Source organism: Pipistrellus kuhlii, unplaced genomic scaffold (assembly GCF_014108245.1).
Source record: "Pipistrellus kuhlii isolate mPipKuh1 unplaced genomic scaffold, mPipKuh1.p scaffold_m20_p_3, whole genome shotgun sequence".
In the NCBI taxonomy this organism is placed as follows: Eukaryota; Metazoa; Chordata; class Mammalia; order Chiroptera; family Vespertilionidae; genus Pipistrellus; species Pipistrellus kuhlii.
This window is the reverse complement of record NW_023425529.1, coordinates 64,667,686-65,821,118: the sequence shown is the minus strand read 5'-3', so window position 1 is coordinate 65,821,118 and position 1,153,433 is coordinate 64,667,686. Positions and strand designations below refer to the sequence as shown.

Sequence of the window (1,153,433 nt, the reverse complement as noted above, 5' to 3'; positions counted from 1 at the left end):
AAGAGGCAACCAATCTATGTGTTTCTCTCACATTATTATTTCTCTGTCTTTCCCTTTATTTCACTCTCTATAAAAATCAATGGAAAAATATACTGGGAGAAGATTAAAAAATAAACAAATAAAAAAGTGGTAAACAATCCAATATGGCTCCCATGAGGACTTGCATATTGGTGCGAGAGCTTGAATTTGGAGTTTTATTTCCTTGGTCTAGAATAGTGGTCAGCAAACCATGGCTCTCATGGCACATATGGCTCTTTGGCCCCTTTAGTATGGCTCAGGGTTAGAACCACTTCTTCTAAATAGACTTTCCCAGGCCAAAAACCAACTTCTGCTCATGGGCCACAAAGTTTCAATCACACTATATGTGCGTGCTTGCATGTGGTATTTTGTGGAAGAGCCATACTCAAGGGGCCAAAGAGCCTCATGTGGCTCAAGAGCCACAGTTTGCGAACCACTGGTCTAGAAGGAGTTCAAGTGTTGTCTGCTTTTATTAGCTCTTTAATTTCTAATATTGTAAATAAAATAGCTTATTGAAATCATGTCTATGAAAATGTCTCCAGGTTTTCTCCAAATTTCTCTAAACAAAGGTTTCCTCAAACCATGCCCTTGGCTTTCATCTTCTATTGAGTCTTCTTTCTCAATTACCATGATTCAAATACCTCCATGGTATTTACCTCTAGCTTTTAATTTATGCAAAAGTCAAGCTTGCCTATTATTAAACATTTAAATATATGTCATCTTAAATACATGTTCAAAACTAAACATCTTATCTTACTTCAAAATATTCATTTTGCTTTATTATATAAATATACTAGAGGCTCAGTGTATGAAATTTGTGCATGGGGGGTGTCCCTTAGCCTAGGCTGCACCCTCTCCAATCCAGGACTGCTGGCTCCTAACCACTCACCTGCCTGGATGCCTGATAGCCTCCTAACTGCTTCCCTGCTGGACCAATCACCCCAATTGCTCTCCCCTCCAGGCCTGGTCACCCCCAACTTCCCTCCCCTCCTTGTGACAACATGGGGGTGGCCATCTTGTGGTGGCCATCTTGTGATGATGTGGGGGCAGCCATCTTGTGATGTGAGGGCCTGAGGGTTAATTTGCATATTACCTCTTTATTATATAGGATGTTCTTTTCACCACCAAATTTACAAACCCCAGGTTCAAAGCTAGGAATAAACTTTGATCTCTTTTTTGATTCTAATAGTCTATCAGCTTTCAAATTTGGTCAGTTCTGCCTTTGAAATATTACTGCTCATAGCCTCTCCAATTGCCAACATCCCTGCCCTAATCAAGGCCCAATTAGATTCACTGCTGGTCTCTTGCAACCCTTCTAAATGATTTTTTTAGTCACCAGTTGTGTGTGTGTGTGTGTGTGTGTGTGTGTGTGTGTGTGTGTTTGTGTGTTATTTTTTTTTCCAATTCACTTCATTATCTGACAATTAAAAATAAAAACTTTTAGTAAATATCTGGTTTTTGAAGGACTAGATTTGGATACTGAAGCATTAAAAGTAAATTAATCATAAACCCTAATTTTTCAGAAATCTAAGCATGTTCAATCTTTTTTTTCAAGAACATTTAACACTTGATTGATTTCTTCCTAAATAGCCCCAATTCTTAGAATATTCAAAGCCCCTTTATGCAGCTATGCAGCCTTTTTTTTTTTTGTTCTCAAATGACCTTTATTTCCAAATTCAACATTTGAAAATATTAAGAATATAGAGCAAACAGAATCCACTACAAGATAGAGATATACAGGCTTTCAGAAACCCTGTGGCCATATCTCCTTCCCACTCCCATCAACCTCTCTCACTTCTACACACTCCCAACCCTCAACCTGGCAATAAACAACTGGACCCAGTCTCAATTTCAGCATGTCTCAGCTCAGCTTCACTGCCACTCAGAACATCCCTTTGATGCTTTAGACGAAAATCTAGGTTGGTTTTGTCCCTGTGTCTGAGGGAGAGAACATGCAAGACTGGAAACATATTCATCTCTTAAGTCCCAGATGAGAAAAATTTTAATCTTAGATAAGGTCAGCCTCCTCCTCCAAGGAGAAGCAAGGACACAGGCACTGACCTACAGAATCCTCCTCCCTTTAAATTAATCTACCAGCTCATAGATATTCATACTTCCCGCTTTCCTATTTTTTATTGTGATCTTCCTACTCTCTGTTAAAGATCCTTCATTTTCTTACCTGCAAGTCAAAGCCCTCAAATTCAACTCAAGGGCTGCCTGCCCACCAAATCTTCCCTGATTATTCAATTAAATGTAATTTTTCTTTTTTTTTCTGTTGGCAATACCATCATTTAAATATAGTATGTATTTCAGAGAGGAAGGAAGAGGGAGAGAGAGAAATATCAATGATGAGAGATAATCATTAATTTGGCTGCCTCCTGCACATCCCAATTGGGGATTGAGCCCACAACCCAGGCATGTGCCCTGACTGGGAATTGAACCTCGAAAGCCTGGTTCATAGGTCGACACTCAAACACTGAGCCATGCCAGCTAGGCAATACCATCACTTTTGATGGCATCTTTTATATTCTATAATACAATCAGCTACTTTATGGCAGGATTCACACCTTATTCTATGGATAATTCTTTCATGTCCTAAAGGTGTTTTTAAAGTAAATTAATAAACATAATTTTAATTAGAAAACAAATTATATATAAATAGCTTCTTAAAAGAAAAAAGATTTTATTATCTTCCTATCTAACATTGGTTTATCTTGGGTTTTACTTTTTCACAATAAGGAATTGGATGCTTGCTTAATAAATGTAATTTTCTGATCATCATCTCCTAAATTATACAATAAATGCATTTAAAATTATAACCAAAGCCAACACTTTCTAATCCAAATTTTTGATAAATGGATTTAAGTTTTGTTTTATAAAAGAGAGAAGAAAGGAGGGAGAGAGATGAGAGAGAGAAACATTGATCAGCTGCCTCCTGCATACGCCCTAACTGAGGATGGAACCCACAACCTGGGTATGTATCCTGACTGGAAATCAAACCAGCCACCTTTTGGTGTACAGAACGAGGCTCCAACCAACTGAGCCACACAAACCAGGGGTTTTATATGAACTTTTAATCAAGTAACATCAACCAAAAAGTAACCATTTATTAAATTAGAAAATACCAGGGAGCTTAAAATGAAGGCTCTGAGAGTCAGCATTTTTCCCATAGGTCTCTTTTATCCAGTAGGAAAAATTATTAATGAAGACATATGTTAAACAAAAGAACTCTACATCCACATTTATATCCAGGTCAGATATATTGTAAAAGGCATTTTCTTCACTTTGCCTAATGTATTGTAGCCATTGAAGAAAAAAACATTTTGCTGCTGTTTTATGACCTTTAAAAGGCTGGATTCCCCAAGCAGCTTTGCTAAATCAGAAGACTTGCTTTCATGAAGCAGCCTAAGTTTAAATTCTGAGCCACCTTGCTGGTTCTAATTTGTAAAATGAATAGATTCCCAACAGAAAGCTTTATTCTTGTTCCTCTTTCTGAGCACTTCTATAAAACAGGAGCTGTGAGAGAATTATTTCAGGCCTGCTTCTTAGCATAACTACTGCATATATCTTGTTGTGTTACAGGAGACTCCAGCTTTTTGAGCAGGTGACTTCATGATATTCTCCTGGTCCTCTAGAATGAAAAGGGGGTTACAATAAGAGCGAGGAGATTTCTTATATGAGTGACATTCCTCAGACACCTGATGATTTGAGGTCATCAAGCAGGCCTTGGTCAATTGTTTGGAAAGAAACAATATCTTTATCAACAAAAGGGAAATGAGGCAGAAAGATAGAGATCCGAAGGAAATGGCATTGCAAATAGCTTGGGAGGCAGACAGTGCTGGAATGGAGAGCTGCATTTGTCAGACTACAAGTAAATTACACAGTCTCTCAGAACTGCCATTTTTTCAACTGCATATGACCATGCCACCTAAATAGTGTTATAACAATTAAGGTAAAAGGGCTAGCACTTTTCTTGATGCATTTCTCTAAAGCTATTAGCATTATGAATATTGCTGAACCTTGCAGCAGACCTTGACCTACCACCTAGACAATCACTTTATGCTTTCTGAACAGATACTTAATTTTGAGTACATTTCTACCCTCTTTTACAAAATTCTATATGGCTAAGGGAAGCTGACTTCACCTCTCAACTCTAGGAGTAAATGGGATTTTTGTGGGATTAATTCCCATCAAGATGGCCAGTGTTGCCAATGATACTAACCTCTCCTTAGAGGTTAGTTGGAGGCTTCTGAGATTGATCTTTCTCATTCATAAAAGAAAGGTACAAAAAGCCCCTTTTTAAACTGTTGATGTGAGCATGGACATATGTACCTTTGCTTGCTACTCGCAGCCATCCTACCACCATGAGGAATCATCCCAGGAACCAACTTCAGGGTGAAGCCAAGGACAAAGCACATAGATGGAAACATGTGGTCCTTGATTATGTCACTACATCATTTGATCAATAAGCCTTCTCCACTATTAGTTTTCTGGTGTTGTAAGTCAATACTTTTTTTATTGTTTAAATTACTTTGACTTCAGTTTTCTATTCATTGCAGCTAGAAGAATACTAACCCATAATCTGTGTAGCAAAAATAGATCCAGAGACAGAAAAGCATCCATCACACTGTCAAACCTCAGAGGAAAGGTAGGGAAGAGTTTGGGGAAGGAAGAGAGATCAATGGTCTTGTATGCTTGCATATAAGCCTAACCAAAGGGGTGAGGACATGAGGATATGAGTTGGGGGATGGATAGGGGAAGAAGGACACATATGTAATACTTTAATCAATAAAGAAAAAATGGATTAAAATGAAGATGATAATTTTTAAGCAAATACAAAAAATAAATTAAATAATTGTTTTAAACTTTTTGATCTTTTAACTCCATTTCCAATTTGAAGTTATAACTTTAGTATATCTTTAAAAGTATACTGTAGTAAGGAGGGGATCTGAAGAAAGGGATAAGTTATCTACATCTCTTTTTGTGTACAAATATCCCTAACAATTTCTCTGCATCTCCTATTCATACAAATTTCTTAGGTATTTGCTTGAGCACTCCTAATACATGTAATTTCCTTAAAATGTGATCCCTACATGACTTTTCCTGACTTTTTCCCATAAAAATAAAGACATGAACGGCCTTTTTTTTTCAGTCCCAGTATAACTTCCTATGTCCCAAAGCTTTGGTTATCATTTATGCCAACCATTTCAAAACGTTATCTCTAACCCAAACTTTTCTTAAATTTCAAAGCTATACATTTATCTGCCACCTTGAAATGTTTTCTTGTGATCTGGAACTTCAATCTAGTGCCCAAAGTGGGTAGCATTTTTTCTCCCCAAAACTTAATCTCTCTTCTGTTATCCCCTTCTGAGTGAAAGCTATTATTATTCATCCAGTCTTCCAAGTTATTTTATATTCCTTTCAGATTTTTCCTTGTCACCAACCTTCAATGATGAACAAGTACTCTAGATTACATCAGCTTATCAACTCTCAGTTACTGCCTTTTCTGCATTTCCACTGCTTCTACTGAAGTCAGGCTTTCATCAATTTATGGCTTATCAGACTATGCTTCTAATTTGTCAAATTGCCTCTAGTCTCTTTTCTCTTACACTATCCACAGTGTTGCCAGAGCAAACTTTTCTTTCATCAAACCAAACAAGTTGTCATGTCATTTTCTGCACACTATTGCCTGTTGAAAATATCTAAATAAAACAGGTGTTTGTGTGTGTGTGTGTGTGTGTGTGTGTGTGTGTGTGTGTGTGTGTGTTTATCTGCCTGGCTAGCTTTAGGACTCCAAACATATATGTGTTTGCCATCCACCTTTCACACCCTTCTTTCTTAGGCCACAATTCTCTCTAGTCATGTCCCCATACTATTTTATTGCCTTCTTACTCCATGCGGGTCATGAGATCTTACTCATCTTAAATATGTATCATTTAGCTCAGTGATGGCCCCAAAGTGGTGGTCTATACTTGTTCATTAAATACATAAGGAATGGATTACCTCCGAGTGGTCAGAAATGATAGCAAAACTCATAGTTTATTAATTATAAAAGGAAAATCTTGAGAAGTGTTCACACCCTGGTGAAACAAATTGAGAAAATAACCCCAAAATTCTGGCTATAAAGGCCTTTTGAAAAGGTAGTTGCTTTTTCTAAATACCAAAATCTTGACTACAACTCAGGCATGTGATTTTAAGAATATATATTGTTTTTGCCAGGGTGGTGTGACACAGTTGGTTGAGCATCATCTCATGCACCAGAGGGTGCTGGTTGGATTCCTGGTCAGGACACATGCTTGAGTTGTTGACTCAGTCCCCAGTAGGGGTCTTGCAGGTGGCAGCCAATCAATGTTTCTATCTCATCAATGTTTCCATCTGTCCTTCCTCTCTCTAAAATTAATAAAAGCATATTTAAAAAAGAATATATATTGTTTCTTTTACTTGAAGTACAAAGAAATAAAAACACACAAAAGTGTTATCTTTGAACACCTGGATTATTGAGTAGATAATTTTTGTTTTCCAGATCACTTATTTTGCCTTCTGTAAGGAATTTAAAAATTTTATTTTTAAACTCTGAACTTTAAAGAATAAATGTGTGAATATAAATGAGACCTTATTTTTAGAGTGAATTTATAAGAGCTTACATATCCAAATGATATTGACCTTTCAAAATGGACAACTAGGTTATTTAGCTTAATATATCTATGTAATTCCTTTTTAAGATTATTTTCACTGATGAACTCCAAACCCCAAAAGGAACCAGCACTATTACTTATTCCATAAATATATTTATTTTATCAAATGCCATTCTCTTTTCATTCACTGAAGAGATACCTTGCATGAATCTGTTCTGTGTCTCACTAAGAATAAAAACCAGTGATCAAAATGAACAGAAATCTCTGCCTTCATAGTGTTCATCCTCTAATGATGCTGAATATCTGCCTTATCTATTCCACTCTGAGTCTACAGATAAAATACACACATACACATGTATATGTATGCACACTGGCTAGAATATGGAGAGAACTCTGGGTCATATTGACATTTTAAGTAAAAAAAAAAAAAAGATCAATATATTAAATTGATTAATGAAATTATTTTTACTAATTAGTCATAATATTTTAATTACTACTGTTACTCAACTTTAGTAATGGGTTTGTTTATATATAATAGTATTTACTGTGACCACAACAGATAAGAGAATAATAATTTTTATAAATTAGTATAATTTATGTCAATTATTATAATTACATATAAAATACACTTAAAACATAGTGAATTAATGTTTTGTAATTTTTACTTTATATTATAAATTCAAACATTTGGTACTCTTGGATAAGAAGTTACTTTCAGTTCTGATGACCCTGGGTAGGTGATACTATCAAAATATTTTCTGATGCATAACAATGAGAAAGTACACAAAACACTTGGCTATTCTGTGATACTTATTAATTGCCTGTGTAATACAATAGTTTGTTCTTTAATCAAAATTGATTGGGTTAATAATTGAATGTTTGAAGTAGTGATTTACAGCTGACTTTTTCTGTGTTTGAATTTACCATGGTAACCATGAATTGGTTTTGTTACTGTGTTATATATTGCTTTAAATTAAACTGAGGGGATTAATAATTAAATGCAATTATAAAACTGTAAGGCTAATAATTCATTGTTTGGTTATTTTCTATCTATTATGTTCACATACATACCCTAACACTTCCCAATTGCCCATCACTATCAACAGAGCAATAGGTTATACCTGTTAAGCATCACATATCCTAATCGACATCATTTTTACATTTTTATTATTTTTAATTCTATTATAATAGTATTTGAAAAGCTATCATATTGAAAGCAACACATGCATATCCTATATAATAAAAGCTTAATATGCTAAGTGTCCAGTTGTCTGGTCATCTGTTCAACCAATCAAAGCATAATATGCTAATGATATGCTAAGGCTCCTCAACCACTCGCTATGACGTGCACTGACCACCAGGGGGTAGACTCTTTGGCCAGTAGTTTAGCTTACTGCTGGGGTCCAGCTGATTGGGTCTGAGATGGGCCAGACATATCCTGGAGCCCTCCCACTGTCCCTCACCAGCTGGACAACCTCCTGCATCCCTCTCCAGCCCTGATCATGCACCAGGGTCACTCAGCATGGCCTATGCAGTCCGGGACACATGAGGGGATGTGGGAGAGCTTGTTTTGGCCCGATCATGCAGGCCAGGTGGAGGGACCCCACTGGTGCTCAAATTCATGCACTGTGCCTCTAGTATTTATATAATGACTAGAGGCTTGGTGCACAAAATTCGTGTATGGGGGTGTGTCCCTCTGCCTAGCCTGAACCCTCTCTAATCTAGGACCCCTTGAGGGATGTCCAACTGCTTGTTTAGGCCCACCCCTCTACCAGCCTTATTGATGCCTAACTGCTCCCCTGCCAGCCTGATTGCTCCTAACTTCCCTCCCCTGCAGGCCTGGCCTCCCCTAACTGCCCTCCCCTGCAGGCCTGGTCCTTCCCAACTGCTCTCCTCTGCAGTCCTGAGTCCCCCCCAACTACCCTTTCCTACAGGCCCAGACACCCCCAACTTCCCTCCTCTGTCAACCTGGTCACCCCTAACTACCCTTTCCTGCAGGTTTGATCAACTCCAACTGCCCTCCCTTGCAGGCCTGGTTCCTCCCAACTGCCCTCCCCTGCTGGCCTGATTACCCACAACTGCCGTTCCTTCCAACTACCCTCTCTTGCTGGACATTTTGTGGTAGCCATCTTGTGTCCACATGAGGGCAGCCATCTTTGACCACATGGGGGCAGCCATTGTGTGTGTTGGAGTGATGGTCAATTTGCATATTATTCTTTTATTAGATGGGATGTTACAAATTTGTAGTTCATTATACTTTCACCATAACTTTTGCTACTTTATCTTTCCTTTAAAGACATAACACATTTATTTTGAAATATCACATAAATTAATATGTTTGTTTTTTATAAAATAGTGGAATTACCATTTCATAGGCTAGCAAAAAAGAGGGTTAAACTTCTTATATTATCTTTCCCAGCCTGTCAGTAGAAGAGGAAAAAGCTAAGTAGCATTTTCAAATTGATTTCCAGTTTGCCTTTGTGTTTTTTGTGTTTTTTTGCTGTTTGTTTTGTTTTGTTTTGTTTTCTGCCAAGTACTACAAGAACAATTTTCTTAGGTCAAAATGTTTATCATTCTTGTTTTCTTCTCTAAAACTTTAAATGACTTTCCATTACCTATATGTTTTTTCCCAATCTTTTACCTAATATACAAGCTCTTGTATAGTAAGACCAACTTTCTAAATTTTATTTTTTAAGTAAACCTAATGAAAGTCCTGCATATAGCAAAAATATAAGAATGTGTATATTTTAAAATTAACACTATCCTAATATAGAGGGTCAATTGGGGGAGAAACTTGAGGCAAGTAAGTTGTCTAGTTTAAAATGTTATTTCATGTGAGAGATAACAAACTGGGTCTAGAGAAGCAAAATAGAGACAAGCAAAGCCAGGTGGACTGTGCCTCTTAGAACTGTCTTCAACTGTAAGATGTTTTAAATGTAATAAACATTCAGAGGCAGCAGATGTAATTCAGCTGGTGAATTGAAGGGAGACACAATCCTGTGGTCACTTCATAGCTGGGTCTTTCTGTCCTCTGCCAAAAATAACTCAATTCATATAAATTCATTTCAACAGGTTTTCCTTAAGGGTTTATTGCAGTGTTTTCAGGTTCAATATATAGAGAATGAATGATGGAAATGTACAGTAGATGGGAATGGGAATGTTATAAGAGATGACTTTTACTTTTTGAAAGAAGTAGATTTTGTTTTCTATACTACATCATAAATGCAGAAGCAATGAATTAAAATTGTGTGAGAGCAACTGTCAGCTTAATATTAGAAAGAACTTAATTTAGAACTGTCCAAAAATGAAATGAGTGATAGTGTGCCAAAGTGACTATAATCTGGATTCATAAAATTGAGTGAAAGGTTGACCTAAATTATTTCTAGGCCCATTCTACGCACAGTAAAAGAAGAGTATAGAAAAAATAAAAGTTTGAATAACTGATGTTGATTATAATATTTCTTAGTTGATTAAATTAGGCCAGGTACTTGATTACCTATCGCTAATAAAGAAACTACTTCTTAACAATAAATTAATGGTATTGTATTCATACCTAAAGGAGAAAAATAATTCAGTTGTCAAGAAAAAATATGCAAGAAAAATGGAGACTAATTTGGGTATACATCTTCACAATGAATTTTTAGCAGAATGCTTTTTTAATTATAAATGAACTATTTAAACCAGATGTACTAGCATTCTCCATATGTGAAAAGCAAAGAAATTGTTACAAAATTATTTTAAGCAATTCATAGTTGGGTAATGTAAAGGTATTCATTTCTGTATATTTAAAATTCTAGAAGTTTTTCATTCTGCTACACTTTAATCATTCTGAGTAAATATATTTGATTACTATGCATACATCCATGTAAATTTTAATTGGATTTATGCCTCAGAGTTCTCATCAAAGATCAATTAAAAATATTAATCACCCAATTGAAAGCTGTCATCTGAGAAACTTGAAATTAGCCTTTTCTCAGGTTCTTCATTTAGTATTTTTAGACCTCTATTCATCTCTATGAACTTATTTAGTCAAAATATGTGTATTATTCTACAAGAAATTTAAATCAGTTTTAAAAAAGGCAATTTTATATTAAAATTATAATTGTTGTCAACATCCATTGCAATTTCTGCATTTTTGTTCAGTGGAAAGATGAGACCTTTTAAGAATATCAATGATTCCTCTAATCCCAGACCATTCTCTAGGACTGGAGGGATTCATTCCAGAAATAAACAGTATTTGTTACAATCCGTTTCCTGTTGCTTCTTTAGGGAAATGAATGTAACACTTCAATGACAGAAAAGAAAAAGCTGTGTGTGGGGGGAACATGCTGAATTTTCAAATGCCAGTAGGCCCATATGGCAGCTGACCTAGGAACAAGATCTTCCCCGGAATAACTCTCCCGGCCCCACTTCATCACCCAGCACGTGCCCTTGCTGCTCTTGCTGGTCGGTGGGGCAGGAGTGCTTTTGTGCTCCTTGAATGGACTATTTTGCCTTGAAAATATACTAAATATCACTCAGCCTTAAACAGCCAGAGCTTCCAAGTGAATATTTTTTAGAAACAGATTGAGGGGAACAGATAGTTCCCAGAGCAGAGAGATAGTGAAGGCAGCTATTTAACTACTCTTACTAACTCTGCTAATACATAATCTTTCATATATGAAAATAATATTTCCTAATGTCTGATAACTAAAAGTGAAGCTTTGTATTATTAACTTACAGATAATAGTATTACTTCTAACTTGTATATTATTTGTTCGTGTGACTTGATATATGTTACCCTGACTTATGCCCATTGCAATGTTTTTAGTTACATAACAGGAGCTCAATAGCCTCATTTTGAGATCAAGGAACTGAAGTGCACAGTTATTGAGTAAACTAGTCAAAGTCAGGCAGGTATGGGATGGCCAGACAAGGACAACAGCTATGTCAAAAGCAACTAATATATGTTGTTTCCCTACCATGTGTGAATTACTGGCTGCATATTCTCGTTTTTAATTTTTAACAGGATGTAGCAATGGAATCTTGGACCACATACTACAAAATATGCAATCATTAAATATACTAGGATCCGCAGGTTTTGAATTTGGGTAAATCTTCTAGTAGTTCCATGTCAGTTTCTGTACATAGAATGCCTGCCTAGGAACTACAGGAGAAAGTTATAAAAATGGAAATGGTGAACAATTTTCTTGATAGCATATAATATAACATTTTATACTCTTTTTTTTTCCTATGAAAAAATGACCATAAAACCATCTATTCAAAAAGTACTACCCCTTATTTTCCTACTTCAGAGTTACCCTAGCTTGTATCATCAGATGTTGAGTGTAATTCAAGCAGTACTGAAAGGATGGACTTGGCTGCCATCCCAACTTTTATTGGCTGCTCTTTCTGCCAAGAGTACCCCTCATTTCTCCCAAGGACCTCCCTTCTTTGTTGTGGTGACCTGAATTTTATTGGATTTGATGCAATAATTGGTATTAGACTCAATTCATATTGCTGAAAATTAAGAAGATTGATCAGGGTGTTTTAAAAAATATCTCTTTTCTCTAGTTTGTGATGTGCTGTTTTGAGGCCAGCTGTAGGAAGCAGAGGTGAGAGCCTTGATAGATCACAACTTCCCTTTGGACATTTTTTTTAGGAAGCTAATGGAAACCTGTTATTTATTTTTTTTAAGCAAATTGACTCCAATTTTCTCTTAGTTGCAAATGACAGCAAACTAACTGATAAAAATGGAGAATATAATTTAGAAAATATTGGGATTATCCTGGCACCTGAAATTTGTATTAATTGTGATAATAATTTGCCTCTATAATATAATGCAATGTAAGAATTATAGTTGCACTCCATCATAAATTTTTAATTTGTTACTTCCATGCTATAAGTTCCAAGAAGGTAAAAAACAACTTAGTTTGGTTTACTGCAGATGACCCCATGTCTATCACAGTTTGTGATACAAAGTACGTGTTTACTAAGTCTTCATAAGAAAAAGAAAAGAAGAGAAAAGGAAGAAATGAAAGAAAAAATTAGGTCCAACTTTGTTACTAATTTAAAGGCAGGTAGTCAGAACAGGAGAATAGATGATAGTCAATATTTTTTAAATGTTATAAAAATTGTACAAGAGCCCAAAGAATACCCATCATTATTTTATTTTTTCTTTATTATTATTATTATTATTATTATTATTTTATCAATTTCTTACAGAGAGGAAGGGAGAGGGAGAGAGACAGAGAGTTAGAAACATTGATGAAAGAGAAACGTTGATCAGTTGCCTCCTGTACACCCCCTACTGGGGATGTGTCCACAACCAAGGTACATGCCCTTGACTGGAATCAAATCTGGGACCTTTCAGTCCACAGGCTGACGCTCTATTCACTGAGCCAAACCTGTTTTGGTCATCATTATTTTCTTAAATGTTACCTTAGACTACATTTTTTTAATAAATAAAAAAAAAGATTCATAATACTTTAACATAAAATAAGTAACTATAAAAATTCTAGATTTTCAATTTGGATGTTAAAATATATACAAGTTTACCCTTTTAGTTTTTCTAATCCTATATAATAAAAGGCTAATATGCAAATTGTTCGAATGGTGGAATGACCTTTTGCTATGATGTGCACTGACCACCAGGGGGCAGATGCTAAACACAGGAGCTGCCCCTGGTGGTCAATGCACTCCCACAGGAGTAGTGCAACTAAGCCAGAAGCTGGGCTTACAGCTGGCAAGTGTAATGGCAGTGGCAGGAGTCTCTCCTGCCTCCGCAGCAGTACTAAAGATGTTCAACTGATGGCTTAAGGCCTCCTCCCCTAAGCCAGCAGTTGGACATCCCCAGAGGGCTCCTGGACCAGGAGATGGCACAGGCTGGGCTGAGGGAGCTGCCCTTCCTGAGTACACCGATTTTGTGCACCAGGCCTCTAGTGTGTAATATAATACATACAAATTATAACAACTGCATTCAACATTAAAAACTCTATCAGAATGGCAATCATCAACAAATCAACAAATGGCAAGTTTGCTGGCTAGTATGTGGAGAAAAAGGAACTGTCCTGCACTGCTGGTTGGAATGCAGACTGGTGCAGCCACTGTGGAGAACAGTATGGAATTTCCTCAAAAGTTAAAAATAGAACTCCCCTTTGACCCAGTAATCCCACTTCTAGGACAATATCCCCATAAACCAGAAACACCTATTAGAAACGATATATGCTCCCAATTTATAATAGCTAAAGATACAGAACAATTTATAATAGCTAAGATACAGAAACAGCAGATGAGTGGATTAGAAAACTGTAATACATCTGCCCAATGGAATACTACACTGCTGTAAAAAGAAGGAACTTTTACCATTTGCAACAGCATGGATGGACCTGGAGAACATTATGCTAAGTGAAATAAGCCAGTCAGAAAAAGATAAATATCTCACTCATAGTGGGATATAATGATCAACCTAAACTTATGAATAAAAGTAGATCCAGAGATAAGGAGCAGGGAAAGGGGGGGAGGGAGTTAGAGATCAACCAAAGGAGTTGTATGCATTCGTATTAGCATAACCAATGAACACAGACACTGGAGCAGTGGGGGCCTACTGTCGGGGGTGGGTGTGGGCAGGGGGTTCAATTGGGGGAAAAAGAGACATATACAATACTTTAAACAATAAAAAAAGAGAAATGAATAGATACATTTCTATTATCTGAACATGAAAAAAGAGAGGAGAGAAACAACTTCCAAGGACTCAGGGAGGTAGCCTTAAGCAATGTGGCAGAACAACAAATAGAAAACCACAGATGCTGAGACTAGCCTGCTGAACAGGAAGGTGAAAGAGAAGAAATGCATTTTTCAGGTAATCTTTTCACTGAATTTATATATAAAAGGAAATTCACATATCAATAGTCCTTTTACATAGCAGTTGTAGATGAAAATTAAATAAATAAGGTCCTATTTATACAGTAACAAACACACACTCACACAACTCTATCTGATTTATCTGATTTAGGATGACCTTATTAATAGCTACTGCGGATTTCAAACTATCACAGCAAACAAGACTAAAATTTCAGTTTCAATGCTTTTAAGCACCGTGTTTTAATTAACCATTTTTTTCTTTTACAGCAAAAATAAAAACCCACTCAAATATGTCATTTCTCTACTAAGTGATCTTTGAAATGATATTCATCTAAATAACTTAGGACAAATATTGCTTTAAATTGATCTACAAAACTACTACCTCCCTGCAAAGAAGAAAGAGTGCTTCAGATGTAATGGCCTGAATATTAACGTTTTATTAACAGATAGTCAAATCTCATTTTCTCAGTAGGATGAGAACTCTTTTCTATGATCCAGACTTAAATAATTCTTATCAGAATGCTTACTTCCCTCAACTGTTTTGATTTCTATAAAGCCCACTCTTAAAGATGACAAGGTACAGCTTGGTACCTTAGACAGACTTTCAGCTTTTCATCTTTAATTTGTTTACTGACAGATTATTCTGATGGGTTAAATATTCATTATAGAAGGAATATAAAATTTGCTGTGCATGTCAGAAATCCACCACCCTAATATTAAGTTTATGTTTCAGTTTTATTAAATTTCATATAGTCAAGTTCCTCTTAAACAATAAATGGTTATAAATGATTAATATTAACTAGCAACCCTCCTTTACCTGTAAGATCCTCTTAAACCAATCAAAGTAGGTATGAGCATGAAGAAGTATGTAAATGACTACACAGTGGGTCTGTGTTAATAAAATGTGCCTTTCAGTAGTGAAGAGACGTTTTAATAGGTAACTCAACCATAGGTTAATCCAACATACACTAAGCTTCTCTTCTGTGCATGATCCCTTTATGACAGCACTTAACACTCTAATATTATATATGTTTAGACTTTCTGAAGGTTTCTAAAAGTTGGGGGATATATCCAAACTTAAAGCAGCATTCATTATATATGTCTTAGAGCTGTTCAACAAAATTTTTTTAATTGATGGAAATGATCTGCATTTTCCAGTACTGCAGCCAATGGTTACATGTAAATAGCAAGAACATGGAATGTGGCTAGTTTGGTTGAAGAACTGAATTTTATTTAATTAAATTTATATTTAATTAGCAGCATGTGACTAGTGGCAACTGCAGTGTCTAGCACATGCAGCTATGCCAGTTACTGTCTTGGTCTTTGGAGCCAAACAACATTCACTGTGCCTCTCACCTTTTTTCGCTACTAACTTACCCTTTCCTTCTCTTTCTTGCCTTTTGTTCTTCACACTCTAATAAATAGAGCATACAATTTCATATGGGTTTAGTTATCACTTGAGTCAGGACAAAGAATAAATCCAAGTTATAGGTTTTATTTTTCTGAGCATCTCATATCTACTCGAGCTAGACTCACTAAGGAAAAAAGAAAAAAGACTCATATAAACAAAATCAGAAATAAAAAAGAAGAGGTTATCACAGATATCACAAATATACAAAGGATCATACTAGAATGCTATGAAAGACTATATGCCACTAAATTCAATAACCTAGAAGGAATGGATAAATTCCTAGAAATATATAGACTGAATATAAAGTAGAAAATCAAAATAGACCAATAAACATAGTGAGGAAATTGAAAAACTACCAACCCTCTTACCCCCCCCCACCAAAAAATAATAATAATAAAAAGCCCAGGACCTTATGATCTCACTAGAGAATTCTACTAAGCATTCAAAGATTTGATTCCTTTACTTTTCAAACTTCTTCAAAAATTGAAGAAGAGACAATACTTCCTAGCACATATTATGAGGCCAACATAATCCCTGATACCAAAACCTGGTAAGTATAACACAAAAAAAAAGGAAAACTATAGACCTAGTGTATCTGTGATGAGTACAGATGCAAGAATACTAAACAAAATACTGTCAAGTCAGATATATATAAAAAAAAAATAGATCATGATGAAGCGAGGTTTATTCTAGGTGCACAAGGATGATTCAATATATGCAAATCAATCCATGTATTACACCATATTAACAAAGCAAAGAATAAAATAATATGATCATATCAAATATGTACAAAAAGTGTTTGATCAAATACAACATCCATTTATGATTAAAACACTCAATAAAATGGGTATAGAAGGCAATGACTTCAAGCTAATAAAGGCCATATATAATACAACAAACCCTCAGGCAATATCATGCTCAATGGTGAAAACTGAAAGCTTTTTCACTAAAATCAGAAACAAGACAAGGATGCCCAATTTCACCACTCTCAACATATTTCTGAAAGTCCTAACCAGAATAATTAGGCAAGAGAAAGAAATAAAAGTCATACAAATTGGGAAGGAAGAAGTAAAAATATCACTTTATTCAGATGGCATGATTCTATATATAGAAAAACCATAAAGACTCTACCAAAAAATGATTAGAAACAATAAACAAATACAGTAAAGTTTCAGGTTACACAATCAATGTATAAAATCCCACTCCTTTTCTATATACTAGCAATGAGAAAGTAATGGGAAAAAATTCCTTTTCCAATTGTAACACAAAGAATAAAATACCTAGAAATATACTGAACAAAAAATGTGAAGAGCTTATATACTAAAAACTATAAAGCATTATTTAAAAGAGATTCAAAAAGACAATGAAATAGAAAGATATTCCATGTTCATACACCTGGAAGAAGCAACATAGTTAAAATGGCCATATTACCCAAAGCAATATATAGATTTAATGTAAATTCCACCACAAATTCTCTCTCACCATTGATCTCTCTCTCTCTCTCTCTCTCTCTCTCTCTCTCTCTCTCTCTCTCTCTTGAAATCTATAAAAATATAAAATAAAATGAAAAATGAAACTCATAGACACAGACAACAGTACGGTGGTTATCAGAGGAAATGTTTGGAAGGATAGTAAAGGGTAAAGGGGTCAAATATATGGTGACAGGAGATGATTTGACTCTGGGCGGTTGGCACACAATGCAATATGCAGATCACGTATCATGGAAATGTACACTTGAAACCTATATAATACTATTAACCAGTGTCACCACAATAAATTTAATTAAAGTAAATAAAATCTAGCTGAGGACTCAAAAATCATATGTTGCCTGGCTGGTGTGGCTCAGTGGTTGAGCATCAATCTAGGAACCAGGAGATCACAGTTCAATTCCAGGTCAGGGCACATGCCTAAGTTGCAGGCCCTATCCCTGGTAGAGGGCATGCAAGAGATAGCCAGTCAATGATTCTCTCATCATTAATGTGTCTGTATCTCTCTCTTCCTCTCCCTCTCCCTTCCTCTATGAAATATATATATATATATATATATATATATATATATATATATTTTTTTTTTTTTTTTTTGAATCATATATGTATACATCCATACACATATTATAGCTCTGGCTGGTTTTGCTAAGTGGTTAGAACACAGGCTTGCGAACCAAAGGGTTGTGGGTTTGATTCCAGGTTAAATTCACTTACATAGGTTGCGGGTTCCCCAACTCCAGTAAGGGTGCATGTGGGAGGCAGCTAATGGATGTGTTTCTCTCATGTTGTTCTTTTCTCTCTTTCCCCTGCCTCCCTTCCTTCCACTCTAGAATTCAATGAAAAAAATATATCCTCGGATTAAAAAAAAAAAAATTAGAAAAGTATTCAGGGTCTAGAATCTAGAGTTTGACTATTATGCATTAGAAAACAGAAAAATATTAAAGGGTTTAAAATGAGTTTAAGATCATTCTAGAAGCATTTATCTGCATTATAATAAGATATTGTAGTTTACTTTAATTATCTGTACATTGCATTATAATAATCTATGTATATGTCTATTTCATCAACTAGAATCCAAAGATTATTGATAATACTATTGTGATTAGTAATTATTAATAGAAAATAGAAAAGGGAAGACCAAACATTACAAGCGTATCATCTGGGCAGCTTCAGCAGGAAGCTATAGTTTCACATTCCCCAGGGAAACATCAGTCTGTTCCCTACAAATTATTAGGGAAAGGGGCCTGATAAAGGGGAGTTAGACGCATGCATGTGCAGTGAAGCTGGGGTGACTAGGGAAGGTTCTCATCAGACAAACCTGGAAACAGAGATCATTGGCCACAGTAGGCAGAGCCACTGAAAACTTGTGAAAATGTAGGAATAATCTTCTTAAACAAAGGATTTCCCTCTCTTGTGACTCTTGTTGCTCTTGGCTGTTGAGACTTGGCTCTCATGGTCGGTCCATGGCCATGTGGATCCCACACGCAGTGGACTAATAGACTGCAGCAATAAATACAAGCTAAGCTAGCTTAATGCTAGGCTGGACTTGGCTCCAACATAGAAAGGAACCTCTGGACAATGGTTCTGAATTTAGCTCTGCTGAAGCTCCAGCTTCACTTCTTCCTTAGGGGAATGAAGAGAAATGGGACTTTGGAAACTCAGGAGTATAATTCCAAGGAAATAAGCCTTCCTATTATACCTCAACCTCCTGTGGAGGCTTCCAGAAATTCTTATAATAGCAGTCCCTCTTAGAACTCTACTTCCACTGTAGCAATAAGTGTGGAAGAGGACCTCTCCCCACCGATAACATTGAGAGAAGTTAATCTTATTTGTTTTAGTAATCTATTTAGTAATTTGTTTTAGTAATTTACCTGCCACAATGTCAGCCTCATAAGTACTCTCATAAAGTATCATAATTTTATTTTCCTGAATGCACATATCATATCTAAAACTACAAATCTCTATTTAATCCTCAAATACTGTCCAACCTTGCAGAAGCTAATACTCTAACTTTCTTTTTGTGTAAAGTAGGAGAATGCAAGTCTTGTTTTCTGCATTGAATATATTATCCTTTGCTCAGCAGCAATACAGTGAGTTTTTAAACTTGGGGTACAAAACAAGAGATTATAGTCTATGTTTGCTCCTTATAGGGGTGATCTCCCTATTAACATGGTCTGGTTCTTCCCGTTTCAAATCATTGGGGCAGGAGAATTTGTTAATTTATTATGCCTAGATATTAGGGGCATGAAAATTCTTTCTGACAAAATAGAGACAATAGAAATATATAATTTAGGGTAAGCTACACCAAGAAGGCTAAGGAGGCAAAAAAAAAAAAAAAAAAAAAAAAGAGCAGAATGTGCCTTCTATATGTTCTATATGTAAAAAAAAAAAACAACAACAGATAACAGAATATAAATGAGCAGAAATATTCAACATCATTTCTGCCTTGACCATGTAAAAGCTATCATTCATATGGACAACATGCTATCTCTAAGTATTGGTTACTCATTCTCCCGGTTTTCATGGACATTTCTGTGCTAACTGAACCCAGTGAACTGAGACTTACCAGTGAGTCTCAGTACCATAGGAAGGCCTCACAAGGGAAACAACTTGGTTAGCATAAAGCAGCAGGGAAATAGAGCCTCAAAAAACTCAATTTAGAAATACTAAGTGAGTCCATTAAAATAAATACATAGGGAAATTCATGACTAAATAGAGATAAATATCTCTCAGCAGCAGATGGTGTAATGCACAAAACATGCAAAATGAAATTGTTTTCAGAGTACGTTTCTTATACTTTTATTATAATGTTTTAGAAAATCACTCTTATAAAGCACATATTAAATAATTTCTGATACTTAACTAATTGAAATTATAGTCTTAAAAAATAGTCAGATATGCAAACCTTACTCATTAATGAGATAACCTAGGTATTGTAATAGAGTTGTACACAGGATCCACTGAAGGCCCTTAAATGATTATCTAAGTGAGTGCCAATAGGCAGGAAGAATAGCAGGGAGAGCTACAGAGAAAAGAGTGCCTTAGCTGTTTGATGAATGAATAATGACTTTGCAAATGATCAAGAGAAGAGTTTTTCAGACAGTGTGAGCAAACTGCACAAAGTCAGAGTTGTATATACACTTGGAGAATCACCTAGGAGCTCCAAGTTGATTCATCTGGCTTAGCCATAAGTTAGTTTATGATCACAGAGGAAAGAACATGAACTTTGAAGTCAAACAAGCTCACAGCCCTGACCCGTCCTAAGTAGCGCTGTGTCTTTGAACATATTAAATAACTCATCAAGTCTCATTTGTTAGAAGGAGAGAATAACAATTACCTTGTTGGGATTCTGTGAAGGTTAAACAAAACAGGAATCTGAAATATCTTCATAGTGTCTAGATAAATAAGATGCTCAATAAATCATAGCTGTTTTTCTCCTCCTTCTCCTCTTCCTTTTCCTTTTCTTCCTCCTCCCCATCATCATTATTACCATCACCTTCATATTGGAGAAGTAGGCTCTGGAAGGCCTCAAGTTCCATACTCAGTGTATAAGTAGGAGACATTTAAAGACTTAAAGCAGTCTGGCCGGCATTGCTCAGTGGTTGAGGGTTGATCTATGAACCAGGAAGTCATGGTTCAATTCCCAGTTGGGGCACATGCCCAGGTTGCAGGCTTGATCCCAGGTGTGGGTGTGCAGGATGCAGCCGTTCAATGGTTCTCTCTCATTGATGTTTCTATCTCTCTCTCCCTCTCCCTTTCTCTCTGAAATCAATAAGGACATCTTTAAAAAAAAAACAAAAAACTTAAAGCAGAGAAAAACAAACTTGGATTTATGTTTTAGGAAAATCACTCTGATAGGAAGCATTGAGCCTGGAATCTGGAAACAGTGAGAGACAGTGGCAATAGCCCTGGAAATATGATTGCAGAACAAAGATGTAAGAGCTGATATGGAGGGAGAGGATGTTACCATGTCTACTTCCCCCCTTTCCTCTTCCCCATGCAAAGCTTAAGTGGTTTATGAAAGGCTTCAAACACAAAGCCACAATTGAGGTTGCTGTGGTTACAGCGGGAAAGAAAAATATACTGTGGATCTTTTCTTTCTATCTCTTTCTTAAAGCAGTAATTTTATCACATTGTATTTCAGGACATTGTGTTATAGCTAATCTTCTGCCAGAAAAGTTTTCTGATCTGGCTTTCAAAGTAAATGGAAGATATAACTGCTAGCCTGTGGCTCAAAACTTATTCTTTGCATTCACCCAAGGTATTTAAGATTCCTTACATACTGTCTGATAAAAAGAGTTCAGAGCTATGTAACAGTGGATAAGAAATAGTCAATAAAAGTATAAATGTGGCTGCTAGTGTTATTGTAAGTAATATCCAAACCCATAGAGAATTTTCATAAGAATTTATTTGAGCCAAACTGATGACATATGCAAGGGAGGAAGATTTCAAATGCTATGGAGTCTGGAAAATAACTGTTTGCAGCTTCTTTTATTCCTTCGATATTGAGAAGGGAATATAAAGAAGATTATGTGGATGTGTGAAAAAGCTAGGTGGGGATTGGATTACAGAAGAGTTAACAAGATTGCATGTTTTCCTGAGGGTGGTTATGGATTATTTCAATGGTGAGTTAAACTAGATGCACAGAATCAAGCGACAGGGATTGCTTAAGCTAAAGATAAATCTTATATTAAATATCATACGCCTGGGGTCTGACTACCCACCACGAACTTCCAGTTAGGAATTTATGATCAGATCACCCTGTGAGGTTACTTCCCATAGAATCCCGTTTTTTATTCACACTGGGCACTTCATTCTCACACAGAGTACTATAACTACACAAATCCTGTCAGAACCAGTGCTTTTCTTGTCAAGGTGGTTTAGTTTTCATAAAAAAAACAACTTAAGTCAGACTTTTAAGGAAACTCATCTGTATTTTCCCCCAAATCTACTGCAAGTTTTAGCTTGATTCTTCTAAGTATTGTAATTTCTGAGTACTTTTGTTACTGTATTCTACTCAGTGGGGCACGACTATGTCCAACATCTAACCACACTGTCATATGACATTGACCTGGCCTATATTTTTATTTTTTCCTGGCCTGTTTTTTTTTTGTTTGTTTGTTTGTTTGTTTGATTTTTGCTTGTTTGTTTGTTTTGTTTTTAATCTCTGTTCTCTAAAGGCTTGTACTCTAATAACAGGGAAGGCTGCCAATAATTGAATGCCAAGATAGTAGACAAGATAAATATATTTATACCATCCTATATAATAAAAGCTTAATATGTTAAGTGTCCAACTGTTTGACTGTTCAACCAGCTGGCATGACACACACTGACCACAAGGGGGCAAACACTCTGACCAGTAGGTTAGCTTGCTGCGGGGGTCCGGTCTATCTGGACTGGGCGAGACATGTTGAACACATCCTATAGCCTTCCCTTGGTTCCTCCCTATCCAATCATGCAGAGGTGGGGTCCCTCAGCCTGGCCTGCAGGGATTGGGCCAAAACTGGCTCTCTGACATTCCCCCCGGGCGGTCCCGGATTTCAAGAAGAGCAAGCCAGGCCAAGGGATCCCCACTTGAATGAACCCATGCACCGTGCCTCTAGCATATAATAATTGAGTGTAAATGTAGTAGAGAAGGGTAGCTTTGTTCCTGATACTTGTGTACTTTGAGAGCTGATTGCTCCACTTAAATGGATGCTTAGTTATTTTAATAGTGTTTCTTATAGTACCAGGAAAAACATAATAATCCACTAGGACCGGTTTGGCTCAATGGATAGAGCATCGGCTTGGGGACTGAAGGGCCCTGGGTTCGATTCTGGTCAAGGGCATGTACCATGGTTGCGGGCATATCCCCAGTGGGGGGGGGGGTGCAAGAGGCAGCTGATCGATGACTCTCTCTCATCGATGTTTCTAACTCTCTATCTCTCTCCCTTCCTCTCTGTATAAAATCAATAAAATAGATTAAAAAAAAAGAAAAACATAATAATCTCTGTTTTTATAGTACACATTTCACAAAGTGCGTTCCTTTACATTTATTTATTCATTGATTCCATTAACATTCATTGATCATTTATTTTATGACAGACACTGTTTTGAGAGTATAGCAGTGAACAAAATAGACCAGCATCCTTATCCCAATGGCATTTACAGTCTCATTCTCCTTGGGGAAGTAATGATGCAGTGTATAACAAGGTGAAGAGTGCAACCAAAATAAATCAAGCAAAAGAAGAAAGAAAAGAAGTACTGAGATTTTATCTTTTAAAGAGGAAAGTCAGGGAAAATATTTTAAAGAAGCAAAGGAGCAAGCTATGCTGTTACCTGGAAGGAAAGCATTCCAGAGTATAAAAACAAGATTACAAAGATCATAGGTAGTAACATGATAGAGATATCCGCTAAGCAGCAAGAAAACCAGTCATAGCTGGAGACAAATGAGAAAGGGGAAGAGCGGTTTCAAAGGAAATCCAAAAATTAATGTTAGGACAGGTTATGTAGGGTTTGAAGATCATTTTAAAAACTATTTTTTACTTTGAGTGACATGGAAGTCATTGGAAGGATCAGAACACATCAAAAATCATCATCTGTCATAATTTTTAAGAAATAAATTGCTATACTTCTGGATTGAGAAGAAACATAGGAGGACAAGCATCTGAACAGCAAAACCACTTAGGAAGATACAGTGATAATCCAAGCGAAAAAGATGGTGGATTAGACTAGAGTGATAGCAGTGGACGTAATGATGTGTCTATTTTTAAAATTCACCAGACTTCCAATCGATTGAATATATCAGTGACAACTTCAGGGTTTTGTCCCTGAACAGCTGGATGGATGGCTGCTGTATCCAGTAACTGAGATGGGGAAAACACTAAATAAAGATATAAGAGGGAAATTTAGGAGTTCAATTTTGGCCTGATTAAATTTAAGGTATATATTAAATAGCCACTAAAGACATCTGAAGATATCTTGTGATGGATACACAAGCCTGGAGCATTCAGTAGGGATTACAGACTAGAAAGGAAAAACTTGGAAATTGTGAGCATAGAAACTCTATTTAAACTATGTCTAGCTGAAGCCGGTTTGACTCAGTGGATAGGGCATCGGCCTCTGGACTGAAGGATCTCAGGTTTGCTTCCTGTTAAGGTCATGTACCTTGGTTGCTGATTGATGTTTCTCTCTCATCAATGTTTCTGGCTCTCTGTCCCTCTCCCTTTCTCTCTGTAAAAAATCATAAAATATATATTTTTAAAAACTGTGTCTTTGGTGTGGTCATCAAATAGTTAAGTGACTAAAGAAGAGGTCCAATCACTGAGTTCGAAGGCAATTGAAAATTATGAAGTTGGGGAGATAAAAAGAAATAGCAGAAGACATTGAGAGATAGCCTGTGATGTAGGAAGGCAGTCATGAGAGCCTGATGTCATGGAAGTGACAGAAGGAGCTATCAACAGAAACAACATGAAGACTGAGCAATGCGGCCACCGCTGCAAAAATGCCAGTGGGGGCTACAAGCCTTACCGGAGACAGTTTATAAGGAAATAGAGAATAACTGGGTATTTTAACTATAGAAATCTCTTTCCAGGGGAGTTGCTGTAAATGGGGATGTTGTAAAAGCGGCAATGGAGCAAAGAAGGAGTTTAGTGAAGCTGGAGGAAAATAACAGATTTATGTGCAGATACATTATATTTGATAACCCTAACAGCCATATGAGGTAGATATTATTTTATTACCTGATCTCATTTTGCAGGCAAGAAAAAAAAAAAAAAAAGATGATGAACCTTGATGAAGAGTTTTGCCATTGAATTAGAGTTAATAGGATTTACTGTGAGGTACTTTGATTCCTAAGACCCCTATTCATTTTACTACACCAGGGAGCCCTACCCCCCTAAAAGTAAGCTGAAAGAGAAAGGGGGGGAGGGTTCTATGAGGAGAGGCCAGGAACCCCCACTGTATTAGGGACACTAGTTACCTAATCATAAATGCTCCATTTATATTGTTACTGATACATATGTTTCATTTCTAGGACTGTCTTATGTACATATATGTAAGATTCCCTCCTAATACAGTACCATGCGCAAAGCATTGCTATTATTTATTGTTCATGATAATTACTGTTTTTAAACCTAACATCAAAAATTAATTATATTAATTTACAAAAACAATTGCTTGCTCCTTGACAAAAAAAAAACAAAACTTCTTTTGCAATATCATACATAGTAAGGTGGTACAATATATCTAAACTCCTGAACATTTTTATTTTTAATGTTTTTATTTAAATATTTTATTTTATTTTAATAAATTATATTCTTTTTAGGAATTATATATTTGATATATCCTGAAACTCAAGTTTATAGTCTTTTACAAAATAAACCAGTATATTTTTAGTTATGAAAATAGAAAGATTTATATGCTGAAATGTCTAATATTGTTATTGTATTTACCCAAAAATTAATTAATTCAGTTTCTTCCATCAACATCATCAAATTAGGCTACCCTGCTGGTGGGGAATATGGAATATCAAAAGATAATAATTTTGTGATGGTTTAAAAATTCATACTTGTGAAATCTAATGACTGTGTAAGGAGAAAAACATGCTTCCAGCGAAGAAGTGAACACAGAGATAATTAGAGTGCATTCAAAAAAAAACTAATATCTTATGACTCATACTCATGTTCTTTCACTTGACGATCATTTTTAAACTTGGTAAAGAATATGGTACCAATTAGTTTCTTTGAAAAGTATACCCAACTAAAATGAAACTATCAAACAACTAAAAAACATACAGGTGATACAAAAAAAATGTTCATGTAATCATGAATATTCTTCATGATATAAATATGATTGCCTGTGAATTCAAAATTGCATTTTATCAAAATGCAATCAGTCTTATGTTTATGTGCTGTATGCATGAAAAAAATGCTTAGAAAAAAACTAAGTATATCCAGCTTCTCTTTTGGTTGTATGAATGATGTATGTATGAATATAAGAATTTTGGTGGTTTTTTTTTTTACATTTTGTATGTCTTTACCTACTACCATATTTAAATATCTTAATATAAATAATATTACATGAAATGATACAAGGGCAAAACTAAATATTATCTCATGCATACACCCTTATTTCCATTTTCATAGATCTATGGGACAACAACCATCTATAATAATCTACACCAATAAAAGAGAAATATATAAATTGATAATCACATTGCAATGCCCACCAGCCAATCAGGAGTGAGTATGCAAATTAGTGGGACAAAGATGGCTGTGGCCACAGAGCCAGCCAGGGCAAGTGGGAGGCTTGGGTCACCCATGGCAATGGAGAAAGTCAAGCTTCCTGACCTCCTGGGCCAGCTGCCAAAAAAGAGGCCTGTGGGTGTTGACCATGGAGCTGACCTGGGCACATGGGAGGCTTGGATCACGATTCCCAGGCTGGCTGCTGAGAGAGGGTCCTGCAAATAGCCCTCAGCCCCTTATCCAGGGTGGCTACGTCCCCATAGGGTGAGAGTCCTCACCAGGGGGCATGGCCAGCCTGCAAATAGCCCCTCACCTAGGCAGGCCAAGCACTTCAGTGGGGAACTCCACCCTGAAGGGGGCATGGCCAGCCTGCAAATAGCCCCTCACCTAGGCAGGCCAAGCACTTCAGTGGGGAACTCCACCCTGAAGGGGGCATGGCCAGCCTGCAAATAGACCCTCACCTAGGCAGGCCAAGCACTTCAGTGGGGAACTCCACCCTGAAGGGGGCATGGCCAGCCTGCAAACCACCACAGGACCCTTGTCCAGGCCGTCCTTCCTGCCAAGGGAACCCCCATCCGGATCTGGGATACCCTTCAGGGCAAACCAGCCAGCCCTCACCCATGCACCAGGCTTCTATCTATACTGAAAAAAAAAGTAATATGCTAATTAGACTGGGATACCTTCCAGGAGATCTTCCAGACATTCTTCTGGACAAAGCCATGGTGGTAGGGCTGAAGTAGAGGTGGTTAGGGGCCAAAAGGAGGGGGAAGTTTGTGGCAAGCAGGCCAGCAGACAGAGTGGTTAGGGACAATCAGGCAGGCAGGTGAGTGGTTTGGAGCCAGCAGTCCCAGATTGCGAGAGGGGTCCCAGGTTGGAGAGGGTTCAGGCTGGGCTGAGGAACACCGGGCCACGAGTAAAAGCATAATATGCTAATTAGACCAGATGCCTTTTTGGACGATCTTCCGGATGAAGCTGGGGCTGTGAGGGAAGCCCAGATCCCAGCTGTTTGACAGCAGCCTGAAGAAAGCCCAGGTCTTGTGTACCAGAGGGAAGCTGGTACTGGCAGCTGGGGAAAGGAAGGCCTATTCTATCATGAATTTTGTGCATTGGTCCTCTAGTTGTTAAATATTCTCATACGCTAATAGTCTTACACCTGTTTTCTTACTAGTTAATTTATATAAATCTACCTCTATTATCTCTAAAGCACATATGTATTGATACACATACACATAACATTTTACATAAATGTAATCACATATATAATTTTGGTGCTATTTTCTTTTAAGTAGTTGCCTCTTCTTCCTTACTGTTTCTCTACATTTCACCAACCACACCCTCAACCCCACCATATGTCCTCCACTTTACCAGAATCGTAACAAGATTCTGAATCTGTATAGCATCTGAATCATCTGAGCATGACAATCTATCCCTCCACTCTAAGTGGCATATACATACATATAGATGAACTTGCAAGGAGTTTTTTACAATGTTTATAAGAGTGTATTCAAAATAATTATCTCACCTCTCTGTGTGTTATTTTCTTTTTTGCCATTTTTTAAATTAAATTATTATCTGTGTACATATTTTAACATTGCCCCCCTTCCCATACATATCCTCCCTCCCCAGAGTTTTGTGTCCATTGGTTGTACTTATATGCATGTATACAAGTCCTTCGGTTGATCTCTTATCTCCCCCAGATCTCCCTACCCTCCCGGCTGTAATTTGACAGTCTGCTTGTTTCTTTACTGTCTTTATATCTGACTTTTGGTTCATCAGTTTATAATGTTCTTTAATATCGATAAATGAGTGAAGTCATGTGTTATTTTCCATCAGCAATAGCTTGTGAAAATTGCAAATCACTCCAAGTCACTGAGTCAGCTTCATTCTTTTAAGTGGCTACATAATATTCTTTGTTGTAAATGCACCCTTATATATTCAACCAAGCTTGCATACTTTTAATTTTATATAAGGATAATATCATTTAATTTTTAATAGATTTTGAGATATTGATTTAGGAAAGCATTTTCCCAGGTGCTCATGTTTAAACACTTTTGTGGCTCATCTTAATCTCCCGAAAAGGACCTACTAAAGATCTGGGTTCAGCCTGGAGCAAAAGGAAAGAGACCACATGTAATTTAAAAGTAAAAACATTTGTAGATATACTAGAATTGACTGACATAAAATTTCATCTTGAAAATTTTATGACCCAATTCAAAATAAGACTGATGTGAAATTGGGGAGAAAAAGATCTACATTTTATTCTATCCCCAAATTCTAGGTAGATATATGAATGGCAATATATAAAAAGCTCGAATTTCCTTAAAAGCATTGGTTTAGATGTTGAATCACTGGCTCTCTGGTCAGAAGAAATGCCCTGGTTAGAAAGTATTTGCTGATTTTTACTTCCATGTGGCTGATTTGAAGATGCCAACATGATGCCACTGAGCACAGAGTTGGGTCAGGAATAGGGCAACTCGAGCTCACCAGTGACCTGGTCTAAACCTAGTCACTTTCCAAAGGCCCCACCTCCGGATACCATCACCGTGGGGGTGAGGGCTTCAAGATATAACTTTGCGGGGGAACGTAATCATTCAGGACATAGCAATACTGTAAAAATAATATATGGTTCTTGCCTAAACTTTGTAAAACATACCCTCCAAAAGTTGAAGAAATAAACAAAAAGCATCCTGAATCCTGCTACTCTTGGCTAACCAGTGCTATTCTTAGATAGAAAACTAAGCAAGCTAAGGAAGACCTTCAAGTCCTTCTACCTTAATACTCATGTTTTTTCATTCTTCTTTTTGGTTCTTCATTCAGGTTTTTGAAATAAAGTCTAAAAACTCTTTACTGATAGCATATTGATGGCATATTTTTTTTGTTTCATTTTGCATCACAAATGAGGGATCATGAAAATTCGTACAAATATTCTTGGCTTGCACTTCCCTCTCCCAACAACACACGCGCACACACACACGCACACACACACACACACACACACACACACACACCTCTGGGAACTTATGTCTTTGATCTTTATTACTACAGAGAAGACATCTGAGAGCCTAATTGTATTATTTTGACAATGTGACTTTTCTGGAATGTTAACTGTATTGCTTAATGGCAAATCACTTCATAGGTTTCTCCGTGTCTGACTTTAGAGCCTCCAGAGAGGAGTAAAACCCTGCTAACACCTTGATTTCAGTCCTGTGAGATCCAGTTTGGACTTCTGACCTCAGAAGCTGTAAGGAAATACATTTGGATGTTTCAAGCCACCAAGTCTGCAGTAATATGTTACAGAAGAAATAGGAAACTAATGCATACACAGGAGGACCACCTGTAGAACCTAAGGGACAGCATTAGAACAGCAAAGCATTTAGAGGCCTGGTGTTGACTCTCGAGAGGGAGTCTTCTTTCTCCCACGTGCTGGAGGTTTGTCCTTGGATGAGGCACTCAATGGTCCTGGCCAACCTCACACTTTACTTTTGCTTTTTTGCTTTTTCCTTCCAAGTTAGAAAGAATATAAAACTCTTGTCACTAATCCTTTCTGATACCAGTACATGGCATCCCCTCACCCCTATTAGTATCTACATTTATTTCTTGCTACCATGGCAACCAACCACTTTTAGCAAAATCCTTGATACAAGGTTTCATGTTTTGCATAGATAACCTGCATTGTGCATCTCCACCACCTTTCTCATTTCAGGCCTGAAAATCTCAGTATAATCCATGTTATAAAAACTATTTTTCTTTTTAACCTCTTTTAAGCAAGTGTTAATTTATTTATAGAATAGCATCCTATTTTTAAACAAACATAAGAAAAAAGATTCTTAAACACTTCCACTTCTAAAAAGCCAGTTCAGTAGTCAGGGGTCTCTCTTATTTCTAGAAACAAATATTTTGTGGCTTCCAGAAATTATAGAATTGTCTTTATACTCAATAACTTGCTGATTTTTAAAGTTAGTATCATGACTGATTTTTGGTTTATAGTTCACTAGCTAACCCTATTCTTCTGCTATGTGAATGTAAAAACAGAACACTTAAAGGTAGACAAAATTTAGTTTTGTTCCTCACAAAACACTTTATACAATTATCTTCAGATTTTTATTTTTAACTGCTTTGTTATCTTGGAGGTTTTATTTCAATTATCCAGATGATCCATGCTCTATCTAATCATGTATGCTGAAATTATCGTTCAGAATGGAGAATCACTGTGTCCTGCTGTTTGACTTACAAGCTAGGATTTCAATAATTTTGTTTTCCAAGAGTTACAACAGTTTATCTTAACCACAAAGAAGAAACAAGCAGACTGTTTCAAGAATGATGGGAGCTCTCAAAGCAAAATAGCCTCTTATGAGAAAATAGGTTATATAAACACGTGAGATGATTGGATTTTTACAAAGACCTATGAAGTCATTTATCACAAAAGAGAAAAATTAGGAACAAACGGAAATTATAATTTTGGCTTTATACTACAATATAAAGGACAGTGAAGTACAGACTAAACTTACAAAAGAATGCCAAAATTATACCTTATATAACTAGGATATGCAAACTTCACAATCTTTAACATTTTTCGGAGTTTCAGACAACTCTTAAAAGGTAGAAAGATATTACTAATTTATAAATATTTCATCAGGAAAACTAAAGCACTGTATAGTTTCAATAGATATTTAGAATAAATAATGCCTAGGTACCCATATTTTATTTTTTCAAATCAATTTCTAGATGTTTTGCTACATAAATGCCAAGCTGCAGTTTCTAATTGTTGTCAGGAATAGAATATCTGGACATAGAAACTTCTTAGGGCCCAAATCAAGAAACAGTGTTAATTGGAACACTTAGTGATTATTTCTGTCTAGTCTGGGGATCTATCAAGCTGAGAGATAAACTTCCTTACCTGCCAAATCATTAAACATTAATCAACATTGGAAGTAACAAGTGCATTTTTGTACCTTCTTTTATTCTAATACATAATATGGTGGGTGGCTCTCATCAGGCTTATAATTTAGAATGGAAGATAGTATAAAATAAATAAATAGGTAAAATAAATAAGCAAGTAAGCATAGGAGCATCAACTGTGTTAATGAAACTAACACAGGAAGAAGAAAATAACAGGACAGGCAGGGGAAGCCTGCTAGATGAGGTGGTCGAGGAAAAGCAGAGTGTGGTTATGCACCACACTCCAAGGTTCATGGATGAGATAGCCATGCAGAGAATTGGGCAGGAGTGGCCCAGGCAGAGAGAAGAACCAAGTCAGAAACCTTAAGACAAGTCTCAAAATGATCAAAACCTTGAAAGACCCATGCAGTTGCAGCAAAGTGGTCAAAAGGAAAAGTGTAGGAAGTTTTTTGGGAGAGAAAGGTCATATTATGGAGCTTTATTCTAAATGCAACGGAAAGCCCTTCAATATTTTGAGAGAGCTCTCCTTTCTCTGACCACACTGTTTACTAATTACATAGTTGTATAACTTCCACAGCATATTCTACCTTCCTTAGCAAGCCTAAGCTCCTTTAAGTGGTATTACTCCACTCTAAATCCTAAGCTATAATATACTGCTTGATGTACTGCTATGGGATCCCTATTAGACATTTTTTTTTTTAATGAATGAGTGAACTACCAGATAAATACCAAGTGTTATCATCAAGGAAAATAACTTTTGCAGGTAATGTAGCAGACTTTTAATTTTCTGCACCAATGTGACATTTCATCATTGTGAAGAAAAAGGAAATCAATATTTGTATGTATAATGTCTAATATAGAAGTATAAATTACTGATAATAATTTTACTTTTTAGTTACATGGTTCTAAAGCTTTCTGCAGATTGTTTTTTATAGCTGCCCTCCTTGTTCAAGGCTCCTTAGCCATGTCCAGAATGCTAATCAGAACCACAAATAAATATTCTTAGCCTGAATACCATATTTCCAGGATAGTATAGCTTATAACTATAATTAATAAATAGCAGTTATCATAATTCAATTCCTCCTAAAAGTAATTACAATAAATAAAGCCTTTAAACTTCTTAACCAAGCCATATTTTCTGGGGGACAATTTGTTTAGGCAAGCCTTGAATCAAACCATAATGAATTAGCCTACTCATAATTTTTCCCCAGATTGAAAAGTGGAAAAAATTCTAAGTTTACTTGAGATTTCCAATGAAATCCTCCTAGGAAAGGAGAGATGTATAAGACTTAGTAGGTTAGAAGTCTTATCTAATTGTGAATACATAATAACCAGTGTCAAACATAATTAAAAGCTAAAGCAACATAAGTAAGAAAAACATGAGGGTTGGAGTGAGAATCAGGATTTTTATTGCTATCATCTGATCGCATTTCCCATAGAACCTGAAAAGCATGAGATACTTCAGCATCTCACTGTAATGTTAATAAATGCTGTTCCAAACCTTGTCTCCTGCAAAGTTATTCAATCTTTTAGTTCGGAATAGTTTTGCTTTTGTCAAATGAAAACAGATTGTTAGATGACAAGTGAGCATGTTCGTGCACCCATGTGGGTGGTTTATATATGTTTTCTTTCCAGCCTTCCCTGAATCCTTTTACATAACAGAGGCAGAAGAAAATGCATTGTAGTCTCAGTGGACCATCCATTGCACTCCATCCAGACACTTTGTTTTTCCAAGAAACCAGGATAGAACACAGTGAAACCGATTTGAACCACATATTTGACCCTTTAAAGAACAACATTTGCCCTCAGGCACCTCTTCATGTATAGTCTGTGCTTGGCTTGTATTTAACATTTAGCTAGGGCAGGTCTAACCTGCTGAGAATTGGATAGAGAGCATTGTTTTTTAGAGGCTTCTGGTTGAAGACTGCCTTAAAAGCCTCGATTTGGCTTTGACCTTAGAAATAGAGGCAAATTCCTCATGTTAAGTTTTATCGTAAATCATTCGTTACGCATCCCTTTAGAATTGGTTGTAAAGGAGCCCTGAGTTAAAGTCAAAGACAGAAGCATTCCTCACATCTCATTTGACTGCTTAAAAATATTTTACACAAAAGATTGTTCAGTTGAAATAGATTGATAAATAGAAGCATGATATCTATTTTTCTCTTTAACCAAATCATTAAAATAATTAGCATGGAAGACATAACAATCCTTCAGCCGAAACCAGATTGGCTCAGTGGATAGTGTCAGCCTGCGGACTGAAGGGTCCAGGGTTTGATTCCGGTCAAGGGCATGTACCTTGGTTTCGTGCACATCCCCAGTGTGGGGTGTGCAGGAGGCAGCTGATAGATGATTCTCTCTCATCAATGTTTCTAGCTCTCTATACCTCTCTCTTCCTCTCTGTAAAAAATCAATAAAATATATATATTTGTAAAAAAACAATCCTTCAGATACTTTTTGTTTTGCTTTACAAAAGAGAGAGAGAGAGAGAGAGAGAGAGAGAGAGAGAGAGAGAGAGAGAGAGAGAAGTATAACTATATGAAAGGCTTCATAGTCTGAGGGGGGAAAGTCCTTTTTTGTGATGAATTGACATAGAGTTAATCAATGTTAACTAGCAAAGATGGACCTGTGAAGTTATGTAGAACACATTTCTGTCTCCTAGATCAAATATCTATTTATAAGAAGGAAACAAGATCTGCTGCCTTATGGAGACAACAGCAAAGTAAGGCAGTTTATCCAAGGAAGTGTTTGGTTGGAAGATTAGAATTGAAAAAGTAGAGGGGTAAGGCAAATAGAAAATGTGTTTCTCTACTCTACATTTATTGGCTGCTTCCTCTGAGAATGTTGGTTGGTTTTTCCAGCAAAACCACACACCCTATGTTGGAAAAATGTACAGAAGTGATAACATAATTGGAACTTGAACTCTAAATGTATTATTCTCTTAGTAGGTCCAGAGGTTTACTGACTTGCCTAGTCTGATTTCTAACAACCATAAATTGGCAAAGGACTCAATTGACAATTAACAACTCCAAAAATACTTGATTTGCTTCTTCTGGTATTCAACATTTTTTAAAGTATATTTTTATTGATTTCAGAGAGGAAGGAAGAGGGGGAGAGAGAGAGAGAGAGAAACATTAATGAAGAGAGAGAATCATTGACTGACTGCTTCCAGCACGCCCACGACTGGGGATCAAGACCTCAACCCAGGCATGTGCCCTGACTGGGAATCGAATGGTGACCTCCTGGTTCATAGGTCAATGCTCAACACTGAGCAACACTGACTAGGCTGTTATTAAATGTTTTTATGTCTATCTCAGAATAAGACAGCTATATAACTCTTCTTCCAATCTTAACCACATAGAATATATTTTGTTCTAGTCATAAGATGTTAGAAGACCCACTTAAGAGAAGGTTGAAACAGTAAGATGTTGATTTTTCCCCCCAAAAAATATTGCTAATTAATGCCTGATACATAGTGGGTACCATGGCAGGAACCTCAGACTTAAGGATGAGATCTTACATAAGAAATTACAGTCTAATGGAGAGTTCTAAGTAGTAGCAAGAATCAGTGATTAGGGAAATTCACCCATTAAACTTAAGAGAAAAAAAAATGCAGGTTTAGCCGAGATCAATTTGGCTCAGTGAATAGAGCATCGGCTTGGGGACTGAAAGGTCCCGGGTTCAATTCTGGTCAAGGGCATGTACCTTGGTTGTGGGCACATCCCCAGTGGGGGGGGGGGGGTGTGAGAGGCAGCTGATCGATGACTCTCTCTCATCGATGTTTCTAACTATCTCTCTCCCTTCCTCTCTGTACAAAATCAATAAAATATATTTAAAAAAATAAATAAATAAAAGAAGGAATTTTTAAAAAATGCAGGTTTATTGTAAGGATATACTTATTATATTTTTAATATATATCTTTATCATGTATTATAATATATATCTTTATCATGTATAATATGTCACGTATACTCTAATATTTTCATATATATATATATATGGATATATATATATACTCTCATACCTTCTTATATTATATGTATATATGGAACTAACAGAGGTAGACCAGAGATGGTCTCTGCTTTGCCCTCTCATTCTTTCCCCCGTATACTCTCAAAACATGTCTTTTTCTTCATACTCCCTTTGCCTACAAGAATCTGTATCTTCTATGCCTTTCCTATTCTCTCAAAGTTATAGTTTTTATGAGTCTTGCATCCATTTATTCACTCAACAAACATTTCTTAAATATATACTGTGTACAAACATAGTTTATAGAATGTTAAAGAAAAATCATAGGAATGTTAAAGATAAATTGCACTGAACATATTGCAGTAGGGGAGAGGAGTTCAGTACAGAAGTGAATTCAATTCGATTGAAACAAAAAAAGTAGTTCAAGCATCTGAGGGAGCTATGAGGAAGTATTAGAGGAAGTTAGGGGAAGCTGGTCAATGTGTTTACTAATTGGTACTTATTGAAATTAGGCTCCTATTCTCCTACTGAGACTAAGATAATTCTATTTCTTTATGATGCTTACATTTCAAATAAATGGATCCCATGTCTTTGAGAAAGACATCCCTGGGACATAAGCCTACCAAGAGGTTGAGAGATCATTTACATCTCAAAGGGCCAGAGAAAGAATTCATAATGGCAAATTTTCTAAAGTAAATGCTCTAAGAAAACAAAGGTCAGGGACCTATAGTCAGAAATAGGGGGTAATGGAGTAAATAAGGGAGGATGTCTACAATACTCTCAACAATAAAGATAAAAATAATAATTACAAAATATTTAAAAATATAAATAAATAAATAAACTAGTCTACAGTTTAGTCAAGCTAAGGGGAATATTAAAGTTCTATTGGTCAGAGATATAGCATGTAAAAATATTAGACAAAATATCCTACTCTCATGAAGCCTATATTCTAGGAGCTTATATTCTAGGAGTTAATATTAGTAAATGATAAGTAAAGTTTAAGTAAGCAAACAAAACATATGTCTGATTGAATGAGTGCCTTAGTAAGTGAAAAGAGTTTTAGGAATGATATAGGCAGGTTTAGGGAGTTTTAGTAATAAAGAGAGTCCATGGAGAAGGAATGTATGGGTGAGAGTTGGAGCTGCCAGAAGGCATACATTCACAGAGAATAGAAAAGTGCCACAGGATAAGGGAAGGAGAAGGGATACAATCATGGAGGAGAAAAGAAAAATCACAGAGTATAAGGATAAAGAAAATATACTTTCACAGAGGATAGAGAAATGTTGACAGATGCTGGAAAGAGGAAAATGTTCACAGGAGATAAAAAAAAGTTGCAAGGTAAGAGGGAGATAATGAAGGTAGGACATGTGGGTTTTAGACTTTGAAGATGGTATTCTGCAGACCAGTGACCAATTAGAAAAGCACAGGGACATAAAATGGGGAAGAGGTCCAATTAGAAGAGAGCATGAAGAGACAAAGAACTACAGCCTTTATAAGCCTTAGAAAAATGGAGCTTAGTGGGTTACCCCCTTGGGGACCCCTCCCTACGTGGGAGTCTGTATTTGCTTCTAATAAATTTCGACCCTTTTAGCAACAAGTCCTTTTAGCCTGTGAATTTTATTCTTCAAACTTTTTGAGGCAATAACCCACAAGACGGAGATCCTCACATCCCACATTTCAGTAGAAATGAAAGCAGAATGCAGACATGGACCTTATTCCCAAGGGAATAAGATTAAGCCAAGGAAATATTTAAGGGAAGAAAATTCCAGGCAGAGGTAAGAACAGTGTAAAAAGTCTGAGTCAGGAGTATGCTTGACAGGAGTCCTGAGATCAAAGAGAAGGACAGTAGGAGATGAAGTCCTGGAGGTAGCAGGGAGGAGTGGGTTGGCTCATGTATGAATCTTTACATCATAGCAAGGACTCTGACTTCTATTTTGTATGATAGGACTACAGAAGAAAGTAATATCTTTTGACCACATAAAAAAGATTATTCTAGCTATAGCATTACAAAAAGTGCTGTTGGGAAGGATGAACGAAGAAGTTGGAAGACATACTGGTGCATATAACTAGGGGGCTTTTGGAATCTGAAGTTGAGGGAAGTAGTGTGAACTGGTGATTAAAACTTGTGAACCACCAATTATAGGTGTTTATACAACCACCTGATTGATGAATATACTAATAGAACCAGTATAGGTAGAAAAAAAATGCCTTAATGAATGAAAATGAGGGGAAGATAGCTAAGAAAGTTCCAAAAGAGAGTCAGTGAGGTGAAGGGAAGCCCAGGTAAATGAGATTTCCTGAAGGACAGGTAGAGAAAGTGATTTAAAGGAGAGAGATGGCTTGAGTACCAGGGCAAGACCTTTGATTTGTCAAGAAAAAGACAAAAATCTCAGATCTGCCATGTTGAAGTTAAAGCTTGATGACAACACATTCAGGGAATTAGAAGAATCTATTATAATATGTCTTATAAGTGATTTTATTTCAGAAATTTGTTAGGGAAGGAACAAGAGAAAAAGTACACCAGCTAGAAGCAAATGCAGAGTCAAGAGAACTGTTGTTGTTTTTTTAAATAGAATAAATTTTAGCATATTCAGATGTTGATGAGAATGGTTTATTAAAAGAACAAAAGGAGAAGGTAGAAGAAAAGAAAAAAATTGTTGGACTGAGGTTCTTGAACAAATGAGAGAGACTAGGATCAGGTGCTCCAGTGGAGGGGTTGGCCGTGAGTAAGGATGATTAGGGAGTACACCTATGGGAAAGGTAGAGAGGCAGAGGGTACTGACCCAGATGTCTGCAGGAGAGTAGACACTGAGGTAGGGACTAGTGACAGTATTCCTAAAAGTTCTTTCACTTTCCGGTTATGACTTAGTACTTTTCAACACCATTTGCTAAAGAGAATCTGATCAGCTTAGCTGAGATGTTCCTGCCTGGTTTGCCACTAGTCATGGGTCATAGGTCACTGAGCCACTTCTGGATTAGCTGCCTTCTTTTTTTTATTATTTATTAAGATATTACATATGTGTCCCTATCCCCCCCATTGCCCTCAACCCCACTCCCGTTCATGCCCTCACCTCCCTGGTGTCTATGTCCATTGGTTATGCTTATATGAATGAATACAAGTCCTCTGGTTGACTTCTACACCTTATCCCTTCCCTCCCCTACCTTCCCTCTGAGATTTGAGCATCTCAGTCAAACATTTTTGGTCAGAAGACCTTGCCAGACCAGAACTTTGTGGTCCAAGACATGAATTCTTATACAGGAAAAGTTTATGACCAGCAGGCTCTATAAATAAGCCTTCGTGTGTGAAGGAAGATAGATACAAACACAAATAGAGGTAACAAAGGGCTATGAGCAATGGCATAAATCATTAAAGGACACAGAGCTTAAATAAACCTAGAGGAGGAGAAAATCAGAGCAGAAAAGAGCTTAGTCTGAAAAGTTTACTGTTAATTTTAGAAAGGCATCCCAGGAATAGAAAGAAAAAAATGAAGCCATAAAATACAGATATTTCACATTCTAGGAAGTGCAATTCTCAACACAGCAGGTGCGTGAGCCGGGTGGGGCAGAGGGAATGAAATGAGAGATTCATATAGCAAGAAATAAAGAAGTGACAGCATACTGAGTCTTAATATAACTTGCAAACAAGCTTTGACTTTGCCTTGTGTGTGACAGGTAGCTAATAAAGGTATTAGCTGTATTTGCATCTTATGAAGATCTCTCTGGAATCAGAAAGGAGATTAAATTGTGCCTAGGAGAGACTGGAAACTATTTGAAATAATTCAGGGGAGAAGGGGTAGTATCTAAACTGAAATAGTAGCCGTAAGAAAAAGGCTGAAGAATTTCACGAGACAGCAGGATGTAGTTCATGGTTTTCTTGATCAGACAAAGAACAGAGTCTAGACTGACTACATCAGTGACAGCCTGAACCACATGGAGCTTCATGGAAGAAACACAGTGACAGAAGTATGATATCTGAAAATGTTTGCTAATCCAAAAGGGGTTTGAAAAAAAGAAGAAAAAATCCAAATAAATTATTGTCTAGAATTTAGGCCCTAGAAAGTAAAATATAAGAAATGCTTATAAATTTAGACAGTTTTATAGACTCAATTCTAATTAATATTTTTATATTGAAACAGAATTCTCTTATCAATGGAGTAATCCCCCAAAAAAACATTTAGTAATAATAATTATAGCTCCTATTTTAAGCCAATATATGCATTTTCTCATTCAGTCCTCATAATATTTCTATGGGGTAAGTATTGATAATAGTACTCCATTTTACAGATGAGAAATCAGAGACAGAATGGTTAAGAAACTTGTTTAAGTTAATAAGTGGTAGAGTTAGGATATCCATTCTTATATAAATAATAAGATGAAAGAGTTGCAGTACTTGAGTTAACTAATTGTATAAAAGTAAAAGATAAAGATATAAACAAATGAAAATGTGTGAGGTCAATGCTAAAAGTAAGTACAAGGTAGATACAGTGAAGACTCATGGAGGCAGAAGTTAATAATATCTCACTAGTAGTAGAAACAATGAAGGAAAGGTTTCATTAATATTGGCCCCACATGCAAAAAAAAAAAGAAAAAGAAAAAGAAAAAGAAAAAAGAAATTAGTCTTTAGCAGTGTATATTAGGTAGAGATGTATGAGAGAAGCACAGGGTATTGAGGAAATAAAGAGAGTTCAGGACTTTTTAGAGAACAGGTGTGGGAAGGCCAGAGCAGATTATAGGTATATGAAGAGGGCAGGCTGGAACTTGTAGTGGACATTATTAAGACCAAAAGAGAATTTCTCAAAGTTGATCTTAGGACTCTTGTGATCCAGAAGACTCTACCAGACATACTATAATGTCAAAACAAGTTTTATAATACTAAGACATAGTTGGCTGATATTTTATTGAAAATGAATGAAGTGAATTTGCCAGTGTAAGGTAAACACTATTTATTGCCAATGATGAAATTCAAGTTTTAGAGAAAATTAAAATTTTGGCAAACTTGTACCTGCCACCATGAGCTTGACAGCTTTTCAATAGTTAACATTTTTTATGAGATTTGGGGTGATATTAGTTTTTGTTTGTTTTTGTTGTTATCACCTGAGAATATTTTTTCCATTGATTTTTAGAGAGAGTGAAAGGGAGTAAGGAGAGAAGGAGAGAGAGATTAATTGGTTGCCTCCTGCACATGGGCATTGAACCTGTATCTCAGGTACATGCTCTTGACTAGGAAATGAAATCACCACCCTTAGGTAAACAGGCCAATGCTCTATCCTCTAAGCAACCCAGACAGGGTGTAATTTTGTGATGGTATATAATGAAATACATCAACCTTCAGAATATCTGTATAACTCAGTGAACCAATATTTTCCATATAACCAAAACATGTTTTTATAAAATTATATATGAGTAAAAGTTCTTTTAAAAGTGCAAGTTAGACCAATAGATTTTAATTTAACAGAGTAAAAAAAGTCATAATACCTTTTGAGATCAGACATTTCAACTACTCTGTAAAAACCTATCATTTGTAGGAATTTGGTATAGTATCAAAGAAGAATATTCACAATTACCTGAAAAATGCTATTAAAATATTCTTTCAAACTACATATTTCTGTGAGATATGATTTTTGTCACATACTTCAACCAAAATAACATATTATAATAGATTGAATGCAGAAGAAGATATAGAAGATATGAAAATTCAGTTAATGTTTATTAAGCTAAACTTCAAGCATTTATTTATATATTAAACAGTGCTATTCTGCTCACTTTTTTCTTTTTTGTGGGGGAAGTTTTTTTCATTAAAATACATTATTTGTGTTAATATATCATAGAGTTATTATTTTAATGAATTATTTGTCCTATTTTTTTATTTATTGATTTGAGAAAAAGGGAGAGAGAGAAAGACAGAGAACATCAATTTGTTGTTCCACTTATTTGTGCATTAATTGGTTGATTCTTGTATGTGCCCCCACAGAGGATTGAACCTGCAACTTCGGCATATCAGGACAATGATCTAATCAACTGAGCTATCTGGCGGGGACTGATACTTGGTCCTAGTTTTAGTGTCTATAACAGTAAATACACATAGATTTAAATTACATAAACAAAAGTGTTTTTTTTTATTTCATCAATAAATTTTAAGAGTATAAAGGGGTCAGGACGTCAAAACGTTTTCAAACCACTATTATACTAAGTTAGCTGAGGTTTTATTTGGGACAAGGAGTAGAAAGCAAACTTGTATTTAGAACATGACAGAGTAGGCAGACAGGAAATGGGCTAGGAGACTACCACCTTGGTGAAATTTCATGGGGCTTTATCTTATAAGTAAAATTTGGAGGAGAGATTATTTCCTAATTTTAATTAATAGACAGATTTGCATTGGGGAAAAAAAAAAGTCTCAATGCCCCATCCCCCATCCTATACCGATCCCCACTTCAGCATAGATGCTTTTTGAAGGTTTTAGTAGAGTCATTATACTAAGAAAAAATAGGTAATAAATGTTTCACTATAGATGCTCAACTGGGGAAAATTAAAGATAGGTGGGAACTCTGTTCCAATATCTTAAGGGTGTTCTTGTGGAAGAAAGATTTAAGCTCATCTGCTCCAGTGAGCACAGTGAGTTCCAGTGGTTGGATTTTGCAGGGAAGCAGATTTCAGAATTTTGTGATAATTAGAAGTTGAAAAACACAATAAGATGTCTTATTTGGATGTTAATTCTTTGAAAAGAACTACTATTTGTAATGTGGAACCTATGCAAATTACTATATTTGGCTCTTCATGATATCAATTCATTCTTACAACAACCCTAAGTGATAGATATTATTACAGCCCTATTTTATAATTTAGGACTCAAGCTTAAGAGTCTAAGTATTTATCCAAAAAAATCCAAAGATATATACACCTATATGTTCATTGCAGCTCTGTTTACAACTAGAGGCCCACCGCACAGATACATGCATTGGTGGGGTCCCTTGGCCTGGCCTGCAGGGATCGGGCAGAGACTGGCTCTCTGACATCCCCTGAGGGGTCCCAGATTGTGAGAGGGCAGTTCTCGGGTGGTGCACCACAGAATCTCGCTCCTTCCTTTCTGGTTCCAGTTGTGTCACCTGAGAACCACAGCTGCCAAGTCACTGCATATCATAGCTACCAGTTAGATGGTCATATATATATATACACATGTGTATACACACACACACACACATATATATATATATATATATATATATATATATATATATATATATCTCCAAGATATGGAAGCAACCCACGTGCCCATCAATAGGTAATTAGATAAAGAAGATGTGGTGCATACATACAATGGAATATTACTCAATCATAAAAAATTAAATCTTACAACTTAAAACAGCATAGATAGACCTAGAGGATATTATGCTAAGTGAAATAAGTCAAACAGGAAAAAAGACAAATACCATATGATTTCATTCATATGTGAAATCTAAAGGGCAAAATAAATAAACAACAACAACAAAAACAGAAACAGACTCGAAGATACAGAGAACAAACTGATGGTTACCAGATGGGAGTGGGTTTGGGGGAAGGGATTAAGAAGTCCAAATTGGTAGTTACAAAATAGTCATGGGGATGTAAAGTATAACATAGGGAATATAGTCACTAATCCTATATAATAAAGATGTAATATGCCACATTCCAGATGACGAATCCACAGGAGGGTGGGTCAGGGAGCTACAAGCAGGAGAACTATAAGAGGGGGCAGGGCAGCAAGCTACGAGGGAGTGTTAGGGGGCAGAGGGACCTACAGAAGGGCGGGGCAGTGGGCAGAGATCTGAGGGTAGCAGCAAGCTACTAGCAAGCTACTGGTGCATGGATTCATGCATAGGGCTACTAGTATTATAATAACTATGTATGGTGCCAGGTGGGTTTTAGAATTATCAGGGCATCACTTCTTAAACTATATAAAGGTTTTACCTTTATTCTATATACCTGAAACTAATATAAAGTAATTCTGAATGTCAATTGTAATTTTAAAATTAAATTAAAAAAGTTTCACTCTTCACTGACTTACCCATGGCTACTCAGCAAGCACACAACAGAGCCAGAATTCTAACTCAGATCCTCTGATTTCCCTCCTTGGGCTTTTTCCACCAGCTTTTCCATGAAATATGCAGTAACCACTGTGAAAAACATGGAAACAGAGTGGATTGAAAGCTCTACAATCTCTTTTAAGTGCAAAGATTTTTTTTTTTTTAACTACTTATGGAAACTATTTGGTTATTTATCTTTATATTCTCAAAACGTTTCACAATGCCAAGAGCATAGTTTATTTTCAGTAAGTGTATGTTAAATTAATAAAGGAAAATGGTTTATAATCCTAATATATAAAAACTCTGGGTAGTAGAGACCAGTAATGGTCAGAGGCTGACCAACCAGAAGTCAGTGCTGGCCCTGCCCCCAAGCAAGCAGTAAAGGATAATTAGGCAGGCAGAAGGGTTAGGGGTGATCAGGTAGGCAGACCAGCAGTTAGGGATGATCAGGTAGGCAGACAGCCTCTCCCAGGGCTGGCCCCACCCTCCAGCAAAAAAAGAGGAAGGCCCAGGCCAGCCAAGCCATTGCACCCTAGCCTGATTCCTTCAGAGGGAGGCCACTGGTGGCAGGGGAGGTGGGGGGCGGCAGCACTTTACAGATGGCAAGCAGTGGCAGTGGCAGGGGAGCTGCCTGTAGCCAGGGGAAGGAAAGCCCTGATAGGTCCTGATCTCAGGCCAGGCCTAGGGACCCTACCAGAGGGGTCTCAGATTGTGAGAGTGTGCAAGCCAGGCTGAGGGGGAATACCCTGAGTGCATGAATTTCCGTGCACTAGGCCTCTAGTTATAAAATAAAAAGGAATACAAATCCCTGTTTAGAAAAGTTGTTGATAGGTTATTTTTAATCATCCTAATGATTAAGAGTTATATTTTGTATATGTCAATTACTTGGTTTGGCTTAGTTTAAAAATGGCTGAAAGTCATTTAGTATTGTTGAAAAACTTTTAATTTATCAATTCTATATAGCTATGACCTGAGCACAGGGGAAGTGAGTATTTTAATTATTTTATTAAATTGTTTTGTATGTTGAACTGATATGATTGGGTTTGCCCATGCTAGAAAAGCCAGAGCAAGCCTTTTCCTAATGTATTTTTCTCAGAAGTGGAGTTATATGAATAATAATCACTGGCTATTTTCAGCTTCCATGAACATCTCTCAGACAGCTCTTATGAGGTTAGAGAAGGAGAGATCTACTAAGTACTTATAAAATGATGTGAGCTGTCTCCAAATTCTTTATTGTAGCTATGGTTTATCACAGTAAGCTAATGTGATAGAAAAAGAATATCAAAATAATAGGAGTCAGAAAGATTTGTTTAGTTCTTTTCCTGACATTAGCTAGTGTTGAACTCTGTCTACCAGATGAATAAAAATATGAAATTAAAATTTTAACCTCACTTACTCTGTAGAAAAAGGAGACAAAATAACAGATCATTTCCATCCATTTGTGCCTAAATGCATTATCTGAAGCTTAATTCTCTGCTAGTGCTAGGAACATGCTCACTCCTACCCTACTTTTCCCAAGCATCATGACACATCCAGCTGTAAATTCAGATGTCCAGACATGACCATTGAGATGAAACATAAACACATGAAGTTCAGCCCTGGCTGGTTAGAGTGCTATCCCCAACATGCCAAGGTGTGGGTCCAAACCCAGGCAGGGCATATACAAGAAGCAACTGATGAAAGCATAAATAAGTGGAATAATACTAGTAAATCTTTCTCTCTAAAAAAAAAAAACAACAACAATAATAATAAATAAACATTAAAATGAAAAACTGCCTGCCAGTGTGGCTCTGTGGTTGAACATCAACCTAAGAACCAGGAGGTCATGGTTCGAATCCCAGTCAGGGCATATATCCCGGTGTGGGCTTGATCCCCAGTAGGGAGTGTGCAAGAAACAGCCAATTGATGATTCTTTCTCGTTGATGTTTCTAGATATCTCTCTCCCTCTCCCTTTCTCTTTCTGAAATTAATAAGTTTTTGTTTTAAGCTATGACTGATAAAAAAAAAAACACAGCAATCACTTTTTTTTTTTTAAAGCAGCATTATGTTCAGGAAGTACCCACTTGGATTTAAGATCTCTTTTATTTCATATGCAAATTTATGCATACAGTATGCAGATTTTATGGTCTCTAGATGCTCTGACAATATCTGTAGTCTTATTGCGTAATGACCACTGTTGATATGGGGTTTCACTGAACAGATTTGGACAATAAAACCTGTGGCCAACATGTTGGCTGCCTGTCTGAAGTAATGCCAGGTTATCTAGCCCTTTAGTGACAGGCTCCTCAAGTTAAATCTGTCACCTTGAAGCATAAAATGAGTTAATAAAATGATTTGTGTGTGTGTGTGTGTGTGTGTGTGTTTGGATGAAAGATAATTTGGCAAATATATATATAGTTTTTAATTTCTGAGAGGGGAAAATATTTGAAAGAGTACAGTGTCCAACTGCAGAGAATGATGTATCTGCAATTTAGCAAGAATGAAACCAACCAAGCAAAATAATATCTGTAAAGACTTGCATTGTTCTTCTTAAAATCCAAATTGGCAGATATTTTTAACTTTCGTGAAGGCCTTCGGAAAAGGCTCACAAAACTGCTCTGCTCAGAACAATGTAACATGGAGCTTGGAAAACACTAAAGAGATGGGCGTGAGGAGAAGGTTCTTCCCCTCTTTTGAAAGCTTTGGTAGCAACTACTGTAATTTATATTAAAAAAAGTACACGGTTTGTGGTGTCTCACAGATTGTTTAATAATGTTATCTGATGGAAGGCACTTTAGACCTGAGCATATTAACAGAACAGACATTTGTAACAAATTACATACTGCTTAGAGAAAAAGAAGGTGGAGTTGGGCAAGTGCATTCAGAGACTGGATGGTTTGGATTAGAATAGACCCCTCAGTGGTTCTTCCTAAGTCACCCTGACCTATTCCTCCCATTGCAGCATCTCTCTGCGGATGGCTCTCTCAGCCCCTTTATGCCCTTCCCCATCAAGGCCACTCTTGTTATTGCCCTGCTACTGCTCTCTCCTTTTGCTTCGCCAATGCTGTGTGCTCTTGCCTGGTGCTTCCCAGCCATCTGCCCACTACAAGTCAAATGAGCACTGATGACACTGATACTGTTGTAATTAGCTAGTTATTAATAACAGTAAAGGAGCAAAGGAAAGGCCAGAAATTATAGGCAAGTTACTTGCAAAACAATGGGGAATGGGACTGGACAAAGAGAAGATAGACACATGCCAAATAAAGTTGGGGGTGACAAGGAAGGTGCTACCTGTCAGTCACACCTGGGAACAGAGATGGTTGGCCAGAATGGGCATGGACACTGCAAGCCCCCAAAGATTTGGGATACTTCACTCCCTGAGCAAAGGAGTTTGCTTTTTTATGCCCTTGGCTCTTAGGAATTGTGTGACTGGGCTTGTGGGGCTTTTTGTTCCTGCTTCCCTGCATTTTCCCACATGGCCCAGAAGCATGTGAACCCCACACACAATGGACTAATGGACTGCAACCAGCCTGATGCTGAACTGGACCCGGCTCCAACATGGAAAGGAAACTCTGGGCACTGGCTTTGCTCTTAGCTCTACTGAAGCCCCAGCTACACTTCTTCTATGACTGTACTAAGAGAAATTGGAATTTGGATACCCAGGGATGTAATTTCACTGAAATAAAGCTTTCTGCCATGTTATCCTCCCAAAGGGGCCTCTGCGAATGCTTATTCAAGCAGTACCCCAAGAACCCCACTCCCATTATCAAGGGGAAAAGAACAGGCACATTTTTTCTGCGATAACAACACCAAGAATGCATAGGTGTGGGGCACTAATGTTCCTGTGACCCTTAAATATAGTTCAGCTTACGGTACTTTATTTTTGCAAGTTCTTTGCTCTAAGAAAAATCTCCCTTTTTCTTTAAAAACAAGGAATTCAATTTATGTCAAAAATGTCATTTTACTTACCACACACACAGCCACAAAGCATTTTATGTCACTTAGGAATCCTAGGTTTCTAGGTGGGAAGTCCATGAACTTGTTTTGATCCCTGTAATGTGTTCTTCCTTTCTTTCAAATATCTTCAATATCTGTGTAACTTTGATATTAAAAAATGTGACTTTTTGAACACATCTAAAGGCTGATACCCTGTAGTTGTCCCAAATTCAAATACTAAGCAAAGAACTAAATTTTATTATTCAGATTCCCATTGAAGTAGCAGGCATACTTCAGCATCTGATGAAATAAACAGAATTTGATAAAATATAAAAGCGTTAAAATAATTTTTAATGATGTTTGAGGAGCTGGTTATTCCAGTGAGTAGGCTTATCACACAAGCATATTTAAAAGTGGTAGTGATATTTTCCTATTTTTGACAGGTTCCTATCCTAAAGAAACATTCTCATTAAGGCATTTATTCTCAGCTAGCAAATCAGAGACATTGGGAAAACAGAGGCAGTAGAGTAGGAGACTTGTCCAAAATGAAGGCTTGAAGATGATTAGAATTGTTGCTGAATTTCAAAATATATCTACCACAGTAAGAATGTTAATGGAATTTTAAAATACTATTTTCTTTTAAAGGATCCTAGACAGGAAACTAAGAAAAACTGAGGATAGACTATTCGATTTTCTGCATCTCATTTTAGACATTTCAGTCATTCCACCCTCCTCTCATCTACTGCCTAAAGCCCAGCCTTTGGTGAGCATGCTTGGTTGTCACTAAATACATCTACCACTGTTCTGCCATTTCCTCTGCCATCCATGACAGATGGGTCTACCTTAGTCTTCTAGTTGATACCTTCAAGGAGACCCAAATATAAGCACATCTTGTAAGCCTCCAAGTCCATATACTACAAAATAATTTCATAGCATGTGAAAATCTGTTAAATTTCTATTTAACATTTCAATCTTTTCGGTTCTTTGGAACAGAATACGTTCTTCCAAAACACCATCTGAATTCATATATTCTTAAAATGTGTGTACCTAATTTCCAGATGCTCAAACACTTTAAAAATCCATTACCTCTTTCCATTTTCACCTGAATTAAAATAGTTAACATTTGTATAATGTGTATTTTTTTTTTCAAAGAATATTGCCCCAGTTAGCTAACTAGTGTTCAAAATACTCTTAGGACGTGTTTTTAGATATAGAAAATGAAGTTTATCTCAAAGCTGCTAAAAGGTTCAGAGAGTGATTTAGCACATGAGTTCCTTTTATTTTCAAACAATACTTTTGCCACCATAAAAGAAATACTGACTTATTTCCAGTAACCGACACTGCATATGAGTAGGCTTCCTTAGATCTTCATTGGAAATTCAATGTAAAGCATAGGGAATACATATTACAAAATACATTACAATATATTATTGTAATAACTATGTATAGTATTCAGTGAGTAATAGACTTATCAGGGAGATCATTTCATTAAGTTATATGTCTAATCATTATGATGTACCCCTAAAACTAATATAATATTGCACATCAACTATTTTAAAAATTAAAAAAAAAATCTTACTGCAATCATGGACACAAAAAATAAGGAGCACTGTTATTAATATAACATGATAATAGATTCTATTTAGAAAGTAAAGAAGAAAAAAATTTAAGGTAATTACAATGTTAGAGGATTATTACTATTAGGAACTATCAAACATAAAGATTTAATTCTCCCAACTCTGTGAGGTTTCTAAAAAATTATTATTTCCATTTTGTAAGTACCATAGATCAAGTATATGCCCTAAAGCTACACTGATAACAAGGGGCACAGGGAAGCTCGTATATAAATCCAAGAGCCATGTGTGCTCTTTTAGTTCATCAGGGTACTTTAATTTTTTGACAGGTTGGATCTCAGCATTGAGAGGATTCGCCAAGTAGTGCCATAGACTGCCCAGATATTTAAGTCAGAAAGGTACTGAGATTCAAAGCTAACAATGCCTATTGAGGAATTATCAGCAAACCATATGTCAGTGTACTTACAAACAAAATACAGAAAGATAAGAGCAGTGGCAAAGGAGGAGATCATCTAGGAAATGGGTAGAAAGGTGGACACCAACGAGTGATGGCAAATGAAGACTGAGAAGCTATCACTCTCTGGCATGCAAGTTCTTCAGAGCAACAAAATCCAAAATCTTAGCAGCGGAATGACACCTCCACCCCGCAATTTCTGCTGTGTCGCCTGCATAAGCCAAGGCCATCTGCCGCGGAGGCGGAACAGTGGCGAATTGAAATAGCAGTCCAGACTCATTTTTGAAAACTTGGCAATGGCTTTGCATGGCGATGTGACTAAAGTTTGCAGGGATGTAAGAGCTTCCCTGTACTAGCCAATTTATTGTACGTTCTTAAACAGAAAACAAACAAACAAAAGAACCTTGCCCATTTCACGAATGATTTCCTGTGGCTTTATCCTGAGAAACAAACCTTCCAAATAATAACCTAGGTTCCAAACAATGTATTTCTAATACTGATTGGGTAGGATTTCAACGTTCATGAGTGGGTTGTATAGATGTAGAGATGATGGGACATTTGAAGGGGAGAGCCTGACTCACAATATCGGTAGCCACAATCTGTTACATGGTACACCAATGTCTTTTAAATGGGCTTATTTATTCTTTAGCATTTAATTCTGGCTTTGGAATATTCTGCAAAAAGTAAAAATAAATAAACCTAAATAAGCATGCATTTAAAATGTGAGTGGAACCTCATGTAAACTGATCTTGTTTCTTAAAGATAAACCCAAAGGATTTAAGTTATCCATTTACAGCAGCCAGACAGCAAAATAGAGTAAATATTTATTTTCCAGCCATCCCACTTTTTAGAAGGATAGCCAAAAAGTATCTTGGGGACCAAAAAGTAAAATTATGTGAGGTACACATTCCAGGCAGCTAACACTGCCTTTGCTTAAACTTCTAAAGTGCCATTTGAGCAGATGGAAAATTCTGCTCACCTTAGAAAGCACTCATCCATCCCTGGGGCTTAATTGTCCCAGGTGTTGTGGCCACCTGCCAGACTTATTAACATATGCTGGCTTAAAAAATGGGAATGCTGAAATCTCTCAGCTTCCATAGAACATGGTCAAAAGCATATGGAATTGGAAATTAAAGCTCGAATCTGATATCCACCACTCCTGCCATGCAGTTTCTGCAACAGAACAGACAAGTGAGATTGATTGGGCAGGGTGAGTTGTTGACATAAACTGAAATCGAAAGAATGTTTCAAGGGTACAGCGTGAAGAATTCAGAGATATATTGAAAACTGGATGCTTAGGAAATAATGATATTTTAGACAGAAATATTCATTCAATATTCGTGATAAGAACTCCTGGTCATTTAGGTTTGCGTTAGCAAAGATTTCAGAGACATATGCAAAAGGTGAAGCAAGGAAATTTATCATTAACAGCAACAACCAAAAAACTAAACACATTTTTTAATGGCTTAAGTCCTTATAACATGTATTAAAATACGAAATTCCTGAAAATGCCCATGCGAACTACTTGTGTTATAGAGCTCATCCTGCAGAATAAGTGTAAATGCCTGCAACATAATTAATTAACTTCAGCCCCCAAAAGAGATATTCAGTTGCTCATGAATAAACAACTCCATAATCCATTTTTAGTCTGCTAAGAAAACTAATACAAGCCCAGCTTTTTTCTATCTTCCTTATTTTTACTTCTTTTTTAAGAAGAAATAAGTTTAGTGGTCTTGAAAATAGAATAGGGAAATGACTTAATATTTTTAAAAATGTAAAATTAAAATAAATAAAATTAAAAATAAACATTGAAACCTCCTAAAGACTCTAATTCTATTAAGGAGTCAGAAGGTAAACTTTATATAAAGACAAAATTCTGGCACTTTATTATCAAATATTTCTAAAAGACAGTTGTATTTTTGTTTCTCTACTCTAGATATTTTCTTCTAGAAGATGACTCTTCTCATTTCTCCACCTGGTCATAATTCAATGTCAATGCCACTTGACCCTTTTAGTAAATGTTTTTAATTTTTGTTTTGCATGAACATTTTAAATAATTTCTGCTTGAAGGTACTTAAAATGTAAATAATTAATGGTTCAACTTCTATCTTAACACAAATTTCATGGCATGAAAAGCTCTAACCTGATGAAGGTGGGGGACCATTCCAATTTTTTCTAACTACTATGTGTGCATCAGTAGCTTCTTAGCCATCTCGCTCCAGCATATAAATTCTCAGTTCATCAGCCCCTATTGATTATTGATCCTGAGGTTACAATAATTCATTTTGCTTGTTGGTCCATTTGCTACCAGTCTTATCCTCAGCTATAGCAAACAGACCTTGTAAATTAGTTTTCTGTTACTTTACTGCAATGGCAGTTTCTGCAACAGAACAGACAAGTGAACAGACTACATTACAGAATGTAGAACTAATTCTTTTAGGACATCTCCTAAGAGCTCCCTCTCCTTTAAAAAACAATATATATGTTTTTATTTATTTTTAGAGAGAGAAGAAGGAGAAGGAGAGAGAGATAGAAATATTGATGAGAGAAAAACATTATTGAGCAGCTGTCTCGTTCATGCCCCTGCCCAGGATTGAATCCGCAACCCAGCATGTGACCTGACCAAGAATAGAACTGGAGATCTCTCAGTTCATGGGCTGACACTCGACCACAGAACAATACCTGCTAGGCCACTCTCTCTCCTTAAACTCACAGTAGCAACTACAAGTAGCATAGCGCTTTCGGGAAAACAATTGTTGCCTATTTGGGTGGTCTAGGAAAAGGGCCCATGTGGAACTCCAGGATGTGACCCAACCTTTCCACATTTCTCTTTCCCTTGATACTTGGTCCATATATCCCCATGATTTTAAAAATGTAAATAACCAAATAGAAAACACTCTCCTAGGTTATGTGGAAGATGTAAATGTCAATAAAGCCTGGCCCAAACCCTTGAAAGCTTAAAAATCTAGATGTGAAGACAGACATGCACACAGTTAATGCAGGGAGCACACAAAGATCATAAAGGAGAAGTTACAGAATGTAGAACTAATTCTTCTCAGTTTGCCTGTTGTATTATTATGCGGGGCATATATATAATATAATACATACAACTTTGGTATCTCAAAGATCAGAAACATTCACTGTGAAGGGAACAGTACTGACCAGACACAGAGGATGCCCAATAGCATAAGAAATGTGAAAAATCCAAATTGGATCACAGTATGACTATCATTCCTTGTGGCAAATTGAAAACTTTAATATTCAGAGACTTTAGAATACAGTCAGCATAAGGATTAAAAACATAAGCATTTTGACATTAAAAGATAAGGGTAGTATTATTTAAACGATGTATTGGAAGTTGGTATACTGCCAGATGGATGGTGCAGCTCTTGATTCTAATTAAAAAATAATTCCTGTCAGCAGAAACCAGTTTGGCTCAGCTGTAGAGCGTCGGTCTGAGGACTGAAATGTCCCAGGTTCGATTCCAGTCAAGGGCATATCCCTTGGTTGCAGGAGTGTGCAAGAGGCAGCTGGTCAATGTCTCTCTCATTGACATTTCTAGCTCTCTATCTTTCTCCCTTCCTCTCTGTAAAAAATCAATAAAATATATATTTTTAAAAAAATAATTCCTTTCAAATGCTATCCTTACACACCTCTTTCAAAGTTATCTTTATCTTCTGTAGCACATTGTTTTGAAATGTTTTGAGGTGTTTCCATCCATCTCTGCACCAGCTTCATCTGCCCACAATAATCATACCTCTTCTTGGCATGGGAATACTGAGAGCCCTAACTAGGAGCATATTAGAGCTCTGTTACCTTTCACTCTAATGATTGGAATTATGTCCTTGATAATACTCTCCCCACTTCCAGCTTACCTGGCTTCATGGTAGATAGACCTCCCAGAGTTGTTGCTGCTATACTGCTATAATTTGAAAAACACTGCCACACAGAGGTCCTGCCTCTGTGTCATTGACTTACCATAGACTACTCAAAAATTGATGACGCATCAGATATGCCTTGTGTTAGGTTCGACTTGTCTTCGTAATGTGGAGTTGCTTTTTTGTTTTTGCTTTTTAGAAATGGCAAAGGAAGGGGAAGATTTTCTGTTTTAGCCAGTTAAACCAGCCTATATATGAACCTTTGGGAATATAATAGGTTTGTTCTATTAATAAGAATAATAAGTCTAAACATTATTTTGACCAATTATGTGAATAACATGTATGACATATTGGTAATATACTATAGGATCCCAGATATATTGCTATGATATAAAACCTGAATTTTATGTGTGTGTCTGATTTCTGAAGGCAGTCCCAAAAAAGAATTCAATGAACTATCTATATTCCCAGAATGATTATTGAAAAGATAATTTTTAATTTAGAAATATGTTTCTTTCTCTTCCCAAAACATTATTTTATTGTCATGCATGTCACAAAGTAAGTAATTCAGCTAAACTCTAGTGGCAATACAGTTAGATTTACATTCATTATCTTCTTTTAAAATTTTTTTTTGCATATCATCGTGTATTCTACTATAGATTTAAAATATATTTTCTTCTCAAGTTTATTTATACTGTTGAGTATACCAAAGGCATGAAATAGGTTTTTGTGTGTATGTATTTTATTTTTCTACTTCCTCATGAAATTTGCAAAATTAATGCATATATTAATTAATGTATACATTATTAATTTATATCTATTTTTTTACCTTAGTAGCTTATTTTTTTTACTTTAGAAAAGTATCAAGAAGATTTAAAGTAGAAATCTTACTTTTTTCCTAAGAGCAAAATAAAGTTCCTAAATTTCCTCCCAAAACCATGTGTGTACTATTTCTACTTTTTGTAGTAGGAGAACAGTTTTGTTTCCTACTTATTAATGATTAGACTTGTTTGTGAAGATGGCCAGTGAGATGCAATCAGAACTTCTTTGGATAAAAGTATGCGATTGCACATGATAACTTAACAGCTAAGAAACTTAAAATGTGAGACAAATGTACCATAAAAATATATATAAAGTCTTTCTACATTTTAATCATTACTCTGACTACTGTATGTAACCCACAAATATTCAACATTTATCTTTAGCCTGGAACTATTCAACTGTTACAAAACCTTCCTTCAGAAGTTCATTTCTGGCTCTGCAGACTAAGGCTGACTTCTTGGGAAATATGGCTCCATGAGAATAAATACAGCCGCTATCAATGTTTAGTGATGTATTTCACACTGGCAAAGGATTTAGTTAGCCCTTTAGCAAGTGCTCAGAAACAAATTAAATTGACAACGTTAGAAGCCAAATAATGTATTCCTCAAACCCCATGGTATGCCCATGATAACCGAAGTCATACAAATAATTTATATTCTATCTGCTACAATGTCAGTCAGGATTCAATTTAGCAATATTCCAGGAAGCTGAGGCAGGTCATTGCTCCCTTATAGGAGTATAGGGAGTAGGCCCTTTGCTGGCATAACAGAAAATGACTTAATTCCTGTCCAATGTGCACACCTGCTATGTATCAAAGCACAGATTATTGTTGTTCAGAGATTGTTGCAAAACTTTGCCCTGACTCTTTTGTCATGCTCAGTTAGCCCTTTGATATGGATGTCATTATTCCCTGCATCAGTTTCTCCAGCTGCGTACACAGAGCGTGTGGTGATGAATTTGTTTTGAATTTGGTTGTGTAGATGATGGATGTCTCAAAGGTCAGGATTACTGAAGACATGTTTTGTTTTAGAACAGATGTGACTGGTATAGCAGTGCATTATTACTTCTGTCCATTTCTCTGTCTTAGCCTGATCAATATGAGTTGGATTTATATGGACTTTACCTATGGGAGCATGAAAACTTAGATAGAAAAACACTAAGCTTCTAAAATCAAGGCTATCTATACTGTAACCCTAAGCTGCATAATAGCTCTCAAGTCATCTGTAGGTTGGCTTGGACACTTCTCTTTTTCTACCAAACTTAGAAACTTAGAAAACCTGTCACTCTGGTGCAGTGCCTCACACAGTCTGAAAGAACTGATAGAGAGGAAATGTAGAGCAAGAGAAAAACCAGTCACAGGTAAAATATTTTGTCATTCTTTAAGAAATCTCTCTAGCTGAAACCGGTTTGGCTCAGTGGATAGAGCATCAGCCTGTGGATTGAGGGGCCCCAGGTTCGATTCCAGTCAAGGGCATGTACCTTGGTTGCAGGCACAGCCCCAGTGAGGGATGTATACCTGAAGTAAAGTATACCTCTTTATAATAAAATTAATGAGAATTCTGTACTGAAAGTGTAAACTCTGAGCAATTATGGAGAAATAAAGCCAATATTCTTAATTCCCATAAAAGGAAAGAGCCATTCTAAAGCAGACAGTGGCAGAAGCCAGATTACCTCTCACAAACTCATCTTCGTTGCTCAAATCCAATAGAATCTACACTTAGCAAGGTAAGCAATGATATTTTGGTGCTAGAATCAAAGGTTGCTTTTAATTCTTCAGTTTACTTAACTTATTTAAAGAGAAGTGGGTTTTCTCCACCTATCCTTAAGTTTAATGTTCCCAGAGTTCTGTAATGTCTTCTCTCACCCTAAAAATCCTCCATAGATTACAAAGCCTCTAATAGTTTCAATTACTATAATATGTCAGTGTTGATGGCTCCCTAAACTAAATGCCCATCAAAGTACTCTCTCTTCATTCCAGAAGGTGGTCCCGGACTTGGTATAATACAGCTCCACCTGAATGTTTCACATGTGCCCATAACTATCATTTTCTTCACCCAGCTCCAACCTGCTCCTTCTATGGTCCACTATTCGCTCCACCAGCTGCTAAAGATACTGTGATACAAAAACAAATGTGCCCCCTGCCTTCCTTCAGCTTCAACCCAATAGTGAAGAATAAAATGTAACCAGAAATAAGAGGTCTTAGTACAAAAGGAAAAGTGCATAGAGTATGGAAAAGGGGTATTTAAAATTATTGGAGGTTGGAGTGGGTCATCACTGATTCTCCCTCTTGCTCATTATCACTCCCCCCAATCTAGCACCAACTCACACATAATTCACAGATCCTTATACACTTAAATCTCTTAATTTCCCTCTAATCCCACTGTACCCATTTTAGCTCAAGCCACCATCACCTTGTACAAATCACAACCAGCAACTTCTAAACACACCTCCATTCTTAGCATCCTTGCCTACTTTGTGTTTTGGAAAGTAATAGAAATTTGGAAAATGATTGTTATTGTTGCCATCATTTAGATCAGAGAGTCACCCTAAAACATTTCTGTCGTTGATGGAAGAACAGTAGAGTGTACATCAAATGGCCAGCTGTTCACAGAAAGCCTGAGAAAGCATCTGTCAAGCAGTGTTAACAAAGCTAAGTACAACCTTCTCTGCTACGCAAGCAACAAGGAGAAACATTCAGCTGGCAGGAAGGCAATTCACACACCCACAATGTTGCCTCCTCTCTGAGTCTAATTAGAAACTTAAATCCAGAATAGCATGAAACAAATTCAATTTCCCATCTAAAGATGCCACAGTTGTCTCATGTTTACAAGCAGCCACACAGAAGTTAGCTGTGAGATGGAACCAGATAAAGGGCACACCTACCTCTGCTATATAAGGAATGCCTGGAAGGGGCCACTGTTTGTGTCCATGCTCTAAATGGCCCCATTAAAGTCAGCGACACCCTTAAATGTTGCTGGTGGAACTCTGCAACTCAGAAGACAGATGGGCTACCAGCCATCGGGAGGAGGAACTCCAGCTGCAAGTGAGACCTACCCCTGATGGACTGATGCACATGGGACAATTCTGTTCCCCAGAGACACATATTGAGTGGCCTGCCCACTTTGAACCCATACCTGGAGTCAGTTATACACTTTCTTTCCTAAACCTCTTTGCTAAGCTCCAGTCTCATATTTGACACTTCATTACCATTTACTAAGCACCTACTACAGAGTCAGTTGCTATGTGTTCAACTGACTCAAAATTTACTAAATACCTACTAAAATCCAGGCATAGTTAAGATACACAATTAACCAAAAGTGACATAGGCCCTATTTCCAAATAATTGATTTGAGAAGATAGACCCTAAATAATTACATGTATGATCATATTTAATCTTCAAAGAGAAATTTAAGTCAGTAATTTTAAACCCATTTTTATTAATTATGAACATAATATTTAAGGTATTAAATAAATAATTAGCCTGAGGTCATACAACTGATGTGTGGTGAGCAAGGCTTGGAATGTAACTCACCTTAACTTCACAGATTTTAATCCTAAATCCTGGGTTCCACTGCTTTCTTCACAATAAGTGATTACTAGACATCTCCACTTGAGTGCCCCAAAGACATACCACGTCCAACATAACACCAGCTTTAACTCACTGTCTTTTCTTCAGGCCTGCCCAGAATTTCTCACTCAGAAAATAGCAACATCACCCACTTGTATTTTAAAAGCCATAACCCTGAGACTTACCATGGATCCTGCTTTCTTTTCCACTTTGATCTAAAAAATCACTTATCAAGTTCTATGGCATTTACCTGCCTGATCTTTCATGCCCCTTCCTTTTTAATTTGTACTGCTATTCTTGTCTTTTAAATTTCCTTTCCTTCTCCCCGTGTGATTGTGATGGTTTCCTTGTGTTTCCACTCATTCATTTTCTAGTTCATTCACTCTGCAGTCCTTTTAATTTCCCAAATACGTCCTGTCTCTTCCTACTTCTGTACTGATATGCACTTGATCTTCTCTACATGAAGGTATTCTGTTCAATTTTTCTCAAGCTTGCACTAACTTTTTCTCCAAAATTCAATTTAAGAACCAGTTCCTTCAGGAAGTTTTCTTCTCATCTCACTCCCTAATACTATATATAGCTCATCTCTTTGGGTCTTGTTTCACTTTGTGCATATATATATACACTAGCAGTGCTATAGAAACACTGGAAATGTGTTTATCTCCAATGTTAAACTGAGCTTGCTGAGGTCAGGCTTTCTCAGCTGGATTATGAGTCCTGAAAAAGAATTCATTCAAAGACTATGTAACTCATTCAAAGAATATGTAATGGGTAGTCAGACAACCCACTTTCAAGTCCACTCTCTTCCTCTTAAGAGCTCTGTGACCTCCACTGTCATTCCATCTCTTACCTTAAGCTTTGTCTGTTAAATAGTAAAGAATAATAATAACAAATAAGTTGTAGAAAGAAGGTGAACTGAGACTCAACATATGAAAGCATTTTTTTTACCCATAAAATGCTATATGTACATAGATTACTATCCTTGGGAGCAGACACCATGTTTTGACATCTTGTATGATTCTTTCTTCTTCAGAGTCAGACTTAGCTTAGTACTAATCCAGTGCAAAGTTCAGATTTGACGAAATACTGTTCTTTAAACTAAGAGTGAGAAATGTGAGTTTTTTGCTTTCAAATTTATATAGAATTTTTTTTACAAAATTTCCCCGAAAAGGACAATGCACTGTAAGTAGCATGAAAACTTAAAAACTATATTTTACACATACACTCCTGGAGAGTAAAAGGAGTAAAAGAGACAGAAACAATAAAATTTAATAAAACCAACTCCAATATGTCCTTCATGGTTTTTTTGGAGGGGGGTTCAATTTGAAGAAAGAAGCCATTTGAATTTGAGGGCCCTCTTCTCAGAGATTGCCTTGGACAGAGTTGAGAAATAGCCAGTTTGTTGTGTGTTTTTATTTTGTGTTTTTGTTTTGTTTTGTTTTGTCTCAAAGTCTGTAGCCACTCTACTACCTGGAATCCCTTTCTTATATCTGGAGGTTCCTGGAGTCTTGATTTCTGAAGTCTTCCTAGAGCTGGAAATCTTGGTAATGATTTCTCATTAGCTCTGACTGACCCTCTTATTCCCTCAGCCATATTTCTGTCTCTATGTTTTTTTCTTTTAGCTAATTTCATATATAAGTTATGATATGAAAACCATCATATCCTAACTCAAGAAAAAAAATCACAGTATCTGCTAGATTTTAGGAAATCCAATATGAATAAGAGACAGTCCTTGTTTGCAGGTAGCTCAACATTGTTTCAACTTGAAAATTTGTTTTAGATAGTATGTACAAATTATGATATATGATCTGATAAGTGCATTATAAGATACAAAGCAAAGCATTGAGAACTCCAAGAGAAAGGTAGCTCACCATATTGGAGAATTTGAAGAAGCTTACACAGAAGTAATTTTCAGCTGGGCTTGGAGGGTGAGTACAAATTTGTCATATAAAGTCCTTAGTGGGCAAGTAGGGGAAGAAATGTAAATTCCAAGCAGAGAGAAACTGCATTTTCAGAGGGCTAGAGATACAAAAGAGCACAACAAACCTGGCCAGTGTGGTTAGTGTATTGAGAGTCAGCTTGCACACCAAAGGGTGACAGGCTCCATTCCCAGTCACGGACACATACCTGGGTTGCAGGTCCAATCCCTGGTCCAATCCTGGCCCTGGTTGGGACATGTGTAGTAGGCAACCAATTGATGTGTGTATCTCATATCAATCTTTCTCTTTCCTCTCCCTCCTTCCATTCCACTCGCTCTAAAATAATCATTGAAAAAAATTTCTTTGGGTGAGGATTATCAAGAGAGAAAGAAGAAAAAAAGAAAAAAAGGGAAAAAAGAAAGAAAGAAAGAAAGAAAGAAAGAAAGAAAGAAAGAAAGAAAGAAAGAAAGGGAAAGAAAGAAAGAAGGAAGGAAGGAAGGAAGGAAGGAAGGAAGGAAGGAAGAAGGAAGGAAGGAAGGAAGGAAGGAAGGAAGGACAGAGACGAAAGAAAGAAAGAAATAAAAAAAGAAAGAAGAAAAGACAGAAAAGAAGAAAGACAAAAAGAAGTAGTGGTGAGATCGTGAAGTTGGGGGAGGAATTACTGTCTTAGGACAGACGGCAAGAAGAACTATCCTTACGGACTCAAACCACTCGACGGAACGGACCAAAAGGTACTTCTTACGAATAACTCCTTCACCTTGGTGGCAACATATATAAAAGATAATTGAAAATGAATACTGTATTTTCCGGCATATAAGACTATAGGACTCTCTTTCACGGCCCGCGTAGAAAGAGTTCCAATTCAGGGTTCAGCTTCTGGAGAAGGGCCGCACACAAATGAAGAGACTTGAAGAAATTCAATTTGGCGATATGGGGGGCCAGGCGGTAGTCCAACTCTAGTGGGAGAACTACCCTTGCTCTGGCCCTGCCATCCCCTTTTATTGAGGCTTTGGGGAAAACATCTTAAGCAACATAAACAGAAATTTACATGTAGCCCCTGGGCAGGAAATAACAGAAATTTACACAGGACAAATAAGGTAGATTCTGCTTCAGCTAACATAATCTCAACTAAAGGTTAGAGCAATTAAGGTTGTTGACCAGCCTTCCTGGCTTCCTGTCAACATCTCTTTTTCAGTGAAACTGATTTGGTTTCCAGCATCTCCCCCGTTTTCTTTCCTTAAAAAATTTTACATATGCAGACTAGAAATAAACAAACAAAAAATGAAATAAGCAACAATGGCTATGCTGAGAGTCAAATGAAATCAGTCTGCAGTACATTTCTTTCTGGGCCAACAGTTTTTGAATCCCAGATTCAATGTCAAACAGTTTTTTGAGTCCAAATTTCAATTTCCAAAAGTTTCAAGTCCAAATTTTAATGTCCAATAGTTCTGAGTCCATGTCAGCAATGGCATCCGGATGGTGGAAAAATGGTGGCAATGCAGGTCCGACCTCTGGTTTGGTCCTGGACAACCTGCAGCGACGCACATCTGCCGACTGCTAGTATGGCAAGGCGTCGTCAGCATCTTCCATCTCTGGTCTGTTTTTCCTCATCTTTATGGCTGGAGTATTCCTGTCAATTCTTCTTTGTTGCAGGAATCCACATGGTCTTGGAGTTGTTTTCTGAAAATATACAAACATATCTCGACCAAAATAAAGGAATCTTTTCTATAAATTTTACTTGGGATACTTTTAATTCTTTGCCCAAACAATTTTTCTTTGACTTATTTTGGTACTATGTGTGTTTTTCATGGCTATCTTACTGTTATCATTACAAATGAAAATTGGTTTTCAAAAGAAGAAAAATTTTTCTAGATGTAACTTACTTACAGGACATTTTTTCTTACATGGTATTTTCCACTATCCCCCTTTTTTCTATTTAATTATTAGGAGGCTTTTGAAAAAAAAAATGTATAATGCTGTTTTGATAACTTTTAAATTTTAATTTTTTGTACTAAAACTATGACTGCTTTAGGGTTTATTGTATGTTAAACAAATTCACTATGAAGTGGACTACCCATAGAAATTTTGGTTAATACTTTAGGAACAGCCTGTTGTACAATTAAATTTTCTTGAATATTAACTCATTTCATTTAGCCAATTTAAATTAATTTGAAAACTTGACTATTTTACTGTCAAATTTAATACTTTAACAACAATTTTAGTTTACTCTGTAAATATTAATGGAAAAGATTATATGCATCCTTGAGAAAACCCTGAGCACTCGTAGATTTAGGCTGGATTTAGATGTAGGACAGTCGCCATCAGCCATTTCTCTGTTGCTTGGGTCTCAATAAGAGTGGTGCCAAGTCTCTTGTTTGTAGCTGGGTCTCAATCTGAGCTGGACCAAATCTGTTTGTTGCCTGGGTCCCAATCTGAGCTGGGTATGGGAAGCGTGAAGCAGCCATGGGGCAGGAGACATCTCTCAAAAGGGCAAGTGTTCAAGCCCCTACAGCGTTGGGGGGGTGAGGATCTGTGCCCCACCTCTGTTGGCCCCCAGGTCCTCTCCTGATGGCCCTCTGCGGCTGTGCCTGTCTTAGGTTGTCCCTCCCGTGAGGAATCTTACCCGTCATTGGCTAACCAGCCATCCTCCAGGGCCAAGCAGTGTGATGTGAGGTTCAGTTCTGTCTCCTTGTAGCCTATGCCCCTATGGCCTCCATGCCCAGTACCTGCCTTGGGATCCCCTCGCCTGCTGGCGGGGCCCCGGCATTGATCACAGATCTTGGGGAACCCAGGTTTCTTCTCCAGGGAGGTCCCAGCTCACGCCATTGTGTGAGAGACAGATTCATGGTACCGGCCACCACGAGGCTTTAACCTCAGTATGAATTGAAAACTCTGGCAACAGCTGTGGGCAATTGGATTGTGACAAGAGGGTCCCTCTTCGCAAATAAGGCAAGAAAGGCCAATATAGAATGCTCAAGTGCCTTCCCAGTGAGGCCCTCCACACAGTGGAAGGGATTAAATCCTTTCATGTCCTTTTGAATTGCTGCCAAACATTTGAAAATTAGATTTTTAATTTTGTTTGGAATAACTGTACAATATGCTGTTGTAAAATATCAAAAATTATAAATGACATTGTAGAATAATACCATGCAAGGATATTCTTTGTTCTAAGCCAATGGCAATTCAAATTCAAACTGGCTGTCAATTTCTTTTTGTATAGACAAGGTCTTAGTTACATTCTCTGCACCTTTCCCAGGAGTAAGTAGTGATATTCCTCTACTTTGGTGCAAGCCAGAAACCTCTCTTTAATTTTATACACAAAGGAGCATTGGTTTGATTTTGTGTCATACAAAAAGGGAAGCTGGGTGGCAACACCTGTGTAATTATACTTCCTTGCCCCACCCATTTTCTTCCTGGATGACCAAGGTGCTTAGTATTATTGGTGACTACATTGGCAAGGGATCAGCCCACATAAGGACTTTTACCCATGAATGGTCAGGAACGTAAGTCCTAAACACTTCCACATTTGTCCCAGGTAATATTACCGTACAGATGAATACTGCTAACATGGCAAGAAAGACATTCTCAGGTGTCAGGTGTCTGTACCGTCTTCTTCACCATGCCCCAGGTGTTCTCCGGGCTGCTTGCTGTCCGGCTCGTCCTCCTGCTCATCTTCAGTGGACTGCTTGGAGTCACTGTCCTCTGTAGCTGGAGTAGTTGATTGTCTGCAGCTGCATGGTGTGGCTCCAGACGCAAGGTCCTCATTAGTCTGGCTAGTTTCTCTCCTGGATCCCTGTTGCAGTTTAATATTTCTAGCAGGAATCCATACTGGTTTGGAAAAATTTTCTGGGAATATACAAGCATACCCTCTGCCAAACGTTAACAATGGATCAGGTCCCTTCCATAAACCAGATTCGGGATCCTTCCATTTAACTAGACAATTTTCTTTTGTTTTACTCTGATGCCAATGTATTTCCATAGGCGTCCTTCCTTCATCATCACAAGTGAAAAAGTTTAAAGTAATTAAGGCTTGGTGCAGCCTACCTGCAGGTGATTTCTCCATCATCCCACCTTTTTGTTTTTCAAGTTGGGACTTTAGCCGCTGATGCTGTCGTTCAATAATGGCCTGTCCTTGGGAATTATATGGTATTCCTGTAATATGCTGAATTTTCCACCTTTTACAAAATTCCTGGAATTGACAGCTTGTGTAAGCAGGCCCATTATCAGTTTTAATAATTTTTGGAATTCCCATGACGGCAAAAGCAGCTAGGCAATGATTAATAACCTGTTTTGCCGTTTCTCCTGTAGATGCAGTAGCCCATAGGACTTTTGAAAAGGTATCTACGGAGACATGTAATGCCCCAAGGCGTCCAAAGGAATTATAATGTGTTACATCCATTTGCCAGATATGGTCTTTTAGCAAACCTCTGGGGTTGACTCCTGTGTTAGGCCCTTGAGGTAGATGTAACATGCAAGTTGGACACTCCTTAATAATCTGTTTTGCCTGTTGTCGAGTGATTGAGAATTGTTTAGACAACATTTTGGCAGGCTGATGTAAAAGCTGATGAGATTCTAAAGCTTCTTTCAATAAAGCAACCAGTTGATCAGCCTGTGCATTTCCTTTTGTTAAAGGACCAGGTAAGACACTATGAGCCCTGATATGAGTGATATAAAAAGGATATTGTCTCTGTTGTACAATCTGCTGAACTTGTTTGAATAGTAAAAATAAACTTTGGTTACTAAGCCATTTCAATCTGGCAGTTTCAATTCTATTCACTAAGTTTGCAGCATAAAAGGAATCAGAGACAATATTAAGAGGCTCTTGGAAATCCTGCAATGCAGCCTTAATAGCTTCTAGTTCAATTCTTTGTACAGAAGTATGACTGGTCAGTATGACTCGGTCTGAATCTATTGTATGATAGGCAGCTTTCCCATTTGATGATCCATCAGTAAAAACAGTTAAAGCTCCAGGAATAGGTTCCTGCCTAGTATTTTTTGGTATAATGATGGAGGTATTATATAAAAATTGTAATAATTTATCTTTTAATAGATGACAGCTAAGTTCCCCTGAATATCCACTTAACCCAATTTGCCAATTTATATCAGTCTGAAATAACATTTCTAATTGCTTCCCAGTGAGGGGGAGGTAGATACACTGGGGCTCTTCCCCTCTAAGCTGTTTACAACGTTTCCTAATTTGAAATAATAATTGGGACAATAATTCTACATATGTAACTGCAGTTTTAGAGGATTGATGCCCTAGGTGGACCCATTCAATAATGGCAGGAGAATTTTTATTTTGAAAGATGACTCCAGTGGGACTATTTGCAGTGGGGTTAATTTGTCCCAATAAAGGCAATTCGGGCTGTACCCGTGCTACTTGAGCTGAGGAAATTGCCTGCTCAACCCTTAGCAACTCATTCCTAGCTTCATCAGTTAAAGTTCGGGGAGAAGAAAGATTAGAATCACCTCTGAGTAAACTAAATAAATTTGTCATTTCTCCTGTAGATATCTTCAGATAAGGTCTTAACCAGTTAATGTCTCCTAATAATTTCTGAAAGTCATTTAAAGTTTTAAGACAATCTTTTCTTATCTCCACCTTCTGAGGCCTAATGCTTTGGTTTTCAATTATGGTTCCCAGATATTGGAAAGGCACTTCTTTTTGTACCTTCTCTGGAGCGATTCTTAAGCCCCACGTTGGGCGCCAGATATAGGACTCTCTTTCACGGCCCGCGTAGAAAGAGTTCCAATTCAGGGTTCAGCTTCTGGAGAAGGGCCGCACACAAATGAAGAGACTTGAAGAAATTCAATTTGGCGATATGGGGGGCCAGGCGGTAGTCCAACTCTAGTGGGAGAACTACCCTTGCTCTGGCCCTGCCATCCCCTTTTATTGAGGCTTTGGGGAAAACATCTTAAGCAACATAAACAGAAATTTACATGTAGCCCCTGGGCAGGAAATAACAGAAATTTACACAGGACAAATAAGGTAGATTCTGCTTCAGCTAACATAATCTCAACTAAAGGTTAGAGCAATTAAGGTTGTTGACCAGCCTTCCTGGCTTCCTGTCAACATCTCTTTTTCAGTGAAACTGATTTGGTTTCCAGCATAAGACGATCCCCTAATTTTACAGTTAAAACATAGGTTTAGGCCTATATTCGCTGTATAAGACTACCCCCCACTTTCGAGGCAACACCAGTTCTTTTTTTAAAAGACTGCCTCCTGACTGGCCAATCTGAGCAGGCTTTTTACTAGAACACAGTAGTCGTCTTATACGCTGGAAAATACAGTATGTTTTAGAAGCTTCAAAACTTAACCAAGGATGTCTCTAGTGGTAGACTATTGTATTGAGATACTCCAATATGAAAGTCTGGTTTGTGTGTATAAAAAATAGTTCTGGTCAGGGACCAGAATTTCTGAAAAAAAGATAACTGTTTAAGTCATTCCCTCACCTCCAGCCTTGAATATGTCTCCCACTCAACTTATTCTAATAGTATCATAGTCGATCTTATAACTCGTAAACATATGTTGGTCTCTTCCATGTACATGGTCTTATCCACCTTGGCCTCACTACTGTGCCTAGCATAAGTTTATAAGCATATATCAAATTGAATGTAGCTGTATCTCATAGATCTAAACTAAAACGAAAAATAATAAATATATAAAGACATTTAATATAGCACATATGCTTTGTATATATTAATTAATCTTTTAACACCCAAATGAAGTGGGCACTAATATCATTCTCATTGAATAATTCAGAGACACAGGAAAATCTTCATCTTGTTCCTTGTAAATACTTATGTTAAAATGCTATTATTTTTATTTTTTACCTGCACTCTGCCAATTTATTTGAAACTAAGAATGCTTTCTCTAAAAGGTGTGAAACCACTTTGTGTATGGGTATGTGTTTGTGTGTCTTACAGTGAAAATAATCTTTAGTAGGCACATTATTCTAAGTGATTCTTTCACAACAGAAAACAAATGCAAAATTTTTGAAATTATGATCATACATTACAAATTCCTCTGTGTTTGTTCCAGGAACTGTGAACATCTGCATCATGTAAACAGCTCAGGTTGTGTCTGTAGACATACAGCAGAAGAGGAAGTTCCAAAGTGTGCAATTTGTTGTGACCTGTCTACAAAGTCTCAGAGTCAGGGATGTGGAAATTTCATTAACTGTGTTAATTTGATTATCTCCTGAGAGTCATCTTAAAGTTCATAGATTTTACCTCTTCTGTGATATAGATGCCTATGGTGTTCTCTTTGCTTTATAGGAAATGTACTAGTATATTATATTTTCATCAATGAGAACACCTACTTATTTTTTTTATTATTTAATGTTCAGAATAAAACAATTTAGATTATCACAGAAAAGAGATTAATAAGCATATTAATATATTACCATTCCATCAACATTTTTGAAACTATATATAAAGGAAATAAAAAAAAAATAAAGGAAATAAAACATTTTAATTCTCAAAATATCTGCTTAAATATAACACCTATATTATAATTTATGCTCATCTATTTGTTGAAGTAATTTATTTTATAGATAAATGTATTTTTCTTCTTCCAGGATTGTATTTTATTAATTTTTATTCTATGCAATATATATACTAGAGGCCTGATGCACAAAATTCATGTAAGGGGCTCGGCCCTTGCAGCCCCTATGGTGCTTCAGGCCTCACAGCACTCCAGGATGCTTCACAGCCCCACCCCCTGCCCATTGGTTGTTCCAGAAGGTCATTCTGCCATCTGGTATAATTAGCATATTAGCTCTTAATTATTTAGGATATATGTACACACACACACATACATATTTAAATATCCTATCATTCAAAATTATTTTTTCATCAATTATCTAAACAGTGAGACATATCTTTGCTTCCAATGTAATTTTTATATAGTCTTATGGATTCATCATCATTATACCCCTTAAAGACAAGTAATAGCTATATAGTCTCTCAGTAATGGAACAAAGCCCCTGTTGGGCAAGTGCAGTTAATTGTATTATTCAACTGCTTAAACTACCTGGGAATATTTAAATAAGCTTTGTGTTTCTCTTAGGTATGGACCATTCCCTATGACTCTGTTATCTACTGTCCAGAAAAAGTAGAGTTAGTGTAGACATGAAAGTTGATTAGAACCTATACAAATTTGATCATTCAAATAGAAGGAATAAATTAATTGATTTACTCTATAGTTTAGAAACTACACAAAGTTAATCTTACAATGTAAAAATAGCAAATTCATAGGAAAATTAAAAAAAACAACACACATATGAAAATCCTGTGGTAAAAAACAATAAGAACTCTTTATAAAATCCTCCAATTGGTAGTGAGTGCTTATATAAGTATTTTCTTTATCTATAACCGGTGAAGGAAAACTCCTTGCTTCCTGAGATGATAAATTCCATTTGAAAACCTCTAATTGGGTGAGTTCTTCATTATGTTCCAATCTAAATTACTATAATTTTAGAGACAAACTAAGTGAATAAGCCCTTTTCCTTTTGGCTGCTGTTAATGAATGAGCAAACCTATCCTTCAGCACAGTGGTACATAACTGATAACCTCAGAATCTGTTCACTGTGAATTTAGTTAACAGCTAACTCCTTCCTATCTCAAAATATAACATACTTTATTATAAAGGTAGTCCAAAGCTCAAATATAAACAAGTTAATACATAAATATAAAAGAGACATCTTAGATCAATGGAGGGACAGTTATATAATGAATAGATTTAGAATATATATTGAGCCATCTAGAAAATATTGTGTTTGGTTCTTTACATAGAATCACATACCAAATAAATTAAATTTAAACTAAGTAGATAAATGTAAACACTAACCTTTAGCCAAACAAGAAACAGTATCTATTAAATATCTTTAGGGCAGGAAATTTCTTAAATCTAGAATTGAGTGGAGAAATCCCAAAGGAAAGTATGTACTGATTCAAAGATACAAAAAATGTACATTTCTTCATGTAAAAACAAAAACTAGAATTAAATACCAGATTAAGAAAAATAGTGGCAGAAATATGATAGACCAAAAGTTGTTATCTTTATTATATAAAAGAGCTAATAAAATCAATAGGAAAAAACTTATCTCAAAAGAAAAATAGGCATAAATCCAAATCATTTCAAAAACAGAAATACAAATGATAACAAACTTATAAGAAAATATTCATTCTTACGAGTAACTAGACACAAATCAAAATAATCACCTAAAAAACATTTGTCAAGCTTGTTTAGCAATAAACATTCTAAAATTTAAACTGGGAAGAGTCTTTATTATACAGTTGTATAATTCTTTTGAATTAGTATTTGGTAATATGTACTAAGACAATAAATATATGCATGCATGGGAGTAATAAATGTTTTGAGATTTTCCTTAGGAAATAATCTAAATATGAAGAAGAGTTATATTCATTGTTATCCACCATAGTATTATTTATGTTAAAGCAATATAAAATAACACTAAATAAACTAGCATTAAATATCAATATAATTATATAATAAATAAATTGGTTGGTATCATGGTGCATAGTATATCAAGTATAACAAAATATAAAATGATTATAAAAATAAACATTTAATAAAACTCTATATGATAATATTGTTCTAAGTTATTTACATGTATCATTCATTTAATTTAATTTCTTTACAACAACTATGGGAGAAAGACCAAATTTTAGAGTCGAGGGAACTAAGAAATAAAATTTAAATGGTTTATTCTAGATCACACAGAAAAAGTGGAAAAGCAGAAATAAGCAATCTTATACTAGGCCTTAAAAAATATTTATTAAAGATGAAACAAGGTTCTCTACTTCTGAGAGGGCATTAAATGATAAAAGCAATGCAATATCACACAAAAGTTTTGACAATCATCAATATGAATTTAAAAATATATAACCAAAATTTAAATGCTGATAGAATTTGTATTGGTATGTTACATAGGTGATTTTTCTTCTTTCCTTAAATTTTTCATCATATTTTTCATCATATTTCCATACTACTTTTATAATATAATTGAAAAAATGTTTAAATCCTACTTCTGTTAATATAAGCAAAGCTATTTGAATAATCCCTTCTTTTGAAAACAACCAAAATGCTTTTAACATGTTTTTAAAATCTTTCTTAAAGTTGTGATATATGTGACAAGATAGTAAATCAAAGAGAAGGTAGGAACCAAGTGAAGTAAGCATATCAGAGAAGTAAGCATATCTGTCTTGAGCATCCATCCAACTAACAAGATCTACTTCTCCTCATGATGGCCTGTTGGAGAATGGGAACAAAAATTCAGAAATCGCCAACCAACCTTGAAAGTCCAATGAAGAGAAGGCCAAACTCCAAATGTCTACACTAGGGGTGTCGAACTCAATCAGAGAAGGGGCCAAAATCTAAAATCCAGCCTAAATCGCGGGCCGAATGGTTTACTGAACAGTCATAAACTGTCATTGTGATGGAAACGCAGTGGAGTGCAGTGATGACAGCGCGGTGCGGGCCACATTGCAAGGCCTGGCGGGACGGATTTGGCCCGCGGGCCTTGTGTTTGACACATGTGGTCTACACTTTCCTGAAATGGCAAACCATAAACAAACCTTCCCCACCGCCACCTTTCCTCAGCAGACTGCATAAAAAGCAGAGCAAAAGGGGGAAGAAGGTTCCTCAGACGAAGCTCTATGGGTCCCTATAACACAATCGTACTCCAAAAGAAACCCTCACGTTACACTCTGAGTTAAATCAAGTTTGCAGAAACACTGTTGTAAATGCTTGTCAGAAGGACATGCAAATGCTGAGTGGGGGAACTCACAGTCAATTCTAAGCCCACAGGGAAATGACATTAACTTTGAAAACCAGTAGAAATAAGGGAGCTAACATAGTCTCGGATTGATTGTAGATGCTAGAATGATCAGACATAGAGTATACTGTAAGTAGGCTTAATAGAACTACATACAATAAAAATGTGAAGGTATTCACAGGGAATAGGATACTTTGTGAAATGAAACTGTAAAATGATATTTTTAAATGTAGAATTTCAGAAATAAAATAATGAACTAGTTTATTCCATCATGGGGCAACCCAGGCATTGTTTTATACTCTGAGAATATAGTATTGAATAAAACAGACAGAAAGCTCTGTCCTTGTGGAGATTATATTCTAGCTTGTAGAGGAAGGGTCCAAAAATGTCAAAGTTATGGTATAATGCATATTGATAAGTGCTATAATATAAGCAGAGAAGTATAAATGGGCATCATGTATAATTTTACATAAAGTGTTTAGGAAAGATATCAATAAAAACGTGACTTTTAAGACTTAAAGGAAATGAGAATGTCAGGCATACAAATGGATAAAAGATCATTTTAAGAAGTAGACCAATGAGTGCAAAGTGCTGATATGAAAACATGCATTGCATGCCCATAGAACAGAGTGAACACTATTGTGCTGGAGTCCAGAAAACCAGGCAAGACTAGAGGAGAATGAAGTGAGAGTATTATTCATGGGGCAAGCATGGAGGAGGGTTCCTGAAGAGACTGGCAGTCCTTGTCAGGACTCTGGCTTTTATCCCAAGTGAGGGGATCATAGTTAAGGGGTTGAATTGAAATGTTGTGTGGTTTTGATTAATTTATATGATAAAAACTGGGCCCTCACTGCGTAAGGGTGGAGGCAGAAAGTCCAATTTGTTCAGAGACATTTTTTAATAACTGGGTGAGAGATGATGATGGTATCAACCAGGGTAGTGGCACAGGGGATAGTGAGAAGTAAAAACAATTTTTTGAAGATAAAAACCATCAGATAGACTGGTTATAGGAATCTGAGAAAAAGAGCAGGAAGAATGACAGCAAGTTTTCTTGAAGAGTTATAAACAGAAAACTTTTTAATAAAAATGTATGTATGTGATCTTGAGGTCTTGGCACTAGTTTAAGGTTTTCAAGTCAGGGAACAGGTTAGATTGTACAAAGTCTGTGACATCAAACTTACATATTAGTAAATATAGAAAAATGATTATCTTCAATTATCTTGAGTAGTTGTCTCATAAATTTTTTAATGTAACATTTCTGAAGTAAGCAGTGGTGCTATTTATTGGTTTATAGTTTTATCTTTCCTGAGCAAATATTTTTGGAACAAACAATTAAGTCATGCTAATCACACTTAGTCTTAATTCTTAATCCTAGCAGCTATGTTTGATACAGATGGTTACAATTCTTATCCCAAAATAATAGAAAAGAGTATGACACCTTTTATAAAATGTTCAAACCTAAGTAAAATCCTATATAATAAAAGCCTTATATGCTAAGTGTCCAGTCATTCAGTCATCCATTCATGCCCTGAAGCCTTCCCACGGTCTCTCCTTTGCTGGCCAACCTCCTGTATCCTTCCCTGGTCCCAATCGGGCACTAGAAGGGTCCCTTGGCCTGGCCTGCACCCTCTCGCAATATGGGAGCCCTCGGGGGATATCAGAGAGCCAGTTTAGGTCCAATCCTGCTCAATGCAGGAGCTTCCACATGGTGGTCAGTGCACTCCCATAAAAGGAGCACCTCTCAGCTACAAGCTCGTGGCTGGTGAGCAGCAGTGACAGTGACAGGGTTCTCTCCCACCTCAATGGCAGTTGGACATCCCCCGAGGGCTCCTGAACTGAAGGCATAGGCTGGGCTGAAGGGACCTCCCCCCACCCCCTAGTGCATGAATTTCATGCACCGGGCCTCTACTAATTATATAGTTCAAGCGTTCAAACATAGGAGATAAAATTATTTAGAACAGGATGGTGGGATGAATAGGAAGGTGTTTACCTGGGAGGAGTACTTGAAAAGTTTCTAGAGTTCTGACAATATTCAATTCCATGCTCTTAATGGTAGTTACGCAATATTTGCTTTATAACAATTTTTTAAAAACTGTACTTATATTTTGGACACAAACAATAGGGAGGTGAGGGCATGAGGGGGGGTAGGGGAGTAATGGGGGAATAAGGACTCATATGTAACAGCTTAATCAATAAAGAAACTTTTTTAAAATTTTAAAAAAGAAAACTACATGGAAAAGTGTACATGATCTTAATAATTTTAAATTAATTAATTAAAATGCATATTCCTAGTTCAAAGTTACATCCTTCTATGCCACTTGATGTGTGGATTCCAGTTGTAATTCCCATCTTTTTACTTCATTGTGCCTAATGAACTTGGTAATGTTACTTGCCTTTATCATCTTCATTTTTCACAAAAAAAAAGTGTGACTAATAATACCATTTTTGAAGGTTAAATTTATATAACCTACATTTAAAAAATGCTCAAAATCACTAATCATCAGAGAGATATAAATTAATAAGGTATCACTCACACTTAAAAGAATGGCTAGCATCAACAACTCAACAAATGACAAGGCTGGGGAGGATGTGGAGAAAAGGGATCCCTGCTAGTGGGAAGGCAGACTGGTGCAGCCACTATGGAAAATAGTATAGTGTTTCCTCAAAAAATTAAAAATGGAACTCCCATTTGACCTAGTGATCCTCTTTCTAGGCACATATCCTAAGAAACCTGAAACATCAATCAGAAAGAATGTATGCACCCTATGTTCATAGCAGAGCAATTTACAATAACTAAGATCTAGAAACAGCCCAAGTGTCCATCAGTAGATGAGTGAATAAAAAAGCTGTGACACATTTATACCATGGAATACTATGCAACAGTAAAAAATAAGGATCTCTTACCCTTGGAGACAGCATGGATGGACCTGGAGAGTAGTACGCTAAGTGAAATAAGCCAGTCTGAGAAAGACAAGTATCACATGATCCCACTCATATGTGGAATCTAATAAACAAAATAAACTGATGAACAAAATAAACATAGAAGCAGAGAACAGACTGTGGAAGCTCAGAGGGAAGGCTCGGGAGGGTAGGTGGGGAAAGATAAAGTAAAGAAATCATATGCAGCCTAAACCAGTTTGGCTCAGTGGATAGAGCATTGGTCTGCAAACTGAAGGGTCCCAGATTCAATTCTGGTCAAGGGTATGTACCTTGGTTGCTGGCACATCCCCTGTGGGGGGTGTGCAGGAGGAGGCTGATTGATGTTTCTCTCTCATTGATGTTTCTAGCTCTCTCTTCCTCTCCCTTTCTCTCGTAAAAAATCAATAAAATATATTTTTAAAAAAGAAATCATATGCATATATACATAACCCATGGACACAAACAATAGGGAAGTGAAGGCTTGGGATGGGGGAGGGGGAAAGGACAGACTAGAAGGGGTCAATAGGAAAAAAGGGGGACATGTGTAATACTTTAAACAATAAAGATTTATTTTTTTAAAGTGTATAACCCAAATGTTACTTGTTTTATCATTTTAATAATAACTAGAGGCCCAACACATGAAAATTCATACAGTGGAGGAGGGGGGGCCCTCAGGTAGGCCTGCCCCCTATCACAGTCCAGGAATCCTCAGGGGCAAGAGGCGACTCGGCAATCAGGGGAAAGTGATGTCCCCATCACACCTCTGCTGCTGCCACTTCAGGCAGCGCAAGCCTTAGCTGGCCCTGGTTACCTGAGTCTTGAGTAGCCCCAGATGGCTGAGCAGCTGATATCCGAGGCTTGCCTATACCTCAGACCAGCCCTGGGCAGCTGGGGGCTAAAGGGACTGGGGGACTCCAGAGTCAGGGGGGGCCAAGCCATGCCACATGCCTGCCGCCCCAATGGGGTTGAGGGGACTGGGCACTGCCATCTTGTGGTGTCGGCGCAGCCATATTTGAGGGTATGGCAGTCAATTAACATATTCCCTCTTTATTGGCTGTAGGCACCACCATCTTTGTGAGGTTGTGACAATCAATTAGCATACTCCCTCTTTATTAGATAGGATAATAATGCCAATGATGATATCTCTTTATATTCCTAAGAGTCACTTACTACACTGATATTTAGAATTCTGAAAACATTTCTTTACATCTCACTTATGCTCACTTTTGAATTACTGGAGATTTCTCCCGTCTTGACTGTGTTGATTGGTAGTAAATTACTGCTGAGAATTATGATAATTATTCTCTTGCCTACCTTATTAGCTGATCCTTCCCAGGTTCTTTTGCTGATTCCTGCTCATATTCCCAAACTCTTGATGTTGAAGCATTGCAGGACTCAGTAGTTGAGCTTCTTCTCCTTTTTCTCAATATTATCCTATCCAATTTCATGGCTTTAAATGCTATCTATAAGTTTATGACCTCCAAATTTATATCTTCATTCTGGACCTTCCATTTGCTATGCCTCCTATCTTAGAGTTATAATTAACTTCTCTCACCTCTTTATATCCCACATTAGATCTATCAGCAAATATTTCTATCTCTGTCTTCAAAATATATCCAGAATCTAATTATTTCCATTACCCTTTAGATTAAATCTCTCTCACCTGGATTTTTTTTAAATAGTATCTTAACTGGTCTCTGTTTCCACAATCACTACATTTCATTTTATTCCTAACAAATGACCCAATTGTTCTGTGGTAACATGAGGTCATGCCTTTCCTCTGCTCAAAACACTTCCACAACTTTCTATTTCATTCAAATTTAAAGTCGAAGTTTTAAAAATTATATACATTTATAATTGTGCCTGCTACACACACAAACACTCACATGCACACATACAGACATTTCCCACCCATTTTCCTTCACTGATTCATTTTTCTTCTGGATCTACTTCTCACTCTCCAACCTTACTTCTCTGACTCCATCTCCTATTAGGTAAAGCCACATTGCCCTTTCCTCAGTAGCCCAGGCATGTTCACACCTCATAAATCCTTGCTGTTCCATCTACTTGGATCTCTGATTTTGGATTTGCACACGGCTGACTTCCTCGCCATCTTCATTCTTCATTAAAATGTTACCTTTTCAACCAGACATTCTTGACCATCTGATTTGCAATAGCAAATTTCCCCCTCACACATTGCCAGTGCATTTCATTGCTAATACATGCAGACAGCAAGAGTCTTTCAACAAACCCATTCATGTTATTGGTGAGAGTGGGGAGGGAACAGCACATATTTTATTTAATACACTTATATAAGAGATCCTGTGTCTAATAGAAAGATTAACCTATTCAAACTTATGTAGGTGATTAGTTATCAACATCTCTTAACAATTAAAGATTGTTGCATTCATTTATACATTGAGCATTTACTGAAAAATAAATACTATGTGTTCGGATAGATCCCCGATTTTGTGCCTTTGCAAGGAGACATCTATGAAGCACATTAGTATGCCAAATTTCTTATTTGCTTCATCTGTTACCCACAATTTAGGAGCAAATCTCCTCAGGCCGGATTCTCAGACTGCTGGCTCTTCCTACTAGACTTTGTTAGTTATTAAGGGTTGATGTTCAATAATTATAAGTAGCCACTAGTGAACCTAAAGATATTTAACATTTGTATTTTGAAACAATTGAGTTGTCTTTATTCTACTAATCAGAAAATGAAAGGCCTATTATTTGTGGATATATCTTAGCCTTCTGGCTAACCATTAGTCTTATAGATTTTTGAAATATTAGCCCTTGCCACACAAATTTTGATCCACAGACTGCAACACCAGCATTGTCTGGGGGTTTGTTAGCAGTGTAGAACCTAAGGTGGTCCCCAGACCTGCTGAATCATGATGTGCATTTTCACTAAATCCCCAGGTGATTTGTATGCACATAAACACTTGAGAAACTGCTGCAAAACACTTTGACTTTCTGAGGAAGTAAGCAATATAAAAGTTTTTTTCTTCTACATAGTTCTATTACTAGACTCAGAGAAAATAAAAACCGAGGAAAAATAAAGACAATTTTGAATCTGGAGAGGTCAGGATCAGGGTGTGTTAGACACTGTAGATAAATCTAGAGTTCTAATGGAATGGTGGCAAAGAAAGATAAGTGACAACATCATTTAAGAGTTTTGCCACCTATTGGCATTATTGAAAATGCCTTCAAACAATTTGAAGTTCTCATACAAGAATAATGCAACCTGTCAGTCAGCACCCTTTTGAACACTTGTAACTAATTGATGTTCACCCTTCCAGGCATCAAATGCAATTACTGTGCCACTCGGAGTACAATTTAACTTGGAGTTGACATATTGAATGCAGAGAGAATCACAAACAGTAAAAGCATGAAGTCCACTTAGAGGGATAGTGCTTCCACCCACAAATCTATTTACTTTTGAAACCTTAGGCAAGTGTGATTTAAAGTTCTCAATACTCTTTTTTTAGAAAAATTAGCAAAAACAATAAATAGGTAATATTATAGTCATTCCCTCCAAACTACAGAATGAATTTACCGAAGTATAGCCTATTGATGTCATATAGAAACATTCTAAAAGTATGTGATTAATTATAATGTCTTAAAAATATTCTATCATAATTTCTTTTATAGCTTTATATGTGTACACACACCTGTAGATATACATATGAATATAAATATAACAGCAACATTTTTCTTCTTGATACACCCAGTTAGCACTTATATTTACTCTGGTAGATATAGGCTTATTGTTCAATAATCCAACTTCCTTTTCTTCTGGGTACATGGCTAGAGTTCATTTCACAGACTGCGTAAGAATTAGAAATGTCTATTTGATTGATGTCTATGCTGAAGAGAGTAGAGTCTCTATCAGTTTGGATTCCTGAATGACCATATGACCATTTGGAGCAGAAATCCTCTCTACTGAACATACTACACAAGTTTATCCTCCCACAAACCCACAACACACTCATCCCACCCTCACCCTCAACACACAAACTGCCCATTAGAATTCATTTGTGTAAGGAGACTTCATTGTGTTCCACTTCTGAAACTTCAAAATTTACTTAGTAGTACAGATACTAGGACTTTCTTCTTATATAAAACAAACATGCATCTGAGAACAACATGGATAAAGCTCAAGAAATTATTTATTAGTTGTCCCTAATCTTACTCCCTTCCCACCCCATTCATATAAAGTATATATATGATATAATATGCAAATTGACATCACTCCAACACACAAGATGGTTGCCCCCATGTGGTCAAAGATGACCACCTTCATGTGGACATAAGATGGCCACCACAGATGGCTAGCAGAGGAGGGCAGTTGTGGGTAACCAGGCCTGCAGGGGAGGGTAGTTGGGAGGTACCAGGCCTTAAAGGGAGGGCAGTTGGGGAAACCAAGCCTTCAGGAGAGGACAGTTGGGGGTGACCAGGCCAGCAGGGGAGGGCAGTTAGGGGCAATTGAGCTGGCAGGGGAGTAGTTAGTGGGTGATCAGGCTTGTAAGCAGAAGCAGTTAGGGACAATCTGGCAGGCAGGCAGGAGAGTGGTTGGGAGCCAGCTGTCCTGGATTGTAAGAGGGATGTTCAATCCTGGGATTGGGCCTAAATGGGCAGTCAGATATCCCTCAAGGGGTCCCAGATTGGAGAGGTTGCAGGCTGGGCTGAGGGACACCCCTCCATGCACAAATTTCATGCACCAGGCCTCTAGTATATATATATATATATATATATATATATATATATATATATATATATATATGTATGTATATATATATATATATATATATATATATATATATATATATATATATATATATAAAGATTCGTGCAAGGATAGGCCTTCCTTCCCCTGCTGCTGGCAACAGTTTACCTCTGCCACCCAGGACCCAGGCCTTCATCTTTGTTGTGTTAATTTGCATATTCCCTCCTTATTGGCTGTGCATGCCCCCATCTTTATCATGAATTGATGGTCAATTTGCATATTCCATCTTTATTAGATAGGATATATGTATATAAAGAAGAATGTGAACAAGGGCAACGAAGAAATAAGATTAGAAATATTACAGAGAAGGGAAATGTGTGAGTCCCAAGTGGCTTGATCTCACCCAGTAGGTAGCTAGGGGAAATCTATATGTCCCAAAGCTCAATAAACCTGTTGTTATCACTAGACTCTTAATTTAGAGGCCATCCTCTGTAGCTAATACTCATGCTGCTTTCACTCCTACACTCATCTGTCCAGTCTGGGTAGCTGTTCATCAAATCCACTTCACCCACCACATAGCAATAGGCCTACTTCCACAAGAGCTACTTGCACTTCAATGACTGCCTTTTCACTCTCTGTATCCCATTATTGGCATTTGTCTTGATTATAGTAACATTTCTGTGAGAAAAAAAAATTAAAGTTCAATAGTTTTTAAACCTCTTATACCTGGTTTTCCATTTTTTCTTTGAGACAGTTCATTTTTTTATGCCTCTTAATATGATAAAGTGGTGACTCAAGCAATTATTAGGAGCCTTCTAATTTCTGGTATGATATTTGGCTTTGGGAATATTGGGAAATAGGCACATCTCCCTGTGGAAAGTTCTCAGTCTTTTAAAAGCAGACAGATACAAAAACAATTCCCCCCAGTACTGCATAATAAGTGCTATAATGGAGGTGTATGCATAGATAGGTCTATGAAAACTCAGATGAGGATAAAAGGTGAATCTGTCAGAGGAATCAAAGAAAACTACAGGAAGTGATACTTGCACCAAACCTTTAATAACTGATAAGAATTTATAAAGCAGCGAATGAGTGAAAGTATGTTTTGAGAATAGGCAAGATCATGAGAAAAAGGAATAGAGAAAATAGGCCCAAGGTACATTCAGAAGTAGAGTACTTATTGTTAGGGGTAGAAGATTTGAGTTTGCTTCAAAAAGGAGTTTATGGCAAACATTTCCATAAATGAGAGCTTGGCTGGTTTTAAGAAAGCACTGGGATAATTGGGTACATGCTACAGATATGTCTTAGTCTCTTTGACATAGCGAGGTAAATAATGTGAGACAGGGTAAGAGAGCCAATTAGAAGTAGATTTGAATAATTCAGAACATGGTGATAATAGCACAGTGTATATAGCAGTAGCAATAGGGTCAGTGAGGAATACCCAGGTAGTATTTATGATATAGATTGGGCAAAATATGGTAACAAATTAAGTGCAAAAGAGTCAAAATAGGTAGGTAATCTCTACCCAATGTAGAGACAATTACAAAATCACTAACAAAACTGGGTGAAGTTAAAGGAACTGACCATCTTTCTTTGGGTGGTATATAGAATGAAAAGGGCAATCAGATGTTCACCAAGTAGTTCAGAGTAACCAGAGCAAAATCATCAGTATCTAATGTCACTGAAGCTAAGTGGAAAGAAAGTCTAAAAAAGAAAAAGGAGATATTCCACATATGAGTGAAAGCATGTGATACTTCTTTCTCTAACTGCTTATTTCACTTAGCATGATACTCTCCAGATCCTTTCATGCTGTCTAAAAGGATAAGAGATCCTTCTTTTTTACTGCTGCATAGTATTCCATAGTATAAATACACCATCACTTTTTTAGTCACTCATTTATTGATGAGCACTTAAGCCCAAGATGCTTTCGAAGGCTTCAGAGAATGCTTCCTGACCAAGATCATGTGCCAATTAGTAGGTGAGGCCCAGCAAACAAGTAGAGGTTTGGGTGGTGGGTGGAGTGGGAGAGCTGTGTAAACAGATGGAACAGCATGAGAAAGTGTTGAGAGATAGTGTAAGCAGACAATCCAAAGGTCTGGGCTGCCTATCACTACTTGAGCCAATTCAGCAGAGACAGGGGTGAATCATATATTAACATTTATTCCAATACTGCCAGCAGTATGGGAGAGCAGTAGGTCATCCACCAAAATCTGCTCTGAAGCCCTCCAATCTACTTATGTCTGATAAGACAAAGATTACACCGGGAAGTAGGAATTATAGGCCTAGGGAAGTAGGGATTACAGGTTTAGGGAAGTAGAGATTACAGGCACCGAGAAGTAGAAGGCTGGGGTGGGACTGCATTGTTTGAGCAACAATTAATCTTTTCAGGATAATATGCCATTTTTGAATGAGAATGAGCCACATTCCAAGGTTGACTCCCTGTCGAAGACTGACTCCCAATCTTGTAGGCATAAAACTCCCAGCTAGGTCAGAATATCCTTTCTTTAACCAATAAAAGGCCGCTCCTGGGTTTCGGCACCAAAAAAAACCAAAAAAAAAAAAACAATAAAAGGCAATCACGGTTAACAGAGCATGATTAATATTTCCCAAAACCATAGCTAGTTCCCAGTATTCTATTTTTTTTCCCCCCTAATAATAGCAGCAGCCTCTGTCTTTCTGTTGATCTATTGGCCTGCCTTTAATCTTCCTACACAGATTTCTTCCTAGGTTGTGGTATCTCTGGCTCTCAAAATCCTGGGAGAGGAAAGATGATTTAACTCCTTCAATAGCTGATTATATATATGTTTCCCCGAAAATAAGACATCCTCCGAAAATAAGACCTAGCACATGGAAAGATAAGACATCCCCTGAAAATAAGACTTAGCGCAACTTTGGGGAAAAAAAAATTAATATCGATATAAGACACTGTCTTATTTTCGGGGAAACAGGATAAATATATGTATATAAGCATTAACGAGAATGTAGAGAAATTGGATATTGGATCCCTGTTTACACTGCTGGTAGGAATGTAAAATAGTGGGGCCACATTGGAAAACGTTTTGGCAGTTCCTCAACATGTTAAAGTTATCATATGACCCAAAATTTTCACTTCTAGGTACATATCCAAGAGAAATGGAAACATGTTCACACAAAATGTTGTACATAATATTCATGGCAGTGTTATTCAGAAGAGCTCCAAACTGGGAACAACCCAAATATTCATCAACTGATGAAAGGGTAAACAAAATGTGGTATACCCACACACTAGAACATTATTCGCCCATATAAAAGAAACAAAATACCAAGACATGATATAACACACATACACGAAACTTTAAAATGTTTTGCTAAGTGAAAGAAGCCAGTCACAAAAGACCAGATATTAAGACTGCATTTATCTGAAATATCCCTGGAGGCATATCAAGACAGAACACAGATTAGTGGCTGCCTGGGGCAAGGGCTAGGGTGGGATGACAGGGAGGGAGCACTGAGAAAGGGAGGTGAATGTTAATAGGATTGGGTATCTCTTTGGGCGGGAAGGTGCCAGCTTAAAAGCCGGGCTGCGGAGGTGGATGCGACAGATGGCTGTTACTGGTCCAGGCATGGAGGAGGAGTGCGCTTGCCTCTGCTGCGCGGGCCTTTCGCAGGGATGCCAGTGTCGTCAGCACCACCCGGGACCAGCTGAGATGGCAGCAGCAGACAGCAATCCGGCCCCGGCCCCTGAAGAGCAGCACGTAGCTACGAACACCAAGGTGGCTGGGTCCTCTGTGGGCAGTGGAGGGACCAGGAGCCCCATGCCACCCATCCTGCCCCCGCGCTGCTGCTCGCTGCAGGACCTGCCTCCTGAGATGCTGGTGGAGATCTTCGCCTCGCTCCCGGGCACCGACTTGCCTAGCGTGGCCCAGACCTGCACCAAATTCTACCGCATCCTGCACGTGGACAGCATCTGGAGACGGCGCTGCCGGGAGGAGTACGGCTATGGTGGAAACTTGCAGAACCTGGAGACGATGGGTGTGTCTGGTCGAGAACTCTATGCGAAGCTGCTCCACCCTTACAGACACATTTTGGGATTGTGGCAGCCAGATAACCAGCCCTATGGAGGACTGCTGGGGGTAGCGGTGCACGGCGTGTGCATCTTTGGTTGGACGTACCTGCCTCTCCATGACCCCTATCTGTATAACTCGATGAAATTCAAGCCCGCGTTTAGGATTAGCCTGACGGAGAGTAAGCGGGCCGTGGTGGAGTGCCTGCAGGGCCGCAGAGGGCCCCACAGCTGCCACTACCAGATCCGGAAGGACAGGTTCTCCACCCAGTGCCACCAGCCGGGCCACCACAGGATATCTGACTGGAGCACCCAGGAATTAGAAACGTGGCTGAAGGAAGAATGGGGGCGGGCGATGCAGGACATTCTCCAGAATGACAGGCTGCACTTCGTTCTGAATAAGTCCATCCGCCGTCGGCTTGATAACTGGGCTTACCGCCGCATCTACCTCCCGCCGAGCCAGCCCGGCGACCTCATCAGGCCAGGCCTCTTCCAAGGCACCCACGATGTCTACAGCCCAGAGATCGTCCTGCTCAGCTTCCACGGGAAGCATGCCAGGGTCACGAAGATCACGGGTGACTACCAAATCCCCGCTGGGCAGCAGGTGCTAGAGATCTACCTCGGGCACCGCATCCAGCTGCCCCATTCCTTCAGTGAGTGCTCCCGCCTGATCCAGGAGGTTCACTGGCAGGTGATCCAGGAGCAGCAACAGCAGCAGCAGCAGCGAGAAGACAGGACCGAGGATGGCGAGGGCCATGGCTGGCTGAGCCCTGCGCAGCCCAGTGTCCGGGAGTCCCCAGCTGCAGCTTTGGCAGAGCAGCCGGTGCAGTTTGTTCTGCCTGAGGGCACGAGCTCAAGAATCCAGAACTACCCCCGAACCTGCAGGATGTGTTTCTATGGCTTCGCCCACATGCAGCGCATCCCTGGAGTCTTCGTCCTGTTTGATGAGGACCACTTCGGGTTCATCTGGCTGTACCCCAATTGCTTCAGCCTGTACAGCAGAGTCCAGGCCACCTTCCCGAATGCGGAGGCACCATCCCCACAGGCCTTCCAGGAGATGCTGGAGAACATTCAGTTCCCATCCCCTGCCCTCAGGCTACCTTGGGGAGAAGAGGCTTCAGAGGAAGAGTTACTTACAAGCACTTTGGAGATTTGACCATCTGACCAGATTATCCACCGTCTTGTTTGTTTTTAATCCTCACCGAGGGTATTTTTCCATTGACTGTTGGAGAGTGGAAGAGGGACCATTGGTTGCCTTCTGACCAGAGCAGGGGCTGGGTAGGAGCCTGAAACTGAGGTAGGATCAAACCCTAGACTTTTCAATCTGCAGGCCCAGGTTCTATCCACTGAGCCAAACCAGCTTAGGGCTGAGCATGTCTTTGTAAAAAGAAAGAAAAAGAAAAGATCCTAAAATTAGATAGTGGTAATTGCTGGATTGTTACAACTCTGAACATAATAAAAACCACTGAATTGTACATTTTAAAAGGGTGAATTTTATAGTATGTGAATTATATCTCAATAAAGCTGTTATTAAAAAGAAAAGAAAAAGGATGCGCAGTGTTATTTCAAATAATGTCAAGAGAACAAGTTTGATCTATACTAATAATAGCCACGGTGGTGTCTCACTCTCGCATTGTCACAAAAGGGCCGTGCACACAGAGGCTGGGCCTGATGGCTGCTCTACACAGTGAGGCATGGCGGGTCCCGGGGCTCTGTGTGGGGAGGCATGGAAATTGGTCCTGGAGTCTCCTCCATGAGGAAGTGGGTCCTGGTAGAGGAGGCAGGTCAAATCAGGGGAAGGCAATTGTGGGAGATCAGGCTGGTAGGGGAGTGATTAGGGGGCAATCACACTGGCAGGCAGAAGCAGTTAGGGGCAATAAGGCAGGCAAGCCATTAGGAGCCATTGGTTCGGATTGTGAGAGGGTTGTCCCAATGTCAGCAATCAGACATCCTTCGAGGGGTCCCAGATTGGAGAGGGTGCAGGCCGAGCTGAGGGAAATATCCACTACCTGTGCATGAATATCGTGTACCAGGCCTCTAGTCTATGATAAAGTAGAAATACGTCCAAGGGAAATTAAATTATTAATAGATTTTGGAAGTGATTAGAACATTTATTCTATATGTGGGTATACTGTAATTTTCAGAAAAAATTGAATTTTTTTTGTCTAATGTAGGAAAATAACATCCCATAAAATTACATATAGAGTAGGAGAAGCCTCATATGCTGAAAAGTTAAATCACCTTCGTAGGTGCCTAAGGCCAGATCTAAATATGAAAAACATTCCCAAAACAACACTTCAATTGTCGGGCCATAAAAAGCTAAAATATATTTTTTTGTGTTCCATCATTAATATTTTCACTATATTTCTGAACCATAAGTTATTTCAACCAGACATCAAGGTAATGTTATGGTGAAGCACATTATAAATAACAATGAAACAGAAAAAAAAATTTAAAAATCTCTTAAACATGTTAAGGAATAATGGAAAATTCTTGGCCATACATATCAGTACATTTGAATTCAAGAGTAAAATATAAATATGAAAGTGATAAATGAAAAAGCGGATCTAGACATGATATTGAGTAATGAATAAGACTTGATTAAAATATACAATACAATAATGGGAAATGTCTCTAAAATGAATGTACATATTCTTAAAATATAACATGAGATTTAGATAATGAGAGTTATAAAGTAATTTCTTCACCATTCCAATTTTAAATGTGAATTAAAATTATCTCCCATGAAGCATTTCTAAAGAGTAGATGTCTCTGATTTAGGAATAGAAAACATCTATTTTAAGGATCTTTAAAGTATTTTCCAATCAGAATTATAAGCTATCTAATATCATAATTTTAAAACAATTACATTCCCCCCTTCCTAAACATTTCTTTCCAGAACACACAAAAATAAATTTTAAAGAACTCTTAAAAAAGAGAAAATTCTGTGTTCTTTCCCAAATAAATTTGTAGTTCAGATTATATTTCCAGTTTCTCTTAAATTTCTCTAAATCCACTTGGATTTTCTACTTAGGCTTCAGACTCAATTCCCTTTCTCCAATCCTGTTGATTTTCCTGGCTTCCTTGATCCTATTACTGGTTTGGGGATTAAGTCATTTTAGACTCTTCCTGTCTTTACCTTCAGGTTGTAATTGGTGAGCAAGTCCTACTGGTTCTCATTTTACTCATTTTATTCTTGCATCTTGCACTTATTCAGATTATTTTTACCTTTCTCCCAAAATGTTACCCTAGTTTCCTGACTTGCCTCATTTGGACTCTTCCCATGCCAATCTACTTTAATCCTTATTTCAGACTAATATAATGGATGCTCAATTCTAACTATGTAACTCCTTCCTTCAAAATCCATTGAACACTGAACAAATACAAATATTTTCATTTGGTATCAAATATTTTCCGAATTTACTTTTATAATTTTATCTCCATTACTTCATTTTATGCACCTCAGTTCCCAGTAACAGCAAAATATTGCTTCCCATACATGCCCTTTGATTTATTACTTCTATTGATATGCTCATGTCTTCTGCTAGTCATGTTTCCAATACACCCATCACTAATCCAAATCCCATGTAACTAGTTGAAATAATATCTCCTCAAAATGATTCCTTCCACTTTTTATCTCAATTCACTGCTTTATAAGTTTTTAATCTCTTCTAAATTCCAAAGCACTTTTTAAATTTCTCAAAGTATTTCCTTATTAAATATGAATTAATGTGAAGTAAAATAACTTTTATTCTCTGGCTTCCTATTTAAATTGGAACTTTGTGTCACTTCAAGCAGCAAAAGTATAGTCATAAAGCAAGATAACATTCATATTAGCACATTTAGGATATTAGTAGCATTTAAATTTATGAAGAAGAAAAAGAAGAAGAAAAGAAGAAGAAGGAGAAGGAGAAGGAGGAGGAGGAGGAGGAGGAGGAGGAGGAGGAGGAGAAGGGGAAGGGGAAGGGGAAGGGGAAGGGGAAGGGGAAGGGGAAGGGGAGGGGGAAGGGGAAGGGGAGGAGGAGGAGAGGAGGAAGATCAACATTCCCATTTTTGAGGGGAAAGATACATTCCGGAGCAGTGAAAAAAATCTCTCAAAATCTCAGGGAAAGGAATTTCATAGAAAGCTCTGGGAGGCCAAGAGTAATATGCTGTTCCATCTTTTGAGTTTGTTTGGCTTTGAATGCTTTTCACTCTACCTATGATGAAATGATCTAATTTATTCTACAAGACTATTAATACCAAGTGGCTTAAAACAAGAGTAATTAAAAAAAGATTGGAAACTATGATAGTTTGAGAAAATTAAAATTTGTGAGTAGAAATACCCTTCTTAATATTTGAGCCATATTAATGGAACAAGGACCTCAAAGGTGTTATCAAGAGCAGATATGACCAATCAGAACAGATATATGCACCCCTATATTCATAGCAGCATAATTTACAATACCTAAGATTTGGAAACAGCCTAAGTGCCCATCAGCAGATGAGTGGATTATAAAACTATGGTACACAATGGAATTCTTATCATTTGCAATAGTATGGATGGACCTGGAGAGCATTATGCTAAGTAAAATAAGCCAGTCAGAGAAAGATAAATATCACATAATCTCACTCATTTGTGGAATATAATGAACAGCATAAAATGATGAGCAAACACAGATCTGGAGACAGAGAAGCATTAATCAGACCTTCCAACCTCAGAGGGAAGGGAAAAGGGAAGGGGAGAGATCAATCAAAGGACTTGTATGCATGCATATAAGCATAACCAATAGACACAGATACTAGGAGGGTGAGGGCATAAGCACGGGGAGGAGGTGGGAGGGCAAGGGGGGATAGGAACACATATGTAATACCTTAATAAAGAAAATTAAAATTAATTAATTAATTTTAGAAAGAGCAGATATGAGGGAAGGAGCAGAAACAGGAGAGTATAGAAATAGCTCCCAAGGGGTATTTAGGAGTTAAGGGATAAACTGGGAGGTGGGGAGAGAAATGGAGATTGTATTTAAAGAAACACTTTGGAAATCAACAGTTGTAGATTCAATTCATAGCTTATTGATTGTGGCTATATGACCCCAAGTTTCCATGGCTGTAAGGATCAAGTAAGGTAAGTATTTTGTATGCTAAATTGAGAGCAATGATTACTACTCCAAAGGTTGTTCAAAAGTTCAAACAAGATAATTTTAAAGTAAAGTAAACATTATATAATCAATGCTTAATTAATGGGAAACTATCATTGTAAAAGTCATTATAGCAGTAATATAGATATAGATCTAGGTTAAAACTTAGTTCTATCCTCATTAGCTTGCAGCTTTAAAAAACAAACACACACCTAAACCCACCTTAAATTTCAGTTTCATCATCTGTTCAAGGTCATTGTTAAGATTAAATGAAATGGTGCATATTTCATAAACTTATCAACTCGCCCCTTGAATGTCAAATGAAATTTGCTAGTATTATAATATACCGGTATGTCCTGTGAACAATCCAATACCTTTACCAATATGTGTACTAAATTTGGGGGAATGGGAGAGAGGAAAAGATAGAATCTAAACATCATTAAAGAAGATATTTATTGAAGTTATGTTTTCTATTATCTAATACTAGAGGTCTGGTGAACCAAATTCGTGCATGGGTAGGGTCCCTAAGCCTGGCCAGTGATCAGAGCAGATCAGGGCCTTCCGGCTGTCGACTGTTGGTGGGGACCTTCTTTCCCCAGGTGCTGGCTGGGGCCTTCCTTCATTCTGTGCTGATCCAGAAGACATCATAGTGAGCGATCAAATTCCCAGTCTCCAGGTCCAACTCCCAAGAGGATACTTTGCATATTAGCTATATATATATATAATCTATTTATACTCAAGCAGTCCAATTAAATATTTTACTTTAATAAACAATTCTTTACATAAAAAATAAAAATGTTGAACCATAAATGGCAGACACCCACTCCTTTGTCGGAACTGAGGGGACAGAAATCAGTAGGAAACATTACTTTTTTGTTTTTAAAAGAAACAGCCTAGTACAGCCAGTGTGCTCAGTAGTTGAGCATCAACCTATAAAACAGTTCACAGTTCAATTCCCAGTCAGGGCAGAGGCCCAGGTTGTGGGCTTGATCTCCAGTGTGGGGCATGCAGGAGGCAGCCGATCAATGATTCTCTCTCATCATTGATGTTTCTATCTCTCCCTCCTCCCTTTCTCTCTGAAATCAATAAAAAAGCATATTTTAAAATAAATAAATAAATAAATAAATAAAGTAGTGTAAGAGAAATGCATTATCTTCTGGTAGAAGAAGAGAGATGGTGTTATGTTAAAGAAGGGAAGTGGAGAGGTTGATAAAAATGCTGAATTATTAGTCAGAAACTGTTTGGCTTGACCATATATTCATCCCATAATTATGACTCACTGAGAGTCTGCTAAAGCAGAAAGATGGAGACTTCTAAGACTGAGCCATGGTCCGGAAGCTTCATTCATCCCCAGGGGAAGCATGCCAGACTCAGGAGAGGATTCTACCCTGGGGCAAAGGATGGAGGAATGAGACTATATTGGTTTGATGCCACTGATACAATTTCCTTTTTTGAACTTTCATCCAATAAACAAAATTTTTAACAGTTTCTGATAGTGCTATCCTGAGATGTCAGTGTCTAATGCTAGAATTCACTATGGATACATTATAATTAGGCCATAGACAATATCTACAGCATTTTTCTCTGGCTCCTATTTCTGACTCTATCATTTATGTTCCTTTATGGCATTGTCCTCAACTCCATTCTTTGACTTTCAAAACACAATTGCAACCATAAAATAAATATCAAAAGCAAACACCAAAACAAACAAAACAATATTTACTAAGACTTTATGTTTCTGCAAGTTTGGAAGAGATGAATATGGTTTTCTATCAAAGGAACAAGAGAAACTTAAAATAGATTATTATTATCATCATCATTACTTATTGTCCTTGGGCCACTATGAGATTTTGTGATTCTATGTAATTTATTCTTCTCTCATCTCTTTCTTGATAAAAGAAAAAAAAAAAAATACAAACATAAACCCAATAATGACACCAACAATCCTTTCTTTTTCCTCTTGCAAAGCAATTTAGTTCTCCATTGCCCCTGCTGTCAATTGAGGTCAGGGCTTCTCTTACATGCCCAAAAATTCAGCAGGAGATTTGAACTGGCTGCTTTGAAGATCCTGGTTAACTTGGACTGTACAAAGTGTTTCATCTTTTTTATCTTTAAGCATCTGAGATAATGGGGGATTGGAGCTTAAGAAGGGTTTTTACTTTGCACCAACACTGGTCTAAAAACCATAAAAATTATATATTAACCAGTTTAATTTCACAATTACCCTATATAATCAGCATTATTATTACCCACATTGTGCAGATGAAGACACTGAAATAGAGAAAGATTATAGAATTGTCCAAAGTTACTTATCTAGAAAGTGGCATAGGTGGGAAGTAAGCAGGTTCTTTTGTTTTTTTGTTTTGTCAGGATAGGCCTGATTTTGCTAAAGTAAATTAATAAATCAATTTAGAATTTTAGCCACTTAATGTAATAGTCCTTGATACCAACTTATTTTAAATTCATAAGTATTAAATAGAAATAATTTTCAAATAGCAAAATCATATTGAAATGTAAACCTTTCTAAGCTTGGTTTTAAGGAACCCCTATAATGTGTAGCACAAATTCCAAGTACCTTGTCTACTTGCTTATATAACTTTTTAATTATGTAAAATAACTTTCATAATTATGTAAAAGTGAAATGATTCTTTGCCTCCCTACCCACAGAGTCATCAGAGTATGGCATAGGATTACCACATCAAAGTAATTCTAGTAGAAAAAGATTGTGCACAGAATTGAAAAAGACCAGAATTCAAACCTCAGCTCTCCTATTGACTAGGTTATGGACGTATGTTAGCTATTCTTCTGGTTTTTAATTTTTTCAAGTACAAAACATTGTCTCAACAAGATTGTCTTCCAAGTGGCTGGGAAATCGCCTTGTGTTTGGATGCAACAGCCCAGGGTTTGAATTTTAGCTCTAAGGTACATGTGACATGGGGGCAGTTACTAATTTCTTCACCTTTGAAATGGTAATAATAGCAACCTGGTTCCCCAAGCGTTATGAGAAGCTTAGAGATAAAATACAGAAAGCTCATAGTTGAACTGATACGCAGCAAGACTTAATATGTGGTTGATCTGAATATTTAGTATTATCAATTTTCTACATCTATAAGACACGGAGAACACGATATTTTTAAATTGTTTTTTTGAGGCATTAATTACCCCAGCTTCAATCAGCTTAAACCGCAAATGAAATAATCACACATTATTCATCTCTTTTTTTAAATCCCTTCACTGACTCACCAGTGCCTTCTGTGTAACATTTTAATTTCTAACCCCAACATTTCATGTATCTGCACAGCAGGCTTCCTAAGCAGCTCTCGGCTCTTCCTATACAGGTTCCCTGGGTGCAAGGAAGACTCAGTTCATTAAGGCATATGGTGTGCTAGATGCTGTACAGAAAATTGAGAAAACCAGTTCCTGCAATTAGACTTCTCAAATGGACTTCCTTACATAACACAGGACCCATTGTTAAATTTCACCATCATATTTTTCTTGCTCAGACACTCACATGCCCTACTTCCACTTTCCTCTCCCTTCATATCTTTCTATATCTGTCTTAATTGGAATAGCTCTAGAGATTAATTAAAACAATCTAGTTTATACAATTTGTCTAGATGAATAATATAACCTTGCATTGCTTATGCATTGAAGTGGGTATTAAATGCATGCTCTCTCAACTGTAGTGGGCTAAACAACATTTTCCATTTTAAATACCACCTTCACATTATTGTTGAAAGATTTAATTTACATAAGAAGACAAGAAAAACACAACAAAACTCCGGGTCTTAAATACTGTAGCCTAATGAGAACAAAGAGAAAAGTAAAATCGTGCATATAAATCTATGATGCATCTTCAGAGTTTTAAGACTTTTTTTTTTTTTAAAGCACTTAGTTTCTGAATATTTTGGAAAGCACCACAGATTTAAGTAAAATGTAATATGCTCACATTTTATTTGTGTTGGTCATTATAGTCAGCACAGTTACAGCTGCCCAATGATTGTTCTTTAATCTGTGCAATGAATATTTTGAACTAGGAATTTGCTAATGTCTAAGTTTATAGAAGACACTCTGTGCTCTCAAAGAGGATTGAAAGATGAGAAGGAATTTTCAGGGAAAGCAGAAGAATTTTTTAACTAGATGAAACATTATGAACAAAGATCCTAAGTCTGAGATGAGGCTAGAATAGCAAATAGTGGTTTGATCTCCTAGTTCCTTGTGTTCCATATTTCAGAATTTAGGGCTTTATCTTAAATGAACTGATCCTCAAAATCCTATAGCAGAAAGGGGTTTAAAAGGAACAAAAAAAAAAAAATCCTAATTTACAACAAAATATAGCTATTAAAGCAAGGTATGTTCAGCAGGTCAAACAACACTACAAATTCACCTAATGTCACCCTGGCATATCAGAAAAGGGTCTTCTGAGAAAGGGACATTAATTTCAAGTCCTGAAGGCTGAAAAAGCCAGGTAAAGAAATATGAAGGATATTTCTCATAGAAGGAAAAACATGCAGTGGTCTGGCAGAGAGCTGGATATATTAAGTCTGCAGTTATGCAGTGGGCAGTAGTGTGTGGTACAAAGAGCAGAATTCTGTAAGAGGCAAAGGATGAAGTGGGATGTGTGAGCAAACTTGGAACCAAGATTGGTGTTAAACCACCATTGGGTGCTGTTAACTTTATTCTAGCAACAATGAGAATTGCTTTTACCATTTTCTTCCTCATATGGTCAACACAGACAAGTAAAATTCATTATAATGTTTGGCCGGCATGGTTCAGTGGTTTGGTGTTGACCTATGAACCAGAAGGTTACATTCAATTCCGATTCCCAGTCAGGGCACATGCCCAGGTTTCAGGTTCAATCCCTAGTTGAGATGCATAGGGAGGCAACCAATTGATGTTTCTCTCTCACATCCATGATTCTTCCTCTCTTTCTCTTTCCTTCTCCCTTCCTCTCTCTCTCTGGAATCAATAAAAAGCATATCCTCAGGTGAGGATTTTAAAAAACACACAAAAGAATCTACTATGGGATCTGTGCTACTGTGCAATGGATACAGTATTGGGGAAGGGGGGTGAAGATATGGCCTGTGCTCATATTAGGCTGTAATAAAAAAAATGTATCACTATAGATAAAGGCTTATCATGTTTGGAAACACAAAAGACTCTGTACTAGCTACCTAAGGGGACAGGTAAGAGAGAAAAAGTATTGTTAAGAAGGATTTCCCAAGGATGAATGGAAAAAAGAGGGAGAAGCTTCTCAAGGACACAGAAAGACCAGGGGTGTCCAGGACCTGCTGGGAAGGGTGTCAGCTATACAACTGATTTTAAGAAAGGATCTGTGAACAGAGAAAACAGGCCCTTGTTCAAAAAGATTTCCTCTCTACTTTGCAGAAAGAACCAGATTTATTCCTTTGTTAAATATAAAACCAGTCACATTAACTGACTCTAGGTTAAACCTGACAGGATCGAGGGACAGGAATAGGAGACATTACTATTTTAATCTTAAGTAACTTTATTTCTATACCTCTAATGGGGAGTAAATCAAAGGCTCATGATATCTCTGCAGCTGGTAAAGGGAAACATGATGCAAATAACTATTTTTATTTAAATCAATGTGTTGTATTCATAGAGAATAGGGCAGGATGCTGCAGCTGCAAGAGGGAATTTAAAATTAGAGCAGCTTCAATAGTGCTGTTCACAATTGCATCCAAATTTCTGAGCCTTGTCCTATAGTAAGCATTTTTTTTTTTTGCACGTGTGGTGCATATGAACACACATTTAATTTTTCATGGGGGATTGAGACTAAACTGCTCTGGAGTCTGAAAATAAATTTATTGTCTGTTTGTCTATTGGATAGCAATCTCTCTCTCCCTCTCTCCCTTCCATAGATTCATAGCCATGTCAAAACTGCTACCTCATAGCTGCTGCTTCTACAAATAAACAGCATCATTCAATTTCCAGTACCTGAGCAGGTACTGTTTGTTCCACACACAGCAGAATTATAAAAACTTCCCTCCAGTGTTATCTGACCGAAAATAATAGCTGCATTTCAAAGAGTTGCTTATATAACCCAGATGTCCTAGATTCCTTTAGGTTTCAAGGGTTATCTTTTACTTTAAAGCCCAAATAGAGAGAGTCCACGCCCTCACTCTGCTCGTTCACCGGCTTTCCTTCATACATTTCTGGGGCCCTTCACAGACATCCTAGGTCAGGTAAATCAAAGTACCTAACCTTGCTTACGGGAATGTTGTCCTCTTCAATGATAATATCACTGCTTTATATCTACAGAGCCTTTTACAAAGAACATGCCCATTCGTCATTTCATTTATCCTCTCATTATCTTGTTCACAATGCCACTCAGATGCTAAGGATACAGACTTAATTGCAGCTTGGATCCGCATTTTAGGCCACATATCCTGCTGTCTCCAGTCTTTTGTGGCTGTGATAGTCAAATGAGAGAATCCATGTCAGAAAACACTGAAATGGATGACGTGTGTTCCAGATTGAGTGCTGTTGTTTTATTTTGTTGTTATGTTTGACATAGTGAAAGGTGTGCCAGGCCAGGCTCCCCCTTCTGTTCTATTGTTTGGATAATGATCAGATTAATCTCTCTGCATGTTGCATCCATTACCCTGCCAAGCATACAAGGATGCTCTATTCTGAAAATTCCTTTGCGTATAGTCGAAGGAATTGCACGATGATAGTGTTTGAAGTTCCTTAGCTCAGGGGAGACCTCGTGCAGCTGGACGATCCTGGCTGTGGTGCATATCTCTGCAAACTGCCCAGCCCCCTCAGCAAGGCTCTCACTATCTCTATAGAGAGAGACCTGCCATTGATAAAGTTAGCAAAACAACAATGCCACTGATTGACTTAGAAGTGACAAATGTGTCAGGATTCCCCTGTGGGGAACTGTGGAAGTCTGGCTTGTCCAAACATCCTTGGCAACTGTTAAAAGTCTTTTCCATTGTGGTAAGTTGTCGTCTGGCTGACTAATCCAAAAGGAACTCATGCATGGCATAATTTTCTGCCAGCCTTGCATAGAAACACCCGGTAATAAGCCCAGGGAAGTAACATTTGCTTTCCAATCTCACAAAGGCCTCCGTTAGGATTCATCTTTCCTACACAGTCAGGTGGGTGGACTGAATGACCCAGAGAGGGAAGGGCTGCCTCTACAGGGAATATTAGCAGCCCCTAAATAGCCTGGGTCTGAAAACTACACTAAAGGAAGAATTTGTCTCCAGGAAATGTGTACCCCTTCCTTGAGTGTATTTATGCCTAGCAGTTTTTCCTTTAATGACCTCCCTCCTCCAGCACAATTTACTTGCAATCCTTCTCTGTATTCATTCATGCCACACCACCTCTTCTCATTCTGACTCAGGATTGCCGCCTCACTTCCTGCCTTTCTTTAATGATGACCTACATAGTGAAAATTCTATTCAGCCGAAACTGGTTTGGCTCAGTGGTAGAGCATCGGTCTGCAGACTGAAAGGTCCCAGGTTCGATTCTGGTCAAGGGCATGTACGTTGGTTGCGGGCACATCCCCGGTAGGGGGTGTGCAAGAGGCGGCTGGTCGATGTTTCTCTCTCATCGAATTTTCTAGCTCTCTATCTCTCTCCCTTCCTCTCTGTAAAAAATCAATAAAATATATTTTAAAAAAAAGAAAATTCTATTCAGAGTTTTTGGCTCAGTTCCATTTCACTTACATGAGGGGGGGGGGAAATTATGAAACAGCCCATTATTTATATGCACCTGACTTCTTTGTAACATATTTGTAAAGCATTTAAATGAATTATGTATATAGTTAAGACTTCTTGATAAATACTTGATGCTAGTATATGAAAGCTATTATTAAAATTAACTTCAATGAAGTTAAGGAAGGGAGGAAAAAGCTAAGCAGAAAATATTACCACCATAAATAAAAATACCCAGTTCATAAATCATAACTAAAATGGTTACATTGATGTTCATAGTTCGTAATTCTATAATTGTGGTTTTTCACAAGGTTGCACATACTTTTAAACACAATATTTCATGCAATCACCATCTAATCTTACCAGTTGCAAAGGAGAGAGAAACATATACTTTTAATTTGTTTATAGGAAGGAATAACTATATTAAAAGATAGATGGCTGCATGATAGTATACCTCCTTTCCACAGCATATCAAAATCTAGAGTTTTGTGTTTAAAACAACAACTGGTTTATAATCTTTAAGAAAATTTCTCTCTCCTTTTACTAGATATTGAAATAAAATCACCATAAAACCATTATCATTATCAATAATCAATTTTCTACCTTTATCATATGTGGGGAAAAAATCATGTTGATTGAAACACTAAATGTCCCAAAATCCTGCTATTGAAAAAACACGTGGGCACATCCCCGGTGGGGGGTGTGCAGGAGGCAGCTGGTCGATGTTTCTCTCTCATCGACGTTTCTAGCTCTCTATCTCTCTCCTTTCCTCTCTGCAAAAAATCAATAAAAATATGTTTAAAAAAAAAACACAAAGCTATACTTTTTTTAATCTGTTTGAGAAAAAAAAATCAATTATTAAGAGAAAGGTAAAACAAAAATAAGGTTATATGGCTCAAAGGTAATCAATGATTTTTTGCTATAGTGTATACATTTGTCATGTTTGGTTTGTCCTTGCCTTCCTGCTATAGTTTGACAGTCTGTTCAATGGTTCTTTATCTCTATAACTATTTTCCCCCATTTTTTTTCTTTAAAAAATATTGCAACTGCAGACTAGAAATAAACATATAATAACAAAAAATGTTTTAGTCCCAATTTCAATGTCCAACAGTTCTGAGACCCAGTTTCAGTGTCAAATAGTTCCTTATGTGTACGTTTTCTCTTAGTTCTGATCTCATTTTCTGACCTCCTAGTCCATTGTTTAGTTTCATCTTTTTTTTTTTTTAATATTTTTTTATTGATTTTAACCGAGAGGAAGGGAGAGAGATAGAGAGCTAGAAATGTTGATGAGAGAGAAACATCGACCAGCTGCCTCTTGCACACCCCCTACCGGGGATGTGCCTGCAACCAACGTACATGCCCTTGACCGGAATCGAACTCGGGACCTTTCAGTCTGCAGACCGACGCTCTACCACTGAGCCAAACCGGCTTTGGCTGTTTAGTTTAATCTTAATATAATTATCCATGGGTCAAAAACAACCCTTCTTTCACAATATTTGAGTTGCCTCTTTAAACAAAATTAGGCCGATTTAATATACTTGAAATTAGGTGGAGGCTTTGTCAAATAAAAATGAATAACTATGTTCTATTTATATACATATTTTGATAAAATGAATGTTATAGAGATTTAAGTCTGCATCAGAAATAAACTTGCAAAGATTCAGAGCCACGTTCAAACAGGAAACTTTCAGACATAGCATATGTCCAGTCAGGGACATCAGACAAGCGTGGTGATTCTCTGTCTGGCAGTGGTACTCTGAGTATTTGCATTTCATATTTTGGGAGTTTATGAATTATTTTCAATGCTAAATACAATGCTTGCAATAAGCCATGTGCCTCATTTTAAAATCTTACTTTATATGCTAAAATTATGTTGAATCTAAAAGTATACAAACTTTATATTATTCTCTATGTTATTTTATAGTAATTATTATTTACCAAGAAGTTATTGTCTTAAAATGTTATATCTTACTAGTGGCCAAATGCATAAAATTCATGCATGGGGGTCAGGTGTGCCTCAGTCCGGCCTGCACCCTCTCCAATCTAGGACCTTTTGAAGGATGTCCTACTGCCGGTTTACAGGGATTGGGCCTAAACTGGCAGTCAGACATCCCTCTTAAAATCCAGGACTGCTGGCTCCTAACCACTCACCTGCCTGCCTATCTGCCTGATTGACCCTAACCACTTTGCCTGCTGGCCTGCTAGGCCCCCACCTGCTCCCACCCCTGCCATGCCAGTGTGCTCACCCCCAACTGGCCCCCTGCTGGCCTGCTCACTCCAAACTGCGCCCCTACCCTTCTGTACTGATTACCTCCACTGACCCCCACTGATGGCCTGCTCGCCCCTAACTGGCCCCCCTGATGGTCTACTTAACCCCAATGGCCTCACCCCACCAGCCTGATCACCCACAACTGCCCTCCCCTCTTGGTCTCTAACTGCCTCTACCTCAGCCCCACCACCATGGCTTTGTCTAGAACACATGTGTCAAACACAAGGCCCGCGGGCCAAATCCGTCCCGCCAGGCCTTGCAATGTGGCCCGCACCGCACTGTCATCACTGCCCTCCGCTGCATTTCCATCACAATGACAGTTTATGACTGTTCAGTAAACCATTCGGCTTGCGATTTAGGCTGGATTTTAGATTTTGGCCCCTTCTCTGATTGAGTTCGACACCCCTAGTCTAGAAGAATGTCCAGAAGGCCTCCTGAAAGGTCTCCCAGTCTAATTAGCATATTATCCTTTTATTAGTATAGATAGAGGCCTGGTGCATGGGTAGAGGCAGGCTGGTTTGCCCTGAAGGGTTTCCCAGATCAGGGTGGGGGTCCCCACTGGGGTACCAAGTCAGCCTAGGTGAGGGGCTGATGGCTGTTTGCAAGCTGGCCAAACCCCCCAGTGGGAATGCTCATCCCATGGGTGTGTGGCCAGCGTGGGTGAGGGGCTGAGGGCTGTTTTTAGGCTGGCCACTCCCCCCGGTGACCCAAGCTCCCAGCCTTTCCTTTATTCCAGCGCCTCCTTGAGCAGAGGCCAGGGCCGGCCAGGGCAGGTGGGAAGCTTGGCTTCTTCCATCACCAGGGGCAACCTAAGCCTCCTGCTTTCTCCAGCTCTGTGGGTTAATTTGCATACTCATTCCTGTTTGGCTGGTGGGTGTGGCAGAGGTACGTTCAATTTGCATGTTTTTCTTTTATTAGTGTAGATATAAAAGCAAAGTGTTTTGTTTTGTTTTTTGTCAGTTGCATTATAGTCAAATGTATAACCATGCCACTTTTAAGTTTTGCCATTCATGGATAGTCATTGCTTTACTTTGATGCATTTGCATGGAATATTATTTCTTTAGGAAGATCCATGAAAAGCACTCTGACCTACTCTTAATTGCAGGCTTCTATGTAGATCATGTCTTTGAACTGGATAAATATTTATAGAACTTTAAAAAATAACTGAATAATAAAAAAAAAAAACTACTGGCAAAAAATCAGGATAAAAATAACCATTGGACTAAATGAAATGAGAATAATTATTCTTATGGGTCAGTTTAAAATATTGTTTTGGGTATATATATATATATATATATATATATATATATATATATATATGTTTATCAGGGTTATATCCTCTTTTTGTATTGATCCCTTTAGTATTATGAAGTGGCCTTCCTTATCTCTTGTTAAAAACTTTCACTTTGAGGTCTATTTTGTCAGATATAAGTATTGCTACCCCAGCTTTTTTTTTTTTCATTTTTCATTTCCATTTGCCTGAAATATATTTTTCCATCACTTCACTTTCAGTCTGTGTGAGTCCCATGTTGTGAGGTGGGTCTCTTGTAGACAGCATATATATGGGTCATTTTTTTTTAATCCATTAATCCACTTGATGTCTTTTGGTTGGAGCATTTAGTCTGTTTATGTTTAAAGTTATTATTGATAGGTACTTGTTTGTTGCCATTTTTATTTTTTTGTGCCTGTATTTCTTCTTACCTTGTTATTTCTTCTTTTTACACCAGTCTCTTTAGCATTTGTTGCATTGCTGGCTTGGTAGTGATAAACTCCCTTAGTGGTCTTTTTATTTTTTATTTTATTTTATTTTTTGTCTGTGAAGCTCCTTATTTCACCTTCAGGTTTGAATGATTGCCTTGCTAGATAGAGTATTTTTGGATTTAATCCCTTACTTTGCATCACTTTGTCAATTTCCTTCCATTCTTTTCTGGCCTGATGTGTTTGTAGAAAAATCAATTGATAATCTAATGTGAGCACCTTCTATGTAACTTTCTCTCTCTCTTGTAACCTTTAAAATTCTCTTTGTCCTAAACATTTGCCATCATAATTAAAATGTGTGTTGGTGTGGGTTTTTTGGGTTCACCTTGTTTGAAACTCTGCTTGTGTGACTTTTTCTTCCCCACATCAGAGAAGTTTTCTGACATTATTCCTTCAAATAGGTTTTCTAACTCTTGTTCCTCTTCCTGTTGTTCTGGCACCCCTATTATTCATATGTTGCTTTATTTTATGTCGTCTCATACTTCCCTTAGGCTCTCCTCTTGTCTTTTATTTTTATTTTTTCCAATTGCAGTTCAGTTTGGGTGTTTTGCTCCCTTGACTTCTAATTCACTAATTTGGTCCTCCACTTCTAGTCTATTGTTGAAACTTGCCATGGTGTTTTTTATTGCACTTGTATTACTCTTCATTTCTTCTTGATACTTACATAAGTTGTTGATTTTTTCATTCATCTGGTTTATGAACTCTATGACCCTTATTCTTAATTCTTTTTCTGATATATTGCATGCCTCTGCTTCATTTAGCTGCTTTTCTGGCAATTCCTCCTTTTCTTTCCTTTGGGAATTTCTTTGTCTACCCATTTTTATCTCATGGACTGATCTAGATATCAAGTCATGGAGGGGCTGCTCCTACGGTGGCAGTGGCTTCTCGGGCTGGGGTTGCTCCTCAGTGGTCATGGTAGTGAGGGCTCTTCAGTTGGCAGTGGCTCCTATGATGGGTGCTGTTTGCAGCAGTGGTGGCTCCTCTGGCTGGTGAGTAGGGAGAGGCTGCTTGCAGAGCTGCTGTTCCTCACATGGGGTTGGGCTGCTCATGAGGCTGCTTTTCCTCAGACAGGGTCAGGTTGCTCACACAGGTGCTGCTTCTCAGAAGGGGGAGTGGACTGCTCACACAGCTTCTGCTCCTTGGACAGGAGAAGGCCACGTGAGGCTACTGTTCTTAAGCCTGCGGCAGGCTACTGCGGGGCTGCTGCTACTTCGACAGGAGTGGGCTGCTTACGTATCTGTGGTTCATGTGGTCGCAGTGCCCTCAGCTAACGTGATGGGCTGGTCTGGGGGAAGTATGTTTCAGAACTCACTGGAGCCTGCACACAGGGTGGCTGGAGTCTTAGCGACCATGGGACCATAGCTGAGGTAGCAGGACCTTGGCAGGGATGGCTATAGAGACACAGGTGTTATTTGAGGGCACTCTGGTTGAGGTAAGGCTGTGCTCTCAGTTACAGAAGCTTTCCCCTTCAAAAAGGTGAGGCCTCTGAGGAAAAGTCAGCCTCCCAGTAGTTTTCAACAGTAGCAGAGGCTGCCTAGTTTGCTTGCCCCCAAAGGTCCTGCAGGATCTAACTTAACTGTGACACACACACACACACACACACACACACACACACACAGCACTCGACCACACTCTCCTCTTTTGCTTGCTCACTCACTCACGACACACTCTCTCTCATTGCTGCCTTCTTTCTGCCTCAGTTGGGTCTGGGGTGTTATTGACCCATTCGTGGATGGAGTTTCCTTTCTGAGTGTCTGGTTATGTGTCTCGCTCTCTAGCACATTGGCTGCACAGGATAAAATTCACCTTGACAAAACACAACATAAAGGGAACAAAACATGAATGTACTCACAACACAGATAACCCCAATATAAATGACCACCTGAGAAAAGAGAATTAGGGGAGAAAAAAGAGAGCACAAATGATATCAAAGAGAGAAAAAAAAGAAAAGAAAAAGTAAAAACAGAAAATTATATATATATATATATATATATATATATATATATATATAATCACCACAGAACAAACAGATAAACCAAAAAAAAAAAAAAAGCAAACACCAAACTCCCAGCAAAGAGTGGGGGCAGAATCTGCAGAGTTTGAGCTTATATACAGAAAATAAGATTAAGAATTGGATGAATATGGGGAGGACCTCAGTTCAGTATAGAGGAAGTAGAAAGAGGATGAGTGGATAAAAAGAGAGAATGAGAAGAAAATAACAATAATATTAAGTTTACAAAAATTGATTTAAAAATGGTATAAAAATAAAAAAATAACAAATACAATGATGGAAAAATAATTATAAACAAATAGAAAATAAAGCAACAACAACAACAAAAAAAGAAAATAAAGAAAAAAAAGAGATAATAAAATAAAAATGAAAAAGTGAAATGGTCCTTTGGCTGGCTTATGATTCCAATCTTCTGTACTGTCTTTGGTTTCTCAGCTTCCTGTTGCTGGGACTGTAGGCCCTCTCTTTAGGTAAGTTCCTGTGGACTCTCAGGGACAATTAGTTATATTTGTTTTTATCCTTTGTACCATTCAGGGTGTATTCTGAGTGTGGCTGTATTGGTTGCCTCGAGACTGGAGGGAGGGGATATCTCTTCAGGAGAAAATGGCTGCCCAGGTCCTGGGATCAAGTATGACTCAGCATCAGACTCACTGCCACTTCTCCTAGACCCTCTACTCTCCCCAGGCTCCACAAGTCCTCACCTCCTTCTGCACCTCAGCCACGGGTGAGTGTCCATATCTGAAAGATCCTATGAACTAGGTTCAGTGAAGAAAAGCAGAGGCCACAGAGAGAGGAAGACTGAGCCTCTGCAAGTTCCTCTCCTGTCAGCACTGCATGGTCTGGTCAGCCCTTCAGGCTGTCCCCTCTGGGATCAGTCTTTTGTAACTGTGGACCCGGATCTACAATCCCATACTATCAGCAGTACTGCAGACCTCGTTTCCACAGTCAGATGCTGTGCCTATCCCAAGGGATGTAGCTTGGTGCTGTACAATTTCCCTTTGCCCCTCTGAGCTCAGAGATCTGGCAGATCTCTCCTGCCCAGATCCTTGATTTTACCTTTCTCCAGGGGTCCTCTGCCCTTTCTGGTTGCAAATTATCTCACCAGCTGAGTCTACTTTGCCAACTTGGGGTGGATGTTTTTTGTTTCAACTGCTCATTCTATCTGCTCTAGGACAAGGCTTGGGATACATCTGTCTATTCCACCGCCATTTTGTCTTGCCTCTAAAATATTGTTGACTTTTTAAGTATTTTGTTTGCCAAATATAAGGAAAACTAAAAAGCAGACACTCCACACTGTAGGAGCTAACAAATTAGTAGCATTTGTTTCATAGTACTCCCTACTTTTCTTTCTTTTTCAACACTTTCATCAACTTTAAAATATGTATTTTATTTATTTATTATGTTTTATATTTAGTGATGTCTAACCAAATATTCCAATAAAATGTAAGCTCCACAGGGCCAGAGGTTGTAGTCTGTTTGTTGTGGGGTCAAACTCTGGGTTCAAAAATAAGACCACTGGAGGCTGATTAATTAATTTAAAAAAGCAGGCAAGGATTTATTGACTGGCCAGGACAGCCACAAGAGCACCACAAGCAGGTGGACTCCAAATGACTGCACCGTTTCAGGGGTAGGCAATTCCTTTTAAAGGTTTAAACTGCAAGAATTTTCCTTTTGTTCCTAAATCCTAAAGACTAAATTCTAAAGACTGGGGAAAGCCCGCAGGGTTCGTTCCCAGTCACACCCTGCTGGACATTGGAATGTGGCCCTATCTTGCCCATAATACAAAAGCAGAACTAAAGGTTATCTATAGTTTCTACCCCTGAAGCTACTGAGTCAGTGGGAGTCAATCTCCTGTAACTACCCTATTGTTTAAGCAAGTAATTGAAGGTCAAAGTCAGATAGCAAGGTTAAAATTCAAACAGCAGTTTTTACCAAAGTATGGTTGCCACTATATTTCATGTTCAGGACATTGATATATCTTAAGTATTCCAAAAGTGCCAGGCACATAATTTGGATATATATATATTTCCAATATATATATCCTTCCCCGAGGAAATGTTTTTCATTGATTATAGAGAGAGAGGAAGAAAGAGGGAGAGAGAAAAACATTAATGTGAAAAATATCAATTGATTGTCTCCTGTATGTGACAGGATAGGTAATTGAACCCGAGATACTTTTGGTGCAAGGGATTATGTTCCAACCAACTGAGCCACTCCAGCAAAGGTACATTAAATATTTTCAAGTGAATCAATTAACAGGGGTTATATAAATTCACTTGTGCTCCTAGAGGATCTGTAAAGATATGGGTTCTATCTTTGTTTGTTTATTTTGTTTTTGAATATATTTTTATTGATTTCAGAAAAGAGAAGGGGGAGATAGAAACATAAATGATGAAAGAGAATCACTGACAAGATGCCTCCTGCATGTCCCCTATTGGAGCCAAAACTGAAACCGAGGTATGTGCTCTGACTGGAAATCAAACCATGAGCTCCTGGTTCATAGGTTGATGCTCAACAACTGAGCCATTATCAGCTAGGCTGTTGCTTCTTCTCCTTCTTCTCCTCCTCCTCTCCCCCTCCTCCTCTTTTTCCTCCTCCTCCTTCTTCTTTCAAAGAGTGAGGATATTTTTCTCATTGATTTTTAGAAAGAGTAGAAGGGAGGGGGTGGGGAGAGAGAGAGAGAGAGAGGGGAGATGGTGTTTAAATAGAAGTGTGCTAGAGCTAGTTTCCTCATTGTTTCCTCCCACGGAGATTCTTCTGTTTAGGCAAGCCCAGGGACCGACATCAACTGAATTTTAAATGTAAATGAGATTCCTCTCCTCTCTCTGATTTGCTTTAATCATAGGAAAATCCATAACATTACCCTGCTTTACTCTAGTAAAATATTTTGCTATTATGTAGATGGTCTCCTGAATGTCTTTATGCTTATCTACTAATGGTCTATATAAAAATATCTTATCATTAAAAAGCACTATGGCCGAAACCGGTTTGGCTCAGTGGTCTGTGGACTGAAGGGTCCTGGGTTTGATTCCGGTCAAGGGCATGTATGTTGGCTGTGGGCACATCCCTGGTAGGGGATGTGCAGGAGGTGGCTGGTCGATGTTTCTCTCATCAACGTTTCTGGCTCTCTATCTCTCTCCCTTCCTCTCTGTAAAAAATCAATAAAAAATATATTCAGTGGTTAAGTGTGAGCATATGAACCAGGAGGTCATGGTTTGAGTTCCTATCAGGGCATATGGTTGTGGGCTCGATCCCCATTGTGGAGCATGTAGGAGGCTGCCAACCAATGATTCTCTTTCTTCATCGATGCTTCTTCCTCTCTCTCCCTCTTCTTCCTCTCTGAAGTCTCTCTCTCTCTCTTTCTCTCTCTTTCTCTCTCTCTCTCTCTCTCTCTCTCTCTCTCTCTATATATATATATATATATATATATATATATTTATTTATTTATTTTTTAATTTTTTTTTCCAAAAAGCACTATTAAGTATTTAAAATAAAGACATTATTGAGACCAGTCCACTCTTAGATCAAAATAGTGGCAGGAAAAAATTGGAAATGAATCAACATCAAATCAACTAAGAAGCATTTACTCAATGAAATTGATTGAAACTGGAAAGCTAAGACATATTTTAAAATAACATTCAGGAATAGAATAAATGCATTTTAAGGAAATTTATGAATTTCTCCTCACTAACAGGAACATAAAGTAATTTTAGCATGGTTCCAAATTGGATTGGGTTCCTTTTCTCTTTCCATACAGAATTAAACATACATTCAAAGGAGCTGGAGAAGATATCAATAGAGTTTTCAGCTGAGGACAAAACATTGACAATTTATACAATTTATTTTAGTAAGGACTTTATAAGTTTGAGAGAGGGAAAGGAAATGGAAAAGGAGGAAGTATGTAAGTACTTTTATTGACTATCACTATGGGTCAGAAATTGTGCTAGGTACTTTGTATATGTCCTTTTACAGCTGTCATTTTATACCATCTTCCTTACAGTCCTGAGAGAGAGGTATTATTATTGCCGACTGAAAAAAACTTGAGTCTTTGAGAATTGTCTAAGTTCATGCAGCTAGTAAATGGGCCACTTATGAAAACCTGATGTTAGAGCTGCTGTAGTTTGACACACTAAAGAAAAGGCTAATGGAAAATTGCCATTACAGCCTTTCTCACCCCTTCTTGATGATGAGAAAAATAATCTCTTACAGACTTGAAAACTCTCAGAAGACTTGGAGAAAACTACAAGCATGTTTTAGACATGTCAGCTGTTCTGTCACAGGAGAACTGTGATAAAACAAGGAATGTTGATCATTCAAATCCCAAGAGCATAAAATGGACCAAAAGTATAATCCAATTAAAAACATATTTTTGTCCCTGGCAATCTAATTTGCATTGATGGACTTTATTTATTTATTTTTTCAAACATAAATAGAAAATCAAATAACACAACAAAGAAATAAAGAGTGAAAAAATGAGCAAAAGTTAATCTTTGTTTACTCATAAGCATCTTAAACTAGCTTCTAAGATTTCATTTCTTGGTAAACAATACTTCCCCCGGTTTTATGAAGCTCTGCTTCTAAACAAAATCTTCATTTGAAAAAGAAGTTCTTCTTTATACAATTCTTTATATAAGTCACACTAGTTTTCTCCCCAGAGAGAGTTCCTGTCCCAGCATGACCTAAGCTCAATAGTATACCTGCCTTAATCCCAAAGAGACTAATCAAACTGTAACAATTTGTGACATTCAAAATTTGACTTTCATGAGAAAAATTTATAAATTTATATTTGCAGATATAATTAATGTCAATAAAACCATACATTATGCTACATTTACACTGACACTTAGAGAAGATATTGAAGATAATTTTTAAACTATTTTTATTGAATTTTTAAAAAGAGGAAGGGAGAGGGATAGAGAGTTAGAAACATCTATGAGAGAGAAACATTGATCAGCTGCCTTCTGCATACCCCCCACTGTGCATGTGCCTATATCCAAGGTACATGCCCTTAACCTGAATTGAACCTGGGACCCTTCAGTCCGCAGCCCAATGATCTATCTATTGAACCAAACTGGTTAAGGTGAAGAAAATTATTTAAAAAATATTCTGCCTGCCCAGCTGGCATCGCTCAGTGGTTGAGCATCAACCTATGAATCAGAAAGTTACAGGTTTGATTTCTGGTCAGGACACATGTCCAGGTTGTGGGCTCCATCCCCATTGTGGGGTGTGCAGGAGGCAGCCAATCAATGAATGTCATCATTGATGCTTCTATCTTGCTCTCCCTTCCTTTCTGAAATTAATAAAACAATATATTGAAAAAAAATTCTGCCTGGCTGGAGTGGCTCAATTGGTTGAACATCTTCCTGTGCACTACATGGTTGTTAAGTCAATTCTCAGTCAGGATACATTACCTGTTTGGGGAACATATGGAAGGAACCAATCAATGTTTCTCTATGTCTCTCCTTCCCTTACTCTCTCCCCTTCTCTCTCTCTAAGCTTGTCCTACCGGGATCGGTCCTAAACGGACAGTCGGACATCCCTCTCACAATCCAGGACTGCTGGTTCCCAACTGCTCGCCTGCTTGCCTTCCTGATTTCCCCTAACAGCTTCTGCCAACTAATCACCCCTAACCATAACCACTCCCTTGTCAGCCTGATTGATGCCTAATTGCTTCCCTGCCAGCGTGATTGGCCCTAACGCCTTCTCCTACCGGCCTGGTCCCTCCCAACTACTCTCCCCTGCAGGTCTGGATCCCCCCCCTAACTGCCCTCCCCTGCTGGCCTGATCATTCACAACTACCCTCTCTTGCTAGTGTGATTTCTTCCAACTGCCCTCCCCTGCTGGCCATCTTGTGGTGGCCATCTTGTGTCCACATGGGGGCAGCCATCTTGTGTGTTGGAGTGATGGTCAATTTGCATTTTACTCTTTTATTAGATAGGACTAGAGGCCCGGTATATGAAATTCATGCCCTGGTACGGTCTCTAGGCCTGGCCAGCAATCAAGACCAATTGGGAACTTCCTGCTGCTAGTCGAGCCTCCCTTGCCCAGCTGCTGGCCAGGGCCTCCCTTCTGTCTGTTGTTCTCTATCTGATCCTTTGTTCTTTGCCATTCCTTTCAGGGGCTCTCCTTGGACCTTCACCTCCATCTCCTCTGGGCAAAGAAGTGGAATGATACTGGCTTCACAGCCTTGATTACCTGCTCAGTGGTGAAGGGGAGAGAAAATCTGAGCCCTGGGAGACAGAGATGATTTTGGAGGATCCAACACTTCTGGAATTATAAGCAGACAGCCCAGGTTTCTTTGGAGGGTCCTTCCAGTTCACCAAGGGAAGGATCCCTGGAGGGAAGCATGTGGTCCTGCAGTCCGGAGGAGAGGACACCGCCTTCTGGGTACAAATCTGGGTAAAAGCCAGATTTTAAAGGTGCACAATCCCTAAGGAATGCCCAGCTGTGCATAGCAGGTGTTTGGCACCTGATGGTCCTCCATGAGGGCTCTGCCTGGGCCACATCTGCCATACCTTGCTCAGCCTGGCCACCGGCTCTGCAAGTGCTTCAGTGCCTTCCCTGAGGTCCAGGAAGCCAAATCCTGCTCAAAGCCAGTGCCGGAGCCACTCAGATCCTGCTCAATGTGGCCCACCTCCTCCACAACCTCCCAGCTTCTCTATGAGGCTTGCAGTCAAGAGCACTTTTCCGTGGCTGCTGTGGCCACCAGCATTTAGGCCAGGCATCAACATTTCTGAGGAGTGGCCGCGAGCCCTGACCCGCTGCACCGAACACCATCCCAGAGAAGAGCTAGCAGGTAGTAGGCACTGAAACCAAATAGCTGAGGTGTTAATAAATAAAAAGTTGTGCCTTTTCTCCAGTTGCCTTCTTTGGGGGAAAATAACTGTCCTTGCCGGGCAGTGGAGAGGATGCGGGAAAGCATCTCTGCAGAGCCTTCTGTGGCTTTTGAAGCCGACAGGCAGTCAGCAGCCTTTGAAATGCCCAGAGGACACAATCAGATGCATCCACTAACTTATCCTTTTCATTTTACCCTTTGAATGGGCTGATTCATGAAAGAACTGGTTGAAGTGGCCTTTGCTTTGGGGATCTAAAACCTTTCCAAGTACATGGTCTTCTTTGATCTCAGCCCTGCAGTGAATTTAGGGCCATGTATAATATTAATTTATCAATCACCTGCTTTTGAAGATTAGGCATTAAAATGGCACGTTTTAGCGTGGTATTTGTGAGCATTGTTTACCTTACAACCACACACACACACACACACACACACACACACACACACACAAAATAGAGCTCAAGACAACAGTGATGAATAGCTGCATTTGTTACATTATATTTCCAATTAAGTTGCCCAAAAGTGAAGACATTTAATTATATTCCTACCAGAAACACTAAATACTATAACATCCTGTCTGGTCAATAATAAGACAATTGATAAGAAAAAAATAAATAAACTGGATTTAACCATCTTTTTTTCTAAAATATAAATGACTAAATAATAAATTGAACAAATATGATTTTTAAAATAAAAAAACAGCTATGAAAAATGAACAATTACTGTTAGTTTTTTTCTTAAATACATAAAAGAAAAAATGAAACTCTTAGGAGAAAAGTTAATTAGTTGTATTAAGGTTAATTGTATATTCATATGATCTTAAGTCCTAAGTGAATCCATCTTAGTGAATGATAAATAGGTATTTTGCCACCTCCAACTTCATTCTAGTGGAAATTGGATTTTAAACAGAATAGGTGAGTTTCACAAATCTATTTGAATAAATGATTTCAGTATTTGGGAGCTACTCATATATGAGTATATTGGTATCAATGAGAGCACTGACTGGACCTAGAGGGGCTGAAGCACTTTCCCAAGGCCTCACACCTGATGAGGAGCTGAAATGAGATTCAAATTCCAGCACCGGAGCCCCAGAACTTGTGTGCTTAATTATTATATCCTATGCAAAGTTTCTTATATATTACGTATATTAATACTTTGTTATGTGTCTCACAAATACTTTCTCCCAGGATATTTCTCTGTGAAGATCATTTGATTTTATGTAATCATATATTTTAATCATGTATCAATCACTAATTATGTATGTCTACTTAGTCATAGTTTACTTTAAAATGGACATATATAGTTATATATATATATATAATTAAAACTATATATATATATATATATATATATATATATATATAATAAAAACATAATATATGTTCAAAGACATACATAGTTTTATTTCAGGAATTCTCTACTAAAAGTCTTAAAGGTTTTTCTCTCAACAATTTTATCTAATATTTTTTAGCTTTGCTATTTATGTTTAGGACTTTAATTATATTCTTTTGAACAGTGTGACAAATATTGATTTTTATATGTATACTTTGTAACCAGCCAGTTTAGGGACTGCCTTATTATTTCTAATAGCTTTTCTGTTGATCAGTTTCAGTTTCTTATAAAGACAGCCATTGGATCTGCAATAATAATGGTGGCCTCATTTCCATATCATCTTTTATAGCATTACACAGAAGTCCCTGAACAATACTGAGTACTTATAGTGATAGCAAATATCCTTGTCTTGTTACTAAATGTATTGAAATATTTTTAGTGTTTTGACATTAAGTATGATGCCACTTGATACCTTTTATTAGCTTTAATATAGTGGTTCAATTAGTTTAGCTAAATATAACTATTGAATCCTTGTAAGTATAACTCCATTATTTACAAATTACTTTAATTGTGCTAAATAAAGGCAATTCAGTCATCACGGAGTATAGTAATCATGAAATATGCCAATCTATCATTAAATTACTTTTAAAGAAATATAAAGTCATAATACTTAACATATATGACTCCATTCCTTACAGCAATAGAAATGTGTAAATAACTCAGATAACCGATTGTGCCTAGACTGTCTGATTTTCCAATCCTTTCATAATCCTGGGTTCATTTTGAAGATGATTCCTCATGTCCACTAACCAACAATATGTACTTTTTACTTAAATACCCTCTTCATAGTTCTACAAATTTACTAGGTTCTTCCTGGATTCAGTTTCTTTGAACATTTTATTCCCTGACCTGAAATACCTTTTGATCCTTCCTTTGTTTACCGAAATCCAATTTGCTTGAGAAATCCAGCTCATTGTGTCTATAAAGTCATATTGAATTACTTCAACACCAGTTTCTCAAATGTTGATCTATGATTTGTTTTTCACTAACATGAGGATAAATAAGAAAACTTTTTTTTATGTTGGTCCATGAATATAAAGCCTGAGTAGGAGAGTTCCAGTTTTCATTATTCTTTGTTATATTTGAATGTCAAAAGTACATTTATAGCTCAGGTTTTTGGAACAAATCTAATTTCAAATATCTGTTTGCTGTCCCATTAAACTACTAAAGTAGCCTGAACATTCTATTATTGCAGCATTTAAATCATCTTTCTCAGTTTCCCATACCCAATAATGAAACAAAAATAATTCACCGAAGGATGGGTACTGATTTTGCTTTTGTAACATATGGTCATACATTTATATCACACAATACAACACTTAAAAATAGATAAAACTTGCATAATTTGCATAGAGTTTCTGACCTGTTTGCCAATTTCTTTAGAAATTGTTATAGATATAGTTTCCTTTATATATTAAAATTTTACTGTTTAGGAATCCTACCTAGAGTTAATCTGGTATAGACACTCAATAGTTGCTTGCTGATTACTTTGGATAAAGTCTCTTCTGATTGAATAGAAAGCAAAATGAGATTTCTGTTAAGAAAACCTTCAAGAGGACAATCATTTTAAAGAGAGTTAATAACATGAACCATTATGAAACTATTCAGCCAGTGTAACAAAAATGATAAAATATCCATTCTTGATTCAAATGGTTCCTGGAGATTTATGAATTATTGATTTCCTCTTTGAATACTGAAAATAGCAATTATTTGTGCAGACTTAGGAGAACTTGCTTCCATCTGCACTAAGAAGAAGAGACCATACTTCAGTTTTTCAAGTCTCACACTAAATTGACAATATACTGTGCTTATAGCGAAAAATAATCCTCCTGCCTTCAAAAATATACCAGAAACCTTTCTTTTCTATTTCAAAAATGGTAAAAGCATAACCTACAAAGTTGCTATAAAGGTGAAATAGCAAGACCTTTGTTTATCAGGAAAAAGACCAGGTGTATCATTCCCTTGCCTTGCCCTGAGCCATGTATTTATGTGTTAAAAAGGAAGGAATCTCCTCCCTCTCTTACATTAAATGTAAACCTTTATACATGTGCCCTATTTTGTATCTCCTTGGGATAGAGCTGCTTCCACACAGTCAATTTGACTATTTTCATTCAACTAACTTCCATTAATATAAGCCAACTAATGTGTGCATAATGTTAAAATCCAAATGTAGCACTTATTCTTTATATAATTACATAGTCACTTATAGTTTCATCTATATCAACACTATATCTTAATGACCCCCCAAATTTCTATGATATGCTGGCCTTTATTCCAAAAGGAAATTATATTGATTTTGACCTGAAATAGGATATGAAAGAAAGATCCTTCCTCTGATGTTTTAAGGAAGAAGCTCAGAAAATTTCATATCAGGAATTATTTTGTAGTGACTTTTTCTCTTTAAGCTCTATAGACCTGCTTGTCATTTATTTACATTAAGAAAATGATTGCTTGAATGCAGAAAAGCAGAATTCTTTTTTATTAAGGTCATATTTCATATAAATATTAAAATTTATATTGATTCCTTGTGGAGTTTAATAAGAGCTTTATGATTAATACAACAAGGATAGAAATTAAGTGGTAAACAATATTAATCAATTAAATTGAACCAATTTATTATGAAAATTTTAATGACCTCTTTCTTTCTTGTTGGAGAAACAAAAACTTTATGAAGTTCTATACTAAGAAGAGCAAGCTGTTCCATGTCTTGTCTGAATATACAGATGATTCATATGAAATAATTATTCTCAGCAGATCCAAGTTTTTAAACTTGGAAAAAAGTCTTGGAATAGTTCCTCCATGGAATTCAATGTTTAAGTTAAACCCAAATTTTACTTTATTGAGGTGTGTGTGTTTTTAAAATTATAATATCAGTGGATTGGGAAGAGAGCTTCTTCTATTGAAATTATAATAAAACCATGAATAGTCAGATTGTTCCAAAATTTAACCAGAGAGCAAGCAATGATGAAATGTAAGGTTTTGCCTAAACTGGAGACAAATGGTAAGAAAGCAAAAGTGAACTTCAAGAGGTTGTCTGCAGGCTTACAGATAAGAAAAACTGCTTCAGGAAGCAAAAGAAGGTAACCTCTAAGTCTTTTATCATATAATTTAAAGAATAAATGGAAGATATAATAAGTTTGAGTCTCTTAAAATCAAATCCACATTTATTTAATTAGTATTTGCAATGTGCACATCTATCTAAAACAAAGCAAAGCAATTAGTTGGAAGATGGATAAACCTCCTAATGGCACACAGGATCATTTTTCCCCCTCACCCTAAAATTGAGAAAGTTCAGTCTTGTTTAGCCATTTTCTGAAAGAGATAATAAGTGTCCAAAAGTATTAGAAAAGAAAAATAAATGGAAGCCAGGAATTATATGGTTTTGGTTGGTTGGTTTGTTATTTTTCCCCCTTACTTCCATCTTCAATAACTTATGGGGCTACATGATTTGCCCAAATGTTAGCATTGGCTTACCTGATAAATAGCCAAGGTTAACAGTGGAATAAGGACATTACCAGTATATTTCCCCATAGTATAGACTGACAACCATTAATAAAGACTTTTTTTCAGTTATGTGGATAAAATATTTATGCGATCAAATTGGATTTGAGGACATCTGCAATAAAAAATAATGTTACAAAGCACAAAAATGTATTTTATGTCACATGTATTGGAATTAATTTTCTTATAAAGCTTTAATTGTATAAAACCAGGCTTAGAAAGAAATCCCCAACAAACTAAACACAAGTATAATGAAAACCAACAAAAAGTTAAATTAAAACACATTTATGAAGGAAGAGAAACTACATTTGTTGAATAACGTATTATTGCTCCCTGTAGTGTACAGGAAACAGCATTTCATTTTATCATCACACACACACCAAAGAACAATGTATTTCTTTGGGTTCCTCTGGGTTGCGATGGAAATCTCTTAAAGACTTTATTAAAAACAAGTTGAGGCAATAACTTATTCCAATACATATTTTATGCCACTGGCCCAAGAGGTTATTGACTATTTTTCAGAACACTTTAGAAACAGGAATTTGAAGAAAGTCTTCTGGATGCCAAGAAAAACCACGAGTTGTTCTTATATTTTGACAGCTAGAGTCTTTGTATTAAAATATTAAATGATTTAATAATATGTGACTTTCTAATCATTAGCTTTATTTTATAATATCATAGAGTCAAAGGTAACCAAGATTCATAAAATCTAATTTTTTATGAGTTTGATTGTTGAAACCCAGATTTTTGTGACCATAGGAAATTTTATGAACTAATATGCATGATATATGAATGAAAATGAACCAACACAATTTATTCTGTCTTATGCACATATTCTTGTGTATGTATAAAATCTTTCATAACAAAAAAAGTTAAAAAGAGTGAATAAGTACATTCCACTTTCACATAGGGGAATATTATGGATGCTTCATAGCTTCATGAAGGGACCCCCATCCAAGTACTAAAGTAAGATAAAATGAAATAGAATTTTGTGTATTTTAATTATATAAAACCCAAGCCTTCCAGCCCATGGACCTGGAACCAGACCCACCGACTCATGGACTTAGCCAGTCAGCCCACTAAAAATCTCTCGATGCAGCACTGACTAGTGAAAGGGCTTTCCCTGCCAAAGCCAGCATGTAAAGACTGGAAGAGGTGACTGCTTTCCCAAATGTGCAAACACCATCACAAAGCTGAAGGGATCACAGAAAATCAGTGAAGCAAGATACCATCAAAGGAACAAAAACAAAGCTCTAGAAAATCCCATTATAGAAATGGAAATGAAACTGCTTGAATAATTCAAAATAATCATCTTAAAGGAGCTCAGTGAACACAGAAAACACAAACACTAAATAGAATCAGAAAATAAATACATTAGGAAAATGAGAAGTTTAACAAAGATAACAACCATAAAAAAAACAAAACAGAATTTCTAGAGCTGAAGAATAAAATGACTCAACTGAAATATTCAATAAAGAGGTTCAAAAAAAGACTTGATCAATTGGAATTAAGAATCATCAAACTCAGAAACAAGTAATTTGAAATTATCCAACAGAGACAAAATAAATAAATAAGTAAAAATAAAGAAAGCCTATAAGACTTATGGCATATCATTAAAAGAGCCACTATGCCTTGGCTCCGTTGGTTGGAGTGTCATCTCATACACCAAACAATTTGGGTTTGATTCCCTATCAAGGCACATACCTATGTTGTGGGTTCAATCTCTGATCAGAGCATGTGTGGGAATGAGGGAGATAACTAATTGATGTTTCTCTCTTATATAAATGTTTCTCTTTCTCAAATCAATAAAAACATATCCTAGGTTAAAGATTAAAAAAAGAAAAGAAAGAAACCCATTATAAACATCATGGGATGTCCAGAAGAAAAAAAACACACAAAGAAACAGAACTTAAAGAGATGACTGAAAACTTCCCAAATGTAGGGATGGAAATGGACATCCACATTCATGGAGCCCAAAGGACTCCAAAAATCTTAAATCTAGAGAAGTCTACACCAATATACAATATAATTAACTTATCAAAATCAAAGTATAAGAGATATTTTTTTTTAAAGTAGCAAGAGAAAAGTGACTCATTCCATGTGAGTATAATATGAGTGAGTGTGAATAGATTTTTCAGCAGAAACCTTACCAGCCAGGAAAGAGTGGGATGATATATCCAAACAGCTGGATGAAAATAATGATGCTAGCAAAAAATACTGATCCAAAAAAACAGACCTTTAAAAATAAAGGAAAGATAGACTTTCTGAGGAAAACCAAGGGAGTTCTTCACCACTAAACCTTCCTTATAACACATGCTAAAGGTAGTTCTTGAATTTTAAATGAAAAAAAAAATACTAAACAGCATCAAAAAAGTATATAAAAGATAAATTTCACTAATAAAGATTAAAAAACTATACAAAATAGAGAAAATTTAATATTGTGATTGTATCACATAAATCAGTTTTAACCATACTATAAAAGTTAAAAAAATAAAGGTAGTAAGATAACTAGAACTACAAACAATATTTATAAACTAGTGGCCCATTGCATGTATTCGTGCACATTGAAAGAAAAATAATTAAAAGAAACATTTTAATATTGCTACTTGCCCTTTCTCTATAATAGAAGTGTTAACCAAACTCACAATTGATAATGACAGATGGAAACACATGCATGCGATTGATACCAGCGAGAGCTATATATGTATCACACATGCGAGAGTCAACTCAGCCTTTTATAGATATAGAATAAACTTGCTTAATTAGACCTGCTTTCTGATTTAGCTAAACTTTTTACAGCCCCAATGAAGCACCCTAACTTCTCTTTCAGGTAATTGTCAGCACCACAGCAATAAATATCAACACAAAGCTGATTATTATTGTATATTTCACAGGGAGAACAAAGGGTAAAATATTTAACTGCAGCAGTAGTTGACTATATTCTTTGCAGTGAGAAAACCTAAAATCATGTTCAAGGTCCACCATTCTTACTTCTTTCAGTCAGATCAAGTTTCTAAGCTTTATAATTCTCCATTTTCCAGCTAATGAAAAGAAAATAGGATTCCACCTAGTCTCCTATCTACGTACTCCAAAACTTCTGTGAGGATCAAATGAGATGAGGCATGGAAAAATGCTTCACAGACATTTGGTTACAATGTAAAATGTTTGCACCTGGCTATAAAGCAAGTTGTGTTCCTGGGCTGAAGAAACTCCAAGGAGGCTAGTTGCTATGACGAGGAAGCTGAGCATTTCTATGTGATGTCATTTCCTGGATGGCCTGGCCTGTGCCCTCTCGCAGTCCAGGACCCCTTGGAGGAGGTCCAACTGCTGGCTTGTGGCTGGATGGTCTTCTGCTGCTATACGGCCTGCTGCTTGAGCTTCAACAGTTGCTAAATGTGCATGGGCTGGGCCACCACGGTCTGTCCTACAAACACTATTGAGTGGATGAGTCACTCTAAGTTCTCTGCACTTCCCTGAGTCACTGAGTTGTTCAGACTGACTGCCTGCTTCAGAGAATGGCACCGAGATTGGGACATCCCTCTTTCAGTCCAGGACCTTTCAGGGATTGTAGCAACATGCCAAGCAGCAGGCAGCCAGGAAGGAGCCTGAATCAGAGCCAGGCGCTGCACCACTCATGCTCATCCCAGTCTGCTGCGCCTGCTGCTGCTGCTCGATAGTGCTGCCGCGGAGTCAGGAGAGGCTCCCATCGTGGCAGCTGCACTTGCCAGCCATGAGTCCAGCTTCTGGCTGAATGGTGCTCCCCCTGTGAGAGTGCACTTACCACCAGGGGGCAGCTCCTGCTTCGAGTGTCTTCCCTCTGGTGGCCAGGGCACAGCATAGCAACTGATCATTCTGGATGTTCCATGGTAGCAGTCGCTTAGGCTTTTATATATTATATACTCATATATAGATAATTAACAGTAGCCAAGACATGGAAGCAACCTAACTGCCCACCAACAGATGAATGGATAAAAAAAATGTGGTATTAATATACATGGAATATTATACAGCCTTAAAAAATAAGAAATCCTGTCATTTATTATAACATAGATAAACCTGAAAGATGTATACTAAGTGAAATAAGCCAGACTTAGAAGGACAAATACTACAATGATAACATTTATGTGAGGAATCTAAAATAGTCATACTCATAGAAGCAGAGTAGAATGGTGGTGGTTAGATATTGGAGGTGGGTGGAAATCGGGAAATATTATTAAAGAACACAAAGTATCAGTTATAAAACATGAAGGTGCCCTAGAGATCTACTGTGCAGCATAGTTAGCAATGCCATATTGTATCCTTAAAAATTTGCTAACAGGGTAGGTCCTATTCTATGTTCTAATCCTATATAATAAAAGAGAAACATGCAAATTGACCATACCTTCCCTATGCCCAAGCCAAGCCCACCAGCCAATCAGGGTGAGTATGAAAATTAACCCAACCAAGATGGCAGTTAATTTGCATATCCAGGCACAGAGCGAAGACTGAAGGCAGCCTAGAAAGATGACAAGTGCTGCAGAAAGCAGTGAAGCTGCAAAGAAGCAAGCAAGCAGGGTGGCAGTGAAGGGAGAGAAGCAGGCGGGGTTAGGAGAATGAAGGAAAGCAGGCAGGGTGGGGGAGAACAAAGGGAAGAAGATGGGGCAGAAGAGAAGGGAGGGAAGCAGGCGGGGTGGCAGAGACCACAGCTGGAAGCCCTAGTGCAAGAATCTTCCTTCAATGGGCCTCTAGTAATGATAATAATAATAAAAGAGGGTAGGGGGAACTTTTGAAATTGATGGATATGCTTATGACATAGATTGTGGTGATGGTTCCAAATTAATTAAGTTCTATTTATGAAACATGTAGAGCTTTTCATATGTCAATCATTACACCTCAATAAAGTAGTTTAAACAATAACAAACTACATAAACCTTTAGGGTCACAATGTTGTATGGACTCCCTCATATTATATTATATTTATTTTAATTGAGAAACTATTATAAATGTATGTTTTAACAGTGACATGTACACAATTTAAAAATAATATGTATATTATAATATGTATATGTATATTTTGGATACAATTACCTTCATATTAATGGACATCTGAACCCCTGGAATAACAACTGTAATTGATTTGAAGCCACCTGTTGTGGACTGTAAATTTGGAAACTTGATTTCTGTTTCCACTGAGTGGAAATCCATGGTATTCTTATAAAATTGAGATGCATCTTATATATGTCCTCAGCATTGAAAAATTATGATAGTTCTTAGTTGCCTGGTAAAACAATTAAGAAAAGTAGAAGTTGGATTGTAAGGGTTCAATTAAAATGTTGATAATGAGGAAGGGGGGGTTAGTAAGTGTCAATATGTTAAGATGCTTGATGGAGAAGGAAGGGGAAATAGCAGGGTGATAACTTAAGGAATCAAAGAGGAATTCTTTTAAAGTAGAGGGTTTACTTTGTGACAGCATGGATGGACCTAGAGAGAATTATGCTGAGCAAAATAAGCCATTCAGAGAAAAACAAATACCATATCATGTCACAAATGAATCTAATGAACAAAATAAGCTGACAAACAAAATGGAACCAGAAACATGGATACATGGAAGGGAGGCAAATGAGGGTCACTGGATAAAGAAGGTGGCGGGATTAGCTAACGAACATATATATTTAACCTATGGACAATAGTTTGGTGAAGGCCAAGAGAGGGAGAGGGAAGGTGGGTGGAGGTAAGAAAAAGGGGTGCGGGGAGGAGAACACCTGAAATAATGCCTACATTAAAATCCTATCTAATAAAAGAGTAATATGCAGATTGACCATAACTCCAACACACAAGATGGCTACCCCCATGTGGTCAAAGATCCTGCCCCCATGTGGACACAAGATGGTCACCACAAGATGGCCAGCAGGGGAGGGAAGTTGAGAGGGATCAGGCCTGCAAGGGAGGGCAGTTTAGGGTGATCAGGCCAGCAGGGGAGGGCAATAAGGGGTGACCAGGCCTGTAGGGGAAGGCAGTTAGAGGTGACCAGGCCTGCAGTGAATGGCAGTTAGGGGCAAATAGGCTGACAGGGGAGCAGTTAGGCATCAATCAAGCTGGCAGGGGAGTTGTTAGGGGATGATCAGGCTGGCAGGCAGAAGCAGTTAGACTAGAGGCAATTAAGAAGGTAGGCAGGCGAGCAGTTGGGAGTCAGCAGTCCTGGATTGTGAGAGGGATGTCCGACTGCCTGTTTAGGCCAGATCCCGGTGTGATCAGGCCTAAATGAGCAGTTGGACATCCCTCAAGGAGTCCCAGATTGGAGAGGGTACAGAATGGGCTGAAGGACATCCCCACCCCCATCTCCCCATGCCCAAATTTTGTGCACTGGGCCTCTAGTTTTTTAATAAGAAAAATATGAAATAGAATGATTTATTTATATTATTAGGCAAAAGGAAAAAGATTGAAGAACAGACTATTCAATGGAGCCTTGTCTTAGCATATGCAGGAAATGATAAAAATTAGAACACAGATTAAAAATGATGCAATCCCTGTTAGATGAGCTTAATCTTCTCAGGAAGCTGGAAGTAAAATCATTTGCTAAGAGTGAGACAAGTGGAGAAGGGGGTTGAATTGCTGGGATATTGAGGAAGTGGAGATTAGCAACAGATGTTCTTTAGAGTCCTCTTGGGAGTCTCACTAGCACAAGCTGTGCGTAGACTGCCAGCTCCTGTTAAATAGGCAGCTGATTGAAGTAGACAGTAGGAACCTTTTCATAGTCTAGGAAAATAATGTGCCAAGCAAATTAATAGAAATCTAGGAATGAGACCTCAAACTTGTGAAACTCTGCTCAAATAGACATTGCAACACGGATTCTCATGTGTTTTCAAACTTATGCAGGATCATTAAGATCCTAAGAGATGTGGGCACAATTTCTATTTTTCCCTATTTCTGTCAGAAGTATAAATATATATTTAAAGAAAGAAAGCATATTTCTTCCATGTTTGACAGCTTCCACAAATCACTATGCCACATTAATTTCCCACCAAACACACACACACACACACACACACACACACACACACGTTATTATATATTGGATTTTGTTTAATAAGTTTAAAAGATACCTCCTGATGAGTTATAGCTGCATATATTCATATCTAATCAGGACAACATATTGAGTAATATTCTAAAAGCTAAGCCAGAGATACTGTTTATGAATTTTGTAGATATTAGAATGAATAATATCTTATTAAAATTATGACTAACAGCACATTCAGGTATAAATACATTACCAATAGAATGCAGAAGTATGATTCAAATTAATCCCAGTTAATTCTGGAAGGGTTCCCATTTTAAAAAAAAACCAACATAGTGTTCAGAAGTAATAACTATGGCAAAAAATTAAGGCTCAAATATGGTGAAGGAAACTTGGGGGAGGGATTCAAAGTGGATGTGAAATGTATTTTGTATCTCCTATAATGTTTCAGACACAGAACTCATCTTTAAACATTGGGATGTAAAGGAAGAGGAGATTCCCTCTATGGTATCATCCTAGCTTATTATGACCCTTTAACTTCTCCAAATATCTGACAGGAAGCAACTAGGAAATCATGTTTAATATACATATTAACTCAATTTCCCAACTTTATTCAACTGGAATGCTTGACCTAATCTTCTCTCTCTGGAGTTTCTCTCCCCTGCAACTACAAAATTAAGGAATAAGGAGTTCTAATTCAAATTAAGCCAATTTTCAAAATTCTCTAACAATGGGTAAGCAGATGTAAGCCAGCCATCTTCCACAAACCATATAGGCCAAGAAATATAAGTTGTCAGCATCTAAAGGTAAAGTAATATAGGAGAACCATGAAGGTAAGCTATAAGATTTCTAAAGATTAGCCAATTTCTTATTAGCTATTTTTTTCTTTTTGAGACTTGAGTACTTTCCTACCTTTGAGTTTATTATACTTTATTATAATAAATTTCCTCTATTTTTGGTCTTGTTGAATTTTGTTTAACATACTTGTAATTGAGAGTACTAACCAACTAGGGAGAATTGAAAATCTAGAATGGTAGAACTTTATGTCTAATGAAAGATCCACCCTTCAGCCCTGGCAGGTTGCTCAGGGGTTAGACCATGGGCCTTCAGGCCAAAGGTCTCAGGTTTGATTGCCAGTCAGTTACAGGTTCCATCCCTGATCCCAGTCAGGGCTCTCAGGAGGCAACCAGTCGATGTGTCTCTCTCACATTGATGGTTTCTCTCTCTCTCTCTCTCTCTCTCTCTCTCTCTCTCTCTCTCTCTCTCTCTCTCCCTCCCTTGCTCCCTCCCTCCCATCTCTCTTCCCTCTCTCTCTCTAAAGATCAATGGAAAAAATATCCTCAAGCTAGGATTAAAAAAGAAAAAGACAAAAAAAAAAAAAAAGATATGCCCTTCAGATAAGTCTCTCCATGTTCATATGTAATCAAACAAGGAAAAGTGCTGGATTTGTTTGAGGTGGTAGCACATACATAAAATACATTATGTTATTTGACTAAATGGTAAGATTAATACAATTATACAAACATGTGACTACTCCATGAGAAGATTTTTCTTGAGATCACTAAAAGATTCAGACTTCACATTTTGAATGCATGTGCATACATACACACACACACACACACACACACACACACACACACACACAATCTGACTATAAATCTCTTTACATAGGAATGTTTCACTGAAATGTTTGGAGGGGTGGATCTGATTTCTTGATGACATGACCTCCATTTATTGTTTCCATTGAGTGTCACATTGTAGAGACAGCTCAGCAGTCTTAAACACCAAAATAGGCTTCAAATGAATTTCTTGACATCTCTCTTAGGAGGCCATTAGGAGGACTGGCAAATACTTTCAGAGGTCTTCAAAGCTTATCAATAATCAAGGGAGTGGATAAAACAGAGTTGAGATAGTATAAAAATGTTTAAGAAAAAAAAAATTTCTACAGTTCCCTAAAGTTTATGTTAACGTCCATCTACGAAGTAACTACTAATAGTATTAACTTACTAAAAAAAATTTGGAAAAATTTAGAATCAGGATTTGGCTATTTCGTATATGACAACCTTTTTTTGTCTTATAATAATGATAAATGAAAATAAAAAAGTAGCATTTACTGAGAACTTAATATATGTATGCTAAGCATTATACTAAGTTCTTTCATTTTACTTAGTTTTGATGGTAATTTATTTACATCTCACTCTTCATATAATAAACAATTACTCTGTGACATAGACAGATGTGGGAAATAAGTCTTAGATTAAGTAACTTGCCTGCACTGAACTAGTAAATGACATAATTGGGATTTGAAGGCAGTTCAGCCTGACCACAAAGCTCTGATTCTTCTAACCACTCTGCTATATTGCCATTCTTCACCTTCATGTGTCTGAACAATTATAATTCATTTTGATAAAAACACATACCACTTTGACCTCTACATGCAGCAGAGTCTTAAAAATGTCTCCAAGTTCAGTATAACTTAATGAAATAGAACAGATCAGTTTATCCCTGTTGTGTTCTATTCAGCATTCGTAGCATTCACTTTTAACATCATACTTCATTTATGCTGGGGTTTTTTTGTTGTTTGTTTTTTTTACTGAAACTGTTTCTCATCTTTAGACATTTTTCAGTAGCAGTAGCAGTAAAATAAATCTGTCTGAGCCCATTCATAAAGAAACAATTGGAAGTTAACATAGTGAAAGTTGTATGTAAGTCACATAATATTTCCAATCCCTCCTTTTCTGCCTTCAAAGATATAATCCAGCCACATAAGGATTTCACCCTTTTGAAAAACAAATCAATTCAACAAGGTATATGTCAAAAGAAATATTCTTCTAAAATGGCCACTTTCCTCTTCTAAAATGCTACTGTGAAATGCCAGCCCATAAACTATTGTAAAAACCAAAGGGTAGTTAGTGTTCTTTAGCTGAACAACACATTCAATGTGCAATTTTTGTGCTTTGGTTTTGGGTGTAGGGAGCTGGATATTGTGCATCCCTCTTCCCTGTAATTGAATATGGCATATATAACAGCACGGATATTCTCTTTTTTGGATGGAGAAACAAGATGTGGGGGTGGGTGACAATTGTTCCAGGGGAAGAGACTATGTGCCATTAAGACCATTGTACATAATTCATGAAATTCCATTTTTACTTTGCAAATGTTCCACAAACTCCAATTGGGTGCTCATTAGCCAGTGAGAGAAAAAAATATCTCAAGATGTATTTTTAATTCTCAAAGCATTCCATTTCACATCTCTAAAGTCTGTATCAATAGCTACTTTATTTATTCATAGAGGTCCTATAAAATGACTCCATTTAGTTGATTGTTTTGGTTGACTCTGACCCTGATTTGACTTTAAGTCTGAATTCCATTTCTCTTTTTTGATGTCTGAAATAAAACTCTCAGGCATTTGCCCTACTCAGAGAACTGACAGGTCATTTTTCAGTATCATTTCCTGTAGCTTAGTGTTAAAAAAGTCTCTCACTCAGAGAATGGTGCTGTTTATGCAAGCTGTTTGAAAAACTTAAAGACTTGTGTGTTTCATGCAACAATAATACAAATGGTAAACATCATGAATAACAAAAAAATTTATTATAGAAATTAGAGATAATAGATTCCTTATTATCTCTTCTTAAGCAACCAATAGACAGATAAACAAAGGCAAACTATTTTAAAAAATAAGATGAGGAAGTTGGGAAAGCCTGACTGGAGAGGTAAAAATACAGATGCTCTGAGATGAAGAAGGAACCTGTGAAGAAATGATAAAATCTGATCGAGATAATGGTAACAAATCGGTTGCTCAGTTAAAACAACTCAATCTCAAGAGAAGCAACACTTACAGGAACTCAAGAAGGCTCCACGAAGAAAGATAAAGCAGGTGGTCTTTTGGGCCAATGAGGAGAGTAGAAAGGACATCTAAGAGACTTGGTTGGCCAGGAATTGGAGATGCTGAGGAAAAATCTTAGGATGGCATGGCTGATGGGCAGCAAGTTGGACCAGAACAACTCCTTTCAAGGGGAGAGATAGATGGCAGCAATAGGAAACAGACTAGATTGTTTCTAACTAACCTTGCAGTTTGTCAAGGCTCACTGTGGTAACTAGATCCCCTTCCAAGGAGAATTGCTCTATGGGATAGAATTAGCCTGGACCTAAGTGTAGTTGATGTGGTAAAAATGACACCTACATATTTCAGAAAGCGAAATTCAGAATTCAAAAAATGAATTTCTTGGAAACCATTGGATTCCATAAATGGCATAACAGTTAATGAGAAAATATCAATTTAGGCACTCGAGAGCCAAAAATCATCAAAGACAGACAGAAAGAAGATGCAAGTTGTGAGGTACCCCAAATCATCTCTATGCACCCTAACCCACATGCCCAGAGCTGGCCCAAGGTGCAGAAAGCCTCAGATGAGCCACCTGAGGCTCAGGTAATCAGGGCCAGTCAAGACTTGAGCTGCTAGCAGTGCCTCCTGCCCCTGAGGTCTCCTGGACTGAGAGGGAGCAGGCAGAGGGATACCCCTCTCCAGTGCATACATTTTCATGTACCAGGCCTCTAGTATAGACATATTTATTAACTTCAGAATTTGTTAAATATATGTGTTAAATAAGGATAACTATTTAGACTAGAATAAGGCCTAACTTCCAAACCAGTATAGAAAATATATAATGTAAAAATATTTCAAATATTCCAAAAGAAGTCCTCTAATATTAAAAACAAAAAATAAGAAAAAGCAAAATTAATTGAAAGATTTAACTATTATAAAAAAGTAAAATTATATTCAAAATATAAAGTAATTTAATTTATCAATAAAGAATAGATATTTTCAAATTGTGTTAAAATATTCTAGCTATATTTTTTAAAGAGACATGTCTAAAGCACAAGGACCCAGAAACATATTAAAATATTAAAGTTTGTTAAACTTAGGTATAGCTATATTACTATCAAACAAAATATGCTTAAAGAGAAAGATATTGCTAAAGGTAAAGTGGAACATGTATAATAATTTAATCATTTAATTTAACAAGAAGACATAACATAATAATTTAAAATATTGATAATAATTCTAAATTACTTGCAGCTAATAACAAACCAAAATATATACAAAGCAAAAAGTGTAAGAATTACAAAAAGAGATTGACAGTTAAATTAAGAAAATTGAAGGACTTAGATGCAGAAAATTTTAAAACATAATTTTAGGATTTAATAGATCAGTAGACAAAACAAAAATGTAAATTTATAAAAGATAAAATCAATAGGATAAGAAGATATCCCCATATATCATTCACATAGAACAGCATTTAAAAATTGGAGAATAAATATATTTTAGAAACAAATGGGAGATTTATGATAATGAACCATGCATTAGGTAATAAATTAAGCCTTAACAGTGTAAAGACTTCCACATCAGGAAGTTGTGAGTTTGTTATTTACCCCAAGTTTTGTTTTTTAAATCATGGTTTCCTTGAAAGCATTACCATAAAACTCACAAGCACAATATTGAGGGGAGAAATAAGAATATAGCACCATACCATCCACGTTAAAAGGCTCATACAGTGAAAATATAGACTTGCATTTAAAATTTTGAAATGCAAGAGATAGTACCTCTTAGATCCAGTGGATGAAGAATAGGAGGGGAGCAGGGAAACTCAGCTTTATTTATTTATTTATTTATTTATTTATTTATTTATTTTTTTAACTCAGCTTTATTAAGCTATTTTATTTCTTAAAGCTAATACTCCCATAGGTATTCATTATGTTATTCTTTATGCCTTCCTGGATGATTGAAAATTTTTAAAAATCCTCATCTGAAGATATGTTTTTATTGATTTGAGAAAAAGAGAGAGAGAGAGAGAGAGAGAGAGAGAGAGAGAGAGAGAGAGAGAGAGAAACACATAGATGTGAGAGAAACATCCATCGGTTGTCTCCTGCACCCGCCCCCTTCATTGGATCCAATCGACAACCTTGGTATGTACTCTAACCAGTAATTGAACCTGAAACTGTTTGGTGTACAGGATGACACTATAACCAACTGGCCTACTCAGCCAGGTCTGAAAAATGTATAACAAATAAATAAATGTTATGTATATTCTTGTTGATAAAGAATATAATTCATAACAACTTATCTTTCTCATAAAAATACATTGTTTCAGTCCCTCAGAAATATAAAGAAAACAATGGAAGGTGATTTAATGTTTGAGGATATAAACTTTAAAAGGTAAATTAAGACAATGTAAAAGTAAAATCAGCAATAACCAACTACTGCAGAGTATTATGTCCTTGGATGTAGTAGCAGAAATCTTCCATTGTATTTTTTCCCAAACTCTATAATGCCATGTGTTAATGGGAATTCTTGGTAAAAGTTTAGGGAACTAAACTTTAGAAAAGGTATTCTAAATATAGACCAGGACTTTAGTAACTTTTTTTAAATTTTATTTTATTTTATTTATTTATTTTTTTAAATATATTTTATTGATTTTTATTTTGCCCACTTTTTTAAAAAAAATATATTTTATTGATTTTTTACAGAGAGGAAGGAAGAGAGATAGAGAGCTAGAAACGTTGATGAGAGAGAAACATCAACCAGCTGTCTCTTGCCACCCCCTACTGGGGATGTGCCCACAACCAAGGTACATGCCCTTGATCAGAATCAAACCTGGGACTTTTCAGTCTGCAGATTGATGCTCTAACACTAAGCCAAACCGGTTTCGACGACTTTAGTAACTGTTTATCAAATAACAGATTTTTATTCAAAGTATTTTTATTCAATTTTATTTTTCACTGATTGCTAAATCAAAACATAGAAAACTAATTAAATCCAAAATCCAAAGAACTATCTGAAATACAGTTATACCTTCTATTATGCTCCTATCGATATGATGGACCTTGTGAGATATATTTTTTCTTTCTTTCTTTTTTTAATTGATTGGTTTTAGAGAGAGGGGAAGGAAGAGAAAAACTTCAATTTGTTTTTCCATTTATTTGTGCATTCATTGGTTACTTCTTTTATGTGCCCTGACCAGAGATCAAATCCACAATGTTGGTATATTTGGGATGATGTTCTAACCAACTGAGTTACTCAGCCAGGGCAGATATACTTTTTCTTAATATACTTTTCCCAAAGGCCTTTGCACAACTGAAACACTCTCTCTCTTTCTCCTCCCATCTTTCTAATAACCTGATTTCTATTCTAAAAATAATTGATCTTTCCTGAAAGCAAGTTTTCATGATTTAACATATATCATCTTAGATTTAATCTATTGAAGTTCATCATGTGGGCCAAGTGGGCTTGATATCAAAGGCGGATTCCAAATGAAACATCTTCAGTCAGGCTTTCAGCGCTAAGAGCACACTTTTCCCTTACCAAAGGAGCAATTCCAAAGCTCCTGGATTAGTACTGCAGCCCTTTCATCAACTGCCATAAAATGGTCTCCAGCAATACGTCTGTCATTGTTGTGCAACCTCCATTTTATTCATGTATTTATGCATTAGTTTATTCATCCACTCAACTAGATATGCCATCCATTTAATCAAAAGTGAAGATATATGCTCACTCTTCAAACTAAACAGGCTTGGGTATAGCATGGTAAAAAAAAAAAAAAAGAGTGGAAGGGAGAATTCATGATCTTATTTTGGCATAGGGTTTCAAATCAAACTCATAGCACATTGAGCCAAAAACTATCTCATTAATGCCATGTTGATTCCAGTGAAATGTTATTTTGCGGAAACAGAGAATATGGTTGAAAGTTATACTGAATATCCAAAGTCCACAAGCAGTCCTGTTGGCACTGGGACCTAGCAGAAGTCATTCCCTCTGGGCCCCTAGAGATCCTGAAAGGGTCCTGTACTCTGCTCCAGTCTCTCCAGGTCCCAGTTCATGCTGACGCAGGGTCTCACTGGGAACCATGCCTGTCAGTGCTCAGGAAGGCAGGCCAGCCAACCTCAGTCCAACAGCAGATCCTAAATGAAACTGTGTTAACTTCAACTTCTCTCACCTATGGTTCACCAGCAGTTCAGCCTACCCAGAGACCCACTAGGAGACATGCCCACCTGTGCCCTAGAGGTAAGTCTGCCAACCTCAGTCTGATCACAGATTCAGGAATGGCCCTCTAACTTGGTTCCAACCCCTCCCAGCCTTAATCAGGGAACAGTCCTGTCCACCCAAGGACCAGGCAGGAGACAAGAGCATCTATGCCTTGAGAGCAACATTGCAGACCTCAACCCTGACTATGGACTTGAAGTAGCCCTGGGACTCAGTTCTTGCCCCTCTCAACCATGGTAAGGATCCAGTCCTTCCCACCCAGGACACATCCCGTGACCTGACAGGAGTTACACATGTCTGTGCACCTGGTAAAAGCCAGCTGTCTGAGAACCCAAATGAAGATCCTGAAGTGGATCCTTGTCCCTGCACCACGCTACTGAATGATGTCCTCTAGGCAGTGCTTTACATCCAGGACCAGACATGACACATGCATGTCTGAGCCCCCGGTAACAAGCCTGCCAACTGCTGACCCCACTGCAGACCCAACAACAGCTTTATTTAAAGAAACTATCAACTAAAGGGAGAACTAAGGGGAGAAATAAATAGCAATACAATAATTACAGGAGAATTCATTACCCCACTTTTAACACTGGATAGATTATCCAGACAGAAAATCAATAAGGAAACAGTAAACCAGAATAACACTACAGATCAAATCAACCTAACAGACACATACAGAACATTCCAATCAACAGCCCAGAATACACATTATTCTCAAGAGCACATGGAACAGTCACTGGGATAGATCATATGTTGGGCCACAAAGAAAGTCTAACAAATTTAAAACTGACTTCATCAAGCATCTTTTCCGAGCACAATGATATGAAACTGGAAATCAGGAGCAAAATTGGAAAATTCACAAATACATGGAAATTAAACAACACACTCCTGAACAATCAATTAGTTAAAAAAGAAATCAGAAAGTATAGTAAGACATGCAAAAATGGAAACATAATATAATGAAATTTATGGGTAATAGCTAAAGTAGTTTTTTAAAGGTAGTTTATACTGATAAATGCCTACATTAATAAAAAAAAAAAAGAAGAGAGAGAAAGATCTCAAATGAACAACTTAAGGAACTAGAAAAAGAACAAACTAAGTCCAAAGATAGCAGAAGGGAAAGAAAATAATAAACATCAGAGCAAACTTAAACAGAATAGAGACCAGAAAGGCTATAGAGAAAAAACACAAAATGAAATCAAGAGTTGGTTTTTTTGGAAAGCTAAACAAAACTGACAAAACATTAGCTAGAATAACAACACTAAAAAAAATAAAAAATAAAAAAGACATGGTTCCAATAAATAGAATTATAAATTAAAAAGGGATATTTCAGTGCTACCATTATATTTGCATATCATATTTATGTGATAGGAGTTAATATTCAAAAAATATAAAGAGCCTGGCTGTGTGGCTTGATGGTTGAGCATTAATCTATGAACCAGGAGGTCATGGTTCGATTCCTGGTCAGGGCATATGCAGGCTTGATTCCCAGTAGGGGTTGTGCAGGAGGCAGCTCTTGATAACTCTCTCTCACCTCAATGTTTCTTTCTCTCTCAAAAAATCAATAGAAAATATTTGGGAAAAACAATTGGCTTACCATATTTTCTGGCGTATAAGACAACCCTTAATTTTACAGTTAAAACATAGGTTTTGGCCTATATTCGCTGTATAAGACTACCCCCCACTTCCGAGGCAACATCAGTTCTTTTTTTAATAGACCACCTCTCTAACTCAGCCAATCCAAGCAGGCTTTTTATGCATGCAAATTATACATGTTCTGTACCCCAAGCTACATTGTGTTCTAGTAAAAAGCCTGCTCAGATTAGCCAGAGTCAGAGAGGTGGTCTATTAAAAAAAGAACTGGTGCTGCCTCGGAAGTGGGGGATAGTCTTATACAGAGAATATAGGCCTAAACCTATGTTTTAACTGTAAAATTAGGGGGTCATCTTATACGAAAATACGGTAACTTGCAGTTTAGAGGTTTTCTTATTACTGAAATACATATCATAAATCAATCATTCTAGCTTCAGAAAGTATTATGCAGTAACCTTGTTAGATACTTTTCAATTACTCTAACACTTTTATAACAAAATATTGATTTAAAATTATTTAAATGAGCAAAACTGTAAGTATAAATGGAAAAAGCTTTTGTGTGGCATCTATATCTGTGAATAGCCTATATTCCCTCAGTATAAGCTTATTTAACATGATCCTTTATTCTCAACTGTGATATAGTCTATTAACATTAATAATTAACAGTACAAATTGACTGCTTAGAATTGTGTCTTTTAATTTGTCCAAACTCTTAGTCATAGAAAAGCTTTATAAATTTGGAAAGTATAATTATTTCCCCTCCCAAAAGGTAACTAAGTCAACCATGCATACTATTTTAATATTTCTATCAAAGGAAAGAAACAGCAGATATGAGAACTCATCTTTGCTTTTGCCAATATTTCTATATCAGAGCTGTGTTCAGGCATTTCAGAAATCTTTTTAAGAGGAAAAATCAGATAAACATAAATGAAAATCGAAGGAAGAATAATTCTAAGTGCAGATACTGCCATTTGAAGCTTTTAGGGGAAAAAATTGATCTATTTTTAGTAGCTGGGCATTATTTCTTAGCCATCTGCAGAACTAATGAGCTTAAAAGTTAATCCCCCAGTTTCTTCCAAATGTTAGCACATTTAACCTAATTCACAAAATGTTCTCAGGTTTGAAGCTATCAACAGATAATTAGAGATTCAGTGACTTTTCCTCTTGCTACTCAGATAGCATTGTTGAAACCATCAGCATCTTTTATAGCACGAGAGATTCCAGGTATTAAATGCAATAAAGGACAAAAACAAAATCCTCAAGTTTCCGTTTATGGATCAAATACATGACCAGCTTAGTTTACAATATGTAGGAAACATCAATAAGCAAGTTAAGTAAACTTATAAGGAAATTACTTTTCTAAACTCAAACACAGAATGATGATGTCAGAATTTGCAAACTTATGAAATAATATTTTTCTTGGCAACATCAAAAGCAGTTTTGGGGGGAGAGGAATGAGACATAAAACCTGTTCCATTTTGCTCGCCTCTTGTTCCTCATGGCTCCTTTCCCTCCAAGTGCCAAATACTGATCTCTGCAAGCCTCCCTCCTCCAAATTAATGTGTCTCATGATTTTCCCCATCCTCTCTACTCAATTATCCAAGCTTCCCACTTTAAGGTTCCACTTTCTCAATGTGTTAGTGTGGCATTTCCTCCAACATGTCTGAGAATCAGAATAATCTTGGCATCTTTTTAAATATACACATATCTGAGCCCCACCCTATTATGTGTATGGAATCCAAATGGCTGAGAATAAAGCCCAGTGTTTGAATTCTTTTCTCCAGTTATTCTGATCATCAAATTTGGGGAAGATCCAGGATCTAGTCGACCAGTTGAGATAGCTGACAAATTTTAAAAATACCAATAAATGTAAGAACTTGTTTGCATATATGCACAACCCATGGACACAAACAATAGGCCTTGGACAGGGGTTAGGGACAGGCTAAAAGGGGTCAGTGGGGAAGAAAGGGGGCATATGTAATACTTTCAACAATGAAGATTTAAAATAAATAAATAAATAAATACATAAATAAATACCCAAAGGACTGCTAATTGCTAAATGTATACTATTCAGGATTTCATTTACATCTTAACAGGCCATTCGATGGCAAAACTCCTAAAGTAAGATGGCAATGTGGGACATTTTGGACACTTTATTTACTTATTCACCAGAGACCTCTGGAGCACCACATTGAGCTTTCTCAGTTTCTATACGAGGCAGTGGAGATATGAAAATGAATAAGGTGCTGCGTTTGCAACAATGGAGCTGTAAATAGGAAAAAATAACAAGAAACAGGTGAATTTTATGCACAATAAAAATATCATGAGCAAAGACCTCTGGAACCCAAAAGAAAAGAGTAGACAATTCCTCCTTTGGGCGTCAGAGAAAATGTTATTGGAAAATGCGACATTTGATCTGGTCAAAGGATGAACAGTTTACCCAGAACACAAAGACAGATAGACGTAACTAAAGAATGGAAATAGTTAAAAATGCAACCTGCCTAGGCAGTGGATTGTACAGCTATAGAACAGAGAGAACAGAAAGATGATTCTAACAAATAAGGAGTGAAGCCTTGTGGTTAAGGGACTTGAATGCCTTGCTAAATAGTTTATACCTTAAGTTTAAAGAATCAGTTAGGATTTGTTTGGTTGTAAAGGACAGAAATCTCAAATTAAATTCTCATGCTCGGTGTGAGGGGGTGCAGGGGGGGGGGGTGTAGGAGGAGTACCTTTAGCAACTGGTGCAACCAGGAGTTCAAACTGTTCCTGCAGGACTCACTTCCCAGGCATCTCTGCTTTCTTCTTTGCTGCTTTCATTTCAGGCTCCACCTGGTGGCAAGAAAATTGCCAGAGCCTTAGAGCTACATTTCTTTCCAAGAATTAATCCAAAAGAAAACAATGTCAATTTCCCATAGCTCTCTTCTCAAACTCAAGGTCCTTTCAAGTGGCCAGACAGCTACCAGCCACTTCAGGACTACATGCTCCCAGGCTCTTCTCTAAATGAGAGTGTTTCTTCTCCGTAGCTATACTACACATTCCAAGACTCAATCTGGTTGTACCAAATTTATTTATTGTGCCATCTCTGGACTAATTACTGGGCTGGGTATTGGATGAGGATGGCATGGGGCAGTTGACTGGCCAGCACTGAAAGAACACCAATCTAAAACAATCCTGTTGTTAAAGGAATTTTATACCTTTACTGAAAAGGCCAGAGAATTGAATGCTGAGTGTCAGTAACAAACAAATGTAATCCTGGCAGCAGGCTGAATCGGGCTGATGGGAGACTGGTAGTAGTCAAAATGCAAGATGCTAGCCTGAATTAAACTGATAGTGTTCCAAAGGTGAAATAAGATGTAAAATTGTTTATGTAGTGGAATCTATTAGGTCTCTATATGATTGGGTGTCGAAGGGAAGAGAGACAGAAGAGTTAATAATAACTGGTGTTTTTTCTTTCACTGTCAATAAAATCATCATTTGTATGCAAAACAAGGCTGTTGTTAGAGATATTTCCAGGACATAACTCATACTTCCTCCACATAGTCTTCTTGCTCATATGATCCAACTGAATAAATGCTAACTCTCTCTGAAGTAACTAAAACTACAAAAACATTGATGATCTTGCATTAATACAACCTCACATAGACACATAGGCATATTTATTTTTTATTTTAATCTATGTGCTACTAAATAATGCAATGTTAATTAAAATTATAAGTTTGTGATAATGTTATTACCTTACAGCTAATTTTTCAGCAGAATATTTTTAAAAGAAAAAAAAATGACACAAAATCTAAGGTGTTCTGTTGATTTTTAACTGTTAAAACTACCCTTAGTTATAGTTGTAAAGAAATTTCACTAAATATATTTTAAGCAAATTGAAACTGTTATAACAAAACTAATTCAAAAACTCTATCTGCTTATGTACCCTTAAGAATTAATTCTATATATTAATAATAAAAGAGTAATATACAAATTGACTGTCACTCCAACCCAAGATGGCTGCCCCTAGGTGGACACAAGATGGTCACCACAAAATGGCCAGCAGGAGAGGGAAGTTGGGAGGGACTGGGCCTGCAGGGAAGGTAGTTGGGGGAGACCCAGGCCTGCAGGGGAAGGCAGTTAGGGGTGACCATGCTTGCAAAGGAGGGCAGTTAGGGGCAAACAGGCTGGTAGGGGAGTAGTTAGGGGGTGATCAGGCTGGCAGGCAGAAGCAGAGAGAGGCAATCAGGAAGGCAGGCAAGTGAGCAGTTGGGAGCCTGGATTGTGATATGGATGTCCCACTACCTGATTAGGCAGGCAGTCAGACATTCCTTAAGGATTGGAGAGGGTGCAGGCTGGGCTGAGGGACACAACCCCCATGCACAAATTTTGTGCACCAGGCCTCTAGTACTAAATATAAAATGTAAATTATAGATGCAGTTTATCAAAGGATTCATCAGAAATGGATTTTTTTCAGGCTTGACTACTCCATTAGTCTTTCACCTTCTTGCACATTATTAAAGAAGATAGAATGTTTTATACACAGTACGCAAGCAATTTAAATTACCTCAATGTATCCCTGTAAGTAGCTGTCATTTGTGTCTGAACATTCCCTGTCAGAGTGATTCCAGATCCTATTTAGCTGTGCAATTCAATATTTTACAGACATACCACTCTCATGATTGTCTACACACTTAAACATTATTACTGCTAGACTTCATTGAAAGAGCATAGACAACAAGTAAGCTTTGTATTATATTTTAGATAAAATATACTCCTTTTATGAGAAAACTGTGTTTAAAATACAGTAAATGTGTTTTATGTTGGATTATGGGCAACTATAAGGAAGCAAAACAAGCTAGAAGAAAGGAGATTGGTTTTAGTCACATCTTTAGATTCACTGGCTTAAAAGCTAAAGCAGGATGCAGAAAGACCACAAATCTGCACAGAAATAGGCAATATCCTTGATATTTTCATAGGATATGGGAGTCCAACTACAACCACTGGCCTATTAGGTAAACATTCTTCCAGGAGGTGAGCATGATGGAGGCCACGGTCGATACACACCAAGAGTTCTTGGCCCTCAGTGTACACGTTGATTCTCTCTGCCATTGAGGATGAGAAAAACAGAGAGGTGGAAGCTCTAGCAGAGAAGCTGAGGGAGGGAAGCTTTTGGGTTTTGATGGAATAACTGTCTAGAAGGTTCACATCTTGGCTAACCTTGAACTTTCTGTCTCTGAGCCTTGTTTCCCTTGCTTGTTAAATATGGCCAATACAATCACATGCCATATAACAGATTCAGGTCATCAAAGAGCCACATGTACAAAGCTGCTCAGATAAGATTATAATGGAACTGAAAAATTCCTATCACCCAGTGACTTTGTAGTCATCATTGCATCATAGGACAAAGCATTACTCATGTGTTTGTGGTGATGCTGGTGTAAGCAAACCTACTGTGCTGACAGTCGTATAGCACATACAATTATGCACAGTACATAATACTTGATAATGATAATAAACAAATGTTACTGGTTTCTGTTTTTACATACTGTACTTTTTTTTTGCTATCCTAGACTGTAGTCTTCTTTTTACTTATAAAATAGTAAAGTTTACTGTAAAGCAGTATGCCATGTTATGCAGGCAGTAGTCCCAGACATCTTGTGTTTACCACATCCATTGATTGCAGCATTTCTCTTGCACTTGGTTTAAATATTGTGTTGGTTTAGACAATAACATGCTATACTGACTTCTTTGTAGCTTAGGAGCCATAGGCCTACCAGCCATACAGCCTAGGTGTGTAGTAGATTACACCATGTAGGTTTGTGCAAGTGCACTCTATGATGCCCAACAATAAAGCCAGCTAACGATGCATTTCTCAGAACATTCCCCTGTGTTAAATGGGGCATGACTATAATGCCTACCTTCAAAGATGATCCTCAATATAGCAATTATTAAGAGAGGCACAAATTCCATCCACTCAGCAATAAAATGTGGCCAGTTCTATCAGACATAGTTGGTGAATGCCAGCTTAATATCTGACCTCTTTCTCCCAATAAAGTTGATATGGCAATTAAAGGAGATATCTGTGAAAACTACAACAGCACAATAGCAATAGGAGCTCAAAATATTTATCTCATTCTCTTGCTTCTTCCTGTTCCTGGTCCTTCACTCAATGCACAAGACTGTCTCCACCGATACTCTCTCCATCTCAGTGGCACCATTTCCAGGAAGTCCTACACTTCAATGAGGGCCAACTCTAGGCCAGATAAATTACAGATATATTTATAGATAAATAATTTATTACAGATAAATGATCGTAGCCTGTCCGAAAACATGGGTTAGTTAAAAAATTAGTCATTTATTCTTACAGTTTTCTCTATGTGCCTTCTTTTTAAATTCCCATGAATTACCACTCACATACTTATGATTCCCAAATCTGTCTCCAACTCAAACCTTCCCAACTATATCTTTAACAGCTTTTCCATTTATGTCACTTATTCATCCATCCATCCATTCATTCATTCAAGAGAAATTCATTTAGCAGGGCTAGGTGCCAGATCTCTACTAAGCATTGGTTATTTAGTAGTGAGCAAAATAGATACCCCAATCAGAACATGTGAAGAAAGGAATCATCTTTTAACAGAATCAATTAGTTTTCCTTTATGTCCTACTTCAGTGAATGGCATCACCAATTAACTAGTTGCCCAAGTCAGAGTCTTACCTGACAGACTTGATTCTTCTTCCTTACCCTCTCATACCCCACATAAACTAACCTCATAAATTATGAAAGTTGATTCTCCAAAACAGACTGTTCCCTCATGAATAGTTTTTAGGACCCTATTTCTTGATAAGAGAAGATTTGTACTTTGATGCCTCTTTCAGTAATTTTTTAAAAAAATGTTGCAACTTTTAAGAGTACACTGCTTTATATATGGAGGATAAAAAAGCTTAAAAGAAAGTAGAAGCACATTTACCTGGCAGACAAAAAGCTTCTCCTCACTTCCCTTTCAGCATTCTGAAGCATTATTGCTCTGTCCCTCTGTGCCCTCCTCACCACATTTAATGATCACTTTGAGATTGATTCCACCTTGAGATGTGTTACACAGCAGTTGTGACCTCTGACTTCCCATGTTCCCATTGGAATGTATATGGTGCACTCCTGCTAAGAAACAACCCACATGTTTTTGTCTTTTGAAGGGAAAGTCTTACCCTAAAATTTCCTTTGCTGCTACACTTTATATTCTATCAGCAAGAGGCAAAGTTCAGGACGAGAACTCTGTTCTTTTGGTGGTGAGATAGTCTATCAGAGTTTGCACAACATCTGAAATTGCAGGCTGAAACGGGGGTCAAATACATAGCAGCAACTGCTGAGCTTTGAAAAGCCTTTTTTCGATTTGCTAAAAAAAAATCTGCAAGGCTCATGCTGTCCTATCACAGTTATTATACATTCTTTCTTTGAATAACTTATATTCAACTTCTGCTTTACTTTATGGCTAAGAGAATTTCACACATCAAAGAAGAAGGTTCAGACAGGTTTAAAAGAGTACCTGAATATCTAAGTGCTAAGGCAAGGAACTATATAAAAACTAACATATGCACATGATAGAAACTGCATTTTTTAACCTGTACTCCCTTTGCATCTTTTGAGCTTTTCAGAGCTTTAAATCAATACATAATCCTATCAGGATTTACTCATTCATTTATCAAGTGAATATCCTTTGACTCTTGAACGAAGCCCTGTTTTAGGTAAGGGGCACAGGAAAGTTAAGAAGTCAAGCTCATGGTGCTAATTGAACATTTATTTAAAGAAAAAAGCCCAGGCTTGTGTAGCTCAGTTGGTTATGCATCATCCTGTGCACCAGGAGGTTTCTGGGTTCAATTCCCAGTCAAGGGCAAACGCCTGGAGTTTCAGTCTGTATCCCCAGTAGGAGGTGTGCAGGAGGCGGCAGATTGGTGTTACACTCTCACATTGATGTTTCTCTCTCCTGCTCCCTTCTTTTCTCTCTAAAAATCAATGAACCATTAAAAATTACTTTTTAAATATTCTATATAATAAAGAGCCAATATGTAAATGGTTGCCATGCCCGTGTGCCCTCCTGCCCTTGCGCCCTTGCGCCCTCGCACCAGAACAGGTTAAATAATGAGGACCTGAGGCTGGGCCTGGGGACCTGAGGTGGCACCTCCTGCCCTGCGGGACTTAACAGGGGTGGGGCCAGCCGGGTCTGGGTCTCTTGCAATTTTGAGGCACATGGGGGTGAGCAGGGACTTGACTCTGGGTCCTGCTGCACTGCATCCCAGACTCTGACAGGAGAAAGATTTTCATATACATTTTACTAATTTTTCTTTCATCTCTGACACTTCTATTATAAATAAAAGGCAAATAGCAATATTAAAATATTTCCTCTAATTAATTCCCTTTTAATGTGCAAAAATTTCATGCACTGAGCCACTAGTTTTGTTTTTTTAAATAAAGAATGTGCATAACGATATTACTAAACTTGTTTGTAGAAAAACTGTCATTCGTACACCCCAAATTAACATTTTCTCTCAAATTTTTACTGGTGATTGCCTTAAATCTAATAGAATAATAGAGAGGGAGTCATGTGTGGACCTCCTTCACATGCAAGGGCAGTACCAGGGAAAGGCAGCTTCACTTGCCCCATGATACCTAAGGAAGTTCTGCCACAGTCTTTGGTTTACTAATTCAATACATGAATATCATCTAAGTTATTAAAATATATCAGACACTACCTTCCCCTATAAGGGTTATAAGGGGAATTACGTAATATTAGAATAAAAATCAAAGTGCTAGCCACAATATATAAGCTCTTTTATGATCTGGTCTCTGTGAAATATCTCCATGACTTTTTTCTCTTACAAATCTCCCCTTTAATGACTTCACTTTAGTCACTTCAGCTATCTTGAGACCTCTAAGGTGTATGTTGCCCCTGTTGGAAATTCCCAAAATACACTTGTGGCTCATTTCAGCTCTAAAATGGTCCTCCATCACTCTGTCCTTTTGCTAAAACAATCCCTTCATTCTACAACTTAAAGCCTGCTAAGTTCTATGATTTCAGAGCACAGGCAAATATTTTAGTAACACCATACAAGAGGCTCCACAGTCTAACATCAGCATAACTGTTTAGACTCATCTTCCTCCATCCATTCCCTCTACATTTCACTTCACTTTGCTTTTTTCTTCCTATGATAGTTTTCTTGAAGATGGCAATAAATTCTTGTGTGTCTAATTACAGTCCCTGAATTCAAGCAACTTGATGCCTGTGGTCCTGCCTTCCTTCATCCATCATGGGACACTGATTAAAAAAAACAAAGTGTCCTAGTTTTGATCATGCATATTGGCTTACTGTTGCTCTCTACTGCCTGCATTGATGCTCCAGAATATCCTATTTTTTTTATTTATTTTATTTTAAGGTCTTTTTCCATTCTTATGAATTTATTATGTTGGGGATATCTTGCTATTGCCAGATGCAGCTCAGTGAAGTTAAAGGGCATCAGGACTGGCTTCTCTGCTGGTGGACACTGCCATCCAGGATTCTGCCATTATTGTTCCAGGTTTGCCACTTGATGACATAGGTAACTGATGTGACTCATCCAAAAACCCATTTGAAGCCTCTGGCAGTGAACTAAGAGATGCAGATGAAACATAACCAATAAAACTGTCGTGGATAAATATACTTCATTACTTTAGGTTTATTCTTTCCACTCAAGTCCATGATGATGATTTGGTTTTGCTCAGTACATTTATGGCTCCTATTTATTTTGTCCATTTGGTTGCCTATAAAATATCTATTTATTATCAATGCTTTATAACACACTGCTTATTCCCAAGGATTAAAAGAATGTAAGTGAAGCACAGTGGCTGACAGGGAGTAGGCACTCAATAGTGTTTTTAAATAATAAATCAATTTCTAGGAAACACAGTATTTATCTACAAGGACATTTAGCAGAAAAGATAGGAAGGCAAAAACAATAAGAAGACAGTATCATTTAAGAAGGTATAAAATGTACCCAGAACAGTAGCTGGCATGTAGTCCACAACAAATATTGTATTTGTGTAATGAATGGCTATGAATGAGCAAAGAGGTACTCACTATTGTGAGTTGACAGAAAATGAAACACCTAATTTTGCCAAAGACATAGGGAATGAATCCCTGAGGAGTTATTCTCTGAGGCAGATCTAAAGTTGTCGTTGCTATATGCCAGGTGAAACATGGAAACTGGCTTGCTGACTATTGTAACAATATGTGCTAAGTAGCATTATATAATTTGTGGGGCCCCATGCAAAATAAAAATGTGGGGTCAGATTCCTTGTTTCCAAAATATGAGGGAAAGTGTTGTTATAGATACTAAAATATAAAGCTTTTCCTTTCTCCCATGTGTCATTGTTGTTTGGGACTTGTTATTTAATGCATTTTAAGCCAAAAAAAATTAAATTATGAGCATGAATTGTGCCACTCATCTTTGTTTTTGCAATCTCAGTTTTAAATGAAAATATAAGAGCATTTAACTTGTGTGTGGAATCACTGAACCACAAAACTTGCATTTTGTAGCTTATATGTGCATATGTATTTTGTTCTTACTCTCTCTAGTAACAGGCTTACTGAAGAAAAAGAAACAACTGAAAGAAAAAAGAACTGTGGGTTGCTCTACCTTTCCTTTCCTTCTATATAATTATTTTCAGCATAAACAGATGGCTAATATAGGGAAGCAGCACATGTAACAAAACATATGATAATACTAGGGTCCAGTGCATGAATTTGTGCACCTTGAAAGGAACTGTGGGCCATGAGGTGCAGTGGGCATAGGGTTGGGTCACAGCCCATCCTCCTCGCCCTCCCAGCCCCTCTTGCCACTGCCCCTCGTACCCTGTTTGCCAGCAGCCCTGCTCCTGCTGCTGCTCCCATGCACTGATGGTTCCAGCCCCACTCACACCCACTGATTGTGCAGAGTGATTGGGGCCAATGCCAGCAGTTGGTGCGAGCAGGTCTGGTGTTGTCAGCAGGTGCAAGCAGCAGGTGCTGTCCTGATAGTCCCTCATGAGCAGGGGGAGGTAGAGAAGCCCTCAAGGACAATTGGGGTGGGCCGCCACCACTCACACCCGCTGATGGCACCAGCAATTGGGACTGGTGTCACCAGCAGTGGGAGTGCTGGATGGGATTATGGTGCATGGGAGCAATGAGTTTTTAGTAACCACCAGAGGCTCACCCCGATGACAGTTATCAGTGCCCTGCTTTGGTCTAGTGCCTCCGTTCACTTGCTCCACCACCCTACCACAGCTGTTGCCCTCCATGTTCCGTGCTCTGCCGTCTGCTGCCTATGCCTGCCATGCTCTGTGCCCGCCTCTTGGTGATCGATGCACTTCATAACAATTGGTTATTCGGTTGTTTGGTTGTTCTACTGTTCAGTCTATTTGCATATTAACCTTTTATTATATAGGATTCCTTGATATTCCATTTTCTGGTGGCTTTTTTGTGGGGGGAGTTGTTTAGTTGTTTTGTTTTGAGGGGTTTTTGTTTTGTGTGTTTGTTTTACACTTAAAGTAAGTTCTAATTCAACAGGAAAGTGTCGCCTCTTAGGCTATTTGTGCCCTGCTGACTCAATTGCAGGGAATACATGTACTTTGATTGAAAATGCACTGAACTTCAGCATTTTCTGAAGCACTGGTCCACTAGAATTCTATACTCATGGGGCATCTCAATCCCTGTGGGCAAATAAAGCAATAAGCAAAGTTGGATATACATCATGTATCAGCTCTCTGCTCATACTCATGTTCCTTTGCCTCTCTGTCTTCACTCATGAAATACATGTTCAAATATAATATTGAGACTTTTCAGGCTATAGAACAGCATTCAGTCAAGCATAAGGACCTTTTATATGTGTGACTTTGTGCAACTGCACAGATTGCATGCTCATGAAGCATGCCTTGGGTTTAAGACACAAAAGCATGAGCCATAGGTGTGTCAAGGGAACTTGGCATGGTCAAACTATGAGGGAACCTGTAATAGTTTGGCCAGAGAAGTAGACAAGTGCAGTTTCCCTTTGCCCTAATAATTCAAAGGAAAGAAAATATTCCCAATTCAGGTCTCTAGCGACAAAGGACAGAGGACCCAGTTCTGTGCAGATTGCCAGGGTTCAATATCTGTTCTATTAGTTTACTACTTGTAAGACCTTAGGACTGTTACTTGTATTGTCTGTGCTTCAGTTTCTTCAACTATAAAAAGTATAAAATAAGAGTTGCAAAAGCAATTTAGGATGGGTTAGACTTTTAATAAGCATAGAATAAATGTTAGCTGTTATTAATTAACTTCTGGAATCATTCATTCAAATACTTACTGATCACCAATTAAGTACCAGGTACTCAGCTAATAGATATTATAAGACCACGACTTATAAAGAAAACTGAACTGTGGCAATAAACAATTTTAACCATGGCAAGAGAAGGTTCTTAAAGAGAGTACGCAAAGGTCACACTCATCACAGCAAAATATATTATTGGAAATGGACCATTACATATAGCTGACCAGCTAAATGTTTTATTTGCTATGAAAGGGTCTGGAGTTATTTTTTAGCAATGTGGACAAAAGAAGCACATGCAGATGTATTATGCAAACTCTGTAAAAATTTTGTTTTTTAAGATTGGCTCCAGACAGTACAACACTTATAAGGTTGGGGATGGTTGTTGCTTAAACAATTTCATATTCCTTCTGGACCAAACAAAATGATTTTCCTAAGATGATATCCAATAAATATTTTTATTGATAAATTGAATTTTGACTAGAATATTGGTAGAAGTCTTCAATAAAAAGTTCAGTTAAGTGTCAGATATGGTAGATAAATATATCTTTATAAATGTTAAGAGCCCATGTGTGCAAATTGTTCCATTTGCCAATTGGACCACTCTCTCTATACTCAAAACATTTACTTCAAGAAAACATTTAGACTGATGTAGAAGCATAAAACCTATTACCGTTCTTTTTTTTCTTTTTTTTTTTTTTGACATTGGTACAAAGTGTATCTACCATGAGGGAATTAATAATCATGTGCAATAGACTTCTACCTTTGCTCAACTACATTTCATTTTCCCCACAACAGCAGAGATTATAAATTATAAATCTGATTCAATTTCACTGCATGAAACCCTTCAATAACTTCCCAGTGCATTTAGAATAAAATCAAACTACTTAACATATTTTAAAAGATGAATAGTACATTCCATCATGTTCATCAACATCTCCCTCTCCTTTAGTAAGTTTATTTCATTAAGCCGGTCTCCTTCCTGGAAGACAACACCAAACTCCCTCCCTTGCCCCTGGCCCAGAATTCTTGGGCTCCAGGTATTCCCATAGCTGATTTCTTATATTCAATGGAATCTCAACTGAAATATCATTTTCTCAGAATAGCCTTCCCTGGTTGTTGTATCAAAAACCCTCCTTTCCTTCCAGTTTACTCTCTACCCCATTACCATAGTTAATTTAAAAAATTTTCAGAGTATTTTTTACTCTTAAAATTCTTATTTTGTGTTTATTTGTTTTATCCTGAATAGTAAGCTCTGTTAACCATGGACTTTGTTTATTTACCGCTATATCTCCATCACCCACAGCTGTCATTGGCATCCAACGGGACCTTACCAGAATAAGTATGTGGCTGAATAAATGATCAAATGGGTGAAGCAACTGCCTTGATAACTTTATTTTTAGCCTTCTTATTCTTTCCATTACATAGTTTATGGTGCATTTCAGAAGTGTATACAATTACTCATTTGATGTTCTAATAATTTCTGTCAAAGAGAGTTAATATTTGAGTTGGTTTGGAAAGTTTTTGGTGTTTTATCTTATTTGGGCAGGAAAAAATTAGCTTATTCTCTAAAATGCATTCCCAGAAAACAATCCAATTTTCAGAGAAGAACTGAAACAAATATTACAGCTCCAAGTGCTGCCTTAACCATGGAATTTTAGAAAGTACAGCTGTAAACAAATCAATCTAGTGGGCAGAAATCATTCACTCATGCTCCAATTGTACAAGGTCCTGCTCAATCTCATTAACTCTGTGAAGCATCCCCAGAGCCCTCCATTCTTCTCTGTTAAATTAATCATTCTCAAATCTTAGTTTCTGTATCTACTTTCTATACCTTTCTTTGCTAGAGTGGCAAATTATATTTAACACTTTAGTAACTGTCTTTCCTACCAGATTAATAAATCTTTTGGGACAAGGCTCATATTCATTTCTCTGTCTAGCCCTGGTGCCTGTTACATGGTAGAAATCAAGCCTTTCAATTAACACAGAGTCAATCATTCTTCAAAATGAGATGTGTCTTCAGGCCTTCAGAGTCTGAGGATCTTTAGAGGCCTTGGGGACCTATAGCTGTGCTAATATTGAGCTAATGTCTCTAGGGAAAAATATAGCATAAATTGGGGTTTGGGAAGTAGAAAGGACTTTTTCATTAACTAGATTTACACCTCAACAGCAGCGTGGCTTCCAGTGCTTCGTATGTAACTCCTGTAAGACTCAGTTTCATCACTTCAAGGGTAAAAACATTCCTAAAGGATTGTGTGGATTAAACAAGATGAAATCCCTGAAGTGTTTACCACAGTACCCCATCCCACACACAGTCATCACTAAATCACAGTGACGACTGTTGTGGCTGAGATGGACCGAGGTAGAGATGGGGCATATATTTTAAATGAATGGCATAAATACATAAATCTCTTTACTTTCTGGAAGAAGTAGAACTAGAAATTCTGATTTGCATTAAGGATGCATGCTCTTCTGTATATTAAGAGCTGATTTCATGGGCATCTTGTCTTTTATGGATCACTTTATCTATAAAAGGCAATATATATATTTTTGCTATTATTTTTATTGGGCCACTGCAAATTTTAACTTCTTCCAGACTGACTATCAACAATATAGACTGCTCATACTGAACATGATATTTTTTTTAAAAAAAACTCAAAACAAAAAAAGCGACCTTTAAAATATGTCCAAGTGAGTTTAAAACTGTATCGATGCCTTAGCTCATGTTCTAAATCCTGGGTTTTATAAAAAAGTTAAGAATGGTTTGTCCATTCTTGCATGGCTGAAAAAAATAAAATAAAAAGGGAGGATATTTCATGACACATGAGAATTATAGAAAATATAAGCTCCAATATCCATAAATAATGTTCTATTGGAATATGGCCTCATTTTGTAAAATTTTGATATAGTTGAGTAATTGTAAGAGACCCTATGGCCAGAAAAATCTAAAATATTTACTGTCTGATCCTCTACAGATAAGGCTTGTCAATGCTTAGTCCAAAGCAACCATCTTTATATGCATGCCCTTTGGGAAAAGACTGCTCTCCCCAAAATGCCTACACCTGCCCCAACCTGGTAAGTGTGGAGTCACTTTCTATTACTCATTCAGACACTCACACAAGAAGGTGACTTTGTTAGCTCACTCCATCAGCCTTATTCTCCAAAATAATGTCATGTGTTAGGGGCTAACTCTAACACTCTCCTAACTTACTATACCTGTAAAAATGCTTCAGAACCATTATCATTGCCTTTAAAACTGAGGGCATTAGTTATTTAACTAATTTAGCCTGGCTTTTCAGGAGAATGGGGTATGTTGTGAAATAGCTTTAGAAGGCACCTAATGCTTGTCCCAGACAGTGCACTCCACTTGATATACTTTGTGAAATAACGGCAATTTTCTTTTTACCTTTTTGCTTATAAAGGAGAAAGATAAAGAGAGGGAGAGAGAGAGATTTGTTCTTATGATTCATGAAACACTGTAATAAGTTGCTGTTTCATTTACTTGATGATAAGTTTCAGAAAGAACAAAAATGTAATACTTAGACAGAAAATTAGTATGTCGCTTATTGTACCAGATAGTCCTGAGACACACCTGTGCTTTTTGTATTTTTTTCTTATTATGATTCTCTGACTTTCTCACCTTCATTTTCAGCCCCAACACAAATTCAGAAAAGTCTAAGTGCTTATCCACCAATACACCTTTCCATTTCTCATGTTTCAAGTAAATCAGCACATCTGAGCCAGTGGCAGTGGCGGCGATGGAGCTAGTGAATTGCTCCACAATGCCCCTGCCCTCAATTAACATCTCCTCCAGGCAACCCAACTGAAATGACATCTTAAGGAAAGTGAAGTATAAATTGATAAAAGGGAGGAGAAATCTTTTGCCTTGAAATTATTGAGATAACATCTGAATAGCCCACCATTTTTCTTCCATCTAAGTCTTAAAAACAGTGACAAAGTCCTGAGAATATTTACAATTTTTAAAAAAGTAATCACTGTCCAGATTGATTGGAAATGCTGCTCTGTAATGGTTGGTAGACCTTGAACTCGGCCACCAGTATAAGAAGTGAGGCACCACCTCTCTAAATAGAGTTGTCTTTCAGGATGAAGACAACTAAAACATTCATTCAGGCACTGAAACAAATACTAAAGTCCTCAATGACAAATTTATCCAAACACACACACACACACACACACACACACACACACACAGAGACATGCACCAAATGCATATACACATACATGTCAAATTAGAGAAAGCTAACTACTTGCAAATTAGTCCCCTGAATTAATACAATCAGGTTAGTGATAAATGTAAAAATTAGGAGGCTGCAAGTAAGTTTCTCTGTAGATTGTTTGCTCTATCTTAAAAAAAAAAAAAAAAAAAGTATTTGGGTAATGTTTTCCTCAGACTTGTAGCCAGGGAAAAAGAAAAAGCATTTTACAATTCCAAAGCTGAAAAGAAGAACTATAGTATAGAGATGTGTCAGCTGATAAAAGTAAAGCTGACCATGAAGCTTTTAAATTATTTTCAAAATCCTTTATCAAGCTATATTCTATTATGGAACATGGCGGCTTTTTAAATTGGATTTCCCTCAGCTGCAAAAGTGAGCTTGTTCTTCTGCCACAATCTTCTTTGAGAGAGCCTCAGGGTTATTAACCCTCTAACTTAAGAAAAACTGACAGGACCCAAAGCCAAGTCAAGGGGAGATAGCATTGCAAACATATAAAGAGCCCAGCAGAGCGTGTGTTCATTAAATCAACTAATATTTATTGAACCCTACTAGGTGCTGTGAATACATTAGTAAACTAAACAGACAAAAGTCCTACCATTGATGAGCTTACCTTCTAATTGAGGGAGACAGATAACAGACAATTAGCATCTACATTAATAATAAAAGAGTAAAATGCTAATTGATTCCTACGTGACACCTTCCAGCCAATCAGGAGTGGGTATGCAAATTAACCCAACAAAGATGGTGGGTTAATTTGTATACTCAGGCCCGAGCAGCAGGGGCAGGACATAGGTGTTCCTCACTGCCTCAACTGCTCAAGGCCTCTGGGCAGCGTGGAAAGGTGGAAAGGCAGCTCCAGTGGGAAAGAATGTGGTGCCAACAACCAGGGGAAGGAAGGCCCATTCCTGCATGAATCTTGTGCATCATGCCTCTAGTATCGAATAAGTAAATAACATAATATATTAAAGATTATCAGTGCAATGAAAAAATTAAGCAAGGTAAAAAGGATTGAAGTGCAAGGCTTATAATTTTAAAAGTTGTCAAAGATGTATGCCTCATTGAGAAGGAAACATGAGGTTATCTGAGGTGTTAATACCCTGGAGAAGAATGTTTCAGACAAAGAAAAAAGCTAGTAAAATAACCTTGGGGATGGAATGTGCCAGGCATGCTGAAAACTATCAAGGAGACAAGTCAGGGGTAGGCATATATTGTGGGTGGGTAAAAGTATAATAGTAAGCTTCCGAAGTGTAAATTAAGGAAAAAGGAAGGACTTAGAGTTATAATCTAAAAATAATGAGAACTTATTGGCAGATTTTGAACAGAGGCATGTTGTGATGTTGGAGTAGTGGAGCATATTGTTTTGAGATGGCATGAATGTTCAGAGGTTAAAATTTATTCTCATATATGAAGCATGACTTGTTTCATATGAGATAGAGCTCTATAAACATGGTACAGTTGAAACTCCTTGTTTAGAACTTAGAACTGACTAGTTACTGAGTAATAAGTTAGTCATTTAATCTCTCTGTGCCCCTAAGAGGTTGTAAAGAATAATGTGACCTGCCACTTGTAACTCTTAGAATTGTTTGATGAACTGGGAAAATATGAAAGAAAGAGAAAGTGTCAGATCAATATTGGGTATCTTGAGGCTAAAGAGTTGATGAGGATCTTGTGTACAATCTGGTTGTCACAACAATTATAGCCCTTTTTGTCAGGAGTCAAAGTGTCTCTGCTGAGGCTAGAAAGTCAAATTTTCAGAAGATCGTTATAGTTGTGAGAATGATGGGATATAAAGTAGTACGTGTAAGAGCTTGAGGATGATAATGTAGTAGAGAAGCTGGCACGAGGTCACAGGTAAATGTCAGATCAATCTATTAGTTGGAAAATTCAGAAGTGGAATGAAAACTGTGGGAGAAGCTAAATCCCAAGCCAAGCATGTCAGTGATGTTAAGTGACCATGCTAGCCACTGGGAAAGCTAAGAAAGAGAATAACATAGGCCTTTATGAAAATGCCAGTTTTGACTTTTACCATCCCTGATAGAAAACAAGATTTTGTTAAAATATCTTATTAAATAAAATTAGATATTTTAATAAATAAAATATCTAATTTTATTTAATTTTGTTGAAAAATTAAATAAAATTAGATATTTTTAATGTCAAAAACGAGAGTGAAATGTACAAAAAGTTATACCTCATAGGAAAAAATATATCAATATATTTACCTAAAAATGGAACAGTAAGATTTAGACTCTCTTATATATGTGAGGGATGTTAATGCAGATTCCATAGAATATCAACTATGAAAAACAAGTTTGCTCCATTCAGACACTTTATCTATGATTTAGAGATTTTAAAAAAAATTTATTTATGATATTTTAAAAATCTATTAAGTGAACTGTTTGTACAAACATTAGTCCTTCCAACCCCCGTATCAGAATAAAATGAACAGGTTTACCAAATATCTTCTAAAAGGAGGTCTAGAAGGATCAATAGATATAATAGGAATATTCTGATGGCAGAGAACGGAGACTGAGGAAAGTGTTTCCCAAAGTGGGCAGCCAATAATTAGTGTTGAAAAGGGTAGAGGGGTCTGTAGACAAAAAGATTTGGTAAATACTTATCAAGAATAAAATGAACCCTTTAGAAGGAGGGAGGGATGAACAGCAAGGAACCTAGTGAAAAACCTAATTCAAAGCAGCACAATGCACAGAGACAAAAAACCCTAAAGAGAAAGTATCTTATTTTACAGTTTTGCTTAATACACACCTGTCACAAGCTATGAAAAAAACTATTTGGTGTTCACGGTATTTTCAGAGTATCTGGTTTCCTCTTTTGCAGCTGTATAGGCTGCTGCATCTCCAAGAGGTTCAATGATTTACCTCAGGCCATTGAGCAAAATTGGGTCTTAAATTCAAGTCTTCAATCAAAATAATATTTGACTTCTAGACTGCAAACACCATGAAAAGAATGAGTAGTTCTTAAAATAAACTTATGATACCCTCCTTTCCTCTTAGGCAGATCATTTCTAATGTGTGTTTTTTTTGTTTGTTTGTTTGCTTTTTGCACTTAAATCTGAATTTTCCTTCTTTGGAAAAAAAAAAATCTCCCAGATCCCTAGCATAAAAAAAAAATTAAATTAAATTAAACAAAACAAAACAAAACAAACAAAAAAACCTCTTTGTGCCTACCAACTGTCCCATAAATATTGGTGGGCTGAAATTTTTTATGCTATGTTTTATTTCTTTTTCTATCATTTCATCATCAATAAAATTTTGTCACTGTTTAGAGATCTGAGACAATTATAGTGATGGTGTTAGGAAGATATTAGGATAATATTCAGCTTAAGACCTAGCAGCATGATAAATTTAGAGGTGTTATGAGAAATATAGTATCAGACACTAAATTCAAAGTCAACAATCTCAACAATGCTGAAAAAAGAGATACACACAAACAAATTACTAAAATTACTATATGTAAAACCCTATGATAATTGAATAATTGTTTTATAATCTCAGTAACATTATTGTACCTTCATCATTTTTTTGGTTTTGATGTCATAGTAGAGTTATATATGTTGTCACCATCAAGAAAAGCTGAAAGGTAAACAGACTATGAAATATTTTTGTTACCTCTTGTGGGTCTATAATTATTTCAAAATAATAAGTTAAAAACAGACAGACAAATTAAAGGCATAATTCAGAAAAGAAATCCATATGTCTCTTCAGGGTGCCAAAGTGGTAGATGGCACAGACAGGTTAAGAACCCTGCTCTAATTCTTCCTGGTAACTACAAGAGCAGGACATGTCCCAAGACATGCCTGGGCATTGTCTATAGCGCTCCTCCAAGTACACAAGATTCAAACATATCCATTTTCAGGAATCTTTACGAATCTTTATTTCTTCATTTGTATTTATAAATCTTTTCTGATCCAGAAAAATAGCAAGAGAAGTTTTGCAGTGTTTTTGCTGAGTGTCTGTATACTATCTTCATGGACCTCTCCTTCGCCTACCTTCCTCATTTAGTAAGAAGCTAAAGATACATGAGATCAACGCAGTCAGCAAGAACTACCTATCCAACATTTTTAAAATGTACTTTATAAAAGAGCTGATCCCCTTATATTTTTTCTGCCTAATTTATTCATTTTTTCCAAGAGTAAAAAAAGAACCAAGAGCATGGCTCATTATGAAGATGTCAGAAGTATTTTTCTCTTCTATTTTATGAACAAACATAAGTACTTATATTAAAATATTAATAGGTCATGTATTTTACTCATTTATACATATCAGGTATTTTAAAACTTAAATGTTAAATTTCTAACAAATTGTATTTAATTATTAAGCCTACTACAATATTAATGTGATCTGAAGAATGCATTTTTCAAAATTTTTTTTTTTTGCAAATAATATACTTTCAAGTAAATAAAATTAATGCAAAGTTTGGAATATCTATACATACTCAAAATGAAACTATAAATATATGAAGTATTTACTTTGGAAGGGGTGACCAGGTAGCTCAAACAACAGAAACTTATTCTCTTACAGTCTGGAAGGCTGAGTTTGAAATCAAGGTGGATTCAGGGTTAGTTCATTCTGAGGATCTGAGATAAACTCTGTACCATTTTTCTCTTCCAACACCTGGTGACTGTCTATATAGTCTTTGGTGTTTCTTGGTTTAGGGCTATATAATTCCAATCTGCTTTCACATTTCATCATGTGTATCTCCAATCTCACTCTATCTTACTCATAAGAACACCTGTCATTGGATGTAGAGCCCAACCCAAATAAAGGATGATTTGATCTCAAGATCTTACATATCTAAGAAGACCATTTTCCAAATAAGGTCACCTTCACAAATTCCAGGGATTAGGATTTGGGCATATATCTTTTGGGGGGCCTTAGTCAACTCACAATAGCAATGTCTGTTTTTAAAGTAAATAAAAAAATGGTAACTTCCATCGATCACAAATAATATTAGCTTAAATCCTGGCCACATGGAAAAAGTACTATCACCTTACACACATCTTTTTTTGTTGTTGTTGTTTTGTTTTGTTTTGTTTTAAATATATATTTTATTGATTTTCCACAGAGAGGAAGGAAGAGGGATAGAGAGCTAGAAACATTGATGAGAGAGAAACATCAACCAGGTGCCTCCTGCACACCCCTTGCTGGGGATGTGCCCGCAACCAATGTACATGCCCTTGACCGGAATTGAACCTGGGACCTTTCATTCCGCAGACCGATGCTCTATCCACTGAGCCAAACTGGTTTTGGCCATATCTATTGTTTTTAAAACTAGTTTTAAAAAGGGTTCACATCCACTTTATCTTCAATATTTGTAATAATTATTAAAAATAGTTTTATACTTATTCTTAATTTATAGATCACAATGCTGAAGAACAATTAATGGTTTAACAAAATCAAACTATTCCCAGACAAATACTCTAACTCAGCGATTTTCAACTGGTATGCCTCAAAAATTTTTAAAACATGCAATACCTAACTACTTAGTATGGGGCACTGACATCTCTTCCCATTGTCAATTAAAAAAATAAAAAAAGCCAATAAATCAAAATTATACCTTTTGAGGTGTGTGTGTGTGTGTGTGTGTGTGTGTTTTTCCAGATCAGCAAAAAATATATTTTTTGGTATGCTGCAGAATTTTAGTAATTAGTTTTTGTGTACCATGAGATAAAAATGTTGAAAATCACTGCTCTAACCTAAGGGAACTTTTCTCTGCAGCATCTAATACAAAGACAAGACATTTTTCAAAACCTGGTGTCTTAATAAATCCAATATGGTCAGATAAGTAATGTCAGTAATAGAGTTTAAGCTACGCAGACAAAAACCATTCAGACATTAAAAAACATTCAAACTTTTTTTCTTTTCTTTATCCCAAAAACTGGTTAATATCACTGAAGGGGAGAGGTTGCCTCCCCAAATATGCCTTTTGGGATACTGATTATTTTAAGATGGTTATTTGTAGTGGGGGAAAAAGATTCAGAAAAAACCTTTACCTTCCCAATTGCCTAAAAGAATTTAGGCAGAGCACCTGCTCTAAGAAGAACGCTGTTGTCATAGATAATTACAGCTTCATATCAACTAAAAGTGATGGACAGGGAGGAACCTAGTCAGTTCCATTTGATCAAAGTCCTCTCAGTGTCCCAGTGTTGATGGACCAGCAAACATTTATTTATTGAGCATTTGCTTTTCTATCTCCTTGTGAATTGCGTTTCTCCCCTTTGAAGTTCCAAATTTGTCCCTGTGTTCCTTATTCTTATAAAAATCCCATATTTGATACATAATAAAATTTGGTTATTTTCTCCTGTTAATCTATTTCATGTCAGTTTGGTTATTAGATCAGCCAAAAGAACTTAGAAGGATAAAAGGAAAGTTATATTTCCTCCTCTACATCACAAAAAGAAATGACTTATGTCAACAAAATTGTTGATAAAGCCTCAGTAAAAGGCTCATTATTTACTTTGTTTTCCTTTTTAATTTTAATGTATACATAACAGAGCAAATACTTGGTGCATGGATAACGTATCCACAAAGACTGACATACTTTTGTCAGAGAAAAGCAAGCCTGTTGACCTCTCTATTTCTGCTTGTCTCTCATGCCTTGCTGCAGGATTCCTTCCTCACCCCCTGGACAAAGCCAACACTATATTTATCATGTGAGATTTTGAAAAGAACCATGGATAGCATGTTTTTGACACCTTACAAGATTGTGTGAGGTGTTGGCAGGGTAAGATTTTAGTTCTTTAATGTTTTTGAAAATCCTGCATTGTAATAGAAATGATGGCCATGGTGCCTCCCTTTAGGTAAGGAGTTTTCATGGTCAGAGACCTAGAATGCCTGATTTCATGGAGTATACTTTTCTTTTTAATCTCCCTAGAAATAGTTCCTTGCCATCTCTGACTATTTCAAAAATCATATGAACCTAAATTGTCAAATCTTAAGTTTGGACTTCTCTGGGTCAGAATATTCCATGTATTCTGATGAAAGGAATCTATCTAAACCTGCATTCATCTTGCACACAGCAGGCTGGCTGGATGAAAGCACAACACACAGAAAGGGCCTATAAAGTTCTGGTCTAGAATCATTCTGCAATGAAGGGAGATCACTGGAGTTGATTTCCAGGAGCTACATTAATCACTAGACTCCTGGCTGCTATGTTCTGCATGATTGCTGCCTAATATGTGAAAGAAGCTAGGTAAATCTTACCAGTTCTTTGACAAGCAGCTATAGTGTTTTATTCTTTATTATAGAATAAAAATTCCACTGAGAAATGGAAGGCTTTTTTTTAAGCACTCACTGTCAAACAAGTCAGAAAGTATTATTTTCTAATGTACCTTGCATTACTTAAACATTAAAAATGGTGAGGTGCAGTAATGTGGAAAGTATTGTGTACAAAGGATAAGGTGGGCAACTTAAAATACAAGTATGGGAAGTAAAGAAGCCCCAACAGCAATGAGGAATTTCCCTTTCTTCCTTTCTCCCTTCTTTTCTAAGGGAGGAAAAATCATTTTTTATCTACCCTTCTGGATTCTTGGCTGAAATGTTTTTGAAACAAAGGTAGATTAAGAGGAGAAATACAAACAGAAAAGTTAACACACTTCCCTCCTGTATTCATGGGAGATACCTAGAAAAACAGAATAACTCCCCCAAATGGCCTAAGTCATCATTGAAACACCATTTTTATTTCAAGACAAAATAAGATGTCCAGGTGGGGAAAGAGAAAGACGGTTATGGTAGGTTATCAGGCAAAGCATAGTAAAGGAGGGTGTGATTGCTATGCACATCTAAGTCAGGGCCTTCTCCAGTGATAAGTTTTTAGAGTTTTAGTTCTCCTGCTCTTCTTGATATAGAGAGGAAGACACCCTTACAAATGAAGATTTCCCATATAAATATAAATGTCTCTTACAAAAGTATAACTTCTATTGCATCTTCAGAGCTTCTTTCATGTCTGCTGCTTTTTAAAAAATAGCCAGGTCAAAATAATCTTTATGTCAAAGAGGAAAGTTTTGGGATAACATATTCTGCTTCCCTTTCAACTCCTGCACACCCCACCCTGAGGAACAAACCCACAACCTGGGCATAGGCCCTAACTGGGAATCATGACCTCCTGGTTCCTAGGTTGACACTCAACCACTGAGCCGTGTTGGCCACATCCCCTCCCTTCCCCTCTCTTATTCTTCCTTACTTCCTTTCTTTCTCCTTCCTCCTTTCTTCCCTCTTTCCTTCTTTTTTTCTTCTGTTCCTTTTTAAACCAGTCAGAAACTTTATTTCTTTAATATGGCATTTCTCCTCTCCTTTCCATTTTATTCAAACTGGCTTTCTCCAGCAGTCTGACCCACATGCCTCCCTCCTTCCTTGTATGTCCTCTGCCTTAATCATTAAGCCCTCAGGACAACTTAGGTTCTGGTCAGTATCAGACTTAGAAACAGAGCCTCAGGTCTGTTGACCACGGAATCAGAGATTTTTCAGTCGAACTAAAAATAACATCTAGGCCTCAGTTGTGTTTCAGCCGTAGACCCTAAAAAGCAGAACAGCCCCACTGACCACATCCTTGCAAAACTAGACAGAACACTGCCATGCCTGACAGCAAAACTAGATGCTATGATCAAACTACCCACTACCCTGGCTTCATCCAATCAGTAGAGACCTTGGCCCTAACTCTCTTAGTCAGCAAAATTAATGATTTTCTCCCTTCATAACCCATCCCATAGAAGCCACAGAGGAGCCAGGTCTTAGAACAATAGCTTATCTGTGACTGCAGGTTTGGCACAATTCCTTAAATAACCCTTTATTTCCTGGCTACAAACTCCTCTTTGATTTTTTTCCTTTTTATTTTTCTTTATTCATCAATGTATTACATATGTGTCTGTACCCCTCATTGTCCCCCCCCCCCCAACCCCCACACTCATACCCTCACCTCCCTGGTGTCTGTGTCCATTGGTTAGGCTTATATGCATGCATACAAGCATACAAGTCCTTTGGTTGATCTCTCCCCCTTACTTCACCCTCCACTACCTTCCCTCTGAGGTTTGATGGTCTGATCGATGCTTCTCTGTCTCTGGATCTGTTTTTGCTCATCAGTTTATGTAGTTCAGAGGACAGAGTGTTGGCTGCAGGCTGAAGGGTTCTGGGTTAGTTCTGATCAAGGGCACATGCCCGGGTTGCAAGCAAGATCCCCAGTGTGGGATGTACAGGAGACAATTCATCAATGATTCTCATCATTAATATTTCTATGACTCTCTTTCCCTTCCTCTCTGAAATCAGCTCCTCTTTGAATTTTATTGGGCTTTGATGCATATAGGCAAAAGAATCCTTTAGTTCGATAACACTTTCTTTCCTTCTTTATTCTTTTCATTATTATTATTTTTTTTTTTTTACTTTCAAAGTAATAAAAATACCATGATTTTCCTGTTTGAGTGTTGATCTATAAACCAAGAGATCATGGTTCCATTCCTGGTCAGGGCACAAGCCAAGGTTTCTGGCTGGATTCCCAGTAGGGGACTTGCAGGAGGCAGCTGGTCAATGGTTATCTCTCATCGTTAATATTTTTCTCTCTCCTTCTCCCTTCCTCTCTGAAATCAATTCTATATATATATATATATATATATATATATATATATATATATATATATATATATATATATATATATATATATATATATATTTAAAATACCATGATTTCTCTAGAAACCTGATACATATGGAAATAAATTTGGATAATTCATATTTAATTGGATGATCTTTTGTAGTTGTAAAGAATGTTATGATAATGGGACACTATTTTCAGTCTTTTATGTATTCATTCAACAATGTCTGTGATTACTTGCTATATGTCAAACAGTGAATAAGACACCAAGGATTCAACAGTAAATAAGATATTTAGGGAACTCATGCTGTAGAGGGGACCCAGAAAATAAAGAAAGGCAACAAATGAAAAAAAAAAAAATCAGATCCAGTAATGATGGGAGACCTGAAAGAAATAGCTGGCTGTTACAGAGAATAATAGGATAGAGTAGAATGACCTAATTTCTAGATAAGGAGGAGCAGAATATACCACCCCATAATGTAACATTTTGGTTTATTTCAAGCTCAAGATTTAGGATTATTTCAAGCTGAAGACAATCAGGAACCAGCCAGCACAGGAGATTTTTACTTTAACTGCCTAAGGGAATCTAGGAAACGGATCCTGTATCAGAAAAAAGAGCTATTACCAGAAATAGCTTTTTACATTAGGACTTATCTGGATACCATGGCAAGCTTTTGTTTATCAAACTTCTGCTCTTCTCCTCTTTCTGTGAATAACCTTCCTGTCTTTTGAAGGTTCATACCCTTGCTCCTTTCTTCTTTGCTCAGGATAGTATTAAGACCTACTGCCAGGAAGTGTCATGGTTTTATGGGGCTCCTCTAAAACACAAAACTTGTTTTTCTTCTATAGTTAACGTGGCTATTAGACCACCCAAAGAGCCGAGAAGGAAAAAAGGGGAAAGTTTTCCATGGCTATATCTACTATGGTCAAACAAATAGAAAAAGTTTACAGTCAATTTTATGCTATTTCACATAAAAGAATAATGAATCCAAGAAAATCAGATAACCAGGCTGATAAAAAAAATTCTTTGAATACCAGATGATATCAATATCATGAATGGGAGCCCAATGTGTCACCCCAAAATATGCCTCCTTGGCATAAGGATTAATTTTAAAGTAGTAGACACAGGAGAAGCTCAGAAAGCCAAGTAGAAGTTCTTCCATTTATATGGGAAATCTCCACATGTAAGGCCATCTTTTTCTCTGTAAGAGAAAGAGGTAGATGACCCTAAATCTCTAGAAATGCTTATTAATAGAGAAAGCAACTTGTTTAATATGCTTTTCCTGGTCCCATAACTCACCTCCCTTGAACCCACAATATTTTCTTTTGTATTTAGCTGGAGATGTTATTTAAGATAGTAGCTGGGCCATTTGAGGGAAATACTCATCTTTTCTAGATATCTAGTATACAGGAGGTATATAAGTTATTAAACATTCTGTTGGTTTCCTACCCTTCTCTCCTTTCACCCCCCAGTTAATCTATTATTACTAGAGTGTCTTAGCCAAGAACCTAGAAAAGTAGAGGGGAATTTGTTTTTCTTTTCCCCACAATCACTTGCCTAAAGGAATGTGGATGAATAAGGGGTTCCATGGAAAGTAACCTCACAAAGTGGTCCTGTCTAATAAAAAGGGGATATGCAAATTGACCATCATACCATCACAAAGAAGGTGGTGCCCACAGTGGAGGCAGGGTATCTGTTACACAAGATGGCTGAGCCCACAGCAGAGGCCAAGTTTCCATATGCGCCTTAATGAGCAATCAGCAAGGACCTGAGGCTGCATGGTTTTGGGCCAAGGCAGGGGACTTGAGGTTGTGCCCTCTATCTTGGTGCCAGGAGGGGGACCATAGGGTGTGCCCCACCCCTGCCCAACAGGGCTTGACAAGGGTGGGGCTGACCAGGTCTGGATCTCACCCAATGGGGGTGGGGCTAGCTGGGTCTGGGTCTCCTGAAATTTTGGGGCGCCATAGGTGAGCAGGGCCTTGTCTCTGGGTCTCATGGCACACTCCCAATTCTGACAGGCAGGTGATTTTTATATACATTTTACTAATTTTCTTTCATCTCTGACACTTTTATTATAGAGAAAAGGCAAATAGCAACATTAAAATATATCCTCTAATTAACCCCCTTTTAATGTGCACAAATTTTATGCACTGGGCCACTATTCTAATCATCAATTCCTAACTGGGCAGGTCATGGTGGGTAGTCATGCCCAAGGCATATTACTTCTTTAGTAAAGTGTTTATCTTTGGTTTAAACTAGTCCTGTCCAGTGTTTCCATGCATCTAGGTAAACACATCTTTGAAATACCTCTCTTAAGATCCCTCCTTCTAAAGCTTAACCACCCTCAAGAGAACACATAATCTTGTTTAACTATCCTGTAATCTGATCCACCATCTTGCTTTCTCCCACCTGTGAGAAATCTTCCTTAGTTCCCTCCTTAATTCCAAATGCATAAAAGCAGCAGCAAACTCATTCTTGAAAACATTTTTCTCATTATGTTGAGATTTTGTTTCAGGCATATCTTCTGTTTCCTCAAATAAATTATAAAAATTCCAAACAAATGAGGTTTGAAAATCACTTATATGCAAAGTACCAGTTATTCACAGTAAGTGATACAAAGCTGTGTAAGACCTAGATTGATTTGTGACTTTACAATTTAGAAGAAGAGACTTATATGCAAATAACCACATTATAAAAAATCAGCTGTGGTAAATGTCATAAGAACATTAAACACACAAAAAAAAAAAACAAAACAAAAAAAACACACAAAAACGGCTACAGCAGATCAAAGGAACAATTTTTTTTACAACATGAAGTCAAATTATGTCACTCCTTTGCTCAGTTCTTCTAATGGCTTCTGCCTCACTCAATATAAATGTCAAAGTCCTTGCAATGAGCTTCAAGGCCCTACACAATTTAGCTGCTATTACATCTTTGACCTCATCTCCTACTACTATTTCCCCTAGCTCACTCCATTCAGCCACACAGGATTGCTTGCTGCTTCAGAAATCACCATACACATACCATCAGCCCTAAGGCTTTGAAACTGGCTCTTTCCTCTATATAGCCACAGGGCTAACTAGCTCACCTCCCTCAGGACCTGGCTCAAATTTTACCTTCTCAAAAGGGCCTAATGATTCCCTTATTTAAAATTAAGATACTATCACCAACCCGTTTTTTTTTTGTTTTGTTTTTTTATCCTACTCTATTGTTTTCTTTATTCTATTGTACTTACTATTGCAGGGGCTTAAAAATAATGTTTCTTCCCCTTTTAAGTTCTGGCTAGTCTACCTAATAATCAAATTACATGAGGCAGATTAACAGGAGAAAATTAGCAAAGGTACATATGTGGTTCCATAAGAATGTGAGACAGATTGGTCAGTTGAGTCACATATGCCATCTTGAGCTAAGGAGAAAGGGGGCTACTGGTTTGGGACTTCAAAAGGGAAGGAAGCTAATTCACATATAGAGAGGAAAGCAAATGTTTGGTAAATAAATGTTTGCTAGGCCATCTAACAATGAGACACAGAGAGGACTTCAATCACATGAGCCTGGCTAAGTTCCTCCCTGTGTATCTCACACTAGTCCATATTAAACTGTTAATGTAAAAACATTCAAACCTGTAAAGAATTTCTGTGAGTTTATTTGAGCCAAACTGTCAACAGTTGTCGGGAAGCAGAACCTCAACAGATTAGGATAATGCTCCAGAGAATGGCAGTTTTCCAACTATTTTTATACATTGCAATCAAAGGAGGAGACTTAGGCGGGTTATAGGAAATCCATTGGGGAGGATAGATTAGGGATAGATTAGGTGATAGATTAGGGAGGTGTGGGGGGGTGGGGGGGGCACAAAGAGAGGGTGGGGAGCCTCTGGGATTGGATAAAAAGTAAAATGATAGGCACACTATTTAGGTGGGTATAGGATAATTAACAATCAACAATTAACACGATAACAAGGAAGGAATTTGTGGTATCTGTGCTGACACCTGGGCACTTGGTTGTGCCCTGAGGGGTCTGGAAAAAAGGGAAGTTACAAATTACCCAAACATTTCAATATGTTATCATAGATGCAAAAAGACAATAAGCTCAGTTAAGGTAAAGGTTGACCTTGTCAGGGAAGATACAGGCCTAGGAGGTGACTATCCACCTTAACTGCTTCTAGTTCAAGTTTAATTTCAAACCATCCTTTGTGGTTACTTTAGGTTTTGAGTTTGTAAGACCACCATGCAGGCCTCTCCTGAGCTTGTCAGGTTAGCATGTGGCCCCTTGGTCCGCAAAGCTATAGTTATCTATGAGGATATCTCCCTCCCTGGAGCAGGTTCTCTAAAATTTTTTAGGCAGTTAGGGGGAAGATCAAAGTTTCTTCCTGAGTTTTTTGTTTCTTAAAAATAACCAGTTTAGCCAAAACTGGTTTGGCTCAGTGGATAAGAGCATCGGCCTGCAGACTGAAGGGTCCCAGGTTCGATTCCTGTCAAGGGCATGTACCTAGGTTGCGGGCACATCCCCAGTAGGGGGTGTGCAAGAGACAGCTGATCGATGATTCTCTCTCATCAATGTTTCTAACTCTCTCCCTTCCTCTCTCTATAAAAAAAAAAAAAATCAATAAAATATATTTTAAAAAATAACCAGTTTAAAATAATCAATATTTCAAAAGGCATACTTTAGTGGTTTCAAACTCTGCTACCTCCCACTGCAATGTGAAAGTTGCTCAGCTGTCATGTGTCTTGTTTATTGTTCATCTGTGCCAATTAGGATGCATAAGCCATTCCTTGATGCATTCCAAGAAATATTTGAAACATACTAGGTGCTTTCTTTTTCTTCCCAGCTTGAAAATATAAGTTTATTTTTTTTAATATTTTATTGACTTCAGGGAGGAAGAGAAAGGGAGAGATAGAAACATCAATGATGAGAGAGAATCATTGATCAGCTACCTCCTGCATGCCTCCTACCAGAGAGAGAGCCTGCAACTCAGGCTGTGTGTCCTGACCTGGAATTTAACTATGACCTCCCGGTTCATAAGTTAATGTTCAACCACCAGGCCACACCCGCCAGGCTGAAGATGTTAGTTTCTGCCTACTGCAGAGCCCTGGAGCAGAGAAGAATGGAGGGCAGACCAGACCTTACCATCCTGAGCTGCAGCCAGTGGTTCTGGGAGCTGTTTAGCTCATACTTTTCTCTCATTAATGATCTCAATCACTGAGAATCTCTCACCGGTGGTTCCCTAAATCCAAACAAAAGCATCTCTATTTTGAATGATCAATTACCCCTTCCACAGTACACAGGAACCAAACTTCAGAAGCAGATGGCTGTTTGGTCCTGCAGGCAGCCCTTCACACTAGACCAAAGATAATACCCATAAACTTTATTTAAATCCTAACCGATCTGTGGCCCATAGAAAGCACTGACAGAACAATCATTCTTTGCTACAAGAAAACAGCTTCTCCTTTGTTCTTAGCTATTAGAACATTCATTCCTTTCAGATGTTTTTTTTTTTTTTCTTGCTTTCAGAATTTTGAATGTGCTAGTAAACCAAGACAAGTGGATATAGGAATAGGTAAACTAAAACAGTTAAATAGCCTGTTTGCAACCATTTAGTAAATCCTATCTTGCCTAAACCAAGGTCACTTCTCCCCAACCACATGATAAAGAGTTTAAATCACCCTACCCAGGTCAATAGATTGCAGAAATCTAATTAGTGCCATTTGCCAACCACACCCAAGGACAGATGGAGTTGAGGGAATCCCATTTTGCTAAATCAGCATAAAACTGAGTAATATTCTATTGACAACCTCCCCTAAGACCTACTTTAAACTCCCAGCCTTGAAAAGTCTCAAAAGAAAGGTTTCCGGGGCATGTTCTCCCTCTAGGGAGTATGCCCACTCCTTCCCCACTCCCTCTTCTTCCCCATAGGCATGTCAAACTCACAACCCCAGGGCCACAAAAAACACAACCAAAGTTTTTGCGGCTCAGCCAATATAATGGTATGTAAGAAATGTTTTATTTCATTTAAAAAAAAAGAAAAAAAATATATATAAATAAAAATATATATATATATATATATATATATTTTTTTTTTTTTTACAGAGAAGAAGTGAGAGGGATAGAGAGTTAAAAACATCGATGAGAGAGAAATATGGATCAGCTGCCTCCTGCACACCCCCTACCTGCAACCAAGGTACATACCCTTGACTGGAATCAAACCTGGGACCCTTTACTCTGCAGGTGGATGCTCTATCCACAGAACCAAACCGGTTAGGGCTGTAAGAAACGTTTTAAAAAAAAATTTGTAACTTAATTTTTGCAATATCCTGTTATGCATAATTATTAATAATGCACAATAACATTCACTAATGACTGATTACTATAATCATGTTGCATTCATTTCCCTTACACACCTTATGCATAGGTGTACCATTTCTCTTCACTAATACCAGCAGCAAATATTTTAGCAGCTGATTGCCATGTCATTAGTCTTGGAATGACTGGTTTGGTGTGAGCAACAGGAAATATTTTGCTTTCAGAGAACATGAAAAATAGATTTATTTGCGTTATACTTATTAATTTGTGCATTTATTCAGTGTCTGGTAAGTTAACGTTCAAGAAAAAATATTAATTTTTATTAAGATGTTCTATTATTTTATGTTAAATGATTACTCATTTATTTCAGCCATTTGTATTCAGCATATCTCTATTGAAATAAACTTACGATTCTATGAAAATTGAAGGTTTTGCTTTTTTGTGGCCCACATAAACTTGAACCTTGTTTATTTGGCCCGTGTTTTGCCTTTGAGTTTGACATGTTTGTTCTAGGGAATCCAGGAGGCTTGCAACCAAGGCAGCAAACCTCCTGACCCTGTCCTCAAGGCACCCTTTGCTCTGACTTCTTAATGAGTCAAAGCAGCCTTACCAAGGCTCATTTCTGCATCCTGTCCCTCACCTATTATCCTAGGCCCTTTCTTGTTTCACTGTCCCCTTCTTTAATAAATGTCCTCTAAAATTCACCTGGAGTCCTGTTGTGAAATTTTTTCTACACAAGGTCAAGAACCCACATACTACTGGCAGGCACAAATCTAATTAGTGCCATTTGCCAATCACACCCAAGGACAGATGAAGTTGAGGGAATCCCATTTTGCTAAATCAACATAAAACTGATGAATATTGCATTGAGAACCTCCCCTAAGACCTCCCTTAAACTCCCAGGCTTTAAAATCTGCTAAGGTCCACATCCCTTAGGAAGACATGGTAAGGTCTTCGGGGACCTGGTGCAGCAGTGGCCAAACAGGGCGGGGATCTCCCTTAGAGATGAACGAATGAACCAGTTCTAAGTGGAGGCGACCAGGGATTGAGAAATAATAGAAAGAAAGAAAGCAAGACACAGAAATAGATTCATAAAGCTGGGAGCTGGGTGGGATGTCATCCTCCCTGATAGAGAAACAGCATGATGATGATGATGACCCGAGCCACGCAGCATGTTTATTTTTATAGGCCTAGATTTACATATCTAGTCCCACCTCTGCTGACACCTGGGCTTCTATGAAGTCAGAACTGATTAACACGTCCAGCCTTACTGGGGAAGCATGTTCCCAGGGCATGGCTCTGCCTATGCCCGGAGTTCAGCTGGCAATAATTAAAGAAAATTGCCCATGTGCCTTCCCAAGCAGCCCTCTACAAAGGTCCACATCCCCTTTCTAGGAACAAAAGTAGGGGTCAACTATCTGCCTCCTCTTCCTATCCCCCCCCCCCCCCCCCAAATTTCAAAAGATATCTATCAAATCATTGGAGTGGCCTTAACACACACCCCTTTTTTTACTTGAGTGAAGGAAAAGAACCTCAACTCTCCCTATCACAGGTAGAACTCAGACTCACACAGCAGCTTTCTTCTCTACTCTCTCAACCTCTGCTTAATGAGCTTTATATACTCTAATAATCTTTTGACCAACTAAAGAGTTGCAAACCTGGTTTGTGTCCAATTCTTGTTTGTAAAAGTTCTAAGGGATATTGTATCTTACTGCTTATTTTAGTACATAGTATCTGTATTCTTAAAAATTTGGCTGAAACTTTCATTTACACAGCCAATTCTATTTGCAATTTGTTTCTGTTTTCTAATTGCCCATAAGATGAAATCTAACCTTCTGAGTTATCATTTGCACATTTATAATATAGCTTCATGCTAGCTTTCGAATCCTGTCTTCCATTATATGCATTTAATACTTCGAAGTCCCATAGTCTTTCATGCACTTATCCAAAAAAATACTTATTTAGCACATGTTATATCCTAGGCCATGTTCTAAGCCTTATGGTATTTACATCAAAGGCAAATATGCCAAAGTATTTATCTTTTTCTAAATATACCATAAACTGTTACATTTTTTTAAAACTCTTCTCATGTTAGCCCTACTTTTTGGAATGCCACTTCTCTTTTATTTGTCTGGAAAGTAAACTCAAATTTATCTTTGTTGTTACTAGTCTAAATTGCCTTCTCTGTGAGCCCACCCTGAATCCTCTAGACAGAATGCATCACTTCTTATTCTGTTCCCATTGCACTTTATTGATCAGGGCAGCACATTATCACTATGGATTGAGCTGTAGATGTCAGAGTTAAGAAGATGCATTATATTCATGTTTTAACATCTAAAAATTTTCTAACTTTGCCTTATATTAGAAATTTAATATATGCTCACAGAATTAAAATAAACCAGAAAGAAAAGACTATATAGGATCATATAGGTGGGCAGCCACATTCTTGCAGGCCACTGGCTCCATACAAAATTGTAGTATGGCATTGAGTGGTGGAGTATAAGGCTTTAATGTATATTGTATTAATAATGAGTGATATTCTGAAAAATCTCAAATGCATGAGGAAGAGTGTGTCCTTAATTCAGTAAGTTAAAGAGAGTTATTGAAAGCTTCTGAATAAATACATTATTGGAGGTGTGCTTTAAAAGAAACATTCTGATATATTACCCAGGTTGTTTTGAAATAGAGTAAGGCCATGTAATTAAAGAAATAAATGTAACATGAGAAGGAAGAGCACAAAATTGAAGGAATCACAACATGAATCATTATGGAACTAGGAACTCTGTCTTTAAGAAAAGTTCAACAACAAGAAGAATAAATAATAATCTAATTCTGGATGATTGGCAGAATGGTAGCATGGCTGTTGTGGGAGTTCAGAAAGGAAAGAAGAGGATTATCAATCTAATTTGGACATGTACATTTTATGTGAAATGTAAGATGCTTTACTAACATTTTCAGGAAGCAGATTGAAGCACTGGCAACTTGGTGAAGACCTCTATGAAGGGTTTGGATAGAGAATTGCGACAATTTGTGACAAAACCCACAGAAAAATATGGTTGTAAAACTTATGAAATATACACTTACGTTTTTAGGAAAGATAATGAACAAAAATAAGTAAATGAGAAAATGTTTCAATACAAGAAAAGGAAATCAGTGTCTGACTCAGGAGACTCACATTCTCCTTAAGGAATAGAAGAAAGAAAAATAAATCACTAAAATCTTGCCCATATGAAATAGAAACAGATGACAAAGGTGAGAAAAAACTGTTGATAAACAACACACATTTTAAATTAAAAATGGCACTTTAGTCTGAATCAATAATTAGTAGACTTGACATTGCAGAAAATTTAATTAGCAATTTACAGGACAACACTGAGAAAAAACTGAGGAATCTAAAGGAAAAGGGCAAAGGGAATATACTGACAGAGAAAATGAGAAAAAAGGCAAACCAGTTGGAAATACAGCTTATTGTGATAGCAATTTTCAAAAAGAAAGCAGAATATAAACAATAATCAAAGAGGAATTATAGAAAGTGACCAATTTTTAAGAATAATTTTGAGACTGAGAGAGTACTGATATTCTAAGTAAATTAATAACAAGATTAAGAATGGCAAGTTGAAGGAAGGCTAGTAATGGGCATTAAAAAGACTTAAACAGAAAGAAAATATATAGAAAAATTAGAAGTGTGGCAAATGTGTTTGCAAAATATTAGTCATATTGGTTTTTATTGAAAGAGATGTTTTTAAATATATATTTTTATTGATTTCAAAGAGGAAGGGAGAGGGAGAGAAAGAAACATTAATGATGAGAGAGAACCATTGGTCAGCTGCCTCCTGCACTCCCTCCACTGGTGATCTAGGCTGCATCCCAGGCATGTGATCTTGACCAGAATTGAACCCAGGACCCTTCAGTCCACAGGCCAACACTCTATCCACTGAGCAAAACCAGCTAGGGCTGAAAGAGATATTTAACACCTCCTAAAGCCAGGCAGAGCTGCTGTAGAAGAAAATAGAAGCTTTAAATTTCTTATATCCAAAAGCAACAAAGATTCTTCATTCATTAAACAGAGGAAATAAGATGATAATAGATAGATGATAGAATTAAGTTTATTTTAAAAATTAGGATTAGAAATAAAATATTTTCAAAAAATGCAAATATGGAAAGCAGATGAGTCTTCCTAAAGCAAATAAAAATATTAAAAGGGAACAAAAATAAATAAATGGAAGCATCAAAATGTAAAATATAGAAAGGATAAAAAATAAATATAATAACACCTATAATAATAGAGGATTTTATTATGCGCCCCGCCTTCTGTGCATGTGGCTTATCTCATATAATCCTCAGAATTCCTGTAAAAAATATACACTGAGTGGCCAGATTATTATGATCACTTCATTGGGCCACCTTTTTTCTTCAGTACTGTGGCAATTCTTCTTGGCATTGTCTCCTCGAGATGTTGAAAGGTGATGTGAGGAATCTGACACCATGCCTGATGAATAGCACTGTCCAGTTCTGTGAGATTTGATGGTCGTGGAATCAGCTGCCTGATGGCTCTTTTAACTTTGTCCCACAAATGCTCAAGTGGATGGAGATATGATGATTGTGGGGGCCACCTAACCAAGGTAAAGTCTCCCTCATGTTCTTGAAACCACTCCTGCTCAATATGAGCACCATGGCATGGCACATTGTCTTGTTGGAAGAAGTCATCTCCATTGGGATATGCCACCAACATGATAGGATGCACTTGATCAGCAATGATACTTAGGTATGTTATGCTATTCAGACATTGTTCCACATGAATTAAAGGGCCCAAATCATGCCAGGAAAATATGCCCCAAACCATAACACTGCCCTCACCAGATTGAAGGGTTGTACATCATGCCTGTGGGGTGCATGCTTTCATGTTGTTTCTGTGAAATTCTCACTCTGCCATCTGCATGATGAAACTGGAAACGTGATTCATCAGACCACATGACTTTTCCAATGCTCCACTGTCCAATGCTTGTGTTCCTGTGAGAATTGGAGATGTTTTATCTTGGTAACTGCAGACAGCAAAGGTGTTTGAACTGGCCTTTGGCTTCCATATCCCATACGATGAAGTGTATGGCTAATTTGCCTACAAATGTCAGGTGGTCATAATAATCTGGCCACTCAGTATATACTATTATTATTTTCATCATTACAGATAGAAAAGTTTGAAAAGTGACTATTTTGCCCAATGTCATGCAACAAGTAAATAGTGAGGCTAGGATGAGAAATACATGGTCTTAGTAAGAGTCTTTACTGCTAATTTCCAAACTAAGCTGCTTGGAACTTACACACATTCACAAATGCAAACAAAAATATATACATTTGTGCCACATTCACATATGCACATGCTACCATATGTGTATTCATGCAACATACATTTCTAAATACCATGCATATATAAGCACATACATGTATACACATGCATATACAAATAAAATTAAGAAAACAATAAAAATGCTGTGGAGAACTGTATGGAGCTTCCTCAAAAAACTGAAAATGGAACTTCTATTTGACCCAGGAATCCCACTTCTAGGAATATATCCCAAGAAACTAGAAACAGCAATCAGAAAGGATATATGCACCCCAATGTTCATAGCAGCACAATTTACAATAGCTAGGATTTGGAAACAGCCTAGGTGCCCATCAGCAGATGATTGGATCAAAAAACTTTGGTACATCTACACAATGGAATACTATGCTGCCATAAAAAAGAAGGAATTCTTATCATTTGCAGCAACCTGGATGGAATTGGAGAACTTCTTGCTAAGTGAAATAAGCCAGTCAATGAAAGAGAAACACCACATGACCTCCCTCATTTATGGATAATAAAGAACATTATAAACTGATGAACCAAAAGATATAGAGACAGTAAAGCAATAAGCAGACTGTCAAATTACAGCAGGGAGGGTAGGGAGATCTGTGGGAGATAAGAGGTCAACCGAAGGACTTGTATGCAAGCATATAAGTATAACTAATGGACACAAAACTCTGGGGAGGGAGGGCATGTATGGGAGTGGGGGTGCAATGGTAAGATATGTACACAGATAATAATTTAATAATAAAAAAAGAAACAGAAAAAAAATAAAAATGACTTACATTTCTTTATGAAAGGTAAAATCTCTACTATAAAAGGGAAGGTCAAAATATAATTCTAAACTTCTTGTCATAAAACATAAAACTCAAAACCCACATAAAGCAATGATACTGTCTTTCTTCCCTACCACTACAATTGGAGAAGTGGTACAATTTTTACCTGAGTCCAATGCTTGTATGTGCATTATGTGCATTGAGACCCTTTTCTTCTTTCTGGTGCTTTTTTTTTTTTTTTTTTTTTTTTTTTAAATAAACTGTACCTTATTTCCCTAGTGATCCTTCTCTTCAGTAGTTTTACATTCTCAAAGGTTTCCCCCTAACAATTATCTCCCCTAATGTAATGCTCCCCCTTTCAGCTAGCTTGTGACCACTTCCTTCTTTAACAGCCAAACTCTGCCCTCAAATTTTTATTTATTTATTTTTTAATCTCCTGTTGACTAGTTGATCCTGCACCCTTAGTGACAAACTTCTCTGGCTTCTACTGTTCACCTCTTAAAAACCTTCCTACCTCCTAAAATTAGCCCAAGACTTTCAATCCCTGTTATTTTTAAGAATAATGTAATTTGAAATTACAAAAACAAATGAAACGTGACTGGAAAGAAGCCAAAACAAAGGAATTGTGTACTGTTTGTTTAAAACTATACATTCTACAATCCTTTCTGGGTATTCTCACCACCCCTCTTTGTGTCTTGAGAATTATTGCCTTAAATCCCTAAATGTCACTTCCTGGGATTTTTGTCTTAGAGCCTCTATTCTATACAGTGTCCTTGGGTGGCTTATCCAAACAGCCCCAAGGCTCCAGTTACTATCTATTACATGTGCTTATAAATGTCACATTTATACCTCTTTTTTGAGCTCCAGATTCATATACTTAACTACTGACAGAATCTCCATTTAGATGAAATTCTTCCTCCAAGATCTCTCTTGAATGCTTCAATTCTCTCTATCCCCAGAGCCACCGCCTAGTTTAGGGCATAATTACTTCCTTCCTAGGTTCCTGCAATAGCCTTCCTTAATTCACTCACCATCCAAGCTTGCATTCCTCCAAGTCATTCTCCACATTGCAACTAGAATGATCTTTTCTGAAGTGTCATTTCCATCATTTCACTTCTTGGAATGAATCCTGTGATTCATGGTTTGTTTTTCTTTGTCCTTACGATAAGCCCAACCTTCTTCACACAACTGAAAACCCATCATGAGCTGTCTAGTGCTTCCTTTTCAGCGGTAGAATTTATTATGCTTAGAAAAGAGTTAAAGTATACAAAGATCATGGTAGATAGAAAATTATAACCAGGGAGGGGACTTTGGTATTTGATTTCTTGGAGTACAAAGGAAATGTGCTCTCAGAGATTTTGGGAATGTCATCAAAAGGTTTCGTTAGGCTGTGTACAGGCTAAGCTGCTTTCATAACACACTCCAAAATACACTCACTTAAATAACTATATTGCTCCCTAATGTTACAGTCTAAATCAAAGCAGGTATTGTAGCAGTTCAGCTCCATAAAGTAATCTAAAAATCCAAGTCATCTCTATACTGAACCTCCACCATCTCCTAAAGTTCTTCATGTCCAAAGAGTCCAAACAATTTTCAGTACCACATTCATGAAGCCATAAGAAAAAAAAAAAAAAAAAAACAGCAAAGGGGAAGTCTAAGGCAAGCCACTGATCTGGAAGTACTACAGCTCTTATGCTCACAGCCCATTGGCCACAGCTTGGTCATCCAGCACATGCAAGAAAGATGAAAGAAAGAAAGAATTAAAGAAATAGTTGCGAGGAAGGTTGAGATATATACAATAGTATCTGGCTGGTTGACTATATATATATATATATATATATATATATATATATTAGAGATTAGAGGGCTGGTGCACAAATTTATGCACAGGTGGGGTCTGGCTGGCCCGTTCCAAAGGAGATCAATAGGGCCAGGCTGGCATGGGGGAAGGGGATGTGGGAGGTTGGCCTGCTGGCCCCACCCCTGATGGGCCAGTTGGCCACTGCAGTGGGCATCATAGCAACTTGTCATTCTGGTCATTTCAGTCGTTTTGGCATACCAGTCGCTGGATATATATATATATATATATATATATATATATATATATATATAGTATATATATGCTGAAACTATGATTATCATTATGAACACTATTTATCAATACAATATAAATGTACAGAAATACAATTTAACTAAATTATAGGCAATTAAGCACATACTTTGTTCTATAATGCATTAGAAAAAAACCAGAATAGTATGGCCAATGCCATAAACATTTTTCTACATGGTATATAGAAATATAGTATATATTTATTAATCCTCACCTGAGGATTATATTTTTTTTTAAATGGCAGCAACATGGGAGGAAATGACCACAGTAATATGCTAATGAGAATGTATTTTGTTAGTCTTATCCCTGTTATAAGAGTTTCAGTGCTACACTTTTAGAAATGTAGTTCTTTGGTATGCATCAGAAAACGAAAAGTCTCATTTCTGCTATTCAGTGACCTCTTGGCTATATACTAATAGATTTCCAATCCACTGAGAAGCAAACCCTCACAGACACTTTTCAAATTTTCAAAGCTATGATGAAATGTGCCTTTACATCAAAATCAATCTCTTTTAAGACATGCAAGGGATTTGCTCTGCAGAGCAGAGACCAACATGCCAGACAAGCTCTCTTAAACCTTTAAAATCACTGTCTTTTCCCCTTGCAAGAAGTCATTGTTCCGAGGGCTGTTTATAGAAACTAATTTTTAAAGGCCCCCAAGCCTCAATTATCGTGCTGGCTTAAGTACATGCACTCATTTATTACAGGATATTCTTAAATAATGCTAAAGTAGCATGCTAGAAATATAACATCAGCAATTAGTAGATGTGGCTTGTTGATACTTTGGTTGATTAGCTAAACAGCAAATAACCTTTACCTTTTATAAACTTCTAAGTAATATATTGGGGGTTGGAGGGGCAAAAGTAGTTTTACAGTTGTGAGAATATGAAGCACATTTATTCTTATATTATTATTTATTAAGTATGGTATTTTTTCCCATACAAACAACTGTAAACCTATTTTACTCCACCCTGTATATATATTTTCAGGAATATATATTTTCTATAAAGTGAATAATATTTTGCTCTCTAGAATTGTCATAATAATAAAAAATATTACAAGTGAATTTAGCAAGCATTTATTGAATTCCTCTTGTATAAGATACATCGATAATTGATTTTAGATTTTTTATGTCATTTCAATGGTTTCCTGTGCTTGTTAGCCTTACATGTCCTAAAAGATATGTAAGCTTTCTGGTGATAGGAATCATATCTTATATTTTCTGAATTTCCCCACCACATTCAGCACAAACTATGTTAGTAGGTAATCCTCAACAAATACTAACAACACACCTTTAACACTAGAACAATTTATTTTTATTTTGTGAGGTGCAAATAATACCAGTCAGTTCAATAAACAGAACACTACATTAGATTAACAGGTTGTATTGTCATTGATCTGACATTATTAAATCATACTCACATTTTTGTAGGAGCCAAACAACAACATTGAAGGAGTCAATAAGACATTTTCACCAAGTGTCCCACATGTCATATTGATCTCATAGAAGTTCATGTGATGTCATTGTCTATTACATTTGCTTCAGCCATATTATTTTGTTATTTCCTAAACTTCAATCTGTTCCATACTTCTTGATAAAATATCAGGACCCTATGTGATTTTTCACTATGTTTTAATGATATTCCAATGTTTAATTATTTTGTTAATTTGCCAATACACCACAAAAGTGGACTTAATTAATAAAAGAGGTCTACACATTGTCACAGCTTACTTGGCAGAGGCTGGCACAATACATGCCAAAGGAAGACTCAGATAATCTATCAGTTTGCAAGAAGTAGGTCCTGCAAATTGACAGATACTTAATAAGAACTCAGCATAAAAATCCAGAAGAAAGTGGGTACTTATTCACATTTTCAACAGAATGATTCAGAGTAACTCAAACTTAACCAAGACCAAACACCACATCTTCTATCTCAAATATACAATATCCCCCAGATCAGTGAACATATTATACATCTTACTGTGCAAGCCTGCAAAATGACTTCTTTTGCTTTCTTACAGTCCACATTAGTCAACAGGTACCACTAACTATCTTCTTGATGTCTTTCAAATCTCTCCACTTCTTGCCAATCCTAGAGTCACTGTTTTATATATATAAACAATAGTTCCAACATATATACTATTGTTATCTTCTTACCTTATTTCCCAGCCTCCAGGCATGCTATATAATTCCATTCACTGCATTTCCTGTACCATTTACTTTCCAAACTCAACTATGTTAAAGTTCTTCTTGGGTTAAATATTCCCCAGATCACCTACATGCTCCAAGATAAAAATCCAAATTTTCTAGAACGGCAATCACACCCCTTTACAATTTGGCTTATGATCCTTTCCAATTTTATCTCTCATACCCACCTCATTTGCATTGTCTGTTCCTGTGCTCTTCTACTTTGAGCATTTTGTGTATTGGACCATGTTTTTGACCCTGACTGTCTTGACCATACTCCCATTCATATTTCCTCCCCTTACCTAGACAACTTCTACCTAAAAAAGTCAGTTTTCATGTTTCACCTGTTCTAAGCTTTATGCCAGCTAAAGAATTCTTTGTTGCCATACCTTCTGTTTTCTTTGGCTGAAAAAAAAAGTTTGAAAGCCTAAATTCCAAAGAAGACTTATTGTTTTTTAATGACAAATAAAATGGGAATTAAAAATGGTTAGGCTCTGGAAGAAACAATAATCCAAGTTCTACTTGGAAGTGTCAAAGGAAGGGAACATTGTGAAAAGAGATAGGGTCAATGTCATGTGTCAACTGACCCATCAATCAAGCATATTTTTCTTACTGAAGACAATGGAATAAGAGATAACAAAAAAGTTAAAACAGATATATTAGCTTCCTACTATTGCTGTAACAAATTATCATAAACTTTGTGGCTTAAACAATATAAATATATTATGATATAGTTCTGGAAGTCAGAAATCCAAAATGGGTCCCATTGGGCTAACCTGAGGTATCAGCAGGGCCCTGTTTCTTTCTGGAAACTAGGGAAGATTCTATTTTCTTGACTTTTTCACTTTCTTGAGGCTGCCTCCATTCTTTAGCTCCTGTTCTCCTTCCATCTTCAAAGCCAGCAATGACCAGGCAAATCTTGTTTACCCAGAATCAATCTGACATTGACTCCTCTCTCTCAGTCTTCCCCATTTTAAAAGACATTTGTACTTACATTGGGTTCATTGAATAATCAAGAATAATGTCTCTATTTTAAGATCAGCTGATTATCTGCCGGAAGCCATGTCCAGTATGTCTGCAGGCTGAATCATCTGGAGATAGCAGAGGGCATTTCCCCAAACCTGTAAATGATGCATAAATGATTTCTTGCTGCCAGACAGCTGAGAGCATTTCAATCTACATGTTATTGCCTTCTACTGACTAAACACCTGAACAGCTGAAGGCAATTCCTCCAATCTGACAATGGATTCTGTATACTAAAACCTGGTCTTTGATGTGTATATCTACTGTGTCTTAGGACAATTTGTGTTAATAAAAAGCAAGGGGTCCTGAGACAAGAGAGAACTTGATTTCTTTAGCCAAGTTTCTTTGGTCCCCAAATGCCTTCCAAAATTATGTTTTGTCTCTGGACTCTTAATTTATACACAGCACCTTCTTCAGATTCCTGAACCCTTCAAGATGCCGAGAAACACACAACAGCAATTATCAACCTTAATTCTATTATCTTAACTCCCTGTTGTCACATAATCCAACATAGTCATAGATTTCTGAAATTATGACGTAGACTTCTGAGGAGGGGGTATTATCCTAGCTACTACAAAAAATTATATCATAAGTACACATCTTTCTTCAAAGCAATCCAGGGTTGTACATAGTGAGGTTTTGAGATTAATTTGGAAGATTCTGGAGCCAGGGAAATATCTACCTGGCTCTTCCACTTACCAGGAAAACTACCCAAACTTCTTACTCTTAAAACCTGGGGGAAATTAGAATTTTTTTCTAGTAGTATTGTTGGAATATACTTTTAAATCATATAATTTTTTTCATAATCACTATCCTATATAATAAAGATGTAATATGCAAATGGTCATTAAGCCCTGAAGCATAATGACCGACTGTGTAATGACTGGATCACGAATCGGCAGGAAGATGTGGCAGCGAGCTATAAGCATGTGGCAGAAAGCTATAGGAGAGGGCAAGGCCGCAAGCTACCAGAGGGTGTGGGGGGTTGGAGGGAGCTACAGGAGGGTGGCACAGTGAGTGGGTGGTGGAGAGCTACAGGAGGGGGCAGGGTAGCAAGCTATGAGGGGGAGGCGGGAGAGTGGGGCAGGGTAGTGGGCAGAGAGCTACTGGAAGGCATCAGTGAGCTACTGGCAAGTTACTGGTGCACAGACTCGTGAGCAGGGCTACTAGCATTAAAATGAAATTATTTTAAGAATTAAATGACTCAAATATGTAATATGTAAAATGCATAGAATGATCTACCACATTATGGACTAGCTCAATAAATGATAATTATGAGCATTTTATGCTCAATGAATGGTGGCAGTTATTATTATATAGCTGGAAGAAAAGTTGTTCCTTTTTCTTACTTTTAAGCAAAGAATTACTCTTATATAGAAGAACATCAAGATAGATGCTTTTAGAATTATGAAAGCCAAGTCCCATGAATGTGATGTAGGAGGATAGTAGAATGCTCTGCATAATAGATAAATATAATTGGTAACAGCAAGATATTTTTGTGGAAATGACAAAGCCTTAGGAGTGGAGGCCCAGCATCATAACACAGGTCAGAGACCAGATAAAAATACTAGTCATTTAAAGAATTCTCCAACACAGAGAGAGCTAAGAAACTTTGAGGAACCCTGATGTTAACAATACATGTACAGTGATTTTGTTCAGTACTGTGCCACAAATCTCTCTATTAACTCCTAAAATTTTAGTAGAAGGTGCTTCTCATCAGTGATCATGTTTTAGTGGTTCATGGGAGATGATATAAAAGGGGCCAGCAATCAGCAAGAGGAAAAGCAGCCTGAGTGTGCAGTGCAGGGTTAGATCAGGCAAGGCATAGAAGGGACATATGGGGAGTGACTCATCAGGATGAGACAAGTCTCTTTCCATAAAAAGAAGAAATACCTTGTTTTCTTTCTTTCCTTTCTCTTCTTTTTAGAGGAGAGAGAAAACAAAGGGAATTGTTTTATTTCTGGTCTTACATAATTTTTGTTAGAGATTAGAGCAACCAGATAGCAGGTATTTTTTTTTGAGTTATTCATATTATGATAATAACGATGATTATGTTTTTTTGTCATTTTTATTTCCAAATGATCTATATTATTTGAGCATTATGAAATATTTCAAGTTTATTCTCAGAGGCATCAGAAGGCATATTTAAGAAGTGCTGACACATACAAAGGATGTATAAGAAGAATGAAAGTGTCATATAATTTTCTAAAAAAAAAGAATATTTTAGTTTTTAGTAAAGACAGGTGAACAATGCAAAGCTTCACAAAAATGTAAAGTGTATTACTTAATTGATGAATTGTATTTTGAATATAACTACTAGGTCACTGGAAACTTGAATGGATTCACTCTACAAAAAACTTTTTCTATTTTGAAAAGATTTGCAAGCTTTTTAAAGCAATTGAAAGGTTTTCTAAAAAGAAGTTTTTCCACAGAGGTAAAAAAAAGTTGCAGTAGAAAAAATTTCTTTCAAAGGATGAACTTTTTTCAAATGATAATGTTGTTTTGGGGCAGTGGTCGGCAAACTGCGGCTCGCAAGCCACATGCTGCTCTTTGGCCCCTTGAGTGTTCTAACACCACTTCTTCAAAATAGACTCACCCAGGCTGAAAACCAACTTTTGCACATGGGCCACGAAGTTTCAGTAGCTCTGTACATTCATGCCCGCACGTGGTATTTTGTGGTTGAGCCACACTCAAGGGGCCAAAGAGCCGCATGTGGCTCACAAGTCGTGGTTTGCCAACCATTATTTTGGGGGGTATTGCATTAACCTCTTCAGATTACTAAATTACACACAGCAATATAACTAGTTCTCTAGAACTCTAAGAGATTTAACATATAGTCTAAAAATACCTAATGTAAATATGACACAGTATTTTCCAATCTGTTTGAATACATCTTATCTCTTAATAAAAATGTCCTGGGCTCCTCCAAGTTCCAAGATCTATTATATATGTAGAACATAGTTGGCAATACTGTACTCCAAATCATATTGTATAGCTGCCAATATGTAAGAAAGTAGGGGACACGTTCCAAATTAAAACAAAACCAGCCGGGACCGGTTTGGCTCAGTGGATAGTGTGTCGGCCTGCGGACTGAAAGGTCCCGGGTTCGATTCTGGTCAAGGGCATGTACCTTGGTTGTGGGCACACCCCCAGTGGGGAGTGTGCAAGAGGCAGCTGGTCGATGTTTCTCTCTCATCGACGTTTCTAACTCTCTGAACCTCTCAATTCCTCCCCTCCAATATATTTTACAATATATTGTAAAATATATTTTACAATATATTTTATTGTAAAATCAATAAAATATATTTTAAAAAATAAATAAATAAAACAAAACCAATGATTTTTTAAAGGACTGCATATAAATATATGTTCAGTAGAGACTCAAAGCCTGAATCATCCTTGTCTCCTGGTCCTTATGACCTTATCCAATCCCCTCCCTTTATGTGACGGAACTTCAACTTGCTTCTGACCAATAGAAGAAGGCAAAGATGATGGAATATCACTTCTATGATTATCTTACATAAGATTATGACATCTGTCTGGCTTAGAGTATCCCTCCCTCACTGGCTTTTTGTTTGTTTGTTGTTATTGTTGTTGTTGTTAATTCTCACCAGAGGGTATTTTTCCATTAATTTTTAGAGTAGAAGGAAGAGGAAGAGACGGGGAGAGAGAAACATTGATGTGAGAGAGACACATCGATTGGCTGCCTCCCACACGTGCCCCGACGAGGGCAAGTGATCCAGACTGCAACCAGGGAACATGCCCTTGACCAGATAGAACCCAGGGCCCTACAGTCTTCCAACCTATGATGCTCTATCCACTGAGCAAAACTGGCCAGGGCTCTCGCTGACTGGTGTTGGTGAAGCAAGTGACCGTATTAGGAAAGCCACATGACAAGACGTTGGAGGCAGCCTCTGACTGACTTCCAGTAAGAAACTGAAGCCTCCCATCTAACAATCCACAAAAAAGTGAATGCTGCCAATAAATACTTGAGTTTGAAAGCAGATTCATCCCAAGTCAAGTCTTCAGTTGAGAACCCAATTCTGCCTGACACTTTGATTACCCAGTTAACTACGCCTGGATGTCTAACCCACAGAAAATGTGAGGCAATAAATGCAAATATTTTTAATTAAACTTTTAATGTTTAGATAATTGTGAATTACCATGTAGTTGTATAAAATATTACACAGAAGCATTTTGTATTATTTGCCCAGTTTTTCCAAATGGAAAGTTTTTGCAAAATAGTACCATGATCTCAACCAAGATATTGACATTGCCACAGTCAAGATACAAAATAGTTCCATCACTATAGGGATACTTACGTTGCCTCTTTTGCGTAACTACATGGGGCCCAGTGCATGCATTTGTGCACCTTGAAAGGAACTGTGGGCCTCGAGGCCACTGTGGGCACAGGGGTGAGTCTCAACCCATCATCCATGCCCTCACCCAGCCCCTCCTGCCAAGGCCACCAGTCTCCTCTCTGCTGTCAGCCCCACTCTTGCCACTGGAGTTCCCATGTGCTGATGGAGCCAGCCCCGCTAGTGGCATGGAGTGATTGGGGCCAGTGCCAGCAGCGGGTACGAGCAGGGTCAGCACTGTCAGTGGGTGTGAGCGACAGCTGCTGCCCCTTCAGGAGCAGGGGAAGGTGAATAAGCCCTCAGGGGTGTTTGGGGCTGGCAGCCACCACTTGCACCCACTGATGGTGCCAAACAATCAGTACCGGTGCTGGGTGCCAGCAGCAGGTATAAGTGGCAGCTCCAGAGCAGGCTGCAGGTACGAGTGGGACCAGCACCTGCAGCAGGTGCAAACACCGGGCGGGACCACAGCATGTGGGAGCATATAATTTTCAATAACCACCAGAGGCTCGCCCTGATGACAATGACCAGTGCCCCACCTTGGTCTGCTGCTCCCACTTGCCTGCTTCACCATCCCGCTGTAACCAACGCCCGCTATATTCTGTGTATGCCCCTTGGTGGTCAGCACACGTCATAGTGACTGATTATCCCGCTGTTCAGTATATTTTCATATTAGCCTTTTAATATATAGTATATGCTAATTCTTAAAATCTAGTAGGCTGATTTCCTCCTCTTTATCCCCCTTTTACAAAGTTGATTCACCTGTTTGAGTTCCTTTGCTTTTTATGTACATTTTAGAACAATTTTGTATATTCATACAAAATGGTTAGAGGTTATTGATTTGAGAATTTTATTATTTTCAAATAAACTCATTTAATGGCGTACATTTCCCTCTGGGCACTGATTTACCCCACAAACTTTAACATGTTGTATTTTCACTGTATTCAGTTCAACGTATATTTTAAAATTTCCCTTGTGGTGTTCTCTCTGATCTACAAATTATTTAGAAACGTGCTGCATCATTTTCCAGGTGTTTGGAAATTTTCTTGTTATCAATTTAAAGTTTGATTCCAAGCTAGCTATAATAATAAAAGTGTAATATGCTAATTAGAATGGATGTCCTTCCAGACGACCTTCCCGATGAAGCCAGGGCTGCAAAGGAAGCCCGGGTCACAGGTGCTAGAGGGAAGCCGGTGCCAACAGCCGGGGGAAGGAAGGAAGGCCTACTCTTGCACAAATTTCATGCATTGGGTCTCTTGTATATTCATAAGAGTATTCAGATACATAAGGAATTTTTATAACTCAACCTCAAAAAGAAAGACAACTCAATTAAAAAATGAACAAAAGATAGTTTTCCAAAGATATATAAATGGGCAACAAGCATATGAAAAAGGTTCAACATCATTAACCATTAGGGAAATAAAAAAAAACTACAATGAGCCAAAACCAGTTTGGCTCAGTGGTAGAGCATCGGTCTGCGGACTGAAAGGTCCCAGGTTCAATTCCAGTCAAGGGCATGTACCTGGGTTGCGGGCACATCCCCAGTAGGGGGTGTGCAAGAGGCAACTGGTCGATGTTTCTCTCTCATCGATGTTTCTAGCTTTCTATCTCTCTCCCTTTCTCTCTGTAAAAAAATCAATAAAAAAAACATTAAAAAAAAAAAAACTACAATGAGATACTACTTCACACCCACCTGGATAGAGGTGTTGATGATGGTTGCAGTAGTAGTAATACTAGTAGTAGTAGAAGTAGGCATGATAGGAGCAGATAGAAACAAGTGTTTGTGATGAAATGTAGAAGTGAACCCATCATATGTCACTGGCTAGAATATAAACTGATATAACTGCTGTGCAAAACATTTGGTAGTTTCTTAAAAAATTAGACGAAGAGTTACCACATGATTCAGCAATTTCATTCCTAGGTATATACCCACAAGTATTGAAAACAGGTGTTCAAACAAAAACTTGTAAGTAGATGTTCCTCGAATTTTTTACTCACATTAGCCAATGGTGAAAATGACTCAAATGTTATCAATAGATGAATGGGTAAACAAAATGTAATGCATCTGTACAAAGGAATATAATTTATCCATAAAAATGAATGAACTACTGGCATATGCCACAACATAAAGAAACTTTGACAACATTATGCTAAGTGAAAGGAGCCTGTCACAAAAGACCATACATGATATTATTTTATTTACATGAAATATCCAGAATAGGAAAGTCTATAGAGAAAAAAAGTAATATAATGGTTTATTAGGGCTGAGAGGGTAAGGACAGAGTGGATAATAGCTAAATGATATGGACTTTCTCTTAGTGCTAATGAAATTGTTCTAAAATTGATTGCAGTACCAGTAAAGGTTGCACATATCTGTAAGCATACTAAATACCATTGAATTGAACCTTTTATGTGAATAAACTACACATTAAGTGAATATATTTTAAGTCAAGAAAAATATTTTTAAAAATTCAATCTAATCACAACTGTCATAATGGTAAACAAACAATGGAATCTTAAAAAATTAACAAACAAAAGACAACACAGGAGCCCATGTTACCAGTCTACATTCATCTCTCTACCTTTCAGAGTTTTCTTGTTTGATTTATATTCTATAATGTTCAGGGATCTTACTTGTACTTAGCAGAAGGGATAAGAAAAAAAAAAATCTAGTCCATCTTTCTGAAAGTAGAATTCCTCAACATGTGTTATTTTAAGCTGATAAATTTATACTGACTGCTTTGTAACAATAAATAGTGTCATTTTATGTGTGTCTATTAACCACCAGGTGGTAAATATTTATCAAAGAGCATTACTGTAAGCATTAAATTACATAATGTCAATAAATTGATAACAACATATAAATCTCACCTATTTCCTGGCTTCACATAGTGGTACAGCATAGAGAAATAGAAGTTCACATCCCTGCTCTTCAACTATTAAAAGTGTTCATTAATCAGTGTTTCTGAACTCTAGTGCCATGTTAAAATTACCTGAAAAGGTTTAAAAATTTTACAAATTCATCAGGAAAGATTGACTAAGTAAGAATATTTGGGCATGGATCCCTTGATTAAACCTTTTTCAAACCTTGTCATGCAATTCTGATGGTGAGTGAATGTTGAAAACCACTCCTCTAAACCTTACAAGTTGTTTCCTCTTCTGTAAAATAAGAATACTAATGGGATAATAATAAGACAATGATATCTGTTTCACAACTTCCTGTAAGACATACATAACTTCTAAATCAAGTTCCAAGCACAGCACCAACATTTGTGATGTAGTAGAAGTCCAGGTTTGGTAACCAGAGTCATGATTATCTGCACCACTTCTCAGGTTTATCATTGACATAGTCACATGACCTTTGTGCCTCAGTTTTTTCATTTCTCAGCTTTAGGAGATGGGTCTTTACTCATGGAGTTAATCTCAGGATTATAATTTGATAATATATATATATATATATATATATATATATATATATGAGAATTTTACACATTGTAGGTGTGTTAGTTCATATATCTTCTTCCCTAAATGTCTCTGCTCAGCACAGATGAAATTATCCTTACCATACAATAAAGTTTCTTGTGGAGTTTTAAGTGCTATGAAGGAAACAGACACTTTATTTTGGTCCAGTTATCTGATGCTAATGATAGTTCTTTGACCTCTTCTTCTAGACCTGGCCACTGGTATAGAATGGTTTTTAGGAAAAGAGCTTGCATATGTTTGTTTCCTTAAGGAAAGAGTAGGCTTTTTTAAAAAAAATCGATTATTGGACTTTGTTTTTAACTTGTTTACATTATCAGTTTTATCTCCCGAGGTTTCTGCATATCACCCATGTTCCAGGGGTTGTTGACTTCAAAGAGTCAAGAAGTCAGTTCCAAATGTTTCTTCTGACATTCTAGAATTCCATTTACAAGAGGTCCTATTGTATCTGTTAGTGGTTTTGTAAGACTTCTGGGACACACAATAAAAGAATTCTGAGACATTTTTCCTCATTGTCTATTCTTTCTTTAAGCTCATGAAATTTGTGCAGAATCTACCCAACTAGGCTATCCTATAGAATATATAAAACAGACTTTCTGGGGATCTGAACAATATAATATAATCCCTAGAATTGCCATATATATATATATATATATATATATATATATATATATATATGATTCACAGATTCAACTTTTTTACTTAATAAACAATCACAATGGTAACCCACATTTCCACCAATTTGATTGCAGAAAATCCACCATTTTTGGAACTTTGCAAAATTATTCTCTTCTTGGTATAGTTAACTAAACTATAAAATATTACTTGAGCTATTGTTTTATTGTTAGGTAATTAGGCCAGTAAAAATATGATTAGATTATACAGTCTAACATTTGAGATTAAGTTATATACCAAACCAGATATTTAAATAACCCATTGAATTCATTACAAGAATTCTAAAGACAAAACCCCTCAGTCTGCAATAAAAAGATCTAATATAACATTGACAAAAATATATCAATATTTTGGCCAAATAAAACAATTACATTTTCTCTTTATGAGTACCATTAGAATAACTGTGTCATGTTGTGAAAGTAAGATAGTAAAATGTCTTGTTTAATAAGCTATCACCAATGTATTTTAGGAAACATTGTTTTGTGAAAACAGTACTGAATCATCTATAAATACGGATTATATTTTCTAAACAGATTCTTTTGGTCAGGGTCTGGGTTTGATTTTTGGCCAGTTTTTAAAAGCTTTCTTACAAAAGAACTATTTTTAACTGAGTCATGATACTCTTTTCATTCTCAGAGTAGTTTTGTGTGATCCAGGTTGGGGAAGCCATAAATAGATGGATCAGATACTGACTAACAAAAGCATGTAGAGGCGGACAAAGACACCCAGCATTTAGGACAGTGAGTTAGGGTTCCTTTATTTCTTTTGACTTCTTTACCTTGAAAATGTCTAAGCCTTTTCATTTTCTTAAATCTAAACCAAAGCAAAATGGATTCTCAACTATTCCAATTTAAACTAAGTACCTTTTTTCTTACTGGAAAGTACTATTAACTTTGTCCTGAAAAAGATAGGTTATATAAAAGCTAAATAAATAAGACTCCATTGAGAGAACCCTAAGAATGAATACAACAGACACAAAAATCAATGTGATCCTCTCTGACAGCTGGAATTAGATATCTCATATGTTTTGCCAGCTTCATAGAGCATTGTATATCTTCAAGGTACCCTCTCTGTCTTTGTGATCTTTTATCTTCGCTTGTTTCTCTCCTTAAAAATACAATTTCGCCCTTTTGTTAACATGCATGGACTTAGGAACTTTCTTTTGAGACCTGCCATAAAACATTGAATTGGTGGCTCTGCATTGCTAACAGCAAATTAATGTAGAAGAATCTGTACGTTGGTTTTATTCAGTAACATATTACCATTGATAATTTTTATTTGGAAGTTTGGCTTTTATTTTCCTTTTATGTCTTCTAGACAACAATGAACAAAGACTACAAAGAGTTGCCTGCAAGATAAAAATGCCTTGTGATTTTGCAATATCAGTGACATTCGCATGTCTAGAGATACAGAATTGAAATGTGAGGAACAGGTTTAATGTTAGGAAAGGGAGATGGGAAACTAGTCAGCTAGTTCAAATCAGGTTCCTTAGGGATAATGGAAAACTATAGGCATAGAGCACTACCATTTATTAAACAGATGAACAAAAAAATGCTATCAATAAAATATCTTAAATCCTGCATGGGCTTTGCTAAATTTTTCATACTTCACTCTAAAAACTAATTTTAAGGAAAAATAATTAATAAGAAAATGCTCATTTCAGGCAATGTTTTTCCCCCCCTCTGTTATATAAGTGGTGTGGCCTAACACCTTTGAAGCCCTATCCTGACCTCTCATTTAAAATCCAACCCCTCACGCCCTGATTTATATTAGCTTGCTCTACTTCTCTTTTGTACAGATTAACATAACTATATCATTTATGTAATTTTTTGTGCTTATTGTTTATTGCAAACCTCTTCCTACTAAAATATAAAATCTATGAGGGCAAAAGCCCTTGTTTTTTACAGTATTCACTGGTCTATCCCAAGAATGCAGAATACTACCTAGTACAACCCATCTGGTGAACGAATGTGTGAAAAGTGCTGTGAGACTAATCAGGATCCTTTTTCCTGTCATACAGAAGTCAGCCCGCTGGGAGCTGGCTTAGATTTAGTGTGGGCTCTACTGTTTTATCTCTGTATTAGCTATTTGACATACTTACTCTTTCTGCCTTCATTTTAAAAATATAAATGCTATAGCTTAAAAATTATTGCATTTTCTCCATTTCAAAGGAATTCTACAATAAAGCCAGAAACAGACTTAGGGCCACATATCTCTATTATGAATACTTACTTGTTACAAAATTGTGCAATTTACTGAAAGTGCTTATATACCCACAAGTCTTTATTCTTAAATAAAAAAACAAATTAAAAAAATGTGTGTGGGGGTGGGTAGTAGGCTATATAATTTTGCATTGTTTTAATAAACCAGAATAAAATATTAAAATGCAAAAAAAAGTTACTTATAAAAATCAACCCCTCAGATCTAGAGAGAGCTTGTGTGTAACTGTTAAAGTTTTAGACATCAATAGAGAGGCATGGCCAACTTCTGTTTAGAAAATGATTCCGTGACATTTCAGTGAGTTGTCACATCTATAACCTTGATTTTTTTTTAACTGTTGCTGGAGGACAGATGCCTTTCCTGTGGGGGTTATACCTCTGAGCGGTTTAAAAAGGAAGGGTGAGCTTTCTGCACACAGCACTGCTATTCACCGAAGAAGGTTATTTTTGTGCTAAATCATCTGCACAAAACCATATGGTTAGAAGAAAATAGACTACTAGCCAATATAGAGCACCTCTAGAGGGCATGAGACTGGCATTAAATGCTGGTTAATTTGTTTGCTCTTTGAATAGATGTTTTCTTTTCCTTGGCTCATTGAAGGGTATTGTGGTTTGGAATAATAATTCCACTTTAAAAGACATAATAGAATAGAATAAGTACTTCAAGTAATGAGTATTTTTTAGCATGGTATATATATTCATATTTTATTCTAATTGCTAGGTGTTTTGTAATGCCATTCGGTGATCTTTGAAACAAAAATTATATAAATCTCTCAACCGATCATAATACATGTTGTAAGCTAAACTGGGTCCCTCTCCCTCAAAATTTATATGTTGAAGACTTAATTACAGCACTTTGAAATGTAACTATTTGGAGACAGGGTCTTCAAAATGGTAATTACATTGAAATGAGATCACAGGGGTGGGTTCTCATGCAACATAACTGATGTCCTTATAAGAAGAGGGAAGAATGCAGAAAGATAGCCATCTACAAACCAAAGATACCCAGGACAGATCATTTCCTTATGGCCCTCAGAAGGAACCAATCCTGCAGACATATTAATCATGGACTTCTAACCTACAAAACAATAAGAAGATAGAATTTCTGGTGTTTAAGCTACTCAGTGTGTGGTACTTGGTTACAACAGGCCTAGAAAAATAACACGATGCATGAGAATCCAAAAATTGCCAATTTTGGAATTAACTGAGGATAATCTTATCTAATAAAAGGGAAATATGCAAGTTAACCATCACTCTGCCACAAAGATTGCAGCACCCATAGCCACAAGATGGCAGCACCCAGTCCTCTCAGCCTCATCAGAGTCCCTCAGTCCTGGGGTGGCTACTGCTGTGAGTGGGCAGTGTGGGATGCTTGCTTCATTGCTATGGCAACAGAGGGCCTCTGAGCAGTGGGAATGGAGTGGCTGGGATGGGACGCTTGCCCTATCACCGAAGTGATGCTCTAGCCCGCAGCCTCTGTGGCCCAGCATAGGCCAGAGAGGAGATGGTGGGTCTGACTCCGAGGGAAGCAGTGCAGCTCCCTCCGGGCATCAACGCTTGCTTTTGCCTCCCACAGAAGCCAAGTGCTGTGATTCCCAGCCTACTTCATGCAATATCACTCAATGGGCTACTACCGGTAGTAAGCACATAATGGAGGATAGGTGATTTCTGCCCCTGTGAAAACAGCAGCAATTAGAGGCCACTATTTTTGTGCAGAAAAAACAAAATTCCAGGAATAAAGATAAACATAATATTAAACATAAAAAATAATTTCAGAAAAATAATGATAAATACAAAACAAAAAATAGTGATAAATATAAAACAAGAGAATGTTGGCTATTTTAAGGTTTATAAATGTCAATCCACAGGTTGACTTGTTCAATTCACACAGCTGGGATTGGAACCTGGATTTTTTAATTTTACAATGTCACCTCCATATCCTAATTTCACTTGGGTTTAATTTTTTTTAATGTTGCTTTTAGTAAAGGAAATTCAAATATATTTTTTTTTTTGCCTTAGTATAGACCATGTTCCTTGTAAGCAATGGAAATGCTAGTAATATGTGTTACATAAGTTCTTTATAACTGTCAATATTTTTAAACTATTTTGGTCTTATGCTGACAATTAATTCAGCTTCTCAAAACATTAAGATCCCTCAGCCTTGTGGGCTTATAATCTAAATTGAATGGCAAAAATGTGTTATTCACATTTTAGAGTACCTAAGATATACTACTGAAATATCTCAGTTAACTTAGCAGAACTCAGTTTCTCTCAGCATTGATATTGCTACATTAATTGTTATGCAGTTACAACCTATTCATTTCAATTTTTGTTATTTTCTATATTGTTGTGTAATGAGAACTGATGTTTAGAATGAGAAAATTAAAATTTGATAATGTAAAAAGCCCAATTATATTTAACATTAAAAGGCCCAATTATATCTATATCTAAATAGTAAGCTTACTTACAAATCAAGAAAATGGAGTTATATGTTTAATTAAATTTTTGACCAAAAAAATTGAAATAAATAGAATTTTATGTGGTATTGATCACTATAGTTTTGTATGTACATGGTTAATTTTAAAAAATATTTTTAAAAAGATGAATTTTGATCTAAAGAATTTACAAATAGTATGGTTTATTCCATACTATTTGTAAATTCTTTAGATCAAAATTCATCTTTTTTAAAATCTTTTATTTTAGGGGTCGGCAGCTAAGTAATTGCGGGTTTCACACATATATGGCTTCAGTTGAATTTTTAGGTTTGCAGACGTAGTACAAATGTAAAACACATTTTGTTATTTGATAGTTGGCTATTCAGCTGTTAATCAGTAAAAAAAGTTTTTTGATCTGTTTTGTAGTTTTTGTTTGGCGTTCGTTGAAAAATGGAAAATCAAAAGGAACATTTTCGTCATATTTTGCTTTTTTATTTCCGCAAAGGGAAAAACGCATCACAAGCTCATAAAAAGTTATGTGCTGTTTATGGTGACAAAGCCTTAAAAGAACAGCAGTGTCAAAATTGGTTTGCCAAATTTCGTTCTGGTGATTTTTCACTCAAAGATGAAAAACGCTCTGGTCGTCCAGTTGAAGTTGATGACGCCCTAATCAAAGCAATAATCAATTTGGACTGTCACAGTACAACATGTGAGATTGCAGAGAAGCTTCATGTATCACATACATGCATTGAAAATCACTTAAAACAACTTGGCTATGTTCAAAAACTCGATACATGGGTTCCTCACGAACTGAAAGAATCACAGTTAACGCAATGCTTTAGCAGCTGCGATTTGCTAAAGAAACGTAATGAAAATGATCCATTTTTAAAACGACTGATAACTGGCTATGAAAAATGGGTTGTTTACAACAATATCAAGCGGAAAAGATCGTGGAGCAGGCCAGGTGAACCAACTCAAACAACATCAAAAGCTGATATTCATCAAAAGAAGGTTTTGTTATCAGTTTGGTGGGATTACAAAGGAATTGTCTACTTTGAACTCTTACCACCCAACCGAACGATCAATTCTGATGTCTACATTGAACAACTAACGAAATTAAACAATGCAGTTGAAGAAAAGCGGCCGGAATTGACAAATCGAAAAGGTGTTGTATTCCATCATGACAATGCAAGGCCACACACATCTTTGGTCACTCGGCAAAAATTAATGGAGCTTGGTTGGGATGTTTTGCCACATCCACCATATAGTCCTGACCTTGCACCATCTGATTACTTTTTGTTTCGATCTTTACAAAACTCCTTGAATGGTAAAAATTTCAATAATGATGATGATGTCAAATCGTACCTGATTCAGTTTTTTGCTAATAAAAACCAGAAGTTTTTTGAACGTGGGATTATGATGCTGCCTGAAAGATGGCAAAAGGTCATTGATCAAAATGGGCAATACATTACAGAATAAAGTTATTTAGTTCCATGAAAAAATTGTCTTTGATTTTCTTTAAAAAATCCGCAATTACTTAGCTGCCGACCCAATATTTTATTGATTTCAGAGAAGGGAGAGGGGGAGAGAGATAGAAACATCAATGATGAGAGAGAATCATCAATTGGCTGCCTCCTGCATGCCCCCTACTTGGGATGAGCCTGCAAGCCAATCATGTGTCCTGACAGGGAATCAAACTGTGACCTCCTGGTTCATAGATTGGTGCTCAACCAGTGAGCCACATGGGTCAGGCTATCATTCATCTTTACAACTTCACTCTCTCTTCTTTATAGTATGCATTCAATAACTATTAATTCATAAATGAGTGAATTAAAATCAAAATAGTTTTCTGTGTATCTCTCATTAAAAATGTGAATTAAATCAGAATAATCCATTAATTTTTTCATATCAATGATAACAAGTATTTGTACCCCAGCAAGATTCTAAACAAAGGAAGTACTAACATATGGTAGAGCACTTTCATCTGTGTTATACAGAATTTTTATATTAATTTATGAATGGTGCTTATCAAATTTTCAAGGCATAACAACATTTCTTCCTTAAAATTCCTGCATTTGGTCTCTGGCTCAACAAACCAAAGTCCATTCATTTAGCTTATTTATGCCATCACCTTGGCACACTGGACTCCCCTGGGATATTTGGAAAATAACCATTGTCTCCAGCTGTTTCAATTAGCACTCTAGAACACTCATTATCTTTAGCAGAAACTATCTTTGAAACCGTAACACCCTTCAGCTTGAAATTTTTTTGGCTGTTCAGAGGCAAAAGGTTTAGAATTTTTATTAGGGGACTCACATAGGGATGAAAATTACAAGTGGGGGAAGACCTTAGTCAAGACTTTCAGAGAAAGCAATCACCAGTTTCTCCTGCTGCTTAGCAAAATAACTAAGCCCATATGCTAGGGAATAGCTGAGGTTAAAATGCTGGAACACACTTTGGTAACTTTCCAAATGAGAGAACCTTTTATTCCCAAGCCATTTTCCTCATCAGCTAGTGTTACAAGACCTACTTTCTCAATCTGCCTACCCTTGAAATGAGAAAGTACAAACACTTCTTTGATTTCTCCATTTGGCCATGTGGCCCCAGACACCAGGCAACAAGGCTTATTGAGCCCCTTTTTTATGAAGAGCCTGTGCAGTTGTGCTGTGTGTCAGTACAAAAGAATGCGGGAAATTTATCTCTGTCTTTAAGATTTTCAAATACAAGGAAGCCAGGGAAGTTCTTAATTCTTACATCACTAAATTCTTTATTAGACGACATGGAGAGAGGCACAGAAATTAATGTAAATGCTGCCAAAGCTATTTTCTTTCTCTGATTTGAGCATGCTGCAACAGGAAAGACACCTGGGATAAAAGAAGGATCCTAGTTCAAACAACTTGGCTTTATTTTTAGGCAAGTACCTCACAGAAATTTGAAAACACACTCCATTTACTGAAAGGTCACATCATTAGGAAAATTAGTAACTACATGCTATAAAGGCATGAGATGTATGATAAAATGGCCCTAAAAATAACCTAATGCAGTCCTCACATTTTCAAGCAAAGGTTGATTAATGCAGGTGAAATCAGGTTTATCAAGGTTTATAAAAATGTTATCTTGTTTTATAAACAAACCATTATCCTATATAATAAAAGCCTAATATGCAAATTGACTGTACAGTGGAACAACCAGTGGAATGACCAGTCGCTATGACCACAGGGGGAAGACCCTCAATGCAGGAGCTGCCCCATCCCGAAGGCCCCAGGTCGGCCAAGGCAGGTGCAGCGGTGCCCTCTCCCCTGCCCCCATTACCCTGCCAGTTGCCCAACAGATTGGCCCTGATTGCCATCCAGGCTTAGGGACCCTACCCACAAATTTCATGCATTGGGCCTCTAGTTTAATATAAAGATTTATAGGACTTATCAAAATATTTTACTTACCATTAAAAGGTTGTTGGTTGTGTGTATATATGTGGTATTTACGTGTATTTGTTCTGTTTTCTGAAGTCTCATCTGTTGTTGCAAGTGCCATGTTTTGATAACGGATAAAGACAATGTACAGAAACTCACTGGGAGAGGGAAGCAAATTTCTAGAACCATTTTGTGTTAACTTTAATATCTCCTAATATCTTTTGCCTTACAATGTTCTTTATGGTTGATAAATAAGTTTTTCAATGTTCCTCATATTGTTTTCATCACAGGCAAGAAATTTATCCTACCTAAATTCATTGAGTGTTAGCACCAACACTTTTTAAAAAAATCTTTATTATTGAAAGTATTACCTATGCCTCCTTTTCCCCGAATTGACTTCCTATAGCTCACTCCTGTTCCCCACCCTAGCCTTCATACCCTATTGTCTGTGACCGTGGGTTATGCATATATGCATACAAGTTCATTGGTTGATCTCTTTCTACTCACACACCCTCCCATGCCTTCTGTGGTTTGACAGTCTGTTTGATGCTTCTAACACCAAAACAATTTTTGCTGTCTTTTCCTCTTTCTCTCTTTTTGTAAAATATTTTAGGGGAAAAAAAACCTAGATTAAAGATGACTAAGAACTATTTGCCAAATGTTAACTGCATCTCTACTCTGAAAAGTAGAGATGCAGTTAAAATTGAATTTCTGGCTACCCAGGAATGAAGACCTTTTTAAAATAAATGTATGTAGACTTCAGAGAAGAAGGAGGACAGAGAAAAAGAAACATCAATGATGAGAGAGAATCACTGACCAGATGAAGACCTTTTATATAAATGAAAGGTCAGTACCTAAGTTACTGCATCTATAGAGTATGAAATAATCAACACACATTGTTAATACCAATTATTATTAACAATTTATTATTTTACTGATTTTTTAGTGGAAAAAAACAACAACAAATGACTTCTGAACTTTTGTCCTATGTGGAAATATGAGAAATGAGATTAGTAATGGCTTCCCACTGGCAAGATATTTCTTCTTAATATTCTACAACAGTATTCCCTGGGACACTTTCTCTTAAAATATTCATTTACTGTGAACAAAGACAGTTGAGGATCTGAGTAGATCAGGGAGCTGTAGTTGTGAGGAAGGGAGTGGGTGGTAATTTGATTAGGCAGTCAGGACAGCCAGTTCTGAAAGAGAAGTTATTTCACAAAAGAATCACTTTAATGGAACACAAGGAAAAAGAGGAAAACAATTCTAGGTTCTGTGATTAATATTAATGGGAGTTTTTTATTCTGAAGGCAAGATTAACTAACTTTATACAATATACAATAATGTCTTTTTAAAAACTGAGTCATTTTAGGACACTTTATATAGTATAGGCTCAGACACTGACTTGGGTGCTAGATAAGGTACACACTGTATTTTCTTCTTAAGAAAAGGGAAATACCTTATTTGTTGAGTTAGAGTTTCTGGATCATTCAAGCCAGAGAGCTTATCATAAATTCTCAGTATAGAATAATATAGGTTTGTTTGCATGTACATGGAATATTAGAAATTTACTTTTGTCTACAGGTAAAAAGTTGATTGGACTCATTCAATAATTCTAGAAATATACATTTATCATTTTCTTTATCTGGGTTTTAGGCACACACAGAATTGAAGGAAATGTGATCTTTGGCTCAAGAAGCATATATCCTAAGAAAAAAGTTATGGGATACACACATACACTTTTTGTTAAATAAAATATATTCAAAATCATTAGAGATTGCAAAGTGCTATGGAATTAAAAGGAGTAAAAATAAATATCTTCATGAAAAGAAGAATGAAGGCTTCAGTGAGGTAGTAGGCCTTGAATTGAACCTTAACATTCAGGCAAAATATAGCTGTGACAAATTGGCAGGAAGGACTTTAGGTAGCGTGTATAACATTAACAAGAAACTACAGGAATAAGAATGTGACTATGGTCCTTGAGGTTGAATAATCCAGTTTGACTGACTAGAGAACAGAATGTTGCATAAGGAAGACAGAAAGGCAGTTTGATGAAAAAAAAAAATAATAATAATATGCATTCTTGAATACCAAGTTTAGAAATTTAGACTTTATTCCTTAGGCAATGAATGACAATGAGAATACTATGCATTCCAGTACACCTTTATACTAATTCTCAGTGGACAGATCATCAGAATTCTCACTTCATATTACACAGTGTTTTATAAAGTATCATACTTTAAAAAGATATTAGAGCCAAAACTGGTTTGGCTCAGTGTATAGAGCGTTGGTCTGCAAACTGAAAGGTCCCATATTCGATTCAAGGGCATGTACATTGGTTTCAGACACAACCCAGGTAGGGGGTGTGCAGGAGGCAGCTGATCGATGTTTCTCTTTCATTGATTTTTCTAGCTCTCTATCCCTCTCCCTTACTCTCTGTAAAAAAAAATCAATAAAATATATTTTAAAAATAAATGAATAAATAAATAAATAATAGCTTGTAAGAACATGTAATACCGTGTTTCCCCGAAAATAAGACATCCTCTGAAAATAAGACCTAGCACATGGAAAGATAAGACATCCCCTGAAAATAAGACCTAGCGCAACTTTGGGAGAAAAAATTAATATAAGACACTGTCTTATTTTCGGAAAAATTGGGTAAATAACTTCAAAATGCAATGGGTATTTAATTTTAAAGGTTGCCTTTAACATTTATGTAAAACATATTTTTTTTTTGTATTCGTTCAATAGAAACTTATCTGGCTAATGATTAAAGCTAACAATAAAACTAAACTACTGGTCCTCAATATGTTAACTTATGCTGTTTCATTTCATTTCCCCATTAACCCAGAGGTAAGCTATTTACATACAGGAATCTATAAACAGAATTTAAGCAGTTCTTATTCCAAAGCTTTTCCTCTACATGACCTCTTTGTGTTCATTAATAACTTTGAAATGCTCATTAAAGCTATGGCCTTCTTTACAAAATAAGGCACATGCACACAAATACTCCCACATTTTCTTACACTTATAAGGTAGGTATTCACTAATTCTCATTGTTATTTCCTGTTAGAAACTCTTGCATTCTTCAAATGCTTCCAGCAAAGGAATGCATTTTCTTCTAATTCCATGATCCAGTAGTATTTAAAAATGACAGCATATCAAAGAATGTTAAGAAAGTAAGTTATTGAATAAGGTCATTAAGTTCTCTTATTTTACAAATATGAAGAGAGTATATAAATTAAATGATTTGTTTGAAATTTATGTAACAGAAAAAGACAGATCATGTAAATAATGTTTATAAAACAACAAAAAATGTGAATTTAATTTTTCTCAATAGTTTTAAACTTTATTGCTCCTAATACAAGGGAACAATCAATAGTTTGTTTTGTTTTTTCCTGTAACCTATACCTGGTTTAGGAATTTGTGTGTGTTTTTAATTTTTTATTCTTATTTATTTATTTATTTATTTTTGTTACTCCTCAACTGAGGACCCCCCCCCCCTCCCGCCCCCCACCGATTTCTAGAAAGAGTGGAAGGGAGAGAAAGAGGCAGAGAGAGAGAAAGACACATGGTTGCCTCTTGCATACATCCAGACTATGGCTGGGAATAGAGTCTGCAACGAAGGCACTTGCCTTTGATCCTAAAGGAACCCTGGACCCCTCAATCTGCCGGCCAAGGCTCCATCCACTAAGCCAAATGGGCTAGGGCTATTTTTTATTTTTTAAATCTTTATTGTTGAAAGTATTACAAATGTCTGGGGCAGAGTGATCTGGAGGGGATTAATGGGGGGGGGGAGACATACTTTCAACAATAAAGATTAAAAACAAAACTAATGGGGCGGAAAGAAAGTACTACAAATGTCCCCTTCCCCCTCATTAATCCCTTCTATCCTGTCCCGCCCCTCTCCCCATTTTGTTTCTTTTTATTTATCATTTGTTCCCAGCGCTCAAAACTGAGGATTGCAGACTGCAGATGGCACAGGTTAGGTTCTCAAGAATATACTGAGTGATGTATATTGAATCTCAGAGTTCAACAGTCAATAGTTCTTGACAATCACCCAATATTAATTAATTTCCTTTTCTTAGTTACAAATATTATAATTTTTCAAAAATTTTCATTTTTTTATTGTCTTTGGGATATACATGTAGTGATCACATTACTTTAGTCTTCAAGAAAATGTATATATTCTCTACCAGAAATATAAAAATAAATGCCTGGGGCAAAGGACTTAAATAGACACTTCTCAAAAGAAGACATACAGAAGGCCAAGAGACATATGAAGACATGCTCAAAGTCACTAATCATCCGAGAGATGCAAATAAAAATAACCATGAGGTACCATCTAACACCTGTCAGAATGGCTATCTTCCACAATCCACAATGACAAGTGCTGGAGAGGATATGGAGAAAAAAAAGAATACTTGTGCACTGCTGGTGGGAATGCAGACTGGTGCAGCCACTATGGCAAACAGTATGGAGTTTCCTCAATAAACTACAAATGGAACTCCCATTTGACCTAATAATCTCACTTCTAGGGATATATCCCAAGAAACTAGAAACACAAGTCAGAAATGATATATGTACCCTTATGTTCATAGCAGCACAATTTACAATAGCTAAGATTTGGAAACAACCTTAGTGTTCATCAGCAGATGAGTGGATTAGAAAACTGTGGTACATCTACACAATGGAATAACATGCTGTTGTAAAAAAGAAGGAACTCTTACCATTTGCAACAGCATGCATGGACATGGTTTATACTAAGCAAAATAAGCCAATTTGGAGAAAGATAAATATCACATGATCTCACTCATTTGTGAAATATAATGAACAACATAAATTGATGAACAAAAATAAATCCAAAGACATACACGCATCAAACAGACCATCCAACCTCAGATAGAAGGCAGGGTGGGGGGGTAGTTAAAAAAGTCAACCAAAGGACTGGTATGCATCTATATAAGCATAACCCATGAACACAGACAGTAGGGGGTGAGGGCATGTGCTGGGGATGGGAATAGCTGGAGCGAGGACAATGGGGATAAAAGAAGACATAAGTAATACTTTAAACAATAAAGAATTTAAATTAAAAAAAGTAAATGCCTGTATCTCACATCTGGACATTTTTATGGGCAGGAAGCATCTGAGTTTTCTTAGACTAACATCTTTACTAGCAATCTTTTCCTGAATCAATCAAAATGTTTCTGTCAGTTTCTGCAGATAGGTATGGATTGGAGCAGTGTAAATGTTTTCATGGACAGGGCCACAGTGCACTACCAGCCAGGCTGAGCATTACCAACTCCAGGAGGACACATTTGTTTGGATACAACATAAATGGTGTCTACTAGCATTACATAAAGCTAATACTCTGGCACAGGTACAGTCAAGGGGACCAAATACATTTTGTATTATTAGTCAGTTTAAAAATTCTTATGACCTATAGTAATTAGCTCTAAACTACACATGAACCATTATTTTTAAATATGTATTCCGACCAAGTATAGAAGGACATTCTGGTCTTTATATTATATCTTCTTCCTTTACTCTGCCAAGAATCAGGGTAGTCTAGCCAACATTTATTGACTAATCCCATACCAGTCATGGTTGTTAAGCATTCAATAATATTTTACTTTTATATTCTCCCTTTTTAACAGATGAAAAATTCAAAGCTGAAAGAAAAGATTTGTCCAAAATCATACACCTCATTAAAGGATGGAACTAGAATTTCAATGAAGGATATACTGCATATCCATTTTTTTTTTTTTTTTGTCCAAGAAATAAATCCTGGGTGCCTAACAGTGGTAGAGTGAGATATAAAAAAGGAATCCAAGCAAGTTCTATATATTCTATGGGAGCCCAAGCAGTCCAGAATTAATTAATAAATCAGCAGATATAACACGCTCAATCCCATACTAAGCTCATAAACAACTGATTATCTAACACAGAAAGCCAATAAACCTTTGCTAATTAGAACTAAGGATTAGATAGTGAACTTCCCTTATCCCCGAGTAGTGAGCTTAAACAGTTAGTCATGATCTAAGGTCCAGCCAGTTCTGAGGGGCATTCAATCTCTTCCATATTAGAATTATTCTTTACTCAGTTGGGAAGTGACATCATCACTATAATAACCAATTCACAGGTGATCTAACCACCAGATATCTAAAGCCAACTAAATGGTTTTCCCCCCAATATGTAATTTCTTACATATGACAGGAAGTAGCATTTTGCATCCCAGAGTTTTCAAATGACATTGAGTTTTATCACATTGCATAAAATCTTTCTAACCTAGAATGTTTTGGTTAGGCAGGCCGGGCCATCACCTACCGAAAGTGTCTTCTATTACCTTTGTCAACTCAATCAATGAGACCTGTTCCAGAGAATGACTACTTGATCATGAATTTTATAGTAAATATAATGCAGAGTAAAGCTAGTATGCCACTAATATTTGTAGAGTTGTTACCACAGAATTATCTATTCCATTCTACCTTATATACCCTCCATTAATACTTGATCATTTCTTTTGAAGGAGTGACTGGCCATTACTCACACATCAGAACCTCTAAAAGAATTTAGTCAATAGGATCATTTATTAAAAGGAATTAATTGCAAGCAATGAACTAATCCTTGTTACTGTGGTCATATAACAGAAAAAATAACTAATTTTGTTTTAAAGATTCCCTTGGTTAACTAGATTTTAGTCAAGTCCATTAGATAAAATTATCATCCTGAAGTTTAATCTCTGACTGCAATAATGTGAGCTTTTCCTTTTAGAATGTTTTCATATAGAGAGCCAAGTGTGAAGAACATAATTGGTGAAACCACTTGTAATTATCCTCCTCTCTGGAAGAAGCATGTACATTTAATTTTTTTTAACACAGACAACAGAAAAGCACAGCTCCCTGGTCCAATGAGAAAAATCAAATGCCAGAAAAATGTTCTTTGGTTCAAAGCCCAAATTTTCCCACTTCACTTCTCATTTTGTTCTTGAAGTGCTGGTTCTGAGGAGTGATTTTATAGTGTAAACAGCTCAGTGTTCCCTTCATATCTAGTAATGCTATCAACCTTTTATTATGATTTATGAAAACTGTTTACTGCCACAGAGCATGTCTGATAGATCACATCTAAGTTAAAAGGAGGTGACTTGGTGCCATGATATCAACGGTGCTAAATTCTTAAACCCTTACATATGCACAATTATACAGGGCACACAGCAATTAGTAATCCTGAAAGACAGAGATGGAAGAAGGGGAGGGAGAGAGAAAACAGAGGAAAGGGAAGAGAATATCCATAACAATAAGCCTCCCAGAAGCTTGGAAGGGAATTGCCATGTTTCATTTTAATGCTTTTCCTGCTCAATATATTACAAAGAACTTCAGAATATGCTTTCTGTGAATGATTTGGAATTAGAGAAGTCTTTATTTATTTTTATGCATTTATTTATTTAATATATTATTGATTTTAGAGAGGAAGGAAGGGGGAAAGAGAGATAAAAACATCAATGATGAAAGAGAATCATTGTTCGGCTGCCTCCTGCATGGCCTCTACTTGGGATGGAGCCTGCAACCTGGGCATGTGCCCTGACCAGGAATTGAACCCGGACCCTTCAGTCTGCAGGAAAATGGTCTTATCCACTGAGAAGTCTTTTTTTAAAATAATAAAATATGAACAGACATTCCAGCTCAAAGGTTCTTATGTCAATTAATAAAATAGCAAATTGAACCATATTAAGAAAATAAAAAGAAGAAGATACTTTCTCTCATTGTGGAGGCCTCAGTTGTATACTATGTTTAAAACGATGGTTTCTGCCATCAATAACTGATGTGTCCTATGATTAAATGGCAGACCAGTCTTCAGGAAAATGATGATGGATGTCTTACTGCACTGAGCACCTAGTGTTTATGGAGATGCTTTGTTTTCACATCTGTAGTAACACAACATCTTTATTTGCAGGTCTGTCATTTGGACTTGCCTGTGAGAAATGATTTCCTCTCCAAGAAACAGTCTGTGGATCTCCCTCAGACAGAAGTCATTGGCAGGGGAGGGAGTCCTAACGTCAAGAATACACAAACATCTTGACCTAGAAAAAGATATTTTTAGTGATTATCATTCTAAGAGTGAGGAAAAATGGGAGGTAGAAAGCACCTCATCCCCTGTATTTTTTCTTCCCAGAGAAATAAAATATGCATGAGTGGAAGATACAGAAGTGGTCAGGTACAGTAATGCCATGTCCCTGCTGAGCGACTAGCCTGCAGAAGCTCTTCAAAAACAGTTAGGGTGGAGGAAATTTCTTGGTCTTAGAGGAAATTGTTGAAATTACAAAGATTGAAAATACAACACGGGAATAAAAAGCTAGGCTATCAGAAACCAGATAAAGGACAAAAAGCAAGAACTCTGAATGATACTGATGAGACACTATGAAGGGGCAGCCACAGAAATGGAAAAGTCGCAGTTTTTGTAAGCATAGAGTCAGCAAACTAAGAAAGTAATCTCTACTATCAAAACATAGTATACTGATCCAAAAGAGCAAAGCTTCTTATTTGGATGATCAACTATAATATGTTAGGAATAAGGATGTTTTCCTAAGGCAAACTACTGTGCAGCCAAGAAAGTAACTTTAATATGGCAATATTATTTTCAATAATATCTGAATTGATAAGTATGTGTAGCCATTTGATAAGCAGGCCCCATCTCAGAGTAAGTATCAACCTTAGCACGTCAGGAAAGATACAGCCCATGTGGAACCATCTGTCCAAATGCATTTTCTTCTGTGCTATCTTTAGGGCATTAGGACCTGCTGGTCTTAATCCCCAGCTGTGAATATGGCAGCTAGCAGAAGCTGGCAGATGAAACCTGGAACTGGCAGTTTTCACCTCTGAACAGGCTTGATTGCCCTGGCCTTTAAATGTCAGGTAAAGGTCAAGACAAAGCTCTTAAAAATCTAGCAGCACCAGGATCCTCCCTGCTGAAGAAGAAAAAGGAAATATCTCATTTCTTTCAAAGTCTAGAAAATGTACACCCTCAAGTTGCACAGCATGGGCAAACATTTATCACTTCCGTCCTTCAACTAAGAGAGAACTATGACACTTAGTAACTTGCCTAAAGGTGGTCTTTGATCTTCAAACGATGTTTCTGAAGCATATTCTTAAAAGCAGGAGAGTTGAAGCTAAGATAAGTGGCCCTGGAGAGGCAGAGCGGATGCTGAGTCACCGCACATGTGAAAGATTATATTCCTAAGAAAAGGGATGTCTTCACCCCTGCTATCTAGAATATAGGTTCCCTTTATGAAAACTATTTAAAAAAGAACAAGATATTTATAGGAAGGACAGATATATTAGCTCATTAATATTTCTACTGAACATTTACCATGTAGAATAGCCATTTCTTTAAATGTCCATGGAAAGAAGATAATGGATAGAAATTATTTTTTCTAGAATAGCACAGCCAAAAGAAGCATAATGAGAACTACATATGCAATTTAAATTTTTAATAGCCACGTTGAAGAAAAGGCAAAAAGAAACAAGATAATTAAATTTTATTTTTTATTTTTTAAAATCTATTTTTATTAATTTCAGAAAGGGAGAGATAGAAACATCAATAATGAGAAAGAATCATTGATTGATTGCCTTCTGCACACTCCTTACTGGGTACCTGGGCATGTGCCCTTGATTGGAATCAAACCCAGGACCCTTCAGTCCATAGGCTGATGTTCTATCCACTGAGCCAAACGAGCTAGAGCCAAGAGAAAGAAATTTTAATGATATTTAAGTTAATTTCATTTCAATAAGTAATCAATACTAAAACAAATTTACAGTGTCTTTGTTTTGAAATTTAAGTTTAAATAAATTAAAACTAAATAAAATTTAAAAGTTAGTCTCCCCATTGCAATAGCTACATATTAAGAGCTCAGTGCATGAGGCTAGTGGTTCCCATACAGAAACACCCACCCTTAGAGCACAGCAGTTCAATGTACACTCATGTGAAGTTAAGGAAAGAGAGATTCATATCGGGTTAATGAACTTCTCGTGACCACCTAGCTAATGCAGCGACAACCAGAACATTTTTTTTTCTTAGGCTAATGCTATTCCTTCTATGTAAAGTTTTTGTTGAACTTAAATGATCTAAGTTTAAGTTTTACATACCAAAGTAGGCAACTTTGAGGACTATCTCTAGTTATTATGTTAAAACTCAGATCTATAAAAATGAAATTTCTGATAATGCTCTAAAATTCAGGAGTTTCTAATTGGGGCTCTTTATGGCCTATTTAGCAGCTCTATAGCCTGGCCAGGAGAATTAGGCAGCGTGGTTCACATTTTGCTCTTTTCTTGAAGTCAAACAAATGTACAAATTATCACAGATCATCTTCTTCCCATCATGTTGTTTCTCATTTTAGCTGGCCATTTGGTGAGTGGTTTGTACTCAGGTTCCTGGGGCAGGATCAGCCATATTCCAGAAGTGAAGTGCATGACATGCCATATCCGATTCTTCTTTAAAGGGTGCTCTCGGACAACTGGCCACAGGCAGTCACTTCAATTAACTCAACTGTACAGATGATGGATCTCCTTCATCATGGGCTTTCTCTTCCATCACAAGGCACACCCTGCCCTCTGTAGAAATAATGTATCATTGGAGGGCCCAGGGCCCGAAGAGCAAAGAATCACAAAGAATGAGAGACAAAAAAAACGAGTGCTGTCAGCACAGGATGGAGCCACATCAAACTAACAAAGTGCAGAATCTGCTTCCGGTGAGTGTTCTCCTGAGGAAAGCCTCTTGTTTGATGCTCACTCTTGCCTGCTGCAAACATGCTCTGTTGCTGTGTGAAAGGAAGAGTCATCTTTGCCTGCTCCAACCTCATATCTCTTTCATTGAATTATCCTCCAATGCCCTGCCCTGAACTGGGAACTGTCCCAGTGCCTTGTCAAATCCTTTTATTTTTGTTATGAAGCAGGTTCTACCTGAAGGAGATGCCCATTTGTTGTCTAACTTAATTAAGGGAAGTTGGATCTTTTAGAGCAGGAAAAGCATATGAGTTGCTAAACAGCAAAGGACATTTTCTGATTTTTTTTTTTTTTTGTACTGCACTAACACAATAATCTGTTCTTTCCATCTAAACTAACAAACAAAACAGAACACTAACCCCTGCATACCTTGTGCCCATTATTGGATCATTATTATCCCCATTTAACAGGTGAAGAAATTGAGATAGTGATAGGTAATTGGAGCTACCTAGTGCTAGGAAAATAGAAGCCAGAGCTAAAAGTCATTAACTTTGTCAATTTCCACAGCACAGCTGAGGCACTGTGGTTTTGAAAAAGAACAGATGGTAAGTGAAGGCAAGAACTAAGATAGAGGCCTTCCTTTAGTAACTTGGAAGGCTGTTGAGTGCTATTCTGCATGCTAAATAGGAAAGAAACTCCAGATATTGAAAGCAAGCCATACCGCCTTATTTGGGCCTGTGAAAAATAGCTGTTTTTGGAAAGGGTGACCAAAAAGGGTGCTTTGTGACTCAATTTCCACATATATGTGTGTGTGTGGTGGTGGTGGTGGTGCTCCCCTAAGCCAACAAACAATTCTTAGGACACCAGCAGGGTATCCAAGAACCAAACTGCATTCTGACACTATATACCCAGAGTTAGCACCAGATTCCACAGGTTCAGGGCTTGGGTCCTTACAAGACTTCTCACCACACCCTTCAGATGCCAGATGCAAGCACAGGTTATCTTGCTTCTGACAGACTGGCTACAAATTGGAGAGTCCCACAACCCAATCCTTGAGTTCAGTTGATTGGTAGCATGGCTCACAGAACTCAGAGAAGCACGTTGCTGTCTAGAACAACAGTTTATTATAAAAGGACGTAACTCAGGAACCGCCCGATGGAAGAGATGCCTAGGTCAAGGTATGGGCAGAAAGGCTTGAAGTGCCAATGCCCTCTCCAGGTGAGCCACTCTCTCTAAATCTCCACATGTTCACCAAAGTTGGTCTCAAAGCCCTGTCCTTTTGGTTTTTATGTTGACTTCCTTACATAGTGATATTGATTAAATCATCAGCTGTTGGCAACTGGCCCAACCTCTGGTTCTTCTTCCGCCCAATGTCTGAGGGTAGGACTGAAAGTGCCAATCTTCTTATCACGTGGTTGGCTCCATTGAGAGTTCATCTTTAGGTGCTTTCCTAAGTGATCACTAACATAATCAAAGACACTTGTTTTCACTCTCAACACGTAAGAAATGCCAAGGGTTCCCAGAGCTATGAGCCAGGAACCGTGGAAAAAGACCAACTATATTTATCTTTCTCTGACTGGCTTATTTCACTTAGCATAATGCAGAGTCAGAGAAGCATCCTGTCAAACCTCAGAGAGAATGTAGGGGAGGGTGCGGGCAAGGGGAAGAGATTAATGAAAGGACTTGTATGTATGCATATAAACCTAACTAATGAATACAGACAACAGCGGGGTGAGGGTATGGGGAGGGAGGTGGGGGAGCAATGAGGGATTAAGGACACATATGTAACACCTTAATACATTTTTTAAGAAAGACCAACTATATATGAGAAATATATTTTGATAATCTGAAAGATCAAATTATATTTCTTATAAATCACAATATCACAGTGGTCTATATTTACAATATCCTCAGTGTTCTATTTTCAGGGGGCTCAATTAAAACAAACTTTGTTTTTAATAGCAGGTGGTCTGTTAAAAATGGATTATCTAATAGGCTGCAATAGCACTTTTTAGGTGAAGTAACTCTGAATCTCTCTCTCCCCCTCTCTTTCTCTCTTGCTCTCTCAAGGTCACTTGCTCACTCACTCTCTTCCATTTATTTCTACTAATATAGAGCATTCCAAAATCTAATACACAAATTAAGTCCACCCCTTTTATCCTGGGAAATAACTTTTTCCCTATCAAGTTTGGTTTGTTTCTCTCCCTCTGAAACCTGAATGGGGAAAATTATTCTGTAATGCAATGTTGAGGACCAAGAAGTCTGAATACTTTGCTTTTATACTGTTATTTTCCATGCACCTACAATATTTTGTTCCCCTGATAAATCAGAGAAAGTCTGCTCTAAGCTATGAGGTATATTTTTCTTCTGCCATATCCTTATCATTGACATTATTTATCATTAATATTATAAGAACTTTTAATTCCATACCTACAATAAGATAAACTAAATTATTCAGTTTTTAACTACATAATAAAGCTGTACTAACATGGTAGCTACTAGCCTCTGTGCCTATTATCAGTTGAAATGAGTGAATTTGAATTGAGCTGTGCTGTCAGTATAATTAGCATAACTAGTATAATGTAAGTGATCTCATTAAAATTTTTTAATATTGACTACATATCAAAATGATAATATTTGGGATATATTAGGCTAAACTATTTGAAATTAACTTCATATTTTCACTGTTTTTAATATGCCTATCAGAAATTTAAAACTACACATGTAGTTCATTATATTTCTATTGGACAAAGGTACTAACTGTACAGCAAAAGTTGGCAAACTTTTCTGGTGAAGGCCTAGATAGCAATTTTAGGTTTTGTGGCTACATGGTCTCCATTTCAATTCCTCATCTCTGCCATTATAGCATGAACACAGGCATAGACAATGCACAAATGTGTTTCAATAAAACTTTATTTATAGGCAATGAAATTTTAATTTTATATAATTTTATGTGGCATGAAATATCCTTTTTTTGGTTTCTTTAACAAGTTAAGAATATAAAAAAAGATTCTTTCTTCATGGGTCACATAAAAATGAATGGTGATGGTCAGTCAGATCTGGCCTATGGGACATAATGTATCAACCCCTACTATAGAGTACAGGTTACAGAAAATACAATGTAGGGACAAACTTATCGTCCACCGAAGTCTACTGCCCATGATAAAGAGGACCATGTTGTGTGATCAAATTAGAATAGAAAAGAAAATATTAAATCAGGTTTTTAGGGATAAAAGTAGGGGCAGGGTTACTAGATTGATTTTGCAAGTACCACAAACCACATTTTTTTTTTTTATTCATAGGAGTGAATATCATCAATTTTTAAAAAATATATTTTATTGATTTTTGTACAGAGAGGAAGGGAGAGAGATAGAGAGTCAGAAACATCAATGAGAGAGAGTCATCGATCAGCTGCCTCTTGCACACCCCCTACTGGTGATATGCCCAAAACCAAGGTACATGCCCTTGACCGGAATCGAACCCGGGGCCCTTCAGTCCCCAAGCCGACGCTTTATCCATTGAGCCAAACCGGTCCCGGTGAATATCATCAATTTTTATTAAATATTCTTATGCTAGTAATTTTTTTCTTGTAAGATTAAAAAATACAGAGATGATGAAGCTGAGACAAAAGGTGAAAAAGAATTCACAGATGTTAGCTACCGGTAATTCTCTTGCTAGGTTTCAGTTGCCCTGCCTGCTGGGCAGTAGGTGAATCAGTTGGCAAGCCTGTGCCTTGGCAAGGCTAAATAAAAGATACAATTTGTTACTGACATTTTCCCATCTCTTCCATCTTTGCCGGTTAGTTTCTGACTCATACAGCTTATCATCTAGTGGGGCAAATAGGATTTAACCAAATAAATAGGTGGATAAATACTAGTATATCATTTAAAAATGTTAAAATACTACAAAATAAAAAATAAAAAAAAACACTAGAAGAGTTTTTTCTCAAATGTAAACCTATAGATAAGTAATCTGAGGATCTTCTTAAAAGGCAGGACATTGGTAACACCTACATTTTGTATTCCTTGCGAGCTCCTAGGTGATGCTGGCACTTTTGGTACATGGACCACATTTCACTAAATGGCAAGGTTCACAATGGCAGGTATTTTTATCTCTTTGGCTCAATGATGTATTCAAAGTACCTTAAACAATGCTTAGCACGTAATAGGCACTCGTTAAATACATTTGAAATGAATTACAGCTGGTGTAGGAGAAAATTCACATAGAGGAACACATTATTTAGACTGAGGCATCTAAAAAAGGGTCTGTGGAGAACTATTTTACCTGAAGCTGTGGCCAGAGCCAGCTCACTTTCTGAATGCTAACACTCTATCCTATTCCTTTTCATCATTTACTCTCAACCATAAGAGTGGGATCTCATAGAAGACCTCAAATAAAGATGAAAATTATGGGTAATAACTAAATATGTTGCTTCTCCTATGACATTTTCATTCTTAACATTGGTGCCTGGAGAAAAAATACCTTCCAAGAAGTGACTCTCTAATGGCGGAGTTTAAGGACTATTGAAAACCCACAGGGAAAGATTTTGCATCAGTGTCCTTTAGATTACAACAAATAATGAGACGACTTACTAGATGTCTCTGAAGAAAATAAGTGATACAATCATTAACAAGAATGAGTCACTTAAAAAAAAAAAAGTTAAGGCTAGCATTTATGGGTAATAGCATTTCCCCTTAGAGAGGAACTGATAAAATAATGGACTCTTATAATTGCAAAGTATCTGACAGACCATCTACTTCAATTATTTCCTAAAGCAGGAATTTTTTTATTCCATATCCTGCCTTTAAATGGACAAACAATCTAAGCTTCCTCACAAGACAACCCATTTCATTATTAGTACCTGATAAATGATGCTAAGTAATTTCTTTAATGACTTCTCTCTTCCTAAAACTTTAATTTACTGGCTCTGGTTCATCTATTCAACAGATATTTTGATGCCAACAACATGCTGGGATATAGAGGAGTAGTCATTTACGGGTCCTGCTTATGTCATACTGCCCTCCGGAACCCATCAGAATAAATCTGATTCATCTTCCCTGTGACAGCACCTCATAATTTTGGGAGACAGTTATTCTTGAAGATGTGGAAAACTGACCATTCATCTTCATGAGAAGTTACTTCATTTGGTCACTCTTTCACACCTGCCATGTGCCAGCTGCTATCCTAAACACTGGGGATATTGCTTTGCACAAGACAGAAATGGTCTTTGTCCTCATGGAAATGAAAGTTTATTTGGAAGTATATACATTGAACAATTTAACCCAGTATTGAGAATCATAACAAGGCAAGAAAAGATGCTAAGAGATCTAGGTGGTCAGAGAGTAGAGTCCCTAAAACACTGACACTGAAATTAAGTCTACAGCATGTATGTGGGGGAAAGAATATGCCAGGCTAGGTAACAGTGAGTATAAAGACCCCATCTGAGAAAAAAAATGTTGCTTTGGAACACAGATGGCTAAGTATAGTGTGGGAAGGGAAAGTGCTATATGATGGCACTGGGAGGTACCATAATCAGGAATCAGGGCGTAGAGGGCTTTATAATTTAATTTGAAGCTTTTGTACTTTAGCTAAAGGACAAAAAGGAGAAATTTAAGGCTTTGGAAAGACAGTGACATGTTCAGATTTAAATTCTATAGTGGTTGCTGTGGCTTTGATGTTCAGAATGAAATGGAGATGAATAAAGCTGGAGGCAGGGGGATGTCAGGGTTTTCAAAATGTAGCATACATCTAACTCATCTGGGATCTTGTCAAAATTCAGATCATAAGTAGGTTGAGGTGGGATCCGAGATTACATATTTCTAACAAACTCCAGTGATGTTGACACTAAAAAACTGAGGTCCTCACTTTAAGTAGCAAGTAAAAAGCTATGAGGTGAGAAATGCAGACTGGATGAGGTGAATAGCAATACAGGTGGAAGAGAAGTAGATAGGTTCAAGTGAGTTTTAGAAAGTCTACTCAATAGGTCTTCAAACTGATTGGGTGTGAGAGGTGAGGAAAAAATACCTCCCAGGTTTTTGGCTTTGCATATGGGAATTAGAGGTCATTGGGGTTTTTAACCATCATTATATTTCAAAACAACTTTCAACCTCATAAATATATCAAGTTTCCTTTGCTCAATAGTCTGTGGTCCATGAAACCAGATGCATTTCTTCTAAAATAAGTTCAGTGGCTTCGAAAATGCATACATTTAGGCATATTGCCTTGATATGGTATTTGGATCATTTAAAGACACACATCTAGGGATTAGCTTTCTGTCTACATAGTAGCATGCACATTTAATATATATAATCTATTTTTTAAATATATTTTATTGACTTTTTACAGAGAGGAAGAGAGAGGGATAAAGAGTTAGAAACATTGATGAGAGAAAATCATTGATCAGCTGCCCCCTGTACGCCCCAACCGGGGATGTGCCCACAACCAAGGAACATGCCCTTGACCAGAATCAAACCTGGGACCCTTCAGTCCGCAGGCCACCGCTCTATCCACTGAGCCAAACCGGTTTCGGCCAATATATATAATCTTGCTAGTGTGCGGATCTCTACTTCACAGTGCACTGTAGCTTCAATGGCTCGCATACCAATGGGGTTTCTTTTGGCTTTAGCAGCAGAAATGGGTAACTAGAGATGAAAAGGCTCATTTCCTAAATTTTTACTACTGGTGTGGTAGTCACAGTGGAAATCACATTTCTGTTATGGACCAGCATGGTTTTTAACAGCTAAGATTCCTCTGACATTGCCACAGCACATTCCCTAGCCAATTTCTGTAAAACAGAAGAGGTAATTTAAAGGTTTGATTATTATAGATTTCTTGAAGTTTAGCACACAAAGCCGTTGCAACCAGCCTTGCTAGAATAGTTGGGGGAGGAGGGGAATCTGATGTACTGAAACAACACAACCTCATTTTGAGAGACAGCTTTGTTCTCTCCTGTCTGAAATATCGTATCCATTTTGTGTTTTATGAGAAAAGTCTTTATTTGTTGAACTTATCAGGCATGGGATTGATAAGCAGGTCCTAGGCTTGTCAGCTGCCTTAGAGAGCTGAAATATGGCTGTTTGCAAAGCTTAGAAAAGATTGTTGTTTATGGTATATATTCCATAGTTTTACATCTACTTAAATTGAAGCTGACAGAAATTCAAAGCCAATGGCTTCCTTATTAAGTGATTCTTTGTGATGTAATTACAGAATGAAATCTCTTGGCTGAAATAGGATTTTCTCCCCTAGAGATGATATTAAAAAGAAATAGAGATTACCAATAAACTATCTGAGAACCTAAATGAGTAGCAGTAAAAAGAAGTAAAATCATTTCTTCAATTCTCAAGAATGCTGACAGAAAATAACATAATTCAGTTGAAACAAGCAATTCAAAGTAGTCTGTGGGAACTGAGTAAGCCAACCATGGCATTGCTGAAGCCCCAGGAAAAGCCAAACAGTTGTATCATAACAGAAGACATCTACCGTGTCCAGCAACCAACACCATTCTGACCATTTCCCTGTTGACCAATAAGGATGTGTCCCTGTGGCAAAGATAATTCTACTCCTCCCACTCCCGGGTTTATGAGGAGATAGAATTTATTTTGCATTTAGATGGGTCCTGTGACTGAGCTCTGGAAAGTGCATGGAAGTGATGAGTACCACTTCTAGGCCTAGTGCCTACATATCCTTTTCTTCACCCATTGACTTCCTCACTGCAGAGAATCTGATGGAGAACTCTGACATCATGGAAGTCAAAGTCACAAAATACACAGCGGCATCACAGAATAACTCATAGTTAATTGGACCAAGAGTAAGTAGCTCCTTCTTCCTGGGCCAGGTTCTCTTCTCCTGCTGACCTCTGGAACTGAAGACATTTCACTAGGAGCTTGGAGCAGACTCCTTTGCTCTTATACAGGTGGAGGTAAATAAAAACAAGCAGAGAACCCAGGGGAGAGACATGAGACCACAGAGATATAATGTAAAAGGTGATGGAACCGTTTGGTTTCCTGAAGCTTGCAGTTTCCTTGATCTCTTTTCTCATTAAACCAACCTTTTAACTAACAGTGTCCTGCTTCTGATCAAAGTTGGGAGTTGGGAAAGTTCCTACCGAAGGCCTCATATCAAAGCCTCAGGAAAGAGACTTATAATTAAATTTGTTCCAGTGAAGATTCAAGAGTTCAAATGATTTTACTTCTATTCAGTAATTTTGGCCGTTCTTCCATAGTTGCAACAGGGAGCAAGATCACTATCCCATCTGGACTGCCTGTTGCAGAACGCACTATTTGTTCAAAGCAGTGAGGCCCATCAGCGACAAGAAGACCCCTCTGGTTTCAGTGATGGGTGGAGAGAAAAAGAGAAAAGTGTTTTGATTCAACTGCTTTGATCCAATTTAGGAAGAAGGAAAGGAGAAAAAGATAAAAGTTGATGGTGGAGGCTAAGGAATAAGTCAGTGGCAGAAGGAAACTGAAAATAAGGCAGATAAAAAGAAACAAGAAAAGGAAAAGCGTTGAGACAAATAAAGCACTTTCTTCACCTAATGGGTCTCTTGCTGGCTCATCAAGTTTATCACTGATGGGGACATCGTGGAAAAACTTAATGGAAAAATAATAGTTGCATTTGTAAGCCTCAGTAAGTTCAATCTTCCTCAAAACAAACTGCAGTTATCAGGAAAAGACGAGGTTCCTTCTGAGTTTGGGCCAAGAGTGTTCTGGGAAATAGGGGAGTGGGCCTATTGGTAAGTGTAGCTATTTCGGTGTAGAATTGTAAAATGTTGCCTCTGAAATGCTGTGTATCTGGGAGAAGGAGTGGGTGTCTGCATCCTGATAGAAAATACAGGTAAAAATTGCAAGCTATTGTAAGAGCCTTACAATACAATTTTCAAATTCATTGGCAAGCCAATTAACCATTATTTTGATAATCATGGCCACTCCTATTGTTTTGGATTTTGTTGTCTTTCTCATCTCTAATCTGCCTGTCTCTAGTTCCCTCTACACTCAAGTGCTCTTTCATAGTTCTATCAGAATATGTTTACAGCATAAATCTAGCTATCCATTTCTTGGGTAAAAAAAAAATCTTCAGTAAAATTCCATATTTTTGGAGTAAGCAGTATATCCAATGTAAATTGTCCTTAACATATATGTTTAGCCCTACATTTTTATTCTTACCTAGTCTATTTGCAACCAAACTTAGACACTGCCTTTTCTTCTAACATTTGGCCTGTTGCTATCTTAGGCTGAAGTACCCTTCTCCTTCTACCTGCCTCCCCCTCCACTACACACTCATACAACCCTTTTATATATGCTTAGCAATCCTTAACAATCCACTACCACACACAAACCCTTTAATATATCCTTAACAATCCTTAACAATCCACCACCACACACATACAACACTTTAATATATCCTTACCAATCTTAAAATGTATTTTTAAAGCTAATCTCAAGTATTACTTCCTTTATTGGTCTTTCCTTTCTCTTAACTCCAAGACTTTTTTCAAAAAGCTGTTAATGAATTTACTGTATGCCTAATATTTCATTCAACTAAGTCATTTTCTTCAAAACAGCTGTATGAAGTAGGTTTTTTTTTTTATTATCATCTGCTTTAAAATTTAAATATAATTAACATATTATATAACCTTAAATTAGTTTTAGGTGTACAACATAATGATTCAATATTTGTGTATACTGAAAGATGATCACCACAATTAGCCTAGTTAACTTCCATCACTATGCATAGTTTCAAAATATTTTTTTTCTTATGATGAGAACTTTTAACATCTACTCCAATAGCAATTTTCAAATATGCAATACCGTTTATTAACTATAGCCACCATGATGAAATTACATTCCCAGGATTATTTATTTTATAACTGGAAGTTTGTAACCTTTGAGCAACTTCATCCATTTTCCCCAGCTCCCACCCCTCACACCTCTGGCAATCACCTCTGTATCAATTAGTTCATTGTTTGTTTTTAGAACCCACATTTAAGTGAGGTCACAGTGTTTCTTTATGACTCTGTGTCTGACTTATTTCACTTAGCATGATGCCTTCAAGATCCAGCCATGTGGTTGCAAATGGCAAGATTTCATTTTTTGTGTGTGACTGAATAATATTTCATTATATATATTTTCTTTAGTCATCCATCTACAAACATTAACTAGTAGGTTGTTCCTATATCTTGGCTATTGTAAATAATGCTGAAATGGAGATGGTATTACATATCTTTTTGAAATAGTGTTTTAATTTCCTTCTGATACTACCTAACCATTTTCTTTATAAAGAAACCAGAAAAGTAATATTTCTAAAGCTACAAAAATATTATGAGACAGAACTAAGATTTTAATCCTAGCATACTGGCTGGAGAATTTACTTACCATGCTGCTTCTTTAATAACTCCTCTTTCCACAATTATTTGCAATTTACTTATCATCCCCACTAGAGTATAAACTCAATGAAGGCAGATATAACTAATTTTTTCTTTGTATCCACAGAGGTGAATAGAATATTATAAGGCATTTGTGGATTTTTCTTTAATTGAGTTGAATAGAGAAATATAGTACTGTTTGGAAAACTATATAGAATGACAGAGGATTTTATACTGTGGTTAAGTATTTCTCTGATGTGCTTCTAGTAAAGGTAGACAATCAATTCATAAGCAGCAGATCCAATGAAATAACCCAAGTTCTGTGGTTAAAAAAGAGAACTTTTATCTTTATTAGCCACAGTCTCTGCAGCATGCATCCTTTTTCTTACTGGGAAATATAAAAATAGAGAGCAAGAGTTCAATGAGTCTAAAGGTAAAAGAACCTACAACATAAAAATATGACCACATTCCACAACCCATCAAAATAAAATGTTTCATATTTTTAAGATGACATTTCAGAGCCTTTTTAAATTTTGTTTTCCCGTCTTAACCTAGATTCCTTCCATGGAATTGGTAATAATACATTACAATTTATGAATTTATAAAATTTAATTTCTCTAATGCATAGTGGAAACTTAAAGAATTCACTCTAATCTCTTTGACCATCATGTAAATGACGAGATATTGCTTTTTTGTTTGTTTGTTTGACATATGTTTTTATTGATTGTATAAAGAGAGAAAAGGAGAGAGAAAGAGATAGAAACATCGATGAGAGAGAAACATCTATTGGCTGCCTCCTGTATGCCCCCCACTGAGGATCAAGCCCACAACCCAAGCATGTGCTCTGACCGAAATTCAACTTCTACTGGCAACCTCTTGGTCTACGGGTTGACACTCAACCACTGAACCACACCACCTAGGACAGATACTGTCTCAATCCAAATGGTTCCACTATTGTTTTATTATAAAACTGAAGAAATAAATAAATAAATAAATAAATAAATAAATAAATAAATAAAACTGAAATACGCCCCCTTCCCTGGCTTCTTTTCATGCTCTCCATGAGTAGCTATATTGTTTGTTTGTTTGTTTTTATATGTCTCACAAGCAAGTATCAGCAACCATAAGAGCATAAGTAGATTATAGTTCTTTAAATAAAGGTTAGAGCGCATGCTATCCATTTAATTTGTATTTTAAAAATAATTGCTAACTAGTTATTTAATTTCATTACATTTTGTAAATATTTTAAAACTCATAAAATAACATCCTATATAAGAAAAGCTTAATATGCAAATTGACCGGTGGAACAACTGGTCACTATGACGTGCACTGACCACCAGGGGGCAGAAGTTCAATGCAGAAGCTGCCCCCATCCCACAGGCCCCAGAGCAGCCAAGGCGGGTGCCAGCAGGGGATCCCCCCCCCCATTGCCCCACTGGTCACCCCACAGAGGGAGGTGACCAATGGAGGCAGTGGCAGGGGGTGAGGTCAGCCACTGAGCGGGCGGTGGCAGGGGTGGGGCCTACTTGGGAGCAGGCTAGCACTGCCTCCCAATCGCCTTACTGATCAACTTCCACAGAGGGAGGCAACCAGCAGCGGGGGTGGGGGTGGGGGGGTCCAGTGAACGAGCAGTACCAGGCTGTCCAAGGCAGGTGCCGGTGGGGATCTCCTGATTGCTCCACCGATCACCCCCATATCTTGGCCACGATCACCAGCCAGGCCTAGGGACCCTACCCATGCACAAATTTCATGCACCAGGCCTCTAGTGTAAAATAAAAAATTAAAAATATAGATGACTACTTTGGCCTAATAATTGTTAACCTTCCATTATTTCATCAGTTTACTTTGTATGCTTTGCTTGCTATTTACTGGAAGTGGTGCTCTTCAAGCATGAAAGTGGATAGCTGCTGGGTTCACTTCTGGATGAGCTATTTGTCTCTGATCACTCAGGCCTTGTTACATTAGAATTGTAGCGTATTTCCTCCAAAAGGAAGAATCATAGCACATCAATGTGCCAGAGACAAGCTTGTATTGCCTTTTTCCAGAGCACTGGACCGACCATCCTAAACTTGGAATGCTGCACTGCCATCTGGGGGATGAGATTTTAACAATCATTTGCTGTGGAGCTGAGCTGCAGTGGTGAGATGCCACAACAATCTGAGGAAATCAGGAGCATTGAGAATGGTTCTAAGGTACAGTGTAAAGTTCTGTACTATACTTGGAGGTTTCTTTTTCTCAAAAGCAAAAATATGCAATTCTAAATCCATTCCTTTGCTTGGCATTAGGAATTTATTATGATATGTCACTTTCATTTTTGTGTTACATTGTATTTCCTTTAAGTCATACTGGGAAGGTGAAGGAGCGTCAGGGCTGACCCAGCATGTGCACCTCATTACAGAGATGATGAAATGAAACTCAAATATGGCTATAATTTTCTTTGACAAGTACCCTGTTTCCTAATTAAATGCTCTCATTACTTCAAGATCCTGTTCTCAGTAATACCAGAACATAGATGCTTTCCAACCTTAAAATAGTCACTTCACCATCTCCCAAAAGTAAAACACACGCACAAGTGAATCAACAACAGTGTTGATTTTAAGGTTTTATTACAGACATTTACTTGGCAGAAGGCAAATAAATAAGATGTAAGGTGGAACAGCGAGTGGCACTGATTGATTTTTGTGCTTATTTTACAGACTAGGGTATTTGTCTGTTATTAGTCTTTGATGTTTAACTCCCATAAGGTCCAAAGCTATTGTTGCATTTAAATAGGAAATTTAAAAAACACAAACTTTGGTTTATGTATAGTTAGCATTATCATTTAAAAAATAATCCACATTAGCCGAGACCGGTTTGGCTCAATGGATAGAGCGTCGGCTTGGGGACTGAAGGGTCCTGGGTTCGATTCCAGTCAAGGGCATGTACCTTGGTTGCGGGCATATCCCCAGTAGGGGGTGTGCAAGAGGCAGCTGATTGATGACTCTCTCTCATCGATGTTTCTAACTCTCTATCTCTCTCCCTTCCTCTCTGTACAAAATCAATAAAAATATATTTAAAAAATTATTTAAAAAATAATCCACATTAATTTAACCTCTGCTTAGTAAGATAGCTAATCATTGCATTATATGGAAAGTAAAAATATATAATAAATTACCCAAAACATGGCTTCATGCAATCAAGTATTTTTCATGTTTTCCATTAATTTTTAACTCATTTGCTATGTTTATAAACATGATCAACAGTACTCATTTATTATTTTATTCATTGATGTTTACATTATCCCTATTTTAAAAAGACTGAGCAATTTATTGAGCAAATAAAATTGTCGTTCTTACTTGCACTAAAATTCAAAAGTCCTCACTCTTACTCCCCAATGAATGGGATTCCCAGGGTCTTGCTCTTCTGTGCAGGGAACAGCTGAGGCTCCGCGTGACTCCATCTATGTTTCCTACATCTGCCTAATCCTTTAGACATGACATAGTAGGTAGAACACCTTACTCCCTCGTCATGTCTGTGGAAGTCTGCAAGCTGGAGACACAGGGCACTTTGAATTTGGAGCAACTGATAAAAGGGAGCACAATTTGTTATTCTCAAAATCTGCATAAGAATTATAAGCTGGTTTCTTTTAAGAAACTGCAGACACAGGAGAAGCTCTAAAACCCAGTAATAACCACCTCTGTATAAGAGACATTTATTGGCATTTATAAGGGAAATCTCCATTTATAAGAGTGTCTCCCTCTCAGTATCTGGAAGAGGAGGATGACTGAATCTCTAGACATTCTAATCAGTGGAGAAGGAAAGGATTTAAATCTGCTTAACAACCACAACCTTGTTTACTGTGGTCCTAGTAACCTTCCACAGCTGGTCCCCACCACCACCATCTTTTGTCTTTTGCTGGAGATGGTATTTAATGGTGTAGATTGGGCCATTTTGCAGTTACTTCATTTTGCTGGTTTTCTCCCATATATACAGGAGGTATATACATATAAATTAAACTTGTTTGTATTTCTCTTGTTAATCTATCTTTTATTACTAGGTTGGGGCGGGGGAACTCAGCTAAGAGCCTAGGAGGGTAAAGGAAAAATTACTTTTCCTCCCCTACAGTGATGACAGGTGTCATTTCTAGGGGAGGAAGGGCAGCACAATTATCATAAAGAGGCACTGAGTTTATGAGCCCTTGACCTAGTGAGGTGGCGTGGAGTAAAGGATGCTCAGGAGACGTTAATAGACACCAGCTTAAAAACTACTAGTAGAATTAATACAATGGAACAGTCTAAACTTTTTAAAACTACAACTCACAGCAACAGTAATTTTTATTGTCAATCACATATCTGTATATGCATAAGGTAAGATATCTATTCACATGCTGTACCAGAGAGACCTGTTATATAATGATGATTTAAATAAGAAAGAAGTTCCTTTTTCTCATGTAAAATTCCAAATAAGAATCCCAGGCCTGTAATGCTGACCTAGGCTCCTTTTATCTTAGTGTCTCGCCTTCCTGATCAGACCACTGTTTTGTCTAAGATGGTTGCTTCACTTCCTAGCACCCATGCCCACACTGGATTGGGGGTGGGGGGACGAGAGGAAAAATCAAGCAGGAGAACATACCTTTTCTCTTAAAGGACATGCCACAGAAGTTACACACATCATTTCAGTTCACATCCCACTAGCAGGACTTAGTCATAATAGCCTCATACAGATGCAGAAGAGACTGGAAAATGCAGACTTTAGCTGAGTGGCCATGTGCCAAATTAATATTCTATTACATGTAAAAAGTTGTGTTAGACAGGGTAACACTAGCTGCTGTTTACAAAGAGAGAGAGAGGGAGAGGCCTTCCTATATGCAAAATAGGTCAAGCACAATATGCTATTTTTTCACTTACATTTTGCATTTGTTCAGAGACCCAGACTAATGGTGGCTCTATAATCTCCAGGATATGGATTTTACTATTGAGGTGAGGGAGGGACTCCATGTAGCATGTAAACTTGCAGTCATTGGCAAGTAGTTGTGTGATTCCATCTAGAGAATCCAAAACAATCCTGGATGAGTATCTTCTTCCCAATATCAACTCTGTACTATAAATGGGCGCATGAAGTAGAAAGGGAGTTTTCTCTGAAACTAAAAAAGGAGAACGGATAACGAAGTCTACTTCAGGCTTTGCCACTGTGGACTCTTAAGGTCATATTTTCCTTTTCATTCATAGTTACAATGTACTCCTGCCCTCCCACTCTCCAAGAGAGAGAACTACAAAGTCCCACCTAGGTCCTTCATCCTGGGTGAGGTGCATTCTATCTAAACTGAGAATGAACTGACAATCTATAAATCAAAAATTGAATTAACCACTCCATAACTTATTATACAGTGGTAAATAAGAACAGGATAGACATAATATAAAATTGAATCCCCTCAGTGGATAGAACATCATTCTGCAGACTGAAGGGTCCCAGGTTTGATTCCGATCAAGGGCATGTACCTTGGTTGCAGGCACATCCCCAGTGGGTAGTGTGCAGGAGGTAGCTGATTGATGTTTCTCTTTCATTGATATTTCTGGCTCTCTGTCCCTCTCCCTTCCTCTCTGTAAAAAATCAATAAAATATATTTTACAAGAAAAAGAAAAATAGTACTATAGTAATTGGACTCACTGTCAGGGCATTCACTTCCTAGGTTAACCTCTCTGGCAGCCTTGTGTTCTACTCTATGAGGCATCCATCCTTGGTCACTCTCCTGTCAATGTCTAACTGTGCTTCCAGTGGCATGTCCATCATCTCCATGGCCACATATGAAGTAGACATTAGAGGGAATCCCCCACTTAGAGCTTCAGAATATTGGCAAGTTGCTTCCTGCTGGTTGGAGAGGTTTAGGGAGACAAAGTTTGCTTTAAGGGTGAACTATAACAAAATTTGACAAGCCTGGCCCACAATTTCTTTGATAACACAATGATGCAAAATCTTTGAAAGGTCATAAATTCTTTATTTCTATCAATTCTGATGACAAGAAAACAAAACAAAGTTCTCATCTGTATGTTTTTAGCTTGATAATTCTAGTATTTTGTTTACTTTTTTTTTTTTTGTTAATCACTCCTGATCAATTTAATAGGCACTACTTTAAGGATTAATAAAATAATTGGCTTCAGTTGGAAGGCAATGTCCTTAATCTAAAGTTTTCCAGTGGGCCAGCTGGTTCCCCTTGTCAGCTAGTCTTAATGGTTTTGTCCAGTCTTATCTCCTGCTAAGACTGCTTCTTGATTTAGAGGTTCATTCATCACTGCCTTGGCATGGACACAAATGACTTTGTTTCCTGTCAGGACTGACTGATAAGGCCCTGCATTATAAGACTCAGTCAATTTAATTGCAGGCCAGAGAATCAGAAAGCCTACCTTGCCAGAGCTTCATTTCCTTTCTTTTTGCCTAGTTCTAAGTTGAGTTTACCTCTTTAGGAGGACTTGTCATGTGGGGGGAAATTTTAAACATTTAAAAAAGAAATTAACAGTCAATAGGGAGTAAGAGTATGCATTAAAGTTTTGGTTGGCATATGGTCTTACATACAGGATCTTTCCAGGTCAAATTTGGCAAATGTTTTGCTATAGCATACTTATGGTCAACAGTTTTCTAGTCTAATTTCTGTGTTCTCATTTCATGCCATCTAACCGCTAAGCCAATATAATATTTGTATGCATTGTTTCAACAACCCAACTCCCAGGTACCATGGTCTGTATTAACGGAAGCATCAATTCAACCAAGTTAGAGAGAATCCAAAACAATAAAAGCTAATAGAACAGAATTGCATATTTATCTGTTAATTAGAAGTCAGCAAGGGAATCCAAGGCTGAGATGGAGTCTCCATAATCATCAGATATTCAGGTTCATTAGATCTCCTTGTCTGGCCATTCTCAATATGCAATTTCTATTTAGTGGATTGGCTGCTCCAGGTGTCACCGATATGTCTGTATTCCAGCTGAAGTAGTGTCCAGTGGTCAGAAGTGGACCCCTTCCTTTCCTCAAGGGCACAACCCAAAGTGGAATACTTCATGCTGTTTACATCCCTTTACCAGATTTAGGTTGTAGATGAGGAAAACCTCCATTCCTCTACCCATCTTAGGTTTTCCAAATGGCACTCTGTAAATTAGCCCGGCCAAAGACAGATTAGCAAGGGAAAAACAAGCAGAAGTTTACTAACACGTGCACTGTTTACACATGGGAGCACCCATGCATGAGCTACCCAAAGGGCTAGTGAGAACGTGGGCTTTTATACTATTTTAGGCTAACCAAAGGAAGAGGGTTCTGGGGATTCCAGGCAGGGGAGGCAAGTTATGGGAAGGTGACCAGATAAGTATGGTAAACCAGGGTAGTTGATTAGAGTTGCTTTGCAGATATAATGAATGGGCATCTTCTCCATTGCTAGGATTTAAGAACCCTTTTCTTCCAGGGCTGGGAGAAGGAGGCATCTTTAGCAAATGGAAATTTCCTTTACAAAGGGAAAATGTGTGCCCTGCTTTTAGAGCCTTTCCTGCTTCTGAAATGGCCTTGATTAACTTAAAATAAAACCATATGCCAAAGAGGAATGTTTTGGGGTGGCCTAATCTGGTATCCTTCAAAGTTACATGGCCACACAGCTAAAGGGTGGCTGGGAAACACATGATTGAAACATAGTTGTTTATCATAAAAAATATGTGAATAGGAATCTGGGGAAAATTCAGCAGTTATTTCCATTCAATTATATATTTAACTAAAAAAAATTAACAAATGAAACTAACCCTAACTATGTGTAATATCTTGGATCCTTCTATTGGAATGTATGCTAGTAAAATTTCTAGTCAAACCCACAAAATTAATTTCTCCAATCATTAATGCATCAAAACCATCAATTTTAAATCTATGTATCTAGAAGGCAAGTTTTTTTTTTTAAACTTACTTTCATTGTTGATAGTGTTAGAGATATCTTCCATTCTCCCCCCCCCCTCCTCCCCGCTGACAATATCCACATCCTCCCAGCCCCCAACCCCCATCCTTCTTTTGGCCTTTACTACAATGTTGTCTAATCCATGGGCTATGCATATATGTTTTTTGGTTAATCTCTTCACCTTCTTTTATCCAGTCCTTCCCACACCCCTCCTCTCTGACATCTCTCAGTCTGTTCCATGTATGCATGCCTCTGGTTTTATTCTGTTCACCAGTTTATTTTGCTCATTAGATTCTGAATATAAGTGGGATAGATCATATGGTATTTGTCTTCTATGATTGGTTTATTTCACTTAGTTGATAATCTCTAGGTCCATCCATGCTGTCACAAAAGGTAAGATTTCCTTCTTTTCTACAGCCATATGGTATCTCAGTGTGTAAATATATCACAGCTTTTAAAATATATATATATTTTTATTTTTTTATAGTATTACAGATACCTTCCATTCACTCCCTCCCACACTCCTTTACCTCCCTCCCCCTAGCCCCATATACCACAGCTTTTTTACCCACTCATCTACTGATGGGCACTTGAACTGTTTCCAGATTTGGCTATTGTAAATAGTGCTGCTATAAGCATATATTCTTTCAAATTGGTGTTTCAGAATTCTTGGGATATATTCCCAGAAGTGGGATTTCTGAGTCAAAATGGAGTTTCATTTTTAATTTTTTGAGGAAAATCCATACTGTTTTCCATAGTGGCTGCAGCAATTTGCATTCCACCAACAGTGGACTAGTATTCCCTTTTCTTTACATCCTTGATAACACTTGTTTTTTGCTCATTTTTTTTTATGATAGCTACTCTAGAAGGTGTGGGGTGATACCTCATTGAAGTTTTAATTGGCATCTCTCTAATAATTAGTAATGTTGAGTATTTTTTCATATGTCTATTGGCCATCTGTATGTCCTCTTTGGAGAAGTGTCTATTCAGGTCCTTTGCCCATTTTTAAAATTGGATTATCTTCCTGGTATTGAGCTATATAATATCTTTATATATTTTGGAAATTAACCCCTTATCAGATATATCACTGGCAAATATGTCTGCTCATACAGTGGATTCCCTTTTAATTTTGCTGATGTTTTCTTTTGCTGTGCAGAAGCTTTTTAGTGTGATAAGGCAAGTTTGAGCTTTCTATGCTCCAGTCGAATTCTGCATCCTTGATTATTAAAGGAAGCTTTCATTCAGTGATAATCTCATGTGTAGCCTGATTTCAGGAGCAAAAACAAACCTACTCCTAAATATAAGACAAAACAACAAGAACAAAAGAGAAGAAAGGAAAAATAAATCTCTCTTAGCAAGCTTTAATTGGGGACCTTCACAATTAGGCATGAAAAGCTTACAGATGGAAGTATGTCAAAGAGGTAACACATGACATGACTGCGAATGACTTTCAGTGGGTTTCATACCCTGCAGTCTACTACTTTTGCTACTAGAAATGAATAATAAACCCCTGTCACCACACCTCAAGTTCTTAGGATCCCTCTGAGCTCACAGTCACATCCTTTGCAGACTGCATTTATCCCCAGCACATGACTAGAGCAGGAAGCAGCAGCTGTCTTTTCCTTAGCAGAGGTCTGAGGGTGTACTCCATATGGCTTGGCTTCACAATAGGAAAAAATATAAATGTACATCTTTAAAGGACTAAGTGCAATAATTCAGTCAGAGAAAGACAAACACCATATGCTTTCACTTATATGTGGAATCTAAAGAACAACATAAATGAACAAACAAAATTGAAACAAACTCAGAGATACAGAGATACTGATAGTTGCCAGAAGGGATAGGGGCTGGGGAACTGGATGAAAAGGTGAAATACAAATTGGTAGTTACAAAATAGTCATGTGATGTAAAGAACATCTCAAAGAATATGGTCAATAATATTGTAATAACTATGGATGGTTCCGGGTGGGTACTGGAAATATTGGGGGATAACACTTTGTAAAGTATATGATTTTCTAACCACTCTACTATATATGTAAATATAATACAAAATAATATGGAATGTGAAGTTAAAAAAAACTAATAATTTTCCTTTATAATTTTTTATTTAATTTTCAGTTTTGGAATGCCATGAGCTCTGGAGGAAAATAAACAATGATTTTCAGTGAATAAAAATTTCAACAGTGAACAAGGTTTTGCGAGTGTTTAAACAAAAAAAAATGAATCTTAGACAAATCTTTATTTTAAACTGTGGTTTGAGGCAATATATTGACACTTCAAAGAAGGCAGTGGTGAACTTTGAGGCTTCTTGTTTTCTTTTAATATTATTATTATTATTATGTGAATAAAAATGCTTATAAATAAACATATGCCACTGAGATTTTTAGCAAGAGAAATAACAAAGTCAACAGTCCCTAAATATTTCCACAGCAGGTATAAAATAGAAAATTGATGGTAATAAGGTGTCACTTTGTCTATGGTCACAAGATGACAAAGAAGGTGGAGACACACCTTCTCCAGCAGTCCCCTCTATAATGAGCATTATATTTAACATATTTACCATTTTTCCTTCTTCTTTAAATTCAGTCATATTTTGTAATTGGTTATTACTGGTCAAATATCATCAGTATTTTGGCATAAAATAGCATAATATCCAGAAACAGATTTACCATTAATCATTAGAAAATTCTAACCCATAAAGAATATACAGATTTTTCTATTAACATATACTAAAAGACAAAGGGTAATTCCAAACAGATGATTATATATATATATTCATCGTACTTACAGATGAAAAATTTGTGCACTGTGTGTGTGGGGGGGGGGCTGCCCCTCAGCCCAGTCTGCAACCTTTCCAGTCTGGGATCCTTCTCACAATCTGGGACTGCTGGCTCTCAACTGCTTGCCTGCCTGCCAACTTGATCACCTAACCACTCTTCTGCCAACCTGATTGATGCCTAACTGCTCCCCTTCCAGCCCGAATGCCCCCAACTGCCCTCCCCTGCCAGTCCAGTAATCCCCAATTGTTCTCCTCTGCCAGCCTGATTGTCCCTAACTGCCCTCCCCTGCTGGCCTGATCACCCACAACTATTCTCCCCTGCTGGCCATTTTGTGGTGGCCATCTTTGACCACATTGGGATGGCCATCTTGTACAAGAGTGTGAGGGTCAATTTGCACATTACCTCTTTATTATATGGGATAGTTTTCTCTTTCATGTTCACCTTCTCCTTAACCTAACCCATTACTTCCCTCTAGCCATATAAAAAAGTTAAGCTGACTTAGCTGTGTTATTTGGCTTACACAGTCTTCCTAGTTTCATCTATGCATGCAAACTTTTTCTTTCCCATTCCTCTTTACCATGAACCTTTATCTATGATCAATAAACCTAAACATTATATGACTCTAGCTCAAACTTTTGTTCATGGCATCTGTTTTGTCTTGAGTTAGTTTCCTCTTTTTAATAATCCCACTGCTACTTCCATCCTACATGCTCCCTTAAAATCACATGCTTACCTAGAGTTTGTACTTAATACATGCACTGTAATTGCTTGTATTCATAACTGCCCTTTTTTTCAGAGGATGAACACCCTAAGAATATCGTCTGTACCAAGCTCATCTTGTTTATGCCAGCATCTAGAACAGTGCCATGCATAATAACACCTTAATGAAGGTTACTTAAATTAAGAACTCATCAATGCAAGAATATGAAAGTGTTCATAATAGCCAGAACACACAGTGCCATGGAGAGGGAGTGGAAGGAGAATGGAAGGTCAGGAGAAAGTTGAACAAACTGTGTTATAGGAAAGTCACCATGACATTCACATTCACATCTTGTAATTCTGACTCATGGGCAATTTTGCAAACTTAAAGTTGATTTGGATGCAATTACAACCATATTTATAGAATATAGAAGTGATGAATTGGGTAAACATTCTCATGCTATCAATTTGCAAAGATTTAGCTTTTGTCCAAGCCAAGTAACAGATATCCTTAGGTACCAGATTCTGATGCTAAACCAAGTTTTACAGACTGATGTTTATGGCCTGGCAGCACCAGTAACAGCTCATACAGAATATGTTCTGGTGATTGGTATCTATCATCCAAGATACTGGATTCTTCAACCAAATGGTATCTATCAACCAATACTGGATTCTTCTGCAAGGAAGAATCCAGTATTGGTTATCATAAAGCAATGTAGAGAACTCATCAGAATAGTCCTTTCTGTCCTAACAAAAATGTAACAAAATACCAGTCATACAGTTGACCCTTAAACAACATGACAGGAGCACTAATCTCCCCACACCCATGCAGTTTTTTGAAAATCTGTATATAACTTATCTCCCCCAAAACTTAAATACTGTTGTTTGAAAGCTTTATTGAAAACATAAACAATTTATTGACATATATTTTGTATGTTATATCTATTACATATTCTATTCTAAAAATAAAGTAACCTGGAGGGAAAAAATATTATTAAGAAAATTGTAAAGAAGAGAAAATATATTTGCAGTGTTTATATATATAAAAAAAAGATGTGTATGAGTTCAAACTTAGGTTGTGCAAGAGTTAAATTTACATGGTTAAATATTGAGTTTAGTAATAAAACTCAATATATAGTGGAAGAAAACACAATATTTTTTATAACTAAAACCTTGGAACAGAAAATATTTTTTAATTTAATTCTATAGCTTCTTTAATTATAGCTCTTATTTATATACTGTCTTAAACACACACACACACACACACACACACACACACACACAACAAACAAACAAACAAACAAAACCCCTAGACTTCAGCATCTGAATTGAAATGGCATGGGGCATAGCAAAAGGCATTCAACTAGTTATATGTCCTATACAAGAAAAGAAGAAAGGAAGAAAGAGAGAGAGAGAGAGAGAGAGAGAGAGAGAGAGAGAGAGAGAGAGAGAGAGAGAGAGAGAGAAGGAGAGAGAAAGAGAAAGGGAGAAGGAGGGAGAGGGAAGGAGGGAGAGAGGGAAATAATGGAAAGGTTCTACTTTGATTTCACTTTCTTTGGGGTGGGGGGGAAGGTTTGAAGGCAATTAAAATTGTTTTTTTCTTGGGAAGATTTGCCTGAGGATTCACAGACTGGGAAAAAGTGGTATTCCTCTTTTGCTTTTTCTGACTATGTCTGATTTGCTTTCTTTAATATTAGAGACAGAGCATTTGGAAACAAACAAAAAATTACTTGAGAAAGAACATGGATCTTAAACATATTGCTCAGAAGATGCTGCAGGAACTGACCCAGCTTCAAAGCCACCACCAATTCCATGGGGCATAAGAAGCCCTAAGGAATTCAGACCTCTTTGCAGGCAGTTGCTTTTGCCCACTACCCTACAAGGAGACCAAGGTGAACTCAAATAAAGACAAAAACACATGTAATGTTCAACTTCAGGATTAATCAGGCAGCAAGATAGAATTTGAACAGTAATTAACTCACTTGTTCAGAAAACATTTCCTGTTTGTTGAATAGCTCTCAATGCGGTAGCCAGAGGCTACCATCAATCATGACAAGTTGCTTACAGTCCAGTAGGGGGAGACAAACATATAATGCAATATATGTAATCCACTTTTAAAGGTTCAGATTGCAGTCTCTCAGCATATAGTAGCGGCAGAATGAATTCTACCAGCTTGTTAAGGAAAAGCCTCATAGAATACACAGAGAAAAGAAAGATATGGTGTTAGGAAATAGGATGTTTGAGGAACTACAAATCTGTTGGTTTGGCTTAAAGATATAGGGAGGGCTGAAAAGGAGTTAAGTAGAAAAGATGGTAAAGGTTGATCTCACAGAAGTCTCTTGAAATCTTGAATATCCTCTTAAAGTCAAACAGAGCCTGCAAATAGGTGCAACAGGGAGACCCTTCAGGGAAATATTTCAATAGTACAGGAAAAAGATAATAAAGTTCTGCATGAATCAGTGACACTAAGGATGAAAGGAAATGGTAAAACCAAGAGATGTTAATGAACAAATATACATTAGCAGTAGTTTGGTGCCTTGCAAATAGCAATGACTACATGTATATTTGCTATACTACTATTTATTATAATCAAGAAGATAACTTTTAGTAGAGTAATAGGCTCATAAAAGTCTCCTGCTATTTAAGGAATGTGTTAGGATGCTTCTATTTCCAGTAATATAGCAACAATAAGGGCTCTAGATCTAAGCATAAGAGGCGTGTGTCTCAGTTCTTCACTTATAAGAGCCTGAAATGGTCCTTGTCAAGACATGCCCATCTTACCTGCAGAAAGGGTAAGAAATATGTATTCAAGGAGACCTACCAGGTCAGATCTCTAACTCTTATCTTCTGGATCATGCTCCTGGTACCCAGAAATCCAAATTCCATGTCTTTTTGCCCTTAACCTGCTCCTTATTTTGCTTAGGTCTCTTCCTTGTGTTGTCCATCCTAAGAGCAGACTGAGCACTGGTATTCACATCTCTAGGCTGGAGGGGTGAATACAGAAGAGCTGTTTAGGGGGGCAGGCATGATGCTTGGGTGCACTGATGTCATGTCAGCATGTAAGTGGGGAAATCTCCTATACTACAGGATGGATGCAAGGGTGGGTAGAGAAGAAAAGCAGGCTCCAAGCTGCAGCTCAGAGGCCCTGGGCTTTCTCTATGGTACTAGAATATACCATCACATTCTGGTACAGATATACAAAGAGTCCAAGAATTCTGAATTCAAACTTGGGCCTTCACATCATTATGAAGACTTATTAAGATTGGAAGTCTATACTTTATTCAATGACTTGATTCAAATGTTAAAATATGTGGATATAGGATATGTAGGAACATAAGGAGAAGGTGGCCACTACAAGGCAAGGAGAATAGCCTCCAGCACATCCTTCCCTCATGGCCTCAGAAAGAGCCAACCTGCCGATTCCCTAATTTTGGACATTCAGCCGCTAAAACTGTAAGACAATAAATTTGTTATTAAGCCACTCAAGTTGTGGTTTTAAAAAAAAGAAAGTTACAGTTATAATTTTATAATTAGGTTTTGTAAAACTTTCTAAGATCCAATAATTTTAAAGAGATATTAACATTAGATTTTAAGTTAATCACATATATAATATTTTTGATGAACAGATAATAGAAATAGGAAGTGTATGATCAAAATCAATTTAGGAAAAACAACAGAATTTAAAAATAAAACCTCAATTTAATAAAAGAAAGAATGAGGAGGAAATACTTAAAGTAGGGGAAAATAGGGAGGAGGCAAATAGTGAGATGATAGAAGTAATTGCAAATATTAATAAGTTATTTATAAAAAATATTAGATGAACTAAATAAATCTAATAGTTGAAAGGAAAAGATCAATTAGATTTTTAAAAACAAAATCTAGCAATATCATTTTCAAAAGATATATCTGAAATATATGGGTATATTTACATAGAGCTAGGTGCCTATAAATGTCTAAGAGGCAGTTTGAAAAAAGAAATATACGAAAATTATAGGAGTTGTCATAAGAGTAAAATATCCTTTGTATATTTTGTTATCTCTTAAAAATATTTTAAATGAAAGATTTCCTATCATACTAAAATGAGGCATATGTTATTTATATAATAAGTAACTAGACAGAAAATATTATCATCTCTTTTCTTTCTGTTTTAACACCTCAAATATATTGTTTTTTTTTTTTTTAATATATTTTTTATTGATTTCAGAAAGGAAGGGAGGATAGAAACATCAATGATGAGAATCATTGATCAGCTGCTTCCTGTATGCCTCCAACTGGGGACCGAGCTTACAACCCAGTTATGTGCCCTTGACCGGAATCGAACCTGGGACCCTCCAGTCTGCAGATCAATGTTCCATCCACTGAGCCAAAACAGCCAGAGCTATATTGGGTTTTTTAATTAAAAGTTTGCCTTTCTAATTTAAAATCCAAAAAAGACAAGAAATTGCTTTCTTAATAGTACATTTTCTCCAGTAAGTAAAATAAATATTATACTATTATAATAAGAGATAAGTTATCAATATATTTTGATATTAATAAAATTGTTAATATTATATTGCGTAGAGACTACAAGGTGAAATAAAATTTTAACTAAGAATATCTAAAATTTTGATACATATTTTCAAATTTTCTGATAAATCATGTTCTAGGTCAGCTGAAAGTAAATGTAACAATTATCTGTTCTTTTGACAAACAAAACAATTATTATTTACAACTCAGCAGGCTAGAACAGAATGACTATAATTATGGGAAAAAATGTAATTATAAAGACAGAAAATAACATTTTTTATTTGCTAGAAAAGTAATTATTATTGATTGACTGTTTTCAGAGTTCTACTATATCTGTTACCCAAACATTACTAATAAAAAACCAACTTCCCCCTATATTTCCATGTACAATATGCATAATGTAAGTAGTGCCAAATACATAATGAAGCACTAAAATGATGAAAAAAGTCAAGGAATATTTGCCTGCCTCACGTTTAATTACTAGGTACAGTCCTAAGGACATTTGACCTGAATAATTTGTGACTGCATGTGGGAAGGAGAGAGGGAGGCTGCCCTGTGCGCTGCAGGATGTTGGACAGCATCCTCGCCTTTACCTGCCAGATGCCATCGGCACCACCCTGGTTCCTGCCAACTCCCATCTCCCTTCAAAGTCGTGATCACAAAAATGGACAAATGTCTCCTGTGGGTAAATCACCCCTGGTTGAGAATCACTGGTTTAATTTGAGTATTTCTAGCTCCTTTTTCTTTTTTTCTTAGTGATACTTCTTCAATAGTCTCAATTTTATTTAATTTTATTGCAGATTTAAAATATGCCCAATAGATAGCCCGGAAAACTCAGTATCTAAGACAATGATTGACACCTAAATGGAAGCAATACCTAGATAAAGCACATCTTTTCCAGGTCATTTTTAAAGTAGACTGAAACATTTTTAGTTCTCTAATGAAGCTACCAAGGAAGCTGATTAGCATTCTTTTGGGCTGGTTCTCTTTACTAGTTAGTTTCAAATAGAATCTCAGAGCAAATTTAACTTAAAGAGAGAGGAACTCAATGATTTTTTTTTTTTTAATGTAAACCAGGGGGAGGAAGATAGCTTATAGCTATCTTGTATAAACTGCAAAACTGTAAGGCCCAGCAATATTCTCACTCCTCTGATTTCTCTTTAAATGCCTACTTTATGTTTTTATTTTGAACTTTTTACTTGGAAGATTTTCAATTATACACAAAATTAGAGGTAAGAGTATAACACTAATTAAACTATAACTTAGTTTCAACAATCATAATAGTCTCTTATTCTTCTTTCATCTCTTCCTCTTTAACTTGGCACCATTAGAGCACATGAAAGCAAATTCCAGACATTCTAACATTTCATTAGTAAATATTTCTGCATGTACTGCTAAAAGATATGCTCCTTTTTGTAACATAACCATAAAACCATTGTCACATGTAAATTAAAAATAAAAGTAATTTAAAAATAATATCAAATATCCCATCAGGGTTTAACTGTCTTTTATTGTTTCATAAATGTTGTCTAGCTGATTTAAATTAGAGTCCAAAAAGTTCAACATTTAGCATTTTGTTAATCTAAATAAATGTTTCTATATATAACAACCCCCTCTTCTCTCTTTTCCCCCCTAGTCCTTTTGATAAAAAAAAAAAACCTGGGCTATAAAATTTTCTAAAATATGGATTTTACTAACTATCACCTTACTATTTAACACTCCTCTCTTTTGTGTATATTCTTTAATTTGTTATTTAGATCTAGAATGTTTATCAGACTCAAGTTAAAATTTTGGCAAAAATATTTCATACCTTTTACTGTATAGTTAGTTCTCACTGCATTATATCTGAATGCAAAAAAAGGTCAAGTGAAGCTAATATCTCCATCTCTGCTTCATTATTAAATGTTTAATTGTCCAAAAATATGTATTTAGCATTATGTAGCTTTAGTGTGTGCAATTATGCCATATTGACAACCAGCTTTCTTTAAAATCTCACTGGGCCCATTATCAATGATTCTCTATTTTTGAATGGAGTCTAAATCATATTTGAGCAATAGCAGCAGCATTGCAATAAGTGGATAACTTCCCAAATATTCTTTGAAGGGACTAAAACTCATTCAGATGTATAACTCCTAGTAAATTTGCCTCAAACAAAAATGCCATGGACTTATCACACTCTAAAGCTGGCTGCAAAATTAATGCTAACCATCCCTAAGAGCTAACTAGTGCTTAGGACCTTACAACGCAGTTTCACATCCATGATTTCATTCAGCTTTCAAGACTGAGGGGAGGGCTGCTGGCAAGATGGCACAGGCCTCCAGGATGGACGTGGAGCTCACGCCTACCTGAGTGTCCATCTGCTGTCCTCCAGCACAAGGGTACCGACAGCTGACGATGTGATTTTCTCTAATGAATGTAATGTTTCTACCAGAGGTTGCTTTCTCAATTTTAATAGATGACTTTAAAGTGTGAAAATCAAAGTGGCAACATCAAACTGAGTGTTGATGGAAGACATTACAAAAACAGGATGCACAGGTTAAAAGTGACTGTAGGGATCGTCCTCATCATAGTAGGGAAGAGGAAACTGAGACCCAAAGTGAGAAGTGTAACCCTGAGGCAGTCGTCTGTGGGTACTGTGTTTATTAATTTATAATTAACCACTCAGGTTTTTATTTTCTGTACATAAAGATGTAGCATTGCCCAATGCGACACTAAACTGAAACATTAAAAATTCAAAATTAGATCTCTGTGATAAAATGTTGACAGAAGGCCTGTCAGTAAGATGTATGCACTAATTCCTAGCCAGACGTTTCAAAGACAGAAAAATAGTAAAAAATAAACCAAACATATGGGTGCTCATGAACACAGGAAAGATTATTTAACTCCATCATATAAATATAACTATGTCAATTCTGGTTTGGAACTATTTAAGGGTTTTGTACACTCACAGATCTAACCTGGTGCTGCAGAAGGCATGGCTGGGGACCAGAAATAGTCTTTCACCAAAACCACATAGATTTACGAGAAATGTGACAAACTATTTAAACAAAGGGATGACTGTCATCAGTGCTATTAGATGTTATAGGTAAAAACTATAGAAAGACAGTGCCAACCAGAGGAAAGTAGACTCAAGAAGGAGGTGGAACTTTAAAGGTAAAAATAGGATTCAGGTCTTCTAGGCAGAGAAAACAGCATAAACGGAACAGAGGTTATTTAAAACAAACAAACAAACAAACAAACAAAATGTTCAGGTCATCTAGAGAGAACAATGAATATCATGGCTTGAGAGAAGAGTAACAGGAAGGATAAATGAGATAAAAGCTCAGTGGGGTACAGTTCGGAGGGCACTGGATTCTATGCTTTGGAGTGGGACTTTATTTTATTGAAAATGAAACAGCATTAGAGGATTTTTAGCAGGGACACAATATTTACTACATTTTTCTGGAAAGTTTCTTCTAGTAGCTGTAATAAAGATTTAAAAAAGAAGGGAGATAGTTGGGGAAAGCAGGAACCAACCTCTAGGAAAGGAAAGAAGAGAGAGGAACATGAACGAGAGCTGAAGAAACAAATAGCAAGGCCATGACTATGTAATGGCTGAGCCCAACAGTTGCAATAATTTGGTGTTTCATTAGTCAGACTTTTGTGTTTACACTTCTATTTGGATTTCTAAATAATGTCATTTTAAAACAACAAAAAATTATATCAACTGTACATATATACTGTTTTGTCCATTACAATGGTACCTAGAAATGCCTGACTCAACATAATCAGTTAATGGATTTTATTTTTCTCAGAGTGTTAGCGAGCTGAGATGGGAGAGAGGGAGAAGGTACTGTATCATCTTGATGCATGTACCACCCTCCCATAACTGACAAATAAAAGCTAACCTACAGCAGTGTTTGCAACCACTGGGCCATATCTCTGGAGGAGGAAGACTCAGGATATGCAACAGGCAGAGGAAGCCCCACTTCATGTAATTCAGATGAGCCTCTTCGAAGAAGTGTTGCCTCATCCGACCTCCACTGGGAAGCTACCATTTAGAATGAGTGTTCTCTCAGGATACCCTCTGACCCTTGCAAATATGTTTCTACTGGATTTGTCCTTGTTACTTTCTAGACATGTCCAGATTTTTATGATTCCTAGAAATAGATTAAGCCCTGGCAAAAGGGTTAGCTGGCTAGTTTAATTAGGAAGGTTCAGGGAATGAGGAGGGCCCGTGGGAGAGGAATACGTAGGTGGAGACTTGAAGATGCCAGGGTGCTTATCTTACCTGCAGAGAGGATAGAGAAACACCACAGGCAGATGGAAACATTTCTGGCCTCAGCAATTAAAACAGCCATAAACCAAGGACAGGGGTATCTCTGGCCTGAACAATTAAAGGGGCCATAAGTTAGACCAAAAGAAGCCATGGTCTGAGCAGCTGAAAGAGCTATAAGATAAGACACAACTGGGAGAAAACTGTAAGATAAATCAAAAGTGACTCCAACCTAAACAGATAAGGTGACCAAACGAGGAAAAGTGCCGATGTAGGGGGTCCTGGGAGCTGATTACAGGGCTAAGGTGCATGGGAGAGAAGGGGGGGTCTCCAGCCTATTTAATACCTCAAGACAAAGAAAGCAGTGGCCATCCTTCTTGGGGACCCTCTGTCCACCCAGGAGGGACAGAATCTTAGGTGCCAAGAGGGACTGAGTTTTAGGCTTAGAATTTAGGTTTGAGAGGTAATATTGGCTTGCAATAAAGTTTCTGTATTTTCCACCTACCACCTTTTGTCTGTGGTTTCATTCTTCGAATCTATCTGGACAAGGACCTGGGGATAGAAATCAACCTGCTCAATAAAACAATCTGAATCATTGGTTACAACTGAAACAGATATTAATGTTGCAAAAATATATAATTACCAATTCTGATAAGTGTGGTGAAAGGGAGAAGTAAAATTTGAGCTGAGATCTGAAGGGGCAGGGGGATAAGGAAGAAGGAGCCAAAGAAATAACATGCACAAAGACGCTGAAGCCAGCCCTGAGGGACTGAAAGTGGCCTGTGGGGCAGGAGCACAGAAAGGGAGGAGAACAGGGTGATGGAGACAGGGAGTGACAGGTGGCAGATAAGCTAGAGATAGGTCATGCAGAACTTTCTAGGTCATTTTCTGAATTTTGGCCTTTAACATAAGACCAACAGAAAGCCATTGAAGCCAATTAGCAAAGATATGTGATCAGATTTGCATTAAAAGAAATTCAGAACTGAATAGCCAGAGGTGAGATATTGGTTTCCCTTTCTTTGCAATGAGCTCTAAAAGTAGGTTATGGTGATTTAAAGGAGCCACAGAGAATAAGACATCCATGAGCAAAGTGCCATACCTACTTAAAGATACCACTCTCCCCCCTCCCCCCCACCATCACTAAATGAACATAGGAAAGGAAGCTGGGAAGGTAAGACTGGCTAACTCTTATCATTTAATCCTTCTATCTCGACATTCTATATCTCCATAGATCTCAATCATCTCAGTATTTGCCTCATCATTAAGTTCAATTCCTGAATCTCCCCTTACTTTTGTTTTTCCAAATCTAGTATCTAGTATTGGTTTCTTTTACTTTCTTACTGAATGTTTACTGTCTTCTCTTCAGCTTTCCCAAATGCTCAGAAGTTAAGCTCTTTGTGATAGATAGATAGATAGATAGATAGATAGATAGATAGATAGATAGATATAGATAGATAGCCGAAACAGGTTTGGCTCAGTGGATAGAGTGTCAGCCTGTGGACTGAAAGGTCCCAGGTCCGATTCCGGTCAAGGGCATGTACATTGGTTGCGGGCATATCCCCAATAGTGGGTGGGCAAGAGGCAGCTGGTTGATGATTCTCTCTCATCAATGTTTCTAACTCTCTATCCCTCTCTCTTCCTCTCTGTAAAAAATCAATAAAATATATATTTTAAAAATTTTTAGATAAATATATAGATAGATATATAGATATATAGATATATAGATATATAGATATATAGATATATAGATATATAGATATATAGATATATAGATATATAGATATATAGATATATAGATATATATAAAAGGCTAATATGCAAGTGTCCCATCAGGAGTTTGACTGGGAGAACAAGAGTTCAATTGCTCGCTATGATGTGTGCTGACCAACATGGCACGGAACATGGCAAGCAACCAGCAGCTGTGGGGTGCTGAGGATGTGAGGGAAGGAGGAGGTGGGGAGGCAGTGGGGAAGTGGTGGGGAGGGGAATCTGATTAGCCCCAATTGCCAGCCAGGCCTAAGGACCCTACCCATGCATGAATTTCATTATAATTATAATATTATTGATTCTGAGAGGAATGGAGAGAGATCGAAACAGCAACGCCTCCTGTATGCCCCCAACTGGGGTTTGAACCTGCAATCCGGCATGTGCCCTGAATGGGAATTTAACCATGACTTCCTGGTTCATAGGTCGATGCTCTATAAACCATGCCAGCCAGGTAGACTCTTTCTTATACCCTTTTCCTCAGCTATACTATTTTTAGCTTCTGAATTTCTCATCTCCAATAAGTAACTTATAGTCTATTTACTAGAGTTAATCCTCCCTCTAGCTCTCTGCAAGGAACCCTCAATATTGGGTCAGGATTCAGGGATCAGCTAAACATGTTGCCCTAAGACTGGGTTATTATTTGCTTGCAAGCAATCAGGTAGAATTAATTTTACTGATAATTTGGCCAATGTGAGAATTATCAAAATAACAGAATGCTGAATAATTACTATTATACTACGTAGATATTTGCTTTTAGCTATATTTCATTGGTAAACATTAGGTTGATCCACAATTTCCATATATATTTGGGAGCCTCAATTATAGAAAGAAAAGTTCATATAGTTTTTGTTTCTGTTTTTTTTTTTTTTTTAACGTGAGTAAAAGTTACTGAGTATTATGAGCTTTAATCAAGTTTCTAGAATATGCTAATGAAGAAATAAAAGGTTTAAATGTTTTAATTAAATTTTTATTGACATATAATTCACATATCATAAACTTTACTATTTTAAAGTGCACTATTTAGTATTTTCTCAGAGGTGTGTAGCCATCGCTATTATTTGATTCCAAAACATTAAAATATTTTTAATTGTAACTGAATAAATGTTTTTATACGGTCTACTCAAAAAGTATATATCATTACCCTAAAGCATAATTATTTTTATAAGTTTTAAAGTATTTTCAGATTTAATAAAAGTAAAAACAAATAAAGTATATTCAGATTTATTTGTTCAATAATGGCAATATACCTCCTAGACATTTTTATTTTTCACATAATGTATGTAGTAGGCTCACATATATTACTGTATATCAGCATGGTTTTTAAATTCTAGACCTTTTATAATGACATTGATTACTAATAGGGACAGTATTCCAATATAACCATTTTTTGGTATTTGCTTTTTTATCTTTGCCTGGAGATTAATTTGGGTTAAGATTCTCCTGAATTAACTCCATGAGTGATTTCTCCCATGTAACCTTCCAATTTTTTAGCCAAGACAGCTTTAAATAAAATTTTATCCAAGTTCAGTTCAGGATATTAGCTCTGGGCTAGGAAATCTCGTGTAGAGTTATATAAAAGACAAGTCTAGATCTTTATATTTTGCATAAGAAATAAATTTTTAAAGTGTGGAAGAGTACATTTTAGTTGCTTAAACAATGGCCACTCCCTCCTCTGCCCTTTTCTTTTTTGTTGGTGGTTTCTACTTTCCTCACTACAGAAACAAAAAATATCAGAGAGTCATAATATCTCTCAGGTAGAGCATGGGCAGGTGACTCAATCTTCTTCAGTGAGACCCAAGGTTAAGTTCTCAGGAAACATTTTTGTTCTTCATAAAAAGAAGATGTGATGCCTGGAGCAATGGCAGCTTTCTAGTGACTAAGAAGCTGTCACACGGAAACTGTAGAGCATAAAGAAGATAAGAGCATGGGGATCATGGTATGATAATAAAGCCTCTGAACCAAACTTGGAGCCATTTTCATTTAGACTTTGTTATATGGTCTATTACACTTCCCCTTATGTTCACCATCTTTTTGGGAAAATAACCTGATTAAATCTCTAAGTAAACATGTTAATTAATTAAACTAGTTACAAGGAGGAAGATAAAGGAGAGTTTCTTATCTCTAGATGTTTTTAACAGATTCTACCTTGGTCATTCAGATTCTTAATGGTAAACAAACACAGATCTTATGGATTTATTAGGCATGACCAGTCATGCCATGTCAGCTACATAAGAAACAAAGTATAAAACGAGGTGCTTTGCCAAAACTGGTTTGGCTCAGTGGATAGAGCGTCAGCCTGTAGACTGAAAGGTCCCAGGTTTGATTCTGGTCAAGGGAATGTACCTTGGTTGCGGGCACATCCCTGATGGGTAAGGTGACCAGACATCCCACTTTTGGCGGGACAGTCCCGATTTTTAACAATTTGTCCCATGTCCCACAGTGTTTTTAAAAAGTCCCGATTTTTTGGAAAGAATGCACGACAAGCTAGGGATAACGAGAAGGAAATACAGTGGTGCCTCGCATAAAGAACGCCTCGCACAGCGAACGCTGCACACAACGAACTTCATTTCATGATTCATACAACGAACTTCGTTTCACACAACGAAGTCGCCCGAGCTTCCACGACCGCTTTGCCCGAGCTTCCACGATCGCTGCCGATGTATTGCATCCTTCTGCGCAGGCACTGCAGGCAGTCGTTAGTCACTGCGCTTAACTTAAGCACATATCGCGGCAATCGTTCTTCATTACGAATTAAATCACGCACGTATCACGGCAGTTGTCCTTTTAAGTTAAACTCAATATTTTTTTTATATCATGATGTATCTAAATAAAAATAATAACAAAAAATTTATCTTTTTTATGTCATCTTAGCATATTTTATGCTACAGAACGAATTATTTTTTTTAACATGTATTGTTATGGGAAAACACGTTTCACATAACGAACTTTTCGCATAACAAACTTGCTCCTGGAACGAATTAAGTTCGTTGTGTGAGGCACCACTGTATACGGTTTTCAGCGGCCATGTGGGCTATTTACCCAGAATATGAGTTTTAAATTATTTTTGTTAATTGTATAACGTTAAACTTTAATAATAACAAATAATTGTTGAGAACTGATTATCGAGAACTGCTTATCAAAGTTCGCATTGAACTGCATATCAAAGTTGTTAGAATTCGACCACCATTGTTTGGACTTAATGAACAATGGCATTTGTTGGGATTGGCAACGACGAAAACTGTCTCTCAGATGATACACATCATACTGCGTGCTAGTAAGCTAGTTAAACAAGTTATGTTATTACAAATCAGCTATTCAGATAATTTAGGTTATTTATTTATTTATTTATTTATTTATTTATTTCATAAATGTACAAATTTTCTTGAATTTAGCAGACAGTACTCGTATTATTTATATTTTATAGTGGCGGCAAAAAGTCTAGCGCTGGCCTTGAAAGTGACACAACTATACATAATTTTATTTATTTATTATATATGTAAATTATACTTACGTTGAAATTTAAAAATATATATTACAATACTATTTTTGCCTTCTATGAAAATTTTTGTTGCTCCATATAGACCAAATTTTTAATCAAGACCCCCCCCCTTTCCCCGGTCAATGGTGTCCCGCTTTACCAATGTTAAAATCGGTCACCTTACCGATTGGGGTGTGCAGGAGGCAGCTGGTCAATGTTTATCTCTTATCAATGTTTCTAATTCTCTATCCCTCTCTCTTCCTCTCTGTAAAAAATCAATAAAATATATTTAAAATAAAAAAATAAAAAATAAAATGAGGAGCTTTGTCTCAACAGTGCCCTATATGCATCACTTAAAATTCATATATTAAATCTGGGTCAGGTTAGATACTAAATGCTACAAGAAAATACTTGGAAAACTGTTATTATTTTCTTGCTTTACCATATTTTACTTCTATTTCCTTTGAATTATTAGTAAAGTATAATACTCTGGATTTTGTGACTCTGATTTAACAATTGAACCCTTAGTGGTATCTTACTGTCACTCCTCATAACTTTTATTTTCTAATGAGAAATGCAAAATGGCAACTCAATCAGGGCAATAGTTTTGGGAAATGTCTAAGCAGCAACACTTGAGGTTTTCTTCTGCTTAAATCTGTGTGGGTACTTCCTAACAAAAAGCCAGACTCTAAAATTGTCCACAGATAAAATAATTTTAAACTGTGGTTTAAAATCAAAAGAGAAAGACTCTTATCATCCAGAAATCCTGGATTTTGACCTAAGTTTAGTAAGTGCTTGTTGCATTTGATGAAGGTGTGAGAGAAGCATGTTTAAGGTAGAGGAGGAGTATGTGTCTGAATATTTGAATATTATATTATAGAGACTAATGGCCTCTCAAATCCATTCTTTCCTTCTCATATAGTTGTAGGATTTTTTGGTTGAGCACAAAGTGGCTCAACATTTCTACTGTTCTTACAGTGAAGTATAGCCTTATGACTACGTTCTGATCAATGAAATGTGAATAGGGATACTATGTGAAATTTTCAAATCATGGCCATAAAGAATATAAATGCTCTCCATTTTCCATTTTCATTTTTCTTTTCTCTAGCAAAAAAAAAAAAAAAAAAAAAAAAGTATTGTGTCATGAGATGGAAGCTGCTTGTTAAAGATGAAAGATGAAAGAAGAGAAATAAAAAAAATAAAAGACTAGATATTTGATATTTATATTTCCATTGTAGGATGGACCAACTTCCTAGACTTTCATATGAAAGAAAAAAAGGTTCCTTTTGATTAAGCCACTATTATCTTTGATCTCTTTAATTGAGCTAAAACAATAGCCAAACTATTATGTCCACTCATCTCCCATAATGACTCGGCACTCACCTATTCTCTTTATATATTTGGTTCCTTAAATATATATATAAAGTTTCCACTTTTTTTTTCATTCCTGCTTTAAAAATTTTAATACACTTAACTAAAGTATTAATACTATGCAACAAAGAAAGAGTAGGTATTGGAGCATATCTAGTGATAGATTATTTTTGGTGTGTGAACAAAATATAATTTCAGTGTCATGGAATTAAAATACCCTGTTTCCCCAAAAATAAGATAGTGTCTTATATTAATTTTTGCTCCCAAAGATGAGCTAGGTCTATTTTTAGGGCATGTCTTAATTTTCCATGAAGAAGAATATGGTACACATTTATTGTTAAATGAAAATAAAGGAAATTTATTACCTGTATATGGTACAGTAGTATGGTAGTTGTCAACACAAACCAGACAAACTGTGAACCCTACAGTATCAAGAATTTACTCACTTATTCAATGACAATCATGTCATCATCTTCTGGAACATCATCATAACAATTCAATTCCTAAATTTCCTGGTGAATTTCTTGTGACTCCATTTCTTTCAGAATCAGTGGACCAAATTTCTCATGTTTAGCTTAGGGGGGCCTTATTTTTGGGGGGATGCCTTATATTTCACTCAGAAGGAAACCTGTAAGTAGGTCTTATTTTCAGAGGATGTCTTATTTTCGGGGAAACACGGTAGATTTAACAAATGTATTTCTCAAATACCACCATCCCCAGATTTTCACCTGTTATTTTAAGAAAATGTTAGCATTTGCCTAAAATATGAACTATTTTTTGCACCATGAACACTTCCCAAAATAACCAGGTAGTTTTAAACTTGTTCCAAGAAAATCATTTCAGTTAGAAAGATGTCAGTACAGAATCTTACCTTTATGAAATTCTAAATTAAAAAGTTTTGTGCATATTTTTTTAAAGCAGCACTCCAGGGCAAGAGTACCTTAACTCTTCCTTTTATAAGCATTTGGAAAGGGTAATATATGGTCATTTTGTTTTTGTCTGCCTAAAAATTTTTCTTTTTGGCTTTTTTCTTTCCTTTTTAGAGGTAATTTTATTTATTCTATGAACTTATTTTCACTAACACCTGAAAATTGCTAAAGTAATGAGAATGATAAAATGCCTGGAAAGAAAGACTTCTGTCCTGTAATGAAAATAGTAATGATAAAATTAAGCAATTTGTGAGAAAATAATGTTGCACATGCATAAAAAAAGTATGATCTTTAAAGAAAAGAATAAATCATGCAAGTTATGGAAAGAGCTTTGTGACTTTGCAAGACACAATCACTAAATGAGAAAAGTGGGAAAACCAGATCTGTGTGGCTGGATTCATCACTCACAAACATTACAAGATGTTGGACTCACTGACAGGGCAATAAAAATACTGATGTCTGCTAGTCAGTCTCCAGAGTTCTAATTTAATTGTTCTGTGATGTAGCCTGTGGCCTAGATATTCATATTTTTTAAACTCTCCCCAAGCAGTTCTAACATGCAGCCAAGACTGAGGATTACTGAATGAAGATATCAACGCCACATGTAAACTAGCATCATGCTAATGCAGGGGAAGATTGGGAAATCATTCAAAACTTTAAGTTTAAGATTGGCGAAGTGTCTGTTAATAAAAACACCTCAAGCCACAGAAGGTCAGAGCCTATCACCCCTCTGTAAAGGAGTAGCTCCTAATATTCTGTAATATTACACTGGTCAAAAGAACTTTCTGCAGTGATGGAAATGTTTTCTATCTGTGTTTCCCAATACAATGTGACTCTTGAGAATTGAAATTGTCACTATGTGCAACTTAGGAATTTAAATTTCTAATATTACTTATAGTATATTTGAATTAATATTATAATCACGTTTTTATAAATTTATATTTAAATTTAAATAGCCATATGTAGCAAGTGACTATCTTACTGGAAAGCACAGCTTTTAAGAACATCAAGTTGGAGTATCGCCTGATTCTGAGCATAGTAACCTCCATCTTATACAAAAACTACTGTTTGAAATTTTAACCCTGCTATATTGGCTTCTGTAAACACTTGCTTACTTAAATACTAGGAAAAATAAGACTACTCCCATTCCAGGAGGCCATAAACTATGCCCCAAACAGAGTTATCAGTGCTGGCACCAGGCCAGGCCTTGAGATATGGTTTCATGGCCCCTTCCCACCACATATGGCTTCTTTCTCAGAAGGTCTGGCAGTCTCATTCCAAATCTGAGAAACAAAGGATTAGGAAAGCTATAAATAGGGGAAGCTTCCTCCATATTTTTGCTCAGAATTTAAAAGATATTTTCCTCTAAGCCCACTAGTGTAATAATAATAAAATGTAACACCATTTCTCAAAGTTTTGCAACTGATTTTCTGTAGATAAAGTTACTCTGAATTTAAAGCTCCAAAGAATATAGTCATACTCTTGTACTTACATTACAGAAAGAACTATAAACTTAAATCACCCTTGGTAAATCTAGAAATCTAAACAGATTTATAAATAAACTTTAAGAACAAAAATTCTCATAAATATAAACATGTGTATGGTTTTATGTTTGATGAGGTGTTTTTTTTAAAGGAATCACTTGATTTATAAATATAACTGTGTGGCAGTAAGTTTCATTTCTAACATAATATGAAGTCACACATACAGAGGTATAAATTAATATTCTGGGCCAATAAAATAAGTGTGAATTCTTTTTTCTATATGTATACTAATAACTAGAATTGTGTGCTTACTGTAGACTAGATATTGTATTTACAGCTTTAGATGCATAATTTCATTTTATTCTCATAATCATCAAATGAAGTAGATACTATTTAACACATAAGAAACTGAGGCTTACAACAATTATTTTTTCACTAGAGGTCCTGTGCACAAAATTTGTACATGGGAGGGGAGGGTGCTCAACCCAGCCTGCACCTTCTCCAATGTGGGACCCCTTGAGGGATGTCCGACTGCCAATTTAGGCCAGGTACTATGCAATCTGGCCTAAACTGGCAGTCGGACATCCCTCTCACAATCCAGGACTGCTGGCTCCCAACCACTCCCCTGCCAGCCTGATCAACCCTAACCATTCCCCTTCCACCCTTATCTATGCCTAACTGCTCATCTGCCAGCCCAATTACCCCTAACTGCCCTCCCACTGCCAGACAGGTCACCCCTAACTGCCCTTCCTTGCCAGCCTAGTTGCCCCCAACTGCCCTCCACTGCAGGCCTGGTAGCCCACAACCGCCCTCCCCTGCTAGCCCAGCCATCTATAACTGCTTTCCCTTGCCGACCTGGTCACCCCTAACTGCCCTCCTGCCAGCCCAATCACCCCTAACTGCTCTCCCCTCCAGGTCTGGACTCCCCCAACTGCCCTCCCCTACTGCCATCTTGTGGTGGCCATCATGTGTCCATATGGGGGTGACCATCTTTGACCACATAGGGGCAACCATCTTGTGTGTTGGAGTGATGGTCAATTTGCATAATACCAATTTATTACATAGGATATTTATCTAACTCATAAATGTTACATTCTTCTTTATTAATAACAACAATTTGCACACCTTTTTATAACAGGGATATTTAGTAATATTATTTTGATTGTTATTCAATATTTCAATTCCACTATGAAAATACACACATTATCAACAGAAAATAATTCATCATTGTCTGAGTAAGGTATTACCTGTATGTATTTGTAAATGCATTTTCAAATTGCTACTTTATCACATGTATTTCTACAGCTCTAGCTCTCTAACAGTAGCCTAAACAAAGCTCAATTCTAGAAGCCACAGTAAAAAGAAATCATTACCATTCATAAATTAGAAAAATTGATTGCTTTTCATTGTCTCCTGTAGTTTTGCCAAGGTAGCAAGAACAGAAGTAGGTAATGACTACTCATGCCTTTTGTTTAGAAACTATTCATTATGTAAAGATAATTTAGCTGAAATACACTTCGAAAAGACCTGCTGATTTGCACATTTCTTACAAATGCATTCAGAAAGTTGCAATGGCATTTAAAATCTAAATTTACATTAAAGAGCTATCACAGTGTTCTGAAGTAGTAAAGCCAATTCTAATTGCTGACATGCACGAATAAAAACACAAATAATGAGACCTTGGGAATGTGTCTAAAAATGTAACGCCAACTTGTCCAGAATGAACAAGAAATCATTTATTTCATTTTTACAACATACCGGAATCTTTCCTTATTTTCCAACATAAGATGAGTTTAAAATCATAAACTTAATCACTAATGTATTTTATTATTCTATACTGTGAACTGATCTCTTGTTATTGAGAATCCAAACTGTCACATTGTTACAGAGGAACAGAATAGGTGCTAACATATGTCTAGAAGGAAAACAAGATCATGTAAATATTAGAAGAAAATTTATCATACTTTTATCACATTATGGCTCAGCCTCAATTTATCATTATCCCTCAGAATTCTGTATATTGACTAAACTCTACTCTATATGCATCATACAGGATTCTCTATATTGACTGGGAAATTCTTGCAAGGGGTTTAGCAGAGTAAGCATAGTTACAAAGTGGCTAAATTTCAAGTATTGCCAAGGCTTCCCCACTCACATGTCTGGCAGTTGATCCTGGCTGTGGTCCCACCACATAGCTTGGCTTCCTTGCCACCTGACTGGGTTTTTAAAGCAAGTATTCCAAGAAGCAGGAAATGGAAGGTGCCTTTTCCACTGGGACTGAGCTCTGAAACTGGCACTGTGTTGCTCATGTCATATTCTGGTCAAGTTGTTTCAATTTTGTTTGTTCATTCATTTCATTCTTTAGATTCCACACAGAAGTGAATCGTTTAGTATTTGTCTTTCTCTGACTGACTTATTTCACTGAGCATAATACCCTATAGGTCCATCCATGATGTTGCAAATGGTAAGAGTTCATTCTTCTTTACAGTTGAGTAGTATTCTACAATATATATATATATATATATATATATATATATATATATATATATATATATATATATATAACTGTGATGTGTGTATATATATATACACATCACAGTTTTTAATCTACTAATCCATCTATTGATGGACACTTGGGATGCTTCCATAGTTTGGCCATTATAAATAATGCTGCAATGAATAATAGTGATACATGTATTCTTTCAAATTAATGCTTTGGGTTTCTTCTGATATAGGCCCAGAAGTAGAATCACTGGGTCATAAGGAAGTTCTGTTTTTTTTAAGGAACTTCATACTGTTTCCCACAGTCACTGCACCTATCTGTAATCCCACTAACAGTGTACTAGTGTTTCCTTTTCTCCACATCCTCACCAACTCTCACCACTCCCTTTCAACATAGTACTGGAAGTGCTAGCCATAGTGATCAAAAAAAAAGAAAGAATAAAAGACATCCAAATTGGAAAGGAGTAAGTAAAACTCTCATGATTTGCAGATGATATTGTACATAAAAACTCCAAAGATTCCATAAAAAAACAAAACAAAAAAAAAAACATTATTAGACTTAAATAAGTTTGGTAATGTAGCAGGATATAAAATTAACACCCAGAAATCTATGGCTTTTTTATACACCAACAATGAACTCACAGAAAGAGAAACTAAAAACACAATCCTATTTACCATTGCAACAAAAACAAATTAAGATACCTAGGAATAAACTTAACTAAGGAGGTAAAAGACCTGTACTCAGAAAATTACAGGTCGTTGAAAAAAGAGATAGAGGAAAACATAAACAAATGGAAGAATATATTGTACCATGCTCATGGATAGTAGAATCAACATCATTAAAATGTCCATCCTCCCTAAAGCAACGTATAGATTGATTGCAATGCCCATTAAAATACCAACGGTATACTTCACAGATCTAGAATAAACTCTTTGAAAATTCAATGGAATAAGAAATGAGATTATTTTTATATATGGTATAAGATGGTGGTTTATTTCATTTTTTTCATGTATCTGTGCAACTTTCCCAACATCATTTGTTGAATATACTGTCTTTACCCTACTGTATGTTACCTCCTTTTAACTGACCACACAGGCATGAGCTTATTTATGGGATATCTATTCTGTTTCATTGATCTACATGTCTGTTTTTATGCCAGTACCATGTTGTTTTGATTACTATAGCCTGGTAGCATACTCTACTGTCAGATAGCATGAACCTCTTACTTTGCTCTTCTTTCTCAACATTGCTGTGGCTATTTAGGATTTTTGTGATTCCATATAATAAATTCCTGGATTATTTGTTCTAGTTCTGTAAAATATATTATTGATATTTTGATAAAAATTGCGTTAAATATATAGATTTTGGGAGGTGGTACAAACATTTTAATAATGCTAATTCTTCCTATCCATGAGTTACATATATATATATATGTATGTATGTATGTTTTTGTTTTATTTATGTATTCTTTCATTTCATCCTTTAGTATCTTAAAATTTCTGATATAGGTATTTTAACTCCTGGGTTAAATTTATTTCTAAATGTTTTATTTTTGTTTGGTGCAATTGTAAATAGGATTTTTTCTTAGTTTCCCTTCCTTCATTATTGGTGTATAAAAACACAACCTATTTCTGAATATTTGTTTTGTATACTGCTACTTTACTGAACTCATTTCTCAGTTCTACTAGTTTTTATGCACACTTCTTTACTCTTTTGGAGTAAAGATAACCTTCCAAATTATGACCTCAATCCCAGAAGACATTACAAATCCCATATATTCAACTTTTACATAATTTAAAATGCAAATTACAAACAGGCAAAGCTTCAAATTATATACTTCACTTTTAAAATATGTAAGAAGCTTCTATACTACATTAAGAAGTAAGAAAACAAAACCCAATAGAAAAATTGGCAAAGAACATGAACTCAGTTTTTACAGGTTAAAAGAAAAAAAATATTTCTTAAAAATATGAAAACATAACCTCTCAAAATATAAAAGAGAAAACAGCAAATTAAAACTTTATGAAACTATAATTTTGACCTATATAGATATGGCAAAAATCTATAATTTACAATCAACTCTGTTAGCCAGTTTGTGAGAAAATAATTCCTCTAATATACTCCTGGTGAGAGTGAAATGGTGCAACCTCTGTGAAGGCGATTGGCAATGACTTAAGATGAAAATGCATGTACTGTTCCAACTAAGAATTTATTTTGCTAATTTACATGTATATGTACAATATGATATATCTACAGTTATTCATTGCAACATTTTTTCTGTAATAGCTAAAGATTGAGGAAGAAAAACAGCAACAAACATTTATCAATAGGGGTTTATGCCAAAATTGACCCACTGAACTTTCCTGTTTGAATTTTTCTCCTTTTTTTCATTCCCTCTCCAATATTATAAGTGAAAGGATATAAGCTGGGCTGTGATGATTTAAAATTCTGGAAGTCCGTGAGACCCAATGGAACCAACTTAAAAAGTTACTGAGCAAACAGAACAGAACACACATAAAATTCCTTTCCTATAGAGAATAAGTCACAGCACAGTCACCAAGTCCTAGACAGATCCAGGCCTCAGGCAATATTTAGTGTTGAAAGGGAAATATAAATCTAAGAAAGAGGACTAAGAGCATGGCATTGGGAGATGGAAGAATCATCTGAACCACATCCAGGTCTTTGGAGATGGTGAGAAAAAAGAAAGGGAGAAAATTGCCTCAGGTAATTTTCCTGATAAATTTCTCTCAGATAATTTGGGAGTAATGTCAGAGACCTGGAGAAGATAAGAAATACTCCAGGCAAGAGGTGGTAAAAAAGCAAACAAGGAACAGCTTAAGTGCCCATCTGCAGATGAGTGGATTAAAAAAACCTGTGGTACATCTACACAATGGAATACTACATTGCAGTAAAAAAGGAATTCTTATCATTTGCAACAGCATGGATAGAACTGGAGAGCATTATGCTAAGTGAAATAAACCAGTCAGAGAAAGATAAATATTACTTGATCTCACTCATTTATGGGATATAATGAACAACATAAAATGATGAACAAAAACAGATCCAGAGACAGAGAAGCATTGATCAGACTGTCAAACCATAGAGCACATGTGTCAAACACAAGGCCCGCGGGCCAAATCCGTCCCGCCAGGCCTTGCAATGTGGCCTGCACCGCGCTGTCATCACTGCACTCTGCTGCGTTTCCATCACAATGACAGTTTATGACTGTTCAGTAAACCATTCGGCCCACGATTTAGGCTGGATTTTAGATTTTGGCCCCTTCTCTGATTGAGTTCGGCACCCCTACCATAGAGGGAAGGTAGGGGAGGTTGGGGGTAAGGGGAAGAGATCAACCAAAGGACTTGTGTGCATGCATATAAGCTTAACCAGTGGACACAGACACCAGGGGGCTGAGGGCATGAGTGGAGGGGTGGGGAGAGGAAATGGGGGATAAGGACACATATGTAATACTTTAATCAATTAAAAAAAAAAGCAAACAAGAAATTACAGCCTTCATTAACTTTGCCAGGATAGATTTACCAATATGTTACCTGATAGGCTTGATTGCCAAGCTTTATATTTCTCTCCACATCTTTGTAGTTGGTCTTAACACTACACAGGAACATTTCTTAATTTGGTTTATTAATGGTAAGAAAGCCCTTAACAGATCCAATGGCCAGGGTACTCTCTTACTTGCTAGTCATCAGAGCTCCAGATCTTGGCTGACCATCATGTCAGACAAAATAACATTCAATAAATGCAATTTTTAAAATTACACCTTTATTTTTGCTGATTAATATTAAGTTGAATTCCCATTAGGTGTTGTGTTTGTGTGTGTGTGTATGTGTGTGTGTGTGTTTTTGGGGGATGGTGGTGGTGGAATGGGACAGAAAATATAAGCATTAATTATACTCCTTGTATTTGCCAGGCAAAATGTCAGCACATTACTTCTATTTTTCCACTTAATATTTTCATAAGTTTTAAAAATTAGGCATTATTATCGTCCACTCTGGAAATAAGGAATTGAGACTGGGAAACATTTTTGAGACTTATCTAAGATAACTGAGGTAGAGATCGAATTTGAATACAAAATGTTTTGATTTCAAAGTCCACATTCCTTCTAAATACACTGCATTGTCTCATACTGCATGGCAAGAACTGAGATTTTACCCTGTAAATTAACAGGTAAGTTTGCCATAGTTTCATGGATGCTAGGAGAACACATAAAACTTCTAGGTCAGAGACAAAGGACAGTTTCTTACTTTGAGAAATATAAAGAGCCGGAATATCATAAATTTTCTTGTGTCAGTTCCTCAAGCCTCAGTTCCCACTGGGTGATATGAGAAGGGCAGGGGACATCTGCACCTGCAGTGGGCTGTATTACAAGACAGGAAAACTCCAGTTTTTTTAATACCCCAATATTTTTATAATGGGCAGTACGCACAACCACCTTTTTTGAGGAAAATAATAGTAAAACAACACTATCCCTCTGTCCCAAGACTGTTGCTAATATATAACCTTAAAAAGATTATCTAGAACAAAGACCATTGGTGCATCTGCTCAAATAATGTACAGAAATGAGGGAGACCCACAGAAAACTTTCTCCCCTTACCAAACAAATGATTAGATTGTAATATTGCTTAACAAATAATTTATAACAATTTATAATTCCTTATAAAGAGTATCTGGGTAAATTTCCAAAAAGCTTATTTGTACCTGGGTACAATCACCTTTAATTTAACAGGTGTAGAATTATTCCCAACATAGATTTAACTGACATTTCATTTATTACTAGAAAGTAACAATTTCTATGCAATTACATTTAATATTTGTATTCCCTTCTGTGAAAATTGTACTATTCTTTGCATATTTATCTCTAAGGATTTTAAACTGTATGTTGTATATTTGTGTGAGTCTTTTATATAATATATATTAACTGTTATGTAGTATAAATGGTTTTCCATTTTATTTTATTTTATTATATCTAATTAAAAGAACTTAAATATCTTTTCCCATTTTTTTCCTTAATCCTCAACTGAGGATATATCTTTTTACCGATGTTTAGAGAGAGCAGAAGAGTAATAGAGGAGGGAAACATAGATGTGAGAGAGAAAGTTCAATCAGTTGCCTCCTATACAATCCCTGACCAGGAATTGAACTCGCAAACTATTGGTGTATGGGACACTCCAACCAACTGAGCCACCCAGGCAAGGCTAGAAGGTTTTTTTTTTTAATTTTAATTATGAAAGACTCTACCAATACTTTCATTATTTCTCCTACTACCTCAAAAATTAAAGTTATTTCAAAGGGTTGATTAATATTAAATTCTAATTTCAGATTTTTTTCATAAAATTTATGTTTATATAACTTGTTTTTATATCAATTTGGAATTTAAATTATTAGTAAAATTAAACACCTAAAATAACCTTTTTACCCAAACACATGCTTTTCAAAGTACTTTTATGTATCTCAGTCAATCTCCAAAAAAGTTTTATAAAACTTATATGTGTTAGAGTACTGGAAAGTAGATCATCTATCATTTTGCCTTATCATCTATTTAATAGTTGAACTCCTAAAGTGATATTATATTTATTAATAATGGTCTAGTCTGTTATTGAAAATGAGTAATTGATTATTCTCTTAAGTGACTCATTCTATTTTGGGACAGGAGAGTTCTATTATGAAATTCTTCTTAAATCAAGTCCTCCTATGCCTCCCTCCCCACTCCCACCTCCCATACATACACTCTAGTTACTTTTTTATATCCTTGGAGCCATATATAGTAAGCTTAGTCTCTCATTCCTACTACAATACTACTTTTTGTTTTTTCTGGCACCTACTAAATCTTTTCTCCTGTAGCACAAACATGCCTAGTGTTTTCAGCCCTCTTTATGCCTCTTCACCATATGATTTACCATAAGCTTAAACATATGAAATCAAAATTTCACTCATAAACTGACCAATGAAAGTTGAGAGTCATCATATCCACACTGGTTTGAAATCTTATACCTCCATTCACTTGAAAAAAAATTCACTTAGATTTCAGTCTTGTTTTTCAATTTTTATGCCATATCGTAATATCACATTATCCTTTTTTGTGGAGGTGGGGGGATAATTTGGGGAAAAAGGTTGTAGCCCTAGTCTTGATTTATTGGATTCAGTCTGAAAGACTGTCAAGACATTTGACACCTTGATATAAAAATATATCAGATCTATAAATCTATATCTGGTATCATCACAAATTATATGAATATGCCTTTATAAATCCCCTATATGTAGTTACAGTACTAGAGAGTATAGAACCCTATATGTTACTAAGCCATATAAGACCTTTCCTGTGATGTTAGGATCAGGTAGAATTTTGTGAAAAATCCCTATTTAAGCTAAAATGTAGATAAAGGATATCCTCTGTAGGTAAATTTTAATAAAATTATATGCTTGAGCTTTGATAGATATTAAAAGAATATGGTGACTCAAGGGTTTTGCTATAAAGGCAAGTGAATAGTGTATAATTTGGTTCTAGTATCCTTAAGTAATTAGGGGATAAGGTTTTCCTAGGACATGACGCCTCAGAGCAAGTAAATGAAGATGGAGACCCAAGATGAATGTGCTCTTTGATCGTATCTTTCACCAACAGAATTTAAGAAATTTTAGTATTCATTTCTACATGTAGAAATCCTCAGAGACAAAAAACAGATATTTAAAAACAAGTTGTTAGAAATGGTCAAGAATAATTCCAATACTTTTACACATATTATAGACAAGATAAACTTCCCCCTTCCACTTTAGGCAAAGTATATCTTAATTATCCAGCAGCACTGCTGGCTGCTCTCCACATACATTTTCAGAATGGAAATACTGATATGCTAATATTTATGCTAATATTTCTTATCTCTGGAAAACTGCTAGTGGTTTCCTAATACCTTTCTTCCTTTGTCCATAATAATATAATTGTAACTGAACATAAGGCTGTCCAGCCAAAGGTAATATTTCTTACCATCCCCTCAACTAAGTGTGATCATTGGACTAAATTCACAACAGGAAGATGAGCTTAATGGCAACCTCCTCTTCACTTAATTAAAATGAAATTGATGTCCTTCATTTGGTGCTTTTATAACCTTCCATGGGTGAGTGGTGACCCAGCTTCAACACAGACAGCACACCACCTTTAAGGATGGAAGGATAGTGGAAAGTTCCCTAACACCTCCAGAAGCAGGTCTGCCTCACCAGTTGTGACTTGCTAAATATAAAGTTTAAAAAATGTATTATGTTGTATTTGAATAACTATGTTTGAGGATCTCATTCATAAAGCAACTTAGTCTTTACTATAAGGAATACAATGATGACCATCTTATATCAATATAGTATTCTATACAATGAAATTCTTAAAGAAAAGAACAAAGATTTACTTACATAGTCCAAGGCTTGGCTCATTGTAGCTTTAAAAATATATGCATTGGAAGAATAAAAAAACCTGAATAGGCCAACAACTACTGATGAAATTGAAACAATAATCAAAAAGCTTCCAGCAAACAAAAGCCCTGGACTGGATGGCTTCACAGGGGAGTTTTAACAAACATTCAAAGAAGAACTAAAACCAATCCTTCTCAGACCATTACAAAAAATTCAAAAGAAAGGCACACTTTTAAGCTCTTTATATGAAGCCAGCATTACCCTAATCCCAAAACCAGATAAAGATACTGCAAATAAAAAGAATTACAGGCCAATATCCCTGATGAACATAGATGCTAAAATCCTCAACAAAATTCTAGAAAGCCAGATCCAGCATTATATTAGAAAGATCATACCCCATGACCAAGTGGGATTTATTCCAGGGATGTAAGGCTGGTATAATATCCACAAATCAATAAATGTGATACATCACATAACCAATTTTTATGAAACAAGAATCACATAATCATATTAATTGATACAGAAAAGGCAGTTGACAAAGTCCAACACCCTTTTCCGATTTTTCCGATAAAAACTCTCAGAAAAGTGGGATTAGAGGGATCATACCTCAACATAATAAAAGCCATATATGACAACCCCACAGTCAACATCATACTCAATGGGCAAAAACTAAAACCATCTTCTATAAGAACAGGAATGAGACAGAGATGGTCACTTTTACCATTCCTGTTTGACATAGTACTGAAAATACTAACCATAGCAATCAAACAAGAGGAAGAAATAAAAGGCATCCAATTTGGAAAAGAAGTAAAATTATCATTATTTGCAGATTACATAATATTGTACATAGAATACCTTAAAGACTTCATCAAAAAATTATTAGAATAATAAATGAATTCAGCAATGTAGAGGATAAAAAAAATTAACACCAAGCTGAAACCAGTTTGGCTCAGTGGATAGAGCGTCAGCCTGCAGACTGAAAGGTCCATGTTTGATTCCAGTCAAGAGGGCATGTACTTTGGTTGTGGGCACATGCCCAGTTGGGGGGATGCAAGAGGCAGCTGATCAATGATTCTCTCTCATCGATGTTTCTAACTCTCTATCCCTCTCTCTTCATCTCTGTAAAAAAAAAAAAAAAATCAATAATATATATATATATATTTTTTTTTAATTAACACCAAGAAATCTATGGCTTTTTAAAATATATATATACCAATAATGAACTTACAGAAAGAGAGATTTTAAAAAACATTCCCATTTACCATTGCACCAAAAAAAAATAAGGTACTTAGGAATAAACCTAACTAAGGAGGTAAAAGACCTGTACTCAGAAAACTACAGGACATTGCAAAAAGAGATAGAGGAAGACATAAACAGATGGAAGAACATACCGTGTTCATGGATTGGTAGAATCAACATCATTAAAATGTCCGTATTACCCAAAGCAATATATAGATTCAATGCATTCTCCATTAAAATACCAATGACATATTTCACAGACCTAGAAGGAACTCTTTAAAAATTCATCTAGAATTAAAAAAGAAAAAGAAAAAGAAAAGAAAGAAAAAAGAAAAAAGACCACAAATAGCTGTAGCAATCCTGAGAAAGAACAAAGTAGGAGGGATATCAATACCAGATATTAAGCTATATTACAAAGCCACTGTTCTCAAAACAAGCCTGGTACTGGCACAAGAACTGACATATAGACCAATGGGACAGAACAGAGAACCCAGAAATTGACCCAAACTGCTATGCTCAATTAATATTTGACATAGGAGGTAAGAGCATGCAATGGAATCAAGACAGTTTCTTCAATAAATGGAGATGGTCGGACCTGCATCACTACCATTTGCCCACCAACCAGATCTGAAATATCATGGCTGACATGTACACATAAGGAACTATCTGGCATTGAAATTAGGACTCAAAAGAACTGTTGGTCCAGAAAGGAACTCACTATAGACTGATTAATTTGCCTCTCAGCATAACCATTATGTCTTGTCACAGTTTAGGTTCTTACAAGAGTATTTCTTGGATCACATGATCTCACACATCTAGAGGAAATATTGAACAACATAACTGATGAACAAAAACAGACCCAGAGAAAGAGAAGCAGCGATCAGACTATCAAACCTCAGAGGGAAAGTAAGGCAGGATGGGGATCAGGGGAAGAGATCAACCAAAGGACTTGTGTGCATGCATATGGGCCTAGCCAGTGGCCATGGACAACAGGGGCGTGGGGGCATTTGTAGGGAGGGGTTTGGGATGGGAATGGGGAGATGAGGACAATTATGTGATACCATAATCGATAAAAATAAATTAATTAATTAAAAAATAAATGGTGTTGGGAAAATTGGACAGATACATGCAAAAAAATGAAACTAGTCTACCAACTTACACCATACACAAAAATAAACTCAAAATGGATAAAAGGCTTAAATGTAAGATGAGAAACCATATATATCTTAGAGGAATCCACAGGCAGCAAAATTTCAGACATAAGCAATATCTTCACTGTTACAGCTCCTAGGACAATGGAAATTAAAGAGAAAATGAACAGCTACACAAAAATTAAAAGCTTCTGCATAGCAAAAGAAACCATCAATAAAACAATAAGAAAGTCCACTGAATGGGAGAACGTATTTGCCAATGTTATCTCTAATAAGGGTTTAAACTCCAACATTTATGGAGAACTCATATAACTTAACAAAAGGAAGATAAAGAACCCAATAAAAAAATGAGCAACAGACCTAAATAGATACTTTTCAAAAGAGAACATAAGGAAGTCCAAGAGACATATGAAAACATGCTCAAAGTCACTAATCACCTGAGGATGCAAATCAAATGACAATGTAGTACCAGCTCACACCTGTCAGAATGGCTATCATCAACAAATCAACAAATGACAATTGCTGGCAAGGATGTGAAGAAAAAGGAACCCTGGTGCACTGGGAATGCAGAATGGTGCAGCCATTGTGGAAAACAGTATGGATTTTCCTCAAAAAAACAAAAATCAAACTCCCATTTGACCTAGTGATCCAACTTCTAGGAATATATCCCAAGAAACTACTAGAAATACCAATCAGAAAGGATATATGCACCCCTATGTTCTTTGCAGCATAATTTGCAATAGCTAAAATTTGGAAGCAGCCTAAATGCCCATCAGCAGATGAGCTGCAATCAGATGCTCAAACCTCAGAGGCAAGGTAGGGAGGTGAGGGTAAGGAGGAGAGATCAACCAAAGGACTTGTATGCATGCATATAAGCCTAACCAATGGACACTGACACCAGGGGGGTAAGGGCATGAGCAGGGGAAGGGAGCAATGGGAGGGATAAGAACACATATGTAATAACTTAATCAATAAAGTAAGAAAAAGAAATAAAAAATATATATATGCATTGAAAGTCAATAAAAAATTCTCTCTAAAGTTACCAAAACATATATATTATTCAGTCTACCATCTCTTTTCTTTTCAGTCTATCATCTCTCATTTCACACATGAAGAATCAGAATAGATCAAGGTCACAGTGAATGCTATATTAGCAGTGGGAAGAAATATGACAGGTAAAGAGGGAATGCTGGGGAATGAAATACGACTTAAAAATCTTAAAATCCAGGCTCTGTGACTTACTCTGTTACTTCAAACAAGTTACTTAATATCTTTATACCTCCTCAGGTATAAGATAGTGTTTTCAGGTATCTGTTGCTATATAGCAAACCATCCCAAAATTTGCGGGCTCAAAATAGTTTGTTATTTTATATCCTGCTTCTGTAGGTTGATTGGGCATAACTGGCAGTTCTCAGTTGGGTCTTTGGAGAGTTACAGGCAGATATTGGCCTGACTTCAATCAGCTGAATGTCCAGGATACTTCACACCTATGGCTGGTAGTAGTTACTAGCTTTGGGCAGGGAGCTCAGTTAGGGTTATCTACTGAGGCCATCTGATGTGTTCTGGGTTCTCAAAGCCTGGACACCAGGTTCCAAGAAGGAACATCTCGAGCACAGAGTTCCCAGGAGACCCAGGTGGAAGAAACGAGATTTCTTACAAACTAACTGTGGAAGCATCCTCATATCTTTTCATCATTATATTACTAACCAAGCTAGTCACTCTAGGCCAGGATTCTGGCAATTTTGGGGTGTAACTTCATCATTGTAAAAAACTTTCATGGTCCAACATTGGATAAAAGCCCCAGATTCTGCATTAGAATTTAAACCTTGCAAATGAGAATACTTGCTTTCTTAGTGTCAGCGGGTGACATTCTAGATTCACAGCTTTGGTTTTTAATTATGAAGGCCATGATTGGTCCATTACTGGTGTATTTGACACATTACTAACAGAAATATGTGAAAAGAACCTTTCCATCACCAAAAGCAATTTTCTTAGGATGAGCTGGAAGTTTAGAGCAAGTCTTCATTCTTACAATTCACTGGCATCTACTGAGTGTCTATTATACGCTTCAATAGTCCCAGGCTTGAGCAACAAGAAAAATGTCTAAACTATACCCAGAATCTGGAGTAAATCATGCCTCTGAACACCTGCTTGATGTGATATGAAAATGGTACTGCCTATTTTCTGCAAAAGACATACTATATCATCACCAGGGATGCAAGAAGCTTAGTCAATTTTCCAACAATAAAAGTGAAGGTAATTTTCACTAACAACACAAAGGATTGCTTCTCTATTCTTGTACAACACAACACTTCCCATTTTCTTTCCCAAAACATAAAGCTAAGGACTTCAGAAGGAGCTATGAGCACTAATTACAATCTGACCCACAAATTGAGCTTTTAAAAAATCAAGTTATAAACCTGACTTTATGCAAGTTGTCATATTTCTAGTCAAAGTGATTGTAAATAAATGGGCATAAGCACTCCAAGATTTTAACTCCTATAATCTATATCATATTCAGGAAGAAGCAGGAAAAATATCAAACAACTACAAAAATAGTAAGAAGATAGAAACACCTGAGGTCCACCTCAAAAACCTACTGAATGTTTTGCACCTTGTCTTTTACATCACCCACACATATATAATATATGCTGAGACAAATAATTGGCAGTAGGAAAAACTAGAACATCATATAGTTCCCAGTTTATTTATTTTATATCTGCAGATGCCTTTCCTCTTAATTCAGTATTAATACCATCACAGCATGCCTTCCCTATTTCTCATTCTCTCCATATACTTCATCTGTTTGCCTCTTTAAAGACAAAGCTAACTTATAAAACAATTTTGCTTCATTGGAGGGAATAATATTGATATAGGAAATTTCCATCTCTAAGGGGTTAACAATTGCAAAGAAAGCAACAACAAATTTAGTTCTCCTCTCTCTCTGTTTCTTTCTCTCTCTCCTTCCCCTCCCCTTCGTGCTCACTCTGTGGTTCCCATTCCTCTGCTTCCAAATGAGATCCCAGCTGTTAGCATTGTGCTGCCATGTGAGGGTGTCAAGGACATTCTTCTAAGCCATGAACAGGAGCCACCACTGGTCACTGCTTCTCCTCACTGTTTACAGAGAATCTCAGGACAAGAGGATTGTCCTTCCCATGCAGAAAGGATTGACAGCACCACAAGGGTTTGGCTTTTGGGAACAACACAGTAAGCTTATTAAGTTTTTAATATTCCATAGGTCAATATAGCTGTTTGATTTTCATAATTATTGCTTCGGTGAAAGAATATATACCCAAATACATATCCAAATAACCAAAAACCTAAATCCAGAGTCTTTATATAGCAAATATAAGCAAGAAAGATCTTTCCCTCTACTGTTCTTTGATGAATGACAAAACAAAACACTCAGGCATAAAAATGTTAGTCTGATCACGGCACATTTTGGAGACCAAAAGAATAAAAATAAAGAACTCTCAAATTACCAGTTACAAAATAGCCATGAATTTTTAGTATACACCATGAACCATAGGAGCAATACAAGTTCTTGTTGAAAAGCTTTGGATATGCTTTGAAAGTTACAGATCTGCAACACAAACAAATTTAAACCTGAGAAGACATCCTGTTGCCATGACAATATGATACACTAGCTCCCTGTCACGCTGGATCTTGGGCTTCAGAATAGGATGGCACCATTGTACTTGGGGTTCTCTGACAACAGTGTGCTGCTTTTAAACTGTCTTAATTTATTATTCCAATGTTTGTTCTTCATCTTCAGAAATACAGTGTCATGGACAAATAATCTAGACTAAATAAAAAAGTATTACATAATTTACTTTCAAAAATGTTTTTATCTGATGTTTGTAATAGCTGTAAATTTACCCACAAGATCTTAAGTTAGAAATAGAAGCAATGTCTATTGTTCAAAAACGAGAAAATTGCTTGTCAAAATCACTAGTTTTTAAGGCTTCTATGAAAATAAAGCCATTTACTAATCTGAAACCTCAGAAAAATTGTATTGTGATATATTGTTCATTATGCAGTAGTAGCTATGACATATGCTTTAAAAAACAAAATAGAGAAACAGAGGACAGGTCCTAACTTGCCACAAGCAACATGAGTCAAAAAGAAAGCCTTTTGAGGTACAAAACAAACAAGGAGAGAGGTTTCTCATAAGGTTGATGGCAGCTTGTCGCTGATCCCTCCACAAATTTTCTGAGATTTTTCTTGTCTCCCCCGTTTCTTCTTTTGCAGTTGATAAGAAATAAAAGACTATACTGAATTACTATCCATTCATTCTCTCAGGAACCATTTAACAAGCATTGTTATTTCTTAGTAGAAGAAGAAACCAGAGAATAAGCTCACCCAGTGAGGAAGGAAAATGTAAGAAAAATACGTTAATAGAATCTACTTAAATACTACATGCATGGAATGTAAAGGATTCTGTAAAATTACAAAGGAATGTAGCTCTCAAAGAGGCTGTTGGCACAGGTTAAAATTCCAGAGAGGAAGTTGTGTTTGAGGTGAGCATTTTCTCAGACAATGAATGGGCCATTTCAAAGACTGAGCATGTACAAAGGCACAGAATTTTGGAATTCATACTCTATTCTGCAAAATCTCCACAGGTTTGTATCCCTGGAGTGAAGTACATAAGATAAAACAGTAGGAAAAAGGTTTGCCATAATATGAAGTTTGTACTTTGTCCTCTAAAGTACAGGAACCATCAAGAAATCACAAGCCATGGGAAAACAAAGTCCAAAGGGGGTCTTAGAAAGATCACTTGAACAGAATCATGGGGGATTCAATTGGGTTGAGGTAAAATTGAAGATGGGAAAAGTAAGAAGCTATTGTAACAGTAAAAGTAAGGAGAGAGACTTGAATAAAAAGTGTTGATAGAGAGATTTTGAAAATTTTTGAGTGGCAAATTTAACAAATCTTGGTTCTCTTTTGAATATAGAAGTTAACGAAGAGGAAATGTTTCTGGCATGAGTGATTGTGAGTTCTGGTACAATTTTCCACAATGAGGAATATATTTCAGGAGACAGCGTTGGCCAGATACACTCATGAATTACAGAAAAATCCCAAGAAGGAGGAGTATAAGAAGTGAAGAGAGAATGGGGCTAACACTTACATTGAAGAAGTAGTTCGAAAAAGGGAGGACACAATAAAGAGAAACAAAAAGGACAGTCAGAGATGGGTAACTTTTTTTTTTTTTTAGTGTGATAAAGCTATTTGTTAATATGAAAAAGTGTATATATAATATTTAACACTTTATAGTATATCCTTAAACTACACTCTATAAGCACGATCAGATTTCCAACACACATTTGCCTCACTAGATTAGGTATTATTATTCCTCTTCTTATTTTATGGAAAAGAATACTGACAGAGATGTTAATTAACTCCTCTGAGGTTACACAGCTGATAAGCCAGGACTGCCAAATCCACTTTCTCCAGATATTTAATAAAATAATCTAGTTATACCTAAACTGCATGCAGAAGTTTATTAAAATACATAGAAAATTATTTTATTAATTAAAACCATTCCACATATTCTCAAGTATAGAAATTATTTAATAATTAAACAAATAATATTCAGACATAATTGTCCTCAATAAAGCTACAAACTATTTTTTTCCTGTGGATCTGAGATATGACAGTTATAAAGAGGAAAAAGGAAGGCTAGAAGGAAGTGCAAAACGTTTTCTGTAGAAAGTATCTTTACTTGTCAGAAAATTAATTTAATTTTCACTCTCAAGCAAATACTGCCAGCCTCAAGGTAATAATTATTAGCCATTACCTGTTTCGGATATACAAACAGGATACTCAATGTTAGACTGACTAAGTAATGTGACAACCTATTAACTGAACCAAATAAGGTAATCACCAGGAAATACAAAACTATTCCAAATATTTTCTTAAAAACCATTCAAAAATAGCACATACAAAGTTCTTACATACATAAATGGTAGATGGAAACTGGTGAAATGCTTGGGAAATTTATCTGCACCCCTCCCCCACCAAAAAAAAATACAAAGTGATATAACACAATAATGAACACATAAGGTTGAGAATTGAAACAAAAGCCACATTTCACAAACCTCTTTCAGAACTGTAATACCTGCAAGAGCCATAGAGAAGTCAACAAGCATAAGAACCATCTTCACCTCAGTGTGATCATTGAGATAGAATATATCACTCTTATTGATCCTTTGTAATAATGAAAATTATTATTTTTGAAGCTTAACTAGCATTTTATGTCTCTTTAAACTTTATTTATTTTACTTCATCCTAAAAGTCTTTTTTATGTGTGTTAGATGAGTGATATTGTTCCCACTGCTTAAAGATGAGAAACTGGTGGCTCAAGGAGGTTGGCATCTGTCCAGCTTTATCAAAAGAAGAAGGAAGAAAGCCTTAATGTAAATTCATGTGTTCTGACTCTAAATCTATATATCAGATTATTATATCACTCTAGGATCCCTTTTATAAACTTCTACTGTAACACTCACATGACAAAGCACATGAAATAATTTTTTACTAGATAGGAAAAGTCAAGTCTTATTGAGTTGCCAATTGTCTCACAGCAATTATGCTTTATTATGAGTTACTCATTTGGTGTATAGACAGCTCATTCCCTTTTCTCCTCTAAACATAAAGTATGTTCACAAATAACCAAGGATATGCCCTAGTTGTATAAAACCATTAGTGTGTTTCTAAGGACTTAAAGAGACTCTATATTTGAATTATTCATAGTGATTTCATAACTCAATCCCATGACAAATTATTATAATAAACACTTCAAAAGAAGCATCTCTTTATGCATAATGTAAGCATCAATACAATGACCTTTCCCATATTTGCACATTAGTAATTTTATTTTAGTAAAGGTAATGAATTCTTTTGCTTCTCAATTTGATCTTTATTTTTGTAAAATATTAATCATCCCATATTCAGAGTCTTTTACAAGTCAAATTTTAAAGTTTCTTTGTTATAACCTAAAATACAGACATAGGATATTTAGATAATCAAGGTTTTCAATAGTATTTTAAGTAGGACAGCTAAGCCATCCTTAATAACACAGAAGAAAGTCCACTGAGGCTTTATCCCTGGGACATTCACAATGAGTTAAATATTTCTGAAAACTGTTGTTGGGCTTCTTTGGAGAATTTGTGCAAAGCATTGTCAATTTTGGGCTTCCAGAGTGAGGCAAATATTTAAATGACTGATTAAAATTGAGTTTTTAATATATATGTGAGGCATGTATTTGTTTCTGTCCATAGCTCTCTCAGAATTGATGAGAACTTTGTTTGAACACCTGAGTTTCAATAGGTATATTGTCCCAAAAAGGAGTACAGTTTCACACATCAGAATTATTATATTATCCTATCTAATAAAAGGGTAATATGCAAATTGACAATCACTCCAACACACAAGATGGTCACCCCCATGTAAACATAAGATGGCCGTCACAAGATGGCCAGCAGGGGAGGGAAGTTATGGATGACTGGCCTGCAGAAGAGGGCACTTAGGAGGGACAGGCCTGTAGGAGAGGGCAGTTAGGGGAGACAAGGCCTGCAGAGAGGGCAGTTAGGGATGACTGGGCCAGCAGGGAAGGGCAGTTAGGAGCAATTGGGCCAGAATGCAGGCAAGATATTGGGAGCCAGCAGTCCTAGAGTGTAAGAGGGATGTCTGACTGCCCGTTTAAGCCCAGATGGGAGACAGTGGAGCCTAAGCTAAGGGACACTCCTCCCCTCCCCCTGCCTTGTACATGAATTTTATGCACTGGGCCTCTAGTAATCATATAAATATTGTTAATTATTTTTCCATTAATTCTTTTCCACACAATTTTTTAAAGCCTCTACTATGTGCCAGTCACTCTGCTAGTTGTTGTAAATACCATAGCCTGTTCTCAAGAAATATCATGATCATCATCATTCCCATCATAACAGCAAGCCATTCTAATTATCAACCATCTTTTTTTTTTAAATATATTTTATTGATTTTGTACAGAGAGGAAGGGAGAAAGATAGAGAGTTAGAAACATCGATGAGAGAGAGTCATTGATCAGCTGCCTCTTGCACACCCCCTACTGGGGATATGCCCGCAACCAAGGTACATGCCCTTGACCGGAATCGAACCCGGGACCCTTCAGTCCCCAAGCCGACGCTCTATCCATTGAGCCAAACCGGTTTCGGCTCAACCATATCTTTACATAAATATATTTTTGTGAAAAATGATTCTACACTGAAAAATTATTACTTTACAGATAAACTGTTTCCTCCTGAATTTTCAGAATTTTGGATCCAGGAAAGTGTTTCCACCTATTTTATCCTACTCCTGTTAAAATTATATAGCTCAATTAATATTTTGGTGAAAGAGGTTTAGCCCTAAGGCCTTATATAAGAAAAACAATGACAGAGCATACTCTTAAATGCAGTATGACATCCAAGAGTAAAAGCCTGAGAGATATGATAGAAAAAAGAAAACCCCCAACAAAGTTTCTGAACTGCCCAGGTCAGGTAGCTCAGCATCATCCCATACACTAAAAGGTTTCAGGTTCAAATCCAGGTCAGGACCAGTATGGGAGGCAACCAAGATTGATGTTTCTCTCTCATATTGATATTTTTCTCTCTCTCCCTCTCTCACTTCCCCTTCCTCTCTCTCTAAAATTAATAAAAACATATACTCGGGTGAGGATTAAAAAAATCAAAACTGCTGAACTATTTGTAAAGAAAAAGTGGAGGGAGATTGAGATAGAAAAGAGAGCCTGTAAGGAAGTCACAAGTAGTGTGTGTGTGTGTGTGTGTGTGTGTGTGTGTGTGTGTGTGTGTAGAGGTAACTGAAGTTATCAGACAGTAAAGAGACACTGAAATGATACTCTTGTCAGTGGAGCCAACACCAGTTTGTCACATTCCTGGTAACTAGTAATTTGTGAGATTAATGCCTCAACTCGGCTGACATTACATTACTTATATTTGAAATAAAATCTTGGCACATCTATTATTCTAAATAAGTACTCCTAAATCATTTCATGAGAAATTTAATAATAATAACGAACACTTTCTTTTTAATCCTTTGTAGGTCCATTCAACATGCTCAATACTCTACATACATTATCTATCCTTAATGTGTAAAACTCCATGAGAAATATACAACTATTATGCCAGTTTATAAAGAAAAAAAAAAAAAAAAACATGGTTTAATTTAACATATTCCTTTCCATTTGGTCCTCCTTTGCTCCTCCAAAACTTGACCTAAGTGCTGAAGTCTAAAGGTAAGATTCAGTTAACTGGATAATTTTAAATGGGGCATCTTACCTCTCTAAGCCTTTTACTCTTCACTTGTAAAATGGGTAAAATAATTCTGAATATATCCTAAGATTATGTGAGAATTAAATAAGATAATTCACATAAAACATTTTATTTATAATTAGAAAAATAAACACTATAATATTATAAAACTAAATAATAATAAACTACAAGAATATTGTCATTACCATCATCACCTCTTTAAGACAGCTGATTTGACAGCAATATTGAACATCAAGATTTTAAAGAGGTTCTCTCATGGTTAACTGACAAATGCTATATAATAAAAGCATAGTATGCAAATAGTCCGCTCAACCAGGAGTTCATCTAGGAGTTCAACCAGGGGGTGGGGAAGGCCAGAGGAAGGGAGGGAGGCCTTCCTTAGCTGGCAGGGTCCCTAGCCAGCAGCTGTGAGAGACACTACCAGTGCATAAATTTTTTGCACTGGGCCTCTAGTATTTTAAAAAATACCAGGGTGTGCCAAAACCGGTTTGGCTCAATGGATAAGAGTGTCGGTTTGGGGACTGAAGGGCCCCGGGTTCGATTCCGGTCAAGGTCATGTACCTTGGTTGCGGGCATATTCCCAGTAGGGGGTGTGCAAGAGGCAGCTGATCGATGACTCTCTCTCATCGATGTTTCTGACTCTCTATCTCTCTCCCTTCCTCTCTGTATAAAATCAATAAAATATATTTTAAAAAAAAACAGGGTGGATATTGGTTTAAAAATGAAATGTTTATATTCCATATCAGATTGTGGATTTGTAAAAATCCTCTTTAACACTGTCTAGAATATTAACACTGTCTAGAACAAATAGCACCAAATTCAATGTAATTAGATGGAAATTCATAAATACTGTCACTATTTGGCATTACTGTTAATGCTTAAAGTCTTCTTTGCTTTGTTGCACATGATACTCATGCCCATGGGCTCTGATAAGTGTTATAAGTGACATAACAGGGTTATGACTCCTGAAATATTACACCAGTGTGTGATGAACTCTAGTGTATATCATGCATGTTTTAAGTCACATGTGTCAAACACAAGGCCCGCGGGCCAAATCCGTTCAGCCAGGCCTTGCAATGTGGCCCGCACCGCGCTGTCATCACTGCACTCCACTGCGTTTCCATCACAATGACAGTTTATGACTGTTCAGTAAACCATTCGGCCCGCGATTTAGGCTGGATTTTAGATTTTGGCCCCTTCTCTGATTGAGTTTGACACCCCTATTTTAAGTGATAGAATAATATTTTTGAAATAATAATTCTCCTTGTTAATTTCTTCTTGCCCTGTTCAGCAAAAATAGAGGCACTTGATTTTGATTAAAGAAAAGGAAAACATTGTAAACATAAACAAAATATTAGAGAAAGGTAGATTGAAGAAAACAGGGATGTCCCAATAGTGAGAATAAAAAAACAACAACAGAAAATAGAGGACTGCAGGTCCAGACCTGACATAGCCAGGAAGATAGGAATAAACTCAGTTTTAACAGAGACCTCTGTGGACCGGACAAGATGATGGTCAGTGCCGAAACCGGTTTGGCTCGGTGGATAGAGCATGAGCCTGTGGATTGAAGGGTCCCAGGTTAGATTCCGGTCAAGGGCATGTGCCTTTGTTATGGGCACATCCCCAGTGGGGGGTGTGCAGGAAGCAGCTGATCAATGTTGTTTTCTAATTGATGTTTCTAACTCTCTCTCTCCCTTTCTTTCTGTAAAAAATCAATAAAATATATTTTTTTAAAAAGATGATGGTCAACTATATGAATGCCTGCACACTCAGGCAACAGGCATATGCCCTCTCTCCTTCATTCATCTAGGTTGCTAAAACAAAAATACCCAGAGTGGATGACCTAAAACCAAAAGAAAAATTTTTCTTGCATTTCTGGAGGCTGGGAATCCAAGACAGATTCAGTGTCTCAGGAGGGCTAGCTTGTGATTCAGATGGCCATTTCACTGTATTCTCATAAGGCAGAAAGCAAAACAGAGCTTTGTGACCTCTCTCCCTCTCTCTCTCTCTCTCTCTCTCTCTCTCTCTCTCTCTCTCTCTCTCTCTCTCTCTCTCCCCCTTTTTTTAATTTATGGTCCCTGGAAATCTCATATCATCCCCTGAAGTCCCCACCTGTGGCCAATCAATTCCTACACCACCAAGATCTCTGACTATGTAAACTCAGATGCTTAAACACTGAGTCAGCAAGATGGTGCATGCACAGTTTGCACTCACACAGCTGTCAGTCATCAGGCCCTCCTGGCTGGTTAGATGGGGGCTGAAATAGCCCTCCAAGCCATATTATTGGAGCCAATGGCTTCTGGAACTGTGTCATTGATGAGGAGGTTTAGAATGGTGGTTACCATCAGACTTTTTATTGCTCTGCTGTCCTTCTGGTCCTTGGGGCCTGTCTGGCAATTATGATACCCCAATGGGGTCTTTTTTATAAGGGCTCTGCCCTCATAACCTAATCCCATCACCTACAAATACCATCACATGGGAATTAAGTTTCACCATAGGAATTTTGGGAAGACATACCCATAGAGTATATAGCGGAGATAATGCATAAACTTCCAGAATTTAGCTGAATTTAGCCAATCCTAATGAAGGCTTAGTTTGGAAACTGAGTTTTTATATACAATGCAATGTCATTTTTTTTTTAAACCCACATGAATGGGCATAGGTTTATACCTACTCTACACATCTATATGATGCTATAATATGTGTGTGAATTTAAACAAATATACACTTATCAATATGGCTATAAACTATTATACAATGTACATAGGAAATACTGCATAAAGTTTTTACTTAGGAATCTGTAAATGTCTCAAAGGCAAAATTGCTGTTTTATTCACCTTCATATTAGCAGGGCCTGACACCAGTTGTGTCACCACATCATTAGTTAATCTTTGAACTTCTAAGTTTCTTGTATTCCCTCCAACATAACCTCTGACAAAAGCAGGCTACACTCCTAAAGAAAACAGAATTTCAAGGCTAGCTAAATCTGTGGCAGGAATCAGATAAGGAACCCAAAGATTGTCACCTAGAAACTGGTTTGTAATGCCAGGGTTCTTGTCCCAGCATTAAGAAAGGTTCAGCAATCTGGAGGAAGGCTGTGTGTAACTTAAGTAAGAGTCCAGAGACCAAAGATAATTTAAAAAGGCATTGAGGCTCCTCAGAGCCTAGCTAAAGAAACTAAATTCTCTTTGTCTCAGGGCCCCTTGCTTTTTATTAACACAATTTGTCCTAAGGCAAGGTGGAGATATATACTTCAAAGGGTAGGGTTTCATCTACAGAGTCTATTATCAGAATGGGAACTAGCCTAGGCTGTTCAGGTGTTTAGCCAGTAGGAGGCAATAACATGTAGATTAAGATGGCCTGAGCTGTCTGGCAGCAAACAATCATCATTTTTAGGTTTGAGGAAATGCCTTTAGCAATTCCCAACAGGTGATAACATATGTGATTCAGCCCTTGTTGAATCTCCAAGTTCCATCAACCTTTTGATGAAACTCTTGCAATTATGACATGCTAGAACTGGCTTCCAGTAGGTTTGCACCAATTTCTTGCAGAAAAATCCAAGATATCATCGGAAACCACCTTTCCAAGAATTCTCTTGATGAGCTTTTCTTATTAGTATACTAAAACCAGGTCCAGAGGTGGAGATTTAACTTTAAAATGATAATTTAATGTTTGGCTAGGCATGTTCTAAGCATGTCTGAGAATTGTGCATGCTCCCTTGGGAATCTGAGAACTCTCCACCCTCTTTCTAGAATTCCACTTCTGAGCCCTCCTACCCCCACACCCCGCCCCTCGCCAGATCTTTTAGCACTTCCCCAGTTCCCCAGAAATGGGAGAAAGAATTATTAAAACATTTAATTACCCTTTTCCATTCCTTGGCCAAGGAATAAAGTTTCTGAACTAGCTTTACCAAATACTACCTTGTCTTATTGATGTGACATCAGGCAGAAGGACCAGGATTTGGGATCTGTGACCTGCAGGGGTGCGTGAAAGGCCCAGCAAACTTCTGAACAAAGTCAGTACTTAAAATATTTGTAAAATTATTAGTAGTCATTGAATTAAATGACTTACACATTTCTACATGTGTAAGAAAGTGGCATGATGGGAAAAGGTGATTTGAATAACATCAAGTTGGAAGCCATGAATAAAACAACTAGGAGGCCACTGAAATATCAAAGCAAAAGGGTATAGGCCCTGAACTAGGTTGGTGGCACTGGGAAAAGAAAGAAGGCATGAACACAATAGTCAGCTGGGAACTGATAAATCCTGACAATAGTTTCCTGTTTTAGAACTAGAGCTTTTGTGGAGGTTAGCCCAGAAAGGTTTTTATTCCTTGGCCAAGTGCTTGAGGATACAAAGTAAATATTAGCTGCCAGAGATAATGAGGAATGAGTAGAAAGAGCTTTAGGAAGAATACCATTGTAGAAAGAATAGAATCCAAGCAGCTCATCTATTTAAATTGTCTGACTTTAAATATTCTATTTAGTTAAAACACAGAACACATCCATTAAGATTTTTAAAATACCCTATAGATATGAGATGATTAATAGGGTTCCAAGTACTTAACTTTAAAATAACAATAAGAGGAATTATTATCTATTTTCAATTAAAAACCACATGAGTAAATTTATATGTAGTACAGTCTGGAATTGTTATTTTTTTAACTGGAATTGGAAGTGTCCCAATTCCACGCTTAACGAACCATTTAGTAGATGTTGCAATGCCTGGGTCTTTATTATCTTTGAGCTGTGGTAAAACAGAATATATTTTAAAGGAGAAATGAAAAGAAGAGATTCATATTTCCATAGTCAGATCAAGGTTAAAAGCAAAAATTTATCATCATAGGACATAAAAAACTTATACTAGTATAATGTTAAAAATTTTAAATATGCAAATACATCATTAGCATCAGAATTTTAACTATAAAAAACTAGTCAAAATACCTTGAACATTTATAGAACTTATAGCATCTCATTTGTCTTTAAATGTTATACATTATTTTACAGAGAATAATTTAGATGGAATTGGTAGAAAAGTGGTCCTTCATTTGTAAGTTCCTTTTAAATCATACATTTTGGTGTTCTTTGATATAAATTGTGAGGGAAATTAATCTTTATTGTAGGAAACTTATTTAGAAGGCATATTTGTACAATACAGCTTAATGCAATCTCAATACTTACAATATGTAACAATAGGATGGAAATTATTTTTATTTTTATATTTTTAATTAAAACATCAACCAAAATTCTCCTAGTGCACATCAGTGTTAGTCACACATGTGGATAGAGGTAATCAAACTCACATTGAAAGAGGGCATGAAATAAGAGAAAACAGTGAAATAACAAAAAAAATAGTTTAACAATGATTGAAATTAAATGATTAAAATAAGCCACAGTGCCATTGCTAGAAGGTTTATTGACTTGCTGGGGAACTATCTCAGAGGTAAGGGAGACCAGGAAATGAACTATGACAAAAAGAGTGTGAATGAAAGACATATGACTAAAGAACAGGGCAAAAACTGTGAATGAAAGACATGACTAAAGAACAGGGCAAAGACTGTGAATGAAAGACATGACTAAAGAACAGGGCAAAGAATACCCAATTAAGAAGACAAGCAAAAACTTCACACTGGATGCCTGTCCCCAGCTGTACCTGCCTCGCATGCCCGAGGGCCCTGGGGATATTCTACTACCTTCATTTTCCAAGGGATTTGTGGTTTCTAAGTTTCCTTGTACACCTACCATAAAACCTTTCATAAGCATAGTTGGGCCCTCATTTTTAAGAGATTTAATAAACATTTCATTACTGTGTTATTGAATTATGTCTAGTCTGAGGAGGAATAGCTAAGGATAGAAGGAAAAACAAATCCAAATACCTACTATGTCCATAGGACATTGTGACTGAATTGTCCATGTCCATAGCTGCCTTCTGCTGAGGACAATGGCCTTGGCAAGTGGCATCCAGTAATGTAGACTGCTGTGCTTCTCCCCTTACCCAAAGTTGACTGAGCCTAAAAAACTTCGTTTTTCTAACCTACAAGGTATCTCTATGTATTATGGGAAGGGTCAGAAATCAATCTGAAGTTTCTCCAGCTGAATTATTTTACATGGAGAGCCCAAGCTGTCCAGTTTTCTACAAGCATGCTGACTATACTCATTGCCTTTACCAAATTATAAGGTAGCCACTGGTTTACTATAGCTAGACGCCCTGCTCAACAGACATTCATGAATTAGATGGTAAAGTTCCAAATCAACCAGATTTTCCTTTCACTGGGAGGCATGAAGAGAAATTCTGATGATAGTTGTGAAAGCTTTGAGAAAGCAGATACTATGAAAAAAAAAATAATAAGGTAGATAAATGAGTAGTGAAAAAATATAGATCTGAGAACCTTAGAGGTAGAGGGATAAAGAGAACAAAAAAGTCAGCCAACCCCTATAATGGAAGAGCACCATGCAAAAATGCCTCCTCTGGGCAAACAGTGATTTCCCCCAAGCAACCTTCCAACTCCCCAGGGTCAGTCCCATCTCTATAAGGCCTGCTTGGAAGGCATTTTTGCTGGCTTTCACCAGCTCTAGGTGTCTTTTTTGCCTGTATATCCCTATAACAAACTTCCATTATATGTCCCCTTTTCTTTACAATCTAAAAGAATCAAACACAAAAAGGACACTTGGGTCTCTGAAAGAGAGAGGAACCTTAACAAATTATATAAAACTTGAGCATCTATATTTCTGTCCCCAACAGCCACCTGCAAGGCAATCCAGCTGCCAACCCGCTGAGCAGGTGTGCTATTAACTCAGCCCCATCCTGCTCTGGAGGCTGATTGCCTGCACCCCCAAGGGTTTCTGTGTCCTTGGGTGTGTAGGACAGCTTTTGGTTAAGTGTGGTTTCTTTATATTTAGCTCACCTTTATTAGCAGAGTAATGAATACATGCTGCCATTTGAACAATCAAGGACCCACTTGAAATATTAACAAAGGACAATAGAATATTATTTTAGTATTCTAAATTATTTTTCTTCTGAGAGAAAATGTCAATTATCTGAGAGGCTCATTTTTTTCCTAACCCACCAAGTGTTTCTAAGTATCCTTGGAGGAACAGAAATCAAACTTGCAGTTTCTTCAGTTTAATGACTTTGAGAAGTGGCACCTCACACAGGTTTAGCAATACCATCCAGCAACCTGTGATGTCCATTGCATGAACAGGTTTGAGTGGGCAGGGTTAACATTTCAAAGATGACTACCGCCTCCAACACTCCTGAACACACACACACACACACACACACACACACACACACACACACACACATATACACACACACGGAGCTATGATATAGCTTTATGCATTTATTTCCTCAAGGGGGTTGGCAATTTACCAAAGCTCTAGAGGAGGCATGTTCTCCTCTTAAAAAGTTTTTTAAAAAGGTCACGGTCATCAGATTTTGTCAGAGTATAGACTATCAGCATGACTCATCACTGTTGATGTTGACCTCGATCACCTGGCTGAGGTAGTGTCTGTCAGGTTTCTCCACTGTTATTTCTCGACTAGAGGCCCAGTGCACAAAATTCATGCTTGGGGGTGTTCCTCAGCCTAGCCTGCACCCTCTCCATTCTGGGACCCCTAGAAAGATGTCCAACTTCCCATTTAGGCCCGATCCTAAACAGGCAGCCGAACATCCCTCCATCTCACAATTCAGGACTGCTGGCTCCCAACTGTTCACCTGCCTGTCTTTCTGATTGCCCCTCTTTCTACCTTCAAGCCTGATCACCCTCTAACCACTCCCCTGACAGCCTGATTGATGCCTAACTGCTCCCCTGACAGCCTGTTTGCCCCTAACTGCCCTCCCCTGCAGGCCTGGTCACCCCTAACTGCCCTTCGCTACAGGCCTGGTCCCCTCCAACTGCTCTGCCCTGCAGACCTGGGTCCCCTCCCCCCCGCCCCAACTACCCTCTTCTGTTGGTCCTCTTATGGCAGCCATCTTATGTTCACATGGGGGCATCATCTTTAACCACATAGGGGCAGCTATCTTGAGTGTTGGAGTGATAGTCAATTTGCATATTATTATTTTATTAGATAGGATAGAGGCCTGGTGCACAGGTGGGGGCCGGCTGGTTTGCCCTGAAGGGTGTCCCAGATCAGGGTGGGGGTTTCCTTTGGGACATGGGGTGACCTGGGTGAGGGGCCTGTGGTGGTTGCAGGCTGGCCACACTCCCAGGGGACCCAAGCAGAGGCCCTGGTATATGGGATTTATTTATCTTCTATAATTGAAACTTTGTAGCCTTGAACAGAGCCAAGCCTCCTGCTTGCTCCATGGCTGCAACTATTTTTGTTGTAATTTATTTATTGTCTATAATTGAAACTTTGTATCCTTAAGTGGAGGCCAAAGCAGGCCAGGGCAGGTGGAAAGCTTGGCTTCCTCCATTGCCTGAGAAACCCAAGCCTCCTGCTCTCTCTGTGGCTGTAGCCATCTTAGTTAGGTTAATTTGCATACTCGCTCCTGATTGGTGTGGTAGAAGTATGGTCAATTTACATATTACTCTTTTCTTATATAGGATTCCCCCTCCTTTCACACTAACTCTTTGGAAGAAGTCACTGTGTACAGCTCACATTAATAGAGTAGGGAGTTATACTCTTAACTCCTTGAGGGCAAGTTATCTGAAGTTTCATAAATTATTTGAAGTTTTTCTACATGGAAAATGTGTCTATTCTAACCCATTTACTTATTTATTTAAGTAAGGACCATAATTATTAATTATCACTTTGGTTATCAATCCAGTACTAGCTAATCAAATTGTTCCAGCTTTGACTATTGGGAGCTCTTTCACTTGGCTACTGTATCACTTTCCCATCCCATGTGTGTGTCAGTACTTCCTGGAACTACAGGATGCTCCTGGTTTATCTTGTATATATACTGACCCAGTCCTAGAATGGGACATTTCTCCAAGAAGCCCTGGTAACCAAGAGCTACATATTATTTGTGCTCTTTGATACTGGGATGATATTAATGCAATTTTAACCATAATTGTAAAGAACTAACAAATCTGATCTTATCATACTAAAAGACACTTTATCACTCTTGCTATTCCACGAAAACCTATTTTATCCACTAAACTTTAGTCCATTAAAATTAGTTTAACCTGTAGAAATTAGCTTATTCACTATAAAGACTAAATATAACATGTAGCAAAGTACTTGGCTTAGAATGAAAGGCTGAAAATACTTCATAAAAATCTTCTGAGGAAAAAAGAAAACACTATCCCCATTTAGCAATGAAGAAACAACACGGAATTCTAATAATTGTGCAAGTCACACAGATTAGACAGACCTGGGTTGGAGTCCTAAATCACCATAGCAAAGTGTCCCCCCTTTCCCATAAAATAAGATTTTACATTATTTTAATTCTTAAGAATTTCTCTTATAATGTAGCCAAGGAAGCCTGGTTTGTGTAACTTTCCAGAGTGTAGAGTGCCAGATGGCACCTTCAACAGAAGGCAAATGTGGGGTGTTTTTGCAGTGGGCAGATACCACTGATGGGTTTTAGCACTCTGCCAATGAGCTCGTGCTGCTACTCAAAGTCCATCTCATCGTGGGCACAATTAATGAGTCAATGTCACCATCCCCGTGTGGAAAATGCTGGCAGTGTCATTCTAAAAAGATGATTATGCATATATTTAAGATTAAATGGCTCGATCAAGATAAGCAATGATTGCTGGCTCCCACTTAAAACAACACAATGAGTGTAAAAGCTGATACCTGGACCAACTCAAAATATAAAATGGGTTTCACTCCCTAAATTAGGAATTGGCAATTCGGACCACATACTTATTTCTCCTCTATGCTATTATGACTCTTCTCAACACAGAAATGAAAGAACTTGACTGACCAGAGTCCTAAGGTTGGGAGCTCAAAGTTATGACTTCTCTAACTTTATTTACATTCCCTTTTTTTCAGTTCCTGGCATTGATATAGTAGACAATTTTTGGTGATATATTGTACCATGTCAGTGAGAGAATCTGTTCATTTATCTCAAGCATGACACAGCATCTACCTTTCACAGTCTAAATACCATATCTGAGAAATTGCAGAAGTTTCTACTAAAGAAGTATAGAACTTCTTTTCCAAGCTCAAAGTTTCCCAAAGGGGGAATAAAGCTTCAGAAAATCTGAATTATATGAATCAAGACATTAAGCAGATTAACTTCTTTTCTCCATTCATTGCAGACAAAGCCAAACTGGCATTTTTATTATGTAAATTAAGATCAGGCTTCATCAAGTGGAAGAAATTGTAGGCTCTTAGATGGAGTTTAGGAAGAATAATTGCTTCTCTGTGGAAAAATTCTACCTAAGAAGAAATAAAAGCTAAGCACTAAATTAAAAGTCTTTATAAAGGTTTTAGCATAGTTCTGTGATGGTTGAAAAGGGAAGTCCTTTTTATTCCCCTTAGAAAATTCTGATGGAAAGCAACCACAAGAAAAGACTATAATGTGGGCTTGGGAATAATCAAGTTCGAATACAAGAATGAAGTCAATACAGGCTTCTAACATCTCAAATATCTGCTATAATCTAACAGACTCCAAATGGAGCAATGCAAGTGACAAAACAAGTACTACATATTCAAATCAAAGGCGTGTTCCAAAAGTTTCCTAATAACACATTACAAGACTGCTTGCTATATAAATAACTTATCTTAAATGAAGTATCTATAATAATGAAAGCATAATATGCAAATTGACTGAATGGCTGAACAGTTAAACAACCTTCTGAATGACCTTCCTGATGAAGCTGGGGCTGTGAGGGCCAAGGCAGCAGGGGCTGCAAAGGCCTACTCTTGCATGAATTTTGTGCATCGGGCCTCTAGTTTTATATAAAATGGCTTTATTTTATAATCATAAAATACAACATGCTTATTTAAAAAATGAGACAATATAAAAAGCTTAAAAATAAATAAAAATTAATAGAAATCTAACCATTTATGAATAATACCTAAATTTGACTTTTTTAAATTTTTTTTCAGAAAACCCTTCATACTAATACACTGTTAACATTACATAAATTTTATATTATTATTTTTTTAAAAATATATTTTATTGCTTTTTTTAAAGAGAGGAAGAGAGAGAGGGATAGAGAGTCAGAAACATCAATGAGAGAGAATCATCGATCAGCTGCCTCCTGCACACCCCCTACTGGGGATGTGCCCGCAACCAAGGTACATGCCCCTGACTGGAATCGAACCTGGGCCCCTTCAGTCCCCAGGCCGAGGCTCTATCCACTGAGCCAAACCGGCTTTGGCATATTACATAAATTTTAATAAAGCAGGACAAACAATCTCTAATTTGTTCATTAATACTATATTATAGGCAGCTTTTATTATCCAGACCTATCAATCAACATAATTTTTTATAATATACAAATAATATTTCCTTGCATGACTATATCATAATACATTCAAACATCTTATACTTATGAACCATGTGATTTCAGTTTTTGGTACTATAAAATTCTGAGTATATATAATGTATGTATGCATCTTTGTGCTTATGTCTGATATTCTTTATTATAAATTCTTAAAAGTAAAATTGTGATAGCAAGTGTATCCACTTTAAATTTGAATGTCAACCTACTCAGTAGGAAAACTGGATATTAATGTTCAAAGAGAGTGCTTAACTATAGTTTGTTCAAATGTAAATTTCTTAAGTTGATTTTGCCCTCTGCTTACTGTCAGAACTATGTTTATTGTTTATTTTTACTGAATTTATTGGGGTGGAATTGGTTAATAAAATTATATAGGTTTCAGGTGTACAATTCTATAGTACATCATCTGTATATTGTATGTTCATCACCTCAAGTCATCTCCTTCCATCATCATTTATCCTCCCTTTACCTTCTACCTCCCCCACTTTCTTTCCGTCTGATAATCTCCATACTTTTGTCCGTGTCTTTGAGTTGTTTTCTTTGCTGAATCCCTTCACTTTTTCCACACAGCACCCCAACCTTCCTCCCCACTGAAAGCTGTCAGTCTATTTCTGTATCTATGAGTCTTGTTTGTTAGCATTTAGTCAGTATACAATATTAGTTGAATATATTAATAATGATTAAATTGGACTTAAGGAATTTCATTTGCAATTAATTAGCTTTTTATTTGAAACTCACTGTCATCTTTCATAACCTCTTCTCTACAGTGTAACCACTGAGAACATTTTGGCTAGAAAATAGGGACAAATTCACTTTCCTACCCTCCATATGAATCATCTACCCATTGTGCTCTGCCACTTATCACTTTTTATGACCTTAAACTAATTGCTTAATATCTTTGAGTCTCCAATTCTCCATCTGTGGGATAAGTATAATAAAACCCCACTTTGCCTGCCTGTCAGGGTTGGTGTGAGATTGAAACAATATAACGATGAGGTGAAAAGTGCTTTGTACAAAATAAAATGATCTACAAATAAAAGAGATTAGCAATTAAAGATAGGTTTATTGTTCTGGGATGCCTTCCACTGAACTCATGTTAACCTGAAAAGATTTCTGCAACACCCCCAAGCTCCAGGCTCAGAGGCTATCTTCCCCAACTTGCCCACCTGCAGAGGATGCATCCTCATGGCGATCTCTTAAAGATGGGAAATGGCATTCACTTTTATCTGTCATACTTAGCTGAACAATGCTTCTTATTGATCTGCTGCTTCAAAGTCACTTCCTTTTCCCAGGCATGACATTTGCTACTATCTTTTCACAAGCACAGAAATCTAAAAGCAGCACCATAAAAAAATAAAAACCCCTGCAGCTTAAGTATTGATTAAAAACAAGCTTGGTTCATTAAAAACACTGCTGAGATTGGATTGGAAGCACTTAGAGGTAATCTTTCTTTTCCTCAGCATTAAAAAATTATAGTGATTTATAGATCTTAGTGCCTCTGAGAAGGAGTTAGTTGTTATTTAAGTAAGCTTTAAGATTAAAAAAAAAAGATTGTAAGTTGGTATATAAATTTTCCTTCATTTCATTTGGTATCTGTATGTTGGAAAGACATTTTTTCTTCTTAAAATAATAATAAAAATGCTCATCAATATCTGTGTGAGAATCTTTTATATAATGTGTCCTCTACTTTATCTCATCCCAGAATTTCTTGGTCCTTCTCCAAAAGGGACAAGGTCAGGGCTGTGCTAGAGGTGAGACTGAGCAGTCACTAGCTGCTCTCTTTAGGGATCCTTACAGAGAGAGGAAAATCTGTGCTCCTGTCAAAAGGAAATGTATGTCCTGCTCTCAGCCGACTGGACCATGTTCTTCCTTCCAGCCAGGTGTCATCCTGGATGGAGGAGGAACAGAGAGTCACAGTGACCCAGACCCTGTGTCCTCCCAGAGGGCACAGTTAACACCCACTGTAAACAAAGGGAAATAAAAGGCACTTTAAATCCAAAAGGATTCTTAAACTTGCTTAAATTTACTCCTGGAAAGTAAATTCTGTTATTTATGTATTTGGTTTAGTTCTTAAATCATTTAAATATGATTATCCTGTACATCAGTGGTCTTTGTGAATTTATTTTTTTTTTCTTTATTGACTAAGATATTACATATATGTCTTTATGTTTTCTAAAATATATTTTTATTGACTTCAGAGAGAAGGGAGAGGGAGAGATAGAAATATCAATGATGAGAGACAATCATTAATAGTCTGCCTCCTGCATGCCCCCTACTGGGGATCAAGCCAACAACCTAGGCGTGTGCCCTGACCAGGGATCAAACCATGATCTCCTGGTTCATGGGGCTCTGCTCAACTACTGAGCCACACCAGCCGAGCTGTACATCAGTGGTCTTAATCTTCAGTATTAACACAAATCCATCATAGAGTTTGCCATATTTATGTATCAATTATATTATTGTTGTCTTATATAAAATTGACAGATCTTTACTTAAAATTATTCTAATGAAAATTTCAAACCTATCATACTTTAAAATTATAAATATAAAATAAGTAAAAATAAAAAAATAATAAAGCAATGATGAAATTCTAACTTTGTTATTACTGCTTACCAAAAGCTATTTTTATTTTTTATGCGATTACCAATTACTTATTACTCCCATGTAATATATATAGCAATAAAAAAACCCAGAAAAAAGACAGTGCCCTAGGGATAATTTTACATCTATACTATTTTAATAAGCAGTTAAAGCATTTGCTTTTTTCCCAAATTTTTTCACTAATTACATATTCTTTTTATTTTTACATATTCTAAATAACATTTTTCTCCAAAAAGTAGATTCCTCAACTTTTAGCACTGATTCTTAAAGTCAAATGAACCTGAAAATACTGATAAGCTTTTCAGTCTTTATTGCTTTACCACAGACATAAAGACTCCCCTCTCTCTTTTTAAAAGTGATAGAAAAGTATTAAGAGAAATAGTCTCAAAAATGATTGATCTTAGTTGATTAGAGGATTAAGAGAGAATTAAAAATGGATTTATGTTTTCTGTCATTATTATTAACACTACGACCATATACTACTTAAATGATTATCTTATATCCAGTGATACCATTGCTTGGGAAACAGAGTATATATATATATATATATATATATATATATATATATATATATATATAATCGTCTATATATCTATATATTTATGTCTATCTATCTATCTAATGTGTATGTGTGTGTATGTGTGTGTGTGTGTGTGTGTGTGTGTGTATGTTTAAAATATAATTTACCTTTTGATCCTACTTAAAAGAATCAGGCAGTAGCATTAACAATGAGTTTTTCTGTGCAACCAAAATATCTATGAGTTTTCTAATCTTCATCCAAATTTATTGATATTATATAGTTATAACTTTTGACTATGACTGAAAAACTGTAACAAAGGTAATAGGAACATAAGTCATTATAGGCCTATTATCCCAAAATTATCTCTCCCCAATAAAGCCTTGAATGCAGAAGAAGTGTACAGTACTTCTCACATTTTCTTGTTCATGCTATTCACCTGCAGATAGATGTTAAAATATAGGTCTGGGTGGGACCTCAAATTTTGTATGTATTTCCAACAAGCTTTCTGATAAAGCCAGTGATTCTGCCATTGAATAGCAAGAACTTGCTTAAAGCACAGGCTATGGAATTATAATATTAAATGAGTTCTAGCTTCACTGTGTCTTAATGATGTGAAATTTCTAGCAACTTATTTAATTTCTTGCCTGTTTCCTGTTTCCTCCTCTGTTAAATGAGATAAAAAAGGGGAGGTAGGATGTGCCATGGGATTGCTATGGAGAACAAATGAGTTAAGACATGTAAAACACATTGGAATGTCCCTGGCACTTATTATACCCTTAATAAATATTAGCTCTTATAACAAAAACAAGGATGATGACATTTTTTCAGAAATATTTTACTTTGAACAAATGTAATTTGCTTTTTGGGCCAAATTCTATTATCAATAGATCTTGGAAAACACCCATATATCTGATCATATTCATGAATGTCATAAAGAGCTACACTTCTTTAATAGCCCAAATAAAGCTTCATGGTAAAGTCTCAATCTCTTGACATGGTTATAACACTTAAGCTGGCTCATGATTGTCCCTGTGATGTCATTTTTCTAGCTATCCTGTTAAAAAATTCTAATCCTTTATCCAGAGTCTGGAGACCAAAAAAATATCTGACTAAGGCTGTGTTTTCTCATATTGCTGTGCCTTCCAGAGACTAGAGGACTTACAAGCCTAGGATGTTTTGCCAACACATGTCACTTCCCAATATCTTTTATGTATTTACTAGGGGCTCGATGCACGAAACTCATGAACTGAGGATGTGTCTCTTAGCCCAGCCTGCCCCCTCTCGCATACTGGGAGCCCTCAGCAGCTTAGGCCTGCTCCCAATGGGCTCAGTGGTTGCAGGCTCCAACTCCAGTAGGGAGCATGCAGGAGGCAGCCAATCAATGCTTCTCTCTCATGGATGTTTTCATCTCTTTATCCTTCTCCCTAAAAATAAATAAATAAATAAGAAATAAGAAACATGTTTTTAAAAATACTTTTATTCTAGTTTAACTCCTACCAGAGGCAAAAGAAAATCCTTGATGAAGAAAAATAACATCTTCAAAAGATTCAAATTTTATTAATAATTTTTCATATACAATATTTAGCATGCAATAAAAAACTACAAAACACAGCAATAGACCACAGCATATCTGACACACTGAATTACCACAATTAAGAGGAAAGTAGAAGACCTACAGGAGATTCTATGTATTAGAAATATCAGTCATGGACTTCCATTACTATGGAAACTATGGAAAAATCTAGAGCTACAGACTGCAATAAATATCACAATATAAATACTTCAGATGAATCTGACAGCAGATTAGATACAGCTGCAGAGAGAACTAGTTGGAAAATAGGTAAATTAGTAGAATATATTTAGATCAAAGCATGGACAATAAAAAGAAAGAAAAATATAGGAACTAAATTTATATACAAAACTATAAAATATTATTGAGAGATATGAACAGTAGGAGGGATCTTTTTTTATTAGAAGCCAATAATATAAAGATAGAAAGTCCTTCCATATTTATATGTAATTTCAATGACATATCAATTAGAAATCCAGTTTTTTTCATGGCATTTGACAAACTGATTTTTTAAATGACATAAAGATGCAGAAAGACAAGTATAGCCCATGGACACAGACAATAGTGCAGTGAGGCCTGGGGTAGGGTGGGAGTCTAGTAGGGAGGGGCAAATTCGGAAAAATGGGAAACATCTGTAATACTCAACAATAATATATATATATACATATTGTATGTATGTACTTTAAAAAATATATATATATATAATTTGTATATATATGTATATATTTTTTAAAGTACATACATTCAAATCTATTTTTCTTTTCAAATATTCAGGGAAAATTTGCATTTAACTGAAATTTACCTTGATTAAGAGAGGCCACAGGAGAACTGGCTGCATAAAATACATTCATTCCCTTGGTCTGTTTTGGTCTTCATTCAAACTGTACTTTGATATAATGCCTTCCCTGAATACACAGGGAAGGTATGAGTCTATTTTCTGAATGTGTTCTAGTTGTTAATGCTATTTGATAGAAACTTCATACTACTTTAAGAAAGTTCATGCCAAATATACCTGGAAGTGTAAAAGATGAAATACCAGGAAAATCTAAGAATAGTGATGTTCATTTCTGTAACTTTACTCCCTACTCCACTCTACAACAACCTTGGTGTATAGAATATGAAATAAATAAATCATATGGTAGTATCCTATATAATAAAAGCCTAATATGCAAATCATCCAAACAGTGGAATGATTGGTCACTATGATACCCACTGACCACCAACATGCAGGCACTCAACGCAGGAGCTGCCCTCAGCCCACAGGCCCCAGCCAATGTGGGTACCAGTGGGCCTCCCCACCCCCTGACTGCCCCACCATTGCCCCACAGATCAGCCCTGATCGCCGGCCAGACTTAGGTACCCTATCCTTGCATGAATTCCATGCATTGGGCCTCTAGTTAGTATATAAAGTAATTAATTGTATATGTCAGTAGCTAGACTTTAAAAATTGTGACTATAAGACACAGATATATAAAGGAAAAATACTCAAAATTCAGGAAGATATTTTATTATCTGTAGAAATTTTGGTCATAAAAAATATGAAAGCAAATGTAAACAGAATTCAGAGTGGAATGACTTAGGAAACACAAGAGTCATATCTAACCGTGCATAGTCACCTTAGTAAGGATGCAGACACAATCTGACTTGTAAATCAGGTGATGATGCAGCTCAAGGCCTCTGCTTTTCTGCTACCTGACCAATGTTCTAGTGAAATTTTGAACTCTATGATGAATAACTAGAAGAAGTTTCATTAGAGCAATCAGGAGAATCAAAAAAAAATCACTCTGGTTCTGATCATTTTCAGGTTGCATCTTTGGATTGGATCTTTGATTAAGAAGCTATATCAGTTAGCTAAGAAGGTAAACCTAAAAAATTCTCTTGTGGAGACATTCCTAAATTAATTGGATAAATTAGAAAACGGATATCATAGATAATTGAAAAACATAAAGAAGAAATTTAATATTTTAAATGTATATTTAAAATTTTAAAGGCATTTAAATCTCCAGGTTTATGAAAGGGTCCACATAGCAATCAAACGTCCTACTGAAAGTTACTGTACACATTTGCTATACTTATAAACAAAATAATAATATTTTAAAACTAATATTAAATCTTAAGGAAGATCTAGCTTATATAATAAAGAAAATATAAATTTTAAAAAACAAAATAGACTTCTGAATAATCATTGTGTCTACAAAAGCCAGTTTGAAGATATAAAAAAATTCACTTACAAAGTTGTAGAAATTATTTTTTTCTTAATCATAATTTGCACAATAGGTAACATAACAGATATTATCAATTACAGTATGGGTCTCTTTAAGCCTCTGTAGGGAAACAGGTTTTCAAATGCAGTGGATGACTCAGTAATCTTTACTGAATGTGGCAGGACCCATGAAATCTGTAGTGATGCTAACGATAAAAGAGCACATAGTCATCAAAATGAAAGTTACCCAATCTGCCTGAGAACTGGAGATCAGATATTTTCAATGGTATCTTTGATGCCATATTTAAATTTCAAATGTTACAGAGTACATATTCAAACTTTTTATTTTTCTTTCTGTTGATATTTGAATATGAATCAACTGGTTAAGCCCAAATGTCTGTGAACAGCACATGCCCAGGGAATATTTTTGCATATTACAATTTATATAACAGTGCCACCTAAGATAAACAGCTTGGCCACTGATTGTCCACAGTCATAGTAACTTTTCCAAAAATGGTATATTTTTTCAAGAAAAAAAAATTCATAGTTATTGAATCAGGTGTTCTTAACTGAATCTTCTGAAATGTTAATTAGCCCAATCTAGCACATTTTTTTAAAAATATATTTTATTGATTTTATACAGAGAGGAAGGGAGAGAGATAGTTAGAAACATCGATGAGAGAGTCATCGATCAGCTGCCTCTTGCACACCCCCTACCGGGGATATGCCCGCAACCAAGGTACATGCCCTTGACCGGAATCGAACCCGGGACCCTTCAGTCCCCAAGCCGATGCTCTATCCATTGAGCCAAACCGGTCCCAGCCCAATCTAGCACATTTTAACTTATAAGCACAATAACTTATTTTTGGTCTCCTAATAGCATGCTGTTATAACTAAGCAAATTTTTTTCACAACAAAGTGAATTTAAGATTATCTAATATTGCTTAGTAATGTTATAAAAGGAATTACAGGCATTGAAGTAATGCACATTACTCCCACATCTTTCACCTCACTGTGCAGTCAGCCAAATTATATATTTATTAATTTTGTTAAGCTGGCCTCACAAGACCATAGATTGAATAGAGTCTCTGTTAATTAAGTTTGCTGATGAAATGACTAGAAGCTTGGAGAATAGCTTTGGAATTAAAAATGAGTTTAACCAGCTGGAGAGGATTTATGTATGGGATAAGGTTTGGACCAGGTGACCTCTGTGTTCTTTTTTGGCTCTGGGGTTCTACAAAAGACTGAGAAATCAATATAATAAGAATTTATAGGAAATGAATTTAATATAGCAAAATGTTAGATGGAATGAATTCATTAATATATATAATCAAAATAAAATGAATGGTAAACACAGAATTGTCTTAGATTCTAATAGAAACTATCTAAACATATATTATCAAGTTAGGTTGAATGGATTATGACATTGAGATGCCTGGCTTGCTAAAATCTTTTCTGTAGAATATTTCTTATTATGTGCCTGTTGGAAGCCACCCATTGCCTTCACTAGCAGAGAGGTGTGGACAAGGAACCCAGTAGGCTGGTCAACTTTGAAGCTCTGAAAGGTCAGAGCCAACTATTCACTGTTCAGTTGAGACAATGGTAACTAAAGCAACCTCCACCTTTTAATCTTATGTAAATCCTTGCTGATTGGCTATTACTGGAATTGCCTGCCTAAAGGCTATGGGTGGATCCCAAAGTGTTTATAAAAGGGATAGCAAGGCCAGAGCAAGGGGAAGTCATCTCTCTTGAGTTGGGCTGCCACCTGGCCCACAATATCATTAAAATTAATATTTTCTAGTCTCTTTCATTTGTGTGAGGCCTCCTCCAGAACCCAAACCCTGAACCTGAACCCTGAACCAAGTGGGTCATGGGGGGGATACTTGAATGTGCCAGATGTTAACTAGGTGATCACACAAAGTTATAATCTCTACATTGTGGCTAATCAAGAAGGTTACATTTGCTTATAATCAAATTTAGTTTTGACCAATAGAATGCATGTAGAAGTGATGTACATCGATTTAGGCCTTCCCCAGGAATGCATCCTTATGTAGTCCTATATTCTCTTTTATCTTTGTTAGATTGGCTATCATAATCTCCAAAGCAAACCTGGATGCCCTGTATCAAAGACAGACTCAGATTAAAAATTACACATGCATTTCACATGTGCACATGTATACATATATATTTTTTAAATTTTACAATTAAAAATAGCAGATCATAGCTAGGTATTTAAAGAGGACATCAAAATATTCAATAAAAATATGAGAAGGCACTCAACTTCATTAGACATCAAGAAATTGCAAATGAGAACCTCATTGAGATATCATTACACATTACCAGAATGCTTACAATTTAAACATAATTCACAATGCCAACTAGTGGGAAGATTGTGAAAGAAAAGAAATTCTTATGCTCAATAATGGAAGTGTAAACTGAGAAAGAATTTGTTGCTACTGTTGAAGGTAATCATACACATACTCTACGATCTAAGAATTAATAGGAATTTTCTCAACAGAAATGTATATATAGATTTACCAAATACATATACAGAAATGCTCAAAAACAGAAAAAAATGGATAAGTTGTGCTATATTCATACAATGAAATATCATCAAACAATAAAAATCAAATTCCTTTATTTAAGGCTGAATTGAACACACAGACACACGCACATACACACACACAGAAACAAAAACAAGCATATATATTTACATATATATAAAGCTCAAAAGCAGGAAAACTAATTAATAGGTATAGAAATAAGAACCATAGTTAATTTCAGTAGGTTTGGGAATGGAATAATTTTTAGAGGATTGAAGAAGATTTCTGGAATGCTGAGAACATTATGTCTTGGGATTTGGGATGTAATTTCACTAGTATGTTTATGGAGCTGTAAACTTAAAATTTGTGAACTCTACTACAATTTTTACAAAGGAAAAAATAGTTTAGTCTGATGAGTTTAAGTTAAATGTTGCAAATATATACCAGAAATAGTTAAAACAATCTTCTCTCTCAGAGGACATTCAGTGGTTTAAATGCAATCATGCCAGAGGCAGGCAAGAAGATTAGATGACCTTTCTGGGTCCCTTTCAGCCCTCTGAGCCTATGATATTTCCTGTAATGTGTTGTTTTCCTCAAAACCCCCTTTAGTCTTTCTAGTTCATTGTATTGAATTGGCCAGGACTGAATTTAGTACGCCAGGGGGTCTCTCACAAGGGCAACATAAGTAGAAAGTCTGTCACCTCCCTAACAGGTAATAGGATGGAGTTGTATCCAGTGGGAAATCTCAATGGCATTTTGCACAGCCTTGCTACAAATGGATGGATAATGCAAGGTCAGATACAATGTTCTCTCTGTTCTCACCTTTCGATATTTTAACATTATTTCTTCACAAGTTTGCCTTCACACTGCACTTTTTACTTTTTATTTCCCCCCCAGAGATACCAAATTGACTTTTCTTTTGTCATGTTATGAACAATTTTTTAAACACTCTAAGTCTGTGAATATGTGAGATAGAGAACACTGCTGATTTCAAGAACTTTTTTAAGGGGAAAAAAATCAATGGGTTCTCTGTCTAAGTAAGATTAGTTGATCAAATAAGTATTGTTTTGCTCTTAATCACATATTATTGTGAATGCAACCAAAGAGAGACAGTCTTGAAAAGAGATGAAAAACAAAAAACAAATATAGAATGATCTTATCATAACTACAGAGATTTGAGATTTCACTTATTAAATATTCTTTCATGGGTATTATAAATGTGACTATTAATCTTACTAGTATAACTCTTGATTGATATGACTTCAAGTAATTTTTAAATGAACTAATTCACACTAAAGAACACAGCTTTATAAATAAAACCATTACTGCTAAAATATTACAGCTTTCAAATAAAATTTAATACTAACTTAACTTTCACTTTATGAAATGTGATGCACATATTTTGCTTTGACATTGTCAAACATCCACAAAACAGTAAAGAATTCATTAGCTTCCTCACAACATTGATAAAATTTTGGAACATTTTTAGTTGGAAATTTTATTGGGTACTAAAAGCCTATTATTTCTGGAAGTTCACCAAATAAAACATTTACTTTGGAGTAACAAGCTTGCAGATTTGAAGACACCTATATTAATTGACACTATGACAATTTTCCTCAGTTGTTTAAGGCCCTCTAAAAGCTGTAATTTTAGGACACTCATTCAAACTTTATGCCATTGATTGGCTTAGGGCAACTACAGAAAAATAGGATTTCACTGGTACTATGCATCTATGTGTATAACAATCTCTAAATGCAGCTAATGGAAACTCAGTATGAAAACAAACAAAAAAGGTTTTTCCAAATTCATTATAGTTACTTTAGTTGAAAAATTGATTTTGCACTGGAAAATAAAACTCTAACTTTACAATGTCATCAATCATTGGGAAAATGTAAAGTAACTAAAGCTTGAACACAAAATTTATCCATTCAGTATTCTTAGAAAATCTTTGTTATTCAAATGCAACCCCAAAAATCTCAATATCTTTTGAAAGAAAACTTATAGAATGCAAACAGAAAATTAGTGTTTATGTTAGGGAAAAATAATTTTTTAAATGCAAAGTTAATCACTAGATATTTCAATGCATGAAAAAGTTGTAAAAGAGTGCATACAACCAGAATTTATTTTCAGTCAAGAAGGACTCCTTCTTCAGATCACTAATGTCAGAGCTAAGAATCCTAAGTGATACCCATCATATCAGCCTTATCATCATGTATAATAGGCAAATGAATAAGTTTCATTCACTCATTCATTTAACAAGTATTTATAGATTCATATGTTTTAGAGACCTATTAACTACAATATATTGGCCTCATGTTTCTAAAAGCAGAGAATCCTGAAAATATTTGTTTATACCCAAGTATTTTATAGGTCTCTGATTGTATAACACCAGTAAAGTTTATTTAAGATCAATGCTGAGCTGAAACCGGTTTGGCTCAGTGGATAGAGCGTAGGCCTGTGGACTGAAAGGTCCCAGGTTTGATTTTGGCCAAAGGCATGTACATTGGTTGCAGGCACATCCCTGGTAGGGGGTGTGCAGGAGGCAGCTAATGGATGATTCTCTTTCATTGATGTTTCTAGCTTTCTGTCCCTCTCTGAAAATCAATAAAATATATATATTAAAAAAAAAGATCAATGCTGATATCCTCATAAAGATTTTGTGTATGTGAATTCCACAACCAGCTCTGTTGCCACCTGATACCAGTTCTAGGCATCTTCTACATTAAAGTTATACCTAGCGTGTGGAGGCAGCCTTTAAACTAACTGCCAACACCCTGCTCCCTGGTATAGATAACAATGTGTCCCTGGAGTGTGGGCTAGACTTATTGATTTACTTCTAACAAACAGAATACAACAAAAGTAATGAGAATGTCATTTTTTAAGATTAGGTTGTAGAAAAGACTATCACCTTCATTTTGGGTGCTTCTTCTGTTTTGCTCTCTCATTCATTTGTTCTAAGAGGAGCAAGATGCCACATTGTGAACTTCCCTATGGATAGAGCTATGTGACAAGTTCGTATTTTGTTTGTTCTTTTATTTTGTCCTTTAGATTGCAGGCAAAAGTGAAAACATATGGTATTTATCCATCCTTGTCTGACTTGTTTCATGTAGCTTAATATCCTCTAGGTCCATCCACACTGTTGCAAATGGTAATAGTAAAATTCTCTCTCAACAAAGAACAAAAAATGGTGTCTAGGTCTCTGGCCAACAAACATTAAAGAACTAAATCCCGTCAATTGAAATAAGTAAAAATGTTATATATCTAAAACAGTATCTAGCACGGAGAAACATTACCTTGAGCCATCATGCAATTAAATCCTGTGAGAAGCTGAATCCAACCAGTAATCAGGTTATTGAGTATTTTTGTTTGTTAGTTTTAAAATATGTGTTCTTTTGGTTCCAGAGAGAAGAGGAAAGGAGAAGAGAGAGAGAGATATAAACATCAATGATGAGAGAGAACCATTGATCGGCTGCCTCCTGCACACAACCTACTGAGGCTAAACCTACAACCGGCACACGTGTCCTGGCCAGGAATTGAACTGTGATCTCCTGGTTCATTGGTCAACATTCAACCATTGAGTAACACTGGCCAGGCCTAGGTTACTAAGTTTAGAAATAAATTTTCCCCCTCTTGAGCCTTCAGATGACATCACAGCTGACAATCAGGGGAGAAATGAGGGAGAGGCACCCAGGTAAGTTGTGCTCAGATTTTAAGCAGAGAAATGGTGAGATAATAAATGTTTGTTGTTTTATGCCACAAAGGCAACTTATTATATACCAAAAAGTAACTAAATTATTTTTTTTTATTATCCTAGCTAAATGGAATTGACTTGTGTTATCACATTTTATGATTAATTAGCACCTGAATTTAAAAATTTCTTGAAAATGTTGATAATTGTTAAAGTTGGATTATGCATATATTGGTATTTATGATACTCTTTTCTTTTGTATGTTTTTAAAAAACAAATTTCTTAAAATGCTTTATACAATCAGAACAAAAATGCATATTTTCTTTTCCTCCAGATTAAGCATTCTTTCCTTTTACATTTTGTCATAGGAATTATTCCTCCTCCTTTTAAAGATGTTTCTACATATTTTAGAACAACTATCTATTTAAAACCCTAATATGCAAATTGACTGAATGGCAGAACAACCAGTGGAATAGCCAGTTGCTATAACACACCCTGACCACCAGGGGACAGATGCTCAACACAGGAGCTGCCTCCAGCCCACATGCCCTGACTGGCAGCATTAGTGGGGGGTAGGGCCAGTGAGTGGGCAACTTCAGGCCAGCCGAGGCAGGTGCGAGTGCCCTCCCCCATCACTCCACCAGTCACCCCACACAGGGAAGTGACCAGCAGTGGTCAAGGGGGAGAGATGGCAAGTGGGCAGTGCCAGGCCAGACAAAGCAAGTTGTAGCAGGACCCTGATCATCCCACTGGTCGCCCCACACATTGGCCCTGCTGACCTGCCAGGCCTAGGGACTCTACCCATGCACAAATTTTGTGCACTGGGCCTCTAGTATGAATATAATTACATATTTTTGCCCAAAAGCAACCTAACAATTTTAGAAAGCCTTAAGGAGCTTTATTAATGTAAAATCTGAAGAGGAAAAAGATTTCTAACTCAGAAGTTTATGTAATAAGTATGAACGTTATAGTAAAGTTAACCTGAATTTAAAACCATTCAAGAACAGTTAACATAGACAATCCTCATTTCTGTAATCTTCAAAGCTTATTTAGTAAAACTTGCCTTATTAGTCTATGATAAAGAATATTAATATAATGCTAGCTGATATTTGGTGATACTATGTGGCTGGCAATTCTTTTTCTTGTTTTGTTTTCTTTGCATTTCATATAGACCATAAAAGGACAACTAGATACGGAGATAAGTAGCTTTCCCAAGAACACACAGGTATTAAGTGATGAAGCTGGGAATTGAACTGAGATTTTAATCACTAAGCTATACTATAAATAATGGTGTTATATATCTAAAACTGTATTTGGCACTGAGAAAACACCAGTTTTGTTTCTTTTTTTCTTTATCATCCTCATGCAGAGACAGATTTGAGAGGCTGTGAGGTAGCTCTGTATTTGTCATGTTTCTGTTAACATATGCTATACAACTAACACAAGAATATATATTTTTCATCTCCATGGCTTTACACAACAAACATTTATTTCATGCTTAGAGGTCTATAGATTGGCTGACAAAGCTCTGCTTCAGACTGAAGATTAGGTTCAAAACTATGTGTTTCTCATTCTATCCACCAAATACCCAGGGCAAATGCTTCTCATTTCAGATAGAAAAATCTCTCTAAGAACAGTGAGCAAAGTATTTAATGATTTTTCTTAAGACTTCATCTCAGAGCCAGAACATTCTCATTGCACCCTCATTCCATTGCCAAATGAAGTCACCTGGCCAAGCCCAAAGTCAATGGCACAGAGAAGTCGGCTCCAAATGAATCATAACAGGAAACTGAAGGACAGAAGAATTATATATAAATAATACAGTCTACCACAGCATTCATGGAAATGTTATAAAATAAACTCTGACTAAATAGTTGAATATCTTCTGTTTAAATCTATATACCATAAAATCTGTATTTTTAAAAAATTTTAAAAACAGCCATTCTCAGGAAATTCTTTCTTCCATAACTCCTGAACTTAATTCCTGAAGGCTCTAAGGAAATACCTATACTTACCATATTACTTTAAAAATTATGTCCTTGCCGGGACCGGTTTGGCTCAATGGATAGAGCGTCGGCTTGGGGACTGAAGGGCCCCGGGTTAGATTCTGGTCAAGGGCATGTACCTTGGTTGCGGGCATATCCCCAGTAAGGGGTGTGCAAGAGGCAGCTGATCGATGACTCTCTCTCATCGATGTTTCTAATTCTCTATCTTGCTCCTTTCCTCTCTGTACAAAAATCAATAAAATATATTTAAAAAAATTATGTCCTTAATCACTGTGAATTTAAATATTTTCTAGGTACTGCTGAGTAAAAGCTTTCACAATTATAGTCTGATTTCCACAGGTAGAATATAACTCATATTTGTTTTAACAATTCTCTACATCTCTTGCACTAGAGAGCATAAGGAACATCAGAAGACTTAGTGTTTCAATCAAACTCTTATTTGTTATCCCTACTTGATTATCAAGGCACAGAAATGCCACATGTGTCTTTACCCAGGTACAACCCTACTCAGTGTTTCCATTTTGCTTATTGTTTTCTTTGTTTTAGAATGAATGATTTCCGTGTTTGTCTCTCTCAATACGTTTAAAGACTAAAATGAATCTTATTTATCATTGAATCATTTTTGCCTATTCCAGAGTCTAAAAGCTAATAGGCAAACCCAATACCTGCATATTAAAGAAAGATTGACTGAAAGACATAATTTTTTTTACTATACGCAGCCTGTCTCTCAAAGTCATAGCACAATTAATTAATTTCCTATCAAAAATAGAAAACTTAAATTATCACTAAGTAAGATGGAAAAAGAGCCATCATGCATGCATTTCTTAGGTAAGATATATTGGGATCAAGATGACAGATTTAAGGGAATCTACACAATTAGCATGAACTTCCTCCAATACACAAAGCAGCAGCTCTAGTCCCAGAGAACAGACTTATGTAGAATATCGAGCACCCCAGGTACACCTGGAGTCCACACCCATGATTTCTAGATAAATGGAAAATGAAATGCTAAGAAACATTACTGGGATGAAATTATTATTTCCTAAGAAGAGCAGTCAGTATCAAAGGCTATGAAAGTGTCCATCCCAAGTTCCCCTTTAATACATCAGAATCCAGATATGATTGGCACAGATCATAAACTAAACTGTTTCTTACAAAATAGAAAAAGAAACAGAAGAGGGGGAATAGCATTACTGAATAATAAAGTATTTTCCAGGAATCCCATTGAATGCCTGCACATATATTATTTATTCGTTCGATACTTGTTTACTGAGTGTCTACTTGTGCCAAGTATCATTTTATGTGTGAGGCAGAAATAGAGGAGTGGATAAAGTCCAGTGAAGGAGATGTAGAATTCCACCTAAAACATTAATAAGACATTTTAGAAACAGTTTTTTCTATTCGAACATGTAACATCCAACTTAGACATGAGAGCTAAGGGAAAGCTTCTAATGAAGGAAGCAAATTCTGAGCTGAGAGCTGGGGGATGAAGGAAGTCAGCTAGAAGAACATACCTAAAGAAAGAAAAACATGAGAAGCTCAGTGTGAGTTTTTTATAAGCCACGTTGTAGGGTCTGAACTGGAGAAGTTGAGGACCACTGTTAATTTTTATTTGCCACTTTACCACTGTCTTCCACGAACACCCTTTCTTTTGGTAAAAAAGAAGAAAAAAAAAATTCCCAAAAGGAAAATAAACAGATACTCTTCAAAACCCTGGGAACAAGGACCCTACAAAGGAGTCAACCTCTCATTCCATCAGAATAAACTGCCTGTGACAGCCTTGGCTGTACCTTGCCTTCCTTTTGTTCTGCCCATTTTCTGGGCATTGACTGTGTGAACTCTCTAATATGTTTCACATTCCACTTCTGCTTATTAAATTCCGCAGAATTAAGATTTTTATCATTTGCAACCAAATTCCCTGATAATTCAGTCTTCAAAGGATTTTAAGCAGAAGGGGGTAAACAGAATTTGCACTTTAGACCAAGTTGTCTAGCTGCAGAGGTCGTAACATGAGGGTTGGCTCTTACTCATTTTATGAATCTAATATATACAAAAAATTAGGCAATAGTATAAAATTAAATTAAAGTTAAAATGTCACCTTTCCAACACGTGGTAATACAAATAAAACATAGAAATTAAATTCAACTCAGTATAGTATATGAAAGAACTCAAAAATACCAAAGAAAAACTATTTATTCCTGGAATGCAAGGTTGGATGCATTTTTAAATTAGCAATTCATTATAAAACATTGATTATATGATAAAAATATAGGTGCATAAATAGTCATTTGAAAAATTCAACACTCATTTATGTAAAAAGTTCTTAGCAATTTAGGAATGTAAGGGAACATCTTTACCTGATAAAGTATACCAACAAACTATAGAAATATTATTTTAAAAAGTATATGTAAGGATTGTCCCTATATATGTCAGAAGTGAAATAAGTATATTATTATCATTTAATTACTGAATGTTGCAGAGGGCATCCTGGCTAATATTATAATTCAAGAAAGATATATATGAAGCATACAAATTTAAAAAGAAGCCAGAAAATAGTTTTTATTTACAGGGAAAATCCAAGACAATTTTAAATGGCATTCAGTATATTAGTTTTTAAGTGTGCTCAATACAAAATCAATATACTAAATCATTAGATTTTTTATAAATACAGGTGTGGGCAAAATTAAGTTTATAGTTGTGAGTATGCAAAACACAGAGTCTATTCCTTTATTGTTTATTAATTTTTACATTATTAATTTGTATTATTTGTAAACTACTTATGCCCATCCCTGTAAACAATAACAAATTGGAAAATGCTATACAAAACATAAACATTCACAGTAGCAATAAAAATTATATTTACCTTTGTTATCTATAGGGATAAATCTAATAAAATTTGTATGTGATGTCAAAAATTATAAAATATTAAAGTATACAAAAGGTAAATATGTAAAAAGATAATCAGATTTATATTTCTATAGGAAGAAAAATTTTAACAAGTCAGTACTGGCCAATTCTGTGTTGGGTACTTGTCATATTATTTATTGTACCTTGCTGTATTTTTTTAACTTTTCAAAACAAAAGCAAATCAGTAAAAGGAGTTTTACATTTCTGGCAAGAAAAATATTTTTACTTCATGAATCAATGACATAAATTTCCTACTAATGCTTTTTATAAGTAAAACTTTGATACAAGTGGTATCCCATTTCTAAAATCAAGGCAGAAGTGTTTCATATAGTGTCTGCCTAAATATATTTGCTGTCTGAGACCAGGAAATATTAAAGTTTATTTTAAAACACATAAAAGAAATTATACAGTAAGATTAAAATCTTAAACAAAAAATGGCAAAAAGGATTTTCTACATTCTTTTTAATTAAAATTATTGTGTTGATATATACTAACAAGATGAATATATAAAATTATAATTCTTACACTCATTCAGAAAGCAATCAAATAAGTTAACTTGAGTGAAAAGTATTTATGAAGCAAGATGAGCTGCATTTAAAGAAAAATAATTTTTCAAGTTTTTTCAATGCATTTTCTTTTTTTCTTAAGTACTATATTCATTTCTGCTAAGGTAATGAATTATATAATTTCTGTCTGAAAGTTGTTTTCACACCTTTCAGTATATCCATAAAAAAGGATTATTTTTTTTCCATGAGAATTAGTAAAGAACTTCTTTCTCATCCTATTTCCAATTATGATTAGATATTTGACACATTTGGATGATTTAAATTACTTTCGATGAGCTCAAGATACAGTTTTATCACATTGATTTTTTGAACCAAGAGGAGAGAAAATTGCATATTAGTTTTATTTTCTTGCCAAGACTTGAATAAACTAAAATGGGAATAAAAATGTTTTTGAACCCAAGAATGTATCTTTGAGGGTGAAATATCAACATATATGGGAACCTTGAATTTACTTATTCTCCTCATAAAAGCTGGGAGCTTGGGAAATCATTGGTAGTTGAATACAGCATCCACGCAGCTTCATGTCGATGAGTTACAAATACTGAACATTTTCCTGATTAAATATATAGCACTATTGTCTCAACTATCAAAATTCTACCCATGATTAAAGTCCTATTTAAATCCTATTGTCTCTAAATGTTTTTCAAATTGATTAAAACTAGATGTGATCACTGCTTGAAAGCTGATCACAGAGATTTTATGTAAACCATGGTATGAATCATACTGCTAGATTTGGGGAGGAACATTCAGGTCACCTAGGACTAGGTCAAGCCTTTTTCCAATGTGTAAATGATGTTCTTACATAACAATACTGGTCAACAGTCAGGCCAGTTTCTGCTCAAACACTGCAAAGTCTTTAAACTGCAGCAGACGCTCCATGTGGCCTAATAACTAATATCACTACTGCTCTTTCTTTCTTATTTCCCCAAACCCGAAATTGAAGTGTCATAAAAACAAGTCCAGACTTGATTTAAAAGAAAGACTATTACAATAGAGGGAACATTCCAATCTCAGAAATTTACAGGGATCTCAAAATCCTGGGGTAGGGCAGGGGCTGGGAGGAAGGAGGCAAGGGGGGTGGGGGAGGGTTGAGGGACATCTGTAATACTGTCAAATATGTAACAATAATCAAACAGAAAAAAAATTTCTTTTATAGGGAGATAGAAGCAATCAGTAGGGAAATCAGAAAAACAGGGGGTAGTAAGCAGAGTGCACATTTTGTAAGGTTTTACAGGGAATATCTTGGGGTGGTTGGCCACTTCCCAGCTTAAGCTCATGAGGGTTGCTCTACATTTTAGTGCTGTTTATGCTTGGAAGACACCTGGTATTCAGGACCATCTATAGAAGAGAGAAGCCAGATTGATGTTTGGTCAAGTCACAGTAGAGGCTTAAAAATGGGAAACTAACCACTCAGTGAGAAGCAAGGATGTCCTGGCTAAAGGTTTCCCAGCTAACAGGGAGCCTCCTGGCTGGCAGGCACCTTTTATACATGTGATGGTGGAGGTAGAGTAGGAAACCGAGGAGGAAAACCAAAAATGAAGGATGAAATTAAAAGGAGCCAGATCACTGACAGCATCATTGGGTTGGCATAAGTGTCTGGAGTATCTCAGACATTTTTTTTTTTTTTTTTGCTGAAAAATAAATGCTATTAAGGTTAGGTAACAGTAGTCAGATTTGTTACTTGCAGTCAAACAGTATTAGCTGATATGAATAATATGTTTAACAAACTATTTTAAATGTTGCCCCCAAACAATTACTTTTTATTTTTTAAGATACCTAAGATCTTCATTATACGATTCCTGAGAAGTTTTCATGTTTACACATCTCTAGTTCCATGGATTTTCAATGATTTTTCATAATTATTTTCAAAGATGAAAACTTCTCACGTGTACATGTCAGCCATGATATTTCAGATCTGACTGGTGGACAAATGGTGGATTGTTTTCATTTTCCTAATTCCTATGCACCTATATGCATTTCTTTTATGTTCTTTACAGTTTGCCTTTCACTGTAATTAATGGCACTTGCATAACTTTTAATAAAATATATTTTATAAAGATTATATATCTTTCTAATAAGAAGCCAAATGCTAATGTTAGCACACTATTTTTAAAGAAATTTGGCCAGTGCCTTTTATTTTGTAGAAATACCATAAATATTTTTAATAATTTCATGAAGTTTTTGATTCTGACAAATTATAAACATTTAGAGGAATTGGAATGCTCTCATTAATAGCTTTAATGGTATTTCAAAACATCATGACTGTGCTAATAGGTACGTGACAAGAATTAACTAACACTATGGATATCTTTCTGAAAATCTTTTATAAATTTAATTAGATTACTTCAATTGCATTAGAGAAGTACAATATTTAAAGAAATCTTGTAGTGAAAACTTTACAAATGTAATGTCCTTCTTTATTCACCCAGAATTCATTTGCTGTGTTTTTGTATTGCTCTAGGCAGAATTTGGATGCTGCTAGCACAGGCTACAGTCAGTTATATAAGCTTAAGCCAGGATGTCAGCAAGCAATTTGAATAGTTGTCAGTGAGATGGAAGGGAAGCACTAAGTAGCTCTGAAAAAAATCCAAAATTCTCCCAATCATGAATTCCAGTAAGCAGGGTTATTTTAGCTGGAAGCAGCTTGCTTTGACTGACCAGCTTTGTCTGTCTTGGTGCCACTTTATGGTCTTGTAATTAATGCACATTTTCTATGTAAATCTGTATCTTTCCTGGTTTATTATTATCCTCTTTATGTCTATAAAGTTTTGAAATCTGAAGTCCACACGTTCTCTTTTATCATATCTTTCTTCAATGCATTTGTGAGTGATTAGAATTATGGCAAATAGGAAATCTAATTCAAGGCTTGATACTGCCTCAGATAGAATCCTGAAGGTCTTATAAAAAGAGAAAGAACTATCACTGTTACAGTTGAACAAATTTCCTTAGGGAAGACAAACATCAAAATAAGTTTTAAACGTGGTTGTAAGTAAACTTAGGTATTGCATTCTCAATGAGGGAAATAATCCAAAGAGAAGAAACAGAATTTTAGCATATATCAAAAAATTACATCTTTCAAGTACATTGAACTACTACAAAAAGTTAATTAACATTTTCCATTATAGGTATTTGAAATGCATAGAACAATGATTTATAATTAGGAACTTAATTAGTATTAAGCAAATGCATGCTTCCAAGCTTTATGTATCAAAAAAAAATTCATTATATTTTATTTTACATTTTGTTCTTGTCGTTAATCCTCACCCCAAGGATATTTTCCATTGATTTTTAGAAAGAGTGGAAGGGAAGGGGAGAGACAAAGAAAGAAATATAGATATGAGTCAGACATCAAATGTTTGCCTCCTGCATGCATCCCCAACTAGGTCCAGGGATCCAGATTATAACTGAGGTAAATGGCTTTGATCATAATTGAACCTGGAACCCTTCAGTCCAAGGGGTGATGCTCTATCCACTGAGTCAACCTGGCTATAGCTTTTTGAAAGTACTTTCTTGGCAATTCATTTTGCATAATTCATTTTGTTTGCCAACTTGTTACCACAAAATAAAAATTAAGCTTCATGCCAGATGCTATATGAAAGATAATATTAATACATACTAAATTAATAAAATTTCAACTTAAGTATGCGTAAACACTGAGATTTCTGTTAATATACTGCTCTTTATATAAAGACACAAACAATAGAAATATTTGTGATAAAATAGTAAAATATAAAAACTATCATCAAAATCTTTAAATAAAACTGTCATATATTAGGAAATGCCTGATATTATTTTAAAGGCATTCGATTCTGGACATTTTTCTGGTATTTATAAATAATTTCCATCTGAAAAAGAAGTAGCTATGTTTCTTATAAGGCTTTTATAAAGAAAGTGCTTGGCCCTGGCTGGTTTGGCTCAATGGTTAGAATGTTGGCCCTTGGACTGTAGGGTCTCGGATTCTATTCCTATGTGGGAGGCAACCAACAGATGTGTCTCTTTCAGACTGATGTTTCTCTGTCTTTCCCTACTCATCCCTTCCACTCTCTCTAAAAATCAATGGAAAAAATGTCCAAAATGTCCCCTGGTGAGGATTAATACAGAAAAAAAAGTGCAAGCTTTTTCTTTTATTGTTTTTGTAAACAATGCTCAACTCTTCTATTAATCAAGATAGAGTACAATTGTGTCCTACAGTTGAGTCAGGGTTTGTAACTATAAGAGTCTCTGCAAAACAATTTTTTACAATATTTATTTGACAAGGTCTGCACATTGAATTTAGGGAGGAATAAAGAAAGAGGAAAGGCCTGGAAGGTGACTAAAAACATACCTGTGGTACAATAATTATGAGTGTATGGTTAACATTGAACAAGTAATAATTATTCTGCCAAATCTTCAATGCTTCTTTTTGATCTACTGGTAATTATTTAAGGAGAGGAAACACAATTGTACATTTTGATTTAGTCTTTATCTCTTCAATCCCTCTCAGCTTTTATAACTTCAAAAAATCTAGAAAAATATGTTATTTGGATTAAATAATTACATCAGGGGACTTTAGAGTTTTTAGCATTGCTTTCTTTGAAAGCAGCGGGCACTTCAAGCTCAACTGGCTTTGGTGACTAATCATAGCAGTCCCTGTGCCCGGGCTGGCTGCTCTCAGCTAAAGACCTCTGCAACAGGGTCATTATTATGGGCTGGCTGTTGGCTGGCTGACCCCAGCTTCCTTCTGCTCCTCCACAGCCCTTTACCAAGGAATGATTAATGAACTGTAAAATAACAACCAGCCTTTCTTCCTGTGAATACTGAAAGAAATGCAAAATTTCTTGCCTGAACTTGTCAAGATTTTAAGGGCAAATCTTCATTTTTCTTTGTTTACCCTCTAGCTCTAGTGACTGTTTTGTTACCAATCAATGTAGGAATCACAGGTCAAACCAGATACTCAAAGACCAATTCTTGTTTTCTATGGTAACCCTGAGGTGCTGCTGTATGTTTTCAGCAATTTATTCCAAAATATTCCAACCACTGTGATTCATGATTAGCTCTTTCAGAACTTCCATCTTGGAGCTGTGGTTTGGCACCAGGGACCTCATGAAAGAGAAATAACACAATGAAGCAAATACAATCCTAGCACTGAGGGCAGGCTGACATTCTAAAGCTTGCACAACTGAATCAGGAATGCTTAATGTGCAGAGCAATGCTTCTTCTAATAACAATGTTACTTTCTAAAACAATGTGTAAATAGTGCACCATCATAAGCTAAAGGGAAAAATGCAAGTTCAGGAAAAGAGAAAATAAAAACAGAAAATCTAAGAAAAGGAAGATGAGACCCAGTTTAATGCTAGTGTATTGATTTCTAGAGTTTTCTTCCAAATTGTATTCCCAGTAAGCCCTTCTGCTTAAGAATTAAAGTTCCAAATGATTTAAAGATTTTCATAGATGCTGAGTATGAACAACTACAAGCTGACTGTAGCTTTCAGTACACTGGGATTTAACAAACGTTTTGAAATTAAGTTTTAGTATGAATAAAATAAACTCCTTCTCTCTTGAAACCATCCTTCCACATCCTCCTTTATATTATAGAAAAACATAAATGGTAAAACAACACATAATGCCCAGTTATAAACCCTTATAGTCCCATTACTGCATTGGCCAAAAAACGTTTCTCAATTTTTCTTTTGTATTCAATTTTATTATGGCTTTTGAAACATTTCAACAGTCCATGTTGTATCATGCTGCTTATTTTACAGGAATAAATGTTTTAGTGTCCTTTGAACTGAAATTCAAATTCAAAACTCCTCAAGCATTGTAATATTAAATTTTCTTTCTCTTGTTTCCAACACACATTTTGCTGCTCCAATATTCAGATGATACCCAGCTTATGATGGTAGAACTTTAGATTTTATTCCTTTAAGATGGAGCAAAAGCAATATGCATTCAGTAGAAACTGCACTTTGTTTTGAATTTTGACTTTTCCCCCCTACACTAGCGATATTTAGTTGTTTTTCCTCTATCTTATGTACCACAATTTAAAATTCTCTGAAGGAAAAAAAGACTTTGTATGCCCAGAACCCTTGAGGGGAAAATGATCCTAATTTTCTTGTTTGAGGACAGTAAACTATTATAAGTTTTAAAATTGATACCTCACAAGACTTTGAGAATCACCACTTTCACCTTACCCATTATTTTGGAAATAAATTCTTGGCTTGGTCTTTAACTATGTTATCTGATCCCATGCTCACAAAGCACATGACCAATATTTAGTTTAAGTAGTATATAAGCACATGTGAACCTCAGAGCAAATCTATGAGATAGACATGGCACCATTTAAAAATTGTCATGAAATTTTAGGAGTTGTTTTTAAATACTTAAATTTAGGGGTATTAAGTGTTAGATATTAAGTCCAGAAATATTGAGCTTCTGAAAAAATCACTCTTTATTTTGTGTGTATTGTGGGTATTATTTTTCTTATTCTCTCCATTTCTGCTGCATCATTTGCTAATTTACTTTTTCTTTGAAATTTTTTATATTCATTTTTAAAAAAAAAAATCCTACCACTGTTCTGTGATATTTTTTTTTATAGTATGTTTTTATTGATTTGTAGAGGGAGGAAATGAGAGGGATAGATAGAAACTTTGCTGAGAGAAAAACATCATTGGCTGGCTGCCTCCTGCATGCCCTCTACTGGGGATCAACCCGAAACCCAGACATGAGCTGTGACCTCTTGGGCGGATGTTCACCCAGTGAGACACACACCAGCTGAGATCCCTGATTTTTCTCACCTTGTGTTTGTTCCCATTTTTTTAGTCTTTCCATCCATCTGTTCCTGGCTACATCCCACTTATCTTTCAAAGGCCAGCTTAAAAGCTTTCCCTACTCTGATGTTCCTCCTTAGATCTTGGCTACAAGGAATGACATTGTTTCTTTCTTCAACTGGGTATCAGGTTCCTTTCCACATGAGATTGCTTCAGGGGCAGGTCACTTAGTTTTTCTGCCTGTGCATATCACACAACTCCTAGCAAATTGCCTGCCCGGAGCAAATCCTTATGGGGAAGGCAGAGATGGCAGAGGTGAGTCTATTCTCCCTCCCGCTTTCCATATGAAGAAATGAGAATGTACGCAACCTATAAGAGAAAAGCATGGAGGACCATGGAGGGCCTTCTCTCTCCTCCCCATAGAGAAGTGACACAGCACACAGGTAAAGGAGGAGGAAGGACCTGAGTCTGTAAATCCCTTCCCCTAGGCTTCTTTCCAGCGTTTTGTTCCAAGATGCATAGCTTTCTGAAAGCAGACTCTGCCTCTGTCAAGGGGAGATGCCTGAATTTCTGATATGGATGGATTTTATTCTGAAAGAAAAACATTAGGAAGTCTGGTTGTAACTACATAACTGAATTATATTTTCTATTATAATTTATTAATAATAAAACTATGGTATTTTGATCTCCATCTCTCTGAAAAAAATTTTTTTATCTTGAAAACAACAACACCCAGCTCAATAAGTGCTTGATGAATGAAAGAAGGGAGGAAGAAGGCACACCAAGTAGAGATTTATAACCCACCCACATAGCTCAGCCTTCTACTTGGAGCTTATTAAAAATCACTGGCTTGGAAGATCCTAAAAACAAACAAGAGTCTAAATTAGTGTCTTTTTATTAGAATTGCTTCACCTCACAGCTCAGATAACACATCAATATGGCAAAGTAATGTTTTTATTTTTATTATCTAAAAATAAAGATCTCTTCAATGTGAAAGAATAGAGGCCTAAGGGCTAAATATCTTTCAACCAACATTTAATGAGAAGTGATATGAGGAAGAGTGAATTACATACATAGAGACAAGTTTCATGCATTATTAACCAGCCAAGTGCCTTTATTTCAATGCAACTTTGTCTATATAAAGGCAGCTATTTTAGAAGCCAAGAACTTTATTCTCAAGAAAGTGAAATAAACTTTAAATCTTGCTTATTAAATAATTATTAAATAGGAGATTTGTGTCTAATTCTCTTTCATACAAACTAGAACTAGTGCCTAACAAAAACTCCCCCATACCCACATGAGGTTCTTGGAGAGTCCCTTCTGAATCCTACCTTAACATATTAAGAAATGGTCATTGGATCTGGAGGAAAAACAAAGTGAAAGAAATATTTAACATCATCAATACCAAAGTTATTGAGGACAACACACAAAAAGTCTCATGTCAGTACAGGTGTTAGGAACAGCTCCTCCAAGAAAAGTCCCGGCATCCCATCTCCATCTAAGCAGCACATTTCTAAAATAAATACTATGAGTCACACCAAAGCACGGAGTCCTGCATTCCTCAGCCAAGCAAAAAGCAAGTGAAAAACACTTTGTCCTTTTATAAAAGTGACTTTCAAAACTTTCCCTCTAATTCCCCTAAAGATTTAATGTTTTTTTAGAAGTGTTTCTTTTGTACAGTGGTCACATCTCCTTCTGTAATAGGCACCCAGGCAATTTCTGGGAAGCGGATTGTACCAATATCATTTTGTTAGAATATAGCAATTACCTAACAATTTAACTGTCACTGGAAAAAAATTTAAAAATTAAAAATCACTGCCTACAACACAACACCTTCTTATTTCCTGCAGGACTTTAATTTAAGTTTTAATTTATGTAGAACTTTTTCATTTTTCTCTCCATGAATTTGACATTTCGATTTGAATTCACTGGAAGGGAACTGATGCTGAAGCGGCTATGGTCAGGTGCAATTACAGCATTAAGCAGAAGTGCCCAGGCTCTCCTATTAACCATTTCCAACCACGTCTGAGATGGAAACTCCACATCCCTGAGGTTATTCCATTGAAAGCTTCCTTCAGCTGTGATCTCACAATCTGATCACATTTTCACAACTTATAAGAAAGATAGCACTTACTAGGTGAAAAAAGCACCAAGCTTTTCTGAGTCTAAAAATACCACAATCAGAGAGGCAATTTATAGTTGGGTAGCCATCCCATTGCATGAATACCAGACTGTATTAAAATATTACCTCTCAACGGTTATCTCATGAATTTCCACACTAGCACATGTTTGTGTACAAATAGTTATCCCAAAATAGATCCAGAGACATAGAAACTTGGAATAGACTGTCAAATCTCAGAAGGAAGGCGGGGGTGGATGGGTGGGAAGAGATCAACCAAAGAACTTGTATGCATATATACATAACCCATGAACACAGACAATAGGGAGGTGAACGTTTGGGGTGGCGAGGGAGTGATGGGGGTGGGCTAGAAGGGGTCAATGGGAGAAAAAGGGGACATGTGTAATTCTTTCAACAATAAAGATTTAAAGCCAAATGAAAAAAAAAAAGAATAAAATAAAATCCCTGCCAAAACAAAAACACAAAATCAAATTGTTAGCTGTCCAAAGGTCTGTTAGGACCCATGCCCTGGTGGTGTCTTGGCCTTAGAGAAAAGGAATATTATGGCAACTTTTGGTAAGAAAAGTGGATTTAAAATATATCACATTTAAAAGAATTTTTCAAAGAACAATTGGAAGTTAAGAATAGCTTACCCAACTTACCCATTGGTACTTTATTGTTATGATCGATGTTTAGCTCTACCCTTATTCCTCTGTGTAGGAGCACAGCAGACCTGGGGAGTGCAATGCACTCTGACCCTCTCACACATGGGTTTACATCCTCCTCCACAATGGATAGTACCAAGACTGTTATGCTTTGGTGCTACTTTATCTTTCCAAAGTCTGCATGGCAAAAACATTCTTTTATTATGCTAGTAATACTACCATTCTTTTTTCTTTCTAAACAATGATCTACTTTTTCATATTGCCTACATAGTGAATTATCCATATTTTGAAAATATAAAAAAGAAATTAGTACTTTGTCAGTCTTTTAGACTTGTCTAAAAATCATACTATAATATTCTGGCAGTTACTCCAGTAAATAATACAAGATAATTTACAAAAATTATAAAACTAACTAAAACAGAATAAATAAATGTGTTTTATTTGGGAGAGATCAGGGAGGATCGTTTTTCATTCTTCTTGTGTTCTCTTTTCTAAGGAAGGGGACTCCAATGGTATAACATTTCTAACCTTTTTGTGTCCCTTCACTCACTTTTCTCAAGATGTAAGTAATAACTTAAAGTCATTAGTGATTTTACAATGGAAAACTGGGGAACCTAGTTACTTCCCACTCTCTTTCTCTTTGAAACCAGGGTGTTTGTAGAAAAAACACATTCTGTTTTGCTTCTCTTTGCTCTGACTCTAAGCATGAAGGTATGGCCTGAAAGCCAGGGTTGCCTGCAGCCATCAAATTCTCTGGTTCTATACTAAACATCCCATCTTGCTGCAGATATAAGACACCAATTGCAACAGTAGTATTATCTATAACTAGTGGCCTTGGTGCATGGATTCATGCACATTGAAAGGAAATTATTTAAAAGAAATATTTTAATATCGCTATTTGCCCTTTCTCTATAATAGAAGTGTCAACCAAATTCATGGTTGACAATGACAGATGGAAACACACATGTGTGATTGGTACCAGTGAGAGCTTTAGATGTATCACACACTCATGAGTCAATGTTTATTTTTAAACTAGAGGCCTGATACACGAAATTCATGTAAGCCCTGGCTTCATCCAGAAGGTTGTCCAGAAGGACGTCCAGAAGGTCGTCAGCTGTCTGGTCTAATTAGCATATTACACTTTTATTTTATAGATTTCCAGTGTGCATAATATATACTAGCTGGTCAGACAGTCGGATGGAAGGTCAGTCACTTAGCCTTTTGTATATACATAGGTACTGCTTTATTTTTTTTGTCTTATATACTAGTCAATGATAATTAGTAGCTAACACTTTGGGGCACTATATGATAATAATTCTATTAAAAACATACTGTCTTATTTAAATTGAAAAGAGCCCTATGAGAGGCATTGTTATTAACTTCACTTTAAAAGTGTTAAAATTCAAACTTAACAAATTTGTTTGAGAACACAAAATTTCAAGATTGAAAGACAGGTCTGTTTGACTTCAAGGTCCCTGTGCTCTAAAATCATACTATACTGTCTCCAAATTATATTTTCCAGAATGCTCTTCTATTTTTTTTAATATGTTTTTATTTATTTCAGAGAGGAAAGGAGAGGGAGAGATATGGAAACATCAATGATGAGAGAGAATCATTGATCGGCTGACTCCTGCATTCCCCCACTGGGGATCAAACCTGCAACCTGGACATGCGCCCTTGACTGGAATTGAACCCAGGACCCTTCAGTCCACAGGCCAACACTCTATCTCCTGAGCCAATCAGCTAGGGCACCAGTGCTCTTGGTAAACTAAATTTGGCTTAATTCAACTTGTATTTGCTGTTCAACACTCAACAATATGCAAAGACATATACATTGATCAGGGATAGAGCCCTGCAAAATTCATAGATTTATTAGGAACCCATTGTCTTCAAAGAAAAGATTTGTCTAATATACATATTAAGGATTCTTCAGGTTTCAAGGAACAAAGATACAGAGAGATTGTTTCAGTAACTCGGGTATATACTATGGATTCATAGGGAAGTCAGAACTAACTGAAATAGTTCCAACTACCATGTAGGCAAACCTCATGTAGAACTGAAATGCCAAAACTCAGATTCATCAGCACCTCGATTAATTTAAGCATGGTATACCCCACTGTAATTATGACGTACAGCTCAGTTTTTGCTTCTCTCCATGTATTTCTTTTTTTGCCTATTCTGTTCTTGGCTGACTTGACTTTTCTCCATGACTTCTACCTGTTCTAGATATATGTTGCCTCATGGCTTTCATTACATATGAGCCCAACTTACAACATCATTGGTTTTCTGACTTGTTCAGAATCAAGATGCCACAGATTGATGGGTTATTATTTTCATGCTTTTAACTTTATTCTAATCTAATGGCATATACCAAGCAATTTTCTTCCTGAAGCAAACTTTCTTTTGTTTATCCTGAAACCCATCCTTTGATGTCTCATCATGTTTGATTATAATTATTTCAAAGAAAGACAGTGCCTTTGATGATATCCTTACTTAGTTTAGTTGCATATAGATTTGCTAAAAGACACAATATGTAGCCATTTCATTTATTTATTTTTCTACTTCAGTGTCAGTCCATCAGTTTTTTTTTTATTTTGTTTTGTTTTAATCATCATCAGTGACATTGTCAGTTGACTCGTGCATCAGTTATCGATATTAACATCCAGCACAGTGATGCACTTGTAAATATATATTTCAATCATTATGGCCTCATAAAATTGAGAGACTCAAGTTGTCATCTTAGTAGAAACTGGTTTCTTTTCTCCATAGATATAATATTTGTCTAGTGATACATCCACTTTCTTGCGCACAGAGATGAATCTAAACCAGACTGTTTCTTGCCCCTGACCACAGTGAATGGCCCAAGAAGAAACTCACGAGCCAATCAAATCAATCAGAGCTCTTTCCCAGATTTCATGGACCAGAGGCTAGCATTTCTTCTTTAGAAAAATTCTCTAATGACATAATTCCAAAGTTGTTCAGTAATTACTGTTTTTGTGACAGGGAAGATGTCTGTCTTCCATAGAAGGAAATAAAACCAAAGAGACAAAGAAAGGAGGACAAGAAAAAATTCTGGTTGTTACCAAGCCCAAGTTCCTATTTCTTAAACCACAAGAACTGCCCAGGTCTGAATTACTTTGTTTTGTGATCTACCTGAGTACCCAGACAACAAATCTTCTTTGTTGCTTAACTTTGTGTTAGGTTTCTATAACTTGACCTGAGAAAGTCATCATATAGCATCGCTCTTAGATGATCACACATGGTGTTTGACAATATAGAAGACCCTGACTGCTACTTGCAAACTCTGTCAACTATAAAGCATTTTTGTTTTACAGACTTCTCATCCTAGGTTACCTGAATGTGTGTCTAGCTCACCATGCGAAACCCAAATCCATCCTTAGTCCCCTAACTACTTTTCCTATGCAACTTTCTATGTGTATAGTGATACTATTTTCTAAGTTAATAAGCTAAACTATGTTACCAAAGTTTTCCTGTTTATCTGTATTATTCATTCTCCTCATTATCTCTTAAATTTCTCACTTATTCCATTTTATTTAGAATAATTGTCCAGGTTTTCTATTCCCATGTCTTCTACATGTCATTTGCACAGTAATTTTTAAAAAATGTTATCTAAAGTATAGTATTGATTTCAGAGCAGAGCAGAGAGGAAGAGAGTTATAAAAACATCATTGATGAGAGAATCATTGATTGGCTTCCTCCTGCATGCCTCTCACTGGGGATCAAGCCCACAATAAACTGGGCATGTGCCCTGACCTGGAATTGAACTATGACCATTGAGCAACACTAGCCAAGCTAATTTTGAGTAACACTTCTGAATTTCAAATCAGATTTTTAAAACCTGCAGGATAAATCTCACTTTTAAATTGAAATTGAAATGTAAGGCTATTTTCCTGTGACTGATAACCTACATTTTCTACCTACCCTCTTATTATTTTCTTTTAGAAATCCCCCAGTTATCCATAACTGTTTCCTAGTCACATTTTTTGTTTTTACCTCTGCACCATTCATTTTACCTAGCATGCCTTCCCTGTTTTCATCTTATTTTCTAAGTTTTGTCAAGCTTACGCATTATCTTCTTCTTGGAGAATGTGTTTGCCCAGAGGCTAGATAAACTAATCAAAAGGAATTGAAACTAAATGTGATGAGGGAGGAGAGAAACATCCAGATAACTATGCAAATCCATTTACTAGGAAAAACAGCAGCTATCACTTTCAGAGAAGGAAAACATTGTGGGTGGCACCAGGGAGTGATATGAAAAAGCAATTGGGCTGGAATTAGTAATAACATTTATAACTTCAAATGCAAATATATGTCATTGTGTGAAAGTCTAAGTAATGTGAATTTTAAATTTTAAGAAAAAAGAAACCATACAACTAAAATTAACTTGTATTCTTGGTAGCTTTCTGTAAAAGGATTACACAATGCTAGAAGGGCAAACAGATCTACTAAGAATTATAGAAAAATTCACATAGATTTAGATACACCTAGAAAACTAAGACCATAGCGATAAAGATTATTGAAGAACATTTAGTATTATTTTTAAAAGAATAATGATTAATCCATGAGATTTTACCCAGGCACAGAAATTGGATTACAGTTAGTGTTAGAGTAAGGATTATGCTGAGAGGTAAAATTATGTTTAGGGCTATCAAATGGGGAATAAAAAACCTTCTCAAAAGGAAGATTCAGTCTTATGTTGAGAAAATCAAGTTTTACATTTGCTTTGCTGAAAATTAAATCTCTCAGAATAAGGAGACATTAACCAAAAGAGGTTATATAGAACCTAATTATGACCAGTGAGGAGGATTGGATGGCAAAATGAGTAAGATGCAAAATCTTAAAAAGGATATTAAAATACCATGAAAAGGTTAACCCAAAAAAGGCTGTTGTGATTATATTAATAGTAAGCAAAATGTGATTTAAGGTGAAAAGCACAATTAGGAGAAAAATGATCTTCACATAATAATAAAAATAATACTTAATATGAAAATATTACAATTTTAAAACCAACATATATCTAAGAACAAATTTTAGAATATAATTGAGATAACTGGAGAAATAACAAATTCTATTATCGTACTGAGACATTTAAAATATCTGGACACCTTCTCTAGTAATTGAAATAGCAGATAAATATCCAATCTATACTAATAAAAGGGTAATATGCTAATAAGACAGGGAGACCTTCCTGATGTCCTTCCAGACAAAGCCATGGTGGTGGGGCTGAGGCAGAGATGGTTAAGGGCTATCAGGCCAGGAGGGGAAGACAGTTGGGAGTGATCAGGCCAGTGGGGAGGGGGGCAGTTAGGGGCAAGCAGGCCAGCAGTTTGGGCCAGTTGGGGATAAGCAGGTCAACAGGGGGAGAGGCAATTGGGGGCAAGAAGGCCAGTGGGAGGATAGCTGGGAGTGAGCAGGCTGGCATGCAGAGTGGTTAGGGGCCATAAGGCAGGCAGGCAGGTGAATGGTTAGGAGCCAGCAGACCCAGATTGTGAGAGGGATATCTGGCTGCCGGATATCACTAGAGGGGTCTCAGATTGGAGAGGGTAGCTGAGGGACACCCTGCTCCAAACAAGAATTTTGTACACCAGCCACTAGTAAAAATATAAAAGATTTGAACATATTAATCAACAAATTCAGCATGATAATACATATATAGAATCATGCATGCCAAGAATAAAGACTACACAATATTTACAAGATCACATGATTTGCAATAAAATGAGTTTAAAAAAATACCAAAATATACACATAGACCACAATTTAATGATATAGCACTTCATTTAAGTACACATGATTTTTAAGATAACTTAAGAAACACATATGAAAAGTTTTAAAAGGATTTCTAGATAATTCTTAAGTAAAATGGAAATTAGAATAAATTAAAATATTTAAATGTGAAAATGTTGCATGATAAAAGTTGTGAAACAAACTAAGGTTTTACAAATATTCCTCATTGTACAACCTTTCTTGATCTGAATATTTAATATAATGAGTTGTGAAATTTTGCCCAGATTCATTGAGTCAAAACTTCCTATTAAAAATCTATATTTGTATGCCAGAAAAAAGTGTTACATTTGTACACTACCCATTACCATAGGAGGAATGGAGCTTCAATCTATAGCAGATTATTTCCCAAGGATAGTATTTTGAGCAACTGTTATTTTAAATGATTCTGCATAATCATTACATTTTCCCTGAGCACTGTGATTTGTATATGCTGGACAGCCAGGCATGGTATCAATCTGTGTCTAGTTGAAATTATAGTAGTCTCCCCTATTTTTGGTTTATCTTTCCACAGTTTTTTACCTGCAGTCATCTGCCTGCAAAAATATTTAATGAAAAATTTCAGAAACGATTTATAAATTGCTCTCAATTCTCATGCCATCCCACTCTGCCCCTATGTAGGATGTGACTCATCCTTTATCCAGTGTACCTACCCTATATATGCCACCAACCTGCTAGGCATTTGGTAGCCATCTTGGTTATCACATTGACTATCCCAGTATTGAGGTGCTTGTGTTCAAGCAATCCTTATTTTACTTAATAATGACCCAAAGCCATTCACATAATTCTTATTAAAGTATATTGCTATAATTGTTCTCTCTTATTACTTGTTATTGTTGTTAATCACTTCCTGTACTTAATTTAAAAATTAAACTTAATAATGGGTATGTTAAGGGAAAAATACAGTATTTATAGGTTTTAGTGTTATCTACTCGAAGACATATGTCCCATGGTTAAGGGGGAACCACTGCAATGTCTTTAACATACTGCTTTGTTGATTATTTATGAAGTAGACTCTTTGTATGTACACATTATGAATGTCATATGCATCTGATATAGCATCATTATTAGTGAAAAAATTGAATAAATGATTTAGATGCTTTCTATTATTAAAAAATCTTGCATTAAAAAGTTTTAGGGATATGTGGAAAAACTTGATTGAGGGATTTTAGATGGCCTGTAAATGGATTTTTTGGGTATTATTTAAAAATTGAAATATAATGTGCACATAATATGCAAAAATGTTCTGCTCAACATATTTCCATGTATATATGAACTATAGGTTATAAAGAATGTCTATGTTTACAGTCATATGAGAACAATAAAAACCTTAATACAAGTCTAGAGGAAAGGAAAATAATACAAGAATTATATTCATAAGCATAAATATAACAATCAAAAAAAATATTGGCAAAAAGAATTAAGCAATGTAAATTAAATATCATAAAATTCTATTTATTTTAGATATACAAAGTATGGTTAATATTTAAAAATGCAACAAACCATGCTAACAGATAAAAGAAAAAAAATTAACATCATTTAAAAGATATGAGAAAGGGATTTGAAAAAAATAAGCTTTTTGAAAACTATAGTCAAACTTTAGCCTAATAAAGGAAAGATACTTGCCAAAAAATTAAAGGAAAAAATTATACTTAATAGTATAACATTAGAAGCAATATCTTTAAAGTCAATAAAAGGTAAAAAAAAAAAAATCATTATTACCACTTTAACAGTTACCTATTACTGTGAATCAACAGCTCCCAAACTTAGTGCTTAATAAAAATAATGATTTTTAATTATCATAATTCTATAAATTGATTAAACAGAGATCAGATGGATGACTTGTCCTCCCTTCTAAAGTCTCATCTGATCTTGCTAATGTGGCTTTAGTTTTGGCTAAACCAGTGGTCGGCAAACTCTGTTGTCTACTGAGTTTGCCGACCACTGGGCTAAATAATTCAAAATGGTCTCACTCAGAGAGCTAGTTCTTAACTTGAGATACTTGGGACATCTTTCTTTTGTACACTTCCATTCTCCACAGCCTTTTCCCTCTGTAGGTTTTCATTGCTCACAAGGCCTCTTCAGTAGCATATTTCGGGCTTTTTTACATTACAACTCAGAAATCTCAAGAAGAAAAAAGCATAAACTGGAAGGTTTCATAAAGTTTAGGGTTTTGAACTCAAGTACCAATTCTATAATATCCTATAATTTAAAACCAAGCTAAATGCTAGGCCAGATTCAGTATGGGAGGAGATTATATAGGTCACAATGACAGAAATGTGTGATTGATTGTGGGTCATTTTGTAGCTATCTATCATGGTGGCCACTTCATTTCAAGTTTGTATTAGAGATTTTATCCTCATACTAAAATAAAGATTGGGAGAAAAATTATGCTGTTGCCAATGATGATTGAACATATGTTGGGACACATGCAAAGTTTCTTCAAATTCAAGAAGATAGAAATCATATCAAGCAACTTTTCAGTTCACAAGGAAATAAAACTAGAAATCAACTACAATAAAAACAATTTTAAAAAACCAAACTTGGAAGCTACATAGCATGATTTTAAACAATGATTTGGTTACCAAAGAGATCAGAGAAGAACTAAAAAGCATATGGCAACAAATAACAATGAAAACAAAACAATCCAAATCTATAGGACACAGTGAAAGCAGTCTTGAGAGGGAAGTTCATAGCTCTACAGGCCTATCTCAAAAAAACAAGAAAAGATGATAATAAATTACCTAACCCTATAACTCAAAGAGTTAGAAAAAGAGCAACAAGAAAAGCCCAGCATAAGCAGAAGGAAAGAAATTATAAAGATCAGACATAGAGACAAAAAAAGAAAGAAATAAATGACACAGAGACAAACAAAATGAAATAAATGACATAGAGACACAAAAAAAAAATACAAAAGAGCAACTAAACCAAGAGCTGGTTCTTTGAAAGAATAAACAAGATTGATGAACCTCTAGCCAAGTTCACCAAGAAGCAAAGAGAGAGGACCCAAATAAACAAAATCAGAAATGAAAAAGGTGAAATAACAACCGATTCCACAGAAATACAAATGATTATGAAAAAATATTATGAGCAACTTTATTCCAACAAAATGGACAATCTAGATGAAATGGACATATTAGAAAAATACAAACTTCCAAAACTCAATCAAGAAGTATAAAAAAAAAACTTGAATAGGCTGATAACTACTGAAGAAATTGAAGCAGCGGTCAAAAATCTTCCAGCAAACAAAAGCCCTGGACCACATAGCTTTATAGGGGAGTTCTACCAAGCATTCAAAGAACTAAAACCTCTCCTCCTCAAATTATTCCAAAAAAATTAAGAGGAAGGCACACTTCCAAGTTCTTTGTATAAAGCCAGCATTACCCTAACTCCAAAACCAGATAAAGACACTACAAAAAGGAAAACTACAGGCCACTATCCTTGATGAACATAGGTGCTAAAATCCTCAACAAAATTCTAGCAAATAAAATTTAGCCTTACATTTGAAAGATCATACACCATGACCAAGTGGGATTTATTTTAGAGATGCAAAGATTGTACAATATCTGCAAATCAATAAATATGATACCTCACATAAAAACAAACCGATATACAAAAATCACATAATTATATCAATCGATGCAGAAAAAGCATTTGAGAAAATCCAATACCCTCTCTTGATAAAAACTCTCAGAAAAGTGGGAATGAGAGATCATACCTCAACATAATAAAACCTTAAATGACAAACCTACAGCCAACATCATACTCAATGGGCAAAAACTAAACTCATTTCCCCTAAGAACAGGAACAAAAAAGGAATACCCACTTTTACCACCCCGGTCATTATAGTACTAGAAGTGCCATACCGGTCAGACAGAAATAAATAAAAGGCATCCAAACTGGAAAAGAAGAAATAAAACTGTCCTTATTTGCAGATGACATGATACTATACATAGAAAACTCCAAAGGCTCCATCAAAAAACTACTGGACTTAATAAGTGAATTTGGCAAAGTAGCAGGATACAAAATCAACACCCAGAATCTATGGCCTTTTTACAACACTAACTAGAGGCCTGGTGCATGAAATCATGCACAGATGGGGTCCCTCTAGATGGCCTGTGGGGATCAGGCTGAAACCTACAATCCAACATCACCTACACCTCCTACTTGTTCATCCAGGCCCCGCTGTGCCTGCCACAGGCTCACGCCAAATCAGTCCTGATTGGGAGAGGCTCATGATGCCACAGTAGCATTCACCAGCCCTATCTGTCACCCTCCCAAGCAGAGTGGCCTGTGGGATTGGGCTAAAATTGGCTCTCCGACATCCTCCAAGGGGTCACGGATTTCGAGAGGGCACAGACCAGGCTGAGGGACTCCACCAGTGCAAAATCGGGCTGGAGAGGGACTGAAGAAGGGCTCTAGAGCATGTCCAGCCCATCTTGCTCAGTACCAATTGGCTGGATCGCCAAAGGCAGCTAACCTACCAGTTGGAGCATCTGCCCCATGTGCTAGGTGCACATCATGGTTGACCAGTTGACTGTCACCCTGTGGTGGTCAGTGGACCTCATAGTGAGCAGTTGAGCAGCTTTAGCATATCATTAGCATATTATTCTTTAATTGGTTGTTCAGTTGTTCTACTATTCAGACTATTTACATATTGTGCTTATATAGGATAATGAACTCACACAAAGAGAAGCAAAAACAAAAACAAAAAAACAATCCAATTTACCATTGCACCAAAAAAATTAAGATACCTGGAATAATCTAAGGACGTAAAAGACCTATACTTGGAAAACTATAGGATATTGAAAAAAAGAGATAGAGGAAGACATGAACAAATGGAAGAATATGCCATATTTATGGATTGTTAGAATCAATGTTATTAAAATGTCCGTACTACCCAAAGCAATCTATAAATTCAGTGCAATCCCCATTAAAATACCAATGGCATACTTCAAAGACCTAGAACAAATTATTCATCTGAAATAAAAAAAGACCCAAACAGCTGCAGCAATCCTGAGAAAGAAGAACAATACCAGATACCAAGCCACTGTTCTCAAAACTGCCTGTTAATGGCACCAGAACAGACATATAGTCCAGTAGAACAGAACAGAGAACGCATAAATTGACACAAGCCAATAAGCTCAATTAATATTTGGCAAGAGCATATAATAGAGACAAGATGATCTCTTCAATAAATGGTGTTGGGAAAACTGAAAAGATACTTGTAAAAAAATTTAAACTAGACCATCAACTTATACCATACACAGAAATAAACTCAAAATGTATAAAGGACTTAAATATAAGATAGGAAACCATAAAAATATTAGAAGAAGCCATAAGCAGCAAAATAACAGACATTTGTCATAGCAATATATTTACCAATACATCTCCTAGGGCAATGGAAACTAAACAAATGGGGGAAAATAAACAAATGGGACTATATCAAAATAAAAAGCTCTTGCACAGCAAAAGAAACCATCAACAAAACAACAAGAAAGCCCACTGCACTGGAGAACGTATTTGCCAATGTTATCTCCGATAAGGGCTTAATCTCCAACACTTACAGGGAACTCATACAACTTAACAAAAGAAAGATAAACAATTCAATCAAAAAAATGGGAAACAGACCTAAATAGCCACTTTTTGAAAGACGACATAAGAAAGGCCAAGAGATATATGAAAACATGCTCAAAGTCATTAATCATTTGAGAGATGCAAATTAAAATGACAATGAAGTACCATCTCACACCTGTCAGAATGGCTATCATCAACTAATCAACAAATGACAAGTGGTGGTGAGGATGCAGAGAAAAAGGAACCCTTGTGCATTGCTGATGGGAATGCATACTGGTGCAACCACTGTGGAAAACAGAATGGTTTTTCCTTAAAAAATTAAAAATGGAACTGCCATTTGATCCAGTAATACCACTTCTAGAAATATATCCCAAGAAATCAGAAACACCCATCAGGAAGGATATTTGCATCACTATGTTCATAGCAGCACAATTTATAATAGTTAAGATTTGGAAAGAGCCTAAATATCTATCAAAAGATGAATGGATTAGAAAACTGGTACATCTATACAACAGAATTCTATGTTGCTGTAAAAAAGGAATTCTTACCATTTGCAACATCATGGATGGAACTGGAGAGCATTATGCTAAGTGAAATAAGCCAGTCTGTGAAAGATAAATACCACATGACCTCACTCATTTATGGATAATCAAGAATATTACAAACTGTTGAACAAAAATAGCCAGGCAAAGAAGCATGGAACAGACTGTAAAACTACAGCAGGAAGGTAGGGGATAGCAGGGGAGGGAGAGGGGTTAAGAGAGCAATGAAAGGACTTGTATGCAAGAGAGAGAGACATATGTATTAGTATTTGCAATACCTTAAACAATAAAAATAAAATAAAATAAAATCTCTGTGAAATATATAAAATATATTTGTCCACCAACCAGATCTAAAATATCATGGCTGACATGTACACATAAGGAACTACTTGACATTGAAATTGGAACTCAAAAGAACTGTTGGCCCAGAAAGGAACTCACTACAGACTGATTCATTGGCCTCTCAGCATAACCACTATGGCTTGTCTCAGTTTCGGTTCTTACAAGGGTATTTCTTGGATCACATGATCTCACACATCTAGAGGAAACAATGAACAATATAAACTGATGAACAAAAACAGACCTAGAGAAAGAGAAGCAGCGATCAGACTGTCAAACCTCAGAGGGAAAGTAGGGAAGGGTGGGGATAAGGGGGAGAGATCAACCAAAGGACTTGTGTGCATGCATATGGGCCTAGCCAGTGGCCATGGACAACAGGGGGTGGAGACATATGTGGGGAGGGGTTTGGGATGGGAATGGGGGAATGAGGACAATTATGTGATACCATAATCAATAAAATTTATATATATATAATAGATACAGTGACAGAGCAGCATCGAACAGACTGTCAAACTACAGCGGGAAGGCTGGGGAGATTTGCAGGGGAGGTAAGAGATCAACCAAAGACTTACATGCATGCATATAAGTATAACCAATGGACACAAGATACTGGGGGGTAGGGGAGGTCGGGGGAAGGTTGATAAGGGGGGAAAAGGGAGACATATGTACTAATCTGTAATACTTTAAGCAAGAAAATAAAAATTTAAAAAAAAGAATAATAATAAAAAAAACTAGTATTTTCAGCCAAGACTGACTTCAGCTCAGGAAAGAAAACTGACATTTTATATAAGAAGTGTCTCACATGCATTTTTCTTTTTAAAAGAGGAAGCAAAATTGGGGAAAACATCAAATCTTGGCTCCAGGGATAGAGTGGGGAGGTTGCTTTGAACAAAGCCTGAGCATTCCATTAGCCAGGTTCCCCAGGGCCCAAGCTATCTGCAGGAAGACAGCTGCTTGGATTTAAGCACCAATTAAATATTCTACAGGGTTTAGTCAATTTCTTTCACAAGAACATTCTACTTGTGTACTTAGAAAGTAAATCACTGAATATTTTATTAAGGGGGAGCATGTACGGAGGGGCTTTTAGCATATGAAGTAAAGATGGGGGGAAATACTTTTCAGATAAAATGGCAATTTGGTTTGGTTACAAAACCTCTTTACCATCAGCTGGATATGTCTAAATGGCTAAATTGTCAGCCTTCCTACAGCAAACTATGCTTGAGCACTTGAAGAATCATGTCGTAAAGATGTCATTTTCTGCTTTATCTCCTTTTTTTTTCTGTCATGTCTTGCTTGGCATGTAGTGATTTTTCAGGAGTTTAAAAAGTTTGTTTATAATTATTGCTACTTCTGTGCTGGGATAAACATCTTCATATGTCCCATATTTGAAAGTACAATGAAAATCAAATTTTGTTGATATTGCTGTTGATTAACAAAAAAAGAAGGCGTATGGAGAGAGAACAAGCATCAATGCATGCCAGTTCACACTATGTTTCTAGTATGTGCTATTAAAATGTTTTTATTAGCTATTACACCTGAAGACTGCTTTGAAAAAAAATATATATAGACACATACAAAATGCTAAGCAATATCATTTAATATAATATAAGTGCATATCATACAATAAACCTATGAAAACGTTCATGTGAAAGGTCAAAGGAACGTAATGTAGTTGCAGACCTGTAGTCTCTCAGCCCAGCCTTTTCCTGCTGGTTTCCTGAGACATTTCAGAATGTACCCAAATGATTCCTTTTACAATTCAGTGCCAAGCCAGGAACTGCTATAATCCTTCTAAGTTAAATCTGTTTCATTTCCCCCATCACTGAGCATGTAAGCACTATTAGAAAATGCCTATTCTGAAATTATTTGCACTGACTACCAGGTCTTAATTGTCTTCAAAGTGCTAAATTAGAAAGTTCATCTTGAAATAAATATAATGATTCAGGTTTTATCTAGGACTCCAGTAAACCTTTGTTTTGAGGAGCTCTGCGATATTCCAGACAAATTCTTATGGGAAATCCACAAAAGAACTTTATATACAAAAGGGAAAGTTTTAAGGTGAATTTTGAGAGCCTCCTTTCCCCCATATAGCTATCCTACATAACAAAAACCATTATGCAAACTGTCCCTCAACTGGGAGTTTGATCAGGGGATTGGGCCGGCCAGTCAACCTTGGGGAAGCCCCAGCCATTGGCAATAGCAGGCAGCTGGGAGAAGGGAAGCCCAGCCAGCAGCCACTAAGGACCCTAACCCTGCACAAATTATATGCACTGGACCTCTAATCTTATCTAATAAAAGATTAATATGGAAATTGACCATACCTTTACAACACCCACAAACCATGTCCACCAGCCAATCAGAGCAAGTATGCAAATTAACCCCAACCAAGATGGCAGCAGCCACAGAGAACAGGAGGGAGGCTTGGGTTTCCCAGGCAATGGAAGAAGCCAAGCTTTCCACCTGCCCTTGCTGGCCTATGCCTCCACTAAAGGCTAAAAAGTTTCAATTATAGAAGGTAAACAAATCCTAATAGAAATGGCAACAGCCACCGAGCGAGCAGAAGGCTTGGCTTGGATCCAGGCTACAAAGTTTCAATTGTAGAAGATAAATAAATTTCAGATACCAGGGCCTCCACTTGGGTTTCCAGGGGACATGGCTGGCCTGCAAACCACCACAGGCCCCTCGCTCAGGCCACCCCACACTCCAAGGGAACCCCAACCCTAATCCAGAACACCCTTGAGAGCAAACCAGCCAGCCCCTACCCATGCACTAGGCCTCTATCCTATCTATATAATAAAAGAGTAATATGCAGGTTGACCATCACTCCAACACACAATAAGGCTGCCCCCATGTGGTCAAAGATCCTGTCCCTATGTGGACACAAGATGGCCACACAAGATGGCCAGCAGGGGAGAGCAGTTAGGAGGCAACAGGCCTGCAAGGGAGGGCAGTTGGAGGTGATCAACCCTGGAGGGGAGGACAGTTAATGGTGACCAGGATGGCAGAGGAGGGAAGTTGGGCTGGCAGGGGAGCAGTTAGGCATCAATCAGGCTGGCAGCAGAGTGGTTAGGGGGTGATCAGATTGGCAGGCAGAAGCAATTAGGGGCAATCAGGAAGGCAGGCAAACGAGCAGTTGAGAGCCAGCAGTCCTGGATTGTGAGAGATATGTCTGATTGCCCATTCAAAGGGCAGTTGGACATCTCTTGAACAGTCCCAGATTGGACAACCCCCTCTGCCCCCGTGCACAAATTTTGTGCACCGGGCCTCTAGTTTTACATAAAGGCCAAAAGAAAAGCCACACTCATATATCTGATAAGTTTTACAAATGACTTAAAAGCTATATTCTGGACAAAATTTTACGGGAAGTCCACAGAAGAGCTATATATACAAGAGGGAAAGCTTTAATGTAAATTTTGAGGGCCTCCTTCAAAGTGCTAGAGAAGAGAATCACAAAAAATCTCCAATGGAGTTGAATGAGGGAAGGTGCTTCTAAGGACCTTTAATCTGAGACTTTCTAAATTATTACAGATAACCTAAGGGAGGGGCAGAAATAAAGGATTAAGGCTAGAGGGGGAAGCCATAGAGAACATTGGGTGTGAAGACTATGAAGAAAGATGCTTAGAAATACTTGAGAAATGTGATAAATGTCACTGTGACTAATGGGGAGGAAGCACAGGCAAAGAAAAGTATGACAGGAGGCTGGTAGGAGCTAGATCAAGCAGAGCTTTGACAGCAATGTAAGAATTTTATGCTCTAAGGGAGAGAAGGATCATGAAGGGTTTTAAGCAAGATGTTATCAAGGTATTTACCTCTTTAAGAAAACCTTTATGCTGTTTGGAGAAGTGACTGGAGTTGTAAACATAGAAGCAGAGAGACTTTCCCTTAGTCCAGGGAGATGATGATGGCACTATGCAAGAATGTAGTGGGAATGGAGATGGATTAAAAATGTTCATTTATAAAGATACATGGAATTGGAGAATAAGGAATAAGGAGATATCAAGGATGATGCTCATATTTCTGGCTTAAGCAATGGTAAAATGGAGAAGCAATGACCTGGATCACAGTATTTTTTAAAATACTTGCTACATGACAAGCATCATTCTAGATTATTGGATCTGAAATAGAGCCATTGTCCAAGAACAGTGAATATCTATGTCTACATCTATCTATCTATCTATCTATCTATCTATCTATCTATCTATCTATCTATCTATCTAATGTATATATAGTAGAGGTCCAGAGAACAACATTTATGCACAGGTGATGGGGAGAGAGGAGAGTAGTCCCTCAGCTTAGCCTGTACCCTCACCAATCTGGGTCACTTCAGGGGACATCCCTCTCATAATATAGGACTGTTCACTTGCCTGCCTGCCTGCCTGATTGCCCCTAACTGCTTCCCCCTGCTGGCCTGATTAACACCTGACTGCTCCCCTGTTAGTCTGATCGCCCCCACCTGGCCTCCCCTGCCAGCCTGATCTCACCCCCAACTGTCCTCCCCTGCAGGCCTTATCTTGCCCCCAACTGCCATCCTGTGCCAGCCAACTTGGTTCTGATTGATCAGTTTCTATATCAGTCAGCATCAAAAGCTCTGCCTCCTAGGCAGCCATTGGCTCCTCACAGTTGACCCAGATTTGATTGTGATTAATCGGTTTCTATGCCAGTCAGCATCTCTGGGCCTATCAACAGGACCTGAACAGAATGGCGGGGCTGATCAGCAGCATCCAGTGAAGGTCTGGAGAAAAATGGAGGCATGGCTGCTGACCAGACCAGGAGCTAAAGAGATAGGCAAGTGCTGATCAACAGCTTCCACAGAGTCTATGGATCAGACACTGCTTCTCTCTTCAGGCCACTCTCTGGGCCTGATTCGCAGCACCCTCAACAGTTAGTGCTGGGTAGCTGTGCCTGCAGCCATAGCAGTCAGCACTGGGTCACCATAACAACTCAGTGCTGACTGCAGGACTGACTTCCACTTGATGGAGCCTCCCAGTTGTTGTAGATGTGATGGACCCAGGGTTTTTATAAAATCAGGATTTGTATTTATAATATATGTTACATAATAGAAACTATTATTATCTCCATTATGCAGATGAGAAAAATGAGGCATAATAGCTCAAGAAACATACTTAGTAAATAGTACATTTAGTACTAGGCAAACTGACTCCAGAGATAATGCTTATAAATAGTACACTACAGAACCAAATGTATCATTGCACAAATATGTATTGAGCCATTAGATATAGCAAACACCATTTATTCTGTGCTCTCCAGGTTTAGGTCAAATAGGGAGGGCCAATAAACATTACAGTTGACATACTTATGGAGACACAATAGAATAGCACAGTCTCTTAATTGTAGTGGAGTTTCATCATACAAATACTTAACTTTTTTTTTTAAAATATATTTTATTGATTTTTTTACAGAGAGGAGGAGCGAGGGATAGAGAGCTAGAAATGTCCTTGAGAGAGAAACATTGACCAGCTGCCTCTTGCACACCCCCTACCGAGGATGTTCCAGCAACCAATGTACATGCCCTTGACCAGAATCAAACCTGGGACCTTTCAGACTGCAGACTGATGCTCTACCACTGAGCCAAACTGGTTTTGGCAAAATACTTAACTTTTGAAATTAAAATTAAAATATATATGATTGATACTAAAGAGAAAGAGGAAAGGAACAACTAATGAACAAAAACTAATGAACAAAAACAGATCCAGAGACAGAGAAGCACAAATCAGACCATCAAACCTCACTGCTGTTTAATAAATAGAGATTTTCCCTGGAGTCAGTAGAAAGTGGGAAAAGTGCATTGCCTATAAAATTAGATAGTCTTATTTCTGAATTGCCTCCCAAAATGTGCATCTTTCCCAGAAGTGAGGATGATTCTTTTGTTAAGACCCAGGATCCCTCTCCTCAAATATAACTTCTTCATTAGGTGCACATGTTAAGAAAGTAAGGCTGCTTATAGCACCTCATAATAACTATATATATATATATATATATATATATATATATATATATATATATATATGTGTGTGTGTGTGTGTGTGTGTGTGTGTGTGTGTGTGTGTATGTATGTTGAGAGAGAGAGAGAGAGAGAGAGAGAGAGAGAGAGAGAGAGAGAGAGAGTTAATGGGACATCTTAAAGGACATTGCATTATATTGTATTGTTGTTCCCACTTATGTGGCAGATTTTGTGTTTTCTATTCTTCTCTGCACTCCTACTAATGGCATCATTCACCCCCACTCATTGCATGTGACTTGCAATGCCTTTCCTAGTGGAAGAAATATACCTTCCTCTGCCATCAGCTTCAGGCTTGGCCATGTGACTGGCTTTGGCTAGTGCAATGGTCGGCAAACCAAGGCTCTTGAGCCACATGAGGCTCTTTGGCCCCTTGAGTGTGGCTCATTGTTAGAACCACTTCTTCAAAACAGACTTGTCCACTCCAAAAACTGACTTCTGTGCATGGGCTACGAAGTTTCAATTGCACTGTGTGCACACACCTGTCCTTGGTATTTTGTGGAAGAGCCATACTCAAGGGCCTAAAGAACTGCATGGGGCTCGTGAGCTGTGGTTTGCTGACCACTGGGCAAGTGGAATGTAAGCAGGACTGAAACTTTCCATATCTGAACTTGAAGAGCCATCAAATGATGTCTCCTTCACTCTTTTACCTTCCTCCCATGAGAATGGCATGGATAAGAGGGGCTTCTTCTATAGGCTGGATCCCAGAATGAAGAAGGTATGTGCACTCAATCTCTAACATGAAATAGAAATAAACCATTGAGTTTAGGCTGCTGAAATTCAGGGGCTGTTTATTACTACAGGATGACACAGTCCAAGTTGACTGATACAAAAATCAAGAATATTTTTGCCTAAATTTGAATATAAGAGAATTTCAGTTTTGTTGTTGTTTTGTTTTTAAGTTGATGTAAAAGGGTGGATTTCTCAGCTGACCTGCACTTAACCATCTTTTTTTTTTTATTGATTAAAGTATTACATATGTGTCCTTACACCAATTGTCCCTTTACCACACCCCTCCCCCCCACTCATGCCCTCATCCCCTTGGTGTCTGTATCCATTGGTTAGGCTTACATGCATGCATTGAAGTCCTTTGGTTGATCTATCTCTTCCCTTTACCCCCACCCTCTCCTACCTTCCCTCTGAGGTTTGATGGTCTGATTTGTGCTTCTCTGTCTCTGGATCTGTTTTTGTTAATTATAATAGTTTATGTTGTTCACTAGAGGCCTGGTGCATGAAATTTATGCATGAAGGGAGAGTTCCCTCAGCCCAGCCTGCACCCTCTCCAATCTGGGATCCCTCAAGTGACGTCTGACCGCCTCTCATAATCTGGGACCACTGGCTCCTAAATGCTTGCCTATCTGCCTGCCTGATCACCCCTAACCCCTCTGCCTGCCTGATCACCCCAACTACCTTTGCCTGCCTGCCTGATTGCCCCTAACTGCTCCCCTGCTGGCCTGATCACCCCTAATCACCTCTGCTTCACCCCATACCCGGGATCCAGGATTCCCTCCTCCGGACAGTTGCAGGCACCGTGGACTCAGGCTTCCCTCCGTTTGGCTGGCCACAGGCACCCAGGACCCAGGCTGGCTTCACCAGGGCTGGCCACAGACTCAGGGGACCATGGGCAGATGACTTTGCTCAGGCCACAGCTACAGGCACCCAGGACCATGGGGTGGGCAGCTTGTCCCTTTCCTTGGCCACAGCCTGAGTAGTCCCCATTCCTCACTTATGAGCTCATTTGTGCCTGGCTGGTCCCCAATCCTCTCTCCCCAATGTTGAGTGTCTGAGCCATTATGGCATGCTGGTTTGAGGGAGTGACAACCATTTGGATATTAGCTCTTTATTATATAAGATTATATCCTACAAATGAGTGAGATCATGTGGTATTTATCTTTCTCTGACTGGCTTATTTGGCTTAGCATAATGCTCTCCAATTCCATCCATACTGTTGCAAAATGGTAAGAATTCCTTCTTTTTTTTACAACAGTGTAACATTCCATTGTGTAAATGTACCAAGGTTTTTTAATTCACTCATCTGCTGATGAGCACTTAGGCTGTTTCCAAATCTTATCTATGGTAACAAGTTATGAATATAAGGGTGCATAGATCATTTCTGATTGGTGTTTCTACATTTTTGCAATATATTTCTAGAAGTGGGATCACTAAGTCAAATGGCAGTTCCATTTTTAGTCTTTTTGTGGAAACTCCATACTGTCTTCCAGAGTGGCTGCACCAGAGGGTTCCTTTTTTTCTGCATCCTCACCAGCACTTGTCATTTGTTGATTTGTTGATAGCCATTCTGACAGGTGAGGGATGGTGTACCTCATTGTTATTTTGATTTGCAACTTTTGGATGATTAGTGACTTTGAGTATGTTTTCATATATCTCTGGGTCTTCCTTATGTCCTCTTTCAAAAAGTATGTACTTAGGTCCATTGCCCATTTTTTGATTGGGTTATCTTTCTTTGATTAAGTTGTGTGAGTTCCCCATTAATGTTGGCGATTAAACCCTTATCAGAGGTAATATTGGAAAATATGTTCTTCCATGCAGTGGGCTTTCTTGCTGTCTTTTTTTATAGTTTCTTTTGCTGTACAGAAGCCTTTTATTTTGTTGTAGCCCCATTAGTTTATTTTCTCTTTAGTTTCTATTACCCTAGGAACTGTATTGGCAAAGACAGTGCTAATGTCTGAGATTTTGCTGCCTGTGAATTTGTCTAATCTTTTTATGGTTTCCTGTCTTATGTTTAAGTCCTTTATCCATTTTGAGTTTATTTTTGTGTATGGTGTAAGTTGGTGGTCTACTTTCATTTTTTTTGTATGTATCTGTCCAATTTTCTCAATACCATTTGTTGAAGAGACTGTCTTGACTGTGCTGTATATTCTTGCCACCTTTGTCAAATATTAATTGAGTATAGTGGTTTGGGTCAATTTCTGGGTTCTCTATTCTATTCCATTGATCTATATGTTTGTTCTGTTTCCAGTACAAGGCAGTTTTGAGAACAGTGGCTTTGTAATTCAGCTTGAAATCTGATATTGAGATCCCTCCTACTTTGTTCTTCTTTTTCAGGATTGCTGCAGCTATTTGGGGTCCTTTTTTATTGCAGATAAATTTTTGGAGAGTTTGTTCTAGGTCTGTGAAATGTGTCATTGTTATTTTCATGGGGAATGCATTGAATCTATAGATTGCTTTGGGGAGAATTTCACTTTGAATCTAGCTTTAGAACTTATCTCACAGAAGATATAACTCCAGATATTTTTATGAACTTTCTATTACCCTTATTAACTACAGGTGGGCTTAGATCTCATAATTGAGACAATTAATGGAAGACCTATAAGCAAGGCAGATTTAACCCCAAATGATAAACATTGTTTCTGGTCTCCCAACAAGAGCTAAAATTCTTAACAGAAGCTGTTCCTAGGCCCATTTGATGACTAGAAGTTTTTATTGCCTTCCCCCATCCTGTTTTTTCATCTATAGCACATGTGTCAAACACAAGGCCCGCGGGCCAAATCCGTCCCGCCAGGCCTTGCAATGTGGCCCGCACTGCGCTGTCATCACTGCACTCCGCTGAGTTTCCATCACAATGACAGTTTATGACTGTTCAGTAAACCATCCGGCCCACGATTTAGGCTGGATTTTAGATTTTGGCCCCTTCTCTGATTGAGTTCGACACCCCTAATCTATAGGGTTAGCAGCTTATGAATTTCATTTTAAAGCTTTTCTGAGAGAAAGAGAATAGCAGCAGTGAGACACACAGACACATGAGTCCAGAGGCCATGTATCACTAAGTACTCCAAAATGTTCTTTTCTGATGTGCTGTCTGGCAATCAATTCCAATGGGGAACAGGTAGAGGAATGAAGGCCCAAGCAAGTGACAAAATATAGAGGTGGCACCAGTGCAACACACCTGAGAGACCACGTCCACATAAATTCAGCATAAATAGCCTGAGATATGAGACAAGGACAGAGGTAAGAGACCACGGGAGTTTTTTCCTTATGACATATACAAGATGGCAAGTAAAAGACAGTAAGGCACCTTGTTTGGGTTTGAGCACCAATTGTCTCCTTGAATTTCTTTCACATAAAGTCACATAAAGAACTGGCCTGCCAAAACCGGTTTGGCTCAGTGGATAGTCAACCTGCAGACTGAAAGGTCCCAGGTTCGATTCTGGTCAAGGGCATGTAACTTGGTTGCAGGCACATCCCCAGTAGGGGGTGTGCAAGAGGCAGCTGATATATGATTCTCTCTTATCAATATTGATGTTTCTAACTCTCTATCCCTCTCCCTTCCTCTCTGTAAAAAATTAGTAAAATACATATTTAACAACAACAACAAAAAAATGGCCCTGCAAGTTTGCCTAAGGAAGGCAGGGATGTGCCCCTTACAGTACCAGTAATTTGAAATTAAAAATCAAGTCATAAGGAAATAAGTCCAAGTGAAATTATCATTTGGCTTGAGCTCTGGCAAACAGATTTCTGTTCTCTGCTTTTCTGGATCCTAACTGAAAACAAAGTTATTCATTACTTTAGCATTCTTCTTGATGTTTGTATGCCTGTCTTGCTGATGAGCAATGTTTTTCCGTAAAATTAAAACACCCTTTTCCTCCCACCCACAGGACAGAATGCCAAGTGCTATTCTCTGATCAGCTATTGATTCTGTGCCATCTGCTACCGATGAAGCGTGATTCTAAGGAAAGCAATGATGTGGCATCTCTTAGCTTAAATTATTCTAGGCAACCCCTTTTTCCAAAGTGCCAGACACAACCCTGTTTATTCCCTGTCTGCCACCATGATTTGTTTATGATTTTTTATTATATTTTGCATCTAATGAATTCATAAACTATAATGAAAATTTGCATTTGAGTTAATAGGTGGTACAGAAGGCTTTTAAACCATTATTTTCTTTAATCAAGAAGTTCTTTTGGACATGCCATTCACCCAGATGAGCTTTCTAATAAAACATCATTTCCTATAACTTTTTTATACTTACTTCTGGCAATGCTAACCCTTATCCTCCTTATTTTGGGTAAAAAAAAAAATGTCAATGAAAAACATCTACACTATTCTTCAATTTGAACTTCATAATTTATTAAAATAGTGTGGTGTCAAAGCATATTTTTATAACTGTTGGACAAATGAGAAGCATAATATAATGTTATCATAGGTTTCATAACACTCATTCTAAACATGTAGCAATGAATAAACTGAACACTTGCTTTTTTAACTATTTTTAAAGATTATTTTTATTCATTTTTAGAGAGAGAGAAAGGGAGAAACATTGATGTGAGAGTGAAACAATGATCAGCTGCCTCTTGCACGTCCCCTACCAGGGATCAAGCCTGCAACTCAAGCATGTGCCCTGAGTGGGAATCAAACAGGCAACCTTTCAGTGACTGGGACAATGCCCAACCAACTGAGCCACACCAGCCAGGGCACATTTGCTATTATTTCGCACAATAGTATTCCTACTTTGCAAAATCTTTGGCATATCCCTTCTCTGCACACCTCACCATGCATTTTATATGCATTCTCTCCACCTATGTTTTCCAGAAATAGGAAGAGATTAAGTCAAATCAAGAAAGAAAACACAGAGCTAATATTAAAAGAATAAACACACTGAGTTATTGGGCATTCAAAAATAGAACCAATGTACCATTATATATAACTGGGACCATGACAAGAAAGTTAAGGATTAAGATGACTCTCTTTTTCACAGGTCATAGGGTTACCAAACATATATATCGAGTAACCTCTATGTGCCAGGCGCTGTCTAAATGGCAGGAAAAAAAGAAAATGGCTCTGCCTTCTTGGCACTTAAAGTTTAGTGGGGACCACAGACATTGACCAATTATTTAAAATACTTTAAAAATAGTAAAATTTGTTTGTTTGTTTGTTGTTGTTGGTGGTTTTTTTTTGTTTGTTTGTTTTTTACCTATTTTTATTTTATTTTATCAAAGTAGAAACATTAGATGCAGAGTCCAACTGATTTTGTGAGAACAGCAAATGCTTCTTTAAAGTTGAGGTTGAAATCTTAAAAATAAACAGAAAGTAACCAGATAACTGGTGCAATGAACTTTCAATTAGTACAATTATGTATTTAAACCCCTTCTTTAGCCTACACAGTTTATTTCACCTGATTATGTTTTACATAGACCCCAACATAGATGACTTAAATCTGGAAATTACACAAGCATTAGGCTGCTATGGGTAGATTATGGTCTCTGTTGTTAAAATGGAGAACCTGATTGACTTAACCTGGTCAGTGGGAGGCTTCTTCTAATATTAGGTGCTGCCACTGGTTCATTCACCCTCCGGAGGTAGAGCGAAGCAGGGAGAATCTTGAAGTAAATGGCTGTGGTTGTGGTCAGGAAAGATATGCAAGTAGGATGGCAGCAGGTGCAACAGGTGAATGACATGTTTAGAATACAGATGTGTCTGTGCACACACATGTATATGCAATGACTCATGGGCAGCACTCTGGTCAGTGAGATGTTTATCACTGGTGGTGAACAAATGTGCACACCCTAATCTAGCTCTCTGTGTGATTGCTACACACCTTGTGGCAGGAGCTGAGGGGTGGCCCAAGGCACCTACAAGATTGTGACTTCAAAATAAGTCTGACTTCCTTGGGAAAAGTATTCATGACTGTGACTTGACCAGCTATGGTTTCCACACCTGTATGAATTGCTATTGCTGCTTTGAAGAGAATTATTTTTAATGCTACATGATTTGATTTGAATATTCATAATAAAATTACTCTATTAGTATGAATTTAGTAATAAATTGTTGGGTTCTAGAGTCAGACAGATGCTAGTTGGAATCCAAATACTATAAAAATTACTTAACATGGTTAAGCTACAAGGTTCTTTATCCATAAAGTTGAGATAATAGCAATTATGTTGTGGGATAGCATAGAGTAGACTACCCAAAATAACAGCGGCTTAAACACATATGGTTTAACTCTCTCATAAAAGAAGTACAGACAGAAGTTGTCCAAAGTTGGTGGGATGTCTCCAGGAGGTCATCAAAGACCCAGGACCCTTTTGTCTTTCTGCTCCCCCGTGCTCAGCACTGAGTGGCTGGCTGGTAAGTCATTAGGCATCATACCTGCATTCCAGAGAGTAAGAAAGAGAAAGTGGGGTAGAGGGTGGGTTCAATAAAAAGCATCTATCAACAGCCAAAGTGCCACACAATAGTGCTATGCACATCTCACTGACCAGTGCTCAGTCACATGTCTGCATGAAACTACAAAGTAGGCTTGGAAATGGAGTCTTTAGCAGGCACTTTGTCACTTTAGATAAAATTTGGGTACGAAGGGAAAAAGAAAAATTAGGGTGGTAGGCAACTAGCAGTCTCTGCCACAATGTTCTTCACAGTATTATTGTGCAAATTAAGTGAGTGAATACATGTTAAACTCTTAGCACAGTGCTGATGCATTGTCAGCCCTCAAAAGCTGTCATTATTACTGTTAGCCTACTGCCAGGGACATAACATTCTATTATTTAAAACTCATTACAAAGGAAATTATCTATAATTCAAGATGTAAAATACTTTACCCTATTTAGTACTGATTACATTTTAAAGGAAATGATTTAATAAAGTCATAGACAATATGTAGGAAAAGCAGTTTAAGTCAGTAGTTAAAAATACTCTTTAGAGAGTTTATAAATCAACAAAAAAATTTAAATAAAAGATCTAAAGTTAGAAAACTACATATATTGGGGAAGAAAATGGTTTCCTTAACTTCTAGAATAATTCTCAACAAATAACTTAGAAAAGATGATAACAGATTCCCACAGTTCTGTGCAGTCTTTCTGTGGATGGAGAGCAAAGGGAAAGCAGCAGTGTTCCTGTCTGGAGTCTCTACTTGCTGACTTTTCACTTTCTATTTCCAGCCTTTCCTTTTTTCTCTAAGTTTCCATCTTCTTTCTCCTTCCATTGCATTTTCCTCTGGGACTGTTCTGCCATGTTACTTTGCAATTTTTTTTTTTTTGAGGGTCAATGCAAATTGTAATCAATGTCTTCTCTTCTTTGTTAGAGTATACATTACCCTGAATCGTTGTTTTCAGACAAGAGATGGTGCCAGGTACTTTTCATTCTAATTCTGACTTTTAATGCTCTCTCAAAACTAACATGAAAATATACTCCTGGGAGCATAGTAGCATAATGTATTTCAGCGTCACACAGAACTAGGTATGTGCAACCTCATAGGAAGTGAATTCATTATTATCAGCCTCATTTTATCTTTCCTTCAAACTGGTATAACAATAGCATATGATACATAGGACTTTTAGTAAAGATTAAACATGGTAATGAAGGTGACTTCAGAGCACAGTAAGAAAAATGGGGCTAGTAAATGTAAGCTCGAATAATAACAATGATAGTAATAAAATTTAATACAAAAATCCAAAGTCAAACTTTCAGTATCTATGAATATTGTTGAGTAATTATTATTTTACTATATTATTAGGTCAATAAGAATTTTCTGCATTGAATTAAATAAATAAACAAAAACTATGCTATGCTGGATTCATCTGTTTGGAAAATCCTATTATCTAGCAGGATACTACAAATTATCTGTGTTTTTTTTTTTTTTTTTTTTTTTTTGTTTTTTTGTTTTTTGTTTGTGTGTGTGTGTGTGTGTGTGTGTGTGTGTGTGTTTTGTGACTATAGTCCAATAGCCAGTACACTTATGCATTATTCTATCTAATAAAATAGTAATATGCAAATTGACTGTATCTCTGCTACACTCACAAGCCACACCCATCAGCCAATCAGGAGTATGCAAATTAACCCAACCAAGATGGCTGCAGCCACAGAGAGAGCAGGAGGCTTGGGTTTCCCTGGCAATGGAGAAAGTCAAGCTTCCTGCCCTCTCTGGCCGGCCCTGGCCTCCATAAAGTTTCAATTATAGCATATAAATAAATACCAACAAAAATAGTGGCAGCCACGGAGCCGGAGAGAGCAGGAGGCTTGGGTTTCCCCCGAAGATGGAGGAAGCCAAGCTTCCTGGCCTGCCCTGGCCTCCACTCAAGGCTATAAAGTTTCAATTGTAGAAGATAAATAAATCCCATATACCAGGACCTCCACTTGGATCGCTGAGGGGTGTGGCTGGCCTAAAAACCCTTTGCCCAGGCCATCCTATTCCCCAAGGGAATCCCCACCATGATCCAGACACCCTTCAGGGAAAACCAGCCAGCCCTTACCCATGTAGCAGGCTTTTATCCTATCTAATAAAAGAGTAATATGCAAATTGACCATCATTCCAACACCCAAGATGGCTGCCCCCATGTGGTCAAAGATGGCCACCACAAGATGGCCAGCAGGGGAGGGCAGTTGGGAGGGACCAGGTCTGCAAGGGAGGCAGTTGTGGGCAATCAGGACGGCAGGGAGGGCAGTTGGGAGGGTACAGGCCTGCAGGGGAGGGCAGTTAGAGGTGACCAGGCCTGCAGGGGAAGGCAGTTATGGGCAAAGAGGCTGGCAGGGGAGCAGTTAGGCATCAATCAGGCTGGTAGGGGAGTGGTTAGGTGTGATTAGGCTGGCAGGCAGAAGCAGTTAGGGGCAATCAGGAAGGCAGGCAGGTGAGCAGTTGGGAGCCAGCAGTCCTGGATTTGTGAGAGGGATGTCCAACGGGCAGTTGGACATCTCTCGAGCAGTCCCAGATTGGAGAGTGTGCAGGCTGAACTAAGGGACAACACTTCCCCTCCAGTGCACGAATTTCGTGTATTGGGCCTCTATGATAAAATATGATGCCTTATTCAGGCTTCCATCATTTGGTCAGAAATATATCAATTCTTGGTTTAATTTTTTTCTTGTACCCTGGAGTTATTTCCTCATTATTAATCATTCTCCAAACTGAAAAGTTCAGACTTTCTCAAATAATTCATACCATATCAGTCCTTACTGATATTCCTTTAGTCAAATTAGTATGAATATGTTTATCCCTTGCCTGGCCAAATGCTCCTACTCATTCACTTCCTTCCAAAACACATATGGTGCTTTTCTGTCTAATAATCCTTTTCCCACTGACATGTATTGACAGATTTTTGGCACCTCTGTCAAAAACAAAGATTCTTAAAGGGTTTTTTGAAAAACTGACAAAAAAGATAGGTACATTCTCAGGGTAGGGGTGAGGCGGAGAGACACATGTTGCTGTAGAGTGAATATTTGTGCCTTTCCAAAATTCATATGTTGAAATCTTAACTCCCAAGATGATGATGGCATTAGAAGGAGGGGAATTTGGGAAGTGATTATTACACTGATGAGACAGACCTCGAAAGCCCTCAGCCCCTTCCACCACGTGAGAATTACAATCAGTCTGCAACTTGGAAGAGGGACTTCACTGGACCAAGCTGGAATCCTGGTCTTGGACTTTAGCCTTCAGAGCTATGAGAAATAAATGTTTGTTGCTTATAAGCCACCAGCTTATTGTATTTTGTTTTAGCATCCCAAATAGAAGCATCACTAAATCACCCTTTCCTTTTGCCATTATTTTTCCTTCTCAAAATCATTGCTTTTTAAAATCTGCCCCTTCAAATTCCACATACTTTCAAACTCCTACTTATGATCCATGCTTTAATCTATGAGGCATACTTTTAGTATTTCCAGACCTCCTAGGATAACTTTGTCTAGGTTTGGATCAACTCTACTCCAATTCTAGGCTCCATCTTCTCTCTCCCATTATTCCAGCCTTCCTTCGATTACTGTAAGGCCTTGATGTAGGAGGTATCCAGCTGCAGTGTGAGAGACACCAGCCTGAATTTTGCTGTTTCTGCTTTAATCTTATAACTAGAGGCCTGGTGCACAAAATTTGTGCATGGGTAGGGTTCCTAGGCTTGGCTGGCCTGAGGCCTGCGGGCTGGGAGCAGCTCCTGCATTGAGTGTCGGCCCCCTGGTAGTCAGGGTGTGTCATTGCATCTGGTTATTCCACTGGTTATTTTGCTGTTCAGTCAATTTGCATGTTTGGCTTTTATTTATATAAGATTCATATATAAAGTTTGGCAATCTCAGTCTCTAAATTATGCAGAATCCATTGTTTTGCTGTAGTTTATTTTACTTTCTTGTTGATTTCTATTGTTTTTGGAAGAAATATTGGGAAGTCAGGACAAAGGCAGCCACCATTGTCATGAACTATCTGGAATTCCTCAGAGATAATTCTTCGACCAGTGTGGAGGATGGGTTGGAAGAAATGCTAACAAATGGAAAGACTAAATAGAAGGCTATTTTAATAGTGTTAGTAAATATAATGAGGGCCATGCTTATAGATGAAGAGGATATGATGGGTTCAGATAATATTAAAAATTGGGTTAAGTGTCAAAAAACATAGGGAAGGGAGGGTAACACTTATGTTTCTGGTTTAGCCATTGAATATCATTACCATAGAATCATTCTGACATAAAGAAAAGGGAATGAGGTCTGATTTGGACAGATGGGAAGTGTATGTAGAAGGAATTTAATGAATTCAATTTCAGAACCAAGAGTTTAGGATGCCTAAGAAATATCCAGGAGGATTTAGAAATAGCACAAAAAATTTTGGATCTAAAATAGAAATCTGGGAGCCTACAGCATTAAGCTGAGAGGAGAAGCTGTGTTCATGTGTGAGGTTTTTCAAGAAAATGGGGTAGAAAAGAGAATAGAGGAAAGGATGTCAGAAAAAAAACCAACAAAAACTCAGGAGACACTTTCATCATTGGTATAGGCAGCAGAAGAGGAGCCAGGGGAAAGACCTAGAAAAGAGAAAGATGCCGAGAGGCAGGGAGGAAAAGTAGCAGAAGCCCATCTTGGAAATTGAAGGTAAAATCAGTTTCTTGGTGGGAATGTTGATCCATCTTATAAGTATTGAACAGAAAATAAAGGAGAAAATTAAGGTATCAACATCAAATTGCTTAAGAACTGAAGCAATGTTAAAATATGTACACAGATAATAATTTAATTAAAAAATATTAAAAAAAAAAAAGAACTGAAGATCTTTTGAATTTTTTTAACATTAGGAAGCCATTGGTGATGTTTGCCAAGAACATTTCGTATAGGTTGGTGAGGGTGAAATCAGATTACAGAGGGTCAAAGAATGGGTAAGAGGTGATAAAATATAGGCAGGAAATACAGACCTCTTATCGATAGTGCCTTACCCACTGTAGTCCTTAAAGAATGAAACAAGGACAGTAATTAAAGTAATACATCTAATAATATTCTCAGAACATTGAAAACTCCTAGTCTGTGGCACTTTTGACTGTATGTGTGTATACCTTCTTTCCAATTTTATATGGAAAGTTCCTTTATGTAAACATGTGCATCTAAATCATGCTTGAATCATGTAGTACTGTGCACCTATGATGAATTTAAGAATGGATGAACCAATGAAAGTCCCAAAGAGTCAAGACTCAACTCTGTTCAAATTTCATTTCCAGGTGCTACTGCCTGTGGTGATGTTTAGCCTCTGATTTGAAACACAGAAGAGATGCCGACTCTTAGCTTATTTTATGAGATGTGAATGATAGCTGCTGGCAGCCAGAGTAGATGAGCTGTTAGGATGCACAGAAGATTCTGGTCACCAGCTGAGATATGTAAATGGTCACTCTGACAGCCCTTTTGCAAAAGGGGCTTTCAAACCATAATGTGCTTCACCCTTTCTCTGTCATTGCACAAGTAAAGACACACTATTTCATGCGTTACTATCCACAGGCACTTGTTTAGTTTATTACTAAACAAGTGCCTGTGGATAGTAACGCATGAAATAGTGTGTCTATTTGCATAACAAAGAGCCTACACACTTTGCCAGGAAAATATCCTTTGAGCCTATTTTGATTAATAACATGGTTTGCATTTATTGTTTAGTTTCCAAGCCCATGTCAAAGCAAAAGTCCACTGTGGGCCTCCAGATCTTCTCCACATCAGCTCTGTTTTGAAAGAAAGGCTCAGATTGCTATAGATTTCAGAGAATACACTGCTGAGCATGAATACAAGAGCAACAGCATGTACACAGAGCCACAGAAAAGAAGAGAAAACAACCCAGAGAAAATGTGCCAGAGCTTAGTTTCTAAGCGGAAAGAACCAAAGGATAAATGTGGACCAAAATATCTAATGTAAGATTTCATAATCTATTTCATTTTCACCCCAGGTCTGGCTTTCTATATAGGCCAATGGCTTTTTTGAAAGCCAAATAAAGAAGTACAATGGGGACTTTTCTGTTAGACTTGTAATCCAAATATCTAGCCATGCTTAATTTCTCCAGATAACTGGTGGCTATATCCTCACATGGATATGGCTTGAATTCCTCAAATACTCTGACGATTTAGGAAAAGATATGGTGGGCAAAGTTCACGTTTCTCCATTCATTTTAGCTTCATTCTCAATCTCCATTCCAATTTGTGCTTCCTGTGAATGGGAGGAATTCTTTGTTCTACACTCCACTGCCCCACTGAGTCACACACAAATATCTATTCTCCCAATTCTTCTAACCCAGGTAATAAGTAATTCAGACTTAAGAATTTAGAGACAAGAGAGGAAGAAGTAGGTTTATTAGCTGCATAGCAGGACAAACAACTGGTCATTGACAACAGACATTCATGGATTTAAAAATCCTTAAATTTACCTAGATAATTTATGGTGGCCATTTTTTTTCTGCTAGGATTTTAGCCTTGCTTCCCACCTGTCCCTTCTTTTCGGACCAAACTCACTCACCCGTAGCTCCCACCCAAGGTTTCAGATAATTTCTGTTGCAGAACAGTTTAGCTAGCCCTCTGTTTTATCACAAACCATCTGCTCATGCCCAAAGGGTTTCATTTTCATATTTATGACCAAACATGACTCTTCTCACCCTAGGAGTTTTGTGCCAGCCCTTAAAGTAATACAATTTTACCTCCCTCTGCTACTTTAAAATAAAGTGTGTATGCTTGGGCTCTTTGTTATGCAAATTCTGTACTTCTAACATTCACACACACACACACACACACACACACACACACACACACAAAGGATTTAGTTTACTTATTTTGCTTTTGCACCCAAAAGATTTATCCTAATCCCCTCCTCTTAATCTATCTTTCAGAAGTCCCCCAAAAATGGCTTCAAAAGGAAAAGTGGAAATCTTTAGTTTTGAGTATCTCTTGCCTCAAGTCCTCAATCCCCAACTTGGTTCACTATTTCTGGAGGGTTTATTATATACTTGATGATTAATTTTATGTGTCAACTTACCAAGGTCACAGGGTACCCATACTTTTGATCAAACCTTATTGTGTGTGTTGTGTGTGTGTGTGTGTGTGTGTGTGTGTGGTGTGTGTGTGTGTGGTGTGTGTGTCTGTGAGGGTATTTTTTTTTTTTTTGACTTTTTACAGAGAAGAAGGGAGAGATAGGGAGCTAGAAATGTCAATGAGAGAGAAACATTGACCAGCTGCCTCTTGCACACCCCATACCGGGGATATGCCCGCAACCAATGTACATGCCCTTGACCGGAATCGAACCTGGGACCTTTCAGTCCGCAGACCAACACTCTACCACTGAGCCAAACCGGTTGTGAGGGTATTTTTAAAAATATAGATTTTATTGATTTTTTACAGAGAGGAAGAGAGAGGGATAGAAAGCTAGAAACATCAATGAGAGAGAATTACCGATCAGCTGCCTCCTGCACACCCCCCGCTGGGGATGTGCCCACAACCAAGGTACATACCCTTGACCAGAATCGAACCCGGGACCTTTCAATCCGCAGGCCGACGCTCTATCCATTGAGCCAAACCAGCTTTGGCTGTGAGGGTATTTTTGAATGTGATTAACATTTGAGTCAGTGGATTGAAAAAAGCGGACTGCAGTAGTACGTAGCATAGTTGTATCATATCAGTCAGATGTATAACCTTATGTTGCTTTGCTTAAATAAGTATTGGTTGAGGAGATATATATGGGCACCAATTTGAAAAGGGATGGACTTGTGATTACTAATTTTATGTGTCAACATTTTTAAAGATGTTCACTAACATTTAATTTCGTCCATTTTAATGTAAGCAAATGTTTTATCAACCTAATATAAAAAATACTCAAGTATATTTTGCATTAAGTTTAAAAAACACATTATTTCTTAAACAAAGGTCTTTCTGAAACTCCTTTTAAACCTACCATATGTTATACTCCACATAAACTGTATTAAAATCTTTAGTATTTCTTAGTATTGGGAAAATCATGGTCTCTCCCCTCAATCCCCACAAAATCCACACTGTATATAATTCATAATTTAAAAATTTGAAAAAACTGGGGTTCCCAGACATTTGGTATGTCTAGGCATATCTGTGACTATGCTTTTTTATGAGATTAACATTTGTTAGACTCAATAGACAAAGGAAGGCCGATTGCTCTCTCTAATGTGGATAGCCCTCATTCAAGCGAGAAAGACATGAATAGAACAGAAAGGCTGGGAAAAGGGTACTATTCTGGCCTGACTGCTGAGATGGGACATTGGCTCACATGGTTCTCTGTCCTTTGGACTTGGACTGGAATTAATACCAGCCACTGCAACAACCACATACACTGTTATAATTATTTTTTCAATTTTTCTCTTCACTTCTTCCCCAAGTCATTCTATTATACTATTATAGATGATCATAAATTGAAAAGTCAGCCTCCCCAGAATGTCTGCTTCCACCTAACAATATGTAAATCCCTGTAATATAACTGTGGAGGGTTTCATCACTGCTTGATCTCCCCCAAGTAATGCATCATGAATTCTCTATTTACAACATTAGCTCTTGGGATTGCATTGCCCACTGCATTCTGTTTTGGAGCATTTGACTTACAATGATCCTGAACGATTGAAAAGTGGAGTGGGGTAGGGAAGAAAAGAGGGGAGAGGCAGTCCATATAAGACCATTCAAATAGTTGTCAGCAAAGTCTCTGAGCACAGGCATCACCTGAACAAGTTCAGGCAGTTTTTGATGGAACACTCACCCAGCATTGACAAGAACTGCTAATGAGGCTCCCCTGCACCAGGCACAAATTGAGCTTGCTCAAGTGGCACCAATGGCCTGTAAGCCTTGGCTTGTCTCCCACGCTGCCTCCTGGAACAGGAGACTGAGCGTGTTCAGCAGTCTCCTGGTGCTGACTATTATTTCTGAGGTAGCCGGCCAATTTGGAAGTCAAAAACGGAACCTTGTCTCTTTCTCTTTGCATTCCTGCCACAACAGTCTGATTCTCCAGGCAGTGTGCCTGCTTCTGACAGAGTGGGGAAATGATCATGAATAGGAAGTTAGTGGTCAATGTTGTAATGTGATATCTCACCTCACAGAGCAGCTACATTCCTCATTGCATACATTCCCCAGTAAGCAGTGGACAAGGACATGATCAAACAAGTGAGAAGGAGCATCTGTGAAGACTGGAGAGTTTCCCTTTAGGTCTGAATACTTAATGAGGTCTTCTTTTAAAATTCAGAGAGGAATAGAAAAATCTGAAACATTTTTTGGTTATTTCTGTCTCCTCTTCCCAAAACATGTTTTCTGCCCCTCTTCATACTCTTTGGAAATATATAAATCATCTTAGGTGACTTTTGCTACAGGGTCTAAATCTTTAGAAAAAAAATTTAGGATCTTTAGTAAATATTCAAAGCAATCCATGTGAGCAAATCCATAGCCACTTATCTTGATATTGATCTTAGTCTTATCCCCAAGTGTCCAACAGAGCTTTAGTCATCACCTAGCAGGGAGAGATGCACCTGTGGGGGCAGATAGGAAAGAACTGAATAAAAATGAAAAGAATCATGAGTGTGGACAATAGGGAGGCTTGGATGTGGTTTGCTGGTCAATATAGACATCAACCATAATAAGAGCGAGCAATCTGCAGCCCGACCTAGCTCTTTGGTATCCTGAAGATTGGGTGTTTTAATGTGTACATGACTCATTCTATATTAACTCAGCAACATTTTTCATCAATTGCTACAATGCCAGCCTCTGCTCTAGATATTGGAATATGTATTCTAGTGTTTGTGAACACATACAATAATGACTTTACTATGCTAATACCTCTGTTCTGTACTAACATGGAGCATGGCATCTTGTTGTATGGAGAAAATTGTCCTAGGACTCAGCAATCCTGGGTTTTATATCATAAACTTCTTTTTAAGCATGTCTGTAGTCCATTCAGTGCTAAAGTCTCAGTTTCTTTATGTATTTATGTGGATACTAAAGGCCTGGTGCATGAAAATTCATGCACTGGAAGGGGGGGGAGTTCCCCCAGACTGACCTGTCCCCTCTCACAGTGCAGAAGCCCTCAGGGACAGGAGTTAACTGAGAAATCAGAGGAAGGTGATGCCCCATCACACCTCTGTTGCTGCCACTGCTGGTAGTGCAAGCCTCAGCCAGCCCTTATAGCCTGAGCCTCAGGTGGCCCTGATTGGCTGGGCAACCACCATCTGAGGTTTGCCAGTGCCTCATGCCAGCCCTGGGCAGCTGGGTAGCCACCATCCGAGGCTTGCCTGTAGCTAGGGCCAGCCCTAGGTGGCTGAGGGGCTGAGGAGACTGTAGGACTCCAGAGGTAGGTGTGTGGTAGGGGTAGGCCTGGCCTTGCCATGTACCTGCCACCACAGTGGGCACCGCCATCTTATGGCTGTGGGTGCTACTATCTTTGAGGGTGTGGCAGTCAATTAGCATACCCCCTCCTTATTGGCTGTGGGTGCTGCCATTTTTGCAATAGTGTGAGGGTCAATTAGCATATTTCCCTTGATTACATGGGATTAGTTCAATAGCCTAACACTTGTAAAGAGTAAGCCACAATGCATTAAAATTCTCAAGGGAGAACAGACTCAAATAAAAATCAAGTACCCCTCAATAGATGAATGGATAAAAAAGAAGTGGTACATTTATACAATAGAATATTACTCAGCCATTTTAAAAAATAGTATGAAATTTTGCCATTTGCAATGGCATGAATAGACCCAGAGGGTATGATGGTAAATGAAATAAGTCAGTCAGAGAAAAATAAATACCATATGATTTCACTTACATGTGGAATAAAAAAATAAACAAACAAAGCAGAAACAAACTCATAAATACAGAGAACATTTTGATAGTTTCCAGGTGCATTGGGCATTGGGGTATGGTTGAAAAGGAGAAAAGGATTAAGATTTACAAATTGCTAGTTATAAAATTGGTCACCAGGATATAAAGTAGAATATAGGAAATATAGTCAATAATATTATAAGTGTAATCAGTTTACAAATTACATAAATGTCTAATCACTATGTTGTACACCTGAAAATAATATAATGTATGTCAACTGTAATTGAAAAATTAAAAAAATATATTTTAAAAGAAACTATAATAAGGCACATTCAAGAAAGACAGGAAAATAACTAAGAGAATAAATGTGACATAAAGAAAAAATTTAAAAAAGATCCAAAGAAAAGCAATGGAATGGAAAACAGGCAAAAAAAAAAAAATAATAATAACAGATATATTACATAAGTCACTGAAAAATAAAAACAAACAATGAAACAGAGTTAATATTTAAAATAATAACCTCATGGCTAAGTATAAAAATTAATGTGATCATATCCCATATATAAAATAATAACTGAAAACTTTGCAGAAATATATTTGAAAAGAAAATCTACACATTGAAAGAACTAATTAAATAAATAAATAACTCATAGCAATCAATTCTGAGAAATATCTTAGCTAAAACGATTAAGGTAAAAGATTAAAGGTAAAATGATTAATTTCAAAGATTAAGGTAAAATTTTCAAGGCATGCAGGTAAAATGAGCAAATAATATATTAAATACCTGACTTTTCAGGCCCGGAGCAGCAGCTGCCAGGCTGGGAGTGGCCAGGCCCGGAGCAGCCGGGCCCGGAGCAGCCGGGCCCAGAGCAGCAGCAGCCAAGTCCAGAGCAACTAGGTCAGGAGTGGCAGTGACCAGACCCGGAGCAGCTGGTTGTGGAACGAACCAGAGCAACAGAGGCCAGGCCCGGAGCAGCCAGGCCTGGAACAGCTAGCTCCTCGCCTGCCCCCGCCCCAAGGCTGCATCTCAGACATGGCTGAAAACTTTTGTGGGAACTTGAGGGTCTGCTGAATCAAGTGATGAAGGCTTAGATCTGGATGTGTTGAGTTAGTATAGGGCTGGGGTGTTGATCTGTGAGTGCCTTGGGTGGGGCCTGGATGAGGCTGGTTGACCTATTTGGAAACGTCTTTTGTGTGAAGTGTATCATTGGGCATGTGGAGGTATTATTGATATGAGAAAATGCTAAGTAACTGATTTACTATCTGAAAAGGGATTTACTATAGGGGAAAGGGAGGGAGGAAGAGACTGAACATAAACTGTGCACCTATGGATGAGGACAATGGGGGATGGGGAGGGGGCGGAGGGTGGGGTGGGAACCTGGTGGAGGGGGGAAGAAATGAGGAACCTTTGTAATAATATGAACAATAAAGATTGATTTTAAAAAATAATAATTAAAATAAATAAATAAATAAATAAATACCTGACTTTTCAAAACATAACCATCAAAGCAATGATGGGACTTTATTTTTTTTAATTTTAATAAAAGAAAATGTGAATTAAGGATTTTATAACCAGCTAATTTGCCCTTTAAATAGCAAGAATGCAAAACAAAGCACATAAGCAGTTTTCAATATAAAATAACTTAGAGAATTATGTACCCATCAACTCTTTTGAGAAATCTATCAGAACATTGCTTGGCAAGGGATGTCCAAGATCCTATTTTATTGGGTATGCAGTCACACTCATTCCTTTATATAGTGCCCTTGGCTGTTTTCAAAGGGAAGTGGGGAGGAGGTAGAGAAGAGATCAAGCAAATAACTTATATGCATATATGCATAACCCATGGACACAGACAATAGTGGGATGAAGGCCTGGAGAGGGGGGACATGATTCGGGAAGAGGGGAGGATCAATGGGAAAAAAAAGGGGATATCTGTAATAATTTAAACAATAAAGATGAAAAATAAAATAAAGTAGAGTAGTTGTGACAGAAACAATATGTAGCCTCTGGATCTACAAAATCCAAAATATTTCCTACCTGCTCTTTTTAAAAATTTTTTTAATTGTTTAAAGTATTACATATAGTAGTACATATATCTCCTTTTCCCCCCTCATTAACCTTCCTAGCCTTTTACAGAGAAAAATTGTTAACCTCTGCTGACTAGGGAATACGTTTTATGCAAACAAATAATGATGAGATAAATTTTAGCAAAAGGACTGAAAGTAAGCACTTTAAAATGCAGAAATGTACATAGTAGACTAAAATAATGTTGGAGGTAAAAGTGGAAAACTAATGTGCAACTGTTGTATGTTGGTATAAAGTAGAAACACTGCAATTGAAAATGAGAAGCTAAAAGTGGAAAATATAAAAAGCTCTTTGTTGTATAAAGTATAGACAATGTATGCTATAGTTAACTTGTAAAATAAAACAAAATTTGATGAACTAGGTGATAAAGAATTAAATAAGAGACATTCAAAAGGGTCCATGGTTACCACTAGTCAAAAATACAGACCTTCCTACATTCTACCTCAATTTTTTAAAATAAGAGAGTAAACTATATGCAACTTATATAGAAAGAATCTCATAGAGCAACAGATGTAATGAGCAAAATATACACATCTCAGAGACTTGAGACTAGGCATATGTCACAAAGAATATTGTGAATGAGCCCTAACCGGTTTTGCTCAGTGGATAGAGCGTTGGTCTGTGGACTGAAGGGTCACAGGTTTGATTCTGGTCAAGGGCATATACCTTGGTTGTGGGCACATCCAGTAGGGAGTATGCAGGAGGCAGCTTATGGATGTTTCTAACTCTTTATCCTTCTCCCTTCCTTTCTGTAAAAAATCAATAATATATATATATTTTTTTTTAGAAAAAAAATATATATATATATTGTGAATGAACTTAATTGACTGTATGAGTTTGTGAGGTCTGCCATAACAAAACTCCACAGACAAGGTGACTTAACAAAAATGTACTTTTTTACAGTCTTGGAGGTGAGAAATCCAAGATCAAGTAGCATCAGCTTCACATGGCCAATATCTTTTGAATTATATAAGCCCAAATTCTCTAGAGCAATAGGATATACAGATAACATATAGGGTGTCCAAAAAATGTATATACACTTTTACAGCTGATAATGAACTTAATTTTCACTCCTTTTTAGGTTTATCTGATTTGAAATAATGAGTGAAGCCAAACTAAACTTTGAACAAAGAACAGTTATTCTAAAATGCCACTAGGCTTTTTTTGTTTGTTTGTTTTTTAATGGGGATACATAAAAGATAAGGTTTACTGGCAACAGTCAACGAATTGAGGGACACAAAAACTGAACTAATTTATTCTTGATATTTGACATTCCACTGCTTCATATTATCAATGAATTGAGGGACACAAAAACTGAACTAATTTATTCTTGATATTTGACATTCCACTGCTTTATTCACTATTCTGGGTCAGAATAGTATCATCAAAGTGACATTGGCAAGAAGAAAAGTATTCATTTCTGTAGATTTTTTTAAATTTTGAAAATGAACCACATGTTAATAATACTGATTTTATAATTATTCCAAGTACATATACATTTTTTTGCAGGGGAAACCCTGCATATAAGGAGACATAAAAGCATATTTGACTGATACACAAAGTTCAAGGTGAAGATAATTATTGTATGGTAAATTTTGTTTAGTTAGCAGGAATCCTATCCTATATAATAAAAGCCTGATATGCTAAGTGTCTAGTTGTCTGATCATCTGGTTGTCCGGTCAACCAATCAAAGCATAATATGCTAATGATATGCTAAGGGTACTCAACCACTCACTATGATGTGCACTGACCACCAGGGGCAGACAGTCGACTGGTAGATTCTCTTGCTGCTAGGGTCTGGCCCATTGGGACTGAGTGAGATAGGCAAACAGGCCCAGAAGCCTTCCTGTAGTCCCTTCCACAGCTGGCCAATTTCCTGCATCTCTCCCTGGCCCCAATCATGCACCAGTGGGATCCCTTGAACTGGCCTGCACCCTCTGGAAATCATGGATCCCTCAGAAGATGTCAGAGAACCAGTTTTGGCCTGATCCCGAAGGCCAGGCTGAGGGACCCCACTGGTGCAAGAATTTGTGCACTGGGCCTCTAGTTAATTATTAAATGCCTTTTCAGAACTTTAGGGGAGATATTTGACATTTTAAGATTTTAAGATGGGACTGACAAGGTCTTATTTTCATTTGTAAATCATAAACTGCATTTTAGATATGTCAGAGAGGGACTAGGAAGAGAAGTATTTGTTTCTTAAATGTTCTTGCCTACAGTAAAATAGCACTCAGTGTTATTGTGTTTTCTTAAGAAGAGAGAGACAAAAGACTGACAACATTATTAGAAGGGAATCCTACATTAAGAACAAACAAAAATAATTAGGAAAAAAGTGATGTGATTATAGATTTCTAAGTCTGTGTGGCATTGAAATAAAAAGTCATTTTGAAGTAATAAACAAATATAATTGGAACTATGATTTGGGTACACATGGGAACTAAGGAACTAATTATTTTCACCCTCTAAAGTGCTTACTGCTATTTATCAAGTTTGTAAGATAAATGCTCTAATTCATTACATTTGCATAAATTCCCTTGCTGTACCTTCTTTATCAGTGCACTTAAAAAATGAATTGATTTTCTAACTTTCTAACTTTTTTTAATTAGCATACTTACTTTGCACTGTATTACTAGTAAATTCATGTTTTCTTCAAATAATGTATCTTATCAAGTTATCATTAAAAATAGTGTGATTTTCAGAATCAATAAAAAATTTGAAGATTTCATTTCTTGTCTTATGAATAGAGTCTATCTCTTTTCATCTTCTGCATAGTACCCACTGTCCTTTCATTAAATCAAAACTATAATAGTATCTTTGCCCTCAGTAGGTCTAACTGCCTTTAAAAAACACCACAAAAATTATATCACATATTGATACAAAAGCTGGATATATCATGAATAAGACTGCTGAATATTTTTCCTCGAAAATAAAACTCACCAGGCATGCATTTTCCTTACTTTGAATTGTTTTCCTTTTTTCCAGAACACAGAATTGAGTAAGTTAATTTGTAATACTACAATACAATCAAGCAAAATGTCACTCTTTATGATACTCACTAAATATATCAGAAACTTTAAGTACCTTCTAGAAGAAGATGAGGTAGCATTTGAGAGATGGTAAAAAGAAGTAGAGAATATAATTATTACTTTAAGCACATTAAAGAATAGATTAGATATAAGGTGATGTATTATACAAATAGCTCTTAGGAATCCCCAGAGATTAGCCCAGACAAGAGAATGGCTGCCTCTTTCTCATTCTCTATCCTTGTACAAAGAGTGACTCAGATTTGATTTGTTGAGCTACTGTTTTTATCTATTTCTGAGTCTTCTTGGTGCCAAATTGACACCACCCACCTGAAGTTTGACTTCTCAGCACAACTGAATTTTAGGCAGGATTCTTCTTAACTACAGACTTCCAATATTCCTCTTCTGAAAGTATTTGCTTTATTCTTTCTCTGACCCTTAAAGGTTTAATCTTCTACACCCCAGGAATGTTTTTTCTCAGGGACCTATGAGTCATCCCTTTGAAGAGAAATCATTAAGAAAGGTAGAGCCTCAATCTCCCATTTTCTGTAGGAGGGTAGGAGCCTAACTTTGTGACAAGCACCAATTAGGAAACTCAGATGGGCTAATTATATTGACCAACTACATCCAATGTCCTCTAGTCCTTCTCCTTAGCTCAATTCTGTATTTTAAAACTCTCCAGCCTTTGGTTTCAGCGACATTTCATTCATTCTCTCCTCCTAAGCACAGAAGAAGTAGATGATGAAAAAAACAAAACAAAAACAAAACAAAACAAAACAAAACTATGAGCATGTGCAGTAGAAGCCAAAATGACAACCATAAAGGGGAGGAGTCTAGCTGGGAAAATCATGGGAAAAGACCAGATAGGACAAGGGCAGGAAGACCTGGAAGATCCAGGAAAGGAATCAGTTAGGGGAGGCACAAGCATAGTCTTGGGAAGATCCAGAAAAGAGATTAGGTAGTTTGAAAGAAAGATTACTCCTTCCCAAACCCAAGGAAATATAATCAAAGCTTAACAAAGGCCTGAGTCTGGCACTTTCTCTCTTCAGCTGCCGTTCATGGGCTAGATGCGTGAACAGAGGTGGTACTGGACTACTGCAGCCTTGGATGCTGGGCTAATGGCATGGAAGCTCTGGGTCCTGGGTTTGGTGGGGACAAGTGCAGGCCTGTGACCCCAGAGGCTGGACTCCTTCCCCAGTGAGATGGAGCTGAGCCAGCTGGTCAGGGATGAGGCAGAGACATGGTGTACCTGGGGACAGTCCTTTGTTTCTGCTCCAAAAAATCTTGCCAGTATATTTCAAATCCTCCTGTAGAAGAATCCCTGGAAGGCATTTTCTGTGATACTGTGGAAGAATCCTATTTCCTCCAGCAGCACCATCCCCTTTCTCTGGGGGAAAAAAGTAAATTGTTTACTTCATAGCCTTGGGAATAAGAGATCTGCTTGATGATGTAGACAACTTGGCAGGGCGGCCAGAGAGCATAAGCACTATACAAGTGATTGTTAAGTTAATCAACTAAAAAATAAATATATTTTAAACTCAGGCAAGGAGTGGATAGATCATTTTTGACATATTTAAATGCCATAGTTTGTCAGGTTAATGCTTAAAAATGTGAAGGTATTGAACTTATAAATTCTGTTTAATTAACTGGTTGCTCAAGGAATTGATTAAGAAAGTTTAATCATTAGACTTGAGCTAATTAAATGTTAATTGAAGAATAAGTAAAAGAATAAAGGTGACTGTTCTTTCTCAGATAAAATTTATTAGATTTGTAAATGACTTGAAAATTTTTTAATAGCTTAAAGTCCTAAGGAAGAAGTAAAATTGAAATGAATAACTCTAATTTGTCAGCATAACTGCAAATATAAAAGCATATTTATTGCCAAAAGACATTCTAAAACCACATTAATTATTAAATAAATAAATACATACATACATTAATTATTAAAGTAGTTTACTGATATATATAGTCTTTTAGAGATTATTTTGAAAAGCATGATCACAGATGTGAATGCCACTAAAACATTGACTAAGGGGAAATAATTTGTATACATTTTAAAAACCAACAATCAAAACATATATCCATTTAAAATAAATCTGTATTCTAAAATGTCAAGAAACATATTATTTGGTGGTTTTAATGAATGCTTGTTTTAGAAAGCATATTGTTAAATACAAAACAACGGGCCCCAAAATAGAGCTGTTTTACAATATTATCCCCCAGATCACCAAACTGAGTCCTAATTACAGTTTCACCCTCTTCCAGGAATGAATCTTAAACCAGTCAACCAGTAATTAATGGATAAGCATTGGTCAGGTAATCTGCCTGGTAGACCCTTGCCATGTCTTAAAGAAAGGTGACTGCAATAACCAGTCCACTTTTTAACCAGTATAACTTCCTTGTTCCTGCTCCCTCCTGCCTCTAAAGGACTTTCATTTTGTATAGCTCCTTGGAGCTCCTTTCTATCTGCTTGCTTTATTCATGAATCACTGAACAAAGCCAACCAGATCTTTAAAATGCACTCAGTTGAGTTAAAATGTGAAATCTCAATAGGATCTTATGTAACCAATGACACAATCCTACACATGGATAGCTTTTCCTTTTTTAAACAAAATCAAATCAAATCAAAATAAAGACATTTATCAGGGACAAAATGCAGTTGACCAACTCAGGCAATCAAATAAAAGTATATCAAACACTACCTAATATAAGCTGGGGGAATTTACAACTCTTCTCAGAAATTAGCAGCAGACAGCAGCCAAGTCTATTCATGCCACCTCTGTACTTCCTTGTTCCTGACTCTGCTACCTGTATCTAAATAAGAAGGAAGACCACTAGGCAGCCAATCAGCTGTAAGAGCCAAATAATTCCTGATTTACCCCATAAAAATGCCTTAGTCTGTGAGCAACTGGGAACTCATTATTCCCCTGGGCTTAAGGTTCCCAGCTTGCAGGTTGAAACATCTGCATTAAATTTATGTTTTTCTTGGTTTTACTCATTGCTAAGAGTTAAGTTTTTGACAGCATTTTCAGGCATTTGAGATACCTTTGTACCCAGAAACAAACACGGTACAATTGTGCCCATTTAGAGCATTTCCACCTAACTTTATTATTTTATATTACAGAAGTAGGAGGCATTATGCTAAGTACTTTAATTTAATCCACTAAGTGTTTCTATTCTTATTGAGACACACCTACAAAATTATATTACATATGTTTTTTAAAAACAAAAATGAGATAGGTAATATATAAAGACAATAATATTTCATTTCTTACAGGGGTCCCCAAAGAACCAGGTGTATTGGCCCTAACTCTTATGAAATTGGTAGGAAATTGAAGGTGGATGTGATGCAAAGGTATCCTATATAATAAAAGGGTAATATGCAAATAGACTGAATGGCAGAACAACCAGTTGCTATGAAGTGCACTGTCCACCAGGGGGAAGATGCTCAACTCAGAAGCTGCCCTAAGTCATCAGTGTACTCCCACAGGGGGAGCACTGTTCAGCCAGAAGCCTAGAAGCTGGAATCATGGCTGGCAAGTGCAGCAGTGGTGGTGGGAGCTTTTCCTGACTCCGCAGCAGTGCTAAAGATGTCCAACTGATGGCTTAGGAGAGCAGGCCTAAGCCATCAATCGGACATCCCCTGAATGCTTCCACACTGTGAGAAGGCACAGGCCAGCCTGAGCGACCCTCCCATGTGCATGAATCTCCTGTACCAGGCCTCTAGTTATATATAATTAAACATCCATTGTCACATCTGTGACTTCCCCTATCTTTAAATAGTTTCTATGAGAATATCACACATTTCATGAAGACTTAATTCATCTTCAGGAAATAATTTAGTGAGATAATAGGAACTTCCTCCTTTCAAGCATATGAAAGCAGGCCTGCTTCCTCTGTGTATAAACACGTGGCAAAGATAACATTACCATTTAAAGGGATGCAATCAATGGGAAGTCAGTAGCACTTAGTACAAAAGCTAATTGTAATATATTCAAGAGAAAAAAACTGGAGAGAATTTCTGAGTGCTATGTGAAAAATAGTTGCAGGCTTACATGTAATTAAGAAATAAACTAAGCAAGGCTGAAGAATATAGAAATGTGAGGAGGTGACAAGACAGTGAAAGATGACAGAAGACTTTTGCAAATGGATTTGAGGGAAAAGAGGAGGAAAGGAGGCAGCAAAAGCCATGAAATTCAGATTGGCAGTTATGAAAGGCCCTTTGGCTGTTCCCATCAATAAGCAAGAGAGGCATTTCTTGAGGCTACTCCTGGTATAGGAAAAGAGGACCCCGGAGAAAACAGCATGTCCTGAGGCCCACCTGTTCCTCAGCAAAGGTTGACCTAGAGCTCTGCAAGCTGTTGGAAATAATTGCCCGTGCATAGCTGAGGGAGAAATTCAGACCTTTCTATTTTTCATTCAGTTCAAATAAAAACAGGACAAAATCAACATAACAAAAGGTGTGCCGATTACTTAACATAATTCTACTGCATTCATCAAAGCCTTTCTCTCTTCAGAAGCCTGTTCTCTGTGAGTAGTTAGGTGTCTCACAGAGCTAATGAAAAGCTTCATCAAAGTAACCCATGTACTCACCTGCATTAGCAAAAACGCAGGCAGGTTCCCCAACTGGACATGCTGTGAAGTATAAGGAGAGGTTTCCCATTTTAAAATGCCCCCCTCCTGGACTTGCTACTGTGCAAAAATAGGCCCTCAGCAGGGTCCTCAGGTTGAGGTTCTTTCTTTCTTTCTTTCTTTCTTTCTTTCTTTCTTTCTTTCTTTCTTTCTTTCTTTCTTTCTTTCTTTCTTCTTTCCTTTTTGGTGTGTGTGTGTGTGTGTGTGTGTGTGTGTGTGTGTGTGGGTGTGTGTTTGAAGGCCCAGGTTTAAATGTAAGTCTTAACCATAAAGAAATCTGGAGTTCTTTTCTAGCCAATATCCTTATCTCTAATGGTTGATTACACTGCAGATGGATACTCTCTTCAGCTTTTCTTCTCTGTAAAGTACCCCGGTTAATATGAGTTGACCAGAGAGAAATGTCTTACTAGTGTGAACCTGCTATTCTGATCACAGCCCACAGGGCAAGCAGGAACACATGATACAAGCTAGGCCAGTTGGGATCCTCTGCTGAAGAATTTAAACTGAGAAACACAGAAATAAGGGACTGCAAACTGAGATGGACAGAATAGCTCAGACCTTTTATCTCAAATCTGAATTATGTAGGCATCACTTTTAAAGAAGGAAAATATCCTGGAATTCTAGTGCAATCTTACTAATTTATGCAATGTCACTTGGTTAAGGATAAGCATAATCCTATAATTGCTTTTAAGAATCACTATCCATTTATAAGATCAAAGGCAATCCTATCTAATAAAAGGCTAATATGCAAATTGTCCCCTCAGGAGTTTGACCACTCACTATGATGTGTGTTAACCACCAGGGAGCTGTGTGGTATGAAGGAAGGTCCTAGCTGGCAGCTGGCAGCCAGGGAAATGGAAGCCCTGTGCAGGCAGGTGGCAGCTGAGGGAAGGTGGTTCCAGCTGGCAGCTGGAAGGCTCTGGTCAGCCTTGATCGCTGACCAAGCCAAGAAACCCTACCCATGCACAAATTTTATGCACTGAACTTCTAGTAATAAAATCATATTGTACAATAAAAAAGTAGTCAAACCAAGATCAGAAACTTCATATGAAGAGAATGCTGTCTTGAATAAAGTAAATCATTGAATGCTGCATGTATTATGTTGATGAACCAATTTTCTCATGACTTAACTTCCACTCGACATGTTTGACACCATGGGCTGATGTCACAGATGTCTTAAGAACCCACTGTTTATGCAATGACTTTGATGCTATTCTATCATCAATAGTTCTCAACATTTAGAGTAACAATACCCAGTTGGCACTTCATTATAAACATCCAAATTCAAGGTCTTAAATCAAGAACAGAAATTAATTAGCAATATTTGGTTTTAAAAGGGTTGTCCAAGTGACTCAGAATGTGTTTATTTTTAAAAATAATCATTAAGCCAAACACCTCAAATAATTAAATCCAAATAAAATTCACAAAGTATATCCATGTTTCCCTAAGCTTCTGCAGCCGCCAGTGTGAGCCTGATTGCTCTAGAGCAGTGGTCGGAAAACTCATTAGTCAACAGAGCCAAATATCAACAGTAAACGACTGAAATTTCTTTTGTGCAGAAGTCGGTTTTCAGCTCTCAAAAGAAATTTCAATCATTGTACTGTTGATATTTGACTCTATTGACTAATGAGTTTGCCGACCATTGCTCTAGAGCAGGCATCTTCAAACTTTTTAAAGTGGGGGCCAGATCACGGTCCCTCAGAGAGCTGGAGGGCCGGACTATATGAACTACTAATTCCTACTGTAACACCTTGGCTGTGCTCACTGCCCAAAAAACCTGGCGGGCCGGATCAGACTCCTCTGCGGGCCGCATGTGGCCCGCGGGCCGTCGTTTGAAGACGCCTGCTAGAGCAACATTGTCTAATGGACCTTTCTGTGATAATGAAAATACTCTATCTGCACAATCCCAAACAATAGACATTGGTCACATGTGGCTATAGAGTTACTTGAAGTGTAGCTAATGTGACTGGTAAATTGAATATTAAGCTTTATTCAGTTTTAACCAATATGACTTTAAATAGCAGCCACTGTAATGGTCCGCACAGCTGCATTTTATCTAAACTCGTCAGATGCTGGTTTTTCAAAATATGACTAAAATACTTTATATATGACAAATTACCCACACAATTTTGTAGCTTAAAACAACAAGCGTTGATTTTTCTCACATAGTTGTTATGGGTCAGGAATCTAGGAGTAACTTAGGTGAGTGGTTTCAGCTCAGGGTTTTTCATGAACCTGAGCCAAGGTGTTTGCTGGGGCTGCTGTCACCTGGAGGCTGTCTGGGGCTGAGGGATGAAGGCTACAATGGCTCACTCACATGGTTGTTGGCAGAAAGCCTTGGTTCTTTGCCAAGTGATCCCTCCAAGAGGCTGGATGTGTTCTCACAACATGGCAGTTGGCTCTCTTCAGAGTGTGCAATCCAAGAGAAGTTGAAATAAATGCCTTTTATTATCTAAGTTCAAACATTGTTGCTTTCTCTTTAATCCACTTAATCTGTAAATCCCCATGTCCATCAGACACTCAACAGGAGGGAAATTGGGCTCCAACTCTCAAAGGGAAGAATAGCTAAGAATCTGGGCATCTAATTTAAATCCACTCTAGACATGTTAACTTATCTAAAGCCATGGAGATAATAAGTGGAAAGCCTGCATTTGAACTTGTTTCAGCTTTAATCTGGACCCCATGTTTTTATCATAGCTCTCCACTGCCTAGAACAATTATACATTCAAGCACATGATTTTAGAGAAGGATGTAGGAAGGGAGAAAGATAAAGAAAGAGAAATATCAATGTAAGGGTTACATTGTTTGGTTGCCTCTCAAAAGGCCCTCAAGTGGGGATAAAACCCTCAAACTAGGTATGTGCCCTGACTGGAAACCTTCTGATGTATAGGATAACGCTCTAATCAACTGGGCCCCACTGGCCAGGGCATCATTTCATCTTTTTAAAATTTTTCTCTTGCCTCAGTTATTGGATATATACTATGCTTAAGAGAAGGTTATGCAACCAGCAAGATGTTTGTAACTCCAGGGTCCATTGCTAACCTGGAAAACTAGCTAAACTCTTCCCTCCAGGAAACCCCAGGATGACAGCCATGCCCAGTGCCCTCTGTGACAGTCCCTTATATAATTCCATGGTTTGGCTCAGGGAAGTTTAATACTCAAAGAAGCACAGGTCAAATGATGTTTCTAGTCTTTGCCTGATTCCCCAAAGTGAAAAAATAGAAAAAATAGGACCCACCCAACTACACAGTAGACAAGAATTCTACCCAAAATCCACAGCCTTTTTCTATTCTCCAACATCACAAAACACTATAAAGCCTCTCATTATTCTGACAGAACTCTTTCCATCCTCTGTGTCAGTGGTCAGCAAACTCATTAGTCAACAGAGCCAAATATCAACAGTACAACCATTGAAATTTCTTTTGAGAGCCAAATTTTTTAAACTTAAACTTCTTTTAATGCCACTTCTACAAAATAGATTCACACAGGCCATGGTATTTTGTGGAAGAGCCACACTCGAGGGGCTAACGAGCTGCATGTGGCTTGTGAGCCACGGTTTGCAGACCACTGCTCTATATCATTCAATGTCCCACCTCCTCTCCTCCTCTCATTCCACCTACAGCACAGCTTTCACATGAGCCTTTCTTTCAGCCAAGGACTCCTGAGTACATGAGCTCTTCCATCGTCACTGCTCTTACTGCAAAGTTTGGCAGTGAGGCTGTTGTCCTTCTGCTTTTTCACTCAAAGACTTTTCGTTATCACAGCCCAAAGTACCAACAACCTTAAGATTAGAAAAAAACAGCAAAATAATGGACTAATCCACAACTTACCTTCAAAGGCATGGAGTAGGGGAAATACACAGTCAAGCACTGCTTAACAGAGGGTTACATTCTGAGGAATGAGTTGTTAGGTGACTTCATCGTTATATGAACATCTCAGAGTTCAATTACAAGTGTGGTAAGAATTGCACAGAACAAGGACGATGGGCCAGGTGTAGAAGGCCATGAGGGTGGAATGCCTTGGGAGCCTAACAACGGACAATCGTGGGGTAGGACTTGGACTCCGGGATAACTTTTCCTCCCCTGGCATATCACTGGTCATGTGGTTGGGACCTGTTGACCTTTCCTCCCTAAAAATCATATCTAGGCCTCAGTTGTATTTCAGCTCCAGAAACACAGCAAAACCAGGCAAGCAACCCCACGCCTGACCTCAGGACCAGCTGCTTTGACTAATGAAACCATGCCCCCCCCCACCCCCCAGTGCTGACAAGCCTATCAGTAGAGAAATGATGCTGAAAAGACACACCTGGAAAACAGCTAAATGTCTCCTGAGATCCTCCTATGGCAGTGGTTGGCAAACGCATCAGTCAACAGAGCCAAATATCAACAGTACAACAATTGAAATTTCTTTTGAGAGCCAAATTGTTTAAATTTAAACTTCTTCTAACGCCACTTTTTCAAAATAGACTTGCCTAGGCCATGGTATTTTGTGGAAGAGCCACACTCAAGGGGCCAAAGAGCCGCATGTGGCTCTCGAGACACAGTTTGCCCACCATAGTCCAAGGGGTTGCTCCTAAAATCACATTCTTAAAATGCTTAGGAGAGGATCCTGCTCCCTGCTCCCTCTCCCTCCAGGCTCTTCCTCCAGCTCTTCCTCCAGAAGCTCCCCTGAGCCCTTCCCTCCCCCTCCAACTTCCCCTTTCTCACTTTAAGCTCTAAGGACCTTTCCTTTGCCTCTATAACTTATTCCCTAAGCCCATTTCTTCTACAAATTACTTCCTTTACCTCTGTGATTTTCCAAATAAATATTCTCTTATAGTTTGAATTTGGGCTCTTAATTATTTCCTAGCCAGAACTCAATAACCAAGGTTGCCGAACCCAGGTGCAGTCAGACTCCACCTGTCTAACACCTGGTGATGTTCCTACCATCGACAACACAGGAACCTAGATGCTATGGCCCACTGTACACCTAGCCAGTACGGTATACCTGTGGCACACCATAGCTCCTAGGCTATTCGCCTGTATACCATGTTGCTGTATTGAATACTGTAGGCAATTGTTACACTGTTGCAATTGTGTATCTAAACATAGCAAATGTACAGTTAAAATACAGTAACTGTTGTTTGTATGATCCAAGTACTGGGGTTGCTCAGTGGTTGAGCATCTACCTGTGAACCAAAAAGTCAGGGTTTGATTCCTGGTTGGGGCACATGTCAGGTTTGTGGGCTCGATCCTCAGTAGGGGAAGTGCAAGAGGCAGCCGATCAAGGATTCTCTCTCATCATTGATATTTCTCTTTTTCTCCCTCTCCCTTTCTCTATCAAATTCAATTTAAAAAGACATATTTTAATAAAAGATAAATTGTGTGTGTACATGCGTATATACACTGGTGGGCGAAGGAGGCACTATTGAGGGGGGTGGAGGGAGAGTAGCCTTCAGGAAGAGGAAGAAAGGGAAAGAGAAAAGGAAGAGAAGGGAAAAGCAGAGATCAAAAGAAACCCAAAAGAGATAAAGCTTGAGAGGAGAAATGAGAAAGAGAGAAAGAGAGAGAAAGAAAGGAACTGAAAGGGAAGAGAGATAAAGAAAAACGAAGGGATAAAAAGTGTATTTGTGTGCATGTGTGTGTGTTTGTGTGCAGGTGTGTGTGAAAAGGCAGGCATCAGTGCACATGTGTGGGCTCTCTTGCCAACTGCTAGCCCCCACTGTAGGTGTGTAAGACAGCATGCTGAGCCTCCCTGTCCATTTACACCACCCAGAACTGGAAGAACTTTAACAGGGTGGTCAGGTCCAGCCTCTTCTTTCAACATCAACACACACTGTGGGACCACTGCTGTATACATGGCCCACCCTTGGCTGAAATGTCCTTGGTCTCCAGTGTCTGACAGAAGGGGCATTTCCTCTGGACCCTGGGACGGTTGACTGCTCAGACAGGGAAATCCACACTAAAAACCACTCACACTGTTTCTTTCAGAAAATTAAATGTGTCGACTGAGCAAGGAAAAAAGTTTAAAAAAGAGAAGCAAAGAAATGAAGAGCTATAAGGCAGTAAGCCTTGCTGCATAAACATTAGACCTGAGGCAGAAAATAGATTTAAAATAAAGTCTAATTAACTGAGACAACTCAAGGGTGCCTCTTGCTTGTAACCCAGAGGAATCTAATAGACCTTTTAAAAAGTTGTGTTTGTTACATTTCCACAACTTTTATTTGGGGCTTATTGTTTACTTTAAAAAAAAAAAAAAAAAAGAAAGAAAGAAAAAGAACTCTCAATGTGAGCCCCCACCCGGATCATTAATGATGCTGGCTGCCGTCTACCAGGTTGTCACTGTAGTTGAGACACTACTGAAATGCTGTGAATTCACATCTCCTTCGTTATCCCCATTTTATATGAAGATATCAAAACACAGAGGGTCAAAATCATTTGCACCAAGTCACATAGCTAATAAGTGGCAGAGGTAGGATCTTAACCCGGGCAGCCTGATTCCACACCCTGCTCCTAATTGCTATCTTCTGCTGCTGCTCTAAATGAGACTGCCCGTTCAGTACTGGATAATTTTAAAACTGGTTGCCCTGAATGTATGGCCTCTACTATCTAGCCCACAACCACCTTTATTTACCTCATTCCATTACCTCCAGCTGCACCTCCTATGTCTTCCGAAGCCGGCAGCCTGCAGACTTTGCGCCTCCTCTCTCTGCACCTTTATGCCTTCTGGAACTGGAAAACACGAGGCAGATAGACAGGCATGAGCAGAGCAAGGCCAGTAGGCCAGTCAAGAAGGCCACCAGGGTGGGAAGCCACACGTGCTTAACAATGGACAACACTGGAAAAACAAGGGTCTCACTCCAGAGTAACCTTTCCTCCCCTGGCATATTGCAGCCTGGTCATGCGGTTCAGTCCTTCCCTTTACCTTTTCCTTCCTGGTGTGTTGGTGATCATGCAAGTTTAATGCTCTCCCTTCTCCCTTCTCCCCTCCCTTTAGAGGAGGAATGAACAAGGGGATCGGAGAGGAACCCTTAAGAATTAAGCCCCCAGGACAATGAGGTTCTGACCTGCATCAAATACATCTAAGCCTCAGTTGTGCTTCAGCCGCAGGCCCAGAAAAGCAGGAAAACCAAGCAAGCACCGCCATGGCTGCCTCAGAACCAGCTGCATTGACTAATGACTGCCCACTCCTCACCCCCTCACCCCACCCTCGTGCTGACCAATCAGTGGAGACAAAGACCCTGCAAGAGCACACCTGTAAAGCTGATGAATTTTCTATTGAGATCCTCCCCTAGAACCGCCCCTCAAATCTCCATGCTTAAAAGCCCTTAGCGTGCTCTCCCTCTTGCTCTTCTTTCTTCAGAGTAGGTCTGCACCTTTCGCTGCTCCCTCTCCCTCTTCCAGCCGCAGGCACGTTCCCTTATTAACCACTCGCTCTCCTAAGCTCCAAGGGCCCTTCTTTTGCCTCTGTATCTTGTTTCCTGAGCCCATACGTTCTAAGCTCACTTCTGCTACCTCTGTGACTTTCTAAGCACACTTTCTATTATACTTTGAGTCTCAATGCTGTATTCTTTCTTAGACAGAATTCAAGTAAACGAGATTGCTGAACTGTGGGCTGGTCTGACTCCATCTGTGTAACACCTGGTGCCATTTTCCTCGAGGCCAACAAGCCCTAACTGAATAAGAGTGTGACCACAGAGAAAACGAGGGCATGAAAAGCAGAAGGCCTCCCAACTGCCTGAGTTCCACATATTGGAATTCCAAGGCTGTAGAATCCAACTTTGATGAGCAATGTGATCTTTCAGACCATGTCATACGTGTTTATTTTGCCTCTCAATTGAAGAAAAAGGAAAATGAAATTTAGTGCCAAGCTGTGTGAACATGGCCCGACTCTTGGATAATTTATTTTTTGTGACAGATTCCATTTTCTACTACTGGCACGATTACACGGGAAAGCATTTGTCCACTGAGAGTACGCTTGTGTCTTTTGCATGAGCTAACTCAGTGGTAGCATTTAATTTGTGTAATATTATTCACTTATCAGACCAAAAGACAGTACATGCTCAGAATTACAAAGTTTATTGAAATGTTATTACAAGAATCAGTCTTGAGAGGCAAAAAGAACACCAGTGCTTAGCTTGAGATTGTCATTCATTATCTTCAAAGTGCAGATATCATTGGGATGATTAGTTCCCTGGATACATTTAGGTTGGAAGAGCTGTGATTAGGTACTATCAGAAATGCTGTATGGTTTATTGTGTAACACAGTTGAGAACAAAACTACAAGCAGAGTGAAACTGGACAGGTGTACATTCACAGGGACTGGTTAATTGCACTGGAGAATGCTCTGAAGGGGACTATCTCTGATCAGGTCTAGCCAACTGTTGTAATGGTAAACTGTGGCCTCTGGTGTCTAGAAATTCTGATTTTAAGATGAATCAACTACATGAAATACCCTTACGTTTAAATGTTGGTTAAGTGTGGTAGTTGGAATTATTAGAATGATTCCCAATGGCCTTCTTCTGCATATAACCCTTTGACTCCCCTTCTCCATTTATTTTTATTTGAGAAACATTGATTTATTGATCTATTTCTTTATGCATTTGTTGGTTGTTTATTGTATAACCCCCAACCTGGGATTGAGCCTCCAACCTTGATATATGGGTATGATGCTCTAAACAACTGAGCTACCTGGTCAGGGCTCCTTGGTCTTTTGAATGTGAATGGAATCAATATGATGAGACATCACATCCATGACTGTGATGTTCAGTAGCAAAAGGTTGATTATCTAAATGGGCCTAATGTAATTAAGTAGGATCAGAAGAGGAAAACATGAGAAGGATGCCACAGACCTTTGCCAGCTTTGAGGTGACAGAGGGCCATGCCCACGGACCAAGCAGCCTGTAGTTGAGTAGTCACAGGCTGACAGCCAGTGAGAAAATGGGGACTTCAGCCAAAACTATTTTGGCTCAGTGAATAGAGCTTGTGGACTGAAAGGTCCCAGGTTTGATTCTGGTCAAGGGCATGTATTATACCTTGGTTTCTGGCACATCCCCAGTAGGGGGTGTGCAGGATGCAGCTGAATTGATGTTTCTGTTTCTTTGATGTTTCTAACTATCCCTCTCTTCCTTCCTCTCTGTAAAAAATCATTAAAATATATTATATATATATATATAAAAATAAAATTGGGACTTCAGTCACAATCATAAGTACCGAATTCTTCCAACAAAGTAAATGGGCTTGGAAGTGAATTCTTCCTCAGAGCCCTCAAGTCAGAGGTCAAACTAGCCAACACTTTAGCCTTGTGAGAACTTGAGCAAAGAGCCCAATTGAGCCAGTCTGACTGATGGCATATAGACAGTGAGATAATAAATGGGTGTTGTTTTATGCCGCTATGTAGTTATTTGTTACCCAGCAATAGAAAACTAATACAGTAAGCAATTAAAATTATTTTTAAATTGCTACTGGGCCAATTAGTACACATTTGTTTGCAACCTCTGGTAGAGCGAAGGTGAAGTGAGCCACTTCAGATGTAGGGAGTCAGAGTTTCTTCATCTACTAAGGATCAAAGGTAACAAACTCTATCATGTGCTTTTCATGGTCATCGCATGAAGGCACTCAAAAGAAATGAGATGCATAAGCGCATTAATGGAGACAATTTATTGGCTCAGTGGTTATTTGCTTTGGGCAAGTTGAGGTCATTCAGGTAACTCAAGAAGAAGGCAATTCTCTTAACATTTTTTTCCCCCTAAAAATTGAGGATAAGTGTTTCCTTAAAACCATTGAATTGTCTGCTATCCCAAATCTACTTCCTTTAATCTTGACAGAAAATGTATCCTTAAAATAGAGGGCAAATATTGCATTTCCAAAGGTTCCCTCGCTTGAATAGCATGCAGTAAAAACAGGCACATTCAGGAGAGGGAGTTTCCCTTTGGTAATCAAATGTGGGAGTTCTCTTGCAGCCCTTACAAGGCTCTCTTTATCCAGCCTCATTAATTGAACAGCTAGTATGTTTCAGATACTGTTATGACTAAAATAAGAATAAGCTTATTATTAAAAAAAATAAAACAATAGCTATATAGCTGCTAGTACCTTATTATCTTCTTTTGAAACCTCCCTGTTACAGTTAGAAGTGAACATGTCTGGATTTTATTAAAGATGCTACCATGATTTCCTAGTTGCCCTCCCTCACACCACAATTTGAAGACAAAAGACAGTTCGATTCATTCTGTTGCACGTGGGGAAGCTGGGAAATGACAGACTCTGCAACATCCCCTCCCATTGCTTCCACAGCCCCTGTCCAGGAACGCTTACTGCATAAGAATTGAGAAACTGGGTCTGAATACAGGAAGATTTAAGAGAACAGCCTGCCTCCTTAGGCAGGGAAACGTGACCTGCTGCATGTCTTACCATTCACATAAGTCACTCCTGCTCTGGGCAAGTTCAAGTAAGGGGTAGAGCTTTCAGGAGCAGGTGAGGCCCCTGGAAAAATCTGGAGGAAGACTAGCTAGTAATATTTACATGAATTTTTTTCCCCCCCACAAATACAACATATTTGGGCTCTGGCTTAACTCCCTTACCTCACGCCTCACCTCTCCTTTCCAAAGTACCAGGAAGTTAATTGTTTGTACAAGCCTTTCACCCATAGAGTAGAGATGCAGAGAGGGCTCTTTCTGGGTGAACTTTCTATTCCCTCTAGCCCAAGGCCAAAATTCAGGGAGATGAGAAAAACGGTTCCCTTTCATTGGCCTTATTATGACTTTAGAACCAACCATTTGTTTCCTCAATGATGTCATAAAATAATGGATGTTCAATAAATAAAACAAATGTCTTCTGTTTAGAGGCCAAGAGGATTCTTAACATCTGTTTGGAAATGCTAAAGCTTACATGAAAAATAATTATCACATTACCACTGTTGTTTCTTTTGGAATTTTCCAATTAGTGTCCCATACATATTCAACAAAATCATTTAACTAACTTGTTACCCTTTCAATGAAAAGTGGTGTTTACTCTAGGATTCCATTTGTTCCTGATTAGGTGCTATTTTCTATATGAAGAGCTATTTAATAGTTTGGCATACCTTCTAAAAATTGGTTGTACTATTTTGTAGATATATTTCTATGATATTAACACATGCTAGAAATTATTATTTGGCCACACACATTTTTTTTCCTTCAGATTAACATTTAGGATAACTTTCCAATGAAAGGTAAGGATGCAAATTACTTTCAGCATTTTTGATATTTGTTCAAACCATTGGTATGTTCCATTTTTGCCTTTTTGATGTTGAGATCTGCAACTTGACCTTTGTTTGAAATTAATGGTCACACAGGAACTCTAAGTCAGATTCTAGCAGTTTCAATATTTGCTTGGCTGGAGAAATGTTTTCATCTGTTTGCACATGATCTATTTTCTAGTTCTCTGGAGGTCTTGTATGTCTTTTGCAATTCATTCTGTGAGAAGGAAATTTCCAGAGCAGACTGCAAATCCATGGTGTCCTGCAGTAGTAACGCAGGATCACTCTCATGTAGTTACCACACCAGATGGTCACCCCAAAATCTTCTTCTGTTATTGTTCTATGATAATGGCATATGGAAATTTTATTTTCAAGTTGACATGATAACCTCTGTATCAATTATATTCTGTTTGACAGGATAATTAATTCATTTTACTTAAACCCTAATGGTGTTTCAGGTTTTATTAATTTCAAATTTGAGTGTGGCCCCAGTACATTATATCTTTTTCTCATGCTAGTTAAGAAAACTCTGACTGATGCTGAAAATATCAAACAGCCAAAAGCTACACTATGAAAAACAAACAAACAAACAAAAGGCTAATTATTGTCTTAAACTTGCCAGGTGACTACTTACAATATTTACAGCATGTTCTCTGTAGTTAACCCTGTGGCTTTTGCAGGTAAATTAAAATTCTAGTAGCAGACCTTAAAAAACACATATGTAGGCAAGGAAATATGATGTTATGGGTCTTAGAAATAGTCATTTAAACTTCATATATAAGAAAAAGAAAGGAAAAAACATTTGAGAATCACCTTCACAAGTTTGGAGCTTCTAGGTGGTTAAATTAACAATTAGAATGTTTGGTGAACAACAAACCTATAAGCAAACGTAGTGGATAGCCCAGAGAGACCACATTTAATCAGATTAGTGTGCTTATGGATATTTCTTTCTTACTCTACTATCTCCAATCTATTAAAACACAATCTATTAAAACACTTATTAAAACACAATCTATTAAAACCAAATTCGTGCACTGGGGTGTGTGTCCCTCAGCCCAGCCTGCACCCTCTCCAATATGGGACCCCTGGAGAGATGTCCGGCTGCCCATTTATGCCTGATCCTACTGGGATGGGGCCTAAATGGGCAGTTGGACATCCCTCTCACAATCCAGGACTGTTGGTTCCCAAAGGCTCACTTGCCTGTCTTCCTGATTGTCCCTAAGACTTTTGTCTGCCAGTCTGATCACCCCTAACCTGATAGCCTGATCGATGCCTAACTGCTCCCCTGCCAGCCTGTCACCCCTAATTGCCCTCCCCTGTAGGCCTGATTCCCCCTAACTGCTCTCCCCTGCAGGCCTGGGTCCCCTCTAACTTCCCTTCCCTGCAGGCCCAGTCACCCCCAACTTCCCTCCTCTGCCAGCCTGATCACCCCTAACTGCCCTCCCTTGCAGGCTTGATCACCCCCAACTTCCCTTCTTTGCTGGCCATCTTGTGGCGGCCATCTTGTGTCTACATGGGGGCAGCCATCTTGTGTGTTGGAGTGATGGTCAAGTTGCATATTATTCTTCTATTAGATAGGCCTGGTGCATGGGTAGAGCCTGGCTGGTTTGCCCCGAAGGGTGTCCTGGATCAGGTTGGGGGTTCCTTGGGGGTGGGTGGTTTGCAGGCTGGCCATGGCTCCTGGTGACCCAAGTGGAGGCCCTGGGATTTGGAATTTATTTATCTTCTATAATTGAAACTTTGTTGCCTTGAGTGGAGGCCTGGGCCCACCAGGGTGTGCAGAAAGCTTGGCTTCCTCCATTGCCAGAGAAACCCAAGCCTCCTGTTGCTCCATGGCCACAGCCAAATTGGTTGGGTTAATTTTCATACTCTCTCCTGATTGGCTGCTGCGTGTGGCTTGTGGGTATAGCAGAGTGATGGATAATATGCCTATTGTTCTTTTATTAGATAGGAAATATTACTATTGTTGATGAGTCTTTAGTAAAATTTTAATCTTGATCTGGAAGTCATTTTAAATCTAGAGAAGATAATAATTTCCAGTCAGGCAAAAGAACAATTTGAGTTGAGGCTATTTTTTATCCAAATATTGGGATTTGCCTCAGAATACAAGATAAGAGTATATTTATCATCTATCTATCTATCTATCTATCTATCTATCTATCATCTCTTCTATAGATATACCTACATAGATACTAATATATAAAGATAGGGATAGAAATGTCTATAAAGGGCTCTTCCAGACAAAGAGTAGACATATTTACTAGAGCCCATGATTTTCACTCAGTGGTTGACATTAAGGAAAAAGGTTTGTAAAGTTAGATCAAGGTAATCTTTATCAAAGCTTGAGATAAAAGAAGGATAACAAATTCACTGGAACAGTTACAATGAACGATTGTAACCCAGCACTACCTGTGAAGGGAATATGGTCTGGGTCTCTGAATCAAGTAGGTTGGATAAGTTTCAAGTCAAAGTCCCAGGTTGGTGTTTGCAGCTGGGAAGAAGGTCTATGTGTGAGCTGGTTGCCAAGAGAGGCTATTGCTGTGCTCTCCTATTCGGTAGCAGCCACTGTCAACCTGTGGCTACTCAGCACTTGACGGCTACAACGATTTAGAAAATCAAGTTTTCATTTTAAAGGTAATTATATAAAATTTAAATTTAAAATTAGTATTAAATTTATGTTAATTACGTTGAGGACAACTTGGTGAACCTGTTTTATAAGTGTTTAAATTCTGAATAATCAAGTTGTTCTGGTGAAAATTTAATATTTGAACTGAGAGTATAAAATACATGCTAGATTTCAAAGACTTAGTACAAAAATATACTATTTACTTAGTACTAAAATATAAAAGAATTCTAGCTTAATTACATATTGAAATTATAATAATTTTGATATGTTGGCCTAATAAAATAGACCATTATAATTAATCTCACCTGTTTCTTACTTTTATACTTATGGCTACTGAAAAATTAAACTTTGCACATGTAGCTCTCATTATATCTCCAGTGGAAGTGCTGAGTTAGTCTAGAGTACAAAGCTTCACCACAAGGCAGGCTAGCTACATTTTCCTTCCTGGATCAACTACCAATATTGGTGTGTCTCCTCTAGCTTCTGTGTGGTGGCCAAATGGGAGGATTTATCTCAAACCACCAACAGCATGTCTCTGCCTGTTCCTTGTGCTTGCTTTAACCTCAGAAGTTCAACTAATACAAGATATCTGGGCAACATTGCCCAATCTTTGTGCCAGCTGAAGAGCTGGCCTAGTCTCTCCTATACTGTAGTCCAGTAACCCAGGGAAGGGCTGGACTAGGGAATGGACCAGAAAAACCATTTGCTTAGGAATTAGGCAGCACACCCTCAAATAGATGCTACTTTAGGCAAATAAACCACCACAAGAAAAGGGTCCATAGGGAATTTGAACCAGCTTCTGCATGTTGAATACTGTCTTCTAAAACCAGCTCATACTCAGCTGCCACTATTCAGCATACCAAGTTAGGAGCAAATAGGACTAAGAGGACTGCAGAAGGTACTCATAAGCATTCACGTGTCTTTGGATGGGCTTTGACTAGACTTCTAGACTTCCTACTATTCCTCAGAAGAATGGTTATCTGGGAACTGAAAGACACACATTATTTGTGTCACAAATGTTTAGAAGCACTCCAGTTATATCAGGTGCATTTTATTATCTGTCATCATCCTTATTTCTATGCTAAGGATTCCTGTTTTAATCCCCGCCTCTACCTCTCTTCTAGGCTCTAGGTAGCACTACATTTCCAACTGCTGTTGTATTTTATTTTATATGTTCCCCCCAAAATTTACACATTTAAATTACATTATATATAACTAAGGCATCTTCAAAGGAGTTGAAAAGTAGAAAGAAAAAGAAAAGTTGGTAGAAACATCTAAAGGGGGAAACAACCCAATTGTAAGCAGTACATTGTACGAAACGACCCAAGTCGTCAGGTTATCCACCTCCTTCCTCTGGTCACTAAGTCACATTCTATTTATTCATGTGGCTTCCCAGAGAGCTCAACACCTGTAACAGTGATTCCTCTCAAGTTTAATGCTTTTGTTTAACATAAACTAAAATTCAGTTGTTGTGACTATGATCAGAAATATTTTTATTAAATATTTATTTATTGAGAATGCACTATATTCTAGGCCCTAAAACTGCAGCACAATAAGTGGGGCACATTTTATATACATATTTTCCCTAGAAAGCAAATAACTCAAAAAAATTTATTTTATTTTTTTTACCTAGGCTGAGGGAAAAGTCTTGTATAAGGTAATGCCATTTGTGAATGTGTAAGGATCTTGGGAAAAAAGAAGTAAATTACTAAAAAAGAAATGTTTGCTTCAAACCTGGTCTGGGACAAATATTATTGCTGGATATAACCAGAGATCTTCTATTTTTGAATAAATTAAAACTCTGAAAAAATGTTTATCAATTTTCAATAACTGGTTAATTATTTATGGGATTACTCTTTGTCTTGGGAAACCAATCACTTACCCAAGGGGTTGGGGATCTTTAAACACACACACACACACACACACACACACACACACACACACATTTTTTTGTGTGTAATCTAAATTTTCTATAAATGTGTTTAATAGAAAAGAAATCTTTATATTGATCTACATAGCAAGATTATAATTACACTTGGACATATGCTCATAGCTAACTTGTCTGGAAAACTATTGTTACTGTTTCAGCAATTCCTTCAGGTCCTACAGTTAGCATCATGTCATAGAGAGAAGTAAATGGGGGCAATAGACATGGAAACAAGGATGCCAAGGAATATAAGCAAGGTTCATATTGAGCTAGGAATTTTTGTCCTTCAATATTTGAAACTTATTCATAAAAACAAAATAGAAAAAAAATGAGGGAGGTGATCACATTTACACTTTATAAAGATCAATCTTTCCATAGCAGTGCTATCAATAGGAAGAGAAATAATGAGTCACAAATATGAGCAACATATTTAGTTGTAAATATTCTAGTAGCCACATTATAAAGTGAAAAAAAAAACAGGTCATTTAATTTTAATACTATAGTTAATATACCCACTATACTGAAAATATTTTCATTTTAATATGTAATCAATATAAAATTATTTATTCTGTTGTTCATCAACTTCAGCTCTACCATGTGAATCCAGAAATTAAGGTGATTAAAGAAAAGTTTATTTATATATTTCTTGCAATTTTATGTAAAACAACTTCAGAATTTTTATTTTCTCTAATGAGATTCTGATTCAGAATGTGCTATGCTTAATTTCTATAAATACACTTTCTTACCTAGGAACTCCTGGGTAACTAAGAGATAATGTATACTTCCCATGGAGAAAAGATTTCCTAATGATTACTTATCCAAATCATTTTCACTGAATAAAAAATACTTAGTTCAATAACACAATATTTACCTATTAGTTGATAATTCCCCCAAAAAGCAAAACACAATTGAAATTTCTTTTTAAATGTCCTACCTGAGCAAAACATAGAATTAGACTTTATTTAAGGTTGATTATTTCTTATAAAATATCTTTATGCATAAGTCCAAAAGAATGAAATAAAAGCATTTAAATTTCTCCAAATTCCAACACAATTCTCTGTGATTGTAGATTCAACCAATGTCTGAAAATACTTCCTGTAGCTATTCTTCAGTGGACTTCTCACTGGTCACCCTTATAATAGAGACTTAGATACACAAGAAGTGATAGATGGAGATGCAAGAGCACAATCTATAAGTTTCCTGTGTCTCAATGCTTCTGATGTCTAAGAAAGCTGCCTGACACCCATTAGGTATATAATAATTTTTTGTTGAAAATAATCAGAGCCAACACTTATAGAGCACTTAAGATGTAACACGTGTCCAAGTGATTTATATATTATATTTTAAAACATTCCATTGTATATTCAATCTTATGAGTAGATACTATAAAAATCCCATTTCACAGATGAGAACATTGGATGAAAGATTCTAATATTACCTTGAATATGCAGTTAATCCTTGAACAGCATGGGGTCTGCTCAGTGAGGCCCACTTATGTGTAGATTTTTAAAAATAAAAATACAGTCCACTCTACATATTCCCAGGTTTTCCATGAATAGACTTAACAAATAGTATTTTGGGTGAGCATCTGAGGATGTGGAGGGCCGACTGTATGCACTGTTCTATGACATTTTATATAAGGGACTTGGGCAACAGCAGATTTCAGTACGGGAGTCCTGGAACCAATCCCCCACAGACACAAAGGAGGACTTAAGAACATATGCATAGCCCATGAACACAAACAATAGTGACAATAGTGTGGTGACCACCTAAGGTGGAGCAGGAGCCAGGTGAAGGGGGAAAAGGGGAATAATTGGGAACATCTGTAATTCTCTCAACAATAAAAATACATTTTAAAAAAGTATATGAAAAATTACCACTGTGTGGGGTCAGTACCCATAACCTCCTAGATGTTTAAGGTCAACTGTATTTACAAATTGGATCCTGATAAAGGCTATGAGGTCCTTCCTATGAGGTATGCAAAATAAATTCACACACATCCCTCTTGATGGCATATTACTCATGCACATGACATTCAAAGCTTGACACTTCTTGGTGCATAATTATTCAAATTTTCTCCATACACAGACACTACACCTTGCTTTCAATAAATAATTCCACTTTAATGGTAAAGTAATAATTTAGACAGATACAGGGTGCACATTTGCAAAAAAATATATGCAAGCTGGTTTACAAGCTAAAGGAACAATAAACCAATAGAAAATACATCATCCAGTTAAGTCCATCAACACTAAGTACTTATTGTTGGGGCTTTACAAAGACTACAAAACTTTTCAGATGATTTATTTCACTGTTTCTGCCTATTTACATGATATGTTACATCAAAAATGTACAAAATATAAAATGTGTACAGACAAATGCTTCACAAACTAGTTTAAGTTGTAAACTAGGTGGACCTACTGGGATGTATTGCAGGAATTTGTTTATGATCATGTTTGGACTGTGTTTCTCAAAACGGCAGGGAAAGATTAGCAATTTTCTCAGGTCACGTATGATACAAGGATAACTAGTCACTCATCCAGCTACATATATCGATGTTTCACAATGGATTTGACCCACCTTTGGGGCTTCAACATCAGGGTGACAACTCTCTGTGCATAATGCAGCTCCGATTTCCCTTGGGGCAATAGCACCGTGTGGAACCTACAGACTCAGTGACACTCTGAAAACTGCACGGACGACTCCTGTTGTTATCATTCTAGAGCAACTGACCCACGGTGGTCGCAGAGAGTAGCACCAATTACACGTCCTGAAAGAAACACAGCTTCACACGCACAGAACAAGACTACACCATGGCCGAGCCCTTGGGCCTGATAGACCTAACACCTGTGTGCAGTGGTGACTTCTGCGATGACTCCAGTCCGCTTTCACACACTCTCTTCAAAGCCTGCCATGACAGATGCACTGTGGGGCATGGTCACTTTTCCAAAAATGCACTGGCTTCATGTACAGTTTCGAAGCATGCTCACTCTAGCACTGACAGCTCCTGCATAGTCAGAACAACTGTAAATACAGGACAAACACACCAGGTAACAACAGCGTTGAGGGTTTGCATTCTGTTATTTGTTTGCAACGTACAGGAAATCTCAGGAAGTGAAACACCTCTTAACACCAACAGGATAAAATACAATTTTGTGTGTGTTCGTTTTGACTTGTGCAAGTTTTAAAAATTATTATTTACAATACCTACCCAGTAGACTGTGCAAATCTAACCTTTTATAGTATCCACGCCACCACTTCCACAGTGGTGTCACTGCTCAGTGTTCTAGAATGCCGAATCTCTCATGGACACCGATAGCAATTGAAACAACATGCTGAGAAAACTAATCATAATAATCATAATAAAAATAGAACAGGGGGGAAGCCAAACAGTTGTGCTCATGCTGTATCTAGTGCTTCCAGTTCTGCTGGGAAGGAATTCAAAATCTCCCACCTCCAGAAACTCTCTCACCTGGAACCGGATGGAATTTAGCCACATGTCTTAGCTTTGAAGTGATGGTTGGAGAGGGTCTCTGGGTTGCATGGATACTTGAGGATAGGCAAAGCAATCTAGTCACAAGGAAAAAAATACTGATCTTTCTCCTACCCATTTCTTAAAAAAACAAAAACAAAAAAGATCTCTAGAGATGAGGCTACTGTGTTACCTGCAGTTGCTTGGTTACAAATGAAAGACAGTGGGAATCACCAATGGTTTAGGATTTAAACTGTTCAACTGTTGTAGAAATCTGTTTTAAGGCAGCGAGACAGCACCATAGGAAATGTTCCTTCTCTCACTGAAAAGGCTCAAACAAGTAAAGCCCTAAGCAAGCCTTGTGTCAGTGTTGACTGATAATTGGTATAAAACTCTTGTGAAGGGGGTGGGCAGGTGGCTTAAAAAGACCCCAGTGGTAAAAACAACCTTAGAAAACCTGTGACTCAGATACTGACAGTTGGCGGAGCGCGTCACGGGGACATGAGCGCAGGAATTAATTGGCACCTCTCCAGCTTGGCCACGGTAGTGCTTCCCTGGTGGCTGCACAATTCCGTTTGTGCTTACAGAGGACGGGCCTCTCGGCCTGGTTTTGGAATGGGGCGAGCTCACAACACACACACTACTGGAGCCCTGTGGCCAGCACCATGCGGCAGGAAGGAGGTCGGAGGGGTCAGGAGAAGGAACCCTGCTTGGGGAGGACAGATTGCCAGAGGCAACGAAACGAAGGGACAAAACAAGGTCTGTCTTGTAAACACTTAAAGAGGAAAAACACAAAGTCCAGTTTGGCTATCCCGTGTGCAATCTATTCGGTTGCCCTATCGTTAGGGTCCCTTCCAGTTGAGTAAAGGAGTATGACATCCCTCCGCAGATATAAAAAAGCCTAGAAACAAAAGAAGGTTAAGCTTCCCTTTCAATTTAACTTCTTGGCGGTTCAGACTTAGTTCTGCTGCTCCCGTGGAGAGACCAGGACTCTGGGGCAGGACCCTTGGTAGGTGCTTTCATACTGGCAGTGGTTTAATGAAAATACCTTAGTTTTGAAACATTTTTTAAAAAGCATAGTCTTTCCCCCAACGTTTTCCACTCTCTAGAGGGTAGATTCAAGAGACGAATCCAAATTGTCTTCGTGGTGGCTGGTGCTGTCGCTGTCGCAGCTTTGTGTGCTGGAGTAATTGGCTGCTTCTTGGAGTTTCATTAGCATATTCATCTGAAGAAAAGAAAGAGAGACATGGGATGCAGGCAATGATGCACTGAGGAAGCCAGCCCCATAAAACAGGAGGCCCCGAGCCATACAGAGGAACCGTCTCAACCCACCCAAGTGAAACGGGAAAACGACTTTAGATTTACTCATTGCCCCTGGCACCTACTCTGTTTCTCTGAAATATGACTACAACACCAAACCATAAGGACCAAATAAAGCCTCGAGATCCACTCTTTTATTTGGGGTTCTGAATGAATCCTGTTGCAGCAGGGAGGCTGGGAAGGAAACTGTATCACAGCTGGACATCTGGGCTCATGGCTGGAGAGTGTGCCAAGCTTCCCAGCTTTTTGGCTGGGAGAAGCAGAAAGCACTGAATGGCAACTGAAAGTCGTGAGTGCCCCTGCACACACAGACGCACCGGCAGGCAGGCTCACACACGCAGTCCCGGGAGAAGGCGGGGGTGGCGTGGAGGGGAGCCAGCTGCTGCACACAGCACACCATCTGCTGTTTAGGACTGGCCTCCCGAGGAGGTGACTGAAGGAAGCAGACCATGAGTGTTTGAAGAGGGAGAAGGAAATAATCACTGTCAAGTTTCTGTTGTTGAATTTCTGGCTAAAATGTGATTGATATATCACCGACAACAAAAACCACCTTCTGGAACAGTAGCGGCTGTTTTGAGTTTCCCGGCCCTATGGGACAATGGCAATATTTGTTCCAGTAAAAGGGACATAAGCATGAAGGCAGAAAGGGGAGAAAGTCAGGGAGCATTTTCATGCATTACAAAATGAAAGGCAGCCACCTTGCTTGGCTTTCAATGGATCTTCAAATCCTTTGTTAGAGAGGGAAGTAAGAAGAAAGATTGTTTACAAGCGAATTGTAGAGAAGCAGTTCAACAAAGCAAAGAAAAATTGGCACATGACTTCAGGAAGTAGTGGGCTTGTTTTCTTTTCAAGGGTTTCTACAAATTAGAATAATCTCTATATTATTGAATGCATACTAATTTTATTAACTTATAAAATCATCAAAGTTGTTCTTTTCTTTTCTTCTTTTTTTTAACATAGAGAAATAGACAATCTGATCCCATAGAGAAGAGAAAGCTTTTAAAAAGGACTTCTGTAGTCTTCTGTAAGGATATGACTGCTGTATGCTCCGTGTAAAATGTGTGTTCAGCAACTCTGCCTTTCTGACAAAAAGGCGGCAGTTATAGCATATTTGGTGTTATTTTAATATTCTTCAGGAAAATAGTTTTCAATATAATTTTTGGTCTAACTCTGAATTTACAAATAAGCTACATAAAAATATGAAATCAAAGTAGTTGGTGATAACCTCTTGAACTCAGGAAGCCAAAAAGCCAAAATGTCTCCATCAACAGTTTTTCTCTCTCCCCCTCTCTCTGTCTCTTTCTCTGTCTCATACACACTCCCTGACCTTCCTGCACATCATATCCCCTCCCTTCTTTCCTTGGTCCATTCCTCCCCTGTTAGTAGATGGCTCGCTATGTGTTCAAGCACCTGGTGAAGATGATTTGTACAACAGATCTCTGTTTTTGAGCCCTACTAATTTACTAAGAATAGAAATGATTAATGAGGTCTGTTTGAAGGGTTATAATGCTATCTTAGTTACCAATGTATGAAATCACTCCAATGCTTTAATTCCTCCTGCCTCCTTTGTTCTAATACCACTGATCCTATATAATAAAAGCCTAATATGCAAATTGTTTGACCTAGTGTTTGACCTGAGTTCAACTACTTGCTATGATGTGCAATGACCACCAGGGGTGCTGCAAAACATGGCGGGCATTGGCAATGCAGATGGCAGTGGAGGTGCTGCTGGCCCCGATGGGACCCGATGAGAGTGGGACCACAATGGGATGGTGGAGCAGGTGAACGGGCAGCACCAGACCATGGTGTGGTGCCAGACGGGGCTGTGGAGCTGCAAAGCAAGGTGTGTGAGCTGGGGGTGTGAACCTGGGAGTACAAGCTAGGCTCTGACCCCAGGGCCACCCTGATCAACCCCACCCATGGATGGATTCATACACCGGGCCTCTAGTTGGAATATAGTTTCCTAAACTTATTGTTTTTATTATACCGTTCCATAATGTTTCACCTGCTATGTTCTTAATTTTGAAGGTTTTCTGTCCAACCACATGATGAACTTCTATTCATCCCAGACCTAGCTCATGCATATCCTCTTTGAAGCTTTTCCTAGTAGAAACTTCCTCAATAAACTTACAACTTTAAGATATATATATATATATTGCTTGTGCTTATATGACTATTTTACTGTAATTTAGATAGATAGATAAACTGCAAGCTTCCTGAGATAAAAAAAATGACAGCTTATTGATCCTCTGATCATCAAGGCTTAGCCCTGAGTATATACTTATCACATATTAACAATTGTAAAATGAATATCTTGTTGTATTTTAAAAATACAGTGAGCTATGCAAAAAACCTACATCTTTGTTTGGATTTAAAAAAAAAAATACTTCTGACATTAAATGGTAGATTTTCCCCTAACAATTTGATTTAAATTGGATTGCAAATATATTTTTACCTTACTTTAATAATTATAGAAATACAGAGAAATAAAATTATTTACTTTTCTACAAGAATGTACCTGATTCAAAGAATTATTTTTAGATGATAAGTCCTTTGCGTTTTAACATGTTATTATGGCATAAACCCTTATTTCTTCAGATATTTAGCAGATTAGGAATCAGGGTATTTTTTACCCCAATTTTCACTCAGAATGGGAGACCCTGGCTCTCTTTTCAATCTATAGAAAATCATCTAGAATAAAAAATATAGAAGACAAGTACATTGATCACAGAGCCCTGGCAGGGTGGGCAGGGCCCCTCTCTGCTCTGCCATTGATCCCGGAGCCCCAGAAGGGTGGGCAGGGCCTCCCTGTAGGTGGGGATGAATGGCAGAGCCCAGGCCTAGTGAGAAGGGCCTCAATCTGCTCCCTCATTTATCCCGCCTACAGGGAGGCCCTTCCCACCTGGCCTGAGTTCCACCATTAATCCCCTACTGGGGCTCTGGGATCAATGGCAGAGCAGAGAGAGGCCCTGCCCACCCAGCCAGGGCTGTGGATGGGACCCATTACTGCCCACAGGGAGGCCCTGTCCGCCTGCCCACCCTGCCAGGGCTGTGTGATCAATGCTGTGCAGAGGGAGGCCCTACCAACCTGGCCGGAGCTCTGCGATGGGCCCTCCAGCCATGGCAGCTTTCTTGGGCTCTCCGGGGCACAGTTTGTCCAGAAGGACATCTGGAGGGTCGTCTGGAATACTTCCAGTCTAATTAACATATTACCCTTTTATAAGTATACTCTTCATTTCTCCAAGTGTACATTATATGATTTCCTTTTTGTTTCTTCATTTAAGAACAAAATTCATTTTTCTCTTAAATACCAAGTGAATTTAGTCATGCAATCTAAAAATTTAATTAACTTTTTGTAGAGGTTTACGCATAACAAGAGACAATTATGGTCATAAAGTTCATCCTGCTTTCAGTTTCTTGATCATTTTTAAACATACACATTTGGTCTTTTGTTTAAAGAAAATCAGCCAATGAAAGTGAGTCAAAGGAAAAAGTAGTTAAAACTGAGTAGTATCAATTTCAGAACAATCCCAAATATTACCCAAGATAAGTCTTATCTTTGATCTAAATGACTAAATAATAATGACCACACACTGTAATCAAGATTTTATAAAAAGAATCATACATCAGCTTCTTACCAGGGGATCCCCCTCTGTGTCAGTCTGTGGAATGTGCTTTGAGGTTGTAGCTTCCTTTGTGGAGATGCAGCCCTCATACCCAACATCTTCTGGTCGTAACTGAAGTAATGCTGGGCCCTCCTGAGGCAGAGATGCTGAGTTCCATGGATAGGTATCAAGCACCCACTTTGAGGGATCTTCCCAAGGTGCCCGTTTCCCATACATCTAAAAGGAGATCACATGCTTAGCACATATGGAATGCATCTCAGAGGGAAAGTAGGGGTGGGTGGGGAGATATTAACTAAAGAACTTTTATTCACATATGCATAACCTATGGAGTAGACAATAGTGTGGTAAAGGCCTGGTGAGAGATGGGTACAGGGTGGAGGGAGGCAATAGGGAAAAAAAGGGGACATCTGTAATACATTCAACAATAAAGATAAAATTTAAAAACAGCAATAAAAAATTAAAAATAATAAATACAATGCATTTCTACTTAGAAAAAAGGTGACTACTCATTGAATGATTCCTTTGCAAACTAAGTTTTTATGGGCCTTTCAAGGGAATTACTGTGCACATACAATTTGTCATACTTTAAACATATAGTGTCTACATAGCTCACTTAAAATTTGAAGGCTAGACAAAATTAAGCTAAATATAGGGGAGCGATGATCAGCATTAGGGGAGAGGGTGAGGGAAGTTTATTTTAACATGTTGAAATGACTACCCACATTTATCTTTTTTAAAAATATGTTTTTAGCCTAAACCAGTTTGGCTCAGTGGATAGAGCATTGGCCTGTGGACTGAAGGGTCCCAGGTTTGATTCCAGTCAAGGGCATATACCTTGGTTGCAGGCACGTCCCCAGTAGGGGGTGTGCAAGAGGCAGCTGATGGATGTTTCTCTCTCACTGATGTCTCTAATTCTCTATCCCTCTCTTTTCCTCTCTGTGAAAAATCAATAAAATATATTTTAAAAAATATATGTTTTTATTTATTTCAGAGAGAGGAAGGGAAAGGGAGAGAGAGAGAGAGAGAGAGAGAGAGAGAGAGAGAGAGAGAGACATTGATGAGAGAGGAACATCAAGCAGCTGCCTCCTACATGCTCCCTATTGGGGATTGAGCCTTCAACCCAGACTGGGAATGGAATTGGTGACCTCTTGGTTCATGGTCAATACTCAACCACTGAGCCACACCAGCCAGGCATACCACATTTATCTTTATTAATAATTTTACAAACACAAAAAATCCCTCAAAGTTGAGAAAGAAAAGTTCTGGTTATGGAGAATTGAATAAAGCTATGCTAGATACTAAGCAGAGCTCTCTACAAAAGTGTACTACTTTGGAAAAATGATTAATAAAAGAAAAGAGACTTCTTTTTCCCCACTTAACTCAAAGTTACTGAGAGAATAAGAATACTTTCTCACTGCTTTAGCTGGTTTAGCTCAAGGGATAGAGCATTGGCCTCTGGACTGAAAGGTCCCATGTGCGATTCTGAACAAGGCATATGCCAGGGATGTGGGTTTGATCCCCATGAGGAGGTGTGCAGGAGGCAGCTAATCAATAATTCTCCCTCATCATTGATGTTTCTATCTCTCCCTCTCCCTATCTCTTCCTCTCTGAAATCAATAAAAATATTTAAAAAAGAATACTTTCTTTGATAACCATTTTCCTCAGATTGACTTCATCTAGAATCTCATTGTTTCCTGTAAAAACTCTTTTTAGATGTTTACTTATGAGGTCACTAGTAAAAATGGGAAACAAAAAGCATCACCTTCGTGAGGACATATATATGGAGGGAAAAGTAAATAATAAAATGGTGATAAAACCTGGCTAAAATACTGGCAGTGGAGTAGAAGAGAGATGATAAATCTGAGGTGTTAAAAACCCTACTGGGCAGGGCACACTGAAGAGACTGTAAATATATATAAGGCCACACAGGGAGAGAAAGAAAAGTTGCAATTAAGAGGGCAATAATGTGGGTACACCAGTTCTCCAATTTCCTTCCAATCCCCCCTGATATGTTTTCTTGAGGCCAGGTGCATATTTGGTCCCACCTGGCACACTATGAGGTGTTCTTTGTGACTTGTTATAGTTCAATGAGACAAATACAATATGATAAACAATGAAACCTTGGAATTGTCTTTTGGGTTTCTCCTGCACAAGATGTGTGCAGTGTGGCAATCTTGCAAAAAAAAAAAAAAAAAAAAAAAAAAAGGAGCCAAGGTTCTGGTGTCTGTATATTTCCTTAGGATGTGATGGTAGAGGTAGCAATCATTAGATTTTTAAAACACAGTTCTTGTTTTAGAGTAGAAGTTCTTTCAGTTAAAAACTTACTGTACAGAGGATATAAAACATAAAAGATAAATGTGTAATTCTTGGAAAGCAAATGTTGTAAAAAGATTATTAAAGTCTAGAATCATTTAGGGCAGCAAAATAGATTTACTAATATAAAGGAAAACAAGTCTGATTCTATATTTTAGAGTTTAACAGATTTAAAAATAATTGAAAAAAGATAAATTTAAATATTCAGAATGAAAATAACTCATTGTTGACATTTCAAGAAACATGGAATCACCAGAATAAAAACTAGGATCTGCTGCATCAAAGATGTTTTTCCAACTAGAACATCTGGCAGAGAGTACTCCCCATATGGTTCTGCACCAAAGCATCAGCCTTCATTTAAAAAGATATTTTTCTATTCCTCTCAACTCAGAGTTTCATCTTTGCAATCAGGCTTAGTTTTTCCACCTCTTGCTCAAGGTTCTTTGCTGCAGTGCTGAGATCTAAGGAAAGGGTTCATGATATTCCTTTCCTTCCTGCTCCTCCTGAAGACATACATGGACCACTGAAGCATAACATCTGCCAGTGGACTTCGGGCTTAGTACAGCCTTCAGCAGCAAAGAGAACTGTCTACCCACCACAGGGTTTTCCTTTTTTATCTTTTCCATGTGCTGGACTTTTCTCCCAAACTCCTTTCATCACAGTGGAGTCAGCATTCACACTGACCTACTGTTAAACATCCAGAACCACAGCAAGACACTTGAACATTTTTATCCTTTTTATAAAACTAGTTTTGAAATATCTTTCAGTTTTAGTTGGGAAGCTTGTATTACTCTCCTCCAATTGAAAGCTTTATAAAATTATAATTCTCAGGATTGTGTTTTATAAATAATATTGATTTTAAATACATGCACTTTAAAGAAATGAGATCTAAGAAATCTGATTGTTTTAAGGTTTTTGAATTGTTGAAAAGCTTCTTTTTCTCTCTATGTCTTAGCAATCAGATGAAACAAGAAGCATTTCATATGTAAAAACTTGGATAATAGCTCATTAATACTCAGAGTATCTAGAAAACAAGCAACTCATTTAAATAGTAAGTTTTAAAATGATTACTTCTAGAATATTATAGGTAAATTTTCATAAAAATATTTTTGGGTATAAATGATAAAAAGTGAGAGACCCAACTTACATTTTAGGCAGCATTTTTTTAGAGGAATCCTGAGAAGTGATATTTTATATTTTATATCAGAAGAATTAAAACTTTAGGTATAGATTTTACTTTACTTTATTAGAACCATTTTTCTGGTTTATATTAGCTCATTTCCTTAAAATTATAAAATTAGGTTACTTAAATCTGGAATAGAACCAATTGACAGCATTCTCTAATATCTGAGGGGTCAGAACATCCCCATAATATTTGTCATGTACATTAGAACAATCATGATAGTTCTAAATACTGCCATGCCATGCTAGTTAGGTGAGGAGGACATGAAGTTCAAAGAGAGTAAAAGGAAAGAAAACAGATAACCAATCCTTTGGATAGTAAAACAAAGACAATACAGTATTGCAGATGACAAAGTATGGAAAGCTATGTCTTAATTCTAGTAACAGTTATAATAATCAAAATAATCATGCCTAAGCAAAAACTGCCTAAACCTTGGCTGAGTTATTGAAAAGAAGATTGGATTCTTCTAAAATGAGTTAGCCAATTATGTGACACAAAACTTAATATTTCAACCTTGAGTTTTATAATTCTACAGTTTCATGAAATTTCAACTCCAATTTAAGGAAATGGCAAGATTAATGGAAAAAGGATAATATGTTTTGTTGAAGAAAGGTTTTCTTGTTAATAATATGTTTTGACCTTTTAGTTAAGAGTAAATAGAAGGGCTGGCTGCAGGGACTTATTAGAGGAATAGCAGAAATGGTGCTAAACCAACTCCTCATAGAACTGCCTTTGGATTTAAAGCACTCTCTCAAAAACAGTACAGAATCTTGCAAGTGATATTAATGGGCTTCAAACAATAAAGTATACTAAAAACAGGAGAACCTATAAACAAAGACTACTTGTTGTAAACTATATGATAAGAGAATAAATGATCAAGGTTCATGTAAACATGCCTGATTTATAAGATGTAGAGCTCTGTGATTATGGGCTATTTAATAAGAATAGTCTGAAAGCAAACACCCATGGCAATAAATTTGGCCTTAAGTGTGTAAGTTATTGAAATAATCGTGCTTTTACTTTCTCCTAAATATTTATTCTCAGAACAGGCAAAAGTATTACATACTAATTGCTCTTTAAAAGGTTATCATTATATTTATATTGCTCGTCTTTAGTTTTCTGCATCAATACCCAGAGAAAGGAATGTTTTGCTTTTAAATTAATAATATTTTTCCTGTAGTATTTCTTTGTATGGATATACCACGGTTTGTTTAACCACTTACCCACTAAAGGACACTTCCACTAAAGGACATTTGGGTTATTGTCAGTTTTGGTGATAATGAATAATACTGGTACAAACATGTATAGATTTTTGTGTGAACAATACATTTTCATTTACCCAGAAAAAATACCCAGAAATAAGTTAATGGGTCATATGACAAATGTATGTTTAACTTTAGAGAAAACTGTCATACTATTTTCCGAAGTGGCTGAACTATTTTGCATCCCTACCACCCATATGAAGATTTTTTAGTTGCTCCACATTCTCCCAGCATTTAATATTGACATTAAAAAACATTTAAAGCCATTTCAATGAGTGTGTAATGGTGTCTCACTGTGTTTTATTTTATTTTATTATTTTCATAACGACTACTGATGTTTAGTATCTTTTCCTGTGCTTAAATTAATGATGTTTTTAGAACGGTAAATAAATTTAAGTACCTGAAGACCTTCTCTTACTGCCTCCAGAATATAAGGTACCAAAGAATAGTTCCAGAGATCCATGAACCACACTCTAGAACCTTCTACATCCATGGGGCAAGAAAGGAAAAGTCGGGGACCTGAAAAGAAACAAATTAACAAAATATTACTGAGAATAACTGTATTTAATAATCTAAACACATATTTAGAGATGATATAGGGAGAAGTAATATATTTCTTGCAGGATTCTTAGAAAATTTTAATGTTGACAAGCTTGATTACTATAAAGTATATTTTACTAAAGACCAAACCTTCTTTGGACTCCCTTTGGTTTTCACATTAAAATCTTAATAAAAAACATAATATATTAGAGTTAGAAGAAATCTTCAAGGTCATAATCTAGCCAACCTACCCCATTTTACAAATAATGTAATGTGCTGAAAATGAATTTCCAGATATATAATATGTCATTCATTTTTCTAATCTACACTATCTTTACGGAGTATGTCTTTATGATCCATAACAATGAGAAGTGGACTTTTATACATGCAACTTAAGAAAAAAATATATATATAAAAAACATTTATGCCAACTACAGAGAAATAATTCAAACATTTTTGTCTTCATGAAAAATATAAAATACATGAATTACCTATAAAATACCTAAATTATTTCTAAAATCTTCTCTCATAACTATATTAGATATGAGTCATTATCTAAAATTTGTTTTCAGCATAAAAAGGTATTCTACACAGATACAATTTATTTTAAATGTTATTTGATTTTTAGAATATCTGTCTATACTTATTTGATCTCAGTAATATCTTAGTAATCTACAATTGTCAGACAAATTGGAGATCCAAAACTTAGAAGAAGGCAAACTTTCAGAAGGGAAAGAAGAAAAACAAATCTTTAGAAGCTTGAAACACATAAGCTTCACTTGTTATTTTCTACCAACCAATCTGGTCATCTTCACCACGTACTCTTAGTTCCTAGCAAATGGCACATTGCAATTTTGCAACTCACCAATGGTAACATCAGAAGAACTGTGTGTTTCCAAAAAACTGTTGAGATGATGCCATGTCTTAGGAATCCAATCTATAATTTTGACTAGGTCATTATTACGGATATTCCTTTCAATTTCTAGCTCTATTAGTTTCCTTCGAAGATATCTGCCTAAGAAGCCTTTCACTGGTTCAGTGTGGTTTGCACATAGTACCCACCTATAAAAAGAAAATAAAAGGACATCAGAAATCTTTACATAATTACATTTTAAGTCCATAATAATTCTCTTTCCAATAGAGAGTTTCTTTGTCCATTGGTGGCCACATTTTCATTTTAATGATCTAAGGGCTAAGAGGTCTATTAGCATTAGAGCTATTATGTAACTGCATCTTCTTTTTGAGATAAAGAGAAGCTCCTGTGCCTCAGAAGTGAGTGGGAGTATCCACAGGGCGCACTCTTCTGTGAAGAATCACAAGTCCTAAAATAGGAGCTCTCTTCACATTCCTCACACTCAGGAAAAGTGTGCCGCATTAGCTAGTGACAAAGTGAATAGGAAAAACATTTCTTTTTTTAAAGAAACGCTTCTGATTACGGGTTGAGGATCCTACAAAGTCTTTTTGAGAAAGAGTGTCATACAAAGTGAGAATTATTTTCACACCACAGGTCACCACAGGCAGGATCTGTCAAATGGAAAAACAACCACAAAACAAAGAGAAAGACAATGAAAAAAAGCAAAAACCCTCCTAAAACAAAAAAACAAAGCATTCCATTTATCTTTACCTGAAATTGTGATGCAGCTCTAGATTTGGTGATGAAGAAACTCCCTGATTCATTGTTCCGATAATATATGGACTGGGAGGGGGGAGAAAAAAAAAGAGTAGAATATGTAGATATACTGAAGGTAAAATAGATTAATATATTAAATTCTCTTAGAAAACAATTTAGATAAATGTGAGTATTCCATTTATAATAGGCTTTAAAAGGGTAATTTTGTAATGCTGGGTTGCAAAACGACAAAGATTATCAAACTGGACATTAGGATTTAGAGTTGTAATTTCAGCTCTTGAATTGTGGGCAAATCATTTTCCCTCTGAAACAAGAAATTTGGACTGGAAGTGCACGGTGTTCCCCTGGGCAGGATGGCTTCCTGAGAGCTCTTGTCTACTGGAGTGAAAGAATGAAACCATGGATGGAGGTAGGTATAGCAAAGGTGGGAATTTATTGAGAAACAAGCAGACTCCCATGTGGAAAGGGGGAAAGGGTCCCACAGAGTCCCTTTTTCCAAGGTTATAAAGGGGTTATAAAGGCTGCAGTTTTTGTGCCTCCATATTCCCTTTGATTTGGTCACTATAGCAACTCCTGAGCTCAGTCCTCTAGGGAAGCACTTGAGGTTACCCCCTTCTTCTCCTTTATGGCTCTCCTATTTCCCCTGGGCTTTTCTTCCTCCCTCTTTGAATGAGGGGTTTCCTTCCCTTTAGTCTTTAAATGCGTACCTTTTTCAGCTCCCAACTTCTTTTATCTTTTGGAAATATACCTCCTGCCACTCCAAGATCCCTTGTCTTATGGAAATGTACCCTTTTGCAGCTTTGTAGCCCTGTGCTTTTTCCATGGATCCCATAATTTTAAAATTTCCTGAACCTGCCTATTTCACCCTTATTTCACTCCTTTCACCTCTCTGAGCCTAAGTTTATACACATCTATCAAATAAAAAGATTAGACAGAAAAACCACACTGGTCTTATCCCACTCTAACATGATTCTCATGCTTATAATCAAATTCATTTATTTTCCTCTTTTATTGTTTCACATTTATTTTAAAGGTCCTTAATATGATAGCATGAAAGAATTTGTATCTTTGTGTCAGTATTTATTAAGCAAATACTGTGTCTATATTAAAATATAGTATCTATATTAAACAATTTAAAAAAGCTCTAGCAGAGATTAATTGGAATACTTGTACCATTAAAACTAATGCTTATGTTATTGCACTTATATGTCTTTTTTTTTTTTTTTAGAGGCCATGTATGAGTCTTAAGTGGGTTTTCAGATTTTTTAGACTCTCTATTTCAACCTTTCCTTCCACTGTAATAGTTAAAAATTGCACTTATTAATGGAGAGAGGTATATCTGAATGTACTAAATTTATTTCTATAGAAAGGTTGAATTTAAACTTTGATACAGACTAAGAATGAAAGCAGGGCTCAAAAGACTCATTCTGGTTCTTCATTCTCCTGATTCAAACATTCTGTCATTGACATAGTCTCCCAGACCTCCTGCATATTTGTTGAAGCTAATGCCATCAGGTAAATCATGTTCCCATAAACATGCCTGGGACATAGTTATTGAATAAATAAGTAGATTTTCTAAAAAATACATGGATTTTTTTTTTTTTAGAAATGTGTAATATTAATGAAGGCTTCTCAAATTAATGACACCAATTATAGGTCTTAAGAGGTATAAAGACACAAGAAAGCACATTTGATCACTTTTTTATGTTTCATCATTCAAAACATTTCATAAGCATACCATTTGTTGTATTTGCAGTTGAGAAAACCATTGAAGATATCACTCAAAGAGCCCACATGATGGAGATTATCAAGAATTATTACAACTGGGAGCTCTACACCATTATTGTCAGCACTGCACTGTTCAGCCAGGCTAGCTAGATACTGCTGCAATTCCTTTATAAAAAAAAAAAAAGAAAAGAAAACCAACATGTCAATGGTATATTTTATACCACTGGCAAGAATTTCATATTTTATGAATAGCAGACTTTGTCTTCATCCCGAATCTTTGATTAACACTCATAGTTTGTCCTATTGATATAAAGCCTTATTCTACAAAGCCAGTATAGAACACCCAAAACAAATATACAACTGTAAACACCAAGGTATATTTCTCAGTTGTCTTCTCTCCTAATGAAAAGCAAAAAGAGAATTCCTGATATGAGTTCTTAGGATAAACTACAAACATCGAGACTTTATCCCTATTTTTGAAATGTCAATGATAAAAGTGGATTTTAGCAAACTTTATGATTGTAAGTATAATTACAAAATGGCACCCTTCAATTTCCACATATACTCTAAATATTTTAATTCCAATTCATTTAAATGGGGCACATCTGAAAGTGCTGCTCTGAGATTCAGATAAAAGTGTGGTTAATTATTTACTTATTGCTAATCTGCATGAGGCTGCTATAATTATAAATAAAGACAAAATTTATTATATTTCACTGGGTTGTAGACATTAGCATTTGGCATTTCTTCAGTTTATTGGTTCTTTTACAGGCATTATTTCTTTCTAATGGCTTTTAATCTAAGTAGGATAACCAGTTCACTGATTGACAGCTCTCACAGATGGGTAGGCCAGGAACATAATTAGGTTTCTTAGAATTATCCTAATCAGAAAGAGCATTTCCATAATATTTGCATATTTACAATGACATTTTCAATTTGTAAGTCTTGCTCAGGGTTAAAAACAATTTCATGATCTCTATTTTTGGCAGCCAGGTAAATATAGGAACCCCTCATTCCAGAGGCAACTCACTCTGTCTGTAAAACCACTTTTAAAACTAAATGTAGAAAGAGATAAAGGACAATAACCTGGATCTTTGAGGCACTTAATAATATATTCGAATTCAAATATAAAATTTATTAAAGACCTAGTATACTATTTATCTTATATTGAACCAATCACATAGATTATTGCCAAAATCAAGATTGCAGTAAAAGATGTTTATACTGGTGAATATTCTAGAGAATTTCATTTGCTTATCTAACTCAATAATCTAGCTATCGTGAGTCATTCATTTATTTATAAAATATGCATTGTCTACTCCATTTTGAGTTTACTTCTGTGTATGGTGTAAGTTGGTGGTCTAGTTTCATTTAATTTTTTGCATGTACCTGCCCAATTTTCCCAGTACCATTTATTGAAAAGACTGTCTTTACTTCAATGTAAGTTCTTGCCTCCTTTGTCAAATACTAATTAAACATAATGGCTTGGGTTGATTTCTGGGTTCTCTGTTCTGTTCTGTCAAATTAAATGCCTGTTCTTGTGCCAGTACCAGGCTGTTTTGATTATAGTTGCTTTGTAGTATAACTTGATATCTGATTTATGATCCCTCCAACTTTGTTCTTCTTTCTAAAGATTGCTAGGTTTTTTTGTTTTTGTTTTTTTTTGTTCCAAATACATTTTTGGAGTATTTGTTCTAGATCTATGAAATATACCATTGGTACTTTAATAGGGATTACATTTGAATCTATACACTGCTTTGGGAAGTATGAATATTTTAATGACATTAATTCTTTCAATCCATGAACACAGTATATACTTCTACTTGTTTGTATCTTCTATCTCTTTTTTTCAAAGTCCTGTAGTTTTCTCAGTACAGGTCTTTTACCTCTTTAGTTAAGTTTATTGCTAGGTATTTAAATTTTTTTGTTACAATGGTAAATGTTTTGTTTGTTTGTTTTTAGTTTTTTCCCCTGATAATTCATTATTCAAGTATTTTAAAAGCCATTGATTTTTTTTAGTATTGATTTTGTATCCTGCTACATTGCCAAATTCATTTATTAAATCTAGTAGTTTTTTTTGTTTTTGTTTTGTGTGTGTGTGTGTGTGTGTGTGTGTGTGTGTGTGTATAGTCTTTAGGGTTTCCTATGTATAATATCATGTTATCTACAAATAATGAGAGTTTTACTTCCTCCTTTCCAATTTGGATGCCTTTTATGTTCTCTTCTTGTCTGATCACTATGGCTAGGACTTCCAGTACTATGTTGAATAAGAGTAGTAAAAGCAAATATCCCTGTTTTGCTCTTGTTCTTAGGGGAAATGGATTTAAGCTTTGCCCATTGGCTGTAGGTTTGTTATATAGCCTTTATTATGTTGAGGTATGATCCTTCTATTCCCACTTGGCTGAGAGTTTTTATTTGAAATGGATCACTTGTAGCTGCTGGGAAAGACTTTTTGGTGGCAGGATTACTGCTATTAATTACTTATTTGTAATATTGAGTAATATTTTGATGTTTAGAAGAATTTTACAAATAGAAGGAGAAGAACAAAGATAAAAACACAAAAATATGATACCCATGTAGGAAAGAACTAGTTATAAATGTGTTGTATGTAAATAATAGTAAGTAAATTAGAAAGGAGGAAGCACAATCTTAAATGATTAGTAAAGTTACTGGAATCTTCCTATTGGCAATGATAAGACATTGAATATTTTGGAAATTTGAGTAATATGGTCAAAATTATAATTTCAAAATGTATTAAGTATACTGTAAAGGAGAAAAGGAAACCAGTCAAAAGAATACTGAATTACTGAATTTGTTGAAACCAAAATATACTATGGGACTCAATATAGATAGAGAAGTGTAGCAAGATTTTTATCTAGTGCAGAAAATAATGAGAAAAAATTTCAGAATTTTAATGTGGTCAAATTTTAATTATGAAAAGATACTTTATTTTTCATGAAGTGAAAGGATAAAGATAGTAAGAGAAAGAAGGGAAAGTACACTTAAGTTGTGAATAGGGCAGTGAGAAACAACTAGAATAGTCCAAGTGGTAGTGTTAATTTGGGTGGGAGGGCAGTCATAGTAGAGATGGATGGAAGAAGATGGATTTATGATATTTTTTTTTAAAGTTGAGCTAGGCATTTCTAAATGTGTATATTCAGTATGCTAATATTAACGTATTTGTAATCTAATAGAAAGAGTGTGTCATGGTTAAAAATGGAGTCAACACAAGTTGAAACCAATGGAGTCACCCAGATGAGGACAGATGTGAGAAAGAACAGTATATATGGGAATATTTTTACTTACCAGTAGGTGAGGGAAGAGTAGTCAGTGAAAGAGACAAAGAAGGAGCCTTCTAAGTAGGAAGGAAACAAGGAAAAAAGAAAAATCAGAGGAATTTCTAGAAAGGAGAGGTGAACTATAGCAATTTGCTATACATAAGGAAAGGAGAAAGGAGAAAGGAGAAAGGAGAAAGGAGAAAGGAGAAAGGAGAAAGGAGAGAGAGAGAGAGAGAGACAGAGAGAGAGAGAGAGAGAGAGAGAGAGAGAGAGAGAGAGAGAGAGAGAGAGAGAGAGAACGAACAATGGGCATTGTATTTGGTAGTTAAGAAATCACTGGGTGATTTTTGGAAAAATAGGGCCATTAAATTTTATTATGGTTCACTATCATCTTGAGAAGGGAAATAGATTAGAAGATCCAACTGGTAATCTAAGAAAAAAAGGTATGGACAGTGGCAAGTAAAAATTAGCATACACAAATAATTTTGTCATATAAATTAAGAGTTTTATAGATCTTTTGGAAATCACTTTCATGATTCTCACCATAGCTTAACTGGGGGAAAGTCTTAGATTGAAGTACTGATGCATTAACATTAAAGTCTCTTGTCCAAGATCAAATCAGGCAGTATAAAACATCTGTATCTACCAGATGGACATTGAGGATGAGATAAATACCATAATTTGAAAATATACACAGAAAATAGCAGTTATATAAACCTGTTGATCATTGCTTTCTTTAGTTTTAATTCTAGGCACACTACTAGTAAAAAATGAATCTGTCAAGTCCAGTTTTCTGATCTTTCCCATCTACCACTCCAGGTGGCTTCAGATGACCACATATTTTTTCCTAAATCCATCTCTAGGTTTCTGGGCCCACTATTTCAAATGTCACCAAATATAATTGTTTATATGTATGCTCTCAGTCAAAATATTCCAACTGGCAGCATGAAAGAAGACTTGAAGAGTGAGAAGAGGGTCAGAATGTAAAATACAGATGTATTAAAGCAAAAAAATACATTTTTTTTCTTTTGATGGTTTATTGTTAGCTATTTTGGAATCAGTAAGTGCTTTTTGGCTTCATCTCTTCAGTGCTGTCTACAGTCCAGTATAAAGTACATCCATAATTACAAAGCTCCATTTTTCAGAGAAAGGATTTATTATTTTATGCCTCATTCACACTTCACTTAATAAATCAACACTGTTAGTAGCTATCCCTCACACAACCTCACTTTCTCATTCCTAGTCCTTTATTACTGTTCTCATTTACCACTCCTACAAAAACAAAACAGAAAAAACAAAACACACACACACACACACACACACACAAAACACCAGTGTAGATTCTCTCACAATTTAGCATGAATTGATCAAATTCTCTGGCAACAGTTCTGTATTCAGCATTACTAATAGCTCATTCTCATCTTATAAAAATAAAGAAAAAATAACATTTATTACTTTGTATTTTGTACTTCCTTGGTGCTGAATATCAGATGATTTGCCCATGTTTTTTTTGTTTTGTTTTGTTTCCCATCCCTCCTCCCCTCACCCCATTTTACTGTTTCTGAGCATCATTAGCTGTATTTGAACACTCTTGGCAATGTTTTATTTTTCTTTATTTTGTAATAAAAGTTAAATTGACTTAATAATGGCATAAAATATTCTATTATGAAATAGTAGAAAATAAGATTGTTGGGAATATTAGATCAAAAGAAATTTAAAGGACACATATAATGTTGATAAGAATAGCTCCAAGCAATAAATTTTTTTAAAACTGAGATAAAAAGTACCTATATATAACAAGAGACTTGAGGTTAAGGCAAATTTTATCATTAATACATATTAATTAACCCAATTTATTAGCATAATAAAACTCATCCTCATGAAGCCCAAGTAAACCTGATTTAAAACTTGATTTTAAGTGATACTCAACTTCATCAAAATGCTTTGGATTCCTGTAACAAATATAGTCTGTTTTCTAACCATTTGTTTTCCCTTAAAGAAAGCAAAATTTAAAGAATTTTGTCAACTCCTCATTGAGGGGGAAATCACACTGAGGATGACTAAGAAATGTCAATCCTTTTATCATTTTGACTAAAAAGAAAAAAACATTCTGTTAAAAGGCTCTTAAGTACAGATATGAGGAGAACTGACATTCACAGTTGGCATTGAACAATATTGGATGGAACCAGCAAACACTGTGTTCCTCTTGCTTCTTAGAGAAGAGTCCCATATTCTGGTTCCATTCCATTGTCTCTCTTTAGTTGTAATGAGTATGGGTGATTCAAGGACAATTTGAACAGTGCTGAGCTTCAAGGATATATTTGGAATACATGCATTATATTAATTTAACTTTAATAGATCCCATCCAGCTTCATGATATCTTTGTTTTCCTTGAAAAATAAATATAAGACAATTTTGAACAAAGGTGCGTGTGTGTGTGTGTGTGTGTGTGTGTATGTGTATCTGTAAGGGTCTGCATGTATTTGTTTATAAAAACCTTCATTGGGAGGCAAGGGCTATATCCTATATAATAAAAGCATAATATGCAAATCGACCAAATGGCCAAAAAGCGAATGGCTGAACAGCATAATGACCATCCAGACGACCATCTGTGACCATGCTATGACACCCACTGGTGCCAGGTCAGCCAAGGCGGGTAAGATGTGATTTGTTGGGAGCCCGGCCATCACCCATGATTGCCCCATAGAGGGCAGCTCAGGCCACTAACGAGTGGGCTGCAGTAGTTAGTGGGGCCTCCCTCTGCAAGGGAAGCTCAGGTCCCAAGTGCCAGTGGCTGGAGGGAAGCTCGAATGCTAGCGGCCTGGGGAAGGAAGGCCTACTCTTGCATGAATTTTGTGCATTGGGTCTTTAGTGAAATTAATAACAGGCAACACTTAACACTGCACTTGTTACTTGTACTGTTCTCTCTCTCAAACAGTGTGTGTGTACACACACACACACACACACACACACACACACACACACACACACTGGAGGTCTGGTGCACAAAATCTGTGCATGTGGGTATCTATTAGCTTGGCCTGCACCCTCTCCAATCTGGGACCCCTTGGGGGATGTCTGACTGCCACAGGATCGAGCCTAAACTGGCAGTTGGACATTCCTCTTGCAATCTGGGTCTGCTAGCTTCTAACCACTCGCTTGCCTGCCTGACTGATTGCCCCTAACCATTTGACTGCCTGCCTCATTGCCCCTAACCACTTGCCTGCCTCTTCATCACCCCAACCACTCACCTGCCAGCTTGATTGTCCCTCACTGATTACCTGCCTGTCTGATTACCCCTAACCAGCTCTGTCTAATTACCCATAACCACTCTGCTTGCCAGCCTGATCACCCCTAACCACTTGCCTGCCTGCCTGATTGCCCCTAACCCCTTTGCCTGTCTGATCACCCTTAACCACTCTGCCTGCCTGCCTGATTGCCCTAATTACTCACCTGCCTGCCTCATAACCCTTAACTGCTCACCTGCGTGACTGATCACTTCTAACAGCCTCTGTCTTGGCCCCGCCACAGTGGCTTCATCTGGAATAATGTCTGGAAGGTCATTCGGCTATCCAGTCTAATTAGCATATTATGCATTTATTATTATAGATAACTTCCCAGCTATTTGAGCACCATTTATGGAAGAGGCTATCTTTAATCTGTTGAATATTCTTGGCTCCTTTGTTATATTAGTTGACCATATATGCTCGGGTCTATTTGGGGGCTCTCCATTCTTTTCTATTGCTCTATATGTCCTTTTATTTTCCTTCTTTTTTTGCCAGTACTATAACTTTTGATGACTATCATTATGTGGTATAGCTTGAAATCAGGAAGTATAATATTATTTCCTGTTTTATTATTCATTTTCAAGATTTCTTTAGATTTTAAGGTCTTTTGTGGTTCCATATAAATTTTAGGTGTATTATTATCTATTATACTTCTGTAAAAAAATACCTTTGGACTCTTGATAGGGATTGCACCAATGGCTTTTGGTAATATTGATACTTTATCAATATAAAGTCTTCCAATCCATGAACACAGAATATCTTTCCAGTTATTTGTAACTTCTTTGATTTCTTTCATTATTGTGTTATAGTCTTCAGAATAGAAATCTTTCATCTTATCTTAATTTAAATTTATTTCTAAGTATTTTATTGTGTGTGTGTGTGTGTATTTATTTATTTATTTATTTATTTATTTATTTATTTATTTATTTTTGCTTAAAATGACAGAAATTTATTGGCTCATAGATCTGGAGGCTAGAAGTCCAAATCAAAGTGTTGGCAGGTCCATGCTCCCTCTGAAACCTGAGAGTCCTCCTTTGTCTCTGTCAAGCTCCTGGTTAAACTTCCTAGAATGTTGACTGGAATCTTTGATATTTCATGGTGTGCATCTGGATAACTCCTCTCTCAGTCTTTGTCTTCACATCGCATTCCCTCTTGGTGTCTCTGTGTCTAATGGCTTCCTTCTTTTTTAAAAAATTATCTTTTAACATTTTAAATGTTTAGTTTAAGCATAATTTTACATTGGTTTCAGGTGTATAATATAGAGTATTTTATTGTTTTGATGCTGTTATAAATCAAATTGATATCTATTTCTTTTATTCAGAAAAATTCATTGTTAGTATATAGAAATGCAACATATTTTTTCATGTTAGCTTTGTAGCCTGAAAATTTACTAAATTTATTGATTAGATTTAATAATTTTTCAGCCGAGTCTTTAGGATTCTTTCTCTATAAAATCATGTCATCTGCAAATAGAGAAAATTTTTCTTCTTTTCCAATTTTGATAACTCTTATTTCTTTATCTTGCCTAATTCCTCTAGCTATGACTTCCAGTTCTTTGTTGAATAGTAGTGATGAGAGTGTGCACCCTTGTCTTCTTTTTGATTTTAGGAAAAAAACAAAAAACAAAACTCAACCTTTCATTCTAAGTATGATGTTAGCTGTGAACTTGTCATATATGGCCTTTATTTTGTTGAGATATGTTTCTTAGATGCCTAACATACTAATATTGAGTTTTTTACATGCAGAGTTTTGTCAAATGCTTTTTCTATACCTTTTAAAATGACCATGTGATTCTTTTCTTTCATTTTGTTAATAAGTTGCATCACATGATGTATTTTTATATGCTGAACTATTCTTGGATCCCAGAGATATGCACCACTTGATCATGATGAATGATCCCATTAATGAGCTGCTGAATTAGGTTTAATGTCCTATTCTGGTTTTGGTATCAGGATAATTAATGTTGGACTCGTAAAATGAGTTTGGGAGTATTCCCTCCTCCTTTTTTTTTTTTTTTTTTAAAGAGTTTGATAAGGGTTGTTAATTCATCTTTAAATGTATGGTATAACTAAAGCAAAGCCATTTGGTTCTGGGCTTTTCTTCATTTGAAGATGTTTGATTACTGACCCAATCTTCTTATTAGTAGTCAATCTACTTGGACTTTATAATTCTTCCAGATTCATTCTTGGTAAGTTGTATATTTCTAAAACTGTTTCCATTTCTTCCAGTTTGTTAGCATGTAGTTGTCCATACCATTAGAAACTTTTTGTTCACTAAGCTGCATGTATGGTTTATTTCAAGAATCCACTAAGTTTTTGGATGCTTTGGGAATCATGTTTATTCTTGAAAATGTACAGGCCTGAGGTTTCTGAGAGTTTGGGTCAGTTTATATAATTTAACCAGATTATCTGAAAAATAGCATGGCCCCGTATCATGTGGATTCCCTCAGAGGCTGGTCATAACATATATAGTTTTCTAAGAGAGCCTTAGGTTGAATTGATTGAAAATGTAATAAATATTATTATAGGCAAAGCGTAGTTTAAGCATAAACTATTTTCTTTTTAGAATGTCTCATTTTACTCAGAATATATGAAAGTACTAACTAGGCCTTATAGCCTCTTATACTTATTAAAAGCTGAGAGTGTTCAAGCTGACTATTATGGTACATGAGCTTTCAGTTGATGCTAACAGGGAATACTGTTCAATTTCCTAAGTGTTTTAAGCAGAAATCCTATAGAAATATGATGTAAGAAATTGCTGCTTCCAGGATTTCTGCCTGGGATATTCTAATTATACCCAAATCCCCATTACGATTATACTTCAGTTAATTCCTACTTACTTATTAAGACTCAGACTCAAGTATTGCCTTTTTATAGAGCTCTGATTCCTCCAGGAATTGTTATTTTTACCCTTTGCATCTATACCACTTTGCATAGATCTCTTTCTACTCATACTTTCTCAGAGAAATCAGATAATAGGGAATCTGTCATTTCTTCTGTATATTCCCAATGTTTGTGATAACTTAATAATATTGAATAGCAGTTTTGTTCAAAGTCAGGAAGCAGGGTTTAGTCTACTACTACATACTACTTTTAGTAAAAGAGATGGATACATTTCCATGTACCATATGGAACTTTTATGCAATCTTAATGCTTAATTGCTTAAGACACCTCTGGATAAACAGCAGTAGTTCTCATAGGAAGTTGTGACTTACCTTACTTGACTTGTGGTCCACATTAAAAGTGGCAATTGCATCCTCTGTCTTTTTCCTCCCAGATTTGGTTATTACATATTCAGCAAGTTTGTTTGCTAAATAGGTCTTTCCAGTACCACTAGGTCCTGAGAGTATAATTCTGTGATGCTCCATCAACAAGTTAAAGTACCTTTGGGTAATTGGTTTAGGAATTAGTGTATCAAAAACAAAACTGTCCAAACTGTTTTCTTCTACCCCTGAAGGAAGAAACAAAGGGTACAGCTTGCTTTATTGTCCTTACACAAGCTAGAATTTAAAATATAGTGTCAACTGCCAACAACGCTTTACTATTCATAGCAAAGCAGTCCTTGCAAAAAACACTTTCCTTGATACTTGTATCCCGCGAACATATGCTGCCATTTTAAGACAAAAAAACATCAGTAGTCAGGCAGAGTGAACGTGCAAAAGAGAGCGAGCCCCTTCCTTTTGTTCAGGCTTCCTTCCACTGTCTACTTCATGCTTCCTGCTCAAGTTTCCAGGAAAAAATTGAAGCATCACTGTAAATTCTACTCTAAAGCCTCCTTCCCTTTGAAGGTGGTAGTTTTGTTAAGAATAGATGTAAAGACTAGAATACAAAATACGTATATATGTATGTTCTTCCCTTTTTCTTCCTATTTCTCCTTTGTATTTTCATTTAGCTCTCATTACACAACCCAGCTGTACAGCCACTTAAGCTTTTGGAAAACACAGATTGTGATATTTAGCAAGGAATTAATAATAAGAAGTAGAGAAACTGTATCTCCTTTACTCAATTACCTTAATCATAAAATCAAATATTGACACATTCCTATTAATTCATAGTTTATATAGATGCACCCTGAGTTTTTCACATGTATTAAAAAGAAATTATGGAGAAAAGCATAATTTAGATATTCTATTTGCCTATAACTAATCACATTATCCAAAGCAAAGAAAACAATTTCTCACCCTTGATTATTAAGTTCTATTCTCTATCCCCAAAGGGTATTTATTGGGTAAACATATTTTAAAATCAGAAATGTAGTGATGAATACATTACTTTGGAACATACATGTTTTGAATCCTCCCAATGTTAAAGATGGTAATGGAAGAAACCTAGCAACTTTAAATCCCTAAATCACATTCCTTTTTTTGTAAGTCCTGAAGAATTTTTAAAATCACAGTCCGAGTTTCACATTCTCAAATCCAAAGGATTTCATTTACATGGATTTTAGTGTTTTAAGTAGGGTTTCAGTGTTTAAAATGTAAATACAGTTCATTACATACCAAAACTATTAAAGTATTGATAGTTAACACAATGTTCAATATGAAAATATGAAGGAAAACTGAGGGAGAAAAAAAGTAATGTTGGTAAAAAAAATAAAATACAATGTGCTTGTCCTTTTCTTTTGATTTTTACCTTTCAGATTCACAGTGATGATGTTATTATCTCCAACAAGGTATCCACAAGGCAGCAACTCAGGCACTTCTAGGCTATGGGATCTAATTAAATCCCCTATGCAGTAGCTAGCAATGCAGTCAGAGCTCAGACCAAGGCTAGCAGATGTATCAATTCGAAATACATATTCCTAAATGGTACACACAAAAACAGGAAAGTCAAAACTGAGGTTCAGCTCATCTACAAAAACAAACAAACAAACAAACCAAAAAAAACCTCATGGGGATATGAAACTATCTGTCAAGAATTTTAGAAATGGGTAATATAAAACTAGATTAGATGAAAGTTTTCCTTGGTATTTGAAATGAAGGAGAGTAAAAGCAAATACGTCTATGCTATTAAAGCTAAGGGACATATCCAAAATGAAGCACATCTGAAAATTAATATCACGATATCTTGCACAACTTACCTTAAAGAGACGTCTAATTACACCATCTAAGACATCCCACTTGGTTTTTCCACTAACACCAATGGATCCTATTAAATACGCCTGAGACTTCTGGTCCTAAATAAGAACAAAATAAAACAAGATAAAAACCCAACTGTGTGTCTTGTCTTATTACTACATTTCCTACTAAATGTATTGATGTAGTGATGGTTAAGACTAATATATTTATTAAGCCTATGGGTTTTATAGTAACAGATACACACAGCGGATTATGTAAAATAAAATACCCTCCAACAAACTAAGTAACCAACTAAAGAAAAGAAGAAACAGCTACAGCAACAAAAACAAATAAGAGATTAGATGAAATGATATGGTCAAGAAAAACGGATTCATGACCTGTTCAGTAAAAGGGAAAGGACCAGGAGAGACTAGTCTTCCGTTTTAATGCAGAGGGTGCATTCCTGGAGAGAAGCAGCTTGGTAGGAAGGAAATGGTGATAGAGATGGAATAGAACTATGTCATATGAGTCCTAGAACTTCATCTTACTATTTTTGTGATTTTATCTTTGTTTGCTTTTTTTTTTTTAAGTTATTCACTTAGATTATTTTTAAAATGTAATCCAGCTTTAAAAATAATTTTTCCATGGTAGTGTTGCATTTATATACTTACAAAACAGGTCCCATTTTGAATTTATCAGAATATTCATCATTTTAAAGAACTTGCAGGGGATGTATAGGACTCATTTTAGCAAGCAAACAATCCCTTTACAATATAAACAATGGTCCCAAATTTATCATTTTTGTGGGATGGGATTTTGAGAAATTTCTACATGTATTGGAAAAGTAAGCAATTCAAGGTTCATAGTCTAATTGGATCCTCTTTCATGACAAATGATTACATGAAATAGTGATCATGAAACCAGTAGATAGAATTAAAGAGCATGTAGATTACAATCTTGGGTCTAGTCACCAACTGCATACTCCCTAACATATGGTCAAATAATAACTGAATGAGGTATTAGAAGACATGATTATACAACATACAACATCTACCACATAATTAATAAATATGACCACAGGTGAATCACTTAGTCAGCACAGAGCTCCAATTTCTTCATCAGTAACATTTAACTCTGCGAGGGTCAGTGATTATCACCATAATTTAGATGAAAGCTGATTAAGAAGCCAATACCTTTAACATAAAAAATGGAGAAATTGACGGCAAAACCACTGTGATTTTTTTTTTTTTTTTTTTTTTTTTTTTTTACTACTGTTATGGATTAACTGTTGGTGTTCTCCACACAGCCCCAAAATTCATGTTAAAGCCATAAACTTCAATGCGATAGTATCTGGAGATGGAAACTTTAGGAGGTAATTAGAGTTAAATTAGGCCATTGAAGTGGGCCTTTCATGATGGAATTAATGGTCTTATAAATAGGGGAAGAGTGATCTCTCTCCTCCAGTACATGCACTGAGGAAAGGCCAGGTGAGGATACGGGGAGAAGGTAGAAGTGTACAACTTGAGGAGCGAGCCCTCATCAGGAATCAAATTAACCGGCACCTTGATTTTGGACTGCAAAACTGTGAGAAAGTAAATTCTGCTGTTGAAATCACCCAATCTATGGTATTTTGTAACAGCAGTCCAAGAAGACTTAAGACAACTACTTTCAATTTTCAAAGACACTGTCTTTTAGAATTCTTGTGAAAAAGAAAACTTGTTTTCCAGTGTTATTGTAACCCACTCAAAATGGACATATATGGACAAAATGGACAATGCTATATAACAGAGAGTTACATGCTAATTAGACCAGACAGCAGAACGATCTTCCGAAATGACCTGCCTGAACCACCAGTGAGTGGGGTTTTGGGGGGGCAAGGCCAGTGAGCCTGCACCACCAGGCGAGCCATGGCTGTCCCGGTGCCCCCGCTTCCACAGAGCAGGAGAGGGGGCTCTGCCTCCTGGTCCTTGTGCTGTGCCTTCCTTAGAGGTGGCCACAGGGGAGCAGGCCTAAGCAATAGCTGGATATCCTCCGAGGGCTCCTGAGTTGCCAGAGGGATGTCTGACTGCTAGCTATGCCTGATACCCCAGGGAGTGGGCCTAAACTGGCAGATGGACATCCCCGATGGCTCCTGGGCTGCCAGAGAGCTGTCTGACTGACAGCGTAGGCCTAATCCCCTGGGGAACAGACCTAAGCTGACAGGAGGACCTCCTCTGAGGGGCCCCGGACTGCGAGAGGGCACAGGCCAAGCTGAGGGACTCCCCCCCAAGTGCATTAACTTTCATGCACCAGGCCTCTAGTGCTTTTTAAGCAGCTGCTTTTAACTTAGAGGTAGTTTAAAATTCACTGAGATTATTACAGTCTTTTACTGTAAGACCCACTTCAGGAAATCAGGCCCATATCTGCAGCTATAGCAGAAAGTTTATTCTTGGGATTTTTGATCAGTATAAAAATTCTCACCTTCTTTAAAAATTTAAATAGTTCCATAATTTAAAAATTCTGAAGCAGTTTTTGCTTTACTGTTATTAGATTCTTACAAATTTGTATTCTTGGTCACTCAAATACATTTTCAGTTTGAAATATTATTTTTAGTTTTAAGAACAGGCTAGAGTCAGAATGACATTGTCAATTTGAAGGCAACATTCAATTCCAGAAAAATTAAAACATTTGCCTTATCAGCTAAGGCCTTGCTTCAAAATGATACATATGAGTAGGATAGAACTTATCATACTGAGTTCAGTAGACTATGTCTTTCCAGTGTTTAGGATATTTATATAGATTACTAGAGGCCAGGTGCATGGATTTGTGCACTGGTGGGGTCCCTCAGCCTGGCCTGTGCCCTCTCACCAGCCAGGCATCAGGCCAAAACCAGCAGTCCGACATTCCCCAAGAGAGGAAGTAGTGCAGGAGTGGCAGGTGGCTGGGGAGGAGCCTGAGCCCAGGCTGGGCGCTGCAGCGCTCTCACTCATCCCGGCCCCATTGCTTCTGCTGCCACCACCTTTCAGTAAGCTCCCGAGAGGCACTCCCACTGTAGGAGCACAATGACCACCAGGCGACAGCTCCTGCATTAAGTGTCTGCCTCCTGGTGGTCAGTGAGCATAATAGTTACCCATTAAACTGTTGACCAGTCGAATGGTTGATCAGTCACTTAGAGTTTCTGCAAAGAGACTATCTATAGTCTCTTTGCAGAAAGGCCAGATTGACAGCTGTAGCAACATGTTACTGAACATCATAAATATCACCTGAATTCTACAAGTGAAACCTGATGGATTTTTTTGAAATTTCTTTTTATTCAATATATAAATGTTTATAGCAAAGAAGGCAACTTTTTTTTTTTTTTTTTTTTTTTTTTTTTTTTTTTTTTAAGTTCTAGAAATGAGGGTCACTGACAATCAGTGAGGATTCAGTGAGCGGACATGGCATACTGAGACACAGGTTTACCTATATGATGGTTTCATTTCTTTCCAGTCCCTAAGTTTTCTGCTCCTATAACATATTAAGGTAATGCCAAGACAAACACTGCTAATAATATGTTAATCAGAACCAATATTCAAATACAAAATACAGTTGATTCATGGTCATTCTCCGCCTTTAGAAATAAAGAATTTAAGATTAAAGAAATACCTTTGCATGACCGTAGCCCTTGCTTATGGAGACTATAATTTTCACACTGCGTCCATCTTTATGTCCGCTTGCATCACCGGCATCATCTAGCAAAATATCTATCAAATTAAAAACACACATAAAGTAAAATCACATTAGCTCAATTTGTCTGCTACCATTGTTTTCTCCCTCAGTTAGTTTTATAATTCAATGGGACTAGTTAGCTTTTCTGATTCCCAAATTAGCCTGATTGGCTTAAAAAATCTTAGCCCTTAAGAAGCTGAACTACTGTGGTTAGGTTAAAGTTTTCCATCTAAAGTTAAAGTTTCAATCTGACAAAGATATTTCAGCTTCTAAATATCTTCACCCAAGTGCTGGGCCATGGCTTTTAGATGAGGAAATGAGGGTTTTCCTTTTCCATTACACACTGGTCTGAGTACCTGCCTAATATTCAGTTACCATTATAACTGTGACAAACTGAAAAGCAATCTGATTTTTCAATCCAATCTAAAGTATCCAAGCTCAATATCCATACAATTTATGAATGCAAAGGTTCAGAGATTGACTGTCAGCTGAAATTATTTTCAAGCATTTGGCACGTATCCAGCTATATCACTGCTTACCTTACATCAATAATTATGATACTGTGATTGAATTTCAACTATGGCATTATACTTACTTTCAAAAACATATTAATTATCACTCCCATGCACTCTTTAAGCTTATAGTTTCAAAACCAGAATATTATTTTTAGTAATCAGCTAAGAGTTACAGAAGCATGATAAAATTAGCTAACCTTTAAAGCGCCAGTCCTTAAATATGATTAAAGATAATTTTCAAAATATATTATATGAGATTAATGTCCAATTTGGAGAATTATTAAGGAAAACTAGCCCAAATATATGTTTTCCTTTAACAATGTTGTTATTATAGAGCCATATTTAATATGAAGATAGTCTTCTGTGGACGAAGAAAACTCAGTTATGTGCTGAAGAGCACATGTGTCTGGTGACAGGAGGATTCAACTGCTCTGACTGCAATTTTATAGAGACAAGGGCTGCCATCGTACCATCATAGAATCAATAATTTAATCAAATAGCTTCTGAAAATGGAATGGTTCCATTATCTTAAAAAGGAGGAATATGCAACTTTGCAAAGGAAGGAGAAAAAAAAATCCCTTAAGACCATAATAAAAATGTAGCATTCAGAACTTGAAGAATATGAAGATTTCTGCTAGATTTTTTTAAATTTTTATGAGAGAGAGAGAGAGAGAGAGAGAGAGAGAGAGAGAGAGAGAGAGAGATTTGCTGTTCCACTTACTTATGCATTCATTGGTTGATTCTTGTATATGCCCTGATGGGGGATTGAACTGGAAACCTTGGCATTTCGGCAGAATGCTCTAGCCAACTGAGCTACCCAGACAGGGCTGAAAGTCTTTTAATCATCAAAGACTATCCCCTTATTGGAATTTAATTATTTTATCAGATTACCATTCTCATAGTCTCTTACTTTTTCACCTATCCCACTAAAAAAATAAAACCCTTACGTGTCATCTTAATTCTCTTGCTCCTTTCCTCAGAAGTTTATAGTGGCTCACTAATAGCTGTTCACACATAAATTTCTCCTAATTCATGACCAAATTAACTTTTTAGTACTTTGCTCAATTATTTATAAATGTTGACAAATATGCAAAAATATTGATTACACATAAAATATATCAGAAACTGTGCTGGGGACTGGAAATAAATACCAAGGTGAGAATGCATACTACAAAAGTATGCAAGATAATTTCATAATGAGCTAAGTGCAAGAAATGAAAGACACAGGGTACTGAAATAGAGTAAGTGAAGGGAGCCTTCTCTAGACAGAGAGGTAATCTTGGAAGGCTTCCTGGCAGAGGAGGTGTTTAAAACTAAGATCACGAGGCTGAGACGTGCTATGCAAATGAAGACCTAGAAAAAGAGGTCCCGTCAACATAAACAAATTCAAAGGTCTTGATAAATGAGCTAGATGAGTTCCAGGAATGGATAAATATTTGGGATGGCAGGAATGTAGAGACTAAGGAGAGGGGAATGCATGAAAGGATATAAGGGCCAGATCATGTATTACCTAATAGTCCATAATAAGGAGTTTTATCTGATTTCTGATCTATTTGTCTGCTGCAATTTGCCTTAGGGGATGTTATTCATTTTATATCATGCTTACTCTTAAAACATAGACTTAAAATATAAAATGCCTCAGTAGTAAGGTAAATATTTGTCAACAAGTAAGTGACTAATTATTCTTGGCTCTCACATATGTGGCTATTTAAAACACAGTGGCTAAAATCTCAGGCACTAGATTCATCCAAACTTGGGTTCAAATATTAGCTCTGCCACTTACTAGGTGCGTGATCTTCAACAAATTATTATAGTCACTTTCCTAAGTCTTTATTTCCTTATCTGTTCAATAGGGCTCAATCTATTTCATAGGGTTACTGAGAGCATAAGAGATAATGCTTTTAAAGCCCTTTATTCTCAGTACCTAATTTTTTAAAAAATGATTTCAGAAAGAGGAAGAGAGAGGAAGAGCTAGATAGAAAAAACAATGAGAGGGAATCATTAGTTGACTGCCTCCTATTGAGGATTGAGTCCCAACCCTGGCTTGTGCCCTGACCAGGAATCAAACTGTGACATCCTGATTCATTAGTCAATTCTCAACCACTGAGCCATAGTGACCGGGCATATAAATTTAGCTGTTCTATTATTACTTTTCTCCATGTGTTTTTTTCTAACTATTTCTATTGATGCTAAGAGGAGCATATCATGATTCCTATTCCCAGTATATGTTAGGCTGACCACTTAAAGAAAGAACTCTGAGGAAAAACAAAGCTCATCAAGGTTAAGTGTCCTATATAGTTTATTTTTATGGAAAATTATAGCCCTATGTAAACATTTTGAGGGAAGAATAAAAAGATCTGTCATTCTGATTATAATAAAGTGAAATTTTGAAAAAAATTTAAAAAAGGCTTTTGAAACTTCTGTCTTTACTGGATTTATGGAACCTGTGGTTATGTTTCAAGAACTGGGCATTTGTCAATGATCCTCTCTATACCTACTTCCTTCTTAAAAAAAAAAAAATCATGAACCTTAGAAAGCTTTCTGCTAAAATGTCCCAGCCTAGACACACTTCTGATGTCCAATATTGAACTCACTAAGCAAGAGAGAAGGCAACATCAATGAAATTTTAAATTTGATTTCTTTAATTTTATATTTACTCTTTATGAGTTCTAAGCATTCCTGGACATGAATATTAGTTTCATTTTCATAAATTACCTTTAATACTAACCTTGCCTTCTTCAAACCTGATCATATTTCCCTAGGAAATAAAACAACAACTATGTAGTAGGTGGTGAACTCCTGCCATTAAGCCACCCTGTAAGGAACAGCCCTGCCTTTCCTTGGGAGTCCAGCCCTGGACACACACAGGCACAGATCGCCATCAGGTGTGGGTCCTGCTTCACTTTCCAGTCAGGTTCATCACCAACAAGCCAACACATAGGATACTCTCAGAATTCTCTGATTTCATATATCTGAAGTCCTTGTTCTTTCTTTTTAAGCATCTTTCAAAGAGTGTGGATGAACCTTAGAGACAATTCATATGCTCAAGTTATTACCATATTTTTATGGTTTTATTTTACCTGTTAATTTGCCAACTCATTTATTATGACTTCTCTCTGTTTTGTCTGGGCTACTAGGATTTGTTTTACATGATGTTTATTTTCAGAATTGTTTTCCTTTCCCCAGTCCCAACCAAAGGTTATTATAAACATTGTTTTCCTGAATTTCAGGGAGTTCCTGCATGCTTTTTATGAGAAGAAAGCAAATATGCATTCAGGGCAGATCTACCAGTAGAATTTTTTTTTTTTAATTCTGGTGTTTTAAAAGGAAGAGATGCAGTTGATTAAAAATGTCATCAATATGAGCATGCGGTATCTCTGGTTCTCTTCTTCATCTTTGTCATCATCTTCTATATTTCAGTGTAATTTGGGGCAACTCCTGAAGTCTCTCAGTTCTATAAATCCAGTTACCCATGAACATGTATATTATTGACTGTCAAGCGTCACCTGGTGGCTGTACTTTGCAATTACCACAGAAACACATGTAAATCTTTCCTGAACTAAACCTCATGTGCGTAAAATAATTCAATGCAACAGGAGCAGTTATATTTTATAACTGACTAGATCATCAGCTATCAAGGCAAATTTGTGTCATCATTCTATTTGCAACTGAATGAAACCATACCCTTGTTCCATCATTAGTACCTCTGAATACAGTAACAGAACATTTAATAGAGCTGAAGATTAAGTGATGAGCATCACTACGTTCTCTCAGCAACGTCATGCAAAGTCTTCTAGTCAAATGTAGGAACAGGTCCTGAAGCCCTTATAAATGGGCTCAGTACATCCCAAGCACTATAAAATAGCCTGGGGTGATTAGTGTTATATTCGTGAGCACTAATGATCATCAAGTTCCTTTATTCTATTACAGAAGAGAAAATGCTTCTCAAAAAGTGATATATAAACCATATCTCTAAGTCATTCACTCTTTCCCAGGGAATTTACTTTTAAAACAGTAATGAAGTAGAATAGGTTTACAAGAGAAAAATAGGACTACTGCTGAGAATTAGAATGTTTACATTTTAAGAGGGTAGGAGTGAGAGTAGTGATGGGTAAGGTTCTCCAAATTCCAGTATCCGCCACCTCCCCCCCACACACACACCGTCACCACCCTGCATCAGTTGAGTCATAGGAGCACTTTGATTCAGGCAGGTGTGTGCACAGTCACCTGAGGTAACAGACTCCGTGATGTTCAGATTGTTTAGAGAAAGTCCCAGCGACTGCCGTGAGGATGAGGAGGACGTGCTACTTGAGGATTCTGAGGAAGGCCGAGCAGGCTTAGCTGTGTTACCAGTTTCTGCTTTCAGTCGGTCATTTTCAGCCTTCAGAATTTCAATTTCATTCTTTTGTGAGGATGGGAAACAAGAAAAAAATTCAACAGGTTTGATTGAGAAAATGGTATCATCTGTTTTATCAGAGTTAATTAGATTGTTTACTAAATAAAGCATGTGGTCATATCTTATATAATGAAAGGCTAATATGCAAATCGATGAAACAGCTGTATGACCGGTTGCTATGACATGCACTGACCATCAGGGGGCAGACACTCAATGCAGCAGCTGTCCCCTGGTGGTCAGTGTGCTCCCACAGAGGGAGCACCGTTCAGCCAGAAGTTGGGCTCAGGGCTGACAAGCACAGCAACAATGGTGGGAACCTCTCTGGCCTCCGCAGCAGAGCTAAAAATCCCTCAGGGGATGTCCCACTACTGGGAGGGATCCTAAGCCATCAGTCAGACATCCCCCGAGGGCTCCTGGACTGTAAAAGGGTGTGAGATCCCAATGGCATGGATTTCACACATTGGGCCTCTAGTGTTAAATAAACAAATATAAATTATGAAAATAGACTTTCTCCCAAAAAAAGGAAAAGTAATATTTTCCTGTCTCTCACATTCATATATTCACAAATATAGACACACTAAACATTAGAATTTCAATAATTATTTTTTAATATATCAGATGTTTTTAGGATATGGCCTCATATGAGTTGAGAATACTATAACTGCAGACTTCACAATATTTCCCTTCTTTTATTTTTATCGTTTTTTATATTTTTCATTTTAAAAGTACTGTTAAAAATCTCATAGCAGATGACGTTTGTAACATTCTGAATTCACAGAGAGTTGAAAATCACAGGAAAATAATGCAAATAAGGTGATTTCAAATTACTTCAGAATCCTAGCTAACATCTGAAAAAGTTTTTGTTCCTTCAAAATGGGGCATGAGGCTCTCTAAAACAACAAAAGCCTTTTGATGAATATACATAGCGGCAGATGAATCTGCTCAGCAATGAGCTTTTCTCCCTCCGTCATCTGCAGTAGCAAGTGATTACTGGTTCACAATAATAAAATGAAAACTTAGTCTGAGCATAAACTGAGTCTGAATTTAGCCCTCAGATGCTTCAAAAAAAACCAAACAAATACAAGCACACACACACACACACACACAAAAAAAGCTTTACTTTTACAGATGGCATTAGACATCCCTTTTACTTTCAGATTTAGAAAGCTTGAGTTATATTTCTGTGGTTTTCTCATTACTTTTGTTTTTCAGTAGAAAATAGGTAAAGTTGTTTGAAAGTCAGATTTCAAAAGAGCAGGGAAAAATCCAACATAAAGGCAAATCATGGAAAAGTGAAGAAGCAAAGATTATAGCTAAAATCTTAGCTGCCACATGCATCCAGTCACCTGAAAGTGCATTGAATGGTCTGTGTGTGCAACTGACCAGTTTGTTTTCCCACTTCCATATACGAGATTTCTTCATTTGGTATTAAGAAATAAGTTACAAAGATTAAATAAACAGTACATTTCCATGAAAGGGTGTGTGGTGAGATTTGTTTTTGCAAATAACTGAGAGAAGGAAGTAAGCAGTATCATCCATCCCTCCGTGTGTTCCTTGGGTCAGCACTGACCTGCATCCTGTTCATGGCCTCACGAATCTGATCGAGGTGATGAGCAGAGCTAAGGGCCTCCAACCGAATGTCTGTTAATTTTAATTCCTTTTCTCTGAGCTCACTCTTCAGCTGCAGAATTATCTCTGCCTCAGCCTCAGTGCATTCACAGATGCTGAAAAAGGAAACAAACACAAATTGGTAGTTGGGGGAAGCCAGAGGATTAGGAAAAGCAATGCTTCTCTTGAAGACTGAACTGTAATATTAACCAGCAGGGACAGACATTACTTGCTGCTGGCAAAACCTAGAGAAAAGGAGAAAGAGTTTTACACACAGTAATACAGGTTCACAATTGGAAATAGGAACTATCTTTTTTTTTTTTTTTTAACCTTCTCTTCCTATTTTCTGAAGTATGAAAACAGTCTATTATTACTGTATATAAAATGACCCTCAAAAGCCTCTTGTTGCTGAAATTTATGGGCCACAGAGTCCAACTGATATTACATTTCATTCTACCCTTTTCCAAGGAACTGAACTCTCTATTTACAACATATGAAATATTCTTTTTTAAAGAGATGTTATGTTGTTAAAATGTTGATTTTTTGTTTTATGAAATTATGTAAAGATAACCTTATTTGTCATAATACCATCTTCAAGTTACCATGAAAATTCAATATACATATTGTAGGAAATAAATCAGAGAGATTAGTTTTGAACATGGAAATAATGGATGAGTGTTATATAATGCTCCTGCTAGGCTCAGCTGACTCAGGGGATCACAACTAATAAAGCTAAATCATAGATTTCAGTCCATAAAAGCAGGCTAGTTGAGGGCTGCTGAAAGGTCATATACATTACATCCTCATTATTGTTTGTTATTGTTTTGTGGACACCTTTGTAGAAAATATGTCAAAAGAATTTGTTTGTGCAACTGACACCATTGTCATTTAAAATGTGAGAACTAGGTCGCTGATCATAAAACCTTAGTGTGTTCTTCCTTCCTCTGTGAGTTATGAAATATTTTAGGATGCATAAGTGTCTTACATGGTCCTTAGTGGCCCTGTTCTTTAGGACAATTCCTGGCTAGTCATTGTCATGGGCATACAAGGAAATCTGGTTTAAATGATATATAAAACAAAGAGGCGCATCAGAGCACGTTTCCACAGGCTGCATTCTATCTTGTAAATTCAAGGGGTGGGCTACGATAAAAACACTATGCTGGATTATCTCACACAATTAAAGAAAAACAGATTGCGGTTTGGCTTTAGGAAACAAAATTTTGCTTCAAAACCAGAAAGACAGAGGAGGTTTCGATTGTTGAAACGCATGCGAGTGGTTTTAGAAAAAGCAAAAGCAAACATCCTCTAGGTTAGAACCTGGCTCTTTTCATGCATCACACTCCATTTTACCGGGATCTATGCTTGTAGATGACAGGGCCATTTCGACGTTTCTTTGGTGGCCAGACAAGGGGTGACCTGCATTTAACGCACAGTTAGACAGATCCATGGACAGGTGCGAGTGAAAAGAAGTGAGCATAATAACTTAGGATAGTGGAGAATGGGATCAAGAAACTCTCAAATTCTAATAGATGAAAAGATGGAAACAAACGCTGTCTGACATTCCAAGTAAGCTCTGAAACAGGGCTGGTAAGGAGATGCGGTAGCAGCATAACCTGATGACCTTTAGAACACAAGTATGGGCAAGGTTTGAAGTTGTTGGCAAAAACCGCTCAGCATTCTGCAGAGGGCATGACTTACGCCGAGGCTGACTGAGAGGGCTTCATGGATGAAGACCCACTTTCCCCAGTGTTATGGGGCAGCTTGGGGGATGCCGGAAGAGATGAGTCTGTGAGCTCTTCAATGTCCGAATGTGACGAAGGAGGCTTGGTGGACTTTTTCTTCCCAAAGGCTTGTTTGAATGAGCTTCTCAGCTGAAAAAAGGACAGAAATTACCTTTCTTGTCTCTTTGCACTTGGGGAATTTTGCTTTGGGGCGTTAGTTTGCAAGTGCCATCCTAGCCACTGCCTGGGGTCAGTATGTAAAAGCAGAGTATTAACAGTTGCAGCACAGTATCTCTAAAAAAAAAAAAAAGATACCGTGTTTTGTGTTTTTGTTCTATTCTTGTATTAATCCAGCGTAGCGCAAACATGGAAGGCTTTTAAATAGTGCAGGGTCAAGGGCATGGCTGTCAGAGCACTCATTTAAAACTAAGTACCTTGAAGGGATTTCATTCCTAATGCTTCTCTCTTCAAGGCAATTTGTTTTAAATGGCCACTTTAGCGCTACAATCAAGTCATGTCCTGCTGACAGTATAAACTTAAAAAGCAAAATTAAGTCAAATTCACCTAACACTTCATTAACTGTGGTTTTCTATTCAAATTTTCAATTCCCATACTATTTAAAACCAGAATCGGTATCCCCTACAGCTCTATTCAGAAAATGGTTTTACTTCTTCTTTTTAAAATTTGAGATTAAAGTGAAAAGACACAAAGAAAAGACATACAAGGTAATCTGCTTTTAAAGGGTATAAAAGCCTACTGCCAAAATAAATAGCATTCATGCCAAGGTAGGGTGTTTTATAGAGATGCATGCCAAATTGCCCACAGTTTATATTCACCTCACTTCCTCTAGAGTTCACCTTGCAGAAACATGAAAGAGTGTGTAATTACAAATCAAGGGAATGAAGGCTGATCAGTATTTTAAAATATTACCTGCATAAACATTTTTTAAAACAAAAAAGAAATATTTCTCTCATTATTCATAGAAGGTACTCCAGGAAAATCTTCTGAGAGTTATATATAGATTCCATCAAGAGTTGTACTTATTTAAAATCTGCTTTGTTTCATGTCATTAAGCGAAATCCTTTACTTCATTGTTTTTAAACATTTTTGCAATGATAGCATCTTCCCCTCAGTTATTTTAAGAAACTGCTTAATATTATCATAAATAATATCTCTTGTAAACTAGTTCTGTTAAAGTGCATTTCCACATTCCTGCTATATTCTCCTGCTAAAAAAAATAAAGCAGACATTAATGTAGTTGATTTCTTTTATCCAGGGAAACTTTACCCAAATGAAAAATCCTACAAATGTGAGGAGTGGGAAGACTTTCATGGTCTCTTCTTTCCCTTTTATCAACTCCTTTTATTCTCTTTCTCCATCACCATCATCATCACTATCACCTTCATATGATCATCATCAATGTCATTACCATCACCATCATCATCACCACCATAATCCTCATCACTGCCATCACTACCACCATCACCATCATCATCATTATCATCACCACTGTAATCATCATCTTCTTTTTCTTCTCCGTCAATAAATCCCTACAGTAAGTCATCTATTTACAAATGTTATATTTCTTTACAAAGTCAGTACTATTTATCCTATTTTTACAGATGAGAATATTTAGGCCCCACAAAAGGTAAAGTAATCAGCCTGAGATGAAAAAAAAAGAAAAAGTGGCAGAGTAGGAATTCATACCCAAGTTTAGTCCCAAATCTAAAACATGCTCTTCAGCACCATGCCACCCTAACCTTGGTGATGAGTGCAGCATTTGAATGAGACTCTTTATAAACTACTGCACATCGCAAAAGCTCAGAAGGATAAAAAGCCTGATTCACTGTGCAACAATGAGCCTCAGAGTTTCTTGAGTGAGGAGAGCTTACCCAGTTTTTCTTTTTCTTTTTCTTGGAGTCAGCATCATTACCACTGCCAATGCTGGAATGACTGGTGGCACTGTTGATACTAGAAACGCTTTCAGAGGAATGCTGTCTTCTGATGCGGAGATCTAGCAACAGATAGAGAGGATCACGTTTGCTTAGTTAATAATTATGAACAAATTAGAATTTAGGTTTCCTGAGGGGCATTCTGCTAATAAAAGTCAACATAGCTTTGTAAGATCATTTCAATGCAGTTTGGTTTTATAAGTTTAATAGAGTGCAGCCATACTTGCTTTAATTAACTGGCTTATCTGCATTAAGATTCAATAGGCATCTCATATAAGTCTCCAGCACTGGTGGTTTAATGAGTGCTGAGTTTTGTCCAAAAATGAAATGCTATGCTAGTGATTCTACTCAATACCTGGATCAAACTGCACTTCCAAAACAATTTATTTCAAATGATTAGTTTCATGGAGTCAGTGGAAACTCATAATAGCATGGGAATTAATTTTGTCTTTTAAGAATAAAGTTACTGAAGTCAAATATATTAACTGTCCATTTCATAGAATCACACCATGTTAGAGCCAAAACAAATCTTGGCAGTCATCTAAGCACTTCATCTCATGGTGCAGAACTGAAGTGCAAGGAAGTTAAGTGACTGGACAAAGTGGAAGGGACAAGGAGAGGAAGAGCCTTAAGAGAGAGAGAATGTGTAGACTGCATTTGTGAATTATGCAGAAAGCATAGCCTCTGCTGATGACTTGGAACAATAGTAACAGTAAGAATAACAACAGGTAATTATAAAGCCAGCTTTTATTCTGCACTTACTCTGCCCTGGGAACATCTAATTTTAATCTTTACGTAAACCGCTGATTTGAATTGAATCAGTTAATCTAGTTTTCTTAGTCACTCAGCTGAAAACCAGAGAAGCCAACCAGAGACCTGGACTGATTCTAATGTCTGGTGTACTAACTGCCATGTACTTCTAAAAAGCATGTGGTACTTTTCGAGTTACATATTTTAAGGAGAGAAGCATTTTATATTTAATCTCTTTTTGAAGATATTGACCTACTCCATACAATCAACTTATAAAATTTATTTATAGTTATTAAAATTAAAAATGTATCTGCTTACAGTGACTTGATATTAATTGTTAGTGGAGACATAAAGAATTAAAAATTATTTTTAAGGTCAAATCTGCTTTTAGGCTATTTCTATTTATTTAATTGGAATCAATAAATATTAATCAATTAAAAAATCTCAATGGAACTTTTAAGATATTACAAATTATTATATGACTTACAAAAATTTTCCATAGAAATAATAGTATAAAATGAAAGCTTTCCAGTTGACTGATTTATCAGTAAAATGATCCATGCCAATGAAACTGTAACTGGTTACTTTAAAAACATATAATAAATAAGTATACATGTGAGTATATATGTAAATGCATTTCCATCTTTACACTTATATACATCTATATCAATAAGCACTATAATTTTTCTATTAATATAATAACATACTGACAAATTTTATACAGGGAAAAACTAGAGCAACTTTTCAGAATTCTTTGAGTTTGGTCTTTTAATTTCTAAAAATAATGATAACATTTACTGACTTTGCATGCCAAAAATATTATCAAAGCAAAAAGCTAAATCAAGGTATATAGATGTGTGCCATTTTGATTAAAATATAAGAACATGATACCTCTGAACTAATATGAAGGTTAGATGAGTAATCAATAGAAAAATGTGTGTAGGTATTTGTGTTATAAATTTCTTCTGTAATTGTCTATAAGCTGTTCTGAACAAGATGTAGTTTTGCCATAATAAATGACAAAAAGAGAAGATGTATTAAGCATGGGAATATCCAGAGTTTTTTTTATTATATCCAGATAATAAATTGTATTTGACTTTTATTAATTCCCAATTTTAAAAAGATAGGTAAATTCTTATAATCATAGGTCAAAAGTTGTCCTTAGAGGTATTAGTTATGTTCGACTGTGGCTGTATTTCCAATAAAGATTAACAAAGTCATACTTTCAATAATATCACAGAATGAAGGTAATGCATTTTACTTTTCTCTAACAATTCCTTTCCTGGGCTTATAAGTATTTGATTCAGTACATAGAACATCATAGACTAGGTAAAGAATGGTTGACCAAACAAATTCAATAATCTGAATGAATAGAGAATCTTATTTTCAAAGTATTTATTTTAGGTAATTCCAGTATTCATTTTCCAGTATTCATTCCAGTATTCATTTTCCACTTTCATTCCAGTATTCATTTTCCACTTTCCACCCTTTGCACCACCACTGTCCCAGTTCAAATCACAGCCATCACTTACCTGCTTGACAGCAAGAATACCTGTCCAACTTAGGCACCTTCAAGCCATCCTTTTTTTTTCTTTTTTGATTAAGTTATTACATATGTGTTTTTATCCCCCATTTGTGCCCCCACCCCCCAGCACTCATGCCCTCATACCCCTGGAGTCTGTTTCCATTGGTTAGGCTTATATGCATGCATAGAAGTCCTTTGGTTGATCTCTCCCCCTTACCCTCACCCTCCCCTAATTTCCCTCTGAGGTTTGATGGTCTGATAGATGTTTCTCTGTCTCTGGATCTGTTTTTGTTCATCAGTTTATATTGTTCATTATATTCCAGAAATGAGTGAGATCATATATTTATCTTTCTCTGCCTGGCTTATTTCGCTTAGCATAATACTGTCCAGTTCCATGCATGCTGTTGCAAATGGTAAGAATTTCTTCTTTTTTTACCGCAGCATACCATTCTACAAACAGTAGCTGGGAAATCTTTTTGAAAGAAAAACTTCACCACCACTCCCTCACGTAAGACTTTTCAATAGATTCCCATTTTAATAGCAATAAAAGTAATTTAAATTCCGAAATAGGGCCTAAAAGTCTCTCAGTAATCTGGTCAGTACTTATTCTCTAACCTGGTTCTATTTACCTTAAACCTCTGCTCATTACCTTCCTTGTGTTCATTTCATAAAAGCACTAAAATCTATTTTCTGTCTCAAGACCCTTCTTGAATATTCCTCTCTTATTTTAAAATATGACTTGGTACTTATTCCTTGGACCTCTCACTTGTTGCTAATCAGAGGCCTTTCCTGACTGTGCTGCCTGCAGGAGGTTTCCTGATGCCTCACCCTCTCTGACACCCATCCTCCTCTATTTTAGAACTTATACTCACTTGGCATGCACATTAGCTACACTAGTGATCACAACGATTGTTTACTTTCTGCCCTCCTACAGGTCAAAAATTGATGGAGACACAGGCTATGTCTATTTTATTTACCATTTAAATTCAGGGCTTTGTACAGAGTGTATCGCATGTGATAGGCAATCAATAAGTACTCACTGAATAAATTTATTCTTATTAGTCATTCAACACAACTATGTTTGCCTGACATTTAATTATTTACTGTTGACTTCAATTTAATACATGTTTTGTCAAATTGTATTTGGGATATCTTAAGGAAATACTATTCCATGTTTATGCACAGAAGTATTGACTTAAAAAGCAATCGCAGGTTTTAAAAAAATATAAATACAAATTTCTATTACCTTTACCTTTCAGCCTTATAGCAATTATTTGTTATCAAGTCATAATTGTTATATATAGTATACATAAATTGCCTTTTGTTAGAATGGATTGTGAGCCCTTGAGTACACTGGCGCTCTCGCGCGCTCTCTCTCTCTCCTTGCATCTTTCTATTTCAAGATCAAACGGAATACCTAATACATAGCAGGTGCTCAGATAATGTTTGTGAATAAATAAATAAATCCATTCTATTACAGACTATTATTATTTATCAAGCTTTGTTAATAAATATGAAGCACAAATACAGAGAAAGTATAAGGTTAACATAACTTTATAAATTACTATGTGATTTTACCATAGTTTGATCTGTCTGTAAAAGTGCTGCCTCACTCCAAATATATAACGTAAGATTACATGTTAAATTTTTTCCTGACATAAAGATTTTAAAGGTATCAAAAACCTTTATTATTTAAGAAGACAGATGTATAGTCTATATAACCACCTTAATAACCCAAGAAAATATACACAATAAGTCCAATTTACTGTGAAGTTTCTCCATATAGTAAGTCACAATTTGTGTTCATTGATTTTAATATTGAATTTTAATATCTTATACATCTATATTGAACCCTTTATAACTATTTGTGTAACTATTTGTTTTTGTCAGCTTTAATTTTTGTCAAATTATTTTTAAATCTTTTTTGACCAATTTGTACCACTTGTATTTACTTTAGGCACCCTTTCCCCATTTTTGAGCCAAGAAATTCCTATTTTTTTAATTCCAGTAGGAACATTAAGCTACCTGTTGTCTAAGATAAAAGGAATCCTCCCAGAAAGTTTTACTTCAGTGACTTTATTGCGTTGAAGAAAGATTAAGCTTTTAAAATCCCTTCAGGACCTATTTAGGACACAAAGATTTAGAACATAAGCTGCTTTGTTATAGCTCTAAGATAAGCTTTAAATATGCAGTAATTTTCCATGCAGCATGTAATCAACTCCCCCACATGCAAAGTTGCTAAATTCTTAACAGAAGTAGTCTGTAGAGAACTAGTATGTCTCACTTTATATAACTGTTTTTCTAAAATTTAAATTATGTTTTAAAATTATATTATTTTCTATAAAATTTGAATAAGCACCTTTCATAGGCTAGGCATCATCACAGCCACTAGGATCAAGAAAACATACCACCCTACCCTAGAGCAGAAGAGGCAGCACATTAAGTAAATCGAGGCATCAAAGTATAATGCACATTTTGATAGGGGAAGTACAGCTACAACCAGGAACCCATCACAATAGGACCTCATCCAGGTTAAGGGTCAAGGAGGCATATTTAGGCTAATTCTTGTTAGGTCTCAAAGAATTTTATGCTGCACAAACAGAGTAGAAAGTTCCAAGCAGAATAAACAGAATATATAAAGAACTTTTGAAGAATTGGAAGATGTTCAGGCGAGGTGAAATCTGAAATATGCAATATGACAAAAAAGCAGGGTCTTGAACAGTGTCTAACACATGATTGGTAATCAATAAATATTTGTTGACTAAATATAGCTGAAAAAGAGAGATTGTGTCAAGCTAAGGAGTTTGTATTTCATCCTAAAGGCAATATGAGATACATGTATGGAGATACATGTTGTTGGACAACTGCTCTAGCTGCAGTGTGAGGAGTGAGGTAAAGCGGTGTAAGATGAAGAGCAGGAGGGCTTTAGGAGTTTCTGGCCATGGTTCAGGGAGGAGATGAGTAATATTGATAGTAGGATCAGAGAAAGGGGAACAGATCCAAGAGATAGTCAAGGGGTGGAATCAATTTGGCAAATTCTTGAGAGAGGAGAGGCGGATTTATATGTGACATACAGATTTCTGGCTATAAGAACGGTGCTATTTACTGAGGCAAGGAACACTGACAGCAAAGCAGGTGTGAAAGAGAAGATGACAATTTCAAATTTGGAGATGTCGAGTTAAAGCTGACACACAGACATCCAAAGACAACCAAATGGAATTCCCTCTTTGGCAGATGAATATACAGATCTATAACTCAAGCAATGAGTCTAGATTGAAGAGATAGATTTGACAGTTGGCAACACATAAATGATGAAGCTAGAGCACTAGATGATTTTGTCTAAAATTTTAGATAGAATGGAGAGAATCATAATGTAAAAAAATCATAATGAACCGGGTCCTAAGAAATACTAACATTTAACAAATGGATACAAGTGAGTTAACCTACAAAAGAAACTTTAAGAGATATTTCAAAGGAGTAGAAGAAAAAACTAGAAATGTGGATTTTGTGAACATTAGGAAAAAAATGAATGTTTCAAGTAGGAAGTAACAGGCATTAATATCAAATGCTATTACCATGTCAAATGCAATAAGAATTTTAAATGTTTTCTTGAATTTAATGTCATATAAGTTATTGATTCTGAAGGGAACAGTTTTGGTGGAGTGATGAGAAGGGAAGCAACATTCCAGTGGTCTAAGTGTGACTAGCTGCTGAAGACAATGAAAAATTCCATAAAAAATTTCCCAAAATTAATCTGGAAATGGGAAGAGAGGTGACAGGCATTCAGAATTTAGGTAAAGAGGTGAGCATACTGAATTCTATTGAAAAGAGCTGAAATGTGCATTAGTGGAATTTATGTAAAAAAAAAAAAAGATATAACATAGAGCATTTTTCTTCAGTATAAGCAATATTTCCATCAGGAGTTCACTAGGGGTGGTGACAGAAAATGATTGCATCATTGGTTAGAATTGTTCACACATAGTAATAATGAAAAACAGACCCACTTTTAGTCATTGTCTTACTGTTTTAAAATTCTCTACAAAAAGTGTACATTTTTACTGTTCTTACCTCTCAGATGAGTTGCTCCCACTACTTTGTACTTTGATTTTATTGTTTTATATAGATCTAGATTTTCATACTCCTTACTGGGTTTATTTTGCTTGAGGTCAGATATAAATGCATTAACCAATCACATATCCTTAGCTTCAACAAATCAAGTAAAGAGAAATGTGTATATAACTACAGAAGGCAATTCATTAAGATCAATTTAAAATTTTTGACAATGAAAGCCACTCTTAAATTTTGAGATTCTGATTACATTGATACTAAATATTCATTATTAAAAAAGTCACTGAGCAAAAGCAGCTTTTATCCAATTAGTAAATAAAACTAAGTATGAATGTACTGTATGCAAAATGGCAATCTTTCTAAATATACCTTTGGGAGGGTGATCTGGACCATTCAGTGCTCCCTGGATGGCAGCCTGGGCAGCAGAATTCTGGGCCTTCAGCATTTCAATGGTTTCTCTTAGTTCTATGAGTTCAGACTCCTGTGAAACAAACAGATTAGAAGCTTTAATCCCTTGAAAGAAAAGTAAACTGTCCCTGTTGTTCAAAATTCACCATCCAATGTGTTTGATTTATGTAGTGCTAATGCCCTGGGAGATATGGATATTTGCCTCACCTTGTCAAGTTGTATCTGACAACTTTTACTTAGTTAAATGTAAAGGAGATTTTTTTTTTTCCTTAGTTGAGGCCCAGTGCATGAAATTCGTGCAAGGGAGGAAGGCGGGGGGGTCCCATCAGCCCAGCCTTCACCCGCTCCAATCCAAGACCTCTTGTGGGACATCCCTTTCACAATCCTAGACTACCGGTTCCTAATAGCTCTCCTGCCTGCCTGCCTGGTCGGCCCTAACTGCCTCTCCCCCTCGCTAGCCTAATTGCCCCTCACTGCCTCTGCATGCCAGCCTGATCACCCCTAACTGCCCCCCCTACTGGCCTGGTCACAATCAACTGCCACCTCCCTGCCAGCCTGGTTGCTACTAACTGCGGGCCCCCCCCCCCCCACCTGGTTACCCCTTATTCAACTCCCTGAGGCCTGGTCACCCCTACTGCCCCCTCTGCCAGCCTGGTCAGCTCTTACTGTTGTGTCCCCCCCACCTCCCGCCAGCTGGTCATCCCCAACTGACCCCCTCATTGACTTAGTTGCCCCTTATTGCCCCCCACCCCTGCCAGCCTAATCACTCCCAACTGTCCCACCCCTCCTTGCTGGCCTGGTCTCTTCTTTAAAAAAAAAAAAAAAAAAAAAAAAAAAAAAAAAAATATATATATATATATATATATATATATATATATATATATATATATATATTTTATTGATTTTTACACAGAGAGGAATTGAAAGGGATAGAGAGTTAGAAACATCGATGAGAGAGAATCATCGATCAGCTGCCTCTTGCACACCCCACATTGGGGATGTGCCTGCATCCAAGGTACGTGCCTGGGAATCGAACACTCTACCCACTGAGCCAAACTGGTTTCATCTGGCCTTGTCTCTTCTTACTGCCCCCTCTGCCAGCCTAGTCACCTCTAACTGCCCCCCTGCCAGCCTGGTCATCCCTAACTACATGCCCCTTCACTGGTCTGTTCAAACCTAACTGCACCCCCTGCTGGCCTGGTTGTCTCTTACTAATTGCCCCTTTCAGCCTTGTCACCCCCAACTGCCCCCCTCTGCTGGCCTGGTTGCCCCCAAGTGTCCACCCCTGCTGATCTGGTCTTCCCCAAATCCCCCCCTCCCCCCCAGCCTGGTCACCCCACTCAGCCTTCTTGTTCAGTCATTTGGTCGTCCCTCACTAACACCCCTGCCAGCCAGGTTGTAGGCAGCCATCTTGCGAGGGTGTAATGGTCAATTTGCATATTACCACTTTATTATATAGTATAAATATGATCTGAATAGTCCTTATTCATTTCAAAGGGTGGCTCCCAGAGCTAAGTAGTACAACACAAAGCATGATTTCACATTGCTTATTTTATATCAAACTTATTCATGCAATCTGTGGTCAAATTGCAAAGTTAAATATCAGTATGTTCTGGTGACCATATTGCATTTACTGTCTACTGGAAATCCCATGTTTTTGTCAAATAAGTGATTTTAGATTTTACTGTCAACTGGAAATCCCATGTTTTTGTCAAATAAGTGATTTTAGATTTTTGCCTCCTGTATCTAGCACTTGGGGGATGGATTCTTTATATTCAAGTATAAAACATGGAACTCATCCATAACTCATTCATATTAAATGCAACCTTATTAAATTCTTCTGACATACTCAAGGTCATTTTAAATTTTGATACTTTTCATCCCAAAAATTCCTAGTATGGAGGCCAAATTTCACCAAGCCAAAAAAAAAAAAAAAAAAAAAAAAAGAAAAAGAAAAATTTAAAAAGTGAATAAAATATATGTATTAGTCCTTAAAAATAGTTAAATTTCAAAAATGTTTAAATATCAAAATTTTAGAAAACATCTATATTTTATTGAACTTAGATAATTTTATGATATGTCTCAAGGAAAATTCCTGGATAAATTTAACCTTTCATATTTGTTTAAGTAAACTTATTTTACCAGATTTGACACACCATGAGAAAGATAACAAAGAAAAAAGAGTGCTTTTTCAGTATAGACCATATTTCCATCAGGAGCTCAAAAACAAGAAGTATCCTTCTTGGTAGTGATGGCAATCCTAAAAATTAGAATTCCTATTAGCCTCTTAGAGGGAGAATTCCTTTATGATATATTTGTCATTCATCGTTTTCTCTAGTATCTCTGGCAGAATCAGGCTTGGGTTCTTCATTTCAAGGTAAATAGTTTATCTGTACTCAAGTCTTCTCAGAATATACAAAAAAAAAAAAAGAGAAGAATTATGACAACTGCCTTTGAAGGAAAATGTTACATACATGAGAATGTCCAGTGATGATTCTAACCTTACACACTTACAAAAAACATAGACAATGCTAATTAAATGAGATCCATATTTGGAATAGATACCTGGTGCCTTCTATATCTATTTTCATTAGATATCTGACATATTCCTAACTGATGACAGATTATTTTAAAGCAACCCTTTTATAGGCCTCAAATAGCTTAAAAGTCAAAGAATATCATCATGAAAATTCAAAATACCCTCCTGGATTTGTAGAGAGATCTTCAAACACCTGACTATAATTTCATTTTTTGTTTATAAAAAAGAAAAAGATCATGTTTGTGGAAAATTTCCAATGTCATACACAAAATTCAGATCCAATTTATCATATTTCTCAATCTCTCCAAGTTCTGTCTATATTCTGTCCTTGCCCAACAAGTAACAGAATGTTTACCAAATTTAATTTACTTTTCTATAAAATAAATCTTCCAAGAGATAAAATGTTTACTTAAAATTCATTCTGATTCACAAAAAGATATATATGGTGCATATTTAATGAGTCACATAACTCAAGTAGTAATGTTATAACCATGCATTAAATATGAATAGAAATTAGATTTCATTCTTGAATTTAGAACCAGTACTGCCTGTATTGTGAATTAAAAATCTGCTAAAACCTTGGTTTTAGGTTTAATAAGAAAAATAGAAATGTGATCTTATGCAAATGTCTCAAAGTTTTTGCTTAATTTTATGAGTTAGCTGACTTATTTCAGTGTCAGCATTTTGAAAAAATTAGAAGTAGAATGTTCTGGAAATGTTGCTTTTAAAAAAAATTGTATTTAATATGAGATAGAAGAATTGTCAACTTTTTAATATTAAGTATCTTATTTTCTTGATTTTTAACATACATATTAACTAGTGGCCCAGTGCACAAAATTTATGCATAGGGGTGTGTTCTTCAGCCCAGCCTGCACCCTCTCCAATCTGGGACTCCTCAAAGAATGTCTTACTGCCGATTTACAGGGATTGGGCCTACACCAGAAGTCAGACATCCCTCTCACAATCTGGGACTACTGGCTTCAGCCGCTAACATGCCTGCCTGCCTGATTGCCCCTAACCACTCTGCATGCCAGCCTGCTCACCTTGAACTGCCTCCCCCCCCCCCCCCCCCCCGCACTGGTCTGCTTGCTCCCAAATGCCCCCACCAGCCTGCTCACCCCCAACTTCCCCCATGACAGCCTGATCACACCCAACTGACACCCCTGCTAGCCTGCTCACCCTCACTTCCCCTCCCCACTGGCCTGCTCACCCCTAACTGCCCCCCTGCTGACCTGCTCACTCTAAACTGCTCCCCCACTGTCCTGATCACCTCCAACTGACCCTACTGACAGCCTGCTCACCCCCAACTGGCCCCCCTGTTGGTCTGCTTACTCCTAATACCCTTGCCATCCCATCCTGGCCTGATCACCCCCCAGCAAGCCAAGGCCCCAGCCTCTTCTTTCTTTCTTTTCTTTCTTTTTCTTTCTTTCTTTCTTTCTTTCTTTCTTTCTTTCTTTCTTTCTTTCTTTCTTTCTTTCTTTCTTTCTTTCTTTTTTCTTTCTCTCTCTCTCTCTCTCTCTATCTATCTATCTCTCTTTTCTTTCTTTCTCTCTCTCTCTCTCTCTCTCTCTCTCTTTCTTTTCTTTCTTTCTTTCTTTCTTTCTCTCTCTCTCTCTCTCTCTCTCTCTCTATCTCTCTATCTCTCTTTCTCTCTCTCTCTCTCTCTCTCTCTCTCTCTCTCTCTCTCTCTCCTTCCTCTCTCCCTCTCCTTTCTTTTTCTTTCTTTCTTAGCACCTCCCTGAGCAGAGGCTAGGGCCAGCTAGAAGCAAATAGCTATGATTTATTTACCTTCTATTATTGAAACTTTGTAGCCTTAAGCAGAGGCCAGGGCTGGCCAGGGCAGGCAGGAAGCTTGGCTTCCTCCATTGTCAGGGAAACCCAAGCCTTCTGCTTGCTCCAGCTCCATGGCCAGATGCCATCTTGGTTGGGTTAATTTGCATACTCACTCCTGATTGGCTGGTGGGTGTGGCTTGTGGGTGTAGCAGAGTGATGGTTAATTTGCATGTTTCTCTTTTATTAGTGTAGATGTTGAGAGTATTACAGGTGTCCACCCTTTCCTCTATTTCCCTCCTCCACCCCATCCCACCCTACCTGAGGCCTTCACCACCCTATTGTCTGTGTCCATGGGTAATATATATATATATATACACACACACACACACACAAAGTTTTCGGTTAATCTCTTTTTGTACTCTTCTTCCCTTCCTCCTGAGTTTTGACAGTCTGTTCCATGCTTCCATGCCTCTGCTTCTATATTACTCATCAGTTTATTTTGTTCATTAGGTTCCTTGTTTATTTTTAGATTCAATTGTTGATAGATATGTGTTTCTTGCCATTTTATTGTTCATATTTTCGTATCTTCCCACCCCCCTTATTCTTCTTCTTAAAGAACACTCTTTAACATTTCATGTAATGCTGGTTTTTGGTGGTGATGAACAGTTAGCTTTTTCTTGTCTTGAAGCTCTTTATCTGACCTATTCTAAATGACAACTTTGCTGAATAGAGTATTTTTTTTTTTAAATAACACATATTAGTAGACTAGATGTTATGTAGTGTGACACAATAAACCAAAAGGAAGAATAACGTGGTAAGTAATGTTTTTTATATAAATTGGAAAAATCACATCTATGAAAATGTTAGTTTACCAAATTCATATTAGTACATTTTTAGGATAGCTTTATAAGTATAAACACACACCTATTTCATCCTCTCTAATTAAAAACATAATGAAGTTCTACATTAAAAATCTTTTCTATCTTGAACTAGTTATCTCTCCATATGTGCAAAAATTCCTTCCTTCTTTCTTATTTCAGTAGAGACCCATTTAGACTTCACTCCAACTAGAACAATATTTCTCGTTCCATATGATTTCCCATCTTTGCTTTAAATATCCTTCCTCAGTCTTAAAGGCCAAGTGGTATTTTAAAACCTGAGATTTAAAAAAAAAAAATATTTATCTACAATGAGCCATTCAAGATAGAGATGCCCCAAATACCCATTGACTATGTAAGACTCCAGTTTTGCATTAGGGTGTCTTACGTAAAAGAAGCTGGATACAGTCAGTGCCTCTTCTATTTTGTATGTATCTCTGAGGCTAAATTATGAAAGCCAGACTTGAAATACTTAAAAAAAAAGAAAAGAAGATCAAATATTATCCTATCTAATAAAGAGAAAATATGCAAATTGACTGTCACATCATCACAAAGATGGCAGTTCCCACAGCCACAAGGTGGTGGCACCCAGTCCCCTCAGCCCTGCCAGAGTCCCCCAGTTCTTTCAGCCTCGTGGGGGGAAGGTGAGGGGGGTCGGCAGCAAGCGCATGGTGTGGCCAGACCTGCCCCAAGCCGCCCAGGGCTAACCCAAGGTTCAGACAAGCCTCAGATAGCAGCTGCTCAACTGATGCCCAAGGCACAAGCAAGCCTCGGATGGTGGCTGCCGAGCTGCCCAGAGACACCCGAGGCTCAGGTAACCAGGGCTGGCTGAGGCTTGTGCTGCCAACAGCGACAGCAGCAGAGGTGTGATGGGGGCATTGCCTTCCCCTGATAGCTGGGTTTCCTCCCACCCCTGAGGACTCCCAGATTGTGAGAAGGGGCAGGCTGGACTGAGGGACGTACCCTCCAGTGCATGAGTTTTCATGCACTGGGCCTCTAGTGTTATAATACTACCCTTGCTTAGTGTCCTTTCCCACTTAATGTCCTTACTATACCTGACCTCTTTGTAAAGCTCTCCTAGTCACAGGCCTTGTTGAGTATCCCACAACATCTTGATCTTCTAAGCTAGGCTCTGAAAAAATTTCTACTAAACCTGTATTTCACTTCCTCACATTCACAACTCAGTTATTATCACACTGTTAAGCTACAGTTCTTTTGAATATATCACACTCTCCCACCCCTTTATAAGTGGCTTAAAATCATGAATTTTTCTACTGAAAAAAACCTAGCTAGTCCTGGTTCTAACTAAATAAACAAAGTTTACCAAATCTCAATAAAGTAATGAATCAATAAATAACTTTTGGACACAAATAATTCTGTCATAAAGGGCTAGTGAATGTATTTTATGACCCTAGCAATAAAATTTTAAAAACACTTCAAGATAAAAAAAAAATATATATATACATATATATATATATATATATATATATATATATATATAAAAAAACATGAACTTATAGGAGTTAACATCAAGACCCATTTTAAATACTAAATTTTTAGCATTTACATGATCTATTTCTAAAGACTTAGCTTTGGATTTTCCCATTTTTAAGGTTTAAGTTTCTATTTATTAAGTCGCCCTTACAAAGTGGTTTCATGGAAATATAAGAACAATCCCTAGATGTTATAGTTAGCATAAGGATCAATATTTGAGCTCAATCATTCTGACTTTCAAATAAGACTAACATCAACGACCCTAATATATGTTCTTGTTTCCCTGGCACTACGGCTATAGGAAACTGATTATGAGGAGAGCTTTAGTAATTTTGCAAGGATTTAGCAGTAGTTATGTAAAAACATAGATTTTAATATCATGAAAATATAGATTCACAGAATGTGTGCCATTTTGTTGACTTATATTTCAGCCTTTTTCATCTGGCATTTTATAAGAAAACAGAGCTCTAAACACTTTTCCAAATCTGACAAAATGGTACATAGCTATATCCATCCAGATACAGAGAAAAGAAGTAATTCCATCTCATACAAAAGACACGACAGGGCATTTGATTTTACTTCTTTGAGAGAATCTTAGAATTTGTAGTCCAGGTAAAATTCTTGATCAAACTATGTCACTATCACAATTTGTTGAGCCTTACTTTTAGGGCAATTCCTAGAGATAATTTCACATGCCAGCTAACATTATTGACAAATAGCCTACTATTGGATTTGCAATTATATAACATGTGGTCTTTCAGTGACTACAGGGAATGCTGTTAAATTATGGGGAAATACTGCCAGGTTGATTTTCGCTTTTATCATGTTAATTCACTGTCAAAAACCTTTGAATGGCTTCTTATTTCCAAAAGACCAGGTTTTTATTTTCTTAGCCTTAGTTCCACATTTCCTTCTACATTCCTACTTTTTTCCTTAATGTCTCCAATAATTTTTCTTGTGGCTACTCATGCTCATAGTGCTCCTTCATCTATGACATCCAGTCCACCATTTCCTCAAGTTAATTTTTTTTCCATCCTCCCAGAATCTGACAAGGCTCCTTTGCCACTTCTGCTCTGAAACCCGCATGAAGGTGCAAAGGTCCCCTGTGAGAACGCTCAGGTTTCTGTGCTGTTGTATTCTTTTTTCTTTTTTTTAATACCATATTTTTCGGACCATAAGACGCTCCGGACCATAAGACGCACCAGTTTTTAGAGAAGGGAAATGAAGAAAAAAAGATTCTGAAACAAATAGTGTCCTAAAATATTTTATGTGCATTAAAACCCAACATCACAGTAATAAACACATGTAATCAACCCTGTAAAGTAAACAGTAGCATTTACAACCATTTTAGAGCCGGGCAAGCACACAGAGACCACACAGAGCCGGGCAAGTAAAAAAACTTTTTTTTTAAAGTATATGTGTAGGCTATATTTGGACCATAAGATGCAGGGACTTTTCCCCCCCACTTCTGGGGGGAAAAAAGTGCGTCTTATGGTCCGAAAAATACGGTATATTTTATTGACTTTACACAGAGGGGAATTTAAAGGGATAGAGAGTTAGAAACGTTGATGAGAAAGAAACTTCAACCAGCTGCCTCTTGCACATCCCCCACTGGGGATATGCCTGCAATCAAGGTACATGCTCTTGACTGGAATCGAAACTGGGACCTTTCAGTCTGCACCGAGCCAAACAAGTTTCGGCCTGTGCTGTTGTATTCTAACTGTCCCCCAAACATTCTGAATCCTGAATTATTCATGCATGTACCACCTTAGCCTTTGGTTTTTAAATTGTTTTGAGAAGGGGGTGGGGAAAGAGAAGGAGAGAGAAATAAAGTTCAATTTGTTGTTCCACTTATTTATGCATTCATTGGTTGATTTGTATATATGTTCTGACTGAGGATAGAACCAGAAATCTTTGCATATTGGGCAACACTCTAACCAACTGAGCTACCTGGTCAGGACTGGACTTTTTTTCTTTATGTATTGTATTAGCATCCTATTAGTATCCTATCTTGTTTCCCAATGTACTCATTCTCACTTAAATTTTTCAGTGGTGCTTATCTTCACCTAAAATCCTATATTTCACTTATAGTTTTATTGAGTGTGTTACCTACTAGAATAAAAATCTATTTACATTATAACCAGTGATAAAATAGCATGCACACACACACACACACACACACACACACACACTGAATTCTTAGGAGCTAGTACAGTTCCTCGTATAGAGTAGAAATTCAGTACAACTTGGGTGAATGACTAAATGGACATTGAACAAACAGTGGAACACCAGGAACTCTGCTCTGAATTCTCTAATCTTTTCCTCAGGATTGTTGGGTCACCAGAGAGCAATAGACCCTTTTATCGCAGCTCCCTGAAGAAATGGTTTTACTGAAATGTGATTAAATGTTACTCGCTCAGCTTAGAGAAATGCCTATTAGAACAGCGATTTTGTCTTTTGTTATTCCATGACCTCAATTTGAGAAACTTTACAATACATTTGTTCTTGAATTCAGTGCCACAAAGTTTATCTCCTTGATCTAAATTACGTTCTGCTCAGAGAATGAGAACTAAACATGCCTAGCAGTCTTGCTTTGTGCCTTAGTGTTTCTGACATTCATTTCAGTTTAGTGCTTGGGGCAGCAATTATACAGGCTCGGGCATCTTGCTAGATACATCCCTCCACTGAATTTCACTAGATTCTGTCACTGAATTGTGCTATAGCATATTGCAATGGATTTTATAAGACTCTCAAAGAATCTCAAAACCACTTGGAAACAGGCAAGTTATAAATATCAGATTACTAACATGGTTACTAACATGTGTGTGTACAGCTTTCAATTAGAGAAGAGCCATCAGTTAAAAAAAATGGCAATGGCAGTTTTACACATTATTTTATCTTCTGAGAAAATGTAATAGCTTTAGCAATATTACTTTAAGGATAATGTGTGCATAAATTAAACAATTCCTTATTTTGCGGAGATGTATTTTAAAATATCCAGGCATTAGTCATTGGCATTATAAATGAAAAGACCAGCATTATTTTTCCCAATTTCTATGAGAAATTTATCTTATCCTATATAATAAAATAATATGCAAATCGACTGCACCTCTGCAACACTAGCCACACCCACCAGCCAATCAGAAGTGAGTATGCAAATTAACCCAACTTGGGTTTTCCCAGATATGGAGGAAGCCAAGCTTTCTGCCTGCCCTGGCCTGCCCTGCTCCTTTGAAGGCTACAAAATTTCAATTATAAAAGATAAATAAATACCAACAAAAATGGCTGTGGCCACAGAGCGAGCAGGAGTCTTGGGTTTCCCTGCTGATGGAGGAAGCCAAACTTACTGGCCTGCCCTGGCCTGTGCTCAAGGCTACAAAGTTTCAATTATAGAAGATAAGTAAATCTCAGATACCAGGGCCTCCACTTGGGTTACCATGAGGCATGGCTGGCCTGCAAACCACCACAGGCCCCTTGCCCAGGCCATCCCATGCCCCAAGGGAACCCCCACCCTGATCTGGGACACCCTTCAGGGCAAACCAGCCAGTCCCCACCCATGCATCAGGCCTCTATCCTATCTAATCCTATCTAATAAAAGAGTAATATGCAAATAGACTGTAACTCCAACACACAAGATGGCTAGCCTCATGTGGTCAAAGATAGCTGCCCTCATGTAGACACAAGATGGCTGCTACAAGATGGCCAGCAGGGGAAGACAGTTGGGAGGGACCAGGCCTGCAAGAGAGGGCAGGTGGGGATGACCAGGCCAGCAGAGGAGGGAAGTTGGGGGTGACCAGGCCTGCAGAAAAGGGTAATTGGGGAGTACCCAGGCCTGCAGGGGAAGGCAGTTAGTGGGGACCAGGCCTGCAGGGAGGGGCAGTTAGGGGCAATCAGGCTGGCAGGGGAGCAGTTAGACATCAATCAGGCTGACCCGGCAGTGGATATGGGGTGATCAGGCTGGCAGGCAGAAGTGGTTAGGGGCAATCAGGAAGGTAGGTAGGTGAGCAGTTGGGAGCCAGCAGTCCTGGGTTGTGAGGGGTCCCAGATTGGAGAGAGTGCAGGCTTGGCTGAGAGACACTTCCCCCACTCCCCATCCCCATGCATGAATTTCATGCACCGGGCCTCTAGTTTACAAGTAAAAAACTTTAAAAAAAAAATGGGGGCAAAAATATATTAATTTGAACTTCTTCAAGATTTCCAGCAATATGCCTGACATATGGCCAATGGTAAGTTTGTTTCTCTTACATCTTTAAAAGGAAAAAAATAAGCAGAGAAATGTAAAAGAAGGTAACCTATATTGATTATGCATGTGACATTATCATAGTATCTCACTTATTCCTCCTAACTCTTCATCAAAGTAGTTGTTTAAGCCCCAATTTAAAATGATGACTGTGAGGGTCAGAAAAGGAAAATTCCACAGCTAATCTCACTAAAGAGATACCCCTGAGATTTACACCCAGGCCTAGTGGGCTCTGAGGTTTCCATTCTTTCCCATTCAGCTGTCCTAAAAGGCCCTTATAATTATGTTTGCCGACTTCTTAGGTTACACAGAAAAGAGGTAAATGCTAACCCACATCCAAAAAAAGACTAAAATACAATTTATGTGTTCAAAGGACTTTGTTATCTTCCCTTGCAGAACAGGTTTGACAGGGATGGACAGTGTTCTCTTTCATGGGCAGAAGAAAGCTATGAAATAGGAGAAAGGAAGATAAGGGCAAATAGGATACAGTTTGCTAATTATAGCAGGCAATTATAGGGCTATTTGATGTTCTCTTTTGGTTTAATTGGGCTCTTCATTCCATTTGTTTGTGTGTGTTTTTTTGTGTGTGTTTTTTTTTTTAACTTTACTATAACACACTTTATAGGACTAAAGACAAAATAGAAGGCATCCCTGTAGATATAGTGATTCTGGAACTATCCAAAACCTCTTAGATTATGAATCCCTTTGAGCATTAGATGTAGACATCTGCTTACATTATATACACATTCAGTTTTCAAAAACACTTTCTACCATTTGAGAAACTTCACGTGTCTCTGACACCCATCCAGACTCAGGGCCACCACGCTAATGGTAGAGGTAAGTTATTGGTCATCACATGAAAGTGTCCATGCTGTTTCTAGGAAGCATGTAAATGCTCATCCTGCTTTTGAGAACAAAATTCTTTGTTTCTTCCTTTTTAGTATTCCTTTTTCTAATTCATAAAATATTTTTTACTTATTTTTTAAGTTTTTGATATAATTTAATTTTTTTTAAAAGACAGCATCCCCAGGTGCCAACTAGTTCTTTTTACTAAAAAATTACACAGGATTGTTCCTTGTCCCATAGGACCTGTAACTCAAAGCCCTTCCCTTGTATCTCCTAACACCTGTTCCAGGCCTTCTTCATGAGTATCTCAGCCTCAGGCCTTCTGATGGGCATTTGTGAAAATTCTTGTCAGAGCGCAATTTTATCAACTGTATAACAAACTGTGCTTAAAGCAGTCTGTCTTTCCTCCTCTACATTTATTTCTCTTTCTTAATAGCTGATATTCTTTTAAGAGTTACAGTCAGAGGTAAAACAGTAGATCACCTAGAAAGAACTGCATGTGTGCACATATATGTGTGTGTGTTCCAATATGCATTCATCTGTATCATAAATCCTTAAGTGAAAACATGAAAAGGCATTACACCTTGTCATTGCTCCAATTTATCACAGGATGGATGTTCTGCAGTATTTTTTTTTTAAGGAGCAGCATTTCAGGTAATAGGTTTAAACATCCTATTCAACTTGCTGTCTTATTTTAAGCCCCAGTGGCAATTCCTGGACATACCTTTTGTTCTGCTGTCATGGTGAGACTTTGCAGTCGGCCAGTCATATTCCCTAAACTCTTTTCAAAAGCTGCCACGAGGTGAGCCTGCGAACAGAATGGAAGGAACACATGTTCAATGTCAGAACCCTGTGTGGATGGATGAAAATGCTTCACTCTACAACATGCCTAATTTCAGGCATTCTGACTCTTGAAGCACCCCGGCCATCATAGTTGGCTTCCAATGGCGACGCTCCTTTAACACAAATCTTCACCTGTCATTTTACCTATCAAAATATATTATTTTAACATCTTGAGCTTAAAACCAGGGTTTCAGTCTCTTGACATTTAATGTGAGTTCAGCTTCTTGAAGGCATTTTGCAAATAATGACATATTCTAGCTCGCCCAACGTGGAGGATTTGACACGTAAAATACCGAATGAAGTTATGAGTTGCCAAGGTTTTAGACTGAAAGCCCAGGCGGAGGCCAATGGACAAATGGCCTTCACTTTTGTACCTGAATGATGACCTTTGAAGATATTGTTAGCTCCTCCATTATAATGACACTCTCCTTCCAGTGTCAGGCATCTGCTGACAGCTATAATATTCTCTTTCCTTTGTCTACTTCCAAAGAATTGAATCGGAAAGAGTTGTCTTGACTTTCCAAATTCTTTTCAATAAAAGGGCTTTTATTTCTACTTTATTCCTTTCAACTAAGGAAGAGTAGGTAGGCCAGCTAGTAATAATAATCAGTTCTATTTTATTTAACAGTAAGTTTTGGTGGCTTTGTGGTTTTATTTTAAGTCTCACAGAATTATACCTATTCCAGTAGATAACCAGAAGTCATATGATTAAGTGTTTGACAATCTTATTATAGCTCTAAAATAGGCCAGTTTTTATTCACACGCCATTTTGCAACTGCTTGACCCACAAAATATTAAGCATGAGTGCTGCAATCTTACACTGTGGCGTGAGGCAGAACTCCAGGTATGTTATCTCAAACTGATGAATTTTATAGTGTGTCCACTTAAAGGGATACAACCTACATCTATAATAAACTATGTGTGCGAGGACATTTGGCAATCCTCACCTAAGATTAATTTTTTAAGGGAAGAAAGTAAGAGGACTTGAAACACATACCTTGTAACTCCAACAGAGCTGAAAAGCTGAGGAACCTATTATCAAATAGATCCCGGGAGTTCCAAGAATTAGGGTACTACAAGTTTATTCCAGTATTAGTAAGAGCTAGATGTTTATTCCATTATTGGCACCAGCTAGAATGCACAAGTCCCTTCCATTAGCATCCTGATACAAAGGTATCTTTGTTCCGAGCTCTAAATTTAACCTGGGCAGCCTTTCTTTCCCTGATGCTGCAATACAGAGAGATAACTTGGAGAGGGCAGGCCTATTCATCTTCAAACCATCAGTACGATTCTTTATTCTTTTCTGACCCCCTCCTCTCACTTTCCCTTTCCCCTTCTCTCAAACCCACACATCCCGAGAATTATACTAAAAGTTTGTTAGCAGACTTAATGGGATAAATAACACTTTTTTAAAAAAAAAATTGACTTCAGGCAGAGGAGGGGAAAGAGACAGAGAAAGAAAAACATCAATGTGAAAGAGAACCACCCACCTGTTGCCTCTCACACACACCCCAACCATTATCAAACCGGACACGTTTTGGTGTGTGGGACTATGCTCCAATCAGCTGGGCCATACAGGCCAAAGCAGGGCAAATAACACTTTTAAAAAAAGGAGTATTATCTTATAGTTTAAAGTGTTTTCAATGACAAGGAATATCATTACATCAGACTTAGAAATTAACATAAGGCCATATCCCACTTTTTTCTATACTTAACCTTTTTTACAATAAGTTGTAGAGATATGTATAAAAGTGAACAGAATGAAGATGTGAAGCTCACTGGCTTATCACTTAGTAAACATCCATGGACTCACTAGCCCAGTCAAGAGAGAGGACAGCTGAAGGCCCTAGAAGTCCTCCCCTGCCCCTCCCCCACTCCCATCACTCTCCTTTCCCCAGAGATAATTGTTGTAACATTTGTAGTAATTATTTCTTGCTTCTCTGTATAGTGCTACTACACAAGCTTACATCCCTAAAACTCTGTTTTAGCCTTGCCTATTTTAAAAACACACAAGTAGAATCAAATGGCAGGATTTTTATGTGTGACTGTTTTTTCTTAATATTATGTTTTTCAGATTCATCCATGTGGTGTGTAGGAGTCAGATTATGCTGAAAGCACTGCTCTATGTCATTTATAATACATTTGTCCATGATAACCATTTGTGCTGATTTCAGCTTAGACTATTAGAGATAATCTATGATCCTACAATGGGTTACTGCATCATACAACTAATATTGTTTGTTTTATTTTAAAATATTGAAAATTCTGGCAGAATACCTTTGTTAACATTTACTAAAAGAAATGCAAGATTCTGCTTAATATTGCAAAGTTTTAATTCTCCCAAAGACTTGTAAGTTTGAGTTGTTGGACTTATGAGTCCTTACATATATAAACCTGAAGTAAATTCCTTTACTTTGTGCATATTTTGTCAGTTCAACAGGTGTTAAAAACATGACTAAGAAAGCAAGGCTATAAAGAATATGCTGTAAAATACATTGTTTATATTTTGGAGCTGAAAGTAAATAAATATAAAATATTCACCATGAAAATGTCAGTTTTCAGTCTTTGGAAAACTGCTCGTCATTAATTATTCACAAGAAAACTGTTTACAAAAGAACATTGTGAGTCACATTGTTCTCAATGAAAAATATGTTAAAAGTATGTTAGTGAAATATTGCTTTAAGTTTATATTGTGTTGGCTTACTATATCAGGTCAATTTTGTTATTTTGAATGTATAAAAGATTAAATTTCTCACCAATTGGATTAATAAAAAGAGAGTACATAAAGTAAATAAGGAAAACCATTTCTACCAGGGATGATTTTTTTTTTCACCTGGAGATAATATAAAAAATAAAACTGATTGAACGATAGGACAATCTATTTTGTCTGAAAAATTTAATAAAATTATGACTTTAAAAAAAATTGTGGATTTTTAGGAGGGTTGTTAATCATAGTTTACTTGGTTCTGGCTTTTCTTTTAGTAGTTACATAATTTTCAAACCAGAGTAAAATTTTCTCACTATGATGATGAATGTGCCCCTACTCCTGTTTGGTGGAGTCTGTCAAAGTAATAAATTAGACAAGACTAAATATTAGTTAAGGGAAGGTATTAATACCTACTATCTTTAGTTTGGAAAACACAACTTAATCAGAATAGACATGTAAAGAGAAGTATTGTGCTACCAAATAATGAGAAGAAATGTCATTATGAAAAATGCTTACATTGCATTTGCTCATTAGAATTCAGTGACAGACTGTCAACCAAATAAAAGTACTTTATACACATATTAATGTGAGGATGAATGGATAGACACATATAACTTTACATTTGAAAATCCATTGTTAGATGAGCTGAAAATGACTCTGAAACTATCATAAATAAGGTTTCACATTGTTTTTACTATATGTAATTGGTCCTTCACTGTCTGTCATAGTGTATATGTGCAAAATAGTTTTCTCTTAAAGGAGGTGTAGAAAAGCGAGAGTAACTGGCAGGATATACAAAAATATTAAACAGAGAGAAGAAATGGGACACAATTCCAAAACAAAATAATACCCAAGAGATTTCTGTGTAAAAGACTTACATGTTGAAAGGCAAAAGAAAGTACATTCAGTGATGTCTGTGAAAAATGGGAGTAATAACTAGCATTAGTGCTCATTTCCAAATCACTAAGGGCTGAGATGTGTAAAGACAAGATATTAAAACGCAAACAGATGCATCCCACCTGACTTGGCTGCACGAAGGTGTGGGCGAGAGGCGAGAGGGCGCCTGGCTGACTGTACGATGTGACCACACATCCGCAGCTGCCTTTGCTTCTGGGGCTCCTGTTTCCTTTCTGTTCCTTGGTGGGGTATTGATTCAGGGAAGGCCAGGCAATAGTGCTTGTCAACAAGCCCTCTCTGCCTTCTAAAGACATCCTAGTAGCTTAGCTTTACAAAGAGTCTTGCCAGGGCTTTATGCAGTACCCTTCAGGGAACTTCTCAAGTGGGAGGGGAGACTTTTAAAACACATTCTACTGAATGGAGGTTAGACTCTGCCTGTCAAAGGAGAGGTGAGCTCATAGGATACTTTCCTGCCTGACCACTGCCCCTTTCAACAAAGGGGGAAAAAGCATTTCAGTAAAGGAGCAAGTTTCAAGTTTAAATGCTAAAACAGGGATTATTTTGTGGACCCCATATAAATGTAGTCATACCAGGTCCAAACAGGTGATACATCAATTATAAAACATACCAAAAAAAAGGGAAAAAAGTTTACTTGTAGCCTGAATAAACTAATAAATAAAAGGCTTATCTCTACCTCCAAATAGGAACTTCACAAGAGTAAAAAAAAAGGACTTGGACTTATGTTGAAGAAATTCTATACAGGATTATTTTATTCAGTTTATTATTAATTCCTGGCATGCATATTAAAATCTATGTACATACTATTTACATCAATGGATATTAATATTAACTCTGGGGCAACAAAGTAAAACACCCTGAATGAAATACAAATGTAGTAGTTTTGCTTAGAAATGATAAGAATGATTAAGTATTAACTTAATCCTCTCAATTTATTATGGACTATGGAATCTAAAATGACATCTTAATAAAGCAAACATTAAAGTTCAATATAATTTGTAGTAAAGGTAACCTATGAATAACTCAAATTTCTAAAAGTATAAAGATTATATTCTTAAAAATACAAATTGCAAACTTCATTCTTTTCATTACAATTATCCATTAAAATGTTCAAAAGAGAATTGACATTAAAGTTATTTTATAAATATGTACATATGCATCCATTTATACAAGTTCTTGGCTACTAAATATTTACCCTTAAAGTGATTTTTTAATAAACTTCTTGTAGAGTAGAAGATAATGAATAACTTCATTTTCTTAATTTCTTCACTTTCATTTTTTGTCATTTCAGCAATAAAAATATGATTGTAAAAGCTTTAACAATCCATATCACCACAAAATAAAGAAGCAGTAAATGGTGAAATAAGGTTGAAATACCTTAGAAATTAAAACTAGACATCTTTTTCAAAAGCTGTGGTAGTTCCTTTGTATTTTATTTTATTTATTTATTTTTTTTTTAATTTGAAATACTTATAGGTTCACAGGAAGTGCAAAGAGAGTATTGAGAAGACCCATGTACCCTTTACCCAGTTTCCCATAGTGGGTTACATCTTACATAATTATGGTGTGATATCAAAACCAGGAATTCAATATTGGTACAGATATATAGATTCACATAAGAAATGATTAACTCATTGAAATGCTTTTACAGTTACAGCCACTCACCTCTCAGGGAGAAAGGTGATCATCGTCCCTAATCCTTGACAACCATTAAGTTGCTGTTCATTTCTGTAACTGTGCCCTTCTTGAATGTTATAGAGATGGAATTACATACCATGTGACCTTTTGAAAGGGTGCTTTTCCACTCAGCTTAGAATGAACTTGAAGATATCTACCCAACTGTGGGTAGCAATGGTTCATTTCTTTTTACTGCTGAGGAATAGTCCATGGCATGGATACATCAGTTTGTTTATCCATTAACCTTTAAAGAGACATTTGGTTGATTCCATTTTTTTTCACTATTAAAAAATAAAGCTTCTATGCACAGTTTTTTGCTTGTTTTAGTAGGTCTGAGATGATTTGAGAAGATTTCTAAAATGCATTATAAAGAAAAAAAAGATCATGCAAAATAGGATATATTTTAAGCTCATATATATATGTGCAAAATGCACTACTGGTGATAACATAGATATACATTAGGGAAGCTGGAAATATTTGCACTTTTCTCTAAGACTAGACTTTTTAAAAAATATATATTTTATTGATTTTTTTACAGAGAGGAAGAGAGAGGGATAGAGAGTTAGAAACATCGATGAAAGAGAATCATCCATCGATCAGCTGCCTCTTGCACACCCCCTACTGGGGATGTGCCTGCAACCAATACATGCCCTTGACCGGAATCAAACGTGGGAACTTTTAGTTCGCAAGCCCACACTCTATCAACTGAGCCAAACTGGTTTCGGCACTAAGACTAGACTTTTAAAACAAAATGATCTATTTGACATCACTTCCTCTAATTCTGTTTATTACTTTTTTTTTTTTTTTTTAAATTATCACCTCCAGGGAGAGACTACAGATCTTATTTTCCCTTATTACTTCTTTCTCTATGCCAGTTTATGCCACAGGTACACTGGATACCTGCTTATATAATCTATGTATATCTGTGCTTTATACATGAAATGGTAAGTTTACTTTTCCACTACGGGAACCAATTTTTACCATTTGATGATAATACCAATACCCAGCTGAGAATACTCCACAGTCATGAAAACATGGTGAAAATAGTGTGATATGCATGATTTGAGCAGAAGTGGCTGACATTGTTTTAAAATGTTTGCTCCCATTCGGAACAATGGTGAAGATTTGATCCCCCAAGAACATCCCCCCTTATTAGAATTAGGTTCCCTGTGTGTGTGTGTGTGTGTGTGTGTGTGTGTGTGTGTATGTAGTAAGCCTTTGCAAGAGGGTTTTGTATATTTATATTAGTGGGTATGTCTCTAATAATAAAAGCATAACATGCTAATTAGACCAGATGTCATAACTGCGGAATGACTGTCCAGAACATCTTTCGGACAAAGCCGGGGCTGCAATATATACATAGGTTATATTCGAGCTCCTAGCACGAATCGTGCATTGGGCCTCTAGTAAAAAAATAATGTTGAAAGGAAACACAAGAAAACAATAACCATGAATGGGATGAGAACCTCAGAGGGGAAAAACATATAATGCCTTTTTATTTAATTTTTTTTTTAATTTTAGCTTTTTTGTGTGTTTTCTTTTCTTTTAAAGAATAACTTACTGATGTTTAGAGAGAGACGAAGATAGAGGGGAGAGAGATAGAAACATCTGTGTGAGAGAGCAACATCTATCAGCTGCCTCCTGCACGCCCCCCACTGGGAATGTAGCTGCCTGAAATCTGGGCAGGTGCCCTGACTGGGAGGTGAACCAGCAATCTCTTGGTGCATTGGAAGATGCCCAACAAACTGAGCTACACTAGCCAGGGCTAGGTTTTCTTTTTAATAAAATAAGCATGTATTACTTTTAAAAATATGCTTTTAATCCTTATCCAAGGATACATTTATTAATTTTAGAGAAAATTAATTTTAGAGAATGAGGACACACACACACACACACACACACACACAGGGCGAGAGCAAGAGCGAGAGCAAGAGAGAAAGCGAGAGCGAGAGAGAGAGAAAGAGAGAGAGAGACTGATGTGAAAAACATTGATTGGTTGCCTCCTGTGGGAGCCCTGACCAGGTATCAAACCCACGACCTTTCCATGTACAGAACAGTGCTCCAGACTACTGAGCAACAGACTGGAGAAAGCATGTATTGCTTTTTAAATGGAAACAGCTTAAAAATTACTGTGTGAAAGCCCAAATCCCACAATGTATAGCAGCCACTTATTATTATAATATCTGAGTATATAAGTCTACATAATAGAGATTTAAAAATAAAATAAAAACCTGAGTAATCATTCAAGATATCTGGAAGTGTCTTTACTATCTAATGCATGGGGTTTATCATGAAGCCTTCCTTGTCGCAGATAAACAGAACCCAGAGTATTTTGGCATTTTCACTACAATATATCCTCTGGGTACAAATTCAGGTACTTAGACAGGAGTGTTTTATACCACTATACAGGTTATTGTATAAAATTTACAACCGCTATTGAGCTATATAAGAGTTATACTTAGACACAAAATATAGGTTGAATAATACTGTTCTCTTCCAGTGTTTCCTAAACCATTTTCTAAAGCGTACTATCATTTTTATGAATCTCCTAACAATGTCCATAAAAAATAAATATAGTCAATCAATCCAACATTTAGATTCCCCCGAAGACAAAAAGATAAAATCAATTCAAATACAATGCCAAAATGAATATATTGTGAGTGGAATGACTTACTTATATACTGTGAAAGTTTATTACACCATAATTTTCCATCTTAAAAATCTCACTTATTCAAGTCATACCCAGGGGGCTATACCTGCTCAGCCTTGCTCTGTCAGGCTTTGCCTAGGGGAGGTAGAGAACTCAGTGGAAAGCACAGAGAAGTGAGGCAGGCAGCGGGCCCGGAGCTCCACAGTGGAATTGAGCAGATTAATGTTGAGTGAAGGAGGCAGGACATATGGCAAAATAGCGGGAGCCTGCTTACCCCTCACTGTTGTTTCTAACACCATTGTTCCTTAGGATGAGGCACAAGGCCACAGGCTGTTTATTACTCTACATCAATGTACTCCCTGGCACATTGAAAGATCTTCAGTAAATGTTAATATAATTGATGGTCTTCACTGTCATCATTTTTGCTGTCCTCTGCTGCTTAAACTATGAGAAGGCTGCCCAGGTTGTTGAGAGAAATATATCTCACTGACAATACAGCTAAGATATCCAAAATTAGACCTAAGTTAGAAAGAATGAATGCTTATCTAATTGTCTAATGAATTGCACTAAAGGAGGCAGGCAGGGCACATGCATTTTTTATCTTTCAAAGTTAATCTCTATCAACACCTGATAATATTGTGGCTTGAGAAAGTCTTATTTATGGGGAGTGATAAAAATAAGAAACAAGAAAAGAAATAACCATTGCTACTGTTACTAATACTTCCAACCTTATAAGAAACAAAAAACCATTTCAACCACAGTATGAATCCTTATCAATTTGGGTTTATATTTTATTACTCAATGTACAGGAAAGTTTGACTTTATATGAGTTCTACAGTTTAGTGACTTAAGTCTGTATAAATTTTGACATTCCAGGGTGTAAATCTGTTACTAAAATTATCTTATTTACTATCTAAAAGTATGTTTTAATATATCACAAAAATCAAAAGTGACTTACATTTGCTGAAAGCTGAGATGTGAGGGTAGCCACTTTTTCTTGAGATGCAACCAACTCTCTCCGTAGTTTATGAATTTGCTGAATGTAATTAAAAAAAAAAATTCAATATGCCAGCAGATTTTCACATAAAACTAAAATTCAATCCAAGCAAGCAAAGCAAATATTATAGTTAGCTCCTTCTACCCCACTGTATCAGTAGCAATTTCTAAAAATTAAAAAAATGTGAATACTGGCTGCAGAGTAACCATCAAAAGCCAGTGATCAGAAGAGGGATAAGTGCCTATGTCAAAGCAGGGACTCCGATCGGCCAAGTAAGGCATACTTATTTGTTCTATTTGCCATCCTTGCCTGACTCAAGAATCAGTTTACTCTTTATTGATTCTAAAAAGAAATTTGCAGTAATAAAATTCAGGTAGTAAAATCTATTATTTTTAAAAATTAAAGATACATATATATATGTTTTTGGGGTCTTTTGAGAGAAAAGCACTCCGTGTTATTTTTCTATCAGTTTTTTTTGCATGTTTATTTTAATTTTATGTTCGGCGACTTCTCAGAGATAGAGAAACCCTGCAGTCACTGAAAGCTGGTTCTAACTCAACATTTAATGATCCCATATTTGAAAATAATTTATTGGCTGGGGAGTCTTAATGGCTAAGACTCGTCCCAAATCTTGATTGTAATATCCTTTATTAAGTTACTAAAAAAGGCTTTATAGATTATCCATAGTTTAAAAATAAGAGGAAAATCAGTAATACTGTACAAACTTCACATAATAAAAGGCTAATATGCAAATTGACCGAATGGTTGAATGACTGGTCGCTATGACACACACTGACCATGAGGGGACGGACACTCAATGCAAGAGCTGCCCCTTGGTGGTCAGCCAGACTGGGCTCGTGGCTGGTGAGAGCAGTGGTGGTGGCTGTAGCCTCTCCCACCTCTGGGACAGGGCTAAGGATATCTGACTGCTGGCTTAGGCCTGATCCCTGTGGGGAGCAGGACTACGCCATCAGCCAGACATCTCCCAAGGGACTTCCCTGCCCCACAGTGCATGAATTTCATGCATTGGGCCTCTGGTAACTACATAAAACAACAAAAATAAACATGCAAAAATGTTTTCCATTTCAGTTAAGTTCACCCTTGAATAAAACTGAACCAGAAAACTAGAAGAATATATGAAATTATATTTAAAACTTTAAGCACTTTCAGTTTAACCTGCAGGTCTCATGTTACCATGAAATATAAAGTGATTCATAAAAGTAAAGCATTTATAAGTAAACAAGTAAACGTCTGGTCTCAAGGGATTGCAGTTTTTTTAAAAGCTAAATAGTCTGATGCTTCCCATTTTTACAAAAACAAGTCTTTGGTTGTATTTGGACTTTTGGAATATTGCCTCAGTTTGAAAGAGAATTCTTGACACAGTTCATTACTTGTCTTTTTCCTTTCTTCCCCCTTCACATTCTATTTTTATGGAGAAGAAATGGTGGTCAATTCTGAGAGACAAAAAAAAGAAGTGAGCTGGAAGCTGGAAGCAGAGATAGAAGACTTTTTATAATTTCGGAAAATGCAATTCCTTTCAACTCCTGTTTTTTTTAAAAAGAGAAACATCCCAGCCCCAATTAACTTTTGAGTTACATTCCTATGATGATGACCAAATAGTCTCAGAAATCAAAGAATCTATATTGTTCTTAAACCAAATTCTAAGAAGATTTTTCAAATTAACAGTCTCTATTAGATGATACTCTAAATTATTTTTTAAAACAACCATGTCTCATTCTGGGACATGAATGATAAAAGGAAGTTGGATAATTACTAATAAAGAATTTTTATATTTCAGTAGCTATATTATGATCAATGTTAGAAGCCTTGCTATGTCCATACAATGCAAATAAAAATGTGTTGTTGTTTTTTTTAAAAACCATCATCACTTTTCTGGTCTAGCAATTACAAAGATCAAATTGGCATAATCAATACTTTTTCAGTATTTTGAAGCACATCACAAATTTTACATTAAAGGTTAATAAAATCTGACTTCAAAGGAAAGAGTTCCTTTGTAGAGACTGTTGTCAAGACATTTATTTTCTCTGTGGTCTGATTGCCTCAGTGTAAGGCAATCAAATAGTCATTACTGTACCTTGAATAAAGGCCTAATTACAGCCCTCCTGCTCTTCTTGGCCAACACAACTCTTAAACAAAGAGACAAAAAAAGTACATTCTCTCCAGGTTGAATTCTGATTTGTATGTGATTGTAAGGAAGTGTGACTTCTGAAATGTATAGACAGAAAGTACAGGAAGCAAAATCCTGGCACCAGCGAGATAGGTTGGGATGCTGGCAGCCTGCATTGCGGAGGTCTGCAGCTCAAGATTCAATAGTTTCCTCAATCCTATGCAGTTAGTTTTATAGGCTGTGGGGGGAAAGAGACTAATAAAATAGAAAGACTGCACACTCATTCATCCATCAAAGATTTTATGAGTGCTTACTACTAGACACAATTTATTAGCTAAGACTCCAATCTATAATGTGAGAGGCAAGTTTGCTTCTAAACACTGCCTTTCATTTTCTTTTATGAGGAAATATCCAAGACCTTTATCAACTACTTCAGCTATTTGTATCCATAACCCGAGGGGTATGCTATTGTAACAGAGCCCTCTAGTGGGAGAAAACCTTATTTCAGCATAAATGGATACTATTGTAGAAAAAAAAAAAAAAAAAAAAAAAAAAAGGCAACAAGCTTTTTACCTCTGAATGAGCCTTTTCTTCAGCCTGAAAAAGAGAAATGCAAAAATATATATGTTTTATAAATAATGCTGATTCATTTCACATGTAAGAGTAAAATAATTATACTTTGTATTTAAAATATTATGATCTAACAAGAACATAGTAAAATGCATAATATTAGAACAGTAAGAACAGGGACCTTTAGAATTACAAGTGAATATTTATTTATACATAAGTCATGTAGTATTTTAAAATATAGCTTATTTGACTTATGAATATATAATATTACTTAAAAGCAAAGGATAAAATTGAGATAGTATTGCTCTGAGACCCAGACCAAAAACACAATAGTTGTAAAATTATACTCTACGAAAATAGGTTAAAATGTTGGATGTTTAAAATTCAGATTATAGGATGCAGACTCCATAAAATAATAGGGATCTGCAGCCAAGTTTTAGGAGTTCTAATTTTATTCTGTGATTGACAGATCATAAAGAATGCCCAATAAAGCTGCAGGAAAAAAATAGTGACCTCTACTGATAACCACAGAAATTGGGTCTTTAGTTTCTATTTTCTTTAGTTTTTCTAATCACTATTAATTATATGTATTTGGCTGCAAGTCAGAGAAACACTGAGAGGTCCAGGGTTAAGGTGGTGATCGAAGCGGCTGAGGAACATCAGTTCCTGCAGATGATGCAAAGGAGGATTGCGGTAGAAACTGGCGGTGTGTGTGTGTTTGGCTTTAGAAGTCTTCTTTACAGAAGACTCCCCCCTCTGCTTTTCTTCTCTGTGCTGGGCTGCAAAATGCCAACGTATGAACTGTGTGCACCATTACATTTGGGAAGCTCTCTCATCCTGGAAAAAGCTGGAGAACGCATAATACTGCTGAACAGCACAATTCTGCTTATTGCTTTGAGCAGATCCAAAGCTATCTCTTTTTGGGGTATTGCCTGATGAATTGATGCAGACAATACCTGAACCATTTTTTATATCTTCTTTTCTTTCAGAAAACATAAAGCACAACAAAGCATTTTAAACATCAAAATATTTTTATGTGTAAGCATCTTTTGAGTTCCGTCTTTCCTATATTTCTTTGCTCTTAAAAAATAATTTATAGTTAGTAATATAGTGGTAAATTAGAAGAGTGGTTAAATATTAGAATCTTAATAGCCTTTATAAGAAAATTGTTTTAATAATAAATGCTAACATAAAGCTTGAATATTTACATCTCAACTTTAAATTTTTAAATAAAAACATTTTTAAATTTAATAATGTCAAGGTTTCATATAAGTTTGGTTTCTCAATCATAACTAGGGAAGGAATTTTAAAATAAAAATTTCATAAAATCAATAGAAAGCTGCAGGGGGTTTGCCATAAGATATATAACACAATTAACTATGGCTATTTGGTTTCCCTAGAACTTTGCATATTTACTGCCAGTTTATTCTGCCCAAATCCTGCTTCAAGGCTTGCAAAGACTATAGAAAACATATTCAATAAATAACTTGCATATTTTAAACCACCAATGTATTCTATATTTTATAAATAGTCAAGAAGTGGTCTTTTTTTTTTTCATTAAACATGCCCAGGATAAGTTACATATACTAGTTATAAAGGTAATTATTACTTATTAATTCTTTATATATTGTATATGATGACTTTTCTCATTGCTGACTTTTCAAAATTACCTTTTGCTTTAATATTCAATTTCTTTCCTACAGTTGGCTGTTAATACTGGTTAGGTGTTTTTATAAAGTTGAAGCAATGAATCAGAATATTAATTTTTTTCAGTGGGTTAGGCATGGCATGCTATTACTTTTCATTTTAAACAATGATTTTAAAGCAAGCCCAATGTACTGAAGAATGATAAACATTATAAATACCTTACCTAAACAATATATGAGATTATTCATTATTCTGTAAGTCATTGTTTGGCCATTCATTCATCCATTCAAATTTACAAATTAAAATATATACATTTTTACTTTAGTATTAGCTGTGTCTTAGTAAGAAATGTTAAAGGGATCTACAATAAACTAAGCATGGCCTTTGGTCTTATTATACCAACAAAAATTAGGCTCGAAGAACAAATCAGGCTCAATAGAGTTTTTAATATACAGTATAACTATTCAGAAAACAACTATTGGAAAGTGTAAATGCATTACAGGTTCAGGCATATGAAGAATAAAAAGGGTTCTGAGACTTGAAGATAAAATTGCATAACTTCCTAGGCTATCTTTTATTATTTTCTCACTTTCCATAAGTACATGGATAATAAGGATTTTTGCTTTCCTGTGAGAAATCCATAGCACAATAATAACAGCCAAGCTCAACTTCAGGAAGAAAAGAAAAGGAGGTGGAGACTGAGACTGGCCTGAAAGCACATACCAATATCCAAAGGGGATGAGCCAGGGGACTGTACCCCTGGAGGAATTTCATCTCAGTGTTTTTAAATATTTTAGTATTTTTTTAATTATTATTATTTTTTTAAATTTTTAAGTGAAAACTCCAATTTCACGGTGTTGGTTTGGATTAAAAAACAAGAACACGAAGGCAATAACTTGGCAGATAAGACTGGGCCTCTTATTTGTAATGAGTTTGCAAGCCCCCAGAATATTTTGACTCAGGAATTCTAGAAGGTTATTTACGTACTTTATAACAAGATACATATGAAAAATCTCCGCAGCTATAATTGGTAGAGGTTTTAAAGAGCTACATGTGAAGAAAAAATTCTTCCAATGGGATTTGTTAGATTGCTGATTTTACAGGTAAAGTTTCTTTCCAACAAGCCATCTTTGTTAGTGTGTTTTAATATTTTAAGGCAAAATATGTAATTCCATAAATTGCATAAATGAGATCATTACAGTAAACATGGTTTATACCCATGTTTAATAGGAGCAGTATTTTACCTAATAGTTCCTGCAAAAAAGGAATTTTTTTCTTCCTGAACACTAATTCTCCCCTCCCCCTCCATTAAAAAAAAATATATTTTTTATTGATTTTTTACAGAGAGGAAGGGAGAGAGATAGAGAGCTAGAAACATTGATGATGAGAGAGAAACACTGACCAGCTGCCTCCTGCACCCCCCCCCCCCCCGCCACCGGGGATGTGCCCCGAACCAATGTACATGCCCCTGACCAGAATCGAACCTGGGACCTTTCAGTCTGCAGACCGACGCTCTACCACTGACCCAAACCGGTTTCGGCCCCCTCCCATTTTTTAATTTATTGAAATGACACTGGTTAACAAATTATATGTGTTTCAAGTGCACAATTCTACAACACATCATCTATATTAAATACTAATTATTTTACAAAGGAACACCACGTACAGTTGTGTTAGTTGTGCAGTGCATACTTCAAATGATACAATTACATGGACTATGATATAAATGGTGCTTTCTAGAACTACACAATCAACAACATTTTGTGATTCATGGTATTCAATGTCCCTGGTCTTCTCTAATTACTTCAGAAAAACCATGGGTAGCTCTGTCTACTGTTTTCCAACTTTAATTTATAGGTATAGTCCAAAGAAATTTAGCAACTTGCCTGATGCCACATAATAATTACTCATATAGACAGGCAAGAATGCAAATCAACAGAATATTTACCCACAGTCCTTAAGAAGGCATAGAAATAATGACAAATTGCCTTTTCATTTCCTATTTGAAAAGCACTTCCACAGATATTTTATCATTGTCAATTAAATCTCAATGCATAGTAAGGAGGGTAGAAAGAAAATAACTCCTCATGATCTTTAATTTTTCTGTTTATTAATTCTCCAAATATGCATTGTTTTATTACAGGTTACTTATTAATTCAAGTATATAATTTACATAATTTCTAATAGAACTATTTAAATTTACTAATTTCCTAATAATATCACCTTCTCATGTGGCTTGATCACCTAATCATGTGGCTTTTCACACTTAACACCAGGACCCAATTCATCTCTAAATGTTGGCCAATAAATATGTGTATATAGTCTCTTTATTTTCATCTCTGTTCACATTTCATATTGCACTCTTTTTTTTAAAATATATTTTATTGATTTTTTACAGAGAGGAAGGGAGAGAGATAGAGAGTTAGAAACATCGATGAGAGAGAGTCATCGATCAGCTGCCTAATGCACACTCCCTACTGGGGATATGCCTGCAACCAAGGTACATGCCCTTGACCAGAATCGAACCCGGGACCCTTCAGTCCCCAAGCCAACGCTCTATCCATTGAGCCAAACCGGTTTTGGCTCATATTGCACTCTTAATACTTCTCATTTATGTTTACTAACTTAAATAAGAAGCATTTTTTAAATGTACTTCCTCTGTTCCCAATAAACATGCAATACCCAATATAGTAGCTTCTTGACATATATGCTTTTTTAAGTTTAATTAAATTTAAAAAATTGACTCTGCTATCACAAGAGACACACTGTATATATCTAATAGTTATGCATGGCTATTAGACAGTGCAGTTATAGAACAGTTTATTACCACAGAGGATCTATTGGACTCTGGTATATACTTATTAGTCATCTGTTTTCTTCGACCCAGGCTCTTTTTAATTTTGAGTTTTTTCCAAATGTTGCTACACAATATTTAAAATTTGTGTATATTTAAAATCTCTCTATATAAAAGGCTAACATGCAAAGTGTCCCCACAGGAGTTCAGCCAGGAGACTGGAAGTTCTATCGCTATGACGTTCACTGACCACCAGGGGGGGGTGCAGAACAAAGAAAAGCTCCAGTACGCAGCTGGAAGGCCCCAACTGGGCCTGATCACTGGCCAGGCCTAGGGATCCTACTCATGCACAAATTTTATGCACTGGGCCTCTAATATGATTATAATGATGCTGCATCTTTTCATGTTAAATAGAGACTTTAGTTGCAATGGCTTCATTTAGAATATATCTTCCTTATAAGTAGTGGCATTGGCTCAATAGGAGGAATACTAACTCTTAACATATTCCACTTAGGCATTTTTCCCAATACATTTTCACATTTCTCACTTCTTTACCTAGTTGCTTAACCCAGTCAATTTATTTTAACACTAATATTGATTTCTTCAGTTACAGAATCTATTGACAATTTTAATCACTAAAAGGAGAAATGATAAGAAAAAAATATTGTCTCTGCAGGTGATAGTCTAATTTTGAGTAACTATGTAAAGCAATAAATATTAAAATGGATTTACAAAAAGAGGGACATAACATTTAAACCTAACAAAAATGAGTGGGGGAAAAAAATCAGTTTTTCCCTTAATGTTTAATTGCTCAGTTAACAGCCAAGGCTGTGAACTTTTTATGAACCTTTCAATGCTGGATTAATAATTATTCATACTACTCAAGTCTCAGTGAAATTCAGTAAGTTAAATATACCTCCCTCTTACCTAGGCATGAAAGAACCCTCCTATAAAAATAAAATCCTAAAGACTATTTAAAAATATTAAATTATGTTAAGTAGACAGAAAACTCACCTTGGTAAAAATAAAATATAATTTCCCATATTGGGAAAATGAGTTGACAAATTGGCATTTCTCTCTTAAGAAATAAAGTTTTGAAAATTATATTATATTTCAGAAGTTTATTAAAAATATCTAAGCTTCTGAAGCCTTTACTCTTTGGTATAATATTTTCAAAAAGATAAACTTTAAAAATACTATTAAAAAATACCATAGAACAATGCAATGATCAGTCACAGTTCAGGGAAACACACAAGGAAAACGACTCAATATTATAAAGTTATGGTAGAGCATACTACATGATTTCAGGGACTCCAAGTTATACCCTAACAGGTTTTATGAAATTCAGTTTTTCTTCCATAAATGGATTATAATGAGCACACAAAAGTCAAGTGGAAGCTCAGGGAAGTGGACCACAGAAGAGCTATTACAGTACTTGCCAGCTTATCGGGTATGCAGTAGCTTAGAGTATTTCACTTACAGCCCTTGTTTCACTGCACAACTTCTATGTAAATGTCAGTCTATTTAATCATGTGTATGCTTGGCATAGGCAGAAGCTCCTTCTTAACAACCAATACTTACTGTAGAGTAAAGAGAAGAAGTGCTGGACACCAGTGATAACGAAGAGCCATGAACTGGGGAAAACAAAAGAGAACAAGAGGAAAATTGAAAACTCTGTTCTTTCAAAAGAATAGAGAAATAAAATCATAACTGCTAGACGAAAGAATCCAAGAATAAGTCTGTTGTCATTTTTCTTTGTACATAAAATGTTGAGACATGGAAAGAGTGCATACCTACCCCTAAAGTAACTTATTTATCATGTTATGGAGGAAATGCTTTGCACTTATTGAAAACTATAGTAAACACCTGCAGATTCAATAATCAAAAAAGAATAAAAACCTGAACTAGAGTTGCCATAAACTTTAAAACTTTAAGTAACTTCATGTATTTGATTTGATTTTTATATAACAAAAACACATTTTCAATATTTTTCTCCATGTACTTTCAAGCAAGTAAGCATTTTATCCAGTTTGCTAGTTCATTATTTCTGATGAGTTGATTATGATTTTTTAAATGGAGAATTATTGTTTTTGTAATTTTAGTGATAGAAAAATACTTTTTATTTCAAGGTGGTGTCTTACTGAAATTAAGAATGGGAATTGCATGGTGTTTCTTATCCAGGTATATCAAAACACTGTCTCGATTAACAGAGTGCTGTATACATCTTCACACCCAATATCTAACCTAATAGAGTAATATGCAAACTGACCATCAATCTGCTGCACAAGCCACACCCACCAGCCACACCCACCAGCCAATCAGAGTGAGCATGCAAATTAACCCGACAAAGATGGGTGGTTAATTTGCATACACCAAGGGTGGGAGGAGTGAAGACTGAAGACTGCATAGAAGGAAGAGGGAGGGAAAACGGAAAGCAAGGCTGCTGCAGCTGCTGGAGGGAAAGCACTGGTAGCGAATGTAGGGCGGGACGGGGTGGGGTGGGGCGAGGTGTGCAGTGGTGGAGGCAGGAGGCAGCAGTGGTGGTGGCAGCTCACGGCCTCCAAGAAGGTGGTGGAAGTGGCTGTGGGCAAGGTGGGGCGAGCGTAATGGGCAGGACCCGCCCCGCCCATCCTGCCTGTCACAGTGGGAGAGGTGAGGGGGCAGGAAAGGTGGGGGTAGTGTGAGGGAAGCCCACTGGAAGTCTTGCAGGAATATTTCTGCAACAGGTGCCTAATATTATATAAGCCCAAAATGTGGATAAAATTGTGCTTAATTATATTTGTAGAAAAGTCCTTCGCCTTTTTACTGTGGGATAGTATCAAGTTATTTCTGCTTACAGATCCATTAAATAAACATTAGATGAGTACACATAATATGACAGGCGCTTGCTAGATCCTGGGACTACAAAATGAATGACACTATCCTAGGAGCTTAAAAAGTAGTAGAAAGATACACAACTAAAAAGATGATTATGATAGAGTAATATAAATATGATCGAGAGCAACGATGGGTACGACAAGAACACCTGGGAGGTGCTTACAACCTGGTCTGGAGAGGATGGGGAAAACTGCAAATGCTACCCTTCTGTGAGACCTGCAAAATGTTAGTCTTTTCTTTCTTTCTTTTTTTAAACACATTCTTTCAATCTGGTATGAACTACTGAGGTATACCAGAAAGAAGGTGAACAACGAATCTGGAGGTCTATTTTCAGTTAATTTTCAGCTACTTTTGCAGTATTTCTGCCATTAACTGTATTGCTTATGATCACTTAATACTTATAGGGCTATGATCTTAGAGTCTGTAGCTAAGTTTCCTCATCTTTCACTGTGCCCATGGGGTAGTGCATCATTAAACGCCCTTCTGTCGCTCTAGCCCAATGATTCTTTGATTCTAGACCACACTTTTAAGAATTATAATAATTCAGTATTCAATGCATAGCCATCAAAAAGCCATCTTGCCCACTCAGGCTCTTAGCCAGAAAAGCTGATTATTTAAAACTCATAAACGGAAGGCCAGAGTTTCCAGCGTATGAACAGCATGCTGTTTGTAAATGAGGCACTCTAGAAATCCATCAGCATGCTTCGCAGTTTGTTTCTGCAGTACTGTGAGAGGCCCGCCTATGAAGAGGGTGAAAGAACCATTTCAGAAAAGCAGAGACAACCCTGGAGATTATTTATCTCTTTTTCTATCTGCATTGCGGTAATCAGGCGACTCTCAGGGCAGAATCCACTCTTTCTCACAGTGAGCTCAGTGGTTTGGTGACTATCTCAAAAACAGTGGCATCTGTGGTGAACTGATTTAGTGCCAGCACCTTGAGCTCATAGTGGTGACCTGAAAACCATGAGCTAATGTTCACAGCTGCCTGAGCTTTCAATCAGAGATACTTTAAATAAGAAGGTGGGGAGGGGACAGAGAAAGGAACAAAACTATTCTTTACTTTAATTTCACCCTCATAACAAACCTGCTGAATTACAGGAGCAGAAATTAGGGGTAATAAAGTTAGGAAATTTGCTCATGTTCATTCCACAAATAAATGGGTGGGCAGAGGCTTAAGCCATAGTAACTTTCAAGACCTAAGTCCTTTCTTTTATGCATAATTATTAAGGAATAGGAGAGTACGGACAATTTAATGTTTGATTTTATTCTAATCAATTTGAACTTCTACACTTACTTTAATTTTACCATTAACTGATATGATTTATAATGCGAGTGCCACGTTTCCTTTATGAGTACTTAAAATTACTCATTAAATAAAAGAGGAAAATCTCCCAGTATTATTATCAACTTTGACATTTGAGGTTTTATAGTTTAGAAAATTATATACATTTGAAAATCAATTAAGCCTCCTAAATGTTTTTAGAAAGTGTTCATGGAGCACTTTACAACTACAAATAAATTTATTAGGACAGGTGAGAATTTCATTGCATTAAATAAGGAAATGTAACTTATAAAGCAAAAAGTGGATATAATATGAATTAAAAAGTGACATGATATAAAACTAACACAAGAGGAAGTTTCTGAGAACATGGTAGTTTCATAAGTTTTTCTGATTCTTATATCCTCTTGGCCCTTTAACAGAGATGTCGAAGCATTCACGCTGATTTTGATATGTGAGGGCAAATAATTTCTAAAATTATGTACATTTTTGCATGAGAATTTATTCTGAACCATTCTATAGTCCAGTATTAAAACAATTTCTGGCATATTTCCAAATACATAAAGAAAGAAAGTGTAATGCACACTGAAACTTCTTCAAGCTTCAGGGTTCATCAAATAAGAGTTCACAACCTCCTTTATTTACTCTTCAGGAATTCTTGTGATGTGATAGTTTTAATCTCAGAGTTAAATAAAGTAACTTCACCTTTATCTTCCTCCACACCTACCTTCTTCCATGCTGTCTCGAAAGGAGCCGGAATGGCTGATGGCACGGGGTCTTTCCTCCAGAGACGTGGCACTCCCACAGAGCTGGGAGTCATCGTAGAGGTCGAAGGAAGAGTCTTGCGCTGGGATGCTATTTGAGCGCATCATGCTGGGCCCGGGAAGGTTAAATTGAGACAGATTTGTTGGACTCACTGAAAAACAAAGCACACATAGCCTGCTATTAAAGGGCTTGGATGATAAAACTAGCAGGTTGATAGAAAGTGAAGACGTGATTCCGATTCTTATGGAAGGAGAAATCTACAGGGTGTCCCTATTTAAGATAAGCCAAGAGACTGCCTCTGAAATGGTCACTAACAGGTGGAGAGAGGCCCTCTTTTCTCCTAGCACTTCCATGAGAGCAGGATGCCAATTACTAAAGTAGTCTTAAACAAAACCAGCAAGTTACCTCTATTGTTCATGCTAGAAATACAATAACAAGACATTTTCAGTTAGCCAATGAAGAAGAGGTTGTCTTCCTAGAGTCTGCAGTTTTCTTTTTATAAAGAATATATCTCTTTAATGGAAAAAGCAAAATAAAAAAAATAAAAGAAAATATAAGAAATTTAAATTTCCCAAGCTTCCAGTCTTTGCCTAGGTCTCTTCCAGCTAAGATTCTGTTTCCCTGAGTATAGAAGAAAGGGGTTAATTCTGAATAGCTTGAAAGGTGAGCAGAAGGTTATTCAAGCTGGAGGGACCCCTGGAAGCACAAACGATACAGAGCACTTCAATAAAAGGGTGTTTAAACATCACTCTGTATGCAGAAGAGTCCACCAAGTACATAGAACTTGGCAGTTGCAGGTTGATAGTAAATCTTCTACATGATGACCCTCGCACAAGGTAGAAAACCAGTCTGAACAATTGTTATCACTCGTGAGATGACAATGAGTCTTACTAGGTTTGAGATGCCTCACTGGGACTGTTATTAATCGTCAAGTTGTATCCAAAATGTATTTTGGATAGAAAAAAAATTGATCTATGTAATAATAGCTGGCATGTATGTTTAGACTTCTTACATCCTTCTGTTTATACCAATGATTTTATATTTTATACAGCTGATCTAAGCACAAAGTAATCCAATGGCTAAGCTAGTTAGCGATTTGTTGTTTTTTAAAAATCATATTTACCCCAAAATTTTCCCAGTGCATTAATTTAATAGAAAATTTCATATGCATTTGAGGGTTTTAACTTTAAAACAGTGAAATAAATTACCGTGGAGTCATAAAGTCACATTTTAAAAAATATTTCTATTTTTTCTACAACTAAGATGATTAATTTTGTTATATGGGCTTTTAAATACATTTTAAAGAAAATACCAGATGCCCTACTCCTTTTGAAGGGTAAAAGAATCCCCTTGGCTTAGAGTTGGGTGTTTGGAACCCATGATTGTCTCTGCTTCTTACTTTTGGTTGGCTTTTTATTCAGGCCTGCGCCCTTGGGACCTTAGACTGTAAAATAACAACATGTGTCAAGATGTCATGAGCAACAAACTACATAATATTTGAAAATTATTTTGTAAACAGCAAGCAATCACACGAATAAAAGTACTCTTAAAAAGGGTGCCTTTATCACTTCTTTAAGTAAATAATTTTTGGGAGAGATATAAGGGCTCCCTTGAGGGAGGTGGCGAAAGGAATGAGGTGAAATTGTCATTTTAGACTATTTTACCCAAGTTTGAGAAGTGGTATTTTCCTGTTGCAGAAGCTGACATGGCAGAAGGGGAGACCAGAGGCGACTGGCTGCCGGTGTCCTGCAGCCCGCCGGTTGAATGGGAGCGCAACCACTCTTTGCCCTCTTCTTGGTTGGCCTGCCGAGATGATGGGGTGTATCTGCAAAACAGCACAGCTGAGACACTTAAGCACATCTAAAGGGGCAAAGCAATAGCAAGAGAGGAAAGCGAGTGAGAGGAGCTTATTGTTCAGACTACACAACATTCTCATTGAATTGAATTATAAGTGCTTAGTTCTTCCAGATGATTTGACACCATCTGTTTGAATTTCACAGGGAGATGAAAAGATAATGTTGAAAAAAAAAGTATGCTTTTGTGAGATATGTAGTTGAAAATTATAAATAACGAGCAGACAGCCGTGTTAATTGAGAAGGACTCAAAAGCACAGTGCTTAGGAGGTTTCGAAAAGGATGAAACATAGACTGCAAATGGTGGACAAGAGAATTGGAGTGATTGTCATAGAAAAGCAGAGGGAATGGAACATAAATTCACAGCTCTCTTTTTTTAAGTAAAGGAAACTATTTATCTGTTTAAAATGCCACTTGACATCGTATCTAGATTTTCTTTTTCTGAAAGAAGGAGGGAGAATGTTTTTACTTTATTAGAAAACTAGAGGCCCAGTGCACAAAATGTGTGCAAGCGGGCTCGACCCTTATAGCTGCAGCAGCTTACCGCAGCCCTCGCGGCCCTGGCTTTGTCCCGACGGCTGTCCAGAAGGACATCCAGTCTAATTAGACCATTACATTTTTATTATTATAGATTATTATTATAGATACACTATAGAACAGAGTCTTAAAACTGACTAATTGCAAGCTGTTTGCTATTGCTAAGGAACTGGAGCTAAAAGGGATACTGTAAAAAACCTATTTGGTCAGTACTGACTTTCACCAGAATAAGTAAATTCTTAGCACCAAAGAGCAATCAACTTTTTATATTCATATGGTGTCATAGCTCCATTATAGTTCATTCTCCCCCTAAGATAAAAGTGTGCAATAATGGATGGGCATAAATTATATTTCTTTTTTACTTTTTATGATGAACTGAAAAGTTATTTTGAGATTATATAACACTAGACTAATATTTAAATTAATCTGATAGATATAAGCACTCTTAAAAAACACACACAGAAATTAAAACTCTTGAATCTTTACCAAAATGATTCATTAGAAACTCATACCTAATTATAGTATTTGTCCTCTGCTAATGGAAATATATTTTTATTGCTTCAAATTAGAACATCTTTTCAACATTACCTGGCTACATCCGTACACTATATGGGATTTGAGGTTTTGCAAGCATATGTCACCAAGATGTAAAAGTTAAGGAAGTTAATTTTAAATTCCAAAAGTGATTTCTGCATTCTACTAAAGTTGCTGCCCTCAAAGGGGTATCTACATTAGATTTAATTTGGGTCTCATCCTCTATGAGTTTCTCTACCTGAGCGCTATCTTACCTACTCCTCAGACCTGAGAAAGGTTTAAAAGTGCTATCATTCTCAATACCAGGTGCTTCACTGCAAACAAACAAAGGGAGAGGAAGAAAGACAGCACACAAAGTTTAAGTAACAACAGAAAGAAAGGCAGCAATTGTGCCAAGAGAATATATACCTTAGTCCCTTTTTGGGTAGTGTATTTCTGTCAAGTTGTATGCTGTTAAAACAAAGAAAATCCCTAAGGACATAATGTAAACAAAACTTCCAAGTTACACATCCAACAAAAATGGTTCTCTGTTTGAAATAAACAAAATAAGTTTTTTGAAACATATATTTAATGCTTAACTCTTTGGAAAAGGACTACCAAAGGTGACCAGATATCTACTGTTGCAACACATGTGTGCTCCTTTCTAACCCATGTCCAATCAATTACAATTTAGTGACAAGCTTATTAGAACAGGTTACATTGTATATTAGAATAATCACTCTCAATATTCTATTTACCTAACAATTTGTAGTTTTTCTCTCTCCATACCACTGACTAGACTTCTGCTATGCAAGAGAAACACAGAGGTGGAATCAAGATAGACTTGCTCTATTAAGTTAAATTGACAAGTTCTCAAGGCAGAGAAGATACAAACCTTACTTAGTATTTATTTTGGTATTAAAATTACTTTTAATAAAAATAAAGGGAGATTTATTCCTATTTTCATATAAAAGTACAAATAATATATAATAAACATCTGCTTGAAACAATGTGCCTGGCATAATTTATTTACAAGTTTTAATGAAATTACACTATGCCATTTTTTTTGGAAATTATAAATAGGTATTTTAAGGCTCTATGCTTTATTGTTATCTATTTTAAAGAATTCTCAAAGGAATTCTAAATTGATTGTAGAAAGAGATGAAAGAATGTGTCTGGAGAAATGAGAAATGGCTTCTCTAAAAATAGAGGAAGAGGATTTCAACAATTAAATGGAACAGGTCTTGAGATTTCTGTTGCAATCTCTAGCATGTGGATAACCAAATAGTACAATTAATGTGATTTTGCAGAATTATAGCTCTCTTTCATTAGAACCTCACATGATCAAAATTAAATACACAGGATATATGCGTAATGGGATGACATAGCATGAATGAAATTTAATTCATATTGACTTGAATTTTAATCACTCAAAATCAAAGCTAAAATGTTTTCTTCTGTGTATACTCCATTATTTGGCTCTGAAATATTAAGCATCCAAAGGTATTCTAAAACTTTAATTTTATTTTTTGGGAGTGTCCTCATTAGGTAATTACCATATTATGGAGAGGCCAGTTCTAACATATATCTTGTCTATAAAAGTTTTTTGTAGTGTGGCTAAATAAACAAACAAAAAGGAATCACACTGAACAAATACAAGAAACCTCTAAATGTGAACTACATTGTGTTAAAGCATTAATATGATTATAGGCCATTTTAAAGATTATCTTTTTCATGTGTACAAATTTACTAAAGTTTAACATTGTAGAGGAAATTGAATATAGGCATTGTTTTGCCAATGTTATTAATGGTATAAAAATTATATGTTTATATCATGCAGAACACTTAATGAAAGACAAATTTTATATATATATAAAATTAAATTTATCAATGTAAGTTAAAACTTTAGGTAGAAATATCTGTTTAAATATAAATATTAATGATTTTATAATGTAGACACATTCCACAAACCCTGAAACATCGCTAACTCATATGCCTGCAAGGGCTAGGCAGGCCATGGAAATGAGTGGAGTGGGGATTTTAATCAATAAACTGAAAAGGACAGTCACTGTTTGTCTAAAGCCAATAGGCGCCTGTGCAGGACAGTGAATGCCATGTTATTAGATCAGACATTTAAAGACAAGCTAGAAATTTCTAAAGTTGGCTACTACTTTAAATTATTTTCCAAATTTGGTTAAGTCACATAAAGCAAAACAAACAAAACAAACATAAACTGGTTATGGCCTAAGGGCTATCAATGACTAGAGTAGCTAAAGGGAAAATAAGAACTTATTGCTGGTTTGTTTATTTATTACTTTATGATATTTTATCTTCTTTTAAAGATGATAAATAGGATTTTAAACAAAAATTAAAATTTTTATGAAAAACTGAGTCAATGGTACTCGAATACGATTATCAATACAGTAGATATTGTAGATGAAAAGGTTAAGGCAGGAGCTTCTGTTTACTTCTATTACATGTCTCTGATTACATAATCTTAGGTATTTACATTGCAGTATACTTTCTTTCAGGTATGGCACTTTGGTTTCTTTAGTGTTCTCAACATTCTACTGATTGCTTAATTGTAACTAAGCCAGCATCTTTGATAGGATCTAATTTTGTCTTCAATAAATCATACACTTTTTTAAATGTGCTTTGAAGGATTAGAGGAAACTACTTTCAATTTTGTTCCCAAGAAAGAAAAAGTACAACTTCTGGAGGAACTAATCGATACTTATATCATATACTATACCCATGAATGTATTTAATTTTCACAGTTTAATAGTCATCAATATATTTTACTAAGAATCAATGGCAAACATTAACTTGTTCAAAATTAATTTTAAAAGTTAATTTAGAAAAATTGTTCATCTGGCTATTTCTATATTAAAACACTCTCATTTTTAAAACTGGTCTGTTTCAATGAATGAACAACAGTTAAAGATTTGCTTAAAGAGAATAAGTAACTGCCTACTTGCCAGTGCATTTGTATAGTGAAAATGTATATTGACATCTAAAATATAGATCAAACTAAAATATTAACATTGCATTTATTATATATATATATATATATATATATATATATATAATTTAAACTTATCATCTGGCTTAATTTGAGGGCTAGCTACATGATTACAACTAGTTGATTATTATTTTGAATTTTAAATGTCTGAAAGAAATAGATTGATGGCTAAATTATCGATTTATTGCAGTCATGTTTATGACTAAAAATTAATTAGCATTTTAGAAGGTCATTTTGATAAAGAATAACTTATTTGCAATGTGCTTGATTTGGTTATAAAATTATTTGGATTCCTCACATATCAGTAAACTATCTAGAATATGTTCATTAAAACTACAGGTTGTTAATATATTTTCAATATAATTTTATTTACTTGTTAGAATTTTTGAAAATGACATATGAGAATACCCATTTACCTGTAAAGTGCTGAAACTCACATCTAGGATGCTGTAAGAAGTTAACTTTTTAGATCAAATATTAAATGCAATAGTACTTATATCAGTGTTTTTGTGTATGCTGCCCATAATGACAAACCTAGAGGGGAAATACTACCCAGCTGCTTATTCTATTTCTCCTGGAACAATTTTTTTGTTTGTGAGGAAAGTTGTATTTTGTAATTAGCAGCCTACCATAAGAAGTATCAAGCATCAATGTTACAATTAGCTTTAAAATCCTTTTCTCAAGGGGAAGTCTCATTTGCATGGCTGTCCATGTACCATTGATAGGGGAGTGGGAAGCAAATGGGATGGAAGCAATGTTTTGCTCTGGGTTTTTTTATTTCAGGAAAGCAAGAGAAACAGGGAAGAGCAGTGGGAAATCTTACACTGATGGACAACTGGTATACTGGAGTGAGTGTTTAGATAAGGGCTTTAGTTGATGTCTTTAACAAATGATTCTGGGAATAAGGCTAGCCAGCATCAATACTGGACTGACAAAAATTTAGGGAAGGGTGGGGAGGGAACCTTTTTTTTTTTTTTTTTTTGCCAAGGGCCATCTGTATATTTATAACATTATTCATAGATCATACAAAATTATCAACTTAAAAAAATTAGCCTGCTATATTCGGTCAAACATTTAACGAACTCACCCCTAATGCCGTGGAACAACCAGACCAAATGATTTTGTGGGACTTTAAGGCCCGCGGGCTGGGCGTTCCGCACTCCTGATTTAGGGAAGGGTATCAGGCAATTTCAGTGACTAGTAGTGCTTTCACAAATAGCAGGGTTAAGGTATGTGCCCAAGACCTTTTTTTTTTTTATTTAAAAGCTTTAGGTGTGCCAAGAAACAAATAGCAGTAAGTTCATTAGAAAAAAATCGCAGTTTAAAAATGTTTTCCTGGGAAAATGAATCAATACCAAAATATCTAAGAAAGAAACTTTTGTGGGGAGAGAATCTAGATCCACTTTAGTCATCAGTGATACTTTCTATAATAGTAAGTATTACAGGTAAGAAATGCCTCATTATACTTTTCATTTTAATTTTCAAAAACCCATAACTCATTAAACCAATGAGAAATATTTTGTAATGAGATGTATTTTCAAAGGGCCTTATAAAAATGTCACTGGTGCTATTATAATTTTCTGTAAGAATTCATATCTGACAATTGATTTTTCTTTTCTAATTCAACTAGGATCCTCCAAGTGGTCCATTTGCTATTTTTCCATAGAAGTGCTTATAAAGCAACTTTAACATATATTGCTCAGAGCATAATTGCAGAATCGATTTAAATTTGGTCTTTAAAAATGCTTAAATTACCACAAGGAGCTGTTTTGTCCTGGAGCTTAAGCCAAATCATTAAAATGGCTCAAGAAGACATCATTCAAGACATAAATGCATGCTTTGAATTTTATTCCAACTGCCTGTTGGGTATGTGTATGAATTCATATCAAGAAACTTAATTATCCAATTATCCTATCCTTAAAGATTTTTTTTTCTTGTGTAAATTTTGTAATAAGAGCAAATGAAAGGCCCATTTGCATCCATTTTACGCCCCTTTGCAAAGTGGCACTCCCACTGAAATCACAGGGATTTAATGGGGAAAGGGGTGGGTACCATGGGGAGGGGGGGCAGGGGAGAGGGCTGCATCCATGCCTCCAGGAAAGCTCACCTTTCTGAGAGAGTAGATCTCACACTACCCGTTCTCATGAGCAGGCTCTGCACCTCGTGAGTGCCTGTGGTCAGTCCAGACAGGGAGCCATGGTGGCTGAGGGGGAGGTCAATGGACTCAGAGCTCGTATGGAGGCTAGTCATGGACTGGTAACTCGGAGTGTCCTTGCTGCCCGCAGAGGAACTGCTCAGATTGGCAGCCCACACAAGACCACCTGACGTGAAAGAGTGAACCGATGCCGGGCTGGACGCCAACGAGTGACTTAAGCTTATGACGTCTGTGGTTAAGTCTGAGGGCTTATTGAAGAGAGGGCTGCTGCTGCCACTTAGCCCACCAGCACTGCCCATGCTGCCCGTGCCGGACGACGGTGACTCCAGGCTGCCTTGGCGCGCTAAGGTGGTACTAGGGCTGGGCATTACTGAGGAGGCTTTCACACCCTCAGTGCTAGGTGCAGAGGCAGATTTGCCACCTGCCTTGGCACCAAACAACCTAAAAGAAAAACAAATAACAACTTCAGTTGTTCCGAGAAAAAATCCACATTTAATATGAAGGGTTCAGTACATAAAGCCGAGGGGTGCTTGGATGTGCCCAGCTACCAAGCACTTCCTGTCTCTATGTTAATGAACTCTGTAAGCTTGAAATTATTAATCTGCTGCTAAAAATCTCTCAGATCACCATTAGGGTAAGGCCACACTGGGATGCTACTGCCCAGGGGCTGGTGGGAAGGGGGCAAACCAAAATCAATCAGACATGAACATCCCTGGCTTTCGCACTGTAAGGGACCTTGAGAAGCTTTCATAAAAATTAAGTTTGACTGCATTTGCTGTTACCTATTTATAGAACCATTATAATGAAACAACTTCTACGCATTCGGTACGTAAGAAACATGCTTTACATTTTATTCAGGTCTAACAGGAATGTGTCAGGCAAGGTTTGGGAGGTCATGTTGCACAGTTGCCAGCCTGAGTAACCTTCAGGAAGTAGTTGGTGAGAGATAATAGTTGACATTACTGGCAACATGTCAGCTTTGTTTTTATTTTCCCCAAGAAAGGCCACAGGGTTTTATGTCAGTTGCCAGTGTTATTCAAATTCGTATTCTTGTTAGTGATTTGAAACATAGTTGGTGCAAAGGTTAGATGCTGTGGAGCTTAGTTGAGAAAACATTTTAGTTTTGTAAGTGAAGATGACATAATCAAATTTATGTAAATATGGAAATAAAGTGATATGAAGTAATGGCATAATGATTACTAATTTAAGTTGCAATGAAATCCATATTTCCTATAGTGAAATATTTTATGACGAATATGAGAAATTGTTTCATAGGTAATGGGCCACTGGAGGGCACTCTTGGCTTTTACTTGAGCGACGGAAATATTTACTCTCACTACAAGCCATAGTTTATTCTTTCTGATGAGAATCAACATTTCAAAAAGCCAGTTTTTCAGGATTAATATTTCTACTGAGGAATACACCCTCTAGTTTTTCAAACAATCATGTATCTGAGATTGCTTGAAATGCAACTATTTTGAGACTCTTTTTTCCTCCCAGATATTAAGGTTTTTGGTTTAGGCACTATAATAAAAACAAACATTAAAAACACTTAGCATGTAATAGCATATAAATCATACTCTATCATTTCCCCAATGAGAAAACATACCTGCAAAGGTTTAACTATTTGTTTAAGTCTTTAACTGTATGTCTCTTCCTGTCACTTAGAACAGACTAATATTTAAATATAGTGATATTTTAGTGCAGAACTCTACATATTCAATAACAAAGACAGTCCTAGTACAGAAACCAAGCCAATCTTCTTACCACACTCATGTCAAGAAATCTGATGAAGAGTTAGAAAACCTAGTGCATTCCTTAGTTGTCATCCTATTCCCAACATCAGAATGCTTTCAAATTTTGTCAATCAGATTGTACCTTAATTTTCAAAAAAGGTTAATATATAGTAGTACATAAATGTGTCCAGCATCCTCTGTTACAAGGAACACTTCTACTTTCATGATCATCAACTCATTAAGAGCCAGAAGGTTAATAAATATTGGAGATGAATAATAATAGTCCTAAGGATCTATGTTGTTTTACTTTATTTTTAATCATGAAAAAAGAGACGGAAAATCTATGGAAATTTACAAGCTATTACTTTCTCTTTTCACTTTCTCTAGGTATTGCTATGTGCATTTAAGTCTCTTATAAATGCTGTTTGTGTTGCTAATCCTATATAAGAAAAAGCTAATATGAAAAATTTCCCCTTGACCTGGAGTTCAACCAAGGGTTCAACCAGGGGATGGATCCTCCCCCTGGCTGCCCTTCCCCGCCCCTCCTTCCACTCCAGCCATAGTACTACAATCATAACAAAACTGGAAAGTTTGAGCATTTCTCAAAACGAGCACCCCTTTTATGCTATTTATATGATCAGCTCCTTAAATCTCATTGTGCTCAAAATGGAATAAAAGAACCTAAGATGTATGCGTCTCAGAATACACTTGTATCTATGCATATGTCATGGTGCATTTTCCCAGCCTCCTGACCTCATGTTCCCCATTCTTACCTTCGGAATGTCGGTGAGGCAATGTCAGGGTACTTGGACCCTGGCTGCCTGAGCCCTGGTGTCCCACAGGCACTGGCAGAGGTGGGGCTGGACTTGGGGGAACCTGACAAAGAAACACTCTCTGAGTCTGAGACGGCCACTTTCTCCTTCTCCTTGTCCGTCTGGTTGACCGTGACCGGACTGGAGCGCCCGGACCCGATCTTGGCGGGCTCCCTCAGCTTGGAGGTGGCGGCGCCCGCCGACTTGCTGCTGACGTTGGAGTCGATGCTGCTGGTGCTGGACCGGTGGCCGCCGCGGCCGGGGATGCCGCTGGCGCTGGACTTGGACGGGCGGGGCAGGCTGCGGTACTGCAGCGAGGCCTTGGAGCTGGCGTGCAGCACCACGTCGTCCTGGTTCTGGGAGCCGTCCAGGCTGGTTTTCCTCCCGGCGTTTGACTTCCCACCGATGGCAGAGGACTTGGGGATTTTCCCCAGCGTGGCCGAGCCGCTGGTGATGGTGGCTCCGCTGCTGCTTGTGATCCCGGGGGATGACCCCACTCCGCTGGGCTTCTTAAACCCGAAGGAGCCCGTGGCAGTGGACCTGGCTATGCCCGAGGGCGGCTTCTTCCCCTCATCCCCGCTGCTCTTCCCCGCATCGGAAGGGGACCTCTGCAGCGAGGATCCTTTCAGGGGAGTCTTGCCTTTCTCAGAAGCTTTGGTATCATCCGTTTTCCCTAATGAGAAAGACACGCATTTATTGGCCTGCACAGTATGATTTCATAATGGTATTTCTTTCAAGAGTCTGTGAAAGGGGAATGCATCTTTATATGATTTCAGCTCTAGAGATACATCTATTTTAGATCTAAATAGGCATGCACTCTAATATATTGAGTAAAAAGCTGCAAAAAGAAAATAGGGCTATTAGACAAATGTGGTGAGAGATCAGGGAGCTCATTGAAAACACGTAATTATGCTATTTATTATTGCTGTATATCTTGCAACTCTTTCTTTAGAAGGATAGCACTTCATCCAATCAAGTTAAGTACTAGAGAAGGAGTTCATTTGAATATCCGTGAGATGATTACATTTGGAGTGCCCTGTTACACCAGTGCTTCAGGTGGCACTATTTAAAATTAGGCACCGTTTAAAAAGTAGGGAGAGAGTCTTAGGGGGGAAAAAAAGGATGCTGCAGTTTCAAAGGATTCTTTCATAAAGATGTTCCAGCTAAAACCGGTTTGGTTCAGTGGAGAGAGAGTCAGCCTGTGGACTGAAAGGTACTAACTTCAATTCCAGTCAAAGGCATGTACGTTGGTTATGGGCACATCCCCAGTAAGGGGTGTGCAGGACGCAACTGATAGATGTTTCTTTCTCATTGATTTTCCTTTATTTCTCTCCCTCCTCTCTGTAAAATATTATAATAAAAAAGAAAAGATGTTCCAAATCCCCAGCATTCTAACTCATTAAAGTGGTTGATCTTATCTCTCACAGTTGGTAGTGAAACTTTGAGGCATTAATGCAACTATTCAAAACTTTCACAAGGCAGTCAGAACTAAAACAACCTTTTTTTTAAAAAAAAAAAAAATAGCCTTATTTTACTACCACATGATGAGAAATGGCTGTGGCAAAATAAAGATACTCAATAACCCCAAATTATGACAGTGATTTCTAGAGAATGCTTAGGTTGTTATAGATATGTGGAAGAAGGGTTTAACAAAAAGAAAGCTATTATTACAGAGAACAAAGATTAAATAGAAACAACCCATTGAAACAGTTGTGCAGAGCAGCTGTCCACTGACAAGCCTACCAGGGGTCTTGAGAGCACTGGTTCCAGCTTTCTGCCTGGACGACGCCCCTCCCTGGGCAGACATGCCCCTTCTCCAGGAACCTGTCTGGGAAACAGCCAGGGCGGCCTTCTGCCCCGCCTTCTCAGGGTCTTCGGGGAGACCCGAGCAAGCTCCCTTCCACTTGCCACCGCCATCCGCGTGGCTGTCCAAGTCCTCTTCTGCTTTTTTCAGCTCCTCCGTGCCATCCCACGGCTCATCTGTGGTGGGGCGTTTCTCTGAATCTGTCTTCAGCTAGGAAGAAAATACGACAGAAACACGTTGTGCAGAAAAATCTATAAAGTGTGAATCAGGCACTGAAATTTATATTCTGTTAATTGTGTGTGTGTGTGTGTGTGTGTGTTTAAAGCACTGATTTATATTTCAAGAGAATTCTAAAATGTCCTCCACTTTTTTTCTGTTTTCATTTAAGTTTCACTAATTTTAGCCACAGAATTCTCACTTATACATATTAGAGAATGTCAACATAAATATATGTGCAGAAAACCCTAATTAAACACTTAAATGAAGAGGTAATTTTTTCTATGGCAAATCTAACAAGAAAAGGTAAGACAAGATTAAATTTAATGACTTAATATCCATTCTTGATTTACCATCCTCAAGAGAGCCGGTAACTTATTTAAGAGATAAATATAATATTAATCAAGAACTACTCAAATTCAGAGTATTAAAAATATTTTTTATATTTTAAACAATTATATCAATACTAAGAGAGAGATGGCAACATACATCTTCGTGGGTTAGATTTTAACCCATAGAAAATATATATACACACACAAGCTGCTTCAGTTTATGTAATTATTTCAGATTAAGAGATTATGCTACATTTAGTTTTAAAATATAATAATTTTGGGTAAAATCTGGCAGAAGCACTGGAAAAGGAAAGCAGGTGATTCTCACCTGAGTGTTCTTCCTGGAAGGGAGAGTGATGTTGGAATAAGAGCTGACTGAGGACGCGGTGTTCAAGTCATCGGTGCTGATGTTATCGAGGGTGTCGCTCAGACCACTGCTCACCGAACTGCTGTCATCCCAGCTAAAGGCAAGACATGCAGCAGCAGTGAACTCACACGGGTTGCACAATGCTAGCCACCTCATTTCCATGTGACCCTAATCGTGCTTTCAAAAGACAATCCTTTGTTTTAATCTTAAAATGAAAAATTATTCACTGTCCATTTTTAGAAAATAATATTAATAAGAATTGAATACAGACCTGAGAATAACCTTATCTGGTATTTGCAAAGAATCAGTGTCTAGAGCAGACTCAGGTTCCAGGGTAATATATATAGACTGAATGGAAATCCTGATACAAACATTCTATAGTATCAGGAAAGAATAACATTATCCATGTGTCCCTCTCCCTTTTCCTCTGGAAACAGTAATCAGGAGTCACATAGCACCTAATAATTCACGTTTTATTCTAAATAAAAGAAAACAAAACAAAACTGTGCTTAAGTCAGAAACCATAAAGTCACCCTTCATTCTTTGTCCTTCCTTGGTAACTACGTCCAATCATTCACCAAATCTTGAACACTGAGATTCATTCTTGTCATACCTCACAGTATCTGGCCAGTACAGTCTGACCTTCTTGACTTTGGTCTTTCTTAATACAACTTCACCAGCTGAAGTTGGGCCAATGGTCAAAAGGTCACATCTGGCCATACCACTCTCCTCCTTAACACTCTTCAGAGAGTTCTCTTTCCCAAAGCAGTAGATTCTCAAGTGGAATGCACTGACCCCGTGGGAGACATGAGAAATCCACTGATATATATATGGACTAACATGGGTACTGTCACTAGTCAATGTGTCATATGATGCAGAAATTAGGATTCATCAGGGTCACCTGAAGGAGAATGGGGCTCCAGAGAGCAAAGGGGAAGAGCACAGTTCTATCGTTTATTGGTTGGTCCTTAGTCTGCTGTGATGCAGTGCTGCTGCTTACCCGGGCTCCAGTAAGTAAACTCACGCACAGTGAATATAGATATCGGATAGAGGCAAAAGCTAAGTTTCACAAAATAGACAAGGGGCTTTTTAAAAGACAAATAATCCACATGTTGAAGAGAATATCTATATGCGTGCTTTAGAAGTCACATAAATTCAAAATAATATTGCATTCATATAACATATGAAAACAACTAAAAATGGTATTGTCAAGAAGAGTATTTGAATTCATAGCAAATATTGTTAATGGATCCCTCACTAGGTGTGTATTTGGATTATTCTTCTTCTTTACTATATCCTTTATATTTTTTCACTAGAGGCCTAGTGAACGAATTCATGCACGGGTGGAGTTCCTTAGTCTGGCCAGTGATTTAAGGTCATTGGGGCCATCTCATCCAGTCCCTATAGGGGCTATGGGGGCTAGCTAGCAGGGGAGGGACCATGGGAGGTTGACTGGCCACAAGAGGTTGGCTGTGAGAGCACACTGTAGACCAAGGGGCAGTGTCTGCCCCCTGGTGGTCAGTGCATGTCATAGCAACCAGTTGATTGGTCCTTTGGTCATTTGGTCGCTTAGGCTTTTATATATATAGATACCTGTATATGTTATATATACATAAACTATCTTATCACAGTAATGTATGTATGTATGTGTATGTGTGTGTGTGTGTGTGTATATATATATATATATACACACACACACACACACACACACACACAGATTTTAATAACCACTAGTTTAAAAGCACAGTTAAGGCTCCTTAAAAAGATATCAAGACTGTTCACTATATGGCTCTAGGCCACATCTTCAGTGTCAATATTTCACATGTCCTGCCTCACTTTCTGAATTTTGACTTAGAACCACATTCAGTTCCCATCACCATTATGTGATTTCCAACCTCTGCCATTGCTCAAGCTACCCCTTGCCTATCTGACCAAGTAATTCTTACCTTCATAAGACCTCTTCCAGGAAGCCTCTTTGCTCTCTGCTATCAGGATAGATTAGTTAGCTCTCCTCCACCCTGCCATAATACCATGTACAGTCTTATAGGCCTGTATTTGGCCCATTGCTTAATAAATCAATAAAACAGGCTTAAATGGACCATTATCCTCTAATTTTTGTAAGCACAGAGAATGTATAATTTTTCTTTGAATTTCTATTATTTAAATCAATGACTAACACCTAAATGTTGAATAAAAGTCTTCTGTTTCATGGAGATTAAGAGAAAAGCAATAATGGAAGTAATATCTCATATTTATATAAAGTGAATTTTAAAGGACTGCCTAGCACACACTATATCCTGGATTCAAATAATAAAATGAAACAAAAAGGTAAATTTTATAATGAGTATTTTTAAAGTGATTATTTCTCTGGTAAGGAGATAGACATCAATATTTCTAATAAAAGCTTCTATCAATTTAAATTCTATCATCAATGGCTATAAAGTTAAATGTAACAATTCTTATCGGAATCACAACCACCACATATGTCCTACTTTAAAACCACTTAAAGTTTCACATGAACACAATACCTTTGTGGTTAAAATGATATAAATGGAGGTGCTTAGCTGGTATATTCACTTAAACTTGATATTCTGACTTTCCTATCTCACAGGATTGTGTGGGAAGCAAATGTATCACTTACATGGGCATTTTATAATACCTTACTTTTTCCCATCTTCTCAATCTGCGATCCCTCTAACATTCAAATTCTACAATCTCATTTTTGGACCACCATCTTCTTTCTATACTGTGAGTACTCTAAAATTTACTCATTCCTAATTGTTGTATATACTTAGAGATACTTTCTATTATCTATTGTTAAGTCTTCTTATGTTTTTCACTCCACTGAGCTTTGTATCAAATGGTCTAGTACCCAAATATACCAGAGGAAAAGGATCACTAAAATGATAGTTTAACTAGTATTATATTCTAGTTCTTGCCACCATATACTCTTCCATATCTGTCCTGATTTTATATTAATTAAATATATGTTTTCTTCATTCTCATTTTGAAGAATAACAATAAAGTCAACTAATTATAATGACTAATATAATATTTTATTATAATATATTATATTATTATACTATAATATTTTATATATTATACATAAAAACTAATTATAATGACTGAATACATATAGGTTCAAGTTATCTAACTTCAGGTGATTTTTCAGGGCTCCTTAGAAATTTTATTTTATCCAAAAGTAATTTTTTTTCTTTTCAAATTCCAAAGGCATAGTGTTATGTCTCTCTTTTCCTCTGGATTCCAAGATCTTTCTCCTAATACTTTACTGAAATTATTTTCACAGTGGTCAATGACATCCATGAATGGAATACTTATTATGTGTTCTACTCTTATAATATTATTTAATCCTCTAACAAATCTATGAGACAGGCATTAGAATGAAAGAGGTTCTGACATGCTCAAGATTCCATGATGGGGCTGAAATATGGACCCAGGAATTATGTCTCAGAGCTTGCTTAGTACCATGCTCCCCTGCCTGCCAGCTTCTCACCCCTTCTCTCTTAAAATATATCAATGCAGAGCCTTGAGGCTCCCTGCCAACTTCCCTAGAGTCCTCACTGTCCTCTTTGTTGGGATTCCTCTGATTTCCCCAATATTCAGAACTTAATCTTAATTCACTTTAGACATTCTTCCAAGAAATTTCCTAGTCTTCCCCAACTTTCATATCACTTCCATGATCATGACACTCATTCACATCTCTAAGCCAGATTTCTCTCCTGTCTACAGGGTCAGCATTTTTGCTAGAAGTTTCTCAAGGATGTCCTGTCAACATCTCAAATTCACTCTGCCTTGATGATATAATTTGTCATTAAAAATAATTTTCCCTCTCATTTACTTACATTTCTTGTTAATTCTTCTCTCAGGCAATATTAGTGTTAATACTTTTCTTCGCTTGCTTAAGTTGTCCCTAACCCTTGAAAATCCATCTCAGCTATAGATAAACATAGCCATCTTGACTGCTCTTACTTGTCTCTCCTTCCAAAAAAAAAAGCTATTAGCAAGTATTTTCTTTTATTCATTAAGTGATGAATAAATTATACCTCTTCTCCTTGAAGAACTCAGTGTTTACTGTGGAGCACATTTTAAACAAATGATTATAATTTAAAGGCACTGCAGTAGAGGTGAATGTTAAATGTATGGCAGGGAAGAGCTACCATAACTTATTTTAAAGTTAAAGAATTTCTTCATGACAGGGACACTGCAGAGTGATCTGATAAAATCTATGTTAATTACTATATTGTAGCATATACATCTGTTATAACCATTTGTGTGTGTGCTTTTCTATCTTTATTGGTCTTATTTTGAATTACCTGAAGTCAGGGACCGTTTTTTATTTATCTTTACAATCCTAGCATATAACATGGTATCTACTATTGAATAGATGACTAGTAGATGTTTGTTAAATGAATGAAAGTTTTACTTCTGAAAATGCTGCTTATAGTCAGTAATGTCTACAAATTGGATTGTATCCAATAAGTGTAGATTTTGAGGAAAAAATTATTCAAGATATTTCTTTGCTAAATAATCCCAAAGAAACTAATTTTGGTTGAGGACAACATTATTTTCCTAATCTAAAAGTTTTGTGATTTTGACATTCACCTTTGATTTTTCAGATACCAGAATTCTTCCTAGCCAGGATGCAATTAATTAATTAATCTTATTTATTATGGCACATTTAATTAAGTAGTAAAAACCTCATAGAACATAGGTTTTTACTGAAGAAAAAAAAAAAGAAAATTTACTCACATAATTAGCTCTGAGTAATAGGTCTGATACATCATCAATATATTATTCTGTCCTTTCATTTTTAATTTCATTTAAATGTGCTAAGAATTCTTGACTATATGCCTTATAAAAAGGCTCTTTTTTTTGTCTTCCAAATTACAGATCTATAACTCTGATAAGTTTTCCTCTACAATCTAGGACAGTCCAATAAATTACAAGTTTGAGTATCTTGTATTTACTTTTGGGTTGTTTCCCATTTGAAATACTGTGAATAAGTCCATTAAGAACATTCACATACATTCCATTTATGTGACAAAACTATAAATACATAGAACAGATCAATAATTGCTAGTGGTTAGGAGTGTTGAAGATTTGTGGTGGCTGTTACTTGACTTGATATGTACTGTATGTCAAAATTCAGATCTGTGGAAAATTAAAAAAACACTATGTAATTTTTTTTTTAAAGTCAATTCACTTGTTGGCAAATTATAATTTGGGTCTACGTTAGATGACTAATAATTCTAAGAAGAATAGAAATAAAAGACATACCTTTTACTATTTATATTTTTAATGTTCAATAATTCAATGGGGCAAGGGATCTGTTTTATTTATCTGGTAGAGAATTTGTAGCTTTGACCCTCATGCATACTTAGAAGAAGATCTGCCTGAAAATAAAAGTCTTATATATTCAACTTATTCCCTTCCTCTGTCCCTCCTTCCTTTCTGCCCTTCCTTCCTTTTATAAAGAATTCAGAAATATTAACTGAATAATTGTTTAAATAATTTTGCATATTTAAAACTAATTTCAGAGGAAAATGCTAGTCCTGTTTGTAGGTACTTTTTAAACATATTCCTACATTTTAGTGTAGCAGCATTTCATATAGCAGGTATTAATCAACTTCTTTTTTTAAAAAAAATAATTTTTTATTTTTAGAGAGTGAGAGTAAGGAACAGGAACAGGGAGGGAGAGAGGGAGAGAGGGAGAGAGAGAGAGGGAGGGAGGGAGAGAGAGAGAGAGAGAGAGAGAGAGAGAGAGAGAGAGAGAGAGAGAGAGAGAGAGAGAGAGAGAGAGAGAGCGCGCATCTTTGTGAGAGTGAAACATGGATAGACTGCCTCCTGCATGCCCCCTACTAGGAAGCAAGCTTGCAACCCTGGCATGCCCCCTGACTGGGATTTGAACCAGCAATCTTGCAACCTTTCAGTGCACAGAGGACCCCCAACAAACTGAGCCACACCAGCCAGGGCTAATCAACCTCTTTGATAGTTCATATTGCCAGGTCAACTGTCCTACTTATACATGTACCTGTAAATCACAGATATTTTCTTTCAATAAATAACAAATTCCTATACTTCATACAGTACATATGTTTGATTTCTATGATTTCTATAAAAACACCTTCTTAGTCCTAACTTTTAACAAAATACTTTCTTGTTAGCTTGCTTTATTAAAAATTGAAGTAAGAAAAAGCCATATAAACAACGCTTGCATACCTTTTTGAATGCTTTGGTCACATATTGTATGGTGATTTAAAAGCCATAACTATGGACATTGTAAGATTTGTCTGTATCTGAGTGCCCTTTGGCAGTGCTGTTGGAATGCTGTGGAACAAGTTCTTCGAGTGTGCTAGCAGTGCTCCTGCAGCATGATGGCCTCCCTCCAGCATCTCATCCCTCATTCATTGTGATCCTTGATATATACATGCAATTCTTAACGCTGGCAGTAATCACCTAGCCAGACTCTATGTCATCAACCATACTTTAGATTCCTGGGTGCCACCCCTACCTATGCCTCAGTCCTCTAGACATCACTTTGATTTATTGGACAGGTTTTGAACCTAAACTCTTCCCCCATCACACCCTCACTCTGAGTCCTAAACTAATGCTCACCTATCCCTGGTTCCATATTTAAGAACTTCAAGAACACAAAAAAATTAAAAATGTTAAGAAAATTAAATATTTAAAATATATTATTTAAATGCAAATTCTGGAATGAAGTACGCCATCCTATATAAAAGCCTAATATGAAAATTGTTCCATTGGGTGCTCGTTCAACCAGGTGTTTGACTGGGAGACCTGGAGTTCAACCACTCCCTATGATGTACACTGACCACCAGGGGGTGGTGTGAACATGGCAGTTGCTGGCAGTGGATGGCAGTGGAGGCACTGCCGGCCCCAGTGGGTCCCAATGAGAGCAGGGCCACACCAGGATGGTGGACCAGATGATTGGGTGACGCCAGGCCAAGGTGGGTGCAACAGGGGCCTGATTGCCCCACTGATCACCCCACAGATGGTGGCCAGTGGTGGTGGCTGGGGGCGGAACTACCACCCAGGCACTTAGGGAACCAAGTGTGTGTGTGTGTGTGTGGGGGGGGAGGTGCAGGGAGGTGGGTGGTCTCAATCAATTGCCTGCAGACAGCGACCAGAGGTGACAGTGGGTGACAGGGCTGCAATCCGGCTCTCAATTGCTAAGGAAGCCAGATGGGGTGACCAGCCCTAAACAATCACCCCACGGGTGAAATGGCGGAGCAGGTGAGGAGGCAGTGCCAGTTCAAGGCAGGGTGCTAGGCAGGACTACTGGGCTATGACGCTGGGGGTGTGAGCTGGGTCTGATCCCCATAGGCCACCACAAGGGACTCCACCTGTGCATGAATCTGTGCCCTGGCTCTAATTGATAAATAACGTAGATAATAGTAGGTAATGTAACTTCTTGAGACCTGTGGACATTCACCAAATATACAGAATATTATGCTAGATGCATTAAGGCACTGTCAGACACTTCAATCACTGGAGATTGTCATTTATTCCACAAATATTTTTTTTATAATATGGGTATTTTTTTTTTTTAAGCTATAGATGAGGTAGCAGAAACAAAATATCTAGAGGCTGGAAGAAAAATGGCTATAAACTAAACTTTCACTGGCATTCCAATGTCAAAATTCTCATGAAATAGACATGCCAAGAAAAATAATCTATTTTTTCCAACCTAAAAATTGACAAACATAATAATATAGGATAAAGTATAAGTTCTAAGAATTTTACTAAATATTTTTAAGACTAATAATAATTAGTTCATAAAAAGAGAAAGTAAATAACCTTAGGGATACCTGAGATCATTTTGTAAAAACTTCTGGATAAGCTTCTAGTTTCTAAGTGAAGATAACATTTGCCTAACAAAATGTAGGTACCACTTAAAAATCCTATCAATTCCAGAATAGCTTTACTCACCATTTCCATTGTTTAAAGGAATTTAATAAACTTAAGTATATATTGATATTTACTAAGGTATTATTTATACACAATGTCTTTGCAATAAAAAAATAATACTGTGAATCAAACATGTAGGCTTTACATTTTGGTAACAATATTTTAAATCAATGATTTTTCTCCTCAAAACTAATAAGTATAAAACCACTCAGTACCTTTTTTTTTTTTTTTTTTTTTTTTTTTTTTTTTTTTTAATGAGCAAACAATACATTACTTGTCAAGTTTGAGCATTTCAGCCACTAAGTGTAAATTATGTATTACTTTCAGGGTCATTGATAAAAGGAATGTATGTAGTATATTTCAATAGAAATTTATTCAGCATTTCCTTGGAAAAGTATTCTATTATCAAGAAAAATAAACAAAGCAGTAAGAGAGACTTTTAAATCAGAAGAACCTAAGTACATAAAATATCAATATGCTAAAAGTAACATTATGTTAAAATATTCCTTTCAACTTACAAAATATATGTGGTTTTTATTGCAGTTAAAAAAATAATTTCCTTCTACTGTCAAAGATGTTTCATCCCACCACCATTATTTTCTTATATCAAGGGAAGATGAATGAGTTTACTATATCACAATTTAAGTGTATAACTCTTAATAACTAGCAATTTATGCAAACATAAGGTTAAAGTCTTCCTATATCATTATTTTTAGTATGTGTATATGGTGTGTGTATATATATATATATATATATATATATATATATATATATATCTCCATGAAATTTTTATAGCAACTACTATTAATATTCAGCAGGTTTGGGGTTAGAAGAATAATCAATAAACTCTATAAACTGACCTTTTCATTCCCTCTTATTTCCTCTAAGAAACAAATAATATTCTATTGTGGCATCAGATAGGGTGAGATAAACAAAAAATGAAAAGCTTTTGTTCTTTATGAAAGAAAGTGTGATAATGTTAGCTTGAAATTAATTTAGGCAGATTTTTATGTCTTAATAATATTTGAGGCAGATAAGAAACATCTATTTTGGTTTTTATCTTATAGACAAATCACAGGAGATAAAATTATCTTATTAAAATTACTTTTTTGCTGGAACAGTGCTTAGCGGTTTGCTATTTTATTCCAATTTTACTTTAATGATGCTGCTATATGTTTGAAATATGTACAAGTTTATTTAAAAGTTTTCTATTAGTGATAAACTGAGAATGAGAACACACTTATGACACATGAAAGTTAACTCAAATATAAATTAAGGTCCACTTGGTATCCTTTCATATCTTATATTAATTTAGAAACTAATGCATGCTTGTGGAAAATGGGGCAGTTCAGAAACACATAAAAGAAACAAAGTCAACCATCTGTAATCCCGCCCAGAAGGAGCCACCACTAACATTTTGATGATTTCTGTCTAGTCATTTTCTGTATCTATTATACATACATATGCAAATTTACTCGGTTGAAATCTTGCTGATTAAAATATTTGTACATTATTCATTCTTTATATTACATTATAATGATTTATTGTCCTTAAAAATTTCTTGAACATAAATATATCTCATGAACTATTATATATTTAACATTTCTGATTTAGGATATATGAAATATTTTACAATTTTCTTTTTACTATCTACATATATAAAAAGCTAAGTGACCAGCCAGTAGGCATAATGCACACTGACCACTAAGGGGAAGACGCTCAATGCAGCAACTTTGCAGAGTGCCCTCTTGCACTCTGAGAACCCTTGGGGGGATGTTGGAGAGCCAGTTTTGGCCCTTTGGGTGTGCTGTGGATGTCCTTGCCAGCCTGGGATCGAGATCCATCCTGCTGAAGTTCTCACTGGTTTCTGGGAGCCACCTGGTGGCCGCTTTTATATCCTTTCTTCCTTGTGGAACATCTAGGGAGCGGAATGACTGCAGTGCCCAAGGCCAACTTCCAGGAGGCTGGCTTGTCCGGATTGTACTGGCAGTGCTGGTCCATCAGTGCCTGGCCTGTTCTCCAGAGATTAGACCTGCAGGACTACTGAGGGAGGGAGTGGCTGCCGTCAAGCTAGTGGGCCACTGCTGTGGAAGTGTACTCCTGGGTTGAGTGTGTGCCCCCTGGTGGTCAGTGAATGTCATTGCGACTGGTTGTTTCGGTTGTTTGGTTGTAAAGGTTGCTTAGGCTTTTATATAAATGGATAAATTGTCTCTGTCTTTTGAATATAAGAGTTTAAATAATTTACCTGTATTAGACATTTACATCAAAATTGTTTCAACTATTTTCCTAACCTATTTCTTGACTTTTACTCTTCATAGGGTCCAAAAATATTTTAACCATTTCTATCAATCTTTGATCTTTGCCAGGAAATTTTAATATATAATTTGATTTCCCTTTTTTACATACCATTCTGTGTATATATTATTTAATATGTAATTTAATTTTTTCTTCTTTTAGAGTCCATTGTTAAAGTCAGAAACTTTTTTTTTCAAAGAACTAGTTATTTCTTAGAGATCATTTAAGTACTGATAATATTTTTTAAAATTATTATGGTTCACTTATCAAATCTTAATATATGTTATATCCTAATCATTATATCACTTAATTATTAGTATAGTGTTTTTTAAGTAATTATCAAATTTGTTCCACTGACTATCTGTATACTAGAGGCTCAAAACATGGATTCGTGCACCAGTGGGGTCCTCCTCAGCTTGGCCTGCAACCCTCTCATAATCCGGGACCCATGGAAGGATGTCGGGTAGTTGGTTTCAGCAAGATCCCCTCAGGCCCGATCCAGATAGGGGGGAGCATGATCCTGTGCATTGAGCATCTGTACCCTGGTGGTCAGTGCACATCATAGCGACCAATGGCCTGGTCTTTCAGTCGCTTAGGTATTTATATAGAGAAAGATATAAAAGCCTAAGGGACCATTCAACTGGTAGCTATGAGACCCACTGACCACCAGGAATTCATGCATCAATGGGGTTCCTTGGTCTAGCCTGTGGGGATCAGGCCAAAACCAGCTCTCCAACATCCCCCAAGGTGTACTAGATTGCCAGGAAGCGCAGGCCAGGCCGAGGGACCCCACCGATGCACAGATCTGTGCATTGGGCCACTACTTTGTTAATATTTACAGAAATACCATGCTATTCTATCACAGTGATTTTAGAGAGTTTGTTTTTAAAGGAAGACTATAATTTAAAAAATATGTATTTAACTAAGAATTCAAACTTTTTAAAAAAATATATTTTATTGATTTTTTACAGAGAGGAAGGAAGAGGGATAGAGAGCCAGAAATGTCAATGAGAGAGAAACATCGACCAGCTGCCCCTTGCACACCTCCTACCAGGGACATGCCCGCAACCAATGTACGTGCCCTTGACCGGAATCGAACCTGGGACCTTTCAGTCCGCAGACTGACACTCCACCACTGAGCCAAACCAGTTTCAGCAAGAATTCAAAACATTTAAAAAAAACTTCTCAAAATTATAGAAGTTACTGGCTTTACTCACTAATTAGTACAAGAAACATTTACTGAATGGTATCATGATGGCAGATACTGAGAATACAGAGATCAGTGAGATATAGATATGCAAATTCTCTACTTTAATGTAGAAAATGTGTAATTCTTACTTTTGAGAATTCACATTATTTTGTTCACATCTGAGCATTTAATTATAGGCATTTTTACTTAATAAAAAGCAACCACAAGTATAACTTCTCAACTAAATTTTCTTCCTCTCAAAAAACCACTTTTATCACTTGAGATATTTTTGACATTAGCTATTTCTTTCAGAAGACTAAAAGTACCCAAATTACTATAATTTCAAGGTTCAGCGAAAAGAGAAACATTATATAGAAAAATAAAAGAGCTCAACACTTAGACCTAACTGCAAATAAGGTTGAAATGAAATCTGTTCTGTGTTACCTTGATTGAAATAGCATACATTAATGCAACAAGAATTGAATGAAATATTTTTTACACATATTTTTAATTGATTTCTGAGAGAGGAAGGGAGAGGAAGAGAGAGAGATAGAGAGAGAATCGTTGATCCACTGCCTCTTGTATGCTCCCTACTGGGGATTGAGCCTGCAGCCCAGGCATGTACTCTGACTGGAATTGAACCATGATATCCTGGTTCATAGGTCAATGGTCAACCACTGAACAACACTGAACAGGCAATATTATTTTATTTTTAAGAGAAGATATTCTTAACAATGGAGAAATATTTTTGATCAGAGATATAGAAAATATGTTGTATAAAAAGATACCCTGGATTATTTTATTTTAAAACATTTGGAAGATTGCCTCGGTAAAGGACATTTCCTAAAAAAGCCTCTTCAGCAAGTGAGTATCTCTAGAAGGCGGTGAAAGTGCAGAATTAGAGAGATGCTTGCCAGGGAATTCACAGCCCGACACTGAAGAACAGATGGCAGCAGTAACAATGAAAACTCGCAGCAGATCCTGTCTGGCACCCTTTCAAAAATGATCATTTATATTCCCTACCACAAACAGCCAACTTTTCTCTCCTTGTATTGCATGCATGGGTATAGAAGAGAAGAAGAAAAAAAAATGCAAGAATGACTCTTGAATTATCTTAACAGGGAAAGGATTAACCTGAAAAACAAGAATAAGGTGAGGACATGACCCTGGCCATGTCTTAGTTTCTTGAGATTTCCCAGGCAGACTCATTGCTGTTTTGCCTAAACTATCTGCAGGTCTGAAATGTTGCCAACTATTCCCAGGCTACTGTCTTGCTTCCCACACCCTTGTCTCTGTTTCTGAGCCCTACTTAGCAACTGCTATTTTATTTGTTTCTTCCAGATGAAGAACTCAGTCCATAGATTTTTGTTGCTAATTCTGGACCATAACCTGATTTAGCTTGTGTCTCACCCAGCATAAAGTGAGGATTGAGAAAAATGACACTAGTCTTAGCCGGTTTGGCTCAGTGGATAGAGAGTTGATCTGTGGACTGAAGAGTCCCAGGTTCGATTCCTGTCAAGGGCATGCAGACTCCTCCCTGGGCCTGACACTAGTCAGGGTGCATGTAGGAGGCAACCAATCGATGTGTTCCACATCAATGTTTCTCTCCATCATTCCCTATCCCTTCCACTCTCTTTAAAATAAAAAATAAATGGAAAAATAACCTCCAGTGAGGATTAAAAAAATAATAATAATTACTTAGTGGTTAGTCAATAGGCAAAGGGGAGTCAGGGCACACCCAAAAGGAGAGTCAGGGCAGAACCTAATCAAGCAAGAGAGCAGCCAGTGAGTCCTATACTGTCAAGAATTAGAAGTTTTGCAAGTGTTTAAAAGTCTCAGAACATAAACAGGGGGAAAAATGTGATATCCAAAAGAGACTGTGATGAATGGGGCAGTCTTTCATCTCAAACAGAGAGCATTTTACATCACTAGAGCAGAAATCGATTTCCTGGGATTTGCTGACAGCAAACAGAAGGGCCTGACAAAAAAGAAGGATGTAAAAACGTGGAGAAAAACAATGCCTTTCTAGGTAGTTTGGGATGCCTGTTGTGATCTTCTTCCTTTTTCCTGTCAGGAGAGGAGAGCTGGCTTTACTCTATAAGCCGGGGGAAGTCAGACAGTTCATTGGAGCCTGTCCCAAATGGTGCTGAATCATGGGATTAATCCTGAGAATCATATTTTTTCTCCAAATAGTGAACATAGTACTATCTTGTCTTATTTTCAAGAATGAGATATATTACCCAGGCAAGGCAGCTCGGTTGGTTAGAGCGTCATCCCAATGTGACACGGTTGCAGGTTTGATCCCAGCTCAGGGCACATGTACAAGAAGGAACCGATTGCTGAAACTGTTTTGGCTCAGTGGATAGAGTGTCAGTCTGCGGACTGAAAGGCCCCAGGTTCCATTCCAGTCAAGAGCATGCACATTGGTTGCAGGCACATCCCCAGCGGGGGGTGTACAGGAGGCAGCTTGTCGGTGATTCTCTCTAATCGATGTTTCTAGCTCTCTTTCTCTCTCCTTTCCTCTCTGTAAAAAAAAAAAATCAGCAACAAAAAAAAAAGAAGCAACCGATGAATGCATTCATAAGTGGAATAACAAATCAATGTTTTTCCTCTCTCTCTCTCAAATCAATCAATCAATAAAAATAAGATATATAGAATACTTTTCTTGGGCTTATATGAATTAAAATGTTAGAATCAGATAATAAACCGTACTATTAGGGTTTATACCAAATATACTCCATTTTCTATATTCCATCGGGGATACCTCTTCAGCTGTGGATAGCCTATTCAGCAAGCACCTTCAGATAGCTCCCTGCTCCCTGGGAGCATGGCTTTGAGAACAGAATGTGGTCTGGATTCCAGATACACAGTCTTCAGCTGTGTGTACCTGAACAGTATAGAACCTGTACAATCAGAGGTGCCCATCCTGAGTACTCTCATGGAAACAAATGCCTAAGACAGAAACCTAGACTTCTCCATCTTTTTAAAAAAATATATTTTATTGATTTTCTTACAGAGAGGAAGGGAGAGGGATAGAGAGTTAGAAACATCGATGAGAGAGAATCATCAATCAGCTGTCTCTTGCACACTCCCTACTGGGGATGTGCCCACAACCAAGGTACATGCCCTTGACTGGAATCGAACTTGGGACCTTTCAGTCCGCAGACCAATGCTTTATCCACTGAGCCAAACTGATTTTTGCGACTTCTCCATCTTGCATGACCTCAATCTTTATCAACTGGTCACCAAACTCCATCTGACCTATATTTCCTCCATTTGCATCTCTCTATCCCCATTGCCAATGTTATAACTAATCATCTTACCATTTCCAAATAGACTGTTGCTACCTCCTAAATGATATCTCTGACTCTGGTCTGGGTTTTCAATGCATCCTTCAAAGAGCCAGAAAATATTATCAAAAACTTGTGTTTTAGATTAGTTTCACATTGCTTCTCGATGTATAGTTATGTTGAGCTACTCTGCACTTCCTCAAGTGTTTTCTCAGTTTCAAGAATTCATACATTCCTTAATGTTTGTCGCTAACATACATTCTTCCCCCTTTTCCTCAGTTACATTGACTCCTTCTCAAAAACTTTTTTCAGACACCGGAAGCCTCTGTAAGTATCCAATTCAAATATTAGTCATCCACATTAAAGCAATTCTCTCACCAAATCAGTATTACTTCTTTTATTTCTCTATGCTTTTCATTTTATCTAATAAAAGAGTAATATGCAAATTGACCATTCCTCCACTACACCTCAAGTCATGCCCACCAACCACATCTACCATCCAATCAGAGCAATTATGCAAATTAGCCCCAACCAAGATGGCTACAGCCACAGAGAGCAGGAGGAAGGCTTGGGTTTCCCAGGCAATGGAAGAAGCCCAGCTTTCTACCTGCCCTTGCTAGCCTAAGCCTCCACTCAAGGCTACAAAGTTTCAATTATAGAAGGTAAACAAATCCAAACAGAAATGGCGGCAGCCAGGGAGCAAGCAGAAGGCTTGGCTCCGCTCCAGGTTACAAAGTTTCAATTGTAGAAGGTAAATCAATTCTAGATACTAGGGCCTCCACTTGGTTCGCTGGGGGACACTATCCACCAGCAAACCACAACAGGCCTTTTGCCCAGGCCTCCCCATGCTCTAAGAGACCCACCACCCTGATTCAGGACAGCCTGCAGGGCAAACCAGCTGCCCCTCCATGCACCAGGCCTCTATCCTAACTAATAAAAGAGTAATATGCAGTTTGACCATCACTCCAACACACAAGATGGCTGCCCCATGTGGTCAAAGATCCTGCCCACATGTGGATACAAGATGGCCACCACAAGATGGCCAGCATGGGAGGGCAGTTGATAGGGACCAGGCCTGCAAGGGAGGGCAGTTGTGGGCGATCAGGCAAGCAAAGAAGGGCAGTTGGAAGGCACCAGTCCTGCAAGGGAGGGCAGTTGGGGGTGATCAGCCCTGCAGCAGAGGGCAGTTAGGGGTGACCAGGCCAGCAGAGGAGGGAAGTTGGGGGCAAACAGGGGAGCAGTTAGACATCAATCAGGCTGGCATGGGAGTGGTTAGGGGGTGATCAGGCTGGCAGGAAAAAGTGGTTAGGGGCAATCAGGAAGGCAGGCAGGTGAGGAGTTGGGAGCCAACAGTCCTGGATTGTGAGAGAGATGTCTGACTGCTCATTTAGGGATTGGACATCTCTCCAGGGGTCCCAGTTTGGAGAGGGTACAGGCTGGGCTGAGGGACACCACCACCCCCTCACCCCATGCACAAATTTCATGCACCGGGCCCCTAGTTAGAATATAAGTATGCTTCATCCAAGTGATGGACATATTTAATACATTTTGGGAACATGTATAAAATTTTGAAACATTACAAGAGGTATGAAAAATTGGTAGATATAATTCTCAAAAAGCTAAAATACAAACCCCTACTTCCTTCTTGCCTTTAAGCAAAATCTGTGATAAAATAAAATGTAGCAATGTGGTATTTTTTACCTCAATAAATGTTAAATATAAGAAACTGGTTTGAGTCAAGTGAATTCAAGTGAAGCAAAGGATGCGCATTTTAGCATTTTTCAGCCAGTCTCTCCACTCATCTTCCTTTCCTTGTTAATAATTACTCCCTAGGTGACCTCAATCAATCTCCTCACAACATGCTGCAGTTTCTGCAGTTCAACCCTATACAAAGTAGCTAGGTTTTATTGAGGGATCAAAATACATGAAAGAAACATATTTCCAATACTAGAATAATTGTTTGTCTCTCTCTACCAGAGACAAGTGAAGGATAAGACTAAAAGAAACACAAATATAACTGTCCCATCTGTGCTCACTCTGGGACATGGGCTCATTGCGTAGAGTAGTGAAATGAACATCAGGAATGCATCAATTGTGTTTATAAATATATTCATTCATATTATTTCTCTCTCCTTTATGTCTCTCTTACCCTTTTTCTTCCTTTAAGATTTGAGTTTGAATGGGGAAGTTTGTAGATGCTTATAGAAGTCAATTCCACCAACTGGAATACCCTCTTATGGAGCCTATGTAACTTGCAAGGTTCTATGAAACGAGGCCTCATATACTATGTTTCAGTATTAACAAAGTAAATTTATAGTAGGAAACATCAACTAGGCTCTCTGTCTTATCAAGCAATATCTTTAATGTCTTTGAAGTGTAAGTCAGTGTAACTAGGTGTTCTATCTTCTGATTTATAATGTGGTAATTAAAAACATCTTTAGTTTTACTTCAACCATCATATTCTTGAGGAATTTTTAAAGAAGAATTAAATAGTACACTCTTATACTTGTACATTCACACTAGAGGCCTGGTGCATAAATTCGTGCACCAGTGGGGTCCCTTGGTCTGGTCTGCAGGATTGGGCTGATACTGGCTCTCTTACATCCCCCAAGGGGTCCCTAATTGCGAGAGGGCACAGGCCAAACTGAGGGACCCCACCAGAGCACAATTAGGGCCAGAGAGGGACATGGGAATTTGGCCAGCCTGGAAGGAACTGTAGGAGGGCTCCAGGGCATGTCTGGACTGTTTCATTCAGTCCTGATAAGCCAGACCCCAGCAGCAAGCTCACCTACCAGTTGGATCATCTGTTCCCTGGTGGTCAGTGCATGTCATTACAACTGGTCAACCACTTGACTGTCTGCCCCCTGGTGGTGAGTGCATGTCATAACAAGCAGTTGAGTGGCCTTAGCATATCATTAGCATATTACACTTTGATTGGCTGAATGGATGACTGGACACTTAGTATATTAGGCTTTTAATATATAGGATAATATTATAATTATGACCTCAAGATTAAGTGCTTCAGGATGTTTATAAGATATGAAGATGATATTATCTTCAAAGGTTAAATATACCATTTTCAATCATCTCAGTAATTGCATTTTATCAATTGCATTTTTTTTTTGTTTGGAGAATTATTTTCTCTCTCTCTCTCTCTCTCTCTCTCTCTCTCTCTCTCTCTCTCTATATATATATATATATATATATATATATATATATTTCAGAAAGAGGAAGGGAGAAACATCAATGATAAAAGAGAATCATTGATTCGGTACCTTCTGTACTCTCCTACTAGGGATCAAGTCTGAAACCTGGGCATGTACCCTGACCAGGAATCAATTCTTGACCTCCTGGTTCATGAGTTGATCTTCAACCACTGAGCTATGCCAGCCTGGCCTCTACAGTGTTTTTAGATAAACTCTTAAGGAACACAGTATGAATATCTAAACATTAGATCCTTGGATATATTCACAATTGGTACATAAGAGTCTTTCCTTCAAATATAAAACTGAAATAAAATGAAATGATTGTAATTTTTAAGACTCGTCTCAGAAAACAACAGTCTTTTGAATATGCTCTGTAATTAATATATCTTTTAATATATAAGTAAAGATGATTTCAGATAGAAAAAAAAAATGTTTCCTGCGTGGAAAAAGCAGCTTATCTACCTTTCCCACCTTTCCTGCTTGTTTTATTGTTAATCACTAGAGTCCTTTGCTTTGCCAAACTAAAAGAGAGTGTTTCTGTTCTCCAGTCCCTACAGCTTTTCCACTGCTCTACAAATCTATACACCATAGTCCTGAGTGTTTTATTTGTAAACATAATAATTGGATTTGTTGTACTACTTCCAGCATGACTTCATATTCTATGAGATTTAAGGTTACTTCAGATTTCCTAATCAAAGCTTAAAATGCCCCTCTGTTCTTTTAGTATATTCTTGATTTATTGAGCAGCTTCTATATTCCAGGCTCTGTAGTAATAGATGACAGCAAAAGGGTAAATAAAAATTATATGCTGTTCCCAGTAAGAATGTAAAATGCAGAAAAAGGTAGAATGTAAAATGCAGAAAGGTAAACATGGATAACTGAGAACCTGAGTTTTAGCTAATTTTCAGTCAAATAACAGAAAAATAAGAATGCATTATACGAAACCTATGACTGAATTTGCTTGTTCCCACAGAAGGCAGTCATAGATATATCCACAGAAACTTTAAAGTGTTATTGGGGAAAAAAATCATATTCATTACTTAATGTTAAATAGTTTCTTTTCTTTCTTTTCATTTATTCATTCATCTTCCAAGTATTTATGATTTCGGGGTTTACAAAATCCAGCCACCTAGAATATCCTCAAATGAAAATTACAGCAGTAAATAAAACATGGCTTGGCTAGTTTCTCTGGGGTATTTGACCAACAATCCAGGTAATACATATTTAACCAATATATGAAAGCCAAATACATACCTTACTCTGTGCCATGTGACAGGGAGAAATAAAACACCTTCATCTCTTTAGAATGACATAGCCTTAGAATGTGGTTTAAGAAGGCCCAAGTGAATATGATGAAACAGTGTAAAAAAAGAAATACCTTCAAAGTTTTTTCTGTCATTAGAAAAATATTGCCATACCAAGTACAAGGAGGTGTTAAAAGACCTATTTATTTTATAGACTATAATACTCCCGTAGTACAAGCCAACATTGCACATGGAGCTGGACTCTTCCTGCCTGAGACTCCCTACTGATATGTTCCAAATGATAATGTTACTTAAAATAGTCCTGAACTCAAATGTGAGCTTTCTACAAATTCAAGAAATTCTACAAAAATCTAGGCCATGAGGATTGTGTGTCCTGGTCTATCTTGTGCGTTGCTGTATCCCCAGTGCCTTGTACACAGCAGGGTGGGACATTTGCTTGAAGAATAATGAATGGATGCTGCAGGCTTAATAATATCAGGAAAATTAAATTACCATTTTCTTTCTTACCATTATGACTGCTTTCACTTAGAGTGAGTGCTATTTTGAGAATAGACTGAGCATTATAGTGATTCTTGATATTCTATCTAAGTTTAAAAACTGAAACTCCAAAAGGAAGAAAAGGAGACCCTGAACAAGAAAAAAATGTAGCCCACCAACAAACAAATTGCTTGCAATAAATCATTTCGATGGTTTCAGAGAGGAATGGGAAGGGAGAGAGAAATACCTTCTACACACTCCACCACACTGGGGATCATCAAGCCTGCAACCGGCCATGTACCCTGATCAGGAATTGAACCTTGACCTCCTGGCTCATTAGGTTGACACTCAACCACTGAGGGATGCTGGCTGGGCAGCATGCTGGCATGTTTTTATTTTTATTTTGTTTTAAGTTTTTGGTAAATTGAACTTTCTGGGTAATAGGGATTCATCATAGGATCAGTTCCTGAATTAACAATTTTTAATAATTTAAAAATTGTCAACATTAATCAAAGAACAATGCATCTAACAAGAAAGGGCTAATAATGCACCTCCAAGCCACCTATGATAAACCTCTTCTGAAGCCAAATTCAAGAATACAAAACTAAGGTAAAATGTTAAAACATCAGTAAGAATCAGTGGATGTTATTTCTATGATCTTGAGCCCTTCAAACACTTATCTTAAACCTAGACTCCTTAGTTAGCCAGGTTAGTAAATCAGTTGTATTAAAAAAAGGCTTTTCAAAATGGAAACAACACCATTTTCAATTATGCCATTTTCCATTGTAACAGTTACTTGAGTTAAAACTAAATCTCTATCTCCTGGATATGGTCACACACACAGAGACATAAAAGAAGAGCACAAAAATAGCTCTAACACTTTGCAGGATACCATTCATCTTTTACTTTTGTTGCTAGAATTTGGAAGTTAATGGATGAGTCCTATGAAAAGACTTATGGAATTTTCACATCTTTTTAACTTTTATCTATTGAAATCAATGAATTTTAGAACTTTCAGAGCAACTATTATATAATATTTTTGTCACTATAAAGACAGGTCATAAAGGTAGATATATGATATATCAACCACAGCAATTTATTTTTTTAGAGAAAATTTTTAAAAATATATTTGGTGGTAATTTTAAGAAGAGCTACAAAGAAATGCCCAGGGTTACTCTGTAATAAAGTTCACAATAATTGACAACAAAGCTTGATGCAATGTCAATGGCATCAGGATCCTGGGTAAAATATTCCAAGAGCTCACTCATCATATACTTTATGTCAATCTAACAGTTTGGAATCACATCAGGTACAGTTCCTATGGGGAGAATTAGCAGGCATTTGTAGGCACTGTGGCTAATGTTGGCAGCAGAGGTTTTACATATAGACAAGCTTAAATTGGAACCTTGGATAAATTTATTAATACCTGTGAATTTCCATTGCTTAGTATTATATCTCCACATTCACTTACAGTACTGGAACCAAAGGAGACTAGTTATAGGAACGCTTGCAATGTAATTCAACTTTCAAAATGTTTTTTTGGAAGAGCCTGTCTACAAAGTAGAGTAGCCATCATTTAGTGAAGATACAAGAGCAGAAGAAACCTAGATAGAGATTGTAATCTTTCAAAAAAGGTAATAAAGGTAAATCTATAATAATAAAAATATAATATACTAATTAGACTAGATGGCAAAACGACCTTCCAGATGACCTTCCACATGAAGCCAGGGCTGCGAGGGCCAAGCTCTTTGCACAGATTTTGAGCATTGGGGCCTCTAGTTTATAAAATAAGCAAACAAAACCACAGAAGTCAATCAGTTCAGAGTAGAAGAGAGGAGCTGATACCAGCATTTGAATAATGAGAAATCTTGAATCGATGTGGAAGAGAGAGAGAAAAGGCATAGGACTGAAGATACCAACTAAGCCGGATATCAAGTCATAAGCTAAAGAAGAATGGAGGATGATGTTGGATAGATACACTAGGACATTTGGGATCTGAAATTATCTTTTATTAGATGAGTTAGATGTAGTGGCTAAAGAAGTATTCTCAAATAGGAGTGATGTTTACTGGTGGTCACTAGTATCAATGTGCATATGGTGAGGAGGGAGAAGAAAACCAACTTCTCATAAAATACTGAATATCTCATCATCACTTCAGACTCTTAACTTCTACTCCTGATCCTGTCATAAAACTGGTACATTAAATTGGATAAAAATTTCAAATATCATTCATAATGGTAAATCTAAAAGCCATCATCCAAGTTAATTAAAAAACTGAAATAAAGTTTACTTCATCTTAAAATAAGAAACAAAACTAGAGAAAGGAAACTTTGAAAAGCCAAATACAGTATGTCTATCCAGAAACAAATATATATGTCCAGAAACAACAGTGTGCTTATTTAACCAAGGCAAAGTACCTTGGTTCTTTTAATATGTTAAAATGGAGTTTACTTAATATGGTGACATTTTCATCCAAATGTTTTTTTTTAAATAATTATAGCTTCACCACATGGGTTAGCATTTGCTTTCTCATGTGTTTCACATCTATTAGCTTTATTTCTACTTGAATGAAAACATGAGAGGGGAAAAATCTGATCTAATAAATGGATTAAATTCTATAAAAATTTTTTTTTGATTAAGTGGTAATGGGAGTAAAATGATAAGCTGGTTGATTAATTTTCAAGTGTAAAATACCTGACCACCCAACAAACGTGTCTCAGTGGTTAAGAGTCAACCTATGAACCAGGAGGTCATGATTCAATTCCTGGTCAGGGCATCTGCCTGTGTTGCTGGCTTGATCCCCAGTGGGGGGTGTGCAGGAAGCAACCCATCAATGATTCTTTCTCATCACTGATGTTTCTATCTTTCTCTCCCTCTCCCTTCCTCTCTGAAATCAATAAAAATATATTTAAAAAATAATAAAATACCTGACCTGACATGTTTGCAAAGAGAGTGCAATGTACAAACATACCTACTCTGCTGACTTCAAAATGTATGGAAAATACAGTCCATTCAGAATCCCAAGTTCTAAGAGATCAATGAGCAGATACTAACAATGAATGGCATAGTTTCTTATAAAAGGTCAAAAGCTGAAACTACTCAACCAAATTCCAGTAAGAATAGCAGTTTGGGGGTTGTAATGCGCATAGATAATTTCTTGGTTCCCAACTTTGGTAGTACAGCATGTCTGTCTATGGTCTTGCTAAGCAGCAATGTGATCCAGTTCCTGCTCTCAGATCTGGGTGAGCTGCCCACTTTTGGATTCTCAGGGGACCCCTTCTAAAATCACGTAGTTGCAACACAGGAGAAGCAAGACCTAGAGAGTTCCACAGCCACCGAACTACCATTTATGTATAGTTCGGAATAAAAAGACTTATTTTCATGGCTTCCTGGGCTTCTCTCTTGAGAAGAAAATAGGAAGAAAAAGAAGTGGGATGAAGTTTGTTTAATATCTTCTCCTTTAGAGAGAATACTAGTAGCAACAGCTGCAAGTAGATATGACAGTGCACTTCAGCAAAGCACTGAAAGGTAAAGGACAAGTTGTAAATGAATTTGGTCACTGGGTCTTCCCCCTTGGTCAATCTAGTTAAGATAATACTGTTTTCAGTGATAATCCAATCACACATTCTATATAATAGTGTCTTCTTTATTGTTGCAAAGATGTTTGGAAAGGAAATTCAATGATTTCATGACTTTTTCATTTTAACCTGTAAAAATTTGTTTATAATTTTTTATATATTTATTTTTCTTCATATGTATTTCAGAAACATAAACTAGTTGATTATAAAGTATTTTATATTATATATGTTATACAGCTATAATAACAAAGTTTATTGCTAACATCATAAAAAGCTTAATATGTTAAGTGAACAAGCAGTATAAAAAACAAATGAATGAACTGCAACTTAGATGAAAACACATATGTGTGTGAAGAAAGACTGGGAAAGAAAAGGAAAATGGTGACAAGCTGCTTTGAGAGGTAAGAAATTTTTCTATTGAGCAAAAGCATTATTTGATGTTATATTGCTTTACAACAAAAAATAATACTTCCTATTAATCATGCTGATCTACAAGTGGAATATTCAAATTATTCTTCTTTTAGGAGTTCATCTGTTAAACCAGAGCAAATAAATATGTTCTTAATTAAATGCCAACCATCAATATAGGACCATAGACATAATTAACTGAATATTTTAATTCTAAAACATGCCTTATACATATTATACAGGGAACAAAAATTCAAAAGAGGACAATTCACTTTAGTGGTTGCATTTATAAACTATTATTTATAGGAACAGACATGAAGGTAAGGCCTTACCTTTATGATAAATCTACTTCCTGTCATCAAATTTTTTTAAATGTCCAACAACATAAAACTGCATGTTAAACATGACCCAAGTCACCTCCCTACCTCTAAACATGGAGTTTTTGGCTGTGCTCTGCAATCTTAGGGAAGTTACACTGGGGTTCCTTAGGAATACATCAGATAACTTCCAAACTCATCTCTGCAGCACCTGACAGAGCACACATGTAGATGCCACTGGAACCTGAAATCCTCCCCGAGGCTGTTGATTTGCAGCTAAGGCTTTGATTTCCAGAATGAGATCATACTTGTCAAGGTCTGTTCCAAAATCAGCTCTCACAGAAGATTTATGTATCTTGGCAGCTTAGCAAAGAAATCCTCAATTTCAGAGAGATCAACAGGATCATTTAGAAAATCATTGCCAGACCTGAAGCTAATTTCTTTTAATTCTACAACATCTGTAAGTCTCATATGGGAGTCTGCGTTTTAATCAGCCCTGCAGTCTAACAAATGTCTAGTGTGATGCTTATAGAAAATAAACACCAAAAACCATTTCACAAGAAAACCCCAAGACAGCATTAAAGAGTAATATGGGCTATAGGGTCTAGAATACACGCTGTTTCATTGACAACTGTTAAGTCTTCAAAGGAAATTAATTCAAAAATACAAATGAGTGTTGGAGGCATAAAGAGAATCTTCTTTACTAAAGATCACTTAACTTTTTTATCAGTATGAAAGATGGGCAGTGAGACCAGGATAACTCCAACACACACATCTATCTCAACAGAAGTTACATGTCAATTGGAAAGAAGTGCCAGTAGAAAACAAAATGCAAAGTGATTTAAAGTTGCAAGTGGACTGCAGATGCAGAAATACTGGCAGTGAACGAGAAATATCTTTCCAAGTTTTTAATTCTAGCCAGTTTCCAAAGGTCACTTTCATTTTTACTTCAAGCTTAATGGAGTTGTCCCTCAGCAGTATTAATCCTTTTAAAATTACCTCATTACCATATGATATCTCATTAAGAAAAAAAAAATGAAAAAAAACTTAAGACTTGAAGTTATAAAATATCAACATTGTCCAAACAGCCTTTCATACTTCCACTGTGATAAAAAAATATCCTATATAATGAAAGCATAATATACTAAGTGTCTAGTCATCTAGTCATCCAGTCAGCCAATCAAATCATAATATGCTAATGATATGCTAAGACTGCTCAAGCACTCACTATGACATGCACTGACTACCAGGGGGCAGAGAGTTGACTTGGTTGACCTGTTGCTATGATGTGTACTGACCACCAGAGGGAAGACGCTCCAACTGGTAGGTTAGCTTGCTGCTGGGGTCTGGCCAATTGGGACTGAGCGAGACAGGCTGGACATGCCCTGGAACCTTCCGACAGTTCCTCCCTGGCTGGCCAACCTTGTGCACCAATTGGGTCCCTCGGCCTGGCCTGCACCCTCTAGCAATCCGGGACCCCTCAGGGAATATCAGAGAGCTGGTTTTGGCCCAATCCCACAGGCAAGGCTGAGGGACCCCACTGGTGCACAAATTCGGGAATTGGGTCTCTAGTTAGTAGTAATAAATATGCATGAGGCACAGCCATACTCTTGCAAGGAACAAGCACTAAGCATTTGGGCATAATGAATCCAGATAATACCTTATTACTCAAAGTGCTGAATAAATTTTAAAATTTAATCTTATTTGCATTTCACATAATTGGCTAATAATACACATCCCAGGCATTCTTGTTAAGTTGTCAACAGAATTTTTAACATTAGTAAATAAAGAACATATGCTTCAACAAAAGACTTTAAGTAAAGGAAAGGTAAGCAAAGCCAGAATCAAACTGTGTTTTTGTTTTTTTTGGTAATGCTTTTTAGCAATACTACTAATGCCAATCGGTATTTAAAACAAGCCAGAAGTTGTTTGAACACATTACAGACTTAATCTCATTTAGCCTAACATTCCTATGAAGTTTATGCTACTGCTACTATCTTGCAGAGAAAGAACCAAGTTTAGAGAAGAAAAGCAATTTGCCCAATCTGAAAGTTACAAAATGGCTAAGAGGGAAAGTAAACCCATATCTTGAATTCCTGACTGGTGTGTGTATGTGTGTGTGTGTGTGTGTGTGTTTAATGTAAAAAAATAAATAAATAAATAAATTATTTTAATTGATTTTAGAGAAATAGGAAGGGAAAGGCAGAGAGAAAAAGATAGGATCATCCATGAGAGAAATATTGACTGGCTGCCTTCTGCACACCCCCTACTTACTGGTGATCTAGCTTGCAATGTGGGCATGTGCCCTGACCAGGAATCTAACAGGCGACCTCCTGGTGCATGGGATAATGTTCAACCAACTGAGGTACACTGATTGGACCTGAGTTTATGTTTCTAATTTGTATGCCATATTGTCACTGATGAATTCACAGAACTCAGAACCTACTGGTAAGTGCGAGCAACTTAATAGTGGATCACCAATTAATATATTTTTTTAAAATCTATTTTTATTGATTTCAGAGAGAAAGGGAAAGTGAGAGAGTGATAGAAACATCAATGATGACAGAGAATCATTGACCAACTGCCTCTTGCATGCCCCCTCCCCCACCATCTCCCCGGGGATCGAGCCCACAACTGGGCATGTGCCTTTGACTGGAATTGAACCCAAGGCCCTTTAGTTTGCAGGCCAATGCTTTATCCACTGAGCCAAACCAGCTAGAACCGAACAATTCGTATTTTTATCAGGATGCATTTTACTAAACATTTGAGCTTGGCTTCTTATAATTTGTGAGTTCTTTAATTCTGTTCCCTATAGTTGTACCCTTCATCCTCCCTCTCTAGAATGTGGGTGTTCCCAAATGATCTGTTCTTGGCTCTATTAGAAATCTCCAGCCCTGACCTTTTCCCAAGTTACAGTTTCCCATTTCAAACTGCCTGCCTGACATCTCCTCCTGTCTGCTCAGCCCACACACAATATGTTTCTCACTGAATTCATCTTCCTTCCCAAATCCATCCTTTCTACTAGATTTACTATTTCTGTTCATTAGTTTTACAATCACTTAAAAGGTTAGAAATGAGTTTGAACTGCCATTATAGAAAATGGAATTATTGTTCAGAAATAGTTCATTCCCCTCCCATTTTGTGGCTTATGCATACATGTGCCATTGACTTTGACTTTGGCCATATGATTGCTTTGGCCAATGGAACGTAAGCAAATATCACATATATGACATATGCCACATCTATTAAGGAACATTACACATTTTTGGCAGCTCTCTCCTTCTTCCTCTCTGTCTCAAGAAAATATATTCCAAACAGGGCCTACCCCTTCAAGTCTGGGCTGAGGATTGGGAAAATACCAAGTAAAGTCAAGCCATAGCAGCCAACCCACAGTTGTGCATATATTGTAAATAAGAAATAAATGTGTGTGTGTGTGTGTGTGTGTGTGTGTGTGTGTGTGTGTGTTTTAAGCCACTGATATTAGCTAGGGGGTTCTTTTTATTATTGCAAATGCAGATTTTAATTTTAGTTTCACATTAACATTAAATCCATTGCAAGTTGTGTTAGTTCTACATTTCTAAACTATCTTCTATGCTCTACTTTCTTTACTTTTATACCAGCGCTACCATAATTATTTTTATCATTATCTATCCCTCTGATGACTGCAATTCCTTATGCCTGAGTTTTTCTCTAGTTTCTGGTCTATCAAGGTGACCCTTCCTCAAGTGAGCCTTGATTATATCACTTCCCTATTCAAACATCATAAATGATTCTCCAAGGGGCAGAGGTGGGAAAGGTCTCACACAAGACTAAGTAACCCATTTATCAAACAGTGCTGATAGGTCAGAAGAAAAATGAGAAATAACCACTGAGGAGTCAGCAACATGTATTTAACATCAATGAAAATCATTGCTGACCTTAATTCTTTAAAATGTCATTCATTACCTAAGTAAGATCAGATTTGAAAGAGTGGAGTGAATTCAAAAAACAAAAGAGAGACATTAGAGATATTAAGAGCTCTTTTTAAAAAATAAATAAATCTTTTCAAGGGTTTTGGTATAAAGCAGAGAAATGTGAAATTTGGGGGGTGGTTTTGGCTTTATTTTGTCTTATTTTGTTTATCATGAGAGAGAAATTTCACATGTTGGTATACTGACGGGAATCAGCTAGGGAAGCAAGCAAACAAACAAACGAAAAAGATGATGCAGAAAGCTTTGAATGCCTCGGGGGAGGGGGAGGTGCGCTAAGGCGGGGAGAAGGAGGGGAGGGCAGGGTAGGACTCTGTGCCTATTTTAGTGTTTGGCCTTATGTTGTGTAAGACAGTTCCTACAGAGTAATAGGAGGTAATATGTAAGTGAGCTGTAAGTAGGGAGGAAGGGAGAGTGATGACAATTATATTTCCACTGTTTCCATTTTATCAGTAAGCTTGCTAACTGAGAATCAGAATGGGAAGAGGCTAGAAGTTTGAAGGGAAAAATAGGTGTAAATTTTTTGTTAGAGGTTGAAGAGTGAGTATACCAGGGAAATGGGGAATTTGTGGGCACACAAGGAATCCACTTGAGACAGTAGTTATAAACTTATTATGAAATTAACCTACATGATTTCTTTTATCACTTTCTGCTGGGTAGGTGCAGAGTAGATGAAATGTTGGTTTTAACTAAAAAATGTTGGGTTTAACTAAAAATTTCAGATATTTGGTAGGTATGGAAAATGAAGGATTTACAAAAGGAGGATTTATAGCTATGGGTTATAGGTATGAGGGAAAACCTTTTACTTATTTATTTTAATTCTTTATTTTTATTTTTTGTTAATCCTCACCGGAGGATATTTTCCCATGGATTTCTTTAGGGAGAGTGGATGAGAGGGGAAGACAGAGAGAAACATTGATGTGAGAGAAACTCATCGACTGATTGCCTCCCAAAGAAGTCCAGACCAGGCCCTGAGTTGGGGAGGAGCCTGCAACCAAGGTAACTGCCTATGATTGGAGTGGAACACAGGACCCTTTGGTTCTCAGGCCAATACTCTATCCACTGAGCCAAACCAGCTAGCACTAGAGAAAACCTTTTAATTATCACAATAAGTATATGTCTTAAGCGTTTGACATATGTAACTCAGTTTGTAAATCAAGTATTTTCTGTTAAAATATTAATAGTAAACTGTTTTGTTTTAATAATAGATGAACAGAAATCACACCCAGCATGTTTTAAACAAAACACTGATATTCAACACACAGTGTGTTACCCTCAAGTTACAACTCACCAGGAATAAAGTTAACTCATCTGAAAGAGCAGTGTTTTTTCTTAAAACCTATGCACGGATATTTTCAAAACAAGTCATTGGTTTGACAAAACAATTAAGAGGAATAATTCAATCTGCCCACACATTCCTATTGGAAAATGCGCATATGCCAGTAAATGAGATAAATTACAGAGCCCTCAGGAAAACTGCGGATTTGCATTTTTACCCTTAGAAGTTTGGCATTTTTTAAATGAAAAAGAATTTCTCTGGGGTGTGGTCAGGGGCAGAAATATAGGATTTAAGTTACAAAAGAAGAACATGGAGGCTTGGCACTGAAGATGCCTGACCTAGGGAGGCCAATCATTAGGCCTTCCTGTGGGACACAGAAAAATATTACACCACCTGGGGGAATAGCAGAGCTCCTCAGACAAGCCTCTCTCCCACATCAAGATCCATCCCTATCAGATTTTGCACGGCATAAATAGGTTTTAAAAGAGAAAGCAGCAACGAACAAGGAAAGTAATGATTGTTGACAGTGAGCAAGAGATTGTCAGCAAGACAGACAGCTGATGGAAAGAAGCTCAGAGGAACCTCTAGGACAGAGGACTCTTCTCATATTAATCTGCCATTCACATTCCCTAAAGAGCTGCAATCACCTCCTTTCGGCCATCAAGCTGGCTGAGCACCCGATCTGCCTTGCAGCGCTGAATTAACAGGCTTATCAGCTATATCTACCCATAGAGAATAATAAAAGGCATGAGAGTATCTCTTGACGGACCAGTAGAGATTCTCTAAAAAACAAAACAAACAAAAGGAAAAAACATTCCTGAGAGGCTGAAACATCAATCTCACTTTCTCTTAATATTTTAGAATGATATATAGCTCATAACATATTAGGGATAAATTATAACAATCCTATATAATAAAAGCCTAATATGCAAAGTGTCCAGTAGTCTGGTCGTCTGTTTAACCAATCAAAGCATAATATGCTAATGATATGCTAAGGCCACGCAACCACTTACTATGACATGCACTGACCAACAGGGGGCAGATGCTCTGACTGGTATGTTATCTTGCTGCTGGGGTCTGGCTGATTGGGACTGAGCAAGACAGGCCGGACACACCTTGGATCCCTCCCAAAGTCCCTCCCTGGCTGGCCAACCTCCCACGTCCCTCCCTCACCCCAGTTGTGTACCAGTTGGGCCTGGCCTGCACCCTCTCACAATCTGGGACCCCTTGGGAGATGTCAGAGAACAGGTTTCAGCCCAATCCCACAAGCCAGGCGAAGGGATCCCACCGGTGCATAAATTCGTACACCCTGTCTCTAATATATGAACGAATAACTAAATGTTTCACATTCACATTAAACAAAGACTCAACAAATATAATACCTTAATCAGTAAAGAAATTACAAAAGAAAACAAAAATCAAAATCTTCTCTCTTTCTTGCCTTATTGTCTTTCCTCTTCATACCTGCTAGCGTGTCATGTGAACACAGTCTCTAAATGCACCAGACCCCATTTACAATGACTGCATCGCCTGGGGTTGACAGGAGCTGGAATTAGCCTATTTGTTATTATCGTGTGCATTTGCTCAGCTAAATAAAGTCTTAAGACAAACAAGTTTGAGATAATTAGATGGTGCTGATTGTACCTGCAGTATGCCCTTGACTTTCATGATTAATTCTGCAGAGAAGACCACAGACACTATTGTATTCAGCAAAACAGCACTGCAGTAGGAAAAAAAAATAGTCCAGGTTCCCTAGTGACCTCCAGTGTCAAGCTGAATGCTATTATGTTACCATGAATCCAGCATCTTGAAAAAGCTCCAAGGTGGCCTCCGATTGAGAGTTATGATCTATTTTTAGATAGAAATTATACTCTAATGAGAAAAAGTAAAATCTAAAAGTCCTAATCAATATTGACACCCACTGAGTTAAGGAGCTGCTGTCATTAGTGTTAACAATGGAATCAGGTTAAGAAAAGCCTCTCTTTAAAGTGTGGTGATTAAGCCTTTAATCCAAAGTGAGCATTTATGCAGGTGAACATTTATTTTAAGTGCATGTTTCAAGATAGAAAACATTTAAAAGTTAATTTAAGGCTCACTCTATATATCACACAGACAGCTTCATTTTACACAAGGGTTGCTATTGATCTTTAGAAAAGGAGAAGACATGGCCAGCTCTCCTCCTCCTGCCTCTAGGCCCATGGTCGGCAAACTGTGGCTCTTGAGCCACATGCCGCTCTTTGGCTCCTTGGGTGTGGCTTTTCCACATAATATCACAGCCTGGGCAAGTCTATTTTGAAGAAGTGGTGTTAGAAGAAGTTTAAGTTTAAAAAATTTGGCCTTCAAAAGAAATTTCATTCGTTGTGCTGTTGATATTTGGCTCTGTTGATTAATGAGCTTGCCGACCACTGCTCTAGGTCAGTGTTTCCCAAAGTGTGGTACGTGTACCTCCAGGGATACGTGAAGAGTTGGTGGGGATATGCACTGCGCCGTGCTTAGCTGCGCCTAATTCTACGTTCTCATGAGTACGAGGGGTACTCAGCGTTACGAAAATTATAGAAGGGGTACACATATGTCAAAAGTTTGGGAAACACTGCTCTAGGGGATGAGACACTCCCCTTTCCACTTTCTCTTGGTCTTGGAACTTTTATACCTCACCCCACTCCATGCAAATGCCTACCGTGCGACAGATACTTTAAAGTTAGAAAATCTTAATTGTACTCTATTCTTAACCAGTCTGAAATGTCAATCAAGAAAGCCCAGGTGGATACAGCTCGAGATTCTATTTCAATAAAATGGGGAGTGGCAGGGACACGCTCACAAACACAAATATTAAAATATAAAAAGAAACACATTTAGTAACATTTAGGCAAAACATATTTAGGTACATATGGTCATATGGTCGCTCTCCATGCTTCACTTACCTCTTTTGCAAAATGCAGAATACAATACCTTCAATTATGAATATAATGTGCTTGGTACAGCCTGTCTCATATAGTTAAACAAATATAAGTCCCTTCCCTTTCTTTGCTGACATATGTCCCATATCCTGTATGGAATTTACAGAAGCCACACCTAGTGGACAGGCCTAAATCACTTCTCCAGTGTTTACTTAGAAGATGGTTCCATTCTAGAGGTAAGGTCAGAGTATCTAGCCATTCTGTAACTAATTAAAGCCTCATGTTTGTTTTCTTGTAAAAAAGTGAATGTTTTTAAAAATCTTCTCAGCACGTTCTTCTCTGTAGAGAAGGAAAAAGAATTGTCGTTGGCAATGTATAAGGTCATTTTTATATATTATCTCATGTGTTGTTTGTTAATATTCATCCAAGGACATTTTTTTCATTGATTTTTAGAGAGTGTGGAAAAGAGGGAGTAGGAGTTGAGAGAGAGAGAGAGAGAAAGAGAGAGAGAGAGAGAGAGAGAGAGAGAGAGATTGATGTGAGAGAGAAACATTGATTGGTTGCCATCCACATGCTCTAACCAGGACCAAGATGAAATCTGCAACCCAGGTACATACCCTTGACAGGAACTGAACCTGAGACTGGTCTAACCACTGAGTAATACTGGCTAGGGCAGTGGTCGATAAACTGCGGATCTCGAGCTGCTGTTTGCTGCTCTGTTGACTCATGAGTTTGCTGACCACTGGGCTAGGTTGTTATCTAATGCATTCTTTAAAATAGTTCCACTGAAGTAGTTTTAGGATGATAAAGGAGATATCAAATGCCAAATATCAAGCAGCAAATACCAAATTATACTGCCTCCTTTTGCTGATAAAAATACCATGAGTCATGAAAATAATGTATGGATCAAGGACAGGCTAATAAAGTTTCAAAGAGATAGAACAGCATGCTCTGTTTTAAAGTATATAGCTTTCAAAACTGATGTCTATGGACAAAGTTTTCCAAGGACAGTTTCAGGCACATAAACTACAATCTAAATTCAAATAGCTAGGGTTTTTTAGAAAAAAATACATGGTTAAAGACATACAATGAGATCAGGAAGATTCTGCTAATGACTGCCAATAAAATCAGAAATTTGATTAATTTCTTAAATGTAATAGTTGATTAAACAACCTCCTTATATGTAATTTATTCCATATGTTAGAATAGCATACAATCATTACAATTCATAATTCAAAATAATATTTCATACTGCATGGTAGTGCTTGTTCATATGTAAATTAAGTGAAGAAAGCAGGATAACATATTGTATAGATGGTGTAACCCAAACTGTGTAAATAGAGTGGGTAAGCAAGCCTGGCAAGAAAAGCATCAGAACAATACTCTTAGTTGTTTTGGGGATGGGAGATTTATAGCTTATTTTTAGATTATTCTTTATACTTTTACTTATCCTGTGAATTTTCTTCAATAATCATAGAAAAACTTTATAATAACAAGATAACTACTGAATTCAGAAAATAAGCACTCATTTGTAATGAATACACTTCGTTTACAAATTAAATGAAAATAAACATATGGAAAGCCTGTTGCTTCTTAAAAAGTGCAGCTTATATAAATAATTTAACCATTTCAAATACAAATTAAGTCAAACAATAAAAAATGAATATAAATGGACCACATATGACTCTAATAAATAAGTCTATGCCACTACTCTATATAGCTGGGGTGAAGAAGATGCAGAATTTATCAGCTGTCAGCTGGAAGCCTTCAACATCATTATCCCAAGTTGAATGTCTCACCCCATTAGTTAGCCTATTCTATTACAAAAAAAATTCACCCTTAGTTCTTAAAGAGAAAAGACAAGTGTTTCATGTATAGATGTAACTCCATAAATCAAATTAACCAATTAAATTAGCTGACGCAATCTCTTCTGTTTTATTGCTCTTTGTGGCAAAACAATCATGCAACATAAAAGGCCCAAATTGCTTTTCCCTTCATATAAGTACTCTTTTAGTATTTTCTGTATATAAGCTGAACATATTTCTTCCCTTCCCATTTTTATGGAATTTTTTTCAAGCTTGTTAGAAATAGATATCTCAACAGACAATTTCCAGACTAATATATATACTGCTAAATTGCTTTACTGGTATGAACAACTTAACTAGCCTTTTAGAAAACTCTAATGCATGTGAAATTATTATTTTCAATTGTGTTTTTAGCTTTATTGAAAATCTACAGTAGAACTAGATATGATTACGTATTGAAGGAACATAATTATCAGCAGTTATGAAGATGAATAAAATATATCTATTCATATTTTAAAAGTATGTTTAGATCAAAGTAGAAAATGAAATAATTTTAAAAATCAGAAAATGTCTTCTAGCACTATAAAAACTTTTATCTAAATTAATAGTTTTATGAATAATAATAAGAGCACAAGAACTAAATTAAACCTTTCCATTTATTAAAAATTGTATAGGTAAGTTATTTGCTCTGAGAACTCTTTGTCTTACAAAATGGCAGTAATAAAACCCACTTCACAGGGCTGTTTAAAGATAAAACAAAATAATGTATTTAAATAATATGGCATGTTGGCTACACATCTAGATCCTCAATAGTGAGAATGACTAGCATTTTCATTATAACAACCTTCACTTCATCATCATCGTCACCACTGGGATCATTTTCATAAGGTGGCATGTTGGCTACACATCTAGATCCTCAATAGTGATAATGACTAGCATTTTCATTATAACAACCTTCACTTCATCATCATCGTCACCACTGGGATCATTTTCATAAGGTTCATTAGAAAGCTGTTGTGAAGAAGATAAGGTAAAAGTACTGCATAAATAAGAGTAGTGGGGACCACCTCCTCTATTGAGAGAGTACAGTAACTCTAAAATGGTAAAGTTTAGCTCTGGTCAAGTTTAATGTCAGGGGCAGTCTCTAAAAGAGGTGCTAGAGCCTTAGCTGGTTTTGCTCAGTGGATAAAGCATTAGCCTGCTTATTGAAGGGTCCCAAGTTCAGTCTGATCAAGGGCACATGCCTGGGTCATGGGCTCAATCCCCAATTGGGGGGTGTGCAGGAGGCAGCCAATCAATGAGTCTCTCTCATCATTGATGTTTTTATCTCTTTCTCCCTTCCTCTCTGAAATCAATAAAGATATATCCTATCTAATAAAAGAGTAATCTACAAATTAACCATCACTCTGCTACACCACAACCCACACCCAGAAGCCACGCCCATCATTCAATCAGGAGCAGATATGTAAATAAACCCAACTAAGATGGCTGTAGCCACAGAGAGCAGGAGGGAGGCTTGGGTTTCCCTGGCAATGTAGGAATCCAAGCTTTCCACCTGTCCTTGCCAGTCTATGCCTCCACTCAAGGCTACAAAGTTTCAATGATAGAAGATACATAAATCCAAACAGAAATGGCAGCAGCCACGGAGCTGGAAAGAGTAGGAGGCTAGGGTTACCCCTGGTGATGGAGGAAGCCAAGCTTTCCGGACACCCTGGCCAGCCCAGGCCTCCACTCCAGGCTACAAAGTTTCAATTATAGAAGATACATAAGTCCCAATAGAAATGCTGCCACCAAGGAGCAAGCAGAAGGCTTGGTTCCACTCCAGGTTACAAAGTTTTAATTGCAGAAGATAAATAAAACCCAGATACCAGGGCCTTCACTTGGGTGGCTAGGGGGCATGGTCAACCTGCAAACTACCACAGGCCCCTCACCCAGGCCACACCATGCCTCAAGAGTACCCCCACCTTAATCCAGGTCATCCTTCAGGGTAAACCAGCCAGCCCCCACCCATGGACCAGGCCTCTATCCTAATAAAAGAGTAATATGCAGATAGACCATCACTCTAACACACAAGATGGCTGCCCCCATGTGGTCAAAGATCCTTCCCCCATGTGGACATAAGATGGCCACCACAAGTTGGCTAGCAGGGAAGGGGAGTTGGGAGGGACCAAGCCTGCAGGGGAGAATAGTTCGGGGCAATCGGGGTGGCAGGGGAGCAGTTAGGCATCAATCAGGCTGGCAGGGGAGTGGTTATGGAGTGATCAGGCTGGAAGGCAGAAGCAGTTAGGGGCAATCAGGAAGGCAGGCAGGCGAGCAGTTGGGAGCCAGTAGTCCTGGATTGTGAGAGGGATGTCTCAGATTGAAGAGGGTGCTGGCTGGGCTGAGGGACACCCTCCCACCCTCCATGCATGAATTTTGTGCACCGGGCCTCTGGTATATAAAAGCCTAAGAGACCATCTGACAGTTTGACTGTTTGACAGGTAGCTATGATGTGCACTAACCACCAGGGGGCAGACGCTCAAAGCAGGAGCTGCTAAGCTGCAGTGACTCAGCAGCTGTGGTTCTCAGGTCCACAGCCAGAACCAGAGAGGAGGGAGCCAGATTCCAGGGTGCATCACCTGAGAGCCAACCTCTCGCAATCTGGGACCCCTCAGGGAATGTCAGAGAGCTGGTTTTGGCCTTATCCCTGTAGGCCAGGCCAAGGGACCATACCTATGCACAAATCTGTGCACTGGGCCTCTAGTATAAAATTAAATTAAATTAAAATTAATTATAATTAAATTAATAAAATTAAATTAAAATAATAAAATAAAAGGTGCTAGAGCTTGGACCCACCTATATGTATGTTTTGATATATGTTAAAAGGTATCTCAACCAAAAATATTTACAACTTATGTTACTAGTACCATCCAGTATCCTTTGAATCTCAATTGTTTTTAAACTTCAATAATTCCTATTCTAATGTCCTTCTAATTAAGACCTCTGAGTGGAGGGTCCATGGGATTGAGCACAGTGCTTGGCAGAGTTCTCAGTATAAATTACAGCAGGGGCCCACAAAATCATTTGGTCTGGCCCTGCCAAGGCATTAGGGATGAGTTTATTAAATGTTTGACCAAATATAGTAGGCTACTTTTTAAGCTGGTAATTTTGTATGGCCTGCGAAAAATGCTATAAATATTCAAATGGACCTTGGCAGAAATATGGTTCCCACCCCTGCTCTACAATGGCAATTATTTCCATGAGGGATATTACTTAAAAGTATTAGAAGTTAATGAGGCTATTTACAATGAGTTCAGTTAATTCTGAGAATTGGAACAAAGGTCAGCATCAGTTCACAAGCCTGCGTTGGGGAGATAGGGGCTAGGAAAAGGTGAGAAGGCAAATCAAACATTTCCCCCAGTGTTTTGCCATTTGTGTCTCTCTACTTAAAGTGAAGAAATGCGGGAGAAAAAAATGCAGGCCATTTAATTCTGAATTGAAATAATTATATTTACTTTATCTATTTCTATCTCAACCTATTAATCTTTTCTGTGTTTGCTTTTAATTACTATGGAAAAGTCAGTAAGCTAATGAAGGAAATACTTATGATGTGGGACTATACTGATTCTGTGATTATGCTGGAACAAATCAGCACAGAATAAAATGAATTATTAGCATGTACACAGGCTAGTGGCAAGCATCATAAGGTTGAACCCTGGAGATATGTGCTTAGTGGCTTTATTGCTTTCTCTCCTATTTGTTGAAGTCATGTAAATATCAAAGGCCTCCTTCCCTTAGAATTCACTCCCCACCTGATTTTATAAGAATTTGTCATGCCCAGCTGGAACGACTCAGATGGTGGAGCATCATCCTGTGCACCAAAAGATTGCTGGTTTGATTCCTGGTCAGGGCACATACCTGGGTTTCCAGTTGGATCTCCAGTGTGTGTGTGTGGGGGGGGGGGGAGGCATGTCTAGAAGGCAGCCAATCTCCCTCTCTCTCTCTCTCTCTCTCTCTCTCTCTCTCTCTCTCTCTCTCGCTAAGCATGTCCTCTGGTGAGGAATAATAAATAAATAAAATTAAGCCCTGGCTTTTGTTGCTAAGGGGTGTCGAACTCAATCAGAGAAGGGGCCAAAATCTAAAATCCAGCCTAAATCGCGGGCCGAATGGTTTACTGAACAGTCATAAACTGTCATTGTGATGGAAACGCAGCAGAGTGCAGTGATGACAGCGCAGTGCAGGCCACATTGCAAGGCCTGGCGGGACGGATTTGGCCCGCGGGCCTTGTGTTTGACACATGTGGTAGAGCATCGGCCTATGCACTGAAGAGTTACAAGTTGAATTCCCAGTCAAGGGCAGGTACTTGGGTTTCAGGTTCACTCCCTGCTCCCAGTCAGGAGACAGCCAACAGACACCAGCCAATGTATCTCTCTCACATCCATGTCTCTCTCTCTCTCTCTCTGTCTCTCCCTTCCTTTCTCTTTTCCTCCCTCCCTCCTACCCCCCCAAAATTAAAAACATTAAGCCAACCTTAGCAAAACGTTTAATACGAGAATTTGTCTTATTCCTTTTGTGGATTAAGTGGATTTTTCTACACATTGATAACAACTGTAGATTTAGGGTGAAGGGATCTGAAATATACAGCTGTGAAGAGGTGGGTCCTTTTTGCTTTTGTTTTCTGAACTCACATTATGTTCCTAAAAATAGGGCATCCCAAAAGAATTCTGTCATATATCCCCTCCTTTGAATTTTACACCCAGAGAAGATTGGTTCCTATCACCTGAGACAAGAAGTAGGTGTAAGAAATCACCTCAACACACATTGTCACAAAACTTCAGATCTCTTATCTCTCCTTCTGTGGGCCCAGTTATCTCCTAAAAGTTCTTTATTTTTCCATGAGTGCCCTTCTCACACTCCCCTTCTCCTATTAAGATGCCAAACAAATTATAACCACCTTGTCACATATTTTGCAAACAACTACATACATACATGAATAAAACAAAACCCCTCTTTTCTCCTGATAACCTAGCTTTTGTCAGTGTAATTTGCACACCCCCGAACACTAAACCTAAGAAGATAGAGGAAAGGTTTCTCTCCCGCCCAATGAAACAAGCGCTGCAGTATGAGCAGATGTTCAGACCTAGGCTGCCCTGAATATATTAAGCATTGTGATGTCTGGGAACCTGAGAGGCATGTGAAACCATGGCAATTCCGTAGGGCCCTTTGCAAACTCCTTCCTCAGCTGTGACTTCAGCATCTGGATTGTGTATTGCAAACCAATCTGTTAGAAACTACAATGCAAAAATAGTAATTTCTATTATGCATTATGCTTTGAAACAGTGGTCCGCAAACTGCAGCTCACCAGCCACATGCATCTTGCCACTCTGTTGACTAATGAGTTTGCTGACAACTGCCTTAGGGAAAAACACTTAGAAAACATTTTAATAATGTACTAATGTCTTTAACCTGAAGCCAAAACTTCTGGGTAAGGATAGTGCCTTACAGTAGTGGTCGGCAGACTCGTTAGTCAACAGAACAGCAAATCGCGGCTGGAGAGCCACATGTGGCTCACGAGCGAGCTGCAGTTTGCCGACCACTGCCCCAGAGCACTTCCAGATTAATTCAGAATCTCCCCAGGCCTCCAGCAGCACCAACACCTGTAACCTGGCTCAAGGAAGCAGCCTGGTGGCCAGTCCTGCAAAGCCACGCTGGGGCCCTGTCCTAAGTGACCAGACTTCCAGAGGTGCTAGGCTTTGTTGAGCCCTTCCTGCTCGCTCTCCCTCCTTTGATCCTCCTCACCCCACCCACAGACTAGGCAGACTACAGCAAGCAGCAGTTAGGTCCTTTTATATATCCAAGCAGCAAAGCACCAACAAGGAAGCTGAGAGAACTCTCTCCTACCCACGCCCCACGCCAGCCTGCCTGACACCCATGATGGTAACCGTGTGCCTTGCACCACATGGAATACGAAGGACAAGCAGCCAGTTCTTATTTCAGAATATGGGCACATGCACTTTTCACCTCTTGTCCTTTTCATAATGCCGAGTTCAAGAACCACTCTACGAATCGACACATAGTAGTGTTGGAAATGGGTACTCCCTTCCTACCCAATAAAGTCAAAATTCTGGGTGGAGAGGGGACAAAATTAAGTCAGAAGTATGTTTTACAAACTTATTTTACATATACAATATTCTCTAACAACAGTGATTCTAATAAAATTGACAAAACAACTCCCAGCAAACACACACACACAAAACACACCTACCTTTAAGCAATATGAAACAATTACAAGTCACAAATTAGCCTAAAACAAGAGCTGAATGCTTTCAACAAACCCCTCAAGAAACGCATCAAGCTTACTGTATCTGATAAATTGAATTATATTTTAATCTTTATAGCATTAGCTTCCAGGTACATCTGAGGGTATCCAAATCAACAGGAATTTATCAGTCAGGGTTCTTTTTAAGTTAAGAACGTAAGTCTATGTTTATAATTTTGCTTTAGATCTATTAAAATTTGTTGCCATGTAGCCTGAAATTTGTTAAATATTCTCACCAGCAATGCAAAGTTTTTCAGTATACTGAGTTTAAAAAGTCTTGAAGTCTTAAAATCTTGAAGTGAAATCACCTTAGTTTTTTTTTTTTAAATGTTCCAAAATAATTATTATAGCAAAATAAAAGTCCACTGGTTTATACTGTAAAATTCCTAGGTTCTCATTTATGAAATTGCTTTATACACTCTTCATTATCATATATGCTCCATGGCATTACCTGTCTGCATCGACAGTCACATCGTGAACACCTCTCTGAATGGCATCCCTGGAAGTCACTGTGTCTGGAATTCGGTTCAGACTTCTAGTATACAGGTTGAGTCCTCCATCTGTCATGTATCTGAAAATAAATGTGTGATTAATCAACAAAATTAAGTGACCTCCTCTGTACAATTGCAGTTAATAAACAAACTGTGTTCACATTTTTCAATAATTATGCAAATATTCTAAATTACAGTTTTTTTCTATATAAACATTACACTCACCAGAAGGAATTAGATATCTTTTCAAGTTTATTAGGAAATCAGCCTTCCTTACTACAACAAGTAACTAGCCAATTATAAAATTTCTGTTTTTCCTCTTCCGTTACCTGCATTTTGAATAGGCTTGTGAATCATACAACGCTTAACAAAATAAAAGCAACATCGTTTCATTTTTTAAGCATTGATGGTCACAGGAGTAATGGAACATTACCAAACTTAAATTTAATTTATTTGACAAGTGGAACATCTGCTACAGTTGGCCATTATCATAAGCTAATAACCAAGATGTATTAAATGTTTAATATGTTGCCAGGAACTTTTCAAATAGTTCACATGTAATAAGATTATTTATGCCGCATTAGAGATAAAGAAATGAGTAGGCACAAAAGGTTAAGACTTACACAAGGTCACTCACACGGTCATGGCAGAATTGAGCAATGACTCTACAAAGTTTGCTCCAGGAACCATGATCTTAACCACCAGGCACTGCTCTCTGAACTGAAGGACCACATGGTCTGCCCATGGCCTGTATGGAATCTATTTCTCTATGATCACAGGATCACCATCATTACTCAGGGCTGGTACAGCCGCAGTCGTGTTTCTCTTAGGTAATTTTGCTTGCTAGACCAAGGAGGATTAGAACAAGGTGTTTAATCTCACATTGTATGCGAGGCTGATTTTTTCCCCCTTGAGAATTGGGATAAAGGCATAGTCTTTCGATGTGGAGAGAGTGGATGACAATGGAGACCCAGGAGCTGTGGGTGTTTATCATCACTACATGCAAAGAGCCACAGAGAAAGCTGGTCAGCAAAGTAAAAACAATGGCACAGATACACAGCAGAGACCCCTGGCCCCATGGCTTCAGATTCACAACTTGTCCTTGGGTTCTGGCAGTCATCCCTGCTTCTTTGTTACAGGCAACGATTGTGCTTAAGCAAATTCAAGTTGTTTACTCTTTTTGGTATCAAAACATGCAACCATGATCATCCTGAACATTCACCAAATTGCTGAAGAAGGATTGTGAAATCGGCTAATTACTTACAGGATTAATAAATTCTGACTTTACTAGTTGAAGGACCTTGAACAAGTCTTATAAACTGGCCTCAATTTCTTCCACTGAAAATAGGAAGAATAAAACCTAGTGTATGTAGGTTTTAAGACAATTAGAGGATACATAAAGCTCTCCCTGTGAGAACCCGATAAATAATAGCTACTTGTTGTTCACAAAGCCTCTCTCATATATTTTGAAAAGAAAATATATGGATTTTATATACAAAATAATAACATTAAGTCATAATGCATTAAATCCTCATAACATAATTAATTTTCTTGATGACCAAAGAATTTAGTTCCACAAAAGTTAAAAGGTGATTTTGGATCCAGAATGTGTAGAACACTGAAATATGAAATACTCTTTTAAATTAGAAATAGTGGAAAAAACAGTCTAATTGTTTTGTTAATGAATTCATGATTGTTAGCATCATTGGCTGTACAAAATGGGACCATTAAAGAGTAAAGGGATGGTTGTCCTTCTAAATGTTATAGCCTTTTTCTTAAGGTGGAATGTATGTATTTTCAGGTAAAGTAAAATGGTTTAGTAGAAAATATTTTTCTCACTCAATCTCTTTTTAAATTGTGTTTTAAAAGGTTGAGGGTAGTCAATATCTTTTCTCTAGACAAGTGAGATTCTTCTTTTCCTTAATTTTTTTTAACCTGTCAACATGCTTAATCTTACACTTAACCTCTGGAGGAAGTTGTAGCAATGCTTACAGAGTATGTTTTACATATTACTCGTCTGTCTTATTCATCTGTGTATCTCCAAAAGTGTCTAGCAAAGTATTTTGTATGGAGTTTGGGATCAACAAATATATTAAATGTTTGTTCACTTGAATTTAAAAGGCTTCCATTTTGTAGGAAGAAACTATCAAAGCTGACCTCAGCAACTTTACCCATAATAGTGACACATGTATTGTATAAAGAAATAGATGAAAGGACACTTCTATTAAAGACATAACCTTCCAGTTTTTCAATGCTTAAAGTTAAAATAGTCTATGGACAAGACTATTTTAAAACTAATTATCAACATTAAAAAGCCTATATATTTAAATTTCCATGCATTAGAAAGAAACTTTTTTTTCCCAGCAAGCATTTCAAAGCATATTAGTTTTTCTTTGGCCCTTCAATTTGCCAGGCAATATCAAATATGTTTATAAGAGCTATTTATTGAACCAAAAAATCAGTGTGTATATAATTCCTCTGTTTACAGATACTCTCTCATTTAAATGTTGGCAGGGCATTTTCATAATAGAACAATGAATTTGTATTTAAAAAAATTAAACAGGCATCACACGAGTACACAAATTTCTGATTAAATTTTTTCTTAGTAATTCTTCCTTCCTTTCATGTTTTTTCTAGAGGATTTAAATATATTTAAAAAAACATAAGTTTTATAGTTCCTCTAGAAAATTTATGCTACAATCTGGGAGCTATAAATGTTAGGGAATCTTTTTGAAAGAACAATGGAAAATTTTGAAAAGGTTTTCTTATAATATTATATCCAAACTTTAGAACTATCAGCCAAGATGAGTTTAAGAAGTAATAGCTACAAGGAAGATTGGTACAAACAAAAATTTCAAAGGAAACTTGTGAAGGTCAAAGACAAAAAAATAAATTCTCTCAAAATATAAAAAGCTTAGGATAATTTAGCGATGTTCAAATTCTTTAAGCTATAAAATGATTCCCCTTAAAACAACCCAATAGTCTCACAACACATTTCTAATTCCTCCTCCCTTCCACTGCCACCTCTCTTCTTTTTTTCTTTTTTAAATATATTTTATTGATTTTTTTTACTCAGAGGAAGAAAGAGAGACAGAGAGAGTTAGAAACATTGATGAGAGAGAAACATCAATCAACTGCCTCCTGCATAACCCCTACTTGGTATGTGCCCACAACCAAGGTACATGCCCTTGACTGGAATGGAACCTGGGACCCTTGAGTCTGCAGGCCGGCATTCTATCCACTTAGCCAAACCAGTTAGGGCTTCTTTTTTCTTAATCTTTATTGTTAAAAGTATTACATAAGTCCTCCTTTCCCCCCCATTAACCTTTTCCAGCTGGCTCTTTCCCCTGCTCCCAGGCCCCAATCATCCTGTTGTCTGTGTCCAGGGGTTATACATATATGCATACAAGTTCATTGGTTCTGAGTAGACAAACTTTACATACTTGTAGCATACTTCCTTTAGGTGTCTGCTTTCCAAGTTAACATTACCACGTCCCATGGCCCACCCTGTTCTAGATATTAAACTGTTTCCTATGCATAAATATAATATATGGATTTCCCACAACCATATCAGATATAGCATAAACTGAGCATGTATTATATCCACCACTAAAGCTCATACTCCTTTTCTACATGCTAATATATTTATGGGAAACACACCATCAATTCATTGAACAATCCAGAGATATTACTCTTTCTTCTTGTCACTCACCACCCCCAACTTTACAATCTGGTTTCAGTTCAAATATGTGAATCTGCATCACTGTGCTCTAATTTTGTCTGAAATAAGAGAAAATTGTAAAAAAAACAAACACCCCCCCCCTCATTTTCTTATGTTGTTTAACCCTACTTTGTCAATCAACATAAAGATATATAATGCTACCATCATAGCTATGCAGTGTTTTGCCCTCCCGACTGGGGATCAAGCCTGCAACCCAGGCATGAGCTCTGACTGGGAATCAGACTGTGACCTCCTGGCTTATAGGTTGACACTCAACCACTGAGCAATACCAACTGTGCTACCATGTAAGTCTTTTTAACCCAACTCAGGTAACCTGCCCTTTCCAATGTTATGCATGCTTCACATATCACAAACTTTATGAAAGGAAAAGAGGAAGAAGCAGGATTAAAATATCCACCTCTCTTTTTAAAAACTTCATTTCACAGTATTAAAATTTCTTGGTGTTTGAGTAATGTGACTTAAAATAAAATTTTAGGTTATAATCTTAGCCCAACTATTTATCACTGAGACACCTGCTGATAACTTCAATTTCCACTCAATTAAAATAAGTATCTCCTCTCCCTCTGCAATATTTTAGGATGTACCTGTTGTGCTTCATAAATAAAGGCTTTTTCAAAAAGATTCATTTGAAGTAAGAGGCCTTCCTATGACTAATTCCTAATTACTGGCAGATTCACATCCCCAAGTGTTTAAAGTAATTTTCAAAAGAGAAGAAAGAGATAAGCCTTTGCATGCTTCAAGGAATTTTGAACTCTCAGAATGCTGATTAATTTTCAGAATTCTAAAGTACGTGAAAAAATGAAACTCCATTCCCATTTACTTCATGACATTCCTCATGGTTCCATGAGAAAAAAAAAATCCTAAATTAGACATCTTCTTTTAGTACTATTTTTTGTGTCCTTTTGTCCCTTTAATCACTAAACCATACTTGCAAAAATTGGGAACAGAAAGTTAACTTTGTGACTCAACGTGTTTAAGAATTATAGCACGGACATGTCTGTGCCCTTTTTTTTTTCTTAAGGAAAACACCATTAAGTTAAAATTCCCCTAGAGTGTCTCTAGCCCTCTCTTCTTCACACCTTTCAATTATGGACTGAGACTCCACGGTTGATCCTGTGGATGCCAACAATGGCACACTATGTAACCTGTGGAGTAATGATGTACAGCATGCCATGGGTGTCCCCCGCACAATGCCCACTCGTCATACCTGAGCTGAGACCAGCCATAACACCTGCTGACCATGTCTAGTCAGTCACATTCTGCCCAGGGAACAGAACTCTGAGTAATTCTTTAAATTTCAGCATCCTGTACACTATCTACCATGGGAAACAGAAAGTGTATAAGGCCAAGCAGGTAAAAGCCACTAGAGGAAGTTTTCATGTGGATTTGTATGATTTTGACTTAGTTTATTTGTAAGCTAAATAGGAATGACGGCTGGTCAACATAAAACATGTGGACCACTGATGTTTATTTAAATGGACTCATTGTTGAACTCTCCAAGACTTCATTTGAAAGACTGATAAGGCACAACAATAGAGAACAGAAGTCTGAATTGGGTTTCTACTGAGGCATGAAATAAGTGGGGACGACAATGGGAATAACATTTTTTTCCCTTCTTAGTGAGTTAAACAGAAACTGGCCAGCTCTCATGAAAGCAATTTCCTCTTCCTCCTTGGCACACAACTGAACTATTTGTCTTGGCCTGGCTTATAGTCAGATGTGGTCACACAGCTGTTCTGGATAAAGGAATGTGGATAGAAGTCATATGCACCACTTGCAGGGTTGGTGCATATAAAATATTCTAACACTATGGTCCTTCCTTTCTTTGCCATCTGCCTTTTGAATATGAATGCCCAGCAACATTGGAAACATGGCTGGATAAAAGCAAAATTACCTACAGCCACCTTAGTCTATTGTAGAGAGCGCCTGGGAAGGCACACGGGCATTTCTTTAAACTGTCAGCTGAATCCAGGGCAGCAGGCAAAGCCATGCCCTGGAAACACATTCTGCCAAAAGGCAGATGTGTTATCAGCTGGACCTTCATTTCAGCCCAGGTGCCAGGGGGTGGGTTTTATTACGTAAATCCAGCCAAGCACCAGGAACGAATAGGAAAGCTTCTTGGTAGTTGGGGGTATAAAATAAACACACTGCTGCATCAGATCTGGGTCACTGTCTCTCCATCAGAAGAGGGCAGCGGTCCCACCCAGTCCAGGCTTTTTCCTTGTATCTCTGGGTCTGTTTCTTTCATTTTACCCAATCCTCAGCCATCCCTACTCAGGAACTGGACCCACTCTCTAGCTTTGCTGGATGCAGCAAAGAGAGAAATATTTACAGCCTATGAAAGACTATACAGTGCACATTCCCCAACTGAAGGTCAGAAACACCAGTGAGGGTTTTATATGAAGGAGAAATGAACTTCGTGTGAAGTTACTGAGATTTCTCTATTACAGGAGTTAATGTTAACTAAGAGTCTTATATAAAATCCTTCTGAGTATAGGTATGCCTGTAAATACATTATTATATACAGAGAGTAGTTGTTTAAGAGACTGCTTACCTAAGAGTGTATACACACATACACATGTCTATATATTACTATTCATTTACTGAATTAGTACATATAAAAACACTAGGGAAGGCCCTGTGTCTAATTATCAAGCACTGCACACACAAAGCCTAAATGTTGCTTGATTCATAGGATGAACTCAAGAAAAAATTTCAATACATGTAGGGTGTCCCAAAAAATGTACACAGATACTTTGAATAATTATAAAGGCAGTGTTTATTAAAATGCATTTCATTTTCAAAATTGAACTATCAGCTATTAAAGTGTGTATACACTTTTTGGGACACTCTGTATATGCATACATACACACATAAGCTCATTATCCCTCTTCCCTCCCTATTCTTTTCTGAGAAGTCTTCAAGTCTCCCATAATTTCAACTATCTACTATATGAGATCACACCCTCCATTATATCTCTACCCTGGACACTAGTTTTGTTTTAAGTTACGTTTGCTTTGTCCCCCTATAACCATGCAGAAACCTTATTTTCTTTAATCTGGCTTTTTTACTTTGATTTTTTTCTTCCCTTTAACTCAAACTGGCCTCACAGGTGAGACCACTCACCCACCTCCTGACTCACCCACCTCCCACCCCCTCCAGACAATGAGGTTCGGGTCAGCATCCAGTAGTCTTACAAACAAGGTCTTGGGTTTACTACTATTGGGACAGAGTTTTCAGTCAAACTAAACATAATATCTTGGCCTCAGTTGTGTTTTAGCTCCAGAACCAGCAAAGTGGAACAATCCCATAGAACAAACCCTTGTGAAGTTGGACAAAGCATCTCCATGGTTGATATCAGGACCAAATGCAATCATCAATTACCCCTACCCTAGCACCAACCAGTCAGTAGACACCACCACCCTAACTCTGTTAGTCACCATGATTAATGATTTTCCCCATAAAAACCTATCTCCAGAAACCATCAGGGAGCCAGGTTTTTGAGCACGAGCTACCTGTGACTCCAGGCATAGTGCCATCTCCTTAATGTCTTTTTTTTTTTTTTTTTTTTTTTTTTTTTTTTTTTTTTGGCTGCAAACTTCTGTTCATGTCTTATTGGGCTTTGATGTGCTCAAGCAAATGGACCCTTCAGTCTGGTAACACCCTTATTTCCAACTCTGCAATTTTAACTCTGTACTTATCATCTCTCTTTGCTTTCTCACCAAAATAAAAATACAAGTTCTATCTGTGCCTATTTTCTCTAATGGTATCATTTTCTACTTCTTATGATTATAAAATGGGCATCTTATCTGAATTATTTTTCTCTCTTACTAGTATACCCTCATGAGCTGCCTATCATTGTGTTTGTAAAATTTTCCTTTGTGATACCTCCTGTATCAATCCCTCCCTCCTTTATGCCATATTTTTGGCCTTATAACTTGGACCCAAATTCTTGTAACAGTGATTGAAATCTATACCCATAGTTTCTTCCCTCAATCCATTTTGCAGATTTCCCTAAATTGGTCTTTCAAAACCACCATCATCTTCATATTCTGTTATTATCAGGTAATCTTCTCTAAGACACAGTGCTTTCCATTGTGTATAGAACATACTTTAGACCTCTCAAGTTAATATTACCGTGAGGCCTGTCACAATAGTTCCCATCTCTCAGATCTTATCTTTAAATATTCAGATTCTATAAATCTCAGTCAAGGGAAAAGTAATTGAATGTCATCTAATCCAATTGTCTCTCTGCTTTGAAAATTATAGTTTAGTCAAGGTGGCCAAATGACATATTTTCTATAATACTTAGACTTTTCATATAAATTTTTATCTTAATATACCTCTCTCCTCTCTAGCTATTTTAATCTCTCTAGAAACAGAACTAAAGTATTTCCTCTTCTTATTCACTCCGTTCTATTTCATACCAGGATTTAGTGTTTTCTACTTATTCTGAACTCTCAGCTCAAATTTTATCTGTATGAACCTTTGAAATTACACATTGCACTGTGAATGTCCCTTGACATCTGAGTTAAACTGCTCCCTTCTCTCTCCAGATAAGCATGTTCTCTGTGTGTAAATAAACACAGTCAATCTTCATTATCCACCAATTCTACATTTGTGAATTTGGCTTCTGACCAAAATGTGTACCCCTCAGATCAGTACTTGCAGCTTTTCCATGTCCCTCACGGACATGCTCAGAGCAGAAGTCTGAGCTGTCCATGTGGACATTGCCGACAGAGGTTGAAAAAGGTGACGTTCTGCCTTCTTGTTGCAGCTCTCCTACTGCAAAAATAGAAATATCCTTTTCACAGTCTAAATAGAGCCACTTTTTCCCCCCACATTTTTGTGCCTCTATTAGAGATTTTGCTATTTAAAGTGGTCCCTTAAATGTAGCACTGAAAAGCTGTCTTGTGTGTAAGAAGGCTATGATATGTGTTATGGAAAAATATGTTTTACTTCAGCTTCATTCAGGTATGAGTTACACTGCTGTTGGCGTGAGCTTAATGTTCATGAATCAACAGATGTGTATTAAATAATAAATGAGGTTTCTTTCAACTGAAATACACATGGAACAAGACTATCTATTGATCCATTGATGAAAATGTGTGGCCAAAGGCTGAAAGGAAACTAAATTTGTATTTCCCCTAGGGAAGTGATTCAGCATTCACTAATTCAGTGTTTGTGTGGACTTTATAGAACATAATTACACACACAATGAGACTCACCACATATGTATGTATGTAGATATGTGTATATATATATGTGGGTTATATATGTGTATACTTATGTATACAATTAGATCTTCATCCAGTGGTGAATATAAAAAGTAGTACACATATATGCCCCCATATAAAGAAAGAGAGAAAGGAAAGAGAGGAGGATGTGGGAGGAAGAGAAGAAAGAATGGAGAAGAAAGAGGGGAGATACAGAGGAAAGTTCATGCCTTATCCTTATGTTGCCATCCTGTTCCCTGAACTGGATATTTCCTTCTAGGTGATTTTAAATAGTCATTTATTATAATTATTAATGATTATAAATGTAATTCTGATGATAATAAACTTATTGATCACTTATGTTGTGACAAGATTTGTGCTATGTACAATTCTGTAGGTTATTTCCTTCATTCCAAATAATTTTGTGGAACTTCTGCATTGTTATCCTTTTTACAGGTGACAAAAATAAATTTGGATAAACTAACCTACAAAGGAGTCCACAGAGAGAAAATTCTAGAAAGGGATTTAAATTAGGAACCCTGACTCCAGTAGCAACTCAATTACTTCCTACCTTAATTGACCATAATTTGTCTCCCTAATTATAAATCTTTAGAAACTCATGTCAGGCACTACCTGGAAAGGACTGGTAGCTGTCAGGATATCAGAGCAGAGCTATGAATCTGATTTCATCTCTTTTGTACTTTTCAGGTCTTGTCACCCTTCAAACAAGCTTTCAGGAATGAAGTCAGGAAGGGTTAGTCATGTAGAAGAATGATTTCTGACACCAGTCCTCTCAGATGTATAAGGACAAAGGATAGGTCAAAATCCAGATTCACATGAAAAAAATATAGTAAGGTTAATTGGGAAGCTTTTCCTTGCATTAATAGAGGCTGGGTCTTGAAATCACACACCAGTCTTGTCTTTCCATAACATAAACAATTGGGTCTGACTAGGATCAATTTCCCTATCTGTAAAACAAGCATGTTCAAAAATACCTCCTAAGGACTGGTAGTGAAAGGTTAAATGAATCAGTATCTTTAACAACAGTGTAACAGGTAACAGGCAGTATTCAAAAGGGCAATTACAATTGTTAATAAAAGTTCTATTAATAGAACTATCTATTGCCTCCATTGAGGCTCATCGCAGATTGAACTAAATATTTCAAATTGCCAAAATACTTTAGGAGTTTTATAATCACAACATTTTTTGGTGGGAATCTAATAGGAAAGATGAGGAAAACAGGGATTAAGACAAAGAAGCAAATCTGATATCATCACAACAAATAGATGGAAACATAAAACTCTAAAATGATTTTCCCTCAAGTTAGATTGGAGTCACAGAATTTAAGAGTGCTGGAAAATATGTGAACCATAGGCAAAGGAAGCTTTGACAAGCCCCCAAAAATCAACCAGCTCAGCGAAAGTCCTGTCTCCTTCCCTTGTTCTTCTCTACAATATCTCTTATTTAAGAAGCATGTGAAAGATCACTCTGAAAAAACAGGGCACATGTTTCTTGAACCAAGAATAGAAAAATGTAATGGCTTATAAAGAAAATATTTTATAGAAATTTTAGATAGCTTACTTTTCATAAATGAGCAGAAGAGAGGACCTGAATACCTCAACACCTTAGATTTCTCACATTTTATAATGACTTTGTGAACTAAATTATGTGGTCTTTTCATAACCAGTGCATCTGAGTAGACGACTTTTCTTTTTCCCACAGTTCTGTTGGAGAGCAGGACCCAGGGGCACTTACCCACTGTTGATGTCATCCGCCCTGAGACTTTTCCCAAGGATATCCCCGTCACTCATATATCCACCCACATCGACTTCAGAGGACATGTCCAGGTCACTGCTTGCTTTCTCACTCATGTCAATTTGTGACATGTTTCCCAGCCGAGAGACAGCAGCTCGACGCAGAGGCGTTGTGTACATGAACCTGGAGGGGTCCGTGTGGATGAACCGACTGGTACCGCTGCGAGGATAGCCGGCGCCCAGGGAAGGGGCATCCCCAGCTTGAAGTCGGGGACAAGCCTGGCCCAGCCTCCAGGTCATGGGGGTGGGACGGCTTGTCAAGTTGGGTATGGTCCTTCCATTCACTTCTGTGGTCACAGTGCTGTCAAATGTTGTCTCCAGGGTGCTGTCAAATAAAATGGAGAAACAATGCTACTGTGATTCACATGGAGCCAGTGACCATGAAGGCAAAAGACAGGAAAGACCAGACAGGATTCAGAGTCATTTCTTAGCAGAATGTTATTTTCAGGAAAGCCAAATTATACATTCATAATGATATTCTAAACACCTCTTTAGATGTTAAATTGAGGGAAAGGGCATTCATTTGCAGTTTTTTTTTTTGTTGTTGTTTTGTTTTTTTTGCATTTTTGCTTTCAAGAGAAAGACCATCATTAGATTTTATATTAAAAAAAAATAGCAAACAAACATTGTTCCACATTCTCAACAAACCTTGAATTTACCCTATTCTGGAAATTAGCTACAATGATGTTTGAAAGTGTCTCTACCACTTTTTCTCAGATGCATTTCAACAACAACTTCTGGAGGCATAAAAGTCTACTTCAAAGTGATGGTGGTAGTCTCAGTAGTGAAATCAGTTTGAATGGGAAATTACACTGAAAAAAAAGGTGGATAGGAGAAAAACAGTCCCCATGTATATGCTGAGAATATCATGTAAAATTTGAGTGAGAAAATAGTAAAGGAAAACTAAGATTTCTTCTTTCTTTATAAGAAGTTAAGTGTCTGATGGTAATTTTTGTTCTTTATTGGCCCCAAAATATGCAGAATTGAGAAAAAAACCTGTGGCTTATCTGGGTCCCACGAAGACTGGACATAGTCTCTTCTAAATTCTGCCTCAGGTCTGCTATGTTTTTCACTGTTCTCATTCTTCTTGTTTCAGGGTCTTCACCTGGAGAAGTAACATAATAATTCACTTATTATTCTTGTAATTTACTGTCCTGAGAATAATTGTACAAATATATAAATAATAGAAATTATTTTCCTTGAAAGTAAAATGATAGATAGGAAATTCCAACTGATTATCATCTAAAATGTATAATTCTTCTTTCTACAAATAAAATGTGAATAGAAACAAATATAATATTACAAGTAATAATTTGAGGTAGAGATAATGCAATAATACTTTATAGGTCTATGACCTTAATCACTGCAAAATAAGAGAGTCATTTGGAAATTCAGTGTATTCTACTCCATGTAACTGAGCTTAATTTAAAAATATGACCTTATTTCGACCCTAGTTATTTCTATAATTACCTGCTTCTAAGTGTACTCAGAAGAGTTGAGACAAACTTGACTATGAATCAAGTACCGTATTTTTCGGACCATAAGACGCACCGGACCATAAGACGCACCAGTTTTTAGAGAAGGGAAATGAAGAAAAAAAGATTCTGAAACAAATAGTGTCCTAAAATATTTTATGTGCATTAAAACCCAACATCACAGTCATAAACACATGTAATCAACCCTGTAAAGTAAACAGCAGCATTTAGAACCATTTTAGAGCCGGGCAAGCACACAGAGACCACACAGAGCCGGGCAAGTAAAAAAACTTTTTTTTAAAGTATATGTGTAGGCTATATTTGGACCATAAGACGCAGGGACTTTTCCCCCCCACTTCTGGGGGGAAAAAAGTGCGTCTTATGGTCTGAAAAATACGGTACATATTTGGAGTCTGAGATAAGATAATAGTATGAAAGTCTTTCCTAATAGGAATAATATCTTTTTAACCTCCTTTATTTTAGTTTTTATTTTTTCCTTCAGTTACAATGGCTTAGTGCTTTTTCTTGGTTCTTCCTCACCTTGTTCATTGAAACCCTGGCTGGCAGTTCTATCAGGGAAACATCCAAAGGTTGCCACACTCCTTGCTTAAGGCAAAGGTAGTCATGGGCTCATCAGTGCTGTGCTGCACCTGCTTACAAGGACAGTTCTTCCTGCTTCTGCTGCATGGGAAGAGGTCAGTGTAGGTGCCACCTGAACTGGCCACCTCTTGCTCACAGAGAGCCCCCTGGGTCAGGGCGATCTTCAATTTCCTCAGCTCACCACTGACCTTTCCTCTGCTGTCATCTTGGTAAAGAGGCTGGCAGAGATGGCCTCACAAAGCATGGCCCGCTGAAGGGGTCCTTGAGATTGCTAATTCTGCTATGCACATAGTTCAGTACTTCATGTCTCAGCTCTTGAGTTCCTGTTAGATATCATCTTTGATTTCTGATGCCATCTTGACAGTGACTCCTTAGTTGCCATCAATGCCTCAGAGAGCATCTTCACACACTGTCCAGACAGAGTCCCCCGTGAGAGAGCAGGGTGCCAGGAGGCAGATGGAGGGAGCACAGGTGGAGCTCAAGGGGCTGCTGGGTATTTTGGGGAGTCTCCACTTCCGATGTGCCAGTTTATCCTTCCATTGATGTCTTTGGTCCTTCCCCTTGTTTTTTCCTTGGAAGAAAAAGGCCTGCTTCTGACTTCCAATTGAAAGAGTTAAGCCCATTTTCTTTCTTCTTGACTTCTTTCCTTTCCTTTTCTCCTTTGGGGAGTCCAGGGGTGTCCACTAGCAACTTCCAGTTTTTGATGAGGACTGTGGCCAAGGATGCCACCTGCTTATCTGAGCTATGCTTAGCCCATTAATAGGGACACCAATCCCGGTTCTTTGAGTAACTGGTGCACATCTGGCAGCTGTTCCACTTCTTCAGAAGGTGAAGCTCCCTTCCATGTTCATCTTAGCTACCAGCTTCTCCAGCTTTGAGGGGATTGTCAGCAGCTTTTCTTCCTAGCACATGATGGCCTAGGGGCAGCAGCAGGGCCACTGGGAAGGAGGCACAGAGGCAGAGGACATGCAATCTGGCCAAGGCAATACCTGTTTAAGTCTTTTATTCTACTCGACTAATCAACCAAGACTTACAGCATTGGATAGCTTTGTTTTTAATTATGTCTCCACTTTCTACAGGGAATAAAACATATACCCACATGTGACACTAGAGTTCCAGAAACATCATAGGCCAAACTGACAATGTGCATAAAGCCCATGGGACAAACAGCTCCTCCAGACTGACAGATGCCGCCCTTTCACAACCACAACTGCCATTTGGTGCAGAGATGCCACTGAGCCATTAGTACGTGGCCATGCAGAACTTCCAAGGCCAGTGGCTATTTGAAGCTAATGTGTCTGGATAATTATAACAGGCAAGAGAGTAAACAGCTTTCATTCTGTTTAATTTAGGCTCAATGAGATGTCCAATGATGAGAAAATTTAATAAGAAATAAGGAAAGAAGAAATGAAGGAAAGAAGGAATTCGAATGAATGGATTAAGAGGGGCAAAGTAAAGGGAAGGAAGGGGAAGAACAGAGAGCTGATGGAAGTAAAAGAAAAAGAGAAGGAAAATTTAAGTTAAAAAATGGCATACATTAAATTCCACTATGGAAACTGTCATATAGAAACTCAAAATGCATATTTATAGTCTGTAGATGCTGAAACCGGTTTGGCTCAGTGGATAGAGCGTCGGCCTGAGGACTGAAAGGTCCCAGGTTCGATTCCAGTCATGAGCATGTACCTTGGTTGCGGGCACATCCCCCTAGCGGGTGTACAAGAGGCAGTTGATTGATGGTTCTCTCTCATCGATGTTTCTAACTGTCTATCCCTCTCTCTTCCTCTGTGAAAAATCAATAAAATATATTCAAATAAAAAATAGAGTGTAGGTAGATATTAAACCTGTTAATTTTCTTCCACAGTAATCATGCCAATTTAAAAAAAAAATGCACACCAAATGCACCGTCTAACACTTATAATTATAGGATAGGGATTTCAGAGACCTCCTGCCTTATCCCTTAGCCAATGAATGAGTTCACTTATGTCTCACTATGGAGATGGCCTGATGAACCAGCCTGAAACTTCCAAGAGGTTTCCTCCTTCCCAGGACAAGATTATCCTTCTGATAGTAGATCGATCTAAATGTAAAAACATCTCTAAGGACGGGAATAATTTTCCTCCCTTTAACTTCCACCCAGTGTCCCAGGGGCTCTGAAACCAACTGAACAATTTGACATGATCTTTTACATGGCAGTCATTCACATATTGGAAGACAGCTCCTGCTAATTCTCCTATTTTCTTCTTCAGCCAAATATTACTACACTGTTCATTGTTCCGCATTCTGGATGGTTGCCAAGACAACCACCATTCTGCTGCCAGTCTATAAATCTCTCCCTTTCAATTTACAAATTAGTCAAATGATTAAATATGCTTAAAAGCATTATGATTCCAAACTTAGGGAGTACTGAAAAATTTCTCTGGAGTAAATCTATTTTCAAGATGTAGTAAAACACATGTTGTGCCCTCATGCACATGGCATAAACCTTTCCTGCACTAATTCAGGGCACGCAATCTCTTACCTTATTGATTAACATTCGTTTAAACCCAGACCTCTAACTGTATGCTCCCTGGAAATTCTTGTCATCCTTCTCTTCATAAAAATAGCACAGCCTATTGGGGAGATGGCTGGAAAGAAGTCTACCTTTGAGTTCTAAATAATCTGGCAGAACCCTGAAGAAAAAGGAATGTTTTATAAGGAAAATCTTGATGGGCAGAACAACAATATCATTACATCAGAGGGAAGGCGGAGGTAAAGAAGATATTTTATTCAAAGTGGACAAAGAAACGGCGAAGAGGCAGAGTTGGAGATGCACTAAAGCCTATGTTCATAAGAGGTCACACAGTGTGGATTCCTCTGCTTCTCAGCGATGGTAAGAGATGATAAGTCTCAAAGGAGGACAGTACTGAATTGATCCTATTTTGCAGGGAGAAGGGCGTACAAGTCGCTGACTTTACACAAGGTCCTGGACTACACCATTATTTGTCCTCTATCACTGATACCCTTCCCTCTGGGAGAACTTTTTTTTTTTTCCAAATATATTTTATTGATTTTTTTACAGTAGAGAAGAAAGGAGAAGGATAGAGAGCTAGAAACATTGACGAGAGAGAGACATCGATCAGCTGCCTCCTGCATACCTCCTACTGGGGATGTGCCCACAACCACAGTACATGCCCTTGACCGGAATCAAACCTAGGACCTTAAAATCCATAGGCTGATGCTCTATCCACTGAGCCAAACCAGTCTTGGCTGGGAGCACTTTTAAGTGAATCTTAATTGGCATAATATTAATTACACTGATATTTGAGAACTATTTTCAATATTTGTTTTGTATACACTTTAAGAATATTATATTTTCAGATATTGAATTTTACTAATTGTTTTTTTCACATTTAAAAAAAAAAATCCTCTTCCAATCCAATAGGCATCTAAGATCCTTGGAGTCTTCCACTTGAACCCATTTCATTGTTTGTTTGCACAGTTTCCCTGAGGTTTCACACCATAACCAACCCCCCTTTGGTTTTTCCTAGCATGTTATCCACTCATGACACTGATAACAATCAGACCAATGAACCTTTTCCTCCTGGCTTTTACGGAGCAAAACATAATTGCTGCTTTGTTCCTATCATGAAAGATAGTAACTGAACTAAAATGTGTTCCAGTACATGTTCTTAATGACCTACAAAATACAAGATATACTTAAATGCACTTACAAACCCCCCTAAAGATTGCTCAGGTCTGAAATATCCTGTAAATTTGTATCCTAATAAAGTCTAGAGGATTGAGGGTGGGGAGGAAATTACAATTTAAAAGGTCAAATGTAAAACCACAAATAAACTTCACATTTAACTACAAAAGTTAGCAGATGATTGCATAGAAAGAATTTACTTAGTCACAAAATTGTTGTCTCCCTCTCACTTCCATAACCTCGAAGCCAAATAGGATTCCTGAAGGAAGCCTCCTAGGTATTAGACACAATAGAGAGGGCTTATACCCATTTCCCAGAAAAGTATGTTCTGCAACTCACGTGGAGTTGTTAATGTCTGTGCAAACTGCTCTCTCATGCTTGTCAGGTCTCCTCTGTGAGCAGGGCACAGAATAACAGGCTCCATTTGGTGCTTCTGCAATTTCACTTCCTGGCAGACAGACCATTTAATCTGTGCGGCCCTGCTCTTATTTCCTAGGCTTTAATTACACACATTGTAATTAACACTGCCAGCACTGTCATCTTTTAATAGGAAATCAAATTACATCTGAAAGAACCTGATTCAGAGAATGATGTCCTCGACACCATCCACATTACAAATGTTATTAGTTAGAGAACAGCTCCCTCGTTTATTTTGAGAAATAACCCTAATTTTGTGGAGGACCTCAACAGCGATTTGGACAGAAATGTTTCATCTCCTCAGTTACCTTGTAAATATATTCTTATCAAGAGCTATGGTGTAGACCACATGTGTCAAACACAAGGCCCGCGGGCCAAATCCGTCCCGCCAGGCCTTGCAATGTGGCCCGCACCACGCTGTCATCACTGCACTCCGCTGCGTTTCCATCACAATGACAGTTTATGACTGTTCAGTAAACCATTCGGCCTGCGATTTAGGCTGGATTTTAGATTTTGGCCCCTTCTCTGATTGAGTTCGACACCCCTAGTGTAGACCCTTGACTGTCTGATTTATTAGGATATCCAATAGTGAAGAGTTGAAACTCAAGGAACCCTGCCCAAAAATTAACTTGTGAGAGGTCATTTTGAGCCAGAAGCAAAACCTAGTCAGCCACATGGCAGAAATCCTGAAATTCCTGTGGGCTGTGGGCTTGCAAATATCCACCAACATAACATGCATCAGTTATCTAGGGAATTGCATTGGGATGCTTCATTATCCTGCTATGATTATTCATATCAGAGCTATTTGAATAAAACTCTTCCTCCTACTTTCTCATTTGCATTCTTGAGTACTGGTAGAAGTGGAAAAAATGGCTTGAAGAGGATAATCCCACAAAGTCAGTAGAAGCTCACTTTAAAAACCCTGGAATACACAGACTCCTATTGAGAGAACCCCTCTAACAGTGTAATGCTCCAAGTTACTTACGCACAGAAAGGCATGTGTCGTACATACACCCACAGCATGCTATACCTTCAAGGAGCAACCAACCAATACTGTCTGGGGGGGTAGGCTCTCTGTTCACCTTTGAAAACACTCACATAAGAAGTACTTAGAACAAGACAAATGCTCCAATTTTAAAGGCAAGAGATGAATATCATCGGATTTTACAGTTCCCAAGGAGCAGAGAGAAGAAAAGATCCTTAAGGGTCAGGACTCCCTGCCTTGCCTTTGTACTACACACGTGTTTGTTGGGAAGAGCAGTTCAGGGCAGAAATCACACAATGGTATAGCAGCAAATCTTCAGCCTCTGAGCACCTGGTGTATTCAGATTCAGAAATCACCATTTCCGCAGCTGTGGACACATTACTCTTTTAAAGCCAAACTAACATTAAAAAATTGAGCAGTAATTGCCTCTGCTGTCTCTCTAAGCTTTGTGCTTCTAAAGTTGGTTCCCTAAGATTCCAGAAAAGCTCATACAATATCTTTTAACAGAAGGGCCTAGAGAGAGAATAAAGGCAGACCTATATTTAGCATAAGTTGTATGAATCAATTCTTTCCAATTTCAGGAGTCCTCTATGAAGTATTTTGTAAAAACATGCATTGACATAAAATATGAGTTTAATGGATTTTTGAATAAGGAACTATTTATGATGTAAATACCCTTCGGTAAAGCACTGAATTCAGGTATAAAAATGTATCTAGTTTGGTTATTCAGGCAAGTGGCAAACTGGCAGTTAAAGTTAATCACAAAACTAAAAAAATGACTTCAGACATCTTCATAGTTAGTTAAAGATTATTTCAGAAGTTACTATTGAGAGCCATGTAATCAAAAAGGCCTAGTTTGTAAAGTATAAAAGCAGTTCAATTATCTACATAGCAGTTTAAATGTACACACTTAGGAGCATTTTTTTGCCAACTACTGAAAACACATAAGCACAGACACACAGACACAGACACACACACACACACACACACACACACACACAAAACAAACACTCCAAAATGTAAGTGGGTAAGGCTGTCAAGAGCGGCCTCCATGTTTTTTTAAGTGCTACTAGATTCATGGTGCTTGTCACTGAGGTCTAGACTAGGGCCACGTGCCACTGAGTCAGTAGAGGAAACACTTGACTCTACAGAAAATTTACTCCTGAGGCCTTTCCTTCTTCACTATATACCGGGGGGTGAGGTTCCCTCAAGAGAAGTTGAAGGAAAAGTCCCCAACAATGACTAAGTAAAAACATGTTTGGAGTCTTAAAATATTAACACTTACTTATAGATATCTAAAATAAACTGGATGTCAAGGCCAATAACGCCCAGGGCAGAATGGTGCTATTTACTTTCTCCAAATAAATTTCACCACTGGTTATCACAACTCAGCTTTACCAAGAAAATAATTTCAAGTAACAAGGAATTAAAATTTTTTTTCTTCTTAACTACAGTTTAGAAACAGCAGTCGGAAGCATGGAAGACACCCGGCTCATGCAAATGTGCCACTTCTTACAATGCCATCCTCCTGTTACGAGCAGACCCAACTTACCCAGGAGGTCCGTGTAAAGTGCCTGCTCCAGGTCGCCCAGCATGGTCAGGATCACGTCCTCATCCAGGTGGGCTGTGCCTTCCCGCAGGCAGCTTTCCCCCTCCTCCTCCGCCCAGCTCCTGCTGATGCTGCTGGGCTTGGAGGACCCGGTCTCATCCTCAGACCGGCTGTCTTCATCACTCTCACCTTCCAAGCCTTTCCGGGAAGACCAGTCCCCCAGGCTCTGGCTACCGGACTGGCTGGCAGGCAGGAGGCCCCAGGCCCCTGAGCCGCCGGTGTGGTACAGAGACTGCATGGACCGGGAGAGGAACCTGGACAGCGAGGGCCTCTCCGCATAGCGGGATTCCCTCTGGCTGGCTTTTGCAGCATTTCCAAACCAGTTGGAGATGCGCACAGTGGGTCTCCTCTCCGCCTCGCTGGTGAGGGAAAGATTGGTCAGCGACTTCTGTTTCTGAAGGCAAGCGCCCTTCCTCCTCACTTCTTTGCCTCGAAACACGGAGAGTTCAGCTGGCCGATGCATGGTTCTTCTCGTGGTTTCTTCTTTTCAATGGGGCTTCACATCGTCTCTTTTCACGGAGATGGCATCTGGCCTTTTTGGTTTTAATTAGCACATGCACTTCAATAAAAGCCCAGGCAGGCTCAAGCATTCACATAAGATTCCAGAGCGATGGCACAATTAAGTAGCTGGCCACACTTGAGCTTGCTGCCTCAGTTCCTGAATCAGCAGTACTTACAGATATTCTGCTGGAACATCTGAAGCAGAAAAGAGTTCACCAAAGACGCTGCTCCAGCTGAAAAGTAGCACAGGAAGCCAAACACGTTTTCCCATCTTCCTCCAATCGCAGGTCTCAGCAGGGCGATGGGTCTGCATTTCCCTCTCTTGCTTCTGTGCTCCCAAATGCCAGCTAGTGAAGCACCAGCTATGTCTCTTGCTTCCCCCCCCCACCCCGCCCCCACCTCTCAGCAGCCCTTCCCTGATTTCGGTCTGCAGCCCCTGACTCTCGATGAGCTGACAGAGCAGCACGTACAGCCTCTGCATCAGAGCCCCGTAAGAGCAGAAATTAAGCACTGAAGCCCAGCCCTGCACGAGCTTCTCGCATTTTAGTATTCCACCTGCATTCCCAGATCTATGGCTCTTCCTTGCTGCTGCAGTGGATGCTGCTGGCTGCCATGGCAGCAAACATAGTGCTAAATTAAACCGGAGGCACCCAAGCGCCTGTCCAGCCCCAAATGCCACAGGTTTCAAAGCCGAGGCTGAATGAGAGTCTGTGCTATTAGCCTCGTGCACATTTAAATCACTCTTAGCCACCCAGTCTCAGAGGCGGACACACACACTCACAAGACACACACAGCACTCACTCCCCGACACCGAGAATGACAGACCAATTCTCTTTAGCTCCAGGCAGCTGAAGCAGGCAGAGCTGCCTCCTGAATGTTGGGATTTGTGCTGTAAAAGCACAAATCAAATTCAAGAGTGTAAAGGACCTGAAAAACGGAGCATGACATTCCGGCTGACAGATAACGGTTTAAAGGAAAAGACTTTACTTCATCTTGTACAAATGCAAGGGCTTTTCATGCTAAGCTATTTAGGAAATCCTAATGTAACAACAACAAAAATTATGATTTATTTCTATAAAAAAAATTGCAAAACACCTACACAAAAGGTTCCCCCCCCCCCAATATTTTTACTCAAAGCATGAAATGGAAATTTTATGGCCAAGTGTGTCAAACATAATGATGTGATAAAAAACATAATACGTACAATATATCTTTTGATATTGAGCATTTTTCCTAGTCTAGTCCATAAATCTACTGCTGCATAACCAAATTTTTAATATTTTGATAAAGACATAAAATTAACTAAGATAAATATCTTGCATCTATCTTGTACTATACTATAATCCTGAAATTCTGATTTTAGGAAAACTTTTAAAATACTTACCAGGTATAGTAGAGATCATGTATACTACTGAGAGCTAAGGGAAAAGTATTTAAAAAAAGTCTTTGAGGTTTTCTGTCCATAAGCATTCTTTGTTAAGAGGGGAAAAGTGAGGAAATATATAGAAATATTCACGTCATTGAAATTGATTTATAAATCCCTATCATTGTCTGCACTAATATGATTACATTAATTCTGATATTTCACCTCAGAAAAATCAGCTACTTGAAGTACCCAATCTCTTAATTACATAAATTAGCATATTGTTGTATATTGCCTATACTGTTCAATGTGATGACATTCTACTCTGCAAAGTTAACTATTCCTTATGCTCAGGCTCAGGACACACCATCCCTAGATCCATTCTACACAGATGCACAAAAGGGAATCAGATGGAAAGAACAGTGATTAGTTGTGATAAAAAATTTTCAATTAAACACACAGGACTGTGAGTTACAAATATTGATTCTCAATGTTTGCTCTTTAAAAAATAAATTGTACTTATATAAAATGTGTTCAAATAAAATGAAAAAACAAATGTCAAATTATATCAATGGATAATTGCCCTTCTAAAACATAATTTTCTAAATATTTTTTAAGGATCAAAATGCTACTTTTGTTTGGATTTCTAATCAGAACTTTTTCTTTATTTTTAGTAATTCTGACTCAATGAATCGCCAGCTATGAGATCATGGTAAATTTGGTGAAGTTTTAAAACTTTAATTTGCCTGAAAGGTACTACACTAGTATATTGTCACGCACTCTAAAGTTTTACAGATTCACAACCAGCAAATCCTTATGCTTTAAATGTCAATACAGTTAACTTTCTGTCCTTTTTTATACAAGAGTGCTTGTGTGCAATTCATTGTGGGCCAGTGGTTCTTAAGCTTTAAAGTTCACAACCTCTTGGAGGGCTTATTAAAATGTAGCTTGCTGGGTCTCACCCCACCCCTCCTCCCTCAGTGGGTCTGAAAGGAGTCTGAGACTTTGTTTGTCTTACATATTCCCAGGTGATACAGACATTGCTGGCTCTGGGACCCCATTTTGAGAACTATTAAGCTAAGACTAGAGTTTTTCAGCTAGGGGTGGTTTTGAATTGGCTCTCTCCGCAATATCAGGAGATATTTTTGGTTGTCATATCTGGGATGTGAGATGCCCCCTGACATCTAAATAGCAAAGGCCAATGATGCTGCTAAACACTAAACATCCTACAGTGACAGGACCCCGCCCCACAATAAAGAACTGTACAGACTCCAATGTCAATAGCACCAAGGTTGAGAACGTCTGGTTTAGACTAAGTTATATTGAATTGACAAACTTACAAATTTCAGTGTGTTCCAAAAAACAACACACAAACAAACAACAAAACAAAACAAAACAAAACAAAACAAAAAACCCCACAAAGATGCACATTTATGTCCATTCTATGTAGCCTGTCTATTTGATCCAGGTACCCTTTATGCCAAGATCCAGGCTAAAGGATCAACTCCAATCAGAGACATGTTGATATGACAGAGGAAAGAAATGAGCAATCCAAGCAATGGCTTTTAAGCTTTTGCTTGGGAATAGCCTATGTCATATTTCCACTTACATTTTGTTGACTAAATCAAATCACATGGTCCACCCTGGTTCAATGGGGCAGAAAATATAATCTTCCTGCAGAGTCAACCCTGAAAGGGTTTGGCTAAGGCTAATGGAGCAAGTAAGGAAGGGTTGGTCATTTTAAAGAAATAACCCTAATGAAGAAAACATCAAAATAGCTTATTTATTTTATTTATTTATTTTTGGCTTAAAGATATTGTTGTCAATTTGTACTAGGTGTAATCGGTTTATAATGGTGAATTTTGTAATGAAAGAAAACACAAAAATTTCAAGAGAAACATCAACAGTGCTTTATTCAAAGTAATGTTCATCACCAGCTACATATTTCCCTCATCTTTCAGGTAATTTGCAGATACCATCCCAATAGAATTTTTCTTGTTTTGAGGCAAACCATTCAGAGACCCAATTTTCCACTTATTTGTATGTTTATAAGTGCTGCTCAGAAAGTGCGTGTGCCATCAATTGGAATAAGTGGTAATCTGAAGGAGCAAGATCTGGTGAATACAGCAGTGGGTTAATGCTTCCCAGGCAAGATCTTTTAATGTGTTTTTAATTGGTTGGTTTTCAAGTGTGTGATGGTGCATCATCATGAAACAAAATCATTTTACTATGAATTCTGGCCCATTCTGGTCATTTCATGATCAAAGCATGATTCAAATTGATTATTTGTTGTGGTACCAATCAGTATTAATGGTTTCACCTGGTTTTAGAAGCTCATAATACACTACACCTTCCTGATCACAGCATTATCTTCTTTCTGAAGTGATTTGGCCTTACAGTCTATGTTGATGGTTAATCTGGATCAACGCATGATTTTGTGCATTTGGAATTCTCAAAATAAATCCACCTTTCATCACCAATCACAATTTGATGCATGCCATTGAAGCAGTATTTTACCAATGACTTTTCAGTTTTCCATTTGTTTTTCAATCACAGTTGATGTGGCACCCATTTTCCTTCCTTTAAAATCTTTCCCATTGCTTGTAAATCATCTAAAATTGTTTGCTGAGCAATGTTTACTCTTTCTGCAAGTGTTTTTGAGTTTGATGTGCTATCTTCATCCAATAATGCTTGTAATTGTTGGTCTTCAAACTTTTTCGGTTGACCTGGACATGCTCTGTCTTTCACATAAAAATAATCACTTTTAAAGCGTTCAAACCAGCATTCACAACTATCTTGAGCATGTTCACCATAAGCTTCCTGAAGTATACGTTAACTTTTTTTTCCTCAAAAAAAAGTAGTGAATGAAAACTTCCCACAAATGCTTTTTTTTTTTGGCATAAAATTTGACATTTTTAAGCGTAAAAAATATCTATGATGTTAACACCTTTAGCAAATTTGACATATTAAGTTTTGACACTTGCTGTCAATACAACAAAATAGCATACATATCAAATCACATATATATCAACATACATGTAACTCCATCTATTGAAAAAAATCTGCATTATGAACTGATACACCTAGTAATTAAAGTAATTTTTCCCCTGAAAATACATCAGTTCACAAGTATACCCTGAACAATAGCAAAGAACTCACTGACTGCTTCTGTAGAGGCAGCTATTTTTGCTTACTTTGGGTGTATATTTATACATGACTATTGTATTTATACTTTTTGAATTCACACACATAAATGTATATAGGTGAAAGAGGAAGCCTAAATGAATAGGAGACAAATAAGACCAATCAATACTAAAAATCAAATCACTCTATTTTTGACTTGACCTAAAACAAAGTAAAGTTTCTATCTGTTCTGAATGGGAAACCTTTCAACTCTTTAGTAAACATGATTATAAAGTGACTATTTAAGTAAAAAATCTAAACTGACTTAAATTACCCCAGCTAAATCTTCTTAATCTTTCTAAGCATTCAAGAAAAAGGCAACTTAAGTGACTATATACAAAGGTCTTAAATAACAGATATTTCTCATTATTCAATAAGAAGTCTGAGGTCAGAAATAATACATGCAACCATTAGCTTATCTCTCTATTTAAATGAAAGTCTCACTTTTAAAATGATTTCCTGAATTAATCCTGTTATTTTATTACTTTTTTTAAATTTTTTTTTAACAAATGATAAGCCGACTTTGTTGATACTGAATCAGTCTGGCATCTACTCATGTTTCTCAGTTGAATATAAATTCTCGATAAAGGTTAAAAGTGCATTAAACAAATGTTACACATGTTGGTAGATGTTCTTATGCAAAAAAGGGCAAGTGTGAACCTATGTAGAAAAAAAAAATCAAAAAACTTTCTTGAATAATTCTCGTGGAATGAAAAATAAAGCTCACTTTACATTTGGCAGGATCTCCTGGTACTGGATGAAAGAGATGGTCTCTGGTGCCAGATTCCTTTTGTCAATGAACGTGAGAATAAAACCCAAGCCAAATCTGTTAAATCTGAACTGTCAATTCAGCCAGATTTATAATATCAAGGTCATGGCATGAATCTTAAAAGGAGAGGCTAGAAGCAAGAATCTCACTCACTACTTGCCACACATTACATAATACATTTCACTGTATGAAATAATTAGTGGACTGCACAAAGGGAACTTCTCTGAACACTACTGGGGTTCTTGCAATACCTTGAGAAAAAGAATGTTCTACGACTTGCATGGGAGAATGAATGGCTTTTATGTGCATGACATTATATTCCTCAGTTGTTAAAGTCCATTTTCCTTAAACCAGTCATGGAAAATGTGTAGCTGGGGCTTCAGTAGAGCTAGAAGCAAAGGCAGTGCCCAGAGTTTTCATTCCATGGTGGGGCTGGGTCCCCTATAGCATCACGCAAGTTACAGACCATTAGTCCATTGTTTGTGGGGTCCACGTGGCCATGAGCCATGTGGGCAAAAGCAGAGCATGAGAGCACCACAAGCAGTGAAGGCGGGGAGGGCTCCTTTGTTCAGGAACTTAAATACCAAATTTTCCCATGCTTGCAGTGACCAGGCCTACTTTGGCCAATGCCCTGTTCCAATGCCCTGTTCCCAGGTATGGCTGACAATCACCTTCCCATGTCACCTAGACCTTCCTGGGCATGCATCTAAATTGCAGCTTTCCTTTGTTTCTTTCCAGTTATTAGTTAATAACCAGGCCATTACAATGATATTAGAACCATCACCTTCAGATCAGGTAAATATCGCTAGTTTTCCTCCCTAAAAATATGACAAATAGTAATAAATAGAACGATATACATAAGGACTTTGGAATGTAAGACTTGTGAAAATTCTGAGTTTTTCTCCAGTATGCCATCATATTGTGTGCCCCTCATTTCTGATGCTTATATTCATACCATAAATTAACTACAATTTTAACTTCCACTATGTTTTTCTAGCTTCACCTGAGTTACTGCTCAGTTGAAAAATGTGAACAGCAAAGCTTCCCAGATAACTAGTGAATCCTTCTAACAAATCTGCCTCAAGTTTGTTCCTTAATAGTATCACACTTCATTCCATGTTCTGTCTCCCAGGTTATGCAATAGGAATGCCATTTACATTTGTCTAAATACAAAAAGGATTTTCCCATAACATAAAATTGAAGGGAAGGTGGGAGGGATAGTGTCAGATGGTTCGTTCGGAGACATTTTCTACAATGACTTTGAGCTCATTGTTTCACTCTCTTATGTCTCCTCTATGTTTGTTTCACTTGAATAAGAAGGTAACCACCAGAAGCTCCAAGCTTTATTTTTATTATCTTCAGGTCTAGTGGGGGAAAAATCGAGTGTCTCTTTCCTAATAGTCTCAGGAAAAGTTCTGAGATTGATTGGTTTTGAGTGGACTGAGTTGGGTCACATGTCCATTCCTGAAAGTGACTGTGGTGAAGGCAGTTGGTTGTTTGATTGGATCTGCTTGGGTCCATTTCATTTGGTCCATGTGAACACAGAATCATGAGGCCATGGCCCTCCTCTCCCTCAAAAAAAATCAAGGTGCTGCTATAAACAGATGGGGCAATGGATACTAATCAGGCAAAACCACACCAGACTCAAGGTATGGCACTGTGAAGCCCATGGTGCTCAAGATATGGGGCTCTGAACTGTTTAAGTCCCTTTCCTAAACACTATATACCATTTTGTATTTTTTATTTTTGTGTTATTTTTAGATTCCCCCAAAATGTATGGACTTGAAATTTTTACAAAACCTGGATCTTATCCTGTGAAGGCTCACTCAATCAGAGTTCTGTATCATTCAGGCTATTTCACTTTGGGAGCAGGACAGAATTACTCCCTATAAGGCCCCCACACTAACTATTAGCAATAAGAGTTCAACAACAATAGCATTGAAACTGTATTATATGAGCTACTAAGATTTCAATAAAGTTAGAGAAAATGCTGTTTTCTGATAAGAACTAATGAAAATCATAAGGCAAGTAGAATTTTTTTCCCAAATTATTTTCACTGAAGTTATTTCTTCCTGAAATATTATTCCCTGATTTCATTGTCCACTAGAATTCCAAAATATACACGTGTGACTTTCTGTTAAGTCCTATATAACTCTCTATAGTGAACTTATGCCAAGCAATTTTATTATTTGACATTTTAAAGTGTATTTTTCTCTTATTCTTCTATAAAAGAACTCACATCTTAGTCCTGTTTGCTTTCCCAATGCTTTGCATGCCTGGCATGTATAAGATCCCAGATGATAATTACCAAAAAATATGGATGAAAAATAAAACCTTATCTCACAAGTTCTGTGAGTTTAATAAGCATCAGAATAGTCACATCACAACAAAATGTACCAGGGAACAATTCAACCAGCTAAATAATTGCAGTGCAGAGGCCAGAATTAATTTTTCTACTTTCTAGAACACTTATCTTCCCGTATCTCGAATTGTATCAGAAAGAATATCCTGTGAGCCAGTCTAAAGTAGGGCATGGTAATACATTGAAGTGCTTATGTGGTCTCTAGTTTCTCTAGCAGCCAGAATGAAGAGGCAATCACAGAAATAAGAAAGAGAAGGGAAGCTGGAAAGGGGCTGAAGAAAAGTTGTTCTTTTAATTAAGATTGAAGAGATGGTAACATCCTGTGTGCTACAGAAGGTGATTTAGTGGAGATGGAGATATTGAAGAGGAATGAGAGAAAATAACCCAAGAAAAGGCAGAGAAAGTGGGTATACATGCAGTACATGGGTAGATGTGGTAGCAGGAAACTAAATTCTGTTCTGTCTGATTTTTTTTTTCAGTGAAGTCAACATCAAGGTCATTGGTTAAGAGAAATAATGGGAGACATGGTATGTAGTTTTGAAAAGAAAGTAAAGAGTGGAAAAAAGAGTAAATGAATCAGAGAATTACAGAATGACTGATAGGCAGTGCTAAATATTCACTTAATATCATAATCATAAAGGTAAAGTTAGTCACATCAATATGTGATGTGTTTTCTCCAAGTCCATCATCGCTGGTATGGACTAAGTGAAGAACTGAATGTAACCAAGTCTGATTTCATCAAATGCATACATGTAGTAAAAAGTTGAAGGGCTATGCAAGAGTAAAATTATATTCAATTACCACAGGAATTAAGCTGATTAGGTGGGGGTGGCAGAAATAATACATAAAATTTGGGGAGGAAGTGGAATCAATGAATTGGAAATCCTAGTAGAATCAGTGGTGGAGTAAGGAAACAAAAAGACACTAATAAGAGAGGAAGTTGTAGTCAGCAAAAATGAGGTGCATGGAAGTCAGTTAATAGAGAAGTTGCAGTTTAAAAAATATCTAGTCTCAATGCAGATGTGCATCATCATTTTGCCCATGGGGCTATTGGAGCTATGGGAAAGATTAACACTTGCCCCAAGTATTTGGAAAATCTGCAAATTCCACCTCCATAGCTATGCTTTGGCATCACCATTTCTACATTTCCCCTGCCATGGCCCACTATAATAGTCACAGGAAACCTCTGATGTCTAATAAAACCACTGGTGTTAATTCCTAAAGGAATCTTGGGATGCTGTGCTGTCATTGTTGTCAATGTCCATTGGCAGGTATTGCAATGACAGCTAATGCTTGCCAAAGTGTTTCAGGTCATCCCAGGTAGGAAGTTTATTAACTCCCATATTTGTGATATGGTTACTTTCATAAGCTTCAGAGCTATACTTTGCATCCTTGGAGTACTCTGGTACTATTTTAAATTAAGCAATTATTTTGTTTTGTTTTTCTTTGGAATATTAAAGGGCTGAGCCAGAGATATTTTGGGATAACAGACATGTCTCTACTCCCATGCATCCTTATGCTTAGTAACAGATAAAAATGTCCTTAAACTCTCTTTCCCCAGTATATTTTGCTAAGAGCTTATTTAGTTGCTCATGTACCAAATTATCTGTAATAATAAAAGTATAATATGGTAATTAGACCAGATGCCCTTCTGGACAAAGCCAGGACTACAAGGGATGCCCGGGTCCCAGGTGCCTGCTGATAACTGTAGGGAAGCCCAAATCCAGTGTGCTAGAGGGAAGCTAGTGCCAGCAGCCAGGGGAAGGAAGGCCTACTCCTGCATTCCATGCATCAGACCTCTAGTCCTATCTAATAAAGAGGGAATATACTAATTGACTTTCATGCCCTAACAAAGATGGCAGCACCACAGCCAATAAGGAGGAAATATGCTAATTGACTGTCACACCCTCAAAGATAGTGGCACCCACAGCCACAAGATGGTGGCACCCAGTCCTCTCAGCCCCGCCAGGGTGGCAGGCACATGGCATGGCTAGGCCCACCACCAGACATGTCCAGCCTCTCCACATGCCTACCTCTGGAGTCCCTTCAGCCCCCTAGCTGCTTAGGGCCAGTCTGAAGCACAGGCAATCCTTGTATGGCGGCTTCCCAGCTGCCCAGGGCTGGCCCAAGGCTCAGTGTAACCAGGGCCAGCCGAGGCTTGCACTGCCGGCAGTGGCAGCAGCAGAGGTGATTGCCAGTTTGCCTCCTGCCCCCGAGGGCTCCGGACTGTGAGAGGGGGCAGGCCAGGCTGAGGTAACCTCCCCTGTAGGGCATCAATTTTCATGCACCAGGCCTCTAGTATGTAATAAAATTATACCAAAGGCCTTCCATATATGCTTAGGCTTATGAATCCTAGGAAAATCATTAGACTAAAGTTGAGAATTTTGTTTTATACATTTAAGTATTTGACAAACTGTGTTTAGGGTATGTATATGTATTTGTTTTTTTATATCATCTATATATTTTAAAATATTCCCTGTAATTAGATTTATTTTTTTTTAAAGAACACACATTTGCAGTGTTCTCAACAGTACAAAACTGAAGATAGTACAGGTTGTATTGGTGATGAAAAATGAACACTGACACATGATCCTCAATATTTTTAAAAACTAAATATATTCAAGGGCTGCCTTATTAACAAGAGAAGATTCTCTAGGTTTTCACTTATTATTTTCACTTTGACCCAGGGCAACAATTACTTAAAATACCAGGCTCTGAAAGCACTACTGTTCTCTATAGGAATCTTAACAGAGAGATCCCTCTAAACAGAACAACCAAATCCCTAAGAATCTGTGAAGTATGAGATGTACATAATTCATTTACATGTAAGAGGAATAAGATAGCACAAATGTGATTTAATAAAAGACTTATGGAGAGATTACAAAAATTCTGAGGCTTGACCCACCCATTAATCAGGTTACTTACCAGATATCTCCTCTAGGCACTGCTTAGCAGTCTTGCTGTAGGATAAATCCATCTTCGTAGGGCTGGTACAGGAGTCAGCAGATGATAAAGAAGTGCCTTCATTTTCTGAATGTGCTCTGGAATTAACCAAGAAGACAGAAACAAATAGCAACTGCTGTTACCAGTGACACATTCAGGTTCTTTATTATAAGAAGTAGACATACAAAAGTTTTCTATCAAGGTAAATAAGCATTTCTTTATGACTCAGGCATTCCAATTCGTTATGACTGAGAATTCCCCTGCCCCTCCCTACTCAGTTCTGAAGTCTACTGTATTCTATTCTACCTGGGCTGGTTTCCATGGGCCTCTGTACCTCCTCAGCCCTCTGTCTATACAGGAAGGGGGGAAAGTCCTCTGAAGTTTTCTAGGATTTTTATTACTCACTGAGTAAGTTAAATGGAGAGTATGTAATGAGATTAGAGACCCCAGGGAAAGCTTACTGGCTGCCTGCCAGGAAGCCTGGAGTCATGGTGCCTTGGTGCACTGGCTGTGAGCCAGGCTTGGCTTAGAGTCATGCAGGCTCAGTATTCGCAGACTGATCTTGCAGAAGCTGAGTCACATTAAGTAGTTCCCTGAGATGTGGCTGTCTAAGCCCAGTGCCAACAGTTCTTATCAGAACAAGACCCACGGGTGTCACAGGAGCCTGAATGCTTGTGGCCACGCTGGTCATAAACATTCACAGTATCTCCTTCTAGGAAAATCTGCATAGAGCAAAAGAGTATTCAGAATGTATTTTGGAATTTTTGCTTTGAAAAAAAAAATCCTAAAAAATATTCCTCAGGAGCTGACTATGGCTATCTTCCTCTGTATATGAGACCTAGGATGCAATTCCATTGGCTGAGCCACACATCCCCTCCCTGAGAAGCTCCTTTATAAAAAAAGATTCATGCTTCTGACAGCTCAGTCATGTCTTAGAAGCCATTGTTTTATTTTATTTTTAAAGTGGCAGTGCATAGTTCTGACTGATTCACCCTTAAATGTGATATTGGTTTAAGTCACAAGATACAATCTGACTTACCTTGTTTTTAAGTTCTTGAGCATATTTTCCATGGTATTCCTTCTAAGAGTTACCAACATTAGTGACAAAGAACATGGAAAAGGTAGATAATTACAAAAAGGACTTAGGAGTCATCTTTGATTTATATACACATCTAAATGGGCCCTGATCTCAGCTCTACATATGTCACAAGCCAGCCATTTCACCAGGATTTCTACCTCATTATTTGGAATCAGATATTAACTCCCATATTTAGAGGGACACTCATTGCTAACTGGGATGTAAAATTTATACAGATGCTCAAAGAGGTTCCGTTGGTATTTGAACACTCACAGCAGGTCCTCTGTTTGGGGAGATGCTTCATTCCAGTAAGATAAAAGGTGTGGGGATTAATGAAACAATTTATAAAGACTTCAGAATCAACAGTATTCTCTAATTATAAGGTGCATTTTGACATATTGCAGTGGAATCATTCACTGTTCTCACAGAAGCTGACATTGTAATTCCCTCATATTTGCTAGAGAGAAAAAAATGAGCACCATGATGGTCCTTCAACATATCCAGCAGACACAGGCATGCACACACTACCTTATTGCACATTTACAAGATGGTCAGCATGTTATGAGTACCTATTGAAACCATAAGATGCAGCATTGCAACAATTCCATTTAATTTAGAGTTCTAGTAAGCCAGGCCCTTTGCACTAGTGTCTATTGCTGAGTTGTAGTGGTTAAAAGTCTAGAGTTCACCAATGATTAACACAAAAGCTGTTCCCTGTTTATGTGTATTTACTAAGTGCCAAGTACTATGCCTAGTGTTTTACTTATGGCATGTCACTCAAACTTCACAACCATCCTGCTGCTATGATTAAATGACCCCTCCCCCCGCAAAAAAAAAATCATATGCTGAGACCTAATCCTCAATGTAATGGTATTTGAAGGTGCAGCCTTTGGGATGTGCTTAGGTCATGCGAGTGGAGCCCTGAGGAATGAAATTAGTTCCCTTATAAAACACGCAATCAGAGAGCTGCCCTGTCCTTCTGCCAGGTGAGAAGGACGTCATGGTGAGCCAGGAAGCAAGGCCTTCACCAGACACCAAACTTGCCAGCACTTTATCTTGGACTTCCCCAGTCTCCAGAAAGTGAGAGATAAATGTTTGTTGTTTAAGCCAATCAGGATATAGCATTGTTGTTACAATAGCCAGAAGGTATTAACATACTTGCAATATGTATGCCATGGATAAATTAAGGCTTCTAGAAGTTTAATGTTTTGCCCTACATAAGAAGCTGGTAGATACATAAGCTATACTTAAACGTATAAATACTATTCTGTTAACCACTACCCTACAGTTGAACACCATCCAAATGCCTCTGAACACTGAGTATTTTATTACATTCCAGGCTCCCTTAGCTGAGAGTTAGCTCAGTCATGAAGTTAATAATAAACAATATTTGAATGTAACAATATCTGCTAGTCTATACTAAATTTTAATCTTTATAACAAGTTTTACTGGTAAGAGAAAGAAGCTATTAATTATTGTGCCATTTAAAGGAACTCAGCAATGAATCCCAGATATGATCAATCTTCAAATTTTATATATATGGATTCATATATTGATTTATATATTTTTTTAAATCTCCCTTTGGATTCATCTTGATATGATTATATTCATAAATGTTGGTACAATAGAACTAGTTTGAGTCAACAGTATTAATGAATGGGATTATATAGCTCCTGCTTCACAAACCTAACAAAATGAAATGAAAAGCAAATATCTTTCTAGAACCATCAACAAGCATGCTTTCTTCTCTCCTTCCTGGTGGATGGCAGATAGATGACAGTGAGGGCCCATGCCAGATATAATATTTATATACTAGAAGCCCAATGCACAAAATTCATGCAAGGGGCTCAGCCCTCACAGCCATGGCAGCTGCCTCGGCCCTCACAGCCCTGGCTTTGTCTGAAAGGTCGTCCAGAAAATCATTCGGCTGTCCAGAGTAATCATCATATTATTATTTTATTATTATAGATAGTAATAGATAATGAGATAAATTCTATATAATAAAAGCCTAATATGCTAAGTGTCTGGTCATCTGGTCAACCAATCAAAGTGTAACTATATGCTAAGTCCACTCAACCACTGGCTATGATGTGCACTGACCACAAGGGGGCTGACAGTCGACTAGTAGACCAGTCACTATGACGTGCATGATCACCAGGGGACAGATGCTCCAACAGGTAGATTGGCTTGCTACTGGGGTCCAGCTGATGGGGACTGAATGAGATGGGTTGGACATGCCCTGGAATCCTTCCGTGGTCCCTCCTTGGCTGGCCAACTTTCCGCATCCCTTCCTAGCCCCAATTGTGCACCAGAGGAGTCCTTTAGCCTGGCTGGTGCCCTCTCGCAATCTGGGACCCCTCTCGCAATCTGAGAAGTGGTTTCGGCCCAATTCTGCAGGCCAGGCTGAGGAACCCCACTGGTGCACACATTTGTGCACTGTGACTCTAATAATGATTTAAAGAAGTGTGTGTGTGTGTGTGTGTGTGTGTGTCAACATATTATTTATCCATTTAGAAAAAGTGAGGAACAGCGAGATCTTGTTTTCTGCACAAAAACAAATCAGGGTTTCTTAGATAAAAGCTGAAGCCACAAAAGTGAGGATATAAGATCAACTAAGAACACCTGCAGCCCCCCCCAAAAAAAGGGGGGGGCGTTCTCAAAAAATAATAGAAAAGAAGTCAGCTTGTAGGGGCTTTCAGTGGCCAAATCGAGAAAATTTAAGCACCAAAACAAATAGTATTATCAGTAAACTATGTTCCATTAAATAGAGAATGGGGCAAATGGAGGTTACAATTGTGAGTGCATGAAACACAGAGTTTATTCTTGTGTTATTAGTGATTAATTATTGTATTATTTACAATATGAACAACTGTAAACCTATTTTTTCCCTACCCTTTTGCCCCAACATAGTAATCCATTAGTTCACAAAATTTAAAGAGAGAGAGATGAAAAGAGAAATCTCTTTCTTAAAGTAGATGCCAGGGCCTAAATATGAAAGAAATAATCTTATTAAAAATCATTTGTCAACCACTGGAGTAAATTATTAATTCAGGCAAGAAACCTCAGTGGATGCTAAAATTTAAAGGTAAAAGTAGATTAAGTTATAGAATTTTTACATGCAGTCTCAAAATACTTAGTAAATAAAAATGGGGCAAAATAACTCTAAAATAGAAAACCATGTCAGACATTCTCTTAATCAAGTGATCAATTTGATATTACCAAAATGGAAAGTATCAATACTGTATGAAACCTAACAGAAAAAACACTGAGTTATTTCTGTGACAGTCCTGACAAATCAAATAGGAGCCCGGTGCACATGATTTGTTCACGGGAGGGAGGGTGTCCCTCAGCACAGCCTGCACCCTCGCCAATCCTGGACTCCTCTGGCAATGTCCAACTGCCGGTTAGGCCAGATCCCTAACCCTATGGTATCCAGCCTAAACCGGCAGTGGGACATGCCTCTTGCAATCTGGGACTGCTGGCTCCTAACCTCTCACTTGCCTGCTTGCCTGATGGCCCCTAACCACTTTGCCTGTGGGTCTGATTGCCCCCTAACCACTCCCCCTGCTGGCCCGATTGCCCCAATCCCTCCCCCCCCACACACGCAGCCTGCTTGTACCCAACTGCTCCCCCGCCCCCGCCAACCTGCTCACCTCCTATTGCTCACCCCCCACCACCGCCACCTGCTTACCCCCAAATGCCTCCCCTTGCCATCATGGTTGCCCCAATTGCCTCTCCTGACAGCCTGATCACCCCTAACCCCTCTGCCTCAGCCCCACCACCATGGCTTTGTCTGAAAGGATGTCTGGAAGGTTTCCCAGTCTAATTAGCATATTACTCTTTTATTAGTAGAGATGGGTCTAATCATGAGGAACTATCAGATAAACCCAAACTAAGAAACATTGTAGCAAATGCCTGCCCTCAGCATATCAATGTCATGAAAGTCAAGAAACTACTGAAGAACCATTCCAGAATGAGGGATATTACAAAGACATGGCAACTGGTTGCAAGGAGTTAAGTGTAAATGGGAGTTCTTTGTACTATTCTTGCAAAATTCCTATAAGTTAAAATTTTTTCCCCCAAGAAAAAGCAAAATGCAGAAAGAAGAAACAGCAATGGAATGATTAGGCAATCTGGAGGTGAACCTCGAAAGCCAACTGCAGAAGCTTCCTTAATGAAGTTCCCTGCTGAGAGACTGCCAACTCCCAGCAGTGCTACACAACAGGCCCTCTCCTAGACACATCTCTGTTGTCCATCCTAAAAAATATTGCTGTGCGAAGGAGTTTAAACTGCTGTCTGATGCACAGATATATATCCAACCTAGCAAATTTAAGCTCCTAAGGCAAGCCTTCAATAAGCTTTTTGTGCTGATGACCAATTATGCCAGCTCCCATAAAACCACAATTGCAACATAATCTGCAAGAGAAGCTGCAGGGTTTATAAAAGCTTTCTCTGCATGGTTATATGCTCTACAGATCCTCCTACTCAATCTATTGGTTCTATAAATAAGCCAAATTTAAAGCCCCATAGGTATTTTTAAATCTAATATTTTTTATTCTTTGTCTTTTAGAAGAAAGTATAATTGTTAATTTCTCATTGTCACTTTCAGGCAGATCTGAAATTTCACAAAAACTTGTTACAACAAAAACCTCTTCTGAGAACCCATGAAGCTGTTATATCAGAAACATCATATACACTGAATGGCCAGATTATTATGATCTCTGAACGCATAATAATCTGGCTACTAATTATATATCCTATATAATAAAAGGCTAATATGCAAACTGTCCCCTTGACCAGGAGCTCAACCAGCAGTCAGGCCAGGCAACCACCCATGTCCCCTCCCCCTGACCAGGCTGGCCAGACCCCACCTTGCACAAATTCATGCATCAGGCCTCTTATACACACACACACACACACACACACACACACAGAGTGGCCAGATTATTATGCGTTCAGAGATCATAAATAATCTGGTCACTCAGTGTATTTAAAAAAACACACAAATATAAATTCAGACTTTCTTGATCTAAATTTACAAATCAAGTCTGTATAAAGGGTCTCTGCTTATGTTGAATTAGTACATTTTAAAAGCAAGATGATTTTCTTCTCTGCATAACATTGCCTTGCCTTACCTAAGAATTGGGTTTCTCTTTTCTTTTACAAATTGCCCACACCCCTGATTCTGCTCCTTTTGACATTAGGCATTTGCTTTATGCCCAGTGCATTGTTTTCTTGGCATTTACTACAAATGGTCAGAAAATAAAGACAAAGAATGTAGAGCTAAAAATAGTTGAGTTATCAATCTTCATGGCTATTTTGGAATTTTGTTAGGAGCTGCTAAAAAGACTGAGGGAAAATGTACTGGTCTCTTTTTTTCTTAATTTAACTAATTCACTATGTTACTTCACATATCTTTGCAAGCACAAATAATGTAGCTCTAAAGTAATGAACAAAAAGCAATGGAAGAAAAATGACTCGTGAAAATAAGGTAGGTATTTTGTGGAAGGTCTGAAGGATGTCGGATAATTTTTGAACTGCAGGCAAGAAAAACAAAGTTGAAAAATACAATATAAAGGGTAGACACCAAGAAATAGGAAGAATAGTTAAAAGTAGGCTTTTTTTCTTCCATTTTAACTATGTTCTTCTTCCTCTTTATTTACTTCTTATAATTGGGACCTTTACTTCAACTCTTTTAAGAAAGAAACTTCCAATGTCAGTACCTTTCTCCTTTATCTAGCCATTCAGTGTGGCTTCTACTCCCTTGACCTCTCCCAGTAATAATTCATCTTACAGATTGAAGACATAGTACTTTCCTCATCATGCTTCATACACATATTCACACACAGAGAGACACATACTACTGAGAGGGCCAGATAATGCAGCGCTTTGTAGGTCTTTGTAACACATTCAAGTTTCATATTTTATGAGGTGTAGACATCCAATAGATGGTCTCTATCGAAAATAAAATCTACAAGTAATACCTTTAAGTATGAAGAATGATATTAGAAAGATCTATAAGGGGAAGTTGGAAACTAGGTGAACATTGGTAGTGACAATCTTGGACCAGGAAAGGGAGGTGGAAAGACAAAGAAATGCTGATGAGATACATTTTTAAGAAAGAATCAAAGGTGAGAATTTTAAGAAAGTAACTTTTAATTCAATGAAAATGCTCACCTTTGACCTTAGTTATATCTACTCAGTAAATGGATAAAGATATACCAAATTCAAAACTACTTTTACCACATTTTAGTGATAAATGAGTTATAAAAACTTAATATAGAATATCCTTGCATTGCAGAGAAAGTAGGACTAAAAAGAACCCAGCATTATATTTTTAGGATTCTGAACATTCAATTTGCAAGAATATATTATAAGGAGTATATTAGAGTCCCAGAAAGAAAAATTAATGACCTAGTGTGACCTAGAAGTTGGCTGAGAAAAGGGGGAAAAATCTGCATTAGCCATGAAACTTTTCATTTTATAAAGGTTATTTATTTTTAAAAATATATGCCTGGGAGGGGTGGGCGCTGGGTGGAGAAGGGAAAAGTGGGGGAAATAGGGGACATATATAATACTGTCAATAATAAAATCTATATATATCCTTATATATGCTTAAAAACATATATACTACTTATGGGTGTTATGTATTTCCCATTATAACTGAATTTTGTTTGTTTTCCTTTGTGTTTATTGATTAAGGTATTACATATAATTTTAAAAATCTACCATTTACATTTTCCCAGCCAGAATTTTCCCCATAATAATACCTCTTATTTTTATAATGCAGAAAGACCTGATAAGCAAAGGAGTGCATGCTGTAGACTCAAAGCAGATTTGGGTTCAAAGGTAAACTCCTAGTATCCTATGACTTTAAGAGATTATCACTAATTTGACTTGAAATCTGTTTCTTCGCCTCTAGAAAGTGGGAATATCATTTGTTCTCATGGTTTCTGATAAAGTCTAAATATGCAAATGCTCATAAAATGCACAAAAATTGTATAACAGAGACTTACATTAAGTAAGCACTCAGTGAGAATCTACACTAATAAAAGCCTCAGGCCCTCATATCATCACAAGATGGCCACCACCACATCATCATAAGATGGCCAGCAGGGGAGGGCAGTTGTGTGTGATCAGGCTGGCAGGGGAGGGCAGTGAGGGCAACCAGGCTGGCAGGAGAGGGCAGTTGGGGGTGATCTGGCAGGAGAGGGCAGCTGGCAGGGGAGTAGTTAGGCACCAATCAGGCTGGCAGGGGAGCAGCTAGGGGGTGATCAGGCTGGCAGGAAGAAGCATTAAGGGGCAATCAGGCAGGCAGAAACATAAGTGGTTAGGAGCCAGCAGTCCCGGATTGTAAGAGGGATGTCCGGCTGCCGGTTTAGGCCTGATCCCCTGAGGGCTCCCAGATAAGAGAGGGTGCAGGATGGGATGAGGGACACACACATCCTTGCACAAATTTCTTGCACCAGGCCTCTAGTCTATATATAAAAGCCTAAGCAACCAAAAGACTGTTCAACCATTCAACCCATAGCTGTGATGTGTCCTGACCACTAAAGGGCAGATGCTCAATGAACAAGCATGGAAACATGGGACAGACTGATAAATATCAAAGGGAAGGGAGGAAAGGGGAGAGGGGAGGGTGGGAAGAGATTAACCAAAGATCTTATATGCATATTAGAGGCTCGGTGCACAGATTCATGCACCAGTGGGGTCCCTCAGCCTGGCGTGCAGGGATCAGGCTGAAACCTGCAGTCCAGCATCCTCGGAGGACTTCCAGATTGCAAGAGGGTAAATCTGTGCACTGAGCTTCTAGTAACATTATAAAACAGTAAATTATTATTATTCATCAAATTATTTTCAATTCCAAAGTCTGTCAGGGAATTTGCAGGAAAGTATAATATTTTAATGGTGTTGGAGCAGAGTTGAAAGGATATCAGGGGCTATGTAATCCAAATGACATATTTTATTTTTAAGGGGAAATAAATCATTATACAGTGGAACCTTGGTTCTCCAACTTAATTAGTTCTGGAAGCATGCTTGAGAAGCAATTTGTTTGAAAACAGAATCATTTTTTTTTCCATTAGAAATAAGGTAAATTGAATTAATCTGTTTCAGACTCCCATATAATTCTGTTTTAAACTTGCTTATATACAGTACATGTCTAATGTACTGTTTAACCTATAAATAGATACTTATTTTCCTGAATTATTTGAGCAACCCCCTACTGGCTTTAAGGGAATCACTTTCAGCACTTGTTCCAATGGTTTCATTCAGGAAGTTAGTATGCAGCATCTTAGCTTGTTCATATATCACTGCCTCCAAAATGCAGGCACTGGCTAACTGCTTTTCCTTTTTCCAAATCAACAACAGATTTCTACCTCTTCAATTGCCTGGGATCATCACTTTTTTCACACCCTCAGCAATATTAGCACTCTGGATGGCCTCTTTATGTTCTAAAATTGTGCTAATTGTCCATTTCACATCAACTAAAGTATTTCTCCTTTGTTTGTTGCCTGAGAGACTTTTGGTTCAACAACCAACCGAAATGTTTTTTCTGTGAACAACTTAGTGAAAAACAGAATGGCTCCAGATGGGAGATGTTTGAGAAATGAGGTCTGCCTGTAATTATTTGCTTTACTTAAAAACCCATACATTTAATAAATTTAATAAACTATAAACTTTATAACCATGACCCTGTCTAAATTGTAACAGATGCTACTTCCTGTTCAGATAATTTCTTTCCTGCTACTGAACTGCCTGCCAGATAAAAGGGCTGACATCATTCCTCCCAAGGCTCTTTCCGCTCTGAACCTCTGAATGGACAGGCAATAAAAATAGAAACACATCAGTGACTGACATATTTCTAATAGATTAAAACAAACCTCGGAGCAATAGGCAAATGTGCTATTTTTATAACTGGATAGTAGAACACGTATTTTAAAATATAACATATGATATAAATTTAATACATACACAATAAAATAAATAGAATGCAAAACAAATTTTAAAATAAAGTATAAGTATATTAAATATAAGGTATCTCCAAAAATGTATTTATACACTTTGCATCATTATAGAGGCAGTGTTTATTAAAATATATTTCATTTTCAAAATTGAGCTATCAGCTGCTAAAGTATGTATATATTTTTGGGGAAATACCCTGAATATAAGCCATTATTCTTTGCCTAGAAAGTCATGCCTAGGTGTGGGAAATTAATATAAATTCTATGTTGGGAAAACAATGCTTTATAGAGAACATATACTGAACATTTACAATGTGCGAGGATATATAGGAAACATGTTATATGCATTTTCCCTTGTTATTCTCCCCAACCCTATGAGGTAGATGCTATTGTTCCTACTTGGCAGCTGAAGAAAGAGACAGATTTAAGTAACTGTCCAAAGTCATACAGCTGCTCAGTTGCAAAGGCTGGGCACTCAATCTACCTTTGTTTGATTCCAGAGCCTGCCCCTTTAAGGTATACTATACTCTCTTACAGTGAAAACAAAAATATCTGTAAACTCCACGAAACTTAGAAATGTTTTACAAGACTAATAATAAAAATAAGCTGTGGTAATAGCAGTAATAGCAATAGAGAAAGTCATGTACCTGGCCTCTAGTTTGCTTCTGACAACAAATTGGTTGAAGACCTCAAGTTCTGTAGGAGGGGGGAAGGCAAGGGAACACTAAATCATAGTGAAGGTTTTTTCTTTAAAAATTAAATTCTGGGTCTCTAGCCTCAGAATGAAACGCTGTTCCAGAACGACTATGTAAGACATGACTCCAGGAACCTTTCTTATTACACCGAGAGCACAGACCTGCAAATGCTCCCAGCTGTGGCTGCATGCAGGCCAGCTTACCTGTAAATGAATGGAGCCACCGTGGCCATGTTCGGGTGGCTGTGCTGCTGCTGCTGAGGGAGCTGGACAGCACCATTTCCCGTGGTCTGCCCACTGCCCGGTGCCCCTGACCCAACACAGGAACCAGAGGGAGAAGCGTGGCTGGCCTCCCTTCCTTCCAGCGGAGCAGGGCAATTGGATGTGCTTGCTTTCTCGGAGATTACGGGCTTGGGTAAGGACTGGGAAGGGCTTCCCTTGGTAGTCCTGAATTTTTCAGACTCCTTGTTGGCTGTGCTGCCTGGTGAAATGGTCTGTTTGGCTGTCGGCACCTTAGAGCCCGGTTTGGGAATCCCACTGGAGGATGGGATTAGGCTTTCCTTCTTGGTGGCAGTCGCCTTGCTGCCCTTTGGGATCAAACTTGCAATTTTTGAAGTCTTTTTCGGGGCCGTCTCTGTCACCTGATCCTTCTCCTCTTTGACTGTTTTTTCGGTGCAAACTTTATTTTTGTCCCTGTTCTTGTCCTCCTTTTCCTTTGGCTGTAGCAAAGACTTCTTATTGCTGAGATTTTTGCTGCCAGCTTTTGGAGGGGCTAATTTAGGGGACGCTTTGGGGCTGCTATTGGTGGAGCCACCACTATTCAGACCACTGTTGAAACCTTCCATCTCACCAGATTCAGAAAAGACATCGTCATCCTTCCCACCATCACTGGGTCCTGAACTGGGAGCCTGCGGGGGGCGTAACGCAGTCCTGGCATTGACCAGCTTGAATTTTTCAAGCATAGATTTTTGTCCCGAGGGAGCTGTTTTGACCCCTTCAGAGCCAGGGGGCTTCAGTCTGTCCGTAGATGGTGTGGGAGAGGTGGCTGGGCTCGGCTGCTTTACTGTCAGCATGGTAGAGGTGGCACTGTGCTTGACATTCATGGACTTGCTGCGCCAGGGCTTGGCACTCGGAGAAGGGATGGCGGAGGCAGGGGGCTGCCCAGCAGTGGTGGGGGGCTGCATGTTCCCATTGATACCTGAAGGTGGCTGAGGTCCTTTGGAGGGATCTGGGCATCAAGAGAAGAAGCACAGAAAAGGCTGATTAGATTTGGCCACCGATACTGAGTAATCCTAACTGCAGATGCATAGAAGTATTTCTTCTGTGAACTGAAGGCAGACATGCCCTGTGGCATCAGGCACTTTTGTGATGTGGTTGTTTTGCTTTATTTTGCCTTCTAAAACTATTCTGACCCAAATGAACTTTGCTAGGCAGAAATATCTAAAGATGAATAGATCACTATCCCTCCCCCTAAGTAATTCTGCATTTTGTTGTTGTTGTTTTTAAATTATGGATGTAGCTCATAACAGTAAACTGATATTCCATTTAGCCTTATAAAAATATGTCATATAGTGAATATTGAGAAATTGCTTAAACCTATAGGTAGCCTACCTTTTCATTATCTGTTATATATCCTTATGAATCATGATTTAGTTTTTTGTTAATATTGTTTATTTTTATTTGTTTAAAAATCCTTTAAAAGGGTCAAATAATCTTATATGCATCAAATAATCTACTAATATATATATATATATATATATATATATATATATATATATATATCCTATATAATGAAAGCCTAATATGCTAAGTGTCCAGTTGATTGTTTAACCAAAGCACAATATGCTGATGATATGCTAAGGCTGCTCAACCATTCACTATGACATGCATTGACCACCATGGGGAAGACAGTTGACTGATCAACCAGTTGCTATGATGGGCACTGTCCACCAGGGGGCAAATTCTCCAACTGGTAGGTTAGCTTGCTGCTGGGGTCCAGCCGATCGGGATTGAATGAGACTGGCTGGACATGCCTTCGAGTTCTCCTGTGGTCTCTCTCCAACTGGCCAACCTCCCACATCTCTCCCCAGCCCCAATCATGCACAAGTGGGGTCCCTTGGCCTGGACTGTGCCCTCTCACAATACGGGACCCCTTGGGGGATGTCAGGGAGCCAGTTTCAGCCTGATCCTGCAGGCCAGAGGAAGGGACCCCACTGGTGCATGAATTCATGCACTGGGCCACTAGTCTATCAATAACAACCTTAACTGTAAATGGACTAAATGCTCGAATCAAAAAACATAGGATAGCCAAAACCAGTTTGGCTCAGTGGATAGAGTGTGGACCTGCAGACTGAAAGGTCCCAGATTCAATTCTGGTCAAGGGCATGTACCTTGGTTGTGGGTACATCCCCAGTAGGGGGTGTGCAGGAGGCAGCTGGTCAATGTTTCTCTCATCAATGTTTATAACTCTCTACCCCTCTCTCCTCCTCTCTGTAAAAAATCAATAAAATATATTTTTTAAAAAGACATAGGATAGCTAAATGGATATGAAAACACAAACCAAATATATGTTATCTATAAGAAACCCACTCCAGAACAAAGAAATCACACAGGATGTGAGTAAAGGAATGGAAAATTTTTTTTCCATGCAAATGAAAATATAAAAAAGCTGGTATAGCAATATTCATATATGACAAAATAGACTTCAAAAATGAAGGCCATCACAAGAGATAATAAAGATCACTACATAATACTAAAGGGATTGATTCAACAGGAGGATATAAGCTTGGTAAGCATATATGCTAAATGTTCCATAGCTGTGTTGTATTAATTTTCTTCACTCTTTGAATATTCTAAACCTTTGCTAGTTCCACATTCACCTGGCTGTTTGCCAATTTATAGTGAGGGATCACAGAGAACCAAAAGCAGCCCCTCAGATTTCCCTAATGTCCTTTATTTCATCATGTTAGCCACATATTTAACATGTGTCATGCATGTTTATGCAACTGGATTAAGAAGTCAGGGGGACTTCAGCCCTGGCATATCTGAGAACTTTGGTGGCAGTGAGAGGAGAGGGGGAAAAAAATAGTCAAGGTGCTTTAGAAATATGCTGACATTAGCTAGATAGACTGCGATCAGTGCTCAAGTACAAAAGAGGAATTTCAATATCACTGCACTGAAAACTGAGACTGGAGGGACTACAAATTAGAACATCCACCATCACAGTCACAGCAACAGCTCTAAATGTGTTCTCAGATGAGTACACATGTACAAGACACTTCTCTAAGCTCCACTGAAATCTGTCCCCAGCCTGTCTTTCTATACAGCAGCAACGAGAAGCTTCGAGTTTCATTAAGAGGGCAAACCATAAGCTACTGTGCATGAGGAGGGCATGGATAATGAGTCTCTCCGGACTCCTCCCAATGAAGGTTGCACAACAACCCCCGCTGAAACAACAGTGTCCATATCTTCTACAGAGTGAGTGTGGCCACAAATTCTAGGCTCTGTGCCATCTATATATTCAATATTGAGTCGCTGGTCAAACTGAGATATTTCTGAATGTTAATAACTCAAGCTTTTGACTGTGAATGAGTTGTTATCTGGCTATGGGGAAAAGAGCAGATGCCTAATGTACTATGTAAAGGCATTCCTGCAATTGATTTTATCTTGTATTGTGCCTACAGCCCTGTTTCTTGCCTCTGACCTTCAAGGAAAAAATTTCTTCCATTCTTTTCCTCTCCTTTCCTTCCCCTTCTTCTCTCATTTCCATATCTCCCATCACCAACTCCACTACAGACAAATAATGTAATTCATCCACTGCCTGCTTTTTCCCAAGTACTCTCACACATGGTATCAGATTTAAAGGTCATCATCCATGGTTTCTCATTGAAAGCCATAATAATCTGCATTATACTTATGATTTCTCCTGTTAGAAATAAGAAAACTGAAGCTTAGAAAGACAAACCAGCTTGTTCTAATTCATACTGATAGAAAAATTTAGGGAAAAAAAGAAAAAGAAAATTGGAACTCATCTGACTCTAAAATTTGGAGGCTTTTGACTCTCTCTTCTTTCCATGTTTGTTGGATATTCAGAAATTCTGGGACAGCTCTCCAGAAGGCCACATATTGGGCACAACAGTGAAGTTAACTGGGTAACTTATGAAGTGTAGTTTTCTTCCTCATTGATCAGTGTATAAATGAGGAGAACATCATAAAAAGATGAAATATATGTGGGTGGCCAAAGTAGGTTACAATTGTAATACAAATGAACAATATAATGATTAATAAATAATATTATAAGAATAAACTCTGTTTTGCTTGCCCACACCTATATACAGGATATCCTTGGGCATCCTGTTTGTGCTATCCTCCAGAATTAATATAATAATAGATTTTATTTTTATAAGTTTTTATTTACTTGAGAGAGGTGCAGAGGGAGAGGGGGAATGGAAAGAAACATTGATGAGAGAGAAACATTGAACATTTGCCTCCTGCATACCCCCTCCTGGGGATAAAGTCTGAAACCCAGATATGTGCTCTCACAAGGAATCGAACTGGTGACCTCTTGTTCATATATCTACAATTAATCACTGAGCCATGCCAGCCGGGCAAGAATATACTTTAATTCACTCTTAGAAAACATCTAAATTCTAAAACATTACATTTCTAAATTCTAAAAATCCCAGAATTCATTTTTAATGATCTCATCTTGCAAACAATAACATTGATGACCTGGGGAAAATGCCAATCTAGTTTTAAAATTAATACATAGAGGTAAATATGGGGACCACAACAGGCATATGGGAAATTCACATATAATATATATGTATTTTTTTGGTTGATAGTATTACAGATATCTCCCATTTTCCCTCCTTTTCTCCTCATCTAGGAGATTTCTCTGTGGAACTTCAGTTTGCTCTAGAGCCTAGCTAGATGTGCTAACAGTGTTATTAGCCTCAGAATGGATGCAGGGAACATACCCAACATTATTTCCTCTTCCTCACTGAATAGTGTATTACTCAAATGGAAGCAAACCAGCTTTTAACGGAAATGCTAACAAAAAGTAACAATATGGATGACAACAGCAGGATTCTTTTGAAAGGATTCACTGTGTAGGAGCATTGTACTCAGTGATATATATGTCTCCTGCTAAACTTAGGACAATTTAAACATCACAGAACACTGTGAAAGGGAGAAAATGATTAATCAATGGTGGCCATAGCAATTAGTTTGGCAAATAATAAATTTAGACTCTCATTTCATAATACACACCAAAATACTTTTGAATATTTTAAAACGTAAAAAAAATAAATAAATAAAATAAGTAGCATTCAAATCCAAATATATATACATACTGTAACCTGCTGGCCCCTTGTTCACCTCACCAAACTCTCTCCCATAAATGATTGCTTGTGTAATGCCTCCATCACCAATTTTATGACTCAGCAAAAATATACTAGATCCTAGAGACCCTGAGCATTCGGCACATGCTTATTTTGTAGCACTCCCAAAGTTAGAGTGCCACTTGGTGGAGTATTGTAAAATTGAGGGAAGCTTCCATTCACCAGCCAGTTTTTAAAAAAGCATGCAATTTCTGTATAGGCATGTATAACATGTATATACTTCAATATGAGCATTTATACCTGAGCAAACAACATATGCCCCCATGTCTATTTAACCATAGCACCTGATATATGTACCTAATTATGTTGCCTCATGAAAATCCCAAAGATTAAGTTGAAATTATCATGTAAACATTATTTTTCAAGTCATGGTGAAATACATAATTAAACCATCAGTGAAGAAATATAAATAAAATATATCTGCATTGCCTTGAAAAGGAAATAAAACAGTTCATTGATCTCACAGTCATTACAGAGTAATTAAAAACAGCAACAACCCACAAGTCAACAAACAACAAGTGTTGGCGAGGATGAGGAGACAAAGGAAGGCTCATGCATTGTATGTGGGAATGAAGACTGGTGTATTTGGGAAAACACTAAGGAGTATCCACAAAAAATAAAAAATTGAACTGCCTTATGACCCAGCGATTACACTTCTGGGTATATATCTAAAGAAACCCAAAGCATTAATTCCAAAAAATATATGCACCCCTATTTTTATTGCAGCATTATTTATAATAGTCAAGTTATGGAAGAAACTCGAGGGCCCATCAATAAATGAGTGGATAACAAAACTGCGGCACATACATACAAAGGAAATTACTCAGCCATAGAAAAGAATGGAACTTACCATTTACAACAGTGTGGATGAACCTAGAGGGTACTGCTCTGAGTGAAATAAGTCATCAATCAGAGAAAGACAAATATCATAGATTTTGCTAAAGAACAAAATAAATGAACAAACAAAGCAGAAAGAGATTCACAGGTACAGAGAAAATGGTTGGAGAAATGGGTAAAAAATGTGAAGGGATTAAAAACTACAAATTGGTAGTTACAAAATCGTCATTGGGATGTAAAGTACAGAATAGGGAATAGGCAATATGTTGTAATAGTTGTATATGGTAACAGATAAGTACTAGAAATATTAGGGAAAACACTTTATAAAATATATGAATGTCTAACTACTATGCTGTACACCCGAAACTAAAACAAAATAATATGGAATGTAAACTGTAATTTAAAAATAAAATTTAGCCCTGGCCTGTTGGTTGAGTGTCATCCTGTTTTGAAATGCCAGTTCAGTTTCCAGTCAGGGCACATGCCTGGGTTGCAGGCTTGATTCCTAGAAAGGGTTGTGCAGGAGGCAGCCAATCAGTGAATCGCTCTCACAACAGTGTTTATCTCTCTCCCTCTCTCACTAAAAATCAATTAAAAATAAAATTTAAATTAAAAAAAAGTACTTCCTAAATTAGTTAATCTCGGGAGGTGGGAAGTGGGGGTGTTGGAGGGATGTCAAAGGATTTGCATTCTCCTAAAAGAAAAATGGAGAAAATACTTAAGAACTAGAAAATAATACTTACGATCTATATTTATAGGAGTCAAAATCCCATGGCTAATACAACATTCACATTCAACCTTGTAGTTTTCAAAAGTTCAATTGCAAATGTTGCTAAATTCTTAGTATGGAGCCTATTATATATATGTTGTGTAAATGAAAGTAAACACTTCCACCCATTAAGACCCAGGCGAAGATGGGATGGGTCATCTTCAGTCGATGCACAGGTACAATGTACACATCACATGGGAGAAACAAGGAAAAGATGGCAGCATGCCCTCCAGTGCTGGGGCATGTCACTTAGCAACGTGGAAAAACAACTGTATGTTTACAAAATATCAAATAATAAGTGTTTATAGATCATCATTTAGAAAATGAATTCCCGATAAAGCTAGGAATATTAACATTCCAAATAATTCCAAACTGTGTAGTCTTTTTCATATGTATCCAGATTTTATCAAACAAGAATAATTTCTTATGATAATTTACTTCAGGAACATAAAGTGTATGTCCAAATGAATCAGGGCATCATTTTCTTAGGATCCCTGATTCCCAGTGAACAGATATTTGATGTTTCTTTAAAGCATATATCTGTCTAGAGTATTCTTGTCAGGTACATGGGCAAAGTGATAAATGCTGGTGTCAGGCCATACTACTTATTCATTGTTAGTTTCTAAATGGCAGGTGACTAAGAGAATAAATTTGGACTCTCAAAAAGAAATTATTTTTCTAGAAACAATGCTATCTTCATTTCACGACTTGTTTTGAGAAAGAAAAATTCCCCATTTCAACAGAATGGTGGAATGATATTGCCTTCTATTACAGCATTTCTATTTCAACCTTCTCTTCTAGCGATAATCTATAGCCATGTTCACTGATATTTAATTCATTCAGTGAAATGCTGAAATGAACATTATTATTAAAATAATGTGAGATGTATCTCTTAAAGTGCAGTTTATAATTCTCTGTAATTTCTTTTCATTAGATGTCACACAATTTGCAAATAAGCTATTTTACAATCCCATATATGTGAAAAGCTACTGTACTTTCAACAGTATTTTTAAAACAGGGAAATGAAATTGTTTTAATTGTGAATAAACCTTTACTATCCTATATAATAAAAGGCTAATATGCAAATCGACTGAACATTGGGCCAACTGGTCACTATGACACAGTCTGACCAACAGGGCAGCGTTAAGGATGTCTGAATGATGGCGTAGGTCCACTCTTGGAGGGAGCAGGCCTAAGCCATCAGTCAGACATACCTCGAGGGCTCCTGGACTGTGAGAGAGCACAGGCAAGGCTGAGGGGCCCACCCCCCGCAAAGTACATGAATTCCGTGCCCCAAGCCTCTAGTCTATTATAAATTAAAGAGATTCTTCATAGATTCATAGCACTCATCAACTAAGACTTGTAAAAGAAGGAAGAAGCCGAGACTGGTTTGGCTTAATGAATAGAGCGTCAGCCTGTGGACTGAAAGGTCCCAGGTTCGATTCCAGTCAAGGGCATGTATCGTGGTTGCGGGCACATCACCAGTAGGGGGTGTGCAGGAGGCAGCTGATCGATGTCTCTCTCTTATCGATGTTTCTAACTCTCTATTCCTCTCCTTTCTTCTCTGTAAAAAATCAATAAAATATATTTTTTTAAAAAGAAGGAAGTATATTTATATTTAAAAGCATTTAAGAAGCACATTAGAGATTAACTTGGTTAATCCTTTAAAAATATTCTATTCTATTAATTTTAAGGGTTATAACTTCTAAGAACTTAAAGGAATAGCAATTAAAATTAGAATATGAAAGCTAATACTGTCTGAATTCGGTCATTATAATACTGTAACTTTTGAAAATTCTTACTTAATTTTAATCTCATTTGGTTATGGCCAGAATATGTATGCAAACTAGCTTTAACAGAGACCAACATGTAAGCAGATGGGATCTTACATTGTTATATACATTATGCCACCACTACAAATCTTCATGTCAAAAAGGTTAAATAAAATATTCATACCAAAAAAGATATACCACTGAAATAGTATAAAGAACAAATTATAAATAGTTTAATATGAAATTTTTATTATTATTTTGATTGCTCTCATAATTTATGTTTTTGAAATATGAAATATGACACAAATATTAATTTAGAAACATTGATATTGGATATATTGACATAAATTTGTAACTGCTTATTTACAGAAAATGCCACGTAGCATATAAAATAAATTCCAGATAGATATAACTCACCATGCAAACTTTTGTCTTTTGCCCTAGTTTTGGACCTAAGGATATCTGCTTTTCCTGGTTAAGAACCTCATAATGTGTGGCATCTGTCTCCACCTTGTGGTTATTGTAAATATTGCTGTTTTTTAACTTAGCATTACTTCCTAAATATCCCTGAGAGACTGAGAGACTATGAAAATATATGACCGCTTGCCTACTTTTGTATTTTTACATTTAAACATAACAGGAAAATTATTTCCCACAACAGGAAAATTCAGATACATTATGATATCAAAGCGTTAGGTCATCTAAAGCATTTCTAGGTCTCTTTGTCAATGTTATTAGTAATTGCTTGAAAAACATTATATAACTGAAGTTAAATATTATACACTGAGTGGCCAGATTATTATGATCGCTGAATGCGTAATAATCTGGCCACTCAGTATATATCCTATATAATAAAAAGCTAATATGCAAATTGTCCCCTTGACCAGAAGTTTGGCCAACAGGCAGGCCAGCCAACCGCCCCCATGTCCCCTTTCCCTGGCCAGGCTGGCTGGACCCTACCCATGCAGGAATTCATTCACCAGCCTCTAATATATATATATATACTGAGTGGCCAGATTATTATGCATTCAGAGATCATAATAACCTAGCCACTCAGTGTATATCACATAGCTAAACTGATACTTAAGCAGCCTGTTTAGGAAACTCCATATATGTTTAGTTTCCCTTAGAATTAGCCGAAACCGGTTTGGCTCAATGGATCGAGCGTCGGCTTGGGAACTGAAGGGACCCAGGTTCGATTCCGGTCAAGGGCATGTACCTTGGTTGTGGGCATATCCCCAGTCGGGAGTGTGCAAGAGGCAGCTGGTCGATGACTCTCATCAGTGTTTCTATCTCTCTCCCTTTCTCTCTGTACAAAATCAATAAAATATATATATATATTTTAAAAAATTTCACATTACATACAGACCTTGTATGACACTTTCTAGGAAAATCTCAAAACGAGAGAAATGTTTTTCTGATAAGAAATTGTTCTCCTTTTTCTCCCCAGAGAAAATAGAAGTCTTAGGTAATACACCTTAGGTTCTTCAATCAATGGTTTATTCTATATCTTAAAGACAAACCCCTAACTTTCAAAAACCTATTATTTTCTTATTTTTCCATTAGGTTAAAAAACTAGAGCTATATCAGAACCAAAACACATTTCTTTGCCCTAGGTCAGTGGTCGGCAAATGGCGGCTTATGAGCCGCACGCAGCTCCAGAGCCGTGGTCTGCCACTCTGTTGACTAATGAGTTTGCCTACCACAGACCTAGACTCTCAATTCCAATAATTACAGGCTATTGTTGTTCCTTGTAATTAAGCCCCTATCCCAGTGGTCAGCAAACTTTCAGACCACTGCAGTCCCTCACACAGTCATATTGCTTACAATAGCATAGGATCTTGATTTTTTTTCTTATGATTTAGGTGTAAACTACCATATTTTTCGGACCATAAGACGCACTTTTTTCCCCCCAGAAGTGGGGGGAAAAAGTCCCTGCGTCTTATGGTCCAAATATAGCCTACACATATACTTTAAAAAAAAAAAAAGTTTTTTTACTTGCCCGGCTCTGTGTGGTCTCTGTGTGCTTGCCCGGCTCTAAAATGGTTCTAAATGCTGCTGTTTACTTTACAGGGTTGATTACATGTGTTTATGACTGTGATGTTGGGTTTTAATGCACATAAAATATTTTAGGACCCTATTTGTTTCAGAATCTTTTTTTCTTCATTTCCCTTCTCTAAAAACTGGTGCGTCTTATGGTCCAGAGCGTCTTATGGTCCAAAAAATACGGTACATACTCGCTTGCTTGTACCCATGCTCCATGGTGAGATGCATCGAGCCAGTACCTCTTGAAATGCACATTTTGTACATTGTAGAAAACTGTGCTTCATACAGTCAATGTATAACCTGACTTTAGCACAGACTTCCGCTGTGTTCTTTCTTGCTGATAACTTTGAGTTTTGATAGTTCTATTATGCATTCTTCCAAGGAAATAAAACAAACGAATAATTCGTTTCTTTACAAGTTTCAAAGATTAAATACCCATCATAATTATCCCTCAAATGTTTACACTCCAACCTTAATTGCCCAAAATACTATGGTACTTATTTATGTTAACTAAAGCTAAGGATACAAATAATGTAATATAAATGTATGACTTTAGAATAAATATTCATAAAACATGAGAAGACAAAACAAAATGCTATTTATAGGCCTCTGAGAGAAATTATTTGAGAAAGACATCCTATTCTGTATACAACAAACCACTGAAATGTAAATGAGTTTGTATCTTTAAAATGATCTTCAGATAAGAAAAGCCCTGAAGAAAGCTGGAATTCAGGAGGGGCAGTTAGAAAACACAGGAAACTTCACTGGTAACGTTTCCATTTCAAAAGCGGTGACACTGCTCAAATATTGCACTTAGTATGTAATTGATGATACACATATGTTCAACGGATGTCACCATGCGGTAACAGGCTGACACTTACCTTTTTCATTGCCATTTGCATATGTCGGAGGCTTGTTTTTGTCAATGCTGTTAAAGCTCTGACTTCTCCTATTTAAGTTAGAGGCGCCCTGGGTCTTGCTGCTGCTGCTGCTGCTGCCCACAGCAGGCACCCTAGAGGGACCTGGAAGCCTGAAATAGTACAAGAAAAATTACGTCATTATTGTACGTTCTGAAAAGCTGTGGAGTGGGCGGTTCTGAGCAGGGAAGAGTTCATAGGAGAATCACAACATATGAGGTTCTAAAATCTACGCAGCAGAAAACGATGCTTTAAGTGACAAATAAATAGCTAAGGTTTGAGAATCTTCAGAGAAAAAAAAAATCTTGTTACACTTTTCAATAAATATAGCTTCAAGTATATTAATAATATAGAGTAATTAGAAACCAAGTCACCTTTAACTGAAAGAAACCATACTTACCATACCCTGATGAATAAAATTTTGATTTAAAAGTACTGTAACAATTACATGAAAAGTGAGGGAAATAATAACACCTTATGTTCTCAGGGCATTAATCAGCTATCTGCAGCTGTTTGGGCTGTTCTTATCACTGTATAGATATTTGTTTTTATCTCCAGTAGCTGTATCCTAAATAAACTTGTACTTCAATGACAAGAAGAATAAAGTTACTGAACTACCTGCAAAGAATAACTATTTACTTATTGAATACTTAAGTTAGCTAGCTATTCTAAAACCAGGAATGAAGAGCAAGGTCACCAGTCCATTCATTTCTGTCCAGTTTCATTGTCATTAAAAACTTTTATTCTGTTGCCAAAGGTAAGCCCCTCACAAGTGTAGCCAACTGAGTATAGAGGCAATATAAGAAAGACCCAGGTCTCAGCAGAAGAAAATCTCTGTTCGCAGAAAGACAATTTAAAATACATCAACACTGACATTAGCTTCAGCTATCCTTTGTCTATGAAGGACAGGCCATTATGAAAGATGTGCAGAATGTCTTAAAATTAGGGGAAGTTTGGCAGGAAGTTATAACCTTCAGTTACTGTATTTGGACTATCAATACTAGTTTGGATCATTTATTTTACTGTTTAAATGATTTCCATGTTAAAATTTCAAGTTTCAGGTGTTTTTTTTTTCATGAATTGTGCTTAAAATGTACAATTACTATATTTTATTTTATACTACTGATATATCTTGTACATATAGTAAAATCAATCCAGATAAATTAAAAACTAGGAATTAAGAACTAATACTGGAATTCTGAGATATATTTAAATATAGGACAGTAAAGGATGCCAGCCACTTGGTAGTGTTTGCTGCCACCATGTGAATGCCGCTGTGTACTGCTGTAATAATTGCCCTTTTAAAGAAAAGAAAACCCACAAAAATAACCCAGAACTTATAAAACATCACTGAATTTTTTACTGGTATCTTTTATAAAATGTTTAAAATAAAAGAATGTTTATATATGTCATATTGGGGCCAAATATATCACAATTTCACAACCAGTGTGATAATACTCACATTTTAAATCAACTTACAATATTTCTTAATAGATTGTTCCTATAGATGATTAGGAAAGTGAATGCTTAAATAATTTAAATACTACTTTTTAAAACAGTAACGGATATTGCAAAATGGAATGAACATAAGGAAAACACAAATCTCAGCTTAAAAACAGAAGTCTTGATTTCTTGGAATAGTTAATAGTTTCAAAATGTTGATTGTATTTTGGAGTTTAAATATGTGGCTAATAAAGATCTCATCAGCCATTCTGCTAATGAGAGGTTGTGTCATACACAAGATTAGAATTTTTTCCAAATGATTCCAGCAATTACATTTTTGCTCAAATTGAATAACGGACATTGTAAGTAAAAGCACAATAACCACAGACACTGAGAGCCAGTGATTGCCCTCTGCACAAAGGACTCGATAATTAATTTGGCCAAATGTCCCAATCATAATAAATTTAAAAACTATTCCTGTAGACCCAGTCATAGATTTTAAAGTTCTTTCCAAACTCACATGTATAAACAAACTTTGCCACCAAACTTGCCCTGCTTGCAATAAAAGTTCATCTGTTTCTAGAAAGCAATTAAAATGTGTTTTAATCTTTACTGGGACCCATGAAGCCAAGTGATGTTTAGTTCTCAGTCAAACAAATTAAAAAATCCATTTGCTCTTCTCATTATCCTCATTTGACAGGCAGCCAGAACTCCAGATCATTCATCAAAGTAATAAAAAGAGAAATGAGAATAAAGCTTAAAAAAGGAAGAAATCGAGATGTTCTATTAAATCAAAGTCCTTAAAATATATTTTATGTGCATCAGTCTTCGAAAAAAATAAAATGCTTATGTACGTGACAGCTCACTGCTTGATTTATAACATCTCTGCTAATGTTCATTGAATACCCCTTTAATTTTTCTCTCCAGAATAATTGTAATTATTATGTAAATGAACATAACTTAGAAAACCGAGGTGAGGGGAAAAGCACATACCTCAAATTAAGGTATCATAAGCCGTCCTTGTGGTCAAACACTGCACACCATGATTCATTATCACAGCAGTGACCAGTAAACCACCCCTAGATACTTCCCCAGTGAATGAGAGGTATATATAATCGCATAATAATCAGGGAACAAGACACATCTGCTGTGGCTTCGCTCAGCTGTTCCACGCTACCATCATGCCTTCAGCAACTTCACAATGAAAAGGGAACCAAACACTTTCAACACATTTTCGTATACCAATATTTTCGTATTTTCCAAACAGCGCATGATGAAATGTCATTTATTATAACAGACTGTCTTTAAAATACATACATCATAAAGAAGCCAACATTAAATCTATGACAGATAAAAGAACAGGCCAGGCTGACCTGGTGCTAACTTCCCCACATACCGTATTTTCCGATGTATAAGACGACCCCCTAATTTTACGGTTAAAACATAGGTTTAGGCCTATATTCGCTGTATAAGACTACCCCCCACTTCCGAGGCAACACCAGTTCTTTTTTTAATAGACCGCCTCTCTGACTCTGGCCAATCCGAGCAGGCTTTCTATGCATGCAAATTATACATGTTCTGTACCCGAACCTACACTGTGTTCTAGTAAAAAGCCTGCTCAGATTGGCCAGAGTCAGAAAGGCGGTCTATTAAAAAAAGAACTGGTGTTGCTTCGGAAGTGGGGGGTAGTCTTATACAGCGAATATAGGCCTAAACCTATGTTTTAACCGTAAAATTAGGGGGTCGTTTTATATGCCGGAAAATACAGTAAGTCTGCCAGTGTTTCTTCATTCTGCTTCAAAATGGGCAATAATTAATGCACGCCCATCTCAGAAAGCAACTGTAATGTTCGTTCATAACTTCCAGATTCCGTGACCTGAGTGGGTTCCTCCAAGCAATTTCTTCTTTGACTTTCTCTAAGCCTGAGAGCTAGACTTCAGCCCAGTTATAGCACTATGTATGACAAACCTAAATTAGAAGCAGCCACATCCCATTTTAATGATCTAATACCATCATGCTCATTCAAGAGACTGCATAAGAATAGCCTCTTAGAAGAACTTGGTCCTCTAAACTTTTCATCCCGAAGTATGTAATTTTTTAAAAACAATTAGAATGATAGGACAAAGTATCATGGGGCATTTATTATCACTATTAAGCAATACATTAGAGATATTAACTGACCTAGTAGGCTTTTTTTGACTGGTTGCAATTCCACTGTGATTAGACTGAGTTGCATATCTGGCTGCCAGACTGTATGAGGAGAAACAGAAAAATTGAATTAAAGAGATTCTTTGAACATGGAAAGAAGGCACAAACTTACAAGAAAACTATGAGTTAATGAAATGCAATTGGAACATGTATACACATGTACAAAGAATAAATTAGAGAATTATGATAATGCAACATATATAGCATGACATTTGATTATGAACACACTATGAAATAATGTGATGCAACCTCTGTAACAAAATGTCATCATTGATTTTAAAATTAAGCCTGTGTGGTACTATTCACATTACTGTAATAGTAGTAGTTTACCTTTTAAAATATTTAACCTTTGTAAGTGACTATGAAATCTTCAGGAAAGCTAGTTTTACTTATATAATAGAAAGATATCTTCCTCCAAAGTTAAAATGAAAATAAAAGTATGAAATGAGACATTATTTTCTTTAATAAACTCTTCTAATCTGCTGTTTTAACCTAACTGTTAGTTTCAAAAGTACCTGATTAAAACAAATGGTTTCTAATAATTTATTGTTGCTCTTTCATCCTAGAGTGTTTTAAGGAAGTAAAACAGTTTTTCTGGAGAAAGACTTACACAAAAATTGGGGTTAAATTCTTCAAAAACAAACTGAGTAATTATTAATGACAGCTTCTGGGCATTCTTTAATTATAGTTCTTAATGATCTTAAAATTAAAAAAATATATATTTAATCAAAACCACACCAGAACATGTAATTTAAACTGAGTTTTGAAGAGCAGTGAATATGTTATAAACCAAACAAAAAAATGTGTACTTTGAGTTAAATTGATTTCCAAATTACCCCTGGGGTCTGAAACTGGTGTTCTGAAGGACATGGTGAGACCTGAGACAAGCTCACACAGCCTGGGATGGTCATGGGTGGACTGATGTGTGGAGAATCATTTCTCAGGTGACCGGGATGGCTCTGTGAACACAGTTGTTCCATGTGTAGTTTCCCAAGCTTCCCAGGAAACAGGAACAGCATGGGGTGTTGGAATCAGCGGAGAAGGGTCAATTAAGCCCTGCTGCAATAGATCCAGGTGCTCTGCTGCCATGCAGAGGGTGTCTTAATCACCAATGGGTTTCTTAAGATGATGACATATTTCCCAAGTTAACTTGGGAAAACATGCAGGTCCTTACAACTTCCTGGCTAGACAGGAATAAATCCTCATGTCTAGGAAGCTTTCAGGTTCACAGAGCACTTGTTTCTTCACATTTGATCTGAGATTTGGTATTACTTGCATATAGTATTGCTTTCTGTATTCTAAGTATCCTGGACACTGAGTCAACTGGCCAAATGGCCTCAAGTAGCAATAAAAGCAGAGGATGATTTAAATAAAAACCAAAGTGTCTCAGTGAAATAAGAAAAATAACTTAAAATTTAAAAATAAAAGTATTTAAAGTAAAGAAAAATTTTTGTGAATGTCTCAGCCTATTGTGTAAGAACTATCTAAAGGTTCACCACTGTGGGTATCCTGTAACTCTCTAAGTTGAACATAAATTAGCAGGAGAGATAGCAATAAAACAAGGGACTTGAAGCTACCTCATTGGTTTCTCTTCCATTTTAAGAAATATAATTTCTAGTATAGACATGAAAAAAAAATACAAAATTTAGAGAGATCAACAACATGGCCCAAACCAATTTGGTTTTATGGCTCATATGTGTTTTCTAATGTAATACAAGAAAATCCTTGTTGCCTATATCTTCATATCAAGCCTTCATAGTTCAATCTTTTGAAACTTGGCTTCTGCTTTGCTTCCCTTGCACTTGTGAAACTGTTCATCAAAGAACACAGAGTTGTGTTCACTTCTCACCATACTCTTAACATCTTTACATTTGGCCTCATTGTTCCCTCTGCCTTTTCAGTCTCCCTCTTTCAGAGACTGTCATACCGATAAGCTCAATGGATTTGCCCGCCACTATTGTTATCCATTTTGTCTTTCCTTTAAAGGCCCTCTTTCTTTTAAAGAAATTATTTTTTATGTCCTCTTTTTTTCTTCAAATACTTAAATGCATTCTTTCACTTAGCAATTTGTTTCTTGCCTATGATTTCAAGTAAAATATACTAGAAACTAGAATTAATGTCTGCAACCTACTCCCAGCCATCAACATCAACTGAGTAAAAGATGTCCATTCCCGTGATCCTTAAAATCACTATATTAGACTCCCCAATTTTCTTCTTTTATTACCTAAGTCCTAATCAGATCCTTTAGTTTGTTGATTTCTCTTCCCAGGGTCACCATTTTTTTCAGTCATATGGTCTTGAAACCTCAATTGTTGATTCTTCCCTTTTTCCTTTTAATTCTTGCAGATTTTCAGACAAGACCATGTCATTTGTATCTACATTCTCATTCAGTTTCCATGTTTATCACACAACTCAAGCTCCCAGCTCTTCCCACATCACCTCTAGCTCCTCTTATTTTTCTTAGTTTTTTGTTTGTTTGTTTGTTTGGCTATGACTTCCTTCACAGCAGAAAAGTATCCCCTCCCCCTCCAGAATGCTTATAATACCATTTCCCAATTTTCAAATTTATAAACAGACTATCAAAAAGCAGGTGAGTAGGTACAGCTTACACGATTTATTAGTAAAACAGACACAAGGAACATGTAGACACAGCTCTGAGGCAAGTGGGGTCGATAAATAAAGTCAGAACACCAGTAAACTATAGATTTTTCAGACATCTGGACTGAAGATTGCATACTATTTTTCTGAAATGTTGTCAAATGTAGCTAATGAGTGACAAAAATATCAGGAACAAAAATACAAAGGAAATAAATATTTTGAAACTCACTGAGTTCTACTAAAGGAAGTATCAGCTCATCTACTTGATAAAGTGTAATATCAAGAGAATAGTTTTATTTCCCCTAACATGGAAGGAAAAAGGAGACAAGAGACAGCCAATAAAAATAAATAAATAAATAAATAAAAAAAGGATGAAACTCATCTGGCGTCCAATACACAGAAAGATTCAAACTGCCAGAACTTTCTAATCCAGCCTCAGTGCAAATTCCCAGGTGGGACTGTAATATCCATTTACTACAAGGAAAACTTCTCAAAGTAAACATCCTGAATTTCAATCACCTTACTAACCACCAGAGCCTTGCTACTCAAAGCATGTCCACAGACCAACAAAATAGATAGCACCTGGGGCTTGTCAGAAAGAAGGAATCTAGGTCTCCTCCCAGACCTAGTGAATATAAATCTGCATGTTAACAGAATCCCCAGGTGCTTAGCAGGCATAATAAAATTGAAGGAGTTGTGGCTACAGAAGAACCACACACATACAACCTTGCCTTAACAACAAACTTGTAGTTTCCTAATTCAAACTGCATAATCAGCATAATGGACATATCCCCCCCACACGCCTCATTTAGTAACCAGCTGCTACTTCAGATACTGTTGACTCCTTTCTTCCTCTAGAAACCCTAATTTCATCTTTCTTAATCCAACAGCTATCTCTCCAGCCACTCCTCCTATTTCCCAAATAAAGGTCCACTCACTGCCCCTCCCCTAAATCTTGTACTATAACCATGAATAGTTTCAAAGTCATAATCTTAGGCACCAGCTAATTTTTCTCTCCGTTCTTTTTATAGCAAATCTATACTTTATACTCAAAACTCAATCCTAAACTCAGAGTCTCCTTTCTAAATATTTTACTGCTACTTTTTAAATATCCCCACCTGGACCTACCACCTACATTTCTGCCAGGTATTCCAAAAACATTCAAAACCTAACTCATTTTCCTTCTTTCAAAACATCCTTTTCTCTCTTTGATTTTGCTATTTAAATTTGGTGTCACCAGCATTTTCTCCATTGAACATTATGGAATTGTCCTGATAATTAGCCACTTTTTTTTTTTTTTTAACTCCACTGCCATGTATTTCCTGGACTCTAATAAAACCTCTTCATTAGTCTCTTTGTTATCAGTCCATTTTTTATTCCCAGGCAAATCAAATCATTCTCACAGCCAACAGAATTAACTTTCCCAAGAAAGAGTGAATGGCGATCTCTTTCTTAGAAATTGTTGTCAACTCTACTTGTCTGTAGGATAAAATCCAAGCTCTGTGATTTGGTTTCTAGATGCTTCAGCATGTCTCCCATCCTCTTTTACACCTTCATCTCCTCTGTACATCTTCCACCCCACATTCTCCATGTCACCACCCCTCTTCCCTGAGGCCTTTCCCCCCACCTTTCCATGGGTTTTCTCATGAGTTTTCCTTCATATGAAATACTGTTTTTTCTCTTATCCACATTACAAAATCTTAATTTCAAAATCTTGCCCAGACATCAATTCAAGTTGAAGCACGTTTCAAATCCAGAGTTAGTTTTTCTCTCCCACTGGTGCCTAGATCTTTATTCTTCTCTATTTAGTTGACATGGAAATTCATCAGATTAAATGTCTGTTTCCTGAACTGATTGTTTTTTGCTTACCAGGTTAGGCATTACTTTTTTTTTTTTTGCATTCTCAGTTCCTTTCATGGGGTTAGTATATATGCATATATAGTTAGTAGATGATTTATTAATTTTTACTGGGTAGTAGTATCAAACAATGATACAGCACATCATTTCAGCTAGAAAAAAATTGTTTTAAGAATGGAAGGGTCAAAAGTATACTAAAGGAGAATTCAGAAATATACTCATCTTCATTGTGCCCTTATTAATAGTTAAGCCAGTTTATATTTTCTCTTTTCTTTCTTTTTTTGTGTGCTGATTTTCAGAAATTCTTTATTTCATTTAATTTACTGGGGTGATACTGGTAATATTTGAACACTAAGTAATTTGTATAAGTTACTTCTTGTAAGTAGCAGTGTTGAAATTTAAACTTTCATTTGTTAGTTTCTATAATCCATGCTCTATTATGTCATAGCATATCATCTTCTTGCAAACTGAATACAAATTTTAATATTTTAATGCTTATTTTGCTGTTAATTCATTGCCTTGTGGATCTGCAAATACCTACAAGGTATTATAATAGCAAATTCATACATCATACAGAAAATCACTCTTCCAATATCAAGTAAATCTACTTTCAACAGATACTTTTCAGCATTCAGACAGATAACATTAAATAATTTCATTCAACAGGTCACGTGTAGAAATCTAGAGTAGGCAGTAACAAATGTTAAAGGGTAAGAAACTTTTAGTATCAAAGCAGCTCTCCTCAAATATCTTCCAAGTAAACACTATCTTTAAAAACTTTAAGCAGCATGTTAGTCAGGGAGAGAAAATATGGCATATTATTTATAACTCCCCATTCCTATGCCCACTGCACACATGGCCAATCAGTCACAGAACTTTTTTTCTTCTGCTGCTGCATTAGCCTCATGATCCTTGGCCAGGATTCAAGCAACACTTATTAATAAAATAATAGAATAAGAGTAAAAATTATTTTCATCTCTTCATGAACCTCTCATCAAAATATTGTTGCATTTGAAAGGTTCAGTTCAGGATTTTTGTAGAAGATTCTATTTCTGTTGTAGCTATTCTAGTAGTGGACTTTCATGCAGAAGTAAAAATTATATAATCACATTCCTTAGTTTTTATCCTCAAAAATAAAAGTAAGCCCATACATAAAGTGCATGTACATCATTAAAAATCACCAAAACATAATACATGAGCCTCACACAATCTATCATTCTTTATTTCCAGTAGCTGCTAATAAGTTTACTCCAAAAAAATCTTAGTTGGGACTGTTGACATTTGAATTGTCTTGATTTTTGTTAAAATTACAAATATTTTAAAATGTATTTTTTCTTATTCATTCATTCTGAAATATTCTTTTAACACCTAATGTTTGCCCAAGTAAGAACCTGAAGAAACACATTATCTGGCCAAGGAACTGGGCCTTTCTCCTGCCTGCAATGGGAATATCAAAGGTTTTAATAGAATAAATGATGGATTCTCAGATTAGAGAGGTTCTTTTCTTAGATGTGTAAAGGTGGAATTAGAGGAGGAAGGGCCTAGAGACCAAATAGGAAATAACTGCTGTAGTTCTGACAAGACTTGATGAGGGTCTACATGAGGACAGAGGCACAGGAAGTAAATGGCTAATCAAAGAAGTTATAATCATGGACAAAGAAAATGTAGAAAAGGGAGGAATCTCAGATGGCTCCAGGGCATCTTCTTGAATTGCACAGTAAAGTTACAGAGGAGCAGAGTATAGTAGAACAAGATGGAATGTCCTTGGTATAGTGAATAAAGAGAAAAAAATTAATTCTCCACTTCTAAGTTATGTCACTAGTCAAACTGGGAATGAAGTAGCAGGAAATACTAGGAAGATAGATATTCACAGGTAACTAAGTCCATTTTCATGGGACAGAAAAAGTAAAGATCACTGTATGATCTTATTATAATGGTTCTCTTATAAAGTGTGTGAATACTTTTGGATGTTGCATTAATACACACATACATACATACATACATATATACATAAGAAATTGACTTCATACTCCTAAAGGTTTTATAGATGGACAAAGATACTGAGAAATTTTATTCAGTTTTGTGTTCCTTTTTTTATATTTACTGTTACAATAAACCAATTAATGAATCATGAAAAAGACTTTTTGATTGCCTACCTATATTGGCACTATGCTGAAAAGATTTAATTTGGAAAAATTAGTTGTAAACATGCAGGGATTAGTTATTCTCTCTGAGAAGTATAACCCTTAAACCATGTTTACTAACGCAAACCCCTTCCTAAAACATGTCATTGGTTATATAATGGAAACTGAATTTACTTCAAACTTGAAAGGAGAAGCACAAAAATATTAGGCAGGTGTGCAAAAAGTGATACATTTGAACATTTACTTTCTGTGAATCACTAAATTGAAATGCCAGCAGTAAAAATCTAGCACATTTGTCAATAGCACAGAATCTAAAATTAGTCTGCCCTACCTGAAGACCAGCTCATCTTCTCTGTTCTCTGCCTGAATCCTCATCGGTTAGTGAGCCCCTGAATGTACTAAGGCCCCATAGGAAACTCTATAAATATTCAGGTGAATTTAGTACAACATAACTATATATATGTATATACACACACACACACACACACACACACACACACACACACACACACACATATATATATATATATATATATATATATATATATATATATATATATATGAACCACCAGAAACTGTCCCAAAGGACATTGAAGAACCATCTTTCTCAAAGTAACACACACAGGGTAAGCCTTTCAGAACCTATAAGTCTAAGCACTGTACAACATTCAAAGTGTCTCAAATAGAGAATTTAATAAATGTTTTGTTTTGTGATATATGCTTATATGAAAATATAGTTCTGATATGCTTAGAAGATATAGCATATTTAATATTTCAACCAGAGTTTCATGTTAGATTTATACTCTAGATTTCACAATTAATTTGAAAGACAAGAATAAATATCTCAGAAAACGAGGCATTCTTCAACAGCAACAAAAAACACCTCACAGTTTGTCTCTAAGAAGGTAGCAAACAAGCTACCATAACTCTGAATATATTCCAAAAGGAGCATTCTGTGGTTCGCTCTCTTTACCCATAAATGTAGTCACCAGAATTTTGTTCTGAGCCCTCCTCGCCTACCCCCCACCCCAGCTTTATTCAATGTTCTTGAGTAATCTCTTCCATTGCTATGGTTTCAATCAATAAAACACAGTTAAGCTAATGTTCTCAGGTCTTTATCTCTGGCCCTGACTGTTCTCCTAGGACCACTCTAGAAATGGTCCCACTGAAATCTCAAATCCATGAAAGACAAGCTGAACTTTTCTTCTCCACCTCCTTCTCTTCATATGTTTCCACTCCTACATTATTATTTTATTGTTTATTGAAATACATCACTATTCAATGAGACAACAAAAATAGAAACATGATGATTTCCTTTCACCCTTATCTCCAAAGAGTTCCCGAGATTGCTGTGCTGGAGAGACCCTGCATGGTCATTATTCCAGCTAAACTGCCAGACCCATGAATGAAAAGTGACCTTAGAAGTGGATTCTCCAGCTTCAGATATTTGGCTTCCCAGCAACTCCCTCTAGAGGTGGGCCCTGTCTAATTCGTAGGCTCACAAAAGCCATAAGAATAATATTGGCTATTGTTTTGTGCCACTGTACTTGTTTTGTTATTGTTGTTGTTGTTGTTGTTGTTGTTATTTTTGTTGTTAATCCTCATCCAAGAATATTTTCCTTGAGGCCAGGGATCAAACCTACAACCCAGATACGTGCCCTTGACCAGAAATTAAACCCATAACCCTTTGATGGGTCAACACTTTAACCTGAACCACACAGGTCAGGACCTGGGTTTGTTTCTTTAAACAGTAATAGATATCTTTAACACAGTTCTAGCTGCACTTTTTCCTTGGCCAGATAGTGGCCATTTCCTGATGGTGAAATGACATTTCTCTTATCAGTGCCTTTCCATGGGCTCTTTCCTCTAACTGTGGTCACTGGTAACTGTACTCTGTTAGACTAGTTAGTGTACCTGTTGGATGATCTGGGTAAATAGGTCCTCAAATGGAATGTGGACAACTTGAAAGGTAAAGCATAACAGTTTCTAGCCACATGTCTAGCATAATTCTTGGCATGTAATGGGGGCTGAATCTTTATTTGTGGAAAGGTTACATTTGAAATTTCAACCACCAATGGAAAAGAAATCACTAGGCTCTAACATAATATACACTGAGTGGACAGATTATTATGATCTCTGAATGCATAATAATCTGGTCACTCAATGTATATCCTAAATAATAAAAGGCTAATATGCAAATTGTCCCCTTGAGCAGGAGTTCAACCAGAAGGCAGGCAGGCCAACTGCCCATGCCCTCTCCCGCTGGCCAGGCTGGCCAGACTCCATCCATGAACAAATTCATGTACCAGGCCTCTAATATACTCACACACACAAACACACACATACACACACACACACACACACTGAGTATTATTATTATTATGTGTTCAGAGATCATAATAATCTGGCCACTCAGTACATAAAGAATCACTAGGAATAATATCAACTGTCATTAAAACATAATAATATCATCTGTTATTAAAACATTTCATTTCATTTCCACATGGTATATATTAACTATGCCCAACAGTACAGTGATTGGTTAACACATAAAAATCAGGCACACTATGGAGAACAGTATGGAGTTTTCTCAAAAAACTAAAAATAGTACTCCCATTTGACTCAGTGATCCCACTTCTAGGAATATATCCCAAGAAACTAGAAACATCAATCAGAAAGGATATATGCACACCTATGTTCATAGCAGCAAAATTTACCATAGCTAAGATTTGGAAACAGCCTAAATGCCCATCCGCAGATGAGTGGATTAAAAAACTGTGGTACATCTATACAATGGAATACTGCATTGCAATAAAAAAAAAAAGTAGGAATATTTACTATTTGCAACAGCATAGTTGAACTGGAGAGCATTATGCTAAGTGAAATAAGCTATTCAGAGAAAGATAAATATCACATGACCTCACTCATTTATGGAATATAATGAACAACACAAACTGATGAACAAAAACAGATCCAGAGTCAGAGAAGCATCAATCAGTGAGTCAAACCTCAGAGGGAATGTAGGGGAGGGTGCAGGTAAGGGGGAGAGATCAACCAAAGGACTTATATGCATGCAAATAAGCCTAACCAATGGACACAGACATCAGGGGAGAGAGGGCATTAGTAGGAGGGTGGGGGGCAATGGGACAATAAGGACACATATATAATATTTTAATCAATAAAGAAAAAAGAAAAAATCAGGTACAGCTCAGCCAGCGTTTGCTTAGCAGTTGAGCATCAACCACAGAATCAAGAGGTTACCAGAGGCATTCCCAATCAGGGCATATGCCAGGGTTGTGGGCTCCATACCCAGTATAGGGCATGCAGGAGGCAGTTGATCGATGATGTTTTACTTTCATCAATGTTTCTATCTCTCTAGTCCTCCCCCACTCTCTCTCTAAAAACCATTAACAACATATATTTTTAAAAGTTAGGCACGAAACAGTCATTCTTAAAATGTATATACTTAATAGAAATCTAATTGGATAAACTATGCTTATCAGAGCAAGATAAACCATAGAACATTTTTTTTTACATTATGTAATATAGATTTTTATAACTACCTGTATTAAGAAATTTTATAGAAACTTCTTTTAGAATCTCCCCTAACCCTCCCTTGTCTATCTGCCCTCAGTCTTGATGTCACACGAACATATTATGAATGGAAATCCCTATACAGTCATAGATTAGTACTTTGGATTCCCAAAGAGAGAGAAAAGTGTGCTTAATCATAACATTGTTTGTCCTTTTAATAACACTGTACCCAAGGCACCACGGGAGAATACAAAGAAAGAAATCACAGAATTTGATGTAAATTTCTTGAACATGGGATTTAGTTAACAATTTTTACCTCCTAATGGGTCTTTTTTTTTTTCTTTCTTTCTTTTTAAGATGCTATGTTTAAAAGGTAGAAACTATTTCCTTCAAAATTCACTGAAAATAAATTATGTATATGTTACCCAAGATATACTATAATTAAGTGCATGGAAATAAAGTTTTAAACTGAGAATTTTTAGACAAAATAATCTTTGAAGACAGTGAAGCACATTCACTAAACTTTTAAAACTGAGCTAGATGGAAATATATTTCCTTATATATCCTATAATTGCTAAGTACAGGAATAAAACCACATATTCAGAATTAAGATTTGAAGAATTTTTTTAACCAAATTCTTTCTTTAGTATAAAGGTTTTCTCTTTGTAGGATCCCTGTGCAATGTTAAAAAAAATGGTAACTGACCAACTAACAGCTCTAAGAAAGGTGTTCAACTACTTCTACAAAATTCTTTTATACCTCAAAACCATATATGTTATTTAAAAACTTTTTGAGATTTTGCAAAAACTATACTCACATCAGAGAGTGTAATAAACATGCTTTCTCCCTAAATTTAAATTTTGCTGAGACTTCACTAGAAACAGATATTGCCTAATCCATATATAAGTCAGAAACTTAGCTTTCCTTCACATGTGTTTCTCTTTAGTAGCTGGGTGGCTGAAATATCATCCCCGTTGTATGTAAGACAGGTCTGTGATAATTTATCCTATTAGTGAATTATGGTATGTAAATACATTATAACCTCTGCCTTAATCTTGAATTTCAACTGACAGTTAATAAGGCCACCAGCATGGTTTGCTTTCCTGGGATCTCAAAATAGTAACTAAGGAGAGAGATGCCTGTTTAAGATATCCCTGCATCACATTCTTTTAGGAATGGAGAATTTCAAGTTAAAGGAGAATTCAGGAAACCAGGGTTGTATTTCTTTCACAGTGTTACCATAAATTAGATTTTCCACAGTGCTTTTACTTACACATAACATAAGACATTATGCTGTCCTATAAAATTTTTCATTCACAATTTTCAGTATGCGATAAAATTAGAGTGTAATGCATTACGGATTCCATTACAAAAGTTAACTATAACGCAACCATCATAAAAAACTTGATCCTGAATAACATTAATTTTTTTAGACAAAGCTATTTTATTAAGCTGCAAATTTAAGCAAACTTTGCCAAAGACTAGCCTGATTAGTGAAAAATATGGTTAAAACTTCTAAAGATTTAAAAATGGTTGAGGGACCCAAAATATATTAAAATATTTCTTAGCACATGAAACGATCTTTATCATGTTTATAAAATTATTATAGAAATTGATGTTTTTAAAGTGTTTCAAAGACCAATTATAAAGTCAATTTATAGGGCTCCTCTCAATGTACTGCAAAGTAAATGGAATCATTAGTACAATCAGTCTCATCTTATTAAGGGACTAGAGGCCCAGTGCATGAAATTCATGCACAATAGGGTCTCTAGGCCTGGCCAGCTATCAGGGCTGATGGGGCCTTCTGGCTGCCAGCCAGAGCCTTCCTTTATTCTGTGTCACCCACTGGTGGTCAGCGCATGTCATAGCCAGCAATCAAACTCCAGGTTGAACTCCCAAGGAGACACTTGCATATTAGCCTTTTATATACACAGATGATTGGGACCTAAAAAAACATCTGATGGTGAGCTTTAATAAATGCTTGCCCCCAAACATGCAGAGAGAGAAGGCTGATTTGGTTTACTTCTTATGAGACAAAGAGGTCACTCAAAGAGCAGAGGGCAGCAGGGGTGGTGAGAAGTGGAAGCATAGGAAATAGAGTATCAAAAGGCAAATGTTGACAGAGTGCTTTATACTAGAGAAGAACCCTTGGCCAATGGCTAATGTCTCAATTGCAGAAATGTGTGTGTCCCTTGAATCCAATTGTGTGCTCACCCATCATCCCCTGACTATAACTTGGTTTCCCATGGAGGTCTAACTATAGGAAAATAATTCAGTGATCATACCAACATGATTATTATGGTTTTTGTGACTGTTGGACTTTTCACAAGTCAATAAGTTGACATTATGAAGTATAATATTTAGTGGAAAATATTAATAATTTCATACAGTATACATTGCAGGTATCATCATCAAGTGTATATTACTAGTGCTCTATTTGAGAAGAGAGTGTCCCATAAGTACCAAAAATAAAATAGAACCAAACAATTTTTAGTGTTTGGCAGACAATGTCCATAAAATGTATAAACTGGATATCCAAATGTTCTATGGTAAAATGTTAAAGAAATAAAACACAAATCAGTTATTCTGAATCATAGATCTATGATGATATACAAATCATATTTAAAAAAAAGATTTGGTAGTTGTAAGACCAAATTATAAAAACTGGCTCATTATTATTTTTATCTAGATATCTAGGTCAAAAAGCACGTTTTAACTTAAATCCTCTAAATGAGGAGTTGGTGTCACATTTGAAAATCTATATTATATTCTCAAAATTCCCTTGCAAAGATAGAATATAATTACGATGTTTTCAATTTCCACCAGGTGAAACTATATTCAATTAACTGATTTTTATTTTGTTAAAGAAAAAAATTAAGCTATCAGAACTAACAATGATTCTTTTCATGCATTTGAGACTCCAGCTTGGGTAGTATTGCCTTCTCACTAATGTGTTGTTAGTAACATGTTAATAAAGGAATAATTACCGTTTAAGCTCACATCAAGGATAACAGGTTAGGGTCAGGAGAAATAAATGGGCAAGAAACTTCAAGATATTTTGGAAAACTGAAAATAAATGGAGCCATGTAATGGAAAACACATTGTAAGGGAAGCTTCCTTCCAGTATACACCCAGTGGGACGATTAAATCTAGAAGAGGAAGGAGAGAAATGGACAAGCAAATTGCAGATAACATGACAGGACTCTGAATAAGAGGGAGATTAATCAAATGTTCATGTCAATAATTATTAGCGATTGGTTAAACAAATCAGACATAAACAAACCAATTAATTAAACATCCAAACAAAGGAAAGCTATTTTAACTATAAAAACTGAGTAACTCTAGAAAAAAGACACTGGCATAGAGGGTCCCTCAGTTTACCTGGGCTGATTCCTTAAAGCATCATTACATGAGCCCTGGCCCATTCTTAAAGTCATGCCTCAGTTTATGCTTACATTTTAATCTACTTTCAACAAATATTCATGGATATTTATTGAAAGAAGCAGAGATTCTTCAGAACATATTTATAATTTCTATTATTTAAATACTCCACTGGTTTTCAAACTTTTGGAATCATCCTTTACTTGGAAAAATCCTATGTATACAAAATAGAATGTAAATTTTATTAAAATTAATAAAATATTAAAGTGTAGATAACTGAGGTTAGAATGTATGGAATGGATGGAAGAGAACTGACCAGAAGTGACAATATCCTGTTTTACAAAACAGAATGCCAAAAAATAATCTACAGTTGATTAAGAAAGAATTAAAGGTGCTATTTCATTATATAAAATTCAACCGTAACTACCTATTAAAAGAACAAAAAGAGTGGGTTTTACCTATGGCGGCACTTTTAGAGAAATTGTCTGTATTTACTATCTCCAATTGCTCCCTCCTGTTTTATTATTATTATTATTGTTATTATTATTAAATACTGGAGGCCCAGTGCATAAAAATTCATGCAATGGAGGAGGGTGGGGGACACCTCAGCTCAGCCTGCCCCCTCTCACAGTCTGGGAGCCTTCAAGGGAGGGAGGTGACCTGATCAGGAGAAGGTGACACCCCATCACACCTCTGTTGTTGCCACTGCAGGCAGTGCAAGCTTCGTCTGGCCCTGGTTACCTGAGCCTCGGGCAGACTTGGATGACTGGACAGCTGTCATCCAAGGCTTGCCTGTGCCTTGGGCTGGTCCTGGGTGGCTGGGGGATTGAGGGACCTGGGACTCTGGAGGCCACGCGCCTGCCGCCCCAGTGGGGCTGAGGGACCTGGGCACCATCAGCTTTGAGGGCCAGATAGTCAATTAGCATATTCCCTCCTTATTGGCTGTGGGCACCACCATCTTTGCCATAGTGTAAGGGTCAATTAGCATATCCCCTCTTTGTTAGATAGGATATCTTTATTGATTTCAGGGAAGAGGGAGAGACAGAGAGAGATAGAAACATCAATGATGAGAGAATCATTGAGCAACTGCCTCTGCTCACCCCACAGTGGAGATCCAGCCTGCTACCTGGACGTGTACCCTGACCAGGAATCAAACCATAACCTCCTGATTCATAGGTTGATGATTACCACTGAGTCACACCAGCTGGGGCCTCCCTCCTGTTTTATACTGAGCAGATTCCAATCAAGATATCACAGCCACTACCCCAGTGGAATAGTTTTTGTCCAAGTCTCCAGGGAAACCCATTTGTGGGTTAGTTCTCAGCATTCATCCTACTTCTGTGCAGCATTTAAGGCAGTTGGGGTCATGCAGGTATATAGGTCAGAAACATCAACTCTGTGGTGAGATAGTCTGGCTTTAATTTATGAATTAGTTACTGTGAAACCTCATGCAATTTAATTATCTTTCCATTTTCAGTTTCCTTATCTGAAAACTGGGATTAATAATGGTCCTTATGGCATAGTGTTGTGAGGACTGAAAGAATGAATATGTGCATAAGGTACTGAGAATGGTGACTAGAACACAGTAGGGGCTACATATGAACCATTGCTGTGGACTTCTCCCTCCTCTTTGGAATACTTCCTTCACTTGCTTTCTAGGCAAACAAATTCTGGTTTTCTTCCTATATCATAGGCTGAAAAGTTTATTTTTATCAGATGGACTTCTGACCCCAGTCTTCAATCCTCTTCTCTTTATTCACACACAGATTTTTGTGACTCTATCATGCCTAGTCTCATAACTTTTTATAATTCCTTTATGCTTACATTTCCAGAATTTTTGTCTATAGCCTACACCTCTCCCTTATACTCTAGTCGTGCAATTCCAATTATCTCCTTAAGATCTCCACTTAGATAAACTTAGCAGACATTGCAAAATTCACATGTCTCAAGAGAACATTTGACCTCCTCCCTACTAAACCTGCTCATCCACATTCTTTTTCATTTCAGTAAATGAAAACATCTTCCTAACAGCTAATACTAACAAGGCTATGGTCTCCTCTCTGTTTTGCACCCTACTGCAGATCCAGCAGCTAATTATACACTACTCTAAATATATCTGGAATGTATCCTCCTCTCTTCACTTCACCAAGGGTGTCCAAGCTTTTCTCCAGGACTCCATGAATGCTTTCACTTTTTCTCACTGCAGTGGCCAGAGTGACCTTTTGATATGTCCACCTGTTTATGTCCCTCCTTATAGAAGCTTCCCACCACTCCTGGAATAAGCATCCAAAGTCCTTACCATGACAACAGGGTCATACAAATGTCTGCCAGCTCTTTCACTGAATTATATCTTACTCTTATGCCTCCTTTCCTCTGATCCATCCCAATTGGAATATTTCTCTCTCTCTCTCTCTCTCTCTCTCTCTCTCTCTCTCTCTCTCTCTCTCTCTCTCTCTCTCTCTCTCAGAGGGGAAGGAAAAGAGAGAGCAAGGAAGAGAGAGAGGTGGGGAGAGAGAGAAAGAAAGAGGGAGAAAGGGAGTGGGGGAGAGAGAAAGAGAGATGGAAGGAGGAAGAGAGAGAGAGGAGAGAGGAGAGAGGAGAGAGAAGAGAGAGAGAGAGAGAGAGAGAGAGAGAGAGAGAGAGAGAGAGAGAGAGAGAGAGAGAGAGATCAATGTTAAAAAGAAACATCCATTGGCTGGCTTCTGCATGCTACCCATCAGGGATTGAGCCTGAAACTTGGGCATGTGCTCAGACCAGGATTCGAACAGGCAACCTTTCTGATACACAGGATTACACCCAACCAACTGAGCCACACTAGTCAGGGCTATTTGCTCCTTGAAATAAATCAGACAGGCTCTCAGACCAAACTCTTAGCTTGCTCTTCTATAGGTCTGAAACACTACACAAAACAACCACAGAGCTGCTTGTTCAACGTTGTCATCAGAGTGAGGACTCCCTCCCTCAGACTCTCATTTAAGTTTGCAAAAATATGACATTTATACCTCTTTTTTATTCTTTTTTGATTTATTTTTCTCCACTATCAGCTATCCAATAACTGTTATATATTTTAATTAACTGTTAATCATCAATCTGATCTATCATCTCTAGAATGTAACCTTTAAGAGGCAAAGACTCTTTGGTGTATTCTGTCCTCTGCTATATATATCTACGGCCTGGAAAAGTGCTAAATAAATATTTGTTAACTACAGTAAAAGGGTTTGGGATTGATGGGTATTGAATCAAAAGACAATGACCAAATTAGTAAATAAAAAATTAACAGAAGTATTTTATTTAGTTATATGGTAATAACTAGTGGAGGAAATACCTAAAATAATTAAAGGAGTTACCTCAGTGTAGCTAGACTGAGTTTGGAAAGGTCTGAGCATTAGGTTGTTATTTTTAATTATAAGGATGCCATTACTTTGAATAACGTTTACATAGTGAATTAAGTAAAATGGACTAAATTGATCAGAGAAAGTGAGAAAGGAGGGAACAGTGATGAGGTTGACCAGGTTTCTAATGTGGTCAATGCATTTTATGTAATACATGAGATTGGATCTAACAGCAGGAGGAAATATGAATAGTTATCTGTGTCTATTATATGCTAAGTATTAGGCTAACTAGGAGGAGATTTATACACAGGTAATCTCTTCTCAATATCAATGAGAGGAAGTTATCATCATTTCAATAGTAGAGGTTAGAACACTAGTATTTGAGGCTAAAGTCACTTGCCCAACATCATATCACCAGTAGTTGGCAGGCAGAATTCAAACCATTGTTTGCCTGACTCTAAAGTACTAACCAAAACTGCATTAATGCTGCTTCATCTATAATAACAGAAGTAAAGTGGTTGTCATGCTTTTTAAATAGGGAATAAAAACATAGAACATAAGCAAAACGTGTGTGTACACACACATTCTTTTAATATTCTTACACTCTAAATTTCCTAAATGGCTCAAATAAAGAGCAAATTATTTCTCTTCAATTATTTTTCTTTAGGGGTGATACTATCCTGCTTTTTAAGAAAAGATTCATGTCAAAACTGGTTTGGCTCAGTGGTAGAGAGTCGGTCTGTGGACTGAAAGGTCCCAGGTTCAATTCTGGTCAAGGGCATGTACCTTGGTTGCAGGCACATCCCTGGTGGGGGTGTGCAAGAGGCAGCTGGTCGATATTTCTCTCTCATCGACATTTCTAGCTCTCTATCTCTCTCCCTTCCTCTCTGTAAAAAATCAATAAAATATATTTTAAAAAAAGATTCATAAATGTTCTTTTAGTTTTGTTGTGTTTAAAATCTGGTTGATTCACTGACATTTTGACGAGCCTACCACAGGCCACAACACAGCGCTGAGTTAAGCAACTAATAGAAGCCAGGCTCCTGAGGGCTTAAATTACCAGTGCCTTCCTGTCACCTTAAATTAAACTTCCTCATATACTTTACAGGATTTATAACCACAGACTGGCAAGCCATCCCAGTTTCACAGTGAATCTCCCAGAAGGACACCATGATTCCGGGAAATGTGAAGGGCAAATACCCTCTGTAGGGAGAGGGTTCCAAGAGCAATGTGGGTGGCAGGGGTCAAGCGAGCCCTGGGAAGGGACTGAGAAGGGAATCGACAAGTCACTCAAAAAGCATGCTCCTAAAGATTTGCAATCTGACCTGTGAGTTCTATAGGAAAAGTTTATCTAAATTGCAAGTGGACTCATTCTTGGTTTTCTTCCACAAAATAAAAAGCAGAAGAGCAAATATGATCTGTGGAGACCACAAGCTCCCCTATTCCCAAAAAGCTCTTGTTTTAGTTCATAAAGACTTACATCATTACTGCCTTTAGCACTTCTATCATCTACCAATGTGATTTGTCACCTATCTCCACATTTCACTTTCAAGTTTTTTTGTTTTTTTTTTACTAGTGCATGCTTTCATTTTGCAAAATATATAAAGTACTTGCTCATGTGATTCAAATTATTTAATGATGGGATGGAAAATCATTTAGTAATCTGGATCAAAATTAAAATGGAAGGCCCACATTTTAAGGAAAATCACCTCCCTTTAAAAAAATTAACAAATAAAAATATATGCTATCATCCTAACACCTCATATGTGTAATCAGACCCTAGATATGAAACATATTTTAATTTTATAATTTTCTTTCACTATAATCTTTATCAGATATTCTTTAGCAAGTTGTACATTCATAGCATGCATTCTGCTCATGGCTAGCTGCACTCATGCCAGGCACTGTATAGTTTTGGTGAAATTCAACTTTCTGTTATCTTAATGTCAGCTAGAACTCTAATTGTCCAAAGCAACAACAAAAGCAAACAGAATATATGGAAAAGTATTATTAGCAGAAGTATTCTGAATACCTACAACGTATTTATTGATAAAAATTAGTTTTCTGATTTTGAAAATTATAGAATTTATTTCTACCTTGTTTTTCAGAATAAGAAATAGTATATCCTTGATCTCACAGTTAAAACTTATAAAAATAACTCTGATTTCAACTTATCACTTTATATAAAGTATTTCTCATATTTCCTAGTTGATTGGATAAAGTATATTTAATCTACTCTTTTCAAAACAGGAAAACAGAACAAATTGGTTTTGCATTTACTGTATTAAGTAAATGCAAAAAGGATGCTTAACATTATATAATATAGCAATATATTTAATATTTACCCATGTAACATTCTTCTGGAGATCTCTGATATAGAGAAAACTAAGTTTTAAGTTGAATATATTAAAAATATTAAGAATTGATGACTTAACTAATCAAGTCTTTACCACTAAAAGATAAGCAAATATTTCCCCATGTGAAGGATTTAAAAAATTTTAAATTTGAGCCCCACATTTATCTTAGCACAGATACAACAGTGTATAATTCAAGTCCAATGATAAAAGTGATTGGTGATCAAGGAACAAGATTGTCTTTACATATAATCAATTTAAATCACATATAGAAGACCATTTGGAGATTAATTTAGAAGCATTTGGCTTTCAATAGTTTATTCCCCTTCTAAGATTAAATTTTATTGACAAGATGAGGACAAATTTTTATATTAATATTATTTATTAACCAAATGAATTAGTAATCTGGACATTTTAAAGACAATATTTTCATGTTGGACTAGTTGTATCATTGATTTTTTTTACCAGGCTGTAATAAAATTTTTAAAAAAAGACAGACTATATTCTATCAGCTGAAAATTAGATACATCATTTCTGAATACTAGATCAGTTATCATTTTTGGCTTGTCTAAGCAAGACAAGACAAAGAAGGAATGAGTTGTAAACATGAATGACTTTAAACTATCAGTGACCTTCCAAAGCCCAAGCACTTTGTTCTATCACCTTTTTACTTTTTTCAGTAGCAAAAATGTATCAGAATTTGTAATCTGCTTTCTCACCTCACAGAACTGAAATCACACATCAGTGAAGGAACAGTATTGGATAGAAGTAGCAACAGAGACAGCAATGAATTATTGAATAACAGCAGAAAGCAAAGAAACCTAATAGCTATAATATATTTACTAAAAAACAAAGGTTATAATCAAAGATCAATTAGGATAGAAGCAAGCAGTACTATGCATCTGGGTAATTTATGATGTATACATTTGAAAACATAACTATAGTTCAATATCATGACCATTCAAAAATCAAGAAATTTTTCAATTGTTTATATCATACTAGTTTTATAAATATATGCAAGTTTAATTTAAAATGGCAATTGTAATTGTAAATCTTATAAAGAGTTCTTACTTAAATTGGAAGCAGTTATAGTACAGATTCTTACAATAATTCTAAATACTTATTATATGGCCCTGGCCGGATAGCTCGGTTAGTTAGATCATCATCCTGATAAGTCATAGTTATGAGTTCAATTCCCAAGTAGGGTACATACAAGAATCAACCAAAGAATGCATAAATAAGTAGAAAAAAATCCATATTTTTTTTTCTCTCTCTGCATTTCTCTTCCCCTTCCTCTCTCATTCAAATCAATAAATAATAGTAATAATAATAATAATAATAATAATAATAATGTTATTTTATTATTATGGTAGTTCTTGGACTACTACAAATGACTAAAATATAAAAATATTGCTGTCCCCTAGAGAGGAGAAAGTGCTAATAATAAACAATCCTATATAATAAAAGGCTAATATGCAAATTGACCAAACGGCAGAACAATTGGTCATTATGATACACACTGATCACCAAAAGGCAGATGCTCAACACAGGAGCCCACTGGTGGTCAGTGCGCTCCCACAGGGGGAGCACCATTCAGCCATAAGCTGGGCTCATGGCTGGCGGAGCACAGCAGCAGTAAGGATGTCTGACTGCCAGCTTAAGGATGACAGTGAGTGGGCCTAAGCCATCAGTTGGGCATTTCCAGTAGGTTCCCAGACTGAGAGAGGGTTCATGCTGAGGGACCCTCCCCCACACATGAATTTATGAATTTTGTGCACCAGGCCTCTAGTAAATATAATAAATCAGAGGCCCGGTGCACAGATTCATGCACATTGAAAGTAAATTAATTAGAAGGTGGCTGGCAGGGTGAAACTGGGTGAGACGGGTTGGGCACGCCCTAGGCTGTGTCTACATGTACCAATAGACTCCAGTCAGACAAATGTATACGTGTGTATATAAACACACATACACAATCACTCACACACACAATCTCACATCAGAAACAGTATGTATTCAAACACTCAAATTCCTGTTTCTCAGAACTGAAATTTTTGACTGATTCAGTGATTCAGCCCATCAAATGTGTCAACAAAAGATACCTACACAACTGGAGACTAGGATTCAACAGCACATTCTAAACAATAAAGGAATTTGCGTAAAAGAGACCATGCTATATTACTTAACAAGAAAGACACCACACACTTTGATACAAACCATAATCATTTTTAGAAAACAAACATAAAATGTGTCACCTAACAAGTGATAAGTGTTGCTCATCCCACCAAAGAAAAGTGGTTTTAACGTCTACAATGTGAGTCAAATAATCCCATCTCATTGACAGAACTACATAAATATATATATAAAATCACAAACAACAGTTTGTTAAAAACAAGCTGTACCTATAAGTTGATTTTAAACACCTGCCCTGCTTCCCTGCCTTACCTGGACTGCATGTCTTGCTGGGCTTTGGCCTGGCTGGCTTCTGCCGGAGGAGAGGCGTGAGGGACCCGTTGCTGGAGCTCCACCAGGGACTGGTAATACTGCTGCTGATGGTGCTGCTGCTGTTTGTAGCGAGACAAACTGAAAAACAGCCCTAGAATGGCTTTTAAGTTTCCATTTCTTATTTCTGCATCAAAGGGAAAATATAAAAACAGTATCATACGGAATGAATGTGGTTTTATTTTTATATTTTTATAAATGACATTCTAGATGCCATTCCCTTAGCTAAGACTGTATCTACAAAGAGAAAAATGCAACTTGACTCTCTCGGTCACAGTTTCAAACAAATCTGAATTTCTAACACGTGAACATTTCTAAAGACTTGGAATTTCAGGGAGAAAGGGAAGGGATGGAGAGCACAGAGAACAAAGTTTCCTTGAGTGATGTTCTTTGCTGACTGAACAACACTTTTCCTAGAGTTAGCTTCTTGGAAATGGATGGGCTCTTTGTCTTGTGCCAATCATTTGATTCAGCACTCTCCTTCCCTCACAAATACACACAGCTGTTACCAAAACCATGGTGGCTATAAACCAGAGAAAGAAATGTCATTGTCCCTGAATTGTAAGTAATGAGGGGTTGGGCGCATCTTATAATAGCAATTGAATTTATAGCAGTCAACATGCCTTCTAAATTACCCATCAAACAACTTATTAAAATACATTATTTATGCTCCAAAAGCTGAGTAGATCATAGGTATCATTTTTAATGGTCCAATTCTTTTATTTTTAATTCATGGTACATATCAATAAATAATAAAGATCAATGTACTCATGGCGTTAGACAACATAATTGAATAAATGCAGATAAAAATCCTAATTCTAACACATGAGTCTCCTGAGTAAATTTCCTAATATTGAATAAAAAATTAAATGCACAAAGTAAGCTACAATCTGAGACTAGATTTTTCTCTTGTAGTTATAATTTTAAAATTAGGAAAAGAGATGGAAGTAAAGCTTAAAATAAGGCTATCCAACTAGCAGTCATATTTTAAATAAAATTTGATATTGGAAATAAAGCACATTCCCTGTGAGATCAGATTTTGATGTCTCCTTCATAGAGTTTAGGAACATTAATAAACTATTTTGAATTCTTGCTCTCTGATGGTGCATACAAACCATGCAGTTGAATTATTCATATAAAATGAGACTGAGTTTTTCTTCTGTTTTTCTTACCTAAACATTCTTCACAATTGCCATAATACAGAAGTTTGATCAATATAAGAAAGTATTTTCCTCTGTAAACCTGAATGATCTTAAAGAGTTTTAAAATTTGTCTTATTTTATTATTATGCATGTTTTTAACTACTTTAGATACTTTTGAAAGTCATGTTGAGCATTTGTGTATTTTAGAAGATAAATTAATATCAATAGGTTTATGTTAATAAAGGATGTTATGTGAGAAGCAATATATATGATGGCAGCATTATTTAGCTTGCTTTTAACCAAAGATAAGTAAAATATTATCTTAGAGAATTTTCTCAAATTTTATTCTAAGTAACAGAACTACCAGATAGGTTTGAGCCTAAGTTCTTTGGCCATTAAATATGTAATTTAATATCAGACATAAAATATAAATATAATAAAAATGTAAAACAAAAGAAAATTTAAATATAGAAGAAAATTGAGAAAAGTAAATAATTCTATTAAATGCTTGTTATGTTTGAGAAAGCCATACAATTCCTCTTTATCCAATGATAGCAAAATTTCAAAATGTAGAATTGTCTAACATTTCTAGTACCTGTGGGGATGAAATCCTTTTCAGAGCAAACTGATCATAGTAGAAACATTAACCAATCTAAATGGTCTAAGTGTTTGAAAGCAGCTAGTAGAACTTTTTATGTAATGATTAATATTCTCATTAAAATGCTTGTTGTAGATGCAGGTCTCAAAAAATTTGCTTTCATAACTTTAACCATTGTTTTTTGTTAGCAGTTACTTGAAAAATTTTCCTAAGGATGTATATGGAAGAAACAGACAGATTCAAAAAAAACAAAGACAGAACTAGTTCAGTGTTTTTCAACTTTTCTATATTTACCTTTCATGATGATCTTTTAAACCTTAATGATGTTAAAGCTTTTGGAATTATTGAATACTGTTAGTGATAATTATCTTAGAGCTCATGATGACTTATTTAAAATTACCAAGTATTTAAAGTAGGATTATGAACTTGATCATATTAGAGACATGTTATTGATAAAATATTGAAATATTAATTACACTATTATTACCTATATTTAGGTAATATATTATCCAGCATCATCCATCCATCCGTTCCTCTAGTTAAGACTCTTAAAAATACTATACAGTGGTAATGTCATAAAGCTGCTTTGCTAATCTGCTCTCCTCCCATATACTTAGTAATATAAAGAGCAGTTAATTAAAGCATACATAAATAACCACTGCATTTATGTTCCTCTTAGTGTAGAAACTCTACTCATTTTCTTTATTATATTGAGAAGCTATGAACTCTCAATTTATATTTCTTGAATTATGAAAAAATCTTTTACAAACATGGCATCATTTGCAACAATCAGACTTTTTCTTACCTTCAGCAGATAGACCCTGGACATTTACTCCTCTGGCTGCCAGAAAACTAAGGCAGACGTCAACATTCTCAATCTGTAACATGAAAAGCAGTGGAAAAGCAACTTAGAGGATTGTTTTCAAATAAATAAATGAGCTAGAATGAAACCGGAGAGAAAGAATGAATACTTTACATTCATTTCATACTAGAGATCTTTACCAGAATTTCACCAGAATTATTTTGGCTAATTACAGAAAGAAAATAAAGCTTGCACTGTCCAGCTTACAAACAATTCATAAAGGCCTGGGCATTCTTACAGATCAGCAACCCACCTACTTTACATAAAGCCTGATTTTTATGATCCACAAGTGAGATTGCTTCACAAAGGAATCTCAACTAAGTCATCCATAAAGTTGGAGACCCTGGTTTGTGTGAGTTTTGGAATGTTAGGATGTGGGTATTTGAGATTCAACAAGTGATATTTAGAAAGTACGCCTAAAGATACATAAAATGGACAAAAGGTTGATACAACCTGAGCAGAATGAAGCATGGTCTCCTCCTAAACCACAGAAAATCTTCATTTTAAAAGCTGTATTTGTATTTCTTACAGTTGAGTAATTCTTGGATTAAATATAGGTATTGCCTTTGGAATTTAAGAGTGATACCATGGCTTTTAAATAGTTTCAATATGATAAACCAGCTTGTAACAACAGAATTACAAGATGGTTATCATATTGAAACTACAGATTTAGGTTAATTCACAGGTTGGTCTCTATAGTGGCCATTGTGTTTGACAGCAAAGTTAAAAATCTAAGTCTTTTTTTAAAGGAGTGTAGGGAACTAGAAAATTTCACTTCTTTATAAATCCTCTCCCTGAGTTTTTTGGTATCCCAGAAATCTTGAATTTCTAAAGTAAATAGGAGATTTAAAGTAAATATTTGGCTCCCTTTTGTAAAATTGGATTGTTTGTCTTCCTTTTGTTAAGTTGTATGAGTTCCTTATATATTTTGGAAATTAACAACTTATCAGGTGTATCATTGGCAAATATGTTCTCCCATTGGCTCCCTTTTCATTTTCCTGATGGTTTCTTCTGCTGTGTAGAAGCTTTTTATTTTGATGGAGTCACATTTGTTTATTTTCTTCTTAGTTTTCTTGGCCTTAGGAGATGTATCTGTAAACATATTGCTATAAGAGATGTCTGAGATTTTGCTGCCTATAATTTCTTCTAATATTTTTATGGCTTCACGACTTACAGTTCAGTCTTCTATCCATTTTGAGTTTATTCTTGTGTATGATGTAAATTAGTAGTTTCATTTTTTTTGCATGTACCTTTCCAATTTTCCCAACACCATTTATTGAAGAGACTGTCTTTATTCCATTGTATGTTCTTGCCTCCTTTGTCAAAAGGATCTAAATAGACATTTCTCCAAAATGGATATACACAAGGCCAAGAGACATGAAAAAAATTCTCAAAGTCACTAATCATCCGAGAGACACAAATTAAAACAACGATAACCTATCACCTCACACCTGTTAGAATAGCTATCATCAACAAATCAACAAATGGCATGTGCTGCCACGGTGTGGAGGAAAGGGAACACTAGTACAGTGCTGGTGGGAATTCAGACTGATGCAGCCACTGTGGACAACAGTGTGGAGTTTCCTCAAAAAAGTAGAAATGGAACTTCTATTGACCCAGTGATCCCAATTCTAGGAATATATCTTAAGGAATCTGAAACACCAATCAGAAAGACTATGTGCACCCCTATGTTCATAGCAGCACAGTTTAAAATAGCTAAGATTTGGAAGCAACCTAAGTGACCATCAGTAGATGAGTGGATAAAAAAATAAAAAAATCTGTGGTACATTTACATCATGGAATATTATGCAGATATAAAAAAGAAAAGGGATATTTTTTGAGACAGCATGGGGTGACCTGGAGAAGATGATGAAAAGTGAAATAAGTGTGTCAGAGGAAGATAAGTATCAAATGATCTCATCATATGATCTTGATTTCTCTCTCCTCACTCTCTCTTGCTTGTGGGATATAGAGATGTTTGTTGAGTTTTCACAGGCATGTTTATTTGTTTGTTCATATGTGTGTATATATGTGTGTGTGTGTGTGTGTGTGTGTGTGTGTGTGTGTATATATATATATATATATATATATATATATTTTTTTTTTTTTTTTTAAATCTCATATATATATCCTCACCCGAGGAGATGGTTTTTTAATTGATTAGAGAGAGAAAGGGGAGAAAGGGAGAGAGAAAAAGACAATGTGAAAGAGAAACATCAATGAGTTGCCTGCCATATGTGCCCTGACCAATCTTTACTTACTGCAATTATATTTACAGAGCTGAATTTAGCCTGCAATTGAAAAACCTCTGTTGCCTCTTGGATTCTCTAAAATTACTGCAATATAGAAAGTTAAGTGACTGTAAACCTGTAAGCAGGCATAACACTTCACAGACAGAGTTCCCTCTACAGACACAATGAATTCTGGTAAGGGCATGTCTCAAGTGCTAGGTACTGCTTTGGGAGTTATACTTAGAGAATGTCTAGAAGAATATGAACTTTTCTTAACTTCTATTTTTCATGATAAACTTGTACTTTTAGTGTCATTATATAAATCAACTAAATAAATGTAATGTCAACTAAAAATAAAATAGATAAGATGGCTCAGGTTAAGCAAACACCCACCCTATTATAGAATTTAAATAGTTATATAGATTTTAGCTCACAATTTCAATCACATATAAAGTTGTCTGGTGAATTAAAATGATACATAATTTTGTATTAATTAAAATTGATTAAGATGTTGATTTTCACTTAATTATCAGTTCACTCCTCTCTTCCTTTCTCAAAGAATTCAGCTGGTGGACACTAGAGATCTTTTCTATTTTCCTGGAACCTGCTATGCAGTATAGTCAGCTTTTTATTCATTCCCACGTGAGCAGACCCACTACATTTCTTATAGATAAACAGAGAAAATTACAATATGGAGGACTTATTATTCCTTCTTTTAGAGTAAGTTTGTGGCTGTACAAAGCCTGGCTCATTTTGCAAAGAAAGAGAGAACTTCCTCTCCAGTTAATCCCACTATTTCAAGGAATTTATTCCAAAGGGATAATGAGACAAATGCTTCAATGTTCACAAAAGCACTCCAATGTTCACCAAAGACATTTTACTTGAGATTGCTAATAATACCAAATTAGAATCAACCTAAATACCCACAAAACAACCTAAATATTACAACTTAAATAAAGTATGGTGGAGAGCAATCCAGATGGTGGATTAGAAAAAAATTTGCATTCATCTCTCACCACCACATCAAAAGTATAACTAGGTTATAAAACAGGCCACCTAGGCAACCATCCGAAGTCTAACTGAAGAGAAGTCTTATAACTAAGGATTTACAAAAGAGGAGAGACCCCATGCAGGGCTCAACAGTCCAGAGAACCAGTGCCAGGAAGAAGAGCCCCCATAGCATCAGGCAGTGAAACCGGTGGGATTCCATCTGCCTGGGAGAGATAGGAGCCTTCTGGAAGCCCAGGGTTCCTCTTGAAAGGGAAGTACACAAAATCCAACTTGCAGGCACTCACCCTGGTTCTGGCGAGAGGATGGCAGCTCAGAGGATGCTGGAGTCACACCAGGGAGAGAATGAGTTGTGTGGCTTCAGGGAGAAGACAGCCGCCAATGTCCCTGTGCGGAGTCTCTCTCACAGCCCACAGAGGCCATCTTTGCCATCCCCAGCATTCCCCTCAAGGCATTTGCCTTGAGAGCTGTACTAGCCCCACCCTGACAACTCTCTGAGGCCCTACCCTGCCAAGCACCAAGCCTGCATTGCATTTCTTTCCTGAGAAACTCTAGAAAAATTCCAGGCAAGCTCGGGTAGGGGGAGGGGTATGTGTCAGAGACACACAGAAAGAAACTGAATTGTGTGGCTTTAGGGTAAAGCCTATTTTCTCAGAGTCTCCAACCAGTGCCGCCATTCCTGTGTTGGGACTGCTCCCAGGCATTAGCCTAGAACACTGAACTAGCTCCACCCTGATAACTCTCTGAGACCACTCTCCAATAAAAAGGTCTGAAGGCCACAGGTGGGTGGTGGCTGGCCTCATTGTACCCTGAGACTTTGGCTGAGTGGCCTCAGACCCAGACCTGGAGCCGAGTTTGAATCAGTATTAACCTGGTGAATACCACTTGCCCCTACTTGGTACTTCCCTGAGAACCTGCCTCATAAACTCATGTACTACCCAGGTTCTTTCAGTGGCTGAGCCTAAAAGACTGCCAGCAGGCAATAGTGGGTCTACCAGCAGGCAATGGTGGCTCTAGGGGTGCCTTGGGCATTTTGATGACCTGATCCAGGCCTGGAACTGTATGCAGCTTGTCCCCTCACACATACACTCAGACACACGCCCATTAACAGGGATAGAAAAAGATTTTTCATGCAAATGCAGGGCTGGGAGTGTGGGGGGGGGGGGGAGCTGGGATAACAATACTCACATCAGACAAAATAGACTTTAAAACCAAGGCTATAGAAAGAGACAAAGAAGGAAATTACATAATGATAAAAGGAGTAATCACAAAAGAGGATGTTGCTTTGTAAATCTTTATGCATCCAGCACAGGAGCACTTAAATATATAAAACAAATGTTGATGGACATAAAGGGAGAGACTGACAGTAATCCAGTCATAGCAGGAGACTTTAGCACCCCAATGACATCAATGGATAGATCTTCCAGTTAGAAAATCCACAAGAGAACAGTGGCCTTAAATGACACATTGGATGAGATGGATTCAATTGATATTTTTAGAGCATTTCATCCCAAACCAGCAGAATATACTTTTTTTTTTCAAGTGCACATGGAACATTTTCCAGAACAGACCACATGTTAGGCCATAAAAACAAGTTTCAATAAATTTAAGAAGATTGAAAACATATCAAGCATCTTCTCCAATTATAATGGTATGAACTATAAATCAATTACAAGAAAAAAATATAAAAAACACACAAAAACATGGAGGCTAAATAACATGTTACTAAAACAATGAGTAGGTTAACAATGAGGTCAAGGAAGAAACCAAAAGATACGTTGAGTCAAATAAAATTTCATAACCCAAGTCTATGGGTCAGGCTTAAGAGGGAAATTTATAGCAATCTAGGTCTATCTCAAGAAACAAGAAAAATGGAAAATAAACAATGTAAACTTATACTTAAACTAGAAAAAGATCAACAAACAAAGCCCAAAACAAGCAGAAGGAAAGACATAATAAAGATCAGAATAGACATAAATGAAACGGAATCTAAAAGGCAATGAAATGAAAGATGAATGAAACAAATAGATGGCTCTTTGAAAAGATAAACAAGATTGATAAACCTTTAATCAGACACATCAAGAAAATAAAGAACCAAATAAGTATTGATAATATCATAAATGGAAGAGAAGTAACAACTGACAGAAATACAAAGGATTATAAAAAACTACTATGAGCCAAAACCGGTTTGGCTCAGTGGATAGAGCTTCAGCCTGCAGACTGAAAGGTCCCAGGTTCGATTCCGGTCAAGGGCATGTACCTTGGTTGCAGGCACATCCCCAGTAGGGGGTGTGCAGGAGGCAGCTGATTGATGTTTCTCTCTCATCAATATTTCTAGCTCTCTATCTCTCACTCTTCCTCTCTGTAAAAAAATCAATAATTTTTTTTTTAAAGAAACTACTATGAACAACTATATGCCAACAAACTGGACTGTCTGGAAGAAATGGATAAATGAATAGAGACCAATTACCACCAATGAAATCAAAGCAGTAATAATAATACCGTGTTTCCCCGAAAATAAGACATCCTCCAAAAATAAGATCTACTTACAGGTTTCCTTCTGAGTGAAATATAAGGAATCCCCCCAAAAATAAGGCCCCCCTTAGGCTAAACATGAGAGATTTGGTCCACTGATTCTGAAAGAAATGGAGGCACAAGAAATTCACCAGGAAATTCAGGAATTGGATTGTTATGATGATGTTCCAGAAGATGATGACATGATTGTCATTGAATAAATGAGTAAATTCTTGATATTGTAGGATTTGCAGTTTGTCTGGTTTGTGTTGACAACTACTGTACTACTGTACCATATACAAGTAATAAATTTCCTTTATTTTCATTTAACAATAAATGTGTACCGTATTCTTCTTCATGGAAAAATAAGACATCCCCTGAAAATAAGACCTAGAGCATCTTTGGAAGCAAAAATTAATATAAGACACTGTCTTCTTTTCGGGGAAACAGGGTAATAATAATAATAACAGAAATTCCCAAAACACAAGTCCTGGACCAAATGGCTTCACAGATGAATTATGCCAAACATTCAAAGAACAATTAACACCTATCTTTCTCAAACTATTCCAAAAACTTTAAGAGGAGGGAAGATCCCAAGATCAATTTATGAAACTAGTGTTATCCTAATTCCAAAACCAGCTAAAAACGCTGCAAAGAAAGAAAAGTATAGGCCGATATGCCTGATGAACAGAGCAGCACTCCACCAAATCACAGATGACACTGCCAACCACATGGCCCAAAATGCGGTCCACAGCACAGCCCAGCCTGGAAACAGTGGCTTTAGGAGCTGGGTAATGGTGTCACATGGCAACACCTGGCTTCCTCTCCCTCCTGCCTAGCCACCTTGGAGTTTCTTCAGCCCAGGGATACCACTTGCTTTACAGCCAGGTAGAAACATTTATGCTTTAACCAAATGTCTGTGAAGTGTTTTCCTATGCCTCATCTCATTTGATCCTCATAGAAGTTCTAGAGTAGGTAGATTGGAGATTCAGTAGAATACTATTTTCTTTTCATTAGTCAGAAAATGGAGACTTAGAAAGCTTAGAAACTTGACCCAAATGAAAAAGAAGAAATTGTGGACCTTGAAAATGGCTTCAGGTTTTCTCACTGTGCAGAATTTAGTCAAACACTGCTGCAGTTAAATATTTTACCCTTTGTTCTCTCTGTATGATCTATGATACAATAATAACCTGCTTTGTGTTGATATTTACTGCTGTGTTTCTGACAATTACCTGAAAGAGAAGTTGGGGTATTTCACTGGGCTGGAAAAGTTTAGCTAAATCAGAAATCAGGTCTATTTAGTAAGTTTATTCTATATCTATAAAAGGCTAAGTTGACTTGTGCATACGTGACACATATAAAGCTCTCACTGGTGCCAATTTCACACATGTGTTTTGATATGTCATTGTAGATCGTGAATTTGTTTGACACTTCTATTATAGAGAGGGGCAATAGCACTATTAAAATATTTCTTCTAATTAATTTCCTTTCAATGTGCATGAATTTGTTCACTGGACCACTAGAACAAAATAATATCACATGTAAATGTGAATAAAAAACAAAAATTTAAAAATATAAAACATAAGAAAATAAATATATTAGAGTATAACTAGGAAAACACAATTATTAGTTCATTAAAACATTGCCAGCCTCTTAAAAATATATATATAATTTTATAGGAAAGAGATAATTCCAATGTAATGCAAAAATATTATGGTCAGAGAAACACAGACAACTAGAAAGAAGCAAGAAGCAGGCAGAAGGGTTTATTCCTAGTTAGAGATCAAGGGGCAAGAAATGGAGAATGTTATTATTATCTAAGATTTAACACACTTATAAAGACATTTTCTTCTGAAATTTCCATTATTGTAGCATTTTAAAATGAGAAACATGTTATTAGAAAATTAAATTGGCATGCTAAAGGTCACACAGACAGAATATTTCAAAACCAGAGCCTATCTCATGAACTCCCAGATTTTGCTAGTCCCTAAAAGGTTGGGAAGATTTCAGCAAATAAGAGGATGTGGTATGAACTGGACTGGAGAAAAGACCACAGTGTGAACTGGTCATGGCTGAGAAAGCATGGAAGCAATTCAGAGTAGCCGGGAATATTGAGAGTTGAAACTCATTTAAATCTTTCTCCACAACTTCGTTGTTTACTGCTGTGGAAATAACTCCAAAGGTTGGTGGCCTTCAATCAGTTCAAAGAACCTATGTAAGAGAGAGAAGGAGGAAGAAACTCTGAAGCAAGAATCCTGAAATCTGGAGAACAGTAGTGGCAGGAGAAAAGGCCATAGAGATAAACAGGGCTAGTCAAAGAGCATCTTCCATGCCCTGCTTAGGGTCTGCTCCTGACCTTAAAGCAATGGGAGCTAACGGGATGTTTCAAGCAAAAGAAAGAAATGATCAGTGTTGCATTTAAGACATACCTTTTATATGACACATGTTACATACGCAGATTTATTGATAGTAAGTGTTTCAGAAATCAATTTCTATCATACTATCTATAACAAAAAAGCATAATATGCTAATTAGACCAGACAGCCAAACAGTGGAATAACCTTCTGGATGACCTTCCTGACGAAGCCATGGATGCAAAAGCCAAGGCAACCACAGTGACCGCAAGGACTGAGGCAGCTGGGGCTGTGAGGGCCACGCCCCTGGCATAAATTTCCTGCATCAGGCCTCTAATCAACAATAAATTCTGATAAAAAAAAATAAAAAAACACTTATTTTTAGTGTATTTCATTTAAAAATAACATTTATAACATATTGACTTCATAGCACACTAGGTGAACAGCTGCAGTTGGAAAACTCTACAAATATGTCAGGAATGGAAGCAGGAAAATGGTTTTGAAACTACTTCTTCCTCCCCCACTCAACAACCTAGCACAGGAAGGAATTCATAGAGTTTTAAGTATTTTTGTTAATTACTCCAAGTACAAAAACACTCATTCATTTTCATCATAAACTCTGGTAAGTTAGATATTATTTTTCCTACTCAATAGAGGCTTACAGAGATGACATACTTTTTAGTAAGTTTGCACAATTAATAAGTAGCAGGGTCAGAAATAAAACTCAACCATTAGTATCTGTCACATGATGCTTCCTTCCACTATAATTTAGACATTCTGACTGAGCTATTTCCAGCCTCTGACGCAAGCTCTCTACATGACTGACAGCTAGGAATATAGTGCCTGGCACAAAATAGGTGATCAATAAATATCTGGTTGAAAGTAAGGATGAAATTGTGTAGTGTGAAGATAGATAAAGGTAGTAAGCAAAATGCACTTGTTTCATACATATCCTAAGTTTACAAGGGGTGAATATTTCCAAATAATTGCTGAAATATCCTATGCATTTTTATATCTTGATGGATTGATAGAATGATTGATGGGGTCCCAAGCCAAGGAATGATTGCAGTCACCAGAAGCCAAAAGAGGCCAGGAATGGATTTTCCCTCCAGATTCTGGAGGAAACATGGGATTTTTGCACCTTGATTTTGGCCCTGCAATACCGATTTCAGACCTCTGGCATCTAGAACTGAGAGAGAGTACATTTCTATTGTTTTAATCCACCAAGTTTGTGATAATTTGTTACAGCAGCTGTAGAAAACTGATATTATCATCTACTCAGTAGAGCAGTAGCTATTGCAACTACAGCGAGCCTAAGGGTGAGCTGGGTTCTGCGAATATGCAGATTTCCAGGACTTGACCTCTGTGTTTTTGATTTGTTGAGCCTAGGAGAAGGGGAGGTAAAGATACAGGTTGGTTAATTGACTATATGATTCACATCATTGAAATACTAGGCTGCATGTTTTCCTTTCCCACCCAAAGTCAGTGTTATGGGAAATGAAGAGGGTGTAGTAGAGGATAATAATTTTATTTAGCTCTTCAGTTGCCTATTTGTTTTAATTGCTCTCTGATTAGATAAAAGGAGTCAACTTATTAATTAATCGTTTTTGTATAGTAATTAAAAGTTTTCCAGTTAAATAAAACTGTGTGAACATACTCATTATGCAATTTACATATTATAAGAAATTGAGAAAGGTTTTACATTTTGGAAGCTTCAACTTCCTTATTTGTGCAATGGGAATAAAAATAGTTCCCACATAATATATTGTATGATAACAGAAGATGTTTATAAAGAGTTTAGTTTTATAGCTCCATATATATATACATATATATATATGTATATATATTTATACTAGGAATGCTTTATAATAACACATACATGCAATAACAGAATTCTGTGTATATGTGCAAATAGATAAATGTATATATACAGATATGGAAAATTTATTAGGATTTTATCAGATAAAATTTTTGTCGCTAAAAGCTCTACTATTCCATTTTAACTGATTTGATAATTAAAGGATAATGAACATCATTCAATTTAATTGTCCATTATAGATTGTATTAAATCTTCATTATAAGCTATGACTGCCAATAGACAGTATTATAAATATAACATTAAAATTATGTTAGTATTCATTGACTTGAAGATATACTCTGTGAGTTTTTAATAAATTTCTACTTTTCAGTTTGTTTTAGAAAACAAAACAAAGAATTTTACTTACTCTTTTATTATGAAGTTATAAAATTGTCCTATAGTTAAATAATCTTTACATATAGGGCTAATGTTAGCTATAATAATTATTTGCCAAATGCATAATTTCACTACAAAAATCTATAAATCATTATTTATTTCACATGCCCATAATCCCTCCCAATCTAACCAAAGTTTATATTCCTGCTATAAATAGGAGAAACAAGTATAACAGTCAAGAAAAAAAAAAATGCTTATTTATATTGAAAGTTTGGAAATAACGGGGGGTAGGGGAGAAGGGACCAAAACACTGAAGAAGGAGAATGAGAATGTGATTGACATGCAGTCAACAGTGATCCTAACATTGCTGAACTCAGGGCCACCTCTAAAGTTTAATGTTTCTATGCCATGATTTCACAATATTCTTTGTTTGAAACAGGCTAATACAAATCAAGTGGGCAATACAATTGTAAGTGTAATAAGGCACATCACAATTTTTTGTGTGTCTATCCACAAGTCAGTTTAATTTAACTAATATTCAAATCATTTATATTATAAAAAGCCAGTGGCTGTAACACAGAACACCGCAATGACCAAATGGCCACTCACCAGGAGGTGCATTGATGGGTCTTGTGGTGGCAGCAGGCAGGAATCTGGGTCCCAGGGTGCAGAACTCTGGGTCTTGTGCAATTTCGTGCACTGGGCCTCCAGTTTAAGTATAATGTCATAAAGCAACTAGTTATCTTGGACATGTCAACTAATTTTAAAATAATTTATCTCATCAAAGATAAACTCTACAAATGACTGTACTGAGATCAAGTGAACAATATTCCACCTATATCATTTCCTTTTCCCTTCCTTATACAACTAACTTTTAAAAGGGAAGTTGAAAAATATGGAGCTGTAAGTTCTTTTTAAAAAACTATAATTTTAAAAAGATTGCAACAGAATACATTTTGTAATACTAGGTTTGATTATACTTTTTTGTTTACTGGGATACTGGCCTATTGGTGGGAAACAATTTATAGCATTTTCAGTTAAATTATAGGATAAAGAACATGCTAAATGTTTAGGAAAGTGTTTGATATTCAAATATATAGTAGGTGCCTCTTTAGACTGACAGCTGTCAAAGGGAAAGGTGGTTGGGGGATGCATGAAAGAAGGAGAAGGAGTTAAGCAAAAAACAATATATGTATATGAAGGTCATGATAGACACAATTTAAACAGTGTGGTGATAGCCAGAGGGAAAGGGGATGGAAGAGGGAAAAGTGAGGGGAAAAGGAGAATTGAAAGAGACTATGCTTGGGGTGATAGGTGACCATAGCATATGCCAGGAAGCCATATGGATCATGACCTAACAGGAGGAGGTTGCGCACCCAGGTGAGGCCCGAAGTGGAGATGGAGACAGAGACAGGGGGGCCTGTGACCTGCTGTACCCGGCTCAGGCCAGCCACCAAAGCTGGAGTGGACACAGACAGGGACCCAGGGCTGGCCCACAGCCTCCGTGGCTAAACATAGGCCCAGAGAGGAGATGGTGTGCCTGCCTTCTGCGGAAGCAGTGTGGTTCCCTCCTGGCTCCCATGGGCACCAGTGTCTTGCTTCTGCCTCCCAGGGAAGCAGTGGAAGCAGCGAGGCTCCCAACAGTGCTGTGGCTTTCCCGCCAGCTCCTGCAGAAGCAGCAGGCAGCCTATGGCATGGGATATTGTGCAATGGGCTACTCGTAATAAACAAATAGTAGAAATGTTAACAACATTTATCAATTGTTATTATATGTACATAAAGGATATGAATTTCCCTCCAAAACAGAAAAAAGAAAAACCTTCTCTCCAAAAAGAAAGAGAAAAATGTACATAGAATCTAGAATTCAATAAAAAAAGTAATTGCTTTACTTCAGTTTATATTTGTCCTACTAATGATACAAACTAATTTAAATACAATATTCCTAAGAAGAACCTTTAAACCATTTATTCTATAATACAACATTAATATAGAAAAGCATGCTTGTATGTCAATGTTTATTTAATATTCGAATGGTAGACCAGATAACTCCCATAAAAAATATAATTTCCAGCCTTGGTTGATGGCCCAGTAGTTGGAGTGTTGTTCTATCCCCCACACCAAAAAGGTTGAGGGTTCCATTCTTGGTCAGGGGACATAGGGCACATACCTAGATTCTAGATTGAGGGAGGCAACCAATTGATGTTTATTATCTCTCTCTCTCTCTCTCTCTCTCTCTCTCTCTCTCTCTCTCTCTCCACCATCCTCTCTCTAAACAGATCCTTGGGTGAAGATAGAATAGATAAATATAATTTCCATGTTGCTCTTGTTTTTCTTTATAAATTAGACTATATACAGGGTATTCCCCCAAAAATGTGTTTAAAGTGTATGTATACATTTTTGGAGGATACCCTATATTTTAGGAAATATCATTCATGCCTTACTATGAATATAGTTTTAAAAAGTTATAAAGACCCAAATATATCTTTAAGATAGAATGCTGAGCAGAACCATTGGTGTTTTGTTAAATCACTCTAGCAAGTCAGAGTTCCAATGGACTTACAGTTCTCATTTCCTCATTGCAGAACTAGGCAGGGACTTGGAGTATTTACTGAATTCTTTTTCCTGGGACACAGAGTCAGAATTAGAATTCCAGTGGCCATTGTTCTTTCAACATGGCACACTTCCATGTTATTTCAATTGCTTCATTTGGACTTCCAATTATCGGTATACAGAGCAACTTTGAGAGGCAAACTCAGTTTTAAAAATCACCACGGTGATATTCTAATAACTAAAATATAAATTTCTTAATACTGGCAGTTTATGATTATTCTTCCAAAGTTTGAACCTTCATGAAAAGGAAATCATTAAAGAAAATAGAGATTTTAATATAATGTTTTGTTAGAGATCAGACCTATATTGGTAATAAAGCATTTGTCTTTATTCAGCTATCTTTTTCTAGTCATTCAAAGAGATAAACAGTTTCAAAAATGGCAGGGGATCATATGAATGAACTATCTTAGTAATATTCCACTCCCCTGAGTCATAGAGCTAGAATCCCACAGTATGCCATTTATAAGGTTTTGTTAAACCTTTAAGAGCATTCCAATAGTTTATCTCTTCCCTATTTGGTTAGAAACCTCCTCTTCTCATATTACCTAAATAAGACTTTTAAAATAGCAGCAATTATAAGTGGTAGGAAGAATTAAAACTTTAAAGGGCAGAGTACTGATAAAAGTACATATCAGGAATGGTCTCACTGTACAGATCTGTACACAGCAGGAGTGGAATGAAGATGCTTATGAAATCCAATAGGTAATTATTCTGAAAGTCTCAACTTTGTGGTTCATGGAATCAGAGAATTAAGGGAAGACTGAAACCTAATTTTCTATCTTTTAGGAATAAAAAAGGATATGAAGGAGAAGAATTCTAAAAATTCTCATGTCATCAAGTTTTCAGTAACATAATGTGAGAGTTAACAAATTGAAGGTTATGGCTAAAAACAATCGAGCTACTAGAGTGAGGTAAAGAGAGGAAGTAGCAAAGAGGAAGGACAAGCTGTGACCACATTTGCCAGATCCTTAGCTAAAAGGTATAATTGAATTATTGGTGTGCAACTATTTAACATAATTGAATTTCCTAATCCCTCCATGCACTTGTGAAGGCCCTTAAATATAATGGTGTATTTTAAAAATAAATTTTTGCTTTCAAAATAATGTTCCCCCTCCATGTCTTACATTTTTGTCTAAGAACCTTGCACTTGTGCCTGTGCATTTCAAATGAATGTTGGGCATTTTTTAATGCTATTTTTAATCTGCTGGGCATTCTGGACATTCCTGGTATTTATAGTTTACAAACTTATTTCCTCATGTAAGCTCACCAAATCCTGATACCACCCACATAGAAATTACTTAACAGGTGCTGTCCATATTAGTAACTTCATCTTTGGATGCAGTTAAACATAGTGTTGAATAAGTTCCTACAAATTAAGTTCTGTTTTTCAGGATGAGTTTAGTCTTGAGCTTATTAAAGAAAGATATCCATGGCTTTAAAACTGAATAAATATGAACCATAATCTCTCAATAGTGTTAATAAGTTGCTTCAAGGACAAGTTCATGCTTTTCTTAAACATGTACTCTTTGATCCATGATACTTGGAAGAATCATTTTTGCATTTTTCCTATCTATTATTGGATACTATAATTGAATTTTTCATATGATAACATAGCCATTAAATAATCACATGAAAAAGAGCATATTAGTATTATCTAATACTTGCAGTTGCTATTATATTGATTTTAATTCCTTCATTTTTTTTTCTGTAACCCACTATAAAAAACACACATCTTCATACAACCATATCTCATTCTCCCATGGCACGAAGCGAAATGCATTCTTTTCTGACATTAAATCTTCCACACAAACTACAAATTCCCTTCGTTGCCACTTGCTGCAGAATTTGGCATTATTACTGGTCTCCCTTTTTCCCTGGATCCTCTCTCTCTCTCCTGACTGTTTCCTCCTCCTCTGCTTACTTCCCCCCTTGCAAAAACTACCCTCTTCCTGCCTTCCTCTCAAACTGTATGTGGTTTTTTTTTTTAATTTATTCTTCCATTCAACAGGAGACTCTTAGAAAGATTATTCGAGACTCAATGGATATCTGCATCCCTTAGTTACTCCTCAACACACAAGCACTCTACAGCAGATGCTGACATGAAGGCATTAATGCCTGTCCAAGAACCAGAACTAGCTTCCTCATTCCAGCACACCAAGTAGTTGGCAATGTAGCATTTGGCAGCATCTGCTACATACACTTACATTACTTTGCCCTGTCTCACTCAGTCCGAGTACTATAGCTTATGCTACTATAGTTACCTAAAGATTAACCATCTATATCTGTTGATCCCTCCCTCTCAATAATGGGCTCATTCTCTCACCACTCTTTCCCTTTTCTGACTTTACACAGACCTGTGAGATCTCATACTTCCCTACAGCTTCAACCACACCCTATGTACTTGCTATATTCTTACTTTTGTCCTTCAGAAATGCATGATTGATAGCCTAAAGTCACTGCCTGCTTGATATTCCAAAGGATATATTAAACTCTACTCATCAAAATCTGAATTTATTTTCCCCTTCTATATTAATCATCGTATTTAATGACAACCTCTTATTCACTCAAGCCTAGAAATCTGGGACCATTTTATACTCCCTACTAGAGGCCTGGTGCACAAAATTTGTGCACTGGGGGTGGGTCCCTCAGCCTGGAATGCACCCTTTCTCAGCCTGAGAGCTCTTGTGGTATGTCTGACTGCCAACTTAGGTTGACCTCAGCCATCATTTTGGACATCCTTAGTGCTGCTGCGGAGGCAGGAGAGACTCCAACCACTGCACTGTATTCGCCACTGCCCTCGCCAGCCATGAGCGGGCTTCTGTCTGAGTAGCACCCCCCCTGTGGGAGTGCACTGACCACCAGGGGGAAGCTTCTGCTTTGAGAGTCTGCCCCCGGGTGGTCAGTTAGTGTCATAGCAACCAGTCATTCTGCCCTTTGATCAATTTGCATATTAGCCTTTTATTATATAGGATACTCTTTATCTCTCACATACAATGTGAGAGCAACATGTATTCTATAGTTCCTGGGAAGTATCTATGGTGACCTCTTTAATATTCACATCAGATCATGTCATAGCCCAACTTTAAGTCTCTTAAAGGCTTCATAAGTGACGAATAATATACCTCTCACTGTGTTCAAACCACAGTGGTCTTCTACCTGTTTCTGGAGCACATGAGGTTCATTCCTTCATGGTCCTTTCATTCTTGCCTATGCAACACTGTTACTATTATTTAAGTGTTTGCTCTTGTGATCCTCAAATGTCCCTATACCTGGTACCCTGGGTGCTCAGTTAATATTAGCTCAATATGAGCTGTCTGGCTGTTACAGGAATCCATCCATATATTGTAGATTCGTACCACCAGAGAACTTATCTTCTTGAAGGCTTAAAATGATCCAATAAAAGTTATAAAGTCTGCAATTTAAATAAAGACAACTTGTGACCAGTAATAGTAGCAGACCTAATTTTACCTTACTTGTGTTGTTAAACACAAACAGCAGACCAAGGCCATAGAGATAAGGTACGGTATATACAAAGATGTGGTGAACATAGTTCTTTGAGTAGGAACTGAATGCCCCTGTTCCTGACACAGTGCCTCTGGGCTGTTCTATGATAAAGAAGAAACATCCTGTTTGGAATAGGTAAATGAAATTTGTAAGTTGAGCCATGCTGTCATAATTCTCTTTCCTCTACTTTCTTGTTTCTGTTAAAGTCTGGGTTTTTAATTCATTAATAGCATAGTGCCAATGCCAATTAAGAACAGAGGCAAAAATAATTTATACCAAAAACGTTACATTTAAATCATGTGTATTCTTCTGAATCAACATATTGAGGGCATGCCAATTTTATTCAATGTTCAACCACATCAGAAAAAATTAGAATCCAAGTCATTCTTACTCACAATCTAATGTGATTCTGACTAATACTTTTTGGCTGGAAAAGCTACCTTTTCATAGCATTTACATTTCTTAGGCTTTGATTTTTTCTGTTTCTTTAAATTTGTTTTTAATCAGAAGCAGAAATTTCAATATGACATGCACATGAGATGTTACATGACATTTGGGGGCTAATAAGGAGCAGGAAGTAATAAAAAGTTACTGATACTCATGAGGGTATTTTTATAAGTCTGTAGACACTTTGGTACAGATGTTTCAAGAATGATATCTAAGGGCTGCATCTCTATCCAGTCATAAGCTTTGGAGGCTTTTTCCTCCTGTCATAAAGTATTAGTTTGGTTGTTAATCAGGTTCTTAGAATCAAATTGGAATGATAGCAGAGAAGGTAGGAGTTTTAGTATCCAAAACCCCCTTATGGTTAAAATGATGAAAGTAAAACCAGCATCATCGGCCTTAAGAAATATAAAATACTAGAGGCTCAGTGCTTGAAATTCATTCACAGGGGGTGGGTCCCTCAGCACAACCTGCACCCTCTCCAATCTGGGAGCCGTGATGGCTTAGGCCCACTCCCCATATTTCTCTGCTCTCTGTTAGGCCTGGCTGCTCTGTACACGCTGACCAGAGGCTCTCTGTGGCCCAGAGGCCCTTTGAAGCTGGGGCGGCATGCTTGCCGTGTCACCACAAAGCAAGCATTCTGCCAGGCCACTCATGCTGCCTTTTCTCAGGGGCTGCCTCTCCCCCCCACACCCCCAGGACTGGGGGACTCTGGCAGGGCTGAGGGGACTGGGCATTGGCTTCTTGTGTCTATGGGCACTATCAGCTTTGTGATGGAGTGACAGCTAATTTGCATATTACACTTTTATTAGATAGGAGGATATTCTGGGACTATCGGGATTTATAATATGAAACCCCTAAAAATCTTTTCACAGGTGGTAATTCAGAAATGTGCTCCTTGTAAAGTTGGTAGCAATACTATTCTTCAATTCGTTATCAGTTTAGGTAGTAAAAATGTTCATAATTATATGTCAATATCATATCCTAATTGGAGATTACTTTTATAGATAAGAAAGCTAAGGCTCATAGAGGTTACATGTCTTCCTCAATAGCACACACCTGTAATTGTAGCAGGGTACAAAGGGATTGCAAATGCTTTCAGTAAAACTTCAGAAAACAACTATAATTAATTTCCATAGAATCATGTTTGCGCTCAGAGTAATTAAATTAGGAAATTTCCTTAAAATTTAAGTACTTTACAGTTTTTCTTAACAGTGATTTTCTTTCCACAGCCACTACATAGAGTTTACAAGTCCTTGGAGTGCTCATTGAACACACACATACACACACACACACACACACACACACACACACGATGTGTTAGTTAATCACTTTAAAAATAAATTCCTTTTATTATTTTGGATTTTAGTTTTCTCACATTAAGGAAAGCAGGTCAGCAGGTCAAAAAAGTTCAGGTTTGTGTTTTTTGGTGTTTTTTTTTTTAATTTATTTTCCAATCTCTGACAATTAAAAACTCATAAAGTTTATATAAAATGTCTCTTCTGTGCTAAAAAGAGTTTTGGAAGAAACCTCATGCTGTGGATTTTGGCTACCATTCTTGATTTTATCTCTGATGAAAATTCAGGTAAGGCATTTTGCATTTCAGGTTGTCCTATAACATTAAGTTGTGGCTATTTCATTAGGAAAGAGGTAAGTTTTTATTTCAGCAGTTTATTAACCTATTATTTTAGTTTAAACTTTGAAGTTTTACCAGTTGGTAAAGATAAGAGAAGACTGAGGGAACAGCAATCCTCCAGATTAATTACTTTCTGGAAAAGGCATGAATCATATGTCCCAATTAGTCACTGCTCAGCACACTTCCAGAAGCGTGCCTTTCGAGCTATTTCCAAAAGTGTTGAAGAATCCATGTGTTTACATTGGATTTTGTTATGAACAAAGAAAATACTATTCATTTATTTTCAAAATGCACATGGCACGTTCTGTTCTTTAAGCCAGTTGTCCAGACAAAAGGGCTCCACTTCAAATTGGAAATGGGTTTTATTACCACCAAGACCAGTGTCAGATTATTCAGACATAAACAAAAGAGATGTCAGGACGTGTTAAAACATCTGGGGATATGCTACTCAGGAGTCATACACATTCAACTGTACTAATGCTGTCACTTGTTCATAAATGGCAAGCCCCCAAATACATATCATAGAATGTGATCAAATGGTTTCTTAAACAAGAAGGAAGACACGCAAAATAATTTTCTAGTCCATTTACAAATGCAGTTAAATCTAGAAGTGAAGGTAAGCACTGTTTTAGAATAAATATGATTCTTACCATCTGAGATTGACTCCTAGGACATCCATTGATATCTTCAACTTTTTCATTTGCTAAAGTAAAGAAATAAAATAAAAAAAGAGAAAAAAAAAGAATGATGCTTAAGCAATGACTTGAAACACAAAAGACTAAAACAAAACAAAACACTTAAACAACAAAAAAACAAAATACCAAGCAAAATGCTGCTGCTACATTCACTCTATCTCCCAAGCAGAGTACAAGAGGACACACTTGTTAGCAGCCGACAATTCCATATGCACAAGGCAAAAGAAAAAAAAAGGGAGGGGTGTGTGAGAAGGAAGTTGCTGCTAATTCTTTAGTCCGTGCCAAATGACTGCTGACATGAAACCTTTCACAATTGTCCCCGCTGGGTCAGGATACAGTTTCAAGGAATCTCCGAGTGCGTAAGTTGCTCCAGCTAATGAAATGCACACATGGGAGACATATGGTTTAATGAAGCATTCATTTCTGACAACTCAGTGGATGTATGATACAGTTCTAACCATTCAAAAGTGTGACCACACTGCCTTTTTCAAACATTGCCACAAAAACATTTCCATTGAAATCCCGGGAGAGCTGCATTAGTCTCAGACACATGGACCAAGTTTGTATGCATTTTACTTAAACTGTGTGTCTCCAAAAGGAGTGGGAGCAGCGCCAATTGGGTTTTCTCTCGCGGGGCAGGGCTTACCTATGATCTGGATGATCTCGGCTAGCAGCACCCCATCTGCAATGTCTTGTTGCAAATCCTTGATCAGCCTCTTGTGGCCCGATTTTGCCAGGTAGTGGTTGGCCCAGTCCGTGTAAATCTGCGGGTCAGAGGGAGGGGAGAAGTGAGATGGGCTGAGGGGAGAAGTGAGGTGGGCGGAGGGAAAGGAGCTAATAAAAACTCCGAAGACAAATGCTGGATTCAAAGGGAAGCTATTCTGAATCACATTCCAGTTTACGAAGTCATGGCTCAAAAGGAAATAGTTGTAAAAAATTTTAAACAGCTCTTTCCTCCACTTATCTCTTGTTTCAAAGGGAGATGATTCACTCTTTCAAAACCAGGGGCTAGTCACTAGTGACACAGCAAAACTCCCTTCCCAGATGACTCCTGTTTGCAAATCCGTTTGGGATTTCACTCTCTTCCCTCTGATTCTATCAGATGGTAAATAAACTGTCTAGCCTTGTAGAAGGACACCACCTGGACTGATTTCTACAGAAACCCTACTTAAAAAAATGTGTTTCTCTGAGAAGACTTCATTGCATTTGTCACATGTGATACTATATGTGTCAATAATTTTGGCATCATTTTAGGAATAAATTGCAAATCACTAAGATATTTTATTCAGACCGTTATCTCCCGTTTCAGCCTCTTGAAATGAGTTTATATAAGAGAAGGGAGGAACCAAATGCAATTATTACATAGAAACTACAATACAGAATTGAAGACACTGGCCATTTGACACAGTAAAAGTGACTCCAGTAACAGATTATGATAGAAGAAAAAGTTGGAACTGGCCCTAAGTTTCACAAAAATAAAATGTTACCAGTGTTTCAGATGGAATGGGGTCCCTACTCATGTAATGTAACCTAACAGAAAGGATAAAAATGTTCAGACTTTTCAGTTTTAATTAAAACAGTATTCTGAAAGTGTATTAGACTGGAAAGGTTGAGTTGTAGCTTAAATCATAAGCACTGAATACCAACCAGACTGTAAAAAAGCACTATTTTATATCTAACAAAACCAAACATAGTTTTTTAAAAAATAAAATGAATCAAAAGTGAAAGTCTTCCCACAACTTGCAACCCCACCCACTTTGTAATAATTTGGCATGAATAGTTGTAGAAGATTTTTCTAGAATTTTACACTTTATATAACACCATGTTACACACACACATACACACACACACACACACACACACACACACACTAGGATTTTAGGCTAAAGCTGGCTCAAATTTTATATACCATTTTAATAAAACTTTTAAACCCATATCACTTATATTTTCCCATATATTTATCTCATTATCTTTGATTTTCTATTATACATATCAATCCCCCTGTTGAAGGATGTTTAATTTGTTTAAATATATTTTCATTGCAACTAAAGTTGTAAGACACCTTTACATACATATCTTTGCACACTCATATGCTTGTGTTCTTACCTAAAAGTAGAGCTGGTAAGGTTTTGTGTGTGTGTGTGTGTATGTGTGTGTTTTAATGGATCCTATATATAAATATAAAAAAATAAAAAATACAACCTAGAAGATAGAATATTTCTTTATTTTACAAAATATAAAGTTGGATCTTATTGCATAAGCAGTAGTGATTACATTTTCTGGAAGATATAAATAATTGGAAGCAGCCATTTGCATAGGAAAAAACATGACAGCAAAATTACATCTCCTTTCTTATGTTCATGATCTTTGATGAAAATATTCAAGCGTGAGAAAAGTAAGTTGTATAATTGTCTTCAGAATTAGAAAACAAGCACATGACTTCTAGATGGTGATCATTTTTCTCAATAAAAATTTTATTCTTCTTGTATTATTATAAGATTTTATTTTTATAAGGATTTATATACAATTTAGGATCTAAAACATTGACACATTTCCCTCATCTCATTTATACATCAAACAAAATATAGCATTAATTGTTTCACCTTCTAGTAGAAATTTCAGGTTGACCCAATATTTTTAAAATAGTTTTAAATTGAATTTATTGGGTGACATTGGTTAATGTCACCCAATTACAATTATATAGGTTTCAGGTGCACAATTCTAGACTATATCCATCTGTATACTGTATTATGTGTTCACCACCCCAAGTCAAGTCTCCTTCCATCACCATTTATTCCTCCTAAACTCTCTCCTACCTCCTCCACCCCCCTCTCTCCGGTAATCACCATGCTGCTACAGGTTGACCCTGTCTTGATTTGTGCCTATATAGCAGTGAGTTATAAGAACAATTTGAGTAACTTTAAAGATAAAGAAAGTAAGTTCTGGAGTCAGGCAGACCTGGCTCTGAGGTAAGCAGATTCCTCATTTATAAAATAAAAATATCATTTTACATTACAGGATTGTTTCAGATAGCACTTATAAAGTACATGTCACAGAGTCAGCCCTGAAGAAATGTCTATTAGCATCATTAGTATGGCATCTGGTGTTTGCTTTGATAGCTTTCCAACAATGTTAAAGGTATCATTTGGCAGAGGGTTAAAAATTAAAGCAGATTGGTAAAAGAAGATGAAAGAAATTGTACTGCTCACTCCAACATTACTCATATCTCTGACTCTTCCTGACCTCTGATGCCCTGGGTCCACAGATCTATCCACCCTCCAACCCAGAGGAACATATCTGATTGTAAGGTGTCATGTTCTCATGCAGACCTGCAATGCCTCCATTGGGTCATCACTCCATAAAACTCCATATTTCATAGATTTTCTTTTATGAAGGCATTACATTATGGAAAATTTTTATCTAAATAGATACAGAATGAAATACATTAAAAAATGAAAACAAGAAGCCAGGCTGGTGTTGCTCAGCAGTTGAGCATCAATCTATAAACCAGGAGAACATGGTTTGATTCTTGGTCAGAGCAAATGCCCAAGCTGCTGCCTCCATCTCCAGTCAGGGGCATGCAGAAGGCAACCGACCAATGATTGTCTCTCGTCACTGATGTTTTTATTCATCTCCCCACTCTCCCTTCCTCTCTCTGAAATCAATAAAAACATTTTTAAAAAGTGAAAACAAGAATATTTGCATTTTCCAAATGCATGCCAACAGTACCTTATCCTTTATCTAAATCCCTCCCACAACTTAGTTGAGAAAACCAATAGTAAGCCAGCAGCTAAGCTTCAAGACCTTATTGGGAAAGTCTATAATTTGGCTCATGAAACAATTTTTCATGGACCAGGAATCCTACACTTAAGAGCTTTGACTTGTAGAAGGAAGTCACCTGATTTCTACAGAAATTCTACTATAAAAATATATGTTTCTCTGAGAAGACTTTAACATATGAAGTTTTGCTCAGACAGTAGCTCTGACTTTAGCTGCAATAAAAAAAAAATCAATTCGGACTACATAAATGAATTTAAAATAAATCTCTGTTAAAAACTAAGTCTTATGCACATTATTTTACTTATTCTTTCTAATAGACATATGCAAAAGATACCTAAGACCCTTCAAGTATATCAGTGCCTTTCAAAAAGATGTTATAATCTAGGTAAGGAACTCTCTTATTTAAAAGGCCTGTGGCTGTCACACTATAACACCACCATGACCAAATGAGCAGCAGCTCTTGCAGAGGGTGGGGTGGGGTGCGAGCTTCTAGCAGCAGAGAGCAACTAGCAGCAGAGATCTATGAGCAGCAATGGGCGGGGCAGCCAGCAAGCAAGTGAAAGCAAGCTATTTGCTCATGATTTCATGTGCTCTGGGCCTCTAGTATAAAATAATAAAAAACTTAGAAAATGGCCGAAACCAGTTTGGCTCAGTGGTAGAGCTTCGGTTTGCAGGGTTCGATTCCGGTCAAGGGCATGTACCTTGGTTGCAGGCACATCCCCGGTAGGGGGTGTGCAGGAGGCAGCTGGTCGATGTTTCTCTCTCATCAACATTTCTAGCTCTCTATCTCTCTCCCATCCTCTTTGTAAAAAATCAATAAAATATATATATATTTTAAAAACTTAGAAAATGTATATGTAAAATATCATATGAATATTTTTCTATCTTTTAAAAATAAAAAAAGTAGAGATATACGGTGTGTCTTTAATGAGGCAGTCTTCAGCAAAGGACACATAGACTATCAAAGTATTTAAAACTCATAGGTAAACTTATTGTAATATTCTGATGAGAGCAGATGAAAACCACCTAGTCAACTGTCATTCGAATCTGTTAAAAAAAAAAACACACACACACAACAGAATGATGAAATTATGTCTGGATTTTGGATCTGAACTCCAAAGTTGTCCATGGTTCATTTTCACAAAAAATATATTAGTGAATCTTTTGGTGTATAAGACACCCCACACTTTTCCAACACAAAATTAAGAAATCAATATCTACACTAATAAAAGAGAAAGATGCAAATTGACTGTACATTCATGACACCCACCAGCCAATCAGGAGTGAGTATGCAAATCAACCCAACAAAGATGTCAGGTGTCGTCATGAAGACAACACAGGCATTCTGCACACCCCATCCACTTCAGGCCTCTGGGCAGCATGGGAAGGCAGAAAGGTGGCTCTGGACCAGAGCATAGGTAAAAAGGTGGCTCTGGCCAGAGCCAAGGCAGTGCCAGCAACCAAGGGAAGGAAGACCCATTCTTGCATGAATCTTTGTGCATTGGGCCTCTAGTCTATATATAAAAGGCTAATATGCCAAGTGTCCTTCCCACTGTTTGACCGGTCACTGTTAGGTGCACTACCCACCAGGGGGCAGATGTTCAATGCAGAAGCTGCTGTGTTGCACACAGAGAAACAGTACCATGGATCTGGTGCCCACAAAGCAACATTTGGCTTCCCCCAAGTGGGACACAGGCTCTGCCATCACCCCAGAGTGACAGCTCACCAAATTGCAGCCTATGCTGCCATGGCACAAGATGCAGCCCACAACCCAGCCCAGCCCAGAAAGGGTGGCTGTGGACACTGGGTAACTACTTCATGTTTTTGTTGACATTCTGAAGCTGAAATTATTGAAAGAATAAGTCTGAAGACCAACTATCGCCACAACATACCTCTGAAGCCAAAAGAATGTGATGTACTTGTCAGAATATGACTGAAGAATAGTCATCAACAAGTACTACTGACATTGGTAGGAAATGCCTTCATAATGAAAATGAGGTAAATGAGGGTGCAGCTATCAGAACACAGTTGTGGTGGAATGACTGTTACGTGTCAATTTTGTCTATCCCTAAATTTCTTGGGTGAAAAATCATCTCATGAAAAATTTACTCAATTTTGTAGCAAAGGCAAAGTTTGTCCAAATGATATAAATTTTCCAGAATATCTGGCATATTTTAAAAAATTAATGATAAATAAAGATTATGACAGAAAAAATTAATGAAAATATTCGTTATTATATCATGTTGTTATTGTTTATTAATTAATCAATTTATATATTACTTTCATGTACATTTTACTGTTTTTTTCATCTTTGACACTTCTATTATAGAGAAAGGGCGAATAGTAATATTATAATATTTCTTCTAATTAATTTCCTTTCAATGTGCACAAATTTATGCACCAGCCACTAGTTTTAAATATTAAACAGAACACATTTTTATTTAGTAATCACTGCAGGTAATGTTTACATACCAATACTACGATATTATGCGGCATGTCACTTTATCCAGTCTGTTTGCATCATTACTCTCTTCATTTCCATTAGTTCCAGACATATCAATTTCTTTAACTTCTATTGTATCACTGCTGTCTTCTGAGTCACTGTCTATATATGTGAGATCATCCTCATAAACTGGTGGCATTTTCTGAACTAACTTTGTCCGTGTTCTCATGGCCAACCCTTCTCTCATGAAATTGAAGCACCATTTTGTAAATGCACCCTTCCTCTAAAATCAACAATGTTGATTTCACTTGCAATCATTCTTGCCTGACATTGAATAAGCTTGGTTGACACACATAAGCCAATCTGGTGCTGCTCCATAATCCAAGTTTGTCCATTTTGCTGGTTTTCCTCTTAAGGCCTTCTTCTTTTTTGGCATCTTAAGGAATTGTTCTTCCTGTTTTCTTTACTGTCTGATCATACACTCAGTGGGAAGAGGTCCAAATTGTCTCTTCACAGCTCTATGTCCATGCTCTTTTGCAGAGCTGATTACATTCAGTTTGAATTTTGCAGAATAAGACAATCGCTTACCAGTATTTGACTTTTTATATCTTTATGGGCTTAAAAGGCTCCACTCTACTTCCTGCTGAATCTGCACACTTACCACCTCCACCTCCAATTACAGCATCAGCTGACATCAGTAACAATAAGGCTGGTGATTGAAGGAGCCTGTTTGACAAAGTATGGGCAGCTAAGTACCTGCGTGACTCCCCAGCTGACATCCATGTATAAGACACCCCTCAATGTTCAGTCTAATGATTTTCGAAAAAAATAGTTTCTTATACACAGAAAAAATATGGTAATCATAGTATTTAACTTGTGAGTTTCAGTTAAATAAGCTATAGAAAGTAAGCTAATGTACTTTGTAGGATGTGGTAAAAACTGTGGGGTTTTTTTAATGAAGAAATTGAAATAATTGGGAACAGCATCAAATTAATCATAAATCAATGTTTGGTATTCTCTGTACCAGTGTCAATAAGTATTTTTGTCTTCAAGGTTCTGGTCAAAGCTTTAATAAGATTTACCTCTATACAACTGAAGCCAGTTTTTCTCAACTGTTTCAGCTGTAATTTAGGAACATAAATGCTATCTCATTAATCATTTCAGTTAATTCAGAAGAATTAATAATACTAAATTGACCAAAGGGCTTCTTATAATTTCTAGCATAATTATATACATAATACTTACTTTACTGTAATTAAAATAATAATAAGAAATACAATGGCATATTTTATATTTCATTATCAGCATGAATTTAGAAACTATTAGACAATAGCATATGCTCTTTAAGATTATTTCTATATTGTTTTTTTTAAATAAATCTTTATTGTTTAGATTATTACAAATGTGATCCTCTTCCCCCCCTCAATTGCTCCCCTTCACCAGGTTCCCACCCCACCCTCTGTCCTTTCCCCATCCCCCATTGTCCTCATCCATAGGTGCACAGTTTTTGTTCAGTCTCTTCCTGCACCCCCACTCTCCTTTTCCCTGAGAATCGTCAGTTCACTCCCCTTCCATACCTCTGATTCTATTATATTTACCAGTTAATATTGTTCATCAGATTTTTAAATTCCCTTGGTTTTTAGATTCACTTGTTGATAGCTACGTATTTGTTGATCATAATGTTTATCTTTATCTTCTTCCTCTTCCTAAATAACCTCCTTCAGCAATTCATATAATTCTGGTTTGGTGGTGAAGAACTCTTTTAGCTTTTTTTTATTTGTGAAGCTCTTTATCTGTCCTTTGATTCTGAGTGATAGCTTTGCTGGGTAGATTATTTTTGGCTGTAGGTTCTTGTTATTCATCACCTTGAATATTTCTTGCCATTCCCGTCTGGCCTGCATGGTTTCTGTTGAGAAATCAGCTGACAATCTTATAGGTGCTCCTTTATAGGTCACTACCTGCTTTTCTCTTGCTGCTTTTAATATTCTCTCTTTGTCTTTTGCTCTTGGAATTTTAATTATGATGTGTCTTGGTGTGGTCCTCCTTGGATTCCTTTTGTTTGAGGTTCTGCGGGCTTCCTGGACTTGTAAGTCTATTTCTTTCCCCAGGTGGGGGAAGTTTTCTGTCACTATTTCTTCTAGTACTTTTTCGGTATCTTGCTCTCTCTCTTCTGGAATCCCCATAATTCTGATGTTGGTTCGCTTGAAATTGTCCCAGAGGTTTCTTACACTATCTTCAACTTTCTGGATTCTTTTATCTTCTCCCTTCTGCAGAGGAGTGTCCTCTGGCTCTTTGTGTTCTAAATCTTTGTCTTGATTCTTGCGATCTTCCAGTCTGTTTTTAGGACTTTATATAATATTTTTTATTTCAGACAATGTTTTCTTCATTTCTTATTGATCCCTTATTATTTCTAGTTGCTCCCTTTTCATATCCTCATAGGTCTCATTTATTTTATCGGCCTTTTTTAGGATATTGTTGAATAACCTTATAACTGTAGTTTTGAACTCAATGTCCAATCTTTTCTTTTCCTCCATCTCCTTCCTTTGTGTCCTTCTTCTTGTCTGCATTTTAGTTGTTTCCCTGATTTGATGGAATAGCTTTGTGTGCTAGGTGTTCTGGTAGAGCCTAGTAGCACAGACTTCCCATTTACCTGCAGTGGACAGTCTTGGTGTAGCCCTTTGTGGGCTGTGTGTACAGTCTTGTTGTTAAGCCTTGCTTATTGTTGGTATCACTGGGAAGTGTTGATCTCCAAGCCAATTGGCTGTGAGGATCAGCAGTGTCTCAGCTAGGAGGGTTTCCGTACTCTGCTTGAATAGGGCAGGGTCTCGGGGTGGCACAGACAATCTTTGGTTCCCTGTCAGTCTAGCCTTAGAAAAGTCCTGTTCGTGGAGAGTTTTGGAAGATTGGTTGCAGGCGCGCGCACCTCTTTGGTAAAGGCGCAGACAAGCTTTGGATTCTTGCAAGTCCCTCCTTAGAGAAAGCCAGCCTCTGGAAGAGCTTCTGTGCTCAGCCACAGGTAGGGCGGAGTCTCGGGTTGGTGCAGACAAACTTTGTTTTCCCTTCGGCTCCTCCCCAAGTCCCGCAGTAATGGCCTCTGGCTTCACACACCTCCAAGAGATCTCTGCCTACTGCCTGACAGTCTGGCCTCTCCCTGTCTGGGGCCGTTTATCAGAGCAATAGGGTGATTCTGTTTTCCTCTCGGACAAGAAAGCCAGCGCGTTAGCTGTTCGCCCTCTCCGCGCCAGGAGTAAGCCAGTAGCTAACTCAGCCCGGCCCGCCCTCTCTGCATGCAGGGAGTAAGCCAGCAGCAATCTCGGTCTGGCCCTTTCTCTCCCCACCGGGATTAAGCCAGCGCCTTTTCGCGCACACAGTTCTCCGTACCTTCACAGTTCCTGAGGTTCAGCGTGCCTTCTCTCTCCTTCCCAGATGGCAGAGCCTCCTCTCAGCCAGCCGTCTGGCGCTTCAGGGCAATGCCTCCCCTGTTTTTCAGTTCTAAATTCAAATTTGTTGTGGTAGGCTGCATTCGGGTGTCTACCCTATGCCGCCATCTTGGTTTCCTATTTCTATATTGTTGAAATTTTTGCTCTGCCACTTAATATCCATTGACTGAACATTTATTTTCCTTCACTGCCAGAGTTTTCTTGGAACATAAGAATTATCTTGGAACATATTGACATATGTTTTCATATTGGGGACATGTTTCTATCTCTTTCTCCCTCTCCCTTCCATGAAATCAGTAAAAAATATCCTTACGTGAAGATAAAATATTTAGTAAAGAACTATCTATCCTGCTTTCAATGCACAATGGTTATTAACAATCCTTTCTTCTGCAGAGAATATCATAGTTTGTAAATTTTTAAGAAAGGATTTGGATATTATAATTATCCTAGAGGCCCGGTGCATGAATTCATGAACAGGTGGGATCCCTCAGCCTAGCAGTGATCAAGGCCTATCAGGGGGCCAGCTGGCTGTGGGGAGGGGCCATGGGAGGTTGGTTGGCTGTGGGTTATGGGGCTGTGGGAAGTTGTCTGACTTGGGGGGGTAGGGGCCGCAGAAGGTTGGCCAGCCTGGGGAGGGGCTGTGGCAGGTTGACTGGCTGGGGGAAGGGGCCATGGGAGGAACACTGGCCAGGGAGAGAGGCTGTGGAAGGTTGGCCTGCCAGCCCACCTTGTGGGGCCTATCAGAAGAGCCGGCCAGTGGGGGAGGGGCTGTGGGAGGTTGGCTGTGGGAGCTCACTGACCACTAGAGGTCAGGTCCAGTATTGAGCATCTGCTCCTCAGTGGTCCGTGCACATCATAGCGACTGGTCAATTGGTCATTCTGGTCATTTGGTCCTAATGGTTGCTTAGGCTTTTATAGAGAGAGACTACAGGCCCAGTGCACAAAATTCATGCAAGGAGCTTGGCCTTCACAGCCATAACGGCTTGCCTTGTCCCTCATAGCCACAGTGGCTGCCTTGGTCCTCACAGCCCTGGCTTTGTCTAAAAGGTTATCTGGAAGGTCATTCAGTTGTTCCGTTTAATTAGCATATGACACTTTTATTATTATAGATAGCAAAATTTTGGTTCTAAATCTTATTTCATTTAACTTCAATTGCATTTCCACTGCTATCAGCAGCATTAACAAAAAATAAAGATCTATATAGCATTCTTTCTCCAAGAGGTACTCTCCACTAACGATTGTTTGAGAGTAAGCCACAGTTTTAAACACTTTAAATGGTATAACTCACTCAAACCTCAAAGCTCCCTTAGAGGAGGAAACTACTATTCCATTTCAGAGATGAGAATCTTGAGAGAGAGGTGAAATATTTTCCCCAGGTCACAACAGCTGCATGGAACCCAGATGTTCTGGCTCAGAATCTGCACTGTTAGCCCCCACAAAAGGAAATGTTTCATTTATGAGCCTTCCATAATTCTAGCTTCCTCCAGTTATTTCCATGCCTCTCATATGCATGTCAAACTTGGGGGTGTGGGGATCCTTTATTTGACTGCTATAACATCTGGTGTCTACAGAGTGCTCTATGGGGAATCCATCCTAAGGGCTTGCAAAATTCTAATAATGCAGGTGACAACATGAACTAAAATGTGCATGCTAAACTGTTCCAAAAGGGTATTTTAGGAAAACAGTCAAGAGAACTCTCCTTTCTCACAATTTTCTAAACGTAAAAACAAACAAATAAATAAACAGAACACACACACACACACACACACACACAAAATGGCATACTTGATATTCTTTTACCTTCTTTTTTATCTCAGTCTGATATTTGGTGTTCATAGATAGAGCAAATAAATTTAAGGTAAATATTAGCAACCATTCTTCAAAACCCAAATAATTTGGCAGAAAGTATTTTTAGGAAAATAATGTTAACAAAACACAAATTTCGGAGGAAGGTGAAGGGGATAGGAATAGATTAACCAAAGGACATATATGCACAACCCATAGACACAGACAACAGTGTGGGAAAAGTCTGGGGTGAGGTGGGGGACATCTGCAATACTAACAACAATTAAAAAAGAGGGAGAGAATAAACATGTATAAATCTTAGGATTTCCATTTCTAAGTTGCTCACCTGTTTTTTTGTTTTTGTTTTTGTTTTGTTTTTGTTTTTCATTCACATTCCAATAACTGGCAGTGAAGAATGACTGGTAGAAACTTTAGTGTAAACCAGTGGTTCTCAAAGTCTGATCCCAGGACCAACAGTGCCCGAGCCATCTGGGAACTTTTTAGAAATGCAAATTATCAGTCCTCACCCCAGATCTACTGATTCAGCAACTCTGCACGTGGAGCCAGGAATCTGAGTTTTAACAAGTCCTCTCTCAAGGTGAGCCTGGTATATCTAATGTGTAAAAACTAATGGCATAGACCAGTGGTCGGCAAACAGAGGCTCACAAGCCACATGCAGCTCTTTGGCCCCTTGAGTGTTCTAATGCCATTTCTTCAAAATAGACTCACCAAGGCCGAAAACCAACTTCTGCAAATGGGCCACAAAGTTTCAATCACACTATACGTGTGCACCCACACATGATTTAATAAATCATGAAAGTTAGGCATTTATTTAAAAATTTTTTCAAGACAGAAAATCCTTTATTTATTTAGAAAGTGATGAGCAAGGGGTGATTTACATTTACTTAAACTAAAAGCATAGAACTTGGAAGCTGAAGGGAACGTACTTCCTGCTGTGCTAAAAAGCAGCAAGTGAAAAGTAATGGAAATAAAGTCTAGCACCCAGGACTACTCAGACATCCAACTAGCCAGTGACAGGCAGCAGGAGTAAAGTTTCTGGGCGGGAGGGGGAGAGTAGACTTTTCAAAATGTTTGCTTTCTTGCCATATTTCTTTCCGTTTTATTACATGAATTCTAAGCAAATACAGCACTATCTGGAAGATTTTGTTGATCTCCAACTAAAGCACATCCTATTTTTACAAATGTTTGGCATTTTTGAAGCTATCAAAAGTTATAATACAACCCTCACACCACACACCTATGCATATGAATGTCACATGGCAAGATTGCTAAGGATACTTTGTTGATCCAATGTATATTCCAATCAGAGACAATTACTTAGAGGCTTCCTGCAGGCGGTTTCTCTCCAGTGACATGCTATAGCTCCAAACCACCACGGGTAGGGGCTAGAGCCACATAAATCCAAGATCATCAGACAATTCTGGCTGCTTCTGTGTAGCTCTGTTAACATGGCAAGGTAAAACTGCTCACATAAGTCTCTTGACCGCTAAAAAGAACCCCAAGTCTACAGAAGTCACCATAGTAACAGCCACCTCACAAATTCCCAAATCTTTCATGAAATCTTTTCATTTTAATGCACCCCAATTGCTAGATTGCTAAGGATTCCATTTGAATCCCTTAGAAATTATTGCACATCAAGTAAAACAGAAAATAACAATGGAAAAATGCAGACTGCTCACTGTACAATTTTTATTGTGTGTGCGTTTTTTGTTTGTTTGTTTGTTTGCTTGCTTGCTTTTGTTTTAGAGAGAGGGGAAAGGAGAAGGTAGAGAGAGATAGAAACACCGACTGGCTGCTCCTGCACACCCCTTACTGGAGATTGAGCTCACAAACCCCTGCATGTGCTCTGACTTGGAATCAAACAAGTGACCTCTTGGTGACTGGGTCCATGCTCAACCACCGAGCAACACTGGCTGGGCTCATATTGTATTTATATACAAATGCAAGGTGGCACATAAAAATCTAAATTGGCCAATATTTCAAATTCAAGCTTTCAAACCAAAGTCTACAGCCTGTTTCCTTATAAACCTATCCCTGTGATGGAAGTTCCTCATGATGTATGTGAAACAAGGTCTAAAATGTCCATTGAACATAGAACACTCAGGAGATAAAACTTTTCACTGGGCAGAGAAGTTGGTCTCAGTTGATGTAGTTATTATTCAATCCCCAAACCCCCTGAGGAAAAACATAGTTAAATTTTTAAGGTTTTCAGAAGTGGAGACTGAAGTCAGAAAAGCGGGGCTCCTTTCCCAGTACCACTTAACTACCAGACCTGAGTTTCCTTCTCCTGAATGCAGGGATTGTAGACTTATCTACCATGTCTATCTCACATGATTATTGTGAGGCCTAACTGTAATAAAAAAACATTTGCAAAAGCAAGATGTTCTAAACAGAATAAGGCATCATTATTAAAATCAATGAAACATGCTACCATGAATTACATTAATATATTTGCCCCAAACAAACATGCAATAATAACTATTGCACATGCATAATGAGATCAAAAACCTTTTGCTTTTTTATTTCATTAATGAGATATAAAAACTATTTTTTTCCATAAAATATCCTTATTTTGCATCCTATTCTCCATTTTTTTACATCCAGGGCAGCTGGATGTACATGTCCAGGTGGAACATGGAAGCCACATAATGAAAACGGCAGACCATTCATCAGTATGAGTTCTTGAGTAACTGTATAAACCAGATGATCCCAACTCTATATCCAACAACAGGAAATGCCTTGGGATGTGAGAGGGAAAAAAAAAAAAATACTGTGCTGAGCCCCTGAAACCTGGGCTTTTTTATAAGCTGGCATTGATTTGAGTTTCAGAGACACTCTCCTTGAGCCAAAGACTATTTGCAGAACAATTTCTCAATGTCCATGAATTCAATTACAAGTCCAAAGGAGGACTAGGCATTCCCAATATTCCCATTTCTCTTCCAGAGGCCACAGCTGTATACCGAGGACTTTCTCTTCATTCTTGATATTTTTTTCATTAAGTCATTGAATATAGATTTTAAAATTTACACTAATAAAAATAAAATATGCAAATTGACTGTACCTCCATGAAGCAAATAAGCCAATTGGGAGTGAGTATGCAAATTAGCACAAACATGGTGGGTTAATTTGCATATGCAGGCAGGGAGCTGCTGGGCAGGGCTAACACCTGTATGAGAGGGAGTGTGGAGGGGGGGAGGGGCTTTGGAGGGAGCTATAGGAGTGGCACTCTGGCCAGAATGAAGAAGACTGAAGGCTCCATCCGGAGCAAAGATGGGATGGGGTGGCCAGAACGAAGGCCTGGGTCCCAAGTGCCAGAGGAAAACTGATGCTGGCAGCCAGGGGAAGGAAGGCCTTACATGAATCTTCCTGAAATGGGCATCTAGTACTTATTATAAGCTCTTCATCATTAATAATTCCTTACTCATTTTATACACCAAAAAGGTCATTTATAATGTTAACTATTAATATTTGAAGAAATAAACATCAGAAATAATATAACAAACCAACAGGGAGCTCATTATTAAATATAGTTTATTCATCCTATGAACTATTAAGTAACCATGAAAATAGAAATTATTATACTTATATAGTAAAATGAAAAAAGTAAAATATAAAACAATCTTGAGATGTGCATATAAAAAAATACTAGAAACAAAGTCAGGGTATAATAGTATATGTAATGAGAGTGACTTGATTTATAGGTATTTTTCTCTATAAATATTTTTGTACTATCTTTTTGTATAATTAAAATTTCTTTCTAAGCATTATATTACAGGTATTTTAAGAAAATTATAGATAACATTTAAAATCACATTTTGGTCTAGGGTAAAAAAGGTGCTGTGAGACTTTGGATTCTAATGTATAATATGAACACTAGCAAGATTCCCAATAGAGAGATTCACAGGTAAGATGGGTTTGGACGGTGTCAAGAGGACAAGAAAAGCTGGGAAAAGGTAAGGGTGAACACTGGCACATGGTCTGAAAGGGAAAGACACTTTGCAGTGGCCTGTTCAGGTTCAAAACATGAGACCAATACATTTGTAGGACAACAGAGAGGGCGATAAGGCACATGGGAATTACAAAAATCAGAATAAATACAGATGAAGAATTTTCCCAGAAGCAGAATGATGGAAGTAGGTGAGCATCTAAAAGATTAAGAGATCAGAAAAGAACTAGGATGTTCACAGGAACCCAGTGACCAGAAAAGCAATTTAGGAAAGGAATGCAAAGCACTAGTTCACAGCTCAGAGATTTTAAAACACAGAGGCAGGGAACTGTCCCAGGGCAGTTATTCTGGCATTGTAATGGGGAACTAATGGCTGAATTAAGGAGGTCTTTAGGGCTGGCACACGTAGTAGCTTCCTTTAAGCCAACAATTTTCAACAGGTGTGCTATGGCACATTGGTATGCCACAGAATTTTGTAAAACATGCAATACTTGACTATTTAGTCAGCAGCCCTAACATCTTTTCCTTTAGATCGTTAAAAAAAAAAAAAAGACAACAGCCAACACAACAACAATACAATAATAGCAATAGCAATCAGGTTGAATAAATCAAAATTATAACTTTTTTTTTGTCAGATCAACAAAAATATATTTATATATTTTTTGGTGTGCTGCAGAATTTAGTAATTAGTTTATGTGTGCCATGCAATGAAAAAGGTTGAAAATTGCTGCTTTAAGCAAATAACCAAAAGTTCTTGCATTCCACATTCACTGAGAAGAAGATTCAGAGGTGGGCTTTAATCTAATTACCATGTTCCCAGAAACATATTTCCTACCATGTGCTAGGAACTTCATAGGTGTTATTTCATTTACCCTCCAAAGGGCCCTAAGAATGGGTGGGTATTGTGATGGTCACTTTACATAGAAGACAACTGAGGATCAGATCAGTTTACCAATTTGTTCAAAGTCAATAAATAGCAAGGTACAGAGCCACATCTGCAATTGCTTCTCTCTCTCTTTAATTCTTACATGTGTTCAAGGTTACCATACTATCTTCTCTCTTGATATCCTACATAATAAAAGGCTAATACACAAATAGACTGAATGGCAGAATAACCAAACAACCGGTCACTATGACATGCACTGACCACCAGGGTGTGTGTGTGGAACATGTCAGGCATTGGCCACAGTAGGTTGGTAGAGCAGGTGAGAGGGGAGCCAAAACAATGTGGGGCACTGGTAACTGTTATCAGGGTAAGCCTCTGGTAATTACTAAAAATTCTTTCCTTTTGTGCTCCATGATCCTGCCTGACACTTGCACCTGCTGCCCGCACTGGCCTTGCTTGCACCTGCAACCAGCACTGGAGCCACCACTCATACCCACTACTGGTGCCCAGAGCTAGTCCTGACCACTCAGCACCATTAGTAGGTGCAAGCTGGCCTTGATTGCCCCTGAGAGCTTCTCCACCTCCCCGTACTCCTGAGGGGTGATCAGGGCAGCAGCTGCTACTTGCACCTGCTGTTAGCATCAGCCCCACTCGCACCTGTTGCAGGTGCCAGCCCCCATCACTCCATACCTTCAGCAGGTGCCAGTGGGGCTAGTGCCATTAGCGCATTGGAACAGCAGCAGCTGGAGTAGAGTTGCCGACCTACAGGGGACAGGAGGCCCTGGCAGGAGGGGCTGGATAAGTGAAGATTGGCCAAGCCCTGCCCCTGTGCCTACAACAGCCTCACGAGCCACTGTTCCTTTTAAGGTACATGAATTTGTGCACTGGGTCCCTAGTCTATATGTATAAAAGCCCAGTGATCAGAATGGCGGAACAAAAAGAATGACCGGACTGACTGGTGGCTATTGTTAGGGCACTATGACAGCCAACCAGCCTGATCCAGGACGCCATCAGCCTGCACCCTGGCCAGTCCAGCCCTCAATTGGCCCCCCAAAACCCCAATCAGGGGTGTGGCTGACCAGCCAACTGCCTGTGGTCCCTCCCCTCCCCAGTGGCCTGGCCCAATGGGCCCCTTCCAGAGTAGGCCTGCCGGACCCCACTCATGCACGAATTCATGCACCAGGCCTCAAGTATAACAATAAGAAGACAACCATCAAAATTTTCAAGCCATTTATGCTTATATTGCCAATATACACATAACTACAATATATGTGTGTGTGTATGTGTGTGTGTGTCTAAAATTATATAGACATATATATGCTTTCCTTAAGAACATGTCACTTTAACCCTATGCATTCCAGTAGATTTTTCTTTTCTTTTTCTTTTTTTTCATATTAGAAGACTCATGTTAATGTCAAGGTAAAGGGATTTACTATTAGTAGCTATGAGAAAAAGAAAATTTTAGACAATCTTTCCCAAGTCAGTTTCAAGCTGCAGCTCTTAACCACATTGTTTGTGGCTCTAATATATTTGGGTTAATAATAATCACAATTTATTGGTTATTCCATGGAGTATAATTGCCAATGAGAAGAGTGCGTATATTATGGCTCATTCTGTGGTACAGGACTATAAAGAACATTGCTGCCACATGGCTACAATTCTCCAACAGTCATAAAGATAATTAAAATAAAATATTGATCTTCATTTTTATGTCTCCATTAACTATTTTTCAGTTGGTATGGAAGTAGCAGAAGAACCTTTATTACCCTCTAAAATTCCTAATTAAAATTTGAATGAAAATTAACATTTATATAACTTCCTGACAATGGGTCCTTTCCATGTTCTTATAATGAAATAATTAGAAACCCACTATTCTAACAAATATTTTCTACTCAGCAATATATTTTATGATAAGGATACAGGCAGGTAATTCCTAAGAACCTGAATGGTTATTTTTTAAGGCCATTCTCAGGCAAATAGTAATTGATGTCACTGTATTCTCTGATAATCTTCTCTTTTCCAAAGCAAGAAGCATCTCAAATATAATCTTAAAAATATAACCTTACTTTTTCTGGCAAATAATGCTGGTTAACATTTGGAATTATGCTTACAAATCAAGAGGAAAGAAATGGCAAATATTTGGCTACATGAGCTATAAGGTATTTGAGTACTGGTACATAAAAGTACTAAGTACAAATAGTTGTACTTGTCTTTTAGATAATTCTCGGTTTCACCCTATATAGTTTTCTAAAACTCTAATTTTCCACAATTCCAAATTAATTGTGTTTCCAGAAAAACATATTGAATTACTTCTTTGTTCTATAAAATTAAAAGTAAAAAGGTCCGTTGGGGCTCAATTCCTTTTATAGTTTTGGAGTTTTTCATCATATGCTTCTTAAACCTATTTTTTCCCCCATTTTCATGTCCAATATCAGACCATCCTTAAACCAACTCATTTTTTTTTTCAGACAAATGTGATAAAGTTAAATAAAGTTGAGTTGGATAAAGTGACTAAGAAAATTAGGTACAATATATAGCATGGTGTTATTTTTTGTTGTTGATCCTCACCCAGAGATATTTTTCCACTGATTTTTAGGGAGAGTGGACTAGAGAGGAAAAGACAGAGAGAGAGAAACATCAATGTGAGAGAAACACATGGATTAGTTGCCTTCTGCAGGAGCCCCAACCAAGGTACGTGTCCTTGACTGGATTCAAATCCAGGGCCCTTTGATCCACAGCATGACGTTCTATCTGTTGAGCCAAACTAGCTAGGGCAGAGTATAGTATTCTTTATTCAAATATTAATTGTGAGTTTTAGAGTATTAATTATACATACTTGAGTTATAGTACTAATAACAACAAAATATAATGATTCTCACCATGTGTTAGTCACTGTGCTGTGTTTTACTAGACTACAATCATGCAATTCTCAAAACAACAACATTAAAGAAATTCTTCTTCTTCTTCTTTCTTTACATTAAGGAAACTAAGATATAGAGATATGAGGAAAATTACCAAAGGTCACACAGATAGTAAAGTAGCTAGACTATTAACTATGCTTAACACACTGAGCTCTAATACTATGCTCAATGTGCATATGATGAGTTGTGCTTAAAATCGTGATAAATTCTAAACCTGCCATATTTATAGTGTCATTTGCAATATGAATGACTATTCAGTACTCTACAAAAATCATGGGTTGTTCCCTTCAAATTCAGATCACAAACCTCCAACAATGACAAAGGGCCACAGAATACCCAGGTCATTTAGGTTTTCATAAAGTTGAATGAACAGTGGCCCTTTGAGGGGCAGAACTCTGTTGACTGATGAATATAAAGCAAAGGGAGTATAACTGCCAATGAAAAGACTGTACATACAGATTGTCTCCATGAAAACATGCCTATTATCATAAGAAAACAGATGTTTTCTAAATTAATATGATTTATTTTGCCTTGAGAGAGATGTCCTTCAGTAGTTGCTAGGTAACACATTTAAATTCAAAACCAACTTAATTACTGACTAGGAATCTTTTTCTTAATTATGTATTTTGGTAAAACAGGGGGTTCAGAAGTAAGGCACAAAGCAATGACTTAATTTGACATGATATACTCCTGCAATTCCCATTTCCACTTACACAGAGTTGCAATAGTACTGTATGAGCATTTTTAGAAGTTAAGCTGGACCCCAAGCTTATATAGTTCTAAACATAATAATCCAGGTATGTTTACTTTATTTGGCATGACCAATGTTTCAACTCATGTGGATGCCTGGTCAAGATTTAGCTTGATGCTAAAAAGCTCTCTACCATGGTTGGACCCTCTCTCAGACTAATCCAAGATTCATCGACTACTCTCCACATACCCATTTCTTTTTGCCCATTGGCACACAATATTTGTTCTGTTTGATATCCTTCTGTGATATACAAACTCACTTCAAACCTAAGCATCTCTCCCTTCTTCAATCACTACAGATTCCAATTCTTCCTCTCTCTTGTCTTTGAAAATATTCTCTTACAGTTCCTCAAACCTGCTCTCTGATTCTTTCTTTATGCTTCCTGGAATGTATCACCTGGTCAGTTGCATATATTTTTTGTGGTGGTTGTGATAATGGTCACAACTGTCCACTCTTCCTATCATAATACGGAATCTGTCTGTCTAACTTTCCTATGTGACCTGGAAAAACACTATGACTCTTGCCTGCACGCTGCTCTTGGAGCTCCAAGCATCCATGTGAACAAGCCCGACTAGTCTGTTAGATGGGGCAAGGCTATATGGTGAGAATCATCCCAGCTTTATCAAATGAGGCCATCATACACCAGATTACCGAGAGCCATGCAACCCTCGGGAACACTCAGAGCTGACAAGCTGCTCCCACAAACATGGGTGGGCCCATAAAGCAGAGACGAGCTGCCCTAATGAGCCAACCCACAGAGTTGTGAACCAAAGAAATGGTTGTTGTTTCACAATATGGAGTTTGGGGTTGTTTTTGTAGCATAAGCTACTGGACACATTTTAAAATAACTTAAAATAGGTTGGGATGTCCTAACAAAATCATAGCTCTGGACTAGCTGGCATCAAAGGTACTCAGTATAGAGTAATCATACTCAGTCAAATGATTTCTTTTTGTGGATTCCTGGCTAACAGAATAGAGATAAAATAAGCAAGCTAATACAGTTCCTAAAAGAAAATAGCCTTGACCATGGAAACTTGCCCAAGGGAAAGACCACAAAGTGGTGTTGCCCATATTTCAAGGTGAAAGAGTTCTAATAATGCCATCAACAGAATCCCTAGGATCCAAAGAGAGAAAAGAGAACTATCACAATTGTCCTTGCCATACAGAAGGACAGATGGCAGAATACTGATCTTTGGGTAGAAATGTAAGTGCTAAGGGTTGATTTTGATTAGTTCAATGTGGACTTTCTATAGTTTGCTAATCCTCCTATTAGAAAACAATGCTGCTGATTCTGTGCAGGTGAAAGTTTTCTTAAATGTCATTACATTTCCTAAATGCTATTTCCCCTTTAAGAATATAAACTATCTGCTGAAATCGGTTTGGCTCAGTGGATAGAGCATTGGTCTGCGGACTGAAAGGTCCCAGGTTCGATTCCAGTCAAGGGCATGTATATTGATTGCAGGCACATCCCCGGTAGTGGGTGTGGAGGAGACAGCTGGTTGATGTTTCTCTCTCATCAACATGTCTAGCTCTCTATCCCTCTCCTTTTCTCTCTGTGGAAAGTCAATAATATATATATTTTAAAAAGAATATAAACTGTCAACCCAAAGGATCTCCTGGGCCACTGCCTTTGGATATAAGAAGTCACTATATCAGGAAGACAGAACACATTCCAGGTATCTGGCATTTGAAAAACTGTTTATTTTTGACCATTGATTTAAATGATGGAACAGCCATGAAAACAAACAGGAAAGTTTAACCCAGATTTTAGCAAGAGCATGAAGCCATCACTGTCACCTCTGTGGCAGGGAGGAAAGGGGGTGTGATATGGCTGAGTTCTCAAAACTGGACTGAAGAGATGGGAGGTACTAGTTGTACTAGTTAACAATGAGAATTTTTTTCAATAGATGGAGTTACATGTATGTTGATATATATTCAATTTGCTATGCATGCTATTTTGTTTTATTGACAACAAGCTTCAAAACTTCATATGTCAAATTTTCTGAAGGTGTTAACATCATAGATATTTTTACGCTTAAAAATGTTGCATTTTGTGCCCCCTAACACAGCAGTTGTGAGAAGTTTTAATTTATTACTTTTTTTGAAGAAAAGTGCTGCTAAATACTTCAGGAAGCTTATGGTGAATGTGCTCTATAAAGATAGTTGTAAACACTGGCTTAAATGCTTTAAAAGTGATGATTTTGATGTGAAAGCCAATGAACATCCAGGTCAACTTAAAAAAATTTGAAGACGAACAATTACAAGCATTATTGGATGAAGATGTGTGTCAAACTAAAAAACAACTTGCAGAAAGATTACACATCACTTAGCAAACAATTTCCAATTGTTTACAAGCAATGGAAAAATTTTAAAAGAAGGAAAATGGATGCCACATCAACTGCAAATGAAAGACAAATGAAAAACCGAAAAGTCATCAGTAAAATGTTGCTTCGATGGCATTAAAGTATTCTTTGCATTGAATTGTGGTGATGAAAGATGGATTTATTTTGAGAATCCCAAATGCACAAAATCATGCGTTGATCCAAGTCAACCATCAACATGGACTGCTGGGCCAAATTGCTTTGAAAAGAAGACAATGCTCTGCATTTGGTGGGATCAGGAAGGTGTGGTGTATTAAGAGCTTCTAAAACCAGGTGAAACCATTAATACTGATTGCTACCAAAACAATTAACCAATTTGAATCATGCTTTGTTGTGAAATGACCAGAACTGGCCAGAAGACACAGCAAAGTAATTTTGCTTCATGATGGCGCACCATCACATACTTGAAAACCAGTTAAAGAAACTTTAAAAGATCTTGCCTGGGAAATATTAACCCACCCACCTTATTCACCAGCCCTTACTCCTTCAAATTACCACTTGTTCCGATGGATGGCACTCACACTTTCTGAGCAGCACTTCAAAACATACGAAGAAGTGGAAAATTGGGTCTCTGAATGGTTTGCCTCATAACAAGAAAAGTTCTATTGGGATGGTACCCACAAATTACCTGAAAGATGGTGGAAATGTGTAGCTAGCGATGGGCATTACTTTGAATAAAGCACTTTTGATATTTCTCTTGAAATCATCGTGCTTTCTTTGGATTACAAAATCCACATTATTAACCAGTTAATATTTATATAATAATATTCTGTATTATTAACCAGTTAATAGTTAATCCACACTATTAACTGGTAAATAATAATTAACTCAAATTTAAACAGTTAATAATTAATATGTACTATTAACTGGTTAATAATAATTAATCTGCATTATTAACTGGTTAATAATCCACATTATTAGCTGGTTAATTGTTAGTCCATATTATTAATTGGTTAATAATTGATCTTCATTATTAACCATGATGCAGATTTTGTGTGTGCCATCAATTAGAACATGTGGTAATCTGAAGGAGCAATACAACAAAATAGCATACATATCAAATCGCATATGTATCAACATATGTGTAACTCCATCTATTAAAAAAATCTGCACTATTAACCGGTACACCTAGTAGAACTGGCAGCATCTGAGAACACAGAGGGGTCTGCACCCACTGCATAAAATGCTGACCCAGGCCCCCAAAGCATCTACATGTTAAAATACCTTCTAACACAACAGGAAAAAATATCAGGTAGATTTTGTACTTTAGAATTTTGTTACATGTAGAAACTTTTGAAAAACCTGACTTTCCCCTATTTCAACTAATGCCCAATAGCCTTGACTCTGTTTCTAATATAATCTCTCCACCACCTGTTATCAATAGTAGGATTAATCATTCCTTCTTTGCTTCTCTACTTTTAGTTGAAAGAGGCGGATTCCCACAAGATGCAACCAGAAAGGAGCTTTGGCCTCTGGATTTATTTTTTCCTCTTCCCTTAATGAAATATTAAACCAGATGTACATGTATTTTCTAATGATTTTCAAACAACAAATAGTCCTTTAATTTCAGCATTAAAACAAAGGATATAACCTACATCTCATGTAACTCCAGTCCAGTTTCAGGGCATGGCATTCACTGTTCCCTTTGCTTATAATGTTATTCCATCACTAATTCCTTCACTTAACCATTCATTCATTCAATTAGCCATCCCATTCATGTCTCTGCTCAAACATCACCATCTCAGAGAGGCATTCCTTAATTTCTTAATAATATACTCTTTCCTTATTGCAGTTCTATCACTGTCTAAAGCCATATGTTGCTTTATTTTCTTTGAGTGCTTATCTGCACCTGATACACTTCGAATTCCTCTCCTAGTTTCTTCAACCCCCTTGTTAGCATGGAAGCTTCATGCCATTCAGCACTCTGTCTAGTTCACTGCTATATCTCCAATGGTTTGGACAAGGTCTAGCCCAGACTAAATGCTCAATAAATAATGATGAGATAAAATGAATGAATGAGGAATGAATGAGTGCACCTCTATGAAAGAAGATACTATTACAGTGCATTTGATTCTTTTTCTGAGATAAAATGATTACCTTCAGAGATCACAGAAAATTCACTCTCCTGACCCTGTGAACATTGTGCAGATATAAAATAGCAAAGATTACACAAAGAGATGCAAAGAATACACTATCCAATTGTATTACTGGATTCTGGCTGGAAGACCTTATTGTTCTTTTAAAGTGAAGAGACCCAGTGGGAAATCCCTGGCTTGCATTTCTGTTTTTGTCAAACATTCAACAGTAACTGATAATCTCTGCATCTGTTATTTATTTGACAAATCTCCAGAGGGCTGCACGAGGGGAAATTTTAGAGAAGCCCTAAACAAACTGCACAGCCAGGAAGAGTGTTTCCCCACTGCATAAATAGTAGGTTTGATTTCATCATTCACACAATGGCTACTATCAATGCATCCTCCGCATAGCATACATGTGATGTGATGATGTAGGGTGGGTCCACAATTGTATTTGAAAAAAATTGATTACATGTTGAAATTAGGCCGCTTAATTCTGGGAGGAGGCAGAAGTCAAGGAAAATGTGCAGCTGGTCAGGAAGTAAATCCAGGGTGGAGAAGTTTTTGCAGAGCTCAGGAAGAGCGGGGGGTTGGAAGGCATGAAGGGAGACACTGAGATTTTGCTAGGGAGTTTCTGAGGTTCGGACAGCTGGAATAAAAAAGATGGAATATATCTCCCTCTGAAACATATTTTACATAACTAAACTGTATGTTTTTCAGAAACCAATGAGCTGTGTATTTGGCTTGGATTCTTAAAAGCAAGTTAAATGGTCATTTTGTAAATAATATGCATGCTGCAACCCAGGCATTAAGCTTACAATGAAAATACCAGATCACAAAACTAAGAAAAAAGTACCTATGTATTTTTTTAACCCAGTAATGAGTTTTAGTTTATTATTTCGAGTTTAATGTTTGTGTTCTAAAGGATAACCTATCTGAAAATTGCTTGTTACAAGCTATTCAACATTTACTGCAACAGAATAGGCATTACCCATGGATTGTGCAAGAGAAAAAAGCAAGACATATGGTTTTTCCCATAGGGCACTAGCAAACCCTTTAAGAGAATTTAATCCATTCCATAAATTATTTTTATGGAATCCCCCAAAACAAGAGACTTCCCTTCAAGTGTGATATTTAGATGAAATCATAATCATTTATCTTACAACTTTATGACACACAAACATCTGCAGGAAAACACAAGAGAGTACCCTTGTCTATGATATCAAAGTAACTGTTAGACTCAGAGGCCAACTGAAGTACAAGTGGCATAAATCATCTGCGTATTCCACCGATATCTTATGCCTTCCTGAGCGATTGAAGGATTGATTGCTTAATGGGTGAATAGATGACTGAAGCTCCTGATAGGGAAGCAAAAGCATGATCACTTTATATGCCAATACCGCTAATAAGTATTAGTCTGCAGAAGAGATTAGATAGTTCTCTCTTGAAACAGTTTAAAAAGTTGGCATAGATACAAAATGTAAAAAATTATGGGGAGCATTAACCAGCTAAACATCTGCTGAAATTTTCATTCAATTAAAAGCAGAGCATCATAAAAGCAGAGCTGGCTTCCATAAAATGTCCTGGCTCAGAGGTGAAGGGGGCTCCTGCTCTGGTTATGATCAAGACCCCCGAAGAGTTTTTTTTTTCTTTTTCTTTTTTAAGTCAACATCCAGTGAATCTATATTATACACTAAATGTAGTGTGAGAGAAAAAAAAAAGCCTTCTGAGAAATTCAAGATCCACATCAGGCTGAAAGGGATATGTTCAATAGACAGAAAGAAGAGGAGGCACATAACTAAAAAAATCCTCAGTAAAAAGTATGAAGCACGAAATAAGCTAAGAATTGTGTAAACATTAAACAGTCTAAATATAGAACTTAAAATAAGTGAAAAGGGGTAAAAAGATTCAAGCCCTATTTTGTGTCCAGCCTCTTTAAAAATATATGTTTTTATTGATTTTAGAGAGAGGAAAGGAGAGATAAATATTGATGTGAGAGAGAAACATCAAATTGGATCTCCAACCGGGGACTGAACCCAGGGAATCGAACCAGAGACCCTTTGGTGCTTGGGATGATGCTTAACTAACTGAGCTACACTGGCCAGGGTGCTCTCAGCCCCTCAGCTGAGGATACATGGCATTGTAGTCATTCACACATATATTTCCTGAACTCAGAGTCCAGTCTTCCAAACTACAAGCTCTCTAAGTGAAACCATTCTAACTAAAGGAATCAATTAAATAAAATGACCTTAATTCTTATTGTTAAGACACATTCACTTTATAGTGGTTTATTAAATGAGGTAAATGCTACTGAACTATTTAGAATGTTCTACCCATAGCCCAGTCAGCATTGTGTGTTGACTACTACTGGATATATGCATTTGGACTTTCCTTTTGATTTTTCCTTTAGTCTAGCTAAGTGGTCTTCCTCTGGGTATAAGAATTGCTGTGTCCCTGACATAGTAATTAAAAGTATATACTGTCTATGACACATAACCATAAATAACATGCTTTGCAGTCAGTTAAGCTATTTCAGATTTTCCCCCTCTATTTTTTCATGTCATAAATTGACTTTAGACGTTACTTTAACAACACAGTGATTCAGATATAACAGTAACCTAGAAATGGAAAACATTAACAATCCTGAAATAGCTGAAGATAAAAGAGAATACAGTAAAAATTATCTAGACACTTTAAGAATAATTTAAATATTCAAGTATATTTTACATATTTATCAATGTTCTGGGAAAATGTATGTTTTGAGAACTATTCAATACAAAAATAATAATAGAATAAGAAGAATTATATATGTTTAAGAAATAGAGATTAATCTATTTGTCCAAATTGGGGAAAATGTGTATTTGCAAATCACAAGTTTGATGCTGATTTACAGAAAAATTCTAGTGTTAGTTACTTAACAATTGATTTGTGAACATTTACAAATTCAAAGATGTTTCTATCCATCAGGTTTTGTTTATTAGGAACAAGTCAATTTATTATTTTTATTTTTAAAAAATTATGTTTTATTGACTTCAGAGAGAGGAAGGAAAAGGGAGAGAGGGAGAGAAATATCAATGAGTGAGAATCACTGATTGGCTGCCTCCTGCACACCCCTGCCTGGGGATCAAGCACTAAACCTGGGCATGATCCCTGACCTGGTTCATGGGTCGGCCGATGCTCAACTACTGAGCTACATTGGCTGAGCAGAAACAAGACAATTTAAATCAACATGATAACACTGTAATGGAGTTATTAGGCATTGCTTGGTTTGTAGACTCCCTTCTCTGCTTTTGTGGCCACATGGTGTTTTCCTTGTGTATCTGGATCCAAATTTTCTCCTTCTTAAAAGGGTACCAGTCATTCATTAGATTAAAACCCTGTATAGTCTCAATTTAACTCAATTATATAAACAAAAGCCTTACTTTCAAATAAGGTCACCTTCACAGGTACACTAGGTGAGAACTTTAACATATCTTTTGAGGTATACAATTCAATCCCCGATGATAATACATTCCAGGCAATTTTCATTACATTGCTTCAATGAATGGATGCCATTCACTCAATGAAGTATCATTCCCTTTTAACTGATAAAAAACAAGTCTTGCTAAGTTTAAGTTACTTCTACAGAATAACACAGCAAGTAAGAGACAGAGTCTCAATTTAAACCTGGAACTTCCAGATTTCAAAGCCTGCATTTTTTAAATGGAGGTATGAACACCCCTGAGTTACCAAAGGGGTGACCAGTCCCATAAGACACTTTTTGAATAAGATGTTCCATCTTCTATGGAAATCAACTTTAATGACAAGTGACTTACAACATTATTTTTATATTAAAATCAATACATTTTGCAATGGAAACAGAGGGTTATTATAAATAATTTTTATTTCAGATACATTTCTTAAATCTTGAAGACTGATTTTTGGCCAACTCTGATGATTAAGTATTTGCTCTTTTATATCAGTCTATAGATAATTTTTATGTAAAAAAATTAAAAAAATAATTGCTAGAAAGAGGTGTTTTTGTACATGGAATGGATAATCACTTGCCAGGCTATTGTGGAAACAACCCAGAAGAGGATGCAATTCTTTAAATCTAAATTGATAGCAAACCAAAGTATCCTATTATCTGTTCTTATTAGTTGACCTGTTAATAGAAACACAGACGTAAGAATGAGAGTAAAAATTTGTAACAATTCTGGCACAATGAAGCAAACTTTATAAATTATGATGGTGACAGTTTCATGCTCTCACTAGTCAACAAATCCAGATCCATTTTATAAAAATGCCAGATTCCAATACCATTTACCCAAGGGAATTCTAGAACACATAACCTGTTTCTGGTGTTCTTTTTTTCTACCTTGTCAACTTGAGGACCTGATCACTTTTCTCATCCAGATGGCTCTTTGCTTTCTCCCCAGATGCATTCCTACAATACTTTGTTCTTCTATCTCCCCAGACGCATTCCTACTTTGTTCTTCTACGGTTAACGTTTGGTTGAAATGACAGCACCGCCTTATGGGTTCTCATTCTTTCGTTGAGTCAGAATCATTTTACTTCACTCACACTACCTGCTAGGTATCATATGACAGGCTGGTAAGAGTATAAAAATATGGGCTTTCCCTCCTGTCTCAAATATAGAAGGTTTTGGGGTTTCCCATTTCTGCTCTTGGAGTCTCTACTGATTAGCATCTATATGACCACAGTATCTAGCCCTCTCATTCTCTCTGCCTTATTGTTTCCTTCCATGCTTCAGCTTTCAAGAAAAATGTTTTTGGAGACATAGCATGAACTTCCTGGGGTGCTCACTTTCTCTCTGAGCTCTAGGGGAACCTCCTGGACACAGAGGACAAGGCACAGACTGAGTGCTTTCAGCACAGTATACTCCTACAGGCGTCATTGGGATGGGGTGCCAGGACTTTCTACACCACCCTCTTCAGGTGTAGAAGGCATTGCTGGTAGGGTGGTTTCCCAGAACTGAGGACTAAATGCTTCCTGTGGCCAGCCACTCGCAGATTGCTGAAGTTCAGGGCAAATGTAAACTTAGACACAGGCAAGAAAGAGTTTTTAGATTATGGCAACTTTCACAATCTGTTAAACAAAACACCCCAAATTTCCTCCTAACTGAACTTCCTGCGGGACATAGTTTTAAAATGCCTTGACAGTAAAATAGTGCAATTCTGAAAAGAAATTTAAAATAAAAATAGTAGGAACATTGTAAAGTTGTCCCAAGAATGACAGCAGCAAGACATCTAAATGATTGCTTAAATATTTTGATATATCATAGTCCCTAAAGATATCTATGTCACCAAGGGAAATGTACAATAAATTTCTTTTTATACAGTTTTGTGAGTTTAAAGTAAACTGTGATGACTTTCAATATGTACACTGTAACTGCAGACTCTGAAGCTAGTCCAATCATTTCAATAGAATTTGTGATAGTCATAAAGATGAAAGAGATTATTCCACAGTACATAAAGCATTCATGAAAAATTATTTGTGCAAGAAAGCTGTAAAATAAATTCCCCTTTTCCACTGACTCATTCCAGGAAGGGCGATGCATTCAAAAGGCAACAAACTTCATGTCAGAAGCTGATTTCAAAAGGCAAAAGTGTGATGTATCTGTTCATGTCCCAGTAAAGAACAAATTCTACTTAAAAGAGAATTAATGCCTTTCCTCCAGGCCTTGGAGCACCAGCCTGTGGTGCCACAATCTCTTCACAGCCTTCTTCCTCTTTCACAGACTCAGAGCTGTCTGTCATCTCTTGTGCTATTTCCCTCCTGTCAGCATCCATTGTGATCACCTTTGGCCAGGATGGAATGGAGCCATTATCTGTACAGAAGCAGGGCTCTCTAAATGGAACAGATGTTTGAGCAAGACCAAGAAAGAAAAATGTCCCTGAAAAATTATCAGCTACATTGGTTCAGATTCACTTAATAATTTAAAATATATATATTTTAAATATATATATTTTTAAATATATATATATATATATATATATATATATATATATATATTTTTTTTTTTTTTTTTTATTTGTTTCAGAGAGAGGAAGGGAAATGGAGGGAGTGATAGAAACATCAATCAGCTGCCCTCTGCACCCCTGCTTCCTCCTCCACTGGGGATCAAGCACTCAATCCGGGCAAGTATCCTGACAAGGAATTGAACCGATGACCTCCTGGTACATGGGACAACACTCAACCAACTGATCCACACCAGCCAGGCCATTTACTGATTTTTAGTTCCTGTTTTAAAACATATGTCATTTTTAATAGTCAAATTGCTTTTAAAATTCTCTAACTTTTACAAATATAAAACTAATTATAACAGTAGCCACATTTTAAGCACTGGCTACATGCGAGGCCTATATTATCTTGTATATGATTAATCCTCACAAAAAAAACTGTAAGGCAAATATTATTAACCTCATTTTATAGATTTAAAAACAAAACAAAACAAACAACAACCCGTGGCTTTGAGAAATTAAGGAACTTGAGCAGGATCAAAAAATAAATGGAAGGGTCATGATTTGAAACCAGTCTACCTATTTCCATATCTATGTTCTTTTCACTGAACTATATAGAGTTTATAGTTTGTTTTTACTCTCAAGTTCTTTAAACTATTCAATCTATTTTCATAGGCAAGGACAAAGCACCACTATTATACAGAAGAGGTAATCTGATCTATAAATTATGCAAAGGAGAAAAAACTTTTAGAATAATATGTTGAACATTCCTCTGAAATACTGTGATTAGTAAAGCCGTGGAAAAACCCATCCATTAATCAATGTCTTTTAACTGTATCTAAACCAGTTATCAAAGAAAAGCATGCATTTTTATGATAGATATTATTTTCAGAAAAAATAGCGAAAAAGCCAAAGGATATAAAATGAAAGTTATATGATCACCAAAAGCTGTTTAGATACTGGAAGCTAGAGAGCAACAAGGGTATATTACTTTTAAAGTGCATTTTTCCCTCTTAAAAACACTGGCATCATTGTTTCTTTTTCTTCTAATGGACACATTCATGTACATTGTGGTCTATGATGTCAATTAGGAAACCATTTGTATTTCTAAGTAAATAAATAACTTCCAAGCTTTTCAGTGAAGCACAATATATTTAGCCCATACGAAGTCATAAACAATATGTCAGCTGCAGTACTCTCTAGAGGCATATGTTGTTGATTTTATATTATATTTATAATAGTGACTTTAATATCTATGTAACCAGTAGTCTGTGTGAAAACAAGCAATTCTGCATATAAGTTGTTTTGTAACATTCCACTGAAAAGTAAACATGTAATTTGTGATTGCTACTTACATATAAGACTTCAGTAAGTTTTAAAATAAGGATAAAATATAAGGAAATATGCTAAAACCAATGTTAACCACAACATTATAGCTTCTGCATGGGGGTGGTTCATTTCTGGCTTCCCAGAACTGTATGGAAGAAAATGATGTGGCAGTATATAAGCCACTAACATTATGCAGCCACTCACACTGGGAAAGAAAAGTTCATATGTACCTATACCTGCTTGCAAATCTGCGACCCTTATGAAAGATTCAGCTAAGAAACAGTATACCCAGTTAGTGTTTACTGAACTTATTCATGGGCCCAGTATCATGCATGTGTTCAGCGTATGGTATATATTAGCTATCTTTTAGGTGCTTAGAGAGATGGTGCTGAGCCTTAGCTTTAACTGAAATCAGGTCTAGTAATAGTACCTATTATATAGTAGTAGAGACCCAGTGCATGAAATCCATGCACTTGTGGTAGTGGGGTCCCCCAGCCTGGCCTGTGCCCTCTCACAGTGTAGGAGCCCCATGATTGATCACCCCAAGGAGGTAAGCCCCACCCTCCCTTCCAGGGCTCCTCAGTAGATTGCCCCAAAGAGGTAGGCTGGGGCTGGGGGTCCCCCCTCCACACCTCATGGAGCCGCAGGACCCCCTCCTTGCCCCAAGGAGCTGCGGGACCCGCTTCCATGCTGCACCCATGTACACACACAGCCCTGCCCACCTTCGCAAGCCCCCTGTGCATGCAGCCTCCTGGTGATCACTCATTGTGGCATGAGGGCGTCATGGTGTGAGGGCTTGATGACCACATAGGCTTTTATTAATATAGACTAGAGGCTTGGAATTCATGCACAGGTACGATCCCTAGGCCTGGCTGGCTATTGAATTGTGAGTGTATGGCATGGAAGGGCAGGTCCCAGCTGACCTCTTGGCCCTGGGCAGTACCTGAGCTCCCACACCCCCACTTGCCCCCTCTTCCTGAGTCACGATGCCCAAGTCCCTATGCTGAGATGTGGTAAGTGTGACTAAACACCTTGGGAGAGGGTGCAGCATGGGCCTCTGGGTTGCCCAGCTGCACTGCACAGAAGCCAGGATGGCAGCACGTTCTCCCCTAGCCAGACTTGGCAGACCAGCTCCTGCGGGAACCCACGGTGAGCCTAACCAGCCCCTGCAGTCTCAGAAGCCCATTGGAGCCAGCAGGACCTCCACTGCCATCCACTGCCAGTGCCTCATCCCCGACACCTACTATGCTCTGTGCCATCCTCTGGTGGTCAGTGCATATCATAGCAAGTGGTCAAACTCCTGGTTGAGGGGACAACATGCATATTAGTCTTCTATTATATAGGATATCTTAGGATTTCAGAGAAGAAAGGAGAGGGAAAGAGAGAGAGAAACATCAATGATGAGAGAGAATCATGGATTGGCTGCCTCCTGTCAAACCTTGACCTCCTGAGTTATAGGTCTATTTTCAACTGCTGGGCTCTTGTTCTTATTTTAAAGGAGAGAGAATTAACACTCAAGAGGTTGACTTGCCCCAAAAAGCAAAGTTTTGCAGTGACAGGGTCAGAGGAAGGGAGGGGGAACGGTTCTAAACACGCACTCATAAGACAGTGTCTCTGGCTCTTTAAGTGGAACTCCTTTGAGGCCCCCAGATTTCTGGCATGACCCCCCATCCTCACTACCTCCCATCAGAGCTAAAGAGAGTGGGGGATGGGAAGGGCCATCTGTGGTTCACCTGGGAGGGACGTGGGAGGGGGAGGGGCTAAGCTGGGAGAACCACAGATCCAGTGTGGGAGTAAGAGGTATTGATCTGGATGCTGATTGCCCTGTCCCAGCATCTCAGGAGTGTTTCTTTCTATGGAAGCACCCCAAGCATTGCCTTAGGCCACAGTACTTGGGGCTGGGCTCAGCATTCTGTTCTGTGGTGCAGGATCCTCTCTGTCCTGGAAACTGGATTGGGGGATTGAAGTCAGATCACCTGGGGAAGCAGTTTGCATTGGACCCTGAGACCTTTTGTGTCATTCACAACCCAGCTGGGCACAGCTGATCTGCATGCCCAAAAGGAAGATTCATTTTTCTAGTTTCCAAATGTTTGCTTTCCATAATACTGTACATTCTGTTTTGTTGGTTTTTTTGTACCAAAACTAAAACCATTTGTTTGTTCCCAATAAGTACTTGTCATCACTGAAGAGAGTTTGGGGGTGGGGGCGGCGAGGAGGGATTAGGGCAGCCAGCCTGGAATGACCCACCTCCTGGTCCTCAGGGTGGGAGACTGGTCCTGAACACTCTATAATCCTCATGTGGAGCTCAAACTAAGGCCTGGGTTTTACAGTCAGACCCTCAAAACAGACAGCCCCCTGCCAGCAGCTGCCAGAGACCCTGTCTTTCCAGGGGCCAAGCAGAGCATGAGGCCTCCTCAGCTCTCCCCGCCCCCACATCAGTCCTCACACTCCGGCTTCCCTCCTGCACACTCCAAAGCCGCCACTGCGGCTGCCACAGCTTCCACTGTCTCCGCATGGGCTTGGGAAAGGTGCTGTCGCCTCCTGTTGTCTCCCTGCTTCCTCTTCCCTCTCAGTCTGCTCCTGACACAGAAGCCAGCAGGTCCTCACCTACAGCCCGGGGCTTCCCCCTGCACTCAGGGAATCAGGGGACACCAGGTTCTCACAGGCCCTGGATCCCTGCAGGACGTGCCTCCCACTCAGCCTGATCCCCTTCAATTCTGCCTCTTGCTCGTCCTGCTGCCCCTCCATAGGCTGTGCCCTCTGCCCGATGCCCTTCTGCAGGCATCCACCTGGCTCTCCTCCATCTGTCCACTTTCCCTAAACTAGCCTCCCTTGGCCCCTCCCTCGTGGAGCCCCTATGTGGCTTCATTCCCATGTCTTCATGGTGCCCGTGCCTCCAGACTGCTGCACCTCATGTCTGTCTGAGGCTGTTTCCTCCCTACATCCCTGTCCTCTCCTGGTGGAGCACATGCTCTGTAGGACAGAGCAGCTGGCTCCTTGCTGTTCTGCAAGCACCCGGGAATCGGCTAGGGCGCAGAGGCTAGGTAACAGAGACTACGACAGCATTTGGGCCACAGGAGCCTCTGTACCTGCCTGTGGTCTCTCAGTCTTTCTCCTTGGCTCTGGAGAAGGTGGGCTGGAGGTTTCCAGCAGCACTGCTCTTGGGAATAGGTCAAGGTTTGTGGGGCTAGCTCTTTGCACACAGGGAGTGCTGCAGTCCCTCCCTCTCCAAAGCTGCTGTCCCTGGAGGTTATAGGGCTGCCCTGAAAGTTCTCTATAGGCCTCCCATCTGCGGCAAACATGGCAGTGGACTTTGGGATGGAACTGCTATTTTTAGATACCCAAGCGCTGAGGTAAGACTTCGCTTCTTAATTCTGACTCTGCTTCTTGACTGTAGGACATGGTGGTCAGGACATTTCTCTGCCTTTTCTTAGGGTCCTGGCTCTTTGATTGAGTTGCCTGTTTTGCTTGCTTTGATCCCCTGTCCCCTTACCCCCATCAACTTTGGGCCTTGGCAATATCTTGGTTCTCAGGTTTAGCTCAGTGGTGTTGGGAAGGGTCTCAGACTGCCTGTGTTTGACAGCAGTTCCGGAGACTGAGCAGATCACGATGGCTTCCTGACTCCTAAATCCCTCCTCCCAGGTCCTTTTTCTAATGGGAGTTAGGTTGCCCAGATGTGACACCCATTCAGTTTAGGATTCACCGATTAGGACATGGCATATTTGCATGGAACAGCTTTTACATTAGGATACCTGAGAGTAGGGGAATCAGCAGTGAAAGGAATCAATGATGGATTTGGAACCCCCAGACAGGGTACCTCACTCACTCCCCACATGTCTCCCCACTGCACTCCCTGCATGTCTCCCTTATCAGCCAGCCTCAGCATGCAGGAAGCTTCAAGCCTCCCATCTGCTCTGCCAGCTCCGTGGCTCTGGTGGATGCCACCATCTTTGTGGCTATGGGCACGGCCATTTTTGTCATGAGATAATGGTTAATTTTCATATTACCCTTTTATTAGATAGGATTGTTGTGAGGGCTCATATACAGCAAACAGTTGAATAAACATAGTTGAAGACCATATAAAAGTCCATGATAGGGTAGCTAGTGACTTGTGTTACTAGTTTTCCCAGTGGAAGTACCAGGAGGTCTAGAATATGTGAAAAGAGTTTCATAGAAGAGATGGGATTGAATTAGATCCTGAGATACCAGAGAGGGCTACCAGTTCTACCCCAAGGCTCAGCTTCTAGAAAGTCAAGAAGGAAATGCTTTCACAGATATGAATACAGTTCTCAAAAATTCAGACTGGGAGTGAGTACAGTTCCCTGAATGAGCTCTCATCTGTCCTGACTCCAGGCCTTTGGACACACTTCTTAGATGAATGCCCTTTTCCACTTTTACTCAGCTGGCAAGTTTCCATTCATTCTTCAAGTCATATCTTATCAGGGGATGGTTTTCATGTCTACAGAGTCTACCTTCCCTCTTCCCCCCAACTTAGGTATCCTGTTCCTAGGATCCCTTTCATAGTTGGTTACACAAATGCCCAAAACTGTAGTGCCCATGCTTCCTCCATTGCTCTAGAGCCCCATGATATGAGAAATTGCACTTAACTTTTGCTTTTCTAGTAGTCATCCTAAGTCTGTTACACGAGAAACTCAAAATAAGGTTCCTAAAGCCAGAGATGAAAGGCATGTGCTTAGGACAGGAAGGAGGTGGCTTCAAGGGGACAGAGAAGAGGGTGACTGGAAATCAGATCCAAGAGATCCAGGAAGCTGGACAGAGAGCTGCAGATCTGAATTCAGGTTTGATATCTTTGGGTGAAAGAGTGACAATGAAGATACCTTCTTAGAGTGTGTAGATGATGGACTTTGGAAGCCTGCTTGAAGGTGGGGGGCCAGGACAGTGGTGAAGTGTAGAAGGATGTAACTACTAAGTAATGATAGACCTTAACCTCTATGGGATACACACTTCCTTTAAAGTTATATAGTGTTAGCTATTTTTCTCCCAGCAAATAAAAATAATAGTTTAATAGCTGACACATGTAGACTTCCTATGTGCCAAGCATTCATCTGAATCTTTATATTAATTAAAGCATTGTCTTCCCAAACACCATGTGAGGGTGGCACTATTTTTATCTCACTTTACTCAGAAAGAAAGGTCACAGAATTGGCCTATATATACAGCGGTGTGTGGTGGGGCTGGGATTTCGACCCAGACTGTGTGGCTCTGAGTCACACTCGGCTGCACTGCCTGGGGATTCTTTTTCAGTCCTTTAAACCCTGTCCCTTCTCTTGAGTAATCTTCCCTTCCTGGCAGTATTAACTATTGTGTCATTTAGATTTAAAAAACCATCTTTTTATGTGGATTGCAACACATGTAAATGTATACAAGGAAGATTTAGATGAAAAAGAGAGTTTATTATGAATATTCAGAGGTTTGTCTGTCCTAAAGTGAGTCTGCTGGGTCTGAAGAACCCATAAACAGGTCATTAAAATTAACTGGAAACTCTTGGGAATAATAGCTCATTTGTGTTTCCTCCACTCCTCCCTTCCCTCTCCCTCCTCCTCCCTTCCTCTTTCTCTAATGTCTCTTATGCCTGCTTTTCTCCACTTCATTTTTCTCTCATGGGGTGAATTGGCTTTCTCTGCTCTGCAAGTCCATGACAAATCCAGGTCTGGTATTTCTGTACTAATATATCCAGTGTCAACAGCTAACTATTTACATTCGCAGTCCACAACTTCCAGGGAGAAGAAACAGAATTGACATAGCAATGGATCAAAACCCACCCTTCATCTAATCAGAAGTGACCAGTTGGATCAATGTCCCTGGCATGCTGCCTCCTCAGTGGATTGTGGGATCACAATCAGAGATATGAAGGGAGAGAGCTGGCACTCATGATACCCCCCCCCCCCCCAGTGCACAAATTACTTAACAGAAATCCAAATGTTGTCATTAGTTCAAAAAGTTTCTGTTGTGATAAACACACAAAAGGAACTTATTGTAGTAATATCTGTGCTAATAGTTCTATGGGTCTGGTCAGCCACAGATAATGTAGTTTTTATTAAACAATAAAATAATTATGATTGTTATAAAAGAAACATTATTTCTAGATTATGATTAATTCAAAAAATGTCTAAGAGTGAGAAATGCATAAAATGTGGAGATAAAATCCAGTGGATATAAATATATAACTGAATATGTAAACTGAAAATATGAGCTGAATATATTTTAAGCTTAAAAAAAATAGAAGCAGTTATGGAACCAAACTCCCATAACTTGACAGATCACTCAAGTTTTCTAGCTTTCAGCATGCTATAATTTGACATATGTATTTTGAAGGTCTCTCTACTTTTAAAATTATATGGCACTTTTTACCTCTATAAGTATAGTATTTGAGATAATGATCTAACATTTAAAGAGAATTACTGTTAAAAAATGATTCAGTGATTATATAAAAATGCATGAAATAAAAAAAAACCATTTTCTACTTGTATACTATCACTAACAAATATAAATTGAGATGATATACTTTGGTTTTATTCCCCACAGTAACATTTATAGCTTGTAATACATCTATTCATCTTGAAGCTGGAATTTTGAGGTTAAAATTGGTATTAAAAAAGACACAGATAACAGTTTCAGATGTATGATCTCTGAGCACTATGAGAGCAACTTTTATTCTTTGATTTGTGTATTGACTACACACTCATTTCAGGTTCCTTAGTATTTTTAAAAATAAGATACTTGCTCAAATTAATGCAACCATATGACATGAACAGCAAGAAAATAAACACCAGCTCTTGTGCAGATAAGGTGTGGAAGGAAAATTAGAGTAGACAGAAGTATAATCAAATAGCATGAAAACAACGTTTGGTTCTAAGCCCAAAGTAAGTTAGGACAGAATTAAGAGAATCTGGCAATAGTTCTAAAGCACCCTATAAAATAAAGTGGTAAGATGCAAATTCACCCTCATACCCTCCCAAAAGATGGCTGCCCCATGTGGTCAAAGATGGCCACCATAAGATGACCAGCAGGGGAGGGTAGCTGTGGGTGATCAGGCCAGAAGGGGAGGGCAGTTGGGGGCAAACAGGCCTGCAGGGGAGGGAGGGCAGTTGAGGGGACCAGGACAACAGGGAGGGAGGGCAGTTGGGGCAAACAGGCCTGCAGGATAGGGAGGGCAGTTGAGGGGACCAGGACAACAGGGGAGGGAGGGCGGTTGGGGGCAAACAGGCCTGCAGGGTAGGGAGGGCAGTTGAGGGGACCAGGACAACAGGGGAGGGAGGGCAGTTGGGGATGACTAGGCTTGCAGGGGAGCAGTTAGGTGCTGGTCAGGCTGGTAGGAGAGCGGTTAGGGGCAATCAGGCAGGCAGGCAGGCAAACGGTTGTGAGCCAGCAGTCCCAGGTTGTGAGAGGAATGTCTGACCAGCAGTCAGACATCCCCTGATGTCCCAGATTAGAAAGGATACAGGCTGGGTTGAGGGATACCCCGTCTCCCATGCACAAATTCCATGCATTGGGCCTCTATAATAATAAAAGTTTAATATGTTAATTAGACCAGAAAGCAGGACATTCTTCTGGACGACCTTCCTGATGAAGCCAGGACTGCAAGTGCCAAGCCCCTTGCATGGATTTTGTGCATCGGGCCTCTAATCTAAATATATGAACGCCTCAGCGACCAATCAACAGGCCAACAGTCTGACAAGAGTAGGTTATGATGCACAATTACACCAGAGGGCAGATGCTCAATGCATGAGCTGCTGAGCCACAGAAACTTCACAGAGTTCCCTCTGGCACTCCGGGACCCCTCGGGGAATGTTAGAATGCCAGTTTTGGCCCAATCTCCACAGGCCAGGTCAAGGGACCCCACCTGCTGGAAGGACGCCACTCACTTTGCATACTCTCCTCAAGCTCCAGTGCTGGCCCAGGTGCAGCTGGCCAGAGAGGGACCATGGGAGGATAGCTCAGGGCATGTCAGGCCCATCCCACCCAGTCCCACCCCGCCAGCCACCTTCTATTATAAATAACTTCCTTTCAATGTGCATGAATCTGTGCTTTTCTAGTTCCTATGGGATTAGTTTTCATGACCACCTACCTACTGGGATAATTTTTATTGCATTTTTTCATAGACTCAGTTTCAAAGGGGATGTTCACACAACATAAAAACAACAAAAAAATTCATTTAATAAAATATTAGTTTAGAGTGAGCATACAAAGTCTTGAAACCAATTTCAGGTATAGCAGCATCCTAATTAGAGGAGATTAACAGAGAAATATCAGAGAAAGTCCACTATCCATAAAGTATGCAAAGTCTCAGGAGACAATTTCTTAAAACAACGTATTTACAACTAGAATGTAATGCTAAAAAATTCAAGAATATAAATCTTATTTCAGAGATTAGAATAAAGGTAAAAACACAATTATGATAAAAATCACTTACTTTAAACAGCCCCATCTGTTCACCCCCCAATAATTACACACACACACACACACACACACACACACACACTCACACACTCACATTTACATGCATATGGTGGAAGAATATTGCTAAATCCAGAGGGCACGTCTGAAAGACATTGCTGGGGAACTTCAGAGTTGCATTTTCAGACTCAGGTGGACTTCTTAACAGCTAACATTTCATATGTTAAATGTTCTTCATATTCAATGAGTGCAACTGGCAGAAGAAACATTAGAAGGAGAGGAGTATGTGAGCCTTCTCTTGCCCTCAGGATGACTGACTGTGAGAGCAGAGTTTAGGATGGCATACTGAGAAGGATCAAACAAATACAACTACCAGGTTCTCCATTCATAAACGAGTGGAGAGGCAGGTGCCAGGCCCAACCTACAGGAAAGAAATGTGATGAGGATAAAGAATAGTCTCTTCCATTGAGGCCTCTTTTAGCAGATTTGGAAGTGAAAGGAATAAAAAGACAGTCAATATTTCAAGAGAGTAGTCAACGGAAAGAAGGGCAATTAGTACATAGCAGATGAAACAATAGAATAAACAGAAGAAAAAAAGAACATTAGGGACAGAAATTAAGTTGACTAAATTGTGAGTTTCTGGTAATCAGTGCATCAGCAGTTGGCTTTGAAATAGCCATAGAAACTTTTAAATTTTGAACACATAAAATATGACTCACTGGACAATTCCAATATTATTAAAAATTTAGACTCCACAACCTTCCCTGCTCCAAAATTCACATTAAACTTTCAGAAAAAAATCAGTTCAAATCTGACTCTTCAGGAAAGCTTGGAAAGGTCATCCTGCCTCCTCAGAATCTAATCTTCATAAAACTCTCTCCAATGCCATTTATGACTCCATCTCCCCTCCCTCCCTACACACTGTCTTTGTTAAGATCAATAATTATTTCCAAGTGTTAAATTTACTGGTCAAGTTTTAGTTTTCATCCACTTGACTTGTCAGCAGCATTTGATGTAGCTGATCATTCTCTCCTCCTTGAATTTATTCTTCACTTGACTTCCAGGATAACACAGTCTCTAGGTTTTGCTCCCGCCTCCCTGGCTTCTACTTCTCCACAATGCTTTTTCTTCATCCTCTGCCTTCTGAACATTGACATTTCCCAAGTATCTGTGGTAAACCTCTTCTCTTCTCTATGCACACTCTCTCCCTTGGAGATTTCATCAAGTTTTATGGTTTTACATCCTACCATACATTACTACTTTAAAATTATTAGCTATAGTTACCACTCCCCTTAAAGTCCAAATGCATATTTCCATCTGTGAGCCCAATACCTCTATTTGAATATCCCAAAAGCATCTTGTGATGGTTAATTTTATGTCAACTCAGCAGGGCCACTAGATGCCCAGATTTCTAGTAAAACATTATTTATAAGTGTGTCTATGAGGGTTTTTCTGAAAATAATTTTGAATCTATGGCTCTCTTCAGGGTGGCAGGCCTAATCCAATCCTTTAAGGACTTGAACAGAATAAAAGGGTGAGAAAGGTTGAATTTCGCTCTATGGCTGACTCAGCTAATGTTCTCCTGACCGTGGCATTCCTGGTCTCAGGCCTAAAGACTCAGACTGGAAGTTATTATACCTTTGGCTGTCTAGAAATACACCACTGGCTTTGGTGGGTCGTCAGCTTCAGATGGCAGATTGTGGGTCTTGTCAGTCTCCATATCATCGTGAGTCAAGGTCTGATAACAAATCTCCACAATACAATTTTTTGGTGAGTTTCTCTGGAGAACCATGACACTAGACATCTCAAACTCAACATTTCTAAAACTGGGCTGCTGATCCCTATCTCACACAAATTGGCTCCTCTTGCATTCTTTCCTGTATCACTTCACATCAATTGTATCCCTCCAATTGATCAAGCTGAAGCCCTAATATCATCCCTGATTCCCCTGTCACACTTCTGGTCTATTCTGTTACAAAATTCTGACAGCTTTATGCTTTATCTTATATTTAACTTGTGTTATTAACAGGATAAAAAATTATATTCAACTGGCTTGACTACTTTTATGAGAGTTGGAAAGATATGCAAATGCATTATATGGAGCTTTCTAGATGACACTTGTGAATCAGTGATATATCAGGATTTCAAAATATACCAAAGGCCAGAAATCCAGTGTTGGTTCAAGTGTGTGTGGTCTTAGTCAACTTAGACAAGGTCCACAGCCATCATATTTTCCCATATGAAATGGAAATATAGACACCTAGGCTATAACGGTTGTTCTAAGAAATGGAATATTAATTCCAAAAACAATGAAATGCCAAATAAAATGGGTACTTATAATAAAAATTACCAGTGAGTTATAGCACTCCAGTATAAGATCGGCTGAGATATGGACCACTTGGAAAAAGAGCTATGAAGAAACCAAGAGGTTTGAGACCGGAAGTTGAGTTCCACCAGAATAAAATCCATAGGAAATGCATAGAATTCTTCTCTCGAGGCCTCATTAGAATTGTACAATGCCACAAAGCTGTGAATAACATGAATTCCAATGAACACAGGCATATTATACATATACCTCCCGTCCCCTGTCCCCCACCCCTTACACACACAGTCTGCCCATGTAAAACCAGAAAAGGATAAAACAAAAGCCCAGGGTTGTCTGATGGAGACTAGGTACAGTTCATGGAGGAAAGAAGAAGAGGCCACTGAAGCCAGATGAGTCCTAAAGCCAGGACAGCCTATAGGCTTGCAATTCAAGTTGCTGAGACAAAGTAACTTGAAACTGAAGTCAACAGAGGTTTAATCATGCCTCCCTTGGAAAAGACCACTTTGTTCTTAAGTAAAAAAAAGAGAGAGAGAGAGAGAGAGAGAGAGAGAGAGAGAGAGAGAGAGAGAGAATGGAGATTAGTTAAAATGACAAGAAAAGGCAGTAGAAAATGAAGCAGAGCTCCAGGGTTACGGAGAGAATGCCAGTAAATATTCAAACCTTCTATCAAGTGAAAGGAGTGGGATGATGTGATAGTACACATGAGTCAAAACACCCTGTAATGGCTTCACAAGGTTTACTTGCATAAGAGTTTAGATGAGCTGCTGTCTAGGACAGATAAAGTATCAATGACAGTCAACAGTGATCATGGGAAAAGCACAAAAAAAGAAAAGAAAAACGAAAGGGCCAAGAATACAAAGTCAATGCCTTGATAGAAAAATCAATCTGTTCTTTCTGATGCCCTCCAAGACTGTAGAATATGTATGAGCTTACAAGCTGCCTAGTGGCTTGTGGAAGCAGATGCTGTGTCCGTAGGTTTAGGAAGAGCCTAAAATTGGTCTCCTACAAGCCATGACCTATACAGCTCCACACTTTTAGGTCCACAAAAATTAAATTTGACATTAAAAAACAAAACAAACAAACAAAACAAAAAAACACAGGTAATTTCACATAAAACTTGAGTTCCTGATTCTCTTAAAATATCAGGAAGGCTGGCATCACTGGGTCTGAAGTTTTCCAGGCCAACCATCAGCTGGAGCCGAGTGAAAGTTACCCCCCTTAGAGGAAACAGGTTCCTTCCAGCCCCCTGCAGCCCCCTTCACTACCCAGCACGTCTCTGACAGAGGCAGAGGCCATTTGCTATTCTTCATGCAGCTGTTCGGTTGATTTTTTTTAGTAGAGAGATATTTTTTTTTCCAAACCCATGTCTCTGGCAACACTGAGAAAGCAAATGTAGACGAAGTTGTATCATGTTATATACCCCTTTCCATGTCAATTATTTATATTATTTGCCAATCCTCTTGAAAATTTTGACTCAGCAACACCTTGTCTTATTCAACTATCTATTTCCAAGCCCTAAGACAGAGCCTGGCAAACAGTACTATGAACTGAATTTCTAATTGGAAACAAAGATTCAGAATCAAGGGCTTTATGGAATCCTTCAGCAGTACCCTACTTTGTTACATCAGTATTTCTACCGTTAAGCCAGTTTTACTGTGCAGTCAGATCCATGAACTAAATTTATATTTATCTACAGTGAATCCATAGGTTTATAGTTAATCTCTCAGATGAATTTGGTGCATGACAAAGTAGAGAATGGAGTTATAGATCAGCCTCTTGAATAAAAGTTTGGTGACTGGTCCTAAAAATTATGATGAAATTAAAATTAAAAGTGCAACCTTCCTGTATATTGCTTACGTCATTAACTTTCTAACATTAACACTTTCTAAATTTTGTGACAGATTTCCATTGGCCTAAAAATAGCATAAAAGAAGGTGTGTTCTTCTTTTTTTTGCCATAAATTAAGATTAAAAGACAAACCAAATGGCCACAAAAGGCCAGGATGAAATTAAATCCTACTTTCAGTGGTTATAAATCATAATTTGTACATTCATATGCACAGGAGTAGGAAACAGGACTCCTCTTATCAGATATGTGCATTTTGTTTAAAAGAAACACTTGGGTAAATGTTTCTAGACATCATGTGTTTTTTTTTGGGAAAAAGGGCATATACAGAAGTAAGTATAGGGTGGAGTGGCATGGGAGGAGGACAGATTTGGGACAGAATCATGATGCTACTTAAAGTTAACACTTCTAAATATTAAAGAAAATGTAAAACTGTTAATATGCCTTATACAAAACCCAGGAGTAAAATTTTGCATTGAGACTAGAACTTCTTAGAACCTTAACCACATACAATCAAAGCCAACACAATAGAAAGGCAAGTTCTAATCAAAATACTTATCTTGTATATGAAGCATATATTCTAAGTTTTATATCACACGGCATGCCCATAACTCATTCAAAAAAATGTTCCATTTATCTTTTACCATGAAATGACTGACCAGCAAGTTTTGAAAAAGTTATCATTCACAGTCTATTATCCCTTCCCCTCCTCCTTCCCACAAAATAAATAAATAAATAAATAAATAAATAAATAAATAAACAAACAAATAAATAAATAATAAAAGAAAATACACACCCACACACATACCACCAGCCCTCTTGTTCTTACAATCTATTTTAAAGTTAGGGCAGCCTCACACAAGCCAGCAAATCTCTACTGACCTTTCACCTATCTTGTTCCTACTACGCTTTGTGTTCATGTTTGATATCCCTCTTCCTGTCACTGTATCCTGTCACTCGGGTCCTAGGCATCCGAGGCACGCAAGGCCTCTGTGAAAACATATTTTTCAGGAAACATTCCTGTCCTTTTCTTATCTCTTTCTTCTATCAGAACTCATCATCTCATATTTATTTTGAATATGCCCTAATTTGCTAATATTATAATTCAATGAGTTATTCCTCTACAGGTGGGACATTTGGTGTCCAGAAAATAGGAACTATGTGAGAAATGCCTGCTGGAACAGAGGTTCTAACCTTGACCTAGCTCCCCAAAGATGCATTGTTTGGCAAGCCCGGTGTTTGAAAAGGATTTTTGCTAGTTTGAAAAACAGAATATATCATATAAAAATTTCAAGTTTCTGGCTTTTGAGAAATGGGAAGAAGATCTGGCAACACTAAGTCCACATTCTTGCATTTCAATGGTGAGCTGGAGCTGTCCCTTTAACTTAAAGTCTGTATCTCCCATCAACCATCAGGGAAGTCTCCTCACCAGAGGCTGTTAATTGTTACACTCAGCTCTCCCCTCATGCACTTGCTCTTCTTGCCTGGCTTCTGTAAACATTTCCCTGCATTGCTGATTCCTGTGCTACATAATGGCTAGTTCTTTGCGCTAGCTGCATTTGGTAGTGCTGGTTAAAATAATGAAACCCCAAAGATTTTTCTTTTCTAACAATCAAGCCAGCTTTACAATCAGTAGATAGTTTTCCACACCCAACTTTCTGACATTTTTATATGAACATGAAACAACAGAGCCAGCTTTAAAGAGATATAACAGATGTATATTTTTTTCTAACTTTTACCTTGGCTTATGTTTTGAGTCTTATTTTAGGGGGAGAGACCTTTGTAGGCTTTGTTCATAATTGTCATGCCGGGAGGGTGGTAGTAACAACACCATCTTGTTAGTCCATTGTAAAATATCTGGGAAAGTGCTGGGCAAAGTTCCAAAGTCAACAGACCAAACTGCTGCAGTTTCTGGAAGCCAGGAGGTAGGAGGGAAGCTGGAGTTCTGGGGTCCCGGGGATCAAGGAGTTAGAAAGGGGAAGCCAGGTGCCAAGGAGTCAGAGGCAGGCAGCAGCACTGATGGGCAAAAATACATTGTCCTGTGGAATCCTGGATATTTGCTACAGAAAAAAGGGCAGCTCTTGGTCTGCTTTTTGGACTATGTCAGTGTAACAAGACAGAGAAGAGCAATATTATGATTATAATTGGAGTTTTCATCTTAATAGCAATAATTAAAAGGAGGTTCCTAAAACACCTTGATGATGCTTCTCCAACTCTGAAAAGCTCACTTGGCTTTTAACACTTCTGTAGACACTCTGAGTGAAATTACTGAAGTCACTGCTCTAACCCCTTATTGGAGCAAGTCGTCATTCTTGCCACCCAAATCCATGATCCTGAATCTTTGGTTTTATCTTTCAGCAAACCTCATTCTTGGGAAAGTGAGATTAAGGTTTCCCACACAATTTCATGTCATCAGTTTACTTAGATTGGTTATCTGTCATTTTTAAAATATTAATAGACTTTATTATTACTAATTCACTTTTAATAAGATGCTCTTTTAATACATGCATATGACAATAGCAATGTAAGCACTCTGTGAAGTTTAACTCATCTAAATATATTAGTATCAGGAACTTCAACAGAGTCCTTCCTCTTTTTCTTCCTTTTTAACAATCTTACTCTCCTAAGTTTCATGCTTTAGGAAAAACTCTATGTTGAACAGCAGAAGAAGTCTGACTTAATTGTAAAAAGTCCTAAAGAAATGTTCAATTTGACAGAGTGGCCCTCCATAAACTTTGACATTAGAAATGTATGGCATGATGTTAATTGTACTTGGTTATTTAGCTCATTCATGAGGCTTTTAAAGATACCAATTTTTGCTGAAGCCGGTTTGGCTCAGTGGTAGAGTGTCGGTCTGTGGACTGAAGGGTTCCGGGTTCAATTCCGGTCAAGGGCATGTACATTGGTTGCGTGCACATCCCCGGTGGGGGGTGTGCAGGAGGCAGCTGGTCGATGTTTCTCTCTCATCGATGTTTCTAGCTCTCTATCTCTCTCCCTTCCGCTCTGTAAAAAATCAATAAAATATATATTTTTTAAAAAGATACCAACTTTCTTTCCTTAGTCTTTTCCTGTTCCTTTGAATTATATTATATATATATATATATATATAAAAGAATTTTTATTCTTTAAAAAAATATATTTTATTGATTTTTTTTTTTACAGAGAGGTAGTGAGAGGAATAGAGAGTTAGAAACATCAATGAGAGAGAGACATGGATCAGCTGCCTCCTGCACACCCCCCACTGGGGATGTGCCTGCAACCAAGATATGTGCCCTTGACAGGAATTGAACCTGGGACCTTTCAGTCCGCAGGCCCGCTCCATCCACTGAGCCAAACCGGTTTCAGTTGTATTGTATTTTATATTTTTAAAGAGCTTTTTCCATATCCTGTAAGAAAAACTGCTATAATAACAAAGGATACTTTTATATTTATATTTCTAAGCATTGTTCTTTAGAAAACTAATATCCAGAGAAGTTTTAATACTTGTCACTTGATTAAAATGAATGATTACCATGAAACTCATCCCTATGGACCTTGTTACTTCACAATGATGGTTACCTCTCTCCCCTTTTCTTTTTACTAGCTAACATGTATTTATTACTTTTTAAATCAAATACTGCACTAAGCACTTTATATCTATTTTCTCATTATTATCCCAAATGTCAAATTAAGAAATGAGGCTTAACAGAGTTAAATAATTTTCTCAAATACTGAAGTTAATAAATGGCAAAGTAGAGATTAAAACCAGAGTGTCTGATTCTGGAGGCTGCCTCCTTTATGAACTGAGGGAAAAGTCTATGCATTTGATGCAAATAGAAATAATTTTCCATCAGCAAGAAGACATAGGCATATTTATCAACTCACCAATGCACTGGATGTGTCTATTCAGTGACTATAGGCCATGTCATGGGCTTACAATGTCAACATCTTTATTGATTATTAAACAGAAGTCACATTTTGATACTTTATTAAGCAATGAATTAATGAGATCATTTTTTTTGCCTTCTATTTTTATCTTATCTGTCACCTGTGGGCATCTTGATAGTATAATACCTGATTCAAAATTATCACTGTAAAAGTGTTCCATAGTCAATAATTTTGAGCCACTTTTGTGCAGGTCAATTCTTTTAACTGCGTAACACTGCACAAGTGGATGACTTGCTTTCTCAGCGGCTTCTCCTACCATTACATGAGGAATTACACTTGCAAGATGGCAGGTCACAGAGCAGCAGAGGAAAGAATGAAGGTTTTGCTGACACCCCTAATATGAAGGAAAATAAATGGACAGGGGAATACCAGCACTTAGGATGAATGAATGCTTGGCCTTCGAAGGTAGCCCAGTTTTAACAGAAGTGCACTAGACTGGAAAGAAAAAGCTCTAATGCCAACTCTACAGATGTTAGCTGTTGGGGGATTTTACAGAGATCCTTCAACTCAATTTGTTTCAGTGCAAACATGTTAAATTGCTAGCTCTGTTTGTGATTTACATGATATAGTATAGCATATTTAATCACTTTAACTTAGGTTGTTACTTTTTCAACAAATGTAACAAGCCACCAAAAAAAAAAGAAAAAAGAAAAATAGGACTAGAAGTTTGTTAAAGTCTTAAAAAGTATCTAGATTTGAGAGTAAGAGGAGCAAGATGGTCACCTCAAGAATATCTACAAGAAGATGCAAGAGAAGGCACTTTATGAAATAAACTGAGTTCAACATAATATGAAAACAATGCTCACCACAGAAACATTTACTGAGCTAATATCAAATTTAGTAAATTCACACTGAATCACAACAGATACAAAAGACCCTGTCTGAATCACTAAGGAGACATATTTGACTAAGTTATTTTGATATTTTAGTTTGTTTCCCTTGCCAATTTTTAAGTCAGCAGTACCAAGGAAAAGTTCTAATATTTCATCATGAAAATTAAATTCACAGGAGATTCTGCTTATGAGATGGGATCCCCTTGCAAAAGAGAATAAAGGGTGGAAAATATTTGACTAACTGCCGGCTGCTGTGAGAACTCTCTTGTGTCTAAATTATTAAGTCATTTATCACATTAGAATATTGGGCAGGATTCCTTCCCTTTGAACTGGTTTGTGAAATGTTATAGGCATTTCAGATGTTGATGTGACTTGAAGCTACTGAACTTGAGAACTTGAAGCTTCCCTACAGTTTACAGAAAGTGGTTGAAGACACATGGGAGGTACTCTATGAACACCTATAGTGCAGTACCTACTCTGTGCAAAAAGTCACCTACATACTTTAAGTTCTAAAGCTAATACGGTAAGATTTAGGGTTATTTTTCTAAGTCAAACTAAAGAAGATTACTTGCCCAATGAGATATTGCATAATTATCAAAGAAAAACATGTTCTCTAAATTCAAAAGAGTTTTACATGTTTTTCTAATTCCAACCATGGATATCCATATATAAAGTAGCTATGAACTAGGGGAAATTATATTTTATAATCTTCACAATTAAAGAAATTACAACAGGCTGCAAACACTAAAGTTCTCATAGTTCATTCATTTAAAAAAAAACTGAAGCAAAATCTAAGACTTAATTAATTTAGAATTATAATTTGTTTGAACAAGAATTCTTAAAACAAAGCCTTATGAGATTAACATAAATATTATTCAATTATTCTGTTCTCATTCTTAGGTTTTCTCTTATGTTCCCCACCCATTGGTTTTATTTTTGAATAGCTACACACATCATACCTCAGATAGCTACAGAGTAACTACTGCATGTGTTTGCACAGAGACCACATTTATAATACAGATTACATAATGTATTGTATAACAGTATACAGCTCCAATATGAGAACTGCAGAAATAAAGATATAACCAAAGACACCATTTATCCAAAGTTGGAGCTGCTTCTACCCTGTTTCCCCCAAAATAAGACAGTGTCTTATATTAATTTTTTCTCCCAAAGTTGCACTAGGTATTATTTTCAGGGGATGTCTTATTTTTCCATGCGCTAGGTCTTATTTTTGGAGGATGTCTTATTTTCGGGGAAACACGGTAGGCACCTTGCTACAGGGCAACCACTTATCAGATGAACCAACTGGCCTTAGAAGCCAGTTCTGCTTTCTTTATTTGAATGGGCTACAATAAAAAAGGCTCAAAGCTACAGTCCATTCTGGGCCTCCCAAGGAAGTTACTTTGGATTTCATTTGAAATTAATATAAGATCCCATATAAGACATTTCAGGTGGCCAAATGTAACTGGTTTTGTGCCTTTTATAAAACAATGGCAGGGAAGTATAATCAATCTTAACTAGTCAAGACTTTCAGCTGAATCAGTGATTTCTGATTTCTCCATGGTAAACTGAAAGTTAAGAGAAACAAACAAAAAACAGCTGAGTAACTAAAGGTCATAGCCAAAACCTAATACAGCAGAGACCATCTTAGAGAAAAAGAAAAGGGGAAGTAACTCTCTTTAATGAGAAATATGCAGGTCATTGGACATGCTCTCACTTGCTTAGTAAACATGCTAGAAGAAAACAACTCTTAAAAAAAAATCTTTAAATTTCTTTAACCAAATATAAATTCAAATAATTTTGTTGAGCAGTGGAAAAGCTGTGAAAGACTGACTGTTATTTTTGATGAACACTGATGGATGAATACTAGTCAATATGATCCTCTTGCCCTAGCTGGTTTGGCTCAGTGGATAGAGAGTTGCCCATGGACTGAAGGGTCCCAGGTTTGATTCCAGGCCTATACCGGCTGTTGGACATCTTTGAGGGGTCCCACATCATGAGAGGGTGCAGGCTGGGCTGAGGGACCCGCCCCCCCATGCACAAATTTTGTGCACTGGGCCTCTAGTATCTCCATAAGGCAGAGATTATCATCCTTATATATCAACAAGGAAAATGAGAATAGATAACTTGTCATTTACCTGAAGTCCAGGTTAGTAAGCAGGAGGGCCAGCATTTGACCCACATCTATGAGACTTCATTACCACCTGCTTTGTGCAACAGAATTATGGGAAAGTTGACTTTGGCTTAATGTGAGAAAGTGCTTTCTAAAATGTTATAGCTAATTCACTGAAACAAACTGGCTGGAGAGGTCATAAACACTGATAATTATACATGATAATTATGCACATCCATATGCAGAGCACTTTATAGTTGTAAAATAATTTTCACATATAAGACTTCATTCAGCCTATATAGTCCTATGGGTCAAATAGTATTTTAATTCCCATTTAATATGAATTCTGTGAATCTGCATCTTGCATTTTGCAGAGAATTTATTTAGATATGTACTAAAACAAGTTGCTGTTGTAAAACCCTATAGTGTGGAGGAGATATTTTTGAGCCTGGAAATTTTCCAGGGTTACTTGCTTAACATGAACTGGACTGGAACCCTGCCTTATTAACTCACAAATAGTTCCTTTGGCATCAGTGGTATTTGGTGGCATAGACCTACAGACCTCTCAGCTCTGTCACTTTCTTCACGCAGAGAGCTCCACCCCCCTAGAAAAGTCAGTAAAACCCAAGAAAGGAGTGTCTGGGATATGTGTAGGCACAGACATAAATATGCTCTATAAGTGAAAATCTCCAAATTCAGGTCTATCTCCTATAAATATCTTATCAAACAGCATGAGGTTGATATAAAGGTTAATTTTTCTCAGCCAGTCTCAGAAAATAATTCAGATGGCTAAAAGCTGTTTCTAGAGAAAGAAAAAAAAAAGTAGACACAATGGGAGCCATAAAAAGTATTATACAGCCCAGCCAAAGTGGCTCAGTTAGTTGGAGCATCCATCCTAACCAAGCAACAAGCACTGGAAGGTTGCTGGTTCAATTCCTGGGCAGAGCACATGCCTGGGTTGTGGGTCCAATTAAGATCTCTCTCTCTCTCTCTCTCTCTCTCTCTCTCTCTCTCTCTCTCTCTCTCTCTCTCTCTCTCTCTCTCCCTCTCTCTCTCTCCCTCTCTCTCTCTCCCTCTCTCTCTCTCCCTCTCTCTCCTCTCTCTCTTTCTCTTTGTCTTTCTTTTCCCCCTCCCTCCCTCCCCTCTTCTTTCTAAGCATGTCCTTGGTGAGTATCAACGTCAGGGTAGGAAAGACATAAAAGGGGAGTGTTCTTATTTTCATAAGAACTAGAGGGGCCCGGTGCACAAAACTCATGCCCTGGGGTAGAGGAGGCTTCAGCCTGGCCTGCTCCCTCTCACAGTCTGGGAATCCTTGGAGGATGTCTGACTGATGGTTTAGGCCTGCTCCCCTGCAAAGTGGGAGAGGCTCCCACCACCTCCACTGTGCTCACTAGCATCACTAGCAGTGAGCCTGGCTTAGGGCTTCTGGCTGAGTGGTGCCCCCCCTATGGCAGTATACTGACCATCAGGGGGCAGCTCCTGCATTGAGCATCTGCCCCCTGGTGGTCAGTGTGCATCACAGTAACCAGTGGTTTTCCTGTTCAGTCAATTTGCATATTGGCCTTTTATTACCGTATTTTCCGGCGTATAAGACGACCCCTAATTTTACAGTTAAAACGTAAGTTTAGGCCAGTTTTTTTTTAAATAGACCGCCTCTCTGACTCTGGGCAATCTGAGCAGGCTTTTTACTAGAACACAGTGTACATGTTCTGTACCCGAAGCTACACTGTGTTCTAGTAAAAAGCCTGCTCAGATTGGCCAGAGTCAGAGAGGAAGTCTATTAAAAAAAGAACTGGTGTTGCCTTGGAAGTGGGGGGTAGTCTTATACAGAGAATATAGGCCTAAACCTATGTTTTAACTGTAAAATTAGGGGGTTGCCTTAGATGCCGGAAAATAAGGTATATAGGATATATTGAACTTTTGTATTTTGGCATTTCTTGTGAAACTCAAAATATAAAAAAATCAAGATTTTATAATAAGTAAAGGAAAAATAACACCTAAAAATTATCAGCAAATGTCACATATTCTTTTGAGAAAGGATTGCAGGTGTTCATGAAACCTACTAAATGTTATGTAGGATGCTTCTTAAATTTGAAATTAAGATAATACTTAAGAACATACTGACATTAAGAATACAAAAGCATCCATTCTCTTATCTTCAAAAATACATACTAAGAATTCCTATTCATGGAGAATTGAGGGAGGAAAGATGACTTTTCGTTAGAAACACATAAAGCAGGAAATAATTAAGTAGCCTATAAATCTGAATGTTATGAGAGCCTAACTTACTGATTAACCATGTTAATATTTACACTAAATTGAAAGTGTCAAGTAGCTTAAAAATCATCAATATTTTTTGTATTTTATAATAGGAAATATAGTTAAAACATATTTGCTTTTAACTATGATTTTTTAAATCATTTTTATAGTATCTTTTAATTGGAAAAAACACCTTTTCTCTTTAAGGTTAAATGATGTGACAAATACATTACCCATCATACTTAATGACAAAAGATATCCCAACTAATTAAGTCCAAGTGTGTGTGCATTATTGAAAACCATATAAACACCTTTTCATAAAATTTCTTATTTTGAATCAGTTTAAGAAACAAGAAAATAGCCGAAACCAGTTTGGCTCAGCGGTAGAGCATCAGTCTGCGGACTGAAAGGTCCCAGGTTCGATTCCGGTCAAGGGCATGTACATTGGTTGCAGGCACATCCCCGGAAGGGGGTATGTAAGAGGCAGCTGGTCAATGTTTCTCTCTCATCGAAGTTTCTAGCTCTCTATCCCTCTCCCTTCCTCTCTGTAAGAAAAATCAATAAAATATATTTTTTTAAAAAAAGAAAGAAACAAGAAAATATAAAGAACTCACTCATCAATAATAGGCTACTCATCCCTTTGATAAATCAAGATCTAAAATTATAATTCTGTTTATTCTACTATACCATCTTTTTACACTCAATGCCATGAGTTATATAAACACAATTAAAGGTTAGAGCTACACAGATTTTTTTTTCCACATTAGGTTTCTCCATGCCATTATTTTTTAAGAAGTTCAAGGGTGATGACCAGTTTTTATAACCACAAAATACAGTATAAATGTCCAACTTCAACTTTGGTTATCTAATATAATTTTCATCCCTGAAACTACTGACTGTGAAACATTCATGATGTGATATCTATAATAATAAAAGGGTAATATGCAAATTAGACTGGACAGCTGAATGACCTTCCTGGCATCATTCCAGTTGAGGCTGTAGTGGTGGAGGCCGAGGCAGAGGCAGTTTGGTGTGATCAGGCAGGCGAGCAGTTAGGGGTGATCAGGCAGGCATGCAGAGGAGGTGTTTAGGGGCAATCAGGCAGGCAGGCAGACAGAATGGTTGGGGCAATCAGGTAGGCAGGTAGGTGAGTGATTAGGAGCTAGTGGTCTCGGATTTCGAGAGAGATGTTGACTGCCAGTTTAGGCCAATACCACTGCAGGCAGTCAGACATCCTCTGAGGGTTCCTGGATTACAAGAGGGTGAAGGCCAGGGTGAAAGATCCCCCTCATGCACAATTTTGTGCACTGGGCCCCTAGTAATGACATAATACCACATTTATTTTCATATTTAAATTAGTTATATTAGAGTTCTGATTGAAATAAGAACAACAGATCACAGTGCCATTGTCACTCTATCCTAGGGGTGTGGAACTCAATCAGAGAAGGGGCCAAAATCTAAAATCCAGCCTAAATCGCGGGCCGAATGGTTTACTGAACAGTCATAAACTGTCATTGTGATGGAAACACAGCGGAGTGCAGTGATGACAGCGCGGTGCGGGCCACATTGCAAGGCCTGGCGGGACGGATTTGGCCCGCGGGCCTTGTGTTTGACACATAGGATAGTGTATCCTATGCCTGGGAAAAGACTAAGAATCTGAAATGTTAAGTGTTTCTTCATTATGTCATGTTTTTATCAAAAGACTAGAAGGACAAGTAGAGGAAGTCATTATGGATCTCTCTAAGTGACTCCTATTAATAAACACACAAATGGAGACATACAATGAACATTATAGACTCCTCATTATTAACGTATTTGGACAGAAACACGAATGAAGACAAAAGCACCAAACAGACAACACATTAATAATGTTTTTGAAATATATAATCTAGCATGTCATTTACAGAGGCCTAAATACTTCAGTTCAATAAAATAACTCACAATGGGCAGGGATAACATCAAAGTACTCTCTATTTATATAATCAAATGTTAACCTGATTAATACTAGATTCAATGTGTTCATTCATTCATAAATCTATTCATTCAATAAATATATACTGTGCATGCTTCAAAGGAAATGAGGACAGAATAGATTAAAGTTATTGTTCTTATAGAGCTAGCATTCTAGTTAAAAATTAATAATTATAATTTATTGGTAACAGCTATGAATAATAATTAAAGCAGGTTCATGGAATGAGTGACAACGTGTTCTTTTGAGAAACAGAGAAGATTTTTTTGAACAGATTTCATTTGAACAGAAAGCTGTATAAAATGAAGGAATAGCTAAGGGTAAGACGTTTTACAGAGAGAAACATAAGTAAATAGGTCCTGAGGCAAACCTGTATGGAGTGTTAAAAATAGCAATTTAAATGTTTATAGTATGCTGACAGTTTGAAGGTAAAGGCTTTCAAAATATTTTTGGAGAAAATAAAATTTTAATGTTTTTATTTATATAAAATCAAACAAATAACCATACAGCCTCACTTTCACCTCTGTTGGTGGCAGCTAAAATCTTACCTTGTAAAACTTTATTTTTTCCAAGTGGCTAGTATTTATGAAGGTAAAATAAAAGCATATTTCCTGTAATAAAATATAACTTTGTTTTGCCACTTTCATTGATTGATTCTATTGTATATTATAGTTATTAATATATTTTTCATGAAAGCTATTATCTTCAGAGTAACAAGATTTGTAGAGAGGTAGACAATGAAAATTTATATATAATATATTAAATATATAAATATATTAAATATAAATATATGAATATTATAAATATTATAATATTATATAAATATAAATATATTAAATATTTTTATTTATTTCAGAGGGGAAGGGAAAGGGAGAGAGAAGTAAAAACATCAATGATGAGAGAGAATTATTGATTGACTGCCTCCTGCATTCCCCCTACTGCAACCTGGGCATGTGCCCTTGACTGGAATTTAACTGGAACCCTTCAGTCCTCAGGCCAACGCTCTATCCACTGAGCCAAACTGGTTGGGGTGAAATAATCATTCATTAATTGAATTGCTACTGCATGCATAATTCATGTACTCATTATAATAGCAAATATGGAAGGTATCATTAACCTCATTTACAGATCAAAATGTAAAGCGCCACAGATTTGCATAACTTGCTCCAGAGGAGCTCCCAATGGTAATTATATTGTAGTAGAGAGGGTATTCAAAAAATGGGTACACCCATTTTGAATCATTATAAAGGCAATGTTTATTAAAATGAATTTCATTTTCACAACTGAGCTATCAGCTATTAAAGTGTACACACATTTTGGGGGGACACCCTGTACAAACCCATTCTGAGAGATTTCAAAGCTGATACCTTATCCACATGCAAGTATTCACTAGTAATTAAAACAATGTGAGTAGGCTTGTGGGTCAAGGTGGCAACATAGGAAGATCCTGAACTCACCTCCGCCCAGGAATATGTGGAATTTATACCACAGACAGAGCGTTTTCCCTTGAAGAAAAACTGATAGGGCTGACTGAACAGCTTCTGAGCAGCAGAGAGAGAGAGAGAGAGAGAGAGAGAGAGAGAGAGAGAGAGAGAGAGAGAGAGAGAGGGAACAGAAGTTCCTTGCAGCCTACTCAAGTTCCAGGTTCCAGCCATGGGACTTGTCCACAGATTCCCCTCAGCTCACACCAGCCCTAGCTCAGCTCCTGCTCAGGTGTGGCTGTACCAGAAATTTCCTGCAGACCACACCCATTTCAACAATAACCAGTGACTTACCTCTAGGAATCCTTAGAGCTCCCACCTGCTCTAGTTCCTGATTTAGCCCAGGTTCTGGTGGGGCTTGCTCCCAGGAGTACCCTATTCCTGAGCCTATTCCAGCTACAACTTCAATGAGTCTGCCAAGCGGTCCCAGCTGTTGGGACTTCCCCTGGCCTGTGTCCACACCAGCAATAGCTGAAGGCCTGGGTAAAGCTTGCCACTACCTGTGGCCCTCACATAGTTTTGCCTAACTCATAAAAAATACAGAGCACTATATCCAACACAAAAGACAGAGAAATATACCTCCAAAAAAGACCAGGAAAAAAATCTCAGAAAACAAACCACACAAAACTGCATGAAACAGAGATAAGCAATCTATCAGATAAAGAGTTCAGTGCACTAGTTACAAGGATACTCAATGAACTCAAGAGAAGCATATATACAATAGATGAACTCAGTGAGAGCATCAACAATGAGGTAGAAAACATAAAAAAAGAAATAAAAAATAACCAGTCAGAAATACAGAATACAGTTAACTGAAATGAAGAATGCATTATATGGAATCAACATCAATTAGGTGAAGCAGAGGACTGAATCAGTGATGTGGGAGACAAGGTAGTGAAAAACACCCAATTGGAAGAGAGAAAAAAGGAAAAAAAGATGATTAAAACTGAGGATAGTTTGAGGAACCTCTGGGACAACACCAAATATGCTAACATTTGAATCATAGGCTTAATTTATCTCATGTTCTATTAGAGAAATATCAATCTGTACCCACGCGTTAAGAAAAAACTACACCAATAAATGGCAAACTAATATAATATTAAAAAAATAATGTGTGCTATTTATCCATTGAAGAAAATTTCAAAGGCAATTTAAAGTTTATTTTCTACTTATATGCTGATTTATAAGTTATTTCTCATATAAGAGTATGTCTACTTAGATCAGTATTAAATGTATTTCATGTCTTTAAATTGACTAGAAATTACTAAGAAGTAAAATTGGGCATATGCATTTTTTGATACCCTTGTAAATACTTAGATTCAAGAGTGAACACTATCATAAATGGACCGTTTATCATGGTCCAGTGACTTTCGTGTGTTTGATTATTTCATTCTTCCCACATTTGTGTGGGGCATTCACCTTGCTTTGACGTTAAAAATGACAAATATCTTTGAATTTCATGAAGAATTACTGGTCCTTTTCTGAGTTCAATTTAAACCCTTTTCACTCCCTCTCTCAGTTTAGGAGGTCTCATGCATTAGCGTTTTTCTTGCCAGGCCTCCCACTGTCTTTCTTCCTCTTCCTGATTCTTCTTAACAGTGGTTAATTCTTTCCACTCCACTCATTTCCTCTCCTTTCCCCACTGTGTGGTATATTCCCCATCCATACATTCTCCAGCATCTGTAACAGAAGCAACATCACAAATTGACTCACTGGCTGGATAAGGTCTCATTTCCAGGCCAAATATTTCTCCCCAATTCTGATTCCTAAATGTCTCACTAATTTTTAAAAAATTCAAATTTTTTAGGCTTTATTCTGACTTATTTGTTCACCTAAAATATATCAATTTGATTTCTATAAATTCTTGCCTCAAGTTTTAGAGATGTGATGGTTACTAGAAATTTTTATACGTATTATTTCTATATTAAATTGTACAATAAGATATTCAGATATTTTCTTTGTAAATTGTATCATAAAGCCACATTTTGAGTTGGGTAACAACAAAAGACTATATGTGTGTGTGTGTGTGTGTGTATAAATATATATATAGTCTTATATTGCTTAATATTGCTTATTAATACCCAATATAAAAATAGTGTTCAAGACAGAATTGTGCAGGCATATTATACATTAATTCATTCCTTCATCACATAGTATGCCTAGTATGTGTTAAACAGTAGAGATATATTGGAAGGCAAAAAAAAAAAAAAATTACAGTTTTTGTCCCCATAAAACATGTGGCCTAGTGAGAAAAAAATTGATACTCAACAAGCAATTATAACAGATCTATTATCAAAACTGAGATAAGGCTCTGAATGATGAATATAAGGAACATAATATAAAAAATGAGCATAAACCAAAGGAAACTAATCTAAGTATGGAGGGTGGCGGCAGATAATCAAGGAAGTTGGCCTCAAAGAAATAAGGTTTAAAAAAAAAAAATGCGAGAATAGCCGAAACCAGTTTGGCTCAGTGGATAGAGCATCAGCCTGCGGACTGAAAGGTCCCAGGTTTCATTTCGGTCAAGAGCATGTACTTTGGTTGCAGGCACATCTCCAGTAGGGGGTGTGCAGCTAGCTGATCGATATTTCTAGCTCTCTATCCCTCTCCCTCTCTGTAAAAAAAATCAAATACACACACACACACACACACACACACACATATTTATATATATATATATATATATATATATATATATATATATATATATATATATATATGATGCCGTGTCAAAAGAAAAAGTGAGAATGAGCAAAAGTTATGCAGGTTAAGAGCAAGGGAAGAAAGTTCCAAATAGAAATGGTACTTCCAAGTATCATGAGGAGGAAGGGGCATGCCATGAACTGACTGACATAATCAAGATCCCCTCCATTAAGATACATTTTCATTACTTAATAAATGATTAGAGGCATAATATGTCTTTGTGTCAGATGATCAAATAAAATCCATAGGTACCATAACATATTTTTTAATACAACATTATTTTTACTTGACATTTACTGCCTCAAATAGTGCATTTACTTACTCCATGTCAACAACTTTATGTCATTATTTAATTGAATTCTATAACTACTGGGGAAGTGATGCCTAGAGAGGTTAGGCAGTTTGCCCAAGGTCACAGGGCTGAGCAAGGGCGAGCCTCAGGACTGAATCAGCCATGCCCAGAGCCCAGCTTCTTTCCACTTCACTTCATTCCCACCAATGCAAGTTAGGACTTGCATTCTCAGCTAGCACAGGCAAGCCTTCTCACTCTTCTTAAACGATCATTTTAAATGGCTTGGACTGATCTGCAATGGGGGTGTACACATCGTGATGTTCTAGGCACTCATACAATTATTTAATTCAATCAGGCTTCGTGCAAGAGTTGAGGTTTTTTAGGCGAAACTGTTTTTAGTTCCTGGAAACATATCCCCTGGCTCTCTTTCTCTTCATATTATTACCCAGTGATCCCAGCAACTATTTATTTTTCTGAAGTTCTTCCTACTTTTAATAGTTCTCTAAGTTGAAGCCATATGCAGAAATCTGAAGAGTGGAAGAAAATGACAGTCTTGTTCACAACAGAGCCAGTTGATTCACAGCGCAGAGCCTGTGCTGAGATGAAGGCCATTCTCTGGTGTGAGCCGCTGCCACTCTCTACTCTTCCCCAATGCCTTACCTAGACACACCCCCACCTGAGGCCTGGGCACCCTGAAATCCAATAAGCCAGTGCAGACAGAACTGCAGGCTGCCTCCTGGTTACACAGTTTGGGGTCTGAGAGACTGGCCATAACTACCCTACAGTCTACTCTATTATTATGAAAGGAGTTACCTGCTATACTAGTTGCTCACATTAATCACTATATACAATAGCTTTAGTTTTAGTTTTTAATTATATCTTTGTATCTCCTCAGGGTTTAGTGTCATCGTTCTGGGAAGAACCTGCCTAGTATGCATGGAAATGTTCACATTTTATTCATATACTCTAGAACACATGTGTCAAACACAAGGCCCGCGGGCCAAATCCGTCCCGCCAGGCCTTGCAATGTGGCCTGCACCGCGCTGTCATCACTGCACATCACAATGACAGTTTATGACTGTTCAGTAAACCATTCGACCCGCGATTTAGGCTGGATTTTAGATTTTGGCCCCTTCTCTGATTGAGTTCGACACCCCTACTCTAGAACATTCTACGTGTCTGATTCTGTTTAAAAGCATATCACCTGTTCCACTCATTTCCTCACACCATCTATTCATTATTTTTCAAGGGCCATTCAATACATAGTCTTATAACCAGCAAGCTCAGCTGCAGGTTAATTTCACTTACTTTAAACCTTAGGGTTTTATATGCAAGTTATATTTTAATAACAACTCCTACATGTTTTTAAAATGTGCTTGATCCTTATCCATGTATTTCACATTAGAAAAGGCTAAACTTCCTTTTAGAGAAAAGATTACTGGAAATCAATATGTAGTGAGAAATACAATGGCTAAAAGGAACAAAGAATAATTATGTATCGTGGGACTTGACTTCCAAATTGAATACTGATCATTTCTAAATGTTAGCTAACTTTCAAAATGCTAAATGTATTGTTGTTGTTTTTATCATCATCTAAGTTTAATTCTCATTAAGTTATTTGATGTTCTAAAAAACAAATGTATTTATTCATAATTTTATTTGGTTGCATTGATGAGGAGGCTAAGGTATAGGTGAGAAGTTTTCAAGAATGTTCATCATAGGGAATGGATGTGTGTGTGTTTTGGTATTGGAGGGGAGAATTTGGCTAGTGACCAACAGTTTGGGTAGTAAGAAGATTTCTTTCTATTTAAAATCATTAAATGATTTATTTACTGGGTTATTAAAGAAGAATATAGAGCAGAGGCACATGAATTATGAGATTTTAATAAATTATGACACTGACATGGAATACTCTGCAGGCATTAAAAATGATTTTGTAAAAAATCTTTGTTGAAATAGAAAAAATCTTTACAATGTGAAGATGCAGGCTACAAAACAGTATGTATAATGTATAATTTCTGTGAAAAAAAATATATATACATGCATGAAAAAAGTATTAAGACATACATAAAAATATTAATGTTACCGTTGAACTGTGAAAAAAAAAAAGAGATTTTAAAATTCTAATAAAAAAGCAAGCACACTTCTTAGAACTAACCAGTAGTAAGTTGGTCTAAAGTACCTTCTCAAATATTTTCTGTGATTATAATGAAACTGTAAAATCTTAGTAACTGGTCTTCACATGGGACAGAAGAAAACGTTTGGCTCAGTGTCCAATGGTTGCTGGATCATCTGCCTTCTCTGATTTAACTCAAAGTGCCTGTGGTTGCATGACCAAGAAGACTGTGGAGCCAGTAGCTAGTGAGATAACTTGTCTTTTCTATTATTATTATTATTATTATCATTATTATTATTATTAATATTGTTATTAAATATTTTTATTACTTTCAGAGAGGACAGAAGAGGGAGAGAGAGATAGAAACATCAATGATGAGAGAGAATAATTAATTGGCTGCTTCCTGCACACTCCACTCTGGGGACTGAACCCACAACCCAGGCATGCACCCTGACCAGGAATCGAACCATGATTGCCTGATTCACAGAGCAAAGCTCAACCACCGAGGCATGCCAGCCAGGCCTAACTTGTCTTTTAAAAGACTCCTTTTTTATATCCAGCATCATTCTATGAACCTTCAAAACTCATGTAATCAATTCAATTCTTTAAGTGTTGTAGGAAGACAATATTCTCACATCCACAAAATGGCTCTACCACTATTCATATTTCATTGAAGTTGATCACTCATTTAACAGCAATATAACTATTCAATGATTATTTTTTCTCTAGATTTGGATTTCTGCTTTATGTAAAGATAAATATTTTCGGTTTTCAAACCATATACTTGCAATCTTATAAAATTTTCTTCATAAAATGTATGTATTTGACTCACAAATAATGGAAAATTGTTATCACATATTGTTTTAGTGGCAGGATGACAAACCTCTCATAATATGAGGTCAATGGGAAACATTCCTAAGAATAGAAGGATGTATTTTCATGCATTTAAAAAATATATAGTGATTACCTATTATGAATAAAGTAAGGAATCTCAAAATTTAGGGAAATGGGAAAGGTTTTTCACAGTAGTCACTAAGAAACAGATTAGAATGACCACACATATGTATATAGATGGAGAGAATCAGTTGTTTTATGTTGGAGCAATTTAGTTCATTCCTTTGTTGTTAAATACATTATCTTACAATTTACAAACACCCTTAAATATTACTCTTAACAACATTACCTTAAATAATAATACACAGAAAATTTAAACAGAAAACTATATATGTTACTACTAACAATAGAAGTAAGCAAGTAGATTTCAAGGGATCAAACATTAACTAACAAACGCATTTCCTATATGTCAGAGACAGTTGTAGCTCCAAAGAGTCTCAAATTCTCCTTGGGAAAATATATTTGTAAAGCAAAATATTGAATAACAAAACAAGTTCCATTATATTTGTTGGGAAAGGGCTTGAAATATTCAGTGGCCTTATAGACATTATAAAAATAAAAGGAAATATCAATTATTTATTGTTAAATAGAAAGTTTAACATCATTTTTCCTCTCTTCAAAGTAAAATAAAAATAGAATAACATACAGACTCATCTATAGGAACTACAAAAGAGTTTTGAATTGTAAAGGGAATAAATTTTAGTTTAATCATTGCAAAAGAATATATAAATAAACATCCTATATAAGAAAAGCCTAGTATGCAAATCACAAACCAGTCGCTATCATGCACCTTGATCATCAGGAGGCAGATGCGAAATGCAGGAGCTGCCCCCCACCCACAGGCCCTCTGCCAGCCAAGGCAGGTGTGACCAGAGGTCCCTCCATTACCCCACCGGTCACCCTGCAGAGGGAGGGGATTGGCAGCAGAAGGTGAGGCCCGTGAGTGGGCAGTGTTAGGCCAGCCAAGGCAGGTGCCAGAGGGGGACCCCCAATCACTCCACCAGTTGCCCCACAGATTGGCCCTGATTGCTGGCCAGGCCTACGGATCTTACCCATGCATGAATTTCATGCACTGGGCCTCCAGTATTTTATATTCTCTCACCCACTCTTCACAGTAAATTCAAATTCTTCACTCACTGACAATACAAATGCCTTCTCATGTATCTTATGAACTTTTGTGGGGTTACTCGTGGATTAGTTCATCCATCCATCCATTCATTATTTGAATAGATATTTATCGACAACCAACTCTGTGAAATAGAGAGGTTCTGAGGTGAAAATGAATGAAGCAGGTAAAGGCCTCTTCCCTCATGGTGCACACATTCTAAAAAACAAACAAACCAAGCCAAACCAACGAATAAGGGAATGACAGATTGAGATACATACTATGAAGGAAATGAAAATGGGTAATGTGATACATAGTGGATGGGCAGTGGGGAACGGAGTGTTTAAGAGGTAAGCAGAGACTCCACTGGAAAATAGTTCTGAGGGAAGTCTATTCAGATTAGCCTCAAGAATGTACATAATTTTAGTTCTCCCAGCCATCTCAGAAAGTATAATTCACTGCTTCCAAGCACTATAAATGCTTACTATATAGAGTGGCATTTCCACAGCAAGGGGCATTTTTACAGTGGACATACTTACAGTGTGTACATGTGATACTTTCAGAAGTAGTTAAAATAGCAATTATTTTATGTGAAAAGCTCCAACAGCTTCATATCAATATATGTTTAAACAAATTTCACTATTTCACTTATATACATTTGCAAATGGTCAGGCCCTCTTTTTAGAAGATAAAGAACTGATAAGGTTAAGGGACACATAACTTGGCAGAACCCAGTAAAGGACTGAAAGTGCATCCATTAAATGAAGTTACAAGTTCCCCGAAAGCCAGCTTCACTACTCTTGCACTGTGGAGTGATTCTTAAATCAAATACCGTAAAGCCTCTATTTTGCAGGCCTTGATTTAAAGCACTAAGGATTTTACAGAGGAGAAGTTTTCAGTCTGTAAGGCATAGTATGTGAAAATTAACACCCTGTTAATTTTAAAATGCTTTTAACCAAGATTTGGTTAAAATTAAATTAACAGGCTTTTGTTATCAATTCATTGTTCTTTTTAACAAATTTTAATGAATATGCCACATATTGGAAAAAACACTGTGGTAATTTTGCCGGCATAAATATTACATATCTACAACTATATTCTACATATTTAAATCCAAGAGTCACTGCTTATAAATAATGTTCCAAAAATGATTAACAACTGATCACACAGCCTCTAGAGAGGTAATTGGTTCTGTTATCTATGGCATGACTTTCTGCAGCAGTTTTAACCCATGCAGGCTGATGTTTCCATGTGTGCTAAGCCATGCCTGAGCCATGTGCATGTGGTTACTTGTGGTGACTGGTGAATGCACGCATTTATTCAGTATAAATTTAAAATTACTATAGATATATATAGAAAACTTTCCTGTGGAATTAAACTTTTCATATGTACCTAATTTTAATTATACAAACGTGTCTACATAAGTAAAAACAGGTCAACTATTTTGTCAATTTTTTTAACATATGCACCATTCAGAAAACCTACTTTATAATATACTAGAGAACCAGTGCACAAAATTCATGAATGGGTAGAATCCCTAGGCCTGGGTGGTAATCAGGGCTGGTCAGGGCCTTCCAGCTGCTGACTAGGGCCTTCCTTCATTCCATGCTACCCTCTGGTGGTCAGCACCTGTTACAGCGAGCAATTGGTCTCCCTGTCAAACTCTGTAGGGGCAATTTACATAGTAGGCATAGATGATATATCATAGATAGATAGATAGATAGATAGACAGACAGACAGACAGACAGACAGACTTTTGGTTTTGAGGGATACCTCCTTGCCCAAATTAGCCCATTCTATAGAGGTTTTATTGTACTGCTTCCTGGAACCCCAGCAGTGTGATACCAGGGCAGCCAATTTGATAACCCAGGCTACTGCTCTATGACAAATGGGCAGAAGTATACACAGCATGGGGACACTGGACAAAGGGATGATAATTCACACACTCACTGGGATTGAGCAGGACTAGAGAGGTTTCATAATGCTACTCAGAAAGACCTGTGATTTTAAATGTAGGAATTATTTAGCTCTGGAATGTTTTACTTAATATTTTTGGACCTCGGATGACCACGGGTAACTGCAACCACAGAAAGTGAATTGGGATAAAGGGAAGCTACTGAACACATGTTTGAGAATTTGGAGATCTATTACTATTAACTTGATCACCCTACATGACTACCTTAAACAATTTTGTTTCCTGTTCTTGGCTTCTAATCTAATAGATCTGTTATTACAAAATAAAATTTAATAAAATAATTTTGAGAAAACTGTCTTTAAGTAACTATTTTTAATTTTAGCTCTAAATTTCCCTATTGTAAGGATACGCTGTGTACAGTCAATTCAAGCCTTTTCATCTGAAAGGATAATTTAAGACTACAGGAGTATTGCTAACTAGGTGAATCCCATACACTTTTATGTCAGTTGGGAATGAAAAGAATTATAGTAAAATAAAGACTGAAGAGCTAGACATATCACAACTTAAACCAATAGATTTTTAAAATATCTTGTAGTATTTTTCAGGAGAATACATTATACTATTATTTATTTTTACAAAAAAAATAGGTAAGATGATTATGAAGACTTCAAAAATGTGTCCACCAGCCTTGGCCAGGTAGCCTGTTGGTTGGAGCATTGTCCTGTATGCCAAAAGATTATGGTTCAGTTCCGAGTCGGGATCCTTAGGCTGCGGATTCCGGGTTCCATCCTCAGTTATGGCACGTTTGGGAGGCAACCGATGATGTTTCTCTCTCAGATCAATGTCTCTCTCCTCTAAAATCAATAAAAATTTATTCTCAGGGAGAATTAAAAAAAAATCCACCTAATAGCCCAATGGTGACCATAAAGAATGAAATATAAAATGATAAGAAATATACCTGGGTGATTTGTAAAAATTTAACTAGTAGTTAGAGTGTCTTCCCAACATATATCTTGACATCTGCTAAAGAGAACGGATTTTACCTAAGATGATTCATTTTAAGCATCCTTAGATACATAAGTTAAAAGTTAACTTGTCAAACAAGTATGCATTCTGACCTACCTATCAGAATTGTTATTTTTTTTTTACACTTTGTATTTTCATTTCTTTATTATTTGGACAGTTGGCGCTCCCAGCTCTTCCATTTTAATTTATTTTTTAAATAGAACCTGTTATATTTGGTATGAGCAGCTGCAAATAATTTAACAAAGATTTTCAAGATGTCCATTCCTTAAGTATATGCATCCAGTTAATCATGCCACTGGCAAATGTTTTCATTAACAGAAAAGAAAGGGAATTCAGAATGGTAACACACAGTGTTCAATGATAGGTATAAAGAAATTGAATACTTTAGTCCTTTTTTTTTTTTTTTTTAAGATGAGAGAAAAAACGGTGAAGGTTCCATGACCTTCTAAAATAGAGTGTGACAGTATCCTCCCTCATCCTGTCCCCATAGAAGTCTTAAAATAAATAGCTGCTTCATCCAAGAAACTTCTGCCTGGTTAATATGGAAACATTAGATAAGCTATTTTTAATCAAATTAATGTTTTAAAAAAAGGTCACATATCACACCAGTGAAACAATACATTCCCTTTGTGCTTTCATCTATTTGATGAATTCAAACAGAAAGAGAATAATGATGCTGTCTTTTGCATATAATTTTTTATTATCCTATGTTTGGTACACTCATGGACCTTCCTAGGAAGGGATACAGGAAGGATTATTAATTCAATCAATGTTTTCTCTTTTGTTTCCATCTCAAAGCAGAACATTAAGCCAAAGTAAATACTTTCACATTATTCAACAGATTCCACAGCTGGCCACAGTGGATTCAGCATCAGTGTTAGAGGACCTTCCGACGTTCTCTTCACCTCCCTGACAGCACTTTGGTATTACAAAACTAGAAGCAAATCCATCTTGTTGACAAGCAGAACAGATTCAAAGAAGGCAAGATACCTCATTATCTCTGTCATTAAACTTTAGATAATTAAAATGTCACACATTTCCCTTTGGATAAAAGGCTCTTCAGGGACAACTGGTGAATTGCTCTCTTCCATACACTTAACTTAAACACATTTAAAAACCATTTTTGTGATATGAAAAAAAAAGAAAATTAATAGACTGTTATTTTATTCAGCATTCTTTCAAAGACCCAGGAACAGAAACATAATTCATTTTAATGTGCATCCCACATCTGATGAAACCTCAGAAGAGCTGTACTGGCCTGTTAATTAAAATAATAATCATCACAATATTATCCATTTGAAAAATTAGAAAACATGTCAGAAATTAAAAAGGATAACTCTCCTTTTGTGTGTGAAATCTCTTCTTGACCTTTGATTGTATATTTTAAGTGTACTTAAAATAAACACAATTTATATAAATCTATAAAAAATGATTAAAAGCCAACCCAATGTTTATTCACATTGATATTAACCTGGGAAGGGAGGGACTATTTTTCTAATGGCTCAAATACATGAATTTCATTTCTTAAATACTGGAGTTCAAACACAGTATATGATAGAATATATAACAGCAAGCAAGCTTCAGGAAAATTAAGATTTCAGGAAGTTTCTTGGATAGCATTCGTAAAGATTTCTGTTGTGTGTGTTTTTCCATAACATGCCCCCTCCCCAACACCAATTTAAACCAAATTGGCTTCCATGATATCTGGCCAGAAACTAATAGCAAACTCTAAGTTATACAACCTAGCAGGTTGCCGCAGTATAGGGAACACAGCAGACCATATTTAATCTGTTATTTAACTTTGCTTTATCTTTTTATGATATAAACATCAAACTGTACTTGCATTGCTAAAGCATTTCTTAACATGCTCATACACAATCTGGCTTCATGAGAACCTTACTCCAGATTTCTTAGCATTTGACCCGAATGTAAATTAAATTAAATTAGCCCATTCCATACTGTCCTTCTAATCATGACCAACACTATATGATAATAGAAAGACTGAATAAAATGTTGCACAACTTCTGGTCAGGCTTAAGTAAATTTATACAAATTTATAAATTTGTATAAAATAGGAGAAAAGAAGGAGGATGTTTTATAGGTCCTCTTTTTAAGGTGTGAAATATTTTCATTAATGTCCTTGTAAATACCACAAGATTACAGGATTTTGTAATCAATTGCTAATTTTATCTCTTCTACACAGGAAACAACTCTCTGCTGAAAGACTTAGCTCAGTACAGATGTCTTCATTAAGAAAGGAACTGAGATTTTTTAATGCTATGCTTTTCCGTGGTTCTTTGTCATTTCCTCACAATCATACATCAAATCAACATTTTACAATACAGACAATTCAGACTAAAATGATCAAGTTTGCCCACTCTGTGGTGAAAAGTTTTGATGTTCAAGCCATTTATTTCCCTTTAATAGGCCAATTAAAACAGCTTGACTAAGAATTACTGAAATGCTAAATTCATTGCCATTTATAATTATTTGACATTGCCAGCAACCCTTCCCATTCAGTTTTAAACCCATATAGAGTTCTCTTTAAAATTATAATCTTGACTTAGACATTCACATCTGCATCTAATATTTTGACATTAAAAGCTAAATTCATTCTATTTAAACATCAAATACAGACTTAGATATTGTATTTTAGTCAACTAAAATAGATAATTTATTCTAACAACAAAGTAATAATGCATTATTAATTCATCGAAATCTGTGCTCTAAGCCTAGGAAACATTTAACAAAAGAGAAATGATGTTTTGCAATTAAAAATACGAATTAATATACATTTTGTGCTTTTTTGTTTAGACATTCATGAGTGCTTTGCTATAGCACTGCTTTGGGAACTGTCTATTTCTAATTTAAATATAAATATAGCAACATTTAAACCTCAGCAACATTTTAGCAGAGATTCTTTAATTTTTAAATAATGTACATAGTAAAAATTTAAATAATACAAAGTGTATATGTGTATGCTATGCTTAATATATATATGTATACTTTACTTTTAGACATATAATATATATTGATATATGTATATATACACTTCTTTATAAGGTACAAGTATAACTGTACATAAATGTACATAAGTATGTTTATATTTTAATTTCATTTAGCTACATCCTATATAATAGAAGCATAATATGCAAATCAACCAAACGGCAGAACAACTGGTTGGCAGGGGACAGGGCTGGCAAACAGACAGTGCCAGGTCAGTCAAGGTGCGGGCAGAGAAAAGGGATGGTGATGGGGGGGGGGCAGTACTGGCAACCAGCTGTGGTAGAGGGGAGATGGGAGGGCAGTTATGGCTGCTCGCCGGTTGGCACTGTCCCCTGATTGGCCTACCCTGTCACCTCTCACAGAGGTAGGCAAGAGTGGCCTAAGCCATCAGTGGGACATCCCCTAAGGACTCTTGGACTGCAAGAGGGCACAGGCTGGGCTGATGTACCTCCCTACCCCCTGTGAGTGCACGAATTTTCGTAGCACTGGGTCCTAATCTATAATAATAAAAGCATAATATACAAATTGACCAAACGGCCAAACAGCAGAACAACCATCTGGACGACCTCTGGACAAAGCCGGGCTGAGAGGGCCAAGGCAGCCTTGGCTGTGAAGGTCTACTCTTGCAGGATTTTGTGCATTGGGCCTCTAATAGATATATAAAAGTAAAGTAATCCTACTTCTACTCTTGATGCCTAAGCTTCTCAGTTTCTCCACTCACTGTTAAGCTTCTCAAACAACTACTGTTACCATTTTCTATGTTATTTCTTTGACCTGGTTTATGAATAAATGCATATGTATACATACAAACAAATATATACTCTATGTGTTTGCTTTCAAAAGTGGAATCATCTTATCCACCATGTTCCACAATCCAGTTTTTCCACTTAACAAACTATAAGTCTAATTCATTATCAGTACATGTAGATCTGCTTTCTTTTTAATGAACAGGAAGATGATTCAAATGTGCTTTTTACTATTAGCAGAAGTTGATCCAACTTATAATAAAAAAAACCCAACAAATTAAGTACAAAAAATAATGAAATCAGGTCAGTGTGAACAAAAGAAGAAAAATAAATCAATAATTATGAGGCATGTGAGGGTTCAAATTCAGGGCAAAGTTATCATTTTATATATTTTCTTGAAAAGCAGAAAGATACACCCAGAACAATTGTTTTTCCAAGAGAGTCACATCTGATTTTCCTTAAGCCTGAAAAATTACTCACTGTGCCATAAAACTTTTGCCCTGGGGTCCCAAAGTCAAATCTCAAAGGACTACCTATTTCTCTTAGACAAAACTGAATCATTTTAAGACTGGCTTTATATATTAGATTGTTTGTGAGACACATTTGCAACAATAGTTTCTGGGTCTTTACAATATAATTTCTAAGATGAAAACTAGGGGATATAAATGAATCCCAAGGAAAGTGTTTGAGTCTGATAAGATATGCTAATAGTTTCATGATTTAAAAAACCTGAAATTTTATTCTTTTCCATCTAAAAGATTGAAAAGAGATCTTAATCTGTTGTGAAACTGACTTCTCTTTCATTGGTGGGGTGACTGAAACAATTGTATTATGAATGACACACTCTTATGTAAAAATAGAGAAAGGGTCTACACTTTCAATAATTGTAATGAAATAAACCAGAAGAAATACCAGTCAGCTTGAAATGCCAGTCAATCAACACACAAGGTTTATGATCTAAGGTTGAAGTAAGGAGCGGGCATCTCTCTCAGTAGGACACCATAACATTATTATCGAGGGCACCATCTCCTCTGCTAAGCACTGCACATGTAGATGAATACATAAGGAGATCTTGTTAAGATTTATTTGGATTGGTTTTGGTTTTTGTAAAGCAGCTATTGTTATGTGAATAAGCATGCTTATGCAGTGGGATTGGCCTTTAAAAATATTTTCCTGGGGTTTAACATGAGCAAACTTTTGATTTGTTAGCTTCTGCTTTCCCTGAAGAAAAGTGGTTAGACTCCAATGAAAGTGAAGAGGCTCCCCTAGTTCTGGAAGTTGAATTCCCACAGTGTGGAAAACCACAATGAGACAGATAGCAGTAATAAACTGTGGCTGCGAGTTCCCCAAGTGTCTTCAACAGAGCTGCTTTCTCACCAATTCTTCTGGTAAATCTCTATTCAAGAACTATGTGTGTAAACAGCTGGAGTCTTAAATATTAACCTTAACAGGGTGGCTATACACATTATACTTCCTGAGAACCTTTGGAAATCTTAATTAACAACATAGTCTTCCCCAAAGTGTTTCCTGGAACATATGTATTTTGAGTCAAAATCTTCATCCACACATGGAATCCAATCCCCCCTAAACCCCTGTCTCCCATGTTCATTGTCTTTTCATGTTTTCCACCTCCCATGAATAGTGAATTTTTCAAGCCATACTCCAGAGCTTAAAATACTGCAATATACTTTGCAATGTGGATGATGGATAACTTTTTGAAATATTATAAGGTATTGTGTTTTATTTCATAAGCCACTGCCAAAAGTAAAATAATAATAATAATAAAAAATCATAGGCCAGATTCCTAACTCCCTTGGATCTCTCCTATAGAAGTGACCCCTTGAAATTCCTCAGCCCATGAAATAAATATGGATTGTATTTTGTCTTAAATGCGAACTGTGTTTTCATTCTTGGCAAATGGCATGGATAGCATTTGGTACCTTATGTGAATTTTCTCTTTACTCGTGTATTTGTTGTCCTTACAAAGATACTAAAAACAAGCAAATAAAATAAAACTCATCAATTTTGTGTCATAAAAAGATAACCAACTCTATGGCTTTGTAAATATGAGTTAGAGGGTGGGAAGGCCATTTTCTTCTACATAATAGATTTTTATTATTCTAGGTTTTAAGACATGGTTTTATATCTGAATGTTTAATTAAACTCTTTGTAAGAACATTAAAATCTGATTAATTCCTTTGAGGAGAAGACTACCCAGGGTAGACTTTTCTCCCCAAACCTTGTTTCTTTCTTATCCTTGAAGAAATGTCATATATAACAATGGAAATGGTTTAAAATTTAGACAAAGGGAACTGTTAGGAACCAAAATAATGGTATTTTTAACATTCATCATTATAAATATTGTTGAATATTTAAAAGTAACAGAAGTGATTACCCACTAGATTTCTATTTTAGTTGCTGAATTAAGTCTTAATATTTTTATTAGGATTAACAGTAAAATTAAGTTAAACCTTTAATTTTTTTGAAATGTTTTGTTTCAGCATGTCTATTCTCTGTAACCATCACCAATAAAAATAAAACAAACAAATAAAACCCCCAAATTATTACATGATTTCAAAGAAAATGGAAACCAGATTCTTAAAGTATATGACAATAGCTATTATTTACTGAAGCTCCACTATATTCCAGGCACTGTGAAAAGCTATCTAACAAAACTAAAAAGATATATATATCTTTTTATATATATAAAATTTAACTTATATATATATAACTTATATATATAACTTATATATATAACTTAACTTATATATATGTCATATATATATATATATATATATATATATATATATATATATAAAACTTAACTTCTCTGAGCTCCATGTTGTTTCTAGAATGGAAATTATAATATGATAATTTTATATAATTTCCATTCTAGAAACAACATGGAGCTCAGAGAAGTTAAGTAATGTATTCAAGGTTACTCCTTCAATAAATGGCAGAGCTGGAGGTTGTACATAAATCTGTCTGGTTCCAACAGTTGCACTTGAATTCCTCCCCAAATATATCAGCAACCTGTAGGTTTGCATTTCCCTCAATTAGTATCTCATTTTTCAGATCACCACAATAAATACATTTGTGTTTATAAAGTTAAAATTTATTCAATGTCGCTGAAACCGGTTTGGCTCAGTGGTAGAGCATCGGTTTGCAGACTGAAGGGTCCTAGGTTCGATTCTGGTCAAGGTCATGTACATTGGTTGCAGGCACTTCCCCGGTAGGGGGAGTGCAAGAGGCAGCTGGTCGATGTTTCTCTCTCATCGATGTTTCTAGCTCTCTATCTCTCTCCCTTCCTCCTCTCTGTAAAATATCAATAAAATACAATATATTTTTTAAATATTTATTCAATGTGAACTCAGAAAAAATAGTTTTTAAGTATTTGACAATGTTAAATGACATCTAAATAATTAGAATTATTCATATTCTTTGTCCAAAGTAAATTTAATAATTTAGAACCAGTCAAAATCTGTTGATTATTTTTGTAGATTATCACTTCTTACTGTCAATGTAAACCATATGAATTTTAAACTGTATAATTCTACAATGTCTGGGGAAACATTTTTTAAATGCCATTTCCCAGTATTCAAATATTTCATGTTGTTTAGAAAAATGATGAACATAATTATGTTTTTTACTTCTCAACATCTTAATGTTACCTAGTCCCCAACTCTGTAAACTAATTTAATAGAAATATTTTTGTTAGTGTTTTACTTTTTATTACATCAGTTCAAAATTTTGTGATATTCTTTCCACCAGAAAATATTCCAAGAGGATTTAAAAAAAAATTATTTTTGGAATGAAAAACTTTAATTGAACGATTGAGTTAAGCCATATATAGTCTTAAATCAAATAAATCTAGATTTCCATTATGTATCTTTACACTTGAACAAAGGCAACAATTCTTGGATGGATCTTCTGTGTGAGAAAATAGCCCTCAAGACTCAGAGGATGCCACCAGCCAGCACTCAGGATTTATGAGATATTTATCAATATTTCTTTCTAATTTTCATTCTGTCATTATTACTTGATCAAGTGGTATTGACACTCAGCCTTGAACAGCTACATGTTAAAATAACAAATAATAAGAATGAGCTAGTGAATTGAATGAGTGAATTTTTGAAAATTATGAGTATGTTTGTCCTTATTTATTTCTATTTCTTAGTTGATCTATGGGTCTTCACCCATTAAAACAATGGCATTTATTATTTTAAGACAGAATTCAGCCTATAACAAAAAACAACACACTAATTGTTCTTCTTGATTACAAATATATTTTAGGTCTGCAGTGACAAAATATTCTTGGAAGTTAGGATTCATTGAATAAGAAAGTGTTTTCCAGATTGCAAAGGCTCCCCTTTACCTAACAAAGGAAAACCCTTGAAAACTAGAATTGTACTATAAAACATGATGCAAAGGATGTAGGAGACGAGTTCAGAGAAGCTAACTGTGATGGTGAGAATAAGCAAAAATTCAAATATCAGGAAAGAAACAAGAAGATTCAGAAGGGATGTGTCTACACTAAGACACCATTAGAATCCACAATGAAATCTGGTGCCTCCATACCCTGGAAGTAGGGATGACAGCTGGATAAGAAGAATTTTCAAAGAGATTGAAGGTCAGGGTAAAGGCTAAAAGGCCTTGTGCCCCACTGCCCATCTGCTAGCTGGGAGGACCACAGCACAGGGTGCCTGTTGCCAACAGTGAAGAGCCACAGTAGAGGGGAAATGGAAACAGGACATGGTTAGGCAGATTGTGTTGGAGATAGCACTCCCGATATACATGCATGGACGTTTCTGTGTGTCCCAGTGCAAGTGTGAAAAATGTGGAGAGGACTGGTGTGCCCAAGGGAGCTGGCATTCGGACAGGCAGATGCAGGACCTGGGCAATGCTATCCGCAGTGAGTGTCCGCACGGCACCCGGAGCCCAGGTCTCAGCAGAGAAGCACCGCATGCCCAGGGACCCAGATGTGATGTACCAGCTTTGCAGTACTAGCACACCACAGCAAGGATCCAGTGCTGGCAAGCAAACCAGAGACCCTTTCTCACTCCATCCCATATTACCCTGCGGACACAAAACTTCTCCAAACAAACTGTATCTACTCATTTGGAGATGCCATTCTATAAATGAGGATAGAAGAGACAAACCTCATGCTGAAAGGAAAACAGCACTGACAAAAAGTTTGATCTTCAAATGCTATTTGATCTAATGAGTATTTCTTAAACCAGAAAAAAAAAAATCAAATTTAGATTTTTTTTCCACCTTCAGCAATTTTTCTACCACTATCAGCAGCAATAGAGGTTTGGGAGCAAAAAGAACTATGTCATAGAAATACTGAGTTATATTTTCTTATCTGAGAAGTAGGGTGTCCTAAAGCCTTTTAAGTAAAGACATAAATTACAATGCACTTGGCTGAGTTTACTTCACTACATTGGATTTGCGATTACTTAGAGGAAGATCCAAGTCATATGTCACCCTAGACTAGAAAAACTCTGTTAACATTCATAAACCTACCTTGGCAATAGATCATGGACATAGTTACCGAATCAAATGATTTCACCAGTTGTGTTCTAATTGACAAAGCAAATCAAAGAATTCCAGAACACTTTGAGATATTGGACCATGACTCAAACCTATTGCATCTCCTTTCTGATTCTCTAGCCCAAATCTATGGCAGCTTTCTGTGAAACTATGAATCTTTGATTTGATGTTAAAGTCATATTCATTTTCCCAAGTAACAGTCATCAACAAATGGGGCACTCAGGTCATAACTTTTATCTTCATATTTAAGGTGATATGGTTTTAAGATGGTCCATTTCGATTTGCTTAGTTTTCATCTTACCAATGTATACAAAAGATATACATGTATTATATAGAAGATCCTCCTCTTCCCCTCCCACTGTTAATATTCTACATTTGATGAGACAGATTCAGAGACACATAAGACCACCACTGAACTGGGGCAGGTTTGCTCAGGACAGACAAGTAGACTCCAGGTATGTGCCAATTAGTGATGTTTCAGTCAATGAGGAGCTGCATACATATATAACAGTTGCCCCACAAGATTTTAATGGGCTGGAAAAATCCCATCACCTAGTGATGTCACAGCCATCAAACATCACAGCGTAACACATCACTCAGGTGTTTGTGATGACACTAACTGCCCTGACAGTCATATACAAGTATAGCACACACAATCACAGCAGAAGGCTCTACCATTTAGGTTTCTGTGTATACACTGATTTTCACACAACAAAATGAGCTAGCAACAAATCTCAAAATGTAGCCCAGGCATTGTTACATGATTGTAGGCTAAGCAATGACAAAATATGAATACGATTTGATCTTGAATCACATAAATAATAGAAATGTACCAAAAGGGCAGAGCAGCCAACATTTATATGCAAGCAGTCATGAACTGGGTCTAGGATGGCTCTTGTTTAAACAAAAACACCAGGTAAATCACGAGGCAAAGGAATAAAAATACAAAATTCATTATTAATATTTTATTTCAATAAATATGTTTAAATTCCAACTGTATCCAAGACATTGTGTTACAGATCTCGGGGGTGGGGAGAAGGTGGGGAGGATAAATGTGAATCAAGTAGGCCTCTCCTTAAAGGAATAAGTTAAATGAGCAAATCCATTTCACTCAGATTAGGAAGAGCCTTGAATGATGGCCAATAATACAGCCATGGTACAGAAGACTAATTTGTCAAGTGTCTAGGAAGGACTAATATCACTTTTATAGACACAAAAATCAAAGAAAACACTACTATAATACATTCACCCCTGAGAGAGTCAAAACCTATAATCTATAAACTTCAGCTAACTGGCAAGTGTAGTACAATCTCTCTTTTGGAGTATATATTAAATTGAATGGAATCATGCTGAGGTGACTGATGTTTTTGGCCTTTATTAAAGAGACTTCTCTGTATGTACTTGGGTTCTGCCCTCCAAAATAAAGAGCAGCAATGAAATTTAAATCATCCAGTGTTCCAGAACATATGGGGAATGAAAGCAGCACACATTTTGTTCAGTGAACAATAAGATAGGTGCCTCTTTCTCCTTTATGCCATTGCCAGGATAAATTGCTCCAAGTGTTTGGTAAATTATGTGCCCTATTAAAAATGGTATGAGCTCATTATTCATCATTTGTAGTGGAGGACAAGTTCCTGTGTGTCTCCAACATGACTATTTCCAGCAGAGAAGAGGTTGTGATTTATTTGGACCAGCATACTCGAAGTACAATGGAAGAAGGATAAGAACTTCTCACTGATTTTCCCCATTATGCATTCTTGGGCAAACCTCAGGAATGACTCCACCGTATGGATCTTATATAGTGGCCTGGCTTTGCAGCTGGTAGCAAAACTCACATTGGCTGAAAGTGAGCAGTCTTGTTATTTTAACATGGCTGTTTCTATTTATAAAGTTACACAATCCAGTTAGTTCCTCCTTCCTCCCTGTCTGAAACACAGTTTACAAAAAGAAACCACAGCCATTACGTAACTGCATTGCCAGGAAATCCAAGTGTTTTCTGGTGGAGAGTAAAGGACCGGCACCCTGACTTCTGTCTTACTCATCCTGAATCACAGCTGCTCCTTGGGGGCACTTTCTCCTCGCTCAGGAATGTGCTCTGAAGTTTTACTAGGTTCAGGAGAAGGCTGTTTCTGCTCTTCTGACTATGCATGTTGTGGGGTGACAGATGTCCTACAAATGAAAGCCTGCTGCACAACAGGAAGCACCTCCTGCCAAGTCCCTGGAGAGCAGTAACACATCCAGAAGGCAATCCAGGTGCGAAGACATTAGAAGACAAGTTTACACAACTGAACCCAAGAAGAAGACAGCAAAAGACCAGGCAGACACTGGACTCACTCTCCTTTCAACTTAATGGCAGCTGCACCGGCTACATATGTCCACGTAGGTCGCCATTGTCATAGGGGAGTATATATGGGAACCGGTGAGACAAGATACAAATCCAACAGAATGGACACAGGGATAAGATGCCAAATATTTTTTTATAACTCATTATAATAGTAAGTGTAATTCAATTGGAATTATGGTTTAACAAAGGCACAGAAGAGAAATGGACAGATTAGTGCTTGTGGTAGCAAATTTTCTCAAATTTCATGGGGAATGAATTGTAGACCAACTCAGCACCTGGGCTACTCTGCCTACAAGGACTTCTTGCTGAATCCCTTTATTGTTACCTCTCAGTTGGATTTTATCTCTTTAGCCTTTTTAATTCCCTCTGTTTGATTCACAGAGACCATAGGTAAGGGCTAAAAAAAAATGTGTTCAGTGCCTGAGGGAATTTTCTGCCTGAGATAACTAGACAAAATGGGGTGCTCCTCCTCTGAACTTATAATGCTTTGTTATTTTGAAGGCAACTTCCCTCATCCAATAAAAACAGAGAAGGAAAACAGGCGACCTTAAGAAACATTTACGAAACCTAAGATTCTCACACACACAACAGCCTCTGATGATCTGAGTGCAGACAGATGCTCTCTTCCTCTTTGCTCTTCCCAAACATTCTGTCAATGCCTATTGTTCACGTGTGCACTTTCTCCCAGACCACATCCTGCCTGTCTCCTGAGGAGAAGCTGGCTGCTGAGTGAGACCAAAGCCCTGTTCCTGTGCATTCTCTCTGATGGTGTAGAAAGGACAAACGAAGGGGCCAGCATTTCAAGGTATCACTACACTCAACTCAAGGCCCACAGAACTTCTGTTGGAAATTACCTCATGGACTCGGGGAACTAAGCTAGGTTTGATTTATTGACAACTCTAAGATTTTCTCACAAAAGGAAACAGGAAGTCACCCATTATTGAACAAAAGCTATTAAAATGGTATGGATAAGGAAGGAGCAAATGTAAATATTTGAAACTCATAAAAAAATAATTATTCTTTGGTTAGGTAAAAGCTTCACAGAAAAGTCCTTATGACTGATTAAATTTAGTTTTTAATTCTAGCTCTACAAATCTCCCTCTCCCTCTCCATCTCTCTCTCATATATATATTTCTCAGAGACCTAGCCTTTCCCCTGGATCAACAAGCAGACTAAAGGTAACATCTGGACCTAAGTTATATTAGGTCTAGTAATAATTAATGTCGTTTTCTAATACCTTTTTTAAATCGAATTTATTTAAACAATACAACAAAATGCAATCAACAATATAGTTGCCGTTGTTTTCTACTACTTGTGCTCAATGCTCAGGAAGCATTTTAATCCCTCTGTTGTAAAATTCTTGTGATTTTGATGCAAAAAATTCGGTCAATGCATTTTGAGGCATTCTTCATTATTAAATTTTTTTCCAAGAAGAAAGTTTTGCAAAGAACGAAACAAATGGTAATCAGAAGGGGCAATATCAGGAGAATATGCAGGTTGAGGGAGAACTTCCCATTCCAACTGGCGCAGTTTTTCAACAGTGATTCTTGCAGTATGCGGTCGTGCGTTATCGTGGTGAAGAATTACGCCCTTCCGATTAATCAGTGCAGGTTCTTTTTCTCTTAAAGCTTGGGCTAACCTTTCCAATTGGGCACTATACACTGCACTTGTAATGGTTTGGTTAGATGGCAAAAGTTCATAATGAAGAATTCCTTTAAAATTCCACAAACACACAACATCACTTTTTTCGCATGCAAGTCAGGTTTTGGCGTGGGCTGCGGAGCCTCATTTTTCCAACCATTGAGGCCGCCTTTTCAAATTAACATACAGCACCCATTCTTCATCTCCGGTAACAATTTGCTCTAAAAACGGCAAACGGTTTTGACGAGAGAGGAGCAAACTGCAAATTGTGACTCTTTGATTACGGTTGTTGTCGGTCAACTCATGAGGAACCCATTTTCCAAACTTTTGGACTTTGCCAAGTGCACGCAATTGATTGGAAATTGCTTTTTGTGAACAATTTAAAGTTGTCGCAAGCTCTTGTTGGGTAATTTGAGGATTTTGCACCAAAAGAGCTTGAAGAGCTTCTTAATCAAAATTGGACACGCGGCCTCCACCACTCTTGTCATCTAACGAAAAATTTCCCTCGCGAAATTTCTCAAACCAATGCTGGCATTTTCTGGCGCTAACTGCATCTTGACCAAGAGCACTACAGATGTTTTTTGCAGCCTCACTTGCTTTTCTTCCTAATTGGAACTCTTAAAGCATGCAGTGCCGAATATGCTCTTCATCCGCCATCTTCTTAGCCTTAGTTTTGCAACAAAAAACAAACCAAACACAAACTTTTTCAAGCAAAACTTGTTAATTGCACTTCACACGTTCTGTAGATACCACGTGTTTGAAGGTTATGTCAATACAAGTCAATGCCAAGCAAGATTTTAAATGAATGTTTAAAAACGACATTAAGTATTACTAGACCCAATATTTCAGCTCCTGAGCCCTAAGATGGAATGACTCCTGGTTATTTTTCCATGAGACCAGACAGAGGGACAACAGAAAAAACCTCAGAGCTTTCCTCAAGACCTGAAGATATGACCCATTACCCTTACTCACCTCCAACCAGTCAGCTCCCAGTAAGACCCAGACCCTTACCTCAGGGTATCTTGTGATTTCCCCCTATATAATCTGTAACCTACACACTATGAAGAAATTAGAGCTTTTGAGTTTTATCTTCTCATTCTCCTGGATGGCACCATTCATTAATAAAATAACCAGTGTTTCCCCACTGCAATTCTTCGTGTCCAGTGTTTATCTGTGCTAGTGCTGAGTGGATGGACTCTGTCTGTTTCATAACAGAAACTACTTCTAATTGGAATAATTGCTGAATAAAAAAAGGACATGTTCTGTCAAATCTAAATAGAGAACTGATAGCTTCTGACGATAAATCCTTAAATAAGGGAAAATAGTTAAATTGATTAGCATATATTTGCAACTAATACAAAATTAGAATGCATAACTAGACAATTATTTAAAAACAGAATAAAATTAAAGAGGGAAACAAGAAATGTGATTCAGAGTTAGGGTAACCAACCTACCAGTGCTCTGAACTAAAAGATGTCAACAATAATCCTGCAGTGCTAAAATCAGGACGCCCTGGGATTTCCTATGTGGATTTAATTAAAAATTTTATTATAATGGTTTCATATAGAAGGTAGCAGTATGGGGAGAAAATAATAACTAAAATATGGAATAAAAATGTTATTGAGAAAACTATTATTTAAATTATACAGTATCCTATATAATAAAAGCATAGTATGAAAATTGTCCCCTTGACCAGAAGTTCGTCTGGGAGTTCGATCAGGGAGTGGGCTCAGCCTGGAAAAGGGAAGGAATACCTAGCGGGCAGAGAGCAGCGGGCAGCAGGCAGTAGGCAGCGGCTAGGGACCCTACCAGTGCAAGAATATCATGTACTGGGCTTCTAGTGTCTCTATGACACCTCCAGGAAATATTTCTTACACACCAAGAAACAAAGATATGAATCTTGTGAGCAAATATCGATGCCTGCTTTGGCCACTGATTACTAGGAAAATATCACTAGCTTAAACTTGCATGTATAAGCAGTTCGTAGGCTCAGATCCAAATGTGCAGTGACTTATAACACCTATAAATCACAGTACAAATTTTACACACCAGCCTGACTACTAGCCTTATCCTTTTCCTTTGTTTTCTTCTTGTAATCCCATTTTATTTGCATATATATATTTATTTTTATTTTTATTTTTTATTTTTTTTATTGATTTTTTACAGAGAGGAGGAGAGAGGGATAGAGAGCCAGAAACGTCAATGAGAGAGAAACATAGACCAGCTGCCTCCTGCACACCCCCCACCGGGGATGTGCCCGCAACCTATGCACATGCCCTCGACTGGAATCGAACCTGGGACCTTTCAGTCCGCAGACCGATGCCCTATCACTGAGCCAAACCAGTTTCGGCTTTTTGCATATATTTTTAAATCTTATATTTGTATGTCTTCTAATTCTACTAAGTCCTGTTTTCAAACAAGGCAGGAACTAAATCAGTAATTCTGAACTGAAGGCAAATTTCCCCCAGGGGGCAGGCAACATCCGGAGACATCTGATTGTCTCAAGTGAAGGGAATGAACATAAAGAAAAGAAACACAGCCCAAATGTATAATAAAAGTTATGATTATTAAAAATCTGAATTTTAATTGTTTCTGATATTTCTAGGTGATATTAAGTAGGGATATAATGTTGCTACAAAAAATAAATATAAATTTCTAAAAGGGGCTCAGCTTTTGTAAGTATATTTCTCCTACTGCCTATCGTGTTAAATAAGCTAGTTTACATGCATAAATATGTACATAATTTGCTTTATAAATGGTAAGTATGCAATAAGTGCTTGATGACAGACTAATTGACTGGAAGGACGATTTGTAAAGATAAGTCACCTAGGATCTATGATGTAGACCTAGTAATGGCAACTGGAAGACTTTACTCTGTGAAATAGCAGCCTTGTTTTAGAAAACAATAGGTCATTCCTGAATCAGAGGAAAAGAGAAGAGAGAACATATTGTTGGAGATGATAAACCTGTGTTCAGTGGAAGAAGGCAACACACAAGCGTGGATATCAAAAGGGCAGCCAAAGGAAGGAAGAAACAGCTATAAAAAGCAGATGGTTCTAAGACAAAGGAAATGTGAAACAGGATCCAAAAAAATATATGGGTCAAAATAATAACATAAAAGTTTCTGCAAAAAATATTATTCTGTAGAAATTCAATAAATTGTCCAAAAACAAATCAAGAAGACACTGCAAGTTTATATTAAACATAAAAGCATTCAGGGGCAATAAAGATAAATACATCTTTATTGTGAGCAACTTAAATTGACCCAAGCTAAAATTAAATAGTAAATACTGTCAAAGAGGAGTAGAAGCCTGAGTAGAGAGAATTCCAGATGCAGACTCAATCTAAAGACCAATTAATTCACTCAGAAATTTGGCTTGCATTGGAAAAGAGATTGCTCTATTCACTTTTCTTCCTATTTGCTTACCAGGGTCTGAAAGGATTGTGACATGAGTTGCTTCTGGTCAGTACTGGTGGTGGGTTTGTCAATGACCTATCCTTGCATTCCCTGAAGTTTTCTTTGGGACCAACTTGCAAAGAGCTGACAGAAGCTGCATGGTATCTCCAGGCCCGGAGAGCAGATAACTAACTCCCTCACACAACTATGCTGCCACCCATGTGACAACATCTAGAAGCCAGCAAATGCCTCCTTCTGGCTGTGACGCCTGACTTTACTCTGATTCTTTAAACTTCACTTCTAGAATTCAGATCTTATCCTGCCTTGGCCTTTCTGGTTCCAAGCTTGATAGAAAATGTCCAGGTCCAACATGAGAAGAATCTAAAAACTGAGAGAGTTGCTTCAAGACGCAAGTTTGGATCATGACATTTTTAAATGATACTTTTGTGAGATGGGCATGGTCTATTTCTTTTAAGGCTGGTTTAACTGCAATATGTTTTCTTTCTGTACATTTAGTAAATTGAATGTAAATATGGCCCTCTAATTATTCAATGTTTTGTTTTTAAAGACACATCCATATAATTCAGGACAACTTCTTGACAACCTAAAAAACACTTACGGACACCTTAGAATATTTTTCACATGGTCAAGTTTTGCTTACTCTTCCATATCTGACTAATTGGCTAACACAGTGGTTGGCAAACTCATTAGTCAACAGAGCCAAATATCAACAGTACAACAATTGAAATTTCTTTTGAGAGCCAAATTTTTTAAACTTCTTCTAGTGTCACTTCTTCAAAATAGACTTGCCTAGGCCATGGCATTTTGTGGAAGAGCCACACTCAAGGGGCCAAAGAGCTGCATGTGGCTCACAAGCCACAATTTGCTGACTGTGGGGCTAACCTAATGCTCGATAACAGTTCACCAAGCCATTTCCCTAAACTTCTGGGTACGTAGCTAGACTATGTATCCTAGTCCATCTTGCAGTAAGGCATCATGATAGGACTCAGTTCTGACCAATAAAACTGAATCGACATAATATATGAAATTTCTAAGCCTTTTAGATGATAGAACCACAAGCGGGAAGGAACATGGTTTCCTGAGTTATGATACACATGTATCTTCAAATTTCTTGTATAAAGGGCCAGAGAGTAAATACTTTATTCTTTGCAGGCCATATAGTCTCTATTGTAACTTCTCAACACTGCTGTCTTAGCACAAAAGCAGCCACAGACAACACACAAGCCAACATCATGGCTGTGTTCAAATAAAAATTGATAAAACTGGGCACCAACTTAGACCTGACCTATGAGATATCCTTTGTCAACCCTTGACTATATGGAACAGCTAAGAGATGAAAAACAAACTCCTAGTGTATTAAACCACTGAAATCATGAATTTGTCTGTCATAGAAGTTAGTATTACCTTTCCCACATCAGAAAACAACAGATGACCTGTTGTTTTTGCTAGTTTGGCTTGGATTATTTTCTTTTATGGAGACTGCATCATGTTAGTTTATTGGGAATCGAGTAAAATTTTGCCACTGCCCTCTTATTTGGTAATTTTTATCTCCGAGCAGAATTGCAACACTTGTTAACAAATCATTCCATTTTCTGGAAACAACCGGGAAATCCTGCTGTGTATCCAATTAATGAACTCTCCCACAAATACTGAATTTCTCTACGGGCCCCAGTGTCTAGGAATCCAAAGGAAAGCATTTCTTACAGCAAGAATTGAGCAACTATGGGGACTGGGGGAGAGGAAGAGTTCAAAGAAATTTGTCAAAGATTAATTCAGTACTCCTGGCAGGGATCTGTGGGTTTCTTTGTTTTCCCATTATGTGACTCAGTATCCACAAAAAGAGACAAGAATAACATTGATTTTGACTGTGGTTAATAAATCACTGTGAAAGAGAGCCAGAGAGGGAGATGAACAGTAAGGACATAGAAGTCAAATAGACCTAGGCTGAAATTCCTGCTCTACCTTTGCACCCATCAGAGCTATTTCTACATAAGTTTAATTAGAATAATAATAAATTGGGTATAGCATTTATCATTTGGTAGGTACTCAAAAAATTTTAGTAATTACCATTAGTTTTAATGGCTACATGCTGCCAAGTTCACATATTATCATTTTCAAGTAAACTGTATGTTTTGTTTTGAAGAAAAATGTCTTTATCCATCAATACTGAGAATTTTATGGACTGTTGATATTAAATAAGTGAATATGAACATCTACAATTTCTTTTACTAAATTTGTCCCTCTTCCATTGCTTGAGCTTTGTATTTTAGCCAAAATTTTGCTCCATTACACCTCCTTTTTCATATTTTTGAACTTTTCTCCTATTACTGAATCTTTCCATATTTCATTCCATCATCATCTTTCTAAAATATAGACTTAATCAGGTCACATTGACATCCTCCCTTTATCTCTATAGAGTAAATCTGAACTCCTTACTGGACATTTAATTCCCATCTTTCCACTGCCTCAATTCAACTTCATTTGTCTTATTCATTTACATCCTACATCCTAGGATTGGTAAATAATCTGTAGTTTTCTAAACACAGCACAGTATTAAATACATTGCTCTTCTATCTAAGATGTTCTTTTTTTCCCCAAATTTATTCGACTAAATCAAATTCATTCTTCAAAACATGGTTGAAATGTTAATTTCCTCATATACAGAGAATTAATTATAGATGCCTCTGCTCTACTTCCAATTCTTAACATTATTAATTTTTGTATTAAACCATTAGCTAGTTTTATAATATTGAAATAGATAACAAATGTTGACTATTAACTATATACTACGCAATATGTTGGCATATAGTTTATACTTTACATGCAATATCTCATTTACTCTTCACAAGAATTTTATGGGATATTTTATATTACTGTCCTCATTTTATAGATGAATAAACAGATACTTAAGTATTAATTGATTTGCCAAGGTCACTTTGCTAGTAAGTATTGGCGCATCCAAGAAGAGAACTGTAGTAAGTGGATCTCAAATATTACAAACAGGATGAAAGCAAAGATAAAATGTTAACCAAGAAGAGATGTCTTTTCAGAATCCATTGTAACCTCTAGGAAAACAGAATATAAGTTATAGCTCAAGGAAAGCAAGGGGGAAAAAAGAAAAGTAAGGTAAGTGCAAAACTTGGAATAGTGTCAATGAATATAAACTACACTTTCAAGAAATGCAATTGGAAAGTTGGAAAGATGGAGTGATCATCTGAAGCAGGATGATGAATATTATTAATTATTATCATTATTATTATTAAATAATAAAGACTTGAGCATTTTTAGAAGTTTATTTTAAATCAGTATTTCTCAATGGGGTTAGATTATTTTCTTCCACTCAGATATTTTTCACAATGTCTGGGGACATTTTTAGCTGTCACAACTATAGGATGCTACTGGCATGTAGTAGGCAATGGCAAGGATGCTGCTAAAAATGCTATAATAATAATAATAATAATAATAATAATACTGCCCCCACAATACAGAATTATCAAGTGCAAAATGTCACTTGTGCCAAGGTTTAAAAAATGTTCCAAAGGATCCATTGGTGATGAAAAGGCTGAAAAAATAAGAGATATGTGATCATTGATAGGACGAAATTGGGAAGAGAAAGGGAGTAGATAATAAAAAAAAAAATGTTACCCTTAGAAAAGCTTTATAAAAAACTATTACCGTAATTTTATTTTATTTTTTACAGATACAGAAGTTGAAATTCAGAGAGCTTAAAAATGACTTATTTTCAAGATCTAGCAGAAGTTTAATTCAAATCTCTGAGCTCCTAACTTGATGTATTTTTTTAAACTGCAGCACCTAATATTTTATTTTATTATTTATTATTTTTTTATAAAACTTTTTTTTAATATATATATATTTTATTGATTTTGTAGAGAGAGGAAGGGAGAGAGATAGAGAGTTAGAAACATCGATGAGAGAGAGTCATCGATCAGCTGCCTCTTGCACACCCGCTACTGGGGATATGCCCGCAACCAGAATCGGTACATGCCTTTGACCAGAATCAAACCCGGGTCCCTTCAGTCCCCAAACCGACACTCTATCCATTGAGCCAAACCAGTCTCGGCAACACCTAATATTTTAAATTCAAGGTTGACTGAGGGTAATTGTTAGAGAAATGATAGCATAAATTCAAGTTATGGTGCAATTACTCTGCTTAAAAATTCAGGAGATACCGATTGATTTCATGTTCCCATAAACAATATATTTAATACCTTCCTTATTATTAAAGGAAAGAAAGATTTCCATATATTGGGAAGGTAGAAACTATGAAGAATGTGTTTGGCAAACTGTCATCAGATATTCACATGATATTGACACTTGAAGAACAATAAAAATTGTATGAGATTTTCAGTAACATTTAATCACATATAATTTACAGCATAATTTTTGGTAATTTAATAATTTAAAGCATGAGCTATAATTCTTTAAACACTTTGAAAAGCACAAACCAAAAACTATGGTACATCTACACAATGGAATATTATGCTGCCATAAAAAAGAAGAAATTCTCATCATTTGCAGTAACCTGGATGGAATTGGAGAACATCATGCTGAGTGAAATAAGCCAGTCAATGAAAGAGAAACACCACATGACCTCACTCATTTATAGATGATAAAGAGCTAAACTGAAGAACCAAAAGATAGATATAGAGACAGTAAAGCAACAAGCAGACTGTCAAATTACAGCGGGGAGGGTAGGGAGATCTGGGGGTAGATAAGAGATCAACTGAAGGACTTGTATACATGCATATAAATACAACCAATGGACACAAAATTCTGGGGAGGGAGGGCATCTATGGGAGGGGTGGCCAATGATAAATGTACAAAGATAATAATTTAATAAAAAAAATTAAAAAACAAAATTTCTTACATTCTAAAATTGTAACTCAATGGAAATACATGAATGACACTGAAAAGCTTAGCCTTCTGCCTGTAGAGACAATATAAATTTCAAGAATCAGTCTTCACACCATTGCTACCACAAAGGCAAAAACAAATACGATGACCATTAACAGCTAAGCCATGAAACCTGGAGCATAAGCTATAACTGGCAAAAGAAATAATCATGTTTCTTTAAATGCAAATAACTAAATGTGCAAACACAGCAGAAACAGGAAAAGCAGGCGAATCATCTAGAGACCTGAGGGCTGACCTATGCAGCAGTTGGCCTGGCCAGCGCTGGAAGTGCTACCATGAGAGCAAGCCAACAGGACTGTCAACAGTCTTCAGCAATTAGGCATCTTCTCCAAGAAGGAAACAGCTGGAGGCCAGAGCCAGTCATCTACTCTATTGACTTCTGCTTCTATATTTCTGTCCTGAGGTTTCTCTTATTTATTTCCGTTATTTAAACAATCCAATAGAGACCATGTGTCAACTTAATTGTCTTCTCCTGATAATTCTAGACATTTGGGTGAATAAATGATTTATTTGTAATTCACTAGCAATGTTAACTCAATACTTAAAACAAAACTTACTGGTAAATATAGAAACCAAGTCACTCAATAGCCCTCTTCTCTTCCCCTGACACCAGCTGAAGTCTTCCTTGTTGCAGTGTTACTGGTGGAGTAAAACATGAAAACTAATGTGGTTTTTTTTCATTGAGCAGGATGCTGAATGTGTTGGATGGAAGTGATGGGAGCCAAAGGAGAGGAGACCAGTTTGGAATAATTGCAATAATTGACAGAAAACTTACCAAGGGCCAAAGCATGAGGATGTGCATAAGGGGACACATCCAAGTTATAAAATAAAACAAAATCTCCAATTTCTAGAAACTATGGATATGAGATAGTGAAATATACCACCAGGTGTTGAACTAGGAATTCAAAATTAGATGACTGGAATGATGGCATTTACATTAATCACAAACAAGGACAGGAGAAGGGCTTGCTGGGTTGAAGATACATTTCTGACACACGCTTGTCTGACACACATATAGGTTCTTTCTCTTTAATCAGACTGTGAGGCTATTTGGTGTAAGGACTAGCAGAGAAGTCCACATAAATGTTTTTTAATGACCATCATCTATTGTGGGTACTATCCATGGGTTCTTTTTTCTTAGAAATAGAACCCATCATTTTTAGCTGGGCACTTAGCTTCTTAGAATAAAAACTACATTTCCCAGTTTCTATTGCCCAGCTAGAGAAGGCCTTGGAACTATAAGCAAGCCAAGATGGTGTGGAAGAAGCCTTAATTAAATAGGATATGTCTTTTTTAATTGAATGGAACTAAACTATATTTTTAATTTCTTTTTTGATTAAGGTATTACATATCCTTATCCCTTCATGACCCCCCCTGCAACACCCCAACTTATGTCCTCACCCCCTGCTGTCTGTGTCCATTGGTTGGGCTTATATACATGCGTACAAATCCTTTGGTTGATCTCTCCCCCTTACCCCACCCTCCCCTACTTTCCCTCCAAGGTTTGACAGTCTGATGAATGTTTCTCTGTCTCTAGATCTGTTTTAGTTCATCAGTTTTGTTGCTCATTATATTCCATGAATTAATAAGACCATGTGATTTTTTTCTTTCTCTGCCTTGCTTATTTCACTTAGCATAATGCTCTCCAGTATCCACTCAAGACGGAGATAGTTGCCACAACTGATGGTGGTAAGCAAAACAGGGTGGCCACGGGTTCCCTAACAACTTCATGCAGTCATCCTACCAGCCACAGACTGCTTACTCTCACATTATCCTTTACATGAAAAATAAACTCCTATCTTGTGTATGATATTGTTAGATTAAGTTTTCTACTATTTACAGCCAAATCTAAGTATCTCTACTATAGCTACTTGATCATTTTGTTACTTTCTTCAGTTCTAGTTTATTAAAAGTTTATATATCTATAAATATACTTTTTTTCACATTTAGAAATACTTTGAAGTGCTGACCAGGCATGCTTTGCATTTGTTTGAAAAACTCTTTAATATGATAAGTGGCATTACTTACCACAGAGTCTTATTGGGATATCAGATGTTTGATTGATATGTTTGCTAACCAAAGATCAACCAAAATTCTATTGCAAAAAGTATTTATAGTGGTCAAGTCTTGGGCCAAAGCCATTTATCAAAGTGAAAGTTTGACTAAACCTGCAGAGATAATAGCATGGTCAGCAGAGAAAAAAGGTCTATCTATTCTTTCCATCCAATCCAGACAAGTCATTGTGGGTTCACAGAGCAGAGTTATATGGCATTCACATTTAATTATTTGCATACAGTTAAATATTTGTAGTTTTCTAATGATACTTTACACTTCCCTACATTTACCCTGAATTACTTTCATTGGACTGAGAACTATAATTATTTTCTAACTGACTTTTTTTGCATTAATAATTATTTCTTAAAACATCAAAGAAATAACATAATTTTTGAGCTAGAAGTACTTTTAAAATCATTCATTCTAAACCCTATGTTTTATAAATTAAATGATCCAATGAGATTAAAAAATTTAACTAAGTCTTTCTCAGGACAATTTTAGTTTGTTCATTCATTCATTTATTCATGTATTAGTCTAGTAAATTACTATTTAAGCTTCATGCATAAAGCATTGGAGAGAAGGAGCTGGAACACAGAAAATGGTCCTGCTATCTCTATTTTCAAGTTAGTGGGGTGAGAAAAGAATTATCCAATAAATTATCTAGGTAATTAAATACAATATAGGTAAATGTGCTGTATTACTCAGACAATGAATCACCAGGGAGGAAAGGAACAAAGGGTGACCAGCTAAGACTTCATGAAGATAGTTGCATTGGGGGCTGCACCTTAGAGGACTTGAACAGGTGAAAATAAAATGGACATTTCAGACAAAAGGGGTAGTTTTCTTTTTAGTATGTAGAGTTGATTTCTATATGAAGAGTCTTTATTGAGTTATTTTTAAATTACATTTCGGTAGGACAGTAAAATCAAACCATTCCCTAAGAAGCCAGATGTAAGAATGGAAAGCTTGACATCATAGTTAAAACTACACGAAAAAGTGATGTTTATCAGGTACAAATGAATCCCCCTGAAGTTCATCAGCTGAACGACCAGGCTACCCCACAGCAGCTGGAGAAAATGACTATAGCACGCTTAACAACCAGGAGTATGAGCTACTGCTCACAAAATGTATAAATTAAATGACTGAAAAAAAAATGTCAGTAATAAGTAAAACAGTAGGGTTTCAATTTACAAGTGAAAATCCAGACAAGTGTATGGTATCAAGAAAAATAATATTTCATTTTCCTTCATATTGCAATGAATTAAGTAGTCTAGGATACACAGATTCAAACAGCAAGTGTTTAAGATGCAAATGACATTTAGAGAAAAGTGATGCTTTCTCTATAAACTTCTACAAATAAATTTCTTTAGTATAATAATATGTATGAAAAATAGGTCCCCTTTTTTTTTCTCATATTTGTGGTTGGTGACTGTTATTAGTAATAGAGCAATATTTAGGACTAGGCATCCATCCATGAACATACCAGGTGATAACAACTTATGCATAGTCAGAGAATTTTGTACACAACTTTTAGAAGTATAAACTCTAAGTACAGGTTTACATAGGCTAAACACTGAGCTTTTCAGCTATACCAACTACTCACTTTCTTAGACCAGTGCTCCTCTGCTGACACCATTTCACCCAAAAGGAAATTTGCATTTTAGCTGCTTAAGTCTGCAGGTAACCTTCAGCCACTGACCTTGCTGTCTTCTGTCTCCTTAGCTCTCCCCTGGAGGGGATTCTTCTCTCCACATTCACAGGTCGATTTTAACGTGAGCTGACAAGAAAGCATTGAGCTCTCTGTTTCAGTAAGTTCCAAAGGTCCTGAAGAATAGTGCTGTGACACAGTGGTGCCAAGACTTGGTATCGGAAGAGCAGTATGAACAGGCTTTGACCCAACAGCTGGCTGTCTCAGTTTTGAGGCTACCCCAAGTACAGGCATGGCTTCTATAAAAGCATCTTCCTGCTGCCAAAGAAAATGCTTCTAACCTCAGTCTGGTAGACTCCAACTTTAGTATTTCCAGAACAAATAATTTAAACAAAACTAGCAGTCATCATGATTAAAAAAAAAAAAAGAAGAAAAAAAGAAAAAAAAGAAAGAAAGAAAGAAAGGAAAGGAAAAACGAATAATATAACTTTCAGGATGAGGCAACAAAACTTCCCTTCATCTTTAGTTGAGTATCTTTCTTTCTTGCTGGCTCAAATCCTCTCTCTCTCTCTCTCTCTCTCTCTCTCTCTCTCTCTCTCTCTCTCTCCTCTCTCCCCACTTACCTCCGCCCTGAAGTGAGTCAGTATCTATGCAATATTAAATACTCCATTGGGGAGTAAACTTTTCTTAAAGGTAACTGCTACAAACCTCCTTCTTTAGGATTAAAGAGCTCCTAGCTTTACTTTTGTTCTCTCTACAGCAGTCTGAGTCTGAGCACTGAGACTGAAAAAGAGGAAAAAACACAAAAGAATAAGTCTTCAGTCCAATTGTCAGAGCAGCCAAAAGACCACAATAGTGGAAGGACAGGCGTTCTTCCTGATTTCAGAAATAACCAGCCTAGTTCTCTTTTTAAAGAAAACCGTATTTCCCCTAGCTTAAAAAAAAAAAAAAAAAAAAAAGGACACGATTAATGGCCAAAACAAACAGCTGTTGGAAGAACTTTTAGCCCGGAAACAATCTCAGCAATGAAGCTGTTTGTCTGATTTCCAGCTATTTTTCACTACTGACAGCCATGAGGCACGGTGTTCATTCTGTTTTATCCCATGAAATCAGGTTAAACTCATGCAATAGTGTAACTTGCTAAAGCTGCTAAATCATTCAGCAGACCATGCCTGCCTAGGTTATGAAAATACAGAGTAATCATTGTGTCTAACTCTAGTAATGATAACAACAATACAGGGTGTTCCCCCAAAATGTATGCACACTTTAACAGCTGATAGCTCAATTTTGAAAATAAAATGTACTTTAATAAATAATGCCTTTATAATTATTCAAAGTGTGTGTACACATTTTTGGGGCATCGTGTATTTATAGCTAATACATTCTGCATAGCAGTTACTGGGAAACAATTTTGTGCATTATCACATTTAATTAATGGATGACTCAAGAATAGGCACATTTATTTTCCCCAGTTTATAGCAGAGGTAACTCTGATTCATTTGAACAATCTGACCAAAATCATGCAGTTAGAAAGTGGAAGAGCCAATATAATCTACAGAATAACTTTAAAAACCATCTTAGAAATAATTTATAACATTATTACTCAAGCTTACTAAATACAACTTAAAAATCTAAACTTCTAAAGAGTGTCCAAATGTATACTCAGTGAATATGAAAATGCAGCATCTAGTCATAAAATTATTTCATTATAACCAGACTAGAGGCCCGGTGCACAAAATTTGTGCAGAGAGGGTGTTCCTTCAGTACAGCCTGCACCCTCTCCAATCTGGGACCCCTAGAGGGGTGGACAACTGCCCGTTTATACCTGATACTACTGGGATCGGGCCTAAACGGGCAGTTGGACATCACTCTCACAACCGAGGACTGCTGGCTCCCAACCGCCTACCTAAATGCCTCTAACTGCTTCTGCCCGCAAGCCTGATCACCCCCTAAACACTCCCCTGCCAGCCTGATTGGTGCCTTTCTGCTTCCCTGCCAGCCCTATTGCCCCCAACACGCATGCAGGCAGCAAGAGGCCAGGAGCAGGGCAGGACATTTACCTGCCCACCTGCTGTGTTACAGGGCCAATGTGGCAGGCATTCTTGGGACCCCAACCACTCTGAGTCTGTGGCCAGTGCATGTGCACACCAGTGCCGAGTGGCCAGGGTCCTGGAGATGCCATTGGAGTGTCCAGTCCTGTCAGCCTGGTCTGGGGGCGGCTGGAGTTCCAAATCCTTTTGGCTTCTGTAGCCCCTGGACTGAAAGCAGAAACCAAAAGCACCGGGAGCATGAGGAATTCTGGGAATCATAGTTCTGGTGGCAGCCCTTGGACGGGAAGCAGAAGCCCAGAGCATGATGAGCACCAGGAATGTTGGGAATCATAGTTTTGGTGGCAGACACGTTGCGGGATCTCCTAGACACTAGAGCAAAGTGAGCCAGGAGCAAGTTACTGTTGCAAGTGACGGATGGAGGGAAAGCAAAGGTGAGAGACATAAGTAAAGCCAGATTGTTGAGAAAAAATTAAAAGGAAGATATCTTGCAGTTTCTAGGAAATCTCCACCAATGGAGCAAAGAATAAAAAAACAACCTCTATTATTCTGTGAGCACCAAACCAAACTGAGTTGGGAGTCTCAGACAATTAGCTCATGTGATTGCAAAGACAGACACAAACTCCCAGATTGGAGAGGGTCCCCTGAGGAGAGGGTACAGGTCGGGCTGAGGGGACACACACCCCCTCCCCCCATGCACGAATTTCATGCACTGGACTCCTAGTCTATATATATATAAAAGCCTAAGCGACTAAATGACCAGAATGACTGGAACAACCAGTAGCTATGATGTGCACTGAACACCAGGGGCAGACACTCAATGCAGCAGCTGTCCCCTGGTGGTCAGTGTGCTCCCACAGTAGGAGTGCCATTCAGCTGACTGACCCATCCCAGTGGCCCACCAGGCTGGCAGCAGCTATTCACTCCTTCAACAGTCCTGCAGGTCCAATTTCCAGAGAACAGGGCAGGCACTGATGGACTGATGCTGCCTGTGTAATCCTGACAGCACTACTAGCCTCCTGGAAGTTGGCCTCAGGCAAAATGGCTGCTTCCCCTCCCTAGATGCTGTGCAAGGAAGAAACTATATAAAAGCGGCCACCAGGTGGCTCCTGACAATGGCCGCAAATGTCAGCAGGACAGATCCAGATCCCAAGCCAACAAGGGGGTCCCACTGCCTGCCCAGAGGGCTGAGCACATCCTGTCCCTTCCTACCCGCCTTGGGATGGGCTGCAGATGCAGGGCTCATGGCTGATGGGCACCGCTGTGACTGCATGAGTCTTTCCTGATCGGGCTGCCTGGGCATGAGACCAGGGCAGGCACAGTGGGGCTGGGATGAATGGGAGCAGCAGGCAGGAGTGGCAGGCGACTTTGGACTGTGGGTTTGAGCCTGATCCCCACAGGCCACCCTGAGGGTCCCCACATGTGCATGAATTTATGCACCGGGCCTCTAGTTTTCTAATAACAGCAATTTATTTGATTTTGTATTCCTCATGTTTTTGTTTAATAATTCTGTAAGACACAGACAGATTTACCTCTTTTTACCTTTTTAAAAAAATCTTTATTGTTGAAAGTATTACCTATGATCTCTTTTTTCTCTCCTTGCCCCCTTCCTGCCCATTAACCTCTTCTAGTTTGCCCCCAACCCTGCCCTAGGACTTCACTACCATATTGTCTTTGGCCAGGATTTGGCCAGGATTATGCATATATGCACACAAATTCTTTAGTTGATCTCATCCCACAATAGCACCCCACCTTCCCTCTGAAGTTCAATAGTCTGTTCCATGCTTCTGTCCCTGGAACTATTTTGTTCATCAGTTTATTTTATTATTAGATTCCACATATGAATGAGATCATGTGATACTTATCTTTCTGAAAATCTGGGCTATCTATATCAAACATTTTAAGAACTAACATTGCAAGTGAAGTTCCTAGAAAAATGAGTGGACATATATAATATGTATTCAATAAATAGTAGCAATTATGAGAACCAAAAACCATTATTTTGGAAAATATATCTCTCTTAAGTTAAAGAAATTGCTTTTTTATCTACTACTAGAGGCCCTGTGCACAAATTCATGCACTGGTGGGGTATAGCTGGCCCTCCCCCCATGGGGTCCCTCTTGGGGGCATGGCCAGCTAGGGAGGGCGGCCCTGCGTGGTTTGCCTGCCAGACTTGCCCTTGATCTGAGTAGGGGAGCTCATTGGGGGGTAGAGCTGGCCAGGGCAAGGGGCTGCAGTCGTTGTGGACATTTTGCAATTAGATCACTGGGCTTTTATTATATAAGGTTTTCAACTTCAAAATTATGTACTTTTTAATAAGAAGGAGTAATTTACAGGTAAAAGAGACAATAACTAATGTCAAATTTATATGTTCTTCTGAGACAAGTACAGGAGAAACTCAAATACAAGTTAGAAATCTTAACAACTTTTAAAAAAAGTAACCAAAGTGAGTTTACCCAATGGGATAATAAGAAATAAGTACAACACTGGTGGTAATAACAAAAATGACATGATCACTCTGACAAAGTAAGTTACTTTATAATGTACAAACCATTGAACCAACTATTTCTTCAGAGACTATACGATATTGGAAATCTAGAGATGCTCAAATTCCTAAAATAGATTTAAACTATATGAGAAGATATATGCATTCTATAATTCTCACATTGCAAACAAAATGGAGTACCTAAAACAATGGGACTTGTGGGGGAAATTGGTTCTGGGAAGACCATTCTAAACATATGCAACTTTATGAACAAATCACTAGCAAAAATAATCTTACTACATCAGAAAATAATTTGGACCATCCAAAGCAAAAAGTTTAGCTCATTTAAAAAAAATTTTTTTTGAATGGAAATGCTGGCAACACGTAAATTAGAATTGGTGGGGAAAATCCAATTGGAAGGCCAACTCTGAGCCAATTGGCTTGCCAATAGATTGCACTGAGGGCTAGGCCACATGTGTCAAACACAAGGCCCGCGGGCCAAATCCGTCCCGCCAGGCCTTGCAATGTGGCCCGCACCGTGCTGTCATCACTGCACTCCGCTGCATTTCCATCACAATGACAGTTTATGACTGTTCAGTAAACCATTCGGCCTGCGATTTAGGCTGGATTTTAGATTTTGGCCCCTTCTCTGATTGAGTTCGACACCCCTAGGCTAGGCAATCTGCAAATATCTAAGAGCCTCACAAGACAAGCTCTGTGTCCCTTTGGTGAGGAAGGTCCAGATATGAGCACTCATTTTTAAATTGAGGTACCTGTTGACTACAGGGTATCAAAGCTGAAGGCTCCGTTGCCACCCAAGGTAATAGTTCTACTCTGACTATTCTGCCTTCCTTGGCCTAGAATAAAGCACATATAAAGCCACACAACTTCTACATTATACCAACATAATTCTATTTGCCAATTATAAATGACCTCATTGGTATTTTCCAAAACACATGCTGGAGCAGAACACACTGTAATTCCTGATATAATCAAATTGAAAAGTGTTCACATTCAATAAGATGTCTTTTCACTCTGAAATGTTCCTTGCTTATTAGAAATATCATTAATAAGCAAGTGCCCAAAATAGTTATCACTGTTGACAAATTCTATGAAATAACATCTACCACCAAGAGTAAACAAACAAACACACACACACACACACACACACACACACACAAAGAAAAAAAAAACAACGAGTTAAGTTATCGAGGACTGACTGTCTGCCAGGAGCTGTCAACTATTTCATCCTACTGGAACATCACCTTTTTTTTTTTAAATATATTTTATTGATTTTTTACAGAGAGGAAGAGATAGGGATAGAGTTAGAAACATCGATGAGAGAGAATCATCTATTAGCTGCCTCTTGCACACCCCCTACTGGGGATATGCCCGCAACCAAGGTACATGCCCTTCACCGGAATCGAACCCAGGACCTTTCAGTCCCCAAGCCGATGATCTATCCATTGAGCCAAACCAGTTTCGGCTGGCACATCACCTTTGAATAGGAGGCAACAGCCCTGAAAAGTTAAATAATGAACTTAACGTCACAGAAAATGGAGTTTCTCAAATGTGGTTCAAGATACCACCACTTGGGACACTTGCTAAAAAACTACGGAATAAGAATTGTGAGGGAGATGGAGCAGTCCGAGAATGAATTTAAATAAATTGATTCTTCTATAAATTAAAATTTAAGATCTGTATTTTAGTGGATTTGTAGTTTGACAGTTCAGGGAATGGGCTCTAAAGCTGAACTGTCTATAGTCAAACCTTTGCTTCCTCACTTATTAATTAGCTTTATGATTTTAGCAGCTGCTGTGCCCCCATCTCATTAGCTGTAAAAAGTGGGGAGAGTGTGAAGGGGGGAGTCATCATATACCCCCACAAGGTAGCTGTGAGAATTAAAGGAAATCAATGTATGAAGTCATTAGAACAGATTCTGCCACCTAATAAGAGATAAACATGAGCTACTAATGCTGTAAGAAATAGAATAGCCTTGAGAATTATTGAGGAAAGGTCAAGCAGCATAACTGAAGAGTTTGGCCAGGATCATAAGAGCTAAAAGGAAAAGAATCTGTAAATAAAAATGAAATAAATTACTTGTCATTTTCCCCCACCAAATCTAATATGAAAAGCAGCAAAACCTCCTGAAACACACTGCCTCCCCAAGCCGAGATAGTTTCAGGCAATGTGAGAATTCCAACCTGACTAAACTTTAATATCAGTGATTTTTAAAAAGAAAATAACAAAACATCATAAAATGACAATTTTCTAACATTTATTCATGAGAAAGAGAGAGAAAGAAAATAACCAACAAAAATACAATTGGGCCTAACCGGGGAGGCTCAAAGGTTGAGCTTTGGCCTATGAACCAGGTCATGGTTCAATTCCCGGTCAGGGCACATGCCTGGGCTGAGGGCTCTATCTCCAGTGGGGGACATGCAGGAGGCAGCAGATCAATAATTCTTTCTCATCACTAATGTTTCTATCTCTCTCCCAGTCTCCCTTCATCTCTGAAATCAATAAAGATATATTTAAAAAAAATAAAATCTGTTATTGATACTTAACTTTGCTGATTGCTAAAATAGTCATATTCTTATTTTAAGCAAGTTGAAGTAAACTTTACACAATAAAAACCCGTAATTCTAAAGGAATAATTCAACATGATCAGCACCACAATCAAAATATGGAATATTTCCTTTACCCTAACAACTTCTTTTAGGCCCCTCTGCAGTCAATGTCCTACTCCCAACTTGGCCAACTGATGAAGTGTTCTCTTACACTAGTTTTGCCTTTCGAGTACACATTTAAGTGAAGTCACACAGTACCTTTTATGTCTGACTTTTTCACTTATATTTTGAGATGTTACTAATGTGGCTTATTCTTTAAATCTTTTTAACTCTCTATTCTTTATTTTGCATTCAATTAACCTGCATTGCTATGTTTGCCAGTTCACCAATTGTTACTTCTATAGTATTTAATTTATTGTTAATCCTATCTAGCATATTTTAATTTCTGATAATGTATTTTTCATCTCTAAAAGTTCCACTCAGTATACTTTATGCCTACCATTTCTTTTCATCACATTTATGTTCTCTTCTAGCTTCCTGAATAAATGGAACAAATTATAACAATTGCTTAATACTCTTATCCACACATTTTATCATCTCTATCATGTGAGGGCATGTTTCTATTAGTGAATATTTTATTCCCCTAGTCAGGTTATACTATGTTTTACAATACTCATAATAATTGTTTTACTGAATGGTAAACATTTTGGTTTATATATCTTTGTGTGCTGGATTGCAATGGCACACAATTAAGTTATTTTTGAGAATTTATTAAAAGCTTAAAGAAGGTTTAGAGCAGCTTTTGGTCTAGGTTTAATTTAACAACACTCATAAAATAAATATACTTTTAAGAACTCTAACAAATATCTCATGTAGTAAGTTGTCTCTCCACTCTAGCTGTGGAAATACCAATATTCCCAGTCTTGTCTTTTGTCAGTTCTAGGAATCGTTTAATCATAATCCTCTACTGCTTCTTTCCTTGGCTTTTGCTTGTTTCCTCTCTTATATGTACAAACACTGGAGAGAAGATCCCTGAAAATTCTAGTATGCATTCTCTCTTTTCTCTCTCTCTCTCTCTCTCTCTCTCTCTCTCTCTCTCTCTCTCTCTCTCTCTCTCTCTCTCTCTCCTTTCTCCCCCCCTCTCTCCCTCCCTCCCATTTTCCTACTCCTCCTTCTTCTTCTCCTCTTTATAGTTCTCTCTCTCTCCACCCTGCCTCTCCCTTACTCATTTTTAAAAATCTCTCTGGTCCTTTTTGGTACTCTGATCAGAAATTTTAGAGCTCTAGGCTTTCTTTAACATTGATTTCAGTCTCTTAAGCTTAGCAAAATAGCTAACTCTAGTTGGGCTCTCCATCCCTAATCCATGATCTGGATACTACCTCCAAGAAATAAGCTGGTACAGTAAAAGGACTCCCTTTTATTGTCCTTCTCCCTGGGATTATATTAGATCTGTGCTGATTTTTGTCCAGTGGGTGAATAATGTTGCTTTATATACTTTTTTCCATTTCTGATTGTTTAAGATAGACAAATAAATTAGATCCCTGTTAACCTATAATGGTAATAATCATAAGTAAAGAGTCTGATTCTCCTTTTATTTTTCTTTCTAATCCATCCTTAAAACACACTTAATATTATCAATTTTTCACATTAGACCTCAAGAACTTTCATTGGTATATTAGTCTCCTACTCATCTAGCTGAGAAATCCCCTTAAACCTTAACAAAGAAATAATTTGTACTGGCAGCTTGCAAAATGTTTGGTTGTTTGGGTTAGGTTATCTTCCAGATCTAATCAGGAACTTTAAATAACAAAACATAACCTAAGATATAATGAGCATGGAGTTAAAACTATTCTCCAGTTGACTTCAAACACTTAAAACACTGAGGACTGTTTTAAGATTTCTCTTGCCAGAATCCCCAATGGCATCTTTATTTTTTTCAGATATCGGGGGGAAAAATTGATGCATAGAGAAGTATTAGCCATCTAGTATGTTTGAGGGGGCAATAAGCCAAGATAAGCCTTTATTGTGGTATTGAGTGGAGGAAAATAAGATAAACCAGCTGGATAAAACATAAAGTCAGCTGATGAGTACAAAGAATCCAATAATAAAAGAGTTGATGGGCTTTTGAAAGTGCACACAATGCCCACTAAAAAGGGAACAACTCCAGAGAGGTAAAAGCTCCTTACATTTGCTCTATGGCATACATTTACTATTTACAGGCTTCCTTATAATATGCTACTGATGTAGTTAATTAAGCAAATAAAATCCATCAAATTCAGAAGGCCTCTTAACCATAAAATATAATGAAAAGCAAATGTAGAGAGCTTTGAAAAAGCATTGCATGTCAATACTCTCCCTTTCAGAATATCAGCCCCTAAAGTTAAAAATATACACATCTGGAGAAGAACAGCTACAGTATTTTATTAAAACACAATCATCTCAACAGTCTCGCCAGATAAATTTCAGTGTTCCAAGAGAGTGGACCTTACAACTCTAAATAAATACTCAAAACGAATATTAATAACTTTAAACAGAGTTATACTTGAAAGAATGATTCCTGTTGGCATAACACACCATTTTAAAGGTAAAGAAAACACCTTAAACTAAATCATGACAATTTGTTCCTGAGAAAGTCAGCCAAATAATTTTAGGCATAACAATAATTAAAACACTATTTTTATAAAAGTATTGTTCTTACTAATCACTGTTCTTTTGCCACTTTTGTTATTTTTCAACTATTTTTTAATATTATATATAAACTAGTGGCCTGGTGCATGGAATTCATGCACGGGAGGGGGGTCCCTCAATCCAGCCTGAACCCTATCCAATCAGGAACCCCTTGGGGGATGTCTGACCACAATCTGGGACCACTGGATCCTAACCACTCACCTGCCTGCCTGCCTGCCTTATCACCCCTAACTGCCTCTGCCTGCCTGCCTTATCGCCCCTAACATCTCTGCCTGCCTGCCTGATCGCTTCTAACTGTTCTGCCCTGCCAGCCTGATCTTGCCCCTAACTGCTCTCCCCTGCTGGCCTTATCTCGCTCCTAACTGCCCTCTCCTGCCTGCCTGATCTTGCCCCCAACTGCTCTCCCCTATCGGCCTGATCTCACCCCCAACTGCCCTCCAATGCCAGCCTAATCACCCCTAATGGCCTCTGCCTTGGCCCCTACCACGATGGCTTTGTCCAAAAGGAAATCAGATGTCCAGAAGATGGCCAGTCAACCTGATCTAATAGCATATTACCCTTTTAGTAGTATACTGTGTTTCCCCAAAAATAAGACATCCTCCGAAAATAAGACCTACTTACAGGTTTCCTTCTGAGTGAAATATAAGGCATCCCCCCGAAAATAAGGCCCCCCCTAGGCTAAACATGAGGGATTTTGTCCAATAATTCTGAAAGAAATGGAGTCACAAGAAATTCACCAGGAAATTCAGGAATTGGATTGTTATGATGATGTTCCTGATGATGATGACATGATTGTCATTGAATAAATGAGTAAATTCTTGATACTATAGGATTCAGCTTGTCTGGTTTGTGTTGACAACTACCATACTACCGTACTGTATACAGGTAATAAATTTCCTTTATTTTCATTTAATAATAAATGTGTTCTTTATTCTTCTTCATTGAAAAATAAGACAACCTCTAAAAATAAGACCTAGCGTGTCTTTGGGAGCAAAAATTAATATAAGACACTGTCTTATTTTCGGGGAAGCAGTGTAGATAGATTATATAGGACAGGATTGCTTAAATGAGGGGGAAAGCCTTTTTCATAAGGAGGAGATGCTCTTGGCAGACAAAAATACATAATTCCCATATTTGGACTGATAGCCAGTCGTATGCACTATACTGTCAAACCAGTCATTAAAAAAATTGAACTGCTTCTTTCACCTTATACCAAACAGCTATTGCCCTTAAAACCTCTCCTCAGCCCTACCTTAGATTCTGCCTTCTCAGTTCACCCAGATTAGATTCTGATTGTTTGGTTTTTATGCCAATCAGTGTCAAAAGTTCTGCCTCTTAGGCAGCCATTGGCTCCTGGCATTTCACCCAGATTTGGTTCTGATTGGTTGGTTTCTATGCCAGTCAGCATCTCTGGTCCTATCAACAGGCCTGATCAGAGAGGTGGGGCTGATCAGCAGCCCCAGTGGAGGTCAGAAAGAAAAAGGTGTGGCTTCAGGCCAAGCCCAGAGAGAAAGAGAGGCAAGGGCTGATCAACAGCTGCCATGGAATCTATGGATCAGACCCTGCTTCTCTCTCCAGGCCTCTCTTTGGGCCTGATCTGCAGCCACCTCAGCAGTCATTGCTGGGTGTGGTGCCGCAGTAGCTGGCAGTTAGTGCTGTGTTGCCACGGCAATCCAGCACTGACCTTCAGTCAAGCCTTCAGTCGTTTTGGATGTTATAGACCCTGGGTTTTTATATATTAGGATAAGAACTGGTTAAAATAAATAGGGTGATACACCAAAGCAACTTTTGAAAAGGTATCAATAAAAATGTGGCTTGTAAAGGTTGTATCTTGAAGTTGTGAGAAATTTGAAGGAATGCCACTTGGAATATTACACATTCTCACATGCCAAGCATGATGTCATGGAATATAACCATTACTCTCATTCTTTCAAAGTAAGATTATTAACTATACTGTGCTTTTTTTCAGATATACTGAGGATGCATCAAGTTTCTTTCAGGAAGTGAAAAGAAATGATCTCCAAAGTTCTTTTTAAAAACTATTTATTTTTAAACACAGGGTAGTAAAATAATCACCTTAGATTCTAATCCAAAAAAGCAAGTTAAATTAACTGTGGCCTATGATCAAGAGATACTTCCCTGTGTTCCAATTTTCAGATATAATTAACTTTCATATCCATGCTAGGAGACCACCCACAAATGTCACTCAAATCAATAGCTCACAAAGGTAGTTTTTATCAGATAATGCAACATTTTACTAGGAATTCTGGGGATATCTCAAAACAGTATGTGTGTGTGTGTGTGTGTGTATGTGTGTGATGGGAGAAGGGAAATACTATTGGGAGGTTCAACAAGGTCACCTATTCAACTTATCTGAAGACATGAAGATAAGAATTGGAAATTAGGGAAGTGTGAGAATGAAAGCATGGGGCCCTATTCTGAATATTCTGTTCAGCTACCTAGTCAGCAATATAAAATTACATATACATTTTGAACATCTCTTTATTCGACTGAATAAGAATAGGGATCCAAGGCCACCACTAGTAGCTGTAGTGCCTTTCATGTCTGGAGTGGTACGGTGTACAGTCCTCCCAAGTGTATGCAATGGCCCTACTATCAACAGCCCGGACATAAAAGGAGACCAATGACTTGCAAAGCATGTGTCTCTCTCAGAGATGTCTCATCCATTAGATTCAGAAATATATAGAAAACATACCATAAAAGATGCAAGCTTCAAATGCCTTCTTCAAAATTCTGAGGAAATACTTCAAGGTTTTCTTTCTTTTATGGCTGCTCTTCACCAGAAAGCTCTCTTTATGTATTTCCCTTTACTGAAATTAAACCCCTCCTGACCTTGCCATCCGTTTTCATACAAAAATGCTGGTGTCCAGCCACATACTTCCTTTACTTCCATAGTATCTGACTCCCAAGACTTTCTTTTCTTGAAATTTCACAATGACAAAAGGATGTGCAACGCAATAGAAACTGTTGCCTCACTCTTTCCCACATACTTTTTGGTTTTATGAATCACACATATGTTGTCCTAAAATATCTCCCTATTTTATGTTTTTAATGCTCAAAGAATGGAAGTAGCTGAGTAGAAAAGCATACTGTTGAAAAAATACATAGATTTCTGTAAAGATGACTTTTAATTCAGGAATTTTTTTTATCATTATCAACATAAGATATATATATATATATATGGAGCTTCTACTTTTGAACAAAGTTGAAAATCTAGGCTATGGCTAAGATTTTTTGCCTTCTTCATTTCTTTCCCTATACCCATACTCTCTTGCCAAATATTTTTACAAAAGCCTTCTGTTTCTCATCCCCCAAAATGCTTCCACAGAATATTTATAATCATAATAGGGTAGAAAAGGATGAGAATAGGGGAAAAAAAGGATAACTAAGTTTGGTTTCTAAAATTATAGTCTATTTTTCTTTATTCAATAGCTATATTTTGATGAATTAAAGAGATTCCACAAACTTAAAGGAAATAAGAAGAAAAATTCTATTGTACTTTCAGGATGAGTAGCACATTACTACTGTAGCTATGTTAGTATTCAATTCAGATGTAAGGGAAATGAGGATGAGGTGAGGGGAACGACCAAACATATTTATAGGGTTCCCACTGGTCTCATAAAAAGTTTCCAGAAACATCTATTGCTGCCATGAGTCCTTTCTTTGCCAAGTTCTATGATAGCAATAAGAAGCTTTGAAATCAATCAATTCTACCATCACTGACAGGTATCTCCTTAGTCACTGGAAATGCCTCCAATGGATTTTAAGAATATTGAAGAAATTTGCACAGCTAGAATAAAATGAAATAGAATACCCATAGATTTGCTAAAAATGGAATGGGCTAAGAAATCTATCAACATCTGGTGTAATACATATTACATGTATACATATAGCATCAGGGAAATGAGCAATTGGCTAATTTTTCAAATAATGTGAGTTTTCATTAATTAAACAGGGCTTATTAATATATTTATTTTCATAATTAAAATGAAATATCTCATATATTTCTGGTACTGATAGAACTAAATTTTCTTCTCTAAAATACAGATAGGTTAAAAAAGCAAATTTTAAAGATGAAAAGTGCCGAAACTGAAACTGGTTTGGCTCAGTGGATAGAGCGTCGGCCTGTGGACTGAAAGGTCCCAGGTTCGATTCCAGTCAGAGGCATGTACCTTGGTTGCGAGGGCATCCCCAGTAGGGAGTGTGCAAGAGGCATCTGATCGATGATTCTCTCTCATCAATGTTTCTAACTCTCTATCCCTCTCTCTTCCTCTCTGTAAAATATCAATAAAATATATTAATAAAAAAAAGATGAAAAGTAATTTTTGGTTGCCTCCTCTACTCTAAGCACTTGTTGATGGAGTGGATTCTAATATGGAATCTTGCAAATGTAGTGATTTACTCCAAACTTTCTGAATAGAGCTTTTATATGAGGTCACTGAAAACAAAGGATAATAGCATTCACACACTCTTAGTCGCGGGGACAACTCTGCTAACTTTCCAACCTTCTATACTTTCTGATAAAAAAAAATAATAATAAACAAATAAAACAAAACATTGTGGACAAAAATAAATGGAAAGTTTCATAATTCTAATTAGATGAGATAGATTCTTCTCCCATAAAGTCAATATCCCTGTTTCATATTAAACATAAAAATCGCTCATTAGAAATATATCATTGTCATAGAACAGCTTTAAAAACCATACCTGGAAGCATGTGCATTCTCAAAATTTTATGTCTGTAATTCCTTTAGCACTAATGTCATATTTGAATTTTGTACTGTACATATCCCAGATTCTCATGAAACAAGGTATTTCAGATTTCTCTAGGAATGACATTGAGAAATAAATTCAATTAAATTGTATGGCTTACTAAAAGTTATTTAAATCGCTGAAACAGGTTTGGCTCAGTGGTAGAGCATTGGTCTGCGGACTGAAAGGCCCCAGGTTCAATTCCGGTCAAGGGCATGTACATGGGTTGCGGGCACATCCCCAGTAGGGGGTGTGCAGGAGGCAGCTGGTAGATGTTTCTCTCTCATCGACATTTCTAGCTCTCTAACCTACCTCCCTTCCTCCCTGTGGAAAATCAATAAAATATATTTTAAAAATTATTTAAAAGTTATTTAAATCAATAATCTCACATTTTCTTTGAAATTGTTTTTGTTTCTATTAATCAGGAAGAATTTCTATATTTCCCCAACCTCAACCCCCTGTCCCCCACAAAAAAAGCCTAGTTTCTACATATATTTATTTCACCAGACCTCAGCTTCTAAATCTTTTGCTTATGGCATCTTATCTAAGAAGTACTATATCAATAGCTCAAAGCTATTAAGTGATAAAATCAGGTTCGACTTCTGTGGATCTCTGCCTTCATGCTGTTGAAGAACAAAGCAAAAGTATTGCCTGATAGTTGAAAGATGCTTTAGAAACACATTTGTGGAGATGAATTTACCTTTCAGTGTAAAAATAAGATAAATGGGAGACCAGCGGTGATTTTTTCCCCTCACCAGCTTGCATCTCTCAGCTGGGTTTTAGGAGCTACCTTACATAACAAGCATATGGAGACCATAACTGCTGCAGTGTACATAAACAAGGAAAATAATGGAAAAAACAGGCCACGAAAACTGTAATAAAGGTGTAGTGACCATTAAGTTGCACATCTGGCGTTGCTAAGAGCTGAGAAGAAGAAAGAGCTTTGTGAGAGAAACCTCAGGAGAGGCTAACATTTGCCTCTGCAGTAAAAAAGTAGAGTGTGGTCTTAACAGAATCACTAGAACAACTTTGTAAAGCTTTTTAATCCACAAGCAATACCGTCAGGGAAAAACTGAAAGAAAAGAAAAAGAAAAATCTTTTCAAATTAAGTAAACTCAGCAGCTTTTCCTCTTGAGTTTTTCTCCAGGGTATTAGATTTAAACAAAGCATTTCTGATCTCTGGCAAACACACACAAACACACATACACACACACACACACACACACACACACACACACACACCCCACCGGGGCTTATTAATTCTTCACAAAATATCCAATAGAAGCGTTAAATAACTAGTGAATCTTACAGAGGGTATTACAATTCCAGGCAATCCTAAAACAGTGAGTTCCATTAGATGAGCTGGGAAGCTGGCTGGCTCTCTTTCTCAGCCATTTACATGTCATTGGTGCTATTCAGGCCTCAGCATGTGAGCCCCTGGGAGGGTCCTACTATAAACTGAACACCAAGATTACAATAAATTCAAATTAAGGGTCAATAAATAGCCACCCAGAAGATGCAAAGAGTATAATAGATTGAAAAGGAGAATGGAAAAAAAAAAAGTTGAAATTAAAAGGAGCAACCATCGTTTATAAGAAATAGGTAAAATATAATCTGTTCAAGCACTCCTTTACCCAATTCAGTCTCAGTTTTTCAATTAGCAATAATATATATATATATATATATATATATATATATAGTAATTTACTAATATTACAGAATTTTTAAAGCTTTAAATGTTCAGTGGGAGACAGTGAACATTCTCTCCATAGTTTAGAGATCATAAATCTAGAATTGAGCTGAAACATAAAGTCCTAAACCGACATTATTTATTTCAAATAACTTTTTCCATATTTGTCTATTGATATAAAATATTTTTCTCCTATTCTGGCTTAGGGAAGGGGTAGTGAATGGCATATAATACAACGGAATAAACATGGAGTTGAATGGGACAGGATATTGTGTCTGTAACTGACTTTCAAAGCCTACTGGGTGCAGAGGTGCAGGGAGGAAGACAGCTGAATGCCCCAACACAGCAAGAGGTAAGTCTCGCAGATAACAGTGCATGTCAGAGGCTACTGCTGCCTTCACCTCATCTTTCTAGTCACGTGTGCTTGCATTGGGTAAATAACTTCTGAACAGCTGAATGATAAACTCATAGAGAACAAAGGGAAATACTTTAATCTCAGAGCTTACTTGATTATATTGACCCAGTACCAACCAATTTTATCCAGAAAGTGAGCAATTTTCAATTGTATCACTTTGCAGGAGGCTCTGAATTCCTTCTCTCTCCAAAGATGTAACTTTCTTAGCTAAGTTTAAATGTTTATTTAAATGCTTATTTAAATGTTGGTCATATAATAGGGTGGTCAACAAGTCTGCAAACAGAGATGAATACCTTAAGTGATATGCTGATATTACACTACAATACTTCATAAAACAACAGTCTTTTTCCAGAATTCCTGCTTTTAGTATTTTTAACAGTCTTAGTTCTTAATTCCGTCGAATGAATACCATGTTCATTTCCCCCTTAACATACCTTCCAATTATCCATAAATTTCCACTAATTCATTCTTAATTATTCACTGATCAAGCTTCTTACGGCCTTTGAAATTCTATCTTCTATTCCCCAATATTTCTGCTGTTACTCCCTGTACTAAAGTCATTTGATATATGAAACCAGCTTGATATACAACATAATGCATTTCAATTTCTTATGTCCCCAGTGAAAACTTCATATATTAAGGAATTCCAAAATGCAATAAAATATTAATAAAAAATATCCAGTTTTATTTAGACATTAGATTGCTATTTTATTGCAATATCTAAAAATTTCTAAGTACCATGCCTAAGTTCTAGTTTGGATAGATCACACTTGGCAATATAAATATAAAAATTATAGTGTATAGTTCAGAAAGGATGTGGAGATGAGATCTAAGAAGAAAAAGATTTGATGAATTATGACATCTCAGGAAGCCATGACCACACTCTTTATAAGAACTAAGATCTCTACTAAAAAGTAATAATTATATCAGAATACAATAATTTTAAAAACTGTATCTTATTAGAGATGATATACATGACAATTTAGAAGTGCATTCATCAGGAGATATATCAGAACTTTTAATGCAATATATTTAAACTATCTAATCATAGTAGCAAACATTAGCCTACCCAAATATTTAGAAGGAAAGGTCAATATTTTACTATGTTCCCCTAAAAAAAAATATATATATATATATATATATATATGCATATATATACATATATACATACATACATATATATATATACACACACACACATATATATACTCTCATTCTAGTAATGAGAAAATAGTAGCATAATAACAGTGGTATCTTCATAGGACAAGATATTCAAGTTTCACCACTTGGATTTGGGAAGTAATTGCTCCCTGCCCACACTAATATCCTCCCGACCAAGGCAGATCCGCATGTGCTTTGTATAAACAATGTAAGTAACTATAATACCATAAATAAAGACTGCACTGAGCTAAATAGTCAGTTATAACTAAAATTCTGTCTCCAAATTATTCGCTTTTTACATTATTTACTTATTCAGTCTAACATTTTACTTTGAAATACGTAATGAAGAATGTCTGACGGAAAGTGAATAGAGCCAGAACTAAAACTCAAGAAACTTGTAACTCCTCCACCATCAGGGCTCACACCCTTGTCTTTTATGCTGTAATACTCCAATGTTCAGGACAGGCCCCTTCCCCTGACCACTTTCAAGGGCCCTTCAATTATCGATAACAAAGCCAACTGAAATGACAGCAAAGTCAGTGCATCCCGCTACAGTTTAATCTCTGGCACGCCCCAAATCATGCATTCACACTCACTGATTAACAGCAGCAGGAACAAAATTCTAATCAATATTTTAAAACCAGGAACAAGCTTAGACATAGTGTCAACTTACTGCAAAGCTTACACATTCAGTATTTTACTGCTGTTTGCTGTTGGCTTTTAATCACAGCTGGGTCCCACTAATGATTAAAGCAATTCCAGTCCAATTAAGGAGGAAAGTAGGCCTGCACTCCTGTGCACTCTCTTTCCCAGTTTACAAACTGCTTCTCCACAGTTTTTCAGACCTTTCCACAGGACCCAGGTTTCCCCTCTTTCTGTAACTGCCTCTGCTTACCGCAGATCAGTTGTTTTTACTGGCTCTACCCCAGTCATTCCCTTTGAATTCAACTTCCTCTCCCTGTTGTTGTTTGCTTGGTATAACATTTCAAATAAAGAGCTCCACTGCTTTGGTGTTGCTTTATTTAGTTCTCTTTTAATTTGCATGGTGTAGAGTTTGGTGGATGTAGAGTTCAAAGCCAGATCATGGCAGAGAAAGCAGAATGTCCGATTTAGACAACATCTTCCCAAAGGATTCTTGAGAAATTTGTCATAAAACAGGAAATGTTAGGAGAGGTTGGGATGTTCTCCCAAAATCAGAAGTTTTTTCCTCAACATATGAAGGGTAATAAGTCTTCATAGGCATTGATACATTACTTCCTCTAAGAGATCATTGGTGAGTATCCATTAACCTCTGACATGATATTAAATCCAGTACTTTCTGCTGATCTGGGGACCTTACTCAGTGGACCACTGTTTTATAGGGTGTGATAAAGAGGATAATAAGATAGAGGATTTACCTGTGAGAATAACTTAGATGTATCTACTTTAGAGCATTTCTTTCATTGTTTCAGAAAAAAAATGCTAAAAGAAATGAGGACATTGGAAGTTTTAGAGTTGGCACTCTTCTCTAAAATGTTTTGGATTAGTATAAGGCTCTAATCATTTGAGTGCATCTTATTAGTCATGTGAAATGATTTAGTACCCACCATGTTTATCCTTCATACTTATGAGCCATCTCTTAGGTATACATTTATTCTGTTTTCCCTACATGCTTTTATTTTGACAGGTTCTCTCTCCTCTTTTTTTTTTTTCCTAAGCTGTTTGGTATGTGATAGCTTTATAATTTTAGATAGTTATATTCATGGGAGGAGAAGCTATTGAATGAAGATGCAGAGATGCTATACTGAAGAAAAACTAAATCAGTCAGGTCTGGTGATCTGAGTGGCGGGCGCTAATGGGCACTTTCTTTAGAGCTTTCTAAGATTATTCCCAAGTTATTTGCTACTCTACCCAAGGATTACATTCCTGGGAAAGAAATTTGCTTTCTATAAATTTGGATCACATCCTTATCCCTTATCCCAGAAAAAGTAGAGTATCTTGATATATTTATCATTCCACAAAGACAATATCTAACTGCCATGGCTGGTAACCTAAAATGAAATGAGTATAGTAAAATCATAAGCAATGAATGTTGGGCAGGTCAAAACAAAAGGTGTCCACTAATAAGGCCCCTTACTTGTATGTAAACTTTGCCTATTCACTGATGGCTGAGAGAATCCCGTTACCCATAAGAGTTTGGTAAGAAGGTCTGTGCTAATCCCTGAGTTTTGCTTAATGATCAAATATGATATTTATTACACTAGAAATAAAATCCATCAATACTTCATTGGGACTATATCTCCGACCTCTAAAATTATCATGAAAGTTGGGGTAGGACGAAATAAGAAATTATAAGTTACTTAGCATCATGTCTCACTAATTAGTTGACTTTGCATCAGAGAAGGATTTACAGATATCTAGTCAAAGGAGGATATAAAACAAGTTGAAGGAATAGAACTAAAAGTTGAAATTTGTTCCAGTTAAAGATTTTAATGCCATGGAGTTTAGCAAAAGGATATGGGATTGTTATTTAAGGCTACTGCAGTAAAACAACACAATGGAAAACACATCTCACTGAATGAAGGAATCCAAAAACAATGGAATAAAATTTTCTATGGTTATCAATTTACAGACTATTTAATGAAAAAATGTCAAGGTTGCAGGCAAATAAAAATATAGTGATGGAATCAGTTGTGGTCACTGACTTAATCAGCATCTCCAATATCTAGAATCACTTTAATAGATGATTAATTTATGTTAGTAGAAGAGAAAAAGCCTAAGGGCTAAAACAAAGCAAAAAGTAAACTTCTATTTTAAACTTATGCACAGTAGAAAATAAATATAATGGGATATGTTTGTGAATGAAATGATCATAAAGTTAAAATTTTCTATTAATGCAAAAATTTTACAGATGGAATAGTTGTGTTTTGTTTGTTTTGCTTTGTTTGTTAATCCTCACTCAAGGATATTTTCCTATTGATTTTTAAAGAGAGTGAAAGACAGATGGAGAATCACACAGAGAGAAACACTGATAGAAGATTGGTTGCCTTTTGCACACACCCTTGACTGGAATCAAAGGAAACCCAGGACCCTTCAGTCTATGTGCTAATACTACAATATATCCACTGAGCCAAACTGGCTAAGGCTAGAATAGTTTAAATATTCACAAAGTGACCTCTCTTAGGATAACAAATATTAGGTTGTAATTGCTCTAAATCACTATAGAATCATCAAAATATGATACAGGAACTCCACCCTTGAATATATACCTATAAGAACACACACTAAAATATTACATGTGCAGCACTATTTATAATAGTCAAAATGTGGAAATAAAGCAAAGGTTCATCAGTGGATAAATGAATAAACAAATCCTGGGATGTGGTATATACATACAATGCAATGTGGAACAAAAAAGGAATGATGTTCATGAGCCCACAATGTTCATAAGCCTTGAAGATGCTGTGCTACATGAAAGAAACTTGACACAAAGGTTATATATCACACAATTCCTGAAGGCAGGGACTTTCATAGGCCAGAAAACAAGGCAAGATACTATGCAAATTATCCTGCTCTTAAGTGCTGCTCAGAGAATGGAAGAATAGATGAATAATGTGTCAATATTCATGGACAATAGAAGCAGGTGGTGAAGCCATGGAGGTAAAGAAATTTGCCTCAGTACCTAGTAACTACATTACAAATTAACACATTATTTTAAAAATTCGTCTGTTATGCATGTTTACATGTCATTTTTGAGAGACACTTTTTGAAATAAAAAGTTTAAATTTTTTTCATTTTAGAAAAATAAGTTCCTTGAATATTTGTTACCAGTAGTCATATCTGGGGAATCTGACTATAAAGCTATTTGTTTTATTTTTATCACTTTTTGCATGTTCTTAAATAGCAAGTATTTTTAAATTAACATACAAAAACTTAATAAAATGGGTAGATTTGACATTAAAAATATTTGAACTGGTAATTTAAGAAACAAATTAACTTGAATAATAGCCTACTTTTATATAGAGAGCCTAGGCAGAAATATTTGTTAAAAAGTAAATAGAATTAAAATATTCTTCAGTATATTAACTGATGTTGTATCTGTAATTCTTAGTTCCATTTTAATTAATATTTCAAAAAGTATTTAATCCTGGAAAGAAAAATTTATTCAATTCTTCTGGATCTCCAAGATTGCCCTAAATTTTAAATATTTTCTGATTCTAAAAATTATCAACGTATTAATGAAGTCATATAGTACCACTATACACCACTCAATTATTAACAAGTAATAATATAATAGATTATTAGCATAAAATATATATTATATAAAATTATGTAAAATAATTAAGCATTTTAGAAAACTGACTAATATAATTAGAAACTGAACTGAAAGAAAGGCAAAACCAGAATCAATTTTGAAGAGAGCAGTTCAAATAGTCGGGCATTTAAGAATCTGGTTTTAATAGATCCATGATTTAATATTTTTACAACAGCAAAGGTGACAAGCCAATATAAATATTTGACAGTCCAATTTTTGCTGCACTGGAGCAAACAGGAACCCAACCAAGGACAGATCTGATATACAAACCAAGTGCATATCTGCCAAACACTAAAGCCAAGCTCATTTGTAATTCACCGTGGAAAAAGCCACACAACAGTGGTTTTGCTATGAAATGGAAATTAGCAATTTAACCCAATTTCAAGGACAGAGTTCAAATATGTAAAATAAATAACTAGCATCAACAAAGTATTTTTATGCTGAACTTTTTCACAACTGAAGAAACAAAAAGGTAGTTTACTCATGTTTCAGGTTCATTGGCTAAAACATAAAACAATAAGATAAAAAAGAATATGAGAAGTTATGACATAATAATAGAGGATGAACCCTTTAAGTTATCTTAAATTTTCAAAGTACCAGGCGCACAAGAAAAATGTTGTTTTTGAAGTTTTGGGGGCTTCATTAATATAGTTTACTTGAAACACATTAATATTACTCTAGTATCTATTTCTAGAAAATAATTACTTGAGTGCTTAGGAAATGGTCCTGTTTTCCTCTTGAGTACCTGGAAATAATAGGGGTTTTTTTCTTCTTTTTTTCATCTTTTCTTCCTAAAAAATCACAGATAAACTTGATTGGACACTAAATATAAACCACACAATTAATTTAACATGAAATTCATGATTTACCTAACTTCTCAAATCCCTTGTTTGGTTTTCTTAGAGTCAATTCTTATAGAAGGATTAATTGTATTTGATATTGAAAGTTTACAGATGTATTTTTAGCTAATTCCTGTCCAGTGACTCCTGAACAATTAGGCCAAGTTGGCAAAGGAGAGAACAGAATAGCATAAAAAGATATAGGTAGCATTGAAAGACAGGGTGGGGCAAAAGTAGGTGTACAGCTGTTCATATGGAAAATAATACAACCATTACTAAATAATAATTTAAGAATAAATTCTGTGTTTTGTGTACTCATAACTATACACCTACTTTTGCCCCACACGGTGTATACCAAGCTCACTGTGCTAGAATCGTTTCTCATGTTCCTATATTTACAAAAATATTTTAAAGCCCAAAGCTTCTTTTTAAAAGATAGTTTATGCATATGTGAGCCCAGTTTTATATTTGGATGTACAATTCAAGGATATTCAAAATGGGGGCCTGAGAAACTAAACTAATGATCCAGTTTATCAAATATAGTCAGCAACAGCTGTGAGCCAAAGTGCTGTCAAGAAGACAAAGAGCTCTAGCCTGTTTGGCTCGGTGGATAGAGCATCAGCCTTTGGACTGAAAGGTTCTGGGTTTGATTTCGGCTAAGGGCATATGCCCAGGTGCCAGGGCTTGATCCCCAGTAGGGGGTGTGCAGGAGGCAGCTGATTACTGATTCTCTCTCATTATTGATGTTTCTGTCTATCTTTCCCTCTCCCTTCCACTCTGAAATTTATATATATACATATATATATATATATATATATATATATATATATATACACACACACACACAATATATGCTTTAAAAAAAAAAAGAGTACAAAGATGTAAGACAGGGTGTTTCTCACCCAGCAGCTTGCTAACATAAAAGGAAGCTAAGATGGGGCCTTCTCATTCAGAAACCATTAAAGAGTAAAGGTAAATGCCTTTGAGGAGCTAAGGGAGTTAAGTGCAGAAGTCTGGGGAATGGGGAAGCTGGGACCTCCTGGGCAGCTCTTAAGTTTTCCAGGCAATAAACTGACATATTAGGGAGCAAGTTGCAGCAAACATTCCAGGTTGTTGGATTAGTAAGAACAAAACCCAGTGAGGGAAAATAAGTTTTATATCCTAGGTTTTCCAATTTGGATGGAGCACACTACTTTTTTTTTTTTTTTTTTTTTAGAGCTTTAGTGTAGTAGTAAAATATCCCATGTTCTTTTTTTATTTCTCGAAGAAAGAAAGAATGAAAAAAAGCATCTTCATTCTTTCTATGTCACTGAATATCAATCCCATTAGTACACACTGTCAAAACAGGAATTTTCACATTTTGAAAATGATAGTAAGGTTGTAAGTTTTAAAAATAAGAAAGGACATTAACATTCATGTTAAAATTATTTTTAAAAAAATTCATTACTCACCTAAAACCACATGTAGTTAAAGCACTGTATTATTCACAAAGACAGTATGTTTAATGTATATTCTGCACAGTACTACATATACTTATGCAAACAGTACTCATGTAAATGTGGGAACAGAGCTAATGCCTACTGAGCAACACCTCTGAGTCAGCCATTGTGCCAGGTTGCTGACATATGCAGGGTGTGCCAAGAAATACATATGCACTTTGAATGACTATAGAGTCATTGTTTATTGACATACAGCTCATTTTCAAAACTTAAAAGTATCTACAAAAAGGATTTTGTTGTTGTTGTTGTTGTCAGTGCCTGTTTTCAAACTGATGACCGTTCTGGTCCAGACACTGCTGATAATGCAAAGCAATGGAGTCACAAACATGAAGAACAATTTCATTTGGTATTTGTGTGTCCTCAATTTGTCAACTGTTGCTGCTTTTGTACAATAAACTTTATCTTTTATATATTCACATAAAAAAAAGTCTAGTGGATACATTTTCTTTGTTCAAAGCTTAGCCTGGCTTCATACATTATTTAAAAACAGTTAACACCTGAAAAAGAGTAAAAATTGAGTTATCAGATGTTAAAACTGTGTCCCCTGCAAAAGCATGTATATACACTTTGAATAATTATAAAGCTAGTGTTTGTAGTTCAATTGCATTTTCAAACATCCAGAAGCATTTTAGGATGAATTTCCTTTGTTCAAAGCTTAGTCTGGCTGGAAAGAAAGAAACATCAATTGAGTTATCAGCTGTTAAACTGTGTATACATGTTTTTAAGGCACCTTCTATTTACCTCATTGAATCCTCACTATCACATCTTGAGTCAAGTTTTCATGTCAGTGTTTTCTTGTGGAAACTAAGACTCTGTGAGATTAAATTTTGTATCTAATTTAGGTCAATCTGGATTAGAATCTAGATTTTTATTTTTATTTATTTATTTTTTTTAGGTTCTAATGTTCAGGTAAGCAAAGCAAAGAAATATACCAGTTTGGGTGATAAAAGATGGTTGTCATGTTTTATTTTAGATACATCTCTAATAAAATCATAGAATATATTCTGAATAATTTTAATGTTATAAAAAGTGATGGTGAACTTCATAGATAAATAAAAGAACTTGAGAGTAAAGGAAAATCTATTAACTGCTAGCTTCTGCCTTTCACAAAAAGCATATTTGAGGAATTTTCTATTTATGCGGTACATCTCACAAATCCATATCTACTAAAAAGCCAATCTTCAAAATAACTCCCCAGTTAATTCTCCATAACTCATCCTGGTATAAACAGATATATAAGCCAATTTTCAGATGCCAAAGTCTTTTGTTACTTCAAACCTTAAAAGTATAGTTACATAATCATTTCTAGGAAAATTATAAATTGTTTACAGCCACTCCTTTTTTTGTGCTTAAAAAGCCTATTTTCTTTGTTAGTAAATATTAGAGAATTAAGGCCAATATCAAGCTAATGACTTTTGTGAGGCAAATCTTGTAGTCATTTTATAAATGTTGAGTAACCATTAAAAACATCACCTTTCCTAATGAAGAATATGAACCATTGTACACTCACTGGGACCCATTTACTTCAAAGGAGAAAACCCTTTCCTATAACAAGAGCCAAACTGAAGTTGGTATGATTTGTAGATTCAAATACTTCTGTTTGTTAGCTTTGGGAGTTGAGTTCCATGTTCCATTTCTCCTTTGGGAACAGTTGCATTTCTAAAACCCATCCATAAATACAGCCAGTCCCTTATTACAGCTCTACTCTTCTTCACTTTGGCCTTTATCTATGCTCAGCAAGCCAAATTGAATCTTCACAGTGACTGCCAAGTTGGCCTCAAAAGCTAATCCATGACACTACTGTTAATATTCTACAAGAGAAGTCTATTATTATAAAATCTATTATTCACCTATAGGTTGACATGTTTTAATTAAGTTATGCCTCTCAGAAAGCAAGTGGAAGTGATGGTGAGATGTCTTTTAGCACATTAATCAAATTGCCTGCAGGGAAGGGCATTTAGGGGCAACCAGGCTGGCAGGGGCAATCAGGAAGGCAGGCAGGTGAGCAGTTGGGAGCCAGCAGTCCCAGATTGTGAGAGGGATGTCTGACTGCCCCTTTAGGCCCGATCCTACCAGGATTAGTAGGACATCCCTAAGGAGTCCCAGATTGAAGGGGGTGCATGCTGGGCTGAGGGACATCCCCTTCCCCTTTGCATGAATTTCATGCACTGGGCCTCTAGTATTTCAAATAAAACTAATGATAAAATAAAACTAATATTGCATATATAGTCAAACATCATCTTACTTAATCTTCATAATCCCTGTAAAAGAGCTTTTATTCTTATTCCTCAGATGAGAAAAGTAAAGTTCAAGAAATTAAATAATTTGTTACACAGGTATTAAATGCAATATTGTCCACAATTTCTACATCCAGTTTCCCATCCATATACTTATATGACGGTAAAGTATTACACTATGATTATACTTTTAAGACAGGATTAAGACTAAATCCATTTATATATCAAAATAACAATGAGTTTCAAGAGGGAAAATCAATAGAAATACTTAATTTCAACTTGCTTTTTCTACATTTATTAAGTATGCAATTTTTGCTAATTACTCTGACCCTGACTTCTTTCTCAGTTACCAAATGAAGGTATTTGAAGAAGTGATCTTTAAATTACTTCCTACTTTTAAATTGGTACAAAAATTAAATCAGTAAACTAATGTGTTTTCTGATTGACTTACTGAAAATATATAGTAAATTAGTCAAATGATCATTTATAAAACAGCTTAACATATACATACATAGATATATTGAGAACTCATAAATGTTGCTTTTATAGAATACCACATGTGAAAAAGGATCATAAAGCCCTGGCCTGTGTGCTCAGTTGGTTGGGCATTGTCCCATGCACTGAAAGGTTGCTGGCTGGATGCTGTTCAGGGCACAAGCCTGGGTTGCAGGCTTAATCCCGATAGGGTGTATTCAGGGGCTAGCCAATCAGTGTTTCACTCTCACATGGACATTTCTCTCATTCCTCTCCCTCTCTCTCTCTCTCTCTAAAAAAACAAACAAACAAAAAACACACACAAAAAAAAACAACACAAAGCAGAGTCCCTATGACCTTCATTAGTGTGTTTTTAGCTCTGCTACTTGCTAGCTGAGCAAGTTGAGCTATCTGTGCTTTTGTTTTCTGATTTGAAAAATAAGGACAGTAGTGCATATTCCATGAAGACTTCATAAACAAAATAAAAACCAATGAGAGACTTTCTATTCTGTACCTAGTTCACGTAGATTATATATGCTAGCCATTGTGCATATATAATCACCATGCTCACTGCATGTGAAAGGGCTAATTTATTTTATAGTAAAAAAAAAAAAAAAAAAAAGAAGTTAAAAAATTTACCAAGGTAAATTTACCAAGGTAAATTTTTTGCATCTCAGATACAAACAAGTCACTACTCAAATCTAAATATCTTTGACCTTGCAGCATTGTGCTCTGAAAAATATAAAGGTCAATGCTACAATAACATGGTTTTAGATAGCAGGCAAAATCAGTATTCCAGATCAATAGCTATGTGGTAGATTGATCTTGACCTGAAGCCTGTTAGACTGAAAATGTTCTTAAAAACTACCTAGTTTAAGTACAATAAGAAAATGGAGGACACCCCCCATCCTCCCCCCCAAAAAAAAGAGAAGAAGAAAAAGAAAACAGTGACCCGAAGAAGCTTATTTATTTGCCCAAGATTTTACTAATATATTTATAAAAGCAGACTTGGCTATAAACAGTGCTGTTCCTCTTAATATAATAAGTAGGAAACTACAACTTAGCTATTCCTTAAATAGGAGAACTAAGAAATTACTATTACACCTCTTTCAAAATTTAGGCAAAACGCCACCTTCTCCATGCAACCTTCCTGATTCCCATGTAGGATTACCCAATTCTTTTTATTATACCTCTATTGCTTTTTCCTTCATAAGATTGATTACTAGTTGTAATTATGTTACTTTTTCACTTATTCATGCATTCATTTAATTTTATTTCATGATTGTCTGTTTTCTTACTAGAAAATACGGGCAGAGAGGGTGGCCTCATTTGATTTATGGGTGGGGGCCATTTAGCATTAGCAAGGCCTAAGGAAGGTTTTAGCTTCCAAGAGTCAGTAGGCACACAGGATGGTAGGGAGCCTCCCAGATTACAGCACTGGAATCATGGAACAAATTGGCCCAAAGGCAGTTGACTGAAAAGGTCATGGTGCCAGGTCTACTTAGTAATAGCTGGTGGAACAGATAACTTGATGAGCAAACCCTCTATGTATTAGTATAGGTTTCCTTAGAGACACACACCAAGGCAGGATTAAATGTGCAAAATTTTACTAAGGCAAACAGAGAGGGAGCCTTATGAGAGGCAAAGTTATGAGAGCTAACAGGGAGGGAGCTTTACAAGATGTGATTGCCTTCAGACTGTAATGCCAGCCAGATCCCGATGGAGGGTGGAGGGACGGAAGGTGGAGACTGGAAGAGCTCAGGCTGCTGCGAAGAGGACAGTTGAGCAGGTTGTGGGGAGTCCTTGAACCAAAGTTGCCCATAAAAGGAACCCCATATCTTTTAGGAACAGGCCTGCCCTAATATTCCTGCCATGCTTAGTCAGTGGCTGCCAGCCCCTCCTGGGAGCTTGTGTAAATGTGTTGATGGTTTTCAGAGCCCAACAGCAGGGGCCTAGGGTCAAGATGATTCACACAGCTTATGGTCTGAGAGGTGTATTCCATGGCCACCACTACCCACACCCTCTTATGATACACTAGTACCATGGTAGGTGATTGTGTGAAAAGGCTCTTAAAAAAAACAGATGCTTTTTCTTTTTTTCTTTTTTTTTGTCAGCCTTACAGGAGGTTGATTAAAATAGACATTAAATTAAATTATGAAACAAGGATTGTTTTATTATTTGCCACCTGAGTTTCTGAACTGAGCTTTATACTTGCCATGTGAGGGAAAATAAATTCTAATCAGAGGGAAAAACAAATGGTTTAGAGATGGGGGGAAAAGACAATTTGCATAAATTAAAAAAAAAAACCTGTCTGGATGTAGCAAAGTGAGAGTCAGAATAATATCAGATGCTATTGATGAAAGACATAAGATGTACTGAGCAGGCTTGTATGGTAGTGCCTCCTAAAAATGCAGGTTCTTTTAAATCACTGAGCTCAGCCCCTCTTCTTTCAATAGGAATGATAGCAGTACCTATGTCATAGAAGAGTTATGAAGACTAAGTGAGATATATGTTTAAGCACCCATAGGAAGTTTCTAAGAGCTAAGACTGCTCAATCTTATCACAGAACCTGCAAGAAAAATACTCTATTCTGTCATTAGGTCATATCCATAAGGATGAGTCAAGAAATAAGAAATGGCCCTAGATGGTTTGGCTCAATGGATAGAGTGTTAGCCTGTGGACTGAAGGGTCCTGGGTTTGATTCCAGTCAAGGGCACGTACCTCCATACACTGTTGCAGGCTTCCAGCCCCTGTGCGGGAGGCAACCAATTGATGAGTCTCTCTCACATTGGTGTTTCTGTCATTCTCCCTTCCACTCTCTAAAAATTAAGAGGGGAGAAAATCCTCAGATGATGATGGGGGGGGGGGGAAAGAGAAGAAATGGCAAATAAAAGAAAAACTTTCTTAATGTCCTGCAGGAACCTAGAAAGCACGAGTTGAGATCTAGGTCTTTGCCTTTTTTCTCTCCCTTCCTTTTCCATCTCCTTTGAGGAAGGCCTGGAAAGGCTATATATGGAGAAGGGTTAATGGGAAGATATACCCATAAAACCGTGAGAAAAGTGGAGAAAAGCATAAAGATAATGTGGAACTCAGTCAGGAGTGGAGTGGTCAGTAGAGAGAGGCTCTAGTTTGCAATCTTATATGATCTTATATTGCTGAGACAGAGTCTATGGGGCTGCTGAAGGGCCCCCTTAGTGGTGACTCCCATAGGATGGGATACATGTCCAGGATCTCAGAAGCTCAGAGAGGATGTTGTAGAATGCGAATACCCAGCAAGTCTCTTAAACAAGCAAGGGCTGGTCAACCAAGGTACAAAGGTCAGCCCTGCCCAAGCCACCAAGTCAGGTTGTAAAATACACGAGCTGCTGCCCTCACTTACAATGCCCTACAACCAGATGGACAAGAGTGATCATTCTTGGGACCAGGGGACAGAGGCTTCAGTCAGAACTCTGACTTTTTACCTTCAAGATTATTCAAGTCACTCATTCCTCACACCTCACATCCAGACCAATCTAGGAAAGAAGCCTAAACTGGAGGCAGATGACTAAGAAAACCAAGACTGCATGTTTTCTTCCAGTGGTGTATCTTATTTATTTTTTCTTCTTCTGGGGAGTCAGAAAATGTGGGCCTTTGTGAAGGAGACCAGCTCAGTTAAAAAATAAATAAATAAAAAAAAATAAAAAAGGCATGTGTCTACTGTGTGAGTCAATTTGCTATCATTTTTAATTGTTTTTTATATTACAAATGGCAGTAATGACACCAAAGAGAGACTTGTTACTGGTCGTGTGAGCTGGTGTGATAGTAAGAGAAGCTTCACAAAGGTGGAATATGCAAGCTGGAGATCTCCTGAATCTAGAAAGGGGCATGGGTACTCACCTGAGAGATACAGTGCAGGTGAGAAAAAGAAACGTATTCTAGACAACAGGAACAGGAGAATAAAGCTAGGCAGTGAGAACCAGGAGAAAAAAAAAAAAAAAAAAAAAAAAAAAAAGAAGTAGGGGAAAAGAAGTAGTTCAGTAATAGCTAGAGTTTAGAGGTTTAGGGAGAAAGGTGACTAATAAACCAAGGGATAATAAAGGCAGGAAGCAGTCTATGAGGAGCTGATAAAAACTTGGGGGAAATTATTAGGGGAGGGATATTAGGGGCAATCCCACTCTGGCAGAGAAGTGGAGAATTTATTGTAAGTTTTGAGATCAGAATAAGGAAAATAGGTTAGTTGGAATAATCTAAGAAAGAAATGATCAGAGCCTGAACTAAGGCAAGGAAAGGCAATGGGAATGGAAAGGAAAAGAGAAATTATTAGATACCTTAGGCCAGTGGTCGGCAAACTCATTAGTCAACAGAGCCAAATGTCAATAGTACAAAGATTGAAATTTCTTCTGAGAGCCCAATTTTTTAAATTTAAACTTCTTCTAAAGCCACTTCTTCAAAGTAGACTTGCCCAGGCCATGGTATTTTTGTGGAAGAGCCACACTCAAAGGGCCAAAGAGACACATCTGGCTTGTGAGCCGCAGTTTGCTGACCATGGCCTTAGGTGAACAGAATATTCCGGATTTTATTACTGAATTACCGTGGATGGAGTAGCAGGTAAGAAGGCCGAATCTATCATGGCTCCCAGAACTCTGTTGGGGCAGATGGAGAGAAAGGGATACCATTCATGAGGCGAGGGAAAGCAGAAAAAGGATTAAGTTTGGGGAATTAGGGAATGGAGAAGATAATGAGTTCAGTTAGGAGCAAAATTAAGTTTATTTTTCATTTTTCTTATTGTTTTAAGCTACTGTAAGAATTTAATCTCTTGCAATCTCAATTGCTGCAACTTAAAGATGGAAATCCTATTATTTAAACATCCTGGAAGCAATCGTCATTCCTGGAATTTCTACAAATTTGTCATAATAGAAGGAAGGAGAAGGAAGGGGGAGGAGGAGGAGGAAGAGGAGAAGAAGAAAGAAATGATGGAGTAGGAGGGGGAGGAAACACCTGAAAAAGTCTTTGTTTAAAAAATAAGCTAAATGCTTTCAAGAGTATTCCATGTGAAAAACTCATTAAGACAAAGTATATTGAAAGATGCACAGACTTGCAGAGCTGAAAGACACTCTGAGATCATGTAATCCAAGTTAGCATTTTTGTATTTGAGGCAACAGGGTTCAAGGGGTTATGAAACTTGGCCAACATTGCACAAAGGAGTCCATCACAGAGCTGTTCTTCCTGGCATGCTCTGTTGCTGCCTCTATTGACCACACTCTGTACTGACTTAGACAACAGCTCCCACAGACCAGCAGCCCATTTTCACCTGTTACGTTTCTTTCTAACATTCAAGATGGCTAATTTTACTAGAAACACCTCACCAACATTCTGCATATTTTCCGATAGCAGAAAGAAAGACACATACATGAGGGAATATAGTACTTCCATAAAATCCATGGTAAAGACATTATGGAGGTCTACTGGTATTCATACAAAACCATGGGGATTATCCATGATTCACAGATGAAGACACCAAGGCACAGAGATGTTAAATGTCTTATCCAGGGTCGCAGAGTCAATAACTTGTGGAGTTAGAACTTGAACACTGGTAATCAAGCCCCAGAGTCTGTATTCTGGAGCCCTATGCTGGAGGCTATACCCCTTCATTACTTTCAATCACTTTTTTGGGGGGGTTCCAATATAATAAAACACTGTAATAACACTGAAAGTGTTTTTAAATATGTTGCTATTTAAGTCTAGACCTAAGCATAACCAAGATATACTTTTTAGAATGTGTATATCTATACAATTATCAAGTGGTATATTCCATGTCAAGTTTATGATGCTCTACTAAAGAAGCCTTGTGAATTATATTTCCATAAAGTGAATATTTTCCAGAAAATGCTAAGTAGTAAAGAAGATTATTTTTTAAAACTACTTAAGTCAAGAAATATCTACTAGGTGGAGGCTTATGAATTCAGATCTATTAGACAAAGAATGGAAGGAAGGAAGCCAAGGCAATAAAATATGTTGGTTACACTCGTGTTTGTGCCTAACTGACCTCCAGATATCTAAGCAGGTGCTGCTAGACTTAAAAACAGGTGGAACAGGTGAGCCAAATGGATAAGAACTTCTCTGTTTCTCCCAAGTTGTGACTAGTGCTCATCAGCTGCTCAACCTCAGGATGCCATTGTGCAAGCAGTTGGGAGGATAAAGCGAGTAGTTCTCAACCAACTTAAAATAATACATAGTACTTAGACATCAAAGCTCTTCTTTTGGATATTTTGAAATAATGAGGAGCAATAGGCGGAGTGTGAGCTGAGGAATGGCATGACAGAACTGGGGATAATGTGCGCGGAGCAGCCAAAGGCCAAGACATCCTTTAGAAGAATAATGTGATACTCTAAAACAAGCATGTCAAACTCAAAGGCTAACATGGGCCAAATAAAAAAAGGCTTAAGTTTATGTGGGCCACGAAAAAACAAAAGCTTCAGTTTTCATGGAAACATAGGTTTATTTTGATAGAAATAGGCTGAATACAAAGGGCTGAAATAAATGTGTAATCTATATTAATAATAGCCTAAGTGGTTGTCATGCCCTCATGCCATGATGTCCTCACACCATCATGCTGTCACAATCTATCACCTGCGTGGGTGGGGCTTGACACTGTGTACATGGTGTGGGCGCAGGTCCCTGTGGCTGCTCACAGTGGCTTTCACAGGGGTTCCCGCAGTCCTGCGCACCTCAGAGGCGGGACCCCTGGCTCCAGCCTACCTCTTTAGGGCAATCCATCAAGGAGTCCCGGATGAGTTGGCAGGGCCAACCTCTTGGGGGGGATCAATCACGGGGCTCTTGCACTGTGAGAGGGCACAGGCCAGGCTGGGGAACCCCCCTCCAGAGTGCATGAATTTTGTGTACTGGGCCACTGGTCATTAATATAAAATAGAACATTTTAATAAAAATTAATGTTTTTCTTGAACATTAACTTACCAGACACTAAATAACTGCACAAATTAATAACGTATAACAGAAATAAACCTATTTCTTTTTTCTCTGAAAGCAAAATATTCCCTATTGGGCACAGCAAATAAGTCAGTCCAAGATTAATGACCTGGCCATGAGCTGCTAACATATCTGCTGCTAGTATTAGTGGAGAGAAATGGTGCACCTGCGGGTAAGGCGTGTGAGAGAAATGAATGCAACACGATTATAGTGATCAGTCATTAGCTAATGTTGTAGTTTGTTATTAATAATTATGTATAACAGGATGTTGTAAAAATTAAGTTACAAATTTTTTATTAAAACGTTTCTTACATACTGATATATTGGCTGAGTTGCAAAAATATTCGTTGTGGACCACGAGTTTGACATGCTTGCTCTATAACCTTAATCTGGTGAGAGTTTAAATTTAGGGATTTCTGCCTGGCTGGCGTGGCTCAGTGGTTGAACATTGACCCAGAAACCAAGAGATCACTGGTCCATTCCAGGTCAGGGCACATGCCTGAGTTGCTGAGTCAATCCCCAGTGGGGGGCGTGCAGGAGGCAGGCTATCAATGATTCTCTCCCATCACTGATATTCTATCTCTCTCCCCTTCTTCCTCTCCCTTCTTCTCTAAAATCAATAAAAGTATATTTTAAAAAGTTTTTGGGACTCCTTTCATATAATACTTCCATCTATAGTCCCAACTCTCCACAACAGTTTAATAGGAACTTCTTCAAGGCTCCTCCTTGTATGTTGCCCCCATCTGAACTGCTTCAAAATGTTAACAGAAATTACACTTACTGTTTGAACAGCATGCCTGTTGATATGCTGCCCAAATGTACAAAAATATTTTATTTGGCCCACTTTAGAACAAAATAGAATGATGCTTCAAAAACATTCTCTTTAAATTATTCCAGTGTTACAAAGACAAAAAGTCACTTCAGTTTTAACATATGAACAACGTTAAAATGACATATGAATAATATTAAAACACATGTATAATAGTCACCATTTGGAAATGATAGCAGGCAAAGGGGTGCATGATGAACAAGCCAAAAACATAAAGCTTTAACTTGAAGAGAAAAACACACACACACACACACACACACACAAATAAAATAATATCAGAGTTCTCTGATTTCACTATAATCAGAATTATCTTATTCTCTACCACACTTCTCAAAAAGAAATAAATAGTACCACATAGCAGTTCGGAGCATAACAAAACAGACATTTTCAATTATTTTTGAGAAATGACTTAAATAGGGATTTCTTTGAAGAGGCACAATTTGGCCAGAATCTCTACTGCAATGATTTTTACTGGAAAGATTTCACGGGCTCCCACAGCTTAGGTGAGAGAATTTGATCCCAAAGACCAAGCCAAAATTCTTACAAAGTTATACTCACCAAATAAGACCCTCAGCTCCAACTAAGCCTTTACTTGTTGAAGGTTTAATATGACAAACATCTCATCTCAGTACACACAGGCTCCGCTACTAAGGGATTTCTGCCAGGAGTAAAATGGAAGAAGAATGACCATAGGTTTTGTGGGTTCCCAAAGTATGTCCTCTGCAAACTGTCCTGATGAAAGGCATAGATAGCAGCCACCATATCCCTTTCTCAGAAAGGCCAAGGACTTAGCAGCCCACACATACCCAGCTCTCCAAGAATATTAACACGCTTACAAACAAGGTAGGAATTACCTTGTTATACTTGTCCTACTCTCTGAAATGTCCTCTGGTTTGTTTCTCCATCAACTCTTCAAGGATAAGCTCAGTTTCTACTTTCACCTCAAGTCTGTCCCAACACAGTAATGTGTTATTTAGAATTCTCATTTGTCTCCCAGAAAGTCAGCTCCTTTCTTTGTCCCATTACCCTCTTTTGTTCCCTACACCCTCCTTCTACTTTATTTCAGTGCCTCCTGGGAAAACATATGTCTACAACCAACCCCTTTTCCACTCAGCATCCCAATCTCTGTTTAGATTTCCTCCCATTGAATTTTTTTTTGGGGGGAAATGGTGACTATCTCTCACCAATAAACCCATGGGGGTAATGCCCTTAGTATCAAATCAGATGGACAGACATGGGAAGAGGTCAATCTGAGGATTTCTGAGGTTTTAAAATGTTGAGCAAGTGATACCAGCATTACTATGGGGACAACTGTAGGTCAGAGTGGAGGAATGAAAATCACATGAGTTTCACAGTAGCTCCTGCCCTCTGCCTGCTCGGGGCTCCTGTCTATTTTTCAGGTCTACAATTGCAACTTCCCACTGACTCACTGAGCTGCATTATCCTCATTAACTCCTGAGATCTTTGACTGCTATATCCCCCAATGTCAACTGCACCCACATGTATCCTTCCAACTTATTGCTTCTCCAGCCAGATAAGAATTATAGGAAACACAAGGTAGTAATTCAAAGAACTGCTCCATGACCAAACTGACTGACTACTGGCACGGGCTAAGTTCTACTGCTGACACTTATCAGTACCTTTAACCTTGAGATGCCCGTAGCAGGTAACTTCCTGCATTCGATAATAGAATATTAGTTTTATTGTCCTTGTTTTAGGTATGTTTTCTAGTTTTATAGAAGAAATAAAGAATCATCATTTCACCCTGCCAAGGCCAGTAAAGTGCCTAAATACACTCCTTCCTGACCAACACAGAGCTACAGGCTCCTAAAAATTCTCTCCCAGCCTTATCTTCTCTAGGTTCAATTTTATAGGCTTTCTCTCCTCTTCAGTTTCTCTTTTGCTTTTTGTTGTCTCTCTCGATTCCTATTCTCTTCTCTGGTAATTCTGTTGCAAATTCTATATAACTTTGGTTTGAGTTTCACTCCATGAGATCATTGGACACCGAGTTGTGTTCTAATTCATTTGGTAATAAACGAGGTCCAGTGGGATCCATTTCTTATATGGCTGGAGAAGCAATAAGAGGGAATGTTCCACCTGCATCCACAGTGAGGAGAGCAGTTTTGTTTGAGGTTAGGGACATTGCCATACTTCTCTTTAGCACGATTATTGCTACTGCTCAGAGTCTTGCTACTGAGTGCAGGTACTCCCCAAGTCCTTTAGATACAGACTTTTACTTGATCCTCAGAATTTCCTTCTTAAATTGACATTATTGCTCCTTATTTATTGATGAGAAAACTGCAACTGTGAAGCATCATTTAGTATACAGGTTCACATAACTAGTAGATAGCAAAGTCAGGAGGGAAACACAAGTTAGTCTGATCCCAAAATCTATTCTTTTAATCACTATAACACAACTCCAATCTGCCCCCCTATAGTATACACACACACATGAAAAAGGCAACAACTTTCAACCTGTTCATTAAGCTCCCATTATTTACCTTTACTTGTCTTTCCAGAGCCATCTTTCCCTTTGTCTTTACACCTCTTAACCACATGGAATCTGTACTCCAGATAAATTAAAATGCATGTATCAACAAATAAGCCATACACTTATCATTGTGGTTTCCTCTAATAGTCTCATCTTTATAAACTCCATTTTAAGTCCTAATCTTCCCAAAAGACCCATATCAAATGTATACTATTCCATGAAGCCTATCTTACTCCCTCACTTGGAAATAATTGTCCCCTTATTTTAAATTCCCATATCACTTTATTCTACACTAGAGGCCCGGTACACAAATTCATGCACAGATGAAGTCCCTCCTGGCCAATCAGGACCAGCTGACTTTGGGAAGAGACCTCAGGAGGTTGGCTGTGGGAGCTCACTGACCACCAGGGGGCAGTTCCTGCATTGAGCACCTGGTAGTCAGTGTGCATCATAGCTACTGGCTGGTCATCTGGTCATCATAGTCACTTAGGCTTTTATATATATATATAGGTGCATGGAAATTTTTTTGTGGTAGATTTGACTGTTGGATTCACTTAAGTGTACTTCTGTTGATCATATTCCTGGCCCATCCAGAGAGGAATATGGTTGTCAGATGCTGGCAATGAGAGGCATCCAAAACTGCTCTTGCTGCTCTTCCTTCACAATTGCAGGCTCAATATACTCCATCTGGGGAGGTTCTCCTACCAGGCCTGGGAAGGTCATGTGCTTACACTTTACAAGTACAAAGGAGAGGGTTGGTTCCAACAGTCCTCGTAAGCAACACATTAAACATAAGCTGGAATCTGTAGCCAAATCTGAAGTTAATACAACACCTTCTAAAATGGTATCCTTACGATTATAAATTGAAAAAGAAATAAACAATCATATATAGATAGAGTCAATAGCACAAATGAATATAAAAAATATGTTCCCAGGGCATCTTGTGGTGGGCTGCCTAACAACATAATGAGAAAAGCAATTGCTGAGGAATTGCTTCTTCCCTCGCTCCCTCCCAGCTCCATCTCACCTCCAGTGAGTCTGGAAACAGAGCCTAGGGCATTGTGTCAGCATATGTTCCATTTTCACACTAAGATGGAAAAGATAACTTAGCAAATAAAAAGAGGGGAGAAATTAAACTATGTTCTCAAATGTGGAAAGCTTAACTAAGTAATAAATATTTTAGAATGAGAGCAACATGTTACTTGGTCCTTTTTCATCTGGATATCACTTTAAACCCCACTAAGATTTTCTTAGCCTTTCATAAGTGAGATGATCCCTTTGGAGAAGGTACAGCTGTGAAAGACCCAAGGCTATGCAGAGAAGGACAACTGGAAGTTTGAATTGTTGTCCATGTGCCTCTGTGTAAGGAGGAAAAAAAAAGAAAAGGACCAATACCATAAAAAAAAATCTAAAACAGAGGCAAGAATTAAACCCTCCTGTTATTGTTAACATTCTCTACTTCCATGCTGCCTCCAAGAAAAATGAATGTGACCAAGATGGCCTTAAGGATTTCCAGGGCTTGACTGAACTCAAACAGATTTCTTCTTGACTACTAAACTGTGATCTCTATTCCTTACAGAAGTTTCTTTAAAAAAATTGTGATTGTAAATTCTTTCTCTGCCCCTTTTAGAAACAAATCTTTCCCCAGCCACTGGCCCATGTTACTAATTAAGAATGTCTTTCTCAAGGATCTGGGAGCCATGCCTTTGAAACACAGTCATTGAGAAAGACTGAACTTCAATCTCACAGTCTCTGTGGGAGGGTAGGAGCCTAATTTAGATAAACTGCCATTTAGCAAATACATTGACCAATGTCTCACACCATTGGTCAATGTATTTGCTAAATGCCAGCTCATGCCAGCACATAAGCATTCTACTGCCTTTTGCTTCAGCAAATTTAAAACAACCTCTCTCTTCTACTGTATAGTTGAACCTTATCGTAGTAGTTGTGAATGAAATGTTCCTTGTCTGTTTAACTCCATCCAATATTTGCCCAGTTCCAGGAGGTAATATTGATACTTTATTCACATGGAATTCCATAAAGTTGTGCTACATGGTGGTTCAGCTGTAGATATTAGTTCTTACCACTGAGCTGTTTAAAATAGTCGAAAGTTCTTATCTTCAGAAATCCAGGATAATCTGAATATTTAGAACTATTTTGAACTCAATTTAGGAATATCTCCATTTTATTGGGATAGTTGGTTTTATTCCCCTTGAGATGTTATTTTAGTGTTGGTTTCACCCAGCTCATGGTAGAAGTCAAAAACTTAATTCATATCCTCTGGGTGAGATTTGTCAGGGTAGTGACAAAATCTCCATCCAAACCCACAAATCTCAGTGGTTTCATGACATTATTCAAAACTGAAACTTATAGTGAAAATAAGTAATCTGACCAACTGCCACAAAAGTGTCACTACAAAACTAAATTTAAGTATAGACTCCAATAATTTATTCTCACACTTATAGAGTGGCACGAGGCTTATACCTGGGGGATGTTTACATTTACATTTCGAAGCCTATAAATGTTTTATTACTGATTTGAGAAAATTATTATAAAAATTAATAAATAAAACCATATTTAAAGTGAAGTAGGAAGGCCAGAAAAGGGAAGTTCTCATATCTTAATATAAATGTAGAAGCACAACCAACCCTTTCCAACTTCCTCTTCCCCTCTGTAAAAGATTTTCCTCTTTGTTTTGGTGGACTTGCACATGATCCACCATGGTTACATGTTCCAGACTGCAATTCCTTATTGTTCCCAAGGAAACCCATTTTTGGGGGAAAACACCTGGCTGACTTTTGTTTATGGTCAGCATTATAAATTCCCACAAACACATTATATATCACAAATTATTATTGTGTCATTTGAGACATTCAATATCAATATACCAAGGGTCCTTTGTATAGATTAGATTTAGTTTTAGTTTTAAATCCTAGCTCTAGAAAGCATAATCCTCTCTATATATACATACCCCTCAGAGTCCTAGCCTTTCCCCAGATTATCAGTAACCCCTTAGAGGTTACTGAAGACAATAGCCTGGATCTGACTAATAGTCACAAGGTCTGGACTTCTGGCAGGCTAAATATAACATCTTGACCTAAGTTGAGTTTCAGTTCCTGAGTTCTAAGGTGGAACAAACCCTTAGTTACTTCCCATGAGACCAAAGAGGGATACCAGAAAAGACCTGAGAACTGTCCTTAAGACCTGAAGAAATGAATCACAACCCTTACTCACCTCTTATCAATCAGCTCCCAGCATTACCCCGAACCCCTAACTCACAATGTCTTCACTTTAAATAAGGTTTGCATTTATTAATTTTATGATAATTTTCTCAAATTTTGCCCTATATAACCGATAACCTACATGCTTATATAGGAATTTTAGGGAGATATAGGCAGGTTTAGGGTATTTTTAGAATAGGGATCCTTGGGGAAAAAAACATAGGGCTACAGATTAGGAGAAGGTATATCTCCATAACACAAGGAAGCCAGGTGCAGTTGCATTTGCATAAGACAAGGGAGCTGGAAGTAGCCAAAAAGGTCTATATTTACAAAATAAAGAAGGACCAAAGCCCAGACAGAAAAGAACAATGAGGGGGGAGGGCATCAATGTTCATGTGGTGTTTGACCTTTGAGTTCAGGAGTTGCTATAGTGGCCAATCAGAGGGGAAATCCTGACACAAGAACTTGAAGCCTCTAGAACAGAATGGGATGGGATCCTTTCCCCCTCTCCACATGAGAGTGGGAGTCCATTCTGTGAGACTCTTTCCCTCTCCCTCCATAGGAATTTGTACTTGTTCTTCAATAAATATGCATCTTTGCTATACTACTCTGTATAGTATAAGATGACAAAAAATCTGGGTTCCAGTCCAGAAGTTCCATTTCAATGCCATCAGGGAGTCAGGTTTCTAAGAGTATAAGCTTTCTATATCTGAATTGGCCAATTCAATATTAAACTATTTTTTTCTTTATATACTGCAAACTACTGTTTGTGTATGTGCATGCAGGCAGGTAAACTCAGAAAAAACACTGGGGTTCTGGCAACAATTAATCACTAAGCAAATTGATTGTCTCTCTTTGTCCCAAAGAGAATAGTTGATGTGATATAATTACATACACTTATATTAGTGAGGTGTGAGAACTCTTTTGCTTTAAAAATAACAATTTTTCATTTGACTACATATAGCTTCCTTTCTCCAGTAAACTACTTCTATATTTTAAAAATAAACATTTCCCTCATTTTCAATGTAAAATAGTACATGTTCATTATAACAACCTGGAAAATGCAATAATGCAAAAAGAAAAAGAAGAGGAGGAGGAAGAGGAGAAGGATGAGGAGGAGAAAGAGAAAAGAAAAAGAAGGAAATTATCTATAGTTTTATCAAAGAGAATTACTAATATTTTATGCATATCTAGTCTTTTTTATCCATGTATTTTTAAGAAATAAAAACATACATTGCAATCACACTGATTAGACTCTTAATGCAGTCTGCTTTATTCAATAGTATAACCCAGCCTATTTTTCCTACATGATTATTAGTTCCTTCCCAACATCCTTTTGAATACTATACACTATTTCACTGAATAAATGTACAGTATAATACTTTACTTAACCCTTGCCTTCGTATTAAGCATACTAGAGGCTCAGTGCATGAAATTTGTAGACTGGTAGGGTAACTTACGGCTGTTGGCCAGGGCCTCTCTCCCTTCCTTTGGCTGGCTGGCCCCCTGGTCAAACACCTGGAAAAACTCCAGTAGAGAGAATAATTTGCATACTATACTTTTATTATACAGGATGCTTAAGCATCAGAATATGCTAAGTAGGATCTGAACTACTGGGCTGCATAGATGAGGAAAAGAATCTTCACCTTCATTCCTATTAATCACAGTTTTAATATTGTAATATTTTCTGCTCTTAGAATTATTCAGAAGCCATATATATTAGTGGTACAAGCACAGATCATGGGCTTAGTGAGCGTAGGGCTTGGTGATTTTGAAGCACAGGGTCAGAGAGGTTCAGTACTTTCATAAGGTCATCATCACCTTTCTTCGGAACAAACAGCTAAATGGATGAATGAATGAGTTGTCCATAATCAACAGCGGGAGTCTGTTTCCTAACATCTAGTAACTGGAAGAAATTCAATTAAAAATTTTATATTCCTAAGCCTTTGTGAATTTTCCTAGCAGGGGTGGGGAACACATGGCCTGCAGGCCATTTAAGGCCCACAAAATCATTTGGTCTGGCCCTGCCAGGGCATTAGGGGTGAGTTAACTGAATGTCTGACCATATATAGCAGGCTGATTGTGAAGTTGATAATTGTGTATGGTCTGAGAATTATGTTATAAATATCCAAATGTCCCCTTGGCAGATAAAAGATTCCCACCCCTGCAAGGGCCCAGAGCTTTCATCAGATTCTTAAGAGAACTGTGACCTACCGAAAAGTATTTAGTCATTAAATCAGGAGAGTTCAATACACAACATTTTGTTATATGACACATGTCTATCCTATTGTGTTATCTCCTTTTCTGTAAGATTAGAGATGCTCGTTTTTAGTTACATGTCTGAATCATCATCAAACTAGAAATTACCCCATAAATTATCAATCTTGTTTTCTTTGGAAAGAGACACGAGGCAGATGAAATTCACATGTAACACACTAGCAGGGCTTCCCTGAATGGTCCAGCAGTTCCACCTCCCCCAACAATTCCTGGCCTAAAACAAATGGCATCTATAATCCTTGCCAGGCTCAGAGGACAAAAGCTTGAGTCCTGACATTGGGCTGCATCTTCTGGAAGGACAGAATGTGCTTTTTTAAGTTATGCAAAGATACCATGTGGGTCAGTGGCAGTCATGTATACACACAAAAGACACTTTTATGTTTGCATGCTACTCTCAGCATTAGGTGTTAACTGACCTCTTTCTTGTCACATTTAAAAATGTGAACAATGGTTTTATTTAAAATGTCATTATGAGGACTATCTAGGTATTTTAATCCATGTCAAAATGAAACACTTAGATATTATTATTATTTAATTATGTTTGATAACAAAAATATTGGCATTTGTGACCTCACTCATAGCCAGTGAGAAGTACTATTCTGAGAGAAAAAAATTGAACAAAATAGGTTTTGAAAGTTGTTTATTCATTTATTTTTAATTTCGCCTGTTTCAAAATGTTGTAAGGTTTTCTATATAGTTATATACAATAAAACAAGGTATAACTTTAAAAATAAGTAAGTGGAGAAATGGGTCAGAGGAAAAATGAGAATAAGAAAAGTGAGATAAAGTCGGAGTGATAATAGACGGGTATATGCTGCAAGATGAGATACATTGGCTAGAGTTTGGTCATGAATTTAAATTAATTTTTGCAAGTGACAGCTCAAAGAGACAAAAGGAAAGGCCCTTTTAAATTAGATATTTATGTCTAAAACCACCAGCTCTTGGTATAGATTGGTAGCATATGAATCTAGTTATTTTATTCAGGAGCTAAAATCAGCCAGTTGTTCACAGAAGAAGCACAACTAATTCTCTTACTAAGACCAGACAGAATTTCTTCCTGGGGTTGACTCTGTGATATATAAGCAGAGTAAATATAACCGCATGCTTCACTGATCTCTATCATTTAACTTTTTCAATGTATGCTGCTCAATTCATAAGACATTACATTTCAAAAAGTTTTATTTTAACACATGAAAATAATATGTGTAGGGTGTACAGCCTTTTGCCAGCCTATCTCAATAGAGGGAGATAAAGTCTACTTGAATGCAGGGTTTCAAAGTGCTCATCAGCTTGCAGGAATCAACCTGCAGGAGTGTTCTGAGCAGGAATAACTGTCCCTTAAATGGCATGTGACCTCCAGCATGACACAGGTCACATATTTGCCTTCATCTATTTTTTTATTTTATTTTTTGGCCTCTCTAATTCTTTGAGTTTGAATACTAGGTCTACAGGGGTGGATGGCCTGCAACTCCTTCAGTAAATGCTCCATAAATATTCTTTCCCTCACTTCAGGTTTTGGTAAGCATTGTGGAATAATCACATCAAAATAGTATCTCCTGAGAAGTGTCTGGAATAGACTGTGATATGTTGATGATTGAGCAGTGATAACACAGAAAAGCAGGTAAGAATATGGCCAGCAAAACTTATGAAGGCTCATAAAGCCCACCAATCTCTTCATGGAAGTGGATTAATCACAGGAGGACAATGACTCCTGTCAGGAGAAGCGCCTCCTGTCAGGCTTGCCCTGTGTGTGAGAGTGTACCATCTGAGTGCCTGGGTAGAAAATGACATGCCATAGCTGGGCAACCAGGCATGGTGTTCACCTGAGCATGATAATTGCAACTAGAAATTGCTACTCAAACCTCAAGAAAACTATTTTACTCGCATTAGTTCCGTAATCTTAATGCTAAAATGTTTTGTAAATGCAAGCACTTTCACCCATGACCAATTTCTGATCTTGAATTCAACTGCCAAGTTAAGCACAATCAAAACATCCCAGAGTTTTGCAACAAAAAGCATAATAGTGATTAATAGCAGAATAATCATATCTAATGCCCACCAGCTAATGAGATAGAAGAGGCACATGGAAATCTACCAAATCCTACAGCTTTTCTATTCATTAACCTGACAGAGGGGATTAGTAGACATAAATTTAAAAATAGAATATAGTATCCTATATAAAAAAAAAAAAGTAATATGCAAATCGATCCTCATACCTTAAGGCTGTCACAAGGTGGCAGCACACACAGTGGGGGGCAGAGCAGTGGCCTCTCCACTGCCCCAGAGGTGGGGCCTCAGGGCAGTACTCTAGGACTAGAGGCCGTCCCATGGTGCAGGAGTGGGAAGGAGAGGATCCTGGGTCTTGCATGATTTCACACAACAGTTCACTTATCTTACCTAATGTAAATTGATCATACCTCTGCTATGCCCAAAGCCAATCAGAGTGAGTAGGCAAATTAACCCAACAAAGATGGTGTTTAATTTGCATACATACCTGGATCCCTGGATCCTCCTAAGCATCCAGGTCACTCCCTATCTGCCATCAGAGGGGCCGAGCCTGCAATCAGAAGGGCGGGGTGGGGGGGGGGGCAGTTGCACTTCCCAAGCTTAAAGCCTGGGGCTTAGGGTGGGGCCGAACTTGTGACAAAACACAGACCATCTGGAAGTCAGCGCTGGCTTGCCCAGCTACAGCCTGGCAACCCAACACTGACTACTCAGGTGGCTGAGACCCAGAAAGTGAGTCAGGGTCTGTTCTGCAGCCTCAGTGGAAGCTGTTAACCAGTGTAGTTACCTCTCTCTTTCTCTCCCTCTTTCTTTCTGATCTTAGCCAAAGCCAGGCTTTTCTTTCTCTCCCTGGCCTCTACCCGGGGCTGCTGTTAAGCTTCACCTCTTTGCTCAGGCCCAGAGATAGGTCTGGAGATGCTGACTGGCATAGGAACTAACCAATCAGAACCAAAGTTGGGTGCTGTGGGGAACCAATGACTGCCTAGGAGGCAGAGCTTCTGATGCTGACTGGCATAGGAACCAACCAATGAGTACCAAATATGGGTGCTATGGAAAGCCAACTGCTGTCTAGGAGGCAGAGTTTTGATGCTGACTGGCATAGGAATAAAACAATCAGAACCAAATCTGGGTGATGTGGGGAACCAATGGCTGCCTAGGAGGTGAAGCCTTTGATGCTAGCATAGGAACCAACCAATCAGAACAAAATTGGCCAGAAGAGGAGGGCAGTTGGGGATGACATCAGACCTACAGAAGAGGGTAGTTAGAGGTGATCAGGCTGGTAGAGAGAAGCAGTTAGGGGCAATCAGGCAGGCAGATGAGCAGTTAGGAGCCAGTGGTCCCACATTGCTGGCAGTCGGACATCCCACAAGGGGTCCTTAATTGGAGTGGGTGAAGGCTGTGTTTAGGGAATCCCCCCTCCAAGAATGAATTTTGTGCACCGGGCTTCTAGCAATTATATAATTAAGTAGATGAATATTTTGAAGGTGTTTTTTTTTTTTACAGTGGAAAAAATAATATAAAGTTGACAACACACATTTTGGAGAGTTAATCTTTGAGAGTTGTTCTACTAAAACTATACCTCCCCATACCTCACAACTGCATTCTCTATTTGCATTCTTTGCCTTATATATCTCCATAGCTCTTATCAACATCTAACATATTAAATATCATACTTACTTATAATATACTAGATTTTAAATGCAATAGGACAAAAATTATTTTTTCACATCACCGAGCCAGGGATTATATCTCTCTAGTGGATATAAATTTTCCTACCACTTAGTGAGTACTCAATAAATATCATTGAATGAATAAACAGAATGTTCTTTAAAATGTATAAGTTGCAAAGATCAAAGAGAAATTAAATAGCATTTTACCAATGAAACATACTATTGTATATACTAGTGGCACTGTACACGGATTAGTGCAAATTGAAAGGAAATCCTGAGCCTGTGCCCATGTGCCAAGGAAATTTCCACATACCTGTAAGCCACTAAGAAGTCACATGGGCATATGTCCTTTTTGCCACAACTTCCTGAAAAAATATTTCCAAATGTCCCTTCTGTGGCCAGGGCCATGCCTTGCCGGCCAGAAGGTCACCAGTGGACACCTTGGGCCATACTGGATGCTTTCCATTGCTCAGAACCAGATAAGAGATGCTCCAAGGTGAACAATACAAAGTTGGGGATCTTGGAGAGTGAGGGTGCTCTCTTGCCCATGCCCCACCCATCTCTCTAACTTTTACCCCTACTGTCAGTCGCCACCTTGTGGCCACTTTTATATTACTGCCTTCCTCTGTAGCTCCAGGGCAATTGGCAAGGGATGAGATTTGATCTCCATGCACAAGGCAGAGTTCCAGGAACCCAGTAGAGATATCAGGATCATCCCAGTTACTCTGAGTGTCCGGCACTTCATCCATTCCCTGAAGATTGTACCTATAGGTTTATGGGGTATGTGCCTCATGGCAACTTTTGACTAAGTTGTGGGCATCCTTGGGGCCAGGTACCAGCACCACTGGGGGTTTATCTGCAGGAGTTGCGGAGATCTGCAGGGAACATGGGAGCCTAGATGCTGGCCAGGCCCAGGAAGGGTGCAATGGGCTTGGCTGTGGACACATGTCAGAGACCTGCTCGTTGGAATGGGGTTTTCTCACTTTTCCTGAGACTCTCTCCAGAGGTAGGGATGGGTCTGGCTTGGAAGCGGCAGCTGGGCGTGGTAGGAAGGAAAGAGGGAGAGACTGATCACAGTCCCAGGTGCCTTCTTAGTATTTTAGTTCTGTAGCTGAAGGAACACATCAATAGCTAAGGGGTGGAATGTGGCCGTAATGCTCAAGGGGGAGTTCCAGGGAGCTGTTTTGATATCAAGGTCATCCCGGTCACACACAAACATTCCATGCTGCACTTGTTCTCAGTAGATTGTACCTGCATCTTATAGGGGGTGAATTTTCCACGCAACTCCTGGCACACCAGAGCTGACCAGCACTCTGCAGGGATCCAGGAGCGGGTATTCGGTGCCAGTACACTGACCTTTCTGGGAGATACGGCCAGGGCCAGGTAGTAGGTGGAAGTTGAGAAGGGCTCTCCCTGGCACACACGTGGGTATCAGTCATTGGGCTTGACTTCACCATCACTCACTCTTGAAATGAGGGCCGGCCCAAGCAATATGTACATGAAGTGACTGTAGGTATTTCCCAAGCCCACATCTGGAGACCCAGAGGGCAATAGGTAAGGGTGTGGTGCAGCTGCAGGGTCAGAAGGGAGAGTTCCAGGGGCTGGCGGTGGCTGATCCGTGGTCATTCTGGCTACATCTCCACTACCCAGGCATTCAGTCTACAGTATGTTCACTGGAGATTGCGCCTGCCAGAGGCTGGAGAGGTTTGCATGCCTCAGCCGTGCTTGCCAGCCTTGAGCCCTTGAGCTCAGGCTTCTGGCTGAGCGGTGCTCCTACTGTGGGAGATAACTAACCACCAGGGGGCAACTCCTGGGTTGAGTGTCTGCCCCCAGTGGTCAGTGCATGACAGCTACCTGTCGTTCTGGTCATTCTGGTTGTTCTGCTATAATGGTCACTGGAATTTTACATATATATATATATATATATATATATATATATATATATATATAGAGAGAGAGAGAGAGAGAGAGAGAGAGAGAGAGAGAAAGAGGGAGAGGGAGAGGGAGAGAGAGAGAGAGAGAGAGAGAGAGAGAGAGAGAGAGAGAGAGAGAGACTAGAGGCCCAGTGCATGAATTTATGCATGGGTAGGATCCCTAAGCATGGCCAGCGATCAGGGCCAATCTGAGAGGGAGTACAGGTGGGGTGATCCAGGGGCCCTGCTTGCACCTCTGCACCTGCCTTGGTCTGGCACCACCTGCTTGCTGTCTGTCCCACCCTGTTCCCCCCTCTCCCCTCCCACTGCCACAGCTTGTTGGGGCCTGCAGGCTGGGGGAAGCTCCTGCATTGAGCATCTGCCCCCTTGTGGTCAGTGCCTATCATAGCAACCTGTTGTTTCATTGTTCCTTCTGCCATTGGGTTGATTTACATATTAGGGTTTATATAGATAGATTGCTTTTCTTTTTAAATCTTGGTAATAACAAACACACATTTTACTTTTGTCTACAATAATTTCAATACCTTCTTATCTATGAGGATTATCACTAGAGAAAACAAAGAAAAACTGATAGCTTTGGCAAAGGGGGTTCTGATAAGATGATTTAGTAAATAATCAACACTTTGATGGAAAGAGTATCCTCTAATGGCTTATTATTGAAGGGCATGCCAACTAGATATATATCACATAATGATGTCATCATATCTATGTCACTGGATACATTTGTAGCCAAGTGAAGTACTCATCTGTTTCTTCTATTTAGGATGATTAAAATATTGGGATAACAGAGTCCAGAAACTAGTCTATTTATTCACTATTATAATTTCTTCATATAATCTGTACGCTATTGAAATGTCCAGATTTATTTGTTGTTCATGAAGAGTCATAATGCAAACAACTCAAGGAAACAGGAACAGCTGTTAGGAAAGCCTTGTAATCTGTTTAGTACATTAAGTCAGGTCTAAGAGCTATCATGTAACATGTGTGTCCCACAGGCACATTTTGGCCATCAACAGTCCTCTTAAACCTCAGTAAGAATTCAACACAGACTCCAACTGCTTGAACCATCAAGGATTTTCCTTTTAAAACAGCTTCTCATGTGACTGTGAGTTTAACCATTGAAACAGAACCTCTCAAATCAAGAAGAATTGAAACTCAAGATAAAAGGATAGCCAAACAAAAAAAAAACTTAGTTCAGCTTTCAAACAATATGAAAATCTTTACATACTAGCATCTCCTTACTATTTTTGTTCATTGAAGTCAATGTCAGTGTTATCACCATAGTTAGCCTTAGAAAGGATTTGGTTCTGATGTTTCCTTATAAAAAGACATATATTCATAAAAGGAGTGACAAGTAGAGTTGAAGTCAGATTTATGAATAAAAATATGTAGTTTGATGTCATTGTTTTTTTTCCTAATTAAAGAAAACATTTCAAATTAAATCAAGCTCCCCTTATTTTTCTTTTGAAATCATCTTTATGTTTTATCATCTATTGCTCAGAAAGTACAGAGTATACAAAGTTTTTGAAAAACCTTCACAGAATCAGTGTAACTTAGAAGAGATCAAACAGACCTAAGTCTGCATACTGCCCTTGCCACTCTTTAGCACTTGGAGCAAATAATACAATCTCTCTGAGCCCTCACATCCTCTGTGAATGGAGCTAATGATGTTATCAAAGTCAGAATTGATATACCATCTAAATGAGATCATCAGGCAAAGCCCTTGCACAGTGTTCATCATTAAAGAACGATAAATATTAGCTAGTATTAGGTACCAATGTTGAATATATGTTATTAATTTTCTTATTTGATCATATTCTTGGATAATCTAAATCCAAATTTTGGAGTCTTAGACGTCAGATAAAAGCCAGGAATGAGTGGACAGGCTCCAAAAGCTGGGGTGTAGGTGTGATTGCTAAGCCTATCATTAACTACTCAAATCTGTAATTCTTGGCAACTGCTGAGGCCAGCTGCCTCTAAGTCAAATTCAACTTTCTGAATCTATTGTATTTCTCAGAAGCTGAGTCTAGAAAGTTCAGGCAAAGTCCCTACTATATAACACTCTCCTGGTTACTTGGGAGGACAACTTATTGATTGATATGGTTCCTTGACATGCTCAACTCAGTGACCTCCATCTCCAAGGCTACTTCAGCAACAAATCCCCGGAGACTTTTATTAACCCACTGAGACTTTTCTCCAGTAAGAAATGGTCCACCTATAAGACTGCAAACTGGAAATTTACTCTCCTTCCCCAGACATTTCAGTGTCCTCATTTCTGATTTCTTCACTCTGATGAATGTTCTCTGTACCACTATTCTTTCTCATAAACTAGAGAATGCCACACCTGTCTCCAGTTTCTTAATACCTCCAATGTAATAATAATAATAATAATAATAATAATTAATAAAAATAAATAAAATATAAAACTGTAGCCCCAACAACTCTCTCATGTACTATGTTTTCATATGCCTATTGGCATCTCAAATACAAAGCCATCATTTTCTCTAAAAAGACTATTTCTCATTCTTCTTTATTTCCTTAACTTGTTTTTTTAAGTAACCCAAATATCCTAGTTACTGGTCAAACATTCATTTCAATAGACATAATGATGATACTATCTCAAAATAGGAGTTGTTTTTAATTAAAAATATTCACTGAGAGGTTATCCAAAAAAATCAATATAGGATATGCTCAATTAGCATCTATAGTAATAAAAGCCTAATATGATAATTAGACCTAAGAGCTCGACAGTGGAACCATCATCCAGATGACCTTTCAAATGAATTTGTGGACTAAGCCTAGGCTGTAAGGGCTGAGCCCCATGCATGAATTTCGTGCACCAGGCCTCTAGTCTAATAATAATGATTGTCACTATTTTGAAGATCACTTCCTTGTTGAGACAGCTGATTTTCTATGATGGCTGTATATTTCAAACAATGGTATCAAAGATTTTAATTACAAAAGTAAACCATTTTAGTTGTGACTATTATATTAATTCAAGTTTTACTTTATTCATTTATAAGAATGTAATAATCTGTGTTTATTAACTCATGAACAGAATTTGTCTTCAAACATCCTGTGATTTTTCTTTGATATAGTGACACTTTCAGGGCAAGAACATGTACAGAAAAAAGTTTCAGATATCAAAGTCATTATCTGGGTAACTGTACAAAACAGATCAACATTCCTCTTTTCAAGTACAGTAACTATTGCACTGTTAGAAAATGCTTCTGACAGATGGCATGACCACTCTGGGAGCTGGCTCTTCTGTTAGTTATTACTGACAAACTGGGCATCTTACATTTGTCTAAAGTTATACCAGAAATTATATTTGAATGTTTGGGAGCCATATATAACTGAGCTATATATCAAATGTAATTTTTATCAAACAGATTTGATTAAGTGCTGTGTCATAAATATAAAGCAGTTAAAAACACAAGCTCTGGAACTGACCTGCGTGGATTTAAATTTGGGTTTAGTTCTTTTCTTTACATTTAAGTTACCTTGCGCTTGTCACTTAATTTCCATTCCTATTTTCTCAACTGAAAAATGACAATAAAAATAATACCCAGCTCCAAGGATTATGAGGATTAGCTATATTAATTCATGTAAATGAATTAAAACAATGTGTGGTTCATAGTAAATTTCATTCAATGTCTGCTATTAGTATTTTGAGGAAAGGCACTATCAATTAGCTAAATGAATTTAAGGAAGAAGAGAGACACATATGTTGATTCGGCACCCATCAAGTACCATGTTTGTTTGCTCACTATTTACATGTATCATCTCATGCTGTTCTCATCACAGTCCTATAGAAAATTATAAACCTACCCATCTTGGGGAGAAGAATTGAGACTTAGTGAGTTTAAGTGACATAGGGAAGAGCACAAAGCTGCCATGCAAGCTGACAAGTTTATCACCTAACTCTCTGACTCCCTGACTCTCCACCACAGCCTATCTAATAAAAGAGTAATATGCAAATTGACTGTCATTCCAACACACAAGATGGCTGCCCCCATGTGATCAAAGATCCTGCCCCCATGTGGACACAGGATGGCCACCAGCACTAAAAAAATAGAAATAAAAATAAAAAAGATCTCTCAATACATAAAGGAAACTTAAATGCATTTAACTAGGTGGAACAAGCCAGTCTGAAAGAACTACATATTGTCTGATTCCAATTATATGACATTCTGGGAAAGGGAAACCATGGATACAATAAAAAGAGCAGTAGTTTCCAGGGGTTGGAGGTCGGAGAGATAAATAGACAAAGCACAGAGGATTTTACGGTAATAAGAATACTCTCTATGATATAATAATGATGGATATATGTCATACACTTTCCCAAACCCATTGAGTATATATCACTAAGAGTGAACCCTTCAGTAAACTATGGACTTTGGGTGATTATAATGTGTCAGTGCAGGTTTATCCTTGGTAAAAATTTTCCAATCTGGTGAATGATGTTGATGAGGAAGGCTATGGGTATGGGGTAAGGAGTATGTGGGAAATATTTGTACCTTCCTCAATTTTATTGTAAATCTGAAACTATCCTTAAAAAAAATAAAAATAAAAAAGAGTAGGAGGAGACTAAAGCTCAGAGTGTTTAAGTGACTTATCGTAATACCTTGCAACCATCCTATTTCTTTCCCTTTCTTTAGTGATAAATATGTTTTTATACTAAAATCATTCTCTTTGAATGTTAAAGCATTCTCTTGGCAATTATTCATAATAGGCAGCAACTTGATGCATATGTATTAGGCTATGATGACTATGGAATGAAATAGCTCACCACTAAGGAAAGAGTGAGCCAGGTTCTGAGATTGAGATCAAATGAAGAGCTTTGCTGGTGACTTACAGTTTGCCAAATGGGGACTTAAGTTTCACTTGAAAAGGAAATGAAGAGAGAGAAAAAGGTGGTGTTGATGCGTGAAAGGAACTGAGAGATTTTCCACACCTTCTTTGGAAGTAATTATAATTTCTTCTATTTCCTGTATCCCCACCATCTTCCTTTCCTTTAGCTCCTTTTCCCATGTGGTATAAATGGGATCTAAGTTCTTCTATCTGGGAGGAAGAACAAGAAGAAAAAAAAGCCTACCTAGATAAGTATTCAGTTGCTACTTCCTCTCTTTTCTCCTTTAAGTAATTTGACTACTCAACTGGTCCGCCTTGTCAAATCCAAATTTCTCAACCAAATTTCTCTCTCCTAACTAGTTGCTGAAATAGATCTTGCTCTGAAATTAAACAATCATTTCACATTTCTCATTTCGTTTCAGAAACCTCCTTCAAATTTCACCATTGATGCCTTACTCCTTCATCACATTTTTTCCTTATTTCTCTGTTATTATTTCTCTTGGTTCCCCCTCATCTCACAACCTTTGGCCTTGGACTCTTCCTATCTGGTCAGGTTCCTAATGGTCTCATCGTCTGCCTCTCAGTCTGCAATGCCTGACTTAAATTTCCTTTTTCAAATGTACCTCCTCCTTGGTTGTGGGCACATCCCCAATAGGAGGTGTGCAGGAGGCAGCTGATATATATATATATATATATATATATATATATATATATATATATATATATATATATATTTATATATATTTATATATATTTATATATATTTATATATATATATATATATATTTTTTTTAATGTACCTCCTCTATACTTTCAGCATCAGCTCCAGCCATGCTGTTCCTCCAATGTCGGGTTCCTTCAGAAATGCATGCCTTTTTCCTGCTCTTTCTTTTAAAAAATATATATATTTTATTGATTTTTTTACAGAGATGAAGAGAGAGGAATAGAGAGTTAGAAACATCGATGAGAGAGAATCATCAATCAGCTGTCTCCTGCACACCCCCCCACTGGGGATGTACTGGCAACCAAAGTAGTACGTGCCCTTGACCGGAATCGAACCCGGGACCTTTCAGTCCGCAGGCTGATGCTCTATCCACTGAGCCAAACCGGTTTTGGCTTCCTTTTATTTGGATGGCCCATTTCTTCTTGGGCTTCCTGGTAATTTCCTGGTAAAAACCTTTTAATTGAAAGTCTGAAATAGTTGGCTGCTGCTGCTCCTGTGTTCTCATGAGTCTCTGAAGCACCTATCATGTTCTTTTGTAGTTGGACTTCTCCAATAGATTGTATTCTCTGAAGGCACCTTCTTGAAATACATCATTTATCTTTATAGCTTAGTACTGTCATTATAGCTAGAATTCAGTAGACCCTCCTACAATTAGTTTATTTATTTATTTATTTATTTATTTATTTATTTATTTATTTATTTATGTGTGTGTGTGTGTGTGTGTGTGTGTGTGTGAGAGAGAGAGAGAGAGAGAGAGAGAGAGAGAGAGAGAGAGAGAGAGAGAGAAAGAGAGACACAGAGAGAAACATTGACATGAAAGAGGAACATCAACTGGTTGCCTCCCCCCCACACCCTAACTGGGGATTGAACCTGTCACCTTTTGGTGAATGTGATGATACTCCAACCAACTGAGCCACACCATCCAGGGCCCACAATTAGTTTTGATAGTTTGATCAGTGAACAACTTCGGAGTTATGGGGCAAGCAGCTGACACTGATATTTAGAGAGGTGATAGGACACAGAGCTGAGGCACAGTGGCTGGAACATGGATCTGTGACTGAGGGATCTAGGAGAAGTCAGAGAGCTTCGGGACCTGAGGAATTCAGGTCTGGAAGCAAGACTATTGTCAGAAGTCTTCCTTCAGTCCAGGGTAGGAAAATGCTATATGCTCTTACAACAGATTTGAATAAAGAATTATGTTTAAATGGTTAGGATTTCTGAGGATTTCCCACTTTGGAAACATCATTTTTTAAATTTAATAGCCTTCGTAATGCTTTATGTTCATGGAAACTTTTAAGCAGGTTTCTTAACCTAGTATTACTGACAACACATCATTAAAAGATTTTACAAGAGGGCATAAGGAGGACGGACATGCTGACACATACCCAGATACTTCCTGGATGAGGTATATTTTACAAAAACTGGGATGGCTTCCAACACAATGACCCAGACTTGCTTCCACAATGTCACCTGTACACTGACAGAAATTCACCGAAATTCATGTACCTAGTCACTCATTATAAATGTGAGACCCTGTAGCTAATTCAGGAACACAGACTTTCTATAAAAAATAAAAATAGTTAAAGAAGATAGAATGCAATAATACTAACAAAAATGATATCATTTATTGGGCATAAACCAGTGTAAAACCAATTTTTTTAAAAAAAGTCTATTTTATATCTGTGAAGTAATATATGCATTTCATGATTAAATCAATGAATTATCAATTTAAGTGATGTTAGATTCTATTTTGGGACTTTATTTAAAAGATCTTGAAATGTTTCATGATTAAATCTGTATCTTTCCTTCAAAATCACCAACTGGCCCTAACTGAAAAATGGCCATATTCCTATATGTGGACCTTAAAATATGCACCAAATTAACGATGACTGTGTGGCAATATTTGCTTTGAAAAGTGACACTTGGGTGATATTATTGACTGTGAACAGATCCTATTACTGAGGATATTATTGTCAAACAAAAACATAAACAACAGATGATACAGTGCACAACTTAGTCAGAAAAGGCAGTGCCTGTGCACAGATGGTCACACACAGAGAAGAATAGAGGAAGAATAGTGTCTACCGTAAATGTCCTTGCACTTCAGAAGGCATGCATCCACTGTGTGAACAGTCAAAAGAATCCAGGAGGAAAGGTTTAGAAAGGGAAAGACAACTTAGAATAGGGAAGAAAACCATTTTACAGAAATAAACAGCTGTAAAGGGCAGTTCCAACTAGGCAAGAGAGGCCCTCTCCTGGGCCCCCACTATCAGTGCCTCCCACATTTGAAGTGCTTTCCTTGAAACTTTGCTTTTGCAAATAGCTTGATTGAAGCATGATTGACATATAAAAACTCTATGTTTAATCTATACAATTTGATCACTATGGGCATATGCACAAACCCATGAAGCCATCATCACAGAATAATAGAAATATCTTTCACTGCAAAAGTCCTCTTCTTTATTTTTTATTTTTTCCTGTGTGTGTGTGTGTGTGTGTGTGTGTGTGTGTGTGTGTGTGTTAAAAACACAACATAAGATCTATCCTTTTGGCCAAACTTTAAGTGGGAAACAGTATTATTAATTATATGTGCTATGTTGTGCAGCAGATTTCTAGGCTTATTCATCTTAACTGAAACTTTATACCACCTCACTGAAATGTTCTAATTCCCTCTCTGGTGCCTGGAACCTGCCATGGTCTGCAGTCTATCTGGGTGTGGTACCCCAAACTCAGACCAGATGGCATGGGACTCCCCATTCCTGTTCTTTCTGTTTGAGGTCTTCTCCAAAGCTTTATCCTCACATCCACTAGATGTTGAGGAGCTTAGGGACTCACACCCACCTCAGGGCTGAGTGACCTTGTCCTCATTCCAGGAGAACATTCTGGCAAGGGCTCTCTCCCACTAGTCAGCACAGTATTTCTTTCAAAGGATTGTACAAGATTAGGTCACAAAAATAGTTCAGACTTAACTGCTTTTGAGTGATGTTTATTCATGTTGGACAAAGGGTAAGTTCAGAATTCTAGGCAATCACTGGTCTAGGCTTAGAGCTTTACTTTCATGAGACCATGTAGCAGCCTGTGCGTGCTCAACCACAGTGATGCTGCTGGCCTGCAGCACTTAAGGGTAGCAGGGGTGGCCTTGGGCATTATTTACCATTCTTTAACCTGTGGGCTCCTTGCCTGTCGGGGAGTCTTCTGCTGGTGGCCATGTTTATCTTCTCCTCAGAAGTCTTTCAAGACCATATTCCCTTAATGCTAAAGGATGCTCCTGATCAAGTCCTCTCTTGCTTCCTATAGGTGTGAGGGTGTCATGTTTCTCCAGACCAGTCCTAACTATCTGGATGTTCAAGGGACATCCAGAAATGGTCAAGGGACAAATTTTCCTTACATGAGGGGCTCCTCACCTCATCCCAACTGGTGGCATGTGTAGAAAGCAATGGCATAGTCTACATTTAAAAAGGTCACATTCCAGGAATGCAGTGATTGTGACCTAAAGAGTTCAAGGAAAGATATGGTTAGAAGATGTGTGATTCTATGTTCACACTCTAACATTCTGAATATCAAAATTAACATGACTAGCTAACATATTATGGTTCACATTTCCCCTATACACTGAATAAGACACCAATCAGTGGCTATGATTGTGCATAGGCACAACCTCTGAGGGAGCCACCAGTAGCCTGTAATCGTGGGAAGAACAATGGATGATAAAGTGCCATGAATAATGATCTAATCAGAATTAAATAGATGGTACCATGGAACTACAGAGGCAAGATGTAAATTTGTTCAGTGCTAATAGGTTCTAGAGAATCTTGGCATTGAAAAGAATAATAGCATTGCTACTCTGTAGTACTGATTGGGAAAGAATTAATTAGCCAGAAATTATGCATTTAACAATCAAGAACATGAGATAGGTGAAATTTTGAGGAAGAACTCTACTGACTAAAACAAAATTTGTAACATGATTCTTGTTCATACATTAGTCATCACTTGAACATTTTTCCAGGGTAAGAGAGTTGAGGCAACACTGATCCAATGTCATGAATGGTGGGAGATGATAGCTGTATCCTGAAGCAGATTAAAACAGATGATCTGTAAAGTGGTGCTGAATTATTATGGTTTCAGCCTGCTCCCCTTTTGGTGAAAATATTGTAAGATCGTTGTTCTTCCAGCACTCTGTCAGGCTGACTAAACTGTATGGCTTTGTGTAATGTGCATGAGTAGTTCTATTGCAGTAACGAGGGAACACTGCAGTGCAGTCTCTAGAATCCTTCGTTTTTAGTTTTTATTTACTTCACTCTTCTCCCCTAAGAACTATTCAATTCCATCACCACCTTCAAGTAATTACACCACTTTTCAGGTATAAGAATAAGTATCCTGGACAATGCTACTATATATATATATATATGGTTAATATGGTAAATATCCCTCTGACCATCTGACTGGTTGCTATGACGTGCACTGACCACTAGGGGGCAAATGCTAAATGCAGGAGCTGCTGTGACATGTACTGGACATTTACAATGAAATGGCACAGCAGACCTGGTGCCCACAGAACAATACTCAGCTTCTCTCAAGTGGGACACAGGCCCCACCACCACCACAGAGCAACACCCCACCAAATCATAGCCAACACTGCCAAGACCCCATGGAGCAAAATGTGGCCCACAGCCCAGGCCAGCCTGGAAATGGTTGCTGTGGGTGCCAGGTAATAATGTTACATAGCAACACCTGGCTTCCTCTCCCTAGAGACTAGCCTCCTTGGAGTTTCTTTAGCCTAGAAACACAACTTGTTTTATAGCCAGGTGCAAACATTTTTCACTTTAACCAAATGACTGTGAAGTGTTTTCCCATGCCTCATCTCAGTCCTAGAGTACATAGACAGGAGACTCAGTAGAATCCTATTTTCTTTTCCTATTTTCTTTTCATTAGCTGGGAAAATGGAAATTTAAAAAGTTTAGAAACTTGACCCAACTGAAAAGAAATAAGAAACAGTGGGCCTTGAAAATGACTTCAGGTTTTCTCAATGTGCAGAACATAGTCAAACACTGCTACAGTTAAATACTTCACCCTTTGCTCTCCCTGCATGATCTACAATAATAATTTACTGTTGTGTTGCTGACAATTATCTGAAAGAGAAGTTGGGGGTGCTTCACTGGGCTGGAAAAAGTTTAGCAAAATCAGAAAGCAGGTCTAATTAAGCAAGTTTATTCTATATATATGTAAAAGGCTAAGTTGACTTGCACATGTGTGATACATATAAAGTACTCGCTGGCATCAATCCCAACATGTTTTGATCTGTTATTGTTGATTGTGAATTTGGGAGAATAGTGATATTAAGATATTTATTCTAATTAATTTCCTTTCAATGTGCACAAATCTGTGCAGTGAGCCACTAGTTAATAATAAACCTAAGATATTCACCAAAAATTCATTTTTTTATAATTTGTTTAACTCCTAAGAGAATCTAAATTCTAGTAGCATTACTAAGCATTCCACTAACATACAACAACCTAGCAGAAACCAGTATAGTAAAAGAAGGAGAGTTTGGCCAAAACCGGTTTGGCTCAGTGGATAAAGCATCTGCCTGCAGACTGAAGGGTCCCAGGTTTGATTCCAGTTAAGAGCATGTATGTTGGTTTGCGGGCACATCCCCAGTGGGGGGTGTGCAGGAGGCAGCTGGTCGATGTTTCTCTCTCATTGATGTTTCTAACTCTCTATCCCTCTCCCTTTTTCTCTGTAAAAAATCAATAGAAAAAAAAAATATATATATATAAAGAAGGGGAGTTTGTCAGTTACTGTAGTAAATAATCTCAAGCCAGCTTTTTGAAAATAGCAAGTTGTTTTTCTTCTTCATGTTGTCTTTATGTCTTTAGGAGCTACCTTACGGGGTGAGCTACAGATATGCTCACTATCTTCCTAATGGGTTTAGTACAGAGCCAATATATATTCTATGTTCACAGTAACATATCACAACAGTGTTCACTGCTACCTTGATTTGCAGGTTCTGTGCCTGGTCAACTTAGCTCAGATTATCAGCACCTCAACAGTCCTTTCCTGCAAGCCGGGCCTGAGAGCCTCTGCTACAATCCCAGGGTCCACTCCTGGGATAAGTGCACCTCATAGCACACAGTCCTGAAATGTCCATTACTATCTTTCATCACCAAATATCCATGCACTGGGAAATATTCTTCTTGGTCTTCCCTATTGCAGTCTGTTAAAAGAACTGGGGTACTAGCTCTCAATGTCCCCTGACTCATTACCATGCTTAAGATTTCAGGTCCTCCTGGGCAAGGATCCTATTTTGAAATGCATTCAGTGATGGGCACCCAAAAACCCCTCTACTCTCTGGGAAGCACTATCTATGTGGTAACCTTTTCTTCTAATGTGCCCCCACCATAAATACCCTATACTGGTAAATACCTGCCACCTGCTGGATGCTGGTATTTCCTGCTGATGTGCTCAGTGAAAAAAAAAAAAAAAAGTGGGCCCCTTGAAGAGATGTGACTCTCAATTTTGGCTTCCTGGTGAAGCCCACAGAATCACTGGGGAGGATGTGGCATCTTCTTGGCTTGAAGTCTCTCATTTCTTCCTCCTCTGCTGGTGCCAAGAAGCCTGACCCGAAGCCTGGGGTGAGCTTCAGACTTCATTCAGAGAGACAGCAATGATAGGGTAGGTTTTATTTTGCTTTTAAAGTGGTCAGGCCTTAACATTACTTAACTACATTTCATAAAAATCCTGTACCCTGGGAAAGCCCTGTCGATCAGAACTGATTATTGTTCTATCTCCTCATTGCTTCCATCACACTTGAGCTTGGTATAACCTTTGGCACTACGGTAACACAGCACTATAATCATCTACCTTCCTCCCTCTCTTTGTATGCTCCATGCTGTCCATGCTGTCATACAGATGCCTACCCTATAAGCCAGCAATGGGAAAAGTTACATAATGCACCCTATATGATTGATAACGTTTCTTTTCTTCTTCCAAGGATTTTTTTTTTTTATAAAGTGGAGTTCATTTACAATACAACTTCTTAATCATGATGGCTTTGAAGTTGTACTTACTGACAGCCTGAAAAACAAGGCTACAAACGCCTTTCAGGCTCTCCAACTGCTGCTAGTACAAGTGACACTAAACAACAGCCAAAATCAACAGTGAAGGCTTAGAGATGCTAATGCAGGTGAACATTTTACTTTGAAATTTGCATGTATGGCATGAAACCCTGTCTCCAAAATAAACTTGCATGCTGCTCTGTGGTTCCCCAGAAATACACTCCTACTCCACTTTGGACAGTAGGACCAAGGCCAAGATACTTCCTTAGCATAAAAAGGATCTCCATCTGAATGTGTAACTAAAATCCACACCAAAGGAAAATTATTTTTGAGCAAGATTCAAAAGATATTTACATGGCTATTCGGTGACTTAAAAGGCACTGCTTTCTTCATACACATGAGTACTTCCTGCCATATCTGGATTTAATATTGGTTCTAATCGAGATTCAAAACACTAAACATACTCTGTATTGCAGACCTTCTGATGTTCATATTGTTCAAAAGTCTAGGATATTCAAGCCCCCTTTACACAGGTCCCAACTCCCTTGGATTTAGAACTGATCCCGGGAAAGGTGTACATATATATTAATGTATACAAACGAAGAGGACACTTTCAGTTCACCCTCCCGTTATCTGCCACATTCAGAAACCCAGCGCATACTGAAGCCTAACCTGAAGGTTCGGTAAGTGACAGAGCTTCCAAATCCGTAAAACCAGCAGGACCAGCAGACCAACAACTTTACTAGTAAAAAGTTGTTCATTCCTATGGAATGAAGCTGGGATATAATCCAGAAATATTTTAAAAATCAGGCTGTCTTCATCAATAAGCAACCTTATTCACAATTGCACCTTTGTTAATGGACCGTGTGGAATACCACAGCATGGTTTATCAATATTTGCTCACTTGAACAAACATACCAAATAACAAAAATAACGAAACTTATTCCATTTAGAGCGCATATCTAAAATTAATTTTACTTACAAGGGACACAGAAATGGGTTCTCTTGACAAGTTATAGAAGAGTCAGAGGATGATATGTAGAACTTCTAATTTATGTCATTTAACATAATTTTATTATTTATCAAAATTCAATTTATAGCTCCCTGGAATCCCAAGATCACTGACCTTCCACAAATTTGTCAGACAAAAAAATAAAAAAAAATAAAAAATCAGAGCTTAAATCCCAGCCCTGTCATTGTAAGCTGTGTGAACTTAGACAATGCTGTAACCCTTTTGGGCCCCATTTTCTTTTTACCACCTTTTTTTTTTTTTTCCAGAGTTAGATATTCATAAAGTAATTACTACTTTCCTACCACATAGGTGGCTCACATAACTATTAGTTATGTTAAGTCTTCTTCTTATTAAAAATAAAAATTAGAAATAATAAAACATTGTTTTTGTCCTTTAAACTTGAAAAATAACAAGATAGGTGCCATGAAAAAGCATCTAATATATTGGTATGGCAGGTTAGACTGAAAATGTGTTTTCCAACATGGTACCTACTAGCAACAATGGCATCTAGTGACTTGAAATGTGGTCAATCCCAATTGAGATATAACTATAAATATTCATTAGATTTCAAAGAAACAGTAGTAAAAATATAACTAATTTGATTAACAAATATTATATTGAACCCTGAAATAAAACTGGTTTAATGAAAAATCTTAGCTTCTTAAATAAAATACCTTAGATTCTTAGTATTTTGAAATATTGTTAAAATTAACTTCAGTATTATTAATTTATTGCTCTGAATTCAAAGGCACTGCTTGATTTTTCCTCTTATCTATTTTTCCAAGGAAGGGAGAAATTTTACTCCTATACTTAGCCCATATGCTTAAGTGTAGTTTACATTTAAAATAAATTAATTTCTACTTGTAAGAAAAAAACATGTAAAAGAAATTCTTTTAGAAAGTATTACAATCATGTATATTTTATAGTTCCGTATATTGTTAGCAATTTCTAACTATTTATACTGTGTTCAATTGATTAGTGACTTAAAACACAAATATATACATTCAATAATTATGTCTCATTTTTTTCTATGCCAGATTTTATGTATAAAATGATTAAACAGAAGATAGGAGATCCTGTCTGGTTTTCGCTGGTCATTTTTACTATTTATTATTTTGAGTGATGCATGATAAGATACAATTATTTACTCATCCTTAATTAAGCTCTTCCTATGGACCAAGCAAGTACCATAATAAGTGCTATCGAGTACAATAAACAAAATAGCATCTGTTCATATGGAGTTTAAATTCTAGAGGGGAAGTCAGACACCGGTAACCAACAAACATATATTAAGTGATGAGAAATCAAAATAGAAAATATATGTCAAGGTAAGAGGATAGAAAATAATGGAAGGATTGAATCTTAAATGGAGTGGTCAGAGGCCTCTCTGATGAGATGACATTGAAGCAGAATGATGATGTAAGCCTCCAATATATTTAAATAAAGAACATTCTAGTGGAAACAGCAGTGTCAAACACACCAAGCCTGGAGTGTACTTCGGGTGTTTGAATTATCAAGAAGTTCAAGATACTGGGGACAAAGTAAGTAAGGGAGAGAGCAATGGTGCCAGGTCATTTTGGAGTGTGTAGAAAAGCACTTCTGTTGTAATTCTGAGTGAAAGGAGAAATCTTGGGAGTATTTTGATGTTAAATGAGAAAGGATGTGACTTGCATGAGGATTTATAATGCATCAAGAATTGTCCCAAGTGATTCACATTTTTTAATGCAATTTAATCCCAGAGGTTCTAATATCTCTACTTTACTATTAAGGAAACTGAAGTGCAAAGAGTATATAATGTGAACAACATCACATAGCGGATGAATCACAGAAGTAAAATTCTCGTCCTATCTCTTATTTAAAACTAGAGGCCTGATGCACAAAGATTCATGCAAGAATGGGCCTTCCTTGCCCTGGCTGCCAGCACTGACTTCCCTCTGGCCAGAGCCACCTTTTTCCTCTGGCCTGGAGTTGCCTTTCTGCTCTGGCCCAAAGCTGACTTTCTGCCTTTCCACACTGCCCAGAGGCCCAGAGTGGCTGAGGTGGTGCAAAACACCTGTGTTGTTGGCATGGCGACAATGCAGCTGTTCCTCCCCACCCTCGGCTGCTCAGCACCTGCGTATGCAAATTAAACTGACATATTTTGTTGGGTTAATTTGCATACTCACTGATTGGCTGGTGGGAATTATGAAGGTATGGTCAATTAGCATGTTATTCTTTTATTAGTGTAGATTGTAAGTTATCTGAAGTTTGACATCATAAAAAGTAAATGAGAAAAAATATCCAAATAAAACATTTTGAAAATTATTCAGTATGTATAGAAATAGCAGAAGGATAGGGGATAAGGATGTCAACAGACTTTTCTTTCAGTTTATGATTCTTTTTTTTTTTTAATCCTTACCAAGGATATTTTCCAATGGCTTTTTAGAGAGAGTGGAAGAGAGAGAGAAAAAGAGAAATATCAATGTGAGATAAACACATTGATTGGTTGCCTCCTGCATGAGCCCCAACCAGGTTCTGCAACCGAGGTAAATACCTTTGCCAGAATTGAATTTGGGACCCTTCAGTCCACAGGCCAACACTCTACCCACTGAGCCAAACCGGCTAAGACTGATTCTTGATATTAAAGAATGTGCAATTACTGACTATGGAGAACAGATAATAGCTGCTGCTCAAAATATGTTTAAGAAATTGACTCATGATATTTTAAAACTAGAGAAAGGAAAGTACATTGGAACATATAAGGACAACAATATTAAGCCAGTGTGGTAGATTGTAATTTTGTTCCAACATCCTAGCTTCTTCCCTACTCTCCCACCAGGCCCGTTGCTTCAGAGAGACCACACTTTCTATCACATTATCTTCAGGCTTGGCTATATGACTTACTTTGGCTAATGAAATGTAAGCAGGAGAGATATGAGCCATGTGCCTCCTCTGAGCAGAAGCTGTAAGGGCTGGCATCCCATTTCACAATCTCTCTTTTTGTATCTTCAGTGACCTTAGCATGGCCCAAAAAGGGCAGCTCCTCAGTTTGAATACCAAGATGAAGAGGATGTGAGCAAAGCCTTAGATAACATTTGGCATGAGCAAGAAATAAAGCTTCTATTCCAGGGAGTTTTTTGTTTGTTTGTTTGTTTGTTTGTTGTTACAAGCAGATAAACTCATAAAAGCCACCTAATAAGAGTTACAGGGTAAAAGCTGAGAAAGCTGGAAGTTGGGAGGTCTTCATCTTATGGAAATGGTGACTAAAATCTTATCCTGAGAGTGAAATTAGGAGTTTGTAGCAAGTTGAATGACTAAGAATAATATTTTCAGGAATGATATAAATGTAGTGTGTGTGTGTGTGTGTGTGTGTGTGTGTGTGTGTGTGTGTGTGTATTTTCAATTGCTTTTTAGAGAGAGTGGAAGAGAGAAAGAAATTTAAATGTTTAAATGGCAGAAAACTGTTAAATAAATAGTTCAGTTAAAATATATCAACTAAATATATACGGGGAGATATTGTGTCTCTCAAAGACTTCCAAAGTATATCTATATTTTTATTATTAGGACTCTTTGCTTTCAAATAAGAAAGTAAAAATAACATAACAATATAATAAGAATAATTAGGATATCAAATTTAAACCGTTACTGACTCAATCTGAAAAGAAAGCCAACAAAGATTCTTTATATAACCTTTATCTCTAGCATAAAATGTAGAGTTATGGATGTTTCTTTTTATCTGATATTCCAGACTCATAAACCACACAGCTCCTGAAGAAACTTGTTTTGCTGACATCACTGAATGTAACAAGAGAATGGCCAAGATAATCTTTATATTTTCAAGCACTCCATTATTCCCGTATCCAGATTACTGAATAGGAACACATACTGGGTGGAAAAATAAAGATGCATGCTTCCTGGAGATAGGAGAGGAAATTAAAATTTTAAAAATAAATTTGATAGTTCAATAAGCATAATATGCATAAACTTCAAAAGTCATCTAAGCAAAGTTTTGAAAGATTATTCTACCTTATGATTTATAAATTTTTGTAACTCTAATTTTCATCATCTCATTTTTCATAACATTAATAATAATAAAAAGTATAATTTGGTGTTAGTCATTGTGCATAATGTCACATAATCCTCTCACACCTCTAGCAGGATGATACTTCTATGACCTCTATTTTCTAGAGAACAAAATCAGAACACAAAAGATAAGTGCAATCGGTGCCTCTGAAGTAGCAGTGACATGGTGTAAAAGATGATACATTATTTCAAAACCTATTCTAAATTAATGTTTGAGACTTTTTCCTGTGCTTCTCTGTAGCATATTATGATCTTTAAATTATTTATCTTTAAGTATTTCTTAAAAGGATTTCTAACTTGATTTATCATTTCAACATATTAACTATCATCAAATAGTTCCTCAAAAAGGAAATTGTAACCACACCTGATGTAAGCAGAATGCTTTGTGCCCCTCAAATGCCCAGCACATAGTTGGTGCATGGTAAGTATGAATGATCAAAGAGATCAAAATATCAGTATACTATATTAGATTAAAGTTATGTATTTCATTCATATCTTAAACACGAAGCCTTACTAGGAAAACATAAACTGAAAATTATTAATTGCAATATAAAGCATCTGTACTAATTTCAGAAATAGTCTATGAGGAAAAAATACTCTGAATATAACAGATTTCAGGAAAGAAAGGGGAGACTTAGAAATATAATGGTGGTCAGGTTCATAGCTATATTATGAAAAGGTCTACATATAGGCTTACGTTTAAGCTCAGAAATAAGGCAAAAATTAAACTATTAGATTCTGTTTTTTATTTATTTATTTTTAAATCTACTGATAGATTTTCGAAGTTTTCATCAAAAGGAAAAAAATATAACTATGTGAGGTGATGGATGTTAACTAAACTTATTGTGGTAATCGTTTTGGGGGTTGTTTGTTGTTGTTTTAGATTTTTTTTTTTAATTCAGGCAAGAACTTTCCCTGATGTTGGTGAAAATCATTTAGAATGTCATATTTAAATCTCTTGATTAAAGATTCACTACTTATGCCAATAATTATAAGTTTGTTGTCTTCTTTCACCATATCATCTGCCTGTCTTCTTGGGTTTAGTACAAAACCAGGAGCAAAATAACAGCATTCTTAGAAGCATGACTCTGGCAACAATGCTCTCCAAGGCAAGGGGAAAAGCCTCAAAGAATCACTAGTTTCATCAGCAACTCAGGCAAAGTTTCACATAAATAGCTAATGCATTGGAAACAAAGCCAAAGAAACATTAACATTTTCCTAGGATCTTCATAAAGTTTCATTAGTACTAGCCAACACGACTGCCTTCCTGCCTGTGTTAGTAGCAGCAAGTAACCAAAATTGTGATTAAGGAACTTGTTTTCTGCAGCTGCCCAAGATTTGTGGGCAAGAATTACCTAAGACTAGTAATACAGAAAGAGAGATCTACATGTCCATTCTACACATTGAGACCATGAAAGGAAAATACTAGGTAAAGTAGTTCTTTAGGAGCAATGGAGTTCCAATAATAATAATAATAATAATAATAATAATAATAATAATAATAAAAAATGTGGGAAAGTGGTAATAACCATTGCTTGTATTGGAGAATAGCTTTAAAAGAGCTTTTACATAAATGAGGAATTAAGCCAACACATAATTCAATCAACTTCTTTGGTAATGGTTCCACATGGCCAAGGGCTTTCATATTCCTAATCTTATGTCAATATCAACTTTAGGGGAGTGAACAACCTGGTCAAAATAGGAGCTCTAAATGGACGAAGCTGACAGAGAGAGATGATGATACTTAATGATAAGATGCATGTGAGACAAGATGCCTTTGGAGAAACTCACTTAGAAATATTTATAATTTCACTGGTAACCTAAAATTATTAATAATTCTGAAGCAAACTCAAATGTGCCTAGTCTAATTTTTCCATATGTCATGACTCAAAAATCACAGTTAATTATGTGAAATTTAATGGCACTAAAGCGGCCATCTGATTAATGAAAGAAATTTGGATCCTTGTTAGTGAACCATGAGTGGAATGACAAAACAGCCTTCATTTCATTCCTCTTGGAATATAATTAATGCACCATTACCTCCATTAGCACTCATTATCTTCACCTGTGAAACAATTCCACTTTAGATAAGAATCTTTTACATAACGCGTACAAATCTTACGCCATTTCTTAAAAAGTTCTGTGTTGTAGAACAATAGTGATGGATCACCCCTATTTTCTTTCCCTTTCCTACTGAATTGTGGCAAAGGATAAAAATATATATATGTAACACTTCATTTATAATGCTATCATCATTTTCAATATGATCTAACCAGTAAAAACTGCAAAATCAGCAGTGGATCCAGACCTAGGGATTGTCTCTAACAAGAGAGAGAAAAGAAACACTCATGAGTTGCATCCAAGAAGCTGTCATTAGACTTAGGGATGAAGTTTGCTTTTGGCTCCTGCTAAGCTCAGCAATTGCTACTGCTCTACTTCTGACTGGTTATCTACTTTAAAAAGAAGAGGCTTAGAAAATACTTTAAAGGGAACCTTACTTTGAAAAACTTGGTCATAAAATTCAATTGAAAAAGTTTTATTAGGTGCCTACAATGTGCAAGGCAGGGAGCTCATGAAAATGATAAGTAGTTTTCTCCACTGCCTTGGTTCTAGACACTCAATGAATCTGAATAAATGGATTGATTTGACAGGTAAAGGTTGGTAGGATTTTTCTTTCTTTTTTTTTTCTTCCTATTTCTATGTGTTTTCAATTTCTAGCCTCACATAGCTCTTACAGAAGATAGTTTAAAAATTGTCCAAAACATAGATGAACTAAAGCTTACAAAGACCTAAATGATTCATAAAATGTGAAAGTTTGACATCTTAAAAGTGTCTTAGCACCTTCAGGCCATTCAAACATTCAGCTTGTAATATAAGTAGGAGACCATGTCATTGACTTAGCAAGTTAAAGCAGAGTGGTTGTAAGGCCAGTATGTACAAAGCTAACACTTTAAAAATCCCATCTATATCCCCCAACCTTGACAAAAAGAAATGAAACTCATACACTCAATTTTTAGACACAAGAAAAAAAAGAAGGATTCTGTGCCAATCACTGTTCTAAGTCATTTTACCTATTTTACCCTTACAAGACCTCTCCCAAGTCAAAACTTTTGAGATCTCATTTTACAGTTGAGAAAACAAAGACTCAGGGAAGTTAAATAACTTGCCAAGGCACATAGAGGTAGAGTCAGACTCAAACTCAGAATGGCCCTAACCCCTGTGTGGTGCGGAGGCAGCCTGTGGGACCACGCAGGGGAAAGCTGCTGGGTTTGAGAGCAGTGTCTGCCCTGGATCACCATGCACTCCATTAAGTGAGACCTTTTGATGTGTCTTTACCTGCTTTTACCTATTAAATAATAAGAAGAAAATAAAAGGATTCTTGGCTAGATTTCTTTTTAAGTAGCAGTGACAAGCCTGCACTTATGGTCTGGCATATTCAGGTAGCAGTTCTGTCCCTATAAAGAGTAAAACAAACATCCTGGCTCTCCATTCCTTTAGAGAATGTCAAGCAAGTAGTTTCCTCCCCAGATTCCATGTCAAAATGGAGTTTGTTTCATGTTTTACACCAAAGAGAGGCTCTGTGCCAAGTTTAAATTAAGAACAAAAGTCAAAGTAATGGTGCATCAGTTGTGGGTTTGGCAATGGCAGGGAAAAATAGCCTCAAAGAAAACTCATACCTTTTATGGAAACCAAATATTGACCACAACTGGCACACAGAAAACTGCATGGACAAACAAAACTGCAGGATAAACAAATCAAAATTACATAGGAAGCTGACACCCATTCTTTACAGTGGAAAACCAAAGATAAAAATGAGTCACAAATTTTATATTCTTGGAAAGGATAAATGCTCACCCATCTGGTAATATGTTTAAAAAATTCCCTGAAGATGTCTAATATTTCCAATATTTTCTCTAATAACAAACTAAGAATAACTGCCATGTGTTAATGGCACAGAACAACTGACTATAAACTCAGTTCTGAAAGAAAAAAAAGCACAATGTAATTTAATAATATAAAATGTATTCTCAGATTTATATAACATTTCTAAATTTTGGAAAAAAAAAGAATGTGTGTGTGTGTGTTTGTGTGTGCCTGTGTGTGTGTGTGTTTGTGTGTGCCTGTGTGTGTGTGTGTGTGTGTGTGTGTGTGTGTGTGTGTGTAGGGGGGAATATTGGATTAAGGAGGTGAGAGTTCTTTAAAAGATAACACCATAGAAAGATATCTCTATACAAATTTTTGAAGTAGAACTGCTTAAAATGGTATAATACTTTTATGTCTCTTTTGTTATCCAGTGTCCTTATATTTTTTATTTTCCTGACCCACACTAAATTAAACTTTCATATGCTTAACAGATTCTAAAGAAATAATGAGATCAATGTATTCAAACTAAGATCTATAAATCTTTGTGAAGTTCTAAAGAGCATAACCCTTTAGCCCATCTCCCCTAAAATAAATGAATAGGTGAAAAAAGAAAATTCTTACAATGAATTAATAAGCAAATTAATAGGGCAGTCATATAACTATAGGTCATATAACCTATGTTTTCAATTCTAAAAAAAAAAAACTGTAACCCTGTTCATTTAAAAAAAGTAGATATATTATCATTTCCTGTGAGTTTTGTGTTCTACCTTTTTTATTTTATTTTTTATTTTTGCCTAATTTGAGATAAAAATCTATGTGAAACTATTTCTGAATTTCCCTTTCTCAAGCTAACCATATACCTTGTGAATTTGCTATTTTACCACTTATCACCCTATTTTTTTAAGTCCAGATTTTAAACTGAGACCTGAGGTCTACACAATATGCTCTAGCAGACACAGAAGCTAATCAAGAATATAAGTCCCAGTCATGTCACATCTCAGTACCTACCAAAATGGAAATGTCTTTCTGCCTTCTCAAAATTTTTCATTTATACTAAAATAATCATGCATCTTTGACTTTCAAAAGAAAAAACAAATTACTCCATTTAATTTTTACTAAACTGAAGAATCCCCTTTATACTTTCTCTCTGGCAGCAGCTGCCCACAACATCCCAGGAGAAACAAGTCTGCTTCTTGAAAGTTTTACTTGAAATAAAGTAATTCTGGCATCTGTTCCTTTGGCAATTCAAATATCTGAAGGAACCTGGTCAGGCCTGTTTGGTCCCACATCTACTGTCTTAAAACATGGCCCATCTACTCTCTCGATGCAACCTAAACATCAGAGAGAGAGTAAGTGTCCATGACTTCTTCTGATCTTAACTACATTTCTATAGTGCCTAAGGTTTTATTTTTAGCAGTTGCTTCATACTTCTGGCTTATATTAACCTTTTAATCATATTTTTAAAACCTCGGTTTAACCTTTTTAAAAAGCAGTATTTACTGTCAAATTGTGTTTCCATTACCTTAAAATTGTCCAAATTGATTTTTAAATAAATATTCACATTTAAATTTAATCCCATAATTTGATGCAATCCATCAACTCAAGCCATTAACTCAGGGCACTGATTTCTCATCCATCACTTTAATGTTCCCTCCCATATATCTACCATCTGCAAAAAAAGATTATATATCTTTTATAACTTCAACTAAGTTTTAATACTTAAACATTTTTTAATGTTTAACCCCATCTCAGGGCTGAACCTTTTAGAGTCTGATCCTCAGATATCCCTCAACATAATAGAATTGTTAGAAATGGGACAACCCTTTTCTGTTAACAATTATGTTCCTTTTTTTGTGTTCATCTGATGTCTATCAGCACGACCTGGTCAGAATCATTTTCTAGAAAAGCAGCTCCTAATGAGTTTTCCTTCATTGTGCCTATCATCATTAAAGAATAACATCTCTTTTCAACAGTTCTGAGTAAGATTGGTGGGAGAATCTTTCCTATTCACACTGTGTCACAGGCCAACTTGTATCTTATCCATGATCTTGAAAGCTTGGTATACAACAAGTTTTTTGTCCTATAAGATGACAGAAATCTTGGATTTGATGATGAGTAGAACAAAACTAAAATGGAATGTGCATACTGACTTGGCAACCAAATTGCTCAGACAGCTTTCAAGTGACACCACCATGCCACTGAATGATTGATCCTCTAACTACCCATCTAAAATCACAGATTATGTTTTATTGTAAAATAACTAGTAGGAAGTTATTGCATTGGGATCTTCCAAGACACTGTTCTATGAAATCAAAATTAAGCTTTTCTACATCCTTTTAAAATATGGTTTGACTGTTTAAAATGATTGTTTTAACCTGACAAACACTAAATAGAACTTACCCACCACATTTTTCTTAGGCAAAACTTTGCAAAAAATTAACCAACAATCTAGTGCCATATATATATATATATATATTTTATAAATCAATGAAATGTTTATTTAAAATAATTTTAAAAGAGTCTGTATCAAATATAGTAAGACACTACTTTCAAGAAATCAAATACTGTGAGAGACTATTCCCAGGCCTGTCAAGGTGTGACCAAGTATGAAAGTTGTCCACTTCATTTTTAGTTTTCATGACATTTAGCAGAACTAAGTGGTAGAAATAATAATCTGGAAAACTGAGTCCTTGTTTCATCTTTCCAAAAATGTGAGAGTAACTGAAATGCTATATGTGAGAAAAGAGTTTCCAATTGGCTACTGCTTAAAATCTCAAGTCCAAAGGTAAAGAAATCCTCCTGCTTGGTATATAGTCACTTTGCATTCAAAGTCATAAAGTGACTTTTTTTTCCCAGCAGTAATGCACAGTTCAATTATATCATATTTTATAATTACTTCTGTTCCCCCAGTTTTCCTTTCCCCCATCTCCTCCAATTAGAAGAGAGATTATTTCTTCAATTTCTACATATTTCTTATAAGGCATAAAACAGCATTAGGTATGAAATATAAAATACACATATACATACATACACACACACACACACACACACACACACACACACACATGCTCTTTAACACCACATAGGCTAGGAAGTCTATTTTTATAAGTTCTCATCACTGTTTACAATGAAACTTGTCTTGATTTCTAAAAGGGATTTCACACTAGTGTTCCTGGGCTATCACCAGTAGTTAATGATTTTGAATATTGTCTGAAGTTGCTTTCATGCTTTGATAGTAGACTTAAGTAGTTGTCATAGAATATTGCCCACAAAGTAAAAAATATATGGTATATAGCCCTGTAAGGAAATGTTTGTTAACCCCTGATGTAGGTAACATATAACAGCAGAGTAGCCCTCAATTAACAGTAGTGGAAGAAGCTATGTTAGTAGTGGAAGAAGCTGATCACTATTTACTATTGATATTAGCTTGCTGAGTGAGCATCAGGCTACCACTCTTTGCTGATGGATACATCCCTATATTTTGACCTTAAGTCTTTAGCTAATCTTGTGGGTCTGTATGGATATCTAGCCTGTTTTAGTTAGGGCTCTTGACCCTGTTCCATTTTCCCTTATAAATCCCTGGTCTCCTATCCCACTTGAATGTTCACTGTTATCAAATTTATTTTGGCAAGGACTTCAAAAAAGATTACAAATCCATCTTGATTGATTCAGAAAACAAAATAAACTCATTGAGACCTCACTATTGCTCAGGTAGCTTTTGATTCAGTCCTAATTGATTACTTATTGTATTCTCCTTTACAGTTGATCCTAAACTTCCCTAATATCAAAACTTTTCAGTCTTTCTTTCATCCCTCGGTGATTTCAACTCATTCAAGCAGCACTTTCTGAACAGATGACCCTCCTCCTTAATTTACAGAGAATGTGACAGACCCTGGAGATTATACCTTAACACATCCTTCCTCTTCACCGGAAGACATGCCTGACTTCATTCTTTCACTCAGCTCCACTGTCCAAGGCAATCCATTTTATCTATGCCCTGGGCTTATCCCCAGTCTTCTAGGCCAGTGGTCGGCACACTCATTAGTCAACCGCAAGGCAAACCAAGGCTCTCCAGCTGCTTGTGGCTCGCGAGCCGCAGTTTGCTGATCACCGTTCTAGGCAAATTGTTCTATCGATTGCTCTTTGCTCCTTTATCATTGTCTATTATACTGGCTTTCACATCAATGACTGCCACCTGGCTGAGTGATCTAAGCTCCATCTAGGATAATAAAATGGAGCTTATTATTAATTTTTCCACGCTATTTATCATCTTATTTACAAAAACTTTAATGTTATTGGTTCTCATATCTTTTTATTCATCTCATGGATGTTGCTAACTGGATGATTTCAAAGATCTCCCTACCATTTACATATAATTCTTGTTTTTCCATATCATGACCAGAACAACATGCAGAAATCACATTTTCATCCTGCTATTGCTCTACTCAAATATATCCCACTGAAAACCACACCCCTACCCATGGACATATAGAATTTATCTTGAGCTACAGCAATCTCCGTCTACTCAAACAAGTCATACATAAATTCTCTGAATATACTTCCTGCCTCATTCAGTAGACCATCTCTCTTCAAAACATGCAGTTAAACCATTCAAAGAGCATTCTTATGACCTATTTAGAACCACTGATCTCTTTTCCGTTCATATCTTTTTTAAAAATCAATTGTGATTTCTGATTTTAAATTAAATATTTTAATATTTTAAATATTATTTCTTTCCTGACACAACTCCCCCAATTTTTTAAAAATTATTAATATACCTCTAAAAACACTTGTGGGGGGAATCACAAAACCACCACAATAAAAAACTAAACATGACAAAGAGCCCATCTAGACTCTTAGGAAATTCCACACTCTACAAACTTCCGGAAATTAGAGGGAAACAATGCCCTATATATGCTTCCACTTACAAACACAGTAGACCTTTCTCTGAAAGTTCACAATACACCAGGTCTCAGACTTACTCCTATATCCCCTTGCTAGGAAACCAGAACTAGAAAGACATTTTTGTATTAGGTGTATAAGTGTACCAACTTCCTTTACTATCTACTCTTTAATCCAGGCATTCATATTCTATTTGGGTATACAGTCCAAACAGGAAAGGGGATAGAAAAGAGGGAAAGAAAGGGGTTTTGCAGCTTTATTTTAAAAATAAAATAAACTTTACAACTATTAGAAAACATTTGTTGAAAAGTATGTCCTTAACCTATTGTACTGCCTTGGCGCGTTTGTCATGTATCAATTCACCATACGTGCACAGGTCTATTCCTATGTTCTCTATTCTCTTGCATTGATTTATATATCTAGCCTCTCATCATATCACACACTATTTTAGTAACTGCAGCTTTATAGTAAGTCTTAAAATCAAATAGTGTAAATAAATAGCTTATGCATCTTTTCAAAAATGCTTTGTCTTCTCTAAGTGGTTTACATTCCCAAATAATTATTTCTACCAAAAAAAAAAAAAAAAAAAAGACCACACCTAGCTAGAGTTTTTTTATTGAAATCGTTTTGGACTTGCAGAGGAGTTTGGTTAAAATTGACATCTTAATACTATTAAGTCTAACAACCTATGGCCATGTGTCATTAAATGATGTTATTCTTTTATCCCAGATGATCTCTCCTTACATTTTCTGCCTCCTAATCTCACATTACTTTGATGATCCGAGTAAAAAATGTTTTCAAAATACATTTCCAGATTCCACAGTAAAATGGTTTACAAAAATATGGTCATTACTTTACTTTTCTTTTTTTTTTTTTAAGTATATTTTATTTATTTTTTTACAGAGAGAAAGAGAGAGGGACCGAGAGCTAGAAACATTGATGAGAGAGAAACAAACACTGACCAGCTGCCTCCTGCACACCCCCCACTGGGACTGTATCGAACCTGGGACCCTTCAGTCCCCAGACCAATGCTCTATCCACTGAGCCAAACCAGTTTCGGCTACTTTACTTTTCAACATGATGCTCCTTTTCCTGGGTTCTATAATTTGTATTACACCCATGTTTATTTTGTCTTACAAGATTTGAAAGCCTATTAACAACATTGCTATAAATGAGTCCTACAGTATGTGCTCCTTAGTGTCTTGCTTCTTTCATTTAGCATAATATTTCTCAGATCCATTTATGTTGTGCATATCAATAGTTTGTTTATTTTTATTGCTGAGGAGAAGTCTTTGTTATGGAGATATCACAGTGTTCATCCCATTCATTTGCTGATACACATTTAGGCTCATTCCAATCTCTGGAAATTCATAACAAAGTATGAATATTTGAGTATAAATTTTGGTGTAGACATGTGTTTCATTTCTCTTGGGTAAATACATAGGAGTGAATTGCTATGCCATACAGGAGGTACCTATGTGCTTAATGTTTTAACGATGTTGTAACATTTATGTTGCCACTAGGAAAAGATATAAGCAGAGATAAATTAGTTCAATGAGGAAGGGCTGCAAGGACTCTATAATTATATTAGAGACATGGTTCACAAAATTCGTGCAGAGGGAAGGGAGTCCCTCAGCCCAGACTGCACGCTCTCACAATCCAGGACCTCTCGGGGGATGTCTGCCTGCCAATCTGGGACTGCTGGCTCCTAACCACTTGCCTGCCTGCCTGGTCACCCCTAACCCTATGCATGCCTGCCTGATTGCCCCTAACTGTGCACATGACTACCTGATTTCCCCTAACCACCCTGCCTTCCTGCTTGATCTCCCCTAACTGCCTTTGCCTGCCTGATTACCCCAAAGTACCCTTCCTGCCTGCCTAATCACCCCTAACCACTCACCTACCTGCCTGATTGCCCCTAAGCACCCTGCCTACCTGACTGATCACCCCTAACCACTCTGCTTGCCTGTCTGATTGCCCTTAACCCCTCTGTCTGCTGCATGATCACCCCTAACCACTTCGATTGCCTGCATGATCTCCCCTAAGCATCCTGCCTACCTCCCTGATTTCCCCAGACTGCTTGCTAGGGAGCAGCTGCATGGGTGAGGGGCCGTGGTTGTTCTGGCCTCCTATCATTCTGATCGTTCTGCTGTTTTGGTTGCTGGGCTTTTATTATATAGGATTGTAAAACCTCAGAGGAAAAGTAAGGGGGGATGGGGGTAAGAGGAAGAGATCAACCAAAGGACTTGTGTGCATACATATGGGCCTAGCCAGTGGCTATGGACAACGGGGGGGGGGGGGCATATCTAGGGAGGGGTTTGGGATGGGAATGGGGGAATAAGGACAATTATGTGAGACCATAATCAATCAATCAATCAATAAATAAATAAACAAATAGAAAGCAACACAAACATTTAAGAGTATATATGCATAGAATGTACATATACAGTGTAATAACCTTAACCTAAACCTTAGGTTATTTTATATATTATTTAACAATAGAAAGCAATAAGTAAGTTGATGCAGGTAAGTAAAGAAAAAGAGTTGCTAAGTGTATCATGCTTTATAAGAATTCGTGTTGTTTTTCATCTCTTTTTTTTAATCTTTGCTGACTGAATTTTGTTATTTCTAAAATCAACAAATATTAGTTTCAACTTTTTAAACATGGTGAGAAATGACAATGCAAGAAATATTTTCCCTACAAAGTATCTTTTTACTGATACTGATCTCTATTAATCTGGTAACATACAATCTACACAGCACATTTCTATGGACTTCTTCTTATGGGGAAGGCTAAGGGCGGGAAACTTGCTCAAGAGTCCTCAGTGCTTTCCTCCCAACCAGAAATCCTTGGTCCTCACATCCATCACATGGGTCACCACATTTCGGTTGACATATTCAGTGCCCAGGAATTCACTTCTTTGCAGACTATCCTACACCACTATTGAAAAACTCTAATATGAGACGATATTTCTCATCTAGGAGCCATAATTCACCACCAGGCATTATTCTCTCATTTGTTTTACTTTGCCTTTACTGTAGCCCACTGGCAAGCCTTTTCTTTTCCAGGGTAATCACAGCAGCTTATTCTCACTGGAAATCATTAAAGTCTCTTACCATCCCACTTATCTTCTTTGGAAATAGCCCCAGGAAATGGACTCAATACTTTAGTCTAGATGTAATCTTACCCAGGAATAGCTTTTATCAGTATAGCACCATGGGTAAAATACTTGTTTTACCTGGGAATATACATTTCCTTATTAATAAATGAGGAGTTCTAATTCCATTGTTATTCTTTTTTAAACTGAGCTGTTTAACATAATTTCAACATTAATTTGTGATGGAATAACTCCCTGCTCCATACACATCTTCCTAAGAACTTTTTGTCAAAATCAAGTTTCCTCCAAAGAGTAATGTGTATTTTTTTTTTTTCACTAACGGCCCTTATTCTGAAACATATTACTTATCACTTTCTAGATGGCTATTTTGATAGTCTTTAAAGTATTATTGATATTCTGCACCAGTTTTCTATATATTAGAAATGTCACATTAAAGAAGAAAATGTCTACCCCTTCAATGAATCATATTTAAGCTTTAAATTACATGCTATATTTTTAGTTTTCTTGTTTCTACATAGGAATAATAATTACATTGCAAAAGTTTTAGTAAGAGAATAGTTATAAAATCTACCAAGTTTGGGAACTGAAAAATAATTTGTAGGCAATAAGTGATAATTATCAGTTCCCAAAAAAAGAACTGAAATAAATTTGTATCTTTATTATATAAGTGAAAAAAAACCAATGTTATTATTGATAATATGGTATCATCAACTTAATTGAAAAAATACATTGCATGTACATTTCTTTCCAGGCATTAATGACATTGATGATCAAAACCAGAGTTTATACATTGTATTAAAATTTTATTTAAACAATTTAAATTTATAATAAAAATGTCACTGTGAATCATTGTAAAACACTAGGACATTTGTCTTTTAATTTTAAATGCTTAAAACTCCAGAGCCATAGCCACTCTCTATTATAAGAGAGAATTATCCATGTGGATTTGAATTTTCCATCATCTGACAGTATTCCAATTTATTATTACTGTAATTTTCTGGGATCTGAAGAGGTTATGTAGAATAGTTGAGGTTAAAATAAAATCTGTTTACTTTTCACAAACTTACATTTCAATCATTTTAAAATTTGCTGTTAAAGGAATAGTTAGGCTTTGGTTATATTTGGTTTAAATCAGTAAGATACAATTTTCACTAATTAGGAATAGAAAATTTAATCAGTTCTTTCAATAAAATGTTTCTTCTTTCAATCTGGAATGAATTTAATGGTCAATAGCTCATAAAGTCAATAAATGTTAATTTTGCTATTATTAAATGTAGCATCATGCTAAATGGTGGACATATGGCGAGGAAACAAAAAAGTATAAAACCTTTTCTCTGCATGAATAAAGATACAACTTAAGTAAAGATATGTAATATATGCAGAAAAGGATGCATGTCTTAGAGATACGTGACCTCTTTATTTTAAAAAAACATTTTTAAAAATAGCTAACATTTACATGCTATTTCAGGTGTGTTGAGCACTATTTTAAATTACTTCCTTAATTCTCACACTAATCCTATAAAGTAAGGATTTTTATCCAGATGTAACTAATGAGGAACCTGAGATACAGAAGCCAATTACTTGCTTCAAATCACATAGCTAGTTAGTGCTGGAGCCAGGATTTGAACCTAAATCTGGTTCCAGAACCCACAATCTTAACCACTGTGCCATTCTGCTTCTAATTATACTTTTTCCCCAAGTAATTTATTGAGGTATGATTTCCATCTAGAAAATGCATAAATCTTAAGTACAGTGAGCTCTATAGACTTTGGCAAATGTATATGTCTGTATAGCCACCACCAAAATTAAGACATGTGTATGTGTGCTTGTGCATTTTGGGGTCTAGTTTCCAATAATTATACTTCAGTGAATGTATTTAGAATAGCCAATACACTTTAGAAAATAAAGAGGTATCATTAGGAACCAATGATAACAGCTAATATTAACTGAGCATTTGCTAAGTGGCCATCAGTCTACTAAACGCTTTACATCCAATGCCTTCTATAACCCTCCTAACTATGAGGACTATGTTTCATTGTCTCCTTTTTAAGTACAGAAGGGTTAAGGAGGAAGCATTGCGATTTGGCATTTCCACTCCACTAACCAATCAATTAAAAGGGTAAAGAGTTAAAACAGATGGCAAGATAGATGGATGTTAGGGAAGATTTTAAAAGCCCAAGAAAGAATTCCATAATAACTAGTATTAATGTGATTTGATTTCCAGAAACTAGTTAGAACTGGACTGGCCTGCATATCAAGGGAGATTCACGACAGAATGAACAGAAATGAGTTAAAGGTAAACATCAAGGGGTCTAAGGAGGCACAGGAAGTTGAAGACAGAACATATTCTTGAATGATGCCCAAATTAAGAAGAATGAGGTAGTATGTCAAAGGAGAAGAGAGAAGAGCTGGTAACAGAAAAGCTGTGGAATGAAGGTGAGGTAGAGAAACTGACGGTTACCAAAAAGGCAACTATAAAAACACAAGAAAGCATCCCTGAATCTTCCTAGAATACAGTAAGATTCAGTCACCAAATCAATGTAAAATATGGGAAACACTTATATCCCTTGAAAAACAGTGGCTATTGAATTCTTAAGGATAGAAGGTATACTAGTGGTTGAAGAGCCCAATGAATCGCTATGAGTCCTTCCTGGAAATGACATAAATAAAGCTTATCCTTTCATTTGTGATAGTTGCTAATACTCTAGAGCTGCACCTGCCATCTGAAGATAACATGAACAGGTCTGGCCCTTCTTTGGTTTTGTTCTCCTACATGGAATGCCCAGGCTTTCCCCCCTCTTACTTTTCTTTGTTCTTAATCATGGGTATAACACATTAGAATCTCCTGAATAGAGCTTTTTTATTTTTAAAAGATTTTTTTTTTTTTAGAGGGAGAAGGAGAATATCCATTGGCTGCTTCCTGCACATTCTGCACATCCCTTACAGGGGATGGAGCCTGAAACCCAGGCCCATGCCCTGACTGAAGTTGAACCTACAACCTCTTGATGCAGGAGAAGATCAATCAACTGATCCACACCAGCCGAGCTCCTGAATAACTTTTAAAACAGTATCTATGCCCACATACCATGGGAGAGGCAGGCATGTAAAAGAAACACCTGGGAGTTTTTACAAAGTACTTGTGTCCATCTCCACCCCAGCGATGTTGAAGGGCAGGGCAGAGCATTAGAATGTAGAGTTTGAAAAATCCCTAGTGAATTCTGATATACTTTCCTCCTCTTTAAGAAACACTATTCTGTCCTAGCTGGTTTTGCTCAGTGGATGGAGAGTGGACATGCAGACTGCAGGGTCTCGGGTTCAACTTCAGTCAAGTGCACATGCCTGGGTTGTGAGCTTGATCCCAAGTAGGGGGCTTGCAGAAGCAGCCAATCAAAGATTCTCTCTCATCATTTATGTTTCTCTCTCTCTCTCCCTTCCCCTCTAAAATCAATAAAAATCTATTTACAAAAAGAAAAATAATCTATTTTAAAAAAGAAAGAAAGAAAAAAAAAAAGAAACACTGGTCTATGTACTTTGGGTGAGCTCAATCTCTCCAAAGGTCTCAAATACCTATTGCGCATATAGATGTTTACATTTGTTGACCTTCACTTAGATAAAACAGTTTAACAACATTTGACTGAATTTTATATTTAAAAAAAATAGCTTATGACCCATTTGACAGGAAAGATGTTTACTTGGGTATATTATAGAAGGAGTGTAATAATGTCAACAATTACAGATTTTTTCTGAGTGTCTTTACAAAATGTAATGAAGACACTCAGGAAGACATAAATTAGATGAATTGCTAACAAGGCTGTTAAGTGTGCATTAGAATTTTTCTTTGGGCATCAGATGGAAGTGCAGACATGGGAAGGATGCAGGCATAACTAATTAAAACAATAAGTGGTGGTATTGAAATGTTCTGTTGTGATTTTGATAATTCTTTTTAAATATTTTGTTTTATTTGTAAGCTTAAATAGTGTCATGCACTGATTTATTGCTTATAGTCACTCATTCATTTCATAAAAGGTTATTTGGAGTTAAAACTATGGATTCAAATGATGGGTATTTCATGCTCCATGACATAGCAATCATTAAAATAAAATGCCATGTAAGAAAGTATGTTTTGATAATTTATATTTCAAAAAATCAAAAATATATATTTTATTATTATAATGATATAATAATATCTAATAATGCAGAAAAGTTAAAGAAATATTGAAAAAATTAAAGAATCAAATTATCACCTTAAATATTAAGAAGGTCTTTAATTAAGCTAAGGAAAAGAATGGACTCCTGCCAGGAGGAATCTGCGGTTTACAGGAGAGTTTAACATGTTTTCTCTCTTCTCTTGGTATCATTCAATTTCAGCTAACCATTGTTGAGCTGCTACTATGAACAGTAGCCTGCATACCTCGCATGATAATATATATATTAGTAATATTCTTCACACATACTCACCTGTATTGAAATTCAAATCCTATTCAAGAATAAACTAAGCATTTATATTCAAAGATTAAATATAATTTTCTAGCACTCTTATTGAAATATTATGAACAAATGTTTAGTGAGCTCACTTTTGAGGTGTCTTATAATTACAAAACTTTAACAGACCTGTCAAACTTTGAATAATTTCCCATTTTTGCTCTAAAATACCTTCATCTTGTTGTGTTTAAATGATTGTAATTATGTGAACAATATCATGTTCTTGATATCTACAGAGAAAGTCTTACAATACAATGTACGCACTGGTATTTGTATATCAATGTGCATATTATTAGCCTTCTCAGAGGAAAATTGATTCAATTTCATCTTGTCCTTGGCAAAATGAATTATAGCTGACTCTTCTTGTAAAACATCAAAGCTATCAAGAAAAAAAGAAACACCAACAGATTTTCAAAGGCAAATAAAGAAAGTAGCCTTGCTACTATCCTTCAACAGTAATTCTGTTGTTTTGATTGTTAATGTTTCTTTTTACTTAAAGAAACTGGTCAAGGTTGACATATCAGGCAGCCCTGCCTAGCAGAGAATATTCTAATAGTAATTTCCTGGAGGCAATGGCTTTGGGTTGTGCAGTGTCCCTAGATCTGGCAACTTGAAATCCCAGATAGGCTGACTCATCCCTTCCATGTGGAGGTTTAAAAGAAATAATAAGGCACATCTCACAATTTACTGCATGCAGATCTTTGATGGCAGGTTGTAGATCATCTGCTCAGGCTGCAAGACTATATCCAAATACATAAATCAAAAACCTCAAGCTCAGTTGCTGCAACTCTAACTCCTATGAGGTTATCAGCCAATGTTTACAAATCCAGGTTCATTCTATACCAGGTATTTCTCATGTACAGAACTAGATATCAGCATGATTTTTTTCCTTAAAGACTATCATATGACTACCATACACATGGACTCTGGGAAATTCCCTGGAAAAAGGGAGACAGCCTCTGAGTTCAAGTTCACAGTTGTCATGAAGGAAATAAAAAAGGACACAGGTTAAAAAAAAAATGACAAAGTTACAACAGGAATCCAGAGCAAGAAAACATGACTGATGATGGGAGATAGGATAAATGAAGGCAGAGTCTATCAAGGGGACAGATTGCTAGATTTTCTGCACCAAGTTCTTACTTTCACCTTTTCAGCATTAGTGAACAGAGATACCTGAACTATTTATTATCCAAGTCAAAAGGCCCCTTTTGTACTCAAGACACTATCTTTTCCCATTGGAATGTTTATCCACAATTCCTTTTTCCCTTGGTGTTTTTACATTCATCTATTTTATTATTCTTTCCCTTGAGCCTTTCAAATGTTTTTTTGCTTAGTTTTATTTTGTTTTTGTTAACCTTCATCCAAAGATATTTTTCCATTGATTTTTAGAGAGAGTATAAAGGAAGGGGAGAAACAGAGAGAGAAAAAAACAGGGAGAGAAAAGCATCTATGTGAGAGAGAAACATTGATTACTTGCCTTTAGCACTCATCCCAACCAGGGCCAGAGGATCAAGCCTACAACCAAGGTACATGCAGGCAGACACTTTGTCCCCTGAGCAAACTGGTTAAGGGCTCTATGTTATTTTTTTTTCAATCCCTTGACTCTATTTTCTTCTCCCTTTATCTCCTAGCTTCTGAAATGTCTAATAGGCATCAATTGGATTTATTTATAAATTAAAAAGAAGCTCTTAATTCAACGTTTTCAGAGTATCTAGTCTAAACCAAGTCAACAATGGTTTGCTAATAGCCAAAGGGTTTAGGGGCCTTTTAGTAAAATTTGATCACTCTCTCCATGAAAATCTACTCACACTATTCTTAGTTTTCATGTAACTATTATTTGTTGGTTTCCCTCAGAATTCAGCCCCTCTTCAATCTCCTCTGTGGTCTTTGTCTGTAGCTAGCATTTAAATGTGTCTCTCCCCTCTGCCCCTCCCCACCAAATTATAACCACATTCCTCTTCACCATTTAGCTTAGATTTGTCAAGTGATTGCAGATGATGTTCTGGAACTTTGTCATATGTCCTTAGGAAGCTTACAACCATGTTCCATTTACACAGGTAATTTATCCAGATGAAACCCAGACCAAAATATGTAGGTCACTCATGTAATTCATTCATTCATTCATCCATTCATATTTCTCTCTTTCCTTCTCTCTCTCTCTCTCTCTCTCTCTCTCTCTCTCTCTCTCTCTCTCTCTCTCTCTCCCTCTCTCTCTCCCTCTCCCTCTCCCTCTCCCTCTCCCTCTCCCTCTCCCTCTCCCTCTCCCTCTCCTCCCTCTCCTCCCTCTTCTCCCTCTTCTCCCTCTCCTCCCTCTCCCTCTCCCTCTCCCTCTCCCTCTCCCTCTCCTCTCCTCTCCCTCTCCCTCTCCCTCTCCCTCTCCCTCTCCCTCTCCCCTCTCCTCCCTCTCCTCCCTCTCCTCCCTCTCCTCCCTCTCCTCCCTCTCCTCCCTCTCCTCCCTCTCCCTCTCCCTCTCCCTCTCCCTCTCCCTCTCCCTCTCCCTCTCCCTCTCCCTCTCCCTCTCCCTCTCTTTGGCTTTAGAGCAATTAACCACTGCTGCACATTTCCATCTACAGAGTTTCCCAAATTATAGAGAGTTGATGTTATCAAGCTGAACTTAATCCCTGCATCTTCCAGATGCTCTCCTGCCTGGCATTCTTATACAGGTGAATGGTGCTTCAACAACTTAGTCACCCAAGCAGGAAATGAACAAATCAGACCCTTCTTCCTCTCTTCCAATCTTTCACCACATCTGATTAAATATAGTTTCTTAATGTCGCTCATATTTGTCCCCTCCTCTCTGTGTCTACTGGCACTTTTTGTCCCAATCCATGTCAGTCTTGTAAACGTTCTCATTGCTACATCCCCTCTTCAGACATTCCCAACCATCTTCTATAATGTCAGAGGGCCCTTTCTGAAACACACCAGATCACATTATTTTCTCACTTAAAATCCTTCAATGGCTCCTTCTGGCTGTCAGGCCAAAGCCTAAAGGTCTTGCATCTGACAGCAAGGCCCTTCATGAACTAGTTTCAGTGATGACTGCAGATGTTTTCCACCAGTTACCCATTTGCTATGGGCTTGTACACCATACATGCTATGCCTCAGCTCTATTTAATTACTTCCAATTCCCACACACATGCTGTTCTTTCAACCATGTTACCCTGTGAAATTGCCATTCCTCTGTCTACAATGTTGTTATAGGTGACATAAAACAGTGACTGACCATACAAGGTCTGGTGTCAGGCTACTTAGATTCAAATATCAGCTCCTCCATTCACCAGCTTGTCCACTTTTTGCCAATTAAACTCTGTGCCTCATTCTTCTTATTTGTAAATGGTAATGAAAACAACTTTTACCTCATACAGCTGTGGTGAGGATTAGATGAGATAATCCATATGAAGCAATAAAAATAGGGTCAGCAATAACCTCTCAAATATGAGCAATAATTACCAAATTTATATGAAATAAATGGCCACAGGAAGTGCTGATTTCTATCGAGTTTGGGAACTATTAATATTTCAGAAAACTAATCAAGCAATGTTGAGAGTCTATAGGTCTAATGGAGATATTATACTTTAGAAGAAGTGGGAAGAGCCTCTCTCCATATCTACGTATAGCAAGATTCCTATGTCAAATTCTTCTCAAGTTCAGTTAATGTCCGACTTCCTTCCTCAATCCCTCCTCATCTGTTCTTCACTCGACCTTAGCAACCCAGCACCATACCTTTCTCTGGAAAGTCTCATCAGCAGATAGAGCCCTACTTCATCACTCTTCCACCTGGGATGCAGAGTAGCTATTGAATTTGGGGAAGGGTGGGGCGCTAGGACTCCCTGATGAGAAAGAGACCTCAATTTGCAGGAACCTCAATCCTTTTTAAGAGTCCCAATGCACACTACACTCTTTTTAGAACTTTATTTGTGAGTTATTTTTTGCTTTGTTTTCAAAAACTTCTCTGATGGTTCATTCTCTGAATCCCACAAATCAATTCAAACCTCTCTCATACTAAAACCCTCCTTCCCCTCAATGCTAAATGCACCAGAAGTTCTTCACTTCTCTTTCTCCTGCCACTCATAGTTTCCTCCCCTAGCTACAACTGTGCTGCATTTACAGTCTCCACTTCCTTCGCATCCATTCACTAATGTTTTAATTCATGTAATAGAAATACAACATTATAGTCAAAATATTACATGTGAACAGTTTTAAGTTAATACTAGAAAGATTTTAATAAAAGCAGTTCTCTGTATCAACACGAACTATTTTACCATGTTTAGCTAATTCTTCTAGATTGTATCTCAAATGTGCAAACAATATCTATGCTAGTTCCTATTCCTTCAAATTTAAACAATCCTTTGAATTCCTATATGGAAGATGAGGATTCCTCTCTCTCCTAGTCCCAATTTTACCCCTAATGAGCTTTCCCCAATCACAGCATGAATAAATATTAATATCCAGTATTCACATTATAGTAACTATGTCTGTTTACTGCATTATATCATGAGAGCATTTACTTTTTTTCAATTACAGTTTTGACAGTTAACATTATATTAATTTCAGGAGCACAGCATAATAGCTAGATATTTATATAACATATGATGTGATCCCCCCAATAACTCTAGTACCCAACTGGCACCACACATAGTTATCATAATAATGTTGACTGTATTCCCTATGCTATACCTTACGTACTGTGACTATTTTGTAATCCCTTCACCTTTTTTTCCACCCAGCCCCCCACCCACCCACCCATATGGCAACATTCTTAAACTAACATTTTGGTTCTAATTAAAATTCTCTCTCTTAAAAAAAAAATCCAGTTTTCTATGTTCCTTTCACTGGTTCTTCTATAAATAAAGATGGCAGATTACATAAGATCAGCATCATTTTAACTTTTCTTTCCTCTAAATGACCTTTCTCTGGACCTTCCCTTCCCACTCCCACAGTCAGGACTGGTTGCTCTGTAAGCCTGGGATACAACATCCTTGTCTAAAATGTCATTTCCTGAGAACTCGCCTTGGCCTCTCTTTTGTGTTACATCTCCTCATTCCTGAACTCCATGTTACCTTCATTATAGATTTATTCCCAACGTGGTGGACCTCAGTTGATGTGAAGTCTTGCATGACCTGGACTCAGCTCACTCTCCACCCTTACCTTAGGCTGCTCTCTCCAGTCACCTGCCAGTTTGTCTGGCGTCTTCGGATTCCTCCAATGTGCCAAGCAGCTTCAGGATCTGCTGTCTTTACTCCTGCTCTTTTCTCTTCAACCCCTCCTCCTCCTCCTCACTTCCTAAAATGTGTCAACCCGCCCATCCTTCCAGACCCAGCTTAAATGTCACTTTATGAGGGAAACCATGCCCAAATCCACCCACTAGGAATGTTCTTGCAACTTCTTATGGCACCCTATTCTTCATGTACATGCCCAAGTCAGAATTTTAATTAATTCTTTAATTAATTCCTTACTCTTCTTTCTCCTCCATTTTCCCACAAGTTTACCAAATACAGAAACTTTTTTCTTATTTATGCTTAAATGCCATTTTATTTACAGAACACCTCTCACATAATTGGTACACATAAATATATTTTAAATAAGTGAAATGGCCAATATTGGGTAAGTAGGGAGTAGTATTCTGTGACTGTGTAAAGTTATACACTTAAAAATGTTGACATGGGGAAAAATACAAATCACAAATCCAGGTGAAAAATGATACATACAAGTTACATACATAGCTGTGGCAGGCAGAAAAATGACCCCGCCCCAAAGATGTCCACTCTAAACCACTGGAGCCTGTGAATATATTTTCAAAGGAAAGGGGGATTCGGTTTGCCACTAATCAGCTGACCTGAAAATGAGGAAATGATTCTGGATTATTTACTTGGGCCCAATGTAATCATTAGGGCCTCTTAAATATGGAAGATGAAGCAGAAGAGTCAGAGTCAGAGTGAAGCAGGATAGGAGAGACTCCATCAGCATTGTCAGGGTTTTGGAGACAGAACAAAAGCACATGCAGGAACATGAGTGAGCAGCCTCTAAGAAGTAGAAGAGGCAGGGAAATGAATCCTCCTAGAGCGTCCAGAGAGGCTGCAGCCTTGTGTTCTCAATCTCATCCCAGGGGGACCCACTTTGGATTTCTGACCTCCAGGACAGCAAGACAAAGGATTTCTGGGTTTTAAGCCTTTGTGATAACTTGTTACGGCAACAATAGGAAACTAATAAAATAGAATACATTAATACAGGAGAGTTTACATGTTTATTTGTTTGTTTGTTTTTTCTAAGTTTATGTATTTTTGCTAGTGAAGCCTCTACCTCTCCTACTTTCTCTGCCTTTAGCCCCATATTACCAGTATAGTTTGCAACATTGCTTAAGAGTTGCATATTTCTTTTAAACTCGTGAAATTTAAAAAAAGTTGGAGAAACTATTTGGCTCACAAATGCGAGCTTTTTCCCTCCCACAAAGACATATTAAATGAAAATATAGGTGGAAAATATCCAGAGAAAAGGCCTAAGAAATTTCATAATTTATCTTCCTAAAATGATGAATGAATAAATTTTCATTAATTATATTAATATTACAAAATTACTTCAGAATTTGAAAGACAGAAATAGTTCCCAGGATTATATGATTATCCTTTTGTTATTTTATCCTCTTCTGGCACCCTTACAGCAGTCATAAAAATAAGCCCAGCTTTTGGAAAGTGGGAACATGTAGTTCCTGAATGGGAAAGAAAAGGGAAATCCTCAAGAGAATTTGTTTGTAATGACAGCCTCTCCTAAATGCTAAACTATGTTGAAATAAATTATTTAAATAAAATACACATGGACACCTAATAATCTTTTAATTTATGCAAGTTGGAGGACACCAACATCTTTAAGGTTAGTGAATTTACTTACAAAATTAGAAAATGTTACCTGGGATTATGCATTCAACAACATCATTGTCAATTCTATCATATTTTGAAAGGAAATAATTTGGCCTTTGAAAGACCTAAACATAGAACATTCGCTTTCTTTATAAAATTGACCAAAAAAGAATTAAAGCATAAGCACAAAATATTTAATCTTCAATTACATGAATGGTATGTTCTCAAATAATTCATGATTTTATTTCTCAAAGCCTTTTCTAGTCACTTTCTGGTAAAGAAAGGGATTAAAATCCATGTTTGTTTTCACACATGACCAAATCACTGACACTTGACAGATATTATGGAAAACATGTCAGTCAACAGAGTAAATTATTGATGAGAGAGAGAGAGAGAGAGAAAGAGAGAGAAAGAGAGAGAGAAAGAGGAGAGAGAGAGAGAGAGAGAGAGAGAGAGAGAGAGAGAGAGAGAGAGAGAGAGAGAAAGAAAAGAGAGATGGGGGGGGGGGGGGAAGATTGAGATAAAATCCAGAGCAAATGGGAGCATTAGTACAGGGAGCAGGTTTCATTTTCCTCTAGCACCTTCTGGTGGCAAACCCAGTGTATTGCTGAGTCCCACAGCACTGGCTGGAAGAAGTTAGTGAAAACATTTTTTCAGAGTCTTGATTTCCCTCAAAGCAGTGTCAATACATTGTTTTTTTTGTTGTTGTTGTTGTTGTTGTTTTCTGTAGTTCCAATTATGCGTTCATAATATAAGCACATCAGAAAAGATAATTTTTAATTTTACTTCCGGAATTGAATGTCTTTAACTTAATTTATTGGCAGGCACTGTGAGTGTTTTCAACCTTTGCTCTCAAAAGAAAAAGTGAGCCCTAACCACTTTGGCTCAGTGGATAGAGCATCGGCCTGCGGACTGAAGGGTCCCAGGTATGATTGTAGTCAAGGTCATGTACCGGGCAGCTGATCAATGTTTTTTTCTCATCAATGTTTCTAACTCTCTATCCCTCTCCTTTCCTCTCTGTAAAAAAATCAATAAAATATATATTTTTTAAAAAGAAAAATGAAAAAGATAAGATCATACAACAGGACTGTGGACAAATATACAAATACCCACATGTGTAGTCTCAGCCTAGAATATATAAGATAGAAGCAATTTTAAGACAAATGTACCACCCTTTTCTTCATTAGATTGAGAATGTAGTCAGTAATACTGTACCTAATGTCTTAAGATCTTACGTGACTACATAGAATAATGTTAAAATATATTATATGCAGGATCTCATTTGGTTAAACAATAGTGCTATTGAGATTGGTTTATTTTCCCTATTTAATTTACAGAAAAAAGTTAATAATTTACTTAGCATATCCTATATAATAAAAGGCTAATATGAAAATGACTGAGTGGTGGAATGACTGATTACTATAATGCACACTGACCACCAGAGGACAGACACTCAATGTAGGAGCTGCCCCCTAGGGGTCAGTGTGCTCCCACCGGGGGAGAGCCACTCAGCCAGAAGCTGGGCTCACAGCTGGCGAGCATAGTGGCAGTGGTGGGAGCCTCTCCTGCCTCTATGGCAATGCTAAGGATGTCCAACTGACGGCTTAGTGAGCCTAAGCTGTCAGTCAAACATTGCCCCAGGGCTCCCAGACTGCAAGAAGGCACACACCAGACTGAGGACCCCCCCCCCCCCCCGCCAAGTGCACGAATTTTATGCACCGGGCCTCTAGTTTTAAAATAATGAACAAAAAGAAGAGGCAAAGACTCAAATGTATTTCCATGTTCAAAAACAAATAAATGAATGGATGGATTCATTACATAAAACCATGTACTGCTTTAACCGGTTTGGCTCAGTGGATAGAGCATCAGCCTGCAGACTCAAGGGTCCCAGGTTCAATTCCGGTGAAGGGCATGTTCCTTGGTTGTGGGCACACACCCAGTAGGGGGTGTGCAAGAGGCAGCTGATCGAAGTTTCTCTCTCATCTATGTTTCTGACTCTCTATGCCTCTCCCTTGCTCTCTGTAAAAAAAAAACATCAATAAAATATATTTCAAAAAATACGAACTAGTATATTTCTAGGATCAAACATTAATAACTTAACATGAAAAAGACTCATCACTATGTTGAAAGTGCTCAATGTATGAATCTCAGAAGGCAGATATGAAGTAATGCCAGGGGAACTGTTATAATAGAGATATATGTACAAAAGTCAGGGTTGCCAAGAAGACAAACCCCTAAATATGAATGAAGTCACAGAAAGAGTATCAGCTGTCTAGTAATCAGATCTATCCATTAATCCTCTATTCTATTATCATTAAGCAACCAAAGAATCATAATTTGGCTTTGCACTTGGATTTCCTACAGGAAGAAGATATATAATCCAGAAGATTCAAACCCTTCACAGCATCTGTCATGATTTGAAATATACTTACATTAAGTGGACAAGATCATCTCTATTTTCTTTATCATTGATTCTCCAACAGCCAGCAGAGTGCTGGGCACATAGCATGAGGTAGTAAATACCTGCCCAGTGCCTTCATGTGGGCAAAGCAGCCAGCCAGCCTTCTTAAGGAACATCTCCTAGCATACCCCTCAGCACAACACCACCCTTTACAACCAAACATGTTCAGGAGCATTAAGTGTAACAGGGAGCACAATTATGCCAAAGTGGGAAGATTAGAAATAGAGTGCTGTAGGCCTCAGTTTCCTTTATTGACAGTATGACAGTAAAAGGCAGAGCTAGGTGAAGAAAGGTCACCAAGAGGACATGTTTTGGTCTATCTCACAATCGCCCAAGAAAACAGACCACACCACTGTCATTTTTGCATCCCAACACTCTGCCCAGTCTTTGGTACACAGGAGATAGACAATCAAATAGTTTTGAAGAATGTACAACATGCTATATAAGAAACAGTGACTATATTTTACAGAGAATTAATTGCAAATGATAAAAAAAAAATTTGAGTACAAATCTGAAATACAACAAAACTTGTAAGTACTCACTACAGTGATCACATAAAACTATAGCTCTACCCCAGCATGCAGTCATATTCAGAAAGGAACTGCATATGCAACTGGAGCTAGCCTCACAGAGGCCTATGCCAAGCACGCGTGGCAAGAGAAAAAGAGCAATCACTTTTAAAGTTAAAGAGCTGAACTTCATGAGTAAGGTTTTGGCTAGAAAATTGCTATCTCCATAAACACTGCATGATTTCCAAGGAACATGACAACATTTCTATCAATAATTTCATAATATAAATATTTGGCTTAATTCAAGAATAGTTCAGATCATTCTTTTGCTTAAACCATTTCCCCATATAAACAAAGCATGAAAACAGCCTGCATGCCCTTCAAAAGATTCTAAGAAAAGTCAATGATCCGTATAATAACATTATTTAACAAAAAATTTTTCAGATAATAGCAGAATATTTTTTATTTGTGCTAGTACTGCCATTTATGTGTAATATGAATACTGCCCTTAAAAGAAAAAAGAAAAAGAAAAAGGTTTTCTAGCCCTTTAAATAACCAACTTACTGCTAAATAGCATTACCAGCATACTGCTTTGTAGAATCAAAGGTTTAAACATCCAAAAGCTGAAAGCTATCACATACCATAATCAACAACATTGTTGTACTACCTGGTGCTTTAACATATAAATACAAAGCATGTACTTTTCTTGAAAAGCTGCATGTCTATTAATTACAGAAAGTCTTGCATCTCCCTTTTCTTATGAACAAAGGGTGTTTATAATTCCCATCAACTGAAGTATGTCAGTCACAGCCCAGTACACAGTATAGAAAAATACTACCAAACACGACTGAAAGCATTTTCCCGTCTTTCCTTGTCTACAGAAAGCCCCCTCTTATAATGAAGCAAGAGGATGAACAAAAACATGCATCACGTTGAAGGGTCTATTTGTGGGATTCATCGTTGCTTTTTCCAATGCAAACACGAATCCAACAGAAAATTGAGTTGGATTTCAGTTCCATTTAAAGACACAAAGCACGTGGTTTATGGCATTGCTGGCACAGTATAAACTCACAGCTCTTCCAGGTGTGCTTGTCCTAAAATTCTGGCCCAGAAAACCTGGGCAGTGCAGTAGTTCCCAGGCCTAGTTAGTGGCTTCTCCTGATTCAGAAAAGCCTGTGAAAACTTTTTCTTTAGTTAATGACTTTGGGATTTGAGATAAGGAAATGTATTTTTCTTCCCAGGAATCTGATAATGGTCACAAACTGCTTTACATTCATCGAGAAATGTGCTATGTAAATTGCTATATTTCTATAGAATACTTTCCAAAAATAGCTGTATGGCTTTTAGCACTTCAGATCTTGAATGTAATGTGTTAATTATTTCAATATAAAGGATAAATTAGAATTATCAGTTTAGAAAATAAAAATAAATAATGAAAGATATTCTCTTTATTTTTTATTCTATGCTTCATGTTTTTATATACATGTGTAAAAACTTACTCATAACTAGCATTAATTTAAGTGTAAACTGTCTACTGAAGTTATTGAATTCTAGAATTTTAGCGTATCTGGAGTGGTTATGAATACATCGTATATGTAAAAGAATTAAGCTAAATATAAAATGGCGATACAACAACATTTTAATTCCTCAGAATTGGCAGTAGACTTGAATTTCTTTGCTGTGCTTGTTATACTTAGGAAAAATTATCAACTGTCAAAATAAGCCAGCTGTATGAATTGGATTAGAAAAAAACCAACATCCACATCTTCAGAATATTCCCCGTAGTCATTATACAAAATAAGTAGCACTACTTTGGTGTTGAATGGCCTTACAATGCACTTACAAAGGTACTCATGAACATTTAACTATTATCCAAATTTTACAAATGAGAGAAGAGTTTCAGAGATTTTAAAAGACAGCCTGGCTCAGTAGTTTAGAGTGAACCCACTAGGCCTGCATGTGGACCACGATCCTTTTACTCTAGTATCAAACAAACCAAAACAAAGCAAGCCCTATATCCAATTCTGACACAAACCACACTGCTCAGCTTATGTCTATAGCCCTGAAAGAATAAAGAATTGATGTGTAAGCTATTCCTGTTCATTAGCATTTTAAGAAATAGAGAGGGGAGGAGTATCCTGACACAGGAGAGAGAAACAGGAAGCTTGACCTTTCTTCCCTACCCAGAGATACCAACTGGACAACAATACACAGACCAGTTCCCTTGTGAGATACTCAGAAACAGGCTCAGGCTCCTGCTCCACAGGGAAGAGTGAAAGAGGGAAGCAGTAGAAAATGTCATAGGACTCACGGCCATAGTCCCTTTCCCAGGCTTAGTGTGGAACAAGCAAAAGGGCTTGTTCACCTGAAACTGGGTAGAGGAACTGTAGGAGTTTGAGTCCAGCATTCTGGCTTTTCAGGGGTCGGCCTGTCTACCCAAGGAATTGGTTTCTGTCTTGTGCTTTGGACCAGTGATGGGACCCAGCATATTCCAGATGCTTGGGGAGCACTGAGAACAAAGGAGAGTTAGGCAGCCTGTGGCAACTCCAGAGCATATGCAGTACTGAGGACAGACGCCAGAGGGAGGAAGAGATCACAGGTTCTGAAAGAAGAAATTGGCAAATTCCTCTAATTTACATGCACACCAGAGAAGTTGTATCACAAAAAAAAAAAAAAAAAAAAAAAAAAAAAGCCCAGAATCTCTAGCTGGGCTGCGAAATGTCTTTTCCTATACAAAGTTTGTCCATAAGGACCTGGAAAGGTAGCTGTTTTGTCAAATGTGTGGATCCCAACACAAACTTTATACAAGACACATGAAGAAACAAAGAAACAAGCAAAGGGACAAAATAAAATAAATCTCTAGAAACTGACCTTAAAAAATTTCTGACAAGTAATTAAAAAAATAACCATTACAAAGATGCTTAAAGAACTCAGGAAAATGATACATGAAGAAAATGAGTATATCAACAAAGAGACAGAAACTAGAAATGCAAGAGACCCCAAGTAGCTAAAACAATCTTGAGGCAGAACAACAAAGCTGGAGGCCTCATACCTTCTGACTTCAAAGCTATCTGGCAAAGCTGCAGTAATTAAGAGCGTGGCACTGGCATAAAGACTGACATATAAACAAATGCAACAGAATGGAGAGCCCAGAAACACAGCGATACACATTTGGTCAAATTATATTCGATAAAGGTGCCAAGACTACAAAATGGGGAAAAGATAATCTCTTCAGCAAATGGTAGGAAAACTGAATATTCAATTGTAAAAGAATAAAATTCCTTTATATCTTATACCATACACAAAAACCAACTAAAAAATGGATTAACAACTTAAATGTAAGACCTGAAAATATAAAATTCCAAGAAGAAAATATAGAGAAAAAGCTTCAAAACATCGGTCTGAACATAGCATTGCAATGATATCTTGGAAAAGACACTTAAAGCAACTAAGGCAAAAATAGACAAGTGGAACTACATCAACCTCAGGACAACAAAGAAAACAGTTAATAGAGTGAGAAAGCAATACATGTAAGGGCAGAAAATATTTGCAAACCATATTTTACTAAGGGCATGAATACCCAAAATGTTTAAGAAATACCTACAACTCAATAGTAAATAAGTAATTACCCTACTAAAAATGTTAAAGAGGCATTAATAGATATTTCTTCAAAGAAGATATATCAATGGCCAACATGTACATAAAAAGACTCTTGCCCTGGCCAAGTAGCTCAGTTGGTTAGTGTCGTTCTGATACACCCAGGTTGTGGGTTGGCCCCAGGTCAGATCACATATGAGAATCAACAAACAGCCCTGGCCCATGTACTCAGCGGTTAGAGCACCAGTTCAGCACACTGAAGGTCTCAGGTTCAATTCCTGGTCAAAAGCATGTATCTGGAGTGCAGGTTCCATTCCTGTCCCCATAGGGATTCACATGGGAGATAACCCATCAATGTGTCTCTCTCATCTCTCTCTCTCTCTTTCTCTTCCCCTCCCTTTTTCCCTTCTTTTCTCCTAAAAATCAATAGAACAATATTGTCTGGTGAGGTTTTTTTAAAAAAACAAATAAATGCTAAGTGGAACAACAAATTACTGTTTCTCTCTCAAAAATACATATATTAAAAAAAAAAAAAGACTATGCTCGCCTGGTTGGTGTTGGTCAGTGGTTTAGTGTCAACCTATAGGCCAGCAGGTCATGGTTTGATTCCCAGTCAGGGCACATACATGCTTGGGTTACTGCTCAATCCCTGGTGAGGGATCTGCAGAAGGCATTTGATCAATGATTCTCTATCATCATTGTTGTTTTTATCTTTCTCCCTCTTGTTTGCTCTCTAATATTATATATATATATATATATATATATATATATATATATATATATAATTATATATATATATCTAATATTGTGTATATATATATATATATATATATATATATATATATATATTCTTAAAGGAAGATGCTCAACATCAGTAACCCTAGGGAACTACAAATTGAAAGTACTAGTATGAAATATCACTTATTACCCGTTGGGGTGATCATTATTAAAACACACACACACACACACACACACACACACACACAGGAATGTTAAAATGGAGGGGTGGGGGTTCCATTTGCTTTTCGGTCACATCCACATGTAACTTTTTACTCCCGCAAAACTTAACTAGCATCATCCCTCAGTATCCATAGGAATTGGTTCCAGGACCCTTGCAGATACCAAAATTCATACAGACAGTCAGCCCCCTGGATCTGCAGATTCCCAACCATGGATTGGAAATACTGTTTTGACCTGCACTTGGTTGAATGCATGGCTGTGAAACACAGGGATACCGACGTTTCCTGGGTATATTTATTGGAAAAAAAATCCACATATAAGTGGACCTGCACAGTTCAAATCTGTGTTGTTCAAGAGTTAATTCTTGCCAAAACCGGTTTGGCTCAGTGGATAGAGCGTCGGTCTGTGGACTGAAAGGTTCCGGGTTCGATTCTGGTCAAGGGCATGTACCTTGGTTGTGGGCACATCCCCAATGGAGGATGTGCAAGAGACAGTTGATCAATGATTCTCTCTCATCGATGTTTCTAGCTCTCTATCCCTCTCTCTTCCTCTCTGTAAAAAGTCAATAAAATATATTAAAAAAAAAAGAGTTAACTCTAGTTATACATAATTTTTTTGCTACACCAGAGTCTGTGCTCCTAAGCCCAAGTCGTTCAAGGGTCAACTGTAGTTTATATTGAAATAAGATATGTCAAACTCTAAAGTCTAACACTCAAGCTATGATTTTAATTGAAAAGAAGATATTAAAAATTTAGATTTATTCATTGGTAAACTAGGCTTGTTACTATGCGATCCTGGGCAAAAAATAAATTTTCATTTTTAACTCTATATTTCTAGTTCACAAAATATAATATATATAATTAATTATTTATAATGATAATAAGAATACAAAGAAATAAATTATTAAAACTAATTGAACCTTTGTAAAAATATAAAAACATAATGAATAAGTGATTATTATTTTTGTACAAAATACTCTGTGCAACCTTATTTCACTTATATCACTTGTTAAGAATTTCTCACTTATTATACCACTAGAGGCCTAGTGCACGCAATTTGTGCATGGGTAGGGACTCTAGGCTTGGCTGGTGATCAGGGGGCCCCTGCTGGCATTTGCCTTGGAGGCGATTGGTGGGGTGGCATAGCGACCAGTCATTCTGCCATTCTATTTGCATATTAGGCTTTTATTACCTAGGATAAGTCCGTTGATAACAAAGAACATTTCTAATACATTCTCTTTCTCTTAAGCACAAGTAGACATAATTTTGTTTTAATATACAGTATATAAACTAGAGGCCTGGTGTACAAAATTTATGTACTGGTGGGGTGTCCCTCAGCCCTGCCTGTTTCCTCTCCAATCTGGGACCCCCTCGGGGGATATCTGTAGGTTTAAACTGACAGACAACCCTCTCACAATCCGAGACTACTGGATCCTAATCTCTTGCCTGCCTGCCAGCCTGATAGCCCCCTAACCAATCCCCTGCCAATCTGATTGACAGCTAACCACTCCCCTGTCAGCATGATTGATACCTAACTGCTCCCCTGACGGCCCATCATCCCCAACTACCCTCTCCTGAAGGCCTGGCTCTCCCCCAACAGCCCTCCCCTGCTGGCCCAATCACTGCCAACTGCCCTCCCCTGCAAGCCTGGTCCCGCCCAACTGCCTTCCCTGGTAGGTCTGGTCACCCCTAACTGCCCTGCACTGCTAGCCATCTTGTGAGGACATTGGGGCAGCCATCTTGTGATGCAAGGGCATGATGGTCAATTTGCACGTTACCTCTTAATTATATAGGACTAGAGGCCAGATACACAAAACTAGTGTACTTGGGAAGGGGATCCCTCAGCCAGTCCTGTGCCCTCTCTCAGTCTGGGTGTCCTCGGAGGATATCTGATGTCCTATGCAGGCCTAAGCTGGCAGTCAGGCATCCTTAGCACTGCTGCAGAGGTGGGGGAGGCTCCTACACTGCCGCTGCGCTTGCCAGGTGTGATCTCAGCTCAGGGCTTCTAACTGAGCAGTGCTCACCCTGTGGGAGTACACTGAGCACCAGGGGGCAGCTCCTACATTGAGAGTCTGCCCCCTGGTGGTCAGTGCATGTCATAGCAACTGGTTGTTCCATCATTCAGTTGATTTGCATTTAGCCTTTCATTATATAAGATAAACATCTTATGTACTGTACACATTTCTACAATTTACTGATTAAATTAAAAACCACTATCATATGATATAGAAAGTAACATCAATTTTCTAATGATACCTAGTGTATATGACTTTGTCATTTTTTTTTATCTCTGGCAACTTATATGAGAAATTATTTCAATTGCTTAGATAAGCTGATCATAAGTTTCTATGTCATAACTAAAAAGTGTGCAGGAAAACTAAAGGTCATGATAATATCAATGAATACATTCTAGATTGGACAAATACAATTGCCAAATGTATAAACAAAAGAAAATTTCATTATTCCTTTTGGAAAAATACAATGATATTTCCTGAAGTTCAAAACTACTTTTGAAAAACCACTTTGCTATTCCAATATCTAATTTAGAATTAAAGGTATTTTTATTTAGAACAAAATGCCAATGACCTCGAAAGAACCTTGGAAAACGAGGCTGTTTGAATTTCATTTTAAGAATCTGATAAATCAAAGTGGTTCAAAGTTACAGTTATAGGTTTTGCACATTACAACTACATCCTGGAGATATTCTGTACTTGTGAGTACAATGATTTCCCTTTGGCTCTAAATCTTGATAATGGCCTCAGCTCTACATAGCTCTGAAATTCTGCACTGTAGGTATGAAGTAGTACCTGCAATGCATCTAAGGTATAATTTGATAAAGACCTCATGCTCTCATAATGTAAATAAAGGGCATTCTACAATGATCAAAGATTACCATAACTTTTTCTTCACTGAACAAAGTGGCAGACTATGCAGAGAAAATAACAACATGAAGTAAAAATTGTCTGAGTAGGCAAAGCTTTTCCTCTCAGCCCATATGTGCCTATTTAGTTAATGAGACACCTGCAGTATAATAACAAAATATATTGAGAAAAGAACTTTACCTCAAAAATCATCAATGTTTTAGCAATGGTTTAATCTAAAATAGTGTCTTCAGTAATGGTATATTTCATTCACATATATTTTATCAGCTACAAATTTTGAAAGTGATCATTTTAATAATCTACTATATTTGCAATTGCATATGTTGTTTTGGACAATTAAACATATTAAATATTTATATTCAAAAATAATACAAAAAGGATGTAGCTACAGAAAATGGACATAAAAAATCAAAGTTACAAAGTTAATAACTCATATGTGTACATTTTTACTAATATTTGATTCCACTGCATACCAACTACAATATATATTAAGGATAATTAACTGAGCTGAAAACATCATTTTTGATGATATAATGAAGACAGGGTACATTTTATTCAAATTTCATTGCCAATTTATGCTTCCTACAAATCCCCCCTTCTGCCCTGTGGATTTAATATCACAACTTCCCTTTACCAAAACAATTCTACTAACAGACAGGTTTATAGCTAATGTTTTATAGTTTTTGCTATTACAATTTCAACCACTATTAAGTGTGACCTGTCATTTATTTCCACTTAAGGAACGTAATAACCTAACACATGATATAAATGAAATTCTTGTGGGTTAAACAGATCATGAAAAGTAAATATATTTTAAGTAAGTATATTTTGTGAATCTGAAAATCAATGTCATATATATATATATATATATATATATATATGTAACTCTTTATGCCAAATGTAACCTTTAATAACTTTTATACAAACTTAGTTTCTGTGGTTTATTTAAAATGGCAAAGATTCCCAAATTGTACTGGATACTTTACTAGTATAAAAGAAGCAAATTAAATGTCTTTGCAAGTTTCATTTTTAATAGCACATAATAAGATTTGAAAGCAAATTCTTTAAATCCCAAGTAAAACATTGAATTAATATATGTTTAGAAATTTTATTATAAATTAGAGGTCCCTAGGCCTGGCCTGCAATCAGGGCCATCTTCCTCGGCTGCCTGTAGCTGGCCCCACTCTCTGCCACCACCCACCCCTTGTTCCCCATTCGCCATCAGGTGATCAGTGTCTGATGACAGACCGACCGAGGGAAGGGACCAAGAGATCAGTTATTCCTGCCTGCTTGCCAGCCCTACCTTGGGGGCCTTGGCCTGGTGCCACCTATACCCTCCCGCCACCCACCTCAGGTTCCTCATTTGCCATTAGGCGATCGGTGCCTGCTGGCCTGGGAAAGGGACCAAGAGGTGGTGAGTGTACCTGATAGTGACTGGTCCAGTGATCTTTCTGGTTGTTCTGCCTTTGGGATTTATCTGCATATTGGCCTTTTATTATATAGGAGAGAGGCCTGGGGCATGGGTGGGGGCTGGCTTGCCTGCCCTGATGGGGGCCTCGGATTGGAATGGGGGTCCCTGCTGAGAGTGGGGCTAGTCTGGGTGAGGGGCCATGCCCTGGATCTAGGTCAGGGTTCCCTCCAGGGAATGGGGCTGGCCTGGGCGAGGGGCCACAGTGTTCTGGTCTCTGGTTGTTCTGGTCATTAAACCATTTTGGTTACTGGGCTTTTATTATATAGGATAAAATCATAGATAAATGATACTGAATACACTATAATTTAACAATTTTTAATATCAAATGGGCAGATGCCATTTGATTGTTCCTCTTAGAGAAATCATTAAAGAAAGGAATGTTCTAAGATAGCTAGCTATAGGCTTTATACAAATATTTAATGGAGGAATAAAATAATAATGGACAAGTGGGTTGTACCTTCAATTCCACAAAGATTTGACAGGCTGTAGGACATCAAGTTGAATAAGGTCACACAGATCAGGAACTAGATTTACCAGCCTGTGATTCTGCAAAGGGCTCAGCACAGATAAGTATGTACTAGTAGCTAGCAAGCTAACAATAACAAAAACAAAATGATAGCCTCTACAGGTAAATTTCCTAGGTAAATTTGAGTACAAGGTCAAGTGGTATCAGACCCTCCTCTTTACCCAGTCATGTGATAATACTTTAAATATTATTCATAGGTTCATTACTCAATTTCATAAGTTATCAAGATTTGGCATCCTTATGCCTCATATCCTCAATCTCTGAGCAAGATTTTTCAAATCAGAGTCTGTGGCATCAATTCTTTGGAATTTCTACAAATGCCAGTCACAAGCCATATATTATACATATAAAACTATATTTCCAGAAGAAAACTGAGAAGATAGTATAATATTTTCTATCACACAGAAAAATAAAAAGCATTCCCTCAATGTAGCAATGTTATGTTATCATAATATAATAACATATAGTAATGAAAGATAGCCATTATAGCAACTAATGCTTATTGGACACTTAATATTATCCTCCCAATTTTAGAAAGGATGAAAATGTATCTAAAATGTAGTTAACTAGCCTGTAATACCCACTGAACTGGTAAACGTTAGAGCTGAAATTCAGATGCTGACTATGAAACCCATGCCCTTAGCCACCACATTAAATACACTTGTTTTATTTCTTTTTCTGGCTTGCACATTTCCATAATTAATCTTAGATTGGAGGGAGATAAAAAGCAAAGATTCAACAGCAGGAATAAATTCATCAAAAGGTCACACAGAAAAGATCTAAGGAAGATCATAAAAGGAAACTTTAAACAATAAAACAGAATAAGCTGGAGTGCTTACATCCAGCATTTCACAAGCTTTCACATACCCTCTGTATTTCACTAAATACCACTCCTATTTCTGAGTTCAATGACTTTCAGTTAAATGTAGAATATTATTAAAATCAAGTTTTGGAATAGTATTTCATGATGGGAAATCTGTTTACTCTGTTAGTTGGAACAGTATATAAAACTGAATATACATTGTACACCCAGGTTTTAAAACTCTGTAATGGGATAAGTAATCTGTAATGGGATAAGTGCAGATAGATAATTTATGCACACACCATAATTTTTGTCAATGAAGATATATTATGTTTATAATTGGTTAGAAAAAATGCTTAAATAGTCAGAAACCAATGCATATACACATCAACCTCCCTTTTTAATATAATCAACTGATTGTTTTTTAACATCTAAATGAATGTACAAACACACAGAGCAGGCGTGCATAGGTATGCCACTTAAATCAAGTGTAACCAACTCAAAAGGCTGTTTCTTGGTCCCTGTGCTGTCTCATTTGGAAGGAGCTGTGTTAGCTGCAGAGCACTGGGTGTGAGCTGGTGCCCATGGTGATGCTGACCTCACAGGTCAGTAGGTCCATCAACACCGGAATTAAAGGCAACTGGAGCCAAAACACTAGTGGTTGGGAGCTCTGGAACCAACAAAAGAATAAACCTCAATTGAAAATAAATATCAATGGTTGGGGACTTACTACAACCATCACTTAATAAAGACTCAACAAGCAAAACAGAGGTTGCAAGCACCTTTGAGTTACTATAAACATATTCTGGCTAGGACATCAGGATAATACTTATCTCTTTTTTAAGTCAATATCCAGACACTTTATAGTATTTTTTAAAATGATTTCAGAGAGGAAGGGAGAGGGAGAGAGAGATAGAAACCTCAATGATGAGAGAGAATCACTGACTGGCTGCCTCCTGCAGGCCCCCCACTGGGGATCGAGCCAGTAGCCCAGGCATGTGTGTGCCCTTGACCAGAATTGAACTTGGGAACCTGCAGTCCACAGCCCGGTGCGCTATCCACTGAACCAAACGAGCCAGGGCAAGATAATACTTATCTTACTGGAGTCTCAGTTCTAATTGAAAGTAGCCTGATATTAGGAACTTTTTGGGCCTCAAAATATGTTGGTCCTGCCGAAACCGGTTTGGCTTAATGGATAGAGCGTCGGCTTGGGGACTGAAAGGTCCCTGGTTCAATTTGGTCAAGGGCATGTACCTTGGTTGCGGGCATATCCCCAGTAGGGGGTGTGCAAGAGGCAGCTGATCGATGACTCTCTCTCTCATTGATGTTTCTAACTCTGTATCTCTCTCCCTTCCTCTCTGTACAAAATCAATAAAATATATATTTTTTAAAAAATATGTTGGTCCTGAACTCAGGAGTGACTAGCATCTTCCTGATTCCCAAGCACTGATGTAAGGATGGGGCTTTCAATATATTTCACTTGGGAGGGAGTTTGGTATATTCGAACCCATGCTTTCTGGAAACAATAAATATTCTTACAATGGAATAAATTCATGAGTGGAAATAATATATGATATAGAATAAACCCCTTTTTAAACTGCAATATTTTTCACTGGCCCAGAGAAATGTTTTTTTCCCTTTTCTTGGCTTCCATTTAATCTCTACTGCTTTTTACACACACACACACACACACACACCTCTCTTTCTGAAAAGGAGATTGTGACTTAAGGGGTGGACCAAAGGTAGACATGATAAAAAGCAATAATAAAAAATAATACAAAATAGGTAAAACTAAAGCCAGTGTTTGCTTTTAACATGCCTCAAGTTACAGATGGTTTAAATGACTTTCAGGTTGAAGGACAGATGCAGACCGACAATTCAAAAGAACTAAAAGCTTTTTAATGGAGTTGTGGGTTTTGGGGGGGAAAAAAAAAACACACAAGAAGAAAGAAGGCGGAATGAGCTCATTAGAAGTAGGGGACTATAGAAACAGCCCACCAGAGAAATGATAAAGCCAAATACAGAAGGCAATAAATAGGAAACAGGAAGATCAAGTCAAAGGAGAAAGAACCTCAGCTCTACGGGTTGGCATAGAGCCTAAGTACAAGACTAATCGGAAAATTTCCCGAGAGCAGATTTAGTGGCTACTTAGTGGCTAATGGAAGAACAGCTTTTATCTTATGCTAAAACGGGATAGATAACTAAGTCTGAAAATGAAGACCTCTATTCACGAGGAGCTGGCAAAGGATTAGTCCAAAGCCAATTCTCAAGCTGGAGGCCAAGAACTGATTGAGAAAAAAAAAGGAACTTTAGCAGCACCCCTAAACAGATGGTTCAACATGTCATGCCTGATTCTAAGTATACACAAGCAACTACATATGATTTACCACAAGCCAACACAGAGTCCACTCTGAAATGTCCTCCCACCTTTAATAAAAACAGTTCAAGAACTTAAAGAGCGGCATGTGACCCCTAGGAGGGGACGATAGAAAGAAGCATCAGGCAAGTATCAAAAGCTTAGAGAGAGGGTATGTATGGGAGGGGGGAGGGCAATGATAAGATATGTACACAGATAATAATTTAATAATAATAATAATAATAATAATAATAAGCTTAGAGTTAGAACTACCTTCTTTTGGCTCCCAGGGAATGAGAATAAAATATTATCACTAGACTCACAGCAATGAGGATGTAGCCAAAGCTTCTAGTCTGTGAACACCTCTGTCCCTCAGAGATTCCCTGCCCATGGCCATCCTGGCTACTCTCCCTCAGGCAGCGGAAGAAACAAGACTGATTGGCTGTCAGGAGGGCCTGCCTCTGTGGCGGCTCCAGTCACCACGTTCCGCGCCAATGGCCAGAGAATGATCAGATCCTATTTGAAATTTCCTCCAATGTTTAAGCTATAATTTCAAGATCAGTTCAAAGTCCTTGCCCTTTCTCCCAGATTTTGAAAGTTAAAGAGACAAGAAAAGAGAATTAGCACAATACTCTTCTAGTTCTGACTCATTCCCCTGAAGGTAAGAAAAGAAAATCATAAAAGGAATAGCAAAGACTGGGAATTCCTTTGAGACGGGGAATGCAGGGCAGACTGTGAAAATCAGGGCAGAGGCTATAAGCAAAAATACATACATGCATGCATACATACATACATACATACATACATACTGAATAATTTGGTCCCTCTGCTTCAATCTAAAGCCTGGGATTCAGTCACATGGAGGAGAGTGAAGGCCACAGGAGTCTCAGGCTCACACTAGGAATTCTAATGCAAAGTCCCAAAGGACTGCAGATGACTGGGAGATTCTTTGATGTTTCACAAAATGCAAAGCACTCAAATAATTATGTTGTGTACTGTGTTGGTTCAATCAGCAATTATTTCTAAAATGCACAATTTCCAATTACTTCATTTCTTTGTAAGGTACAAAATAACATAGTATTTGAAGTGTGTTTTAATTCAGTTTACTGTTTTATAAGATCATTGGTTTGGGACTGAATCAAGAAATATCATAGTACAAGAGTTCTGACCAACAAAAAATGAGTAACTTAAAATTCCTAGAAATAATTTTTAAAAACTATGTTTAAAAGTAGCTGCCAAAAAAAGAAAACCTGACTCAATGAAATTCTGCCAAGCACATTAGATTAGTTCATTTAATCCCCTGCCAAGAGATAGAATAACAAAGCACTCAGATTGTTTCTAGAAATACAAGTAACGTGAAGCTCTGTTTTTCTAATATGTCTGTGGAATTCTATGAAGATTCAATAGAATAGAAACACAGATCTTGTGCATGTCAGAGATACTTTCCCAGCACTTTGGTCTCTAAAAATTACAGAGTAAGATCTCTATAAGTTTCTTCATTAAATTACAATTGTGCAATCTATTATATTTATAAGTGCTTTTATAGGGGCTTTTAATGAATTTCTACTGATAGCTATGGGCGGGGAGGTGACATAAGCACATTTACATCCATCTATTGAATGAAAATATCGATACACAAGAGGACAAGTGGGTTTCTACAACACACAACACATTGCCATAATCAAACTTGAACTCAGTTTTCCACTTGTGCTTTTACATGTTTAGTTAATATTTTGATTGATTTCTTAGATAGAGGACAAGAGAGAGGAGGAGAGAAAGAAACATCAATGAGAGAGATGTTTAGTCGACGAGTCAGTAAACTACAGGGCATCAAAAACATTACTTATTTGACAAGAGCTCCAAATAGGTTGCAACTGTCAAGAAAACTCAACAGTTTTAGATACACAGGCTCAGTCAACGTTATATATATATATATATATATATATATATATATATATATAGAGAGAGAGAGAGAGAGAGAGAGAGAGAGAGAGAGAGAGAGAGAGAGAGAGAGAGAGAGAGAGACTTTTATAGAAAGGAAGAGAGAGGGATAGAGAGTTAGAAACATTGATGAGAGAAACACATCTATCAGCTGCCTCTTGCACACCTCCTACTGGGGATGTGCCCACAACTAGGGTACATGCCCTTGACTGGAATTGAACCAGGAACCTCTCAGTCTGCAGACCGACGCTCTAACCATTGAGCAATACCAGTTTCGGCAATATTTAGCTTTTAATTTTGCTTCATAATCAAGAATCTGCACAACAGTATTTCCTTCCTGAAATTGTTTCAAGAGTTCTAAGTTGTCTTGAATCTTTTAAGTATGTTATGTTTGAAATACATTAGGGTATTTAAAAGAAAAGGTGCAACCCTGTTAAGAATAATCAGGCTGATTTTTTATTGGGATATATTAATATCTATTGGTTTTCCAAATACATCTTTCTAAGACATGTACTGCTATAAAAAGGAATTACTTTTAAAAGCAATTCAGGCTTATATTTGTCTCTGCTGATGCTCATTCATATTAGGTCCATATTAGAAGAGTCCAAGATTCCATATAGTTCAGCTAATTGTTCAAAATACAAAATTGTTATTGGGCCGGGACCGGTTTGGCTCAGTGGATAGAGCGTCAGCCTGCGGATTGAAAGGTTCCGGGTTCGATTCCAGGCAAGGACATGTACTTGGTTGTGGGCACATCCCCAGTAGGGGGTGTGCAGGAGGCAGCTGATCGATGATTCTCTCTCATCAATGTTTCTAACTCTCTATCCCTCTCTCTTCCTCTCTGTGAATAAATCAATAAAATATATTTTAAAAAATTGTTATTGGGAATGTTGAAATTTAGTAGGAGAGTTGTGCAAAAGCAGTAGAAATAGTGCTGTATTCAGAAGTTCTTTGCCAGACTATGATCATGGGCATGTTACCTAAGTTCTCAATAGCCTCAGAGTTTTTAAATTGTCCAATGGGGATAGACTAACCACCATTTTTTCAATAAGCAGAAATTTCATATTTAAAGGACTTTCAGTACTTTAAAATACAATGGTATGATTTCTTACGGTACCAAGCAACTGCATTTGTGGCACCTAACATACTCTACTGCATTTATATACATACTGTTCGCCTTCCATACTATTGCTGCATGTCTCTTAAAGGTACAGGATGCTTATAAACTCCATGTCTTAAATAGTAAAACACATAATAAGCACCTAGTCATTGTAAATGAAAATGCTTTGAAACACAGAGTGGGGGAACATAAAACTACTTGGTAGTTAAAGAAAAAGGGTAAAACTCAAGCAGGGCCCTGAAAGAGGGAATAGAAGATTAGTAGGTAAATAAAAGAACTTTATAAGCCCAGACAGATAAACATACAAAGGCCTGCTTACTATCAGTGTCAATAGAGGGCACACTGACAATGGGTGACTTTAGCATTTTTTTCATGCCTCTTGGCCATTTGAATATCCTCTGCAGAAGTGTCTATTCACGCCCTCTCCCCACTTATTAATTGGATTGTCTTTTCTGTTGTTGTTGAGTTTATGAGTATTTTATATATTTTGAAGATTAACCCCTTAAGAGAGGTATCATTGGAGAATGTTCTCCCATCCAGTGGATTCCCTTTTCCTTTTGATGGTGGTTTCTTTTGCTGTACAGAAGCTTTTTATTTTTATGCAGTTCCATTTGTTTATTTTCCCATAGTTTTTCTTGATCAAAGAGTTTTTATTGGCAAAAATTCTGCTCCATGAGATGTCTGAGATTTTACTGTCTATGTTTACTTGTAGGATTTTTATGGTTTTATGTCTTACATTTAAGTTTGTTTTTGTTTTTTAATCCATTTTGAGTTTATTCTTGTGTATGGTGTTAAGTCAATTAATATTTGACAAAGGTGGCAAGAACACACTATGAAGTAAACAACAAATGGGGTTGGGAAAACTGGACAGACACATACAAAAAGATGTGTCAGTCCAGTTTTCCCAACACCATTTGTTGAAGAAACTGTCTTTACTCCATATTATATTCTTGCCTCCTTTGTCAAATATTAATTGACTATAATTGTGTGGGTCAATTTATGGGGTCTCTCTCTATTCTGGTCCATTGATCTAGGGGTGTCGAACTCAATCAGAGAAGGGGCCAAAATCTAAAATCCAGCCTAAATTGCAGGCCGAATGGTTTACTGAACAGTCATAAACTGTCATTGTGATGGAAACGCGGCAGAGTGCAGTGATGACAGCGCGGTGCGGGCCACATTGCAAGACCTGACGGGACGGATTTGGCCCGCGGGCCTTGTGTTTGACACATGTGATCTATATGCTTGTTCTTTTACCAGTAGCGTTTTGACCATAATGACTTTGTAATATAGTTTGATACCTGGTATTGTGATTCCTCCAGCTTTGTTCTTCTTTCTTAAGATTGCTGCAGCTATTCAGGGTCTTTTATTGTTCCATATAAATTTTATAGTATTTGCTCTGGTTTTGTGAAGTATGACACTGGTATTTTGGTAGGGATTGTGTTGAATCTATAGATTACTTTTGATAGTATAGACATTTTAATGATGTTAATTCTTCCAATCCATAAACATGGTATATGCTTCCATTTGTTTTATCTTCCTCTATTTCTTTTTTCAGTGTCCTGTAGTTTTCCAAGTATAGGTCTTTTACCTCCTTGGTTAAGTTTATTACTGGGTATATTATATTTTTTGTTGCAATGGTGAATGGGATTTTTTTTTAGTTTCTCTTTCTGAGAGTTCATTATGGTATATAAAAATGCCATCAATTTCTGGATATCTATTTTGTACAATACTACATTGCTGAATTTGTTTATTAAGTCTAGTAGTTTCCTGGTGGAGCCTTTAGGGTGTTTTATGTACAGCATAAGAGAAATGCACATTAAAACCACAATGAAATATCACCTCACACCTGTCAAAATAGCTATCATCAGTAAATCGATAAACAAGAGCTGCCAAGGATGTGGAGAAAAGGTAACACAAGTTTATTGCTGGTGGGAATGCATACTAGTGCAGCCACTATGGAAAATAGTACAGTTTCCTCAACAAATTAAAAATGCAACTTTCATTTGACACAGTGATCCCACTTCTGGGAATATATCCTAAAAACCCAAAACTCCAATCAGAAAGATTATACATACCCCTATGTTTATAGCAGTCTTATTTACAAGAGCTAAGATTTGGTCCATCAGTAGATGAATTAATAAAACAGCTGTAGGGCATTTACAGTATGGAATATTATGCAGCTTTAAAAAATGATCTATTACCTTTGGGACAGCATGAATGGACTTGGAAAATATTGTGCATACATATGGGCCTAGCCAGTGGCCATGGACAATGGGGGTTGGGGGAGCATATCTAGGGAGGGGTTTGGGATGGGAATGGTGGAATAAGGACAATTATGTGAGACCATAATAAATAAAATAAAAAAATAAAAAAACTATTATGCTAAATTAAATAATCCAATCTGAGAAAGACAAATATGATCTCACTTATTTGTGAAATAAAATGAACAAAATAAATTGGCCAACAAAATAAGACTGGAAGCATGGAGTCATGGAACAGACTGATATACCTCAATGTGGGGTTAGGGAACGAAAAGTGATAAACCAAAGAGCTTCTATGCATAGTCCATGGATATGAGTAATAGAGTAGTGAAGACCTGGGGGTGTGACTAGGGTGTGGGCAGAGGGGGTTACAGAAGGGAAAATGGGAGACATCTGTAATACTGTTAATAATAAAAATATAATTATAAGAATAAATAAAAAGAACACACTCCCTATCCCCCCCTCCCCCACCATCAACACTGGGTCTCTTCTATCTTTTGATTTCTAGTGTGGGCAGACTGATAAAGAAAATCATGATAGTTCACCACTTGATATTAGAATATGCACTTCATAACTAGAGCTTCAAAGAAGTTCTCAAAAATGGATTAAAGGTATAGATCAACATATTGAGCTGGCCTCTAATTAGAAGAAAGTCTTTTTATGTGGAAAATATCCAAACTTTGAGCAACTATTGGGAAGTTTGATTTACTCATTAAAATTGCCCCGGCCAGTGTGGCTCGGTTGGTTGGAGTGTCTCTGGTGCACAGAAAGGTGGTGGGTGCAATTACTGGTCAGGGCACATACCCAGGTTACAGGTTCAGTCCTCCTTGGAGAGCATGCAGGGAGATGGTGAGGTGGGGAGGTGGGCAGCTGATGGATGTTTAGCTCTCTCTTCCTCTCTCTAATATCAGTAATAATAATAATAAAAAACTATGGTTTCTTAAAAAAATTTACAGTAATATTTTTTCAGCATTCATAATGAAAGTCCGTTAATGTTAATTTAGTTCCCCAAAATGATTAACGAGGCTCTCTAGAGTAGTTTACACAATGATAAATCTACCTGAAATTTCAATAACTTTTTATTAATTCATATTTCTTAGCTACACAACAGGATAATCTTTTTTTATTTGAAGTATGAATCATACAAGCCAGTGGTTGTTTAATAATAACTTTATAAAATAATTGTATCATTTCAGTTACAGATATCATAAACTGTGAGAACATCCTCTATGATAATAGCATGAGAGGAGAAAGTATAATCACAATGGATAAACACATCAAAGACCTCTTCTAACTGAAAAAAAAAATAAACACATGTGAAAAAATATGCAACATACAATGAGAAATATTATGGATATTGTGGATTACCTGAAAACTCATAAAAGACTCTCAACTGTAATCCAGTTATAAGAAATTTCCAATATGAATAACCAAGGGCTTAATATCCCCAATCTGTGACTAGGACATAAGCTCCATGATGGCATACACTTGGACTCAAATGATTCATTTGATTTCAGAGGGTCTGAACCCATCTCTGATTCAAGGGAAGGCAAATAACTCAAGTGAAATCAACTAAGGTATCCCATCTGGCTACAGCTACTGACAGCCATATGTAGCTCTTTTTTCTCTCCCCCTTCAAAAAACTGTGCCCAAGAATGGAATCACACAGAGAAAGTAATGCTAAGAAATGAGAGATAGTACCCTAAAATATAATTTGAAAACTGGATCTAAAGCCATTTCATAATCTTGTATTTTTCAAGTTTTGTTAGTTGATAAATTCCCTTTTAGTTTCAAGATAATAGAGCTAGTTTCTGTCACTTTTTTCTTGCTACAATGGGAGAGTGTTAATTAGTACCCAAATATGACAAAAATACATTCACCTTTAGGCTAATCTAAAGTAGGTTTAGTGTAATACCAGGATAATAGTAAGATTCCTTCACTCAGTTTATACTTGTTTATTGCACATTAAAAAAGACTTACTACTTATTGTTAAGTTCTTAGAATATTATTATTAAATCCTATATTTCACATATGTTAACTAGATTTAAAATTCAAATATCCTAGAGAGCAGTAATGCTGTACAGAAACTCACCTTTGAGTAGGAAATTACTAGATATGCTGAGGGCCTTTGATCTGAAAAGACAGGTCAGAGAGAACAAAGGAATGCATGTTTGAAATGTGTGAAATGAAAATTTCTTATACAACTTGTTTAGATCATTTAGATTGTTTTTGTAATATAGTTTTTAACCAGTCTAGTTTACTAATGTTCAGTTTGTTAAAGTAGTGGCCAGTTCACTCCAGTTTAGCAAATGTTGAGGGTTGCCTTTTTATTAGTATTGCCCTTAGCAATGAATGATATGGGAAATTATGCAGACTCATTCATTAACGAGGACATTTTCCCCCTGAAAGAAGGGTATGTTTATTTTCCTATAAGGTAATTTTTATGGATTGGCATAGTATTTTTTAAAGGATTAAAGAGCAACAACCACTGGATTTTCCTAGATTCCCTGAGCGTTGGTGCCAGTACTATTTTGGAAAATGGGTAAATAGAGTCAGAGCTTCACTTGTGCTTCAAAATGCAGCTCTGTTAACAATATCTTATAAACTCTTCATTGGCAATATGGCTGCTAATGCAATCTATCTAAATAGCCTAATAATTATTTTTAATTGCCCCCTCCACACACACAATGTTTTTAACCTTAAAGCTTTAAATATTAAACTAATAGATAAGTTAGTTCTTTATACAATTTTAATTTCAATAAATAAGAAATATGAAAATAGAAAATACCCTTGGCTGCACATGGTGTTCACTCAATACATGTTTGACATTCTATACCTTGGTTCATCATATGCATTAAAAATGGCAGTGATAGCATCTAGGTTACCCATTCCATTTCTCTAGCATTACACGTGAAAGATATGTTGCCGGGATAATCAAATGTGGTGCAGATCACTCAAAAGATAACTGACAGGCCAGGTGTAGCATTGAAGTCAAATCTAATGGTCCAAGTATATTCCTATGTCTGCAGCATTTTTGTGATTTACCCTGTAAAACATACCACTATTTTCATCTGCTTAGCAATCACTGTTCTATTGACAGAATCTTGTTTTCTTTTGGAAAATCACTCCCTTTTCATTGACTTTAACTTGGTGGAATTATCGAAAAAGGAATTCTGCTCTTTCCTGAACATATGGCTGAAACCAGGACAGTCGGTCTTGTTCTCTCAGGAATGTAAACCCCCATAATTTCCCAGTGGAAATGGAAAATGTTACAAATATTTTGCAAAATTTTGACAGTTTCTTATAAAGTTACACATACCTCACCAATCTATGTTCAATATTTACATCGCATATATTACCAGCGGCTCAGTGCAGGAATCCATGCACCTTAAAAAGAACTGTGGGCTACGAGGCTGCAGTGGGCACAGGGGTGGGTCTCAGCCCATGGTCCATGCCCCTGCCCGGCCCCTCCTGCTGAGGCCCCTAGTCCCCTGACTGCCAGCAGCCCTGCTCCTGCAATCTCTGCTCCCACACGCTGATGGCACTGGTCCTGCTAGCACCTGCTGATGGCGGGGAGCGAACAGGGCCAGCACTGTCAGCAGGTGTTAGCAGTAGCTGCTGTCCCAATTGCCAGTCAGGAGAAGGGGGAGGTGGAGAAGCCCTCAGAGGCGATTGGGGCCAGCATCCACCACTCACAGACACTGATAGTGCCAAGTGAGCTGGGCCAGTGCCCACAACAGGTGCAAGCACCAGGCAGGACTATGGTGTGTGGGAGCAAAGAATTTTTAGTAACCACCAGGAACTAGCCCAATGATAGCAACTGGCACACTGCCCTAGTCTGGCGGTCTTGCTCACCTGCTCTACCAGCCCATCATGGCCAACACTTGCCATTTCTATGCTCTGTCGCCTTCTTCTGACACCGGCCATATTTCTGCACATGCACACCCCTGGTGGTGAGCACACATCATAGCGACCCATAGTTCAGTTGCTTGGTTTTTCCAACATTCAGTCTATTTGCATATTAGGGTTTTATATATATAGATCTTGTACATCCTAACTAATAAAAGAGTAATATGCAAATTAACCATCACTCCACTCAAGACATGCCTACCAGCCACGCCCATCAGCTCATCAGAGCGAGTATGCAAATTAATCCCAACCAAGATGGCTGCAGCCACAGAGAGCAGTTGAGAGGCTTGGGTTTCCCTGGCAGTAGAGGAAGCCAAGCTTTCCACACACCCTGGCCAGCCTAGGCTTCCACTCAAGGATACAAAGTTTCAATTATAGAAGATACATAAACCCCAACAGAAATGGTGGCAGCCAGGGAGTGAGCAGGGGGCTTAGCTCTGCTTCAGGCTACAAAGTTTCAATTGTAGAGGTAAATAAATTCCAGATACCAGGTCCTCTGCTTGGGTTGCTGAGGGGTGTGGCTGGCCTGCAAACCATCACAGGCCCCTCACCCAGGCCACCCTACACCCCAAGAGAACCCCCACCCTTCAGGGCAAACCAGCTGGCCCCCACCCATGCACCAGGCCTCTATCCTATCTAAAAAGAGTAATATGCAGATTGACCATCACTCCAACACACAAGATGGCTACCCCCATATGGTCAAAGATCCTTCCCCCATGTGGACACAAGATGGCCAGCAGGGGAGGGGAGTTGGGAGGCACCAAGCCTGCAGGGGAGGGCAGTTGGAGGCGATCAACCCTGCAGGGGAGGGCAGTTGAGGGTGATCAAGCCTTCAGGGGAGGGCAGTTAGTGGTGTCCAGGCAGGCAGAGGAGGGAAGTTGGGGCAAACAGGCTGGCAGGGGAGCAGGTAGACATCCATCAGGTTGGCATGGGAGTGGTTAGGGGGTGATCAGGCTGGCAGGCAGAAGCAGTTAGGGGCAATCAGGAAGGCAGGAAAGTGAGCAGTTGGGAGCCAGCAGTCCTGGATTGTGAGAGAGATATCCAACTGCCCGTTTAGACCCGATCCCACTGGTCAATTTAAAATCCCTTGAGGAGATCCCATATTGGAGCGGGTGCAGGCTGGGCTGAAGGACACCCTCCCCCCTCCACCACCCCATGCACAAATTTCATGCACTGGGCCTCTAGTATTATTATATTACAAAATATAAAATTTCCATACAATTTTATGAAATTATATACGGCAGGTTTTTTTTGTTTTTTTTTTCATAATAATAAAACCAGGAGGTAGGGAGGGAGAGGGAACTGACTTGAAAGATGCCTGAGAAAATTCTTTGGGATTAAAGAATGGTCCCATAGAATAGATGGCTGTGTTGGATATGTATGTATGAATAATATGTCATTAAAAAATTTAAAAAGTGAAAGAGAAATAAAAACTTTTTCAGATGAACAAAACTGGAAGAAACTAGTCACCAGCAGACTATTCCATTATGAGAAATGTTAAAGTTCTTCAGTCTGAAAGGAAAAAATACCAGGTAGAAAATCAGACAGATGAAAATTTATATATTTGAATGCTTATATTAGATTAAGTTATTGGTTTCAAACTTAAGTTTCTAACTTAAGAAGGTAGAAAAATTAGCAAGGTAAAGCAAATTCTGTTTTTTCTAATGACTGTCTTCTCTACCACTTACTGACATATAAATTTCTACTTCTTTTTCTTTTTAAAAAAATATATTTTATTATTTTTTTAAAATACATTTTATTGACTTTTTACAGAGAGGAAGGGAGAGAGATAGAGAGACAGAAACGTTGATGAGAGAGAAACATCGACCAGCCACCTCCTGCACACCCCCCTACTGGGGATGTGCCCGCAACCAATGTACATGCCTTTGACTGGAATCGAATCCGGGACCCTTCAGTCCACACACTGACGCTCTACCACTGAGCCAAACTGGTCTTGGCTCTACTTATTTTTCAACGTCCATTTCAACTGTCACCCCTGTGAGAAGCCTTTAATTCCTAGGTAATTGTTCCCATCATTTTCTTCTCAGACTCTTGGCATATATCTTATTTCTTCATTTATGGAATCATGTATAATTTCATTCCTGTCATTCTAGTCTGTAAGTACTTTGAGGACAAAAATAACATCGCATTATTCTTTTTATCTTTGGAGTTTGTCACGGAGCTGCCATATGTAGGCACTTACTAACAATGTATTTAATGCAAGAGTGATTAAGGGAAAGAGTTAGAGTGAAACATACAATTCTGAAACAATGAAAACAGAAAACTAAAAGATTTCTGCCAGTTGAATGGGAGAAATTGGAAGGTAAGGCAAAAAAAAAAAAAATCATCATCTTAATTTTACAGATGAAAACACTGAAAGATTAAGCATCCTGTTCATGGTTAGATAGAATGTACAAGGAATCAGGATTTACATCTGGGCCGGTCTGACTCCAATCTCCCTGATTCCTAGTCAGTCAGTTGAAGCTATTGTTATTACCCAGCACTGTTGGAAGATGCCCCACGACAAACCCAAGGGCAGTTGTGGGGAAATGGGAGAGGAGGTGGATGTTGACACAGTGGTGGTGCATCTGGAAACAGAGCTGGGGCTGGGAGAGCCAAGGGCTTCAGGAGGCCTGAGGACAGAAGTGAATGGAAGGGAAGGAGGCTGTGGGATTAATTACACTTCCCAGGCTGCTCCAGGCCAGGAGAGTGACACAGGTGCTGAGACACGCTGACTCCTCTGGGAGAAGGAAACTGGGACAGCAGAGAAATGCAGTTCCATTATCAGGTTCAGGGCCCAGGTACCAGAAGGAGAATCCCAGCCAGAGGCTTTCAACCACATCACCAAAGATGAAGCTAATGAGCTAAATATATACTGATTTTGAAATGGTAGTGGTTGAAAATAATCAGAGGATATATATGAGCCAAAATCTATAACCAAGCAGAAATTTGTAACAAAGCACAATCACTTCCAGTATGTTTGTATTCAAGCAGCACTGAATCATAAGCAGGTGAGCAGACGAGTGTAGGATGCCTGTGCCCACATCCCTCAAAGTGGTTATCTACTCAGCAAAGGCATTTACTCTATCATGTGCAGGCACAGAAGAGTCACAAGGTATATTGGGATGAAGTCTTGGCACATGTCAGAGAGGAGAATGAAAAATAAGAGGGTCATATCAGGTGCACCCTAGAGAACCAGACTGTTCTTAATCAGTAACAACAGAGAAAAGATGAAGTAGATACAATTCTGAAACAATGAAAATTGATTTTTTTTTTAATCTTCAGGACTAGGGCTCGCCGGCAATCTCTTCTTATAATGGAGCCAGTGCCACTGTTAAGAAACTAGATAAAGTTTCTAAATTCAGCTTCTAAGACCCAGTAAAGGGGCACTTTGTGTTGGTCACTGTTTCCACAGGAAATTCAGAGATCACGGATGGTCCTCAAGCCCTTGACTACTCCAGTACACTGTGAGCTCTTTAGTGGAAGTTGTCAGGTCTCATTCCCAGGAGCAGCCATGAAGCCACCTGAAAGTTCCCCTCAGTGTTCTCATTCTGTGAAAGGTGCAGCAGCTCTATGAGCGCCTCCTACTCTTCACCACACACCTGCAGTCCAAACCCAGGACACGGCTATCAGAAGCTGAATGCCTGGAACAGAATTCACTCCAGGAATGAGGAGGCTGCCCCAGCACATGTTAGTGGGAGTGTATCAGCCATGCAGAACAGTGAAATACAGGGGGAAGATGAGAGAGTTGGTATAGACAACTTCGTGCTACTTCTCTACACTCCCAATTTTGCCAAGGGCTAGACTAATGCATTATCGGTTGCTGCTGAAAGCTTAGTGGGTCAAAATAACACAAGTTTAAACAAAAACAAACAAATTCATAGACACAGACAACAGAATGGCGGTTACCAGATGGGAAGGAGATGCAAGGGAAGACAGGTGGATAAAGGTGGGCAAATATATCGTGATGGAAGAAGATTAGACTTTGAGTGGTGAACACACAGCCAAGTATATAAATACTTTATTTCTAAGTTGTAGAGTTAAAATGTATACAGTGTTATTTAAAATGTTAGCCCAATAAACCTTCTACACTAAAAAAAGAGAAAGATGCAAATTGGCTGTACCTTTGTGATGAACACTAGCCAATCAGGAGTGAGTATGCAAATTAACCCAAGAAAGATGACAGGTTAATTTGCATACACAGTCACCCAGAGGCAGTGGGGAGAGATGCAGGCATTTATCGTCACCCTAGCTCCAGGCTTCTGGGCAGCTTGGGAAGGCAGAAAGGTGTCTCCTGGCAGAATGGTGCCTCTCAGCCAGAGCAAAGGCTGTGCCAGCAGCTAGGATAAGGAAGGCCCATTCTGTAGGAATCTTCGTGCTTCGGGCACCTAGTTTAATACAAATACTGTCAAACTTCCACCACCCATCTGGAACAATTCAGTTCTCAGCCAAATTGTTCACAGAAAAAGTGTGTAAGTTGTGCAACAAAACTTCAGTTCTAGATCTGACAAGCCTTTCCTGCTGATACATCAGCATGACAATAAGCACCTATCAGGCCATAAACACAGGAGAGAATGTACCAGTGTGAGTCAATTTAGAACTAACCCTCACCTTGTTAACATCACAAGAAATTGCGCTGTGAATTAATTTGTGTGTGTGGATGGTTAGCACAATTTTAAAACAAAAAGAGGCCATTAAGTGCTAATGTTGCTAAGGGTGTGAAAGAAACAATGATCACAGATGATTGAAAAGGCAGAAAACCTTTTCAGTTGCTGACTTGGATAAATGAAAAACAGTGAGCTGTGAGAGCATTTCTGAGGCAGTGATATGTGAAAAAGCTCAGATGTTGCATCCGTGGATCAAGTGCTGAAAGCAATTCCATTAGGGCTAGTAGGAGATGGTTCAATAAATTTAAGAAAATAAGAGTTTGTTTATAGATTAAAGAGTACATTAGAACACTGGCCTGTTTGGCTTAGTGGTTAGAAGGTAGGTTAACAAACGATAGGGCCCCAGATTTGATTCCATGTCAAGGGCATGTATCTAGGTTATAGGTTTTGATTTCTGGCCCCAGCCAAGGCATGTGCAGAAGGTGACCATTCAATGTGTCCCTCTCACATGCAACCAAGGTTCATGCCCTTGACATGTTTTATGTGGAGCTGTAGCAGAACTAACATCCATAATTTTTTCCCTTTAATTTCTATATTGATGAGATATGAGCATGTGATTTTTAAAATCATTCATTTTACAAAAATTTTTATTTTAAGTTTAGGAAATACATTAACATCAAAATAGATAAACCTTGTCTTTAAAACGCTCACACTAAAGGAGGAGAGCTTATATGATTCTTTAAATAAAAGGTGATATTGTGTGCTTACTGTGGGTCAGTCATTGGGCTTAGTGTTTTAAATGCATTTTATCTTTGAATATCTCTTAAACTACATATATTATATAATTTACACCCGTGACATAAGATATTTTTATGCCCCATTTATACTAGTAATACCTGCCCATAATGGCACAGGACATAGTGGATATTTGTTTTGATCACTGGCTTTTTTAATTTTATTTCTATATCCCTAACTTGAATGGAACTATATATACATCACACTTCTTTCGAGAACCAACTGTTTGGGAAAGAAGCTATAAAACCAGGCAAAAGACCATCATATTAGATATTGACAAAGACTCTCTCCTTGATTAATTATTTTTAATGTTTTTATTGATTTTTAGAGAGACAGGAAGGGAGAGGGATAGAGAGATAGAAACATTCATGAGATAGGAACATCATTGATTGGCTCCTTCCTGCATGCCCCTACTGGGGTCAAGCCCACAACATGGGCATGGGCCCTTACTGGGAATTGAACCATGTCCTCCTGGTTCCTGGGTTGATGCACAAACACTGAGCCATACCATCTGGGTTGGATGAACTTTTGACAGGCTCCTCTGAGCCCCTTTCAGCTAAAACTTGTCCTTAGTCTGCCTAGTCCAGCTGTAGTAAGAACCTTACGAAGTCACGTTAGTGAGAATATGCATATCTTTGCTATCTGACTAACCTAGCCTGACTTCAACAAGAATCTGTTAAGTTAGTTTAGAGAGAATTTCTCAACCATTAATGTCTCTTCTTTGTCTTTTCCTGCCACTGATACCTTATCTTGCTCCTTGGATATAAATCCTCACTTCTCTCTGTTGTATTCAAAGTTGGCCCCATCTCTTTCCTTTATTGCATTAGTTTTGACACCTATAATAAAAGTCCTGGAATAAAATATTCCTTGCCACTTTAACAAGTGTCTGAATAATTTTATGTTTAAAAATATTAAATATCCAGGAATAGTAGGCAAACTTGAAATAGTTCAAGGAGAAACCATTTCTGCTAACCTAATCTGGTAGTCACCTGACAACATATGGCCAGGACACTAAAATGGATTGTAAAGATTGGTGTGCATGACAGATTATAGCTTTGAAGAAATAATGTACCACATTTATACCATCTCTGTGTTAGGAAGTATTGGCCATGGTTACATTCAATCACAAAAAATTCTATTGTAGGTACTAGGATTATAGAAGAGAAACAGAGATATGTGGGAATAGAGATCAGTGGTATCATAAAGCTTGATATTAAGGATGAAGTTGGGAGGGAACTGTATTGCAATACCAAGACCTCAGGGATTTAAAAGTGTCCTAATTATTCTGCTGACAAGAGGCATTGCACCCTAAATATTTCTAATATATCCTATTAGAACATGATGTCAGTTGGGATTAAAGATGGTAAGCATATTCAGATGCTCTTTTATGTGAAGGATATTAAAAAGGCAGACAGAAAAAGACATTGACTTGTGTAAACCAGAAAGTGATAGGGCATGAGTCTTTTGAGAGAAGAGTGAAACTCCATAGCAGGAAATGAAATAGATAATTTGGGGGAGCATTACTACTAGTACAAAAAGGCTATGAATTGTGTCCCCAAAGGCTAGTCAGTTATGGCAGATAATAACAGGTTTGCCCCATGTCAGAAGAAGGGGTAGTATAATTTGTTCAGCTCCAAGATTACACCCAAATAGTATGAAGTATTAACTCTAATAGGAGTCCCCAGAGTCCTCAGCAAGTAACTAGATGCCATAATAAGTTGTCAATTATTTCATGGTTGTCATGAATAGCATCTTCAGAAGCGGTCATTCAAGTGATGGTAGATCATGATGTTGGTCCAAGTGATTTCTAGATTAGAGACTGGATTATAAGATAAAGAAGTTTGTAGATAAAAGAGATGACAAGATTTTATCATGGTTTGATATTTGGGATACTGGATTGAGACACTGATATTGCGGCACATGTTCATAAGATATTGGTAGTCACACTTCAGGATTCCATATAATTTGACCCCCAATGACATCTCCTTACTCACTCCCTCCTTCTTTGTGCTCTGGACACTCTGGCTTTCTTTATATCCTTTGTACATGCACCTTCCCAATCAAGAATTCTTTTTCTTCTACCATATCTTCTTGGTTAATTCCTATTCTGCAGATTCTAATTCAGACCTAACTTGCTCAGGAAAGCTTTCACTGACCTCCTAGATTGTGTAAGGTCCCCGTTTTCATGGTCTTAAAATTATGTGCTTCTCCTTTACAGCCTATAATAATTATAAAATAATTTATATGATTCCTTGATTAACAAATATTTCTCCCAATAGACTATTAAGATCCATAAAGGCAGAAAAGTGTTGTCTTAAAATAAATAAATAAATAAATAAAATATATATATTATATATATGTAGCCATTATCTCTTGTACCATAATAGTATTTAAAAACAACAAGAATGAATGACTGAGTGATCTAAGAAAATATTATGACTACTAGAGTACTAGATGCCCAGTGCACAAAATTTGTGCATGGGTGAGGGGTCCCCTCAGCCCAGCCTACACCCTCTCCAATCTAAGACCCCTCAGGGGATGTCCGACTGCCGGTTTAGGCCCACGTCTAAACCGGCAGTCGGACATCCCCCTCACAATCCTGGACTGCTGGCTCCTAATCGCTCACCTGTCTGCCTTTCTGGTCACCCCTAACTGCCCCCCCTTACTGGCCTGATCACCTCTCATTGTTGCTGTGTGCCAGCCTGATCACCCCCAGCAGCACCCCCTTTGCAACCCTGGTTACCTCCAACTTTCCCCTCCCTGCCTGCCTGGTTGCTGCTTACTTCCCCTCTTGCCAGCCTAATCATCCCTTAATCAACCAGGCTACCCCCTCCAGCCTGGTTGCCCCCGAATGCACCCCCCCCACTGGCATGGTCACCCCTAACTGCCCCTCCCCCCCAATGACCTGGTTGTCCCCAAATGCAGTCCATGCCAGCTTGGTCACCCGTTATAGCCCCCCTACTGGCCTGTCACCCTACGTAGCCTGCTTGTTCCGTTGTTTGGTTGTCCCTCACTATCCCCCTGCCGGCTTAGTTGCCTCATGCAGCCCACTTGTTCTGTCATTTTGTCATCCCTCATTAACTCCCCTGCTGGCCTGGTTGTAGGCAGCCATCTTATGAGGGGTTATGGTCAATTTGCATATTACCTCTTTATTATATAGGAGACCTTTATATAAGTAGCTAAACATGCTTTTTGGTTCTAGTTATCAAGTGTAGTTCAGAACACCCACTAAGAAATGGTGCTGGGTGATGATGGGAAGGAGCTTCTAGGCCCACTATAAGTAGTCTGAGATTCAAAGTGTATAGACACCATTTCCAGTAAGTTCATTTGATCCTTACCACAATCCTATAACTATTGGTAATGTCACTTCTTTATTACAAATTTGGTCTACTAGGGATTAGAAAGGAAATTATTTACTTAATGCCATAAGCTATTGAATGATGGAACAGTGCTTTTGACCAAAGTTGTTTGAGTCCTTTCCCATTCAAAATAATATTTATAAAATAAGTCCTTATATGATAATAAATGTAAAATATTTCATTGTAGATTCTTCATGCACCATTACAATATAATCACTGCATCCCAATATAAAATATTGTGCTCACTATATAAATAGATATGTTTCTTGCTTGGTACTTAGTACTTCTGTTCTTGTCATTCTGTGTATGATGTTTACTGAGACAGGCTTAGGCACAGGAACTTCTCAAGTCAGCTATACACTAGAATCACTGGAGGGAGTAGCATACAAACATGGAGTAAATTTGGCATCCATGGATAAGCATTTGTTATCATTGCTGAAGATGATCCCATGATGTGAAATGTACAGTCCCTATCTTTAAATGTGTTTATAGTATGTTTAATACATATGTATTATGTTTACACACACATATACATACATGTATGAAGCATTTTCCAAAAAATGTATACATACTTTAACAGTACATAGCTCAATTTTGAAACTGATGTATTTCAATAAACACTGCCTTTATAATTATTCAAAGTGTTTATATTCACTTTTGGGACACCTTATGCATATATACACACACACATACATATTCCTTATTAAATTTTGACATAGAAAAATGATGTGTGCAAGAGCCTCAGTGCTTTGAATTTTGACAGACTGAGTTCAATCACAGATCTTCCATTCACTAGTTGCATGGCATGGGGCAAGTTACTTTCTAATCTCAATTATCTCATTTATAAAGGGTTATATAATGATGCCAGCCTTCAATTATCTCATTTATAAAGGGTTATATAATGATGCCAGCCTCACAATATTAACTGGTATGAAGTGATCTCTCAAAAAATAAAAACAATAAAAGATACACCTTAATAAAGGTATAGCATTATGTACATGAAAATTCAAAGAAGGAAACTTATTCTATAAAATAAAAGCCTAATATGTATAGTGACCGAATGGTAGAATGACTGGTCCCTATGACATTCACTGACCACCAGGGGTGCAGACACTCAACACAAGAGCTCCCCCAAGCCAATAGGCCCCAGGCCAGCCAAAATGGGTGCCAGTGCCTCCCACCTCTGCCAGTTGATTCACCAGTTGCCCCATAGAGGGAGACGCGACCAGCAGCAGTGGTAAAGGACAGGGCTGGTGAGTGGGCGGTGCAAGGCTGGCCAAGGTAGATGCCAGCAGGGGCCGCCCAATCTCCCTCCCAGCTGCCCCATGGATTGGCCCTGATTGCCAGCCAGGCCTAGGGACCCTACCAATGCATGAATCTCATGCCCCAGACCTCTAGTATTTGTCATAAAATATCATTGTCATTAATGACTGGTCAGTCATATAAAGTGGTATTACAAGTTTTTAAAAATTTAAAAAGAAAACCATCATAAAATTTTTGACTAATATTATGAGACAGAACTATTTATTTTATAAAGAATCACTTTGAGTTTCACAAGAGTATCCTAAATATTCCATGTCACATGTTTTGTATGGTCTCCTTCTCAGGAAACCGCTCTATTCAACCTTCTGTGGATGTGATACCAGGTCCTGCCATCTGAGTTGCCACTGTGATACCTAAACCATTAAAAAGGCAGGTTCAAATAAACCAAGCAGAAATAAAAGATCCCATTTGCAAGGTAATGCCATACTCTGATTGAATTCTAAAGCCATGACTCATGACAATAATTGTGTTGTTAATGGCTTTAAAAGAACTTGCTCTTAAAGTGGTCACATACCTTCTGACCAGCTTTGCCACCTGCTTTCTCATCTTAGGATTTCCAACCATTTGATTTCCTCTGCTATGATTTTTAGTTTTATCTCAAAATTGTAATTTTGTACTTGTCAGTGCTATTTTAAATGTTCTTGACTTTTTAAAAAGATGTGATAGAAAAGATGTCCACTCACATAATCCTTATCAGGATAATATTAATTCCTATCTTTTAGCACAGGTGACTCAGAAACTAACTTTCTATTCTATTAAATAGAGTTTTTCACTTCATCTGATTACAGTTTTCATTTACCAAGGTTTGATTGACTATTCACTCCAACTATGCACCAAGCAACATTGTAGGTGTGATAGAAACATATTGGTTCTACCTGAGTTCTCTGAAATTTTATTTCTTATCGTGTCTATAATACAAGTGTGAGACAATAATATTTTTCTGACATTAATTCACCAAGAATGTTTATTTCTTTTAATACTATTATTATCTATAGAATATATATATATATATATATATATATATATATATATATATACACACACATACCCTAAGCAACCTATCAACTGCTTGCCTGGTTGACCAGTTGCGATGATGGTACTGACCACCAGGGAGCAGATGCTCAATGCAGGAGCTAAGGGAGTTCCACTTAGTTGACCAACAGGTGCCTGACACAAGGCTCATGGTTGGCTGCTGCAGCCAAGAGACTGCAGTGGAATGGCAGTGAGCCTACTGAGCAGCAGTGGAAGCAGGCATAGTAGGACCAAGATGAGCAGGAGCAGCAGGCGAGAGCAGCAGGATGAGATGTACTGCCAGTTTCGACCTGACCCCTGCAGGCCATGCGAAGGTGCACGAATTCGTGCAATGGACCTCTTATCAGTATATAAATAATGTTATATAGTTTGACTTAGAATTGGAAGATTAATGGAAAGAAAATAGTCAATATAATAGAAAAATGTATGTAAGAAAACAAATTGAGAACATAATTTATTATTAATATTTAGGAGTGGTTTAAGACCTTGGTTTTAATTTTAGCAATCAGAACTACTGAATCATAAACTCAGAATATTTTTTACACTGAATAAGTGGCCCTTTTTAATAAGTGGAAGGGAAGAAAAATGCAATTTTTAGTAAATATTATTCTACAAAACCCAATATATTTCATTGTTTATTATTCACAACCATCCAGGGTTGTAGCTAAGATATTGCCACTTCAACAAAGGACAAAACTGAGGCTTTAAAAAGTGAAATAACTTGGTTATTATCCTTCTATTATAGGCAGAGTTGAGAATGGAATGCATAGCTATCTGGCTACATAATCCAAATTCTTTCCATTCCACCATATCGACCCATATAGCAGAGATGAGATAAGAATGTCCGACAATAGAAAGAAATAAAAATGTAAGCTTTAGGAATGTTATATTTATATTAGATGATGTTTACAAAGTACAAAACATTTTCAATGATTTATTGCATTTTAATTACTCTGTTAGTAATGACAACCAAACATTCTTTTTTCTAAAAAATGGATTTCCTAGAAATTTTAGCAGTGCTTTTAAGTCCCAAGCCTCATGCAGTCAGCGCTAAATTTATCTACCTCCTTTGGAGTCTCTCATTTGTCAAAGTGACCCAAGTCTTCCCTGGGGCATCAAGCTCAGACAGTTTGATTCTTAAGGGTAACCAAGGAGCCATCACATCAGAATAAACTTGTGTAATAGAAAAGGACCCAACACCATTATCCTACTAGAGGCCCAGTGCACGGATTTGTGCACCAGTGGGGTCCCTTGGACTGGCTTGCGGGGATTGGGCCAAAACAGCTCTCCAACATCTCTCAAGGGGTCCTGGATTGTGAGAGGACACAGGCCAGGCTGAGGGACCCCACCAGTGCACGATTACATGCACCAGGCCTCTAGTATTCATATAAGATCTTTGATAATCTCTTCCCACCCTCCGCCCTCCCCCCTTCTTTCGAGATTCATCATTCTGTTCCATGTTTCCATGCCTGTGGCTTCTGCTCCTGCATTGAGCATCTGCCCCCTGGTGGTCAGTGCATGTCATAGCTATCGGTAAGATGGCCAACCGGTTGTCCAGTTGCTTAGGCTTTTATATATATAGATATGTTTTTGGTATGATCATCACTCTTGAAGACAAGAGACTACAACTAATACTTAAAATTTAAAAATCTAATTTCTGACTGGGTGAAATTAGTCCTACTGTGTGTTTCTTATATTGTTAAACTATTCAATTTTGCCATAAAATTCTATTAGTGCAAAAATAGATGCATTATTTAAAATATTGACTCCCTCTAGCTGGCATGGCTCAGTGGTTGAGCATCAACCTATGAACCAGGAGGTCATGGTTCCATTCTCGTTCAGGGCACATGCCCAGGTTGCAGGCTCAATTCCCAGTGTGGAATGTGCAGGAGGCAGCCAATCAATGATTCTCTCAACATTGGTATTTCTTCCTTCCTCCCTCCCTCCCTTCCTCCCTTTCTCTCTCTCCCCATCCCTCCCCTTCTCCTTTCCTCTCTGAAATCAATAAAAATATGTTTTAAAAAATGTTGACTCCCTATTTTAATTATTACCATAAACAAAAATAGCTAAAAATGAAATTCTACTTTAGCAATAGTGATTTCAAAATATTATCTTTATGATAGAACCTGTTTAGGTACCTACTCAGTTTTCTTTTTTACTACATCTGAACACCAGAATAATAAGTGTTTGTACAATCAGCTCTCAGATAAAAACATCTAAGTATAGTGTGCACTGCTACAGTTGCTAAGGTAACCACCATCTGTTAGTCCATTAAAAGTTCCTAGTTAACAGACATCTTAACCCACCGTCTTGAACCATGCAACAGGAAAGTCACTGCCTAGAGAAATATGCCTCTCATGTACTGGTTATATATCTCAGATTAGGTAGAGCACAACATCAAAAGAGATTGATATTTTTAGTTTATAATTTCCATTTCACTCCACTATTGGTAGAAAACTGCACAGGTTCTAAAATGGGATCTTGGATGAGCTCATCTTGATTTACTCAATTATTTTAGCTCTTCTTTGACTTGAACACTGGTATATAACATTGAGCTTTCTGAGATTTTGCTTTTAGTAGCAGATGTTCAAGGCATGAGAATAACATATTTTGCTTGGGAAAGAGGCAGCAGTTTCAGGCAAGAAATGTGATCTTAATTAGACTTGTTAATACTTGAAAATATTCTGTTGAGCGTGTTGAGATTTTTCATGTGCAATACTAATGATGTCTCAACCTCATCACCTCCTTAACCTTTCTGCTGTTCCAGTTTCAAATCCTGGATTACTCCATTGCCCACCTCCTATTATCCTAGTTTCATCTGAGCCCTTTCAGAGAAAGTCATGGAACTATGTAGATTTGACCACTGACAATTCAAATTTTCCAATTTCAGCTGACCGATCCTTACTTAGAAATCCTTTCATTCCCCCCGTTGATTATGTAGCACACTGGTCAGAGCAGTTAACTATACCCTCTTCCCTCCCGCACCCACATATCCAAATTTCCTTTAATTTCTCTCTTCTTTTACTACCTCTCTGTCTTCATACCCTTCAGTTTCTAATCTGTCTTCATACCATCAGTCTTTAGTATCCTCTACAGCAGGCGTCTTCAAACTACGGCCCGCGGGCCACATGCGGCCCGCAGAGGAGTCTGATCCGGCCTGCCAGGTTTTTTGGACAGTGAGCACAGCCTAGGTGTTACAGTAGGAATTAGTAGTTCATATAGTCCGGCCCTCCAGCTCTCTGAGGGACCGTGATCTGGCCCCCACTTTAAAAAGTTTGAGGACCCCTGCTCTACAGTATAACTTCCATTAATTCCATTCTACTGAAATTTCATTCTCCAAATTCGCAATTGATATGTCCATTATCAAATGCAATTGCAATAATTTTTTTTCCTTTTAATAACAGCTTTATTTGACCACCAGTTTTTTGTAATACTTCACTCTCCTGGTCATGTTTCTGTCACTCTTAGCTCTGGGTCCTTCGCTTACCGATCCCTCAACAAAAGTCAATCGAGCAAATGTGTGTTTTTTTGTTTGTTTTTTTTAAGTATATTTTATTGATTTTTCACTGAGATGAAGAGAGAGGGATAGAGAGCTAGAAACATCGATGAGAGAGAATCATTGATCAGCTGCCACTTGCACACCCCCTACTGGGGATGTGCCCACAGCCAAGGTATATGCCCTTGCCTGGAATCGAACCTGGGACCCTTCAGTCCGCAGGCCGACGCTCTATCCACTGAGCCAAACCAGTCCCGGCCAATCGGGCAAATGTTTATTGCACATCTACCATTCTCCTATCCCAAGACTAGTCCTTGGAAATGAAACAATGAACAAGATAACAAGGTCCTTATCCCCACAGTGCCTACAATCTAGTGAGGAAAGTAGACAATATAAAAGTAATCACACTGTTAAGTAACCACAGTTTTAAGAAAGAAGTAGCACAAGGTACAATGAGCATATAGAGTAAGCATGTCTAACCTAATCTAGGAGGTCACATGAAGTCTTCGTGAGAAAATGTCTGCATTTTTCTTCATTAACACCATTTGCATCATCTCAGCCTCATTGAAAGATGTATTTCAATTAAACCTTTAGTAATGACATAAATACCATCTGTTGTTTTGAACTATTATGAACTGATAGTAATTGTTTGGGAGAAGTAGAATGGAATAAAATTTTCAAGAAGAAAACATAATTTAAAATGCCCTTCTTTTATTTTTTTTAATATATTTTTATTTATTTCAGAGAGTAAGGGAGAGGGAGAGAGAGATAGAAACATCAATGATGAGAGAGAATCATTGATCAGGGCCTCTTGTACACGCCCTACTGGGAATTGAGCCCACAACCCAAGCTGGGAATCAAACCTGGGACTCTTCAGTTCGCAGGTCGACGCTATTTCCACTGAACCAAACCAGCTAGGGCAATGTCCATCTTTTAAAATCGAGCTTGTGTATATACCATTTAAATGGATATCAGTGGGTTTCAATTTGCTGTAATATTTATATCCCACCAGATATAATTAAGACTACAATATAACAGTTATATGTAACATCAATATTTATATGCCAAAATTTTATCTTAATGAAGATACAATAAAAAAATTAAAACGTGGATTCAAATAAGTTGTTTATAAAATATTTTAAGGGACTACTCAGTCAAAAAGGTTGAAAATCCTATATGATAATTGATTTTTTAAAGTTGTTATTATACATGGTGATGTACAAGATTACCTTGTTCCTCAGGTACCTCACAATCGAGAAAAGCATTACTATCTCTTTGCAGAGAGCTTGTGGAACCTACCTAAACTCATTCCACCATTCAGTGGGAGAGCCTATGAACCAGTTTTTCTCATAAAAATTTTTTCTATTTTTATTATGCTCGAATGCTTCCATATGCTGTTCTTTTTTTGCTCAAATTTGATCTGTTATTGAGCAACTAAACAGTCCATTTAAAACATTGGCAGATATAAGCTTGATTAATTAAATCTCTTTCATTAATCTCTAGGCATTTCCTGGGTCCATTTCCAAACTCTGAATTGTCTACAGATTTAGACATTTGTTGCATTTTAGATCTTGGATTCTCAGAAATGAGTTTGGGATACACCCAGATGTGGAAGGATAAAGTTCACACTTAAGGACTTACTGATAAATATGATCTCTGACATACCCTTCTCCTACATGTCCACACACATATGTATACCCATGCATTCTCACATATGAAATCACAGTGTACACAAATAATCAGAACACTCCAGAAAACATCTAATGCCAGACCTAAGGTCATAAAATGCACTAGTACACTACTTTTTGGGTTTTTTTTGTAATTCATTATCTGTCACAGGAAAAAGGGACATTGCCCATCAGCTCCTCACATTCTTCCAGCCTGAAGGTATAAAAGTAGAAAACTGGATTGACATTAGAACATGTTAGTAAGAAAAGCCAAAGTGTGTAACACAGGGTGGTGCAAAAGCAGGTTCACAGTTGTTCATATGGAAAATAATACAATAATTAATAAATAATAATGCAAGAACAAATTCGGTTTTGTCTTCTCACAACTACAAACCTACGTTTGTCCCACCCTCTATATCAAATCATTATGTTGTATACTTTAACTTCTACAATGATACATATCAATTGTATATCTCAATAAAAACTAGAAAGAAGAAGAATAGTAAAACTTCATAAATAGACTAAAATGCACATATGCTAACACTCATGGGAAATTGCTGATTTGGGTAACATAAGATACTTGATGTCTAATAGGATAGTGAAAATACAAAGACTATTATGGAGAACAGACCCCGATAAGAGGCAGCAGAGTGTCATGTGCACAGAATCAGATTTTTTAAATTATACTATAACTCTATCTTTGTATATTACAATATAAATCTTAATTAGGAAAAAAATCTGAAATTTTAAAACTTCATCAGAGCTTTTTGAACTGAAAGATGTGTTAAGAGAGTGAATCTATGAAACAGAGGTACAGGCAGTAGTATGCACTAATAGCTTGTTATAGAATCAGATGGACCTTGTTAAACTATTGGCTTCACTTCACTATGTACTTATGATCTAGGATAAGTTACTTCATCCATCTAAGCAGTGTCATTATCTATAAAGGAAATAAAATTTAAATTAAATAATATATGCAAAGTACTTCACACGCAGGGATGCTGTATGTGGATAGCATTGATTCCAAGGCTAAAATGGCTTTAAAAGTCAAAGTCTGATAATGTAAATGTTATATATATATAAAGGTGTGAAACAATTTTGTTAAAAAGAGCCTAACTACATAACTAACTTTAAAACAAAGTCCCTGGTTTTAATGCAAAAGAAATCCATAATAATTACTATGGCTAAGCATAATCACTGTGGTAGGCTCTCATATATCAAGACTCCTAAAGTCAGAAAAGATGAAGGAAGAATTCCACATCTAGATAGCTAAATCAATCACTTTCTCTCTAATTAAATATTGACTTTCAGAAACTAGACATGTATATTTAGTTTGCAATGCTAAAATTAAACACTACTGTACTGGTTAGTAAGAGCTCCACATTTATAGTAAACATTTTCAAAGTTCTCTCAAATTGTTTAAGTACTCTCGATGTCAAAACAATAGGGAAACAAAATATATTCAATGTGTTTAAATTTTTCTACTTATAAACTATTATGCACAAAACCAATTTTGAAAGTGATTAATGGATCCTACTCCCCATTCGGCGTACAGACTACCTAGAGTAGTTTTTAAAACACTTAAACTAATATTTAATTTTGTTTGAAACACGTTGGCAATGACTGATCAAAACACCATCCTCAGAGGTTTCTGAGGCTTGCTCTCTGGGTTTCCAAACCTTTGGGGCCATTCATTCCCAAAAGTTCTTGGGGTGAGAAAAGATGTCATACTTGCTAAATGGGTAAGAAGGATAAAGGTGGGGAGGAAACAAACAAATAAATGTGTTCTAGAAACAATGGTGTGTGTGTTTGTGTGAATGTTACAAATAAATGAAAAGACTGGGCTGGAGAATATGTCACTGAAGACATTGAGGGAACAAAGAGAGGCAAGGAGTTAATCTTCACAAGCTGCAGTTGGAAACACTGACCAGCAGATGGCACACGTGTCAGGAAACCTGTTTCAAAGCACAAAAGAATTGCTCTGAGATACTTGACAAATTTCATAGCATGTCACACATAGATTCTAGGAAGCCTGGTGAAAAGATTTATCCTTACATATTTGATATCTTCAATAGCCCATTCATAAAAATTGTCATTGTGTAATTAGAGCACACAAAGAATAGTAGGCTCTGCATAAGTAGCAATAATTGTAATCACAGATTCTAGCTTCAGAATCTTAAAAAGGAATGTAAATGAGAGGGATAACATTACCTGATTTTAAGACTTACTATAAATATGAATAATCATGCAGCCTGGTACTAGGTAAGGACAAAGAGGTCAATGAGAGTAGAGAGTCCAAAATGATCCAATGACTTTGACAAAGGTGTTAATGGAATTCATTGTGGTAAATGAAAACCTTCCCAACATATTTTACTAGACAAAGTATATACCCATATGGGAGAAAAAAACCTGAGCCTTGATTCATATCTCAAGCCATATGCAAAAATTACCTTATTTAATTAGGTTTGGATACAACCTAAATGTAAAAGCCAAACTATAAAGTTCATTTAAGAGCACATAGGGAATATTTTTGTGACCAGTTAGGAAAAAAGTGTTTAGATGGAACAGAATAAAACTAATCATAAAAAATTGTAATAAATCTGACTTGATTAAACTTAAAAACTTCTGTTAAAAAAAAGACATCATTAAAAAATGAAAAGGCAAACCACAAAATGAGAAAATATTTATAATCCATAAATTAAATACTCCCCTACAGGTTATCTAAATAACACCTACAAATAAACCATGATGATGATAATCAAATAAGCCAGTTAAAAAAGGGCAAAAGATTTGACAAAAGTATAGAAAAAAAGTGTATTATAATGCAAATAAACATAAGAAACATGTGCCAATTAAAACTATAACAGATATTGCTTCTCACTGAATAGAATGGCTAAAATTAAAAACAGTAAAGGCATCTAAAGTGGGAGAGAATCCAGAGCAATGGGAACACTCAGTTATTACAGGGAGAGGCATAAAACTATTTAACATCTTAGAAAATCATATACTAGTAAACAGTTTCTTTTAAAAGTTTACCGTATGATCAATTAATTCCACTCTTATATATTACCCAAAATAAAGAAAAACATGTTGTTAAACAGACATGAGCAGAGTTAGGACTGTGGGCCAGGTATAGACACTCACCAGGGCAAAAAGCCCTGGATGCCTAGCAAGGAGCAAAACTGGGAAAGCAAGGACCTGGCCCCCAGGGTAACCTTATCTCCCCTAGCATATCGCTGGTCATGTGATTTGGACCCCTCATCTTTCATATTGCTGGTCAGTTGGTTTGAATCCTTGACTTTTTCCTCCCTAAAGATAACATTTAGGCTTCAGCTATATTTCAGCTCCTTGCCCAGAAAAGCAGCCAAACCAGACAAGTTCTGTCCTGGCTGCCTCAGCACCAGCCACATTGACTAATGTGCAATAAAAAGAACAAGCTTCTGATGTACAGTAAATGAATGAATCTCAACAACCTCATGCTTAGGAGAATCCACATGTAGAAGCATACCGACTGCATGTGCCTTTGTTGCGATGAGGAAGAGAAAACAAACAAACAAAAAAAAACAAAAACAAAAAAACAACAACCCACCATTCTACAGGGAAGAAATCAGAGGAGCCTGCCGGGGGGAGAGTGGGATACAGTGGGATACAGTGGAAGGAGGACACTGCTCTGTACCCTAGCCGGAATGCTGGTAACAGGGGCGTATACACTTATCAAAACTCATCAAACCATATGCCAGATCTCTGATCTTATTGTTCAAAATTATACCACCAAACAGGGGACATGTCCAGTGCCACAGGACACCTTGGATCAGAAACCTATTTGAAGAAGAAAAAATTGAATTTAGCCCGATACATTGTTCTTACATCTTACGTCTTCTCTACTGCAACTGTAGTTCATGTGCAGGTGTTTCAACCCAGATGAAAGTCTCTTTTTCAATTAAATCATTTTAAAAAAAGTCTATAATAAAATAAACTGTCACCTTTCTGAAAATACACACTGGCTAAGGTCTTTAGGCTTTGGTGATCTTTTTCCATGCACTCATTGGACATAAAACGAATGATGAAGATTCTCTGGGCCCAAACTGCTACTCACAAAAGGTTTGGTATATTTGGCATCACCAACGTAAGTTACTGTTACCTGCTGCCTTTCACTAGCCAGGCATCCGCAGTATGTAAACTGAATTTAATATTACTCCTAACTAGACTTTCCAAATGTCATTGCTCTAAAGGGAGATGAAGTAAGTTGGGGAACTATTGTTTTAGACTGAAATCTTTGCAAAATTAAAATATGTTTTGGGTAAAGAGCTTATCAGAAAAGTGATCAAGGCATCTGCGAGCTAATAACAATAAAGACAGAAATACTAGGCATCTGTAACAAGTTCTGAAAAGGGTCAAGATAAGATAGATAAGATAGCAGATCCAGAACTCTAACAAGGAATGTGACTGCAAACATTAAAACTTACCTCATAATCTTAGTCAGACATGAAGAACAGAAGGAAAAACCCTTTTCAAAACCCCTCTCCATGGGGGGAAAAATGGCCATCGGTGCTCTTTCTAGATTGCCCACACTTGACTCTTCAGGTTTCACTCTGTTCTGACCCTTCTCCTAGCATTTGGTTTTGTCTCCTATGTGAAGCCAAACTCAAACATGTGGAGATGTTTTATCTTCTATTGTCAACACTTCCCACTTATCTTAGAAGTTTGCTGAAAATTAACATGGAACACCAAGCAGAAGGGTGTTCTTCCCTGTTTGAACTCTAAGCCAATTGAGAAATACTACAAAAAGTGCATAAAATCCAAAAATATCACCATTCCTGTTGTTGAAGCTAACATCATTGGAGACTTTGGCCTAATGTATGAGAGCTTAATAAAGCTCTTACCATTGAAAACCAAATAAAAGCAGCCTTACCAACCCAGTCACAACAGTAACAGAGAATGGAGAATTTATAGTAGTAAAAGATAAAAGAAAAAAAGAGAAAGGAGAGGCTATGAACATCCAGTTTTCCAGCTTCACCAGTTAAGTGAATTATTTCTCTCTCTTTCCCTAGAGGAGTAGTTGGTGAAAGGTGGAAAGAAGCAGTTACCCTGATAACTATGCCTTCCTCGTGAAATATCAACTCAGGGCTGCTGTTTCATCTCATCCCTGTTGCATCCCTCCCAATGAGGTAAAGGTACTGTCCTGAACTCTCATCTGGAGCTAATCCACACCCTGGAGATCTAGGACCTGCTATTTTCTCTCCCCCTCCACCAGTTCATCCCTTTTCCTCTGGCTCCCATACTCCGTCACGGAACTACCGTGTTTCCCTGAAAATAAGACATCCTCCGAAAATAAGACCTAGCCCTACTTTGGGAGAAAAAATGAATATAAGACACTGTCTTATTTTCAGGGAAACAGGGTAGTACACAATCTCTATTGCTGATAAACGTTCCCTTCACCCAGGCATCCGCCTGTGCTCTCCTTTAGTTCTCAGCCCAGCTCCCAACTGGTGAACACACGTGTTTGCCCCGACACCGCCCATTGCTTCTCCACCCTTTGTAACCTGGCCTTCCTCCCACCGATCCCTGCCAACACTGTAGCTAAAGTCAGCAAATGCCTCTGAGTAACCAAAGCTTATGGGCATATATTATTACCCCTTATCCTATGTGATGTTTCCCTTTCAGTTGACACTACTGACCATTCTTTCCTTCTCTTCCGGTGTTTTCCAACCCCGTCTTCTCTGCTTCCCCACGCACCTCCCTGGCTGGTGCTTCTGTGCTTCCCCAACAGCTCCTCCTCTTCAGCTGCTGGTTGGAGTTCCTCTGAGCTCTGTCTCTGGCCTTCTCTCCTTACACTGCACACCCATGCTGGGTAGTCCCTTTCACTACCCTGGAGTGAGGCATTACTTAAAAACAGGTAATAATTGGATTTTTTAAACTGCCCTTTGGGTTTCTCCTATGCTCCAGACTCATACATTCCCCTCCTGCAAGTTCAGCAAACTCAACACAAACAGAAGGCACTCAGCGTGCTGGCACAGGATATGCCTTCTGTCTTAATGAACACATAGAACTCTGCTCCTGTGTTTTAAGTTCTCCCAAGGATTCAATTCTCATTCACCTTGCCATATCTATTCGAGGACAAGTCTTATCAGTTGCCTCCTATTATCATTCTACCTTCATAGTTCCCCTGGAACATATTAGTGCCCTACCATTAATAGGTACAATGTTATAATAGTCTAAGGAAGAGATGTGAAGGTCTCATTAATAGAGACCTTCACATCTCTTCCTTAGACTATTGTAACATTCAAGCATATCACCTCAATCAGACTGCAATTTTCCAGAGCTAAATATAAAGTTCTGAATTGGGGTTAAAACAAATGAAAAGATCCAGAGCTAGTGACCTGCAAATTCAAATGAGTTATCATTGAATAGTTACTGCTCAGAAGCCTAATATGGACACAATCGTATTTAAGATGTTTATTTTGTTCACAAATAAAAGGGGGTAAAAAAAGGCAAATTCAAGCTATATTTTTCAAAGTTTTGGAATTACTTAAAAGATAACAAGATACTTAAAGAATCTCAAAGGAAGCAGGACCTCACAAGGCAATAGAAGCAAGAGCCAGAAAGCCTTCAGGAAACTGGGCACGCTCTCTGCTCTTCTCATCACTGACCTTCTGCTGACTTCTCATCTCTCTGGGACTAGATTTCTCTGCTTCTAAGGGAATCCATCTGGTATAAGATGGCTGAGGTACCCCTCCTGAGTTTTCACATATCTCTTTATTCTAACCACATAAAGGATTGGCCAGAACCAGATATATTAAAAAAAAAAAAATTCCCAGAAAGAGGGAAGCCATAGAAACGTAAATTAAAGGTTCATTAGAAAACAGAGGTTGTGCCAACAAATAAGGACCAGCTAGCACTCTGTAGAGCCTTGGGAAGATTCCTTTAAAGAATTAACGGATTTTATTCCCCTTTACAAGTCTTCAAAGAGCAAACACTGTTAAGGCATAATATTGATAGTGATGACTTTAAGTGATTAATAAAAGATACACAATATGTAGTACATTCTAGTTTCTAAATAAGCTGTCAACATTTCCATCGAAATAATAATTTTCCATTAAAATATATTCAAGCAAACATTACAAGTGTAAGTGCTTAACTTTCAGTTATGAGAAAAGTTTATTTATCCATTCCCCTGGTTTGCCAAATGGATGAGGTATTCTGCTTCTAATCATTTTTCAAATAAGGTCTTTTTCAAATACATACTTTTTAAATATGTGTAACATCCCTGTATTATGTCTACTGCATCCTCCCAGTCTATCACTCCAATTTCTCTATCAGCTCCATATTAATTCCTTAAAACACAGCCTAAATTGTCAAGTTTCTGACAGCAAACCATTGCTAATGAGGCATAATAATGGAGCCTACCACTTCTCCTTCAGGAAATCCTGCTATTTGACAGTCTTAAAGTGGTAAGAACAAAATATTCCAAATTGAAATTTGTGTGTGTGAGGGGGAGGGTGGGAGGGATCCAATCTACTTGCTGTGAGAAAAGTAACCAGTGTCTAATAAAATAAAGAGGTTTGCAATATTAGGGTTGTATTAATACCTTGGAAAATTTTTTAAATTTCTTCTTTAGGATAGTACATTTATTTGCTACTTAGTAAGTTGTTCAGACCTGAAAAATAGTTTGGCTACAAAGCACATTCATTTATGCATTAGTAGCAGCAGTAGCAGATGTTTTTTACTGTATGCTTGTGAATTGCTAAGCAATGCACTAATACCTCCATTACCATACCTCATTAATCTGATGTAGGCATTGGTATATCCCCATTTTACAGATGAGGCTATAGGGTTTAGATTAGTTAAGTAACTTGCTTATGTTAGTAAATGGAGTCAGGATTAGAAGGTAAATCCCTCTGCTCTTGACTGGCTACACAATTTGCTGGGCCCAGCACAAGATAAGATTCTGATGACCCTTATTCACAAATTATTAAGTTAATGAAGCAAAAGATAAACCACGTCTGGGCCCTTGTAAGCACACCCAGGGAGTCAGCTCCACCTTTGCTCCATCACATAAAGAAGTGGATGAAATGCTATTTTATCATCTACCTAAGTTACATTCTTCACAGACTAAATCTTTGTAATAGCTGAATAGTCAATTATAAAGAAAGACTCGGATTTCATATTACAGACACACTCAGTAAATATTTGTGGAATAAATGAATTGACTTATTGGCCTCAAACTGAACCCCCGCTTTCAATAACTCATGCTGAAGCAACTCTGGTTAAATATGGGGATGGGCTAGAAAAGATACATGGATCATTAGGAATCCATCCCTACTACTGGTATACATACTTTGTGTTCCATATGTGCTGGTTTAAGAAGTTTTATGACTGTGAAAATCATGTTAAATTATCATTTCTATTTGACTTGATGCTTATACTCTGGGGCTCCAAGCAAAACTTAAAGAAGGCACTCCTCACTTCCCGATGCTCCAAGCCATAAATGCACCCCCTTATCCATCCCTACTCTCTTAAGTTTTCCTAAGAAACAGTTTACCAGGGGGTAAAAAAAAAAAGTCCTTTCTCTTCAATCCATGCCCGGTGAAGGACAACATGATCGACATTAAAATGTGCCTTTCAATAGACATTTAAGTTGAGGCTTACAGGCCACACAAGAGGAGTTCTGCAAAAAGAAAAGATAGTCTACTTCTTTCTAACTCGGGGATTGTGGAAAGAAAAAATAAAAAATAAAAAATAAAAACCACATAAACACGCTTGTTGGCTCTGCTGGGGGAGTAATGAGAACAGAGTGCCATCTGCCTAAAAGAGGCCTCGGGAGGAGGCCACCCTCTGTGGAGCTGGGAAGCAGGAACATCAAGGTAGTGCAGGTCCTGCCATCATTTGGAAGCTGCTCCCCATGTGAAGTGGATGATTCAAGAATTACTGAGTTTGCTCCAGCTGATTTGGCTCAGTGGATAGAGCATTGGCCTGAAGACTGAAGGATTTCAATTCTGGTCAAGGGTGCATGCCCAGGTTGCAAGCTCGATCCTCAGGAGGGAGTGTACAGAAGGTAGCCAATCAATGAGTCTCTCTGTTTCTATCTCTCTCTCCCTCTCACTTCCTCTCTGAAATCAATAAACATGTAGTAAAAAAAGAATTACTGGGTTTACCACTGAATATCCCTGGTGAGTGAGAAAATATGAAAACTCCCAAACCAGGGGCCAAAATGGGGAGGGGGGTTCACATAAAAGAGAGGCCTCAAGGCCTATACTACCAGCCTAAGGGGAGGATCTGGAAACATTGGCAAGGATCACCAAACAAGATAGAAGAGCATGCCATCAACCAGGTAGATCAGAGAAAGGAACCCAGAGACCATGAACACCAGCTAGTGTATACACACACACACACACTCACACGGGCCATCATAACAGGGAGCCTTACACCTCTCCTATGACTCCAGATCTCATAAGGCACAACCTTCCCAGAACACTCACCCCTGGGCACCTGATGCCATCATAGAGACAGAAGTAGTTTGAGAAAGAGGCAGTGTGAGCAGCACGTTTTTATCTCAATGATATATGGGGAAGGCCAAAACAGGGAGGGGTGTGGGCAAAGGGTTGTGCCCATACTATTGTAGTACATGTCCATGGGGTATGCATATATGTTCTTTAGCATTCAATCTCTTAATGCCTATCTTCTACTATATACTTCTCTGCTTGAACTCTGACAATCAGATATTCATGAAGAAACCCAAAATGATGATAAGATATGTAAAGAGTGCATTTTTCTTCATATCTGGTTTGCAGCATGAATAATTTAGTATGTGTAAATAAGCCCTGCATACCTCAACGATTTCATGCCTTCTCCCTCTTTGCCTGAAATGCACTTACCTCAGTCTCTATCCTTCCAGTCCCAAACTACTAGTAGAGATCTACTTCTGCAGAAATGCTATCTTTGAGCACCCATCCCAATCCAGGACCTGCTGGGAGATATGCTCTTGACACCTGTTCTTCTCCTGCAGCACTTGACATGAATGTTTAGTTAGTTGACACTCATCTGTCTTCCCCTCTAGAGTTTATGCTCTATGAAGAGAAAGGCGAGTTCTGATTGGTCAACAATACATCCTCGCTATCTTAGCATGCTGCCTAGGAAAAGTGTGGGTGGTCAACATGTACTAAATGAATGAATGCATGGATATAAATGTAGAAATTTTAAAATATCTTGAATTCTAAATTTGAATGTAGTAGTAATTTGAAACTATCTGCTTTTGGTTGCTTATCTTTAGCTATATCTTCCAAAGAACATTTGTGTGATATTCAAAATGTAGACATTAGAGGTACAAAATACAGGTGTCATGAACTTTGCCTGTGTGGGCAATCCAATGATTACCACTGTTAGTCCCTTTGGGCTGTTATAACAAAACACCACAAACTGGGTAGTTTGTCAACCACAAGAATTTATTTCTCACAGTCCCAGAGCCTGGAATTTTGAAATCTGTGTGCCAGCATGATCAAATGATTATTCTTTCTGGTTTGCACACTCTGCCTTATATTCTCACATAGTGGGAGGGGCAAAGGATTTTTCTAGGGCATTTTTAATGAGATTATTTATCTCATCCATGAGGACTCCACCCTCACAGCCTAATCACCTCCCAAAGGCCCCGCTCCTAATATCTTGGGTGTTAGGTTTCAATATATGAATTTTGGAGGGATACATTCAGATGAGAGCAAGAATGAACTCATTTTTGCTTAATAGGACCTAAATCACAAGAGCTAAGGATGGTACTAAGACACTGCTGCATTAAGGCAACCTCATAAATCTGTTTGCCAATTTTACATTTATATTGAAACATAGATTTTTATGGTTCTCTGTGACAGCTGAATAGCACAACACTTTACAATATTAATGATATTTTAAGATCCTTTTGAAAGTAATAATTCATCTCATAGCAGCACAATTTACAATAGCTAAGATTTCGAAACAGCCTAAGTGCCCATTAGCAGATGAGTGAATTAAAAGACCATGGTATATCTACACAATGGAATACTATGTTGCTGTAAAAAAGAAGGAACTTTTACCATTTGCAACAGCATGGATGGACCTGGAGAGCATTATGCTAAGCGAAACATGCCAGTCGGAGGAAGATATCACTTGGTCTCACTCAGTTGTGGGATATAATGAACAATATAAATTGATGAACAAACACAGATCCAGAGACAGAAACACCAAACAGACTGTCAAACCTCAGAGGGAAGGCAGAGGAAGGAAGGGGTGTAAGAGATTAATCAAAGGACTTGTATGCATGCATATTAGCATAACCAATGGGGCAGTGGGGGTGGCTAGGAAAAAGGAGACATAATGTAATATTTTAAAGAACCAAACAAACAAACAAAAAAAAACAAGATAAAAAAAGTTAAAAGCAGGTATTGAGAAGACAGGGAGTTGTAAATATTTTTAACAAAAACTTATATCCACACCTTAAATGGTAACAATTCTTGTTATTTTGGCACAATATATTAATTAATTAAAACATTAATTACCACTTTAAAAATCTCAATTATATTAGGCATTGATCATAAGAAAAATAGATATGAAAAATAATCTCTAATAATTCTCCTATATATTTCACAGTTCCAGAAACTGATTCTTCCCTGTTAAAAATCGTTCCCAGGAGAAAAGAATTTTTAATTGCCTCTTCATTTATTTCTTTCTGAAGTAGGTAAGTATTATAAGAAGTTGAAATCAAATACACAATACAAAAATTCAGGAATAAGTATTTACTTTTAAATGAATTTGATGTCACTTGTAAATCAAATTATTTGGATGGTTGTTCAACAAATGATTATATAGTTCATATTAACTAAGAAAAAATTCATGCTTATAAGTGGACATAGAAACTTGAAATGCATAATAAACTTTGGGTATTAAAAGAATATCTTTAACAGTTATCATTGATGTTTAATAGTACTATCCTTTTAATGAATTATAAGAAATTACTATAATAGCTATTAATCTCTATTGAATAATTCATACACCACACTGAGTATGAGGCTGTTGCAGTATATTATGATTATAAGAGTAAAACTTAAGTTCAATATATGTATGAACAGTGAAACCAAAATTCACTATCAATGGAGTTTTGTAATCAAACAGAAATATTCAACTACAAAGATGAGTAAAAAAACTGATACTCCCTTAATATTAATTCAATCAATAGATCTGAATTTTTAAAAAAGAAAATTATATAGCAAAACATACTTGATTACTACTAATTATGAGCAAACACTGATAAAAAAAATTACTAATTTCTACAAAGCTATGAATCATTAATGTGTAAATGCATATCAAGTTCCAAAAAGTGAGAAAAACAGTAGGAGGAACAAAAAAAGCAAGTGTATTTTATTTTTATTTTTTCCATCACTATTTGTCCCCCATACCTTTTTCCACCTCCATCCACCCCTCTCCCCCACCATTACATTACTGCACTGGCAGTGTTGTACATGTCCACAAGCTCTTTTTTTTTTCTTCTCTTTTGCTTGATCACTCCACCCTTCCAATACACCCCTCCACCCAGAGGTGTCTGCCTGCTCTATGAGTCTGTCTCTATTTTGTTTGTTACTTCAGTTTGTTAATTAAATTCCACATATGAGTAAAACCATGTGTACTTGTATGTCTCTCACTGGCTTACTTCACTTAGCATACTGTTCTCCAAGTCCATCCATGCTGTTGCAAAGGGTAAAAGTGCCTTCCCTTTTACAGCTGAGTAGTATTATACTGTGTAAATGTACCACAGCTGTTTTACCCACTCTTCTACTGAAGGAAACTTGGGCTGCTTCCAAATCTATTGTAAATAATGCTGCAATGAACATAGGGGGTGCATACATTTTGAATCAATGCTTTGAGTTTCTCTGGATAAATTCCCAGAAGTGAAATTGCTGGGTCATATAGCAGTTTCATTTTTAATTTTGTGAGATTAAAAAATCAAACCAACATTGCACAAGGGTTCCCTTTTCTTCACATCCTTTCCAATACTTGTTTATTTATTGAGGATAGCCATTCTGACAGGTGTAAGGTATAATATCATTGTGGTTTTAATTTGCATTCTTCTAATTATTAGTGACATTGAGTGTCTTTGATATGTCTATTGGCCATCTGTAGGTCCTCTTTGGAGAAGTGTCTATTCAGGTCCTTTGCCCATTTTAATTGGATCATTTGTTTTTTTGGGTTGAGTTTAATAACTTCTTATACATTTTGGATATGAACCCCTTATTAGATGTATCGATGAATATGTTCTCCCGTTCAGTGGACTGTCTTTTCACTTTGTTGATGGTTTCCTTTAAAGCAAGCATATTTTATTTAGAAACCCTTAGTCATTTTTTTCTTCTCTTTTTATCTTTCAAAATGGTCATAACATTTTAAAATCCACTTTCACACTGATTAAAAGTGGTAACTATTGAATACTTTCCCACAAAATTCCTTGCATCCCACTTTAGGGTCTTCATAATAGGAGTAAATTTTAAAATATAGCCAAAAAACCTCTTTGCATTCTGAAAATTAATCTAAGTACTTCTAAGTAATTCAGTACAGCTTCATTTTATTTCATATAATTTATGCTTAATAAATTCTTCATTTATAGAATATCCTTATTTTAAAGTAACCATTAAAGTTTTGGCTACTTTCAGACATTAAATATGAAACATCGAGAAAAAGAAATCCACTGTTATTAAACATGATAAGCAACATATAGAAAATGTTCAATAGTATATCTAATCAAATCAACCATACAAAAATTTATTTCAAATTATCTATTTTTCTGATGTGATTATCAAAGCAGAATTTGAAATCACACTAGAATACTTAATCCAGATAGAATAAACTTCAAAGAAGCACAATGCATAATTTTAAAAGAGAAAATTTAATTCATTATTCAATGTGATGCATTTAGAAGAATATTTAGTGTTAGCCAAGCCAATTACTCTGCAACCTTTGAGTTCATTTTGTTTTGAAACTCTTATTTTCCTGTAGAGTATTTTTTTTCCCCTAATAGACAATTTTGAGGACAATGCTTCTTATTTTACACACATCATATTAAACTACTCTTTCTCTTCATTTAATTCTGATATGTTTTTGTAGGCATTATAAATTCATGAATTCACTCATTCATTCTGAAAGTATTTGTCTGCTATTTACAAGGCAAGTCATCTTTCATAGGGAAGGCGGGGGTGTGGGGGATGTGAGAAGAGATCACCAAAGAACTTATATAGCCCTGCACAGGAATCCCTATGCCAGTAGCTCTCTGCCGCCCTCCTATAGCTCTCTGCCCACTGCCCTGCCCTCCTGTAGCTTCTTCTGTCCCACCCTCCCACCCACAGCTTGTTGCCCTGACCTCTCCTGTAGCTTTTACACTTGTAGTTCACTGCTCCACCCTCCTGCAGACCCTTGATGTGGTTGTTATGTGGTTGGTCATTATGCCTCAAGGCGTAACAGATAATTAGCATATTCCTCTCTTATTATATAGAATATGCATGACCCATGGACTTATACATTAGGGTGATGGAGGCCTGAGGTGGGGGGTAGGGAAGGGCTATAGAGGCTCAATGGGAGGAAAAAAGTGACATCAGTAACACTTTCCCTAAATATCAATGAAAAATATCCTAGGGTGAGGATTAACAACAACAAAAATAATAATGATGATAATAATAATAATGGGACAAGTATAAAAGCCTAGTATGCAGATGTTCAATAGTTAATATTTATTTTATAACTTAATTTCAGAATATAGGAGATTTTCAAGATTTGTGAGCTCTACACTCTTCACTCTCCCAATATACTGGGATATTTGATAAATAATAGAGACTTTCCGACAGAAAAGAATAAACATTATCATCTTTAGGTGAGGAAAGCATGATTCAGAAAGACTGCTCTTTTTTTACAGAATGCTATATAAGTTTTAAAAATTTGTTAATCCTCACTCAGAAACTGTAATATGAAATAATGCCACAAGGCCCATCATGATTTGTTCCATAGCACTAACAGTGTAAAACAGAAAAGCAATAAGAATTTTGAGATGCTGACTGAATATAAAAAATTGTGAGCTATTAATAATTGTCTGATTTACACAGAAATATTAAAGTTGGATTTCTTAAAGCAGTAAAAATTATACCATGCAATGAGCCCTTAATTGAATTTTAGGGTATCCAGTGACATAGAGAAATTACACAAGTTCCCCTTATCTGCTGGGCATTATGTTTTAAGAACCCAAGTGGATGCCTGAAACCATGGATAGTACCAAACCCTATATAAAATATGTGTGTGTGGGGGGGTTCCTATACATTCCTATCTTTTTTACTTAAAGGAATCACTTTATGGCTGCTTTTTGGCATGTCCAAATTGCCAACATTACCACTCTTTGGGGTCATTATTAAGTAAAATAATGGTTATTTTAACACAAGCACTGCAATACCATGAGATTCCACAGTTTATCGGATAAACACGATGGCTACTAAGTGACTAACAGGTGGGGAATGGGCCCAGTGTGGATATGCTGGACAAAGGGAGATTCACATCCTGAGAGGGACAGAACAGAATAGTGCGAGATGTCATCAAGCTCCTCAGGATGGCATACAATGTAAAATATTCCAGTTGTTTATTTCTTAAAGTTCCCATTTAATATTTTCAGACAGTGGTTGACTATAGATGCATAAAACCATGGATATTCTATTTGTACATGAGCCTACATGCTTTCTTTCAGAGAAAAGGGCCAGGGCTTTCACAAATTCTTTCACAGATTCTCAAAAGGGTCCATAAACCAACTGTGAAAGGTCAAGTATCCCTGCTCCCCAAGTGCTGACATAAATCATGGCTCTTCAGGGTAGCCGAGCACTGCAAAGTTGTCTCCAGGAACTGCCACTCACATTTACTTTCTGTGTACTACGGTAATGGGTGATCAGAGAAGAAACTGCACAGGTTAACAAGATTGTGGGGTGCTTTTTGGCTTTTACATTTTAACTTAAACAAATATAAGTAAATGGAGAGGCAGTTAAGATATGTGAACCTGGGTGATACAGTTTTGAGTCCTGGCACTTAGCCAAGCTCACAGTTGCCTCTGGGAGTAGTGGAAACAAATAGGTAAGGCAGGTGGTGAGGAGGGATGGATTGTCTGGGAAGAAATGGTGACATGAGGGGATACCTATTTGGAAAAAGCTCTAGTTAATGGCGATTATGCATTTTGTGTTGAATATTAAAGCATATATATGAATGAGTGCAATTATAGGTAAACTAGAGGCCTCATGCACGAAATCCGTGCAAGAGCAGGCCTTCCATCCCCCAGCTGCCAGCACCAGCTTCCATCTGGCACCTGGGACCTGGGCTTCTCTCTGGCCGCCAGCAGACACCCAAGACCCTGGTTTCACTTACAGCCCCAGCTTTGTCTGGAAGGTCCTCCAGAAGGAATTCTGGTCTAATTAGCATATTATGCTTTTAGTATTCTATATACCCATACATTCATGGTGTGGGGTCACCCCCACACATTTGAAAGAAATATTTTAATTATAAGATAATCCTCACTGGTAGTTGTAAAAATTAGCTTTGCAGGTTGCATCTTTGTGTGTGTGTGTGTTTTCACTTTTTCTTTGTGTTCTTAATTTCCAAACTGATATAGTTTCAGAACTGACAAAATGGAAAACTCCACAGGCCTGCTTTTGGCTTGAAAAGAAAGGTATATTTTGACACACATCACATAGTAGTCACATTATGGTGCATGTTTAGCATTACACCAATTAATACTGTGGGGAACACAGGTGTTTGTGTTTTATGTAGACAAAATCTTCATTCAAAATTATTAGGAAAAAGATTCCTCCCCATCAAGTGTGAGATGTTTAAAATGACTCAGATTGTTGGTTTTAAAAAAAATACACGTGAATAACTAAGATTTGTAATTAATGTATTCTTAAAGAGTATAATTTACAACACTTAAGTAAAAATTAAATAGTTGTATTGTTGCTGCAAATTGCAAATTATGTAATAAGCATAATAAAATGTAAGCATTTTTCCTTAATTAAATAAAAAAATGACTTAGAAATGCATACTTAATGCATTTAGTATTTATCACATATTCACTTAAAATGCTCATCCTTTTGAAGGAAAAAATGCTAATTGTATCACCAAAATGCTACTGAATGAAACAAGTTGATTTTACTGCCAATTTGTGCCGTTTTTGTTTCCCCGCCCCCATATTGTCTGTATAGTCTAAAGCATTTCACATTGCAATTTAATAGTAATGAAATGAAAATATATAATTATAAAGCCTATGTACAAAGTTTCACTTACCAAACTACCTATTAATTATAGTCTGTAAAAGCATAATGTTTTGGAGAAATATATGTGAAAATTGATTCCATCATTCAACAAGAATGTATTAAACATTCATTCACTTATGTGCTATTCATGGTTAAATACTCCTAAGTAGTGAATCAGAGTATTTCTGGGAGAAATTATAATAAGAATGAGATATCTAAAAATCTTAAAGGTACTATAAAAAAATCTAACAGGACCAATACAAAGCAAGATTATACAATACAAAATCAATATAAAACCTCAACTGTATTTACATACAATAAAAAATTTAAGATAAGCCAAAGAACATACATGCATAGCCCATGGACACAGACAACAGCGTGATGATGGCCAGATGGAGGTGGGTGGGTGTTGGGTGGAGGTGGGGAAAGGTGGGGAAAACTGAGGGGCATTTGCAATAGTTTCAACAATAAAGAAATGACAAGAAAATAAAAATTTCACAATAGCATGAAAAATAAAATATTTAGGAATGAATTTAATAGAAGTGCAAAACCTATAAACTGAAAACTATAACGCAATGCTAAGAAATTCTAAAAAGACCTAAAAACAGTGAGATATGCCATGTTTATCGATCAGAAGACTCTATATTGGAAATTCTCCAAACTAATCTACAAATTCAACGAAATATCAAAATCCCTACAATCATTATTTTAGAAATTGACAAGCTAATTCTAAATTTTATATGAGAAGGCAAAGAACTTTAAATAGCTAAAGCAATTATTAAAAAGAATGCCAAGCCCTAGCATGGGTTTGGCTCAGTATTTAGAGCACTGGCTCCAGGACCAAAGGGTCCTGGGTTAAATTCCTGTCAAGGGCACATACCTTGGTTGCAGGCTCCTCCCTAGCCAGGGTCCTGATTGTAGCACATGCAGGAGGCAACCAATAGGTGTGTTTCTCTCAAATCTATGTTTCAATGTTTCTGTCTTTCCCTCTATCTTCCCTCCCTAAAAATTAATGGAAAAATAAATATCCTCAGATTAACTAAAAAAAAAACCAAAAAACAAAAAACAAAACTCTCATACATACATTGCTGGTGGGAATGTATAATAACGTGCCCACTTTGGAAACAGTTTGCCAAGATAAGGAGGGGGAGTGATGATAAATGATATAAAGGAACTTTTAGTGATGGTAGATATGCTCTCAAATTGGACTGAGGCAATGGTTGTAAAATTTATGTATTTCCTCAATAGTATTAAACTACATATAATCATACAATGGTGAACTTTATGATATATAAATTATATTTCAATAAAATTAGCTATAATAATAAAAGCATAATATGCTAATTAGACCAGATGTCCTTCCGGACAACCTTTTGGACAAAGCTGAAGCTGCTAGGGAAGCTTGGATCTTGGGTGCCTGCTGGCAGCCAGAGGGGACCCTGGGTCCAAGGTGCCTGCCAGTGGCCAGAGGGGAGGCCAGGTCCCGGGTGCCAGAGAGAATCTGGTGCCAGAAGCCAGGGAAAGGAAGGCCTACTCTTGCACGAATTTCATGCATAGGGCCTCTAGTTAAAAATATAAGGGATACCTTTAGACATTCATATAAAAATCTTATAGCCAAAACCGGTATGGCTCAGTGGCTAGAGCATCGGCCTGTGAACTGAAAGGTCCCGGGTTCAATTCTGGTCAAGGGCATATACCTTGGTTGTGGGCACATCCCCGGTGGGGGGTGTGCAGGAGGCAGCTGATTGATTCACCTCTCTCTCATTATGTTTCTAACTATCTCTCTCCCTTCCTCTCTGTAAAAAATCAAAAAAAAATATTTTTTTAAAAATAAAGAAACCTTTTAGTATAAAAATGAGGAAATGTCTAATCCATTTCAAGGCATTCAATTGGTCATAGAAGTGAATCTTTCTGATTTTTTTCCCAGTTTCCCAGTTCCAATAATTTAGTTTATGGTATCACACTACATTTGACTTAATATCTGAAATAAGACAAATTCCATTCAAATTGGAAAAATGGTAATAATATCTACTTACTATTTTTTTTATTACATTCAACAAACCAATCTTTACACTGATGGTGGTAGTTGAATTAAATAATTTTAATTAGACTGTTCCATCCATTCTAAGTGATCTCTGATGCATTAACTACATATATAGTCACTATAAATAAGATGGCTACTTGGCATTCCTCTCTTCAGGGGATATTTGTATGCTTTTTCATGATTCAGAAAGCCTGAATGTTTTCCATTACCTTTCCTACCTACATGCATGCATGTGTTTATATACATAAAAATAGAAATGTATGGATGCATATACATAGAGTTATAAAGCATTTATGTTATATATATATATATATATATATATATATATATATATATATATATATATATATATATCAGAGTACCAGTGCACAAAATTTTGTGCACTGGTGTGGGGGGTCTCTCAGTCCAGTCTGCACCCTCTCACAGTCCAGGATCCCTTGGGGCCCACCTGCAGCAGAGGTGGGAGAGGCTCCCACCACCACCACTGTGCTCACCAGCCCTGAGCCAGGCTTCTGGCTGAGCAGTGCTCCTACTGTGGGAGCATACTGACTAAAGCTCCTGCTTTGAGCATCTGACCCCTGGTGCTCACTGCACATCATAGAGAACAGTCCTTCTGCCATTCTGTCTATTTGCATATTAGGGTTTTATTATATAGAATACACATACATGCACACACATATACTTTGTAACTAAGTTACTACACTCTATTCTTTAGCAATAGTACCTCCTGAATGCTCCTCCCAGTAATATCATATGTCAAAAAGAAGCTTATGAAAAATGATTCTATACTTCTGTTTTGCACATTATCAATAAGGATGTATGGTTATAAAAGTTTGTCCTGAAAATATTTCCATCACGTGATCACTCAAGAAGTTAATTTTCAGTGTATTTATTTAAGTTTTATTATGAAATCCAATTAAAATAGGGACTCCCCTTTCTCAGATAAAAAGGAAAACAGTTAAAAAAGAAATAATAATTTTTAATCAATTTTGAGTCAGTCATATATTTTTTTTTCAAAAAGGAAGGGAGATAGAGAGAGATAAATATCAATGATGAGAGAGTATCACTGATTGTCTGCCTCCTGCATGCCCCCTACTGGAAGAGATAAAGCCCACAACCTGGGCATGTGCCCTTGACCAGAATCGAGTCTCCTCTTTTTAAACATGTTAGATCATATCCTCAAGATACATAATAGTCTATCATTTTCTGTAGGATTCTACTCAATATTTAATTACTTCTTCAGTCAGTCTGTGAATCCCCAGACTACCCTGTGTGCACCAGGCACTGTGGTAGGGCCCAGTGATAGGAAAGGAAGCAGGGGCAGCCTTTGCCCTAAAAGCAGCTTAAGAGTCCAAAGTAGATTCCACAAATGAGTGAGATCATGTGATACTTGTCTTTCTTTGGCTGGCTTATTTCGCTTAGCATAATGCTCTCCAGGGCCCTCCATGTTGTCTCAAAGGGTAAAGAAATCTGTTTCACCTTTTATATTTCTGAATTTCTTAAATTGACTATGTGATTTTTTTCAGCCATTAGTATTATGAACACCCACTTGAATGCACTTTGTAAAACACTAATACACTTGATATTCTCTTTATAAGATCTATAACTCTTATAAAAGAAAAACTGACTTATTTACCACTGCTTCCGCTTCTCAGACACATGCTGATTATAGTATTTGTGAATTGACAAACACTGATTGCTTGATAATAAGCTCTATTATTGTGGCAGCTATTACAGGAGTACGGGAGCTACATTGAACAGCCTATAATTTCACAAACCACATTTATTATAAAAAGAAATGGACATAAGGTTTACTTTTATCTAGCCCTTCCTTTGGTTCCTATCCTTCATCCTTTCTAAAATGAATGATGATGATATTGTTGACTCGGGTATTGGCTAAATCTTTTATTGCAAGGCACCAGGACTATGGATTTGGGTGCACTTTGACAGGTGTGTGTGTTTTCCTTATGTTCCACACCTACATCCTTTTGCAGTTATGGCTTGGCTTTAAATTGCCCAGCCAACCGATTACATATTTACTGCTTCTGAGAAGAGAGAAGAAAACAAGTGCTGAACTTTGGGAACCGTTGCCTGAAGACATTCACGCATTCAATACTTAATTACTCAGGGACCTCAGAAAGTGATAAACAAACCTGTTTGTTTGGTTCCATCACCTATAAACTTTATAATTCTGAGGATTATATAATAGTAGGTTAAGTACCCCTAGCCATAAAATGAAGACAATTTTAGAATGTACCTCACATTAGGATGATCATATTAGGATGTTGGAAAGTTTAGAATATTGCCTGGGACTTCCAAAGCATGTAAACATACAAATTTATTTTAGAAGCTTCCATATTTTCACTGTATGTACTCTTTTTGCAGGGATATATTTTTAAAGTTATTTATTTTTTTAAATATATTTTTATTAATTTCAGAGAGGAAGTGAGAGGGAGAGAGAGAGAGATAGAAACATCAGTGAGGATTGAGCCTGAAATCCTAGCATATGCCCTGACAAGGACTTGAACCATGACCTCCTGGTCCATAGGTTGATGCTCAATCACTGAGCAACACTGGCTGGGCTAATGTTATTTACATTGTTCTTGTTTGGGGTGGGGGAAGATGTCTACTTTACTTTCCTGCCAACTGAGATGCAGTCAAAATTGGACAGAGGAGCAAGGCTCCAGAATCAGAGAGAACTGAGTTCAAAGCTCAGCTGCTGCCCTTACTTGCTTTGCGAACATGGTCACAACGGTTAACTGATCTGAGCTGTATTTTCAACATCTGAAAAAAAAAAATGGGGATCAGATTACCACCCTCCAAGAGGGACTGAAAAGATTAAAACAAATACAATATGTTATTTAGGAAAAAATGTTAATATTCAAGATTGTAAGGAGTCAAGGCACAGAATTCAAACTTTTCTTTAAAATGATGGGTGTTAGCCGGGATTGGTTTGGCTCAGTGGATAGAGCGTCGGCCTGCGGACTGAAAGGTCCCGGGTTCGATTCCGGTCAAGGGCATGTACGTTGGTTGAGGGCACATCCCCAGTGGGGGGTGTGCAGGAGGCAGCTGGTCGGTGTTTCTCTCTCATCGACGTTTCTAACTCTCTATCCCTCTCAATTCCTCTCTGTGTAAAATCAATAAAATATATTAAAAATAAAATAAAATAAAATGATGGGTGTTAAGCATGGGGAAGTTAGAAGTTCTATAATGAAGAGCCAGTTGAATTTAGGGGAGCAGGCTCTGTGGACCCCTCAGCACCACCTGTTGTGTTTCAGAGTGAATCTCTGTAATGAGACAGCATTTGAGTCTGCTTTCAATAAGACTCACCCACTCCTTAGTGTGACCTTGGGCAAGTTATTTAAATGTCTCCAAACCACAATTTATCACTTGTAAACAGAGATAATAATGACACTGAGTGCTTACTGTTCTAAGTGCTTCTGGTTTCAAGACTATTATCAACCTATGAGATACTAGGTAGTAGTAGTATTCCCATTTTATAGAAAAGGACACTGGAGAGAGGTTAAATCCCAAAAGCAGAGCAGAGAGCTACTGCTTTTGTTTTCCCCGTCCCATTCCACTTTCTTCTGCTCATCACACACTCACTACTACTTTGAAAGCAACTCTTTCCACACTAGTGCCCTGGCCGTTCCTAAGCCACACCTGGAGAACTCACCAGATTCTCCCTGAAATTGGCTTCCTAAGCTCTAGGCATGAGCTCCTGCTGCTGCAGAGCCCAGAGCACCTGTAAGCAGCACCTTCTTTTTCAAAGCCTGGGACTTCAGCTGCTTTTGCTACTACCTTAGCCACCACACATCCTTCTAGCAAATTCAACTTTTGTTTAAATGGCCACATACAGTTGTAAGAAACTGAAGTCATCTACAAAGTAAACACTAGCCTTACAATGTGGACAGACCCCTGGCCATCGAGTGAAATGGTCATCTGGTCACACACCCGGATGCTCCGGATGCGCCATCTGTGGCTACAGCTTCAGGACGTGAAGGACAAGGACAAAACCTGTACCAGTGATGGACCAGGCTTCAGAGGGGTTTGTTTGTTTGTTGTTTTGTTTATTAAAGGTATTTTTAAGAATTATTGAAGAAAAAATATGGGAAAATATTTATTGGTGATTCAGTGGGAGTAAGACACTGAATCACCAATAAAGTGGAGAAAACATAAGAATGGATCAGTAAGCATTAGTGTGAAAGGGTTAAGGGCACACAGAGAAAAAGCAGTTGACATTTTACTTCAATATTTTAAAATAAATATATATACTATACACACACACACATACACACACACACACACACACACACACACACACACATATATATATATAAACACACACACTAGAAGCCTGTTGCATGAAAATTCATGCACTGAAGTGGGGGTCCCTCAGCCCAGCCAGCTCCCTCTCACAGCCCTGGAGCCCTCAGGGATAGGGGCAATATGGAGATCAGGTGAAGGCAATGCCCCCATTACACCTCTGCTGTTACCATTGTTGGCAGCGCAAGCCTTGACAAGGCCCTGGTTACCTGACCTTCTGGACGTCGGCTGGGGAGCTCCCATCTGAGGCTTACCTGTGCATCAGACTGGCCTGGGTGGCCCAGCCTTGTTGCATACCTGCCACCCCAACAGGGCTGAGGGGAGTGGCCACTGCCATCTTGTGGCTGTGGATGCCGCCATCTTTGAGGGTGTGGCAGTCAATGTGCATATCCTCTCCTATTAGCTGTGGGCACTGCCATCTTTGCGATGGCATGAGGGTCAATTAGCATATTGTCCTTTTATTAGAATATATATATATATATATATATATATATATATATATATGTGTGTGTGTGTGTGTGTGTGTGTGTGTGTGTGTGTGTGTATATAAACATCAAGGATGAGGGAGAATTATTGATCAGCTGTCTCCTGCATGCCTCCTACTAGGGATCAAGCCTGCAACCCAGGCATGTGCTCTTGACTGGAATCAAACCTGGGACCCTTCAGTCTGCAGGCTGATGCTCTATCTTAGGGGTGTTGAACTCAATCAGAGAAGGGGCCAAAATCTAAAATCCAGCCTAAATCGCGGGCCGAATGGTTTACTGAACAGTCATAAACTGTCATTGTGATGGAAACGCAGCAGAGTGAAGTGATGACAGCGCAGTGCGGGCCACATTGCAAGGCCTGGCGGGACGGATTTGGCCCGCAGGCCTTGTGTTTGACACATGTGCTCTATCTACTGAGCCAAATTGGCTAGGGCTATTTCAATAATTTTTAAAGTCAATATAAATAGGTGGGAGATTCCCTTGACTTTAATGGTCAAATTTTTCTAAGGAACTGATGAAGTTATGTTTGCCAACGGGTAATTATGCAAACAGCTGGGCTGAAAACTACAAAAGTTTTACAGTTAATTTGACTGGAAGGGATTGTGGCATCTCAGGCATTCTTCATTAAAATGTATCAGCAATGTACACTCATTTGTATTCCAATGACTCTAAAATGCTGACCAGCTAGTTTTTAATAAGAGTCTGAGTTGTCTGGTTGAAATTTCATCCAGATTTAAAATAGCTTCAAAGAATTTATGAGAAATGGGGTTTTTGATACTCAGGGCTCATTCAATAAGATCAAATCACTTAAAAACAGTTGGAAAGTTTTGAAGCTGTTCCTCTCATTATCAGTATCTTTATTTTGATTCTTAATCATATTGTCACTGACCTATAAACAGATATTATAAAGACTATTTCTATTATCTTAATTAGCCTATTAATAAACAATACCACAAATGGGAAATTTACTAACTTCAATGTTTACCTACAACTTATGTCAGGCTCCAACAATATTTGCAGGTTTATTACCCATGAAACAAACATCCTTTTACAAAAGTGAATTGCAACTTATGTAATTTTAAATTGAAGCAATACACCGCTCTAAACAACTTCTGTCAAGGTCATAAAGAAATACTGTAATGGTTCATAATATATGATGAAATGCTCCATCAGATTTTTGCAGTTAAAACAAATCTTTCCTCTTTGAATGGTGACAGTAGATTAATTCAGCATACCTGACGGCAAGGCTCCAGCTGCACCTCCTTGAAACTCAGCAGCAAGTGAAATATCTCCTGACAGCTGAGAGGTGGCAACTAGAGATTCTTCTCATCAGGTTCGCTGTTGTTCTCTCCAACTAACAAATAATAAAACTTCAGTTTAAATGTTGATATTCTAGAAAGATCTTCTGGACCCACCTCTCCTCCACAGCCTAACAGAAGTTAAGTGCACCAAATGCACCTTTCAATATCCCTTATACTTCTCCTTTCAAGATATTAAAAACAGGAAGTCAAATTACTGTGTGGTTATTTAAGGGGATTTTTTTTTTTATCATATCCATGAGATGTGATTAACTACTTCATCCTGCATCCCCAAAAGCCAGCACAGAACCTGGCACTTAAGAAATATCAAAAAAGACGGGGAAGAGATTAAATTTTAATTTGTGAATAAAAAATAATCCAAGAACTCCATAACTGGATGAACAGTAATGAGCTCTGAATATTTCTTCCACAGAGTACCAAGCTCATAATCAAGAAGCAGAAACACTTGAATAACCAGGCTGGCCCTGATTCAACTATTACCATTTAATAACCAATCAGTAATATATTCTAAGACTGTAATTTGTGAGAATTAAATACTGCTATTAAGTTGCTTATCTGCAATATTCATCACCTTTGATGTTTTTAACTTAAAACACCATACATGACTTACAGTCCCCAAACAATTAATTAGTAAAACTAGGGGTGTCAGTATCTGTGTGTCTGTGTGTGCACACCCTCACACAGAAGCATGTGTGTTTTTGAAAAGATAATGAAGTTCAGGTCTCTGACTATCGCACGTTAGCGTGTAATTTGGGATCAGACCTTGTCTGAATATATCCCTGCAATCTCTGGGCTTTTATACTCCTCCAAAGAAATTCCTTTGAAACCAGGATTTACTTTGACTGGGCAAAGCTAGAATACTTGATTTTATTTTGTGTGCTTTTCCAAATAGGCATGATGTTTTAAATAGAATTGAATGTCTGTTTGGCCAATGACTTAGGGTCCCACATCAGGGAAAAATCAGTATCTGTTTTCTTCGCTTTGTTGTGTTATTATTTCTGAACAGCTGCCAGGTTTCTCCTTGGATTCAGGGCCCAAAATGGAATAATGCATTTCCCCATCTGCTTTAGGAGAAGTCAGGTGTACACTGTACATTAAGGTACAGAAAACCACATTTTTCTTTTACATGGCACAGGAATGGTAGAGCTGTGCTTTTAATTCAAGCAATTTCCAGATTGGCAGGCTGTATTTGGGGGGCACTAGTAAAAGACAATACAGTAGTAACATCCGTGCAAAGAGTGGTACATCTGTATTACTCCATGCCATTCCTCAGAGTTGACATAGTGTAACAATAGTACTGGCTTTGAAGGGTTATAAATCGCTTCATTTTCTGTCAAATGGAATACGATCAGAACTAGCTCTAAGTAAGCAGTGACTTGATTCTGATCACATGCAGCATGTTTCTGGAAATATGGAAGGACTGTAAAATGAAGAGAATATTTCATGTTCCAAGCTTTCTCAAATTTCTGAGATTTATTTAAAAAAAAAAAGGCTCTTGAGTTTCAGCAAAGAAAAATGTGCTACAAATAGACAGCTGGTTGAGGCCCAGAGCAGTTTCAGAAGACTAATGATTTTAGCTTATTGTGGTTTTAGCTGATGCAGAAACAGAATAAAATGTAGTTTACTAGAGACCAGCCGCTCTCCCTTTACTAAAACAATGCCACTCCCCTAATTTTTTTCTTTTACTGTAAAATGGTTAAATGTTTAGATTTGTAACTCTTTTCATTGTATGAAAATGGCATAATGTATCCATTCTCTCCTTGATGACATTTAGATTATCTCCAATGTTTTGCTACTACAATTGTATTTCTTGCACACATGGACAAATTTCTCTAAGATATATCTCTCTATGGATAGAGATACCTATATATAGATATAAAACCATATGAAACTGCTATTTTTGTAGGTCAAAAACAGCCACGTATCAGCAATTTCAGATGGTTCAACCTAATAAGAGGAGAGTGCTGGGTCACTTCAGGATTACTGGGTTTTACAAAATTACTGGGTTTTCAAAAAGGGTTTTGAAATTTCTATTTTACTAGAGGCCCAGTGCATGAAATTCATGCAAGGGTAAGGCTCCTTGCGGCTGCCGGCTGCTGGCGTCCATCCCCCAGATGCTGACTGCCAGCCAGGGCCGTCCTTCATTTCTTGCCACCCCCTGATGGTCAACACACATCATAGTGAGCGCTCGAACTCAGAAGACACTTTGCATATTAGACATATATATATGGAGTAATATATATATTAGGAGTAAGTATTTTATAGGTTTGTTTATTCTGGGCTTCTCTGAAAAATGATCACTCACCCCACACCGAGGACCTGCTTCTTCCTGTGTGTGGCATATCTGTAATCAGCTCTCTAAATTCATCATTTCTTTATACAACACCCTGGGCAATAATAATCTTTTACTTCTCGGAACATTTTTAATGCCATGAAACTTAGTTAAAGGAAACAAACAGAAATGTATCTGTATAAGAGGTTAAGACTTATTAATAGAAGGATATTAACAGGCCTTAACCTCTAAGATCTGGATCTAAGAATTCAGATGATGGTCAGGAAGATTCTATATAAGTTCCTTTATCTGGGCCATTTCTTCAGCCATGGAGGTTAGTCTCAACTGTTCTTCATAGCCAATGTTTTGTCCTGAGGTTAGATGTTTCTTGTTGTCAAGTCTTCTTAGGCTTCAAGCCATGCTTGAATGTCTTCTTTCTCTATGCTTCTGTGCTCCTGTGCAAGTGCTGCATTTCTGAGTATGTGCAACTGTGTCTGTAAGTAGGGTGTGCACAAGTAAGGAGGATATAAACACTAAGAGCTCAGAATCTTGGGTTTGAAGGCTGATGCCTGGGCAGTAGGAGGTCATTTCCTTTAAGAAGCTGCTCTCTGCTGTGAGCTTGTTCTTCCTCCATGTGCTTCTCCAGGCACTTGACTTGTGTCTGCCACAACTTGTGTCTGACTTGTGACCTCTCAGTGGACTCCTGAATCACACACTGGCTTTTGTATTCCCTGTGGCTCCTATTTGTCTTCCTACAACTGGCACTGGCAGCCTCATACCTACTAACAGATGAATAGGAAATGTACATCCCTTACCCTTTCTCATCAACTTCACACCATGAGCCAGCCCCTATTCTAGGAATGGAGTTTAAGAAATGAGCAAATCATGGAATTTACATTCTGGCTGAAGAAGATGAATAAACTGGTATATCTGGATGGTGGCAGATCCTAAGGTGTGCTATTTAGAAAGGAAATTGTATTGAATAAATGGGTGCATGTATCACTTCTGCTTCAGTGTTCCCTGTAGATTAGAAATGGTATTACAGCAGAGAATGGGTGTTTCGTCTTCATTTCTGAGTCACCTAGAAAAGTACCTGGCACCTACACTAAATCGCTCAATAGCTAAATGAATGAATGAAGAAATCTCACATACCAGCAGTCCTTTATACATATAAGATAGGGATACAAAAAATATGTTTATAGATCAAAGACCTGTTGGAATCCCAAAAAAACAGAGATGGTATAATCCCCCCAAACCTTTATCTGAGTGGTATAATCCCTGCATGTACTTCAGTGGTTCTAAACACAAGTGTGCTATCTACACAACCAATTACTTCTCAATCTTCATATTTGTGCTGAATATACACAGCACTACCCAAAATTCCTTTAAATAAAAATTTTCACATGCCACTTGAAAATGATGGAGGTTAAAAAAACAAAACAAAACACATAGCATGGGTACAAATAAATACTGCCACCTTCCCCAAGTGTTTAAAAATTATCTCATAAGCACATTAGAAAGTAGCTTCAAAATAAATAGTTCTACTTAAACAGAGATACAAGTTAAAGCTTAAACAAATTCATATGATGTCTAGGATCTGCTATTGGAGACATCACTGTGATGGCAGTATTAATATTGCTGCTTTATTGTTGTTTGGAGGGTTTTAACTTACTCAAATATGATGGCAAAACTATTAGTATATCAAAAGCTCATAAGGCCAAAGAACAGTGTTAAATTATCGGGTCTACTAATAATTAATGTCGTTTTTCAATGTCGTTTAAAATCTTGCTTGGCGTTGACTTGTATTGACATAACCTTTAAACACGTGGTATCTACAGAACATGTGAAGTGCAATTAACAAGTTTTGCTTGAAAAAGTTTGTGTTTGGTTTGGTTTTTGTTGCAAAACTAGGGCTAAGAAGATGGCGGATGAAGAGCATATTCGGCAATGCATGCTTTACGAGTTCCAATTAGGAAGAAAAGCAAGTGAGGCTGCAAAAAACATCTGTAGTGCTCTTGGTCAAGATGCAGTTAGCGCCAGAAAATGCCAGCGTTGGTTTGAGAAATTTTGCGAGGGAAATTTTTCGTTAGATGACAAGAGTGGTCGAGGCCGTGTGTCCAATTTTGATCAAGAAGCTCTTCAAGCTCTTTTGGTGCAAAATCCTCAAATTACCCAACAAGAGCTTGCGACAACTTTAAATTGTTCACAAAAAACAATTTCCAATCAATTGCGTGCACTTGGCAAAGTCCAAAAGTTTGGAAAATGGGTTCCTCATGAGTTGACCAACAACAACCGTAATCAAAGAGTCACAATTTGCAGTTCGCTCCTCTCTTGTCAAAACCATTTGCCGTTTTTAGAGCAAATTGTTACCGGAGATGAAAAATGGATGCTGTATGTTAATTTGAAAAGGCTGCCTCAATGGTTGGACAAAAATGAGGCTCCGCAGCCCACGCCAAAACCTGACTTGCATGCAAAAAAAGTGATGTTGTGTGTTTGGTGGAATTTTAAAGGAATTCTTCATTATGAACTTTTACCATCTACCCAAACCATTACAAGTGCAGTGTATAGTGCCCAACTGGAAAGGTTAGCTCAAGCTTTAAGAGAAAAAGAACCCGCGCTGATTAATCGGAAGGGCGTGATTCTTCACCACGATAACGCATGACCACATACTGCAAGAATCACTGCTGAAAAACTGCGCCAGTTGGAATGGGAAGTTCTCCCTCAACCTGCATATTCTCCTGATATTGCCCCTTCCAATTACCATTTGTTTCGTTCTTTGCAAAACTTTCTTCTTGGAAAAAAATTTAATTACGAAGAATGCCTCAAAAATGCATTGACCGAATTTTTTGCATCAAAATCACAAGAATTTTACAATAGAGGGATTAAAATGCTTCCTGAGCGTTGGGCACAAGTAGTAGAAAACAACGGCAACTATATTGTTGATTAAATTTTGTTCTATTGTTTAAATAAATTCGATTTTAAAAAGTATTAGAAAACGACGTTAATTATTACTAGACCTAATAGTCTATTCTCCAAATAATATTTTTTAGAATATTGAGAAGTTGGTTAGTAAATGAAAGAATTGCCACTAATATAGTACAGTCTGTAGGTTCCTTTGAAAAACCGAGACCAGCAATTACACACACAAGACCATGACTCCTCATAGAAAGCAAATGCCCACATTGGCCATGGCCACAAAGAGAAGGAGACAATGAGAATGAGAAGAGGTGTGAGGTGGTAATCAGGTGACGTAAGTACACTGCATGGATTTCTGGTCTTCAAAGAGAATAATGATGCAGTAAGTCAGAAACTTATCCTTTCTTGGGGCTGGTAGGATGCATAAAGAGCAATTCCAAACTTCTGTCTTTGGCTTTCAACCAAAGCAGGAAGAAACAATTCCCATTATTCTTGGAAGAGACTGCATTATGAAGTTTGGCAATTTATAAAAATCACTCAAAGATTCTATTTTGTTAATTGATGCATTTAATTGGTACAACACATTAATTTCTCTTATAACATTTAGCTATGCTTTGTTCTTCAATTAATAATCAATTGCTAAAGTATTTCCTATAAACAAGAAACATGCTATTTGCTCACATGCACAAATGTGGTAACAAATGGCATCAAAGCACAGAACAAAGGTTGCTTTTTTGATGCACCAAATAGAGTCTGTTGAGAACCTTTGACTTAAATTAAAAATTTTCTATGACAATAGCCAAATCAGGAATGAGGAAATACTATTCATAATGATGAGTGACATATCAGGGCATAACATAAAAAATTATATTCTTTGGAATAATATCTGGCATACATCATTTTTATGATAGAACATAGAACATTATGAAACATATACAATATGTTTAAAATAAAACACTGACTGATCTATTGAGGTTGGAAGATATTGATGAGATGCAGCATTGAGATATATTCTGAAATTAGACAGCCTAGATCTAAAATGGTCATACATCGTAGCTATACAAACATAAAAAAAATTGTATGCCCCATTTCTCGTACTGTAAAATGGGAATGTTAATATGCATGAAGTGTTTAGGATAGTCTGTGGTACAGAGTAGTTGTTATATATCAATCTCATTAAAATGGCCTAAAATATATACATCTTTGAAAAAAATGTATGTTTTCTCTTATTGAATATTGCTTCTAGTCTTGAACATCAAAAACTGTAGTGCTATGATTTTTCCTTATCATAGGAACTTTTCCCACCTAAAATTCTAACTAATACTTAATATTTCCTATTCCAAGTGTCATTAATAATTTTATATCTTAATGATGTTTCAAATATTACAAATTCTATAGATAATTTTTGTTCATAGCATTAGCAATTGCCCAAAGTCAAATATCTATAGTTAATTATTTTACATATTTAATCCAGTTATGCATCCCTAAATATTTATAAACTTGAACATTTTAAAAGAAAAATGATTTGCATATTTTTTCTGCTATAATAAAGTGGTAGGATATAGAGGATAAGAAAATGACTTTGGAACTAAGCTAAATTTCAATATTGTCTCAGCCTTATGCTAATTCTGAAACTTTGGTAAATTTAATAATTATAGCTTTATTTTCCTCATCTTCAAAATAGACTAATACTTGTTTTTACTTTACAATATTTTTGTTAAAACGTTTAAATGAAATGACTAAGGAGAGTGTTTAGTCTTGGAGCCTAGAATACATTAAGTGTTCAGTGAATGTTAGTTGACATTGTTGGTTTTTACAATCAAATGCATTTTAATCATTTTTTAGGTACCTCTTCAGAAAGTTAGAGAAATAATCAGTCCCAACTTATGAGGTGGTCCCAAGCAAAATCACCATTATGAAGGCCCAGGGCATCTGAAAATATCTTCTATATTTTATTTTTTAATCACCTGATGATTAACATAAAACTGTCATATAAACATCTCAAGAGAAAATTTAACCTACATATATTTCCTTCCTTATCATATTTCTCATCTTATATGACTAGTTTTCTCATTTAGAAGGCAAAATTATCCTGAAAGTAATATTTTCTAGTGTTATAATATGAAGATCATCATTGATAAATCTTTATATATGAATGATTTTGTTTTATCATTTTTTGTCTTTTAGACTTCATTGTCTCAGCAAATTTTATTGGTCATATAGATAACGTGAGTGTCTTTTTAAAACTTATTGCTAACATCTTAGAATACATAAGAATACAATATGGGCCCTGGCCAGCATTGCTCAATGGTTAGAGAATTGGTGCTTTGGTGCTTAGGTGTGATTCCCAGACAAGAACATGTAGCTGGATTGCAGGTTCAATCCAAGCCCTGGTCAGAGTGCATGTGAAGGGCAACTAATCAACGCATCTCTATCACATCAATGTTTCCCTCTCTCTCTCCCTCTCTTACTCTCTCTCCCCACACCTGCCTTCCTTTCTCTCTCTGAAAATCAATGGACAAAAATATCCTTAGGTGAGGATTAATAACAATAAAAAAGAGCAATATGGAATTATCATAATTTACATAAACACAGATTTTTTAAAAAAATCCTAATCCAAGGACATGCTTATAGATTTTAGAGATGGGGGAGGGGAGAGGGGAGAAGGGGAGGAGAGGAATATGGTTGAGTTGCCTTCCTGTAGGAGCCCCAATGGGGACTGAACCCTCAACCTCTGGTGTACAGGATGACACTCCAGCTAACTGAGTCACACTGACCGGGACCACAGAATAATTTTAAAGCAATTCCAACATAAAAAAAGGTGAATTATACTCCAAAGTTTCACATTATTAGTTTCATGTTTTACATATTAAAAATATTTTTTGTGCTTAAGAATGTAAAAACTATTATTGATTAAAGGTAAAGAAGTTGCAATGAAAAGGGAATCTCTTTTTCTAACATTTTCCATAACCATCTTAATTACACTAGATTCAGTCTCAAGTCTAGATTACCTTGCAGGTTGGTCCCTCACAGTAACTTTTATGGTATGACAGCCATTACAACAAAGAAATTATTGCTCACGCTGCTTCACAAAGTTATCAAAAATCATCTCTGTGAAAGCAGCTAGCATACAATTACAGGTTTTCAATAAAGGCTATTTAAAATTCCAGCAAATTGGGCAAGTTATGAAAATAGCAATGCATACAATTAGCTCTGGAGAGGATGTTCTATAGCTAAGGACCATGCAGTCTGAAAGGGGAACCTCATGTGAAAACAGCCACTGTTTATTGAAGACATGCTGTGCTCCAGGCACAGTTTAAGCTCTTGAACAGCATCCCTTATTCCAATCCTCTCAAAACCCAAGTGATTCTATCAAACAACCTGAATTCATTCCAAGATGGCTGAAAATGAAATCAAAATAGACACAAAGAAGTGACAAATTCTAGCAGTAAGACATATTATATAACTATAAATAAATTGAACAAGAAATATGAGAATTATATAACAAAAAATGTTGATAAGATCTTAACAACTAAAATCTTATTTTATATTCTGGGATGGGAAGATTTGTCATATAAAATATCATATCTTCCAAAATAAATATATAAATTTGAAATAATTTCAATTGGCATTCCAATAATATTATTTTTCAAATAGAATAAAATTGCATATTTTACCTTACCTAAGAATATTCTTACCCAAAGAAATAAGTGGCAAATGGAAATAGATATCTTGCAAGCTCCTTTACCAATGCAATAATGGTGTATAGATAAAATATTTTTTAATTTTCAGTTTAGGAGAACTATCTAGCACTTTTAAAAAATAGATCAATACTAACAATTATTTACTACATCCAACTTCAATACTATCATAAAATGTTATTTTTGAGATGTAAATTGTTTTAGCTTCACCTTTAATATTTTTACTCAATATTTGAAAGTGCTTTGAATATTTTAAATTTCATTTCCAGTATGATATCAAGAAAAATATATAGGTTTTTTTGGTTTATTCCTTCATAGACTTCATCGGAATTGTAAATTTTTAAAAAAGAATGATAGTTTTAATTATCATCTAATTTCTTCATTGAAAACAATACTTATTAACAACTGTAGATTAACTTTAGAAAAAGAAAAGTTATTTTATATTAGGTATACACTGGCTTTAACAATAAGTATTAAGAAAACAAATATTTTAGGAGTCTAATGGTGACTAATCCTTAGAGCCCTTTAGTCTACCTAAGTAAAAAATATAGTGAAACAGTTTCAGATTACAACTTCAGTCTAAAAGTAAGATACTAAATGGCAATAACTACATTGAAACCTGTAGAATTTTGTTAACCAGTGTCACCCCAATAAATTCAATAAAAAGGTGAAAAAATGGAGACAACAATGGAACACAACTCATAGGGATTCATAATTCAGTAAAATTAACCTAACAACTGAGTGTATGATGATAAAACCTTTTTTATTTTTCTCTGAATATTCACCTCCAGGTCAAAGTTGAAAATATCTAGCAAAATAATTTTGTACAAATTAGTGTAGTTATATGAAAGATAAGAGAAGACAGGTACAATGACAGCTAACATTTCTGAATGCTTACCAGGCACAAAACTAAACATAAGAAAATATTTTTAAATTATGGAATATGTATGTGTACCTTTCCTAAGATATATTCAATTATCCCAAAACATTTATGCATACCTATTTACCTATTATATGTGTGTGTATTTTTATAGATAAGAAAAGAAATGCAAAACTTGATATATTGCTTTTTAAAAGTTCTTCATCACTTGTATAAAAGATACATTAGATTGTTTTCTTTGAAATAGTGAAGATAATAATAAACATTTGAGGGTGATACACACACACATATATATAGTATAAACTTACTATTAACTTAAGTAAATAGAGGAATTATATATATATATATATATATATATATATATATATATATATATATATATATATGGCATATAATAGATATGCACATCAGCATCCCTATCACCCCTATCACATCTAGTAAGCTAAACTATATAAAATTACTTTCTTTAAGGTCAAAAAATACTCAATGCTGACCCTTTATGAAGGTTCTACCAAATAAAAAAGGGAAACTGATTACTCTGATGCTGTCATGGAGGAGGGTTTAGAGTAAAAGCCTCCTTAATGCCAATTAACATCCTCATCACCTTCTCAATGGGAGAAGCTGGTGGTGCCAGTCTCAGCTTTACTATTTGGAGGCTCCAGAATTCAAAGATGAATCTTTGACTCGAAATCATTGCTGTCTCCTCCATTGCATGCTGTGGGCCACAGCGTCTGAGTGCTAAAACTATCAAAGCGTTTCTTCTCAGAAAAATTAACATAATGCCAGTCCTGGTTTCCAGGGCCATTTTATGAATTAAAGCATCAATGATTTAACTGCTATGAAATGGCATTTTTTTCTTTCTTTCCCCCACTATTTCCTCCCCACCCCCATGATGGATTCCTTCCCTAGAGTACTCCTTGCCAAATGGTATCCTAGTGTCCTGAAAGAGTTAAGGCAGCTTGTGCATTTGCATAATTTACATCAAGGGAGTAGCTGGGGGTGGGGAGAATCTGGTTCAATAGGACATTTAGAAATTCGTTAAAATTCATTCACTCTTTATGACTTTTCTGTTTATGACCAGAACCTGAAAACATTAAAAATGCTTTTCCAAAAGTAAAGTAGAATATAAGGCAAAGCAACATGCTGATATCTGTAACTGTAAACTCTTAAATCACCCCATTGTTTGGGGGCTTTATCTTAAACATAGAAACTTATTCATATATTCACATTAGGCAGTTAATTGAACAGAATACAAGTTGCTATGGAAACAGTGTGGTATGCCTTAGTACTTAGTGAGGAAATGAACACTAATTATCACCAAATGTATGATATTTCTGCTTTTGTACTCTATAGTTTTTAATGTACAATCTGTTTAATGAGCAGCAAGTTGTTCACCCAGCATGCAGAGGGTGAATAAGGCCTAAAAATAGATGATTTAATCCTCAGGTGTGAATCTGCAAAAATTTTATTGCAAAAATAAAAGCAATCAAAGACTGCATTTCTCCAACACATCTTTTAAATTTAAGAATTGGGAACCTTATTGGCATTTAAATCATTACATATAAGCGGTAAGGCAACAGAAAAATGGCTGCCATGAAAAAAACAAACAAAAAAACAAACCTTGTTCTTCCCTTATTTCATTAAAATATTTACACTCGCAGCACTCTCACAAGGCACATCCAAATGCTTTCTATGGGCCAGATATTGGGCAGGAATGGAGGCCTGGTCTAAAGGTCCATGATTTTAGTCCTGTTACAAAGCCAAACTCTATTAGGTTCCATAAAAGTGTTACAAAGAAACATGCAACTAGAAATACAGAAGATAAATAGATTAAATCTAGCCCAGAAGACCGAAGGAAACACTAGGAAGGGGGGAGACTGAGGCGCCCGCAGCTGCCAGAAGTAATAACTTGCTAATCTGCAAACACAGCCCAGCCTTTGAAACCTACGAGTAAGATGGAATGGACACTGAACCAGGAACTTCTTCACCATGGAGAGGTGGCAATGGGGTGGTCTGCTGTTCCCACTCCTCCTTCCCATAGTACTGAAAGAGAATCTGGCTGCAGCTTCCCTACCTAACTTTGACCCTGGTCAGTTGAATCCTGGCATCCAGTGTCAGGTTCCTGATTCTCGTTTTTGTCACCTGGCTTTTCTAACCTCTTCTGCTAAATCTACAGGACCTCCTACAAAAATTACTTCCGTAACCATTGTTGCCATGAGTTGGCCCCAATACATACTGCCTTAAAGAGCCCTGGGTTGTGCCCAAATAGAAAATTTGAGACCAAAGGACTTAGTGATGTTGACTGCAACAACATGTCAAGGATTCATCCTTTGTACAGGTTAGTTCCCCCTATCTTCTCCTAAGCCTGCTTTATTCCTATTTTCAACACGATAGGCACTCTCAGCATACCCAAAAGCCAGAATATGATTTTAAGCAGAGGGGTGAGTTTTTAATTAACATACAAAAGTTAAGGTGGTGTGTACTTAGAAAATATAGTAAATCATACAGCAATATACAATATTCTATATAATAAAGAGCTAAAATGAAAATGGTCAACACACTGTCACGTTGTCACGCCCTCAAGCTGTAACTGCTCAGACACTCAATACTGGGGAGAGAGGAACGGGGACTAGCCAGGCACAATTGAGCTCATGAGAGAGGAATAGGGACCAGCCAGGCTGTGGCCTAGGAGAGGGACAAGCCACCCACTCCACAGTCCTGGTTGCCAGTGGCTATGCCTGCAGCCTGGGAGAGGGACAATGCTCATGTCCTGTGGTCCCAGGCACTAAAGGCTGCACCTGTACCTGCAGCCCTGGAGAAGGACAAGCCGCCAGCCCCGTGGTCCTGGGCATCTGTGACTGCAGCCCAGGTGAAGCTGCCCACCCATGGTCCTCTACAGCCATGGCCAGTCTAGGCATAGCTGCCCCAGGTTCTGGGTGCCTGCAGCCAGCCATACGGAGGGAAGTCTAGGTCCCAGGTGCCTGTGACTGGCTGGGAGAGGGAATCCTGGGTCCCGGTTGTGGGGCAAAGCAGAGGTGGTTACGGGTGATCAGGCAGGCAGGCAGGCAGAGGGGTTAGGGGCAATCAGGCAGGCGGGTGAGCTCTTAGAAGCCAGAGATCCCAGATTGTTAGAGGTAGTCAGACATCCCCTGAGGGGTCCCAGATTGGAAAGGGTGTAGGCTGGGCAGAGGAAATCCCTCCCCATGCACAAATTTCATGCACTGGGCCCTTAGTTACTACATAAACATCATTATTCTTGGGAAGGTAGGTTGGTACCACATTGCAGAAAACATTTATTGGTTTGGAATTTATGCTAAAGAAAAGTTATCATGAAAGGTGTTACAATAATCCAAGCAAGAAATAAAGGGAACCAGAGAAGAAACTGACTTATGCTTAACTTTGCAAGTAAAATTCCCAAACTCCAATCACAATGCACATTAAATAATGGGTACTTGTTAACATTCATAGACAATCTCAATATTGTCAGGTCAGCTTCAAAATGTCAAATAAAGGCCACTTATCGCAACCAAACTTTAAAAGTCACATTAATTTCTGCTCTATTTTCATGGTTCAAATAACATTCTCAGAATTTCTATTTCATGTCATTTAGCATATAAAATGTTTAGTTAAGCATTAATCAAGCTGTAAATATTTGTTGAATACCTATGTCCAAACTAATTGGAATCCTGCTATAATACAGACAGTATTTATGGGCTTGAAAATAAGCTAGCCCTCATTTTTCACAACTTTATTATTGCCATGCCAGCATCAAATTGCTATTAAGAACTACAATATTTACAAACATCTTTAAAATGATTATAGACCATATAAGAACTTAATTTAAATTAGGAAAAATAATTTTCAAATATATGAGCAATTACATTTTACTTACTATGTACACTGATTTTAGTACTTTCAATATGTTTGAAAACGTTAAGAAACTAGAGGCCTAGTTATGGATTCATGCACCAGTGGGGTCCCTTAGCCTGGCCTACACCCTCTCACAATCCAGGACCCTTAGGGCTATCAAAGAGCCTGTTTTAGCCCAATCTCCGCAGGCCAGGCCAAGGGACCCCACTGGCGCATGATGGGGCCAGGGAGGGGCTACAGGAGGGGCTGTGGGAGGGCTCCTTGACATGTCCAGCCCATCTTGCGCAGTCCCAATCAGGGTCTACTGGGGCCAATCGGGGCCAGCTGGCTAGGGAAATACCGCAGAAGACTGGCTAGCTGGCGAGGTACCGCGGGAAGGCTCCAGGGCATGTCTGGCCCATCTCTACAGGTCCTGATAGTCCAAACCCCAGCAGCAAGCTACCTACCTGTTGGAGCACCTGCCCCCTGATGGTCAATGTACATCATAGAGACTGGACAAACGGTGGAACGAATGGTCAGAACTTAGCATATTAGGCTGTTATTATATAGGATTTAAAGTTTTTAAAAAATTCAGAAGATACATTTAAATTTTGGATCCCTAAAAACCAATTTGCAAATAGGAAAAAGAAACTAAAAATATATAACATTATAGTTTAATGATATAAATAATAAATGAAAACATTTTCTCTCTTGCTGATAGTGTATGTGTTTTCTCTCAGGTTACAAATCTAAAACTTATTGTTAGGCAAGAATAATATGATTTCATTTATAACATTATACATATGGATGTATCTATTGACTTTTATGTCTTTTATTAATTTTGTATAAAATTCATTTTCAATTATTCATCTTGATTTATTCATTCATGGATTTGTCAAGTCTTTTGTTTCTGCAACTGACTTTTTAAAAAAATTCAAATCACTACATATCTATTTTTATTTGCAATGGTATTAACAGATAAGAAAAATCATTAATACTTATTAAGAACTTACTATGTGCCAAGTATTGCTCAGAGCCTTTTATAAAAACCCATTAAATCCTCATAATGATTAGGCAACATTATTATTATTTCTAATTTACAGATGAGGAAAAAGAGGGTAATTGATTTCCTTAAATTTGCAAAGCTCATTAATGTGATGTCAGCATTTAAACACAGGCAGTCCACTTTAAAAATTCACACACTTGATTATTTTCCTATTGTTTATATTTCATTCCTACATAAAGTATGTCATATGTGTATTTTAAACATCCTATGTATCAACTATTTTATTCCAAATCTATGAAAAAACAAAGGCAAAGGTTAGACAAATCTACTACCTAGAACAAGCCACTAAAGCATCCCTGGTAATTAGGGATGACTGTCTTTAATTATATTATAATATTAAAATGGTTAAGGAGGTTAAGTCTGATAATGTCAATTTTAATTTTGCAATAAAATGTTAGTTTCTCAAATGAACGGCCCATAAATTGGGGTTAATTCAAAAACTTTGGATTCATACTTGATTCTTCTCTTTCTCAGCAGCCTACATTCCATCCATCAGCAGCAGCATACCCTGTAAACTCCAGCTTTAATAGCCTCTGCACAGCTTCTGCACACCCACCAGTCCAACTCACCCATCTCCATTCAAACAGTGCTGGTCAGAGACCCTGCTTCCACTCTTGCTGGGCCACAACCTTTCCTAGCTTGTTTGGAACTTGGCTGCTTTGCAACTTACTTCTATAACTTTCTCCTTGCTCTTTGATCTCCTTATAGGTCTGTACCACAACCAATTAAGCTCAGGGCTTTTACTAATCAATCTCTCTGCTGAACTACTTTCCCCCACATATTCACATACTGGCATTTGCCCTTTATTTAGTTTCTACTCAAAAATCTCATATCTCACTCTGGCCAGTACAGTTCAGTGGATAGAGTGTAGGCCTGTGGACTAAAGGGTGCTACTTTCGATTCCAGTCAAGGGAACATGCCTGGGTTGCAGGCTTAGTCCCCAGTGTGAGATGTGCAGAAGGCAGCCGATCAATAATATTCTCTCATCATTGATGTTTCTCTCTCTCTCTTTCCCTCTTCCTTCCTCTCTGAAATTAATTATATATATATATATACACACACACACACACACACACACACACACACACACATATATATATATATATATATATATATATATATATATATATATATATATTTTTTTTTTTTTAAGTCATATCTCTTCTCCTTTAAGACAGCATGAGTAGAACTGGAGATTATTATGCTTTAGGTAAATAAATCAGTCAGAGAAAAACAAGTATCACATGATCTTCCTTATATGTGGAATCTAATGAACCAAATAAACTGACCAACAAGATAGGACCACAGACATGGAAGGAGGAAACAGACTGACAGATCTCAGAGGGAAGGCGGGAAGGAGGGCAGGGAGAGATTAACCAAATAACTTGTAAGCATGTATGCATATTCCATCGACACAAACAGTAGACAGATGAAGGCTTGGTGTGGGGAGGGAGATGAGTGAAGGGGGCAAAGAGGTAAAGGGGAGACAATAAAATACTTTTTTAAAAAGTAGTTTTTACAAGGTTATGTTACAACTGAAATACAGATAGCTACATTATTAAAAAAAACTAATAATAAGGCACCTCCTCAGACAGTCTTTTCTTGGCCAGCCCATTTAAAATAATGCATTCCGTCATTTCCTATCCATTTACCCTACTTTTTCTAGTGCTCCCCACACACCCATGGCTCCTTATTTTCTGTCTTTCCTAAACTGATATTAAGCCTCTTAAGACACGACTGTATGTATCACTTCTAGAGCAGTGCCCCAAAGATAGTGATGCTGCAAAAATCTGTTGAAACAGTATGAAAATTTAGACACAGAATTTCTTCTCAGAATTATTTTATAAGTCAAGTAGGAAATGAATCTAGTTCTTTGTCATCTTGTTTTCTTTAAGAGATTGGTTCTTATGCTCATACCTTGTGTTTTTTACAGAAATTTTAATCTATAATTATCCCCTAAAAATAATTTCAAGATTGAAAAGTTTGTCTTTATGTTTGTTTCCGGTTAAGAAATTATTTTCCCACCCAGCTGGTGTGGATCAGTTGGTTGAGCTTGGCCCCACGCACTAGGAAGTCACCAGTTTGATTCCAGGTCAGGGCACGTGCTTGGGTTTTAATAAAAGAAACAATCTGTTTTCAGTAAGAGAAAAATACTAGAGTTTAATCTGACAAGAACATATTTGTGCTGATACAGATGTGTTCTGGCCTCAAAGCCCATCCAGAACCAAGACATCTGAAGCAGAAACATGGATGAATCATCCCTCTCTCTGCTCTGATGCTTGTCAAGTCACACTTCTGTCAGTGTGGTATGGAATCCATCACTTTCTCTTACCATGCATCTAACATGAAACTCTTTTACAAATAGCACCAATGACAAACCATGCATCTATCACATTCTCCAGGCACATACAAGCATGCACTTTGCTACCTATGTAGAAGATAACAGAAAGGAAACATCTGCATTTAAATATCAGTATTGTTTACACCACCAGGTCATGTGGTAAAAAATAAAATTGTAAAATACGTAAACTGTAGACACACATACACACACACACACACATTAACATATATATACACACATCATCCAACTTTGTTTCATTAATTTGCCACGTCAAAATTAATGTGACTAATATAATGTGTCAAAGCAGGAACTAAAATATAAGAACATTATTGATTTTCTAAACAATTTGGAACAAGTACACCTCGCTTATGTATCATGTTTTCTTGGTACCTGTGTAATCACTTCTCCTATAACTTCCAAAGAACACTGCATATGGATGTGCATCATGCAGAGAACAGGGAGAACACTGAAGGTTTGCAGTCCTGCATTGTGGGTCTCCTGCCTCCCCTACTCAATTTCCCAATCTACTTAATGGAATAATAATAATAATGACTGGGGCATGTGCTATGCTAGAAAGATAAGGGAGCCAAAAAATCTTGACAGAAGATCATAAACCTTATATTTGCATGTGTCTACTGTGCCCCATCCCCATCATAGAAACATACACTGAGTGGCCAGATTATTATCATCTCTGAATGCATATCCTATATAATAAAAGGCTAATATGTAAATTGTCCCCTCAACCAGGAGTTGGACAAGCAGGCAGGCCAGCCAACTGCCCATGTCCCCTCCCCTTGGCCAGGCTAGCTGGACTCCAACTATGCAAAAATTCATGCACCGTGGCCTCTAATATGTATATACTGAGTGGCCAGATTATTATGTGTTCAGAGATCATAATAATCTGGCCTCTCAGTGTATATACTGTACCCACTCACATCTTACTATTTCTTTGGTTCTAAGGTATAAAGTGATATAAAGGGTTGTGAAAAATGAATTACATGACTGACATCAGAAATCATCTTTTAGAGAGACTTCCTGAGCTCAGCTGGGGTATGCAATGGAGCTTTGGGGTTGAGGAGAGTTCAAGGACAGTTATAATGGCTTCTGGCTGCTACCTTAGGGCTCAAACAAAGTGAGGATTTTACCCAGAGGCTACAGTGAGTCATTTCTCAAATCTGATGGGTCGTTAAGTGATTTGCTGTGTAGGAGGGCATGGCTATCGGTGTGTCAGTATCTACAATAACAGCAAAAAATTAGGGCCCAGCAGATGTAAGAAGTCTTCTCACTAAATGTCGCTGGGATTTTGTTGTGATTGATTCAGAAAACATATGGAAAATATCATATGATGAACTTATACATGATAAACACAATTGTTTGCTTATCACTTCTAATACATCTTACAGAAAAACTGAGTTTCTGAATGAACTCCAACACACAAAACATCCAATCCTTCTTGAAGCACAGATTATCAAAGCATCACCAATCTGAGTCACTGGCTTTGCTCCTCCTCAGGCGCTGCCACTTCTCCAGCTCTCAAGCTCCCACATTGGAGCCTGTTTCAAACGTGTACCACAATGTCACCTATGCTTCCCAACTCGATTAATTTACTCCAACATTTTATGACTTTTGGTTTGCTTGATTTGCTCAACTGTCAACTGTTCATTCAATTATTTCATATAAATGCCAAAATATTTTCTCTTTTTACTACCAGCTGTCTTTGTTCCTTTTTTTTATATATAAAATGTTATGTTCAAAAATCACATGTTATTTTGATTGGGTACCAGCCCAAGGAAGTCTTTCTGTGAATGAATTCTATTGGGGTATCGGCATTTTTCATTCAGCAACACCTGCTCAGAATCATCGTGATTTACCAAATGACTACGTTTGTTGAAAAATTGCTATATATGAAGTGGCATAAGATAAGCAATTTCCATAATCTATAATCTCTTCACGCAACTCCATAGAAGAGAAAGATGAGGCTCTGGGAGATAGGAAAGTTTGCTAAGGTTCCATAGCTCCTGAGTGATAAATTCGGGGACAGGAGGAGAGGAAGGCTAAATCTCAGGTGTGTGACTCCAACAGCTGTAGATTTTCCCAAAACTATACATACTTTTATGATTTGGACTAAAAGTTACGCTTGCCCTGGCTGCATGGCTCAGCTGGTTGGAGCATCCTCCTATGCACATAAGGGTTGCAGGTTCGATTCCAGGCCAAGGCACATACCCAGGTTGCAGATTCTATCCCAGTCAGGGCATGTTGGGGAGGCAACTGATCAATATTTCTCTCTTTTTCCCTCTTCCTTTCTCTTGCTTTTAAATTAATAACATATATATTGTGAATTAACCTACAACAAATGAAAAATGTCCTTGGCTTTACAATAAAGAAAATGTTATTTGTATTTTGATAATAGAAGTAAATTCAGAATCATCTACCTTTCATATCCTTTTATGAAACCTTTTTACCTAAATAGGGCATTGAAACATTTGAAAACTCCCTAAATAAGTGTGTGTGTGTGTGTGTGTGTGTGTGTGTGTGTGTGTAGAAAGAGAGAAACACAGACATTAATAATTTATTATCCAAACTTTTAATTCCTGTACTCCCATAAAAAGCTCTCTTATTTCAAAGTTATTTTCAAAACAAAATGCCTCCTCATGTTCTAGAAAGAGAGAGAGAGACAGAGAGACAGAGAGAGAAAGAAAGAAAAATGGTGATTTAAAGAAAGTATTATAATTCACACCAGGATAACTCTACTTATTCATTTCCCTCGCCCATGTGTTCCCTGTGATAGCAAGAGCATTTATTCCTCCAACGGTGCAAGCCCAATGAATGCCATACATCATGTGTAAACGGGCCGACAGGGCACACCATCTGGGAGACGTGGAGTGTCTGCTTAGGAGGCCAAGCACACCTCCAATCAAAGCCCAAGACAAGGAAGCATGCTAAGATGCACAGCTATATTCTAATACATATGTTTTATTTACTTTACCAACAGAGGAAATTGTCAAAGTAAGAGGAAATAATGAAATGCAATTTCTCTGTTCAGAACAATGGGCCAAGAGAAAAGACTTGGGTCTGATTTCTGGATCTATCTGACATAGTTTGTGACCTTAATCTGCAGAAGTTTATGGAATCTAAAAAATCTTAATGGATATGCATTCTCCTTAAATATTTCAGGAAGCTTCGTAGCTTTTGACAGCACTCATAAACCTAAGGGGGGTTGGGGACAAAGAGACAGCTTTATATCCTGAGGAAGCATGAACCATCATGGTCAGCAGTGATCATTCTGTTATGTCAAGGTGATAAATCACTTCTTCAAAAGATGGCAAAGCACAACAAAATACTCTTATTATGGAAGAATATTATGGTGAAAGCACTCGATAAACTACCAACCTGTGTTCTTGTTTTTTTAAGCTGGTTTTTATAAAAACATATTTTCAATAATTATAACGAGATTTTTTTCTGTGAGCAAATTTCCTGAGTCAACTTGTATGCCCATTAGGTTTCAAAGCCACAATTCTTGGTTACATAACACAAAGCTTATTCTGACAATACAATAAAAAATTCTTAAGCCCCTTCAATGCAACAAGGAACCTCTCTACTAGGCTACTGACAGTTATATTAGACTTAATGTGCTTTCAATTCTTGATTTATATACGAGGGCTAATAAAATTTACTGCTTTATCTTCCTTCCCTTTTTGTTCCTCTGTCTCTAGTTCTCTGGGGCATTACAAAAAATCAATGAATTAATTTTATAAAATATTAACATGAAGGTAACAGTTAATAAATCCAACCATTTTCATATTAACAGGGAATCTCTTCAAGCTATTTTGTTATAATGAGAAATCATATATATAGGGAGGGCAAAAGTAGGTTTACAATTGTAATACAAATAATTAATACAACAATTAATAAATAATGATATAAGAATAAACTATGTTTCACATACTCTCACCTGTAAATCCACTTTGCCCACCTCTGTGTATATATAAATGCATTGCAACAGTTTAGAAACTAATAGGTTACAATTGCCTAGCACTTCTATTATCGAAATGCTTTCCATGTCTCTTATGTATTTTACCTTTAAGACACTAAGTGACGAATTATAAAATCAATAGGATCACTGCATGGATGAACAAAGTATATTCTATTTAAAATAGACAAAAATCATATGCAGACCACTTAATATTTCAATCATGTTTTAATTACATCATAAAGTTTAAAATCATTTCAAGTAATTACTATATTAGTTAACTATTGCTCAGTGCGACACATTAACTCAATCCTATTGGCTTAAAACAGTAAACATTTATCATGTTGTCCTTTCTGTGAGTCATACATTTGGCAGCCGTTTAAGTGGGTGGTTCTAGCTCAGCATCTCTCGCGATGCTGCAGGCAGGATGTGGGCCAGGGTCTGCAGGCATCTGAAGCCTTGACTGTATCTAGAGAACTCACTTCTGGGTGGCTTACTCACACCATCGAGACAGATGGCTCAGTTCCTCACTGTGCGCTCCTTTCATAGAGCTGCCTCCTGAGAGGGCTCATAAGATAGCAGCTGACTACCCCACCACCCCAAACAAGTAATAATAATTAAAAAAAAACACCCAAAAAACAAAAGCTGTAATGAATTTTATGATCTGGCTTTGGAAGTCATACCCTATCTTTCCAGCAAGATCCTATTGGTCACCCCTATTCCATGTGGGAGGGAACTGCTCAAGAACATGAATACCAGGGTGTAGGGATCACTGGAGAACACCTGGAACTGGCTACTACCATCACCAATCTTATAAGATGGCCAAAATTAAAGAATTGTCTGATCCACCCTAGCAAATTCAGTAGTCAGCTGGCCAAAGAACTTGCAATAGGTGAGAGAAATTGTAAATGCATTCAAGATAAAGCCACAGATGTTCTTGGGAAGCTCACAAAAATGGACAAGATAAGTGGCTATTTAGAATCATATAAATGTTATAAGGATTCTACTATATAGTTCTTGAAACCTATAATAATAAAAGGGTAATATGCTCATTAGACCTGGTGTCTTCCAGACATCCTTACTGATGAAGCTGGACAAGGGGGAAGCCAGCCAGGGTCTCGGGTGGCTGCGGACAGTCAGAGGGAAGCCAGTCTGGGTTTCAGGTGCTTGCTGGCAGCTGGAGAAAGGAAGCAGCCCAGGTCTCAGATGCCTGACAGTGGCCTGGAAAGGGAAGCCAGGTCCTCAGTGCTGGAGGGAAGCCGGTGCCAGCAGCCAGGGGAAGGAAGGCCTACTCAACGCACATTTTTGTGTATTTGGGTATAGTATTAAAATATTATGAAAGTAGTTAGAAGTTAATATAACCAGTAGTCTATTAGCAATAGCTTAGAATCATCCTATATAATAAAAGGGTAATAAGTAAATCAACCGAACAGTGAAACAACCGGTTGCTATGATGCACACTGACCACCAGGGGGCAGATGTTCAATGCAGAAGCTGGCCCCTGATGGTCAGTGCGTTCCCACAGTATGAGCACTGCCCAGCCATAAACTGGGCTGAAGGCTGCTAGCTAGCTCAGCAGCTGTAGCGGGAGGCTCTCCCACCTCTGCAGCAGCACTAAGGATGTCCAACTGTGGCTTAGGCCCAGTTCCAGTGGGTAGCAAGCCTAAGCCATCAGTCGGACAACCCCCAAGGACTCTTGGACTGTGAGAGGGTGCAGGCCGGACTGAGGGGACCCCCCCGCTCCAGTGCACAAACTTTCATGCACTGGGCCTCTAGTAAAATATAAAATAAACGAAGAAATATTGAGCATTTCTATAGAACATCATTCTACCTGCACAGCTAATAAGAGATATTTGAAAAAAATGTGTATGACTGCATAGGGTACATTTTAATACATAATTATATATGAAGTAAAAGTAGAAGGCTTTGGAGGCATGAACACCGGGTTACTTTGCCCAGTTCTGATATTTACTCAGTCAACTTAGGCTGGTCAATATTTGTGAGCTCAGTTTTCTCACCTGTAAACTTGTCCTACATGCCCCAATGGTTATTCTATGTATATGCTGGGGACAGCACCAAATCATATATGTTAGGAAGGGGTATGGCTTGTTTCTGAATATTACACTTGAATTGTCAGGGCAGCTAAGTATTCAATCATAAAAATAAGGTAGCTAACATGGAAATGAAAGATAGAAAACCTCCACTAGCTAAAACTTTTGCTTTGCCATCATTTGTAAAGAAGCAAATGTAAGTAGAAAATAACCAGGATTTCCTTGATTTGTGACTAGAAGAAGTCCTAAGATTAGACAAGAGGATCAAGTAGTTCTCAAGCAAAAATAAAGGGTTCATTTTAAATCAATACTTCATTAAAATGGTATTAGAAACATTTCATGAAAGTTCTCTAATGGCAAAATAAACTCTTACCAGCTCAGCTCCTGGGCTCATCGTTTGCAGAAAGCCTTCTGATGTTGCACCACCTCTTCACTCAGGATTAGGTGCTGCTATCATCAGTGTGTATAGCATTATTGATGATAATGCTGCTGATGTAGATAATTATAACATCTACTACAACTAGTATTATTTAAGCAATTACTATTGCATCAGTAACGTGCTTTATATCTATGATTGGTTTAATCTTATCAACAAGTATGTGAAAGCAGGTAGTACTAATACTACCATTTTATGTATGAGTAAATAGATATACTCGTTGTTTAAGATCACGTAGCCACAATCCTGGCCAGTGTCACTCAATTGAGTATCATCCTGTGCACTGAAAAGTCACCAGTTTGATTCCTGGTCAGAACACATACCCCAGTTGTGGGTTTGATCCCCAATACTGAAGGCAACCAATCAATGTTTTTCTCTCACACCAATGTTTCTCTCTCTCCTTTCCTCTCTCCAAAATTAATAAAAATATATTTTTTTAAAAAGATAGATCACATAGCTGGAAATGCTGGAATCAGTCTTTGATCTCAGGTAGTCTGATTTACATTCTTAACTACTAAGTGAATACTGCCCCATCTTATTTATTTTTAAATACTCATTACATAGGATGGTGCCTGATCCACATAGGTTCTCAACTAAAATTTTCAATAAGTAATTTAAAATACACTGAGTGGCCAGATTATTATCATCTCTGAACACATAATAATCTGGCCACTCAGTTATGTGTGTGTGCGTGTGTGTGTGTGTGTGTGTGTGTGTGTGTGTGTTAGAGGCCCAGTGCATGAATGGGTGGGATTTGGCCAGCCTGGCCAGGGGGGAGGGGATATGGGCAGTTTGCTGGATTGCCTGCTGATCGAACTCTTGGTCGAGGGGACAATTTTCATATTAGCCTTTTATTATATAGGATATACACTGAGTGATCAGATACTATTAATTCAGAGAGCATCATAATCTGGCCACTCAGTGTATATTATAGTGATGAATACTTTAAATATTAATAAAAAGTTTCTTCACTCTAGTCAGGCTGAGCAGAAAAGTTTTCTAATGCCCCAAAAAGATAAGACTTGCAATATGGAAGGCTATGTTTTTAAATAGTATCTATGCTCAGACTTTCTTTCCCTATAGATTGGTGATTCTCTACCAGGGCTGATCTCACCCCAACCCCCCAAGGGACATTTGGTAAAGTCTGGAGATATTTTTGGTTGTTACAACTGGGAAGGTGGTGCTACTGACATCTAATGGGTAGAAGCCAGGGATGCCGCTAAACATTCCATAGTGTAATGAACAGACACCCACAACGAAAAACTGTCCAGCTTGCAATGTCAATTGTGGTACAGACCAAGCTACTGTTGAATATATAATCCCTCCTAAACTTTAATATACTTACTAATATTTAGGGGATCTCCGCTAACCTCCACTTCCCATAATGTTTTAAATTCTAAGTAGCAGTAAAACAAAACCGCAGTTTCAAAAGTTGAGAGAGAAACAGGGATGCCTTGGAAAATAGTGACTTCTAGGAAAATGAACATTGACCTCAGAAAACCCTAGAACATCAAAAGCAAAGGTTGGTGGGGAGAAGAGTTACTTACTGAGCATACTTACTTGGTTCAGGACATGGGCGAGGCATCTAAAACATCACTATGCCCCATGACAGTTCACTCGAGAAAGAATTGAGTCTTAGACAGAGTGGCTTTTCTGTCCGCACATGTTTAAGGGAGCAGCAAAGTCCAGACCCACATGGGCCTGTTCCAAAGCCAAGGCTCTCCCTTTGCATGATCACACACTTAGCATTACAGGAGGAAGCCCAGCAGGGGGGAATGAGAACCAGGTCCTCCCGTTTCCCTTTACATGTATCAAGTCAACAAACAGCTGTCAGGTCAACTTGTTTTATAGTTAAATAAATGGTTTATTTTGGAGGAAAACTCTGAGGTTTCTAACAGACAAAAAGAAAACCCCACAGAGAAGTAAAATAAGAAGAAAAAAAAACAGTAAATTGTCACATGAAACATAAAAATAAACAACAGTGTGTGTGGATTTCTACCGTGAAAAAGCCATTTATTCTCCACATACTACTCTCCCAGCCTCGACCCTTTTCTAACTCACAGGCACAAGTGCGGGGAGAAGAGGACTGGCTGCCTTGGATACCAAGAATTTCCCTCCGTTATTCCTTCTCATTAATCACTAAAGAGTGATTCTTTCACAACCGAGAATGATGGCAAAAGAGAATGATAGGAAATGAGACCGCACGCTTCAAGAAAGGGACACCTGAAGCACAATTTTCCGGGTTGGGGAAGCTGTTTACCCTTCCCTGAGGCAAAACTTTGCTAACTTCAGTTCCCAGGCTTCTCTCTTCACTGCCGTGTTCCCAATACTCTTAGACTAGGCACCGATATAATCAACTTCCTTAAACATCATAAACACTGGCTAAGGGAAATGAAAGTCATTGGGTTTTTAGTGAATCAAAGAAAAAATCAAAATAGTAGAGGACTCCTGTGCACATTTCCACTGAGTGCACTGTCTGGAGAAGTCCATTCTGAGCAAAGTATGCAGATAACTCAACAATAAACAAATACACACAATCTATTCAATAGTTTATTCTGCTTTCAAGGCAAGATGGGACAGTAAGCATTGCCACTAAAGGACACTGTTCTAATTGCATTTCTAAAATGAAAGGAAAACAGGCCATCAAAAATATTTCTGGGAAAGTGTAATTCTATAAGATAATAAAGCAGCCTTAGAGAAAAAACATCTCCTTGTCCTATAATCTGTTGGGGGCCTTCCTTATCTACAAGAAGTTGTGATAGGTTTAGATGAATCATGCCTTCCTCAAGCCAAATTATACTGGAAAAGCAACACGATACCACCAAGAGACACCCAGTCTCTCCAGCTACCTCCCACCGCCACGATGAGTAAGAAAACACTAACTCGGAGGACAAGAGACTGCACAGAGCAAGGACAAGTTGCCTACTTGTAAGAGCCCTCCATTTGTCTTCACATAACAACTTCTACAAGGAAGAAAAGCATTATTATAGATGCTGCAGATTTATCCAACAGTGGTACAGATACTGAAGTTTCTCTTCTGTAAAAAAAAACCCCTCAAAATTGCACATTTTCAACAAGTGCAGAGCATTACTGAAGACACTTTCCATACAAGTGACTGAAGAGTCACTCTTCCACAGCCAGGGTCAAATATTGGCTGTATGTCCACCCAATTCATATAGTGCACTATATTTAGAATAATATCCTATATAATAAAGAGCTAATATGCTAATTAGACCAGAGGACAGAAGGTCCTTCTGGAATAGTGGGCAGGGGCCGGGCTGCCAGGCCACGAGGAAGCCGGGGCCAGGAGGTAGCAGCAGATGTGAGGGCCCAGGCAGCCAGGGCATGAATTTTGTGCATTGAGCTTCTAGTTGTAATATAAAATAATTTCTCCACCAATTACCCTTCTAAAAATCTACCCACACTTTTATAAAAATGTTTTTTAGTGATTTCAGAGAGGAAGGGTGAGAAATAGAAACATCAATGATAAGAGGGAATCACCGATCAGCTGCCTCCTGCCCGGCCCCTATTGGGGATCAAGCCAGCAATCCAGGCATGTGCCCTGAGCAGAATCAAACTGAGAACTCCTGGTTCATAGGTTGACACTCAGTAGTTGACTACTGAGCCACACTGGCCCAAGACACTAGCCATACTCTTTACTCTGGGATTAGGACTTCATAAGGTATAGTCTGGCAAATAAATCAAAAATTATTTTTATAGTTCATTAAAAATTAATATACATAGACATGTATAGTAAAATCATAACAATAAACATCATCCAAAATGTTTGGGATTATTATACCCCCAGCTAATTAGAACTATTTTTAGGATATAAAAAAGCAATGAGTGGTAGCAAGCATCTTTGAGTAAATGATTACCAGCTTCCTGAATCAACATTTTAAAACATGAAGAGAAGCTCCTGCCCTTTTCTTTTGATGGATAGACTTTTAATGGTTCAAATGAAAAAAATATATATATATATATAATAAACTACCCTTAATTACCTATTATTTTTATTATAGCAGTTTTGATCATCATTTTTAAACATGCACTTTCAAAATATTTCAGGAAAAATCAAGGCTTTGCACAATATGTAGAACATGATTCCCTTTGTGTGTGTGTGTGTGTGTGTGTTTGTGTGTGTGTTATAAATTGTAGGATCCACAAAACCCTGTTAACAGTAATTGCCTCTGGGGAGAACTGGCAACTGACAGAGGATTTCCTAAAGACTTTTAATTTTATACATTTTTAGACATTTGAATATTCTATTATGTGCACATATTTCTTTTACAATATAGTTGAAACTTTTAAAGTAAAAATAATTTATAGGAGAATAAATAGCTATATTTAGCTTTCATTGTTTTGCCCAGTTGCATCAAACTCAATTTACATTATAATTCCTTTTTCCCAGAAAGTAGAGGCATAAAAATCTAGGCATTACAACTAATTTTCTTTAACTCAAGGAAAAAGCTTTCTGACAGGAGGAAAAGATAAACTAAATGGACCATTACAATAAATGGAAAATTAGAAAACAAAATGGCTTTGTCAGGACAAAGATTTCACTAGGAAGTATTGCCAGGCAGAGGCCCGGGTTAAAGTACTTTCATTTTTGCCCTCTGATGTGGATTGTTAGGTACAAAACTAAAACTCTTCTTACACTGACACTTACAATGAAACAGTATTATGAAAGTACTCCAAATTAGCAAACACGAATATGACTGTTAAGCACAGCAAAAGATTTATTTAAATTACCTGAAAACTGGACATTCTTCGTTATTATAGGTTTCGTTTTTACTTCTCTTTTATTCTATTTTCTTCTCTGTTTTATTTCTAAAGGTGTACAGATCACACACAGCTTTGATGAAATATAGTTAATCTTTTAAAGTATCCCACTTCCAAATGAAAAGGCAAAAAGAGACCCTTCCTTCTCTCTGATTCCCTGAAGACTAGGCTCCCGTTCTTCGGCCTTTCAGCTGAACTTGACTCCTTCCTTCAGAGCTATCTGGAGGAAGGGAGTCCTACAGTTGCAAGCACATATGAGATGTTCTTTGAAATTCCCTTCTGAGTTTCAGTACGTGGAGTCCAGCTGATTCCTAAGAGAGTTTCGGGATGAGAGTTACAGCTCCATGGCAGTTCCATCTGCGACCAGCACTACATGTTCATGGTCCCAGACTTTAGTCTATTTACCTAGAAATGTGACTGCGAATGTGTCCCATAAACTGGCAGATGCTGTCCATCACTAAAACTCTGGCTCTGAGAGAAGTATTTCTGGGTGGCTATTTTCTATTTAGCGCTCCACCAGCAAACGTTGAATAGAATAGGTGTAAGACCAAAGCCACTTACCTACCCAGATACCTGATAAGGAGCACATGGAGGTCAAATGAAAGGGGTAGTTTCAAAAATAAAGCAGGTATCAGGACCATAGCGGGAAGATCATTTCTGACAAAATGTATTCTAAGTGGCTGCACTTGAGGTTAATTGACAATGACTAAGGAAAAAAAAATTAATGTAGGCAAGAATTATCATATCTTAGAAACTGCTAATTCAATGGCATAGTTTATCTTCCTGAAAATAGTATTCAGCAGAGCCTTGTTAAATTTTAAAAAGAAATATTACTCAAATGCCTTGTAAGATTAAAAAAAAATACATTGGAAGTGGAACTGTAAAGCCATGAGTAAAAAGCAGAAAAAAATTATTAAAGGACAAATTTTCAAGTGGTTGATATTCATTCAATAGTACATATTAAATTTCCCTGTCTTGCACAAATCACTGAGACACTGATATGGGGATATGATACTGTACAGAGTGAGATAAGGTTTCAAAGGCCTTACAATCTAATTTTTATTTAACTGTGGAATAGTGACAACAAAGGAAGAAATAAAGTGTTGGGAATAATATGGAAGAAAGAGATTTCTTCTATCTGGGACCTTGAGGATTGTTCCATGAAGAAAGTAAAACTGCATAGATCACAGACATCTTTGATCAAATATACTTAGTCTTTCAAAGTATCCCATTTTCCAATAAAAAGGCAAAAAGAGATGCTTTCTCCTCTCTGATGCTTTCTACTCTCATTAAAATGGTGGTCAGCACATTGGTAGGTGAAGATGGTGTTGGAAATGGCATTCCAGGGCAAGGTGCTCACAAAAACTAGTGGTTCCTGAACCAGCAGCATCACCATTGTGTGGGAAATTATTAGAAATGCAAGTTCTCAGGCCTAACCCTCACTTATTGATCAAGGGGCCCCTGATGTTAGGCCCCACAACCTACATTTTAATAATCACTTCAGGTGATTCTGATACAGACAGAAGTTTGAAACTCTCTGCTATAAGTAAAGGCAAAAACAATGTTTTCAAAATGTTTAACATTGGATTAGCAGATAGGGGTGTCGAACTCAATCAGAGAAGGGGCCAAAATCTAAAATCCAGCCTAAATCGGGGCCGAATAGTTTACTGAACAGTCATAAACTGTCATTGTAATGGAAACGCAGCGGAGTGCAGTGATGACAGCGCAGTGCAGGCCACATTGCAAGGCCTGGCGGGACGGATTTGGCCCGCGGGCCTTGTGTTTGACACATGTGATTCTAGAATGAAAAAAAATAATAATCCATTCAGTTCCACAATGAAGTTTCTCAATCTATAGAGAAAATTTTCCAGGTAATATGGCTAAGTAGCGAGCTTTGGGAACTAGTACTGGAATACTGAGAATTTAAATGGAAATGTAACCTGAAAGCAGGTTGCTGAGGAGCCTTAAGTTCAAGTTCCATGGGTCATACTTCAGGGGGATGTCACAGGAAGCCACTTAGGTGTTGGGGTTTTACCCTATTCATTGAAATAAAACACCATGTATAGAAATGTGCACAAGTCATATGTGTACAACTCAAGGAATTATCACAAAATAGACAATATTGCCAGTTTTGTGACCAGATAAAGCAATGCTTCAGAAAGATTGATATCCCAGTGGTAGGAGCCCTGACTTAGGAGACGAGATTCAGGAAGAGGCACTAGATAAAAGGTTATTACCAACTTCAAGTGCGACAAGATAAAAAACAAAAACAGGTAGCATGTTTGCAGAGAAATCACAGAATATGATCTGGGAGAACCTTAAGAGTGGAGAAACCGAGGCTAAGAAATATTAAGTGACTTGATCAAGGTCATACAAATTGCTGGAGAAAGAGCAAAACTAAAGCCAGATGTTGGATTGCCCAATCCAGGGTGATTTCTCCTCCAAGAAAAGATACAGCCAGGATTTCCAAGAGAGGATTGATAAGATCTGACAAGTGGTCAAATGAGGAAAATGAAATAGAGAACTCCCAGTTCACTTTGGAATCTTTATGTAGGGTTCAGACTGAGTCACCCCAAGATGTGCCTCTGGGATCTATGCATTACTTTGAGTTGAAGGAAATCAAGACCCTGCAGGCTCAGGAGAAATTTTAAACTCCCCCTAAAGATTTTAAATTACGGGCCTTGCCCAGTAAGAATTATTACCAGATATAACTTTTTAGGACCTATCTATAAGACACATCAAACTCCTAATTATTGAATATCTGCTCTTATTATTATCCTGTGAATGACCTCCTTCCTATACTCTGGTCTCATTTTCCCTCTCTGTCTTTGAACCTCTCATATATGTGTGGTCTCTGACTCTCTGACATATGTGGGGCTCCCATACATACATGTTATTAAATCTGGGTCTTTTCTCTTGTTAATCTGTCTCGTGTAGATTTAATTAGATCAGCTGAAAGAACATAGAGGGTAGAAGAAAGGTTCTTACTAACCTGCATCCTCCCCTACACGTGAGTCTATATGACTGCGAAAATGATGCAACCAGACTACAAATTAAAGTAGAGACCTAAAAAAATATCTTCACTAAATACAAGAGGGTGTGACCCCAGCTTTTTAGCATTTTGAGCCTCAGCAAGGCCAAAGGATTCTCTTTCCTCTTATTAACATCTTGTTATGGCCGGGTTCCACATATAAAACAAAGCAAATATTTTGCACATAGGATATAACAGTCTGTTTAAATTACACGGAAAGGATAACACTGTCTCATCTGACACTTGTGATTAATTCTAATAAGGGCATGCATTAGAAGGTTTTTGGCAGAACATTTTAAGCTGACAGTTCACAAAAGACAATGACTTCACTGTTTACAACAACAAATATGGGAACAATAATGATATTGCACCATCTCTTCTCATTTCCTTGCATCTATTTAAAGAAAAATGTTTGAATAGCACAATAGCATGCACATGTATCTTGACATGTTTATAATTTTATGAAAGTAAAATAAATTCAATGACACACATAAAATGTCTTCCTTTATTATCTATTTGTTCGAAAGTCATTAGAAACCTGGAATCAGAAGAGCAATGAAAATAATTTCAAATGGTTCTATTCCCTTTGAAAATATTTCAACAGTCTCTTTTTTTATTGGATCTTTTTCTTGGCATGCCAATATTTAAGGGTTAGTCTGAGTTGTGTAGCGAAAAAGAAATGTTGGGCAAACACAACACTGAGGTCCAATCTCCTTTACCCAAATCACTGTGAAAGAGATCATTCGATCCTATTCCTACAAGCACACATTATATACTGAGCCATTCTACAAATTTAGGCTAATTCCAAAGAAAAACAAGACATAGTTCTGACTCTCAGAATACTTTCATTCCATTTAAAGAGACAATACAGGCAAATTAAAACAGTTAAATGATATTTCAAAGGTGTAAGGAAGAAGAGAAGAAAAGATCAGACAACAGGATTTGTATGGGGTTGAAAAATAAGAAAGCAGAACTGCCAGGGAGGTGAATCCTATATAATAAATGCCTAATATACTAAGTGTCTGGTCATCCGGTCATATGTTCAAGTAATCAAATTGTAATATGCTAATGATATGCTAAGGCCACTCAACCACTCACTATCATGTGCACTGACCATCACAGGGCAGATGCTTTGACCAGTAGGTTAGTTTACTGCTGGGGTCTGGCCCATTGGGACTGAGCAAATGGGTCAGACGTGCTCTGGAGCCCTCCCATAGTCCCTCCCTGGACCCGATCGTGCATGAATGGGGTCCTTTAACCTGGCCTGCACCCTCTCTCAATCCAGGACCTTTCGAGGGATGTGGGAGAGCCGGTTTTGACCCATTCCCACAGGCCAGGCTGAGGGACTCCACTGGTGCACAAATTCATGCACCAGGCCTCTAGTAGGTGATAAGAAGATAACTTAAGTTATCTGCCCCCCACTACACTATTGGTTTTGGCTTTCTGGCTACAATTCCCCCTTTTTAGATACTTTATTTATTCATCTATTGCCTTTCAAAATGTGAATGTGCACACATAATCAAATTTTTAAGAAGTTAGAAACTTCTGGGATAGCTCTAGGCAAAATCAATTCTGAAAAGTTTGTTTTCCTCCATTTTCTCTTTTCCATGTTTGTTTTCCTGTATCCAGTTACTCAGTCATTTCCTATTATAAAAATAAAATGCATCCATTATTGAAAGCTAAAATTCCTTATAGATGTAAGGGGATAGAATGGTAGGGGTTAGGGATGGTAGATTTTTCCTACATTGCAGTACAAAGATAATTGCCCACTGTAATTTTTACCAAGGTAAGTCTTGGATCTCAGTTAGTTGTATGCAGCCCCAATTATTACTAACAGACTTGTGTTAGCATGTGTGCATCTGTTTTTGAATTGTTGAAGGGTGATATTTCTCAGATTTAAAACAACTTTTCAAAAATGTCTCATTCCCTTACACTTTATTAAAATACACCACAGACATGGAATTTCATTAATTTAGTGAATTATTTTTTAAAAATTTCTTTGACTTCTTTTATCTCCTGATTCCAAACCTGTTTTAGGGACAGGACATATAATCTTGGCAAAACCAATCAGCATATTTCATGTCTGACCACAGTTATTGGCTCAAAGGTGGGCTGTGATCTAAAAGAGTCCAGCTGGAATGAGTTCCGGGACTGTTCCCAGCAGTCTGGGACAGAGACCCAGTATCTTGTCCTATGTATGTGAGGACACATGCTGCAGCCGTTTTGCTCCCGGAGGGAAACCTGCATAAAGGTAAAGATCTGACTCAGAGACCCAAAGGGCTAAACAAATGGCAGAGAGGTGTGGTGGGACTCTTGACCACACTGGGCATAAATTATTAAGTCAAATTCCTTTATTGTTCAAGGTACTTTTAGTGGTTTTTTTCTTTTCTTGCAACTAAATACATGTGGACCCAGTAAGTTTCCATTGCAGGCATGCAATGTGCTAGGTTCTGTTGCTGCAGTAAAAGATGAGACACAATTTCTGCCTTGAAGTTGCTCATTTTTCAGCAGCAAAGTAAGACTATAAATTAATATAATGTGATGATAAATAAAGAGGTAAACAGATGATAATTAAATGTTACAAAAGCCAAAACCAGTTTGGCTCAGTGGTAGAGTGTTGGTCTGTGGACTGAAAGGTCCCGGGTTTGATTCCGGTCAAGGGCATGTACTTTGGTTGTGGGCACATCCCCGGTAGGGGGTGTGCAAGAGGCAGCTGGTCAATGTTTCTCTCTCATCAACGTTTCTAGCTCTCTATCCCTCTATCTTCCTCTCTGTAAAAAATCAATAAAATATATATTTTTTAAAATGTTACACAAGAAGGGTGCCTAATCCAGCACTGGTATAATAATACCAAATTTAAAAGGAAAATGAGCCGGGATCGGTTTGGCTCAGTGGATAGAGCATCGGCCTGCGGACTGAAAGGTCCTGGGTTCGATTCCGGGCAAGGGCATGTACCTTGGTTGTGGGCACATCCCCAGCAGGGGGGTGTGCAAGAGGCAGCTGATCGATGATTCTCTCTCATTGATGTTTCTAACTCTCTATCCTTCTCTTTTCCTCTCTGTGAAAAATTAATAAAATATATATTTTTTAAAAATAAAGAAAACTGACACACAAAATAGAATCAGAAACATGGATACATGGAATAGTCTGAGAGATCTGAGGGGAGAAAGGTAGGGGGTGGGGGGGCGGGGACTGGAAGAGATCACTCAAAAGACATATGAATATGAATAGATGCATAACCCAGGTTCATAGACAATAATGTTCTGAAGATCTGGAGGAGGGGAGAAGGGGAAGATAGAAGTGGGGATGGAGAACTCTACAATAGTGTCAACTATTTCAAAAGTTAATATAAAAAGTCAGACTAAATCATGTAAATATTTTATATAGTATAACCATCTACCAGTTGGATGGCTAATTTCTTTGCATTCAGGGTGAAATACCTTTGGCTTAAATATCAAATACTAATATTTTCACCCAACGTGAGCCCCTTGAAATCACAAACTCATTCCTGATGCAAATTGTTATTGTGTGGCATAGTAAAGACATTCCAGGGGACAATATGCAAAGTGTTCATCTGTAGGTCACTACCGGGTTAACTGACTATACCTGTGGGGTTTTCCTAAGAAATCTCTGGGGATCTCAAAGTCAATAAATTCATTAAGGCAAAAGTTAACTGCTCTCTTGAAAAACCAAGGTGGTATAATAGTAGTTGGATATTAAAATATATTCCTGGATGAGCAAATTTTCCAGTGCAATCACATGCAATAAAGGATATAAAAGCAAGTTAAAGATTATAAACCATTCGAGATAAATGCCTGTTATTGCCATTCTTCCAGAATGTACACTTTTACTATAACCAGTGATGCAGAAAGCATGATTATTTCATGCACTTACCTCTAGAAAAAATATTATATATTTGATCTTAGAGGACAATAATGAATAGGTTAAGGTAGTCCCAATACAGATTAATGTGCTAAAAGAAAGAAGTGTCATCCTATTCTTCTTACTTGTGTTTGTAAAATACCACCAAGTAGTTTGGGGCTCTGCTCTCATTGAGAAAGAAATACAATTCATTATTTAACTGAGTCCTTTAGTGTAACAGGGAAGTGGTCAAGAAAAATATTTAAAAGTAATTGTCATAGGATAAATGCTATTGATTTTATCCTCTTAATCACCATGTGTGGAAGATTATTCTCATTTACAGATGAGGAAACTAAGACTATGAAAGCTTAAGGACTTAACTAAATAAATGAGTGTAAGGCTTTTTGCTAAGCATGATTAGAATTTATTTCATAATGACATTATTTATAGTGTTGTAGCTTAGGGGTATTTCTACAGCATGGAAAATTTAACTGCTTTTAAAATGATTCATCATTAGTGATGACAATGGCCCTTTCTTTCTCATACATTGAGTATTTAGTCTTCAGTCCACTTTTCAGAGTTTAGGCTATAACTTAATTTAAATACTAGATTCTCAATAAATGCTGAATAAAGAATGGCCACATGAGTTAAGCGCTTTAAGCAAATTTTACAGTATTCCATTTGAAAGACTTAAGCAAGTCTTTATTTAAATTTAGAGTTTAAAGGGCCAAAGTTTATTTCTGCACACAGTGCATTGTTAATATGAGAATCAGTGATGTGAGAGAGACAATAAATCCTCTTAATAAGCTATCTTAATGTCTCCAAGCTAGTTGGAATTTTAACAAAAAGCACCATGTATATATAAAATTTAAACCTTTCTACTTAAATAAGATAGAGGGGGGGGAAGAAAAGGCTTTGTTAATAAAGTGAACTGCAAGAAAAAATACATAAATAAATAAAGTAAAAAAATAACTGAAATGAACTGAGGACTCTTGCAGCACAATTTAAACATCCCAGTAAACACTCAAAAGGAAGAAATGTCAAAGAAAAAGCAATACATAATCCAATGCCCCTTTGCATCTCAAATACATTTTAGAGACCTATTTTCCCCAAAATAAATTTATACATAAGAATAAAGTTAAGGTTCCTAGAGAGAAATATAGTCACTTCCTTAAACAATGTTTATTTGTGACTTCTCTGTGCTAGGCACTGCTCTAGGTTCTACATCAGCACCTCTGCTCATGTTTTAAGATATCAATTTGTATAGTTTTAAGTATTCTTCATCTTTCTGAGAATTCTAATCTCTTCCCTTTTACATTTTCATTTGAAACTGCACTAATTTTCCTAACTAGTCAGCTGGAACCTTATCTTTCCCAGCATTCTTCATTCACATTCTTTTTTATTTTTATTTTTTCTTCAGCTATGCCCATTGACCCCTTTGCCCTGGAAACAGAAGTGTCCATTCTGTACTGAATGCTTTCAATGAAAAATGTTGCTGAAGAAAATAGTCTATGCAGATTGGGTGCACAATTGATGGTTTGACTCCATCTGGGCCATTGGCATGAGGCCATATTTAAAGGCCATTGTGACTAGACTCCTGGGGAACTTGGAAGCTGTTTCTGATAGGTAGGAGGGTGAAGAGTGGGATAACTTTTGTGGGCTTGTTAATCTATGCAGCAATGTTATATAGACTGTTGCCAGAGCAATGGTGAAATGGGGTCCACAACATTGAAGGAGGATTCTAAAGTTACTCTTCCTTGTCTATCTGTCCATCTCCTCGTCTACTCTTTTAACATTTCTGAATTGCTTCTGCTCTCATGTCCAATCCAGTTCAGCTAAGGTTGCTGTCTTTAGATTCTGTTCTTAGTCTTTAATCTTCACTATTAATGCCCACCCAGTTCATTTTACCCAGCTTTTCAAGTCGCTGTGTCAATATTATCTCTGTCATGATAAAAATCCTAATTTCAAACTACCTTTTGGACATAGTTATGAGATGGTATCACAGACACCTAAAACTTAATATATATCCTAAATAGAACTTACTATCTCCCTAAATCTGTTCTGTCCCCTCCATCTCTATTAATATTGTCGTAAGACACTGTACCTCAATATTCATTCTTCCTCTCTTCATTAACAGTAAATCCCCAAATTTTAGACAGGAAATGGCCATCCAGAATGAAGACTACAATTCTCAGCCTTCCTTACTTCTAGATATGGCTATGTGCCTAGAAATGGCCAGTTTGAATGTGATAGACTTCCTGATTGTTCCTTCTCCCACTTACTCCTTCCTATTCGATGGACTTTGGAACTATCTTGATGATAAGACCTCTTCAACCATATGAATGAGAGTGTTTTCCTAAGGGAAGTTAGGGCAACAAGAAAAAAATATCCAGATCTGTAATACCAGGGAGCCCATTTTATGTCTAGCCTGCTAAATCAGAATTGTTTGGCTGAAAGAGAAATAAACTTCTTTACATTTTTAATAACTGACAACTTAAAATAATATGCATTAAAAGTGAACATATTTATACTTGATATATATATATACACTTTGGAATAATCACCACAATCAAGCTAATTAACATACTATATCCTCATAGTTACCTTTTTCTTTTTCTTTCCTTTTCCTTTTTTTCAAATGTGATACCCTCTAGCAAATTTTAAGTATACAATATAGTACTGTTAACTATAGTCACCCTGTTCTACATAAATCCATCTTATGTAACTGAAACTTTAACATCCCAAACAAACATCTCTTCATTCCCCATCCCCACCCCTGCAGAGCCTAGCAATTACCAATCTGTTCTCTCTGCTTCAACAAGGTTGACTAATCTAGCTTCCATATATAGCTGAGATCACACATTATTTGTCTTCTGAATCTGACTTATTTCACTTAGCATAATGTCTTCTAGGTTCATCCATGTTATTGCAAATGGTAGGATTCCCTTTTTTATTAAAACTGAATATTATTACAAAATATATGTATACATATCACATTCCCTTGATGCAGTCCATCTTCTGCATTGTTTAAACTACCACAGTCAAATTGGATTCCGGGTAAGTAGCTAACCAAAACTGTAGATTGTATACAACCCATCTCACAAGCTAGAAACTTCAAAGGCACTGCTCCTCAGTATAGCTCATCCCCTACCTTAAATCATTTATCAAATCTTGTTGATTCTATGTGAGAAAAATCTTAAATTCAATTCAAGTGCAGAAACCTTGCTTGAGCCCTTGCTGTCAATGCCTCTGCCTTAGAATGTCCTAAGTCTCATGCCCGAGGTTCCTTACACTATGGTCTGTTCTTTAATAGCATACAGCAGTGGTCAGCAAACTCATTACTCAACAGAGCCAAATATCAACAGTACAACAATTGAAATTTCTTTTGAGAGCCAAAAACCGACTTCTGCACATGAGCCATGAAGTTTCATTTGCACTGTACATGCGCGCCTGCACATGATATTTTGTGGAAGAGCCACACTCAAGGGGCCAAAGAGCCGCATGTGGCTCGCAATGCTGCAATTTGCCACCACTGGCCTACAGCATAATTGTGCCATCAAACATACCTTTTGATATCAATATTCTGCATAAAAATTTCTGAAGGAAACCTTCCCAGTATCCACCAAGTACAATCCAAATCCCTCACCCTGGTATACATGTATTTTTAGAATCCTTCTCACTTCTTATCATTCCTCACTATGTACCACACGTTCTGCCACACAGAACTCCCTACTTTTTCCAAAACAATCTTAGCCTTTTTTTTTTTTTTTGACACTATGTCTTTGCTTATGGAGTCTGTTTGAAATATCCCTTTTTGTTTTCTTGGTCATAAAAACATTTCCTTAGCCCTGGCCAGTGTGGCTCAGTTTGTTGGGCATCATCCCATATACTGGGAGATTGCTGGTTAGATCTGTGCAGGAAGCAGCAGACATTTTTCTCCCTCTCCCTCTCACTCTCCCTCTTCCTCTTCCTCTCCCCCTCCCTCTCCCTTTTTCTCTCCCTTGCTCTATCTATAAAATAAAAAAGTCTATATATATATATATATGATATATATATATATATATATATATATATATATATATATATATATATATATATAGAGAGAGAGAGAGAGAGAGAGAGAGAGAGAGAGAGAGAGAGAGGGGTAATATGCAAATTAACCAGGACACCGTAATAGTCATGACAGCTCAGGAGGAGATACGCATGCAGGTGGGCAAGAGGGGACTGCTATGTGATGAGGCAAGCCACAGATGGTGCAGGCCCACAGAGAGCAGGGAGCAGGGCCTGCCAATGGAGAACAGGCCTGGCAGCCAGACCACACCAGCAGTCCCGCCTCTGCACGTGAGCTGCAGAGGAAACACCTTTTCTAACCGCTTATTGGCTAAGCCTCTGGTACGCCACTCTCAGAGTTCTTGGTAACTTTCATAATAAGAATCCAATAAGGTGATTTAGGGTTTTTCCACCTCACTCCTGAAGGGAAAAATGAAGGTCCACTGATGGAGGGGCTAAGAAATGTCATATCCTACTATAGCCAATTTGACTCAGTGGATAGATCCTTGGCCTGCCAACTGAAGGGTACAGGTTTGATTCTGGTCAAGGGCATGTACCTAGGTTTCAGGCTCTTCCCTGGCTGGAGCCCAGGTCAGGGCTCATGCAGGAGGCAACCAATTGAAGTGTCCCTTTCACATTGACATTGCTCTCTGTCTTTCCCTCTCTCTTGTACACTCTCTAAAAATCAATGGAAAAATAGCATCAGATGAAGATAAAAAAGAAAGAAATGTCATATTCTATGAAAGAGACATCTTGAAAATGCCTAAAGAAAGTTGTCATTTTTTCATGATGAAGGGACTGAAGTCCCTGTTGATAAAAATACCTTGGAGGCTGCAGCTCTTAGCAGTGGCAGCAGCAGCGGGGTGATGGGGGTGGCATCTTCCCCTGATCCAGCGTGCAGAGAGAGGCCAAACTGCAGCTTAGGTCCACTCTGGGAGCAGCCTAAGCCATCAGTAGGACATCCCAGTGAGGGATCCCGGATTGGATTGGAGAGGGTGCAGGTCTGAGGAACCCCTCCCCCATGCACAAATTTCATGCACCAGGCCTCTAGTTTAAAAATAATAAGGAGAAAATATTTCCTAAGTCCCACTTTAAATGTCATATTTTCAAAGAAGATTCTTAGATCTCTCAGTGGATATAACTTCTCTATTATCTGTTTGCCCATACTTTCGTAGCAGCAGTAATAAGTCATATTTTAATTTACCTCATAGCACATGTGACCCACTCTAGATTCCTGAAAGATAAACATAATTGTTATTCATCCATGTATCTCTATCAACTCAGCACAGAATAAATATTTGTTGAATAATTTCAAAAGTTCAACTATGTCTACAAAGACTGATTTAATGAATATAAGGAAGCATCCTACCAATACAATATGAAAGCATACAGCAGTGATAACCCTCCCTTATATTCATCCCAGACTCCCCCATCACCATCTCTCTTTTTTTATTCTAAAAGGGAAAAGCCTCAGTTGAGACAATGGCCTGACAGTTGCAAAGTGAGTGAGCACTGAAGCCATAGAACCTGGTTTCGAATCCTAAATCTGTCACTTCCCAGCTATATGCACCTGGACATGTCACTCACCCTCTCTGCGCTTCACTTTCCTTATATGAAATGAGGATAATAATTATTCCCACTTCACATGGTATTGGTGAGGATAGAATGAGTTTCCATATATAATAGTTGTAAGTAGGACAATATGTAATGAATGTGAAATGAATTGGATAGCTAATGAGTTTACATACAAAACACTTAAAAAGGAAACAGCCACACTAAGCACTTTTAAGGGCTATCTGTTCTTACAACTGTGAAAAGCAAATGACACAAGGAAGGCCAAGGAGGGACTTGGGTGATTTCATGGACAAATAATGACTAATTATTTGTATGTTTTCTAATTATTATCTAGTAAGGGTACACACACACATATATATCTCCATCCTATTGAGTTTCAAGGGCTATCAGATGCCTAGAAGAAGCCTGCTACTTTCAGACCCAGCATATGTAAAAATACTTGCAGAGATACCAATAAAAATGCTGGAAGCCAGAGCCTGATGTCAGCTAAATTGGTCCTGAACTAGATCTTCACTTCTATCTAAAGGTCACCCATCATCACTGGTCCTGGGATGAACCCAGCTGATCTCAGACCAAATTTCTGCAACTTCTCTCTTCAGTTCTGCCATCCAATTAATGATTTTCTCTTAGCTCCCAATTCTCATACTCATCCCTGATTTATTATGTGTCTTTATTACCTTCTGAGATAAAGCACTTGCTGGATGCGTTTCCACTAAAATTCTCTTACCTCTGGTCTGATCTCAAGACCATATAAATATTGTGGCTTTCCTCTAGTCTTGTCTGAACAGCCCACATCCCATTGTACTTCCCAATTCCTACGTCAGATTTTGGATATTAAGCGTGGAAAATACTTTAAAGTGGGAAGACAGGTGGAGAAGATAAAGTCTAGGAGAGTGGGCAGAAGGATCTATGTTGAAAACATCAGTCAATAAAATACATTTGAGAGAGAGAGAGAGAGAGAGAGAGAGAGAGAGAGAGAGAGAGAGAGAGAGAGAGAGAGAGAATGAATTGAGATGTAATAAGGCAGGGTTAGTAATAGATCCCAGTACAACAGGAATTTCATATAGAAAGGAGATAAAAGAAGATGAGAATGCCAAAGATATGTTTTACTAATTCTGCCTAGAGCTGGCCTGGGTATTAAATATTTAAGCACAAACATCAAAACTCTCATTTTTCATTCCCTGGGGTAAAAAAATACACTTACGCCACATTACTCTGACCACATGTATTGCACACTTGCTTAAGCATTAGTGTTTCTAAATATATTCCAAAGCAAGCACAACTACAAAGGAAAAGAAAATCTCTAATGTTGTGCAGATTTTCAATGATCTGATGGGCTTTTTTTAATAATTAAAAAGCTGTTATACCACCCTAATAGCAAAGTTTTTCTACAAATTGACTTTCTATTCACAGTGTGAAAGGATTGGATTAAAAGCTGAATAATCATTTATGTGTCTTCCTGCTCTATAGTTCTTTGCGTTTTGTTTCTTACAAAAAGGAAACAAACCAGATTAAAAAATTACAATCTCTCCAGTGTAAATCACAACATTTCATTAGGGCAAAAAACCCTGATTTGAGTTTTCTTTTAAATGTTCTTAAGGCAAAAACAAATAAAAAAGAAAACAGCATGAAGAAACATTTAAGGATATGTTTATTACCTTGATTGTGGTGATAATTTCCTAGATATCCAACCTGATCAAGTGGTACACATTAAATATGTTCAGTTTTTTTGTTTTTTTGTTTTAATATCAATGATACCTTAATAAAGCTGTAGGAAGGAAGGAAGGAAGATCATGTTTACAATTTAAAAATTGTTACACAATTTCTGAAGGACAACTGAAAGCTATTACCATATCTTCAAATATGTGCATACACTATCATTTAATGATTTCACTTCTATAACTTATCCTAATTGAAATATTTATCAAACATTTAGTTATTAAGAATGTCAATGGTGTGATGTATAATATCACAAATAAAAATTAAAGCAATGACATTCCCAAGAATAATGACATGGTTAATAGCTTGGGATGCATCCATAAAAAAACTATTCAACACTTAAAATGATATTATAGAATAATTCACTTATAGAGGATGGTGCAAAAGTAAGTTTACTATTTTAAGTACATGAAACAGAGTAAAGCTACTTTTGCCTCCCACTGTATTTGTAGACAGCCACTTATCACACAATAAAAATGTGCAGGGACAAAATAGCAGGTATATGATCACAAATTTGCTGAAAATTTACATGCAAATATATTCAAAGATGACCAGAAAGAATATATATATATTTAAAATAAATAAATAGATTTATTTATTTTAAATTTTAGACTATTTATATGAAGTGGTATAGAATTTTATACAATTGAAATACACTGGTTACCAGGCATGTGTTTCTTTAGTGCTCAGAGCCTTCTCCATAAATTGACTCCATCTATACCTGTCTTATTCCTACCTTTTTCCTTTTCCTTTTGCTGGCTTATCAGAGATTTAGAGAGCTGTTCTCCTTTCCAAGACTAAACTATCAACCCTTAGCGACCTCACCTGAAAACTGATATCTTGCTACCAGATTAAATGTTCACTATTTTGTCAATATTTTTTTAATCTCAAACTGATTTGTGAACAGCTTTATCTTATTTTGATAGCTTATGATCTCCATTTTCTTATTGTGTTTCAATTGTTTGCATGAGTCAGAGGACAGAAACTGGAAGCTATTTGAAACCATGAAACATCTATTTTCATTTTTATATCTCTAGCATTCAGGACAGTACCCAACATCTAATATTCAATTAATTTTGAATAAGAGTCTATTAACATTCCTCCCTTAAAATACACTGAGCAACTTAAGATAGTCTAAAATGTAATTACTTACATAATCACTATGGTAGCCAAAATCTTATTCAGTTGATTAAAAAAAGTGATATTTTTCTTAATGTCACTTAAAACTACTAAGCTAAAAAATAAGGTTTGAATATTTACTAAGAATTTATTTTTTTAAATATGTTTTATTGATTTTCCACAGAGAGGAAGGGAGAAGGATAGAGAGCTAAAAATGTCGATGAGAGAGAAACATTGACCAGAGGCCTCCTGCACACCCCCTACTGGGGATGTGCCCGCAGCCAATGTACATGCCCTTGACCGGAATTGAACCCGGGACCTTTCAGTCTGCAGACCAACGCTCTATCCACTGAGCCAAACCGGTTTTGGCAAATATTTACTAAGAATTTATCTGTGCATTGGGAATAGCAAGACTTCATGGCTTAGTGGAGGAGACAGGCATAGAAACAAGTCATTTCATATATTACTAGTACTGAATAGAAGCCATTGCTATTTGATATGGGAATACAACAAAGTGAGTAAAAACGTATTAACAACATATTCCAACAAAGAGAAAACACACTAAAGAACAGAGTTGTAAATTGAGAACCCCAAAAGAGTTTTCAGGATTTTCATATTACATGTTACATGTCACAATTTACTTGAGCCCAGCAAACATTGACCAATTTTAGAATAATGATGGGCATAGGTCTCTATCAGCCTATTGCTCTTTGAGTTGAAGAAAGTGATCATGATTCCATACTCTTATAGTAGCCGCATCTTGACTACAAAGACCCTTCAAGATCTCACTTTGACCAACAACTTTATTGTACCTCCCTCCATCTGACCTATCAGCTTCACTTACTGGCCATGTCCAACTGCATGTGGATGCTCAAACACACCAACCTAGTTCAGGTCTCTGCACCTTCAAACACAGCCATGACTGTCCTCCCCACCCCAAAAAAGCCATCTAACTCCACCCCTTCAATAGTTAATGACCACCTCCTCTGTGTCATCTCTGTACATTATACAAGCTTCTGTTCTTTCATTGATCACCCTGTTAAAATGGTGGTGTTGTTTTTTTCCTCTTAGTCTCAAGTGCCTTCAAAACGGAGAAAATATCATTTACATTCTCTATTCTCAGGACCTAGTATAACACCTGGAAATGAATGCTTCATGAATAGATTGTTTAATCTTTAATTTAAAAAAACAAAGAATGCTAAAATATATTTTTTTTACTCTCTAATCTGTAAAACTAGCCTAACATGATAATCAGAAATAAATCCGAGAATTCAACTTTATGCTATTTTACTTCTTATCTAAGAAATCTGTACTTTGAATTACATACTCAGATATAATCACATCCCGCATGATTCAGGGTTCCAGTTCAGGGTTCGGGTTCTGGAGAAGGCCACACACAAATGAAAATGAGACTTTGAAAATATTTAATTTGGGAAATGGGGCCCAGGCCGTAGTATAATACAACTCTAGCGGGAGGACTACTACTTGCTCTGGCTTTTCCATCCCTTTTTATTAAAATGTAAAATGTATTACATAGTATACATTTTTATTTTACAGTTATTTGAAGAGTAAAATATTTATGCTCCAATATATAAGGCAATAAATATTAAAACAGATTTGATATAAAGCTAAACTTTGATCAAATCCAGAGTCTGTACAAACTTAAACCAGTTGGTTTGATATGCTCAGATAATTAAAATCAACATGTTTTTAGTATCCGCCACTGATCATGTACTGCTAAAGGCTTTACAATACATTGCCTCCTTCATCTTCCCAAATGTCCCATGTATAATATCATTATCCCTATTGATTACATGAGAATCAGAAAGATCAAGCCTCTTGTCCAATATCAAACAGCTGGGGAAGTGTTAGAGCTAGAATTTGGACTCAGATTTCCCTGGCCCCACAGCTTAACCTTTTGGTCACTAGCCATATGACTGAAATGACATGTTGCTCAGAGAGTGACAGAAATGGACCAGACAGTTAAATAAAAACTATAAGTCCATTTGCTTGGCAATGTTCCCCCTATTTAAGAAAACTTTAAAATTCAGTGTATAACTTCCCTTTCTTTTTACTTGTCTTTCAGACAAATGTATCTGTCATCGAGCTAACTAGAATTATGTGAATATAACAAATATTCAAATTAAACATATGCATAGCAAAGCAACTATCCTTTACATTTATAAAGTTGACCCTTGAATAATAAAGATTTGAACTACATGGACTCACTTACATGCTTTTTTTTTTCAATAAATACTATAAATGTATTTTCTCTTATGATTTTCTGAATTACATTTTTTCTGTAGCTTACTATATGTTAAGAATATAGTATATAATACATATAACAAATTGTATGTTAATTAACTGTTTATATTATCAGTAAGGCTTCCAGTCATTAGTAGGATATTAGTTGTCAAGTTTTGGGAGAGTCAAAAGTTTATGTGGATTTTCAACTGCACCAAGGGTATGTACCCCTAACCTCCACATTGTTAAAGGGTCAACTCTTAGGATGACTTATTTCTTCCATAAACTTGTTTTTCATGTGGTAAAAGATATACTGAAAATAAATATAAATCATGAGGGATTTGTTCAATAAGTATTCACTTAGTATCTACTGTATGTCAGCAACTGGACTAGAAGATAAAAATTAGTAGGCTATATTCTTAGCCACTGGGCAATTGCAGTCTGTTGGAAAGTCCATCTTAGAAGGTAAGTGAATTAATTGCTGCAATTTGAGGATTACAATTAAGGAGGTCATGTTAACATAACCTACCATTCATGCTTAGTACCTTGAAAAACTTCTTTGTTAATGCCCCACAAGAAAATGTATGCTACCACAAGATCCTTAGAATTAAACAAACAAATATATCCACCTGGACAGTGTGGCTCAGTAGTTTAGCATCGACCTATAAGCCAGGGGCTCATGTTTCCAGGATGATCCCCAGTGGAGGGAGAGTAGGAGGCAGCTGATCAATGATACTCTCTCATCCTTAATGTTTCCGTCTCTCCTTCTTCCATCCTCTTTGAAATATAAATATATAAATATATATAAAATCCACAGCAACATTTTATGGACCCAAGCACAATCTGAAATGTACAGCTCATTTAGAGAAATCAGTTGAGAGAGAACACATTGTGAACTTTCAATTGTTGTCAAAATCACACATTTATGAGAAAAACAATTAAACTATCCAACATACAGATACACATGCCAGATTGTTAGATAAGAAACAAGCCAAATGACAGTATTTATTATACTCAATACTGCGTTCCAATCAGTAGGATCTTTCACCATAGAGATACTTTGCAAGTATTATATTTGGATAAGTAATTTTCTTTTTCTCAAAACTGGGTTTCCCTTACTGGCATTTATTTTAAAAGCAAAACTCCATTTAAGAAAAAAAAAAGATATAATTACAAATTATGTGAAGTAAAATGATTATCCTACTGCATATTGACTTGTTTCCATTTCCATTTTACTTTTTAATCTTCACCCGAGGATGTGTTTATTGATTTTAGAGAGAGGAAGGGAGAGATACATGGACGTGAGAGAGAAACACAGATCATTCACCTCCAGACCATGGATGGAAACCACAACCTAAGGATGTGCCTTAACTGGGAATCAAACCTGCAACCTTTTGGTGCAAAGTAGAATGTTCCAATCAACTGAGCACCAGCCAGTGCAACTTGGTTTCCATCTGAAACTCCAGTAAGGAGGTTCTGCAAAAATGTCATCTAACCTTCAGTCCATATGTGAAATGTGTCTCATCTCTTCCTGGTTTTCTTTCATTGACTCACTTGTCTGTCCCCATCTATGTGTTTTATGCCCCTAGTGTCTTAGTGCCCTGAAACCCAACAGTGAACTTATTCCTGTTGGGGAATGTCTCTTCCAAGTAAATATCCAGGCTGTTCTGCCAGACGTTCAGCTAACAAAATCAATTACTATACCATTATTTCTGTCCAGTCTTGTCACTGGCAGATCATTATTACACACAAGCATTTATGACAAGTTCAGTGGAAACTGGTTAAAATAATTGGGCACATTTATTTAAATCCTGGAAGAGGGGCTACACTGGTTATTCTTTTTTCCTTAGTATAGATAGATGATAATAGAAGATGACTACCGAATTCCGAGTGGATGTTCTCAATAGAGTAGACCAGCTATTTCATCCCACTACCACCTTGCCATGGGCAATATGAATTATTAAAGTGTCAGCAATTATAAGTGTGAGGTAAAAATCATAATTTCTCTGCTAAAAGACAAAATTTGTTAACATCTATTTTATTGTTGTTCCAATAGTATGGAGACTTAGTAAGATTTTCCTTTTATGATTAATAGTCATTGGCACTAAGTAGATCTCCTGAAAATGAGGAGGCATATAAATTATTTAAAATTGTTCAATTATGTATAATCAGCAACTAAATATGTGACAGAAGCTATGCTAGTATATATGTAAGTTTCATGTGCTCAAGATTGCAAAGACAGAATAATCATGTGATATTAGAGAGGAGGTAAAATATTGAGGAAAAGATCATCAAATGCAGTCCTCTTCAACAGATCCATTATTTTTTAAACTATAATCATTTCTAGACACCTACGGGCGATTTGGCTTCTCTTTTCTCTGAGAGGCCCAGTCTTCTCTGAAAGCTGGCAACCATTCTGGTTTCAGGCTAGAAGAAAGCATGGCTGTTTGCGTGGCACGGCACCAAGCCCTTTAACTCAGAGACTCATGCCATTTAGAAGCTCAGATTTTACCACCTCCATCTGCTGCCCAGGAATTAGATCCCGATTGTCTAGGCCACTGAGAAAGAATATTTGTAGAATTCCTCTGGCATTTCCTAAGCCCTCTGGCCTTTCCATTCAAATGTCAGCATTTTCTTTTCATTTAATAGACTTTGCTAAACAAAAAGATGCCACTGTATGAAACTGTTTGATATATATATATATATATATATATATATATATATATATATATATATATATATGTATATAAAGGCAGGACAAATTCAGAATTATGTAAGAGCAACCTGGGAAATTAACTGCCAGAGGAAATTATTCAGCCAAGACATTTCGAGGAATTTAGTTTAGCAATTTAGCTTATGTGAACAAGTACAACACACAGCACCAACCAAAATATCAGACCAAAGACTAAGCTGCAGGGAATAATCTACTTTCATGAATGAAGGTCAGAAAATAATCACCCCTTGAGGCTTTACTATATTACAAAAAGAACTGGGTGAGCATGGTCAGACCCTGTTGAAAAAGAAAATGATAGGGAGCAACTTCCATTAAAGTGTCAGAGTAACATAGGAAATTTCTCAATTTAGCCAAATAATGTTTGCATGAGACCAAAGAATGACCATTCACTCATTCCAAACATGTTGGAAAAGTTGCGTGGTGACATATAGCTACAAGAGTGAAACACTTGAGAACTAACCTGTTACCTCTCCGGGCTGCTTGAGAGCAGGGACAGCAAGCCCTAGCAGCATGAAGCCACTGTCTAGGTGACCCTGCAGTCCAAGTGTGGACAGTGCCCCGTAGGCCTCCAGCCAGCTTCCAGCCTCTTGTTGACTTTCACTAAGCTTCCTAATGACAGGCAGCAGCTGGCCTTCAATTTTCTGATCAGGAAACCTGGGAGGAAAGCCCACTGAGCTAGGCAGGATCCAAATCTGGTTCAAGCCAGACACTGTGAAAAGCACCCACAGTGCCTGCTCATCGAGAGGCCCAGAATTTCTGGTTTCTGAGCAGCAATGCAGCAACCTGCCATTGAATCCTATATGAGAAGCCCTACTTCAACAGAATCAAAGGTGCATTTCACAATTCACAAACCATCTCAAATTCATAACATTCTTTAGATTTTACTAAAAATTGGGTAGACTTTCTTATTAATCAGCGCAATACAGTAGCTATGATATTGTGTGTATATATTTGAATATACATAAACACACATACATATGTAAACACAGATAAAACACATAAATCTAAGCATATATATAATATATATACTAGAGTCCCGGTGCATGAAATTTGTGCATGGGGGTGAGAGGGGTGGGGTGTCCCTCGGCCCAGCCTGCACTCTCTCCAATCCAGGACCCCTTAGGAATATTTGACTGCCAGACACCCCTCTTGCAATCCGGAACCTCTGGCTCCTAACTGCTCACCTGCCTGCCGGCCTCATTGCCCCTAACTGCCCTCCCCCACTGGCCTGGTGACCCCTAACTTCCTGTGACTCAGCCCCTGTCACCATGGCTTTGTGCAGAAGGACATCCAACGGATGTCTGGAAGATGTCTGGTCTAATTAACATATTACCCTTTATTAGTTTAAATTATAAAACATAAGATTTAAGATAGAATTGCAATAGTAGAAATGAAGAAATATTTCATAACAAAATGTACGTATATTGGTTTGATATAATTCAAATCCACTTGTTTACAACAAAAATCAAGACTTTAAGAATAGGACTGCTTGCCCTAGCTGGTTTGGCTCAGTGGTTGGAGCTTCAGCCTGAGGATTGAAGGGTCACTGGTTCAATTCTGGTCAAGGGCACATGCCTGGGTTGCAGGCTCCATCCCCAGTAGGGCACATGCAAGAGGCAGCCAATCAATGATTCTCTCTCATCATTAATGTTTCTATTTATTTCCCTCTTCCTCACTCTCTGAAATCAATAAAAATCCATTTTAAAAAAATAAAAGAATAAGATTACTTGCTATCAAAGCCAAGTAAGGTATGCCATTCATTGTCCCTAATGAAGTCTGAGCAGCTCAGTTGCCAAGTGACTTTGCCAGGTTCTTATCAAATCAAATCCAAGGAAAAGCAACTACACTCACCATGCATTTAAGCCATAAAGACTGAAAGTTTGGGAGGACAGAGTGCTTTTGGGGTAGGAGACAGTGAGGGTCAGCACTGGGAGGTAGGGAAGACACGGGATTGCCCAGTGCATGAGATTGCAGGGACAAAACTGGGGCCCCCATTGTACTGCGTGGAGATTGCACTCCACAGGAACCTGCCTGATCCAGGGACGGTTGGGGTCATTCACTGCGGGAAAGGCTTGATTTAAAGAAGCTGCCTCTTAGATAGGCACTGGTTGAGCCATTCACAGAGGGTTTATCATCCCTCCTGGCTGTTTCCTTGGAAACCACAAACTCAAGATAGCAGAGCTGGGCGCTCTCAGGCCAGGTGGCCTCTGGGCATGGCAGGCCTGTGCATGCCTCCGTCCCATGGGCGAGCCTCTGCTGGTTCCTTCCCTGGGCCAGGTGGCCTCCAGGCTGGGCAGGGCGGCTGGTCTGTGTGCACTTCTGCCAGGTTCTGCCCCTGGGACAGGCAGTCTCCAGACAGGGCAGCATAACAGGTCTGTGCACACCTCCACCAGGTTCCGCCCCTGGGCCAGGTGGCCTCTGGTGGGTGGCAGTTCTTGCCCACCAGCTCCTACTATGCATACTTCCTGCTGAATGGTCCTGACATTACGGCATTTGGGCTAATTTGCATATTCCTATATTATTATATCAGATACTAGAAGCTGGGTGCACGAAATTCGTGCATGGGTGCAGTCCCTAGGCCTGGCCAGCAATTAAAGTGCGAGCAACTGGCATGGAAGGACAGGTCCCAACTGGGTCCTAGGCAGCACCTTGGCCCCTGGGCCCCCATGTGTCCCCCTCTGCCTTAGTCACAGCACCCGAGTCCTCACGCAGAGATGTAGTGAGCACAGCCGGATGCCATGGGCTGGGGCATAGCATTAGCCTCTGGGCCACTCAGGAGCCCCACACAGAAGCCATAAGGCAGCACATGCTCTCCCGGCTGGCCTCACAGACTGGCTCCTGCACAAACCCATGGGGAGCTTGACCAGCCCCTGTGGTCTTGGCAGCTGTGGCCCTGCTCACCCGGAAGAGGCCACACAGGTGCGGGACAGGCTCCTCGTAGGTACCCAGCACCTGAGAGCGACGGCTTCCACGGCACACGATCCCTGGTGTCCTGGGGAGGATAGCAGGGGGAGTGGGAGCGAGCTCGGCGGACACCCCGCATTCCCACAGCACCTCCGTCCCCATCAACCCTTCTCCCAGGTAGCCAGCAAGAGGCTGCAGTTCCTGCCGAAACCGGTTTGGCTCAGTAGATAAAGCGTCGGCCTGTGGAGTGAAAGGTCCCAGGTTCGATGCTGGCCAAGGACATGTACCCTGGTTGTGGGCACATCCTCAGTAAGGGGTGTAGACAGCTGATCGATGATTCTCTCTCATCAATGTTTCTAACTCTCCTATCCCTCTCTCTTTCTCTCTGTAAAAAAAAAAAAAAAAAAAAGAGAGAGAGAGAGGTTGCAGCCTCTGCCCAGGTGACATGGGAGGTTGGTCACTGCCACCCATCCCCCGTTCCCCATCCTAGTTATCGGGGATGGGCCCCCTACCTGGCTCAGCACTTGGGAGCCTGGCAATGGCCCCATCGCCAAAGCTGGTTGTCATATGTGGGGCCACCGGAGGGGAGATCGGGCCCCCGCTTGCACCCACCTTAGCCTGGCACCTCTTGTTCACTTGTTCCACCATCCCACTATAGTACTGTTCTCATTGGGGCCCACTGGGACCCATTGAGGCCAACAGTGCCTCCACTGCTGCACGCTGCCAGCACCATGTCACAGACGCCTGCCATGTTCCACACCAGCCCCTGGTGTTTAGCACATGTCATAGCAAGCAGTCAAACTCCTGGTAGAACTCCCAGTTGAACAACCACTGGAGGGAATAATCTGAATATTAAACTTTTATGATACAGGATACTGAGGCCCAGTGCATGGATTCGTGCTGCAGTGAGGTCCCTCAGCATGGCCTATTGGGATCGGGCTGAAACCAGCAGTCTGCTCCCACTCATCTCAGCCTTACTGTGCCTGCTGCAGGCTTGTGCCCAGTCAGTCCAAATCAGGAGAGGCTTGCACCACCACAGCGGCACTCACCAGCAGTGAGCCCTGCCTCTGGTGCCTGTTGGTCAGCTGAGTGGTGTACCCTCTGTGGGAGTGCACTGACCATCACAGGGCAGTTCCTGCGTTGAGCATCCGCCACCTGGTGGTCAGTGCACATCGTAGCAACCTGTCAATGGGTCCTCAGGTCGCTTAGGCTTTTATATATATAAATACTATACACACATTTTATACTTATATAGAAATAATTCTTAATCATTTTTTATGTTTCAATTATAAGAAGAATATATTTTTTTTCTTTTGAACATAACCCAAATATAAGTTAACACATTTATATCTTAAATTAGTAGAATATATTTTGTTAAACAGGGTTAGCCAAAGTAGGTTTACAGTTGTTCATATATAAAATAATGCAATAATAAATAATAATACAAGAATAAACACTGTCTTTTGCATACTCACAATGATAAACTCATTTTAGCCCACTCTTGTACATGATATGTCTGATTATAATTTTTCATTTTCAGATATCCACATTGGAATACACACAGTGAATGAATGTAAAGACTGTTGATTCCCAACACTGACAGATATTACTTGAATATTTTCTTATAAGAAAGTATTATTTTGCAGATTCCTTTATACCAAGATGATGTCCAATATATTTGTTGGAACCCCTACTGTTGCTTCTGTCATCTATAAAATAAAAACAAAAGTTATTTTAAAAGAACACCCACATTTCCTCTGTGTCAGAGAGTGATTGCTAACTAGTAGCATCTGAGCAGGCCATGTTCTGGAGAGAACTAATATTACAAAACCATTTTATAGATGAGGAAAGTTGAGGCTCAGTGTGATTAAGTCAATGACCCAAAGTCACAGAGCTACTAAGCAAGGGTGCCAGGATTTGAACTTTTATCTGTCTCTTTCCAAGGCGCAGGATTTTCCTATTATTTCATACTCCCAAGATCTTCCTCCAGGGTAAAAGTTATAAAATGTTTTCTTCCTAAAGCAATATTAGTCTTAGCATTTAGATCTTTTATCTCCAGCCTGTTAATTCAGGCTTCTTGGCTTTGATGAGGCTTAACACTCATAGCACCTGTAAAAGCTCACAGTCCAGGATGATGGTCAGTCTTTCCACAAAGCTCTGGTATATTCCCTATCTGGACAAGCTCTTCAATCATTCCTAGGTTTTACTTCACTGCACATGATCCTAATTAACAGCCCACTGCCATCATCTTCTGCTGCTCAGTATCCAGAGAATCAGCTAAGCCTCCATTTCAAAAGGGATTTAAATTTTGAAAAAGAGAATTGAAGTTACCTAATTTTCCTTTACTCATTAAAAAAAATAGCAATATTGAGTTAATATAGGAAAGGAGAAAAAGGGTGCTTTTATAATTCAGACCTATACTTTTCATGTGAATTATTTTCTTTATAAGTACTTACCAAAATAAGATCTTTACTGGATAGGAAAGTATGGTCACTCATTCATTCAACAAATAGGGCTGGTAGTATGCACTGGGCCTACTGCTAGGCACTGGAGATGGAGAGATGCTTAAAACCTGGAACTTAAAGAGCCTTAACCCTTGTGATTTCAAGCAAAGTGTCTGTGAAGAACTACAACAGAAGATGGGATGTGAATACCAGTGTCTGAAAGCAGCAAGGAATAGTAAATGAAGCTCTATTAGAGTGCTTGACTGGGTTATTCCTATCCTATGACTGGTCAAATGTAACAGTAAACACATATGGGCTCATATTAAAACAAGTTTCTCCGAAACCGGTTTGTCTCAGTGGATAGAGCGTCAGCATGCGGACTGAAAGGTCCCAAGTTCAATTCTGGTCAAGGGCATGTACACTGGTTGCAGGCACATCCCCGGCAGGGGGTGTGCAGGAGGCAGCTGGTCGATGTTTCTCTCATTGACGTTTCTAGCTCTCTATCCCTCTTCCTTCCTCTCTGTGGAAAATCAATAAAATATATTTTTTTAAAAATGTGAAAATGTTAAGGAGTTAAATATAATGATACCCTGATTTAAAAAAAAAAAATCTCCTTCTTGGAATGGAAACTACTATTATAGTCTTTGATCACAGTTCTGACACTATCCAGCAGCATGACCTTGAAAAGTTACATAGACACTGGGCCTCAGATTTTCTCCTTTCAAAGTGAACCATATAATCTCTAAAGTTCTTTTGGCTCTAAAATTCTATAACCATTACATGGAGTACGTACTTTAGTCTGCTGAGACATAACATTCCTGATAAATTATGTACTCATGTATTAGATGTTATTTATATTATTAAATTTCATGCTATTTCTTTAATCTTTTATGAATATAAATAGAGGCGCAGTGGTGTCCCTCAGTCTAGCCTGCATCCTCATACAATCCAGGACCCCTTGGGGGATGTAGTAGTGTGTGAAGTGGCAGTTTGCTGGGGAGGAGACCATGCTGCTCTGCTTATCCTTGCCCCACTGCACCTGCTGCTGCTTGGTAAGCTCACTGAGCAATGCTCCCACAGTGGGAGCACAATGACCACTGGGGGGCAGCTCCTGCATTGAGCATCTACCCCCTGGTGGTCAGTGTGCATCAAAGCAACCAGTCGACCTATCATTGGTTTGTTCAGTCACTTGGACTTTTATCCTATATAATAAAAGCGTAATATGCAAATTGACCTTAATGGCAGAATGACTGGGAACAACCAGTCGCTATGACGCACACTGACCACCAGGGGCAGATGCTCAACACAGGAGCTGCCCTCTGGTGGTCAGTACGCTTCCACAGGAGGAGCACAGCTCAGCCAGAGCTGACTCATGGCTGGCCAGTGTAGTAGCTGTTAGCTGGACATTCTCTGAGGGCTCCTGGGATAACAGAGGGATGTCTGACTGCCAGCTAAGGCCCAATCCCCTAGGGAGCAGACCTAAGCCAGCAGGCAGATATCCCCCGAGGGCACACATTTTCATGCACCAGACCTCTAGTATATTATATATAGTTTTACCAAGTTTTTCTTTTACATTTTATACCTAAAGTGGTCTGGTGTGAATTGAATAAAAATGGGCTTTCATAACAAATATTTTAGAACAACATTTCCTGGAACACAAATTTAATAATGATACCTTTGCTCACTGAGTAACATTTTACTTCTTCAAGGATTAGTAAAATTGCTGTCCAAGAGGAGCTCAGGAAACATAATTCTGCTGATCTTATCATTTAGCAAGAGGACAATAGATATCTATGACAAATGAGTTGAACTACAATATAAATGGATACAATCTTGATTTTAAAGTTATGTTCTAAAATGATAGAAAATATTGTGCATTCATTTTTATAAGTACCTTATGATTATTTTTATTTTAATACCATAGCCCTAATACTAATTTGTTGGCTAACATTATTGTGTTTTAAGATCTGAAACAGCATTTAGTTGCCTATGAGATGATGGAGAACATTTTCAGAAGTCTTCATGTTGGCTCATTAGTGAAACTTCATTATCAAATAATTTATTATGGATAATAATTTATGAAAACTCATTTTTTCTCTATATTGCAAAACTGATTATGCACAATGATCAATGTAGGAGCTTTGGATTGTTCCATGTATGCAAGTATAGGCAATATAACCAGTTCAGCTATTAATTTAGTAATTGGTATAACTGACCTTGAAGATCCTCTAAACACTTGATTCTACTAAATTTATGATAGGGAAAAGTCATTGTTCTCATTTTCACAATGATAGCCTCCCATTCTGATTTTGTTCACTAAAAAGAGTATAAAATTCCTTCCATGACTGCTCTTGTTCTCCTGACTTTTGTTGTCCTAACTCTGACTCTTATCCATGAACTATATTGCATTCTAACTAGGATTAACATTTTAGCAGTGATGCCCAATGTGTACTGTCCAATATGACAGCCACTAGCCACATATGACGACTTAGCACTTAAAATGTGGCTATTTAATTTTAATTAATTTAAACTGTAGTAACTAAAGTGGCTAATGGATATTATATAAGTAAGCACAGTTAGAGAATAAAATTATTTTTAAGCTCTGGTTGCTGTTTTGTAGCAGTTGCTCTAGCTTTATTTTCCCTTAAAAATAATCCTAAATTTCTATCAGGTGCTAAGAATTTTAGAGAAAAAAAAACCCCACTAATAACACTTCAGTTAATCAACATTCTATTAGAATTAAGTTCCTCTCTATAAAAGCCTATTTTTAATTATGTTTGTAAACAAGAGTTTGAAAAGCCCATTATCTTTGAGGAAAGAATGAAACAACAGTGAATACTAATGGACCCATAGCCTTTCTGAATACTGGAAAGAGTCTAGCTGTATAATCCAGCATATAAAATGTTGGTTACATTTTCTTATCTGGAAAAATTCTCTCCTCAGCTCCAATAATAATTTCTTTTTTCTTTAATTCTTTATTGTGGAAAGTATACATATGTCTCCTTTTTCCTCCATTGACCTCTCCCCCTCCCCAGCACATGTCCCTGCCTCCCTACTGTCTGTGTCCATTAGTTTTGTTATATGTATACATCACATGATATCACTCATTTGTGGAACATAATGAATATACACTGATGACCTAAAATAGATCCAGAGACATAGAAGCATTGTCCAGACCACATGTGTCAAACACAAGGCCCGCGGGCCAAATCCGTCCCGCCAGGCCTTGCAATGTGGCCCGCACCGCGCTGTCATCACTGCACTCCGCTGCGTTTCCATCACAATGACAGTTTATGACTGTTCAGTAAACCATTCGGCCCACGATTTAGGCTGGATTTTAGATTTTGGCCCCTTCTCTGATTGAGTTCGACACCCCTAGTCCAGACCATGGAGCCTCAGAGGGAAGGCAAGAGAGTGGGAGGGGGTTAAGAGATCAACCAAAGGACTTGTATGCATGCATATAAAATAAATATTTATTTTGGGAAAGAATATTTATACTTTTGGCCAATGAATATTATAAAACTTTACAGAATAAAATTCATGTATAAGGAGCCACTGATCAGTATAAATTATAACAGGACAGCAGATTTTGAGAATGGACATGCATAATATTTTAGAGGTAAGGAAATCAATAAACTTACTGACATCATAAACTTCATGTGGTAGTATGGCTCATAAGAGAATACTTTAAATTTGTTTTCATTTTAAAATATTTTATTTATTTTATAGAGAGATAAAGGGAGAGGGGGAAAGAGAAAGCAGCATTCATCATTTGCCTCCCATACACACCCTTACCAGGGATTCAAACTGCAACATGGGTATGTGCTCTGACTGGGAACAAAACTGGTGACCTTTTGTCCTGTTCTATTTTCCAAACCAGAGAGCTGCTGGAAATTATTTTTTAGTCATTGAAATGGATTCTTAGTTCTAGGGTCCAAGTTGTACTAAATGCTCAGGTAAAGGCAGTATTCTCAAGCTACTTTTGTTTGATAGTAGAAAAGATAAAGGGGTGATGTCCAGGGATAAGCCTAGAGAAGAGAGACCCTGGCCACAGGTCTGATGCAGTGTCCCTGGTGCCAGCTGATACCCGGGAGGTGTGTATGTATGTGACCTGAAGAGAAGGGGCATTGAACACTGGAGCTACAGTAGTGATCCAGCTTGGACCTCGGAAGCAGGATCACACTCTCTCAGAAAACACTCTGGACCAGCAATAGATGAGCATCACCACTCAGACTTGGAAGAAACACCTGTCCGCATCATCTGGATGCAATAAACAATGCCGTGACCTGAAGACACTGGAGCTTATCTCCAAGGGCTGTGTAAGCAGGACGGACCGTCCTTCCCCACTTCAAGTGCATCACAGGACTGAATACCACTCAAGAAGTTGATTCTAGTGTCTGTGCCAAATGGTGGTGGCAACACTCATCATCATTTCTAAAACTAAATAAAATTTGCCATCATCTTACCCTACATTTGTAGGGGGAAACAATTAAATATTACATGTTAAATAACCTCATAGCTTTAATTTTCTATGCAGCCTTTATAGAGAGAGTCCAAATATCACAGAAATATCTGTCTCAGTCAGAATCCAACAATGCTAAATACTGGAGATGACATCACTACTGCCTAATAAATATCATGTAAGAATCCATAAAATACTGTAGCTAGATAATTTGCCATGAAAATCGTAAAACTTTCAAACCTGCCATTTCTTTCACCTTGGAGAGCCAGAAGGCTTCCAGGAGGCTGTGGAAAATGCAGGAGGCTGCAGAGATAGTCTTGCTTTGAACTTTTTGCTCTTCCCAGATACGGAGAAATAAAGAACCAAGCATATGTACGTATAAGCAGAGAATACTCATGAACATTTACTCTTACCAAAAGCCCTGTTCTTGAGTTACAGTTTTCCTATTTTCTTACTTAATGATATTCTAGCCTGAGAGCTTCTTTGGGGCAAGATGAATGTTTATCTTTTTATGTTTTGTGTTTAGCTTTTTATCAAAAAAGTATGCCCCAATTTGGCAAGTACACATTAAACCTTCACTGCATCAATAGATTTTTCTTTGTTCCGTAGTTAGTAACAGTTCCTGAGTTTATATCTCATGCAAGGTTTCTAACTCAATGAGGGCCAAGGCAGGCCTCATCCCTGACCATGTAGGTGTAGATTATAAGCAAGCACATACCTGGCTCATAGAACAAAATGAATTTTTTTTAATTTTTGAAGAAACCACATACTGTTTTCACAGTGGCTGCACCAGTCTGGATTCCCACTACAATGCAAGAGGGTTCCTTTTTCTCCACAACCACACCTGCACTTGTACTTTGTTGATGATAGACATTCTGACAGGTGTGAGATGGTACTGCATTGTCGTTTTAATTTGCATTTCTGGGGTGTTAAGTGATGTTAGCATGTTTTCATATGTCTATTGGCCTTCTGTATGTCCTTTTTTGAAAAAAGTCTATTTAGGTTATTTACCGTATTTTCCGGCGTATAAGATGACTTTTGAAACGAAAAAAAGTCAAAACGAAAAAACAAACAAAATTGCACAAAAATTACCTGCAGATCTTGATGGCAAAGTAAGTCTTTTCTTTGAAGTGGGGGGTAGTCTTATACAGCGAATATAGGCCTAAACCTATGTTTTAACTGTAAAATTAGGGGGTAACCATTTTTTGGTTGGACTGTTAATCTTCCTTTTGTTAAGTTGTATGAGTTCCCTGTAAATTTTGGAGATTAAACCCTTACTGGATATAACATTGGAAAATATGTTCTCCCATTTGACCCAGTGATCTGACTTCTAGGAATATATCCCAAGAAACTAGAAACACCAGTGAGAAAGGACATGCTATGTTCATAGCAGCACAATTTACCATAGCTAAGGTTTGGAAACAGCCTAAGTGTCATCAGCAGATTAATGGATTAAAAAGCTGTGGTACATCTACACAATGGAATACTATGTTGCTGTAAAAAGAAAGAAGCTCTTACCATTTGCAACTGCATAGATGGACCTGGAACTCTCCATCCATGCAGTTGCAAATGATAAGAGTTCCTTCCATTTGCAACTGCATGAATGTTCTTTATGCTAAGTGAAATGAGCCAGTTGGAGAAAGATAAATATCATATTATATCACTCATTTATGGAATATAATGATCAAGATAAACTGATGAACAAAAATAGATCCGGAAACATAGAAGGACAGAACAGACCTCCAGCCTTAGAGGGAAGACAGGGGAGTGGGTAGCTAAGAGATCAACCAAAGGCCTTGTATGCATGCATATGAGCATAACCAAGGGACAAAGACAGTGAGGGCCTGTGCTGGAGGTGGGAATGGCTGGAGAGAGGCCAATGGGGAGAAAAAGAGACATATGTAATACTTTAAACAATAAAGAATTTATTTTTTTAATGAAATTATTAAGAAGGAAACCAGCAGGGTGCTATAACAGAATGTAATGATGGAGTGGATGGGCACTTTCTGGAGGAAATTACTTTAATACCAAATACCTGAATGCTGAGAAGCCATCCAAGTAAAAAGGAAAGCAATGAGTACTCAAGGCAGAAAAAAAGCACCCAGGGAAAAGGACCTCGGGGGAGAAAGCCCTTGTTTTGCTCAAAGAACTTCAAAGTGGATCACCAATATGACTGGGTAAGAATGAGGGGGAGGAAGAACAGTAGGAGCGAGGTTAGGGGAGGAATCAGAAATAGGTGATGCAGGGCCCCACCGATCTGTTAAGGAGTTCAGACTGTACTCCAAATGCACTGAAAAGTAATGGAAGGGTTTTAGGAAAGAACTGATAACCTGGATGCACTGTGCATTTAAAAAATCATTGCTACACTCACAAATATGCTTAGTGTCATCTATACTAATAAAAAGGTAACATGCAAATTGGTCAGGACACCCTCATAGTAACAACCAAACAGCAGGCTGCATGGGGTGACAAGGCCGGCAGGGGGTGTTGTGAGAGATGATCAAACGACTGAACAGCAGTGGGGAATCAGGCCAGTGGGGGTTGGGGGAAGTTAGGGTCAACCAGGCTGGTTGGGGGAGGGGGGGCAGTTGGGGGCAACCAGGCCAATAGGCAGAGGTGGTTAGGGGTGATCAGGTTGGCAGGGGGAGTGGGGGGCAGTTAGGGGTGACCAGGCAGGTAGGCAGGCAGGTGAGCAGTTAGGAGCCACTGGTCCCAGATTGTGAGAGGGATGTCCAGCTGCCAGTTTAGGCCCGATCCAATCAGGCCTAAACCAACAGCCAGACATCCCCTGAGGAGTCCTGGATTGGAGAGGGTACACGCTGGGCTGAGTGCCTCACCCCCATACACAAATTTTGTGCACCGGGCCTTTAGAGTGTGTGTGTGTGTGTGTGTGTGTGTGTGTGTGTGTGTGTGTATACATATATATTGTCTGGACCAATAATTAGGTACAGTAGTAGTCTCCCATTTTTCTGTGGCTTCACTTTCCACAGTTTCAGTTACCCATGGTCAACTGTGGTCTGAAAACACTAAGTGGAAAATTTCCAGAAACAATTCATAAGTTTTAAACTGTGCACCATTCTGAGTAGCATAATGAAAACTTGTACCACCCTACCCAAGACATGAATCATCCGTTTGTTACTGTTGTTAATCTCTTACTGTGTCTAATTTATAAATTAAACTTTATCATAGGTATGTATGCATAGAAAAAAGCATAGTGTATATAGAGTTTAGTATTAACCACAGTCCTAGGCATCCACTGACGAACTTAAAACATCCCCTGTGGATAAGGGGGGACCACTGATAAAGAATATGAAAGACTTTGATAAAATGCAAATTGCTATAGAATGTTATGACACATTTAGATATTTATTTAATATTATTTTGCACTTTTCCCCCAAAGCAATGTGGAAATCACTGCATGGGCTTATTATATACAAATATTTTATAGAAAAAGTAAGTTGAGACATTAATTACAATGTTCATATTGTTTTTAAATTTTAACTCTCAATCTTTCACAGTGTTAGAGAATAATATATCCATACAAGGTATTATCAATTGTTTATAAACATTACAATTTGCCAATTCCAGGAACTATTAAGAGATCAGTCCTCTTCTTGAGATAGCATGAGCTAAAACTACTACATTGCACCTAATAAAGTTGCTTAATCAAGCAGTTGGTAAGTTTATCATTTTAATGAAAAACATAAAGTATAAAATTTACCACAAACAGCAAAATGTGACAAGCCAGCAGAATTCATGTGGCTTCAGGTCACACTCTTAAAAAGAGTGAACCTAGTCTCAGAACTGGATATGCACATTTTGATTAGTACCCTATAGCTATTCGCATATGTAAAAGCAGGAACATTAGAAAAATGTGATGCTAGTAAATGTAGCATCATTTAAAAATATGTATCACAGCAGAACATCAAAAGGGCCACTTACATAGAATACTATTTTCATCTTCAGACAAATCAAACATACTGTACAGTAGGTTCAAAGATGAACACACATTCACTTTATTTTTTAGCATCCCTTTAAATATGTGGATATGCCTAGTGATCTTACCTCTGGGTCAGGCCTACTTCTCACTTACATCCACAATGTGAGCAAATTCTGAATGTGAATGTGGTCCAATAGGACATCCTGCCTCACCACAGAAGTGCATGAGGCTCACATACCTGCATGTACTCACATGTGTCACTGGCACAACCAGGAGACCAGGTAGCCAAGCTTCATGCCTCATCTGGTAGCTGATGGGCTAGCAAAACTGAGAAGCTGAGATGGAGTGTGGCCCTACCTCTGTGGATTGACCATTTCCTCTGTATAGTCTACCAAACTTGCACGTGACCTGTGTTCCTTACAACATATGCCCCTAACAGTTAAATTAAGCTTCCTAATACGATTTACTAAAATCAATCATCTTTAACAAGATAAGACAGAGAACTTGGAACCTAAGTTCCCAAATGTGATATTTTAAATGTGACCAAACCAGGTTGAATGCCAACAAAAAACAGCAGTTTCTCAAATCTGCTCATTTTTCACATCTTTTCAAATTCATGTTGGGAGATGCTCTTAAAATTTTTTTTTTTTTTCTTACAGGAAGTATATCATATTCAGACTCATCTAGAATAAAAGTTTTATAGAAAAACTAGAAAAGCTGTTGTACATGCATATCCTTCAAACAGATTCTTAGCAAAGCATTAATAAATTAGATGTTTTTTAGAAAGAAATAATGTGATATGTGATTTCCATACACAGAGAAAACATGCTAAAGATAGGTAGATAAAGATATAATATAAAACTACAAACCACCAAGCAAAATAAAAATATGCTATCTGGTGAATTCTCTAACCTTTGGGAAGCCTGTAACTAGACTAGACATAAAGAATAATCTACAGGTCCACAGAGTTATGAGGTAGACAGAGATGCAAGAAAAAGTGCTTTGTAAACCACAGGTTGCTATTCAAATATGAATAGGGGCCTACCCCGCTTTGTCATGCAAGGGGGAGGTGATGGATATATATATGGATAAACTCATTAGTAATGCAGTTAATACAGTAAAATGTATTTCTGTTACCCACCAGAGAGCACTGGTAGGTTCTCCATAAATGCACAAATATACACTGAATTCAGTCAAAATATTGTATCATTTAAATCTTTGTTCCATTTTTAAATTGATCATTTCTATCGGGTCTAGTAATAATTGATGTCGTTTTTTAACATTCGTTTAAAATCTTGCTTGGCGTTGACTTGTATTGACATAACCTTCAAACACGTGGTATCTACAGAACATGTGAAGTGCAATTAACAAGTTTTGCTTGAAAAAGTGTGTGTTTGGTTTGGTTTTTGTTGCAAAAACTAGGGCTAAGAAGATGGCGGATGAAGAGCATATTCGGCACTGCATGCTTTACGAGTTCCAATTAGGAAGAAAAGCAAGTGAGGCTGCAAAAAACATCTGTAGTGCTCTTGGTCAAGATGCAGTTAGCACCAGAAAATGCCAGCGTTGGTTTGAGAAATTTCGCGAGGGAAATTTTTCGTTAGATGACAAGAGTGGTCGAGGCCGTGTGTCCAATTTTGATCAAGAAGCTCTTTAAGCTCTTTTGGTGCAAAATCCTCAAATTACCCAATAAGAGCTTGCGACAACTTTAAATTGTTCACAGAAAACAATTTCCAATCAATTGCGTGCACTTGGCAAAGTCCAAAAGTTTGGAAAATGGGTTCCTCATGAGTTGACCAACAACAACCGTAATCAAAGAGTCACAATTTGCAGTTCGCTCCTCTCTCGTCAAAACCGTTTGCCATTTTTAGAGCAAATTGTTACCGGAGATGAAGAATGGGTGCTGTATGTTAATTTGAAAAGGCGGCCTCAATGGTTGGACAAAAATGAGGCTCCGCAGCCCACGCCAAAACCTGACTTGCATGCAAAAAAAGTGATGTTGTGTGTTTGGTGGAATTTTAAAGGAATTCTTCATTATGAACTTTTACCATCTAACCAAACCATTACAAGTGCAGTGTATAGTGCCCAATTGGAAAGGTTAGCCCAAGCTTTAAGAGAAAAAGAACCCGCGCTGATTAATCGGAAGGGCGTAATTCTTCACCATGATAACGCACGACCACATACTGCAAGAATCACTGCTGAAAAACTGCGCCAGTTGGAATGGGAAGTTCTCCCTCAACCTGCATATTCTCCTGATATTGCCCCTTCCGATTACCATTTGTTTCATTCTTTGCAAAACTTTCTTCTTGGAAAAAAATTTAATAATGAAGAATGCCTCAAAAATGCATTGACCAAATTTTTTGCATCAAAATCACAAGAATTTTACAACAGAGGGATTAAAATGCTTCCTGAGCATTGGGCACAAGTAGTAGAAAACAACGGCAACTATATTGTTGATTAAATTTTGTTGTATTGTTTAAATAAATTCGATTTTAAAAAGTATTAGAAAACGACATTATTTATTACTAGACCTATCTTCAAACAAAATATTATGCTACCCAGAGCTGGGTTGGCTCAATGGATAGAGCTTTGGCCTGTGGACTGAAGGGTTCCAGGTTTAATTCCGGTCAAGAACACATGCTTGGGTTGTGGGCTTGATCCCTAGTGAGAGGCATGCAAAGACAGCCAATCAATGATTCTTTCTCATCATTGATGCTTCTATCTCTCCCTTCCTTTCTGGAATCAATGAAAATATATTTTAAATGTATATTATGCTAAATACAATGTATGCTACCTTAAGATGATTATTACTAATCTGAATCTACTAACCTCCATATCTAGCTCTGAAACACAGATTTATGGAAAATTAATTAGCTAACTGGAAAATAGCAAGCATAGAATATACTGTAGGACAATCCTAGCCAAGAAGCATATCCTTTGGGCAAAAACATTCACCAAAAATTGCTTCTTAACAAGCAATATAATACCACACATTTTAAAAACTTTTAAACCAGTTACACTGTCCAGAGTAATACATCCCAGGAAGTATTTTTAAAGGACAGTTTATTCTATGAAATATGAAAAAACTGTTTATGAATAATTATTCAAAAACTGATAAAAGGTACTTATTTTTTTATTGCATAAATGCTTGCCATTGACATCTCTATGTTCAAATCTGAGCACAGTGATCATGCTCTTCTATAAAACATACAAATGACTGAAAATATAAAAATTATTTTTTAAGTCAAGGGAAAATGAATACATATGGAATATAGCATTAAAATTTATTTTTAGGATAGTTATTGAAAACTGTGTACTTCCTATGTAAGAAAGGCCGCTTAGGATCCTGAGCCCGCTGAAAAAACTGCTTACTTTGTGAAGCTATTAGCAATCCTGAATCAGTCCCCCTTAATTCCACTAAAATCCTCAAAGTTGCATTGAGAAGGCTCAAGCTCAGAGACATAGGCAGAAAACCTACAGATACACTACTAGACTGCAAATACCTTCAAAGTAAGCATCCCATCTTTTAAAGGTATTCCCTCATGTTGTTTTATGCATATTTTCAAGCATGCAGAAATGTCGAAGGAATTTCACAGTCAACATATACCTACCACTAGACACTATAATTAACATTTCCCTATATATGATTTATGATACATCTTTACTCATAATTTTTACCTTCTCAATCTCACTGTGGAAATAATAAAGACAAGGCATGCTTCGGTTAATGCGTTTAGAATTTTCCCCCATGTTCAATGTTCCTTTATTCCTCTTGAAGACAGAAACATAATTCATACTAATACTTAGGATTTAGAAAGTAAACTTTTATTTAAAGTGTGCCATAAATTAAGGACAACGTTGTACTTGTCAACATGTCATGGCCAGAAAATATTTTGGGTGAGCAAATTTGTTATCCTAAGGGAAATAAGGTCTTTGAACTCCCAAACTTTTCTAACTTGCTCTAAGTTTGAATTAATGCCCTATGGTTGACTTGATAGCGATATGTTAAGATAAAATATTCTGAGCACCAACTATCCCATGACTGCAGGAAACAGGCAAGCTGGGCCTTGGTCTCAGATGAACCATTATCACCAAGTCCAACATAAATCAGGAGAGAATGTCAGACAGACAACAGGGAAATTCTGCCCTGGGGCTTGGGTGGATAATCCAGGATTGGTTGGATGGTTCTTTTTCCCTATTTTCTTGCATGCCTGTGCACATGCTTTTGCGTGGGTACGTGCGAGTGAGTGTGTGTGAGTGTGTGTGTGAGTGTGTGTGTGTGTGTGTGTGTGTGTGTGTGTGTGTGTGTGTGTTGGAGCTAACCTGTAAGTCATTCAGCACCAGCACTTCCGGGGCCTCACAGGAAGTCATGAGGAGAGTAACAATAACACTTCTGCCCCTTCAGCTCCCATTTGGGCCCTGCCCCTTCTCCCCCTACCCCCAGGAGAGAACACCCCCAATAGCTATCAGTTATTGCATGTTTCCTAGGCACAAGCCTTATTCCAGATGCTTTATATATATAATTGCTCTCAATACTCACATTTGATGAAATAACACAAACGAGAAAAGTAGGAGAAGACAAGTTGAGTATTTGACACAGTCCCTGAGCCAAAAATCAAACTTAGGCAGCCTTATTCTAAATCTTTTGCTATTAGCTCTTTACTACGTTACTGATTTATTAACTCTTCCCAAAGATTTTAGTAGCCTGATTGGTCAGGTGATGAGTAAAATCATGGCCATGTTTTATTACTGGGCAGTGTTTCTTTCTGCTACAGTGTGGGCATCGCCATTCCCTCCCCCTCCCTCCCCCATAAGGCTAATTTGTGATAAGCCCACCCAGCAGAGTCCTCCTCTTTGGGCAGGCTTTCTCTGTCCATCTTCATCCACACAACTAATTTGATTAGTATTTTCAGTTCTGTTCAATGGAGCAGTGATTCTACTTGGAGAAACAAGAAAACCCATTTTTGACTTCTGGACCCAAGGCACTGTGCACAGTGCCTCTGAGATGATCTATTTTAGGAGAGTTTGGGAGATTTATATAAAACCTCCTTTCATAAGGCTAGTCCTTTGTTCCCATTTACTCATTGTTTTGTGTATATATAGCTCCTCTGCAGGAACCCTAGAGAAAATGAGACATGAATATGAGGATTTCACATAAAACCCACCTCAACTCCCAAACACCAAAGATATCATCATTGCATTTTGTTCACAGTTAGTGAATGGGGTGAACACAAGAGATGAAAAGAAGTTGCTCCTTCAGCAACTGCTTGGGATGATTTCAGCTGTAGAGGTCATCAACAATGGGTGGCATGGGTGGTGGCAGCAGCTGTCCCAGGAGTGAGTCACCTGTCTGCTGAATGTTTATAAGGCAGGGTCAGTCATGCTGTGTCTTGGTATGTACTTAGGATATCCAACAATAAAATAGGAATACTTGCAAAGGATAGATGGACTCTTGAAAATTTTAATTCCAAAGAGCTGTTTTAACATAGAATCCAACACTAGCTGTTTGGAACAAATACCCTGTGTGGATTCCGGAATTATAGCTACAGAATGTCTTAGTTTAGATTTCCCTAGAGTAGACCCTGAAACAATGATTCAAGTGCAAGTAATTTGTTTGGTTGTTGATCCCTGGAAATAAGTGGAAGGGCGTCTGGAAGGGACACAGAAACGTGAAGATGGAAAACAAAGGGCATTGTTCTGCAACAAGGGTAACTAAGTTCCCTCCCCAGGAAGTGCTCCCAGACACAGGTCTCCTGGGCAGTGCTTCTAAGGACTGCTGCACAGCCACCAGGGGATCCTTTTAAAATGCACATTCCGACTCAGCAGGTTTGGTGGGGGGCCAGAGCCTCTGCATGATTTTTATGCTCCCAGTTAATGATGCTTTCTGAAACCGGTTTGGCTCAGTGGATAGAGCGTAGGTCTGCGGACTGAAAGGTCCCAGGTTTGATTCCGGTCAGGGGCATGTACATTGGTTGCAGGCACATCCCCAGAAGTGGGTGTGCAGGAGGCAGCTGGTCAATGTTTCTCTCTCATCCATGTTTCTATTTCTAGCTCTCTATCCCTCTCCTCTCCCTTCCTCTCTGTAAAATAAATAAATAAATAAATAAATAAATAAATAAATAAATAAATAAATAAATAAAATCAGTAAAATATATATATTTTTAAAAGAATGATGCTGCTGCTCCTCACAGCATGACACTTTGAAGAGCAAAGATATCAATGGTTTTCTGCTTATTTCTCATTCAAAATTTCTAAGTTTACAACATAAAACTGACATTTATTACATTCACTGTTTTCAGAATATATCATTAAATCAGCTTAGTTTCACGTAACTCTGTCCTCATGATTGCGTATTCATCACGTATCATCAGTCTTGGGGACGTTTGCTCAGTCCCTAGGTAAGGAAGATACAAACATCCTGTCCACCCTGTCTCCCTGCTATTACACCAGGTGGCTGTGCTCTCCAGCAGGCAGCCTGCTCTGCACGGGAAGAAGTCAGGCATGCCGGCCAGGCCCAACTCGTCTCTGACTCTTTCTCCGCTTACACACCTGATCCTGCTCCCCACTCCAGGCCAGTGCCAACTCCTACGCTGACTGTGATCATTCTCCGATGTTTGGCCCTTGGGAAAAATAGAAAAGCAGAGGCCTGTTCTCCTGGTGCTGACATTAAGCACTCTCTAGGGGTGCCTTCGCATGTGTTCCCAGGTTCACTCACGTGGCTGCCTCAGAGTAAGTGCTGTGGAATCTCAGTCCAGATGGTTATGGTCACCTGGAGCCTCAAGAGAGGCAACAGGACGTGGTTGAAGCATTGTTTAAAATGATGGTGCTATGTTGAAATTATATTTTTATATATAGTCAAATGGAGAAAAGTCCCATCCCCTTTTGAAACACAATTTTAAAGAGGAATTGACAATGATATGATTGCCATTCAAAACAGGCCACAAAAAAATACAATATTGGCTTTAAAAATATCTATGTATATTAGATATAAATATACATATATATATGTATTAGATATAAATATATAAAAATCAAATGATGTATGCATAGAGCAGACCAGTACATTAGTGTATCCCAAATTTTCTGCATTGCGTATGTATACAGTTTTCATAATTTTGAAGAAAAAAATTATTCTCAGTAATTCTTTTATGAAATTATAAAATCCAGAAGAACACATATGTTAATACCAGGACAGAGGAAAATATTAAAGACAGGGATTAAAACTTATTCAACCACTCAACCCTAATGGTAGTAATCATTATTATCACTGACACCATAATGAATGAAAATTAATAACATAAATAACATAATAACAATTTAAATATCCTGCCTTCAAATGTTCAAAACATAACTGAAGTATCATGTATCTTCGCCCTATTTATATATATATATGAAGATTACGTGGTCATTTATATCTGTTGACATCTTAAATCCACCAATCATGAGAAAGAATACGGTCTAGTTTAGAACAAAGGAGTGGGAACATGAAGCATGGTACATGTACTCAAGTGTCTATTTCTAGTTCTTTCTGTTCTCCCAAACGTGTTAACAGCAAAAATGATTATGCCAGGAGCAGAAAGGCAAATGGCCATACAAACGTTCAGAAGTCTGTTTGAGACCCACCTATCTAAATTCAGATCTGAGAGAGAAGTTTCCAGAATCACTTCTGAGCAGAAAAAGAGCACACTTAATCTAATTTAACCTTAGAGAATTCCAGGTAATATGGCCCTGAGACAGCTGTTTGCAGCATCCTTTTATGAAAAAGGACCGGACACAGGGAGAAATTAGGGGTGGTCTCAACTGGCATCACAGTATATCACAACTCCAGTACCAGCTTCTTTGTGAACTTGACATTCATATTTGTGTTTGAACATGCATTCCAGATTTGTATAATAGCATTGCAGAATGGCTGCTCAATGTATTTCTGAAATTAAAAGTTTGGGTAATCAGTAATGGAAGACTAACCAATTTTGTTGAAACCCCAGACAACTCATTCCTCTTAGCTGTCATACTTCAGGATCGGATAATTAATAAATTATGTGGTTTTGCTTCAGAAACTTCATCTCCCCTCATGGTCCTTTTAATATATCTCATACACACAAACAATAAAGAGTCAGACAGATTTATAAAAATAAAGTATCATTTAATGAGGCCATCCTTCAAGAGGATCAAAGAATGAAAGGGCTGAATCGATCCTAAGCCTTCTCCATTTTCATGATTTATCTTCATATTTTCTCTTAAGAAGACAGATCTTTAATCAGTTTCCAATATAAACAATTTCAAGTAATTCTCAACACCTGTGAGAATGATCCCACTATACTTCTTGACTCTTACATGATACTTTTGTACCAGCACTGCAAGAAAATCAACACATGTAGTTTAAATGAAAAGAACCAGGATATTAAAAAATAGTAAAATAAGAATTTTGCCACCTTTAAATTGATAAATTGCTTTTACTAAGTAAAAATAAAACAAACAAAAAAGAAAATGGCCCAACACAGGTATATGTATAGATGTACCTGCACCATACTACTGTTAGGGGTCAACTGAAAAAAAATAAGAACAAAATTCTGTGTGAATAGATACTGATGAAAAACTCACTGTTATTTATAGCTATTTCTTTATCCAACCTTCTGCTTAAAGTTGACTTTAAGTCTGCCATACCACAGGGCCACCCTTAAAATAATAATCTTTCTTCAGATCATCATCCTCTTTTCTATTAATACAATCATTTATCTCATTTTTACATGACTTTCCACATTTCAAACTGTCTTCTTCACTGTACCTAGAGTGTGTCATTACTGAAATAACTATCATTCTCTTAGAAAGACAAACATAATATGTTGAAACTCATCTTGAGCTTTTTGCTTGGCAGTGTGAAAATAATGCTGACTAACATTATAAAAGACATGATTTTAGAAAGTAACAAAACAAAACAAATATGGCATTAATTTTAGACCTTTCCATAAAAGTAAATATTTCTATGTATGCAATAATGATGTTCACCCTTACTGGTTAAATACCACAGAAACAAAATAATTCTAACAGGTCACCAAATATTTATTGCATAATTACTGCCATAATTTCAAAATGTGTATCCCGCTGTCCTCTTAGTGGTACTAATAAATTGTTGACTATGACAAATGCTTTGGTTTAATACACAGAATATTTGTGGAGCAATAAAGCAGTGCCCCAAGGCTGTCTGAACTGCAAACTCCCTGCAATTAGACTGACAGCAAAGTCTACTGAGCTCTGCTTTTCCGTTCAAGGTCACAATTAATTATATCATAGTGACATTTGTGCCTATTGAGCTTTCACTGTCCTGAGGGCTTTTGCAGAAATAATCCTTCAAAGCAATAAAATTAGTGGAAAGTAATATACCAACCTCCCTGGCATCAATGAGAAAACAAGGATCAAAGGTCAGTTTTCAAAAATAAAACATATTATAAGCATACAGGAGCTCTGAGATGCTATGACAAGCCCAGAAGCTGAATGCCAAGAACAGGAGTAACCCATCAGGGCTAAAAGCAACTGAAAGTCCTGCTGATAAAAATCACAGGAATCAAAAGTGCAAATGAATCCCACCTCGCCTTATGCTAATCCATGATGATTTGAGAGGCTTGGGGGTAATACTCAACTTCTAGAACACCCACACCTCTGGTTTATCCATAATGAAGAGCACTTCAGATAGGACTTGTGGATATGATGCCTGTTAATTTCCAGGTAGGTTTTCCTCTGTTCCAATTTTGTAAGGTAAGAAGGCATTATTTTTAAAAAGCCACAAAAGTCACACAAGTCACACATACTTTTACCAGTAAATGCTATATATAAATATATATATATATATATATATATATATATATATATATATATATATATATATATATATATTTCTCTTTTTAGAGAGTGTGTGCATGTGTGTGTGTGTATGTGTGTGTGTGTGTGTGTGTGTGTGTGTGTATTATTGAGCAACTAAATTATTTTTATAGAAACATCTCTCTTACAGGAGTAAAAGCAGGTTTTTTTTAAAATCTTTGTAGGAAGATACTTTCTTAATGAATGGGAAGAATGAGAAAGGAGCAGGCATCTGCTAGTATATAGTAAGCACTCCATAAATGACCTCTTCCCTGACATTCACCTACTCACTGTAGTAGAACACATACTCACAACCTCACATGTCCGAACAGTTTCTACTTAGAAGCAGAGCCTAAGTACAAATCCACCCAGTATAAATTAAGAACAAAGCGAGCAAGCTATTGTAGACTGAACAAGAAATCAGTCAGTTGTGCAGTGTTCAAAATAGGAGGGTATGTTGAAGCCAATTCAATGCATCCTTTTTTGGAATATCTGCCATATATCAAATGAACACTGTGTGAGGGGGAAGTGAGGGAACAAATTTTTCAGTAATACCACAATGATGCTTCACCTCTGGATTCAGTCTCAAGTAGAATAAATGTCATTTATTTCACTGATGTGCAACACTGTGCCTGTTACATTAATTTATCATGAAAGACTACAAGCGATTAAAGTAATTACATGAATGATCTTATAACCTTGACTGGCAATTGTGTGGTGGCAGGACTCTGCCCAGAGCTTACAAAGAGTTATGATGCTATATTTCATTTTCCTCCATAAGACAAAGTCACAAATCTGTCACTGAAACTAGATGTTCCTGCTGACCCTTAACAAATGTGCATCTTAAGTATTGATCAACTGATCAATTAGCATCTGGGTTTCAGGTTTATTCAGCGTGAATACTGATATCAATTAGGTGGCCAGGAATTCATTACAACCCCATTTTCCATCTTGCTACTGCTCATTGTTAATGTCCACTCCTACCCCTCTCCCTACCTACTACATGGAAGCCGCAGAAAAGTAGGATCCTCTTGTACCATTATACTAAGCTGGTCTTTTTTAATTTTCCCACAGAATCCTGGCTCTCCATAATATGTCTAAAGTCTATTGCTATTCTTAGGAGCTGAGCAGTCCTTTGTGAATTGGCCTGGGAAAGTAAGCATCATCATAGACCATTGTTTAAAGTTCCATACAAGGAATTTTCAGAATGACTTTTACAATTCATCTCATTCTTCAGCTTGCAATCCCTCTATATTTGCAGAAAATATCTCTTATTCAGAAAAAAAATTGCACCTACAGAGGTACTTTTCTTCCCTGTGAGAAAAGTAGAATTTCTATCAAAAATTGGAACTGGTAATGTTAATTGCTTACTACCTATTACCAACTTCCCTCTTCTTTCACCCAATGCAATAGCCAAATTACCATCAGAATTAAGTATGGTTTAAGAATGTGGATAGAGAAAAATAATTAAATGGCTCCTCAGTAATTAAGAAACTACAGAGCAGGTTTTCAATGGAAATGTATCTCACCATCTCTTTTGGATTAACACCATTAGTGCCGCAGGGGGGAAAAAAAATGCTGGCCACTTGAAGCACAAGTAATCTTGGTAACACACTTATTTGTATAGAAATATATGTCCACATTAATGTGAAAATTGATTCCAGCCATTTGGGTTTTATAGTACTTAGTATTTTCTGAGGTTTATTTATAGGTAAACCCAATGATTGAACCCAATTGGACATAAATAATCCATCATTTCTGCCTGAATTGGTGCAAAGGGATCTCTTGGCCCCTATTCTAGTGGCATTGGTCATCATGTCAGAACAAATTAATAAGATATTGACTCTGTATGGTCTCTTGTAAATTCACCTCCAGAACTGTGAAAGAGCTAGCTGATTTCTGGGAGTACACTATAACTACTAAAATATTATCTAACACAGAGCAGAAATAAACCTTAATCAGGCCACTCAGGCCCAGGTCTAACAAAAAAATCTTCTTTCTATTATCTCATTCTATCTTGCCTTTGTGCCTTAGCCATGGGGTCCCCACACACCTCCCTATACTAATGGAGTCAATGAAAGATGATGCATTTCATCATGAGAGGGCTTTCTCTCCTGGCACCGTCTCTGACCCTTCTGATAAGTGCTCTCTAGATGATTCTCACAATAGTGCTGTAGTTTAGCAGGTAAGAGTTTCTAAAAAGGTAGAAAAATGAGGCTTAAGTACAACCCATAAGTATTCAATTCCAGCTTCTTACTCAGAAGCTCTCTAAACCCATTTTAAAAAACATATTAGCACAATCCTTTCTTGATATTTTCCACTAATTCCTTCAACAACACCCTTGAAGAGTCAGATCAAAGATCACAGCTGCCTCATGACTCTCTTCCCAGGCCAGCTGTAAAAATGAGAAGGCTTACATTGAAGTTCCCCAGGGACACGACACTGGAGAATTTCAAATGCCAACCATGACATCTAATGGCAGGAGAGCAGGTGTTCTCTTTTGGGAGCGCTCTAACTTGCTCCATGACCTCAAAGGTGCGCCATGAAGAACACCTCTCCCTGGATCTCAGAAAACTGTTCACCTGAGGTCAGGCCAGCAGGTCACCAGAAGAAGTCAAGAGTAAGAGAGCAAAGCAGAATCCTTTGCCAACCTATTGGACAGATTCATTCGGACTACTATAAATAAAACCAACTGCTAATGAAATCCAGACCCTTAGTAACACTTGGCTATATGGCAGGATTTACTCCCATGAAGTGATATATTATTTTATCTCCTGAAACATATTCATTTTCAATTTAAAAAAATTCTCGCCAAACATAAACAAAAAAGAGCAAGTGAAAGGAAATGTACTTTTGTATTACCTTCTTCTGATCTTCTAGCTTGTGGCTCACCGGATTCTTCCCATGTCTGTTCATCTCTGAAGATAAATCCATCACATTAGGTTCTCGCCCTTCAAAATGGAATCTTCAAAACAGCAGCACACTAATCCAAGATGCAATCGCTAGGAAAACACTGGCATGCCACAGGTCCCATCACACACCATTGCTGAACTTCATCCACTCCAAGGAACGATGAAAAAATCCATTGAGTGAATGGAAAAAATGAATTTTGCAATTTACTCCCAGGACTTTCCAAATCAACATATCGTTTCTAAATGCTGACGTCTCAAAAGCACAATGTTCCTCCTGGAATTTTAACTCCAACTGCTATCTTTTTCTTTCTTCACAGTTTTCCATTTTGAAAATTACACAGTTCCTATAAACATGTGATAAAATAAAATAAGCACACAGTTAATTCTCCCCCATCACTTATAGTACAATTAATATAAAATCTTATCTCAAAAGTCCAATTTAGAAAAAAAATTAGGCATTGGTTATAGCTCACACAAAAGCAGTAGCAAATGAAAGGCATTATTTTCACCCCTACTGCCTTTAAAATAACAATTGTAACTCCTGAACTAAAACATAATATTAAAACCAGGAAATCAAAGCACATTGAGGCTAAAAATCGATAGGGAATACACATACATTCAACCAGCATGTGTATATGCTCCCTAGTTTCACTCATTAAGTATAGCATTCATAGAACTACAGAATTTAGAAAACAGCCCAATAAAACTAAAAATGGTGCAACAGTAATTCTTTTCATAAAAATTTCATTGAAACTTCAAAATCAATTTATAAAATGCTTATTATTACTCTATTTTAAGATACTACTGAGAAGTTAATTTTTGTAAATCAAATTAATAGTAAATAACAGAGTTAGAATTCAGATAGTTTTGAATCTAAAGCCCTTATTTTGTTCCAGACATACCTGTCTCAATTTATAGTACATATTTTATCTGCGGGATACCATAAATGACTTGTCAAGTACCTTGCTGAATTAAAAATGCACAAGGTTGTCCAGCCAGCGTGGCTCAGTAGTTAAGCGTAGACCTATGAACCAGGAGGTCATTGTTCAATTCCTAGTCATGGCACATGCCCAAGTTGTGAGCTTTATCCCCAGTAGGAGACTTGCAGGAGGCAGCTGATCAATGATTTTCTCTCATCATTGATGTTTCTCTCCCTCTCTCTCTCTCTCTCTCTCTCTCTCTCTCTCTCTCTCTCTCTCTCTCTCTCTCTCCATTCTTCTCTGAAATCAATAAAAAAATATATTTAAAAAAGAAAGCACACACAAGGCATTTTCCTTAAAGGGGTCTTATAATCCAGTAATTTTCCAAACCCAGATAGAAAACTGAATCACCCGAAAATAATCTTAATCATATAGATTCCTGGGGTCCACCAAACTGGTAATTCAGAAGCTACAGAGTAGTCCTTGGAAATCGGTACTTTTCTTCCATCTCTTCTAGACACTCTGATGCAGGAAAACCTCTGAGGGGTTGAAACCTCCCTCTGATGCAGGGCTTCCCAAACTTGTCTGCATTTTGGAATCACCTAGGAAGCTTCAAACACTACTGAGTCTGGTGCCCAATCCCCAGACAGGGTACTTCATTAGTTTTCAATGTAACCTGAGATTAGAACCACTGCCCTCACACTACACAAATGCCCTTTGGCTAACTGACTAACCCCAGCTTGAATACCTGAAACAAGAGGAAACATAGTGCCTCAGGCTGCAGCTCTTTCCACACTGAGGCAGCTCTGGTCAGTAGATAGCTCATTCTAATTTGGAGATGAAGTCTGCATTCCTGAATATTTCTGTGCATAGCCATTGGTGTACACAAAACATTTTTCTTTTGGCCTTTTTATCTGAAAGTCCTTCAAGTATCTCTTTAGCCAGGTTAACTATCCTTAGCCCCTTCCATGAGTCCTCACCACCCTGGTCACTTTCCTCACAATAAGTTTCCTTTGCATATAACCGTTCTGCCTAGAAGTGAGCACAAGGGTCAGGCATGACATGCTCCCTCCATGCAGACAGATTGTGTTTAAAAAACAGCTCCTGAACTGCCTTTGTTCCTCTCCATGCACTGCTTCTTGAACAGCCATCCTCCTGCCACCACTAGCTGCTTCTTTAAGTCCTCAGCTCTGCTGCATAGGTTTTTTATTGTTTTTTAATTCACACAAAGATCTATATTGGGCAAAACATCTTGGCAGCATTTTGTTAGCTGTGCCCATTTGAAAGTAATAAAAGTGGCATTATTCGCTGCCCCTTCTATGAGTGCAAACCAAGAAGAATTCATTGTAAATCTTGAAAAAATTCTCTGCCATATAAAGGCTCCTGACTATTGCTTTAAGTAATATAAGAACAGGAGTTGGGAAGTGTTTACTAGCCCCAGATTTTTAAATTATTAGAAATAGATAAGCAAATTCTGGTCACTCATATGCCCTCTTCCACCTCCACCACCCCTGCAATCACCACAATGTTGTCCATGTCCATGAGTTCTCTCTCTCTTTTTTTTTTCATTTCTGCTCAATACATCCACCTTCCCCTAAACCCACCTCCTCCAGCAGAAATGCAGTTTGTGTACTAATGTGAATGTCACGGTCAAAGCAAATAGCATGGGAAAAGCTTGGATCTAAGAGAAAATATGGCCAATTTGAGGAACACAAAGGAATTCAATGAGTAGTGGCTAAAAAATGTTAAGAAGAAATGTAGCATAATAGAATCTGTCATTTTAAAAGTTCATTGCACTGCAAATTGGAAAATACCAATAGATGGAAAAGAGCAAAACTGTGATAGGGATCTATATATATAAAAGCCCAGCGACCAGAACAACTGGAAGGACCAGTGGCTATGACATGCACTTATTCCAGCCAAATGGCCTGATCCAGGCGCTGGATCGACCCCTCCTCCAACTGCCCATGGCCCCTCCCCCCATCTAGCTGCACCTCTGATTGCCCTTCCCCCAACCTGATCAAGGGTGAGGCTGGTGGGCCAACTTCCCTTTACTCTGCTGGCCTAGTCAATGGGCCCCTATTGGGACATGCCAGCCGGACCCTATCTGTGCATAAATTCATGCACTGGGCCTCTAATATCTTAATATGGACCACCAGAACAATAAAAGAAAGAGCATCCTGAACTGGCAAAGGAGGTTATGGTATGAAAAAGTAAGAAAACTGAGTGATATGGTATTTAAAAGGTGAAAGTTGACAGAATTGGAGTGTGGGTGTGGGGTTTAAGAGTGCACAAGCATTTGGATGATGATACCATTATCTAAAGCAGCAAATCTCACAGGAGAAGTACTCTAGACAAGGGAAGATAAAGAAGTTTGTGAAGCAAACAAAAGAGGTTTTCTAAAACCTAGAAAATTACACACCAATTTCATTGATGGACATAGAAGCAAAAATCCTAAAGTAAAGAAACTGAAACCAGCCCTGGCTTATTTGGCTCATTGAATAGAGTATCAGCCTGCAGACTGAAGGGTCCGGGATTGATTCCAGTGAAGGGCACATGCCCAGGTTGCGGACTGAATCCCTAGTAGGGGAGGAGGTATTGGGGGCAGCCGATCAATGATTCTCTCTCATCATTTACGTTTCTATTTCTCTCTCTCTCTCCCTCTCTGAAATCAATAAAAAAATATTTAAAAAAAAATTGAAACCAGTAATATATAAAATAACTCTCCCATAAATTCTAATTGGTATTATGCCAGAAGTAAATGATTGGTTCAAGATTTGAAAATCAATAAAAACCTATTAAAACAAAAGGCAATTTCATGCATGCAGCATTAATTAATAGAATGTCCATAGGCTGTGAAAAGCACCAAGGGCAGAACCCCAGGGGAAAGATCCACCTTGTCTTAGGTAGTATTGCTAAATTCAACCCTTAAAATGCAAATGTGATCCTACTAGCTAATTAAAATTCTTCAATGGTTCCCTAATATCAAAGTTTATATCAAAAAATAATAAAAATAAATAATTCCTTAGATTGTCCTTCAACACTCTACCCATCATGATCCTGTATTAATTTTCCAGCTTCATATAACTACTTTCTATATTCTGTTGTAATTATACCATGAAAACTTAAGAGTTTCTGAGGACAATATGTCACTTCATATCTCAAGCACGAACATATCCCTAAGTGCCATACAAGACAATTGGCAAACTCTCGCTTATCCTTTAAAAGTCTCTTCAAATCCATTTTATTTCTGAAGGCTTAACTTTTTTTATGCCTCTAACCCCACTCCAGACAAGTCAGGTCTTTCTTCCCCAATGTTCTATGAGCATCTATATATTTCCTTGGTAGTATCATGCTTACCTAGTTACTTGTCCCCCACTACATTGTCAGCCCCTCCTGATGTTCACCCAAAGAATGGCACAATGCCTGAAGGCTAACCATCATCATTCATAAAGTGATTATTATGATTCTAAAGAAAACATGGTGTATGTATGTGTGTGTGTGTGTGTTCATGCACACACAATAATTTAATATATATTTTAAAAAGTTGTAACAAAATTGTCTCATTCTATCTAAACATGTGCAGTTTAGAAAAGGCTCTTTCTGAACTTGCTATTTTAGCTATCTTCTTTCTAACTGAAGCACCACATGCATGGATAAAGCATAAAAATCTTAAGTGTACAGTCTATGACATGCTCAGTTAACCAACACTCATTATGATACAGAGTATTCCCCCTCTCCCTTAATAGTCCTAAAGGTAACCACTACTCTGTTTTATCACCACAGATTCGTTTTCTTTGTCCTTGAAACTTCATATTAAGTGGAATCATACAGCGTATACTCATTTATTTCTTCTTTTTTCCAGTATTAAATCAGGAGGGTCCATCTGTGTAGTTGTAAGTAGCAGTCATTCATTCCATTCTTTTGCTCTATGGTGGGAATTGTGGTATTTATATGTAACAATTCATATAATTGACCAAAATAATGCCCAATTCAACATTGAGATTTTCTGTCATCCTGAACTCCATGTTCTAGTTCAGGCTTTTTGGACTCTATGCTTACAAAGCAAAACAATAAAAGTTTGCTTTACTTCACATATTTCTCCCAGGCTCTGTGACCTCTATTCAAGCCAAAGAGAATCAACAGTTTCTGTGCCCAGACTGTTGGCAGTTTAACAAATCAAAGATCCGGAAACCATTAAGAAAATGACTGAAATTTTATTTTGGATTTTTAAGTCAAAGGTGAAATGGTCTTGCATACCCTTTGCATTATAATACTAAATAATCTCTATGTGGCTCAGTCAGTATTTCTGAAGTGCTAATAAAGGATCCAGATGCAAAAAGAAAAGGTTAAGAAGTTGTTCCAACAGAAGAGGGTATCGAAGCCAGATATTTCACCTGCCCTCCCACCAATGTGTCCCAGACCCAACACTCCACTGTTACATACAATAAATGACTCTGCCATGTAAAAATATTAGAAAACTATTAGAATAATATGACTGTCATAAAAGTGTTACAAATGTTTTGCAAACATCAATAATCACACATCATTAAAATATAAAAAGAAAACTAGAAAATAGAAATAGAAGTCAAGTAGCTACAGCAGACAGTATCATACTTAATGGTAAACTATCAGAATAATACATAGAATATTAGACTATTTGTATGAGGTTTAAAAACATTTATATCATTACTAAGTATTACTTATTAATGCAGACAAATACAGTAAAAACATATTTTCATGTATGAAGTCATATATCACTTAAAAGTCAGGAAGGACATAAAGATGCCTGCTACCACCCTTTCAACAAAGCATTATATTATAAAAACTTATCACCATGGTAGGACAAAAAAACAGTAATACAAGGACAGAAAAGTTTAAAAAAAATGTTATTTGTATATAGTACTGACTGTAGAGAGAGTTTGCGAAAATTTATAAACAAATTATTTAGAAGCAATAAGACTATCATATACAGTACACTGGCAAAATGTATACCTTTACATCAGCCACAACAATAAAAACAATGAAATGAAACATAATTTTAAAACAGATTTCATTAGTAAGAGAAAGACTGAATATAATGCTCCTTAGAGAAAACTAAAAAAAAAATATATTAAGACTTTTATGTAGAAAGTTTTTTAATTGAAAGATGTGAAAAGTATCTACATAAATGGAAAGATACAATGTGTTCATGGATAAGGGAATTCAATATAATAAAAATGTCAGATGTCTTCTTCCCATTATTCCATAATTTCAATTCAGTTCCACTCAAAATTTTAATATGTAACTTTATTATGTAACATAAAAGGCTGATTATTAAATTCATGTGTAGAAATAAAGAAACAAGACTAGCCAAAACAATTTTTTAAATGCATGCTTTCAAATATATCAAGATTCATATAAAACAATTATATTTAAGACAGAGGGGTCATGGACAAAGAGAAGGACAGACAGATAACTAGAATATAACCTACATCTCAGAAACAGAAGCAGGAACAGTCATGTAGTGTATTAATATGCAATCCAATGAGAAAACAATTGATTTAGAAAAACTATTTTGAAACAATAGGTTATCTGCATGGAAAAAATATGGCTAATAAAAAAAGATTTCTTAACAATACATAAAAATACAAGCTCTAATTAAAAAAAAAAAGATAATATTGACTTCAGCCATCTGTATAACAAAAAGTAAGCATACAACAGAGAAAAGAAAACCCAGGGAGGACTGGGGAAATATATTTACAGTTTACATATATGTATAAGTGCACATCCTAAAAACAGAATTACCAAAAAAAAAAAAAAAAAAAACCTACAATGAAGACAACCCAGTAGAAAAAGGAGCAAAGTATATGAATAGGCAATTCCCAAGAGAGGAACACGAATGGCCAATAAGCATATGAAAAGTAGTAACTGGGAAAATAGAAAATTTTAAAAAGACACTACTCCCACCTAACAGATGGTTAAATTTTTAACTGTTACCCATAGCAACCATTGGAAAAGATGTGACAATACTAAAACTTTCATGAACTGCTCAGTGGGTATGTCGCTGCTGTGCTGGTGAAGCGCAAGCACTATAATGAGGAGTCTGGCGGCAGCCCTCAGACACATCCATGGAATTGCCAGGAAGAAATCCACACACTAAAAGACATGCATGTGAATATTCATCCTTGGCATTGGCACAAAAAATTAGAAAGATTCTAAATAGCCAGTATCAGAAATTTAAATAAGTTGTGGCATGTAAGTATGACATTGTTTACAGCATTTAAACGAATGATCTAAAGCTCCACATATCCACATAGACAAATCTTAATAACATAATTATACATAAAATAAGGGAGTTACAAAAGAATAGAGTATGATATCATTTATAAGAAGTTTAAAGCATGTTAAGAAATACTAAATACCATTCAGAAAAACATACAAATACGGTAAAAGCATAAAAATGTGTAAGAAACAATGGATCCAAAACCAAGATAGCAGAGCTTTTTTCCTGGGGGAGAGACAGGTAAGTGAGTTTGGGAGGATTATAAAGGGAGTTTTCATGGTGATGCAGTCAGTATTCCATGTCTTTGAAATATTTCTAAAGTAAAGGTTAAAATGTGGCAAGGTTAGGCGTTAAGTACACAGAAGTTAATTTTGTATGTTCTTTCTACTTATTCACTCTGCTCTTCTTAACCCATAAAATAGTTTACGATAAAAATTAAGATATTAAACAAAGAAACCACTAGTGAGACTTCATAAAATGTAAAAGCATTTATAATACCTAAATCAATCAACCAACATCTAACTATGGGATGATAGCAAATGTTTTTCTGTAGAGCTGGGACCTCCCCATAGGTGGCACTTGTCAAAGTTCCAGGATGAGGTCTCTTTTTTGGTTGTCTCCTTAACAGGAGAGCACTGCTGGCACTTCCTGGAGGGGCCAGGAGAAGGGAGCTATGAACCTCTTGTGATGTATTGATACAATCTAGCACAAGGAAAGATTGTCCCTGGGTCCCCCATTGAGAGAAACAGTCACTATATCAGGTAGCCTTGGGACATGCCTGACTTGACCACAGTGTGAGCCCAGGGCTCTCACCATAAGAGGCCTCTTCTTTGGATCTTTCCTTTAATAATGTTGTGTTTTTTTTGTTTTTGTTTTTGTTTTCTAGAGCATCCTGTCTCAAAGATTGTTCTAAGACCCAGGAAGAGAAAAGATGCATAATACTCTGCTTTGCCCCCTATGCTGAGTTCCCAGCTCAACCCTCAGCCAAGGAGTTGAAATCCATCAAGCAAATCTCAAGAAATCATGATGCGCCACCTGATTCAAACAAGTATAACTAAACAGAGCCTCAGTGCCACTGGATGCTGCATAAAAGCCCCCACACATAAATGCATGTCTTTGTGTGGTGTCGCAGAGAACCAGAAAATCATAATCATGTAACTTGATTTTTGTGAGTTACTCTTTAGAAAACTGCAACCTAATTTTGTGAGACAAAAATAGTTTTTCTCTTGTATACCAAGTATAAAGGAAAAGGTGTTTGTTTGTTTTTTAATTGCACTATGATTCACAAACTAAATTATTGTAAATCTGAGTTGTTCCCACCTGTGACATGCAGGAGACATAAAAACAGCAGGGAAAACAGTATGGCTGTTCGCTTCTTTCTGTAGACTGGATATGCTAAGTTATTTGCCTCTATCAGATAAATTGGCTCTGCAGCCCACAATTATAAGATCATACATGGGTTTTCAGCAGGAAGTTTGGACTTGATTCGTTCAAGATTATTGGACTTGATTCATTCAAGATTAAAGGACACAAGGAAGTTATATCATTCTGAGCCAATAACTGTATATGTAATGGAGATGGAACAGTATAAAATGTACATAGTCTTAGGTACTAATGATCAATAGAAAAAAAGCTTACATCTTTTAGCTAAATTTGTTTATTGCCTGAAAACTCAATGTAGTAATTCAAGGCCAAGTGACAGGAAATTGCAGTTTCCTGGCTGACAACAATTTGATCTGCAGTAATAGCTTTGAAATGGAATTTCTAAGCTCTGAAGAGGGGAAAACACAGTATTTCCAAAAGCTTGGGGCACAAAACCCAGATGAACTGGCACAATTTTATGTAGATAAAATTATGGTGTATGCTTACAAGCATGCAGCACCTTATTATGAAATTTCAATCAAATTTTTGATTTGGTCAGATGCCAAAATTTGGTCTATACATGGCCTCCCATAAGGGAGATTGGAAACACACAGCTGTTTCTTGCTGCAACAACAAATAGACAATCATTTTATCTAGATAATCATAAAGTAAAAGCACTGGAAATTGGAGAGCTAAGACAAGTTTTTAAAGTTTTTCTGGTTTCCTAATTGTGGAAGGATTGTTTTCTACATAATTCCTCCTCTCAGAAGGGACTTCTATCCATGTTCATTCCCTACAAATATGTAAATTGTTATGAGAGTAAATAAATTGTCCATCTTGCTTGAACCACAGTACTGTTTTTGTTACAACAAATTAGCCTTTATCCTAAACCAAGTGGCCGGCAATCTCATTAGTCATCAGAACCAAATATCAACAGTACAACGATTGAAATTTCTTTTGAGAGCTAAATTTTTTAAACTTAAATTTCTTCTAATGCTACTTCTTCAAAATAGACTCTCCAAGGCCATGGTATTTTGTGGAAGAGCCACACTCAAGTGGCCAAAGAGCCTCATGTGGCTTGGGAGCCACAGTTTGCCAACCACAGCCCTAAACAATACAGAAATCCCCGCCTGACAGAGGACATGACAGACTGAATTGTTCTGAGTAAATATTTTCTCACCTCCCTTGGCCCCCCGATGAGCTCCCCACCTCCACATCAGCTTGAGTTAAATTTCCTGATCTTCAACATAAAAGGGTGAAGTAGACAATCTCTAAACAACCCTATAACCTGAAGATTTTATACATTGCCTCATCATTTCTGCCACTTTCTTAGCCAAGGCTCTTCACTACAGACACTCTGAGTAGAAGTATATTCTCCTTGAGAGATTTTCTCAGCTCTGCTTGATTTCAGATCATCATAAGTCAAGATTTATTGTCATTTTATAGCCCAACTAGTGTCCTGGTGCATGAAATTCATGCATATTAAAAGGAGATTAATTAGAGGAAATAACTTAATATTGCTATTTGCCATTTCTCTAAAATAGAAGTGTCAGAAATGAAAGAAAATTAGTAAAATGTATATGAAAACCTTCCTCCTGTCAGGGTCTGGTGCACACCATGGGACCCAGAGTCAAGTTCCTGCCCACCCACATGCACCTCAAAATCATGTGAGACTCAGACCTGACCAGGCCCTCCTGGCCTTAGGCAAGATTCTGACCCAGCCAGTCCCGCCCTTGTCAAGCCCTGCTAGGCAGGGGACTTAGCCTCAGGTCCCCTGGCCCGGCACCAAAACAGGGGGCGTGGACTGAGGTCCCCCAGCCCAAACCAGGACAGGGGCACGCCTTGAAGTCCCCTGTCAAGCCACGCCAGGTGGGGGACATAGCCTGAGGTCCCCTGTCAAGTCCACCAGGCAAGGGGGGGGGCAGCCTCAGGCCCCCTGGCCCAATGCTGAGGGTGGGGAGAAGCCTGAGGCCCCCTGGCCTGGTGCCAGGGTAGGGGGCATGGCCTAAAGTCCCCTGTCAAGCCCCACCTTATGGGGGAAGTGACCTGAGGTCCCCAGGCCTGGTACTGGGAATGGGGGAGCAGCCTGAGGTCCCCTTGCCCAGTAACAGGACAGAAAGTATACTTTGAGGTTCCCTGTCAAGCCCAGGTGAGTGGGGGCATGGCCTGAAGTCCTTGTCAAGCCCCATCTTGTGGGGGGCGCGGCTTGAGGTTCCCCGGCCTGACACTGAGATGGGGAGACTCCCTGAGTTCCCCTAGCCCAGTACCAGGACCTGAAGCACACCTTGAGGTCCCCTATCAAGCCCTGCCGGGTGGGGGACTCAGCCTGAGGTCTCCTGTCAAGCCCCACGAGGTGGGGGAGGGCATAGCCTCAGGTCCCTGCTGATTGCTCGTTAAGGCTCCTTGTGGGAACTTGGCCTCAGCTGTGGGTGCAGCCATCTTTGTGATGGAGTGATGGTCAATTAGCATATTTCCTCTTTATTAGATAGGTTGGTCTTCACTTTACTTTCTATATATCTAATCTTTGGGCACTCATGCAACACAAAATAGAAAATGCTATCTCTTAAATATCATAAGCTCTTTGTAGAGAATCAGAAGTCTGGCCAGCATATAAAATTGGTCATTTTCTATTACAGGGTTCTATGGCATATTTTGAAAAGATATTAAAAAAAAAAAAAAAAAGCTAGCACTCAATGGAGGTCCTTTATGTAGCACGATTTATAAAAGTGGGTGGAGAAGAGAAGTCCTTTGGGGGAACAGTCAGCAGTATTTTGTGTCCAGTACAAACCCAGGATATGTTTTCCTTCAGGCTTGGGACTACATTGCTTAGTTCTCACCAACAGCAAAAGTGAGGTGACACCTCAGGAAACAGATAGTTAAATACATGTGTGAGTTCCTAACACTTTTTCCCATCTGCAAGCTAAAAGGGAAACAGTTTGAATTCCTGAGTTACTGTTGAAGAATAGTCACCTGGAGAATGGCTTGACCCATATCAGACAGTGATACAAATGAGGAACATACCTGGGTTGTGTTAAGCCACTGACCTTGGAATTTCTTTTTTTAATATAATTTTTTTATTTTGATTTGAGAGAGAGAGAGAGAGAGAGAGAGAGAGAGAGAGAGAGAGAGACAGAGACTCTCAAAATAGACTCTCCAAGGCCATGGTATTTTGTGGAAGAGCCACACTCAAGTGGCTAAAGAGCCTCATGTGGCTTGGCTCTGTTTATTTATGCTTTCATTGTGATTCCTGTATATATCCTGACCAGGGATTAAAACTGCAACTTTTGTGTATTGGGATGATGCTCTAACATTAAAATGTCTTGTTCTCACAGTTACACTGACCAATATAGCAGGATCCCTTGGTCTGATCCCCATAGTATAGCATGGCTCATCATCTTCCCCACTGAAATGTTGCCATCACATGTTGAAAATCTTTCTCTTTTGTTTCCACATACATCAGTAGAATTTGGTGGAACTGATAATCAAGAAAACAGCACAAACTGTTTCAGGTTTCCATTTATGTGGGCATATACAACATGCCACTGTACAAGAGTATTCAGGAAGATGTAAGGCATCTTTTATGTAGTTCATCAATTTCTAAATGGTTTGAGTTTTACACTGAGTCCTAATATCACTATGGAAAATTTTTCAATAACTACTAAATAATGTGATTTAATATGCTCATAAATGTTAGTTATCAAGTCATAAAAATGAAACACAAAGATAAACTTTTCTTTGTTTAAACATTTGTAAGTTGAATACAAATATGCTGAGAAATATGAAATTAGTCAAATGAGATATATTCACATATACTCTAGTAACCATTCTAGACAATGAATTACTTACGTGACAATTAAGACTACCATGTTTTTAATTCAGAAGTAAGTTATCTTAGCACATAGTTTAACAAATGGTTGTAGAAATAAGAAAGGAAAAAGAGAGGAAAGAAAGAAGATTATATCAGCCAATCAAAGAAATTGAATAGTCAATTCTTTTGTGAAGGATTATCCTACATTTGTGTTTCTGAAAATTAGCTCTTTGCTTAATATAAAGACAATGAACAAAAGAGATTTTAAGAATGGTGAAATACAGTATTGAAAATACTTGACTCGCCAGAAATCTATCCACACTAAAACATAATTTGTACTCATTAATTAGAATTACATTGGATTTAATTTTCTTTAATATTAGTTTTAAAAAGGATTTCAGAGCAAATCAATAGTGTAAGTAGTATTTCAACAACACTAGCTGCTTCAAAGCTCTTCAGCTACATGTAATTTGTTTACAAAGCAATGAGAGCAGTAATTACAAATGGCTCTTATTATTTGTGAAAGCAAGTCAGGTATTCCTTCATTCAATGTGTATGCATGGAGCACCTACCAAATGCTAAGCATTAACTTTATTTTAAGGACACAGTGAAATGACATTTTCTCAAATATATTTTAGAAAAAAAAAATTGAAAATGGAAAGCTAATCCTGATCCCAATTATTTACTATAGCAAAATCTTGGTAAAATTGTTAGGCTTCAATTTTTTATAGCATAATATAAAGTGAAAAAAGTCCATGGGAAGGTAATCAAGAAGAATGACAGCTCTTCAGCTTAGTATTAAAGAAAGAAAAAGACACATAGCCAGGATTATGTCAGTTTCCTTGACCAGAAATTGGAGCATCAAAGAGTGTGTGTTGGGAGTGCAGGCTGGTCAAAAGGGTTGTTATGATTTTACTTTCTTGCTTCTGTTTGGTTTAATCATTAACAGCCCAAACATGCATTTCAATTTGTCACAAGCATGTCACTTGCCATTGTCTCACAACTAAGCACTCCACACATCCTATCTAATAAAATGATAATATGCAAATTAACCATCATTCTGCTACACCCATAAGTCATGTCCGCAAGTCATGCTCACCAGCCAATCAGGAGTGAATATGCAAATAAATCCAACCAAGATGGCTACAGCCACAAAGAGCAGGAGGGAGGCATGGGTTTCCCAGGCAATGGAGGAAGCCAAGCTTTCTGCCTGCCCTTGCCGGCCTATGCCTCCACTCAAGGCTACAAAGTTTCAATGATAGAAGGTAAACAAATCCAAACAGAGCTGGAAAGAGTGGGGGCTAGGGTTGCCCCCAGCAATGAAGGAAGCCAAGCTTCCCACACACCCTGGCCTGCCCAAGCCTCCACTAAAGCTACAAAGTTTCAATTATAGAAGATACATAAGCCCCAACAGAAATGCCTGCTGCCACCCAGCAAGCACAAGACTTGGCTCTGCTCCAGGCTACAAAGTTTCAATCGTAGAAGATAAATAAACCCCAGACGCCAGGGCCTCTGCTTGGGTTGCCAAGGAGAGTGGCTGGCCTGCAAACCACCACAGGCCTCTAGCCCAGGCTGACCCATGCTCCAAGGGAACCCCCACCCTGATCCTGGACATCCTTCAGGGCAAACCAGCCAGCCCTCACCCGTGCACCAGGCCTCTATCCTATCTAATAAAAGAGTAATATGCAGATTGGCCATCACTCCAACACACAAGATTGCTGCTCCCATGTGGTCAAAGATCCTGCCCCCATGTGGATACAAGATGGCCACCACAAGATGGCCAGCAGGGAAGGGCAGTGGGGAGGAACCAGGCTGGCATTGTAGAGCAGTTGGGGGGGGAGGGGGCATGCATGCAGAGAAGGGCAGTTAGGGGTGACCAGGCCTGCAGGGGAGAGCAGTTAGGGGCAAACAGGCTGGCAGGGGAGCAGTTAGGAATCAATCAGGCTAGTAAGGGAGTGACAGGCATCTAGTGTATGTATAAAAACCTATTATGCAAATTGTCCCCTCAGAAGTTCAACTGGGAGACTGGGAGTTTGATTGCTCACTATGACATGCACTGACCACCAGGGAGCAGTGCAGAACAAATGAAGGTCCTGGCCAGTAGCTGGTTGAAAGGAAGCCCCAGAAGGCAGACAGCAGCAGGGGGAAGGAAGGTCCTGGCTGGCAGCCAGAAGGAAGGCCCCGGACAGCAGCCCAAAGGCCTTGATTGGCCCTGATTGCTGGCCAGGCCTAGGAACCCTACCCACGCACAAATTTCGTGCCTCTTGTGTATAATAATTACCTGTTCCCTAAACGTGATTAATGCATTTGATATTGCAATCTGACTCAGAAAAGTAGAAAAGGGAAAATATTTTCCAATACAGGTAATGGTTTGGGTTTATTTGGGGAATAAGAGTAGATTATATTAATTTTTGCATGGATTTAGATCCATAATGAAGAATAAAGCCATAGTTTTACTCAATAAATGGTACACTTTTAACTTTGACAATAAAGTTATAGAAAGCAACTAGCACAATACAATTATAAGGCAAAACCAAGTAGGCAAAGAACAACCCCAAACAGGTAACTGTTTTTCCCCTCTAGGGGAAAATATTGGTTCCAATGGACAGCATATCTTTGTGCCTTACATTGCAAACAGAAAATCCTGCAGAAATATTTGCCTTCTTCCACAATACAAGTATGTATCCTATTTACATAAATGATTTCGCCATTAGTTCACACAGTAGACTACCATGTAGATTAACAAAACAAACTCCTAGTAGCTATGTTAGTTTAAGGTACTACATATATTTTCCTTTGATGGCTTTCATAGCATCAATTTCCCACTCAATTTGCTCAGCAAAGGTACAGAAATCTTTAGCATCTCAATAAAGATAATTCCTTGGTGTGTTTGTAAGGACTAGTTATTGTTCTTCCAGGATCTAAACATATTCATTGAGACCAAATGGAAGGAGTAGGATGCTACCTGATTTAAACTCTGCTTCAAAGGTAAACCTTCAAAGGGTTTATATGGCTTCTGTGGGTAGTGGGAAATTCTTCAACCTGATGTGCCATCCCTTTTAAATAGCCTACAGATTTTAACAATAGCTTACACATATAGCATTATCTATAAGCCATGCTCTGTGCAAAGTACAATCTCATTATCTTCTTACCAAAACCTGTGGATTTGAGACTTTTGTCCTATTCATTTTACAGGCTGCTGAGGCAAATGAAACTGAAATAGCCTACCATAGGTCATATAGGTAGTAAATGGTGGGACCAGGCACATTGATTCTGAGTTAAAAGTGGGCTGTTACCCACTTTGCTCTCCTTCCTAGAGACACTTCCCAGTCTCCCTTGCATCTAGTTGTGACCATCTGACACATTTCTGGCTAATGAAATCTAGGCAGGACTGATGTGTGCCACTATTCTTAAAAGAAATGGAAATATGCTCACATGAATGTTCCTCTTCCCCTTACTGGGATGTATGTATGATGGTGAGAACTAGAGCATCATCTTGGGCCATGACATAAAAGTTTACATACTGAGAAGAATAAACTGTGTTTCCCCGAAAATAAGACATCCTCCAAAAATAAGACCTAGTGCATGGAAAGGTAAGTCATCCTCTGAAAATAAGACCTAGCACAACTTTGGGAGAAAAAATTAATATAAGACACTGTCTTATTTTCGGGGAAACAGGGTAGAAATAAGACTGGAGGAGTCTGTGTCCCTGAATGGCTGTTTGAGCTGAGATACACCAGCCTTGACTACCCTTAAACTGCCACGTAGTAGATATACATTTAAAACCATTTATAACATTGGGACTAGTCTAGATGTGTGGACCTCATAGAAGTTGGCTAAAAAGAGAATCATGCTTTGGTTTGGCAATACTTTTTTTTAAATCACTGATACCTTTTGGATCAGTCCAGGAATCACTGAAATTTTCAACATATTTATTAATTGTACAACAACTGAAACTTCAAAGCACATGACAATTTTACTAATATTTTTACAGCATTTGAGTTAGAGAATTAAAATACAAATAGAGAAATACTTATAATATTAAATGATATTTGGGGGAAATACTAAATGTTGAGATATCTTCGGATATTAGAAAAACACTTATGGAATTATAGCAAAGGTCAATATGAAATAGGATAAAATATAAAAATACTAAAACCAAAAAAATCACTTAATTCTTAGTTACAGTCAACCAAGCACAGGTTTCTAAAGTAGACATTAATGAAAAAATTCATTAATCACTAATTATGTTTGTGCAACGATATCATTTCATAGTCCCATCCAAAACACCAAGATAACAACTAACCTGAGAAAGAATTAATAATACACCTAAAATTTAAAATATAGCATTTTAAAAACCATGTTAGACTTCAAAATAAAATATTATGCTATTACTTAAAGTATTCTAAGTTCCTGCCCTATATTATGAACTGTCCTGGGTCAGTGACTGTTTAAACACAAATCTATTTGCTCTAAGATTCTACAGTACCACTGACTGTTGTGTGTACAGGGTAGACTATGTTTGCTTAGCACTGCATTTCCCTTTTTTTCTTGTGTCCTGCCACCAGAGCTCAGTGTCCAGAACTGCTTCATACTGTGATGATACTATTTGCTACATCAAATAGTATCATCACAGTATAGGAAGGATAACATGACACTCAGATGCTAACAAGGAATAAATGTTTAAAATAAGTAGGAGTATGAAATTTCCTCAAAAAATTAAAAATGGAACTCCCATTTGATCCAGTAATTCCACTCCTAGGAATATATCTCAAGAAATCAGAAATACCAATCAGAAAGGACATATGCACCCCTATGTTCATAGCAGCACAATTTACAATAGGTACGGTTTGGAAACAGCCTAAGTGCCCATCAGCAGATGAGTGGATTAAAAATTTGTGGTACATCTATACAATGGAATACTATGATGCTATAAAAAAGAAAGAACTCTTACCATTCACAACAATATAGTCCGACCTGGAGAATATTATGCTAAGCAAAATAAGCCAGTCATAGAAAGGTAAATATCACATGATGTCACTTATTGTGGAATGTAATGAACAATATAAACTGATGAACAAAAATAGATACAGAGAGAAGAAAGCATTGAACAGACTCTCAGACTTCAGAGGGAAAGCAGGGGAGAAAGTGGTGTGTAAGAGATCAAACAAAAGACTTATATGCATGCATATAAGCATAATAAATGGACACAGACACTAGAGGATGAGGGCATGACCGGGGAGAGGTCAATGGGTGGAAAAAGGAGACATATGTAATAGTATATGTAATACTTTAAACAATAAAGTATTTTAAAAAGAAGAAAAGAAGAGAAAAATAACTAGGGATAAAAGAATACACAGATTCTCACATGGTACAATTTGTTTGCTGGAAATTTTGTATTTTTTTCATTATTTTATTTTCCCATCACCATTTATTCTAACTATATTCTCTTTCACCCACACCCATTCCCTGAAACCTCATATTTTCCTATTGTACTACCAACATTATTCAAGAATGATTATCCATGCAAAGGAAGGCTAGTCCCAAGAACATGGTTTGTACTAAGGAAAGGCTTTTAAAATTATGCAGCCAGTTGCTTCATGCATTTAAATAAATTTCCCATAATCAAAGTGATTCTTTTTCACACCTGAAACTATCCTGCCTTCCAGTAGTGTAGATGAGGGCCAACAGTACCAAGAATGCTTCTCACATACTTCTGGGAGATAAAGTAAGTCATGCAAAGTTGAAATCATGTGAATTTCTGCTATGAACCCAAGTTAAAAAAAAAAATATCTTGGCTATTTTGCAGCAAATAAAAAAAATGAATGTATGCATAGAAATGATCATTCCAGAAGACTTTAGCAGCACCTGGAGAATCCCCTGAGTCATGTTACCTGAGGACCTATCTTGGAAATTTTATTTTTAAGAAAAATACGTTTGTATTATCTGTGGTATGAAAAAAAGACTTTGTATGAATGAAACTGACACAGGCTTGGGCTTGGTGTAGAAACTTGATTTCATTAATTTTTTGTTGTCTACATTTTTCAAAGTTTTTAGCATGACTACAGGTCTTTTAGATTAAAAACAAACAATAACTGCCATCAAATATAAACATGGAATCTAAGGCAAGACCAAGAGCCCATTAATGGCTAAATAGAATTTGTAAACCAATATTTATAAAAATAATAGATCATACTTTAGACAATAAAAAAATAATATATCATGATTATAATACTTATTGACTTGGCATTGGAGACCTCTTATTAACATTTCCTAATTTAATTATCTTTTTAAGTCAATGTTTTCACAGTTTGGGAAGATGTATAGACCTTTAAAATGTTGGTAAACAACATATGATATACAGATGGATATTCACAGCAAAGATACTGATTTATTCCTCAGTACCTGAATGTGTATTTTCCTTCTGCCCTCTCTGCTTTGCATTATGTCTTAGCATTTATTTTCAAGTCCATTGAGTAATTAAAAAAGAATTCTAATGTTAGAGTCATGATCTAAGGTACTTATATATTTAAAACCTAATGATAGGCATGTGTTGCTCAATGGTTAGAATGTCGACCCACACCATGGAGGGTTTCAGAATTGATTCCTAGCCCTGGTTGGGGTGCATTCGAGAGACAATCAATTGATGTGTCTCTCTCATATCAATGTTTCTCCCCTCCCCCCCCCACCCTTCCTCCTTATCTCCCTCTCTTCCTCTCTAAAAATCAATGGAAAAAAATATATTTGCATGAAGATTAACAAACAAACAAGTAAACAGCTAATGAGAATTATTTACAATTCACTGTGTAGCTTCAAAATGTATGTTTTGTTCAAAAGTGCTATTTGGGAATTTAACAATATACATTATTTTTTTTTTAAAAGGTATACTGCCAGGGCCCCTTTAAGAATCAGGTTAAATTGGAGATTTGAAGTAGAAATCCAACATTGGTTCTCTGCATAGGGAAATGAAGAATACTCTATAATAAGGAGACTCCCAGAGAGGCCCTCCATTATGAATACATCTTTGAAGAGATGTACATTTGTTATACTCAATCCTATTCTTCCAATTGGGCCAAGCTGTGCTAGGGGTCCAGTACAGAGCACAGCAAACTGAGTTCTTCTAAGAGTGGTAAGGGAGGACTAAGCAAGATGCAAAGAATTAAAATGAACATATTCTTCCCAAAGAGTTGTCAGCTGGCAGCAAAAATCTAACCTCTGAGTTTAATGCAGTCAACGCATAGCAAATCACATCCTCTTCTGCATAATCAAAGCTTTTACCTACAGAAAGGTTTGAAGATGGGGGAATGGAAAGTTTGACAGGAGAAAAGTTGAGATCCTTCCCATTTAATTCATTTCCTTCTAGGCTGCTTCATCGCAGAACATGGCAGATTCACAGAAAAGTGAACCTCAGGAGATGACCCAAGATGCTTCCTAACCTCATTCTGAGTTAAATTGAGTACTCACAGAAATCCTACATGCCATTTAAAATCTTATCACCTACCCTCCTGCTCTAGGCCTACTAAAACCATCTAACAGTGATGTTGCTAATATTTCTAATTAAACCAAAAGGAATCACTGATGATAAATGTAAATAGCCTTCTCTGGAAAGACATGTCTTGTCATTTCTTTCCCTGATTATGAAAATGTGTCACAGCCATGCTCCCTGCTGAACCAGAGCATGAAATGAGCATCTTACTTGCAACGCTGCTTTTACATCTGGTTGCTGTCAGCCTCACAGGCTCAGCCACTGATCATCATCCCAAGGTGGATCTGATTGATTGTTGCCAGGCACACACAATAGGCAGGGTCTGCCACCACCATCAGATATCGACCAGGGACAATAGGAGAAGCACATGTCCACAGCATTACACTCAGGAAGGGCATTCAGCCAGTGATCCCAGACACCAGTGATAGCACAACCTGAATTCACATCACATAAAATTAAGAAGACCAGTCCTTACAGCTCTTATGCAAATCAGCAAAGAAGCCAGACAGTGGGTTATGGAAACACCTGGCTTATTTTGGGCCAAACTAATCCTTAGGTGTCAAATGGACAAGAGAAAAAAATATTACTTATTGAACACTCATACTACAAGAGAGCAAGAGGGCAAAACAATGTCTTAAGTGAAATAACAAATCAATAAAATTCACTCTATTCTGCTACAAATAAGAATCTCAGAGGACTGTTTCCTGATTCTGTAATAAAAAAGGTATATTGCTCTGTGCTAGCATTGCAATAATAGTTTATCTCCTGTACTTGCTATTTCAGTAGATAGCAAAGGATTCTTAACATTTAAAATGAGGTGACTTGTATGATGCTTTGGTTGGCCATGTAAATAGTAGATATATTCATTTCAGTTCACACAGCTCCATATTTTAACATAATTTACAACAGACATTATCAGATCTTGCTATTTCTTTGCAGATTTCATTATTCTTCAAATATAAAATCTGATTTAAAAAAAAATCAATATTCAAACAGCATTACTATCATAAAATTTCTAGCATACCCTAACAAACACAGATAAAAGTAAAACATTCAGAATAATATGATGATAGCCCAAACACACTAATTTTTTTAATGAACTATCTTGGGCTAAAAAAGAAAATCACAACCCTAAGTTTATTTTGTTAGGTCCAAGTACTTACAGACTGTTAAGAGGTGAGTTTTACTATGAAGATCAATGCTTTGAGGGTGGGCACTGGATAGCATTTCCCCAAGAATATATGGGCCCCCTGACAGGAATTTTAATGTTCTAATTCTGGATGACCTCACACATCATATGAGGTACAGTGACAGGTCATCCACCCTAATAACCACCAGAAAAAATGATGCTGCCTACATTCACAAATGGTGTTATTTTTCTCCTCTGTGAAAACATGCATTTCTCTTTATATGTATCCCCAAAACCACACACATTTCTATTGTATTTCAGCAATTTGCTAATACAAAAAACTTATGATGTGTGTATTTTGTAAAGTTCTTACATACTATGACCTTTACAAATACTAACTCAGCTCATCTTCATAAAAGGTAGACAATGTTATTATACCCATTTTACAGATAAGGAAGTTGAGAGGCATAGAGCCTAGTTTTTTCTCAAGTCACATGGCTATTAAGTGGCAAAGCTGAGATTAGAACCCAGGAATCTGAGTCCACAAAATATAAATCTAAAGCTTTCTACTGATCATGCATAATATTGATGAAGTGAATCCATTTGATACAGCTTTTAAAGAAATCTTAGTTTAGATTGATAAAATGATTATAAAATTCACTTGAAGGTTAAATATATGAAAAGAGTAAAGAAATTTCAGGGGGGAAAAAAAGGTAATGCCTTTCCTTAGCAGTTGTTTAAAAAAATGAGAATTTAATATCAAAAGATGATCCTTCAATTCAAATAAATCAGTGAGTGATGAGAATACCCAATAAGGTGTAGGGGACAAGTGGCTACTATTCAATCTTGGAAAATAATGTAAGGTATCTGTAAATGTTTTATATAATATAAATCTTATTTTAGTCTATTATAATACATTAACTACAATTAAAGCACAACATTCTATGTTCTGACTTCTGGATCCTGACAAGCCACAGGAAGAATGATACATCTGAAGAAGTTATGGCACCAAAAACATAGGTAAAGTTGAAATAGTATCTGCTTTATACACTCAAAACAATTTTTAAAAATAACCACCGATTTCATCAACTCTTTGGTAGGAATTCCTAATGCTCACTCATACCCGGTTCTCCTCTTCTTGCAGACACAGACAGTTTGGTGGGCTACGTGACTTCTTCCAGCTAGTGAGTCAGAAAAGTTAAATCACAGTGTTGTGACTGAGAATGGGACAACTCCCTGACGGCGCTGGTAAATAACAGTGGGGGCTCTGTCAGCGTTGGGTCACCAAGTGGCTGTGTGGATTAGAGCACACATCATCTTGGGATGAATTTGTAACATGAGAAACATATACTTTTGTTTCATGGAGCTACAGAGATTTCAGGGTTGGTGATTTATTCCTGCAGCATAGGAATTAGCATAAATGCTAACATGGCAAATAACACAGTAAGGGAGCTGTATGGAAGAATGATAGGTCATTTATAAAGCCATATAATTCAAAAGAACATTAGATATGGTGAGTAAGAAACATAAAATTCAAATCAGGAATTATGGGTCAAATTTGGTAGGCTTAGAATTATGGATGAAATTTTGTAGGATTAAACCCTGAAGATGACTACAACAAATAGAATTGATGATAAATTTAAAGGTAGTTATTTTCAACATATGGATGACAAGTATATTATTGATGAAGAGGCTAAGACAAAGAGAACAAATATAATAATCTACCAAATACATTAAAAATTAGAGCTAAATAATAACCTGCATAATCAGCTGAAATCACTCAGTAAATACAACTCAAAATTAGAAAAAACAAAACAAAACCCACAATGATGGAGCTGAATTGGATTAAAGAATCTTCTCAATAAAGATGCATGCAAAGAAAAAGATAAAAAAGCATCAGGCCATAGATATTTGCTCTAAAATACTTTACAGAAGATGAGAAATAAATTAAAAAGATACCAAATATGACCTTGAAGTTCAAAATTTTAAACACTGAGTCAAACTGTATGTATAATTCAAGTTTCTCTAAAAATGAAAATATGTCTAGGATTTATATGAAAGCAAGTTTGGTTTCTTTCCTTTTCTTTATTTATTTTGTCAAAACTTTAAAGACCATAAAAGTGAAATCCCAAGTGGCTTACAATAAATAACATGAACAAAAAAATAGATCTTTTATGGAAAAAATCATTGCAAAACTTAAGAGAACATAAAAAGATTGAGTGTTTGAATACTAAATCAAACAGGTTTGTGTGAAAGAGCTTATGTATGTAAGATTGTCAGCTCTGTCAACATTTATGCTCAACTAAGAAAACTGAAGAATTTATCATTATTTCTTTAGCTTCATTTAGTTTTCCTAATGCTCAGAAAATATTTTTGTAACAGGCAAGGGATATTAAGATCACCATCAGCAATAAGAAATACATGAATGAGACAAGTCTGATGGGCTTGGATTTCTTTATAGACTTGGATTTATTAATAGACTTGATTTTATTTTATTTCAGAAAGCTCTAACTGTTGCAATAATGAGAAGATAATTACTGTTTAAAAAATCTTATCAACAAATACTTCATTTAGTTATTAGTACTTTGCATATAGTTGACAAATAACAAAAATTACAGATGTAATAATTGTCTGGCACTTTTTTAAAATATTAATGATGAGAACAGCAATAGTTTCCAGTACATCTAACCTTTTAGACCTAGAGCAATGTTTGTTGTTTTAACTTTACATAATGTTTGTCTTTGCCAGAAGCCAAATTTATATTTTGTGATAGACATTTTCATCAGTGAAAACCAGCCAGCTTAGTAAGATACAAAAGAAATAGCAGGTAAGGCCCTCCCAAGTATTTAAAGGTAATGAGATAAGCCCAAAACAAAGACATATGAAAATATAAATAAAACATTGGCATAACTGAAAACTCATATGGCTGTGTGGTCATATACATTTTTTAAATGCCAAAGTGGGAGTTAGTAATAATTTTTAAATCACAAAAATCAGGAGGTCTTCAGGAAGTGTTGAAAAGATATATAAACACTTTTTATGTTGAAATATATTCGTAGTGCTGATATAAAACCTAAAAGATAACAATTAAGAACAAAAGAATTGATCATGTAAAATGTATCTCTTTGCCAGGCTCAAGCATGTTTATCTCCATGTCCTAGAGATCTTATTGTGCTGAAATGGTGCATGAGCAACACTCAATTTATGGCCATCACAGCGGCTGGCACCACCCACCGGACAGTATTCTATGTCGGACACCTACACATTAATCCTGTTAATCTACTCTTACTTAAACACAAGGCCCCACAGAGCCAACCTCTTAAATTCCTCTTCAGCCTGACCCTGTAGCTCTGCGGCTTCCACCTGACCTCGAGCCTCCTCCATTCCTCAGCGGGATCACAGAGAACTTTTCAAACTGTTTACCTTACCCTTCTATAATCCACTATTCACCCAGACAGAGTCACTTCTTGAAAACAGATTCCATGGTGGCAATTTCTTCTCCAAATGGCGTTCACTGGCTCCCTGTCATCCCAAGAGGAAGTCCCAGCCCTGTGTATAACTTACAGAGAACCTGAGGAATCGAACTCACTGTGGCTCTCTGCCACATCACTGACTGCTCAGACCCTACCTGAGCATCTCTGCTCCAAACACACTCAAAAAGGCCAATGCCAGGTTTCCTCCATCACACAGTGTTCTCCATGCTTTTGTTTCTCTGAAAACTCTTTTCTGCTCATTTTTACCTAATTTCTGCACACAGTTCAAACCTCAGCTTAATTATCACTTCCTCCAGATTCATGACACCATCCTCTTATTCTTGGTCAGATGTTCCCCCTAACCCAGCTCCCATAGCACCTGGATCACAATACTATGACACCACTTACCACACTGCAGAGAGTATGGACTGAATGTTTGTGAACTCATCCCCCAAGTTCGTACACATATCTAAGTCTTAACCCTTAATGTGATGGTAAACACAAGGCCCTGTGATCCAACCTCTTAAATTCCTCTCTAACCTCACTCCATAGCTCTGCTGTTTCCACCTGACCTTGAGCCTCCTCCATTCCTCAGTAGGATCACTAAGAACTTTTCAAATTGTTTACATTACCCTTCTATAATCCACTATCCACACAGACAGAGTCACTTAAAAAACAGATGGTATTTGCAGGCAGGGCCTTTAAAAGGTAATTAGGCTTAAATTAAGTCAAGAGGGTGGGTACCCACAATGGGATTAGTGCCCTTATATAAAGATTGAAATATTTCTCTCCCCTCCTTCCCTCTCTCTCCATGCACCATGAAAAGGTTGTGGAGGACATACCCAATGAAGAGAGCTTTCACCATGAACATACAGGTAACCCGGTCAGAGACTTCCAGACTCCAGAACAGAAACATTTGCTGTTTAAGCCACCCAGTCTGTGGCATTTATTACAGTACCTTGAACTAAAACAAGACTGTAATCACCTGCACTTGTCAGAGTCCATAGTCTGGAAAGCACTCTCCATAGGAAGAGTGCACTCGGGTTCTAAACAATATCCTTAGCACAGACATGGTCTCCCACACAACAATGTATAGTCAGCAATGAGGCTCTCAGAAAACAGCAAGCTGATGTGACATGAATGTGACACATTAATCAAAGTTCTAATAGAATCTTCACTTAATATATAAACTTACTCTTTGGTGTTTCTTACATATTGAAAACAGTATTATCCTAGAATAAGTTTACTAAGCATAACACTTGAGGGAGTAAAGAAAAATGATAACTGATCGGTTTTACAGAAGAGAGATAACTGTTATTTATGTAATTTCAATGAAAAATAAATTCAAAATCATTGTTTCTTTTCTTAAAAAAAGGCATTATAGCTTTCCAATTTCACCACATTCATCCCACTTTTGCCCATTTAGTAGGTAAGGTGGATCATAGATAGGCTGTAAGAATAAGAAAGAACCCTATCCTATATAATAGAAGGGTTATATGCAAATCAACCGAACAGCAGAAAGACCTGTTGCTATGACGTGCACTGACCACCAAGGGACAGATGCTCAACACAGGAGCTGCCCCCTGGTGGTCAGTGAGCTTTCGCAGGGGGAGCACTACTCAGCCAGAAGCTGGGCTCATGGCTGGTGAGCACAATGGTGGTGGCATCTGTGGCAGCGCTAAGGATGTCTGACTGATGGCTTAGGCCTGCTCCCTAAGGGCTCCTGTACTTGAGAGGGTCCAGGCCAGTCTTTGGGATACCACCCCCCCCCACACACACACACACACCAAGTGCACGAATTTTGTGCACCGGTCCTCTAGTTAATCTACATTCATCATGGTTATTCTCTTTCCTCTGTTGGCAATTACTTCAGAGATGAAGCTGTGATCCAAATCTGGCCAATGAGATGGGAAGCTTAAGGGAGTTTTAAGAGAGTCACAGGAAGTGACTGCTGAATATGAATGAGGAACAATCATCCCAATGGCCAATATAACCATTTTGCTACAGCACAAGAAGAGAGCAGGGTGATGTGTAGTAACATTCTAAGCTTCTGACAGACCAATTCCAGCATCTTATAAAAGGTGTACAGGTTCTGCCCTATTTCAATAAATTGTACATACCCCTCTTGGGAAACTATGTTCCATGAATGTTCTCACGTTTCTGCACAGTCAGGACTTGCTGAGTGAAAATTAATGGGAACTGGCCAGGTTAAAGTCAATTGAATGATAACTATCTCTTAAAAGTTAAAGATAGTGAATTTTTTCAGAGAGACTTAAGGGCTTATCTCCCTTAGTGATATTTGCTTACATTTTGAGGATAATAAATATCAAGAGACTTTTCCTTCCCCTCCCTAGACAGGATTTATCTCTCCTTAGGGGTAAAAAAACAGATATGCTTGCTGCCCTATATAAGTGGGAGTTCCCTAATTTGAGGGTTTCCATCCTTTGAGGCCATTCCTGCATGCACAGATAGACCAAGTCCAAGTCGCACTACCCCATGGGGCCTTAGTGCTCTAAGATGCTCTGAGAGTAAATGTCTGGTCTGTGATGAAAGCTCTCATGTTTCTGTTAGTGTATATATGCACATACTACCATATTGGCTATATGCAAATACTGCACCATCTTGTATAAAGGACTTGAGCCTCAGAAGATTTTGGTATACATAGGAGTTCCTGGACCCAATCTCCCATAGATATCGAGGGACAATTGAATATCACATTCTCTTTATCCATTCATCCCCTGGTGGACATTTAGGTGACTTCTCCCTCTTGACTACCATAAATAATGCTGCAATAAAGATGAGTGTGCAAATATCTCTTTGAGATCCTGTTTCAATTCTTTTAAATATCCAATAAATCTTGAGTGTATGAATGCCAATTTAGAATTTTTGAGTCATCAGAAATTTGAATATCTATGTTTTAGTTGAAATTATCATGCATTTTGTGGCATAGATATGTACAGAATTGGCATAACAGGATATTTTTATATCATGCAGTGAAATAGGTAACAGTGTACCTTATTGTTCCTACCAATAATCTTCCAATTTCTAGTTAAACAAATACAAAGATAAGATTTTACCAGCTTCCTCTTTTATTTTTATGTTGGGAGTCACTGAACATAAATGTTGCTGGACATAGCTTACTGGACTAAAAAGACCTTTTGACTTAAACACTAGTAGCCCTGCACACAAATCCGTGTGCCAGTAGTTCATTGCCACCCTCCTATAGCTCCCTCCCACCCCCATAGCTTATGCCCTGCCCCCTCCTGTAGCTCTTTGCAGCCAGCTTGTAGCTGGATGCCTCCTCATCTTCCTGCTGATCTGTGATCCAGTTGTTAGGGGGTCAGTCAGTTGTTATGCTTCATGGTGTAATGAATATTTGCATATTACATCTTTATTAGATAAGATTATATAAAATATCAATGTTTTTCCATCTATATTAAACCTTATAGTCTCATCTTAAATAAACATATATTAAGCTCCAAAATGCAAATTTATAGGCAAAATCAATTGCTCCTCCTTCTCTTTCTCTTATTCTCTTTTTTCTCCTTCACCATCTTCTTCTCTCTGTCACTGCTTCTCCTTCCCTGTACTCATGTGTATCTATACTGACATTGAGAAATATTAAATATACTTTTGAGTCTAGCTATTCACTATGAAAAAAATTTGTGCTATTTTACTGCTATGATCATAAGCCAAAAAATTATATAACATGTGAATTAAAAATACTTAAAATGGCATATGCAACCTTCTCAAAATGTTTACATTTATCTTTTTTTAAACCCTCTGTGAAAAGAATATAAGCTTGGAGCCCCATTATTGGTTAAGCTCACTTTTCACATATAATATTACTAACAAGTGTTACTATCATGAGTTTAAAAACAAAATTTAAAATACACTTAAGAATGTTTTTGCCTATGTAATAAATATGTGATAAATGCCAAATTATCTCTAAGTGAAAATCTGTTATGTGTACATTTAATAACATTTGCTATAAATTATGGAGTTGTGAACACTCAAAATATATAATAAAATATCACATATTTTGGTGAAATAATTCTAACGCCTTTCCTCTATATTCTTGCCATATAATCTCAAAGGGATTTTATGCCTCATTATAAAAATGAAAGGAAAACAATTTTCTTACATTAGCATAGGCCATATTATTAGTATAGCTATAGAAAAGAAGGAAATTTTATATCTTTGAGCATGATTATTTTTGTTCAACTAAATTTTTAAGATAAAAGAAAAAGAGAATCTAGTCATTTTGCTGAATAGATTCACAAAAACTAATCAAATTTTCCTTTTTGCCAACAGAATCAGACATGTGATTGTATTAAGAGAATTATCCTGAGGTTTCATATACACATTTCAGGTAAAACGACTTACATAATATAAACGATTATATTTAATAACCATATTTATACACATACAATGGACTTCATGAATATACATTTCAAAAGCACACCTATTTTTTTTTAACCTTTACCAAAATGCTATTGAATAGCTCAGATTCATAACATTCAAAACTATCAAATACCACAAGCAGAAATAGTAACTTAAAGCAACAAAGGACATAAAAATATATCAGTGTCCCCCAAAATTGTTTTTTATATTATCTTAACTCATTGTTCCCACTTTGTCACTGAACTCTTTTACACCGCTTGCTTTAATTCCTTTTCTTGACAATTTAATGCATATGGGTGTCAAAATAATCTGATGTCTCATTTTTTATATACATTTATGTTAGTAATAGTGCATGCATTTTTCCACAAAAAAAAAGGAAAATATGAGAACAGGAAGCAACCAAGTTTTTGCTCTTGGATGAATTGAATTACAAAGTATGATGATGGTAATTACTCCCAAGTGAAATGTAAGAGAAGGTTACCATTTTATTCCAATATAGATGATCTTTCAGCTATTTTAAACATTCATATTAAAAAGTTTATAGCTTTCAATATTATTTAAGTATTTATAAATAGATTATTTCTATTATTAACAAATATACAAAATGCAGTAGGCAAAAAAAAGAAAAAAAAAGAAGCTATTATTGTTATACTAGAGGCCTGGTGCATGAAATTCATGTACGGGTGCAATTCCTAGTCCTGACTGGCAATCGAAACATGAGCATCGGAAGTGGAAAGACAGGTCCCAGCTGGTCTCCTGGCCCTGGGCAGCACCTGGGCCTGAGTCCTCTTGTACCACCCTCTGCCTGAGTCACTGTGTCCAAGTCCCCCTGAGGAGATGTGGTGAGTGCGGCCAGATGCTGCAGGCTGGGGCACAACATGGGCCTTTGGGACACCCAGTAGTGCGGCACGGAAGCCAAAGGGGCAGCACACTATCTCCCAGCCAGCCTCGCAGACCGGCTCCTGTGTGAACCCAGGTAGAAGCTCGACGGGCCCCTGTGGTCCAAGCATCTGTGGCCTAGCTCACCTCGAAGAGGCCACAAGGGTGTGGGGTGGGCTCCTTGAGGGTGACCGGTACCTGAGTGTGGGTGCTTCCCCTGTGCACAAGCCCTGGCATCCCCGAGGAGGGTAACAGGCGGGGTGAGAGTGGGCTTGGTGAACACCCTGCATTCTCACCACACCTACGTCGTCACCCCCACACCCAGGTAGCTGGCAAGAGGTCACAGCCTCCCATACAGGCACCACATCACCAATGCCCACCACGTTACACGTCGCCCCCTGGTGGTCAGCACATGTCATAGCGAGCGGTCAAACTCCTGGTCTCCCAGAGGAACTCCAAGTCAAATGACCACCCAATGGGACAATTAGCACATTAGGCTTTTATTATATAGGATTATTCTAAGTAGCAAATAAGCCACTGGCTATCAGAGCTTTAAGAATTATGGCATTAAATCGTCAAATTAAGTGAATAAAATTATTCTTAATATGGAAATTAATGGCTCGTTTTATGCTCTTTAGTGTATCGGTTGAAATGCCATCAGATTTCAATTTAAGATAAAGTCCTTCCTCTCCTCTGACGTCTAGTGATTTGATCAGCAGAGATAGGACTGAGGCTCTAAGCAAGTAAGTTTCCTCAACAATAAAAATGCATCACAGCTATCACCGCAGGTTTTGCTTAGCACATGGGCCTTCATCCACTAGGTGCTACATAAATGTTTGTTGGTTTCAGCCACAGACAGATCATTATTAAATTATAATCTGCACCTTCTTCTTTGGTCATGGCTCCAGAATGAGAAGGAAGGCCCAGGACTTCCAGACACTGCACCCAAAGGCAGCACAAGGCCAGAATCACGCCATGCACCAGGAAATCACATCATTTATGAAAATCAAGGCCCAAAATGCCCTTCTCTCAGAATCAAGTAGGTGGACAAGCCCAGATCCCAATAGCCCTCGTCTTCTTTGTTTTGTTCAAATCCAGCTTTTTTTTATGTATGTATAATTCACACAGCATAAAATGTATCCTTTTAAAGCATACAAGTCAGTGAATTTTAGAATAGTCATGGAGTTGTGCAACTGAAGGAGCTCAAGACAGACCTCTCCAAGATGTGCTATTGTAGCATGTGAATTATTTTGAGCTGAAGACAATCGAGACCCTGCAGGCTTAAGAGAATGTTTTACCTCTCCCTTAAAAAATTTAGATTTGGGATCTTGCCCATAATAAGAGTTATTACCAGAAATAACTTTTTATGACCTGTGTATAGGGCAGGGCAAACTCTTAATTACTGAACATCTGCTCTTCTTATCGTCTTGCGAATGACCTTCCTCTCCTCTTAAGTCTCAAGGTGCCTTACCTCATCCTTAGCTCAGAATGTCACATATACCTCATTTTAACTTTCTGTCTCTGAAACTCTAGTGTTTTTGGGGTTCCCATAGGTACATATGTAATTAAATGTAGTTATTTTCTCTTAATCTATCTCATGTTTACCTAATTATTAGACCAGCTGGAAGAATCTATAAGGATAAAGGAAAATTCACTCCTCCCCCACAAAACCATCAGCACTAAATAATTTTGGAACAGTTTGTCACCTCAAAATAAACAAATAACAAAAACCTTGTACCCTTTATCAGTCATTCCCCATTACCTCATCTCTCCAATCTCTGGCAACCACTAATCTACTTTCTGCTTCTGGGGATTTGCCTAATCAGAAGACTTCATGTAAGTAATTATAAAATATGTGGTTTTTGTCACTGTCTTCTTTCACTCAGCATAATGTTTTCAAGGTTCATCTGTATTGCAATATGTATCACTACTTCCCTCCTCTACATGATCAAATAACCTTCCATTGTATGGATATATCACATTTTGCTTACCCATCCATCAACTGCTACATATAGGGGTTGTTTCTACTTCTTGGATACTATGAATAATGCTGCTACAAACATTTGTATACAGGTTTTTGTGTGACATAAATTTTCATTTCTCTTGGGTATACACCTAGGAGTGGAATTGTGAGGTCACATGACAACTTGATACTTAACATTTCTGAGGAACAGCTAAGCTGTTTTACAGAGTGACTGCACCATTTTACAATCCCACCAGCAATGTTTTAGGGTTCTAATATCTCCATGTACCCACAAACTTGTTATTGTCTACTTTACTTATTTTAGCCATCCTAGTGGGTACAAAGTGGCATCTCATTATTGTTTTGATTTGTATTTCTCTGAAGACTAATAATGTTTTCAGGTGCTTTCTGAACATTTGTATATCTTCTTTGGAGAAATATATAATATTTTACCTATTTTTAATCAGGTTATCTTATTGTTGAATTATAAGAGTTTTTCATATAATCTGCATACTAGACTTTTATCAGATATATGAATTGCAAGTATTTTCTCCTATTCTCTGGGTTTTGATTCACTTTCTAGATGATGTTCTTTGAAACACAATAATTTTAAATTTTATAAAGTCCAATTTATCTACTTTTCCTTTTGTTGCTTATACTTTTGGTGTCATATCTAAGAAATCACTGACTAACCTAAGATCATGCAATTTTGCTATTAGGTTTTCTTGGAAGAGTTTTACATTTAGGTCGATGATCCATTTTGAGTTAATTTTTAGATATGGAGTCCAAATTCATTCTTTTGCATGTAGATGCCTAGTTGTCCCAGCACCATTTGTTGGAGTTTTCTTTCCCCATTGAAATATCTTGGCATCCTTAAACAATCCATAGTTTTCTTTTTTATATGCAAAAATAATTTTATTTGCAGGTGACTTTTGAGCAAAAAGACCATTTAGATCCTTGAGAGCATTTCCCATATTTAAGATTTCCACTGAGAGATACACATCTATTTCAAAGATGCTCTCTACCAAAACATTTCTGGATTTCTTTTTTGGGAGTCAGAGTCTGCAGCGTGTTCTCCCAAATGTGCCCAAAGGAGACACAGTCACCCTCTGAGGAGGCCCTGGGTACATTCTGAGCCAAATCTGAGACCTGTGTAGTGATTTTTGTGCAATGTGAACTATGCAATTCTTCTGTTTTAAGTTATATTTTATTTTCATTGCTGACATTACAGATGTCCTCCATTTTGCCCCCCTCTATCCAAACCCTTGCCCCCTCTCTCTGGCCCTCAGCACATTGTTGGCTGTGTCCATGGGCTATGCATATATGTTCTTCAGCTTTTTCCTTCATCTTCTTATATCCCATTCACTCCACCTACCTCCCCTCTGACATATCAGTCTATACTATGTATCCATGTCTCTGGTTCTAGTTTGTTCATCAGTTTACTTTGTTCATTAGATTCCACATATAAGTGAGATCATAGGGTATGTATTTGCCTTTATCTAATTGGCTTATTTCAACTTGCATTATAATCTCTAGGTCAATCCATACTGCTGCAAAAGGTAAAGAGTTTCTTCCTTTTTACAGCCAGAAGGCAAAACTATAACTGTTGAGGCTGTAACTAAATTTTCTAATTGTTCTACTAATATTGGATTTTAGGTTGCAGTTCACTTTTATAAGACTTTCCTGTGGTTCTATCCTAAAATCCATTACTGAAACTGGAAGCAACCCTAGAACAATTTGTATTTCAAAGACAATGCTTGTTTTAAAATCAAATCTTTATGAGCTAAGCATAAAATCATATTGACTCTTCTCAACAACACTCTAAAGCAAGTTCTCTAACACATAGATTCACTTAGTTATAAGCTCTATTGTGGTTATTCCACTTTTAAAGAAGCTCTTTGAGCAAAAGCAGAACTAATTATGCAAAGCCAGGCTGGTTTCAAGGTTTTAAAGTTATGAAAACAACCGGCATAGCAGACAGTTCTTACCTCTGAGCTGCCTGGAAGGCATTTGCTTTGCTAACAATATCCAGTTTTACCTTAGAAAACAACTTTCCTCCCATGTGATTCCTTGATGCAGCAGTGAATCAAGGTGAGACACTCTCCCACTACGGACTCCCATGGGTGTCTAAAGGTCTCATCACGGATCCTTTTACAGGTGAGGTGTGGAGGCACAGCAGAAATACTGGCTCTTAGAAATTCAGCACGTTAATGCAAGGGCAGAGTAAACAACCTAAGTTCATATATCCCATGAAACTGCCAGAGAACGATTATTAAAGGGTACCTACTCCCAAGAGCAACATACATATGCTTGGTTTCAGTCAGTCTGAAGCCTGATTTGTCGTATTCCTTTCAATTCTGGAAACCACATCACAAACTTCAAATAAACTTTAAAAGTGGAAATAATCACTTACCTGTTTAAGCTAGCCATAATATTTAATTATTTGGGGGGGGGGGAGGATGAACCCTAACTTATACAGTCAATTTCAAAGCTAACACTAGATATTAGAATCTTTTTTTTCTGGTATTATTTCCCCATAAACTAAAATAGATAAGCTTTCTCAGAGAGTCTGTTTAATAGCTGGTCAACACAAATTACACAATTGCTTGATTTAACAAGGTTGTTTAAGTAGGTGGTTTCTAGCATCATTAATATCATTATAACTGTATCCCTGTCTGGGAAACACCATCCCACTCATACACACAGAGCTCTGCACACATATACATTCTTCAGATGCTTCTAACTGAATTAGCCAAGCTGCTTTCCAAGCACTTCAGATGCTTCTGACTGAATTAGCCAAGCTGCTTTCCAATCATTGGTGGATATCAAAACCAGGAAATAACTAGATTTTGGTGTGTGTTTTCAATTTAAAAATAAGTGCCTGGTCAGTATGCCTCAATTGATCAAACATCGTCCCATGAACCAGGTGGTCATGGTTTGATTCCTGGGCAGGGCACATGCCCGGGTTGCAGATTTGATCCCAGTAAGGGGCGTGCAGAAGGCATCTGATTAATGTTTCTCATCTGTGTTTCCATTTCTCTCTCTCTCTCTCTCTACCTTTCCCTTCCTCTCCCTAAAATCAATAGAAGTATATAAAGATAAGAAAAGTGATGAGTTGAAAGCTTATTTTTTCCTGCACAATGTGGACAGAGACTAAGCATGTGGAGATTATCATATTAACCTGGTGGAGTAAATTTCCATCAACTTGGGTTAAGCCAGTGGTGGGCAAACCGCTTCTTATGAGCCACATGTGGCTCTTTGGCCTCTTGAGTGTGGCTCTTCCACAAAATACCATGTGCGGGCACACATGTACAGTGTGATTGAAACTTCATGGCTAATGCACAGAAGTCAGTTTTCGGCCTGGTCTCTTCCCTTGTAGTCAATAAGCAACAGCAATAAAGAATTAACAAGTGCCCCAATAGGATAACATGGCCTTAATGTGTATATGTGGCATGAACACCAATCCTCACCTGTGGGGCTCAGGGAAGATTTTCTCTGTGCAGTGGCATCTACGTTGAGAGCTGAAAGGTAGGAAGAAGGTGTTCTAAGTCAAAGTAAGATAATGTGTGAAGGCTAGGGGCCCTCCTGTCATGAAACATTTGCAAGCAATATTAAGTTCCTATGTGCCTGGAGCTTAGAATATGAGGGTGTAAGAGGTGAGAGTCTGAAGCTAAAGAAATAGAAAGTTGGGCCTTGAATCATGGTATATAACATGCTAGGCTGTTTCTTATCCCAAGGGCAAGACCGCTGGTGTTTGAAGCAGGAAGATGGCATGATTATATTATACATCATGTTGACTGAAGCAGAGAGCATGGATTGAAAAGCAGTGGCAGAGTAAACACCGAAAGCCGCTGCAATGATCTAGGGCAGAGAGACGGGCTGAATTAAGCAGAGGCAATGGAGATGATGGAGAGCACTGAGCAGAGTCCAGAAAGACTTCAATGGTGAGAAGGAGAAAGGAGGAGGCAAAGAGAAAGCCCAGGATTTGGGCTGTGGCGAGGGAATGAATGGGAGCAACAGACCCTGAGACAGGAAATCAAAAAGCACAGTAGCTGTCAGGAGAATACAGTACATCTTAATAAAATACTTGGCTCTTTCTCAATATAAAATGAAAAAAAAATTGCATTATAAACATGAGAAGTTGATAGATTTCTGATATATAAGACTATTTCTTCAGGGATGGTTTTAAAACAGATGGTTAAAGAAAATAATAATAAGCGTTAAATATTTACACATTAATGCTTAAAACATTTAAGGAATACACTATGTGGGAAAGGGATCAAGTCTCCGGCATCCCAAAATCAGTGGTTGCTACTTTCAGTTTTAATGTTCTATATATAAATATAGGCAGTCCTTGGGTTATACTAGAAAACTGTTCCTACAATGACATAATGTGCTTTTCGCCATAAGTCAGAACCCACCTACACAAGCACCTAGGTCCTTCACATGGAGCTCATACACAACAGTAATGAAGGGAAACAATAAAAAAAATTTTTTTAATTAAATGAAAAAATAACAATTCCTGACTTTGTGGCAAATAAATAATAAAAAACATAAAGCACATATGTACATACATCGAAATGACAGAACTCTTTTTTATATATAAATAAATGGGAGGTGGCAAGGTAACTATGAAATGATGTAAGTCGAGTCCAATGTAACCCGAGGACTGCCTATGTATCCCCAACAGGAGGAAAAAACTATAGTTAAAGAGACTGCCTCTTCAGAAGGAAAGGTACCCAGATTCAGCTCTCCAATCTTTCAGAAAACGGGAAATCAATGAAAATATTCAGTGTGGTGTGTTTGAAATTACTTAACAGCCATCACGTGACCAGTGAACCAAATTCTCTCCCATATCACAACACAACACCCCTACACTGAGAGGCCAGATTAGCTATACTCATTGACTAAAAATAAACACTTCCTTCCTTACCATAATTTGCCACTCTTAACTCAGCTGGGTAAAACAGCACAATATTCATTCTGATTGATGGAATACTTTCAGATCTAATTATATTTTCACCAGTTTTTAAACATGTTGTGTTCTCAATATGAACTCAACACAATTGGATGATTCGCACATCAATATGAATCTAGGGCGCTGGTGATAAAAAAAAAATTGATATTGTTGTGCATGCAGATAATAAATTGGTAGATCCAAGCTTGTTTACTCTGTTACAGGATATATTAATAAGGCCAAGGTCAGTAGCTTAGTCCCTAATAAGAATTCAAAATTGCTTTTTTCTTTTTTTAGCCTATCGCCCCTAACACAGGCTGTCCACAAATGCATGCCATTGATTGCAAGCATATCCTTACACCAAGGTGGTGTTATGAAAAGTCCATTGAACTTCCAAAAGATCAAATTAGTGTTTATGCCTGGGTGACTGTGTAGCAAGAGCTGGCCTGCACCCCGTCCAGTCAGTGGCACACCAAAGTGGTGTTTTCACACCCTGGTATTTTTCACAGTCTGACTCTTGATGCCTTTACCTTAACCTGTTTCTTGACATACTTCATTATCTCCTAATTATGTATTCTTGTGATTTCCTATTAGGTTTTGCATTTGGAGCTTCACCTTGACCCTTGCCCCTGATAATCAGCACCATTTCTGCAGCTGTATCACTCTGCCTCAAGTACGACTTAGCACTCCCTCTCCCAGCATGGTCTCCAGCCAATATGACTCCATGTTCTTCTTAGTCCAGTCTGGCTACTGTACCTCCTTCAAGCCCTCCAGCTCCTCAAGCAAAGCTCTCCATGGCCTCTCTAACCCTGGGGCAGCCTTGCCAATGGCCTATTTAATATTGCCAGCTGAATGTCTTCCAGGCGTCTTGCTTAAACTTACATTTTGAACCTATCTCCCAGCTACACCCATCTTGATAAATAATTCCTTCTCTCTATGGTTGCTTACACTGGAAATGTGGAGACATCTTTCAGAGTCTCCTTACCTGCACTCCCACATCAAGGCCTGTCCTGTGAATTCAACTTCCAAAACCCAGGAAGAGCATTCTTTTTTAAAAATATTTTTTATAGAGAGGAGGAGAGAGGGATAGAGAGTTAGAAACATCGATGAGCCGAGACCGGTTTGGCTCAATGGATAGAGCGTCGGCTTGGGGACTGAGGGGACCCGGGTTCGATTCCGGTCAAGGGCGTGTACCTTGGTTGCGGGCATATCCCCAGTAGGGGGTGTGCAAGAGGCAACTGATCAATGACTCTCTCTCATCAATGTTACTGGCTCTCTATCTCTCTACCTTCCTCTCTGTACAAAATGAATAAAATATATTAGAAAAAAAAAAAAAAGAAACATCGATGAGAGAAGCATCGATCAGCTGCCTCCCACACACCCCCTACTGAGGATGTGCCCACAACCAAGGTACAACGTCCCCTTGACCAGAATTGAACCTGGCACCTTTCAGTCTGCAGGCTGATGCTCTATCTACTGAGCCAAACCGTTTTCGGCAGAAGAGCACTCTTTATTTTCCAGTTACCTGACTCCTGGATTAGCTGACATTCTCTATTTAATTTAAAAAAAGGACACTGACTCATGACCATGGCACACTGAATGCTTGCAGCCAATACGAAGTTAATTTCTGGTATCACCCTCTAGTCAAATAATAACTATGCCAGAAGTTGGTTGTATGTGTTTTCAAATCTGCTTATACCAGTGTGTTTTTTTTGTGTGTGTGTTTTTTTGTTTGTTTGTTTGTTTTTGTTTTTGTTATAAAGTAATATAGTTCAACTACATATTACATAAGCTGGTAAAATTTGAACTTTAAAAAATTTGGTTCTACATAATAGGTAAAATTTGAAATAAAAAGGAAAAGTTCTCTCATCCCTGTCTCTGCTTCATAAAGACATTAAGAGCTATCTTTAAACTCCTGCTTCATTTTAAGGGAACCAAAACTGGAAATCATAGAAGATATAACTGTGGGTATAGTTCAAACCAAACCAATCTGAATCAAATCAATTTAGAACTCCAATCACAGATTTACATTCAACAAATGATTCCTAGTCCTGGCCGGTTTGGATCAATGGTTAGAGTCTTGACCTATGAACCCAGAGGTCATGGTTTGATTCCAAGTCAGGATATTTGTCTGGGTTTCTGGCTCAATCCCCAGCTGTGGGGCAGGAGGCAGGGTGCAGCACGAAGCCAATAGATAATTCTCACTCATCACTGGTGTATCTATTTCTCCTTCTCCCTTTCTCTTTCTGTAATCAATAAAAACTTATTTCAAAAAAACTCCTCTGATTATGCCATTCCCCTACTTAAAACATGAATGTGTTTATACTAGGAAAAAATATTCAAAATCCTTACAATGGCCTCTGAAGTTCTTTATGACCAGACACCTACATCTCTGGCCATCTCCTAACACACTCTTCCTTGCTCACTGCATGACTGTTACATTGGCCTTCTTTTAGTTCTCACAAGGGGCCAATCTCTCTCCCATCTCTAAGAATTTCCCCAGCCTCTTCACTCTTTCAGGAGGGTTCCTTTTTTTCCAGTTTCCCTTCTCATTTCAGATCTCAACTTGAGCATCAGTTTACCTCTGAATTACCAATCAAATTATCTCCTCTGGCTAATATTTAAACTCACAACACCCAGAAATGACCTTTTATTTCATAAGACATTTTACAATAAATATATATTTATTTGTGATCATTTTACTCCTGTCTTTTTAGAGGGGGCAAAGGCCCTTTCTGCTTTACTCACCTCTACAGTACCAAATAATTATTGAAGTTGAATGACTGAATCCATCAATGTTTATAATTCTCATTATTTGCAGCAACCTGGATAGAATTGGAGAACATCATGCTGAGTGAAATAAGTCAGTCAATGAAAGAGAAACACCACATGAACTCACTCATTTATGGATGATAAAGAACATTATAAACTGAAGAACCAAAAGATAGATATAGAGACAGTAAAGCAAAAAGCAGACTGTCAAATTACAGCGGGGAGGTAGGGAGATCTGGGGTAGATAAGAGATCAATCGAAGGACTTGTATACATGCATATAAGTGCAACCAATGGACACAAAACTCTGGAGTGGGAGGGCATGTATGGGAGGGGGGAGCCAATGGTATATGTACAAAGATAATTTAATAAAAAAATTTTTTTAAATGTTTATATCTGAAGCAAAGAACAGAGCAAAGCCAAAGACTTCTCAAATGGACAACTGGCCCATAAAACCTCTACTACTAAAGAATTTCCTAAAATAGACAGTCCTTCTCTAGTTATGCCTTGAACTTTCTCCAGGAATAAAGAATCTCCATGATCTGCATTCTGTTTCTCTTTAATCATTATTATATTTAAGATCTATAACTTAAGAACTCAGAATTCTATTCCTCCTTTTTACAGATTCAGTAAATCTACCCAAAATTATCTGTGTAATGTTAGCATTTATACTCAAGTTATTCACTTGGCCATATATTAAAATATTACAGATATAGGTTTTTTGATTGTGAATTAAAATAGTGTACCAGAAATCAAAAATAGTTCCTACAGTAGAGTTCTCTACGGCAGTGTTTTTCAACCTTTTTTGGGCAAAGGCACACTTGTTTCATGAAAAAAATCAGAAGGCACACCACCATTAGAAAATGTTAAAAAATTTAACTCTGTGCCTATATTGACTATATATAAAGTAATTCTCTTGAATAGGAATCAAATAAACACAAAGAAAGTATTTTATAATTACTTTATTATGAAATATTAAGTAAACAAAATAGTGAAAAATTATAAAATTCTTGTCTTGTCTGCACCTACTGCACACCAGGCAACATCTAGTGTGCCGCGGAACAGCGGTTGAAAAACGCTGCTCTACAGGAGTCAGTAGCCCATCAAATCTACACTAGCACCTCCTGTATCCCCTGAACTGCACTTGAGAAGAAAACATCAAGCCCTCACTAAGCTCTAGTCTAGTGTTATTTTAGCCCAGCAAGCATAGCTTGTAGTCAGAATCAACAAATAGAGAGGATTGGGTCTCTAGAAGTAGGCACATTGCCAGTGGTGAGAAATAACAGTAGGCATGAGAATAAAAAAAGACAGCTCTCTGGATTCTTCTTGTACATGGTCAAGGAGGATCACATATTCCAATAGAGTCAGAGGAGAGCACTGTGTCACTCGGTAGGATAATAATAAAAATTCCTCAGATGACCCTGCATTACTGGGAAAGTTTTCTATTATGTGCAATATGCACTGCTTCAGAAGACAAAGAAGAAATATATTGGGGTAGGGACAGAGAATACCCTCCCTGGCAAAGAAAACAAAAAACAAAAAAAAAACAGAAAACACTTGTCTGGAATACATCATTTCCTTACATGTCCAGAAAATTAAAATATTATCATATCTCAGGAACTCTGCATTCCATGTCTTATTAAAAATAAAATAAAATGGAGCTCTATATAATTTTAAACATAAAATTTACTTTCTGAATATTCCTCTAAATATGAAAAACTAAATTACCAAAATGAGAGATTAATCTACTTCAGTGATTTTTGTAATTTTTTTGTAATTTTGAAGTGCTTATCTATAAGAACATGGCTTAGATTGATAAGGAACAGAAGAAAATAGAATAGCATAGAATTTTAACAAGGTTTTTCAAAATCATAATGTACCTTAACCTGACAATTTCCCAAACAAATGAAATAGTCCAACATTTCTAATACAATAATGCTAGATGATTATATACTATATTTAAATATATATTTATATTTAATTCCAATGTACAATATCTCTGTGGTTTTTCAAACTATGGTGTCCACAAATTGCTAAAGTAAGAATTCAAAGTAAATACAGTAAACAGAAACCTGCTTGATCAAGAATTAGGCAAATTCAAATATTCTGATTACTAGAAATATAATTATCAAGCAAAACTATATAGAGAATAAAAAACATCAAGACTAAAATCCTAATAGAAATAATGTTTACTCTGGGCCAGATACTGTTTTAGGTAAGCACACTATCAGAAAGCTCCCATTTAATCCGAAGAGCAAGGCTAACAGGTGGGTACCATGATAATCTCCAGCTAAATTGGAAAAACCTAAGGCACAGAAAGGTTCACAAGTTGCTTACCAATCACACAGTTAGTAAATGATGAGGTAAGATGAGAATCCTGGAATTCCATCTTCAGAACACACTTTTTTTGTTTTTGAAAGGAGAATTTTAATGCTGATGTCTTTGATTGCTTAGACATCTTTAGAAAATGGCTGGTAGATAAAATCAGGTACATTTGAACAATATCTTGCTGTATATTAACTCAAGGTTATATATCCACGTCAGAAGCGGTTGTGAGGCCCCTTGAGGGTTTATGCTCTAGGGATGTTAGTGTAGCCCAAAGTCTGGAACCAGAGGCTGTGCTGGAGAGCAGCCAGCAGAGCTGGAGGAAGTGCCAGGCTGAATGAGCCTGAGAAGCAGTGTTTCTAGAGGAAGATGAGTATGTGGGCCTGTGGGATGGGCCCCGGGATATGGGGGCTTTGAGAAGAGCAGTGCCAGAGAAGGGTAAGAGAAGAACCTGAGGGCCAGGGTCACGAGGTGACTGTGAAGTCATCAGGAGGTAATACAGGAGCTTATGTTTGTTGCCTTGGGGTGAGGAAGACCTTTTACAACTCCAACTGCACGGGTGATAGGACTAAATGCTGGTGGGTTTGGCCATAGCTAAAGGGAGGGTTTCTGTTCAGTGGAGGACACCATGGACTATAAACAGGCACAGTCCGAGAGATCTTGGTGTCTCTCTCTCAATCTCTCTCTCTCTTCCCCCTTCCTTCCTCTCTTCCTCCCTCCCTCTCTTGAACATCAGGGATTTTATAATTAGGAGTAAGGGAGTATCACTGCAAATCAACAAGAAAAAGACTAGAAAATCAAGAGAAAAATGACAGGATAGTTCCCGGAAGGAAGACACAAAGGACAACCGCACTTGAAGAAGTGCTGGGCCTCCCAGAGGCAGAATGAGAACCACTTTACCAGGCAAACCTGAGGAAGGCGGCATGGAGCATTTGTGCAGGCGGGAGCCTGCGTGTGGCTGGAGGGAGCTCCTTGGGCAGCCATTCTGGGGCCAGCAGCCCCGCAGGAAAAGGAGTGTTGGCCAGAGCACCACCCGTGATCATAGGGGAGCCCCCAGAGATGTTCATGGCAGCGTCTCTCTTCTTTTGATAATGAGATGTTTTTTCTTTGTCCTGTGCCTCATACTTTCTGACTGAATGCTGGATATTTTTTGTAGAACAGCATAGACCACAGTAGACAGTCCTCGAGTCCAGAAAGGGACCCTCACTTTCTGACAAGCTGTTAGTGTCGGGTCAAGTCAGTCTGTTCAACCTACGTGCTGGCTTTGGGTTTTGTTGCTGCTCTGGTTACCTTCAGATTCCTCCTGCCTGGGGCACAGGCAGGACACCCTGCCCACGTCCCCCAACCTTTCCCACATTTGAAGCAAAAGCCTTCAAATGTTCTACCCTGGGAGGAACAAACACCCTTTTCCTCCCCGTCCCAGTAAGGACCACAACTTGAGGGGAAGGGCGGTATAAAACCTTTCTGACCCAGGAACCTGCCCTGATCCCAGGCACATTCCCAAACAAGACCTTACCCGGACAGGAGGCAGGCTCCAGTTCTGGCGGTGGAGGCAGGAGTGGGCAGGACTGCTGAGAAGGCTGACACTTGACCCTGGACACGGGACCTGCCTCAGGCTGAGTTGAAGGAAGAACTCACCCTGCTTCCACCTGCGCCTCATCATCTCCTCTCCCCCAGGGGGAGGGGCAAGAGAGAGAGACCACCTCCCTGGCCCACGTGCACAGCACCCACTGCCAGCTGAGGCAGGGCGGGAACAGGCAGGACACAGGTATAACTACACCAGACCCTGTGGAAGAGATCTTTAACTGCGAAAGAAATGTTTTTATTGCATTTTTTTTTGAAGTTGAAGAAACATAAAAATGACATAAAACAAAATTTTGGAGAATTTTTTTTTTTTCTTAAGTGCTTGTTTTATATGTGGAAAATAAGATACAAGCAGTGAGCCAAAACCAGTTTGGCTCAGTGGATAGATAGGCCTACGGACTGAAAGATCTCGTGTTTGATTCGATCAGGGGCATGTACCTTGGTTGCAGGCACATCCCCAGTAGGGGGTGTGCAGGAGGCAGCTGGTCAATGTTTCTCTCATCAATGTTTATAACTCTCTACCCCTCTCTCCTCCTCTCTGTAAAAAAATCAGTAAAATATATATTTAAAAAAAAAAAATTTAAAAAGAAGTGATCTCCAAAACATTCTATGTCAGCAACCTCAAAATATTTTACTACGGTATTTTAAATAATAGGTTATAGGAAGAAGAACTGAGTGCTTCCAACCGCCTCTGTCCCAGTAGTTAGTCCTCTGTACACAGTGTGCTACTTTATCATTTAATCTAACACGGAGTCCTAACCAATGTTTAGAGTCAGCACAGGCAGAAGGCATGCTATCGAGATGTAAATGAGGATCGATGCGCTGAACTGAATTTCTTCCAAAATCTCAGATAAATTTATGTTAAGGCATTATTGCTTACAGCATATATTTTCACCTAGCAGCTGAAATACTGTTTCCAGCTAAACAACTGCAACTCCCTAACACACAGGCCGTAATACTGAGTCCACCTTGTTAGCACTAGAACTCTCTCTGGAAATTTGAAAAAGAGTCTGAGACACAAAAGTCTGTCTTTTACTGACTTAGGTCACTTGAAAGCACACCGAGCTACTTTAGTTTTGTTTCCATATTTTACTCCATATAAATAACTGATAACTTACATAAGCACATGTTCAGACCAAGTATGAATTACTAAACTTGTAGATGATTTATGTAGCCTTTTCCCTTCTCCTCTTTACTTTCTTGACAAGTTCCTTAGCAATTTCTAGGCGGAAAGTAGAAAAGGGAAATAAAAGGGTCAAAATTTGAAGTTACCCAAGTGTGGTAAGGACTCCATTATTCTCTGCCTGAATTGCCCCTCCCCTGTCCTTGCCTAGGTCAGTCCTTTACTCTAACCCTCCCTATTACAGCCCCCTCTGATTCCACCACTTTCTTGAATTTAAATAGGTCACTCTTCTTGAAAATTGGTTGTTTTGATTTGTGAGCTCCCCAGGTTTGAATAGTTAACCAGATTCTAGGCCCGACAAGGCACAGAACAGAGTTATCATATAATATAATGAAAGACTAATATGCTAAGTGTCCGGTCTTCCAGTTGGCCGTTGAACCAATCAAAGCATAATATGCTAATGACATGGTAAGGCCACTCAACTGCTCGCTATGATGTGTACTGACCACCAGGGGGCAGACACTCAATGCAGGAGCTGCCACCTGGTGGTCAGCTCCCACAGGGGGAGTACTGCTCAGCCAGAAGCCTGGCTCAGGGCTGGTGAGTGCAGCGGCAGTGGCGGGAGCCTCTCCTGTCTCTGGGGAAGCACTAAGAATGTCTGACTGCCAGTGGCTTAAGCCCTGTCAGTCAGACATCCCCCAAAGGCTCCTGGATTGTGAGAGGACATAGGCCAGGCTGAGGGATCCCACCCCACCCCCTGCCCCAGGTGCACAAATTTTGTGCACCAAACCTCTCGTGTCAGTATAACATTTGGAAACTGAACTCGCAAGGCCTGAAGAATGATGGGGTACCCGACAGGTGACCATTTATTCACAGGCACACACACCCATCCTGGATGACAAAGTATTCCTGAGCATCTTTGGTGGCAAGATCTCATGTCTTTTGGAAAGGGAAGCCTTGGAGGCTTGTAACCATCCAAGCAGGCTGGCCTCCATAGTATAGGGCACCTGGGAACCTGGTGCCATTGGCTTTTTCTAGCCTCCAAAGATTCTCTGGACTTTGAGAATGGGGAAGCAAAATTCAAAGCTACCTCTACCCAATGGCAAGAGCAATTCTATTATTCTAACCAAAGGGAAAATATCTCAGAAGCAAAATAGCCTAGGGATGGCTGAATAAGAAATGCAACAGGGCTAGAGAAATTCATTCATTCACTCTTACTATTTTATCCATCCACCTACATGATATGGCGGAAGCACTTCTGGCTTTGAAGCTGTATATGCTAACAATGACTAATTAAATGGCTTTGTTGAAGTTACTTATTTGTTAGCTTCCATTTCTCCATCTATAATAATAAATCTGTACAGAATTGTTCTAAAGATGAGAACAATGCTTTCAACTAATAAAACACACTAACTGCCCTGTTTGGGATTGTTCTGGAGATGAGAACAATTATTCATTTAACACATACTTATTAACTGTCTCACATGTCCAGGGACTCTGCCAGGGCTGGGGATACAGAAGCGAATTAGAGAGACACGACCCATGACTTCAGAATACAGTATTTGCAAAATGCCTGGATGACTTTTGCAATTACATGGAAAGTGCTCAATGGTTGCTAATGCTGTCACTCTTACTAATATTTATTAATATTACCCTGGGCCCAGACAAATTTTGACAATATTGAGCTGAGAGTTTGGACTCTTTCTCCAATAGGAGCATCTATCCCATTGTTCTCAACAGTGTGTCTTAAAATAAAAGGAATTTCAATGAATGTATAATAACTAAGAGAAAATAAAGGGAGATAATCACTGAACAGACTCACTGGGACCCCACAAGTACAGCTGTAACTCCATTGTAAAAACTTCCTGGACTCTGTATGAAGATGCAGGTCTCCTTGTGTGCATCTTTATTTCCAGTTGGGAAAAAGAGTTCTTGAGTTAAGGACTGAGCAGTGAAAGACTCCCTTATTATTTGCTTAAAAAACATTTCTCTATTTTGGCTGATTACTCTCTTTTCTCTGCCGCCCCCCCCCCTTTTTTTTTTAACCTCCACTATATGACCACAGATTAGTACTCCCTCATATTTAAGTATGTCTTAAGTTCAGGTGACCAGCTTATCTTTCTCAGGAAACAGAACAAGTAGCCTATTCTGGGAGAGGTTTACTCCTCATGGTCCAATTTTTTATTGTCCGCAATATACAAATTTGTCTTAAAGAACCCAACGAGTAAAATGGAAAGGAATATTGTGTTCGGAGAAAAGGAGGTTATGAACTGACCAAACAGGCCCCAAATCAGTTACTAAAATTGTCAATGGAGAACTAACTAAAAATACACAGTAATCACATAAATATTGCAAAAGCTATTACAATGTCTAACTATATAAGACAATCTTGCTCCATTCAGACACATAAGTGGGTACCAAACAGAAATGAAAGGGGCAAAGTCACCAGTTATTGATTTTAAGAAAGAACAATACTATGAAAAGGTATTTTTGTTGTTGTTAATCCTCACCAGAGGATTTTTTTCCATTAATTTTTAGAGAGAGTGGAAAGGAGAGAGGTAGAGGGGGAAAGAGAAAGAGAGGGCGATAGAGAAAGAGAGAAACATCAATGTGAGACACATTGATTGATTGCCTCCTGAGGGAATCGAACATGCGAGGGACATGCTCTAACCATTGAGTACACCAGTCAAGGCTGTGAAAGATTTTTTCATATATGCCAGTATTTCATTGAGTATTCAAAGTTCTTTAAATATTCAATCAACTGAAAATTATCTAATAAATACTATGTATCAGTGACTGTCAAACTCCAGTAGAAGAAAGTCCATTTGATTTGAAAAATAGAGATAATTGGTGACATAGACAGAATAATTTCAGTAGAGGGATAATGGTAGAATTCAGAAAGAAACTGGGTTAAAGATGGAAAATAAGGACATAAATTATTTTAAGGTTTAGGAGAAGAATTAAATACTTAGAGACAAATCAGCAACAGACACAAAGACAGACCATGAGCTCGTAAGCTTCCAGATACGTGTGTGCTTTGCCTGAGAATGGATGAGTGTGTGTGCACACACATTCATATGCGTGTCCTTGCACAGATATTTGTTTTAATGCTGAGCCAGACAGCTTGTTTCTAGCCTTGAAGAAGAAATCCACAATAAAGAAGAAGTTGAAAATTAAATAAAAAGAGGAACTAGTTGAAGGGGAAAATAAAATAAAAAAAGGAACTGTTCTTAGAGAAGAAAGGAAGGAACTGGACCAAGATTTAACCTTGGATAGCAGAGGTTTTGAAAGTAATTAAAGCAAAGATAGCTTGGGGAAAAATACAATTTTTGATGCAGAACTTTGAAGTGAAGGAAAGTAAAATGCTCATATTTCCAAGAATAAAAAAATTTATAAATGGATAGACAAACACATAAAAAGTACAGCCACATGTTTCCCAGATAAACATAAGATGCTACTTAAAGTATAATTTTTCCATTTATTGTTTACATATATATATAAAACACTACGGAAAGCACCTTATTGGATTGCCCTAAAAATACGTTCTTTTGGCCTGGCCAGCACAGCTCAGTGGTTGAGCATCAACCTATCAATCAGGAGGTCACAGTTCTATTCCTGGTCATGGAACATGCCCAGGTTATGGGTTCCAACCCCAGTGTGGGGCATGAAGGAGGCAACTGATGAATGATTCTCTCTTACCATTGATGTTTTTATTTATCTCTCTCTCTCCCTTCCACTCTGAAATCAATAGAAATATATTTTAAAAAACAGGTTCCTTTGGTGTGAAAATTTTCATCTTACAACAACATCTTCACTGTCATGAATATGATGGCTTTTTTAGTCTGTTATGAAAATCAAATTTCACTTGATTAAGAAGCATAATAATTTGTCATTTGAAGGATAAGGTGTTTTAATTAAAGATTAAAAAAAAAAAAAGCCTTACTACACAGATTCAAAAGTGAACTGGATTAAAACAAAAGAGAAAAATAAACATGTAACACTTTTTATCATATAAAATTATGCTCCTCACTTCCAAAAAATACAGGTAGAAAAACAGTAACTTTCCAGTGAAGAAACCCAGCAAACACTGCCTTAGCCACGTGCAGAAGGCTGATATCACTGGAATAAGTCAGGTATCATGTACCTGTTCTTAGGTGAGCAGAAGGGTACGTTAGCTCTGTCGTATTCTCCCCCGATCCTCATCGCTCAAATATAATAGTAATAAAATACATGTGCATACATATTTCAGACAAAACTATATTGAGGAATATTCTAAAAAATACCTGTCCAGTACCATTGAAAATGTCCAGGTCATGCAAAAGATAAAAAGACTAAAATATTGTCACAGGTCAGAGGAGACTATGAAGTCATAATGATTAAATGCAATGCCCTACCTAGATTGGATCAGTGAATGAAAGAAACAGATATTAGTGGGAAAACTTGTGAAATCCAAATAAATTCCATTTAATTAGTATTAATAGGTTAAGACTGGTTTCCTAGTTTTGACAAATAAACCATGGAGATCCTTAGGGGAAATGAGCAAGAATTATAAGGAAATGCTACCAGATACACCATTTTCTACAAATCTAAAATTACTCCAAAATACAAAGTTTATTCTAAAATAAAACCGTTTTCAAAAAGAGAAATTAAATGAAAACCCTTGCGTCTGTTTCTGAATTACCCCAAACTGCCATTAAGCTGCAGGTGAAATAGGACAGTCATGGCCCATTAAAATACAAGAACAAAATAAAAGGTTAACTCCAAAGTGCAGTTATACAAATCTCGAACCAAAATTAGCAGCATGAAGTCTACTGCCTACACTGTAAAAACTATTCTGTTTATAGTTTCCTTCCTTCTGTTCTTGAGCTATTTTTTGCCATTTTATTGGACTTAGTTCTAGATGTTTTTCTGAAAATATCACTTATTTTTTAATTGACTGCATCTTATGGGTGTAGATTTTATACAACCTTGAGTCAAATTGCTATGCTAATTGTGCTCTTCAGAACACGGGGGCAGCTTGGTCAAGGAGTCTAAAATGAAAAGGGAACCTGTACTATATCCAAAACAAAGACTATTATTTAAAATGATAGAATTTATTTAAAATACTTAGACTCTATCCTAAAGAAAGTATTTCCTTTTTAACAGCCTTACTGAGAGATAGCTCATATACTCTAAAATTCACCCCTTTAATACATGCACAGTTCAGTGGGTTTTGGTATATTACAAGAGTTGTATAACCATCACCACGATCTAATTTTAGAAGTTTTTCTTTTCATCCCAAGCAGAAACTTTATACTCAATAGCAGCTATTCCTTATACCCCATCCCTCAGCCCTGTCAACCATTAATCTATTTTTTATCTCTATAACTTTGCCTCTTCTGGATAATTTATATTAATAAAATCACACAACAGTCCTTTGTGCCTGGCTTTGTTCAGTTAGCACAATGCTTGTGAGGTTCAATGATGAAACATATATCAGCACATCCTTTCTTTTTAGTGCCCAGTAATATAAGATGGAGTGAATCTACAAAATATAAACATTTCATTTACCCCTGGATCAGCTGGTGAGCATTTGATTATTTCCTATTTTTGTCTATTATGAATATTTGGCTAGACAGATATTTTTACTGCTCTCAGATATATATCCAGGGGTGGAAATGCTGCATCAGTTGGCCACTTGGTGTTAACATTCCGAAGAACTGCCAAACTGGTTTCCCACATGGCTGCACTATTTTCCACTCTTTTCAGCAATATTTGAGGTTTTCTGTTTTTTCCACCTTCTCACCAACTTTATTGTGGTCTGTCCTAAAGTATTTCTAATACTTATAATTCCTCTTATTCACTTTATTCCTTATTAGAATTGTTTGTTGTGCACTGCTCTCTTTTCCATGTGAAACACCTAGGTTTCCAAACAACTCTACAAATTTTAAATGATACAAGATATACTAAATCCATAATCCATGTAATCCTATTATTTTAAATTGGTTTTATTTTATTCCTTCCTGACCTAATCATTACCCTTCTTTCATTAATAATTCATGTAACATGACTTTATAAAATGTAAATTTCCATTAAAGTAATTCTTAGCAAAGCAATTAAAGTAGCATGCATTTAAATGGGTGAAAGGAGCAAAATTATTAATTTAGTCGTGTTCATAGATGTCCTTCTTTCTCCAATTAAAGATAATTGTGTAATTCATTTCTTATTGCTGTCCATGACTCATTAATAGGTCATAAAATCAACTAGATGGGTCATAACCACAATTTTTCAATAGGGGAGAAAAGAGAGAAAAGAGACTGAATGAAATACCGTGTTTCCCCGAAAATAAGACATCCCCTGAAAATAAGACCTAGCGCAACTTTGGGAGAAAAAATTAATATAAGACACTGTCTTATTTTCTGGGAAACAGGGTATAATAAAATAAGCATATTAAAATCCACTGCTTTATTTCCTGATGCTCTTTACTTGTTAGATTTAGTGAAGAACATTTGAAAGCCACCGATGAAATGACAAATTTGTTTTTCCCTTATCTCTCTCCTAAATATGAAGAATTCTTTCCTAAATTGAATAAATTTGAAAGAGAGAAAGGGGGATATTTGTAAAAGGCATATGGTAAAAAAGGAATTTGTAAAATTAATTTGAAGAGATAAGAACTATAAGTTAGAGAGAAAAGGAAAGTGTAATAAATACTGAGTGATAGCTATGTATTTAGGCAATTTTAATGTCTGATCAAGGTCAGAGCAAGTAAAAAGTAAAACATATCTTTACTTATTTGGGGCTATACACTTTGCCTCTCATATGCCATGCTGTTCTATTACTAAGTACTAGGTTATTAAGAGCCACATAATATGTGCATACTTACATATTTGTGCTCACTTATATAAACAAGCATTTATCATGGTTGGAAAAGATGAGTTAATAATTCTCCATGGCAAGGAAATTTGTCTTTTATTAGAGATGGCAGTAACTTATAATTAAGAGCATAAACTTTGGAGTCAGTTAATTCCAACTTTGCTTCTAATTATATATGGTACACTGGGAAATTATTCCACCTACATAAAACTGAATTCTTTACTAGAAACCCATTAGGTTGCATAAAAAAATCAAATACTATAAGGTATATTAAAAAAAAAAAAAAGTTCAATATCCTAGGATCCAGCACACAGTAACCAATAAATGGAAGCTAGTTTTTATTAAAATTATTTGGTGGCCCTAGTTACTGTTGCTCAATGGTTAAAGCATAGGGCATAGGCCTATGCACCAGAGGGTTGAGGGTTTGATTCCCTGTCAAGGGCACACACCTGCGTTGCTGGTTCCATCCAGGTACTGCACATATGGGAGGCAACCAGTCAATGTCTCTCTCTCTCTTTCTCTCTCTCTCTCTCGCTCTCCATTTCCATTCTCTCTAAGTATGCCTCAGCTAGGTAAAATAAAATGAAAGAAAGACATCTTTAGGAACAGAATATTAAAAAGCAATTAACACATATGCATTTCATACAACACTGATTAAACAACACAGTACCTTTGAAAGATAAGCAGATTGACAAAAATACCATTTGTTAAATGTGAAGCAATTGGGAAAATGAAAAATATGATTAAGAAAGTCTAGAAAATCAATTGCAATGAAAACACTGGAGCAACTACTTTATTTTTTTAAAGATTTTTTATTGGTTTTGAGAGAGAGAGGAAGAAAGAGAGAGAGAAAGAAATTTCCAGGTGAGAGCACATAGATCTGGCTGCCTCCTGCACACCCCCTTCCAGGAATCACACCCACAACCTGGGCATGTGCCCTGACCTGGAATTGAACATGTAGCCTTTCCATGAATGGGACAATGCCCAACCAACTGAGCCACACTTGCCAGAGCTGGAATAATTACTTTAAACTGGTCTTGTTTTACCTTGGCTAAATATTTCCTAATTCAAATTTCTAAAGAAGTCACTGTCTGAGAACCTGTAAATGCTTGCTCACACAATGGAATGATATACATGTTAGCATGAGTTCAAAGTGACCCATAATAGTCCCTAGGACTCCTACAAAGAGTGAGGTTTCTGAGACAGCTATAAATTCCTATTATATTGCTACTAGAGGCCCAATGCATGGATTCATGCACCCGTGGGGTCCTTAAGCCTGGCCTGCACTGTCTCATAATCCAGAACCCCTCAGGGGATGTTGGACTGCCAGTTTCAGCCCGATCACCACAGGCCTGGCTGAGAGGTCGAAACCAGGGTTCAACATCCCCTGAGGGATGTGTAGTGTGTGAAGCGGCAGGTGGCCAGGGAGGAGCCTGAGCCCAGGCCTGGTACTGTGCTGCTGCTCATGCTCATCCCAGCCCCACTGTGCCTGCTGCCTTCACCACTCAGTAGTGCTGCCACAGGCAAGAGAGGCTCAAGCCACCTCAGCTGCGCTCGCCATCCATGGGCCTGGCTTCTGGTGTGCATCGGTCAGCTGAGCAGCACTCCTGCTGTGGGAGTCCTGCTGCAGGAGTGCACTGACCACCAGGGAGCAGCTCCTGTGTTGAGCGGTTGAGCGTCTGCCCCCTGGTGGTCAGTGTGTGCAATAGCAACCATTATACTGATTGGTCACTTAGGCTTTCATATATATATATATATATATATTCCAATGGTGTATAATTATAAATAATTCACATATGTTATGACCAAAAGTAAATCTGTGACAAAAATAGTGTCTAGCCTGGTGTCTGACACATAGAAGGTGTTCAACAAGGGCCTAATGGAGAGAAACAAGAAGGCAGGCACAAGATCTATTGTCATAAGTAACGACTATTTCATTTCTTTTTCTAATAGAAATGTTCCCAAATTCTAAAACAAAGATTATTTCTTCAATTATTAGGGGGAAAAAACTAGAAGTATTCATCGCTTACATGCAAAGGTTTATACTAACTGTTAGAACCTCATGCATTTAAATGAGGTAATAGGCACATAAAAGGGCCATTATTTTATAATAATATCTACAGGGGGAAATGAAGAGAAAGGATAAAGAGAAAAATAAAATAGAACTAACTGGATACCACCAGACAATGTTATGATAGCAACATATTTCTCTGAAAAGTCATGATTTTTTTTTAAATCAGTGATTAAAGCCCGGGCCAGTTTGGCTCAGTGAACAAAGCATTGGCCCTCGGACTGAAGGGCCCCGGGTTCATGATCCAATCCCCAGCTGGGTAGGGGTATGTGCAGGAAGCAACCAATATGTGTGTCTCTCTTACACTTATGTTTCTCTCTCTCTCTGTCTCTCCCCCTACCTTCCTCTCTCAAAAAGCCATTGGAAAAATGTCCTTGGATGGAGATTAACATTTTTTTAATTTAATGATTAAAGATAAAAAATTAAAATATATGCTATTGTTCCTATTTAAATCATATTTCACAGTAACCATAAGGCAGGTTCTATATAAAAAATTCTACCTAGTAAATGCAAACGGAACAAAAGAATTAGACTGCTGTTAGTTTTCCATATCTCATAATATAACTGATTCATGCAATAGTCACCAATGAGTGCTAAAACCATTAGGTACTAAGTTGAGGGAAACATTTACAATGAAGAGAACAGGATAAAACCTGTCATCACCTGAACTCAATCTGTGCATCACTAAAAGTCAAATAGCCAGCCATTGTTAGCCACTAATATGATCAACTAGAATCCCTGGGCCAGTAGGTCATTGCCACCCTTCTGTAGCTCTCCACCCACTGCCCTGCCCTCCTGTAGCTCGCCCTGCTCCCCTCCCCTTCTCATAGCTTGCTGCTCTACTCCCTCCTGTAGCTCTCAACCACCCCTTAAAGCTTGTATTCTCTGGCCCACCTCCTGCAGATATTTGATCAGGTAGTTATGTGGATAATTAGCATATTTCTCTCTTATACAGGATGTGAAATAGAGAGAATCACATAACTTAGTCTTCAAAAAAAAATTCATAAACCTAATTAAGTCCTCCTATCTAACTTCCAATCTACAGGGAGCATGGAGAATAGGACAATGAGTTAAGTACCTGAACAAATGAGCAATCCAAAAAACCTAAACTCCAAAATGTAGCACTTTTAATAGAACAACTGATAGATTACTTACACAAGTCAGTAGAGCAGGAGAAAGGAAAGAAGAGAGTGAAAGAGAAATGAGAGAAAGGGAAAAGGAATGAAGGAAGGATGGAAGAAAAGGAGGGCATCGGGAAGGAAGCAAGAAAAGCATTTAGTTCTTAGATTAAAATAACCCCAAGAGCTTCAAAAAGACTTAAATAACCTTATTTAAGGAAATCAGCTGTTTAAAATACACACACATTTCTTAGACAAATAAGTATATTGAATTTGACTATGAACTGAGTAACTATTGCTCATTTTTTGAGTTGATAATTGAATGGGATCTAGTGGTCTAATAATGGTGAGTGCTATCTCCAAGCATTATGTAGTTCCAAGCTAACAATAGATGAAGACAGGAAACTCTGAGATGGGAGAGACCATGTTTATTTTATTCATTGCTCTACCCTCAGTGCCTAAGACAAGGCTCACTCATTGAGACACTGGGCTCACTCAGTGTTTCCTGTGGGAATGTTTAAGGAACATGAAGCTAGAGACGTAGAGATAGCGTTAGCATCATATAGTGATTTTATCACACAGGCTTTCCATTGGAAGGCCTAATCTTTGATGCCAATTATGCTATTAATTAATTGGCTGTGAAGGTTATCTAACTGAAATGCTGCTTAGCCTAAGTCTCAGTTTCCCCAATGATGGCATGAGGACCATAATAATTTACTTAATAGGGTTATTATGAGTTTTAAATAGGACTATATTCCTGTTTATGTGTGTTTCCAGGTATGTGAGTGTATATAATTTTAGTGCTATGTCTGGCATAGGTAAGCACTCAATAATCCAAACTGGTATTATTATAGCAATTCAGTTGTGTGGGTGGAAACAGGGGAATAGTGTTTCCAAGCCTTTCCCAAAGCCGTTCAGCATTCATGTTTTCATGCTTTATGCCTTCATTCAACACGTTTTCATCATGTGCCCACTCTGTGGTAGATGCTGTTTGAGGAGCCAGGGACCCAGCAGTGAACACGACAGACCATGTTCCAGGCTCCGGCACCAAAGCTCTTTCTGGCAGCTTCATCTTTCTCAGCAGCTGGGCCTTTTGACTTCACAGCCTGTCTGGGCAGCTCCTTGATGTAAAATCAGCAAAATTCCCAGCGTGACTCGTATTGGTCCATTTCAAGGGCAATATATAATAGCTAAAGCTTCACCAGGGTCTAAGGCATACAGAAAATTAGACAGCTGTTCCACCATGGCCAATCTTCGCTGGTATTAAGTTTAAAGTTGTTTGAGGGGGGAAAAACGGCTTAGCTCCAGAGAAAGCAATTCCAGTCAACAATGACAGCCCAGCTGAAATCTCCATCCTGCTAAAACAGCATCCTGGGGCCCATGGTGCTCTGAATGGTGATACTTATGTTTCCTAAGTGGGAGCGATGAGAAGAACAGCTGAGGAGAGAACAGAATCAAGCTGCAGGCATTTCATAACTGGGTTCCAGGAGATGGAGGTTTGCTAACTGCCACCTCAAGTTTACTCTTAGTGATCAGTGTCATGTGAGTCGGTGGTTCTCAACCTTGGTCATACCTTGGACTGCACATGTGTCAAACACAAGGCCCTCGGGCCAAATCCGTCCCGCCAGGCCTTGCAATGTGGCCCGCACCTCGCTGTCATCACTGCACTCCGCTACGTTTCCATCACAAGGACAGTTTATGACTGTTCAGTAAACCATTCGGCCCGCGATTTAGGCTGGATTTTAGATTTTGGCCCCTTCTCTGATTGAGTTCGACACCCCTAAGGCTTAGAGTCACTTGGAACAATTCTTTAAAAAAAGCCAGGTCTGGGCCTTAACCCCAGAAAGTCTTCATTAACTAGACTGAGTTGGGCCTGAGTGTTGTTCAGTAAAGTTCCCCAGGTAATTCTAAAGTTTGAAGCCTGTTTTTGTGAACCATTGGTCAGGGTAACAAGTAATCAAGGTATAATTAAATGGGATGTTTCCAACAAGGGGGGAAGTATAAGAAAGTCAAGTTAATTAGAATAAAAGCTAAAAGTTACACTTTATCCGCTGTTCCTTGGGTCTTCCTGAAGTTATCATTATGTCTTTTAACCCCAAATATTAACAGAAGAATAATGATTAATAAACAAGCAATCCAATTCATTAGCAATGATTTATGTTAAACTAAGAATTATTTTTTAAATATTTTAATCTTTTTAGGAAGAGAGGGGGGAGACAGAGAGAGAGAGAGAGAGAGAGAGAGAATGAGAAATGCATTGATATACAAAAGAAACATAAATTGGTTGCCTCTGATATGCACCCCAACCTGGATCAAACTTGCAGCCTGACCGGAAATTGAACTGGAAATCTTTCAGGTACACTGGATGATGCTCAACCCAACTGAGCCACACCAACCAGGGCAAGAACTATTTTTTTAAAATATATTTTATTGATTTTTTACAGAGAGGAAGGGAGAGAGATAGTTAGAAACATCAATCAGCTGCCTCCTGCACTCCCCCTACAGGTGTTGTGCCCACAACCAAGGTAAGTGCCCTTGACCCTTGACTGGAATCCAACCTGGGACCTTTCAGTCCACAGGCTGACACTCTATCCATTGAGCCAAACTGGTTTCAGCAAGAACTATTTTTAAGAAACTACAATTCTTGGTATGTGTTACTAGTAACCTTACACAAATGAAAAATAGAAATCCATTTTTAAAATAACAGAAAATAACTTGCCCCCTCAAAATTTAATTTCTTTCCTTAATCTCTGTCATCTTTCTGCCACGCTTTCTGTTAAACTGGATGCCAGGTTCTAATCTGCAGCAGGTGGTACCAAAAGGCAGCCAATAAAAGGGAGACTGTAACTTATAATAAATGATGGGGAAAATTAGATTTATAGCCTTCCTTGAAAATGAACTAAAAATAAGAAAAATAATTTGTTTTATGTTTTCAAAGGGACAAAAAATAAATAAAACAAATATACATTTTAGAGGCATTATTTTTCTGACAAAATTACATGGACACATAACACATTGTTCACTCTACGGTATATTTTATTCACTCCAAAAAAGAGATCACTTCATTTACGAATGACTAACATATTTGCATTATATTTCAGCAAGCAACGGCCCACTGTGAAATTTAATACCAGGGGCAGGAAAAGATGGCATCATGTGATGGAATCTTTCAGTCACAGCTTGAGATGTTTGAATGGAGACCAGTTTTCAAAGGTAAATATCAACAAACAGCTTCATGTTATTGCAACTTTTGCTCCCAACTTTTTGAGTGAATAACAAGGACTTTCTGTGTATTACTCTAAAATTATTGTCATGGAACTGAATAAGGCAATTGATCACTAAAACTATTGATGAGTAAGTTAGTGAATTATTCAATGGACTGATAAAAGGTGATCTCACATACAAAATAGCCACCAGCCCTAACAACTGATCTCAAGGTCCAATATTATTTAGAATGTAATTATTAATCTCAAAATCTAATAGAACATATATGTGAGATAGAAAGGCTTCTGTGTAAGCTAAAAATATAATATTCTATAGTCCTGACTGCTACTAAATATTATTAAATAATAATTATAAGGTGATATCATAATGCTTACATAGTGTTTCAGTTTATATAAAAATATATTATTACCCCACCTTACATGTGTGAAAATTGAAGCTCAAATGTGCTGATATACCCAAGTATGTTTAGTTAGTAAAAGATAGAAATTAAACTGAAAGTCAGACCATTTTGACTCAAAATACAAAGGCTTTGGCTTTCTAAACTGTAACACTGTGCCTTTTAAAGATTAGTAATAAGTATTTTTAGCAAAAAGGCCAGGGAAATATCTTTCCTTACTATTTCTATAGGATGGAAGCATTTCTCTGTATCTTATAGAACCAGAGAGATATCTTTATTTTTATCTTATTTTCTAGGAATACTAGGAGTGAGAAATGTGTCATAAAAATGACAGAATTTGTAAGAAACATTATTTTCAAGCAATTGCCATTGCTCTTCATTCACAACTGCCCTGTCAAATTAATAGAACAAGAAGCAAACTCTTCAAAAGCACTCAGAGAAACTTCTTCATTCCAAAATCTGTATTCTGTCTTTTTTCTAAAGTTTACTTAGACAGGAACTTACAGTTAGTTACTAGGTCACTCCCAAATTCCCCCACCCACTCACATAAGGAATGGTCTTTACACATTATCTGTAGTAGGAACTATCATGGCTGATTTAATTTATCCCAGGCCAGGCACACAGTAAGTGCTTTTGTATCTTTGTTAAGCTACATTTTTATTATCATATATGCATTTGTGTCTGAGGTGTGAACTCACACCTGTGTCAACATTTAACTGGTCTCACCCCTCCTTTATACTAAAAACTCATAAGGGGATCAGTGCTTACATCCTGAGAGCAGAGCATGCTGCCTGGCACACAGTTGGCCTCAGTTGTGTTATTAATGACCATCCTATATAATAAAAGCCTAATATGCAAATTGTCCCCTTGGGTGGTCATTCCATTGGGAGATCTGGAGTTCATCTGCTCCCAATAATGTGCACTGACCACTAGGGGGTGGTGCAGAACATGGTGGGCATCAGTGACGCTCTGCAACCTCTTGCCAGTTCCCTGGGGGCAGGGGTGACAGGAACGGAGGTGTGGTGAGAACGTGAGGTGTCTGCCAAGCTCACTGCCCCTGCTGACCTCCCCCAGGATGCCAGGGCTCACACACCAGGGGAGCTCCCATGCTCAGGTACCAGGTGCCCACAAGGAGTCCACCCTGCACCCATGCGGCCTCTTTCAGGTGAGCCAGGTTGCAGCTGCTGGGACCAAGGGGCAGGGTGGACTCCCCATGGGTTCTTGCAGGAGCCGGTCTACAAGGCCAGCCGAGAGAGAGAAAGAAAAAGAGAGAGAGAGAGAGAGAGAGAGAGAGAGAGAGAGAGAGAGAGAGAGAGAGAACTGCCTGCCCGGCTTCCATGTGGCACTGCTGGGTGGCCCAGAGACTCAGGCTGTACCCCAGCCTGTGGTGTGCAGCCGCACTCACCACATCTCTATGAGACTCAGGCACCGTTACTCAGGCTGAGGTGTGTGTGCAGGGGTCCAGGGGCCCAGGTGCTGCCCAGGGCCAAGAGGTCAGCTGGGGCCTGTCCTTCTATGCCAGACACTCGCACTTTGATTGCCCACCAGGCCTAGGGACTACACCTGTACATGAATTTCGTGCACCGAGCCTCTAGTTAATACATCATCCTTAGAACAGTGCACTAGGTAAGCACCCAAATGTCTGCTTTGCTGTCATAGCTGTTGTTTGTGAAATAAACAAGTGAATCACTGAAAACCTTACCACGACCTGATGTAGCAGATAATGAAGCTTCTACAGCCTATATTTTTACTACATTTTTTTTAAATTTAGAGAAATAACATAACTTGACCAAAAATATTTTATACGGATTATTCTGTCATGCCATCTCATAGAGATGAAACAAATCAGACTAAGTCTGGTTAAATGAAGGGAGACATATCTAATCTTGGCTGTTCCTAGAATATGAATCAAATCAGAAACCTGAGACCATCGATGCAGGCAAACCAGCCCTCCTGCATGTACCATGCAGTCCTGACCGGCATCCAGCTCTTCATTCAGCTGGAAGACTGTGTTTCAAACAGAGAGGCAATGCTATTTTCCTTCCCGCCTGCTCCTCCATAGGGTGGCCCTACCCACTCCTAAACCAGAAGTCCAATCCCCCTCCCTTGAACCTGGGCTGGGCCCAGTGATTTTTTTTATCAAGAGGACATGACAGAAGTGAAGTTCTGCAACTTACAAGACTAGGGAAGAGCCCTGCTCTTCCATTTGAATCACTCAGGCTTCTTAGAACCACCCAGGTGAGCCCAGCCAACTCACAGAACCACAAGAGATAATAAGTTGTTAATGATTTGCCACTGAAGTTGCCAATGGTTTGTTACACAGCAATAGATAACTTGAAAATTGAGGAAAAACACATGTGATCCCTATTCCATGCAGGTACTGTGCTAGCTTGTACTGTGTTACAAAACTATTTGGGGTAAGGATAGAATTCAAAGTTACCACAAGTATTAACTCAAAAGTGTCTGATGGCCCCAGGGAATCCCAATCCTCTTATTCTATTCTCTTGCAGATCATAAAATGCACTGCTGGAATGCCCTGCCCTTCCTTTAGCTGCTCACCACTCAGTCTCAGGCCTGTTAGCTCTCCTTTATTACATGCTGGTAACACCCAGGACTTCTCCACAATTTCAATTAATGAATTATTTGTGGGATTATTAGGTTACTATCTTTTTTTCTCAATAAACAAGAAACTCCACGAGAAATGAGACCATGTGCCTGTTGGGTACTATAATATGGCACAATACTCTACACCTATTAAGAATGATTTTATCAAATTAATGTATAAATGAGATGTTACCGCTATAGGCCATTGGGTGGGAGAAAGGAGCCTTCACTAAAATCCGAGGCTTCCTAAACTTGGCTTTTGTTAAAGATGAGAACTAGTTCCCAAGGAGCTCGGAAGTATTCGGCAAGATGACTGGGCTGGCTCGGGTAAGTCCTTGCGCAGTGAAGTATGGCTTGGAGACAACAGATCAATAATACAAGAGTCAACATCATCAACTTCCAAGCGCCCGCCTTACAAGCTGTCCGAGACCTCAAGTGTCCAACTCCATCACAGCAACATTACTCACAGGGCTAAGTGCACAATGTTTGGAATTAGATGAGATCAGATAGATACATAGTCATATGTCAGTTCTGCAAATTAGTAACATGTGACATTGGGCAACTTACTTCTCTAAGTTTCATTTACTCACAAAAGTGCAGGTAATTGATGTTCATGGAAATTAAATGAAATAATTTATGGATTATCATTGACAGGTAGCATAGGTGGTTACTCAATGAAATTAGTTCCCTCTCTTTTAGAACATGTGCCAACATTCTGCAGTGTTTCCTAATGGATATCACACTTGAATCTACCATAAAAGTTAAAATTAAAATGTGCACCAGCTTCTCTTAAGAAAATAGAGCATTGTTGCCGAGACCGGTTTGGCTCAATGGATAGAGCGTCGGCTTGGGGACTGAAGGGTCCCAGGTTCGATTCCGGTCAAGGGCATGTACCTTGGTTGCGGGCATATCCCCAGTAGGGGGTGTGCAAGAGGCAGCTGATCGATGTCTCTCTCTCATCGATATTTCTAGCTTTCTATCCCTCTCTCTTCCTCTCTGTAAAAAATCAATAAAATATATTAAAAAAAAAAAGAATATAGAGCATTGCTTACTGGATTTTAATCTATGTAATGACTAGAGGTCCAATTCACAAAATTTGTGCAAGAGGCTTGGCCCTCGCAGCCCCTCTCAGTCTTGGCCAACCCTCACAGCCCCAACTTCATCCAGAAGGTCGTCCTGAAGGACATCTGGAAGGTCGTTTGGCTGTTTGGTCTAATTAGCATATTACCTCTTCAATATATAGAATAAGGCATGCAGGTAGGTGAGGTAACACGGGCTTCCCTGAAGGCTCCCTTCTACAGGAGTCTCAAGACACATCGATGTTTGCTTGTCCATTCACAAGCTGAATGAAGGACTATTCTTCACATCTGAAATTGTGATTTGGAGAAGAACCTTAAATTCCAGAGAAGAAAAAAACAATGCTTCACTCTTCATTCCCACAGCAAGTCTGAGAAAAAAGCACCACGGCCTCATTGTCAACGTGGCAGATCCTGAAACTGACACACATGTAAGCCAAGAAGCTAAGTCATCCTCATCTTCCTTCTATTACTACCAAGTGGCACAATATTATGAGGAAAATGCCAATGAGGCAGATTTAGAAGGTGTAAAGGGAACAAGAAACGTGCATAACTTTGATTTGAGTGGTATCCTTTCAGATAAGTTCTACAAGCTCATTGAAATGCTGCTCCACACTACAGCTCTTGTCACTCAATATATAATATTTTTGCCTATTTACAATATGTAGTCAACCAAATGTTTAAAAATAAATTTGAAAAGTTTTATCATAAGAATATTTAAAACAGAATAATAGCAGTTAGCATGCAAATATCTCAGAGATCAGAAACCATCAGAGGAAGGGAAGCAGGATCCTAGTACAAGGGTATAAAACAGTTGTGCAATTGAAAATCAAATTTAGTACTCAGCTAAAATTTTGTGATGGGTTTTACAGTTCTCTTTGGAAGCAATTCATTTGAGAGGCAGATTTTGAAGGCATTATATCCAGGGAAGAATATATTTTGTGAATCCTTATATATATAGAAAGGGGATGTTGAAATGGGGTGGAAAATATCCCATTTTGACTCTGGAATGGCAAAACTTCTAATAGCCATTTCCTATAGAGATGTCTGATGAATACTAGAACAACAACAAAGAACTTCATGTAGTTTAAATAATATGTTCCTTCATGAAGATTCCACCTGATGAAGAATGTAAGCAAATGAAATATTCTTATCAGGTACTTTACTTTAGGAATTTCAAGACATTAAGAGTTTCTAAAGAATAAAATTCAAGATGTGGGAGAGAAAAACATAAGTAGAAGGGGTTGACAAGAGTTACTTTTGTCAGATAACGGTATTTTTATATTTATCATCATAAACATTTCAAAAAGAAAGGCTATTTTGAATAGAAAACAAGATTATATGAGATTAGAGGATTAGTTCTTTAGATTTTAGGAAATGCATGATAAGATTACTACATAATTCTAACATGTTTCTTGTTTGTTTGTTTTTTGGTGTTTTTTTTTTCCTATTTGCCACAACCAGTGAAAGGTAGACCAGAATAGCACCAGAATACAAATGTTGGGGTCATGACCTCTAAAACCAGGGCCACCTTCATGGATAAACTCAGAGGGCCCTGCACTTATCTGAAGGACCTCTCACTGGGAGTTTAACCCTATGATTATGAAATTTTCTCTCTCTCTCTCTCTCTCTCTCTCTCTCTCTCTCTCTCTCTCTCTCTCTCTCTCTCTTACACACACACACACAAAACAAAACAAAACAAAACAAAACAAAACAAAAAACAATAGGCCCACTGGTTTCATTTTGCTCTGGGCCCCATGATTTATATAGCTAGTCCTGCCTAAAGTATTGTGGGAATCATGTGTGTTTCAAGTAAGCCATCTAGGAGTAAATTCAGAATCTTGTTTCTATTAAGTGCCCAAAGTATAAACCTAATACTGCATTGAAAGGAGGGTAAAGCCTTCAAGACCAAGGGAAATGGCAAGCAGACATTTTACAGTGAAAACTAATCCCTGATTCCACCCTGATGAATATTATTTCAGCTTTTCAGAGGTTGCCAAGATGACATAGGCCACATTTTTTCTGAAGGTGTAAAAGTTCGAATCATTCAAATAATGACACCAGTCTAAATGGAGAATACACTGTCCGTACACAATGAAAATAGTGAGTCGGGCAGGAAGGTGCTAACATCCTGACCACCACTCCAGCACCCGATACCACCTCTCAACAGGCCTGCCAGAATGAATCAGCCCCAAAAGCAGCATACAAGTTGTTTTCCCAGCTATGCCACACTGAAGAGAATTATTTGATCTTGTCTATGTAAATTTGGACAATTTAGTTTGTAAAAAACAATAATCTACACTTAGCACAGTTGAAGTAAAAAATGTTTTCCTGATAATAACTAGTCCAAGTGTGGTATGGCTTTGAGACAAAATCAGTGCAGAATTAAGAGCTGTAAGAACCCCAGTAAGAGGTCTTAGTTAATCTTCTTAAACCTTAATTTCCTCCACCTACGTGGGTAAAATGGGTACAGGATTATGTGATTAAATGGACAGTTTAATATAATGGCTAAAAGTGACAGTAATCCTGGCTCTGCCACTTACTGGTGGTGTAACAACGGTCAAGTCACTTTATCTCTGTATCTCAGGGGTGCCTACTAATTAGTTTGTCTCCAAAAATACCTGGTAGGTGGATACCTCATTATAACTCTTACTGACTCCTGTACTGGGAATGTGTTCCAATGCTGTCATTCTTCCAAGGCTACACGGAGCTCCCCTGGCTGGCCCAGATCTTACGTCATCATCCCCTCTACAGATACTGAATGACATACCTGCTTTCTCATTCTCCAGGACCCAAACAGAAGACTATCCCTTGAGACATTGGCCTTGGGAAAATTAGTTAGTCCCTCACATATCCATCCAAATAACAGTGTCCCTGACCGAGCCTTGGCTGGGAGTCAAATATATCTAACATTTGACCTCTGGAGAGCATGGGGAGTGGCTTGTTCATCATCTTTGTACCACCAGTGCCCATCATGCAGGATACATAGACTGTAGACTAAATGAAGCAATGTGTTAACCAAAGAGCTCAGTCCAAAGTGGACTCTCAAAATTATTCATGCCCCTGAAATTATACCTTTCTTTTCTTTTCCACAAAGTAAGGCTGGGCTAAGGATTGAGACATATATTTTGCGTTAAGTATTTTACTCGATTCTTACTCTTTGAACACCAAGTCATGTATAATACATAGGGGGATAACTCAGTTCTGTGGTAATTTTTTTTTTTTTTTTTTTTTTTTTTACAATTATAGCCTAAAAGTTGCTTCTAGAACAATGCTTTCCAAATCAGGGCTGCTTGATAAATAGTGGATGGGTTAATGGATGGATGAGGACTTTTTGATCTGCTCTATTATATCCTCACACTGGAGATGTGGCTAAGAATTTATAGCAAACCAGCATTTCTAAACTCATCAAGACCAAATACACACAGAGAGAGATATGCTTAACTCAACTTCCAACAAGTAGAAAGTTCCCAAAGAGAAAACTGTGGTAAAATCGTAGAGTATTGCATTGGCCAGCAGTTCTCAAACTTCAGTGGCTGCAGGATCACTGCTGGGGGGGGGGGGGGGGGGGGGGCTATTTAAACACAAATTGCTTAGGTCCACCCCAAAGCCTCTCATTCAATGGAACTGGGGTACCACCAATCATTTGTAATTCTACACATGTTCCAGGATTCTGATGGTCCAGGAATCCCACTTTGGGATAAGACAGAGGCAGTATTGATCATGCATGGCATCACTATTATAAGCACACGTTTTGGAGTGGACAAACAGGTTAGATTCAGGTTCCCCAACTGTGTTTGATTTGGCCTATCAGTAGCAGTCTATCTTCCTTTGAATAGCTTTTCCATACTTCGGAGTACTCCCATATAATGTCTCATGCCCCCAGGGGTGAAGTCAAACTCAAATTGTAGCCAGATCTCAGAGATGTGACCTGTCCTCACTAAGCAGGTGCGACCATTTGGCCACCAATCCAGAGTGACCAAGGCATAGAAACAGGCTCTGTGGGCAACTGCCACACTGTTTTCATTGGGAATGTCAGGCATCCTATTTTTTGGGGCCTCTGTGGGTTCAAGGTCAAGTTCCAATGTTCAGGAGGCATCCCTGCACCAAGGTCCAGTTTCTGGCTTGTATTGCTTGCTGCAGCATCTTGCTGAATAGCCAGCTAAGCAGCCAGACTTGATTCAGTGTCCCAGGAACTTTAGCCTTGGGCTCTCTGTCTCCAGTTGCTCAAATGTTCTATGGGCTACTTAATCTCCTATAATAAACTCCCTTCTGCCAGAGTGAATTCTGAGGTTTGCACCTAAGAACCCTGCCAAATATATAGTATTGTGAACCAATAAATATCAATAGAGACTCAACATTTCCTTCTTTGTAAAATGAAAATATATAAAATGGAGGTAGTTCAAAAAAAATGTTCTACATAGCATAGATTATCATAGGTGCAGAGCCTCTGAGATATTCTCAATCTCAGTTGCACTTTGTTTTGTAACAAAGCTCCAATTTCATAATATTTTATGTTATAAAATACAGTAATGAGTAGTTTTTCACAAAAAAAAAATATTTCTTTTAACTGACATCAGCTAGCCAGAAAAATGAAATTATTTTGAAGTAGCTTTTTCCTCTTATCTCTTATCTCCGTTTAGGATTTTAGATATTTTCAGATAAAATAGTCAACATTTCAAAATGAAAACAGCGATTAGGAAATGGTCTGGAAAAAAACAGGCAGCAGTATTCAAGGTGATGTGTCCCCAGGCTATGCCTACCGGCCAGGGGCAAGGAACTAGAACGTGTTACTCTGCTTCTACTTTTCCCCTAGACCCAAGGAGACCTCCTGGCAAAGCCACCACATCTAATCATTTTTCTTTAAAAAAAAAAAATATATACATATTTTATTGATTTTTTTTTTTTTTTTTTACAGAGAGGAAGGGAGAGTGATGGAGAGCTAGAAACATCAATGAGAGAGAAACATTGATCAGCCGTCTCCTGCACACCTCCTAATGGGGATGTGCCTGCAACCCAGGTACATGCCCCTGACCTGAATCGAACCTGGGACTTTTTAGTCTGCAGGCCAAAGCTCTATCCACTGAGCAAAACCAGTTAGGTTTGTCACATCTAATCTTATCTTAATACCTGGAATCCATTTACTAACTTCTGATTTGTTTTTCAGCTGACAAGCTAGAGCACCAGGACAGTTTCTAGTTTTGATTGCAATTTTCTTTTTACCTCCAGTCCTGGGTCCAGATTCTGTTGCCAGATAATCTGCCTACGTGAACCCATTTGACTGACACAGAATGCAAGGTAGCAGCTGGGGCACACATTGTTAACCTCTCCATCCCTTCCCTCCTATTCATGGAGAGGCCAAGTTCCTTAGCCCATGGCAGTTTCAATCAAGCACGAGGGACGAAGTCCAATTATCACAGACTTACAGTTTAATAAAATTGAAACTGAAAGAGATTGCGCCCATAATCCCACACCTTCAGAAGGATTTGATCTCAGGCCGCCCTGATTCCAATAGTTCCCACTCTTAACCACGTTCGCAATATGTCCTTTATCTTTAACTACATGTCAATAAAAATTACATTTATTCTACCTACCTCTTGGAATCCTGATTTCTCAATAATTAAAACTGCTTTATTAGAATACAGCAAATATTCAAGAAGAAGTCACCTGATCATCTATTCAGATTCCTATTTTGATAAATGACTAGTATCCTGATCTTTAGTCTTTAAAAATCCAAGTCCAAAAAGAATGTCACAAGTAGAGGCTTCATGGAAGGTACGATTCCAATACATCAAGGAGGGGAGCAGGGTGTGGAGGGGAGGCACGCAAAAGGGAAAGAGAGAAGGAAAATACAACGTGGAGACATGAGGCTTCACCCAAACACAGTCGCTGGCTCAGGCACAGAGTGAGGATTTCCTTAGATAGGAAACCCACTGGAACCATGGGACAGTCATTTAAGAGAGAACTGCATCTACACACTTCTTCCAGGCTTGTCTCCCTCATGCTCAATCAGCCCCTAATCCTGGTCTGTCTAATATGACCTGCTTTCTTTATCCTGCCCTTCTATAACTGCTGGAACAGAGGGCAGGTCCTATGCACTGTGCAGACAGCACTGCTAAGCCTGGAAGATGTAAGAGAAGCCTGTGTGAGTCTCCTCACGCTGGACCTGGAGGCAGGACCTGGGTGTCTAAGCCCCTAGGGCTAGGCCTCACCCCAACAGAGAGGAAGTGGGGGCCATGGGGAAAGGCCTCGCGTTAGGCAAGTTACCAAGAAGGAGTGAAGCTGGGCCCAGTACATACAACTATGCTCCTTCCAATTCTAATGGCCTGTGATTCAAAACATCTCGGACCTAAGGACCAGAGGGTGCAGGTCAGACAGCATGCTAGCAGAGACTGAAATTTGACATTCCTGAGAGCTTGTCTCATCTTCTTTCCACTAATGCACAATTTCTTTAAACTCCTCAGAATCTTTTTTTTGTCCTCAGAGTCCTTTTGATGACAAGGTAGCAAACAAATATCAAGAAGGCCTAGACAGAGAGCACAAACTCGTAAATGGTGGCAGCTATCTGCATATTAGACCACAACAAATCAGTCTCCTTTTTTTTTTTTTTTTTTTTTGGTGGGGTTTGGAGGGAGGCAGGGGAATGTGGTTTTCCCATTTGTCTTTTATGTTTCCAACTTTGATAGATCAAAGAATAAGAAACATTGCTTTGCCATAAGAAAAGAAATATAAACGTGATAGATGATAAATGAAACTGCCTGTGGGATGCTAGAAACAGCTCATACCAGCTAGGATGACCATCTCCTCTACTCCTTATTCAATAACATCACATCACTAATTTGAAACTGGCCAGGGTAGAAATCATCAAATCCTACAAATCAGAGCTTTTATCTTCTGGAAAAGTCAGGTAGTAAACATCAACGGGCAGGACACTGGCTGTGGCCTCAGTTTTAGAAAGACAGCAGGCCTGTAGAGAATGTCTCCTTTAAAGGTGATGGTGAGACAGAAGCTCAGAAAATCTTGCCATGTCAGAATGCAGGTTAGCACGTTGATCTGCCAATCCTTCCAGGAAGTCAGACACTCACATATTTAAATCAAAACATCTAATATCTAGCCCTGACTGGTTTGGCTCAGTGGATAGAGTGTCAGCCTGCAGACTGAAAGGTCCCAGGTTTGATTCAGGTCAAGGGCATGTACCTTGGTTGCAGGCACATCCCCAATGGGAGGTGTGCAGGAGGCAGCTGATCAATGTTTCTAACTCTCTGTCCACTCTTCCTCTCTGTAAAAATTCAATAAAATGTACATTAAAAAGAAAACAACCTCTAATATCTCAATGTTATTAGAGGTATTTTTAATAAATATTACTTTGACAAAGTTACTTGAAAGAAAATTTTCTATTGGTAAACTTTATTATCCAGAATATGATAAATTGATTATCAACATTCATTAATCTTATTTTTTAGACAAGGTTATAGTCTACTCAAATTCTACTTACCAAGTAGAAAGGAATAAAACCAATCCAATTGCATTGACTCAGTACCTTAGACATTAAAGGTGGCATAGACGGTTTGCATTTTATATCACTTTTTAAAAATGTTATCTTTCTTGCTGAATGTATTACAGGTGTTCCCCCCCCCCTTTTATCTATCGCCCCCTCCATGTTATCCCTCAGGCTTTCACTGCACTATTTTCTGTTCATGAGTTATATGTAGAAATTACTTTATTAATCTCTCCTCCCCACCCCACTTCCCTCTGAGATTCTTCAGCCTTCTATATCTCTGGATACATATTGTTCATCAATTTATTTTGTTCATTAGATTCCACATATGAGTGAGACCATGTGATACTTGTCTTTCTCTGACTGGCTTATTTCACTTAGCATGATGCTCTCCAGGGCCCTTTTAAAAGATAATGCACGTTACCTGGTGGCATCAGGCTTTGTGACCAGGGACAAATGAGCTTTCCTGCTGACACATCAGAAGTCAGATATTTCTGTGTACCATGATATCTGAACTTGTTCACTCTTCTTATTGTTGATGGAACCTTATTTTGTTACAATGTTTTCAAAATGTATAGACTTCATCCATATACGTTTTCTTTCTTGAAATATCAGATAGTAGCTAAACATAAAACACAGTTCTACCATCCATCCAATCCCAGGTATGCCACATCAAATATATAAATGGTGGGTAGGATGATTGGTTGACATGTTCATGTTTTATTAGGCAATTCAACAAACCTCTATCTTCCAGAATATGCTAGCTGTCCACATTCCAGAAAAAAAACATTATCAGTTAGAAGAAACGTGTAAAAAATGGCAAAAGAAATAATCCAAATTAAACCATCTTTTGTTGTACACCTTCAACTTACATAATAGGTTGATTCTTCTTCAATAAAGTTGGAAAGAACCAAAAGGGACAACTGAAAACTTAATGATGCACAACTACAAAACTTTATTTAGTGGTATAAATAAATGACTCCAGAAACTTCTGGATGTGAGTAGCTGAATCAATCAATGCTCAAGAGAGCTGTAGTACATAGTGTGTCTCAGAATGCTCCTGTTGGGGTCTGAGAGCTGCTGAGAGGGCAGGGCAGGGTGAGGATAAACTCTGGACTCCACCGTGGAACAGGGCGGAGTTATCCTCCATTTTGTGTAACTGGACCCTAGCCCTCACCCAACCAATCAGGGTCAGCCAAAGCAGTGACATCACCACCGGTGAAAAACCCCTGGGCTTGGCAAAATTCCGCTCTCTCTTCCGCCATGCTGTGGGTGTGAGTGGGACAGAGCCCGTGTTAACATGGAAAAGGCTCTCCTGTTAATTGCATTGAACTTGGCTCCCAGATGGTCTTTGGGGATCATGGAATCTCACAGAAATCATGGTACAACACTGCTGTGAGCTAAGAAGAATCTCACGCTCATTGTGGGGAGGGAAAAATTGGCCATGGTTTTGTTGAGAACCTTCGTGGTAGTGTTTCTAACAAAACTAAACAATCTGGTGTCTGGGGAGTAAGGAAACACAATGAACACATTGTGCAAACACAATGCAGCTAGAGCTTTTGACAGCAGCCCCCTCTACCTGCCCTGGAGCAGAGAGCACCGAATTCTGACTGCACCTACAGGAACTGTCTGGTTTCAGACTTCTCTGGCTGTAATTCTAATGCATTAACATTTGCTACAAAAATAAGAGTATCCGACCTGCTCAACTTCTCCCAATAAGTCAACACCCAGGCAGATTATCCATCTGTCTAAAAGTTAGAGAGACAAATGAATATGCAGCAATCCATTCCCCTTTCCTAGCATTATTTACACATACACACACACACACACACACACACACACACACACACACACAAAGGTCAACAGGGAAGACTGTGATGGTGTTAATAATGTTTAAATTGTCAACTAACCCCATCTCCATGTTAATAGTTCGGACCACCTTAAAGCTAAATTCCTACCCACATTCTGTCAACAGTCGCAAGGGTTCAAAGCAACACTGTCAAACTTGTGGCCTGCTCTGTTCAAACCCTGTTGAAATCTGTCAGATGCAGGCATGGCAGCACTGCCCAGGTGATGGACATTGCAAATCCCTGAAACCCTGTAAGATCTCAGTGCTTATGTGTGTGCACTAGAATTACAGGGGAGAAAAAAAAATAGCAAATTATAATAAACTGGATGTTAGTGCCAATCCTCCTATGTTGAAACCTAATTCTCAATGTCATGATATTAGGAGGTGGAGCCTTCAGGAAGTTATTAGGTCATGAAGATGGAGTCCTCAAGTATGAGATTAGTGACCTTATAAAACAGATGCCTGCCCTGGCTAGTGTGGTTCAGTTGGTCAGAGCACTGTCCATACACCAAACGGTCACAGGTTCCTAGTCAGGGCATATACTAGGTTGTGCCTTCATCCCCAGTTGGGGCATGTATGAGAGGTAACCAATTGATGTTTCTCTCACATCAATGTCTCTTTCTCTCTCTTTCTTTCTCTTTCCCTCTCTCCCTCTCTCCATCCCTTCCCCTCTCTCTAAAATCAGTAAACATATCTATCCCCAGATGAGTATATAAAAAAAAGAGAGACCCCAGAGAGCTCTCCCACCCCTCTGCCAGTGTGGGGACACAGTTAGAGGACAGCTTTCTGTGCGCCAGGAAACAGACTCTCCCCAGACAAAGAATCTGCTGGCCCCTTAATCCTGGACCTCCCAGCCTCCAGAACTGTGAGAAATGCGTTTCTGTTCTTTATCAGCCAACCAGCCGCTGGTATTCTATTACAGCAGCCGGGACAGACTGAGATACAAATAGGATTCCAAATCCATTTCTTGCCATCACACCACGACTTTAGTCTCTCTCCCTCAGGGAAGGTGTGGGGGAGACACGCCACATGGAGCGAGCGGGCCCAGCAAAACAGCACCCGGAGCTCTGCGTCGGCGGAGCTGCCAAGCTGGGGTCCTCAGCTCCTGCTTCCTGAATTTCCCCTTTTGTATTCTGTGTAACCTCCTTCTTTTTGTCTGTTACAGTTATTGTTTCCCCCAGTCTAATCCTTTCCACATTGCTTTATATTAGACTCCTCGCCTTTTGATCCACTAACTGGCTCTTCTCTCTCCTGGTCTCATTCACAGAACCCAGACCTCCCTCTCTCCGCTCCATGCTTCTCCACATCCCTGTCACCAATCTTCTGTGCTTTGTGTTTCATTTTTACTGGCCTGTGAGATTATCTTTGTCTATTCTCCCTAAACCTTTGGTTCTTTTTTTAAAATTTTATTTTATTTTAATTTTCTACAGGAAATGTCACCTCTAATCTTATTTTCAGCTCCTCACATATCTCGTATTTCCTTTCATGATTAATTTATGTTAATGCTGGGATTTATTACAGTTGACTCCAGACAAAGTCACTAGGGACCTTGTATAATATGGAGGTAATCAATTAATAATTACAAGTGGCTAAAAAAAAATGTTTTCCAGTTGCTGCAATTCAAGTGTGGTTAAAAACTGAGAATTATTTACAAAGGAAAATAAGGCGTTATCACGTCTTACTTCTTGTACATAAATAATGGAATAGAGCCTTACCATCCCAAATACATCGAAAGGTGAACTTTACTGTAATGCTGATCTCTTTCAACAAGCAAAGTATCTCTTTGAAAACAATACAACAGACTTCAAAGCACAGTCACAGAACTAGAGAATTCATTTTTCTCCATAGAAAGGTTAGGTTGAAAATCACGAAGTATAAACTACAGCAGAGGAAGCGTCCTCGATGAACTGAAGTTTGCTCATCACACTCTTGGAGTGAGTAGTCTTGCCAGAGATATGTCACTAAAGAGAAACCCAGAACTGCTCTATTAATTAATTAATGTGTCATTTGTACGTTATATAAAAACCTCAGTAAAAACTGTAAAGAATTAAACAATTACTTGCCATATTTTTATAATGAATACAACAATGTAGGATCTCTTAATTCGTTCTGTGAAGCAGACAAACAGACAGATTCCTAATTATGTATTTGCTGTAAGGTGTATTTGAGTCACCATGGCAGGCTTTCCAATTTGTAACTATAGCTCCAATTTTCATTTCACCAACTTCTAAAATTTAATTTCTGGGCTCTTTACACAAACACACTCAGAATGTTTCCTCTAATTTCAGGGATTTCCCAGAGTTCCTAATGACACCCCAAGGTCACAGTGGGACATTACTAACTTTGGGATGACTTGGTTAAAATTTCTAAAGAAGCTTTCATACTATACATAAAAGAATCCTTCTAAGACTTTAAATGGCAACATACAAATGTGAGAAATGCCCAGAAACTGTGTATTCATTCTTCCATTGTTAGAAGACAGAAAAGAATAGTTTTTCTTTTTAAAAAATTCATTGCCCAATATAGCCACTACCAGCCACAATGAGGTACTGAGCATTGGCGGTTCAACTAGTCTAAATGGAAATGTGCACTATGTGTTAATCACACCAGATTTCTAAAGTGTAGTACCAAAATATATCGTGTATCTCATTAATAATTTTCACTTAACTAGAAAATAAAATTATCACATTTTGAAAATATTAAATAAATTATGTGACTAAAATTATTTCCTGTTTCTTTTTATTTTTGAAATGTAGCTAGTAGAAAAATTTAAACTGCATATAGCTTATGTGATATTTCTGGGTAGTTCTGGTCTAGGCAAGTAAATCAATAGTTATTCATTAAATACCAAATCTTGCCATACATTTGGATTGTCATAACCTTCCACCCAGAGGGCATAATCACATACCTGACTTTTTCATCTATAGATGTGAAACTGCTATTGCTCACTGCCTTGTCTGCTTCCTCCTCCATTACTACCACTAATGCCTTCTCTTATCTATATGCCTCTTTATCTTCTTTCATCATTGTCTGCTCCTGGCCAAGGAATCCATCAGTTCCTGCCACTACTGTCCAGCATGAGAAGACTGGAATATTCCTACCCTCAAGGCCCCGCAATCCTTGGCCATATGACCATTTAAAATATTGTTGGACTCGGCATTCTTTCATTTACGGACCCATTTTTTCTTAGCATGACACGATTTATATAATGGAGCACTAGCCTCAGAAAAGCTAAGGGGACTTCCTATGATTCCTGCCCTGAAGAAGTTTACCCCCATGTATGAGAAAAGATATTCGAACATAAAACAAGAAGACAGAATTAAAGACAAGAATGTAATAAAGCAATAAAGCCCTGAAATGTGTGGGATAGACCATAATCACAGTCCATAGATTTCCTTTGGGAAAAACTTAATTATTCCTAATAAGTTTTCCATTTTAAATGTCACTGATAGGACCACAGAGTTAATAAGGGTGTTTCTATACTGCTCCAAAACATTTAGCTGAAACATGAAAAAAAGTGGAAAAATATTGATTTACAGAAAAACAAAAGAAAAACACTGCATTGACATCAATATTTTGATTACTGGAAGCAATGACTTGGATATTACCTCAGATGTTATATACTCACATACAAGGTCAGAATTTTTAAAAAGTGCTTGCAGGTAAACGGAATACAAATGAAGAATACAGGTCCCTGAGAACTAAAAGAAAAGAATTCTGAGGAATCTTCAAACAAAAAACTGGAAATTTTTCGTTTGAAATTTAAAAAGATAAAAGCTAGAGTTTCAACTGCTATAGATTTAAATGGTTCAACTATTACTTCCCGGAAATTTTGTTTGCTATATCTTAAAGCCAATCAACTCGCATCGGTTCATGAACTTTTGTCGGTAATGTGTATGAATCACCAGCTATGTGATTTTTTTTCTGTGTAATGATTTTTTAACCACCTTGTTTACAATTCAAGGACAGCATTGAACAAGAGGGTATGGCTGCCTGCTACAACTGATTTTTAATCTAACAAATGTGTTCCTTGTAATAGGGCAAAGTTCATCATTTCTCCAAGTCTTCAATCTCCATCCTTTCTAAAAAATCCATATGTCATATAATATTCTGAATGCAATTCACCTTCCCGCTTAACCTTGGCCTTTTCCCATAATTATAAAAGGCCCAGATAATGACAGTAATTCGGTTTGTTACTGTTCATGTGGCCGGTCGATCGATACTGCTGCAGCATTTCACACATCATCTCCTACGTTCACTATTTTCTTTTGAAATATCTGCAAGTGTCTGCATAGGTTCTATAGTTATATACTCAGGAATTAAATAGGACTTGTCAAGAGATGGATACTCATATAAAAGGAATTGCAGTAAAAGTAACAACCAAAAAAACAAACAAACAAACAAAAAAAAAAACCTTTAGACACTGCAAGATAAGTAAAAACATGACAGAGGGAAATAACAGTACAGGATAAATTATTTCCAGTTTCTGAAATCTATAAAGGTGAGATTTTTACAGCAATCACAATAACCTAAATGTACATATTATTGTTAAACATGAAAATGTAAGAGTATTATATTGTTACTATACACATAAATTTTATATCTATATTTATGTATTCTAATTCCTTTATTTCTCTATATCAGAATATACCTGAAAGTATACATACTATTTTTAATGATAATTTAGAATAGACATACTGAAATGAATTTTTAAGTAGCCACACTCCATAAGCATAGCTTTACCTATATAATACCTTGTGATAGACAAGTACTCAATAATTATTTATTGAATGAATGAGTAAATGATAAGTAAATACCAAAGTACAGAGTCCTGGATTTTTCTTTAAACAATGTTTATTAAAAACGACTAATTAACTGTGCTGTACAGACCCAATGTAGATCCTCACCGGTTCTTTTCCCTAGACAATGAGATGCAGAAATTTCCCAAGACATCTCTTAATTGAACATCAATGGGTGTAAAGAGGGGTGAGGCTGGGAGGGTGAAACATTTAGCAAGTCAATTTTATAGCATCTGTTTCCTGTAGCAGTGATTAGCTCACCAGCAAATCTGCTTTGTGTTCGTTGTTTCATATTTTTAATTTAATGACTTGGAAGAAAAATAAATTTAGCATATGATACTTTTTATATATACTGCAAACACCAGTGAAGAATCAAAAGTGAAAATAATAGGTAAATATCAATAGAAAACAGAGATTCTCCCTCAGTTGAATTGCGGTTGAGGAGGGGAATCCAAAAGGACAAAAGTGAATGAGAAAACCACACACACACACACACACACACACACACAATAGGAAAAGTAAAACTAGACATAAGTATGTATGTAGATACTTATAGTGGTCATGGCTTACACAGGTATTCTCCACAATTTAATTCACTGTTACAAAATTAAGAATATGTCTACAAATATCTATTGTAATTGATAAGAGAAGAACAATATTTTTTCAGAGTACAGGTATTCATAATTGGCCAAGTACATAATTTCTCAAATGTTCTGGGAAAATATGTGTCAATCATGTGCAAGCTTTTTTTATCTTCAGATATTTATTTAAAAATCAAACAGTTATTTCTCAAAGTTTCTTGGATTCCCTGCACTAGTAGAAACATGGACTATTACTGTTTATTTTAACCATGGCCTCAAATATTTCCCTAGTGCTTACTCATTCAAGGAAAATGTGTTCTTGTGACCCTTGCTTTAGAAAATTAAAGTGACTAATTGGAGGAATTATTATATAATTGAAAGCCATGGCATGTGTATTGGCAGGCTAACAAAAGGTAATTTTACCCTTCATCTACACCTCACAAACTCTCTAATAAAAATTACAATCAAATGAATCAAATAAGAATGATACAGGTTTTGATAAAATGCTCAATAGTGGCACTAAGCACTTTCCAATATAGAAGACAAAATTCACAAGGGGATAATATGATTACAATGAACTAATGGCTGAATTTCTGGCTTTATCCTTGCTCTAGTGAAAATTTTATACAGGGAAAGAGGCCTCAATGACTTCACTTTTATTTAGGCATCAGCAGGTTAAATACAAAGGAGAACCAGGTGAAATGTTTTACCAGGATGGCTCCAGCCTCCAATTGAACATTAATCAAGAATATGGAACTGTGAGAGTCTGCTTTTTTATCCCTGGATTTTGTTGTGGAACAAATAAGATCACTGGCACCATGTACCAAGCTTGCCTTTTACCTCTTCATTTATAATTATCCTTCATATTTTTCTTGCTTCTGTTATTTCATATTAACATATTATTTTCCTTTCTGAAGAAAACAAGATTGAGCATTGACTTACCAAGACCAGTGCTCATACTTACACAATCAAGTGTAAAGAGAGCAGAAGGGCCCTGGCTGGTTTCTCAGTAGTTACAGTATAGGTCTGTGGACTGCAGGATTGCAAGTTCAATTCCAATCAAGGGCACATTCCTTGGTTGCATGTTCAATCCCTGAACCTGGTCAGAAGTGATCAATCCATGTGACTCTCTCACATCAATGTTTCTCTGTGTGTGTGTGTGTGTGTGTGTGTGTGTGTGTGTGTGTTTCTCCCCCTCCCTTCTACTCTAAAAATCAATGGAAAAAATATCCTCAGGTAGGGATTAACAAAACAAAGAAAGCAGAAGAGATCAGGATCATTCTTAGCCATGGGAGGTAGCAGGTTAGAAGTTGTGGCCCCCAGAATGGGCTTTTCATGGCCTCAGTCTGGGACTGGCCTTAGTGTATTCCTACGAGTGGCACCAATGCCTCAGCCAGAAGCAGAGCTGTAGCCTGAAGGGCCTGTCAGGATGAATCTTGACAAGAATTGAACTATAAAGGACATTTCTGGGTTAATAGCAGTGACAATTGATTAGAATTGCATAATGTACTAGGCGTCTCAGATTCATTAGATCAGTAAATCCTAGCTACAATCGTATAAAGTACAATAGATACCATTTTTATCCTTTACTTTGTAGGTTAGCAAACAGCCTCAGAGAGGTTAAGCTACTTGATTAAAACCACAGAAACTCTAAGTGGCATGAGCAGCTGAAGAGATCTCCTATTCTTTAGGTAGATAAAAGATTATCAAAAGCTAAAATAATACCTAAGAAGATTAAGGAAGACAATCTCAGAAGTGAGAGTCCTGTTTGTGACCAAGTTATTCTTTTATTTTTAATACTTCCAACATTCCCAGTATACAAATCAACCACTGCCCTAGCTGGTCTTACTCAGTGGATAGAACCTTGGCATGAGGACTGAAGGGTCCCAGGTTCAATTCCAGTCAAGGGCACGTGCCTGGGTTGCAGACTTGATTACCAATAGGGGTGTGCACAAGGCAGCCAATTGATAGTTCTCTTCATTGATGTTTCTATCTCTCTCTCCCTAACCCTTCCTCTCTGAAAACAATAAAAATATACTCTCTCTCTCTCTCTCTCTCTCTCTCTCTCTCTCTCTCTCTCTCTCTCTCTCTCTCTCTCTATATATATATATATATATATATATATATATATATATATATATAAAGTAATCTTCCCATTTAATAAAGTGAATAAAACATTCTCTGGCACTATCCACAACCACTCTAAGGATCAGAAAGTCAAATTCACTCTTCTGAGCAATGAAAAGGTACTAGATGCAGTCTGATATTTCAACAAGAATACAAAAGGAAGAGATTTAGCTGGAATGAATGACAATGGGAGCTATGTCTACATGGAGCGACACTGGCTGTAAGGCCACTCTTGGGAAAACAGCTATAGGGATTTTATAATAATAACAATAAACATAATAGCAGCAGCAACAGCAACTACTACACACGCTAATGTTTACAGGATGTTTACCAAGTGCCAGGCATTGCTCTAAGAGATTTAAATAAATTAACTCACTTAATCTTCATAACAACTCTATAGATATCAATATACATTAGCCCCATTTTTTAATCTAGAAAATGATGACACAGAGTAACAGCTAGAAAATGGTTGGGGCAGGATCAGACTGCCTTGATTCTAAGTACCAGGTGTGTGTTCCAAATTTCAAAGACAATGCCCATATAGCAGCCCCTCCTCCATAAGTGATATTTTAGGGTACAGAACACAGAGGTTTGATCCTTAATAGTCTCTTCCTTCCATCATTTATTGTAAACTGTTTGAAACCAAATGCACCTCTTAGGTTCTAGTGAGTGACTGTAGTGTGTTGTTAAAAGTTATAATCTGATTATAATCATTTTAACTATTACTTGTATAGGCTTATCAAAAAGTGCAATGTCTAAATGTGAACATATGAAGCAAAAGGGGCATACTTAAAAAAAAAAAAAAAAAAAAAAAGAATCTAAGCTCTGGCCAGTTGGTTGGAGTGTCATCCCATATACCAAAGATTGCAGGTTCAATTCCAGGTGAAGGTACACATCTAGGATTTAGGTTTGATTCCTGGTTGGGACATGTATAAGAGACAACTGATCAATGTTTCTCTCTCTCTCTCTCTCTCTCTCTCTCTCTCTCTCTCTCTCTCTCTCTCTCTCTCTTTCTCTCTCTCTCTCGTCAATAAAAACATATCTTCCAATGAGGATTTAAAAAAAAAGGGGGGGGGGAGAATATATTCAATAGGATTGAGGGATATATAAGAGAAATTAGGAATATTAGTAGTGTTTTTGCCTTGCATTTAAAGAGAACCTTCCCCCTCCAACTAACTCTAAAATCACTTTTTATGTACAATGTCATCTATTCCTTCAAATGTTCAAGCCACAATTAAAAGAGCAAGTCTACACTCAACTACAGAATTATCCATAATGACAGAGCCGTTTTATGAATGTTGAAAGTAAATTCAAATTAATTTTCAAGTACAATGCATTGATGTTACAATGTTTGAATATTTTGAGCTATGTCCTCTACTTTGAAGTTTTTAGAAAATTAAAATGACGTTGAATCTATATGAAGCTAACAACAAGGAAAAATAGGAAAAGAAAACCCACAAAATTTCTAAGATAGAATTTAAAACTCTTATCACTCAAAGCCACCATAAGGAAGCATTCACATTTCTCCCAGAAGGCTTTAATTGCTCCAACTTCATTATGCTTAACATTTTTCTAACTCAGATCACAGCTATGAATCTTGCCACAGATCCCGGCTCAATATCTTTACAGTAGTTCATTGCTAGCCATCTTTGAACCTGGTTTCTGATTACCTACACCCATTTCCAAGTTGAAATCAATGGAACCTATTAGCATGTTCCCTACTTGGCACTTTAATTTTGGATAGCAATGTATTATTAATGTAATCATTCCAGCAAGCCTGGTTCAGCACAGAAGAAAAATTGAAGCATTCACAATAGAGAACATTAATAAGAATACTTATTAAACTGTATTGAAATTTAAATAATTGAATGCATTTGTAATAAAAAAATTAAATTGAAATAGATCACACCAAAGTAGAGGGACATCAATGAAGAACAGAGATCCTTTATATCATTGAAAGACAAAATGTGATTGCAACCATGTACTGCATTCATGACATATAACATATAACCAAGATCGTTTATTTCTCCATCTGAGGATGACTGCTCCTTTTTCAATTTTTTAGCTATGCTGGGCATTTTCTATGAATAAAGCAATCTCCTTCTCCAAATCAGGTGAGGATGGTGCAGTATCACCAGGATTTTTACTACAAAGATGTATGAATTGCTAGGTGCCAGGTATCAATTTTATTTGAGAACAGGGTTCAAAATGAATGTTGACCACTCAAGAGACTCTAGAGAGAAACATTATTGAAGGTATTGATGCACTGCAAAAAAAAAAAGGGGGGGGGGGACTCTATATAATAAAAGGCTAATATGCAAATCGACCAAACTGTGGAACAACTGGTCACTATGAGGAGCACTGACTACCAGGGGTCAGAAGCTCAACACAGGAGCTGCCCCCCGCCCCTGGTGGTCAGTGTGCTCCCACAGGGGGAATGCTGCTCAGCCAGATGCTGGCTCATGGTTGGCAAGCCCAGTGGCGGAGGCAGGAGCCTCTTCCACCTCTGCAGTAGTCGGATATCCCTCAAGGGGTCCCAGACTGCGGGGTGCAGGCCTGGCTGAGAGTCCCTCCCTCCCCAGTGCACGACATTTGTGCACTGGGCTTCTAGTTTTCATATAACAGGAATTAACCATTAAAGAAGATATGTGGTTGATTTGGTATTTAGTTTTTCTCACCAAGAACCTTCTACTATTTGAAGATTTGAATGTTCACTTTCCTTAGTGCTTACCTTAATAAATGATATGACAAACTGATAAACATAATCAAAATAAGTTTACTAATTTCCAGCATGTATTATGTTGTTTAAACATAAATACTTTCTATACTCTAGGCATCTGCAGTCTAAAATAGTCATGAGAACAGACATCATAGAAGAATAGCAACAAAGGAGTTAATAAAATTAAAATTTTCTAGAAGCTATATATCCAAAAAGTAAAAAGAAAAAAAAATAAAGTTATATTTTATTTTACTGATGCATCCAAAACAATTTTTCAGCACACAGCACTAGCCACATTTCAAGTGCTATGTAGCCATGTGGCTAGAGGCTACTGTATTGTACACTGCAGAGTTAGGGGTAGGTGAAGACTTGAGAATGGGTATATTTCACAGAAAGTGTAAAAGAACAGGAAGGGACTAAAAACTGGACCCTGGCTAATGCCAACTGAGATGATGGGAAACCAGCTTACAAATGAGAGGAGGAGACATTTTCAAAAATCCACAGAAAAATAGAAAACAAACAAGAGAGATATTTGTGGGAAACAGGATGACTAAACAGTCTTATGTACAAGAAATCCAGTTAGGTAAAACTTAAAATCCTATAGTCACTGATAATTTCAGCAACATTTCAGTAGTTTATGGCAATAGAAGTTGTGGCAGATTCATGTTTTGTGGGACCTAAAAATTAACCAATTTTAGAGTCCTCTTAAAACAAAGTATGTATACAAAGTTATACAGGCAGCCCCCTATGAACACCTGGGATTTGGGTAAATGAGGGGTCCTGAAGTTTCAGTGTCAGTAGCTTAAAGGAAAATCTGCTTTCAAACAGTGTACAAAGTCACTGGAAGGTAAGAATATGGACGTTTTTAGAAATGTTTGAAAGAGGTGGAAGAAAAAGAACTGCATAGTTCTTTTTCTTAATCTGAACTGCATATTCAGATTAAGACGAAGATTCTGATGGAGTGCCAAGCTACATAAGATTTAGCATGACTTACAAGGTAAAGGAGTAGGAATGCCACAGAGGCAAGGATAGAGCTAAAGATCTAGCTTAATGTCATTGATAGGAAGTCCATGCTAGAACACCTGCAGCCTGGACCCCTTAAGGGATATTCAAAACATAAAAGAAGTCTATGAAGAGCTAGCTCCCATTTCCAAGTAATTCAGATTATAGGAAAAAATGCCTTCAATTTCCTTTAGGTTTATTTAACTGTCTAATTCTTTAAGGTCTCATTTCAAGAGGATTAAGGAAATGACAGATAGCTAAGGTTCTGTCAGCTTTGAGCCCCTGCTCCTCCTAACCTCTTGGAGCCCATATAACTTTTCTACCATCCTTTTACTGTTACTTAAATTTCAGGATTCCTAAAATAAAATGATAGAAAAATCTTCACTGCCCCTGCAACAGTAAATAAGGGATTATATCGCATAACTTCTCTGTGATACTTATTCTCAGAATAAAACTACGCATCATAATTTTCCATAATTTAGACATCCAGCAAAGCTTAGGCATCTACAAATTTCTGAGAAAAGCTTTTGGGGACTCACATGATGAAATGAATGAAAAATTAAAAATGAAGATTCTCTGCAGTTTCAAAAATAGTGCTTTAACTTGGAGTGGTCCTCTGCCATATGAGACCACGTGGCTACTTACAGAAAAATCCTGTCACTATGACTACCAAACTCTCCATTACGCCTTTGGGATTCTTATGATATATTCTTTCCTCCAGCTGATTTGTTTCTCCCCATAAATAAACCGTTAAAGCTACACTTCACAGTAAATGTATCATAATAGAAAAAGCAATTCTCAGATTGTCCTTTGATGAAGTGAACAAATAACACAGAATGAACACACTCTACAAGGCACCCTCAGTTGAATTGGGATGGCCATAGAATGCTGGGAAAATGCAGCAGTATTTTTTGTTGTTGTTATTGATTTCAGAAAGAGAGGAAGAGAGAGAGAAACATCAATGTGAGAGAGAAACAGCAAACAGTTGCCTCCCATAGGCACCCCAACTGGGAACCAAACCCACAACATGGATATATACCTGGTCTGGGAATCAAACTGGCAACCTCTGGGTGCATGGGAAGGCACTCAACCAACTGAGCCACACACACTGGCTGGGGCACACGTATTTAAACAACCCAAATGAGAAGGTTAAAAGAATATTGCAAAGCATCTTATAATGTCTATACAATTATATTTCAATACATTAAAAAAAACTAATTTGTACCTCAACCACTAGGAGGTAGGAATCATTTTCCTTATTATATAAATGATGAAAAGGTGGTTCAGAGGAGTAAATGACTTGCCTTAGTTTTGAAATGAGAAAAATAATTCAGATTTCTCATATTACAGCTTATGATCTTCTGTAGAATCACAGATTTAAATTAGTCAAAAGTGATCCTTGCCCTGGCTGATTTGGCTCAGTAGATCAAGCGTCAGCCTGAGGACTGAAGGGTTTGGGGTTCAGTTCCAGTCAAGGGCACATGCCTGGATTGTGGGCTTAATCCCCAATAGGGGCTGTGATGAAGGCAGCCAATAAATTATTTTCTCTTACCATTGATGTTTCTCTCTCTTTCCCTCTTCTTTCCTCTCTGAAATCAATAAAAATATATATATATTTTTTAAAAGTGATCAAGAGCAATGGACTTAATAACTTACTTGCTCACTTTTTCATTCATTTATTTAACTGCCAGGCAGCATACACCACATTCCAACAAAGAGGCCAGATCTGTTTTTACAGAAAGGCTATCTCAGTGCACAGGACAGTTTAGCCACTGACACACAAAGTGATTCTGATTAATGGCAAGAGTAATCACCCCTAAGAACAGGCAAGTGCCTTATAAAAAGAGAGAGAGAGAGAGAGAGAGAGAGAGAGAGAGAGAGAGAGAGAGAGAGAGAGAGAGAGAGAAAGAGAAAATTTTAAATGACTGCACCATATTTATTTATTTTTATCTTATTTTCTATGTGCATTTTCTAGTTTGCCAGTTTTCTCCCTTTTAAAACATTCAGGCATTTGGTCTCCAGAACTTCAGAAATCCCAAGAGAATAATTAATGGGATAGGATCCTGAACTTACTCATATACATTTTTAATATAACATTCAAGGAATGGTAAAGTTATTATAGCACTACCAGTTGTGACATATAATACCTATGTAAACTTAACCAAGAAAAACATATCAAAGTCAGTGCACTGGGTAAATTATAGGATTCAGTCATCAGAGAAGGCCCTAGATCAAAGCAAAATTAATTCCATTATCTTGGGCTTTTCAAAGTAAAATGTGAAATAAGGCTTAAATAAGAGTTGGAGCAAGGCAAGAGAATTGCCACTTTCATCCAAATACCAAACACATCTGAAAACATTTAAAATTAAAATGACACTTCTCTAATGAGCTGTGCATGAACATCAATAGAAAGGCCTCTCTCTGGGTCTAGTTCATATGTGTCTATGTCCAGCTGGTATTTGTGGGGTTATAATTGTTAAATATTTGTAAAGCTTGCCTTTCCAACCCTCTAAATGGCAGAAATTACTCCTCCAAGGCATGCTAACCCTGAGGAGGCCAGAGGTATGCAGAGGGTTTGTCCTCCTTCCTCACAACCAACTGCCCTGTTCAGTGCCAGTGAGTTCTAAATTCAGTGTCAGTGAGGAATGTAACCACTTCTAGTTCGTCCTTCCTTCCTTCCTTCCTTCCTTCCTTCCTTCCTTCCTTCCTTCCTTCCTTCCTCCCTCCCTCCCTCCCTCCCTCCCTCCCTCCCTTCCTTCCTTCCTTCCTTCCTTCCTTCCTTCCTTCCTTCCTCCTTCCTTCCTTTTATTCCTTCCTTCCTTGCTTCCTTCTTTTCTTTTTATTTGTACTTTTTTTAAAAAAATCCTAATCCAAGGATATTTTTTAATTATTTTTTTGTGGGGAGAAAGTAGAGAGGATGGAAGATGGGTTGGGGGAGTGGGAGAGAGGGAGATATTGACTGGCTGCCTCTCCCACATGCCCCAACTGGGGCCAGGGATCAAACCTGAAACTCAGGTACATAACCTTGACCAGGAACCTAACCCGCAACCCTTTGGACCTTGGGCTGATGCTCTAGCCACTGAGCCAAACCAACCAGGGCCACTTCAAGTTCTTTAGTTGTCTGCTCATTCATGGAAAGGAGGTTTGGCCAAAAACAGTATGGAAGCCATGAAGAACTCCCTGGTAAAAGACCAGTGCTTTTTCTGGTTTGTCTGCTTTTCAATACTATCCAGTATATTGCCCTCTCTCATGGTGAGAATAAGGCTTAGAATACAATAGCATTTTAACACAGTATCTTGAGCCCTGCTCTCAACAATTTTAGCCAACACTTAATATGATTTCCAATACAGACATCACCTAGACCTAAACCTTATCTTCAAAATGACTATTTTGTTATATTACATAAATGGACATAAGTCACACTGCTTCCTAAGATTTTTTTTCTAACAGGGGTTCAATTTACTATGACAAAATAACCTGTTGAAATATTATTTATCTTCTCTTGTAATTCCTTAATTTGGAGATTTGGATTGGGCCGTTAAAGGTGATTTTGAGAAGACCTAAGGCAGAAAAGGAAGATTTCCTTGGACTAGAAGAGGACACAGGTGTGGGGACTGGCACCTTGCTCTGCATCAGGCAGAGCCGAGCAGGGAAACTGCTGTGTGGGAGACAAAGGGAGAGGCAGTCCTAGCTACCATGGCTCCTGGACTCAGGTTTGTTTAAGGCTCCTGAGCCCAAATGATAGCATGGAAATAATGGAATGAGGACCCAAGGAAACATCTGTTCTGAAAATGAGAGGTTTACTTATAGTCCCCATCACTACACTGATAATCAATGACAGGAGGGTCATATCAATGTCTTAATAGGTTGCATACACTGGTTCCTCTCTGCTCAACCATGAACTTTTAACATGAGCTTAAAATTCCCACCATGCCACTGGGCTCTGAAAATTGGAACTGTTAGTTGCAATAAGAACAAATACAGTATTTTCCATACATTTAAGTTTATGAATGATGATTCAGAATAGCTACCTACTTTGATATTCATCTGAGAGTCTGTCAAAATCAAATACTTGTCATGGCAATCCATCTCACCATTATAGCTTCACGAAAGATTAGGGCACCTGATGATTTTGTAGGTCAACTAAAGGTACATTTTTCACTTCATATTATCATTCAAGTACAGTCACTACTTTTGGACGCTACTATTTATATATGACACAAATATGACAAGTGTCTTGTTTGACACTAAGATTTGAGAAATTTCTGACAAAATATATTCCCTTTGGTTTGATTATATGTGAAGATGACAAGTAAATTCTTCCTAAAGCCCTCGACTGAACCAAATTTAAAGTTATAATAACACAAAAGAAACATCCAGCCAATTAGACAACATTACTACAAGCCTCAAAAAGTAAAGGATCATCCTGCTTTATAAATAACTGATATACATAAGCAGAAAACAATTGCCAGCAGACAAGACAGGAAACATTTGCTTCATAACATGCCTCAGACAATAACAATTACCATTTGCACAGCCGGCAAAAGGATAAGAACGTGGAAGTAGGTCTGTTTGTGGAGGGTGGAGGGGGGGAAGAACGGCCTTCATAGTCTCTGTTATTCAACATAACTCAGAAAGGAATTAGAAACGATCATAGTACATCATACTGCCACGCATCAAGTATTCTTAATTATTCATATAGAAGTAAAGCTCGGTCACATATTCCAGAGAAAAATGCCTCTGGGCCTGAAACACGTGGTTAGCTGCAAAGACTTCAGAATCAAATGGCCTGCGTTGTAATCCTAGCTTTACCATTTGGCCGCTATGCCAGCATTGCCAATGAGTAGGAATCTTTCTGGACCTCAATTTCTGCATCAATAAAATGAGAATAATGACAGTCTCTACATTTTAAGGTTATTTTGAAGCTGCAGGAGGAAATGTAGGTAAAGCACGGTTCTGAGGCACAGCACCTGGCCAACAGCCCTCAAATACATTAGAGTGTTACTGTGATGGAGATGATTATGACTCATTAATAGCTGTAATTGAAACCGTAAGATGGTCCTGTTTTCTTGGTGTCAACAATTCATTCAACGAATATTTTTTAAACACCTAATAATGTGTGTATGTGCATTTATGGAATACAGCACAAAACAGGAAGGCGACCTTCCCCCTTCTCCGCCTGGATTTTTCATTCATTTTACTGGTAGATGGAACTCTGCAGACAATAGACAGACAAAGGAACAGTGATTGTGTTTTGCTAAAACTGCTGAAATGATAGAGTGACAGGGATTACTGCTGTAGGATGGGGCCAGCAGAGGAGTCTCTGAAAAGTAAATATTTGAGCTGATTTCCAAACAACAGAAAGGTGTGGGCTTAGAGAAAATCTGGGCCAAGAGTTTCCGGTGAAGAGTATTAAATTTAGAGGCAGAAAGAAGCCTCGGGGACCCCTGGAATCCTTTATTCTTCTGAAATGATCATAACAGGAGAGAAGGTATCAATAGAAACTGTTTTGCTAACATGCAGCATGAATCTTCAAGGAGAGGTTTCTGCTTCTTGTTGCTGTGTAGGCAGCGCCATAAGTCTCTGTCTAGAACTACATCAATGAGCACAACATGCTTTACTGCAGTGGAATGTGCCACAAGGTATTTATTTATTCCATCTCAAACATCCTCAACAATCTCTCCTCACCAATAGTTATGTTGTTATTTTTTTCTCACCATAGGCACAAACCCTTTGCATTTAAGTTAGCAAATTGGTGAACTGGTACTTTTACACCCCCAAAATAATGGGGTAGGGTCTACTAAGGTTTCCCCAAAGTTGACTGTTAGTTGTGGTGAAGAAGACTTTTAAGGTCAGCAGCAGAAGACAACTTGTTTATTTGCAGGGTCATTCTCTATCCCGACATTGATTTTTTTTGTTTCTTTGTTTTAAAGAAGTATGAATAAAAATTTATTCTACTCTATCCTTTGCTCATTTTTAACCCCCATAGATTGGTTCTTACTCAAGACTACGGACCTGAACACCAGAAGGGTCACAATAAGCTACTGATAAAAAAAGATATTTATTTCCCAGAGTGAATGCCGAAAGCTATTGTAGAACTATCAGTTGCATCACCTCTAGAGTCATCAGGCATTGTATCTTTAAATCTGCATCTCACCAGAATCTCAAAGGAAGAAAGTAATATTCTCTTTGGCCAACTACAAATTAGAATCAACTGGAAATCCTTATGCTGGGGAGAACTGTGTAACATACAGAAAGAAACATAAGAGCATCATATTGCTTCTAAAATAACAAAGTTGAGTATCATATATGCTATAGAGAAACCTCCTTTACTATTTATTTTTTTTATCCTTTTTGCTTTCTATAGTTGTTTACTGAATGGATTGTAAAGAAGAATAAGGCAGAATAATTTTGTAGAAAATATAGACTGACAGACTTGCAAGATTACTGGCCTTTTTAGTGAGGTTTTATTTGGATCTGTTTTTGTTTTGTTTTTTCCTTTCTACTGCTTCTCTCCATATTGTTTCTGCCCTGGTTTCCCCAAAGTAAGATAGTGGCTAGCTCACTCACCACCTTCTAGTGTTATTTTTAATACTGTTCCAACCTGCTGTATGAAGACAGATTTTCAATATTTCTATCTTCTTCCGACTTTTCTCTTACAACCAGCAATTTCAGTATTAGTATAGTTCTGAAAGTCAAGGAACGGCTTAGGTGGAGAAAATGGATGCTTAGTACATAAAATATTAAGTTAAAGAGCAGCTTTAGCGCTAGAAATGTACTACTAAACAATGAGCCAAGTAGAGTTAAAGTTAATATTTGAGAGCATTGGTTTTTGCAAATAAGTCATGGGAGGGAGGATGTAGATATAGGAAATGATTAATTATCAGAGGTCTTCTGATTAAATGGTGTTTTGTTTCAAATTACTCCAGTTGCATACAAAGATATATTTTACTGTGTAATTATAGAGAACCAGACAACACATTGATTTCATTATGGTTGCATGTTTGTACACAAAGCAAGTTAAATTACATCTTCCAGGGTCCATTTCAAGGCCCAGAAATGACTAGATGCTGTTGCAATGACAACAGCACCACAAGTCCTTTAGAGTTTTACAAATAGAAGGTATCATTTCCTCTCTTTTTTTAACAACTGAAATTGAGAAATTGATCTGCAATAGAGTATTAAAAGTGTGGATTTCGACTGGGTTCTTCCAGATATTAAGGTGACCTTATAAAATCAACTCCTGGTCAAATATACTTTTGATACAAGAAAAAAAAAGGCAATGTGCTTACTACACAAATGAAATAGAGGATATATATATATATATATATATATATATACACACACACAATATATATACACATATAGTTTTAAATTTTAAATCTCAGGTAAAAAAAATTAAGCCCTGAAATATCAAAAATAAAATAGGCATAAATCACTCTCCTAAGAAAATGATATTTAGTGGGAAAATATATTTCTCATATAAATTATTGTATCAGATACATTTAAATAGGAAGACTTTAACATTAAAGTAAATTAACATTTTAATCATTGAAGTAAGGCAGATTGGCCTCTTAAGTAGGTGGGCCTCATCCAATCAATTGAAGTCCTGAACATCTTGCAGGTGAGCTAATTCTCCAGCTAGCTACCTTGAACTTCATCTACAACATGGACTCTTAATGCCTGGCAGCCTTTGAACTGAAACATTGTAGCTCCCTGGGTCACCCACACCACCAGCCCATTATGAATATTTTGGACTTACCAGCCTCAATAATCATATGAGCCGATTCCTTATAATAAATTTATCCTCACTTAATTGTGATAGGTCCTGTAATTTTAAGCAAAATGATGCATAATGAAACCACTTTTACTATAGGCTAAATGACATAAACAAATGATAAGTTTATATGGCATCTTCTCAATGTTATAACAAAGCAACACTGAATGAAATAATGTTATTTGAGGACCTGCTTTATCTTAACTATATTAAATTAATTAATCCTAATTATATGCAATATATATATTATATATGTGTATATGTATATATATACATATATATATATATAGCTACTGTTTCTCTAGAGAACCTGAATATAACTGTGATAGTAATATTAATAGCTAACACTTATTTAGCATATACTTAATGAAAAATACTATTATATATTATACAAAATATCATTTAATCCTTACCACATTCCCACTAGGTTAGTACTGTTATTCTTACTTTATGGTTAAGGAATCTTTTTTTATTTTATTTTTTTATTATTTATTTAGAGAGAGAGGAAGGGAGAGAGATAGAAACATCGATAAGAGGGAAACATCACCCGTTGGCTGCCTCTTGCACACCCCCTACAGTGATTGAGCCTGAAACCCTGGCATGTGACCTGACTGGGAATCGAACCAGTGACCTCTTGGTTCATGATTCTACGCTCAACCACTGAACCACACCAGCTGGGCAGGAAGGATATTTTTTTTTTTTTGCTTAAGATGTTTATGAAACATTTTATTGGCATATAGTTTCCAGTTGAGAAGTAAAGTTTCTGTGTTTTTTCTTGGTGCTCTCACCTACAAAACAGGGAAACTAAAATACCTGCAGGATGGGATTGGGAGTGCTAACTGACAGGATATTTGTTAAAATTTACAATACTACCTCACACACAGAAGTGCTGGCTGCTCTAATAATTAACAGTAGTTGTAGTACCTTAACTCATATCATAAAGCAAGTATGTAGTAAAACTGAAGTTTGAACCCCAGTCTCAAAATAGTCCAGGTCCTAACCCCTCTTCTACTCCTCCACTCATTATAAACAAGGGAGACGTGGTATAGGAAGAGCTTACCAAGGAAACATTTGCAGAAGTCTCTCTCACTCATGACAGGAGCATGATGGTTGTGATTAACTGTGGTAATAGTATAAAAAAAGAAGAAGCTAATTTCTGAGGTGAACAAAGCTGAGGTTATATAGGGCTTCATAGATCCTAATCCGCTTCCTGGATTGCACTTGAGAGCAAATTGTACACCAGAGGCCAGAGAGGGAAGAGTAATGTGCTCTCTGAGGCTCAGCATTTTGTACCACCAGAGTTCATTCTATTTGCTTAGTTTATAAGTCAATAAAACTGCACAGAGCTATTAAGCACACATTAGACACAAAAATACAACAATCAAGGAAAAAGGTAATGAAATAATATTGCCTCTCTTTCTGAATCCTCAAGTTCCAGCCAAAGTCCAGAAAGGTCCCACCAACCAAACCAGGCCCTTGACATCTTACTGGATGGAAAGAATTTCAGGCTGATGAACACATCCCCTTAAGAGAATCTTAGTTACCCATAGTTGGGCTAAAGCAGCTCCTATATGTGGTCACTAAGTAAAGCTGAATAAAGAGCTACTTAGAAACCATGGATAGAAAAATTGCAATACTTGAACTTCCACTTAAGCCCTTTTTAGGGGTTCTTAAGACAGATTATATGAGAGAATATAGCTAGAGGGAAATCCATTCAATTTATCATGTGCCATTAGTCCTATTACCACGGATCCCAATATAAGAGCACTCATCAGCCACAATGAAGTTTTGCTTTCTAGATTTAGAGCTCATAAAAATTATGAAGATAGTGAAGGGTAAAGAGGGTCAAATATATGGTGACAAAGTAAGATTTGACTTCAGGTGGTAAACACACATGCAATATACAGATTATGTATCATAGATTTATACACTTGAAATTTATATAATTTTATTAACCAATGTCACTGCAATAAATTTAATTTAAAAATAGAGGAGAAACCTTAAGGCTTATACCAAACTCTTGTGACTCTTCCTCCCAGAGCAGACATCCCGAAACAGGGGTAGTACTAACAAAAACATGTGTCCCTGAGAAGGGGCATCATTAACATAACTTTAGTACCCAAATCTAAGTCTCTCACATAATACTCCATCAATATATTACAGACACTTCCGGTGGTATGCAAAAGAAGGACTTGTTAAGACTCAAAGGTGAACTAGCCAATAACTAGTTTCATAGTCTTTTTTTTTTTAATATATATTTTATTGATTTTTGTACAGAGAGGAAGGGAGAAAGATAGAGAGTAAGAAACATCAATGAGAGAGAGTTATCAATCAGCTGCCTCTTGCACACCCCCTACTGGGAATATGCCCGCAACCAAGGTACATGCCCTTGACCAGAATCGAACCCGGGACCTTTCAGTCCCCAAGCCGACGCTCTATCCATTGAGCCAAACCGGTTTCAGCTACTTTCATAGCCTTAAGTGATTGCCAGGGTCAAAGGGTATAGCAGTAGAGGTTTAGTTCCATTATAACACATTCTAATGCTACCATTTCTCAGTGTTTAGAAAGGAAATGTCCTACTTAAGCTGTTACTGTCCTAATTGTTTTTTATATGTCCTTATGGTTTGGAGTATGCAAGTTATTAAATTGCCTTGAGCTTCATGGAGTTGTGTTGCATCTGATAATCCCTCGGGTTTAGAAGCACTAAGAAGAACACTCAGCCACTTTTGTTTATTAGCTTGGGTAATCCAAAACTCCCTTCATGGAACAAATTAAGAATATAGAGGATAAAAATATAACAATAGTGCCAAAGAATCAGTGGATGTCAAACTGATATGGTCAATTGCCTTAGTGTAAGAATTAACTACCTCTACTTGGTGAGTAAAGCTAACGTCTGAACTGTGGAGCAGGAGTCTCCTGAGAAATAATTAATAAAACTAGTGGCCCGATGCATAAATAAAGATTTGTTCAAGAATGAGCCTTCATCCCCCTGGCTGCTGGCACCACCTTTGCTCTGGCTGGAGCAGCCTTTCTGCCTTCCCACACTGCCCAGGGGCCCCGAAGGGCCAGGGGTGGTGCAGAATGCCTGCATCATCACCATGGCAATGACACAAGTGTCCCACCCCACCCCTGGCCACTCAGCACCTATATATGCAAATTAACCCATCATTTTTGTTGGGTTAATTTGCATGCTCACTCCTGATTGGCTGGTGGATTTGTGAAGGTATAGTCAATTAGCATGTTACTCTTTTTATTAGGTAGATTGTATCATATAATTAACATATACATATATACATATACTAGTGTGTGTATATACATATATATATATATAATATAACACACATATATATAGACAATACTAAAAAATATTTAGATTAACAAGTCTCAAACTCAAACATGAAACTTAAAATTTAAATAAATTTACAATTAAATTAAAAGATAGTTTAATAAGAAATCAATATATTGTATATCATTAGGGGGGAAAAAATCCTAAGTTCTTTTAGTTTCCAAGACAAAAACAACTCCAACAATTTCAGGATTCCTGTTTGGAAGCAGGCCCCTGTTGTTACCTTCTCTCCTCCAGTCCTCCCAGCTGTCCAATAACAAAAAAAAAACTGTAAAAACAAGTGTGACGAAAATAACAACATTAACAAAACCAGAGTAAATGCAATGAAAACGTTATTTCAAGCTTATCATGAATATGTGGTAATTATTAATGAAATCTGTTGCAATAGAAATACGAGTTTTTCCTACCATTTGCTGGGCACATTGAAGACTACATTTTCCAGGATTTTTGCATCTGTATGGGAATATGTGACTGAATTCCAGCCAATAGAACATTGGGTTAATTATATCATGTCTAGATTTGGCCTCTAGAATTGCCTGCTTGATCCTACATTCTCTGTCACCCATTGGCCAACTGTATGGGAAACACAGTTTGGAGGCTCTAGAGCACAGACAGAACCACAGTGGGGAAGGATTCTGAATCCCTGCATCACAACTTGAAGGAGAAAACCCCACGTGAGCCTCTTGCCTTACGGTCACAACTACCTCTGCTAATACCATAGCTATAATGTCCCAAATGTTTAAAAGATCCTGGAACTTTATCAAAATGTAGAACGGGTGTGATATTATATTCCTAAACCAAAAGCTAATATTCATCAAGCACTATATAATGTGCCAGACATTTCCTAAAGGCTTCCTATACATTAAGTCACACAGTTCTCATGAGTGTCCTCTGAGTCTTATTATCCCTATTTGGAAACTCAACCTAGGAGATATGCAGTAAACTGCCAAGGTTACACAGCCAGAAACTAACTCCAGAGCCCACAGAACAAAACTTCATGGAGCTAGTAGTACTCAATACAACCCAAGCACAGTACTAGGTGACTGACTTTGAATAGTTTATCACCAAGTGAGGAGACGACTGAAAGCAAACATTTTTAGAGTCTTTGCCACCCTAATAAATATCCTCATAATGAACTGCCCTTAATTTAAAAATAAATACATAAAACTAAAAGTGTAAGTGACATAAAAAGAACTTCCAGGTCAATTGGGAATGGCAGCTTCATGTGAACACGCAATATTCTTCATTTTATTGAACAGATCCATCTCACAGGCATCTCCTGAGGCCTTCCCCACCCTGAACATCTTGAGGAATGTCTGACCACATCTCCTATACTCTGGCCCTCTGGAGGACTTCTCTATTAAGCCTTCTAAGCAGCCTGGAGTTTGGTTATAAATTAAATCACCTCTTGATTGATTGTGGCCTGCCCATTTGGGGGACTGCTGCTAATTTCAAGGTGTGTTTTCCCAGATGCTTTAAAAATCTCTTCACCCACTTTATATGATGCTTCCTTTGCTAGCAATACCATCCTGCATTTTACCTGGTGTCTTTCTTCAATGGATTTCCTTTCCTGATCCATTAAGCTACAGCCAACTGTGGTGAGCCACATCTGATGCAGGAGGCGAACTGCCTGAGGGCTTGACACTAATATCCTTTCTGAACACTGGCTTTTAAATATACTAAAGAATGAATTCATTTAATGAATATTTATTAAATACTGGTTACTTCCCAGAGATTGTGCTAAAAAAAAAAGTGCAGGAATAAAGAGATAAACAAAAACAAATGCATCCCTAGCGTTTGTTTAGCAATGAATAGATACTCTAGTATAGGGGTGTCGAACTCAATCAGAGAAGGGGCCAAAATCTAAAATCCAGCCTAAATCTCTGGCCGAATGGTTTACTGAACAGTCATAAACTGTCATTGTGATGGAAACGCAGTGGAGTGCAGTGATGACAGTGCGGTGCGGGTCACATTGCAAGGCCTGGCGGGACGGATTTGGCCCGCGGGCCTTGTGTTTGACACTTGTGCTCTAGTAGATGAAAATGAAACAACTCTAGTAGATGCAAACTAAAATTGTGATAAGTGCTATGAAGCAGAGCATAACACCTCAGAAATATAAGATATAGTGCAACATGGTAATGTGAGTAGGAGAGGATAGAGATAATGATGGATGAATAGAAATTTATTAGGCTAAGACTGATGGGCAAAGCATTTTATATTGAGGGCCAAGCTTGTGCAGGGCTATGTGGCAAGAGAGAGGATTGTGATCATAAGGGGATTTAAGAATGCAAAGAGTGAAGGGAAGGCTAGGAAAAGATAAATCTGGCAAGGTGTGCAAAGGCCAGATCACACAGGGGCCTGTAGTTTCTAAATATGTGTTTTAACCCAGGTTTTAAGCAGCCTGACACCTGCTTCTAGAAATACTACCATCAGACCCCATAGCTCACAGAAAACTGCAGAAATCCATATAAAATGAAGTTACCCTTATTACCTGGGGCTTCCCAAAGGCTTAGCTGACTTGTTATGTATGCGCTCCCTGTGGGCTGTTTGCCCTCCAACAGGAGCCATCTATTCAGAAAAAAGTGTTCTGAAATTTATCCCCGGCTTTAATGCTGCTGAAGTGATCAATGACAACTCCTAGGCCCTGGGAGGCACACGGTCTCAGCTCACTAGTCAAAGCTGTTATGCATGAGAGAGGTGCCTCGGACTAATCACCAATTCATCTTACCGTGTCTGGATTAATACCTTTCGCCAAATGGAAAGGTCAACACAGAAAGGTAAGGAGAAAGCCACCAGGTTTTCTGAGATCGGCCCTGATGTTTTACGGGATTTGTTCAGTTGGCTAAGTGTGGGATCCTGGGTTGGTCCCCTGGGGTACAAGGTTGGCCTCATCATGCTGCTTAGGATCCTGTAGATGGTAGACTTAATTAAATACTGCAGGAGACAAATTAACAGATTTGATGCAGCTTCTGTCCGCCAGATTAATTAGACTGCCCGTGTCATGCCATACACATGAGAAAATTCTCCAGAGGCCAAGATAGAGTGGAAATAAAGGGATAGATATTACTGGGAGGCAGTTTTCCATGGTTTCCTCATGTTTACACATCTTATACCAGAGGCTCTAACAGTTTTTCAAGAATGTTTGTGTGGAAAATGGCCTTGGAAGATAGAAACAATATCTCTCTGTGGAGAAAAGGTTTGCTGACTGCCCAGTATAATAAAAATAATGACTCTATCTAAGGCAGAGGGGTCAGGCTGGTTTGCTGAGAGGGCTTTATAAACACTAATTCAGTTTCCCTAATCTTGGTCAGCGTGTGCCTTTTCTATAGTGCAGCCCGGTGCATGCTCGGGCACCGCCTGGGCCTCTCTGTGCTGCCCTGTGGGAACAGGGGCTGAGGAAACCAGGGAAATGTGTACTCTCTGACACTGTTGTGTCTGAATCGGGACTCTCATGTCTTGCCAGCAAACGTGACTGGCAAGCTAACTTGTGGCAGGCTAACTTACTAGCTTGACAAGTAGGATAAAATCTCAGACTATTCATATTTCTTGACAATCATAACCCTCTGGGGTTAATATTTTTCAGATGAAATTCTGCCAAGTTCAGTGTGATGTTTTCAACTACTCATTTAATCTTCTGATCCATCAACCTCTAGATCTAAATGTGATACATGTAGGTATGATGTGTGGGGGATCCATGCTCCTGGGGTTAATCTCAAATTTTCTTATCCAGACTCATTTTTAAATACATTAAATTTATTTATTTATTCAAAAACCATTGTTTTATTGATGAGCACTAACCTGTTAATAAATCAATTAATACATGAGATTTCCTTACTGCAGTATTGGCATGTGGCCAAAAATTTTCCAAATAAAATAAATCCTAAGGTACTTACTGTAGGGCTGAGAAAAAGCATTCATTCTCTATACTTTTCATGGTGTGATATAGGATACGAGGCCTAGAATAGACAGCTGTTTTCCTATGAGATAAAATATTCTATAGAAAACACAACCCAAAAAGAAAGGCACAGACAAGATAACAACATAACTGGTGCTGAGCAGAGACCAAACATATTGAAGAGAAAGTATTGTTGGACTTTGGTTACCTGAATCAAAAAATTACCTTAATTAAACTGATCTGCAATGCGTTTTCTAAAACTTGAAACTGTTAGATTGCAGACTGAAAAAGTCCATCTGGCTTTAGAATCCATCTTCATCACCACTTAACTATACTGGCTCTCACTTTTCCCATTATCAGGGTCCCAGAGAGCTATGATCTATGGAACACTGCTAGAATAACAAAGGGAAAAAAATTTTTTTAAAGAAAAGACAAAGAGCAGCAATAACAATCTCAAAAAAAGTTTACATGTTACAAAAGAATCTTCCCTTGTCTAGCTATTGGCATGAAAGCTATTCAAAGGTAAAACATTGATAAATAATCACTAAAAGGAGAGAGAGAGAGAGAGAGAGAGAGAGAGAGGGAGAGAGAGAGAAATAAATCACCTAAAGCATCTGGGAAAGGCATTCTTATTAATATAGTTATCAGACATCTGGAAATAGGTATCAGGATCCTATATGCAGAATCTCAGAGTTAGCTTCAAGTGGTGTGAGCATAGAATGTTTGAAAATGGAATGTTTACGCAGGATATAGTAACAGAAAATTAATCTAGAGAGGCAAGTGTCTAAGGGATCAGATCATAAATGGCAGAATGATTTGATGTGTGGGCTAATCAGTCTCAGCTTTATCCTGCATTCAAATGTTTTAATATGGGAGACATAAACTATAGACGGGGTCAATGAACACTCTGGGACTATGATTACAGTGTGTGTGTGTGTGTGTGTGTGTGTGTGTGTGTGTGTGTGTGTGTCTGTGTCTGTGTGCCTGTGTATGTACTCACACACACTGGAAAATACAATAATACATAACTGTCCTTAAATTCTAAAAGGGGGTCCATGAATAAAGAAAGGTTATGAAATCTACTGGGAGGTTCTGCAGGGGAGAATTTTCCTCAAGTTATGCTTTGGAGAGAGTAATCTGGTTCCAGGACTGTATATAATTGGACAAACAGAAGATTTCTCTCCCTTCAGCAAGTATTCAGGCTAGTAAGGACGCATATAGCACTTAAATCATGTCAGGCAGCTCAGGAAAAGAGTCCCTGCTGAGTAAAACTAATAGGCAACAATATCATATAGTCTTATGTAACCACAATGGGTCTATGAATATCAATGCATTTAGAATCACCAAGGATACATTTATAAAAAGCAGTATTATATACAAAAGTAGTTTTCTGATAAATCTCTGGATTACTTTCAATTATCATTAAGGCTGAGATTGGTTTTATTTTATACCTGGAGAAATGTCTTTCATTTTGCAGACAATGCTAAATATTTCTGGCTAGAAAATTGTCAAGCACATAAACTAACTGCAAGAAGATTGCACAAGGCAATGTGAGTGGGAAGAAATGTGAGCAAATATAATCCAAACTATACTTATATGATGGTGATTTTTAATGCAAGAAGAGAACGATTATGCAGAAGCATAAGGTACAAATGAAAAGATGATCAACATCACTAACAACAAGGAAACTACAAAATCTTTTATACCAAAAAGTGGTAAAAATGTTAAGTCTGATAATCTACATGTTAGTAAGGAAGCTGACCAATTCTTGGACTAGTGCTAGTACAAGAAAAACTTGGTAAAACAACTTTGGAAAGTAACATGCTAATACCTAGTAAAGTTAAAGAGATAAATACCCTTGGAAGGCAGAATAATGGCCTCCCTGAAAACATTTGTCTCTTAATTCCTGAAATGTATGAATGCTGTTACAAGACAAAGGGGATTGTGTGGTTTTGAGATGGGAAAGATTCTCTAAAGTAACCACATAGGTTCTTATAAGAAGGGCGAGGTGGCCTTCCTGGGAGAGGTGTATTTTCAGGACCTCTGCCCACTTTTTGTATAATTTACTTGTTTTGAGTTGAGCTTTATGAGTTCTTTATATATTTGGGAAATTAAACCTTTGTCGGAGCTATTGTTTGCAATTATCATCTCCCATCTGGCTGGTTGCCTGATTGTTTCATTTTCCATTTCTCTTTCTGTGCAGAAGGTCTTCAGTCTGATATGGCCCCATTCTTTTATTTTGCCTTTACCTCCCTTGCCTTTGGGGTCAAGTCCATAAAATGTTCTCTACCATCCATATCCATAAGTTTGGTACGTTTATCTTTTCCTATGTGACTTATACTTTTAGGTGCTATATTTAGGTCTTTGATCCATTTTGAATTAATTTTTGTACATGGGGACAAACTGTAATCCAGTGTCATTCATTTGCATGTGGCTTTCTAGTTTCCCAGAACCATTTATTGAAGAGACTATCTTTACCCCACGGTGCATTTTTGGCTCCTTTATCGAATATTATCTGTTCATATATGTGTGGTGTTATAGCTGGGCTGTCTATTCTGTTCCATTGAACTGTGTGTCTGTTTCCCTGCCAGTCTCATGTTGTTTCTATTATTGCAGCTCTGTAGTATATTTTTAAGTCAGGTAGCGTGATACCTCCAGCTTCATTCTTTTTTTTTTTTTTTTTTTTTCCCCAGGATTGCTTTCTATTTCTGTAAAAAATGACATTGGGATTTTGATGGGGACTGCATTAAATCTGTATATTGTTTTGGGTAATATGGCCATTTTAATTATGCTGATTCTTCCAATCAATGAACACAAGATATTTTTCCATTTCAGTGTGTCTTTTTCAATCTTTTTTAATAATGCTTTGTAATTTTCATTATATAGGCCTTTCATATTCTAAGTTTATTCCTAGGTATTTTATTCTTTGGGTTGCTATTGAAAAAGAAATTCTTTTTTCCATTTCTTTTTCTGAAGTTTTGTTATTGCTATACAGGAAGGCAGTGGATTTTCGCACATTGATTTTGTATCTGCAACTTGACTTTATCTGTTTATTGTTTAGAGTAGTTTGTTGGTAGAGTCTTTAGGGTTTTCTGTATACAGCATCATGTTGCCTGCAAAAAGTGATAGTTTGACTTCTTCTTTCCCTATTTGGATGTCTTTTGTTTCTTTATCTTGCCTTATTGTTCTACCTAGGAGTTCCTGTACTATGCTGAGCAACATTGGTGAAAGCAGGCATTCTTATCTTGTCCCTGATCTTAAGGCAGTGGTTCTCAACCTTTCTAATGCAGTTCCTCATGTTGTGGTGACCCCCAACCACAAAATTATTTTCGTTGCTACTTAATAACTGTAATTTTGCTACTGTTATGAATCGTAATGTAAAATATCTGTGTTTTCTGATGGTCTTAGGCTCTACAACAGTGGTTCTCAACCTGTGGGTCGCGACAGGTTGAGAACTGCTAGCAGGTTCTCCAAAGACCATTGGACGACCTACAGGTTGAGAACTGCTACTATAGAACCTAAGACCATCGGAAAACACAGATATTTACATTATGATTCATTAACAGTAGCAAAATTACAGTTATGAAGTAGCAACAAAAATAATTTTATGGTTGGGGGTCACCACAACATGAGGAAATGTATTAAAAGGTCTCAGCATTAGAAAGGTTGAGAACCACTGTCTTAGGGGAAAAGCTTTCAGTTTTTCACCCTTGAGTATGATATTTGCTGAGGGTTTATTACATACATCCTTTATTATGTTGAAGTACTTCCCTTCTATTCCTATTTTATTAAGTGTTTTAATCATAAATGGATGTTTTATCTTATCAAATGCTTTTTCTGCATCTATTGACAAGATCATATGATTTGTATCCTTTCTTTTGTTAATGTGGTGTATTACATTGGTTGATTTGCAAATGCTGAAACATCCTTGTGCCCCAGGAATGAATCCCACTTGATCCTTATGTATTATTTTTTGGATGTACTGCTGCATTTGATGAGTTAGTATTTTGTTTAGGAATTTTGTGTCTGTATTCATTAGGGATATTGGTCTGTAGTTTTCTTTTTTTGTGTGTTATCTTTGTCTGGTTTTGGTATTAGGGTCATATTGGCCTTGTAGAATGTGTTAGGAATTATAGCCTCTTCTTCAATTTTTTGGAAGAGTTTGAAAAGCATAGGTTTTAATTATTCCTTGAAAAATTCACTGGTGAAGCCATCTGGTCCTGGACTTTCATTTTTTGAGAAGTTTTTGATTGTTGTTTTAATTTCCTCACTGCTGATCAATCTACTCAAATTTTCCAATTCTTCATGATTTAGTCTAGGAAGGTTATATATTTCTAGAAACTTATCCATTTCTTCTAAGTTAATGAATTTGATGGCATAAAGTCTTTCATAATATTTTCATATGATCCTTTGTATATCTGTGATGTCTGTGGTGACTTCTCTCTCATTTCTGGTTTTGTTTATATGGATCTTTTCCTTTTTTTTTTTTTTTTTTCCTTAGTGGGTCTAGCCAGGGGTTTTCCAATTTTATTTGTCTTTTCAAAAAACCAGCTCTTTGTTTTCTTTACTTTTTGCATAGTATTTTTGTTCTTTATTTCATTTAATTCTGTTCTAATTTTTATTATTTCCTTTCTTCTAACTTTGGGTTGCTAACTTTGGGTTGCTTTTGTTCTTCTTTTTCTGGTATTTTAACTTTGGGTTGCTTTTGTTCTTCTTTTTCTGGTATTTTAAGATGTGATGATAGGTTGTTTACTTAGAATCTCTCTTGTTTCTTGAGATAGACTTGAAATGATATAAACTTTCCTTTTATTACTGCTTTCGCTGCATCCTAGAGGTTTTGATAAGTTGTGTTGTCATTCTCATTTATCTCTATATATCTTTAATCTCATACACCTCTCCCATGTAAACAGCCAATAGATATATGAAAAGATGTTCAACCTCACTGACAATCAGGGAAATGCAAATTAAAACTACAATGAGATGCTATCTTATATCTGTTAAAATGGCTATTATCAACAGGACAGATAATAACAGCTGTTGGAGAGGTTGAGGGGAAAAGGAACCCTCATTCAGTGCTAGTACGAATGTAAACTGGTACAGCCACTATGGAAAATAGTATGGTGGTTCCTCAAAAAATAAGAAGAGCATTACTATATGACCCAGCCAGCTCTCTTCTGGAATCTACTTAAAAAACTTAAAAACACTTATTCACAAAGATATATGCACTCTGTGTTCATTGCAGCACTATTCGTGGTGGCCAAGACATGGAAACAACCAAACTGTCATTTGATAGATGATTGGATAAAGAAGTTGTGGTGATGGAATACTACTAAGCCATAGAAAAGATTAAATACTGCCATTTGCAACAACATGAATGAACCTTGAGAATATCATGCTAAGTGAAATAAGTCATTCAGAAGAATCTAAGAACCATATGAATTCACTCATATGTGGGCTATAAAACTGAAAGTCATAAACACAGACAACAGTATGGTGTTTACTAAAAGGATGGAGGAGAGTAAAGGGTAAAGGGGCCAAATATATAGTGAAGGAAGATGATCTGGCTTTGGGTAGTGGGTACACAATGCAGTATATGGATCATGTGCTATAGAAATGTACACGTGAAACCTTTATATCCTTATTAACCAATGTCACCCCAACAAACTTAATAAAAATTAATTAAAATTGAGAAGTGTTTAAACATTTGTTAATGCATTTTAAATAACAATATCAAATCTACTTCAGGTTAAAAGAAGTATATATCTTTTGTGAAAAATAACTATCTTTTCTAAAATAAAAATAATCAGTAATGAGAATGACACTGTTCTACATTTTTATTTATCTCTTTACTGTCCAACTTTTTTAGAAAGCCAGCAGAATTATATCGAGATATTATATCAAGATATATAGTTTGGGTTGAAATTTCTAGATAACCTGATGTCACATAGATATTTAGTTGGAAAAGGGAGGACTTTGTGGACCCTGAAAGATTTGGGGGCCCCCAAGGGTCCTCAGACCAAACATTGAGGACCACGGGTAAAGGGAGAGTATACCTTATTCTCAAAGCTGCAAAGAATATGGTCAAACGTGTACAGATGTTACATAAACATAGGTTAACATTATCTGGTGATCTGAACCCTAATGAAATTATAGAACACCAGAACTATAATTTCTACCCAACCCACAAAATCATCTTGAAGCTAAAAGAAAGTTTTTTTGAACAAAATGAGGAAGTGCTATTTTTATCATTAGGTGATAAACTCAAGACTGAATAAATAGAGAGTGAAAAAGAAAAAATTTTTAAAAGGAATTGGATAATTTTGATTCAAGGGACTATGAAATTCTAGTAGTTAATAAATTCATGATGGCTAAGAGAATAGCAAAGTTCCTTTCCTATTAAGTGTTCTGATTCACAAGAAGTGAAGATATGCTGGACAAGTAGAAATAAATATTGATTTCATTTTACCTACCATTTACTTTCTCAAGTAGAGATAAATGTGCCAGGAAAAGGAAAATCAGAATACCAAATTTTCCACGATACTGTTAGAAAATTTTATGATAAAATAGAATCAGTCCTATTTAAGGCAATACTCACTTGCCACCACGGTAGATACATTGTAATTTAAATTATTTTATCCAAAAATCTGTCACTGAGAGTATCTGGAAAACAACAGCAAGCACACCATCACCATCTCCCTTGGAATTTTGTGGAGTACAGAGAGAACCATAAATAAAGAACAGTTACAAGTTCATAGCCCATTTTCATCCCCTTAGCCTAATATTTCAGGTACCCAAGGAACACTGTCTGCACCAAATATTAACAACTTCAGATAGAAATCTAAGAGCCCAAGGCTTATTGCTAACATAACTAAGCTGGGGTACTTCTGATAAAAAGGTCCAGAAGGGATAGGGGAGTAGAAGCAGGGAATTTTCCCATATTGGTCACCACTTTTTCTGGGAGATATTTAACTGAATGTCAACACACTCACAACTCCAACAATATGAGATTCTTGGTTTAAATATTCACTGCGTTACACTGCCAGAAAATAAATGCAATTACTTTCTGCAAATTAACAATTTAAAAGTAAGCCCTAAGTTTATTTTTGTATAAGCTTTCTTTAGCTATTTTTAAAAAATCAAGTGAAGAAACTAACTAAATGAAGTGTCAGCAGTAGCTAAATTCTAGATTTTTAAAAAAAATTAAGCTAAGGAAAAGCATTATTTTTAGAGTCATTGATTAACCAAATTAGTAAATTAGCAAGGCTGCTAGATATACACAGTAAGTTTTCCCATCACCATTTGTATATAGCATTAGAGATATGAGAATCCACCACCATTAGCATAATCCTCCAATCTTTAAATTCATGTATTGCTAACAATGCTGTAGATTTAAATTCTGGAACAATGCCCAGGAATTTTTGTTAACTGAACACTGAGCATACCCCTGAAAGAAAGAGGTCTCCTCCCTTCATGGTCAATCTACATTTTGCTTCTCAATAGTTTTTGCAACACATTCTTGGAATCTGTGTTTCTCTGGCCTGGCTCTGTGACACCAGTTCTCAAAAGTGATGCGTGTTATTAGCACAATGGGTGGGCAATTTTCAAAAGTATTTTAAACAAAACACAGCCAAATATGATTCATTTTAATTTTAAACAAATACTATTTGACACCTGGCACCATAAAGAAGATCATAAAACCATATGGCATATCATAGGAATGCAGGACTACAGCACTCAGAAAGCTGTCATCCAGCAAGACTGATATCAGATTGTTGCAGAACTCAAGAGTTTTTCAGAGTTTAGGAAGGTAATATGGTAATATTCCATGTATTACACAACTCTTTATTAGAGTCTCATGCTATAATCAAACACATTAATATCCTGTAAGTGGAACACACAACATACAGTAACTGGAATGAAAACTATCAAAATTCTCACTCACATCAGTTCAGGTTAGGTATTAAAATTAAATGAGATATGGGGGGAAAATCTGTTACCATTCAAATAGTCCCTTCAGTTGCATGCAAACACTGCAGAAAAAAAAAGCAAATAAAAGTAAAAGTAAATATAATAGATAAAATAAAGAAGTTTGATCAAAGTGACATGCTCTGAGGGAGAAAAGAAGACAGAGAGAAAGAAGGAAAGTAGAGAGACAGGTCCAAGCTTTCATGGTACAAACAGCCAGAAGGGACTTTTAAGATTTCATGGCCCAACATATCCAATGAGTAAACAGGAAGTTCAAGGTCACACAACTGGCTAGTGAGAGAGACTGAAAAATACTCGGCTGTTTCTTTAGTTTGTCTTATTGCCATCTTTTAGGCAGAAAGACACCCAAAAAATACTCGCACAAAAATCCCTAGAACCTGTCAATACAGCAAAGGGATTTTGCAGGATTGCACACTATAAAATAGGAATATCATCCTGGATTATCCAGGTGAGCCAAATCTACTCAAACATGCCCTTAAAAGCATAGAACTTTCTCTGGCTGGAGTTAGAGAGATCTGAAATAAAAGAAGGACTTGATCCACTGGGCAGAAGGAAATGACATCTATAAAGCAGAAAGCATACGAAAGAATACACATAGACCTCAGCAGCAAAGACTGACTCCTGGTTGATAGCCAGCAAGGAAACAATCACCTCTCTCCTGCAACTATAAGGAACAGGATTCAGCCAGAGCATGAATGACCTTGAAATCGGATCCATTCCCAGAAAGAAACATAGCCCACCTAACACCAGGACATCAGCTTTGAGAGATTCTAAGCAAAGAACCCATCTGAGCCACACTGTACCGTATTTTCCGGCATATAAGACGACTTTTGAAACGAAAAAAAGCCAACCAAAAATTGGGGGTCGTCTTATACGCCGAGTATATCCCGAAAAACGGGCGAATATAGGCCTAAACCTATGTTTTAAGTGTAAAATTAGGGGGTCGTCTTATACACCGGAAAACACAGCACTTGGACTTCTGACCCAAGTACAGATAGTAAGTGAATGTTGTTTTAAGCCTCTCAATCTGTAAGCAATGTTGTCTAACTCTGGTTAGGGGTTGCCTGTAGGGGCAGAAGCATTACCAGTATGGGCACATGGATGTTTAAACCTGGCTTTAGAAGAGGATCCAAGATGGCTGCTCAGGTAAATACCTAACCGCAGCCGCACACAACAATTTCAATAAAACACAACTAAAATATAAAATGGACATTGCCCAGAGCTACAGGAAAGTCGACTGACTGGAAATTCTACAACAAGAAGGAAAGAGAAAACCAGAAGGAAAATCAGAGGAGCTGTAAAAGCCTAAGGTATGGAGACACACTGCGTGTGTGCAGAGAGAACAGAGCCAGAGAGGAGGGGGCGGCTGAGTGCCTGGCTGGCGTTCCCTAGCGGGAAGAAGATATAAGCTCTGGACTGTGCTGAACCCCAGACCCTTCAGCGCTGAACCCCAGTTCTAGGCCAGACCCTGAGGACCCAGGCTCAAACAGAAGGAGCCTGGGCTGTGAGGCGGAACTCCAGGGGAGTGGCAAAAGGCAGAGCCCCTGGAGGTGCGCACATTGTGCGCAGAGGATGGACAGTTGACTCTGCTGCCAGATTGCCCTAGCGTAGGGGTGTCGAACTCAATCAGAGAAGGGGCCAAAATCTAAAATCCAGCCTAAATCGCAGGCCGAATGGTTTACTGAACAGTCATAAACTGTCATTGTGATGGAAACGCAGCAGAGTGCAGTGATGACAGCGCAGTGCGGGCCACATTGCAAGGCCTAGCGGGACGGATTTGGCCCGCGGGCCTTCTGTTTGACACATGTGCCCTAGCGGGAAGGAGACAAAAGCTCCAGACTGTGCTGAACCCCAGTTCCGACTGCTCTGAACTCCAGTTCTAGGCCAGACCATGGGGACCCAGGCTCATACAGAGGGAGACGGGGCTATAAGGTGGAAACCCCGGGGAGGGGCCAAAGGCAGAGCCCACGGAGGCTCGCACATTGCGCGCAGAGAAGGGATGGTTGGCTATGCCACAGGATTGCCCTAGTGGAAAGGAGACAAAAGCTCCAGACTGTGAAGAGCTCGATGAGAAGCGGGAGCCGCCTCCGGGTGCTAGCAAGGAGCCAGGTGACAGGGCCCCCGGGGGGGAGGTGCCGCTTGGCCCTCGACCGCTGATTGCTGGCCACGGAGCTGACCCCGGCAATGGGCTGAAGCTGAGCAGGAGGCCGTGGAGAACAAAGGGGTGCCTCGGGTCAGCCTGCTGAGCTTCCAGGATGAGGAGGAAGAAACCAGAGAAGTTTTCAATGTGAAGAAATCAAGTTATAGCAGAAAGATAGTAAAATTACTTAAGAAAGAATACAAAGAAGATCTTGAAAAATCGAAGATTAAGGCAGAACTCAACTCATCAGCCAACACTGCAATGTAAATGCATTAAAAAAAAAAAAAAAAAAAAAAAAAAAGACAGAATGTTGGAGTGGCGGTGGCCAGGCCCAGAGTGGCCAGGCCCAGGGCAGTGGCAGCTGAGCCCGGAGCAGAAGCAGCCAGGCCTGGAGCAGCCAGGCTGGGAGCTTCCAGGCCCGGAGCATCCAGGCCAGGAGCATCCAGGCCAGGAGCACCCAGGCCTTGAGTAGTCAGGCCCAGAGTGGTCGGGCCTGGAGCAGCCGGGCCCAGAGCTGCCAGACCCGGAACAGCTGGGTCGGGAGCAGCCAGGCTCGAAGCAGCAGCAGTCAGGCGCGAAGCAGCAGCAGCCGGACCCGGAACAGCTCACTCCTCACCTGCTTATGCCCCAGGGCTGCTTCTCAGACAAGGCTGGAAACTTTTGGAGGAACTTGAGGGTCTGCTGAATCAAGTGATGAAGGCTTAGATCTGGATGTGTTGAGTTGTTGTAGCGCTGGGGTGTTGATCTGTGAATGCCTTGTGTGGGGTCTGGATGAGGTTGGTTGATATATTTGGATATGTCTTTTGTTTGAAGTGTATCCTTGGGAATGTGAAGGTATTATTGATTTGATAAAATGCTAAATAATTGATTTGCTACCTGAAAAATTTAAAGTTCTGAAAGTTTAAGGTCTCTTGCCAAAAAGAGGTTTTAAAGCTAACACCTTAATTTTAATGGAGAAAGGGGAGGACAAGCCCTTCCCACCCAGAAAAGGTAATCCAATTCTAGCCAGCAGCTATCTTTAAACCATGTGTTCATTTACATTTGAATGGCTACGCCTTTTGATAGCCCAAGGGCAAGTTTACATGTAAACAAGTTTGCTTCTCAGTTCCCAGGCAGAAAAAACAAGGTTTAAAATTATTAGATTTTAAAATTTATTCTTAAAAATATAAAAGTTAATTAATTAAAAAAAGAAAACAAGGAAATTAAAAAACCTGATGAACAATATTAACTGTTGATTATAATAGAATCAGAGATATGGGAGGGGAGTGGACTGACAATTCTTGGGGAAAAGGGAAGTGGTGGATGCAGGAAGAGACTGAACATAAACTGCACCAAAGGATGAGGACAATGGGGGGTGGGGAAAGGGCAGAGGGTGGGTTGGGAACCTGGTGGAACAGAGCAATGGAGGGGAGGAAAAAAGGAACATTTGTAATAATATGAACAATAAAGATTGATTTAAAAAAAATAAATAACTAAAATAAAAATAAATAAAAATAAACCTGGCTATAGCAAAGTGCAATTTAAATATCCCTAAATGTCTTTTATTGCATGTCTACTACATGCTGGCAGACAGGGCATTAAAATTTATATAAATTATTATTTTTATGACTCATGGTCAAAGCTCTACTTTTCTATTATCTATGATACTACTATGATAGGAATTATAACATCATGATGCTTTTATGCAAAGTGGTAAAAAAAATTGAATACATAAGAAGAAAATATTCTTTCATGGAAAAGTTGACTTTCAAAGATAAACCAAGCTATCCCAGGGGCAAAGGTTGTCATTAAAACTGATTTTAATTTCTAGCAAACATTCAAAAATATAATTTATCAAGTAATTCATATGAAAATCTATTATTTGTGAAAGATGGAATGTAATTTAAATGAGATGTTGTCAACAATTTGAACTTTAATATAAAAATAACTAAGGTCCAACATTTTGTTTTAATTTAATAAATCTTACAAGTCACAGGGAGGATCTTATAGATAATTATCTATTATCTAAAAACCCTGGCTCATCTTACTGTAGTTTAAATCATACAAGTCAATATGTTTTAAGGTTATTTTTACTCTCTCCTATGTTTCCAGATCTTAAAATCCAAAACCAAATTCCAATGGAAAAATCATTGTATATATCCTTTGGCTAACTGCTTCTCTAAATAAGATACTTTAAGCATTAAATGAGAAAGATGAACATTATTTTATAATTGGAGACTACATTTAAGTTTAAAGTTCAAATGCCTACATTTTCATAGAAATGACCATAAATACTATATTTAACTATTTTCAGTACTATATATAGCATAAAAATGTTTAAAGTTCACGGAAGTCAAGAAATTTGGTAACCATTTACATTATATATTCCTAGAGGCCCGGTGCACTGATTCTTGCACATTAATTAGAAAAGAAATTAATTAGAAGGTGGACAACAGGGAAGGACTGGATAAAACGGGTTGGACATGCCCTGGAGCCAACCTCCTGCAGTCCCTCCCAGCCAGCCGCACCTGGGGCGGCGCCGGGGTTCGAAGGGCGTCTGGGAGTGACTAGGGTCCTTTTGGCAGGTGGGGACCCTCAGCCTGCCCTGCAAGGATCAGGCCAAAACTGATAGTCCAAATCCCCTGAGGGGTCCCAAAGTGCAAGCAGCACTGAGCAAAGTTTCTGTGGCTTGGTGGCTCCTGCATTGAGTATCTGCCCCCTGGTGGTTAGTGGTTAGTGCGTGTCATACCTATCAGCTGGTTGGCAAGTCAGCTGTTTTATATATATATATATATATATATATATATATATATATAGAGAGAGAGAGAGAGAGAGAGAGAGAGAGAGAGAGAGAGAGAGAGAGAGAGAGAGAGAGGCCCAGTGCATGAAATTCGTGCACAGAAGGAGGTGTCCCTCAGCCCAGCCTGCACCTTCTCCAATATGGGACCCCTCCAGGGATGTTGACCTGCCCGTTTAGGCCTAATCTCTGGGTCCCGCCCAACTGTCCTTCCCTGCAGGTCTGATCATCCCCAACTTCCCTCCTCTGCAGCCTAGTCACCCCTAACTGCCCTCCCCTGCTTGCCTGATCACCCACAACTGCCCTCCGTTGCAGGCCTGTTCCCTCTGAACTGCCCTCCCCTGCTCGCCATTTTGTGTCCACATGGGGGCAGGATCTTTGACCACAAGGGACAGCCATCTTGTGCGTTGGAGTGATGGTCAATCTTCATATTACTCTTTCATTAGATAGGACAGAGGCCTAGTGCATGGGTGGGGGCTGGCTGGTTTGCCCTGAAGGGTGTCTTGGATCAGGGTAGGGGGTTCCTTTGGGGTGTGGGGTGGCCTGAGCAAGGTGCCTGTGGTGATTTGCAGGCTGGCCATGCTCTCCCTGGCGACCCAAGCAGAGGCCCTGGTATCTGGGATTTATATATCTTCTACAATTGAAATTTTGTAGCCTAGAGTGGAGCCAAGCTTCCTGCTTGCTCTGTGGTTACAGCCATTTCTGTTGGAATTTGTTTACCTTCTATAATTGAAACTTTGTAAGCATTGAAAGGAGGCCTAGGCCTTCAAGGGCAGGTGGAAAGCTTGGCTTCCTCCATTGCCAGGGAAACCCAAGCCTCCCTCCTGCTCTCTGTGACTGTAGCCATCTTGGTTGGGTTTATTTGCATACTTGTTCTGACTGGCTGGTGGGCATGGCTGGTGGGTGTATCAGAGGTATGGTCAATTTGCATATTACTCTTTTATTAGATAGGAGGATAGAATAAATATGACCTGAGGGCTGAATAGCCAGAGTTGATTGTTTTCTTCTCAAGCTTAGTACCACAAAATTCACAAAGGACTCCTCAGCGATAATTTGGTAAATATCATCAAAATGACTCCAACCCTCTTGAAAATTTTTGAAACTTTTCCTAGGCATATTTTACATTTTTTTGGTCATAATTTCCTATTATTAAACCTATACTTTCCAAATCAAGTTGCAATATTTTTCAAGGTTATTCAAAGTAAGAATTGTGTTCTCAAAACTGGCTACGCAATGTACAATAATTCTCTTCTGAAGTCTTCCAAGTATCATAGCATGTGTCTATAAATATCTAACCAATTACATTTGATTCTGATCTAAATCATTAATTTAAATCTATTGAACTAGAAGACTAGAAAATAAAATAGATATCAAACAAAGTAAAATCTAAACCTAACCATGAAATTCTAGAGGTGTGCATTAAAATTATTAGCATATATTCAGAATATGAGGAAAATGTCCTTGACCATACTATTTTGAAAAACATTCAGCCAGCATATATTGACATTCAATGGGTAGTTAGTAACTATGCTTATGGATTCACTAAGAAAGGAGAGTAATGGATAAAATTGAGAAAGCAGCCTCATTCTAATAAATAAACATGGGTTTAGGACTATATTATCTCATAGTTAAGAGTTGGCAATTACTATATATTTCTTCTGAGTTTATTCAGCAAACCAACAAAATGGGTCACCCACCACACTCCATGCTCTAATAAGTCATTTTTCAACAACATTTGTGATTTTTTTAATTAAAGGTCCAACCGAAAATGTTTAAAATATCTTCCGGATAATGGCCACACATTTTCCCCACAAAGACCAGGTCGTATTCCCCATGGACATGGATAATAATTTGGTAAAAGACCAAGGAAGAGGTTGGTGGGGGAGGGTGGATGGACAAAGGGGGGGGGGGGGGGAAGTCCTGCAATAATGTCAACATTAAAATTTTTAATTAAAAAGAAAAAAAGAGACCAGGTACACAAAACTAACTAAAAATACATTTATATCCTAAATAGATGATGATGACCTCCCTAGCCCTGGAGCTAATGCATATGCCTCAGGACACAGACACCCTATGTCATATAATTTTGAAAAATAAAAATAAATTTCTTGCAAACTGACCTTTTTTCCAGAATTGAATGAGTTAGAAGCAATCCATAAAACTTGACTTCTTTTCTTGGCCTTCAAGGTAGTTTCCAGCCATTGCAAATATGCACTTTTGCTTAAAGCAAATAGTAGCCTATCCACCTAACTGAAAACCTACAGGTTTAGGATCAGGAGAAATTTGCGTCACATTAACCATATTCTTGCCAGACAACAGGCCCAAACAGGACTTGTCAGACACAGCAACACATTCATTAATCCTAATATGGAGCACATTATCAAATGGTAACCTGGCATTTATCTTTCATTCCTTGCTACTCCCCACCCCACAAAGCAACAGACCTACATTGTTGGCATGTAATTGCTCACGTGAGAATGTCTTCCAGAGAAATATATATAACTGCAAAGAAGAAGGATCCAGCTTTTATCGCATGAAGCTCAATGAGGAAATGAAAACTAGTGTTACATAGGTGAAAACTAAAAGGACAAAAAGGAAGTTAAATTGGAAGATGATTACAAAAGTAGCAGGCCCTTGTCTCTAAATTTCATCATATGTAGCTCACAGACTTGCAGTCTCCTGTAGCTGGAAGTTAGAAATGGGGGCGGGGCTATAAAGATGCTCATTAGGTACTCTATTCAGAATTGAGGATGGTTGGATAAAGCCAAGATTCTCGTAACCTCCGTCAGCATTCACATCTCATCACCGTGGGGAATGTTGCCCTGATACTTTGGAGAGCATGGATCAATCACATCAGCAGCCTGACCTCCTTATAAACCAGCTTTGTAATGTATAGGCATCTCTGTGATGTATGGCAGCCTGATTGCACCCTTTCAGCTCTGCTGGGTAAAGCAGGAGCCTCCCTGGTCATTTGAGTAAAAGAAACTTGAATTGGAGGCTCATTCCATTTTTCTGGAAGCTGAATTCTCATTATTTCACACAACTAGCAAGGATTTGCCTGAAAGGTTTCAGTACCTTTCAAGGTCCACCTCTTCATTTCAAGGAACTCCTAAAAATCTTACCACGAAGTGATTTTGTACGTTTCCTGTACTGCTAAGACAGCAGTTTAGAGTTTTAATTTCTGCAAAAAGCTTGGAAAATTGAATTCATTTTATAGATTATCACCTCTGAGCTTCTTCCACTGAGCTTCTCCCTCCTTCAAACATAACCAAAAACCAGTGGCTCTGTGATGCATATAGGGTTAAATCCTAACTCCCTGAGTAAACGTCTTTGGCCCTCTACAATCTGCTCCAGGTTTCTCAACCTGAGCTCGACCTTTGGGGCCAGAAAAGCCTCTGTTGTGTGGAACTGTCCTGTGGATTTTATAATGTTTGGGAGTATCTTGGCCCCTACCACTTCGAGGCCAGCAATACCACCTTAACCCTCCAGTTGTGACAACCAAAAATGTCCCCAAGAATGGCCAAATGTCTCCCTCAGTTCAAAATCATAAACCACCACAAACCGCCACAAACCACCTTTCTGGGAATTGTCTGCTGGCAGTCCCTTCATAAAGCTTCTGATGTAACAAAACTCAGTTCTCAGCTGAACTCTAGACCAGTGGTCAGCAAACTCATTAGTCAACAGAGCCAAATATCAACAGTACAATGATTGAAATTTTTTTTGTGAGCCAAATTTTTTAAACTTAAATTTCTTTTATGGCATTTCCTCAAAATCTACTCACCCAGGCCGTGGTATTTTGTGGAAGAGCTACCCAAAAGGGGCCAAAGAGCCTCATGTGGCTTGTGAGCCGCAATTTGCAGACCACTGGTCTAGACTATTGCTTGAACTTTCTCATTTTTATATTCTTCCAGAATGTCCTACTTGTATTTGATTCAAAATCCACCTTGTATTTCAATAAAAAATAATTTATAAAAAATCCTGGATATGTCATTTTGAATTCTAGCTTTTCTTTTTTAAAGATCTTGATTTTACCGCTGGCACTACATGTAGTTATGACCCCATGTAAGTCTCCTAAGCTCTCACTTATTTATCATTATTTAATGAGGATAATAATAGATGTACATGGCTATTGTGGAAAATAGATAAGATGATGTACATGAAAGTACTTTGACAAGTGTAAAATACAAAACAAATGTAAGGTATTATCAACAAGTCACAAAATTCCTTCTTCTACGTCTCCTCTCATAGGTATTGTTACTTAGATTTTGTACTGTAATTTACTTGTTCACATCGCCAGCAAATTTTTATTATATATGAAGAAAAAAGAGGATTCTCAGATTATAAGAGTTTTCAATAATAACTAGAAGTCTTTGATATTAAATATTATTAATTGCTTAATTGTTTAAGTTAACTCTTTAATCATACCATACAGCTATTGCTGGAAAAGGAAATTTAACTTTATGTTCCATATCTTCCTATAATCATCAACCCTTCACTTCACACATAAAGAAGTCTGGTGCAAAGACAGTTTTGATTGCCCCATCATCCCTACCCAAGAAAATCTAGAATTTCATTAGAGACCTGAGATCTATTCTGAGAATTTAGTAAATAACATTAAGATTTATTAGAAGGAAGGCAGGAAGGCAGGAAGGCAGGAAGGCAGGAAGGAAGGAAGGAAGGAAGGAAGGCAGGAAGGAAGGCAGGAAGGAAGGCAGGAAGGAAGGCAGGCAGGCAGGAAGGAAGGAAGGAAGGAAGGAAGGAAGGAAGGAAGGAAGGAAGGAAGGAAGGAAGAAACTAATCAGGACTGGAGATAAGTCCCAATTCAATCTTCCCTTCTGCTATCCTATTCAGCAAACTTCCACCTTTCATTTTAAAGTGGTGCCTCCTTTGGCAGTAGCAAAGCTACTGCTGTTAGAAAGGCCCCCAAGCTTTGGAGTATGACTCCAAAGCTGAACTCACTGTAGAGTCTGCATCACCATCACACGGATCTTCATTATTTAATTTCTAGCCATTCAGACAAACGTTCATGGATGAGGTTGGTAATCAATTTTCACTTAATAAAAACTTAATTTTATAACATCAACCTGTATGACTCAAACTCTGTGTGCACCTCCAGAACAGAAATGAGAAAATGTTTGGGATAGTAGCAACATGTATTGGGTAAGTGTGTTACCTCCAACATGATGATTATTTTAAGGCATTATTCACTTTATTATCAATAGTTCATTATAAAATAGTTGCATTACAGAAAGCCAGAGCTCCCTTGGGAAAAGCAACTAGTCATAAGCACTACCTGTGAAACAGAAATAAAACATGATGGAATCAATCTAGTTGTGTTCAGAATTTTATGTATAAGTTTGTTCCTCAATAAATATTTTAATTTAAATACTTATAAATCTGATTGGATCATTGATGCATTTGAAGCAGTTTTTAGTAAAAACTATCACAAGACACAGGATGTTTTATGTTTAATTTGGAGTAAGAGTAACCTATAATTTCCGCTGAGTTATTTACTCTAGACAATAACCAATATGAATTATTTTAAGTAAGCAATATGGCTTTATTTAAAAATCTTTACCCATCTCTAATGTTGAAATACATCATTCAAAAACAAAATGCACATTCTAAATATGGTGCCGGTATTTCCTGCTTGCATTAAGCAATGAATACCCATGGGTGACTTGATCATAAAACACACCATAGTTCACTGTAAACTAGGGGTGTCGAACTCAATCAGAGAAGAGGCCAAAATCTAAAATCCAGCCTAAATCGCGGGCCGAATGGTTTACTGAACAGTCATAAACTGTCATTGTGATGGAAACGCAGCGGAGTGCAGTGATGGCAGCGCGGTGCGAGCCACATTGCAAGGCCTGGCGGGACGGATTTGGCCCGCGGGCCTTGTGTTTGACACATGTGCTGTAAACTATACTCTCTCCGCTTATTGGCTAAGATTAAGGGACCATCTGAGTTACTGGTCAAGTCTGTTCATAAATACACAGAGATACTTTTGTAGTTTATGAGTTCTAGCTAAAATAAAAGCCTTTAAAAAAATCAATGTTTCCTAATTGATCCACTAGAAGCTTCATTTTGATAGTGAGGAGTAGAGTCAGAAATAGTATCTGGTTGATTTAATTCAGCACTTTACAACAATGCACCAAGACCATGATTCAGAAGTGGTTAGAAAGAAATCTATAGAGACTTGTAGTTGGACTTTAGAGCCTATTTGATTTCTAAAGCAGCAAACTCGGCGGCAGCTAATTGATAACTTGGAATTGTAGATGAGTGGTAATGCTAGGCCAATTTCCCTGGAGTTAAAGAGAGAGGACTTGCAAGCCCTAATCCTCATAATTGATCGGAATAAATACATTTCCAAAATAACACCATATGAGAACCAGGTCATTTACATCTGTGAAGATCCAATGGAGGAAAAAAGTTACTTTTTTTTTCAATTTTTAAAATATTCAGTTAATGTTTTATAAACTCTTAAAAGTAATAATGTTCAATAACTTCTACAGTGTTTGATTCAATGTTATCATACTTGCTAAAACTAGAAGAATGCTTTTATTATATTTTTTATACTTCAATATAAAAAATTAAAAAATAGTTTAAAAATGTTTAACAAAAAAAGAGAAAGTTAGAGTGCTCTTCTTATAAAATAAATTATTTTAGCTAAAAAGAAAACCCCAAACTCCCTTTTCATAAAAAAATTCTGAGTGTAAAATGGGTACACATTAGTATTATTGAGGATAATACCAACCCATTAGAGATTACCTATATTGACTGTAGCACTAAGAAAACCTGGTGAAAATAAGCAACATTGTGTCCAAAATTTAGCCTATTTCCTCTAGAAATAAGTATTCTCTTCTAGAGAGAATAAAATCTTTAAGAAAACAGCTTATGATAAAGAATGGAGCCCAAAGTCAAGGGAAGTAAAACAAATGCAGAAAGATCAAATTAGTCTAAATAAATAAGCAGTTGTATTTCCAAGTGCAACTTGTTAAATTCCAAATATTTCCATATATCATGAAAATAAAAATAAAAAACTGTCCCAAACTCACTTTTTTAAAAAGTGAACTTTCAGAAGATACAACATCCATTTATGATTAAAAATGCTCAATAAAATGGGTATTGAAGGAAATGATGTCAACATAATAAAGGCTATATATGACAAATCCTCAGTTAACATCATAGTCAATAGCAAAAAAAACTTGAAGCTTTTCCTTTAAGATCAGGAACAAGACAAGGATGCCCACTATCACCAATATTATTCAACATAGTACTGGAAGTCCTCACCAGAGCAATTAGGCAAGAAAATGACACAAAGACCATCCAAACTGGGAAGGAAAACTGTCACTATTTGCAGATGACAACATTATTCTATTCATAGAAAATCCTAAAAACTCCATTTAAAAAATGATTTAAAACAAAAAGTAAAGTTTCAAGATATAAAATCAATATACAAAAACCTATTGTTTTTATATATTAGCTTCAAAATATCAGAAAGAAAAATGAAAAAAATCCTATTTAAAATTGCAATAAATAAAATAAAATACGTACCTGAGAATAAAGTTAACAAAGCAGGTACAGGATCTATACACTGAAAACTATTATGACATTGTCAAAAAAAATTGAAGAAGATGCAAAGAAATGAAAGATATTCCATGTTCATGAACTGGAAGAATTTACATTGTTAAAATATCCATATTACCTAAAGCAATCTAATGATTTAATGCAATACCTTTCAAAAACCCAATGGCATTTTTCATAGAAAGAGAACAACAACAACAGCAAAAAAAAACACAAAAACATAAATGTGTATGAAACCACAAAAGACCCCCAATAGCAAATCCTGAGAAAAGAAGTATCACACTCCCTGACTTCAAATTAAACTACAAAGTTACAGTAATTAAAACTGGAGAGTAATCACAGAAAAACAGACACACAGACTAATAGAATAAAATTCAGAGCCCAGCAATATACTCATACATATATAAATACGTAACTAATTCTTGAGAAATGAGCCAAAATTATTCAGTGAAGAAATGAGAGTCTCTTTAATAAATGGTGTTGGGAAAACTGGACAACCAATTTCAAAAGAATGAAACTAGACTTCTATTAGTCACCACAAACAAACAAACAAAAAATAACTCAAAATGGATTAAAAACTTGAACCTAAATCCTGAAGTAATAAATTACTCAGAAGAAAACATATGCAGTAAACTTATGGACCTTGGTCTCTGAGGAATTTTTGTGAACTTGATCCCAAAGCTAAGAAAAGTAAAAATAAAAATAAATGAATGGCTGGGACCAGTTTGGCTCAGTGGATAGAGCGTCGGCCTGTGGACTGAAGGGTCCAGGGTTCGATTCCGGTCAAGGGCATGTACCTTGATTTCGGGCACATCCCTAGTGGGGGGTATGCAGGAGGCAGCTGGTCGATGTTTCTCTCTCATCAACATTTCTGACTCTCTGTCCCTCTCAATTCCTCTCTGTGTAAAATCAATAAAATATATTTTAAAAATAAAATAAAATAAAAATAAAAAATAAATGAATGGTACTACATCAAAATAAAAAGCTTCTGCACAGCAGAAGAAACTGTTAACAAAACAAAAACAAAACAAAACAAAACAAATGGGAGAAGTTATTAGCACATGACACCTCCAATAAAGGGCTAATATCCAAAATATGTTGATAACTCACACTATTCAACAACAAAAATTGAACAGTCTGCTTAAAAAAATTGTCAGAGAACCTGAACAGACACTTTTCCAAGGAAGACATACAGAGATGGCCAACATACAGAAGGCAGTTGGGAGTGATGAATTTCATGCACCGGGCCTCTAGTAATAATGATAAAAAATATTCAATATCACTAGTTATTAGGTGAATGAAAATCAACACCACAATGAGATACCACCTCACACCCTTTAGAATGTCTATTATCAGTAAAGTCAAGCCAAAACTGGTTTGGCTCAGTGGATAGAGCATTGGCCTGTGAAATGAAAGGTCCCAGGTTTGATTTCCATTAAGGGTATATACCTTGGTTGTGGACACATTCCCAGTAGGGGGTGTGCAAGAGGCAGCCGATCAATGATTCTTATCGATGTTTCTAACTCTCTATCCCTCTCTCTTCCTCTCTGTAAAATATCAATAAAATATATTTTTTAAAATAGATGTTATCAAAAAGACACAAAATAACAAGTGTTGAAGAGAATATAGAGAAAAGGGAACTTTCTACAATGTGGGTGGGAAAGTAAATTACTGCAGCTCCTATGGGAAATAGTATGAAGGTTTCTCAAAAATTAAGAATAGCTCTCCCATATTTTCTAGCAATTAATCTCTTCGATATTTACCCCTAAATACGAAAAAAAAAATCTTATTTGTAAAGATATATGCACCCCTATATTCACTGCAGCATTATTCACAACTAAAGGACTGGTGCACAAAATTTGTGCACCAGGCCAGGGGTGGGGTGGGGTGGGGGGAGTGTCCCTTAGCCCAGCCTGCACCCTCTCCAATCTGGGACCCCTCAAGGGATGTCTGACTGCCCATTTAGGCCCAATCCCACCAGGCTTAAACCAGCAGTCAGAAATCCCTCTCACAATCCAGGACTGCTGACTCCCAATTACTCAACTGCCTGCCTTCCTGGTTGCCCCTAATTGCTTCTGCCTGCAGCCTGATCTCCCCCATACCACTCGCATGCCAGTCTGATTGATGTCTAACTGCTCCCCTGCCAGCCTCTTTGCCCCCAACTTCCCTCCTCTGCCAGCCTGGTCATCCCTAATTGCCCTCCCCTGCAGGGTTGATCACCTCCAACTGCCCTCCCTTGCAGGCCTGGTGCCTAAGGAATAAGGTCATAGATACTGAAGTGCAATTAATTACAGCACAAATAATAAGTACTGTGAGAAATCTTTTTTCTTCTTTGGGAGAACACTACAAAACTATTCAAGTTGCTGAAACCAGTTTGGCTCAGTGGATAGAGCGTTGGCCTTTGGACTGAAAGGTCCGAGGTTCGATCCCAGTCAAGGGTATGTAACTTGGTTGTGGGCAAATCCCCAATAGGGGGTGTGCAGGAGGCAGTTGATCAATGTTTCTCTCTCATCGATGTTTCCAACTCTCTATCCCTATCCCTTCCTCTCTGTGGAAAAATCAATATATATATATAACTATCCAAGATAACACTGACCTATCTGCAATTACAACCTTCCACAAGACCTGCACTAAGATAGCAAAACATCTATTTGAAACAAATGTTAATAGTCCCTCATAGAAAACTCCAACTATAGAAGTAAATAGGAAAAGAACATTATCAGTTTACTTTGAATGTGCCTTTAATTAAAGATTTAAGCTCATTTAATAATGGTTCTTTTCATTGCTTTCCTGGCTTTTCTCACCTTCTTCACCCAAAGGGAGCATGTGGGGAGTGCAAAAGATAATTTATTTTAAAGAGCTCCTTGTTTCTATAAGGAGTCCACAAAGCGCTGGAAGAGGTGGTGAAAATAGAACTTCTATGCTTTTTTCTACCAGGCAGACTGCTTAGATTTTTTTATATAGAAGAACCTGAGAAAAATTAGCTTCTGTCTGAAATGTTTTACTTCCCCCAGTGCATTCCCAAACCAGAAAACTCCCACTTACTCTCTGTTTCTACCTTATTTAACAGCACTCCATCGCTGATCTCCTGGGCCCAGAGAAAAAGACTCATGGATTCTTCCCACGCAAAGTAAATACCAAAGTTAGATTCCCTAACCAGAACAAACCATAGTGCACTTCTGTGGCCCAAGAGCAACTGAAATGCTGGAGGGCGCTGAGGAGTTTGCATGAATATACAATGACTATTGTCAGTCCTCAGGATATAGAGCTAATTATACTGTATATCTTCTCAATGTCTTAACATACAAAATCCAGAATTATATAAGAAAGTATAATCACCAATTCCAATGAAATTACAGACCTGTTGTAAACTATGGAGAATGATTACTATTAAAAAGTGAACACCTACAAAATGTTATAATGGCTTAACTTTTTTTAGGCCTACTCTCAGCTCTTTGTGATGACAGCAACTCTGTGCCAGTGTGGAACAACTAATGTATCAGTGCTCCAGAATGTGTGTGATGAAAACTTTAGTCATTCCTGACTCTCTTATAAAAACAACTACAGAGTGGTTTGCCAATAAATTTTACTTTTGTAAAGCTAAACATGGTAGAAAAAATAAAGAAGAAAAGAAGACTCAATTCATTTCTATACCATTCAGAGTACCTGTACAGGTGCGCATCAGTCAAAACTTTGAACTCAGTGTGGAAATGCTGAAACTTGGTCATGGATAACTGGGGCTCACCAAATATAAGCTCAAGGACTACAGAGATTATATCCTTAAAAACAGAAGTTTAAAAATAAATTAATTTCTATTATAATACTTGTGTTGTTTACATTTTTCTGGTATTAAAGAATCAATGAGAATCCCATATAATAAAGAGTAATATGAAAAGTGACTCTCATACCATCGCACAAGATGGCCAACCCATGTGATCACAAAATGGCTGCCATAAGATGGCCGGCAGGGGAGGGCAGTTGGGGGTGACCAGGCCTGCAGGAGAGGGCAGTTGGAGAGACCAGGCCAGCAGGAGAGGGCAGCTGAGGGTGACCAAGCCTGCAGAGTACAGCAGTTAAGGGTGACAGGCCAGCAGGGAAGGACAGCTAGGGGCAACCAGGCCAACAGGGGAGGGCATTTGGGGGCTATTGGGCCAGCAGGGGAGCAGTTAAGCACTGATCAACCTGGCAAGGGAATGGATAGGGGGTGATCAGGCTGGCAGGCAGAAGCAGTTAAAAGCAATCAGGCAGGCAAGTAGGTGAGCAGTTGAGAGCCAGCAGACCCAGATTGTGAGAGGGATGTCCCAGATTGGAGAGGGTACAGGCTTAGCTGAGGGACAATCATCCCCCCTGCCCAGTGCACAAATTTTATGCACCGGCCTCTAGTAATAATGATAAAAGCTAACACTCATGCCTTTTTTAATATGTAAGTTTCTGGCATTGCTCTAAGCAGATTCTGTATAATAACTGCAGTTGATTTTACCACAAATGTGTAAGGAGAGGTGCTGCTGTTATCCTCACCACACTGTTAGAAGAAACTGGGGCACAGAAAAGAACAGGAAGGAAGTGGCTGAGCCAGGATTCAATCTCAGGCAATCCAATGTCTGTGCCCTTAATCCCATGCTGCCTCTCAACTGTACCCCAAATGCCATCCCTATGCCTCCTAATATTATTCAACTGAAGAACCATATCAGAACATACTGTTAGAATGATTTTTAACATGTATTTGTAACTGCAATTGTTCAATATTTACTTTCAAACAACTTTCCTAAAAGTACATCTTCTATAAGAATGGGAAACATTTCTACAATAAAGTCAAAGCTTAAACAAGGTACCACAAGAAATTATTTCTTACTCTCGTACAGTATAATCAAAATTATGAATTTTTCAGTGACTTCTTTATCTACTGTACTGTGGCAGTGAAATACACATTTCATATCAACATCTATAGTCTTACCTCCCCCCAGTGTGTGATCATGTATTCAATAGGCAATAATCTTCAAAATGCTTAGTAATGAAAGACAATGATTTTGCCAGTCTCTTGACTTTTACATAAAAGTCAAAGCACATGTTAAGAACAATGCAATGGTAAACATCTCCTTTGTGTTTATAAATTCAATTGCTATATTTACATTCTACTAAGTTACTGTGGTGATGAACAAGGTCCAGCAGGAGCGCTTACTTAACAGAATGTAAAAATGAATTATCCAACTTCAACTATTAAAATTCAAACATCTTATGTATGGTTATATAGCTTATCTTTTTTTAATAACCCATCATCAATCATTATTAAATGGATTAACTGGTCATGATAATAATTGGCTCATCACAATATATGAAAAGGAGATACAGTGAATACAACTTTCTTTTTTTAAAACATATATTTGATTGTATTTTTTTTTACAGAAAGGGAAGGAGAGGGATAGAGTTAGAAACATCAATGAGAGAGAAGCATTGATTCAGCTGCCTCTTGGACTCTCCCTACTGGGGATTTGCACACAACCAAGGTACATGCCCTTGACTGGAATCGAACCTGGAACCCTTGAGTCTACAGGCCAATGCTCTATCCACTGAGCCAAACCGGTCAGGGCTGAAAACAACTTTCTAACCTCAAGGGCCAAATAGTACATATATTATTTTAAGCTACATTATCTCAAAAAAAAATTAGTAAATGAAAAATAGAAAAAAAGAAATGCTGGATTTTTTATCTAGAACTGGTAGGATCCTTTATTTGAGGAAAGAAGAATAAGTGTGTTGGGTTTAAGCATATCTTTTAGGTGCCTGATGGATTTTGCTTATTTTTCCTGTATACAGCTTAAAGAACAATGTTTCCTAAAAGACTATTATTTAACTTAGTGAACTCAATGTTTAAAAGTATCATCCCTATGCAAGTGGCATCTTCTTTGCAAGAAAACATGGACATTTTCCCAAAAAATGACATGAAGAAATTCAGGGAATATTTATGGAAAATATATTTTAATATAGTGAATAAAATCTAAATAGACAAATTCTGCTTCCAAAAGCAAGACAGGAATGTTATCTACTCCCTGAGCTATGAACTTCATCTTAGATGCAATCCTGTCAGTTCCCTAAATACTCGCTCTTTTCTTCCCCAGGACCACAAAGGTTGCAGTTACCTGTTTACCATGTTTTGAACTGCTTTGTCTGAGAGAGTTTTCAACATAGGATATTATTTCTCTGGCCTACATCATCTCTTTGTAGGTTCAAATTTGTAGAATTATGGTTTGCTCCAAGAAGGCCATTTTTAATAAAATACCTAATCTTGCAATATTTTTAAGTAATCTCTTTCTTCTATATGTCTGAAAATTGCTTGATAGTATAAATTTGCTCGGATGTCTCCTGAAAGCACACTTAATATAGTGGCATCAGCATGTTGAAGTTTAATGACTAAAGTGGCAGTGATTCCAGCTTAAGCTTGATCTATTTCCATCTCAGCTACATAGGGACCAATAGATAGAAAGCATTTACAGCCATTCTTGGTGCCATTCTATTATGTCTTAAATGTTATTTATTGCATAGTTTCCTCGGTTTCCTTTTCACATTAAAATGCTTAGCTCACTGGAATTTTCTCAGTAGTGAATTTAAAAGAATTTAGCCAATACTGTACTGATAAAGTAGAGAAAACTAAGCATATGGGAACATTCAAAAGAAACTAGAAAAATCTTGGGTTCAGAGTCCAAAAATAAATCATAAAGGCAAAATTCAGCATTTCACACTCGGTATCGATGTCTTCCTATTACTGTGAAACTCCTGAAAGTTATTCTACTTGCAAATAGAGCAGGCTGCTATATAGCTCATTAAAATATTTTAAAATAAAAATATAATTATCTGTCATTTCCAAAGCATTTGCAGTTCTAAAGCAGTGATTATCAAAATATGGTCACTGAATCATTGGTGGTTTATTGATATCCACCAGGTGATATTTAAACAGACATATTATATTAGTCATATTTTGAGTCTGTTAATGAGTGCATTAAGTAATTTATTATAATTGCTGCTGATGAGACATTAGAAAGAACATTGTCCATTACCCCACTTAAAATAGCAAATATCTCTCCTATCCTTGTCTCATCTCAATTATAAGCGGAAAGATATAATATGATACCTGGTTTTTTTTTTGTCTGAAATATGAGATATTAAAAATTAATTTCAGAAAAGAAAAGCATATATCAAAAGTAGCCTTCAATGGAAAGACAGTCTGCCCAGGGTCATGGGGAATAAGCAAAGATTGGATCCTTCTGGCCAAGGAAGAGACCTGTTCTGCGGAAAAAGGCACAGCAAGCTGTACGGCAATAATTGAATTTTATGCATAGAGAGGAATAAAGAATCTCAACTCCTTACTATTACACAGAGCAGTACAATAGTAAAATACATAGAACAACAGGTAAGATAATAAAACAGTTAATAAAGGCCGGTATTTACATTTTGATCAATTTCGGGAAGAGAAACTAAAAATATTCTGTAATTAGCACATTCGTTCTAACAATGGCACAAGTGGCTTAAAGCAGTGCTCTCAGTAAAACTTTCTGTGATGATAAAAAGGTTCTATTCTGCCCCATCTAAAATGTAGCCACTAAAACGTGGCTAGTGAGAACTTGAAATGCAGCCAGTACACCTGAGGAACTAAATTTTAAATTTTATTTAATTCAAATAGCGACATGGGGCTAAAGACTACCATATTAGATGGTATAAAACTAGAAAATCTCACCATGGAAACAGTGCATAACATGGTACAGAGAATTAATGAGAAACACAAAACAGGTGAATAAGAGAACAAAAGCATCAAAACCAGATGAACCCAACTGAGGCTGGGAGATGGGAGGTCACCGGTTTCTGAGATTCAACTCCTACTCCTCCCTATGTCCTTATTAAAGTAGCTCTTTTAGATATTGTTAAGGAAACTTACCTGAGCCAGATGGAGCCAAGTGAAAATTACAAGTAGGATTCTCTGTGCCTCAGGGGGCAGACCAGGTAAATAACACTCTCACCCCATTAATAGACCAGTACTTAGGCAGGTCTGTTCCTGGTTATGTGGATCACATGTTGTGATACTATTTTTAAGACTTAATACTTGCACATACATTCAATTCATGCAAATTGGGAATATTTAAAAGCATAATTGGGCTTAGTCATCAAGATATCTTAGCAGTATTTTTAATAGTAGAAATGAGAACTAATGAATGCCTTATAATATTTAGTAAGAGGCAATAATTCAGAAGAAGGGGAGATTTTTTATTTTCATTAGCATGAATAAATCTGTACTTGAGCTCAGAAATTTTGATGTATAATTATTAGGGGAAATACATGTTGGAAGGAAATTAGAAATTTTAAAGCCTGAGAACACAGAGAGTCATTTTATCTTGTAGTTTTCTACATTTTTAGTAAAATTAATCAAAAAGAGATGGAAAAATCAATATTTTGAGAATTTTTTAATAAATAAATTACTTGCTTAAATAATAAATGATACATATCAAGAATGAAAGTATTCACTTAATATCTAATGTATCTAATGATGTTTGAACTTTGACTATTGCAATATAATAAAATTTTAACTTCATCTTATGTTAAAGCTGCAAGATCTTAGCACTTTTTAATTATGAATTGAGGGAGAGTTTCGTATTTAGGTTTAAAAATGCTGCATAGCCCAGGCTGTGTGGCTCAGTTGGATGAGCGTCCTCCCATGCACCAAAAGGTCACAAGTTTTATTCCAGGTCGGAGCACATGCTCGGATTGCTGGTTCTACCCATGTATATGTCTAACTCTTGTATATTTCTATCTCTTTCTTTCCCTTTCCATTCCTCTCTTTTAAAAAATCAATAAAATCATTTTTTTTCTAAAATGCTGTATATTCAATGTCAGAAATTAAGTGATATTTCAAAGAAAACAAAAATTGGAGCCTGGGCTCCTCTGACCTTGAAAAGTTTGAGTAGAAAACATGATCCAACTTAGGGAATTCCATAGACTTATCAACACCCCACAGTTTTTACAGAAGGCTCAAATCTTTCAATGGTAGGCTACACCATAGTATGGTCTTTTTATCTCCAACTAAACTTTTTAATAATCCTATTTCTGAGGGTATAAAAAAGAAGAAATATATATATATATATATACACGCACACACATACTGAGTGTCCAAATTATTATGCGTTAAGAGATCATAATAATCTGGCCACTCGGGGTATATATCCTATACAATAAAAGGATAATATGCACATTGACACTAAGGGCAGAACAAACAGAAACAACAAGTAGCTATTATGCACACTGATCACCTGGGGCAGATGCTCAAATCAGGAGCTGCCCCCTGGTGGTCAGTATCTCCCCCCGCTAGGGGGAGGTTCACTTAGCCAAAGCGAGGCTGATGGCTGCAAGTGCAGTAGCAGTGGCAGGAGCCTCTCCCACCTTCACAGCTGTGCTAAGGATGTCCCCTAAGCCGCAGCTGGACATCCTGCAAGGGCTCCAGGGCTGCCAGAGGGATGTCTGACTGCCAGCTGAGGCCCAATCCCCCAGAAAATGGGCCCAAACTGGCAGGTGGACATCCCCTGAGGGCTCCCGGGCTGCCAGAGGGCACAGGCCAGGCTGAGGGAATCCCACAAGTGCACAAATTTTTGTGCAACTGGCCTCTAGTAATATATGTATCTTAGAAAGAGAAAGACATGAATTTCTATCTTGAACATTATGAAAAAACTAGAAGCCCGGTGCATGAAATTAGTGCACGGGGGTGTTTGGGGGGGGGGGGGAGGATGTCCCTCAGCCTGGCCTGCACCCTCTCATAATCCGGGACCGCTGGCTCCTAACTACTCACCTGCCTGCCTGCCTGATCACTCCTAACCACCTCTGCCTACCTGTCTGATTACCACCTAACTGTCATCCCCTGCAAGCCTGATTGCCCCTAATTGCTCTCTCCTACCAGCCTGATCTTCCCCTAACTGCTTGCTCCCCCACACCAGCTTGATCATGCTCCTAACTGCTTGCTCCCCTAACTGCTTGCTTCCCCACCAGCCTGATCACCCATAACTGCTTACTTCCCTGCTGGCCTGATTGCCCCTAACAGCCTCTGCCTCACCCCCACCACCATGGCTTTGTCCAGAAGGAATTTGGACATCTGAAAGATATCCAGTCAACCTGGCCTAATTAACATATTACCTTTTTATTAGTATAGATTAACACTTGATGTTTGTTTCATTATAGCACTCAGTGTATTCCACCTTCTGTATTACCATTTTTCTTTATTTATATTTCAATATTTAAAAGTTCTCTGGATCATAAAGAATTCAGAGGACAAAACAACATTAATAATAACAATTTCCAGCAAAGCACCTACCTTATGCTAAGCACAATGTTAGGTGATTTGTGTACATTTCCTCTCCTTAAAACAATCCGGCACAGTAAGTATCGACATTCCATTTTACAGGCAATGAAATCACAGGCTGAAGGAGATTGAATAGCCTTGTCCAAGGTCATTCGACTAGTAGTGATAGGAAGAGCTATTGATAGAAATCAAATCAAAGTCCTCATCCAAACACCAAGGGACTGCAGACAAGCTGTGACAGGGGCATGATGAAAGGAATAGGCGGAGGACGAAAGGAGAGGACAGATATTTTCTCTTCCCTGCACCACCACTCTCCTGAAGTTAACAGCTCTTCAGCAGCATCATTCTCCACAGGACAGCATGCTGCAACAGCACACCTCTCTAAAGTGACTGCTGTAGGCATTAGTCAGTCCAGGGATTAATATCAGGGTGCTTGTTAACAGCAAGCAAAAAGAAATCTACGGCATTCTGTCACTTTGTATAAAAAGCGCAAGAAGTGAAGTGAAATTATATGAGGCCCTACTTTTCTCAAAGAGCTTCAAGAATCATTTATCTCTCTTACCCCTTTTTTGTAACTAAGCGAACAATACAAAGCCTAAAGATTTTTATAACACAGATTTCTTGGAAATGCATTCTTACAAGAATAATGCATGCAGAGTGTTAAACTCAACATACTGCCTTTTATAAAAGTAACCTACTATGTGCTAGAGCTAGAACCTAAGAGAGTTAATGATATGAGTGACTGGATATAGTGGCTTTTTCTTCAGAGGTTTTATCATTTTTCTCAAGCAAACTGATACTCATACCAGGCTTTAACTGTGACACAAAGCCAAGATGATCCTTGGGCACCAATACTGATCCCAGGTGCCCACTAACCCCAGGTGCCAACACAGAGTGCACAATCAGGTACTTCAACAATCAGTTCAGGATCCTTTCCCTTAATATTTTCTTTATTTTTTAAAGGGAGATAATGGGATAATAGTGGCCACTTTATATATATATATATATATATATATATATATATATATATGTTAACAGAGAGGAAGAGAGAGGGATAGAGAGTTAGAAACATCAATGAGAGAGAATCATTGATCAGCTGCTTCTTGCACCCCCCCCCATGGGGATGTGCCCACAACCAAGGTACATGCCCTTGACCGGAATCAAACCTGAGTGTCCTCAGGCCGATGCTCTATCCACTGAGCAAAACCGGTTCGGCTCCCTTAATATTTTCTAAAAAAATTTGCCCCAGGACATTTTTCATATCCTATTTTGATAAATTCCATTCATCATCTGTCTAAAGAGAAGTTAGTAGGGATGTTGAGCTAAAAAATTATAGTAATAATACCACTTCATGATACATGGGCACCAAAATCATAAAACATAAAGTTTAAAATCTAGTAAACTGGACTTCAAGCTAAACAATTTTCTACTTCAAAAGATACTAATAAGAAAATGAAACCAAACCAGAGAGTAGAAAGAAAGTATTTGTAAATCACGTATCTGAAAAGAACCTGTATCTAGAATATATAAAGAGCACTTACCACTCAGCAATAAGTAGACAAATGAACTGAAAAATTGGCAAAATAACTCAATAGGTGTTATGCCAACAGAGAATGGCTAACAGGCATGTGCAAAGGTGGTCAACATCATTACTCATTAGGGAATACAACTTAAATCCACAAAGAGATGCCACTCTGCATCAACCAGAATGACTAACTAAAGACAGACAATACTAAATGTCGGGGAGGACATGGAAATACTGGATCGCTTATACATTTCTGGTGCAAACTGGTCTAGACACATTGGAAAACAGATCGGCAGTTTCTTAAAAAGTAAGCAGAACCGTATCACATAGACTAGCAATTTTAGTCCTAGGAGTTTATCTAAGAGGAATGGAAACATATTGTATGTCCACAAAAAACCTTGAACACAAATTTCCACAGAGCATTATTCATAAAAAGAAAAACATCCAAATGTCCATACATAAATGAATGTGACAGATCCATACCATAGAACTCTATTTAACAATAAAATAGACATAAGCAATTGATATCTGCCACAACATAGATAAACCTCACAAATATTACACTAAAGTTGTCAGATACAAAAGACTACCTATTCCATGATAACATTTTTTATGAAATATACAGAAAATGCAATTTATAGAGACAGAAAGACCATCAGTGTTTGCCTGCACTGAGACTGACTGCAAAAACTCCACAGAAACTTGGAGGTTGACAGAAGACTTCTAAGAAATTGTAGTGACAGCATCACATCTCTATAAATTTTTTAAAATATATTTTATTGATTTTTTACAGAGAGGAAGGGAGAGAGATAGAGAGCTAGAAACATCAATGAGAAAGAGACATTGACCAGCTGCCTCCTGCACATCCCCTACCAGGGATATGCCCGCAACCAATGTACATGCCCTTGACCAGAATCGAACCTGGGACCCTTCAGTCCCCAAACTGACGCTCTATCCACTGAGCCAAACCGGTTTTGGCTATAAACTTATTAAAAATCACTTAATTGTGCGCTATCATAGGTAAATTTCAGTGTATGTACAGTTTACCTAAATACATTGTTTTAATAATAATTATACCTTACATGACCCTACTTCTTTTCTTTATTCTTCAATTGGAAAACAGCAACAGTTTAAATGCAGAGAACTACAAAAGCTAATAGAAAGGGACATCAATGTATTAATCACCCAGAAATAAGACATATTGGCATGCTTTATATTTTTCCATGCACTGTATCTTATCTACTTCAAATCTGTAAAGAATGTAAAACTGTTATCATCCACCTACCTCCTAAGTAGAAGCAGGCATAATGTTTTAAAAATTAATTCAATTAATTAAATCAATTTATCAACATTAAAGCATTAATTTTAATAAAATTCTAACTTGGTATCCTTCCACCTTTTCAAGTTTTAGTACATTTAAAATTCATAAGTCATACAGAATTCAGTTCTTCCCATCACTCCCAGGCAATTTCAAAGAATTAAAGGCTTTTTCTGAGACTACTCTTCACCTTCCTTGAATCTTTCCTCTTATGAAAAATGTAGATAAAAATATGTCTTTTCTCCTTCCCAGAATTGTGACAAGCATCACAGCCAAATTATTATATATACATAGCCTATAAATCTGTAACTGTTTTAAAGTTGTAATAAATCAGATGTAGAACTTCACTGTTTATTGAGAAAGTGCCTCAAAATCAGTGAGAATGCTGTTCAAAGCAGAACTACATGAACCATTAATAGTGAGGGACAAACACCAGCTAAGGGGCCTCCCTGTCCTCAAGGAACTCATGGTCTGGAGGTGAAAACAAATCATTTTGATGTGATATTTTCATCTCCTTTCCTCTATCCACTTAGTAAGCTTATAGATGACTTCAGAATTTTGTTCTGGTAAAAGTTTCTATAAGCATCAATGATTTTAGTCTTGCCAAAAGTGCTACATCATATCCTATTTCATTGTTACCATCTCCACAAAAGGAATTTTGGCATGCTTACATCTTTTCTGCCTTGGGCAGAAGAAATATCAAGCTGCCCACAAAAAGCATTTTCATTAGCTGAACCAAGAAATAACATGCAGTTGTCTGATGATGACTGTCTTTGGTAACAATGGGTTTTAGCAACAAAATGGAAGTCCTGAAGCTTTGAAAATCACAGTTTAATTATTTGTATTTAAAACGGGAAGTCCTGATTCAAGGGGAAAAGAGCAATTCCAGTCCTCAATTGGATTTTAATGAAAAGTTAGTTCTAAGCTTAGGTGAGTGAACTAAATACATTGTCTGATCTGCTCCCATTAAGTGAGGATCATTTAAGTACATAAAAACTTTTGCATGTGTCTTCATTAAAACCAACAGTGCCCTGTGGATTTATGCTTGGACTGAATCAAGTACATGGATTCATGCTTGGACTGAATTAAGTACATGAACAGCCTCCCAGAGGCTAAACAACAATGGTAGTCTTTTAATATACTCTTAAATCTGCCTTATTTTTCAAAATTTCTGGAAATGCTGATAATCTATAAAATATTTTCCACCCAGACAGTATTGCTTGAACACTGGTCAACACACACTGTATATCTGTGAAATGATGGACTGCATTGGGCTTTATCAGCCGGATATTAAGAACATCTGCTGGTGGAGCTCAGTGGAGGGGAAACATTGGCTGCCCATTACAGAGGGAAGTTTGCATACATCCCAGAGATCCCCCTGCTGTCCACCGCCTCACTTTTGTCAAATAAAATTAAATGAGTAGAAAGTTCTTGGCTTTCTCTTTATACTAGGAGTAGCCTCATGTAAGAGGATGATAATAATAGTGTTTTCCATGTCTATGCTGCTGTTAATTTGAAGAGATTGAAAAATGTTTTGGAAATATACGAATCCACATCCATTTGGACACTGAGCCATTTCTGATGCAGAACAGAGGAACTCAGCAAACCCTACAAATTCACTCTGCAACCAAGAACACCAGGGGCTGGACACTCACCGGGAGGCCCCAAGAAGCAAAGGAGACCGAGAACCATTGTCTAGCCTAGCTGGTGTGGTTTTCCATTTTTAAAAAACACTGTAACCTTTCAAACTGCTGTTTGGCACACAGAGTACCCACTGAATTTCACTACGAATCTATACATCAGGAACATTTTCAACAAACACCAAGCTAAGCATGTAAAATGTTGTGGGTATTATGCTGTTAACTGCGAAATAAATATCAATGACAGCTGATCCCTTTGTTTATTTAATAGCAACAACATTCACAAAACTCAAAAAGACATATTTAATGAGATATTGGAGCCTGGAAATTTGGAAAAGCATTATTCTGGGACTTGAAATCAAAAGATAAATAACGGAATTCTTTTGACTTCAATCCCCAGAATAAAGCTTTTCTAAAAATAAATATCACATGATTTCACTGATGTGTGAAATCTAATGAACGAAATGAATTGACCAATACAATAACACCCAAAGTATGGAGGCATGGAACGGACTGGCATACCTTGATGTAGGGGTGGGGATAAGAGAAGAGATAAACCAAAGAATTTACATACCTATCTATTATGCATAGACCATGGACATGGGCAATAGGGGGGTGAAAATCGTGGTGGGGGGAGGGATTGAGAAGAGGGGAGTAAAGGGTGTAAATTGGAGATATCTATAATACTATCAACAATAAAAATTATACCAAAAAAATCATTTATTTGACCCGTAGTTAGAGAAAAAACATGTCATCTGCCCTTTCTTAGAGCCACTAAGGTGGCATAGCATCACCAGGCTCTATCCTTAGATATGCAAGACTGAAGGTAAAGAGTGTGGCCATGGAATGGAGATAAAGAAATTCAGTGATTCTTCAGGAATTCTGTCACTGGAAAGCTGTAGGAAATTTTCATTTTCATTTTCATATTTTTGGAGAGTAAATAGGTCTAAGAGTCTCCACAATTCCTCAGAATGGCCATAATGTCCTGGCTCCAAATGAGTTTCAAAAAAAGGGCAAATAATCATAATAAAATGTTTCCTTTCTGCCAGAGCAAGAACCATCCCAATCCCTCCCGCGTCCAATCAGAATTAGGTGGGACAAGGTTACTCCTTTAAGCATCTCTCCGCTTCACTGTGGTGGTTAGTACTATTAAGGCCACCACTCACCCACCTCATTTCCCAGAACTCTCACATTGAAAATGGGCTCAGATACTGTTCCAGTTCTAATATGAGTGTCTTCACCTTTTTACCAATCTGATTTGGTGAAGGACTTCCTGTTTCCTCAAGTTGGTATTGTGGGGATCCTGAATGATTCGCCCCCAAGGTGTGCCTCTGTGGTGTGCAGGTTGTTCTGGCAGCTTTCGGGACAGCCTCAAGAGAAATGCCTGCCCCCACTTTACCTGGTTCAATGTGAACTGGAGGCCTTGCACCACTGGTATTGAAAAATATTACACAGCAAAGAGAAAACTGTCAATACTCTAGGTTCAATATCCCATTATTTATTAATTAGGGATGCATACATAATGTCTTGAGACCACTATTAGTGACAACACACTAATGCTAATGAAATACACACTGTGGTTTATAAGTGGTGGCCATTTAAAACCTAGCTCCGGAAAGCTATTCAGTTTGGTCACCAGCACTGAGTACTGTAATGACCTTAAAAAAGCTAGATTTTGTAATAGTTGGTTCACTGTGTTCAAAAGCCAAGAAATCCCAATCTACTTCCCCAAAATCATTACATTTGAAAATAATACAAGAAATAAAAAGTGCCAAAATACTTCCAATGTCATGCTGCTACTGGCTGTTGGGGTATTACCCACTTCAGACAAAACTCAGGAATGCCTGAGTACAGAGAGATCCAAGCAATCTTTGATGTTCCATATCAGAAGGAGGCATGCCACAGACCACCTTCTCTGCAAACATCATGCTGCAAGCCCTGAAGCAACGCCAAAGAAAGATATGCATTAATGAGTCATTTCTATTGTTACCCATTCCATGGTCGTGCCTTATAATTATGTAAACTAGTGAAGGGACCATTTAAAATCTAATCAGGATTAGGAAAAATCCTTACCTTATCAAAAATTTTTTTTATGAAGCACATTTGTTTTAGTACCTACTTAGCTAAGCTCATTCAAAACAGGTCCCTCCTATAATAAGTCAATTTGAATTTATTTTGTCTTTCATGTTTCTTCACGCAGTGCAAATAAAATGAGTTAAAAACTGACCTCCCCCAGTAATATTATGTCAGACTGAATTAGTTTCTATTAAATTGATGGGCAGAGAGAAAATGAATCAATGTGCTGTTTTCTAAGAATGCTTTTTTTTTTTTATCCACTTAAAGTATTTGAATCCTTGTAAACTATCAAATTAAGCTATTACAAAAATACTTGAATCCCAGGGTAGAACACAAGGCTATTTAACAGTAAAGCCAGAGCAATCACTTCTAAACCAAACTTGACACACTGAATCAAAGTCTGCAAAGTACACAGCTATTGAATTGATTTTGCAGTATATGTCTAACAAAACTTTAAAATTACTGGACTATAAGATGTTGAGCCCCCTCCCCCGATTTTTCTTCATCCAAAAATTTGAATAGCTAGCTAGAAGGCAATACATTTCCTATTATAATACTGATATAACTACTTTGGAAAAGTAATGCCTGCTCATAACAAAAATTTCAGATAGCACAGAGGGAGAAAAATGAAGCTCCTCCTTTCTTCCACATCCCATTTCTACTTCTCAGGGGGTGACCCACTTAATATTTCATTATATACCTTTCTACATTTTCTGTGCAGAGTGAGAATCCCACAATTTTTTCACTTTTTGCTTTAGACATATTTCCAAAAGTGTCTGTCTCATTCTTTGTAATATCTGTACATTTCACTATATGGATCTGCCATGATTTAACCAGTTCCTAATTTGTAAGCATTTCAGTTGTCTTTAGATTTAGGTTTGCTATCTCAAACAACACTACCATGAGCACCCTTGTTCACATGTCCTAAGAACTAATCCTTTGACTGCACAGGTATACACATAGAAATAATGCTGTGTCGAAAGACTGCCAAACCACCTTCCATAAAGCTTCTCCTGATTAATGCTGTGTGAAAATGCCCTCACACAGGAAAAAGGATAGATACCTCATGGATTAGCCCAACCTTACATAAGCATCTAAAAACATGCTGTTCCCTTTACTCCTCTCAACACAATTTTATATTATCCTCACCTTAACAGATGAGGAAATTGAGCTTTAGGAAAGTTGGGTTGAGGCAAAAACAAGGTTAATACCTGGAAAACCCAGTTCCTAGATTCGATCTTTTCTCATCTCCCAAGTTGTGAGTCAACCTGTTGGTTACAATTAAAATTGTGGAACTTGGCCCACCACATGTCTTGGGAGATTTCATTGAATGAGGAAAGCAGAAGATACTGAGATGCAACAGTAGCCTCACAATTTCTATTTAGAAGGTGCCCAGAGTCAATATTCTTATTTTATTTACCTCAAAAATGGGAGAATTTAGGAGGTAATATGAGATTTTTATTTTCTGTCTTCTTTTAAAAACCTAATCACCGCACATAGAGAAAAATAATTTCTCAGTTCTTATCCTTTGCCCTCCTGTGGTAAGAGACCTCCTCAATCACTGGCCTCTCCCTGCCTATGAGAGTGAAATCAGTAGGTACAGCACACTCAGCATCCTGTGGTCATCTTGTTTTGTTCTGCAAGAACAACAAAGTTCTGCATCTCCTGGATACCAGGAATCAACAGTGTTTTTAATCAAATTAGCCTCACATTACGTAGAAAAGGCTATGATTTATAATTTGTTTATTTGATCAATTACTTTCAATTTCCTTATCCTTCTCTCATCAAATTTAGAAAGAGAATTTCTAGAATGGAAGCCATATCTGACTAATTTTCTTAAAGTCAATTTAAGTTAGAAATTGCAACAAGTGAGAAAAATAAATGGTCAGGGAAATACCAGAAAGGGAGGGGAGGGGGCGTGACACTGTAGAAATGCAGTGTTGATTATCTATTATATTTACAGCTGAATTTTCCAAAAAGAGTTTAAAGTAGACATGGATATTTAGGAACGTAAGAGTTTAAAGCGTCTTTAGAAATTTTCTACTTAAAGAGATTAACAACCCCCCCCCCCAAAATAAAATCCTATCTAATAAAAGGGTAGTATGCAAATGAACCATCACTCCATCACAAATATGGCGGTGCCCATAGCCACAAGATGGCAGCGCCCAGTCCCCTCAGCTTCACTGGAGTCCCCTAGTCCTAGGGGGACTACTGCTGAGAGGCAGCGTGAGCAGCCTGGCAGAATGCTTGCTTCATTGCTGTGGTGACAGTGATGGAGGGCCTCTGGGGGACTGGAGAGCCGGCCCACAGCCTCCATGGCCGAGCGCAGGCCCAGAGAGGTGACAGCAGGCCAGCCTCCCATAGAAGCCGCACTGCTCCCATGGAAGCAGCAAGCAGCCTACTGCGCACAATATTGTACCTTGAGCTACTAGTAATAGCAATAAAAGAGCAGTGAGGAGGTAAAAAGAATATGTGGGACCAAGAGTCAGAGATCTAGCTTTATGTATTATACTATTCTACCAAAACTAACTACACTACAAATGAGGAGGAGGCAATGTGGCTAATGCAAAACTGACCTTCAATAACTGTTTTCCTCCAACTACTTTCATTCAATAAATATTTGCTAAGCACCTATAATGTTCCAGACACTATGCTAAGTTCTAAACTAGGGGTGTCAAACTCAATCAGAGAAGGGTCCAAAATCTAAAATCCAGCCTAAATCGGGGGCCGAATGGTTTACTGAACAGTCATAAACTGTCATTGTGATGGAAACGCAGCGGAGTGCAGTGATGACAGCGCGGTGCGGGCCACATTGCAAGGCCTGGCGGGACGGATTTGGCCCGCGGGCCTTGTGTTTGACACATGTGTTCTAAACCATAAATTAGGACAGCCATTGGACACGTATAGCATAGAACACTTGCCATGTGGCCAGTATGACTTGAGAAGTGCTGCAAATGTCAATATATGCCAAATTTCAAAGAATTTTTAAAAATGAATATAGAATATCTGGCAACCATTTTTATATAGATAGGTTAAAATGATCATTATCTGGGATATACTAAGTTAAATAAGATATATTAAAGTTAATCTCACCTCTTTCTTTTTACTTCTTTAATTAAAACTTTAAAATTACATCTGTAGCTTGCATTCTATTTCTATTGGAAACAATGGTTCTAGATTCCCAGATTTTAGTGTGGGTAGAACTCACCCGAGATGTTGATAAAATGCAGACTTACGATTCATGATGCCTGGTGTACGATCTAAGTTCCTGCATTCTAACAAACTCCCAGGTGATCCCTATGTGGCTGGTCTGCAGACCACACCTTGAGTACGGGAGGCTCTGGACATAAGCTATTCTAAGCTTATCACCTGGAGCAGTACTGGCCTGCAAGTGTCTGTCACCAGTCCAAAAGGCATGAGGTACAGAAACTGAGGAAAATGAGAATGAATAGTTTAGGAACTATTAAACTAGTATTGACATTGGACACTGTTGCAATATCCAACTGCATGACACTAGACCCATCACACTAAACAAGATGCAGGTCAGTTCAAAGGTTGTCAGACTCCTATGGTACGAGCTGTTTACTAATCATCACTAATTTCCTATGATGACAAACTGGAAACTTGAAAACTTTGTGCTTTTCCATAGCAGTTTCAGAATTACTCCCCTAGAATTTAGGCCATCCTGGCCAAAGAGGGTTCACAGAATACCAGGGTGTGGCATATTAGAAAATGTTAAAACTTGCTAATTAAATAAACTTAAATCGTAAGGGTATTAAATGAAGTTTAATTGGCCTATTTACTGCAGGACTTCTCAGAGCCTTCAATATGCTTGTGTGCCTTTGTAGCTCCAAGAGAGCACAGCATATATTGTTTCCCAACTATTTTTGGTATCAAAACCCCACATCTCAAGAGATAGTGCTGGGTGGAATGCCACGCTACGAATTCACTCTCCTAGATGATTTAATTAAGATATCTAGCCTTTTCAGCCATTTGAAAAATACTGATTAAACACTAATAAAAATTAACTTGTGGTACCATCATTATCAAGATACAGAACAGCTCAAGCTCAATTTTAATTCACAAAAGAATAATGCAGTTTTGTTTCTATAAGATAAAATTTGGTCTATTAACAGTAGAACAATTATTTTGGTATTTAAATGCATCAGTATGAAATATAACTTAAATTTTAAAGAACATATTGATATGATACCACAGTACTTTAGAACCTTACAGCATTATTTCTTACAATGTTATTATAAGGCTAACTTGGAATTTTATTTAGATAACAGATTTGGGTGGTACAGTCTGTCCTTCTCACCACTAAAAGAAAAAAATACATAATGAAATACCACCACTCCCCTTGGTTGGCAAGGTTAGCAATTAGGCTGAGGTCTTTTTTTTACAAAATCATAATCATTACTTTGTAAGCAATTACAGACTTTTAAGTATCAATTGTGCCTAAGTTAGACCGTACCATATGCATGTTAAATTTCTTAACAAACTTGGCCTCCACATTGAAAACTTTTAGAACAAATGGAATGAGGCAGAAGTCTACAAATACAACATTAAGATCTAAGATGGTCCTCAACATACTTTATCTTAAACACTAATGTCAGCAGAAATACCTTTGGCTACAAAAACCATAATTCTGTAAAATATCTACTTTCATTTTCATTTTTTTAAGACAGTAAAAGTAAGACTTTTTTCTTGTTTATTTGTTCATTAGGGAATGACCACTAATTGGTGAAGCAAGTGCACTATAGTTATTTGATGTCTTCAGGAATATGAGTTGTTGTTTCACAAATACACCTTTAACACCTAGAACAGTGTTTGCCAGATAGAAAGCATTCAACAAATATGTCTTAATAAATGTGCAGGGCTCTTATATGAAAAACAGCAACAGAGTACATATTTCTTATGGAAAAGAGAGATATAACATCTAAAGACAAAATACCCATAACCTTCATAGTTACCTTTAAAGTCCATTTGCACCTCAGTACATATACTTCAAGAAACATATTTCCATAAACATGGGTTCATACACCATGCCACATTTTTCCTGGTACTAAATAAGAATACACAGCTTCATTATGAATGGCTACATAGGTGGTCATTTTATGAAAATAGGAAATTTTAAAAATGGCTCTGCAATTGAAGACTTTAGTTATTTTTAAAATTCTTCTTCCTTCCCTCACACTTTCCTCTCTGTTTGGAAAAAAGACATTGAGTGGGTTAATGCTTTGTACATATCCCCATTTCTTTAGAAAGTATTTCTGAAAGGGCAAATACATTTTAACATTTTTGTTATGCGTGCCAAAGCTATCCTTCTGAAAAGCTGCAACCACTCACACCAACAAGAGCACAGAAGACTAAGCTTCAGAGTTTTAACTAAATGTCATCCATTAAATAATAATCTGATTGTGATGGCCACAGTAAGAGATTTTAAAAGTCAAACCTTTCCTTCAGGACACCTGACAGCACTTGTTTTCAACTATACAGAAGGTTAAAAAAAAAATTCCCAGAGGTTCAAATACAGAAAACTTAGAGTGTGGAAAAAACATAGCAGAATGAATTTTATCAGGTAGAGTTTGAGTTTTGTTAATTCTGTGCAAATTACAGTATTAAAATAATAATGCAGTGAAAATTTACTCATTTGTCTCCCTCAGAAGAATCAGGTCCTATGAAATGTTTCAAGGACTAAACTTGAGGTACTTGTGAGGAAAAGGCAGCATGTTCCATATTTTCTGAGGTAGAAGAAGCCAATGTAACCATACACAGGTAATGCTCTTAGCAAAGAAAGCTATATGCTATTCCCAGGCAAATAATTATAAATTAGAACATGGACAAATGAATAAATAATCAAATCATATTAATTTAATGGACAACATCCATCCTAGTATAAATAGAGGGATCCATGTCACTAGAATTTTCAGTAAGAAAATTATCAATTTTAAGATACAAATAGATCCAGTAGATGTTGAGCTGCTTCAAGATGATGGACATGATAGCTCTTTAGATTATGATACTCAAATTTCCATCTATTCAAGTCTGTTTATTGGTATCCATTGCACCTAATGTCACTCATCTTCCAGCAGAGTTAACATTAGTTAGCTTGCCCCCAGCACAACAACCGGCAGGCAAGTAATTACAGTCCCAAAAGTAGGTCACATTTTTGTTAAAAATACAACTTATTAGCTGATGTGGAGGTCTAAGGGTCGGTCTAAGAGGAGCTTTGAAACTGTGATTCAGTAAGACCTTGGTGGTATTCATCTTCTTGGGTCTAAATAAGAGGCAAGAAAAGGGGAGAAGAAGGTAAGTTTTTGTGTTTGTTTTTGTTGTTTCTTAGGCCTAATTATCTTTTCTACTAGAGCAGTGGCTTCTACTGTGAGAGAATATATCCAACTCCTTCAGAACACTGTCTGGTTACATAGGCAGTTATCTTATGAATACATAGAAATTTAAGAAATGGCTCTACTATTGAACACTGAAACACCCATTTATGTGAGGTCTTTGTATAATGTGACATCTGCAGGAGGCACAATACTGGCTGATTTCAAAAATTTGGGGGGAAATGTGGAGAATGAATGTCAGTAAAATAATCTGCTAATGTCCTCTTTCACATAAATATTCAAAATGCCACAGATTAAATACTGAGCTTTCATTTAAAAAGTGTATAAAACTCACATGATAACAAATTCTTAAAGCAACTCACATGATAACAAATTCTTAAAGCATTTTTCAAGACATAATATAAGGTTTATTTTCCTTTCACTATAATTGGGCTTTTTACTCTTAAGAAATTGAATCACTTCTCTATCTTGGTGAAAAAATCTCAGTCATGTGGTTATAATCAAGGGTCAAATTGCTAACGACACCAAAATCAATGGGAGCACAGACATTAGTGGGTGGGGTCCATTTGACTCCCAGACCCATCTTAATTTCTTTTTAGGATAAAAAGAGGCTTTAAAAAGCACTTTTGTTTCTTGGTTAATTTATTTAGGACTATATGACATGTGTTCCTAGGGAACATTTCCATGTTCCATGTTCAAGTTTCCCTTCACCACCATCCCCTACACACACACACACACACACACACACACACACCCCAAAAAAAAATTAAAAACTCAAAACTCAAGTATCTCCTGATCTCATTATCTGGAAACAAGACAACTTAGTCAGTCTAATCTAAAATCGTTCCACTTTAATATAGCTCAAACAAATTATATAACCTTAAAGAGCCATTTCTGAACTGTGTTTTCTAAAAGTAAAAAGAAAATAAATCAAGATATAGGTTGAGCTGCCTTTCAATAAGGATTAAATTACTAAAATTTGATTTTACATTATGATAACATTTTTTAAAATATCTTAGCTGACATTTGGTGAAACAAATAACTAAAAATCATTAGAAAAATGTAAAGAGTTTTAAACAAATACATTTGACATCTGCTTATAAGAAGAGAAACAACAAAAGGGTCTGCTGATGAGGAAAGTGTGAAGGCTTGCTTTAGACAGTCATCCTGGATATCTGTTTTTCTTGATAATAAGAAAATGTTACTGTGATTTTTCTGCTACAGAATCTACTTTGCTTTCTGCTACCATCCAGAACTAGAATTAAACTCTTATTTTAAAAGCAACCTTTTTATCAGCATTATAAAATTAAAAAATGAATGAATTAAATATCTATTGAGCAATTCCTCTGTGCCAGGCACCATTCTGAGAACTAGAGAGACAAAAACAGACAAAGTCTCTATCCACAACAAGATTTTCTTTCTATGGACTAAATTCTGATTGAAAATTTACTGTGTCCAGACATTAAACTAAACAATAAATTAGTAACAATGAGTAAAACATAATCTCACTCACAAGAAGTTGCAATTTACCTTTTTTCCTGCTAATTTTACTTTTGTTCTTTTGTGTTGTTTTTTTTTATTTTTATAAAAGTGAATCCTAGAATACTTAGACCCAAGTTATCCTGCCTAACAAAATATCTCTATACATAAGTTTAATACTAAATACCAAGAATTTCCATTCATTTAGTGTTTTAAAAGTGTTCCCAACCTCATTACTTTGAACAAAACTTCGAAGTTATATCTAGAAGGAAGTGACAGTTTCATCAAATTTGACGCATTTAGGGCTGTTAATTTCTAGGAACTTATCTCAATTTCTAAACTATTTTTGTCAATACCTCTTCCTATTTACTTGCCCAAACACTTTCCCTCATCTACTGTCTATAGGTTGCACCATTCTCACATTTCTACGTTGAATTAGGTGATACCTTGAACTAAATTCCCTACTATATTAAAGATTCAAACTATATTTTCTTTGATTCCTATGTAGAAGGCATATTGAAAGATAAGTCTCAATTAGATTATAGACTCAAAAAATTATTAACATTTTTAATTATAAAAAGAAGGTATATTGAGCATGATGAGATAAAAGAACTCCAAGCAAAGATACATATTTTAATATATTTTATTAATATTTTACAGAGAGAAAGGGAGAGGGATAGAGTAAGAAACGTCGATGAGAAACATCGATCAACTGCCTTCTGCACACCCCCTACTGGGGATATGCCCGCAACCAAGGTATATGCCCTTGACCAGAATTGAACCCTGGATTTTTCAGTCCAAAGGCTGACACTCTATCCACTGAGCCAAACTGGTTAAGGCGAGATACACATATAAATGTTAGAAACATTTTACCTTGTAAGAGATAATTAAGTTGTCTCTGCCTGTGCATCGCAGAATTTGAACATGCAAAATGATTATATATGCAAAGCAAAAGAATGAAAACAATGATAAGATCTGAATGTACTGTATAAAAAAAGTAAAAAAGATGAAAGTATTATGTGATTAATGTGCTATTATTGTAATGTTAATATCTTAACAATTAAAAATATCTGAGTGAGGGAGGTTTTTTCTCAAAAATTTTATTAAACAAGAGTATAATAATAAAGAAACTTATTTTTATGCTATTGCATGAGAGAAATTTAATGCTTACTTGAAGTTTTATGTTAAATTGGGATTTCACAATTTATAATTTGTTTTATTATAAAAGTAAATAGTGTGTATGTGTGTACGCACCTGTGTGCTTTTTAATTATAAAGACACATCTTTACATCATTGGTCAGTGAGTTTGAGATGTATGATCTGAACCCACACACACAGAAAACATCCTGAATGCAAACAGACTATCCAAGGAGCCCAGACAATGCACAGTCATGACACAATGATCTTGGTTTGCAGATGTGAGCACGCCTTCATTAGAAGGGTTACTCCTCAAGACGGATGCAACAACTCCAATTACTCTCCCTTCCTGAATCTCCACATGCACAAAGAGGAATCCGGACCTGAAACAGTGCCATGATGTAAAAGGGAAATGACGGAGGAGAAGAAATGGGCTTTGGATTAATGAGCTGGCATACACACCACAGCCTTAATGGGCAGCGCCGACAGGGTTCAATTATACGGGAGCGTGCAGCCTCATTACTGCCAGTGGCTGTCACTTAGGGCACTGGTGCATAGGAGAATCCAACTGACTACAGACAAAGGGAAAGAATTACATGAAAACAAAAGAATTTACAAAGCATCTACAGGAGCAAAGACCCTACCCACTCCCTGAACACACACACAACACGCTCAGGCAAACACACAGATGCACACACAAGCTCCTCAGTTCTGCTTACAAACCAGCACCCAAACAGGCAACATTCTCTTTGTATTTACATAGTGAGGTTTCCTCCAGTGTGGTTTGCTAATTGATTATTAAACCGAGGGCTCTTAGGCAGAATAATAATTGAATTAAGAGCTAAGGTCAAGGCAATTTTTTAAAAATTGGTCCTTAAAAATTATCCCTCCAAAAAATAAGTCCACATTACAATTGTTCCTCATTTTCCTGGGCTTTTGTGTCTTCTAAATGTATATGCAGCTTCTTCTAGTTCCATTATTCCACAATGTCTTACTAACAGTTATCCTTCTTTACCACAAAATTTTTATGACTAGGTCAAAATAAAAAGTTTTAAAGGAAGTATTTTGATTCCATGAGTAGCTACATGTAAGTTTTCTAGGCTATTTAAAGTCTCTCCATGTGCTGGTGTTTAAATGGAGGGGGAAATGGGCTCAATGGAAATTTGATAAGCCTGACTAATAAAAGTTTCAACAGTGTGTGGGATAAAGTCTTGCCACAGAAAATCCATTTCTAAAATGCATTCCATGAATTCACTTACAAAAGACAAAAGGCTGCCTCTCCCATGAAAAATCCTTTGCCTCTGGAAAACAAATATGCATTTAATTAACTGATTCTAAATCAGTGGCTTGACATGTACACAAAAATAATCAGCGGCTTTTATACAAAGCAATTGTACATCTATCATGTATTAATATAAATTTAGCCTATACATTTTAATATATAACATATGTATTTAGTATTTGACACACAGTATAATCTTATGTTAGTTACTTGAATATCAATTTGTAATGCTGACATTTTTTTCCCCTCCTAGAACAATATCTTCAGGTGAATCTTAACAATCTATATTAAATAATACTTTGATTACTTTTCAATTACCTATGACCATTCAGGAACAAAATCAATTTTAATGGAGACAAATCAGGGAATGCTTTAGTGACTTTTAAATAAACAATAGAAAACTCTCTGGATTACTCAGAGGAGAGTTTCCAGGTTCCATACCTGAAACCATAGAAATGTATACAGTGGCAGATTTATCTTAGACTATACCCCCCCCAAAGCAGAAGGAATAATACATAAATGCACAGAGCACAGTTACTGGGTCAAGTGAAGCCAAAATAATAAGAAACAAGCAAGAGGAAAGAAAATATCTCAAATGAATCGGTATTTCTACCAGTATAACCCCCAAACCATCCCTTAAGAAAGACCAATAGGCATTCACATTTTATACAATAAATATGGATAAAAGCAGCCATCTTCTACCAGGGATTCATGTCAAGACCTTTTCTAATATAGGCAGATGCCAGAAACAAACATAATTATGATTCTGAATGGAAAACACAATGGAAGCAACCAAAAAAATGAGCATTCCCATTTATTTTTGTATTATTGCACATATTGCACATACAGGTAATAAAACCAAAACAAAATTAACATACATAAAGAAAGCATTATTTTACCGGTGATGGTTACACTCTGGTGGTGATTTCTAATTTGAAATATTAACTTAGACCAAAGGCAGTTCATGCAGAATCTCCTGATGTCATATCCTACTCCTGGGAGCACAAGAGTGAGGACCAGGCGGGTTGCCATCAGTTGCCTGACCATGTGCATGTTCTAAGTGTCATCCTGCATCTGGCCGGAGTCTATCCACGCTGTCTCCTCTCTCCTACCCACTTACCTCTGAACCCAGAATCACTTCTCCAGTCAATTAAATGACCTCAGTAATTCCCCACTAGCTACAATGTCAAGTTCCACCATGAAGACCCAACAAATACAGTGAACAAAAACAAAGACAAAAAAAAAAAACAAAAAAAAAACTGATTATGTAATACTCATTGTGTACCAAGAACAGCTAGACACTACTGCTTTGGTGGGTTCCATATAGCACTGAACAGGCCATGAACATGAACAAAGGCAAGTCACTGAGTTCCATAAGTTTACAGATGGAGAAAGACAATCTTTATAGAGTCTAAATAGGATATAAACACAGAAATATATATGCAGCATTTCTGTGCAGTGCCTAGCTACTGGAAAATGTTGATCTTCCCTCTCTCTACCCTTTACTGTAATGCATGACTTCATTATGTCTTAAGGCCCGTGGCACTTTGTGGCTTATGTCCCACCTCAGGTCTGCCAAGCTAAACCACAAGAGTGTAGGATGAGGACTGCCACAGCTTAAGTGCTATGTAAACACTAAATATATTTTACATACACCTCTGATCTCATTGGCATAATTGACACACACTAAAATATACCGTAACCCATCCCATCATTTCCTGCTTACAGTGCTAGTAGTTCAAATAAAGGTCTAGTCTTTTGGTCCTTATTATATAGTCTTAAACCCCCCTATATAATTTTCATTCAGAAGATTTGTTACTAAAAAATGCTTTGTTCTCTTCTGAAAAGTTAAATGCTAGCATGAGTAAGATATGGAAAGTTATATCCTAAGCCATGAGTATGGTTTTGAAGGGAATGGAAAGGGAGATAAAATTAAGGGGAGGGTGTAAAAAGAGGCCCAGCCTAATAAACAATTTTATACCATAGTACAGTTTTATTAAAAACTCTATACTCTAACTTTTTATGTTACCATGTGTACATTTTTAAAGTAAAATTAACAAAAATCAACATCAAAAATTAAAATTTAATTTTAATGAAAATTAAATTTAAAAAATTTAAAAATAACTATTGACATTTCTTCACCTGTGTGTGATGGATAATTTCCTGTTACTTCCAGCAGAGAATGTATATTTTTACTGCTTCTCATATCTCAATTTAACAATACCTCATGTTTCTAACTCATTTAACTCATTTCATTAATGTTTCCATCTGTGGACCTGCCCCCAAAGTCCAAGGTCACTGGCCCCAGGAGAGCACACCTGCATGAAATCGCTACTCATCATCTGACCTGGGAGACGAACATAGCTACACCAGGCTCCTCTGGCATCCCTCCAATAAAATATCTGTTCTCTTGGGAGCAAGATCTGATTGGCTTTTCACCCCCAGGAGGATGCCTCACCTTCAGCCAACAACATTTATTTCCCCAAGCTTGGCTCAGCTGACTTCCAAGTCTCTGATCTATTCTGACATGAGTAGCTTCCAGATCAACAGTCATCCAGGGTGTGTTTCACCTCTCACCATAAACAAGGTCATCCTATGAACACTCTATAAAGGCAAACGCCTAAGCAAAAACGGTGACTTACTGTGGCAATCCCTCAAAAAACCAACCATCTTTCTCTTACCTCACCCTCCCATCTCTAAAACAACAAACCCTTCTTTGATCCTATAATAAATCCCTTCATTTACTTGAGATTCACAGATTCAAGAACCTTTATCAGGGTGCAAGCAGCTATAACAAAATCCCTTAGACTAGATGGCTTATATAAACAACAGCCATTTATTCCTCACAGCTCTCAAGACTCCAGGGCCAGTTAGAAATGCAGTGTCTGGTGAGGACTTACCTCCTGGTTCCTGGGCAGTTGTCTCTTCTCCGTGTCCTCCCAATGCAGAGGGTAGAAGGGACATTCTGAGGTCTCTTTTACATGGGCATTAGTCCCAATCATGAAAGCTCTAGCTTCATGACCTAATCCCCGCTCAAATCCTCCACCTCCAAATACCATCACATGGGGGCTTAGTTTTCAACATACGAATTTTGTGGGGGGGACACCCCGTTCCGTTTGTAAATCTTAGGCTTGTTAAAGGGTGATTTTTGAAGCAGAGGTGGTGCCTCAGATTCTGCATTCCTAACAATCTCTCAGGTGTTGGAAATCTGTGCAGGTTTTACTATTCTGAGTAGTACATTTCTATGCAACCATCTTCGTTTCCCAGCCGTTAATATTCCTCATTGTTAGGCCTCACTTGCTCTTTCAGTGTAGAGAGTTCTCCTGCTAAATGGGAGGTGCCTTAGTCCCTCCCCACATAGTTAATTAACAACATCCCAATACAAACATAAGGCAATGATTACATAACACCAAGGTAACTACTCCCCATGGGAAAAGTCAGTTCGGATATTTTCAGTCATGAAGCCCCATTAAAAAAAAGATCATTGTCCTAATCATAAGCAATTCCTCTCCTGGGTATCTACCTGAAAAACTTGAAAACATGTATTGACAAAGATATATGCACCCTTATTCACTGCACCACTCATTATCCAAGGTGTCTGAAACAGGGAAACAGCCAAAGTGTCCTTCGATAGAGAACTGGCTAAAGAAGATGTGGTATTTATACACGATGGATTACTACTCAGACATAAGAAAAGAAGAAATACTGCCATTTGCGTCAACATGGATGGACCTGGAGAATATTAAGCTAAGTGAAATTAGTCAGAAAAAGCTAAGAACTATATGATTTCACTCATATGCGGGACATAAAACTGGAACTCGTGGACACAAACAGCAGTGTGATAGTTGCCAGAGGAAGGGTGTGGGAAGGTGGAGGGTCTAGGGAACCTATTATATGGTGACGCAAAATTATTTGACTTTGAGTGGTGGGCACACAGTGCAATAAAGATCTTACATCATAAAAATGTACACTTGAAACCTATATGATCCTATTAACCAATGTTACCTCAATGAATTTAATTTTTTAAAGGAAATATTAAATTGCCTAGTCCAGTGGTTAGCAAACCGCGGCTTGCAAGCCACATGTGGCTCTTTAGCCCTTTGAGTGTGGCTCTTCCACAAAATGCTTTGGCCTAGGCAAGTCTATTTTGAAGAAGTGACGTTAGAAGAAGTTTAAGTTTAAAAAATTTGACTCTCAAAAGGAATTTCAATCACTGTACTGTTGATATTTGGCTCTATTGACTAATGAGTTTGCCGACCAGTGGCCTAGTCCTTTAAATAAAAATAATTTTGTGTTAGACATACAACTAAAAGATATAATCCGGGTCTCATTCTCATACAGTGATCTCATTTTTGCCCTAATACGTTGGTCGCACATTTATACCACTGAAATCTGTACACATGATCCAGGTTTCCCATAAGCTTCCTAAGCTGTGCAGTCCTTGGACTTCACTGGACGCAGGAAAAAGCTCAGTATTACCTTACTCTGCAGTTGCTGCTTCCTCTAACAATTGCATAGTTTACATAGTAATAAGCGCACCACAAGCCCTTTACCTTTACTCTAAGGGCTCTTTTGCAGGAACATTAAAAAAAATCAGCTCTTTTCAAAAGATTAAGGAAGGAAGGGTGTCAAAAATGTTTAACACCGCAGTTTGCAGCTCAGACCATTCTAAACCTTCTCAACACACATAAATACAGCTAGATTTCATTATGAGCCTGACAGCATTGTGTAGCCCTACATGTTTTATTTTATATCAAACCGAGACAGAAACACAGAAGAAAGGAAGCAAAGAGGTGCTTATTGAGCAAAAGAATGCATCATAAAATATTCTTCTAAGAAATAAAGAAACAAAAAGAATGCCACAGAATCAAGACATACCTCAACATATTTAACACTTTCTCAAAAAATATATATAAATTGTCTCATACATTGCTCCTGTTACATTTTAATTTGATCCCCTAATTTGAACCATATTTTCAGCATTCAAAGTCTGATTACAAAAAAAAAAAAAAAAAAAAGCACACTTTCCAATATTGTGTAAACCAATGACTTCTCTCGGCCCATAATTCCTCTCTATCAAATTATGACTCCCTAGTCACATATTTCATATCGCATGACATTAGTGACTCCACCTACTAATAACTTATTGTAGTCTGCTTCTTGCCAGAATACCTCCAGCATACACTGTAGAGAACTCCTAAGAGTCTCTAACTCCTGGAATTTATATTCTAAAATAACCAATTCTATGTACTTCAGATTTGTGGGGGGTTTTTGTTTTTGTTTTTTTAAACTGATCCTCATCTCACCTTTGCAAAATAATAGATACAAGTGATATAAACATTTAAAATATGGGATCATATTTAACACTTCACTGATAAGTGGGGGAAAAAACTGCAATAGACTTGGGAAGTAATTTTGTCCAGAGCCACAAATGTTAGTCTTCACAGTTAACTATTTGTCCTTTTTCTACTGCACTATGGAATATGCAGTCTCTCCGGGCCCCTCCTACAAGTCATCTTCATTCCTCACAAAAATTTCACCCTCCTGTGGTATGGGATCTTCTTTGAGATTTACAAGATTTACATTTACTGTCCTACTTGCAACTGTTCCTCATGAACATAATTTTGTATTTAAACCACCATTGCTTATCTAATAGGAGATAATTTTTAACTCCTCTTAACTTTTACTTATAGAAACTATTTCCCAAACCATTAGTCATGTTCCAGATGTTTCCAGCAAAAAAAAAAAAAAAATATATGAGGATTATTCATGATTAACATATGCTACATTCCTGTTTAAATACCCCAACTTCCAATTTAGTAGTCAGAAGAAGGTAGAAGTAAAACTGAGTTTAATCAGGGGATAAGAGATGCATCTTTCAGGAGTGGTTTTGACTACTTTAAATCAGGGAGAACTACCAAATTTAAATACCCATAACTGTCTGGAATTCTGATTGGAAATATTAAAAAAAAGGAATAAAAAATCATAATATGTGAAGTTTATACTGCCAGGAAGCGAGGAGAATAAATGTAAATGACCTCATTTTAATTGGTTCCTGTGAGTCCTATAATTGTAACTTTTTTAAAGAGTGTTTAACCCAATAAGAAATTCCCACACTTCTAATCTAGAATTTTAAAACATTTTAAATTGCTCTCATGGAAAATCTTGTACTTAATTTAAATAAATCATTCACAATCCTCTCTGAATACAATAAACTCTGGAATTTTCTTTCTAAAAGTGATAATGCTGCATTTATTTTGATAAATACAAGGAATGGGGAAAACTTGACTGAAAGGAGTTACACAATTGTATGTAACTGAACAAAATGACAGATTGGGTAGGGCAACACTTACTCCCCCGGTGGTTCCGTTCTTGCTTTATAAATCAAAATCTGGGAGGTGCGTGCCTGTCAGACGTGTTCCACCTGGGATCTGAACACGCTGCTACATTCTTCCTGCTGATAATACTGCCACCATAATACAAGTTCTGTGATCATAATTTACATCACTGTCAGCTTAGAGATAATGCAAGAAAAAGATTTCAACTTTTCCTTTAGATCTGGATTGTTTCTTTCATGGGAACAGCAATGTGCACTTATCTCTTCTTTTTCCTGTACAAGAGGTAGGTGTAAAGCAAACACTGTAGCTGATGACAAATTCAGTCAGGATGTACCATTTATATGTAATCTTTTTTTTTTTTTTTTCCCGCTGAACATCATGATGTTTTCATCTCAAAGCAGTCTTGCATTTCCTGAGGTTGGACACGACCCCCATTTTTACCCTTTTATTTCCACACAGAAATAGTATCTAGTGAAGGTTACCCATTGTATCTCGAACTTGGGAGGTTGTATCTCTACTGGGTAACTTCTTAGCTTGGTTGTGCTTTCTCTATAGTTGTGGCAGGAATGACAAGCTGGTTAACAACGTAGCCAGGAACTGAGGCCCTATCCCTGTATCTGCTGCAGCAGCAATAATACTCAATCTATTTCTTTTTTCCTATTTCATTGCTGATGTTCTTCTACAATGCTACAGGTAAACGGAAAAATCCATTTTAGCCTTTGAAATAGAACTAATTGCATGCAGCATCTTATTCAGAAGAGAGCTGCTCACCTTTATCAAAAAAGGCTACATTCTTTAATATAAAGAAATAAGGATTTTATAAGTGAAATTCACTTGACTACAGGTATACAAAATGACTTCAGAACCAATCCTATTAAAAAAGAAAAAAAAGAAAGAAACTTAAAAGAGAACTAGTAAGAGGACATATAATTACAGACATTTCTGCTTTGATCAGCTTTAGAAACTGTCGAGTCCAGTCCCTTATTGTACAGAAGTGGAAACAAAGTCCCCAAGGAGGCACTGCAAGCTGAGGTGGACCTCAATCTCTTCCCCAGTTAGACATTCTTCTATAATTGTCCTCTCCTCCCCCATCCATGGTTTTACTTTCCATGGTTTTCAGTTATCCATTCAACCATTGTCTGAAGTTATTAAATGGAAAATCACAAAAATAAACAATTCATAAGCTTTAAATAGTGTGCTATTATGAAAAGTATCATTAAATTTCTCCCCGCCCATCTCTGCCCCATGTGGTACTTGAATCACCCTTTTGCCCAGCGTATCCAGGTTATGTGAGCTCCCCAACTGATAGTCACTTACCAGCTCCTGGGTTATCAGATCCACGGTAATGGTATCGCAGCGCATGTGTTCAAGGAAACCTTATTTTACTTAAGAATGCCACATTTACATAACTTTTATTATAGTATGTTGTTATAATTGTTCTATTTTATTACTATTAACCTATTACTGTGCATAATTTTTAAATTAAACTTCATCACAGGTATAGATGTACAGGAAAAAAAACATAGTATAAACAGAATTCAGTACTTTCTGCAGTTTCAAGCATCCACTGGGGGTCTTAAAACATATCAGACCCAACAAGTAAGAGGGGGTCTACTATACCAAAATAAGGACTGATTACATTAAACCATCATATAGTCTACCTCTTACCCTCCTGTCCTGAAGCTGTCTCTCAACCTTGAGACATTTAGGTCCTCAGAACCTCAGTAATGGTGGCTGAGGATGATGGACTTCAGCCTGAAGAATCCATGAAAGCAAAAGCATGCAGGTAAACCACTTGTAGGTCAGAGGACCCTCGGGGAATCAGAGCCTGCCATGGAATTTACACCAGTTTTGTTGTCACATCCCAAACACAGAAAAGATCCAAGAACTGCCCTACCTCTAGATGATATACCTGGGACCCAGAATCAATCCTCCAGAGAAAAACTTAAATGGGGCAGGGCGTTCCAGAAATCTATGCAGAACAACATGAAATGAATTCAAAAGCACTCCAGGCCACTCCCCCACATCAAGGTACCCTTTCCTGCCTCTCCTCCCACCTGCAGTGACTTCTGCAGCTGAGCCATGTCTGGAACGATGTCTGGAATGAAGGACCTTCACAAGCCATTTGTATTCCAAGCCTGTGGGTCTCTAGTATTGCATCCTGGCTCCATGCTAATCACCATGTTTTTGCAAACTGAAAAAGGCAAACTATAATTTGGAAATGGCTGCTGCTGTGTTTTTCGATTGTTTGTTTCCTTGTTTACAGCCCCAGCACATAGTAGCAAAAAGCCTCGCATATTGTGGACTCTTCACAAAGGCTTGTTGAAGAATCGGGTTTTTTAACGGTATGTTCTATTTGCGATTGCCCTATTTTGACCGCGCCTATATTGGCTCCATTGACATGTTCCTAAAGATAATCCCATGCTCATTCTGGAAATAATAAAACAGAACAATGATGACCTAAATTCGGCTACAGAATTGTAGAATACTTTGTAACATCCAGAAAGAAAGACCTAAGAAGCCCAACGAATCCTATGAAATATTTTAAATGAAAAATTCACTTTTGAATGTTAACTCAGACACCTGTGAGTCTTACGCCTGTGAACACAGACATTACCCAAGCACGAAAGAAAAGAAATGTGCCCATGTCTTTGTCTAAAGCAACTCTCTTACTCATAATATCACATGCCTCTGCAGTGCTCTCTGTTACAGGGTGTTCACTATAATGCCAGAGGCGAGTTCTCCTACAGCAGTTTTTGTATGAAATACCAAACATCGCCGCTTTCTCAGCTTCTCAAGAATGTCATCCAGTAATAACAGAGTATTAGACATGGAGGGGAGCAGGCCAATATTCTCTTTACAGCTAATAAATAAATCCTCATAGCTATCTTCTTACATGCAATGCATTAAATGTTTTCCTACAGACTCTCTAATCTTCTCCCAATCTTTTTCATTTTAATGGTCTCATCTATGCCACATATAATTTTTTTCCAGCTGCCTTTTCTCTTCTAAAACGATTTAAATCTTCAGAACCAATTAATTCTTTCCCACAACTGGAACAACCCCACCATCCTTCACAAAGTCTCCCACATAATTTGCATAAAATGTTTAAACCTAGACTGTCTTCTCCTAGTTTGCTCCAATGCACATCTTGTCCTTTTGCTCAATGTCCCTGTACACTCACAGACCAGGAATATGGGAAAAAATCACATCAATACCAATAACAACAAAATTAGTGTAATTAGAAGAAATTATTATTCCCACAGGGGAAAAGTATAAGAAACTACCAGGAGGGCAAGAACGTGGACCACCCTAATTAAAATATCTTGAAATAAATGTTCGTTGTCACTGTATAGAAAAAGTGGTTGTCTGGGAGATGTGACTTATGAAGTGCAAGGAAGACTCTTATGTCTAAAACTATCTCACCCATCTGCTGAAAAATTCTTATTTCATTATAGTACAACCCATGAGACTTATTTCTTTAAGTTAGGAAATTTTACTCTTAACAAAACACAAATGCTATGAGGAGCAATACAGTGACTCCTATTAATTATTTCCAAATGTAAATACATTTGATTGATCATTGCATATATATGTACCACATTTGGGGTTTGGCAGGATGAATGAAAATGGGAATGAGATTAAGATGTACCAATTGCTAGTTATAAAAAGAATCATGGGGATGTAAAGTACAGCCTAGAAAATATAATCTATAATATTGCAATAACTATATATGGTGTCAGATTAGCATTGTACTTCTCAGGATGATTACCTTATAAGTTATATAAATGTCTAATCACTATGTTGTACACCTGAAACTAATACAATATTGCATGTCAACCATTAAAAAATTTTTTAAATCTTTACATTACAAATTTTAAAAATTAATTGATCATATTGCTCTCCTAAAAATTAGCTGAGACCCAACACATATAGAACACCTTATAAAGTAGGACTAACAGTAACATTTTGCATTATAGTTGGTAAATAAGGAGTAAGTTTAAAGTTTTGGAAAGGGGGCATTTGAACACAAGAGAAAAGAAAAAGTGGAAAGCAAGACAAACATTGACAAAACAATATCCTCCCCTCAAAGATGGATTTCCTTTGCTAAACCAAAGCAAACACACTTACTACTTTTACTTCCTGGGCGTCACTGTGGTCCTTGGGAATTTTTATAATCCTTGAGCACTTCTGTAATAGCTTTGAGTCTAAGCCTTTGCACTCACATAGAGCACTTTAGTAATTCCTTCAACCTAAGCAAATGGGTGTTCTCAGAGGAAAAAGCAGTGAGCTGAGAGAGTGAATGGCAATGAGGGAAAAAGAAGAAATGAGAAAATTTAGTCATTGATTAGAGGAGATAGTATACAGAAAAAAACAAACCTAGTAAGATTCACACCAGGGTTTTTCAACCAGGAGACATTTGGACAATCTGGAGACATTCTGGGTGGTCACTATTGGGAGGGGAAAGTGCTTTCAGCACCTAGCAGATCCTGCTAAACATCCTAATGGTACCTAGGCCAGCCACTCACAATAAAGAACTACCCAGGCCAAAATGCCAACAGTGCTGAAGTGAAGAAACTCTGGTGTGTACTTCTGTAAAATGTAAAATGTGTGGACTTCTATAAAATGTGGTAAATGGTTGCAGAAACAACCAAACAAGGGTCTTTGACCAGGCACCAAAAGGGTCGCCATAAATTTGTTAAGACAAATGTAGATACTAGTGTGATAGGACCTAACTAGCTGAAGTCCAAGGCTTCATCCCCACGGGTCAAAGGACAGAAGCATGAGTCTGTGTAGTGGCACCCAAATATGCAAAGCGATTTGATAAGATGGAGAGTTATGGGCTGGAAAGGTGCCAAAATCTTAAGAACTACATCCATATTTAGAGATGAAACAAGAGAAGACATTATAATCTTGGGATTTTCCCATTTCTATAAAACATATGGAAGCCAAAATAAATCCAGATGACAATAATGACAATGATAGCAACTAGTGAAGATTGAAAGTTTCCTGTGTGTCAAATAGGTGCTAAATTCTTTTTTTATTGAATTTATTCCTGTGACATTGGTTAATAAAATTATTCAGCTTTCAGGTATACACTCCCACAATACATCATCTGTATATTGTACATCCTAAATACGTTACATGCACAATATCATGTGGTCATTGGAAACTATTTATTTTACATTAAGAAAACTGAGGCTCAGAGAGACAGGGCAATAATTACAAAAAGCAGATTTAGAACTCAAACCTAGCTGTATCTGATTCCAGCATTTACCAGGTTTACCGGTAATGCGGATTTTTTACAATAGTTGGAGTTACACATAAGTTGATATATCTGCGATTTGATATGTATGCTATTTTGTTGTTTTGACAACAAGGTTCAAAACCTCATATGTCAAATTTTCTGAAGGTGTTAACATCATAGATATTTTTACACTTAAAAATGTTGAATTTTGTGCCAAAGAAAAGAGTATTTGCTGGAAGTTTTAATTCATTACATACTTTATTTTGAAAAAAAGTGCTGTTGAAAGTTATCGTATACTTCGGGAAACTTATGGTGAACATGCTCCATCTCAAGATACTTGTGAACTCTGGTTTAAATGCTTTAAAAGTGATTATTTCAATGTGAAAGACAAAGAATGTCTAGGTCAACTGAAAAAGTTTGAAGACCAACAATTATAAGCATTATTGGATGAAGATGCATGTTAAAGTCAAAAACAACTTGCAGAAAGATTAAACATTGCTCAGCAAAGAATTTTGATCACTTACAAGCAATGGGAAAGATTTTAAAGAAGGAAAATGGGTGCCACATCAACTGAAAGACAAATGAAAAAGCGTCAAGTCATCAATAAAATGTTGCTTCCATGGCACAAAAGTCTTTTCTGCATCTAAATGTGATTGGCAATGAAAAGTGGATTTATTTTGAGAATCCCAAACGCACAAAATCATGGGTTGATCCAGGTCAACCATCAACATCGACTGCAAGGCTAGTTCAGTTCAGAAAGAAGACAATGCTCTGTGTTTGGTGGGATCAGGAAAGTGTGGTATATTATGGGCTTCTAAAACCATGTGAAACCATTAATAATGATCTCTACCAACAACAAATAATCAACCAGAATGGGCCAGAAGACATGATAAAGTAGAGTTGCTTTATGATGACGCACCGTGACACACTTCAAAACCAGTTAGACACGTTAAAAGATCTTGCCTGGGAAGTATTAACCCACCCAGTGTATTCACCAGACCTTGCTCCTTCAGATCCATCCCACTTGTCCTGAAGGATGGCACATGCACTTTCTGAGCAACACTTCAAAACGTATGAAGAAGTGGAAAATTAGGTCTCTGAATGATTTTCCTTAAAACAAGAGAAGTTCTATTGGGACTGTATACACAAATTACCTGAAAGATGGGGGAAATGTGTAGCTAGAAATGGGCATTATTTTGAATAAAGGACTTTTGATGTTTCTCTTGAAATTATCATGTTTTCTTTTATTACAAAATCCACATTATTAACCAGTATACCTGGTAACATTAACCCTTGTGCCGTACTAGCTTCCTAGTGAGTCATAGTATTGCTCCATGAAAAAGAAAAAGAAACACACACACACAGTTCATTCATTTAGCCCTCAATGATGTGAGTGCCTCGTACGAGCTGAGACCACAGCAACGAAGAAAACAAACAAGTGCCTTGATCTCAGACAGAAAACTGGTTACTGAGCTGATAGAGAATCATGAGAATGAGACTCAACCATCAGACTCCCAGCAACCACTGAAGTCCACCAGGTCGAAGCAGAAACAAGAGCTTTCTCTGTTCCAAAGGTTTTGACTCCCTTAAACTAGACCCAGTGCCAAGCATAGGTTAGCCACCATGGTCTGAGTCCTCTGTGCTGTGAGAAGCCAAAGTGAAACCTCGCCCTCATTTCAGATAGAAAAGGACACTTTCCCCCCTGAAGAACACTGTATGACAAATTCCAAACAAAGGTTCCCTACAAGGACATGCCACTTTCTACCCATCTAACTCTAGAGAAAATAGGTTGAGGGCCTTCTTGACAGAAATGTGAACCCAGATCCCAGGCCTCAGTCACACAGAAAATGATGAGAGGCATCAAAATACTGCCAACTAACAAAGAAAACAAGCTGCAGAAGCAGTTGTCTGAAGGAACAGCTGCAGCCTGCACGTGACTCAGCCTCTCACATTAGGACAAACAGAAGAGAGCAGGAAAAGCCCTGGGTTAGGACACCAAGGGCTGTATTTCAAGTCACAGTTTTATCACTTAGTTCTGTAGTTGGCAAACTGTGGCTCAAGAACCACACGCATCTCTTTGGCCCCTTGAGTGTGGCTCTCCCACAGAAATACCACAGCCTGGGTGAGTCTATTTTGAAGAAGCGGTGTTAGAAGTTTGAGTTTAAAAATGTGGCTCTCAAAAGAAATTTCAATCATTGTACTATTGATATTTGGCTCTGTTGACTAATGAGTTTGCCAAACACTGAGTTAGTGGGAATGGCCCTTGGCAAGTCAATTAACCCTCTCAGATTATTTCCTCACCTATGAAATGAGAATAACACCTTCTCTGCCTTCCCTGATGGAAATGTAATAAATAAAATAATGCCTGTGGCAGGCACTGTACACTATCTAGGTTATCCATTGTGCTTGGTATCCTATTTCATCCACTTCTAGCTGTTAGAGGCCAAACATTTGGTTGGAAACATAGCTATGTAACAGCAAGCACGTCACAACACCCCATCCATGTACTGATACCCCATCACCAAGAGCCACCAGGGAAAGCAGGCACGAAGGGGTACAGCCTGGCTGCGGGGAGCTTTCCATGTGTTGGTGCTGGCACTTCCTCATTTTCAGTTTCCATTGTTATTATTTTGCTTATAGACATAGAACCAAATAATTCACTTAGTTGTAGTCATGCACTCTCATGTCTCATGTTTCAGCACATTTTTCATAGGTATACTGCACACATGTCCCTGCCCCAGGATATCCACTCGGACTTGACATTCTGATTCACAGAAGGGCTTTCTAGCCAGGAATAGAGAAGGGCTCATGTTTCTCCCCTCTGCATCTCTCTACCACTTACCAGCCAAGTTTAACTGATAACAACAACAACAAAAAATGTGGGTGGAAAATTTAGCTGACATCTATCCTAGCACCATTAAAGTATGAAGAATGCCCAGTGTGAGGAACGATACATATGTGTAGCTAAGGGAGGAGACTTATTTGCTTGTAGATCTGATTTATAAACAATCTAAATATCATGGTCCTGACCAGTGAGGTATGACTTCTTCCCAGTACAAGTTCAAGAAGCCTCTAATAGTTTCTGTGAAAAACCATTTCAATTATGCCGCAATGGTTAGAAGCGTAGGCTCTATATCAAACTATTCAGATTCTTAAAGACGGGCCACCATATAACCCTGACTAAGTATCTGAGTGACTCTGGACAAGTCATTTCACTTGCCGTTGCTTCATGTGTAAAATGAAGGTAATACCTACTTCCTTGGACCATTGTGAGCACAAAATGAGATCATCCAGGTAAACTATGTAAGGTTATGTCTAAGTTACACCTCACACTTGGGAAATATTTTACAGCTACTGATTGAAACTAAATGATCATCATCTGAGAGAAAAATATTTAAAAGAACTCATTCTCGGGTCCAACTTAATTGCAAAACAGATTCAAAGAGTGGGCACCTGAAGGTAAATTTTCTAACAGCATGACATCTAATCATAGCAGCAGCCACATATTACTAGTATGTGTAGGAGTGGCCAATATGCACAGAAAGCAAACCACAGCGAGGAAGGCAGGCACTCGAGGTAAAGCAGCGCTTGGTCACTGCTGTAGCACAGGACTGAGTTCCAGCAGCTCCCGTAGTATTACTGACATGCCAGACAGGAGAGGATGGAAGAAAAAGCGGGGCCACAGACCACAAAGCCGGCAACTCTCAGGAGCAACAAGGGTCAGAAACAGGCATTACAGCCCTGGTGAGAACTCCCACTGAGGTACAAGGAGGAGCCCTGGAGAGAACAGAATTGATGGGAAAACCAATGAGGTCATGAAAGATCATATGGACTTGCTAGAGGCTTAAAGAAATCACAGTGACTCTATTAAAGAGCAAAGTATTAAAAAGATGGAGATAGTGAACTACAAGCCTTTGCTGGAAATCACCCTACAAGTCCCACCTTCTCGGATGTCCCTTGTTATAATAATTAATTTTGCTACAGCACTTGTTTTGAAACTCAGATTTCTTCCAACATGATTATTTATATTAGGAAACAATGTAAGTATAACCGAATTTTGCATTTGCTTGCAAGCAGCTTCATCTATGGGAAAGATAGGTGAAAAAAGATAATGGCACCCACTAAATCAAGCCTCCTCCTCCCCCTTTTCCCCCCACCCCACACATGTCAACACCTACCAGCTCTTTTAGCTACCAGCTCCTTTAGGCGCCCACCATACCCATTCACACCTGGAGTTACAATTTTCACTCCCATTTCAGATAACCTTCCTGCCACCACTTCCCAAGAATTCACAATCCACACCCTCTCTGCCAATTTCCACAAGCAAACTTCAGATCTCTTTCAAAGCAATATGCCTTCTCTGCTGTAATCCTATATAATAAGAGAGAAATATGCTAATTATCTGATATGCCTTGAGTTGTAACGACCAACCGCATAACGACCAGATCATGGATCTGCAAGAGGGTAGGGCAGCAAACTACAAGGGGGTGGCAAAAAGCTACAGGAGGGGGCAGGGCAGCAAGCTATGGGGGGTGAGGGGGGAGTGGAGAGGAGGGTAGCAGGGGAGCTCCAGGAGGGTGGGGCAGCGAGCTATGACAGCAGAGAGTTACCAGAGGTGGTGGGCAGGTAGAACTAAAGGTAGTGGCAGCAAGCTTCTTGCGCACAGATTCATGCGCAGGGCTACCAGTATTCCTTAACAGGTGTAAAACTATGCGATCATGTTTATTATATGTCACTTAGGACTTTTTTAAATGCTTTGCCCCTGACTCTTCCCTACACTTTTCTCATAAGCCTTGTGATTTTTCCATTGCACAGCTTTGCAATAGTGACTTTGAGAAATGCATATGTCACCTTATGATGCAGAACTGACCACATCCACTCTGATGTTCAACACAACCATGTAAAATTGTTTCCATGGGCGAGAGCTCCAGCCTGCACCATGTTCACTCCTCTTCTAGTTAAATCCCACTTTCCCTGAAGACTGAGCTCATCCATAGAGCCTTTCTTGGCTGGCCAGCTTGCCTACCTGAATGCCTTTCTAGGTTCTTACAGCACTCTCCATGCACATATCTATCATTAACTTAGCACAATGTACAGAAATTGTATTGTGACCGATATCGCCAACATTGTTTGAACCTCAAAGGGGAGGGACCCACCTTATGTATTTGGTCATCTTCAACATGCTACTTCATGGGCACTTAATAAATGTTTGCTGAGGTACATGGAATAGCAAAATAAAGCGCTTTCCAAGTTAACAACCCACATCTCACAACACAGAAACCATATCTAGATTCTTCAGAATTTCAGGAAGGAAGAAAAAAATTAAAGGAACCAAATTCAAAATAAGATGACTGTGTTGAACATTGTCCAATCAATAAGAGTGGTACAGAATTAAGGAAACACAATAGGCAAAGTACATCTCAAAGGAACCCATGCCACCAAAAAATATATTCACATGTAGGGGGAAAGTATCTGAAAACATTGGGCAAATGTGTACATGAACAAATTGTGAGTTTCAGATATGAGAAGGAATGATACTGTATTGTACCTACAGTGACCCCTTGCTGAAAATTTCATAAAAGCTCCTATATAATGGTTTCCTCTTACTAAGCACCCTTTCATCTTTTAAGTCAGACTTTTTATATATGTCGCAGGAAGGGCATTTCAGGGAAGTGACTTTGACAGGAGCTATGTTTAAACCAACTGAAGGGCATATATTCCCTGGACTCCCCTGAACAAAAACTAAAATAAGATATAATAAAAAGTTCCTTTTAGTTTGGGCAATTTGTGTAATGACGCAAGCTGACATTAAAAGCATTCTCATAGATTCAGAACCCACATATATAACAAGCACTCAGAAAAGAACCCACCTAGTGTCTTTAAAGAACTTTTGTAGAAACGAGGAGTACAATAAAATTTTACCAAATGAAAATTACCCTTTCTACCTCTTTGAAAGCTGCAGATACTGCATATGATGCAGCAACTGTCCTTGGGACTTAACGGTTCGCTCACTGCTGGCGGGCGAACACAAGAATAGGACAATGCAGAAAGTGAATTAAATTCACTCCAAGCCTTTCATTTTGTTCCTGAGAGGAAATGTTTCCTCCAAATGGTAACAAGTGAAATAGGAAAACACAGAAGGACAAAGAGCAATGTTGTACACAGAGGGAGAACTGCAATTCACAAAACATGGTGTGTTCAAGCAACAGGACAAGGCACTCCAAAGAAATAACAGAATAAGTAAATAAATAACAGGAAGGACAGTGCAAACAGACCAGGACTCTGCTAAACAAGCTTTATTGCAAAACCCGCCCCAGCTGAGACGTCCAAAAAAACTGCCGCAGGCTACTGCCGGACTTCCAAACCTCAAGGCTGATTTAAATTAACTGATATGATTACTGATTGGGACACAGAAATTAGGCAGTACGGAGAGCACACAAAAAATGCTCCCTTGAATACAAAGTAGGAAGAGTGTAGGTGAAAAACTGAATGACAGCAGAGGATAAAGAAACTGCATCAGAATCAGAGGTGTTTCTTTTTCCCAATTTACATATACAATGACCTAGAAGATAATCCCCCATGGCTATGCAGACACTTATTTAAAAAAATTAACAAAAGGAGAGAGAGAAAAAAGAAAAAGAAAAAAAAGAAAAAAACACTCTAATCATTCCTACTCTATCTATTGTTCTCTTTGCTGCTATATGATTCAGTGTTGTTAATATATAATGATTTCTGAAACAACTTGAGGACTTTTCCATTTCGGGTACTGTTTTAAGTACTCCATGCATATTGGTGGAATCATTTTCTGTAAGAATTAAATATTACTGTTTACACATGAAGAGGTTAACTGACTTAGCAAAGTTACACAGAACCGGAATTTGAACCTAAGCAATCTAGACCTAAAGTCTCTACTACCACGGATTATACCAAACAACCAATACATTTCAATTGTTTCAATGAATCCTCCCAGCAGCATTATACTTAAGAACCTACTTTAGCAGCAGCACAAAAGACCCGAAGACTCTTGTGAATTCCTACTGTGCACACATCATGCTTGCTCCAAGGGGAGCGTATGTAGCCAGCCTGGCACTGCGGTTACTCAGTTATACCCAAAGGACTGGGTCCCTGCCCTCACCTCAATTTGCTGGAGTGCTGCCAAGTCATCCACGCAGCTAGGAAGAAAACATACACACAGCTACCAGGACCAGCTCAAAAATGGCAAACAGCATGCTTTACATAATTATTTCTCTAGAGATGACACTTTGCCTCTATTCAAAACTGCTGACAAAAGTTCCCTCTTTTGCCCCTGAGTAACAGTAATTTAAACTACAATTGGTCAACATCCAAAGAGTTAGGTGGACTACACAAAACCTCCCCCTAACAACCTGCCTCCCACAATATTCCTGGCAATTGCTCTTGGCAAACGCTGATGGCAACACTGTTCCTGGTTGGCCTGGGGACAGAGAGGGAGGGGCTAAAGCGAGGTGCCCTGAATAGAGCACCAGGATTCCAAGAAGAGAGCTTTGGATGCTCCATGGTGTTACACATGCAATGCCAGAAACAGAAGGGATGGATTGTTAGACTGGTGAGGTAGAGAATAGGGAGGACATACTTGGAAACCCAGTGCTAAGAGCTAAATACTCATATCCAAAAGCACAGAAGGATTTTTTTATAGCGCAAATTGTAATTCAGTATCATCAGCAGCTTACGTTCCCACTGCCTCCAAGAAATTATTCCTGATCTACCAAGGTTACTCCAGATGGCCTCAAGGAGCCTGTCAATCACTCTAATCCTGGGATATTTTACATTAACATTATGATCTGCAATTGCCTGTGAACTTGGTGGCTTCATCACGAGGCCGCTTCCCACAAGACCTCCATGTACCTGCCATGCCATGCCTGTGGTGTAGCTGGCACACAATAGGCACTGAGTAATTTTTTGAATGAATAATACCTGTTGGCAGGTTCTCCTAAACTCATCTTGGGGGCCAAAGGTAGCATGAGCTGGAGTCAGCTCCTAAAAAATGCAGGACCACCTCAAGGCTATGTGCAATTGAAGTGAGCACAAATATCGTAAGAAATGGGAGAAGGAAAATGTGGATGTTGGCTCCATGATGGCACTTCTGGAAGAATGTGGAAGGATAACTATTCATAGGGGAAAGTGGAAAAGAATGCCACAATGCCAGAAACAAAGTTGAAAGTGACAATGACAATTCTGATGTAACTCTGAGCCCACTTTATGGGCTAAGATTCAAAGAAAATACACATAGCTAGATAAAATTTTTCTTTCACTTTATTTCTGCTTCACTGATTTGCCTACATTTTAGTTCATGGCCTGTTTACCTTAAACTGCATACCTATTTGCAAATCTTTAAAAATCTGTATTTAACTGAGTTTGGCTGAGTCCTAGCGAATAAGGGTAAGAGGAAAGCAGAAAGCCCAGGCAATATTTTTATGGATGACCAATTTTACTGCCTCAAATGCCCTTCTCCACAGGAAACCACTTATGTATTTTGTCACTTTAACCTGTTTTTACCTTATAATAGTGAAGACAAGTGGTTCTCCGAGTTTTTAAACTGACCAATTGTAAAGCCATTTCAATCATAAAACTGAGGTTTTTATAGGCACAAAATGCAGAATTTGAAAGAGCAGGAAAAAAGGTGAGGCAAAAAGAGAAAGACAAAAAAGTATTTACTTCATGGCACTTAACATCAGTTAATATAAAATATACAAAGATTTGTGTCCTGCTGTCCTATTCTAGAGCCTGAAATAATTGTTCCAGCACATGAATCTATCTCCATTTTAACCCTGAGAGTCAAGAGTTATTGTTCATAATGTAACCGTGCTAAGATACTGTCCATACATCGCCGACCGCCACCACCGGTAACAGACACTTGCACTTGGGAAACACAATAACGAATACACTGATGTTTTCGTGAGGCACTGGCACATTTCAAATGGGCAGGAGCAAGGACATTTCAGGGGTATTCATTCATGCACATGTTAATTCAACTAACCAATGTTTCTTAAAGTCCTGGCATGTGTCAGATATTGTGTTGGTTCCTAGGGATATAAAACATTTCTAGTTTGCAGGTCTTGTAATCTATTGAAGGGGTGTGTCTATAGGCCAATAATTTCAATATAGCTAAACAAACAAAAATATATATGTATATGTATGAGAGGCTCAGTGCATGAAATTCGTGCACTGGTACGGTCTCTAGCAGCTGCTGGCTGCTGGCTAGACCCTCCCTCCCTTCCCCTGGCTGGCCCATCCACTGGTCAAACTTCTGGTTGGGAGTACATTTGCATGCTATGGTTTTATTATATAGGATATTCTACTGTGGTCAGTAGAGTGGTACCAATGTTTATTCGGAAAAGAACACCCTGAAGGAAGAAGTGTCACCTCAATTAAGTTCTAAAAAACATAGGCACTTGCAAGTGTGTCTTTGTCTGTTTCTATGAAGAATGGGAATAATGTGGCAGAGTAGAGGGAAGGAGAAGGGAGGGCATGAGTAAAGATATGAAGATGAGAAATACCATGGTATAAACAAACAATTTATTAGCATAGAAATTGAGAAACAAGGGGGTAAGAAATGGAACATCATCAATGGATAAGATTGATGGTGAAGGGGCTTTTATGCCATGTTAGGAAACTTGGACTTTTTCCTACAGGCAATGGTGCACTAATGGGAGGATTTAAACAGGGAAGTGATGTCATAGTTGCTCTTGTCAACAGACTAGCTCAAATATTACAGCTCTTGCATGAGTCCTTATAGCGCCAGGTCAACACATGATAAAGCTTGTAAAATGCAGCAAGACAATGTTCCCAATGTGGAAGTTCTGGTTGGCAAGCAGAGTCCTGATTAGGTCCTTGGGGCTCAGGGGAATAAGCAAACCCCTGATTAGGATAATGGTTCCTAATCCTTAAAAGATGTATGGAGCAAGCTCAATGGCCAGGAATTAGGCACTATTTATACATTTCCAGTGGGATGGTATGTTGGTAGGATGATGATATTATACAAGTTATAATCATGCAGAAAATCCCTGCAGAACATTTATACCATTTGGCATAGTAATTATGCATCTGAAAAAATAACCTACAAAGTAATCTAAATTTAGGTAAATGTTTACATACAAAATGTTAATCGCAGCAATTTCATGATAGCAAGTATTTGAAAAAATATATACACAACAATAGAGGAATGGCTAAATAAATCTAAAGGATTTATTCAATAAAAAAATCACATACTCATTATAAATTCATTAGAAGTATAATTTTAATAACACCAGAAAAGCTTCCTTTGTTATGACTGAAAAGAAAATACCAAAATGCAAAATTGCATATAATATAATCACCTCTAAAATATAGCTACCTGTACATTTAAAAGTGAGCAAACTAGGGATACATAAAAATGCTCAGAAGATTTAAAGTTGTCAGAAAATGGGTAGTCTTATAATCTTGCATTTTCCAAAATTTCTATAAATGTACAATATTTGGTTATTGGAAAACAAAAAAAAATAATAATTTTAAAAATACTATTTTTAATTTCTGATGCTGGCCAAAAGGTAGGCTCTCTCTCCCTCCATCACCAATTTTAACTAAAAACTCTCTCTCTCTCTCTCTCTCTCTCTCTATCTATCTATCTATCTATATATATATATATATATATATATATATATGAATCCTTGACCCTTGAATAATAGTGGGATAGTTCCCCTTGTACAGTTGAAAATCTACTTATAGCATTTGACTCCCCAAAAACTTAACTACTCATAGCCTAGTGTCTACTAGAAGCCTTACCAATAACATAGTCAATTATAACATTTCATTTTCTAAATGTATTAGGCACTGTATTCTTACAATACAGTAAGCTAGAGAAATAAAATGTTATTAAGAAAATCATAAGGAAGAGAAAACACATTTACAGTATTGATTGAAAATATCCATGTCTGAGAGGGTTCATGCACTTCAAACCCGTGTTGTTCAAGGGTCAACTGTACTTTAAAACTCTGAAAAAGAAACAAGAACAGGTGATTTAGGGAGGGAGTGAGAGTCAACACTGAAGGAATAACCAGAACAATGGTGGTCCCTAGGTTTTTAATTTTTTTCTGCCAGCACATTCCTGCTTTGACCCAAGACTGGGCCTAAATCCTAGAACTACATAGTGGATATTGATGCAAAACAAATCAAGAAAAAACACTCCCCTCCCCTTTTTTTTCTTTCTCTTTCTCTAGAGGACTTGGCCAAGAGACACCTGCCAACAGGAGAGCGTAGAAAAAAATCCTTCCTTTTTTCCTTCTACCATTTCTGCCCAGAGGGCCGCTGCACTCATAAGGTTGCACTACTACCACAGCTGTAGCACAGGCATTTAAAATCTGGAAAGAAAACCCATGTTTTGATTCAAAGGAATAGGACAAACGAAGCCAAGTGGTTTGAGAAATGGATGGCATCAGTATTCCTCTTTTTGTCTCTGTCTTTCCTATCATCTCCATGCCCAGTTGCTCCATCCTCAGGACAGCACTGGTGAATAGAACTATACAACAGCACATGGTCCTCAACTGAGAGAAACACTGGCCTTTTTAACAAGAGAAACAGCAAAACAGATCCTTCTGAGTCAGTAAGTATTTAGACCAGCACAAGTCCCAGACCCGCCCAGACCTACACTTGCATGGCCAAGACTCAAAGAAATCCAACAAAGAACTAATAAACTAATATAATAAAAACCACCACCCAAATCCCAAATAAACCCAAGCAGAGAATGCCTAAAGCAGACCCAAAGCATCAGAACAAAGGCTTAGAAAACAGAACTGACACTGGGCAACCCATCCAATAAAGTGGTACAAACCTAAATGGGTTGACTTCCTGCTGAAACAAAGAAACAAAAGAAATCAATGTTCTCAAGAGGATTTTAACAAGACACAAGAGTTTCATAAAATAATATTCAAAAGCCCAGGATATAATCCAAACTCATTCAAAACACCAGGATATACTAATCAATTCATAAAGAAAATAAACAAGATAAGCCTACTCTTTAAATTAATAAAGGCTTTAAAGAAGTAATTATAAGTATGATAAATATGAACATGAAGCATCCATCTTATATAAAAATTGCTGTTTGAAATTTTAACCCTGCTATTTAGCTTCTATAAATGCTTGCTTGCTTAAATAATAAGAAAATAAGACTACTCCCACTTCAGAGGGGCCATTAAACCTTCCCTGGACGAAGTTATCAGTGCTGGCACCAGGCCAGGCCTTTGGTTGAGATCTTAAGGCCCAGCACTTCGGGGATCTTTAAGAACTTGCAAAAGGGACTGGAACAGAACCCCATATTTGGAAGACAAAGAAGGTAAAAACATACAAATAGGGAAATTTCCTCCATGTTGGGACCCAGAGTTTGAGATGCATTTTCCTCTGGACCCACGTGTAATAAATGTAATTCCATCTCTCTAAGTGTTGCTTGGTTCTTCTCCAGTTTTCTGTAACAAACATACTTTTAAAATGAATGGAAAGAGAAAGTTCTTTGCAAAGATAAGAAACCATAAAAAAAAATTTACTAATTTATTTTTCCTTATTTATCTCCTTGTTTTAATACAAGAGAAACACACACACACCCCGGAAATTAAAATTCCTAAAATTGTAAAATTCATTGGATTATCTCAGAAACAGAATTAAGGTGAAAAAGATACCTGTCAGTGAACTTGAAGACAAGTCAATAAAAAAATATCCAAATCTGAAAAGCAAAGAGAACAATGAGGGTTTTTTTAAATGAGGAACCTCAGAGATATGTGGGACAATATAAAAAATGCAAACATTTGTGTCATTGGATCACCAAAAGGAGAGAATGATAATAGAGAAGAAAAATATACATTTGAAGAAATATGGCTTACATCATCCCAAATTTGGTGAAACATGTTAATTTGCAGATTCAATAAGCCCAGTGAAACTTACACAAGATAAATTCAAATAAAACCAAACCTAAACACATTATAATGTCTAAGAGAAGCCAGAGAAAAGGGAACATTACAAATGATTATGAATTTCTCAAAAGAAACCATGGAAGCCAGGAGACAATGCAGCAACCTTTCGAAAGCACTAAAGGAAAAGATGTACCAACCAAGGATTTAATAGTCACTGAAAATACACTTTAGGAATAAAATAAAGATGTTGTCTGAAAAAGCAAAGCAAATAGAATTCGTCACCAGAAGAAAGGCAATAATAAAAAAAAAAAAAAAAATGCCAGCAGAAAGGCAATAAAAAAAAATGCTTAAGGAAGTTTTTCATTTTTATGGGAAATATCAGAAATGAAGCAAGAGCAAGAGAAATAATAGATAGCATGGTAAATAGATTGTTTGGCTCCTCAAAGTTTTAAAAACTATGTATGACACTTGAAAGCAAAAATTCTGCACAGTGTGGGTGAGGTGGAAAAAGAACTATATGGCATACTGAAAAAGTCACCTATGGACCCTGTAACCAGCACCTCGCCTCCCAAAGAAACAACTATCAATAAAACAATACAAAGAGATAAAGACAAAAAGGCAATTGATAAAATGAAAGACCAAAATCTCAAATAATACAAAAGAAACAGGAAGGCGTACCAGAGAAAGGAAAAACTAGAAGATAAAAACAGAAAACATTACAATGTTTACCAGTAATTATATTAAGTGCAAATTAAAAGATAAAGTGCAAGACTAAACAACAAAGACCCAATTATTATATATGCTGCCTACAAAAACCCACATTAAAACTAACAATATATGTGGGTTGAAAGTAAAAGGAAGAAAAATACACATCATGCAAACTCAAAGCAAAAGAAAGACAGCCCTGGCCAGTGTGCCTCAGTTGGTTGGAGCATTGTTCCATGCACCAAAGGGTCACGTGATTGATTCTCAGTCAGGGCACTTTGCCAGGCTGTGAGGTGCATGTGGGAAGCAACTGATCAATGTTTCCCTCTTTCTCTCTCCTTATCTCTTCCTCTATCTCTAAAGTCAACTTAAAAATAAGAAAGCCCTAGCCCAGTGGTCTGCAAATTCATTAGTCAACAGAGCCAAATATCAACAATATAACAATTGAAATTTCTTTTGAGAGCCAAATTTTTTAAACTTCTTCTAACACCACTTCTTCAAAATAGACTCGCCCAGGCTGAGGTATTTTGTGGAAGAGCCACACTCAAGGGGTCAAAGCCACACTGGCAAACAGCAGTTTGCCGACCACAGCCCAAGCCGGTTTGGCTGAGTGGATAGAGCATTGGCCTGTGGACCAAAGGATCCCAGATTCTATTCCAGTCACAACTGCCCTCCCCTGCAGGCCTGGTACTGCCCAACTGCCCTCCTCTTCAGTGTTTGTCCTGGCCTGGTCTCCCCCAACTGTTCTCCTCTGCCAGCCTGATCACCCCAACTGCCTACAACTACCCTCCCCTGCCAGCCATCTTGAGGTGGCCATTTTGTGTCCACATGAGGGCAGCCACCTTTGACCACAGGTGGTCATGGAGTCAGCGATGACCACCTGACCCCATGGGGGTCAGCAATAGTGAGTCTTGGAGTGACAATCAATTTGCATATTACTCTTTTATTAGGATAAGTCTTTTGGCACCTTTTATTCAGCTACAGATCCTCAGTAGAGGGGGGGATGCAGGAGGTAGCTGATCAATGGTTCTCTCTCATAGATGTTTCTCTCTCCCTCCCTTTTTCTCTCACTCTAAAAATCAATAAAAATATTTTTTTAAACAAAAGAGAAAGAAAATGCAACAATCACTTTGGAAAGGGATAACCAATAAGCAAGCACACATGCACAGCCAGCACTTAATCTTAGAATAATTTCCTGGTTCATCAATTATGCACCTTTCAATTTCTTAGCATTGAAACAAAATACAGGGTCTCCCGAAAATATATACACACTTTAACAGGTGATTTTATTACATTTAGAAAATGAAATATATTTTAACAAAGACTGCCTTTAAAATTATTCAAAGTGTGTACACATTTTTGGGACACCTTGTATATGTCCCCATATGACTATGATCAAGGCATCTAAATATAAAGGCCTGCTTAATCTAGGTCTGGCTCTGCAAACAGTAATGTTTATTTGTCTACCATTGGAAAGGCAATTCCAAGATAAAACATTTCAGTAAAAGGGTGAGTTTTCATGTAACAGAAGCAAGAATTTCAAGCTACTGTCTGTTGTTCAAATTGAATAGGATGGTAAAAGATAAGTCAATGCCATCAGAATTTCTACCCACACACATGCCTTCCCCATGGCAATTCTGTTTTAGGCATCACCTGAGATAACAACACCTACAGAATTTTATCTGTGTTCTACACACAACCCTGAGCTTTTGAAATAGAAAGCTTACACACAAGAAAAACTCCAAAACACAGATGATCACCATCACTGACGTCACTGAACAAAATTTACTACAAAATTGACCGCTTTCAAATATACTTTTTAAAAACAAATCCTTCATTATCAGAAGGATCTTTCAGTTAAGCAAATAACTGTTATTATTGCAAAAGAAAACTAATCAGGCCTGCACGGACATGAAGTTGTAACTGGGAGCTCTGCATGCTGGCCCTAGCAGCATGCTGGCTGTTTATGGCCACACCTGGGAGGAGCTGTGCCTGTATTCCCATCTATCTGGGAGGCCTAGATGCTGGGGTGGTAGAATCAGAAGCCTGCCATTCAAAAGGCCAACATGAAAATAACAAGCCAGGTGAACGGAAACAGTTGTCCATCCTTACAGTTGTCTCAGTTCACCACACTGTAAGAGGAGGGGGAAAGTGTGAGTCCTAAGATGTTGCTCTGAAGATGAGAGTGACAGGAAAACAAAGGAAGGCAAATCAACAGGAGCAGACAGGGAGGCAGGACCCATTGCTGGAGACATGGTAGGGATTAGCACATTTGCATTTGCCTTCCTGGTTTTAAGGGCCTCTTCTGGGCAGACTCCAATGTCTATAATGGGAGATGTTCAGGACCTGGTTGCAGACTTAGGTTTGGGGAGGAGAGTGTTTCTCACTTTCTCTACCATATTTGCCTCGAGTCATCAAAATAATGGTTCAGTTTCAAGTGTATAACAAAGAGAGATAGTAATCTCTAATAATCTATACCAATAAAAGAGCAATATGCTAATTAGACCGGATGTCCTACTGGACACAGCCACTGAGCAGGTGGGAAGCGAGCAGGTGGGAAGGAAAGCCTGTGAGCGTGGCGAGGCCAAGCAATATTGTGTGCTGGGCCTCTAGTATGTCTGATAAAGGGTTAATATCTAAAATATATAAAGAAATCCTACAAACTAAGTAGCAAAAAAAAAAATGGGGAAAGGACTTGCGCAAACATTTCAGCAAACATAACATGTAGTGAAAAACAGGTATATGAAAAGATACTCAACATCACTGAGGACCAGAGAAATGCAAATCAAAACCACAATGAGGTATCACTTCACATTTGTTAGGATGGCTATTATCAAGAGGCTGTAGAGATACTGGAATCCTTCTATGCTATTGGTAGGAACATGTTGTAGTCATATGGAACACCATATGGAGGTCCCTCAAAATATTAAAAAAGGAATTATCATATGATCCAGCAATCCCATATCTCATTATATATTCAAATGAATTGAAATTTGGATCTCAAAATACCTGCCCTCCTGTGTTCACTACAGCATCTTTCACAATAACCAAGACATAGAAGCAACTAAGATCCATGACAAATGAAAGGATCAAGAAAATGTTATTCAGTAGAATAACAATAACAATAACAATTTCAATAGAAAGTTATTCAGCCTTTAAAAAAATAGAGGGACAGTCTATCTTACTCAACATGGGTGAACCTGAAGGGCATCATGCTGGGTGAAGGACAAATACTGTATGATTCCACTTATAGAAGTTATCAAAAATAGTAAAACTCATAGAAGCAGAGAGTAGAATGGCAGTTGCCAGGAGCTCGGGAAAGAAGGGGGGGAAATGGAGAGTTAGACATAAAGTTTCAGTTATAAGATGAGTAAGTCCTAGAGATCTGCTGTATAGCATCGTGTTCATAGTTAGCAAAACTGTATTGTACACTTACAATTTTGTAAAGAGGGTAGATCTCATATTTAAGTGTTCTTACCACAATAACAGGAAGAAGAAAGGAAGAAAGGAAGAAAGAAACTGGAAGACATTATGCCTCCTTGAACATTCATTCCAACAGGTAAAATAGACAACTTTGAAATCATTCTAAGGCTTAGCCCCCTTATCAGTATAATGGGAATTATAACGAGTAGCTCCTAGGATTGCTCTCAGCATTAAAGTATGGATGCAAGTATCAGAGTACCTAACACACAGCATGTCAGCAATAAATATTAGCATCCTTCCTTTATAGTGTACAATTTTCCTGAACTTCATTATTTACACAAATGCTAGAGCAAGTGCTTCTGAATAAGAATCTAATGTAATAAGAGTAATGGAAACTGAGACTAGGAAATGTTAACTGAGTGAATACAACATAACACATAACTGCTTCCTTTATAGACACTTTCAGGCACAGCCTCGGAGGCTAGCTGACTGGTCCCCATCTTTCCTCTCCAGCTGCTGCTCTAACTGTAGCCCACAAACCGGGCAAAGTGCTTTCATATCTGGCAGCTGCTCAGCACCCCACATGAAATGGCAGCACTCACAACCCAGTGTAGACTCCAACATGCAGGCCCTATCTCTGACTTTCACTGCATCTCCACAGCAACAGACCCCTGCTGCAGCCTGCCATTCAAATAAAGAGTGGTGTGGAGAAACCTTTTCTTTGAAAGCTGCTAAACATTTGCTGTGACTCTTCCTCTGCTAGTCACTAAACATGCTGATTCAAAACCCTTGCAGTGTGCATACAAAGAAATTGGAAATGCCTGAGGGCTTCCTTCCTTCCCTTCCTCCTTCCCTCCTTCTCCCCCTCCCTTCACTTCCCTCCTTCCCTCTCTCCCTTTCTTTCCCTCCATCCCTCCCTCTCTCCCCTCCCCTCCCTCTCTCCCTTCCTTCCTTCCTGACTGCCTTGCAACCCTTAGAGAACAAAATACTATGCTCAGTGAAAACCTTACAATTATTATTCCTGCCTATAGTTGGATAGATATTTTTAAGAAGGTAATTAATGGTGGATATACAGTATGCTACTATTGTAGTTTAACGTTAGGTCATTCTTTTAAAAGGGAGTGGAGGAAAAGGAATAAAATTCAAATCCTTAAGAGGAATGTATGGAAGTAACTGTCTAATTATGATCTTAACTAGAGGCCTGATGCACGAAGATTCTTGCAAGAATGGGACTTCCTTCCTCTGGCTGCAGGCACTGCCTTCGCTCTGGCCAGAGCTACCTTTTCACTCCGGTCAGGAGCACCCTTTCTGCCTTCCCACGCTGCCCAGAGGCCCAGAGTGGCTGGAGCAGTGTGGAACACCTGCGTCATATCGCCCTGCTTCCAGCTACTCTGGCCTGAGTATGCAAATTAACCCACCATCTTTGTTGGCTTAATTTACATACTCCTGATTGGCTGGTGGGCCAATTAAGGGCATCATGAAGGTATGGTCAATTTGCATCTTACTCTTTTATTAGTGTAGATGAGTTATTATCTCTCTCACAAGGAAATTACCAGTTACTGCCATTAACATTTAGTATTGCCCTTTCGGTCACTTGGAAGAAAGATGTTAAAATGCAATAATTATTAAAATACTATTAATGCTACAATAATAAATGTGGGATTCTCCTCGTCTGCTTAATATAAATGTATGTGCTTTTAAAAATGTTAAATAATAATAAATTAAACATTTTTGGGGGAAATTGCCTTCCATTATAAGTAAATGTACTGAAAATACTAAAGTCATATAAAATGAACTTTGCTCTTTGGGAAGGTACATTTTTTACCTACCTAAGTTGTGATTAAAATTCTAAGAATGCACAGTTCTTATAATTCAAACATTACCTTTCCTGATCATGTCCTTCATTCTAAAGCTTTACAACAAATTCATCAATAATTTTACCAAAATGCTACCTGTATGTAAATCTAAATGTCATGTTATAGAATTTCAAAACACAGTTATGTACACATATCTAAAAAAAAAAGGAGGCAAAAGGCATTATCTTGTTCAAAATCCCACTTCTCCATTTCTAAAAATCATGATAAGGAAACTGACACATTATTGAATATCAAGTATTAAAAAATGTTAGAACTAAGTAATTTAAATCAATATGAACATGAAATTATATATGTCTATATGTACGGCACAGCATGAAATGTCTCAGAAAAAAAAAATGTTTCCTTTCTCTGTTGAAAAAACTAGGTTTTACCTTTAAAATAAAAGCTGCACACTATTGTCTTATGCCAACTGACAATGACAACAAAGTTCAAGTCTACAATCATAAAATGGTCCCTTAAATACAATACTGTTTTTCCACCCAAATGGGGTCTGAGAGCAGTCCCTTTCCATTCACAAAGACAATAATACGGTCATATGAAACCTGTAGTGTCAACAGGTTTATGATCACCAACACTTGATGAGCTGAACATTGTACCCACCCTTCAATAATGCTTGTGGTGTGACAGGGCCTGCCGGTTACCATAGTGATCATGTGGCAGCATCTGATTTATTACCTTGTTCCCCAGGACTGTGATGGCTCCTCAGCTATACCTTTAGCAGCTATTTCAGATTTGAGACCTACGCCATGATAAATGTCCACTATCTGAAAGATATACTTCACAGAAGGTAACCTTGGAGAGCAGTGCTTTAAATGCAAATTGGCAGCTTTGCCTGCCTCGTAGAATATGAAAGAGTGATTCCAAAGCCATGAGAAAGGGTGACCTCTACCCTCTGACACGTGGATTCTTCTCAGGAGGGCTGTCACTTGCCGAGAGGCCTCCCTGTGAATAGTTAAGCAGTGTGAAACAGAAAATGAGGTACTGAATTCTGCTGAGGCTAGCACAGTGATTACAAAAGCAGGACTGCGTCTGAGCAATTAGGAAAGGCATTCTGTTACGTGGCGCCAAATGTTCAATGTATTAGAAAGTTATCACCACCAGTTCATAAATTATGTCATTTCATCTCAACTAATTGACACAGCTAAGCTTTTACATGGAACCCTGAAAAGAGCATTTGAGGGAATAATCTCACAGTTGGGTATCCATTTGCCAATACTTTCTAGTTATACATGCCAAAGGATGATGAGCTTATATATATATACTATCAGGTTTTATCTGATTTTTCCTCTAGGAAAACACACCACACACAATACCAGTGATTTGTCACAGGAGTTTGTCACACAGGTAGGTGGTGTCTAGATGTCAGCTGTCGCCACTGCACTTGTGAATTAACATCCTAGAGAGATTATGACATATATCTTTGCATTCCCTTAGGTTGTTTCAGTCTATTCTTTCATTTGACTGCCTGGCAATAAAATACTAAAGAGAAGATGGCCCTTCCAGCTTATCAAGCTCATAAACGCCATACACTCATTTGTGTATTAGCAAGTCCCACATGGTTACAAGTTATTGATTCTGCCATCTAAACCCCTTGATTTGACAGGAAGGCTATTGCTTTTAGGAAAAATAAAGCAATCTCCCTCATCATTTATGTTCAGTTCTTAGAGCTGTGTTTGCAGAAACCATTTCAAAGGGTGAAAATACACACAGTATTTTCATAGCGTAATAGATCAGCACAAATGAAAACCAGTTTACTTTCTCTTCTGCAGGACTGATATTAAAGCATAACCACAGCCAGCGATGTATTCTTCCTGACTTACAAAACCCAGAAGTGGGAATGTATTTTCCCTTTTCCAAATTTATTTTTTTTAAAAAAACAAATTTGAGCAGCACAATAACAGGCTTCCCATAAATCACTCTGACTCATCCAAGGACTCACTTGATACTAAGGCTTATTATTGGTGGGTTGGGTAGAGGGGAAAGCCAAATAATTCAAAAGATCCTCTCATTTCAAATAACTGGAATAGACATATATTTGCAGAATATTCTTAATAACTATTTGCAAATTTCAAATCATATATCCCCAATCAAATCTATAGACATCTATAGACAAATCTATTAACATGGGGTTGGAGAAGATGGAGAAATTGGTTGCTTTAGATTGGCTATATGACTTTGTATAAGGGAAAGAAAGCCCAATCGAATACAGAAACTCTCCACTCACCATGCCCTCCAGTTCTTCATAGCAAATACCTATTGGTGAACAAAGCATGCTCTTTAATTGGATCTGATCTGCCTGATCAAAACTAAAAATTCAGAGGTATCTCAAATGAAACCAGTTTGGGATTAATATCTTTTTATTACAAATCAGATATACAAGAGGGAAAATTCACATAATAATGTATTGAGAAGTCACAAGATATCAGCATCTATAATGGAATATTCCATTACTTAAAAAAAAAAAAACTATACCCACTTATTTAATATTAAGAAGTATGAAAGAGAGGAATTTTCATATTCCTTATAGAGGTTCTGTAAACAGGAGTAAATTAGGCAAACACATAATTTGCTAAGCTGGCTTGACCTTAACTGTGCAAACTGTGAACAAGTATTGTCTTGTAGGTCTTCACTCTGATACTGTCCTTGAAACAATGGCATGAGTCCCAATGTTCTCAGAACCTGGTCATCCAAATGCATTTTCCAGGTCCCAACCCACATCCCCAATACCAGCTCCACCTCCACACCATCCGCCAGAAGCCTTTCTCTAGGGGCATAACAGTTTCAGAAAACACAATTGGCTTTTACAGCACCTCTTTGTCCTGTTTTCTTTCTCCCCTGCCTCACTAAGGCATGGAGACATGTGCTTAAACGCAAAAATGGGATACAAATCTGCCATGCTTTCCCTGTCTTTTAATTTTGAACCAATAAGATAACCACCATCAAGACCCAGAGCTAGAAAAAAAGAAAAGTGTTGACAGAGGTCCCCAGTCTTCAACACCTTCTGTCCCAGCAGCTCTTGCAAATTCCATCTTCACTTTTCTTACCAACACAGCCCACTAGGAGTTAACAACTATCAGCCAGGCTAGAGTCTTTCTGGTCCAGAGGTCAGCAATCTTATTAAATCCCTATGCCACCACTGGGACAAAGTAATGCCCACACTGCTCAGTGCAAGGCAAGGGGAAAAAATGATTGAAGAGAAAAAGAGTTAGGAAAGCCAGAGGGAAAATGAGAAAAAAATAGGAACGGAATAAGAACAAGCAGCAGAGAGAAAAGAAACACCAAATACTTCCACACCTAGACTGCTGCGACCTTTCTTCTAAGAATTTGCCAATTGAGAAGGCTCTCGTTGGTGTGATTAAATAACCAGTGCAATTTGGAACCTCCCCTGAGACAGAGCAGAATCTTACATTTTTTAAATCCATGTCATTCTACTGTGGATACACGGCCCACACCCAGAAGTCCTGGTAGAGTCATGCTGTGGCATTTTGTAGAGAAGTGCTAAAATTTTGCAAGTATGAAACATATTGACATTTATCTTTATAATGGCCACACTCCAAAACAGAGAACCATCTTTCATTTTAATGAACAAGAATTGGGCCAGAGCAACTGTGCATGATATCGCTTCTCATTTTTAATCTCATTCATGTAATGCTAAATATATTATTAAGCAATCCTTAATACATTACATCTAGGTTTATGTTCCTTCTGTTTGTATACATTTATATTTGAGGGGAAACTCAAGATCCTAGTAGGAGGTACAAAGGCCTAATGACCATTTTCAAATACATTATAAATTGAAGAAAAGTGATGTTTGCTTTATTTGTTAAAACTTTTACTTCACAAAGCACAAGACTTCATCAATTTAAAGAGGTAGCATCTGTGATTATATAAAAGAATATAACTTACTCTGTGCTCACATTGTGCAAAACTTTGTAAATAGCATGTAATGTAACAAGAGAGATACATCTCCTCAACTTAACTCAATAAGGAGAATATATACTCAATATATATAACCAAATGAGCTCTTGATGGTGTCAGATATCAAACCAGAAACAATAGGTAGGAGGTTTAGGCAGACAGATGGCATTTTAAAATACAAGGAAATTTTTATTTTTAAAAATAGCTTTATTTTAAAAAGATTGAAAGGGAGTTAATCTAGAAAGAACACTTAAGAGGAAAATTACAGAGAAAATGCAAGCTTAAGGAAAAAGACTCTGTAACATTTCAGGTCCTTTTGGACCAGATAGATTATGATATTTGATCATTGGGAATGTTATGAACCAAGAATAGAAAAATGATATACTCTCATCTGAAACACTCTAGGGACTAATTAGCTACCCAGTTACTTGCTGCCAATGCCAACTGGTCAACTACAAAATTTAAGTTAGTAATATTTATTTCCTATTTCTAAAAAATATGGTTTTAATCAAAGTAGGGCTAAGCAAAGGAACTAAGAAAATGATTTAAATCTTAAATATGACACCAAACACAGCTCAAAAATTTCATTTCCCTTTCCTTCTCCTAATCCCAAGGCCATTTTCCACTGGCAGAGAAGATGGAACAGAAGCAGACTGAATAAACACAACAGAAAAATTGGTTCTGATCTCTCAAATCAACAATAAGCCACTTCTGTGCCCCTCCAGCTGACATAAAAAATAACTTTAATATAATGTAATTTTCTGCTGATCCCATATAAACCATCCTTTAAGTGGTGGGCTAAAGGGTTGAGGGGGCAGGAGGTGCTTGAGGAATCGGTCTTCTCTCACTGGTGTTTCACAGCCATACTTCCTATGACAATCTCTGACTGACATGTATGGTACTTACTTGTTACCTGTTCTGTGGTAAAGAAGTTGCACTATATTTAGCTTTAAGTTCCCTTCCAAACCTGAGTCTGTAAGCTCATGAAACTTGGGAATTAAAGCTGGATTTGAACTGTAAGCATTATATCCAATCTGAACATGTTTGAAATTCTGACATTTTCCCTCTCCCTATGAAAGCAGAGGATGTTATTTATTTATTCAACATTTTATGAGCATCTACTATGTGCCTATGTGCTAGACATTATTCTAAAAACTGGGCGAATAGAAATAAACTAAAAGAAAATTAATGCCCTCACTATATTCTAATGAAAAAGTCCTAAAGTACTTGAACTATGAAAAACTCATTTATATGGAAAGATCATACCATATACTAGTATATATTCTATCTATAAATCACATGTAAAATATGATCCCAGAAGTTGACAAAAAAAAATGCACAATTCTACAGAATATCCATAGATAGATTACACACTAGATAAATCAGGAAAATATGTAACCAAATACTCAAAAGCTAAATAGCATTGTTCCAAATTCCAGAGACATGGACCCATCAGGCACAGATTATGTATTTAAGTGCCATTTCCTGTGAATATTTTCTGTTTATTCCAAGCCTGTAATCATCAGGTAAACATTGGGTGCCTAATAAGCATTAGCTCTACAAGCCATTCATTCTACATGGAATATGCAAGTTACTATGGAGGCAAATATGAAGGTAAAAGACATGGTTCAGGGGCATACTAGCCACGATTAAACAAATACACAAATACAAAAGTCAAAGTAGTTAAAAACAAAATGTGTAAGACAGTAAGTTTGATAGAAGTGGACTGTACAAAGTTATTAAAAGAAAGGTTAAAGGGGAAGATTTTGGAGATCTTGAATGCCAGGCTAAGTCTGAGCTTTGCCTAGCCTTGGGTAGTGTTCAAGGCATGGTCTCTGATGTCTGAATCAGAGCCTGGGGCAGAGAATAGACAGAAGGGAGACAACAGACAGAACTCAGACTCTCAGCAGGGGCCAGGGAAAGCCAGCAGGGCTCATTAAGGAATTCCCCAAGGAAAGGCCTCAGAGAGCAGCTATGGGAGGTATTGATACAAGCCCCTGTAGGGGAAGAGCAAGGCAGGCAACACCTGGGTCCTAGAAGACCTGGGAAGAGAGTCATGACAGAGGCTCCGGAGTGATGGATAGAAGACCCAGCTACCAACACGAAGCTCAAAGTCTGTTCACAGAGAATGCCGTGAACAGTGTCCAAACACCGTAAAGAACAGGACCAGAATCAGGACTAATTTTATGCTAAGCCAATCAAGAGCATTGCCTGGATTTCTAAAATACCATCTGACTGAAAAGAGATTCTGAACCTGGGTGAAAATAAGCCTGCAAACAGGAACTAAGCGGTCCCAGCTTCTGAATTGGAGGAAGCCAGGAATTCAGGCAGATCATTTCAACTGTTCTGAAAGAACTCTTTATCTTCTAAAAGGTTTCCGAACAAAACTACTATATCTCATATGGAACATCAGCAAATACAGGAAGTTAGAAATTTCCCCCAACAACTATGTGATTTAAATTCATATGAAATTCAGAGCAAAACTCATCAATATCTTCCTCTAAAGTATGCAGTCTTAGAGAACTGCTAAAAAAAAATTGTGGTCTGGCTTACTAAGAAAAAAATATGTATTTGTTTTATTTCGTAAAGAAATTAAACTTGAAGAAAATTAAAGAAAAAAACAAACCTTGGGCAAGTTACTTAATATCACCAAACCTTCCATAAATAGAACATAATAATTTAAAGTGAGCATTAAATGAGATAGTAAGGGAACAGCTCACTCAGCTAGACATTTTTAGAGCTATTCCTACTATATTTTACTGAATAGTCTGTACCTATAATTATAAAATATGCTACCTTATAATATGGAAATAATATAAAAGAAATCATATATATATATATATATATATATATATATACATACATATATATATATGTGTGTGTGTGTATATATATATGTGTGTGTGTGTGTGTGTGTGTGTGTGTGTGTGTATACCTAAGTGACCAAATGACCAGAATGACCAATCGATCGGTTGCTATGACACACACTGACCACTAGGGGGCAGACACTCAATGCAGGAGCTGCCTCCTGGTAGTGCACTCCCACAACACCCAGTGGCAGCCACCAGCCCAGCAGCAGCCACTCACTCCCTCAATAGTCCTGCAGGTCCAATCTCCAGAGAACAGGCCAGGCACTGACAGACCAGCACTGCTGGCACAATCCCAACAGCTTTGCTGGCCTCCTGGAAATAAGCCTGGGACACCGTGGCTGCCACCCCTCCCTAGATGCTCCACAAGGAAGAAAGGATATAAAAGCAGCTGTCAGGTGGCTCCCAACAACCGACACAAATATCAGAAAATGGATCCAGATCCTGGGCTGGCAAGGGTGTTCCACTGCCTACCCAGAGGACCAATCACGTCCAGCCCCTCCCCCCCCCGCCCAACCCCCTAGGGGCCCCACCCATGCACAAATTCGAGCACCGGTACTCTAGTATACTATAAAAAATAAGAAAAACCACTGCCAATTAACAAAGATGCATCATTGATTGCAAGAGACATCCTGATTTCAAAAATTTTCAAATGTGTGTTTTAGCATTAAAGAAAAGATACTAACTAAAAGTAACTATATTAACAGCTTCCTTTAAATATAGGACCATGGCCCAGATGACGTGGCTCAGTGGTTGAGCATCGATCTATGAACGAGAAGTTCAGGGTTCTATTCCCAGTCAGGGCACATGCCCAAGTTGCAGGCTGGACCCCTACTAGGGAGCGTTCAGGAGGCAGTCAATAATTGAGTCTCTCTCATTGATGTTTCTTTCTCTCTCTCTCTCTCTCTCTCTCTCTCTCTCTCTCTCTCTCTCTCTCGCTTCCTCCCTCAAATCAATAAAAATATATTTAAAAATAAATAAGTAAATATACGACCATGCTTTGGCCAGTTTCCTCAGTGGTTAGAGCATGGGCCCCAGGACCAAGGGTATCAGGTTTGATTCCTAGTCAAGAACATGTACTTGGGTTTTTAGGTTCAATCCCTGGGCCTGGTTGGGGTCATGCAAGAAATGATCAATCAATGTGTCTCTTTCACATCAATGCTTCTCCTCTCCCAGTTCCCTGCTTCATTCCATTCTCTCTAAAAATCAATGGAAAAAATATCCTCAGGTGAGGATTAACAAAAAATAAATAAATACATAAATACCTACATACATACAAACATACATATAGGACCATACCTAGAGGAAAATTATCCATCCTTGTAATGAACATTAACTGAACCACTTTACTTAATCACAGGACAGAACTAAAGCATGATGCAATGTCACTTTCAGCAGCACTTGCTTTGGAAGGGACCTAAGCAAGTATCCTTCTTGCCAAAACCCCGATTTTGTACCTTCCCTGATTCCCATCCTGTAAAAGACGATTACTCCCATAACAATCTACACGTGTGTTTCTTTTTCTTCCCAGCTAAGAAACTACAGCTGTGCTTTATACTTTTAAGGGCAAAATTATCTTATTTACTTCAGAATCCCAGCTCTGTGATTGTTTGATGAATCAGTTAATGAATGGCTTCAAGATATCTGAAACAACCATAACAACCAGCTTAAGACAATCAAGACTGACAAAACATAAGGAAGGACATATAAGCAACAAACACCCTAAAGCAGTGATTCTCAACCTTTCTAATGCCACGACCCTTTAATACAGTTCCTCATGTTGTGGTGACCCCCAACCATAAAATTATTTTCGTTGCAACCCACAGGATGAGAACTGCTGCTGTAGAGCCTAAGGCCATCGGAAAACACAGATATTTACATTACGATTCATAACAGTAGCAAAAATTACAGTTATGAAGTAGCAAGAAAAATAATTTTATGGTTGGGGGTCAACACACCAAGAGGAACTGTATTAAAGGGTCGCGAAATTAGAAAGGTTGAAACCACTGCCCTCAAGTCATACTCTCAATCCCAGTTGCTATGAACTGAACTGTTCCATATGTTGAAATCCTAACTCGCCACGTGTTGGTATTTGGACTTTGGGAGGTGATCAAAGTTAGAAAAGGTCATGAGGGGTGGGGCCCTCGTGATGACATTGGTGGCTTTATAAGAAGAAGAAGAAAAGAGATCTCTCTCTCTCTCTCTCTCTCTCTCTCTCTCTCTCTCTCTCTCTCTCTCTCTCTCTCTCTGCCATGCGAGGACACTAGAAAGAGGGCACAAACTCTAAGGGTACATCCATCTCAGACTGCCCAGCCTTCCAAATCCTGAGAAATAAATTCCGGTGTGTCAGCAATCAGTCCACAGTATTTTGTTATGGCAGCCCAAGCAGACACTAGTTTTACACTAAATATGTCCTATCAAATACATGTTTGCTGGTATTACCAAGAGTGAAGCATAGCCTGATCGCCTCACTTACTAAAGTGGAAGAAACACTGTATTTATATAAGGATTAAAATGTAGCTCTAAAGGCACTGAGGGAAAGGAAATACTTGTAGAATAAAACCCTAGACAAATAATCAAGTGTGAGCTGGGGCTGAGCCTTTCTTCCTTAATGAAAGCATAAAGGTAAACAGATGTGGTCCACATCTGAGTTGTATTTAAAACATGTGTCAGGTCATGGGAGGGCATGTAAAAATTAAGATACTGTTAACAACTATAAAATACTTCAATGTTACTGTGAGGCCAGCACATAAAGTGAACATGAAATGGCCAGTCTTCCTAACAAGCAAAACTTAAGAACAAGTATGACATATGCCAAGTGTGTATTTGGAGATGGGGACATACTGAAGTGAAGTCCTCAGTTTTTATTACAAACAGAAGTCTCCAAGATAATCCGTATTCTCAGCGTGAGTAACAATGGAACTACAAATTGTCATTTCCTGTGTGCTTACTACGTACCAGATAATCTGGCCTGTTTTAAGCATGTATATGTTATTTCATTCTCTCTGAAATCCTTCACTCCCCATTTCTAATACATCACCAAGTCTTGGAGGATCACAGCACCTAAGGTCTCATTTGCCATTCTCTCCACGTCTACTGCCACTACACTCATTTAGGCCCTTATCTGCTTTAACATAAACTGCTGGGTGTATTTCCTTATTAAACTCAGTCTCTCATGTCTCAGCCCTCTTCTGATCCATCCCTCCCACTGCGGGGGCAGGTATCCTTATAAACTGCAAACATTTCACTACCTCTCCAGGGCCACGGGTTCTAAACTGTGAGCTTATAGGGCCCTGCATGATACGGTCCCATCTGCTCTTAGATCCTTCACCACTGCCCCTTCCAACCACGCCCTCTGGGCTCCAGGCATGTACAACTCCCAGCATATGGTCTTCACCTCTCCATGACTCCTGCAAATCCTTAAAATTCTATGAGAGTCCACTCAAGCATCTTCACCTCCAACAATTCCCATGACACAAATCCTCCCCAACCAGCAACCAGCATCCATCAGGAATCGCAACCAAACGTACTCGTTTCTTTTCATGCTCCCACAGTGCATGGCCCATTCATTCTATGGGAGTCAGCTCGGGAGTGTGGGTATTGAACAAAAGAGGTGGGGTGCTCACCCAAAAGGCACACTTTTAATTCAATGAGTTACACCATAATCCAGGGTACAGTCCTTCGATAGCTCAATTCCATTAGTGAAAAATGTTGATCAGACTAAAAAAGCTCAATCATATTTCCTAACCTACTAAGGACCAAATGACATAAAGAGAAGTCTTCAGCCCAGCAGCTAATCAGAACAGGAAGAAATAAAAATAAAGCATATGAAATGAGAATGTCAAGTAATTTCTTCTTGTCTTTATTATATCTAACGGATTTACCAAGTTCTGATCCTATTTATGCTCACAGTATATCTTATTTTTATAGCTTCATTGGAGCAACATAGATGATTTCTTTCTTTGTCTGCCCTGCCTTGAGAGATAATTTTCAAAAAGCCCAATTCTTTTATTCCTTTTCCTTCTCATTTTAATCATCATAAAGACATATTTTCACCACATCAGGAAATGAGTAAACATGCTAACAGTACCGAAGAAAATATGCAAAGCGCTAATGTTTCTGAGGCCAAAAAGGATTTTTAACACATTGTTGTTATCTGGTTTACCTCCTGAAAATAAAAATTGAGTGTATACCAGGAAGTATATTTTAATGGAAATTATATATATAGTACATTCCACCTTACTCAAGCTCTTCCTAATTTATTCCAACAAATTATGTACTATGAAACTAGTTACTATGTTTATTGAAAATAAACAGAAGTCAGCATTTCAGCAGTCACACACGAACACTATTTCTTTTTCATGAGCTGTGTTTAGCATCCAGTATTTCAAAACATCTTAGGTTAACATTTTGGATTATTATATGTTGATTTCCACTAGCTCTAATTTTATATAACCAAAGGAGTAATCACTTGAAATTCTTAAATGAAAGTATATATCTCAGTGCTTCATTATCAAGTTACTCCTGTGGACAATTCTTTTGGCTACTAACACTGACAGTGATGGCTGAATCCAAACCCTTGCTTAGAACATTAGCCATTTTCTATTCAGAATGCAAATACAAAATTCAATTACCTCCAAACTAGAAAAAAAAAAAAAAAAAAAAAAAAAAAACTTTACTAAAGAAGACACAGGAACATTAAATTCTAACAAATGGGACAAGGGTAAGCTTCATCGGAGCCAAATTAACAAATGCCTCAGCACCATGGTGTGGCGTTGGAACTTGGATAATGGTAAACATGGGTGGACAACACAGGAGACAAAGGCTGTTGGGAATTTGGAAAGCTACTGACTCTGCACTGACCACCAGCACTCAAGGGATTGTGGTCAAATATCCTGCAAGCCAGCTGGGCCAGGAATGCATCTCAGACTGTCTATGAGTAAACAGTTGTCAATGACTTTTTCTGCAAACCCAGTTACTCACATATGCTTTCTTCCAACTCTTATGGGTATGAAAGAAATAATGTGACACTAGGTAATCTCTTAGATAGGCATGTACACAGAGAATCATTCTATTCCTCAGTTAGAAGTGTGTATCTTACATAGCCAATGCTTTAGAGAGCAAACAAGGACACAGATTTTTCCTGTTTGCTTCCTAAAGGATGCCATCAAGGGAGGGGTTAATAACTCTCCTTTTCTAAATAGTTCTGCTTACTTCAATTTCTAAGATTATCAATAACAAAACATGGAAATGGATTCTTAAGGAGTTGGGAGATCCAGTTTCACTAGCCAGTTTTCTCACTGGATAACAGTGGGCAACTCATTTATTTAGACATGAGTTTTTTTTCACCAAAAGAAGGAAGAGAGGAATAACTAATCTGTTCAAAGATTCTCTCCAATACACAAAGGGCTTAGATTTTCTGTTGCTGTTTTTGTTGTTGTTAATCATCATCTTAGGAGATTTTTCCATTGCTTTTTCAAAGAGAGAGAGAGAGAGAGAGAGAGAGAGAGAGAGAGAGAGAGAGAGAGAGAGAGAGAGAGAGAGAGAGAGAAAGAAAGAGAGAAAGAAAGAAAGAAAGAAAGAAAGAAAGAAAGAAAGAAAGAAAGAAAGAAAGAAAGAAAGATCAATGTGAGAGGAACACATCAACTGCTTGTCTTCCCCATGCACCCCAACCAGGGGCAGGAAGCAAACCACAACCCAGGTATGTGCCTGTGACTGGGAATCAAACCCAAGATCTTTCAGTCCTCAGACTGACTCTCTAACCATCAAGCAACACCAGCCAGGGTAGATTTTCTGTATTATTAAGAAGAAGACTTCCACATTTTTAAACAGAAAATGTTTAAAACAGATTTTAGTATATATATTCCTGCTTCATGGACGACTGAACTCTATCCATAAAAATAATAGCCACTACTTTACCTTAGGATTCTCCAATGACACTTCACTGTTTTTCTTAGCAATACGCTCACATATTTAAAGGAGGAGGAAGAGCCTGAATAAAATGTTATACACATTGCTCAAAGTCCATGCAAGCTACAAGAAATGCCTTTTAAACATCTGGGGAGGGAAGCAGAAAAATTCACTGATTCTCACACAGAATGAAAGCACTGAGTCTGTCTCACAGCCGAATCACTACGGAGACAGGAACAGAAGGTGAAGCCCAGACTCTGGTTTCCTCGACATCAATATTGCTCCAAAGAACCATTTCCCAAGCACTGCCTAGGAGATGCTCACAGATGCTCTGCAGGAAAGGGGCCCCAAGGCCCCCACGGCTGAGTGAAACAGTTAATTAAATCGGTTTCTCTGCTGCTGGACTTTTCAGAGCCCTGGAATGTGAATATAGATCCTTTATCTCCCAGAGAAGAATAAAAGATACATCATTACCCTGCCTTTTGCTCCCACCCCTCTCCCCCCAAGGAATACCTATTGGCAACCTTACCGAAAGAGTGAAGATCACTCTTCTACCAACCAGAATACAAAATAAAATCCCGATGACTGCTTTCCCTCTAATTCCCACCAGACCATCTATTTCCTCATTCACAGAATTTAAATTCTACTACAGGTTACTTGCCATCAAGAAACTATTAGATGCTAAGGCTTAGTGCACATAAAATGGTTGAATGGAAGAAAGGAATTTCCTCTTTAATTGCATTACCCACACCTTTTCCAGAGTCTGTCAAATTAACTGCATTAAAAAAATGAGAATAATTTTTACATTTTTCAAGCTTTTTTGGTAGATATACACTGCTGTGATACTACAGTATTGCTCACCAAGAATGTGGACTTAATCATCTACTTATTTCCTTCCTCACCACCCCTCCGCCTCCACACACACAGACTTCATTTCATAATAAAATAGCTCAGGTTCAGAACAGCTGCACAATCACAGTGTCACTCCAGCAGCTTCTCTCCATACAACCTGCAGCTTCAGGGAAGGTCAGCAGCAAAAGAAAAAAGAAAAAAGAAAGAAAGAAAAAAAGTGATGACTTTGAGACATGTGCATGAAGCAAAGCTATTTATCAATACGCCCGACAGGAAAAAGGTGAGAGCCGATTTCAGTGGGCCAGAATGACTGCTGTAAATCACCCGCTGAGGCAGTAAGCCAAGCCAGAATGAGTATTACCAAGTTGTTATGGTAACTAAAGCGTGGCTGGTTCCATAAAACATTAGCTTTCCATCGCAAGGACTGTGTTTGAAATTCAACACGAGTCAGGGTCTCTGTCCAAACGAGGCAGCAGCCGTCACCTCAACCTACAGCGAGCCACTATGAGCACAGGAGCCACCTGAGCAGAGCAGGGGAGCAGCCACAGCCAGCAGAGCCAGGCCAGCTCAGCAGCTCTAGCCAAAGGCCTTCCCCCATCACTCAGCCCTGCAACACCTCGGCCTCAGTGACCGTCTTCTCCCCCTGACATCACTGGGAATAAAGGCCATCCAGAAAGGAAACCAACCAACCAAAGCTCCCAGAATTCACAGCTGAAAGCAAAACCCGTGGGTCAGAATAGGGGTCTCACATCATCAACACATGCAGAACGGTGTTGCTGACCAAAGCTTTGGAGTCAGAGATCCGGTTTGAATACTAACCCAACTGCCGACTACCTAGGTCAGTAGTCTGCAAACTGCGGTTCCAGAGCACACGCGGCTCTTTGGCTGGCCCCTTGAGTGTGGCTCTTCCACAAAATACCACTGCCTGAGCGAGTCTATTTTGAAGAAGTTGTGTTAGATGAAGGTGGAAATTTGTTACAGGCAAATTTAAAAAATTTGGCCCTCCATAGAAATTTCAACCATTACACTATTGATACTTGGCTCTGTTGACTAATGAGTTTGCTGACCACTGACCTAGGTGACCTGGAGGAAGCACCCTTTTTCACTTATGCCTGTACAGATGTGCTAAAGAAGTAATAATTATGGAACTGTCAGTGGCTAAGGAGCACTGGCATCCATCTGCCTGGGCCAAGCCCTGGACTGTTATTCTGATGGTGGGAGGGGTCGCTACCGATGGTAGGAAGTATATGGGAAACATAATGGTCCCTCTAAAGGGGGTCACATCGTTATCCCTGGAACCTGTGAATATGTTACCTTTCATGTCAAAGGACTTTGCAGAGTGATTAATTAGAAGACATTGAAATGGGGAGATTATCCTAGATTACCCAGGTGGGCTCAATGTAATCACAAGTGTCATTACAAGGGAAAGAGGAAGGCAAAGGAGTCAGGAGGAGGAGGGGATGGAATACAAATGCAGAGGTCAGAGAGAGAGATTTGAAGACAACAGGCCACTGGCTTTGAAGATGGAGGAGGGGACCATGAGCCAAGGGATGTGGGCAGCTTCTAAAAGCTGGAAAACGGATTCTCCCCTCCAGCCTCCATAATGAACCCTGCCCTGCTAACAGCTTCATATTAGAATTTGTGACCTCCAAAACTCTAAGAAAGGTGTTATCTTCTAAATTTACAACTGTAAATGTATGTTGTTTTAAGCTACTACATTGGTGGTAATTTGTTACAGGCAAATGAGATACTAATACACTATATTATCAATACATTAATTGGGAAGGTATGTGAGAAATGTAGGCCCTGAACAAATGATGGCTGTTGCATTAAATTTGAGAGATACCAGTGACTAAGGAGACTCCATGCCACTCAGAGAAACCATAGTCACCTAGTATTCCATAGCAGCTAATGTTTGTTACTCGCAACAACCTGTATGCCTCCTACCTCATACCAACCAGTTATAGATAGATATCATCGTCTAACCATTCATTCTATGATAATTGCATCTGAAATAGTGTGGATAGATAGCTAAATAAACCGGATAGGGAAGTACCATCAACCAAGAGCAGCTGATTCCAAAGATGAGCAAACCTAGACAGAAATTAGCCCCAGGCAGTCATTCACCTCAAAGTGTATGTGTGTGTGTGTGGGGGGGGGGGGGGGGGTTAGGGTTAGGGTTAGGGGGGGAGACACACCGCAGTGCTTTGAAAAGAAATGGCAAAACGCATGTCTAGCTGCCTCAGGTCAGGCCTAACACCACTGAGCCTACATATCTAATGGCATCCATAATGAAGAACCTCTAGATGGGGATGATCATTGAGAATGGGTGAGGCACAAAAATTCATGAGCCTGCCTAATCAATAATGAGAGAAAACACAAAACTGGGAGGTCATAAAAGGGAGGTCATCCCCCTCCTGATCCAGCTAATGCCCAGTGTTGATGGAGGATTACAGTCGCTTTAGCAGTGTGACTGCCAGCACATAAGTGATGCGGGGTGGGAGTGCTGACTTCATTCCTCTGCAAGGAGCTTGGTTGTGATAGACCCACAGGAGAGGGGGCTTCAGTTGTGAGAACTATGCAGACACAGTGAGTAGAGTGATCTTAGAAGCAGCGACACTGCCAAATCACGTGCAGGAAGATGGATGGGATGTCTGCAATAGAGAGACTGGGAAGGGAAAAAACACAGCAGAGAAACAAGGGGACAGAGAACAAATGATAGAATCAACAAATTATACACACTGGGGAAATTCATAGGCTAGTCAGGGCTGTGCCTTCCCTAAGTACCTTCCTATACCTCCCCCAGAACAGTCTCACTTTTTCACCGTGTCCGACCTAGCAGTTCTTAATGGTGATGGAGGGTCAGGGAACAACTTGATCACTTTCCTGGGCACACAGAAGAATCCCTGATTTGATATCTGTGTATGAAGGCTACATCTATGTTCCCACCCTGAACTTTATATTCTATAGGTTCAGCTCTTTCAAACAAGAAGCAATGAAAAGGTTAAAAAGAAATAAAATTCACCCAAGCTTCTACTCCAGATGGGAAGATAAAATACAAGTTAAAAAAAGAAACGGCACATCCAAGAAGGTGAAGCCCAAAAGGCAATCTTATTTTAGGAGAGATTGCATCCTGTTTCTTCTACTAGGACTTGGCATTTGCCTGATACGTTCTGGGATCCCAGGGGAGGGCAGATGACAGGTGGAATATAGAATGACCCCTCAGGATCTTTGAATGGGGTGTGTGTGGAAGGGAAGGTAGAGACTTGGAATCTTGCCCTTGTCCATGCTTCAAACGGAAACTGCTTTCTGTTGTACTTTTGGGGTTTCTCATAGGCAACAAAAAATGCGTAAAATCATTTAATCTAATCCAACCATCTAATTCCACCAACAAACTGAAGAAGTGAAGAAAGGGTAACCAGGGAAGTCCAGCTTTATGCCTGGTGACCCACTGTCATTTTGAATAGCACCTCCCCAGCATGACAATGTAGTCACTGAAGCCAGAGATGTCACAGATCTGCCGAAGGTCCTGTGTTCTTGGGTGGTTCAGCCAGTACCAGGACACGTTTCATAGGATTCTGTCTAGTGCACGGTACCACTACCTTATCAAACATAAAATGTTTTATTTGCTTTTTGCTTTTATTTGTTTCACCAAAATGAGGGGAGAGGGGAATTTACAATAACCTAATTTCAGGCCTGGGAAAAAAATAAAATGGTCACTGGATATTTTTCCTTATTTTATACCACACTGGTTCTTTGCCTTGGGTATTAACCAAACTCCATAGAGTCTGGTACATATGATCTTTTTGAAAAGTTATGTGAGCTGAAACCGGTTTGGCTCAGTGGATAGAGCATCGGTCTATGGATTGGAAGGTCCCAGGTTCGATTCCAGTCAAGGGCATGTACATTGGTTGTGGGCACATCGGTGAGGCAGCTGGCCCATGTTTCTCTCTCATTGATGTTTCTAGCTCTCTACCTCTCTCCTTTCCTCTCTGTAAAAAATCAATAAAATATACTTTTTAATAAAAGAAAAATTAAGCGAGACTGTAGGGCTTTTTCTTTAGTTGAGTTGTGACTTAAGTTGAGGTGTAAAAATTTTGGGGAAATGACCTGGAGATATGGACTAAATGATACAATAATTCCTAAGATAAACAGGGTCCTTTGGTCTAGAGTTTCAATTTTACTTATTTTTGGGGTAATGAAAACAACGCAAAAATTATAAAGTTGAATGCAAAATCCACATTCAATTTTAATGTGAAATGTGAGCTTTCAGAGCAATTTCCTACTTGTTTCCATAAGCCATACCCATAAAGCTTAGGACATGCGTTTACAGTCTTCTTCCACGCCGAGGAGTGCGAACCGAGGAGCTTTTCTGTGGGTGTGCCAGGGCACCTCTGTGGCTGACACCCCTGACCTGTCCCAGTGGTCAGGATTATGGCCTTTTAGAATGACCTCGTTTGTTTACAAAACATCCCTTACTTTGTGCCTTCCTGGAAAAGGCTCTGCCTTTTCTCCCAGCCCTTAAGACCAAGTCCCATTTGGGCCACTCACATCCGAACAGGACAGGACTTCTTGCTAGTAAGTGGAGAGAGAGACTTCTGAAACTCACACAAGAAGAGACTATGCATTGCCCTGGAAATACGGACCCAGCCACCTCAACTCAGCACAGTAGTGTTGCTGCAACAGCCACATGCCTGCCGGGAAAATGCAAATGCAGGAATTAAAGAACAGGATTATGACAAGCCTCTTATCAGTATCCTCCCAATCCCGCAGGCTCCCAGGCTCCCAGCACTACCCTGAATTGTTGACTTGAGAAAAATCTTGTCACTCACTGCTATCTTCCAACACTCAGATGAAAACTTTCTGGTGACAGAAGAAAAACTAAATGGTAGAAGCAGGCAATAAACAATGGAACAGTGACGAGAAAAGCTGCAGCACATCTTCCAATAGTCCCTGAATCTGAACAATATTCTATTTTTCAATCCTTGAAGCTTTAAAAAAAATACTTACTGCTTATGCTCAGTATAATAAATACCTAACTGAGATATAACTGAGACTTCACTGTAAAGAGAAAGATAAATAGATCATTTCACCTTGGCAATCTTATTACTTTTGAATTTCCTTTTTTAAATGCAAAGATCTGTCAGGAAACACCTGTATTCCTGTCTCCACTCCAGCACTAACCTGTTTATGCAAATCTCTTAACTTCACTGAGCCTCAATAAGATGAAACATATACTACTAACTTGGTAGAACTGTACAAGTTAGGGTCTATGAGAAGCATCTCAAGCCACACACAAGGATATGGCCTTAAAGAAGGGCTATGGGAAGGTTGAACACTCTTTTCTAAGAGGGCTGGGAAATTGCCCTTATGACAAACTGATGATGTTGCCAAGGGGAAAGGTTGTGCTCTTGGCCTCCTGGGCCTCGGCCACCTGGAAGACTTGGAGAGAAAAAGGTCAATGCAAAAAGGAAAACATAGAGTTTAGAGGATTTAATGGCAGAGATGCAGGGGGGAGACAATGCCAAATTAATTTCCTTTCCTAAACACAAATGCTCCCATATTCTTCCTAAAGTAATGAGCAAGTATTTCTAAGTTTAACTTTGATAGCATGGTTCCCTCAAAGGATTATTTTGTTGGAGGGTAGGGAGAAAGGGTTGGGGGGCAACTTATGCAATTGTTCCTCCCAAGTCTTTTTTTTTGTTTGTTTGTTTCAGGAAAAGCTGATCTGCTTTATGTAATTAGCTGACTGAATGCAAGTATAGAAAGTGATCCTGAGCTGATTGAAGGACACATTCAAATCCTTCGATTGACAATGTTTGTGTTGAAGATAATATATCGTTACTTGAGGAGGGAATAAAAATTCCTATTGAAACAATCCAACACCTTTAATAATGTACTTGTTCATTCCAGGGGCGGATTTTATTAGTCCCTTTCGAGAATGAAATAGTATGATGACACTTCAAATCAAACACTCCTGAGAAAAGTGAGCAAATTATCCACAATGAGCATTTTTGTTGAGAATGGAAGCAAAAAAAAAAAAAACTCACACTTGACACACTAATGTATCATGTAACTTGAGTTCCCCATCGCTATTGACTGCACAGAAGAAGCCTATGTCAAAGATGAGACACACTAAAACACAGGCAGAAAAGAAATGTTTTGCAGATTATTTCCTAATCAAATAAACAGATAATGCTTTTTTGCCCCTGAAACCGTCATTACTGATTTTAAAATATGCACAGCTCCCCTCAGTGTTGGAGTGCTACCATAGGTGAGAGCGCCCCAGAGGTAATGATGACAGGACCCCTGACCATTACCTTAGCAATGACATGCCTTTCTTAATAACAGATGTCGGTTCAAAAATCTAGACCTCAGTAAAACTGTGTTCTAATTCTACTCTACCACTAATCACTTGTGTGAATGCAGATAAACCACTGAACTTTACTCCAGGCCTCAGTTTAGTTACCTATGAATTGAGGGCAAATGCATGTACTATGTACCTTCTAAACATGAAACCATCACATGCTAAAGTACTTCAGAAAAATCAAAAGAACTATCTAAACGCAATAATACGTTAATACCCAATAGGTCTTTAAGGTGAAATTGCCACAGGAACAGGAAAATATCCTTTCTTGGCCTTCATAGAGATTTTCTCTAACCCAATTTATAGAAAGAAGAAATGATTTACTGTATCTCATGCTCTTTAAGTGCTACCATTTTTTAACTTGCTTTAACTAGAGTAGAAAATAGAATCTGAGCACTCTCAGTCATCGGGCTTTAGGGACTCCTCTATTAGCTCTCAGAGATGGTCTAACTTTGGCCATGGGCGATTTTAATTTACCCCCTATTGTGACAGCTAGCTGTCATGGAGACTCAGTCCTCGGTCAAATCAATCAAGCCCTCGTGCGGAATAAAACCACTTTGAACTGGCAGCAAGTGAATCTGGTTGAAAAGTCAGATAAACTTACAAGAAAAAAAGAAGGGGGGTGGGGAGGGAAGGACAGTTGGCTGTTATAGCACGTCACTGCTCCTCCTCATACATAAAGCTAATCAATGAGCAGTGAACTGTCAGAACCTGACCATTTGGCCTGCTCCCTGGGAAGCTTCCAAAGCCTCCCCTGCAGCATACAGCTACAGACTGTGTTTCCACTAGAAACAGACGCTGGCACTTCAATTCTTCCATCCCCTCTATTGTACCCTCCTCCGTCCGGCAGAACTTTCACACCTGCACAAAAGCAGACTTTACACAACTCGGCTACATACACACACACACACACACACACACACACACACAATCTGTATAACTAGGATTTTGACCATAAAACCATTTGCCTATATGGTGTTCTTATCATACCCAAAGATGTAAGCACATTTGGAGGCTAAACATAAATGGGAATATTTGCTGAGCATGGCAGAAGGAAAAATAAAATGTGGTACTACAATCCTCACAATTAGAATCCAACCAATTTATTGTCTGCTGCCTGGGTGCTGACTTTCAATCTATTATTTTGATGTAGCACAGGCATGCACACACACACACACACACACGCACTGAATATACAACACAAATTCTATTACACAGGAATCAGAGGAAACATAAATGGAATCTTTTTCTGTCTACAAGGTCATCCTTCTAATTCATCGAATTCATTTAATCCTGAGGCCCAATTCAATGTGTCCTCCTTCACAAAGAAATCTATGCTGTTTAGGATCCTAATAAGAGCCCTCAGAGGGGGCTCAGAATGCACAGGAGAAAACCAACTACAGCATGGCCACTGGTAAATTGCTCCTTTTGGGTAAGCAACACACACAAGGGGCATTTTTCTCATTTAAATATATTGTAGAGGGCAATACATTGCTTTATCAAAAAATTAAAGTGCAACTCTAAGCAAAAAAGTTAAACTAAAAATATGTGCTAGAGGTTAATCTTTTATGTTCAGATCTATAATCTACCGCCCTCTTCTTCATTCACCGAGCCAACTCATCATTAAAATCTTCTCTAGACAGTGCCTTCCTTCAATGCTTGTGGTTCACAGGACTGAGAGAACAACAATTATTCTTCACTCAGTCCTTACTAACTGCTCAGCAAAGAGGACCAACATCTGACTTCACCTTTGTATTACATGTGACCTTTACAAACATCGTAAAAGTCCTGCTATTTATATTAATCAGATGAAATAGAGTGTTTCACTATGAATTAGAAAATAACCAAATTAAAACCACTCTCCCATTTAAAATAAATCACAGTTATTACCTTTAAATATTGCTACAGTAATAAAAATATAATTCAAAAACACCTTTTTAAAAGTCAATAAAAGAATCATCCTAATATATAGCTATGGTCCGAACACCAGGCTAGGATCCTGACCGGTGCAGCAGGCGTCAGTCCTGGGCTTTGGTTTATAAGAGTTCTCATACTGTTAGAATGCTTTTTCTCATGAAAATACTTTGTACTAACTAATGCATACATTTTACCTGCTGAAGCACTAAATCTGTGCCTTGTTCTGTTCTGAAAAATTTTATTACATCTAAGTGGTTATTATTAGCTGGACCATTATATCTATGTATGAATATGAAGGATTTTTCAAGTGAATATTCACACACATAGTTTTTTTGGTTATCCACACCTCACTGATAATGATTTGGCCTTAAAGCCAGCAGAAGCAAGGGTAAAGCTTTACACCATTTTGTCACTCACATTGCTCTGGACTAAGACATTCCCTATTTGGGGTAGAAGGCCTTCCGTGCTGACTCCACCTTTACTTATATTGGGACACGATATGGCTGTGGGATGGGATTTCAGTAACCTCAGCCACCTCTGATTAACCCCACACAGGGTTCACACACAGTGTTGCCACCAAAGCAATGCATTTTTTTCATTTCTACCATATCATTTTCTAATGATCCTTCCTCTAATGAGACAATCTCAAATTTCAAGAAATACTTAAGATTTCAGCCTTTATTATTAAGTTGAAATAATACACACCATAATTGACTTTTAAGGACCCTTTCAATTCCCTCATTGCCAAGTTCTTATTGGACATCTAGTCTCTATCCTTCATAAAATCAAAATGCACAGTAAAGATAGACTTAATTATCATATATGTACTATGATAGTTGGTGTCTTTAGCAACATTAGCCTACATAATTCCCACACATCAATTCTAACATTGGTGCAATTAACATTCCCACTTTGCAGATGAAGAACTGAGATGTGAAGTTCCATAATTTGTTCACACTCACACAGCCTATAAGAAGTGTTACCATACTATGAAGACCCAGCTCTTAGCTGACATGATATTGCATCTGCACTGGAGAATTTTATATTAAGATGTTATAATCCTAGTATCTGCTCTCAAAAAAGATTAAATGTATGGCATCCCTGTTTAGCATTCTTCAATGATCACTGCTACTTCCAGAGTAAAATATAATCTCCTGGATCTAGAACTTATCATTTCTGGACTGCTCCCTTCCCAGCTTCATCATGTTGCACCTGTCCCATGCATACATTCTTGCTCATGGTGACAGATTATTCCCAAACTTGTCATGTTCCCTTATGTCTCTGGGACTAGCAGAATCACATCGTGAAACATCCTACTCCATTCTGCCCATCTGGCAGGTTCCCACTCATCTTGGATGACTCAATTCAAGCATCTCCTTCCTGGGCATCCTTCCCCAACACCCACTTTTGCTCCCCCCGTGCACCTTCTTCATACATTTAACCTCGGTCTCTCACTAGCAATGACCTCACTAAGAGCAACTACTTCGTCTGTCATCCTTGTCTTTTCACCAATACACATGTTTCAAAAAGAAGCAAAGGAACAAATGCATAAGTGGTATTAGCAAGTTGAATAAACAACAAACATCCCCTACCTCCATAATAGCTCTGGAATTTTAGGGTTCTGTGGCTGGGAAGACTGAACAACTATAAATATATGATTTTCTGAGACAAATGTCTATGTCTTAAAAGGAGATTTAAAAAACTCAGCATGGAAATTTTTTTACAGAAACTATAATGTTAGCGGAGGTGCAAAGTAGAAAGGGTATGACACTTGTAGGACACCACAAATAGCTCCTGGGAGCTGGAATGTGAGAAGAAGATGGCCAGATGCCAGAGGAGGCAGGGAGCGATCCTATAGTCCCATGTGCCACAGAACAGATTGAATTTTGCTTGAATAGCTTACTACCCCATTTCCCAGCTAGAAGATCTATCCACAATTGGGGCAGGCCCAAATGCTAGCCTTCACTGTTCATATGCCACCCGCTCTGGTTCAAATGCCATTTGCTCCCTAAAGCATTCTGCATTTCCCCATCTAGAAGGAATCTTCTCGATGGATACTTGTACCTGTCTACAGAACTTAACACTTTTTCCTTTGTACAAGTCTTATCTTACCTGCTACACATTAAGGGCAACTTTTCTCCTCACAGCCAACACATAACCCACATTGTGGTATGAAAAATAAGATATTCTCTAGATTCTGCAACTACTTTAAATATATACTTCAACCAAAATTCAGTAAAGTCCATGGAAAGTAAAGAAAAGTATGATTATGTGTCCTAGCAATTCCAGGATAAATTTCAAATAAGATAATTCCTCTCCAGAGTTATCTTGTGTGCTAGATTTTTTATTTGGACCCTGATCTAGATCTAACTATTTAAAACTTTGCATAAATACTCATCACATTATTGATTACATAGACATGAGGTCTCAAAAAAAGTCACCTGTCTAGAGCAAGTTGTATTTGAGTTACAGTCACTTTTGTCCAAAGCAAAGAAAATATATCAAACGTATAATATTGAAAATGTTAGTGAAGAAAAGTACTGTGCTATGGAAATAGGCAATGTGGGTGTTAGGACGAGAGGAGATGTATGTCTTCAGTAAAGGAAAAAGTTTTAATTCACACATTTGATCATAGACTATAGCTCAAAACCTACCAGATTTTCTAGAAAATGAAGGAAAAACAAGAACATGCCACACAGACGGAGTTGCCAGGCAGAGTAAGACTCTGAGGTGATACTATATGAAGGGAGCACTATGCAAATGCACATTGGTCCTTGTTGATTGTGTTTATTATCAAGTGGCTGTATCCTGCTTGCGGACACTGAACGAATCAATAGAACAATTGATGTTTCTGAAGATTCAGCTACAATTCAAGGACAGTGCAAGGGACATGCTTGAAGTTAGCATTTTAATTTGAATCAGAGCTAGTGTCATCATTCTGAAGTATTTCACTGGAAGTATAACCTTTAAAAATGAGTCAGAGAACTATAATCACTTCATAATAATGGAATATACCACAAGAGTACAGCATCACAAGAAAACATACTGTATTTTTAGTGTCAACTGTTGCCCTGTATTCTAAAATATGCTGTATAGTTTGTGGGATATTTTCTGGAAAACTTTCCACATGTAGGCTTTGCCCTGGATTCTACCATAAGAAGGAGCAAAGTGTGGATATTTCTTCCTCACTTGAACTTCTAATGGAATTAAATGGTTGACAATGAGGTACATGGCTGAGCCCTAAGGTATCAGCCTTTCTGTGGTATCAGCCTTCCATTCCAAATGCCATCTCACGCTCTGTAGAGAACTGGGTTATTTGGGAGGATTTCTGGCAGCCAGAAGGAAGAGGCAAGAGGGAGAGACAGTAAACAGCTACTTAATAATAAATATAATCAACAAGGCCCTTATGCATTTGCAGAGAACTTTACAGCTTAACCCCCTTCACATATTATCACCTTAATCTGATTCATGGTGAGTTCATGCTCAGCCAAGGTGACCAGAGCCATCACCATCACTGACCAGTGTAAGACCCATAAACGATATGGAAGTGAATAGAAAAATTCAGCAAAGGCTCAAACATTAGGATGGTAACAAGCAGCAGGCTTTCTTCTAAGGGGCTCTTTTTCCATAATTAAATGTCTAAACACCATGAGGTCATCCATCAGGTTGAAATATCAAGATTCCTGATTCCTTCTACTGGGCCACGATCCCTAAATGCAATTCATACCATATTTTTCTGGCGTATAAGACGATTCCCTAATTTTACAGTTAAAACATAGGTTTAGGCCTATATTCGCTGTATAAGACTACCCCCCCGCTTCCGAGGCAATGCTAGTTCTTTTTTTAATAGACCGCCTCTCTGACTCTGGCCAATCTGAGCAGGCTTTTTTTCGTTTCAAAAGTCATCTTATACGCCGGAAAATACGGTAATATCAAAAGCTCCAAAAATCCAAAGGCTTTTCAGACTGGAACTGAAGGAAAAGTACAATCATTATGTCAGTGTATTCGTTTTCCACAGCTGCTAAAAAAAAAAAAACTTACCACAAAAAATTAAACACTTAAAGTAACATATTCTCTATCTTCCAGTGCTGAGTTCAGAACAACCGAGATCTTGCTGGGCTAAAATCCAGTATCAGTAGGATGGCATCCTTTTCTGAAGGCTCTAGGTAGAACCCGTTTCCTGCCTTCTCCAGCTTCTAGAGGCCGCCCACATTTCCTCACTCGGGACCCCCTTCCTCAGTTTTCAAAAGGCAGCAAGGTAGCACCTCTGACCCTGTTTCTAATTTCGAATCCTCTGACCTCAGCTCGGGAAGGTTCTTTGTTTTCAAGGACCCTTGGAATTAGATCGGGACCGCCTTACATCATTCAAAATCATGTTCCCATCTCAAAGTGCTTAAAACTGAATCCCAAATGCAAAGTCCCTTTGGCCATGAAAGGAGACACGGAGACACATTCACAGGCTCTGAGGATTGGGATATGGGCATTTTAAGAGGAGAGCATTATTCTGCCCACTGCTCCCACTTATTCTGACTATTCATGGATTTTCTTATAGAAATAGTCATATGTTTAACCAAAAGATGCTGCCCTAAACCACAATGATAGTGTGTGTGTGTGTGTGTGTGTGTGTGTGTGTACACATACATACATATTCTATTCTTTTTCTAAAATATGAAAAAGTCCAAATTCTGGAATATTTTTTTAATATATTTTATTGATTTTGTACAGATAGGAAGGGAGAGAGATAGAGAGTTAGAAACATCGATGAGAGAGAGTCATCGATCAGCTGCCTCTTGCACACCCCCTACTGGGGATATGCCCGCAACCAAGGTACATGCTCTTGACCGGAATCAAACATGGGACCCTTCAGTCCTCAGGCCAACACTCCATCCACTGAGCCAAAGCAGTTTCAGCCAAATTCTGGAATATTCTTATCCAGAGGGTTTCAGATACAAAGACTGTGACCTGTATTGTGACTTATCCATCCTGGTGCATCTCTCCCTCCTCAACGGAGGCACCCTGTCCACACCGTCCAAGGAGTAATCGCTCTGCTAATAGGGAAGATCCGAAAACAGTGATGGGGATTAAAAATAGTGGGCAGGGTTGCTGTGCTTCAAAGAACACAAAACCAAGACCTACTCTCTCTCCTTCCAATTCCTAGTTTGATTTGGCTGTTAAGTTTTGGGGCATGCCCATTTCCTTCTCTTTTTGACTTCCTTCCTAAGAGTGTATCAAGACTAAGAATATCTGTATTTGGACTCCAGCCTAAAGTATGTACTCCAAACCACCTTTTTCTGAAGAGCCCTGAACCAAGGGTAACTGGCAGCATCTCAAGCTTTTAATGAAGAGGTCTTCTGGTTACTGCCTGGCTGCCACTGCCTGCGTAAATCTTCCCTGGGGCCCTGCGCTGGGATGTGGGGTTTTGATAGAAGTATGTTAAGGACACAGAAAATACCTGGATTTGCCCTGGCAGCCATCCCGATCCCTGTGGTTGCTAGGGCAAATTAGGTATTTTTCTGGATCCTTAACATCCTACTATCCAAGCCCCACCTCAATGCTTAAAATAGACAATTAACAAGCACAAATATCAGAAAGTGCATTTAAAAGTTCACGAATGCATTTCCATTCTGACAGGGGATAATATGTGTTTCCAAAGTATGATACATTTATTTGCCCCATAGGGAACACCCTTAAGAGACATTATTAGTCAGCTGGAAAAAAAAAAAAAAAAAAAAAGAAAGGAAAAAGCCATAGGTAATAGCATAATTTCTAATGCAACTTCCTGTGACATTATGGATAGTTTATCTGCTTCCACACAGAAAAGCCTTTGTGGTTACTGAGGCCATATATAGGAGGCCTTGGAAAGAGCATTAGCATTCATTAACAATGTAGAACTCAGGATACCTCTCAATTATGGTAACATAAGTCAACCTGACCTTGTGTTGAGAGCAGTCTGACTGACCATAATAAATTGAAAAGTCTAGCAATTATAGCTAAACACTCTGAAATATAAAAAAATTAAAATTTTAAAATTAAATACAATCCAACTTTCTCTAGGGCATGGATCCCATCTTATTCATTTCTGTGCCACATTATCCTTATCACAACGTAGAAGGCAATTAATATAGCTACAAAATTTATTTATTTACTTCATGGGGTAAATTAATGCCATGCTAAATGTGAAAAGTGCATAAAACAGTACACGAGATGGGACACATTAACATGTTATCCAGCAAATAAACAAGAACATGCTTATCAAAAGGCATCTAAGAAAGCACTCCCAGACTCATATATAATCTTCCATATATCCTTTCACCAGCCACGAGAAGTGGTTTAGTGTCTACATATTTCATGAAGAGCATTCTCAATTCTAAAGGTAATTTTTATTGCACATTGTGCTCAAACATAAAAATATCAAAAAGAACTAGTGGCTTCTCCTTAACTTTCTCCTGAGGCTTATGAGGCGACTCGTTTGTGATGTCCTAAAAACTAATTTCTGAATGACTGCTTATTGGTTTTCCCGAATCCTCTCAGGTAATGCTTGTTCAAATAACAAATGTATATGCCCAGGCTCAAAAAAGAAAAAAAAATCAATTTCAATTCCCAAAGAGCATGATATTGGTGCAGGTCAGTGAACACATGACTGTTTTGCACCAAGATAATCAGGGATCTGAAAAAATTCTCAGGAGCAAGAATCTTATTAGTTACCCTGTCAAACCAATTAAATAGCAAAAGTATTAAAATCTTATGAAAAGGACCTAATTTTCACAGCAATCTAAAGGCTCAAAAACCTTACTTCTTAGTATTCTCCAAGATTCCTGTCACCTACATGTAAGATTCAGCAATCTTTCCAATTTTTTATGGAATAGTAATTTATATAGATAAAATTAAATATTTTTATGAAGTAAAAAGTGAGACTATTGTCTTTTTTTAGTTTTCTGATGCACACCATTTTGGGTGTACTAAACATTTGTACTTAATATAGAATCTAATCTACCTACAATAATATCCAATTTTTAGATTATATTAAATTTATAATAGAACAATGAGAAAAAAATGGACTGATACCTACAATCTAGAACCATTTTGAAGCAGGGAAACCTAGCAATATACACAAAAGGCCGAAGCAGGCCACATTAGGCAATCTTATCAGAGCCTCATTTGGAGCTTTTTGTATTTGGGGCACTTTAATCTTACTTAGTTCAGTAAGTAACATAAGAATAACTTCTAGGACAATAAAAGTCTAAGTCATAAAAGCCTTTCTGTATGTGTGTTTGGGAGGTGGGAGTATTTTTAGGGGGGGTAACCTGAAAGTCAACTATGATATTATCCCAAATTTTACCTCATGTATCAGCCAAAAATTGTCCCTGTCCTCAATCTCAGCCCCAGCTTTCATTCAAAATTCTGTAACAGCTGAATTCTGAACAGATACATAGCCAAAAGGAAGGGTTGGGATTAGTTCCAGGTTAGCCACTAATGGGGAACATCATGTCTTCTGCCCTCATTTAATTATGGATAATGTCCACAAAAGATTCATTCTGATGAGGTACAAGTATAAAAGACCAGTGATTCTCTATGGTTAGTACAGATTTAAACAGCATTCTGTCAATAAAAACTCTATTAACTGGCACTTCTACCTATCTATATGAAAATAAAAATATTTATAACAACAACTCTATATTCATAACAACATCTCTGAGGGAGTTTAAATTTTTTGCATTGCTGCTTCATAATAAATTACTCCAAAATGAAGCAGTTTCAAACAATACATATGCAATAACTCAGGCCATTCCAGAAGGTAGGCATTCAGAAGCAGCTTGACTAGGTGATTCTGGCTGGTGGTCTCTGAGGACACAGTCAGTGTGTTACACTGCAGTCATCTGAAGACCTTACTAGGGATTAAAGGGCCCTCTTCCAAGATGGTTCCTGCATATGGCTGGTAAACTGGGACTGGCTGCAAATGACCTCACTTTCTGGCCACATGACCCGCTATGGGCAGCTTGAGTATCCTCACTACATGGCATCTGGTTTCCCCCAGGGTGAGACATCCAAGAGATCAAGGTGAACGTGGCCATGTCTTCTTTGACTTACTAGTAGGCTCAGAAGTCACACACCATCACATCAGCCACATTCCATTGGATACCCACAGCATCCTGATGTAATGCGGGAGGGGATTTCACAAGGGCACCCAGAGCAATGGGCAAGGATTGCTGGGGACCCTTGTGGAGGCTGGCTATTGCAATCTTGAGATAAGCTTCCAAATGAAAGAATGATTAACATTCAGTATACTTTGGGAAGTTTGTTTTAGCCCAATTTTTGAAAAATTATTCTTAGAAGTGATAACATGATCATTATTCAGTCCACTGGATTATATCCTATAAACTCTGTGGGGGAGCCCTGGCCAGGTGGCTCAGTTGGTTGGAGTGTTGTCCTGGACAGCAAAAAAGTTTTGGCTTTGATCCCAGTCAGGACACATACCTAGGTTTCAGGTTTGGGGGAGGAACTTAATAAATGTCTGATGAACCAAACTAATCCCAGATTTTTTAGCCCTGACATTGCAATTGCTCAGTTCCAACATATTTCTCATATATCATTTTCTGTATGTTGTTTTATTGACTTGCCATTAAGTGTTAAGTCATAATTTAATATCATTTTTGCAACAATATTATTGTTAATAGTATCAATATTATTTGAAAAGCAGATATTCTAAATTCTCAAAACCATTGTAAATCAGAATTTCCATGGCCAGAAAAATCACAGAATTAGAAGGGATCTTAAGAGGCTACCTAGTTTGTCAAAGCTGAATGTTTGGTCCATGGGAAATCCAACAATACCGTCCTATCTACTGTTGTGTTTAATCAAAACTTTCCACAATAAATAAAAAAATTGAACAGGAGTATAAATCCAATACATCATTTTGCAGATGAGGACCTCCCCTCCATATGTAAAGAGAATCACCTGTTCAATGGAGCTCTTATTATGGAAACTCACAAAGGAAAAGAAAAGGCAAGGATGAGACACCACATCTTGAAATGACTTCTCATCCATGAGCTATTAAGTGACTTCACAAAAAAATGATTCAGCAAAGCTTGTGTTTTTGAGAATACTCTAGACTAATAATAGGCAGTTGTAGCTTATGAGTAAACAACACTATAATCCTAAAAACAAAGGTTTTATGTTTGTCAGGGTTTTTTTTAATGAATACATTACTATTGTAGCTAATCCTGATTTAGAGTTTCAATGGAGAACACTCCATGGATAATATTGATACTGCATATAAAAAAGGTTAAGATAAGACTTTCTGGAAACTACAACAATGGGTCCCCTTCCAAGCAAATATATTCTTATCTCCCAGGCACCTGGTCTTTTTTCAGCTTGAGACTACAGGGAAAAGCTACGGAGGGCGAGGGGAGGGGAAGGAAGAAGGTGGCACAGCTCCTATGTGGACAAGGATTATGGCCCACATTGAGACTTGGAAGGAAAAAGAAATCTAAACAGAAAAATAACTGTGGCCTTCCGATACATGTCAACAATAGCAGTAGTAAGAGCAAAACATTAGCAGTGAATATTTACTACATGCCAGGACCACACTTAAATATTATATTAATATGTTTTCTTATTTAACCTGTACAGAAATCCTTCTCACAACTATTTGAAAGATGGGGGAAATGAGACTCAGATTAAGACAATTACCAAATGTAACCTATATACTAAGTGGCAAAACAGGGATTCAAATCCAGATTATGTCTTAAAGCACTGCGCAATACTGCCTTCAAATGGATCAATGAGATCAGACAGCCATAGTATCTGTTTCCATTATGATAAGGCAGCATAAGAAAGTGTTCAATAACATAAATGCTTCTTTTGATTGCAAGAAACTCCCAATGGTCTGACTTCGTGTTTTTTTTTTTTGCAACATTAGCATACAAAAGATACCGGTTCTTTCTCAATGTTATGCCACAAACCTACCAAAAGCCACCATGTAAGGTTGGGGACTCAGATGATGTTCCCCAGAAGAGAAAACTAAAAGGTTGGTATGAGGCCCACAGTCCTCTATATTAAATGGATTGCATGTGAATCTATATAAAGGAGGATGAAAGAAATATAAAAGTTTGTTTCAAATCTTCCTGACTCTACATGAACTGTTATATAAATCACTTCTTGTCAAAACACAGACTACCCCTTCTGCCCTGGATGTGTGGCTCAGTTGGTTAGAGCATCATTCCCTATGCCAAAAAGATTGAGGGTTGCAGGTTTGAGTCCTGGTTCAGGCACATACATAGGTGCAGGTTTGATCTCGGTGAGAGCGAGTACAGGCGGCAGGAGGTAACTAATTGGTCTCCCTCTCTCTCTCTCTCTCCTTCCCATTTCTCCTTTTCTCTCTCTCTCAAATCAATAAAGATATCCTCACATGAGGATTTTAAAAAATGTTGACTTCCCCTTCTATTCTCAAGAAAACTGGCTCTATGTCACTGGCAGTGTTTTCAGATCTTGAAATCTCTAGGTCCCCCTTAGCATCAAGAATGCCAAAACAGTTTGACTCACTGGATAGAGTGTCGGCCTGCAGACTGAAAGATCCCAGGTTCGATTCAGGTCAAGGGATGTACCTTGGTTGTGGTCACATCCCCGGTAGGGGGTGTGCAGGAGGCAGCTGGTCCATGTCTCTCTCTCATTGATGTTTCTAGCTTTCTATCTCTCTCCTTTTCTCTCTGTAAAAAATCAATAAAATATATTTTTTTTAAAAAAGAAGAAGAATTTATCCAAAGAAGCACAGCCAGCAATTGTCCCATCAGCTATACCTCTCATGAAAATGTTGCATAGATTAACAAAAAGTACCATTGGTCAAACATGACAAAAACTAATGCTATGAACAAGCTGCCCTTAAATCCTTTCAGGGATCAGGCTAATTTTCTCTGAACACTGTTAAATCGTTATAAAACAACTAGAGGCCCAATGCACAAAATTCATGCAAGAGTAGGCCGGAATTGGATATCCCTCTCACAATCCAGAACTGCTGGCTCCCAACTGCTCACCTGCCTGCCTTCCTGATTTCCCCTAACCACTTCTGCCTGCCAGCCTGATCACCCCCTAACCACTCCCGTGCCAGCCTGATTGATGTCTAACTGCTCCCCTGCCAGACTGTTTGCCCCCAACTTCCCTCCTCTGCCATCCTGGTCACTCCTAACTGCCCTTCCCTGCAGGGTTGATCACCTCCAACTGCCCTCCCTTGAAGACCTGGTCCCTCTGAACTGCCTTTCCCTGCTGGCAATCTTGTGGTGGCCATCTTGTGGTGGCCATCTTTGACCACATGGGGGCAGCTATTGAGTGTTGGAGTGATGGTCAATCTGCATATTACTCTTTTATTAGATAGGATAGAGGCCTGGTGCATGGGTGAGGGCCAGCTGGTTTGCCCTGAAGGGTGTCCAAGATCAGGATGGGGTTTCCCTTGGGGTGTGAGGCAGCCTAAGCGAGGGGCCTGTGGTGGTTTGCAGGCCAGCCACTCCCCCTGGCGACCCAAGTGGAGTCCCTGGTATCTGGAATTTATTTACCTTCTACAATTGAAACTTTGTAGCTTGGAGCAGAGCCAAGCCTCCTGCTCACTCCGTGGCAGGCAGCCATTTCTGTTTGGATTTGTTTATCTTCTATAATTGAAACTTTGTAGCTTTGAGTGGAGACCTAGGCCGGCAAGAGCTGGTGGAAAGCTTGGCTTCCTCCATTGCCTGGGAAACCCAAGCCTCCCTCCTGCTCTCTGTGGCTGTAGCCATCTTGGTTGGGTTTATTTGCATACTCACTCTGATTGGCTGGTGGGCATGGCTTGTGAGTGTAGCAGAATAATAGTTAATTTATATATTACTATTTTATTAGGTAGGGATATTATAGACTAGAAGCCTGGTGCACTAAATTCGTGCAATCTGGGACCTCCTCAGGGGTTGTCCAACTGCCAGTTTAGGCCCGATGGCTCAGTCAGACATCCCTCTCACATTACGGGACCACTGGCTCCTAACCATTCATCTGCCTGCCTGCCTCATCATCCCTAACCATTTGCTTACATGCCTTATCGCCCCTAACTGCCTCTGTCTGCCTGCCTCATCACTCCAACCACTCTGCCTGCCTGACTGATCACCCCTAACCACTCACCTGCCTGCCTGACCACCCCTAACGATTCTGCCTGATCACCCCGAACCACTTGCCTGCTTGCGTGATCACCCCTAACTGCTCACCTGCCTGGCTGATCACCCCTAACCACTCTGCTTACCTGCCTGATCACCCCAAACCTTCTCTGCCTCGGCCCCTACCACCGCAGTTTCATCCGGAAGAACATCTGGAATGACATCCAGAAGTCATTCGGCTGTCTGATCAGTATGTTATGCTTTTATTATAATAGATAGTAAACATAAAATTTTAAAGACCTGGATTTTTTCCTTTCATTTTTCTTGTTTGTGTTTTTTTACATGACCATTGGGTTATATAACCAATTTAAATGATGCACTAAATTCAGAATCTATGCCACTTCAGGGCTTTTCCTGAGACTTCATCTGGGACTGAGAAGCAGGATGGCCTATGGAAAGAAATATCACCACCAGAGGCTCAAATCAGATATTATTGTTGACATTCAGACTTGGGAGGAAAAATGAAGCCTGAGAAAAAGGGGATTTCTTTTACCCTGGGGATTCCTCCTACCCTGTGGTCCACCTAACCTTACAGAAAAATTCACTTTCCCTTGCAGAATGGGGGAGGGGGAAGAACATGACTTACATGGCTAAAAAGGGAGCAGGAAAACTGGGGACATTTATTCCTCACTTTCATTTAAGTGAAGTAAAAGTATGATATCTGCTGGGATTATTCAGTTCTACATGTTATGTGATTAGTCACTGAACATCTACTGCCTATACCCATAGAATACAGACAGTGATACGTTTGCCTGATCATGAATGAAAGAAAATAGTCAGCATCATTATCCAGCTGTCAGTGGTAGGAGGAAATATTTCCTTTCTCTATTCAGACTTGTCTGTTGACTCTAAGTGTGTGTGTGTGTGTGTGTGTGTGTGTGTGTGTGTGTGTGTTTTAGCACCCACCTCAGTTACCTATGTAAACCTGTGTGCATATGTGATTATGTCAGATATTCATATATATTTGAGATTTCATAACAGGAAAAGGATTCCATGTTGATTTTTGTTCTGAGGAAAACAAAGTGACATCTGTAATAAGGAGACCACCATAAGGAAAACTCTGTGATGCAGTACAAGTAGGAATATAACCTTGACCTCTTGACTCCTACTCCCATAAACTGCTCCCTGACTGCCAACATTTCTAAAGCAGCCACAGTCACTCATGCTTGATTGGGCGGTATTTATCCCTAATTATCCCAGCTATACACAAAGCCAGACATACATGCACACTTCTCTACAAAATATTTTCTTTTCTTTTTTTAAACTATCTGTTTTCTGAAAATTTTATAACTCTCAAGTAAAGGAGGAGCCAAGGGGAATTGCAAAACTAGGCCTGGGAATCATGGTGCTGAAAAAAAATTAGAAAGTTAACACTGTGTATACAAAAGAGAGAGCACTCTTTCATATCAAGTGCCTGGATGATCACCAAGTGTGGATCTGTGTCCATACTTGAGCTTGCACCCAAGACAACCATTTCCTGTTGCCATGGGTTACAAGGATGAGTCACTTGGAGCCTTCCAGACAACTTAGAGAGAGATGTCTTATCTTAGACCATTTTCAGAATTAACAAAATACATTCTTGGTAATTAGCAGTGCTCAGCAATACAGTCTATTAAAATATTAGATTAAAAAAAACTTATTAATCCCTCCTCATGAAAATAAGGGCTTGAGGTAAGTAAGTTTGAGGGATTTTTCTTCCTTTTATATAGCAGATAAATCATCATTACCAGCCTTTCATTAAATGATCCATATACAGATGCCATCACAAGGGGGGGAAACAGTTTCAAGGATCAATGGACTATAAATAAGAAAGTAATTTATGACATGTCACTAATATACCCCTTAACCTCAAATCAAACAAGGTTTAGTCAGAATAGACTTTATGTTAAATTCTCACATACACACACACACACACACACACACGCACACAAAGGAGCAGTCACACCAATATAGTAAATGTCCAGGAGGGCATGACATCTCTTAAACCAAGAACAAGAAAAAAATGAACCTTTTACTGCATCTACAATCAATTGTGCATTCAAGTCCCATGCAGCCTGCCAAGAGCATCTTGTAAACGTGTCATGAGAAACCCACACAACAAGGAAACACCAAAATCAGAAGTTCAGTAAAAACAGAAATGTAGGGCCATAACTACTATCACTGTTCACTAGAAGGAAGAAGAAAATGTTGGAAGAAAAACATGCTTTTGGGATTTTACTGGCAAGGGAATTTTAAGTCTTTTGTAAATATTCATTTCAAACTGGATACATATGACCTCCAGGATAGAAAGAATTAGGTGTAGCCTAAGAAGATGAAAATACATCTAAAACCTACAGCTTCTTAATTGGCTAAAAACAAATACAATAGAGTGGGATGGCATGGCATCTTTTCTGGGTCTGGGTATATGCTCCATAATATCAGTAGTTTCTCGTCTTCCTGCTTCATCACTGGTCCAAGATTTTTTATTCTATACTAATAGTTGAATTGAGAAACAAATGTGCAGACAAAGGAAAGGAGGCAAGGGGAGCTCTCTAAAACCGAGACCTTTTTCTGTACACACTGTGTACACCACCGATAGAGAGAAAAATCATCGATTGCTATTGTTTTCACCCAGGAAATGTGTTGACCTCAAGAAAACTCCTAGGAGTATAACAACTACATCTTTTCAGAAACAACAACAAAAAATCCATATAAATCCTATTTCTGGTTAAGTAGAAGTCATCCTCAATTTTCCCCCTTTGTTTTCACATGATACAGACATCTTATGTTTCAAAGAAAACTAAAACCACAGTGAGGACGTGTCTCAACATAAACAAGGCAGAACGGGTTCTGCACTAGAGTGGCTCCGTTTTTAAATAAGTATTAACTTAGATAAGAGTTAGCACGGGCTCAGAAACTAAAACAAAAGTCTGGTTTTCCTGCAGGTTCAGGTCTTCGGTGCTAAAGTCTGGATCCAGTTGTGTATCTCACAGGAGTTGCTCTGCCTTTTCCATTCTTTGGCCAGCTCTGTCTGGCCGATGGTTCTCTCTCTCAGCACCTTCTACCAGAGGTTGCCGCTTCAGCCAACGTGAACTTTGGGTAGCAAGCCTCTGAACCTTCATTATCCTCTACTCATCCCAGTGACTAGGACGTGCAAAACTGGACGAAGGTTCAAAGAAGGGATCACTAAAATAAGAAGTTGCACGTCCCTCATAAACTGGAGGAGGTGAGGGGGAAGGGCTGTCTCTCAAGTCCCCTCAAATTAAATTTCAAAAAGTATATCAGTAATTTAAAAGGGAACTTTCTCTTGAATTAGACTCGATTTCTTAAAAGATAGATTTTTCTTTATTCCCATGGCTGATAGGCATTCAAAACATAAGCAGCAGCCTTTACAATAATACATGGCATACTTGAAGCACTGAATGAAGCCAAGCTGCAGAATGGGGGTTCTGACATACAGATGCCCAGCTTGGCTGAGAATGGTTGTCTGCAGAATCCTGGCAGATCAATAGACTCGGGAAACAAATATGTTGATGGATGAGGACAGAGTCTGAAAGCGACCAGTTTGAGGCGGCCACGCCGCAGGTTTCACAGCTATTCCCACGCCAGCAGAATGAAAGGGTTACACACGATCCCCCTTTCTTTTAAGAGGGGGGGAAAAAGGAAAGGAGGGGAGGAGGAAAGAGAATAGAGCTGGTGATGAGGAAAGGCATGAAGAAAAGAGAACGAGGAAAGAGAAAGAGAGGAGCCCGAAGAGGGCGGGGGAGTAGGCAGGAAAGCTATGATGTATGGATGCTCGCCAGCCACCCAGCCCCGCGCTCCATCACCCCCCAGCCTGCTTCCCTCGCTCGCTCATCTGCAGACGTGGGGCTCCCGGGTTCCGCCGCGCTGGTTGCCCACAAGCCCTCCAAGATACCCCAGCCCGGCGCTGTCACCGCCGAGATGCCCAAAGTACCTCACAGCAGCCTGTCCATCTGAGCCCGCCACTCCCTGGACCGCGCCGGCCACCCGTCCTCGCCCCCATCACTCGTCTCAAGGAAAAAAGCTCAGAAGAGTGCAGAAATGAGAAAATGCAAAAGGGAAAAAGGGAGCAACCAAAAAAGAAAAAAAAATGAATAATGTGATCTTAGGTGCTAGCTGGGCAGGGGGCCGTGGCACGCATGCACCTGGGAAGGCAGGCACACGCTGTTGCAAACACCTCGGGCTGCGTGGGGCCGGGCGATTTCCCACAAAAGGAAGTTTGGAAGGAGCGCGGCGGTTTGCAAAGGATGAGCACGAGCCCGAAAAGCCTTACCTGGCTGAGGTCAAGTCGGCGGGCCCGCGGAAATCCTCAGGTTTGCGATGCTGAGCGGCTAGATCAGGTTACTATGGAAATCGTCTTCAAGGGGTGGAGGGGGGAGAGAAAAAAAACATCACCACCACCCAAGGCACATCCTCCTCCGCAACCTCAGGGAAACTGCTGGGGCCGCCGAGCGCGGGCGCGGGACCGGGCGCGGCGCCTCTCCCGGCCCCGGCTGGCTGTGCCTCCCTCCCCGCCCCGCGCCGCCGCCGCCGCCGCCGCCGCCGCCGCCGCCGCCGAGCAGCCCGCGGGCCCAGCGAGCCCTCCGCGGCGCGCTGCCGGGAGCGGGAGCGGGAGCGCGGGCGAGCCTGCAGCGCCAGCGGCTGGGGCGGCGAGTGGCGCTGTTTCCCCGGCGCGCAGCTGGAATTTAAAGAGACAGAGGCGCCGCGGGCGTGGGGGGCCCTTGGCGGGAGAGGAGCACACGCAGCAGTCCCCGGGTCTCCCAAGGCACTGCACCCGGCGGGCCCAGGGAGAAAAGTTTGCTACGCGGAGGCCAGCCTCAGCCGCCTCTCCTGGAACGCAGAACCCGGGCTGCAAAGGAGAGGATGAGAGGGGTTTCTCTTTCCCTCCCCGGGAGGCCCCGAGGAGAAGTGATTTGTATGCTCAACAAGTCTCACACCTATTTCAGCCGCTCTGGTTTCTTGTCCTTGAGCACCGACTTTTTTTTTTTTCATTTTTTTTTTTTCATGCTAAAACAGAGACAAATGGGATTCACCTCTTGTTTTGTCAGACGCTGGGCAGAGATGCAGAGGTTTGGAAGGAAGGTGGTGGCGGGAAGATATAGCTGTGGAATATTTTAAATAACCTTTTTTTTTTTTTTTTTTCCCGCCCCCCCTCGTCCTCTCTCAACCAAAGAGGCATCTTTGGTTTCTCTTCCCTCCCAGCCCTGGAAGACAGGCTGGAAGGTAAATTCCAACCTCTAGTCTGGCATCACACCGTCTGACACAGCACCTTCCCACCGCAGGCACCTTCTCTCTGAAGCTATGAAGGGGAACTGCTCCTGTTGAGAAGAATCAAGAATCTAGCAGAGGGGGGAAAAGCATCTAGTCTGGCCCTTCTCTGTCCCTGCTGTTGCAAATAAGGCTCAGATGTCTGCTATTCCCAACATACAGCCCAAACAGAACGTGTGTGTAGATTTGCATGGTTGAATGGCACCACGCATTTATTTGGAGTACCATAAATCATAATCCAATCCATTTATTTTGCCATTGTGGCCATGGCTTTTCACTACTTGACTTAGCCTCTTTGCGGTACCTGTTCAAACCCAAATATTCCGAGGGGTGGGGAGGAGGCAGTAGGGGAACCTCCCTGGGGTCCTGTCTCGATCAGCCAAACTGACTCCTCAGTCACCCTTGCATAAGGTAATAGATGTGCATGGCACTCCATCTGGTTGGCAAAATGTACTCTCAAGAGGAATGACTCTACCTCAAGTATCAACATCATGTGGGCAGTAGTCACATACTGTCATCTATCTTAGACCTTATCTATTTCTATGTGCCCTGCACAGAGCAAGGATGCTACATTCTAGCTCCAGTGTCCTCACTTTTCACACCTTAAGTATAATAGTTGCATGTTTATTTGTCTGCTTGCTCACTAGACTGTGTGTTAAAGGCAGGGACTATAGCTGCTATCCCTGTAACCCCAAGTGCCTGGCACATTGGCCAGGATGTGTCAGCTCAGTAAATGGGGATTAGGAGCGGGATAGAGGGAGAGAAAGAGAGAAGACATTTGGGGTTGTTGATGATTGTGCTGATGATCAAAGACAAAGGAGAGAGTAAACTAAGGGAAGTTGGTGATAATATTAGAACAGAGGAAAGTGAGATTATTAATTTTGACTAGAGGCCCAGTGCATGAAATTCATGCACTGAGGGCGGGTCCCTCAGCCCAGCCTGTGCCCTCTCACAGTCCAGGAGCCTTTGGTGGACATCCCTCCCGCAGTCCGGGAGCTCTCACTCCTTACCTCCTGCCTGCTTGCTGCTCTTTAGTGCTGCCATGGAGCCGGGAGAGGCTCTCACCATCACCGCTGTGCTGGCCAGCTGTATGCTCTGCTTCTGGCTGAGTAGTGCTCCCCCTGTGGGAGCACACTGACTATCAGGGGACAGCTCCTGTGTTGAGCGTCTGCCCCCTGGTGGTCAGTGTGCATCATAGTGACTGGTCATTCTGGTTGTTCCACCTTAAGGGTTGCTTACACTTTTATTATATAGATTCCTGTTATGTATCAGATACCAGGTTAAATGCTTCGCATGTTTAGTACAGAATGAATGTCTGTGTCCCCGCCCCCAGATTCAAAATTCATCTGTTGAAACCTAATCCCAATGTGATAGTATTTGAAGGTGGGATCTTTGGGAGGTGTTCAGGTTGTGAGGGTAGAGCTTTTGAGAATGGAACCTAGCGCCCTTATAAATGAGAGCTCACACCCCTTCTTCCCTGCGAGGATACGGTGAGAAGAACCAGAACCCTTGTCCTCACCAGACACAAAGTCCACCAGTGCTTTGACCTTAGACTTTCCAGCATCCAGAACTGCGACAAATAGATGTCTGTTGTTTAAGCCACCTAGTTTCTGGTATTCTGCTATAGCAGCTCGAAAAGATTAAGACAATGTTACCTCATCTATTCCTTAAAGCAACCCTGCAAGATAAACATTACATGACATACGAGAAATCGAAGACATGGAAAAGTTACGCAGGTTTCTCAATATCACAGAGCTCTTTGGTGGCTGTTGTGGAGCTAAGGGAGGGAGGACATGCTTTATTATAAGTAACACAAATGCAGTTTCCACAGGTATAATGATATGAATATGGATCTCGTAAATGTTCACGAGTGTTTGGTTACTCTGAGAAAGATCATTTGACCTCTTACTCTCCTCCCTTCCAGAAGGGGGTTTGCCTCACAGGCAAGATTAGGATCTTTAGGGCTTCATTTTATTTATATTTTTGTTAATCCTCATCCAAGGATATTTTTCCACTGATTTTTTTAGACAATGTGGAAGGGCTGGGGAGAGAAACATAGATGTGAGAGAGACACATTGACTGGTTGCCTCCTGAACATGCCACTACCCGGCTGGAGGATGTAGCCTGCAACTGAGGTACGTGCCCTTGACTGGAATCAAACCCAGGACCCTTCCACTTGAGCAAAACCGTCTAGGGCCTCGAAGGCTTCATTGATGCTTCCCTGAATCAACAGTCCATGGGTGTGAGGGGCTCCTCTGCCTGCTGAGTGTCAGTGTTGTGTGATCATGTTCTACCTATGTACCACATGCTTGATGTTATCTGAATGTATAACCTAGTGGTCGACAAACTCATTAGTCATCAGAGCCAAATATCAACAGTACAACGATTGAAATTTCTTTTGAGAGCCAAATTTTTTAAACTTAAACTTCTTCTAATGCCACTTCTTCAAAATAGACTCACCCAGGCCATTTTGTGGAAGGACCACACTCAAGGGGCCAAAGAGCCGCAAGTGGCTTGCGAGCTGCACTTTGTATAACCCATCAACCAAACGGAACAAGGTAACATCTATTACAGTGACAGGGCCGGAGTCTTTTCCTTGTCCATATTTCCACTACACTACATTTTACTCTAACAGAGATAAACATTAACTTGCAAAAAAAAAAAATATGTGAACACATTAAAAGGATGATAAATAAAATTATTCATATTCCCTTTAGACATTTGTCCAAGTAATATATATGTATAGTTTTCTACAGAGATTCTGATTTATTTGGACTGGGATGTGACCTGAACAAAAATGAGTTTGTTTGAAAGTAAGTGGTGCTTATGGACATCTGGGATAAGTCTTCAATTAAAAATTTAGCTAATTTACTATAAATATACCAACTTGCATAGCTACCGAAAAAGTTCAGTAAAAACTTGGGAACCATGCAATGAGTGTACAATAAATCAGGAATTCTCTATAAGAATGTTTGTTTTCCTTAAATGTTGTATCCTTTGCTCAGGATTATGCTAAAAATCATGAAATTCTTACAGCTGGAGGGAATCTTTAGGGCAGTGCTTCTGAATTTTAGCTGCATATTGGAATCACTCTAAAAAATATAAATGTTTGCACCTCAAACCAATTCTATTGGAACCCTGAGGCCTGGCCTCTGGGCTTCAAGGGTGTTTACAACCTGCTAGGTGGTTCCAATAGGCACCCAGAATTGAGGACCCATATTTTGTGATGACTTGGAGTGAACTTCAAACCCAGCTGCTCCTAAAATCCCCGGGGGAATTTTAAAGGCTACCGTGCTCACACCCACCTGGTCTGGGCTGTGGCTGAGACCTTTCTATATTTTAAAGTAACTCCAGGTGATTCTAACGTTGAGCCAGAGTTGAGAATCACACCATTTTTGACCGGAGGCTCTCAAAATGGAGTCCCCAGACCAGCAATATCAGCATTACCTTGGGACTTAGAAACGCCAGTTCTCACTCCGAACCCCAGACCTACTTAACCACAAATGCTGGCGGTGGGGTCAGCACTCTGTACCTCAGCGAGTCCTCCTGGTTATTCTGACCTGCTCTACAGATAGGGGACCACTGCCTTGTGACATATGACATCATTCTCCTTTAGAGCTAAGGAGTCAGCATCATCTCCAGCAAACACCTGTGGAGCCCCTGCGGCGGTGGTCCCAGCCATCGTTTCTAACCACTTTCCAGGTGCTGCTCAAGCTGCGGCTCCCGAGATCACAGAGAACCATCATCCCATTTTGTGCCAGGCCCTGGATTAAGTACTGAGATTTGTTTTACTTCTCATTTTTAAAGGACCCTATTCCAAAGTAAAACCAAAGTATTGAGGCTCCATCCAATTTACAAAAAGGAATTTTTTTTTATACCCAATTCCCTAGAGTAAAAAAAGTTACCTAAGGATTGTGTGTGTGATATATTTTTTGAGCTACTCTGACTGACTTGGTGAGGAAGACCCTCGGCGTGAGGACTAAAAGCTAGGGGCACTGTGGATATGAATGTGATTGTAAAATGTTTCTTTACTGTACGGGGCTGTAGAAAAACTTTTTTTTTGGGGGGGGGGGGGGGGAGAGAAGGGAAGATGATCCCTTCTTTCCTCAAAACCCAATCACCAGCTCCAGGGCCTAAGAAAAGAGATGGTGAAAAGTTTGTCTTCTCTGACTACATAACTGAGCCCATTTGCCTTCCCCCTTGAGTTGCTTTAAGAAGAAAGAAAAATGTGGTCCTTCTCAAAAGGCAAATTCTGTTCTTCTTGGTGCCGTGGTGTGAATACAGCTGAGAAAATCCTGCCCATCCTCACCTTCCCCTGGTTCCCACGATGGGCTCCCTCCCAGGGACAAGCGGGGAAGCAGGGACCACGGAAAGCAAGGTGCCTCTAGCCAGGCAGCCACAGACAATCCCTGCCCAGAGCTCTCAAAATTACACACCTCAGCCATGAAACCTCCTTTCATCCTTTCAGCTGCTTGGATTGATTTCAGGCTACCAACCTGCATCCTTGAGGAAGGATCACGGGGGGATATGCTCTTTTTTATAGTTTCAGACCCTGCATCTACTCTGCCATTGCTTTTGAGAAGTTCTGAAGGAGACTGCTACACTGCATTTTCTTTCTGTGACTTCTTTGGGATCCATGGCATGTCTCTGCTTTAACAGGCAGGAGCTCCAGAAAGAGGACCCTGGGAGAGCTGTGAGTGGCCAGCCAAAGCGCAGGCGCTGAATTGCTGACAAGAGAAAAGGCTTGTGGGGAGTGATCAACCATCCTGTGTGCGCCCGTGCTGTTCAAATAGCCATGGAGTTAATTACTACAGCAGCTACTGCACTACTTACTCCGGAAAGGTATTAGAGTTTGAATGAAGTCTCCTCCCACCAAAGCTGGAGGAAATAATAGCCACCACCAAATGCAAAGTGTCAACCTAGATTTCTTTCCCTAGACATATTCACTTAAATAAGCAGTGCAGCTTCGAGAAATGTAATTAAGTTGCTTAGGTGAACAGAGAACAGCAATAAATGGCCTTTAAAAAAATATCAGTTGTTCTCTGTCTGGTTTGACTCACTGGATAAAGCGTCAGCCTCTGGACTGAAGGGTCCTGGGTTCGGTTCCAGACAAGGGCATGTACTTTGGTTGCAGGCTCGATCATGGGAGGCAGCCAATTCATGTGTCTCTCTCACATTGATGTTTCTCTCTGTGTTTCTCCCTTTCCCTTCCACTCGCTCTGAAAATTAATGGAAAAAATTTCCTCGGGTGAGGATTAACACACACACACAACACACACACACACACACACACACACACACACACACACAAAATAATTGTTAGGGGGAAAATGTAAAAGGAACAAAAAGTAGACGATGATGAAAAGAAAGGACATATAAGAATAATCGGGGGCTGGGACTGGTTTGGCTCAATGGATAGAGCGTCAGCTTGGGGACTGAAGGGCCCCGGGTTCGATTCCGGTCAAGGGCATGTACCTTGGTTGCGGGCATATCCCCAGTAGGGGGTGTGCAAGAGGCAGCTGATCGATGACTCTCTCATTGATGTTTCTAACTCTCTATCTCTCTCCCTTCTCCTCTGTACAAAAATCAATAAAATATATTTTTTAAAAAAAGAATAATTGGGGAAGTTGCTATAGGGGGCAAGGTGGCCTTCATTTGGAAAGCGTCAGTTATAGACAGACATCTGGTGTAGTTTCATTATGGAGCTGATCTCCTTAGGAAAAAAAAATAATAAAATGCTAAAATTACACATTGGAGGACTCTTAAAAATAGAGTAGCACCTGAATTTGAAAGTAGCAGTGAGGTTATATAAGACAATGTCCCTGTTCTTAGGAGATTTCAGCTGAACTTACACTGAAATGGCTACAGAAATAATAAATGCTTGCAGAAGAATAAAAATATGTCCGTTTCTTATTCTTCTGTAAGAATAAGAATGTGTATCCATATACATCTATATGAAGAAAGAGGATGCCAATGGGACAAATGTTAAGGAGAGATGAATATAGGTGAATTGCAATAGACTTGCAGCTTCTCTACAGTTTACCTTTTTTTAAGTAAAAAGTTTAATAAAAGTGGATTAATAAAATTTCTGCAAAGTAAGCTACACAAAGGTACAATATAAGAAGAGCTTAAAATGAGAATCCTGAAAATAGGTTCCTGTCTGTTCTAAAAACCATCAGCAGGATATTGGCGACCTGCTCCCCTCTGGTATCACAGTTACTGCATTAGCACGTTTTAGCACATCATCTATTGTAAGTAATGCAGCACGCTAATCTGTAACATGGTGACCCTCATAATATTCTGCAAATTGATTTCCAGACCATCCTATTCCCCCCTGTTTGTACCCTCGGTTGCTTCCCTAGGAAAGACAAGCAAGACAGTCCAGCTTCAAGCCCTACACTTCCACGCTCATCAGGGCTGAGAATCACATTCCTCTCTCTCTCCTGAGGCCTCTGACAACCATCACTGTTGGTATGGAGAGCAACAGCACCAAGAACCTTCTCAAAGGACAGGTTTAAGAGCCGTAAGCCGCTGTGAGCTCCTCAGAGGTACTCAGCTGAACAGCAGATTTGTACTTTTCTGTATCATGAGCTATGACAGTAAGAGGATAACTCCCTAGAAAATGTGGAGTACACATAACTCTTGAAACCATGATCTATCCAGACTATTAAAGTATGTTTCACCTTTATTTGTTTTCATTTTTTTATCCATAAAAAAATATCCTTCCTTATACTACCTTTAAATGAATGCTGATCCCACAGACCCCTGCTGATGTCCCCTCTAAAACCCCCTGCAACAAGCAATCACAGCATGAAAGAAGAGGAAGCTGGCACCTGCCCTAAGATGTATGACTTAGAATTACCCAGCAGACATACATCCCCATAAACGACCAACAAAATAAAACAATTCGCCCTCTGTATTCAATTCTTCAAGGCAACTGTCCTATTTCTCTTAAAGCAGGCCTATTTTCCAGGTGGTGGGGAGAAAAACAAATTTTTATTACCAGTCGTTGATCAACCCTTACTTATACAGATTCCTTATCTTTTGGGGAAACAAGCAAATGTGGAAAAAGTAACTGGCATGAAAATAAAATGGAACAGAGAATGATTTTTTTTCCAACATGCCAGAGGCTATAGAGAAAAAACAATGTTAGAAAAAGTTAATCACTCGTGACACACATGGACATACATAAATCAAAATTCAAGGTGTGCTTGCTAGGTAGAGACACCAAGAGAATGCTCTCCTTTCCTTGCAGAGATGAAGAGTCGGGTAAAGGAACTTCAATTTGAGTAGCTCAGTATATAAGGAGAAGAATTGTACATTTAGTAATTCTCCTCAGCGAATACAAAGCCTCACCCCCAAGGGGCACTCCATAAGCACAAAATAAGTCATAAATGGAAAGCTAGTGTCACCCCTCAGTTATTCACCCTGTAGCGAGTTACTGAATATGTGAAAAGTTCAGAAATATGAGAGTTTCTGTTCCTCAAATCAATAGCTCTTTGTAAAGTTTATCTCCCCTAAAGGGAGTCCTGTTTATTTCTATGCATTCAAAGTTTCAGTCCTAAACTGGGAGTTATATGGGACAGGAGAGTGAGGGAACAGTCCTGAATTCTTGTAGCACGTAGGGGTGATAATCATAAAATTTTACTCATTTTTATCCCATAAAGCTTGGTGACAAGGAGTGTACCTTTTTCTCAAACCAACAGATTGACTAGAGCAAGGTTGGGGAGGAACTTCATTAGCGTCCATCTATGGGTTCTTGGTTTCTTCTAACTTTTTGGCAAATCACGTTTAGGAACTAAAACACCAGCACAGACCACCTTATTGATTTTCTTAACCCACACACAGAATGCCCCCTTAACCATAACTATTGGGAATTCAAATACACAAAAGCCAACTTATTACAAATAATGTAGATAATGGACAAATAGAAGATACAGCCCTCAGGCAAAATATTTGTTTAAAAGAGCATGAAGATAGCTTCCCTCCCCACCGCCCCGTAACTTCACTTAATTCAAAGCTATTTATCACTGCATGCAATCCAAAAATATTCAAGCCACACATTATACTTATTTCATATAAGTATAGATAGGTATAGATGTAACAGATAAAGGTATTTGAATCTACACTGTAAGTATAATTTATTGCATGAAAAACCTTTAAACTTCTTAGTTCCAAATACTGTTACATGTGAAGTTCAGTTTATATGTCTGATGACAATGAGCTGTCATGTTTCTGATTTATGTTTCATTAAAATCCACTATTTAAGTGCTTCCTCATTGATACTTAAGTAATATCAAAAGCATGTGTATGAGAGAAGGTATGGGTGTATACATAAGCTTAAATTGATTTCTGTTAAACATTTTCTGTTTCTTAAAAGACCCTTATTAGCTTCATAAGGACCTCAACTCTGTTTGTGACAAACCCAGATACTTTATTTTGAAACCCCTGGCATTTTACTCACTGTATCTCTCTTCAGCAGAAACGCCTGTTTCGAGTCATAGTCTGAAATCCAAGATCGTGAAAGGAAGGAGAGGCCCTGAATCATGTGATTCAGAATGCGGAGTCATAGCTCAGCTCCTGTGTTAACTGTCAGAGCAGAGCAGAGCAGATGTGAAATGCTAATGTCTGTCTCCTTGATATTTTGCAGACTAGCGAGACCTTCCTAGTAATTTATAAACTTGTTGAAGTCATAAGCACTTACAAAGCCAGTTTCATTCCCAGCTTTATCAGGAGCCTTACCTAAAAGGGCAACACTTAACTACTTCTTACTCCGCTTGTTCTCTGTTAATAACAGTTAGTATCATGAACTTAACAAAATCAAAATTTAAGTCTCCCACCCTTAGTGTACACAGCATCTAGTGAGAATGAACTTGGTCATGCTGGTCAAGAGAGATGATTATATTGTTTACAAAAAATTGTATAAACATCTCTAGAAACATCTAGCTAAGAACCATTTCTCTCTTACCAAAGTTATCAACTAGGGTGTGAGTGGAAAAGTATAATTTTTTAAATATATTTTATTGATTTTTTACAGAGAGGAAGAGAGAGGGATAGAGAGTTAGAAACATCTATGAGAGAGAATCATTGATCAGCTGCCTCCTGCACACCCCCCACTGGGGATGTGCCCGAAACCAAGTTACATGCCCTTGACCAGAATTGAACCCGGGACCCTACAGTCTGCAGGCTGACGATCTATCCACTGAGCCAAACTGGTTTCAGCAAAAATTATAAATTGGTCATCAGAGCACGATTCCAAAAAAAAATTTCATTAATTTAAAATTGAAGCAAAAATCTCATAGAGAATGATGTATAGAGGCTGAGAAAATATATTGCCCTTCCAATTAATTTCCTGAACTCAGATGTTTAAGAAGAATTGAGATTTTCATAAGGAAAAGCTGAAAGTGATTGCAGAAGGCAAGTTCCATCAAAGGCAAGTGCCAACCCTGGGCAAGCACAAATTTTGCAACATTTATACCCATAAAATTTACTCAGAAGCATCTGATTTCCTTTGTGAATTTTGAGAGATGACTCAATCAATATATTCATTTGAAAACTGAGATCCAGAGTCTGTAGTCAGGATTTCTGACCATTTTATTACTTTTTCTTTTTCTTTTCTTTCTTTTTGTCTTCTAAAATTGGCACTAGCCTTTCTACAGGCTGCTACATCCTGATGTCTGTGAGAGGTTTCCAACTCTATTTCAAAGTTCTGTAAAGAAGACAGATTATAGCACTTTTTTCCTGTAGACCAAGTTTTGAAATTAGTCAAAACTCTTTAATAGGAACTCTCTGTGAGAATGTATTCTACCCATTCAGGTTGATTATATTTGTGTCCAAGAAATCAATTTTTTAAAATATATATTGTATTGACTTTTTACAGAGAGGAAGGGAGAGGGATAGAGAGTCAAAAACATCAATGAGAGAGAAACAATTGATCAGCCGCCTCCTGTACATTAACCACTGGGTATGTGCCTGCAACCAAGGTACATGCCCTTGAGTCTGCAGGTCGATGCTCTATCCACCGAGCCAAACCAGTTAGGGTGAGAAATCAATTAAAAAAATAAGTTTGAAAATAATTGTCTGGATTATAACCAATTTTGTGATTTGTGACTTTTCCATAACACACATAATCAAAGCAATAATACAATAATAAATATTTTCCCTAACATGGTTCATAATAGCTTCATATTTACACTGTCATTTATATAGAAAAGACCTTTACTTATTGCTTTAACCTTGTAATTTAATAACTCAAAAACAGCATTTTCTTCAGATGGCTCAGATTTCCTCACTTCAAGATATTTTATAATTTTGTTTAAAACATTTGTTTCTTGCCAAACTGTAAATTTACATGTATCTCAGGAGTTCTCATGTGATAGGAAAGTAAGAAGGAATATTTTAAGAATAATTAATTGATCAGCAAAGTCAGTGTGGACCTACTATGTGCAAGGCAGAGTACCCACACTATAAGTGATTACAAATGTTATAGAAAACCATTCCTGTGCTAATGGAGCTTTCAGTATACTTGAGATGACAGCATTTGAGAATGAAACATTTGAAAAGTAATACTAGAGAATAAAAGCTTCAAGTGAGTAGTCTGTCATTCGGAACAACCCAATTTTGTAGCCTTTAACTTGGCTGTTTTGAAGAAATGGGATTAAACTGAGCTAGAAATATAGTGAGAACTTTGCAGACCACTGATACTCAAAATATGGTCCAAAGATCAGTGACAAATACATCAGCTTGAAGCTAGTTACCAATGCAGAATCCCAGGCCTCAACCCAGACTTGTGAATCAGGATCTTAATGTTCATCGGATCCCAAGATCAATCATAGCCTAGTAAATCTGAGAATATGTTGTTATGGGGGAAGTAATCCTTGGCTGGGCTTGAAAGAACAAAATAGGTAAAATTAGAGTCATAGGCTGAGTATAGGTAGCGGAGGGCTTTAAAGGTTCAACCAAATTCATTTTGATGTCGCAGTGACCAAGAATAAGATACATTAAAGAAGAGGTGCCTGGGAACAAGAACACCAATTAGGAAACCATAACCCAAAAAAAGACTCACCATGTATTTTTGGGGTTCTCCATGCAAGTTCCTTTCTTCTATAAGGAAAAGGAGCTACAGGCAACATTCTTCCATGAACCCAAAGGAGAGAGAAGCAAATCCAAATGGTCAGAGACTGCGATTCACTGAGCTGTGTCTTACTAGTGGACATGAATTCTGTTCCTCAAAAGCATGAATTATCCTTGCGATAGAAACAAAGTGGTTGCAGTGGCAAATGTTGAAAAGTTGAAATGTTAGCATTAATTAGCAATAATAAGCAATTGTATGCTCTCTACCAAAGAGTTCATTTTGATTGATTATACATGGAATGAGTCTGTTTCTGCATCAACTCTCCTTGTTTCTCTTCCCTTTGCTTTTATGGCTTTGTATTCTTAAAAACATTCTTCACTAGAGAACTCTCCTGTAGTTCCAATTTTTGTGGAATAAACACAACCTAGTTTGCACATCTCACCCACCTGGGGGACTGTGGGAGGGGAAGTAGAGGAAGCTGGAAACCTGTGTCGTCCTTTTCACTTTGCATAAAAGTGGACATCTGAGGCAGCCTCCTGGTCCTTGTTAGAAAGCTTGTTAGTTCAGTAGATCCCTGCTGTTCAAGTAGATTCAAAACATGCAGGAATTTTTTTTCTTTCCTTTTTGGTCTGAGGACCAAACTCCCAAGATTTAGATTCTTTATGAGAAGTAAAAGGCCCGTCCTGAAACCAAGACCTTAGAATTGGGATTCATAGAGAGGGTAACAACATGATATACCTTTCAGATTAGGACACATTTGAGGGTGAAAGAGAAAATTATTCAAAACCATACTAGGAGAACAGATGTAAACAGACTATTATGAGCAAACCTGCTTTACCCAATAAATTACAGTGTGTTCACACAAGCAACAAGTATAAAATACCCTAAAAACTCAGAATGTAATTACAATGAAATCTCTTTCACTTTTCAAAACAATTATCTTGATCCTCTAATTTCTTTATTAGTAGGAACTCCTGAAGCTTCTTCTTTGGAACCCTCCCTCCTTCAACCAAAGCCTCCATTATTCACACAGCCCAGCTTGCACATCGCATTGGGAGGGACACTAGTGTCTCGTGCAATGCTTCTTGCTGCTATGTGGCTGGCCCTGTTGGAGCTGGGCTCCACAAAATCCAAGAGTCAGTGCCAATCTAGTGCTGAAATAATGACTTGATAATCCAGCTCCAAGCTCAGGCCACTGCAAGGAAGTAGGAGCTTGCTCACTCAGTGCCAAGTGCAAGGGTGCTTCTCACTTGAGCTCCCAAGGCTGTAGCTTTGAGCTTTCAAGATTTTGGGATCTGGATTGGCTCCATGTCAGCCCAGAGACCACTTTAGTTTTCATTCCCAGGGTGTCAGGTAGTTATTCATATTACATTCTCCAAACACAGATTTGTTATTCTTCTGAGGAAGGTAACACTGTGAATCAAGATAGCTTTGCCCTGCTATTGAAGAACTCTTGTATCTTTGGGAGCTGAAGGTTTACATTTTATGTTTACAAGGCAAAATTTTGACACCTCTCTTGATATAGATTTTTTTTAAAATGGTAAACTATGGTAGGATATTATGCTATGCACAGATTAATAAAAGTGAGATTTTTTTCTGCTCTGGTTAGTATGGTTTAGTTCAGTGGTCAGCAAACTCATTAGTCAACAGAGCCAAATATCAACAATACAACAATTGAAATTTCTTTTGAGAGCCAAATTTTTTAAACTTAAACTTCTTCTAACGCCACCTCTTCAAAATAGACTCGCCCAGGCTGTGGTATTTTGTGGAAGAGCCACACTCAAGGGGCCAAAAAGCTGTATGTGTCTCGCGAACCGCAGTTTGTGGGCCACAGGTTTAGTTGGTTGAATGTCAGTCGTCCTGTTCACTGAGAGGTCGCTGGTTACAGTGAGGACACATGCGGGGCTTGTGGGCTTGATCCCCAGGAGCGGGCAGGCAGGTGGCCAATTGATGTTTCTTTTACTCTCTCTCTCTAAAATATATAAAAACTTTTTTTTTTTTTTTTTTTTTTTTTTAAGAAATGTGTTTTTTCCTTTCTGCCAAGTGGGTATCATTATGCTCTAACAAAGACCTGGAAAAAGATATTAACACTGGTTGGGAGGAAGAGAAATGATGAAATGTCAACTAGAGCCATTTTCGAAGAAAAACTTTACTCAGCCTACAGACCAATTAGACTTCTTAATAGACCAAAAGGTAGGATAGAGAAAAGAAGAAAAAAGTTCAAGCATGAAACAAAGGTTTCAGTCTGAGCTATGAGAAAAATACTGATGCACTGAGCAAGTGGGAATTAAATAAATGTCGCTGATTTAAAATAAAAGATGATCAATTCAATTTGAGAAATTTTACTTTTGAGTTAACAGTAAGACATCTAAATGGCAATGTCTAATGGATTATGATTTGAAATTTAAAAAATAAATAGAGCATAATTGAGAGATCAGCAGTTACTATACAGGATTGGAAATCTTTCCCTTAGATTTACCCTCATGAATGAGTTCATTAAGGGAAACAAAATGAGTTGAAAAAGATGAGTCATCAAGGAAATGAAAAAAAAATTGTGGTAAAAAAGGTAGTCATGTGGTGTTGACTTGGAAATGAAAATGAATGTCGGAGAGAACAGAAATCTGAAAAAAAATAGAAAATATGGAAAACCTAAAAAGATAGTTCAACAGTTGGAAGTCAACACTATTAATTGTCATGGGCTGATCAGAGACAAAGAGTCTGAAAACAAAACCTTGGATTGTATACAAAGGAAAAAGTACAAATATTTAAGTGCCAACTATGTGCTAGGTGCTTTTACTTGTTTGAAATATTTCAGAAAGAAAGGGTTCAGCCTGTCCTTGGGGGTGGAGAATCTTGGCATGGAAAGAGCTGAGCAACACAAAATGGTGTCCCCGGGGAAGAGAAGGGTCAAGCTGGAAGTTTTTGTTTTATTCTCTTGTATCACGATGAAGGAAACTGCTTGTTTGAAAGTAGTAAAGAGGAAACCTATAGGGAGAGAGACTGGAGAGGTTGTGATAGAAATGAAGTGATTGCAGTGGTAAATGTTGAAAAGTTGAAATTTTAATATTAATTAGCAATAATAAGCAATTCCATGCACTCTATCAAAGAGTTCATTTTGATTGATTACACATGGAATGAGTCCGTTTCTGCATCAGCTCTCCTTGTCTCCCGGCCCTTTGCTTTTATGGCTTTGCATTCTTAAAAGCAACGTCTTTTCATTCCATTATACCCTTGTGAACAGTTAACTCATTTTTACAAAGAAATATAAATTTTTTGTAATCAGCCTAATTGTTGACCCAATCCTACAGTTATCAATTACTTTAAAAACCCACCAAAGAATTCCAAATCCCTAAAAACAACCAGATGTTGCTCACATAATTTATGATAATAAAAAATTTTAAAGGCTTTATCTTATAGCAATGATAATCCTCCCCAAAATCATCTTGCCTCATAATATATTGATGTATTCTAAAAATTACATACATGCATCTGTAAAGTAGAATAACTACCCAAAAGAAATTTCCTCGTTTCTTGCATTACTAAGCTCTTCCAAATACAAGGTATTAGCCCTGTTAGCTGGAGCTTCATTCCCAGCACCAAAAGGTGGAGGGTTTGATCCCCAGTTGGGTTACATACCCAGGTTTCAGGCTCAACTCCAGTGTGGAAGGGTATGGAAGGCAATTAATATGTTTCCCTCTCCTCCCATTGATGTTTCTCTCTCTCTCTCCCTCTCTCTCTCTCTCTCTCTCTCTCTCTCTCTCTCTCTCTCTCTCTCTCTCTCTCTCTCTCTCCTTCTGCCTCTTCTCTAAAATCAATAAAAACATATCCTCAGGTAAGGATTTAAAACAAAACACAAATACCAGGTAGTATAATGCAATATTCT

The 1,153,433-nt window shown here is 37.6% G+C and overlaps 2 protein-coding genes, 1 long non-coding RNA gene and 1 pseudogene across 8 annotated transcripts; 1 reads left to right on the top strand and 3 right to left on the bottom strand.

Annotated features, from left to right (window-relative positions):
* Positions 1–81,587: 81,587 nt before the first annotated feature.
* LOC118729524 (F-box only protein 31-like) lies at positions 81,588–83,320 on the top strand. Its single transcript, XM_036457039.2, has one exon. The coding sequence runs from the start codon at positions 81,695–81,697 to the stop codon at positions 83,318–83,320; it is 1,626 nt and encodes a 541-aa protein (XP_036312932.2). The 5' UTR covers positions 81,588–81,694.
* Positions 83,321–365,076: 281,756 nt separating this feature from the next.
* Positions 365,077–924,037, bottom strand: NAV3 (neuron navigator 3). Of its 6 annotated transcripts, none has more exons than XM_045588279.1 (39): positions 923,639–924,037; positions 600,910–601,027; positions 600,219–600,271; positions 581,017–581,089; positions 578,415–578,598; positions 556,746–556,814; positions 553,086–553,234; positions 541,583–542,606; positions 530,626–530,741; positions 511,748–511,856; positions 510,693–511,076; positions 499,940–500,059; positions 459,225–459,357; positions 458,288–458,558; positions 456,506–457,217; positions 453,949–454,437; positions 449,249–449,290; positions 447,581–447,741; positions 445,879–446,067; positions 442,577–442,629; positions 436,558–436,581; positions 433,818–433,895; positions 424,792–424,875; positions 412,259–412,370; positions 405,487–405,608; positions 404,431–404,451; positions 403,572–403,744; positions 401,836–401,989; positions 400,097–400,271; positions 395,292–395,389; positions 391,691–391,786; positions 391,243–391,411; positions 389,826–390,061; positions 380,057–380,211; positions 378,313–378,384; positions 377,554–377,750; positions 376,549–376,667; positions 371,403–371,606; positions 365,077–367,669 (listed from the first exon to the last, which is right to left on the bottom strand). In XM_045588279.1, exons 1-39 carry the CDS (start codon positions 923,708–923,710, stop codon positions 367,550–367,552), a joined length of 6,930 nt encoding a protein of 2,309 aa, XP_045444235.1. In that variant the 5' UTR covers positions 923,711–924,037; the 3' UTR covers positions 365,077–367,549. The 6 variants fall into 6 exon arrangements, with proteins under 6 accessions (XP_045444235.1, XP_036312110.1, XP_045444233.1 ...); XM_036456217.2 differs by lacking the exon at positions 923,639–924,037 and adding an exon at positions 692,607–693,440; XM_045588277.1 differs by lacking the exons at positions 449,249–449,290; positions 923,639–924,037 and adding an exon at positions 692,607–693,441.
* On the bottom strand, positions 512,645–513,737 carry LOC118729003 (annotated as a pseudogene).
* Positions 602,997–627,186, bottom strand: LOC118729004. The gene is made up of 4 exons (XR_004991102.1): positions 627,173–627,186; positions 620,591–620,593; positions 618,771–618,774; positions 602,997–603,116 (listed from the first exon to the last, which is right to left on the bottom strand). It is a non-coding gene; the product is annotated as an uncharacterized LOC118729004 (long non-coding RNA).
* Positions 924,038–1,153,433: the final 229,396 nt, after the last annotated feature.

Bases quoted from the DNA above. Each gene is read 5' to 3' on its own strand.
- LOC118729524 (XM_036457039.2), top strand. From the start codon at position 81,695: ATGCGACAGATGGCTGTTACTGGTCCAGGCATGGAGGAGGAGTGCGCT.
- NAV3 (XM_036456217.2), bottom strand. From the start codon at position 692,849: ATGCCTGTACTTGGGGTAGCCTCAAAACTGAGACAGCCAGCTGTTGGG. The intron at 446,068-447,580 runs GTAAAATAGTCT...TTTGTTTTTCAG, and splicing joins ATACCACTTCTCAAACTTGG to TGAGTCCAACAAATCTGTCT. The intron at 442,630-445,878 runs GTAGGTGTGGAG...TGTTTTCCCCAG, and splicing joins TCGAGACAGCATGGAAGAAG to TTCATGGCTCTTCGTTATCA.